Source organism: Anabrus simplex, chromosome 6, assembly GCF_040414725.1.
Source record: "Anabrus simplex isolate iqAnaSimp1 chromosome 6, ASM4041472v1, whole genome shotgun sequence".
Taxonomy (NCBI): domain Eukaryota; kingdom Metazoa; phylum Arthropoda; class Insecta; order Orthoptera; family Tettigoniidae; genus Anabrus; species Anabrus simplex.
This window is the reverse complement of record NC_090270.1, coordinates 11,161,847-12,174,481: the sequence shown is the minus strand read 5'-3', so window position 1 is coordinate 12,174,481 and position 1,012,635 is coordinate 11,161,847. Positions and strand designations below refer to the sequence as shown.

Here is a 1,012,635-nt window from a genome sequence, read left to right as displayed (position 1 = left end):
AATCACAGCCGTTTTCCTGCTTCCTCCATTTCAAGAAACATTTCCTTCATTTCGATCATTCCTGGCCATCAACACTACATCATCTGCATACACACAAATTTGTTTAGATTTATATACAATATTTCCGGTATCCATAATTTTTTCACGGACTTGGTTAATGGCAGATTAAACAAAGTAGCTGATAGTGCATCACCTTGTCTGACTCCTGTATTAAGAGCAAACTCATTTCCAATTCTTCCATCCACCATCACCTTTGCCCTGACTTCTTCTAATCTCATTCTGAACATCCTAATCAGTTTCTACCATCCTTGTGTATACTGTCAAATGCTTGTCTAAAATCTACAAACAACATATGTAGATCTATATTATGCTCATAGCATTTTTCCATCATTTGACGTACCATGAATATTTGATCTAATGTGCTCCACATGTGCTTCATCCAGCATGTGGAGTCAGATATTGTAATAGGATATTTGAAAATACTTTATAGATGATATTCAGCAGTGTAATTAGTGCATTCCACTCATCAGGTATCCGTTCTTCGTCCCAAATCTTAATAATAAGTTCACGTACCTCTTGTAGCACTTCTTTGCTACAATTCTTAATCAGTTCACTTGTTAATCCGTCTTCTGTTGCTTTGTGGTTATTTTAGTTTGCAATTGCATTTTCTACATCTTTCAATGTGAGGGCATTTATCCATTGTTCTGGCCCACTCTGCTCCATATGCCTTTCACTTTCTTCCACCTCTTCTCTTTCCTTGTTAAGGAGCTCTCGGAAGTATTCGGTCCATCTTTCATTCTGTAGTAGCTTACCTTTTTTTGTTCTTGGCTTATACCCCTTCCTTAAATAATTAATTTCATTGTAGAATTCCTTTGTCTTCTTCTGTAACCTTTGTGTCTCTACACTCTCTACTTTCTTCTTAAGCGTCTCTCTTTTCTTCTTCTTACAGATGTTATTAGCTTCACGTGTATATTTCTCATACTTTTACCTATTTGTCCTTGTATCTCTCTGTAACATTTTTGCTCTTGCTGCATTCTTCCTTCCAATCGCTTCATCGCACTCTGTATCAAACCAAATATTTATTTTCTTTTTTAGCTATACCCAGTGTTTGTATGCACCTTTTAACTTTTGCTCACCTTTCCTCTATTCCAGATACTTGTCCAATCGTCTGTAAAGTATTGTTCATTCTTGACTGAAATTCTTGTTTTCCTTCTGGTTGTAGTTTTTCCAAATTCCATCTCCTTCTTTCCATATGTTGTCTCCTCTGTCCTGTTGCCAATTTTTGTCTTTCTATTACTTTTAATAAATAATTATCAGAATCACAGTTTTGCCCTCTGCATGTCCTTATGTCAATAATGGATGCCGCATGCTTCGCAGTCACTAGTACATGATCTATTTGATTTACCACTGTGCTTCCTGGCATCTTCCACATTTCTTTATGTATTTCCTTATGATCAAAGCAGGTGCTTTTAACTCATTGCGGACCGTCGACGGCGTAAGACGTTTTAAGCTTGCTCCTATGCTGCGGGCCGTGGACGGCATAACACGTTTAAGGTTGTTCCTATGCTGTGGGCCATGGACAGCGTAAGACGTTTAAGCTTGCTCCTATGTTGTGGACCGTGGATGGCGTAAGACGTTTAAGCTTGCTCCTATGCTGCGGGCCGTGGACGGCGTAACACGTTTAAACTTGTTCCTATGCTGTGCGCCATGGACAGCGTAAGACGTTTAAGCTTGCTCCTATGTTGTGGGCCATGGACGGCGTAAGACGTTTAAGCTTGCTCCTATGCTGCGGGCCATGGACAGCGTAAGACGTTTAAACTTGCTCCTATGTTGTGGGCCGTGGACGGCGTAAGACGTTTAAGCTTGCTCCTATGTTGTGGGCCGTGGACGGCGTAAGACGTTTTAAGCTTGCTCCTATGCTGCAGGCCATGGACAGCGTAAGACGTTTAAGCTTGCTCCTATGCTACGGGCCGTGGACAGCGTAAGACGTTTAAGCTTGCTCCTATGTTGTGGGTCGTGGACGGCGTAAGACGTTTAAGCTTGTTCCTATGTTGTGGGCCGTGGACGGCGTACGACATTTAAGCTTGCTCCTATGCTGCGGACCATGGACGGTGTAAGACGTTTTAAGCTTGCTCCTATGCTGCGGGCCACGGACAGCGTAAGACGTTTTAAGCTTGCTCCTATGCTGCGGGCCATGGACGGCGTAAGACGTTTAAGCTTGCTCCTAACCTGTGGGCCGTGGACGGCGTAAGACGTTTAATGTTCCGCGCGAAGCAATGCTGTTTATATTCATCATTTATGCATTCTTACACCTTAGTCTGCGTTACTGGTTGTAGCAGGAAGTTGATTGACCTTTTTGAGATAACCTCCGCGTTGAGTGGGCTCATGTTTATCTTAGCAGTTTCAGCGGGAATATCTCAGCACTTCCTCGCGCGTTAAGACGGTACTTGAGATTCCAATGCAGTGCGTGTCGTTCTTACCAAGTGTAGTATAATGGCTCATAAAACAAAGTTTCTTACGGAAGATTAATTATTAGGTATTGTTCACAATGATGATTCTGGTGATTAAACTTATTCCTGAAATAGACTCGGATACTGAAAGTGAGAGTGGCGAGGAAATTCTGATTTCTGAATGAGATAAGCCTATAGAGAAAAGTGAAGTGCCTGATACATTATCATCCTAGTTATTGTCCACCCGTTCCACCATTTAGAGAGAATTCAGGTATAAACGTTCAAATAGAAAATAAGCAGGATATTTTGAGTTACGTGAGTATTTGCATGAATGACGATTGTTATCAGTATGTGTGTGAGCAGACCAATCTATACGTGAGTCAAGTGCGGTGCCCCGGACTTTCACAAAGAATTCAATCATGTAATCATGCAAACCATTTAGTCCAAAATCCTGATATTAAAATGTACTGGACCGAAGACCCTGTTTTTCATACTCCAATATTTTCTAATACATTGTCCCGAACACGCTTCCCTTATATTCTTTCATTTCTGTTACCTCTACTACAGTGGTAACACCAAACAAGGCACAAACACAGTTAAAAGGGGAAGGTAAGAGTACAATACACAATATAAGAAAACACTACCCACTCGGAAAAACAGTAGCTAGCATTACGCGGATCTCCAACAAAACAAGTACGTAACTATCAGTAGGGCCAACTAGTGAACGACAAAACGGGAAGATGGAAGGGCTGGGAACCTACCAAAGGCATGGACATGGCTTAGATAGCGGATTCCGAAATGAATCACCGTGATCCTTAGTTTTTAAAAATATTATTTACAAGATAATTCTACAAATACATTCCAAGTTATGAGCTGTAAGTTCAGTGATATACATAGGTTATTCGTAGCAGTGTAAATTCAAATTACAAATCAACTGTACATCTAGTTACCAATGCAATTTACAGGTTATCCAAAATGTAGCGTACCTAAAGTGATACAGAACTATCAGAGGCAAACCCCAAGGGAAATACTATTAAACTACAATATTCATATTTTAGTGAAACAAGACGGGAATGCCTCGGAAACGAACAGGTAAGTCCAGCTGAAAAACTAAGGCATCGTAAGTAATTAATTTGGTGAATCTAGGCGAGGTTAGGGCAGACTCCTGTATGAAAAGCAAATCGGAACATTACGGAAATTTTAGCAGGAAAGGAATTCAAGAGTGCTTACCCGAGGAGTGTGCCATCCTGGAAGCCGGGGGACGTCAACCAGATAGGCTGCTCGCAGACAGATAAACCGAGACATACAGAATTCATTCGAACACTGCCTCGCTCACTATATATAGGAATTACTGGCCTTGGAGGTAACCAATCAGCGTGCACGTGTTCCCTATCGCCACCTAGACTCACCAATCACAACCTTACTTTCGATCGTGAACTTTGACTAACATTCTAGAATACGCATGATCGCGAGAGTCGTATTTTTCCAGAATAGACAGAACACACTTTCTAGAACACATACCAACAAAGTAACACACCCTGTACAAAAGTTATGTAACTTTCTGGATCTTTCCAGGAACTATAGACAGAATTCTACTATTTACAAATGCCTATGTTACAACATTATACAGTACAGGTTAGGTCATAATACACTGACTGACAGAGCAAATGCAACACCAAGAAGGAGTGGTCAGAACTTTATGCCAATTGCAGGGTAGACTGACGTCACTGAGGTATGCTCATGATGTGAAATGCGCCGCTGTGCTGCGCACGTAGCGAACGATAAATGGAACATGGCGTTGGCGAATGGCCCACTTCGTACCGTGATTTCTCCGCCGACAGTCATTGTAGAACGTGTTGTCGTGTGCCACAGGACACGTGTATAGCTAAGAATGCCAGGCCGCCGTCAACGGAGGCATTTCCAGCAGACAGACGACTTTACGAGGGGTATGGTGATCGGGCTGAGAAGGGCAGGTTGGTCGCTTCGTCAAATCGCAGCCGATACCCATAGGGATGTGTCCACGGTGCAGCGCCTGTGGCGAAGATGGTTGGCGCAGGGACATGTGGCACGTGCGAGGGGTCCATTCGCAGCCCGAGTGACGTCAGCACGCGAGGATCGGCGCATCGGCCGCCAAGCGGTGGCAGCCCCGCACGCCACGTCAACCGCCATTCTTCAGCATGTGCAAGACACCCTGGCTGTTCCAATATCGACCAGAACAATTTCCCGTCGATTGGTTGAAGGAGGCCTGCACTCCCGGCGTCCGCTCAGAAGACTACCATTGACTCCACAGCATAGACGTGCACGCCTGGCATGGTGCTGGGCTAGAGCGACTTGGATGAGGGAATGGCGGAACGTCGTGTTCTCCGATGAGTCACGCTTCTGTTCTGTCAGTGATAGTCACCGCAGACGAGTGTGGCGTCGGCGTGGAGAAAGGTCAAATCCGGCAGTAACTGTGGAGCGCCCTACCGCTAGACAACGCGGCATCATGGTTTGGGGCGCTATTGCGTATGATTCCACGTCACCTCTAGTGCGTATTCAAGGCACGTTAAATGCCCACCGCTACGTGCAGCATGTGCTGCGGCCGGTGGCACTCCCGTACCTTCAGGGGCTGCCCAATGCTCTGTTTCAGCAGGATAATGCCCGCCCACACACTGCTCGCATCTCCCAACAGGCTCTACGAGGTGTACAGATGCTTCCGTGGCCAGCGTACTCTCCGGATCTCTCACCAATCGAACACGTGTGGGATCTCATTGGACGCCATTTGCAAACTCTGCCCCAGCCTCGTACGGACGACCAACTGTGGCAAATGGTTGACAGAGAATGGAGAACCATCCCTCAGGACACCATCCGCACTCTTATTGACTCTGTACCTCGACGTGTTTCTGCGTGCATCGCCGCTCGCGGTGGTCCTACATCCTACTGAGTCGATGCCGTGCGCATTGTGTAAATGCATATCGGTTTGAAATAAACATCAATTATTCGTCCGTGCCGTCTCTGTTTTTTTCCCCAACTTTCATCCCTTTCGAACCACTCCTCCTTGGTGTTGCATTGTCACTGTCAGTCAGTGTAAATAAAATATTATATAGTACTTCGCCAATAAAGTCTTAAAAAATTTACATTCCACTCATGCTACATAGTTCACTTGTAACAATTTCTTCACTTCGGTGACAGTAATCATTATGCCGAAAGTACAGATAGGCTGTATAAAATTAGACGAATTTTGAAACCTGTGACACCAGATATCGCACCCTGAATATTCACTAGAGGTAAGCACAAAGTATCATTTTTGTAACATTTATAGTTTAGGAGTAATTTTAAATTGTGTTAAGTGATGCACGCCAAGAGGGCCGGGCATTCAGGTGTCCCGCTCACAAGCAGGTACTGAACGTGTTAATTATAAGACCACTCGTAGTTGCAAACTCTGCCAAATGAAAACCATTCTCATTTGATTCTTCATGTATTGTGTATTTTCTTGCTATTGGTTTTATACACTCTTCCTTTCCCACTTTGGCATTAAAATCTCCTAAAATAGTAATCATGTCATATCTTGTTTCCTCTTCAACGGTTTGTACTAACTCATCATAAAATTGTTCCTTCCTTTCCTCATCCGCATTTTCAATTGGTGCATGTGCTGCTATAAAAGTTATGTTCCTGAACTTCCCCTTAACTGGAAGCTTACATATTCTATCTGAGATAGGTTCAAATCCTATTAGAGTCTTTGATTTTCGTCCGGTTTACTCGTAGAAGTCTTCAGAACAATGCTTTTTTTGCAAGGTGAGGCCGTTAATCCCACACTCAACCCTACAGAGGTTGTCTTCACCACGACTCAGGAGTCCCGTCTACTCCGTCTTACGTCCTCAACTAATTAACCCCAGTGACGATGGTTTGCCTCATCCTCCCTTTCCACCATTCCGAAGGTCTCCTTCTCTGCTGGATCTGCCGTTAAGGTCTTCACCCGTAACCCTGGACATGGGTTACACGTTATACCCCGTGGGACTGGGTCCCCACCTGAACTTAGCCATCCTTTTCCACCGGCCTACTGGAGTAGAAGATGCCCACCCCGCAACGCTGATGCACTAGGCAGGAGTTACTCAAGTCGACAATAGAGAAGGTGGCCCAATCGTCCTTGAGTCGGGTTAATGGTTGTGTATGGTACACAACCAAAGGCACAAAATAATAATAATTGTATAACAAAAAATGAAAATAATAAAAAATTTGAAAAATATGAAATTAAAACCAAATTAACACTGTGTTCGCATTGCGAAGACGTTGACTTACAGGTCTAATGAGCGACAACTACGGAAGTATGTGGAAACGGGTAAGGAACCCTACTAGGCCATGACATCGTACCTCGTTGTGGCGAAAGGAAAGCACGCAGCAAACGCCCTCGAAATAATATAATTATTAACAAAGAAGAGAATAAACAAACAAACAACATAGCCGATGACAGTTAAGCACATTTAAAATAAAGGATATTTAAATAACTTTATAAAATACAAAGGGTAATCTTCCGACGATATGGATTAAACTTCAACATGACTGCATGACGGGAAAACAAATCTTTACATAACATCGTTAATCAAGAAAAGGAAGTTAAATTTACATTTAGTTACAAATAATGAACAAGAGACTTGCCTCCAACAACAAAATGCTATGACTGCCCATCAAGGCACAGTCATTCAAAAACCCTAAATTGGTGGATGTGGAAGTCTAGAGGAAAATCTGATGTGCAAAATAAAATTTACATTATCACATAAATTTACTTTAAATGAGAAAATGGCCGAAACACAAGAAAGAATGTAAATTAAATCAAACAAAATAACTCAGCACTTACCTAGAGGGATCGGGGACCCCCAGACGGGGGAGACCCCGAGGGCGTGCGCTCGCTACGGTGATCCGATCGAAAAGACCCAGAACACACGCATCGCACACACACGATGCAGAAATGGACCGATCACGAAGTAACCAATACGGGCACAGAATTTCCCCAGATCTCTATATTCAACAATGGAAAAGGTCGTTATTCTGACCAATCTCAATTCAGCAGATTTCCACAGGGGAAGTTCGAGAATTTTTCGCTATGCAATAATATTTCATCATCAAGAAAACGACACGTGGCAGACGCCGCCTCACAAGTTATGTATCAAAATGAACATACCTCGATCCTAAAACACAATTACACAATATTACAAAATCCCTGCAAATCAAATGTCTCTTTCTCTTCACATTTCCAAACTTAGATAGATAAAGAACACACATATATATATATTACAACGATTGAGATTTTAATGTCAAAATCTTTTCTTGAGGCTTCCGAAATTAAATTAAATATACTACAATAATTTTTAGAATACAGAATAAATTTCTCCATCCTCTCTTGATGACTGTCCAAACACAGGTCACATCTCCCCCCCCCCCCCTTCAAATTCAAGCTGGGCTCAAAACAAATACATTTTAACACTTTAATTTTACTGGGTGGGTTGTGTCCACACACCACCAGCGAAGCTTCATTTCAGCTCACCCATGTAGTAGACTTACAGAAAGCAAGTAGTGAGGTGTGGCACAGTACAGAGCAACTGCCACCACCAGGAACTTTTAGTCATTCAACTCCAGGATTGGATGCTAATCGGCTGGAAATTCGTAGTGCTTTTTCAACGGGCACGGCAGGTTCTCTCTTGGATGGACCCGGTTATCGCAGTCGCTAGAACAGAGATCAATGTGCAGCAGAAACGGAGAACAGAAGAAGTAAGGCCATTTGCCAGCACTACGGAAGAACTTATAGGAAAACTGAAGTTTCAAGGGTGGGATTTATATTTTCTTCCTTAACTACATATATTTTGAAGCACCAAACCCCCTAGGGAGGTACGCTCCCATTCTAAAACTTCGGGATTCGGCAGCCCGCAGGGCAAGCACTCTTTCAAAATCTCAAAAGAAGAGAAAAAAAGCAAGGAAAACAGATAAAAAGTTACTGGAGTTTACCCTAGATCAACAAATTTACAGAAGGAAGCCAAAACTTAATAAAAGAAATTTACCAAGAAAAATAAATTTTAAATACATATGCTGCTGAGGTTACAACATGACACATTGCAATTCATCCAATTCCGTTATACACAATTCACAATCAACCTTTCCAAGCACTACAGGTATGACAGGTCAGCCAAGTAATAAATTACCCACACCTGACCTACAGTACATTGACTAAAGTACTACAAACCTTACCATTAGTGCACATAAATGTACCACCCATATCCGCTTTAAAATTTTACTAAAATTAATTTACCATGTGTGTCCAGGTGTAGAATGTGTTGGAAAGTGGAAAGTGTTTATTGAAGACTTTATTTGTAAACCTTCCGTAGTACTTGCTGTATGATATTAGATATGGTGATGTTTTATTGGTAACAAACTAACCTGTATAGTGTAATATTTGATAACATATTGTATTTGTAAATAGTAAATTTCAGTTCTAGAAGTGTCCAGTAAATTTGTGACGCGAATTTTTGAACAGGCTGTGTTGCCTTTTGTTGATTATGTATTCTATAAAGTATTTTCTGACAGTTCTGGAAATGGAAGGTTCGCGAGCGTGTGTATTCGAGAAACTTTGTTAAAGTTCGCGACTGAAGTAGGAGTTGTGATTGGTGAATCTGGGTGACGATAGGCGGGCTCATGCATTCTGATTGGCTACTGCAAGGCCAGGCAGCATTTCGTGGTCTGACCAGTCGGACTTGGTCTGTCTGTGGTCTGTGAGCAGCCTATCTGGCTGTCCGAAGTTTTGACGTCGCCTCGCTACCGGGATGGGCCACCTTCGGGTAAGCACTCTTGATTTCCGTTCCTGCTTAAATTCCCTGTAATGTTCGCTTGCTTTTTCCTATAGGAGTCTGCTCTAACCTCACCTAGATTCGCCAAATTAATTATGTTTGACGCCTTAGCTTTTCAGCTAGGCTTGCGTGGTTGTTTTCGAGGCTTTCCCCTTTCCTTGTTTCACTAAATATGTGAATTGTAGTGGGGTTTGCCTCTTGTCACTTGATGCATGTCAGAGTTTTTGAGAAGTACATTTAACTTCACTGTAGCTTGTAATAGCGTATTACAACTACTAAATTGCATTGTACAATAGTTGGTTTGAATTCTTGAACTGGTAGGAAGCTATAGTTGTGTGTCAGTACCTTCCGCATGGAGGAATTTATTTGTAAAACCCTTTTGTAAACAATATTTTGAAAATTAAGAATCACGGTTGATTATTTCTGAATCTGCGACCTAAGCCATATACATGGCTTTGATAGGTTCGCAGCCTCCTCCCACCTTCCTAGTTTATTGTCGTCTAGTTGGCCCTACTGATATTTACTAAAGTTGTTATCGGCGGAGATTCGCCTAGTTCCAGCTGAAGTTTCACTGAGTGTGTAGTGGGTTTTACTTTCCTCCCTTTATTGTGTTTAGTGTAACCACTGTAGTAGCGGTAACAATGTGCATTCTTAATTACCCAACATAGGAGGTGAAATATGAAATGTTGCAAGGGAATTCAAAACAGGGAGATAGTTACATTTCTTACTTAAGCTTGCAACGTTGTTCATATCCTATGAAATGAGGTTAGTAAGTCACTATGTCTTTATCATGCCATGTACACTGACTGAGCAAATGTCATGGGATAGCGGAGCACTGATGCGCAGGTGTGTTGTCTGCGCACCACATGCCCCCTGTGCCAGCGGCAGTTGTATACATGGGCGCCCGCAAGGGGGGCGCTCCCCCCCTGGAATTCTAAAAAGTTGATGTTCAATTGTTTAATATCATACCAGATTATTTCATAAACTGTCCGACTCGTTGGCTGAACGGTCAGCGTACTGGCCTTCGGTTCAGAGGGTCCCGGGTTCGATTCCCGGCCGGGTCGGGGATTTTAACTTTCATTGGTTAATTCCAGTGGCCCGGGGGCTGAGTGTTTGTGCTGTCCCCAACATCCCTGCAACTCCCACACCACACATAACACTATCCTCCACCACAATAACACGCAGTTCCCTACACATGGCAGATGCCGCCCACCCTCATCGGAGGGTCTGCCTTACAAGGGCTGCACTCGGCTAGTAATAGCCACACGAAATTATTATTATTATTATTTCATAAACTGAACTTACTGACAGTCATCTAGCATCTGTTATATTCGCAAATTTCTGTAAACAATTTAATGTTGCTGACGTTATATTGGTATTTATATTCAAGAAAATTGTTAATGTGCCCCCCTTGGAAAAGACCCGGTGGGCGCCCATTGTTGTATAGGAGACCTTGTGAGCAGTGGCTGTACATGTGACAGGTGTAACATGGAACGTCGTCGTGAGCTGACACCGTTCGACGGATTGGAAGTCACCCGGCGGCCCTGGGCTCGATTCCCAGCAGGGTCAGATATTTTTATTATAATTATTAATATCCCTGGCTTGGGGACTGGGTGTTTGTAACGTCCTTAATCTTCCTTTCCTCACAACAACATTTCACACTACTGCCATTCCAATTACACGCAGGTTCATACAATATGGTGCCAGTAGGGGCAAAAGATCCACATGGGTCGACGCCCCGAACAAATAGCATTTTAAAGAAAATGACCAGTGTTGAAAAACAAAGCGAGAACGGGACTCGAACCAGCGATTACGGAGGTTGAACGCTAACCACTCGACCACCACCGTTTCGTGTTCGTGACCCCAAACTCCTTACCACCTGCACATTATGTTGACCTAATGGACTACTGAATGTGAACAAAGTCTGAAGGTAGGCCGTGGTACCTGTATTCAGTCTATGCGTATTAAATTTGCGTCTACATTTCCTCTGCTTGTTGTGTTTTGCGTATAATGAAAAAGTATATTAGAATATAATTGTGGTATCCGTTTAATATTTAATCCCATTTTTAGATGGTATTCATGTTTAAGAATATTTAACCCGTAGAGAGCCAGACAACGATATTTCGTTGTTTGGATAGCGCTCAATTCTATACGAGTTTGTACAACTTGGGCCGTCAGATTGCAACATTTTATGTATCTAGTCCATAGCCCTTTCAGACCGAGTACGCACAATTGTGCGGGTTCGTATTTTAGTTATCCCTGACCGTATTTGCAGTGATTGTGCAGGACACGTGGCGTGTATTTCAATTGATTTTAGTATGCGCTTGACCGCCAGGGCGAAGGAAGAAGAGTTTAAAAAGCACAGTTGATCGGCGAGATGGCAGGAAGCAGTAGTGCCGAAAGTAAGTATTTATTTACTGCGTTTATATTAATCTAGAAGCTTTACTGAATACCGGGATATATTCAATGAAGTGTGTACATTGGTTAGTGAACGTAAATTTTGAAGCTACACCATCGTACGTGATACAACGAGGTTTTGAATTTTGATACGCACAATTGTGTTGGTCCTGTTTTTCGGATGTTAGTTTTTATTTTGTAAAATAAACTATTAATATGTGTATTGAGGAGCATTTTAGTCAGTTCTTGACGTACAAACAAAAATTCACACCTCCAGTTTTCTTTCAGGTCTGAAAGGGATAGAGAATTGTCATTAGATTTTAACTACGTCGCTAGAGAGTGCGTAAATTCATTCGTTATCATGCATTGAATTTCTAAAGTCCGTGTTCATCTACGACGTGTGATCTCCATGCCGCGTGAGTAAAATGGCGACTAGTGGGAGAAGTTATTTTGTTAACGATGACGAACTGGCTGTATATCTAAATAATTTTTAGTAAAAAAGGGGATGATGAAGACCCAGTTAAGGAATTCACTCCTCCAACAAGTGAGGAACAGGAAAGTGAAAGTGTTATTTGGAGCGATAACGGCGAGTTTTCTGTAAACATTCACCACGTGCTCATTGTCCGAGTGGTAATGACCGTACTGATGATGACGGCTGTAACAATATCCAATATCCGTGTAATTCAATTAGGTCAAGATGCAAAATACCAACCCTCACGTATTTATTATGATACTCCTGGCCCGAGACACGCCCCTTCGTTTGACGCAAACCTATAGCGTATTTTTATTTTATTTTTCACGGCTCAGTCATGGAACCTCATAACTACAGAGACAAACAGATATGAGAAATCATGTCTTGTCACCACAGCAGTGGCGCCCGGTTACATTGATTGAAATGAAGGCTGTTTTGTTGGAAATGGGTATAGCTAGAAGGCCGAGCTTATTTTCTTATTGGGTAAAAAACTCGCGTTATATTCCATGGTTTGGAAATATGTTCTCAAGAAACAGATTCCAATTGATCTTGAGATTCTTTCATCTTGTGAACAATGATAATCTATCACCATGTGCCAGGTTCGATCCCATTGTTGGCCATGCCAATTGTATATTACGATACCACTGTACATAACTCTTAAAATACTCAAGATTAAAATATGAAACCTTACATGTTTATTCATCTGAAATTGGACATTGCAAAGAAGTCATCAATATATATCGTTTAGTTAAATTTTCTGTTTTGTTTCTGATTTTTTAATTTTGGTGTTTGAAAATTGTTTGGAAAATATATTTTTTCCAAATACCCAAGGGCATTTTAGTATTTTAATTTAGTTCCGCAGTAAGAGTGTATTCCTGTTAACATTCAGTACAAATTTCAAGTCATAGTTATAACATTTGTGAACTATTTAGTCCAGAGAGTGAGAACCTGTAAAATTCTCTAAATCTGGCACTCTTGACATACTGTGAGCAGCCGGGCCTGGCACTAAGAGGGTTAAAGGGATTTAATAAATTTTTACAGAAATTTGTACCACAAATGCTACGAAGACCGCCTGATGCATGGCATTTCTTTGAAATTACTGATGATAAACATCAACAAAATCCAAATTTTGCGGCCACATTTACGCGACGAGTATTAGTGCATCAAATTTGTGGGATCATATCAAGAGGTGTCACCGGTTGGTGGGACGGAGAACTGAAACTACAGTGTGTTTGGAAATGTAAATTTTAATTTTTTTATTTGTCTGAAGGATTTAATTTTTTGCAACTCTGGACTCTACTGGAATTTTATGTAACGGCAAGAAATATTGAACTGTATGAACAGTGCAACATGCAAAAGTGTTTTGAAGTGATTTTTTAAAAATGTAGTTTTTATGTAATCTGATGTAAAATTTGTAAGGTGATTTATTTTGGAGCATGCTGTACCTGTACTGCAAGCGCGGTTTCCTATGATGAAATTTTGGTGTTGTAATCGTAATGTTCCAGAACTTGTGCAATTGCTAACCATGTTAAAATGACCATATATGGTCACGAGATTTCCTATTGGCAAAAAGGTCCAGGAATCTAGGGTAAGTTTGATCTTATTGGTTGATTGTAATCGGGCCATATCCGGTCTTCCTACCGGCTTGGGAAAAATGATGCGTGAGCTCGGCGTCAATTTCCATCCGACCGCCCAAGCGAGCGTTCGCGCTCGAGGGCTACTACCCTCGGGAGCTCCATCTTTCCGCGGTAAGTGTTATTTCCGTGTTTTTGCAATGTTATTCTCAATGTTTTCCGGTTTCGTTTCATTTAGTTTAATTTCTTTTGTGTTTCATTATTTCTTCGCTTAATGTCATCTTAAAAGTTTAATTTGATGAGTCCGAGTTTACCCTAGGTTCCAATTGCCGTAGTTTCAATTCTTTCATCCATTAAATACTTTCGGTTTAAACTATACCTTTAATGTAGCATCACCTTCTTTGTTAAATCACATTTTATGTTAAGTTACTTGAGTATGTCTTGTTTCCGTGTCGTGGAACTGTATTTTGTAAAACTTTCTTGTCATTTTTAATATAGTTGAGCTAGAGGGTGTTTCTTGTAAGTCTTTTCTCCCCCATAACGTCATACATTCCATGTACCTCGATAAGGGCTTCCCGCACGTTCCACTATCCTGTCTTAGTTGTCATTTTTAGGCCTGTAAGTGTTCCCTGTATTTGGTTTATATGAATTCTCCGCCACTGCGTCATTTTCCTATCTCATTATTATTATTATTACTCTTAAATTACTTTCTATTATTATTCTTATTTTATTATTATGTTATTACTATATTATTGTTATTATTATTATGGTAACCGTAATTGTCCCACTAGCGGTTACGTTTGGTAGCAGAGCGTGGTTATGGAAAGGAGCGAAGGCTTACAATGATCATCCCCGGCTAACTTTTCTAAAATTAATTTTAAATCTTTTAAGTTTGAATATAGTTTGTAAGTGTTCCGTGTGTATTCGTAATTCCCGGTTCTTGTTTTCATGATTCTTCCGCGAGTTAATCTCACCACGTGTTTTTCCTTCCGCGATGTGCAGTCTTGTGTTACTGTGTTTCTGTTGTACTTAATTAACGGTTGGAGGAAATGGTGCGTCACTATTTGCAACAAGTTTCTTTTGGTTTCGTTAATTTTAATAAATTTTCCTGTGGCATGATTTCGCTTGACCACGTGTTTTGTAGTAAAGTGATATCTTCACATTTCGTGTGCTATGTTCGCCTTGCGAAAGTCTTCACTGATAAATTTCAATATGTTTGATTATGTCAAGTTTTTTTTCGATTCGTGTGTTTTCATCGTAACACCTGTGGGATTACTTGTTGCTTTAGGCTATGTCATTAAATTATGCTAAGTGCTGTACTTCAGTGCATGACCTAATGTTATCTCCCAAACAGCTGAGTTGCGTATTGTGTTGAAAACAGATGATTGCTTGACTAACTTCCGAGATTATGAGCGCTCAATTCAATCTTATAAAAGTTTCTCGTGTCGTAATCATCTTCTTTTTCTTCTTCCAGATACGTAAATTGTAGTGTGTGTTTTGGTCAAGTTTTAGCATGGAGTCTTTTGTTTTTCTGAAATGTTTGTCTCCGTAAATTTTCGGCAACAATTTTGAGGTTATGTTGTAAAGTTTCGTATATTTCTTCGAGTGTTTTCCTGTTCGTAAATCTCGTGTTTCGGCAAATTATTTTCTAAATTTTGTTTCTTGTCGCCTGGTATGTTATATTTGGTACTATTCTACGTGTGTGATCTTCTAAAGTAATTTTTACGTTGTATTTCAGCTCAGTATTTATTTAAATTTCCGCTCATGTGTTGTTTTTGGTCTTTTGCTGGATCTGGGTTCGTTTCCAAGTAGGTATGAGACTCTTTTGGTGATTGTTTCCCAACTAGCTGCTAATTTTGAAAGTTTCCTAGTTTGTTTGCTTTTCCATCGTGTAAGTGTCTGTTTCCTTGTCACGTATATTTATTTACCCGTGTATTCCTATATTTGCTAGGGAGGGTTCTATGAGGACTTGGATAGGCTCATAGGGTGACACGTTTTCACCATATCTTTAGACCAGGTAATGCTGAGGCTCATTTTGGGCAAAATTGACGGGTTACGGATCTGCACTTGTGCTCGTGACATGTTGGAAATCTAGTGTATCTTTTTATGAGATTCCTCGTAATCTTTTTCTTGGTATTAGGTGCCTAGATGGAAAGTGATGTCCCTTGTTATTGTAGAATGAATACTAGGAAGATTTTCTGCAAATGTTCATTTTGGTGTTCTTAGATTTTCTGCAAATGTTCATTTTGGTGTCCTTACGCTGAGCTATAAATTGTTGTTAAATTCTTAGTAGGTCTGCAGATGGTCAAGATTTAATTTTCTGTTAGTTTAAATTTGTCACTAGCGAAATTTTGAGGGTATCGTAATTTAGCTAAACCATTCAGTTAATTTTTCTGCTTGTTTCCTTTTGTTCGATTTTATCGATATTAAAAATTTCTTGCATTACGGGTTCGTGTCTTCTAAATTTATGTACTCAATTTGTAGAAGTATGGGATTCTGTAGACTGAGTACGGTTCTAAATTTGTTGCTGTGCTGTATCTGTCCTACGATTTTTTAATATACGGTAATTGTGCCTTTGGTAGGCATATGTGTGTGTGTGTACTGAGACTTAGGGTTAAGGTGCTGAGAGGCCGTTCCTCTTCTAGGAGTACAATATTGGCCCTGAGAGTCTCATTGTCGTCTGATAAGTTCAAGGGTACTTGAGGTTATGTTCTGATGTTCTGTCCTTTTATTTTGTGGGTACTTCTTAATATGTCATCGCACAGGTGTTTTTGTGTGTGTATGTGTACTGTGTTCTTGTGATGTGAGGTGAACTCAGTATTGAGGTCGTCCGTGCCTTTTACCATTCGTTGGTTATGCTGATTCAGTGATCGTCGCACTTGTTTTGGTGGTTTGATGTTGTTTGTGTGTATGTCGAAGGACAGATAAGCTTGGTAGGCTTGTGTGTCGTGCGGTTATCTGGTAATCTCTGGTATGAACGTTGTACTTGTACCTTTTTTTATATTTCTTATATCAGTGAGTTGGATGTCTGCATGTGCACTCTTGCATCGCTTTTGTTTTTCATTTTTGAGTTCCTGTCAGTAATATGATTTTGATTTGATATTCCTGGCTTAATTGCGCCTTAATTTGACTGGTGTGACACGTAATACGTAATGTGAGTTTATCTATGTAAAAATTTCATGAGTACATGACATGGTAAATAAATAGTGACTTACTATTCAATTCATTGAAAGTGGTTGCAAGCTAACGTAATTAATTATTTCTCGGTTTTGAGTTCCCTTGTAACATTCTAAATTCTTCCGTTTATTTGTTTCGTTCGGTTCCTTAATGTTGGGTGATTAAGAATGCACACGGTAACTTAATTTGGTAGTTATAAGGAATTAGTTGTAAGCAAATTTTAATTAATTGGCGCGCACCATTTTTCGGGTTTTGTAGTTAATAATTTAGTTAAGTCACTGTAGTTGTAATGGGAAGGGTTATTTATAATCATGTTAGATATAATTTAATGTAATGTCTGTTGGGGTAAGTTTAGAAGTTTATTCATGATTAGTTAGGGATTTTATAATGTTTTTGGCACTAGGGTAAACTCTGGCAAATTTTCTTTAATTTTTTTTAATTTTCCTAAATTTTGAAATTCTGAAATAGCACTTGCCAGGAGGGCTGGGGTTTCCCAGAAATATGGGAGGGAATCTCCCTAAGGAGGCTTGTAATTGTTAATGAAAAAACACAAAAAACCCACCCTCGAAACTCAAGGCTCCTTTTAAAGTCATCAATAGTTCAGGCCAGTGGCCTAAGCTCTTCAGTTCAAAATTTCTTCTGCGTATGTTTATGTTCCAGTTACTGCTATGTCACTGACTTTTCGACCTGGGATATCTATTTGGAGTCTGCGACGCACCTATTGGCCACTAATGTCTGATGGTGGAATGGAAAGGTGTTTAATGGTGGCAGTAGTCTGTGCTGTGCCATCTGCCTTCGCCAGTTATGGACCTGTTCACTAAGTTGGGCGGGCTGTGCTGAGGCTGTAAGTGAGCAATGGTTGGACTGCAATTAGGATGGAGACGTTGGCAACGGCCGCGGTCAGCGACTTCGTTTGACAGCGATACCAACGCTCTACTGGTTTTTGCCTGTAAGGACGTTCCTGAAGAGAACGAAGATAAAAAGGCGGTGTGGTGCAATTTGTGGCGTTGAAAGAATCTTCAAATCTCCATTCAGCCTCCCTTTTAAGTTCATTTAAAATTTTGTTATTTTCTGTAATTATTTGTCGAGCGGAGCTCGACGTTGGGAGGGGGAGAATGTCACCGGTTGGTGGGACGGAGAACTGAAACTACAGTGTGTTTGGAAATGTAAATTTTAATTTTTTTATTTGTCTGAAGGATTTAATTTTTTGCAACTCTGGACTCTACTGGAATTTTATGTAACGGCAAGAAATATTGAACTGTATGAACAGTGCAACATGCAAAAGTGTTTTGAAGTGATTTTTTTAAATGTAGTTTTTATGTAATCTGATGTAAAATTTGTAAGGTGATTTATTTTGGAGCATGCTGTACCTGTACTGCAAGCGCGGTTTCCTATGATGAAATTTTGGTGTTGTAATCGTAATGTTCCAGAACTTGTGCAATTGCTAACCATGTTAAAATGACCATATATGGTCACGAGATTTCCTATTGGCAAAAAGGTCCAGGAATCTAGGGTAAGTTTGATCTTATTGGTTGATTGTAATCGGGCCATATCCGGTCTTCCTACCGGCTTGGGAAAAATGATGCGTGAGCTCGGCGTCAATTTCCATCCGACCGCCCAAGCGAGCGTTCGCGCTCGAGGGCTACTACCCTCGGGAGCTCCATCTTTCCGCGGTAAGTGTTATTTCCGTGTTTTTGCAATGTTATTCTCAATGTTTTCCGGTTTCGTTTCATTTAGTTTAATTTCTTTTGTGTTTCATTATTTCTTCGCTTAATGTCATCTTAAAAGTTTAATTTGATGAGTCCGAGTTTACCCTAGGTTCCAATTGCCGTAGTTTCAATTCTTTCATCCATTAAATACTTTCGGTTTAAACTATACCTTTAATGTAGCATCACCTTCTTTGTTAAATCACATTTTATGTTAAGTTACTTGAGTATGTCTTGTTTCCGTGTCGTGGAACTGTATTTTGTAAAACTTTCTTGTCATTTTTAATATAGTTGAGCTAGAGGGTGTTTCTTGTAAGTCTTTTCTCCCCCATAACGTCATACATTCCATGTACCTCGATAAGGGCTTCCCGCACGTTCCACTATCCTGTCTTAGTTGTCATTTTTAGGCCTGTAAGTGTTCCCTGTATTTGGTTTATATGAATTCTCCGCCACTGCGTCATTTTCCTATCTCATTATTATTATTATTACTCTTAAATTACTTTCTATTATTATTCTTATTTTATTATTATGTTATTACTATATTATTGTTATTATTATTATGGTAACCGTAATTGTCCCACTAGCGGTTACAAGAGGCATCACGAGGATGAAATGAGCAGGTCGGCTTTAGCAGCAGAAAACAACATTGCTGGAAACAGTTATGTTGTGAGAAAAGGGCATTGAATAGACGGGTGTACGCTTCTGTGTTGTAGTGGTTAGTGTGATTAGCTGCCACGCCCGGAGGCCCGGGTTCGATTCCCGGCTCTGCCACGAAATTTGAAAAGTGATGTGAGGGCTGGAACGAGGTCCACTCAGCCTCGGGAGGTCAACTGAGTAGAGGTGGGTTCGATTCCCACCTCAGCCATCTGGAAGTGTTTTTCCGTGGTTTCCCACTTCTCCAGGCAAATGCCGGGATGGTACCTAACTTAAGGCCACGGCCGCTCTTCCTTGTCTATCCCTTCCAATCTTCCCATCCCCCGCAAGGCCCCTGTTCAGCATAGCAGGTGCGGCCGCCTGGGCGAGGTACTGGTCATCCTTTCCAGTTGTATCCCCAACCCAATGTCTCACGCTCCAGGACACTGCCGTTGAGGCGGTAGGGGTGGGATCCCTCGCTGAGTCCGAGGGAAAAGCCAACCCTGGATGGTAAGGAGATTAAGAGAGAGAGAATATACGGGTGAAATACCTTTACGTTGTCATGCCGCTACAGGACAACCGGGTGATGACGTCACAACAACTGCTTCGCTCCGTCCCAACCACCAGCCAGCGCTCAGCCCGGTACAGCATATAAACAATTCCACTCAGTTCTTTCTCCTCAGTAATAAATGAGCTACGAGTATAATTTATCGAGCATAGCACCTGTTCACATGTAATGGAACATAATTGTGCATGTTCAAAGGCATAATACACGGTAATATTCAATCTACATTATTCTATCCACCTGCACCTGCAAACTGAATTTCTTCTCCTTCTCCTTCTCCTTCTTACCCTCCAGAGTCGATTTTCCCCTCGGACTCAGCGAGGGGTCCTACCTCTACCGCCTCAAGAGCAGTGTCCTGGAGCTTCAGACTCTGGGTCGGCGATACAACTGGGGAGGATGGCCAGAACCTCGCCAGGTGGCCTCACCTGCTATGCTGAACAGGGACCTTGCGGGAGGATGGGAAGATTAGAAGGGATAGACAAGGAAGAGAGAAGGAAGCGGCCGTGGCCGTAAGTTAGGTACCATCCCTGCATTAGCCTGCAGGAGAAGTGGGAAACCACGGAAAACCACTTCCAGGATGGCTGAGGTGCGAATCGGACCCACCTCTACTCAGTTGACCTCCCAAGGCTGAGTGGACTCCGTTCCAGCCCTCGTACCACTTTTCAAATTTCGAGACGCAAACTGAATTTCAACAGATCAAAATCTGTTTTTCATAGCGTAACAAAGAATGAGGCAATCTTGAAACAGCTGCAGCAGTTGAATAACAAACGTAGAAAAACACATGCATCTGTGGACTTAGTACTGAAACCTAAATTGGAATTCCACCCAAGATCACCGTTACGACATCGCCCACATTAAAGCATTTGAATTTTCCGCCAGTGAATTCAATCGGAGGACGAGCGAAAACAACTGATCCGCTCCGCTCCTACCGTTCCCAGCTCGAACGAAGTTGGTAAGTAGTCAGCTGTAGTTGCTAGTTGCTTTACGTCGCACCGACACAGACAGTTCTTATGGCGACGATGGGACAGGAAAGGGCTAGGAGTGGGAAGGAAGCGGCCGTGGCCTTAATTAAGGTACAGCGCCAGCATTTAACTGGTGTGAAAAAGGGAAACCACGGAAAACCATTTTCAGGGCTGCCGGCAGTGGGGTCCGAACCTACTATCTCCCGAATACTGGATACTGGCCGCACTTAAGCGACTGCAGCTACATCAAGAGTTCTTCTTTATGATGTTGATTGGGCTTTTGCCCATTAAGTTAGCCTTGACTGTAAGACCCCATTCACGAGCCGTGTTGGAACATCTCGCACTTTTAGTGTGTACCTGAAAAGACGAACTAAGCAACGGTGCAGAAAATGGGTTCATCCCTTGAATCAAAGAGCGATTTCGGCAAAGTACCGTACTGTAAGAAATGGCCCTCGTGAGTTCGTTTTGTACCTGTGGATGAAACCTGAACTGTCTGACACTATCTTACGATTTGATTCCCCTTTTCCAATAAAAAGAAGTGTAAGGTCTCCTGTGCCCCTAGCTATCACAGCCCGATGAGATGTTTGGATGATATAGTTTTCGTAAACTAGTAGTCCGTCATAATATTAAGAAATATACCGGTCGCCAGAGCTGCGAGCGTGTCTCCCGCCTTTTTAACTTCAGATTTCATTGCTACAGGATATTTATTTTCATTTTTTTATTTTTCGGTACAGCGTCTTTGTAATTATTTTACCTTTTATCGTACATACACACAAATATTATTTTGAAAGAGAATTACAAGTGTTTCGTCGAAAGAAGTCATTATATCGTGCACAAAATACGATGTTTATATCTGCTCTGAATGGCTGGTTCTTAAAGCTAACGTAAAATTAACCGCAAGAGCTGGGAGTTTGCAGTCCCTTAATTTTACGGACTCGCAGTTAAGTTTACGTCGGCGCATTGTGAATGGTTCCATTAGGTAACATGTCCGCTAACTTCTAAGTTAACGTTAATTTTAAGTTTACGTTACGTTACGTTTGCATTGTGAATGGGGCTTAAGTTAGGTGTTCAGGAGGGTAGTATCACAATATGAGATCACTAGAAATGTTAGCATTTCTTCTTCCTCTAGACCATGGACACAGATTAGTATAGATCACCTTCCCGTATAGTTGTAATATAAGAATGGTAGACTGGGTACTCTGATGCTCTGCTCGATCGACAAGACTATAAGGATAAATACTCAATAAGACACGGACTATTTACAATCAATATACACCGGGGGTAGACCATAATTGTGTTGCCATTGCGACAATTAGGGATGAGGGGGAACACAACGTAACACTGGGTACAAATCTTCACGCCAGAGTGATCAGTCTCGGCGTCTTTCTACTTAACAAACTGGACCAGTTCGACATATAAAGGATATTACAAAAGAGAGGAATGATGGGAGATAGATGCTGAAGGAAACTATTAAAACATGGAGGCGGGCTAATGGGTTACCAATGGCGGAGTAACGACGAAAGATTTAACCAAATACAGTAGAGACAATGCGCGATTAGAGTTCTATCTAGCGGAGTGACCTGAGTGTTACTGATTCTGTCATAAGAGCACGTGTATTTGTTTGTGAAGTTTTTGGTGTCATTTATGCGTTTGCATTCATTCATTCACTTCAATTAATTCCAACGAGCCTGCAGGCTCATACATAGGAATTGTACAGGACATTACATACTGGCGGGCACTTACACATCAAAATATAGTTTGTGTACATAAGAAAATGGTTGAGCATATAAACACATACAATATATAAATATGTACATCATCAATATGAGGATTACAGAGAATTATTTCTGACTGTATTTACATTTACATAACATGAAAGTTGCAAAGGTACAAGCATAGATTACAGAGTATTTTCATTTATATAACATAAGAGTTGCAGAAGTACAAGAATAGATTTCACATTATTTACATTTACATAACATAAAAGTTGCCGAGGTACAAGAATAACTCCGGACAGTTTGCAAGATTGTTTGGGAGAATGACTTAAATGACAACTGACGTTTTGATTTAAACAACACTATACCTTTCCCAAAAATAATGCTTGACTCTTTGTTTGGATTTTGCCAAAGTTGGTGCTGTTTTTACCTCCATAGGGATGTCATTAAATAACTGGATCGCAGAAAACTTCAAGCTGTTTATACTATGTTTATAAGAGCCAACATTGTATAAGGCAAAGTCATTTGCGTGTTTAGTACTATATGGATTGTTGTCAGAATTCAGAGTATATGTAGTGTTGTGGTGTATAAATTAAAGTTTTATTTTATACATGAGTACAGCTGTATTGAATTCTGCACTCATGCTTAGGGGTGGTATTTTAGCACTTAGGTATAGATATTTTATTGGTGTTAAGTAGGGAAGATTAAGTATATTTCTAACAGCTCTATTTTGTACTACCATTAGCTCATTCAAGTCGGACTTCTTACAGCGCATCCAGATTACATTCAAATATTGTAGGTGACTATGAATTAAAGAGTAGTAGATCAGTTTTAGAAGATGTGGGAAACGATAACTAAGATTCTTTAAAATTCCTGCAACAGGTGTGATCTTTTTAGTAATGTATTCAACATGGTCTGTCCAGTTCAAGTTCCTATCAATCACCAACCCAAGATATTTGACAATACTAACTAGTTTTATTTCAGTATTCTGCATATATATTTTACTGTGTGGGATTTCATTCTGACCTTGTTTTGTCATTATCATATAATTAGTCTTTTGCACATTAATTGTTAATTTATTTGCCTGAAACCAAAAGCACAGATTATTGAGGTTTTCCTGCATATCTTTAACAATGGTCTGTATTGCAACCAGTACAGAACAAGTTTGTGTCGTCGGCATATAGTGTGATACGTCCTTTCAAGCGGCAAGTTGCAATGTCGTTGATGTAGACTAGAAAGAGTATCGGGCCTAATACCGACCCCTGTGGAACGCTATGGGTTACCCTAATTGCTGAGCTCCTACAGTTATTCAGCACTGCATACTGTTTTCTATCAGACAGATAATTATCAAACCACTTCAAAGCAACACCACGAACTCCTGCTCTCTCTAATTTAGCTATCAGTCTTTCATGGTCCACTGTATCAAAGGCCTTCTTTAGATCTATAAACAACCCACCAGCAAAACTATTAAAATCTATTGACTCTTGCAGCATATTTATGAGATCTACGGTTGCTATTTCAATGTTTGAGTTCTCACGAAAGCCATATTGTGCATTGTAAAAGAAATTATTTTTGTTTAAAAAGTGAGAAGTCTCTTTTTAACAATAGTTTCTAATATTTTGGAGATTATGGAGAGAATACAGATAGGCCTATAGTTACTAGGATTCCTCCCGTCCCCACCCTTGAAGACAGGAACTACTTTAGCTACTTTTAGCTCACTAGGTAATGTACCAGATGCCAAGGATTCGTTAATGATATCTGTTAGCATCCCACTTAAAGAATCCTGGAAATCTTTTAGAAAGTTGGCAGTTATACCATCCTGCCCACAGCTACTCTTGTTTTTTAGATTTGATATTATAGATCTTACTTCTGTTTCATCAGTTGGATATAGGTAAAATGAGTTCAAGTAACTAGGAACCGCAAGTGTTTCAGTGCTCTGGGGAGGGTTGCTGAAGCCAGGGTTTTAGCAATATTTGAAAAATATAAATTTAATGATTCACATATTTCCTGACTGTCTGTAATTATCTTGTTATCTATTTCTAGAGATGTACAATTATCGCCTTTTGTTGTTTCTCTGTTATGTATGATTTCATTGATTATTTTCCATGTTTCCTTTGGGTTCTTGTTATGAATTCTAAATTTTTCAGAGTAATATTTGTTTTTTAAGCTCCTTTTTAGATTTGTTACATGTTTCTACACCTGCGATATTCCTGATTGAGATTGATGTTATTCTTTGGGGTGGGATTTTTAAGTTTCGCATGTAAAATGTCACGTCGCTTAATAAGGCTGAGAAGTTCAGAAGATATCCATAAAGAGCTGCCGGTTCTTTGTGTTCGATGACTTTGTGCTTTCTGTCTTTGTGTACTACGCGGTAGTTGGTCAATAAAGGAATTATACATTATGTCAATCCTACTAGTAGTGTTGTTTATTACTTTTGTGTCATGTTCAGTGATATTACTACTTTCAGGTCTATCATCTTTTCGGTCTTCATTAGTTGCTTTCAGGCTTTTCAGTTCAAATGACTGTGATGGAGATTTAGAATTTGGCAAACGAAAATCAAATATTAATATATTATGGTCACTTATATAGCTACCAACAGTTAATAAATAATAATATATGGTATTTCAGAATTATTTATAGACACATGATCTATTAAAGTGCTTGTGATATCACATAATCGTGTTGGGTATACATTATTGCATTGCTTGAAATCATAGCAAGAATGCAGGTTCACTGAGCTCGATAGCTGCAGTCGCTTAAGTGCGGCCAGTATCCAGTATTCGGGAGATAGTAGGTTCGAATCCCACTGTCGGCAGCCCTGAAAATGGTTTTCCGTGGTTTCCTATTTTCACACCAATGCTGGGGCTGTACCTTAATAAAGGCCACGGCCGCTTCCTTCCCACTCCTAGCCCTTTCCTGTCCCATCGTCGCCATAAGACCTATCTGCGCCGGTGCGACGTAAAGCAACTAGCAAACCAAAAAAGAATGCAGGTTCAAGTATTTTCTTTTTAGTTGGTCACTAGTTAAGATATCAATATTCGTGTCACCTGAAAATAGGCATAAATTGTTAGTTGTTTTACTTAGAAAATTTTCGAGGGATGCTAGAAATGGTGTGGCATTATTCCTATTTGGGTTATATCTTGCAATTAAATCAATATTTTTATGTTTACTACTACTAAATTTATCCCTATAAATTCCAACCCATATCAGGCTATGATCAAGTTCACAATTCATTTTCACATTTACTTTCTAACAGTGCGAAATGTAAATACCTAAGCCACCTCCAGCTTTGCCGTCTCTGTGTGAAAAGATGCTTCTATAATTTGGTATATTATAGTATTTTGCCTCCTCACATTTTACCCAAGTTTCTGTCACAACCAATATATCTACCTGACCTATAATGTGCAAAAGAATTTCTATTTCCTCAAGTTTGTTTCGGATACTCCTGCTGTTTAGGTACAAGCACGTAACCTCACTGTAAGATTTTGACGGGCCAGTAGAGCTGTTTCCGTCCAGGTGAGAAGCAACTGTATATGAACTGATGTTCTGTAAAACAAAATTATTTATGGAATCGTATTGTATTTCATAACAGCCTAATGGAAAAATGGAATATTTGTTGTAACACTTTGGTACTGCCATTAACGAGTGTTGGTATGATATCTTGGCTGTGCCGTTACACTTGTGTCTTCGCTCTGCAACTTTCTAATATCATCAATGCTCGTAATTCTCACTGATCGATGGTTTTCAGTCCTTCTTAGGTAGGTTTTGCAGTCCCTTGTCCAAATATATTTATATCCATGTTACCGTAGATCCCTGGCCAACTTTTGGAGATAGTTATTCCCCGATGTCAGATGTTCGTTGATATATACAGCTCGGTTAGCTGCTTGGATACCTAAATCTTTAGAGCTTAGTGTTGATTTATTCTTCCTTGCTGCGAGCAGCTGATCCATTTTTAACCGGCTACGAAATTTTACAAAGAGAGGAGGAGGGAGTTCCTGCTTCTTTTGGGGTAGACGATGACACGCATCAATATCACTGTCGGTCACTTCGACACCGAGCGCATTGCCAAGTGCTTTCACAACTGCGACTGGATTCTCGTCACCAAGCTGAGGCAATCCATGAATTTCTAAATTGTTCCTCCGGACGTACTGTTGGAGGTCTTGATTTTCCTCTCTAAGCTTAGAGACTTCTTCATCTGCTCTTGTCTTCTCCCTTTCGAGGACAGCAACCTTAGACTTCAATGCCGCTACTTCTGCTATAGCGTTTTTAAAGTCATCGGTTATTTTGTGCAGCTGACGCTTAATATCGTCGAAATTCTCAGCACAGGAGGTTACCGACTTTCTAATTTCCGCTTGTTCACCTTCGATTCCTTCTAGTTTACATAGCCTTTTGTGGATGTCTCTAACTACGGATTCCATATCCCCAAGCTCATGGTCACTCGGCCCTGTGGCCAGAACGTCATTCACACTATCACACTTGCCGCAGTACCACTTCTTTGATTTGTCCTCAAGTAGTGTCTTGAATTCCCGTTTATTTAATTTAACACACGCTCTGTGTTACCGTCACAGATGATGTAGTCGTCCTCGGCAGTAATTGATTTTATGCACGAACCACACACAGCTAGTTGCTTATTGCCGCCATCTTGTTGCTTTTTACAGAAAAATTGTTGTGGCAAATGGAAAAAAGTGACAACGTACGTTGTTCAATCTGTTTGAATATTTTCGTGAATACCCTGAACAGGTAAATTTTTCAAGATACATTGATGGTCTACTACAGTATAAATTTGATTTAATGTTACCAGTTCCATCAAGAGTGTCTGAATTTATATTGTGTCAAGCTTATGACAGCAGAGTGCCTATCAATTTCAAAAAAATGGAAGATATCCCAGAAGAGCACAAAGGAGTTTATGAAGTAATTTTCAGCTCGCCTACATGCAGTGCGGAGTCTCATTAGCGTGTGCCATTCCTTTACATTTCTTCTCAATTTGAGTGGAAAAATATGTGTTGTGTTTGGCCGCAATAACTATGCAGTACAGAAGGATTCGCGGTCTTTCTTCCGTTTCCCTCGTGACAAGGAAATGTAAGTAAATATTGTGATTGCATATCTATATTCTTCCAGTGACAAGGTGATTTTTATAGTACTTCCTAAACTTCTCACCTGCGTGACTCACATTTTAACTGGCTTAAAATATAACAAGCTTATTTTATTGTATAGTGCAGCAGTTAAACTTCAATACCGATGTGTTGTTGTAGGTGTGATCAGTGGGTTTGATTTAATTCAAGAAAAGACAGTACATATGCATATGTGTGTGGCTGGTTGTGATCCAAGTTACCTCATTTGGAATGCCGTAATGCGTTGTCAAGCACTGAAGAAAATATGGGTGATTTAAGAAATGCACATATTTTGTTGAAACAATATGATGATGCAAATTTGCTTTACCCTAATGTGATGGCATTACGGCAAGTATTGCTTATAGGGAAAGTTTGAATGTTTTTGAGGCTACATTTATAGATTTTCTTTCTGCTAGTAGGCTTCAAGTTAAAAGGAAAAATGTCCTGCTCTTAAATGTAAATTCATTGAATCATGTGTGAAAGGAATGTGCCGATATTTTTGTTGACAAGTGTTTTAATGTGATGATGCAATGCTTTTAAATGAGAAAAAAGACAAAATCTTGCCTTGGACGTTCAGGCAGGAATGCTAAAGCGAAAAAGTAATGCATAAATGAAAGATCAAGCCCTTTCACAGCAGCCCATTTCACATTTTGATTATATGTCTAATTTCAGTCTTTAAATAATAACCTGTTAAACAATTCTTCATTCATTTATCCAAAATTGCTTTAGCAACTCTGAAGTTAATATCTTAGTAACTCTTTCTAGACGTAATTTATTTATCCATTACCGTATACACATTTCCATTGATATTTGAATTTAGCGCGAATTTTCAGGTCACGCCACTAGGAGCGCCACTTGCAACTTGTCTCCCATGTTAACAAGTCTAAATCCGGAAGTGTCGCGTATTGTCTGTACAGTATTTGATTTAACTAACTAGCAATGTATGACCGGTGTCTATCAAAACCAGTGTGAGAAGTTCGAGGACCTAATCTTGAAATATAGAACAAAACGGTGAGAGCCTGCACCTTATGTATTTAGCCATTTGTTGTCGGTATATTGGCAGCAGGCGCGGTCCTGCCTTTAGGTCACGTGCCTCTCCACCGATTAAAACTATTATAAAAATCAGAATAACATTATGCACGATTACTGTCACGACTACCTTCAATTAGTTCAAGAGGCTATGATTCACCATGGTTGTTCTTGTTCTAGCAGCCCTGGACTAAACTAATCCTGGATGGGACCGACTCGTTCTTATACCTGAACATCATCCCCTCATTCTGCGAGCTGTGAGGGGTGAAGCGGGTTATGGCAAATTCCATTGACCCGGTCACAGTATTTCTACGACGTGACACTTCAACGCTAGTTCGTATTTTGAACTTACTTCTCCTACAGCCTACTAGATAGCACCCAGCTACACTTTCTTGTCGGCAGATGTATTATTAACGCGCGCAAAAGTAGTGTTTGTAGCAAACCTGTGCTTACCTTGTACGTCTGTCAGATTAATCGTGTCCATCGGTGTCGATGTTCATTGTAAGTCTGAAAAGTGTGTGAAGATTAGTGTGATGCATCTGAGTGTATTCCTGTGCGAGCATAAGTGTTTTTAAAATGAATCAAGTGAGCTACTTACAATCAAAATCTCTTAATTACGAAGACAGATTATTAGCTAATGAAATGGGCCGACCAAGACCAGAGCTTAGCATAAATCAAGTGTTCAAAGATAAAAATAGAACCTACAATCGCAGTTTTATATACAAGAAATAAAAAAAGGTAAGATTAATTCAATTGATTTAATTGATTCCTAGTGTTGCTAATATGTTGAATGTGCTCCACCCATTTTTATCATCACGAGCTGCCACTGATTGGCAGTACCTAACTAAATGATAAGCTGAGCTTGGTCTAGAAAGTGATTAATTATATTAACGATGGACGTAGAAGGTTGATATACTCGCTGGAAACGGAATGCGTAATTGTAATAACTTATGTAAAAAATTCGACGTACATCAAGACATTTGCAATTAAAAGAGAGATGATTTGCGTCACTCGCTACCTCACCACATAAACACATCGAAGATGTTTGGAGATGGAATCTGTGTTTATATTGTGGTGTAAGTGCATGATTAAATCGTAAACGGATAATATTTCTTATATGGCGAGGGGATAATGCCCAGTGTAATACCAAGGTTGCGTGTCGACGAGGATTGAAGTTCGTAGTAATAGCGGCCCTTATATTTGTAGGAATCGCGCCAAAGTTCATTCCACTGCTTATTGCTGTCGTATTTAATTGAGGTTAGTAAATCACTGAAAGGTTGGGTTATGTCAATTATTAGAGCTGTATTGGAGGCCGCTTCTTTTGCCAACTGACAACGATGGTATTACCAATAATACCTTTATGTTCCGGTATCCAAACCAGCCTTTTCCAGGTCATAAATTCATTTTGTTAACGTTGTAAACATACCAACTGCGAGGTGTTTTGAAAGAGGTTATCGACTGGAGGGTGCTCATTGGGTCTGTATAAATGGTTCTGTTTTTGTGTTGGGAATCCTTAAGAAATAAGAGAGTCTGCCGGATAGCAAAAATTTCTGCTGTGAAAATAGTGTCAATGGCAGGGACACTTTTTGAGAGATTGCAAGTTGGAGTATGTAAATGTCAGCTCCTAGTCCTGTCTTATTTTAGATCCTTCCGTATAAATATCAAGTCCTATATCCACATTGGATAACCTTAGGCGTTTGATAGTTATCAAGGCAGGTTGAAGCGTAGTAAACCCAGTATGGGAGGAAATTGTAGAGGAGAGAGTGATTTGTGGTTTGTAATATAGGATATCAAGCTGAAAAAGCTAAATGGGGCAGGGAGGAACACTGAATAAGTGAACTTTTATAAGACAGAATTCGTATGTATGCCATAACCAAGGCGGGCTGGATGACGTTGTAGAAGTTGGATTTTGGGGAGAATAACATTGCGTGCCATGGACATTTCCTTTAGTAGATATTTCTTGGCTATCAATAATGTTCGTATATGCACTGGTTGCTCTCCAGCTTCTACTAGTAGCACATTAGTTGGGGTGGTTTTAGGGCTCCTAAGCAAAGGCGGAGGGCACTATATTGGATACGATCTAAGGTTCGTAGTTGAGTCGCAGAAGAAGAGTCAATGAGATGAACTCAATAATCCAATCGCGGTCGACTTGTAGCTTTATAGAATGAAAGAGCAACTACTGGGTCTGCTCCCCATTGTCGCCTTACAACTGATTTAAGAATATTGACATATTTATTTGTTTGTTGTTTCAGTTTCTGAAAATGATGTTTCCAAGATAATTTATGTTCAATAAGTATGCCTAAATAGCGATGAAAGGTGCGAATAGGAATTTCTATGTATTCCATCATGTTAGAAGAGGTATCATACTGTAAAGACCAAGGCGGAACATTTAGAAGGGGAAAATCCAGGCATTGACCTCTCGTATTGTGTCTGCATGTGTCAATGAAGTATATCATGATTCTAGCAATCAGTATATCTCTCTGAGGCAGGCCTTGTGGCTGGCTGCTTTCACAATTAATCGGCGATTAATCAGTACATTGCGCACTGTGGTTCATTCCACGTTAAGAAAACAGTATTGCCCTTATGACAACAGGGTTGCCATATCGTACGGCTCTGCGCAAGACAATCACGGGGAAACGGCGTCACGTGAAATTCAATATTTAACTTCAAGATAACAAGCGGAATAAACTAAGCTGCAAATATTTTTTTTCTGAACTAAAGGGGACGGGGAGTTTACAGGGGCTATTTTTGGTTTGTACAGAATCGGAGGTAAACTACGGCACATAAAAAAACCTCAGCATTGAAGTGTATGTTAAATCGGCAGAGAAAATACACAAATAATATTTTTACGAGCTCGAAGGGTGAAGGATGCATATAATAAATTTCCCCAGACGGGCTGAGTGGCTCAGACTGTTGAGGCGCTGACCTTCTGACCCCAACTTGGCAAGTTCGATCCTGGCTCAGTCCGCTGCTATATGAAGGCGCTCAAATACATCAGCCTCGTGTCGGTAGATTTACTGGCACGCAAAAACTCCTGCGGGACAAAATTCCGGTACCTCGGCGTCTCCGAAATCCGTAAAAGTAGTTAATGGGATTAAAAGTATTATTATTATTATTATTATTATTATTATTATTATTATTATTATTATTATTATTATTATTATTATTATTATTGTACCGGGCGGTACACCTCCACGACGCAAGTTCAAATCTTGCGCCAATTGAAACTTCTCTACTGGAGAAACTTGGAACTTTAATTACTGAACTAATTTCACGGTTATTCAGAAGATGTCACTGAGTGTTTTTGAACGATTAAGGAGTGTGGACAATCTCTAACAGATGTCTCTACCAAAAACTATGATAACGCACCCTGGTGTAAAGGAATGTACTCTCCTGAAGAAATATTGTATTCCTAAGTTTTGGTTTTACTAAATTCTGCTCTGTGGTTTGTGGGTTGGCAACAGTTATCCTTTCTTTCCGCCTGTTTTGAATTTAACCAATCTCTAATTTTTGTAATTGATTTCTGACCAAAAGTGTCTTTCTTTTTCGATGTTGAAGTGTAACTTTTAGCTATCCAATAAAATTGAGGGGGTGTGTCTACTCATTCCTGAAAGGTCTCGAATTTTCCACGAGGGTATAAAAACTGCTGATTTTCTTGTCTCCGTGCCACTAGTATAACATCTAACTCAGAGTGTGAATATGTAGCAGGGGGCGGGAAGCGCCTCTTTCTTCAAGCAGCAGTTCGTCAACAAGGTAATGGCCTGTTAACATCTTTATTTCTTGCTAGCTCAGCAGTTTAACTCTCGGAGAAGGTTCGAATCCTTTAATATGTAACCCATCTTTTAAAAATGTAATTTATTTTTCTGTCTATGTAAAATCTACAAATATATTTTACTGTAAAGCGGGGATAGAGAGTGCTTCACCCTCTCGAACTCCCCTTCGGTTTTCATAACCGTTCTTCTCTTCTTTAATGTAGTAAAGTTTTCTCATACGGGTCACCTCCCTAGCTTGGGATTAGCCCCTGTATTATCGGCCTAGCGCCACATAGGTTTTAAGATAAAACTTTGTGTAGGAGTGCAAATTATCACCTCCATTCAACTTTGTATTTTGGGCCATTTACTTAAACCTTTTGTTTTCCTTCCTGCGAAGGCCCAGTAGATTGGGTACGAGGTACCCCTGTACCATTATATGTGTGCCTTGAGGGCAATTAGAAGTGAAATTCGTTGTGGCCTTTGATAGGCTTGAACTCTGAGAGCGGGTCTGCTCTTTCCTAAATTTGATTTCTGTGTGCCTCTAGGAGGCTTAACATGGTAATTGGGAGCAAGTGCTCCTTGGCATGATTGGGGTTTTCTGCCCCTTTGTTTGAACTTGGTACATTGATAAAGTTGGGCTCATAGCTCAAGGATTGTGAGTGTGGGGCTCGAAGCCCAAATCTTGTAACGAACTGTAATTTGTAATTTCTTAATTTGTTGATCTGCTACTTGGTACCTGTTATACGTTGTTATTGATTGATTTTGAAAAGAAAATATAACCTTTGTTAAAGTTTTAAATTAACTTTAATTTTGTAGTTGAGACCTATTCCAGCCCACACCTTCTTTCACCTCTAACTACCACGGATATCTCCGTAACAATTATTATTATTATTATTATTATTATTATTATTATTATTATTATTATTATTATTATTATTATTCACTAAGCAACGCGGGGTACTACTGTGCTGTCGTATCGCTTAACAAAAGACAATAGTAAACATTAAATGCGGTCTTAAAGGAAACAGCAGTAATTAAAATACGCTTAAGAAAGAACAGCTAAATGATAAAACCAAGCACAAACAAAACACATGTATCAGGACTTATCGCTGGGCAGCACAGCATCAAAATCTTCAGTAACAACTTCTGAACAGTACGAAAATAATACAACACGCACACATACTATGCAACCAAAGTAAAATAGACAACTTTATGTTCTCACTCAACAGAAGACAAGTACGCACAAGCTAAAAACATTGTACGTGACTTCACTACAGAAGTGAGCTGTCCGCGGTTCACAGATGCTTGTGACAGAGCAACATAGATGGCAAATGAAGTGATGTCTGTTCCCGCCATTGTACATCCTCCCTACGAATGTATTTATGAAAAATAAAATGTTATATAATTATTTTAATATGTCACGGGCAAAAATGTCTCATCCTTTTCATCTATCTTTCATAATATATTACAAAGTACAGTACACGAGGAATTAGGGTATGTTCACGCGTTGTAGGTCCGTAAGAGCAATAAAGTTTTCTTAACGTAGAATGAGCCATAGAGTGAGGAAGTTATGGGATAGGAGTTGAGAATGGAGTTTTCGTAAGAGAAGGTCAATCATAACATTATCAAATGCTCCTTGTATATCTAAAAATGTTGTTATCAAATTATTTTTTATAAACTTTGCAAGCAGAATGTTCGTAATAAAAATATTATGGGCATCCTGGTATGAAAGCATATTGATATTTAGGTAATAGATTGTAATACTGCAGACACTATAATAGACGATTTAATAGTATCTTCAAAAACACTTTTCTAAGACAAGAACCCAAAACAATTTCCCTGTAGTTACTTGGAGTCATGGGATGTATATTTGTTTTTTGTATGGGAAGTAAAAAGAAGTAATTCCATTCCGGAGGGGTCAGGGTTGTAACCAGAATATGATTGAAATAGTTTACAATATTTTGTTTAGCTTATGCAGGCAAGGCATGTATCATAGAGTAAGACGTGATATAATCGGGACCAGGGGCTGTAGATTTTTTCTAAGCAATACAAAATTCCAAATCCCGTAAGGAAATGGGTTGCAGTAATGCGCTAAGCGAGTGAAATATAGTGATATAGGAAATACCAAGGAAAACAGAAAGTGGAATGAAGGAGGACAGAGAGTGGAGCTTAGTGAAAGCGTGATCGTTAATAGTGAAAAAGGAAGAGTAGCAGACAATGGGGTGAGATTAGGAAGGCCTAGGGGCACAGCAAGTGAAGAGGAAAGTCAGAGAAGAGAATGCAGTGAATCTATGGAGGTGCAGAGTGAAAAGAGTAACGCAGAGTTACCCAGGAAGAGGATTGAAATGTGTTTGAGTAGAGGAAGCAAATGCGGCTTTGGAAGGAACAAGTGAACTGTGGGGATTAAAATGAAATGAAGAGGGTATTGTAACAAGAAGTAAAAACTCTAATAATGTTAGTAAGTAGTTGTATTTGGTGGAGAGAGTATAGTGGATATGACGGTAAGTGATCGATGGTTTACGTATTTCTATAATGAAGCTAAATTTAAGTTTTGAGAGGGAGAAGTGGTGGGAGACGTAAGAGAAGAATTTAAGTGTTGAAAGGGGTGAGAATATAGTGAATTTGATTGTGATTGTGGTACGTGTTGGTAAAATAGGTACCGTATAGTGAATTAATGAAGTAAGTTGTGATTGGTATGTAGTAAGGCAACTGGGAATTGATTTGGAGTGTTAAATGTAAGTGAATTGTGACGGTGGTATGTGGTGGTATAATAGGTACAGTAATTGATATGTAGTAAGGTAATTTGGAATTGATCTGGAGTTTGAATAAGGTGGTATAAGGTTGAGGAAAGTGAATAATTGGTGGAATGATAGATGCATATGTATGGTGCTATTTGTAAGTTTGAAGGTAATGTGGAAAAGTAATTAGTGGGTCATACGATAGTTTTGTTTGTTTATTGGAAGTAGAGTTGGCAGAGTATATAGTTGAAGAGGTCGAAACGTTGGACTGCCTTCTCATTGCTCAATTGAGGACAAGCTGGAACTCTAAATGGTGCAGTGCTTGTGAGGTAACAGAGGTAGTACAGCATTGCAGATTGAGTAAGTGTAAGAATGTCATTAAGGAATTTAAATGATAGAGGTCTGCCCTGTGTAAACAGAAAAGTCAGCGCACTCAGCAGTAAACGCGATCTTGCCTGGGTTAGCTAGGAGTGGAATTGTGCTGCCAGACTAGCTGACTCAGGCAGACAATCTGGGACATGTTACTCAACATTGTCAAGTCAACTGGTATCAGCATCTGTCGGTCGTTGTCATTTAATTTTGCTCCTATCAGTGGCGCATTTCATATCATTTTAGTTTGTCTGATTGCATTTAATTTTGCCTGTTTGTAAATACGTGTGCCGTTACTTCCGTAATGCCATGGCCATTGGATTTCCGGAAAGGCCATTTATCAGCATTTGTTGTTTATATAATTTTAGTTTAAATATGGCTGAAGATTGTACATTGTTATTTTTCTCATTTATCAGATCAAAAGGGTATTTGTTTACTGTAGATCTCGAGAAAAATAGTAAACATGAATAAATATCAGTTAAATTGGAAATGAAGTATTTCCAAGCCTCTTGCCGTTCGCGCATGAAGGCATTATGTTTCTTAGGAGCGAAATAATTGTGCGGTGTTACGATAGGTTTCAAAAGGCTGCTTCATCATCTTAAGTAATTGATGTGTAGTCACCACTACAGGACGATACAGATCTACGTATTGTTGAAATGTGAGCGGGGCATCCCCATGATGTTGCACGCAGGACAGAATATAATTATGAAGAGTACCTGGACTAAAATTTTTGAGTGTTCGATGATAGGATTTATATGATTGACACACTTGACTCCGACTGTGAGTAGGATGGGGAAATCATCACTCAGGTCACGGCCTGCTACACATGACAGTTCCATAGTGATGACGTCAGTTTTTTAGTGCAGCGATATGGAGGCACGAGTCTTGTTTACATGGTGGTTTCGTAGCACATTGTTATTTCAACGTTATTGGAAGTGTTCGTTCGTGTTTAAAGTCATAACTGTATGAAAACGCATCAGTAAAGGATGTATTTTCAGCAATAGTATGTGTTAAATACTGTAGAATTCTAATTTGAGCAGCCTGATGTTAGGAAGTATTGCTAGGTTATGTGATAGGTTAAGTGTACCCACTGAGCTATTATGAATTGTCTAAAGTACTCTAAAGTTCATCATTTAATTATGATAATTACTATAATGTGTTAGTGTAGTGAGGCGAACGTGTAGGCCTACATCCAATTACCGTTCAAATAAGGAGGTGGCTATCTCAACATTTGCGTTTCCTAGCGATAAGGAGAAGCGAGCTAAACGGATTTATGCTATATACCTATCTAATTTTGAACTCAGTAAATATGCTTGTGTCTGTATTAAACATTTTCCCGTAAATCACATAATTCAAGTTGATACTGCAAAACGACCAGATGGTTCCGTTTTAACTGTGCCTAGGGTAAATCAAAAACTAACTGACGATGCTTTGCCAACTATATTTCGTAGGCAGCCGTCATACAGCATATGTCTCAACCAACGCCTGCCAAACGAAAATCGCCAGAAGAAGGAGACATGATATCAAATTATGAGGACTTGTTGCGTGAGTTAACAACCCTAAATGTACTTGAATTTTCTACACAAATTTATGTCAATAAAGTTTTGTTTTACAAGCTACAAACCAAATTCATACTTGCTAAAGCTGTGCAAAGAGGGGTTGAAACAGCCTACAGATCTTGTTTTTCAAATTGCTGTGGAGAGCTACACTTAATTTCAGACCTTGATATCTGATTTTAAAGATGCCTTTTTGAACACCGGAAGTCACAGCGATATTTTTCCAAACATTTTGAAAATGAAAGTTGAAGAAACTGGCAATTACAGTGATAAGTGTGTGTGTGTGTGTGTGTGTGTGTGTGTGTGTGTGCACGCGTGTTATAGAGTTCATTAGTATTGTGTCCAACATCTGCCACATTTTCGGAAACATTTTTAGTAACAACACTGTGCGCACAAACAAGCGTACAATAATAACATTGAGCATAAAATGATTTGTTACGGAGGGCGACATGTTAATTCAGGCCTTGATATCTGATTAAAAGATATATTTTTAGACAGTGTAAATTCTAGAGATGTTTCTTTCAATGTTTTCAATGTTTTGATAATGAAAGTTGAAAAACCCGTGACAAGTGTAGGGTGTGATGCTGAGTTAATGAATGTTGCGACCAAGATCAGTCATATTTTGGAAAATACGTTTTTAACTTATTCATGTGCTCATACAAGCAAAAGAATTGCGTTGTTTTGAGAGAAAACCATTTGCCTATTCACCCTGATCGTACAGTCCAGCTGAATAGTCTTCAGTCAATGTGTATTCGTTCAAGGCCGCCCATACCCGGGGGCAGCCCCCCTCTAGCTCTCACGTGTTTTCCTTTCAAGAAAATGCGGTAGTACCGTCCATCACCAACAGGCAGGGGCCATTTATCTTCCCCAGGTCAGGGCCCCCTCTAGAAACTGTCATATCGGCCCTCATGATTCGTATGTATACTTTTGATAGTGTTTCTTCGGTGTTTTGTGTTTATAGGCTTATTATTGCAGTTTCTTTGTCAAATTATGATAAAAAGTATCGTATCAGCAACATAGGAAATACACGCGACGACGGAGAGTGAGCACTATACTGTTGGTAGCAGACCTCTATATATCAAGATGGCCGTGCTCAGGTGGGTATCCTTGATGGTTTTCCAGGATATGTTATGAGATAATGATATATTACACAAGGATAAATCTACTGCACTTGGAGGAGCTCCAGGAGCAGTTGACCTTGTGAAAGACCCATCATTCAAAATTAATAATTGATGGTCATAGGCAGTAGTAATTAAATTGCTACCTTTAGAGAAGTCAAAGGCACAACCCCAGGAAGTATGGTGTGTATTGAAATCGCCTCCAATGATTAAGGATGGATAATCTGAAAATTGATTAAGAAGTGTAATCCACTGCAGTCTGGTGAGGTAAAGGTCAGGTGGACAGTATATATTTACTAAACACATATTTAAAAGATTGACAGCGAGGACGTACAAATTGGGGATATGATGCTGGACTGAGACGAGTTGATATGACAAATTAGAGGCTATATCCATTGCCATCGAGTCGTTGAATATCCATGAAGATGAAAATGTGATGTATGATGAAACGATGTTTCTTGTAAGATGATGATATGTGGTAAATATTCCTGTATTAATAAGAGTAATTGAAGTTTTCTGGGAGTATTCTTCTACTATTCCACTGAATGATTTTTATCATATAATTGGAGGAAACTAGTTACATTATCCCTTAGCTAACAGACCATATGGGACCACTGATCGTTGGGCCCAAGAAGTTGTAATACAGTGTTAGTGTTTTCTGTTTGAAGATGGGACTTTTGTGTCAATTATGAGGGTTATGGCACACTGGTAGGCGTAGGAAGAGAATGAGTGGAAGAAGAAGCCTCTGTAGAAGATGTGGGATTCACTTTGTTAACAGAGGACATTAGGTTACTAGCAGTGGATGCATGTTGCTTGTTATCATGAAGGATGCTTTCATATCCCTCTCTATCATAACCTGGCATGGGTACCGGCCGTGGTTCCCGAATGATGACCGAAGTAAATTTTCTTTTCCTAGGGGTTTCAAATGATGACTGTGGGTCTAGTGCAGAAAGGGGTGGGAAATGTTGGGGTGGAGTTGGAGGTTATATGGTGAAGGGTTAATTTCTCATTAGCCTCTTTGAAGGAAGTGTTATCTGTACACATGAGTTTCTTTGCATAGAACATTCTAGACAGCCTACTTTTTGGTTACCCTGACAACGAAGGCAGAGTAGAGAGGAACATCTTTCACGTCGAGGTGTTTTTGCTCTATAATGCAGAGCTAAATGCCCATAACGTTGGCAAGTTTGACATATTAGTTGAAGGTTTGGAGGTCCAAGACGACACTGAAATGATGAGCGGAAGGTGACGTTGGCCATTTTCAGTGACAACTCGGCGATTTAATCGTTGCACTCGTTTCACTGGAAAAATCGACTCAGTGTGCTCTTGGATTTGGTGACTCCTCTTACTAATCCAACCCTCAATACATTTGAGATGATTAACACGTAACATGGGGTGATTTAGAAACTCATTTACTTGACACTATTTCGCCCTTTGCTTTTAATGCCAGGAATTTTAGTATCGTAAAAGAGCTTTCCTAATGCCATGGGATGTAGGCCGGCAACGTGCCGTGGATTCAACATGTACCAAGTAAGGACGAAAATGCGTGCTGGGATAGATTTCCAGTTCTACATCTGGAGGATTATTCTCCTGATCCATATTAACAGATTGATCTGTACCACTTAAATTATTAGTAGGAGGCGAGGTAGGGGAATTGTGGTTAGAACTGGAACGGTATCTGCTACTTCTTCGCGTTCCACGACAAGATTCGGCGGTCTGTTGGTCCCACCACCTCCACTTTCGGAATCCATCTCCTGATAACAGCACAGAAGGGCTCTGTTTCACAAATCAAATGGCAGTAAAAAATAGGACACAAGGATGGTTCTAAACTCCACTACACACGCACACACGCCAGAACACTTGAAGAACTGACATCAAGACTTCCACAGCAAAGAAGTACAGCACTTAACATGATTTCATGAGATGCCGGTAGTTCAAAGCAACAGGTGATCACAAAGATGTTACGATCGGAACACGGATCAAATAAACTAAGTTACTGAACACACATTGAAATGTATTACCGAAGTCTTGAAACAAAACTCGACACACGCAATGTTAAGTGGCGGTTGGTGCATAAACGTTATTTCACACTGTAATAAAGAGATGTAGTGCAGTCGAACTTGTACAATGTTGTCTTTATTATTTCGGCTGTAAATATTTTGCTTTTCTATTTTCAAGAAAACGGCAACGGCTTTCAGACCGTGGGCGTCGTCCAGCACGGTCGATGTTTTCTCTTTAGTCGTGAGGCGCTCGGACTGCGGCAGGTGTGCGGGAGGAGCCTGGGCTTGTCAGGGGAGGGAAGAGTGCAGGCGGGTGCAAGTGCTGAACGCCGGAGCCCTCAGCAGGTGCGGGGTGCGGGAGGAGCCTGGGCTTGTCAGGGGAGGGAAGAGTGCAGGCGGGTGCAAGTGCTGAACGCCGGAGCCCTCAGCAGGTGCGGGGTGCGGGAGGAGCCTGGGCTTGTCAGGGGAGGGAAGAGTGCAGGCGGGTGCAAGTGCTGAACGCCGGAGCCCTCAGCAGGTGCGGGGTGCGGGAGGAGCCTGGGCTTGTCAGGGGAGGGAAGAGTGCAGGCGGGTGCAAGTGCTGAACGCCGGAGCCCTCAGCAGGTGCGGGGTGCGGGAGGAGCCTGGGCTTGTCAGGGGAGGGAAGAGTGCAGGCGGGTGCAAGTGCTGAACGCCGGAGCCCTGAGCAGGTGCGGGAGGAGCCTGGGCTTGTCAGGGGAGGGAAGAGTGCAAGCGGGTGCAAGTGCTGAACGCCGGAGCCCTCAGCAGGTGCGGGAGGAGCCTGGGCTTGTCAGGGGAGGGAAGAGTGCAAGCGGGTGCAAGTGCTGAACGCCGGAGCCCTCAGCAGGTGCGGGGTGCGGGAGGAGCCTTGGCTTGTCAGGGGAGGGAAGAGTGCAAGCGGGTGCAAGTGCTGAACGCCGGAGCCCTCAGCAGGTGCGGGGTGCGGGAGGAGCCTTGGCTTGTCAGGGGAGGGAAGAGTGCAGGCGGGTGCAAGTGCTGAACGCCGGAGCCCTCAGCAGGTGCGGGGTGCGGGAGGAGCCTGGGCTTGTCAGGGGAGGGAAGAGTGCAGGCGGGTGCAAGTGCTGAACGCCGGAGCCCTCAGCAGGTGCGGGGTGCGGGAGGAGCCTGGGCTTGTCAGGGGAGGGAAGAGTGCAGGCGGGTGCAAGTGCTGAACACCGGAGCCCTCAGCAGGTGCGGGGTGCGGGAGGAGCCTTGGCTTGTCAGGGGAGGGAAGAGTGCAGGCGGGTGCAAGTGCTGAACGCCGGAGCCCTCAGCAGGTGCGGGAGGAGCCTGGGCTTGTCAGGGGAGGGAAGAGTGCAAGCGGGTGCAAGTGCTGAACGCCGGAGCCCTCAGCAGGTGCGGGAGGAGCCTGGGCTTGTCAGGGGAGGGAAGAGTGCAGGCGGGTGCAAGTGCTGAACGCCGGAGCCCTCAGCAGGTGCGGGGTGCGGGAGGAGCCTTGGCTTGTCAGGGGAGGGAAGAGTGCAGGCGGGTGCAAGTGCTGAACGCCGGAGCCCTCAGCACATCGCCAACCGCTAGGCTTTTCCTCCACGCCTTATATTAATTGTTGTTAGAGATTAATTCCAAAACATTTTACAAAACAACGGATTCCATTATTAGTGACTATTTAAACAATTCAGTTCTATAAAGAATCTAAAATAAGGATTCAAAATGTAACCATGACGTGACGGCATTATTTGTAGTGAAATACGTTGTCATGCTTTAACATTTGAGCAAGGAGAGACAAATTCGGGAGTGCACTGTCTATTTGTTTTCATGAATGTTGTTATTATCACTTGTAATTGTGATCAGTGAAACAGTGCAGTTCCATAACGGCTGGGATTGCGTTAGCTGTTAGCCTGTTAATGTGTGTGCATAAATGCTATTTAGTTTTCTCGGAGTTACAACAACGTAACAAACAGCATGAAATATAGCCGAATTTTGAAATTTAGCAAAGGATAATTCCCGCGGCCAAGTTCTGCCAATAATGGAGCAACTTCGTTAATATATTATATTGTAATGCAAGCAGATTTCTATGCAGCGAGTGCCTATTATTATTATTATTATTATTATTATTATTATTATTATTATTATTATTATTATTATTATTATTATTATTATTATTATTATTATTATTATTATTGTTACGGAGTTTTCCGTGGTAGGTAGAGGTGAAAGAAGGTGCGGGTGTGAATAGGTCTCCAGCTACGAAAACAAAATTAATTTAAAATTTAACAAGGTTATATTTTCTTTTCAAAAACAAAGAAATAACAAGCATGGCAGGTACAAAGTAGCAAATCAAAAAGGGGAGTTACAATATTTACAGGAATTGGGGCTTCGCCCTCTGATTTTACACTGCTTGGACAATCAGCTCAGTTTTACCCCAAACACGAGTTTTAACAGAGGGGCAGAAAACCCCATTCATACCTAGGAGCCCTTGCTCCAAATTACACAGAAAAGCCTCCACGAGGCATACAACACTCAATTTTCAAAAGAGCCACTCGCTCTCAAAATTTAAGCCTCTCCCAGGCCACACCAAACTCCACCTTCAAGTTGTCCTCACTGGACATAGACACAGGGGTAAAATACCCAACCTACTGAGGTCTATTAAATAAGAATGGGCAATTACATGACCTCTAAAATAACAATTTGAGAGGAGGCGATCTTGCACTCCTAATACACTTGTTTTTAAAAACCTAATCTGGCTCTAGGCCACTAATGCAAGGGCTAATCCCATACTACCGAGGTGACTTTAGAAAAGAGCAATTTGTTTTACATTAACGAAGAATAGGTTGAGAAAATAAGTTCACCTCAAGACAATGTGAGTGGGAGCTCGAGAGGGTTAGCACTCTCTATCCCAATATGCAGCTTAAAAGAGAATAGAAGAAAAGATCGTTACATTTTAGGAAAAGGTTACATGGAGGAACGCTTCGCACCCGCCCCGAGAGTTAAACTGCTGAGCTAGCAAAGAAAGAATTTATTAATCGGCCATTACCTTATTGATGACCGCTGCCGAGGAAAGAGGCGCTTCCCGCCTCCTGCTATGTACTTTATACACTGAAAGATGGAACAGAAGTGGCCCGGAGACCCTAAAATCAGCAGTTTATATCCTCTCGCGGAAGTTTCTAGGCGTTAGGGGAATGAAAACACCCGCCCACAATTACTTTATTGGCTAGGGTACAGAAACATATCCAAGTTGGGGGAAGATACATCGGATTGGTCGGAAATTACTAAAAGAAATTCGGGATTGGATAAATCTAAAACAAGGGGGAAAAGAGGGGTATACAGCCAACTTAAACAATAACAGAAAGAAATTTAACAAGAAACAAACATTTGAAATAAAAATTTCTCCAACAAAATAGTTCTTTGACTCCGCACTAGGTTGCACTATTGTTGATCTTCAGTAGTGTCCTCTAGAAGAGAAAGTTCACACTTCTTACTTCAAGCGAAACAAAACCACATCAAAAATGACACAGTTCAAAAACTCAAAATTTTCCACATGGTGACATCTTCTGAGAAAGTAGAGAATTAATAGCGTAGATAAAGTTCAGACTTCCTCCAGCAGAGGAGTTTCAACTGGCGCACATTTCAAATTAGCGGAGTGGAGGTGTACCGCCCGGTACAATTATTATTATTATTATTATTATTATTATTATTATTATTATTATTATTATTATTCATCTAAGAGTATCGTGGTGCTGGTCAGTGAAAGCCTTGCCAGACTAAAATGTCACGAACCGCCTCTGACAACGTGATGACGTAACCCTTCCCATGGCACTACAGTCCTTGAAGGGTCTTGGTCTACCAAGCGACCGCTGCTCAGCCCGAAGGTCTGCAGATTATGAGGTATCCTGCGGTCAGCACGACGAATCCTCTCGGCCGTTATTCTTGGCTTAATTTGATGATATAGCTTAAAAGAAAAACACGTGGTTAGCGGAAGGCTTGCCATGAACAACACTCGATGAAAATTGACCATGAAACTGAAAGAATCTGTTATAGACAGTGACTTGCCATTACCTCCAACAGTTCAAGCAATTACAGCTTACGAACAGCAAAACACAGATACCGCATTACGGACAAAATCTCGAACACATACAAATGCCTTCTCAGAGATAATAGGCAGCTCTCACAGGATGCGAGTCTCGAACTCAAACAAGGGTCTCGGAGTTACAACAACGTAACAAAGAGCATGAATTGGAGCCGAATTTTGGAATTTAGCTAAGGATAATTGCAGTGGTCCTCGCTTTCTTACACAACCCACGCTCTGTTAAAAATGTAGGGCCTTCGGTGAGCGTCTATATACATAATAATATTAATAATAATAATAATAATAATAATAATAATAATAATAATAATAATAATAATAATAATAGAAATAATATGAAATTTGACATATATGAAATTAAAACCAAATTGAAACCATGTTCGCGTTGCGAAGACGTTGACTTGCAGGTCTAACGAGCGACAACTACGGAAGTATGTGGAAACGGGTAAGGAACCCTACTAGGCCATGACATCGTACCTCGTTGTGGCGAAAGGAAAGCACGCAGCAAACGCCCTCGAAATAATATAATTATTAACAAAGAAGAGAATAAACAAACAAACAACATAGCCGATGACAGTTAAGCACATTTAAAATAAAGGATATTTAAATAACTTTATAAAACACAAAGGGTAATCTTCCGACGATATGGATTAAACTTGAACATAGAAGTTGATACTGCATGACGGGAAAACAAATCTTTACATAACATCGTTAATCAAGAAAAGGAAGTTAAGTTTACATTTAGTTACAAATAATGAACAAGAGACTTGCCTCCAACAACAAAATGCTATGACTGCCCTTCAAGGCACAGTCATTCAAAAACCCTAAATTGGTGGATGCGGAAGTCTAGAGGAAAATCTGATGTGCAAAATAAAATTTACCTTATCACATAAATTTACTTTAAATGAGAAAATGGCCGAAACACAAGAAAGAATGTAAATTAAATCAAACAGAATAACTCAGCACTTACCTAGAGGGATCGGGGACCCCCAGACGGGGGAGACCCCGAGGGCGTGCGCTCGCTACGGTGATCCGATCGAAAAGACCCAGAACACACGCATCGCACACACACGATGCAGAAATGGACCGATCACGAAGTAACCAATACGGGCACAGAATTTCCCCAGATCTCTATATTCAACAATGGAAAAGGTCGTTATTCTGACCAATCTCAATTCAGCAGATTTCCACAGGGGAAGTTCGAGAATTTTTCGCTATGCAATAATATTTCATCATCAAGAAAACGACACGTGGCAGACGCCGCCTCACAAGTTATGTATCAAAATGAACATACCTCGATCCTAAAACACAATTACACAATATTACAAAATCCCTGCAAATCAAATGTCTCTTTCTCTTCACATTTCCAAACTTAGATAGATAAAGAACACACATATATATATTACAACGATTGAGATTTTAATGTGAAAATCTTTTCTTGAGGCTTCCGAAATTAAATTAAATATGCACTGACTGACAGTGACAATGCAACACCAAGGAGGAGTGGTTCGAAAGGGATGAAAGTTGGGGAAAAAACAGAGACGGCACGGATGAATAATTGATGTTTATTTCAAACCGATATGCAGGTTACACAATGCGCACGGCATCGACTCAGTAGGATGTAGGACCACCGCGAGCGGCGATGCACGCAGAAACACGTCGAGGTACAGAGTCAATAAGAGTGCGGATGGTGTCCTGAGGGATGGTTCTCCATTCTCTGTCAACCATTTGCCACAGTTGGTCGTCCGTACGAGGCTGGGGCAGAGTTTGCAAACGGCGTCCAATGAGATCCCACACGTGTTCGATTGGTGAGAGATCCGGAGAGTACGCTGGCCACGGAAGCATCTGTACACCTCGTAGAGCCTGTTGGGAGATGCGAGCAGTGTGTGGGCGGGCATTATCCTGCTGAAACAGAGCATTGAGCAGCCCCTGAAGGTACGGGAGTGCCACCGGCCGCAGCACATGCTGCACGTAGCGGTGGGTATTTAACGTGCCTTGAATACGCACTAGAGGTGACGTGGAATCATACGCAATAGCGCCCCAAACCATGATGCCGCGTTGTCTAGCGGTAGGGCGCTCCACAGTTACTGCCGGATTTGACCTTTCTCCACGCCGACGCCACACTCGTCTGCGGTGACTATCACTGACAGAACAGAAGCGTGACTCATCGGAGAACACGACGTTCTGCCATTCCCTCATTCAAGTCGCTCTAGCCCGGCACCATGCCAGGCGTGCACGTCTATGCTGTGGAGTCAATGGTAGTCTTCTGAGCAGACGCCGGGAGTGCAGGCCTCCTTCAACCAATCGACGGGAAATTGTTCTGGTCGATATTGGAACAGCCAGGGTGTCTTGCACATGCTGAAGAATGGCGGTTGACGTGGCGTGCGGGGCTGCCACCGCTTGGCGGCCGATGCGCCGATCCTCGCGTGCTGACGTCACTCGGGCTGCGCCTGGACCCCTCGCACGTGCCACATGTCCCTGCGCCAACCATCTTCGCCACAGGCGCTGCACCGTGGACACATCCCTATGGGTATCGGCTGCGATTTGACGAAGCGACCAACCTGCCCTTCTCAGCCCGATCACCATACCCCTCGTAAAGTCGTCTGTCTGCTGGAAATGCCTCCGTTGACGGCGGCCTGGCATTCTTAGCTATACACGTGTCCTGTGGCACACGACAACACGTTCTACAATGACTGTCGGCTGAGAAATCACGGTACGAAGTGGGCCATTCGCCAACGCCGTGTCCCATTTATCGTTCGCTACGTGCGCAGCACAGCGGCGCATTTCACATCATGAGCATACCTCAGTGACGTCAGTCTACCCTGCAATTAGCATACAGTTCTGACCACTCCTTCTTGGTGTTGCATTTGCTCAGTCAGACAGTGTACTACAATAATTTTTGGAATACAAAATAAATGTCTCCGTCCTCTCTTGATTATTGTTCAAACACAGGTCACAATCTGCATACTGCTCAATTTTGGTCCCCACATTCCATCTTGTAATGTACTGGGGGGCGGAAAATACTAATTTTATTTTGATTTAAATAAATATTCCAAACTAGAACTTACTACGTTGATGGCGCAATGTAATGCATCACTCATCCCCGTCTTCGGCGTTCATTGCTGTCATCTTCCTTGCCATCCAAAATGAGACCCCGTTCCAAACACTACATTCACAGACCAAATCAAGGGAAGGCATCTTGGTGCGAGTGTGTGAGGTATCGCAGGAATCCACTGCCCTTAAATCGCTGGCATCACCAGAATAGACCAGCCGCAGCCCCATACAACATTCAGCCTTGCAGGTGCTCTCCTTCATTTCGTGTGAAACTGAAAAGCTGTGTTTTCTCTTTCTACACCGCGGCCTGTCTCGAATTAGAGACACCGTGGTGACCAGTGTTCATCATCATCTCAGCCTGCCTTTGACTGCAGAGCCGTAGTATCACTGAAGGCACCATATCTTGTAGATATACTTGGTCATAAAATGGTGTGCAAGGTCCCTTGAGACATAATATCGGTAAAGACAAGCGCTGCCGTCAGCCTACTTACCGCTGCATACAATGCCAGAATGCGTATCCTTTAGTAACGGCCTAGTTACTTGTTGACATGTATTTACGGAATGGAGAGGGCTCGTACGCTGCTCATCACAGACAACGCTCTCTTCATCCGAGAAACATGTGCTCGGCTAGTCTCGACAAATCTCGAGATCCCATTTCAGTCACTTGGCAAACGATTTTCCGTGAAATGAGAACTAACATTGGGAGGGTGATCACCTTTGAATGGAAATTAACATTTGGAATGTGGAATTAATTATTGGCACGGGATTACCTTCGGATTGGATTTTACTTTGCAGTGGAATTTGACTTGCAAAAGGAATAGGGATAGGAATTTACTTATACTGCCAAGGAAAGTGAAATTCTGTTAGTTTGTGCAGAAGACTGGACTCGACACTGCATTAAGTAGCTATTTTTGTTGTTCTTGTTGTTAGAATTCGCACGGACACAGGTAGGTCTAAATGGCGACAATGGGATAGGAAAGGGATAGTACAGAGAAGGAAGAGACTGTGACCTTAATTGAGATACAGCCCGAGCATTTGCTGGTGTGAAAATGAGAAACACTGCTACCAACTGCCGATGTTGACCATTGCTGCCACTACAAGAAAGTCATGCAACTGACCTGGTATGCAACCATACAATGAGGAAGGGAAAGTCACAACACAAGATCATAGGATTTGGAAGTGTGTAATCTGGGCAACGACTAGGGTCAGGATTGGGACATTTACCTGGGAGAACATATCACCTTTTAAGTTTAGAATTCAAACAAATTTAATGAACATTAAAATTAGTAAAATTAGTGGGTTGACAAGAATAAAATAAAAAATTAACTTACACATCCTGAAAATTAAGTACATGAGATTTCGAAGGATTTAAAACAACTTCTTGAACAGCACCCTTCTCCAGTTAGGAGTTTCAGGTTTTTAAAACCGTTTTCTTAGTGAATTTTTCCATAATCAAACACCTGGATTACAACGAAGAAGGGACTTCCCAATGGACTATAATGCGATGGCAGTCCAAAGCGTTCTCGGCAGAAGCCAAGAAAGCCGCAGCGAGATAGAAACACTCCCTCATGTTAAGTGTAACGGAGGAGTGCGACAGGCCTCGGCAGCCGGCACAATTCCTATCCTCGCCGCAAGATGGGAGCTTCATTCATTCAATCCCTGACCCAGTCAATGACTGGAAAACAGGTTGTAGGCTTTCATTCATTCATGTAAAGGAAAAAAGTAAAGTTTTCCTGATCAGGGATAGCTGTTCAACAAGGGAATTTCAAAATTTAAATATATGTAAGTTCATTCTATCCTAAGACAAAAGGTGAATTTGATGGTGTTCATCATCATCATTGTGCAGTTACAGTTTCCCAGGTACTCTTCCACTTCTTCCTGTCCATATACAACTCCATCCTCTGGCAACTAGATCAACCTTGATCATGTCCATCCATCGGGTCTTTGGTCTTCCTGCAGGTCTTTTCCCCTCCACCTGTCTTATTCTGGCCGTTCTTGTAGGCTCCATCCTCATCAGATGCCCGTACCACCGTCCTCACCTCCTCATGTCTTAACTTGTCCATCTTGGTCTTCTGGATGGTGAATCTAAGAAATTTCATCTCTGATGTTTGCGGTCTTAATGAATATCTTTTTGTGAGGGTGCACGCTTCAATCGCATAGGTCATCATTGGTATGAAATAGCTGTTAAACATCATGAGTTTGGTCGCTTTTGGAATCATGTGATCCCATAAAAGTGTTCTTACTTGTTGGTAGAATTCTGATCTCTTTTGCACGTTGTTGTAAATAAGGCACACTCTATGTGTTATGCTGGACGCCCTTCTCTGTTGACTGCCATCACCACTGTCTTGTCTCGCTGATATTGAGGTTATATTCCTGGAACGTGGAGTTTGGTCTGTTTTACCCCAAATCATGAATCATGGTATCATCAGCAAAGGCCACTGCATTCACTTCACCTAACTTCGTTAGATGTCCGTAACAGTGATGAACAGTTGTGGGGATAGTGCACTTCATTGTTGAACTCGACTATGTTGTACACAGCAAGTACAGTCTTTGTACAACACCTGAATTTTTCTTTAAAAGTCCTTCAGTCACCTTTATTTTCTTCCGGCACTCTCTTACAACAATATTATAGCCTTTCCTATATCCAGGAATACAATGACCAGGTTCTTGCCTTTGTCCCAATACTTTTCCATCAGCGTGCCGGTGCTAAAATTAGATTCATTGTTGATCTGTTACTTCTGAATCCATATTGATCCTCCTCTAACTGTGGTTGTTCAATTATGGTTCTCAATCTCCTTTCTATGATCTTCACTAGAATGTTCAGCCCATGAGACAGCAGGGTTATTCCTCTTTAGTTGGTGGGTTTCCTTCTGCTGCCTTTGTTAAGCAGGGAAATTATAACGCCCTTGCTCCAAACTGCAGCTATTTTGTTGTCTGTACATACGGCAGCCTTTGTATACCCTGGATGCCTGCTGCTTTTATCACGTCCGCATTAACTTCCTCTGCACCTGAAGATATTTCTTTAGACGTAAATTTTAAGGCTGCCTTGGTTTCTGTCCAGGTGATGGGAGGTTCTTTTCCAGTTCTGTATTTTGTTCTTGAACTGATCTATTCAGTAAGTGGTCGAAATGGTTCTTTAAGACTTCTTACATGTCACCTTCTCTCCTGCACCAGTCGGTACCGCCCTTTGAGCTGGTACAAGTACAAGACAAGGTAAAACGATACATAAAGAAGAAACTAATCGCTGGGCACATACCCCCTCACGAACATAATCACCAAAGCAAAAAAAACTTACCTTAGGTACACAAAGAGTTGCCGTAGATATTTAGAACTAAACTGGCACAGTATTAACCGGTAAGACTAGTTGAAAGAAAGACCAACCAGATACTGAATTTCACAAGATTTAATTTTAAAGTATTATAAAGGATTTAACAGCTCGGAAAGGGTCAAAGAGCTGCAACATAATAAAGTTAATTAATTAAAATTAGATTACTGGGAAAACGAAAAAATAACAGTTAACTCAAATGTTCAAAAGACAGCCGTCATTTAAGTTTAAATAAGAAAGATAATCTGGTATATTAAGTACGGCTAACGCTAAATTGCTGATCCACGATCTCAACATTTTTCCACCAAAATTTAGCAATTACACTTCAAAGTTTCTAGATACACTTGAGCAAGTTCAAGTTTCATGCCATGAGCTTTCACAAGGGTCAAAGAAAAAGAATACAATCATGAGCCAAAAGTAGGCTAAAGAAAACAACATCTGAAGTAGGACGAAAAATAATCAGAGATAAAGGGAAATGATTTTTAAAACATTTGAAAGTACGCCTGAATTATAGCGCAGAAAACAGAATTCATGCCCAAAAAGAAAAATCCTCCCTCATCGTCAAGTCATACAATAATCAACGATCATCAAATTATTCAACATCAACAACCAAAAATTAATAGAGGTACCGAGTACTGGAAAGTTTATCTAGAATGCAAAATAAAGCTTAAAGTGAAGCATCTCATTTACACTGAGAGGATGTTCGTGCGATAAGCATCACAGTAGTTACCGGTGCTGGCAAATTTACTAGCAGGCACCAATCCCAGAAATCCCACAATAATCGGAAATAAGAAAAAGCAAAAGAGAATCAAGAAAAACTGTCCAGAAAATCAGATAAAAATTAAGAGGGAGTATAACACCAAACGGTAACTTACAGTTCCGATGAAGCTTCCATGTTGGGGTCACGCGTTGTTACATACTCACAAAAATGTATCCGCCGCAGTTTGTCCTTAAGTCACCAGAGGGAAACGAAACATATCAAACAGAAGTAGAGTTCTTGAGGATGAAAAACATCATCGCACAATTCTTGTTGTTAACCATGATCCGTGCTAGCCTAGAGCAACAATGAAACATGCTCCTGCTCGCCATGATAGCTTCCAACAGACAACAAGCCAGACAGAGAGGTCCGTTACGTAACAATCCTTGCTAGCACTGATTGGCCAGAGACATAGGCACGACTAAAAGTTGCGCTCGCCTGCGCAGAAGGCAGATACCAGTCCAGCGCTGTTTGGCACAGAATAACGGGAAACACAACAGACAAATCCCGTATTAAAATAAGAATGAGCGTTCTAGGCAAGTTGAATATAATAAGTTAGGGGTACGACCTCCAATAACTTAGAAACAGTAGTAGAAAATCAGTTGAAACGTAGGCACGATGTGACACTGAATTCCATGGCGATAGCCAGTCCAAAACATAAATAGAGGAGGCCAAAAAACACTCCTAAGCAGAAATCCATCTTGATATTCAAGTGCCTTTAAGGTATTCATGTGCTTCCTTTTACCTCTAATAACACTATCCAGTAGTTTCCCATTGCCACTGCTGTCTTCCTCCTGTTTCTGAGTGAATATATTCCAAGTCCTGGTCTTTTCTTCTGTAACTGTTCTTTTAACGTCCAGTTTCCTTGTTCAGTGCAGTTTTCGAGGTTTCTGATCTTTACCTGGACTCGCGATCCCACAAGAGATTTCTTTCTCTGATTGCTGTTGTCGTTGTTACCGTAAGGAAACCCTTGTTCGGGGCAGAAGCATAATAAAACAAACAAAGATTGTTTCTGGCTCATTCTACAAGGGAAACACATAATATTGAATTGGAACATAATCCAGAGTAACGAATTGGAAGGAGAACTCCAATCGTCGTAAGCCTTGTGAACATGAAGAGCAACCTGGACCCTGGCTTTCAAGTCAGTAATTTATAGTATTCTAACTGTGGAATAATGTTCTTCTTGTAGACATTCCTCTATATTTGTAGACGTAGTACATAATCTATGATTAGTGTAGATATCCTGACGTAGTTAAATCGATTATGGAGCAAACACGCAATAAGCAATAGCGAGTGATATTGATAATGATAATCAATGATTATTGGTGAACAGTGTAAGTGAAATCCGTGTATGATATGCATTGGTTTGATTGTAATTTATGTCGATCTTTCTTAAGATATATTATTATATTATTATTATATATATTATTAACACGTATGACAGTGTGAGTAGTAAAAGTCAGGGATTCGGCCGCCACCACCGCCACCGGCCGTCCGCAGAGGCTTCCTTCTCCCGCGGGAAATTTGAATTTTGGCGGGAGATCTGAATTTTGGCGCGAGATTTGAATTTTTAAACAAAGCCACGTGCTTTTTGACAGCTGCCATCCGCCATCTTGCATCGCTAACCTCAGTGCTGCCATCTTAACGGCACAAAACCTCAACAACGCATCGCTAACCTCAGGCGCGACAGATGAATTACCATCAACATCTTGTACCAGCAATTATTCTCGCTACTTCTAATATGTTTGTTACTTCTAACTTATGAATAAGATATAGAGATAGCGGGTTCGAACCCCCACTGTCAGCAGCCCTGGGAATAGCAAATGCTAGGGGGTGGCTGACCGCTCCTAGCCCTTTCCTGCGCGATTGTCAGTCTTCCTGACAATGTGAAATTACAAGAAACATAAGGATGTGTTTTACGGCTGGATGCCCTTCCTGACGCTAGAACCGGGATTTGAATCGCGGTATCCGTCATTTTATTTCTGTATGTATCTGACTTGCGTGTATGCAGGAACAAGGTCGTGTGTATTTTTGCTGAGATAACATGTCACTTCCGTTCACGCTTTTACAAGCGGTAGCAGAAACTCACAGTACTGCTCCCATTTGGTCTTACAACTTGGAGGAGACAACATGCATACAAAAAATGTATGATTTATAATTTTCCCTCCTCCCTTTTTTACATGTAAGTATCTTAGGCGTAGTATCTCGCAACATTCTTCTCCGTGTGTTTCGAAAAAGAGTGACGTGTATGCGAATATCAGTATTCTGGACAATAACCCGTGTTGTGATGTATTTGCAATTACTAAGCGTGTTAGCTGTGCGGTATGTGTGTGACCGAGCGAGTTGGCTACACATTGTGGTTTTTGATTTTTGCATGACGTGTATACGTATATCAGTGTTCTAGTCGATAACCCGCGTATTTGCAATCACTGAGCGTATTAGCAGTGCGGTAAGCGAGTTGGCTACGCGGTAAGGTTTTTAAAGTAGTTTCTGATTTTCGCACAAGACAAGGCAAATCATTAAAGTTGTACTTTTGCTATATCGTTTACTGAGCGAGTTGGCTACGCGATATGTGCACAGTGCGTTTCCGTAGTTTTTTTATTTTCGCACAAGACAAGGCAAATCATTGATGCTGTACTTTTGATGTATCGTTTACTGAGCGAGTTGACTACGCAGTATATTCACAGTATGTTTCTATAGTTCTTGATTTTCGCACTAGGCAAATCATTGAAGTTATACTTTCGCTATATCGTTTACTGAGCGAGTTGGCTACGCAGTATGTGCAGAGTGTGTTTCTATAGTTTTTGATTTTCGCACTAGGCAAATCATTGAAGTTGTACTTTTGCTATAACGTTTACTGAGCGAGTTGGCTACGCAGTATGTGCACAATGTGTTTCTATAGTTTTTTATTTTCGGACTAGGTAAATCATTGAAGTATACTTTTGCTACATCGTTTACTGAGCGAGTTGGCTATGCAGTATGTGCACAATGTGTTTCTATAGTTTTTGATTTTCGGACTAGGTAAATCATTGAAGTTGTACTTTTGCTATATTTATATGATCGTTTACTGAGCGAGTTAGCTACGCGATATGTGCACACTGTGTTTCCTTAGTTTTTCATATTCACAATAGGTAAATCATTGTTGTACTTTTTCTATATCGTTTACTGAGCGAGTTGGCTACGCGATATGTGCACTGCCGTAAGCATAAGATCGCGTTGTATATTCGATAGAGATATGCTTTGACAGAGGAGTAAGAGGAAAAGGAGGTTATAACAGTCGCTATCTCGCGCAAGCTGTTCAGAATTCTAGTCTTATATTTTTTCTTTAGAACAAAGGTATCCCCAGATATGTTGTGTCATGTATCGTGCTCTAAACACATCAGTCACTGTTCTAATCACATGTTGAAGTTAACGACATCGAGTACAGTGTTCGATTCTAGTCTTGTTATGTTTCTTTTGTAATCCACAAGTCTAAATATGCACAATGATGTTATCGTTGCACACTCATGCCTTCGATAAACCTATGCTTTGACAGAGGAAGAGGAGGAGGAGGTAGAGGAGGAGGCTGTAACAGCCGCCGCCATTTTGTGTAGTAACCTCTATGCGCTAATTAGCGTCGGGAAGGGCATCTTGTCGTAAACTAAGTATAGTCTCCTTCAAGATGGTAGTTGAGAGGTTAGGTTCGCGTATGCACTAAAGTTTTACAGTTTAATGATAATAGCTAACGAAATTTTTCAAATTACCCGCCACCACATTTCAAAGGTATGTAGCTAAAGATAGCAGCACGGTGCTCTGTTGATTAATGATGGCAGCTTGTCAAAAAAGCACATAGAATTTCAAATTGCCGCCACCATATTTCAAAGGTATGTAGCTGAAGATAGCAGCATGATGCTCTGTTGATTAAAGATGGCCGCTGTAAAAAATCACGTGGAAAATACCGCCACCACATTTCAAATGTAGTAGCTAAAGATAGCAGCACTAAGGTTTGCGATGCAAGATGGTGGATTACAGCTGTCAGAAAAGCACGTGAAATTTTTCAAAGTACCCGCTCGTGAGGTTTAGTTCCATAAAGATAGCAGCACGGTGCTCTGTTGATTATATATGGCGAATCACAGTCGTCAAGAAAGCACGTTGAATTTTTTAAATTGCCCGCCACCACGTTTCAAAAGTATGTAGCTAAAGATGGCAGCACGATGCTCTGTTGATTAAAGATGGTTGCTTGTCAAAAAGCACGTGGAAATTACCGCCACCACATTTCAAATGTAGTGCCGTAAAGAGGGCAGCACTGAAGTTTGAGATGCAAGATGGCGGATGACAGCTGTCAAAAAGCACGTGGATTTTAAATTACCCACCACCACGATAAGGTTTAGTGCCGTAAAGAGGGCAGCACTAAGGTTAGCGATGCAAGATGGCGGATGACAGCTGTCAAAAAGCACGTGGATTTTAAATCACCCACCACCACGATAAGGTTTAGTGCCGTAAAGAGGGCAGCACTAAGGTTAGCGATGCAAGATGTTGGATGACAGCTGTCAGAAAATCACGTGCAATTTTCCAAATTACCCGCTCGTAAGGTTTAGTTCAATAAAGTTAGCAGCACGGTGCTCTGTTTGTTAAAGATGGCGGATGACAGCTGTCAAGGAAGCACGTGGAATTTTTTACATTGCCCGCCACCACATTTCAAAGGTATGTAGCTAAAAGCGGCAGCACGATGCTCTGTTGATTAAAGATGGTTGCTTGTCAAAAAGTACGTGGAAATTACCGCCACCACATTTCAAAGGTAGTGCCGTAAAGAGGGCAGCACTGAGTTTTGCGATGCAAGACGGCGGATGACAGCTGTCAAAAAGTACGTGGATTTTAAATTACCCACCACCACCGCGCCTGAGGTTAGCGATGCGTTGTTGTTGAGGTTTTGTGCCGTTAAGATGGCAGCACTGAGGTTAGCGATGCAAGATGGCGGATGACAGCTGTCAAAAAAGCACGTGGATTTTAAATTCCCCACCACCACCGCGCCTGAGCTTAGCGATGCGTTGTTGAGGTTTTGTGCCGTTAAGATGGCAGCACTGAGGTTAGCGATGCAAGATGGCGGATGACAGCTGTCAAACAAGCACGTAGCTTTGTTTACACATTCAAATCTCGCGCTAAAATTGCCCGTGAGGTTTAGTGCCGTAAAGATGGCAGCACTGACGTTTAGGCCCGTCGAGATAGTAGCACTGAGGTTAGTGCTGCGTTGTTGTTTAAAGATGGCGGATGACAGCTGTCAAAAAGCGCGTGGCTTTGTTTAAAAATTCAAATCCCCCTTCAAAATTCAATTTTCCCGCGGGAGGAGAAAGCCTCTGCGGACGGCCAGTGGCGGTGGTGGCGGTCGAATCCCTGACCTATACTACTAGTGTGCGTTGTTTTGTGCGAATGCTACGAACCGGATTCTTGTGTCTAATGGTTTAATATTTCCCAAGTTACTGATAGTTATAGTGCATTTATGTCGTGTGCTACATGCTATATTTGGTCTTCGACACATACCACGCGGGAAAGTCGTGAATGTAATGTTGAGTTTATAATTGATATTCTGCGTATGAATTTATGTTGCTTGGTCTTCGCTGATGTGATACGATAATGAAAATAATGTATTGATGATACAAATGGCGGGTAAGTTCGTATTGATACTGGAATGTTCTTCGAGGTGTATAAAAGGCGCATAGTATGTCCTAATGTAACCAGTGTGTGTAAATTAATGAGACATAGAATGCAGATGAAGTTACCCGAAATTATATCAGATTTGTTATCTTGGATCATGAAGATTGTCGCTCGAACCCATATCGTACATATCAGAAGCAATAAGCGTGTGTACTTTCCATTACTGTTCATGTTTTAGAGTATATCCATCAAGCTGATGTTGGGATTTCAACCCGTAAGCTACAGATTTTTAATGTTAAGTTAGATCTTTAAGTGAATGTCATCACGCACACTAATCATGTGCAGAGAAAGTTGTATAAACAAGTTAATGACGTTTCAACACGCATAGAACATGTTGATTCGCTAATACGTGATATCGTGGAAGATCACCTTCCTCCGATTGACAATAAACTCAACATAAAGAACAAAGGAATGTCGGGTGAAGATGCAATTTCATTTTTACTTTTAGAAAAGTACACAAAAGTAGGCTACTTCAATAGAATGATGATATATGCAAAACAAACGAGTAAAAACATCAGCAAACCTATTCATTCGACCGAGGCGGTCAATAAAGCAGAACTCGAAAAACTTAAAAATGAAATTAGCAATCAACAGAAACTCAACGCTGAGTGCGAATTACTAACGTACATAAACCATTAAATGAGAAAGATCTTTGTAGAACAGTATACGGCTGCCCGGAGAGAAGTTGACGAGTTAAAACTTGACTTATCTAAACTTCAGAAAAATTATCTACCAGAGAATCTAACGGAGAATTAAATATGAAGAATATACGAATTATAAATGTTAATTCTCCTATCCACGAGCAAGATGTTGTTAACAAATGGTATTTAGAAACGTTTGCTACTGCAAAAGATGAGTTTGAAATGATGAAAAAGGAACTGCAAAATAAACCAAGAAAAATTCTTTTTAATTTAGTAGTCTACCATCAAATCAGTCACCAATACACATGCTACAAAATTGTCGCCTTATGTATAAGCTTCCATACACAGGTACACTAACACCATTAACAGTTTCATCTAGTTCTCTGGTATATGCGAGGATTAATCATGTGAACAAGCCAATCGAATTGGAACAAGGTGTAAAGGAAGGTGATGAAATTCAATTCTGCCTAAAAATCCAGAGCATTGGAATACTAACGATCTTCCGCTCCATATACTAAATATGAGTAAAACAATGAATGTTTAACTTCAGTTATAAAAATGCAGGCGTGCGTTAAGGCAAAAGGCCGTGTAAAGAAATAAATGAGCTAAATTAAGGAAGGGTGGGAAAATAAACTCTCTTGGAACAGATATGGCATTAAACCAATTAAAGTTAGAAGAAACATTTAAACCAATAACTGAATCATTACATAAACTGAAGATGCTTACAGTTAACTCGAATGGATTAAATGCAAAGAAAAATCGAAAATTAAATAGTTTGTGATGAAGAAAAATCTGAAGAAGAAGCTCTGGTAAAAAGAAATAACTCTCTTGCAAAATTATCTTAACCCACAATTAAGACACAAAGTGGATAGAATATTTGGGATACAAATAGTTAATGGAGAACACAATTTAGGGAGTTACTGTTTCAGGATAACAATCTCATAAATGATAACCGATGGTCTCCTCGAATTAATATTTCAGAAAGATCCAGACGCAAACTTGTATGATAATAATGATCTGGCAGCATACGGACATAAATTAAGTTACACTAACGTACACAGAAAACCGTATGACGCAGGCAAGCAAATGAGAGGGACGAAGTATCAAGCCAATAGTAGAAGATGCAAGAGTAAAAAAGAACGAACATATCAAAATTTGTAAGTATACTCAAATACAAACGTGCAGGAAGGGGAACAAAGGTAGCTAAGTGGAAAAATGAACAAAGTAATAAGAGAGAGTTAGTTCAATGGAATGATCCAAACAATCTAGTCGACAGACTGAAAATGTTAATAGCATCTAGAAGTGCAGGTCATTCGTCACACGAAAACGAAATCTTGTCAATCGAAGAAGAACTTGGAAAATCGGGTTTTATTGAGTAAATGAACACTGCGTGGGGCAAACTTCCATTCGCAAATGGATTTAAAGTTATTAGATTCTATAAGGGTATATCAGTAATCTACGAAATTGAATGTGAGGACAAAAGGAGCAATTGGCAACAACTAGCTATAGCAGAATTCGATTTAAGAAACGAATAGACGACACAGAAGGAATTCTTTTACCCGTACCTTATGAACAAAATCAGAGAAGAAATAGCGAAAGAACTTCACGCTTCACTGCGAAATAATTTTGAAGTGTAATAAGCAAGGGGAAAGATGATCGGTAGGGGGCTGCCTGTAGAGGTGAAGTACAGTGGGGACTTCAAGGGCCCTGGGACCGCTACGGTAGCTGTGAAGGCCCTTCAGAAACTCTGAAAAGTGGTGGCAAAGGGGCTCTGATTAAGACGCAGCAGGTCGTTATGCTACTTAGGTTCAAAATGGGTAAAAAAGAAATAAGTAACTAAATGCAATGTTAATTTTAATCTTATACCAGTTGTACAGTATTAATAGAAGTAATTTCACATACTGCATATGAGTTGATTATGTTTGTAAGTACAGGAGATATTATAACTAGAATGTTGTAAACAATATAAATTTATTAAGGATGAGCTGTGTGTTTAATAGAAAAATTGTTAGCGTAAATTGTATAATATTGTATTCTAGGAAAATTTCCTCCTTCTCTTGTTAATTTAATATTTAGTGCTTGACAATAATGTATTTTAGTGTACCATTTGCCACCAATGTAGACACCTCATTTGCAAATAAAGAGATTTTGATTTGATTTGACATGACAGAAACTGTGTTCTTGTTTTGAAGTATGGAATGGAAGTGCATGGTCCAACTATCAATCAATATGTGTCTTGAGAACGTCGGTTTCTTCGGCTGGAGCGCTCTGCATCGTTATTTTCTGGTTTGTTCTACCATGATGGCCTCTTGTGCCTTTTCATCCAGCAGAATTTATTTGTAACTTTTATTCTATATTATGTAATCTTTCCTTGAGTCTTCAGTACTCACACGTAAATTTCTGTGTAGGGCAGCTAGTGCACATCCTCTTGCTTCGCAGTATGTATTACTAACCACGGTTTTGTTTTTTTTCCGTATTGATCTTGGTTGATTCTACAGCTCTATGAAGAATTGTCTCTATTTGCGCTAGAATTTTCGCTGGACTCAATGGTGGTTGTTCAATAATAGTTTTTATTTCTTCTATCTTTCTTTGTAAATATTCGATGTTCAATCTCTTGAAGAGTCTAGGCTGTTGATGATTAGATCCTCGCGTCTCTTTGCTGGTGTCAAATACTGTTTCCACTGGCAGGTGTTTTCTTATAGGCGTGTTCTTCCATACGTAGTGATTGGCTGCTGACATGTTGGTGAAGACCAGCTCCATTGTGACAGATATTTGTCCATTTGATAAGGGTGAGACCACCTCCTTTTATGTACTTTAATACGGCATTTGACTTGTCGTCTTCTTTATCATCTCTGCAGTTGAAGTCTTCTGCTGGGGCAAGTGGTGCTCTTTTGTATACGTCAATCAAGATCAATCAATCAATCATTACTGATCTGCATTTAGGGCAGTCGCCCAGGTGGCACATTCCTTATCTGTTGCTTTCCTAGCCTTTTCCTAAATGATTACAAAGAAATTCGAAATTTATTGAACGTCTCCCTTGGTAAGTTATTCCAATCCCTAACTCCCCTTCCTATAAATGAATATTTGCCCCAGTTTGTCCTCTTGAATTCCAACTTTATCTTCATATTGTGATCTTTTCTACTTTTATAAACGCCATTTAAACTTATTCGTCTACTAATGTCATTCCACGCCATCTCTCCGCTGACAGCTCGGAACATACCACTTAGTCGAGCAGCTTTTCTTCTTTCTCTCAATTCTTCCCAACCCAAACTTTGCAACATTTTTGTAACGCTACTCTTTTGTCGGAAATCACCCAGAACAAATCGAGCTGCTTTTCTTTGGATTTTTTCCAGTTCTTGAATCAGGTAATCCTGGTGAGGCTCCCATACACTGGAACCATACTCTAGTTGGGGTCTTACCAGAGACTTATATGCCCTCTTCTTTACATCCTTACTACAACCCCTAAACACCCTCATAACCATGTGCAGAGATCTGTACCCTTTATTTACAATCATATTTATGTGATTACCCCAATGAAGATCTTTCCTTATATTAACACCTAGATACTTACAATGATCCCCAAAAGGAACTTTCACCCCATCGACGCAGTAATTAAAACTGAGAGGACTTTTCCTATTTGTGAAACTCACAACCTGACTTTTAACCCCGTTTATCAACATACCATTGCCTACTGTCCATCTCACAACATTATCGAGGTCACGTTGCAGTTGCTCACAATCTTGTAACTTATTTATCACTCTATAGAGAATAACATCATCCGCAAAAAGCCTTACCTCCGATTCCACTCCTTTACTCATATCATTTATATATATAAGAAAACATAAAGGTCCAATAATACTGCCTTGAGGAATTCCCCTCTTAATTATTACAGGGTCAGATAAAGCTTCACCTACTCTAATTCTCTGAGATCCATTTTCTAGAAATATAGCAACCCATTCAGTCACTCTTTTGTCTAGTCCAATTGCACTCATTTTTGCCAGTAGTCTCCTATGATCCACCCTATCAAATGCTTTAGACATGTCAATCGCGATACAGTCCATTTGACCTCCGGAATCCAAGATATCTGCTATATCTTGCTGGAATCCTACAAGTTGAGCTTCAGTGGAATAACCTTTCCTAAAACCGAATTGCCTTCTATCGAACCACTTATTAATTTCACAAACTAGTCTAATATAATCAGAAAGAATGCCTTCCCAAAGCTTACATACAATGCATGTCAAACTTACTGGCCTGTAATTTTCAGCTTTATGCCTATCACCCCTTCCTTTATACACAGGGGCTACTATAGCAACTCTCCATTCATCTGGTATAGCTCCTCCGACCTAATCAAATAAGTACTTCAGATATCGTACTATATCCCAATCCATTGTCTTTAGTATATCCCCAGAAATCTGATCAATTCCAGCCGCTTTTCTAGTTTTCAACTTTTGTATCTTATTGTAAATGTTATTGTTATCATATGTAAATTTTATTACTTCTTTGGCCTTAGTCTCCTCCTCTATCTCGACATTATCCTTGTAACCAACAATCTTTACATACTGCTGACTGAATACTTCTGCCTTTTGAAGATCCTCACATACACACTCCCCTTGTTCATTAATTATTCCTGGAATGTCCTTCTTGGAACCTGTTTCTGCCTTAAAAAACCTATACATACCCTTCCACTTTTCACTACAATTTGTATGACTGCCAATTATGCTTGCCATCATGTTATCCTTAGCTGCCTTCTTTGCTAGATTCAATTTTCTAGTAAGTTCCTTCAATTTCTCCTTACTTCCACAGCCATTTCTAACTCTATTTCTTTCCAGTCTGCACCTCCTTCTTAGTCTCTTTATTTCTCTATTATAATAAGGTGGGTCTTTACCATTCCTTACCACCCTTAATGGTACAAACCTGTTTTTGCATTCCTCAACAATTTCTTTAAACCCATCCCAGAGTCTGTTTACATTTTTATTTACCGTCTTCCACCGATCATAGTTACTTTTTAGAAACTGCCTCATACCTGCTTTATCAGCCATATGGTACTGCCTAATAATCCTACTTTTAAGACCTGCCTTTCTATCACATTTATTTTTAACTACCACAAAAACAGCTTCATGATCACTAATACCATCTATTACTTCAGTTTCCCTATAGAGCTCATCTGGTTTTATCAGCACGACATCCAGGATATTTTTCCCTCTGGTTGGTTCCATCACTTTCTGAATCAGCTGTCCTTCCCATATTAACTTATTTGCCATTTGTTGGTCATGCTTCCTGTCGTTCGCATTTCCTTCCCAATTGACATCTGGCAAATTCAGATCTCCCGCTACAATCACATTTCTTTCCATGTCGTTTCCCACATAGCTGACTATCCTATCAAATAATTCCGAATCCGCGTCAGTGCTACCCTTTCCCGATCTGTACACTCCAAATATATCAAGTTGCCTATTATCTTTAGAAATGAGCCTTACACCTAGAATTTCATGTGTCTCATCTTTACATTTTTCGTAGCTTACAAATTCTGCTTTCACCAGAATGAACACTTCCCCTCCCACCATTCCTATCCTATCTCTACGATACACACTCCAGTGCCGTGAGAAAATTTCTGCATCCATTATATCATTTCTCAGCCATGATTCAACTCCTATTGCAATATCTGGTAAATATATATCTATTAAATTACTTAATTCTATGCCTTTCTTTACAATACTTCAACAGTTCAACACTAACAACTTTATGTCATCCCTACTTGATTTCCAGTTCCCTGTTCCCTTATCACCGCTCCCTAGGCCATCCCGCTTCCCTGAATGTACCTCCCTATTACCTTCCAAACAAATTTCCTAACTTATACGTACCACTGCGGTTTAAATGAAGGCCATCCGAGCGCAGATCCCTATCTCCTACCCACCCTTTAGGATCTAGAAATTTCACTCCCAGTTTCCCACATACCCACTCCATAGTCTCATTTAAATCCCCAATCACCCTCCAGTCAGTATCCCTTCTACACAGTATTCCACTAATAACAATCTCCGCTTTCTTAAACTTCACCCGTGCTGCATTTACCAGATCCCACACATCTCCAACTATGTTGGTACATATATCAGCTTGCCTTACGTTGTTGGTACCAACGTGAAACACTACCACCTTCTCCTTACCCTCCTCCCTCTCTTCTACTTTCCTCAACATCTGCCTCAACCTAATTCCTGGATAACATTCTACCCTGGTTCCCTTTCCTCCACACACTTTCCCCACGTGTCTAACGATGGAATCCCCCATGACCAGAGCCTCAACCCTACCCACCTCATTTGATCCCCTCCCCTCCTGGTCAGCCCTATCTTTCCTGATAACTGCAGAAGCTACTTCCTCCTCCCTTTTCCCATTCCCATGACCCTGTTCCACCAGTCTTTTCCTACCCTCTACTCTACATATCCCTTCCCTACCTTTCCCCTTCCTCCTACTTCCACACATCTCACCAACAGTTCCCTGTCACTCATCTTCCCTCTGTTGTTCTACCTGGAGTGACTCGTACCGATTTCGCGCAGACACCTGTCCTGAATTCTGATCCTGAATAGAGCCCTTAGAACATTAGACCACCTGTCTTCTACAACTCCCCCCTTTCCTTCCCCTCCCACTTGTATACCTACTGTAACCTGTACATTGTTTGAGGGAGTCCTATCTTCCTTCCTGTCTTCTGTGAGAATCCTAATTATCTCCCTCAAACATTCCAACTCCTCCCTCATACCCCTCAATGCCTCGCCACACCTGCTGTTCGTACACTCGCGCTCCTCAGGCATTCTTTACAAGAAAAAATGAAATTAAAAATAATATAACTTATTTGCAAAAAATAAATGAACGGAGGGATATATTGTCTGGGGTAGTACTCAAAGATCACACAACAATAAGGTAATTAATATACGACTATAACACTACAATACTACTTAGTCGTGCTCTATTTTTTATCCTACAACCCCTAACAGGATAAAAACTGCTGTTAATTACTGAATATCGAAAGTAATACACAAGAACTACACAATTCCAAACTGCAATTAAGCCTATCCTAATTACAACAACAGTATTTAGTAAGAGTTTCTACGGATACCTCTACTACACCAGTACTACACAAATATTTTACGATAATAAAATGAGCACACTAAATTATAATAGGATATTACTCGTATACTGCTGTACAGTTCACTACAGTAATTTTTAAACTACTTTCAGACGTATCCTAATTACGATACCGGTACCGTATGTCATTACCAAGCGCAACAGGAATGAAATTTGCAAGAACTACTGTACTCAAAGATTACCAACGAAGCCAAATGCTTAGACAAATTATTATTAGTATTACGGTCTAATAGATACACACGAATATAGCAGGCAAGATGCGGCACTATCTAAATGTACTGTATCTATACTACAATGTGTCTACACTACACTAAACTGCGTTTGGTTGAATGCTTAAGTATCGAAAGGATTGCCGTACACGAAGAAAAACACGAATATAACTGGCAAGATACTATCTAATATATTTTACCTTATCTTCACTACATTTCTACTGAAATGTGGTTATGTGATTATTACAGCTGGTGGATTACTATTATTTTCCCTAATCCACGGGACGGAGAATAAAAGTGTCCTTAATTAGGCCTACTGAAAAATACAAGGTTGTCTTCAATAATTTCTCAAATATTTCTATGAAAACTACTCCTACTACTCCAGGGACTTGAACTACAATTACTGGGATATATGAACTTTATTATTATTATTAGCTAACCGCTCAAAAATACTGAAAGATCGAGGGAAGGAAATATAAATTACGGATACTTTAACTACCTACTCAGAAGTACATATGATTGGAATACAAGATCAGCTGAATTTTATTTACTTGACTACACTACTCCCTTTGTTCACGACTGTAGCCAACAATGCAATATTACGTCTATGAATGCTTCACTCATTTCATCAATTATATCTGCTGCTCTGGTTGGAAGTAGGCAGTAATTATTGTCATCAGCCTCACTTCTATTACAATAAGGTTATGACTTTGTATGGGCTACAGGTGGGTTTTATTAAACTTGTAATGCCACTGAGTCAAGCGCGTAAAACCTGTACAGTTTAATTTAGCGTATTTTCTGTGAGAAGCAAAGGATGGAGAAATTCCTTCCTGGCAAGGTCGTTGTATCAACCAGCTAATTAATTTATTGATCTGATTATGTCGTGTAAATTCAGTGATCATTTTGTATAGTGAGACAAGAATGTGTTTCATATAATGTTGTAGGTTAGGAAAGTTGAAAATATTGACACGTCTTTTGAACATATGTGATCAGTGGTCATTTTGTATAGAGGAAAAAGTGTGCATCTCTTATGTTATCATTTAACTTATGTTGTCTTGTGTTACGAAAGTGCATGTTCCAGCCATACAGATGAGGTTCGTTTGAAAGTATATTCATATATCTTAATTCTTTGTGTGTCATTTGAGGAGAGAGTATAACCTAGCCACTCCTTGATTTGATTTCTTCCTTCATGAGCAGCTCTATAATTCCAATACAATTATACCAATTATTGTGATTTAAAAAACCACTGGTTAACCCTCAAATAATTATGATAAAATAGTCCTTGTTGACTCGCACGCTAGCGTGTTGTATGTTATGACTCGTAATATTCTTGAGAAAACGTAATGTATATAACTTTTTAAAATATAATTCTGAAAATGAGTGTTTGTTTTCAACGTTAGGGCGAGTTCGACCGTGTATTGAATGATTGCTACACGCCATCGTATTTCTCGGTCTCGGTACTCCTGCAGACCGCAGAATACTGATGTCACATTTCGAGTGTAGCGGCCTTGTATCCTAGGTGGCGTTGGCTGAACCACAGTTAACCACAGTTAAATATCACTGCTAGTCACACCACTAGACACTAACGACGTCAACACTTCAATGCAGGAATTTAAGAAGAAAATGATGCAGCGGCGAAGTAGCATTTTTGGTGCAAGTTCTTGGCTTCTGCGATTGATCTACTCCCTGGCCCGAAACATCCGTCACGGGAGTACTACCAGTATAGGAATAATAAGCAAACCACAGGCAACCAAAAGAAATAATAATAATAATAATAATAATAATAATAATAATTGTTACGGGGTTACCCGTGGAGCAGAAAGAGGTTAAAGAAGGTGCCGGGGTGAATGGGTCTAACTACGATGTCAAGAATAGATTTAAACCTTTAACAAAGGTTATATTTTGTTTTAGAACTTCAAACTTAACACTGTTATAGGTACAAATAGCAATTATAAAGCGAGATTGGGAAAATTCCAAAATTCAGAACCTGGACACTTTGGGCTTTAAGCCCCTAGTTTTAAATTTTGCAAAAGGAAGAGGAATTATTTAATGAGGGGCAGAAATCCCCTAATTCAAGAGCACTTGCTCTCTAACTCACAATATTTAGCCTCCCCAGAGGCACACTTTACAGTTACAAACTTGGAAAAGAGCTAACAGACTCTCAGGTTCTTACTGCCTACATAAGGCAACAACTTACAAACACTGGCCTCTCAAGGCACAACCTGCGATATGAAAACTGATTTAAACGGGGGTATTTAATACCCAAACTACGGGGGTCTTCATAGAAAAGGAATAGGTTAAATATCTGACCCAAACACAAAATGAATGGAGGCGTACCGTGCACTCCAAGATAATAAACACTAAAAACCTAAAGGGCTCTAGGCCGATGAAACAGGGGCTATTCCCAAACTATTGAAGTGACTCGTATATAATTTACATTACCACATTACAGAATGAAAAACAGTTATGAAACGTAGTCACCTCAAACCAAGATGAAGGGGAGCTCTAGAGGGTACATCACTCTCCATCCCCGATTTACAGTTAAAGATTTATGAAATTTTTCAATTAGCCGGCAGAAAGTTCATTTTTAGAAAGGAAGGTTAGATAGTTAACGATTCTGACCTTTCTCTCGGGTTAAACTGAGGAGTAAGCATGAAAGAAAGATGTTATGTGGTCATCAGCTTCTAGATGTACTGCTGACCTCCTGCTTTTACACACACACTTAGTAAGATGACGACCAAAAGGCCAAGAAACGTGAAAAGCCGCAATTTATAACCCCTCAAGGAAGGTTCGAGATCATTCAGGAATAAACCAGCCACACCCTCTCAATTTAATTGGTCAAATTCAAAGTTACACTTCAGGATCGAACATGAAGCCTGTGATAGGTAGAAAATAACTTACAGAAATTAGGGATTGGCTAGATTCAAAACCGGCGGAAATGAAAAGAAAATATTGACAACCCAAAAATAAATGAACATCATTCAGTTACAAAAACCTAGAAATACAAAACTTCTTTAAATTCTAATTTCCTGCACCTCGCACCAGGGTGCATAATCATAGTCTTTTAGCAGTGTCATCTGTGGAAGAATGTCCACACTTCTTGATGAATGGAAAACAAAACTAGTAGAAATTCAGTCAGTTCAGGAAACTTCACAAAATTACATCTTATTTCTGTGGTGACATCTTCTGAGTAAATTTCTAAGTTGGTGTAGTTTCAGTTTCACTGTTTTGCCAATAGAGGAGTTCATTTAGGCGCAGAATTTTAATGCGTGGCGTTGGGGTGTACCTCCCGGTACAACAACAACAATAATAATAATAATAATAATAATAATAATAATAATAATAATAATAATAATAATAATAATAATAATAATCGTATGGCCTCAGCTACCGAGTGCAGACATTTCAATTTGACGCCATCGGGCTGTCTGCTCGTCAACTTCGACGTTCCGTTTTACTCTACGCCCGCTAGATAGCAGACCATGGCTGAGAAATATAAACAGACAACCAATCGTGAACGGGCAACAGAACAGGACCGAATAAAACGCTGCTTACCAAGTACCACTTGTACAAGCAGTGCAGAAAGACTATTAGATTTGTTTAAAATTCCAATGCTGAAAACTGTAAAATTCCTTCGGATAAAATATTCCATTATTTTTCTGAAATTCTCACGAAACCTAATGACATGATTCGATCCGAATACCGATCTCATACAAGTGATATTGACAAGGAACAAAATTGACTTTTTGTTTAATGACACTATAAGCCCAGATGAAGTCAGCTTTGCTGTCAATCATACAGCCGTAGACACATCACCCGGTCCAGACCACGTCCTTGTCAGAGTTATCAACGACAGTATTGCAGTCGACAAAATATCTCACATTGCCACACGTATGTTGCAAACTGGGGTTGTACCTTCTATCTTCAAAAATGCCAGACTGTTCTAATCCATAAAGGTGGAGATACACTCAACATTAAGAACTGGAGACCAATCACAATCTGTCCAGTAATAAGAAGAATAATTGTGCGGGTCCTTGACAGGCGTCTTCGTGAACATGTTGTTTTAAACGCCAGTCAACGAGGATTTACCATAAACAAAAAAGCCAATCTGACTACTATATTCTTAGATATACAGAAAGCTTTTGACAATGTTGGGCGTGCCCATTTAAATGAGACACTAAAGTCGTTAACAATTCCAACCAAACTTGCGAATTTAATCACGAATCTGCAAACAGGAAATGTCACTCAAATTCAGACGCACGGAAGTAAAACAAGACCTCTGTTGATAAGCAGGCGAGTTGTGCAAGGTTCTCCTCTGCCATCAATCACATTCTGGATGACCTTAGCGAAATATGGCTTTCAGTTGAGTCCAGATCGTGAAGCTCTAACAGTATTAAGTTTTGCTGATGATGTAGTTGTTGTTGGAGTCAGATTTAGTAGGGACACTTTTCAAAACATATTTTTTTAAAATTAAATTTCCATAGTTAAATGTTTGAATGTGTGAACATAACTTCTCTAGTGTGTACACTGTACCTTAGAACCTAGGGACACTTCAGTGAATCCTAATGACACATGTTATAACTCGAAAATTCAACCAAAAAATGCTGCGGCTAGTTCCTCCAATTGGTGTTGGTGCTGGCAGTTTATATATCACATCCAGTAAACGGATAGAGAAAATTTCTGCGTCCTCATTCATGACAAAGTTCTTAGTTTTCTGCATTTTCTTTAAATATTTAACATCTATCTCTTCTGACTTCTCTTGTTTTTCAAGCACTTTTGATACAAAATGTTGCCAACTTTTTCCACACTTGCACTGAACCAAAATATAGTCTCCTTTTGCAATGGAAATATCCTCAAGTTCTCTTTGCGTCTCTTTGTGTCACTGTTAGGAACCAAATAGTCATCTTCATTACTGTTGCTGTCGCTTCTTCCTTCAAATAACCGTCTGGAAACTGCTGGCTCTCTTCCTTTTGTAGGGATACTATTCCGCTTAGATTTCAATTTCTTGGACATTTAATTTCTTCCTTAACAGGTGTATCAGTTAAAACAACAGACTTCCTTCTTCGTAGACCTATATTAGGCCTACTTTGTTTTCTAGATGCTGCTTTCGGGAATGGTCGAATCATTTCGGGTGTCACTCTGGCTTCAGAGTTTGAAGGTGATGGGATTTCCTGTTGATTGTTTATTTCTGCTCCTGAAGTGTCATTAACAGCTGAAGTTGCTGTTTCTCCATTTGGATGGCCAGTCACAAAAGAATGGAGAAAATCTACAACATCAAAACCAGCCTCATTGACTGGAAGAATTCCCGTTACTTCGAACCCTTTTATTATATTTTTGTGCGTGAATGCAGATTCACAAGCTTTCCCAGCTATTTCACACGCGTCGTATATGGTCACAGGTCTTCCTGCATTACCACGAGTGTTCATCTAGCCGTTCATTGCTCTGTAGGGTCCAAAAACTGTCCTGTCGAGAGGCTGCAGCTTATGACTGGTATGTCGAGGTAATGTTAGAAGGACGAGTCCATTTGCTGTAGCTTTATCAATAACATCCAATGAAATGTGGGTGTTGTGATTATCCATTAACAAAAGGTGCGATTCGGTTGGGGTAGGTTTTGCATGTTTAATGAAGTGTTCAGTAAACTGAAGGAAAATCGGTTCATTTGACCATCCACTAGGATTAGTTGCCCCTATCGAACCAGGTGGAGCCCCTTTTAACATGTGCTGTTTAAAATGAACTCTTGGAAACACAAACTGAGGGGGGATTGTATTTCCTACTCCATTCCCTGCAGCGATGATGGTCACATTTGCCCCACGCTCACCAGAGGTCATATTTCCAATCAGATTTGTACCTTTTGCTGAGAGTATTTTTGGGGGTACATGAACAGTTGAACACTTTCATCTGTATTCCACACTTGATGAGGCTGGAAGTTTCCTTTCTTCAAAACACCTCTGTAGTTATTAAAACATTCCCCAACTGTAGTTCTATTAAATGCTGTTGAGCGAGCCAATCTTGTAGCTTCAGGTTTACGTAATGACAGCTCAGGATGTCGTTGCAGGAACAATCGGAGCCACCTGATTCCAGCAATTCTCTTTGCCTCCCACTGGGGAACATCTTTCTTATTGGCCTTTGCATAGTCATAGGCAAGCTTCCTTGCTTGATAGGTTGTCAATCCATAGTGCAGATAGGCAGCTTCCATCAAATAATTAACTAAATCACTTTCTTCGCTTGATGAAAATACTCTTTTAACATCAAGTTTAGGTTTATAGGAAAATATGGCATTGTTGGAATAGTAAATCCCTGCTTTAAACAGTGAGCGTGCTTCCCGAAGAGACAACTGCCTTCCATTCACCGCCGCTTCCATTGTTGCTGGTCTCTTGATTCCAGTGTTGCTGCGTGGCATTTTTTGACCTGGGAAGAGTAGTAGGTCATATTAATAATGGAGAAAAAGCAGCTTATTTTACGAAATTATCTAAGGCACATACACTTTAAAAAAATTCACTCACGTAACATTCATGTCATTATTAAACATACTGTATGTGTAGGCCAACAGTGGGCGACTCATATGTGGTAAAGATGTTGCTCAGGTCTTATGTTTTGAAAAAGCTATTCGTAACATAAGGCTAAAAATGTAGGGAGATAGAGATTTGTACCAGGGGACGTCCCCAGGTACAGCAGTGCGAACTGTCCCTAGGTACAGCAGTGCCAACTGTCCCCAGGTACAGCAGTGCGAACTGTCCCCAGGTACAGCAGTGCCAACTGTCCCCAGGTACAGCAGTGCGAACTGTCCCCTGGTACAGCAGTGCGAACTGTCCCCAGGTACAGCAGTGCCAACTGTCCCCTGGTACAGCAGTGCGAACTGTCCCCTGGTACAGCAGTGCCAACTGTCCCCAGGTACAGCAGTGCGAACTGTCCCCAGGTACAGCAGTGCCAACTGTCCCCAGGTACAGCAGTGCGAACTGTCCCCTGGTACAGCAGTGCCAACTGTCCCCAGGTACAGCAGTGCGAACTGTCCCCTGGTACAGCAGTGCCAACTGTCCCCAGGTACAGCAGTGCCAACTGTCCCCAGGTACAGCAGTGCGAACTGTCCCCTGGTACAGCAGTGCGAACTGTCCCCAGGTACAGCAGTGCGAACTGTCCCCTGGTACAGCAGTGCGAACTGTCCCCTGGTACAGCAGTGCCAACTGTCCCCAGGTACAGCAGTGCGAACTGTCCCCTGGTACAGCAGTGCCAACTGTCCCCAGGTACAGCAGTGCGAACTGTCCCCTGGTACAGCAGTGCGAACTGTCCCCAGGTACAGCAGTGCGAACTGTCCCCTGGTACAGCAGTGCGAACTGTCCCCTGGTACAGCAGTGCCAACTGTCCCCAGGTACAGCAGTGCGAACTGTCCCCTCGTACAGCAGTGCGAACTGTCCCCTGGTACAGCAGTGTGAACTGTCCCCTGGTACAGCAGTGCGAACTGTCCCCTGGTACAGCAGTGCGAACTGTCCCCTGGTACATTTTATGCCATTAAAAAGGAAATTATTATTTTAGGTTATGTGGAATCATGCATAAGTTCAACACTCTGAGAAATAATGAAATACATTTTAGAGAGAAGATACATACCTCCAAGTATGTTTTTCAAGTAACATCGAAAGAGAAAAATTCACATTTATGAGAGTTAAATAATTACAAAAGTAGGTACGAAACACAACTCATTCTCTGATCTGCCAAGTAACTGCCATTTGTAAATACAAACACAACTGGAGGGAAAGTTACAGTACTGCTAACAGAATATTGAAGCAAAGAACTTCTAGCTCCTCTAATGTTCCCAGAATAAAGATGTCCCTTGGTACAGCACTCTCCCCTACTTGCTCATGTGGCCACATAAATTACAAGAAATTGGACTTAACATCAACACTGGAAAATGTACAGAAATATGCATCAAACGTGGTCACCTATCAAAAGAAAAATTATTCACGGCAGATGAAAAACAGATACCATGTCCGAAGAGAGGAGAATCTATTATACCAGGAAAAGATGTTTGAACAGGAGCATGAGGTGGGTATTAGGGAGTGAGCGGCTCTTACGAGCCGGTACAGAGAAAGGTAGCCTACTTGCAAAGCGAAATAATAGATGGTTCATTTCTAATACTAGCTTTATTCAATTTATCTGAGATGCAGAAAATCCTATTAATTCGCCGGTAAAACCAAATTAATAGTAACTTCTTTCTCGTAAGAATTGTTATTTGCCCTTTAAAAATCTCAAAATATTGTCATAGTAAACGAAAATGAATAACTTTTATGAAAATGAACGTTTCTTTCAAATTTCGAATTTTTAAAAATATGATATCATTCGTACATTCAATACAACACTTAAACTATTCTCTTCTTGAAACCTATAGTTCTTCTAATGAAATTCCTACAGTCTGTTTATCACTGAGCAATTATACAACATTTTTATGGGAAAAGTTTTTAAATATTCACTTGAATATTAAGAAAAAACATCACTGAACAATTATAAAGTTCAGAGTTCTTTGAAAATAAAGTTATCAACTCACGAAGCCGTATTATGAATTAGTGAAATGACTTCCAGATTTATCACTGTCTTTATAGTTCAAATACTGTAGTATTGATTAAATGCACTTATATCAGCTGAGATGTTATTCAAGCTAGAACTGATGAGCTGAAGTACAGCATCGATGAATTCGACTGATGTCGTGATGTACCATCTCGCGCGTCGTCCTGCGTCCTATCTCGTTCAGGTTAATATGGTGAAATTAACATCCGGTAAGATTTCTCAGTCACGTGTTAGATCATACGATTTTATCTGTTTGAAGTCAGAAACGATAGCACTGAGTATCACACTTCGTGCCTCGGTCGGTCACATAAATTGAACTCGAAGCACAGTTTAGAAAAAAGATATTCGACACCTTGAATTAAAAGCACAGTTCTGGGTTCTGAAGTATAGTCCTTGGTTCGAAATACTGTTTTACAGCACAGTTCTTCTCTTTACACTTTATAGTGCAGTTCAAGAAAATAAAATCACAGAATCTTTAGATTTACGTTATTTAGTTGAGAATGCTATTAAATATTGTTGTATTGTGAAGTGCGAGTCTCAGTTATTTAACCGCACACGAGAATGTTTGGTACATCAAATATTAACCGTCAGTTTCCTTCAACTATGTTAGTATTTATGTCCCTCCAGATCTACAGTATCCCTACCTTAGTGGGCTATATACCCTAGATAACAATGGAAATGTGGGCCCTCCTCACAGTGATCACCCGCTATTCAACTATTATCAGAAATACACGGGGCTGCTCATGAATATGGGAGGGAACTCATATAGAAAGGTAAGTACTCCCCCTGCAGTGCAAACTGCTGGCTGGAGCCTGAGGAATTGAAGCTGCTCGATAAGGTGTTAGAAACTAGTATAAAATGCTAATTGCTCCGCCCGCCAGTGCTTACTGCTGTGTGGGGCCTGAAGAATGACAAAAGGATAGCTGCAGAATGGTTAGTAGAACTTCCCCGCCATGATCACTGTGCAGTGGAGACGGGGCTCCCGTGGTAACAGAAATGGCAACTCAGCTCAAGGAGTTTTAGCGACCTCCTCCTCTTCTGGCTGAATCATGTGAACCTGCACATTCCGTAGATACTACCTCACACACTCGCTGACCTACTACCAGTTCGCTGAATCAGCCAATGTATTACATAAACCTGTTGCGATAGTGCGCCCTACATTCTACATGCAATGAATAACAATATTTAATTTACTTTTCCCAGTTGTAACCACCAAACTATCCATCATCAGGCGAGATAACTTCACCTCATCACTATCTCTCTTACCAATCAAACGTTACACATATTAGACCAGGCTAATACAAATACCTCATGTTGAACATATTCCGTTCATAATCACATTCATTACCTCCTTGAACATAACTATCGGTCAAAATTACTCCACCTCATCACCACCTCTCATGTCAATCAAATGTCCTTAAATTCCAAACACGTATCCATCTATTATTGCCGTACCATCTCTATAAAATAGTCACTATTTTCTCTCCCACGCCACAAACCTACCTCTTACTGATAACGTTAATCAGTTCAAATACAATTACCTCCTACCAAACATATACCCTTCAAAATCACGTTCGTCATCTCTCTAAGCATATACGCGTACACTTACCATAATTGCTCTCACATATCACCAAATCTACCCCTTATGCATAAGAATTTAATTACACTACTCCCAAACTCCACATTAAATTACAAGACTTCCTCACTCTTAGCTCACATATCCATCTATTTTTGCCGTACCATCTCTATAAAGCAGCCTTTATTTTCTCCACCATATCACAATTCTACCTCTTTCAAATAGCCTACCTCAGCCAGATTCCATACTTAAATTCCAATCACATATCCATAATCACAATCACTATTAAGTCCACTCACCCTAATAATAAATTTTGTCATCAACAGCCAACTCCTCAACTTACCAAATATACAGACATTCTCTTATTTTATATTCACTACCCCTTCCAATTCTCTTCCCTCTCATGCCATCACTTAACACTCCCAAATACCTTACTTATACTCGCTACACTAATCATTTCAAAAGCAAACCTTATTACTTACTACTGCTACTTGTCTTTTTTCTTCTCATAATTGCTCCTTCATTAGTTTTGCCCTTTTTACCCATTATCTCTTTCAGACTCAAGCTTCTCCCTTTAGTCAAGGCACCTCTTACTTCTGCTTCTTCCCTCAAACCATCATTTTCGTTTCGTTTATGTCCACTCGTCATTTCCCGTGTCTCTTCTTCCATCTCCCCTTACTGTATCCTCCTTTCTTCTCTTGTGCTGACCTCCATTACGAGTTCATTTATTACTTTCCTGACTTCTTCCATCCTCCTTCCATTTACTTTTTCCTCGGCTCTTTTTACGATTGCTGCGAAGGAATCATTTGTGCACTTTTTCCACATGCACTCCCTCATCTGCACTCGTTTCGTCCTTATTTAAATCTTCCTCTGTAGATAAAAGTTTCACCACTCCCCATTTTCCACTGGACACCACCACCACGACTGGCAGTCTTGCCCTAATCATATGTTTCTTCAAGATTTTGAGATTTCTATTCCCATCTCTACCCCAGTCTCTCTTAATCCACATTTTTTGTTCCCGTAGGTTTCCGGCATTTCTGATTACAGTAGAACCTCGTTTACCCGGATCAACTGGGACCAGGGCCAATCTGGGTTATCCACAGAATGACGAAAAAACAACATATAAATCATTGAAATATTTTAATGGAGTTTAGAAATTATTATTGACACACTTTCACCTAAAACACATACACTGTATGCACGGTAATAGCCTATGTATTTGCACTGTACTCAATATAGCTACAAACTAGTCGGTAGTGAGCTTCTGCTGTCTCAGTTTAGTACAGCTCGATCTCGCAGTAGAAGTTCATTTGACTCTGAAAATACACCATCAATTTCTCAATGTTTGCTACTGCTTCTGCGTGGGTCATAACCACAGCTGGTTCATCAACACTGTCTGAATCTGAATCCTCTTCAGTAACACTGCATGATGCAATTATGTCTTCATCTGTAATCCGTCATTGTCCATTTGCAACCAATTGTTAATGTCTTCATCAACATCGGAACAGCCATCGATATTTTTTAAAATGTCTATAAAATGTTCTTCCACACTTATTTTTTCTTCTTCTTCAATGTTGCTTTCTGACAAGTCACACACGCCAGGAAACAACTTTTTCCATGACTTTATTAAAGTTTCTCTACCAACCTGGTCACAAGCTTCCACAATAATATAAATAACAGTCTTTACGTTAAAAGATTTCAGCACCTCTACCACACCATGCTCTCCTTCGTTCTCTACCAGTCGACTTACCATTTGCCTTTTGTACACTTTTTTCATTTTTTGTAGAACTCCTTGGTCCTTCGGTTGAGCAAGAGAAGTTACATTAGGTGGTAAAAACTTCACTGAAATTTTATCTTTGACTAGGTCATTCACAGACGGATGCGAAGGTGCAGCAAAACCGCCTTCTTGGGAAGGCCACACTTCGTCAAATATCTTTTTACTGACGGCACAAAAACCATTGTTTGAAAATGTCACTAACCATCCAAGCACTTTTTTGTGATCTGTAAACGACAGGCAATGAATCCTGTTTCACATTTTTCAATGTGTTTAGACTTCCCTATTATAAGGAGAGGAAGTTTGTGCTTTCCTGACGCATTACTGCAAGCCATTATGTGGAGGCGGTCTTTCCCTTTTTTATACCCTTTGGTTGAATCTTCTACTTTTGAGGCTAGGATTTTACTCTGCAACATCCGGTAGAATAAACCAGATTCATCGGCATTGTAAACTTGATCTGGCGTCAATTCTTCCTTTTTAATAAAGTCCTCAAACTCTTTTTTAAATTTTCCTGCTGCTTCAACATCACCTGACAAGGTTTCCCCAGTGATTGTAAGTTGACGCACTCCATGCCGTTTTTTCCATCTGTCCAAGCATCCCTGCCTAGCTGTAAAATTTGCATCTCCATGGGGCAACTGTTTGTTCAAACTCAATGCTTTCTGTTGGATGATGGGTCCAGAAATCGGCAAACCACATTCTCTTTCAGCACAAAACCAGGCACACAATGCTTCATCTAGAGTTTCTAGTTTAGCAGTTTTTGCTTTACACCGTTTATGCAAAATGTCGTTAGAAATCATCTTGAAACAAAAGTCTTCAATGCGATTTCTGTTCTTTTTCCAATCAGATACGGTCGATGTTCCTACTCCAAACTCAGCAGCAAACGATTCTCCCTTATCAATTCTTGTCAATGCTTCCATCCTTTTTTCCAGTCACAACAATGTTTTTACGTTTCGTCGCCATCGCGGACAACGAGCAAACGATAGTGAACCCCGACCGTGAAGCTAGGAATTCAGCGCAACTGAGGAACGTTGTTTCTTAGGCACGAGGGCTGAGTGCAATGAACTCGCCCGTTGGCAAGAGAATTCGAGTAATGTACCGTCTGTAAAACATTTACTACGCTGAAAAACTGGTCCGGGTTAACGAGCTTTCACTGTACTATGTCGACCTCACTGAAGTTGTATTACATCTACCACCTTGTACAATATGTCCACTTTAGACTCATTCTTCTCTTCTTGTACTCCATAAATATACCGGGTGATTTGGCCGTGCAGTTAGAGTCGCGCACCTGTGAGCTTGCATCCGGGAGATAGTGGGTTCGAATCCCACTGTCGGCAGCCCAGAAGATGGTTTTCCGTGGTTTCCCATTTTCACACCAGGCAAATGCTGGGGCTGTACCTTAATTAAGGCCACAGCCACTTCCATCCCACTCCTAGGCCTTCCCTACCCATTTGTCGCCATAAGACCTATCTGTGTTGGTGCGACGTTAAGCAAAGAGCTACCTACTCCATAAATAAAAATGGCATTCTTCATGCTTTCACGTCTGTGGGCTTCAACTTCTTTCTTCAAAGTCTCCACCTCCTCTTCCATGCTCTTTTCTCTCATTTAGAAGATCTACCTCTCTCTCACTGCTTTCCATTTTGCCTGTGACTTCATTAGTGCTTGTCTTCTCGTCTTTTTATGCTCCTTGCCTTATTCTTGTATCATCCGTTTTTAACTGCTCAAACCGACAGAGTTCTTCTCTAACCTCCTTAGCCACGTCCTCCCAATTCACGTTGCCACTACCCCGTACCCCCAATAACCGGTACTGCTGCCACCAACAGCATCTCCTCCCTAAGCTCCTGCCATCTACTTCAACGCTAATCATCTTCCTTGTCCTGCCCGCACCTCACTCCTGCTCCATTCACATGGCACACTTCGCACTACACGTCTGTACACCTCACTCGCCTTGGTTAAACTATGAACTATGTTAGTACTGTCTAAACTTTATGACTCATATTGTATGACTGTTCATAAATACATCACATTCGATAATTTTATCACCGAAAATATGTCAAGTTCGAGACATCAAGTTATAAATCTCACAGATACGAAATTCCTAAGTCTGAATAACACTTGGTCAAATGCTCAAGTTGCATTATCATCTGTAGTGAATCGTGTAGCACCTTAACACAGGTTGAGAAGTCCGAGTTACTTTCGGCACACGCTAAATATTTCCAAGTATCAACACACGACTGAACAGTATTACGGACGATAGAGTTTCACACACCACCGTGGTTCAATTACCATCCATAACTAATCTTGCTTCGTTGACCCCTATCGTTTATATGCAGAACCAAGGCCACTGCAGTTCATTAGCAGAAAAGTTGTGTGTCTTTCCAAGTCGATTTCTCAGTAACCTGTAAGCCGATTACCATGAAATATTAATATGATGACATCTAACTAATGTGCTTCACGGTGGCGTGCTTTCAATCTTGATATCTCAATTGGTTTTCGAGATATTAAAAATGATCCAGAATATTCCAGGCGAGTCGGTGACAAGTGGCAACTACGTCAGAGTCGATGACGTGTACTCTTCTCTCTCACTCGCTCCGAGCTTCACATTGTCTCGGTAACCTAGATGCTGTGATCAGCTGTTCCACATTCGGTGTTCGGCTGTTGTGCAGTGCACACGTCTCTCTCCGGTCACTGGTGCAGCGGCTTTTTCACGTCTGTAGATAAGTAGAGTGTTTTATGTTTGTGTTTGTATCCTAGTAATTCTTCTCTTGTGTTTGTTTCGGTGCTAGTATAGTGTAATCCCTATGTCTGTAGATAGTGGCGGTGGCCCTTTAGGAAGACCTCCTGATATTGGTAATGATGCCGTGAGTGAGGACTTACACATGGACGCTAGTAATACTGATACCCAACGAGACAGTTCTCAAGATACAATACGTGACATGGATCAGCGTCCGCACGTTCCTGTATCTACATATTCTAACACTCATCTTGGCCCCTACATAGTATTTGTCGAATCGACCGAATCTCAAAATAAAATAGGACATATTCACCCTATGACTCTGGGTCGGATTTTCTACGAGAGGCAAATTGGTGACGTCAAGGCCATCCATAGGAAGGGAAGAAATAGGATCCAAGTTACTTTCATGTCTAGTAAGGCTGCAAACGCCCTTCTTGAAATTGACAGCTTTTATTCCGTCCTCGAATATTCAGCGAGTAGGGGTAGTACGGGGAGTAGACACTACTATTTCCGAATCCGACATTCTCACCTATTTAGACTCACCATATCCTGTAGTGAAAGTACAACGTCTAAATAGACGTTCATCCAAAGAATGAAAAACTGAATATATCCCTACAGGTACTGTGAAGGTTGTATTCGAAAGTCAACAACTTCCGAAAATCGTGTCCATTTTTAAAGTCATTTTAGAGGTTCAGGCCTTTATATTCTCTCCTTTATTATGCAAACGATGTCAGCGGTATGGACATACCGCTACTAACTGTCGTTCCAGGGAGCCGAGATGTGGAAAATGTTCACTTAATCACTCTACCGGAGATTGCACTCACCAATTAGTTAAATGTGCTAATTGTGGCGGAAATCATCCTGCGGGAGCAGAACATTGTAAAATCCACAAACAACAGAAAGAAATTAAACGCAATATGAGTGTTGAAAACAAATCATATTTAGAAGTGAAAAACTATTTTGCCCCAGTACAGTCCCTATCCAACCCCCTTCTGATGCCACAACATTTCCCTCCTTTACCCAATAGACCATCCCAATCGGAAGAAACTCTCCCTCGAAAGCGTAAATTTACTATGGTGGTTAGTAACCCTCCCCGCCCACCGTTAACAAGGTTATGACAGGGCATCATATCTCAATTTGATAAGTAATCCGAAGACGGTTCCAGAACATTCTGGCACTCCAGTCGTGCGTTTGATACCAGTTACTCCTAACGAGCCTGCATCTACATCACGGAAGTCAAGTCCCCACGGGCAACCTTCGGATTCCCACGCACCACTATCAGCATCTCCCTCTGTCACGGCTTTACACGGTAATTCAAATGTTACTTTTACCGACCAATGTCGCAACGTCTCAAAGAAATTTGAAGAGTTAATAGCAAACATGGATAAAATGCCCAATTGAAGCATTTGTTAAAGTCATTACAGGATGAGACTCTTCTTTTATTGGGACACTCCACTCCTTCCAAGTAAAACATACGGCTATTGCAATAGAATTGTAGGAGCACTCTCCACACATCCGACTCCGCCTAAATCGTGTCTGTAAGCTTACACATCTCTCTTGCCTTACTCTTCTTCACAGTACCTTCTGTCCATGTGGCCGAGCAGTCAGTACTGTAACTCCCATCTTTTTTCACTGTCAGACATATGAACATCACCGTCGCGAATTCATAGGTAAGCTTTTTCATGAGGGTTACCAACTGCCGTTAAACGTTGTGTGTTTAGTGTCCTAACCGACTTTTCACGTTGTAGACTTAATCATCAATGTTTTCGTTGTATGTAACATCCAGTTGTAACCTTTTCCTTTCCTCTAGGTACGGACTTGCACATACTAACCCTTATATGTGGTCCGGTCTTGTTTGTTTGTAGTAAGACGTCGTGACAGACCACACAGACGTGAAGAATTAGAACCCTGTGTCCCAGTGTTTTTGTGTTCTTCCCTGATCGTTTAGCCTATATATCATTGGTATTTTCCTAAGTTTCATCATTACCTGTTGCAATTAGCTTCTTTACATAGCTACCCCCCATCTTTCGTAGTGTACTACTTTCTTCTACTGTTGGCACCTTTCCCAGACATTAATTAATCCGCAAACCAGTGACTGGACGTAGCGTCTTACGACGATGTCCAACAACTAACCAAGAAGAAGAAGAAGAATCAGCTGTTCCAAGCCGTGCTATTTCCAATACTTGATAAAATGATGAGCTATGTCCCAGCAATAAATATGACCTTAGGCAATACTGGTACACTATTAAGTATTTGGGTGTAAATTTCTCTAATCAAATTACTTTCCAGTCCGTCGAGGTCCTAAATAAGCTCAAAACCACCCTAGAGCTTCTCATTTCTTCACCGCATTTGCATTCCGATCAAAACTTTGTACCATATAAAGAAGGAAAGGTTCCACCTAATCAATACTTATTGATTATTGAAGTATTGATTAGGTGAAACCTTTCTTTCTTTTTATGATATTTGGTGGCTATCAATACGGAACAAAAATGAAATTTGTAAATCAAAACTTTGTAATCATAAACACTTCAATCTGTCCCAGTTTGGTATATACATTTCAGACAGTACCACCACAAAAGATTCCAGTCAAATTTATAAATGACGCTGATATTATGGTTAGGGGAGCATTAAAGGAAATTTTGCAATTCCCATGGATGTCCTGAATGATATGATATACGCTGAAATGAAATTTAAAAGTCTGGGTTTATTTTGTGTATCATGAGAAAAATATCTGCAACATATTAATGCATGCAAAATTTTGAAATCTTCCAATAACATTTTTTTACACTCAACGAGAAACTTATGTCAATACATCAGCACGAGCCTCGCCGCATTGAACGTAGCAAATGGAGAATCTATTCGAGACAAAAGGCATGGTTTTGTAGATTCAAAAAAAGTTCGACTCAAATTGAGAAGAAGAGCTTTTGACAACTGGAGCAAGAACGAGCATAAAGGCAAAGGTGTAGTCCTATTTAAACGGTATACTCCAGCGAATACATGGATTCGTGATCGTAAAGGATTGTCTTGCAGTGAATGGCGTGATGCAATAAAAATGAATACCAATGTTTCTGCTGTGCGTACTGTACCTGGCATATCCCAGGGCAACAGTCTCTGTCGGCGTTGCCACAGAGAGTTCGAAACTCTTTCACATGTCCTGGGAGCCTGTCCACATGGTGAATTACTGCGCACCTCACACTACAATGTAGTCAGATCAATGATAGCTAACGCTTTGAGGGGAAAAGGTTATAATGTCCATGAAGAAGTACACGGGCTTTCCAACAGAGAAAGCAATTGACGCATTGACATTATTGCTTTTAAGCCATCCTGTTCTGAAGGTTTCATCATTGATCCAAAAATTAGATTTGAAACCAACGAGAACCAGCCAGAAGAGGTCGATGCGGAAAAAAGAATTAATGAAGAAACGGTGGATTTCTATAAGGAAAAGTATAAGCTCTCATCCATCTGTGTAATCGGCTTGATGTTAGGTGCTCGAGAGTAGTATAATAGGAGAGTTCGGCCGCCTCCTCCCGCGGGAAATTTGAATTTTGGCGGGAAATTTGAATTCTGGCGGGAAATTTGAATTTTGGCGGGAGATTTGAATTTTGGCGGGAGATTCGAATTTGTAAACAAAGCCACGTGCTTTTTGACAGCTGTCATCGACAACAACGCATCGCTAACCTCACTGCTGCCATCTTGACGGGCCTAAACCTCAGTAGTACCAACTTAACCTAACTAGCGCGAGGTAAACAAAGCCACGTGTTTTTTTGACAGCCACGTGCTTTTTGACAGACAACAACGCATCGCTAACCTCAGTACTGCCATCTTGACGGGCCTAAACCTCAGTAGTACCAACTTAACCTAACTAGCGCGAGGTAAACAAATCCACGTGTTTTTTGACAGCCACGTGCTTTTTTGACAGCTGTCATCCGCCATCTTTAAACTACAGAGCACTGTGCTGCCCTCTTTATCGTAGTAGATGAAAATTCGTCACCTGTCATCGGCAGTGCTGCCATCTTGGCGGGCCTAAACCTTAGTGCTACCAACTTAACCTCACTAGCGTGAGATAAACAAAGCCACGTGCAGCTGACATCCGCCATCTTTAATCCAGAGAGCGCAGTGCTGCCCTCTTTACCTACTTACCTTTGAAATGTGGTACGTCACAGCTGTCATCCGTCATCTTGCATCCGAAACCTCAGTGCTGCACTCTTTAGCTAGATACCTTTGAAATGTAGTGGCGGCAAATTCTTTATGCTCTTGTTTGGAAACAAAGCCACGTGCTTTTTTGACAGCTGTCATCCGCCATCTTTAATCCAGAGAGCACCGTGCTGCCCTCTTTAGCTACTTACCTTTGAAATGTGGTACGTCACAGCTCTCATCTGCCATCTTGCATCGCAAACCTCAGTGCTGCACTCTTTAGCTAGATACCTTTGAAATGTAGTGGCGGCAAATTCCACGTGCACTTGTTTGGAAACAAAGCCACGTGCAGCTGTCATCCGCCATCTTTAATCCAGAGAGCACCGTGCTGCCCTCTTTAGCTACTTACCTTTGAAATGTGGAACATCACAGCTGTCATCCGCCATCTTGCATCGCAAACCTCAGTGCTGCACTCTTTAGCTAGATACCTTTGAAATGTAGTGGCGGCAATTTGAAAAATTCTTTATGCTCATGTTTGGAAACAAACCTATGAGCTTTTTTTGTCAGCTATCATCCGCCATCTTTAATCCAGAGAGCGCCGTGCTGCCCTCTATGTGGTGGTGGTAAATTCTACACGCTTTACAAACCCATGTGCTTTTCTGACAGCTGTCAACCGCCAGAGAGCACCGTGCTGCCCTCTTTGTGCCGGTGACAAATTCCACGTGCTTTTTGACAGCTGTCATCCGCCATCTTGCATCACAAACCTCAGTGCTGTACTCTTTAGCTAGATACCTTTGAAATGTGGTGGCGGCAAATTCCACGTGCTCTTGTTTAGTAAACAAACTCACGCGCTTTTTGTCAGCTGTCATCCGCCATCTTACATCGCAAACCTCAGTGCTACACTCTTTAGTTGAAAAATGGTGGCGGATAATTTAAAAAGAAAAATTCTACAGCAGCCATCTCTCGACGCTAATTGCACAAGATGGTGGCTATACATGACTCCTTAAAGGTGCTTATGCGAGATGATCGCTATACATAGTTTCTTATGAGACTCCCTTGGGATGCTTGCGCAAGATGGTGGTTGCTCTTATGAGGCGGCTTAAGGATCCTTGCACAAAATGGCTAGAGACACCCCCCTAGGGATGCTTGCGCAAGATGGCGGACGCAAGATGGCGGTTATACATAGCTCCTTATGAGACAGCCAGTACTCGATACAACATGTGATCAGACGAGAATCGAACACTGTACTCGATGTCGTTAACTTCAACATGTGATTAAAACATTGTTTGGTGTGTTCAGAACACTACATAAGTAGAATCGAACACTGTACAACATGTTAGGGGATACCTTTGTTCTAAGAAGATCCGATTGAAACATAACAAGACTAGAATTGAACACTGCACTCGATACAACATGTGATCAGAACATTGATTGATGTGTTCAGATCACTAAACAAGTTGAACCGAACACTGTACAACATGTCAGGGGATAACTTTGTTCTAAGAAAATTAGATTGAAACATAACAAGACTAGAATCGAACACTGCACTCGATGTCGTTAACCTTAACATGTGGTCCGATACAACATGTTAGGGGATACCTTTGTTCTAAGAAAATTAGATTGAAGCATAGCAAGACTAGAATCGAACACTGTAAGAACATTGTTTGATGTGTTCAGAGCAAAAGTACAACTTCAATGATTTACCTAGTGTAAAACACACACTGTGCACATATCGCATAGCTATCTCGCCTATCACTTGCCTAGTATGAAAATCAAAAACACACTGTGCACATATCGCATAGCTAACTCGGCAACACTTCAAATGATTTGCTTAGTACGAAAATAAAAAATCTATACCGCGTAGCTAACTCGTTCATCGCACTGCTACGACGCTTAGTAATTGCAAATACACTGATATATGTCATACAAAAATCAAGAAAGCACACTGCGTAGCCAACTCGCTCGGGTCACTCGCTTAGTAATTGCAACACGACTAGAACACTGATACACACACGGATAAGAATGTTGCGAGATACTACATACTTACATGTTTTTTTTAAAAAAATATTGGGGGTGAAAGATCATAAATTATATGTACACATGTTGTCTCCTCCAAGTTGTAAGACGAAATAGACGCAGTACTGCGAGTTTCCGCTATAACTGGCGAACGGAAGTAGCATGATATCTCAGCAAAAAAAAATACGCGTGAGCTTGCATACACGCAAGTCAGACACAATGATGGATACCGCGATTCAAATTCTGGCAACTTATGCCGGTCGAAAACAATAGTGTATGATGTAAGAGGTTAGATACTGCTAGTTTTGCATCAGGAAGGGCAACTAGTCTTAAAACAAATTCTTGCGATTTAAAATCTTAGTTTTGCGTCAGGAAGGGCATCCGGCTGTAAAACAATAGTTCACTTTACAGCGATTTAAAATCTAAGAAGAGCATCTAGCTGTAAAACCCCGATTCTCGTGTTAGAAAGAGCAATTGTTGTAAAACATTCTTAATCCTAGTTCTTTGACGTCAGGAAGGGCAACCGGTCGAAAACAATAGTGTATGATGTAAGAGGCTAGATACTGCCAGTTTTGCGTCAGGAAGGGCAACTAGTCTTAAAACAAATTCTTGCGATTTAAAATCTTAGTTTTGCACTTGATACTTGAGGTGATTAAGTATATATGCTTTAGAGATAAATATGTGATCTTTTATAAAAATTAAAACGTATATATGCTTGTAATAAAAATCGGGTAACACGTGCTCATGGCATATGAGCAAACTAATGGTAATATATTTCCCACTAACTAAATGAGCTATAATTCTATAGATATTCATTATTTATGACCTAATATGATGGTAGCACATTTAAAGATAAACTAACAATACATAAAATTGAATAAAACATACCTGTACACGGATTTCAGAAGTAAGGATGAAAAATCTTCAATTTTGCGCACCTTCAGCTCTGTTTACATCAATTCATAGCCGTCTTGGTCAGATATCCATGTTTGACAGACACACGAGTCAAAGAACTTCATTGCTATAATTTTTTTCATGTTTCCTGGACTCTTCGCTAGATGACAGCACATACTGTTTGTGGGAATTATACATCCCAGTGGGTTTAATCTCACAAAAGCATTAGTGGGAAGTACATATCCCACAGAGCAAGAAAGAGTTAATAACAGTCGTCGTGCAATACAGGAAATAGGCAGTTAATACCACTGTTTGCTAACTCTTCTGGAGAATACAGTTCGCTGTCCTTCCTGTAACTATACGAACTTTCATCTTCTCTCTCGAGGCTAAAACTGTTCGACTTTCTTCAAAGGACTGTACCGTTCGACTTTCTTCCAGAGACTCGGCTTCGACTTCTTTCTAGAAAGATCCTCCGACCATCCAACACCTTCATTGATTTTCATTGGTTGTCTATAATCCTGCAACGTGATTCGTCCTTCAAACTTGTGAGTTGATTTCTTTGGAATGTCGCTCCCCTCTTGGCTATCGGCGCGCTAGGTGACGTAACCTCGTGATGTGGCGACCTTCATCGGCCTGCTGACCCAGTTCTCACTCGCCCGCAACGGAACGGAACGGTAATCAGCTGATGCTCGCTCGCTCGTAAACCAATATTTCATTACAAAATTTTACCAATTTCCCAAAATTCAATAAAGCACCATTTGAACGGGTACAATATATACAAATATATTGACATTGTAGATCATCCCATCGGTTCCTTCTACCTGAGCTCGACAATAACCACACCAGGACTCAGAGCCAGGTGGACAAAAATAGTGTTGAGGGACCAAGTCTGTTGATGCCTCGTGGTACCAAATGGCTCATATGGCCTTTCTCATGTCCTTGACACTGTCTTTTTTGCTCTTATGGCACTGCCGTAATAAACCTGGAACTTATCAATAATGGCGTCACTGAGTCGACCTGCACCACCAATACCCTTGTCATCTTCCATCTTTTTTTCCTGCCATTTTCTTTTTGAAATTCCATAGTCTGGTGCCATATGGCATGGAGTCATGTACTAACGTGAAACTTTTCGTATCACCATCACCTATATATTCAACGTATTTTACATTGTACTTCCTTTCAGAGCGGAAGAAAATATCTCTCAACCCCATCCACTCCATACTGGCAGCACTACCATGATGTTTAGCTGTGCAGTTGGGATGATGCTTTTCAGCCCATACTTCATATTCTCGCCCTTTCTTAGGTCCTTTTCGTTTGCTACATACCCTGCAATACGAAGACTTCACCTCTATATCTACGACTTTCCCACTTTCTGCCCCTATCACAGACACTATTCCGTATTGCGACATATGTCCACGTGTCTTCCAAGAACCGTCTCCTGAAACTGTGATTTCACGTTTTTCAGGTTCGGGTGACATTTGTATCTTGTTCTATGGCCCTCTTCATCGACTCTTCAGCAACTATCTTTGTAGCATCTGCAATTCTACGAACAATACGTCCGTACGTAGTTTGTTTTATTGGAGGCGGTAAGTCCATTAGCCCACAAAACAGTTGCAGACTTCTTAGACCTTGACCAAGACACCTCATTTGAATAAATCATCCTTCTATTTATTTCAGACACACCATTTTGTCCTGTAACACTGCTGAAAAATGATTTTTTACTACTGCAAAATTCACACTGAAAATTGAGTGTACTGCATAGCAGTTTTTACCAACGTAATGTTATGGCAGAGTTTACAACACAGATTCTCACTTATAACAGTATATAAACTAGGAAGATATACGATCCTATAACCAACATTATGTACACTATGCACAGTTTCTTCACTTGTCAGTGTACGTCGTTCCGGGTTAACCTTCAAATCAAGCTTCCTGGCAGATGCACTACATTTAGAAGTTCCAGTCTCTGAAGATCACTGGCTTCATTATCCCTGTTTGTATGTTGATTTCCAAGGAAAGGCCTCTTTTTGGACCTCGCCACACTATCTTTCCTTCCCATTGTTATTCCGAAATAATATGTAAACACTCACAACGATAACACACCACACCACATGGGGCCTATTCCACCAACAAACTTTGCACTTTACAGTTCAGATTTTTTCCACCATCACTTTTCAAGCCTGTTATGTTCCTCCATTGGTACAGAAATGCAAAGTGCAAAGTAATGAAGTGAAAAGTTTTCAGAAATTTTGCAAAGAGAAGATTCTGTTTTCAGTTGTTAATTAACAAGTATGCACGCTAGTTTCTCGGCCTAGAATTTGGTTTAGGATATAAACATGTTATGACGTGAGCTTTGGACAGTGATGAAGAATCCAAGAGAACATACAAAGACAGGATTTATTTTTATAACCTCACTTCGGCAGAATTTCGCGAGTGTTTTTGTGTTACCCCATTACAGACTGACTATATTTTTGAAATGACTAGTCATTTATTGAAACCTGCAACAAAAAGAAGTCAATCCCTTTCCGAGAAGGAACAAATTCTGATATGCTTACATTGGTTAGGAAATGGTGCCCAGCTGCACGGTGTGGGAGCAATGCATGGGACATCAAAATCAACTGTTTGCAGAACTGTTACTAGATGCTATAGTACATGTAATATTTCCTAACATAGTATGTTGGCCTGTTAATCCACATAATATAGCTACGGAATTTCTAATGAAGGGTGGCTTTCCTTCTGTGTGTGGATGTGTTGACGGTACTCTTGTTAATATTGACGCTCCTACTGAGCACGAGGAGGTTTATGTTGATAGACCTGGGCATCATTCTCTCAATATTATGGTGATTGACCTTCTACAGTGCTAATGCTAGTTGCCCAGGTAGCGTGCACGATTCCAGGGTCTTAAGGAATACTGCTGTGTGTAGACGTTTCGACTCAGGTCGGAGGCCGTTATATTAGCTGACAGTCCCTATGGACTAAAAAAGTGGCTAATACCCCCTCTTAATAGAAATCCTGACGATGCTGTTGAGCAACGATTTAACAAGGCACATAAATCGACACGGCGTATTGTTGAGAACAGTATCGGAATTATAAAGGAACGTTTTCAGTGCTTAAACTACTTACGATTATGTCCAACAAAAGCGGAAAACGTGGTCTTAGAGTGTATTGCATTGCATAATATTGCACATAAGGTTGGAAGAGAAAATGAAGAAGACTTAATGGATGAAAATGAAGACCCCAATCCTGGAAATGATGAGGCACCCGATTTAGATGCCGTTGCTAAACTCAATTCGTTGTTGAGATATTTCACTAACTGAACTGAACAATAATATCTGTTTCTATATTAATAACATTCATTTGCTGATGTACTGGGGAGAGGGGCCACCCAGATCTTATTGTCGAGAGGCACACAGGGCCAACACCAAGCATTATGGTCTGGGAAGCTATTGGCTTTAATGTGAAATCACAATTAGTGCTTGTTGAGGGCACTATGACTGCTCGACAGTACGTTGATAGGGCGAACATTGCTAATGGGATGTTTCAGCAGGACAATGCCCGGGTTCACACTGCATGCATCTCCAGAGCAGCTCTCCACGACATCACAACCTTAGAATTTCCCGCCAGATCCCCGGACCTCAGTCCTATTGAGCATGTGTGGGACATGATGGGTCGACAACTGGCCAACCGTCCTCAGCCACCCACAACTCAGGAACAATTGACCCGTGCAGTGCAGCAAGCTTGGACCACAATTCCTCAGGAAGTGATCCAGGGACTTATTGACTTCTTGCCTCGACAAATTCATCAATGTATTGCAGCTCGTGGTGGGCACATCCTGTATTGATTGTTGTCCAAATTTGCGGTCAGAGGGACCTGAAAGTGTAATCATCGAATCACAACCGAACACTCGACCTGCATGTTCAATTGCAGTAATGTAGCACCACACCTTCTGGGTGTTGCAATTTCCATTTTCTTCAGTGTATTATTTAATGTAAACTAGAGGATCTGAACAAACTCATCTATGATATAGATGTTGATTCCCATAGGGAATCTGAAATATTTGTCCCGAATGAGCGAATTTAATGGTCTGTTATTGGACATTATAAATTTTCCAGTTAACTCATTCCTGGTTGCCAGCGTTTCAACCCTATGCTAGGTTGGGCTCATCAGTTGGTACCTAGCACACCTACCAAGACGCATGGCTAGTGCATATTGTGGAGGCCACTGCGTAGGCTACTTGAAGCCACTGGCAGTGCCAATGCACTATGAGAGACTTTGTCTCACTACCAAAAATTAATGCCTGCTTGGCCATCAGATGATATAGATCTTGATTCCCATAGGGAATCTGAAATATTTGTCCCGAATGAGCAAATGGTATGCACTAGCCATGTGTTTTGGTAGGTGTGTTAGGTACCAACTGACGAGCCCAACCTAGCATACGGGGGTGAAACGGTGGCAACCAGGAATGAGTGAGCTGGAAAATTTATAATGTCCAATAACAGACCATTTATATTGGTAAACTGATCTATCTCGCCTACAGTCAATTTATTGAATTTGGAAAGATTATTTTTTACTATTTTGATGGTTTTATTGATAGGTACATTCACGTACATATTGACTATGTCAAAGGAGTGAAGGGTGTAATGTCTTGTGAAGTAAGATCTTTAATTCAACTGCAGAATTCTAGGGAATTTTTAACTGACGTGTTAGCTTGAAAAAAATAATGTGTTTTAAGAAACTTATGAATATACTGAGATATTTTGTACGTCGGACCACTTCTGAAGTTAGTAACGGATCTTATGGGCACATCTGCCTTGTTAATCTTCGCCATCGGTAGCTTGGGATTCATGCTAACCAATTTTGGTTTCTCTAGCTCATTAAATAAGAATAAAAGCTTTCAGTTCTCTTTGTATTCTTTTAGTGGGATCTTTTTTTGACTACATTAAAATTATTATTGTTAGTAAAAAAGGAGTGTGTTTTACTTACGTAGTCACTTTTTTCCCATAACTACAGTGGCATTGCCTTTATCTGCCTCGGTTAATATTAAATCGTTATCTTTAATTATTTTTTTGAGATTGCGTATATTGGTGACCTGTTCTTTATTGGGTTTATCAGTATGTTATGATTGAAAGAAGAACTTCATATCTAACCTCATCTTGAATGTCTGCAGGCAACCTATTAACCACTAATTCGGACTCAGCCAATGTAATAACTAAATCATTGTGGTTGGAGGACGTGACCCAGTTATGTTTTGGTCCCTTATTCAATATCCTGAGGTCATTAGGTTCAAGGTCAGCTTGACTGAGGTTCACTACCGACGGGTGAAAAACATTCGTTTCAGTATTATTCTGCGAGTTTGGGATATTATGGGAAGAAACTTTTCTTAAGCTATTCCACTTCTTATCAAGAGTTCTTTGTTTTTTTCAGTAAAACCTTAGAGTCTATTGGTGACGTGAGCTTGGAAAGAAGTCCATTCGAGAGGACATAAGAGGGTCGAAACTTCCAAATGATTGTCGTAAAGACTAAGAAGAGCTTTTTTCTTCTGAAGGAATTTAATTTCCTCTCTTATCCAAACTTTATCTGTTTTTCATTGGGTCCCGCGGGGTTTAGCCGTGTCTCTATGAGTTTTCTTTGCAAATTTTAAAAAATTCAGTGTGATGTCATTAGTTAGGCATTTTCTCAAAAAACATAAATCTTCACCTAATTTGGAAACCTTTATCTTCAAATTACAATACAGGTTTGCTTTCTTACTAGCCTGGATGGCGTTACCATTGCAAGTTATAAATCTCATTCCGTATTGACGGTTATCACTTTACAAATAAAAAGTATTTATAAAATCCTCCTTATCAATACAAATCAAATCATCTGTTGGATGGAACAAAGTCTCATGTTTCAGCCTATTCTCAAGGCCATCTTCAGTAGCAGAACAATTATTACATAACACAAAAACAAATTAAAAATCTTGATGAAGTGAAATGATAATGATCATGATTAATGAATTAAAAACATATTGAGGTACAAAGTCCTATCATCTGATGGATCGTTCTTGATTGACAATTACAACTTGCTGACTGTTAAAATGAAACACTGTGCAGTGAGACCGTCAATAATGGGGATTAAAAAGTGTGTAACATCTGCAATGAGAAAAAGAACTGTGTTTGTTTGTCCAACCCTTGTCCCGTTTCCCTGCGGGGTTGGGTATGAGGTGTGATGAATCTGTCGTGGTGGGTTTTTATGACCGGATGCCCTTCCTGACGTCAACCTCATCAGAGGAATTAATGAGATGAAATGAATGACGTGATATATGATAGTACGTAGACGATGAAACCTGGTGCCGGCACATAGCCTACTCCTCTGGAATAGCACCAAGGGGTCTGCTCAAGGCTTAACGTCTCCATCCGACGGACGAATCAGCATCAACAGCGTCATATGCCATCACTCTATATGAGCATTGTGGAGAGGTTTGGAATTTAATACAGGCTTTTGGCACGCAATGTAGTGATTAGAAATTGTATATCACCACCTCCCCCACCCTGGTGGCCAACATTCTGATGGTGAATTTTTTTTCGATCAACGGGACTCGAACCGGCTAACCTCCGTGTGTGTTCAAGAGTCAGGCTTGTTTGTGTAATTCTTGTAAATATTTAGCATGTCTAATTCAAGTGTATGAAGTTTTGACAACGAATCCATAATGGATGTTCTTATGGAAGACACGAGTTCTGAAAGTGAGGATAACAATTACACACTAAGTAAACATGATGATTCTGGCACGTAAATGTAGATAATGAGCTCATTTCAAATTGGTGTGAAGTGTAACATAGTTTTATACCGCTTCCTGAAGTGGCTTCTGTAATACAATTTTATACCTCCTCCTAGGTTCCCGTGTACCTGCAGCAACTCGATGCAACCCCGTCGTCCAGCAAATTACTGGTTGTATACAAGGATACCAGTCCAATTGACCTATTAGGTTAGAATCTGTTTCAGTAGATGTGTCCAGAATATTACACAGATTTCGAGATATCTGATTTTTTTGTAAAACTTATTATTTTCATAAATTTATATTTAAAAATTGCTGCACTATTATGTTAATTAGAACTCATTTTTGTGTAGAAGAAAGTGTGATATTTCTATATATTCCAAAAGTTGTTATAATCATGGCTTACTCTAGCTTTGAAAAACATTTCAAAAACCATTAAAAATCCTGGAGGTCGTCTCCAATGCGTTAAATTGATAAACACATGGAATTTTGACAATATAAGTTATGTTCTAATTTGTGATAATGTGGTGCATTGCAGCTCACTTCAAAATTTCTCCTTTTTCCAATTTGTTGCTTGTGATCTATTGCTACTAGGATTAATGAATTCACTTCTGGTCACTATTCCTGTTAGGGCAGATTGTGCGGAACTTCAAAATGTACAGGATGTGTTTTCAAGTGTAATGGGACAACAAGAAGGTTGGGAAGAAATTGTAGCAATCTGTGTAGGAGAAAGGATGCAATGTAATCAGAATGATGGGTGAGCCAGTGCCAGAGGCAGACTCCCTACCTACTGTTGTCTCAAATGAGTTCAGAGAAGTTGCCCTTGATTAACCCCTCCTCCTATAAATGAATATTTGCCCCAATTTGTCCTCTTACATTCCAACTTTATCTTCAAATTGTGATACTTCCTACTAATGTCAGTCCACTGACAGCTTGCAATATACCACAAGGATGGCCAGTTCAATACTGTATATAATATTTATTAGATCGTATTGCGTCATCTTCAGTGTCAAATTATAAATCGAAAAGAAGGTTAAATGTAACTTGCAAACACCAACACCTAGTATAACACTATTAGCATGTCTTGAACCATGTTGTGGTTACACATGAGTCCATTACAATTCATGTCTCTTGCACATATGTCCAACACTTTTGTGTCCTTTTAAGGAAATCATAGTCTTAATATAAAACAGTACATTATTACAATGTCCTTTTCGTGTAGCTTTTTTATTGTTGGAGTTAAAAAGATGGTCTATGTCTTTGGTTTTCAGATTTAACTATCGCTAAGAGTATGTAAACTGCCATTTTTGTATTCACAGCATCAGTCTGTCTGTCGCCTTCTGATCTGCTGGAGTGATCTTTCAAATCGTTCCATATAAAGTGAATGTTTAGAAAAGAAAAGTACAGAAAACTTAAATGGGAAATGAAACAATACAAAGAAAATGTATGAGATACAGTTTTAGGTGCCTTAAAACTAGTGTATAAGTACACAATACCAACACTAGACAGAGTGGCTAGTGAGGAATAGCTTATGGTGATTGTGGGGGTGGATTGGATATGCGTATATGAATTGGAGGGTTCAATGTTGTAGTTTTATTTGGTTTTCTTTTGATGTAAAGAGGGAGAATTATGTCCAAAACAATGTTAGGTTTCTCATTAATTTCACTGATATTGTAATTTGGATTGATGTACTGTTCAAGATGTACTGTATGTAAAGGTTTTCCAAAATGTTAAGCACTGGACCTTTCTTTTCTGTTTTTAGAATGGATACATCTTGGTTAGTAGCTGTAAAATTATGATTGGAGTCTGTCATATGTTAGCCTACTGCTGAAAACAGATTACATCTGACAGCATTGACATGTTCCATGTATCTTACTGAGAAAACAGGATCTGTTTGTCCTACATATAAAGTTAGGCAGTCTAGACATCGTAGTTTATAGATTCCTCATTGAGGAAATTTATTTTGATTGATTGTGTGTGTGTTTTGTGAGAAATAGGAATGAAATGAAATGGCGTAAGGTGTTTGGTGAGTATCCGAGGACAAGTTTGGCTCGCCAGATGCAGGTCTTTCGATTTGACTCCTGCAGGTGACCTGCGAGTCATGAAGGGGATGAAATATGATGAACACGACACGTACACCCAGCCCCTGTGTCAGCGGAATTAACCAATTATGGTTAAACTTCCTGACCCTGCCGGGAATCAAACCCGGGACTCCTGTGACCAAAGGGTAGCACACTAATTATTTAGCCATGGAGCCAGATGTAAACAATAAACTATTATCAATCCTTTTAAAGGCTTTCTTTATCATACCTCTTGAAAATATTGCCAACTTGATATATGTTTGGATTACTGAATGTGAACGAGGAGTAAGTTTTATATCTATTGATTCATTACTTAGGGTGGAAATTTGGTGTCTTTTAGTTGTATATATAATCAAGGCAGGAACTAAATGCGAGTATAGAACCAATCTCGAGTGTGATAAGAAAGAGAAGGTTAGGATTTGTTGGACATCTCATGACGATGGATGACAGTAGGCTGACGAAGAAGATATGGAACGCAACCTGCTTAACTGGAAATAAGTGGATGAAGGAAGTCAGAGAAGATTGGGAGACTATTGGCATAAAGGAAAAATATCCTCTGATGACAGTAAAGGATAGGTCCAAATACAGAAAGCTCGTGGAAGGTCACAGATGGGCGGACAACAGGATCCAGATTCAGATCACGGAAGCAGAGAGAAAGAGGAGGAGCGAGAGAATGAAGACGTGCCGAACAAGTCACTCGTGATCCTCAGGGGCCGTAACGAACCGAATAGAGTATATAATCAACTAGCACAATTCAAAGGGATTTTCTCCACCCCCAATCACATAATAAGGCAGCATATTATAGTATGGTAAACAGAGCTTTTAAATTAAACATCATCAGATCAGTAGCCACACCAGGACTGGATCCCCTGCTGCACTCGTGTGCTCCCGTCGATGACTAAAGCTACGTCGATTGCTGTAAAGTATGTTTTCTTTAATACGCACAATGAATGTAGGTGACAGTTCTCCAACCTTTCCTGTAGCTTCAGATTTTCTGAGAAAACACAAATGAGTACCTTATGCAGTGCCACAGTGTTTATTTCTATTTTCTATATTGTACATATCTCTCTCCATTTGTAAATTGTGCTTGGCATTAAAAGAACACTCACAATACATTACACAGTATTTAAATAGAGTAACAAATCATCACAGCCTTGAGTATTACGTAAGTTGTGCTTCTTCAGGTTCACTTTCTGCAGGAGCAGCTCTGGACTGATGACGCTGATCTCCTTCAAGGCCGCTGTAACAAGAGACAAGATGGCGTCAGTGAAGATAGCTCCCGGTTCTCTTGCGAAATAATCGGGAATGAGTGTGGTGTAAACAAGAAGCGAGTGAAGAATGGTATCCAGTGTGAAAAGTGTTTAATTTGGTACCACTTTGAGTGTATATGTAGTGCTGGTTTTGCTAAAAATGAAGATACTTGGACTTGTGTGAGCTGTGGCGAGAGCAATTTGGATAGCGGTAACAAACCTAGGCTTACAACGGTCAACGAATCGCTGGCGTCTCATTCCTTGGAGGATGGAGGTAATGATAATGTACTTGTAATTCTCTCTTTATTGCAACAGGATTTACAAGCATTAAAAGCGGAGAATGAGATTTTAAAGGAGAAGGTACGTTTACTGGAATCAAACGTACTGGTACCAGTAAACACTCAGAACACAGGTGACTCCGTGAATTCTAACACGTGGTGTCAAGTTGCTTCAGATTCTAGGAGGAAAAGTGTACAGTTAAATAAGGACAACTTTGTAATTGACACCAAAAATAGATTTTCAGCCCTGAGGGAAGTAAGCGATACGCAAGGTATCCGTATGGGAAGCAGTCAAACGTATAGCGCAAAATCTGTTACGAGAAGCGGCAAAGTTAGGCCTAAAATCCCGCACAGTGCACCGGCGAAAGTGTCCAACATTCTTATATTTGGTGATAGCCAGGCCAGGGGAATTGCGGAGAAAATGGTCAATGAAGATATTGCAGCATCGGCAGTCATCTATCCTGGGGCCCCAATGAAGAAGGTATTGGAAAACACGGAGCAGGCGGCAAGAAATCTCGGAAGTCATGATGCAGTAGTGATCATCGGCGGGACGAACGACGTAGCTCACAAGGACGCTAAGAATGTTATTTCTGAACTTAAATGTACACTGGGTAAGCTGACTCACACTAACATCTTTGTAGTGAACGTGCCCCACAGGCATGATTTGATTAGAGACTCGTGTGTGAACATTGAAGTGGACAAAGTTAATACAGATATGGTTAAAATTTGTAAACATTTTCGTAATACACAGGTAATTGATAGCAGCAGTTTCGAGCGACACTGTGCATGGCCTTCATCTAAACAATTCAGGTAAACGAAAGATAGCAAATATTGTTCTAGATTTTCAATCAATCAATCAATACTGATCTGCATTTAGGGAAGTCGCCCAGGTGGCAGATTCCCTATCTGTTGCTTTCCTAGCCTTTTCCGAAATGATTTCAAAGAAATTGGAAATTTATTGAACATCTCCCTTGGTAAGTTATTCCAATCCCTAACTCCCCTTCCTATAAATGAATATTTGCCCTAGTTTGTCCTCTTGAATTCCAACTTTATCTTCATATTGTGATCTTTCCTACTTTTATAGACGCCATTCAAACCTATTCGTCTACTAATGTCATTCCACGCCATCTCTCCGCTGACAGCTCGGAACATACCACTTATTACATGTAACTAATCTCATTATTAGACCCGTATTGAACTATGCTATGATATACTAACAATTTGTTGGTTATTTTGATCCGCCTTTTCAATACAAATTACAGTTTGTGTTGCTAAGTTGTAATGTTACAACACTAATTTACCGGGACATGTTTCGCTTTTATTCACAAGCATCATCAGCCTATACAATTGCCTCAAGGTTTGTCATTTTTGGTTTGTTGTTACAAATTTCATTACATTGAATGTAAATCTAATTTCAGTGATAACAATATTTAAAACAAGAATAATATACACATTAAAAATTATGACAATATGTTCTGCGATGTTAAAATGGTTTAACTCTTAATTCTAAAACACATTGACGTCCAAAACACAGATTTAATTTGGCTAAAAATTGTTTGGATGTTAAAATAAAATTGATTCAACTATAATTTGGCATTAAAATTTGATATATAAATATAAATATAAATATTGGATGTTAATATATAGGAGCCATAGTTTCTGAAGTGCGTTGGTTTCTAGAATACAGTAACATTTCAGTATTGCAAATTATAGTTAAGAATTGTGCTCTCTAAATAATGTTATTTAAAAAACTGTAGTTTTGCATTATGCGTGATTAGTCATGATGATAATCTAGAATTGAAGTCTTGAGTTCGTTGGAAAATGGCTTCTAGATTTGATGAGGCTTGCTGCTGCAATTTGGCAATTTGATCAGAGGAAGTATTGACATATTTAATTCTTGTTTGTAGCGACCAGACTCTCCGTTGGAAGTTGATTGTTTTGATGTAAGTTATGGTTAAAAGGGGCTTCAATCCAAATTTTGAGTACTGGTATCTGATTATGTTTCTTTCGATTTATGGAATGGAAGAAGCATCTGGAACAAATGGAAATGAACTTAAGTAATATTGTGTGTGTGTGTTGTGCTTATAATGTGAGTGTTGATGTAAGGGGTAAGTGATAATGCAACATCAACACTCACATTATAAGTACAAAAAAACACACACGCGCGCGCGCGCGCGCGCGCACACGCACACACACACGCACGCACGCACACGCACACACACACACACACAATATTACTTAAGTTCATTTCCATTTGTTCCAGATGCTTCTTCCATTCCATAAATCGAAAGAAACATAATCAGATACCAGTACTCAAAATTTGGATTGAAGCCCCTTTTAACCATAACTTACATCAAAACAATCAACTTCCAACGGAGAGTCTGGTCGCTACAAACAAGAATTAAATATGTCAATACTTCCTCTGATCAAATTGCCAAATTGCAGCAGCAAGCCTCATCAAATCTAGAAGCCATTTTCCAACGAACTCAAGACTTCAATTCTAGATTATCATCATGACTAATCACGCATAATGCAAAACTACAGTTTTTTAAATAACATTATTTAGAGAGCACAATTCTTAACTATAATTTGCAATACTGAAATGTTACTGTATTCTAGAAACCAACGCACTTCAGAAACTATGGCTCCTATATATTAACATCCAATATTTATATTTATATTTATATATCAAATTTTAATGCCAAATTATGGTTGAATCAATTTTATTTTAACATCCAAACAATTTTTAGCCAAATTAAAAACTGTGTTTTGGACGTCAATGTGTTTTAGAATTAAGAGTTAAACCATTTTAACATCGCAGAACATATTGTCATAATTTTTAATGTGTATATTATTCTTGTTTTAAATATTGTTATCACTGAAATTAGATTTACATTCAATGTAATGAAATTTGTAACAACAAACCAAAAATGACAAACCTTGAGGCAATTGTATAGGCTGATGATGCTTGTAAATAAAAGTGAAACATGTCCCGGTAAATTAGTGTTGTAACATTACAACTTAGCAACACAAACTGTAATTTGTATTGAAAAGGTGGATCAAAATAACCAACAAATTGTTAGTATATCATATCACATACCACTTAGTCGAGCAGCTCTTCTTCTTTCTCTCAATTCTTCCCAACCTAAACATTGCAACATTTTTGTAACGCTACTCTTTTGTCGGAAATCACCCAGAACAAATCGAGCTGCTTTTCTTTGGATTTTTTCCACTTCTTGAATCAGGTAATCCTGGTGAGGGTCCCATACACTGGAACCATACTCTAGTTGGGGTCTTACCAGAGACTTATATGCACTCTCCTTTACATCCTTACTACAACCCCTAAACACCCTCATAACCATGTGCAGAGATCTGTACCCTTTATTTACAATCCCATTTATGTGATTACCCCAGTGAAGATCTTTCCTTATATTAACACCTAGATACTTACAATGATCCCCAAAAGGAACTTTCACCCCATCAACGCAGTAATTAAAACTGAGAGGACTTTTCCTATTTGTGAAACTCACAACCTGACTTTTAGCCCCGTTTATCAACATACCATTGCCTGCTGTCCATCTCACAACATTTTCGAGGTCACGTTGCAGTTGCTCACAATCTTGTAACTTATTTATCACTCTATAGAGAATAACATCATCCGCAAAAAGCCTTACCTCCGATTCCACTCCTTTACTCATATCATTTATATATATAAGAAAACATAAAGGTCCGATAACACTGCCCTGAGGAACTCCCCTCTCAACTATTACAGGGTCAGACAAAGCTTCACCTACTCTAACTCTCTGAGATCTATTTTCTAGAAATATAGCAACCCATTCAGTCACTCTTTTGTCTAGTCCAATTGCACTCATTTTTGCCAGTAGTCCCCCATGATCCACCCTATCAAATACTTTAGACATGTCAATCGCGATACAGTCCATTTGACCTCCAGAATCCAAGATATCTGCTATATCTTGCTGGAATCCTACAAGTTGAGCTTCAGTGGAATAACCTTTCCTAAAACCGAACTGCCTTCTATCGAACCAGTTATTAATTTCACAAACATGTCTAATATAATCAGAAAGAATGCCTTGCCAAAGCTTACATACAATGCATGTCAAACTTACTGGCCTGTAATTTTCAGCTTTTATTAATCTTAAGATATGTACGGTAAAAGAGGCAACTCCCTTGAGTTATAATACTGACCAGGAAAACTAGCAGAAAGAGCCAGATGTACTTCAAGCTGGCTCAGTCAACTAGAAAATGAAACTCAGGAAAGTAAGGAATTTCAAGTTGCCCAATTGCAACAGCCAAGTTTTAGGGAGGAAGGAGGTCTGAGATTGCTCTTGGTAAACTGTCAAAGTGTAGTAAATAAACAATTAAAATTCGGTACATTCATGGAATCTTATGAGACTGATGTGGTGATAGGAGTAGAATTATGGTTGAGAGAAGGGGTGGGTAATAGAGAAGTATTTCCAGAATGGTACACAGTCTATCGTAGAGACCGAGGAGATAAAACGGGAGGGGGGGGGTTTATTCTGGTGAAGGAAACTTATTGTCCACATGAATGGTTTACCGATGAAAGGGACGAAATCTTAGGGATAAAATTAGTTTGTCATAATATGAAGGAGGTGGGAATTATAGGAACATACAGGCCTGGAAGAGAGGAAAGAGACATGGAAATATTTGAGAAAATAATAGATTATACTCATAAAAACAATAATAATGATATGGTAATAATTGGGGGAGACCTAAACTTGCCTGAAGTTGAATGGAATGGAGCTGCAAGTGAAGCCCATGAACAGAAACTGGCAAATAAGTTAATTTGGGAGGGAGGATTTACACAAGTAGTACAAGAACCGACTCGTCTCAATAACTTACTAGATGTATTCTTGGTTAAACCATGGGAAATTGTTGATCAATCTGAGGTAGTTGAAGGAATAGGTGACCATAAGGCTGTAATAATGGATGTAGGACTGGTACCAAAAAGGCTTAATAAGAGGGTCACACAAGACAAGAAATTATACAGAAAAACTAAAGTTGATGAATTTGGGACTTACCTTAAATCACAATTCAGTTGTTGGATAAGTGAAGGGAGTAATGTGGGTACACTTTGGGCTAAATTTAAAGGAATCATTTGGGAAGGAGAGAAGAGATTTGTACCTGTTAAGAAGGGTAAAATGACCTCAGACCCTGTTTATTATACAAGGGAAATAAGAAAATAAAAAATAAAATGTAGAATAGTAAACAGGAAAATCAAAGAGGGTAGGGAGAATAGAGAAACTAGAAAACAGCTAATGAGGGAACTGAATAGAGTGAAAAAGGAAGCAAAAGAGAATTATATGAATGGCATTCTTCAAGACGGTAATGACCACAAAGGGAAATGGAAAAAGCTGTATTCATATATTAGGAATCAAAAAGGAAAAGGAATCCAAATTCCTACAATGGTGGGAGAAGGGGGTGAACACTATTCAACAGATACTGAGAAAGCAAACCTCTTCAGTAGGGAATTCAGAGATTCAGTAAAAGATTGTCAGGACTTGGAAACCATAACAGAAGATAGAGAGGGAGAGACACAGAGGGAAACAAGAAGCTTCTCATTCACAAATGAAGATATTTTCAGAGAAATCCAACTGCTTCAGCAAGGAAAAGCAGCAGGAAGTGATCAAATTACTGGGGAGGTATTAAAGACAATGGGGTGGTACATAGTGCCTTATTTAAAATTTCTCTTTGACTATGTCATAAATAATAGTGTAATACCAAAGGAATGGAAGGAATCTATAATACCAATTTATAAAGGAAAGGGTGATAAAAGGAAACCAGAGAACTACAGACCAATCAGCCTGACCAGTATAGTTTGTAAAATTCTGGAGAGTTTAATAGCAAAGTACATCAGAGGGATATGTGATGATAAAAATTGGTTCATGAGGAGCCAGTATGGATTTAGAAAGAAATTTTCTTGTGAGGCACAACTGGTGGGATTTCAGCAGGACATATCAGATCAATTGCACTCAGGAGGTCAGTTAGATTGCATAGCCATAGATCTTTCCAAAGCCTTTGATAGAGTGGAACATGGAATATTATTAAAGAAATTGGAGGGAATAGGATTGGACGTAAGGGTTACACGTTGGATAAAAACATTTCTAAATTCAAGGGTTCAGAAAGTCAAAGTAGGAAATAATGTATCTCAGGAAGAGAAAGTTTGGAAGGGAATTGCACAGGGTAGTATAATCGGCCTGTTACTTTTCTTAATATATGCAAATGATTTAGGGAACAATATAACATCAAAAATAAGATTGTATGCAGATGACATAATTGTTTATAGGGAAATAAATACCATTGAGGATTGTTCAGAATTACAAAGGGACCTTGAGAGTATCCAACAATGGGTTGAAGAGAATAATATGAAGGTTAATGGAGGCAAATCAACTGTTACAACTTTTACAAACAGGAGCTTTATCACTGAATTTGAATATACTTTGGATGAGGTAGTTATCCCAAAAGATGGCAAGTGCAAATACTTAGGTGTGAGATTTGAAAGTAATTTGCACTGGATGGGTCATATTGATGACATTGTTGGGAAAGCATACAGATCATTACATGTCATAATGAGGCTACTTAAAGGATGCAACAAAGAATTAAAAGAGAAAAGTTACTTAAGTATGGTTCGTCCATTATTGGAATATGCAAACAGTGTTTGGGATCCTCACCAAGAATACCTAATAAAAGAAATAGATAGTGTGCAGAGGAAAGCAGCAAGATTTGTAACAGGGTTTTCAGAAGAAAGAGTAGTGTATCAGAAATGTTAAAGGAACTAGGGTGGGAAACTTTAAGTAAGAGAAGGGAGAAAACTAGACTTATAGGATTACTAGCAAGATACCCGTGCTTCGCAACGGTATTATACTGAAATTTATAATTGAATGCTTATCGTTTTATATATAACCCACCGATATTCGCGATCTGACTCGTTTTCTGACAGATTCCGCCAAAATTCGCAATCTGTCTTGTTTTCTGAGATATTACGGCAATGTTCCTCCCATTTTTCAATCTTTTCTCCAGCAATCGATTTTGTACTTCCCGGGATAGGTCCAGATATTCCACCCAGTCAGTTGGGTCCCTAAATCTTTGCCATCTTTTCCTATAAGCATTTTTAATGTGGATTAAATCCTTGAGGAGATCCGGCGTGGTGTTGTCTTGGGTGCCTTGGCAGTACTGAACCTCTACTTTGCGGTAAATTACATCTGCTGCCGTTGTCATTGATGACAGTATGACCAGCACCATTGTCGCCCGTAGGCAAGTGCGCAGGACTTCTGGCGATACGAATGACATACTTCCGTGCATTATTGACCTTATTACAGAGGTGAACAATTGCACGGTCAATCATATATCTATCATTTATTTCAAATATGTTTAAATTTTTGTTTATATGCCAGAAGAATCTACTGTAATCTAAGAAGGTTCTCCAAAGGAAAATATGGCTCTTGAAAACGAACCCAGGAGAGATTAAAAATGATCGGTTTATGATCAGAATAAGTACACTGAAAATCCACAGCCTGTTTCCAGTCATTCAACCGGGTCAGGAATGGAATGAATAAGCCCTGCTGAAGCCTGTTGCACTCCACTGGGGCAATGATTAAATTAATGAGAAATGAAATGATATTGGAGAGTGTTGCTGGAATGAATGATGACGGGGAAAACCGGAGTACCCGGAGAAAATCCTGTCCCGCCTCCGCTTTGTCCAGCACAAATCTCACATGGAGTGACCGGGATTTGAACCAAGAAACCCAGCAGTGAGAAGCCAGCGCACTGCCGCCTGAGCCACGGAGGCTCCTTATAAGTACATTAGGAACAGTAAAATCAACTGGTCTCACCTCCGTTTTCACCTCACCGCGGTTAAGTTGATTTACCCCCCCCCCCAAAAGAAAACGTGTTCCTTTATGTTTAAAGGATATTCCAAATACCAATGGTCACGTGTGTTACCTTCAGTTTTGAGATATAAGTATTCCCATAAAAATAATTCACATTTTTCACTTACTTTCACACTCCCCACCCCCCTTAAGTGAATTTTCTGGCAAAAAATACTTGTTTCTTTAATAGTAAAGGATCTTCTAAATACAGATTATCTTCAATTTTTGAGATATGTGTCCTCATGAAACGAATTCAACTCCTTTTCACACTCACCCCCAAAAATGATTCTCCCCCCCCCCAAAAAAAAACACGTCGTTTTATTTTTAAAGAAGATCTAAATACTAATTTTCACGTCTGTAACAACTTTAGTTTTTATTAGATTTAAGTATCCTCATACAATTAATTCAATAAATTTTTCAATTTTTCACCCTCCCCCCCCCCCCAAACCTTCATTGGATTTTCCGAGAATACCTGTTTCTTTACTTTAACAGGAGATTCCAAATACCAATTTTTACGTCTGCAATATTTTACGCTTCTAAGATATAGTCTTTCTAAAAATTCACCCAATTTGTCACTCCTGTTTAACCCCCATTAATTAGATTTTCCAAAAACAAAAAAATAAATGTTTCTGTATTTTTAAAGGAGATTCTATATACTAACTGTCTGGTCTGTAATATCTTCAGTTTCTGAGATATAAGTATCCTCATTAAAGACATTCAACCACTTATTCACACTTTTCACCCCTCCTATTGGGATTTTCCGAAAACAAAAAATACGCGTTCTTTTATTTTTAAAGGAGATTCTAAATATCAATTTTTACATCTGCAAACTTTTGAAGTTTTGAGATATAGATACACTTATTTTAAAAATTCACCCCCCTTTCAACCCTCCACTATTTGGATTTTCCAAAAACAAAAAGTACATGTTTCTTTATTTTTAAAGGAGATCCCAAATACCTTTTTTCAGGTCTGTAATATCTTCAGTTTCTGAGATATAAGTATCCTCATTAAAGGCATTCAACCCCTTTTCACCCCTCCTATTAGGATTTTCCAAAAACAAAAAAATACATGTTTATTTATTTTTAAAGGAGATTCCAAACACCAACTTTTACTTCTGTAAACTTTTAAAGTTTTAACCCTCTACTGCATGAATTATTTTTCGTTTTCCTTTGGTGAAGAAAATTTCAAGCTTTAATGTTCAACATACGTTCAGTGTATTAGATGTACCAGCAATTCTTAACACTCATATGTGATGTGGATTACCATAGTTGAATATATATATACGATTTTTCACGATTTTACGCTAAGCTTTTAACATTCAAAGACCGAACATTACTGCCTACTGGCCATGGGTACGTACTGCAAGGCGCAAGTACAACTTGCAGAACCGTAGGTCGGTAATGTCTTTGAGGTTGAGCCAGAGGTACTCCTGAAGCCTGTGGTAATGTGATGGGGAGGGCCCACGTAAAATAAACGGTGGTTGGTTCGCGTGGATGTTGACGGGGTGGAAGGAGTACCTTTGGTTGTAGGGCTGTTTTGACTTATGTTATGTAAAAAAAAACCAAGGCGTCACTGGGATATGTGTTTAATTGATTGTACAGTTGAAGGTGTGCCGTAAAACTACCTCTGTGTACAATATTTATCCATTTATACAGGTGAAAAGTTATTTGTTGCCTAAAGGCAACAGTATGCAGTAAAGGGTTAAGATGTAGACACACTCGTTTTAAAAATTCACCCCCCTTTTCACCCCCATTATTTGGATTTTCCAAAAACGAAAAAATACCTGTTTCTTTATTTTTAAAGTAGATCCCAAATACCAATTTTTAGGTCTGTAATATCTTCAGGTTCTGAAATATAAGTAGCCTCTTTAAATGCATTCAACCCATTTTCACCCTTTTTCACCCTTCCTATTGGGATTTTCCGAAAACAAAAAATTATGTGTTTCTTTATTTTTAAAGGAGATTCTAAATACTAATTTTTACATCTATAAACTTTAAAAGTTTTGAGATATAGATACACTCATTTTCAAAATTACCCCCTTTTCACACCCACATTAATTGGATTTACCAAAAACAAAAGAATACCTGTTTCTTTATTTTTAAAGGAGATCCCAAACACCAATTTTCAGGTCTGTAATATTTTCAGTTTCTGAGAGATAAGTATCATCATTAAAGGCATTCAACCCATTTTTCACCCCTTTTCACCCCTCCTATTGGGATTTTCCGAAAACAAAATAATACGTATTTCTTTATTTATAATGAAAATTCTAAATACCAATTTTTACATCTGTAAACTTTCAAAGTTTTGAGATATTGATACACTCATTTTAATAATTCACCCCCCTTTTCCCCCTCCCATTAATTGGATTTTCCAAAAACAAAAAAATACGTTTTTCTTTATTTTTAAAAGAGATCAAGTGTACCAATTTTCAGGTCTGTAATATCTTCAGTTTCTGAGATATAAATACCGGTATCCTGATTAAAGGCATTCAACCCCTTTTTCACCCTTTTTCACCCTTTTTCACCCCTCCTATTGGGATTTTCTGAAAACAAAAGAATACGTGTTTCCTTATTTTTAAAGAAGATGGTAAATACTAATTTTTACATCTGTAAAGTTTTAAAGTTTTGAGATATAGATACACTCATTTTAAAATTTCAACCCCATTTTCACCCCCTTAGCGACGGAATATCCAAAAATCCTCTCTTAGCGAGCACCTACATCTTAATATGAATGTATCCACAAAATTTCATTTCTTTCTGTCCAGTAGTTTTGGCTCGTCGGTCGGTCGGTCGGTCGGTCGGTCAGTCAGTCAGGACAAGTTATTTTATATATCAGGATTATATAGAGCCTATACAAGAGAAGAAGTATGGGCAGATATCCGTGAGAGGCTTCAGTTGGAAAATAATTATATCGGCAGGACTGACTGCAAATATAAAATTAGGAGGAATTTTAGCCGAAGCGATTGGGGTAAATTTTCATTCATTGGGAAGGGTGTGAAGGAGTGGAAGAAGGGTGTGGAGTGGAACAGTTCAGAGTTCAGAAAGTTAGCTGGTTCCCTAGTAGGTACATTCACAGCTCTAGGTAGTAACATCATCCGCAAGTTCATTTCCCGCAATCCCAACGTGGCTCGGTGCCAGCATCACTTACCCTTTGCAGTTTCAAGTAGTAGCATTAGTCTAGTCAAAGCAAATTTTGAAGAAATCCTGGTCTATGATGAAGAGTGAAATCTACATGAAATTAAAACAAAATAAAATAAAATAAAGATTATATTAAGCAAGAATTCAGTTTAGCTATATCTGTGTGGTACCGTTTCCACTCACAAGTTTCACACAAAGTCTCTCGTCTTCCCCCTGGAGCACACAATACAATACAACCCCCGTCTTGCATTACTACCTCTTGACCAGCTGCTTCCTAAAATGGACATGTTTCGTGGGCTTCGGCATTCTGGGCATAGAGTATGTAGGCATTTATAATTGAAATCTTCATACCCTAGAAAAATAATTGTCTCCACCATTTGAGTGTCTTACGGAGGAAGCAGTACGTTACACTCATCTACTTGTCCTTTCACTTTCCTTCTGATGTTCTCTCATGAGGATGTACTTCACTGTTGTGGCATGCTACTTTTTTTTTTAGGGTTGGTTTCTTGACAGAAGCAGAAACATCTTTTCTATTAGGAAGCAGAGTTCTAGTAAGGTGACATTTCAATGCTAGAAGTTCAGTGGCAAGTGTTGGGCTTGTATAGAAACGGTCGATGAAAAACATCGGGCCATGTTTTTCAAAGGTTACCGTATTATAAAACTGAAGAACTATTCCTGAAGTGAAAGGAAGGGATGGTTTGATGAGCCTTTCTGTAGTGATTTTCCCATAAAATGGTATAAAAGTACAGATAGAGCTACAAACAGAGTCGGCCAAAACATATATGCATATTCCGCATTTCGTAGCTTGAATACTTCTTTGTCATGGTAGGTCACATTTTTATACACAGAATCTTTGGATGTAGCTGTGATATCACAACAGGCTGTAGCTCCACCTCCAACACTATAACTTACTGCTCTTCTTGTCACTCTCTGATGTGCTGGGCTCAATTCTTTGTTTGTTACATTGCCTAGGTTCCCTATCGAAACTCTCTTCACTCAGTACACTATCATCGCTTTCGCTCAACAGATTCATCGACTGACACATTCTGTCCTGGTACAGTTTTCTGCGTCTGCTGTCAATGTATTTAAGAAAGTTACTGACTTTTTGTGTTCTAGATTTCTAAATTGGGAACTGTCTCTAAATGCAACATCCAGAATATTTTAAGAAACTGTTTCCATGTCATCATCATCATCATCATCATCATCATCATCATCATCATCATCAATGTCCCACTCCAGTCACCAGGGTGTGGTTAACAAGCCTCCTCCACTCCTTTCTGTCCTTTCACTTTTCCCGTTCCATTACTTCCGTCACATCCAATCCAGCTTCTCTAACGTCCTTCCAAATCTGATCCATCCACTTCTTCTCGGTCTTCCAACTCATCTCTTTCCCACAACTTCTCTTTCCAATTCCCTTCTTCCTACCCGTTCCTTTCCCATTCTTTTTACACCTCTGAACTATCTCTGTCTAGCTTTCTGTATGTTCTGTACTAACGGTTCTATATTTAGCTCTTCTCTGATTTTAATATTTTGAATTCTCTCTCTTCTTGTCTTTTTAACCGATGTTCTTAAAAATTTCACTTCTACTGCCTGGATCTTGTCTTCTATTAGTTACCAGTGTTTCTCGTCTGTATGTTACAATTGGTATGAAATACTGTATATATAATGTTAATTTCGTTCATCCCATAAAAGCTCTCTGACTTGATGATGAAATGTTGCACCTTTACTTAGTCTGTTATTAATTTCAGGGTTGATTTCATTTCTTCCATCAATAAAGCTACCCAGATGTGTAAACTGTTCCACATTCTCTCACCGTTCTCCGTCTATGTTCACTTGGCTTCTCTTTTTCTCTTTTCCACAATGCATGACTACAGTTTTCTTTTTACTAAAGGTCTTTTCTGCTGTGATGGTGGGCAGCCCACACGCTGTCAGGGGAAGCGGGGAGCATGGGGCCGACCAATCCAGCACGACGTGAGAAGCCGTTAAGGGAAAGAGACAGAGGCCACTAATACAACTTTGCCAGGAGCGTCCGCGCGTGTGTTAAAGTTGTGTTGAAATCCACAGAGCTTCGTATGTTATAGTTGGAGTATGGCCTGTGGATGGGTTTTATTTATTTATTTTTCACATTTTATTATATCTTCGATGTAGTACGATACAAGTTAATTAATAATGCATATAAAAAGTGCATTGACAACGGACCGAAAAATAATTCGTTCAAAAGTACAGAGTTACACAACACATTTGTTCAGTGTCGGGTATTCACCTTTACCGTAACTAAGGAGAGTTCTTCTTATTGCATCTTTATGGAATCCGTCGATTGCCTTTGTTATACAGTTCCTTTTGATTCGTTTGCACGGTGACTGAAATGAGATGGAACCAGATGACTGGGTAGGTAATGTCTTTACCTTCCTTTACGATACGCTGAACAGTTCGCGTACTAACTTGACAAGCTTCCGAGACTCTCTGCTGCACTTTATACACACTGACTAAAGAGCCATTATTTTCTGCTTCCTTTTGAAAATATTCATGAACATTGCTGATCACTTTTCTATCCTGGCTCTATATCTCCTTCCTCTTCGCCATTGTAAGATATATAGTGCAGTTATTACATACTACAACACTGAGCAATGCAAATAGAAATAAACTAACGTCACATCACGTGTCGTGAGCACACTAATCGAAGAATGCAGTAAAGGACGCAGCAAGAATTACTCATAAAACAAGAATGATCTTAAAACAAACTCATCAAGCAAGCTCCTTGTAATACCCACACGCACACCGCAAGGCTACTCGGCAACACAGCAGTTCGGTGAGCGAAGTGAGCGCGGCAAACTCCCCGGGAGACTGAGTAGTTCTCAGCGCCACTGCCAGGCGATCTATTACCTGATTGGGCAGTGACATACTGTCCGCACCCCACTTCCCCTGACAGCATGTAGGCCGCCCGCCATCAGAGTAGAAAAGACCTATAATTACCATTCCAAACTCCTTCAGATTTTCATTCCAAACATCCAGTCTCCTTATGTATCATAAGCTTTTTCCAAATCCACAAATACGAAGATGATTTCCTTGTTACTTTCCAGATGTTTTTCCATTATCGTTCGCACTGTAAATATCAAGTCTATTTATTGCTGATCTATTTGGTCTAAAGCCATATTGTTCTTCCTCTAACTGTGTTTCTATTATATCCCTCAGTCTTTTGTCTTTGACTTTCTCTATTATTTTTAGCCCATGTGATAATAAGGTTATACCTCTATAATTTTCACATTTCTTCCTATTTCCTTCTTTGAACAGTGGTACAATGCTTTCTTGTTGCCAATCTTCAGGTATCCTTTCATCCTTCCATATGGCATTGAGGGCCTGGTGTAGCCACTGTAGTCCAATGCTTCCTGCTGCCTTAATCATATCAGTATTGAATTCGTCTTTTCCACTTGCTTTACCTTTGGTCATTGCTTTCACTGCTCTTTCAAGTTCCAACCATGTTATCGGGTTCTCTTCTATTTCTCCATCTGCTATTTCCATTTTCTTATCTCCTTCTTCCTCCGAGCAGTCATCGTCATTATAAAGTTTTTCAAAATACTTTGCCATTACCTTCTGAGACCCTTTTCGTCATGTACTATGGATCCATCTTCTCTCTCTGATGCCTTGATGTTTTCGGAGCGGATTTTTATGTAATTACATTTTTTTTTTTGCGTAAGTTTTAACGCAAGTTACGAAGTTCATTATTCCTATTGTGCATCCCCAAGTGTAAAAACTGAATCTTATTTCACATAAAAACACATATTTTGACATTTTTTAAATGTAAATACATATTTTAAGAAAATCTATAATAAGCACATAAATCGGCAATATTTGTTGATCAATAAAATTTAAAATGCTTCTGTGTTATAAAATAATGCTCATATTTTCATTTTAAGATTAAGGTATTGTTTTTAACAGTGTATTTAACATAATGTATCTGAATGTTTTGGCTATTTATGGACTTTCCTCCATAAGTTCTAAAACTTGCTGGTCACTGGCTACGTCGTTACATTTAGACAGCGATTTGATTTGCTGCACAAGATGTTTCCTTGCATGATGTCATTCCAACTCTTTATGGGTCAGCCCTCTTGGGTTTTGTTTATAAAATATCAGCGAAAGGCAATCACGGAGAGATAAGGTGACATAATTCCGTTACGATATGGGAGACTCGGAAGAATATTGCCCCACCATTAGGTAGTGGAATTTCATCACTCCTAAGAGTAAGGTTAGCTGTTCGGGTCCATATATCATTCCCGTGGTCGTGTGATTTTGTATGGATTTATAAGAAATACTTCCTTCAGTGTCCGCTGCTATACTTTTTATTGAAACAGTGATTCACCGTAAATGCGTGTGTCGTAACCTGCAAAATAATGCCAAAAGAGAAGTCGAGTACAAGATCGCGTCTTCAACAATATGTAGTGGAATTTAAAAGCATTTTCACTACCGATGGAAAAGTATTATTTTGCCAACCCTGTGGTAAAACAGTACGTGCAGATCAACGTCCTCAAGTAACTCGGCATTTGTCTGGAAATAAGCATACTGCGGCTGCTTTGCGAGTGCGTTCGCGACAATTACTAATAGCTGAACCAGCTACTTCAAATGCAGGCCTATCTAAATATTCCCAGTATTATTTAGATTTGTGCAGAGCATTTGTTTGCGCCGACATTCCTCGTGGTAAAATAAATCATCCGGGACTGAGAAATTTCATAACAAAGTACATTAATTTTGAGCCTCCAGATGAATCCACATTAAGGAAAAACTATCTCCCAAAATGTTACGAAGAAACTTTACAGAGAATTCGGGCAGTATGTGATAGCGAAAAACTGTGGGTGAGCATTGACGAAACCACTGATTCAAGTGGCAGAAAAGTAGGAAATGTTGTAGTTGGTGTGTTGAAGAATGACAAAACTGCTTGCGAACATTCTTATTTGCTAGCGCGTAAAGAAATGCTTGCTGCAAACCATGTCACTGTAGCTAGGTTATTCAATGAAGCCATGCACTTACTTTGGCCAAAAGGTATAAAATACGACCATGTATTGCTTATCCTTACTGACAGTGGAGCTTACATGAAAAAGGCAGCCGAGGCCCTTTCTGCGAGCTTTCCAAAAATGATATACGTAACTTGCGTTGTTCATGCTCTACACAGGTTATGTGAAACTGTGCGGGCTCAGTATCCTCAAGTGGATATATTAGTGTCTAATGGCAAAAAAATCTTCGTAAAAGCACCCTCAAGAATCGATCTCTTTAAAGAGAAAAACCCGGGTCTTGCACTTCCTCCTCTGCCTATTGTTACGCGGTGGGGTACCTGGCTTAGCGCTGTGATATACTACGCAGACAATTTCGCAAGTTTTGCATCCGTTGTGAACGCGCTAGATAAAAACGACGCGTCGTCAATTGAGATTCTTCAAGAGATACTAAAAGACAGCTCTTTGAAAAATGATTTGGCGTTTATATCTGCCAATCTAAGCTTCTTGTGTAAAACTATAGACATACTTGAAAAATCTACTAACCTGTTGTCCGAAACAGTGAAGGAAGTGCGCGCTGTTGAAAATAAATTAGATTCACTCCCGGCTTCGCAGGTACAGGGACTGTTAAAGGTCAAATATCAAAATTCGTTCAGGAAAAACAGAGGATTTCAAACAATGTGCCAAATTTCTAGTGTATTAGAGGGTGCTCATGTTGGCGAAATTGATGGCGTTATTGTTGGTGACATTCCTCTTTTTAACTACGCTCGTCTGACTTCCTGTGATGTGGAGCGATCGTTTTCGCAGTATAAGGCGTTTTTTAGAGATAATCGGCATGCATTGGTGATGGACAATTTGGAGATGACCTTTGTTGTTCACTGCAATTCTGAGACTACTTCTAGCAACTATATTCCAGCGTGTGATGGGTGAGTACGAACTGGTACTATTTTTTCAAAGATGATAGGTTGCTTTTGCCATATTTAAACAAAACATTACCTTTAAAAAATAACCATTCATAATATCTACTCTGGCATATCAAAAATTAATATACCATACAGCACGTTTCCATACACAGACACCATTTTTCCTTAAGGAGCACGTTTGGTAGCACCATATTCTAATACAAAACATTATACTTATTTACTTCTTGAGCACGAGTAGTTATGTGATATTTAAAGGAAAATAATTTCAATTTTTTATCACATATTTTAAAGTTTTTCAGCACATAAAAAATAAATATTTTTCACATTTTTTGCACATAAAAATCCGCTCCCTAATAATCACCCTCCATACTTTCACTGGGGATTATCTTCATATTTATGATGTATCTTCCCCATTGTCAGTGTGTTATTATAAAATCGATGAGTGTTCCATGCTGTCCATCCCAACTCTATCGGCTCGTCATAAACCAGGTGTTCTTTATTATCAGGTTATTTCTGATACAAAAGTCCAACAGTTTCTCTCCATCTTCATTTCTATCGCCATATCCGTGTGGGCCCAGAACATTCTCATGAGCATTTGGATCTCCCATTATCACGATCCCATCTCCTACAATATGTGTTTCCAGTTCATTGAAGAACTCTTCTTTTTCTTCCACGCTACATCCTGTCTGTGGAGCATACACCTGTATTACCTTCAGTAGTTCCTTGTTTACATGTATGTGCATTATTATAATTCTTTCAGCTATTGGTTCAACATTCTGATTCACTACAAATCCCACTCCTTTTCTTTTCTCTTTACTGCTACACATCCAGTACATCTTAGTTTCTTCATTCCTTTCCCTGTCCATTTTACTTCACTAAATCCCAGGATGTCGAGTTTTCGTCTCTCAGTCAATTGATTTTCCTTCCCATTCATTGTTAGAATATTTTTTGTTCCAAATTGGATTTTGTTCTCTGATCTAACATCAGCATTACCATCATACTGTGCAACTGTAGTCAGAGCCTTGTCAATTCCATTTCCATCTGAGGCTTGTATTATAGTTGAAAGCAAGTACAAATTTACTCATCTGCTGACCTGCTAAGCCTAACACATCTGAGGGTTTATTCCGTTAGCCTTTGAAGATCCCTCTTCTCCACAAGGCAGTGGTTTCCTCTTCTAATTTTCCCCAGAGAGGATGGGTTGCCTCACCCACCATCTTTGCCATTCCGAAGGTCTCCTTCTCTGCCTAAGATGCTGTTAAGGTCTTCACCCATAATCCTGGTCATGGGTTCCACGTTATACCCCGTGAACTTAGCACACCGGCCTACTGATGTGGAGGACGCCCACCCCCGCAACGTGGATGCGCCAGACAAGAATTACTCAAGTGAAGGATACGGGAGGTGACCTTATCTCCCTCGAGCCGGGTTAATGGTTGTGTGTGATGCCACAACCAATGGCGGTAGTCTTGACGTAAAGTCCTTTATGTCAGGTGATGAGGATGCCTAGGAATGCCTGCTGTCCCACATTTGTCCAATCATGCCAGGTGGAGAATTTTGATAAAGTTTTGTTGCCTATTTGTGCCCTAGCATTTGCATTAGTTTCAGCAGCAATGCTGAAGTAAAGAAAAGCATAAAATACTGCAGTGGAATGACACAGTTTGCAGGGATCTGTGGTCCAGGAATTTTTTGACCCGTTGAATACTTCTTTGTCATGGTAGGTCACAGAATCTTTGGATGTAGCTGTGATATCACAACAGGCTGTAGCTCCACCTCCAACACTATAACTTACTGCTCTTCTTGTCACTCTCTGATGTGCTGGGCTCAATTCTTTGTTTGTTACATTTAGGCCTAGGTTCCCTATCGAAACTCTCTTCACTCAGTACACTATCATCGCTTTCGCTCAACAAATCACAAAACTGTCATCTAATTCATCAACATCCCCACTCTGTTCATATATCAGCCTCCTTACATCATTCTCATCCATGACTGCACAATATTATTCTCGAAAATCACAAATATATCTCAAGAAATATGCATATACTGTCTAACTGGGAGCGGTAAACACAGCTGTTGTTATGAACACGCTGCAAATATACATTTGTCATTTTTTATTAATATTTCCATGGAATACGTAAGGCACATTCATACATTAGCTTGTAGAACGAAGCAAACTCGTCACCCGCACTATATTATTGGTAACCAACATTTTCTCTGATCTTAGAACCATATGTCTCGCAGCTGGATACTAGTCAACGGAGCAATCTGTGTTCACCTTCGGACCACCATATATCCAGTCTCAGAACTAACCACGGAGGTACCTCGCTAAGAGTTCGCTCAAGACATCTCTATTTAACTCACAGCACAAGCTATCGATCTGAATCCTGACCGGCTGTGTGGATGTAGCAAGCAGCATATGTGAGGAGTAACTGTTGCCTTCGTATTCATAAAGATGGGACAATCAATTTTTTATACCCCCACCAATGTCTTGTCCTTGCTCTCCGTGGCACTTTGCTGACCTTGGTTTGACCTCTTCCTTCCAGTATAAGAAAGCCATGAATTAAGTTAATATTCAAAGAATACTGATGATATTAACAGTTACTGGCTCTTGGACTTAAAGCCACTGTTCGAAAATGGCATAGAACAAAATATTTTATTTATTTTTTGCTATTTGCTTAATGTTGCACCGACACAGATAGGATGGCGACGATGGGACAGGGAAGGCCTAGGAATGGGAAGGGAGCGGCCGTCGCTTAATAAAGGTACAGCCCCAGCATTTGCCTGGTGTGAAAATGGGAAAAGCAAAGCAAGAAAATATTGAAAGATCATTTGACAACAGATTTTACAGATATCAGTTACAAAAATAAGACCTGGAATAGAATAAAGAACACAGATGTTTCCCAATCTCTCCCATGTAATGGAAAGGTAGTGATTTATAGTTACTTAGGTTTTGAGTCGCTGTCGGTAACCATACAGTTTAGGGATCCTACTTTCCGATATGCCACTATGCCTTCGTGAATTGCAAGATATTACGTATTGACACTGCAGTATTGTCTCATGTTTGTGGATATAATTAAAGCATATTTTCTTTTTCTCTGGGATTGTAAATCTGTTTGCCTAATGCCAAGTAAGTAGAATTGTGGCACGTTCGAATAATGCATTTAATAACGTAGTTTGTGTCAAATGGAAAAATATTTCGTTATGAACCTAAACATGTCTTGTCTCAACGTTGATGCGGTTTACAGACCCAGCCTTCATGTTTTCTTATTGACTTTCAGCACATTTGTATGTAATCTGTAGAATTACAGGGTGGTTTTATTTCAGATTTCTATTCTGTTTACTAGGTAACATGTCCGAAATGCAGATCAGTGATGATTGATTGATTGATTCAAATAGACTGGCATGCTATAGGAACTTACAGCTTCAATTTGCGTTTAGGGCAGTGGCAGATTCCCTATCTGTTGTTTCACTGCGTTCTATCAGTGGTTCTTGAATTTGACTTCCCCACTGTTAAGGGGTCTGTTGGTTATGAAAAAGACCTGTAGTTATTCACTTTAGGCCCACGATTAACTTTAGAGATGCACTTCAATTAAAACTTCTCCAGTGTATGTTCATGTAATATTACTGGATACTGGTATCAGCAAATTACGTGTACTATAGGCCTATTTATTAGGTTCATTCTGTATTGACAATCTCCACCTGAATCGGTGTATAGCTGACTATTGCACACCTTCTAAGCTTCCTATTTCTTAGTGCTTGATACAGGTTCAGTGTTCGTAGCAGTTACATTTCTTCTAAAGTATTAAACATTAGTGTTTATAGTAATATCATTAATACAAGTGATCACGGACTTCTAGTCTAGATATACTAATACATGATAGTGTACGTAGCAATTCATTAACTTCATCATCAGGTGACTGTTGCACTGTAATTGCTTTCACTTAAAATCAGACATCCTTTTCAATCATTCAACAAAAATAACAATTTTTGTCTGTTACTATCCCGGAAGAAGGTGGTTTCATATTTTAGGGAAAAGAAGAAATAACTTCATGCTAAAACTCAAAATTCTTACAGGTGCTGATTTAATATTTGCCACAGATTTGAAGAGAAGTCAAGATTATCATGGTGCTATGAACAATGAGAAATCTCAGATGTGGGTGGAAACACAATTAATGATAGGATTAAGAAATATAGGACCCTGTGTATTGTGATGGATAATGTCACTGTAAACTTGTGGAGCATCAACTAACAACAAAATGGAGGAAGGATCAATTAGTGGTAATTATAATAGATTGAATATTTTCTATTACTGAATTATATTTAATGATGTTACAGAATTTTATTTATATTTTTCCTTTAATTTATAGTCATGGGTGAGACAGAATGTGGTGGCTCCATCAGAAAACTCAACAAAAGATGAGCTGCAAACGTTGTGTACAGTATCATTTAAACATAACTTTAGGTAGGCTAATATTGATTACTTTCATGTATGCATGACAATATTTCTCTGTTTTATTAACCAGGTACTGTATATTGTTGATGAGATTCTGCGGCCATACTGTCCTCCATATCACTCATTTTTCAATGCCATCGAACTGGTATGATCTGTGGCAAACAAGTCTTATAACAAAAGAGTGGCTTCAAGACCTGGCCATGGATTGGAAAGACCTAGAGCTGTGTGGAAAGAATCTCTTGATCAGGTAGGCCAAGTGGAATCTATCATATACTTGTGAGGTTGTGATACGTCAATATATCCTACAGGTGAGAGCAGAGATGTGGAGAAATGAAGTGGAACACACTGTGAAGAAGACTGTGGACTTCTACAACAATGAGGTGTTCCTGAAGTGGAAGAGCTAGTCATTCATCATGGAAGCAGTGAATCAGAGGAGGAAGAAGAGGAGAAGCTGAGGAGTTAGCTGTGCCGCTGTAAGAGCTATTCCATGAGATTAAGTGTTTTCCAACTTTGCTGGGAAATAATACATTTCTGATTGCCCTATCCTTTTGGATATAACAGTGTTACATTTGAAAATTGTAGGGAAATGTTACCTTTTTGCTAAACATAGCTACTTTATGCTGGTATTGCAGTCTAGGTGTACTACATCTGGTTCTTATTAAGTGTTATGGTACTTTTAGGAGATTTCCACAGTTACAGTACAAATTAACTTTATTCCTTTCAGAATAACATTAAATCATGTTTCGTCCTCGTTGGAATCTTCAGTCATCAAAGTTCATAAAAAGGAAAAGAGAACAAGATATTTTTAAACTTTGAAAGACACTGAATATTCTAGGTATCTGGTCCTGTCTATGTGCTCTCACCAAAATTTATCACATTATTACGCACAAGTACAAGTTGCTTTACGTCTCACCGACACAAATAGGTTTTATGGTACGATGGGACAGGAAAGGGCTAGGAGTGGGAAGGAAGTGGTCGTACAGCCCCAACATTTTCCTGGTACGAAAATGGGAAACCACGGAAAGCCACTTATACAGGCTGCCGACAGTGGGGTTTGAACCCACTATCTAGCAAATAGTGGATACTCGCCGCACTTAAGCTATTGAGCTCGGTGCATCTAGAATGGTGTTGCTTGGATCACCCGATAGATACATTTACAACTACACAGTCAATACCGCATATCTAACTCGTTCCTTACCAACCTCAATGCTCTACCGATCTGCATCTAGTGGCAGATTCCCTATCTGTAGTCCGATTGCACTCATTTTTGCCAGTAGTCTCCCATGATCCACCCTATCAAATACTTTAGGCAGGCCAATTGCAATACAGTCCATTTGACCTCCTGAATCGAAGATATCTGATCTTGCTGAAATCCTACAAGTTGAGCTTCAGTGGAATAACCGTTTCTAAACCTGAACTGCCTTCTATCGAACCAGTTATATGTCTAATATAATCTGAAAGAATGCTTTCTCAAAGCTTACATGCAATGCATGTCAAACTAACAGGCCTGTAATTTTCAGCTTTATGTCTATTTCCCTTTCCTTTGTACAAAGGGGCCACTATAGCAACTCTCCATTCATTTGGTATAGCTCCTTCATGCAAACAATGATCAAATAAGTACTTCAGATATGATACTGTATCCCAACCCATTGTTTTCAGTATATCTCCCGAAACCTTATCAATTCCAGCCGCTTTTCTAATTTTCAACTTTTATATCTTACTGTAAATGTCATTGTTATCATAGGTAAATTTTAATACTTCTTTAGTATTAGTCACCTCCTCTAAACCATTAGAGTCTAGTCAAAAAAACACAATTATAAAAATATACAGCATCCAAAACACACATTTTACATGTATGAAAATACACTGTGGTGTTAAACTGAGATCTGTCCTTAATGGACTATAGTTGAAAAATCTTAATGTTGTATGCAGTAACACAAAAAGTATAGGTTAGTGCTTGTTAAAATCATAATGTGCTTCTATAAAATTATCAATCAATTAACTGAAAACAAGTCCTAAAAAATATGTTCAACACTTTTGCTGAAGGCCGTGGTTCCTATTAGATTGGACTAATTTTGAGGGGGAACATTTCTTAAAAGTTTTGCAAGCTGAATGTTGGGCTTGGTTTCATAAAAACATTAAAAATAACGAAGTATCATCATTAGTCTAGCATCAGCCTGGTCAGCTTGTGAACCACCTTGAGTTGAATTGCATGGTGAAAGAAAGATGTACCATGTGCATTTATCATAATTTAATGCTATTCTGAAAGGAATAAATTTAATTTGATTCCCTCCAGATAATCCGCTGAATGTTCCTATCATCTGCATGAACCATGACTTGCCGATACATTTCAGCAATATCTGCAGTGAATGCAAAGGTGTGGATTCTAAAACTTAGAATAACAGAGTAAAGATCCTCTTGTATTGTCGTTCCAACCATTAATATATCATTCAATGAAATATTGTTAGATATTTTAGCAGATGCACCAAATAAAACCATTGTTTTTGTAGGTGAGCTACTAAGCTTAAAAACTGGATAATAGCTTCCACCTTCATTCTCTGACTTTAACCATTTGCCTCATGGACACTTACTCATGAAGAAAGTTACAGTACTCGTGCTTAAGTGAGTTCTGCCTAGTGAAACGCAGTTCTAGTTCAGTTGTCTTACCATGGCATGATTGAAGGAGTTTCCCAGAACCTCAGGCTTCGGCTTGAGGGGTAAGCGGTGTAGCATCCCTAGTGGAATTCTCTGTGGCTCTCTCTTCTGGGGATGTATTTCCCAGAACTGCTGTAGCTGTCCTGTGACTTGTGATTAGAGACATTTCTTTTCCCTCTGGTGCTAGTGTCCAGCAATAACCCAATGTCTTTCTGCGCCTATTAACAACTCAGTGTCACCTGGCTGGAAGAACTTGGGGTCAGCAAGCAAGTTCCAATCCTCATGCTGAATATAGAGCTAACCACTCTACCCACCAAGTGCCAAAGTTATGGATAGCGGAAGTCTTTACCTTTCACCCTTCCAATGGCCTCCATGGCTTGTACGCAGATGACTTTACCTACTCCATGGCTCTACGGTCCTTTCAGGACCTTGGCCTCCTTGACCACAGCTCTCCAGTTGTCCCGATCTTCAGCACGCCTACGCCACCTTCTGACTCCAATGGTCCTCAGATCAGTCTCCCATCCTCCAGCCATCTCATCTGGGGCCAACCTCTCCCAGGGTGTCCTGTCAGTGCCTTCCATGGAAGTATTCCCTTCTCCATCCGTTGCACATGCCCCAGCCATCCAATTCATCTCATTTTGACTGAGGTCACCAAGTCTGGCTCCTTACACAATAGTCTTCTTTCTTCATTTGTTCTGATTCTGCATAAATCTCCCTCCTTCACTGGTCAAAATATCTTCCTCAATACTTTCTTTTCTCACACATTTAATCTCCTCTCTGTGGCCTCAGTCAATACCCATACATAAGTACTGGTTTAATTATTGTTTTGTAGAGAGTCAGTTTTAAAGTTTTTACTTCTCAGAAGAGGGTACAGTGCTCTGTAGGATCTGTTGGCAGCCTTAATACGATTTACAATATCTGTCTCAACTTTATTTTCTGATGTTATTACTGAGCCTAGATATACTGCTTCAAATGTGTAATCATCAACTTGGAGGTTTTTTTCTTTTCGGTGTTCCTTCCACTTCTCTTCATTACCATATAGGCTATTTAGATTTAGCCTCACTTATCTCTAAACCCAAAGATCCAGCCGCATCTTTCAGCTCAGTTGTAAGTGCCTCGATACTCCTAGCAATTATCACCACATCATCTGCATAAGCCAAAACTTGGATCAGTCTATTGTAAAAATTAACAACCAGATTAGTAGTTATTGATCTTACAGCTTTCTCCAGCACTATATTAAATAACACTGGTAATAAGGGATCTCCTTGCCTTAGGCCTTCATCAGTTCCAAAAGATCTTGACCGGGCGAGTTGGCCGTGCGCGTAGAGGCGCACGGCTTTGAGCTTGCATCCGGGAGATAGTAGGTTCAAATCCCACTATCGGCAGCCCTGAAGATGGTTTTCTGTGGTTTCCCATTTTCACACCAGGCAAATGCTGGGGCTGTACCTCAATTAAGGCCACAACCGTTTCCTTCCAACTCCTAGGCCTTTCCTATCCCATCGTTGGCATAAGACCTATCTGTGTCGATGCGACATAAAGCCCCTAGCAACAGAATATCTTGACTGACTTCCCTGTACTTTTACCTGACTTCTGCTGTTCTTCAGGGTCATCTTAGTGAATTTTATTAACTTCTGTGGGAATTTAAAATACTTCATTGTTTCCAATAATGATGATCTCTTTACTTTGTCATAGAAAGATGTCCTAGTCGAACGTTGTATTTGTATGTCTTTTCCAGAGTCATTCTCGTGGTGAAAATATGGTCCGTCGTCGATCTCCCAGGTCTGAAACCAGCTTGGTACTCCCTCATAATTGTTTCTGCTCTACTACTAACTCTCTTTGTTATGGCTGCAGAGAGGATTTCGTACACTGTACTCAGTTGGGATATACCTCGATAATTCTTGCATTGCATGCGTGACCCCTTCTTATGTATAGCGCTAGTGTCCAGTCCTCTGGCATTTTACCTGTTTCCCACACCTTTTTAATTATCTCATGTATTCTCCTCACCAACACTTCTCCTCCAGTTTTACCTTTCTGCAGTTATGAGGTCATTCCCCGGGGCTGTACTGTACTTCAATTGTTTTATAATTTCACTTATTTATTCAACCGATGGTGATCCCGCATCGTCTTTATCCTCATCGTTCCTCTCTTCCCCCTCACATTCATCTCTCTCTGAAGTTTCCATACTACCTGATCCTTCTTTTTGTTCATTTATTGGTGAGCAGAAAGTAATGTTTCAAAATGTTTTGCCCATCTTTCCAGAATTCGTTCTTTCCCAACAATGAGTCCATCAGTCTCATCACTCTAGGTTGATATCCCTTCTTTACTTGTCCAAACCCATGCAAGAATTTTCTACCTTGTTTGTTTTCAAAATTCTTCTGCATTTCATCCACTCTCTTCCTTTCTTCTATTCTTTTCTTGTTCCTTATCAATGTCTTTGCTATTATCCGTTTCTCTTTAAAAACTGCAATATTATTTCGAGTGGGTCTCTGTAACATTCTTTGTTGGTCCAGATTTCTCTCTTCCAGAATCTTACCCACTTCTTCTTCATACCATTTATTTCTACTCTGTTTCCTTCTCTCTCCAAGTACTTCCTGCGCCATTGTATTTATTGCTAGCTTGGTTTCCTCCCACATTGTGTTGATGTCCACATCTCCGTTTCTGCCCATCTGTAGCTTTCTTTGCAGCTGGTCTCTATACTCTTCCTCCTCCTTCTCATCGACATTATAGATCTTGCTCTGCTCAGCTCTGTCCCTGGGTTTAATTGCCAGTCTTTCTCGGAACTTGATGCTCACCAGTATGTGATCTGAATCACTGTCTGCACCACGCACATCCATTATATTGGAGGCAAGTCGCGCATCTATCAGCACATGGTCTATCTGGTTCTTTATCAGACCGTCCGATGATATCCATGTCTCTTTATGGATCTCCTTATGGGGAAAACAAGTGCTCTTAATCACCAGCTCCTTGCTAAAGGCAAAGTCAATCAATTTCCACCCGTTTTCATTGGATTCTTGGTGTTTACTATGATATCCTGCCACTGGGTGGTTTTCTTTCTCTTTGCCTACTTTGGCATTATAATCCCCTAGGACAACTTTAACATCATACTTGGGCAACTTGTCATATACTTGCTCCATTTTTTCATAGAACTGTTCTTTCTCTTCCTCATCGGCATCCTGTCCGACTCGTTGGCTGAATGGTCAGCGAACTGGCCTTCGGTTCAGAGGGTCCCGGGTTCGATTCCCGGCCGGGTCGGGGATTTTAACCTTAATTGGTTAATTCCATTGGTCCGGGGGCTGGGTGTTTGTGCTGTCCCCAACATCCCTGCAACTCACACACCACACATAATACTATCCTCCACCACAATAACACGCAGTTACCTATAAATGGCAGATGCTGCCCACCCTCATCGGAGGGTCTGCCTTACAAGGGCTGCACTCGGCTAGAAATAGCCACACAAAATTATTATATCGGCATCCTCTGTTGGGGCATGGACACTTAATTAGTGATATGTTGGTAAATCTCCCTCTCAATCTTAACCGGCATAGTCTGGGGCTTATTGCTTCATATTCAGTCACATTATGACTGACCGATTTCTTGACCATAAACCCTGTTCCTATTCTATTTTCTTCCTCCCCACTATTGAACAAAATGTAGTGCTGTAGATCTGTCACCTCGATTGTCTTCCATCTCTTCTCCTGTAACGCTGCCACATCTATCTGATATTTAAGTAATTCCTCCTCCAATTTTCTACTAGCCCCGGCCTGAAAGATACTTCTCACATTCCATGTTTCAATATATCCATCTCGTTGCCATTTACTGCGCTTTAATTGTCGTAAGTTTGGGACCGTCTGGTTATCTATATTTGGTTTCTGAACAATATGTAGCTTTGTGGTGGTGAAGTTGTTAGCCCCATGCACCAACCCCCAAGCTGGAGGACCAGGGTATCACTCTTAGCCTGGATTATCACCTTAGACCTGTCCGGCTTGGGTGGCCCTACCAGGAGCATATGCTCCCGCCGGCATAGCTCTAAGGATCATTTGAACATTCAAGCCTCCAAAACACCCGGCAAAATGTATTTTGCCTTTGTCAAGAAGATGATACCATTGGGAGGACGGAGATGACTTTGCTTTTTGCTTTTTAAATACAAGTACTCATGTTTATTATTATGTTTGTTCGTTCATACTTCCTGCTTTGTAATTCAGTGACCAAGGAATGGCTCTTGACATGTAAATTACTGTATATTTATTTTTTATTGCATACTTTTGTTTATTATTATTATTATTATTATTATTATTATTATTATTATTATTATTATTTTATATATAACTCGCTGGGGCCATCAAGGACCACGTTAAGTCTTGTTGCATTTGACACTGAACTTGGTCTTCTTTAGAGCCCAAATTTCCCTCATTCTTTGTGAGTGGGCCTGCTTACGCTCCTCTGTCCAAGGGGCACCGTGTCTTCTGTTCAGTTGCTCGTCTCGGTTTAGCCCGTTCGCCAATAGTTTCTTGCGGAAGAGATCTCTGTTAAGGGCGTCTTCAGCTGAGATATGTAGCATTTGCAGGTCTTCTTTGGTATTTCTAATCCAGGGTATTGTGGTTTTGGGGTTTAAATAAAAAAAGTGAATGATTTATTTAGTTAACTTTCTTCCGTCCATTCTTTTCAGATGACCATAAAATCGTGCCCGTCTTTTTCTGATTGTGTTGGTAATTTTCTCTATTTTGCTGTAGACTTCCTTGTTGGATCTCTTCTGATGGATTCCATTTCTGTACTTTGATCCCAAGATTCCACTCACAATTTTGCGTTCTCTTTTCTCCAGTTCTTCAAGGAGTCCTTTGTTGGCATTTAGAGACGGGGTTTTGGCTGCATATAGAACTACTGGCTTCAGAACTGTTTCATAGTGACGTATCTTGGTGTTTTGGGAAAGGCATTTTTTGTTGTAGATTGTGCGGGATGTTTGGTAGGCTATTTCCAGTTTGCGTACTCACGCCTGAAGTGCTTATTTATCCAGTCCAGTTTTCATGATGATCTCACCCAGGTATTTGAATTTGTTTATTCGGGTGATGTCCCCGTATTTTGTATGGAGTTTTGGTGGAGCCTCTTTGATGTTAGTCATTACTTCTGTTTTCTCGAACGATATCTGCAAACCAGTTTGTTCGACAATTTCCTTTAAAATTTCAACTTGAGCTCTAGCGGTTTCTATGTCGTTTGAGAGAACAGCAATATCATCGGCAAATGCTAAGCAGTCTGTTGCGATCCCCTTGGATTTGGTTCCTATTCTCAATGGACTGTAGTTGGTTTGCTGTAATCTCACCCGCCAGGTTCTGATGATCTTTTCAAGAACACAGTTGAAGAGTATCGGGGATAGCCCATCACCTTGTCGGACTCCTGTTTTGATGTCAAAGGAATGCGAGAGACATCTGTGGAACTTCACCTTGGATTTTGTATCAGTCAGGGTGGCTCTAATTAATGCCAGCAGTTTCAAATCAACTCCAAATTCATTTAAGATGTTTAGCAGGACTTCCCGGTCAATGGAGTCGTACACTTTCTTAAAGTCCACAAAGACAGACACATACTGCTTGGACCTTAGTGTACAATATCTGATGATCGTTTTGAGATTCTGGATCTGTTCAGCTGTTGAGCGACCTTTTCTGAACCCTCCTAGGTATTCACCTATTTGGTGTTCGAGTTGTGCTTCCAAACGCTCCAGGGTGGCAAGTGATAGAATTTTGTAAGTCACGGGTAGCTAAGATATTCCTCTGTAGTTGTTGATGTTCTTCACGCTGCCTTTTTTGTGTAATGGATGGATCAAAGCTATTTTCCAATCTTCGGGTAGGGTCTCCTTGTTCCAAATTTCTTCTATTTGCTTTTGCAAGATATCAAGTGATTCCTCTGGGGCATATTTCCATAGTTCTGCGACTACTGAGTCTTTCCCCGGCGCTTTGTTATTTTTGAGACGGGCAATATGGCACTTGATTTCATCTCTGTCGGGTGGTCTGGAATCTGGGTACCGTAGTAAGGGTTCCTTGGTCTCAATGGCGCTTTGTGGTTTAGAGCAATTAAGTAAATTCTTGAAGTAATCTTCCAGAATGCTGCAATTTTCTTCATTTGACGTCGCCAGTGTGCCGTCCTTTTGCTCAAAGCATAGAGATGGTGGTTTATAGCCAGTGAGTTTGCGTTTGAAGGCTCTGTAGTACTCTCTGCTTAGTTTTGTTCTATCTTTTCAGTGAGAGATTTTTCGTATTTACGTTTCTCAGTTCTGAATACCCTAGCTGCTTGGGCACGTTGGGTTTTGTAGGTTTCCCAATCCTTTTCTGATTTCGTAGAGTAGTACTGTTTCCACGTATTGAGTCTTTCTTAGAGGACTGATTCGCAGGTACCATTCCACCAGGCATGCTTTTTGCTTCTCTTGATTTCTGCAACGTCTTTGGCGGCCTCAACAAGGAGACTTTTGGCGTTGTTAAAGTCACAGTCAATTGGTCTAGCCTTCTCCTGGAACTCCTCGACCCTTTGCCGAAGTTTATCATTGTCGAAGCGTGTGATCTGTTTGATTGTTTCCTTGTGTTTGTGGGAATTGGTTTGAATTTGATAAGAGACATATAATGATCTGAGGCCACATTGATGCCTTTCTTTACCTTGACATTCATAATCTCAGGGCTGTTTCTCGTGGAGATTGCAACATGATCAATTTGGAACTCTCCGAGAGTTTGGACGGGAGAACGCCAAGTCATTTGCTTTCTGGGTAGATGGCGAAAGTGGGTCGACATGACCTGCAGGTTGTGATTTTCGCAAATGGACACCAGTCTTTTGCCGTTGGGATTGGTTCTTTTGTGAGCAGGGTAATTTCCTATAACTTTCTTGTACTTCTGTTCACGACCTAGTTGGGCATTGAAGTCACCCAAAAGAAGCTTGACATGGTGTTTGGGGATTTTGTTTAATTTTTCATCCAGTAGGTCCCTGAAATTATCAACTTCGTCTGGATCAGACTTGTTCTTATCGTTTGTAGGAGCATGTGCGTTAACTAGGGCGTGGGTTTTGTTCGCGGATTTAATTGTGAGTATAGACAATCTGTCATTCACAGGTTCGAAATTTGCAACCGATTTAAGGATCTTGGTTCTAACAGCAAACGTGGTTCCAAGCATCACAGCTCCATTGAGGATTCCTCTTTGCGCTTTGCTCTTGAAAAATTGGTAGCCTTCGGATTCAAAAATCTCTTCATCTGGGTACCTTGTTTCCTGTAGGGCCATTATGGATATCTGATTTTCGTGAAGAGCTTTGGTGAGGGTTTTCAGCTTGCCAGTTTGTGTAAGTGAATTTTATGTTGAAAGTTGCTAGAAAGGTTTTAGATTTTGGCCTGAGTTTTTGACTCTTCGGGGTACACCGAGACGCTCCGACTCGTTTCTTGCATGATGTCGAGTCTCCCCCAGAATCTGAACAAGACTCGTGCACCGTGGCGTTCACGACGAGGGATTTATCCAAAGATTTACCCCCTGGGGTATGTTGTGCCATCATGCTTTTTGACTTGACTTTGCTTTGGGCAGGTACCCATCCTTTTACAACTAGTTTTGTTAGCCCTTGAGGTTGCCTCAAGATGTTTTCTGGCTTCTGGTCATTTACCAGTCTTCGCCGTAACCCTGGCAAGGGACCAGTTTTTTTTTCATGGTGGTATTTTATTTCCCTACTACCCTCTGACTCTGCTGGCGGCAGAGCCAGCGAGCTTCCCCAATTCCAATGGGACGCGCCCGATAGAGGTAACCGGTAAATCCCCACACGGGTATTATTATTATTATTATTATTATTATTATTATTATTATTATTATTATTATTATTATTAATTAGTATTATTACTACATATCCCTTAAAATGTAAATAAACTAATATTTAATATAGTAAATTATGCTTATTTCATTTATTTCATTGCATACTGATATTGCTATACGACATGACTTCTTTATGATGTAGATACAGTATAAAAGTATTTATTCCCAAATAGATTTGTTATACACCCCCTATGGATGAGGGATGCAGGCAAAGAATACACCCTCGGTATCTCCTGCCGGTTGTAAGATGTGACTAAAAGGGGCGACGAAGGGATGATTGTATTAGAACCATGAAACTACTTGTGATTAGTACCATCAAGCGGGGAACACCATGCGTCGCCTTTACTTGCAAGTAGTACCACTATGTTAGGTACACAATAGGTTTGTGATTAGTAGCAACATAAGGGGAGTGTATGGGTTTTCCAATACCCGTGATTAGTACCATTGTGAGAAACACCATGTGTCTGGGCACTGCCTGTGATTAGTACACTTAGGTGAGGAACACCACAGGTCTTTGTTACCTGTACAAAGTAGAATACTTGTGAATAGTATCACAATGTGTTGAACACCATAAGTCTACACTATTTCTGATTTGTACCGCACCGTGACAAATACCATGGTTCTACTTTACTAGCGATAAGTACCATCAAGAGTGACTGTTGACCTGGATTTTGGACTCCTTTAGACAACACGCATCGTCGATTCAGGATTGTGCTTTAGAAGCAGTCCCTTGGTCAGTAATACTATTGTTTCCGAGCTGGATCCACTGATTGTTTTAAATTCATTCATTCTTCATCATCATGTTTTTTTTAAATTCTGGTCAGTGGAGGATTTTGAACTTTTGTCATTACAATTTGCCTCATTTTGTACCATTAGGGGCTGTTGACCTAGATGTTAGGCCCCTTTAAACAACAAGCATCATCATCATCTCATCAGATTTGTTATTCCTACACCAATCAAACTACAGACTAGGGAAGTATCTTTTACTAAGATACACAATGTTCTTACATATATGAATAACTGAATATACAGGTCAGTGGGTCACCCTATGGTAGAAGTTGAAACTGTGTAATTTGGGAGAGAGCAAGCCCGTGTAGTTTACGTGTCGTAAGAAACTGAGTGAACTGGCTGTGCAGTTCGATCACATTGCTGACAGCTTGCTTTCAGGAGATGGTGTGGTTCCTTCATTTTCATTTCACGCAATGACTGCTTATTTTCATTTCAAGCCCTAGCCATCTTTCCTATCCTATTCTTGCTTTACAACCTGTTTTCATGTGATTTAAACCAATATATAAGCCGCTGAGAGCAAAAGCGGTCTAAGTCATGAAATGTCAGTTTTTGAGTCATGCCACTCATAACGCATGAAAATTTGTTGTGAAGAAGCGTTATAACGATAACTCCCACGGGAGACGCTTGAGAGCGCTACACGCACGCCAGAGGGGAGCGCATTACAGGAACAGTGGTATAAGTCAAGCGTCACGGCCACAAGGTTGTGTTCATTATTTACGTTCTGAAATGAGAAAGTCCTTGTAACTGTGCTAGTAAGTATCGGTATTGTTTTCTTTATTTAGATTTTTAATATTCAGGTGTTATTAAAGTAAACAAATTCGCTCATAGTTCATGCTATTAGGACACTCCTTTCTTCCAAACGATCGGGATTTCAAAGTTATCGAGAAAAAATCAAGAAGTGCTCAAATTTTCACTGTGGATGGTTGGTGTAATACCATTCAAAATGCAAGGAGAAAACCCTTTGCCGTTTATAGAATGGCTCTGAATGTCTTTGTCTCAACAAAAGACATAGAGAAAAGTGTAACATTTAGAAAGACGAACACGCAAAATGAAAAGTTCAGTTGGCTTCGATTTGATCTCAATCTCTCGATGAAGGAATCCGTTTCAAAACTTTGGACATCGTGTTCGTGGCCGTCCTCGTTTGTCTAGCGATCTGTCACCAAGGTTACGAAGAGAGACATGATGACATCCCTCTGGTGCACCACACTTTCTTTAATTCGGCTGTGGAATATGGACCTCATTATGTCGACCCATTACAACAAGAAGATGATGTAAATTGTGAAACTGAGTAAACTGGCATCTTCCAGTCTGTTTAAATTTCAGCATGATAATTTAATTTTCAGAAATTTTGACGTTGGGAAAAACAATTTATTTATAATTCATGGGTATCCGTACTGCTGAACTATTAGAGCAGACTGCGTAGCTAGCATTTAACAACAGAGCAATTATTTTAACTCAATCTGAGAGAGAAAAAGCTGTAATGGAAGCCGTACGTGCAGTTTCACATCTACTGTACTACATTATGTTCGTTAACAATTATTTTATAAATACATTGCCATATTAGAGGTTAAAACACAACCTATACATTTTCCTTTTACTTAACTTCGCCAAAACATTTATCAAAAGAGTGGTACAACTCTTGATTTGTACCACATTACCTTTCGCTATGAGTAAACTGCTGACAGGAAAAGTGATACTTATAATTTTAGGAACGATAAGAAGCAATTTAAGGAACAAATAACTAAATTGTCTTTATTAAATATAATTTTAATATATCATCTGCATATTTCATCAAATGAATCATGAATTCTTGTAGAGCCTGAATTTACATGACACAAAACGCAAAACCTTTAATTTCTTGACTTAGACCACTCTGGCTCTCAGCGGCTGGTAATGTTATTTGACTCGTTAGTGCCCTTGTACTTTCCCTCATATTGTAAGCTTGAGATACACCAAGTTACCCCCATCTCCTACTGCTTACTAAAGAAAGAAGACAACATCCAAGCAAAAGGAAGGACACCGGGCTGAGTGGATCAGACGGCTGAGGCGCTGGCCTTCTGACCTCAACTTGGCAGGTTCGATCCTAGCTCGGTCCGGTGGTATTTGAAGGTACTCAAATACATCAGTCTCATGTCCATAGATTTACTGGCACATAAAAGAACTCCTGCAGGAAAAAATTCTGCCACCTCGGCGTCTCTGAAAACCGTAAAAGCACTTAGTGGGATGAAAAGCTATTAGCATTATTATTAAAATGAAGGACAGGTATGTCCTATGTGGTAAGTCCTTGAACTTATAGAAACTGCAATGAATTATACAATCTAGAGATTCTGTCTCTCTCTCCCCCCCCCCCCCCCCGTCCCTTTAATAGCACAGCTGTAGTAATGCATACATCAGAATAAAGGCAGGAAATATTTAAAATTAATTTAAGCGAGTGAAGGAGAGAATGTATGAATAGGTCAGGTTGGTGAGTTCGAGTCCGGCGGTATTTGAAAGTGCTCAAATACGCCCGTCTCATGTCTAGATCTACCGGTACATAAAATAACTCTTGCGGGACGTAATTCTGGCACCTCAGCGTATATGAAAAGGACAGAAATAGTTAGTAGAATTAATAACATTATTATTTTCAATTCCGCAGTGAGCTTGAAAGGCGACCTCATTTCCGTTCACGTAGCTTGGCACATTAGTGTTCCTGGATGCCCAATAATCTCTCTCCTTACTGAAGGAAATGTTCTTGCAAAAGAAAGTAATGTCTGGAACTTTTGAAAATCACACTTCAAAGACTTATTGCATCGTTTAACATGCCCCTCTTTTCAAGAATAGGGTTATAGTATGCCTACTGTATATCAAAATAAAGACAGACATATGTAACATTAATTTGAGTGAGGAAGTGTGTTTATTTCCTTAATTCCTCATTGAGCGTGGAAACAGACTTAATTATGAATATTATGATCTATCAGTTTCATGTCCGTACAGCAGAGATGCATTTAGGCCCAACAGAATGAAGTTACCAGTCCTGAAGTTGGGTATGAGAGATGTACAAAGTAGAAAAATATTTAAAGCACAGACTTACAAAAGGTTTTCGAGCGTACTGACAAAATAATATTCATCTTCACATAAATTCCAAGAGTGTATAAGTTAAAGGAATTAAAGATCCACTACTCTCTTATCGATAATTATCGAGTGCAACTACTTGAAAACCATAGTCATGCGAAGTTTACAATTCCTCATGGTCTAATACGAGCATAGCATAAAGATGTACCCCTCTCTCCAACAGCCAAAGAATGCCTCCAACTAATAGGCAAAGAGTGCTGATGACATCATCCAGGTTTGACGCAGCAGAGGTGAGTTGACAATGCAGCAATAATGTCAAACAATAGTCAGTGTAATGTTGTTAAATTTTTGATGCATCCTTTCATGATGTTTCTTTTTCTCATTTTGTTAGTCATGTTTACTGACACGGGCTGATGACCAGTTAACACTACTGGAGAATATTTCCATGTCAGTAAGACATACATTATTAAAAATTGTATCCTATATAAATTTTGTTTAACACAGATATTTGAGAATTAAATGTCAGGCCTTCCCCTCAACTACCTTTCAACCCAGCGTGAATACAATTACTTATAGCCTAGACTGTAGTGCCTTATTTGTTGACATTATATATAATGATTTTCATTAAATTCTGTTCAACCATTTTCTCATGGCTCAGCGATGATATGAAATAAGCAACAAAAACTTGATTCATGAATATCTTCATTATCATAGCCAGTACAGTAAAACTACACACCGTAACACATAAATGATTGGAAATTATATTATTTATAACTTTTCTTATATAGTGTTTATCGATAGGACCACTAATGAAGTCTTGGACGTCTTTTCGGATCATTTCACTTCTGATCTTATCTTGTCTTGTTTTCTGAAGCACTGATGTTGATGGTGCGAGTCTCCAATTGGTACAAAGTAGGCCTCATATGGGATTTCTTCTTAGATATCAAAGCACTTGACTGTCCCAAAGGAGGTTGTTGACTTGGTGGTAAAAAACGATCATATCACACGGGCTCTCGTATCGTAAAGATACAGTACCGGTGTAAGCAGCGCGCACATGATACCAGCATCCACGGCCCGCGCACATTACCAGAATCTCCAGCCAGCACATGGTACCAGTATTCGCAGACAGCACACAGCAGCTAAGGCCAAACCATGATTATTATTATTATTATTTTCCTGTTAATCCTGCTGTGGATTACAAATCAAGGATGTTCGAGATTTCATAGTTAGTACATATTAAACAACTCTCTGACACCAGATGTGGTGTGTAGAAGTCATTTTGCTAGAGGGTAAGAATGGCTGACGAGTACTTGGTTTTCCCTTCACAACAAACAAACAAGAGTGCGAGTGCACGAGGCCAGTAGCCTTTATGTGCATGGTGTATCTTATTACACACTGAATATACAAATACAGTTCAGGTCCTGGAACACAAGAGTTAGTTGGCTGTGCGGTTCAGGAGATAGTGTGCTCGAACCCCGCTGTTGGCAGTGCAGAAGATGGTTTCCCATGTTCATACCAGGCCATGCTCAGTTAGTTCCCACTCCTAGACCTTTCCTATCCCTTTGGAGTATGACAGTATAATTTAATGGGGATTTGTATAACTACCACCATCTATGTGGAATTTAAAATGTATCATTTAACAATGTACCATGAACTGCTGGACAGCTGCAATTTGTTAATTGTGGTACAACTCTTGTCAGTAAAATTTGAAAATTAAGTTGAAGTAGCAAGATAGGTTTTAATATCAGAGTAGTTGATGGTGACACTTCTCTCGTCTATGCACGTTATATGGTCGTTATTGTTGTTGCTGTGGAGGTTGTGTACCGATATGTTTGGATATTTGTTGTGCACAAATTTGTTGCTACTTCAACTTAATTTTCAAATTTTACTGACAAGAGTTCTTATAACATACCAATACAATAGAACATTCTCGATATTCAACTTAATCAACACAAGAACTACAAGAGGATTGAAGAATGAATGCAACGCAACACGAACCCAAATTTTAATAGACGTTTTTAAAATATACCATGTTTTAGTGTGTTTAATGTGCTATATATTTTTAGTGCCTTATGATGTGGCATATATATTTTAATGTGTTTATGTACTCATGTCCATGCTCAATCAATAGGTTTTAGTTTATTCTAACCATCACTACTTTTAATCAGAGCTGTTTTAACGCAACATACTGCAATATACTTTACTTCCATTTTTTATCAGACATCCGGATGCTCTTAAGTAACTTCTTTGTAATTTATCCCATGACTGTAAATTTGTGTGCTAGCTGATGATTGCCAAGATAGGTCGAAACCGGTAATAGTGTAGTAGTTCATCCACAATAAATGTATTGATCGGTGGAACATTTTTCTTGTCTATTACGGTAAGTTTGAAAACATATTTTGTGTGAAAGATAGCTTGTCTACTATGACTGTGTTTATACCAGGAGTTCCCAGAATGTAAACACGTCGCAAGGGCGTTGCATGGATATTGTGTGAAAATGCCTCAAATCTGTCTTCATTGCCTGAAGTAGTTTAAAAGTGTTCCCCTCTAAATTCCAAGGTGATATCCGGTATGTGGTCTCCGTAATTGTGAGTTCTTTCAGTATCATATTTAAAAATTCTTGTAGGCTCTGCTAAAACCTACTAGCATGTGTTCTACTTGGGTTATTATTGGCTTTCTTGGAACTCATTTATTTTCTATATTATATTGAAGGTGCTCTTAATTTGCTTTAACGTTACGGATTTAATTCTTGCTATTGTTGTTGTTGCTCCATCTCACAACGGGTAAGGATAACATGACCGTTAGCGTTGTGAAGTAGTGCTGGGCTTTCTCATTAAATAACATTGGCAATATGATTTACGAAATGCGATTGCTACAATGTTTCTACAGTTGAATGTGTCATGGAATTTGGTGAAATTAACTATTTTTAATGTGAATATGTCGCAGTCCCCGACTTGTGAATTTTTTCTAGTTCTTACTACACTTGTGGTATTTTGAAAATGTTGATTGCAATGTGTTTCTTCCCTTCTGGTTTAACTTCTTAATTTTATTTCTTATGTGAATTTTAAAAAGTGTTGATATATTCAAAGTTTTTGTTGTATAAAAAGGCTACTAAAAGGGGTACCCCGATCTTTAAAAAGAGCTCTCTACCAAATAGTCAAATGACTATTAATCTAAAGGTTTCCTTTTAACAAAAGGAACTGCAGTTCATGTGTAAGATTTTTTTTCTAAAAGGTATTACACCGGTTTTTTTTGTTTTGTTTTTTTTGCTATTTGCTTTATGTTGCACCGACACAGATAGGTCTTATGGCGACGATGGGACAGGAAAGGCCTAGGAATGGGAAAAGAAGAGGCCGTGACCTTAGTTAAGGTACAGCCCAGCATTTGCCTGGTGTGAAAATGGGAAACCACGGAAAACCATCTTCAGCGCTGCCGACAGTGGGGTTCGAACACACTATCTCCCGGATGCGAGCTCACAGCTGCGTGCCTTGAACCGCATTGCCAACTTGCCTGGTGTATTACACCTTTGGTGATTTAATATCGTTCCAGGTAAGGTAAGAGTTATTCTGCCGGAAGGCAGGTCCGAACCTCCGCAGAGGTGTTCCTCAGCCGGAGTTTACGTGCGGTAGGGTGGCCAGTTCCTTTCCGCTCCAACAGTGCGTGGCAACCCATCCAACTCCTGACCACGCCCAATGCTGCTTAACTTCGGAGATCTCACGGGATCCGGTGTTTCAACACGGCTACACCGTTGGCTATGGTTCCAGTGAATGACTTAATTTTTTTCTTATTCTCATTTAATTTATTTAGTTAAATGTTGCTGTTTCTTTTAAAATTAGATGGATTATTTATTGGTGTTCCTCTCCTTTTAAACAAAATTCTTATTTATTAAATGTTCATGTGGTTTAAACGATTTAGTGTTTTGGGGGATTTCGCATGAATTGCTCTACCCTATTCCCCTGGATCCACCCTCTGTTGAAGTTCCTTTCGACCTTTCGTTCTGCCCAGATTAAATCGCTTCCCAGTCCTGTGTCGGTGTTTTTATCGAGGCCTTCCCTAAGTAATTGGCATGATTTCGCGCTGGGATGGCCTCTTGTCTCGATGGTGGTTGGGCTAACAATCGAAGACTTGGGCTGTGGTATTGTGGCTTCAGTTGTTTGGTACGCCACAGAGAGCAGTGCGAAGCTCTCTGAAGTCTATTTGAGACAGCTGCTGTAGTCAAACACAGGCAGTAAATCTCTCACTACAGATTGAGATTTCATGGGGTTGATAAGCGCGAGGCGACAGCTTCGTCTTCATATAGATGACAAGTCACGAGATATTGTGAGGGCCATTTTCACATCTTAAGCAAGAATTTGATCAGTTCCAGTTGTAGCTAATATAAACAAACACATGAGTGGTACGTACCAAGCACACAAGTCCGGAAGGCATCGTTGTGATCATCCAAGTGCAGGATCAACGTCTCGAACAAAACTTCTATTGGACCCTTCGAGACAACTACATCAAAATCACATGGTAGACTCTTGAAAATAGCAGACAAAGTCTTGACAGCAGCGCAACGTACTTCATCATCGATGTCATCCAGTCGACCAAGAACCACTGGAAACATCAATTAAAGACAATAAACATTAACAAAATCAACGAGTAGCAGCTCTTCTCCTAACAAACTAGTAGCAGGTCCTCTCCTAACAAACTAGTAGCAGGTCCCCTCCTAACAAACTAGTAGCAGCTCCTCTCCTAACAAACTAGTAGCAGGTCCCCTCCTAACAAACTAGTAGCAGCTCCCCTCCTAACAAACTAGTAGCAGCTCCTCTCCTAACAAACTAGTAGCAGCTCCTCTCCTAACAAACTAGTAGCAGCTCCTCTCCTAACAAACTAGTAGCAGCTCCTCTCCTAACAAACTAGTAGCAGGTCCCCTCCTAACAAACTAGTAGCAGCTCCTCTCCTAACAAACTAGTAGCAGCTCCTCTCCTAACAAACTAGTAGCAGCTCCTCTCCTAACAAACTAGTAGCAGCTCCTCTCCTAACAAACTAGTAGCAGGTCCTCTCCTAACAAACTAGTAGTAGGTCCTCTCCTAACAAACTAGTAGCAGGTCCTCCTTCAACAAACTAGTAGCAGGTCCTCTCCTAACAAACTAGTAGCAGCTCCTCTCCTAATAAACTAGTAGCAGCTCCTCTCCTAACAAACTAGTAGCAGGTCCTCTCCTAACAAACTAGTAGCAGCTCCTCTCCTAACAAACTAGTAGCAGGTCCTCCTTCAACAAACTAGTAGCAGGTCCTCCTTCAACAAACTAGTAGCAGGTCCTCTCCTAACAAACTAGTAGCAGCTCCCCTCCTAACAAACTAGTAGCAGCTCCTCTCCTAAAAAACTAGTAGCAGGTCCTCTCCTAACAAACTAGTAGCAGCTCCTCTCCTAACAAACTAGTAGCAGGTCCTCTCCTAACAAACTAGTAGCAGGTCCTCCTTCAACAAACTAGTAGCAGGTCCTCCTTCAACAAACTAGTAGCAGCTCCTCTCCTAACAAACTAGTAGCAGCTCCTCTCCTAATAAACTAGTAGCAGCTCCTCTCCTAACAAACTAGTAGCAGGTCCTCTCCTAACAAACTAGTAGCAGCTCCTCTCCTAACAAACTAGTAGCAGGTCCTCTCCTAACAAACTAGTAGCAGGTCCTCCTTCAACAAACTAGTAGCAGGTCCTCTCCTAACAAACTAGTAGCAGGTCCTCTCCTAACAAACTAGTAGCAGCTCCTCTCCTAACAAACTAGTAGCAGGTCCTCCTTCAACAAACTAGTAGCAGGTCCTCCTTCAACAAACTAGTAGCAGGTCCTCTCCTAACAAACTAGTAGCAGCTCCCCTCCTAACAAACTAGTAGCAGCTCCTCTCCTAAAAAACTAGTAGCAGGTCCTCTCCTAACAAACTAGTAGCAGCTCCCCTCCTAACAAACTAGTAGCAGCTCCTCTCCTAAAAAACTAGTAGCAGGTCCTCCTTCAACAAACTAGTAGCAGCTCCTCTCCTAACAAACTAGTAGCAGGTCCTCTCCTAACAAACTAGTAGCAGGTCCTCCTTCAACAAACTAGTAGCAGGTCCTCTCCTAACAAACTAGTAGCAGCTCCCCTCCTAACAAACTAGTAGCAGCTCCTCTCCTAAAAAACTAGTAGCAGGTCCTCTCCTAACAAACTAGTAGCAGCTCCTCTCCTAACAAACTAGTAGCAGGTCCTCTCCTAACAAACTAGTAGCAGGTCCTCCTTCAACAAACTAGTAGCAGGTCCTCCTTCAACAAACTAGTAGCAGGTCCTCTCCTAACAAACTAGTAGCAGCTCCTCTCCTAATAAACTAGTAGCAGCTCCTCTCCTAACAAACTAGTAGCAGGTCCTCTCCTAACAAACTAGTAGCAGCTCCTCTCCTAACAAACTAGTAGCAGGTCCTCCTTCAACAAACTAGTAGCAGGTCCTCCTTCAACAAACTAGTAGCAGGTCCTCTCCTAACAAACTAGTAGCAGCTCCTCTCCTAACAAACTAGTAGCAGCTCCTCTCCTAACAAACTAGTAGCAGGTCCTCCCCTAACAAACTAGTAGCAGCTCCTCTCCTAACAAACTAGTAGCAGGTCCTCCTTCAACAAACTAGTAGCAGGTCCTCCTTCAACAAACTGGTAGCAGCTCCTCTGTCAACAAACTAGTAGCAGCTCCTCACCTAATAAACTAGTAGCAGCTCCTCTCCTAACAAACTAGTAGCAGGTCCTCTCCTAACAAACTAGTAGCAGCTCTTCTCCTAACAAACTAGTAGCAGGTCCTCCTTCAACAAACTAGTAGCAGGTCCTCCTTCAACAAACTAGTAGCAGGTCCTCTCCTAACAAACTAGTAGCAGCTCCTCTCCTAACAAACTAGTAGCAGCTCCTCTCCTAACAAACTAGTAGCAGGTCCTCTCCTAACAAACTAGTAGCAGGTCCTCTCTCAACAAACTAGTAGCAGCTCCTCCCCTAACAAACTAGTAGCAGGTCCTCTCCTAACAAACTAGTAGCAGGTCCTCTCCTAACAAACTAGTAGCAGGTCCTCTCCTAACAAACTAGTAGCAGGTCCTCTCCTAACAAACTAGTAGCAGGTCCTCTCCTAACAAACTAGTAGCAGCTCCTCTCCTAACAAACTAGTAGCAGGTCCTCCTTCAACAAACTAGTAGCAGGTCCTCCTTCAACAAACTAGTAGCAGGTCCTCTCCTAACAAACTAGTAGCAGCTCCTCTCCTAACAAACTAGTAGCAGGTCCTCTCCTAACAAACTAGTAGCAGCTCCTCTCTCAACAAACTAGTAGCAGGTCCTCTCCTAACAAACTAGTAGCAGGTCCTCTCCTAACAAACTAGTAGCAGGTCCTCTCCTAACAAACTAGTAGCAGGTCCTCTCCTAACAAACTAGTAGCAGCTCCTCTCCTAACAAACTAGTAGCAGCTCTTCTCCTACCAAACTAGTAGCAGCTCCTCTCCTAACAAACTAGTAGCAGCTCCTCTCCTAGTAGCAGCTCCTCTCCTAGTAGCAGCTCCTCTCCTAACAAACTAGTAGCAGGTCCTCCTTCAACAAACTAGTAGCAGGTCCTCCTTCAACAAACTAGTAGCAGGTCCTCTCCTAACAAACTAGTAGCAGGTCCTCTCCTAACAAACTAGTAGCAGGTCCTCTCCTAACAAACTAGTAGCAGGTCCTCTCCTAACAAACTAGTAGCAGCTCCTCACCTAATAAACTAGTAGCAGGTCCTCTCCTAACAAACTAGTAGCAGGTCCTCTCCTAACAAACTAGTAGCAGCTCCTCTCCTAACAAACTAGTAGCAGCTCCTCTCCTAACAAACTAGTAGCAGCTCCTCACCTAATAAACTAGTAGCAGGTCCTCTCCTAACAAACTAGTAGCAGCTCTTCACCTAATAAACTAGTAGCAGCTCCACACCTAATAAACTAGTAGCAGGTCCTCTCCTAACAAACTAGTAGCAGGTCCTCTCCTAACAAACTAGTAGCAGCTCCTCACCTAACAAACTAGTAGCAGCTCCTCACCTAACAAACTAGTAGCAGCTCCTCACCTAACAAACTAGTAGCAGCTCCCCTCCTAACAAACTAGTAGCAGCTCCTCACCTAACAAACTAGTAGCAGCTCCTCACCTAATAAACTAGTAGCAGGTCCTCTCCTAACAAACTAGTAGCAGGTCCTCTCCTAACAAACTAGTAGCAGCTCCTCACCTAATAAACTAGTAGCAGCTCCTCACCTAATAAACTAGTAGCAGGTCCCCTCCTAACAAACTAGTAGCAGCTCCTCTCCTAACAAACTAGTAGCAGCTCCTCACCTAATAAACTAGTAGCAGCTCCTCACCTAATAAACTAGTAGCAGGTCCTCTCCTAACAAACTAGTAGCAGGTCCTCTCCTAACAAACTAGTAGCAGGTCCTCTCCTAACAAACTAGTAGCAGCTCCTCTCCTAACAAACTAGTAGCAGCTCCTCTACTAACAAACTAGTAGCAGGTCCTCTCCTAACAAACTAGTAGCAGGTCCCCTCCTAACAAACTAGTAGCAGGTCCCCTCCTAACAAACTAGTAGCAGGTCCTCTCCTAACAAACTAGTAGCAGGTCCTCTCCTAACAAACTAGTAGCAGCTCCCCTCCTAACAAACTAGTAGCAGGTCCCCTCCTAACAAACTAGTAGCAGGTCCCCTCCTAACAAACTAGTAGCAGGTCCTCTCCTAACAAACTAGTAGCAGCTCCCCTCCTAACAAACTAGTAGCAGGTCCCCTCCTAACAAACTAGTAACAGGTCCTCTCCTAACAAACTAGTAGCAGCTCCCCTCCTAACAAACTAGTAGCAGGTCCTCTCCTAACAAACTAGTAGCAGGTCCCCTCCTAACAAACTAGTAGCAGGTCCTCTCCTAACAAACTAGTAGCAGCTCCCCTCCTAACAAACTAGTAGCAGGTCCTCCTTCAACAAACTAGTAGCAGCTCCTCTACTAAAAAACTAGTAGCAGGTCCTCTCCTAACAAACTAGTAGCAGGTCCCCTCCTAACAAACTAGTAGCAGGTCCCGTCCTAACAAACTAGTAGCAGGTCCTCTCCTAACAAACTAGTAGCAGGTCCTCTCCTAACAAACTAGTAGCAGCTCCCCTCCTAACAAACTAGTAGCAGGTCCTCTCCTACCAAACTAGTAGCAGGTCCTCCTTCAACAAACTAGTAGCAGGTCCTTTCCTACCAAACTAGTAGCAGGTCCTCCTTCAACAAACTAGTAGCAGCTCCTCTCCTAACAAACTAGTAGCAGGTCCTCTCCTACCAAACTAGTAGCAGGTCCTCTCCTAACAAACTAGTAGCAGCTCCTCTCCTAACAAACTAGTAGCAGGTCCTCCTTCAACAAACTAGTAGCAGGTCCTCCTTCAACAAACTAGTAGCAGGTCCTCTCCTAACAAACTAGTAGCAGCTCCCCTCCTAACAAACTAGTAGCAGCTCCTCTCCTAACAAACTAGTAGCAGCTCCCCTCCTAACAAACTAGTAGCAGCTCCTCTCCTAACAAACTAGTAGCAGGTCCTCCTTCAACAAACTAGTAGCAGGTCCTCCTTCAACAAACTAGTAGCAGGTCCTCTCCTAACAAACTAGTAGCAGCTCCCCTCCTAACAAACTAGTAGCAGCTCCTCTCCTAAAAAACTAGTAGCAGGTCCTCTCCTAACAAACTAGTAGCAGCTCCCCTCCTAACAAACTAGTAGCAGCTCCTCTCCTAAAAAACTAGTAGCAGGTCCTCTTCAACAAACTAGTAGCAGCTCCTCTCCTAACAAACTAGTAGCAGGTCCTCTCCTAACAAACTAGTAGCAGGTCCTCCTTCAACAAACTAGTAGCAGGTCCTCTCCTAACAAACTAGTAGCAGCTCCCCTCCTAACAAACTAGTAGCAGCTCCTCTCCTAAAAAACTAGTAGCAGGTCCTCTCCTAACAAACTAGTAGCAGCTCCTCTCCTAACAAACTAGTAGCAGGTCCTCTCCTAACAAACTAGTAGCAGGTCCTCCTTCAACAAACTAGTAGCAGGTCCTCCTTCAACAAACTAGTAGCAGGTCCTCTCCTAACAAACTAGTAGCAGCTCCTCTCCTAATAAACTAGTAGCAGCTCCTCTCCTAACAAACTAGTAGCAGGTCCTCTCCTAACAAACTAGTAGCAGCTCCTCTCCTAACAAACTAGTAGCAGGTCCTCCTTCAACAAACTAGTAGCAGGTCCTCCTTCAACTAACTAGTAGCACGTCCTCTCCTAACAAACTAGTAGCAGCTCCTCTCCTAACAAACTAGTAGCAGCTCCTCTCCTAACAAACTAGCAGCAGGTCCTCTCCTAACAAACTAGTAGCAGCTCCTCTCCTAACAAACTAGTAGCAGGTCCTCCTTCAACAAACTAGTAGCAGGTCCTCCTTCAACAAACTAGTAGCAGCTCCTCTGTCAACAAACTAGTAGCAGCTCCTCACCTAATAAACTAGTAGCAGCTCCTCTCCTAACAAACTAGTAGCAGGTCCTCTCCTAACAAACTAGTAGCAGCTCTTCTCCTAACAAACTAGTAGCAGGTCCTCCTTCAACAAACTAGTAGCAGGTCCTCCTTCAACAAACTAGTAGCAGGTCCTCTCCTAACAAACTAGTAGCAGCTCCTCTCCTAACAAACTAATAGCAGCTCCTCTCCTAACAAACTAGTAGCAGGTCCTCTCCTAACAAACTAGTAGCAGGTCCTCTCTCAACAAACTAGTAGCAGCTCCTCTCCTAACAAACTAGTAGCAGGTCCTCTCCTAACAAACTAGTAGCAGGTCCTCTCCTAACAAACTAGTAGCAGGTCCTCTCCTAACAAACTAGTAGCAGGTCCTCTCCTAACAAACTAGTAGCAGGTCCTCTCCTAACAAACTAGTAGCAGGTCCTCTCCTAACAAACTAGTAGCAGCTCCTCTCCTAACAAACTAGTAGCAGGTCCTCCTTCAACAAACTAGTAGCAGGTCCTCCTTCAACAAACTAGTAGCAGGTCCTCTCCTAACAAACTAGTAGCAGCTCCTCTCCTAACAAACTAGTAGCAGCTCCTCTCCTAACAAACTAGTAGCAGGTCCTCTCCTAACAAACTAGTAGCAGGTCCCCTCCTAACAAACTAGTAGCAGCTCTTCTCCTAACAAACTAGTAGCAGGTCCTCTCCTAACAAACTAGTAGCAGGTCCTCTCCTAACAAACTAGTAGCAGATCCTCTCCTAACAAACTAGTAGCAGCTCCTCTCCTAACAAACTAGTAGCAGGTCCTCCTTCAACAAACTAGTAGCAGGTCCTCCTTCAACAAACTAGTAGCAGGTCCTCCTTCAACAAACTAGTAGCAGGTCCTCCTTCAACAAACTAGTAGCAGGTCCTCTCCTAACAAACTAGTAGCAGGTCCTCTCCTAACAAACTAGTAGCAGGTCCTCTCCTAACAAACTAGTAGCAGGTCCTCTCCTAACAAACTAGTAGCAGCTCCTCACCTAATAAACTAGTAGCAGGTCCTCTCCTAACAAACTAGTAGCAGGTCCTCTCCTAACAAACTAGTAGCAGCTCCTCTCCTAACAAACTAGTAGCAGCTCCTCTCCTAACAAACTAGTAGCAGCTCCTCACCTAATAAACTAGTAGCAGGTCCTCTCCTAACAAACTAGTAGCAGCTCTTCACCTAATAAACTAGTAGCAGCTCCTCACCTAATAAACTAGTAGCAGGTCCTCTCCTAACAAACTAGTAGCAGGTCCTCTCCTAACAAACTAGTAGCAGCTCCTCACCTAACAAACTAGTAGCAGCTCCTCACCTAACAAACTAGTAGCAGCTCCTCACCTAACAAACTAGTAGCAGCTCCCCTCCTAACAAACTAGTAGCAGCTCCTCACCTAACAAACTAGTAGCAGCTCCTCACCTAATAAACTAGTAGCAGGTCCTCTCCTAACAAACTAGTAGCAGGTCCTCTCCTAACAAACTAGTAGCAGCTCCTCACCTAATAAACTAGTAGCAGCTCCTCACCTAATAAACTAGTAGCAGGTCCCCTCCTAACAAACTAGTAGCAGCTCCTCTCCTAACAAACTAGTAGCAGCTCCTCACCTAATAAACTAGTAGCAGCTCCTCACCTAATAAACTAGTAGCAGGTCCTCTCCTAACAAACTAGTAGCAGGTCCTCTCCTAACAAACTAGTAGCAGGTCCTCTCCTAACAAACTAGTAGCAGCTCCTCTCCTAACAAACTAGTAGCAGCTCCTCTACTAACAAACTAGTAGCAGGTCCTCTCCTAACAAACTAGTAGCAGGTCCCCTCCTAACAAACTAGTAGCAGGTCCCCTCCTAACAAACTAGTAGCAGGTCCTCTCCTAACAAACTAGTAGCAGGTCCTCTCCTAACAAACTAGTAGCAGCTCCCCTCCTAACAAACTAGTAGCAGGTCCCCTCCTAACAAACTAGTAGCAGGTCCTCTCCTAACAAACTAGTAGCAGCTCCCCTCCTAACAAACTAGTAGCAGGTCCCCTCCTAACAAACTAGTAACAGGTCCTCTCCTAACAAACTAGTAGCAGCTCCCCTCCTAACAAACTAGTAGCAGGTCCTCTCCTAACAAACTAGTAGCAGGTCCCCTCCTAACAAACTAGTAGCAGGTCCTCTCCTAACAAACTAGTAGCAGCTCCCCTCCTAACAAACTAGTAGCAGGTCCTCCTTCAACAAACTAGTAGCAGCTCCTCTACTAACAAACTAGTAGCAGGTCCTCTCCTAACAAACTAGTAGCAGGTCCCCTCCTAACAAACTAGTAGCAGGTCCCGTCCTAACAAACTAGTAGCAGGTCCTCTCCTAACAAACTAGTAGCAGGTCCTCTCCTAACAAACTAGTAGCAGCTCCCCTCCTAACAAACTAGTAGCAGGTCCTCTCCTACCAAACTAGTAGCAGGTCCTCCTTCAACAAACTAGTAGCAGGTCCTCTCCTACCAAACTAGTAGCAGGTCCTCCTTCAACAAACTAGTAGCAGCTCCTCTCCTAACAAACTAGTAGCAGGTCCTCTCCTACCAAACTAGTAGCAGGTCCTCCTTCAACAAACTAGTAGCAGGTCCTCTCCTACCAAACTAGTAGCAGGTCCTCCTTCAACAAACTAGTAGCAGCTCCCCTCCTAACAAACTAGTAGCAGGTCCTCTCCTAACAAACTAGTAGCAGCTCCCCTCCTAACAAACTAGTAGCAGGTCCTCCTTCAACAAACTAGTAGCAGCTCCCCTCCTAACAAACTAGTAGCAGCTCCTCTCCTAACAAACTAGTAGCAGCTCCCCTCCTAACAAACTAGTAGCAGGTCCTCTCCTAACGAACTAGTAGCAGCTCCCCTCCTAACAAACTAGTAGCAGCTCCTCTCCTAACAAACTAGTAGCAGCTCCCCTCCTAACAAACTAGTAGCAGCTCCCCTCCTAACAAACTAGTAGCAGGTCCTCCTTCAACAAACTAGTAGCAGCTCCCCTCCTAACAAACTAGTAGCAGGTCCTCTCCTACCAAACTAGTAGCAGGTCCTCCCTCAACAAACTAGTAGCAGCTCCTCTCCTAACAAACTAGTAGCAGCTCCTCTCCTAACAAACTAGTAGCAGGTCCTCTGTCAACAAACTAGTAGCAGCTCCTCTCCTACCAAACTAGTAGCAGATCCTCCTTCAACAAACTAGTAGCAGCTCCTCTCCTAACAAACTAGTAGCAGCTCCTCTCCTAACAAACTAGTAGCAGGTCCTCTGTCAACAAACTAGTAGCAGCTCCTCTCCTAACAAACTAGTAGCAGCTCCTCTCCTAACAAACTAGTAGCAGCTCCTCTCCTACCAAACTAGTAGCAGGTCCTCTCCTAACAAACTAGTAGCAGCTCCTCTACTAACAAACTAGTAGCAGGTCCTCTCCTAACAAACTAGTAGCAGCTCCTCTCCTACCAAACTAGTAGCAGGTCCTCCTTCAACAAACTAGTAGCAGGTCCTCTCTCAACAAACTAGTAGCAGCTCCGCTCCTAACAAACTAGTAGCAGCTCCTCTCCTAACAAACTAGTAGCAGGTCCTCTCCTAACAAACTAGTAGCAGGTCCTCTCCTAACAAACTAGTAGCAGGTCCTCCTTCAACAAACTAGTAGCAGGTCCTCTCCTAACAAACTAGTAGCAGGTCCTCTCTCAACAAACTAGTAGCAGCTCCTCTCCTAACAAACTAGTAGCAGCTCCTCTCCTAACAAACTAGTAGCAGGTCCTCTCCTAACAAACTAGTAGCAGGTCCTCCTTCAACAAACTAGTAGCAGGTCCTCTCCTAACAAACTAGTAGCAGGTCCTCTCTCAACAAACTAGTAGCAGCTCCTCTCCTAACAAACTAGTAGCAGCTCCTCTCCTAACAAACTAGTAGCAGGTCCTCCTTCAACAAACTAGTAGCAGGTCCTCTCCTAACAAACTAGTAGCAGGTCCTCCTTCAACAAACTAGTAGCAGGTCCTCTCTCAACAAACTAGTAGCAGCTCCTCTCCTAACAAACTAGTAGCAGATCCTCTCTCAACAAACTAGTAGCAGGTCCTCTCCTAACAAACTAGTAGCAGGTCCTCTCTCAACAAACTAGTAGCAGGTCCTCTCTCAACAAACTAGTAGCAGCTCCTCTCCTAACAAACTAGTAGCAGGTCCTCTCTCAACAAACTAGTGGCAGCTCCTCTCCTAACAAACTAGTAGCAGGTCCTCTCTCAACAAACTAGTAGCAGCTCCTCTCCTACCAAACTAGTAGCAGGTCCTCTCTCAACAAACTAGTAGCAGGTCCTCTCTCAACAAACTAGTAGCAGGTCCTCTCTCAACAAACTAGTAGCAGGTCCTCCTTCAACAAACTAGTAGCAGGTCCTCTCCTAACAAACTAGTAGCAGGTCGTCTCTCAACAAACTAGTAGCAGCTCCTCTCCTAACAAACTAGTAGCAGCTCCTCTCCTAACAAACTAGTAGCAGGTCCTCCTTCAACAAACTAGTAGCAGGTCCTCTCCTAACAAACTAGTAGCAGGTCCTCCTTCAACAAACTAGTAGCAGGTCCTCTCTCAACAAACTAGTAGCAGCTCCTCTCCTAACAAACTAGTAGCAGGTCCTCTCTCAACAAACTAGTAGCAGGTCCTCTCCTAACAAACTAGTAGCAGGTCCTCTCTCAACAAACTAGTAGCAGGTCCTCTCTCAACAAACTAGTAGCAGGTCCTCTCCTAACAAACTAGTAGCAGGTCCTCTCCTAACAAACTAGTAGCAGGTCCTCTCCTAACAAACTAGTAGCAGGTCCTCTCTCAACAAACTAGTAGCAGGTCCTCTCCTAACAAACTAGTAGCAGGTCCTCTCCTAACAAACTAGTAGCAGGTCCTCTCTCAACAAACTAGTAGCAGGTCCTCTCCTAACAAACTAGTAGCAGCTCCTCTACTAAAAAACTAGTAGCAGGTCCTCTCCTAACAAACTAGTAGCAGGTCCTCTCTCAACAAACTAGTAGCAGGTCCTCTCTCAACAAACAAGTAGCAGGTCCTCTCCTAACAAACTAGTAGCAGGTCCTCTCCTAACAAACTAGTAGCAGGTCCTCTCCTAACAAACTAGTAGCAGGTCCTCTCCTAACAAACTAGTAGCAGGTCCTCTGTCAACAAACTAGTAGCAGGTCCTCTCCTAACAAACTAGTAGCAGGTCCTCTGTCAACAAACTAGTAGCAGGTCCTCTCCTAACAAACTAGTAGCAGGTCCTCTCTCAACAAACTAGTAGCAGGTCCTCTCCTAACAAACTAGTAGCAGGTCCTCTCTCAACAAACTAGTAGCAGGTCCTCTCTCAACAAACTAGTAGCAGGTCCTCTCCTAACAAACTAGTAGCAGGTCCTCTCCTAACAAACTAGTAGCAGGTCCTCTCCTAACAAACTAGTAGCAGGTCCTCTCTCAACAAACTAGTAGCAGGTCCTCTCCTAACAAACTAGTAGCAGGTCCTCTCCTAACAAACTAGTAGCAGGTCCTCTCTCAACAAACTAGTAGCAGGTCCTCTCCTAACAAACTAGTAGCAGCTCCTCTACTAAAAAACTAGTAGCAGGTCCTCTCCTAACAAACTAGTAGCAGGTCCTCTCTCAACAAACTAGTAGCAGCTCCTCTCCTAACAAACTAGTAGCAGGTCCTCTCTCAACAAACTAGTAGCAGGTCCTCTCCTAACAAACTAGTAGCAGGTCCTCTCCTAACAAACTAGTAGCAGGTCCTCTCCTAACAAACTAGTAGCAGGTCCTCTCCTAAGAAACTAGTAGCAGGTCCTCTCTCAACAAACTAGTAGCAGGTCCTCTCTCAACAAACTAGTAGCAGGTCCTCTCCTAACAAACTAGTAGCAGGTCCTCTCCTAACAAACTAGTAGCAGGTCCTCTCCTAACAAACTAGTAGCAGCTCCTCTCCTAACAAACTAGTAGCAACTCCTCTCCTAACAAACTAGTAGCAGGTCCTCTGTCAACAAACTAGTAGCAGGTCCTCTCCTAACAAACTAGTAGCAGGTCCTCTCCTAACAAACTAGTAGCAGGTCCTCTCTCAACAAACTAGTAGCAGGTCCTCTCCTAACAAACTAGTAGCAGGTCCTCTCCTAACAAACTAGTAGCAGCTCCTCTCCTAACAAACTAGTAGCAGCTCCTCTCCTAACAAACTAGTAGCAGCTCCTCTCCTAACAAACTAGTAGCAGCTCCTCTCCTAACAAACTAGTAGCAGCTCCTCTCCTACCAAACTAGTAGCAGGTCCTCTCCTAACAAACTAGTAGCAGCTCCTCTACTAACAAACTAGTAGCAGGTCCTCTCCTAACAAACTAGTAGCAGCTCCTCTCCTAACAAACTAGTAGCAGGTCCCCTCCTAACAAACTAGTAGCAGGTCCCCTCCTAACAAACTAGTAGCAGGTCCCCTCCTAACAAACTAGTAGCAGCTCCTCTCCTAACAAACTAGTAGCAGGTCCTCTCCTAACAAACTAGTAGCAGGTCCTCTCCTAACAAACTAGTAGCAGGTCCTCTCCTAACAAACTAGTAGCAGGTCCTCCTTCAACAAACTAGTAGCAGGTCCTCTCCTAACAAACTAGTAGCAGGTCCTCTCTCAACAAACTAGTAGCAGCTCCTCTCCTAACAAACTAGTAGCAGCTCCTCTCCTAACAAACTAGTAGCAGGTGCTCTCCTAACAAACTAGTAGCAGGTCCTCCTTCAACAAACTAGTAGCAGGTCCTCTCCTAACAAACTAGTAGCAGGTCCTCTCTCAACAAACTAGTAGCAGCTCCTCTCCTAACAAACTAGTAGCAGCTCCTCTCCTAACAAACTAGTAGCAGGTCCTCCTTCAACAAACTAGTAGCAGGTCCTCTCCTAACAAACTAGTAGCAGGTCCTCCTTCAACAAACTAGTAGCAGGTCCTCTCTCAACAAACTAGTAGCAGCTCCTCTCCTAACAAACTAGTAGCAGGTCCTCTCCTAACTAACTAGTAGCAGGTCCTCCTTCAACAAACTAGTAGCAGGTCCTCTCCTAACAAACTAGTAGCAGCTCCTCTCCTAACAAACTAGTAGCAGGTCCTCTCCTAACAAACTAGTAGCAGCTCCTCTCCTAACAAACTAGTAGCAGCTCCTCTCCTAACAAACTAGTAGCAGGTCCTCTCCTAACAAACTAGTAGCAGGTCCCCTCCTAACAAACTAGTAGCAGCTCCTCTCCTAACAAACTAGTAGCAGCTCCTCTCCTAACAAACTAGTAGCAGGTCCCCTCCTAACAAACTAGTAGCAGGTCCCCTCCTAACAAACTAGTAGCAGGTCCTCTCCTAACAAACTAGTAGCAGCTCCTCTCCTAACAAACTAGTAGCAGGTCCTCTCCTAACAAACTAGTAGCAGGTCCCCTCCTAACAAACTAGTAGCAGGTCCCCTCCTAACAAACTAGTAGCAGCTCTTCTCCTAACAAACTAGTAGCAGGTCCCCTCCTAACAAACTAGTAGCAGCTCCCCTCCTAACAAACTAGTAGCAGCTCCTCTCCTAACAAACTAGTAGCAGCTCCTCTCCTAACAGACTAGTAGCAGGTCCTCTCCTAACAAACTAGTAGCAGGTCCCCTCCTAACAAACTAGTAGCAGCTCCTCTCCTAACAAACTAGTAGCAGCTCCTCTCCTAACAAACTAGTAGCAGGTCCCCTCCTAACAAACTAGTAGCAGGTCCCCTCCTAACAAACTAGTAGCAGGTCCTCTCCTAACAAACTAGTAGCAGCTCCTCTCCTAACAAACTAGTAGCAGGTCCTCTCCTAACAAACTAGTAGCAGGTCCCCTCCTAACAAACTAGTAGCAGGTCCTCTCCTAACAAACTAGTAGCAGCTCTTCTCCGAACAAACTAGTAGCAGGTCCTCTCCTAACAAACTAGTAGCAGGTCCCCTCCTAACAAACTAGTAGCAGGTCCCCTCCTAACAAACTAGTAGCAGGTCCTCTCCTAACAAACTAGTAGCAGGTCCTCTCCTAACAAACTAGTAGCAGGTCCTCTCCTAACAAACTAGTAGCAGGTCCTCTCCTAACAAACTAGTAGCAGGTCCCCTCCTAACAAACTAGTAGCAGCTCCTCTCCTAACAAACTAGTAGCAGCTCCTCTCCTAACAAACTAGTAGCAGGTCCCCTCCTAACAAACTAGTAGCAGGTCCCCTCCTAACAAACTAGTAGCAGGTCCTCTCCTAACAAACTAGTAGCAGCTCCTCTCCTAACAAACTAGTAGCAGGTCCTCTCCTAACAAACTAGTAGCAGGTCCCCTCCTAACAAACTAGTAGCAGGTCCTCTCCTAACAAACTAGTAGCAGCTCTTCTCCTAACAAACTAGTAGCAGGTCCTCTCCTAACAAACTAGTAGCAGGTCCCCTCCTAACAAACTAGTAGCAGGTCCCCTCCTAACAAACTAGTAGCAGGTCCTCTCCTAACAAACTAGTAGCAGCTCCTCTCCTAACAAACTAGTAGCAGGTCCTCTCCTAACAAACTAGTAGCAGGTCCTCCTTCAACAAACTAGTAGCAGGTCCTCCTTCAACAAACTAGTAGCAGGTCCTCTCCTAACAAACTAGTAGCAGGTCCTCTCCTAACAAACTAGTAGCAGGTCCCCTCCTAACAAACTAGTAGCAGGTCCTCTCCTAACAAACTAGTAGCAGGTCCTCTCCTAACAAACTAGTAGCAGGTCCTCTCCTAACAAACTAGTAGCAGGTCCTCTCCTAACAAACTAGTAGCAGGTCCTCCTTCAACAAACTAGTAGCAGGTCCTCCTTCAACAAACGAGTAGCAGGTCCTCTCCTAACAAACTAGTAGCAGGTCCTCCTTCAACAAACTAGTAGCAGGTCCTCCTTCAACAAACTAGTAGCAGGTCCTCTCCTAACAAACTAGTAGCAGCTCCCCTCCTAACAAACTAGTAGCAGCTCCTCTCCTAACAAACTAGTAGCAGCTCCCCTCCTAACAAACTAGTAGCAGCTCCTCTCCTAACAAACTAGTAGCAGCTCCTCTCCTAACAAACTAGTAGCAGGTCCTCTCCTAACAAACTAGTAGCAGGTCCCCTCCTAACAAACTAGTAGCAGGTCCTCTCCTAACAAACTAGTAGCAGGTCCTCTCCTAACAAACTAGTAGCAGGTCCTCTCCTAACAAACTAGTAGCAGGTCCTCCTTCAACAAACTAGTAGCAGGTCCTCCTTCAACAAACTAGTAGCAGGTCCTCTCCTAACAAACTAGTAGCAGGTCCTCCTTCAACAAACTAGTAGCAGCTCCCCTCCTAACAAACTAGTAGCAGGTCCTCTCCTAACAAACTAGTAGCAGGTCCTCTCCTAACAAACTAGTAGCAGCTCCTCTCCTAACAAACTAGTAGCAGGTCCTCTCCTAACAAACTAGTAGCAGGTCCTCCTTCAACAAACTAGTAGCAGGTCCTCCTTCAACAAACTAGTAGCAGGTCCTCTCCTAACAAACTAGTAGCAGCTCCCCTCCTAACAAACTAGTAGCAGCTCCTCTCCTAACAAACTAGTAGCAGCTCCTCTCCTAACAAACTAGTAGCAGCTCCTCTCCTAACAAACTAGTAGCAGGTCCTCTCCTAACAAACTAGTAGCAGGTCCTCCTTCAACAAACTAGTAGCAGGTCCTCTCCTAACAAACTAGTAGCAGGTCCTCCTTCAACAAACTAGTAGCAGCTCCCCTCCTAACAAACTAGTAGCAGCTCCTCTCCTAACAAACTAGTAGCAGCTCCTCTCCTAACAAACTAGTAGCAGCTCCTCTCCTAACAAACTAGTAGCAGGTCCTCTCCTAACAAACTAGTAGCAGGTCCTCCTTCAACAAACTAGTAGCAGGTCCTCTCCTAACAAACTAGTAGCAGGTCCTCCTTCAACAAACTAGTAGCAGGTCCTCTCCTAACAAACTAGTAGCAGCTCCTCTCCTAATAAACTAGTAGCAGCTCCTCTCCTAACAAACTAGTAGCAGGTCCTCTCCTAACAAACTAGTAGCAGCTCCTCTCCTAACAAACTAGTAGCAGGTCCTCCTTCAACAAACTAGTAGCAGGTCCTCCTTCAACAAACTAGTAGCAGGTCCTCTCCTAACAAACTAGTAGCAGCTCCTCTCCTAACAAACTAGTAGCAGGTCCCCTCCTAACAAACTAGTAGCAGGTCCTCTCCTAACAAACTAGTAGCAGGTCCTCTCCTAACAAACTAGTAGCAGGTCCTCTCCTAACAAACTAGTAGCAGGTCCTCTCCTAACAAACTAGTAGCAGGTCCTCCTTCAACAAACTAGTAGCAGGTCCTCCTTCAACAAACTAGTAGCAGGTCCTCTCCTAACAAACTAGTAGCAGGTCCTCCTTCAACAAACTAGTAGCAGGTCCTCCTTCAACAAACTAGTAGCAGGTCCTCTCCTAACAAACTAGTAGCAGCTCCCCTCCTAACAAACTAGTAGCAGCTCCTCTCCTAACAAACTAGTAGCAGCTCCCCTCCTAACAAACTAGTAGCAGCTCCTCTCCTAACAAACTAGTAGCAGCTCCTCTCCTAACAAACTAGTAGCAGGTCCTCTCCTAACAAACTAGTAGCAGGTCCCCTCCTAACAAACTAGTAGCAGGTCCTCTCCTAACAAACTAGTAGCAGGTCCTCTCCTAACAAACTAGTAGCAGGTCCTCTCCTAACAAACTAGTAGCAGGTCCTCCTTCAACAAACTAGTAGCAGGTCCTCCTTCAACAAACTAGTAGCAGGTCCTCTCCTAACAAACTAGTAGCAGGTCCTCCTTCAACAAACTAGTAGCAGCTCCCCTCCTAACAAACTAGTAGCAGCTCCTCTCCTAACAAACTAGTAGCAGGTCCTCTCCTAACAAACTAGTAGCAGCTCCTCTCCTAACAAACTAGTAGCAGGTCCTCTCCTAACAAACTAGTAGCAGGTCCTCCTTCAACAAACTAGTAGCAGGTCCTCCTTCAACAAACTAGTAGCAGGTCCTCTCCTCACAAACTAGTAGCAGCTCCCCTCCTAACAAACTAGTAGCAGCTCCTCTCCTAACAAACTAGTAGCAGCTCCTCTCCTAACAAACTAGTAGCAGCTCCTCTCCTAACAAACTAGTAGCAGCTCCTCTCCTAACAAACTAGTAGCAGGTCCTCTCCTAACAAACTAGTAGCAGGTCCTCCTTCAACAAACTAGTAGCAGGTCCTCTCCTAACAAACTAGTAGCAGGTCCTCCTTCAACAAACTAGTAGCAGGTCCTCTCCTAACAAACTAGTAGCAGCTCCTCTCCTAATAAACTAGTAGCAGCTCCTCTCCTAACAAACTAGTAGCAGGTCCTCTCCTAACAAACTAGTAGCAGCTCCTCTCCTAACAAACTAGTAGCAGGTCCTCCTTCAACAAACTAGTAGCAGGTCCTCCTTCAACAAACTAGTAGCAGGTCCTCTCCTAACAAACTAGTAGCAGCTCCCCTCCTAACAAACTAGTAGCAGCTCCTCTCCTAAAAAACTAGTAGCAGGTCCTCTCCTAACAAACTAGTAGCAGCTCCTCTCCTAACAAACTAGTAGCAGGTCCTCTCCTAACAAACTAGTAGCAGGTCCTCCTTCAACAAACTAGTAGCAGGTCCTCCTTCAACAAACTAGTAGCAGCTCCTCTCCTAACAAACTAGTAGCAGCTCCTCTCCTAATAAACTAGTAGCAGCTCCTCTCCTAACAAACTAGTAGCAGGTCCTCTCCTAACAAACTAGTAGCAGCTCCTCTCCTAACAAACTAGTAGCAGGTCCTCTCCTAACAAACTAGTAGCAGGTCCTCCTTCAACAAACTAGTAGCAGGTCCTCTCCTAACAAACTAGTAGCAGGTCCTCTCCTAACAAACTAGTAGCAGCTCCTCTCCTAACAAACTAGTAGCAGGTCCTCCTTCAACAAACTAGTAGCAGGTCCTCCTTCAACAAACTAGTAGCAGGTCCTCTCCTAACAAACTAGTAGCAGCTCCCCTCCTAACAAACTAGTAGCAGCTCCTCTCCTAAAAAACTAGTAGCAGGTCCTCTCCTAACAAACTAGTAGCAGCTCCCCTCCTAACAAACTAGTAGCAGCTCCTCTCCTAAAAAACTAGTAGCAGGTCCTCCTTCAACAAACTAGTAGCAGCTCCTCTCCTAACAAACTAGTAGCAGGTCCTCTCCTAACAAACTAGTAGCAGGTCCTCCTTCAATAAACTAGTAGCAGGTCCTCTCCTAACAAACTAGTAGCAGCTCCCCTCCTAACAAACTAGTAGCAGCTCCTCTCCTAAAAAACTAGTAGCAGGTCCTCTCCTAACAAACTAGTAGCAGCTCCTCTCCTAACAAACTAGTAGCAGGTCCTCTCCTAACAAACTAGTAGCAGGTCCTCCTTCAACAAACTAGTAGCAGGTCCTCCTTCAACAAACTAGTAGCAGGTCCTCTCCTAACAAACTAGTAGCAGCTCCTCTCCTAATAAACTAGTAGCAGCTCCTCTCCTAACAAACTAGTAGCAGGTCCTCTCCTAACAAACTAGTAGCAGCTCCTCTCCTAACAAACTAGTAGCAGGTCCTCCTTCAACAAACTAGTAGCAGGTCCTCCTTCAACAAACTAGTAGCAGGTCCTCTCCTAACAAACTAGTAGCAGCTCCTCTCCTAACAAACTAGTAGCAGCTCCTCTCCTAACAAACTAGTAGCAGGTCCTCTCCTAACAAACTAGTAGCAGCTCCTCTCCTAACAAACTAGTAGCAGGTCCTCCTTCAACAAACTAGTAGCAGGTCCTCCTTCAACAAACTAGTAGCAGGTCCTCTCCTAACAAACTAGTAGCAGCTCCTCTCCTAACAAACTAGTAGCAGCTCCTCTCCTAACAAACTAGTAGCAGGTCCTCTCCTAACAAACTAGTAGCAGCTCCTCTCCTAACAAACTAGTAGCAGCTCCTCTCCTAACAAACTAGTAGCAGGTCCTCTCCTAACAAACTAGTAGCAGGTCCTCTCTCAACAAACTAGTAGCAGCTCCTCCCCTAACAAACTAGTAGCAGGTCCTCTCCTAACAAACTAGTAGCAGGTCCTCTCCTAACAAACTAGTAGCAGGTCCTCTCCTAACAAACTAGTAGCAGGTCCTCTCCTAACAAACTAGTAGCAGGTCCTCTCCTAACAAACTAGTAGCAGGTCCTCTCCTAACAAACTAGTAGCAGATCCTCTCCTAACAAACTAGTAGCAGGTCCTCCTTCAACAAACTAGTAGCAGGTCCTCCTTCAACAAACTAGTAGCAGGTCCTCTCCTAACAAACTAGTAGCAGCTCCTCTCCTAACAAACTAGTAGCAGCTCCTCTCCTAACAAACTAGTAGCAGGTCCTCTCCTAACAAACTAGTAGCAGCTCCTCTCTCAACAAACTAGTAGCAGGTCCTCTCCTAACAAACTAGTAGCAGGTCCTCTCCTAACAAACTAGTAGCAGGTCCTCTCCTAACAAACTAGTAGCAGGTCCTCTCCTAACAAACTAGTAGCAGCTCCTCTCCTAACAAACTAGTAGCAGCTCTTCTCCTACCAAACTAGTAGCAGCTCCTCTCCTAACAAACTAGTAGCAGCTCCTCTCCTAGTAGCAGCTCCTCTCCTAGTAGCAGCTCCTCTCCTAACAAACTAGTAGCAGGTCCTCCTTCAACAAACTAGTAGCAGGTCCTCCTTCAACAAACTAGTAGCAGGTCCTCTCCTAACAAACTAGTAGCAGGTCCTCTCCTAACAAACTAGTAGCAGGTCCTCTCCTAACAAACTAGTAGCAGCTCTTCACCTAATAAACTAGTAGCAGCTCCTCACCTAATAAACTAGTAGCAGGTCCTCTCCTAACAAACTAGTAGCAGGTCCTCTCCTAACAAACTAGTAGCAGCTCCTCACCTAACAAACTAGTAGCAGCTCCTCACCTAACAAACTAGTAGCAGCTCCTCACCTAACAAACTAGTAGCAGCTCCCCTCCTAACAAACTAGTAGCAGCTCCTCACCTAACAAACTAGTAGCAGCTCCTCACCTAATAAACTAGTAGCAGGTCCTCTCCTAACAAACTAGTAGCAGGTCCTCTCCTAACAAACTAGTAGCAGCTCCTCACCTAATAAACTAGTAGCAGCTCCTCACCTAATAAACTAGTAGCAGGTCCCCTCCTAACAAACTAGTAGCAGCTCCTCTCCTAACAAACTAGTAGCAGCTCCTCACCTAATAAACTAGTAGCAGCTCCTCACCTAATAAACTAGTAGCAGGTCCTCTCCTAACAAACTAGTAGCAGGTCCTCTCCTAACAAACTAGTAGCAGCTCCTCTCCTAACAAACTAGTAGCAGCTCCTCTACTAACAAACTAGTAGCAGGTCCTCTCCTAACAAACTAGTAGCAGGTCCCCTCCTAACAAACTAGTAGCAGGTCCCCTCCTAACAAACTAGTAGCAGGTCCTCTCCTAACAAACTAGTAGCAGGTCCTCTCCTAACAAACTAGTAGCAGCTCCCCTACTAACAAACTAGTAGCAGGTCCCCTCCTAACAAACTAGTAGCAGGTCCCCTCCTAACAAACTAGTAGCAGGTCCTCTCCTAACAAACTAGTAGCAGCTCCCCTCCTAACCAACTAGTAGCAGGTCCCCTCCTAACAAACTAGTAACAGGTCCTCTCCTAACAAACTAGTAGCAGCTCCCCTCCTAACAAACTAGTAGCAGGTCCTCTCCTAACAAACTAGTAGCAGGTCCCCTCCTAACAAACTAGTAGCAGGTCCTCTCCTAACAAACTAGTAGCAGCTCCCCTCCTAACAAACTAGTAGCAGGTCCTCCTTCAACAAACTAGTAGCAGCTCCTCTACTAACAAACTAGAAGCAGGTCCTCTCCTAACAAACTAGTAGCAGGTCCCCTCCTAACAAACTAGTAGCAGGTCCCGTCCTAACAAACTAGTAGCAGGTCCTCTCCTAACAAACTAGTAGCAGGTCCTCTCCTACCAAACTAGTAGCAGGTCCTCTCCTAACAAACTAGTAGCAGCTCCTCTCCTAACAAACTAGTAGCAGGTCCTCCTTCAACAAACTAGTAGCAGGTCCTCTCCTACCAAACTAGTAGCAGGTCCTCCTTCAACAAACTAGTAGCAGCTCCTCTCCTAACAAACTAGTAGCAGGTCCTCTCCTACCAAACTAGTAGCAGCTCCCCTCCTAACAAACTAGTAGCAGCTCCTCTCCTAACAAACTAGTAGCAGCTCCTCTCCTAACAAACTAGTAGCAGGTCCTCCTTCAACAAACTAGTAGCAGGTCCTCTCCTAACAAACTAGTAGCAGCTCCCCTCCTAACAAACTAGTAGCAGCTCCTCTCCTAACAAACTAGTAGCAGCTCCTCTCCTAACAAACTAGTAGCAGCTCCTCTCCTAACAAACTAGTAGCAGGTCCTCCTTCAACAAACTAGTAGCAGGTCCTCCTTCAACAAACTAGTAGCAGGTCCTCTCCTAACAAACTAGTAGCAGCTCCCCTCCTAACAAACTAGTAGCAGCTCCTCTCCTAAAAAACTAGTAGCAGGTCCTCTCCTAACAAACTAGTAGCAGCTCCTCTCCTAAAAAACTAGTAGCAGGTCCTCTCCTAACAAACTAGTAGCAGCTCCTCTCCTAACAAACTAGTAGCAGGTCCTCTCCTAACAAACTAGTAGCAGGTCCTCCTTCAACAAACTAGTAGCAGGTCCTCCTTCAACAAACTAGTAGCAGGTCCTCTCCTAACAAACTAGTAGCAGCTCCTCTCCTAACAAACTAGTAGCAGCTCCTCTCCTAACAAACTAGTAGCAGGTCCTCTCCTAACAAACTAGTAGCAGCTCCTCTCCTAACAAACTAGTAGCAGGTCCTCCTTCAACAAACTAGTAGCAGGTCCTCCTTCAACAAACTAGTAGCACGTCCTCTCCTAACAAACTAGTAGCAGCTCCTCTCCTAACAAACTAGTAGCAGCTCCTCTCCTAACAAACTAGTAGCAGGTCCTCTCCTAACAAACTAGTAGCAGCTCTTCTCCTAACAAACTAGTAGCAGGTCCTCCTTCAACAAACTAGTAGCAGGTCCTCCTTCAACAAACTAGTAGCAGGTCCTCCTTCAACAAACTAGTAGCAGGTCCTCTCCTAACAAACTAGTAGCAGCTCCTCTCCTAACAAACTAATAGCAGCTCCTCTCCTAACAAACTAGTAGCAGGTCCTCTCCTAACAAACTAGTAGCAGCTCTTCTCCTAACAAACTAGTAGCAGGTCCTCCTTCAACAAACTAGTAGCAGGTCCTCCTTCAACAAACTAGTAGCAGGTTCTCTCCTAACAAACTAGTAGCAGGTCCTCTCCTAACAAACTAGTAGCAGGTCCTCTCCTAACAAACTAGTAGCAGGTCCTCTCCTAACAAACTAGTAGCAGGTCCTCTCCTAACAAACTAGTAGCAGCTCCTCTCCTAACAAACTAGTAGCAGGTCCTCTCCTAACAAACTAGTAGCAGGTCCTCTCCTAACAAACTAGTAGCAGGTCCTCTCCTAACAAACTAGTAGCAGGTCCTCTCCTAACAAACTAGTAGCAGGTCCTCTCCTAACAAACTAGTAGCAGGTCCTCTCCTAACAAACTAGTAGCAGGTCCTCTCCTAACAAACTAGTAGCAGGTCCTCTCCTAACAAACTAGTAGCAGGTCCTCTCCTAACAAACTAGTAGCAGGTCCTCCTTCAACAAACTAGTAGCAGGTCCTCTCCTAACAAACTAGTAGCAGCTCCTCTCCTAACAAACTAGTCGCAGGTCCTCTCCTAACAAACTAGTAGCAGCTCCTCTCTCAACAAACTAGTAGCAGGTCCTCTCCTAACAAACTAGTAGCAGGTCCTCTCCTAACAAACTAGTAGCAGGTCCTCTCCTAACAAACTAGTAGCAGGTCCTCTCCTAACAAACTAGTAGCAGGTCCTCCTTCAACAAACTAGTAGCAGGTCCTCTCCTAACAAACTAGTAGCAGGTCCTCTCCTAACAAACTAGTAGCAGGTCCTCTCCTAACAAACTAGTAGCAGGTCCTCTCCTAACAAACTAGTAGCAGCTCCTCACCTAATAAACTAGTAGCAGGTCCTCTCCTAACAAACTAGTAGCAGGTCCTCTCCTAACAAACTAGTAGCAGCTCCTCTCCTAACAAACTAGTAGCAGCTCCTCTCCTAACAAACTAGTAGCAGCTCCTCACCTAATAAACTAGTAGCAGGTCCTCTCCTAACAAACTAGTAGCAGCTCCTCACCTAATAAACTAGTAGCAGCTCCTCACCTAATAAACTAGTAGCAGGTCCTCTCCTAACAAACTAGTAGCAGGTCCTCTCCTAACAAACTAGTAGCAGCTCCTCACCTAACAAACTAGTAGCAGGTCCTCTCCTAACAAACTAGTAGCAGCTCCTCTCCTAACAAACTAGTAGCAGCTCCCCTCCTAACAAACTAGTAGCAGCTCCTCACCTAATAAACTAGTAGCAGGTCCTCTCCTAACAAACTAGTAGCAGCTCTTCACCTAATAAACTAGTAGCAGCTCCTCACCTAATAAACTAGTAGCAGGTCCTCTCCTAACAAACTAGTAGCAGGTCCTCTCCTAACAAACTAGTAGCAGCTCCTCACCTAACAAACTAGTAGCAGCTCCTCACCTAACAAACTAGTAGCAGCTCCTCACCTAACAAACTAGTAGCAGCTCCCCTCCTAACAAACTAGTAGCAGCTCCTCACCTAACAAACTAGTAGCAGCTCCTCACCTAATAAACTAGTAGCAGGTCCTCTCCTAACAAACTAGTAGCAGGTCCTCTCCTAACAAACTAGTAGCAGCTCCTCACCTAATAAACTAGTAGCAGCTCCTCACCTAATAAACTAGTAGCAGGTCCCCTCCTAACAAACTAGTAGCAGCTCTTCTCCTAACAAACTAGTAGCAGCTCCTCACCTAATAAACTAGTAGCAGCTCCTCACCTAATAAACTAGTAGCAGGTCCTCTCCTAACAAACTAGTAGCAGGTCCTCTCCTAACAAACTAGTAGCAGGTCCTCTCCTAACAAACTAGTAGCAGCTCCTCTCCTAACATACTAGTAGCAGCTCCCCTCCTAACAAACTAGTAGCAGGTCCCCTCCTAACAAACTAGTAACAGGTCCTCTCCTAACAAACTAGTAGCAGCTCCCCTCCTAACAAACTAGTAGCAGGTCCTCTCCTAACAAACTAGTAGCAGGTCCCCTCCTAACAAACTAGTAGCAGGTCCTCTCCTAACAAACTAGTAGCAGCTCCCCTCCTAACAAACTAGTAGCAGGTCCTCCTTCAACAAACTAGTAGCAGCTCCTCTACTAACAAACTAGTAGCAGGTCCTCTCCTAACAAACTAGTAGCAGGTCCCCTCCTAACAAACTAGTAGCAGGTCCCGTCCTAACAAACTAGTAGCAGGTCCTCTCCTAACAAACTAGTAGCAGCTCCCCTCCTAACAAACTAGTAGCAGGTCCTCTCCTACCAAACTAGTAGCAGGTCCTCCTTCAACAAACTAGTAGCAGGTCCTCTCCTACCAAACTAGTAGCAGGTCCTCCTTCAACAAACTAGTAGCAGCTCCTCTCCTAACAAACTAGTAGCAGGTCCTCTCCTACAAAAATAGTAGCAGGTCCTCCTTCAACAAACTAGTAGCAGGTCCTCTCCTACCAAACTAGTAGCAGGTCCTCCTTCAACAAACTAGTAGCAGCTCCCCTCCTAACAAACTAGTAGCAGGTCCTCTCCTAACAAACTAGTAGCAGCTCCCCTCCTAACAAACTAGTAGCAGGTCCTCCTTCAACAAACTAGTAGCAGCTCCCCTCCTAACAAACTAGTAGCAGCTCCTCTCCTAACAAACTAGTAGCAGCTCCCCTCCTAACAAACTAGTAGCAGGTCCTCTCCTAACAAACTAGTAGCAGCTCCCCTCCTAACAAACTAGTAGCAGGTCCTCTCCTAACAAACTAGTAGCAGCTCCCCTCCTAACAAACTAGTAGCAGGTCCTCCTTCAACAAACTAGTAGCAGCTCCCCTCCTAACAAACTAGTAGCAGGTCCTCTCCTACCAAAATAGTAGCAGGTCCTCCTTCAACAAACTAGTAGCAGCTCCTCTCCTAACAAACTAGTAGCAGCTCCTCTCCTAACAAACTAGTAGCAGGTCCTCTGTCAACAAACTAGTAGCAGCTCCTCTCCTACCAAACTAGTAGCAGATCCTCCTTCAACAAACTAGTAGCAGCTCCTCTCCTAACAAACTAGTAGCAGCTCCTCTCCTAACAAACTAGTAGCAGGTCCTCTGTCAACAAACTAGTAGCAAATCCTCTCCTAACAAACTAGTAGCAGCTCCTCTCCTAACAAACTAGTAGCAGCTCCTCTCCTACCAAACTAGTAGCAGGTCCTCTCCTAACAAACTAGTAGCAGGTCCTCTCCTAACAAACTAGTAGCAGCTCCTCTCCTACCAAACTAGTAGCAGGTCCTCCTTCAACAAACTAGTAGCAGGTCCTCTCTCAACAAACTAGTAGCAGCTCCTCTCCTAACAAACTAGTAGCAGCTCCTCTCCTAACAAACTAGTAGCAGGTCCTCTCCTAACAAACTAGTAGCAGGTCCTCTCCTAACAAACTAGTAGCAGGTCCTCTCCTAACAAACTAGTAGCAGGTCCTCCTTCAACAAACTAGTAGCAGGTCCTCTCCTAACAAACTAGTAGCAGGTCCTCTCTCAACAAACTAGTAGCAGCTCCTCTCCTAACAAACTAGTAGCAGCTCCTCTCCTAACAAACTAGTAGCAGGTCCTCTCCTAACAAACTAGTAGCAGGTCCTCCTTCAACAAACTAGTAGCAGGTCCTCTCCTAACAAACTAGTAGCAGGTCCTCTCTCAACAAACTAGTAGCAGCTCCTCTCCTAACAAACTAGTAGCAGGTCCTCCTTCAACAAACTAGTAGCAGGTCCTCTCCTAACAAACTAGTAGCAGGTCCTCCTTCAACAAACTAGTAGCAGGTCCTCTCTCAACAAACTAGTAGCAGCTCCTCTCCTAACAAACTAGTAGCAGGTCCTCTCTCAACAAACTAGTAGCAGGTCCTCTCCTAACAAACTAGTAGCAGGTCCTCTCTCAACAAACTAGTAGCAGGTCCTCTCTCAACAAACTAGTAGCAGGTCCTGTCTCAACAAACTAGTAGCAGGTCCTCTCTCAACAAACTAGTAGCAGGTCCTCTCCTAACAAACTAGTAGCAGGTCCTCTCCTAACAAACTAGTAGCAGGTCCTCTCTCAACAAACTAGTAGCAGGTCCTCTCTCAACAAACTAGTAGCAGGTCCTCTCCTAACAAACTAGTAGCAGGTCCTCTCCTAACAAACTAGTAGCAGGTCCTCTCCTAACAAACTAGTAGCAGGTCCTCTCTCAACAAACAAGTAGCAGGTCCTCTCCTAACAAACTAGTAGCAGGTCCTCTCCTAACAAACTAGTAGCAGGTCCTCTCCTAACAAACTAGTAGCAGCTCCTCTCCTAACAAACTAGTAGCAGGTCCTCTGTCAACAAACTAGTAGCAGGTCCTCTCCTAACAAACTAGTAGCAGGTCCTCTGTCAACAAACTAGTAGCAGGTCCTCTCCTAACAAACTAGTAGCAGGTCCTCTCTCAACAAACTAGTAGCAGGTCCTCTCCTAACAAACTAGTAGCAGGTCCTCTCTCAACAAACTAGTAGCAGGTCCTCTCTCAACAAACTAGTAGCAGCTCTTCTCCTAACAAACTAGTAGCAGGTCCTCTCCTAACAAACTAGTAGCAGGTCCTCTCCTAACAAACTAGTCGCAGGTCCTCTCTCAACAAACTAGTAGCAGGTCCTCTCCTAACAAACTAGTAGCAGGTCCTCTCCTAACAAACTAGTAGCAGGTCCTCTCTCAACAAACTAGTAGCAGGTCCTCTCCTAACAAACTAGTAGCAGCTCCTCTACTAAAAAACTAGTAGCAGGTCCTCTCCTAACAAACTAGTAGCAGCTCCTCTACTAAAAAACTAGTAGCAGCTCCTCTCCTAACAAACTAGTAGCAGGTCCTCTCTCAACAAACTAGTAGCAGGTCCTCTCCTAACAAACTAGTAGCAGGTCCTCTCCTAACAAACTAGTAGCAGGTCCTCTCCTAACAAACTAGTAGCAGGTCCTCTCCTAACAAACTAGTAGCAGGTCCTCTCTCAACAAACTAGTAGCAGGTCCTCTCTCAACAAACTAGTAGCAGGTCCTCTCCTAACAAACTAGTAGCAGGTCCTCTCCTAACAAACTAGTAGCAGGTCCTCTCCTAACAAACTAGTAGCAGCTCCTCTCCTAACAAACTAGTAGCAACTCCTCTCCTAACAAACTAGTAGCAGGTCCTCTGTCAACAAACTAGTAGCAGGTCCTCTCCTAACAAACTAGTAGCAGGTCCTCTCCTAACAAACTAGTAGCAGGTCCTCTCTCAACAAACTAGTAGCAGGTCCTCTCCTAACAAACTAGTAGCAGGTCCTCTCCTAACAAACTAGTAGCAGCTCCTCTCCTAACAAACTAGTAGCAGCTCCTCTCCTAACAAACTAGTAGCAGCTCCTCTCCTAACAAACTAGTAGCAGCTCCTCTCCTAACAAACTAGTAGCAGCTCCTCTCCTACCAAACTAGTAGCAGGTCCTCTCCTAACAAACTAGTAGCAGCTCCTCTACTAACAAACTAGTAGCAGGTCCTCTCCTAACAAACTAGTAGCAGCTCCTCTCCTACCAAACTAGTAGCAGGTCCTCCTTCAACAAACTAGTAGCAGGTCCTCTCTCAACAAACTAGTAGCAGCTCCCCTCCTAACAAACTAGTAGCAGCTCCTCTCCTAACAAACTAGTAGCAGGTCCTCTCCTAACAAACTAGTAGCAGGTCCTCTCCTAACAAACTAGTAGCAGGTCCTCTCCTAACAAACTAGTAGCAGGTCCTCCTTCAACAAACTAGTAGCAGGTCCTCTCCTAACAAACTAGTAGCAGGTCCTCTCTCAACAAACTAGTAGCAGCTCCTCTCCTAACAAACTAGTAGCAGCTCCTCTCCTAACAAACTAGTAGCAGGTCCTCTCCTAACAAACTAGTAGCAGGTCCTCCTTCAACAAACTAGTAGCAGGTCCTCTCCTAACAAACTAGTAGCAGGTCCTCTCTCAACAAACTAGTAGCAGCTCCTCTCCTAACAAACTAGTAGCAGCTCCTCTCCTAACAAACTAGTAGCAGGTCCTCCTTCAACAAACTAGTAGCAGGTCCTCTCCTAACAAACTAGTAGCAGGTCCTCCTTCAACAAACTAGTAGCAGGTCCTCTCTCAACAAACTAGTAGCAGCTCCTCTCCTAACAAACTAGTAGCAAGTCCTCTCTCAACAAACTAGTAGCAGGTCCTCTCCTAACAAACTAGTAGCAGGTCCTCTCTCAACAAACTAGTAGCAGGTCCTCTCTCAACAAACTAGTAGCAGGTCCTCTCTCAACAAACTAGTAGCAGGTCCTCTCTCAACAAACTAGTAGCAGCTCCTCTCCTAACAAACTAGTAGCAGGTCCTCCTTCAACAAACTAGTAGCAGGTCCTCTCTCAACAAACTAGTAGCAGGTCCTCTCCTAACAAACTAGTAGCAGCTCCTCTCTCAACAAACTAGTAGCAGCTCCTCTGTCAACAAACTAGTAGCAGGTCCTCTCTCAACAAACTAGTAGCAGCTCCTCTCCTAACAAACTAGTAGCAGGTCCTCTCTCAACAAACTAGTAGCAGCTCCTCTCCTAACAAACTAGTAGCAGCTCCTCTCCTAACAAACTAGTAGCAGGTCCTCTCTCAAAAAACTAGTAGCAGCTCCTCTCCTAACAAACTAGTAGCAGGTCCTCTCTCAACAAACTAGTAGCAGGTCCTCTCCTAACAAACTAGTAGCAGGTCCTCTCCTAACAAACTAGTAGCAGGTCCTCTCTCAACAAACTAGTAGCAGGTCCTCTCCTAACAAACTAGTAGCAGGTCCTCTCTCAACAAACTAGTAGCAGGTCCTCTCTCAACAAACTAGTAGCAGGTCCTCTCCTAACAAACTAGTAGCAGGTCCTCTCCTAACAAACTAGTAGCAGGTCCTCTCCTAACAAACTAGTAGCAGGTCCTCTCTCAACAAACTAGTAGCAGGTCCTCTCCTAACAAACTAGTAGCAGGTCCTCTCCTAACAAACTAGTAGCAGGTCCTCTCTCAACAAACTAGTAGCAGGTCCTCTCCTAACAAACTAGTAGCAGGTCCTCTCCTAACAAACTAGTAGCAGGTCCTCTCCTAACAAACTAGTAGCAGCTCCTCTCCTAACAAACTAGTAGCAGGTCCTCTGTCAACAAACTAGTAGCAGGTCCTCTCCTAACAAACTAGTAGCAGGTCCTCTGTCAACAAACTAGTAGCAGGTCCTCTCCTAACAAACTAGTAGTAGGTCCTCTCCTAACAAACTAGTAGCAGGTCCTCTCTCAACAAACTAGTAGCAGGTCCTCTCTCAACAAACTAGTAGCAGGTCCTCTCTCAACAAACTAGTAGCAGGTCCTCTCCTAACAAACTAGTAGCAGGTCCTCTGTCAACAAACTAGTATCAGCTCCTCTCCTAACAAACTAGTAGCAGGTCCTCTCCTAACAAACTAGTAGCAGGTCCTCTGTCAACAAACTAGTATCAGCTCCTCTCCTAACAAACTAGTAGCAGGTCCTCTGTCAACAAACTAGTATCAGCTCCTCTCCTAACAAACTAGTAGCAGGTCCTCTGTCAACAAACTAGTAGCAGGTCCTCTCCTAACAAACTAGTAGCAGGTCCTCTCCTAACAAACTAGTAGCAGGTCCTCTCCTAACAAACTAGTAGCAGCTCCTCTGTCAACAAACTAGTAGCAGCTCCTCTCCTAACAAACTAGTAGCAGCTCCTCTCCTAACAAACTAGTAGCAGGTCCTCTCTCAACAAACTAGTAGCAGCTCCTCTCCTAACAAACTAGTAGCAGCTCCTCTCCTAACAAACTAGTAGCAGGTCCTCTCTCAACAAACTAGTAGCAGGTCCTCTCTCAACAAACTAGTAGCAGGTCCTCTCTCAACAAACTAGTAGCAGCTCCTCTCTCAACAAACTAGTAGCAGGTCCTCTCTCAACAAACTAGTAGCAGCTCCTCTCCTAACAAACTAGTAGCAGCTCCTCTCCTAACAAACTAGTAGCAGGTCCTCTCCTAAAAAACTAGTAGCAGCTCCTCTGTCAACAAACTAGTAGCAGCTCCTCTCCTAACAAACTAGTAGCAGCTCCTCTCCTAACAAACTAGTAGCAGGTCCTCTCTCAACAAACTAGTAGCAGGTCCTCTCCTAACAAACTAGTAGCAGGTCCTCTCTCAACAAACTAGTAGCAGGTCCTCTCTCAACAAACTAGTAGCAGCTCCTCTCCTAACAAACTAGTAGCAGGTCCTCTCCTAACAAACTAGTAGCAGGTCCTCTCTCAACAAACTAGTAGCAGGTCCTCTCCTAACAAACCAGTAGCAGGTCCTCTCCTAACAAACTAGTAGCAGCTCCTCTGTCAACAAACTAGTAGCAGCTCCTCTCCTAACAAACTAGTAGCAGCTCCTCTCCTAACAAACTAGTAGCAGGTCCTCTCTCAACAAACTAGTAGCAGGTCCTCTCCTAACAAACTAGTAGCAGGTCCTCTCTCAACAAACTAGTAGCAGGTCCTCTCCTAACAAACTAGTAGCAGGTCCTCTCTCAACAAACTAGTAGCAGGTCCTCTCTCAACAAACTAGTAGCAGGTCCTCTCCTAACAAACTAGTAGCAGGTCCTCTCTCAACAAACTAGTAGCAGGTCCTCTCCTTACAAACTAGTAGCAGCTCCTCTCTCAACAAACTAGTAGCAGCTCCTCTGTCAACAAACTAGTAGCAGGTCCTCTCTCAACAAACTAGTAGCAGCTCCTCTCCTAACAAACTAGTAGCAGGTCCTCTCTCAACAAACTAGTAGCAGCTCCTCTCCTAACAAACTAGTAGCAGCTCCTCTCCTAACAAACTAGTAGCAGGTCCTCTCTCAACAAACTAGTAGCAGCTCCTCTCCTAACAAACTAGTAGCAGGTCCTCTCTCAACAAACTAGTAGCAGGTCCTCTCCTAACAAACTAGTAGCAGGTCCTCTCTCAACAAACTAGTAGCAGGTCCTCTCTCAACAAACTAGTAGCAGGTCCTCTCTCAACAAACTAGTAGCAGGTCCTCTCCTAACAAACTAGTAGCAGGTCCTCTCCTAACAAACTAGTAGCAGGTCCTCTCCTAACAAACTAGTAGCAGGTCCTCTCCTAACAAACTAGTAGCAGCTCCTCTCCTAACAAACTAGTAGCAGGTCCTCCTTCAACAAACTAGTAGCAGGTCCTCTCCTAACAAACTAGTAGCAGGTCCTCCTTCAACAAACTAGTAGCAGGTCCTCTCTCAACAAACTAGTAGCCGCTCCTCTCCTAACAAACTAGTAGCAAGTCCTCTCTCAACAAACTAGTAGCAGGTCCTCTCCTAACAAACTAGTAGCAGGTCCTCTCTCAACAAACTAGTAGCAGGTCCTCTCTCAACAAACTAGTAGCAGGTCCTCTCTCAACAAACTAGTAGCAGGTCCTCTCTCAACAAACTAGTAGCAGCTCCTCTCCTAACAAACTAGTAGCAGGTCCTCCTTCAACAAACTAGTAGCAGGTCCTCTCTCAACAAACTAGTAGCAGGTCCTCTCCTAACAAACTAGTAGCAGCTCCTCTCTCAACAAACTAGTAGCAGCTCCTCTGTCAACAAACTAGTAGCAGGTCCTCTCTCAACAAACTAGTAGCAGCTCCTCTCCTAACAAACTAGTAGCAGGTCCTCTCTCAACAAACTAGTAGCAGCTCCTCTCCTAACAAACTAGTAGCAGCTCCTCTCCTAACAAACTAGTAGCAGGTCCTCTCTCAAAAAACTAGTAGCAGCTCCTCTCCTAACAAACTAGTAGCAGGTCCTCTCTCAACAAACTAGTAGCAGGTCCTCTCCTAACAAACTAGTAGCAGGTCCTCTCTCAACAAACTAGTAGCAGGTCCTCTCTCAACAAACTAGTAGCAGGTCCTCTCTCAACAAACTAGTAGCAGGTCCTCTCTCAACAAACTAGTAGCAGGTCCTCTCCTAACAAACTAGTAGCAGGTCCTCTCCTAACAAACTAGTAGCAGGTCCTCTCCTAACAAACTAGTAGCAGGTCCTCTCTCAACAAACTAGTAGCAGGTCCTCTCCTAACAAACTAGTAGCAGGTCCTCTCCTAACAAACTAGTAGCAGGTCCTCTCCTAACAAACTAGTAGCAGGTCCTCTCTCAACAAACTAGTAGCAGGTCCTCTCCTAACAAACTAGTAGCAGGTACCTCTCTCAACAAACTAGTAGCAGGTCCTCTCTCAACAAACTAGTAGCAGGTCCTCTCCTAACAAACTAGTAGCAGGTCCTCTCCTAACAAACTAGTAGCAGGTCCTCTCCTAACAAACTAGTAGCAGGTCCTCTCTCAACAAACTAGTAGCAGGTCCTCTCCTAACAAACTAGTAGCAGGTCCTCTCCTAACAAACTAGTAGCAGGTCCTCTCTCAACAAACTAGTAGCAGGTCCTCTCCTAACAAACTAGTAGCAGCTCCTCTACTAAAAAACTAGTAGCAGGTCCTCTCCTAACAAACTAGTAGCAGGTCCTCTCTCAACAAACTAGTAGCAGGTCCTCTCTCAACAAACTAGTAGCAGGTCCTCTCCTAACAAACTAGTAGCAGGTCCTCTCCTAACAAACTAGTAGCAGGTCCTCTCCTAACAAACTAGTAGCAGGTCCTCTCCTAACAAACTAGTAGCAGCTCCTCTCCTAACAAACTAGTAGCAGGTCCTCTGTCAACAAACTAGTAGCAGGTCCTCTCCTAACAAACTAGTAGCAGGTCCTCTGTCAACAAACTAGTAGCAGGTCCTCTCCTAACAAACTAGTAGCAGGTCCTCTCCTAACAAACTAGTAGCAGGTCCTCTCTCAACAAACTAGTAGCAGGTCCTCTCTCAACAAACTAGTAGCAGGTCCTCTCTCAACAAACTAGTAGCAGGTCCTCTCCTAACAAACTAGTAGCAGGTCCTCTGTCAACAAACTAGTATCAGCTCCTCTCCTAACAAACTAGTAGCAGGTCCTCTCCTAACAAACTAGTAGCAGGTCCTCTGTCAACAAACTAGTATCAGCTCCTCTCCTAACAAACTAGTAGCAGGTCCTCTGTCAACAAACTAGTATCAGCTCCTCTCCTAACAAACTAGTAGCAGGTCCTCTGTCAACAAACTAGTAGCAGGTCCTCTCCTAACAAACTAGTAGCAGGTCCTCTCCTAACAAACTAGTAGCAGGTCCTCTCCTAACAAACTAGTAGCAGCTCCTCTGTCAACAAACTAGTAGCAGCTCCTCTCCTAACAAACTAGTAGCAGCTCCTCTCCTAACAAACTAGTAGCAGGTCCTCTCTCAACAAACTAGTAGCAGCTCCTCTCCTAACAAACTAGTAGCAGCTCCTCTCCTAACAAACTAGTAGCAGGTCCTCTCTCAACAAACTAGTAGCAGGTCCTCTCTCAACAAACTAGTAGCAGGTCCTCTCTCAACAAACTAGTAGCAGCTCCTCTCTCAACAAACTAGTAGCAGGTCCTCTCTCAACAAACTAGTAGCAGCTCCTCTCCTAACAAACTAGTAGCAGCTCCTCTCCTAACAAACTAGTAGCAGGTCCTCTCCTAAAAAACTAGTAGCAGCTCCTCTGTCAACAAACTAGTAGCAGCTCCTCTCCTAACAAACTAGTAGCAGCTCCTCTCCTAACAAACTAGTAGCAGGTCCTCTCTCAACAAACTAGTAGCAGGTCCTCTCCTAACAAACTAGTAGCAGGTCCTCTCTCAACAAACTAGTAGCAGGTCCTCTCTCAACAAACTAGTAGCAGCTCCTCTCCTAACAAACTAGTAGCAGGTCCTCTCCTAACAAACTAGTAGCAGGTCCTCTCTCAACAAACTAGTAGCAGGTCCTCTCCTAACAAACTAGTAGCAGCTCCTCTGTCAACAAACTAGCAGCAGCTCCTCTCCTAACAAACTAGTAGCAGCTCCTCTCCTAACAAACTAGTAGCAGGTCCTCTCTCAACAAACTAGTAGCAGGTCCTCTCCTAACAAACTAGTAGCAGGTCCTCTCTCAACAAACTAGTAGCAGGTCCTCTCCTAACAAACTAGTAGCAGGTCCTCTCTCAACAAACTAGTAGCAGGTCCTCTCTCAACAAACTAGTAGCAGGTCCTCTCCTAACAAACTAGTAGCAGGTCCTCTCTCAACAAACTAGTAGCAGGTCCTCTCCTAACAAACTAGTAGCAGCTCCTCTCTCAACAAACTAGTAGCAGCTCCTCTGTCAACAAACTAGTAGCAGGTCCTCTCTCAACAAACTAGTAGCAGCTCCTCTCCTAACAAACTAGTAGCAGGTCCTCTCTCAACAAACTAGTAGCAGCTCCTCTCCTAACAAACTAGTAGCAGCTCCTCTCCTAACAAACTAGTAGCAGGTCCTCTCTCAACAAACTAGTAGCAGCTCCTCTCCTAACAAACTAGTAGCAGGTCCTCTCTCAACAAACTAGTAGCAGGTCCTCTCCTAACAAACTAGTAGCAGGTCCTCTCTCAACAAACTAGTAGCAGGTCCTCTCTCAACAAACTAGTAGCAGGTCCTCTCTCAACAAACTAGTAGCAGGTCCTCTCTCAACAAACTAGTAGCAGGTCCTCTCCTAACAAACTAGTAGCAGGTCCTCTCCTAACAAACTAGTAGCAGGTCCTCTCCTAACAAACTAGTAGCAGGTCCTCTCTCAACAAACTAGTAGCAGGTCCTCTCCTAACAAACTAGTAGCAGGTCCTCTCCTAACAAACTAGTAGCAGGTCCTCTCCTAACAAACTAGTAGCAGGTCCTCTCTCAACAAACTAGTAGCAGGTCCTCTCCTAACAAACTAGTAGCAGGTCCTCTCTCAACAAACTAGTAGCAGGTCCTCTCCTAACAAACTAGTAGCAGGTCCTCTCCTAACAAACTAGTAGCAGGTCCTCTCCTAACAAACTAGTAGCAGGTCCTCTCTCAACAAACTAGTAGCAGGTCCTCTCCTAACAAACTAGTAGCAGGTCCTCTCCTAACAAACTAGTAGCAGGTCCTCTCTCAACAAAGTAGTAGCAGGTCCTCTCCTAACAAACTAGTAGCAGCTCCTCTACTAAAAAACTAGTAGCAGGTCCTCTCCTAACAAACTAGTAGCAGGTCCTCTCTCAACAAACTAGTAGCAGGTCCTCTCTCAACAAACTAGTAGCAGGTCCTCTCCTAACAAACTAGTAGCAGGTCCTCTCCTAACAAACTAGTAGCAGGTCCTCTCCTAACAAACTAGTAGCAGCTCCCCTCCTAACAAACTAGTAGCAGGTCCTCTCCTACCAAACTAGTAGCAGGTCCTCCTTCAACAAACTAGTAGCAGGTCCTCTCCTACCAAACTAGTAGCAGGTCCTCCTTCAACAAACTAGTAGCAGCTCCTCTCCTAACAAACTAGTAGCAGGTCCTCTCCTACCAAACTAGTAGCAGGTCCTCCTTCAACAAACTAGTAGCAGGTCCTCTCCTACCAAACTAGTAGCAGGTCCTCCTTCAACAAACTAGTAGCAGCTCCCCTCCTAACAAACTAGTAGCAGGTCCTCTCCTAACAAACTAGTAGCAGCTCCCCTCCTAACAAACTAGTAGCAGGTCCTCTCTCAACAAACTAGTAGCAGGGCCTCTCCTAACAAACTAGTAGCAGGTCCTCTCCTAACAAACTTGTAGCAGGTCCTCTCTCAACAAACTAGTAGCAGGTCCTCTCCTAACAAACTAGTAGCAGCTCCTCTACTAAAAAACTAGTAGCAGGTCCTCTCCTAACAAACTAGTAGCAGGTCCTCTCTCAACAAACTAGTAGCAGGTCCTCTCTCAACAAACTAGTAGCAGGTCCTCTCCTAACAAACTAGTAGCAGGTCCTCTCCTAACAAACTAGTAGCAGGTCCTCTCCTAACAAACTAGTAGCAGCTCCTCTCCTAACAAACTAGTAGCAACTCCTCTCCTAACAAACTAGTAGCAGGTCCTCCTTCAACAAACTAGTAGCAGGTCCTCTCCTAACAAACTAGTAGCAGGTCCTCTGTCAACAAACTAGTAGCAGCTCCTCTCCTAACAAACTAGTAGCAGCTCCTCTCCTAACAAACTAGTAGCAGCTCCTCTCCTACCAAACTAGTGGCAGGTCCTCTCCTAACAAACTAGTAGCAGCTCCTCTACTAACAAACTAGTAGCAGGTCCTCTCCTAACAAACTAGTAGCAGCTCCTCTCCTACCAAACTAGTAGCAGGTCCTCCTTCAACAAACTAGTAGCAGGTCCTCTCTCAACAAACTAGTAGCAGCTCCTCTCCTAACAAACTAGTAGCTGCTCCTCTCCTAACAAACTAGTAGCAGGTCCTCTCCTAACAAACTAGTAGCAGGTCCTCTCCTAACAAACTAGTAGCAGGTCCTCTCCTAACAAACTAGTAGCAGCTCCTCTCCTAACAAACTAGTAGCAGGTCCTCCTTCAACAAACTAGTAGCAGGTCCTCCTTCAACAAACTAGTAGCAGGTCCTCTCCTAACAAACTAGTAGCAGCTCCTCTCCTAACAAACTAGTAGCAGCTCCTCTCCTAACAAACTAGTAGCAGGTCCTCTCCTAACAAACTAGTAGCAGGTCCCCTCCTAACAAACTAGTAGCAGCTCTTCTCCTAACAAACTAGTAGCAGGTCCTCTCCTAACAAACTAGTAGCAGGTCCTCTCCTAACAAACTAGTAGCAGATCCTCTCCTAACAAACTAGTAGCAGCTCCTCTCCTAACAAACTAGTAGCAGGTCCTCCTTCAACAAACTAGTAGCAGGTCCTCCTTCAACAAACTAGTAGCAGGTCCTCCTTCAACAAACTAGTAGCAGGTCCTCTCCTAACAAACTAGTAGCAGGTCCTCTCCTAACAAACTAGTAGCAGGTCCTCTCCTAACAAACTAGTAGCAGGTCCTCTCCTAACAAACTAGTAGCAGCTCCTCACCTAATAAACTAGTAGCAGGTCCTCTCCTAACAAACTAGTAGCAGCTCTTCACCTAATAAACTAGTAGCAGCTCCTCACCTAATAAACTAGTAGCAGGTCCTCTCCTAACAAACTAGTAGCAGGTCCTCTCCTAACAAACTAGTAGCAGCTCCTCACCTAACAAACTAGTAGCAGCTCCTCACCTAACAAACTAGTAGCAGCTCCTCACCTAACAAACTAGTAGCAGCTCCCCTCCTAACAAACTAGTAGCAGCTCCTCACCTAACAAACTAGTAGCAGCTCCTCACCTAATAAACTACTAGCAGGTCCTCTCCTAACAAACTAGTAGCAGGTCCTCTCCTAACAAACTAGTAGCAGCTCCTCACCTAATAAACTAGTAGCAGCTCCTCACCTAATAAACTAGTAGCAGGTCCCCTCCTAACAAACTAGTAGCAGCTCCTCTCCTAACAAACTAGTAGCAGCTCCTCACCTAATAAACTAGTAGCAGCTCCTCACCTAATAAACTAGTAGCAGGTCCTCTCCTAACAAACTAGTAGCAGGTCCTCTCCTAACAAACTAGTAGCAGGTCCTCTCCTAACAAACTAGTAGCAGCTCCTCTCCTAACAAACTAGTAGCAGCTCCTCTACTAACAAACTAGTAGCAGGTCCTCTCCTAACAAACTAGTAGCAGGTCCCCTCCTAACAAACTAGTAGCAGGTCCCCTCCTAACAAACTAGTAGCAGGTCCTCTCCTAACAAACTAGTAGCAGGTCCTCTCCTAACAAACTAGTAGCAGCTCCTCTCCTAACAAACTAGTAGCAGGTCCCCTCCTAACAAACTAGAAGCAGGTCCCCTCCTAACAAACTAGTAGCAGGTCCTCTCCTAACAAACTAGTAGCAGCTCCCCTCCTAACAAACTAGTAGCAGGTCCCCTCCTAACAAACTAGTAACAGGTCCTCTCCTAACAAACTAGTAGCAGCTCCCCTCCTAACAAACTAGTAGCAGGTCCTCTCCTAACAAACTAGTAGCAGGTCCCCTCCTAACAAACTAGTAGCAGGTCCTCTCCTAACAAACTAGTAGCAGCTCCCCTCCTAACAAACTAGTAGCAGGTCCTCCTTCAACAAACTAGTAGCAGCTCCTCTACTAACAAACTAGTAGCAGGTCCTCTCCTAACAAACTAGTAGCAGGTCCCCTCCTAACAAACTAGTAGCAGGTCCCGTCCTAACAAACTAGTAGCAGGTCCTCTCCTAACAAACTAGTAGCAGGTCCTCTCCTAACAAACTAGTAGCAGCTCCCCTCCTAACAAACTAGTAGCAGGTCCTCTCCTACCAAACTAGTAGCAGGTCCTCCTTCAACAAACTAGTAGCAGGTCCTCTCCTACCAAACTAGTAGCAGGTCCTCCTTCAACAAACTAGTAGCAGCTCCTCTCCTAACAAACTAGTAGCAGCTCCTCTCCTACCAAACTAGTAGCAGGTCCTCCTTCAACAAACTAGTAGCAGGTCCTCTCCTACCAAACTAGTAGCAGGTCCTCCTTCAACAAACTAGTAGCAGCTCCCCTCCTAACAAACTAGTAGCAGGTCCTCTCCTAACAAACTAGTAGCAGCTCCCCTCCTAACAAACTAGTAGCAGGTCCTCCTTCAACAAACTAGTAGCAGCTCCCCTCCTAACAAACTAGTAGCAGCTCCTCTCCTAACAAACTAGTAGCAGCTCCCCTCCTAACAAACTAGTAGCAGGTCCTCTCCTAACGAACTAGTAGCAGCTCCCCTCCTAACAAACTAGTAGCAGCTCCTCTCCTAACAAACTAGTAGCAGCTCCCCTCCTAACAAACTAGTAGCAGCTCCCCTCCTAACAAACTAGTAGCAGGTCCTCCTTCAACAAACTAGTAGCAGCTCCCCTCCTAACAAACTAGTAGCAGGTCCTCTCCTACCAAACTAGTAGCAGGTCCTCCCTCAACAAACTAGTAGCAGCTCCTCTCCTAACAAACTAGTAGCAGCTCCTCTCCTAACAAACTAGTAGCAGGTCCTCTGTCAACAAACTAGTAGCAGCTCCTCTCCTACCAAACTAGTAGCAGATCCTCCTTCAACAAACTAGTAGCAGCTCCTCTCCTAACAAACTAGTAGCAGCTCCTCTCCTAACAAACTAGTAGCAGGTCCTCTGTCAACAAACTAGTAGCAGCTCCTCTCCTAACAAACTAGTAGCAGCTCCTCTCCTAACAAACTAGTAGCAGCTCCTCTCCTACCAAACTAGTAGCAGGTCCTCTCCTAACAAACTAGTAGCAGCTCCTCTACTAACAAACTAGTAGCAGGTCCTCTCCTAACAAACTAGTAGCAGCTCCTCTCCTACCAAACTAGTAGCAGGTCCTCCTTCAACAAACTAGTAGCAGGTCCTCTCTCAACAAACTAGTAGCAGCTCCGCTCCTAACAAACTAGTAGCAGCTCCTCTCCTAACAAACTAGTAGCAGGTCCTCTCCTAACAAACTAGTAGCAGGTCCTCTCCTAACAAACTAGTAGCAGGTCCTCTCCTAACAAACTAGTAGCAGGTCCTCCTTCAACAAACTAGTAGCAGGTCCTCTCCTAACAAACTAGTAGCAGGTCCTCTCTCAACAAACTAGTAGCAGCTCCTCTCCTAACAAACTAGTAGCAGCTCCTCTCCTAACAAACTAGTAGCAGGTCCTCTCCTAACAAACTAGTAGCAGGTCCTCCTTCAACAAACTAGTAGCAGGTCCTCTCCTAACAAACTAGTAGCAGGTCCTCTCTCAACAAACTAGTAGCAGCTCCTCTCCTAACAAACTAGTAGCAGCTCCTCTCCTAACAAACTAGTAGCAGGTCCTCCTTCAACAAACTAGTAGCAGGTCCTCTCCTAACAAACTAGTAGCAGGTCCTCCTTCAACAAACTAGTAGCAGGTCCTCTCTCAACAAACTAGTAGCAGCTCCTCTCCTAACAAACTAGTAGCAGGTCCTCTCTCAACAAACTAGTAGCAGGTCCTCTCCTAACAAACTAGTAGCAGGTCCTCTCTCAACAAACTAGTAGCAGGTCCTCTCTCAACAAACTAGTAGCAGGTCCTCTCTCAACAAACTAGTAGCAGGTCCTCTCTCAACAAACTAGTAGCAGGTCCTCTCCTAACAAACTAGTAGCAGGTCCTCTCCTAACAAACTAGTAGCAGGTCCTCTCTCAACAAACTAGTAGCAGGTCCTCTCTCAACAAACTAGTAGCAGGTCCTCTCCTAACAAACTAGTAGCAGGTCCTCTCCTAACAAACTAGTAGCAGGTCCTCTCCTAACAAACTAGTAGCAGGTCCTCTCTCAACAAACTAGTAGCAGGTCCTCTCCTAACAAACTAGTAGCAGGTCCTCTCCTAACAAACTAGTAGCAGGTCCTCTCTCAACAAACTAGTAGCAGGTCCTCTCCTAACAAACTAGTAGCAGCTCCTCTACTAAAAAACTAGTAGCAGGTCCTCTCCTAACAAACTAGTAGCAGGTCCTCTCTCAACAAACTAGTAGCAGGTCCTCTCTCAACAAACAAGTAGCAGGTCCTCTCCTAACAAACTAGTAGCAGGTCCTCTCCTAACAAACTAGTAGCAGGTCCTCTCCTAACAAACTAGTAGCAGGTCCTCTCCTAACAAACTAGTAGCAGGTCCTCTGTCAACAAACTAGTAGCAGGTCCTCTCCTAACAAACTAGTAGCAGGTCCTCTGTCAACAAACTAGTAGCAGGTCCTCTCCTAACAAACTAGTAGCAGGTCCTCTCTCAACAAACTAGTAGCAGGTCCTCTCCTAACAAACTAGTAGCAGGTCCTCTCTCAACAAACTAGTAGCAGGTCCTCTCTCAACAAACTAGTAGCAGGTCCTCTCCTAACAAACTAGTAGCAGGTCCTCTCCTAACAAACTAGTAGCAGGTCCTCTCTCAACAAACTAGTAGCAGGTCCTCTCCTAACAAACTAGTAGCAGGTCCTCTCCTAACAAACTAGTAGCAGGTCCTCTCTCAACAAACTAGTAGCAGGTCCTCTCCTAACAAACTAGTAGCAGCTCCTCTACTAAAAAACTAGTAGCAGGTCCTCTCCTAACAAACTAGTAGCAGGTCCTCTCTCAACAAACTAGTAGCAGCTCCTCTCCTAACAAACTAGTAGCAGGTCCTCTCTCAACAAACTAGTAGCAGGTCCTCTCCTAACAAACTAGTAGCAGGTCCTCTCCTAACAAACTAGTAGCAGGTCCTCTCCTAACAAACTAGTAGCAGGTCCTCTCCTAAGAAACTAGTAGCAGGTCCTCTCTCAACAAACTAGTAGCAGGTCCTCTCTCAACAAACTAGTAGCAGGTCCTCTCCTAACAAACTAGTAGCAGGTCCTCTCCTAACAAACTAGTAGCAGCTCCTCTCCTAACAAACTAGTAGCAACTCCTCTCCTAACAAACTAGTAGCAGGTCCTCTGTCAACAAACTAGTAGCAGGTCCTCTCCTAACAAACTAGTAGCAGGTCCTCTCCTAACAAACTAGTAGCAGGTCCTCTCTCAACAAACTAGTAGCAGGTCCTCTCCTAACAAACTAGTAGCAGGTCCTCTCCTAACAAACTAGTAGCAGCTCCTCTCCTAACAAACTAGTAGCAGCTCCTCTCCTAACAAACTAGTAGCAGCTCCTCTCCTAACAAACTAGTAGCAGCTCCTCTCCTAACAAACTAGTAGCAGCTCCTCTCCTACCAAACTAGTAGCAGGTCCTCTCCTAACAAACTAGTAGCAGCTCCTCTACTAACAAACTAGTAGCAGGTCCTCTCCTAACAAACTAGTAGCAGCTCCTCTCCTAACAAACTAGTAGCAGGTCCCCTCCTAACAAACTAGTAGCAGGTCCCCTCCTAACAAACTAGTAGCAGGTCCCCTCCTAACAAACTAGTAGCAGCTCCTCTCCTAACAAACTAGTAGCAGGTCCTCTCCTAACAAACTAGTAGCAGGTCCTCTCCTAACAAACTAGTAGCAGGTCCTCTCCTAACAAACTAGTAGCAGGTCCTCCTTCAACAAACTAGTAGCAGGTCCTCTCCTAACAAACTAGTAGCAGGTCCTCTCTCAACAAACTAGTAGCAGCTCCTCTCCTAACAAACTAGTAGCAGCTCCTCTCCTAACAAACTAGTAGCAGGTCCTCTCCTAACAAACTAGTAGCAGGTCCTCCTTCAACAAACTAGTAGCAGGTCCTCTCCTAACAAACTAGTAGCAGGTCCTCTCTCAACAAACTAGTAGCAGCTCCTCTCCTAACAAACTAGTAGCAGCTCCTCTCCTAACAAACTAGTAGCAGGTCCTCCTTCAACAAACTAGTAGCAGGTCCTCTCCTAACAAACTAGTAGCAGGTCCTCCTTCAACAAACTAGTAGCAGGTCCTCTCTCAACAAACTAGTAGCAGCTCCTCTCCTAACAAACTAGTAGCAGGTCCTCTCCTAACTAACTAGTAGCAGGTCCTCCTTCAACAAACTAGTAGCAGGTCCTCTCCTAACAAACTAGTAGCAGCTCCTCTCCTAACAAACTAGTAGCAGGTCCTCTCCTAACAAACTAGTAGCAGCTCCTCTCCTAACAAACTAGTAGCAGCTCCTCTCCTAACAAACTAGTAGCAGGTCCTCTCCTAACAAACTAGTAGCAGGTCCCCTCCTAACAAACTAGTAGCAGCTCCTCTCCTAACAAACTAGTAGCAGCTCCTCTCCTAACAAACTAGTAGCAGGTCCCCTCCTAACAAACTAGTAGCAGGTCCCCTCCTAACAAACTAGTAGCAGGTCCTCTCCTAACAAACTAGTAGCAGCTCCTCTCCTAACAAACTAGTAGCAGGTCCTCTCCTAACAAACTAGTAGCAGGTCCCCTCCTAACAAACTAGTAGCAGGTCCCCTCCTAACAAACTAGTAGCAGCTCTTCTCCTAACAAACTAGTAGCAGGTCCCCTCCTAACAAACTAGTAGCAGCTCCCCTCCTAACAAACTAGTAGCAGCTCCTCTCCTAACAAACTAGTAGCAGCTCCTCTCCTAACAAACTAGTAGCAGGTCCTCTCCTAACAAACTAGTAGCAGGTCCCCTCCTAACAAACTAGTAGCAGCTCCTCTCCTAACAAACTAGTAGCAGCTCCTCTCCTAACAAACTAGTAGCAGGTCCCCTCCTAACAAACTAGTAGCAGGTCCCCTCCTAACAAACTAGTAGCAGGTCCTCTCCTAACAAACTAGTAGCAGCTCCTCTCCTAACAAACTAGTAGCAGGTCCTCTCCTAACAAACTAGTAGCAGGTCCCCTCCTAACAAACTAGTAGCAGGTCCTCTCCTAACAAACTAGTAGCAGCTCTTCTCCTAACAAACTAGTAGCAGGTCCTCTCCTAACAAACTAGTAGCAGGTCCCCTCCTAACAAACTAGTAGCAGGTCCCCTCCTAACAAACTAGTAGCAGGTCCTCTCCTAACAAACTAGTAGCAGGTCCTCTCCTAACAAACTAGTAGCAGGTCCTCTCCTAACAAACTAGTAGCAGGTCCTGTCCTAACAAACTAGTAGCAGGTCCCCTCCTAACAAACTAGTAGCAGCTCCTCTCCTAACAAACTAGTAGCAGCTCCTCTCCTAACAAACTAGTAGCAGGTCCCCTCCTAACAAACTAGTAGCAGGTCCCCTCCTAACAAACTAGTAGCAGGTCCTCTCCTAACAAACTAGTAGCAGCTCCTCTCCTAACAAACTAGTAGCAGGTTTTCTCCTAACAAACTAGTAGCAGGTCCCCTCCTAACAAACTAGTAGCAGGTCCTCTCCTAACAAACTAGTAGCAGCTCTTCTCCTAACAAACTAGTAGCAGGTCCTCTCCTAACAAACTAGTAGCAGGTCCCCTCCTAACAAACTAGTAGCAGGTCCCCTCCTAACAAACTAGTAGCAGGTCCTCTCCTAACAAACTAGTAGCAGGTCCTCTCCTAACAAACTAGTAGCAGCTCCTCTCCTAACAAACTAGTAGCAGGTCCTCTCCTAACAAACTAGTAGCAGGTCCTCCTTCAACAAACTAGTAGCAGGTCCTCTCCTAACAAACTAGTAGCAGGTCCTCTCCTAACAAACTAGTAGCAGGTCCCCTCCTAACAAACTAGTAGCAGGTCCTCTCCTAACAAACTAGTAGCAGGTCCTCTCCTAACAAACTAGTAGCAGGTCCTCTCCTAACAAACTAGTAGCAGGTCCTCTCCTAACAAACTAGTAGCAGGTCCTCCTTCAACAATCTAGTAGCAGGTCCTCCTTCAACAAACTAGTAGCAGGTCCTCTCCTAACAAACTAGTAGCAGGTCCTCCTTCAACAAACTAGTAGCAGGTCCTCCTTCAACAAACTAGTAGCAGGTCCTCTCCTAACAAACTAGTAGCAGCTCCCCTCCTAACAAACTAGTAGCAGCTCCTCTCCTAACAAACTAGTAGCAGCTCCCCTCCTAACAAACTAGTAGCAGCTCCTCTCCTAACAAACTAGTAGCAGCTCCTCTCCTAACAAACTAGTAGCAGGTCCTCTCCTAACAAACTAGTAGCAGGTCCCCTCCTAACAAACTAGTAGCAGGTCCTCTCCTAACAAACTAGTAGCAGGTCCTCTCCTAACAAACTAGTAGCAGGTCCTCTCCTAACAAACTAGTAGCAGGTCCTCCTTCAACAAACTAGTAGCAGGTCCTCCTTCAACAAACTAGTAGCAGGTCCTCTCCTAACAAACTAGTAGCAGGTCCTCCTTCAACAAACTAGTAGCAGCTCCCCTCCTAACAAACTAGTAGCAGGTCCTCTCCTAACAAACTAGTAGCAGGTCCTCTCCTAACAAACTAGTAGCAGCTCCTCTCCTAACAAACTAGTAGCAGGTCCTCTCCTAACAAACTAGTAGCAGGTCCTCCTTCAACAAACTAGTAGCAGGTCCTCCTTCAACAAACTAGTAGCAGGTCCTCTCCTAACAAACTAGTAGCAGCTCCCCTCCTAACAAACTAGTAGCAGCTCCTCTCCTAACAAACTAGTAGCAGCTCCTCTCCTAACAAACTAGTAGCAGCTCCTCTCCTAACAAACTAGTAGCAGGTCCTCTCCTAACAAACTAGTAGCAGGTCCTCCTTCAACAAACTAGTAGCAGGTCCTCTCCTAACAAACTAGTAGCAGGTCCTCCTTCAACAAACTAGTAGCAGGTCCTCTCCTAACAAACTAGTAGCAGCTCCTCTCCTAATAAACTAGTAGCAGCTCCTCTCCTAACAAACTAGTAGCAGGTCCTCTCCTAACAAACTAGTAGCAGCTCCTCTCCTAACAAACTAGTAGCAGGTCCTCCTTCAACAAACTAGTAGCAGGTCCTCCTTCAACAAACTAGTAGCAGGTCCTCTCCTAACAAACTAGTAGCAGCTCCTCTCCTAACAAACTAGTAGCAGGTCCCCTCCTAACAAACTAGTAGCAGGTCCTCTCCTAACAAACTAGTAGCAGGTCCTCTCCTAACAAACTAGTAGCAGGTCCTCTCCTAACAAACTAGTAGCAGGTCCTCCTTCAACAAACTAGTAGCAGGTCCTCTCCTAACAAACTAGTAGCAGGTCCTCCTTCAACAAACTAGTAGCAGGTCCTCCTTCAACAAACTAGTAGCAGGTCCTCTCCTAACAAACTAGTAGCAGCTCCTCTCCTAACAAACTAGTAGCAGCTCCCCTCCTAACAAACTAGTAGCAGCTCCTCTCCTAACAAACTAGTAGCAGCTCCTCTCCTAACAAACTAGTAGCAGGTCCTCTCCTAACAAACTAGTAGCAGGTCCCCTCCTAACAAACTAGTAGCAGGTCCTCTCCTAACAAACTAGTAGCAGGTCCTCTCCTAACAAACTAGTAGCAGGTCCTCTCCTAACAAACTAGTAGCAGGTCCTCCTTCAACAAACTAGTAGCAGGTCCTCCTTCAACAAACTAGTAGCAGGTCCTCTCCTAACAAACTAGTAGCAGGTCCTCCTTCAACAAACTAGTAGCAGCTCCCCTCCTAACAAACTAGTAGCAGCTCCTCTCCTAACAAACTAGTAGCAGGTCCTCTCCTAACAAACTAGTAGCAGCTCCTCTCCTAACAAACTAGTAGCAGGTCCTCTCCTAACAAACTAGTAGCAGGTCCTCCTTCAATAAACTAGTAGCATGTCCTCCTTCAACAAACTAGTAGCAGGTCCTCTCCTCACAAACTAGTAGCAGCTCCCCTCCTAACAAACTAGTAGCAGCTCCTCTCCTAACAAACTAGTAGCAGCTCCTCTCCTAACAAACTAGTAGCAGCTCCTCTCCTAACAAACTAGTAGCAGCTCCTCTCCTAACAAACTAGTAGCAGCTCCTCTCCTAACAAACTAGTAGCAGGTCCTCTCCTAACAAACTAGTAGCAGGTCATCCTTCAACAAACTAGTAGCAGGTCCTCTCCTAACAAACTAGTAGCAGGTCCTCCTTCAACAAACTAGTAGCAGGTCCTCTCCTAACAAACTAGTAGCAGCTCCTCTCCTAATAAACTAGTAGCAGCTCCTCTCCTAACAAACTAGTAGCAGGTCCTCTCCTAACAAACTAGTAGCAGCTCCTCTCCTAACAAACTAGTAGCAGGTCCTCCTTCAACAAACTAGTAGCAGGTCCTCCTTCAACAAACTAGTAGCAGGTCCTCTCCTAACAAACTAGTAGCAGCTCCCCTCCTAACAAACTAGTAGCAGCTCCTCTCCTAAAAAACTAGTAGCAGGTCCTCTCCTAACAAACTAGTAGCAGCTCCTCTCCTAACAAACTAGTAGCAGGTCCTCTCCTAACAAACTAGTAGCAGGTCCTCCTTCAACAAACTAGTAGCAGGTCCTCCTTCAACAAACTAGTAGCAGCTCCTCTCCTAACAAACTAGTAGCAGCTCCTCTCCTAATAAACTAGTAGCAGCTCCTCTCCTAACAAACTAGTAGCAGGTCCTCTCCTAACAAACTAGTAGCAGCTCCTCTCCTAACAAACTAGTAGCAGGTCCTCTCCTAACAAACTAGTAGCAGGTCCTCCTTCAACAAACTAGTAGCAGGTCCTCTCCTAACAAACTAGTAGCAGGTCCTCTCCTAACAAACTAGTAGCAGCTCCTCTCCTAACAAACTAGTAGCAGGTCCTCCTTCAACAAACTAGTAGCAGGTCCTCCTTCAACAAACTAGTAGCAGGTCCTCTCCTAACAAACTAGTAGCAGCTCCCCTCCTAACAAACTAGTAGCAGCTCCTCTCCTAAAAAACTAGTAGCAGGTCCTCTCCTAACAAACTAGTAGCAGCTCCCCTCCTAACAAACTAGTAGCAGCTCCTCTCCTAAAAAACTAGTAGCAGGTCCTCCTTCAACAAACTAGTAGCAGCTCCTCTCCTAACAAACTAGTAGCAGGTCCTCTCCTAACAAACTAGTAGCAGGTCCTCCTTCAACAAACTAGTAGCAGGTCCTCTCCTAACAAACTAGTAGCAGCTCCCCTCCTAACAAACTAGTAGCAGCTCCTCTCCTAAAAAACTAGTAGCAGGTCCTCTCCTAACAAACTAGTAGCAGCTCCTCTCCTAACAAACTAGTAGCAGGTCCTCTCCTAACAAACTAGTAGCAGGTCCTCCTTCAACAAACTAGTAGCAGGTCCTCCTTCAACAAACTAGTAGCAGGTCCTCTCCTAACAAACTAGTAGCAGCTCCTCTCCTAATAAACTAGTAGCAGCTCCTCTCCTAACAAACTAGTAGCAGGTCCTCTCCTAACAAACTAGTAGCAGCTCCTCTCCTAACAAACTAGTAGCAGGTCCTCCTTCAACAAACTAGTAGCAGGTCCTCCTTCAACAAACTAGTAGCAGGTCCTCTCCTAACAAACTAGTAGCAGCTCCTCTCCTAACAAACTAGTAGCAGCTCCTCTCCTAACAAACTAGTAGCAGGTCCTCTCCTAACAAACTAGTAGCAGCTCCTCTCCTAACAAACTAGTAGCAGGTCCTCCTTCAACAAACTAGTAGCAGGTCCTCCTTCAACAAACTAGTAGCAGGTCCTCTCCTAACAAACTAGTAGCAGCTCCTCTCCTAACAAACTAGTAGCAGGTCCTCTCCTAACAAACTAGTAGCAGGTCCTCTCCTAACAAACTAGTAGCAGCTCCTCTCCTAACAAACTAGTAGCAGCTCCTCTCCTAACAAACTAGTAGCAGGTCCTCTCCTAACAAACTAGTAGCAGGTCCTCTCTCAACAAACTAGTAGCAGCTCCTCCCCTAACAAACTAGTAGCAGGTCCTCTCCTAACAAACTAGTAGCAGGTCCTCTCCTAACAAACTAGTAGCAGGTCCTCTCCTAACAAACTAGTAGCAGGTCCTCTCCTAACAAACTAGTAGCAGGTCCTCTCCTAACAAACTAGTAGCAGGTCCTCTCCTAACAAACTAGTAGCAGCTCCTCTCCTAACAATCTAGTAGCAGGTCCTCCTTCAACAAACTAGTAGCAGGTCCTCCTTCAACAAACTAGTAGCAGGTCCTCTCCTAACAAACTAGTAGCAGCTCCTCTCCTAACAAACTAGTAGCAGCTCCTCTCCTAACAAACTAGTAGCAGGTCCTCTCCTAACAAACTAGTAGCAGCTCCTCTCTCAACAAACTAGTAGCAGGTCCTCTCCTAACAAACTAGTAGCAGGTCCTCTCCTAACAAACTAGTAGCAGGTCCTCTCCTAACAAACTAGTAGCAGGTCCTCTCCTAACAAACTAGTAGCAGCTCCTCTCCTAACAAACTAGTAGCAGCTCTTCTCCTACCAAACTAGTAGCAGCTCCTCTCCTAACAAACTAGTAGCAGCTCCTCTCCTAGTAGCAGCTCCTCTCCTAGTAGCAGCTCCTCTCCTAACAAACTAGTAGCAGGTCCTCCTTCAACAAACTAGTAGCAGGTCCTCCTTCAACAAACTAGTAGCAGGTCCTCTCCTAACAAACTAGTAGCAGGTCCTCTCCTAACAAACTAGTAGCAGGTCCTCTCCTAACAAACTAGTAGCAGGTCCTCTCCTAACAAACTAGTAGCAGCTCCTCACCTAATAAACTAGTAGCAGGTCCTCTCCTAACAAACTAGTAGCAGGTCCTCTCCTAACAAACTAGTAGCAGCTCCTCTCCTAACAAACTAGTAGCAGCTCCTCTCCTAACAAACTAGTAGCAGCTCCTCACCTAATAAACTAGTAGCAGGTCCTCTCCTAACAAACTAGTAGCAGCTCTTCACCTAATAAACTAGTAGCAGCTCCTCACCTAATAAACTAGTAGCAGGTCCTCTCCTAACAAACTAGTAGCAGGTCCTCTCCTAACAAACTAGTAGCAGCTCCTCACCTAACAAACTAGTAGCAGCTCCTCACCTAACAAACTAGTAGCAGCTCCTCACCTAACAAACTAGTAGCAGCTCCCCTCCTAACAAACTAGTAGCAGCTCCTCACCTAACAAACTAGTAGCAGCTCCTCACCTAATAAACTAGTAGCAGGTCCTCTCCTAACAAACTAGTAGCAGGTCCTCTCCTAACAAACTAGTAGCAGCTCCTCACCTAATAAACTAGTAGCAGCTCCTCACCTAATAAACTAGTAGCAGGTCCCCTCCTAACAAACTAGTAGCAGCTCCTCTCCTAACAAACTAGTAGCAGCTCCTCACCTAATAAACTAGTAGCAGCTCCTCACCTAATAAACTAGTAGCAGGTCCTCTCCTAACAAACTAGTAGCAGGTCCTCTCCTAACAAACTAGTAGCAGCTCCTCTCCTAACAAACTAGTAGCAGCTCCTCTACTAACAAACTAGTAGCAGGTCCTCTCCTAACAAACTAGTAGCAGGTCCCCTCCTAACAAACTAGTAGCAGGTCCCCTCCTAACAAACTAGTAGCAGGTCCTCTCCTAACAAACTAGTAGCAGGTCCTCTCCTAACAAACTAGTAGCAGCTCCCCTACTAACAAACTAGTAGCAGGTCCCCTCCTAACAAACTAGTAGCAGGTCCCCTCCTAACAAACTAGTAGCAGGTCCTCTCCTAACAAACTAGTAGCAGCTCCCCTCCTAACAAACTAGTAGCAGGTCCCCTCCTAACAAACTAGTAACAGGTCCTCTCCTAACAAACTAGTAGCAGCTCCCCTCCTAACAAACTAGTAGCAGGTCCTCTCCTAACAAACTAGTAGCAGGTCCCCTCCTAACAAACTAGTAGCAGGTCCTCTCCTAACAAACTAGTAGCAGCTCCCCTCCTAACAAACTAGTAGCAGGTCCTCCTTCAACAAACTAGTAGCAGCTCCTCTACTAACAAACTAGTAGCAGGTCCTCTCCTAACAAACTAGTAGCAGGTCCCCTCCTAACAAACTAGTAGCAGGTCCCGTCCTAACAAACTAGTAGCAGGTCCTCTCCTAACAAACTAGTAGCAGGTCCTCTCCTACCAAACTAGTAGCAGGTCCTCTCCTAACAAACTAGTAGCAGCTCCTCTCCTAACAAACTAGTAGCAGGTCCTCCTTCAACAAACTAGTAGCAGGTCCTCTCCTACCAAAATAGTAGCAGGTCCTCCTTCAACAAACTAGTAGCAGCTCCTCTCCTAACAAACTAGTAGCAGGTCCTCTCCTACCAAACTAGTAGCAGCTCCCCTCCTAACAAACTAGTAGCAGCTCCTCTCCTAACAAACTAGTAGCAGCTCCTCTCCTAACAAACTAGTAGCAGGTCCTCCTTCAACAAACTAGTAGCAGGTCCTCTCCTAACAAACTAGTAGCAGCTCCCCTCCTAACAAACTAGTAGCAGCTCCTCTCCTAACAAACTAGTAGCAGCTCCCCTCCTAACAAACTAGTAGCAGCTCCTCTCCTAACAAACTAGTAGCAGCTCCTCTCCTAACAAACTAGTAGCAGGTCCTCCTTCAACAAACTAGTAGCAGGTCCTCCTTCAACAAACTAGTAGCAGGACCTCTCCTAACAAACTAGTAGCAGCTCCCCTCCTAACAAACTAGTAGCAGCTCCTCTCCTAAAAAACTAGTAGCAGGTCCTCTCCTAACAAACTAGTAGCAGCTCCCCTCCTAACAAACTAGTAGCAGCTCCTCTCCTAAAAAACTAGTAGCAGGTCCTCTCCTAACAAACTAGTAGCAGCTCCTCTCCTAACAAACTAGTAGCAGGTCCACTCCTAACAAACTAGTAGCAGGTCCTCCTTCAACAAACTAGTAGCAGGTCCTCCTTCAACAAACTAGTAGCAGGTCCTCTCCTAACAAACTAGTAGCAGCTCCTCTCCTAACAAACTAGTAGCAGCTCCTCTCCTAACAAACTAGTAGCAGGTCCTCTCCTAACAAACTAGTAGCAGCTCCTCTCCTAACAAACTAGTAGCAGGTCCTCCTTCAACAAACTAGTAGCAGGTCCTCCTTCAACAAACTAGTAGCACGTCCTCTCCTAACAAACTAGTAGCAGCTCCTCTCCTAACAAACTAGTAGCAGCTCCTCTCCTAACAAACTAGTAGCAGGTCCTCTCCTAACAAACTAGTAGCAGCTCTTCTCCTAACAAACTAGTAGCAGGTCCTCCTTCAACAAACTAGTAGCAGGTCCTCCTTCAACAAACTAGTAGCAGGTCCTCTCCTAACAAACTAGTAGCAGCTCCTCTCCTAACAAACTAATAGCAGCTCCTCTCCTAACAAACTAGTAGCAGGTCCTCTCCTAACAAACTAGTAGCAGCTCTTCTCCTAACAAACTAGTAGCAGGTCCTCCTTCAACAAACTAGTAGCAGGTCCTCCTTCAACAAACTAGTAGCAGGTCCTCTCCTAACAAACTAGTAGCAGGTCCTCTCCTAACAAACTAGTAGCAGGTCCTCTCCTAACAAACTAGTAGCAGGTCCTCTCCTAACAAACTAGTAGCAGCTCCTCTCCTAACAAACTAGTAGCAGGTCCTCTCCTAACAAACTAGTAGCAGGTCCTCTCCTAACAAACTAGTAGCAGGTCCTCTCCTAACAAACTAGTAGCAGGTCCTCTCCTAACAAACTAGTAGCAGGTCCTCTCCTAACAAACTAGTAGCAGGTCCTCTCCTAACAAACTAGTAGCAGGTCCTCTCCTAACAAACTAGTAGCAGGTCCTCTCCTAACAAACTAGTAGCAGGTCCTCTCCTAACAAACTAGTAGCAGGTCCTCCTTCAACAAACTAGTAGCAGGTCCTCTCCTAACAAACTAGTAGCAGCTCCTCTCCTAACAAACTAGTAGCAGGTCCTCTCCTAACAAACTAGTAGCAGCTCCTCTCTCAACAAACTAGTAGCAGGTCCTCTCCTAACAAACTAGTAGCAGGTCCTCTCCTAACAAACTAGTAGCAGGTCCTCTCCTAACAAACTAGTAGCAGGTCCTCTCCTAACAAACTAGTAGCAGGTCCTCCTTCAACAAACTAGTAGCAGGTCCTCTCCTAACAAACTAGTAGCAGGTCCTCTCCTAACAAACTAGTAGCAGGTCCTCTCCTAACAAACTAGTAGCAGGTCCTCTCCTAACAAACTAGTAGCAGCTCCTCACCTAATAAACTAGTAGCAGGTCCTCTCCTAACAAACTAGTAGCAGGTCCTCTCCTAACAAACTAGTAGCAGCTCCTCTCCTAACAAACTAGTAGCAGCTCCTCTCCTAACAAACTAGTAGCAGCTCCTCACCTAATAAACTAGTAGCAGGTCCTCTCCTAACAAACTAGTAGCAGCTCCTCACCTAATAAACTAGTAGCAGCTCCTCACCTAATAAACTAGTAGCAGGTCCTCTCCTAACAAACTAGTAGCAGGTCCTCTCCTAACAAACTAGTAGCAGCTCCTCACCTAACAAACTAGTAGCAGGTCCTCTCCTAACAAACTAGTAGCAGCTCCTCTCCTAACAAACTAGTAGCAGCTCCCCTCCTAACAAACTAGTAGCAGCTCCTCACCTAATAAACTAGTAGCAGGTCCTCTCCTAACAAACTAGTAGCAGCTCTTCACCTAATAAACTAGTAGCAGCTCCTCACCTAATAAACTAGTAGCAGGTCCTCTCCTAACAAACTAGTAGCAGGTCCTCTCCTAACAAACTAGTAGCAGCTCCTCACCTAACAAACTAGTAGCAGCTCCTCACCTAACAAACTAGTAGCAGCTCCTCACCTAACAAACTAGTAGCAGCTCCCCTCCTAACAAACTAGTAGCAGCTCCTCACCTAACAAACTAGTAGCAGCTCCTCACCTAATAAACTAGTAGCAGGTCCTCTCCTAACAAACTAGTAGCAGGTCCTCTCCTAACAAACTAGTAGCAGCTCCTCACCTAATAAACTAGTAGCAGCTCCTCACCTAATAAACTAGTAGCAGGTCCCCTCCTAACAAACTAGTAGCAGCTCTTCTCCTAACAAACTAGTAGCAGCTCCTCACCTAATAAACTAGTAGCAGCTCCTCACCTAATAAACTAGTAGCAGGTCCTCTCCTAACAAACTAGTAGCAGGTCCTCTCCTAACAAACTAGTAGCAGGTCCTCTCCTAACAAACTAGTAGCAGCTCCTCTCCTAACATACTAGTAGCAGCTCCCCTCCTAACAAACTAGTAGCAGGTCCCCTCCTAACAAACTAGTAACAGGTCCTCTCCTAACAAACTAGTAGCAGCTCCCCTCCTAACAAACTAGTAGCAGGTCCTCTCCTAACAAACTAGTAGCAGGTCCCCTCCTAACAAACTAGTAGCAGGTCCTCTCCTAACAAACTAGTAGCAGCTCCCCTCCTAACAAACTAGTAGCAGGTCCTCCTTCAACAAACTAGTAGCAGCTCCTCTACTAACAAACTAGTAGCAGGTCCTCTCCTAACAAACTAGTAGCAGGTCCCCTCCTAACAAACTAGTAGCAGGTCCCGTCCTAACAAACTAGTAGCAGGTCCTCTCCTAACAAACTAGTAGCAGGTCCTCTCCTAACAAACTAGTAGCAGCTCCCCTCCTAACAAACTAGTAGCAGGTCCTCTCCTACCAAACTAGTAGCAGGTCCTCCTTCAACAAACTAGTAGCAGGTCCTCTCCTACCAAACTAGTAGCAGGTCCTCCTTCAACAAACTAGTAGCAGCTCCTCTCCTAACAAACTAGTAGCAGGTCCTCTCCTACAAAGATAGTAGCAGGTCCTCCTTCAACAAACTAGTAGCAGGTCCTCTCCTACCAAACTAGTAGCAGGTCCTCCTTCAACAAACTAGTAGCAGCTCCCCTCCTAACAAACTAGTAGCAGGTCCTCTCCTAACAAACTAGTAGCAGCTCCCCTCCTAACAAACTAGTAGCAGGTCCTCCTTCAACAAACTAGTAGCAGCTCCCCTCCTAACAAACTAGTAGCAGCTCCTCTCCTAACAAACTAGTAGCAGCTCCCCTCCTAACAAACTAGTAGCAGGTCCTCTCCTAACAAACTAGTAGCAGCTCCCCTCCTAACAAACTAGTAGCAGGTCCTCTCCTAACAAACTAGTAGCAGCTCCCCTCCTAACAAACTAGTAGCAGGTCCTCCTTCAACAAACTAGTAGCAGCTCCCCTCCTAACAAACTAGTAGCAGGTCCTCTCCTACCAAACTAGTAGCAGGTCCTCCTTCAACAAACTAGTAGCAGCTCCTCTCCTAACAAACTAGTAGCAGCTCCTCTCCTAACAAACTAGTAGCAGGTCCTCTGTCAACAAACTAGTAGCAGCTCCTCTCCTACCAAACTAGTAGCAGATCCTCCTTCAACAAACTAGTAGCAGCTCCTCTCCTAACAAACTAGTAGCAGCTCCTCTCCTAACAAACTAGTAGCAGGTCCTCTGTCAACAAACTAGTAGCAACTCCTCTCCTAACAAACTAGTAGCAGCTCCTCTCCTAACAAACTAGTAGCAGCTCCTCTCCTACCAAACTAGTAGCAGGTCCTCTCCTAACAAACTAGTAGCAGGTCCTCTCCTAACAAACTAGTAGCAGCTCCTCTCCTACCAAACTAGTAGCAGGTCCTCCTTCAACAAACTAGTAGCAGGTCCTCTCTCAACAAACTAGTAGCAGCTCCTCTCCTAACAAACTAGTAGCAGCTCCTCTCCTAACAAACTAGTAGCAGGTCCTCTCCTAACAAACTAGTAGCAGGTCCTCTCCTAACAAACTAGTAGCAGGTCCTCTCCTAACAAACTAGTAGCAGGTCCTCCTTCAACAAACTAGTAGCAGGTCCTCTCCTAACAAACTAGTAGCAGGTCCTCTCTCAACAAACTAGTAGCAGCTCCTCTCCTAACAAACTAGTAGCAGCTCCTCTCCTAACAAACTAGTAGCAGGTCCTCTCCTAACAAACTAGTAGCAGGTCCTCCTTCAACAAACTAGTAGCAGGTCCTCTCCTAACAAACTAGTAGCAGGTCCTCTCTCAACAAACTAGTAGCAGCTCCTCTCCTAACAAACTAGTAGCAGGTCCTCCTTCAACAAACTAGTAGCAGGTCCTCTCCTAACAAACTAGTAGCAGGTCCTCCTTCAACAAACTAGTAGCAGGTCCTCTCTCAACAAACTAGTAGGAGCTCCTCTCCTAACAAACTAGTAGCAGGTCCTCTCTCAACAAACTAGTAGCAGGTCCTCTCCTAACAAACTAGTAGCAGGTCCTCTCTCAACAAACTAGTAGCAGGTCCTCTCTCAACAAACTAGTAGCAGGTCCTGTCTCAACAAACTAGTAGCAGGTCCTCTCTCAACAAACTAGTAGCAGGTCCTCTCCTAACAAACTAGTAGCAGGTCCTCTCCTAACAAACTAGTAGCAGGTCCTCTCTCAACAAACTAGTAGCAGGTCCTCTCCTAACAAACTAGTAGCAGGTCCTCTCCTAACAAACTAGTAGCAGGTCCTCTCCTAACAAACTAGTAGCAGGTCCTCTCTCAACAAACAAGTAGCAGGTCCTCTCCTAACAAACTAGTAGCAGGTCCTCTCCTAACAAACTAGTAGCAGGTCCTCTCCTAACAAACTAGTAGCAGCTCCTCTACTAAAAAACTAGTAGCAGGTCCTCTCCTAACAAACTAGTAGCAGGTCCTCTCTCAACAAACTAGTAGCAGCTCCTCTCCTAACAAACTAGTAGCAGGTCCTCTCTCAACAAACTAGTAGCAGGTCCTCTCCTAACAAACTAGTAGCAGGTCCTCTCCTAACAAACTAGTAGCAGGTCCTCTCCTAACAAACTAGTAGCAGGTCCTCTCCTAACAAACTAGTAGCAGGTCCTCTCTCAACAAACTAGTAGCAGGTCCTCTCTCAACAAACTAGTAGCAGGTCCTCTCCTAACAAACTAGTAGCAGGTCCTCTCCTAACAAACTAGTAGCAGGTCCTCTCCTAACAAACTAGTAGCAGCTCCTCTCCTAACAAACTAGTAGCAACTCCTCTCCTAACAAACTAGTAGCAGGTCCTCTCCTAACAAACTAGTAGCAGGTATTCTCTCAACAAACTAGTAGCAGGTCCTCTCCTAACAAACTAGTAGCAGGTCCTCTCCTAACAAACTAGTAGCAGCTCCTCTCCTAACAAACTAGTAGCAGCTCCTCTCCTAACAAACTAGTAGCAGCTCCTCTCCTAACAAACTAGTAGCAGCTCCTCTCCTAACAAACTAGTAGCAGCTCCTCTCCTACCAAACTAGTAGCAGGTCCTCTCCTAACAAACTAGTAGCAGCTCCTCTACTAACAAACTAGTAGCAGGTCCTCTCCTAACAAACTAGTAGCAGCTCCTCTCCTACCAAACTAGTAGCAGGTCCTCCTTCAACAAACTAGTAGCAGGTCCTCTCTCAACAAACTAGTAGCAGCTCCCCTCCTAACAAACTAGTAGCAGCTCCTCTCCTAACAAACTAGTAGCAGGTCCTCTCCTAACAAACTAGTAGCAGGTCCTCTCCTAACAAACTAGTAGCAGGTCCTCTCCTAACAAACTAGTAGCAGGTCCTCCTTCAACAAACTAGTAGCAGGTCCTCTCCTAACAAACTAGTAGCAGGTCCTCTCTCAACAAACTAGTAGCAGCTCCTCTCCTAACAAACTAGTAGCAGCTCCTCTCCTAACAAACTAGTAGCAGGTCCTCTCCTAACAAACTAGTAGCAGGTCCTCCTTCAACAAACTAGTAGCAGGTCCTCTCCTAACAAACTAGTAGCAGGTCCTCTCTCAACAAACTAGTAGCAGCTCCTCTCCTAACAAACTAGTAGCAGCTCCTCTCCTAACAAACTAGTAGCAGGTCCTCCTTCAACAAACTAGTAGCAGGTCCTCTCCTAACAAACTAGTAGCAGGTCCTCCTTCAACAAACTAGTAGCAGGTCCTCTCTCAACAAACTAGTAGCAGCTCCTCTCCTAACAAACTAGTAGCAAGTCCTCTCTCAACAAACTAGTAGCAGGTCCTCTCCTAACAAACTAGTAGCAGGTCCTCTCTCAACAAACTAGTAGCAGGTCCTCTCTCAACAAACTAGTAGCAGGTCCTCTCTCAACAAACTAGTAGCAGGTCCTCTCTCAACAAACTAGTAGCAGCTCCTCTCCTAACAAACTAGTAGCAGGTCCTCCTTCAACAAACTAGTAGCAGGTCCTCTCTCAACAAACTAGTAGCAGGTCCTCTCCTAACAAACTAGTAGCAGCTCCTCTCTCAACACACTAGTAGCAGCTCCTCTGTCAACAAACTAGTAGCAGGTCCTCTCTCAACAAACTAGTAGCAGCTCCTCTCCTAACAAACTAGTAGCAGGTCCTCTCTCAACAAACTAGTAGCAGCTCCTCTCCTAACAAACTAGTAGCAGCTCCTCTCCTAACAAACTAGTAGCAGGTCCTCTCTCAAAAAACTAGTAGCAGCTCCTCTCCTAACAAACTAGTAGCAGGTCCTCTCTCAACAAACTAGTAGCAGGTCCTCTCCTAACAAACTAGTAGCAGGTCCTCTCTCAACAAACTAGTAGCAGGTCCTCTCTCAACAAACTAGTAGCAGGTCCTCTCTCAACAAACTAGTAGCAGGTCCTCTCTCAACAAACTAGTAGCAGGTCCTCTCCTAACAAACTAGTAGCAGGTCCTCTCCTAACAAACTAGTAGCAGGTCCTCTCCTAACAAACTAGTAGCAGGTCCTCTCTCAACAAACTAGTAGCAGGTCCTCTCCTAACAAACTAGTAGCAGGTCCTCTCCTAACAAACTAGTAGCAGGTCCTCTCCTAACAAACTAGTAGCAGGTCCTCTCTCAACAAACTAGTAGCAGGTCCTCTCCTAACAAACTAGTAGCAGGTCCTCTCTCAACAAACTAGTAGCAGGTCCTCTCTCAACAAACTAGTAGCAGGTCCTCTCCTAACAAACTAGTAGCAGGTCCTCTCCTAACAAACTAGTAGCAGGTCCTCTCCTAACAAACTAGTAGCAGGTCCTCTCCTAACAAACTAGTAGCAGGTCCTCTCTCAACAAACTAGTAGCAGGTCCTCTCCTAACAAACTAGTAGCAGGTCCTCTCCTAACAAACTAGTAGCAGGTCCTCTCTCAACAAACTAGTAGCAGGTCCTCTCCTAACAAACTAGTAGCAGGTCCTCTCCTAACAAACTAGTAGCAGGTCCTCTCCTAACAAACTAGTAGCAGCTCCTCTCCTAACAAACTAGTAGCAGGTCCTCTGTCAACAAACTAGTAGCAGGTCCTCTCCTAACAAACTAGTAGCAGGTCCTCTGTCAACAAACTAGTAGCAGGTCCTCTCCTAACAAACTAGTAGCAGGTCCTCTCCTAACAAACTAGTAGCAGGTCCTCTCTCAACAAACTAGTAGCAGGTCCTCTCTCAACAAACTAGTAGCAGGTCCTCTCCTAACAAACTAGTAGCAGGTCCTCTGTCAACAAACTAGTATCAGCTCCTCTCCTAACAAACTAGTAGCAGGTCCTCTCCTAACAAACTAGTAGCAGGTCCTCTGTCAACAAACTAGTATCAGCTCCTCTCCTAACAAACTAGTAGCAGGTCCTCTGTCAACAAACTAGTATCAGCTCCTCTCCTAACAAACTAGTAGCAGGTCCTCTGTCAACAAACTAGTAGCAGGTCCTCTCCTAACAAACTAGTAGCAGGTCCTCTCCTAACAAACTAGTAGCAGGTCCTCTCCTAACAAACTAGTAGCAGCTCCTCTGTCAACAAACTAGTAGCAGCTCCTCTCCTAACAAACTAGTAGCAGCTCCTCTCCTAACAAACTAGTAGCAGGTCCTCTCTCAACAAACTAGTAGCAGCTCCTCTCCTAACAAACTAGTAGCAGCTCCTCTCCTAACAAACTAGTAGCAGGTCCTCTCTCAACAAACTAGTAGCAGGTCCTCTCTCAACAAACTAGTAGCAGGTCCTCTCTCAACAAACTAGTAGCAGCTCCTCTCTCAACAAACTAGTAGCAGGTCCTCTCTCAACAAACTAGTAGCAGCTCCTCTCCTAACAAACTAGTAGCAGCTCCTCTCCTAACAAACTAGTAGCAGGTCCTCTCCTAAAAAACTAGTAGCAGCTCCTCTGTCAACAAACTAGTAGCAGCTCCTCTCCTAACAAACTAGTAGCAGCTCCTCTCCTAACAAACTAGTAGCAGGTCCTCTCTCAACAAACTAGTAGCAGGTCCTCTCCTAACAAACTAGTAGCAGGTCCTCTCTCAACAAACTAGTAGCAGGTCCTCTCTCAACAAACTAGTAGCAGCTCCTCTCCTAACAAACTAGTAGCAGGTCCTCTCCTAACAAACTAGTAGCAGGTCCTCTCTCAACAAACTAGTAGCAGGTCCTCTCCTAACAAACTAGTAGCAGGTCCTCTCCTAACAAACTAGTAGCAGCTCCTCTGTCAACAAACTAGTAGCAGCTCCTCTCCTAACAAACTAGTAGCAGCTCCTCTCCTAACAAACTAGTAGCAGGTCCTCTCTCAACAAACTAGTAGCAGGTCCTCTCCTAACAAACTAGTAGCAGGTCCTCTCTCAACAAACTAGTAGCAGGTCCTCTCCTAACAAACTAGTAGCAGGTCCTCTCTCAACAAACTAGTAGCAGGTCCTCTCTCAACAAACTAGTAGCAGGTCCTCTCCTAACAAACTAGTAGCAGGTCCTCTCTCAACAAACTAGTAGCAGGTCCTCTCCTAACAAACTAGTAGCAGCTCCTCTCTCAACAAACTAGTAGCAGCTCCTCTGTCAACAAACTAGTAGCAGGTCCTCTCTCAACAAACTAGTAGCAGCTCCTCTCCTAACAAACTAGTAGCAGGTCCTCTCTCAACAAACTAGTAGCAGCTCCTCTCCTAACAAACTAGTAGCAGCTCCTCTCCTAACAAACTAGTAGCAGGTCCTCTCTCAACAAACTAGTAGCAGCTCCTCTCCTAACAAACTAGTAGCAGGTCCTCTCTCAACAAACTAGTAGCAGGTCCTCTCCTAACAAACTAGTAGCAGGTCCTCTCTCAACAAACTAGTAGCAGGTCCTCTCTCAACAAACTAGTAGCAGGTCCTCTCTCAACAAACTAGTAGCAGGTCCTCTCTCAACAAACTAGTAGCAGGTCCTCTCCTAACAAACTAGTAGCAGGTCCTCTCCTAACAAACTAGTAGCAGGTCCTCTCCTAACAAACTAGTAGCAGGTCCTCTCCTAACAAACTAGTAGCAGCTCCTCTCCTAACAAACTAGTAGCAGGTCCTCCTTCAACAAACTAGTAGCAGGTCCTCTCCTAACAAACTAGTAGCAGGTCCTCCTTCAACAAACTAGTAGCAGGTCCTCTCTCAACAAACTAGTAGCCGCTCCTCTCCTAACAAACTAGTAGCAAGTCCTCTCTCAACAAACTAGTAGCAGGTCCTCTCCTAACAAACTAGTAGCAGGTCCTCTCTCAACAAACTAGTAGCAGGTCCTCTCTCAACAAACTAGTAGCAGGTCCTCTCTCAACAAACTAGTAGCAGGTCCTCTCTCAACAAACTAGTAGCAGCTCCTCTCCTAACAAACTAGTAGCAGGTCCTCCTTCAACAAACTAGTAGCAGGTCCTCTCTCAACAAACTAGTAGCAGGTCCTCTCCTAACAAACTAGTAGCAGCTCCTCTCTCAAAAAACTAGTAGCAGCTCCTCTGTCAACAAACTAGTAGCAGGTCCTCTCTCAACAAACTAGTAGCAGCTCCTCTCCTAACAAACTAGTAGCAGGTCCTCTCTCAACAAACTAGTAGCAGCTCCTCTCCTAACAAACTAGTAGCAGCTCCTCTCCTAACAAACTAGTAGCAGGTCCTCTCTCAAAAAACTAGTAGCAGCTCCTCTCCTAACAAACTAGTAGCAGGTCCTCTCTCAACAAACTAGTAGCAGGTCCTCTCCTAACAAACTAGTAGCAGGTCCTCTCTCAACAAACTAGTAGCAGGTCCTCTCTCAACAAACTAGTAGCAGGTCCTCTCTCAACAAACTAGTAGCAGGTCCTCTCTCAACAAACTAGTAGCAGGTCCTCTCCTAACAAACTAGTAGCAGGTCCTCTCCTAACAAACTAGTAGCAGGTCCTCTCCTAACAAACTAGTAGCAGGTCCTCTCTCAACAAACTAGTAGCAGGTCCTCTCCTAACAAACTAGTAGCAGGTCCTCTCCTAACAAACTAGTAGCAGGTCCTCTCCTAACAAACTAGTAGCAGGTCCTCTCTCAACAAACTAGTAGCAGGTCCTCTCCTAACAAACTAGTAGCAGGTCCTCTCTCAACAAACTAGTAGCAGGTCCTCTCTCAACAAACTAGTAGCAGGTCCTCTCCTAACAAACTAGTAGCAGGTCCTCTCCTAACAAACTAGTAGCAGGTCCTCTCCTAACAAACTAGTAGCAGGTCCTCTCTCAACAAACTAGTAGCAGGTCCTCTCCTAACAAACTAGTAGCAGGTCCTCTCCTAACAAACTAGTAGCAGGTCCTCTCTCAACAAACTAGTAGCAGGTCCTCTCCTAACAAACTAGTAGCAGCTCCTCTACTAAAAAACTAGTAGCAGGTCCTCTCCTAACAAACTAGTAGCAGGTCCTCTCTCAACAAACTAGTAGCAGGTCCTCTCTCAACAAACTAGTAGCAGGTCCTCTCCTAACAAACTAGTAGCAGGTCCTCTCCTAACAAACTAGTAGCAGGTCCTCTCCTAACAAACTAGTAGCAGGTCCTCTCCTAACAAACTAGTAGCAGCTCCTCTCCTAACAAACTAGTAGCAGGTCCTCTGTCAACAAACTAGTAGCAGGTCCTCTCCTAACAAACTAGTAGCAGGTCCTCTGTCAATAAACTAGTAGCAGGTCCTCTCCTAACAAACTAGTAGCAGGTCCTCTCCTAACAAACTAGTAGCAGGTCCTCTCTCAACAAACTAGTAGCAGGTCCTCTCTCAACAAACTAGTAGCAGGTCCTCTCTCAACAAACTAGTAGCAGGTCCTCTCCTAACAAACTAGTAGCAGGTCCTCTGTCAACAAACTAGTATCAGCTCCTCTCCTAACAAACTAGTAGCAGGTCCTCTCCTAACAAACTAGTAGCAGGTCCTCTGTCAACAAACTAGTATCAGCTCCTCTCCTAACAAACTAGTAGCAGGTCCTCTGTCAACAAACTAGTATCAGCTCCTCTCCTAACAAACTAGTAGCAGGTCCTCTGTCAACAAACTAGTAGCAGGTCCTCTCCTAACAAACTAGTAGCAGGTCCTCTCCTAACAAACTAGTAGCAGGTCCTCTCCTAACAAACTAGTAGCAGCTCCTCTGTCAACAAACTAGTAGCAGCTCCTCTCCTAACAAACTAGTAGCAGCTCCTCTCCTAACAAACTAGTAGCAGGTCCTCTCTCAACAAACTAGTAGCAGCTCCTCTCCTAACAAACTAGTAGCAGCTCCTCTCCTAACAAACTAGTAGCAGGTCCTCTCTCAACAAACTAGTAGCAGGTCCTCTCTCAACAAACTAGTAGCAGCTCCTCTCTCAACAAACTAGTAGCAGGTCCTCTCTCAACAAACTAGTAGCAGCTCCTCTCCTAACAAACTAGTAGCAGCTCCTCTCCTAACAAACTAGTAGCAGGTCCTCTCCTAAAAAACTAGTAGCAGCTCCTCTGTCAACAAACTAGTAGCAGCTCCTCTCCTAACAAACTAGTAGCAGCTCCTCTCCTAACAAACTAGTAGCAGGTCCTCTCTCAACAAACTAGTAGCAGGTCCTCTCCTAACAAACTAGTAGCAGGTCCTCTCTCAACAAACTAGTAGCAGGTCCTCTCTCAACAAACTAGTAGCAGCTCCTCTCCTAACAAACTAGTAGCAGGTCCTCTCCTAACAAACTAGTAGCAGGTCCTCTCTCAACAAACTAGTAGCAGGTCCTCTCCTAACAAACTAGTAGCAGGTCCTCTCCTAACAAACTAGTAGCAGCTCCTCTGTCAACAAACTAGCAGCAGCTCCTCTCCTAACAAACTAGTAGCAGCTCCTCTCCTAACAAACTAGTAGCAGGTCCTCTCTCAACAAACTAGTAGCAGGTCCTCTCTCAACAAACTAGTAGCAGGTCCTCTCCTAACAAACTAGTAGCAGGTCCTCTCTCAACAAACTAGTAGCAGGTCCTCTCTCAACAAACTAGTAGCAGGTCCTCTCCTAACAAACTAGTAGCAGGTCCTCTCTCAACAAACTAGTAGCAGGTCCTCTCCTAACAAACTAGTAGCAGCTCCTCTCTCAACAAACTAGTAGCAGCTCCTCTGTCAACAAACTAGTAGCAGGTCCTCTCTCAACAAACTAGTAGCAGCTCCTCTCCTAACAAACTAGTAGCAGGTCCTCTCTCAACAAACTAGTAGCAGCTCCTCTCCTAACAAACTAGTAGCAGCTCCTCTCCTAACAAACTAGTAGCAGGTCCTCTCTCAACAAACTAGTAGCAGCTCCTCTCCTAACAAACTAGTAGCAGGTCCTCTCTCAACAAACTAGTAGCAGGTCCTCTCTCAACAAACTAGTAGCAGGTCCTCTCTCAACAAACTAGTAGCAGGTCCTCTCTCAACAAACTAGTAGCAGGTCCTCTCTCAACAAACTAGTAGCAGGTCCTCTCCTAACAAACTAGTAGCAGGTCCTCTCCTAACAAACTAGTAGCAGGTCCTCTCCTAACAAACTAGTAGCAGGTCCTCTCTCAACAAACTAGTAGCAGGTCCTCTCCTAACAAACTAGTAGCAGGTCCTCTCCTAACAAACTAGTAGCAGGTCCTCTCCTAACAAACTAGTAGCAGGTCCTCTCTCAACAAACTAGTAGCAGGTCCTCTCCTAACAAACTAGTAGCAGGTCCTCTCTCAACAAACTAGTAGCAGGTCCTCTCCTAACAAACTAGTAGCAGGTCCTCTCCTAACAAACTAGTAGCAGGTCCTCTCCTAACAAACTAGTAGCAGGTCCTCTCTCAACAAACTAGTAGCAGGTCCTCTCCTAACAAACTAGTAGCAGGTCCTCTCCTAACAAACTAGTAGCAGGTCCTCTCTCAACAAAGTAGTAGCAGGTCCTCTCCTAACAAACTAGTAGCAGCTCCTCTACTAAAAAACTAGTAGCAGGTCCTCTCCTAACAAACTAGTAGCAGGTCCTCTCTCAACAAACTAGTAGCAGGTCCTCTCTCAACAAACTAGTAGCAGGTCCTCTCCTAACAAACTAGTAGCAGGTCCTCTCCTAACAAACTAGTAGCAGGTCCTCTCCTAACAAACTAGTAGCAGCTCCCCTCCTAACAAACTAGTAGCAGGTCCTCTCCTACCAAACTAGTAGCAGGTCCTCCTTCAACAAACTAGTAGCAGGTCCTCTCCTACCAAACTAGTAGCAGGTCCTCCTTCAACAAACTAGTAGCAGCTCCTCTCCTAACAAACTAGTAGCAGGTCCTCTCCTACCAAACTAGTAGCAGGTCCTCCTTCAACAAACTAGTAGCAGGTCCTCTCCTACCAAACTAGTAGCAGGTCCTCCTTCAACAAACTAGTAGCAGCTCCCCTCCTAACAAACTAGTAGCAGGTCCTCTCCTAACAAACTAGTAGCAGCTCCCCTCCTAACAAACTAGTAGCAGGTCCTCTCTCAACAAACTAGTAGCAGGGCCTCTCCTAACAAACTAGTAGCAGGTCCTCTCCTAACAAACTAGTAGCAGGTCCTCTCTCAACAAACTAGTAGCAGGTCCTCTCCTAACAAACTAGTAGCAGCTCCTCTACTAAAAAACTAGTAGCAGGTCCTCTCCTAACAAACTAGTAGCAGGTCCTCTCTCAACAAACTAGTAGCAGGTCCTCTCTCAACAAACTAGTAGCAGGTCCTCTCCTAACAAACTAGTAGCAGGTCCTCTCCTAACAAACTAGTAGCAGGTCCTCTCCTAACAAACTAGTAGCAGCTCCTCTCCTAACAAACTAGTAGCAACTCCTCTCCTAACAAACTAGTAGCAGGTCCTCTGTCAACAAACTAGTAGCAGCTCCTCTCCTACCAAACTAGTAGCAGATCCTCCTTCAACAAACTAGTAGCAGCTCCTCTCCTAACAAACTAGTAGCAGCTCCTCTCCTAACAAACTAGTAGCAGCTCCTCTCCTAACAAACTAGTAGCAGGTCCTCTCCTAACAAACTAGTAGCAGGTCCTCCTTCAACAAACTAGTAGCAGGTCCTCTCCTAACAAACTAGTAGCAGGTCCTCTGTCAACAAACTAGTAGCAGCTCCTCTCCTAACAAACTAGTAGCAGCTCCTCTCCTAACAAACTAGTAGCAGCTCCTCTCCTACCAAACTAGTGGCAGGTCCTCTCCTAACAAACTAGTAGCAGCTCCTCTACTAACAAACTAGTAGCAGGTCCTCTCCTAACAAACTAGTAGCAGCTCCTCTCCTACCAAACTAGTAGCAGGTCCTCCTTCAACAAACTAGTAGCAGGTCCTCTCTCAACAAACTAGTAGCAGCTCCTCTCCTAACAAACTAGTAGCTGCTCCTCTCCTAACAAACTAGTAGCAGGTCCTCTCCTAACAAACTAGTAGCAGGTCCTCTCCTAACAAACTAGTAGCAGGTCCTCTCCTAACAAACTAGTAGCAGGTCCTCCTTCAACAAACTAGTAGCAGGTCCTCTCCTAACAAACTAGTAGCAGGTCCTCTCTCAACAAACTAGTAGCAGCTCCTCTCCTAACAAACTAGTAGCAGCTCCTCTCCTAACAAACTAGTAGCAGGTCCTCTCCTAACAAACTAGTAGCAGGTCCTCCTTCAACAAACTAGTAGCAGGTCCTCTCCTAACAAACTAGTAGCAGGTCCTCTCTCAACAAACTAGTAGCAGCTCCTCTCCTAACAAACTAGTAGCAGCTCCTCTCCTAACAAACTAGTAGCAGGTCCTCCTTCAACAAACTAGTAGCAGGTCCTCTCCTAACAAACTAGTAGCAGGTCCTCCTTCAACAAACTAGTAGCAGGTCCTCTCTCAACAAACTAGTAGCAGCTCCTCTCCTAACAAACTAGTAGCAGGTCCTCTCTCAACAAACTAGTAGCAGGTCCTCTCCTAACAAACTAGTAGCAGGTCCTCTCTCAACAAACTAGTAGCAGGTCCTCTCTCAACAAACTAGTAGCAGGTCCTCTCTCAACAAACTAGTAGCAGGTCCTCTCTCAACAAACTAGTAGCAGCTCCTCTCCTAACAAACTAGTAGCAGGTCCTCCTTCAACAAACTAGTAGCAGGTCCTCTCTCAACAAACTAGTAGCAGGTCCTCTCCTAACAAACTAGTAGCAGCTCCTCTCTCAACAAACTAGTAGCAGCTCCTCTGTCAACAAACTAGTAGCAGGTCCTCTCTCAACAAACTAGTAGCAGCTCCTCTCCTAACAAACTAGTAGCAGGTCCTCTCTCAACAAACTAGTAGCAGCTCCTCTCCTAACAAATTAGTAGCAGCTCCTCTCCTAACAAACTAGTAGCAGGTCCTCTCTCAACAAACTAGTAGCAGCTCCTCTCCTAACAAACTAGTAGCAGGTCCTCTCTCAACAAACTAGTAGCAGGTCCTCTCCTAACAAACTAGTAGCAGGTCCTCTCTCAACAAACTAGTAGCAGGTCCTCTCTCAACAAACTAGTAGCAGGTCCTCTCTCAACAAACTAGTAGCAGGTCCTCTCCTAACAAACTAGTAGCAGGTCCTCTCCTAACAAACTAGTAGCAGGTCCTCTCTCAACAAACTAGTAGCAGGTCCTCTCCTAACAAACTAGTAGCAGGTCCTCTCCTAACAAACTAGTAGCAGGTCCTCTCCTAACAAACTAGTAGCAGGTCCTCTCTCAACAAACTAGTAGCAGGTCCTCTCCTAACAAACTAGTAGCAGGTCCTCTCTCAACAAACTAGTAGCAGGTCCTCTCTCAACAAACTAGTAGCAGGTCCTCTCCTAACAAACTAGTAGCAGGTCCTCTCCTAACAAACTAGTAGCAGGTCCTCTCCTAACAAACTAGTAGCAGGTCCTCTCTCAACAAACTAGTAGCAGGTCCTCTCCTAACAAACTAGTAGCAGGTCCTCTCCTAACAAACTAGTAGCAGGTCCTCTCTCAACAAACTAGTAGCAGGTCCTCTCCTAACAAACTAGTAGCAGCTCCTCTACTAAAAAACTAGTAGCAGGTCCTCTCCTAACAAACTAGTAGCAGGTCCTCTCTCAACAAACTAGTAGCAGGTCCTCTCTCAACAAACTAGTAGCAGGTCCTCTCCTAACAAACTAGTAGCAGGTCCTCTCCTAACAAACTAGTAGCAGGTCCTCTCCTAACAAACTAGTACCAGGTCCTCTCCTAACAAACTAGTAGCAGCTCCTCTCCTAACAAACTAGTAGCAGGTCCTCTGTCAACAAACTAGTAGCAGGTCCTCTCCTAACAAACTAGTAGCAGGTTCTCTGTCAACAAACTAGTAGCAGGTCCTCTCCTAACAAACTAGTAGCAGGTCCTCTCCTAACAAACTAGTAGCAGGTCCTCTCTCAACAAACTAGTAGCAGGTCCTCTCTCAACAAACTAGTAGCAGGTCCTCTCTCAACAAACTAGTAGCAGGTCCTCTCCTAACAAACTAGTAGCAGGTCGTCTGTCAACAAACTAGTATCAGCTCCTCTCCTAACAAACTAGTAGCAGGTCCTCTCCTAACAAACTAGTAGCAGGTCCTCTGTCAACAAACTAGTATCAGCTCCTCTCCTAACAAACTAGTAGCAGGTCCTCCTTCAACAAACTAGTAGCAGGTCCTCCTTCAACAAACGAGTAGCAGGTCCTCTCCTAACAAACTAGTAGCAGCTCCCCTCCTAACAAACTAGTAGCAGCTCCTCTCCTAAAAAACTAGTAGCAGGTCCTCTCCTAACAAACTAGTAGCAGCTCCTCTCCTAACAAACTAGTAGCAGGTCCTCTCCTAACAAACTAGTAGCAGGTCCTCCTTCAACAAACTAGTAGCAGGTCCTCCTTCAACAAACTAGTAGCAGCTCCTCTCCTAACAAACTAGTAGCAGCTCCTCTCCTAATAAACTAGTAGCAGCTCCTCTCCTAACAAACTAGTAGCAGGTCCTCTCCTAACAAACTAGTAGCAGCTCCTCTCCTAACAAACTAGTAGCAGGTCCTCTCCTAACAAACTAGTAGCAGGTCCTCCTTCAACAAACTAGTAGCAGGTCCTCTCCTAACAAACTAGTAGCAGGTCCTCTCCTAACAAACTAGTAGCAGCTCCTCTCCTAACAAACTAGTAGCAGGTCCTCCTTCAACAAACTAGTAGCAGGTCCTCCTTCAACAAACTAGTAGCAGGTCCTCTCCTAACAAACTAGTAGCAGCTCCCCTCCTAACAAACTAGTAGCAGCTCCTCTCCTAAAAAACTAGTAGCAGGTCCTCTCCTAACAAACTAGTAGCAGCTCCCCTCCTAACAAACTAGTAGCAGCTCCTCTCCTAAAAAACTAGTAGCAGGTCCTCCTTCAACAAACTAGTAGCAGCTCCTCTCCTAACAAACTAGTAGCAGGTCCTCTCCTAACAAACTAGTAGCAGGTCCTCCTTCAACAAACTAGTAGCAGGTCCTCTCCTAACAAACTAGTAGCAGCTCCCCTCCTAACAAACTAGTAGCAGCTCCTCTCCTAAAAAACTAGTAGCAGGTCCTCTCCTAACAAACTAGTAGCAGCTCCTCTCCTAACAAACTAGTAGCAGGTCCTCTCCTAACAAACTAGTAGCAGGTCCTCCTTCAACAAACTAGTAGCAGGTCCTCCTTCAACAAACTAGTAGCAGGTCCTCTCCTAACAAACTAGTAGCAGCTCCTCTCCTAATAAATTAGTAGCAGCTCCTCTCCTAACAAACTAGTAGCAGGTCCTCTCCTAACAAACTAGTAGCAGCTCCTCTCCTAACAAACTAGTAGCAGGTCCTCCTTCAACAAACTAGTAGCAGGTCCTCCTTCAACAAACTAGTAGCAGGTCCTCTCCTAACAAACTAGTAGCAGCTCCTCTCCTAACAAACTAGTAGCAGCTCCTCTCCTAACAAACTAGTAGCAGGTCCTCTCCTAACAAACTAGTAGCAGCTCCTCTCCTAACAAACTAGTAGCAGGTCCTCCTTCAACAAACTAGTAGCAGGTCCTCCTTCAACAAACTAGTAGCAGGTCCTCTCCTAACAAACTAGTAGCAGCTCCTCTCCTAACAAACTAGTAGCAGCTCCTCTCCTAACAAACTAGTAGCAGGTCCTCTCCTAACAAACTAGTAGCAGCTCCTCTCCTAACAAACTAGTAGCAGCTCCTCTCCTAACAAACTAGTAGCAGGTCCTCTCCTAACAAACTAGTAGCAGGTCCTCTCTCAACAAACTAGTAGCAGCTCCTCCCCTAACAAACTAGTAGCAGGTCCTCTCCTAACAAACTAGTAGCAGGTCCTCTCCTAACAAACTAGTAGCAGGTCCTCTCCTAACAAACTAGTAGCAGGTCCTCTCCTAACAAACTAGTAGCAGGTCCTCTCCTAACAAACTAGTAGCAGCTCCTCTCCTAACAAACTAGTAGCAGGTCCTCCTTCAACAAACTAGTAGCAGGTCCTCCTTCAACAAACTAGTAGCAGGTCCTCTCCTAACAAACTAGTAGCAGCTCCCCTCCTAACAAACTAGTAGCAGCTCCTCTCCTAACAAACTAGTAGCAGGTCCTCTCCTAACAAACTAGTAGCAGCTCCTCTCTCAACAAACTAGTAGCAGGTCCTCTCCTAACAAACTAGTAGCAGGTCCTCTCCTAACAAACTAGTAGCAGGTCCTCTCCTAACAAACTAGTAGCAGGTCCTCTCCTAACAAACTAGTAGCAGCTCCTCTCCTAACAAACTAGTAGCAGCTCTTCTCCTACCAAACTAGTAGCAGCTCCTCTCCTAACAAACTAGTAGCAGCTCCTCTCCTAGTAGCAGCTCCTCTCCTAGTAGCAGCTCCTCTCCTAACAAACTAGTAGCAGGTCCTCCTTCAACAAACTAGTAGCAGGTCCTCCTTCAACAAACTAGTAGCAGGTCCTCTCCTAACAAACTAGTAGCAGGTCCTCTCCTAACAAACTAGTAGCAGGTCCTCTCCTAACAAACTAGTAGCAGGTCCTCTCCTAACAAACTAGTAGCAGCTCCTCACCTAATAAACTAGTAGCAGGTCCTCTCCTAACAAACTAGTAGCAGGTCCTCTCCTAACAAACTAGTAGCAGCTCCTCTCCTAACAAACTAGTAGCAGCTCCTCACCTAATAAACTAGTAGCAGGTCCTCTCCTAACAAACTAGTAGCAGCTCTTCACCTAATAAACTAGGAGCAGCTCCTCACCTAATAAACTAGTAGCAGGTCCTCTCCTAACAAACTAGTAGCAGGTCCTCTCCTAACAAACTAGTAGCAGCTCCTCACCTAACAAACTAGTAGCAGCTCCTCACCTAACAAACTAGTAGCAGCTCCTCACCTAACAAACTAGTAGCAGCTCCCCTCCTAACAAACTAGTAGCAGCTCCTCACCTAACAAACTAGTAGCAGCTCCTCACCTAACAAACTAGTAGCAGGTCCTCTCCTAACAAACTAGTAGCAGCTCCTCACCTAATAAACTAGTAGCAGCTCCTCACCTAATAAACTAGTAGCAGGTCCCCTCCTAACAAACTAGTAGCAGCTCCTCTCCTAACAAACTAGTAGCAGCTCCTCACCTAATAAACTAGTAGCAGCTCCTCACCTAATAAACTAGTAGCAGGTCCTCTCCTAACAAACTAGTAGCAGGTCCTCTCCTAACAAACTAGTAGCAGCTCCTCTCCTAACAAACTAGTAGCAGCTCCTCTACTAACAAACTAGTAGCAGGTCCTCTCCTAACAAACTAGTAGCAGGTCCCCTCCTAACAAACTAGTAGCAGGTCCCCTCCTAACAAACTAGTAGCAGGTCCTCTCCTAACAAACTAGTAGCAGGTCCTCTCCTAACAAACTAGTAGCAGCTCCCCTACTAACAAACTAGTAGCAGGTCCCCTCCTAACAAACTAGTAGCAGGTCCCCTCCTAACAAACTAGTAGCAGGTCCTCTCCTAACAAACTAGTAGCAGCTCCCCTCCTAACAAACTAGTAGCAGGTCCCCTCCTAACAAACTAGTAACAGGTCCTCTCCTAACAAACTAGTAGCAGCTCCCCTCCTAACAAACTAGTAGCAGGTCCTCTCCTAACAAACTAGTAGCAGGTCCCCTCCTAACAAACTAGTAGCAGGTCCTCTCCTAACAAACTAGTAGCAGCTCCCCTCCTAACAAACTAGTAGCAGGTCCTCCTTCAACAAACTAGTAGCAGCTCCTCTACTAACAAACTAGTAGCAGGTCCTCTCCTAACAAACTAGTAGCAGGTCCCCTCCTAACAAACTAGTAGCAGGTCCCCTCCTAACAAACTAGTAGCAGGTCCCGTCCTAACAAACTAGTAGCAGGTCCTCTCCTAACAAACTAGTAGCAGGTCCTCTCCTACCAAACTAGTAGCAGGTCCTCTCCTAACAAACTAGTAGCAGCTCCTCTCCTAACAAACTAGTAGCAGGTCCTCCTTCAACAAACTAGTAGCAGGTCCTCTCCTACCAAACTAGTAGCAGGTCCTCCTTCAACAAACTAGTAGCAGCTCCTCTCCTAACAAACTAGTAGCAGGTCCTCTCCTACCAAACTAGTAGCAGCTCCCCTCCTAACAAACTAGTAGCAGCTCCTCTCCTAACAAACTAGTAGCAGCTCCTCTCCTAACAAACTAGTAGCAGGTCCTCCTTCAACAAACTAGTAGCAGGTCCTCTCCTAACAAACTAGTAGCAGCTCCCCTCCTAACAAACTAGTAGCAGCTCCTCTCCTAACAAACTAGTAGCAGCTCCCCTCCTAACAAACTAGTAGCAGGTCCTCTCCTAACAAACTAGTAGCAGGTCCTCCTTCAACAAACTAGTAGCAGGTCCTCTCCTAACAAACTAGTAGCAGGTCCTCTCTCAACAAACTAGTAGTAGCTCCTCTCCTAACAAACTAGTAGCAGCTCCTCTCCAAACAAACTAGTAGCAGGTCCTCCTTCAACAAACTAGTAGCAGGTCCTCTCCTAACAAACTAGTAGCAGGTCCTCCTTCAACAAACTAGTAGCAGGTCCTCTCTCAACAAACTAGTAGCAGCTCCTCTCCTAACAAACTAGTAGCAGGTCCTCTCTCAACAAACTAGTAGCAGGTCCTCTCCTAACAAACTAGTAGCAGGTCCTCTCTCAACAAACTAGTAGCAGGTCCTCTCTCAACAAACTAGTAGCAGGTCCTCTCTCAACAAACTAGTAGCAGGTCCTCTCTCAACAAACTAGTAGCAGCTCCTCTCCTAACAAACTAGTAGCAGGTCCTCCTTCAACAAACTAGTAGCAGGTCCTCTCTCAACAAACTAGTAGCAGGTCCTCTCCTAACAAACTAGTAGCAGCTCCTCTCTCAACAAACTAGTAGCAGCTCCTTTGTCAACAAACTAGTAGCAGGTCCTCTCTCAACAAACTAGTAGCAGCTCCTCTCCTAACAAACTAGTAGCAGGTCCTCTCTCAACAAACTAGTAGCAGCTCCTCTCCTAACAAATTAGTAGCAGCTCCTCTCCTAACAAACTAGTAGCAGGTCCTCTCTCAACAAACTAGTAGCAGCTCCTCTCCTAACAAACTAGTAGCAGGTCCTCTCTCAACAAACTAGTAGCAGGTCCTCTCCTAACAAACTAGTAGCAGGTCCTCTCTCAACAAACTAGTAGCAGGTCCTCTCTCAACAAACTAGTAGCAGGTCCTCTCTCAACAAACTAGTAGCAGGTCCTCTCTCAACAAACTAGTAGCAGGTCCTCTCCTAACAAACTAGTAGCAGGTCCTCTCCTAACAAACTAGTAGCAGGTCCTCTCCTAACAAACTAGTAGTAGGTCCTCTCTCAACAAACTAGTAGCAGGTCCTCTCCTAACAAACTAGTAGCAGGTCCTCTCCTAACAAACTAGTAGCAGGTCCTCTCCTAACAAACTAGTAGCAGGTCCTCTCTCAACAAACTAGTAGCAGGTCCTCTCCTAACAAACTAGTAGCAGGTCCTCTCTCAACAAACTAGTAGCAGGTCCTCTCTCAACAAACTAGTAGCAGGTCCTCTCCTAACAAACTAGTAGCAGGTCCTCTCCTAACAAACTAGTAGCAGGTCCTCTCTCAACAAACTAGTAGCAGGTCCTCTCCTAACAAACTAGTAGCAGGTCCTCTCCTAACAAACTAGTAGCAGGTCCTCTCTCAACAAACTAGTAGCAGGTCCTCTCCTAACAAACTAGTAGCAGCTCCTCTACTAAAAAACTAGTAGCAGGTCCTCTCCTAACAAACTAGTAGCAGGTCCTCTCTCAACAAACTAGTAGCAGGTCCTCTCTCAACAAACTAGTAGCAGGTCCTCTCCTAACAAACTAGTAGCAGGTCCTCTCCTAACAAACTAGTAGCAGGTCCTCTCCTAACAAACTAGTAGCAGGTCCTCTCCTAACAAACTAGTAGCAGGTCCTCTCCTAACAAACTAGTAGCAGCTCCTCACCTAATAAACTAGTAGCAGGTCCTCTCCTAACAAACTAGTAGCAGGTCCTCTCCTAACAAACTAGTAGCAGCTCCTCTCCTAACAAACTAGTAGCGGCTCCTCTCCTAACAAACTAGTAGCAGCTCCTCACCTAATAAACTAGTAGCAGGTCCTCTCCTAACAAACTAGTAGCAGGTCCTCTCCTAACAAACTAGTAGCAGCTCCTCACCTAACAAACTAGTAGCAGCTCCTCACCTAACAAACTAGTAGCAGCTCCTCACCTAACAAACTAGTAGCAGCTCCCCTCCTAACAAACTAGTAGCAGCTCCTCACCTAACAAACTAGTAGCAGCTCCTCACCTAATAAACTAGTAGCAGGTCCTCTCCTAACAAACTAGTAGCAGGTCCTCTCCTAACAAACTAGTAGCAGCTCCTCACCTAATAAACTAGTAGCAGCTCCTCACCTAATAAACTAGTAGCAGGTCCCCTCCTAACAAACTAGTAGCAGCTCCTCTCCTAACAAACTAGTAGCAGCTCCTCACCTAATAAACTAGTAGCAGCTCCTCACCTAATAAACTAGTAGCAGGTCCTCTCCTAACAAACTAGTAGCAGGTCCTCTCCTAACAAACTAGTAGCAGCTCCTCTCCTAACAAACTAGTAGCAGCTCCTCTACTAACAAACTAGTAGCAGGTCCTCTCCTAACAAACTAGTAGCAGGTCCCCTCCTAACAAACTAGTAGCAGGTCCTCTCCTAACAAACTAGTAGCAGGTCCTCTCCTAACAAACTAGTAGCAGCTCCCCTACTAACAAACTAGTAGCAGGTCCCCTCCTAACAAACTAGTAGCAGGTCCCCTCCTAACAAACTAGTAGCAGGTCCTCTCCTAACAAACTAGTAGCAGCTCCCCTCCTAACAAACTAGTAGCAGGTCCCCTCCTAACAAACTAGTAACAGGTCCTCTCCTAACAAACTAGTAGCAGCTCCCCTCCTAACAAACTAGTAGCAGGTCCTCTCCTAACAAACTAGTAGCAGGTCCCCTCCTAACAAACTAGTAGCAGGTCCTCTCCTAACAAACTAGTAGCAGTTCCCCTCCTAACAAACTAGTAGCAGGTCCTCCTTCAACAAACTAGTAGCAGCTCCTCTACTAACAAACTAGTAGCAGGTCCTCTCCTAACAAACTAGTAGCAGGTCCCCTCCTAACAAACTAGTAGCAGGTCCCGTCCTAACAAACTAGTAGCAGGTCCTCTCCTAACAAACTAGTAGCAGGTCCTCTCCTACCAAACTAGTAGCAGGTCCTCTCCTAACAAACTAGTAGCAGCTCCTCTCCTAACAAACTAGTAGCAGGTCCTCCTTCAACAAACTAGTAGCAGGTCCTCTCCTACCAAACTAGTAGCAGGTCCTCCTTCAACAAACTAGTAGCAGCTCCTCTCCTAACAAACTAGTAGCAGGTCCTCTCCTACCAAACTAGTAGCAGCTCCCCTCCTAACAAACTAGTAGCAGCTCCTCTCCTAACAAACTAGTAGCAGCTCCTCTCCTAACAAACTAGTAGCAGGTCCTCCTTCAACAAACTAGTAGCAGGTCCTCTCCTAACAAACTAGTAGCAGCTCCCCTCCTAACAAACTAGTAGCAGCTCCTCTCCTAACAAACTAGTAGCAGCTCCCCTCCTAACAAACTAGTAGCAGCTCCTCTCCTAACAAACTAGTAGCAGCTCCTCTCCTAACAAACTAGTAGCAGCTCCTCCTTCAACAAACTAGTAGCAGGTCCTCCTTCAACAAACTAGTAGCAGGTCCTCTCCTAACAAACTAGTAGCAGCTCCCCTCCTAACAAACTAGTAGCAGCTCCTCTCCTAAAAAACTAGTAGCAGGTCCTCTCCTAACAAACTAGTAGCAGCTCCCCTCCTAACAAACTAGTAGCAGCTCCTCTCCTAAAAAACTAGTAGCAGGTCCTCCTTCAGAAACTAGTAGCAGCTCCTCTCCTAACAAACTAGTAGCAGGTCCTCTCCTAACAAACTAGTAGCAGGTCCTCCTTCAACAAACTAGTAGCAGGTCCTCTCCTAACAAACTAGTAGCAGCTCCCCTCCTAACAAACTAGTAGCAGCTCCTCTCCTAAAAACTAGTAGCAGGTCCTCTCCTAACAAACTAGTAGCAGCTCCTCTCCTAACAAACTAGTAGCAGGTCCTCTCCTAACAAACTAGTAGCAGGTCCTCCTTCAACAAACTAGTAGCAGGTCCTCCTTCAACAAACTAGTAGCAGGTCCTCTCCTAACAAACTAGTAGCAGCTCCTCTCCTAACAAACTAGTAGCAGCTCCTCTCCTAACAAACTAGTAGCAGGTCCTCTCCTAACAAACTAGTAGCAGCTCCTCTCCTAACAAACTAGTAGCAGGTCCTCCTTCAACAAACTAGTAGCAGGTCCTCCTTCAACAAACTAGTAGCACGTCCTCTCCTAACAAACTAGTAGCAGCTCCTCTCCTAACAAACTAGTAGCAGCTCCTCTCCTAACAAACTAGTAGCAGGTCCTCTCCTAACAAACTAGTAGCAGCTCTTCTCCTAACAAACTAGTAGCAGGTCCTCCTTCAACAAACTAGTAGCAGGTCCTCCTTCAACAAACTAGTAGCAGGTCCTCTCCTAACAAACTAGTAGCAGCTCCTCTCCTAACAAACTAATAGCAGCTCCTCTCCTAACAAACTAGTAGCAGGTCCTCTCCTAACAAACTAGTAGCAGCTCTTCTCCTAACAAACTAGTAGCAGGTCCTCCTTCAACAAACTAGTAGCAGGTCCTCCTTCAACAAACTAGTAGCAGGTCCTCTCCTAACAAACTAGTAGCAGGTCCTCTCCTAACAAACTAGTAGCAGGTCCTCTCCTAACAAACTAGTAGCAGCTCCTCTCCTAACAAACTAGTAGCAGGTCCTCTCCTAACAAACTAGTAGCAGCTCCTCTCCTAACAAACTAGTAGCAGGTCCTCTCCTAACAAACTAGTAGCAGGTCCTCTCCTAACAAACTAGTAGCAGGTCCTCTCCTAACAAACTAGTAGCAGGTCCTCTCCTAACAAACTAGTAGCAGGTCCTCTCCTAACAAACTAGTAGCAGGTCCTCTCCTAACAAACTAGTAGCAGGTCCTCTCCTAACAAACTAGTAGCAGGTCCTCTCCTAACAAACTAGTAGCAGGTCCTCTCCTAACAAACTAGTAGCAGGTCCTCTCCTAACAAACTAGTAGCAGGTCCTCCTTCAACAAACTAGTAGCAGGTCCTCTCCTAACAAACTAGTAGCAGCTCCTCTCCTAACAAACTAGTAGCAGCTCCTCTCCTAACAAACTAGTAGCAGGTCCTCTCCTAACAAACTAGTAGCAGCTCCTCTCTCAACAAACTAGTAGCAGGTCCTCTCCTAACAAACTAGTAGCAGGTCCTCTCCTAACAAACTAGTAGCAGGTCCTCTCCTAACAAACTAGTAGCAGGTCCTCTCCTAACAAACTAGTAGCAGGTCCTCTCCTAACAAACTAGTAGCAGGTCCTCTCTCAACAAACTAGTAGCAGGTCCTCTCCTAACAAACTAGTAGCAGGTCCTCTCTCAACAAACTAGTAGCAGGTCCTCTCTCAACAAACTAGTAGCAGGTCCTCTCCTAACAAACTAGTAGCAGGTCCTCTCCTAACAAACTAGTAGCAGGTCCTCTCCTAACAAACTAGTAGCAGGTCCTCTCAACAAACTAGTAGCAGGTCCTCTCCTAACAAACTAGTAGCAGGTCCTCTCCTAACAAACTAGTAGCAGGTCCTCTCTCAACAAACTAGTAGCAGGTCCTCTCCTAACAAACTAGTAGCAGCTCCTCTACTAAAAAACTAGTAGCAGGTCCTCTCCTAACAAACTAGTAGCAGGTCCTCTCTCAACAAACTAGTAGCAGGTCCTCTCTCAACAAACTAGTAGCAGGTCCTCTCCTAACAAACTAGTAGCAGGTCCTCTCCTAACAAACTAGTAGCAGGTCCTCTCCTAACAAACTAGTACCAGGTCCTCTCCTAACAAACTAGTAGCAGCTCCTCTCCTAACAAACTAGTAGCAGGTCCTCTGTCAACAAACTAGTAGCAGGTCCTCTCCTAACAAACTAGTAGCAGGTCCTCTGTCAACAAACTAGTAGCAGGTCCTCTCCTAACAAACTAGTAGCAGGTCCTCTCCTAACAAACTAGTAGCAGGTCCTCTCTCAACAAACTAGTAGCAGGTCCTCTCTCAACAAACTAGTAGCAGGTCCTCTCTCAACAAACTAGTAGCAGGTCCTCTCCTAACAAACTAGTAGCAGGTCGTCTGTCAACAAACTAGTATCAGCTCCTCTCCTAACAAACTAGTAGCAGGTCCTCTCCTAACAAACTAGTAGCAGGTCCTCTGTCAACAAACTAGTATCAGCTCCTCTCCTAACAAACTAGTAGCAGGTCCTCCTTCAACAAACTAGTAGCAGGTCCTCCTTCAACAAACTAGTAGCAGGTCCTCTCCTAACAAACTAGTAGCAGCTCCCCTCCTAACAAACTAGTAGCAGCTCCTCTCCTAAAAAACTAGTAGCAGGTCCTCTCCTAACAAACTAGTAGCAGCTCCTCTCCTAACAAACTAGTAGCAGGTCCTCTCCTAACAAACTAGTAGCAGGTCCTCCTTCAACAAACTAGTAGCAGGTCCTCCTTCAACAAACTAGTAGCAGCTCCTCTCCTAACAAACTAGTAGCAGCTCCTCTCCTAATAAACTAGTAGCAGCTCCTCTCCTAACAAACTAGTAGCAGGTCCTCTCCTAACAAACTAGTAGCAGCTCCTCTCCTAAAAAACTAGTAGCAGGTCCTCTCCTAACAAACTAGTAGCAGGTCCTCCTTCAACAAACTAGTAGCAGGTCCTCTCCTAACAAACTAGTAGCAGGTCCTCTCCTAACAAACTAGTAGCAGCTCCTCTCCTAACAAACTAGTAGCAGGTCCTCCTTCAACAAACTAGTAGCAGGTCCTCCTTCAACAAACTAGTAGCAGGTCCTCTCCTAACAAACTAGTAGCAGCTCCCCTCCTAACAAACTAGTAGCAGCTCCTCTCCTAAAAAACTAGTAGCAGGTCCTCTCCTAACAAACTAGTAGCAGCTCCCCTCCTAACAAACTAGTAGCAGCTCCTCTCCTAAAAAACTAGTAGCAGGTCCTCCTTCAACAAACTAGTAGCAGCTCCTCTCCTAACAAACTAGTAGCAGGTCCTCTCCTAACAAACTAGTAGCAGGTCCTCCTTCAACAAACTAGTAGCAGGTCCTCTCCTAACAAACTAGTAGCAGCTCCCCTCCTAACAAACTAGTAGCAGCTCCTCTCCTAAAACACTAGTAGCAGGTCCTCTCCTAACAAACTAGTAGCAGCTCCTCTCCTAACAAACTAGTAGCAGGTCCTCTCCTAACAAACTAGTAGCAGGTCCTCCTTCAACAAACTAGTAGCAGGTCCTCCTTCAACAAACTAGTAGCAGGTCCTCTCCTAACAAACTAGTAGCAGCTCCTCTCCTAATAAACTAGTAGCAGCTCCTCTCCTAACAAACTAGTAGCAGGTCCTCTCCTAACAAACTAGTAGCAGCTCCTCTCCTAACAAACTAGTAGCAGGTCCTCCTTCAACAAACTAGTAGCAGGTCCTCCTTCAACAAACTAGTAGCAGGTCCTCTCCTAACAAACTAGTAGCAGCTCCTCTCCTAACAAACTAGTAGCAGCTCCTCTCCTAACAAACTAGTAGCAGGTCCTCTCCTAACAAACTAGTAGCAGCTCCTCTCCTAACAAACTAGTAGCAGGTCCTCCTTCAACAAACTAGTAGCAGGTCCTCCTTCAACAAACTAGTAGCAGGTCCTCTCCTAACAAACTAGTAGCAGGTCCTCTCCTAACAAACTAGTAGCAGGTCCTCTCTCAACAAACTAGTAGCAGCTCCTCCCCTAACAAACTAGTAGCAGGTCCTCTCCTAACAAACTAGTAGCAGGTCCTCTCCTAACAAACTAGTAGCAGGTCCTCTCCTAACAAACTAGTAGCAGGTCCTCTCCTAACAAACTAGTAGCAGGTCCTCTCCTAACAAACTAGTAGCAGGTCCTCTCCTAACAAACTAGTAGCAGCTCCTCTCCTAACAAACTAGTAGCAGGTCCTCCTTCAACAAACTAGTAGCAGGTCCTCCTTCAACAAACTAGTAGCAGGTCCTCTCCTAACAAACTAGTAGCAGCTCCTCTCCTAACAAACTAGTAGCAGCTCCTCTCCTAACAAACTAGTAGCAGGTCCTCTCCTAACAAACTAGTAGCAGCTCCTCTCTCAACAAACTAGTAGCAGGTCCTCTCCTAACAAACTAGTAGCAGGTCCTCTCCTAACAAACTAGTAGCAGGTCCTCTCCTAACAAACTAGTAGCAGGTCCTCTCCTAACAAACTAGTAGCAGCTCCTCTCCTAACAAACTAGTAGCAGCTCTTCTCCTACCAAACTAGTAGCAGCTCCTCTCCTAACAAACTAGTAGCAGCTCCCCTCCTAGTAGCAGCTCCTCTCCTAACAAACTAGTAGCAGGTCCTCCTTCAACAAACTAGTAGCAGGTCCTCCTTCAACAAACTAGTAGCAGGTCCTCTCCTAACAAACTAGTAGCAGGTCCTCTCCTAACAAACTAGTAGCAGGTCCTCTCCTAACAAACTAGTAGCAGGTCCTCTCCTAACAAACTAGTAGCAGCTCCTCACCTAATAAACTAGTAGCAGGTCCTCTCCTAACAAACTAGTAGCAGGTCCTCTCCTAACAAACTAGTAGCAGCTCCTCTCCTAACAAACTAGTAGCGGCTCCTCTCCTAACAAACTAGTAGCAGCTCCTCACCTAATAAACTAGTAGCAGGTCCTCTCCTAACAAACTAGTAGCAGCTCTTCACCCAATAAACTAGTAGCAGCTCCTCACCTAATAAACTAGTAGCAGGTCCTCTCCTAACAAACTAGTAGCAGGTCCTCTCCTAACAAACTAGTAGCAGCTCCTCACCTAACAAACTAGTAGCAGCTCCTCACCTAACAAACTAGTAGCAGCTCCTCACCTAACAAACTAGTAGCAGCTCCCCTCCTAACAAACTAGTAGCAGCTCCTCACCTAACAAACTAGTAGCAGCTCCTCTCCTAACAAACTAGTAGCAGGTCCTCTCCTAACAAACTAGTAGCAGCTCCTCACCTAATAAACTAGTAGCAGCTCCTCACCTAATAAACTAGTAGCAGGTCCCCTCCTAACAAACTAGTAGCAGCTCCTCTCCTAACAAACTAGTAGCAGCTCCTCACCTAATAAACTAGTAGCAGCTCCTCACCTAATAAACTAGTAGCAGGTCCTCTCCTAACAAACTAGTAGCAGGTCCTCTCCTAACAAACTAGTAGCAGCTCCTCTCCTAACAAACTAGTAGCAGCTCCTCTACTAACAAACTAGTAGCAGGTCCTCTCCTAACAAACTAGTAGCAGGTCCCCTCCTAACAAACTAGTAGCAGGTCCTCTCCTAACAAACTAGTAGCAGGTCCTCTCCTAACAAACTAGTAGCAGGTCCCCTCCTAACAAACTAGTAGCAGGTCCCCTCCTAACAAACTAGTAGCAGGTCCCCTCCTAACAAACTAGTAGCAGGTCCTCTCCTAACAAACTAGTAGCAGCTCCCCTCCTAACAAACTAGTAGCAGGTCCCCTCCTAACAAACTAGTAACAGGTCCTCTCCTAACAAACTAGTAGCAGCTCCCCTCCTAACAAACTAGTAGCAGGTCCTCTCCTAACAAACTAGTAGCAGGTCCCCTCCTAACAAACTAGTAGCAGGTCCTCTCCTAACAAACTAGTAGCAGTTCCCCTCCTAACAAACTAGTAGCAGGTCCTCCTTCAACAAACTAGTAGCAGCTCCTCTACTAACAAACTAGTAGCAGGTCCTCTCCTAACAAACTAGTAGCAGGTCCCCTCCTAACAAACTAGTAGCAGGTCCCGTCCTAACAAACTAGTAGCAGGTCCTCTCCTAACAAACTAGTAGCAGGTCCTCTCCTACCAAACTAGTAGCAGGTCCTCTCCTAACAAACTAGTAGCAGCTCCTCTCCTAACAAACTAGTAGCAGGTCCTCCTTCAACAAACTAGTAGCAGGTCCTCTCCTACCAAACTAGTAGCAGGTCCTCCTTCAACAAACTAGTAGCAGCTCCTCTCCTAACAAACTAGTAGCAGGTCCTCTCCTACCAAACTAGTAGCAGCTCCCCTCCTAACAAACTAGTAGCAGCTCCTCTCCTAACAAACTAGTAGCAGGTCCTCCTTCAACAAACTAGTAGCAGGTCCTCTCCTAACAAACTAGTAGCAGCTCCCCTCCTAACAAACTAGTAGCAGCTCCTCTCCTAACAAACTAGTAGCAGCTCCCCTCCTAACAAACTAGTAGCAGCTCCTCTCCTAACAAACTAGTAGCAGCTCCTCTCCTAACAAACTAGTAGCAGCTCCTCCTTCAACAAACTAGTAGCAGGTCCTCCTTCAACAAACTAGTAGCAGGTCCTCTCCTAACAAACTAGTAGCAGCTCCCCTCCTAACAAACTAGTAGCAGCTCCTCTCCTAAAAAACTAGTAGCAGGTCCTCTCCTAACAAACTAGTAGCAGCTCCCCTCCTAACAAACTAGTAGCAGCTCCTCTCCTAAAAAACTAGTAGCAGGTCCTCCTTCAACAAACTAGTAGCAGCTCCTCTCCTAACAAACTAGTAGCAGGTCCTCTCCTAACAAACTAGTAGCAGGTCCTCCTTCAACAAACTAGTAGCAGGTCCTCTCCTAACAAACTAGTAGCAGCTCCCCTCCTAACAAACTAGTAGCAGCTCCTCTCCTAAAAAACTAGTAGCAGGTCCTCTCCTAACAAACTAGTAGCAGCTCCTCTCCTACCAAACTAGTAGCAGGTCCTCCTTCAACAAACTAGTAGCAGGTCCTCTCTCAACAAACTAGTAGCAGCTCCTCTCCTAACAAACTAGTAGCAGCTCCTCTCCTAACAAACTAGTAGCAGGTCCTCTCCTAACAAACTAGTAGCAGGTCCTCTCCTAACAAACTAGTAGCAGGTCCTCTCCTAACAAACTAGTAGCAGGTCCTCCTTCAACAAACTAGTAGCAGGTCCTCTCCTAACAAACTAGTAGCAGGTCCTCTCTCAACAAACTAGTAGCAGCTCCTCTCCTAACAAACTAGTAGCAGCTCCTCTCCTAACAAACTAGTAGCAGGTCCTCTCCTAACAAACTAGTAGCAGGTCCTCCTTCAACAAACTAGTAGCAGGTCCTCTCCTAACAAACTAGTAGCAGGTCCTCTCTCAACAAACTAGTAGCAGCTCCTCTCCTAACAAACTAGTAGCAGCTCCTCTCCTAACAAACTAGTAGCAGGTCCTCCTTCAACAAACTAGTAGCAGGTCCTCTCCTAACAAACTAGTAGCAGGTCCTCTGTCAACAAACTAGTATCAGCTCCTCTCCTAACAAACTAGTAGCAGGTCCTCTCCTAACAAACTAGTAGCAGGTCCTCTGTCAACAAACTAGTATCAGCTCCTCTCCTAACAAACTAGTAGCAGGTCCTCTGTCAACAAACTGGTATCAGCTCCTCTCCTAACAAACTAGTAGCAGGTCCTCTGTCAACAAACTAGTAGCAGGTCCTCTCCTAACAAACTAGTAGCAGGTCCTCTCCTAACAAACTAGTAGCAGGTCCTCTCCTAACAAACTAGTAGCAGCTCCTCTGTCAACAAACTAGTAGCAGCTCCTCTCCTAACAAACTAGTAGCAGCTCCTCTCCTAACAAACTAGTAGCAGGTCCTCTCTCAACAAACTAGTAGCAGCTCCTCTCCTAACAAACTAGTAGCAGCTCCTCTCCTAACAAACTAGTAGCAGGTCCTCTCTCAACAAACTAGTAGCAGGTCCTCTCTCAACAAACTAGTAGCAGGTCCTCTCTCAACAAACTAGTAGCAGCTCCTCTCTCAACAAACTAGTAGCAGGTCCTCTCTCAGCAAACTAGTAGCAGCTCCTCTCCTAACAAAATAGTAGCAGCTCCTCTCCTAACAAACTAGTAGCAGGTCCTCTCCTAACAAACTAGTAGCAGCTCCTCTGTCAACAAACTAGTAGCAGCTCCTCTCCTAACAAACTAGTAGCAGCTCCTCTCCTAACAAACTAGTAGCAGGTCCTCTCTCAACAAACTAGTAGCAGGTCCTCTCCTAACAAACTAGTAGCAGGTCCTCTCTCAACAAACTAGTAGCAGGTCCTCTCTCAACAAACTAGTAGCAGCTCGTCTCCTAACAAACTAGTAGCAGGTCCTCTCCTAACAAACTAGTAGCAGGTCCTCTCTCAACAAACTAGTAGCAGGTCCTCTCCTAACAAACTAGTAGCAGGTCCTCTCCTAACAAACTAGTAGCAGCTCCTCTGTCAACAAACTAGTAGCAGCTCCTCTCCTAACAAACTAGTAGCAGCTCCTCTCCTAACAAACTAGTAGCAGGTCCTCTCTCAACAAACTAGTAGCAGGTCCTCTCCTAACAAACTAGTAGCAGCTCCTCTCCTAACAAACTAGTAGCAGCTCCTCTGTCAACAAACTAGTAGCAGCTCCTCTGTCAACAAACTAGTAGCAGCTCCTCTCCTAACAAACTAGTAGCAGGTCCTCTCCTAACAAACTAGTAGCAGCTCCTCTCCTAACAAACTAGTAGCAGCTCCTCTGTCAACAAACTAGTAGCAGCTCCTCTGTCAACAAACTAGTAGCAGGTCCTCTCCTAACAAACTAGTAGCAGCTCCTCTCCTAACAAACTAGTAGCAGGTCTTCTCCTAACAAACTAGTAGCAGCTCCTCTCCTAACAAACTAGTAGCAGCTCCTCTGTCAACAAACTAGTAGCAGCTCCTCTGTCAACAAACTAGTAGCAGGTCCTCTCCTAACAAACTAGTAGCAGCTCCTCTCCTAACAAACTAGTAGCAGCTCCTCTGTCAACAAACTAGTAGCAGCTCCTCTCCTAACAAACTAGTAGCAGCTCCTCTGTCAACAAACTAGTAGCAGGTCCTCTCCTAACAAACTAGTAGCAGCTCCTCTGTCAACAAACTAGTAGCAGCTCCTCTGTCAACAAACTAGTAGCAGGTCCTCTCCTAACAAACTAGTAGCAGCTCCTCTCCTAACAAACTAGTAGCAGCTCCTCTGTCAACAAACTAGTAGCAGCTCCTCTCCTAACAAACTAGTAGCAGCTCCTCTCCTAACAAACTAGTAGCAGGTCCTCTCCTAACAAACTAGTAGCAGGTCCTCTGTCAACAAACTAGTAGCAGGTCCTCTCCTAACAAACTAGTAGCAGGTCCTCTCCTAACAAACTAGTAGCAGCTCCTCTGTCAACAAACTAGTAGCAGCTCCTCTGTCAACAAACTAGTAGCAGGTCCTCTCCTAACAAACTAGTAGCAGCTCCTCTCCTAACAAACTAGTAGCAGCTCCTCTCCTAACAAACTAGTAGCAGCTCCTCTGTCAACAAACTAGTAGCAGCTCCTCTCCTAACAAACTAGTAGCAGCTCCTCTCCTAACAAACTAGTAGCAGGTCCTCTCCTAACAAACTAGTAGCAGGTCCTCTCTCAACAAACTAGTAGCAGGTCCTCTGTCAACAAACTAGTAGCAGCTCCTCTCCTAACAAACTAGTAGCAGCTCCTCTCCTAACAAACTAGTAGCAGGTCCTCTCTCAACAAACTAGTAGCAGCTCCTCTCCTAACAATCTAGTAGCAGGTCCTCTGTCAACAAACTAGTAGCACCTCCTCTCCTAAAAAACTAGTAGCAGGTCCTCTGTCAACAAACTAGTAGCAGCTCCTCTCCTAACAAACTAGTAGCAGCTCCTCTGTCAACAAACTAGTAGCAGCTCCTCTCCTAACAAACTAGTAGCAGGTCTTCTCCTAACAAACTAGTAGCAGCTCCTCTCCTAACAAACTAGTAGCAGCTCCTCTCCTAACAAACTAGTAGCAGCTCTTCTCCTAACAAACTAGTAGCAGCTCCTCTCCTAAAAAACTAGTAGCAGCTCTTCTCCTAACAAACTAGTAGCAGCTCCTCTCCTAACAAACTAGTAGCAGCTCCTCTCCTAACAAACTAGTAGCAGCTCCTCTCCTAACAAACTAGTAGCAACTCTTCTCCTAACAGTCTAGTTTAAGCCAGTAAAGAGGACGGACGTATTGTGTGGCGTGCGCCTGCTGAGTGGAGTGGAGTAGGAGTGGGGAAGCGGTAAGGTCAAGCGGTCGGCAAGGAGATAGATACGATGAATTGGGTAGACGTAGAGGCTATGAGGAAAGTAGTAATAGCAGTAATACAGGAGGTATGTCCGTTTGAGCAATTAAAGAAGATGCTTCAAGAACAAGTACAGGAGCAAGAAAAGACGAGACAGTGGATCCAGGATTATATGAAAAATACGAAGACGATGATAGAAGGCAGCGAGAAAGAACTGGTGTCACTAAGAGAGAAAATAAAAAATATGGAAGAAGAGATGGTAAACCTGAAGAAAGAAATTGAAGTCTGCAGACAGGAGCGTATGAAGAAATCCATATTTATTTATGGGGTAGAGGAAGATAAGGCAGAATCTAAAGTGGACATTATTTACAAAGTGGTAGATGTCATACAAAAAAAATGAAAATAAATTTCAGTGAGGTAGATATAGACAATGTGGAGAGTTGGCAAGATGGGAGGGCACAGGCCCATAAAAGTGTCGCTGCTATCTTCATTGATGGCAGATATAGTGATAAGGAACGCTGGTAATCTACAGTGTGAGAACATTAGAGTTAAGAGAGATTTCGGAAGAGAAGAGAGTAGGAATTTTAAAATTCTCAAGAAACATTTTGTGAAAGCAAAAATTTAGGGATTGAAAGCGTATATTAGTGGCCAGATACTTGTGGTGAGCGACAGGAATTGGACCCGAAAGTGGACAATATCGAAACTGAAATTAATGGATGAGAGTTTGAAATGGTAATTCTAAATTCCCATGGAGGGAATTAGATATTTTTCCACCAATAGAGCTTATCAAAAATCAGATAAAAAATTAGTGTATGGCTTTTCAGGCGTTTGCTCTATTAACCAGCATTTCGTCCTAGGTCTGACACTAGACTCGTCAGAGTGGGATGTGTCAGACCATACCCACTTATGCTGGGGTGTATGCAGGTGAACTTATTAGAAGCCTCTTATGTGGCACAGTCTGATAACTGCATACGGGAGATAAAACTCCACAATGGAATTAATTAATTCACCTGCATACACCCCAGCATAAGTGGGTATGGTCTGACACATCCCACTCTGACGAGTCTAGTGTCAGACCTAGGACGAAATGCTGGTTAATAGAGCAAACGCCTGAAAAGCCATACACTAATTTTTGATCTGATTTTTTATAAGCTCTATTGGTGGAAAAATATCTAATTCCCTCCATGGGAATTTAGAATTACCATTTGGAATTGCTAGGCGGGCATTAATTCCATTGTGGAGTTTTATCTCCCGTATGCAGTTATCAGACTGTGCCACATAAGAGGCTTCTGATAAGTTCACCTGCATACACCCCAGCATAAGTGGGTATGGTCTGACACATCCCACTCTGACGAGTCTAGTGTCAGACCTAGGACGAAATGCTGGTTAATAGAGCAAACGCCTGAAAAGCCATACACTAATTTTTGATCTGATTTTTGATAAGCTCTATTGGTGGAAAAATATCTAATTCCCTCCATGGGAATTTAGAATTACCATTTGGAATTGCTAGGCGGGCATTAATTCCATTGTGGAGTTTTATCTCCGGTATGCAGTTATCAGACTGTGCCACATAAGAGGCTTCTGATAAGTTCACCTGCATACACCCCAGCATAAGTGGGTATGGTCTGACACATCCCACTCTGACGAGTATAGTGTCAGACCTAGGACGAAATGCTGGTTAATAGAGCAAACGCCCGAAAAGCCATACACTAATTTTTGATCTGATGAGAGTTTGAGGCAAGAAGAAACTAGCAGGGCTGAGAGCTCGAGGCAAAAGAGTTTGCGGCAAGAAGAAAAAAACAGGGCGAGAGCTCGAGGCAAGAAGAAACTACCAGGAATGATGTGAGGCAAGAAGAAAAAAGCAGGGCTGAGAGTTCGAGGCAAGAAGAAACTACCAGGGCTGATGTACATACTGTAAAGGGAGGAACACTGAGTAGATGGGGTTCCTGGGAAGAGATCATGAAAAGAGCTGAAGAAAAAGGAAATGCAAGGAGGATGGAAGTAGCCAGGAAATTAATGGACGAACTAGTGTCGGAGGTCTGCGCGAGGGAAGAAAGCAGGATGCAGGAAGAGATGATGGAAAAAGAATCACAGGGGAAGACAAGTGGACAGAATCGGAGCGAGAATAATGGTTTGAGAGAGGAAGCAGAAGTAAGAAGTGCCGTGATTAAAGGGAGAAGCTTGAGTTTGAAGGAGCTATGGGACAAAAAGGGAAAAATGGAAGGAATAATTACGAGAAGTAAAAAGTCAAGTAACAGTAGTAAGTAACATAGTTTGCCTATGGATGGATGATAAGAGAGGAAGCGTAGTTTATGGTGGTGTTTGTATGTGTGTATTTACTCAAGTAGTGGTGCCTGTATGTGTAGTATAATTGTAATTGAAGTGATGGTGTCTTTAGGTAAAAGATGGATAGATTAATTGTATGGTATTTATTCAAGTGATGATATGACGACTGGATTTGAAGTTTTAAGAATGGAAGGTGATGATGAGGGATGGATGATAAGAGAGGTAACGAAGTTTAAACGGTATCGATGATAAGAGAGGTAGCGAAGTTTAGATGGTATTTATTCTAATGATGGTGTCTGTATATATGGATGAAAGATAAGAGAGGTAACGAGGTGACAAGGTGTTTTTAAGTATATTGTAATTGTATGGTATTTATTCAAGTGTCTTTAGGTACAAGATGGATGAATTGTGGAGTTCGATAGATGGATGATAAGAGAGGTAGCGAAGTTCAGATGATGGATGGAAATGAGGAGAGGTAACGAAGTTTAGATGGTATTATTCAAGTGATGGTGTCTGTATGTGTATTCTAATTGTTGAAGTAAATGTGGCCTGTAATAAGATGGATGGTTTGTGGAATTCGATAGATGGAGGATGTGTAGTACAATAGTTATTGAAGTGATGGTATCTTTAGGTAAAAGATGGATAGATTAATTGTATGGTATTTATTCAAGTGATGATATGACGATTGGATTGGCAGTGTTAAGAGGGATGGATGATAAGAGAGGTAGCGAAGTTTAAATGGTATCGATGATAAGAGAGGTAGTGAAGTTTAGATGGTATTTATTAAAGTGATGATGTCTGTATACATGGACGAAGGATAAGAGAGGTAACGAGGTGATAAGGTGATTTTAAGTATATTGTAATTGTATGGTATTTATTCAAGTGTCTTTAGGTACAAGATGGATGAATTGTGGAGTTCGATAGATGGATGATATGAGAGGTAGCGAAGTTTAGATGATGGATGGAAATGAGGAGAGGTAACGAAGTTTAGATGGTATTTATTCAAGTGATGGTGTCTGTATGTGTATGGTTTGTGGAGTTCGATAGATGGATGATAAGAAAGGTAGTGAAGTTTAGATGGAGGACTGGAATTGAAGTGTTAAGTATGAAAGGTGATGATGGATGGATGATAAGAGAGATAGCACAATTTAAATGGTATTGGTAAGTGATTCATTAATTAATGGTAGATCCGAAAGCAAAGTTGGTTGTATATGATTATTCAAATTAGATTAAGAATCGTTGAATAAGACGAGCAGGAACAGATAAGTAGTGCAGTGATAAATTTGCATCGTGTGATGGAATCTTATGAGATGGATGTGGTGATAGGAGTGGAATCATGGTTGAGAGAAGGGGTGGGTAATACAGAAGTATTTCCAGAAGGGTATACAGTCTATCGTAGAGACCGAGGAGATAAAAAGGGAGGAGGGGTATTTATTCTGGTGAAGGAAACTTATTGTTCGCATGAATGGTTTACTGATGAAACGGATGAAATATTAGGGATAAAATTAGTTTGTGAAAATATGAAGGAGGTGGGAATTATAGGAACATACAGGCCTGGAAGAGAGGAAAGACACATGGAAATATTTGAGAAAATAATAGATTATACTCACAAAAACAATAATGATACGGTATTGCCTGAAGTTGAATGGAATGGATCTGCAAGTGAAGCCCATGAACAGAAACTGGCAAATAAGTTAATTTGGGAGGGAGGTTTTACACAAGTAGTACAAGAACCAACTCGTCTCAATAACTTGCTAGATGTATTCTTGGTTAAACCATGGGAAATTGTTGATAAAACTGAGGTAATTGAAGGAATAGGAGACCATAAGGCTGTAATAATGGATGTAGGACTCGTACCAAAAAGGCTTAATAAGAGGGTCACACAAGACAAGAAATTATACAGAAAAACTAAAGTTGATGAATTTGGGACTTACCTTAAATCACAATTCAGTTGTTGGATAAGTGAAGGGAGTAACGTGGATACACTTTGGGCTAAATTCAAAGGAATCATTTGGGAAGGTGAGAAGAGATTTGTACCTGTTAAGAAGGGTAAAATGACCTCAGACCCCGTTTATTATACAAGGGAAATAAGAAAATTAAAAAGAAAATGTAGAATAGTAAACAGGAAAATCAAAGAAGGTAGGGAGAGTAGAGAAACTAGAAAACAGCTGATGAGGGAACTGAATAGAGTGAAAAAGGAAGCAAAAGAGAATTATATGAATGGCATTCTTCAAGACGGTAATGACCACAAAGGGAAATGGAAAAAGCTGTATCCATATATTAGGAATCAAAAAGGAAAAGGAATCCAAATTCCTACAATGGTGAGAGAAGGGGTGAACACTATTCAACAGATACTGAGAAAGCAAACCTATTTAGCAGGGAATTCAGAGATTCAGTAGATGATTGTCAGGAGTTGGAAACAGTAACAGAAGATAGAGAGGGAGAGAGACAGAGGGAAACAAGAAGCTTCTCATTCACAAATGAAGATATTTTCAGAGAAATCCAACTGCTTCAGCAAGGAAAAGCAGCAGGAAGTGATCAAATTACTGGGGAGGTATTAAAGACAATGGGGTGGTACATAGTGCCTTATTTAAAATTTCTCTTTGACTATGTCATAAATAATAGTGTGATACCAAAGGAATGGAAGGAATCTATAATAATACCAATTTATAAAGGAAAGGGTGATAAAAGGAAACCAGAGAATTACAGACCAATCAGCCTGACCAGTATAGTTTGTAAAATACTGGAGAGTTTAATAGCAAAGTACATCAGAGGGATATGTGATGATAAAAATTGGTTCATGAGGAGCCAGTATGGATTTAGAAAGAAATTTTCTTGTGAGGCACAACTGGTGGGATTTCAGCAGGACATATCAGATCAATTGGATTCAGGAGGTCAGTTAGATTGCATAGCCATAGATCTTTCCAAAGCCTTTGATAGAGTGGAACATGGAATATTATTAAAGAAATTGGAGGGAATAGGATTGGACGTAAGGGTTACACGTTGGATAAAAACATTTCTAAATTCAAGGGTTCAGAAAGTCAAAGTAGGAAATAATGTATCTCAGGAAGAGAAAGTTTGGAAGGGAATTGCACAGGGTAGTATAATCGGCCTGTTACTTTTCTTAATATATGCAAATGATTTAGGGAACAATATAACATCAAAAATAAGATTGTATGCAGATGACATAATTGTTTATAGGGAAATAAATACCATTGAGGATTGTTCAGAATTACAAAGGGACCTTGAGAGTATCCAACAATGGGTTGAAGAGAATAATATGAAGGTTAATGGAGGCAAATCAACTGTAACAACTTTTACAAACAGGAGCTTTAAAACTGAATTTGAATATACTTTGGATGAGGTAGTTATCCCAAAAGATGGCAAGTGCAAATACTTAGGTGTGAGATTTGAAAGTAATTTGCACTGGAAGGGTCATGTTGATGACATTGTTGGGAAAGCATACAGATCATTACATGTCATAATGAGGCTACTTAAAGGATGCAACAAAGAATTAAAAGAAAAAAGTTACTTAAGTATGGTTCGTCCATTATTGGAATATGCAAACAGTGTTTGGGATCCTCACCAAGAATACCTAATAAAGGAACTAGATGGTGTGCAGAGGAAAGCAGCAAGGTTTGTAACAGGGGATTTCAGGAGAAAGAGTAGTGTATCAGAAATGTTAAAGGAACTTGGGTGGGAAACTTTAAGAAAGAGAAGGGAGAAAAGTAGACTTATAGGATTATATAGAGCCTATACAGGAGAAGAAGCATGGGGAGATATCCGTGAGAGGCTTCGGTTGGAAAATAATTATATTGGTAGAACTGACCACAAGTACAAAATTAGAAGCAATTTTAGCAGAAGCGATTGGGGTAAACTTTCTTTCATTGGGAAGGGTGTGAAGGAGTGGAACAGTTTACCAGGGGTAGTGTTTGATCCTTTTCCAAAATCTGTACAGATATTCAAGAAGAGAATAAACAACAACAGAGATAATAAATTAAATGTTAGAGGGCATTCGACCAGTGCAGGATATTGTAAATAATAAATGTGTGTGATTAATTTAATTCCATCCCCTGGTCCATGGAGTTTGGACAGCCAAAGTAGGGGACTGCCTGTAGGGGTGAAGTACAGTGGGGACTTCGAGGGCCCTGGGACTGCTACGGTAGCTGTGAAGGCCCTTCAGGAACTCTGAAAAGTGGTGGCAAAAGGAGCTCTGGTTAAGACGCAGCAGGTCGTTATGCTACTTAGGTTCCAAAATGGGTAAAATATAAATATGTAAAGAAATTCAGTGTTAATTTTAATCTTATACCAGTTGTATAGAATTATTAGAAGTAATTTCACATACCGTTCTGTATATGAGTTGACTATGTTTGTAAGATATTATAAGTAGAATTTTGTAAACAATATAAATTTATTAAGGATGATGTGTGTGTTTAATAGAAAAAATTATTAGCGTAAATTGTATAATATTGCATTCTAGGAAAATTTCCTTCGTCTCCTGTTAATTTAAAATTTAGTGCTTGACAATAATGTATTTTAGTGTACCATTTGCCACCGAGGTAGACACCTCATTTGCAAATAAAGAGATTTTGATTTTGATTTTTTTCATTTGATTTTGAGTACGATGTAACAGAATGTGTGTGCAACGGAAGTATGGAATCAGCAACTCAGAGGGAGACAAGTAGAGGAAATGTAGGAGGAATGGAATGTGCAAAGGTTCGCGTGTTTACTCAGCAGGGACTCGAAGGTCTCTGACATTCATAATACAGCTTAAATTGCATATTCTGGAAAACAATAGAAATATTGTTCTATTCATTTTCTGTTCATTCCGTACATTATTTTCTTTTATTTTTCTGTACAGCACATAGAGTGTGAAATGGTTGGTTTTTTTTCTTTACATAGAATGTGAATATTGGCTTAGGGGGAAATTGTTATTTTCTCTGTAAAGAATCAAATAGGTACTCTTACTGTAGATCTAGAGAAAATAATAAATCAATATCTCAATCTTCTCCTAACAAACTAGTAGCAGCTCCTATCCTAACAAACTAGTAGCAGCTCCTCTCCTAAAAAACTAGTAGCAGCTCCTCTCCTAACAAACTAGTAGCAGCTCCTCTCCTAACAAACTAGTAGCAGATCCTCTCCTAAAAAACTAGTAGCAGCTCTTCTCCTAACAAACTAGTATCAGCTCCTCTCCTAACAAACTAGTAGCAGGTCCTCTCCTAACAAACTAGTAGCAGCTCCTCTCCTAACAAACTAGTAGCAGCTCCTCTCTCAACAAACTAGTAGCAGCTCCTCTCCTAACAAACTAGTAGCAGCTCCTCTCTCAACAAACTAGTAGCAGCTCCTCTCCTAACAAACTAGTAGCAGCTCCTCTCCTACCAAACTAGTAGCAGCTCCTCTCTCAACAAACTAGTAGCAGCTCCTCTCCTAACAAACTAGTAGCAGCTCCTCTCCTAACAAACTAGTAGCAGGTCCTCTGTCAACAAACTAGTAGCAGCTCCTCTCCTAACAAACTAGTAGCAGCTCCTCTCTCAATAAACTAGTAGCAGCTCCTCTCCTAACAAACTAGTAGCAGCTCCTCTCTCAACAAACAAGTAGCAGCTCCTCTCCTAACAAACTAGTAGCAGCTCCTCTCTCAACAAACTAGTAGCAGCTCCTCTCCTAACAAACTAGTAGCAGCTCCTCTCTCAACAAACTAGTAGCAGCTCCTCTCCTAACAAACTAGTAGCAGCTCCTCTCTCAACAAACTAGTAGCAGCTCCTCTCCTAACAAACTAGTAGCAGCTCCTCTCTCAACAAACTAGTAGCAGCTCCTCTCTCAACAAACTAGTAGCAGCTCCTCTCTCAACAAACTAGTAGCAGCTCCTCTCTCAACAAACTAGTAGCAGCTCCTCTCTCAACAAACTAGTAGCAGCTCCTCTCCTAACAAACTAGTAGCAGCTCCTCTCTCAACAAACTAGTAGCAGCTCCTCTCCTAACAAACTAGTAGCAGCTCCTCTCTCAACAAACTAGTAGCAGCTCCTCTCTCAACAAACTAGTAGCAGGTCCTCTGTCAACAAACTAGTAGCAGCTCCTCTCCTAACAAACTAGTAGCAGCTCCTCTCTCAACAAACTAGTAGCAGCTCCTCTCCTAACAAACTAGTAGCAGGTCCTCTGTCAACAAACTAGTAGCAGCTCCTCTCTCAACAAACTAGTAGCAGTTCTTCTCCTAACAAACTAGTAGCAGGTCCTCTCTCAACAAACTAGTAGCAGGTCCTCCTTCAACAAACTAGTAGCAGCTCCTCTCCTAACAAACTAGTAGCAGCTCCTCTCCTAATAAACTAGTAGCAGCTCCTCTCCTAACAAACTAGTAGCAGCTCCCCTCTCAACAAACTAGTAGCAGCTCCTCTCCTAACAAACTAGTAGCAGGTCCTCTCTCAACAAACTAGTAGCAGGTCCTCTGTCAAAAAACTAGTAGCAGCTCCTCTCTCAACAAACTAGTAGCAGCTCTTCTCCTAACAAACTAGTAGCAGCTCCTCTCCTAACAAACTAGTAGCAGCTCCTCTCTCAACAAACTAGTAGCAGCTCTTCTCCTAACAAACTAGTAGCAGCTCCTCCCCTAACAAACTAGTAGCAGCTCCTCTCTCAACAAACTAGTAGCAGCTCCTCTCCTAACAAACTAGTAGCAGCTCCTCTCCTAACAAACTAGTAGCAGGTCCTCTGTCAACAAACTAGCAGCAGCTCCTCTCCTAAAAAACTAGTAGCAGCTCCTCTCCTAACAAACTAGTAGCAGCTCCTCCCTCAACAAACTAGTAGCAGCTCCTCTCCTAACAAACTAGTAGCAGCTCTTCTCCTAACAAACTAGTAGCAGCTCCTCTCTCAACAAACTAGTAGCAGCTCCTCTCCTAACAAACTAGTAGCAGCTCCTCTCTCAACAAACTAGTAGCAGCTCCTCTCCTAACAAACTAGTAGCAGCTCCTCTCTCAACAAACTAGTAGCAGCTCCTCTCTCAACAAACTAGTAGCAGGTCCTCTGTCAACAAACTAGTAGCAGCTCCTCTCTCAACAAACTAGTAGCAGCTCCTCTCCTAACAAACTAGTAGCAGCTCCTCTGTCAACAAACTAGTAGCAGGTCCTCTCTCAACAAACTAGTAGCAGCTCCTCTCTCAACAAACTAGTAGCAGCTCTTCTCCTAACAAACTAGTAGCAGGTCCTCTCTCAACAAACTAGTAGCAGCTCCTCTCTCAACAAACTAGTAGCAGCTCCTCTCCTAACAAACTAGTAGCAGCTCCTCTGTCAAGAAACTAGTAGCAGCTCCTCTCCTAACAAACTAGTAGCAGCTCCCCTCTCAACAAACTAGTAGCAGCTCCTCTCCTAACAAACTAGTAGCAGGTCCTCTCTCAACAAACTAGTAGCAGGTCCTCTGTCAACAAACTAGTAGCAGCTCCTCTCTCAACAAACTAGTAGCAGCTCTTCTCCTAACAAACTAGTAGCAGCTCCTCTCCTAACAAACTAGTAGCAGCTCCTCTCTCAACAAACTAGTAGCAGCTCTTCTCCTAACAAACTAGTAGCAGCTCCTCCCCTAACAAACTAGTAGCAGCTCCTCTCTCAACAAACTAGTAGCAGCTCCTCTCCTAACAAACTAGTAGCAGCTCCTCTCCTAACAAACTAGTAGCAGGTCCTCTGTCAACAAACTAGCAGCAGCTCCTCTCCTAACAAACTAGTAGCAGCTCCTCTGTCAACAAACTAGTAGCAGGTCCTCTCTCAACAAACTAGTAGCAGCTCCTCTCTCAACAAACTAGTAGCAGCTCTTCTCCTAACAAACTAGTAGCAGGTCCTCTCTCAACAAACTAGTAGCAGCTCCTCTCTCAACAAACTAGTAGCAGCTCCTCTCCTAACAAACTAGTAGCAGCTCCTCTGTCAAGAAACTAGTAGCAGCTCCTCTCCTAACAAACTAGTAGCAGCTCCCCTCTCAACAAACTAGTAGCAGCTCCTCTCCTAACAAACTAGTAGCAGGTCCTCTCTCAACAAACTAGTAGCAGGTCCTCTGTCAACAAACTAGTAGCAGCTCCTCTCTCAACAAACTAGTAGCAGCTCTTCTCCTAACAAACTAGTAGCAGCTCCTCTCCTAACAAACTAGTAGCAGCTCCTCTCTCAACAAACTAGTAGCAGCTCTTCTCCTAACAAACTAGTAGCAGCTCCTCCCCTAACAAACTAGTAGCAGCTCCTCTCTCAACAAACTAGTAGCAGCTCCTCTCCTAACAAACTAGTAGCAGCTCCTCTCCTAACAAACTAGTAGCAGGTCCTCTGTCAACAAACTAGCAGCAGCTCCTCTCCTAACAAACTAGTAGCAGCTCCTCTCCTAACAAACTAGTAGCAGCTCCTCTCTCAACAAACTAGTAGCAGCTCCTCTCCTAACAAACTAGTAGCAGCTCTTCTCCTAACAAACTAGTAGCAGCTCCTCTCCTAACAAACTAGTAGCAGCGCCTCTCTCAACAAACTAGTAGCAGCTCCTCTCTCAACAAACTAGTAGCAGGTCCTCTCTCAACAAACTAGTAGCAGCTCCACTCTCAACAAACTAGTAGCAGCTCCTCTCCTAACAAACTAGTAGCAGCTCCTCTGTCAACAAACTAGTAGCAGGTCCTCTGTCAACAAACTAGTAGCAGCTCCTCTCTCAACAAACTAGTAGCAGCTCCTCTCCTAACAAACTAGTAGCAGCTCCTCTGTCAACAAACTAGTAGCAGGTCCTCTCTCAACAAACTAGTAGCAGCTCCACTCTCAACAAACTAGTAGCAGCTCCTCTCCTAACAAACTAGTATCAGCTCCTCTGTCAACAAACTAGTAGCAGGTCCTCTGTCAACAAACTAGTATCAGCTCCTCGCTCAACAAACTAGTAGCAGCCCCACTCTCAACAAACTAGTAGCAGCTCCTCTCCTAACAAACTAGTAGCAGGTCCTCTGTCAACAAACTAGTAGCAGCTCCTCTCTCAACAAACTAGTAGCAGCTCTTCTCCTAACAAACTAGTAGCAGGTCCTCTCTCAACAAACTAGTAGCAGCTCCTCTCTCAACAAACTAGTAGCAGCTCCTCTCCTAACAAACTAGTAGCAGCTCCTCTGTCAAGAAACTAGTAGCAGCTCCTCCCCTAACAAACTAGTAGCAGGTCCTCTCCTAGTATCAGCTCCTCTCTCAACAAACTAGTAGCAGGTCCTCTCTCAACAAACTAGTAGCAGCTCCTCTCCTAGTATCAGCTCCTCTCTCAACAAACTAGTAGCAGGTCCTCTGTCAACAAACTAGTAGCAGCTCCTCTCCTAACAAACTAGTAGCAGATCCTCTGTCAACAAACTAGTAGCAGCTCTACTCCTAACAAACTAGTAGCAGGTCCTCTGTCAACAAACTAGTAGCAGCTCCTCTCCTAACAAACTAGTAGCAGGTCCCCTGTCAACAAACTAGTAGCAGCTCCTCTGTCAACAAACTAGTAGCAGGTCCTCTGTCAACAAACTAGTGGCAGCTCTCTGTCAACAAACTAGTAGCAGCTCCTCTCCTAACAAACTAGTAGCAGGTCCTCTGTCAACAAACTAGTATCAGCTCCTCTCTCAACAAACTAGTAGCAGCTCCTCTCCTAACAAACTAGTATCAGCTCCTCTGTCAACAAACTAGTAGCAGCTCCTCTCCTAACAAACTAGTACCAGCTCCTCTCCTAACAAACTAGTAGCAGGTCCTCTGTCAACAAACTAGTAGCAGGTCCTCTGTCAACAAACTAGTAGCAGCTCCTCTCCTAACAAACTAGTAGCAGGTCCTCTCCTAACAAACTAGTATCAGCTCCTCTCTCAACAAACTAGTAGCAGCTCCTCTCCTAACAAACTAGTAGCAGCTCCTCTCCTAACAAACTAGTATCAGCTCCTCTGTCAACAAACTAGTAGCAGCTCCTCTCCTAACAAACTAGTAGCAGGTCCTCTCTCAACAAACTAGTAGCAGCTCCTCTCCTAACAAACTAGTATCAGCTCCTCTGTCAACAAACTAGTAGCAGGTCCTCTGTCAACAAACTAGTAGCAGCTCCTCTCCTAAAAAACTAGTAGCAGCTCCTCTCTCAACAAACTAGTAGCAGGTCCTCTGTCAACAAACTAGTAGCAGGTCCTCTCTCAACAAACTAGTAGCAGCTCCTCTCTCAACAAACTAGTAGCAGGTCCTCTGTCAACAAACTAGTAGCAGGTCCTCTGTCAACAAACTAGTAGCAGCTCCTCTCTCAACAAACTAGTAGCAGCTCCTCTCTCAACAAAATAGTAGCAGGTCCTCTGTCAACAAAGTAGTAGCAGTTCCTCTCTCAACAAACTAGTAGCAGCTCCTCTCCTAACAAACTAGTAGCAGGTCCTCTGTCAAAAAACTAGTAGCAGCTCCTCTCCTAACAAACTAGTAGCAGGCCCTCTGTCAACAAACTAGTAGCAGGTCCTCTCCTAACAAACTAGTAGCAGCTCCTCTCCTAACAAACTAGTAGCAGCTCCTCTGTCAACAAACTAGTAGCAGCTCCTCTCCTAACAAACTAGTAGCAGCTCCTCTCCTAACAAACTAGTAGCAGGTCCTCTCCTAACAAACTAGTAGCAGGTCCTCTGTCAACAAACTAGTAGCAGCTCCTCTCCTAACAAACTAGTAGCAGGTCCTCTCTCAACAAACTAGTAGCAGGTCCTCTGTCAACAAACTAGTAGCAGCTCTTCTCTTAACAAACTAGTAGCAGCTCCTCTCCTAACAAACTAGTAGCAGCTCCTCTCCTAACAAACTAGTAGCAGGTCCTCTGTCAACAAACTAGTAGCAGGTCCTCTGTCAACAAATTAGTAGCAGCTCCTCTCCTAACAAACTAGTAGCAGGTCCTCTGTCAACAAACTAGTAGCAGGTCCTCTGTCAACAAACTAGTAGCAGCTCCTCTCCTAACAAACTAGTGGCAGGTCCTCTGTCAACAAACTAGTAGCAGCTCCTCTCCTAACAAACTAGTAGCAGGTCCTCTGTCAACAAACTAGTAGCAGGTCCTCTGTCAACAAACTAGTATCAGCTCCTCTCCTAACAAACTAGTAGCAGGTCCTCTGTCAACAAACTAGTATCAGCTCCTCTGTCAACAAACTAGTAGCAGGTCCTCTGTCAACAAACTAGTATCAGCTCCTCTGTCAACAAACTAGTATCAGCTCCTCTGTCAACAAACTAGTATCAGATCCTCTGTCAACAAACTAGTAGCAGCTCCTCTCCTAACAATCTAGTATCAGCTCCTCTGTCAACAAACTAGTAGCAGGTCCTCTCCTAACAAACTAGTAGCAGGTCCTCTCTCAACAAACTAGTAGCAGCTCCTCTCCTAGAAAACTAGTAGCAGCTCCTCTCTCAACAAACTAGTAGCAGCTCCTCCCCTAACAAACTAGTAGCAGGTCCTCTGTCAACAAACTAGTATCAGCTCCTCTGTCAACAAACTAGTATCAGCTCCTCTGTCAACAAACTAGTAGCAGGTCCTCTGACAACAAACTAGTAGCAGCTCCTCTCCTAACAAACTAGTAACAGGTCCTCTGTCAAAAAACTAGTAGCAGCTCCTCTCCTAACAAACTAGTAGCAGGTCCTCTGTCAACAAACTAGTAGCAGCTCCTCTCCTAACAAACTAGTAGCAGGTCCTCTCTCAACAAACTAGTAGCAGGTCCTCTGTCAACAAACTAGTAGCAGCTCTTCTCCTAACAAACTAGTAGCAGCTCCTCTCCTAACAAACTAGTAGCAGCTCCTCTCCTAACAAACTAGTAGCAGGTCCTCTGTCAACAAACTAGTAGCAGGTCCTCTGTCAACATACTAGTAGCAGCTCCTCTCCTAACAAACTAGTAGCAGGTCCTCTCTCAACAAACTAGTAGCAGCTCCTCTCCTAACAAACTAGTAGCAGGTCCTCTGTCAACAAACTAGTAGCAGCTCTTCTCCTAACAAACTAGTAGCAGCTCCTCTCCTAACAAACTAGTAGCAGGTCCTCTCTCAACAAACTAGTAGCAGGTCCTCTGTCAACAAACTAGTAGCAGCTCCTCTCCTAACAAACTAGTAGCAGGTCCTCTCTCAACAAACTAGTAGCAGGTCCTCTGTCAACAAACTAGTAGCAGCTCCTCTCCTAACAAACTAGTAGCAGGTCCTCTGTCAACAAACTAGTAGCAGCTCCTTTCCTAACAAACTAGTAGCAGGTCCTCTGTCAACAAACTAGTAGCAGCTCCTCTCCTAACAAACTAGTAGCAGGTCCTCTCTCAACAAACTAGTAGCAGGTCCTCTGTCAACAAACTAGTAGCAGCTCTTCTCCTAACAAACTAGTAGCAGCTCCTCTCCTAACAAACTAGTAGCAGCTCCTCTCCTAACAAACTAGTAGCAGGTCCTCTGTCAACAAACTAGTAGCAGCTCCTCTCCTAACAAACTAGTATCAGCTCCTCTCCTAACAAACTAGTAGCAGGTCCTCTGTCAACAAACTAGTAGCAGCTCCTCTGTCAACAAACTAGTATTAGCTCCTCTGTCAACAAACTAGTAGCAGCTCCTCTCCTAACAAACTAGTAGCAGCTCCTCTCCTAACAAACTAGTAGCAGGTCCTCTGTCAACAAACTAGTAGCAGGTCCTCTGTCAACAAACTAGTAGCAGGTCCTCTGTCAACAAACTAGTAGCAGGTCCTCTGTCAACAAACTAGTATCAGCTCCTCTGTCAACAAACTAGCATCAGCTCCTCTGTCAACAAACTAGTATCAGCTCCTCTGTCAACAAACTAGTAGCAGGTCCTCTGTCAACAAACTAGTAGCAGCTCCTCTCCTAACAAACTAGTATCAGCTCCTCTGTCAACAAACTAGTAGCAGCTCCTCTCCTAAAAAACTAGTAGCAGCTCCTCTCTCAACAAACTAGTAGCAGCTCCTCTCCTAACAAACTAGTAGCAGGTCCTCTGTCAACAAACTAGTATCAGCTCCTCTGTCAACAAACTAGTAGCAGGTCCTCTCTCAACAAACTAGTAGCAGGTCCTCTGTCAACAAACTAGTAGCAGCTCCTCTCCTAACAAACTAGTAGCAGGTCCTCTCCTAACAAACTAGTAGCAGGTCCTCTCTCAACAAACTAGTAGCAGGTCCTCTGTCAACAAACTAGTAGCAGCTCCTCTCCTAACAAACTAGTAGCAGGTCCTCTCCTAACAAACTAGTAGCAGGTCCTCTCTCAACAAACTAGTAGCAGCTCCTCTACTAAAAAACTAGTAGCAGCTCCTCTCTCAACAAACTAGTAGCAGCTCCTTTCCTAACAAACTAGTAGCAGGTCCTCTGTCAACAAACTAGTAGCAGGTCCTCTGTCAACAAACTAGTATCAGCTCCCCTGTCAACAAACTAGTATCAGCTCCTCTGTCAACAAACTAGTAGCAGGTCCTCTGTCAACAAACTAGTAGCAGCTCCTCTCCTAACAAACAAGTATCAGCTCCTCTGTCAACAAACTAGTAGCAGCTCCTCTCCTAACAAACTACTAGCAGCTCCTCTCCTAAGAAACTAGTAGCAGCTCCTCTCCTAACAAACTAGTAGCAGGTCCTCTCTCAACAAACTAGTAGCAGGTCCTCTGTCAACAAACTAGTAGCAGCTCTTCTCCTAACAAACTAGTAGCAGCTCCTCTCCTAACAAACTAGTAGCAGCTCCTCTCCTAACAAACTAGTAGCAGGTCCTCTCTCAACAAACTAGTAGCAGGTCCTCTCTCGACAAACTAGTAGCAGGTCCTCTGTCAACAAACTAGTAGCAGCTCCTCTCCTAACAAACTAGTAGCAGGTCCTCTGTCAACAAACTAGTAGCAGCTCCTCTCCTAACAAACTAGTAGCAGGTCCCCTGTCAACAAACTAGTAGCAGCTCCTCTGTCAACAAACTAGTAGCAGGTCCTCTGTCAACAAACTAGTGGCAGCTCTCTGTCAACAAACTAGTAGCAGCTCCTCTCCTAACAAACTAGTAGCAGGTCCTCTGTCAACAAACTAGTATCAGCTCTTCTGTCAACAAACTAGTATCAGCTCCTCTGTCAACAAACTAGTTTCAGCTCCTCTGTCAACAAACTAGTAGCAGGTCCTCTGTCAACAAACTAGTAGCAGCTCCTCTCCTAACAAACTAGTATCAGCTCCTCTGTCAACAAACTAGTAGCAGCTCCTCTCCTAACAAACTACTAGCAGGTCCTCTGTCAACAAACTAGTAGCAGCTCCTCTCCTAACAAACTAGTAGCAGGTCCTCTCTCAACAAACTAGTAGCAGGTCCTCTGTCAACAAACTAGTAGCAGCTCTTCTCCTAACAAACTAGTAGCAGCCCCTCTCCTAACAAACTAGTAGCAGCTCCTCTCCTAACAAACTAGTAGCAGGTCCTCTGTCAACAAACTAGTAGCAGCTCCACTCTCAACAAACTAGTAGCAGCTCCTCTCCTAACAAACTACTAGCAGGTCCTCTGTCAACAAACTAGTAGCAGCTCCTCTCCTAACAAACTAGTAGCAGGTCCTCTCTCAACAAACTAGTAGCAGGTCCTCTGTCAACAAACTAGTAGCAGCTCCTCTCCTAAAAAACTAGTAGCAGGTCCTCTCTCAACAAACTAGTAGCAGGTCCTCTGTCAACAAACTAGTAGCAGCTCCTCTCCTAACAAACTAGTAGCAGGTCCTCTGTCAACAAACAAGTAGCAGCTCCTCTCCTAACAAACTAGTAGCAGGTCCTCTGTCAACAAACTAGTAGCAGCTCCTCTCCTAACAAACTAGTAGCAGGTCCTCTCTCAACAAACTAGTAGCAGGTCCTCTGTCAACAAACTAGTAGCAGCTCTTCTCCTAACAAACTAGTAGCAGCTCCTCTCCTAACAAACTAGTAGCAGCTCCTCTCCTAACAAACTAGTAGCAGGTCCTCTCTCAACAAACTAGTAGCAGGTCCTCTCTCAACAAACTAGTAGCAGGTCCTCTGTCAACAAACTAGTAGCAGCTCCTCTCCTAACAAACTAGTAGCAGGTCCTCTGTCAACAAACTAGTAGCAGCTCCTCTCCTAACAAACTAGTAGCAGGTCCTCTGTCAACAAACTAGTAGCAGCTCCTCTCCTAACAAACTAGTAGCAGCTCCTCTCCTAACAAACTAGTAGCAGGTCCTCTGTCAACAAACTAGTAGCAGCTCCTCTCCTAACAAACTAGTAGCAGCTCCTCTCCTAACAAACTAGTAGCAGGTCCTCTGTCAACAAACTAGTAGCAGCTCCTCTCCTAACAAACTAGTAGCAGCTCCTCTCCTAACAAACTAGTAGCAGGTCCTCTGTCAACAAACTAGTAGCAGGTCCTCTCTCAACAAACTAGTAGCAGGTCCTCTCTCAACAAACTAGTAGCAGCTCCTCTCCTAACAAACTAGTAGCAGCTCCTCTCCTAACAAACTAGTAGCAGGTCCTCTCTCAACAAACTAGTAGCAGGTCCTCTCTCAACAAACTAGTAGCCGCTCCTCTCCTAACAAACTAGTAGCAGCTCCTCTCCTAACAAACTAGTAGCAGGTCCTCTGTCAACAAACTAGTAGCAGGTCCTCTCTCAACAAACTAGTAGCAGCTCCTCTCCTAACAAACTAGTAGCAGGTCCTCTGTCAACAAACTAGTAGCAGCTCCTCTGTCAACAAACTAGTAGCAGCTCCTCTGTCAACAAACTAGTAGCAGGTCCTCTGTCAACAAACTTGTGGCAGCTCTCTGTCAACAAACTAGTAGCAGCTCCTCTCCTAACAAACTAGTAGCAGGTCCTCTGTCAACAAACTAGTATCAGCTCCTCTGTCAACAAACTAGTAGCAGCTCCTCTCCTAACAAACTAGTATCAGCTCCTCTGTCAACAAACTAGTAGCAGCTCCTCTCCTAACAAACTAGTACCAGCTCCTCTCCTAACAAACTAGTAGCAGGTCCTCTGTCAACAAACTAGTAGCAGGTCCTCTGTCAACAAACTAGTAGCAGCTCCTCTCCTAACAAACTAGTAGCAGGTCCTCTCCTAACAAACTAGTATCAGCTCCTCTCTCAACAAACTAGTAGCAGCTCCTCTCCTAACAAACTAGTAGCAGCTCCTCTCCTAACAAACTAGTATCAGCTCCTCTGTCAACAAACTAGTAGCAGCTCCTCTCCTAACAAACTAGTAGCAGGTCCTCTCTCAACAAACTAGTAGCAGCTCCTCTCCTAACAAACTAGTATCAGCTCCTCTGTCAACAAACTAGTAGCAGGTCCTCTGTCAACAAACTAGTAGCAGCTCCTCTCCTAAAAAACTAGTAGCAGCTCCTCTCTCAACAAACTAGTAGCAGGTCCTCTGTCAACAAACTAGTAGCAGGTCCTCTCTCAACAAACTAGTAGCAGCTCCTCTCTCAACAAACTAGTAGCAGGACCTCTGTCAACAAACTAGTAGCAGGTCCTCTGTCAACAAAGTAGTAGCAGTTCCTCTCTCAACAAACTAGTAGCAGCTCCTCTCCTAACAAACTAGTAGCAGGTCCTCTGTCAAAAAACTAGTAGCAGCTCCTCTCCTAACAAACTAGTAGCAGGCCCTCTGTCAACAAACTAGTAGCAGGTCCTCTCCTAACAAACTAGTAGCAGCTCCTCTCCTAACAAACTAGTAGCAGCTCCTCTGTCAACAAACTAGTAGCAGCTCCTCTCCTAACAAACTAGTAGCAGCTCCTCTCCTAACAAACTAGTAGCAGGTCCTCTCCTAACAAACTAGTAGCAGGTCCTCTGTCAACAAACTAGTAGCAGCTCCTCTCCTAACAAACTAGTAGCAGGTCCTCTCTCAACAAACTAGTAGCAGGTCCTCTGTCAACAAACTAGTAGCAGCTCTTCTCTTAACCTGAATCCGCCCAGCGTGCCATATATGGCACGGCAAACTACACAGTCTTCTTGGACTCTTATTATTGTAACCGCGCGCACTGTATCCAACGCTAAAAGTTACAATTTTATTCTCAAAAAATTCAATCTTGGGCGGATCCAGGTTAAGAAACTAGTAGCAGCTCCTCTCCTAACAAACTATTAGCAGCTCCTCTCCTAACAAACTAGTAGCAGGTCCTCTCCTAACAAACTAGTAGCAGCTCTTCTCCTAACAAACTAGTAGCAGCTCCTCTCTCAACAAACTAGTAGCAGCTCCTCTCCTAACAAACTAGTAGCAGCTCCTCTCTCAACAAACTAGTAGCAGCTCCTCTCCTAACAAACTAGTAGCAGCTCCTCTCTCAACAAACTAGTAGCAGCTCCTCTCTCAACAAACTAGTAGCAGGTCCTCTGTCAACAAACTAGTAGCAGCTCCTCTCTCAACAAACTAGTAGCAGCTCCTCTCCTAACAAACTAGTAGCAGCTCCTCTGTCAACAAACTAGTAGCAGGTCCTCTCTCAACAAACTAGTAGCAGCTCTTCTCCTAACAAACTAGTAGCAGGTCCTCTCTCAACAAACTAGTAGCAGCTCCTCTCTCAACAAACTAGTAGCAGCTCCTCTCCTAACAAACTAGTAGCAGCTCCTCTGTCAAGAAACTAGTAGCAGCTCCTCTCCTAACAAACTAGTAGCAGCTCCCCTCTCAATAAACTAGTAGCAGCTCCTCTCCTAACAAACTAGTAGCAGGTCCTCTCTCAACAAACTAGTAGCAGGTCCTCTGTCAACAAACTAGTAGCAGCTCCTCTCTCAACAAACTAGTAGCAGCTCTTCTCCTAACAAACTAGTAGCAGCTCCTCTCCTAACAAACTAGTAGCAGCTCCTCTCTCAACAAACTAGTAGCAGCTCTTCTCCTAACAAACTAGTAGCAGCTCCTCCCCTAACAAACTAGTAGCAGCTCCTCTCTCAACAAACTAGTAGCAGCTCCTCTCCTAACAAACTAGTAGCAGCTCCTCTCCTAACAAACTAGTAGCAGGTCCTCTGTCAACAAACTAGCAGCAGCTCCTCTCCTAACAAACTAGTAGCAGCTCCTCTCCTAACAAACTAGTAGCAGCTCCTCTCCTAACAAACTAGTAGCAGCTCTTCTCCTAACAAACTAGTAGCAGCTCCTCTCTCAACAAACTAGTAGCAGCTCCTCTCCTAACAAACTAGTAGCAGCTCCTCTCCTAACAAACTAGTAGCAGCGCCTCTCTCAACAAACTAGTAGCAGCTCCTCTCTCAACAAACTAGTAGCAGGTCCTCTCTCAACAAACTAGTAGCAGCTCCACTCTCAACAAACTAGTAGCAGCTCCTCTCCTAACAAACTAGTAGCAGCTCCTCTGTCAACAAACTAGTAGCAGGTCCTCTGTCAACAAACTAGTAGCAGCTCCTCTCTCAACAAACTAGTAGCAGCTCCTCTCCTAACAAACTAGTAGCAGCTCCTCTGTCAACAAACTAGTAGCAGGTCCTCTCTCAACAAACTAGTAGCAGCTCCACTCTCAACAAACTAGTAGCAGCTCCTCTCCTAACAAACTAGTATCAGCTCCTCTGTCAACAAACTAGTAGCAGGTCCTCTGTCAACAAACTAGTATCAGCTCCTCGCTCAACAAACTAGTAGCAGCCCCACTCTCAACAAACTAGTAGCAGCTCCTCTCCTAACAAACTAGTAGCAGGTCCTCTGTCAACAAACTAGTAGCAGCTCCTCTCTCAACAAACTAGTAGCAGCTCTTCTCCTAACAAACTAGTAGCAGGTCCTCTCTCAACAAACTAGTAGCAGCTCCTCTCTCAACAAACTAGTAGCAGCTCCTCTCCTAACAAACTAGTAGCAGCTCCTCTGTCAAGAAACTAGTAGCAGCTCCTCCCCTAACAAACTAGTAGCAGGTCCTCTCCTAGTATCAGCTCCTCTCTCAACAAACTAGTAGCAGGTCCTCTCTCAACAAACTAGTAGCAGCTCCTCTCCTAGTATCAGCTCCTCTCTCAACAAACTAGTAGCAGGTCCTCTGTCAACAAACTAGTAGCAGCTCCTCTCCTAACAAACTAGTAGCAGATCCTCTGTCAACAAACTAGTAGCAGCTCTTCTCCTAACAAACTAGTAGCAGGTCCTCTGTCAACAAACTAGTAGCAGCTCCTCTCCTAACAAACTAGTAGCAGGTCCCCTGTCAACAAACTAGTAGCAGCTCCTCTGTCAACAAACTAGTAGCAGGTCCTCTGTCAACAAACTAGTGGCAGCTCTCTGTCAACAAACTAGTAGCAGCTCCTCTCCTAACAAACTAGTAGCAGGTCCTCTGTCAACAAACTAGTATCAGCTCCTCTGTCAACAAACTAGTAGCAGCTCCTCTCCTAACAAACTAGTATCAGCTCCTCTGTCAACAAACTAGTAGCAGCTCCTCTCCTAACAAACTAGTACCAGCTCCTCTCCTAACAAACTAGTAGCAGGTCCTCTGTCAACAAACTAGTAGCAGGTCCTCTGTCAACAAACTAGTAGCAGCTCCTCTCCTAACAAACTAGTAGCAGGTCCTCTCCTAACAAACTAGTATCAGCTCCTCTCTCAACAAACTAGTAGCAGCTCCTCTCCTAACAAACTAGTAGCAGCTCCTCTCCTAACAAACTAGTATCAGCTCCTCTGTCAACAAACTAGTAGCAGCTCCTCTCCTAACAAACTAGTAGCAGGTCCTCTCTCAACAAACTAGTAGCAGCTCCTCTCCTAACAAACTAGTATCAGCTCCTCTGTCAACAAACTAGTAGCAGGTCCTCTGTCAACAAACTAGTAGCAGCTCCTCTCCTAAAAAACTAGTAGCAGCTCCTCTCTCAACAAACTAGTAGCAGGTCCTCTGTCAACAAACTAGTAGCAGGTCCTCTCTCAACAAACTAGTAGCAGCTCCTCTCTCAACAAACTAGTAGCAGGTCCTCTGTCAACAAACTAGTAGCAGGTCCTCTGTCAACAAACTAGTAGCAGCTCCTCTCTCAACAAACTAGTAGCAGCTCCTCTCTCAACAAAATAGTAGCAGGTCCTCTGTCAACAAAGTAGTAGCAGTTCCTCTCTCAACAAACTAGTAGCAGCTCCTCTCCTAACAAACTAGTAGCAGGTCCTCTGTCAAAAAACTAGTAGCAGCTCCTCTCCTAACAAACTAGTAGCAGGCCCTCTGTCAACAAACTAGTAGCAGGTCCTCTCCTAACAAACTAGTAGCAGCTCCTCTCCTAACAAACTAGTAGCAGCTCCTCTGTCAACAAACTAGTAGCAGCTCCTCTCCTAACAAACTAGTAGCAGCTCCTCTCCTAACAAACTAGTAGCAGGTCCTCTCCTAACAAACTAGTAGCAGGTCCTCTGTCAACAAACTAGTAGCAGCTCCTCTCCTAACAAACTAGTAGCAGGTCCTCTCTCAACAAACTAGTAGCAGGTCCTCTGTCAACAAACTAGTAGCAGCTCTTCTCTTAACAAACTAGTAGCAGCTCCTCTCCTAACAAACTAGTAGCAGCTCCTCTCCTAACAAACTAGTAGCAGGTCCTCTGTCAACAAACTAGTAGCAGGTCCTCTGTCAACAAATTAGTAGCAGCTCCTCTCCTAACAAACTAGTAGCAGGTCCTCTGTCAACAAACTAGTAGCAGGTCCTCTGTCAACAAACTAGTAGCAGCTCCTCTCCTAACAAACTAGTGGCAGGTCCTCTGTCAACAAACTAGTAGCAGCTCCTCTCCTAACAAACTAGTAGCAGGTCCTCTGTCAACAAACTAGTAGCAGGTCCTCTGTCAACAAACTAGTATCAGCTCCTCTCCTAACAAACTAGTAGCAGGTCCTCTGTCAACAAACTAGTATCAGCTCCTCTGTCAACAAACTAGTAGCAGGTCCTCTGTCAACAAACTAGTATCAGCTCCTCTGTCAACAAACTAGTATCAGCTCCTCTGTCAACAAACTAGTATCAGATCCTCTGTCAACAAACTAGTAGCAGCTCCTCTCCTAACAATCTAGTATCAGCTCCTCTGTCAACAAACTAGTAGCAGGTCCTCTCCTAACAAACTAGTAGCAGGTCCTCTCTCAACAAACTAGTAGCAGCTCCTCTCCTAGAAAACTAGTAGCAGCTCCTCTCTCAACAAACTAGTAGCAGCTCCTCCCCTAACAAACTAGTAGCAGGTCCTCTGTCAACAAACTAGTATCAGCTCCTCTGTCAACAAACTAGTATCAGCTCCTCTGTCAACAAACTAGTAGCAGGTCCTCTGACAACAAACTAGTAGCAGCTCCTCTCCTAACAAACTAGTAACAGGTCCTCTGTCAAAAAACTAGTAGCAGCTCCTCTCCTAACAAACTAGTAGCAGGTCCTCTGTCAACAAACTAGTAGCAGCTCCTCTCCTAACAAACTAGTAGCAGGTCCTCTCTCAACAAACTAGTAGCAGGTCCTCTGTCAACAAACTAGTAGCAGCTCTTCTCCTAACAAACTAGTAGCAGCTCCTCTCCTAACAAACTAGTAGCAGCTCCTCTCCTAACAAACTAGTAGCAGGTCCTCTGTCAACAAACTAGTAGCAGGTCCTCTGTCAACATACTAGTAGCAGCTCCTCTCCTAACAAACTAGTAGCAGGTCCTCTCTCAACAAACTAGTAGCAGCTCCTCTCCTAACAAACTAGTAGCAGGTCCTCTGTCAACAAACTAGTAGCAGCTCTTCTCCTAACAAACTAGTAGCAGCTCCTCTCCTAACAAACTAGTAGCAGCTCTTCTCCTAACAAACTAGTAGCAGCTCCTCTCCTAACAAACTAGTAGCAGGTCCTCTGTCAACAAACTAGTAGCAGCTCCTCTCCTAACAAACTAGTAGCAGGTCCTCTCTCAACAAACTAGTAGCAGGTCCTCTGTCAACAAACTAGTAGCAGCTCTTCTCCTAACAAACTAGTAGCAGCTCCTCTCCTAACAAACTAGTAGCAGGTCCTCTCTCAACAAACTAGTAGCAGGTCCTCTGTCAACAAACTAGTAGCAGCTCCTCTCCTAACAAACTAGTAGCAGGTCCTCTGTCAACAAACTAGTAGCAGCTCCTTTCCTAACAAACTAGTAGCAGGTCCTCTGTCAACAAACTAGTAGCAGCTCCTCTCCTAACAAACTAGTAGCAGGTCCTCTCTCAACAAACTAGTAGCAGGTCCTCTGTCAACAAACTAGTAGCAGCTCTTCTCCTAACAAACTAGTAGCAGCTCCTCTCCTAACAAACTAGTAGCAGCTCCTCTCCTAACAAACTAGTAGCAGGTCCTCTCTCAACAAACTAGTAGCAGGTCCTCTCTCAACAAACTAGTAGCAGGTCCTCTGTCAACAAACTAGTAGCAGCTCCTCTCCTAACAAACTAGTAGCAGGTCCTCTGTCAACAAACTAGTAGCAGCTCCTCTCCTAACAAACGAGTAGCAGGTCCTCTGTCAACAAACTAGTAGCAGGTCCTCTCCTAACAAACTAGTAGCAGGTCCTCTGTCAACAAACTAGTAGCAGGTCCTCTGTCAACAAACTAGTAGCAGCTCCTCTCCTAACAAACTAGTAGCAGGTCCTCTGTCTACAAACTAGTAGCAGCTCCTCTCCTAACAAACTAGTAGCAGCTCCTCTCCTAACAAACTAGTAGCAGCTCCTCTCCTAACAAACTAGTAGCAGGTCCTCTGTCAACAAACTAGTAGCAGGTCCTCTCTCAACAAACTAGTAGCAGGTCCTCTCCTAACAAACTAGTAGCAGGTCCTCTCTCAACGAACTAGTAGCAGCTCCTCTCCTAACAAACTAGTAGCAGCTCCTCTCCTAACAAACTAGTAGCAGGTCCTCTCTCAACAAACTAGTAGCAGCTCCTCTCCTAACAAACTAGTAGCAGCTCCTCTCCTAACAAACTAGTAGCAGGTCCTCTCTCAACAAACTAGTAGCAGCTCCTCTCCTAACAAACTAGTAGCAGCTCCTCTCCTAACAAACTAGTAGCAGCTCCTCTCCTAACAAGCTAGTAGCAGCTCCTCTCCTTACAAACTAGTAGCAGGTCCTCTGTCAACAAACTAGTAGCAGCACTTCTCCTAACAAACTAGTAGCAGCTCATCTCCTAACAAACTAGTAGCAGATCTTCTCCTAACAAACTAGTAGCAGGTCCTCTGTCAACAAACTAGTAGCAGCTCTTCTCCTAACAAACTAGTAGCAGGTCCTCCTTCAACAAACTAGTAGCAGCTCCTCTCCTAACAAACTAGTAGCAGGTCCTCTGTCAACAAACTAGTAGCAGCTCTTCTCCTAACAAACTAGTAGCAGCTCCTCTCCTAACAAACTAGTAGCAGCTCCTCTCCTAACAAGCTAGTAGCAGCTCCTCTCCTAAGAAACTAGTAGCAGGTCCTCTGTCAACAAACTAGTAGCAGCACTTCTCCTAACAAACTAGTAGCAGCTCATCTCCTAACAAACTAGTAGCAGCTCTTCTCCTAACAAACTAGTAGCAGGTCCTCTGTCAACAAACTAGTAGCAGCTCTTCTCCTAACAAACTAGTAGCAGCTCCTCTCCTAACAAACTAGTAGCAGGTCCTCTCTCAACAAACTAGTAGCAGCTCTTCTCCTAACAAACTAGTAGCAGCTCCTCTCCTAACAAACTGGTAGCAGCTCCTCTCCTAACAAACTAGTAGCAGCTCTTCTCCTAACAAACTAGTAGCAGCTCCTCTCCTAACAAACTAGTAGCAGGTCCTCTGTCAACAAACTAGTATCAGGTCCTCTGTCAACAAACTAGTAGCAGGTCCTCTCCTAACAAACTAGTTGCAGGTCCTCTGTCAACAAACTAGTATCAGCTCCTCTCCTAACAAACTAGTATCAGCTCCTCTCCTAACAAACTAGTAGCAGGTCCTCTGTCAACAAACTAGTAGCAGCTCCTCTCCTAACAAACTAGTATCAGCTCCTCTCCTAACAAACTAGTAGCAGGTCCTCTGTCAACAAACTAGTAGCAGCTCCTCTGTCAACAAACTAGTATTAGCTCCTCTGTCAACAAACTAGTAGCAGCTCCTCTCCTAACAAACTAGTAGCAGCTCCTCTCCTAACAAACTAGTAGCAGGTCCTCTGTCAACAAACTAGTAGCAGGTCCTCTGTCAACAAACTAGTAGCAGGTCCTCTGTCAACAAACTAGTAGCAGGTCCTCTGTCAACAAACTAGTATCAGCTCCTCTGTCAACAAACTAGTATCAGCTCCTCTGTCAACAAACTAGTATCAGCTCCTCTGTCAACAAACTAGTAGCAGGTCCTCTGTCAACAAACTAGTAGCAGCTCCTCTCCTAACAAACTAGTATCAGCTCCTCTGTCAACAAACTAGTAGCAGCTCCTCTCCTAAAAAACTAGTAGCAGCTCCTCTCTCAACAAACTAGTAGCAGCTCCTCTCCTAACAAACTAGTAGCAGGTCCTCTGTCAACAAACTAGTATCAGCTCCTCTGTCAACAAACTAGTAGCAGGTCCTCTCTCAACAAACTAGTAGCAGGTCCTCTGTCAACAAACTAGTAGCAGCTCCTCTCCTAACAAACTAGTAGCAGGTCCTCTCCTAACAAACTAGTAGCAGGTCCTCTCTCAACAAACTAGTAGCAGGTCCTCTGTCAACAAACTAGTAGCAGCTCCTCTCCTAACAAACTAGTAGCAGGTCCTCTCCTAACAAACTAGTAGCAGGTCCTCTCTCAACAAACTAGTAGCAGCTCCTCTACTAAAAAACTAGTAGCAGCTCCTCTCTCAACAAACTAGTAGCAGCTCCTTTCCTAACAAACTAGTAGCAGGTCCTCTGTCAACAAACTAGTAGCAGGTCCTCTGTCAACAAACTAGTATCAGCTCCTCTGTCAACAAACTAGTATCAGCTCCTCTGTCAACAAACTAGTAGCAGGTCCTCTGTCAACAAACTAGTAGCAGCTCCTCTCCTAACAAACTAGTATCAGCTCCTCTGTCAACAAACTAGTAGCAGCTCCTCTCCTAACAAACTACTAGCAGGTCCTCTGTCAACAAACTAGTAGCAGCTCCTCTCCTAACAAACTAGTAGCAGGTCCTCTCTCAACAAACTAGTAGCAGGTCCTCTGTCAACAAACTAGTAGCAGCTCTTCTCCTAACAAACTAGTAGCAGCTCCTCTCCTAACAAACTAGTAGCAGCTCCTCTCCTAACAAACTAGTAGCAGGTCCTCTCTCAACAAACTAGTAGCAGGTCCTCTCTCAACAAACTAGTAGCAGGTCCTCTGTCAACAAACTAGTAGCAGCTCCTCTCCTAACAAACTAGTAGCAGGTCCTCTGTCAACAAACTAGTAGCAGCTCCTCTCCTAACAAACTAGTAGCAGGTCCCCTGTCAACAAACTAGTAGCAGCTCCTCTGTCAACAAACTAGTAGCAGGTCCTCTGTCAACAAACTAGTGGCAGCTCTCTGTCAACAAACTAGTAGCAGCTCCTCTCCTAACAAACTAGTAGCAGGTCCTCTGTCAACAAACTAGTATCAGCTCTTCTGTCAACAAACTAGTATCAGCTCCTCTGTCAACAAACTAGTTTCAGCTCCTCTGTCAACAAACTAGTAGCAGGTCCTCTGTCAACAAACTAGTAGCAGCTCCTCTCCTAACAAACTAGTATCAGCTCCTCTGTCAACAAACTAGTAGCAGCTCCTCTCCTAACAAACTACTAGCAGGTCCTCTGTAACAAACTAGTAGCAGCTCCTCTCCTAACAAACTAGTAGCAGGTCCTCTCTCAACAAACTAGTAGCAGGTCCTCTGTCAACAAACTAGTAGCAGCTCTTCTCCTAACAAACTAGTAGCAGCCCCTCTCCTAACAAACTAGTAGCAGCTCCTCTCCTAACAAACTAGTAGCAGGTCCTCTGTCAACAAACTAGTAGCAGCTCCACTCTCAACAAACTAGTAGCAGCTCCTCTCCTAACAAACTACTAGCAGGTCCTCTGTCAACAAACTAGTAGCAGCTCCTCTCCTAACAAACTAGTAGCAGGTCCTCTCTCAACAAACTAGTAGCAGGTCCTCTGTCAACAAACTAGTAGCAGCTCCTCTCCTAAAAAACTAGTAGCAGGTCCTCTCTCAACAAACTAGTAGCAGGTCCTCTGTCAACAAACTAGTAGCAGCTCCTCTCCTAACAAACTAGTAGCAGGTCCTCTGTCAACAAACAAGTAGCAGCTCCTCTCCTAACAAACTAGTAGCAGGTCCTCTGTCAACAAACTAGTAGCAGCTCCTCTCCTAACAAACTAGTAGCAGGTCCTCTCTCAACAAACTAGTAGCAGGTCCTCTGTCAACAAACTAGTAGCAGCTCTTCTCCTAACAAACTAGTAGCAGCTCCTCTCCTAACAAACTAGTAGCAGCTCCTCTCCTAACATACTAGTAGCAGGTCCTCTCTCAACAAACTAGTAGCAGGTCCTCTCTCAACAAACTAGTAGCAGGTCCTCTGTCAACAAACTAGTAGCAGCTCCTCTCCTAACAAACTAGTAGCAGGTCCTCTGTCAACAAACTAGTAGCAGCTCCTCTCCTAACAAACTAGTAGCAGGTCCTCTGTCAACAAACTAGTAGCAGCTCCTCTCCTAACAAACTAGTAGCAGCTCCTCTCCTAACAAACTAGTAGCAGGTCCTCTGTCAACAAACTAGTAGCAGCTCCTCTCCTAACAAACTAGTAGCAGCTCCTCTCCTAACAAACTAGTAGCAGGTCCTCTGTCAACAAACTAGTAGCAGCTCCTCTCCTAACAAACTAGTAGCAGCTCCTCTCCTAACAAACTAGTAGCAGGTCCTCTGTCAACAAACTAGTAGCAGGTCCTCTCTCAACAAACTAGTAGCAGGTCCTCTCTCAACAAACTAGTAGCAGCTCCTCTCCTAACAAACTAGTAGCAGCTCCTCTCCTAACAAACTAGTAGCAGGTCCTCTCTCAACAAACTAGTAGCAGGTCCTCTCTCAACAAACTAGTAGCCGCTCCTCTCCTAACAAACTAGTAGCAGCTCCTCTCCTAACAAACTAGTAGCAGGTCCTCTGTCAACAAACTAGTAGCAGGTCCTCTCTCAACAAACTAGTAGCAGCTCCTCTCCTAACAAACTAGTAGCAGGTCCTCTGTCAACAAACTAGTAGCAGCTCCTCTGTCAACAAACTAGTAGCAGCTCCTCTGTCAACAAACTAGTAGCAGGTCCTCTGTCAACAAACTAGTGGCAGCTCTCTGTCAACAAACTAGTAGCAGCTCCTCTCCTAACAAACTAGTAGCAGGTCCTCTGTCAACAAACTAGTATCAGCTCCTCTGTCAACAAACTAGTAGCAGCTCCTCTCCTAACAAACTAGTATCAGCTCCTCTGTCAACAAACTAGTAGCAGCTCCTCTCCTAACAAACTAGTACCAGCTCCTCTCCTAACAAACTAGTAGCAGGTCCTCTGTCAACAAACTAGTAGCAGGTCCTCTGTCAACAAACTAGTAGCAGCTCCTCTCCTAACAAACTAGTAGCAGGTCCTCTCCTAACAAACTAGTATCAGCTCCTCTCTCAACAAACTAGTAGCAGCTCCTCTCCTAACAAACTAGTAGCAGCTCCTCTCCTAACAAACTAGTATCAGCTCCTCTGTCAACAAACTAGTAGCAGCTCCTCTCCTAACAAACTAGTAGCAGGTCCTCTCTCAACAATCTAGTAGCAGCTCCTCTCCTAACAAACTAGTATCAGCTCCTCTGTCAACAAACTAGTAGCAGGTCCTCTGTCAACAAACTAGTAGCAGCTCCTCTCCTAAAAAACTAGTAGCAGCTCCTCTCTCAACAAACTAGTAGCAGGTCCTCTGTCAACAAACTAGTAGCAGGTCCTCTCTCAACAAACTAGTAGCAGCTCCTCTCTCAACAAACTAGTAGCAGGACCTCTGTCAACAAACTAGTAGCAGGTCCTCTGTCAACAAAGTAGTAGCAGTTCCTCTCTCAACAAACTAGTAGCAGCTCCTCTCCTAACAAACTAGTAGCAGGTCCTCTGTCAAAAAACTAGTAGCAGCTCCTCTCCTAACAAACTAGTAGCAGGCCCTCTGTCAACAAACTAGTAGCAGGTCCTCTCCTAACAAACTAGTAGCAGCTCCTCTCCTAACAAACTAGTAGCAGCTCCTCTGTCAACAAACTAGTAGCAGCTCCTCTCCTAACAAACTAGTAGCAGCTCCTCTCCTAACAAACTAGTAGCAGGTCCTCTCCTAACAAACTAGTAGCAGGTCCTCTGTCAACAAACTAGTAGCAGCTCCTCTCCTAACAAACTAGTAGCAGGTCCTCTCTCAACAAACTAGTAGCAGGTCCTCTGTCAACAAACTAGTAGCAGCTCTTCTCTTAAGAAACTAGTAGCAGCTCCTCTCCTAACAAACTATTAGCAGCTCCTCTCCTAACAAACTAGTAGCAGGTCCTCTGTCAACAAACTAGTAGCAGGTCCTCTGTCAACAAATTAGTAGCAGCTCCTCTCCTAACAAACTAGTAGCAGGTCCTCTGTCAACAAACTAGTAGCAGGTCCTCTGTCAACAAACTAGTAGCAGCTCCTCTCCTAACAAACTAGTGGCAGGTCCTCTGTCAACAAACTAGTAGCAGCTCCTCTCCTAACAAACTAGTAGCAGGTCCTCTGTCAACAAACTAGTAGCAGGTCCTCTGTCAACAAACTAGTATCAGCTCCTCTCCTAACAAACTAGTAGCAGGTCCTCTGTCAACAAACTAGTATCAGCTCCTCTGTCAACAAACTAGTAGCAGGTCCTCTGTCAACAAACTAGTATCAGCTCCTCTGTCAACAAACTAGTATCAGCTCCTCTGTCAACAAACTAGTATCAGCTCCTCTGTCAACAAACTAGTAGCAGCTCCTCTCCTAACAATCTAGTATCAGCTCCTCTGTCAACAAACTAGTAGCAGGTCCTCTCCTAACAAACTAGTAGCAGGTCCTCTCTCAACAAACTAGTAGCAGCTCCTCTCCTAGAAAACTAGTAGCAGCTCCTCTCTCAACAAACTAGTAGCAGCTCCTCTCCTAACAAACTAGTAGCAGGTCCTCTGTCAACAAACTAGTATCAGCTCCTCTGTCAACAAACTAGTATCAGCTCCTCTGTCAACAAACTAGTAGCAGGTCCTCTGACAACAAACTAGTAGCAGCTCCTCTCCTAACAAACTAGTAGCAGGTCCTCTGTCAACAAACTAGTAGCAGCTCTTCTCCTAACAAACTAGTAGCAGCTCCTCTCCTAACAAACTAGTAGCAGCTCCTCTCCTAACAAACTAGTAGCAGGTCCTCTGTCAACAAACGAGTAGCAGGTCCTCTGTCAACATACTAGTAGCAGCTCCTCTCCTAACAAACTAGTAGCAGGTCCTCTCTCAACAAACTAGTAGCAGCTCCTCTCCTAACAAACTAGTAGCAGGTCCTCTGTCAACAAACTAGTAGCAGCTCTTCTCCTAACAAACTAGTAGCAGCTCCTCTCCTAACAAACTAGTAGCAGGTCCTCTCTCAACAAACTAGTAGCAGGTCCTCTGTCAACAAACTAGTAGCAGCTCCTCTCCTAACAAACTAGTAGCAGGTCCTCTCTCAACAAACTAGTAGCAGGTCCTCTGTCAACAAACTAGTAGCAGCTCCTCTCCTAACAAACTAGTAGCAGGTCCTCTGTCAACAAACTAGTAGCAGCTCCTCTCCTAACAAACTAGTATCAGGTCCTCTGTCAACAAACTAGTAGCAGCTCCTCTCCTAACAAACTAGTAGCAGCTCCTCTCCTAACAAACTAGTAGCAGGTCCTCTGTCAACAAACTAGTAGCAGCTCCTCTCCTAACAAACTAGTAGCAGCTCCTCTCCTAACAAACTAGTAGCAGGTCCTCTGTCAACAAACTAGTAGCAGCTCCTCTCCTAACAAACTAGTAGCAGCTCCTCTCCTAACAAACTAGTAGCAGGTCCTCTCCTAACAAACTAGTAGCAGGTCCTCTGTCAACAAACTAGTAGCAGGTCCTCTCTCAACAAACTAGTAGCAGGTCCTCTCTCAACAAACTAGTAGCAGCTCCTCTCCTAACAAACTAGTACCAGCTCCTCTCCTAACAAACTAGTAGCAGGTCCTCTCTCAACAAACTAGTAGCAGGTCCTCTCTCAACAAACTAGTAGCAGCTCCTCTCCTAACAAACTAGTAGCAGGTCCTCTCTCAACAAACTAGTAGCCGCTCCTCTCCTAACAAACTAGTAGCAGCTCCTCTCCTAACAAACTAGTAGCAGCTCCTCTGTCAACAAACTAGTAGCAGGTCCTCTCTCAACAAACTAGTAGCAGCTCCTCTCCTAACAAACTAGTAGCAGGTCCTCTGTCAACAAACTAGTAGCAGCTCCTCTGTCAACAAACTAGTAGCAGGTCCTCTGTCAACAAACTAGTGGCAGCTCTCTGTCAACAAACTAGTAGCAGCTCCTCTCCTAACAAACTAGTAGCAGGTCCTCTGTCAACAAACTAGTATCAGCTCCTCTGTCAACAAACTAGTAGCAGCTCCTCTCCTAACAAACTAGTATCAGCTCCTCTGTCAACAAACTAGTAGCAGCTCCTCTCCTAACAAACTAGTACCAGCTCCTCTCCTAACAAACTAGTAGCAGGTCCTCTGTCAACAAACTAGTAGCAGGTCCTCTGTCAACAAACTAGTAGCAGCTCCTCTCCTAACAAACTAGTAGCAGGTCCTCTCCTAACAAACTAGTATCAGCTCCTCTCTCAACAAACTAGTAGCAGCTCCTCTCCTAACAAACTAGTAGCAGCTCCTCTCCTAACAAACTAGTATCAGCTCCTCTGTCAACAAACTAGTAGCAGCTCCTCTCCTAACAAACTAGTAGCACGTCCTCTCTCAACAAACTAGTAGCAGCTCCTCTCCTAACAAACTAGTATCAGCTCCTCTGTCAACAAACTAGTAGCAGGTCCTCTGTCAACAAACTAGTAGCAGCTCCTCTCCTAAAAAACTAGTAGCAGCTCCTCTCTCAACAAACTAGTAGCAGGTCCTCTGTCAACAAACTAGTAGCAGGTCCTCTCTCAACAAACTAGTAGCAGCTCCTCTCTCAACAAACTAGTAGCAGGTCCTCTGTCAACAAACTAGTAGCAGGTCCTCTGTCAACAAACTAGTAGCAGCTCCTCTCTCAACAAACTAGTAGCAGCTCCTCTCTCAACAAAATAGTAGCAGGTCCTCTGTCAACAAAGTAGTAGCAGTTCCTCTCTCAACAAACTAGTAGCAGCTCCTCTCCTAACAAACTAGTAGCAGGTCCTCTGTCAAAAAACTAGTAGCAGCTCCTCTCCTAACAAACTAGTAGCAGGCCCTCTGTCAACAAACTAGTAGCAGGTCCTCTCCTAACAAACTAGTAGCAGCTCCTCTCCTAACAAACTAGTAGCAGCTCCTCTGTCAACAAACTAGTAGCAGCTCCTCTCCTAAAAAACTAGTAGCAGCTCCTCTCCTAACAAACTAGTAGCAGGTCCTCTCCTAACAAACTAGTAGCAGGTCCTCTGTCAACAAACTAGTAGCAGCTCCTCTCCTAACAAACTAGTAGCAGGTCCTCTCTCAACAAACTAGTAGCAGGTCCTCTGTCAACAAACTAGTAGCAGCTCTTCTCTTAAGAAACTAGTAGCAGCTCCTCTCCTAACAAACTATTAGCAGCTCCTCTCCTAACAAACTAGTAGCAGGTCCTCTGTCAACAAACTAGTAGCAGGTCCTCTGTCAACAAATTAGTAGCAGCTCCTCTCCTAACAAACTAGTAGCAGGTCCTCTGTCAACAAACTAGTAGCAGGTCCTCTGTCAACAAACTAGTAGCAGCCCCTCTCCTAACAAACTAGTGGCAGGTCCTCTGTCAACAAACTAGTAGCAGCTCCTCTCCTAACAAACTAGTAGCAGGTCCTCTGTCAACAAACTAGTAGCAGGTCCTCTGTCAACAAACTAGTAGCAGGTCCTCTCCTAACAAACTAGTAGCAGCTCCTCTCCTAACAAACTAGTAGCAGCTCCTCTCCTAACAAACTAGTAGCAGCTCCTCTCCTAACAAACTAGTAGCAGCTCCTCTCCTAACAAACTAGTAGCAGCTCCTCTCCTACCAAACTAGTAGCAGGTCCTCTCCTAACAAACTAGTAGCAGCTCCTCTACTAACAAACTAGTAGCAGGTCCTCTCCTAACAAACTAGTAGCAGCTCCTCTCCTACAAAACTAGTAGCAGGTCCTCCTTCAACAAACTAGTAGCAGGTCCTCTCTCAACAAACTAGTAGCAGCTCCCCTCCTAACAAACTAGTAGCAGCTCCTCTCCTAACAAACTATTAGCAGGTCCTCTCCTAACAAACTAGTAGCAGGTCCTCTCCTATCAAACTAGTAGCAGGTCCTCTCTCAACAAACTAGTAGCAGGTCCTCTCTCAACAAACTAGTAGCAGGTCCTCTCTCAACAAACTAGTAGCAGCTCCTCTCTCAACAAACTAGTAGCAGGTCCTCTCTCAACAAACTAGTAGCAGCTCCTCTCCTAACAAACTAGTAGCAGCTCCTCTCCTAACAAACTAGTAGCAGGTCCTCTCCTAAAAAACTAGTAGCAGCTCCTCTGTCAACAAACTAGTAGCAGCTCCTCTCCTAACAAACTAGTAGCAGCTCCTCTCCTAACAAACTAGTAGCAGGTCCTCTCTCAACAAACTAGTAGCAGGTCCTCTCCTAACAAACTAGTAGCAGGTCCTCTCTCAACAAACTAGTAGCAGGTCCTCTCTCAACAAACTAGTAGCAGCTCCTCTCCTAACAAACTAGTAGCAGGTCCTCTCCTAACAAACTAGTAGCAGGTCCTCTCTCAACAAACTAGTAGCAGGTCCTCTCCTAACAAACTAGTAGCAGGTCCTCTCCTAACAAACTAGTAGCAGCTCCTCTGTCAACAAACTAGTAGCAGCTCCTCTCCTAACAAACTAGTAGCAGCTCCTCTCCTAACAAACTAGTAGCAGGTCCTCTCTCAACAAACTAGTAGCAGGTCCTCTCCTAACAAACTAGTAGCAGGTCCTCTCTCAACAAACTAGTAGCAGGTCCTCTCCTAACAAACTAGTAGCAGGTCCTCTCTCAACAAACTAGTAGCAGGTCCTCTCTCAACAAACTAGTAGCAGGTCCTCTCCTAACAAACTAGTAGCAGGTCCTCTCTCAACAAACTAGTAGCAGGTCCTCTCCTAACAAACTAGTAGCAGCTCCTCTCTCAACAAACTAGTAGCAGCTCCTCTGTCAACAAACAAGTAGCAGGTCCTCTCTCAACAAACTAGTAGCAGCTCCTCTCCTAACAAACTAGTAGCAGGTCCTCTCTCAACAAACTATTAGCAGCTCCTCTCCTAACAAACTAGTAGCAGCTCCTCTCCTAACAAACTAGTAGCAGGTCCTCTCTCAACAAACTAGTAGCAGCTCCTCTCCTAACAAACTAGTAGCAGGTCCTCTCTCAACAAACTAGTAGCAGGTCCTCTCCTAACAAACTAGTAGCAGGTCCTCTCTCAACAAACTAGTAGCAGGTCCTCTCTCAACAAACTAGTAGCAGGTCCTCTCTCAACAAACTAGTAGCAGGTCCTCTCTCAACAAACTAGTAGCAGGTCCTCTCCTAACAAACTAGTAGCAGGTCCTCTCCTAACAAACTAGTAGCAGGTCCTCTCCTAACAAACTAGTAGCAGGTCCTCTCTCAACAAACTAGTAGCAGGTCCTCTCCTAACAAACTAGTAGCAGGTCCTCTCCTAACAAACTAGTAGCAGGTCCTCTCCTAACAAACTAGTAGCAGGTCCTCTCTCAACAAACTAGTAGCAGGTCCTCTTCTAACAAACTAGTAGCAGGTCCTCTCGCAACAAACTAGTAGCAGGTCCTCTCCTAACAAACTAGTAGCAGGTCCTCTCCTAACAAACTAGTAGCAGGTCCTCTCCTAACAAACTAGTAGCAGGTCCTCTCTCAACAAACTAGTAGCAGGTCCTCTCCTAACAAACTAGTAGCAGGTCCTCTCCTAACAAACTAGTAGCAGGTCCTCTCTCAACAAACTAGTAGCAGGTCCTCTCCTAACAAACTAGTAGCAGCTCCTCTACTAAAAAACTAGTAGCAGGTCCTCTCCTAACAAACTAGTAGCAGGTCCTCTCTCAACAAACTAGTAGCAGGTCCTCTCTCAAAAAAACTAGTAGCAGGTCCTCTCCTAACAAACTAGTAGCAGCTCCTCTCCTAATAAACTAGTAGCAGCTCCTCTCCTAACAAACTAGTAGCAGCTCCCCTCTCAACAAACTAGTAGCAGCTCCTCTCCTAACAAACTAGTAGCAGGTCCTCTCTCAACAAACTAGTAGCAGGTCCTCTGTCAAAAAACTAGTAGCAGCTCCTCTCTCAACAAACTAGTAGCAGCTCTTCTCCTAACAAACTAGTAGCAGCTCCTCTCCTAACAAACTAGTAGCAGCTCCTCTCTCAACAAACTAGTAGCAGCTCTTCTCCTAACAAACTAGTAGCAGCTCCTCCCCTAACAAACTAGTAGCAGCTCCTCTCTCAACAAACTAGTAGCAGCTCCTCTCCTAACAAACTAGTAGCAGCTCCTCTCCTAACAAACTAGTAGCAGGTCCTCTGTCAACAAACTAGCAGCAGCTCCTCTCCTAAAAAACTAGTAGCAGCTCCTCTCCTAACAAACTAGTAGCAGCTCCTCTCTCAACAAACTAGTAGCAGCTCCTCTCCTAACAAACTAGTAGCAGCTCTTCTCCTAACAAACTAGTAGCAGCTCCTCTCTCAACAAACTAGTAGCAGCTCCTCTCCTAACAAACTAGTAGCAGCTCCTCTCTCAACAAACTAGTAGCAGCTCCTCTCCTAACAAACTAGTAGCAGCTCCTCTCTCAACAAACTAGTAGCAGCTCCTCTCTCAACAAACTAGTAGCAGCTCCTCTCCTAACAAACTAGTAGCAGCTCTTCTCCTAACAAACTAGTAGCAGCTCCTCTCTCAACAAACTAGTAGCAGCTCCTCTCCTAACAAACTAGTAGCAGCTCCTCTCTCAACAAACTAGTAGCAGCTCCTCTCCTAACAAACTAGTAGCAGCTCCTCTCTCAACAAACTAGTAGCAGCTCCTCTCTCAACAAACTAGTAGCAGGTCCTCTGTCAACAAACTAGTAGCAGCTCCTCTCTCAAAAAACTAGTAGCAGCTCCTCTCCTAACAAACTAGTAGCAGCTCCTCTGTCAACAAACTAGTAGCAGGTCCTCTCTCAACAAACTAGTAGCAGCTCCTCTCTCAACAAACTAGTAGCAGCTCTTCTCCTAACAAACTAGTAGCAGGTCCTCTCTCAACAAACTAGTAGCAGCTCCTCTCTCAACAAACTAGTAGCAGCTCCTCTCCTAACAAACTAGTAGCAGCTCCTCTGTCAAGAAACTAGTAGCAGCTCCTCTCCTAACAAACTAGTAGCAGCTCCCCTCTCAACAAACTAGTAGCAGCTCCTCTCCTAACAAACTAGTAGCAGGTCCTCTCTCAACAAACTAGTAGCAGGTCCTCTGTCAACAAACTAGTAGCAGCTCCTCTCTCAACAAACTAGTAGCAGCTCTTCTCCTAACAAACTAGTAGCAGCTCCTCTCCTAACAAACTAGTAGCAGCTCCTCTCTCAACAAACTAGTAGCAGCTCTTCTCCTAACAAACTAGTAGCAGCTCCTCCCCTAACAAACTAGTAGCAGCTCCTCTCTCAACAAACTAGTAGCAGCTCCTCTCCTAACAAACTAGTAGCAGCTCCTCTCCTAACAAACTAGTAGCAGCTCCTCTCCTAACAAACTAGTAGCAGCTCTTCTCCTAACAAACTAGTAGCAGGTCCTCTCCTAACAAACTAGTAGCAGGTCCTCTCTCAACAAACTAGTAGCAGGTCCTCTCCTAACAAACTAGTAGCAGGTCCTCTCTCAACAAACTAGTAGCAGGTCCTCTCTCAACAAACTAGTAGCAGGTCCTCTCCTAACAAACTAGTAGCAGGTCCTCTCCTAACAAACTAGTAGCAGGTCCTCTCCTAACAAACTAGTAGCAGGTCCTCTCTCAACAAACTAGTAGCAGGTCCTCTCCTAACAAACTAGTAGCAGGTCCTCTCCTAACAAACTAGTAGCAGGTCCTCTCTCAACAAACTAGTAGCAGGTCCTCTCCTAACAAACTAGTAGCAGCTCCTCTACTAAAAAACTAGTAGCAGGTCCTCTCCTAACAAACTAGTAGCAGGTCCTCTCTCAACAAACTAGTAGCAGGTCCTCTCTCAACAAACTAGTAGCAGGTCCTCTCCTAACAAACTAGTAGCAGGTCCTCTCCTAACAAACTAGTAGCAGGTCCTCTCCTAACAAACTAGTAGCAGGTCCTCTCCTAACAAACTACTAGCAGCTCCTCTCCTAACAAACTAGTAGCAGGTCCTCTGTCAACAAACTAGTAGCAGGTCCTCTCCTAACAAACTAGTAGCAGGTCCTCTGTCAACAAACTAGTAGCAGGTCCTCTCCTAACAAACTAGTAGCAGGTCCTCTCCTAACAAACTAGTAGCAGGTCCTCTCTCAACAAACTAGTAGCAGGTCCTCTCTCAACAAACTAGTAGCAGGTCCTCTGTCAACAAACTAGTATCAGCTCCTCTCCTAACAAACTAGTAGCAGGTCCTCTGTCAACAAACTAGTATCAGCTCCTCTCCTAACAAACTAGTAGCAGGTCCTCTGTCAACAAACTAGTAGCAGGTCCTCTCCTAACAAACTAGTAGCAGGTCCTCTCCTAACAAACTAGTAGCAGGTCCTCTCCTAACAAACTAGTAGCAGCTCCTCTGTCAACAAACTAGTAGCAGCTCCTCTCCTAACAAACTAGTAGCAGCTCCTCTCCTAACAAACTAGTAGCAGGTCCTCTCTCAACAAACTAGTAGCAGCTCCTCTCCTAACAAACTAGTAGCAGCTCCTCTCCTAACAAACTAGTAGCAGGTCCTCTCTCAACAAACTAGTAGCAGGTCCTCTCTCAACAAACTAGTAGCAGGTCCTCTCTCAACAAACTAGTAGCAGCTCCTCTCTCAACAAACTAGTAGCAGGTCCTCTCTCAACAAACTAGTAGCAGCTCCTCTCCTAACAAACTAGTAGCAGCTCCTCTCCTAACAAACTAGTAGCAGGTCCTCTCCTAAAAAACTAGTAGCAGCTCCTCTGTCAACAAACTAGTAGCAGCTCCTCTCCTAACAAACTAGTAGCAGCTCCTCTCCTAACAAACTAGTAGCAGGTCCTCTCTCAACAAACTAGTAGCAGGTCCTCTCCTAACAAACTAGTAGCAGGTCCTCTCTCAACAAACTAGTAGCAGGTCCTCTCTCAACAAACTAGTAGCAGCTCCTCTCCTAACAAACTAGTAGCAGGTCCTCTCCTAACAAACTAGTAGCAGGTCCTCTCTCAACAAACTAGTAGCAGGTCCTCTCCTAACAAACTAGTAGCAGGTCCTCTCCTAACAAACTAGTAGCAGCTCCTCTGTCAACAAACTAGTAGCAGCTCCTCTCCTAACAAACTAGTAGCAGCTCCTCTCCTAACAAACTAGTAGCAGGTCCTCTCTCAACAAACTAGTAGCAGGTCCTCTCCTAACAAACTAGTAGCAGGTCCTCTCTCAACAAACTAGTAGCAGGTCCTCTCCTAACAAACTAGTAGCAGGTCCTCTCTCAACAAACTAGTAGCAGGTCCTCTCTCAACAAACTAGTAGCAGGTCCTCTCCTAACAAACTAGTAGCAGGTCCTCTCTCAACAAACTAGTAGCAGGTCCTCTCCTAACAAACTAGTAGCAGCTCCTCTCTCAACAAACTAGTAGCAGCTCCTCTGTCAACAAACAAGTAGCAGGTCCTCTCTCAACAAACTAGTAGCAGCTCCTCTCCTAACAAACTAGTAGCAGGTCCTCTCTCAACAAACTATTAGCAGCTCCTCTCCTAACAAACTAGTAGCAGCTCCTCTCCTAACAAACTAGTAGCAGGTCCTCTCTCAACAAACTAGTAGCAGCTCCTCTCCTAACAAACTAGTAGCAGGTCCTCTCTCAACAAACTAGTAGCAGGTCCTCTCCTAACAAACTAGTAGCAGGTCCTCTCTCAACAAACTAGTAGCAGGTCCTCTCTCAACAAACTAGTAGCAGGTCCTCTCTCAACAAACTAGTAGCAGGTCCTCTCTCAACAAACTAGTAGCAGGTCCTCTCCTAACAAACTAGTAGCAGGTCCTCTCCTAACAAACTAGTAGCAGGTCCTCTCCTAACAAACTAGTAGCAGGTCCTCTCTCAACAAACTAGTAGCAGGTCCTCTCCTAACAAACTAGTAGCAGGTCCTCTCCTAACAAACTAGTAGCAGGTCCTCTCCTAACAAACTAGTAGCAGGTCCTCTCTCAACAAACTAGTAGCAGGTCCTCTTCTAACAAACTAGTAGCAGGTCCTCTCGCAACAAACTAGTAGCAGGTCCTCTCCTAACAAACTAGTAGCAGGTCCTCTCCTAACAAACTAGTAGCAGGTCCTCTCCTAACAAACTAGTAGCAGGTCCTCTCTCAACAAACTAGTAGCAGGTCCTCTCCTAACAAACTAGTAGCAGGTCCTCTCCTAACAAACTAGTAGCAGGTCCTCTCTCAACAAACTAGTAGCAGGTCCTCTCCTAACAAACTAGTAGCAGCTCCTCTACTAAAAAACTAGTAGCAGGTCCTCTCCTAACAAACTAGTAGCAGGTCCTCTCTCAACAAACTAGTAGCAGGTCCTCTCTCAAAAAAACTAGTAGCAGGTCCTCTCCTAACAAACTAGTAGCAGCTCCTCTCCTAATAAACTAGTAGCAGCTCCTCTCCTAACAAACTAGTAGCAGCTCCCCTCTCAACAAACTAGTAGCAGCTCCTCTCCTAACAAACTAGTAGCAGGTCCTCTCTCAACAAACTAGTAGCAGGTCCTCTGTCAAAAAACTAGTAGCAGCTCCTCTCTCAACAAACTAGTAGCAGCTCTTCTCCTAACAAACTAGTAGCAGCTCCTCTCCTAACAAACTAGTAGCAGCTCCTCTCTCAACAAACTAGTAGCAGCTCTTCTCCTAACAAACTAGTAGCAGCTCCTCCCCTAACAAACTAGTAGCAGCTCCTCTCTCAACAAACTAGTAGCAGCTCCTCTCCTAACAAACTAGTAGCAGCTCCTCTCCTAACAAACTAGTAGCAGGTCCTCTGTCAACAAACTAGCAGCAGCTCCTCTCCTAAAAAACTAGTAGCAGCTCCTCTCCTAACAAACTAGTAGCAGCTCCTCTCTCAACAAACTAGTAGCAGCTCCTCTCCTAACAAACTAGTAGCAGCTCTTCTCCTAACAAACTAGTAGCAGCTCCTCTCTCAACAAACTAGTAGCAGCTCCTCTCCTAACAAACTAGTAGCAGCTCCTCTCTCAACAAACTAGTAGCAGCTCCTCTCCTAACAAACTAGTAGCAGCTCCTCTCTCAACAAACTAGTAGCAGCTCCTCTCTCAACAAACTAGTAGCAGCTCCTCTCCTAACAAACTAGTAGCAGCTCTTCTCCTAACAAACTAGTAGCAGCTCCTCTCTCAACAAACTAGTAGCAGCTCCTCTCCTAACAAACTAGTAGCAGCTCCTCTCTCAACAAACTAGTAGCAGCTCCTCTCCTAACAAACTAGTAGCAGCTCCTCTCTCAACAAACTAGTAGCAGCTCCTCTCTCAACAAACTAGTAGCAGGTCCTCTGTCAACAAACTAGTAGCAGCTCCTCTCTCAAAAAACTAGTAGCAGCTCCTCTCCTAACAAACTAGTAGCAGCTCCTCTGTCAACAAACTAGTAGCAGGTCCTCTCTCAACAAACTAGTAGCAGCTCCTCTCTCAACAAACTAGTAGCAGCTCTTCTCCTAACAAACTAGTAGCAGGTCCTCTCTCAACAAACTAGTAGCAGCTCCTCTCTCAACAAACTAGTAGCAGCTCCTCTCCTAACAAACTAGTAGCAGCTCCTCTGTCAAGAAACTAGTAGCAGCTCCTCTCCTAACAAACTAGTAGCAGCTCCCCTCTCAACAAACTAGTAGCAGCTCCTCTCCTAACAAACTAGTAGCAGGTCCTCTCTCAACAAACTAGTAGCAGGTCCTCTGTCAACAAACTAGTAGCAGCTCCTCTCTCAACAAACTAGTAGCAGCTCTTCTCCTAACAAACTAGTAGCAGCTCCTCTCCTAACAAACTAGTAGCAGCTCCTCTCTCAACAAACTAGTAGCAGCTCTTCTCCTAACAAACTAGTAGCAGCTCCTCCCCTAACAAACTAGTAGCAGCTCCTCTCTCAACAAACTAGTAGCAGCTCCTCTCCTAACAAACTAGTAGCAGCTCCTCTCCTAACAAACTAGTAGCAGGTCCTCTGTCAACAAACTAGCAGCAGCTCCTCTCCTAACAAACTAGTAGCAGCTCCTCTGTCAACAAACTAGTAGCAGGTCCTCTCTCAACAAACTAGTAGCAGCTCCTCTCTCAACAAACTAGTAGCAGCTCTTCTCCTAACAAACTAGTAGCAGGTCCTCTCTCAACAAACTAGTAGCAGCTCCTCTCTCAACAAACTAGTAGCAGCTCCTCTCCTAACAAACTAGTAGCAGCTCCTCTGTCAAGAAACTAGTAGCAGCTCCTCTCCTAACAAACTAGTAGCAGCTCCCCTCTCAACAAACTAGTAGCAGCTCCTCTCCTAACAAACTAGTAGCAGGTCCTCTCTCAACAAACTAGTAGCAGGTCCTCTGTCAACAAACTAGTAGCAGCTCCTCTCTCAACAAACTAGTAGCAGCTCTTCTCCTAACAAACTAGTAGCAGCTCCTCTCCTAACAAACTAGTAGCAGCTCCTCTCTCAACAAACTAGTAGCAGCTCTTCTCCTAACAAACTAGTAGCAGCTCCTCCCCTAACAAACTAGTAGCAGCTCCTCTCTCAACAAACTAGTAGCAGCTCCTCTCCTAACAAACTAGTAGCAGCTCCTCTCCTAACAAACTAGTAGCAGGTCCTCTGTCAACAAACTAGCAGCAGCTCCTCTCCTAACAAACTAGTAGCAGCTCCTCTCCTAACAAACTAGTAGCAGCTCCTCTCTCAACAAACTAGTAGCAGCTCCTCTCCTAACAAACTAGTAGCAGCTCTTCTCCTAACAAACTAGTAGCAGCTCCTCTCCTAACAAACTAGTAGCAGCGCCTCTCTCAACAAACTAGTAGCAGCTCCTCTCTCAACAAACTAGTAGCAGGTCCTCTCTCAACAAACTAGTAGCAGCTCCACTCTCAACAAACTAGTAGCAGCTCCTCTCCTAACAAACTAGTAGCAGCTCCTCTGTCAACAAACTAGTAGCAGGTCCTCTGTCAACAAACTAGTAGCAGCTCCTCTCTCAACAAACTAGTAGCAGCTCCTCTCCTAACAAACTAGTAGCAGCTCCTCTGTCAACAAACTAGTAGCAGGTCCTCTCCTAACAAACTAGTAGCAGGTCCTCTCCTAACAAACTAGTAGCAGCTCCTCTCCTAACAAACTAGTAGCAGCTCCTCTCTCAACAAACTAGTAGCAGCTCCTCTCCTAACAAACTAGTAGCAGCTCCTCTCTCAACAAACTAGTAGCAGCTCCTCTCCTAACAAACTAGTAGCAGCTCCTCTCCTACCAAACTAGTAGCAGCTCCTCTCTCAACAAACTAGTAGCAGCTCCTCTCCTAACAAACTAGTAGCAGCTCCTCTCCTAACAAACTAGTAGCAGGTCCTCTGTCAACAAACTAGTAGCAGCTCCTCTCCTAACAAACTAGTAGCAGGTCCTCTCTCAATAAACTAGTAGCAGCTCCTCTCCTAACAAACTAGTAGCAGCTCCTCTCTCAACAAACAAGTAGCAGCTCCTCTCCTAACAAACTAGTAGCAGCTCCTCTCCTAACAAACTAGTAGCAGCTCTTCTCCTAACAAACTAGTAGCAGCTCCTCTCCTAACAAACTAGTAGCAGCGCCTCTCTCAACAAACTAGTAGCAGCTCCTCTCTCAACAAACTAGTAGCAGGTCCTCTCTCAACAAACTAGTAGCAGCTCCACTCTCAACAAACTAGTAGCAGCTCCTCTCCTAACAAACTAGTAGCAGCTCCTCTGTCAACAAACTAGTAGCAGGTCCTCTGTCAACAAACTAGTAGCAGCTCCTCTCTCAACAAACTAGTAGCAGCTCCTCTCCTAACAAACTAGTAGCAGCTCCTCTGTCAACAAACTAGTAGCAGGTCCTCTCCTAACAAACTAGTAGCAGGTCCTCTCCTAACAAACTAGTAGCAGCTCCTCTCCTAACAAACTAGTAGCAGCTCCTCTCTCAACAAACTAGTAGCAGCTCCTCTCCTAACAAACTAGTAGCAGCTCCTCTCTCAACAAACTAGTAGCAGCTCCTCTCCTAACAAACTAGTAGCAGCTCCTCTCCTACCAAACTAGTAGCAGCTCCTCTCTCAACAAACTAGTAGCAGCTCCTCTCCTAACAAACTAGTAGCAGCTCCTCTCCTAACAAACTAGTAGCAGGTCCTCTGTCAACAAACTAGTAGCAGCTCCTCTCCTAAAAACTAGTAGCAGCTCCTCTCTCAATAAACTAGTAGCAGCTCCTCTCCTAACAAACTAGTAGCAGCTCCTCTCTCAACAAACAAGTAGCAGCTCCTCTCCTAACAAACTAGTAGCAGCTCCTCTCTCAACAAACTAGTAGCAGCTCCTCTCCTAACAAACTAGTAGCAGCTCCTCTCTCAACAAACTAGTAGCAGCTCCTCTCCTAACAAACTAGTAGCAGCTCCTCTCTCAACAAACTAGTAGCAGCTCCTCTCCTAACAAACTAGTAGCAGCTCCTCTCTCAACAAACTAGTAGCAGCTCCTCTCTCAACAAACTAGTAGCAGCTCCTCTCTCAACAAACTAGTAGCAGCTCCTCTCTCAACAAACTAGTAGCAGCTCCTCTCTCAACAAACTAGTAGCAGCTCCTCTCCTAACAAACTAGTAGCAGCTCCTCTCTCAACAAACTAGTAGCAGCTCCTCTCCTAACAAACTAGTAGCAGCTCCTCTCTCAACAAACTAGTAGCAGCTCCTCTCTCAACAAACTAGTAGCAGGTCCTCTGTCAACAAACTAGTAGCAGCTCCTCTCCTAACAAACTAGTAGCAGCTCCTCTCTCAACAAACTAGTAGCAGCTCCTCTCCTAACAAACTAGTAGCAGGTCCTCTGTCAACAAACTAGTAGCAGCTCCTCTCTCAACAAACTAGTAGCAGTTCTTCTCCTAACAAACTAGTAGCAGGTCCTCTCTCAACAAACTAGTAGCAGGTCCTCCTTCAACAAACTAGTAGCAGCTCCTCTCCTAACAAACTAGTAGCAGCTCCTCTCCTAATAAACTAGTAGCAGCTCCTCTCCTAACAAACTAGTAGCAGCTCCCCTCTCAACAAACTAGTAGCAGCTCCTCTCCTAACAAACTAGTAGCAGGTCCTCTCTCAACAAACTAGTAGCAGGTCCTCTGTCAAAAAACTAGTAGCAGCTCCTCTCTCAACAAACTAGTAGCAGCTCTTCTCCTAACAAACTAGTAGCAGCTCCTCCCCTAACAAACTAGTAGCAGCTCCTCTCTCAACAAACTAGTAGCAGCTCCTCTCCTAACAAACTAGTAGCAGCTCCTCTCCTAACAAACTAGTAGCAGGTCCTCTGTCAACAAACTAGCAGCAGCTCCTCTCCTAACAAACTAGTAGCAGCTCCTCTCCTAACAAACTAGTAGCAGCTCCTCTCTCAACAAACTAGTAGCAGCTCCTCTCCTAACAAACTAGTAGCAGCTCCTCTCTCAACAAACTAGTAGCAGCTCCTCTCCTAACAAACTAGTAGCAGCTCCTCTCCTAACAAATTAGTAGCAGCGCCTCTCTCAACAAACTAGTAGCAGCTCCTCTCCTAACAAACTAGTAGCAGCTCCTCTACTAACAAACTAGTAGCAGGTCCTCTCCTAACAAACTAGTAGCAGCTCCTCCTTCAACAAACTAGTAGCAGGTCCTCTCCTAACAAACTAGTAGCAGGTCCTCTCTCAACAAACTAGTAGCAGCTCCTCTCCTAACAAACTAGTAGCAGCTCCTCTCCTAACAAACTAGTAGCAGGTCCTCCTTCAACAAACTAGTAGCAGGTCCTCTCCTAACAAACTAGTAGCAGGTCCTCCTTCAACAAACTAGTAGCAGGTCCTCTCTCAACAAACTAGTAGCAGCTCCTCTCCTAACAAACTAGTAGCAAGTCCTCTCTCAACAAACTAGTAGCAGGTCCTCTCTCAACAAACTAGTAGCAGGTCCTCAGTCAACAAACTAGTAGCAGGTCCTCTCTCAACAAACTAGTAGCAGCTCCTCTCCTAACAAACTAGTAGCAGGTCCTCATTCAACAAACTAGTAGCAGGTCCTCTCTCAACAAACTAGTAGCAGGTCCTCTCCTAACAAACTAGTAGCAGCTCCTCTCTCAACAAACTAGTAGCAGCTCCTCTGTCAACAAACTAGTAGCAGGTCCTCTCTCAACAAACTAGTAGCAGCTCCTCTCCTAACAAACTAGTAGCAGGTCCTCTCTCAACAAACTAGTAGCAGCTCCTCTCCTAACAAACTAGTAGCAGCTCCTCTCCTAACAAACTAGTAGCAGGTCCTCTCTCAACAAACTAGTAGCAGCTCCTCTCCTAACAAACTAGTAGCAGGTCCTCTCTCAACAAACTAGTAGCAGGTCCTCTCCTAACAAACTAGTAGCAGGTCCTCTCTCAACAAACTAGTAGCAGGTCCTCTCTCAACAAACTAGTAGCAGGTCCTCTCTCAACAAACTAGTAGCAGGTCCTCTCTCAACAAACTAGTAGCAGGTCCTCTCCTAACAAACTAGTAGCAGGTCCTCTCCTAACAAACTAGTAGCAGGTCCTCTCCTAACAAACTAGTAGCAGGTCCTCTCTCAACAAACTAGTAGCAGGTCCTCTCCTAACAAACTAGTAGCAGGTCCTCTCCTAACAAACTAGTAGCAGGTCCTCTCCTAACAAACTAGTAGCAGGTCCTCTCTCAACAAACTAGTAGCAGGTCCTCTCCTAACAAACTAGTAGCAGGTCCTCTCTCAACAAACTAGTAGCAGGTCCTCTCTCAACAAACTAGTAGCAGGTCCTCTCCTAACAAACTAGTAGCAGGTCCTCTCCTAACAAACTAGTAGCAGGTCCTCTCCTAACAAACTAGTAGCAGGTCCTCTCGCAACAAACTAGTAGCAGGTCCTCTCCTAACAAACTAGTAGCAGGTCCTCTCCTAACAAACTAGTAGCAGGTCCTCTCTCAACAAACTAGTAGGAGGTCCTCTCCTAACAAACTAGTAGCAGCTCCTCTACTAAAAAACTAGTAGCAGGTCCTCTCCTAACAAACTAGTAGCAGGTCCTCTCTCAACAAACTAGTAGCAGGTCCTCTCTCAACAAACTAGTAGCAGGTCCTCTCCTAACAAACTAGTAGCAGGTCCTCTCCTAACAAACTAGTAGCAGGTCCTCTCCTAACAAACTAGTAGCAGGTCCTCTCCTAACAAACTACTAGCAGCTCCTCTCCTAACAAACTAGTAGCAGGTCCTCTGTCAACAAACTAGTAGCAGGTCCTCTCCTAACAAACTAGTAGCAGGTCCTCTGTCAACAAACTAGTAGCAGGTCCTCTCCTAACAAACTAGTAGCAGGTCCTCTCCTAACAAACTAGTAGCAGGTCCTCTCTCAACAAACTAGTAGCAGGTCCTCTCTCAACAAACTAGTAGCAGGTCCTCTGTCAACAAACTAGTATCAGCTCCTCTCCTAACAAACTAGTAGCAGGTCCTCTGTCAACAAACTAGTATCAGCTCCTCTCCTAACAAACTAGTAGCAGGTCCTCTGTCAACAAACTAGTAGCAGGTCCTCTCCTAACAAACTAGTAGCAGGTCCTCTCCTAACAAACTAGTAGCAGGTCCTCTCCTAACAAACTAGTAGCAGCTCCTCTGTCAACAAACTAGTAGCAGCTCCTCTCCTAACAAACTAGTAGCAGCTCCTCTCCTAACAAACTAGTAGCAGGTCCTCTCTCAACAAACTAGTAGCAGCTCCTCTCCTAACAAACTAGTAGCAGCTCCTCTCCTAACAAACTAGTAGCAGGTCCTCTCTCAACAAACTAGTAGCAGGTCCTCTCTCAACAAACTAGTAGCAGGTCCTCTCTCAACAAACTAGTAGCAGCTCCTCTCTCAACAAACTAGTAGCAGGTCCTCTCTCAACAAACTAGTAGCAGCTCCTCTCCTAACAAACTAGTAGCAGCTCCTCTCCTAACAAACTAGTAGCAGGTCCTCTCCTAAAAAACTAGTAGCAGCTCCTCTGTCAACAAACTAGTAGCAGCTCCTCTCCTAACAAACTAGTAGCAGCTCCTCTCCTAACAAACTAGTAGCAGGTCCTCTCTCAACAAACTAGTAGCAGGTCCTCTCCTAACAAACTAGTAGCAGGTCCTCTCTCAACAAACTAGTAGCAGGTCCTCTCTCAACAAACTAGTAGCAGCTCCTCTCCTAACAAACTAGTAGCAGGTCCTCTCCTAACAAACTAGTAGCAGGTCCTCTCTCAACAAACTAGTAGCAGGTCCTCTCCTAACAAACTAGTAGCAGGTCCTCTCCTAACAAACTAGTAGCAGCTCCTCTGTCAACAAACTAGTAGCAGCTCCTCTCCTAACAAACTAGTAGCAGCTCCTCTCCTAACAAACTAGTAGCAGGTCCTCTCTCAACAAACTAGTAGCAGGTCCTCTCCTAACAAACTAGTAGCAGGTCCTCTCTCAACAAACTAGTAGCAGGTCCTCTCCTAACAAACTAGTAGCAGGTCCTCTCTCAACAAACTAGTAGCAGGTCCTCTCTCAACAAACTAGTAGCAGGTCCTCTCTCAACAAACTAGTAGCAGGTCCTCTCCTAACAAACTAGTAGCAGGTCCTCTCTCAACAAACTAGTAGCAGGTCCTCTCCTAACAAACTAGTAGCAGCTCCTCTCTCAACAAACTAGTAGCAGCTCCTCTGTCAACAAACAAGTAGCAGGTCCTCTCTCAACAAACTAGTAGCAGCTCCTCTCCTAACAAACTAGTAGCAGGTCCTCTCTCAACAAACTATTAGCAGCTCCTCTCCTAACAAACTAGTAGCAGCTCCTCTCCTAACAAACTAGTAGCAGGTCCTCTCTCAACAAACTAGTAGCAGCTCCTCTCCTAACAAACTAGTAGCAGGTCCTCTCTCAACAAACTAGTAGCAGGTCCTCTCCTAACAAACTAGTAGCAGGTCCTCTCTCAACAAACTAGTAGCAGGTCCTCTCTCAACAAACTAGTAGCAGGTCCTCTCTCAACAAACTAGTAGCAGGTCCTCTCTCAACAAACTAGTAGCAGGTCCTCTCCTAACAAACTAGTAGCAGGTCCTCTCCTAACAAACTAGTAGCAGGTCCTCTCCTAACAAACTAGTAGCAGGTCCTCTCTCAACAAACTAGTAGCAGGTCCTCTCCTAACAAACTAGTAGCAGGTCCTCTCCTAACAAACTAGTAGCAGGTCCTCTCCTAACAAACTAGTAGCAGGTCCTCTTCTAACAAACTAGTAGCAGGTCCTCTCGCAACAAACTAGTAGCAGGTCCTCTCCTAACAAACTAGTAGCAGGTCCTCTCCTAACAAACTAGTAGCAGGTCCTCTCCTAACAAACTAGTAGCAGGTCCTCTCTCAACAAACTAGTAGCAGGTCCTCTCCTAACAAACTAGTAGCAGGTCCTCTCCTAACAAACTAGTAGCAGGTCCTCTCTCAACAAACTAGTAGCAGGTCCTCTCCTAACAAACTAGTAGCAGCTCCTCTACTAAAAAACTAGTAGCAGGTCCTCTCCTAACAAACTAGTAGCAGGTCCTCTCTCAACAAACTAGTAGCAGGTCCTCTCTCAAAAAAACTAGTAGCAGGTCCTCTCCTAACAAACTAGTAGCAGCTCCTCTCCTAATAAACTAGTAGCAGCTCCTCTCCTAACAAACTAGTAGCAGCTCCCCTCTCAACAAACTAGTAGCAGCTCCTCTCCTAACAAACTAGTAGCAGGTCCTCTCTCAACAAACTAGTAGCAGGTCCTCTGTCAAAAAACTAGTAGCAGCTCCTCTCTCAACAAACTAGTAGCAGCTCTTCTCCTAACAAACTAGTAGCAGCTCCTCTCCTAACAAACTAGTAGCAGCTCCTCTCTCAACAAACTAGTAGCAGCTCTTCTCCTAACAAACTAGTAGCAGCTCCTCCCCTAACAAACTAGTAGCAGCTCCTCTCTCAACAAACTAGTAGCAGCTCCTCTCCTAACAAACTAGTAGCAGCTCCTCTCCTAACAAACTAGTAGCAGGTCCTCTGTCAACAAACTAGCAGCAGCTCCTCTCCTAAAAAACTAGTAGCAGCTCCTCTCCTAACAAACTAGTAGCAGCTCCTCTCTCAACAAACTAGTAGCAGCTCCTCTCCTAACAAACTAGTAGCAGCTCTTCTCCTAACAAACTAGTAGCAGCTCCTCTCTCAACAAACTAGTAGCAGCTCCTCTCCTAACAAACTAGTAGCAGCTCCTCTCTCAACAAACTAGTAGCAGCTCCTCTCCTAACAAACTAGTAGCAGCTCCTCTCTCAACAAACTAGTAGCAGGTCCTCTGTCAACAAACTAGTAGCAGCTCCTCTCTCAAAAAACTAGTAGCAGCTCCTCTCCTAACAAACTAGTAGCAGCTCCTCTGTCAACAAACTAGTAGCAGGTCCTCTCTCAACAAACTAGTAGCAGCTCCTCTCTCAACAAACTAGTAGCAGCTCCTCTCCTAACAAACTAGTAGCAGCTCCTCTGTCAAGAAACTAGTAGCAGCTCCTCTCCTAACAAACTAGTAGCAGCTCCCCTCTCAACAAACTAGTAGCAGCTCCTCTCCTAACAAACTAGTAGCAGGTCCTCTCTCAACAAACTAGTAGCAGGTCCTCTGTCAACAAACTAGTAGCAGCTCCTCTCTCAACAAACTAGTAGCAGCTCTTCTCCTAACAAACTAGTAGCAGCTCCTCTCCTAACAAACTAGTAGCAGCTCCTCTCTCAACAAACTAGTAGCAGCTCTTCTCCTAACAAACTAGTAGCAGCTCCTCCCCTAACAAACTAGTAGCAGCTCCTCTCTCAACAAACTAGTAGCAGCTCCTCTCCTAACAAACTAGTAGCAGCTCCTCTCCTAACAAACTAGTAGCAGGTCCTCTGTCAACAAACTAGCAGCAGCTCCTCTCCTAACAAACTAGTAGCAGCTCCTCTGTCAACAAACTAGTAGCAGGTCCTCTCTCAACAAACTAGTAGCAGCTCCTCTCTCAACAAACTAGTAGCAGCTCTTCTCCTAACAAACTAGTAGCAGGTCCTCTCTCAACAAACTAGTAGCAGCTCCTCTCTCAACAAACTAGTAGCAGCTCCTCTCCTAACAAACTAGTAGCAGCTCCTCTGTCAAGAAACTAGTAGCAGCTCCTCTCCTAACAAACTAGTAGCAGCTCCCCTCTCAACAAACTAGTAGCAGCTCCTCTCCTAACAAACTAGTAGCAGGTCCTCTCTCAACAAACTAGTAGCAGGTCCTCTGTCAACAAACTAGTAGCAGCTCCTCTCTCAACAAACTAGTAGCAGCTCTTCTCCTAACAAACTAGTAGCAGCTCCTCTCCTAACAAACTAGTAGCAGCTCCTCTCTCAACAAACTAGTAGCAGCTCTTCTCCTAACAAACTAGTAGCAGCTCCTCCCCTAACAAACTAGTAGCAGCTCCTCTCTCAACAAACTAGTAGCAGCTCCTCTCCTAACAAACTAGTAGCAGCTCCTCTCCTAACAAACTAGTAGCAGGTCCTCTGTCAACAAACTAGCAGCAGCTCCTCTCCTAACAAACTAGTAGCAGCTCCTCTCCTAACAAACTAGTAGCAGCTCCTCTCTCAACAAACTAGTAGCAGCTCCTCTCCTAACAAACTAGTAGCAGCTCTTCTCCTAACAAACTAGTAGCAGCTCCTCTCCTAACAAACTAGTAGCAGCGCCTCTCTCAACAAACTAGTAGCAGCTCCTCTCTCAACAAACTAGTAGCAGGTCCTCTCTCAACAAACTAGTAGCAGCTCCACTCTCAACAAACTAGTAGCAGCTCCTCTCCTAACAAACTAGTAGCAGCTCCTCTGTCAACAAACTAGTAGCAGGTCCTCTGTCAACAAACTAGTAGCAGCTCCTCTCTCAACAAACTAGTAGCAGCTCCTCTCCTAACAAACTAGTAGCAGCTCCTCTGTCAACAAACTAGTAGCAGGTCCTCTCCTAACAAACTAGTAGCAGGTCCTCTCCTAACAAACTAGTAGCAGCTCCTCTCCTAACAAACTAGTAGCAGCTCCTCTCTCAACAAACTAGTAGCAGCTCCTCTCCTAACAAACTAGTAGCAGCTCCTCTCTCAACAAACTAGTAGCAGCTCCTCTCCTAACAAACTAGTAGCAGCTCCTCTCCTACCAAACTAGTAGCAGCTCCTCTCTCAACAAACTAGTAGCAGCTCCTCTCCTAACAAACTAGTAGCAGCTCCTCTCCTAACAAACTAGTAGCAGGTCCTCTGTCAACAAACTAGTAGCAGCTCCTCTCCTAACAAACTAGTAGCAGCTCCTCTCTCAATAAACTAGTAGCAGCTCCTCTCCTAACAAACTAGTAGCAGCTCCTCTCTCAACAAACAAGTAGCAGCTCCTCTCCTAACAAACTAGTAGCAGCTCCTCTCCTAACAAACTAGTAGCAGCTCTTCTCCTAACAAACTAGTAGCAGCTCCTCTCCTAACAAACTAGTAGCAGCGCCTCTCTCAACAAACTAGTAGCAGCTCCTCTCTCAACAAACTAGTAGCAGGTCCTCTCTCAACAAACTAGTAGCAGCTCCACTCTCAACAAACTAGTAGCAGCTCCTCTCCTAACAAACTAGTAGCAGCTCCTCTGTCAACAAACTAGTAGCAGGTCCTCTGTCAACAAACTAGTAGCAGCTCCTCTCTCAACAAACTAGTAGCAGCTCCTCTCCTAACAAACTAGTAGCAGCTCCTCTGTCAACAAACTAGTAGCAGGTCCTCTCCTAACAAACTAGTAGCAGGTCCTCTCCTAACAAACTAGTAGCAGCTCCTCTCCTAACAAACTAGTAGCAGCTCCTCTCTCAACAAACTAGTAGCAGCTCCTCTCCTAACAAACTAGTAGCAGCTCCTCTCTCAACAAACTAGTAGCAGCTCCTCTCCTAACAAACTAGTAGCAGCTCCTCTCCTACCAAACTAGTAGCAGCTCCTCTCTCAACAAACTAGTAGCAGCTCCTCTCCTAACAAACTAGTAGCAGCTCCTCTCCTAACAAACTAGTAGCAGGTCCTCTGTCAACAAACTAGTAGCAGCTCCTCTCCTAACAAACTAGTAGCAGCTCCTCTCTCAATAAACTAGTAGCAGCTCCTCTCCTAACAAACTAGTAGCAGCTCCTCTCTCAACAAACAAGTAGCAGCTCCTCTCCTAACAAACTAGTAGCAGCTCCTCTCTCAACAAACTAGTAGCAGCTCCTCTCCTAACAAACTAGTAGCAGCTCCTCTCTCAACAAACTAGTAGCAGCTCCTCTCCTAACAAACTAGTAGCAGCTCCTCTCTCAACAAACTAGTAGCAGCTCCTCTCCTAACAAACTAGTAGCAGCTCCTCTCTCAACAAACTAGTAGCAGCTCCTCTCTCAACAAACTAGTAGCAGCTCCTCTCTCAACAAACTAGTAGCAGCTCCTCTCTCAACAAACTAGTAGCAGCTCCTCTCTCAACAAACTAGTAGCAGCTCCTCTCCTAACAAACTAGTAGCAGCTCCTCTCTCAACAAACTAGTAGCAGCTCCTCTCCTAACAAACTAGTAGCAGCTCCTCTCTCAACAAACTAGTAGCAGCTCCTCTCTCAACAAACTAGTAGCAGGTCCTCTGTCAACAAACTAGTAGCAGCTCCTCTCCTAACAAACTAGTAGCAGCTCCTCTCTCAACAAACTAGTAGCAGCTCCTCTCCTAACAAACTAGTAGCAGGTCCTCTGTCAACAAACTAGTAGCAGCTCCTCTCTCAACAAACTAGTAGCAGTTCTTCTCCTAACAAACTAGTAGCAGGTCCTCTCTCAACAAACTAGTAGCAGGTCCTCCTTCAACAAACTAGTAGCAGCTCCTCTCCTAACAAACTAGTAGCAGCTCCTCTCCTAATAAACTAGTAGCAGCTCCTCTCCTAACAAACTAGTAGCAGCTCCCCTCTCAACAAACTAGTAGCAGCTCCTCTCCTAACAAACTAGTAGCAGGTCCTCTCTCAACAAACTAGTAGCAGGTCCTCTGTCAAAAAACTAGTAGCAGCTCCTCTCTCAACAAACTAGTAGCAGCTCTTCTCCTAACAAACTAGTAGCAGCTCCTCCCCTAACAAACTAGTAGCAGCTCCTCTCTCAACAAACTAGTAGCAGCTCCTCTCCTAACAAACTAGTAGCAGCTCCTCTCCTAACAAACTAGTAGCAGGTCCTCTGTCAACAAACTAGCAGCAGCTCCTCTCCTAACAAACTAGTAGCAGCTCCTCTCCTAACAAACTAGTAGCAGCTCCTCTCTCAACAAACTAGTAGCAGCTCCTCTCCTAACAAACTAGTAGCAGCTCCTCTCTCAACAAACTAGTAGCAGCTCCTCTCCTAACAAACTAGTAGCAGCTCCTCTCCTAACAAACTAGTAGCAGCGCCTCTCTCAACAAACTAGTAGCAGCTCCTCTCTCAACAAACTAGTAGCAGGTCCTCTCTCAACAAACTAGTAGCAGCTCCACTCTCAACAAACTAGTAGCAGCTCCTCTCCTAACAAACTAGTAGCAGCTCCTCTGTCAACAAACTAGTAGCAGGTCCTCTGTCAACAAACTAGTAGCAGCTCCTCTCTCAACAAACTAGTAGCAGCTCCTCTCCTAACAAACTAGTAGCAGCTCCTCTGTCAACAAACTAGTAGCAGGTCCTCTCTCAACAAACTAGTAGCAGCTCCACTCTCAACAAACTAGTAGCAGCTCCTCTCCTAACAAACTAGTATCAGCTCCTCTGTCAACAAACTAGTAGCAGGTCCTCTGTCAACAAACTAGTATCAGCTCCTCGCTCAACAAACTAGTAGCAGCCCCACTCTCAACAAACTAGTAGCAGCTCCTCTCCTAACAAACTAGTAGCAGGTCCTCTGTCAACAAACTAGTAGCAGCTCCTCTCTCAACAAACTAGTGGCAGCTCTTCTCCTAACAAACTAGTAGCAGGTCCTCTCTCAACAAACTAGTAGCAGCTCCTCTCTCAACAAACTAGTAGCAGCTCCTCTCCTAACAAACTAGTAGCAGCTCCTCTGTCAAGAAACTAGTAGCAGCTCCTCCCCTAACAAACTAGTAGCAGGTCCTCTCCTAGTATCAGCTCCTCTCTCAACAAACTAGTAGCAGGTCCTCTCTCAACAAACTAGTAGCAGCTCCTCTCCTAGTATCAGCTCCTCTCTCAACAAACTAGTAGCAGGTCCTCTGTCAACAAACTAGTAGCAGCTCCTCTCCTAACAAACTAGTAGCAGATCCTCTGTCAACAAACTAGTAGCAGCTCTTCTCCTAACAAACTAGTAGCAGGTCCTCTGTCAACAAACTAGTAGCAGCTCCACTCCTAACAAACTAGTAGCAGGTCCCCTGTCAACAAACTAGTAGCAGCTCCTCTGTCAACAAACTAGTAGCAGGTCCTCTGTCAACAAACTAGTGGCAGCTCTCTGTCAACAAACTAGTAGCAGCTCCTCTCCTAACAAACTAGTAGCAGGTCCTCTGTCAACAAACTAGTATCAGCTCCTCTGTCAACAAACTAGTAGCAGCTCCTCTCCTAACAAACTAGTATCAGCTCCTCTGTCAACAAACTAGTAGCAGCTCCTCTCCTAACAAACTAGTACCAGCTCCTCTCCTAACAAACTAGTAGCAGGTCCTCTGTCAACAAACTAGTAGCAGGTCCTCTGTCAACAAACTAGTAGCAGCTCCTCTCCTAACAAACTAGTAGCAGGTCCTCTCCTAACAAACTAGTATCAGCTCCTCTCTCAACAAACTAGTAGCAGCTCCTCTCCTAACAAACTAGTAGCAGCTCCTCTCCTAACAAACTAGTATCAGCTCCTCTGTCAACAAACTAGTAGCAGCTCCTCTCCTAACAAACTAGTAGCAGGTCCTCTCTCAACAAACTAGTAGCAGCTCCTCTCCTAACAAACTAGTATCAGCTCCTCTGTCAACAAACTAGTAGCAGGTCCTCTGTCAACAAACTAGTAGCAGCTCCTCTCCTAAAAAACTAGTAGCAGCTCCTCTCTCAACAAACTAGTAGCAGGTCCTCTGTCAACAAACTAGTAGCAGGTCCTCTCTCAACAAACTAGTAGCAGCTCCTCTCTCAACAAACTAGTAGCAGGTCCTCTGTCAACAAACTAGTAGCAGGTCCTCTGTCAACAAACTAGTAGCAGCTCCTCTCTCAACAAACTAGTAGCAGCTCCTCTCTCAACAAAATAGTAGCAGGTCCTCTGTCAACAAAGTAGTAGCAGTTCCTCTCTCAACAAACTAGTAGCAGCTCCTCTCCTAACAAACTAGTAGCAGGTCCTCTGTCAAAAAACTAGTAGCAGCTCCTCTCCTAACAAAATAGTAGCAGGCCCTCTGTCAACAAACTAGTAGCAGGTCCTCTCCTAACAAACTAGTAGCAGCTCCTCTCCTAACAAACTAGTAGCAGCTCCTCTGTCAACAAACTAGTAGCAGCTCCTCTCCTAACAAACTAGTAGCAGCTCCTCTCCTAACAAACTAGTAGCAGGTCCTCTCCTAACAAACTAGTAGCAGGTCCTCTGTCAACAAACTAGTAGCAGCTCCTCTCCTAACAAACTAGTAGCAGGTCCTCTCTCAACAAACTAGTAGCAGGTCCTCTGTCAACAAACTAGTAGCAGCTCTTCTCTTAACAAACTAGTAGCAGCTCCTCTCCTAACAAACTAGTAGCAGCTCCTCTCCTAACAAACTAGTAGCAGGTCCTCTGTCAACAAACTAGTAGCAGGTCCTCTGTCAACAAATTAGTAGCAGCTCCTCTCCTAACAAACTAGTAGCAGGTCCTCTGTCAACAAACTAGTAGCAGGTCCTCTGTCAACAAACTAGTAGCAGCTCCTCTCCTAACAAACTAGTGGCAGGTCCTCTGTCAACAAACTAGTAGCAGCTCCTCTCCTAACAAACTAGTAGCAGGTCCTCTGTCAACAAACTAGTAGCAGGTCCTCTGTCAACAAACTAGTATCAGCTCCTCTCCTAACAAACTAGTAGCAGGTCCTCTGTCAACAAACTAGTATCAGCTCCTCTGTCAACAAACTAGTAGCAGGTCCTCTGTCAACAAACTAGTATCAGCTCCTCTGTCAACAAACTAGTATCAGCTCCTCTGTCAACAAACTAGTATCAGATCCTCTGTCAACAAACTAGTAGCAGCTCCTCTCCTAACAATCTAGTATCAGCTCCTCTGTCAACAAACTAGTAGCAGGTCCTCTCCTAACAAACTAGTAGCAGGTCCTCTCTCAACAAACTAGTAGCAGCTCCTCTCCTAGAAAACTAGTAGCAGCTCCTCTCTCAACAAACTAGTAGCAGCTCCTCCCCTAACAAACTAGTAGCAGGTCCTCTGTCAACAAACTAGTATCAGCTCCTCTGTCAACAAACTAGTATCAGCTCCTCTGTCAACAAACTAGTAGCAGGTCCTCTGACAACAAACTAGTAGCAGCTCCTCTCCTAACAAACTAGTAACAGGTCCTCTGTCAAAAAACTAGTAGCAGCTCCTCTCCTAACAAACTAGTAGCAGGTCCTCTGTCAACAAACTAGTAGCAGCTCCTCTCCTAACAAACTAGTAGCAGGTCCTCTCTCAACAAACTAGTAGCAGGTCCTCTGTCAACAAACTAGTAGCAGCTCTTCTCCTAACAAACTAGTAGCAGCTCCTCTCCTAACAAACTAGTAGCAGCTCCTCTCCTAACAAACTAGTAGCAGGTCCTCTGTCAACAAACTAGTAGCAGGTCCTCTGTCAACATACTAGTAGCAGCTCCTCTCCTAACAAACTAGTAGCAGGTCCTCTCTCAACAAACTAGTAGCAGCTCCTCTCCTAACAAACTAGTAGCAGGTCCTCTGTCAACAAACTAGTAGCAGCTCTTCTCGTAACAAACTAGTAGCAGCTCCTCTCCTAACAAACTAGTAGCAGGTCCTCTCTCAACAAACTAGTAGCAGGTCCTCTGTCAACAAACTAGTAGCAGCTCCTCTCCTAACAAACTAGTAGCAGGTCCTCTCTCAACAAACTAGTAGCAGGTCCTCTGTCAACAAACTAGTAGCAGCTCCTCTCCTAACAAACTAGTAGCAGGTCCTCTGTCAACAAACTAGTAGCAGCTCCTTTCCTAACAAACTAGTAGCAGGTCCTCTGTCAACAAACTAGTAGCAGCTCCTCTCCTAACAAACTAGTAGCAGGTCCTCTCTCAACAAACTAGTAGCAGGTCCTCTGTCAACAAACTAGTAGCAGCTCTTCTCCTAACAAACTAGTAGCAGCTCCTCTCCTAACAAACTAGTAGCAGCTCCTCTCCTAACAAACTAGTAGCAGGTCCTCTCTCAACAAACTAGTAGCAGGTCCTCTCTCAACAAACTAGTAGCAGGTCCTCTGTCAACAAACTAGTAGCAGCTCCTCTCCTAACAAACTAGTAGCAGGTCCTCTGTCAACAAACTAGTAGCAGCTCCTCTCCTAACAAACGAGTAGCAGGTCCTCTGTCAACAAACTAGTAGCAGGTCCTCTCCTAACAAACTAGTAGCAGGTCCTCTGTCAACAAACTAGTAGCAGGTCCTCTGTCAACAAACTAGTAGCAGCTCCTCTCCTAACAAACTAGTAGCAGGTCCTCTGTCTACAAACTAGTAGCAGCTCCTCTCCTAACAAACTAGTAGCAGCTCCTCTCCTAACAAACTAGTAGCAGCTCCTCTCCTAACAAACTAGTAGCAGGTCCTCTGTCAACAAACTAGTAGCAGGTCCTCTCTCAACAAACTAGTAGCAGGTCCTCTCTCAACAAACTAGTAGCAGGTCCTCTCCTAACAAACTAGTAGCAGGTCCTCTCTCAACGAACTAGTAGCAGCTCCTCTCCTAACAAACTAGTAGCAGCTCCTCTCCTAACAAACTAGTAGCAGGTCCTCTCTCAACAAACTAGTAGCAGCTCCTCTCCTAACAAACTAGTAGCAGCTCCTCTCCTAACAAACTAGTAGCAGGTCCTCTCTCAACAAACTAGTAGCAGCTCCTCTCCTAACAAACTAGTAGCAGCTCCTCTCCTAACAAACTAGTAGCAGCTCCTCTCCTAACAAGCTAGTAGCAGCTCCTCTCCTTACAAACTAGTAGCAGGTCCTCTGTCAACAAACTAGTAGCAGCACTTCTCCTAACAAACTAGTAGCAGCTCATCTCCTAACAAACTAGTAGCAGATCTTCTCCTAACAAACTAGTAGCAGGTCCTCTGTCAACAAACTAGTAGCAGCTCTTCTCCTAACAAACTAGTAGCAGGTCCTCCTTCAACAAACTAGTAGCAGCTCCTCTCCTAACAAACTAGTAGCAGGTCCTCTGTCAACAAACTAGTAGCAGCTCTTCTCCTAACAAACTAGTAGCAGCTCCTCTCCTAACAAACTAGTAGCAGCTCCTCTCCTAACAAGCTAGTAGCAGCTCCTCTCCTAAGAAACTAGTAGCAGGTCCTCTGTCAACAAACTAGTAGCAGCACTTCTCCTAACAAACTAGTAGCAGCTCATCTCCTAACAAACTAGTAGCAGCTCTTCTCCTAACAAACTAGTAGCAGGTCCTCTGTCAACAAACTAGTAGCAGCTCTTCTCCTAACAAACTAGTAGCAGCTCCTCTCCTAACAAACTAGTAGCAGGTCCTCTCTCAACAAACTAGTAGCAGCTCTTCTCCTAACAAACTAGTAGCAGCTCCTCTCCTAACAAACTGGTAGCAGCTCCTCTCCTAACAAACTAGTAGCAGCTCTTCTCCTAACAAACTAGTAGCAGCTCCTCTCCTAACAAACTAGTAGCAGGTCCTCTGTCAACAAACTAGTATCAGGTCCTCTGTCAACAAACTAGTAGCAGGTCCTCTCCTAACAAACTAGTTGCAGGTCCTCTGTCAACAAACTAGTATCAGCTCCTCTCCTAACAAACTAGTATCAGCTCCTCTCCTAACAAACTAGTAGCAGGTCCTCTGTCAACAAACTAGTAGCAGCTCCTCTCCTAACAAACTAGTATCAGCTCCTCTCCTAACAAACTAGTAGCAGGTCCTCTGTCAACAAACTAGTAGCAGCTCCTCTGTCAACAAACTAGTATTAGCTCCTCTGTCAACAAACTAGTAGCAGCTCCTCTCCTAACAAACTAGTAGCAGCTCCTCTCCTAACAAACTAGTAGCAGGTCCTCTGTCAACAAACTAGTAGCAGGTCCTCTGTCAACAAACTAGTAGCAGGTCCTCTGTCAACAAACTAGTAGCAGGTCCTCTGTCAACAAACTAGTATCAGCTCCTCTGTCAACAAACTAGTATCAGCTCCTCTGTCAACAAACTAGTATCAGCTCCTCTGTCAACAAACTAGTAGCAGGTCCTCTGTCAACAAACTACTAGCAGCTCCTCTCCTAACAAACTAGTATCAGCTCCTCTGTCAACAAACTAGTAGCAGCTCCTCTCCTAAAAAACTAGTAGCAGCTCCTCTCTCAACAAACTAGTAGCAGCTCCTCTCCTAACAAACTAGTAGCAGGTCCTCTGTCAACAAACTAGTATCAGCTCCTCTGTCAACAAACTAGTAGCAGGTCCTCTCTCAACAAACTAGTAGCAGGTCCTCTGTCAACAAACTAGTAGCAGCTCCTCTCCTAACAAACTAGTAGCAGGTCCTCTCCTAACAAACTAGTAGCAGGTCCTCTCTCAACAAACTAGTAGCAGGTCCTCTGTCAACAAACTAGTAGCAGCTCCTCTCCTAACAAACTAGTAGCAGGTCCTCTCCTAACAAACTAGTAGCAGGTCCTCTCTCAACAAACTAGTAGCAGCTCCTCTACTAAAAAACTAGTAGCAGCTCCTCTCTCAACAAACTAGTAGCAGCTCCTTTCCTAACAAACTAGTAGCAGGTCCTCTGTCAACAAACTAGTATCAGCTCCTCTGTCAACAAACTAGTATCAGCTCCTCTGTCAACAAACTAGTATCAGCTCCTCTGTCAACAAACTAGTAGCAGGTCCTCTGTCAACAAACTAGTAGCAGCTCCTCTCCTAACAAACTAGTATCAGCTCCTCTGTCAACAAACTAGTAGCAGCTCCTCTCCTAACAAACTACTAGCAGGTCCTCTGTCAACAAACTAGTAGCAGCTCCTCTCCTAACAAACTAGTAGCAGGTCCTCTCTCAACAAACTAGTAGCAGGTCCTCTGTCAACAAACTAGTAGCAGCTCTTCTCCTAACAAACTAGTAGCAGCTCCTCTCCTAACAAACTAGTAGCAGCTCCTCTCCTAACAAACTAGTAGCAGGTCCTCTCTCAACAAACTAGTAGCAGGTCCTCTCTCAACAAACTAGTAGCAGGTCCTCTGTCAACAAACTAGTAGCAGCTCCTCTCCTAACAAACTAGTAGCAGGTCCTCTGTCAACAAACTAGTAGCAGCTCCTCTCCTAACAAACTAGTAGCAGGTCCCCTGTCAACAAACTAGTAGCAGCTCCTCTGTCAACAAACTAGTAGCAGGTCCTCTGTCAACAAACTAGTGGCAGCTCTCTGTCAACAAACTAGTAGCAGCTCCTCTCCTAACAAACTAGTAGCAGGTCCTCTGTCAACAAACTAGTATCAGCTCTTCTGTCAACAAACTAGTATCAGCTCCTCTGTCAACAAACTAGTTTCAGCTCCTCTGTCAACAAACTAGTAGCAGGTCCTCTGTCAACAAACTAGTAGCAGCTCCTCTCCTAACAAACTAGTATCAGCTCCTCTGTCAACAAGCTAGTAGCAGCTCCTCTCCTAACAAACTACTAGCAGGTCCTCTGTCAACAAACTAGTAGCAGCTCCTCTCCTAACAAACTAGTAGCAGGTCCTCTCTCAACAAACTAGTAGCAGGTCCTCTGTCAACAAACTAGTAGCAGCTCTTCTCCTAACAAACTAGTAGCAGCCCCTCTCCTAACAAACTAGTAGCAGCTCCTCTCCTAACCAACTAGTAGCAGGTCCTCTGTCAACAAACTAGTAGCAGCTCCACTCTCAACAAACTAGTAGCAGCTCCTCTCCTAACAAACTACTAGCAGGTCCTCTGTCAACAAACTAGTAGCAGCTCCTCTCCTAACAAACTAGTAGCAGGTCCTCTCTCAACAAACTAGTAGCAGGTCCTCTGTCAACAAACTAGTAGCAGCTCCTCTCCTAAAAAACTAGTAGCAGGTCCTCTCTCAACAAACTAGTAGCAGGTCCTCTGTCAACAAACTAGTAGCAGCTCCTCTCCTAACAAACTAGTAGCAGGTCCTCTGTCAACAAACAAGTAGCAGCTCCTCTCCTAACAAACTAGTAGCAGGTCCTCTGTCAACAAACTAGTAGCAGCTCCTCTCCTAACAAACTAGTAGCAGGTCCTCTCTCAACAAACTAGTAGCAGGTCCTCTGTCAACAAACTAGTAGCAGCTCTTCTCCTAACAAACTAGTAGCAGCTCCTCTCCTAACAAACTAGTAGCAGGTCCTCTCTCAACAAACTAGTAGCAGGTCCTCTCTCAACAAACTAGTAGCAGGTCCTCTGTCAACAAACTAGTAGCAGCTCCTCTCCTAACAAACTAGTAGCAGGTCCTCTGTCAACAAACTAGTAGCAGCTCCTCTCCTAACAAACTAGTAGCAGGTCCTCTGTCAACAAACTAGTAGCAGCTCCTCTCCTAACAAACTAGTAGCAGCTCCTCTCCTAACAAACTAGTAGCAGGTCCTCTGTCAACAAACTAGTAGCAGCTCCTCTCCTAACAAACTAGTAGCAGCTCCTCTCCTAACAAACTAGTAGCAGGTCCTCTGTCAACAAACTAGTAGCAGCTCCTCTCCTAACAAACTAGTAGCAGCTCCTCTCCTAACAAACTAGTAGCAGGTCCTCTGTCAACAAACTAGTAGCAGGTCCTCTCTCAACAAACTAGTAGCAGGTCCTCTCTCAACAAACTAGTAGCAGCTCCTCTCCTAACAAACTAGTAGCAGCTCCTCTCCTAACAAACTAGTAGCAGGTCCTCTCTCAACAAACTAGTAGCAGGTCCTCTCTCAACAAACTAGTAGCCGCTCCTCTCCTAACAAACTAGTAGCAGCTCCTCTCCTAACAAACTAGTAGCAGGTCCTCTGTCAACAAACTAGTAGCAGGTCCTCTCTCAACAAACTAGTAGCAGCTCCTCTCCTAACAAACTAGTAGCAGGTCCTCTGTCAACAAACTAGTAGCAGCTCCTCTGTCAACAAACTAGTAGCAGCTCCTCTGTCAACAAACTAGTAGCAGGTCCTCTGTCAACAAACTAGTGGCAGCTCTCTGTCAACAAACTAGTAGCAGCTCCTCTCCTAACAAACTAGTAGCAGGTCCTCTGTCAACAAACTAGTATCAGCTCCTCTGTCAACAAACTAGTAGCAGCTCCTCTCCTAACAAACTAGTATCAGCTCCTCTGTCAACAAACTAGTAGCAGCTCCTCTCCTAACAAACTAGTACCAGCTCCTCTCCTAACAAACTAGTAGCAGGTCCTCTGTCAACAAACTAGTAGCAGGTCCTCTGTCAACAAACTAGTAGCAGCTCCTCTCCTAACAAACTAGTAGCAGGTCCTCTCCTAACAAACTAGTATCAGCTCCTCTCTCAACAAACTAGTAGCAGATCCTCTCCTAACAAACTAGTAGCAGCTCCTCTCCTAACAAACTAGTATCAGCTCCTCTGTCAACAAACTAGTAGCAGCTCCTCTCCTAACAAACTAGTAGCAGGTCCTCTCTCAACAAACTAGTAGCAGCTCCTCTCCTAACAAACTAGTATCAGCTCCTCTGTCAACAAACTAGTAGCAGGTCCTCTGTCAACAAACTAGTAGCAGCTCCTCTCCTAAAAAACTAGTAGCAGCTCCTCTCTCAACAAACTAGTAGCAGGTCCTGTGTCAACAAACTAGTAGCAGGTCCTCTCTCAACAAACTAGTAGCAGCTCCTCTCTCAACAAACTAGTAGCAGGACCTCTGTCAACAAACTAGTAGCAGGTCCTCTGTCAACAAAGTAGTAGCAGTTCCTCTCTCAACAAACTAGTAGCAGCTCCTCTCCTAACAATCTAGTAGCAGGTCCTCTGTCAAAAAACTAGTAGCAGCTCCTCTCCTAACAAACTAGTAGCAGGCCCTCTGTCAACAAACTAGTAGCAGGTCCTCTCCTAACAAACTAGTAGCAGCTCCTCTCCTAACAAACTAGTAGCAGCTCCTCTGTCAACAAACTAGTAGCAGCTCCTCTCCTAACAAACTAGTAGCAGCTCCTCTCCTAACAAACTAGTAGCAGGTCCTCTCCTAACAAACTAGTAGCAGGTCCTCTGTCAACAAACTAGTAGCAGCTCCTCTCCTAACAAACTAGTAGCAGGTCCTCTCTCAACAAACTAGTAGCAGGTCCTCTGTCAACAAACTAGTAGCAGCTCTTCTCTTAAGAAACTAGTAGCAGCTCCTCTCCTAACAAACTATTAGCAGCTCCTCTCCTAACAAACTAGTAGCAGGTCCTCTGTCAACAAACTAGTAGCAGGTCCTCTGTCAACAAATTAGTAGCAGCTCCTCTCCTAACAAACTAGTAGCAGGTCCTCTGTCAACAAACTAGTAGCAGGTCCTCTGTCAACAAACTAGTAGCAGCTCCTCTCCTAACAAACTAGTGGCAGGTCCTCTGTCAACAAACTAGTAGCAGCTCCTCTCCTAACAAACTAGTAGCAGGTCCTCTGTCAACAAACTAGTAGCAGGTCCTCTGTCAACAAACTAGTATCAGCTCCTCTCCTAACAAACTAGTAGCAGGTCCTCTGTCAACAAACTAGTATCAGCTCCTCTGTCAACAAACTAGTAGCAGGTCCTCTGTCAACAAACTAGTATCAGCTCCTCTGTCAACAAACTAGTATCAGCTCCTCTGTCAACAAACTAGTATCAGCTCCTCTGTCAACAAACTAGTAGCAGCTCCTCTCCTAACAATCTAGTATCAGCTCCTCTGTCAACAAACTAGTAGCAGGTCCTCTCCTAACAAACTAGTAGCAGGTCCTCTCTCAACAAACTAGTAGCAGCTCCTCTCCTAGAAAACTAGTAGCAGCTCCTCTCTCAACAAACTAGTAGCAGCTCCTCTCCTAACAAACTGGTAGCAGGTCCTCTGTCAACAAACTAGTATCAGCTCCTCTGTCAACAAACTAGTATCAGCTCCTCTGTCAACAAACTAGTAGCAGGTCCTCTGACAACAAACTAGTAGCAGCTCCTCTCCTAACAAACTAGTAGCAGGTCCTCTGTCAAAAAACTAGTAGCAGCTCCTCTCCTAACAAACTAGTAGCAGGTCCTCTGTCAACAAACTAGTAGCAGCTCCTCTCCTAACAAACTAGTAGCAGGTCCTCTCTCAACAAACTAGTAGCAGGTCCTCTGTCAACAAACTAGTAGCAGCTCTTCTCCTAACAAACTAGTAGCAGCTCCTCTCCTAACAAACTAGTAGCAGCTCCTCTCCTAACAAACTAGTAGCAGGTCCTCTGTCAACAAACGAGTAGCAGGTCCTCTGTCAACATACTAGTAGCAGCTCCTCTCCTAACAAACTAGTAGCAGGTCCTCTCTCAACAAACTAGTAGCAGCTCCTCTCCTAACAAACTAGTAGCAGGTCCTCTGTCAACAAACTAGTAGCAGCTCTTCTCCTAACAAACTAGTAGCAGCTCCTCTCCTAACAAACTAGTAGCAGGTCCTCTCTCAACAAACTACTAGCAGGTCCTCTGTCAACAAACTAGTAGCAGCTCCTCTCCTAACAAACTAGTAGCAGGTCCTCTCTCAACAAACTAGTAGCAGGTCCTCTGTCAACAAACTAGTAGCAGCTCCTCTCCTAACAAACTAGTAGCAGGTCCTCTGTCAACAAACTAGTAGCAGCTCCTCTCCTAACAAACTAGTAGCAGGTCCTCTGTCAACAAACTAGTAGCAGCTCCTCTCCTAACAAACTAGTAGCAGCTCCTCTCCTAACAAACTAGTAGCAGGTCCTCTCTCAACAAACTAGTAGCAGCTCCTCTCCTAACAAACTAGTAGCAGCTCCTCTCCTAACAAACTAGTAGCAGGTCCTCTGTCAACAAACTAGTAGCAGCTCCTCTCCTAACAAACTAGTAGCAGCTCCTCTCCTAACAAACTAGTAGCAGGTCCTCTCCTAACAAACTAGTAGCAGGTCCTCTGTCAACAAACTAGTAGCAGGTCCTCTCTCAACAAACTAGTAGCAGGTCCTCTCTCAACAAACTAGTAGCAGCTCCTCTCCTAACAAACTAGTACCAGCTCCTCTCCTAACAAACTAGTAGCAGGTCCTCTCTCAACAAACTAGTAGCAGGTCCTCTCTCAACAAACTAGTAGCAGCTCCTCTCCTAACAAACTAGTAGCAGGTCCTCTCTCAACAAACTAGTAGCCGCTCCTCTCCTAACAAACTAGTAGCAGCTCCTCTCCTAACAAACTAGTAGCAGCTCCTCTGTCAACAAACTAGTAGCAGGTCCTCTCTCAACAAACTAGTAGCAGCTGCTCTCCTAACAAACTAGTAGCAGGTCCTCTGTCAACAAACTAGTAGCAGCTCCTCTGTCAACAAACTAGTAGCAGGTCCTCTGTCAACAAACTAGTGGCAGCTCTCTGTGAACAAACTAGTAGCAGCTCCTCTCCTAACAAACTAGTAGCAGGTCCTCTGTCAACAAACTAGTATCAGCTCCTCTGTCAACAAACTAGTAGCAGCTCCTCTCCTAACAAACTAGTATCAGCTCCTCTGTCAACAAACTAGTAGCAGCTCCTCTCCTAACAAACTAGTACCAGCTCCTCTCCTAACAAACTAGTAGCAGGTCCTCTGTCAACAAACTAGTAGCAGGTCCTCTGTCAACAAACTAGTAGCAGCTCCTCTCCTAACAAACTAGTAGCAGGTCCTCTCCTAACAAACTAGTATCAGCTCCTCTCTCAACAAACTAGTAGCAGCTCCTCTCCTAACAAACTAGTAGCAGCTCCTCTCCTAACAAACTAGTATCAGCTCCTCTGTCAACAAACTAGTAGCAGCTCCTCTCCTAACAAACTAGTAGCAGGTCCTCTCTCAACAAACTAGTAGCAGCTCCTCTCCTAACAAACTAGTATCAGCTCCTCTGTCAACAAACTAGTAGCAGGTCCTCTGTCAACAAACTAGTAGCAGCTCCTCTCCTAAAAAACTAGTAGCAGCTCCTCTCTCAACAAACTAGTAGCAGGTCCTCTGTCAACAAACTAGTAGCAGGTCCTCTCTCAACAAACTAGTAGCAGCTCCTCTCTCAACAAACTAGTAGCAGGTCCTCTGTCAACAAACTAGTAGCAGGTCCTCTGTCAACAAACTAGTAGCAGCTCCTCTCTCAACAAACTAGTAGCAGCTCCTCTCTCAACAAAATAGTAGCAGGTCCTCTGTCAACAAAGTAGTAGCAGTTCCTCTCTCAACAAACTAGTAGCAGCTCCTCTCCTAACAAACTAGTAGCAGGTCCTCTGTCAAAAAACTAGTAGCAGCTCCTCTCCTAACAAACTAGTAGCAGGCCCTCTGTCAACAAACTAGTAGCAGGTCCTCTCCTAACAAACTAGTAGCAGCTCCTCTCCTAACAAACTAGTAGCAGCTCCTCTGTCAACAAACTAGTAGCAGCTCCTCTCCTAACAAACTAGTAGCAGCTCCTCTCCTAACAAACTAGTAGCAGGTCCTCTCCTAACAAACTAGTAGCAGGTCCTCTGTCAACAAACTAGTAGCAGCTCCTCTCCTAACAAACTAGTAGCAGGTCCTCTCTCAACAAACTAGTAGCAGGTCCTCTGTCAACAAACTAGTAGCAGCTCTTCTCTTAAGAAACTAGTAGCAGCTCCTCTCCTAACAAACTATTAGCAGCTCCTCTCCTAACAAACTAGTAGCAGGTCCTCTGTCAACAAACTAGTAGCAGGTCCTCTGTCAACAAATTAGTAGCAGCTCCTCTCCTAACAAACTAGTAGCAGGTCCTCTGTCAACAAACTAGTAGCAGGTCCTCTGTCAACAAACTAGTAGCAGCTCCTCTCCTAACAAACTAGTGGCAGGTCCTCTGTCAACAAACTAGTAGCAGCTCCTCTCCTAACAAACTAGTAGCAGGTCCTCTGTCAACAAACTAGTAGCAGGTCCTCTGTCAACAAACTAGTATCAGCTCCTCTCCTAACAAACTAGTAGCAGGTCCTCTGTCAACAAACTAGTATCAGCTCCTCTGTCAACAAACTAGTAGCAGGTCCTCTGTCAACAAACTAGTATCAGCTCCTCTGTCAACAAACTAGTATCAGCTCCTCTGTCAACAAACTAGTATCAGCTCCTCTGTCAACAAACTAGTAGCAGCTCCTCTCCTAACAATCTAGTATCAGCTCCTCTGTCAACAAACTAGTAGCAGGTCCTCTCCTAACAAACTAGTAGCAGGTCCTCTCTCAACAAACTAGTAGCAGCTCCTCTCCTAGAAAACTAGTAGCAGCTCCTCTCTCAACAAACTAGTAGCAGCTCCTCTCCTAACAAACTAGTAGCAGGTCCTCTGTCAACAAACTAGTATCAGCTCCTCTGTCAACAAACTAGTATCAGCTCCTCTGTCAACAAACTAGTAGCAGGTCCTCTGACAACAAACTAGTAGCAGCTCCTCTCCTAACAAACTAGTAGCAGGTCCTCTGTCAAAAAACTAGTAGCAGCTCCTCTCCTAACAAACTAGTAGCAGGTCCTCTGTCAACAAACTAGTAGCAGCTCCTCTCCTAACAAACTAGTAGCAGGTCCTCTCTCAACAAACTAGTAGCAGGTCCTCTGTCAACAAACTAGTAGCAGCTCTTCTCCTAACAAACTAGTAGCAGCTCCTCTCCTAACAAACTAGTAGCAGCTCCTCTCCTAACAAACTAGTAGCAGGTCCTCTGTCAACAAACTAGTAGCAGGTCCTCTGTCAACATACTAGTAGCAGCTCCTCTCCTAACAAACTAGTAGCAGGTCCTCTCTCAACAAACTAGTAGCAGCTCCTCTCCTAACAAACTAGTAGCAGGTCCTCTGTCAACAAACTAGTAGCAGCTCTTCTCCTAACAAACTAGTAGCAGCTCCTCTCCTAACAAACTAGTAGCAGGTCCTCTCTCAACAAACTAGTAGCAGGTCCTCTGTCAACAAACTAGTAGCAGCTCCTCTCCTAACAAACTAGTAGCAGGTCCTCTCTCAACAAACTAGTAGCAGGTCCTCTGTCAACAAACTAGTAGCAGCTCCTCTCCTAACAAACTAGTAGCAGGTCCTCTGTCAACAAACTAGTAGCAGCTCCTTTCCTAACAAACTAGTAGCAGGTCCTCTGTCAACAAACTAGTAGCAGCTCCTCTCCTAACAAACTAGTAGCAGGTCCTCTCTCAACAAACTAGTAGCAGGTCCTCTGTCAACAAACTAGTAGCAGCTCTTCTCCTAACAAACTAGTAGCAGCTCCTCTCCTAACAAACTAGTAGCAGCTCCTCTCCTAACAAACTAGTAGCAGGTCCTCTCTCAACAAACTAGTAGCAGGTCCTCTCTCAACAAACTAGTAGCAGGTCCTCTGTCAACAAACTAGTAGCAGCTCCTCTCCTAACAAACTAGTAGCAGGTCCTCTGTCAACAAACTAGTAGCAGCTCCTCTCCTAACAAACGAGTAGCAGGTCCTCTGTCAACAAACTAGTAGCAGGTCCTCTCCTAACAAACTAGTAGCAGGTCCTCTGTCAAAAAACTAGTAGCAGGTCCTCTGTCAACAAACTAGTAGCAGCTCCTCTCCTAACAAACTAGTAGCAGATCCTCTGTCTACAAACTAGTAGCAGCTCCTCTCCTAACAAACTAGTAGCAGCTCCTCTCCTAACAAACTAGTAGCAGCTCCTCTCCTAACAAACTAGTAGCAGGTCCTCTGTCAACAAACTAGTAGCAGGTCCTCTCTCAACAAACTAGTAGCAGGTCCTCTCTCAACAAACTAGTAGCAGGTCCTCTCCTAACAAACTAGTAGCAGGTCCTCTCTCAACGAACTAGTAGCAGCTCCTCTCCTAACAAACTAGTAGCAGCTCCTCTCCTAACAAACTAGTAGCAGGTCCTCTCTCAACAAACTAGTAGCAGCTCCTCTCCTAACAAACTAGTAGCAGCTCCTCTCCTAACAAACTAGTAGCAGGTCCTCTCTCAACAAACTAGTAGCAGCTCCTCTCCTAACAAACTAGTAGCAGCTCCTCTCCTAACAAACTAGTAGCAGCTCCTCTCCTAACAAGCTAGTAGCAGCTCCTCTCCTTACAAACTAGTAGCAGGTCCTCTGTCAACAAACTAGTAGCAGCACTTCTCCTAACAAACTAGTAGCAGCTCATCTCCTAACAAACTAGTAGCAGATCTTCTCCTAACAAACTAGTAGCAGGTCCTCTGTCAACAAACTAGTAGCAGCTCTTCTCCTAACAAACTAGTAGCAGGTCCTCCTTCAACAAACTAGTAGCAGCTCCTCTCCTAACAAACTAGTAGCAGGTCCTCTGTCAACAAACTAGTAGCAGCTCTTCTCCTAACAAACTAGTAGCAGCTCCTCTCCTAACAAACTAGTAGCAGCTCCTCTCCTAACAAGCTAGTAGCAGCTCCTCTCCTAAGAAACTAGTAGCAGGTCCTCTGTCAACAAACTAGTAGCAGCACTTCTCCTAACAAACTAGTAGCAGCTCATCTCCTAACAAACTAGTAGCAGCTCTTCTCCTAACAAACTAGTTGCAGGTCCTCTGTCAACAAACTAGTAGCAGCTCTTCTCCTAACAAACTAGTAGCAGCTCCTCTCCTAACAAACTAGTAGCAGGTCCTCTCTCAACAAACTAGTAGCAGCTCTTCTCCTAACAAACTAGTAGCAGCTCCTCTCCTAACAAACTGGTAGCAGCTCCTCTCCTAACAAACTAGTAGCAGCTCTTCTCCTAACAAACTAGTAGCAGCTCCTCTCCTAACAAACTAGTAGCAGGTCCTCTGTCAACAAACTAGTATCAGGTCCTCTGTCAACAAACTAGTAGCAGGTCCTCTCCTAACAAACTAGTTGCAGGTCCTCTGTCAACAAACTAGTATCAGCTCCTCTCCTAACAAACTAGTATCAGCTCCTCTCCTAACAAACTAGTAGCAGGTCCTCTGTCAACAAACTAGTAGCAGCTCCTCTCCTAACAAACTAGTATCAGCTCCTCTCCTAACAAACTAGTAGCAGGTCCTCTGTCAACAAACTAGTAGCAGCTCCTCTGTCAACAAACTAGTATTAGCTCCTCTGTCAACAAACTAGTAGCAGCTCCTCTCCTAACAAACTAGTAGCAGCTCCTCTCCTAACAAACTAGTAGCAGGTCCTCTGTCAACAAACTAGTAGCAGGTCCTCTGTCAACAAATTAGTAGCAGGTCCTCTGTCAACAAACTAGTAGCAGGTCCTCTGTCAACAAACTAGTATCAGCTCCTCTGTCAACAAACTAGTATCAGCTCCTCTGTCAACAAACTAGTATCAGCTCCTCTGTCAACAAACTAGTAGCAGGTCCTCTGTCAACAAACTAGTAGCAGCTCCTCTCCTAACAAACTAGTATCAGCTCCTCTGTCAACAAACTAGTAGCAGCTCCTCTCCTAAAAAACTAGTAGCAGCTCCTCTCTCAACAAACTAGTAGCAGCTCCTCTCCTAACAAACTAGTAGCAGGTCCTCTGTCAACAAACTAGTATCAGCTCCTCTGTCAACAAACTAGTAGCAGGTCCTCTCTCAACAAACTAGTAGCAGGTCCTCTGTCAACAAACTAGTAGCAGCTCCTCTCCTAACAAACTAGTAGCAGGTCCTCTCCTAACAAACTAGTAGCAGGTCCTCTCTCAACAAACTAGTAGCAGGTCCTCTGTCAACAAACTAGTAGCAGCTCCTCTCCTAACAAACTAGTAGCAGGTCCTCTCCTAACAAACTAGTAGCAGGTCCTCTCTCAACAAACTAGTAGCAGCTCCTCTACTAAAAAACTAGTAGCAGCTCCTCTCTCAACAAACTAGTAGCAGCTCCTTTCCTAACAAACTAGTAGCAGGTCCTCTGTCAACAAACTAGTATCAGCTCCTCTGTCAACAAACTAGTATCAGCTCCTCTGTCAACAAACTAGTATCAGCTCCTCTGTCAACAAACTAGTAGCAGGTCCTCTGTCAACAAACTAGTAGCAGCTCCTCTCCTAACAAACTAGTATCAGCTCCTCTGTCAACAAACTAGTAGCAGCTCCTCTCCTAACAAACTACTATCAGGTCCTCTGTCAACAAACTAGTAGCAGCTCCTCTCCTAACAAACTAGTAGCAGGTCCTCTCTCAACAAACTAGTAGCAGGTCCTCTGTCAACAAACTAGTAGCAGCTCTTCTCCTAACAAACTAGTAGCAGCTCCTCTCCTAACAAACTAGTAGCAGCTCCTCTCCTAACAAACTAGTAGCAGGTCCTCTCTCAACAAACTAGTAGCAGGTCCTCTCTCAACAAACTAGTAGCAGGTCCTCTGTCAACAAACTAGTAGCAGCTCCTCTCCTAACAAACTAGTAGCAGGTCCTCTGTCAACAAACTAGTAGCAGCTCCTCTCCTAACAAACTAGTAGCAGGTCCCCTGTCAACAAACTAGTAGCAGCTCCTCTGTCAACAAACTAGTAGCAGGTCCTCTGTCAACAAACTAGTGGCAGCTCTCTGTCAACAAACTAGTAGCAGCTCCTCTCCTAACAAACTAGTAGCAGGTCCTCTCTCAACAAACTAGTATCAGCTCTTCTGTCAACAAACTAGTATCAGCTCCTCTGTCAACAAACTAGTTTCAGCTCCTCTGTCAACAAACTAGTAGCAGGTCCTCTGTCAACAAACTAGTAGCAGCTCCTCTCCTAACAAACTAGTATCAGCTCCTCTGTCAACAAACTAGTAGCAGCTCCTCTCCTAACAAACTACTAGCAGGTCCTCTGTCAACAAACTAGTAGCAGCTCCTCTCCTAACAAACTAGTAGCAGGTCCTCTCTCAACAAACTAGTAGCAGGTCCTCTGTCAACAAACTAGTAGCAGCTCTTCTCCTAACAAACTAGTAGCAGCCCCTCTCCTAACAAACTAGTAGCAGCTCCTCTCCTAACAAACTAGTAGCAGGTCCTCTGTCAACAAACTAGTAGCAGCTCCACTCTCAACAAACTAGTAGCAGCTCCTCTCCTAACAAACTACTAGCAGGTCCTCTGTCAACAAACTAGTAGCAGCTCCTCTCCTAACAAACTAGTAGCAGGTCCTCTCTCAACAAACTAGTAGCAGGTCCTCTGTCAACAAACTAGTAGCAGCTCCTCTCCTAAAAAACTAGTAGCAGGTCCTCTCTCAACAAACTAGTAGCAGGTCCTCTGTCAACAAACTAGTAGCAGCTCCTCTCCTAACAAACTAGTAGCAGGTCCTCTGTCAACAAACAAGTAGCAGCTCCTCTCCCAACAAACTAGTAGCAGGTCCTCTGTCAACAAACTAGTAGCAGCTCCTCTCCTAACAAACTAGTAGCAGGTCCTCTCTCAACAAACTAGTAGCAGGTCCTCTGTCAACAAACTAGTAGCAGCTCTTCTCCTAACAAACTAGTAGCAGCTCCTCTCCTAACAAACTAGTAGCAGCTCCTCTCCTAACAAACTAGTAGCAGGTCCTCTCTCAACAAACTAGTAGCAGGTCCTCTCTCAACAAACTAGTAGCAGGTCCTCTGTCAACAAACTAGTAGCAGCTCCTCTCCTAACAAACTAGTAGCAGGTCCTCTGTCAACAAACTAGTAGCAGCTCCTCTCCTAACAAACTAGTAGCAGGTCCTCTGTCAACAAACTAGTAGCAGCTCCTCTCCTAACAAACTAGTAGCAGCTCCTCTCCTAACAAACTAGTAGCAGGTCCTCTGTCAACAAACTAGTAGCAGCTCCTCTCCTAACAAACTAGTAGCAGCTCCTCTCCTAACAAACTAGTAGCAGGTCCTCTGTCAACAAACTAGTAGCAGCTCCTCTCCTAACAAACTAGTAGCAGCTCCTCTCCTAACAAACTAGTAGCAGGTCCTCTGTCAACAAACTAGTAGCAGGTCCTCTCTCAACAAACTAGTAGCAGGTCCTCTCTCAACAAACTAGTAGCAGCTCCTCTCCTAACAAACTAGTAGCAGCTCCTCTCCTAACAAACTAGTAGCAGGTCCTCTCTCAACAAACTAGTAGCAGGTCCTCTCTCAACAAACTAGTAGCCGCTCCTCTCCTAACAAACTAGTAGCAGCTCCTCTCCTAACAAACTAGTAGCAGGTCCTCTGTCAACAAACTAGTAGCAGGTCCTCTCTCAACAAACTAGTAGCAGCTCCTCTCCTAACAAACTAGTAGCAGGTCCTCTGTCAACAAACTAGTAGCAGCTCCTCTGTCAACAAACTAGTAGCAGCTCCTCTGTCAACAAACTAGTAGCAGGTCCTCTGTCAACAAACTAGTGGCAGCTCTCTGTCAACAAACTAGTAGCAGCTCCTCTCCTAACAAACTAGTAGCAGGTCCTCTGTCAACAAACTAGTATCAGCTCCTCTGTCAACAAACTAGTAGCAGCTCCTCTCCTAACAAACTAGTATCAGCTCCTCTGTCAACAAACTAGTAGCAGCTCCTCTCCTAACAAACTAGTACCAGCTCCTCTCCTAACAAACTAGTAGCAGGTCCTCTGTCAACAAACTAGTAGCAGGTCCTCTGTCAACAAACTAGTAGCAGCTCCTCTCCTAACAAACTAGTAGCAGGTCCTCTCCTAACAAACTAGTATCAGCTCCTCTCTCAACAAACTAGTAGCAGCTCCTCTCCTAACAAACTAGTAGCAGCTCCTCTCCTAACAAACTAGTATCAGCTCCTCTGTCAACAAACTAGTAGCAGCTCCTCTCCTAACAAACTAGTAGCAGGTCCTCTCTCAACAAACTAGTAGCAGCTCCTCTCCTAACAAACTAGTATCAGCTCCTCTGTCAACAAACTAGTAGCAGGTCCTCTGTCAACAAACTAGTAGCAGCTCCTCTCCTAAAAAACTAGTAGCAGCTCCTCTCTCAACAAACTAGTAGCAGGTCCTCTGTCAACAAACTAGTAGCAGGTCCTCTCTCAACAAACTAGTAGCAGCTCCTCTCTCAACAAACTAGTAGCAGGTCCTCTGTCAACAAACTAGTAGCAGGTCCTCTGTCAACAAAGTAGTAGCAGTTCCTCTCTCAACAAACTAGTAGCAGCTCCTCTCCTAACAAACTAGTAGCAGGTCCTCTGTCAAAAAACTAGTAGCAGCTCCTCTCCTAACAAACTAGTAGCAGGCCCTCTGTCAACAAACTAGTAGCAGGTCCTCTCCTAACAAACTAGTAGCAGCTCCTCTCCTAACAAACTAGTAGCAGCTCCTCTGTCAACAAACTAGTAGCAGCTCCTCTCCTAACAAACTAGTAGCAGCTCCTCTCCTAACAAACTAGTAGCAGGTCCTCTCCTAACAAACTAGTAGCAGGTCCTCTGTCAACAAACTAGTAGCAGCTCCTCTCCTAACAAACTAGTAGCAGGTCCTCTCTCAACAAACTAGTAGCAGGTCCTCTGTCAACAAACTAGTAGCAGCTCTTCTCTTAAGAAACTAGTAGCAGCTCCTCTCCTAACAAACTATTAGCAGCTCCTCTCCTAACAAACTAGTAGCAGGTCCTCTGTCAACAAACTAGTAGCAGGTCCTCTGTCAACAAATTAGTAGCAGCTCCTCTCCTAACAAACTAGTAGCAGGTCCTCTGTCAACAAACTAGTAGCAGGTCCTCTGTCAACAAACTAGTAGCAGCTCCTCTCCTAACAAACTAGTGGCAGGTCCTCTGTCAACAAACTAGTAGCAGCTCCTCTCCTAACAAACTAGTAGCAGGTCCTCTGTCAACAAACTAGTAGCAGGTCCTCTGTCAACAAACTAGTATCAGCTCCTCTCCTAACAAACTAGTAGCAGGTCCTCTGTCAACAAACTAGCATCAGCTCCTCTGTCAACAAACTAGTAGCAGGTCCTCTGTCAACAAACTAGTATCAGCTCCTCTGTCAACAAACTAGTATCAGCTCCTCTGTCAACAAACTAGTATCAGCTCCTCTGTCAACAAACTAGTAGCAGCTCCTCTCCTAACAATCTAGTATCAGCTCCTCTGTCAACAAACTAGTAGCAGGTCCTCTCCTAACAAACTAGTAGCAGGTCCTCTCTCAACAAACTAGTAGCAGCTCCTCTCCTAGAAAACTAGTAGCAGCTCCTCTCTCAACAAACTAGTAGCAGCTCCTCTCCTAACAAACTAGTAGCAGGTCCTCTGTCAACAAACTAGTATCAGCTCCTCTAGTAGCAGGTCCTCTGTCAACAAACTAGTAGCAGGTCCTCTGTCAACAAACTAGTAGCAGGTCCTCTGTCAACAAACTAGTAGCAGCTCCTCTCCTAAAAAACTAGTAGCAGCTCCTCTCTCAACAAACTAGTAGCAGGTCCTCTGTCAACAAACTAGTAGCAGGTCCTCTCTCAACAAACTAGTAGCAGCTCCTCTCTCAACAAACTAGTAGCAGCTCCTCTCTCAACAAAATAGTAGCAGGTCCTCTGTCAACAAAGTAGTAGCAGTTCCTCTCTCAACAAACTAGTAGCAGCTCCTCTCCTAACAAACTAGTAGCAGGTCCTCTGTCAAAAAACTAGTAGCAGCTCCTCTCCTAACAAACTAGTAGCAGGCCCTCTGTCAACAAACTAGTAGCAGGTCCTCTCCTAACAAACTAGTAGCAGCTCCTCTCCTAACAAACTAGTAGCAGCTCCTCTGTCAACAAACTAGTAGCAGCTCCTCTCCTAACAAACTAGTAGCAGCTCCTCTCCTAACAAACTAGTAGCAGGTCCTCTCCTAACAAACTAGTAGCAGGTCCTCTGTCAACAAACTAGTAGCAGCTCCTCTCCTAACAAACTAGTAGCAGGTCCTCTCTCAACAAACTAGTAGCAGGTCCTCTGTCAACAAACTAGTAGCAGCTCTTCTCTTAAGAAACTAGTAGCAGCTCCTCTCCTAACAAACTATTAGCAGCTCCTCTCCTAACAAACTAGTAGCAGGTCCTCTGTCAACAAACTAGTAGCAGGTCCTCTGTCAACAAATTAGTAGCAGCTCCTCTCCTAACAAACTAGTAGCAGGTCCTCTGTCAACAAACTAGTAGCAGGTCCTCTGTCAACAAACTTGTAGCAGCTCCTCTCCTAACAAACTAGTGGCAGGTCCTCTGTCAACAAACTAGTAGCAGCTCCTCTCCTAACAAACTAGTAGCAGGTCCTCTGTCAACAAACTAGTAGCAGGTCCTCTGTCAACAAACTAGTATCAGCTCCTCTCCTAACAAACTAGTAGCAGGTCCTCTGTCAACAAACTAGTATCAGCTCCTCTGTCAACAAACTAGTAGCAGGTCCTCTGTCAACAAACTAGTATCAGCTCCTCTGTCAACAAACTAGTATCAGCTCCTCTGTCAACAAACTAGTATCAGCTCCTCTGTCAACAAACTAGTAGCAGCTCCTCTCCTAACAATCTAGTATCAGCTCCTCTGTCAACAAACTAGTAGCAGGTCCTCTCCTAACAAACTAGTAGCAGGTCCTCTCTCAACAAACTAGTAGCAGCTCCTCTCCTAGAAAACTAGTAGCAGCTCCTCTCTCAACAAACTAGTAGCAGCTCCTCTCCTAACAAACTAGTAGCAGGGCCTCTGTCAACAAACTAGTATCAGCTCCTCTGTCAACAAACTAGTATCAGCTCCTCTGTCAACAAACTAGTAGCAGGTCCTCTGACAACAAACTAGTAGCAGCTCCTCTCCTAACAAACTAGTAGCAGGTCCTCTGTCAAAAAACTAGTAGCAGCTCCTCTCCTAACAAACTAGTAGCAGGTCCTCTGTCAACAAACTAGTAGCAGCTCCTCTCCTAACAAACTAGTAGCAGGTCCTCTCTCAACAAACTAGTAGCAGGTCCTCTGTCAACAAACTAGTAGCAGCTCTTCTCCTAACAAACTAGTAGCAGCTCCTCTCCTAACAAACTAGTAGCAGCTCCTCTCCTAACAAACTAGTAGCAGGTCCTCTGTCAACAAACTAGTAGCAGGTCCTCTGTCAACATACTAGTAGCAGCTCCTCTCCTAACAAACTAGTAGCAGGTCCTCTCTCAACAAACTAGTAGCAGCTCCTCTCCTAACAAACTAGTAGCAGGTCCTCTGTCAACAAACTAGTAGCAGCTCTTCTCCTAACAAACTAGTAGCAGCTCCTCTCCTAACAAACTAGTAGCAGGTCCTCTCTCAACAAACTAGTAGCAGGTCCTCTGTCAACAAACTAGTAGCAGCTCCTCTCCTAACAAACTAGTAGCAGGTCCTCTCTCAACAAACTAGTAGCAGGTCCTCTGTCAACAAACTAGTAGCAGCTCCTCTCCTAACAAACTAGTAGCAGGTCCTCTGTCAACAAACTAGTAGCAGCTCCTTTCCTAACAAACTAGTAGCAGGTCCTCTGTCACCAAACTAGTAGCAGCTCCTCTCCTAACAAACTAGTAGCAGGTCCTCTCACAACAAACTAGTAGCAGGTCCTCTGTCAACAAACTAGTAGCAGCTCTTCTCCTAACAAACTAGTAGCAGCTCCTCTCCTAACAAACTAGTAGCAGCTCCTCTCCTAACAAACTAGTAGCAGGTCCTCTCTCAACAAACTAGTAGCAGGTCCTCTCTCAACAAACTAGTAGCAGGTCCTCTGTCAACAAACTAGTAGCAGCTCCTCTCCTAACAAACTAGTAGCAGGTCCTCTGTCAACAAACTAGTAGCAGCTCCTCTCCTAACAAACGAGTAGCAGGTCCTCTGTCAACAAACTAGTAGCAGGTCCTCTCCTAACAAACTAGTAGCAGGTCCTCCGTCAACAAACTAGTAGCAGGTCCTCTGTCAACAAACTAGTAGCAGCTCCTCTCCTAACAAACTAGTAGCAGGTCCTCTGTCTACAAACTAGTAGCAGCTCCTCTCCTAACAAACTAGTAGCAGCTCCTCTCCTAACAAACTAGTAGCAGCTCCTCTCCTAACAAACTAGTAGCAGGTCCTCTGTCAACAAACTAGTAGCAGGTCCTCTCTCAACAAACTAGTAGCAGGTCCTCTCTCAACAAACTAGTAGCAGCTCCTCTCCTAACAAACTAGTAGCAGGTCCTCTCTCAACGAACTAGTAGCAGCTCCTCTCCTAACAAACTAGTAGCAGCTCCTCTCCTAACAAACTAGTAGCAGGTCCTCTCTCAACAAACTAGTAGCAGCTCCTCTCCTAACAAACTAGTAGCAGCTCCTCTCCTAACAAACTAGTAGCAGGTCCTCTCTCAACAAACTAGTAGCAGCTCCTCTCCTAACAAACTAGTAGCAGCTCCTCTCCTAACAAACTAGTAGCAGCTCCTCTCCTAACAAGCTAGTAGCAGCTCCTCTCCTTACAAACTAGTAGCAGGTCCTCTGTCAACAAACTAGTAGCAGCACTTCTCCTAACAAACTAGTAGCAGCTCATCTCCTAACAAACTAGTAGCAGATCTTCTCCTAACAAACTAGTAGCAGGTCCTCTGTCAACAAACTAGTAGCAGCTCTTCTCCTAACAAACTAGTAGCAGGTCCTCCTTCAACAAACTAGTAGCAGCTCCTCTCCTAACAAACTAGTAGCAGGTCCTCTGTCAACAAACTAGTAGCAGCTCTTCTCCTAACAAACTAGTAGCAGCTCCTCTCCTAACAAACTAGTAGCAGCTCCTCTCCTAACAACCTAGTAGCAGCTCCTCTCCTAAGAAACTAGTAGCAGGTCCTCTGTCAACAAACTAGTAGCAGCACTTCTCCTAACAAACTAGTAGCAGCTCATCTCCTAACAAACTAGTAGCAGCTCTTCTCCTAACAAACTAGTAGCAGGTCCTCTGTCAACAAACTAGTAGCAGCTCTTCTCCTAACAAACTAGTAGCAGCATCTCTCCTAACAAACTAGTAGCAGGTCCTCTCTCAACAAACTAGTAGCAGCTCTTCTCCTAACAAACTAGTAGCAGCTCCTCTCCTAACAAACTGGTAGCAGCTCCTCTCCTAACAAACTAGTAGCAGCTCTTCTCCTAACAAACTAGTAGCAGCTCCTCTCCTAACAAACTAGTAGCAGGTCCTCTGTCAACAAACTAGTATCAGGTCCTCTGTCAACAAACTAGTAGCAGGTCCTCTCCTAACAAACTAGTAGCAGGTCCTCTGTCAACAAACTAGTATCAGCTCCTCTCCTAACAAACTAGTATCAGCTCCTCTCCTAACAAACTAGTAGCAGGTCCTCTGTCAACAAACTAGTAGCAGCTCCTCTCCTAACAAACTAGTATCAGCTCCTCTCCTAACAAACTAGTAGCAGGTCCTCTGTCAACAAACTAGTAGCAGCTCCTCTGTCAACAAACTAGTATTAGCTCCTCTGTCAACAAACTAGTAGCAGCTCCTCTCCTAACAAACTAGTAGCAGCTCCTCTCCTAACAAACTAGTAGCAGGTCCTCTGTCAACAAACTAGTAGCAGGTCCTCTGTCAACAAACTAGTAGCAGGTCCTCTGTCAACAAACTAGTAGCAGGTCCTCTGTCAACAAACTAGTATCAGCTCCTCTGTCAACAAACTAGTATCAGCTCCTCTGTCAACAAACTAGTATCAGCTCCTCTGTCAACAAACTAGTAGCAGGTCCTCTGTCAACAAACTAGTAGCAGCTCCTCTCCTAACAAACTAGTATCAGCTCCTCTGTCAACAAACTAGTAGCAGCTCCTCTCCTAAAAACTAGTAGCAGCTCCTCTCTCAACAAACTAGTAGCAGCTCCTCTCCTAACAAACTAGTAGCAGGTCCTCTGTCAACAAACTAGTATCAGCTCCTCTGTCAACAAACTAGTAGCAGGTCCTCTCTCAACAAACTAGTAGCAGGTCCTCTGTCAACAAACTAGTAGCAGCTCCTCTCCTAACAAACTAGTAGCAGGTCCTCTCCTAACAAACTAGTAGCAGGTCCTCTCTCAACAAACTAGTAGCAGGTCCTCTGTCAACAAACTAGTAGCAGCTCCTCTCCTAACAAACTAGTAGCAGGTCCTCTCCTAACAAACTAGTAGCAGGTCCTCTCTCAACAAACTAGTAGCAGCTCCTCTACTAAAAAACTAGTAGCAGCTCCTCTCTCAACAAACTAGTAGCAGGTCCTCTCCTAACAAACTAGTATCAGCTCCTCTGTCAACAAACTAGTATCAGCTCCTCTGTCAACAAACTAGTATCAGCTCCTCTGTCAACAAACTAGTAGCAGGCCCTCTGTCAACAAACTAGTAGCAGCTCCTCTCCTAACAAACTAGTATCAGCTCCTCTGTCAACAAACTAGTAGCAACTCCTCTCCTAACAAACTACTAGCAGGTCCTCTGTCAACAAACTAGTAGCAGCTCCTCTCCTAACAAACTAGTAGCAGGTCCTCTCTCAACAAACTAGTAGCAGGTCCTCTGTCAACAAACTAGTAGCAGCTCTTCTCCTAACAAACTAGTAGCAGCCCCTCTCCTAACAAACTAGTAGCAGCTCCTCTCCTAACAAACTAGTAGCAGGTCCTCTGTCAACAAACTAGTAGCAGCTCCACTCTCAACAAACTAGTAGCAGCTCCTCTCCTAACAAACTACTAGCAGGTCCTCTGTCAACAAACTAGTAGCAGCTCCTCTCCTAACAAACTAGTAGCAGGTCCTCTCTCAACAAACTAGTAGCAGGTCCTCTGTCAACAAACTAGTAGCAGCTCCTCTCCTAAGAAACTAGTAGCAGGTCCTCTCTCAACAAACTAGTAGCAGGTCCTCTGTCAACAAACTAGTAGCAGCTCCTCTCCTAACAAACTAGTAGCAGGTCCTCTGTCAACAAACAAGTAGCAGCTCCTCTCCTAACAAACTAGTAGCAGGTCCTCTGTCAACAAACTAGTAGCAGCTCCTCTCCTAACAAACTAGTAGCAGGTCCTCTCTCAACAAACTAGTAGCAGGTCCTCTGTCAACAAACTAGTAGCAGCTCTTCTCCTAACAAACTAGTAGCAGCTCCTCTCCTAACAAACTAGTAGCAGCTCCTCTCCTAACAAACTAGTAGCAGGTCCTCTCTCAACAAACTAGTAGCAGGTCCTCTCTCAACAAACTAGTAGCAGGTCCTCTGTCAACAAACTAGTAGCAGCTCCTCTCCTAACAAACTAGTAGCAGGTCCTCTGTCAACAAACTAGTAGCAGCTCCTCTCCTAACAAACTAGTAGCAGGTCCTCTGTCAACAAACTAGTAGCAGCTCCTCTCCTAACAAACTAGTAGCAGCTCCTCTCCTAACAAACTAGTAGCAGGTCCTCTGTCAACAAACTAGTAGCAGCTCCTCTCCTAACAAACTAGTAGCAGCTCCTCTCCTAACAAACTAGTAGCAGGTCCTCTGTCAACAAACTAGTAGCAGCTCCTCTCCTAACAAACTAGTAGCAGCTCCTCTCCTAACAAACTAGTAGCAGGTCCTCTGTCAACAAACTAGTAGCAGGTCCTCTCTCAACAAACTAGTAGCAGGTCCTCTCTCAACAAACTAGTAGCAGCTCCTCTCCTAACAAACTAGTAGCAGCTCCTCTCCTAACAAACTAGTAGCAGGTCCTCTCTCAACAAACTAGTAGCAGGTCCTCTCTCAACAAACTAGTAGCAGCTCCTCTCCTAACAAACTAGTAGCAGGTCCTCTCTCAACAAACTAGTAGCCGCTCCTCTCCTAACAAACTAGTAGCAGCTCCTCTCCTAACAAACTAGTAGCAGGTCCTCTCTCAACAAACTAGTAGCAGCTCCTCTCCTAACAAACTAGTAGCAGGTCCTCTCTCAACAAACTAGTAGCAGCTCCTCTCCTAACAAACTAGTAGCAGCTCCTCTCCTAACAAACTAGTAGCAGGTCCTCTGTCAACAAACTAGTAGCAGCTCTTCTCCTAACAAACTAGTAGCAGTTCCTCTCCTAACAAACTAGTAGCAGCTCCTCTCCTAACAAGCTAGTAGCAGCTCCTCTCCTAACAAACTAGTAGCAGGTCCTCTGTCAACAAACTAGTAGCAGCACTTCTCCTAACAAACTAGTAGCAGCTCCTCTCCTAACAAACTAGTAGCAGCTCTTCTCCTAACAAACTAGTAGCAGGTCCTCTGTCAACAAACTAGTAGCAGCTCTTCTCCTAACAAACTAGTAGCAGGTCCTCTCCTAACAAACTAGTAGCAGCTCCTCTCCTAACAAACTAGTAGCAGGTCCTCTGTCAACAAACTAGTAGCAGCTCCTCTCCTAACAAACTAGTAGCAGGTCCTCTGTCAACAAACTAGTAGCAGCTCCTCTCCTAACAAACGAGTAGCAGGTCCTCTGTCAACAAACTAGTAGCAGGTCCTCTCCTAACAAACTAGTAGCAGGTCCTCCGTCAACAAACTAGTAGCAGGTCCTCTGTCAACAAACTAGTAGCAGCTCCTCTCCTAACAAACTAGTAGCAGGTCCTCTGTCTACAAACTAGTAGCAGCTCCTCTCCTAACAAACTAGTAGCAGCTCCTCTCCTAACAAACTAGTAGCAGCTCCTCTCCTAACAAACTAGTAGCAGGTCCTCTGTCAACAAACTAGTAGCAGGTCCTCTCTCAACAAACTAGTAGCAGGTCCTCTCTCAACAAACTAGTAGCAGCTCCTCTCCTAACAAACTAGTAGCAGGTCCTCTCTCAACGAACTAGTAGCAGCTCCTCTCCTAACAAACTAGTAGCAGCTCCTCTCCTAACAAACTAGTAGCAGGTCCTCTCTCAACAAACTAGTAGCAGCTCCTCTCCTAACAAACTAGTAGCAGCTCCTCTCCTAACAAACTAGTAGCAGGTCCTCTCTCAACAAACTAGTAGCAGCTCCTCTCCTAACAAACTAGTAGCAGCTCCTCTCCTAACAAACTAGTAGCAGCTCCTCTCCTAACAAGCTAGTAGCAGCTCCTCTCCTTACAAACTAGTAGCAGGTCCTCTGTCAACAAACTAGTAGCAGCACTTCTCCTAACAAACTAGTAGCAGCACATCTCCTAACAAACTAGTAGCAGATCTTCTCCTAACAAACTAGTAGCAGGTCCTCTGTCAACAAACTAGTAGCAGCTCTTCTCCTAACAAACTAGTAGCAGGTCCTCCTTCAACAAACTAGTAGCAGCTCCTCTCCTAACAAACTAGTAGCAGGTCCTCTGTCAACAAACTAGTAGCAGCTCTTCTCCTAACAAACTAGTAGCAGCTCCTCTCCTAACAAACTAGTAGCAGCTCCTCTCCTAACAAGCTAGTAGCAGCTCCTCTCCTAAGAAACTAGTAGCAGGTCCTCTGTCAACAAACTAGTAGCAGCACTTCTCCTAACAAACTAGTAGCAGCTCATCTCCTAACAAACTAGTAGCAGCTCTTCTCCTAACAAACTAGTAGCAGCTCCTCTCCTAACAAACTAGTAGCAGGTCCTCTGTCAACAAACTAGTATCAGGTCCTCTGTCAACAAACTAGTAGCAGGTCCTCTCCTAACAAACTAGTAGCAGGTCCTCTGTCAACAAACTAGTATCAGCTCCTCTCCTAACAAACTAGTATCAGCTCCTCTCCTAACAAACTAGTAGCAGGTCCTCTGTCAACAAACTAGTAGCAGCTCCTCTCCTAACAAACTAGTATCAGCTCCTCTCCTAACAAACTAGTAGCAGGTCCTCTGTCAACAAACTAGTAGCAGCTCCTCTGTCAACAAACTAGTATTAGCTCCTCTGTCAACAAACTAGTAGCAGCTCCTCTCCTAACAAACTAGTAGCAGCTCCTCTCCTAACAAACTAGTAGCAGGTCCTCTGTCAACAAACTAGTAGCAGGTCCTCTGTCAACAAACTAGTAGCAGGTCCTCTGTCAACAAACTAGTAGCAGGTCCTCTGTCAACAAACTAGTATCAGCTCCTCTGTCAACAAACTAGTATCAGCTCCTCTGTCAACAAACTAGTATCAGCTCCTCTGTCAACAAACTAGTAGCAGCTCCTCTCCTAACAATCTAGTATCAGCTCCTCTGTCAACAAACTAGTAGCAGGTCCTCTCCTAACAAACTAGTAGCAGGTCCTCTCTCAACAAACTAGTAGCAGCTCCTCTCCTAGAAAACTAGTAGCAGCTCCTCTCTCAACAAACTAGTAGCAGCTCCTCTCCTAACAAACTAGTAGCAGGTCCTCTGTCAACAAACTAGTATCAGCTCCTCTGTCAACAAACTAGTATCAGCTCCTCTGTCAACAAACTAGTAGCAGGTCCTCTGACAACAAACTAGTAGCAGCTCCTCTCCTAACAAACTAGTAGCAGGTCCTCTGTCAAAAAACTAGTAGCAGCTCCTCTCCTAACAAACTAGTAGCAGGTCCTCTGTCAACAAACTAGTAGCAGCTCCTCTCCTAACAAACTAGTAGCAGGTCCTCTCTCAACAAACTAGTAGCAGGTCCTCTGTCAACAAACTAGTAGCAGCTCTTCTCCTAACAAACTAGTAGCAGCTCCTCTCCTAACAAACTAGTAGCAGCTCCTCTCCTAACAAACTAGTAGCAGGTCCTCTGTCAACAAACTAGTAGCAGCTCCTCTCCTAACAAACTAGTATCAGCTCCTCTCCTAACAAACTAGTAGCAGGTCCTCTGTCAACAAACTAGTAGCAGCTCCTCTGTCAACAAACTAGTATCAGCTCCTCTGTCAACAAACTAGTAGCAGGTCCTCTGTCAACAAACTAGTAGCAGCTCCTCTCCTAACAAACTAGTATCAGCTCCTCTGTCAACAAACTAGTAGCAGCTCCTCTCCTAAAAACTAGTAGCAGCTCCTCTCTCAACAAACTAGTAGCAGCTCCTCTCCTAACAAACTAGTAGCAGGTCCTCTGTCAACAAACTAGTATCAGCTCCTCTGTCAACAAACTAGTAGCAGGTCCTCTCTCAACAAACTAGTAGCAGGTCCTCTGTCAACAAACTAGTAGCAGCTCCTCTCCTAACAAACTAGTAGCAGGTCCTCTCCTAACAAACTAGTAGCAGGTCCTCTCTCAACAAACTAGTAGCAGGTCCTCTGTCAACAAACTAGTAGCAGCTCCTCTCCTAACAAACTAGTAGCAGGTCCTCTCCTAACAAACTAGTAGCAGGTCCTCTCTCAACAAACTAGTAGCAGCTCCTCTACTAAAAAACTAGTAGCAGCTCCTCTCTCAACAAACTAGTAGCAGGTCCTCTCCTAACAAACTAGTATCAGCTCCTCTGTCAACAAACTAGTATCAGCTCCTCTGTCAACAAACTAGTATCAGCTCCTCTGTCAACAAACTAGTAGCAGGTCCTCTGTCAACAAACTAGTAGCAGCTCCTCTCCTAACAAACTAGTATCAGCTCCTCTGTCAACAAACTAGTAGCAACTCCTCTCCTAACAAACTACTAGCAGGTCCTCTGTCAACAAACTAGTAGCAGCTCCTCTCCTAACAAACTAGTAGCAGGTCCTCTCTCAACAAACTAGTAGCAGGTCCTCTGTCAACAAACTAGTAGCAGCTCTTCTCCTAACAAACTAGTAGCAGCCCCTCTCCTAACAAACTAGTAGCAGCTCCTCTCCTAACAAACTAGTAGCAGGTCCTCTGTCAACAAACTAGTAGCAGCTCCACTCTCAACAAACTAGTAGCAGCTCCTCTCCTAACAAACTACTAGCAGGTCCTCTGTCAACAAACTAGTAGCAGCTCCTCTCCTAACAAACTAGTAGCAGGTCCTCTCTCAACAAACTAGTAGCAGGTCCTCTGTCAACAAACTAGTAGCAGCTCCTCTCCTAAGAAACTAGTAGCAGGTCCTCTCTCAACAAACTAGTAGCAGGTCCTCTGTCAACAAACTAGTAGCAGCTCCTCTCCTAACAAACTAGTAGCAGGTCCTCTGTCAACAAACAAGTAGCAGCTCCTCTCCTAACAAACTAGTAGCAGGTCCTCTGTCAACAAACTAGTAGCAGCTCCTCTCCTAACAAACTAGTAGCAGGTCCTCTCTCAACAAACTAGTAGCAGGTCCTCTGTCAACAAACTAGTAGCAGCTCTTCTCCTAACAAACTAGTAGCAGCTCCTCTCCTAACAAACTAGTAGCAGCTCCTCTCCTAACAAACTAGTAGCAGGTCCTCTCTCAACAAACTAGTAGCAGGTCCTCTCTCAACAAACTAGTAGCAGGTCCTCTGTCAACAAACTAGTAGCAGCTCCTCTCCTAACAAACTAGTAGCAGGTCCTCTGTCAACAAACTAGTAGCAGCTCCTCTCCTAACAAACTAGTAGCAGGTCCTCTGTCAACAAACTAGTAGCAGCTCCTCTCCTAACAAACTAGTAGCAGCTCCTCTCCTAACAAACTAGTAGCAGGTCCTCTGTCAACAAACTAGTAGCAGCTCCTCTCCTAACAAACTAGTAGCAGCTCCTCTCCTAACAAACTAGTAGCAGGTCCTCTGTCAACAAACTAGTAGCAGCTCCTCTCCTAACAAACTACTAGCAGCTCCTCTCCTAACAAACTAGTAGCAGGTCCTCTGTCAACAAACTAGTAGCAGGTCCTCTCTCAACAAACTAGTAGCAGGTCCTCTCTCAACAAACTAGTAGCAGCTCCTCTCCTAACAAACTAGTAGCAGCTCCTCTCCTAACAAACTAGTAGCAGGTCCTCTCTCAACAAACTAGTAGCAGGTCCTCTCTCAACAAACTAGTAGCAGCTCCTCTCCTAACAAACTAGTAGCAGGTCCTCTCTCAACAAACTAGTAGCCGCTCCTCTCCTAACAAACTAGTAGCAGCTCCTCTCCTAACAAACTAGTAGCAGGTCCTCTCTCAACAAACTAGTAGCAGCTCCTCTCCTAACAAACTAGTAGCAGGTCCTCTCTCAACAAACTAGTAGCAGCTCCTCTCCTAACAAACTAGTAGCAGCTCCTCTCCTAACAAACTAGTAGCAGGTCCTCTGTCAACAAACTAGTAGCAGCTCTTCTCCTAACAAACTAGTAGCAGTTCCTCTCCTAACAAACTAGTAGCAGCTCCTCTCCTAACAAGCTAGTAGCAGCTCCTCTCCTAACAAACTAGTAGCAGGTCCTCTGTCAACAAACTAGTAGCAGCACTTCTCCTAACAAACTAGTAGCAGCTCCTCTCCTAACAAACTAGTAGCAGCTCTTCTCCTAACAAACTAGTAGCAGGTCCTCTGTCAACAAACTAGTAGCAGCTCTTCTCCTAACAAACTAGTAGCAGGTCCTCTCCTAACAAACTAGTAGCAGCTCCTCTCCTAACAAACTAGTAGCAGGTCCTCTGTCAACAAACTAGTAGCAGCACTTCTCCTAACAAACTAGTAGCAGCTCCTCTCCTAACAAACTAGTAGCAGCTCTTCTCCTAACAAACTAGTAGCAGGTCCTCTGTCAACAAACTAGTAGCAGCTCTTCTCCTAACAAACTAGTAGCAGGTCCTCTCCTAACAAACTAGTAGCAGCTCTTCTCCTAACAAACTAGTAGCAGGTCCTCTGTCAACAAACCAGTAGCAGCTCCTCTGTCAACAAACTAGTAGCAGCTCCTCTCCTAACAAACTAGTAGCAGCTCCTCTCCTAGTAGCAGCTCCTCTCCTAACAAACTAGTAGCAGCTCCTCTCCTAACAAACTAGTAGCAGCTCCTCTCCTAACAAACTAGTAGCAGGTCCTCTGTCAACAAACTAGTAGCAGCCCCTCTGTCAACAAACTAGTAGCAGCTCCTCTCCTAACAAACTAGTATCAGCTCCTCTGTCAACAAACTAGTAGCAGCTCCTCTCCTAACAAACTAGTAGCAGCTCCTCTCCTAACAAACTAGTAGCAGCTCCTCTCCTAGTAGCAGCTCCTCTCCTAACAAACTAGTAGCAGCTCCTCTCCTAACAAACTAGTAGCAGCTCCTCTCCTAACAAGTTAGTAGCAGCTCCTCTCCTAACAAACTAGTAGCAGCTCCTCTCCTAACAAACTAGTATCAGGTCCTCTGTCAACAAACTAGTAGCAGCTCCTCTCCTAACAAACTAGTAGCAGGTCCTCTGTCAACAAACTAGTAGCAGCTCCTCTCCTAACAAACTAGTAGCAGCTCCTCTCCTAACAAACTAGTAGCAGGTCCTCTCTCAACAAACTAGTAGCAGCTCTTCTCCTAACAAACTAGTAGCAGCTCCTCTCCTAACAAACTAGTAGCAGGTCCTCTCTCAACAAACTAGTAGCAGCTCTTCTCCTAACAAACTGGTAGCAGCTCCTCTCTCAACAAACTAGTAGCAGCTCCTCTCCTAACAAACTAGTAGCAGCTCCTCTCCTAACAAACTAGTAGCAGGTCCTCTGTCAACAAACTAGTAGCAGCTCCTCTCCTAACAAACTAGTAGCAGGTCCTCTCTCAACAAACTAGTAGCAGCTCCTCTCCTAACAAACTAGTAGCAGCTCCTCTCTCAACAAACTAGTAGCAGCTCCTCTCCTAACAAACTAGTAGCAGCTCCTCTCCTAACAAACTAGTAGCAGCTCCTCTCCTAACAAGTTAGTAGCAGCTCCTCTCCTAACAAACTAGTAGCAGCTCCTCTCCTAACAAACTAGTAGCAGCTCCTCTCTCAACAAACTAGTAGCAGCTCCTCTCTCAACAAACTAGTAGCAGCTCCTCTCCTTACAAACTAGTAGCAGGTCCTCTGTCAACAAACTAGTAGCAGCTCCTCTCCTAACAAACTAGTAGCAGCTCCTCTCCTAGTAGCAGCTCCTCTCCTAACAAACTAGTATCAGCTCCTCTGTCAACAAACTAGTAGCAGGTCCTCTGTCAACAAACTAGTAGCAGCTCCTCTCCTAAAAAACTAGTAGCAGCTCCTCTCTCAACAAACTAGTAGCAGGTCCTCTGTCAACAAACTAGTAGCAGGTCCTCTCTCAACAAACTAGTAGCAGCTCCTCTCTCAACAAACTAGTAGCAGGTCCTCTGTCAACAAACTAGTAGCAGGTCCTCTGTCAACAAAGTAGTAGCAGTTCCTCTCTCAACAAACTAGTAGCAGCTCCTCTCCTAACAAACTAGTAGCAGGTCCTCTGTCAAAAAACTAGTAGCAGCTCCTCTCCTAACAAACTAGTAGCAGGCCCTCTGTCAACAAACTAGTAGCAGGTCCTCTCCTAACAAACTAGTAGCAGCTCCTCTCCTAACAAACTAGTAGCAGCTCCTCTGTCAACAAACTAGTAGCAGCTCCTCTCCTAACAAACTAGTAGCAGCTCCTCTCCTAACAAACTAGTAGCAGGTCCTCTCCTAACAAACTAGTAGCAGGTCCTCTGTCAACAAACTAGTAGCAGCTCCTCTCCTAACAAACTAGTAGCAGGTCCTCTCTCAACAAACTAGTAGCAGGTCCTCTGTCAACAAACTAGTAGCAGCTCTTCTCTTAAGAAACTAGTAGCAGCTCCTCTCCTAACAAACTATTAGCAGCTCCTCTCCTAACAAACTAGTAGCAGGTCCTCTGTCAACAAACTAGTAGCAGGTCCTCTGTCAACAAATTAGTAGCAGCTCCTCTCCTAACAAACTAGTAGCAGGTCCTCTGTCAACAAACTAGTAGCAGGTCCTCTGTCAACAAACTAGTAGCAGCTCCTCTCCTAACAAACTAGTGGCAGGTCCTCTGTCAACAAACTAGTAGCAGCTCCTCTCCTAACAAACTAGTAGCAGGTCCTCTGTCAACAAACTAGTAGCAGGTCCTCTGTCAACAAACTAGTATCAGCTCCTCTCCTAACAAACTAGTAGCAGGTCCTCTGTCAACAAACTAGCATCAGCTCCTCTGTCAACAAACTAGTAGCAGGTCCTCTGTCAACAAACTAGTATCAGCTCCTCTGTCAACAAACTAGTATCAGCTCCTCTGTCAACAAACTAGTATCAGCTCCTCTGTCAACAAACTAGTAGCAGCTCCTCTCCTAACAATCTAGTATCAGCTCCTCTGTCAACAAACTAGTAGCAGGTCCTCTCCTAACAAACTAGTAGCAGGTCCTCTCTCAACAAACTAGTAGCAGCTCCTCTCCTAGAAAACTAGTAGCAGCTCCTCTCTCAACAAACTAGTAGCAGCTCCTCTCCTAACAAACTAGTAGCAGGTCCTCTGTCAACAAACTAGTATCAGCTCCTCTAGTAGCAGGTCCTCTGTCAACAAACTAGTAGCAGGTCCTCTGTCAACAAACTAGTAGCAGGTCCTCTGTCAACAAACTAGTAGCAGCTCCTCTCCTAAAAAACTAGTAGCAGCTCCTCTCTCAACAAACTAGTAGCAGGTCCTCTGTCAACAAACTAGTAGCAGGTCCTCTCTCAACAAACTAGTAGCAGCTCCTCTCTCAACAAACTAGTAGCAGCTCCTCTCTCAACAAAATAGTAGCAGGTCCTCTGTCAACAAAGTAGTAGCAGTTCCTCTCTCAACAAACTAGTAGCAGCTCCTCTCCTAACAAACTAGTAGCAGGTCCTCTGTCAAAAAACTAGTAGCAGCTCCTCTCCTAACAAACTAGTAGCAGGCCCTCTGTCAACAAACTAGTAGCAGGTCCTCTCCTAACAAACTAGTAGCAGCTCCTCTCCTAACAAACTAGTAGCAGCTCCTCTGTCAACAAACTAGTAGCAGCTCCTCTCCTAACAAACTAGTAGCAGCTCCTCTCCTAACAAACTAGTAGCAGGTCCTCTCCTAACAAACTAGTAGCAGGTCCTCTGTCAACAAACTAGTAGCAGCTCCTCTCCTAACAAACTAGTAGCAGGTCCTCTCTCAACAAACTAGTAGCAGGTCCTCTGTCAACAAACTAGTAGCAGCTCTTCTCTTAAGAAACTAGTAGCAGCTCCTCTCCTAACAAACTATTAGCAGCTCCTCTCCTAACAAACTAGTAGCAGGTCCTCTGTCAACAAACTAGTAGCAGGTCCTCTGTCAACAAATTAGTAGCAGCTCCTCTCCTAACAAACTAGTAGCAGGTCCTCTGTCAACAAACTAGTAGCAGGTCCTCTGTCAACAAACTTGTAGCAGCTCCTCTCCTAACAAACTAGTGGCAGGTCCTCTGTCAACAAACTAGTAGCAGCTCCTCTCCTAACAAACTAGTAGCAGGTCCTCTGTCAACAAACTAGTAGCAGGTCCTCTGTCAACAAACTAGTATCAGCTCCTCTCCTAACAAACTAGTAGCAGGTCCTCTGTCAACAAACTAGTATCAGCTCCTCTGTCAACAAACTAGTAGCAGGTCCTCTGTCAACAAACTAGTATCAGCTCCTCTGTCAACAAACTAGTATCAGCTCCTCTGTCAACAAACTAGTATCAGCTCCTCTGTCAACAAACTAGTAGCAGCTCCTCTCCTAACAATCTAGTATCAGCTCCTCTGTCAACAAACTAGTAGCAGGTCCTCTCCTAACAAACTAGTAGCAGGTCCTCTCTCAACAAACTAGTAGCAGCTCCTCTCCTAGAAAACTAGTAGCAGCTCCTCTCTCAACAAACTAGTAGCAGCTCCTCTCCTAACAAACTAGTAGCAGGGCCTCTGTCAACAAACTAGTATCAGCTCCTCTGTCAACAAACTAGTATCAGCTCCTCTGTCAACAAACTAGTAGCAGGTCCTCTGACAACAAACTAGTAGCAGCTCCTCTCCTAACAAACTAGTAGCAGGTCCTCTGTCAAAAAACTAGTAGCAGCTCCTCTCCTAACAAACTAGTAGCAGGTCCTCTGTCAACAAACTAGTAGCAGCTCCTCTCCTAACAAACTAGTAGCAGGTCCTCTCTCAACAAACTAGTAGCAGGTCCTCTGTCAACAAACTAGTAGCAGCTCTTCTCCTAACAAACTAGTAGCAGCTCCTCTCCTAACAAACTAGTAGCAGCTCCTCTCCTAACAAACTAGTAGCAGGTCCTCTGTCAACAAACTAGTAGCAGGTCCTCTGTCAACATACTAGTAGCAGCTCCTCTCCTAACAAACTAGTAGCAGGTCCTCTCTCAACAAACTAGTAGCAGCTCCTCTCCTAACAAACTAGTAGCAGGTCCTCTGTCAACAAACTAGTAGCAGCTCTTCTCCTAACAAACTAGTAGCAGCTCCTCTCCTAACAAACTAGTAGCAGGTCCTCTCTCAACAAACTAGTAGCAGGTCCTCTGTCAACAAACTAGTAGCAGCTCCTCTCCTAACAAACTAGTAGCAGGTCCTCTCTCAACAAACTAGTAGCAGGTCCTCTGTCAACAAACTAGTAGCAGCTCCTCTCCTAACAAACTAGTAGCAGGTCCTCTGTCAACAAACTAGTAGCAGCTCCTTTCCTAACAAACTAGTAGCAGGTCCTCTGTCACCAAACTAGTAGCAGCTCCTCTCCTAACAAACTAGTAGCAGGTCCTCTCACAACAAACTAGTAGCAGGTCCTCTGTCAACAAACTAGTAGCAGCTCTTCTCCTAACAAACTAGTAGCAGCTCCTCTCCTAACAAACTAGTAGCAGCTCCTCTCCTAACAAACTAGTAGCAGGTCCTCTCTCAACAAACTAGTAGCAGGTCCTCTCTCAACAAACTAGTAGCAGGTCCTCTGTCAACAAACTAGTAGCAGCTCCTCTCCTAACAAACTAGTAGCAGGTCCTCTGTCAACAAACTAGTAGCAGCTCCTCTCCTAACAAACGAGTAGCAGGTCCTCTGTCAACAAACTAGTAGCAGGTCCTCTCCTAACAAACTAGTAGCAGGTCCTCCGTCAACAAACTAGTAGCAGGTCCTCTGTCAACAAACTAGTAGCAGCTCCTCTCCTAACAAACTAGTAGCAGGTCCTCTGTCTACAAACTAGTAGCAGCTCCTCTCCTAACAAACTAGTAGCAGCTCCTCTCCTAACAAACTAGTAGCAGCTCCTCTCCTAACAAACTAGTAGCAGGTCCTCTGTCAACAAACTAGTAGCAGGTCCTCTCTCAACAAACTAGTAGCAGGTCCTCTCTCAACAAACTAGTAGCAGCTCCTCTCCTAACAAACTAGTAGCAGGTCCTCTCTCAACGAACTAGTAGCAGCTCCTCTCCTAACAAACTAGTAGCAGCTCCTCTCCTAACAAACTAGTAGCAGGTCCTCTCTCAACAAACTAGTAGCAGCTCCTCTCCTAACAAACTAGTAGCAGCTCCTCTCCTAACAAACTAGTAGCAGGTCCTCTCTCAACAAACTAGTAGCAGCTCCTCTCCTAACAAACTAGTAGCAGCTCCTCTCCTAACAAACTAGTAGCAGCTCCTCTCCTAACAAGCTAGTAGCAGCTCCTCTCCTTACAAACTAGTAGCAGGTCCTCTGTCAACAAACTAGTAGCAGCACTTCTCCTAACAAACTAGTAGCAGCTCATCTCCTAACAAACTAGTAGCAGATCTTCTCCTAACAAACTAGTAGCAGGTCCTCTGTCAACAAACTAGTAGCAGCTCTTCTCCTAACAAACTAGTAGCAGGTCCTCCTTCAACAAACTAGTAGCAGCTCCTCTCCTAACAAACTAGTAGCAGGTCCTCTGTCAACAAACTAGTAGCAGCTCTTCTCCTAACAAACTAGTAGCAGCTCCTCTCCTAACAAACTAGTAGCAGCTCCTCTCCTAACAACCTAGTAGCAGCTCCTCTCCTAAGAAACTAGTAGCAGGTCCTCTGTCAACAAACTAGTAGCAGCACTTCTCCTAACAAACTAGTAGCAGCTCATCTCCTAACAAACTAGTAGCAGCTCTTCTCCTAACAAACTAGTAGCAGGTCCTCTGTCAACAAACTAGTAGCAGCTCTTCTCCTAACAAACTAGTAGCAGCATCTCTCCTAACAAACTAGTAGCAGGTCCTCTCTCAACAAACTAGTAGCAGCTCTTCTCCTAACAAACTAGTAGCAGCTCCTCTCCTAACAAACTGGTAGCAGCTCCTCTCCTAACAAACTAGTAGCAGCTCTTCTCCTAACAAACTAGTAGCAGCTCCTCTCCTAACAAACTAGTAGCAGGTCCTCTGTCAACAAACTAGTATCAGGTCCTCTGTCAACAAACTAGTAGCAGGTCCTCTCCTAACAAACTAGTAGCAGGTCCTCTGTCAACAAACTAGTATCAGCTCCTCTCCTAACAAACTAGTATCAGCTCCTCTCCTAACAAACTAGTAGCAGGTCCTCTGTCAACAAACTAGTAGCAGCTCCTCTCCTAACAAACTAGTATCAGCTCCTCTCCTAACAAACTAGTAGCAGGTCCTCTGTCAACAAACTAGTAGCAGCTCCTCTGTCAACAAACTAGTATTAGCTCCTCTGTCAACAAACTAGTAGCAGCTCCTCTCCTAACAAACTAGTAGCAGCTCCTCTCCTAACAAACTAGTAGCAGGTCCTCTGTCAACAAACTAGTAGCAGGTCCTCTGTCAACAAACTAGTAGCAGGTCCTCTGTCAACAAACTAGTAGCAGGTCCTCTGTCAACAAACTAGTATCAGCTCCTCTGTCAACAAACTAGTATCAGCTCCTCTGTCAACAAACTAGTATCAGCTCCTCTGTCAACAAACTAGTAGCAGGTCCTCTGTCAACAAACTAGTAGCAGCTCCTCTCCTAACAAACTAGTATCAGCTCCTCTGTCAACAAACTAGTAGCAGCTCCTCTCCTAAAAACTAGTAGCAGCTCCTCTCTCAACAAACTAGTAGCAGCTCCTCTCCTAACAAACTAGTAGCAGGTCCTCTGTCAACAAACTAGTATCAGCTCCTCTGTCAACAAACTAGTAGCAGGTCCTCTCTCAACAAACTAGTAGCAGGTCCTCTGTCAACAAACTAGTAGCAGCTCCTCTCCTAACAAACTAGTAGCAGGTCCTCTCCTAACAAACTAGTAGCAGGTCCTCTCTCAACAAACTAGTAGCAGGTCCTCTGTCAACAAACTAGTAGCAGCTCCTCTCCTAACAAACTAGTAGCAGGTCCTCTCCTAACAAACTAGTAGCAGGTCCTCTCTCAACAAACTAGTAGCAGCTCCTCTACTAAAAAACTAGTAGCAGCTCCTCTCTCAACAAACTAGTAGCAGGTCCTCTCCTAACAAACTAGTATCAGCTCCTCTGTCAACAAACTAGTATCAGCTCCTCTGTCAACAAACTAGTATCAGCTCCTCTGTCAACAAACTAGTAGCAGGCCCTCTGTCAACAAACTAGTAGCAGCTCCTCTCCTAACAAACTAGTATCAGCTCCTCTGTCAACAAACTAGTAGCAACTCCTCTCCTAACAAACTACTAGCAGGTCCTCTGTCAACAAACTAGTAGCAGCTCCTCTCCTAACAAACTAGTAGCAGGTCCTCTCTCAACAAACTAGTAGCAGGTCCTCTGTCAACAAACTAGTAGCAGCTCTTCTCCTAACAAACTAGTAGCAGCCCCTCTCCTAACAAACTAGTAGCAGCTCCTCTCCTAACAAACTAGTAGCAGGTCCTCTGTCAACAAACTAGTAGCAGCTCCACTCTCAACAAACTAGTAGCAGCTCCTCTCCTAACAAACTACTAGCAGGTCCTCTGTCAACAAACTAGTAGCAGCTCCTCTCCTAACAAACTAGTAGCAGGTCCTCTCTCAACAAACTAGTAGCAGGTCCTCTGTCAACAAACTAGTAGCAGCTCCTCTCCTAAGAAACTAGTAGCAGGTCCTCTCTCAACAAACTAGTAGCAGGTCCTCTGTCAACAAACTAGTAGCAGCTCCTCTCCTAACAAACTAGTAGCAGGTCCTCTGTCAACAAACAAGTAGCAGCTCCTCTCCTAACAAACTAGTAGCAGGTCCTCTGTCAACAAACTAGTAGCAGCTCCTCTCCTAACAAACTAGTAGCAGGTCCTCTCTCAACAAACTAGTAGCAGGTCCTCTGTCAACAAACTAGTAGCAGCTCTTCTCCTAACAAACTAGTAGCAGCTCCTCTCCTAACAAACTAGTAGCAGCTCCTCTCCTAACAAACTAGTAGCAGGTCCTCTCTCAACAAACTAGTAGCAGGTCCTCTCTCAACAAACTAGTAGCAGGTCCTCTGTCAACAAACTAGTAGCAGCTCCTCTCCTAACAAACTAGTAGCAGGTCCTCTGTCAACAAACTAGTAGCAGCTCCTCTCCTAACAAACTAGTAGCAGGTCCTCTGTCAACAAACTAGTAGCAGCTCCTCTCCTAACAAACTAGTAGCAGCTCCTCTCCTAACAAACTAGTAGCAGGTCCTCTGTCAACAAACTAGTAGCAGCTCCTCTCCTAACAAACTAGTAGCAGCTCCTCTCCTAACAAACTAGTAGCAGGTCCTCTGTCAACAAACTAGTAGCAGCTCCTCTCCTAACAAACTAGTAGCAGCTCCTCTCCTAACAAACTAGTAGCAGGTCCTCTGTCAACAAACTAGTAGCAGGTCCTCTCTCAACAAACTAGTAGCAGGTCCTCTCTCAACAAACTAGTAGCAGCTCCTCTCCTAACAAACTAGTAGCAGCTCCTCTCCTAACAAACTAGTAGCAGGTCCTCTCTCAACAAACTAGTAGCAGGTCCTCTCTCAACAAACTAGTAGCAGCTCCTCTCCTAACAAACTAGTAGCAGGTCCTCTCTCAACAAACTAGTAGCCGCTCCTCTCCTAACAAACTAGTAGCAGCTCCTCTCCTAACAAACTAGTAGCAGGTCCTCTCTCAACAAACTAGTAGCAGCTCCTCTCCTAACAAACTAGTAGCAGGTCCTCTCTCAACAAACTAGTAGCAGCTCCTCTCCTAACAAACTAGTAGCAGCTCCTCTCCTAACAAACTAGTAGCAGGTCCTCTGTCAACAAACTAGTAGCAGCTCTTCTCCTAACAAACTAGTAGCAGTTCCTCTCCTAACAAACTAGTAGCAGCTCCTCTCCTAACAAGCTAGTAGCAGCTCCTCTCCTAACAAACTAGTAGCAGGTCCTCTGTCAACAAACTAGTAGCAGCACTTCTCCTAACAAACTAGTAGCAGCTCCTCTCCTAACAAACTAGTAGCAGCTCTTCTCCTAACAAACTAGTAGCAGGTCCTCTGTCAACAAACTAGTAGCAGCTCTTCTCCTAACAAACTAGTAGCAGGTCCTCTCCTAACAAACTAGTAGCAGCTCCTCTCCTAACAAACTAGTAGCAGGTCCTCTGTCAACAAACTAGTAGCAGCTCCTCTCCTAACAAACTAGTAGCAGGTCCTCTGTCAACAAACTAGTAGCAGCTCCTCTCCTAACAAACGAGTAGCAGGTCCTCTGTCAACAAACTAGTAGCAGGTCCTCTCCTAACAAACTAGTAGCAGGTCCTCCGTCAACAAACTAGTAGCAGGTCCTCTGTCAACAAACTAGTAGCAGCTCCTCTCCTAACAAACTAGTAGCAGGTCCTCTGTCTACAAACTAGTAGCAGCTCCTCTCCTAACAAACTAGTAGCAGCTCCTCTCCTAACAAACTAGTAGCAGCTCCTCTCCTAACAAACTAGTAGCAGGTCCTCTGTCAACAAACTAGTAGCAGGTCCTCTCTCAACAAACTAGTAGCAGGTCCTCTCTCAACAAACTAGTAGCAGCTCCTCTCCTAACAAACTAGTAGCAGGTCCTCTCTCAACGAACTAGTAGCAGCTCCTCTCCTAACAAACTAGTAGCAGCTCCTCTCCTAACAAACTAGTAGCAGGTCCTCTCTCAACAAACTAGTAGCAGCTCCTCTCCTAACAAACTAGTAGCAGCTCCTCTCCTAACAAACTAGTAGCAGGTCCTCTCTCAACAAACTAGTAGCAGCTCCTCTCCTAACAAACTAGTAGCAGCTCCTCTCCTAACAAACTAGTAGCAGCTCCTCTCCTAACAAGCTAGTAGCAGCTCCTCTCCTTACAAACTAGTAGCAGGTCCTCTGTCAACAAACTAGTAGCAGCACTTCTCCTAACAAACTAGTAGCAGCACATCTCCTAACAAACTAGTAGCAGATCTTCTCCTAACAAACTAGTAGCAGGTCCTCTGTCAACAAACTAGTAGCAGCTCTTCTCCTAACAAACTAGTAGCAGGTCCTCCTTCAACAAACTAGTAGCAGCTCCTCTCCTAACAAACTAGTAGCAGGTCCTCTGTCAACAAACTAGTAGCAGCTCTTCTCCTAACAAACTAGTAGCAGCTCCTCTCCTAACAAACTAGTAGCAGCTCCTCTCCTAACAAGCTAGTAGCAGCTCCTCTCCTAAGAAACTAGTAGCAGGTCCTCTGTCAACAAACTAGTAGCAGCACTTCTCCTAACAAACTAGTAGCAGCTCATCTCCTAACAAACTAGTAGCAGCTCTTCTCCTAACAAACTAGTAGCAGCTCCTCTCCTAACAAACTAGTAGCAGGTCCTCTGTCAACAAACTAGTATCAGGTCCTCTGTCAACAAACTAGTAGCAGGTCCTCTCCTAACAAACTAGTAGCAGGTCCTCTGTCAACAAACTAGTATCAGCTCCTCTCCTAACAAACTAGTATCAGCTCCTCTCCTAACAAACTAGTAGCAGGTCCTCTGTCAACAAACTAGTAGCAGCTCCTCTCCTAACAAACTAGTATCAGCTCCTCTCCTAACAAACTAGTAGCAGGTCCTCTGTCAACAAACTAGTAGCAGCTCCTCTGTCAACAAACTAGTATTAGCTCCTCTGTCAACAAACTAGTAGCAGCTCCTCTCCTAACAAACTAGTAGCAGCTCCTCTCCTAACAAACTAGTAGCAGGTCCTCTGTCAACAAACTAGTAGCAGGTCCTCTGTCAACAAACTAGTAGCAGGTCCTCTGTCAACAAACTAGTAGCAGGTCCTCTGTCAACAAACTAGTATCAGCTCCTCTGTCAACAAACTAGTATCAGCTCCTCTGTCAACAAACTAGTATCAGCTCCTCTGTCAACAAACTAGTAGCAGCTCCTCTCCTAACAATCTAGTATCAGCTCCTCTGTCAACAAACTAGTAGCAGGTCCTCTCCTAACAAACTAGTAGCAGGTCCTCTCTCAACAAACTAGTAGCAGCTCCTCTCCTAGAAAACTAGTAGCAGCTCCTCTCTCAACAAACTAGTAGCAGCTCCTCTCCTAACAAACTAGTAGCAGGTCCTCTGTCAACAAACTAGTATCAGCTCCTCTGTCAACAAACTAGTATCAGCTCCTCTGTCAACAAACTAGTAGCAGGTCCTCTGACAACAAACTAGTAGCAGCTCCTCTCCTAACAAACTAGTAGCAGGTCCTCTGTCAAAAAACTAGTAGCAGCTCCTCTCCTAACAAACTAGTAGCAGGTCCTCTGTCAACAAACTAGTAGCAGCTCCTCTCCTAACAAACTAGTAGCAGGTCCTCTCTCAACAAACTAGTAGCAGGTCCTCTGTCAACAAACTAGTAGCAGCTCTTCTCCTAACAAACTAGTAGCAGCTCCTCTCCTAACAAACTAGTAGCAGCTCCTCTCCTAACAAACTAGTAGCAGGTCCTCTGTCAACAAACTAGTAGCAGCTCCTCTCCTAACAAACTAGTATCAGCTCCTCTCCTAACAAACTAGTAGCAGGTCCTCTGTCAACAAACTAGTAGCAGCTCCTCTGTCAACAAACTAGTATCAGCTCCTCTGTCAACAAACTAGTAGCAGGTCCTCTGTCAACAAACTAGTAGCAGCTCCTCTCCTAACAAACTAGTATCAGCTCCTCTGTCAACAAACTAGTAGCAGCTCCTCTCCTAAAAACTAGTAGCAGCTCCTCTCTCAACAAACTAGTAGCAGCTCCTCTCCTAACAAACTAGTAGCAGGTCCTCTGTCAACAAACTAGTATCAGCTCCTCTGTCAACAAACTAGTAGCAGGTCCTCTCTCAACAAACTAGTAGCAGGTCCTCTGTCAACAAACTAGTAGCAGCTCCTCTCCTAACAAACTAGTAGCAGGTCCTCTCCTAACAAACTAGTAGCAGGTCCTCTCTCAACAAACTAGTAGCAGGTCCTCTGTCAACAAACTAGTAGCAGCTCCTCTCCTAACAAACTAGTAGCAGGTCCTCTCCTAACAAACTAGTAGCAGGTCCTCTCTCAACAAACTAGTAGCAGCTCCTCTACTAAAAAACTAGTAGCAGCTCCTCTCTCAACAAACTAGTAGCAGGTCCTCTCCTAACAAACTAGTATCAGCTCCTCTGTCAACAAACTAGTATCAGCTCCTCTGTCAACAAACTAGTATCAGCTCCTCTGTCAACAAACTAGTAGCAGGTCCTCTGTCAACAAACTAGTAGCAGCTCCTCTCCTAACAAACTAGTATCAGCTCCTCTGTCAACAAACTAGTAGCAACTCCTCTCCTAACAAACTACTAGCAGGTCCTCTGTCAACAAACTAGTAGCAGCTCCTCTCCTAACAAACTAGTAGCAGGTCCTCTCTCAACAAACTAGTAGCAGGTCCTCTGTCAACAAACTAGTAGCAGCTCTTCTCCTAACAAACTAGTAGCAGCCCCTCTCCTAACAAACTAGTAGCAGCTCCTCTCCTAACAAACTAGTAGCAGGTCCTCTGTCAACAAACTAGTAGCAGCTCCACTCTCAACAAACTAGTAGCAGCTCCTCTCCTAACAAACTACTAGCAGGTCCTCTGTCAACAAACTAGTAGCAGCTCCTCTCCTAACAAACTAGTAGCAGGTCCTCTCTCAACAAACTAGTAGCAGGTCCTCTGTCAACAAACTAGTAGCAGCTCCTCTCCTAAGAAACTAGTAGCAGGTCCTCTCTCAACAAACTAGTAGCAGGTCCTCTGTCAACAAACTAGTAGCAGCTCCTCTCCTAACAAACTAGTAGCAGGTCCTCTGTCAACAAACAAGTAGCAGCTCCTCTCCTAACAAACTAGTAGCAGGTCCTCTGTCAACAAACTAGTAGCAGCTCCTCTCCTAACAAACTAGTAGCAGGTCCTCTCTCAACAAACTAGTAGCAGGTCCTCTGTCAACAAACTAGTAGCAGCTCTTCTCCTAACAAACTAGTAGCAGCTCCTCTCCTAACAAACTAGTAGCAGCTCCTCTCCTAACAAACTAGTAGCAGGTCCTCTCTCAACAAACTAGTAGCAGGTCCTCTCTCAACAAACTAGTAGCAGGTCCTCTGTCAACAAACTAGTAGCAGCTCCTCTCCTAACAAACTAGTAGCAGGTCCTCTGTCAACAAACTAGTAGCAGCTCCTCTCCTAACAAACTAGTAGCAGGTCCTCTGTCAACAAACTAGTAGCAGCTCCTCTCCTAACAAACTAGTAGCAGCTCCTCTCCTAACAAACTAGTAGCAGGTCCTCTGTCAACAAACTAGTAGCAGCTCCTCTCCTAACAAACTAGTAGCAGCTCCTCTCCTAACAAACTAGTAGCAGGTCCTCTGTCAACAAACTAGTAGCAGCTCCTCTCCTAACAAACTACTAGCAGCTCCTCTCCTAACAAACTAGTAGCAGGTCCTCTGTCAACAAACTAGTAGCAGGTCCTCTCTCAACAAACTAGTAGCAGGTCCTCTCTCAACAAACTAGTAGCAGCTCCTCTCCTAACAAACTAGTAGCAGCTCCTCTCCTAACAAACTAGTAGCAGGTCCTCTCTCAACAAACTAGTAGCAGGTCCTCTCTCAACAAACTAGTAGCAGCTCCTCTCCTAACAAACTAGTAGCAGGTCCTCTCTCAACAAACTAGTAGCCGCTCCTCTCCTAACAAACTAGTAGCAGCTCCTCTCCTAACAAACTAGTAGCAGGTCCTCTCTCAACAAACTAGTAGCAGCTCCTCTCCTAACAAACTAGTAGCAGGTCCTCTCTCAACAAACTAGTAGCAGCTCCTCTCCTAACAAACTAGTAGCAGCTCCTCTCCTAACAAACTAGTAGCAGGTCCTCTGTCAACAAACTAGTAGCAGCTCTTCTCCTAACAAACTAGTAGCAGTTCCTCTCCTAACAAACTAGTAGCAGCTCCTCTCCTAACAAGCTAGTAGCAGCTCCTCTCCTAACAAACTAGTAGCAGGTCCTCTGTCAACAAACTAGTAGCAGCACTTCTCCTAACAAACTAGTAGCAGCTCCTCTCCTAACAAACTAGTAGCAGCTCTTCTCCTAACAAACTAGTAGCAGGTCCTCTGTCAACAAACTAGTAGCAGCTCTTCTCCTAACAAACTAGTAGCAGGTCCTCTCCTAACAAACTAGTAGCAGCTCCTCTCCTAACAAACTAGTAGCAGGTCCTCTGTCAACAAACTAGTAGCAGCACTTCTCCTAACAAACTAGTAGCAGCTCCTCTCCTAACAAACTAGTAGCAGCTCTTCTCCTAACAAACTAGTAGCAGGTCCTCTGTCAACAAACTAGTAGCAGCTCTTCTCCTAACAAACTAGTAGCAGGTCCTCTCCTAACAAACTAGTAGCAGCTCTTCTCCTAACAAACTAGTAGCAGGTCCTCTGTCAACAAACCAGTAGCAGCTCCTCTGTCAACAAACTAGTAGCAGCTCCTCTCCTAACAAACTAGTAGCAGCTCCTCTCCTAGTAGCAGCTCCTCTCCTAACAAACTAGTAGCAGCTCCTCTCCTAACAAACTAGTAGCAGCTCCTCTCCTAACAAACTAGTAGCAGGTCCTCTGTCAACAAACTAGTAGCAGCCCCTCTGTCAACAAACTAGTAGCAGCTCCTCTCCTAACAAACTAGTATCAGCTCCTCTGTCAACAAACTAGTAGCAGCTCCTCTCCTAACAAACTAGTAGCAGCTCCTCTCCTAACAAACTAGTAGCAGCTCCTCTCCTAGTAGCAGCTCCTCTCCTAACAAACTAGTAGCAGCTCCTCTCCTAACAAACTAGTAGCAGCTCCTCTCCTAACAAGTTAGTAGCAGCTCCTCTCCTAACAAACTAGTAGCAGCTCCTCTCCTAACAAACTAGTATCAGGTCCTCTGTCAACAAACTAGTAGCAGCTCCTCTCCTAACAAACTAGTAGCAGGTCCTCTGTCAACAAACTAGTAGCAGCTCCTCTCCTAACAAACTAGTAGCAGCTCCTCTCCTAACAAACTAGTAGCAGGTCCTCTCTCAACAAACTAGTAGCAGCTCTTCTCCTAACAAACTAGTAGCAGCTCCTCTCCTAACAAACTAGTAGCAGGTCCTCTCTCAACAAACTAGTAGCAGCTCTTCTCCTAACAAACTAGTAGCAGCTCCTCTCTCAACAAACTAGTAGCAGCTCCTCTCCTAACAAACTAGTAGCAGCTCCTCTCCTAACAAACTAGTAGCAGGTCCTCTGTCAACAAACTAGTAGCAGCTCCTCTCCTAACAAACTAGTAGCAGGTCCTCTCTCAACAAACTAGTAGCAGCTCCTCTCCTAACAAACTAGTAGCAGCTCCTCTCCTAACAAACTAGTAGCAGGTCCTCTGTCAACAAACTAGTAGCAGCTCCTCTCTCAACAAACTAGTAGCAGCTCTTCTTCTAACAAACTAGTAGCAGCTCCTCTCCTAACAAACTAGTAGCAGCTCCTCTCCTAACAAACTAGTAGCAGCTCCTCTCTCAACAAACTAGTAGCAGCTCCTCTCTCAACAAACTAGTAGCAGCTCCTCTCCTTACAAACTAGTAGCAGGTCCTCTGTCAACAAACTAGTAGCAGCTCCTCTCCTAACAAACTAGTAGCAGCTCCTCTCCTAGTAGCAGCTCCTCTCCTAACAAACTAGTAGCAGCTCGTCTGTCAACAAAACAAACTATTAGCAGCTATAACAATCGAAAAGATAAATGAAATTACATACGTTTTATCTTAAACTCCCCTTTACGTTAACCAATTAACATCGTAACTAATAAAGGGGCAAGTGAATTTACACACATCGTTTTTTCTTTGAACTCACCTTTCCTTCAATTTCATTCCTTAATATGTAAATCTCCTCTTGTTACAGACTTTAAACCACATTTCCCTTTCGACCCTGTATGTAAGAAGCCACAGTCACACCTTCCAGCTAATATAAACACAACTACTTACCATCGAGCACTCTTCCTCACTCGTACATGCTTTAAGAAGACAGCAGGCTTATCTCGTCACACAAGATTAACAACAAACTAACAACTTTAAATTTTATTTTAAACACCACTTGGAGTGATCAGAAATACTTCTCTTCGTCATTATTCTAAAGATTGAACTGTTTAAGCTCTAAATTGATTTCTTATGCCCTCAACCTTTACACGGCGCCTTTTAGTAGAATTAACTGTGTTCTCATAAAACTTTATAGTTGTGGCTACTTACTAACAAGCATTTCCCTTGCTCGTACAGAGTAATTTGGGAGGGCGGCAGAATTGTTTCATCACAAAAGACAAACTAGCTTTAAAATTTATTTAAACTCCACTTGGAGTAATCAGTAACATTTTTCTTCGTCATTATTCTAAAGATTGAACTGTTTAAGCTCCAAACTTATTTCTTACACCCTCAACCATTACAGGGCACCGTTTAACAAGATTCGACGCAGCAATTATTGTGTTCTTGTAGAACTGCCAATATGCAACTTGTTACCACATTTTTAGACAAGGACATTCATAAAAGTATATAAATTAGGACTGTTTGTAAAGGCTTTATAATATCTTAACTACTTTCATCCCTCTTGCTCATTTTTTTACGCATGTACCTACATCATCCTCACTTTTATTATTTGTAATTTATCTTAAAAATCTACAATTAAGAGCAATCAGGATCCTGATTTATTATCTTTCAGGTTTCAGATTAAGACTGAAGATGCCCTTAACAAAAGGGCACAACATGTCCCTATATTTACTATATAAGATTTAATTAATTAAAATCTCTCTTTATGTACTGAATAGGTGGAATTAAATAAACATTAATATTTCTTTGACTTTAAGTGGATATGTGTTTCCCACGTTGCTGGTTATTTACCAGGGACCAGTTTGGAGTGCGTGTAGCGCAGCACATGCTGAAACCACAAAATCTGGTTCAAGTTGCTTCAAAGTCCGGCCTAGTCTCAAAACAAATCATGACACAATTCTTACAAAATGTCTACTTCCCATGTACAGCACAGGAGGCTCTTCTTCTGGTTGATTCCGTCGGGACATACGTGACAGAACGCATATCAATGCTATCCAACCTCAAAATATGGTGTATACAGTCAAGACCATCCCTCCTGGGTGGACACGTAGCATTCAGCCACTTGATGTGCTATTCTTCTGACAGTTGAAGCGGATTGAAGATCACATTATCCTTAATGACTGTCAGTTCACACCATCGTCGTTCGTTGCTGATGTGCATTCTACACAATCGGTTCTGTTCTCCAGTCTTCCCTGACACCTGGACTGTAGCTGGATATGATGACTTCAGACCAGACAGGTTACAATCACCACCCGAACGTATTTTTGATGTTCAAAAGCCGTGTGACTCGGAAGACTGCTTATTGCAAGCATTCATGAAGTGTTCCTACTGTGATACATTATGCTTCCTGAAGAGATTAGTAATTTTGTAGATGTTGTTATTAAAAGTAAAAGTAGAAAAAATGGCAGCTTTGGATTTTTCTTTAGTAAGAGTAGTCTTAGGACGGTGTCTGAATTTATTGATTATCCGTTCTATGAAGGATTTATTATAACCGTTAAATTTAGCATTGCATGTATAGTATTGAGTTTGTTATTCACATAGGTATTGTGAAGGCGCGATGGACTAAGCTATTGTATGTTTTAGAGGATGTACGGAGTCCTGATGGATTGTGCTTGCTGTTTGTGTAGATTGACTGAAAATTTTGTAAAATAGCGTGGAAGGATGTCTGTGAATAGTCAAATCTAAAGAACTGATTACTCTGTCGGTTTCAGATTCCAGAGTAAATTTAATATTGGGATCGATGCTCATTTCTTCGTTCATAATTACGAACGTGTTGTCAACGTATCTAGCCCACAGGAGAATGTTAGGGAAGTTGTTATTGTTGATTTTTGAGTGTTCCAAAAAGTCTAAATAAATCTCCGCTAGGATTCCAGAAGATAAAGATGTTGATTCCCATAGGGAACCTGAAATATTTGTTCTGAATGAGTAAATTTTAGGCCATCTTCTTGATAAATAGTTTTATCAAATGTAAAATAGTTGTTATTAACGACCAATTTTAAAATGAAGATGAAGTCTTGTACAGTGAAACCTCGGAATGCGAGTAACTTGGTCTATGAGTGTTTTGCAAGATGAGCAAACATTTTAAATAAATTGTAACTTGATAAGCGAGCGAGGCTCCGCAATACGAGTGTCACGCTTGCCTACGTTTTCCCCTCCCCTGTTCGTTTGTTGAAGGGATGAACGAGTACAGTCATGTGAAGGTCTTATTTTGAAACTGTGCTTGATTCTCAGTTTGATATGGGAGCATGGAAACCTGATGAAAAAATGAAAGCCAAGTTAGGTATATTGGAATTACAGATGCAGAAAGAAGAGTAGAGAAAGATTGGAACTCACCTAGAGCAGTGTGTTGGAGCAGTTAGTGAATGGAGCGGAGCTGAGCTTCTGAAAGAGTGCCGGAGCGACGGCCAGAGAAGGAGGGTGTGTGTTACGCATGGCGTGAAAAATCAAACTCATATTTGGAGATCTGATATTTTTAACCCTACACTGCATAGTGTAACGTTTTTGCTAAATAATCTTCTTCTTCTTCTTGTAGTTCAGTAATATGCTAAAAGATGGCAAACCTAGCTATGTACCTAATATCTTTGAAATCTGTACTTCCAGAAATGATGGTACAGTGGGCGAAGGGCAATGATTTTCTCCATCTATGTGCTATGTGATCTTAGCCTGAGACAGTTGGACATGTGTCATGGCTGCTGTACATGCATGAGTAGCACTGAAATATAATTCTAGGTGATTCGCTGACGACTGAAGTTTAACAAAAATACTACACTATCCACAATATACTTAACTTTCAGCATACATGTCTAATAATGTTTAATTTACAATATTTGTTACTAAAAGTCATGAAATATGAGTGTAGCATTTTTGCTACATCATGCAGCTAAGGCATTTATTTTCAGATGGATATTTGAAGGTTATGGGCAGCAATGACTTGAAGTACTTATTGATGGTATTCTGTTTAATGATTATTTCATTAATGCTGCAAGAAGTAGTAATAATAATAATAATAATAATAATAATAATAATAATAATAATAATAATAATAATAATAATAATAATAATAATAATAATAATGCGTCTTCTCAATACGGATTTGTTTATCTTTAAAAAAATTCCTTTTGACATAAATGTCTTATATCTGGGGATCATCTGAAAATATGCGTTACGGAAGTTAGCTTGACAAAAGTGTAACCCTAGCAACTCTGCAGGCTGTGATGTAAGGTGTGGATGGCTGGCCAGACATTGTTACCTAGCAAGTCTGCAGGCTGTGATGTAAAGTGTGGATGGCTGGCCAGACATTGTTACCTAGCAAGTCTGCAGGCTGTGACGTAAGGTGTGGATGGCTGGCCAGACATTGTTACCTAGCAACTCTGCAGGCTGTGATGTAAGGTGTGGATGGCTGGCCAGACATTGTTACCTAGCAACTCTGCAGGCTGTGACGTAAGGTGTGGATGGATGGCCAGACGTTACCCAGGAACAGTGCAGGCTGTGATGTAAGGTGTGGATGGCTGGCCAGACATTGTTACCTAGCAACTCTGCAGGCTGTGATGTAAGGTGTGGATGGCTGGCCAGACATTGTTACCTAGCAACTCTGCAGGCTGTGATGTAAGGTGTGGATGGCTGGCCAGACATTGTTACCTAGGAACAGTGCAGGCTGTGATGTAAGTTGTTGATGGCTGGCCAGACATTGTTACCTAGGAACTCTGCAGGCTGTGACGTAAGGTGTGGATGGCTGGCCAGACATTGTTACCTAGCAACTCTGCAGGCTGTGATGTAAGGTGTGGATGGCTGGCCAGACATTGTTACCTAGCAACTCTGCAGGCTGTGACGTAAGGTGTGGATGGCTGGCCAGACATTGTTACCTAGCAAGTCTGCAGGCTGTGATGTAAGGTGTGGATGGCTGGCCAGACATTGTTACCTAGCAACAGTGCAGGCTGTGATATAAATTGCGGATGGCTGGCCAGACATTGTTACCTAGCAACTCTGCAGGCTGTGATGTAAGGTGTGGATGGCTGGCCAGACATTGTTACCTAGCAACTCTGCAGGCTGTGATGTAAGGTGTGGATGGCTGGCCAGACATTGTTACCTAGGAACTCTGCAGGCTGTGACGTAAGGTGTGGATGGCTGGCCAGACATTGTTACCTAGCAAGTCTGCAGGCTGTGATGTAAGGTGTGGATGGCTGGCCAGACATTGTTACCTAGGAACCGTGCAGGCTGTGATGTAAGGTGTGGATGGCTGGCCAGACATTGTTACCTAGCAAGTCTGCAGGCTGTGATGTAAGGTGTGGATGGCTGGCCAGACATTGTTACCTAGGAACCGTGCAGGCTGTGATGTAAGGTGTGGATGGCTGGCCAGACATTGTTACCTAGCAACTCTGCAGGCTGTGACGTAAGGTGTGGATGGCTGGCCAGACATTGTTACCTAGCAACAGTGCAGGCTGTGATATAAATTACGGATGGCTGGCCAGACATTGTTACCTAGCAACTCTGCAGGCTGTGATGTAAGGTGTGGATGGCTGGCCAGACATTGTTACCTAGGAACCGTGCGGGCTGTGATGTAAGGTGTGGATGGCTGGCCAGACATTGTTACCTAGGAACCGTGCAGGCTGTGATGTAAGGTGTGGATGGCTGGCCAGACATTGTTACCTAGCAAGTCTGCAGGCTGTGATGTAAGGTGTGGATGGCTGGCCAGACATTGTTACCTAGGAACCGTGCAGGCTGTGATGTAAGGTGTGGATGGCTGGCCAGACATTGTTACCTAGCAAGTCTGCAGGCTGTGATGTAAGGTGTGGATGGCTGGCCAGACATTGTTACCTAGGAACCGTGCAGGCTGTGATGTAAGGCGTGGATGGCTGGCCAGACATTGTTACCTAGGAACCGTGCAGGCTGTGATATAAATTATGGATAGCTGGCCAGACATTGTTACCTAGCAACCATGCAATCTATGTTTTATGGCTCGTGGTCATCTGAAATTAGCAGTTGTTGATGGATGGCCATGACCGAGCAGCACTGTGTTTGTAAAAGAATGCAGATTGTTTCAAAGGCTATCACACCAGTTGAACTGCAAACATGACCTACCCATTTGAGCAAGCTATTTTCCAATTCCTTTGATGTAATAAATCTCCTTTAATTGTTTAAAAATAATTTTATAGTTTTCTATGTTACTGTAAGTAATAAACAATAATTCTGCTCATATACTGTACCAGGTAACATTTGTACATAAGTAGCTATCAACACATGATGTAGCGTTTATGCACATTCCTGAATTTTTCCCTTTTTGCTCACCAGTATGACCAAATACATCAAAAATATGTTGTCAGTGTGATGTTACATATCTCATCTCCTTCTAATAATATTTTCACGTCAGAGTTGTGGGTTGCAGGTTATAAATTTCATCTTTTTTGTCTGTATTGAAGATCTACTTGTGATACAAATTCTTATAATTTTGTTAATTACCACCTATTCAATACAATAAAAACGTAGTACAAACTTACATATTCATTAAGATGTTTATATGGTACATGTTTCGCTCCTTTTTTCGTGAGCATCATCAGCCAACTATTATTCACTTAAGGTTGTATAAGATCATGAAACAATTCTTTTGGATTAAGATTATGCCTATAAAACTAACTGACAAATCTTATAACATTTTAAAAGTCACACAACAATAAAATTATGTCTTTAAGTTAAAACTTTTTGTCTAAAATCTATCTAAGTCTAACATTTTATTGACGAAACTCATCTGGTGAACATCTTTTAAATTGTTTAAAAATAAAAAATAAAAAACTTTTGAGATCTGGCTAATTGTATTGATTCATGTTGCTCAACTTGTATGATTGTCGTTAAAACTTCGTTAACTATTTTGACAATTTTCTGCAGTTGATAATTGTCTGTTATGGACATTTGACTTGTTCTCGTTGCTGGAGTAACATTTATACAAATGTACTGGTATTAATTTTATATTGTTAATAGGATAATATCGTTCCTGAACAAATTTGTTGATGAAACACTTTCTAATGTGATATTGGATTTAAAATGTTCCCATATGTTCCAAAATGGCTTGTTGGTATATCTGTAATGAAAGATAAAAAAATTATATGTTTATGGTTTTGATTATAATTCTGTATAACTTCTTATTGGAAGAATTATCACTTACTTTTCTTTCGGCTGCGTAATTGTTTAGTGTTACTCCTAGCCTACTGAGAACTACTTGTTGTTCTGTTTGCACTTCTTGTATTATATGAGTGAGTGTGGATGAGTTTACGTTTTGGCGGGGAGTGGGAAGGGGAAGTTAAGGTAGGCGGTGCATTGATAGCTGCAGTAGATTGTGGAGGGGATTGTCTAGGAGAAGTAAGGGGAGGAGTTGAGTTTGTTTGCGTCAATAAGCCATTAACTTTTGTCGGATTAAAATGTTTATAGAATTTATTTATATCTGATTTAAGCATTTGTATTAGTTCCGGTAATTGTACTAAGATGGGGTTCTTTATTTCAATTTCATCATTTAGGTTTTTATTTTTGTTTTATTGCTGATCTAAATGAATGTATATGTTTTCCAATTCTGTCATTTCTTTTCCTTTTTTGACTCCTCTTAAAATTTTTAAATCCTTTTCAATAGTTGTAAAACTGTGTCCAGATTCTAGCATTTGTGCACCCATTGCAGAATGTTTCTTGTGTTTGGCTGCATTTACATGTTCGAGATATCATAAAGCTTCGGCCAGTTTGGCCAATTTACAAGTAACAACTCTCACTATTGTTCCGTATTGAAGATGACGTTAGGCATAGATATCAAGGATAATTTAATAGAAAAAAACACCTATTCAATACTTCCCACGTTTAATGTGGTTATTATCTACATGATTTTATGTAGACTTATTTAGGTCAGGTACATGTTTCACCCATTATTTTGGGCATCTTCAGCCCGTAAACAACCTTTAGGTCAAGGTTTGGGACCTTTTTAACCAATATAAACATACCAATATATACACTATGTACAATATATACATAATATGCACGCGAGCCTATATATTCCAGATCCATGATATTGATTACTATTTATATTAACTTTATTGCGGTTGAAGAAAATATTTCGATTTGTGTTTTGGTTTTAAAGGCAATGTTAATATCTCGGTTTTTGATGGTATTTGTGATTTGGTATAGAGCTGGGTTAGTAAATGTAAAAGTTGCAAATTTAGATTTCTCATTTTTATCTGGTGTAAGACTAGTGGCCAATTTTATTTTCGCCTTATTAATGATCTTGTTAACCATTTCTATTTTATAACCGTTACCGAGTGCCAGGTCCTTTATGAAATTAAGTTCTTTCTTTAAACTCTTACTTGTTAGTGGAATTTTTTGGGCTCTATAAACCAAATTCAAAAATGCTGCCTGTTTGTGAGAATTAGGGTGGAGTGACTCGTTTTTAATCGTTATTGGAGTAAACGTTGGTTTTCTATAAATCTGGAAATCAAATTTATTTCCTGCTCTCTTTACATTTATATCTAGAAAACTTAGCGAATTGTTCCTTTCATCTTCTTTAGTGAATTTTATGTTACTGTCTAATTTATTTTAAAAATCCAAAATATTATCACTATTGTTCAGTTTACTGTCTATTATAACAAACGTGTCATCCACGTATCTCAGCCAAAGGTTTAGTCCATCTATATTATTCAAAATTTTAACATGTTCCAAATGATCCATATAAATGTTAGCTAGTATACCTGATGCAGGGTCACCCATTCCCAAGCACATTTGATGATATATCTTTTGATTAAATGTGAAGTAATTATTATTTAAAACAAATCTCAATACATTTATGAATTCTTCTATTTCACACCTACTTAATTTGCTATGATTGAATATATTTATTTTGATTATATTAATGGTTTCATTGATCGGTATGCAAGGGTACATGTTAGTTATGTCATATGAACACATTTTATGATGTGGTTGCAGTTTGAATTTATTAAGCTTGTCACAGAATTCTATTGAATTATTGATTGTAGAATTATTGTAAAATTTATAGTGCTTTTTTTTAAATGATGTATAAATTTAGAAGTGTTATACGTTGGACTATTCATGCAGTTGATTATAGGTCGCATAGGTATATTAGCTTTATGGACTTTGGGCATGGCTCTGGCTGTCGGTATCTTGGGATTCATATTTATCAGCTTCTGACACTCTAGTTCATTAAAGAGGAAAGACGAATTTTTAAGCAATTTCTTTAGATTCCGTTGAATTTTGACTGTAGGATCTTTCTGTATTATCGAATAAGCTCCATTTGAAAAAAAATTCTTCTGTTTTCTTAAGGTAATCATACTTATTTAAAATAACTGTAGTTTCCCCTTTATCAGCTTTGGTTACTATTATATCGCTCTCATTGATTTTAGTCTTTAATTCTTTGATTTGTTTAGTGAGGTCGGGATTTAAGTTGTTATTTATTTCTTTTACTAAAGTTGGAAGTTTCTTTTTAACCTCGAATCTTGTATCATTTTGCGGTTCTAAAGGCAATTTCCCTATATTAGATTCTACTTCAGCTACAGTGGTTATTACGTCTTCTATTTGATGACGGTTAGGCCAATTAAATTTTGATCCTTTATTCAGTAAGCTCATTTCACTATCCGTAAAGGTGATATCTGACAAATTTACAGTGGTTACACTGAAATGAGCTTACTGAATAAAGGTTCAAAATTTAATTGGCCTAACCATCATCAAATAGAAGACGTAATAACCACTGTAGGTGAAGGGAAATTGCCTTTAGAACCGCAAAATGATACAAGATTCGAGGTTAAAAAGAAACTTCCAACTTTAGTAAAAGAAATAAATAACTTAAATCCCGACCTCACTAAACAAATCAAAGAATTAAAGACTAAAATCAATGAGAGCAATATAATAGTAACCAAAGCTGATAAAGGGAAAACTACAGTTATTTTAAATAAGTATGATTACATTAAGAAAACAGAAGAATTTTTTCAAATGGAGCCTATTCGATAATACAGAAAGATCCTACAGTCAAAATTCAACGGAATCTAAAGAAATTGCTTAGAAATTCGTCTTTCCTCTTTAATGAACTAGAGTGTCAGAAGCTGATAAATATGAATCCCAAGATACCGACAGCCAGAGCCATGCCCAAAGTCCATAAAGCTAATATACCTATGCGACCTATAATCAACTGCATGAATAGTCCAACGTATAACACTTCTAAATTTATACATCATTTAAAAAAAAACACTATAAATTTTACAATAATTCTACAATCAATAATTCAATAGAATTCTGTGACAAGCTTAATAAATTCAAACTGCAACCACATCATAAAATGTGTTCATATGACATAACTAACATGTACCCTTGCATACCGATTAATGAAACCATTAATATAATCAAAATAAATATATTCAATCATAGCAAAATAAGTAGGTGTGAAATAGAAGAATTCATAAATGTATTGAGATTTGTTTTAAATAATAATTACTTCACATTTAATCAAAAGATATATCATCAAATGTGCTTGGGAATGGGTGACCCTGCATCAGGTATACTAGCTAACATTTATATGGATCAATTGGAACATGTTAAAATTTTGAATAATATAGATGGACTAAACCTTTGGCTGAGATACGTGGATGACACGTTTGTTATAATAGACAGTAAACTGAACAATAGTAATGATATTTTGGATTTTTTAAATAAATCAGACAGTAACATAAAATTCACTAAAGAAGATGAAAGGAACAATTCGCTAAGTTTTCTAGATATAAATGTAAAGAGAGCAGGAAATAAATTTGATTTCCAGATTTATAGAAAACCAACGTTTACTCCAATAATGATTAAAAACGAGTCACTCCACCCCAATTCTCACAAACAGGCAGCATTTTTGAATTTGGTTTATAGAGCCCAAAAAATTCCACTAACAAGTAAGAGTTTAAAGAAAGAACTTAATTTCATAAAGGACCTGGCACTCGGTAACGGTTATAAAATAGAAATGGTTAACAAGATCATTAATAAGGTGAAAATAAAGTTGGCCACAAGTCTCACACCAGATAAAAATAAGAAATCCAAATTTGCAACTTTTACATTTACTAACCCAGCTATAAACCAAATCACAAATACCATCAAAAACCGAGATAAACATTGCCTTCAAAACCCAAAACACAAATCGAAATATTTTCTTCAACCACAATAAAGTTAATATAAATAGTAATCAATATCAAGGATCTGGAATATATAGGCTCGTGTGCACAGAATGCAATTTTTCGTACGTTGGCCAAACTGGCCGAAGCTTTATGATAAGATATCTCGAACATGTAAATGCAGCCGAACACAAGAAACATTCTGCAATGGGTGCACACATGCTAGAAACTGGACACAGTTTTACAACTACTGAAAGGGATTTAAAAATTTAAAAAAGAGTAGAAAAAGGAAAAGAAATGACGGAATTGGAAAACATATACATTTATTTTGATCAGCAATAAAACAAAAATAAAAACCTAAATGATGAAATTGAAATAAAGAACCCCATCTTAGTACAATTACCGGAACTAATACAAATGCTTAAATCAGATATAAATAAATTCTATAAACATTTTAATCCGACAAAAGTTAATGGCTTATTGACGCAAACAAACTCAACTCCTCCCCTTACTTCTCCTAGACAATCCCCTCCACAATCTACTGCAGCTATCAATGCACCGCCTACCTTAACTTCCCCTTCCCATTCTCCGCCAAAACGTAAACTCATCCACACTCACTCATATAATACAAGAAGTGCAAACAGAACAACAAGTAGTTCTCAATAGGCTAGGAGTAACACTAAACAATTACGCAGCCGAAAGAAAAGTAAGTGATAATTCTTCCAATAAGAAGTTATACAGAATTATAATCAAAACCATAAACATATAATTTTTTTATCTTTCATTACAGATATACCAACAAGCCATTTTGGAACATACGAGAACATTTTAAATCCAATATCACATTAGAAAGTGTTTCATCAACAAGTTTGTTCACGAACGATATTATCCTATTAACAATATAAAATTAATACCAGTACATTTGTATAAATGTTACTCCAGCAACGAGAACAAGTCAAATGTCCATAACATAGACAATTATCTACTGCAGAAAATTGTCAATATAGTTAATGAAGTTTTAACGACAATCATACAAGTTGAGCAACATGAATCAATACAATTAGCCAGATCTCAAAAGTTTTTTATTTTTTATTTTTAAACAATTTAAAAGATGTTCACCAGATGAGTTTCGTCAATAAAATGTTAGACTTAGATAGATTTTAGACAAAAAGTTTTAACTTAAAGACATAATTTTATTGTTGTGTGACTTTTAAAATGTTATAAGATTTGTCAGTTAGTTTTATAGGCATAATCTTAATCCAAAAGAATTGTTTCATGATCTTATACAACCTTAAGTGAATAATAGTTGGCTGATGATGCTCACGAAAAAAGGAGCGAAACATGTACCATATAAACATCTTAATAAATATGTAAGTTTGTACTACGTTTTTATTGTATTGAATAGGTGGTAATTAACAAAATTATAAGAATTTGTATCACAGAGTTGTGGGTGTAAATAAATTCATGCAGTGTAGGGTTAAAATAGTTTATTAGAAAATCAAAAAGAATGTTAGGCTTCTCCGAAATTCATTTAGATTAAAGTTGGGGTTGAAATATTGATCAAGATGGATAAAGTAATTTTCAGTTATGTTCAGGAGAGGCCTTTTATTTGCTGTTTTGAGAATTTCTAAGTCGTGTCAGTAAACCTATGATAAGAGTAAGAAATGTTTTGACCTATCGCCGAGAACCTATTATATTTTATGGTGTTGACATGTTCCAAATATCAGATCATAAAACTACATGGGCCTTTTCCCACGTATAAACAACTACGTTCATTACACTTGTTTCTGTAGACTTCAGACTTTGAAAAAATATTGGAATAATTTACTGAGGGGGAATTGTGCAGAATTTTGGAATTCTTATTGTTGGTTCTGAAGAAAATTTTCACATTATGCTTCCTGTCGAAACTAGTACCACTCTTTAATAAACGGCATGTGATATAACTCACAAAATAGGTACTGAAAAGGTGGATCTGAAATACCTACACTTCACTGTAATCCCAATTCAATATGGGCCATAGCCTACCAGGCAAAGCGAAAAGCCTACCACTACATGGGCTTAAAAACTAAGATCGCCAAATGGGGCAAAGATATTAATTTCTTGAAACAGTGTGTTATGCATGATCTATCTCAAAATTTTTTGAACGGCAGCATTAAAAAACATTGTTCTGCACTGCACTCTGTCAAAACTCATCAAAAAACTAATAAAATTTGGTTAAGAAATGAAATGAGGTTTTTACACAAGAAAATGTCTTTTTTAAACATTAGGCTTTACGAAACTCACCTTGAAGCAGCTAATTTGCTTCCTATTCCAAAATCAAACTGATAATAGACTTTTTGACTCGCTTTCACAAAAAAACTTTCATTAGAGAAGAAATTCAACACTTTACAAAATAACACAGCTTCACGGAAAAATCAGTCTTAAGGGACCGAAGTGTCGAGCAATTCCACCCTCCTGTGGTTAAAGTGTCGAAAGTAATTTTGAATGAGGAAGAAATCTCTATTCTATTGAAAGGCCCAAAATACAACCGACCAAACATGAACAAAATAAATATGGTCACAAATTTAGTTATAGTATCCAAAGCCACCATCAATAACATGCCTCTAGAACAACACAACAAACTCATATTTGGACAAGATCCTCACTTCCAAAAACATCAATAAAAGCTTCTCCTCCACTAATCCTATTTACAATAAGCCAATTTCCCACATAAACAAATTGCCAAACTTAAAAAGAAAATCAGTGATAATGACCTATTCATCACAAAGGCTGATAATAGAGTGATAATAGAGAAAAACTATTATGTCTCAAAAACAACAGTTCTCAACAGTTAAAAAAGATCCAACTCAAAAAATACAGCAACTACTAAAACAAACTTTAAAGAACACCTCATTTCTTTTCACAGACCAAGAAAAATCTAGACTTTTAAGTATGAACCCAGGTCTATCCAGAGCTAAAGCCCTCCCAAAGATCCATAAAGCTGGCACTCCCATCTGCCCAATTATTAATTATAGGCCTAGTCCTTTGTATAAAGCTTCTCAATTTATTCAAAGTTCCTTGTCTAAAAACTATCATTTTCTTCCCAGTAAGTCCATTAAAAATACCACAGAACTTATTGATAAACTAAAGAATTTTGACTTAAAACAAAATCATTCCCTTCATTCCTTTGAGATGGTTATAACCGCTACTACAGTGGTTACACAAAACAAAGCACTCAACACAATAAAGGGGGGGGGGGGGGTAAGTGAGAGCAACTACACAATATCAGAAAACACTACACACTCAGCGAAACATCAGCTGGACTACGCGGATCTCCGCCAACAACAACATAATACGTAAATATCAGTAGGGCCAACTAGTGGACAATAAACCAGAAAGGTGGAAGGAACTACGACCTACCGAGGGCATGGACATGGCTTAGGTTGCGGTTTCCGAAATAATTAGCCGTGATTCTTAAATTTGAAAAATATTATTTACAAGTGAAATTTTACAAATACATTCCGAACAAAAACCGCCAATTTGCAACTTACGAACTATATTCTCTGTGATACCATAACTTAGAGGATCTTTGATAATACCTTGGTACAAGTTCAATATTTCAAACCAACTATACATCTAGTTACAAATCCAGTTGTACAACGCAATTTACAGTGAAGTAAACGTACTCTCCAAAACTCTAGCGTACATCAAGTGACACTGAACTACCAGAGGCAAACCCCAAGGTAAATATATCAAACTACAATCTACATATTTAGTGAAACAAAAAATGGAATGCCTCGAAAACAAACAGGCAAGCCCAGCTGAAAAGCTAAGGCGTCATAAATAATTAATTTGACGAATCTGGGTTAGGCTAGGGCAGACTCCTATACGAAATAGCAACCGAATATTACGGAAATTTTTGCCAGAACGGAATTCAAGAGTGCTTACCTGAAGGGGGCCCATCCCGTTAGTGAGGCGTCGCACACGATGTAAAACTTCAGACAGACCAAGACAGATCAGGCCAAGACAAGACTGAATTGTCACGAACGCTGCCTCGCTCTCTATATATAGGTAAACCCTGTAGCCAATCAGAATGCATAAGTCCGCCCATCCCCACCTAGTTTCACCAATGACAATTCCTACTTTCAGTCGCAAATTTTAAATAATATTCTCGAATACACACGTTCGCGAACCTTCAATTTCCAGACTAGTCAGAAAATATATTCTAGAAGACATAACCAACAAAATACAACTCACCCTGCTCTAAAATTCATGTAACATTTCTGGATGCTTCCAGTAAGTACAGAACTGAAATCTACTATTCACAAATACCATATGTTACAAATATTACACAGTACAGGTTAGGTCATTACAAATCAAACATACTACCACACTTTACAAATAAAGTCTTCAATAAACATTTTCCACTTCCACTACATGTTCACCTATGACAATAGTCAACAGGTACCCAAGCATCCCAACTGCAAAGATCTTCCTAATTATTGAAAGTAACCTAAATAAGCATAGCTTCCTCAGCAAACTTGAAATACAGTGGAACCTTGGATTGCGAGTATAATTTGTTCCGACAACATGCTTGTAATCCAAAGCGCTCGTATTATCAAAGCAAGTTTTCCCATAAGAAACAATTGAAACGCGGATGATTTGTACGCAACACAAAAATATTTATTCGCATACCATTTCCAAAACAAAATATAACATACATACATACATACATACATACATACATACATACATACATACATACATACATACATACGTACATACATACATACATTATCATTATAGACTGTTATGCCTTTCAGCGTTCAGTCTGCAAGCCTCTGTGAATTTACTAAACATAGCCACAAACTTCGATTTGCAACTAGTGTTGTGGCCTCATTTAGTTCATACCTCTTATCTTTAAATCGTTAGAAACCGAGTCTAACCATCGTCGTCTTGGTCTATCTCTACTTCTCTAACCCTCCATAGCAGAGTCCATTATTCTCCTAGGTAACCTATCCTCCTCCATTTGCCTCACATGACCCCACCACCGAAGCCGGTTTATGCGTACAGCTTCATCCATCGAGTTCATTCGTAAATTAGCCTTTATCTCATCATTCCGAGTACCCTCCTGCCATTGTTCCCACCTGTTTGTACCAGCAATCATTCTTGCTACTTTCATATCGGTTACTTCTAACTTATGAATAAGGTATCCTGAGCCCACCCAGCTTTCGCTCCCATAAAGCAAAGTTGGTCTGAAAACAGACCGATGTAAAGATAGTCTCGTCTAGGAGCTGACTTCCTTCTTACAGAATACTGCTGATCGCAGCTGCGAGCTCACAGCATTAGCTTTACGACACCTTGATTCAATCTCACTTACTATATTACCATCCTGGGAGAACACACAACCTAAATACTTGAACTTATCGACCTGTTCTAGCTTTGTATCACCAATCTGACATTCAATTCTGTTGAATTTCTTACCTACTGACATCAATTTAGTCTTCGAGAGGCTAATTTTCATACCATACTCATTGCACCTATTTTCAAGTTCCAAGATATTAGACTGCAGGCTTTCGGCACAGTCTGCCATTAAGACCAAGTCGTCAGCATAGACCAGACTGCATACTACATTTCCACCTAACTGAATCCCTCCCTGCCATTTTATACCTTTCAGCAGATGATCCATGTAAACTACAAACAGCAAAGGTGAAAGATTACAGCCATGTCTAACCCCTGTAAGTACCCTGAACCAAGAACTCATTCTACCATCAATTCTCACTGAAGCCCAATTCTCAACATAAATGCCTTTGATTGATTTTAATAATCTACCCTTAATCCATCCTTTCCCTTGGTACCCTGTCATATGCTTCTCTAGATCTACAAAACATGAACACAACTGCCTATTCCTCTCGTAGCATTTTTCAATTACCTGGCGCATACTGGAAATCTGATCCTGACAGCCTCTCTGTGGTCTGAAACCACACTGGTTTTCACCCAGCTTCCTCTCAACGACTGATCGCACCCTCCCTTCCAAGATGCCAGTAAATACTTTGCCTGGTATACTAATCAATGAGATACCTCGATAGTTGTTGCAATCCTTCCTGTGACCGGGCAAGCTGGCCGTGCGCGTAGAGGCACGCGGCTGTAAGCTTGCATCCGGGAGACAGGTGGGTTCAAATCCCACTGTCGGCAACCCTGAAGATGGTTTTCCGTGTTTTCCCATTTTCACACCAGGCAAATGCTGGGGCTGTACCTTAATTAAGGCCACGGTCGCTTCCTTCCAACTCCTAGACCTATCCTATCCCATTGTCGCCATAAGACCCATCTGTGTCGGTGCGACGTAAAGCCCCTAGCAATAATAAAAATAATCCTTCCTGTTCCCTTGCTTGTAGATAGGTGCAATTACTGCTTTTGTCCAATCTGAAGGTACCTTACCAACACTCCACGCTAATTTTACTACTCTATGAAGCCATTTCATCCCTGCCTTCCCACTATACTTCACCATTTCAGGTCTAATTTCATCCATTCCTGCTGCCTTATGACAATGGAGTTTATTTACCATCCTTGGCTGTTTGCAACACCACCAGGATGATTTCCTTTTACATTGAGAAGATGTTCAAAATATTCCCTCCACCTCTCCAGTGATTCCCTGGGATCTGTTATGAGTTCACCTGAATTACTCAAAACACTGTCCATTTCCTTCTTCCCTCCTAAGATTCCTTATTACTCTCCAGAAAGGTTTCCTTGCTGCTTGACCTAGCCTTTCCAGGTTATTACCAAAATCTTCCCATGACTTCTTTTTGGATTCAACAACTATTTGTTTCGCTCTGTTTCTTTCATCTTCTTTCATCTGCCTCGGCCTTTGTTTGGAGCCATTTCTGATAAGCCTTCTTTTTACATTTGCAGGCTGCTCTCGCTTCACCATTCTACCAAGATGTTCGCCTTTTCCCATCTTTACACACAGTTGTTCCTAGGCATTCCCTTGCTGTTTCTACTACAGCATCCCTGTATGCCACCCATTCACTTTCCATATCCTGAACTTGCTTACTGTCTACTGTTCGAAACTTCTCACTAATCATATCCATGTACACTGACTGACAGAGCAAATGCAACACCAAGAAGGAGTGGTCAGAACTTTATGCCAATTGCAGGGTAGACCGACGTCACTGAGGTATGCTCATGATGTGAAATGCGCCGCTGTGCTGCGTACGTAGCGAACGATAAATGGGACACGGCGTTGGCCAATGGCCCACTTCGTACCGTGATTTCTCAGCCGACAGTCATTGTAGAACGTGTTGTCGTGTGCCACAGGACACGTGTATAGCTAAGAATGCCAGGCCGCCGTCAACGGAGGCATTTCCAGCAGACAGACGACTTTACGAGGGGTATGGTGATCGGGCTGAGAAGGGCAGGTTGGTCGCTTCGTCAAATCACAGCCGATACCCATAGGGATGTGTCCACGGTGCAGCGCCTGTGGCGAAGATGGTTGGCGCAGGGACATGTGGCACGTGCGAGGGGTCCAGGCGCAGCCCGAGTGACGTCAGCACGCGAGGATCGGCGCATCCGCCGCCAAGCGGTGGCAGCCCCGCACGCCACGTCAACCGCCATTCTTCAGCATGTGCAAGACACCCTGGCTGTTCCAATATCGACCAGAACAATTTCCCGTCGATTGGTTGAAGGAGGCCTGCACTCCCGGCGTCCGCTCAGAAGACTACCATTGACTCCACAGCATAGACGTGCACGCCTGGCATGGTGCCGGGCTAGAGTGACTTGGATGAGGGAATGGCGGAACTTCGTGTTCTCCGATGAGTCACGCTTCTGTTCTGTCAGTGATAGTCACCGCAGACGAGTGTGGCGTCGACGTGGAGAAAGGTCAAATCCGGCAGTAACTGTGGAGCGCCCTACCGCTAGACAACGCGACATCATGGTTTGGGGCGCTATTGCGTATGATTCCACGTCACCTCTAGTGCGTATTCAAGGCACGTTAAATGCCCACCGCTACGTGCAGCATGTGCTGCGGCCGGTGGCACTCCCGTACCTTCAGGGGCTGCCCAATGCTCTGTTTCAGCAGGATAACGCCCGCCCACACACTGCTCGCATCTCCCAACAGGCTCTACGAGGTGTACAGATGCTTCTGTGGCCAGCGTACTCTCCGGATCTCTCACCAATCGAACACGTGTGGGATCTCATTGGACGCCGTTTGCAAACTCTGCCCCAGCCTCGTACGGACGACCAACTGTGGCAAATGGTTGACAGAGAATGGAGAACCATCCCTCAGGACACCATCCGCAGTCCTATTGACTCTGTACCTCGACGTGTTTCTGCGTGCATCGCCGCTCGCGGTGGTCCTACATCCTACTGAGTCGATGCCGTGCGCATTGTGTAACCTGCATATCGGTTTGAAATAAACATCAATTATTCGTCCGTGCCGTCTCTGTTTTTTCCCCAACTTTCATCCCTTTTGAACCACTCCTCCTTGGTGTTGCATTGTCACTGTCAGTCAGTGTACTTCTGTCTAATTTCCTCGTCCTGGAGATTTTATACCCTTATTCGTTTGCAGACAGATTTCACTTTCTCTACTCTAGGCCTAGAGATACTTAGTTCACTACAGATCAGATAGTGGTCTGTATCATCGAAAAATCTGCGGAAGACTCGTACATTCCTAACAGATTTCCTGTATTCGAAGTCTGTTAAGATATAGTCTATTATGGATCTGGTATCCCTAGCCTCCCATGTGTAGCGGTGAATAGCCTTATGCTTGAAGAATGTATTCGTAACAGCTAAACCCATACTAGCACAGAAGTCCAGCAAACGCTTCCCATTCCCATTATCTTCCATATCTTCCCCGCATTTACCAATCACCCTTTCATATCCTTCAGTTCTATTCCCAACTCTCGCTTTGAAATCGCCCATTAGCACTATTCTATCCTTGCTGTTGACCCTGACCACGATGTCACTCAATGCTTCATAAAACTTGTCAACTTCATCCTCATCTGCACCCTCACATGGTGAATACACGGACACAATTCTTGTCCTAATTCCTCCAAATGACAAATCTACCCACATCATTCGCTCATTTACGTGCCTAAGAGAAACTATGTTGCGTGAAATGGTATTCCTGATAAAGAGCCCTACCCCAGACTCTGCCCTTCCCCTTCTAACACCCGTCAAGTACACTTTATAATCTCCTATCTCTTCCTCGTTATCTCCCCTTACCCGAATATCACTTACTCCTAGCACATCCAGATGCATCCTCTTTGCTGACTCAACCAGTTCTACTTTCTTTCTTCCATAAGCCCCATTAATATTGACAGCTCCCCATCGAAGTCCATTTTGTTCGCCAAGTTGTTTCCAAGGAGTCCCTCGCCTGTCAAATGGGAGTGGGACTCCGTTACTCCCATAGGTCCGAGGCTTGCTTAAAATGTTCTGAGCTCGGTCGATTCATGAAGCAGGATGCTACCTTACTTGCACATAGTCCAAGTGAGGATCTGTCCTCTAACGGGTTATGGACCACCGGGGGATTGTATAGTCCTAGCCGCCCGAGCACAAGGAGGCCCACGACTCAGAATATGTCCGAGATGCCACTCCCATTCCATAGCAACTGGTATCCCGACTCTCAGGACCACTTACTAGGCCACTCAGCCGTTGCCCATGGTTCACGAACTAGGACGTGACTACAGTAACCCACAAACATGAACCATAACAAAATATAACGTAAAACAAATTAAAGTGCACTTTTCCTTACAATAGAATCATTGTTGGTGGGAGGGAGACGAGTTACTGTTTAGCACGAATTTCATTAACGGAATCACTGCCATCTGTTGTCTCGTGCAACTTTAACGAGGAACCTGTCCAATGACTGTTGCTTTTGCCTCTTTTTGAGGATTTCACGAAAATGTGACATTGCAATGTCAATGACCTGATTCATCGCTTGCACTGCTATAGCCTAATTCGGGTGATGATTTTCTACAAAATTCTGCACCGTTTCCCACATTTTGCACTCCTCCCGAATCTCAGTTGAAGTGGGAGATTCCATTGACTTTTCCTTCTCTTGCCCAGACGAAATCTCCATAACCTCTTCCTGTTGGTTGCGATGCAGATCCATCAGTTGGTGGTCAGTTCCTAGCTATGTTTTTCCACTAGCTCTTGAATGTCCACGTCATTCACCTCCAGTCCCATAGTCATCCCTGAGGACACAATTTCATCGACAATCAGCGGCTCACTGTCACCAACAGTCCCCTCAAACTCACGCCCAACAACACATTCAGGCCACAGCTTTCCCTCCATCCCAGGCTTCAAGCAGTTCACGGTGGAGAATGATTTCTCCTAAACTCTTGGAGGGTAAGGTTTGTTCTTTTGGTCACTTCGAAGCATCGCTGAAATAGTGCTCTGGTGTATAGCTTCTTGAAATTCGAAACGACTTACTGATCCATAGGCTGGAGTAGTGGAGTAGTGTTGGGAGGAAGGAACTTAACCTTAACGAACTTGAATTCCTCCAGTAACTCGCCCTCAAGGCCTGGAGGATGAGCAGGAGCACTGTCCATAACCAGCAAGACTTTGAGTGGCAGATTATTTTCTGAAAGGTATTTCTTCACTACAGAACCAAAGATCTCGTTCATCCATTCAACAAACGAACAGGGGAGGGGAAAACGTAGGCAAGCGTGACACTCGTATTGCGGAGCCTCACTCGCTTATCAAGTTACAATTTATTTAAAATGTTTGCTTGTCTTGCAAAACACTCGTAGACCAAGTTAAAAACCTCTTAGTATGTATATTCCTTGTATTATTAACTATTACCATAATAACATCTCATTTCATCTACCACATTCACTTGTTATTTTTTTTAAATAACATTTTCTTAGGATTTCGCCAAAAGTGATCTTTGCTCCAATACGGCTGATGATGACCCCTAGATGGGTCGAAACTAGTACCGTGTAATTTATAATTTTGTGAATATATTTTAGTATTGAAAAGGTGGAAGCGTTTACGTTGTTATTATTATTACTTATATATTAGACCAAGTTACTCGCATTCCGAGGTTTCACTGTACAAGACTTCATCTTCATTTTAAAATTGGTCGTTAATAACAACTATTTTACATTTGATAAAACTATTTATCAAGAAGATGGCCTAAAATTTACTCATTCAGAACAAATATTTCAGGTTCCCTATGGGAATCAACATCTTTATCTTCTGGAATCCTAGCGGAGATTTATTTAGACTTTTTGGAACACTCAAAAATCAACAATAACAACTTCCCTAACATTCTCCTGTGGGCTAGATACGTTGACAACACGTTCGTAATTATGAACGAAGAAATGAGCATCGATCCCAATATTAAATTTACTCTGGAATCTGAAACCGACAGAGTAATCAGTTCTTTAGATTTGACTATTCACAGACATCCTTCCACGCTATTTTACAAAATTTTCAGTCAATCTACACAAACAGCAAGCACAATCCATCAGGACTCCGTACATCCTCTAAAACATACAATAGCTTAGTCCATCGCGCCTTCACAATACCTATGTGAATAACAAACTCAATACTATACATGCAATGCTAAATTTAACGGTTATAATAAATCCTTCATAGAACGGATAATCAATAAATTCAGACACCGTCCTAAGACTACTCTTACTAAAGAAAAATCCAAAGCTGCCATTTTTTCTACTTTTACTTTTAATAACAACATCTTTTTTTTTTTTTTTTTGCTAGGGGCCTTAATAAAGGTACAGTCTGGTGTGAAAATGGGAAACCACGGAAAACCATTTTCAGGGCTGCCGATAGTGGGATTCGAACCTACTATGTCCCGGATGCAAGCTCACAGCTGCGCGCCTCTACACGCACGGCCAACTCGCCCGGTAATATCAACATCTACAAAATTACTAATCTCTTCAGAAAGCATAATGTGAAAATTTCCTTCAGAACCAACAATAAGAATTCCAAAATTCTGCACAATTCCCCCTCAGTAAATAATTCCAATATTTTTTCAAAGTCTGAAGTCTACAGAAACAAGTGTAATGAACGTAGTTCTTTATACGTGGGGCAAACCGCATGTAGTTTTATGATCAGATATTTGGAACACGTCAACACCATAAAATATAATAGGTTCTCGGCAATAGGTCAAAACATTTCTTACTCTTATCATAGGTTTACTGACACGACTTAGAAATCCTCAAAATAGCAATAAAGGGCCTCTCCTGAACATAACTGAAAACGGCTTTATCCACTTTGATCAATATTTTAACCCCAACTTTAATCTAAATGAAATTTCGGAGAAGCCTAACATTCTTTTCGATTTTCTAATACACTGTATAGACAAGAAATGTGTTTTTCCACCAATCAATACATGATTTAGACATCCGGATGTCTAACACAATAACAACTTGTGAATTTGTCTAATGGCTGGAAACTAATCATTTACTAGCTGATGATGGCCGTTGAGGGCCGAAACCGGTACTACTGTAATCTATTTACAATAAATCATGAACTGATTGGTGGAAAAACACATTTCTTGGCTATACATTGAATCTATCAATATGGAAAATGAAATTTATAAACAATAATTTCTAATAAACTATTTTAAAAATATCAGATCTCCAAATAAGAGTTTGATTTTTCACGCCATGCATAACACACATCCTCCTTCTCTGGCCGTCGCTCCGGCACTCTTTCAGAAGCTCAGCTCCGCTCCATTCACTAACTGCTCCAACACACTGCTCTAGGTGAGTTCCAATCTATCTGTACTCTTCTTTCCGCATCTGTAAATCCAATATACCTAACATGGCTTTCATTTTTTCATCAGGTTTCCATGCTCCCATATCAAACTGAGAATCAACCACGGTCACATGACCGTACTATTTTCTCTGGAACCACCTGAGTTAAGACCGTTGAATGCCACAGCTTACACAAACAAGAGTTATTGTTCACTAGAATGACGTAAGTTTTGCAATTTTCTTTTTATAAGACAAAGATATAAACATTTTATGACTTTTATGCTTCAAGCTGGATCATGTTTCATGTGTGTATGGACTTAACAGCTGTGTTTCTAACCTTAAATTTTAAAGAATTTTATTTCATGGTCTGACGCACCATATTCTCATTCCATTTATTTTAACTTATTTTAAATTGCTACTGTATGTGTGTCATGTGTTTTTACTGTTTTTTGGATATTTGTATTTTGCTTAATTATATCGCGGCTGATGATGACATGTAATTAGTGTCGAAACTAGTGCCACTCTTTTATGAATGGCATGTGATATAACTCACATCAATAAATTATTATTGTGTTGAAAGGGTGGATCAAAGATACCTTCAATTCACTCTAATCCCAGTTCAATAAAAGCGATAATGAAATTTCTAACTTTCAATGAGTGGTCTGTAGTCAGATAGGGATTTAGGGAATTTAATTTTTTGGTGTCAATCCCTGTGCTAATTCCAAACACTGAATATCTCTCTTTTTTTTTTTTTTTTTTTTTTTTTGCTAGGGGCTTTACGTCGCACCGACACAGATAGGTCTTATGGCAACGATGGGATAGGAAAGGCCTAGGAGTTGGAAGGAAGCGGCCGTGGCCTTAATTAAGGTACAGCCCCAGCATTTGCCTGGTGTGAAAATGGGAAACCACGGAAAACCATCTTCAGGGCTGCCGATAGTGGGATTCGAACCTACTATCTCCCGGATGCAAGCTCACAGCCGCGCGCCTCTACGCCCACGGCCAACTCGCCCGGTAATATCTCTCTTAAACAGTTCCTGAAACACTGATAGCAAATCAGTTTTCAGTAGATCATAGTACTGTTTATAAAATTCAAATAATAGCCCATCTGGACCAGGGGACTTATTTTTACTGGCTGTGAATACTGCACACCACAATTCTTCTTCCGTGATATCAGGTTCTAAACGCTTGGCGTCTTGGAGGCTAAGGTGTAGCTGAATAGCGTTGAGAAGAGGGGAAGGGTCGGTTGTGGGCGACTCGTTGTTCTGGGCAAAGACAGATTATAGTGGGTGGTGACTTCGCGAAGGATTTGTGTTGCTGCACTGACAATCCCACTTGCTGTTTGTAACTGAACAATGAATTTCTTGTTATGACGGTTTTCATCTTTGGCGATGTGGTAGAGAGATGTGCGTTCTTCCTCAGTGATTGAAGGGTGTGTTGCTGTTTTGTGCAGATGATATGTTTGATTTCTGTTAATCGCTGATGGACAACGTGGCCTTGTTGTTGTAGTCAACTATAATTGTGTAAGGCTTCTTGGAAAATCTGCAATGTGTATCGTTGTTCTTCTGACTTGGTGTATGATAAGTTGCGGAAAAAATTACGCATACCGGGTTTTGCTGATTGGGTCCACCACTGCAAGAGTGTTGGATAGTAGGTTTTCCACCTGGTTATTTGGGCCCATTTTTGGGGAAATTCTTCCATTGCTTCTGGCAAGTTAAGAAGTCTGTTATTCAGTTTCCAGTAACCTCTTCCCATTAACGGGACAGACATGCAAGATTTTAGTGTGAGGACGACCGTGTGATAGTCAGTAAAAGGAACAGGAAGAACATTGATATTATGAGTACTGGAGTATAAAGTTTGGGAAACGTATACCCTATCCAGTCTGGATGCAGATATGGGTATACGGAATGTAAATTCAACGTAGTCTTTGCGTTTGTATTCCCATGCGTCTACCATATATAGGCATTCGACTATTTTGGATAGTGTTGGAGACGAGTTGGGTGTTTGCCCTCGTTGATCTTTCAGGTGTAACACACAATTGAAATCACAACTTACAACTACATTGGTTCCACAAGTAAAATGGATAGTTAGTTCCTCTCTCCGTTCGATTTTCTGAGTCTGAACAACTGTAGACATTGATGTACACTGTATTATCACATACAGTTGAAATAGCTATGAACTCAGTCATGGGTAATCCTGGTCGGTAAGTGATCGATGTTCCTCTTGGGACATGCCATATGTTGACCAAATTCTCATATGGATGGAGGATATCCAAATTTTTTAAACAAACCTCTTGTAAGAAAAGTATGCCTATGTCATTATTGTTCATAAACTTCTAAGGACTGGTTATTCCATTTATATTAGCTGTAGCAATAGTGCATAAAGGCTTAAGTATGTAGAGTAGTAGATATGCTCCCCACTGTAACAAGAGATGATGATTCCAGACTATCAAGATTGGGATATAACGTATGGGGGTAAGGCGTCCCTACTGAAGCAGCTATGAATTCCTGTAAGCGTTTTTTCATAAATTGTAGTTTAGTTCCTTCAGTACAAAACTTAGAAGCGGCAAGCTTACATTTTTTGTAAAGTAATGAGGTTTTTTGCGGTGAAATGGGCAGACAAGAAGGCAGTTCATATGCTTTCTACACTTTATGTTGAGGTGAAAAGGCATGATGGTAGAAAGAAGCTACAGCCAATCTCGTCACTGACTACAATTGTGGAATGGGTGGGGTAGATTCTCATGATCAGCAGCTGACATAATTCCCGTTGATGAAGAAATACATAAAAGGGTACAAGAAACTGTATTTTTATATGCTGGATATGGCCCTATTGAATGCTAGTGTTATTCATCATCTTCTCAACGCTGGTAGGAAGCGAGAAGGGCTTAGAACCTTCAGAATCAACGTAGCTGAGCAGCTGTTGGCAAGTGTTGTGTTGCCCTCTTACACAACTAGAGGACGTCCAAGCCCAGCAAAAACACCACTAAGATTTCAGGGGAAGCAATGGGGATATTTTCCATCCAAAATACCACAAACATCAATGAAAAAAATTCCATCAAGGAAATGCAAAGTCTGCACTGCCCGTGGGTTGCAGAAGGAATCGTCTTTTGAATGCCATAAATCCAAGGTGGACATACATGTGGAGAACTGTTTTATGAACACAGGGTACCCATTTTCTGTTCTTATTTTGTTGTAAATATAAGTGTTTCAATTCACTGTATATAGCTGTTGGAATTGCATTTTTAAAATGGTATTCTAAGTCATATATTTATTCCAACAAATGGTACGTGAATGGGTTAAGAACCTCACATGACTGAGAGGGCTGTTGTGGCACATCTCGGAGAAGGTCCTCAGCTGTAGTGTTGTGATTTAAAAGAATGGAGAAGTGTCTTTTCCAGTGTTCCAAGATATCCTTGCTATAATTAAAGGTGGTAGCATCCTACCGAAGAATGGATTGGTCCATACAGTTCTTTAACCCTTACCCCTCGCCTGTCGGGTGAGGCCCGACATTACGATATTTCCGTTCCGGTCGCACGTCGGGCGAGACCCGACACGACATTGTATCGCCCACCGCTCGCCTGCCGTCCCAACCACACCATATCATTTTATGGTACCTTTACCTCTTCTGAAGTCTTCACGTTGCTAGCGAACTGTTACTCTTTCCCATCATGTGTTGTTACCACTATGTAATCTTTTCTTATTCCGGTAGATGGCATCTCATACGTTAGCATAGGTCAAAGCATTTCTTTTCTGCCCCGTCTTGTTGGGTTATCTTTCTGGTCGGTTGTGTGGGGAGTTTTTTGACTTGAGAAGATGGAAGCATTGGATTCCCAAGTCGCCTTTCTGGCATATAAAAGATATTTTAACAGATTCAAGATGTCTTTGTACATATCTCGGCCTTTCGAGAATGTGAATTGTTTATATAACTGAGGTATTTAGTTTTCTTTAATCTTCTCTTGGTTTTATTATTGCTTCGTTTTGTGGTTGGGTTAGAAAGGTTTCCCTCATTACATGTGTTTCTAATTTATTTGTGTGTTAACTTTGTTTTTCCTTTACCGATTCACTATGTTTGTTTTGAGAACAGAAGGTGACATGGTTTCATGTATGTGTGTATGAGATTGTTTACTGTGTGCGGCTGAGACCTTTTACTCATGTCGCTTGAGCTCATGTTGTATTATTTTATCGCGTGTTCTGTATAATTCATGTCCACTTCATAGACTTGGTATGAATACAAGCTAACTACGCGATTGGCCTGCTTCTGTGTGTTTTGGTGTTGGAGACACTCAGTCTCTGTAAAATGGACCACTTTCTGGTTCATATTGTCTGAGCTCAAGAGCGGTTGTTTATTTTGTTATGTGCTGTGCGTTGACGTTCTTATACGTCCCTCTATTTGGCGACCTAACCCCTTTGTCTATGTGCGAGCGTGGGTGGTTCTGACGCTTGGGTCCGTGATACCTTTTGTGGCTAATTTATTTATTGTTCGTTTCACATTGCCGTCATTGGCTTTCTTTACCTATTTTCTACTTTAATTTGTTTTATTCTTTGCTGGGCACTTTCTGTTTTATCTATGTTGTTTGGCGTGAAACTTCCCCTTTTTCTCTCTGCTTGAATTTTATGAGCTCGGTGCACCCTTCCCTCTTCTCCCATTTTATGCTCTTTTACTTAATGATATTGTATTCTCGGGGGACGTGATTTTTTATTGTTGGGAGTTTTATGTCTTATCTGAGGAATTGAAAGGGAGAATGTTATGATTAGGTGCTGTTACTCCCTAAACTTATGACTGTTTAGACCTGATGTGCTACAAAGAAATGTTTTGTACCCACCTGAATTCATATTCTTCAATTAATTAATATAGATGCACAGTCCTTATACCAAACTTTTCATCACGTCTTTTATGAAGGTAAGTGTGTGTGAAGGTGCTGTAATCAAGGCGTCTGGTGTATTTTGATTATGGGCCACATATTATTAATATTACCTACTTGATTTTTGGCCCCCTTGTTTTACCTATACAACCTTTTGTTTTGATTTCCTCTCCATAATAAATTTAAGTTCTTGCCCTTATTACTGTTATATTTTTATTTCTTTGCATCTCTTATGTGTTTGTTATCTGTAAGAGGCCCGGGTTCAGTTCCTGGCAGCTTTTTGGCTAGTATTGACCAAATCCACCGCACTGGGTCTTGGTCGTGTTCTTAGTGTCAGTTCACGTCTCTTGACCGACTATACTGCCATCTTTTGGTTCAGCGGGGAACTTTGTAGAATCCAGATACTATTTGACAGTCAGTCAGATGGCAGTGTAGCACACGAATGCTCAGTGCACCTCTTGTCGTAAATATGTCGTATTTTCGCACCCCTACTCCTTCCTTGTACCCAAATAAATATTTCTAACAGCATTCGACGATGCCTAAAAGTGGTCGGCTTGTGGCTGATGCTGACAGCTGGCACAATTATAAATCAACAGATCCCGTTTACAGCCGTTACAGCCTACAAACTACCGTGAGGTATGAAACCAGAGATTGAATAGAGCTTTTCAATTGCAGGAAACCAATCGATTTGCGATAACGATAGTAATAATAAAATGCAAAACAATTTGTCTTAAATTGTATATATTGCTTTTATTTTCTCCAGTATAGCTTGCTGTAAAGGTGTGTAGCCTAAATACATTATTCAAAGCAAGTGCTATCTCCAAAATCGTGAAAGATGAAGACAGGTCATATAAGATAAAAATTCACATTTAAAATACGAGTAGTAGAGACAACACGCAGAACTTTAATTCGAGGGTTAAGGGTTAATCCCTGCAGGTCTCTGGCATCGGATAACCTTTGAAATTCTTGAGCTTGCAGTTGCCACCAGTTGTTAAATTCCCTGATTCAAGCCTGGCATTTCCGCTTAAGATCCTGAAAATGGACTTTCTTCAAGCTGAAGGTTGATCTTGCTAAAGAGACACAAAGAGCTTGCTGTTTGGCATTGATGAGATTCTTGATTTCTCCATTCTTGTTCTAAAACCAGTCCTGACTCTTCTTTTCTTCTAAAAGGAGCTGACTCAAGGAGAAGAGTTCCAATTGTTGACCACTCTTGCTCCACATCATCTGCGATAGTTGGTGTAACCTTTCTACAGTGGTTACACAAAACAAAGCACTAAACACAATAAAGGGGGAAGGTAAGAGCAACTACACAACATTAGAAACCACTACACAGTCAGCGAAAGATCAGCTGGACTACGCGGATCTCCGCCAACAACATAATACGTAAATATCAGTAGGGCCAACTAGTGGACAATAAACCAGGAAGGTGGAAGGAACTACAACCTACTGAGACAAAGGACATGGCTTAGGTTGCAGATTCCGAAATAATTCGCCGTGATTCTTAAATATGAAAAAATATTATTTACCAGTGAAATTTTACACCAAATCCACAAACTTGCAACTTACGGACTATAAGCTCCGTGATACACATAACTTAGAGGTTCTTTGATAATATCTACGTACATGTTACAAAATTCCAAACCAGCTATACATCTAGTTACAAATCCAGTTGTACAACGCAATTTACAGTGAAGTAAACGTACTCTCCAAAACTCTAGCGTACAAGTGACACTGAACTACCAGAGGCAAACCCCAAGGTAAATATATCAAACTACAATCTACATATTTAGTGAAATAAGAAATGGGAATGCCTCGAAAACAAACAGGCAAGCCCAGCTGAAAAGCTAAGGCGTCATAAATAATTAGTTTGGCGAATCTAGGTTAAGCTAGGGCAGACTCCTATACGAAATAGCAACCGAACATTACGGAAATTTTAGCCGGAACGGAATTCAAGAGTGCTTACCCGAAGGTGGCCCATCCCGTTAGCGAGGCGTCGCACACGACGTAAAAGTTCAGACAGACCAACAACACAGACTAAGGCAGATCAGGCCAAGACAGACCGAATTGTCACGAACGCTGCCTCGCTCTCTATATATAGGTAAACCCTGGCCTTGGAGTAGCCAATCAGAATGCATAAGTCCGCCCATCCCCACCTAGTTTCACCAATCACAATTCCTACTTTCAGTCGCGAACTTTAACCCACATTCTCGAATACGCGATCGCGAACCTTCCATTTCCAGAACAGTCAGAAAATACATTGTAGAATACCTAACCAACAAAAGGCAACACACCCTGTTCAAAAATTTATGTAACAAAAGTTTCTGGATACTTCCAGTAAATATAGAACTGAATACTACTATTTACAAATACATATGTTACAAATATTACACAGTACAGGTTAGGTCATTACAAATAAAACATATCATACTTTACAAATAAAGTCTTCAAAAAACACTTTCCACTTCCACTACATGTTCACCTGTGACAGTTGGATTGAATGCCAGATGCTCAGAGATAGCGTTCAGGAACCGCGCAGTAATGGATTGGTCTGAAAGTTTATGGATGTCAACCTTTCTTGTGGACATAATTGAGCAATGCAGAGCAATTTACAATGGAAAGAGATTCTGGGTCAGCAGATCTGAAGTTTGTGATCTGTCCAGCAGCCGTCAATATTTCCTGTGTTCTTGTTCAGAAAGTCTTTCTTATCACAGAGCCTGGTGATGACGTAATCAAGAACATGCCACTGCTTAGAGTGTGGGTGCATCCACGTGGTCTTCAAACAGGTACATAGACGGAACTGAGTACTGGTGACAGACAGCTCATACCATTCTCCAACACCTGGTTTGCCAATCATGTTTTCCCACAATTCTGTTGTTGAAATCACCAAGCAATAACAGTTTGTCCTTAGGTGGCACTTCGCAGATGAGTGTGCGCAACTGGTGACAAAACTCACTTTTAACATCTTCGTCAGCATTTGAGGAGTGGGAGTGTACCAGTTGTATGTGTACAGCAAACCCAACACCAGGCACCTTCCTCCCTTCCTTTCCAAGAACTCCGCACTCAACATCCAGTCTAGCACGCTCGTCATTGACGAGTGTTGTACGTCGTTACTTATATCCAGGAGTGTTCCAATTGTAATAGACTGATTAGTTTTCTGATCACAATTGGGATGGTAGCCCAGCCAAGCAAAAAGTGTGACCACCAATATTCAGGCCACATTTTTATGGGTGTTCTCCATGTGGGGTCTGCCCGAACACAGATGCAGGACCAAGTCCTGCGTAATCTCAGGTCTCAGAAAGACGGCCTCCAACGTGCAGGTGCAGACAAGAAGTTCCAAGTTTAACCTTAATTCTGTTCCTACCATTCTTATCTCATCGCCATTGGACTTCAAAGAGTGAGGAAAGGTATCAGGAAAAATTGACACTGGTGTGAATTCATTTAAGGTGAATCCCAACTTGCCAGAGAGAGGCCCACACACCATGATCTCGGAGCCAAATCTTGTTGAACACTGGGACTGCAATGAACTGAAATGCGCTTTCATCACAGCCGGTCCATCTCCATGACTATCGGGAACGTTCCTCCTTTGCCCATTTTGCCGCTGGGCAGAAAAAGAATCTACGGTTCTGAGTGGGCGTGAGTTGCTGGCATACTCCATTATTATCACAGCAGGAAGAACCCTCCAGATAATTATTGTGTTCAGTAGATATCAAACAAGAATGAATACGATAACAATGCAGTTGTATTACCAATCTCACACAACATCATATTCACTTTAAATAATGCTCGAGAATGCATGCTTTTACAATGTCAATATCAGAATTTAAAGACACTGCCAGAAAAAAAAATCTTAGAGTTTTCCAATTCATTCAAGATTTATTGACGAAACAGTGCATGTGGAGTATATGAAATGATTACATTTACACATCAATAGAGGAACCAGGGGTCGATCCATGCTGAAACACCCATGTCCTCCAAGGGCAGCAATGCAGGCACTGATTCTGGCATCCACTCCATCATACAGATGACCAATACTGTCTTGGGATACATTTTTCCACGCCTGTTCGACCTGTTCGCGTAGTTCTGCAAGAGTTGTGGGTTGAAGAGTCACACGTGCTCGATGGGAGACAAGTCTGGAGATCGTGCTGGCAAGGGAAGTTGCTGCACGTCTTACAGAGCACGTCGAGTTCCAGACCCAGTGTGTGGACATCACCTTCCTGTTGCAAGAATGGCAAAAGAACGGGACTTACAACATTCTGCACGTACCAAGTGCTGGTGAGCGTTTTCTCCACAAACACCAAAGGTGAACGAGTGTTGTAGCTTATCACACCCCAGACCATAAGGTCTGGGGTGGGGCCAGTGTGTCTTGGACAAATGCACTCTATGACACAGCGCTCGCCGGGTCTACGTCGTACGTGCAAACGACCATCACTCGCGTGCAGGCAGAATCTGCTTTCATCGCCGAAGACTACGGCCCGCCATTCCATCCTCCAAGCGATTCTCCGACGGCAGCAGTCGAGCCGTGCACGACGATGCTGTGGCGCGAGTGGAAGACGGACTAGAGGTGTGCGTGCCCATATTCCCACTGCTAGTAATCGGTTGACAACAGTTCGTGTTCACACTTCTGGGCTCACAAACCCTCTTATCTGTGCTGTGGTAGCTGTACGATCTGTCACTGCTGCCCTTACAATACGACGATCTTGGCGGACCTCTGTGCTGCGTGGACGTCCAGAACCTCGTCTACGGGTGCAAGAATGTTCACGTGACCATCGCAACCAGCACAGTTGCACAAGTGACGCAGCACGTCCAACTTGCGCGGCGATTCTCCGCCACTCGGAAGGCCACAATTTGACCCCTAGGCTCAGTTGGCTGTACGAAGCGTCTCCGTGGCATGGCGCCTGTTTGCTTCACACCGAGCATTATGGCTGTAGGATACAAGCAGATGGCGCTCTGGCAGCTATGTCACTAAGCTATCTGTTGGCAGACGATGTGAAACCATTATCAGTACATCTACTATTACCCAGGTGGCATTTGCCATCATCGTCTTTCCACGTGTATTAATTTTTTTTCTGGCATGTAGAAGTGAACATCCAGTGTCAAAGTCTATGTGCTATCTGTCTATTCGTCAAGCTATTGGCTGCCTATTTTAAATTTTGCAAGGGAGAGAGGAAAGTGGAGAAGAGTGCTAAAGGTTGGGCCATGCAGTAACCGACACTGCCTTTACAGGTTTCGGGTGCTGTAGGCTTTTCAAACCAACATCTATCAAAATCCTTTCAAATTTTTACTTCATTAAGGCACCATGCTACAAGTACCTCATAATTCTCCAAGAAAATTTCTATCAAAATTGTCGAGTTCCATCTTATTTGTATGAGGCTGATGTTTACTTGGAGTCTTGCTGCTAATGGGATTTCCAGTTTCATCACTCCAAATAAACAGCTCAGCTTCATTTTGGTGAAACTAGACCAAGTCTACTGTCTTTTTTTACACATACCTGGGAATATTTTCAGAACATCATCGGCTTTGTACAGTTCATGATTTCTAAGGAGCGATACCCAACGGATGATGGCGCGCAAGGTAAAGAGGCGTGTTCTCTTGGAAGAATCTTCCACCAGTGTAACGAGTTGAGGAACAAGCTTGCTGGAGGTGGTGTTTAGGAAGTAGGCACTGTTCACGGAACTTGGTGGGTTCTCCAAGACGGTGGCCAAGCAAACGACAGCAGCTGTACGGATGGCTTCTGCAGTTCTTCCGGCATGCCAGACAAGATTTGGAATAAATGCATCTGCAACAAATAACATCGATCACTGGCAGAACTTCCTGTTTGTTTCATCAGCATCAGCTCACAATAGTGGACTGATAATGGAAATCATGAACTCAATTTGGAAGTTGAAGAAAGCAGTGGAAATTCATTGGGACTCTCTCATTTTATTGTATAAGAAACTATATTTTGATCTTGTAAAAATAATTTTCTGTTGGATGAACTTTCGGACACCTAGAACATTTAAAATTGACTGTTTTAGAAAGTCTTATTTATTTGAATGTAGGAAAAGTATCATTTAATCTGTGGATTTCAAAATTTTCATCTTTGGTCTCCATATTGTGTAACATCCCATACTGAATCACGCAGTTCTGAAAGCCTGTCTCCTGTTTCATAAGCCTGGACATTTCTAGAATATTTTATTCCCACATAAGCAAGAAAGAAGAATGCTGTGATTCGTTAGAATAACCAAAATTATAATTAGTGAATGTTAGATCCAAGAGTGAATTCTGCATTTAATTCGTCTACCTTTTAACTGCACCATTTCCTGCTGAAATGCACGAGCACACAACATCGCTCCCATCGCGAAGAAGGCTGCGGTCCCCACCTGGGAACCAGGCTCTCACGGTAAACACTGTTCTAGGCACAGATATCAAGGATAATTTAATAAAAAACCACCTATTCAATAGTCTCCACGTTTAATGTGGTTATTATCTACATGAGTTTATGTAGACTTATTTAGGTCAGGTACATGTTTCACCCATTATTTTGGGCATTTTCAGCCTGTATACAACCTTTAGGTCAAGGTTTGGGACCTTTTTAACCAATATAAACATACCAATATATACAATATCTACAAACATTAATGAACTCTTAAGACGGGTAACATAAGTTAATACAGTTAAGTTTTTTGGTCCTAATCTATCTAATTTGAAAAATGTCCAAAACTAAAATGGATCTTCTTTTTGGTAAAGAAGATTACATATCGGGGTTTATGTGACCCCTATATCATATCACGTTCTTGACGTACTGTGTCTGTTGACAGGATGTGTCGTCAGCAATAAGTGGAGATTTGAACTGATTGTTGATTGTAGGTTGGTCAAGATTGAAAATATAAATTTAAATTAAATGTGTTTTAACTTGGCAGTTCTATTCTGGTTAACTTAAAATGTTCAAAAAGAAAAAGAAAATGAAACGGATCTTCTTTTTTAAATCATAAGTCTTGAGAAAGGGTGATATTAAAACTGGGGCTTATTTGACCCACGGTTTTCATTTTCATGTTCTTGACGTGACTAATATTTAAATGCGTTGTCATGCACAAGTGGAGATTTAAAAAACCGATTGTTGTAGGTAGACTGGTCAAGAACGTTGTGAATGAAACTGTTAGCGTCTTGACTTTGGGTCTCATGTAACGTCAAGGAATTGACAAGAGTACAATATTAAGCTGTTCCATAGTTTTAGGCTGCTGCTTAATTGAGAAGGAACATCCTAGACACTTGATACAGTCTTGTGTGAAAAATTCTTCCCGTTGATGTGTTTCTTGGTCTTTGGGAGGGATCTTAAGAATATCTGTAATGAAGTAGAAAAATAATATTGAATTAAAAATTTAGAGCACGCGTTGTGATAAAATGTATTAAATTAACACCTCTTAACTGTAAAATGACTTACTTGTTCAGTTAATACTAGATGGATCTGTCTGTTCCGGCAGCACCTGTCTTATCAACATTTCTACTCCTGGTGTTGTGCTGGTGCAGTAATGGAGGGGCGGGGCATGGAGGGAGAGTGGGGGTAGGCTGGTCTATGGGTGTGTGTGCTGTTGCTGGAGGGGAGTTTCTAGAAGCGATATGGGCGGGTTTAACTTTTGGCATGGTGGATGAAGCATTTGAGTGTGGAGATTTTAAATAATTGAGGGATTTTGTTTTGATCTGAATTCACGATATTAATTAATCTAGGTGTTAATTCGTACAAAGGATTTTTAATTTCATTGACGTCGTTGAGATTTTTATTTTTATTGTAGGTTGGGTCTAAAAAGATGTGTAGGTTTTCCAGTTCATTCATTAATTTCCGTTTACCTATGCTTCTAATGATGGTAAGATCTTTCTCTATGGATGTAAAGTGATGGCTCGTTTCTCTCATATGTTGGCTCATCGCTGAGTACTTATTGTGTTTTTGAGCGTTATAATGTTCCAGATATCTCGTGCGAAAGCTCCGGCCAGTTTGTCCGATATAAGAAAAATCACATTGTGTACATGTTAGTTTATATATGCCGGACCTTGAATAATGGTTGCTATTGTGATTGACCTTGTTGTGGTTAAAGTATGTTTCGATTGGTGTTAACTGTCCTGAAGGCTATATTAATATTGTGCTTCTTTAAAGCATTTACGATCTGATGAACGGCTGAGTTGTTATATGTGAATGTGGCGAAACTAGCTCTTTTTGGTTTTTCTGGGACGAGATTAGTGGACAATTTAATTTTGATTTTATTAATCAAACGGTTGACCATATCTATTTTAAACCCATTGAGCTGAGCAAGATTCCTTACGTACTTCAGTTCAATTTTTAAATTGTTGGGAGAGGAATTTTTAAAGCTCTATAAATTAAATTATAGAAAGAGGCTAGTTTTTGGGACTTGGGGTGTAGGGATGAATTCATAATAGTTAAGGGAGAGTGTGTAGGTTTCCTGTATATTCGAAGATCGAAGGTATTATGTCCACGTGTAATAGTTAAGTCCAAAAAGTTTAATGAGTTCCTAACCTCATCCTCTTTAGTAAACTTAACACTGGGATCAATTTTGTTTAGGGACTCCAAGATCTCGTCACTATTAGTGACATTTTTGTCGAAAATTACGAAAGTATCGTCTACAAATCTGAGCCATAAACATACGCCTTTTATTTGTGTTATAATTTTTGTGTGTTCTATTGTGTCCATATAAATGTCTGCTAAGATGCCAGAAAGAGGGTCGCTCATCGCTAAGCCTTTTTGTTGGTAAAACTTTCCATTGAAAGAGAAAAAGTTCTTGCTTAAGACAAACTTTAATATCTTCATGAATTCCTCAATTTCCATCTTATTAAGGCCGCTGTGTTTATTGATATTATCACTGATGATTCTTACAGTTTCTTTGGTAGGGATGTTTCGGTACATATTTACGACATCATAGGAACACATTGAGTGATTGGGTCGCAGCTTAAACTTGTTTAGAATTTTGCAAAAAGTGACTGAATTTTTTAAAGGGTGTTTATTATTGAATACGTAATGTTTTTTTAGGAAGCCGTGAATGAATTTTGATACTTTATAGGTGGGGCTGTTTCTACAGTTTATGATAGGGCGTATTGGAATGTCCTTCTTATGAATCTTTGGTAAGGCTCTGGCTGTCGGTATACTAGGGTTCATGTTAAAAAGTTTTTGTTGTTCTTGTTCATTGAAAAGTCAGTTGTTTGGAGGCAAAACCTTTTTCTTAACTTCTTCTATACTAAAGTTAACTTTATCCATCGGGTTTGCCATCCAGTATTTCCGCTTCACATGTTACGGAAATCACGTTCACTAACCCGAGTGTTTTGGATTTACTTCACTTTTTTGGTGTAAAATGGAATAATGATTTGTTTTTTTGGAGAACGGGACTAGTCCTCGGGTTTCTTTTAACACACTGTGCATGCCTCAAGGTGCGACATTCATTTGTTTCATTTCGATTATGTCATTAGGGTTCTGTTTAAAAATTTTCTTGAGTCTTCAATATATCGTTCCTTAAAATAAATGGTTGGCTACTAGGGAAATTACCATTAATTATACATACAGTAGCAATGTAATACTTTATTAACGGCAATACCATTTTACATAACAGTAGAGAAGAATAAACAAAACAAAACACACTAAGAAGAAAGTTCAATGGAGTATAAGTAGAAAAATATGTACAGATATATACACAGGTTATATTACAAGTAATCACAGGAAAGTAATAGTCAAATTTGGAGATTATGTAAGTGATTTCTCAATTTTGACAATGAGCAGTTAAATATATCAATATCCAGTTTGTTTAGAGATCTTGACATTCGTTCAATTGGCCCACTGAATGCGTAGTTAGTTCTATGCCGGTTTGTAGACAATGTATTCTTGAACCTTGTGCGTCTGTCTGGTACATGTACGTTAATTTTTGCAAGGAGTTGTGGACAATTCACCAAGGAATGAAGCAATTTAAAAATGAAGAGTGTATCCAATAATTCACAGCGTTGTGACAGGCTATGCAGATTTAAGGACTGTTGTAAGGATGTATAATCAACATTATCCTGCTCTAAATGAATATAAAGGAAGACATTTATGTTGTACTGAATCTGATCTATGGATAGAGGTCTGATGAGAAGGGTGTACAGTATTCTAGTATAGGGCGTACCATAGACACATACAGTAATCGATAGGTAGCTAAGTTTGAAAATTCCCTAGAATATCTAGTAATGCAACCCAATCTTTGAAATGCTTTCTTACAAATATTTTCAATATGTTCATTAAACGACAGGTTATAACTGAATAAAACACCAAGGTCATTAACTTGTGAAACAGGAGTTAGAATGTTGTTATTACTAAATTTGTACTGAAATGATATTTTCTTCTTGTTTTTAAAAAACCGATATTATTTTACATTTCTCATGATTAAGTTTCAATCCATTTTGAATGCAATACTTTTCCAGATGATGTAAATCTTCTTGAAGTTTTAAACAATCAAGTGGACAATTAATTTGCATAAACATTTTTGCATCGTCAGCAAACAAAAGCAATTCAGAATTCTTAAGTATATTTTTAATGTCATTTATGTAGAGAGTAAAAAGTAAGGGCACAAGGTGAGACCCTTGAGGAACTGCACTGGTAACAATAATAGGTGCAGAAAAATGATTCCTTATTTTAACAATCTGTAGGCGATTTTTAAGATACGATTCAAACCATGAGAGGAGAGACCCATTAATTTCGTAGCCTGTTAGTTTTTGCAGCAAGATATTGTGGTCGACAGTGTCAAAAGCTTTTGAGAAGTCTGTATAAATGCAGTCCACTTGGGAGTGGTTCTCTATTGCATCCAAGAGGAACTGATAGAATAAAAGAAGATTGCTACAGGTTGACTGTCCTGAAAAGAATCCATGTTGCTCATCAATGATGAGGTTTCTAAAGAGAGGTGTGACTTTGTCAAGAATTATTGAGTCAAAAATTTTGGAAATATGAGAAGAAATTATAACTGGTCTATATTGTTTTATGTCAGTTTTATCACCATTTTCAAAAACTGGACGAAAAAATCCTTTCTTCCATTCCACTGGAAAAACGCCTTGGTTTAATGATAAGTTGAACAGATAAAAGAGTGCTTCACATAAAATAAATGAGCAGTACTTGAGCAGGTACGCTGAAACACCATCAGGTCCGACAGTTTTCTTTAATTCCAGAGATATCAATTTGTTGTAAATTTCTGCCTTACTAATGTTTATAACTGATAGATTGACAGAGAAAGGATAATCATATGACATGCTACAACTATTCTGATAAGAATAAACAGATGAAAAGTGGTTAGCAAAAAGACTGACAATATTTTCTCCAGTATCGGCTGTAACTTCATTAAGATGCATTGTTGAAGGAATATTATTACATGACCTTTTAGAACTTAGATATTGCCAGAATTTCTGCGGACTGGAAGTAATACTTTGTTCACAGTTGGAGACATACATTGTATAGCAAGATTTAGATTCAGACTTGCATTCATTTCTTAATTTCGACAAATGCTGATAATCACTATTGAGACCTGATATTTTGTATCACTTGTGTGCTTTCTTCTTTTCAATAATCAGGGACTTCAATTTATGATTAAACCACTTTGGGAATTTGGGAGTCATAAAATTCCGTATAGGGATGTAAAGTTCCATGCCATAATGTAGTACTGAATAGAAGGTTTCTACTGCTTTATCAACTGATACGTTTTGGAACATCTCCTCCCAGCTGAACTGTGACAGATAATAATTTAGTCCATTATAGTCACCATTTAAAAAGTCAAAATAAAAACTATCAGCAGGCAAGGAATTGCATAGCTCATTTATAGGTAAAGAAATCTCTAATGCTGGGTGGTGTCTATCGAGGGGGACGATGCTTTCATTACTAGATTTTACTTCAATGGAACTGGAATTACTGAAAACCAAATCAAGAAAGTGATTTAGAAAATTTGGGATAGCATTAAACTGATTTAAACAGAGATAAGAAAAAGTGTCTATAACTAAACTGGACTGCATAGTGTGGTTACCTACTGACATAAGGCCAGAAGATGTTTCTTCATTTACTATCCAATTAAGGTGTGGTAGATTGTAGTCACCAACAATGAGCAAAAAATGGTTGTCAAGATTTGACATAATTTTTTCAACAGGACTGCAATGTTCGAAATATTTTTGGACAGGAGACTTGGGTGGAATGTATACAGCACCAATGATTAATTTTGTGGTGTTAACACATTGCGGACCGGGTGCACTTCACCCCATGCACAACTCTGTTCCCGGCCACTTTCTAACTACCTCTAAGCTGGAGTGCATGCATTCAAATAAACTGTCAGAACTTCACTGGCTTTTGAAGGACTACTGCGTATTTTTCTAGGGGCCTTCCTGAATAGATGTTGAAATGCAGGGTATTTCTTGAAATCTATTTCGGCTCATAGTTTTCGGAAATATGGGTTTTTTTATTAGGGGATCAGTTGGCCAGTAATCTTCCAGACATGATTTCTTCACCTGTCCTATCAATATACACAGAGCAATATTTTTTTAATTTCCCTGCTAGTGACATTAGTCCACTTTAGTGTTTTAGGGGATACGTTATAAGAATGTGAATTCTGCTCATAGTATAAGTTTGTCTTTTCAGCTACATACTGAAAATATTCCTCACCAATCATAAGTCCTGCTACTTGTCCTATGTTTCAAGATTCATTAGACCATACCTTTATACCAGCAGCACCTTCAAAATCCTATAGCCTAGGTTCGCTGTTGCCCATAACCCAGTTGTCATAAAACACTACATTATTTACAATATTTAGAATATTTACACCCGGATCACAATTATCAGACTCGTTCTGCGCTACGAGTGTTTCACACCTTGAAGATAAGACTATATCATCGTCATCACTTGAAACATTTCCGTTAGAAGATACTTCATCATCGAACTCTAAATATTCAGCATCACTTAGATATTCAGAGCCTGTATCAGCACATAATTCGCGAATAATTTCATCTTTGTCTAAACACATGCGATCCCTGAGCGCTGCCATCTTGCATGGCTCTTAGAACTTTGTAAACATGTTGTCAGGAAATGCAAAGAAAATCTATGATATGAAGAATACTCGAAAAGAAATGCTACTATCGATTGTGTAGAACCACACATAACAGAGTTCTATCACCCCTGACCTCCAAATAGTTCCCGTATATCTCAAAAGATAGCACTAAAGTTCAGTCTGCTGCTAACACGAGATAACTCGGGACCGGTCCGCAACGTTCGGCTAGGCAAACACGAGTTTTCTCGGGACCGGTCCGCAATGTGTTAAGTCAGGGACACAAACAACAGTTCAACTGTGTTAATGCACGGTATCAGAGTAGGTTTAAACCTCTTGTTAATACAGATCATTACCCCCCATGGGATGCCTTCGTTCCATGTTCAACTCTTTAGCCATTAATTCTACGTTTCACTATCTCTCAGGGTTCCAACCACTTTCCTATTCCCGACCTTTAGATGTCGATGTCTGTTAAGTTTACAAATTATATTTTAAAAATTAAGACATGAAAATGAAGATTAGCAGCTAAAATAGCCACAAAGTAGTTTTGTTGAAGATATAACAGGATACAAACCATTGATCAGTGTCACCATATGCGGTCCAGCATCGACTGCAAGCTTGAGTGTTTCGGGATCCTGTAGGATTGTTGATAGAACAGTGAACATTTTGAGCCTCATTTCGCCGTCAGAGTTAGGGTTCAATACTGTTGTGACTAACGGTATTACGATGTCAAAATGGAGGCCGACCACTTCACCTGCCACATAAAGAACAGAGTACTCTGTACCACAGATAATACTAATTACTTTCATGTCCTGCAATATTCAAACTCCTCTGCTGGAACATACCTGCCTGCAAGAGCAATGCTTCAAATATAAACCGCTGAGGGCTACACAAGGACCAGGAGTCCACACTGGTTGTGAAGTCTTCTAACACAGCACGAATATGTTTCTTGAACAGATCGCTCGAGGAGGAGAAGCCGCAGAGTTGTCTTAGATCTTCCAGCAAATCTGTCAAAAGAATACAAATGGTTACTATGCACTTACAACATTATTTCTCACTAATGATCTCTGATTTTGATTACATTTGGTATGCTGAATGCTTTGACATGAAACAAGAATGTGTCCATTCTTTCCATAAAATGTATTTAAAAAGTCCATTTAGACCTGACAATGTCAGAGTTTTGCTACAGAAAGAACACATCCAAAGTGCTGATGGTGTGATCCCTCCTCTCACAACAAATTAAGTGGAAACAAAAATAGAATAGATTTATTTATTCAACAAGTAAATAAACTGATTTACAAATAAAACAAAAATTATTTTAATAAGCCAAAAAGAACACAAACACTTCGAAGAGGAACTTGGGCTCCCTGAGTAACAGAACTCTTGAAGTTTACATAACCTTGATTGAGCCACTCTCCACATAAAGCAGTAGTCACATCATCGGCTAATGGGAGTTGGAGCATCATCCTGCTTAGGCCAGAGTAATCAGGGCACTCTGTGAAGTTGGCACCACAAGAACACACTGGGGGTAGAGTGCTTAACCCCGTGAAGACAGTTCGGAGAGCCATCCACTTTGCTGTTCAACGGAGCAGGTACATTCATAGCTATAGGTTCTTTTGCAGTTTGATCTGCAAGTTTTTCCCGCCAAAATCACACAACCTGGCTAGAAGGTCATGAATCCGCTTCACAAGTGTATGTTGCAGGAAACTGGTATCAATAGACTGCAGACAACGTAACGAGTCAATACGCATGAGAAAGCGGCCTCTTACCCCACACAGTGCAAACTGAAGAGCTTCTAAGACGGCAAAGAGATCCGCAGCATACACGCTACAGGCACTAATAAATAAGTGAGATCATCATGCTAACACTATTGAAGACAAAAGAGCATCCCACTTTCTCCTATCTTAAACTTTTCTGCGGAGATATGTTATGTTGAGCCTTTATTGAAGTGCTCAATTAATGAATCAGCCAATTATTCGAATGTACAGAGAATATTTCATTTGTATTAAGTCTCAGTTATGGCAGGGAACATGTACATTTATCAGTATATGTCACAATTTCTGTAGGGAGCTTGGAGCTCGGGTTTGTTTGCTCACCAACTAAGTTTAGAAGTAGGAATTTCGACATGACGTACACAAAGCAGAACAAGGAAACAATAGAACTCCAACGGCCAGACCAACGGACAACATTTCAGAGACCCGGTAAGAGGCTACAGGAGCTGGAAATATACGTTTGAAGTAACCATCACGAGTGCGATGTGCTGGACCAATGATAGCGTCACCGTCAGTTTGGCTAGGCATTGGTCTATGTAAGTGATGGCCCCGATCGAGGAAACATCGGCATCTCAGAGGACGAATTCATAAAAGCGATGAGCGCGTGGGTTAGCTACCCTATTATTCAGCGGGATTCTATGCAGGTAACATCGAGAGAAGTATTAATTACGCAAGTGCAGGTCAGAACTTATGTTTCTTGATCGTCTCGGGACTTGAACTTTGGTTTAAGACGCTCAGTCTGCATTTCAATTATTCAGGATGTTAAACTGTTGACAGAGAAGAACAGTTTCCAGACAGTCATTCAGTGTTTAGTAGATTTTACGAGGACATCAAATTCAGTAATATCCAGTCCAGCATTTAAATGGGAAACATTTGACCTTGTTACGGGATTTGATAAGAGAAGTTGTTCCGCGACTGAATGGGAACTGGTCTCATGGTCAGTGGAAATTACCCTGGCTGTTGTATTCTAGTAACGGGTGGGTTAATCTTGACCCAGTTTCCTATACTGTGAACGATGGGATGTTTTAGACAACATCCAGAAACAGAAGCAGCGACAGAGACTATAAGATCACAGTTCTACGGCAGAATGGAGACCCAAGGACTGACCCAAGTCTTTTCTGAAGGCATCATCTTCGCTATGACCCAGTTTCCTATACTGTGAACGAAAGGATGTTTTAGACAACATCCAGAAACAGAAGCAGCGACAGAGACTATAAGATCACAGTTCTACGGCAGAATGGAGACCCAAGGACTGACCCAAGTCTTTTCTGAAGGCATCATCTTTGCTATGACCCAGTTTCCTATACTGTGAACGAAAGGATGTTTTAGACAACATCCAGAAACAGAAGCAGCGACAGAGACTATAAGATCACAGTTCTACGGCAGAATGGAGACCCAAGGACTGACCCAAGTCTTTTCTGAAGGCATCATCTTTGCTATGGCGGGATAAAACGATGGGGAGCCGGCTGTCCGAAAGGCTGGCGGCGATAAGTCAACTGAATACATGAGTACCGAATTTTCAATGTAATTTTATGCGAGTGTGAACGCGTTTTGATGTTGCAAAAGGGGATAGGTTAGTTTTTATATTTAATTTCAGTAAACTTAGCTTTTGTTTGGAAGGACTACGTCCTATTTAAAGTAAATGTTAGTAAGCTTGTTAATGTATTAATGTAAATATAATTGTAACGTAAATGTGGGCCATTTGCTTAAGGTCACAGCTTGCTTTCCATCCATTTTATGCAGATTTTTAGCTGAGTGGTTAGTGTCATATCTTTTACGAGTCAGTTTCTTACTTTAGCCTCAATTATTTTCATTTATTTTGCTTTGATGTTTGAGACGCAGGGTTTAAATGCAAATAAGAATTTAAATTAAAGTCAGGAAGCACTAGGTTAAAGTATTATTAATGGGAGCTCAGAATGTACGGAAACATGCCGTCACGTTTTCTGGGATTTCTTGCATGATGTGTGAATGAGTATGTGTGAGATGGTGTAGTTGGGATCCACAAATTTTGATAGCATCTATTTGACTATTTGAATATCAAGATGAGTGTAAATTAACGTTCGATTCACGAGTTCTTCGAACCCAGTTTCGTATTCTAAGTTCCGAATAATTACAATCAATTTTTTGTAAATTTATTTTGATTATTATCATTAATGCGAGACGCGAGTGGAATGAGTCACCAGTTCCCCTTACCTCGGAAGTCTAATCACAAATGATAACCGTTGCAGCAAAGAGATAAAAAGAACAACAGCGCTTGCCAATATACATTATCCAGATATTGAGATTAAGAAAAGTTTTGTGATGTCCTTTGTGTGGAGCGTACTCTTATATGGATGTGAATCTTGGACAATCCAAGAAGAGGATAGGAAATGGCTTGAAGCATTTGCTATGTGGGTCTGGAGGCGAATGCTAAAAGTCAGTTGGACTGAAAAAAGAACCAACGAAAGTATCCTGCGAGAAATTCAGGAGAAGCTGATGATAACAATACATAGAAGAGCAGCTAAATTCATTAGACACACAGTGCGTCAAAATACTTTTCAGGCCAATCTATATTAGAAGGAAAGACCTTAGGAAAGAAGGGAAGAGGTCGACCTAGGAAGCAATTACTTCAAGTATTGATGCAAAACTTTGGATGCAGTCCCTACTCTGAGATGAAATGACAAGCTGAAGACAGAAGACAATGGTTGAATGGGCACGGCCTTCAGACATTGACTGATTGATGCGAGTTTCTCGAGTCGTAAGATGGAGATATTTCAGTATGGACATGATGGATTGTCTATGTGGCAATTTCCTAGTTTCAAATTATGATATTATTACCGAGTTGGCCACTGTATTATTCATGTTTAACTTTACGAGCACGAGTGCTTTGATTCGTGACCAGCGCGATCTTGTTTCTTTTCTTGCAAGCGAATGTTAGACGACGTCATTTCATATACTTATTCAGTTTTGGCAACTTTAGACAAGTGGCTTAGTGTAATTTTGAGTAAGAGGACGCATTCCTCATTTGAAAGGCCTGCATCTTCGTGTTTCTGTAACTTGCCTCGTGTAGCGTGTGTTAAGAGTTGGACCCTGTGTTTTTAAAATATCTGCTGCATTATTTTGGGAGACAGAATCTCCACTTTGAGTCATTCTGCCGTGTGTTGGCGAGCGTGATATGTGCGTCTACCGAGGAGAGTTTATTTTAGTGGCCTATACTTCGTGATGATTTTATTGGTTTCTGTCCGTGTCACTACGTGTTGCAGTAGACGAGGTGTTTTATATCACGACGTTTCATTTGGTTTTTCTTTCATGTTATAGCCGCGCTGAGGAACATTTGTGTCATGTGATTTATTTCAGGAACTAACGTTGCGATATGTGTTGAAAGTTAAAGCTTACTCCTTTATTTTTTATGAATTTGTGTCATGTAATTTATGTCAGGAATCCACGTTGATTTGTGTGTGTCGTTATAAAGTCCACCAGCTAACTGATTTTGTGTCACGTAATTTATTTCAGGAACCTACGTTGAATAGGATGTGTTGCTTAAAGTGTAAAATTATGTTTCCTTTTATTTTCCATTGAGGTTTTGAGTGAATGAGAGTTGCGTGAATGCCGCATGCTTTATTGGTGAGCCCTGGAAAATATGATATCATGTTTTTGTGTCTTTGATGTGTATATTTGCCATTTATGTGATTTTGTAGTGTGTGGTTCCGATCCACTGTATTTTGTTGTGATCTTGAGACTGCTCATGATTCAGGGTGTATATATTATTTGTGCGTAGGATGTTTTACCACACAGCGTGTTTATATTGTACAGTTAGATTAGTTTTTGTCTCCGCTTTGCGTATTAAATCACGTCTTTTCTTAATGTTAGGGAACCCCAATGCAATGTAAAGTGTGAACGTACTCCTCTACAGTTCAGGTGCGTGGTGCAAGCACCCTAGCCAATGTGTTAAAAATTAATCAATTTCAAGGATTTGATTTGATATTTTAAGTATGTGTCGGCATACAATTTTACATTTGTATGATTTCTATTTTGATTCTCAAAATGGACTTCATCAAGCTGAAAGAAAAATTCCGAGTTATGTAAAATTTGGATCATTTGATACTTTTTGCTTTTAAAAATGTTCTTGTTTATTTTAATAAACAGATTTTCCTCCGAAACTGACGTCATGCTTTGCCTTGCTTTATTTGTAGCTTTTAGCTGACCACACTGTGTCCATATCCAGGGTGTATGTAATTTTAGGGCAATTTTTTATTATATCATAGTTCGAACTGAGCACCCCTGGGACTAGTCTGGGGCAGATTACCTTGATGGTAAAAACGGGGACAATGTGTCCTGGAAAAGCCTTCGATCAACAGAGGCATCCATGTTCACCTTGGATCCATGGAGTAGTCTACCCGTATACCTGGCCGAGGAAGAGGTTACTCCTTAGGAGCCAGCTCATGACAGCCACCTCACAACACAAGCTATCAAATTCACAACTATCAACGAGCTATCAAGTCGAATCCCAACCAGTCATGTGGCATTCGGTTGATTTTGTCACCTCTGGTGGTATGTGTGTTAAATACACATTGGCAGCTTTGATATCGTGGCATTTCACAAATTTTGATACCGTACATGAGGATTATCTGCCGCTACCTTCTCTGTAAAGATGGAACTCCCAATTCAGCAAGTAGACTGGGAATTGGGCTAGTTGCCAGCCTACTGTAACTCCACTATGAACACTATCTAAAAGTTCAGCACGGTCCTTGATGCTGAACCAAAAGCCACACTACCACAGTTCATTCAGGATGAACCGTAATGATGTACAAACATAGCAGCCCCATGAAGTGCTGCTGAGAAACTTAAGCATGTTCAGTTGGCGGATGTGCGGCTGCCCCTTTTGTCACTTATCATGAACCTACAGGTGTCTACCACTGGTAAGACACTGTTTCACAAGCGGAGCTCTGGTTTAGGATGTACAAGCTAAAGTCAACAGAAGTGTACAACTGAGGTTTTCGTCTCAGTTAATAGCTTGCTGTAGCTGTCTCTTAGCAACTGCCATCCTTCTGGAGCTGTAACATAGAGCTAAACTGTCCACATACAGCGATGGAAAGACTGCAGGCCCAGCAGCGGTGATTGCAAACAGTGTGACACTCAGTACATATCCCTGTCGGACTCCATTTTCTTAATCATAATACTGAGAAATTGCATTCCCTGCTCAGACTCGAAAGAGCCATGAAATTTTCAATAAAAGTTGGTAGAAATCCCCACTGGTGTAGGGTGGAGATTATCCCACAACGCCTGATACCGTCGTAAGCCTTTTGCAGGTCAAAAAACACAGTGATTAAATGGCGCTCTGCTGTCTAACCAGATGATCAGCGGCAGACCGATAATAGTGAAAACCAGACTGAAACCTCTCTCTTCCAAGGTTCACCATCCTCTGCTCGATTCCTCCCAAGAAGAAAGCCCACCATTCCAAATCAGAGACTTCAAGATTTACAGAATGTTCAGTCATCACATCTCCCTTTACTGAAGAGACAATGGAGATTGCAGATGGTGACGGTGACGATGACAATGACGGTGGAAAATGTTACATAGCTGGGCTAATTTTGTTGTGCTATGGCACTCAAATGCAATAGTTTGCCCAGCCACTTTCAGCCAACAGACTTTCTACAGGAATCTCGTTGGAAACCTGGTTACGAGATGACTATGACAGGAGAAGAGGATAGCTCTGGAGAGCGGAGAGTAGCTAAGGAAATATTCAGTCAATCGTCAACAGAGGATGGCCGCTGGAGACTACTCGTCCAGTAGCCACGCATCACCCCGTTGGGGAGGAGAAAACAAGAACAGAGATTATGGAGGGAAGGGGGCCAAGTGATCAGACAGCAAGAATTTGTTATAATATTAATTTTCAAAATGAAATCAAAACTTAGATTCAATTCTTTTCGTGGCAGCATTAAGACTGCAGTGGGGATTGAAATTTCTTAAGTTGTTTTAAAAATATTGTTGTTGCCATGGATGCTTTCACGGCCATACTTATAGACATGATATAGGCTTTTGGGCTTACGTCGTGTCAAGAAAATAAGAGAAATGATTTACGTTTTGCAGAGCGTAATATGTAACCAGTACTTCAGTAACCAGTTACATAAAAACAGTTAAAGGGAGGAAAACAAATCAAATTACTGTCCCCTCCAAATTTGGCCTACAATAAGATTTGTAAGATGGGGGATCCAATTCAGTCGTGTGTGTGTGGCTTGTGCAACTCTAGCATAAAATCAGAAGATGACTACATAATATGTGACGGAAAGTGTAGTAGAAAGCATCATAGATTGTGTTTAAAAATCAATAAGAAAGATTTCAGGAAACTTATTGATGATAAGTCGAAAAAGTGGTATTGTGGTAGGTGTGACGATATGGCATGAGACTGAGTGTGTGTCTAACGTTAGTGAAATAGATGACGTGATTACAAATATTCATTAAAAACTTTCAAAACTTGAGGCAATAGAAACGGAGCAGGGTGAGATTCAAAAGGCTGTGTCATTTTGTGTGGACTCGTTCGACGAGGTAAAAGATTCTTTTCGAAAAATTACGGCGATGTCTGAAATAGCAATGTTGAAATGCATGGTAAATTATATTGAGAAAGAATGCGATACAACACAAGCAGAGGTGGTAAAACTAAAGACAGAAAACCAAGAATTACAACAATATGTTCGAAGAAATAATTTGGAAATCCACGGCCTGCCACAAGTTCAGAATGAAATTCCACTTTCAATAGTGAAATGCCTCGGTAGAGCACTCGATGTCGAAGTGGCCGATCGTGATTTCGATGCGTGTCATAGACTACCCTAAAGAAAGCCTGAATTCCCACCACCTCTCCTTGTGAAATTTTGTAGGCGCCTCAAGCAAGAAGAATTTCTTTCGGCCAAGAAGATGAAAAACATCAAGTCAAGTGAGGTAGGCATTCAGGCTGCCCCTAGAACTGTTTACAAAAACGAACACCTGACACCGTCCAATAAATACCTACATAAACTGACGAGGGACCTGAAGGGGCATGGTTATAAATTTGTGTGGACTAAAGATTGGAAAATTTACGTAAGGAAATCGGAGAATCACCGATCAATCCGTATTCAGAACACCGAGGGCATTCAACGGCTTCAAGAGGAAGACATTACCAAGTCTATGCCACATTATTCAACCTCAGTCCGGCTCCATAGCTAAATGATTAGCGTGCTGGCCTTTGGTCACAGGGGTCCCGGGTTCGATTCCCGGCAGGGTCGGGAATTTTAACCATCATTGGTTAATTTCACTGGCACTGGGGCTGGGTGTATGTGTCGTCTTCATCATCATTTCATCCTCATCACGACGCGCATGTCACCTACGGGTGTCAAATCGAAAGACCTGCACCTGGCGAGCCGAACATGTCCTCGGACACTCCCGGCACTAAAAGCCATACGCCATTTCATTTCATTCAACCTCAAAATAATCAGTGACAGGAGTACTTTAAATAATCTTATAACAAGATACCCAAAACTTCCTCTAGGTGGCTATGAAGTCAAATTCAACTGTTTGGACGATTTCATTCAGCAGAAACTTTTGGATATTATCGTGAACTCGTGTCATAGTTCAATTTCAGTTAATTTACTTAGTGAGGTTAGGATTTTGTACCTTAACACCAGAAGTATTAGAAATAACCTTGACGATATTGAGTTGTTGTTATTCCTCATTGGTGAAGTGGATATTGTGGTTGTGTCTGAAGTTTGGATAACTAGCAATGAGGCTACATTCTATAATCTAAGGAATTATGATTGTGTATTTGCTCACAGAGATAGTAGAGAGGGAGGTGGAGTGGGTATTTACGTATCGCATAGTTAGAAAGTAAACTTGATATCAAAATGTGAGTTGAATCATAGCTTGTTGTGGATTGAGATTTACAGATATCAGTTCAAAACGAAAGGTTGCAATCACATTAACATTATTGCTGGATACAATCCTAACCGGAATAATGCCACTCCATTCCTGAGTTCCCTTGAAAAATTTCTCAGTCCTAACAAGCTGTGTTTGTTCCTAGGTGATGTCAATATTGATGTTTTATCCAGTGACCAATTAAAAAGGAAGTATCTCAATTTTCTAACTTACTATGGTTTTGCTCTGTCCAACAGAACATATCCAACTCGAATAAGTGACTCTGCTAGCACCTTACGTGACCACATATCAGTGAATAATTCTGAATTATGCTTTACAGTATCAAATATTAATAATGATTTAAGTGACCATAATATTTTAGTTTTTGACATGCTATGGCCAAACCAAAACACTCACCTAACATCTCCCACTCTAATATTTCTGCAATACCTGGTAGGTGTAAGGAGAATGAATCGAGCAATACCTACATGAACACTGGTGTAGGCCTACACATGTCAGATACATATCATGCGAACAGTTGCCAAATAGATATATTGTATGATTTTTCATTAACCAAATACGGCAAAAGGACAATTACCGGTATACGAGCTGTCCTAATAAATACAATACAACATTAAAGGGCATATACAAGCCTAGGAAAATTCCGTGGGTTATTAATGATCTTCTTACCCTTATAAAGAGACGAGACTGCTTGCATGCAAAACTCAAACATCCTACTCACAAGAATAACATGCTTCTGAGACAAGAATACTGCAGGTGTAGAAAAACAGTAATCAACTTAAAAAGAAGACTCAAACATGACTACTACTCAAACCCTTTCAAATCTCATAATAACAATCCAAAACAGACATGGAAATTAATGAACGAAATCATTCATGATAAAAAAGTAACGAATGTCTCGTGTACCACGCTTGAAATTGAAGGTAAAGTAATACCTGATAAACAGGTTCTGTGTGACTCATTCAACTCCATTTTTATAGAAATTGCCAAAAACCTAGCTCTAAGTATTCCTGAACACAATAATGTGGATTTCAGTTAATTTACTAGTCTTGAATCCCTTTACCTGTACCCAACGGATGTAGCAGAAGTAAAGTCAATCATATCTAACCTTAAAAGTATAAATAGCTGCGGAATACATGACATTACTACCTCACTATTAAAAAAAGGCAAAGGGTCCTATAATAGGATTACTCGTAGAGATCATTTACGAGTCCCTGACTACCGGTATAATACCCAATAAACTAAAGATAACTAAAGTATTCCCTGTGCTTAAGGGAGGGAATAGACTAAATCCAAGTGATTATAGGCCAATCTAGATTTTATCAATTGTTTCCAAAATTATGGAAACTGTCGTGATGAAAAGACTTTTGGCTTTTCTAAACAAAAAGAATTTCTTCTATAAGTGGCAATATGGGTTCAGGGAGAGGTCTAATACCGACGCAGCCACTGTTGATCTCATTACAATGTTACAATCCACCGTAGATAACAACAACATTGCAACAGCCTTATTTATTGATCATACCAAAGCTTTTGATACTGTTCATCATAATATTCTTTTAAGAAAATTAGAAAAGGCTGGAATTCGTGGCCTTGCGCTGAATTGGTTTCTAAATTACTTAATAGGACGAACGCAACTTGTTACCGTGAATAATTACTCGAGCTCTGCCAAGTATGTAAACCATGGTGTCCCACAAGGTTCCATACTAGGTCCTATTTTATTTCTCATTTATATAAATGATATTTCTTCATGCAATCTAATTTGCTATATCACATTATACGCTGATGACACCAATATCTTATATAGGGCAAAAGTAAGGACACTGTTTCAGAAAACATGCAGGAGGACATACTCACTCTCTTACACTGGTACCAGTGTAACAAATTGACAGTGAATCTTCAGAAAACTGAATACATACTTATTTCAAAACAAAAAATCCTTCACTCAAATAGTGATAAATTACTCATAAATGATACGGAAATAGAAAAAGTACATAAAGTGAAATATCTTGGATTAATTATTGATGAGAACCTGACCTGGAATGACCATGTTGAATACGTAACTAAGAAAATCGCCCCAGTTGCTGGGTTACTAAAAGACTTAGATATTTAATCCCTAAACACCTCCTCCTACAAATTTATTATGCACTAATACATAGCCACTTGCAGTACTTATGTGTAATTTGGTCACATTGTATAAAGCCTTCCCTGAATGAACTAATGGTGATACAGAACAGGGCAATAAGGAACATATTTAACTTACCATTTTACACCCCAGACAATGACCTATACACTCAGATCAAAATCCCACCTCTCAGCATAATTACAGAGCTTAATTTTGTCTTACTAATGTATAAAATAAAAAGAAACATAATATTTCCCAACACTACTTTAATAACCAATTCAGACAACCACAGGTATCAAACTAGACATGCAGATGACTTGGCCTTGTATCACACCCACTCTTCAAAATATGGGAAGAACAGTTGTAAATTCTCAGCAATTCAAGCATACAACAAACTTCCTGCTGACGTAGAAATTGCCCCTACTTTAATATCTTTCAAACGAAAGGCAAAGGAAAATCTATGGAATAGATACATCATAGATGAAATATAAATATGTAATGTATAAAACAAACACTCGCCCCGCTTTGTCAATCCTGTTGCATTGTTACTCACTTGTAGTACTAAGTAGTTTAAGTATCTTAGTATAATTAAGGAACTATAGAATGGTATTTTACTTTTACTTTTTACACTTTCTGTAATGATGTCTCTACTTTTACTGTTTAAGTCACCTGATTATATCATTGTAAGTATTCAGTGTTTGTAGATCCGCCATTGAATATATTATTCATTGTACAATTCCTCTGTATGAGCCTGTGGCTCGTTGGAATTAATTATTAAAATAAATATCTATCTAAGTATTTTATTGTACATGCAAGCACAAGGCTATTATTTCTTTAGCACGGGCTATATTCTTCCAGTCTTGAGCTGTAGAGACGTGCTCGCCTGTACATAACCGGTTCCTACCAGCGGGGAGCAGAGTATTGATTGTTTTATTGACCAGTCAGCTGTATCATGCGACCTACTGGCAGCAGCCAAGGTCGCCCCGATCTAAATCGCGCATGTCAGTCTTCAAATGAGAGTACTTTCGAGAATTGCAATGGCCTATCAGGTGTAAGACGACGGCCAATTACGAGTCAATATGGTGACACACCCTCCTTGAGAAATGCTTAAATACCCCAGTTTTCAGAAGAAACGCTCTCTTACTGACTAACTTCTCTTACGCTATTACTTAGTTGCTGAATTATTCGCAATGGGACGCAGACACTCCGTCATTGGACTTGGAAATATTCTACATGGCAGTACAAATCAACTATCTTCCTTAGCATAGTAGTCAACGAGTCTGGCAGATTTTCGCAGGCAAAGATAAGTTTTATTCATCTTCAAAACTCAACGCGAGTGTGTGCAGAATATCTTCTAAAATTTCTTGCCACTTTCAGCCTCTACTGTGTTAGAAGAAACAAGAGGATCGCCACGTGGTTATTACAGTTTGTCAAGATGTTTCTAACATTTGAAGAAGAGACCTACCATAATTCTGCATTGAACTTCACGGCTACAATGGTGTATTAAAATGTAGGTGACACCTAACATGGGGAGATAGCGAAGGAAGCAGTTGACCAACAACATGTGATCCAGAAATTCCAGATCATCGGCAGAGATCCAGTTTCATCATATATTTAAGTACCTTTTTCTAATGTGTATCTGTTCACTTTTGTAGAAATAATGCTTACTTATTCATTAGTGGTAGTATTTCTTCTAGCCTTGCAGTAGTCTTTAACATTTTCATCCTTCTTTCACGTGGGAAATGGTAGTGTTGTCATTTTGTGTGAGTGATTATTGGTCTCTATTAGAATAGCCAGAAAGTGCGCGTGTCTTCTACGACTTCTCTAAATGTCCCATTTAGTAGTCAAGTATTATTTAAAAATCATTGTCCTCATCGATAATTAATGATTTCATTTTGAAAGTATTTTAGTGTGGAAACCATTTAGCTTATAAAATGAATACACGGTTTAATCCACCTACTCAATACTTTACATAAATTGCGATGTTTACAAAATATTACAACAAGTTGCGAGGTACTAGTTTCGACACTGTATGGGCCACAATCAGCCTAGCCAAGATACATATGCCAATGCCAAAGTCTTAAAACAGAATAACACGGTGGAATGAAATATAAAAGAATGGACTCAGTATGAGATGGAATGATGCACATAAAATGGTGAATCTATGAACTGTTATAGATGTAACAATGTTATGTTTGTCAGTGACAAATAAAATCTTTGGAATTAAGTCACTTATAATTAAACTATATGAATATTTATCATACAATTATTGTAAAAATGAAAAAAGGAGCTCTGTTGACGAATATTCTAAAACTGCACATTTAAAATCGCAATATGCCGGGTTTAAAGTGAAATCCAAATGCTTCTACTGAGTTCTAGAAGAAGTAAAGTTCAACATTGCCGCAGAGGGAATCTTCTAGAATGATGTCCAATAATTCCACAACAGAGGTTAAATGTTAAAATTGTTCGACAATCTTGTAATATAATAAAATCTTGCTATGCTGTAAGGAATACTCCCAATTCAAGTAGGAACTAATAGAACCTGATGAAGAAAAAGTTAGAATTAACGCAAGAAATATTGTGAAAAGACGAGAATGGCGAAGAAAGAAATTAACGAGTACTCACCTGGCACGCAATGTAAAACCACCTTACCGGCGGAGTGCAACTGATGGACTGAGAGTGTCGTAGAGTAGGAAGGGAGGAGGTTAGTGAAGGGAGGAGCAACCAGTGAGTGACGTCGAAAGGTAGGGGAGGGGAAATGGAAAGTGACTTAAGGCGGGATCGGCGGGAGAGAAAATAGTGGTGTTTGTATTGGCGGAGGACCTTTCATAGACGTAAAGAAAGAATTTTGGTCTGCCAAATTGCTTCTTCCGAAATAAGTAATGAATAAATCAAATAAAATATTCGAGTTTTCCGTTACTTCATTAAAGTTGTAGTTACCAGTAAAGTACTGGTCCAAATGTATATAAAAATTCGCGACTATATTAAGTAGAGGGCCTTTATTAGCTATTTCAAGGATATCCATGTCAAGTTCGATGTTCGTAAATTTATGATTATAATCGACCATATGTTGGCTGATAGCCGAAAATGTATTATATTTAACTGCATTGATGTGTTCCAAGTATATATTAAAGCTTCTACCACTTTGCCCTGCATAAGAAATATTAGTGCAGGAGTTGCATTTAAGCCGGTAAACACTTGATTTTGCGTACTTGTTGTCTTTATTAATGTGTGATGTGTTGGTGTAGAATGTGTGTACTGTTGTTATTGGTTTTGAATGCTATTTTAAGCCTCTCTTCTTGAAAATATTAGTGATCCTTTGAATTCCGTTATTGAAAGTGTAGAAAAGGATTCGTATTCTAAATGTTGTTCTGGGACGGAATTTATGCTTATTGATAATACTTCCTATGCAGTGGCTACTGAAGCCATTGAATGGTGCTATGCTACGAATAGTATTCAATGGAGAGATTTTTCTTAGTCATGGGTATATTGAATGCTCGGTGAAGTAAGCTGTTATATGTTGCTCTTTTGTGAGGTTGAGGGTGAGCTGAATCTTGACGAACAGTAACTGCGGATTGGGTGGGTTTTCTACAAATTTTGTACGTTAAAGCATCCGGATGTCTAATAATGGTAAGGTCTAGAAAGTTGATATTTTGATCTGTTTCTGATTCCAGGGTAAATTTTATATGAGAGTCGATGTTATTTAGTGGTTGAAGGATGGTATGGGCGTCATCTAATTCCTCATTTATAATTACTAACACATCATTAACATACCTAGCCCAGAAAAAGATATTTTCGAAATTGTTGTTGATTTTAATATTTTCAAGGAAGTGAAGGTAATAATTTGTGCAAGAATACCTGAGGCCGGTGAACCCGTTGCCAGACCGTTCTGATGGTAGATAATGCCAATGAACGTGAAACGTTATTATTTACGACCAATTTAAGTAGCGTAATAAAGTCTTGAATTTCCAGTTTACTCAAATGACTATTTTTGTTCAGGTTATTTTCAATGATGGGAATTAACTTGGAAATTTGGATGCTGAATTACATGTTTATAATATCAAAAGAATTAAGTGTATAATCGGGTTGCATTCTGAAAAACTTGTTTGGTTTGTCTATTCATTCATATGTGTTTTAATGGACTTATTGGAACCTTTGGATAAATTGCGATGTTTTGTACAATGGACTCGGTCTAACATTGATGATTGGTCGAAGGGGAACACCGGCCTTACGTATCTTTGGGAGAGCTCTGTCTGTAGGAAGACCCGGATTCATACTCATAAGTTGACCGTTTTCTTGTTCGGTAGGCAGAAAGGAAGTATTTTTTAAAGTTTGTTTGAGGAGTCTCTGAACTTATTGCGTAGGATCTTTTTAATTACGGAAAAAGCACCATCTGTAAAGAAATCCTAAGATTTACTAATGCTCTCCTTTTTTCGATAATTACTGTTGTGTTGCCTTTATCGGCTTTAATTACAATTAAATCGTTGTCTTTTATTTTCTTATTTAGGACATGTAGAAGTTTCTGATCGGCTAATATTTTCTTTTTACTAGTGTTGTCAGGAACGTTGAGTGAATTATTATGAGAAAGGATGCTGTTGAGCTTCTTTTTACTTCAAATCTTAATTCATCTTGTGTATCTAATGGCATTTTTTGGTTCCGATTCTGTAATCATTGTGGCGGTTGAACTAACTGTATTCAAATTGGGCCAGTTATGCTTGGGTCCCTTGGCTAAAATCACCTGTTCATTTTCACTTAGGGGTGTCTTGGGTAAATTGATGATAGGTGGATGGAATTGCTTGCAATTGTCCACCGGTCTGCTAATGTATCTGATTTGACTGTCATACAGTTTACAGCTGTTTAATTTATTCAGTTTTATCTTAATTATAATGTTTTGGCTAAATCTTTAAGTAGTTTGTCATAAACTAGTTGATAGAAAAGTTTCCAGTGCGCATTGGATAGTAGTTTTGTTGCTGCAAGGTGAGTCTCGTATAATTGCAATAATAATTTGAATAATTGATACGTTAAGTTGATTGATGATATTAATTCAGATTGTGATAGGATTTTATATTAAGATAGAGATGGTTAATAGGATAATAATTTAAGAAATACCAAGAATGCTTCTTTTTGAGTGTCACATGTGACTGGGATAGTAGGATGGTTCGTTTATTGGGGGAAATCAGATTGTCAATCCCAAATTGGATTGAAGTATTAATATAAGTATTGTGATTGCAATCTATACATATATACAGAAATAGGAACCTTAGGTGAAACTTAATAATGCAAATATTAAAATATCTAATATAAGTCAATTGCGCTCGCAATTCGAGGAGTATCAGAAGGAGCAGGAAGAGAGATTACAGGAAAAGGATAATAATAATAATAATCGTATGGCCTCAGCTACCATGTGCAGACATTTCGATTTGACGCCATCTGGCTGTCTGCTCGTCAATTTCGACGTTCCGTTTTACTCTAGGTCCGCTAGATGGCAGACAGAGTAAATCGGATCGCTCTTGGACGTCTATGGCTGAGATTTAATTCATTTTGTCGGGTAAATACCAAATGTATCACCAGAGATCTTTTACATGCCGACATCGTACGACATGGAGTGTCGAATGGACCTTTTTCCGCACAGGAAAAGGATGAGGAGATAGAGAAGATAACCTAGGAGTTAGAGAAGGCGAAAGAAGAGCAGAAAGGAATAGTAGAAATATTGAAGAAGATGAGCAAAAAACAAGAAAACCAACAAGAGATGATGAGAAAACAAGAAGATACAAAAGAGGCAACTAGAAGAATTATTTGGAAAATTTCGAGAAGAATACAACAGAAACAAGAAGAATATATATAGAAACAGGAGGAATACCAACAGAAACAAGAAAAACTCCAGCGAAACCAGATGGAAGCGATAAGAAAAATGGAAGAGAGGCAGAAGGAAATGATGAAAACAGAAATTGGTAAAATCGGAAGATAAGTTTTCGAAATAAAAACTGGATTTACTAATCCTCGAACCGAAATGATTGAGACAATGGAAAATGAAAATAAAGAGATCTACGAAGAAGTAAACAGAATCAGAGGGGAATTAACAGAAAGTAAGAAGTATATTCAAAGCTTGAAAGAGGATGAGATCAAGAGACTAACGGACAATATGAGGACAATAAGAATCGATTCACAAGAAAAATGGAATCAGTACGAAGGAAAGATAGAAAGAATAAACGAAATTGTACAAACGACGAACAAAACAATGGAAGTGAACTTTATTACAGCGCGTGACCAGATTGGAGATAAAATAGGGATCATAAAAGAAGAAATAAAAAGGAATAAGAATGAAACCGAAGAAAGAATGATTAGGACAGAGCAAGGATTGGATCAGATGAGGAAGGAGATCCAACATATTAAAAATGAAATCCAGATAACAAAATCGGTAATATCGAAGCAACTGAATGAACAGAGGATGGTGGAAGTACAGATTAATGAGAGAGAGGGAACACCAACTATATCTGGAGAAACAGACCAGAGCAATAAACATATGACAATAGGAACTAACGGCAATAGATATCCTAAACATTTCAACAATACCGCAGCCATGTCACCGAAAAGATTTCTACGTGAAATGGAGGAGTATTTCCGAGAAAACAGGATCCCAGAAGAGAAAAAGCTTAGGGTAGTCGACAAACACCTAGACGCCAACCCAAACCCTTGGTATCAGGCTTTCAAATATAATTTTCACGATTATGAAGAGTTCAAATTAGCCTTTCTAAAACGATTCTGGAATCCGGAGATTCAACAGAATCTCAGATTAGAATTGTATTCAAAGAGATACTCATTAACGGTACAAACTCGATACAGCGATTACTTTTCATACCAGTTCCATAAATTCCAAGATTTGGATTCCGCGCCTAGTAAACTGGAGGCGATAAAAACGGTAAAAAACAATTCCCTCCAGAGATCCAAAGGCTACTTGCGGCTGCGAATGTAGAGTCAGCAATAGAGATGGAGAGTATACTCAGACTATTCGTCATAACATATAGTCATACAACGAAAAGAAAAAAAATAGAAGCACGAACAATGAAGAAGTAGTAAATGTATTAACTCGCGAAAACGACAAGAGGAAATCGTTTACCGAAAGGAGAGAAAATGATAGGGATCCTAGAAGAGAATGGAAAGGAGATGAAGAAAGGATGAGAGAAGAGAGCTGATGAAAGTTCAAGCAGAATTGTCACGAGGTCGGAAGGCAAGACGGAAACGGAAGATTTGTGCCATATCATTGACCATATAACCAATAAGGAATAGTAAAGATAGAGGCAATTAGAGAAGGAGACCTATGTATCGAGGAAGACAGATTAACAATTATGACGGAAGAGAAAACAGAAATAGGCAATACATTCAAGATTTGAGGAGAGAAACCCAAGAGAAGAAGAAATGGGAAGACACAATCAAGGATCGGAACATAAACGGAGATATAAGAGCAAGAGCTTGGAATTACAAGAATATAAAAGAAAAAAAGACATGAGCAAAAGCTAAAACCGGAAGACCAAGCATATGAGTTGGATACCAGGAACAAAAAAGCCAATTTTAGGTTAGGGAAAGAAATAAAATGTACAAGGGATAAGTTGAATTACCAAATTGAAAACTGGTGTATTTTACAAATTGAATCTTGGGATGTAGATCCAGATGAATTATTGGAAGATATGCAAAAAGATAATAGAGAAAACAGAGCACGCTTACCCATTATTATTGTGCGGATAAACGGGCTGAAGACGCACTGCTTAGTTGACTCTGGAGCGAGCATAAGCGTCATGTCGAAAATACTATTTGATGAAATCAATCAAAAGGATAAATTAACTTTAATACCAGTTGCACAAACTAAAATACGAGGAATAATACCGGATAAGACAGTTGAGTGCAAATTACAAACATACATGAAGATAAAAGTTGGCAGAATGATATTCGAACATCCGTTCATAATAATTAATAGGATAAAATACATCATTCTTGGGATTGATTTTATGGTAGCCACAGATATGACCATTGATTTGAGAAAACAGGAAATAAGATTCCCCATTATCGAGGTTAATGGAGAGATAAAAAAAGAAAGAATCAAGCTAAATGAAGAAACAAAAGATTCAAAACATGAAAATTGAGGGATTAGAAATACAAAGACAGGTAGAAGAATACAAAGCACAAGGGAGGCTGAGTGAACCTGAAGAAGGGGAGGAGATAATACAAAGTTTAGAAAAGATATTGAGTGTTGAAGATGAAAGGGAAGAACCAAGTATATGGAAAAAGATTGCTGAAAACAAGTTAAATGCCAAGGAAAAACAGAAGTTGAATGCAATATTAGAAAAGTATTCTGACATATTTAAGGACAAACCTGGCCAGATACCAAATTTTAAATACAAACTTGTAGTGAACGATTGGACACCATATAAGAGAAAATTATAAGACATCCCTGAAAAGTATTTCCAATGTGTAAAGAAGTTTATCCAAGAAATGACAGATGATGGAATAATCATTAAGAAAACACCATATTTAAATCCAATTGTAATTGTGAAGATAAGTAACGGGAGTTTCAGAATATGTCTCGACGCTAGAAAATTGAATGAAAACTATCAATCAGTCAATACCGATCTGCATTTAGGGCAGTCGCCCAGGTGGCAGATTCCCTATCTGTTGCTCTTCTAGTCTTTTCCTAAATGATTTCAAAGAAATTGGAAATTTATTGAACATCTCCCTTGGTAAGTTATTCCAATCCCTAACTCCCCTTCCTATAAATGAATATTTGCCCCAGTTTGTCCTCTTGAATTCCAACTTTATCTTAATATTGTGATCTTTCCTACTTTTATAAATGCCATTCAAACTTATTCGTCTATTAATGTCATTCCACGCCATCTCTCCGCTGACAGCTCGGAACATACCACTTAGTCGAGCAGCTCTTCCTCTTTCTCTCAATTCTTCCCAACCCAAGCATTGCAACATTTTTGTAACGCTACTCTTTTGTCGGAAATCACCCAGAACAAATCGAGCTGCTTTTCTTTGGATTTTTTCCAGTTCTTGAATCAGATGATCCTGGTGAGGGTCCCATACACTGGAACCATACTCTAGTTGGCGTCTTACCAGAGACTTATATGCCCTCTCCTTTACATTCTTACTACAACCCCTAAACACCCTCATAACCATGTGCAGAGATCTGTACCCTTTATTTACAATCCCATTTATGTGATTACCCCAATGAAGATCTTTCCTTATATTAACACCTAGATACTTATAATGATCCCCAAAAGGAACGTTCACCCCATCAACGCAGTAATTAAAACTGAGAAGACTTTTCCTATTTGTGAAACTCACAACCTGACTTTTAAAACCTCGTTTATCAACATACCATTGCCTGCTGTCCATCTCACAACATTTTCGAGGTCACATTGCAGTTGCTCACAATCTTGTAAGTTATTTATCACACTATAGAGAATAACATCATCCGCAAAAAGCCTTACCTCCGATTCCACTCCTTTACTCATATCATTTATATATATAAGGAAACATAAAGGTCCGATAATACTGCCTTGAGGAATTCCCCTCTTAATTATTACAGGGTCAGATAAAGCTTCACCTACTCTAATTATCTGAGATCTATTTTCTAGAAATATAGCAACCCATTCAGTCACTCTTTTGTCTAGTCCAATTGCTCTCATTTTTGCCAGTAGTCTCCCATGATCCACCCTATCAAATGCTTTAGACAGGTCAATCGCGATACAGTCCATTTGACCTGCAGAATACAAGATATCTGCTATATCTTGCTGGAATCCTACAAGTTGAGCACCAGTGGAATAACCTTTCCTAAAACCGAAACATGTCTAATATAATCAGAAAGAATGCCTTCCCAAAACTTACATACAATGCATGCCAAACTTACTGGCCTGTAATTTTCAGCTTTATGTCTACCACCCTTTCCTTTATACACAGGGGCTACTATAGCAACTCTCCATTCATCTGGTATAGCTCCTCCGACCAAACAATAATCGAATAAGTACTTCAGATATGGTACTATATCCCAACCCATTGTCTTTAGTATATCCCCAGAAATCTCAACAATTCCAGCCGCTTTTCAAGTTTTCAACTTTTGTATCTTATTGTAAATGTCATTGTTATCATATATACATTTTATTACTTCTTTGGCCTTAGTCTCCTCCTCTATCTCGACATTATCCTTGTAACCAACAATCTTTACATACTGCTGACTGAATACTTCTGCCTTTTGAAGATCCTCACATACACACTCCCCTTGTTCATTAATTATTCCTGGAATGTCCTATTTGGAACCTGTTTCTGCCTTAAAATACCTAAACATCCCTGCCATTTTTCACTAAAATTCGTATGACTGCCAATTATGCTTGCCATCATGTTATCCTTAGCTGCCTTCTTTGCTAGATTCAATTTTCTAGTAAGTTCCTTCAATTTCTCCTTACTTCCATAGCCATTTCTAACTGTATTTCTTTCCAGTCTGCACCTCCTTCTTAGTCTCTTTATTTCTCTATTATAATAAGGTGGGTCTTTACCATTCCTTACCACCCTTAATGGTACAAACCTGTTTTGGCATTCCTGAACAATTTCTCTAAACCTATCCCACAGTCTGTTTACATTTTTATTTACCATTTTCCGCCAATCATAGTTACTTTTTAGAAACTGCCTCATGCCTGCTTTATCAGCCATATGGTACTGCCTAACAGTCCTACTTTTAAGACCTTCCTTTCTATCACATTTATTTTTAACTACCACAAAAAAGCTTCATGATCACTAATACCATCTATTACTTCAGTTTCCCTATGGAGCTCATCTGGTTTTATCAGCACGACATCCAGGATATTTTTCCCTCTGGTTGGTTCCATCACTTTCTGAATCAGCTGTCCTTCCCATATTAACTTATTTGCCATTTGTTGGTCATGCTTCCTGTCGTTCGCATTTCCTTCCCAATTGACATCTGGCAAATTCAGATCTCCCGCTACAATCACATTTCTTTCCATGTCGTTTCCCACATAGCTGACTATCCTATCAAATAATTCCGAATCCGCGTCAGTGCTACCCTTTCCCGATCTGTACACTCCAAATATATCAAGTTGCCTATTATCTTTAGAAATGAGCCTTAGACCTAGAATTTCATGTGTCTCATCTTTAACTTTTTCGTAGCTTACAAATTCTTCTTTCACCAGAATGAACACTCCCCCTCCCACCCTTCCTATCCTATCTCTACGATACCCACGCCAGTGCCTGAGAAAATTTCTGCATCCATTATATCATTTCTTAGCCATGATTCAACTCCTATTACAATATCTGGTAAATATATATCTATTAAATTACTTAATTCTATTCCTTTCCTTACAATACTTCTACAGTTCAACACTAACAATTTTATGTCATCCCTACTTGATTTCCAGTTCCCTGTTCCCGTGTCACCGCTCCCTAGGCCATGCCGTTTCCCTGAATGTACCTCCCTATAACCCTTCCAAACAAATTTCCTAACTTATTCGTACCACTGCGGTTTAAATGAAGGCCATCTGAGCGCAGATCCCTATCTCCTACCCACCCATTAGGATCTAGAAATTTCACTCCCAGTTTCCCACATACCCACTCCATAGTCTCATTTAAATCCCCAATCACCCTTCAGTCAGTATCCGTTCTACACAGCATTCCACTAATAACAATCTCCGCTTTCTTAAACTTCACCCGTGCTGCATTTACCAGATCCCATACATCTCCAACTATCTTGGTACTTATATCAGCTGCCTTACGTTGTTGGTACCAATGTGAAACACTACCACCTTCTCCTTCCCCTCCTCCCTCTCTTCTACTTTCCTCAACATCTGCCTCAACCTAATTCCTGGATAACACTCTACCCTGGTACCCTTTCCTCCACACACATTCCCCACGTGTCTAACGATGGAATCCCCCATGACCAGAGCCTCAACCCTATCCACCTCATTTGATCCCCTCCCCGCCTGGTCAGCCCTATCTTTCCTGATAGCTTCAGAAGCTACTTCCTCCTCCCTTTTCTCCTTCCCATGAGCCTGTTCCACCTGTCTTTTCCTATCCTCTACTCTACATTTTCCTTTCCTACCTTTTACCTTCCTCCTACTTCCACACATCTCAGCAACAGTTCCCCGTCCCTCATCTTCCCTCGGTTGTTCTACCTGGAGTGTCTCCTACCGATTTCGCACAGACACCTGTCCTGAATTCTGATCCAGAATAGAGGCCTTAGCCTGCAATCTCCTTCCCCTTAGAACATTAGACCACCTGTCTTCTACAACTCCTCCCTTTCCTTCCCCTCCCTCTTGTACACCTACTGTAACCTGTACATTGTTTGAGGGAGTCCTATCTTCCTTCCTGTCTTCTGTGAGAATCCTAATTATCTCCCTCAAACTTTCCAACTCCTCCTTCATACCCCTCAATGCCTCGCCACACCGACAGTAAGTACACTCGCGCTCCTTAGCCATTCTTTACGGGGGGAAATAAAATTAAAAATAAAATAACTTATTTGCAAAAAATTAATGAACGGAGGGATATATTGTCTCGGATAGTACACAACAATAAGATAATTAATATATAACTACACCACAATACTACTTAGTCGTGCTCTATTTTTTTATATCCTACAACCCCTGACAGGATAAAAACTGATGTTAATTACTGAATATCGAAAGTAATAGCCTGGACAAGAGCTACACAGTTCCAAACTGCAATTAAGCCTATTCTAATTACAACAACAGTATTTTAGTAAGAGTTTCTGCGGATACCTCTAATACACCAGTACTACACAAATATTTTACAATAATAAAATAAGCACACTAAATTCTAATAGGATATTACTCGTATACTACTGTACAGTACACTACAGTAATTTTAAACTACTTTCAGACGTATCCTAATTACGATACCGGTACCGTACCGGTCACTAAACTAAGCACAACAGAAATGAAATTTGCAAGAACTACTGTACTCAAAGATTACCAACGAAGCTAAATGCTTAGACAAATTATTATTAGTATTACGGTGTAATAGATACACACGAAAAATAACACACGAATATAGCAGGCAAGATACGGCACTATCTAAATGTACTGTATCTATACTACAATGTATCTACACTACACTACACTGCGCTTGGTTAAATGCTTAAGTATCGAAAGGCTTGCCGTACACGAAGAAAACACGAATATAACTGGCAAAATACTATCTAATATATTATACCTATTCGTCACTACAATTCTACTGAAATGCGGTTATGTGATTCTTACAGCTGGAGGATTACTATTATTTTCCCTACTCCACGGGGTGGAGAATAAAAGTGTCCTTAATTAGGCCTACTGTAAAATACGAGGTTGTCTACAATAATTTTTTCAAATATTTCTATCAAAATTACTACTACTACTCCAGGGACTTGAACTGCAATTACTGGGATATATGAACTTTATTATTATTAGCTAACCGCTCAAGAATACTGAAAGATCGAGGGAACGAAATATAAATTGCGGATGCTTTAACTACCTACTCAGAAATACAAATGAATGGAATACAAGGTCAGCTGATTTTTATTTTTATTTACTTGACTACACTACACCCTTTGTTCACGACTGTAGCCAACAATGCAATATTTGAATATGAGGAGCGACAATAATCAATAACAATACGACTGTTAACTATTACCGTGTAATCTCTTTCACTTCTTTTTAAATGGAATTTTACAGGCGTATCGTGTTTTTAATGTAGTAAATTATTACCTTCGCGATAGTTTGAACGGATATCTATACGAAATACCGGAGAAGTTGCTGCAGAAATTACGGTACTATTCCTTATAATAATCTGCCTTTGTAAGTATAACCAACGAACCTACAGTTATTTTCAAATATTTTTAAAGTTAATATTATTACCTAAAGTATTTCCTAAACCTAAATTCGAAACAAGGTACAACTAGCTAGCCTACTTAACCTAGAAAACATAATTTATTGAAGACCAACTGAATTAATTGTTACAAAATTTAAATAAATATCACTACTCCCAATGTCTACCAACAAGCACTAAACACCACTAAATGAATCAGATATACACAAAATTTAGCTATTTCAATAGGTTTTCACTACTTTATCACTACAATAATGCAAGAGCTCTCTCAACAGCCAACCGTTCTCAAGCGCATCCAACAATCCACACCCGGAATACCGGAATATGATCAAGTCCCGCAAATCAAAGATATAGTGAAGAAATTTAAGAACATGAAATATTTCACTAGCTTAGATTTCACATCATCATTCCACCAAACTTACGCGTACTGCAGATTGCCATTCAGATTAAAAAATAGTTGCGCGGTATTAATAAGAGGTCTGGACAGGAATTTGTTACCTGAGATCAAAGACTACGTAACATGTTGCGCGGATGTTTTGGTTTTTGCAAGCGAAACCCTTGATGACCACTGTATCAAACTCGACAAGCTGTTAGAAAATCTGGAAAGTACTGGTTTTAAAGTTAATTTAGCCAAATCAAGATTTTGCCAAGAACAAACTCTGTTCGTAGGACACGTTATAGACGGTGATGGAATAAAGCCAAATCCAGTAAGGATCCAAGCGATATGTGAATTTCGTCGTCCGACACGAATTAAGCAAGTCAGTCAATTTTTAGGAATGGCCCAGTTTTTCGCGAATCACTACAAGGGATACACAGATACAGCAGCACCGTTACAAGAGATGTTAAAAACGAACAACAAATGGAAATGGAATGACAAGACAGAGCAAGCATTTCTTGCAATGAAGGGATTATTAGCTAATAGTGTTAAACTGGGATATCCAGATTATACCAGGGAAATCGTGATTCAAACTGAAGCTTCCAGTTTCGGAATAGGTGCTTGTCTATATCAAGAGGTAACGGACGAAAGTAGGAAACGAACTTACTTAGCATGTACCAGTCGTAAACTGCGAAAACACGAGCTAAGTTATACTACCACAGAGCAAGAACTACTAGCCATTGTGTACGCGCTACAACAGTGGAAGAAAATTATATACGGATTCCCGATAACAATTCGAATAGATCATAAAGGCTTGGAATTTGGACTCAAAGCGGCAATGGCAAGTGAGAGGATCACACGATGGATGTTATTTAGTCAGCAATTTCAAATCAAAGTAGAATACTGTAGTGAGAAAAGTAACATCCTTCCAGATGCACTGAGTAGAAACCCTGCAGAAAAGGAAGAAATAATACAACAGATTGAGTTAATACAGCAGGACGAAGAATTCCTAGAAAGACTAAGGAATATTGCTTACTTGCAAAGATCAGATGAGAAACTAGCGCAAGAAATTATAAAAATAGAGCGTGATGAGCCAGAAGATAACAGGGGAGCGAATGAGAACAATCAGTATGTACTGGAGGACGGAATGCTAACGAGCTGTATTAACATGGATACGAATAAATTAAGGGTAATGGTACGGCAGGCATTGCAGAAAGAAATGATTTGGCATACTCATAGGATCATAGGACACGGAGGAATGGAGAAAGTAGCAAGAACAATATTAGAAAGATTCACATGGAAAGGAATCAGAAAAACAATCAGGAATGTCATTAAGACTTGCGATACTTGGAGGAGAACGAAGCACAATTCATTTTTAACTACGCACGAAACAACTGCCATATTACCGACAGTCCCAAGATAAATTTTTGCAATAGACATCTTTGGTAAATTACCATCGGCCACTAAAGGAAGTAAATATATTGAACTCTTTACTTACCATTCCATCGTTGGTCGGCCACAGCTGCTACAGTAGAGCAATATTGAACTTTTAAATCTTGGGGTCGTTGGGGAATGTTTCGGTCACGATCTTAACCAAACGATGGGGTTCAGAAGAGAACCTAACTACTTGAAATGAGGAGCAAATATGTGCTTACTAACTTTTATTAAATTCTTAATGGTACAAAAATGATTTATTTACATAAATCCATGATCAACAATTAATTATTAATTATGAAATGTTTCAACGCAGTCACACTGCATAGCGTCTATATTTTCTTTTACAATACCGAAGAATTTGCTTCGGTGAAAGTAGGAATATCATAAATTAGTGGACGGCGAAACAAAAAAATGAAAGGAAAACCTAAAAAATCGGGCACCTATTAATCCAAACGATAACTGAGAATTAATCCACACGATCCGTGGAAATCCGACCTTCAGCAAATAGAACGCCTGATTTACTCTAAATTAAGGTTATCCACCAGTCGAATACCCTTTCAGATACTGAACATCCGCCGAATGCACCCTTAATCGAACCAAATTGACTATCAGATGCTTTGGATAGGTTGCGAAATATTATTGGAAAGCATGGTGTTCACTACAAGTTAACAGCAGCATTCAGAATTGAAACAAAATTCCACCATGTATTTGTCATTTCATGACACCCTTAAGTAATAAAATAGACCCGATGCTAAACGTTCATCACCCAAACAGCTGTTCAAAAGGAACCAACAACAACACGATCCGCGAGGATCTTACGTTAAGTCGTTCTGAAGGAACAAAACGGCGAAATGCAGGAAACACTTATTCATCACGCAGTTACAAGAAATGCCAAACACTGAAGTTAATTAAAAGAGGGAAATCACTTGAAAAATATTATTATAAAACCGACTTTCAGGTTATGAATAGTTACGTTACGCTTAATAAAGTTACAAGTCCACAAAGAAAAAATACACAAATTACGGAATTCTTTCCTACTTAACAATGACTACCATCACATATCCATCTACCTACTGTTTATCCCAACACACTACCTACAAAGCTATCAATTTATTGAACTCAACTACGTATAAAATGAAAGAACGACAAAGATTGAAAATAAAATATATTACTGGCTGGCGAATCGAATCCACGTTCGTAACTCAAGTCTCACACTAATACGTTGAATGTCAATATGCACACTATCAAAGCGAAACGGACGTCAGAACGACAAAACAATTAAGCCCGTAAAATAAAATAAAATAAAATACCGAAGTTATTTGAACTCAAACACGCATGGAGAACTACAGCAAAATATTCAATCACCGTTAGCTCAGTACCCAATGTTGGACAACCCTCATTAAGCACGCCGTCAGTGATTCTATAATCTTGAATAAACACCTTCCAGCTGTTGAGGGCTGCGCGCAAGTTTAACCTCGTTATTGAAGAGCTAACACTTTTACATTTCGTATTTTACTGTAGACACTACCTTCGATCAGGTCACTTCGCAAAAACGTCTAATCTAAGACTTGAGTATGAACAGCGGACCTCCCAGACCTACCGTAGGGCCTACTTAACATCTGTACACCCTAACACTAACCTCTATGTACACATACCTTCCTAATTCTATCGTTGAGCGTGAGCTAGGACGTCTCATCATCAGTATACTCATAGGATGAAATGTGACGTCCTAAGTCTATTGTCGGGCGGAAACTGGGTCGTATACGCTTCCCCTAGCATATCAGGCGAAATCGTAACTTCAAACAAACTATGATATCTTTAACTTTAAATCTGTTCGAAACGAATAACACACAACGAAACAACTCTTGCCACAGAAGGAACGCAAGTCGAAAAATGCAATAGGTTTCTATCTTGTTATAAGAAAACGTGAACTTGAAAATAAATATCGCGTGGCGAACAATCCCTCAACTCTAACACGATCTCAGCATGCGCAATGAAGTTTAGGAAATAATAATATCTTCCAACACACGTCTAACATATAGTGGATGTCGTCCAAAATAATGATCACCACCACCGCAGAGATACATACTATAATTTTAGGGTGAGGCCCTCAGATCGCCTACCGTCATTTTTCAAACATACATATCCATGACTATCCAGTGAAACAAAACCCAATGAATCTACACAGCCAAACATATCGCTTTAAAACGTCCAATATCTCATTTCACAAATGCTCCGATTTACTGATAAATTACCGCCTTGCAATTTATGACCTTTACTAATTGGAAACTCGTCATTACAGTCAAACAACACCAACCATGTATTCAAAATGCTCTTTTATCCTTGAGGTCATATTATTCTAATATTCATTACTGACTTTACGTAACTAGTGACTTGAAATTTTACTACCAAGAGTTACCATCTTCACCAAAAAAATCGTTTTCACTTGGGATCTTATTTGACATTTACTGTGCTTTACACAATAATTATCTCGGACCGACCTTCTCCAGGTCCCAGCTTTCTTATTGTTAGTGGAATATACTACAGCCAGCCACATAAATCTCACATTTAATATATAGCCTGTCTCAAAAATCCGTCCTCGGCAAATATAGCCTGTCTCAAAAACTCTTCCTCGGCAAATATAACCTATCTCAAAAATTCATTCTCCTCGCCTTCTCATGGCGGTATTACGTAAAATCCAGGCTCCCTTTTGCCTTCAACATTTCTAACACTCTCATCTCCAGATATATAAATTCTTCGCTCTCAATCCATTTTTCTTATATTTCAAGACCTTTTTCAAATCTCAATCCTCTTGTGAAAAACAACAATTTTTATAAAAATATACCTTTTTATTTTTACTGTTACTACAACTTTCGGACCTCGAGAATACAACAACACACCGTGATTTTCCATATCATCGACATACACGATGTCACAAAATTTTTACTTCCCATGAATAAAAAAAACTTTATCGGATTTCACTAGAAACTTTCTAGACGCCCGCAATCCTTGTAGAACATACTTGTTAAATCCACCTTTAACATAGGAAAATTTTATCCCGCGGTAGACATTATTATTATTATTATTATCATTTCGACAAACATTTTCTGAATTCAAACTATATTCGAAATTAAGACATTTGCCACGACTACGTTATCATTATCACCTTCCTAATTTTCCTCACTTCGGACAATATCTCAAAGAACATTAACACAAGATTTAAACGTCGCATTTTATAGTTTATTGATGTGAATTTTACAAAACTAAAGATTTTCACACGCTGACCAAAATTATAATACGTTTTTTCTGATCATTACAAAATATCAACCCGACACATGCAATGAAAAATTTGGTTGAGACAAACAACATTCTAACTACAACATTGACTAAAAGGTTACAGACCTGTGATCTTAACCGTCATCCTTGGAGTTCTGGCTGCATTTAGCCAGCAAACCTCTCGTCTAGCCTACCACAGCTAGGTTATACATCTTCCTTATAAATATAACTTAAATTACACACTTTCCAACGCACTTTCAAACGTTTAGCAAGCGACGAACACTCAGATCAAATGACCACATCTACTGCGTCCACAAGACTGTCCCCTGTTCGCCCGACTACGGCCAGGTGTTCCAACAGATAAGACACCAGACACAGTAGCTAACTTCAAACTCCTCGTTAACAAACACACATTGAATACCGAGAGAAATTCAATTACTTCTAAACCTTCAAAGTTTCATTAGCGGCAGCTGAGAAAATTTCTATCATCTTCCATTACTAACAGTGGATCTGAACCATAGCCACGAACATGTAGTAAGTTGTTTGGAGACTAAATTTTTACACTTTTCGGCCGACGAGGGACGTGGGCTCCGCAGCTTCAGAAACCAGACACTGAGAAATATACGAAGGGAGGTTTCTTTTATACTCTATGGGGTGACGCTACTCACACCATGGAGCTTGGTTATGCAATATGCTAATTTCGCATCCAATAGACCGATTTTCCTGAAATTTGTTCCATAACTTCGGAAAGACGTACAATTTATTTTGGTGTTAATCTCATAATTTTACCATACTCGCAACAGGCGAAATGAAATATTTCTGCCCGGGCGTTTCGCGGGTTTTCTTCCTTCATTTACCTTGGCACGTGCAGGCAGTCCGCGGATCTGACGCGGATTTGTCTCTAGGCGTAACATCATTTGTATTTACCCTGGGGGTTCTGTCTTCCCATAGGGTTTAAGAATAATTTAGATTCTTTATTTCAGGATTTACTGTGTTGCCAAAATCTCTCGTTACGAAGAATTCCTTGAATTTGAAAAATTGTTGAATATACGAAGTCCACCGAAGTGTCACGGTATTTCACGAGCTTGCGGCTCGGCTCGACACGGTGAGGTCGCTCCCACGAGACAGCCAGACTCATGAAATGGCCGCTCTCAAACAAGTAACTTTTATTTGAAATAAATATTGGGAAAATTAAAAACAATTCTCATCGTAGAATTATGGGTTCAATATAGTTGTCACCATGGACATCTTTTCAAAATTTGTAACATTGCAGCCAATTCAAAGAGTCACAACCAAGCAGGTACTCAGAACAATAAATAAAGACGTAATACCTAAAATGGGAAAGCCGAAGGAAATACTAACCGATAGAGGCGCCCAATTTACATCGGCTGAATTTCAAGAAGCGATACATGAAATGCAAATTAAGCATATATTATGCTCAGTTAGGCATCCTTCAGCCAATCCTGTAGAACGATGTATGCGGGAAATAACAAAATATTGCAGGATATATTGTTATGAGAGTCATTGGAAATGGATCGACGTTATAGGTACAATAGAAGAAAGCATTAACAATAGTCCACGAATCGACTAACCAAATACCTAGTGTCGTACATTTAAATGAATACCCAAAGAGACCATGGGATGATATATTAGGGCGAACCGATGTCCTACGACCTAACAGCCTGGAAATCAGCAAGATGGTAACAATAGACTGAAAAAACAGGCTGACAGGCGACTGAGAAGAGTTCGAAATAAAATATTTCATACCGGGCGAGTTGGCCGTGGGCGTAGAGGCGTGCGGCTGTGAGCTTGCATCCTGGAGATAGTAGGTTCGAATCTCACTATCGCCAGCCCTGAAGATGGTTTTCGGTGGTACCTTAATTAAGGCCACGGCCGCTTCCTTCAACTCCTAGGCCTTTCCTATCCCATCGTCGCCATAAGACCTACCTGTGTCGGTGCGACGTAAAGCCCGTAGCAAAAAAAATTTCATCCACCTTTCAAGAACAATGACATGGTACTGATCAAGAAAACACCTAGTTCTAATGTTACAGAGCGGATATTTTCAAAATTTGTTCACTTATTCGATGGTCCTTACGTCATAAAGAGAGTATTAGGTAACAACGCCTATATTATAGAAAATCTGACAGGTACATATAGAAATATACACAATGCCAACATGAAGTTGTACTATAAACAAGATCATGAATAAGGCTTAAAGTATGATGTTAAAATCATAAATGACAGAATTATTCAAACAGGTCAATAAAAAGATCCATTTGTATCAAGAAATTAAATGGAAATAAATATACTGCGAGCAGTACATTAATTTGTCCGTAGCAGGAAAGAAAAATGTACCATTTCATTACCCTGATAATTTCGAATCGTGGTGTTAAAATCGTCGTTCTGCCGTCAATAGCGATCAAGTGTCGGAAATCATGCGGCAGAAAATACGAATTATAATATACAGACATATAGAATCAAACAGGCCGTAAACGTGAAGTAAGAAAGTACAGACCAACGGAATCCAAATGGCTGTGATTTACGTGAATTGGAAGAACCAACAAGAGGAACAGGGGAACATCGCATGAAGTTACCAGTAAAATTTTACGAGTGGATTGATAAGCAACAAGAACAGAAGATTTAAAAGGGATACTTCCTAAATTATTGTGAAACCAGATTGCATTATAAAGTTATAACGACACATTTTTCGTAGACGTAACAGAAATCCCAAGCGGAGTATCAAAAAAATAGACGAAGTAAATAGTGGAGCGCAGATCCGGAGTAAACTAGAGGCTATCAAAGATTTATCACTGGAGACTTTGAAAATTGATTAATTTATGTATCTAATCAAAACAGGGCAACATTTAAGATACCTCTTAGATCATTCAAATTAAAATACTGACGTTTGTCACGCCATAACCTACTTTGCTCAACATAAGTATAGCTCAAGGAAGATCTACAAGTAGTATGATTGTCAAACTAATGATGTTTTTAAATATGTGTTTTATGCATGTCTTGGAGAGCTACATGATGACCGACTAACTGAAAATGGGACTGACCTCTGATGGTAACCTACCAACCATTCCTACGGACCCGAGGATCGAGACCGCAGCCCGGTCATGATGCAGCGATAATCCGGAGATGAACGTCCTAGGAGAACCAGGAAGCAGCCATCCCAGTCCAGAAACGCAGACGGGTTAAGTTAAGTTTCACAAAGTTCTCTTCTTAAATTTTAGTTATATGTATTTTATTTGATATCAAGTTGTCAATGGTGTTTGTACAAGAGCTAGGTCGATATGTCTTCGAGAGGTGATCTTAATATCGAGTTTCAGCGCGAATGAACCAATAGTGACGTTTAACTGATGGATTTTCCAAAACTTATCAACACTCCCATGTGTAGAAAAGATAACACATAAATGATGTGCTTTGCTAGCAATGTTCAGCTTTCTTTCAAAGAATATTGCCGTACATAATGTGATCTTAGATATTTGAAATGAGAATATGTAGCACATTGAATTGTAGGTTATCGAGCGGATACGACGTCAACTTTTCGCCAAATGTAATATGTTCGTACTTTGATAAGAGAAGTGTGTGGCGATATAAATGATAGTTGTTGATCCATATAATATAAATTGTGATGAGATATTGAATCTATTGAATTGAGCGGTACTTTGAACAGAGTTAATGATGTTTATATTTGCGGTGAAGTCATATACGTCGGAAATATTGAGGTAAGATTTGTGAATGTTATAAATGATATATGCATTGAGATATTAGGCGTGGAATTATGACTGATACGACGACGAATTAGGAAGGAATTCAGAGTAAGGCTAATTGATGTCAGTTTATTTCAAGCAGTTATGGATCAGGATAGCGTCATGTAATATGGCTTGTCTTATTATATGAGTTTTTGACATTTGGTTAGTGAACTTGCAGATTAATAATAAAGTACGATCTTCAAAAATAACCCTAGATAACCTATAGTAGAGTATAATGACGGTATTTTTTAAGAAAATTTTACATGTTACTCAACATTTAAAACGACTTAAGTAGGAACAGCAAATCATTGACGGTAGTGTCTTCATACTGTTATGTTATTGCTATTTGCGAGTGTGGAGTTTCATCTACGGTAGTCCTTGACCATTAACATTCAGTTGATGGGATTTATAAAGTATTACGATCTTAATTTAACCTGGACATAAACTTGTTGAGATTTTATTGAAGAATTCTTACATATTTCTTTGGGAATATTTTGAATATGACCAAGTATGATCAGACATATATATTTTTTATGTTCATTGGTATATCAGCTTGGATAGCAATTGAAAGCTACACATGTGAAACATTGCTTACTCCGTCTACGTTATTAATGATAGAGTCATAAACATGGAATAATGTTAGGATGAGACACCAAAAAGAAGCATTCTTTAAATCCATGATTGAACAAACTTTCAATAATTATGTACATATGTAAAGCATAATATTATGTAATCATTTAATATCGTGATAGAACTTAACAACAAGTTAGGATTTGATATTTACGGAGAATTTGAGATTTCTATTCCCAGATAATTTCATTTTGGTTTATTCTTAATTTAATTTTGAGTTAGACAGGTGGAATGATGGAATTATTTATGTTAGTTTAGTGGACTGAATATTTTAATTTTCTTTTATATGAGACTGAGGAGATGTAGAAGATAATCCACGTCACGTCAGGAGATCTTCCTGAAATAATACAATTCCGCAGATAAATTGAGGAAGATAGTTGTTTATGGGAGTAGATGAGACCGTGGATGTTGAGAAAAATATTGATAATGTGAAATGGAAAATAATAATTAGCGTGATAACTTCAAGGCAATCAATTTTTTATTTTTAATGAGATACATACATGTACACAAGAATTATTTGAATGTCAACTTATACTTCATACAAAAATAATTTTGAATAAAATTAGTATTTAAGAATTTAACTTATTAATATTATTATTTATAGGTTATAAGATTAATTTAAGGTAATTTCCTAATGGAATTTAGGATTGGTCGCATTTTGATTTATTGACCTGTTAGTCAAGCAGATATGATGAATATATTAGAGGCGCGTATCTCGGTCGATTTCACGTAAAAACAATATTTTAGTTTGATATAGGATAATCTCTAAGTTGTATAGCATAGCTAGCTGGAGATTTTCTCGAACGCCGGCGTGTAGTTAAGTGGAAGAAAGAATGACTCCCATACGTAGGACAAGAAACGAAGAAAGACACCGCGGGACTCAAAACGTGGCGCAACGTTGGATGTCAGTTTTACACGCACGTTTTACCAAACTAAATTTTGCATTAAGGAGTGGCTGTTGTTGTTTTCTCCTATGGATTTCCTCAAAACACTGTGGACAAAGGGCTATTGGCAGCGAAGGCAGACATACCTGGTTTTCCTTGAACGACCGTGAAGGTGGCTCTTCTATCCTATCTCAGCTTATAGGTAGCCTTCACTTTCAACCACTTGTTGGTTGCTGGTTGCGTCAGAGAAGCAGGTATTCCTTTCTTGGGTTGATGATTGCTTCACATGTAAATGAGAGAAGTAGTTACTGAGGACTTGAATTGTAACGGATCCAGCTTCTCACAATGTGGGTTTACTCTCCAGATGATCCAACAGTTTACAATGGTCGCATTCAGTAGATAAAGGAGTACTCTGAAGTACTCCCTTTTGTGGTTTATGGTGTGCCGATAAAGGCCTACAAGCGAGTCCATTAGATGTACGCCGCCCATGTGGGAATTGTAAATGCTGATGGAAAATGGTCGTGGAATTTCAATGATTGCGCGTAGTTTTCGACACCATCTCTTAGCAACACCTACAGGTTCTGCTCTAGCAAATGTAGATGCTTCATGTAAAAATGAATTATCATGCCAGCAGGTTATTGTGATGTTGGACTGCGACATAACAGAGTACAACCCTCTCGGTTCCTTCTTCATGGTTTTCACAGACCGCAGCTTGAGATCAGCACCACAAAGCCTGTTAGCTCTGATAGTCCTGGAAGCATAAATGCCATCTTCAAGAAGTTTCTAGAGAAGATTCATCGACGTAAACAGATTATCAAAAGCTTATGGCTTTTGAACTTCACGTTTTCACGCAACCTAAGAACATCATCACCAACTGCTCCAAATACAGAATGACCTTCACCATTTTTCAACTTCTTCTTGATAGATCTCAAAGCTATGGATGTATCCTGAGGAACTGGTTAAGACCCAAATTTTGAAGCCCCATTTTTAGGGTTTACTCTTCATACAATGTTTCAGTTTTGATCGGCCTTTGAAAGTGACCATCTCATCAACTGATGAAAATTCTTCTGGCTGGGAAGAACATCTAAAGATGTGCTTGAAACGTTCAATCATATGACTAAACGTATAAGCCCATTATTGATGTCTGCTGGAATGTTTTGATTGTCAATGAAGTGCAAATACTTCTGTATATCCCCTGAACCTCACTAAAGAGCAACATATAACAGCTTACTTCACCGAGCATTCAATATACCCATGACTAAGAAAAATCTCTCCACTGAATACTATTCGTAGCATAGCAAGATTCAATGGCTTCAGTAGCCACTTCATAGAAAGTATTATCAATAAACATAAATTCCGTCCCAGAACAACATTTAGAAAAGAATTACTTAAATACGAATCCTTTTCTACTTTCACTTTCAATAACGAAATTTATAAGATCACTAATATTTTCAAGAAGGGAGGCTTAAAATAGCATTCAAAACCAATAACAACAGTACACACATTCTACACAACACATCACACATTAATAAAGTCAACAAGTACGCAAAATACTTGCATATCATACGCCATTGTATGTCATATTGTAAGGTGTTACTGACAGGGCGGCCTTGGGTCTTCATCCATTTTGTTCTAAATGCATTGAAATGAGAATTATATGACAAATGTGCCAGGAAACATCAGTAGTCTATCTTGGTTTGCATCAAAAATTCCACAAAAACACTACAATATAGTGTAGTTCTAATTGAGGTAATGACTGTGAACCATAACCTCTCGTACATTTAGACCTCATATTACACAAAATAATGGTAATACAGTAAATTGCACGTACAATAAAAATACTAATACCATTGGAAAGAGCATGCTTTTCTGCTATATAAAACATTTTACTTATCAGTTGTGTAAAGGACGTATAATTTAATCTCTATATGAAACACACAAACAACTTCGCAGCGGCAAGGATGTGCTGTCATCTAATATCACACCTCACATGAGGTCTAAAGTGAAGAACAGAGTCATAATTTGCCACGAATTCATAACAATATTAAATAAAGGGCGCACTTAACGAAACATAATTTTGGGATCTCATACGAGGCTTGTGAGCACGAGAGGGTTAGGGCGGGATCGGCGGGAGAGAAAATGGTGGTGTTTGTATTGGCGGAGGACCTTTAATTGACTTAAAGAAAGAATTTTGGTCTGCTAACCTGCTTTTTCTGAAATAAGTAATGAATAAATCAAATAAAACATTAGACTCTTCCGTTATTTCATTAAGGTTGTATTCAGCGTTAAAGTACTGGTCCAAATGTATACAAAAATTCTCGATTACATTAAGTAGAGGGCCTTTATTAGCTATTTCAAGGATATCCATGTCTAGCTCGAGGTTCGTAAATTTATGATTATAATCGACCCTATGTTTGCCGATAGCCGAAAATTTATTATATTTAACTGCATTGATGTGTTCCAAGTATCTTATATTAAAGCTTCTACCACTTTGCCCTACATAAGAAATATTAGTGCAGGAGTTGCATTTAAGCCTGAAAACACCTGATTTTAGACCACGTCCATTGTACAAAACATCGCAATTTATCCAACGGTTCTTAAGGAAACTATCAATTCCTCTCTAATAAGTCCATTAAAACACATATGAATTAATAGACAAACTAAAAGAGTTCAGCATGCAACCCGATTATTCACTTCACTTCTTTTGATATTACAAACATTTACCCCAGAATCCAAAATTCCAAGTTAATTCCCATCATTGAAAATAACCTGAACAAAGATAGTCATTGGAGTAAACTAGAAATTCAAAACTTTATTACGCTACTTAAATTGGTCGTAAATAATAACTTTTTCACGTTCAATGGCATTATCTACCAACAGAACGGTCTGGTAATGGGTTCACCGGCCTCAGGTATTCTTGCAGAAATTTATCTTGACTTCCTTGAAAACACTAAAATCAACAATTTCGATAATATCCTTTTCTGGGCTAGGTATGTTGATGATGTTTTAGTAATTATATTGAGAAATTAGATGACGCCCATACCACCCTTCAACCACTAAATAACTACGACTCTCATATTAAATTTACCCTGGAATCAGAAAGAGATCCAAAGATCAACTTTCTAGATCTTACCATTATTAGATATCGGGAATTCTTTAACCAACAAAATGTATAGAAAACCCACCCAATCCGCAGTTACTACTCGTCAAATTCAGCTCACCCTGAACCTCACAAAAGAGCAACATATAACAGCTTACTTCACCGAGCATTCAATATACCCATGACTAAGAAAAATCTCTCCATTGAATACTATTCGTAGCATAGCAAGATTCAAGTGCTTCAGTAGCCACTTCATAGAAAGTATTATCAATAAACATAAATTCCGTCCCAGAACAACATTTAGAAAAGAACTACCTAAATACGAATCCTTTTCTACTTTCACTAATATTTTCATAAGATCACTAATATTTTCAAGAAGGGAGGCTTAAAATAGCATTCAAAACCAATAACAACAGTACACACATTCTACACAACACATCACACATTAATAAAGTCAACAAGTACGCAAAATAAGGTGTTTACAGGCTTAAATGCAACTCCTGCACTAATATTTCTTATGCAGGGCAAAATGGCATATGCTTTAATATAAGATACTGGGAACACATCAATTCAGTTAAATATAATACATTTTCGGCTATCGGCCAACATATGGTCGATTATAATCATAAATTTACGAACATCGAACTAGACATGGATATCCTTGAAATCGACAATTTTTATATACATTTCGAACAGTACTTTAACGCTAACTACAACCTTAATGAAATAACGGAAAAGTTTAATATTCTATTTGATTTATTCATTACTTATTTCGGAAGAAGCAATTTGGCAGACCAAAATTCTTTCTTTACGTCTATGAAAGGTCCTCCGCCAATACAAACACCACTATTTTCTCTCCCGCCGATCCCGCCTTAAGTCACTTCCCATTTCCCCTCCCCTACCTTTCGACGTCACTCACTGGTTGCTCCTCCCTTCACTAACCTCCTCCCTTCCTACTCTACGACACTCTCAGTCCATCAGTTGCACTCCACCGGTAAGGTGGTTTTACATTGCGTGCCAGGTGAGTACTCGTTAATTTCTTTCTTCGCCATTCTCGTCTTTTCACAATATTTCTGGCGTTAATTCTAACTTTTTCTTCATCAGGTTCTATTGGTTCCTACTTGAGTTGGGAGTATTCCTTACAGCATAGCAAGATTTTATTATATTACAAGAATGTCGAACAGTTCTATCAACATTTAACCTCTGTTGTGGAATTATTGGACATCGTGCAAGAAAGGTTCCCTCTGCGCCAATGTTGAACTTTATATCTTGTAGAACTCAATAGAAGCATTTGGATTTCACTTTAAAACCGGCATATTACGATTTTAAATGAGCAATTTTAGAATATTCGTCAACAGAGCTCATTTTTATTCAATTTTACAATAATTGTATGATAAATATTCATATAGTTTAATTATACGTGACTTCATTCCAAAGCTTTTATTTGTCACTGACAAACATAACATCGTTACATCTATAACAGTTCATAGATTCACCATTTTATCTGCATCATTCCATCACATACTCAATCCATTCTTTTATATTTCATTCCACCGTGTTATTCTGTTTTAAGACTTGGCACATACATATGTATCTTGGCTAGGCTGATGAAGGCCCATACAGGGTCGAAATTAGTATGGTACCTCGTAACTTGTAATGTTTTTGTAAACAGCGCAATTTATGTAAAGTGGTGGATTAAATCTTGTATTTATTTTATATGTAATCTTAATTCAATACGGAACCAATGATGAATTTATAACCTTGAAGCCATGTGGGACAGATTTACGGCATGTTTGTTACGCCGGTTTTCTATATAAAATTTTCTTCTAGTTGGATTTAAGGCGTGTTAGTGTCATCTGGCTTATTGTCGAACTCTTGTTCACGAAAATTTAATATATAGCACATCTAATAACAATAATGATAATAATAATTTTTCACCTCGGATTAAATGAATGAATAAGGGTCATGAGTTTAAATATTGCTTGATCTTGTTGTAAGATGTTAATGTGTGCTCAATTAGGGTGAATATGAGCCTGGAATATGGCAGAATCCTGACGGATCGTTTACTGTATATTTATTGACTTGTGAATTCCTTTATTGAATTTCATTTGAAGATTGCGTGTGCGGAGCACGTGTTAATTGATAAACGTGGAGTTGAGATATAATAATGTCGTGACTCACGAACCTGTACTATGAGTGTTTCTGTAGACGACATCAACCGCCGATGTTTTCATGACCAACGTTGTAAATTTCATCATCTTTGACCAAGTGATCATTCAGACTTCATCACATTTCTGAGAGTTGTAAATGGATTTTTCTTTACCCGATACTGTCGTGATATTTCAAGTGCCTAGAGTAAAAGTTAAATATAATATTCAAAGTCTAGAATTCGTTGTAAATAATGTAAATAATTCTCGTGTGTCTTTGTGTGAATGCTGTGTGTGTGTTGTAACAATTTCAGTGAATTGTGATATATTTTTTTACTGTGTTTTGACCCGGCCACGTGTTCATCACGTTGGGCCCAGGTCATCAGCATCGTTGTTCGAGTTGATCTAACTTATTTAGTAAGTTTTATTTTAAAATTAAACTGAGATGAGTTCTGAGTATCAGACAGTAATCAATAAGAAAGAATTATTTCAGGTTCACTGTTATTGTAAAGCCTATAATGTGAAATGTTCTCAAGGCGTCAGATGGTAAAGATTAACGTCACGTTTTGTTCAATCCAATATTAAAGGAAGTTTCATTAGTGTACAAGTACAGTTTGATGGAAATAAGTCCGATAGAGACATTCTTAAGTAATATTCCAGATAAAAATTGTGTTTCTTTATTTTTCCAATTTAATGGATACCACGTTTAATTCAGTACTCTAGAAGTAAAGTGATTATTTAAAGTAATGAGTGTTGACATGAATGGATCTGATATGTTAGACGCTTAAGACTAGTATGATTCAGACAGCTTTTTGAGATTGAATTATTTTCAACTTGTAAATAATTACAACATTATTAAGGGGAGGTTCTCCCATAGGAAAGTTATTTTTGTGTGTGTTTCGTTGAGCCACAAGTAGGCTAATATCCATATGTATATTTACAGAAGATGTTGACCTCCAAAGCTATCGGAGGAATTAAACGCTGTATTTGAAGGAAATGGCTGAGAGGAATCAAATTTAAATTACCATCAAGATTTGTTTAATATTAATTTGTTAATTAATTGAGTGCTAGTTGTTAATAAATGTCAAAAACCTGTTGTTTTGATATGTTTGTATTATTGTCGCTAGTCCTTGCCTCTTCCCCTGCCTTCAAAAATAAACAAAGCCGGCAGCGAACGGTCCACCCTTGAGACTCTCGCTCTCAGGCTGAGCATGCCCGGTAAAAAGGGGGCATTACAAGGTAACTAAAACACTATACACACCATGACCATGTAATGAACTGCAGCGAAAAACAGGAGAAGTAAATATCAGTGAGGCCAACTTGGCGATAACAAACAAATAACGCGGGACGGTGCTGGGAACTTACCAAAGGCATGGAGGTGTCTAGGTTGCAGTTTTTGGAAAAAATCAATGGCGATCTTGGATTTTCAAAAATATTATTTAGGCAACCAAAAGTACCTTACAAATAAATAACAAACAGTTTCAGAAATGCGGAAAATACCGATACACAGTTTGTAAAGTACAGATTATATGTTCTTAGAGACACACAAGTTAGTTATTGCTTGACAAGAGCTTCCTATAAGTTCAAGGGGTCAAGCAAATACGATACAGCAAATTACAAACTAAGTTGGCAATACAATCTTGAAGGTAAGAGGAACACAATACGCGATTACGATTTAGAGTGAAGTTAAACTAACCTTTCAAAAATCATTTGAAACAACATAACAGTGGCGATTAGAGCAATCACCTGTGATACACCAACGAAAACTAAATGGAACTTAAAACCGGACAAAAATCAACAGCGCTTATCCTAAGGCAGCCCATTCTGGTAGCGAGGAGACGTTGACGGCAGGCCAAAACCAAGATGGCTCAAGGACTTCAGACCCGCACAAAAAGCTGCCTAGCCCCCTTTTAAAGGGAAATCTGGCCTTGGATTAGCCAATTAGAACACAGGAGCTTGCCCAGATTGACCAATCACAACTCTTTCTACGGTTGCGATGTTTAAATTACTTTCTCGAACACATAGGATCGCGAATCTTCCATTTTGAGAATAGTAAGAACATATGCATAACTTACAAAGGCCAACACACCCAGTTCTAAAATTTCGCATCACAAACGTTCTGAACTGTTCCAGTTAATATAGAAATGTAATCTCCTAGTTACAACCAACCTATGTAGAACAGGTTAGGTTGCTTAATTGAATACGAATAAAATATTCTAGCACAACACTCCAGATCATACAGTAAGTACTACTTAAAAGATTTACAAATAAAATCCTCTACAAACACTTTCCACTTCCAATATATTCTACACCTGTGTCAGCGTGCCAGCAGCAGTCTAGGTCAATCCAAAGTGTGCTAGGAGGGGTCTAGGTCAACCTACTGTGTGCTAGCAGTAGTCTAGATCAACGTACTGTGTGCTAGCAGCAGTCTAGGTCAACCTACTGTGTGCTAGCAGCAGTCTAGATCAACGTACTGTGTGCTAGCAGCAGTCTAGGTCAACCTACTGTGTGCTAGCAGCAGTCTAGATCAACGTACTGTGTGCTAGCAGCAGTCTAGGTCAATCCAATGTGTGCTAGGAGGGGTCTAGGTCAACCTACTGTGTGCTAGCAGCAGTCTAGGTCAACCTACTGTGTGCTAGCAGCAGTCTAGGTCAACCTACTGTGTGCTAGCAGCAGTCTAGGTCAATCCAATGTGTGCTAGGAGGGGTCTAGGTCAACCTACTGTGTGCTAGCAGCAGTCTAGGTCAACGTACTGTGTGCTAGCAGCAGTCTAGGTCAACCTACTGTGTGCTAGCAGCAGTCTAGGTCAACCTACTGTGTGCTAGCAGCAGTCTAGGTCAACGTACTGTGTGCCAGCAGCAGTCTAGGTCAATCCAATGTGTGCTAGGAGGGGTCTAGGTCAACCTACTGTGTGCTAGCAGCAGTCTAGGTCAACCTACTGTGTGCTAGCAGCAGTCTAGGTCAACCTACTGTGTGCTAGCAGCAGTCTAGGTCAATGTACTGTGTGCTAGCAGCAGTCTAGGTCAATGTACTGTGTGCTAGCAGCAGTCTAGGTCAATCCAATGTGTGCTAACAGTAGTCTAGGTCAACCTACTGTGTGCTAGCAGCAGTCTAGGTCAACGTACTGTGTGCTAGCAGCAGTCTAGGTCAACCTACTGTGTGCTAGCAGCAGTCTAGGTCAACCTACTGTGTGCTAGCAGCAGTCTAGGTCAACCTACTGTGTGCTAGCAGCAGTCTAGGTCAACCTACTGTGTGCTAGCAGCAGTCTAGGTCAATGTACTGTGTGCTAGCAGCAGTCTAGGTCAATCCAATGTGTGCTAACAGTAGTCTAGGTCAACCTACTGTGTGCTAGCAGCAGTCTAGGTCAACGTACTGTGTGCTAGCAGCAGTCTAGGTCAACCTACTGTGTGCTAGCAGTAGTCTAGGTCAACCTACTGTGTGCTAGCAGCAGTCTAGGTCAACGTACTGTGTGCTAGCAGCAGTCTAGGTCAACCTACTGTGTGCTAGCAGCAGTCTAGGTCAACCTACTGTGTGCTAGCAGCAGTCTAGGTCAACCTACTGTGTGCTAGCAGCAGTCTAGGTCAACCTACTGTGTGCTAGCAGGGTTCTAGATCAAACTACTGTGTGCTAGCAGCAGTCTAGGTCAACCTACTGTGTGCTAGCAGCAGTCTAGGTCAACCTACTGTGTGCTAGCAGGGTTCTAGATCAAACTACTGTGTGCTAGCAGCAGTCTAGGTCAACCTACTGTGTGCTAGGAGTAGTCTAGGTCAACCTACTGTGTGCTAGAAGTAGTCTAGGTCAACCTACTGTGTGCTAGCAGCAGTCTAGGTCAACCTACTGTGTGCTAGGAGTAGTCTAGATCAACCTACTGTGTGCTAGCAGTGGTCTAGGTCAACCTACTGTGTGCTAGCAGCAGTCTAGGTCAACCTACTGTGTGCTAGCAGGGTCTAGGTCAACCTACTGTGTGCTAGCAGCAGTCTAGGTCAACCTACTGTGTGCTAGGAGTAGTCTAGGTCAACCTACTGTGTGCTAGCAGTAGTCTAGGTCAACCTACTGTGTGCTAGCAGCAGTCTAGGTCAACCTACTGTGTGCTAGGAGTAGTCTAGGTCAACCTACTGTGTGCTAGGAGTAGTCTAGGTCAACCTACTGTGTGCTAGCAGCAGTCTAGGTCAACCTACTGTGTGCTAGCAGCAGTCTAGGTCAACCTACTGTGTGCTAGCAGCAGTCTAGGTCAACCTACTGTGTGCTAGCAGCAGTCTAGGTCAACCTACTGTGTGCTAGCAGCAGTCTAGGTCAACCTACTGTGTGCTAGGAGTAGTCTAGGTCAACCTACTGTGTGCTAGGAGTAGTCTAGGTCAACCTACTGTGTGCTAGCAGCAGTCTAGGTCAACCTACTGTGTGCTAGCAGCAGTCTAGGTCAACCTACTGTGTGCTAGCAGTAGTCTAGGTCAACCTACTGTGTGCTAGGAGTAGTCTAGGTCAACCTACTGTGTGCTAGCAGCAGTCTAGGTCAACCTACTGTGTGCTAGCAGCAGTCTAGGTCAACCTACTGTGTGCTAGGAGTAGTCTAGGTCAACCTACTGTGTGCTAGGAGTAGTCTAGGTCAACCTACTGTGTGCTAGCAGCAGTCTAGGTCAACCTACTGTGTGCTAGCAGCAGTCTAGGTCAACCTACTGTGTGCTAGGAGTAGTCTAGGTCAACCTACTGTGTGCTAGGAGTAGTCTAGATCAACCTACTGTGTGCTAGGAGTAGTCTAGGTCAACCTACTGTGTGCTAGCAGCAGTCTAGGTCAACCTACTGTGTGCTAGCAGCAGTCTAGATCAACCTACTGTGTGCTAGCAGCAGTCTAGGTCAACCTACTGTGTGCTAGCAGTAGTCTAGGTCAACCTACTGTGTGCTAGCAGCAGTCTAGGTCAACCTACTGTGTGCTAGGAGTAGTCTAGGTCAACCTACTGTGTGCTAGCAGCAGTCTAGGTCAACCTACTGTGTGCTAGGAGTAGTCTAGATCAACCTACTGTGTGCTAGCAGCAGTCTAGATCAACCTACTGTGTGCTAGGAGTAGTCTAGGTCAACCTACTGTGTGCTAGCAGCAGTCTAGGTCAACCTACTGTGTGCTAGGAGTAGTCTAGATCAACCTACTGTGTGCTAGCAGCAGTCTAGATCAACCTACTGTGTGCTAGCAGCAGTCTAGATCAACCTACTGTGTGCTAGGAGTAGTCTAGGTCAACCTACCGTGTGCTAGCAGCAGTCTAGATCAACCTACTGTGTGCTAGCAGCAGTCTAGATCAACCTACTGTGTGCTAGGAGTAGTCTAGGTCAACCTACTGTGTGCTAGGAGTAGTCTAGGTCAACCTACTGTGTGCTAGGAGTAGTCTAGGTCAACCTACTGTGTGCTAGCAGCAGTCTAGATCAACCTACTGTGTGCTAGGAGTAGTCTAGATCAACCTACTGTGTGCTAGCAGCAGTCTAGGTCAACCTACTGTGTGCTAGCAGCAGTCTAGGTCAACCTACTGTGTGCTAGGAGTAGTCTAGGTCAACCTACTGTGTGCTAGCAGCAGTCTAGGTCAACCTACTGTGTGCTAGGAGTAGTCTAGGTCAACCTACTGTGTGCTAGGAGTAGTCTAGGTCAACCTACTGTGTGCTAGCAGCAGTCTAGGTCAACCTACTGTGTGCTAGCAGCAGTCTAGGTCAACCTACTGTGTGCTAGGAGTAGTCTAGGTCAACCTACTGTGTGCTAGCAGCAGTCTAGGTCAACCTACTGTGTGCTAGGAGTAGTCTAGGTCAACCTACTGTGTGCTAGGAGTAGTCTAGGTCAACCTACTGTGTGCTAGGAGTAGTCTAGGTCAACCTACTGTGTGCTAGGAGTAGTCTAGGTCAACCTACTGTGTGCTAGCAGCAGTCTAGGTCAACCTACTGTGTGCTAGCAGCAGTCTAGGTCAACCTACTGTGTGCTAGGAGTAGTCTAGGTCAACCTACTGTGTGCTAGCAGCAGTCTAGATCAACCTACTGTGTGCTAGGAGTAGTCTAGGTCAACCTACTGTGTGCTAGGAGTAGTCTAGGTCAACCTACTGTGTGCTAGGAGTAGTCTAGGTCAACCTACTGTGTGCTAGCAGCAGTCTAGGTCAACCTACTGTGTGCTAGGAGTAGTCTAGGTCAACCTACTGTGTGCTAGGAGTAGTCTAGGTCAACCTACTGTGTGCTAGGAGTAGTCTAGGTCAACCTACTGTGTGCTAGGAGTAGTCTAGGTCAACCTACTGTGTGCTAGCAGCAGTCTAGATCAACCTACTGTGTGCTAGGAGTAGTCTAGGTCAACCTACTGTGTGCTAGCAGCAGTCTAGATCAACCTACTGTGTGCTAGCAGCAGTCTAGGTCAACCTACTGTGTGCTAGGAGTAGTCTAGGTCAACCTACTGTGTGCTAGCAGCAGTCTAGATCAACCTACTGTGTGCTAGGAGTAGTCTAGGTCAACCTACTGTGTGCTAGGAGTAGTCTAGGTCAACCTACTGTGTGCTAGGAGTAGTCTAGGTCAACCTACTGTGTGCTAGCAGCAGTCTAGGTCAACCTACTGTGTGCTAGCAGCAGTCTAGATCAACCTACTGTGTGCTAGGAGCAGTCTAGGTCAACCTACTGTGTGCTAGGAGTAGTCTAGGTCAACCTACTGTGTGCTAGCAGCAGTCTAGGTCAACCTACTGTGTGCTAGGAGTAGTCTAGGTCAACCTACTGTGTGCTAGCAGTAGTCTAGATCAACCTACTGTGTGCTAGCAGCAGTCTAGATCAACCTACTGTGTGCTAGGAGTAGTCTAGGTCAACCTACTGTGTGCTAGCAGCAGTCTAGGTCAACCTACTGTGTGCTAGCAGCAGTCTAGGTCAACCTACTGTGTGCTAGGAGTAGTCTAGGTCAACCTACTGTGTGCTAGCAGCAGTCTAGGTCAACCTACTGTGTGCTAGCAGCAGTCTAGGTCAACCTACTGTGTGCTAGCAGCAGTCTAGGTCAACCTACTGTGTGCTAGCAGCAGTCTAGGTCAACCTACTGTGTGCTAGGAGTAGTCTAGGTCAACCTACTGTGTGCTAGGAGTAGTCTAGGTCAACCTACTGTGTGCTAGCAGCAGTCTAGGTCAACCTACTGTGTGCTAGCAGCAGTCTAGGTCAACCTACTGTGTGCTAGCAGCAGTCTAGGTCAACCTACTGTGTGCTAGGAGTAGTCTAGGTCAACCTACTGTGTGCTAGGAGTAGTCTAGATCAACCTACTGTGTGCTAGCAGCAGTCTAGATCAACCTACTGTGTGCTAGGAGTAGTCTAGGTCAACCTACTGTGTGCTAGCAGCAGTCTAGGTCAACCTACTGTGTGCTAGCAGCAGTCTAGGTCAACCTACTGTGTGCTAGGAGTAGTCTAGGTCAACCTACTGTGTGCTAGCAGCAGTCTAGGTCAACCTACTGTGTGCTAGGAGTAGTCTAGGTCAACCTACTGTGTGCTAGCAGTAGTCTAGATCAACCTACTGTGTGCTAGCAGCAGTCTAGATCAACCTACTGTGTGCTAGCAGCAGTCTAGATCAACCTACTGTGTGCTAGCAGTAGTCTAGGTCAACCTACTGTGTGCTAGCAGTAGTCTAGATCAACCTACTGTGTGCTAGCAGCAGTCTAGGTCAACCTACTGTGTGCTAGCAGCAGTCTAGGTCAACCTACTGTGTGCTAGCAGCAGTCTAGGTCAACCTACTGTGTGCTAGCAGCAGTCTAGGTCAACCTACTGTGTGCTAGCAGTGGTCTAGCTATGAAGCTTGCTCCTCAACCGGGGAAGAGGTCTAGGTCAACCTACTGTGTGCTAGCAGCAGTCTAGGTCAACCTACTGTGTGCTAGCAGCAGTCTAGGTCAACCTACTGTGTGCTAGCAGCAGTCTAGGTCAACCTACTGTGTGCTAGCAGCAGTCTAGGTCAACCTACTGTGTGCTAGCAGCAGTCTAGGTCAACCTACTGTGTGCTAGCAGTGGTCTAGCTATGAAGCTTGCTCCTCAACCGGGGAAGAGGTCTAGGTCAACCTACTGTGTGCTAGCAGTGGTCTAGCTATGAAGCTTGCTGCTCAACCGGGAAGAGGTCTAGGTCAACCTACTGTGTCCTAGCAGGGGTCTAGGTCAACCTACTGTGTGCTAGCAGTGGTCTAGCTCTGAAGCTTGCTGCTCAACCGGGAAGAGGTCTAGGTCAACCTACTGCGTGTTAGCAGTGGTCTAGCTATGAAGCTTGCTGCTCAACCGGGAAGAGGTCTAGGTCAACCTACTGTGTCCTAGAAGGGATCTAGCTATGAATCTTGCTCTACGACCGGGCGAGGGGAGGAGGTGTGTCGCGTACCATCACACTTTCAAGGGCTTCAGGGGGAATACTGTACATGTTCCATCGGTTTCTTTCTTGTAAGGCTGTGTTGCTTAATACTTCAAGATGTACTAATATTCCTCTGCATAAAGGGTTCACATTATTAATTACCGTATGATCTCAAGTACCACCCGCCCTGTTTTTTCAAAAATATCACTTCCAAAATTGGGTGCGGGTCTTATTTAAAATTTTGGGAAATTTATCTTTCCAAATGAGCGTAAATCGGGCATCACCACCGACACGGCTTGGCAACATCCATGTATTTTGACGTCTATCAATACCTTATAAAACACGACGTAAATTTCTTCGATTATACAACAGCTAAGAAGAAGCCAGCATTCAACCTACTATTCTTCTTTATTGCATCATTTAGTGCACAGTGGTCTTTTATAATATACGGCGCACCGAACTTTACATAAATTCCGCTCAGTGCTTCATCAATTTGGATGAGTTATTATTTTTCATATATCTCTACTCAACTTCCCACTTGGTATGTACCTTTAAAGAGACTGTACTTGTGTTTACATTGTTTATGTTTTCTTCGATCTTTGACTTACTTCAGGCTGATGATGACCTATTACTAGGTCGAAACTAGTCCCTATGTAATTTTCATTTTGTATTGAAAAGGTGGACCAATAATAATATATTATTTTACTCTATTGTAATAACAATGCTCTCTCCGCTCTCAGTATACGCTACTTCTGCGCTTGGCGTCAGTCTCACGCACGTTCTCCGAGTATCAACAAGAATTCCACAAAGCGTTTGCGATCTTTTGCTGCAGTGAGAAACTGAAATTATCTTGTTAATTAGACAGTTATTATCCATGGAACACAATTATAAAGTTATGTTGTACCGAGCTCGATAGCTGCAGTCGCTTAAGTGCGGCCAGTATCCAGTATTCGGGAGATAGTAGGTTCGAACCCCACTGTCGGCAGCCCTGAAAATGGTTTTCCGTGGTTTCCCATTTTCACACCAGGCAAATGCTGGGGCTGTACCTTAATTAAGGCCACGGCCGCTTCCTTCCCACTCCTAGCCCTTTCCTGTCCCATCGTCGCCATAAGACCTATCTGTGTCGGTGCGACGTAAAACAACTAGAAAAAAAAAAAAAAGTTATGTTGTTGAGAATATTTTTAATTTGTTTCTGCGTAGAACATGTGAGGTCTTTTTTACCTGTTCAAAATTATTGCTTATTAGAAAATTCTTCATCTTTTCAATATATTCTTATTTTTCTATCAGCACAATAGTATTACCTTTATCACCTTTTGTCACTACAAGATTGATGGATTATTAGAATGTTTAAATACTTTGGATAAACAGGTGCATTTCACAATGGAGTGTAAGAAGAATGGGACTTGTAAGTAATTTGAATGTAACAATTACCAGAAATAAGGGTCGTTTTTATTTTCTCATTTTCAGAAAACCTATTCATCATAAGGAGACAACATTTTCAGAAAGTGTATTGACAAGGCACATTTAACACAGTAGGAATAGATAATGAAGCTTCCGTGAGACTCGTGCTCTTGACCTGCTCTGAGCAGATCTTCAAGTGAAGGCATTCATCGGACAAGACAATAATACGCACATTCTTATTTCCAGTTGAACAAGAGGATTACTGAGGACTTAGACACTGATTTAGAGATCCATGTACTAGCTCGTGCTAGTTTGTCATAGAAGCCACAGCTTTGGTATATATTCAGTCGTTCTGAAACATGGACTCTAAAATGTAACACCATCAGGAGACGTGCGTGTTCCGAATCTCGTGGACCGACCACGGCTCCAATGCTGCCGTACTCAGATGGACGAGGGCAGAACGAGTCTTGATGTGTACAATCAAGAAAAGAAAGTCAGCCTACCTTAGGGTGAATTGATCATGCAGGGTAAAACTGATGAACGTAGTGGTCGCAATCTACAGGACATTAAATCAATAAACTGATACTATATAATTGCTTTAAGCAAATTAATTATTTGTAGAAAATGTTTCACTTCTGAGGAACATAACACTGCGTAGCTGAATTTACATACACTTATCTTCTTCTCAAAATACCATCTTACCTTGTTAACTAGGTGAGGAGGGTTCAGTGTTCTGACCTAATTTAAAACAATTTCCTATTCACTTAAATAGATGTTAGTATATAGCAATTTTGTTCATATATGATGTGCATGTTTTTCTATACGAATAACTACAGTAGTGTTAATTCCCTAGGGAAGGACAATCATTTGGATTCAGGGGTGTACAAATTGAACTGCCACCAGTGTGTAGGGCAGACTGGACATAACTTTACAGTAAGATATCTTCAGCACATTAATGCTGAGAGGCACAAAATGTTTTCCTCTATGGGCCAACATATGAGTGCAACCAGTCACTATCTTACGTAAAACAATTAAAGGCAGTCTACTAAACACACTCAAGGTAATCAGGACAATAAACTTAATGACATACCGTATAATGTCGAATACCACCCGCCGCCAAATGACTCGCACCCTTATTTTGAAAGAAAAAAAATTAAAATCACATCAAATGATTAGAAAATATAAATAAAAGTAAACAAACATTTCCAGAACGATATAATTTATCATCATCATCAGTACCAACTTCGGAACTTTCATCACCATCACCTTCCCACAAAATGTTGTCATCGCTGCCATCCATAGCATTAGAAATGCTTCATTTCCTGAAGCTCTTCCATAGGAGGTCTCCAGGGATACGATTCCGTGCCGTCAAAACCCACGAGCACAGCAGCTGAACTTCCGGGTGCTGAATGCGACCAGTTGGCATCAGCCGCCATCCGTTCTGTATAGAGCTGTTTTCGAGGCTGCTTTAAATGGACGGTTCATGCAGTCATCCCACCCAGAATGACTGCTAGGTCAATATTCCCATCCTTGATATGTTTCTACACATAGTCTGTTGTGTGGCCATGGTAACTCTCGAGAACAGGGCGACGCTGCCAGTCTTCCACATGTGAACTGTCCATCCAGCCGGAGTTCTGAGATCTGACGATAACACCAGCGGGTAGATTTTTAGGAAGCGTCTTTTGCTTGAGAGCAATGTATGGCGGCAATTTGGATCCGTCAGCAAGATTACACAACATTACCGTAAACCGTTGTTTTTCATTACCACCTGTTCTAATGGTAACACTTTTCGCACTCTTAACATTCACAGTCCTGTCCACTGGCGTCTGATCTGCATTTTCAATTTGGGAAAGCAAATATGCATTCTTTTATAAAAATTACAAACCCATCCTTGGCTTGCCTTATACGCTTCCGTTGAAAGTTCCTTCGCGATCTCTAATGCCTTCAGCTGACACATTTCGGTTGACACACCACATCCCAATTCCCGCCTTTCTGTCACATATTTATGAACTTTTTTTCAATTTCTGGAAACTGTACACTCAGACCACGAAAAGCTCTATGATCACCACTACATGTTAATAGCACATTTTTCTTCTTTCTCCAATCGCGAATACACGACTCGTCAATATTATATTTCTTACTGTAGTGACAAAAGCTAATAAAGGTAATACTATTGTGCTGATAGAAAAGTAAGAATATATTGAAAACACTAAGAATATTCTAACAAGCAATAATTTTGAACAGGTAAAAAAGACCTTACATGTTCTGTGCAGAAACAAATTTAAAAGATTCTCAACAACATAACTTTATTATTGTATTCCATGGATAATAACTGTCTAATTAACACGAGCTCAGAGATACGTACTTGACAATAGGAAAGTGACTGACATATGAGCAATGCTAGTAATGCCATTCCTTATGGAGCCAGTCCCTGTTATGAATGGTGAGAATTCGTAGGGTTGACAGATTGATATGTAATAGCAACTTCTGGTTTGGTGAGGAAAGCAACAGGAAACTACCTCACTCCTCATTTCCCTAGTACGCCTCTTCAGTGATGCCTGCGCCATCCATGCCAGCTGTTGGCGGAGCAACCTTAGGGCTGAGGACTGAACATACATAAGCAAGACATTCCCAGACCAATAGTCCGCTAAGTTGGAAGTTTCAGGCACAATACTGCAGACCATCAGCAAGTTGAGTAAACATTAAGCTCTTTAGGCTTTTTCAATCAATGAAATTCAATTATGCTTTCCTTCTAGGAACCTTATTTTGTTTTTGACAGCTAAATTTACAAGCAATCAAAGGGCTAGGTCAAGCAGCAGGGAAACCTTTCTGGACTGTAATGAAGAATCTTAGGAAGGGAGGGAAAAAGGAAATGAACAGTGTTTTGAGTAATTCAGGTAAACTCATAATAGATCACTGGAGAGGTGGAGGGAATATTTTGAACATCTTCTCAATGTAAAAGGAAATCATCATGGTGGTGTTGCAAACAGCCGAGCTCATGGGGAGGAGGAAAATGATGTTGGTGAAATTACGCTTGAGGAAGTGGAAAGGATGGTAAATAAACTCCACTGTCATAAAGCAGCAGGAATAGATGAAATTAGACCTGAAATGGTGAAGTATAGTGGGAAGGCAGGGATGAAATGGCTTCATAGAGTAGTAAAATTTGCGTGGAGTGTTGGTAAGGTACCTTCAGATTGGACAAAAGCAGTAATTGCACCTATCTATAAGCAAGGGAACAGGAAGGATTGCAACAACTATCGAGGTATCTCATTGATTAGTATACCAGGCAAAGTATTCACTGGCATCTTGGAAGGGAGGGTGCGATCAGTCGTTGAGAGGAAGTTGAATGAAAACCAGTGTGGTTTCAGACCACAGAGAGGCTGTCAGGATCAGATTTTCAGTATGTGCCAGATAATTGAAAAATGCTGCGAGAGGAATAGGAAGTTGTGTTTATGTTTTGTAGATCTAGAGAAATTTAAATCTAAGAATTTCATTTTTGTTCGTATTGAACTGAGAATGGAAGATAGGAAACTTAAAAGGGTCCACCTTTTCAATACAAATAAATGTTATAGTTTATTTACAACACATATTTATACTTGGAACTAGTTTCGACGCTGTTTGGCGTCATCTTCAGCCAAAATGTGGGAAATAGGCTAGCATGGAGACATTTATATTACAAGGTGTTACATTAGTGTGATTAAATGAGAGAACATGAAGACGTGAAGTACAATGTCAGTTTCAAAGTGGTCATGAAGGGTGAGTCAAAATTGTATAAACATGAGATAACATAATCACTTAAACAATAAAACATATACACGCCATAAGACCTATCTGTGTCGGTGCTACGTAAAGCCCCTAGAGAAAAACATATACACATATAAACTGTAACAAAACCATGCGGAAGTACGAGATGATTGGCATTGGAGATTCAAATTATTTCAGACACTCTTCCATTGAATGTTGCCTGCCGCGAGTGTAGTACAAAACATAGGTTATATTTCAATAAACACAATCTTCTCAAAAATGCACATAACATTATAAAATATTTGGGTTGAGGTGAAATTTGGCAGTTAGGGATTGAAATCACTCATTCAATAAGCGTCAATTCAAAAAGACAGCTGTAAAGGGTGAGACAAGAATTGCACAAGCGTGAGTTTGGACTCGATAAATGCAAAAAACACATGAAACACACTCGAAAATGTAGGTTCGTGATGGATTCGACACAAAAGGTCTGCGTTCAATCATTCATTGAATGGCACCGGTGCGAGTTCAAATGTGAGTTAGGATTTTAACAGCCTCATAGAATTGCACGTGACATCTGAACTTATGTTGCGAGATGAACTTGGCAGTGAAGGTTCGAATTGTAGATATTCAGTAATGTCAATTCAAAACAGTCCATGAAGGGTTAATGCAAAAGCTATAATTCATACGAGTTAGGACTCATTAAATAATATTTTCAAATACAAATAACATATTCAACTTTTCGTGGTACACGGTGAAATTGGCAGTTAAATAATTAAAATTTGTAGGATTTCTTCGTCAGGTGCCATATAAGTCAAGCGCAGCGTAAGTATGAGACAGGGCTCAACATATCCAAACTGGTACAAATGCATATTTGAATCCAGTGTGAGATGAACATGGTAGATAATGAATCACTTTGTTGAGGGTGTAGTAAACATATTCAGCTCGACAAGAATATAAAATTGGAATTAGGAAGACGTTCCTCTGAGAGCTTAGAGGTTGACTGTGCCAGTATTTGTGGTGTATTGTTGCAGCGTTACGTGTAGGGTGGGGGCAGGTTTCTATGATGTTTATTGCGGGACCTAAGGCAGTAAAGCTATGGCGTGAGATGAAGAGGAACAGAGCGTATTGGATAGTTTAGGTCTGGGGAGCGGCCATTGTTGGATTAGGAGGGGAGAGGGAAGGAGCGGTAGGGGAGGAGGAGTGGAAGGAGGGGAAATATGGAGGGTGATGTGGTGAAAGTGTGTAGCATGACAAAGTATTATGCATAATGTGAAAGACAGATCTGTTTTTTGGGATATTAATGTTTTTGAAAAATTCAATGAGAAAGTCGAATAGGATCTTTGGTTTCTCTGAGATATCATTTACGTTTAGGTTTGGATTGAAATATTGGTCTAAATGAATATAGAGATTTTCAGTGACGTCTAGGAAAGAACCTTTGTTTAGAATTTCTAATACCTGGGTGACTCAGGATATTTTATTCATAAGTTGAAGTAACAGACATGAAAGTAGCAAGAATGATTGTTGGTACAAACAGGTGGGAACAATGGCAGGAGGGTACTCGGAATGAGGAGATAAAGGCTAATTTAGGAATGAACTCGATGGATGAAGCTGTATGCATAAACCGGCTTCAGTATGTATGCTTCAGTGGTGGGGTCATGTGAGGCGAATGGAGGAGGATAGGTTGCCTAGGAGAATAATGGACTCTGCTATTGAGGGTAAGAGAAGTAGAGGTAGACCAAGGCGACGATGGTTAGACTCAGTTTCTAACAATTGAAAGATAAGAGGTATAGAACTAAATGAGGCCACAACACTAGTTGCAAATCGAGGATTGTGGCGATGTTTAGTAAATTCACAGAGGCTTGCAGACTGAACGCCGAAAGGCATAACAGTCTATAATAATAATGTATGTATGTATTTATGTATGTACTTATGCATGCATGTATGTATGTATGTATGTACTTATGTATGTATGTATGTATGTATGTATGTATGTATGTATGTATGTATGTATGTATGTATGTATGTATGTACTTGTGTATGTATGTATGTATGTATGTATGTACTTGTGTATGTATGTATGTATGTATGTATGTATGTATGTATGTATGTATGTATGTATGTATGTATGTATGTATGTATGTATGTATGTATGTATGTATGTATGTATGTATGTATGAATGTATGTATGTATCAATGGGTTGTCCTACTGCACTGGCCTTACAATGTGATCACAACTCATAACATTCACTTTTAAACCACAAATCTCAGAATAACTTTTATAAAATTATTATTATTCTGTACACAAGTACATCAACACGTACGAAGAAGTAGCGGAAGGACAGTTCCTACCGAGAAATCGACAAACCAAAGCGATTCAATGTGGATTCAAACTGCCATCTACATGCACCTTCTTCAGCTACATTTTTAGTGCCCATTCTCAATTCCAATCATCGACCAACTCTTAAACATCTTCTCTCTAGCAAATACATAAATTTGAAGTATATCTGAAAAGAGAAAATGAGAGGATATAAAATTGAAAAAATGAAAATAGTGCTTAAAAACTGAGGGGGTACCAAATGATTTCAAGATAACTGAAATATTGAAAGGAGAAAATGTTGATGTGAGTGTTTTAGAAGAGGAAGATCTCACTTGATGTAGAGATAAGTTTGTGTTGATGACTGAGGTAACCCTTGCATGGATGTGTGTTCGCTGAATTCAGGAAACATTGTAAATTTTGCAAGTAGTTATTTTAAGAAACATAGAAATTCTTTTTCAAATTATGTTAATCTAAAAATATCTAGTGTCTGCATTATATTCCTTCAGTAAATATATAATGAAAACATTTGTGCTCATTTAACTACTACGAAGGGATCGTGGATGTATGTTATGTTTAGTATCTGATAACTCATTCTGAGAATGTGTTAAACAACAAAGGTTACGTGAAGTTTATAGCTGATCATTTAACGTATGATTTGCAAACTTTCTGCAATTTCAACGTTTTTGGATGCAATTTTTAAATGGTAGCGATCATGTTACATGCATTATTCTCTCTTATTTAGACTAGTATTTCACATATGCAAATGTATGGCTCCCTGGATCTGTTGAAATCTGTGTAAATTTTGGGCTCCACGTGGAACTATTTTGCTATATGAGTTAACGCTAATGGTTACGACCTGTTCAGATAGCGTTGCTAGTATGCCCTTCATTTTAATTGCTATATATTGTCCACTGCTGCTGCATCTTATTCGCCTGTTCTTTTCAATTTCTTATTTCCTTGTGTTACTGCGTAAATTTCCCTCTAATGAAGTCAATTATCCTACTTGTTACATACAGAGTGCACCCACCACATTTTGTACTCTTTGGTGTTTGAGAACTTTTTTTTTTTTTTTTTTTTTTTTTTTTTTTTTTTTTTTTGTACAGAAAAGACCGATGTAAATAAAGTTTTAAGTTTGTGGAAAATAATAAAAGTCATCACCTGTGTACCTATCAGACGAATTCCGTTTTATCGCGTAGGTTTTCGGGTTCCGACATAACATTAGTGGCGACCGCGACTGGACGTGAACAACGCAGTACTTTGAAATGGATGAGTTGACTAAATCGCGAAAACCAATATGTGCGATGTTCACAAAAACATACGAAGCGGTGATGGCGGAAACAGACCCCAACAAGGTAAGATGCATTTTACGAAACTAGAACGACTAGAAAATGAACTGAAGGATGCCAATGAAAAAATATTAGAAGTGCTTCTCGACGACACTGACGAACAATGATACACAAATGAATATCGTGGTAAAGTAGATGAAGCTCGTCAGTGTGTTGTATTGACACAACGTACAAATAAAGGAAATCAAATATCGAGTGATGGTTTTGTAGGTTTCTCACAGAAAAAATTCAAACTGCCGAAAATTGAACTTCAAAAATTTTTCGGAGAGGTTAGGGTTTTGGAGTCAGTTCCGTCGAATTTATGATGACTCAGACATAGAAAAAGAAGATAAATTTCAATATTTGATCCAATGTACTGTTGAAGGAAGTAGAGCTAAGGAGGTGGTAACTAGTTTCCCTCCAACAGCTAAAAATTTTGATAGAGCAGTTCAGTGTCTTAAAAGTAGATTCGGAAAAGAAAAGTTACTCATAGAATTTTATGTTACAGACTATCCACTTCATGTCCGTATTGATAATGTAATTCAATTAATTAATGAAGAAAAGGTTCCACCTAATCGATACTTTCTCTTTTATTTAGCCTTAGGCTATTTAAAAAGACATTAAAAATAATCACAGAACATGTTTCGAATGCATTGCATTCATCAGCTGTTTACAATTAGCTTAGGTAAAAATAGCTTAAAAATGATATCGTGATTTACATTAAACATTAAAAAACATTAAAAAGCAGATGTTAGTAGAACGCATGTAGGTGGGAGGGAGGTTGGGAAGGGGAGGGGAGGGTGCAATTAAAGCGGTTGTTAGTTGGACACTAAACTTATAAAGTGAAAACACTTGTTGGGCTAAAAAGTCTTAGGTTCACTAGGCCTATATATCTTGTGAGATTTTCAATAAAATCACTTGCTACTGAAAACTTGTAGATTCTTTGGTAAAATGCTCCTGTTGAATTGTTCATAAAATGTCTGTCTTCTTAGAACAGCATCTGGTTTACTTCCCATCACTTGTCTCTTATTAGGTGGAAAGGTGCGACTTGTTGATGAATGAAGTCTACTGTATGGTGTTTAAAAGACTTGTTAAAAATTGGATCGTCTGTATTACGACCTGTAACCGGCAGAACAAGATTACGTCAATTAGTTTTGGTCGTCTGGAACGTAATGGCTAGGGAGGCTATTAGTGTTAGAAGGTATGGAAATGTAAACTTACCTAAGCTAATTGTAAACAGCTGATGATGGATGCAATGCATTCGAAACATGTTCTGTGATTATTTTTAATGTCTTTTTAAATAGCCTAAGGCTAAATAAAAGAGAAAGTATCGATTAGGTGGAACTTTTTCTTCATTAATTAATTGAGTTTTATGTCTGCGAATTACTCAGACTTGTGATTCAAAATGTTTCTTCAACACGAAGACTGTCTCTCCTACAGCTCTACGATCCCTTGAATCTCTGCGCATGACTGCTGCAATGGAAGGTGAACAAAGGGTAGCACTTGCCCAAAGAGGATTTGAAGCCTACAAAGCAGAAACGAAGTGGAAAACGTGGCCACTGCCAGTAGTCTGTTCACAGGAGACATTAAAGATTCTGGAAATATATATGTATTCTGCAGAAAATCTCATGAGAGCAAAGAGTGCTCCAAGGCAGAGAAGATGACTCTGGTGGAAAGAAAGAATATTTTGATGAAAGCGGGATATTGTTTTCAGTGCTTGAGACCTGGTCATGTTGCCAAGATCTGTAAAGGTAATGTACTGTCACTTCTGTGGAAAGAAACATGTTATTCTAATGTGCCCAACATTACCTTCAAATATTTCCAAGGAAAATGTAGAAGAAACACAAGATGAAAAGGAAGGTGCCAGTGCTACCTTGGGTAACCAAAACTGTAGTCAGGATGTTCTTCTGCAGACCTTGTTGGTGAAGATCACAGGAAAGAAAGGGGATCGGGTAGTAAGAGCACTCATAGATAGTGGATCACAATGATCATATATATTAAAGAAACTGGTAGATACCATCGGACTGGAACCGTCAGGTTCTGAAAACATGGTTCATGCTCTGTTTGAAGGAACTGAATCAAAAGAGCATCTACACTTTAATTATCAAATACAGTTGAGCAGTTTAGATGGCAGGTACACATATAAGATCCCTGTACTGGATCAACTGATTATTTGTGGTACTGTCCCTAGATTCCAAAGTGGTCCTTGGATGAAAGAACTTGAAAAAAAAATAGAATCGTTCTCTCTGATTCTGGAGAAGGGACACCTGAAATTGAACTTCTTTTAGGAGCGGGCACCTACGGAACACTTCTCACTGGAAGAATAAAAAACATGGGATGTGGTCCAGTGGCTGTTGAGACTCGACTTGGGTGGGTTGTTATGAGGAGGCTCTCACAGACTTGTCCAGTATGGTGGTATCGTCGATGTTGACTTTAAACACTGCAATCACTGATTTATGGAAGTTGGACACCCTGGGAATTAGGGATCCTCCTGAGAAGACATCAAAGAAGGAAATACAAATGGCTACCTTGGATCATTTTAAAAAGACTGTCTCAATCGACGAGGATGGCCATGTGTAATATAACTATTTATAATAGTTTATTTAAATCCGCCTTGATCAATACACTCATTAAATGAAAGAAACATTATTAATTAAACCATACATGTTTCGGGAAATCTCAACCATTCCCTTCATCAGTGGTTAGATCAAAGAATAACACAATATGACACAATCTTTTGTTTTACAATTTGAAGAAGTATTGTGTCCCAATACATCATATCAAAGAGTAAAGAGAACTTATGAAATATTATAAAAATGATCAATACATACAATCAACCAAATCAACCAAAATACCAAAATTGATATGATGTATTGGGACACAATACTCCTTCAAATTGTAAAACAAAAGATTGTGTCATATTGTGTTATTCTTTGATCTAACCACTGATGAAGGGAATGGTTGAGATTTCCCGAAACATGTATGGTTTAATTAATAATGTTTCTTTCATTTAATGAGTGTATTGATCAAGGCGGATTTAAATACACTATTATAAATAGTTATATTACACATTCAGACCAGTCAATACGGACCAAACACAATATTAACCTATCATGGTTAAGTTTATTAACAGAGGATGGCCATTACAAAGTCCATCTACCATGGAATGAGGTATCTGAGAAGAGGTGCAGGACGACGACTAACAAACTGTTGAGTGGCAACAAGTATCAGGAATACAATGTTGTGTTTCAGGATTGGCTTCAAGAAGGGGTGATTGAAGAGGTACCCTTTCAAGACCTTGAAAATAAATGTCACTATTTACCTCACAGAGGTCTATTCAACCACCCCGTTAAGATCCGTATTTGATGCTTCTTGCAGGGGGAAGGTAAGTCCATCTCTGAATGAGTGCCTGGAGAAAAGACCAGATCTGCTGGAACAAATTCCACCTATTCTGATCAGGTTTCGCCGTCGTGAAATTGGAGTCATTTCAGACATAAAAAGGGCCTTTGTGCAAATTTCTGTAGCTCCTTCAGACAGAGATTTCTTGAGATTCCTATGGTGGGAGGATTCCTCCATGAACAAATTCAAGATATTCCGACATCGACGAGTTGTATTTGGGCTCAAGTGTAGACCATTTTGTTGGGTGCTGTTCTTGAATTCCATTTAGAAAACAGCCCTCCTGAACTGTAAGAAACAGCACAACTATAAAAGAGCTCATTCTATGTCGACGACTGCGTAACATCCCTTCATTCAGAGGAGGAAACGACCCAATTTGTTGAGAAATCTATGAAACTATTTTCAGGAGTCAGCTTTGTACTATGTGGCTGGGAATGCACCTCAAGGGGAAAAGAGAATACATTTGAGAAGATTTCTCCTGTTCTTGGATTATTATGGAACAAAGAAGAAGATGTGATGTGATGTGATGTGAGGCCTCAAAATGAGACTGGATGTGTTACAAGAAGAAAAATCTTGTCATCTGCTCAGAGGATTTTTGATCCCATTGGTTTTTCATGTCCTCTGACCTTATTCCCTAAACTTCTCATTCAGGATAGCTGGAATTTGAAGATGGGATGGGATGATCCATTGCTAGAGGATGTACAGAAGTTTAGAAAATGGGAAGCTGAAGTTTGGCGACTTTCTGAAGTGAAAATACCGAGACATCTCGCAGTAAGCAGGTCTGAACGAACCTGGAGTTTATATACATTTTGTGATGCCAGCCCGAGTGCCTATGCTGCAGCTGTCTTCATACAAAGCTGTACCAGTACTGAAGACATTGTTTCTGTTCAGCAGATCATGGCAAAGACAACAGTTTCACCACTGAAGGAAATTTCAATGCCGCGATTGGAACTCCTGGAATGTTGTATTGGTAGTCGACTAGCAAACTCGGTCAGAGAAAGTCTGAACTCGAACATCTCCGAGTTTTATTGGACAGACTCTTCAGCGGCATTGTATTGTATCAAAAGAGATGAGTCATGGGGAGTATTTGTGAACAATCGAGTGAAGGAGATTAGATCTCTGACGAGACAAGAAGACTGGAGGCATGTTCCTGGGGAGCAGAATCCAGCTGACCTTCCATCTCGAGGCTGTTCCGTAGAAGTCCTTATAATTAGAAATAGGAAAGGATTTCCACCTATCAATACTTGTTTATTGCACTTATTATGCTACAGGACCGGTTTCGACCCTTTACATAAGGTCATCCTCAGCTGAACCATGCATACATATCTATGTGATGAAGCTATGATTAAGATAGTATTGTCAAAGGAATGCCATACGATAATAAACATTAGGTCACATCCAAGTGGGGTATGTCGTAACGTGAACTGGCGTATATGTCTCTATGTACAACAATGCATTGTATGTCTAAAATAGTATGTTTAAGATCTTAAAATTAGTTGATAAAACATATCTCACTTAAAACTAACATATATATATATGTACAAGATGAATACAATATATGGGAGCACTTCATGCACATGAACGTTCGTGTCTTGCTTGTTGGCTGACTCCCGTGTTCAAGTCTTGTTTACACAGTTGTACACTCAGCTGCTGCTCCTGGAGTTTAAATGATATGGTTTGCTTGTAAAATTGTATGAGTAAAACATTTCGTCTTCTTGTATGTACATAGAGTAAAACATTTTCCAATTTTAAAAAGGTGCCAGATGTATGGTTAAAATTAGGCTAAAATATGTTCAGCTCTGCTGTGTGTGGTGTGTGTTGCCTTATGTTAAAATCAGATCATGCTGTCCTGTGACGTCCATAAAATTTGAGTGACATTGGGTTCAAAGTAGTGGCTCCTTTCCCATTTGTAGCTGTGCAGTGATGATATATTTATCTGTGGAAGATAAGATTGAGCTATGAGTGATATTTATGTTGGAAGAATGTCTAAGCGCTGTGTGTGCTAATTTGAATATGTACTTACTGTTGTTGGTGTGGCTGAGTTGTGTTTGACGTGCGAGCTTGTTGTGTACTGCTTCATGTTCTTCTTGGGCTCATACTAGCTGCTGTGAGGGGAAGGGAGAGTTGTTGTTGTGGGGGTAGGGGTGGAGCTGGGTGTGTTGTTAGATGTTTTTCTGTCGCATGTGGCGTTCTGTTTATCGATTATCTTAAGAGTTTTTTAGGGCGGGGATAACTGTATTGAAGATGATGTTAGTTTTTTTTGTGATTTCATTTATGTTGTAATTTGGATTGGTGTACTGATCTAGAGTTATGTAAAATTCTTCTGTTATGTTGAGCAAGGGGCCTTTGGGGTTTATGTTTAGGATTTGCATGTCGTTCTCGATGTTTGTAAAACTGTGTTTATAGTCTGCGACATGTTGTCCTATTGAGGAAAAATTATTGTGTTTTACCGCATTTATGTGTTCGTTATATCGGGTTAGGAACTTTCTACCGGTGCGCCCGACATAGCTTGTCTCGCAATTATTACATCTGATACGGTATACCCCTGAGTGGTTGTATTTGTTGTTGCTGTTGATTGTCCTGACGTTGTGTTCTGTTGTGTGTAGTTCTAAATGCTATTCTTAGGTTATGTTTTTTTTAAATGTTAGTTATGGGGTATATGTGTACATTATTGAAGGTGAATAGTGCATACTCTTTCCTGGATTCGTCTGCTTTTGTTAGTTTGGTTTTGGGTTGGGATTTTATTTTGTGAATGATTTTGTTGATCATTTCTTCCTTGTATCCATTGTTTTTAGCTATGTCATGAATTAGTGGTAATTCTTTGTTTAGATCTTCTTTTGTTAACGGTAAATTGAATGCTCTGTGTATCATGCTGTAGTAAGCTGCTCTTTTGTGTGTGTTGGGGAGAACGGAATCTATTTTAATTGTATTTGAGGTATGCATGGGTTTTCTGTATAGTCTGTAAGAAAGGTGGTGTTCATGTCTAGTTATCGTTATTGTTACGGTGTAACGCAATTTATCCTACCCTGTGAACCTATTTTGAACTGGCAATATCGCCGTAGAAAATCTTAATCTTTCTATATGTCTAAGCGGACGGATTCCCTCGTACTACTACGTGCTTTGGTGATACTCATCGAACTTATTTATAATTCTTATTGTGGACTGATGGCAACGTCCTTGGATTATCGCATTTCTGAATTGTACGGACTGTTTCATTTCTCTTACAATAAGTGCTGCAATCTTCTGCCAGACACCCACAATGAGTTTCCCCTCCCCTAGCGCTCTTCTCCTATCAGAGCGCGGCTACTTCCTCATGGAGCAAACCTCGCCATTTTGTCCCCGACAGTACGCATTGAGAAGTCATGGCGTGCGGTTGTGTTTATTGGATCCTTAAGATGTTGGCGTCGTGTTGGTGTGAAGACCCCGGCTGAGAGTCTTGAGATGTGGGTTTTAAACCAAAATTACTTTGTTTCCTGCATCGTCCTATTATGATACTTTTCAACTAATTCTGACCAGGGAAAAGCAAACTCATCAGGAAGCATCTGTAAGTATGTGAGGAACTAGCTCATCATGGCTGAGTGTCAGCTTCACCCAAGTAAGTGGGTTCATCATTTGGCAAGTTATATCCTGTGAATATGAAACGGCAAGGAAATTCGTGTGATTCGTGTATTGAAAATTAACTCCTTCAAGGTGGAATTTCGTGAAAATAATTTTTTTGGAAATTACTAAAAGGACGCACGTGTGCTTTATTCTAATAATATTTCAAAATTATTGGTATGTAGTGACTACGTAAATAAGGAAATCCTTTTTAAATTAACTATCATTTTCTCCCGTTAATGATTTTCATTGATCATGTAAATTCAATATGTGTCAGGCACTTAATGCCCTTTATACTGCGTGAGGTTCCGCAGAAGCATATAATTCTGGTTTCCTGGGTTAAAAAAAAAAAAAAAGAATAACCTTGCTTCTATTTTCTGGTATTTTAAACTTTGGTGTTTCCTGATTTTATTTTGGTTCTGGCCTTTGTTGTGCTTGTACTATGTTTGGTTTGGCGGGCGGATGTTTTTTGTTGCTATGGTAACGATTTGTTTTTCGGGAGATGATGGTGATTGTTGCTTGTTGGTTTTGCGTGTTTTATTGTGGAGCCTGAGTTTGCTTAAGAATTTCCGCTTTCGGTGGAAGATTTATTTGCTCCTCACTTGATCTCTTACGGTTTTCTTCCTTTTCCCCTTGTTTACTGTGTGTGTTTTCCGTGCGCTAATCTTATTTGACCCCTCGTAGTTTATTAATTGGGCTAGAGTTCTATGCTCCTGCGAAGCCTCCTCTTATTAAGAAGGTGCAATGAAACTCGTTAATTGAGTGGCTTTCCCTAGGTTTAATACGTTAGTTTTAATTTCATTTTAGTAAGTCTAACAAACGGGCCCCGTTTTAACCTTCTGTGAACAATTTAAGTTTTAATTCGAATCATTTTCTGTTATTATGGTAATATTACCAAGGTGTACTATTTCTAGTGATGGATTTAGTGCCTTTAATTAGTACAACCTTCTGTTTTAAGCTAATGATTTCCATCAGTATCATTTTCTGAAGAGGACTACGTTTTTCAGTTTCATCTGTGTATTTTCTATTATTCACTAATTGTTTTTTGAACTACTTAAAATATTTTTATTCCCTCAGATAGGACGATGTTTTTTTTTGGTTTCCTGTTAAGTTTTCATTCTTTAATTAAAAGTTTATTTGATTGAAACCAGTGTCTCCTTTTATTATCTGTGTGGTTCAGCGCCGAAACAAGGAATTTTTATCCATTTCCTCTGGGTGTTTTATTTGGGCCTTGCTGGGTAAGTATCTGTCGGATGTTATTTTCCTATTCTTGTGACTGATTTCCTTAATTTGTTTAATAAACTTTGTTTATTTAACACCGGTTTATAGGTAGTACCAGCCGGTGCATGTTTGCTAATCACTAGTGTAGTGACTTTCTGCGCTGGTGGCATAGTAAAGTGGTAGCAGAAAGCTCTGGTTGTCTTTTTTCTTGAGGGCGCTGCTAACCATTGTCATTCTTTCCCCTTTTTCCCCTGGGTTATTGTACTTGTGATGGCGTTGAAGCACTGGATTATGAAGGTTGACTATGTATGATAATTATATGCATAATTGTGAAAAGAAGTGCAAGTATCTTTCCTAATTCTTTTGAATTCTGTTTCATGTTAATTCATCATGTCCCGAGCGGTGTTGTTTCCATATCATTTGCGGAAAGCTGAACTCCTGTATGAGCTCCAGGTTCGTGGCTTGGAGACTGACGGCACTGCTACTGAATGTGCAGCTCGTTTGTCATCCCATCTCCAGGTTCCGATTGATCTATCTAAGGTAGAAGTTAACAACTCCGGTGAGTCCATTCTTGAGATTAAAAGTAACGTAGAGGAGATTCAATCCTTCAGAAATGAATTTATTGAGGTGACGCCTACCAAGGCCCAAGTAGATCGGCTCAAGGCTAGATCATTCCACTATTGTGGGCGGATTCAAGACCTTTTAACCATTAAACCTGCTGCAGAAAATGTTAGTGAGTTAACACGTTTGTTATGTCTCGCCTCTAGTATCTCAACTGAGTTAGACTTGATGTTAGCGTGTAGAGAGGTAGAAAAGTTATCTGTGGTTGACAGGCAAGGTCCTTTGTGTACTAACCCTAATAACCATCCTAACCGAGTTGCTTCCAATACTAATGAACAAGAGTCTACCTGTGTTCCTACTTCTGTGTTAGAGAGCCTTATCTCTAGGTTAAACGTTAACCCTTCTCATAATTCCCTTAAGGAACTGTTTAACGGAGTTAAGAATTTTACTGTGAATTCGATCGAAGAAACCTTAAGATTCCTAAGATTCCTTGTAGAAATCAAGGAATCCGCTTGTGTATACTCTGTTGACGATCTGGGTATGTATAGAGCCTTATTTTCCCATTGCGAAGGTATTTTAAAGAGAGAAATTTCTGAGGCTATTTCTCAGAGGTGTAAAATTGATAATTTTCATGAATTAATTCTTGATAAATTTATTCCCTCCTTAGCCCTTCAGAGTCTCATTCCACAGCATTGCTTCAGGACTCAGTACCTTCATGAAAACTTACTAACATACATTGTTGATGTGAAATTCTTTTGTAAGGTGTTCCGAATTACGGTCCCTGAAGAAGAAATGGTGACTCGAATAATAAAAGGGATATCTCCTGATTATCGGTCTTACCTTTCCCTCACGAGGTGTCCTACTAATTTTAGTGAACTTGAGGCCGCGTGTTCCTTTGCAGAAGATGTAAAGCATGGAGACGCGTCCAGATCGGTACACCTACCCCCCCCTATTTATCCCAGTCATCCAGTGGGTCCTAAAACTGGTAATGGTTCTAATCTTAAAGCATGTTTTGTATGTGGTTCTGTCGAGCATCTCAGGAATTCTTGCCCTTCCAAGAACAGGAAACTGGATATTTGTTGCTATTTGTGTGGTTCTCGGCAACATTCCAAGAATTCCTGCCCTAACTCCTTCCATAGACGTAGCAAATGACAAAAGGGTAATGGTAAACTATTTGCATTTCAAAATTCTGTGAATTCAAACAATGTGAATGAAGTTCTCTGTCCCCCCGAATGTAATAAAATATATGGGCTCGTTTCTTCCCATGGTGCTTTCACTAAGGTGGAAATAAATAATGAAGCTGTTCTTGCATTGGTGGATTCGGGTAGTATGGTGAATTTGATTGATTTTGATTGGTATAATCGCCTGAAGAGTGCCTGTAAATTTTCTGAATTGCAACCCGTTGGCATTAAATGTGTTGCAGCTAATGGTAACAAATTGGATATTTTAGGAACTGTGAGAGTAAAACTAAGAATAGGAAATTTCACTTGGAAAGTTACCTTCCTAGTGGCATTCCAACTACCCTGCAATGTAATTTTAGGATCTGGATTCTTGTCAAAAACGGGATTAGTCCTTGATCTTCAGGACAAAATGTTCTTTTTTAAATTTTCCCCCTCCTGTAAATTTAAATTGATTGAGAGTTCTAGGGGTACCCTTAATGTCTCTTGTGTATCTGGGTCTGAACCAGATGAAAGTTGCGGTATTGAAAACTTAAAACTTGATCATTTAAGTAAAGAAAAGGCTGAGGTAATCCGTGTTCTCTGCAGTGAATTTCCTGAAGTTTTCACCAGTAAATTAGGGCTAACTAATGTTCTTGAATATGATATCGAACTAACTGATACCAAACCTGTGAGGTCTCCCCCGTATAGACTCTCTCCTCCACGTATGTTGGAATTAAAAAAGATTATTGAGAAAATGCTCGCGGAAGGGGTTATCCGTCCTTCTACCTCTCCATATGCCTCTCCTGTTTTCCTTGTACCCAAGCCCTCTGGTGGCTTCCGTGCTGTTTTGGACTATAGGAAATTAAACCAGAAAGTGGTTCTTCAGTCTATTCCGTTACCTGACCTGCACACCTGCTTTGGGTGGTTTTCTGGGGCAAAGTTTTTCACAGTACTGGACCTTAACCAGGCCTACTATCAGATTCCCTTATCTAAGCGGTCGATACCTCTACTGCCTTCATTACTGACTGGAATTTGTATGAATTTCTCCGGCTCCCGTTCGGTTTAAATTCTGGGGCTGGTGTTCTCACTCGCTTGCTTGATTCTATCTTTTCTGATATCAAATTTAAATGCGTTTTTAACTATCTTGATGATGTCCTTATATATTCTAAAACCTTTGAGGAACATGTGACCCATGTTCGGGAAGTTCTTGAGCGCTTGAGGAAAGCTGGCCTCACCGTTAAGCTATCTAAGGTAGCCTTTGCCCAACCGAGTATGTCCTTTCTTGGGCACGTTGTGTCTTCAGACGGAGTTTCCGTTGATCAATCCAGGACACAGGCCATTCGTGAGTTCCAGCCTCTTAAAGATGTCAAAGGCATTGCTCGTTTTGTGGGAATGGTTAACTTTTTCAGAAAATTTATTCCCAATTTCGCTGAGGTAGCTGCTCCTCTCAATCATTTAAGGCGGAAGGATGTGAAGTTCTTCTGGGGTCCTCTTCAACAAGAAGCATTTGAAAAATTGAAACTTGCTCTGTCGAACGCCCCTGTTTTGGCCATACCTGATTTTTCTAAACGCTTTATTGTTCAGACCGACGCATCTGGAAAGGCTATTGCTGGTGTTCTCCTACAAGAGTACGAGGATGGACGCAGACCTGTTGCATATGCCTCCCGTGTCCTAACCGATCTTGAGAGTAAATACTCTGTTTACGAGCTGGAGTGTCTTGCAGTCCTGTTTGCCCTCGAAAAGTTTCGGCCATTTGTTGAACATGTAAATTTTGACCTGGAGACAGATAATCAGGCTTTGTCGTGGGTTTTGAACCGGCCCAAAAGAACTGGGAGGATCACTCGATGGGCACTTAGAATTTCTGCCTTTAATTTTAAAGTTAAGCATATCAGAGGTACTGATAATGTCATCGCCGATGGTCTAAGCAGAATGTTTGATGGGGAACCTTGTCCTAAGGAAAAATCTGATGTTGTAAATTTTGATGAAAGTAATGTCGTTGGAGTTAGTGCCATCCTTACTAATCTACCTTTACTTTACCATGAATTTGAAGATCATCAGAAATCTGACCCGGAATTAAGTGAGATCATCGACAAAATTAATAATGGAACTCTTGTGAAGCCTTACTCTCTTGTCAAGGGGGTCCTGTGTTGTAAGGGTCGAGGAGACCATAGTTTCAAAATTGTTGTGCCCAAGGTGCTAATACCGACTATCTTCAAGTATTATCACTACTGTCCAATCGGAGGTCATTTAGGTGTGTTCAAGACAAGGCAGAAGATTAGGCAGTTTTTCATTTGGAAAAGGATGGACTGTGACATCAGAAACATGATTAAGTCATGTAAAATTTGTGCCATCAGTAAACCTAGTTTGAACAACCGTGTAGGTTTGTTATCATCCTCACAAGCCTCTCGCCCGATGGAGCGACTATTCATAGACTACGTGGGACCAATGGTTCGATCTTCTCAGGGAAACACTCATATCTTTGTGTGTGTCGATGCGTTCTCACGGTTCACTTGGATCTTGCCTACTAGGTCTACCACTTCTCGGACTACTATTAACTGTCTAAATTATATCTTTGCTTCTTTCGGCCCTCCCAAGTTCCTTGTTTCTGATAATGCCAGTGCTTTCACTAGTCATCTGTTTAAAAGATACCTTTTCGAGTTGTGTATCTCACATGTCACAACCACTCCTTATTATCCAAACCCATCTTATGCTGAAAGAGTAAATAGGAATTTGAAGTCTGCATTGATAGCCTATCATCACCTTAATCAATCTAAGTGGGACTCCTGTTTGCATTGGTTAGCTCATGCTTTCAACTCTGCAATCCATGAGTCTCATGGAAAAACGCCCATGTCCCTTATGTTTTCTTACACTCCATATTCCCCAATGTCAAATGTGCTTGCCATTGATGATCTTTTGCCTGTTCTCTCAAAACCACATGATGTTCGCAAGGTTTGGGACGAAGCAAAGAAAAACCTGTCCGTGTCATATGAGAAAGCCAAGAGAAGGTACAATTTGGGTAGGAAATCAAATAGAGTCAAGGTTGGCGACTCAGTCTTCATTAAATGTTATCCCATCAGTAAAGCTGTTAATAAATTTTCAGCCAAACTGGCACCTAGGTATCAAGGTCCTTGCACCGTATTACAATTTCTGTCCCCGGTATCTACGTTAGTGAGTGACCCGGTTGCTAAAAGAATTAGGCGTGTCCATCTGTCTCAAATTAAACCTGGTTGATGTACAGTACTGTTCTACCATTTCCCTTACTTTGGGGTTTCTGTTTGGTCAAGCACCTGGGGTGCTAGAAACAACATACAACTGAGAACTGCATTTCAGTGAGCTAATTAAACTATTAACACGTTACGGTTTATTGTAAGTGAACTTGTCAGTTTCATTTAGGTACATGTTTCTGTGATTTTGGAACCTAAGGTTGTTATGCTCCTATTTGTTTTGGTACTGCTAATGTTTCAGGTGTGAACATGGTGGTTTGGTGGTGTGTGGAATTTATCACATGTCTGTTTCTTGGGGTTTGTTACCAATAAGTTTCCTGAGCTGTACACCTAATATCTTACCTTTTCTGGGTTTAAATTTTTATTTATCATGTCAATTCTGCCTTGGCTGTGAGTAGGATTTGATAATGAATTCTTCGAGTCTACCTTTTGTCATCCTTGATACTCATACTGTGGTATTGCAAAAATGTTATGACGGTGTCCTGTTGATATGTATTTAACCTCCTGTGCAGGGTATGTAGTTGGTAGCCTTCTGAACTAATGGTTGCTTGTTTTAATTTTGTCACCTGGGTGATCGTTCTAAAATATATTTAAAAAAAAAATAAAATAAAAAAAAATTTGGTCGAGTTTTAACTATCTGGTGGTTGATTTAATCATGGCATATTTTGTTCATATCCTTGACTTGTTTCTGGTATTGGTGATCTTATCATAATTTATCCCTTTGAAATTAGGTTTAATATCTTGTTCTGTATCTTATTTGTGGGCTACTATCGACTTTCAATAATAAGTGTGCCTGAATGCCATTTGTTTAAGCTTCGAAGATTAACACAGTTACTTACCGCTGATCAGTTTCTGCAATCCTTTTGTTTGGGTGAAATCCTTTGGGGTGGTCTGTTAACCTGTGTCGGAGTTGGTAGACCGTTTGCTTCGTGCATGGATCTTGGATCTTTATGGTTTTTCCATCTCTAGCTATTGGTTTCAGTCCCTCGTCATATCAAATGATGCGTTGCCCTTTGATAATTATTCTAAGGACTGACAGTAGTACCTCTATTCTTAGTAATCTCAATTTATTCCTTATTTAGCTTATGGTTTTCCTTTGGTTGAATGTATTATCCCATCGTTTTGAAATTTGGTCCTGTTTTAAAACTACTCTTCCTCTATGGGTGGTATTAGGTTGTCCTTTATGATGTTTATGGGTGTTGTTGTATTTTATTCCACGCATTACTATTACCGCCACACTACTGAAATATTTTCTTAAATTTACTATCTTCTTGTTGATCTTATCGTTCTGTGCGAGTTGTGGAGTGTATGTTGGGGTGTTATCTGTACCATCTTCCATCTGTTGATATTATGTTGAGTAGAGAAGTCAATTCATGAACTTGAAGCCTGAGAAGTTATCTTCTTTTACCTTTGTGCTTGGTTTCCTGGTCCTGAATTTGGTGGTGGTGTGGTTTTGCACCATGAATTGGTTAAGATGTTGTGTGGCATGTCGTGGTAGAGGGACCCTGTTGTATTGTCTCTTAGTGCTGGTTAGCAATGCTCCTGTGAGGATTCTGTGAGTCAGTATTAGTTGTGTTATTGCACTCTGGGGGGTGTGTAAGCACCTTTGATTGAACCATTGTGTCTTTGTGAAGATGGAAATTAATTAAACAGTTTGTGCCTGCAACTCGTATGGTATGTTATGGACTTGGTGAGTGAAAATTGTAGTTACCCGCATAACCTATTGCCCTGATGTCATCCTTTTTTTTTTTCACTTATAATATTGTAAAGTTCAATTTGGTTAATCCTACCTTCTGTGGTTGTTTTTCCTTTGGTTAATTTGCTAACATTAGTAGTTATCGTTGATTTGTCTGCTTACCGTTCTGCATTCTGGATTGTTGAGCGTGTTATTGCTTACCTAGGTGCTATCTCCTTTTTGGAGTCATCCTGCCCATTAATTTCGATGATCCCTTAGTGGAATTCATTCTTTATTCGGTATGTTGGGTTATTGCCCATCACGTCCCCAGTAGTCATCTAATTGAGGTATCTCATTACCTTTTCTGTTTTAATTGGGTGCACTATTGTGGAAGGTGCTCTAGTTTTTCCTTTCCCAATGTGGGTTGGTTATGAGACTCCGTGTTATATCCTCCTGAAGCCTTGTCCATCAATTCTTGAATGGTACTTTCCTCTGTGCTAGTTTGTTCCTTGCTTAGTGTACCCCCGCGGAATGATTGTCGATGACAAACTGTTGCGCTCCCTACACCTGATAGTACTAGAGGTCTCCAATTCATTCTACCTAGGGTTTCCTTTGCTCGGAAAGACAATTACCATTAACTCAGTTATGGCTTCACAATGTTTGTGCTATGGTCGGTAGTTGCTCTACTTGATGTGTCCTTTTTGAATAATCTCTTCTTCTGGGTTATGCGTGGTCAATTACTTATGATTTAAAATCTGCCATACCTTATGATCTAATTAGTTACTTGGGTTGAGTCATGGTGGGTTCTTAACAAATAATGAACCAGTGGCTCACTGATCTGTAGATCTCAGTCTGTGTAAAAAAAAAAAAAAAAAAGAAATAAAGGAAAAAGTAGGGGTTCTTTCTCATCTTATCCGTCTGTGGGTGTTTAACTAAAGCTGTGTTCTGGAGGATTGTATCTTAGAATATTACTGGTTTTGGGGATTTTTCTTATTGTGGTAAGGGTTCTCCGGTGGAGCACGTGAATTGATTGTTCTCCTTGTGGCTCCCTGTATAGGTAGAAAACCTTAGTGGATGTCATGTCCATTGTTCTCATTTTCCTCCTACGTTTAAGTTTAGTGTACTGAACCATTTGGTACTTTGTGGTAAGTACTGTAAGCTTGGCATTTATGTTTCACCCTTGGAGTAGGGTGGGTTAAAATTACCCTTGCTTGTGTCTATCTATTATGTGTTGTAATCTTGTGATGTTTGGGGTGCTGGTAGATTATTAGGTTCGTACCTACTTAGTTTAACCTAATTTGTTTTCTTGTGTAATTTTGTTTGGTGGGTCAATTGGTACGATTTAGTCTTGAGTCCGCCTTCTACTAAGTTAAGCTATGTGTGATTTATTATTGATTTTATAAATTTTCTTTACTGTATGAATCACCGGACTTGTTTCTCTCCTTGTGATTTGTCCTTTTCTTTTGCTTGTATGATTGACTATTATGTCAAAAGGAAATGGGCGAGATATTGCATTTCTTGGAAACCTAGAGAATATTTATTTCCTAACCTGTAATAAGTACTTAATCTTAATATTCTTTAAACGGGTGAATTGTAATATGTAACAGGCTTTACTGGAAGCGCACGGCCTAAAGAGTGTAAATTCAGCTAAAGCTAGCTGTTTTAGACGTTAGATAAATGGAACCCTGTTTGAGGGAAGCGTGATCTCTTTACTAAACTCTTGCCACCACCAACTTGAACTGAAGTGAGGATTGTGATATTAAAATGACTCAAGGTCGGTGTGTTATTGTTATACATACATGAAGTCAGTTGTGGTCTCTATCTAATGTGGACACGATTGGAAATTTAGCTTACTTCTTGACCACTAAACTGAGCTGGAAGCTATATCAGTGAATACACTAAGCTTCGGGGGGAGAGGGCTGTTACGGTGTAACGCAATTTATCCTACCCTGTGAACCTATTTTGAACTGGCAATATCGCCGTAGAAAATCTTAATCTTTCTATATGTCTAAGCGGACGGATTCCCTCGTACTACTACGTGCTTTGGTGATACTCATCGAACTTATTTATAATTCTTATTGTGGACTGATGGCAACGTCCTTGGATTATCGCATTTCTGAATTGTACGGACTGTTTCATTTCTCTTACAATAAGTGCTGCAATCTTCTGCCAGACACCCACAATGAGTTTCCCCTCCCCTAGCGCTCTTCTCCTATCAGAGCGCGGCTACTTCCTCATGGAGCAAACCTCGCCATTTTGTCCCCGACAGTACGCATTGAGAAGTCATGGCGTGCGGTTGTGTTTATTGGATCCTTAAGATGTTGGCGTCGTGTTGGTGTGAAGACCCCGGCTGAGAGTCTTGAGATGTGGGTTTTAAACCCAAATTACTTTGTTTCCTGCATCGTCCTATTATGATACTTTTCAACTAATTCTGACCAGGGAAAAGCAAACTCATCAGGAAGCATCTGTAAGTATGTGAGGAACTAGCTCATCATGGCTGAGTGTCAGCTTCACCCAAGTAAGTGGGTTCATCATTTGGCAAGTTATATCCTGTGAATATGAAACGGCAAGGAAATTCGTGTGATTCGTGTATTGAAAATTAACTCCTTCAAGGTGGAATTTCGTGAAAATAATTTTTTTGGAAATTACTAAAAGGACGCACGTGTGCTTTATTCTAATAATATTTCAAAATTATTGGTATGTAGTGACTACGTAAATAAGGAAATCCTTTTTAAATTAACTATCATTTTCTCCCGTTAATGATTTTCATTGATCATGTAAATTCAATATGTGTCAGGCACTTAATGCCCTTTATACTGCGTGAGGTTCCGCAGAAGCATATAATTCTGGTTTCCTGGGTTAAAAAAAAAAAAAAAGAATAACCTTGCTTCTATTTTCTGGTATTTTAAACTTTGGTGTTTCCTGATTTTATTTTGGTTCTGGCCTTTGTTGTGCTTGTACTATGTTTGGTTTGGCGGGCGGATGTTTTTTGTTGCTATGGTAACGATTTGTTTTTCGGGAGATGATGGTGATTGTTGCTTGTTGGTTTTGCGTGTTTTATTGTGGAGCCTGAGTTTGCTTAAGAATTTCCGCTTTCGGTGGAAGATTTATTTGCTCCTCACTTGATCTCTTACGGTTTTCTTCCTTTTCCCCTTGTTTACTGTGTGTGTTTTCCGTGCGCTAATCTTATTTGACCCCTCGTAGTTTATTAATTGGGCTAGAGTTCTATGCTCCTGCGAAGCCTCCTCTTATTAAGAAGGTGCAATGAAACTCGTTAATTGAGTGGCTTTCCCTAGGTTTAATACGTTAGTTTTAATTTCATTTTAGTAAGTCTAACAAACGGGCCCCGTTTTAACCTTCTGTGAACAATTTAAGTTTTAATTCGAATCATTTTCTGTTATTATGGTAATATTACCAAGGTGTACTATTTCTAGTGATGGATTTAGTGCCTTTAATTAGTACAACCTTCTGTTTTAAGCTAATGATTTCCATCAGTATCATTTTCTGAAGAGGACTACGTTTTTCAGTTTCATCTGTGTATTTTCTATTATTCACTAATTGTTTTTTGAACTACTTAAAATATTTTTATTCCCTCAGATAGGACGATGTTTTTTTTTGGTTTCCTGTTAAGTTTTCATTCTTTAATTAAAAGTTTATTTGATTGAAACCAGTGTCTCCTTTTATTATCTGTGTGGTTCAGCGCCGAAACAAGGAATTTTTATCCATTTCCTCTGGGTGTTTTATTTGGGCCTTGCTGGGTAAGTATCTGTCGGATGTTATTTTCCTATTCTTGTGACTGATTTCCTTAATTTGTTTAATAAACTTTGTTTATTTAACACCGGTTTATAGGTAGTACCAGCCGGTGCATGTTTGCTAATCACTAGTGTAGTGACTTTCTGCGCTGGTGGCATAGTAAAGTTATGTCCAAGTAGTTCAAATGGCGATTGTTTTCGGTTTCCATGGAAAATTTTATATGGGAGTCTATTGTGTTGAGTTTATCTAATATGTCAGTTTCATTTGTGGATCTATTTTCGATGATGACAAAAATGTCATCAACAAATCTACACCAAAAAAAGATATTGTCTATTTTGTTGATGTATGTGTGCTCTAAATAGTCTATGTAAATTTCGGCGATTATACCAGAAGCGGGAGATCCCATCGGTAAATCCTGTTGCTGATAGATAGTATCATGAAATTTAAAGTAGTTGTTACTATTGGCAAAATTAAGTAATTTAATGAACTCTTCTATTTCTAAAGTGCTTAGAGTGCTGTGACTTTTTAGATTAGATTCAATGATTTCTATTGTTCATTTTGTGGGAATGTTCGGGTACATGTTTATTATATAAAATGATGCGAGATTATGATATGGTTCAATCTTTAATCCTTTCGTTCTATTACAAAAATCTATTGAATTCCGTACTGTTTTATTAGCTGAGAATATGTAGTGCTTTTTGAGGAATCTTTGAATAAATTGCGTGAGTTTATAGGTTGGGCTTGCTCTGTAGTTAATAATAGGTCTCATTGGTATATGTTCTTTGTGTATTTTGGGATAAGCTTTAGCAGTTGGTATTTGAGGGTTCATTACTATAAGTTTAGAGGATTCTATTTCAGTTAAAAGAAAGTGTGTATTTTTTAATAAGGCTTTGAAGTTTCTTTGTATATTATTAGTCGGATCTTTACGTTTGATAGGGAAAGTGTTATCTTGAAAACATTCTTTAGTTTTCGATGTGTATTGTCTTTGTCGATAATGACTGTGGTATTGCCTTTGTCCGCTTTCGTTATAAGTAAATTATTCTGTTTTATTTTATCTTTGAGTTTGTTTATGTGTGTTTTATTAGCTGAGTTATTGTTTTGGACGTTACTGTGAATTTTGACGATATATTGTGGGAGCCTTTTTTAAATATCATATCTGACTTCATCTCGTAGCTCGTGTGGGATTTTCTGTATGGTGTTTTCTATTTCAGTGATAGTGATTGTAATGTTCTGGAAGGTTGATGTGTTACCCCAATTGTGCTTGGGTCCCTTGCTCAAGATAACAATTTCCATTTCATTGAAAGTCGTATTTGTGAGATTTTTTATGGGTGGGTGGAATTTGTGTTCATTGATTTCGTTGGGAAGGGTTGGAGAATTCGTGTTCGGAATTTTGGTTTTTGGGTTTGGTTTGGATGGTTGTTTAAGTGCTTCTAATTTCTTATTTAGTGTATTCTGTTTGTTAGTGGCTAAGTTTTTTATTTTTTCTGTCGTGATCTGCTGAAAATCATCCCAGTAGCTGTGTGGTAACTCGTTAGATGCCTTTAAATGTATTCGGTATAGTTCGTTGTTAAGATGTTGTTTTTTATGGTATAAAAACTTTATTTCTTCTTTCAGCCAGATTTCTTCTTTCAGCCAGATTTTGTTTGTTCTTTTTTGCGTATTATGAGTTTGTATGGTGTGCCTTTGTTTATTATTATATTTTCTCAAGAATTTTACATCACTCTAGATCAGTACACCAATCCAAATTACAACATAAATGAAACCACAGAAAAAACTAACATCATCTTCAATACAGTTATCCCCGCTCTAAAAAACTCTTACCTTAAGTTAATTGACAAACAGAACGCGACACGTAACAGAAAAATATCAAACAACACACCCAGCTCCACCCCTACCCCCAAAACAGCAACTCTTCCTACCCCTCCTTCCCTTCCCCTCACAGCAGCTAGTATGAGCCCAAGAAGAACACGAAGTAGTACACTACAAGCTCGCACGTCAAACGCAACTCGGCTACACCAACAACAGTAAGTACATATTCAAATTTACACACATAACCTTTAGACATTCCTCCAACATAATATCTCTCATAGTTCAATCTTATCTTCCACAGATAAATATAACATCACTGCACAGCTACAAATGGGAAAGGAGCCACTACTTTGAACCCAATGTCACTCAAATTTTATGGACGTCACAGGACAACATGATCTGATTTTAACATAAGGCAACACACACAGCAGAGCTGAACATATTTTAGCCTAATTTTTGTCACCGGTCGGTGGGACGGAGAATTGGAACTACAGTGTGTTTAGAAATATAAATTTTAAAGTTTTTGTGTAACTGAAATATGTTTGTAAATTTTTTTTAAAATATGGAAACATCACGATAATATGGAACTGTAAATGAACATTGCGAGATACGAGAATTGTTTTCACGATAATATGGAACTGTAAATGAACATTGCGAGATACGAGAATTGTTTTCACGATAATATGGAACTGTAAATGAACATTGCGAGATACGAGAATTGTTTTCGAAGTGATTTTTTTTTGTATGTAAATTTTATGTAATTTATAATTTAAATTAATGTCAGCAAGGGTGTAACTTGTCCAAAGGTTGATTTGATGTTTGTAATGTGATTTTAAAATGTAAAAGGTTATTTAAACTGAGTCACCCTGTACCACACGTGTGGTTTCCTACGATGAAATTTTTGGTGTTGTAATTGTAATGTTCCAGAACTTGTGCAATTGCTAACGATGTTAAAATGACCATATATGGTCACGCGATTTCCTATTGGCAAAAAGGTCCAGGAATCTAGGGTAAGTTTGATCTTATTGGTTGATTGTAATCGGGCCATTTCCGGCCTTGTGGCCGGGTTCGAAAAATGATGCGTGAGCTCGGCGTCAATTTCCGTCCGACCGCCCAAGCGAGCGTTCGCGCTCGAGGGCTACTACTAGAGCTCTGCATTTGGAAGGAAACAACCGCTCGGCCCAGTTCGTGCCGCTGCTCGACGGCTGGGAAAAGCCCACGCTGCGATAAGGCTGTGGTCGTCTAATGGACCATGTGGCCGATCGTCCTTCACCTCTCGGTGATCAGTGGAACTGTCGAGCACTGCCGGGTGCTCGAGCGTAATGATAATCCCGGCCGGTGACAGTAAACCCGCCGCGCCCTCAACAGTGCGGATTTGCGTTAGAAATCGTGTGTAAAATCAGTTGGTGACTGGGCTTTGAGCAGTGCGGACAGCGTTATGGATCAACCAAGTATAAGTCGTAAAGGCTGCATTCAAGAAACGAAGAGAAGTAGTCTGGAGAGAATTAGGAGCTTCTCGTTAGTCCTGAAGAAGAAGGACATGTCGGAAGAGGAGCCTAAAAGTGAAGTTTGGAAATCGTTTGCACTTGTAGTAGATTCTGTCATGCAGGCTTCTTCTTGTTTCGTGGAGTGTGCCACATGTGATACTGTACTTTCTTACCATTCAAGCATAACAGGTATGATTAGGCGTTGCAAAAGTAACTGCGGATCAGAATTCCACCGAACACGTGCAGTACCAAGCAGCATAAAGAAAGTTGTTGTTGATAAGTTGGTCGATATGAGTGGAATAGATTTGCCACCATTAAATACTTGTAGTAAGATTGGCTTCAAGAACTATTTGCAGGAGCTCATCAATGTTGGCGCCACTTACGGCAAAGTCAATATAGAAGATGTTCTTCCGCACCCTACCACTGTATCACGGCATGTTAAATAAAAGGCTGACAAAATACGGGTGGCAATGGTGCCCAAGCTAATATGTGCCCTAAAGAACAAAATGTGCGCTTTAGACGCTGATCTGTGGTCTGATAACTACAAGAAGAGAAATTTCGTGACTGTTACATCGCATTATGTTAACGATGAGTGGCAGCTAGAAATGCTTGTTTTGCTAACAACTAAGTTTTCGAACATATCTAAGACAGGAGAGAACATTCGGCACGATATCGAAGAATGGTTTTGCTCGAATTAGCAATTAACAGGAATGATGTTACAAAAGTTACTTTGTCACCGACCTAAGAGGTAATATGAAGAAGGCACTTGAATCTTACGATCACTGCCTGATGATTGCGCTTCGTCATTCATTTCAAGATACATGTTTAGAAGACGAAGCTCCTGAAATCTTGTCGTGTCTGCTATCAACAAGAGCTATAGCAGGCTATTTGAAGAGATCGGGTCACTCGGGGCGTCTGCAGCACTCCGTGAAGCAAGGATCTGTAAAGCGGTTGAACAGTATACTGTTAATGCTCAATTCCAACATATGTCAAATCGACGATATTCGAGATCTACTAGATTCTCGGAGGCAATCGAAACTCTTAGAAACTTTCCTTGAAGAGTACGGACAAGAAGTTGTCGTTTTTCTAACCCTCTTTAAAGAAGCGAGTTTGGATTTGGAAAGTGCAAAAATAACAGCACTGGTACGTATGCTGCCTTGGTACACGCGTCTGTTACATCATTGTGAACCAGAAGACTGTGACAACGAAGTAAGACATTTTTATAAGGTATGATCATTTATAAAACTGTTGAATTATCGGAATGCAATTATGTATATATTGTTTATCCTTTTCAGTGCATGACGAAAATAAGAAAGAGAAGCATACTTCATCATAGAGAAGTGCAAACTGGAGGCTATCCATTATGTTGCGACGGTTCTATGGCCATCACGGCGTCATTTGAAGAAAATCACAGCAGAAGAAAAGCAAGTCGCGTATGCTGGAGTTCGACGAGTGTGCTCCGAAATGTCTGTAAATGGTAAGGTTGATTCACTGAAACAAATTAGTAAACGAATGTTTGTTTGTCTAATCTTCCACCTTTCGTTAGATCAACAATTATGTCGTCTACAATGTACAATATTTGGGAAGGGTTTCGCAGCCTAAACATTCCACAATGCGTTTTGATGTAATTTTTGCGATATATGTGGGAATTCACTGGAAAAATAGTTTTTAGTAACCCGTAATCCTAACTAAGGTTTATACATATTTAAAGGTGACAGGAATACATTACGGATGTTTTCATTCATTTTTAGAGCCCATTCAAGTGAACAGTGACCAAGTTCTTCCCATGGAAAAGTCTAAGGTGGACTGGAGTTCGGATGAGGACGACGAAGATGGACGCACAATTACTACTAATGAATTCGAGGGGTACCTTTCATTCTCCAAATCCGGCTGTAGCTGTCCCGAAGGACAACTTTTGAAGTGGTGAAAAACGCACGCGGAGTTATTTCCAAGGCTGTCGGTAGCAGCCAGTAAAGTTCTCTGCATTCCTGCCACTAGTGCTGCAAGCAAGAGAAATTTTAGCCAGGCCGGTCACCTGCAGTCTAGCAAAATATCGTGCTTGGAATTAGACAAGGTGGATGATCTCTTATTGACCCATCACAATCTCGTAAGTATTCCGAACATGCCACGTAAGCACAAGAAAGGAAATATTCTTCAAACTCTATAAATGTATGATCCCACTTTCATTTACTTGACAGGAAGAAGTATAAACCGCCAGCTGTAGTAGTAGCTCCAGGAACACAAATGAATCCTGTGCATCAGGGAGCACCAGTGACGAATTGTCACATGTAACTTTATTTTCAGGTCATAATTTGTTTATAAATTAATGCTTGTAAAAAGAAAATTGGTGAGTATTACGTTTAAAAATAATCCTGCATTCGATATTAGTACAATGTATATGTGGCCGAGTCTGGAGATAGGCTACACATAGCCCACTATTGCTGTGTCGCCATTTTTCTAGCGAACGGAACAAAATACTATATGAAGACATTACAGTTCATAATGTTAACATTACTAGAATACATACGAAAATCCAATACTCTGCAACATATTAACACACTTTCAAATGCAACATTTACAATTGTAATATTTAGGTGATAGAACTGATAGTAAAAAACGAAAGAAATGTGTTAAAGGAGAAGGTGACGGTTAATGTAAAGTAGTGGCCTATGATCTCAAGGAGTCTGGCGTAGCGCAGCTCGCTGGCACTGCGTCCGCCGGTTACTGGAGACCGGCCGAGCGTTTGGCGCACTCGGCCAGTTGCTGGCGATCGGTAGCATGCAACCGGCTGCACAGGACGCTCAACCGCATACTCCCGAGAGCCAGAGAGGCGAGCGAGACTTGCCGGTAAAAATCAGAGATAATGCAGACCTCTAGCTACTACCCTCGGGAGCTCCATCTTTCCGCGGTAAGTGTTATTTCAGTGTTTTTGCTATGTTATTCTCAATGTTTTCTGGTTTCGTTTCACTTAGTTTAATTCCTTTTGTGTTTCATTATTTCTTTGCTTAATGTCATTTTAAAAGTTTAATTTAATGTGTCCGAGTTTACCCTAGGTTCCAATTGCCGTAGTTTCAATTCTTTCATCCATTAAATACTTTCGCTTTAAACTATACCTTTAATGTAGCATCACCTACTTTGTTAAATCAAATTTTATGTTAAGTTACTTAAGTATGTCTTGTTTCCGTGTCGTGGAACTGTATTTTGTAAAACTTTCTTGTCATTTTTAATATAGTTGAGCTAGAGGGTGTTTCTTGTAAGTCTTTTCTCCCCCATAACGTCATACGTTCCCATGGACCTCATAGATAGGGCTTCCCAGCACGTTCCACTATCCTGTCTTAGTTGTCATTTTTAGGCCTGTAAGTGTTCCCTGTATTTGGTTTATATGAATTCTCCGCCACTGCGTCATTTTCCTATCTCATTATCATTATTATTTCATTATTATTATTATTATTTATGTGTAACTGTAGTTGTCCCGAAACTGAGCGGTTACAATTTTAACCATACATCTGGCACCTTTTTAAAATTGGAAAATGTTTTACTCTATGTACATACAAGAAGACGAAATGTTTTACTCATACAATTTTACAAGCAAACCATATCATTTAAACTCCAGGAGCAGCAGCTGAGTGTACAACTGTGTAAACAAGACTTGAACACGGGAGTCAGCCAACAAGCAAGACACGAACGTTCATGTGCATGAAGTGCTCCCATATATTGTATTCATCTTGTACATATATATATATGTTAGTTTTAAGTTTTATCAACTAATTTTAAGATCTTAAACATACTATTTTAGACATACAATGCATTGTTGTACATAGAGACATATACGCCAGTTCACGTTACGACATACCCCACTTGGATGTGACCTAATGTTTATGATCGTATGGCATTCCTTTGACAATACTATCTTAATCATAGCTTCATCACATAGATATGTATGCATGGTTCAGCTGAGGATGACCTTATGTAAAGGGTCGAAACCGGTCCTGTAGCATAATAAGTGCAATAAACAAGTATTGATAGGTGGAAATCCTTTCCTATTTCTAATTGTGTAGTTCATCAATACGGAAATGAAGATTATAGATTATGAAGTCCTTACAGACTCCAAATGATGGGAGGGTCCTCACTGACTGAAGTTGGCAGAAGGGGAATGGCCGACATCAGAGGTCAACGTGGATGATGACATCATCAAACAAGAGAGAAGAAAAATATGTCCATCATTGATCATTTCCTCAGCGAAGGATGGAGATGCCTGGTACCTAAGAAGATTTTCCAAGTTTTCTCAAATTGTCAGGCTCATAGGATGGATACTGTGATTTGTTGGAAAAACAGTGAAACGAAGCAATTGTGAAAGTGGGGGTGATCTCTCTGCTCCAGAACTAGCACAGGTGGAGAGAAGGCTCCTGCGTCTTGTCCAGACAGGGGTTCTGGAAGAAACTGAAAGACGACGACTGAACTCCCTTTGCACCTTTGTGGACCAAGATGGTCTTCTGAGGCTGAAGACTAAAATTGTTCAAAGAGGAGATGAGGAAAATTTTAGATATCCCATTCTTCTGCCTTCCAGTCACAAACTTGTGGAGATTCTAATCCGAGACTACCACATACAATATTCTTATTCTCATGCGGGTGTTGAGGTGTTATTTAGAATATTAAGGGAAGAATACTGGATTTTAAGAGGTCGGAAGACAGTACGGAGGGTGATCACAAAATGTGTCAAATGTCGATGATTTGAGTCAAAGAAAATTGATGTAGATCCTGCACCATTGCCAGAAGATCGAGATCAGTGGGGTTGATCTCGCTGGGCTCTTGATTTTAAGGGGTGAAGAGAAAGCTTGGTTTTTGTTGTTTACTTGTGCTGTGTATCGAGCTGTACATATTGATCTGGTGTTAAACCTTTCCACAAAAGCATTTCTTTAAGGTCTTAAGAGATTTATTGCAAGGCGGGGATGACCCAGAGTTATATCCAGTGACAATGTGACCAACTTCGCAGGAGCTGTGAATTACTTCGACTCTTTTGGACTGGCATAAGACAGAAGAGGAAACATCTTCAAGGAGGATCCAGTGGAAATTCATTCCACCCATGGCTGCTTGGTGGGGTGGATGGTGAGAGAGGACCATTCAAATGGTCAAGAAGTTGTTGAAGAGGACATTGGGAAGAGCCTCTCTCACCTACGAAGAGGCTTTGACTGTCCTATGGGATGTGGAGTCTGTGGTAAATTCTAGGCCTTTGACGTACCTGTCTGAGGATCCAAGCGACTTCGTGCCATTGACTCCTGCAATGTTCCTGCAGGACAACCGGTCGATTGGAGTCCCTGATCTCGATTGCCTTGACAAGACCGACCTCAGAAGAAGGGCCAAGTACCTGCAACGTTTATTGGAGGAATTGAGGAAAAGATTCTGTGATGATTACCTGAGCCTTTTAGTACAGCCGTACATTAAATAAAAGTGTCGAAGGATGCTAAAGATTGGTGACATTGTGTTAGTAGGCTCTGATCAGAGGAAAAGACTCGATTGGCCTTTGAGTAAAGTGACTGAGATGTTTCCTGGTAACATAAGAGTGGTTCGAGTGCAGACTGCTGGACAGGACATGATCAGGGCCGTTCAACATTTGACTTCATCGCAGGAAGATGATGGAGATAATGAGCATGAAAGTGTTGTTTCTGTTATAAAAGACGAAGTGAAAACGAAAAGTGGATGTTTGATGAAACTCCCTGCATGATATAGGACTTGTGTAGGCGAAATGATTTACTGGTTCATTTTGGTTTTCTGTTAACAGGGGAGGTGGGAGGTATGTTACATCCAGAGACTAAATGGAATGCACCCACCAGATTTTGTACTCCTTGGTTTTTGAGAACAGTTTTTTATTTTTATTTTTTTATTTTTTTGGTACAGAAAAGAATGATGTAAATAAAGTTTTAAGTTTGTGGAAAATAATACAAGTCATCACCTGTGTACCGTCCGCCTTCGTAGCGTAACGGTTAGTGTTATTAGCTGCCGTCCTCGGGGGTCCGGGTTCGATTCCCGGTACTGCCAGGAATTTAAAACTGACAGAAGGGCTGGTATGTGGTTGGAATGGTACATGCAGCTCACCTCCATTGGGGGGTGTGCCTGAAAAGAGCTGCACCACCTCAGGATGAGGACACAAGTTTGTCCGCCTCCGTAGGGTAATGGTTAGTGTTATTAGCTGCCGTCCTCGGCGGCCCGGGTTCGATTCCCGGTACTGCCAGAAATTTAAGAACGGCAGGAGGGCTGGTATTTGGATTCAAATGGTACATGCAGCTCAACTCCAGTGGGGGTGTGCCTGAAAAGAGCTGCACCACCTCAGGATGTGGACACGAGTTTACTTTACCTGTGTACCTATCAGACGAATTCTGTTTTGTCGGGTTCGACATAACAATACTCTTTATTATTTTATCAATCAGCATTATAATATTCACCTTGTATTATTTCCCTTTTTGAAATATAAAAATCTCAATAACCTTGAAGTCTTCCTTTATTCTGATCCAACCGAGCGGTTAGGAGAGCGCAGCTGTGAGCTCGCATCCAGGAGAAAGTGGGTTCGAACCCCACTGCTGGCAACACTGAAGATGGTTTTCAGTGGTTTCCCATTTTCACACCAGGCAAATGCTGGCTGGGGCTGTACTGTACCTTAACTAAGGCCATGGCCGCTTCCTTCCCATTCCTAGGCCTTTCCTGTCCCATCGTCACCATAAGACCTATCTGTATTGGTGCGACGTAAAGCAACTTGCCAAAAAAAAAATCTGATCCAGTCTAGTCCTTGACCTGTCAGCTGTCTTGTTTTGCCCTTTCTTACCATCTGGTATTGTTTATTGAATGACCTAAATGGACATCAGTATTGTCATGCAGATTTTTCTCCTATCTTAAGTTTATTTTGGTTACAAATTTATTAATAAGTTAATTCTTTTTAATTTCATTCCCCAATGGTTTCCAACTTCTGATCTCTTAGAAATTTAATTTTAATTTACGCTATGGTATTTTCAATATTATAAGAATTTATGTATAATAAGATTCAATGATCTTCCATTAATCCTGAAACCTGTCTTGCCCGGTCTACTTAGCAGCAAATACTGAAGTTGTGAATTTCTCTGTCAGGTGGCAGTATTCATCAGCAATGTTTTGGTACTTGAACTACCTGCTGTTTTGTTATTCACGTCCAATATCTGCTGTTAAATTCAAGTAACGAGTCTGATCTATTGGAGTGATGGCGTGTTAGCCGTGCTATCATTCTACATTTTAGTGGATAATTACTAAAGAATTAGCACTAACCACTTGAAATATGCACACATGTCATCAAAATTAAATTCTCCACAAAATGTATATCTTCAAAAGTTTCAGGAAAACTGATTTTTCTTTGATGTTTAATTACAATATATATTTTTAAAGTACTGTGCATTTAAAGGGGTGGAATTTTTAAAAGTGGTAAATTTGAGGGTGAATGTAAACCACTTCTCAAATATTTAGTTTTTGGGAACATTTTGATGTATTACATGTGCATATGTCAGAGTGACATACAAAACATACTGCAAATGTGTGACTTGCACCCAACTACTGGCTCGAGGGTTGGTCCTCACCACTACAATAGCAGTAAAGGTTTGAATATCTATGTTTTAATGAATCTATTAATAATTTTATTTTAAATGCAACCCACTCCTCTGCAGTATGTTAATTGGTGATCGTGTGTCCCATCTAGATTTTAACATTCTGGTTGCGGGTATAGGAATTAGATGTTTTTGATCACTCTCATCTGGATTGTTGCATTCTATGGATGACTAGCTCAGAAAGCTTTTTAAATGTGCTGTTAAGACGAAGGTGAGATGGGCAGATCGAATCATGAATGAATTGAATTGGTGAGAGGAGAACACAAGGCAAGAAGAAGGGATTGAATTATAGAAGCCAGGGAAGTGTAGATACGGTGGCTGCATCATGTACTATGACAATCAGGAGGTGGACCTCACCCAATCAGTCTAGTCTGCTATCTGACCTCCTGAATCTAAAATATCTGCAAGACGAGACTTTCCTAAACCCAAACTGTCTTCTATCAAATGCAATATATGTCAAGCTGACTGGCCTGTAATTTTCGGCTTTGTGTTTATCACTTTTGCCTTGCACACTGGGGATCCTTTCATTTAGTACACTCAGCTCCTTCATTCAAACAATAATCAAATAAGTACTTAAGATGTGCTACCACAGTTTATCCACACCCATTGCCTTTAGTACATCCACGGAAATCTTATCAATTCCAGTCGTTTTTCTAGTTTTCAACTTTTGTCGTCAGCTTAACTCGTTTCCAAGCAACTACCTCCTTCCGATTGAATTCTCTGAAACTGAACAAGCATCCATGCAAATTGCATAGAGTTGTTGGAGGAGGGAGTGGTTGCACTGCACGAAGTTTCCCTTACAACCAGGGATGGTCTAGGGCCAAAGTGAGCAACCATGTTCCAGGCTTGTGGATCTTTGTAGTGTGCTTAGGTTGGTTCTTGTAGCACCTCATAGGGGCTCCCTGAGGTCTGGTCCTGGAACAAGGATTTAGAGAGGAAATCTCGCATCGCTCATCCGAAGGGCATGGCCAATCCATCTAAGGTGATCACCAATAATGCTCTTGGGATGCACCTTTTGATCCTAAGGATGGATCAAAGTTTCTGTTGGTGGACGTGCTGAAGCTTTTTCAAGTCAGGATAGTAAAGGGTCCAAGTTTCACAACCCTACAGCAATGTTGTGATGACAATAGCATGAACACCCGCTGCAGTGGAGATGTTGTGCCGAGACACCATGGCACTCTTGGTCTTTTGGCGTTGCTCTGCATACAACATTTCAGTTACAACCTGGATGAAGCTCCACATCTGGGTGTGCACACATCCGAGATCTTATCACGGAGAGCCTTTTTCCGCTCATAAAAGGCTAAAAAGGGATGATTCTGTTGCTCTCTGCATTATTCTTGAAGTTGCCTTGCCAAATCAGTTGTGCTTCTGGAGGTTCGAAACCCACACTGGGACTCTGGGGGTACCCTCTCAGAAATAACCTGCAGGTGGTTACCTACAATAGACAGCAGTGATATACTGCGATAGTTGCCACAAACACTGCACTCACGATTGTGATGATATTGGCATTGTTTAGTTCACCAGGTACTTCTCTGACTTCCCAAATTTTGATGATGAGAGTGAAAATGTGTGTTTTGAGTGATTAACCACCAGCCTGAATTAATTCCCAGGAATGTTATCTGGGCCAGTTGAGTCGATTGAGAACTACACTGAATTCTTGGTAAGTTGGTGAAACTGCCCTCCATGGTTGTTAGGGTGAGGAACATCATGAAGAAAGTCTTCAGCAGCAGTGGAAGGATGATTTAGAAGGGTGAAGAATTGTTCCAGGATTTCATGCGGTAGAGTTGTCAGTACTTTTCAGTGTACCTGATGGACCATACAGCTCTTTTATTCCTGCATAAAAGTTCCTCAGGTCCTGAGCTTTGTGTTGCCACCAGGTATTCTTAATTTCTCTCATCTGTGTCTGACATGTTCTTTTGAGCTTGAGAAAATGTGCTTTTGTCGTGCTGGAGGATGGATCTTGACGATGGGATACAAAGGTTTCCCGTTTTGCATTCATGAGATAGAAAATTTCCTCAATGTTGTCATCAAATCAGTCCTGCCTCTTCTGCTTTAGAAAACCAATGGTTTTATCAGCTGACTTTGTGATTATCTTCCGAAAAGTGGCCCTCTCTTGCTGAACGTCATTTGTGCTAACTGGATTAACTGTAAGTTGGACATTGATCTTATTCTGAAGTTTAAATGTGTTAAACTTTCCTCTGTCCAACAATCATCAATATTTCTTGCTGTTCTGGTAATAAGTATGTCATTATCACACTGCCAGGTAAGGATGTGACAATGCATCCACGAGGTCTTGAAGTGGTGAGGCAGTCGAAACTGCCAAGTCCTTGTTTACACATCTCTCCCAACTCTGCCCAAGGAGTAAGAGCTTAGCTGCAGATCATCAGCACTTCCTAAGAGTGGAATGCAAAGTATTTCACTGATTGCAGTAGGTAAGTTCACAGCGAATCCCTTTACCCTGCCTTCAGTGGACAGTCTGGTTTCACATCAATGTTGAGTCTAGATATTTCCTCTGAGCAAAGGCCTAGATGTCGAGTTCTGACCTTCCACGTACCAATTTTTTGATTTTCATCCACAGGAGGAGCGACCCCTTGAGTGCGGCTGCCCAGATGGACATAAGACAGGACTTCCAATGTTTAGCCCAATATTTCTAGAGTCTTCTGCACGTGGGGTGGGCAGCGGTAATTCAAAATTGGCCTGCCAAAACACAGATGCAGGACTGAATTCCTGAATAGTCACAGGGTCTCACATCTGCTGCCAATATGTAGGTCCAAATAAGGGGCTGCCCCCACCATCCATATACCTTTACCATTCGATGTTAGAAGTAATAAGTGACATCTGGAATAAGTCCCACTGGCGTGGTGCAACATAACCCTACATAGAGCTATACGAGTTACAAAGAGTGGGATATAACACTAACCTTTAGCACCGGTGACTACACCAGGTTCTGTGGTCAGAGCAATCACAGTAATAAGAACTCCAAAGAGATGATGGTCAACATCTCTGCAATCTTCCTGGCAGATGGTCATCATAGATTTGCAGCATTTGATAAGCTGGACCTGATACACAGCCTGCAAAACAATCAGCAATTAGACATAAATCCACATTTCTAAAGTAGCACTGATAACATGATTAGCATTGCTCAACATTTATGTCCACTATATTTCTAATGAAGATTCTTCAGAAAGCTCTTCTGGTTGTACGTTATAACTTCTGAATGTAACAAAACAACGCTAGAAGCTATTCAAACAGCAGTGTTTGCCATTTTCTTCACATACATCCTCACTTTGTTTGGAAAATGATTTCCTGTCCTTTTCTCCCTGAAGATGTGTACATGTCTGGCGAGTTTGGTTTACCTTCAGGTATTCCCAGAGAAAGAAATCACAAAGTTGAGGCCGTGCAGTGACAGCACACCAAATTACAACTGATAAACTTCATCTTTGAGTTCTGTATCAACACTAAACAACTTTATTCCTTAATAGAATAGGAACTTCCAGCTCCACCTCATTAGACCATTCATATTCAAACAGTTATTATATGAACTAGGGTATGTTTTTGTTGATTCTTTAACAATGACTTCACAAGCTTCCTTACTGACAATAAGGCATAAATGTACATTCTACAATGTCATATCTTCTCGGTACTAAGAAGAAATCTACAACTGAATTTCCGGAAATAAACATTAGAAATAGGTTTTCTGCCCTAAATAATTTAATCCTGGAAGAAAGTGATCGCGCGCGTGAAACCAAATCATCGCGATCCGTTGCCGTGCCGAGTTTGAAATTTAGGCCTAGAATTCAGATTCAAGACCCAGTTAGGCCTAAATCAGCGAAGGTAGCTGTGTTTGGTGATAGCCAAGGAAGGGGAATTGCGGGAGTGATTAACGACGAGAATATAGCAGCAACCGGAGAAATATATCCAGGAGCTTCTATCAGCAGGGTTGTGGAAAACGTAGAAGCAGCAACTAGGAACTTCGGGAGCGGCGATGCAGTGCTTATCATCGGTGGGACGAACGACGTAGCTCGCGACGACGCCATGAATGTAAGATCACAACTTAAACATACACTAGGGAAGCTGACCCACACTAACGTTTTTGTAGTGAACGTGCCCCACAGGCATGATTTGAGTAGAGATTCGTGTGTGAACATTGAAGTGGACAAGGTCAATACAGATATTGTTAAAATTTGTAAACATTTTCGGAATACTCAGGTTATTGAATGCAGCAGCTTTGAGAGATACTGTTATACAAAACATGGCCTCCATCTAAACAATTCAGGTAAACGAAAGATAGCAAATATTGTTCTAGATTTTATTAATCTTAAGATATGTACTGTAAAACAGGCAACTCCCTTGAGTTATAATACTGACCAGGAAAACTAGTAGAAAGAACCAGCTATACTTTAAGCTGGCTCAGTCAACTAGAAAAAGAAACTCAGGATAGTAAGGAATTTCAAGTTACCCAATTGCAACAGTCAAGTTTTAGGGAGGAAGGGGGTCTGAGATTGCTCTTGGTAAACTGTCAAAGTGTAAATTTCCGGAAATAAACATTAGAAATAGGTTTTCTGCCCTAAATAATTTAATCCTGGAAGAAAGTGATCGCGCGCGTGAAACCAAATCATCGCGATCCGTTGCCGTGCCGAGTTTGAAATTTAGGCCTAGAATTCAGATTCAAGACCCAGTTAGGCCTAAATCAGCGAAGGTAGCTGTGTTTGGTGATAGCCAAGGAAGGGGAATTGCGGGAGTGATTAACGACGAGAATATAGCAGCAACCGGAGAAATATATCCAGGAGCTTCTATCAGCAGGGTTGTGGAAAACGTAGAAGCAGCAACTAGGAACTTCGGGAGCGGCGATGCAGTGCTTATCATCGGTGGGACGAACGACGTAGCTCGCGACGACGCCATGAATGTAAGATCACAACTTAAACATACACTAGGGAAGCTGACCCACACTAACGTTTTTGTAGTGAACGTGCCCCACAGGCATGATTTGAGTAGAGATTCGTGTGTGAACAATGAAGTGGACAAGGTCAATACAGATATTGTTAAAATTTGTAAACATTTTCGGAATACTCAGGTTATTGAATGCAGCAGCTTTGAGAGATACTGTTATACAAAACATGGCCTCCATCTAAACAATTCAGGTAAACGAAAGATAGCAAATATTGTTCTAGATTTTATTAATCTTAAGATATGTACTGTAAAACAGGCAACTCCCTTGAGTTATAATACTGACCAGGAAAACTAGTAGAAAGAACCAGCTATACTTTAAGCTGGCTCAGTCAACTAGAAAAAGAAACTCAGGATAGTAAGGAATTTCAAGTTACCCAATTGCAACAGTCAAGTTTTAGGGAGGAAGGGGGTCTGAGATTGCTCTTGGTAAACTGTCAAAGTGTAGTAAATAAACAATTAAAATTCAGTACATTGATGGAATCTTATGAGACTGATGTGGTGATAGAGTGGAATCGTGGTTGAGAGAAGGGGTGGGTAATAAAGAAGTATTTCCAGAAGGGTACACAGTCTATCGTAGAGACCGAGGAGATAAAAAGGGAGGGGGGGTGTTTATTCTGGTGAAGGAAACTTACTGTTCACATGAATGGTTTACCGATGAAAGGGATGAAATATTAGGGATAAAATTAGTTTGTGATAATATGAAGGAGGTGGGAATTATAGGAACATACAGGCCTGGAAGAGAGGAAAGAGACATGGAAATATTTGAGAAAATAATAGATTATACTCATAAAAACAATAATAATGATATGGTAATAATTGGGGGAGATCTAAATTTGCCTGAAGTTGAATGGAAAGGAGCTGCAAGTGAAGCCCATGAACAGAAACTGGCAAATAAGTTAATTTGGGAGGGAGGATTTACACAAGTAGTACAAGAACCGACTCGTCTCAATAACTTACTAGATGTATTCTTGGTTAAACCATGGGAAATTGTTGATAAAACTGAGGTAATTGAAGGAATAGGAGACCATAAGGCTGTAATAATGGATGTAGGACTCGTACCAAAAAGGCTTAATAAGAGGGTTACACAAGACAAGAAACTGTACAGAAAAACTACAGTTGATGAATTTGGGACTTACCTTAACTCACAATTCAGTTGTTGGATAAGTGAAGGGAGTAACGTGGATACACTTTGGGCTAAATTTAAAGGAATTATTTGGGAAGGAGAGAAGAGATTTGTACCTGTTAAGAAGGGTAAAATGACCTCAGACCCTGTTTATTATACAAGGGAAATAAGAAAATTAAAAAGAAAATGTAGAATAGTAAACAGGAAAATCAAAGAGGGTAGGGAGAATAGAGAAACTAGAAAACAGCTAATGAGGGAACTGAATAGAGTGAAAAAGGAAGCAAAAGAGAATTATATAAATGGCATACTTCAAGAGGGTAATGACCACAAAGGGAAATGGAAAAAGCTGTATTCATATATCAGGAATCAAAAAGGAAAAGGAATCCAAATTCCTACAATGGTGAGAGAAGGGGGTGAACACTATTTAACAGATACTGAGAAAGCAAACCTATTTAGTAGGGAATTTAGAGATTCAGTAGATGATTGTCAAGAGTTGGAAACCGAAACAGAAGATAGAGAGGGAGAGAGACAGAGGGAAACAAGAAGCTTCTCATTCACAAATGAAGATATTTTCAGAGAAATCCAACTGCTTCAGCAAGGAAAAGCAGCAGGGAGTGATCAAATTACTGGGGAGGTATTAAAGACAATGGGGTGGTACATAGTGCCTTATTTAAAATTTCTCTTTGACTATGTCATAAATAATAGTGTAATACCAAAGGAATGGAAGGAATCTATAATAATACCAATTTATAAAGGAAAGGGTGATAAAAGGAAACCAGAGAACTACAGACCAATCAGCCTGACCAGTATAGTTTGTAAAATTCTGGAGAGTTTAATATCGAAGTACATCAGAGGGATATGTGATGATAAAAATTGGTTCATGAGGAGCCAGTATGGATTTAGAAAGAAATTTTCTTGTGAGGCACAACTGGTGGGATTTCAGCAGGACATATCAGATCAGTTGGATTCAGGAGGTCAGTTAGATTGCATAGCCATAGATCTTTCCAAAGCCTTTGATAGAGTGGAACATGGAATATTATTAAAGAAATTGGAGGGAATAGGATTGGACGTAAGGGTTACACGTTGGATAAAAGCATTTCTAAATTCAAGGGTTCAGAAAGTCAAAGTAGGAAATAATGTATCTCAGGAAGAGAAAGTTTGGAAGGGAATTGCACAGGGTAGTATAATCGGTCCGTTACTTTTCTTAATATACGCAAATGATTTAGGGAACAATATAACATCAAAAATAAGATTGTATACAGATGACATAATTGTTTATAGAGAAATAAACAACATTGAGGATTGTTCAGAATTACAAAGGGACCTTGAAAGTATCCAACAATGGGTTGAAGAAAATAATATGAAGGTTAATGGAGGCAAATCAACTGTTACAACTTTTACAAACAGGAGCTTTAAAACTGAATTTGAATATACTTTGGATGAGGTAGTTATCCCAAAAGATGGTAAGTGCAAATACTTAGGTGTGAGATTTGAAAGTAATTTGCACTGGAAGGGTCATGTTGATGACATTGTTGGGAAAGCATACAGATCATGTCATAATGAGGCTACTTAACACGTTCCCTGCGGCAGTGAATTTCGATGACTTAATGTTACGTCGTATCGGCCCACCGGTGACCCGATGCTGCCTTTAGTTATTATCGGTTCGGGTCACCGGTGACCTGACGAATTTGATTTTCTTTACTCCCTAGTATGAAATCCTAAACAATGCAAGTGCACTTGTTGTGTGCGTTATTGTTGAGGAGACATTCCAGCGTATTTACCTGTGCGATTCAACAACTGCGTGAAACAGAAATGACCCCGGAAATATTTGGGTCACGGGTGGGCCGATCAAAACTAGCAGTAAGTTATGCCTCGTTCCTTTACTTCAATTGGAACACTATGTTGCCATTAGTTAACAGCAATTCGTAACTAGGACGTAGTTACTAACTTCGCAATTCTGGGAAGTTCACACCGACGGATAAGAGTAACATGTTTCGGGGCACATGGTGACCCGAACCGCACGGAACGTGGTATAGGCCCACCCCAGTGCTGTCCTAACCCTCTTTCTTTTCCTTGCCACCGGTGTGTCGGAATGTGAAAGCTCCATACCTAAAGACGGACGTGAAATTGCTTCTAAATATTATATACGGAAGATAGTAAATATGTCAATAACTACTCCAATAACCTCTATTGGATTTCCTAAGAGCAATTTAGAAAGCAGATATCAGAAGGGTAGTACTCCTTAAACAACAGTCTACCATCTGCGGGAAGCAACACTCTAGGCTTCATTCGCCGTAACCGCGCTAAACGATTCCCGCGTAAAAATATAGGTCAGACAACAATCGGGACTCAGGGTGACCCGAAGCGATATGAATGGAAGATGAAAAAAACTTTCTTCGGGTCACCGGTGGGCCGATCAAAACTAGCAGTATGCCTCGATCCTTTGCTTCAATTGGAACACTATGTTGCCATTAGTTAACGGAAATTCGTAACTAGCACGTAGTTACTTACTTCGCAATTCTGGGAAGTTCGCACCGACGGATAAGAGTAACATGTTTCGGGGCACATGGTGACCCGAACCGCACGGAACGTGTTAAAGGATGCAACAAAGAATTAAAAGAAAAAAGTTACTTGAGTAGGGTTCGTCCATTATTGGAATATGCAAACAGTGTTTGGGATCCTCACCAAGAATACCTAATAAAAGAAATAGACATTGTGCAGAGGAAAGCAGCAAGATTTGTAACAGGGGATTTCAGGAGAAAGAGTAGTGTATCAGAAATGTTAAAGGAACTTGGGTGGGAAACTTTAAGTAAGAGAAGGGAGAAAACTAGACTTACAGGATTATATAGAGCCTATACAGGAGAAGAAGCATGGGGAGATATCCGTGAGAGGCTTCAGTTGGAAAATAATTATATCGGCAGGACTGACCACAAATATAAAATTAGAAGGAATTTTAGCAGAAGCGATTGGGGTAAATTTTCATTCATTGGGAAGGGTGTGAAGGAGTGGAACAGTTTACCAGGGGTAGTGTTTGATCCTTTTCCAAAATCTGTACAGATATTCAAGAAGAGAATAAACAGCAACAGAGAAAATAAATGAAATGTTAGAGGGCATTCGACCAGTGCAGGTTATTGTATATAAAAAAATGTGTGTGAATAAATTAATTCCATCCCCTGGTCTAAGGAGTTTGGACAGCCAAAGTAGGGGACTGCCTGTAGGGGTGAAGTACAGTGGGGACTTCGAGGGCCCTGGGACCGCTACGGTAGCTGTGAAGGCCCTTCAGGAACTCTGAAAAGTGGTGGCAAAAGGGGCTCTGGTTAAGACGCAGCAGGTCGTTATGCTACTTAGGATCCAGAACGGGTAAAAAAAAAAAAAAAAAATTGCAATGTAAATATTAATGTTATACCAGTTGTATAGTATCATTTGAAGTAATTCCACATACTGTATATCAGTTGACTATATTTGTAAGTAGGACAGGATATATTATAAGTAGAATTTTGTAAACAATATAAATTTATTAAGGATGAGCTGTGTGTTTAATAGAAAACATTGTTAGCGTAAATTGTATAATATTGTATTATAGGAAAAATTTTCTTCTCTTGTTAATTTAATATTTAGTGCTTGACAATAATGTATTTTAGTGTACCATTTGCCACCGAGGTAGACACCTCATTTGCAAATAAAGAGATTTTGATTTTGATTTGATTACTATTCAATTTTAAAATTATGTTTATCCACATCGATCCACCCACAGCAATACGAGAAAATGACAACGTTTCAACAACTCAAATCTGTTATGTCTTCTTTACAAGAAAAATTCAATGAACCTCTCATGACCTGAACGTTTTTTACAGAAAAATGTGTTTCTATCAGCAAAATCGTTGTCGCACGATGTATTTGGTACCAGTTACAAGAACAATGCAATGATGACCATCATACCTGAACCCTTCTGGAGAAGCACGAGACAGAGCAGCCGGTTCGAGTCCCGTTCGTTCAAAACATTTTTACTATCAGAATATTGACGTTGGCTGGCAGGGTGGGTGCCAAAAACTTGGATCAAATTCCAAACCTCTCCACAGTGAGGGCATATGACGCTGTTGATGGTGACAGTTGCATGTAGGTTTCTCAAAAGGATGCAGATCCATACACAATTCCTCTGAAGATGGAAAGACAACAATACCTGTTTTGGTCCATCCATCTTCTTCTTGGTCTTCCAGCTGCTCTTCTACCTGTTACTCTTTTCCAAATAAGCACATGGTAACCTTGTGCTATGCCCAAACCATTTAAGTCTAGATGACCTAAGTCTTTCCTCATCGATTCATTTAGACCTAGATTTTTCACGTCATCAAGTCGGGTCTTTTGGAGGGGAGTTCTAAGAAATTTCATTTCACAGGCTTGAATCCTACTACAATCCTTTGATGTTAGTGTGCCAGGATGAGTGGAACCTTCTTATCCCACAGTAGATGTCTAACATAGGCAGGCTTATGTACCAGTGAGAGAAGACTTTTAACTACTTACATTTCTTCATACATTTTAATACTGTACGTACTCAATAAGGGGCCGCCTGGCGGAGGCGGTAAAGGCGTGCTCCGTTCGCCCACAAGGACACGGGTTCGAATCGCCGTCAGGAAGCCGTAAAATTTAAGAAACGAGATTTCCACTTCCGGAGGTGCACATGGCCCTGAGGTTCACTCAGCCTACACCAAAAGTGAGTACCAGGTTAATTCCTGGGGGCAAAGGCGGCCGGGCGCGTGCCGAGGTTAACAAGGGCGGAAGCCTTTACCTTCCACTCCTCCAAGGGCCTGTACGGAGATGACTTTGCTTTGCTATGTACTCAATAAATTTGTTTTTGGTAAACATTTCAAGAACTCTAGCTGAAGATGGCTGACTGTTTGAATATGAACACGTGGAACCACAAGGTCACCTCATACATGAATTTAAAACTTTGAATCACAAAAATATGTAAGGATATTTTGGTTTTGAAACAATGTTTACAAGATAATATAACATCAAAATTTGCCACCCTCAAACTCAAAAATTTCAAAAATACTTTAAGAGAATGGAAAATGATCAATAAATTAAATACAATGTGCATCAAAACCAAAATCAAATTCCTTTTGCCAACTGAAATCAGGAAAAAATTACAAAATTCCATTAAGAAATAACAAATTGTACATTCCACCATTTCACAAAAACAAGTATCCAAATTAAAACAAAATATAACAAACAACAATATAATAGTAAGCACTGCAGACAAAGGTAATATGTGAGCTTTGATTACATAAACAAAACTTCTTTAAAAAACCAATAAAGATCCTATTAATAGAATCTTTAAAACTTACCATTTTCAACTACACTTTTTAACAAACATGAATACATCAATATGAATTGACAATACAAAAAAAATAATGATGTTCCTATCAGACCGATCATAAACTACAAAAAGACAGAAACTTCCTCAAAAGTCAAAAGGCCGATTGCAGAAACGGCATTTAGATGATGTCTACGGTTAAACAATGCCTAAGTATGGCTGCCACATTGCAGAGACGTTATTTATCACTTAGAGACTGTCTAAAACCGATGTTCAACCGGTCATGTTTAAACACTGCCGAGAGCACTGTTTAACCTCAAATGACAGGAGTGAATCACAATCAGAGGTTATGTACCGTGAAATATGTAATTTGCATTATCATGTTGAGACGATTCCGGGAAGAAAGGTTAGTCCGACGACCTCTCCGTGGGTCACCTGTCGCTACATCGCAGCAATTCGTTTGACATGCACGGGGAGATAATAAAAAAATAAGGTTCCGCTTTACGAGAGACTTGTTTCTTGAGACTGACAAAGTGACAGTCCGGTAACTGTCAACTTGAATACAATTCTTGGCAATCGATATATTTTATTATATACATGGGGTAATTTCCATGGATTTATAGGTCACTTCGACTACATACATATCACAATAGGGAACATGCATGATCCGGGGTTTTAATTAAAAATATGCTAATCTGATTCAAAATTTCATGCAGAATTCAAAAATGTGATCAGAATGTACAAATAATAACTCTAAACATGATAAAAATCTACGAAAATGTCACGTCACGCAAGTATGCGATCTCATTGGTCTGACGTCATCGTACAGGTTGACTGAATTAGCAGACGAAATAACACATAGCGTGCTGTGAGAAGCAGGATACACTTCGCGTATTGCTACTTTATGTTAGTGTCTGGTATGGTTAAATTCGAGGTCTATACATTGGATAATAATCTGAGTGGTATATTTTAGACTTAAAATGAATCCTGCGCAGACAGTGAGGCAGAAAACTTATAAATGGTGTAGAGTTCCGATGTGCAATAGCACATCGCATACCATACCAAACAAATTGTTTATAAATGTTCCAAAGACGCTAAAACTAGGCAGAAATGGATTTTGGCGAGCCGGAGAAATGCTGGTGATATATCGGAAAAGTCTACAGTTTATTTTTTTGAAGATTTTAACGTAAGATGAATTTGTTTGAATTTTCAAATCACTTTTCCATGTCAGCTGTTCTAGTGGTAAAACTTTAAATTTTAATGTATTATGCTTTATTTAAATGCTTCAATTACATCTTGGAATATGAAAGTAATAAACAGTGCATTAAATAATGCTGATTATTAAAGTATTCTCCAAACCTAACCTATGTTTTGGGTGATCCATGTCAAGATAATAAATCAAAGGGGTTATGAACCATTTTGACAGCTCTAATTCTACCAATATCTCTTGGCATGGGACAGTTATGTATGTCTTTATTGAAGAGCTTAATTGGTAAAGAAATTTAGGCTATATCTAAATACTCTATAATGTAACAAAGAATAGGCGTGTACATCATGAAAGGAAACAACGTGAATTTAACAAACGTATAACTCTACACAAAACCAATGCTTGTCTGTCGGGGGTCTTATAAGTTAACAATGCTCAATTATAATAATTATCATAATATTAATGAAATAAATAACATAATTGCACACAGGTGAAAATAGTGATGTAGGTGTTCAAAATATTATCCTACTTAGCCAAAGTTTTAGGTTATACAAGCCAAGTCAATAAACCGAAGGGTAAAAATACCGCGCGAGTTGGCCGTGCGGTTAGGAGCGCGCAGCTGTGAGCTCGCATCCGGGAGATAGTGGGTTTTGAACCCCACTGCCGGCAGCCCTGAAGATGGTTTTGCGTGGTTTCCCATTTTCACACCAGGCAAATGCTGAGGCTGTACTTAAGGCCACGGCCGCTTTGTTCCCATTCCTAGGCCTTTCCTGTCCCATCGTCGCCATAAGACCTATATGTGACCGTGTGACGTAAAGCAAACAGCAAAAAAAAAAAGTAAAAGTCACAGCACCCAAAGACATTCCTGTATTGAGCGACTAAAATGTCACCAGGACACTTTTCTTTCCAGATATGCTCAGCTTGTTAAAAGCCAAATGTAATTAATGTTATTGTCTTCACGTCTCGCTAACTACTACTACGATTTTTGGGAGACGCCGATGTGCAGGAATTTAGTCCTGCAGGAGTTCTTTTACGTGCCAGTAAATCTACCGACACGAGGCTGATGTATTTGAGCACCTTCAACTACCACCGGACTGAACCAGGATCGAACCTGCCAAGTTGGGGTCAGAAGGCCAGCACCTCAACCGTCTGAACCACTCAGCCCGACTTGTGAAAACTAGATGAAGTCATATTTATCTTTATCATGTTTAATTTTTTCCCTCCATAAAGATATTTAATTCTCTTTCATGGGCCCCGGAAGTGGGTAGGCCAGTTGTCCCAACCATAAATTTTTTTTTTGGGGGGGGGAATGATAGATTATAGCCCTATAGTACTATGATCTTTCTTTTTCCTTCTTTCTTTCTTTCTTAATCAGTTTATCCTTCAGGGTTGGTTTTCTCTCGGACTCAGCGAGGGATTTCACCTCTACCACTTCAAGGACAGTGTCCTGGAACGTGAGACTTTGAGTATGGTGATGCAACTGATGAGGAGGGCCATTACCTCGCCCAGGCGGCCTCACCTGTTATGCTCAACAGGGGCCTTGTTGGAGGATGGGAGGATCGGAAGGGATAGACAAGAAAGAGGGAAGGAAACGGCCGTAGCCTTAGGTGCCTGGAGGAGAAGTAGGAAAATACGAAAAACCACTTCGAGGATGGCTGAGGTGGGATTCGAAACCGTTCTACTCAGTTGACCTCCCGAGGCTGAGTAGAGCCTGTTCCAGCCCTCGTACTATTTGTTTTCAACTTTCGTGGCAGAGCCGGGAATCGAAACCGGGCCTCCGGGAGTGACACACATTAACCACTACACCACAGAAGCGGACTAGTACTATAATGCTACCTATATGTTTATGTTAGTGCTGAAATCCGATTTCTTACTTTACTAATGCTGAAAGCCCGAAAATGTAATGTTATTCTTTAATAGGGGAATCAGTCTAGAAGGAAATGTTGAAAGTGATGTGATATCTATCCAGGTTCGTTGTTATCCTAATCCTATGGGTTACAGTACATTGCACGTATATAAAAGACGCCACTTACAAACTTGCTTGTTATCCGCGAATTTCTGCGGCCACAAAAGTCACATTTTTCAAGAATGATGACATCTACACATAGTAGATTGTCTGACTGTGCTGTTTTGAACGTTTCTTCTGTCATTTCGAAGTTATTCGCGATCATGAATAATAAACAATCGGCTTTTAGCAACGGCTGATGCACAACGGCTGGTAGAGCTCCATGCGGTACTGGAACGTGACGTCACAGCGCGCCGCTTACGTCAGAGGCCGTTTCACTCGCCTTGCGGAAAGGCACTATTAAATATTTTTTTAATGGTAGAAAACAAGGCAACATACCACAATGTAATACGTTTACGTACTATTTCATTGGTGTACTTTTCAAAAAAAATATTTTTGAAAATGATGCATGTTCCCAATTACGTGTCCCGATCGTCTGAGGGCTGTCACATCAACCGGGAGAGATTCACTTACATTTACTGTCAAGTAAACACACATAATAGTGAAAACTAAAAAGTAGGTTGTATGGGATTTTTATATATATAATCGCATAGGTTTTCGGCAACTATCAGATAGGAAAAGGCAAGTGGTGGTGATTATCGTTTAAAGAGGACTGGGGAAGAAGAGCCATGGCCATAATAATAGCCCTAGTATTTGCCTGGTGTAAAAATAGGGAAACTACGGAAAACAATCTTCACGGCTGTCGATGATGCGTTTCGAACCTACGATTTCCAGACTGCAAGCTACATCTATATGGCCCGTACAACACACTCGGTTACACATTACTATTGCTTCATCTTCTCTTCGTCGAAGCTACGGTCTTTATGAGTAGATTACACTCACTGTAACAACGCTATAATGAAAGCTACACTTCCCCGTACGGTGGCGTGTCGCTTTAGTGTCGATAATATTATGAGATTTAATTTGCATCGAAAGCGATACTCTTATCTGTGGGCAAGTCATGCTCAGCCATATTTGCGTAATGTGTAGGAAGACAAACAGCTGACTGGCGTTCGGCGCGCGCACCAACGAATTTCATTGGTTGCGACAAGCAAAAAGTTGCATGAAAGATACTTCTGTCTCCATTTTCAAACTAAAATTGAAACTTTAAGGGATGTCTAGTTAAACATCGACTGAACATTGTTTATGCAATGGAAGATCGTGAATGATTTAGACATCGTTTAGGTAGACGATGTCTAAGGCTTAAAACTAGTCATCATTTCTGCAATCGGCCCTAATTTTTCGGTGAAATTTCTGAACCATTTGAAATAAAAACGGGAGTCAGACTGCCTGTCACATATTCTCTTTAACACTGTTCTAGAAAAAAATCATTAGAACCTGGGAAAAAGCCTTGAAAGTGAAAGGAATAAAGGAAATACATTTAGGGAGGAAAGGACAGAAGGGTTTGGCTTTCGCGGATGATCTTGCCCTCTTGCCTCACAAGCGAGAAAATGCCCAAATTATGCTGAATACTCTACACGAGATCGCTGAGAAAACGGGTCTCAAAGTATCACGTGAGAAGATGGAATACATGGAATATGGACATCAAGGTGAGAGACACTTAGAAGTGAAGCACTGGACTGTAAAAAGAACTGACAAATTTAAATATCTAGGGGAATGTATACAAGCTAACGGATTGGATAAAGAGGTGAATACGACAAGAATTAGAAAACTAAAATTGGCTTACATGTTAACCCAGAACAGATACAACAAAAGAGCAATATCTTACAAGGCGAAACTTAGACACTACAGCACAGTGGTAAAGCCACAGGGTCTCTACGCTTCAGAGAGCCTGACAATGAATTAAAAGGGTGAGCTTCAAGATATCAAAAAAAAGAAGAGGAGAATCTTAAGGAAAAATTTAGGAGCACAGAAAAATGCTGATGGGGAGTGGAGGAATGGAAAAAATGATGAACTCTACTAAAATACACCGAAGAAAATCACTGTCACCATGTGAAAGTGAAGGCTAAAATTCTATGGGTATCTAGAAAGAATGGATGAGAAACGGCTAACTAAGAAAATATTCAAGTACATCACTGGACCGAAAGCTTCCATGAAGTGGGTATAAGAGGTAAAAAGGGATGCAACAGAAAGTGGATTTACAATGGATATGATTCACATAGAAAAGAATTTAGAAGATGAGTGGACAGCATCAAAACATTCCAGGAGAAACCACCAAAATGTAGACCCAAATTATTTGGTCATATCTGAGAAAGAAAGGAAGATCAGAAGTGAAAGTAAAGTTCCCAGATGTTGACAGTCAAGACCTGCTGGGGTGTCCTTCGAGTACTTCGAGGCCACATGTCTGCGTGGTCACATGCCACCATAATGCAGCAGACTGAAGTTCTGTAGTGAGCAGTTCACATGATAGGAGGTCTGCTGGGTTTTATGTCACCATTGAACTGGAGTCAAGTTCTTCTGAATTTCCATTACACATTTACAAATTAAAGTTTTTGAGCAATTAGGAGCTCCATAGCGTTGCTCTTGAGATATCATGTTCCGTAGAGCAGCAGAAGTATTTGTCACAACAGCCAACAATTCAACTGAAACTCTGCATTTATCCGTGGTTCTGATGTACAGGATAGCTCCACAGAACATGTGGATTTGCTTAATTCAAAACAACCAACAACAATCATTCTCATTTCCACAAACCACGGACCGTGAATGAATCAGGCATCTACAGATTACAGAGTCAGACTTGTTTAGCAAGCTACATTGGACAGACAGAACACCAGGTACATTGAACATATTAATGCAGTTAAACATAACAGACATTCAGCCATGGGTCTACACACGCACGAATCCAATCTTAAATTTTTCGACATAGACAGAGGCCTGCAAATTATTGAAACCATGCAAAAGGGACCCCTACTCATTATCAAAAAAATGTTTTACATATCGTTAGACCAACAAGTTACTTTTCATCATAATCTGAACGAATCCACCGAATAAACAAACATTCTTTACGAGGCCATTCATCTCCTCATCACCAAGACATATCTAGAGAGAACGGCTCGACAACGAAGCACTTCCCCTCTCTCGCACACCCCCTCCACACCTCAACCAACCCAAAGCAACCCACACCCCTTCCCCCCTCCTCTCCTTGCCCCCTCTCCTGGCCAACAATAAGCACCACACACACACAAGCACAGTTGAACAGATCACAACGCACTCTTCTAACGGCAGGTCAGCATGAGCGGGAACAGAGTGAGTAAGTAATACAACATCATAAACAATTTAACTCAAACACACACAACAGTTTCTCATTTCTTTCTTTTCTTTTTCTTTTTCCTCAGAGACCCACCTTCAATGCACGTTTCCATAAGCCAGGGCCATACCATCACCATTCTACATCAACAACAATAGCTGACGACAGTCACAACTGCATTAGCAAGTGAAGGATGTTCCCCAGCTCTTCAACCAATTTAAATCTACCAATAAGTTTATTTCATACTCACTGCAAGATTATGTAAACTAAACCCAGCAATTTCTACATTTATTAAATGTTTCATTGTCAAACGTATTTTCATTTCAACTATGTCATATATTGAAACAGGACCGACAATTATGTTCAGTGTTCCACAAACACACAGCAATAATTTTAAATCAGATCCAAGAACTTTCATAAAATACCAAACATTCAAGCCAATGTATAATTTCAGCTGATTCATGTATCCATGTAGACGAAAGGTCCAACAAGTCCATTCCGCGTTCTTCAAACACACATGCAGTGTTTTAGCCCAGATCCGAGAACTCTTCTAAATGACCAAACGTTTCATGTGATTGTGTGGTATAATCAGTCATTAAGTTTTGTTTCAAAAGGTTCACGTTTTCAGATGATTGTGGCAATACCGATTGATAAGTCTATGCCGACTTATACAAACATGCGACAGTATTTTTTACCCAAATCCAGGAACATAAAGTGCCAAGTGTTCCATTCAATGTATAAATTTTCAAGTCAATGTGTATATTTTCAACTACGGTAGTGCATTTGTTTCCAGTAGATAGAAACAAGACCATCAAGTCTATTCCGTGTTCCACGAACCAGAACCAAGAACTTGTTAAGTGCCAAGTAGTTTATGTCTTTGTACTTTTCATTTCAATGCGTATATATTTCATCCAGTTTAATTAGATAGAAACTAGAGCATCAAGTCCAAGAACATTCTTAAAGTGCCATGTGTTTCATATCATTTTATGTATTTCATATCATTTTAAGTGTTTCATCTTGATTTGTATTTATTTTCAACCAGTGCATATGTTTCCATTGTTCTGTGTTCCCAGCCGTTGCCTACGAGATACACAAGGCCGGGAAATACAGCACACTAGACTCGCCCTCGAGACACTTCCGGCAAGTGCTGCTAGAGTTCTCTTTACTGTTCTGTCTCGCCCGCTCATTGCAACACATTCGAATATGAAAAACTATAAAAATTCATTAAAACTAGTAATTTCAGAAGGCAGCAAACAGATATGAGATCAAAGATAGACCAAGAGCAATTGTTTGACTTATTTTCTACAACGTATTTCTTACAATATGCTTAGCTCTCTTGGTGCCAGGCGGTAGTGCGAGCATCCGCCCTTTAAATTGCCAGAGCCGATCTGGTCGGCCATTAACAATCCAGCCGGAAGTTACCAGAGCCAATTACATCGGCTGGCTTAAAATTCTGTGATATATGTAATTTTGAGGCAACCTATAGTGAAGTGCATACTTTTGTTACAACCTGTAGTAAAGGGGCTACATGTTATCGTGTGCCTGGCCTTGCTTTGGCAGTTCTAAGACGGTGTTATACCTTTCACAAGAGTCGTTTCCTGTGTTTACAAATACCGCTAACCAGTCAGTAAGAGATTGCTCCCTGCAGTGAGTGGATTTGTGACAGGAAAATGGCATGTTATTCACGTGATAATTTTTCCGCAGGTATTGATGACAATAAATTAATGCAGTATTTAGAACAGTGCAAAGTTAACGCTGATGATTTATCGGATAGCGATAGGGAATTTAGTTCAGAGAGTAGCGATGAAATTATACCGGACACGTCCACGGAATCACCGCAGCTAAAGAAGAGATGTTTAATTGTGTCTAACAGCACTAAAGCTACTCTGAATATGGTGGTAGATGAAACTAGTGATAACGAATATGATGATGATGATGATGTCTTTGGAGAACATTGTGTGGAAATTTGTCCCAATGAACCCGACAACATTCCTCAACCTCCTGTCTCCTTCAAGGAAGTTCTTGGACCTAAACATGCCCTACCGTCTGATTCTCCGCCCATATCACACTTCAATTTACTTTTCACTTACTCTCTGCTAAACCTTATAGTCACATATAGTCCTCTATCATTTCCTAAACGCCGGTCTCCGCGGGCCAAGTGTAGCGTGCCTGCCTCTCACCCGGAGGTCATGGGTTCGATTCCCGCCCAGGTCAAGAATTTTCGCCTGGTCCTGAGGGTTGGTTCGAGGTTCACTCAATCTAAGTGACCCTAAGTGATTGCAATTGAGGAGATATCTGAGGGTGAGAGGATCCCGGTCTGGAAAACCAAGAATAATTACTGAGAGGATCGGTCTCATTGACCATGATTCACCTCGTAAAGTGCAGGTACCGAACTGAGCAGCGGTCGCTTAGTAGGTCAAAGCAAATTATGGCTTTAGTGCCATACATTTCTAAATTTCGTAAATTCTGTTGTACAGTAGAGTCTCGCTCAACCGACGTTCGCTTATCCGACACTCCGTGTTATCCGACACTGGTTGGCTTAATTTGAACTTAGGTGGATGCAATTCTGGGACACGGGGTGTGGAGGGTGCGACTGTGGGACAAGCACTGGCAGTCATGCAGTACGATTGTTCAATGTAGTATTGGTTGGGTGCGGATGTTATAGTTTTCATATCCTCTGTGAGTATGGCGAGTAAACGTAAGAAAGTGATTGTTTCTGTGGAAGACAAGTAGAGTGGGTTAAAAAGACTAGACAAAGGGGAAACTCTCCAAAAAAAAAAAAAAAAAAAAAAAAAACTTCAGTGTATGGTGTTGGACGTGTTACAGTGGGAGACTGGAAACAAACGAGGGAATAAATTGAAAAGTGGTGCTCTACCAGAGCAACAAGCGATGCACTGAAAATTAGAAAAGAAAAAAAAAAACAATGAAAAATGTGAGTACGAAAAAGTAAGTGAAGCACTATTTCTTTGGTTCACTAAAACCCAGGAAAAGGGCTTGTCAATATCTGGCCCCATTCTGCAAGAAATGGCAGTGTATATCCAGAAGGAGTTTAATAAAGGGACCCTAATTTTACTGCCAGTGGTGGGTGGCTTGATCGGTGGAAAAAAAAAAAGGGTACGACACTGGGCAGGTTCATTTCTATGGAGAAAAACTGTCAGCTAAATCCGATGAGGTGAAATTTTAAAGACAATTTCAAGAAATAATTCTTGCTGAAGGATTAACCGGTGATCAGATTTTTAATTGTGATGAGACTGGGCTGAATTTCAAGATGCTGACATCAAAACTCTTGCAGCCCAAGCCTGGCTACAGGCGTAGTAAGAAAAGAGTACAGCATCTACTGTACAGTCCAGCCTTCCTGTTTGTTTTAGTTCATATTCCGTATTATCCGACGTACTCCAGGTCCCGTTTAGGTCGGATAATTGAGACTCTACTGTATTGTAAAATTATTTTTCTAATATATACTACAACCGAAAACGAGAAACTATTTTTTCTGAAAACAAAAACTATAATATCAACTACTACTTTTTACTTATTTAATAATTCAGAATTATTTTAATACTGTGTTGTCCGCACGTAGAAAATTTGTTGTCAGTATTTGCCAAACATCGATACATACACGCGAATTTTATTGGTGAGTAAAATTGTCTTGTTTTTATTAGTGACATATGTTTGCATTTTTATTTTTTACGTTTTTATTCTTCTTGTTCAAATTAGTTATTCTATAGAATTGTATTTAGAAATACATTGTACATAATTACGTATATTCTTTTGTATCGTAAATTATTTTTTCAAAGTAGATATTGAGAGACGAAGTGCGAAAATATTTTTCTCTTCCTAAAAATAAACGTTTTTGACTCTTTATATCACTCCAAACCAGTTTATTATTCTACGTAGTCGATATGTAGAAAATTTCATGCCGGTATTTGCTATACAGCGGTAGATATACGCGAATTTTAAAATACATGTATTTCCACTGAAAACGGCCTGGCACTTTACAGTAGTAGAGTGGAGGCGGAGCTCTGGCCTCTTCCAGCTGATGGGGAGCGGCCGACTAGATCGGCTCTTGGCTCCAAGAGGGTTAAACAAAATAAGTAATTCACGAAAGAAGCAAAGAAATCTGATAGTGAGTTTGTCACTTCTCACCGATTCATTTAATTGTGCCTCAGAGCATCTGATAAGCGGATCGAGATTGCGGTCCTAAATAACTTTGGGTTTAATCGCCCTTTATCTAATTATAAGTTCAGACAAGGAAAAACGAGATCCTCGAAAAAGGACCAAAACACAATTGGCCTAATCCAAATAAAGTTAATATCGCTACCACACTAGTCATAGAATCCGAAACAGCCATAAATAAAATGCCTTTAGACGCACAAGATGAGGTTAGATTGGATGTCAAACGAACTTTAAACAAAATCAATAACCTAAAAAGCAAAACAACTCCCACTAATATTAGTTCACATAAAAAAACCTTTGCAGAACGAGAACACATTACAAAACTGGTGAAGAAAATTTAAGTTCACAACCTTATCATCACAAAAGCCGATAACGGCAATACAACGGTCATCATGGATAAAAACGATTATATCGAAAAAACAAAAAGGTTTTTCAATAATGGTTCTTTCTCCATAGTCAAGAAAGATCCGACACAGCAAATCCAACGTCTCCTAAAACAAACTTTAAAAAACACATCATTCCTTTTTACAGAACAAGAAAAAACGAGATTAATTAATATGAACCCCGGCCTGCCTACCGCTAAAGCTCTCCCCAAAATCCATAAGACCGGCGTCCCCATACGCCCCATCATCAACTATAGACCTAGCCCATTATTCAAATTGGCCCAATTCATACAAAAATTTCTTAGTAAAAACTATAAATTTCAGTCGAAAAAATCCGTAAAAACACCATCGAACTAATCGAAAAACTGAATAAATTTGAAATACAACTGTTTCACACCCTTCATTCGTTCGATATTAATAACATGTATCCCAGTATCAACACCAAAAACTCATTCCCATAATACAAAAAAACCTAAAAACATATAGTGGGCTAAGTAAACTAGAGATCCAAGACTTCATGCAGGTCCTAAAACTCGTAATACATAACAATTATTTCGCATTTGACAAATGTATTTACCAACAAGATGGACTAGCTATGGGGTTGCCGGCCTCAGGAATTTTGGCTGAAATTTACATAGATTTCCTAGAAGACACTGCAATTAATACCAATAACATTTTTTCAAATATACACTTCTGGTCTAGATATGTCGATGATACTCTGGTTATTCTAGATGACAGAATGGTTAATGCAGCTACCACCCTTAATAACTTAAATAAGATAGATTCTAATATAAAATTCACATTAGAATCCGAGTCCAATAACTCAATCAACTTTTTAGATCTTACAATTAAGAGACTTCCTTCTTCTTTAGAATACAATATCTACAGAAAACCAACCCAAACAGCGACTACTATCAGAAGAGACTCCACACATCCACACGCACATAAATGCGCCACTTACTATAGCATGGTAGACCGTGCACTAAAAATACCGTTATCCAAGGAAAACCTAAAGAAGGAATTGAACACCATTCGTGCCATTGCTAAATTCAACGGTTATAACACCTCATTCATGGAACGCATCATTAACAAATGTAAACATAGACTAAAGACAACATTAACCAAAGAAAGACCTAACCCTGCCCTATTCGCAACCTTCACCTTTAACGAAAACATACACAGTGTAACGAACGTTTTCAAGAAACATAATATTAAAATTTCGTACAGAACCAACAATAGAAACATAGGTATAGTTCACAATTCCAAATCAATAAACAGATCCGACATTTACGCAAAGTCAGGTGTTTACCGTTTTCAATGCAATAACTGTTTTTCCTCATACATCGGACAGACCGGGCGTAGCTTCAAAGTTAGATACTTAGAACACATCAATGCCATCAAATATAATAGATTTTCTGCAATAGGCCAACACATACATAACTTAAAGCATAATTTTACTACCATAGAACAAGACCTAGAAATTCTCAAAAACATAAATAAAGGCCCTTTACTCGACGTTACGGAGAACTGTTTCATTCACCTAGACCAATTTTTTAACCCTAACTTAAATCTTAATGAAATTTCAGAAAAATCCAATATCCTTTTTGACTTCCTAATCAAAGTCTTTAGAGGTATAAAAACCACGGGAGGAAAATCGATCTTTCACGCCCTCCACAGCACTCTTTTACGTCCCACACAACTACCACTCCGCCCTCCTGACCCGCCTTAAACTCTGCCTCCCTACCCCTCTCCTCTCCCCTTTCCACCCCTCTCACTCTACCTTCGTTACTCAGTCACACCCATCTCACTCGTCCACAACTCTTCTTACACCACACACACAGCACGCTGAACAAGGCGAGTCTCATATCCTATCATCCTTGGCCGCGACTCCATTTAGATTTCCATTTCACTAACTTAGTTTTTCTTTCCTTTCTTTTAAGATTCACCACCCTCGTTGAGCTGAGACTAATTTGAAGATCAACCTCATTCAATCGCTTAACATCAGGTGTCCCGGCCTTGACAAAATCTTTTTGTTGGTCTTGCCAACCTCATATAACATCGGACCTGAACTTATGTGTCTTAATTGAACAACAACAGAAGAGTGGACATTTTTACTACATTGTTTTTAATACATCGCTTTATTATCACCTTCAAACTTTTATGTTCAAAGCATCAGACCAATTTTATGCACAATACTCACCCATCAAACTACTACGCTTTTATGTGTCACATCACATCATCATATTTTACTCATTTTCTTCTAGCCTTTAAGGAGATAAGCAGTCCATCATTTGTATTCAGCCATGCAAGAGTCATTTATGCAATTTTTATGATATGTACTTTGCCCATTTGTGATTTTTGTAGCTGATGATGACGCAATAAGCGTCGAAACCGGTTCTAATAATATAATGAATAATATGTTGTGAACATCTTATATAACACGTTTTGTATTGAAAAGGTTGAACCTTCCTTAATTCTAATTGTGATTCTTTATCTAATTATCAGCGATCCAATCTTTTCCTCCGCACATCTGATATTTTGACATTCGTATTGAGGCCGCTGTTTGGTGAGCGATGTTATGCCCATTATGCAAATATTTAGCGCCGTTTCACCGTATTTCTCCTTTTTCTTCCCGTAAAATTAAATTTGTGTTCGCCTCTGTGGTGTAGAGGTTAGTGTGATTAGCTGTCACCTCCGGAGGTCCAGGTTCGATTCCCGGCCCTGCCACGAAATTTGAAAAGTGGTACGAAGGCTGGAACGAGGTCCACTCAGCCTCGGGAGGTCAACTGAGTAGAGGTGGGTTTGATTCCCACCTCAGCCATCCTCGAAGTGGTTTTCCGTGGTTTCCCACTTCTCCTCCAGGCAAATGCCAGGATAGTACCTAACTTAAGACCACAGCCGCTTCCTTCCCTCTTCCCTGCCTGTCCTTTCCAATCTTCCCATCCCTCCACAAGGCTCCTGTTCAGCATAGCAGGTGAGGCCGCCTGGGCGAGGTACTGGTCATCCTCCCCAGCTGTACCCCCTGACCCAAAGTCTGGTGCTCCAGGACACTACCCTTGAGTGGTAGGGGTGGGATCCCTAGTTGAGTCCAAGGGAAAAAACCGACCCTGGAGTGTAAACGGATGAAGAAAGAAGAAGAAAATTAAATTCGTTCTAACAGGAATAAAGCTCCTAAATGACCAATTTTAGCATGCTTTTCAATTTGGTTTGCTTTTTGGTCAAGTTCAGATGCCGTAATACATTTTTTCGGATTTCATTACCCGTATCCTACTTCCCAATTTACAGATTATTTTCTGTAATCTGGTATTTAATTTTCTCATCCGTATATATTTTAGACTAGCTGACCCGACAGACGACGTTCTGTCAAAAATAAATGACAATGGAATGAAATGAAATTCAGTCTGTACTGTACGCAAGAATCAGAATAATGCAAATGAGTTATTTTCTACTGCTACTGTAACAAACTACTGGAAAAACATGTTTTCATTACCTGCAATATAAATGTCTTGATTGTGAATAAGGAAATGCTCAAATAGGTCACAGCTAATCACTGCCCAGAAATAACCCTGATTGACTGTAACGTAGATATGAACTGTTCAGCCTCACAGAGCCATAATTATCCCCCGTTGCAAATCAAGTAATTTGATAAGTTGATGGCGTGAAGGTAATGTGGCAAAACTTACTCCTTTTTTTTCGTAGGAAATAACTATCATGGAAAACACTGATTCCAATGAACACTATGAAGATACACGATACTTTTTGTTTGATTACCTGCCGCGTAAACAAAGTTGATGGTTTTCCAACACGGGAACAGGCAACATACAATTGGGCATGCGAGAAACATGGGTTTACAAGATTAATGCTGCAAACACTCAATGAATGGCCCTGGGATTTATTTATGGTCATAGCAAAAGCGACCTGCACTGGAAACTGCAGTCGCTTAAATTCAAATGGTATGTCAGTCGGAATCATAGAGATGCGTGGTATCAACGTCTTCTCCTTTATCCTTCCCCGTTAGAATGGTTGCTTCGATTACGTTGTTTGTTATATGTTAAAAGAAATTTTTTTTTTTGCTAGCTGCTTAACGTCGCACCGACACAGATAGGTCTTACGGTGACTATGGGACAGGAAAGGGCTAGGAGTGGGAAGGAAGCGGCCGTGGCCTTAATTGAGGTATAGCCCCAGCATTCGCCTGGTATAAAAATGGGAAACGACGGAAAACCATCTTCAGGGCTGCCGATAGTGGGGCTCGAACCTTCTATCTCCCGAATACTGGATACTGGCCACACGTAAGCGACTGCAGCTATCGAGCTCGGTATATGTTAAAAGAAAGCAGTGTTATATGTTACCTTGAAAGTTGGCATGAAATTGTCCCGAAGTACATTTGTTGCCCCAAATGAAGACATTTGAAAGCAGTTGTTATATTTTTGGATATTTGTAAGGAAATGTATGGAATCTGTTCCTGAAACCAATGAGTACAATGGATCTGGTGGTGGAATCAATGGCACTAACTTCACTTTGCCATTTGCGCAACATAATCCAGCGGCTTCATTTTTGTATTTCAATGCCTTACAATTTTGGCAAACTGAGTGCATAGATCCAATAGCAACGCATTGGTAGGCACTGTAGTCAATTGAAACATCGTATCTGAAAGCAGCTCAATTCAAACTTGGATGATTATTAGTAAACGACCCGCTGACTGGTTTGTGATATTCAAATCCTATCAGTTTCATTTCGCTCTTCACGTTGTTGTGCAGTCCGATTAGAATGAAAATTAGCTTGGCTTCTAGCATTTCGAATTCTTCGACCGAAGTTGTTCTGTTCGCGTCTTATAGGCGGCATGAGTCTTTCTTGAAATGAGTATACTGTGTATGGAAGCACAAACAAAATAAACCAGTCAACCACAGAAATCGATGAACTTGTTTGTTGGGAAGCGTTTGTTGAAAAGCGAAGATTTAAAAACAATCAGGGTAGACAAAGGTCTCCAACTATAACAAAACACAACACAGCATGCGACTGTCTGGAGAGCGTAACTTGGCGAGATCCGTACCGGCAGTCGAGGCAGCCAGACAGCCTGCACGAAACCAAAACCCAAGGAGACATTCTTCCTTCACAAACTGAGAACTAAGCGAGATAAGAACGTGGGGTCTGTTTTAAAAATAACTTCCATATCCGAAGACCATTTGCCTCGCTTTGACCCCCCATGTAAATTCAATAGCAAAGAAGTTGGCCAGCGACTGACTTTTTCGTGCCTGCACATAAAAATCTCTGAACATGACTGAAAAGAAACACAAATAGTGCATCTTCTTATCATTTAAATTTAAAAACAAACGTATCTACGTCGAGGTGAAATGTTCCTTTACCAGCAGTGAAAAAATTACAAATATAGTGAATATAAAATAGGACTTATGACATGATAAGTTCTATGCAATGAAGAATTATTTTGTAAACTTTTTTTTTTTTAACGGCATCAAATGCGGCTTAAAATTTTGTACATAATCCTATATTCACCCATTTTAACCAATAACAGTGAGATTTACGGACATTTGGCAAACGCGCTGGATTAGGGGCGCAAACGTAGGAGAAGGAAAGAGAGACGAACAGTTTGAATGGAAAAAGAGAAATGAGTCTTTTACGTTTTTCCTGGCATTTTTCCCAGTTTTTCTCTTCGTAAAAACCTTACTCGGACTTCGACGAATATATGAAAAAAAGAATTGGTCGAGCCGTTTAGCAACACATTTAGTGATTCATTTTTATTTATATAGATTTAACGGAGATACTCGCAGACTTTCCTCGATATAGCAACGAGACTTGTGGCTGACGTATGAAGATATGGTATGTTCATCGTTATCTGAATCGGAACTTTTACTAAATTTTGATGGCAATACATCATTTTTGGGAGCTGGGCGCTTCCTATGTTTGACATTTTCCTGCTTGTGAACAGGATACATAATGAAAACAGAAGGAAATTTGATTGATGTGCTTACACTGAAATCTGTTTTATGAGAAGAATTGCTAGGTACCTAAAGAGATCCTACTATATCACCTTGCCTAGAAATAGTTTGCTTCCATTTCTCTCTTAAACTGCACTCGGAAGGAAAACTATGGAAAGTCAATTTTCATGCTTTTTTAGTGTCATCCGAAATACAGAGAGGTACACAACAGTGCACCTTCTTCTCAACCTCACAGACACTCACCGACAGAAACAATATTCACAATAAATTGCACAAAATCAACACAGCATCACAATTACTCCGCATATTACAATGTTAAAGTCCGCCAAGAACAGAACGGAAACCTGACATCTTTTTTTTTTTTTTTTTTTTGCTACTTGCTTTACGTCGCATCGACACAGATAGGTCTTATGGCGACGATGGGACAGGGAAGGGCTGGGAGTGGGAAGGAAGCGGCCGTGGCCTTAATTAAGGTACAGCCCCAGCATTTGCCTGGTGTGAAAATTGGAAACCACGGAAAACCATCTTCAGGGCTGCCGACAGTGGGATTCGAACCTACTATCTCCCGAATACTGGATACTGGCCGCACTTAAGCGACTGCAGCTATCGAGCTCGGTAACCTGACATCTAGCGGGCAAACCGTGAACACGGTCGGGCCACTTTTTCAGCGACTAATTAGTGGCTATGTCCCGGCCTTGTATATCTCGTAGGCAACGGTTCCACGAACACACGACAGTTTAAGCCAGAAATAAGAACTTTATTGCTCACCGTGTGTACGTTACAATTGAAGGCATATGTTTTGCAACCCATTGATGTGTTTTCAGGCAATCGCCATTATGTATATAATTTTTTATTATGATGTCTTATGTCAACCAGTCGAAGTGTATGTAGGCAACCCTAATGATGATTGTTATCAGACTCCCCTTGATATGATATTCAACAAGAACTGATGATGACTCCAAGGGAGTCGAAACCGGTCTTCGCCCAATAAATTTAATATATTTTACAATGTGCTGAATGGTGGAACATCCCTCAAACTCTATCATATTACTGACTTTAACCCAGGAGAACTCGCACTGATATTTTTTCGCCAGAACTCGCGCGCGGTGTTTTCGACCGCACAGAATCCATGGGCCATTATTTAATGCACAAATTATTTTTTCGAACACAATACACCGAAACGTCATATCATAGCTTTATTACACGAATGTATGTCTAATCAGCTGAGAAAATATTCTACAAGACACAAAATAAAGATATATTCATTTTAATTGACTACTTTGAACATGTGTCCGTCAGAACTTATGGCTACCGATGTTTAAATATTGAACTCTGGAAATGTAAAATGCAAACAATAATAAACATTAAAGAATGAAAACCCACTCAAGTCCCAATGCACCAGTCATTAGTAATTTTCATCACCTATGGCTGCTTCAAAACAAATCTCGGAACTTAAACACAGAGTGCAAAACAGGAAAACCGTTCAGAACTTGCCAATCTCACAAATGCTGAAGAATTTAGTCATCATCCCCCTCCTCCTGTACGATTTCAACACTTTTCTCCGCGCACTGGACACATGCTGGCCATGTGTGCTCTTTACATATGAAACGTGAACATGAAACGCACAGCACAGCGACCATTGTCTGTCTGATTTACAGTTTGGTGACGTTGGTCCTCTTTTTCAATACCCAAAATGCTACGCAAACGTATCTTTACGGAACACAAACAAAAGAACAACGCCAAACGCAAGGCCTCGCGCGCGGTGGAAAAGACCGCAACTTCCGTCGAGGTCAGAGTTTCGTCCTCCCGGTAACAATGGACAACGAATTTAGATTAATTGTTACTGCACTAGCGTTGTCAACTCTCCAGCGAAGGATAAGAGAAGCAAGAGCAAGACGAGATGTAAGTTCATTGCAGATTACAAGTGAATAAATGAATGTGCGGTCGAAAAGACCGTGTGGCAAGTCCTCGCGGGTTAACTATTGAAATATAAGAATTTCATTTTAGTCCGTACTGAACTGAGATTACAATTAAATTAATAATATATTATAGTTCCACGTATTCAATACAATAACACTTAGTAATGCGAGGTTACATCACAAGACGATCACAAATGGTACCGGTTTCAACCCCAGATCATCATTACATGTTATATTTCTCATGTTAGGTCCGTATTGAAATGTACGTAAATACAAAGTATGTTACAAGTGTTTATTTATATATCCACCTATTCAATACAAAGAGATCTTTTTAGAAATTAAATATTATTATAAAATGTTAAGGGACATGTTTCGCCCATATTAAGGGCATCATCAGCCTCAAATTCAAACCTGTATGGTGAAATATCAGGATCCTGATTGCTCTTACAAGCCATAAAAAGAGGATATCATTAGAGATCTGTTGTCTTATCACAACATACGATATTGACATTGTAACAGTGTATCAGCTTTGCTTTTTCTTATCATCTTCAAGGAGGCACATTTCTGTTTCATTATAAAGACTGAGCTGTTTACTGCCCTACCCCAACAAGTTTTTCAACGCTACGGAAAGTATATTCATGTGAACTTATGACATGCAACTTGATACTGCAATTTTAGCCAAGGACATTCTAATATTTTGTATGTTTAGACTGACACCTATAATGATATCCTCTTTTTATGGCTTGTAAGAGCAATCAGGATCCTGATTTTTCACCATACAGGTTTGAATTTGAGGCTGATGATGCCCTTAATATGGGCGAAACATGTCCCTTAACATTTTATGATAATATTTAATTTCTAAAAAGATCTCTTTGTATTGAATAGGTGGATATATAAATAAACACTTGTAACATACTTTGTATTTACCCAGATCATCAGCCGATCATTCAAAAGGTACAACATAAAAGCAACGCACAGATGAATAACAAGTAACGTAGAAGATATAAAGATTTTCTTCAAGACGAAGGTTCATGTGGAGCTATATAACACTTGAGTATAAAGCACTAGGTTTTAAATGTTCTTAAAATCTTGATGTGAAGATGAATAAATAGCTCGATGTTAAGTCGTATAATCGTGTTCTAATACTGCACTCCGTTTTACTTATTTCTCTTCACAATGGTGTTTAATTTCAACTTTTCTACATAACAAGACAACTAGCTATTTGCATCTTAATATACCAAACATACGATTATACGTTCTGTTGTTAATGATGTCCTCCAGTGTCCTTCTTTGATCTGCAATGTCCATCCAGTGGGTTGGTTCTTGGTCTTCCCTGCCACATGTCGTTCCAAGTTAACATATGCTGTCCATCCTCATTACATGCCCAAACCACCTCAGTCTGGACATGCTGATCCTAACCACATCATTCCTCAACTTGTCCAGTTTGGTTTTTTGAATTGTGGACACAAGGAACTTCATCTCGGATGCCTGCAACCTTGATGAATCTTTCTTAGTGAGGGTGCAGGTTTCAATACCATAGGTTAAGATTGGTGTGAAGTACTATTGAACATCACCAGCTTTGATTTTGTTGGTACTTTGGGATCCCAGAGGAGTGTTCGCACTTGCTGCACTCTATTTGCCACCTCCTTTGTGGCTAGTGTATCTCGAGATATTACACTGCCGAGGTATGTAAAGCTTTCCACACTTTCTAGTGGATGGTTTCCTAGCATGATGTTTGCTGGTTCTCCCTCTCTGTTTATTGCCATCACTACTGTTTTGAGTTCACTTATCTTGAGATTGAACTCCTGGAACTTAACCTTGCATTCATTGAGTCTTGACTGTACTTGTTCCTCGGTTCCTCCCCAGATCATAACATCATCAGCAAAGGCCATTGCATTTAGTTCACCAGAGGTTTTCTTGATGTTCTTCATGATGCCATCCATGGTGGTGATAAACAATAATGGGGATAGTGCACTGCCTTGCTGGACTCCGCTTTCGGTCGTGAACCAGGATGAATGTCCGTCACCCGATCGTGCACAGCTGGTACAGTTCTCATACAGCATCTGAATTTTCCTCACCAGTCCCTCTGGCACATTCCTTTTTCTCAGGCATTCCCATATCTTCCCTCTTGCAATGCTGTCATATGCCTTCTGAATGTCAAGGAAAACCATAAACAGATCTTTGCCTTTTTCCCAATATTTTTCCATTTACATATGGACACTGAAGATTAGGTCTGTTGTGGACCTGTTAGGCCTGAACCATACTGTTCCTCTTCAAACTGTGGCTCTAAGATGACTCACAATCTGCTCTCTAAGATTTTCTCAAGAATCTTAAGCCTATGAGAAAGTGAGTGTTATTCCTCGGTAGCTGGAGCATTTTCGGCAATTTCCTTTCTTAAACAGGGGGATAATGACACCTTTGCTCCAATCAGTAGGTATCTTGCCATCATGTCGTATCATTGTGCAGTCAGAGTTCCCTACACCGCTTGCCATATAATTAATGAACTTAAAATATTCCTTGAATAAAGGAAGAAAATATATAATAAAACTGATGAAACTTGCCTTTCATGTGGTCTTGTTGGGGAGCGGAGGAGTAAACTTGCAGGGATCATGTTCTGTTAAGTGATATGATGACTGAAAATTCTTTTTTTTTTTTTGTATTTTAAATATGTTAAATAATTCTTTAAAAAGAAATTATATTTAAAACACAAAACCTTAGTCAATACAAGTTGGTACATGTTTCAGTCCCACTGGTCCTTCTTCAGCCTTAAACATAGAATGAAAAGTGAATAAAACACTAAAAAAAATACAATTCAAAAGGTCCTAATTTGCAATTTTTAGGGTTAATATCAAAACTAATATTGTTTTATAATCTGTCCTATGCTTGTGAAAGTCCATTATGACTTGATCAGGATCATCTTGTGAAAATAGATGAAGAGAATTCTGTAATATGGCAACATAGGAAATCAGCGGGCTCCTCTCTGTGATGGTGATCCCATTCTACACAATTGAAAACGTTCTAAAATCAATTTTGAATGTTAGTTCACATTCAGGAAAGGTGGACAGAAAAAATGATATAGAGTCAGAGCATGATATTTGTGAAAGCGAGACAGAGGCATCAGATTTTGTCAGGGGAATTATTTACTGCCACCAGAGTGGAGAGAAATACGACAGACACAAGCCTGGGATCATCTATCATAATCCCGCCTGAAAGCCAATTCCCACATGTGAAACGATGGTGAATCATAACTACATTTATCGAGTGTGATGGGCCCATCAAACCCTGTTCTGCTAACTTCCAATATATCTGAATGTTCATTAGGGGAACGCTAGCTGTACTCAGGAAGGTGCAGTTGTATCTTGGGGAAGAACCTAGTGCCATGCGGGGAGCAAGTCTCTACTCCGTGTGACTCAACGTGATTCGACTGTGTTAGTGTGCGTATTTTGAAATTGGTTCATGCGGTGTTCAGTTATGATCAGTAAAGCTCAGTAGTCGATAGTGTCCCAACAGACAAGAATTCGCGCTTACAATCATCAAAACTGGGGAAGTGTTTCGGAGACCGCTAAGGAGGACTTGTACACGACTGGGTATTACCCTTACATAGGTGCTATTTTAGGCAGGACTAAACGCCTAAGTATCGGGTATAGTCAAATTACATCCTCAGTGTAGGTCACGTCACATAATACAGGAGCGTGGTGTAATAGCGGTGAAGAGAATCGACGTAACTGACCGTCACAAGTTACAAGAGGCGACCTGGAGACCCTAAATCAGAAGCAGAAGGCAGCAGTCAATGGACAACGGCGAACTGAACCAGGAGACTAAAGGCAGTAGTGGCGCTAAGACAGACAGTTTTTCAGATAAGTTGAACTGATTTTAAGCATGAAGCGAGAATAATAGCTTCAAACCAGGGCCTTTCTGTATCATAGTAGAAGTAAGTTAAGCCCGAAAGAATGTAAATAAGTTTGCAGCTGTATTTTAGCTTTGTTTTGTGTAATGGATAAGAGGGTAACCTGATATTTTAGTGTTCATTTCTTCGTGTAATGTAGGTTTATTCTGTGTCATGCCGACTTGCAGGAGTTTCTTTTATGTTAAATGGAGGATGGAGCACCTCACGAGTCTTGCCTATGGAGTGTGGGATATATGAATTAGTGTTACGATATTCATGAATGTAGTGTCAGTGCGAGACAAGCACAGAGAGGTTCCCTTCATTGTTGAATGTACAAGTTGTACAACTTTGCTTCCGCCTTTAGCCGATAGATGGCGACAACGGTACGTAGAGGTCAGACGTCAGGCAGTTAGCTTGAACCTCGGTCAACGCAACCCCATTCAAACTTAGTCGATGTGTGTCAGCATCATAAAGTTGTTCTCGATTGAGCATGGCAGTGTAAGAGCCAAATTCTCGGCATTTGCGGGAGGTGTTACTGTTTTGTTTCAATATGAAGAAAACAGTGGCTGAGTCTCATCAAACGCTCTCACGTACGTGAAAGAACATGTCGTGAATGGTTTCAGCACTTCAAGAACGGTGATTTTAACGTCGAAGACCGGCATAGTGGTGGAAGAGGGAAAGTTTTTGAAGATGGAGAATTGGAGACATTGATGAGTGAAGACTCGCGTCAAACTCAAGAAGAATTGGCACGATCAGTGGGAGTGACACAGCAAGTCATTTCAAAATGTCTCAAGACCATGGGCATAATTCAGAAAGAAGGAACTTGGGCCCGTATGAGTTGAAACCAAGAGACATTGAACGGGGACGAGAAATGGGTTCATTACGATAACCCTAAACGCAAAAAATCATGGGAATATCCCGGCCATGCTTCAATGTCGACGGCAAAACAGAATATTCACGACTCCAAAATCATGCTCTGCATTTGGTGGGACCAGCTCGGCGTCGTGTACTATGAGGTGTTAAAACCAGGTGAAACAATCACAGGTGCTCGTTATCGAACGCAATTAATGCATTTGAACAGAGCATTGAAAGACAAGCGGCCGCAATACAGCGCGAGGCACGATAAAGTGATTTTGCAACACAACAACGCTCGACCGCACGTTGCAAAAGAGGTCAAAACATACCTGGGAATGTTAAAATGGGACATCCTACCCCATCCGCTGTATTCTCCAGACATTGCTCCCTCTGATTATCACCTGTTTCGATCAATGGCGCATGGCCTGGCTGACAGACACTTCCGATCTCATGAAAAAGTCACAAATTGGATCGATTCGTGGATCGCTTCAAAAGGGTAAAAAAAAAAAAGTAAATAAATGCACTGTAAAGTTTAATCTTATACCAGTTGTATAGTATCATTTGAAGTAATTCCACATACTGTATATCAGTTGACTATATTTGTAAGTAGTACAGGAGATATTATAAGTAGAATTTTGTAAACAATATAAATTTATTAAGGATGAGTTGTGTGTTTAATAGAAAAAATTGTTAGCGTAAATTGTATAAAATTTGTATTATAGGAAAATTTTCTTCTCTTGTTAATTTAATATTTAGTGCTTGGCAATAATGTATTTTAGTGTACCATTTGCCACTGAGGTAGACACCTCATTTGCAAATAAAGAGATTTTGATTTTGATTTGAAGATGAACAACTTTTTCGACACGGGATTCGAACACTGCCCGAAAGATGGGAGAAAGTCGTGGCCAGCGATGGACACTACTTTGAATGATACATGTGTAAGTAATCTGTTTCAGTAAAGCCTCAAATGTTGGGGACAAAATGACGGAAGCAAAGTTGTACACCTTGTAGTAAGGGTCATCCAAAGCGAGTGGCAGGCTAACCCTAACCGTGTACAGGATTTGAACTGGCAACTATAGAATATGAGGCCAAGATGAGCTAGGATTATTGTGTGGAGGCTGAGAGTTAAATGCAGCATTGTGGCTGACCTAAATGTGATTTACCTGTTCTGATTTAAGTGTGGACCCCACGCCACATGGTGAAATAAATGATTTATTTGAAGGAAAGGGTGCGGTGAACGTTTCTGCTGCACAGACGAGCCTGCCAGGTAACAGAGGATAAGTTTGTGTCCCCAAGTGATGGCAAGGCCATTATTTCAGAAGTTGTACGCATGGTCTCGTTACAAGAGGGTGGAGCAGAGAACACAGGGGCCTAGGCACGGCTCCCTCTGGAGCCACCTGATTTCATGTTTGGAATCAATCAATCAATTACATTTTTTTTTTTTTGCTATTTGCTTTACGTCGCACCGAAAGATATCTCTTATGGCGACGATGGGATGGGAAGGAAGCGGCTGTGGCCTTAATTAGGGTACAACCCCAGCATTTGCCTGGTGTGAAAATGGGAAACCACGGACAAACCTCTTCAGGGCTGCCGATAGTGGGGTTCGAACCCACTATCTCCTGATTACTGGGCGCACTTAAGCGACTGCAGCTATCGAGCTCTACTACTGATCTGCATTGCCCAGGTGACAGACTCCCTATCGGTTGTTTTCCTAGCCTTTTCTTACATGATTTCAAAACAAATTGGAAATTTATTGAACATCTCCCTTGGTAAGATGAATCACTGCAGCATGTAACAAAACAACAAAAATAAATTTTGATGAAAGGAACAATAATTTGCAACAAATTATCAATCAATCGCTCCTGAAACATAAAGCCGGCTGAATGCTTGCGTGTTGGAGCAATTTCCATTCTCTCCATCAACAAGTCTTCTCAGGTACTGTATTGGACTTGGTTGATGTGCTTTCCTGTTGCCTGTTAAGGGGATATTAGCCCGTCGACTATTTTAGGGATGTGAGGTTCTGATCCTCAATTGGCATCAGATCCCACAAGTAGATTCAGTGTTGTTTAGGGGGAAATCCAGGGCCAGTCCCAAACGAGTGATATTTGTGTTATTGTCTTGTGTCCCAATTTGTTCAGAATAATTTAATTTGGCTATCTGTGAGAGAATCTATCCATTTTCAATTTCGTGTAAATGAACGATTAGAACCAAGGCCTAGGCAAAACATCAGTTTGACTTGTCCGGCACTGCTCTGTCGTAAAACAGCAACCATGTACAGAACTTTCTGAGAACCGGGTTTGTTATGTAAATTGTAAATTTGTGAGTTTATTCATTTATATCTGAACCTTATGATTTTAGTTAAACAAAATTATTTTTTTACCTTCTATTTGTTGAATTCTCGTTGAATTCTCATTTTAAATGTGTGTTTAGATCCTGTCAAATTGATAACTTATTGTACCTTAGTTAAGATATTTTCACGACCCACATTTCGAACGGTCCATGTTCTTTATCGGCTTAGCTAGGCAAAATTTACGACAGATTATAAGTACGATATCTTACATGGCCTACATCAATAAGAGGTAATTTGTTCATTATCTTCAATTTGATGTTTGATGGTTCACGTTTGTGGGTTACTGTAGTCACGTCCTAGTTTGTGAACTACGGGCAATGGATGAGTGGCCTAGTAAGTGGTCCTGAGAGTCGGGATACCAGTTGCTACAGAGTGGGAGTGGGCATCTCGACATATTTTGAGTCATGGCCCTCCTTGTGCTCAGGCGGCTAGGACTATACAATTCACCAGTGGTCCATGACCCGTTAGAGGAGAGATCCTCACTTGGACTATGTGCAAGTAGGGTAGCATCCTGCTTCATGAATTTACCGAACTAAGATCATTTTTGGCAAGCCTCGGACCTATGGGAGTAACGGAGTCCCACTCCCATTTGACAGGCGAGGGACTCCTTGAAAACAACTTCGCGAACGAAATGGAATTCGAGGGGAGCTATCAATATTAATGGGGCTTATGGAAGAAAGAAAGTAGAACTGGCTGAGTCAGCAAAGAGGATGCATCTGGATGTGCTAGGAGTAAGTGATATTCGGATAAGAGGAGATAATGAGGAAGAGATAGGAGATTATAAAGTGTACTTGACAGGTGTTAGAAAGGGAAAGGCAGAGTCTGGGGTAGGGATCTTTATCAGGAATACCATTGCACGCAACATAGTTTCTGTTAGGCACGTAAATGAGCGAATGATGTGGGTCGATTTGTCAGCTGGAGGAATTAAGACAAGAATTGTGTCCGTGTATTCACCATGTGAGGGTGCAGATGAGGATGAAGTTGACAACTTTTATGAAGCATTGAGTGACATCGTGTTCAGGGTCAACATCAAGGATAGAAAAGTGCTAATGGGCGATTTCAAAGCGAGAGTTGGGAATAGAACTGAAGGATACGAAAGGGTGATTGGTAAATGTGGGGAAGATATGGAAGCTAATGGGAATGGGAAGCGTTTACTGGACTTCTGTGCTAGTATGGGTTTAGCTGTTACGAATACATTCTTCAAGCATTCTTCCATTCACCGCTACACATGGGAGGCTAGGGGTACCAGATCCATAATAGACTATATCTTAACAGACTTTGAATTCAGGAAATCTGTTAGGAATGTACGAGTTTTTCGCAGATTTCTCGATGATACAGACCACTATCTGATCTGTAGTGAACTAAGTATCTCTAAGCCTAGGGTAGAGAAAGTGAAATCTGTCTGCAAACAGATAAGGGTAGAAAATCTCCAGGACAAGGAAATTAGACAGAAGTACATGGATATGATTAGTGAGAAGTTTCGAACAGTAGACAGTAAGCAGGTTCAGGATATGGAAAGTGAATGGCTGGCATACAGGGATACTGTAGTAGAAACTGCAAGGGAATGCCTAGGAAAACTGTGTAAAGATGGGAAAAGGCGAACATCTTGGTGGAATGATGAAGTGAGAGAAGCTTGTAAACGTAAAAAGAAGGCTTATCAGAAATGGCTCCAAACAAGGGCCGAGGCAGACAGGGATTTATATGTAGATGAAAGAAACAGAGCGAAACAAATAGTTGTTGAATCCAAAAAGAAGTCATGGGAAGATTTTGGTAACAACCTGGAAAGACTAGGTCAAGCAGCAAGGAATCCTTTCTGGACAGTAATAAAGAATCTTAGGAAGGGAGGGAAAAAGGAAATGAACAGTGTTTTGAGTAATTCAGGTGAACTCATAATAGATCCCAGGAAATCACTGGAGAGGTGGAGGGAATATTTTGAACATCTTCTCAATGTAAAAGGAAATCATCATGGTGGTGTTGCAAACAGCCAAGCTCATGGGGAGGAGGAAAATGATGTTGGTGAAATTACGCTTGAGGAAGTGGAAAGGATGGTAAATAAACTCCACTGTCATAAAGCAGCAGGAATAGATGAAATTAGACCTGAAATGGTGAAGTATAGTGGGAAGGCAGGGATGAAATGGCTTCATGGAGTAGTAAAATTAGCGTGGAGTGTTGGTAAGGTACCTTCAGATTGGACAAAAGCAGTAATTGCACCTATCTATAAGCAAGGGAACAGGAAGGATTGCAACAACTATCAAGCTATCTCATTGATTAGTATACCAGGCAAAGTATTCAATGGCATCTTGGAAGGGAGGGTGCAATCAGTCGTTGTGAGGAAGTTGGATGAAAACCAGTGTGGTTTCAGACCACAGAGAGGCTGCCAGATCAGATTTTCAGTATGCGCCAGGTAATTGAAAAATGCTACGAGAGGAATAGGCAGTTGTGTTTATGTTTTGTAGATCTAGAGAAAGCATATGACAGGGTACCGAGGGAAAAGATGTTCACTATACTGGGGGACTATGGAATTAAAGGCAGATTATTAAAATCAATCAAAGACATTTATGTTGACAATTGGGCTTCGGTGAGAATTGATGGTAGAATGAGTTCTTGGTTCAGAGTACTTACAGGGTTTAGACAAGGCTGTAATCTTTCACCTTTGCTGTTCGTAGTTTACATGGATCATCTGCTGAAAGATATAAAACGGCAGGGAGTTAGGTGGAAATGTAGTAAGCAGTTTGGCCTATGCTGACGACCTGGTCTTAATGGCAGATTGTGCCGAAAGCCTGCAGTCTAATATCTTGGAACTTGACAATAGGTGCAATGAGTATGGTATGAAAATTAGCCTCTCGAAGACTAAATTGATGTCAGTAGGTAAGAAATTCAACAGAATTGAATGTCAGATTGGTGATACAAAGCTAGAACAGGTCGATAATTTCAAGTAATTAGGTTGTGTGTTCTCCCAGGATGGTAATATAGTAAGTGAGATTGAATCAAGGTGTAGTAAAGCTAATGCAGTGAGCTCGCAGTTGCGATCAACAGTATTGTGTAAGAAGGAAGTCAGCTCCCAGACGAAACTATCTTTACATCGGTCTGTTTTCAGACCAACTTTGCTTTACAGGAGCGAAAGCTGGGTGGACTCAGGATATCTTATTCATAAGTTAGAAGTAACAGGCATGAAAGTAGCAAGAATGATTGCTGGTACAAACAGGTGGGAACAATGGCAGGAGGGTACTCGGAATGCGGAAATAAATGCTCATTTAGGAATGAACTAGATGGATGAAGCTGTACGCATAAACCGGCTTCGATGGTGGGGTCATGTGAGGCGAATGGAGGAGGATAGGTTACCTAGGAGAATAATGAACTCTGTTATGGAGGGTAAGAGAAGTAGAGGGAGACCAAGATGACGATGGTTAGACTCGGCTTCTAACGATTTAAAGATAAGAGGTATAGATCTAAATGAGGCCACAACACTAGTTGCAAATCGAGGATTGTGGCGACATTTAGTAAATTCTCAGAGGCTTGCAGACTGAACGCTGAAAGGCATAACAGTCTATAATGATAATGTATGTATGTATGTATGTATGTATGTATGTATGTATGTATGTATATATGTATGTATGTATGTCTTCAATTTGAAAAAAGAATAACTAAGAGAAGAGACTAAATGTTGGATACAAGGAGATTCATGACTGATATTTAGTAGTTGGTGGATAAATTTCAGTGTTGCCAGGGAGAAATTCGGTAAAAAGCACCATCAAACTGAAATAGTTCTAACATTGGTAATTACTAAGCTAGAGAACTATATTTTACATCATTACAAATTGCATATTTTGATTATAAATCATCATTATTGTAATAATGGGTCATTTAAAAGGACAACTCTACGTAAGCAAATTTAACTGAGATAGAGTGCTATGACAATGACTACTGACAGACAAGACTATGAGACCACCGTCTTTGTCCATAATCCAAGTGAAAGAAGATGGCAGGTCCTACTCCCGAACTAGCTCTCAGAACAATGCAATGGCAGTAAAAGCTGGCAAAAGGAAAATGCTTTTTGTCTGTTTGCAAAAATCAGGTCAAAATTAAAACTGGGTGTAATTAACTTAATTAACTATAAGATGAGTAATTATTAAGCCAGAGGAGTATGCTTTACATCACCATTACTGTTACGTTAGATAATTTTAATAACTACCGGTATAGATATATAAAAGTTTTAAAAATAACTGTAGATTTTGCAATTAAGTGTAAATTAGTAAACAAAAGTTTGGTACAAAATAACCGAGATTGTCGGCTTCTCCTTCCTCCTCTCTTTTTTTTTGCAGTGACCACTGTTTAACCCCAGTTCTGCTCACTGTTACTTGCTCTGGGTTCACTATCATCAGCTGCCATCTTTTGTTTGCTCAATATTTCGTCTTCTTGGACAGAATAATTGCACTTTTGTCTTAAGTAAATTTTTTTATGTTGGTAGTACAGAATGGAAGGTACATCAATGTACCCCGCAGTGGTAAGATTACCACAGATCCGCACGGCCATCAATACTGATGCCACCCCACACCATCACAGAACCTTGTCCGAATCGGTCACCTTCCTGGACAAAATTTGGCATGTATTGCTCACCGCAGCATCTCCCTACACGTTGACATCCATCATGCTGTGTCAGGGGAAATGTGGACTCCTCTGTGAACAACACAGGTCTTCATTGGCGAAGGTGCCAGTTGACGTGGGTACGGGCAAATAGAAGGCGAGCTGCATTAAATGGGGCACTCGAACAGGATGTCTAGGTCATAACGACATTCTCTTAACCTGTTCCTTACTGTCTGGTCAGACACCGTACCTCCAGTGACCCTCCTGAGGCCTTGTTGCAGTTCTCTGGTAGTTGCTGAACGACACCGCAACGCACAAATGGTCAGATATCGGTCATCCTGTGGGGTTGCCATGTGTCTACGAGCTTGTCCAACCCTCTTTCTGAACTGGCCTGTCTCACTGTAGCGATTCCACAAGTGTTGAACAACTGACGGAGAGACATTGAGATCCACAGCAACACGACGAAAAGTCCATCCTTCCTGAATCAAAGTGACAGCCCTTGAGAATTGAACCTCGTTAAGATGTCTCATGGGATGTTCTGGTTGACATACAGTGTGCTCAAATGACCGCAGTAGTCTGTGTACCTCACAACGACACACAGATGCACTGCTATTCACTTTGTTTTGAAAGGTCACCTGACAGTTTAATGCATGGCTACAGATGGAGTATAACTTTGAATTGACATACCTTGTAATATCTTGTAATGGAAATGCCATCCAGGCAAGCAAGAAAGCTAACCTTTATTGCAATCTCAGAATAAAGGTCGCCAAATTAGGGCAAGACTTACGTTTTTTGAAAAAATGCTTGATTAATAACGTAACTCCCAATTTTCTAAAATTTACCAAGAAAACTCATAGAAATACAGCAAAAACTCGCGCGACTCAGCTTAAAACTGATAAAATCTGGATTAAAGAGGAAATAAAATTTCTCCATAAAAAGAAATCTCTCCTGAACCACAAACTATATGAAACTCATTTAGAAGTTTCCACTCTTCTTTGCCCCCTCGAATGGACGTCCTTTCAACTACACGTCTCTAACAAACTTAACCTCACTTTGTTAAAGAAACAAAACAAAGTGCTCTTTCAAAAACAAAAACAACACTTAGCAAACATAACACCCCAAATAACACTAGGCCTAATGATTTTCACCAACCTGTAGTAAACTTAAGAAAATCAGTCTTGATGCCGATGATCTCGATGTGCTGAGCAAGGGACCTAAACATAATTGGGGTAATCCTTCTAACCGTGATAATTTAATATCCACCATAGCTGAATCTGAATTGGCCATTAGTAAATTACCAATAAACATACAAGAAGAAGTCCGATATGAAGTCAAACACAAGCTATCTTCCATCCTTAATCATCAACAAACCATTAAACCCAACACAGTGCACATAGCTAAAGTAAACAAACTAAAGAAAAAAGTCAAACAAAACGACTTAATTATAACAAAAGCCGACAAAGGAAATGCTACCGTAATCATGGACAAAAGTGACTATGTTAATAAAGCACACACGTTTTTTTGCAGACAACAACTTCATAACCTCTAAAAAAGATCCAACTAATACAAAGAGACCTAAAAACCATTATCAAGAATGTTTCATTTCTGTTTAATGACCTTGAAAAATCCAAAATGATTATCATGAATCCGAAGCTTCCCACAGCCAAAGCGCTACCCAAGATCCATAAAGCAGACGTCCCCATAAGACCCATTATCAATTTCAGAAACAGTCCGAACTATGAAGTATCTCGGTTCATTCACAAATTCCTCAAGTTACACTATCGTTTTCAAGCCAACGCATCAGTAAAGAACTCCTTAGAATTCTGCAATAAGATTAAACACTTTAATTTATCCAAACACCACACTCTTCATTCTTTTGATATTACTAACATGTATGCTCCCGTTAACAGCACCGTACAATTGATCAAGAATAATCTCTCCAAATTCAGCAATATAAGTATAGGCGAAATAGATGAATTTATTCGGATTCTGGAATTTACTTTGAACAACAATTTCTTCACTTTCAATAATGTCATTTACCAACAGATAGGTCTTCCCATGGGGTCACCAGCTTCAGGAAACCTTGCAGATATCTACATTGATCATTTAGAACATTCTCACATCATTGGCAAGATCAATGGCATTCAACACTGGACACGCTTTGTAGATGACACGTTTGTTATTTTAGACTCCCACGTTACTAACAGCAACACAGTACTTGGATTTCTCAACTCCATTGACCCACATATAAAATTCACCATAGAGTCAGAAAACAATAAAGCCCTTAATTACCTGGACTTAACCATTAGGCGCAACAGCAACAACACTTTATCCTTCAATATATACAGGAAACCCACCCACACCATCAATACCATCCATCACACCTCTGTGCACCCAGACATACATAAAAAAAGCAGCTTACAATAGCATGGTTCTCAGAGCATTAACTGCCCCTTTATCTCGCAAGAATTACAAAAAAGAAATTAATACCATCTACAACATTGCAGAACACAATGGTTTCAGTAGAACCTTCATCAGCAGAATCATCAACAGATATAAAAGCAGACCTAAGACTACCCTAGAAAAAGACTGCGCTCCTAAAGAAAAGTTTTCCACATTCACTTTCAATAATAGGAACATTTACCAAATTTCTAATATTAAGAAACACAACATCAAAATAGCTTATAAAACCTCCCACACCAACTCCAAACTCATTAATAATCCACACACTGTCAACAATAACTATAACAACATTAACAACAAATATTTGAACTCCGGAGTTTACAAATTAAAATGCCAATCCTGTAATTCCAGCTATATTGGACAAACAGGCCGCAATTTTGTCATAAGATACGCCGAACATCGCAACGCTCTCAAATATAATCGTTTCTCAGCTATGAGTGAACATCATAAAGCATCCAGCCACGAATACACTTCAATAGATAAAGACCTCAAGATCTTGCATTACGAGCAAAAAGGCACCTTGCTCAACGTTCTCGAGAGCATCCACATCGATTTAGATCAGTTTATGAACCCCACTCACAATTTAAATGAAGTCAGCGAGAAAAAGAACATTCTACTTGAAACATTCATTCATTCCATATATTTGTAAGAATTTCCATAACAGAAACAAACCCCACCTCCATCTCTCCAACTCACCACCACTCCCCCCTCCTCACACCAGCCCTCCCCCTCCGCTCCTTCCATCCTAGCAAACACAGTCGAACCAACAAGAGACTCGATCACGCGAACGAGACCGTTACTTTGAGAAGGCCAGGCCATTTGAGAGGACAACCACCTGCTAAACACCGTAGTTTAAGCTTTCTTCACACCCATTCTACACTTTTTACTTATCACCCCACGTTTCTCACACAACCTCATTTTTCCATTACAGATTAGAGCTTCATTGACGGTTTCCACTAGATCACTTACAGTTTACTATGCATCTGTCTTCTACCTAACACAGCTTCTCAACTTTATATCGCGGCCCTTCCGACCCTTTATAATAAGGCAAGACACCAGCCAACATTATGAAACAATAATGAAGAAAGGGACCGCTAGATTGAGAAGATTTTGAGAATGCTGTTGTTTCTAAAGCTTTACATTTCATTGGTGTTCTTTCCTTGTCACAGGCTTTTCGCCTGCACGTCATATCAGGCTTGGTTTCTCAAAAATGTCTGCTCCCGCTCCCCTCATGACCAATTTAATGTGATGGGTTTCTACAAGGATGATTTTCGACAGTGATGTCAACCTGTTTGTTATTGTTACTAAACAATATTTTGTAAACTATGAGGTCCACAACCTCACTATGTGCTACTATTGTTCATTTCCGTTTGCATCATTTGTTTTTTCATTCCTTTGTTTTCTTAGGTTAACACAGTTTTTAGTTTCAATTATTATGTTAAATTAACACCCTTTCACTGAATTTTGTCGCAATGAGTTGTTTTTTGCTCCGCATATTGATGTAAATATTGTATATTTGTGCTAATTTTGTTTCCGTCTAGGCTCTCTTTTGTTTGTTTTTTCATTTGCTCCTTCATTATGTTTTTTAACATTTTTTCAACTTACATTATGTAAATTATTTCAAATCTCCCCTCATTTTTCACTGAAGATGGCTCAAACAAGCCGAAACATGTTTGAATTTGTTTACTCCGTCTAATGACGTAATATTTATTGTATTGAATTAGGAGGATACTCTCATTTTTTACCTTTGTAAAGTGAAAACCGTCAATACGGAATGATTCTAATATCTTGTAATACCCTGAGTAGCCAAGGTCTCAAGGTATGCTGTACAACCATTGGAACCAAATCTACCAAATTAATGTTCACATACCAGACATTACAAAACATGTTCTGCTAATTTTTTGAACTGTGTATGAAATGAACTTGTTGAGTCTCCCTCTTATTCAGTGGTCCTGGATTCAATTCCCAGCCAGGGCTCAGCCAGCTTGGGGTTTGATTTTGAGCTTGTACAACAGGCCTCTCTGGAGGCTGCATATTGTATTTCTGCTTCACAAACTCTAAAACAGGCTGTCTACAGATTTGAACAAACCATTTTTCACGATTTAATCAGGACTTCCATTTCCTAAATTACTTTATGACTCAATCAAAACAAGCAAGAATGCCTACGACTTGACTTTTTGGCACTTTCAACAAGTGTTCCCACTCGCATCCTTTCTCTTATTTATTTATTTATTTATTTATTTATTTATTTATTTATTTTGTAAAGCATTTAGCACAGTAATTACACTTTCATGATACACAATCTTCTTCTTCATCCCTTTCCTTTTCCAGATTCTCTCTGGGTAGGGTAGTGCACCAAAGCCCTGCACCTTACTCAATCTTTCCACCATTCCTCTTCTAGTACTTCATTGCTATCGACTCCTCTATTTGCAATACAGTCCTTAACAGAGCTCCTCCATCTCAGTCCAGGCCGTCCCGTAGGCCTCTTTCCACTCTCTGTATCCATAAATGTTCTCTTTGGTATTCTCTCCCGTGGCATTCTCATCATGCGTCCAAACCAATTTAGCTTTGCTATATCAAGCTCTTTTTGAAGTTTACACACTCCCACGCTTCTCCTTATTTCCTCACTTTGTATTCTATCTCGTCTTGTCTTTCCCTGTATGCTCCTCAAGAACCTCATTTCAGCTGCTTGTATCTTACTTTGGTTCCGCTTAGTCAGCGTCCAGGCTGCTGAAGCATAGGTCAGTATAGGTTTATAATAGGACGAGTATAAAACCTTCTTGTACTTCATTGGCACATCTTTGTTCCATACAATGTCTCTTACACACTGGTAGAAACTTGCAGTCTGCTGTATTCTTAAATCAATTTCCCCATTCAAATTTCCATCTTCTGATATCACGCTGCTCAAATATTTAAAAAAATTCACTACTTCAAGAGGTTCATTTCCTATTTTTATCACTGTCCTGGATTTTCTGTTACCTCTTGTCATGATCAAAGTCTTACTTTTCGCAGTACTAATCTTCATTCCAAAATTTCTTATCTCCTCATTCCATAAATCAACTTGTGTCTGTTCTTCCTCTTCATTATCTCCCCAAACTACAATGTCATCAGCAAAGAGCTGCTTGCCCATCAACTTCTCCTTGATATTATGTAGCATTCTATCCATGATTATAAGGGAGACAATACACTTCCCTCTCTTAGGCCTGTCTCAACTCTGAACCATTCAGTTGGACCCACTTTGGTTCTAACACAGCTTTCACAATTTTGATCCAATGCTATTACCATCTGCATTGTTTCATTCCCAGTCTGTGCCCCTGTCAATGTTTTCCATACCAAATTCCTTGGGACACTGTCCTATGCCTTTTCAATATCTAGAAACGTTACTACCATGTCCTTTCCATATTCCCAATACCTTTCCATCATTTGATGCAATGTAAATATTGGGTCAAATGTGGACCTGCCTCTTCTGAATCATACTGGTGTTCTGCCAATTTTCCCTCTACTCTGTCTCTTATTCGTCTATCCAAGATTCTTTCAAGGATCTTAGCTGTATGAGGTATCAGTTTCACTCCACTGTAATTTTCATATTGCTTCCTGTCTCCTTCCTTGAAAATTGGTATAGTGACCCGTTTCATCCACTCTTTTCTCTCCATATCACTCTGAAGAGGCTATACAACCACTGTAGACCAACTGCTCCTGCTGCTATTATCATTTGTATGGTGACCTCCTCACCTCATTTCATTCTTTTAGTGGCCCACTCGATCTCTGCCATGGACACCTCGTTTTCCTTATCTTCCATCTGCACTAAATCTGGTCTTTGATTTCTCCTTGTACCGAATTATTTTGCACGCTGTAAAGCTGTTCAAAGTATTTTCCCCATCTCTGCAATGTATCCTGCTTCTATGTCATCACTTCCTCCTGTTCATTTTTAACGAAGTTAGCACCTTCACCTGGGTTTTTCTTCTTTTTAACCCCCTGGAATAAGATCTTCTTGCTTCTGGTTGTATCTTCTTGCAAAGAATTAGTGAATTTTTGCCAGCATTTCTTTTTCTCTTCTTGAACCACCTTGGAACACTCCTTCTTGCAGTGCCTGTATTCTGTTGTTCTGTTTCTCAGCCATCTTTTCCAAGCTTGTTTCTTCCTTTTAACTATATCGTTTACCCTGTTACTCCACCAGGGCGTTTCTTGATATTTCTTCCTTCCTGATACTCTTCCACAGGTCTTTTCTGCAGACTCCACCATGACTGTTTTAATGCATGTCCATTCTTCTTCCACCCTTCCAATGTCTTCCTTAGGTATAAACTCTACATTTATTTCCTTCTGCAGTTTCCACACCCTGCCTAATCTCGGTCATCTTTTGTATCTTTCCCATCTTTAACTTGGCTATCACAACTCTGTGATCTCCTTCGAAAGATTCACTTGGGAGGGTTGTTACATCTACCAACATTTTCCTGTTACCTTTCTCGACCAAAATGTAATCTATCAGAGTTTTATATTTATATTATTTATATTTATTTAGTTTAAATTACAGATGTCACTGTGTTGCACTCGAAAACAGGTTCATTATTATACAAGAGTCAATCATATGACCAAATATGACTAGCAAATCCAGTGCACATTATAGTTATGGATGAGGACAGAAATTTATTACTTTGTGGTGGAAAGTGCAACTGGCTCTACCGGAAGAAGCATTTGGCAGAGACTGACCAGTAGTGGTAGAAATAACAAGAATGACAAAAATTGGAAGAAGAAAATAGCAGTATGAAAATTACAAGATAAAAATGTACAGAAGATACTGAAACAACAAATTCCAGCATTGGAAATTTTAACTGTGGAAGGGTCCAAATTTAAAGAAACATTTGTAAACTGTACAGTACCGGGCAAGTTGGCCGTGCAGTTAGAGGTGCGCAGCTGTGAGCTTGCATCCGGGAGACAGTGGGTTCAAACCCCAATGTCGGCAGCCTTGAAGATGGTTTTCCGTGGTTTCCCCATTTTCACACCAGGCAAATGCTGGGGTTGTACCTTAATTAAGGCCATGACCGCTTCCTTCCCATTGCTAGGCCTTTCCTGTCCCATCATTGCCATATGACCTATCTGTGTCGGTGCAACGTAAAGCAACTAGCAAAAAAAAAAAAAAAAATTTGTGCAGAGAACACCTGTAAGAGTAAGAGACAAGGAGACACCATGCAGGAAGTTGTAAAAGCAAGGCAGGAATGGAACAGAGAATCAAGAAATGTAAACAATGTAGAGGAGAGCTGAGAGTTACAAACATGCAAAGACTACTTTCACAATAATGGTGCAGTATAGAAACTGATATAACTATGTTAAAGGTGGAATTAACCGTTAAAATGATAAAAATGAGGAAAACAGTAGACATTGATAAAATCCACATAAAGCTGATACTTAATGGAACAAAATGAAATGTTATTTGCTTTACGTCCCACTAACTACTTTTACAGTTTTCGGAGATGCCCAGGTGCTGGAATTTAGTCCAGCAGGATTTCTTTTACGTGCCAGTGAATCTACCGACACGAGGCTGACATATTTGAGCACCTTCAAATACCACCGGACTGAGGCAGAATCGAACCTGCCAAGTTGGGGTCAGAAGGCCGGTGCCTCAACCGTCTGAGCCACTCAGCCCGGCTCAAAATTAAACGAAAAGAATAGCGGAAGGAGAGAGGAAGTTAGAGAAGGTGATGATGGTGATAAAAGGAAATGTGTTATGAAAATGAGCACGGCACTGATGGTTTCTTCACTGTAGAAGGCCAGTAAACTTCACATATCTTAACTTTGCTATTTTCATGACTTTGATAACCTGTAGACACTTACCTTTTTGTTTTGACATATTTCAGGCCTGTGCAGAAAGGCAGCTAGTTGAGGCAGTTTCTCTCGTAACAAACACCTCTGGCTGCCACGTAAGATGCCCGCCAAGATCCGGAGATGACCAGAGGTACACGAGTCTTCTATGGTGGGAAGGATGAGCTTGCAATAGGTCTCAGGGGGAACAAAGTACCCCAGAAATTCAGCTGCTCGCTCCACCTAAAGCAGAGAGGATTGTGTTCATGCTCTAACACAGATGCACCCCTTTTGAACCGACCGACCAACCAACGAATCCTGATCTGCATTTAGGGCAGTTGCCCAGGTGGCAGATTCCCTATCTGTTGTTTTCCTAGCCTTTTCTTAAATGATCGCAAAGAAATTGGGAATTTATTGAACATCTCCCTTAGTAAGTTATTCCAATCACTAACTCCTCTTCCTATATCTATTTCTTAAATTTATGTATTGAACAGGTGGAATTTATAATCTAGTATTATTATTTGACTTTAAGTACATTTCAATATGGACCATAACATGAGATTTGTAACATGTAATATACCACTTAGCTGAGCAGCTCATTTCCTTTCTCCAAAGTCTTCCCAGCCCAAACTTTGCAACATTTTTGTAACGCTACTCTTTTGTTGGAAATCACCCAGAACAAATCGAGCTGCTTTTCTTTGGATTTTTTTGAAACGAGTAAGCCTGGTGAGGGTCCCATACACTGGAACCATACTCTAGTTGGGGTCTTACCAGAGACTTACATCCTTTACATCCTTACTACAACCCCTAAACACCCTCATAACCATGTGCAGAGATCTGTACCCTTTATTTACAATCCCATTTATGTGATTACCTCAATGAAGATCTTTCCTTATATTAAAACCTAGATAATTACAATGTTCCCCAAAGGGAACTTTCACCACATCAATACAGTAATTAAAACTGAGAGAACTTTTCCTATTTGTGAAACTCACAACCTGACTTTTAACCCCATTTATCAACATACCATTGCTTGCTGTCCATCTCACAACATTATCGAGGTCATTTTGCAGTTGCTCACAATCTTGTAACTTATTTATTACTCTATACAGAATAACATCATCTGCAAAAAGCCGTACCTCTGATTCCACTCCTTTACTCATATCATTTATATATATAAGATAACATAAAGGTCTGATAATACTGCCTTGAGGAATTCCCCTCTTAATTATTACAGGGTCAGATAAAGCTTCACCTACTATAATTCTCAGAGTTCTATTTTCCAGAAACAGAGCCACCCATTCAGTCACTCTTTTGTAAAGTCCAATTGCACTCATTTTTGCCAGTAGTCTCCCATGATCCTCCCTATCAAATGCTTTGGACCAGTCAATCGCGATACAGTCCATTTGGCCTCCTGAATCCAAGATATCTACTATATCTTGCTGGAATCCTACAAGTTGAGCTTCAGTGGAATAACCTTTCCTAAACCCAAACTGCCTTCTATCAAACCAGTTATTAATTTTGCAAACATGTCTTATATAATCAGAAAGAATGCTTTTCCAAGGCTTACATGCAATGCATGTCAAATTGACGGGCCTGTAATTTTCAGCTTTATCTCTATCACCCTTTCCTTTATATACAGAGGCTACTATAGCAACTCTCAATTCATTTGGTATAGCTCCCTCAACCAAACAATAATCAAATAAGTACTTCAGATATGGTACTATATCCCAACCCATTGTCTTTAGTATATCCCCAGAAATCTGATCAATTCCAGCTGCTTTTCTAGTTTTCAACTTTTGTATCTTACTGTAAATGTCATTGTTGTCATAGGTAAATTTTAATACTTCTTTAGTATTAGACACCTCCTCTGTCTGGACATTATCCTTGTAACCAACAATCTTTACATACTGCTGACTGAATACTTCTGCCTTTTGAAGATCCTCACGTACACACTCCCCTTGTTCATTAATGATTCCTGGAATATCCTTCTTGGAACCTGTTTCTGCCAATTATGCCTGCCATCATGTTATCCTTAGCTGTCTTATTTGCTAGATTCAATTTCCTAGTAAGTTCCTTGAATTTCTCCTTACTTCCACAGCCATTTCTGACTATTTCTTTCCGATCTGCATCTCCTTCTTAGTCTCTTTACTTCTCTGTTATAGTGGGATGTTTACCTTTCCTTACCACCTTTAAAGGTACAAACCTATTTTAACATTCCTCAACAACTGCTTTAAACCCATCCCAGAGTCTGTTTACATTTTTATTTGCTGTCTTCCACTGATCATGGTTACTGTTTAAAAACTCCTTCGTGCCTGTTTTTTCAGCCATATGGTACTGCCTAATAGTCCTAATTTTAATATCTTCCTTTCTTTCACATTTATTTTTAACTACCACAAAAACAGCTTTGTGATCACTAATACCATCTATTAATTCAGTTTCTCTATAGAGCTCATCTGGTTTTACCAGCACCACATCCAGAATATTCTTCCCTCTAGTTGGTTCCATCACTTTCTGAATCAGATGCCCTTCCCATATTAACTTCTTTCCTGTCGTTAGCATCACATTCCCAATTGACATTTGGTAAACTGAGATCTCCCGCTACAATCACATTTCTTTCCACGTCATTTCCCACATTGCTGACTATCCTATCAAATAATTCCGAATCCGCGTCAGTGCTACCCTTTCCCGATCTGTACACTCCAAATATATCAAGTTGCCTATTATCTTTAGAAATGAGCCTTACACCTAGAATTTCATGTGTCTCATCTTTAACTTTTTCGTAGCTTACAAATCCTTCTTTCACCAGAATGAACACTCCCCCTCCCACCATTCCTATTCTATCTCTACGATGCACCCTCCAGTTCCGTGAGAAAATTTCTGCATCCATTATATCATTTCTCAGCCATGATTCAACTCCTATTACAATATCTGGTAAGTATATATCTATTAAGTTACTTAATTCTATTCCTTTCTTTACAATACTTCTACAGTTCAACACTAACATTTGTATGTCATTCCTACTTAATTTCCAGTTCCATGTTCCCTTATCACCGCTCCCTAGGCCACCCCGTTTTCCTGAATGTACCTCCCTATAACCCTTCTAAACAAATTTTCTAACTTATAGGTACCACTGCAGTTTAAGTGAAGGCCATCTGAACGCAGACCCTTATCTCCTACCCACCCATTAGGATCTAGAAATTTCACTCCCAGTTTCCCACAAACCCACTCCATAAAACATCTTATGTTAATTTTAAGGATACTTCCTCTTAAGCTTTACTTTGTCAATTTTATATATTTTTCATTTAAACAGTTTTATGTGGCTGAAGATGTTGATAAAATACGAAACATGTACCACTTTTAACCATTAAATTGGCTTAATCAATCATTGTATCGACTAGGTGGAAAATAATAAATACTTAATTGTGAATCTACTTGCCAAGAGGGCGAGACGACATTTGTGAGCCATCAAATATCCAGGTAGAGATGGACATGCTCAAAGTCATGTTCAAGGGTAATGGTTACAGCGATTTGCTGATTCATAGAGCCCTACATCCCAGAGAAACAACCAAGCAAATCTCACAGAAGGAAGAAGTGACGGGAACTGCCTACTTGCCTTACATTCACATCACCACAGATTGAATGAATAGGTGGAAACCTTTACTGTGTTATTATTCATTTGTTACAGATTGATTTGCCAAGGTCCTCCACAAACACAATATAAAAACCGTGTTCGGCACCGCCACTAAAATTGCTCACAGTCTGAATAAAACCAAGGACAAATTGTCCCCACTTTTACATCCTGGGGTAAACAAAATTCCCTGTACTTGCGGTAAGGTATACATCGGCCAAACATGCCGGTCCATTGGTACCTGTATCAAGGAACATGAACATAAATATTCGTCTCAACCAGCCAGACAAATCGGCAATAGCTGAGCACGCTCTATCGTCGGGTCATGATGTCATGTTTCAAGATGCTCGAGCTCTTGCCCACACTAGACACTACGGGTCCAGAATTATACAGGAAGCTGTGGAAATATGTAGAAATCGTAACAATTTCAACAGGGACACCAGCTAGCAATTAAGTAATAGCTGGTTGCCAGCCATTAAGGATTTACGTAGGTAGTTTCCTTCCCTGCCCCTTCACTATTTTTATTTCGTCTCTGTGTTTTCCAAATTTGTACGTTCCTCATCGCCAGATGTTTCATTCTAGGTTTGTGTCAATGTCATACACCTTTGACGTACACACATTTTGTGACCCTCTTAGACTGATTCTGATGGTTCCGTCAGCTTCCGCTCCGAACGCTAGTGCTGTGCCACGTCCGGGGAGCCATCTAATGACGAATGAACTTACCATTTCCACTTCTATTATAACGTCTAATTTCAAAAAGTCATTGTTTAAGAAGCCTTTCTCGTGGACAGTTGAGATTTTCTTCTGATGATGCAGAGCACAGTTCTCTGCAAAATGTAAAGAATTTCTCCTTATTTTCTTGACACAGCATAAGCTCATCTGCTTTACGTCCCACTAACAACTTTTATGCTACTTTTAACGGCATATAGTCCCGCAGGAGTTGTTTTACGTGTCAATACGAGGCTGAGCCAGGATCGAACTTGCCAGCGCCTCAACAGTCTGAGCCACTCAACCCGGCATGTATGTATGTATTGTGTCTGTAAAGCCATACTAAATACATGATCACCTTCTTGAATACTGGAATTATCAGACCCTTCCTCCAAACTTCTGGTACGTCTTCCATATCACTCAAAATAATCTGTATATCCAATGTAACTGTACCAGTCCTGCTGCCTTTATCAACTCATCGACACCCCTTTTCGTCTTCTTTATACACTGCCTGACATAAGCACATGCATGTGTGAGTAAATGATTGTATTTACAAGAATCTGTAACTACCAAGCTCGATAACTGCAGTCTCCACTGTCGGCAGTCCTGAAGATGGTTTTCTGTGGTTTCCCATTTTCACTGTCCCACCACCGCCATAAGGCCTATCTGTGTTGGGGTGACGTAAAGCCAATTGTAAAAAAAAAAAGAAAGAAAAAAAAGAAAGATCCATAAAGTGGAGAATGTCCACCAGAGTGCATTCATGATGGTACCATTGTTGTTGATAAGTTGTTAGCAATGTAAAGCAAAAGCTAAAGGTTTCCACCTATTCAATACTATTTATTGTAACCTTAAAAAGTTACGTGTATCATCGAAGGCCTTGAAATCCACCAATAAGAAGTGCAATAGAATTGAAGAATACCAACTTCTAATGGAAACAAGAGAGGTCCACCTATTCAATACCATATAATGTTATTCGGTACCGGTTTCGATGCTGGTGAGCATCATCATCAGCCAAAAATAAGAAAAATATACATAGACAAAGTTACAATAAACAATGCATAAAGTACATACAAATTTTACAGAACTGGCAAGACCTAATTAAAAACGGGATCCATAAACATTAACCTATGACTTAAACTTAAACAATAGCACCAACTGTCATAAAACTATGAATATACGTCCTCTTGATAAAAGTCCTCTGAATCTAAAAACATTAAACCATGTGCGAACAATACTTATACTTAAAGAAAGCGGCTATGTTAGAGAAGACATATGTTTTATCACGTAAAATAGGAAGTTACGTCTTTTGATGGTTGTGTTATTTTAATAACAGCCATTTTTAACCAATAGAAATATTGTCTCTTAATTCTTGCACTGGTTACTCTAATACTCAGTGAATGTTTAGCAAGTAAACCTTTTACAGATATGTTCTTACAAAATTAAAAATTATGCTCTTGGACTTTTATGATAGTGAAACATTGGTTTTTGTTCGCACATGTTTTTATTTTTTTAGATTCATTATATCGCAGTGGATACTGCACCGGGCCCAGATTGCATTTTGATGAGAGTCCTTAAAGACAACAACGTACAGAATAAATTAATGTATTATTTGGGTCCACCTTTTCAATACAAAATGTAAATAGTTTAAATTACATAAATGATTAGGGACTAGTTTCGACCTAGTACTAGGTCATTGTCAGCCTAAAGCAAAATTAAAACACAAATACCGAAGAAATTAAACAATGTAAAGACACGTACGGTCTCGTAAAAGTACATACCATGCGAGATACTGTGCAGCACTATGTTAAAAAATAACTCTCTGAAAGAGATTCATAATAAGTCCAGTGCATATTAAAAAGATGTTATAGATGGGAATCCTTGAGTTGCTGGAATATGCTGGCTCCTTTAAGATGCAGGTATCCAATTGAAGAACAACTGAGCCGAAGTCACGTCGTTTACTTAAGATTATTGAGAATTTGGTTAATAATTGTGATCTCCAATGCAAATTTAAAAACAACTATGATTTGACTCCATGTGTAATTTGAGTCGAAATGATATTCTAAAAATTAAAATCTTGGAACTGTTGGAGACCAGCTTCTAGAATTTTTGAGGTTTTCTGCAGTTTGGTGATTTGATCAGTGAAAGTATTAGAATAATTAGTTCTTGTTTATTGCGACTTGAATATCCATTGGTAGCAGATTGTATTAATAAAGTTGTAGTTAAAAGGGGGGCTTCTATCTAAATCTTGAGTAGCTGCTTATGTTTCTTTCGAGGTAATAGAATGAGTGAAGCTTCCCTTTGCCTGCTGCTACAAAGTCTTGTGGTCTTTCTTACGTTACTGTTACTGTTACTGTTACGTCACAAGTTACTGTGTTCCAGAAATCAATGGATTTTAGAAAAAATGGCTCCTATGTTTTAACCTTCAGGTTAAATTTATGACTCAAATTTAAAGCCATATTACAGTTGATTGAATCAACCACAGCATTGTGAAAACAATTTTAGCCAAATTTTTGCTAGTTGCTTTACGTCGCACCGACACAGATAGGTCTTATTGCAACGATGGGACAGGAAAGGGCTAGGAGTGCGAAGGAAGCAGCCCTGGCCTTATTTAAGGTACAGCCCCAGCATTTGCCTGGTGAGAAAATGGGAAACCACGGAAAACCATCTTCAGGGCTGCCGACAGTGAGGTTCGAACCTACTATCTCCCGAATACTGGATGCTGGCCGCACTTAAGCAACTGCAGCTATCGAGCTCGGTAGCCAAATTTTTAAATTGTAGTTACTATGTTTTGGACGTCAATGTATTTTAGAATTAAGGGTTACTCCAATTCAACATTGCAATTCATATTGTCATACTTTTAATGTGTACATAATTGGTATGTTTTTTACATATTATCACTAAACATGGATTTATACTCAAGCAAAAAAATTTGTAAAAACAATCCAAATATGACAGGTCTTAACCTCGAGACAATTATGTAGGCTGAAGATGCTTGTAAATAAAGCGAAACATGTCCCTGTAAATTCGTGTGGTAGTATTATGAACTAGCAACATGAAACCAATTTGTATTGAATAGGTGGATTAAAATAATCACTATATTGTAAGCATTTATAGTAATAAAATATTCAAAATGCTTACTCTTTGCTGACGACCTAAAGATTTATAAGCAAATTACTGGGTATGATGATGCTATGGAATTGCAAGCCGATCTGAACAACTGTTACAAATGGTGTGTTGCAAACAGGATTTTTTTTTCAATATTAAAAAGTGTTTTGTGGTCACATTTTCTCGTAGTGACTGTGCATAACTACAGTATAAATGGTGAGATCTTGCAGAGGTGTAATTTAGTAAATGATGTGGGTGTTATGTTCAATTCAAAACTTTCATTCAACAGTCATATTCACAAAATTACAAATGATGAATTTAAACAATTAGGGTTTATTATTAGAAACACTCAGGAACTTAGGGATGAATGTACTTTAAAAATCTTATTCAGTCATCTTGTTAGAAGTAAACTTGAATATGCATGTATAGTGTGGGCTCCTCAGTACATGTGTACAATTAACGAAATAGGAAAAATACCAAAAAAGATATAAATTTGCGATATTTATATTTTTAAAATATAACCGATCATCATATCACCAAAGAGTTTCTTATAGAACTCTATTAAATGAATTTGGTTTAATGCAGCTCAGTACACGTAGAATATTAGCTCAACAGGTATTACATAACCAAGAGTTTCTTAAAAGAATCACCTTCAATACCAACTCTTCGTTTGAGACAAACATTTTACTGCCCCTCATTCACCTGTTGTCAAAATGTGTGAAGTACATAACAGAATATCTTCAGAAAGCAGACAAGTAGATTTTGCTTTATCACTTCCTTTATTTTCAAATACGTTAAAACATTATTTACATTATAAGGAATAATTTATTGGAGGAGACTAATTCAGCACTGAAATATGATGTATGTAATGCCACTATTATTTTTCCAATGTATATGTATTTGTGTATTTGCTATTCTTATGAATATTTTTCTTTTTTCTCAGCTAATTTGTTTTATCTTCTTTAACTTTGATATTGTATATGTTTGTATATTTTATTGAAAATATGTTTAAATTATTCTTAATTTAGTAATGGCAATCTTGGTTTTTTAATTGTTATATATTATTTTGTACATATAGGTACCATGTATTTTGTACCATCCACTGTAATTGGGGATATACCCTGTTACGGATATATTAATAAATAAATAAACAAGAAATCGCCGTATTATTTCTAACCTTCCGCATTAGCACATATGTATCCTAGAAGAGCAATATATGTGAATTTGGCAACCAAAATCGCAATAAATACTTCTTGAACAGTCACGCACACAGTATTAATAATGAAATAGAGTTTGTTACCACTTTGCCGCCAAAGACAAAAGAACTCGCATACTTACACGGAAGTCTAATCTCGTGTCGAACAAAGACGACAACTCCGCAAGATATACCGCTTCACAGGCGCCTATTTTTTCGGAACTGGAAGCGCACACTGCGTTCGGCGCGTGAAAACTCGAAATGATTACCGAGAAATCTGAAAATCATATTCTGAGATTTCAAACTGTAATGGCATTCCTTGTGTACCCTTTTCATCACTTCATACACTTAAAAATCAACAAAAAATAGTAATTTGTGGTGTGTGATTTGTAAAGGCGTAATTATGGTAATCGTAATAGTTGGCTTTTTTTTTTGTTTTCTATTTTGTTTTACGTCGCACCGACACAGATATGTCTTATGGTGACGATGGGATAGGAAAGGCCTAGGAAGTGGAAGGAAGCGGCCGTGGCCTTAATTAAGGTACAGCCCCGGCATTTGCCTGGTGTGAAAATGGGAAACCACGGAAAACCATCTTCAGGGCTGCCGACAGTGGGGCTCGAACCCACTATCTCCCGATTACTGGACACTGGCCGCACTTAAGCGACTGCAGCTATCGAGCTCGGTGTAATAGTTGGCATCCAGATTTTTCCTCTGAATAAGCCAACCACTTCATCTGAAAAGATCTAGTAATGTTTGTATCCAGGCTGAGCTTTCCAAACATTTTTTTTTTCGTTTGTGAAAGACTGAACAGAATTGTTTTGACGATAGTTTCCAATATCATAAATATTTCTCCGTACTTGGTTAGGCCTACTATCCACTACATTAATTGAGCTCACAAGAAGCACTTTGTTCATTCGTAACACTACTGACTTCAGCATTATCGCCAACAGGCATACTGACACGTTTTTTTAGCAAAAAAGTTTTGAATGGAAGCTTGGCTCTTCATTATGATTGTGGTTCACTTACGGCCAACTTAAGCATACTGATAAAGTACGTAAACATTAAACGCTTAAAACAGCACCATACTTCAGTGCAACAGATGTCGAAAAACGTGGCCACTGAACTGTTCATTGCACCCCTAGCGCCCGGTTGTAGTGCTGGCCTCTGGCGGCAACCGATGTAGTTCAGTTGTCTGAGCATGCACAGACAGTCGGGCGGGAGCGGGAGCTTCCGGTGTTCAGAAAAATCAAATTGTCAGTGATCAATGACATGAACTTCACATCATTTCCACCCCACTCCCCTCACCTACACGGGAAAGTAGGCGATTCCTTCATGCATGATACATTAAAATAATTGAGATTACGGTACTTATTTTTCTTCTTTATATTCATTATTCCAGGGGGTGGGGGGAGCCCCCCGTGTATACGCCCCTGCCTACCGCATACTGAAAATCTGATGGTCTGAAACCATACTGGTTTTTATCCAACTTCCTCTGAACCACTGATCACACCCTCCAGTGAATACTGATCAATGAGATACCCCTGTAGTTGTTGTAATCCTTCCTGTTCTCGTAAGTTTACTGCTTTCATCCAATCAGAAGGTATCTTACTAACATTCCATGCTAATCTTTATTAGTCTTTAAAGCTGTTTCATTGCTGACTTCCCATTATACTTCACCATTTCAGGTCTAATTTCATCTATTCCTGTTGCTTTATGACAATGGAGTTTATTTACCATCCTTTCCACTTCATCAAGATGGTTTTCAATCCTGAAAAATCACAGGAGTAGCATTTGTAGACCTTTCTTGTGCTTACGACACCATACAACATCAAATCATGTTACAAAAACTGTACAGCCTTACAAAGGATTTCAAGCTTACCAGAATTGTTGCTGCCCTTTTACAGAACCAATGATTCTTTGTTGAATTTCAGGGTCAGCAAAGTCGGTGGAGAACGCAAAAGAATGGTCTTCCTCAAGGAAGTGTGCTAGCTCCCTTACTTTTCAACGACCAGCCACATCCACCTCACACTAAAAGCTTCCTATACGCTGATGATCTGGCCTTGGCTACTCAGAGTGAATGCTTTCAAAGAGTACAAAACAATCTCACTTCAGCATTGGATATTTTGTCTCACTACTGTGAGACCAATAATCTCAAACCAAATCCATCAAAAACTAAGTAAGTGCTTTCCATCAGAAGAACAAACAAGCCTCAAGGAAGCTCCAAGTGAATTGGAAGGACAAAGTTCTAGAACATAATTACACACCGAAATACTTGGGCGTTACTTTGGATCGTTCTCTAACTTACAGGGAGCACCGTTCAAACATCGAGGCAAAGGTCTCCTCGCGGAACTCCGTAAAGTGACAGGCTCACCCTCGTACGGTAAGGGCAACAGCCTTAGCACTTTGTTACTCGGCAGGGGAGTACGCCAGAAAGGTCGATGTCGCCCCGAATGAAACAAGGATGCCTGAAACCAACACCAACAGACAGACTGTACTCCCAGCTCAGCCCAACAGTCCTCATCCCCAGACTTCTACTCTGGAATCACAAGATCCCCCCTGGTCATGAAGAAACCTGGACTACATGGAAGGCATTGAACAGACTAAGAGCAGGCGTTGGAAGATCAAAGGACAATATGAAGAAATGGGACCTCCTGAAGGGGGATCAGACCCTATGTGAATGAAGCGTGGTACAAACGACAAGGCATCTTATTAATTGCCCTCTATGCCCTCTTAAATGCACAGAACTTGATCTGGCACCATGCTGGTAATGTGGCCGATATTTTGTAAATAACTTTTTAATTTTATATTATTATTATTATTTAGCGTATGGCATACAAATACGTTATTACAAATGAACAAAAATAACCAATGAACCATTCTACAAACAAATATCTAGATCTTGTATGTACTCAATACATTTTGGGGTTGCCATCAAGAAGTCTTCATATGCTCTGATGCTGCATTCCTCTCTGATGTGTCGCGGTGCACCACAGTCGCATAGCGGCGAGGAGAGCATTCGCCATTTAAAAAGTGAATCCCCACATCTTCCGTGTCCCGTCCTGAGTCGGTTGAGCATCGACCATACCTTGCGAGGTTGATCAAACCCTGGAACTGTCTTATCGATGCATGGCATTTTCAGGCTGTAGCTGGAGCATTTTGCATCCATACTTCCCTCCAGGAATCGGTGATGTTGAACCCGATGTGATTGATGTCGGCTGCAAGAGGTGGATGTCTCGAACAAAGTCGTTTGATTTTGAGGTCTGAGATGTCAGAGTGTACCGGTAGTCCAGGGTTTGCTAGGATCTTGTTGTATTCTCTGATCAAGGCTACTTTCCTTCGCAGATTAGGGGGTGGTATGTTACTTAGGACAGGCAGCCAGATGGTGGGAGTAGACGTGATTGTTCCTGCAATAATGCGCATAGTACTATTAAGTTGGACATCAACTTTGTTAGTATGGGCGCTGTTCAACCATACTGGTGCGCAGTACTCCGCCGCGAATATACCACGCTCAACGCAGACATCCGCAGAGTTGTGGCGGATGATCCCCACGTGGTTCCACAAAGCTTTTGTATGTTGTTTCTTGTTATCAGTTTCGCAGCAGTTTTTGTGAGATGTGATTTAAACGACAGGGTCCTGTCTAGCGTGACTCCCAGATATGTTGGTTCCGTATTGTGGGTAAGTTGTGTACCATCAAAGTAGACTTCCAGAGTCCTATTGGATTGTCTGTTGTTGAGATGGAAGCAAGTCACCTCTGTTTTTGATGCATTAGGTCGAAGCCTCCATTTACGAAAATACTCTGCAAGCACAGACAAATCAGATATTAGAGTTTCTTCCATGGGTTCGAAGTGAGTGTGCCTAGTTGCAATGGCCCAATCATCAGCATATCCAAACTTTTTGCTGACAGTTTCTGGCATATCAGCAATGTAAAGGCTAAAGAGCAGGAATTTCTGGCCACTGGTTTTGTTTCCCATAATAACCTGAAATCCTCTGTTTCCAATCATGTTATAAATAAGCTTCGTAATTTGTTGGCATGGAATGATCTTCATCAGCTTGTAGAGTAGGCCTTGCCGCCAGAGGGTATCATAGGCTGCTGATAAATCAATGAAAGCAACAGATGTTTTCATCATCTTCTGAAAGCCTGCTTCAATATGTGACGTGAGTGCCAAAACTTGATCTGGACGAAAGCCAGCTTGTTCTACAGGGATCGCCGAAAGTATTGTTTGGCCAATCCTATTAATCAGTACTCGTTCCAAGAGTTTATATATAACACTAAGTAATGCAATTGGACGGTAGCTTTGCACAAGATCTGCATGTTTTCCTGGTTTAAGGAGAGCAATTATCTTGGCACGTTTAAGTTCTTGAGGTATATTTCCTGTTTTTAGCATTGAGGTGAAGAATTTTGCTAACCATGTCCTCATATATTTTCCAGAGTTGATGAGAAACTCAGGGAGTATGCCATCAAAGCCAGGAGCTTTACCTACTTTTATATCCTTTATTGCAGCTGCAACCTCTTCGGGGGTGATGTTGTGTGAATATTCTGTCGTAGAGCCAGCTCTAGCTTTTAGTTTTTTTAGTTCCTGTTTAATACTGGTTGTAGTCGCACGATGATTTATTCCTTTAGAAGTTTTAACAATGTGTGAAGCAATGTTGTTGGGTGTTACGAGACGTATGGTATCTTCTCGTACGGTACGACTAGCTCCTCCTAATTTTCGAAGCAGAGACCATGCTTTTCGGCTAGATACTTTGAAATCGATTTTCTGAGTAGTGTCTAACCACTTCTGTCGGCGTGCAGCATCCAGGTTATGTATCAGTTCATCTGCAATTTCTCTGTCACCACTAATTTGAAAATCGTTAGAGAGTTCTTCGCATTTCTCGTCCCAGCCTGGAATATATTCTTTATGATATCCTCTGGGTATGTGCTTTTTTGCTGTACAGATAACGGCTCCAACAAACCTGTTATAGTTATCAGCAGATGGTGGGATCCAGCCTAGACATTTATCAAGGTTTTCGGAGAAGGCGTTCCAATCAGCTTTTTGTAGATTGCATCTGGGTCGTGGAATTGAGGTTATCAATGGGATATTTGTACCAATTTCTACTATGGCTGGATGGTGTTGGCTATGAGGGAAATCTGGTAGAATGTTGCGGGTAGTGCAGACAAGGTGATGTTTATCATCAGCTGTGACAAAGCATAAGTTTGGGTCGTATTCCTGTTTCCAACGTCCTGACCGGAAGGAACTTAACATCAAAAATAAGATGGATATTATTTTCATCTGCCCAGTTTACTAAAGTCTCACCATTCGTATCAGATACTCTATATCGCCATTGTGTGTGGTGACTGTTAAAGACCCCTACAAAGACTGCAGGATGTTGGTATGTCTGAAGAATGTGGCTTGGCCAAGGTGAGCTTGGTGGTTTGTAGATATTACATATGATTAGTTCCCCAATTTTGATTGTCACTGAGTGAATATTGTCATTCGTGGAAGTTGTTAGCAGATGGGCATTTTCTATATCATTCCGGACGTATGTGGCTACTCCATAGGCATGATGATATGTTGCACCAATGATGTCATATCCTGGTATATTCCCCCTAGGACAAAGTTGATCTTCATTATCTGCATGAGTTTCCTGTAAGGCAACCACATCGATATTATGCTTCACCAACATCTTTGTAAGATTTGACATTTGGTTCTACTAATGCCCTCAATATTTAGTTGACATATTTTAATAGTTGGTCCAAGTTTTCTAGATTTTTGGCCCTGCAAAGGGCTTTTGATATAGTGTTGGGTCATCTTCTTATTCAGTTTGGTACGTATTTGTCGTGTAGCCAGGATATCTGGAATGATTGTCTGGGAGCCAGTTGTGTTGCTTTCTTCACACCACCCGGGGGACACGTGTACGGCATTTTAAGTTAAAACCTATGGACGTGAAGGTGATGTAGCCGTGCTTCGCTACGGAATTCTACATTGTATACAGAATTCTAGGTTAAGTGTACACGTTGTGAGCAAGATTGTATTAAATTCCATAACACTTAATGTTATCCTAGAAACGCGATAGGGAAAGTCACCAAATGTCTTTTCTCATATGAAGACTGGGTTAGGGAATTTTTATTGTAATGGTAGTCCCCCTTGCCTACCATCAGTCACAATCAGGTTGGGGAGTTTTCATTATAATGGCAGACACCTCCACCTGTCTTTTTACATCCTCAGAAAGACTGTCTTAGTAGTTTTCCCAACTGAAATGAACATAGGTCATTTACGTCGGTAGGAATGACGTGATTCAAAGCATGCTTTCATATGAAATACGCGATCAAATGAAAAACCACACATTTTCTCACTGTTAACGAACAGTTCTACGCTGCCAATCTAACAGACCAATGTTCCAGAGCTGGAATGACCAAGCCGCAGACAGCCGTGATCCGTGAACACACTTCGTCTTATTTCGGCTGGGTGGGGGTGTCGAATAGTGGAGACTCCCAGGGCAAAAAGCTATGCTCTTTTACTAATCTGTTTCCTAGGAGTACCCGATGAGTCACAAAATCTCAGTTCACTACACAAGCGGCGGAAGAATCTATCTAACTTGGAGATAAATTTTTCCTCCAAGCCAGAGGAGAAACCCCCTCTTCACTGCTAATTTGGAATTAAATGAATGTAGAATTTAATAAAAGTGAATACGAAGAAGCTTTTCTTAAGAAACAGGTCTTTTCAGGGTTGAATTTTGAGTTATTTAGTGAATTGTGGTGCTATAATTTGGAATAGGCCTAAATAGTGATTCTAGACCAGGCCATACTACTACTACTACTACTACTACTAAGTGAGCCTCCCTTAAGTGTGTACACTGCTCATTCAAAACAGCGCGTCAGAGTAGGGATCGAATAGCTGGAATACTATGATGAACCAGTTTGTTAAGTACCGGAAGTATCAGAAAATGTATGAACCAGAGGAATGGCATGCTAAAGAACAAAGTTTTCTAACTCCCCGGCTATTTTCCGCCAATGTTCAGTCAGGCTATTACACTCGGTACACAGCAATATCGGAGTTGAGAGGCAGCATAAGAGACAGAGAACATCACAACAAACAATGGTCAATGTGATGTTATTGTTGATCAATGTTATGTGCTTTCAATATTGTAGGCCTTCTCATTTAGTTTTCTTACAACTCACCACTCTTATCACAGTCGGTACGGTAAAATGGAATAAAACATAAATGGTCGGAAATTGTATTCTCTATAACTTTTGTTATGTAGTACTTTTCGATAGGACCAATAACATAGGTATTTAAAAATTAAATTTTAGGCGCCTTCCCCTAAACTACAATTTCATCCAGGGTGAATAAAATTGTTTATAACTCAGAGTGTAGTTTCTTATTCTTGGATTCTCTGTTAACCCATTTTCTCGTGCCTCGGCATTGATATGGACTTGGCAATAAAATACAAATTCACGAATATCTGTGTTATCAAAGCCGGCATGGTAATAATCTATGACATAAAGATCAGAAACTTAATTTGTATAATTTTCGTTATGTATTATTTATCGATAGGACCACTAATAATATAAATATTTGGGAATTAAATTTTGGGCCTTCCCCTAAACTACCATTTCACTCAGCGTGAGTCAAATTATTTATAGCCTAGATTGTAGTGGCTCATCCCCCGACTTCACATACCGATTTTCATTGAATTATTTTCAGCCATTTTCTCGTGATGCATATACAGACAGACAGACAGACAGACAGACAGACAGACAGACAGACAGACAGACAGACAGACAGACAGACAGACAGACAGACAGACAGACAGAAATTACGGAAAAGTAAAAAATTGCATTTCCTTGTTATTATGGACATGACCGATACAGAAATACCATTCTTTTCAAATTCTGAGCAATGTACAGACAAAACTCTTATTTTATATATATAGATTGTAATTTCATATATTTTATCTAATTTGCATCTGTAATCTATATTGTGCTACTGACACGAATAAATAAAATCAAGTGTAATTTCACCAACATCACTGTGCTCCTCCACATTAGCTCGGTTGTTCAAGACGTCATCAGGAAGATTTCCTTTAACGTCGAGAAGATTTCCAAAATATTCCTTTCACCTGTCCAGTGATTCCCTGGGATCTACGAGTTCGCCTGATTTACCCGGAACACTGTTCATTTCCTTTTTTCCCCTCCCTTTGTAAGATTTTTTATTATTGTTCATAAAGGTTTCTCTGCTGCTTGACATAGCCTTTCCAGATTCTTACCGAAATCTTTCGACGACTTCTTCTTGGATTCAACAACTACTCATTTCACTCTGTTTCCCTGTCAGCATCAGTGCTTGTTATGCATTCCTCATCAAACCATTCTGCTCTCATTACATGTTCCTTCTTTCCCAACTTCACTGATAGTTGTTCTCAGTATCTCCCACTTACTTTCCACTTCTCCTTTCTCCCGTAAACCCTTTCTTATTTCCAGAGATTCTGCTACTTTTTCTTGTATTTCTCTTTAATTCCTCATTTTTAAGGCCCTCAACATTGTGCTTTGCCTTTCTTCTTACTTTTCAGTCATCACTAAGTCTGTATTTTATTCTAAAAAGATAGTGATCTGAATCAGCATCAGCACCTCTACAGCTCCATCTCATGATATCGATGCCTCCTTCCTTATGTTTCTCCGAGGATGCCAAGTTCTAACGTCAATCAGGCTTTCTTTCCCTACTATATGTTTATAGACCTATTCTCTTCCAATCTTTGCATTTAGATTTGAAATCATGTCTTTGAACTCTACTGATTTCTCCCTTCAATTTGGTGTAAAATGCGTCTTTCTCCCCATCTTCTGTAGGGGTACACACTATAATGTTGAAGAATTTTGCCTGATGTTCAAAGAGCACATCCTATCATCGATTGCAGTAAAGACATCATTGCCTTCTCCTCCTTGCCTGCCCCTTCCATCTTAGTTGCTGCAATCTTCACTCTGTACTTATACAGGTCTCTTCAATGTCCTCACACTCCAAGTTACTAGGACGATATCAGTTCTCCTTTTCTTTAGCTGTTTTCTGCTGGGTCATTACCAACTTACCCAATTTTACTTTAGGCAATCTTAAGGTATCCGTAACAAATTTTTTTTTTTTTTTACGAGGTAAGGGAGTTAACCCTACGCCCAAACCCTAGGGTATCACCCTTAGTCTGGATCATCACCTTAGACCTGTCCGACTTGGGTGATCCTACCGAGAGCACATGCTTCCGTCCGCACAGCTCTAAGGATCATTTGAACACGCAAGCCTCCAAAACATCCAGCAAAATGTATTTTGCCTTCGTCAAGGTGGTGGTACCTTATATAATATACTTTATAACCTGCTACATCTTCCTTGTTATCTTCCCTTACCCGAACATCATTAATTCCTAACACTTCCACACACATCGTTTTTGCTGATGCAGTCAGTTCTACTTTCTTTCCTCCATAAGCACCACTGATACTGACAGCTCCCCATTGAATTCGATTTCATTCGCCAAGTTGTTTACAACCAGTCCCTCGCCTGTGAATCCGAAGTGGGACTCCGTTACTCCCACGGGTCCGACAGGGTGCGTACAATGTTACCTAGAATATTACAGTAACATAAATAAATACTCATAGGCATCATACATCTACATTAAGCAAACTATTTTGTACCTTCTGTTCAAAAATTATATCTAGAATTATTAAAATTTATTCTAATGGTAACAGAATTTTTATAAAGCTATGCTATATTTTATAGAAGTAGTACAACGTAATTTAAAACACCAAGAAAACACAACAATTGCCTACTTCAACAACGCGTGACGTAACCAATTACATAATTAAAATGGCAGCTTACCGCAAATTTCTCAAATTTGTCAAATGTAAAAGCTCGCAGCAAGAACTTGAAACACTTGAGAGCTATACAATTTCAGAAGAATTCCACAGCAGTGCCAACTGATTCCCAAAGATCTTCTAAATTCAGGTGGGAAACTTTCAGAATTCCTGACATATACAAAAGACCAAAGATCGCTAGAATTTCTGCAGTCGTCATGTTCACAGCGTTCCTTTTACTTTGATTTTCACCATCCATATGTTTGTAAATTTGGTTATGTCACTCACCAGATTGTCTCCGCACTTGAGGTATGAACACTCCAGTACCACACGGGTTGGTTTATTGCACTTACTTCCTCACCCAGTAATGCAGGATGCTAATTAGTTTATAATATCAGCTATTCAATACATTAAAAATTTTAAACAATTAGGAATTGATCTTTATTTCCATATGAGACATGTTTCGCCATTCCTTCCAACACATCGGTATCATCGCACCTCTCCTGTCAGAACAGTCTCCGAATTCTTTTGTTTTCTTCTTCCGTGTCAACACAGGAAGTATGAAAGCACCACACTACTGAAATATTTACATACCGAGCATAAATGTTACCGTAATTTCCATAACATAGGAGGTCACACAGATGAAAACTCCAGCTTGCTGAGAAATGCGTGGGGTAACACACAGAAGAATGCACCAACGTCATTGTTGCTGGGTTGAACTTCCCGCACCACTAGCCAACAGTTTGAGGAAAAGGTATTGAAAGGGACAGCCCGTAAGCCCAATCCTGTAATATCACACTATCATAATTATTTATAGCCCGGACGAAAACGCCATTTGCGACCTCTCACGAGTTAAAACATTCTGAGTATGCTCGACAAAAATTCTGTGAAAGAGGATACTGCCCTTACTTATGCATAGTCCAAGTGAAGATCTTTCCTCTAATGGGTTAGGGACCACCAGTGGATTGTGTACTCAGTAGTCGCCTGAGCACAAGGAGGGCCATGACTCAGAATATTACCCCAATTATGTTTTGGTCCCTTGCTCAGCACTTCAAGATCTCAAGGCTGATTTTACTGATGTTCACAACAGATCCTCCACTGCGAGCAAAAGGGCACCTTGCTCAACGTTCCTGAAAACATCCACATTGATATTGATCAATTTAGAAACCTCTCTTATAATTTAAATGAGATCAACAAAAAAAGAATATGTTACTCGAAACATTCATTCCAATTATTTGTCAACAGTTCCATAATAAAAATGAACCCCACTTTTAGCTCTCCAACTCAACACCACCCCTCCATCCGTCTCTGCCCACAGGCTTAGTGCCTCCGTCACTCCTTTCACTTCTTCCCCTATCCTTGCAAACACAGCTGAGCCAGCTACAAGCGGGACCTCTGATCTGAGGTCAGACCGTTCGAGATGACAATTATTTAATAAGTATGTCTAAAGGTTTATCTTTCATCTATTAGCCCAAGCTTCTCACATATACTTATTAATTTTTTCCATTACAGATTTGGATTTTATTGACGGTTTTAACACACGCAACACTTGGCAATGTGACTCCTGTTTCTCTTTTGTGATCTCATCCTGTACTTTCAGACTATGAGGTTCTACCTCACATTGTATTCACTTCATCATGTTGCACATTCTCCCTCATTGTGTCTTTTAATAATATTCTTTTAACATTAATCATGTAGTTTATAACATTTTCACTGAAGATGGCTCAAAAATGAGCTGAAACATGTTTAATCAGAATTACTCCATCTAAAGACAGATATATATGTATTGAATAAATCTTTTCCTTGTAAAGTGAAAAACTGTCAATATAGAACTATTTTAATGTCTCCGTATTCAGGAGACAGAAAGGGTCTGTCCCCCATTGCTGGCTGTCCCCTGGTTTTCCATTCTCCTGTACTGAAGCGAATGCTGGGACAGTTCCTCCCTGGCCTGAGAGAGGACATTATCACCAACTTCTTGGAAAGGTGAGGCCCACTGCCACACACTTTCATGATACTCTGTCCCATTTGATAACTCAAACATTTAATTGGCTTCACCTCAAACTAAGAGTCACTACATCATGAGAACCCACTTGTCCAAAATTCATATGACAAGTGTTGTCAATGTTTGAGGTTTCTTCTACATTTGCACCTTACTATGTTCCTTTACCTTTTGCACTGGGTAAATCTCCTCCTATGGACAACAAACCATTAGCAGTGCCCCCATTCCATCAGGGACACCTTTTGTCAAAGTTTTACATCTGTCAGCCTGTCATTCAAAAGGTGCAAGGTAAAAATTCAATGGCAAATAACAAGAAAACAAACTTTTTTCACATGACGAAAGTTCAATATCACATAAGAAAGATGCACTGGGTAAACGTCTTTTAAATCTTGAGGTGGAGATAAATAATTATCTCGATGTTGGATCTTGTAGTCATATGTTTTATAGATTAAGAAGCAAATACTGTAGTTGGTTGTTACAGTTTTTACGCAGAAAAGTTGAAGTTAAGCACCAGTGTGAAGAGAAATAAGTGCAGTACTGGAACAATTGAGTACCACAGATGACAAAATGGATGCTCAAAGAGTTCTTAAGGGGGCGAAGTGGTCAATCTGAAGGTCAAGCCATTCTGAACCATGTTTATGAATAATTCCCAGTTCAATGCAGAGATAGAGATACTTATAGAAAGTAAAAATCAATTTATGAGATGGATAGGAGTAAAAAGGCATGAGAAAACATAATATAAAATTTCACTTTTGTAAAGAGTGAAGAGTTTATGACATGCAGTGAGGGATAAGATTTGGAAATGAGTAAGGAAAAAGAGGGGAAAGAAAGAAGATAGTAGATGTGAAGGAAAGATGAAAGAGACGAGGAAAGGGGAGTGGGTCTAAGTTGGTTCAGGTGGTTGAGATAATTGGGGCAAAAGACATGGATAGGAACTATGTAAAGCATGGAAAATTGTGTTTGGATTTAACGAAGAAACGTTTTTAAAAATGAAAAAGAGAAAGTCGAAAAGAATATATGTTTTATCTGAAATTTTGTTTAAACTGAAATTGGGATTGAAGTATTGGTCGAGATGAATGAAACAATGTTTGGTTGTAGAAAGAAGAGAGCCTTTATTTATTATTTCAATTATTTGTATGTCTTCTTTTATGTTAGTGAATGTGTGTTTAGAATCATGTATATGCTGTCCTACAGCAGAGAATCTATTATATATTAAAGAGTTAACATGTTCTAAATAGGAAAGGAAACCTACAACCTGTTTTCCAGTCAATGACCGGGTCAGGGATGGAATAAATGAAGCTCGCAACTTGTGGCGACGATAGGAATTGTGCCGGCTGCCGAGGCCTGCTGCACTCCTCTGGGGCAATGATTAATGACTGACAGATGAAATCAAATGATACTGGAGAGTGATGCTGGAATGAAAGATGACAGGGAAAACTGGAGTACCCAGAGAAAAACCTGTCCCGCCTCCGCTTTGTCCAGCACAAATCTCACATCGAGCGACCGCGATTTGAACCACGGAACCCAGCAGTGAAAGGCCCATGCGCTGCCGTCTGAGCCATGGAGGCTAGTTAACATGTTCTAAATATCTAATATTAAAGTTACGTCCGGTTTGGCCTATATACGAGGAATTGCAGTCGTTGCATATAAATCTGTAAACTCCTGATTTTGAAAAAACACTAGATTTGTTGACCGAGGTAGAGTTATGTAAGAGGTCAATGTTTCTGTTGTTGGTTTTGAAAGATATTTTAACATTATGTTTTTTGAAGATGTTGGTAGCTTTATAAACATCTTTGTTAAAAGTAAAGGTGGAAAATGCCGAGGCATTAAGTTTTTCTTTTGTTGAGGTGGTCTTGGGATGGTGTTTGAATTTATTAATTATTCGATCTATGAAGAAATTGTTATAGCTGTTAGATTTAGCAATAGCATGGATAGTATTCAATTAATTTTTAAAATCATTCTTTGACATTGGTATATTAAAGGCACAAAAATTTAAGCTATTGTAAGATGCACGTTTATGTGCTTGTGGATGCGTAGAATCTTGTCGAATAGTAATTTCTGTTTCTGTTGGTTTTCTAAAAATTTTGCAGGATAAAGAAGAAGGATGTTTGTTGACAGTTAAATATAAAAAATGTATAGCTTTGTTAGTTTTGGACTCGAGAGTAAATTTAATATGAGAGTCAATGTTGTTGTGAATTATTATTATTATTATTATTATTATTATTATTATTATTATCAATTGTGTATTCTAAGAAGTCTAGATGCCTGAGGCTAGTGAGCCCATTGCTAAGCTATCTTGTTGTGTTAACAAAGGTGAAAAAGTTATTATTAATGAAAAATTTTAAAATAGAAATGAAGTCACTTAGGTGACTGTATTTATTTAAGTTATTTTCAATGATGGGGAATAATTTTGAGGTTTGAATGCTGGGGTACATATTGATGATGTCAAAAGGGTTTCCTTTGCATTCTATGGCTGGTTATGTGTAGTCTCCTCCGATTTAGCTTATTTACATATCTATTCCTTAGTTTGTGCCTTTGGCAGTTCCTCATCTGGTTTACTAATCTCATAAACTTATTGCTTCTGGCTCTACCCTGCATGTATTTGCATTTTATATTGTTGCCTGGTTGTCATCTAACCGTTCTAGGTTGTATTCCAATGAGTATGGGATCATTTGGCATAGTTCCTGGCCGGTTGCTAAGATTCGTTTTCTGTCATTGGGGTATGGTACCCAAGAGCTTTGTCATCGTGTATGTTTTATTATATCCCATGAATTCTGACTGGCTGGAAGGGTGTCTGTGTTGATTGGACTGACCTTACGCCACCATGTTATTAGACCTGGATTTTCCGAAGGTTCTTTTGAACACTTGATGAACTTGATAGAGCACCTGTGCTCATTATGTTCAAAGATTATTTATATGGAGATGGAATTTTCCTAGAATTTTGGACTTTTTAAAATGCTGCGTCGAGCTGGTTCTGGTTGATTTTGTAATACTATTTTTATTTCTTGTCAGCTGTTACGTGGTTGTTGACCTCGGTAATGGTGGCATGGTATTTCTTGCCAACACACTTATGCATGCAAAGTCTCCAGTTATTGCCATTGCTTCTTCTTTATTCTTGGTTGATTTTCCATGTGATCTCGACGTTATGATTGCAGATGGTTTGGTTTACTATATTTTTCTGTCTCTTTACTACCTGTTAGCCTAACCTTCATGTTCTGAGTTATCTGGTTTTTGTAATCTGTTTATCGTTGTGAGTACTGCTAGATCCATCCAGTAATAAGCTTATCCATTGTTACCTCTGTACCCTCCATTGATTTATCCTGTCTGTTCTTCGGGCATCTATACCGACCTTTGGAATTATGTAATGTGTGGAAGAATGCTAGTAATTCATGTAAATGAATGCAGAAACTATAATGGTCTTCGACCTAATAATTTGTTGTTTGATGTTCTGGTTGAGTCTATTAAATTTTAGTAAATTTAGCTGGGGTAAAAATAAAACTTTTCAAAATTATTACTCTGTTCTCTTGCATCTATTCTCGATGTTAGTATACTGAATTCTTGGAACATTTCAGTTATTTTCCCCTTTTCTTAATATGTAATTCTTCCTCAAAAAAGGTTGTATTATTAATACTATGGCACATAAATTGGTACTTCAAGTAAATTAGTGTATATTGGCTTACATGCCAACAAGCAAATTTATTTATTTATTTATTTATTTATCGTATGATGAATCTATGTACACACATGTATATAGTTCAGGGTAAATATGCGTAGTCACAAGTCCGTACAATACTATAACTCTAGGTCTAGCATTTTGACCCAATCAACTGCTTCATCCGATGTGCGGTGAATGTCCATCAGCGTTCCTTTGAAAGCTCGAATTGGGCAGTCAGCAACAATGTGGTGGATTGACTGAGAAGATGCATCACAATCACAATCTACAGACCTAGTCCAACCTCATTTGCACAACATATAACCACATCTGCCTTGTCCAGTTCTTATCCGATTGATGATTCTCCACTGTCGTCTTGGAAGATCAAATCCTTGTACTTGTTTAGAAGGATTCTCAACCAGATGTTTGTTCACTACTGAAGACTGATCCCACTGGGCTTTCCATGAACTGTTAACATGAAAAGAGGTTCTTTCAAGATCCATTGCTGTACGCCAGGGTGGTTTCCTTGATTTCAGTCGTTGATGTTCAGTGTGTGTAATATCTTGATGGATGGGTAGTTGGGGGTTCTGCTGAATGTTCTTCCAAACCTTTACGAGAGCTTCTGATCGTCTTAGGGCTGGAGGTGCAATATTGCTGAGAACAGGAAGCCACAGTGTGTTCGTGCTCTGAATGCACAGTATTCAGCAACAGAATATGATAAGGCTAATGCTGTTGATCTTAGAACATGAGTATTGGCTCCCCATGATGTACCAGCAAGTTTCTGAAGAATATTATTTCTAGTTTTTACTTTAGCAGCTACATTTGGAAGATGTTACTTGAAAGTCAAAGTTCTATCAAGTGTTATTCCCAAGTATTTTGGTGTACTGCAGAACGGCAACACTTCACCTCGGAATCTGACTGTTGGTTTGTAATTAGACTGTCTGTTGCGTAAGTGGAATGTAGATATAACTGTTTTTTGAGGATTTAGGAGAAGGCACCATTTCTTGAAGTATACATCCAAGGCTTCCAGATCAGTGGCTAAAGTAGTTTCAGCATCATAAAAGTTGGAGCACTGAGTCACCAAGCAAATGTCATCAGCATAAATGAATTTTCTTGATGATGTGTCTGGGAGGTCGTATATGTACAGACTGAAAAGAAGTGGGGAAAGGACTGATCCTTGAGGTAAACCATCGTTTAATTTAAACACTCTACTTCTGTCATTATCAGCGTAGATCTGGAAGTACCTATTACTGAGCATATTGCTAAGTAAGGCTGTAAGTTTACGACATGGGATCACACTCAAAAATTTTAGAAGGAGTCCTTCTCGCCAGACAGTATCATAGGCAGCTGATAGATCCAAAAAGGCAGCCACGCTTACTGATTTCCTCTCATATCCATTTTCGATATACGTGGTGAGAGACAATACTTTATCATTACAACTTCTTCCAGGTCTAAATCCTGCTTGCTCTATAGGAATGTAGCTGTTGTTTCATAAATTCTATTGTAGATCAGTCGCTCAAGGAGTTTATATGTAACATTTTGGTGGTCCTTCGAATGCCAATACCAGCAATGTGAACTGACTTAGTTATGTTAACGATGTTACCTGCGTCTTTAACTTAAGCTTAAAATTGGAACTGTTCTCTAAAGTCATTTTAGTCACGTGGAACTTACTATTACCCCTCGAAATTTACAAAAACATTACAAAAGTGCCTTGGAAACCTGGTTGGAAAAATTATGTGGTCCCTAATGTGTGGTTGAGCCATTTTGGTTCATTGTGGTCTGTTAATTTGCACTTGGTCCATCGCTTTCTGCTCATGTGTGTGGTGTTCTAGTTTTATTCTTGCGACGTTATACCCATGCATCTGCCAATCGGAGAACTAGTGTGTGAGATACCTATGGTTGGTTACTACGCTCTGTGCTAGTATGCTTGAACTACATTTGTGTGGCGTGTGATGTGACACTGGCTCCGTTGATCTCTTCTGGTCACTCTTAACGTGTTTATCAGCTGGTATATGGTGAAGATCTGCCTTCCTTCAACCAAGTAAGACCATTCCATGCTTAATTGTACTTGAAAAGTTTGGACTGTCACCTTCTGTAATCAACATATGAAGATTTGGTTTGAACACTAAAATTGTACCATACAGTCTAGTATCCACCATTTAAACGTTTTGCCTCCCCGTGTTCTGGCTTCTGGAGGGGAGAATCTGTGACATGAATTTAAGCAACCCCAATTATTTGGACATATTTATTTGTGTATCGGGACTTTATCTCCACTTATCATCCATTGTTTTAATTGCTGTTAATTTGTGACCATGTCTGTATATTTAAAATTGTCATCTGCAATTATTACGCCAATTGCTGCGATCTTCCCCATTCGCTCAATAAGCGAATCCATTACTGCACACATGCGCAGGACTCACTTCTGCTTTGTGCACTGCAGCTGCTTCTGAGTAACAAGGACCTGTTTTGCAGCCAGCCTCCATGATGGTTGTACAGTCGCGTGTGCTTTAGAAGATATGTTGGTGTAATTGGGGAGTCTGGAGAATGGAATTAGACACTCCAGGCTAAGATGTTGGAGAACTAAGGCTACACTTTTAGATTTTTATTTATTGTGTGTTCCAATTTATCTTTAGATTAGTATATTATCAGAAAAATCTTATGTGAGTGTTGACAGTTACCTGCATGCCTAGCTTATAACTGTAGCATAAGTTGTGAATTTGGATATTCTACCACAAAAATGTAAGTACTTTTAAAAATTTCGAAGCTCTCCCAAGGCCGTGGGTTATTTGAAGTAAAAGACTTTATCGTGAATTTGGCCTACATATTAATGGACCTTTTTGGCAAAAAAATGTTTATTAATTGAACTGTGTTCTCTTCTCCAGGTGGACTTTTCTTAAAAGGAACAAAATCGTCATCAAGATTTTAAAATGTAACTAGCTCTAAACGTTAGACCATGGTCTTTAGGTTTCAAGATCTAATGGTAATTAAATTGTGAGGTAATCTGGAATCTCTAGATAAGCGCCTATGAGGCTGTGTGTTGTTCTATTTGTTCAAATTTATTAGCGTATCGTTCGTACTGGATTTACTTCTCAATTTTTTGGGAGATTTAATATTATTTATTTATTTTGGGTCAGCATATTCCTTTCTAATTTTCTTCATTCTTGATATTTGATTTCTAATTGTGCTGTAATTGTGTGTGTTGTCCAAAATTTTGTAATGGGATAGTTATTTTTGTTTTTCTGGGGTATGGGTTATATGATACCTCATACATGCATCTGGCCCTGTCCAAAGCCTCCTCTATTTAAATTTGTTAACAAGAATTTTGGCCAAATGTTTAATGAAATGTAAACATCATTTCATACAGTCATCTATGATGATGATGATGATTATTATTATTATTATTATTATTATTATTATTATTATTTATCGTCTATAATATTGAGTCTGTGAAGAATTGAAATTTGTTTGGCGCATTTTATTTTTATATATCTCACTCAGTTAACATCCTCCTGTCCTATTCTTCTCATTGTTTGCTGACTTATCATTTTTTATTTGTTGCATCACCTCTTATATCATGGATATGCATTGATTTTGTGGGCCTTGACTACTTTTAATGAATTATAGCTTGGCTTGGATTGCGACTGGTTTCAGTTGTGTGTCGTGGTTGTTATTAATTGTGCAACATTTATTTTATTTTTCCCTTGTGAAATTCTATTTTATTGGGAAAATTTTGTCATTTATTTAATGTAATTTCAAATTTTTAATTTTTTTATTTATCAATGTAATTTAATTTGCTGTTGGAGCCACATTTGGTTTCTGTGCGTGTGTTCATGTTCTTGTCTTTGCTTAGTTATTTACGTGGGAATCTAACATGGTAACAAGTTTCAATTGTAAACAGGTTTACAGTTAGTTGTGGGCCCGTATTTTATTTATCAAGTAGGAATTAATTTAAGATAGATGAACTTCTATTTAATGATATCAACCTATACATTTTCTTGATGGTCCAAGGAATTATAATTTATTTAATAGGTTGCTACCTTTTCAGTGTTCTGATTTTTCAAGGTTTGAAGTAAATATTAATTATAAAATTTAAATTCATTGTAATAGTCTGTTCTCAGTTAAAAAAAAAAAAAAAAGGTTCCATTTAACATTATTTGGTAATTTATCTGTTCCTCAAATTTTATTTCTCATTGATTGTATAATTTTAAAGGGATAATTCTATTGTAAATATTCACTACAAAGCTTTATTCTTTAAGTAAATATTCATGAAATTTTAATCTCATTTATTTATTAAGTAAATCTTTTGATTTAACCTTTAATTTCGTCTATTATTTGGTAGTTAGTGATATTGACCTGACAACCCCTCAAGTATTAATTTAAGATCCTGTTCTCTTTATTCCATAATTTTCTGGGCTCTCCACATCTAATATTTAATGCTACTGTCCCCAACGTAAGTAATTTTGTGCCTTATGTTGATATTGCCATTTTTGTTTGTTCATTGTTGTCTGTGTCCTTGGGCATTGCAAATTCCACTGGTTGCAAAGTATTGGGAAGTTTTGTTTTGTTGAAGAATAGTAGTAACTTCTTGGAGTTCCTTATTGGCTGCATTGTCTGAATATACTGCATGGAATACCTCTACGACTGGTGAAGCGTTGAAAGGTGAGTAAGAATTTGTCTACAGTCATGTTGGAAGTAAGTTCCGGGTGAACAGCTCGAGTAGTAGCACAAGTGATAATAAGACATACACCTTTTGTACAGTGTTACCTTGTTTTGCATACAGTGAGCCAGCAAAATCCAAATCCGTGACTTCAAATGGAGTTGCGTGCTGAATGCAGTCTGCTGGTAATGGAGCTTCAGGAGCTTGCCTGTGAGGGTTATTCGCGAGCTTGCAGTGTAAACATATTACAAGACCTATCTTGATGGCCTGTGGAGCTTGAATGATCCAGAATTGTGACCGAAGTTCCAAAAGTACTACTCGCAGAACCAGGTGATGCAGTTTAACTTGAATTTGTCAGATCAGTAAGCAAGAGAAGTGATGACTCCTGTCAAGACGGAGTGGGTGTCTCATTAAATAATGTTTCAGTGTAATGAAGTCGACCTTCTAGACGCATCATATTGTCTTGCAGAAATGGTTCGAAACATTTGATTTTAGAGTTCTTCAGCAGTGGTAAATGCTCCCATAATGCTTTATACTTCTCAGGAATGCTTTATCGCTGGGCCGTAAGAATGACATAATGTCGGCAGGTTTCCTACTCAGAAGCTGTTAGTTCGCTGTAACGTATTTCTCTGTTACATATGTTATTCACGAAACAAAATATCCATCCTATTATACAGAGTAGTTTGAAGTAGGAACTGTACTTGAGAATATCAAAAAGGGGATTCTGAGTGGCAATGGCAAGTGTTTGATGAGTAGCTGTCCTAAATTCTGGAAGTGTATTGAGGCCAGTGCTGTAGTGAAGACCATACCACCATGTTTCAGTCAAATGTAGATTTTGGGCTTGAATTCCTCTTGGCAAATAGTCTGCCGGATTATTAAGTCCTCGGCAGTGTATCCACTGTGATGGTGAAGTGTACAAGATGATCCTGGTAACACGAATGTTTTCCAACAATGAGGTTCACTGCGGATCCAACCAAGTATAATAGTAGAGTCGGTCCGCACTGTTGCCTTTGTAATAGCATAATTTGTGGCATTACAGAAATACTGCAAAACTAATCCTTCAAGCAGTTTAAGTCATCTTCTTTACCGGTGCTAATCTAGCTTTGCTGCATACTAGTTGCACTGTCATGTCTCTGTTTAATTCCGTACGCACCATACGCTTTTTCCAATGCATCACAGAAAACATGTAATGTAGATTTACAGCTCCCATTCATCATGAAAGACAAATATCTGAAAGATGATGGAGACTGGAATCTGGGTGGGTCGTAGAATTTCAAAACAACCTGACGTACCAGGCGTTTGGTACTAGGTGTCTCTAGAAAAAGAAAAAAAATCAAAATATCACCAGCCATGTGAGAGAAGGCATCAGACTCTGTATTCCAATCAATGCCAAGAACCACTGTTCTTATATGTGGCCCTATAATGACAGCCTTGTAGAGATTCTGAGTTATTAGCCCATTTCAACATAGGAAGCTTGTATATGTTCATGAGGGCGGTGAGGTCTCTATGTATTGTGCAGAGAGCAGTTTCTTCTGTGTTAGAAGTAATAAAGTCATCCATGTAAGTCCCAATCAATGCCAAGAACCATTGTTCTTATATGTGGCACTATAATGACAGCCTTGTAGAGATTCAGAGTTATTAGCCCATTTCAACATAGGAAGCTTGTATATGTTCATGAGGGCGGTGAGGTCTCTATGTATTGTGCAGAGAGCAGTTTCTTCTGTGTTAGAAGTAATAAAGTCATCCATGTAAGTCCCAATCAATGCCAAGAACCATTGTTCTTATATGTGGTACTATAATGACAGCCTTGTAGAGATTCTGAGTTATTAGCCCATTTCAACATAGGAAGCTTGTATATGTTCATGAGGACGGTGAGGTCTTTATGTATTGTGCAGAGAGCAGTTTCTTCTGTGTTAGAAGTAATCAAGTCATCCATGTAAGTGCACCTGTCCACCAGCTCAGCAGGTGAAGGAAATAAATCAGTGTGTAACATTGCTAATTCTCGGAGTGAGGCAGACAGAAAAATGGGGCTACAAGAAAGTACAAAAGGCAGTCTGGTGAAATGATAAGCGATAACATTGTTTGTAGTCTGAGGCCCCATTCACAATGCAAACGTAACCGTAAACTTAACGATGTAACGTAACCATAAAATTAACGTAAAATTTGTGGTATTCACAATGGAGGAACGTAACATTAACGTGAAGAGTACACAGCAGCCAATCAAAACACTGCCACGTTATTTAGCACGGAAGTCGCGTTTTGGGCTATCTCGCAGTTACATATTTCAGTACCTCGATGGAATCAAACAACGTGGTAGCGGAATTCATATTACTTCAAACATCTATTGCTTTGCTCCTGAGAGCTGTGTAGGCCTACCTGAAAAAGCGATCTGAAAAACGGTGCAGAAAATGGGTCCATCCCTTGAATCAAAGAAGGTTATCTTAGTGCGATTTCAGTAATCTACTGTAAGAAATGACTCTCATCAGTTCGTGTTGGACGTGCGGATGAAACCAGAACTGTTTGCCTTTCTTACGATTTGATTCCCCTTTTCTAATAAAAAGAAATGTATGGTCCCCTTTACAGACATCTATGCCCCTATCTACCACACCCCAATGAGTTGTTTGGATGATATAGTTTTTCTGCCATAATGTTAAGAAATATACAGGGACACTGTTTTATTTATGACAGGGATAGTCTCTCGTCCGTTCGCCAGCGCTGCGAGCTTGTCTCCCGCCATTTACCGTCAGATTTCATTGCTACAGGATATTTATTTCCACCTATTATTTTTCGGTACAGCGTCTTTGTAATTCTTTTTCCTTTTATCATACATACACACAAAGATTATTTTGAAAGAGAATTAGAAGTGTTTCGTCGAAAGAAGTCGATTATATCGTGCACAAAATACAATGTTTACCTCTGCTCTGATTGGCTGGTTCTTAAAGTTAACGTAAAGTTAACCGCAAGAGCTTGGAGTTTGCAATCCCTTAATTTTACGGACTCGCAGTTAAGTTTACGACGGCGCATTGTGAATGGTTCTGTTAGATAAGATGGCCGCTAACTTCTAAGTTAACGTTAATTTTAAGTTTACGTTACGTTACGTTTGCATTGTGAATGGCCCTTGAGGCTGGCCATTAGTATCTGATAATCTAGTCAAATCTCAGTCGGTGGGGTCCAAAGATAGTTGTAGAAATGCTTGCTGTACATATGGGAACAATCTGAACAGGATTGTTTCAGAAAGGAGGTTCGGTCCTGTTTCCTATGCATTGCTTAAAGATAGGCACGCATTTGTATGAGAAGATGCATCAAACAAGACTCTCCATTCTCCTTCTTAACAGCGTGGTGAGGTAGATAGTGCGATATCCGTGTCGACTACCTCAATTTGACCCTGTAGAATGTAAGTAAGCATTTCATTGTAGTACATATTTTTGTAGCTGACGTCGTTCTTTAATGTTCTTGTCAGTGCTTAGAAGCATTTTTCTGCATTTGTACGATTGTCATTGAGGAGTGAATTATGTTTCTTTGGAAGCGAAACTACTCACCTACTATCATCTACACAGAAAGAATTGTGGAATTCACCAAGTATCTCTGTGTTTCCAGTTCTTAGATATTGATCTTAATTCAGTATCCTTGATACCCATACTTTCAAGATTCCAAAACTGACATATTTGATTATCAAGTGTTGTAAAATCATTGGGTAGCTCTACATTATTAATGCTTACTTCATTGATGATGATTCCTGATCGGTTGCCACTAGGTATCGATCCAAAAATCGGTGGAAGTAAGACAAATGAGGAAGAGATTCTGATCGGAGGAGCATCTTTTATTAGTTTGCAATAGTGGTTGGCTCCAATTAGTACCTCAATGGGCAAGTCTCTGGGGTCTGCCGACAATAGTTTATGACTGAGTGCGAGTGAAGTGATGTCGGATGAGCAGAATACACATTGTTATTTTCGAGGGCAATGATAATTTTTTTTTGTCACAAGTCCTTGAATATTTTTTTTATTTTTTATTTATTTTATGCCCACATTAGAGCACTGAAATTGATCTATATACAGTCAAGTCTTATGAATATTGGTTACAAATTTGGTTGATGTTTCTTCTTTTGTTCCCATAAATGTTTCATTCTCTCTGACCTGGCTGCACATTCTTCGTCAGTTATGTTGTACTGTTTGCATGTATAGGTCTTCAGTTTAAGTCTCACATCGTTATTTCTCAGGAACCTCTTCTCTGTTTTTAATTTGTTGAATTCTCAAGCCTAATTCATTTAAATCTTCTTGGACTTCTTTGAAGCAGTGATTTTTAGTTTTACTATTCCAAAAGTAGTTGAATATTAATTATAAACATAAACATTTTCCACCTATTCAATACATAGTTTTATTTACACTGTGTGTATTTACATTACATGGGCTGCTTGGGACTAGTTTCAACATTACTTGGGGTCATCAGTCCTGGAATGTAAAGATGTACTTGACAAAGTTTCTCTGAAGTTGATTGAGTTGTTTGAAATCCAGTAATGGTGATGACTCATACAACGACAATTTCAAGTTTGAGGGAGTTGATAAGTGATGTACAAATGAAGCCTAGATTGACTGCCTGAGTCCAAGACAAATGTCACTTTATTCAATCCTGTTGGTCCAATTGTGTGTAGTTAGGTAACTGGTAATTTGGTTAACTGTGGTTAGTTGGGAACCTTCAATAGGGCAAATTGAATAATGATGTGCTTGCTTGGATTTAGAGCAGGCAGCTATTCCACGTTTGCTGCAGCTCTGAGCCATGCCTAATGGCATGATCATTAATGTGACATTTTTTCAATGTGTAAATGGCTTCCTATGCCCTCAATTCGAATAGCTTATGTGTTTCTGACAATGTACTGGAGAGGGCAGCACTGTGTGTTATAAACATGGAAGATCGTTCCTTTTGCGAGGCGAGAAGTATTATCTCTCTAAAGGGTATCCTTGCTTTGTTTATGAGAGATGAATTAACAATGGAGCCCACACAGAGCAGACCTGTATTCCTATCTTATAAATGGGCGTTTAATATATTCAAACCTTGCTCATATTAACATGCATCTTATTGTTTTGATTACTCATATCGCAGGTACGTTAATTCTTGTTTAACTTTGGTTGTGCAGTTCTTTAGTGTTACTATTGGCCCTATTGATTATGGCTGATCGATATGCGTCTTCCGTCCCAAACGGCATGAATAAGACGTGTATCTATTAGTATGTTTGTGACTATGCCATGATGATAACTGAGTCTCTAATTGATTCCATTTATGTCCACCGCATCGTATGGCATTTTGCCATCAAATATATCTGTGCTCCCCATGTCGACTGGAAGCTCCATTCTCACCGTACGGGGCGCGTGACATGGTGGTTTTCAGTACGGAAATCTTCTGATCTCGTCGTTATGTTGTTTGCATTGTGCACACTGCTGTGTGATGTACGAGAGACCTGCAGTTCATGACCAGGTGAGTCACCCTTTATGGATTGGTGTTGGACTTTATTAATTGGAGCGACCGCTCGTATTGCCTGCCGTGCTGGCATACGTGTGAGAGTTCGGGTGTGTGTGCGCTTGAGTGAGGGGAGCGGAAAGATGATGAACCGGTCAGTTCTATTTTCGTTTTTAATTTATTTTGTGTACCTTATTTTTGTTCTCGGTACAGTATTACTTATTTTGTCATGGTCTCAGTCTTGGGCGCTTGCTTGCCCGTGAGGCAGCCATGTTTGTTTACTTTCATTCTTGTGGGCGATGCACGTGCCTGTGTTTTCTCCTTTGATTTTAATACACTTCTTTGGTCCAGAGACATTCCTCTCTCTGGCGTGATATTGTCTTTCATATTTGTTTTACCTGCCTTTTCTTCTCCATGATGCGGAGAGGTTTCTTCTTAGAGATATGGCTATTGTTGTTGTGTGGATAATGAGCAAAAAGAATATATATGCTCGAAAGAAGTCAATCTCGTAAAAAGAATGACCTAATTGGGCCGTGTGAGCTGCATTCATACCTGCACATGATGTAACGAGGTTATATTTGAGGCGGCAAGCTTCTGACAATAGTTATCTGTATCTTGGAATGTAATAACGCCGTGCTCACGCTGTAATGTTTTGACATTCATTGAACGATGTATGCTTATGTTACAATTCTTTTCCCTTTTTAAGTTGTTGACATCACTATTTTGCTTATCTGTTTCAATTTTACTTTATCAATAAACCCCCATTTAAGTTTTATTCAGATTTTATTGCTGTAGTATTAGATTGATATCCTTATTCATCAATAATGAGGGACGTTTTCAGCTCAAGGCTGTATTCTCCTGGCCTTTCCTAGTCGTGGTCCTCGCCTCATTTTCCTCTACGTGCGTATCATTTTACGTCTCACATCATCGGTAGGGAAGGGGGTGGTTCAACTCTTAAATGAATGACCACAGTTAAGGCACAGAAAGCATGGTGATGTAGTTTTAAGTTTCCTAATATGGTCCTTGATGTTTGTTATTTGCTTATAGTCTAGGGTCCGGTGTCCTTGTTTATCACAGAATAAACAGAATGGCTTTGGTGTCCCTTTATTCCCTGTTAAATGTTTTGTGGAATTTATGTTGACGTTGAATGCAGCGGTAGTAGGAAGAAAGGTTTCTTCAGTGGGTAAATCACCTTGAATTTTCTTTGCTGTGAGAGCGCCTTCAACCTCGTCATCTAAAAATTCAATAAACTTGGAAATATTGTCTTCACAGAGTTTCTCTTTCTTCCTGAAAATTATCCAACGGCAGCAGCCGTCTTCCAAGAATGCCCGGAATATTTTGGGTGCGAGAATTCATACGTAATTTTTTACATTCAGAGCTTGTAAGCGACGATTACATTCCATGCACATGTCATTTAAGGAATCAGGAGTGATAGATCGAGTGGGTTTGAGATTATCAAGAAAATCTGTGTGTGTCTGTAAAATTCTATTTTTATCACCATATTTATATTGCAAAATTCTTTTGGTTTCTTCATAATTTTCTGCTGTGATGGCGATACCATCAACTAGACGTTTAGCTTCTCCCTCCACATAACCTCCCAAGACAACATGTTTATCAGTTGTAGATAATGTCTGATTCTTGTCTACAGATGATTGGAAGTGTCCCAAAAGCGAGACTATGTTTCAGTGTTACCGTTCAAAGCCTCAAATGTGATAGTGGGCAGTTTTACTGAATGTGTGATTGCAGAGAATACTGTCTTAGGGACATTAATACTGAGAGAAGATATTGAAATGGCTATACATTTGTTAATGTTGCGTGTAGCACGCTGTATGGCTCATTTGGCAGTGTCAATATACTCCTCACATTTTTTTTATATAAGATTAAATTTCTTGATCTGAAAGAAGGTTGTGGATTACATCATCTATGCTAATAAGTTTGTCTAGTGTCTCTTGTTGTCTCTCTCAGTAATATTGACATTCGTTCAATGGTGTAGTGTCACTGAAGCTGTTAATAGCATTAATAAACCATGTAACATTTGCCCTTTCTGTAGTGTGTTTCCGTTTCAAGTTGTGTAGTCTGTCTAATGAAGCTCCAGTCATTTTGGTAGTGAATGAAAGCAGAACAATGATCAGGTCATCGTTTGAACAACGAGAAGATGGTTGCTGTTGAATTAGTTTACCTACTGAGTTCCCGAATAATTTATTGTGGGTTATATTTTGCGAGGTGCGGTAATGGTGGCAATAATATTTCGTGAACGATATGTGCTTAACCAAAGAATGTAATAAATGAAATAGATTACTCTTCCTAAAAACAAAATATAATGGAAATTCTAAGTGAGTAAGTAGCAGTGCTAAAACCAGCAAGATACTTTGCCTTATCTGGACGTAGTCTGCAGCTTGGAAGTACAGTATAACCTTAAAGTGATTCTTTATGTTGAATGACAGATTAATAGTATGTTAGTTGGTTTATTCAATCGAGTGTTTCGGCACCAAAAATGTAGTGAATAGATGCAAGGTAAAGGAAATCACTTCAGGTCAACTACGTACTAACATTTTATATTTCAGCAAATCTAAAAATTACAGATAATACAACAAAGTATCCAAATAATAGTCCCAGACGTTCAGAGAGAATGCACAAGTTGCAAAACTCTTATATATTATATGAAAGTGAGCCCACGCATAGCGAGTCTTGCTTATCGCTGTCTACTGCTGGTTCGCCATGATGGAATACTTCTCGCCTACCACGGCCTGTTACAGTTTGTGTGCTGTGGATTAGAACTTTGCAAATGGATAAAATGTTTTCTGAAGAGAGTGTAACGTATCCACAAAGACGCACACGAGATGCTGTCAGTTGGTACAATTATTTATTTACATGTCTATTTACAAGTTAACATACACATAACATTCATCACTGCTGTCGCAACAACACACTCACATCACCAAACTGCCATTTTGACAACTGAACAGCACATAGAGATTACAACCTTGAAACACAAATAAAACAGTTGACTGCTTAACAGCATGCCCACACGTAGTCACAAGCAAAATCTTGCTACATAATAACTCTCTTCCAACAACTCACTTAACAGTAACTCTCAATAACTATCTTCACCGTCAAGATCATCTCTTTATATATATCCTGGCCAGGCAAGCAATACCTTCATGAAAATTCTAGAGTACATAGGTTATAATGTATGGAATATTCTCAATCGTTCTTGTGCCTATTACCATTCTGGAAGTTACAGCGTGTTTCACAATTATGGATTACAAGTTATATACAGGTAAGAATAAATTATAATACTAATTTACAGGTATTTACATAAACGGAACTGATATAAATGTCTATGTACAACACGTTTCATGACATAACCTCTCACACAACGCGATCCTATCGTAATAATAATACAAATACTAACTGGATATAACACTTCACAGCTATACATACAAGTAGTAGTAGTAATAATAATAATAATAATAATAATAATAATAATAATAATAATAATAATAATAATAATAATAATAATAATCAGAGCACGATACTTGTATTAGTTACCCATGAGTGAGAGAATATTGTTTTCAATGTTATTGCACTTGTGTCAAGTGAAGTAGAGAATCTACAAATTTTAAATGTAGTGTTCATTTACTTCAACGACCTTTATGGTCAAGTTTTAATTCAAGTTTACATATGCAGTTAGTGTTTTTAAGTCACCAGGAGTATCTTTGTTAATTTTGTGTAAGACCTTACAAGGTATCAATCTCTCATCGTGCAATTACCAAGCAATTAATATGGTTCAAATGTTTTCGTGGTTAGGATATAATATTTTCTACAAATACGTAAATTACGTCAAAACAAATGTGAACATGATGAAAACTGTCATTGTTGTAAGCGATCATGTGTTCATGAGGACTACTGTTTAAAACAAAATTATTGCTACTGAATATTGGGAATCTAATACGGACTTAATATTCTAAATTATTTCCTTGTATTGAAATGTGTTTATGTCTTGGTGTGCGATAGGTGAAAACATATTGTTACACCTATTTTTCCAAAAATTAACCTAACTTAATTGCATTGTTGAGCAACCATTATGTAATATTACATTAACCTTTTCCCACAGAATATCTTTCACACACTGTCGGCGAAACCTAGAGTAATAATTTGCTTGTCAGGTATAGTTGCGGAGAACCTTCACTAATAATTTATTCTGTAAAAACCACTTAAGATATCACTTTCAAATTTTGTAACAATGGAAAATACACCATAGTTATTCTAAAATGATACAATGAGATTACCTAATTACACGCAATAACCCCCCCCCCCCCCCCCCCCCCGTTCAGAATGATACATCAGGAAGCATCCAACATGGTGCATAATGTTAAATTGCTTGTTCTTGAAGTCAGTCTAAATTGCTGGACATGATGGGGCTCTTATTTTCTTGGTAATGCAGAGAACGCAGGAATTCACCCAGAATCTCCCAATTTATTTCATTTTCGGGATCAGTCGGATATTTAGATAGCAAATCGTGCTTCCTCTTGGACATACAAACAATAAACAATTTTTGACTGAATGGGATTGGAAGATAAATTGACATTAGTTGGAATAGGCTATTATGTAATTAAGTAGAGGCTCATAGTCCAAAACAGAATTAACTGAAGAATTAAAACTGATAATTAGGTTTTTTACAAGTAAGCCTAATATTTTAAAAGGAGACGGTACCTGAATGAACATTTCCTGTCCTGTGCCGTATTTCGATTTCTCTCAGATTCATATCCTGTCCCAAATGCTTCCCATACCATTTTCATTACCATACCTACAACATCAAACTCACTACCATTGCATTTGTCAGCATACTGATCTAATTTGTAACAAATATCCTTCGCATTCAACTGGTTATGAGCAGCCATGTTGCTGCAATGTATTTACATTCAGTCAGCTGTCTGTTCTATCTAAGAAAACGTATAAAAGAACACGTCATTTTAGGATTCCGAGCATGCCGGTAGTATCTAGGAAGCGTAGGGAATTCACTGGTTCCAAAATGTTATATTATGTTTAGCAGACAGATGGCAGAGGAAGTCGGTTTGAAAGTCGAGTACGCTTTACTACGCAACCCGCGGGAGACAATGTGCGACTCCAGTACGCTTTACTACGCAATCTACGGGAAAGAGTTAAGCCCTTGTGACTGGTCGACAAGAGAGAGAGGACCAATTTACATCTTATCTAATCTTGTATCACAACCAACTAAATCCCAGGAGCACCTGTTCACCGTCTTGGGAACTGTTACAAGGTAGCATCATATATTATTATTATTGTCTTGGTGCCATACAAATATAATTTGAAAGAAATTTTATTTCATTAGTGACTTTATTCTTAACATCTTCCTTCAGGCTAGCAACCCGTCGGAAGGACATTTGATTGCTTTCAAGTCTCGCAAAAAGTAAAATGCAAGACCGTAACGGGTCACATGGCCCAATACTTGGAAGGAAGATGATGATGATTCTTAACATCCGTTATAATTATCATCCTGATTATTTTAGTTTTCGGGCCGATGACCTTAGATGTTAGGCCCCTTTAAACAACAAGCGTCATCATCATCATCATATTTCTGGTGTCGTATAGGTATTTTAGCATAATGTGAGAGTAGTGTGGTTGGTTGGTTTTAAAGGTTCCTACTACTAGATGAGATTCATGTGTCGAACTGAGTCACTTAGCGTTATAGCTCGTGTGTCGACACAATGTTTCGCCGTTCGCTTATGTACTTCATTTAGTGCTGGTGCCTTCTGGAAACCGAAAGAAACGAAATAGGAGTGTTTTAGTTTCTCTTTACTCGGCAAAATTGCTTCGTTTCCTTGACAATGGAATGCAGTCTCGGTAAAGCAACATGGCGGCGCACAGTCTGACCGAAGCTGAGATTCTTGCGATATTTTTCAGCTGATTTTGATGATAGTGACCGTGAAAGTGATGAAAATTTTGAATCTGGTGATGAAAGTGATCCATTAGTGATTCAAGTGACGATATTGATATCAGCGTCGCAAGAAATCATGGAGGAGGCGATGATAGTATGACTCGTCCCGGTCCCAGTTATACAGTGGCGACTTCAACATACCTTGGAGATCGTGAAGAATGGGTGATGCAGGATTACCCAAATTTCCTTACAGGTTTACTCATAAGTTGCTAACCTCTGCTGTCCATAAGAGAAACAAATTTGCCAAAATGGAAATACAGCAAAATACTCCACTTCAGAAGAGATCTATCTGGATTTCTTGGAAAGCTTGACTTTAGAAGAGCTGAAGGCATTTATGCTGTAATTATCAACATGGGGATGAACAGTAAAGCAGAAATGCAGGATTATTTTAGTGAAGACTGGTTGGATAACCAGGTGTTCTACGAAGATGTGTTCTCTACAGACGGATTTCTACAGACATTCTGGAATCTCCATCTTTCTTCCCCTGATGCTGATAAGGCAGGCCCACAATCTAGAGGTTCGAAGGTCAGAAATATAGTGTCGTACCTGGATACGAAATTCAGGGAACACTTCGTTCCAGGAAAGAATCTGAGTGTTGATGAAAGCACTGTAGGCTTCAAGGATCGTGTTGTGTTCAAGAGTTACAATGAGCAGAAAACAATAAAGTGGGGACTCTGTATATATGTACTGTCAGACTCGAGTACTGGATATGTATGTGCGATTGAACCATATTATGATTCAAACCACACAATCACTTGTTAGGCCCGATTTACCCTTCACTTGCAGGATAGTTATTCATTTGTTTACAAAAGTTTTGCAAGCCACCAACAAAACTGGGTTTCATGTCTTTACGGACAGGTTGCAGCCGAGCTACTGAAACTAAAGGTCCGTATCACAAGCACTGTTATGGTAAATAGGAGAAGTCTGCCATTACAAAGAGACAAAAGCCACAACAAAGAAAATGAAACAACATGACATTATTGCTCTCCAAATAGATAACACTTGATGCTTGGTTTGGAAAGACAAGCAGATTATTGCTATGCTGTCCACTTTGTATGACAATTCCACTCAGCCTGTGCAAAGAATAAGAGAACAAGGTGCCAAGGAAATTGTAGAGAAACCTACTGCCATATGTGCTTATGATCTTTCTGACCGCTATGCTAGCTCATACCCATTCACACGTAAGTCAGTGAAGTGGTGGAGAAAAATGTTCTTCTGGCTTCTGGAAATCACAATAGTGAATGCCTTCCTATTCTTCAAAGAAGGTCACAATGGAATGATCCATCTGAAGTTCAGGAAAAACTTGGTAAGACAACTTGTAGGAAATGTGAAGAAGAAGAAGTGAGGCTGAATGTCAAGCTGCACCCGCTGTACCCCTGTCCCACAGGAAAAACTGAGAATTGCAAGGTTTGCAGTGACAGGAAAGTTGTTAAATCTGTGAAAAGCAAAGGGCTTTGCTTTGAATGCTTCCACACAAGTAGTGAATATTCAAGATGAATATTACAACAAAGTGGTCCGCCTATTCAATACAATATATAATTTATTATACTTAGTACATGTTTCGTCCTCTAAGAGACATCATCAGCTATAATAAATTAACATTAATATATCAGAATACAAAATAGATATTATTAAAATTGGAAAGACAAATTAAAATACTGATGTATGGTTACGACATTTAAAATAAGATCTTAGAAATTCTGCTGAATGAACAGGAAACTAAAAAGCTGCTTAATATGAACCCAAGACTTCCTACTGCTAGAGCGATGCCAGAAATACATAAACCTGGCGTACCCATCATACCTATTATTAATTACAGGACTAGTCCAACATATAAAGAATATAAGAACCCATTATATCAGGGCCTCTCAAATGCCCAAACTCTCACGTGCACAGAGCTAGGTGCATAGGCTCTGTACACTGTGCATCGGTCCACCTCGGCTCCAGTCTGCTTGGCTCGGATGGTGTACTGTGCTGAGAGCGACGAAGCGTTTGGTGGTAGCTGACGTGTTTATCAGCGAAATAGATAAGCGCATGACAACAACATAATAATGGAGCAACCTGTTTCGAAGAAAGCAAAGACTTCCGAAAGTCTATTTCAATCGAACTGGGAACTTTCGGTTTTTTTTTTGTCTGTGGTGGCGATAACGCCAAATGCTTAATCTGTGGGATGATAATTACGCGCGTAAGAAAATCCTTTACTGAAAGACACTGCCAGAGACAAAGAATTAAGGAAGTTGAAACATCTTGAAGAAGAGCATTCTATATCCATAAATGAGGTTTGTTCCAGTACTGTAGCATTTTCATTTTGGTTACGGGTTCCGCATTTTAAAAAAAAATGTTTGTATTCCTCTCAAATATGTACGTGTATTTCTAATTCACTTTTTTTTTATATATCTAATTTAGGGCAAAGAAGACTAAAGCTGCTCTTAGAGCTAGTTATAAAGTTGCTTTACGGCTAGCAAGAGCTGGGAAGCCGTTTATGGAAGGGCCACTAATAAAGAGTATTTTGTTGGACGTAGTAGAGACAATGAATCCTACATTAGCTCCAGCATACAGCAGAATACCACTGTCCAGTATGACAATAACTCGACGAATCAGTGACATTGCAGGGAATTTGCGTGAACAATTGGCAGCCAAAACTCAAGACTTCTTAGCATATTCCATTGCACTTGATGAGTCAATGGATATTAGTGACACACCCCAGTTAGCCATTTTTTTACGCGGCGTAGACGACGACCTGCATGTAACGGAAAAGCTCCTAGATATTATTTCAATGAAGGACACTACTACAGGTGCGGATATTCCAGACGCGGTCAAAATGGCAGCTGAAGGAATAGGACTCACTTGGGAAAAGCTATGCGCGGTAAAGTAAAAGGGTTCACTGGTTTACAACGGAAAAAGCTTAATATGCCGAATTTGCCATCCATTCATTGTTTTGCTCACCAAAAGGCTCTTTGTGCAAAAGTGATAGGTCTTCAAGATGTGATGTGCGTATCGTGAACTATATTCGTTGCTCACTCATCGCCAATTCAAAGAATTTTTGGTTTCACTTGAGGACGAGTACCCCGATATCCCCTATCATACAGAGGTACGGTGGTTAAGCAAGGGAAAGGTGATTTTACGATTTTTTCTAATACGCCACGCCATTGCTGAGTTTTTGGTGGAAAAAGGACATCCAGAGCCACTTTTACATGATCCTGAATGGGCAGCTGACTTACGATTTTTAGCAGATATTATGGCTCTTCTAAATGATCTAAGTTTGAAATTCCACAAAGAAAATCATCTAATCAACGACATGGCCAGCAAGATTAAGGCTTTCCAACAGAAACTTCAACTCCTCAAACACAACCTTTCGGAAAAAAATTACGGAACATTTCCCTGGGCTAGGTAAGCGATATATATATATATATATATATACATATTATAATCTTTAATAAACACTCTAGGTTTTACAAAGTGGTTTACTCAAAACGTTACTATGGTTCTGTTTGACAGCATCTGTGCGGGAAGGAGCATGCTTTGAAAAGTACGTCGAGGTGCTACAATCCCTTGAAAACGAGTTTAGCGGCCGATTCCAAGTAAAGTACCGGTATATCGTCAACTGTAAAAAAGGTAGATGATTTTAAGTGTACAAGCGTAACATGCAATTAGAAAACATTCGTCCACAATACCTCTTTATGTAAATATGTCTCTTTTGGTACTCCAAAGTAATTTTATATATTAAAAACATAACTTTTATTTTTTTAAAGTGTGTTTCTCGTTACCTGCAGCCAATGCTTGATGTCTTTGTAAAGCCCTTTTCAATAGCAGTTGAAAGTGTATCTCCTGATTTGCAATTTGAAATAATAGATTTGGAAAATGATGATCATCAAAAAGATCTATTTTTCCATACAAAGACTTTGCCCGAAATCTACCAGAATTTGTCAAAGGAAGATTTTCCTAAGCTACATCGAGAAGCAGCTAAGATTATTTCTACGTTTGGTTCCACATATATATGTGAAAGGTTTATTTCTGTTTTGACTTGTATAAAAACTAGACTGCATGCTAGTATTTCTGATGTAATTTAAAGAACGCTCTCAGAATTGCTGTCAGCCGATCCCTTATTCCAGACATTACTGGTATAATTGCAAGGAAAAAGGAAAGTAAGAGCTAGAGAAGGCCACTACTCAAACCAAACAGTATATGCCGACAAATATCCAGCATTTAAAGTTAAAAACTTCATTATTGTTCCGTATTGAATAGAGAAATAAGATGTACAATATTATAGGTTAGGATCCACCTTTCAATACTCCGTAATAAGATGGTAAAAAGTAGTTATAACCTGTTTAATGGGACCGGTTTCAACACATTTTAAGTGTCATCATCAGCCAATTTGCGAAGATCTTAAAACAACTAGCACATTGAATACAGGCAAAAAATTAACATTGTATCATAACGTAGCAATTCAGTAAATGGTTAATTTTTTGCCTGTATTCAATGTGCTAGTTGTTTTAAGATCTTCGCAAATTGGCTGATGATGACACTTAAAATGTGTTGAAACCGGTCCCATTAAACAGGTTATAACTACTTTTTACCATCTTATTACGGAGTATTGAAAGGTGGATCCTAACCTATAATATTGTACATCTTAAATATCCAGCATTTGCAGCATTTTGTATGATTGTTTAATGATTCAGACTTTTGACCTTAAGGTTACCTACAGGCTGATGATGCCCTTAACAAGGGGTGAAATATGTTCCTAAGAAGTGTACATAGTATTATGTAAATTTCTCCCACGTAGCACGTGGCATGTATTGAATAGGTGGTACGATAGAATAAATTATTTTGTGATAATGCTTATAAATATCCAGCATGCCGTGCAGCACCTGTAAAGTTGTTTAGTACCCTGTTCCAGTGTCCGACTTGTTGGCTGAATGGTCAGTGTACTGGCCTTTAGTTCAGAGGATCCCGAGATCGATTCCCGGCCGGGTCGGGGATTTTAACCTTCATTGGTTAATTCGAATGGCCGGGGGGCTGGGTGTTTGTGCTGTCCCCAACATCCTTGCAACTCACACACCACACACAACACTGTCCTCCACCACAATAACACGCAGTTACCTACGCACGGCAGATGCCGCCCACCCTCATCAGAGGGTCTGCCTTACATGGGCTGCACTCGGCTAGAAATAGCCACATGAAATTTATTTACCCTGTTCCAGTGCCTTTCGGAAATGGGACCCTCAAACTAAACTGAAAGAGAGGGTTTTTTAATAACACTGGTAACCTTGTCCCGTACATCTGAGCGTCTCTGCAGCGGGGGAGAAACAGCGGTGAGACAGGTGTAGGGAAAGAGGAGTAGGGGGTCTGCACTCTGGTCAACCCTGCATTATATGATAACTTTCTGATGTATCTGAAAATGCTTGAAAAAGATCACAAGAAAAAATTGGAATCTCTCCACCTCCAGATAGCTCTATGATGTATTCCTCCTCCTTCGAAGCTGAAGATAACAACACGCCAATATCCCCTGCTCCTCCACCTCCTTAGTACAAGAACGCATCATCACTACTACACCAGACACAAGACCACAAGATACTGTTCCAGAGGAAAGCAGGTTAAAAAAGAATTGACAACTAGGAATTAGTAATATTTCATCTGCAATAGTAATAGGAGCCACATTATGAAATCTGGATTTCTTCATTTCGACAATTACTTATAAATGTATAATTGCCCTTTTTTTTAAATGAATTTTTTAAGATAAGAATAACCATTAGGACATATTCTCTATGGATTATTATACAAGTGTTACCTTGACAACTGCTTTCAATTGTAGAAAGTATTTTTTTTAATATCGTCAATCTTCTTCCTCTAAAGCACTGACAATTTGTCATTACATGAATTTTTCATCTAAACAGTGTTATGTGGCTGAAGATGTTGATAATATACGAAACATGTGCCATTTTTAACCAATAAGTTGCCTTAAGCAATTTAGTGTATCGACAAGGTGGAAAATAAAAAATACTTAGCTGTAAATCAGAAACAATCGTAGACAGACAGAACTGTCGTAAGGCAGCAGGGACGTCGGGCTGTAACCTACCTAAAACTTAGGATCGTCATATCTTGAAAGCTAATGGAAACTTTTAAGTTCCGATTTAGGCATTCCTCTCTTCTGCTCAAAATCTAACTGAATTCGTTAAAAACAAAAAAATTACTTTCATGAGTTTACTAGGCTGTTAAGTGCTTTCCCTCAACATTTCTCTTTTAAAACATTTTTGAATATTAAAAAGTAAAAGAAATTGCACATTTTGAAAGTATTATGCCCCAGAAAGTGGAAAAGTTAATTGAGAATGACCCATTTCCTCTCACACCACTCACATTTTCAGTTACCCTATTGTCTTCATCGTTGCTGGCACGGTACATGCCCACCAGAAGTCTTTCCACGTGGTGAACAATGTTTTCTTCCGAGTGAAGAACGAGGCAACACATGAGCTCCGAAGATTTAATTCGGATGTCGACCAACCAATCGTCGAGTTCACGAACCAGCGCGGGCACAATGTGGCAGAGATTGCGCTCCACCAGGGTGCGACATCCCAGATTGGGCCGAGGAACTGCAGAAACACAAACATAAGTACAGAGATCATACTTCCATTATATTAAAAAGAATTACTTTCATACTTGTGGACCTTCGCTTGGAACATCATTTCAGATAATAATAATAATAATAACATTTTTTACAATTTGCTTTACATTGAACTGACAAAGATAAGTCTTATGCGATGATGGGATAGGAAAGGGCTAGGAGTGGAGAGGAAGTTTTTTCTAGTGGCTTTACGTTGCACCAACACAGATAGGTCTTATGGTGACGATGGGATAAGAAAGCCCTAGGAGTTGGAAGGAAGCGGCCGTGGCCTTAATTAAGCTACAGCTCCAGCATTTACCTGATGTGAAAATGGGAAACCACAGAAAACCATCTTCAGGGCTGCCAACAGTGGAATTCGAACCCACAATCTCCCAGATGCAAGCTCACAGCCACGCACCCCTGATCGCACGGCCAACTCGCCTGGTGGGGAGAAAGTAACATTGGCCGTAATTAGGGCATAGCCCCAGCATTTGGCTGGTGTGAAAATGGGAAACCACGGAAAAACAATCTTGAGGGCTGCAAGCTTTGGACTTCAAACCCACTATCTCCCGAATGCAAGCAATACCTACATGATTCCGCACTGCAAGGCCATTTGCTCGGCAGAATAATAATAATAATAATAATAATACTAATAATAATAATAATAATAATAATAATACCCGTGTGGGGATTTACTGGTTACCTCCATCGGGCGCCTCCCATTGGAATTGGGGAAGCTCGCTGGCTCTGCCGCCAGCAGAGTCAGAAGGTAGTAGGGAAATTAAATACCACCATGGAAAAAAAAAAAAAAAAACTGGTCCCTTGCCAGGGTTACGGCGAAGACTGGTAAATGACCAGAAGCCAGAAAACATCTTGAGGCAACCTCTAGGGCTAACAACCCAAGTGGTAAAAGGATGGGTACCTGTCCAAAGCAAAGTCAAGTCAAAAAGCATGATGGCATAACATTTCAAGAAACATACCCCAGGGGGTAAATCTTCGGATAAATCCCTCGTCGTGAACTCCACGGCGCACGAGTCTCGTTCGGATTCTGGGGGAGACTCGACATCATGCAAGAGACGAGTCGGAGCGTCTTGGTGTACCCCGAAGAGTCAAAAACTCAGGCCGAAATCTAAAACCTTTCTAGCAACTTTCAACATAAATTCACTTACACAAACTGGCAAGCTGAAAACCCTCACCAAAGCTCTTCACGAAAATCAGATATCCATAATGGCCCTACAGGAAACAAGGTACCCAGATGAAGAGATTTTTGAATCCGAAGGCTACCGATTTTTCAAGAGCAAAGCTCAAAGAGGAATCCTCAATGGAGCTGTGATGCTTGGAACCGCGTTTGCTGTTAGAACCAAGATCCTTAAATCGGTTGCAAATTTCGAACATGTGAATGACAGATTGTCTATACACACAATTAAATGCGTGAACAAAACCTACGCCCTAGTTAACACACATGCTCCTACAAACGATAAGAACAAGTCTGATCCAGACGAAGTTGATAATTTCAGGGACCTACTGGATGAAAAATTAAACAAAATCCCCAAACACCATGTCAAGCTTCTTTTGGGTGACTTCAATGCCCAACTAGGTCGTGAACAGAAGTACAAGAAAGTTATAGGAAATTACCCTGCTCACAAAAGAACCAATCCCAACGGCAAAAGACTGGTGTCCATTTGAGAAAATCACAACCTGCAGGTCATTCGACCCACTTTCGCCATCTACCCAGAAAGCAAATGACTTGGCGTTCTCCCGTCCAAGCTCTCGGAGAGTTCCAAATTGATCATGTTGCAATCTCCAGGAGAAACAGCCCTGAGATTATGAATGTCAAGGTAAAGAAAGGCATCAATGTGGCCTCAGATCATTATATGTCTCTTATCAAATTCAAACCAATTCCCGCAAACACAAGGAAGACAACCAAACAGATCACACGCTTCGACAATGATAAACTTTGGCAAAGGGTCGAGGAGTTCCAGGAGAAGGCTAGACCAAATGACTGTGACTTTAACAACGCCAAAAGTCTCCTTGTTGAGGCCGCCAAAGACATTGCAGAAATCAAGAGAAGCAAAAAGCATGCCTGGTGGAATGGTACCTGCAAATCAGTCCTCCAAGAAAGACTCAATGCGTGGAAACAGTACTACTCTACGAAATCAGAAAATGATTGGGAAACCTACAAAACCCAACGTGCCCAAGCACCTAGGGTGTTCAGAACGAATACGAAAAATCTCTCATTGAAAAGATAGAACAAAACTTTAGGAAGAATGAAAGCAGAGAGTACTACAGAGCCTTCAAATACAAACTCAATGGCTATAAACCACCATCTCTACGCTTTGAGCGAAAGGACGGCACACTGGCAACGTCAAATGAAGAAAATTGCAGCATTCTGGCAGATTACTTCAAGAATTTACTTAATTGCTCTAAACCGCAAAGCGCCATTGAGACCAAGGAACCCTTACTCAGGTACCCAGATTCCAGACCACCCGACAGAGATGAAATCAAGTGCCATATTGCCCGTCTCAAAAATAACAAAGCGCCGGGGGAAGACTCAGTAGTAGCAGAACTATGGAAATATGCCCCAGAGGAATCACTTGATATCTTGCAAAAGCAAATAAAAGAAATTTGGAACAAGGAGACCCTACCCGAAGATTGGAAAATAGCTTTAATCCATCCATTACACAAAAAAGGCAGCATGAAGAACATCAACAACTACAGAGGAATATCTTTGCTGCCCGTGACTTACAAAATTCTATCACTTGCCATCCTGGAGCGTTTGGAAGCACAAGTCGAACATCAAATAGGTGAATACCAAGGAGGGTTCAAGAAAGGTCGCTCAACAGCTGAACAGATCCAAAATCTCAAAACGATCATCAGATATTGTACACTAAGGTCCAAGCAGTATGTGTCTGTCTTTGTGGACTTTAAGAAAGCGTACGACTCCATTGACCGGGAAGTCCTGCTAAACATCTTAAATGAATTTGGAGTTGATTTGAAACTGCTGGCATTAATTAGAGCCACCCTGACCGATACAAAATCCAAGGTGAAGTTCCACAGATGTCTCTCGCATTCCTTTGACATCAAAACAGGAGTCCGACAAGGTGATGGGCTATCCCAGATACTCTTCAACTGTGTTCTTGAAAAGATCATCAGAACCTGGCGGGTGAGATTACAGGAAACCAACTACAGTCCATTGGGAATAGGAACCAAATCCATGGGGATCGCAACAGACTGCTTAGCATTTGCCGATGAATTGCTGTTCTCTCAAATGACACAGAAACTGCTAGAGCTCAAGTTGAAATTTTAAAGGAAATTGCTGAACAAACTGGTTTGCAGATATCGTTTGAGAAAACAGAAGTAATGACTAACATCAAAGAGGCTCCACCAAAACTCCATACAAAATACGGGGACATCACCCCAGTAGACAAATTCAAATACCTGGGTGAGATCATCATGAAAAATGGACTGGACAAAAAAGCACTTCAGGAGCGAGTACACAAACTGGAAATAGCCTACCAAACATCCCGCACAATCTACAACAAAAAATGCCTTTCCCAAAACACCAAGATACGTCACTATGAAACAGTTCTGAAGCCAGTAGTTCTATATGCAGCCGAAACCCTGTCTCTAAATGCCAACAAAGGACTCCTTGAAGAACTGGAGAAAAGAGAACGCAAAATTGTGAGAGGAATCTTGGGATCAAAGTACAGAAATGGAATCCATCAAAAGAGATCCAACAAGGAAGTCTACAGCAAAATAGAGAAAATTACCGACACAATCAGAAAAAGACGGGCACGATTTTACGGTTATCTGAAAAGAATGGACGGAAGAAAGTTAACTAAAGAAATCTTTCACTTTTTTGATTCAAACCCCAAAACCACAATTCCCTGGTTTAGAAATACCAAAGAAGACCTTCAAAAGCTACATATCTCAGCTGCAGACGCCCTTAACAGAGATCTCTTCCGCAAGAAAATATTGACGAACGGGCTAAACCGAGACGAGCAACCGAAGAGAAGACACGGTAACCCTTGGACAGAGGAGCGTAAGTAGGCCCACTCACAAAGAATGAGGGAAATTTGGGCTCTAAAGAAGGCCAAGTTCAGTGTCAAATGCAACAAGACTGAACGTGGTCCTTGATGGCCCGAGCGAATTATATATAATAATAATAATAATAATAATAATAATAATAATAATAATAATAATAATAATAGTAATAATAATAATAATAATAAGCCAGCTAGTGGCGAGACTAAATGGCCTGACGCTGTGATTAGCCAGCTCCCATTTGTTGAAAATATTCCAAACATCTCTGCAGTGCTCGTACAGAGTGAGGCCCCGTATGATCCTGTTGATGGCGATTCCAATGAATGCAGATGTTAAGCTCGGTGCTATTCGAGAAGGAGTAGGCCAAGTATAGGCACCGGTCTTCACCCTCTCCCTTGCTGCTTCATTTCATGTCATTAACTCCTCTCATGAGGTTGCTGTCAGGAAGGGCATCTGGCCGTAAAAATTCGGACCCGAGAGAAATGAAAAAAGGGTTGGACATACAACAACAACAACAACAACAACAACAACAACAACAACAATAATAATAATAATAATCATCATGTCATTTGTTTTACTTCACACTAACTACTTTTATGGTTTTTGGAGACACTGAGGTGTCGGAATTTAATCCTGCAGGAATTCATTTATGTGCCAGTAAATGTACCGCCACGAGACTGACGTATTTGAGCACCTTCAAATACCACTGACCTGAGCCATGATCGAACCTGCCAAGTTGGGGTCAGAGGGCCACTGAGGCACTCAGCCTGGCTAAAATAATAATAATAACTCTATAAAACCATTGAAAAATTTACAACGATGATGAGGAAAAGGAGACTGGACACATCAAAAGGATGGACGAAGAGAGGTTTTACAAGTGGCAGAAGTGGACACAGGTTGTGGGAGTGAGGAATGCATCCGAAATGCTACAGAACATCTCGGCGCAAGAGAAAGAGAGGAGAAGTGCTAACAGAAGGACGTTAGTCGGCACGTGAGAAGGGCAGGTAGATGGCGATATCGCTCAAATAATGAATGAATAATAATCTGTAGAAATCGAGATCTGGCAAGGAGTATGGAGAGTTATGAGGTGCTGACATGAAGCAGTGGTGCTGGTCGGGAGCTACACTGATAGCCTGTGCAAACAAAGGGAAGTTTTCATGAAAATAAGAAATTCCAAGGTGATGGATAAACTACAGAAAGAGTACTCCAGTACTATTTTGCATCAAAGAACAGAAAGAACACGTGATGCAGAGAACAAAGTACAAACAGTATTGCAGGGTAAGATAGATAACGAACCACAAGAACAGTTTCAATTTTCCACACAGCATGATGAAGATGGCACAAGAATACCTTTCATGGGTTTTCTATGTAATCGTATTTTAAAGTTCGTATTGAGTCATGTTCATCTTAAGATGTGAACAGAGATATTTAGAAATGGAACCTGATTGGTCCATTATTTTTGGTCACTGCTGTTACTAACAAGTTCAGGTTGACATTGACGATTGTATGCAGGTGCCATCTCGTCAGTCTTAACCGTGTTGTCATGTTGTACACACGCTTGTATGTACACTGAGCAAATATCATGGAATAGCGGAGCACTGATGCGCAGGTGTGTTGTCTGTGCACCACACGCCCCCTGTGCCAGCGGCAGTTGTATAGGAGACCTTGTGAGCAGTGGCTGTGCATGTGACAGGTATAACATGGAACGTCGTCGTGAGCTGACACCGTTCGAACGGGGTATGGTGGTCAGTGCCCGCCGGATGGGAAGTGCGATTTCAAAAGTGGTGCGGGAATTCGGCTTCACGCGATCCACCGTGTCCAGGGTGTATCGTGAATGGCTGAATGCGGGTGTCACCGTCCACAACAGATGGACGACCGGCCATCCAGCCACCCTCAATGACCGTGACCGGCGACATCTGAGACGGATTGTCAATAGTGACAGACGGGATGGACACTGGAACGTGATATGGTCGGACAAATTACGATTTCAACTGCACCATGCCCATGGGAGGCACCGTGCGTGGCGCAGACCACATGAAGCGATGGATCCCGCCTGACTCGAAGGTGTGCTCCAGGGCGCTGGTGTCTCTGTTATCGTCTGGGGTGCATTTTCCTGATATGGAATGAACCCCCTAGTTGTTCTGGAAGAGACTTTGAGTGGTACACAGTATGTTGAGCTGCTTGGAGACCATCTCCACCAATTTTGGCCTTCCAGCGCCCAGACGGTTCTGCGGTGTTTCAAGATGATAACGCGCCGCCACATCGCTCCCACGTTGCCCGGGAATGGTTCCAGGAACATGCAGCGGAGGTCCAACGAGTGCCATGGCCACTCAGGAGCCCTGATATGAATCCTATTGCGCATATCTGGTATGTCCTGGAATGCAGGTTCCATGCCATGGATCCTGCACCCACGAACAGACAGCATTTGCGGCCGCTCTGCAAACGATTTGGTGTCAGCTGCGTCCAGAGGACTACCAGGGACTTGTCGACTCACTTCCACGGCATCTCACTGCAGTTCGCAGGGCCAGAGGAGGCCCCACACGCTATTAGGTGACTATCACATGACATTTGCTAAGTCAGTGCATATTAGGGATTTCTCCCATTTTCCATCCCTTTTGAGGTGGAAATAATCATATGACTTACTTTTATCCTTTTATTATAGTGGTTTTAATTATCTATATCTTGATTTATCATATGTGACTATCTGCCCTCAATAAAGTTGGATCATTGGTTCCATGAATATATGCCACCGAAGAAAATCCAGGAACTGCTAAGGTCACAGTGCAGCCAGGTGTACATGCAATATCGCCGGCTGGGACAAGCATGTACTGTTAACTACTGTGTCTTATCACGCCCGCCTACACAGGGAAGCTGCTGAAATCCTGAAGCACACCAACAGCCTCAACCATAAGGAGGAATCTGAACGGGTCAACAAAGCCTCGTTTCCCGTCCTGAAAGCTTTAAATCCTGGAGGGCACAATGGTCGTGGCAGAACATGATCAGTTGCCTGTTCCACCATGGCAGTTCGACCTATGATGGGCACCTTAATGCTTCAATCATTGGGCAAAGAATAGCCAATCAGTGATTGCCCCTCCAGCCTGCGCTATATAATGAGGTGGAATTGCAACACCGCTTATTTAACCACGGACTTTGCAGCCATCGAGGTCAGTCGGAACGCTTTAAAATGCCGAGCGCCGTCTTCGGCGAAACATCGGGACCATCATGTGCTCCTGGACCACCGCATGCAAGCCTGGAATTACAGACATGATTTATAACATTGGCCGGGAAGGACTCAACTCCTATGTCAAAATCTCCAATCCAACAAACAACTTTCATCACACAAATTCTTAACACTGGAACCACTGTGATCCAGCTGTTAGTTCTTTCTTCTGTACCTTCGCGGTGCTATAGGACTCATTGTGGGCAGCCAAGTGTCTAATATTCTACATCAAATAAAATATCCAGCGCACGTAGTCGTATATTCCTTGGCTGTACACTTGCTAAAATAATTACTTTTGCAGAAGATAGGAAAGATGGGTCAGTGGTTCTAGTGTTGAGTGCTGTTCTGTATTCACAAAATTATGCGTGCACAATATTACAAGCTTTTAGTTGTGCTTAAAGCTTCCGCACCCTTCACTCAAAAGATAGGTTAGAAACTCAACATGGTGCAACCGTAGCCAAGGAAACAACAAACAATAAATACATTTAACCATTTAAAAAGGTCTAAGCACAGAATAGCCTTCAAAAAGAATAATAATAATAATAATAATAATAATTTAGTTATTCCAATTTCCATAATACACGGACTATCAATCAAGTTAACAAACTTTCCCAGCCAGGTGTCTACAAATTAAAATGCTACAAGTGCGGTATTACTTATGTAGGTCAAACAGGCCATAGCTTACTAATAATGTACATAAAACATGTAAATGCTGTAAAATATAGTAGATAATCAGCAATAGCACAGCACATGCAGGATATAAAACATAGCTTTACATCTATCAACGAGGACCTACGTATCATAAAAGTTGAGAAAAAAGTCCATATTTATCTTGACCATTACTTGAATCCCAATCTTAACATTAATGAGATTAATGATAAATGCTATTCTCTTTGATTTAATTATCCCTATTTACAAAAAAATTCAACTTAAAAGTAGTACAGCTAACCTTTCAACTTCCACTCCTCCATCACTCCGAACCATGCATGCCCGTCCCCTACTGCTCTCCTTGTACAACCAGTTTCAGTGTCTACATCACACGTACTAGCACCAGGGGGCGAGTCTGATACAATCTTATATTTTATTTTATTTTCTTAGTTTATCGGATCTTTTTTCTTTCGCGCTCCAGACATTCCCTCTATACCAAATTGTTTGATCATTACAACTTTACAAAAGTGATAACCGTCAATACGGAATGAGATTCATAACTTGCAATGATCATTACAACTCGACCTACTCAACATTCAAATTGTGAATTCCGCTAGTTGATCATCGTAACTACATTGATAGTATTGATATACGTTATACAGCATATATGAACAGGCATTACAGTACATTACTGGAAGAAGATTTTAATGTGTTGTTGTTTGAGTCATCAGTCCATACACTGGTTTGATGCAGCGCTCCATGCCACCCTATCCTGTATAAAACTTTTCATTTCTACATAAGTGTCGCATCCTACATCTGCTCTAATCCGCACGTCATATTCATACCTTGGTCTACCCCTACCGTTCTTACCACCTACATTTCCTTCAAAAACAAACTGCACAAGTCCTGGGTATCGTAAGGTATGTCCTATCATTCTATATCTTCTTCTAGTATTTAGAAGGTATCAATTCTTTCACATGACCTACAAGTGGCAACAACGAACATCCACCCAACAATGCTCACCTGGTTGAAGATCCTACAAAGAAGGTAGAGGAATTCCAACTACTACGCCAAACCTGGTCGAAGCTGAACCGCATTAGAACGGGTCAAGGGAGGTGTTTCTGTACATCTGCTGCCTGTGACTGTGGAGAGGAGGATCAAACCACACAACACATTGCTCAAGAGTGCATTTGACTCTACACCAAGTGTGCTCTGGAATGACTGTCAAATTTGGATATTTCCATTTGATTATTTGTAAAATTTTGTGTACTTGTACAACCATACGATATATATATATATATCTTCTTCTCATCAAATTTAACCAAATCAATCTCTCACCAATTCGATTCAGTATCTCTTCATTCATGATTCGATCTATCTATCTCACCTTCAGCATTCTTCTGTAACACCACATTTCAAAAGCTTCTATTCTCTTTCTTTCTGAGCTAGTTATCGTCCATACAATGCCCTGCTCTAGATGAAAGTCCTCAGAAACCTCTTCCTTATAGACATGATGTAGGCTTATTACATGTAACAAGTAACTAATCTCATTTTGTTCCGTACTGAAGATAATTGTATTGAATAGGTGGACACAGTAAATTTTATTCTTGAAAGAATTTTACTTATTATTTTTGGCTTATACCGTGTCAAACAAATAAGGTGAAATTCTTTACATTTCGCAGAGAACTGAGCTCTGCGTCTTGACTGTCCACGAGAAAGGCATAAGCCCAAAAACCTATATCATATCATGTCCATAAGTACGGGCTGCAAAAGCTCTTCCTTGCTTGTGCTAGTCTGCATTTTATGTCCTCCTTACTTCTGTGTTATGTTGACTTATTTATCTCTTTTAATTGTGAATGTGTATTCATCCAGTTTTATCCTAAGACAACCAATGACATAAGTATAAAAAACCACATTTTAACCATGACACATAAGTGCTAATGAACACAATTTGTCAGATATATTTCAGTGTAATTTTGGAGATTGTGTTGTATAAGATTGTACACGTTTTTCTAACAGGCTGAAGATGACCTGGTTTACGGGAACGAAACTAGTCCCTTATATCTAATAACGATATTTGGTATTTAATTAAATGGTATTCCTCTATTTGTCACAAAATTTGCCACTCGACAACAACACAGAATATTAAATAGTACACAGAAGGTCGACACATTAATCAATTGTAGTCTCTACTGCTTGCAATAGGCTATCGGTTACTTCACATTTGAGATTGTACTTGGTTTTACATTTATTAACTTTTCCTTAAACATTTCTCCTGGCATAAAAGACACGTCCAAGATTAATTTGATAAAAACTGAAGAAAAAAGTGCTTCTATTATGTGCATAAATATGGTATGTCAATTTTATCTAGCAGAAGAATGACTTTCCGGATATTTTCTGAATTCCATCCAGTTTTTCCTACGGGTGGACACCCTGTTTACCTGGAAGTAGTACGAGTGTTTAACATTAAACCTACAGTTTTCAGGAGCAAACAGTGTTGACGGTCACCTTCAGACTATTAGTAAACAACACTTATGTACATCTTCATTACTTACTGTAATGCCTTTCAGTGTACAGTCTGCAAACCTCTGTGAATTTACTAATCGCCGCCACAATCCTCTATTTGTAACTACTTCTGCAGCCTCATTTAGTTCTACATTTCTTACCTTTAAATCATCAGAAACTGAGTCTAACCACCGTTGTCTTGGTCTCCCTCAACTTCTCCATTATTCTCCAACATCATTTACCTCGCACGACCCCTGAGTCCACCCAGCTTTCATTCCTGTAAGGCTAAGTTGGTCTGACTTCATCCTTACAGAACACAACTCCAGTGCTCCAATACCCTCGGGGCCAGAAAAAAACAAGAGTTGATCAAGGAAGGTCGGATAGGATAGATGAAAGTGAGGAGCCTGGCACAAGTAAGTGGAAGCAATGCCACGACTCAGCCAAGGACTGCGTGGACGCCAACCCGTGTTCTCAAGTTGCGAGCCCCTAGGGCCCCTTTTAGTCGCCTCTTACAACAGGCCAGGGATACCGTGGATGTTATTCTACTGCCCCCACTCACATGGGGGTTTCAGCAGATGGTCCTAGTAAACTATGAAAAAGGAAGATAAAATATTACAGCCTTATCTAATCCCTTTAAGTACCTTAAACCAAGAACTCATTCTACTGTCAATTCTCACTGCAGCCCAATTGTCAACATAAATGCTTTCAATTGATTTTAATAATTTACTCTTAATCCGATAGCTCCCAGTACAATGAACATCTTTTCCCTCTATAATCTGTCATATGTTTCCTCTAGCTCCACAAACATAACTGCCTATTCCTCTCGTAGCATTCTTAAATTAACAGGTGCATACTGAAAATCTGATCCTGACTGTCAGCGTTTTCCGGGCTTGTAGGCCGTGGTCCAGGAGCGAGTGAATGTCCCGACGTTTCACCGAAGACTGCGTTCGGCATTGTCAAGGGTTCCGACTGACTTCGATAGCAGCGAAGCTCTCAGTGGAATGAAGTGCTGTTGTAATTCCACCTACTTATATAGTGCAGGATACGGTACGCTGCTCGCCTATTGGCCGCTATGGTGAGGGGCGGTCGCTGATTGGCTGTTCTTCGGCCAATGGTTGAAGCGTTAGGGAGCCCGATGTACACTGACCTGCCTTGGCGGAGACAGGCAGCCGATCACCCGTTGCTTTCTTCTGGTCTGCCGCGGCTATCGTGTCCTTCAGGGTTAGAGCTTTCAAGACTGGAAACCAGGCTTTGTTTACCCGTTCAGATTCCTCCTTACGGTTGAAGCTGTTGGTATGCTTTAGGATTTCAATGGCTTCCCTCTGTAGCCGGGCGTGATAAGACACAGTAGTTGACAGTACTTCGGTGTTGCTGTACTGTATGTCATGGCCTGCTAGCAGCGAGTGTTCAGCGACTGATGATCTATCTGTCTGTCCCAGCCGGCTATGTCTGTTATGCTCCTTCAGTCATGTGGCGATGCTGCGTTTGGTAGTCCCTATGTATACCTGGCCGCAGCTGCACGGGATCTTGTAGACACCTGCTGTGGAGAGAGGATGGCGCTTGTCTTTGGCAGACCTAAGCAGTTCCTGGATTTTCCCTATTCTGTCAGTTACTTTCTCGATATACGGCAGAAAGGCTCTAGCTGCCGTCCGCTCCTCTTCTTTTTTCCTGGTTGTTGGACGTCTGGGATGGAGTGCTCGCTGAATATCTTTAGGGCTGTACCCATTAGTGAGTAGGGCCCTGTTGAGGTGGCTGAGTTCTTCGATTAAGTGCTGAGGTTGACAAATTCTCTTAGCACGGTCGGCTAGCGTCTTAATCACTCCGTATTTTTGTCGTGGGTGGTGGTTGGACGTTCTGAAGATAGCGGTCTGTGTGGGTCGGCTTGCGGTATACTGTGTGTCCCAAGTTTAAATCGGAAGTCTTCATTACCAGAACATCGAGGAAAGGGAGCTTTTCCTCGTTTTCTGTCTCCATAGTGAACTGAATACTGTTGTTAATACTATTCAGATGCTGTAGAAACAGCTGTAGTTTTTCCTTTCCTTGGCTCCAGATCACAAAGGTGTCATCTACGAAGCACAGCCACACCTTAGGTTTCAGCGGTGCGGTCTCGAGTGCTTTTTCTTTGAACCTTTCCATATAGAAATTTGCTATCACCGGACTCAGAGGACTGCCCATGGCGACGCCGTCCACTTGTTCATAGAAATTGCCATTCCACAGAAAATAGCTTGTCGTGAGGCAGTGGTTGAACAAGTTGGTAATGTCCTCGGGAAAATCCGAGCGATGTGGTCCATGGCCTCATTCACAGGTACCTTAGTGAAGAGTGAGACCACGTCAAAGCTGACAAGCAGGTCTTCGGCTTCTAGCTGGATGTTATTCAGTTTTTCTATGAAGTGGCCTGAGTCTCTGACGTACGACTGTGTGCCACCGATGTACGGTTGTAGTAAGGTGGCCAGATGTTTAGCAATATCGTAGTTCGGTGATCCAATAGCACTCACGATGGGCAGTAGAGGTACGTCGTCCTTGTGTATCTTGGGTAAGCCATATAGTCTCGGAGGTAGAGCTTCACTTCTGGAGGTTTCCCTCTTCCCTCTTCCCCGGAATACCCACACACTCCTAACAGATTTTCTGAATTCAAAGTCAGTTATGATATAGTATAAGTGTAGCATTGAATAGCCTTATGCTTGAAGAATGTATTGGTAACTGCTAAACTCATACTAGTACACAAGTCCAGCAAACGCTTCCCAGTCATATTACAGTATCTTCCATATCTTCCCAACATATACCAATCATCCTTTCATATCCTTCAGTTCTATTTCCAACCCTCGCATTCAAATCGCCCATTAGCACTATCCGATACTTGCTGTTGACCCTGACTATGATGTCACTCAATGCTTCATAAAACTTGTCAACTTGATTCCCCTCATCTGCACCCTCACATGGTGAATACACTGAGACAATTCTCGTCCTAATTCCTCCAACTGCCAAATCTACCCGTATCATTCGCTCATTTTCATGCCTAACAGAAACTACATTGTGTGCAATGGAATTCCTGATGAACAGCCCTACCCCACACTCTACCCTTGCCTTTTTAACACCTGTCAGGTTCACTTTATATTCTCGTATTTCTTCCTCCTTATCTTCCCTTACCCAAATATCACTTACTCCTAACACTCCTGGCTGACTCAGCCAGTTCTATTTCTTTCTTCCATAAGCCCCATTAATATTGATAGCTCCCCATCGAATTCCATTTCGGTCACTCAGTATTTCCAGTTATCAAATGGGAGTGGGATTCCGTTACGTTCTGACTGTGCTTGGTGAAAATTCTGTGAAGCACATACTTACACATATTCCAAGTGAGGATCTCTCCTCTAACGGGTTAGGGACCACAGTGGATTGTATATTCCAGGCTACCTGAGCACAAGGAGCGCCACGACTCGACATATGTCGAAGATATCCATTCCCATTCCATAGTAACTGGTGTCTCGACTCTCAGGACCATTTACTAGGCCACTCAGCTGTTTCCCACGAACTAGGACGTGACTACAGTAACCCACAGCATGAACCACCACATTTTAAAGGCCGATGACAGAATGTTTTTTCACTTTAACGGGATTACACTTTGCAATATGAACAATGTTATAGACACACTCTCTAGTGGTGTCTTGTTCACCGAGAGTGCAGCTGTGATGTCACCAGCTCGCTTGTCGTTTAAAGGGGACTAACATCTAAGTCCAGGGGTCCATGGTTTGTTTGTTTCTTGAACTCTTCCAAGAATTATGCAAAGCAAACAAGTTGTTTTTATTATAATCATATTTGAAATATACATGAAATTGATCATTGTTTCTAAACTGAGGCCACCATCAGTAGTTATCTTTCTGTTTTTCACATTTGAGTGGTTCGTTTCTCTTACAGGGTACTTCTTGGCTTCAGAAGCCAGCCTCACTGTTGTGTGTTGTGTTCTTTCAAATCTCAATATGGACATGACAGAATCACATTCCATTTGGAAATATCCCAGCTCAAAGAACAGATAATCAATTTGATGAACATCCATGACTTTTACAGCATACAGACACACCGAGTTCTGATTCAGTCCACTACTCGCATCTGACATTATCGCCCAAGGTTTATCAGCACAGCAATTCCTTAGAGCCACAAATCATTTTAATTATTTACTAGCAGTTTCCCACTGGCTCCACCTGCAATGTACAAAGTATGGTGTTGTTCGTTACTATCCTCACAGATGTATTTGCAAAGTTTTGAGTTAATGAAATAAAGCACATGATCTGCTGTGGTAATAGAATGTAATATTATGTCAACAAAACACTTGAAAATACATCACACAAAGAAATTGAATTAAACATTCCTTGGAACAACACTACGCGCCGAACTGTTAAAAAGTCCTTCACAAATGTACTCGTGTCTTTTCTCAGAATCTACCAATTTAAGTAGTTATTACCTCAAAAGAAAGTGCTTGATCCACTGAGTGTTTTTAGACCAAAAAGAACTGCGAACCTCAATTAGAACGAAAATATGATTGCTCCAATGAGACAAAATGTTGAAGAAAGAAGACGTCAAATTGAATGTGCACTCATAACTTTCCTCAGAATCAACCAATTTGAATAGTTAAGAGCTGACATTAAAGAGCTTGATCCACTGAGTATTCTTAGGCCAAAACAAACTCGTACCTCAATCTTCAAAGAGACAAAAAATTGAAAAAAACATATAATTTTAGGAAGGTGGAAGTTAAGTGATTTATAGTACCTGATGACAAATCTGTGCATGAATACCTTTCAGTTTTTAAAAAATGAAGGAAATCAACCAGATAGAATGGCTGGAGTGACTGACTTTAGTTTTCATAATATTTTTAAATATATAGATTCATTTATTATACACCTTTGTATGTGGCAAACTTAGGGCTCATGTCCCTCAAATACGCTTAACACAACTTACAGTACATTGTCACATAATTTGAAAGTAAATAAGACTGTCTCTAGAAACTACCTAAATTAATGGAGTAAATTTTATTATAATTGTTATTTTGTTAATGATTAATGTTATCTATCTACATCACGCAACAACAGCTCTAAATCACACTTGCTGTCATTCACTCAAACAAGCTGTTCATGTATTTAACCTTTTCACTGCCTCAGAGGAGGGAATACAATTTCAATTAGCTCAATAGTGCTTTTAATAGACTTTTTGATAAAAACTTATAATTATTCTTTAGAAATTTCCGAATGAATTGGGCTAATTTGTATAGCGAGTTGGGTTTGTAATTAATGTTCGGGCGAATGGGGACATCAGCCTTGTGGATCTTAGCGAAAGCTTTTGCAGTTGGTAGACCCGGATTCATGTTCAATAACTTTGTTTTCTCATAATCTGTGAATAGGAAAGAGGTGTTCTTTAATGTTTGCTTAAGAAGACGCTGAATCTGTGGAGTTGAGTCTTTTTTAATTACTGAAAACAAATTATTGCTGAAAAGTTTTTGGTTTTTTCAACGTATTCAATTTTATCCATAACAACCGTTGTGTTACCCTTATCAGCTTTTGTAATGATGAGATTATTATTTTCAATTTTCATTTTAAGCTTGAAAATGAGTTCTCTTTCAGGGAAAGTGTCTCTTTTAGTAGGTTTTGTATTTGTAATGGTGGTGTGAATCTTACTTAATTTTTTCTTTACATCTAGTCTTACTTTGTCTTGTAAATCTATGGGCATTTTACTGATAGCTATTTCAGATTCTGTAACTAAATTAAAAAATGTATTAACTTTATTTGTGTTGGGTCAATTATGTTTAGGACCATAAGAGAGGATCGAGTTGTCATCAGCATCTAGAGTTGTTTTTGGTAAGTTGACTACAGGTGAATGGAACTTCTTTATTATGTTGTCAGGATTGTTCTATTTTTTGGTTACTTTAGTAACATTTCTGCTTAGCCCTGAGTTGTTTTTGAGCATGTTGAGCTTTCTATCTAAGGTACTCTGTTTTTTAGATAGTATATTGAACAATCTGTTGTCTGAAATATGTCTCATTGAGCGCTTGAGAGTCGTTGAGCTGCTTCCAGGTGAGACTCATAGTGTAGACTGTTTAGAAAAGATTTTTTCTTATAAAGGAACTTAATTTCGTTATTTAACCAAATCTTGTTAACTTGGGCTTGAGTTCTAGAATGGTCAGCAGAAATGTGTTTTCTGTCATATATTTTCTAAGAAAACTGGGAGTTAATTTGTGTGTGATACATTGTTTAAGAAAGTTAATATCTTTGCCTATTTTTGCAATCTTAATTTTTAGGCTCATGTAATGATAGGCCTTAGATTTCGCCTGGTAAGCATCATAATTTAAAGTTAAAAACTTCATCACTGATCCGTATTGAACTAATAATTAAAATACTAAAAAGAAAAAGATATTCCACCTATTCAATACAATAATATTGTTGCACAAATTAATGTAGCAACATGTTTAATATTTTATGGGACCGGTTTTGATATATGTCCATGTCATCATCAGCTGATACAAAAATGGCAAGAAGTCAACACAATTGTAACACTTATGACACTTTTCTTGAAGAATTAAAAATAGAAGTTCAAGTAGCACCTTTTAGTGAAAATAATTTTTTGTAGATATCGTCCCTGCTCTGGCAAACTTGTGAAAGTGAAAAAATAGCGAATCTGCATTTAAGGTCTAAATTTTACTATTGGTATATGATCTACCCTCTGGCAAAGTATTGTATCTGTATCTTATTCCATATGGCCGCAATCAACTGTATTGAATTCACTAATCTGCATTGTTAGTATTTTCCACTATGCAGAAGTAGTGAATCTGCATTGTTGTTAGTTTGCCGTAGTCGCCATGGTTGAGGTTTGGAACATTCACTGCGGCAAACTAACGAAAGTGCTAGGTGTGCTGTGGAAATATACGCTGCTTCCCGCGTTTTATTTCTGGACGCGTGAGGATTGCTACCAAGTTTAGGTTATATACAGTTTATTTAGAATTAAAAGCGTTTGTGTACTACATAGCAGAATGTTTGATTACTAGTACCAGACTTAACATTGCTGCTTTGTTCACTTGAATTTAGTAAGCCCTCACCAGAGTACAGATTAGGACAGTGATCCTTTGTAGTAGCACTGTGCACTTGGTAGGAGACGAAAACCACCGGCTACTTCTTGCCGCCACCCTCAACGAGACAGTCTGTAACACGGAGCAGTAACAGCCAGTCGCGTGGCGAAAAACAGACATTGCACAAATGGGTAGGTTCCCAAACACGAGGGGACGAACACTTCTACAACTTGCTTTATGTGAAAATCTGTCAAATACCTTCAGCAGTAGTAACGCATCAAATGATTACATTCAGCCACCAGGAAGTAGCCGATGTCTAAGTTCATCAAACTTAATTCTGGTAAGTTTCTATAATTATACTTATTTATTTAATTTCTTAGTTCTGTTACAAAGATCCAACTTCTATCCTACATCAGATGGTGTCAGAAGCTGTCAAATTAAAAATGCATGTATATAAATATTTCAGGAAAATGTAAGTTACAATATCGAGGATCTAGTGACGGATATGCCTCCTAGAACAAATAATGAGAACTATGAAGGTGACAAACTTTTACCTGTATTCGGAGATGACTCGGATAAAGCCATGCGTCAGACTTTCACGGAACCGCAATGTCCTCACTAGTCAGTCCTATACCAGTTTTTATTGTACGTAAGTAAACATATTGTTTCACTTAATGAAATGAATGGGTAACCTTCCCGTTTTAAGAAACCATTTTATAAATGGTGTTTTTCCTCTTTTAAACCCCAAAATTTACAATTTATGCTTTATTAATGTTCATGTATATAAAATATTAAAGCCAATTTCTATTCATTTCTGGCCACTTGAGACACGCTAGTGAAAATTACTGTTACAGGCACAACCAAATTCAACTGCCTTTTTGTGTGTCTCAGTGTTATATTTTTAGGTGATGACAAAGAACCTGTCGGTATTCATTGCTCAAAGTCATGGGATTTCACCTCATCCAGTACCCACCCAGAGAAACCATGAATGTGGAGAGGAGACAAATCCTACCTCCACCACAGCTCTATCCAGAGAAAGTTCTCAACAGTCACCACCCAAGAAACGTAAGACATCCGATCCAGCCAAGTGGAAGAGAAGTATTCAAAAGAAAAGTCGTCTTAAGGGAGAAGGTTATGAATAAAAGGAAAACAAGTAGCGCCAAGGCCTACCAAAATTCCGAGGTGTATACACAAAGACAATCATACCTGTTCGAGTAATTTTTCAGAAGAAAAAATCTACAGACATTTCCGGAACCTGCCAACACTTTTTGAACAACGACAATTTATCATTCGTCGTGTCACTGAACAGTCAAAAAAAGGAAAACAACTGATGGACCTTCAAGACGTCATTTCTCCTAAACTTACACTCTCACCAAGAAAAGAGCGAAAGTTACTGCGTGCCGCGAGTTTTTCCTGGATGTTTTAAACATTTCTGAAGGTTTAGTCAGGGGATCACTCCGTAAAGTCAATGAACAAGGAATTTGACTTCCTGAGATGCAAGGTAAACACCAACCCAAGAACAAACTTAAGATGGAAGACGAATCATTCATCAGGGAACACATACTTTCTTTTCCGAGTGTAGAATCACACTACTGTTGGAAGAAAAGTGAGTATAGATTTTTAGAACCTAACCTGAACATTAGAAAAATGTATGACCTACACAAAGAGAGATGCATTGAATCAGAAAGAAGATGTGCGTCATTTGAAAAGTACAGAAGAAATTTCCGTGAATACAAAATTGCCTTCCATGTTCCTAAGAAGGATCGCTGCAAAACTTGTTCAAAATATGAAGAAAAAAGGAAAACAGCCAAATTAACTGAAGATGAGAAAGAATTATACAAGGAACATGTGGATAGGAAAGAAGCCACCCGAAATTTGAAATATATTATTAAAGAGAAAGGAAAGAGTGACAAGACAATGTTGGCATTTCAATTTGATTTGCAAGCTGTGTTGAGTACCCCCAAAGGGGCTCAAGGCCCTTTTTTTCTACGTACGGAAGCTGGATGTTTATAATTTAACAGTTTAAAATTTAGGTGACGCCTCAGTAGATGTTTTATTCGGGACGAGACTGAAGGAAAGAGAGGAAGCGTGGAAATTTCAAGTAGCATTTCCGCTTACCTCATGAAATATCCTAATGCGGAGACAGTAATTATGATGTCAGACAGCTGTAGAGGATAGCAAAAGAACAGTAATTTTGTGTGTATGTGTATAGAAGTAGTACAAAAACACCCAAAACTTCAGCAAAATTGATCATATTTATTTTGAAGAGGGGCATAGTTTGATGGAATGTGACTCCATCCACCAAAAAATATTCATGTCTGCAAAAGACTTCCAATATACACTCCAGAAGGGTGGGCTCAACAGATAAGAAATGCACGCAAAAATCCAGCACCCTATAATGTTTCTGCATTTGTGCACGACGACTTCATTGATTTCAACCCAAATAAGGCTAATTTTATGGCTGAGGAAGATAATACTTCTTTGCCTTTCCGAGAAACGGTGTGGTTTTGTTACACGAAGGATGAACCATGTACGATTCAGATAAAGACTGGGTATGAAGAAAGCAACTACCAAAAGTTCACTTTCAAGCGTCGAAAGTCTGAACCAGTGATGCCTTACTCTTCAAGATTCCCCATTTCTGATGCCAAACGGAAGGATCATCTAAAACTTTGCGATGACTGGCAAATCCCAAAGGCATACCATGGGATTTATGAAAATCTCCCCTCATCAGTAACAGCGAGAGATTCTCTACCTGAGCCAAACATTTCAGAGGAGTCCGACTTTGAATAGAGTTGAAAAGTACGTTTTTAATAGAACAATAATTGTCAAATATTTACTTTATTATTTTGTTACTACTTGAAAGTGCCTTCAATTCCTAATGTAAAAATGTTCTAATAAAAACATTAGTCACACGTCTTATTTTCTTCAAATTTGTCTTATTCTTAAAGAACATTTGCATCTACCTAACAGATCATTATTAGTAAAACAGGAACAGTTTTAATGCAGAATTAACGCCTTACTACATAATAATCAATGAGAAGTTTAATAAACTCACTCAGGCAAAGTAACGAAACTGCTTTTTCTGCCCTAAAAATTAAGAAAAGCACAAAATGCAAAACTACCCATAAGCATGATGGTAAATAAGATTATTTTCACAAATAAACAAAATTGTAAATACAAAAATGGATTTTACGTGAGCAGTCAAAGTTTCTTTTAGCTCTCCCGAAAAATGAACAAACTGCACATTCGCCAGTCTGCCAGAGTGGGGACGATATCTTAGGTTCTTGAGCACCCTTGCACTAGATATCATATGTTCCATCGCTAAATTTAATGGTTACAGCAGGATTTTTATTGAACGATAAATCAATAAATTTAAACACCGAACAAATACAACACTATCAAATGACAATCCTAAACCAGCAGCTTTACTCTACCTTCACTTTCAATGAAAACGTCTACTGCATTGCCAATATTTTCAAAAAACATAATTCCATAATTTCCTTTTGAACTAACAATAGAAACATGGATGTGATTTATAACTCCAAATCTATAAACAGAACTAATATATTTTCAAAATCTGGCGTATACCGTTTTAAATGCAACACCTGTGATTCTTCTTACATTGGACAAACTGGACGAAGCTTCAAAATTAGATATTCGGAACATGTTAACGCGATAAAATACAATAAATTCTCAGCAATAGGGCAACACATGCAAGACGTAAAACATCATTTCACTACATTAGACAAAGACATTGAAATGATCAGAACCCTAAACAAAGGCCCTCTTCTTGATATCACTGAAAATTGTTTAATACACCTTGATCAATATTTCAAACCTAACCAAAACCTTAACAATTTGTATGAAAAACTGAACATTCTTTTTGACTTCCTTATCTTAGTTTTCAAAAGCTTCAAGTTGACAAGTACACGTTCAATCTTCCATGTGATACAGAACACCTTCTCGTGCTACTTGCCCTTACCACAACACCCCCCTGACCCACCTTAAACTACTCCCCTTACTCCCTTACCCCCTCCTATCCCCTACCTATATTCAATTTTTGGTTCTTACTTCCTCTTGTATTTCATGACAAGGTTAAATTAAATGTGAACCTCATAATAATACTTACCTTACCATTTTCACTTTTCTATTTCTTATTTTAATTTCTTTTCTTTTCCTTAGATCTCATAAAATCCATATCAATACTAATAGTCTCATAGTCTAAGAGTTTTTATATATACCACTATCCACCTTTTGAAGTACTAAAACAAAATCATATCATTTGTTACCTAGCAACAAATTTTATTCCTTGAATTATACTGCATCATTTTTTTAACCTCAAGATCTACCCCAAGGGTGCTCAAGAACCTAAGATATCTACAAAAAAAATTTTTCACTAAAAAGTGCTACATGAACTTCTATTTTTAATTCTTCAAGAAAGGTGTCATAAATGTTACAATTGTGTTGACTTCTTGATATTTTTGTATCGGCTGATGATGACATGGACATATGTCAAAACTGGTCCCATAACATATTGAACATTTTGCTACATTAATTTGTGCAACAATATTATTATATTGAATATGTGGAACAACTTTCTCTTTTTAGCAGTGTAATTATTAGTTCAATACGGATCAGTGATGAAGTTTTTAACTTTAAAATTACATAGATATTCTCCATCTTCATTATCAAAATATAGCTCTCCAGAATCACTATTTATGAGAAAACATTCAATTTCTTCGTCAACAAGAGATGAATGTATACTTCAAGACGTCATGATGGCTACACGTTAGCGGGAAAGATGTTCCACCCCAACGAAGCTGAAATAACACCAGATTGTTTTCAAAACATATGAAATGGAGTAGTATATCTGCCGTACAGAACTTCCTTGAGCATTTCCACAGAATCTCAAGGCATGGCATTATATCGCGTTCATTTATGAGATTGGTGAAGTACACACTGCACCAAAACGTGTAAATATGGGTTTGGCGGACGAGGCACGGCGTTCAATAACGTATATATACGGGTTTGACAGTGAACGGGTTAAAAAGGAAATCTTGACAAGACCGTTTAAATAAGACTATTGAAGTGCTATTACGTATAGTGACAGGGAGAATGTTCCATAGCCTTGCCCCGGTGTAGCGTCGCAGTATGCAAGTTTCATAGCTTATTGATTTTCAGCGAGGACAGGGGAGATATGTGTCCTAACGTTCAAAGAACAGTTGAAGTTTCATTGTTTGTTCTACAGCTGCACCTGTTAGTACAACATATAGTAATAAATTAAACATACGTACATTATCATTATAGACTGTTATGCGTTTCAGCGTTCAGTCTGCAAGCCTCTGAGAATTTACAAATGTCGCCACAATCCTCGATTTGCAACTAGTGTTATGACCTCTAAATTATTAGCAAAATGAGTGTTTGACTAAGTTTTATTTTATCAACTTAAGAAAATTTAAATTTATAATCCCACCTTTACAATACTGTAATCATCTTCATTAATAAGACTACATTAAACTATACTGGTGATACATGTTTCGTCCTCGTATGGGATATCTTCAGTCACACATAAAATCATTCAAAATTTGACATTTATCACATGCAATATGTTTTTATTTTCATACTACATGGAAGATTAGATTGTTTAATTTTTAGGGGGTAAAGAGATGCATACATATCTGCAGACACTTGTTATGAGATAATTCCCATTTAATGTGTCAATCATAATGACACCTAGGTTTCTTACAGAATTCTGAAAAGGTATAGCTTCACTGAAGAGCATCAGAGTAGGCAGATGTGAAATGTTTACTGTATTTAAAAGCCTAGACTGTCCTATTATGATTGCTTGCATTTTCTTTGGATTAATTAATAGGCAGAACACTTTTGCATAGGAGCTAAATGAATTTAAAATTGAGTTCATTTGGTGCATTGGATTGTCAGTGTTGGAGACTTTGAAGTGTGAGTATATTTGAACATCGTTGGCATAAAGGTGATAGTTGCAGTCACTCAATTAAGACGAAATGTCATTAATATACACTGACTGACAGAGCAAATGCAACACCAAGAAGGAGTGGTTCAAAAGGGATGAAAGTTGGGGAAAAAACAGAGACGGCACGGACGAATAATTGATGTTTATTTCAAACCGATATGCAGGTTACACAATGCGCACGGCATCGACTCAGTAGGATGTAGGACCACTGCGAGCGGCGATGCACGCAGAAACACGTCGAGGTACAGAGTCAATAAGAGTGCGGATGGTGTCCTGAGGGATGGTTCTCCATTCTCTGTCAACCATTTGCCACATTTGGTCATCCGTACGAGGCTGGGGCAGAGTTTGCAAACGGCGTCCAATGAGATCCCACACGTGTTCGATTGGTGAGAGATCCGGAGAGTACGCTGGCCACGGAAGCATCTGTACACTTCGTAGAGCCTGTCGGGAGATGCGAGCAGGGTGTGGGCGGGCATTATCCTGCTGAAACAGAGCATTGGGCAGCCCCTGAAGGTACGGGAGTGCCACCGGCCGCAGCACATGCTGCACGTAGCGGTGGGCATTTAACGTGCCTTGAATACGCACTAGAGGTGACGTGGAATCATACGCAATAGCGCCCCAAACCATGATGCCGCGTTGTCTAGCGGTAGGGCGCTCCACAGTTACTGCCGGATTTGACCTTTCTCCACGCCGACGCCACACTCGTCTGCGGTGACTATCACTAACAGAACAGAACAGAAGCGAGACTCATCGGAGAACACGACGTTCCGCCATTCCCTCATCCAAGTCGCTCTAGCCCGGCACCATGCCAGGCGTGCACGTCTATGCTGTGGAGTCAATGGTAGTCTTCTGAGCGGACGCCGGGAGTGCAGGCCTCCTTCAACCAATCGACGGGAAATTGTTCTGGTCGATATTGGAACAGCCAGGGTGTCTTGCACATGCTGAAGAATGGCGGTTGACGTGGCGTGCGGGGCTGCCACCGCTTGGCGGCGAATGTGCCGATCCTCGCTGACGTCACTCGGGCTGCGCCTGGACCCCTCGCACGTGCCACATGTCCCTGCGCCAACCATCTTCGCTACAGGCGCTGCACCGTGGACACATCCCTATGGGTATCGGCTGCGATTTGACGAAGCGACCAACCTGCCCTTCTCAGCCCGATCACCATACCCCTCGTAAAGTCGTCTGTCTGCTGGAAATGCCTCCGTTGACGGCGGCCTGGCATTCTTAGCTATACACGTGTCCTGTGGCACACGACAACACGTTCTACAATGACTGTCGGCTGAGAAATCACGGTACGAAGTGGGCCATTTGCCAACGCCGTGTCCCATTTATCGTTCGCTACGTGCGCAGCACAGCGGCGCATTTCACATCATGAGCATACCTCAGTGACGTCAGTCTACCCTGCAATTGGCATAAAGTTCTGACCACTCCTTCTTGGTGTTGCATTTGCTCTGTCAGTCAGTGTAAATTAAGAATAAAAGAGGTCCAAGAACAGAGCCTTAAGGAACACCAGATAGCTTAGTCCTCCATTCTGTAGTCATCATGTTTGATACAACTTGCTGTCATCTATTTTTGAGATTTGAGCCCACGAGCTGAATAGCAGAATGAGCCATGGGAATTTTTTGTAACTTAGATATCGGTATGTCTATATTTACATTTATTTATTTATTCAGGATCAGCAACAGCATAACGCCGAATTACAACGATCTGAGCTATGTACAATAGATATGAATCTAAAATGAAAGATACATAAATACTTACAAAGGACACGAATTATACACAATAAAAACTGTACAATCATATATAATACATATTTACGTAAACAACGTTATTAACAAAGAAAAATACATTTACAATAAATACAGGAGCAGAACGGGAAAGAACAAGAAGGAAAATGCACTGCCAAAGTCTAGAAGGGTAACTATAGTCAATTTTTGTTCCTCCATTGCCTGTCTAATGTTGCCCCTAATTTTGATTAGTGTTGTTGCAGTACTATGTATTTTCTTAAAACCAGACTTCAAGGGATCAAGTAAAGAACATTTTTCCAAGTATTTAACAATTTGTTTATGCATTATCTTCTCCCAAACCTTAGAAAGTGCCGTGAGAATGCAGACAGTAGTCAAATGTATTGCTAGGTGGAGAGTTTTTTGGACTGGCGCAATGAGTGCAAGACTTGAAAGCAATGACAGATTGGTAGCCTGAGGGAATATTTTTAGAATATAATCTTGTTTATTTATTAGAACTATGGTATTTCCTTTGTCGGCTTTTGTTACTATGATATTGTTATTATTTATTTTGGTTCTCAAATCTTGAATCTGGTTTAAAATGGTAGAATTATTATTTTTAGCTATTTCTTTAAGGGAGGGTAATCTCTTTTCTATTCTGTATCTAACGTCATTTTGTTTTTCAAAGGAAACTTGTTTGTCTATGAAAATGAAAACCTACAACCTGTTTTCCAGTCATTGACCAGGTCAGGGATGTAACGAATGAATCATATTAGGCTATTAGTACGATGGGGTCGCACTCCCAAAGTGATTTATTTATGACTGATAGATGCAATGAAATGAGAATGGAGAGTGTTGCTGGAATGAAAGATGACAGGGAAAACTGGAGTACCCGCAGAAAAACCTGTCCCGCCTCAGCTTTGTCCAGCACAAACCTCACGTGGAGTGACCGGGATTTGAACCACGGTATCCAGCGGTGAGAGGCCGACGCGCTGCCGCCTGAGCCACAGAGGCTCCTTGTTTATCTATATTGGACACAATTTCTGCTACTGTAGTGATAATATTGTCTGCCTTATGTGGGTTAGGCCGTTATTAATCCCTTAAGTGGGTATGACGTCTTTAGACATTTTCTCGCTGGGCTTCTAAAGTGGGTATGACGGCATTAGTCGATCGTAAAATTTATCGCGTATGTATCTTGACGGTGAATCAGTGGATATGTTTTCCACGAGATCACGCTGTGTATTGTTTTTTAGAGCTGTCACAGCTTCGTGAAATGCATTTGTTTTGGCGCCTTGCACGAAGTTCCCGCGCAGCCATTTATGTCGCGAAGCATGGCTTCCAAACGTAAAGTAGATCGGCTTGATTGTGCAGGTATTTCAACAGTTTCGAAGGTGTATTGTGTGATATAGATGTTGATTCCCATAGGGAATCTGAAATATTTGTCCAATAACGGACCATTTATATTGGTATGGTGTATTGTGTGTTGGTCCCAAGGGAAGAGGAAGGAAACATCATACTGGTGTCCTGATTGTGAAAAGGCTTTGTGTGTAACACCTTGTTTCCGCATATATCACACAGATAACAATCTACAAAACCTATAATCATCCTGATTCAGAACAAGGTAAATAATGTTAGTAACACATTTGGATTCATAACAATGTAAATAATGTAGGCTACATAATGTTAGTATCACATTATTGAAGAATAATAATTACTATCGTATTAGATTAACCTAACTGTGTACACATTTATGAAGGAAATATTTAAATATCACAAAGTGGGGAAAAAGTACCCACGGCAGGTTACGCATGTGGAGAATTTAGTACCCAGTTAAGGGGTTAAACAGACTCATTTCGCTATTTGAAAATTTAGTGTTGGAAAGATTAACTGTTGTTGGGGTGTTGATTGCAGAAAAGGTGGGTATGTTTTTACTTCTGTTCTGATTGAATGATTTAAGTTTGGTTTCCTTGAGACATGTTTACTTATGGTCCAATGTTTTCTGTTTTTTATCAAGTATAGTCTGTAACCTAAAATCAGTGGATCTATGATAGGAATTCCATTCGAGAGGTGACAGATTTTGTTAGATGGTCAAATGCACTCTATAAAGTTTAAGTTTAAAAATGTTTTTGCTTATATAATGACAACATTTCATTTCTGAGCCAGATATTATTGATCTTACTTTGAATGTCATTAGACTTCTGGTTTGGAACATTTTCCCTTTGTACATGTTTTAGGTATTTTGGAATTAAACCAAGTTTCACACATTCTTTTAAGAACTTGATGTCCTTCGAGATTCTGCTAATTATGGTTTTGAGGTTCAGATATTCATTTTTATTAACAATAGCCTGATTGGCCTTGACGTTGCAAGTTGTAAAATTCATTGTTTTTTAATCCGTATTGAAAGTAACTTCTTTTAAATGTGTAAATTTTTTCTATCGTGTCTTATTTTCCACCTATTCAATACAATCAGTCATAAGATTAATGTTCTTTCCTCATTCAACTATGAACATGGGACATGTTTCACCCCTTTTAAAGGGCATTATCAGCCTTATCATCGCCTCAAAACCAAAAACAGGTACCTGTTTAGCTATAATACAATCTCAAAATTGTTATAAATTGAAAACATTAACATGATGTATAGTCGTTATTTAAGGAACTTGATTATACATGAGAATAATTAACATGCTAAAGGTCTAATGCCTTGGTCAAAAGTGTATGGTACAATAGACATTGGTAAAACTGAAATGAGTTAAAACATTTTTTAAACAAGATTTAAAAAGGAAATACTTTCCAATACGTAAAGTTTTGACATATAATTTGACTATATACTCAGATCTAGTGTTTAGTTATCATTTAAGGGTTGATAGAATTCGGTATTGCAACTTTCAAAAGTAGAAGTTATTTTACTATAGTATTCTTGATTGAAGGCTTATTATTGAGTACTATATTTGGTTACTATATTTGGTGATGCTTTAAAATATTGTAATAGTGTCATTAGCTGTTTTAAACACTAAAATTGTGGTGTTGGCGTGCTGCGTCGATGTTGTGGCATTCTATTGTTAGCATGTTTGATCAAAAAGAGAACAGACTGTGGGACAGTTGTGATGTCACGATGTTGGGTGTATATAAGCTCAATAAAGGGAGAAGTTGGAATTAACCAGATTAAAAAACATAAAACGTAAGAAGCAAAATGAGAGAGGGTAACCTGGCCTAACACGCATCAGGCAGAAGATATTATCACTACAGGAGCAGAAATTGGGTCGAAAATAGACAAACAAGTTTCCTTAAAACACAAAACTAAAAACTACGTTAGATACGAAATAAAAAAGAGATTACCCTCCCTTAAAGAAATAGCTAAAAATAATAATTCTACCATTTCAAAACAGACTCAAGGTTTGAGAACCAAAATAAACAATAACAATATCATAGTAACAAAAGCTGACAAAGGAAATACCATAGTTCTAATAAATAAACAAGATTTTATTCTAAAAATATTCCTTCAGGCTACCAATCTGTCATTGCTTTCAAGTCTTGCAAAAAGAAAAATGCAAGACCTTAATGGGACACATGGCCCATTACTTGGAAGGAAGATGATGATGATGATGATATTCTAAAAACAGAATTCTTTGCAGACAAAACCTATACCACGATCGCCAAAGACCCCATATTAAAAACCCAAGGCAGTTTAAAAAAACTTCTAAAAAATTCAACCTTTTAATTTAATGAACTAGAATATCTGGGACTCATCAATATGAATCCCAAATTGCCTACTGCCAGATCTCTGCCAAAGATACATAATGAAGATGTCCCTACTCAACAGCAGAAATAGTCCGACTTATAAAACATCACAATTCCTGCATAAATTTATTTAAAAAATACTATAAATTGCACAATGATTACCCAATAAAACACTAAATTGATCTCTGTGAAACCTTCAATAAATTCAATCTGCAACCTCATCACAAAATTGTTTCCTTCGACATTACCAATATGTATTCAAACATACCGGTCAAAAAGCTGTTGAAATTATAAAAAATAATCTGTCAAGCCATAGCACCCAAAATTCAGTAGAAATTGAGGAATTCATAAATTTACTAAATTTTGTTTTGTGCAACAACTATTTTACATTCAATAAGAAAATTTACAAACAAGAAGGTCTAGCTATGGGCGACCCTATATCAGGGATACTCGCCAACGTATAGATGGATAACCTTGAGCATAACAGAATAATCAATAATATTAACAGTCTGTGTCTTTGGCTTTGCTATGTCAGTGACACGTTAGCAATAACTGATAGCAATTGCAATAATAGTGTTAACATCCTAACATATTTAAACAGTTTAGATAGTAGCATCAAATTTACTAAGGAAGACGAAAACAACAATTCAATTAACTTCCTATATATCACAATCACAAGAGTAACAGACAAATTTGATTTTCAAATCTTTAGAAAACCTTCCTTAACCCCTACAACCATGAAACATAGTTTGTTGGATCCGCAATCACATAAGCAAGCTTGGTTTATAGAACATTGAAAATTACCCTTTCAACGGCCAATCTAAAGAAGGAATTAAACATCATAAAGGAAATTGCAAGCTTCAACAGATATAAACCATTAATCATTAACAAAATAATCAATAAGGTGAAATTAAAGTTAGCCACTAATCTTTTTCCAATAAAAACTATGCGACCTTCACTTATACCGACCCAATCATACATCAAGTAACCAATCCCATAAAAAAGCAAGAAATCAGAATTGCTTTCAAGACTCAGAACTCAAACCAAAATTTGTTTTTCAATCATAACACAATCAATTCTATAAACAAGAAATATTCTGGTTCGGGCATATATAGGCTTAAATTTTTGAGTGCAATTTTCCTTATGTGGGACGAACTGGGAGAAGCTTTTTAACTAGATACACTGAACATTTCAACCCTCAAAAACATAATAAATTCTCGGCTATGAGTAATCATATGAAAAACTCAGGCCATAGCTTTACTACAAATGGACGTGATCTCCAGATTTTAAAAAGAATAGATAATGGCAGACTCATGACCGAATTAAAAAACTTTATATATTTTTTAGATCAGAAATATAACGTAAATCAAAATTTACAACGATCCAATAGACATTATAAGTCCTCTTTATGAACAATAACCAATCCTATTCCATCATTTAAATCTTCAAGATAATATTTTACGTAAGGTTTTAAAAACAAAAACAATAAACTCTCCCATCAGGCTGATAAACACATCACGTCCCTCTTCCCCACCAGACGCAAGCAACTCCCCTTCACGTGCAACCTACAAGGCCACTCCCTTCCACCAAAACAACGCACATACAACATCGGCGACCCCCAGTACTCGCACATCACAGTAACATTGAAGTGGGCAAAAGGGTGTCAACACAGCAATACTTGTAATTTTTCTGGTTACCCTCTCTCATTTTGCTTCTTAAGTTTTTTAATCTGGTTAATTCCAACTTCTCCCTTTACAGAGCTTATATACACCCGACAACGTGACATCACAACTGTCCCACAGCCTGTTCTCTTTTTGATCAAACAAGCTAACAATAGAATGCCACAACATCGACACAGCACGCCAACACCACAATATTAGTGTATAAAACAGCTAATGACACTATTACAATATTTTAATGCATCACCAAATATAGTAACCAAATATAGCACTCAATAATAAGCGTTCAATCAAGAATACAATATGTAGCATTGGTTCGAGACATGTACACAATAATAATAATAATAATAATAATAATAATAATAATAATAATAATAATAATAATAATAATAATAATAATAATAATAATTAAAAGAATAAATGTTGACATAAAATGTGAATAAAGAAATAGTAAAATAACGCAGTGGTGGTAAATACACATCAGAGCATGGAAACGTGACGGATAACTTTCAATATGCAAATTTAAATCAAATACAAGGGAACACTTACAGGCCTAAAAATGAAAACTAAAAAAGGATGTGGAAGCTGTTGGAGTCCTATGAAGTCCATGGAAAGGTATGGCGTTACGAGGGAGAAAAGGTTTACGATCATCACCTCGAAACTCATAATATTAACATAATCAAAACCAATATTGCAAGAAACAAGATCATGACATAGCAACTGATACCTATGCACAAATGAAGGGTGATTAAAAGACTTTAACAAAATAAAGTTCCACGACACGGAATCAAGACATACTTAAGTGACTTAGAGAAAAACTTGATTTAAGATAGAAGGGTGATGCTACATTACAATGTATAGTTTAAAACGAAAGTAAGTGAAAGAACTGAAATTACGGCAACGGGAACAGTGGGCAAACTCCGACACGTTAAATTTAAAACTTTCAAAATTACATTAAGCAAGGAAATACCGAAATACCAAAGGGCGGTCGGATGTAAATGACGCCGAGCACACGCATCATTTTTCCGAAGCCGGCAGAAGACCAATCACAATTAACCAATAAGATCAAACTTACACTAGATTCCTGTTTGCAAATACCATTGCATGACCATATATGGTCATTTCCTGACCTACTGATACAAAAGGAAATACATCACCTGTTTCAACATCGGTAACCGCGCGTGTGGTATAGGATGCTTCAAAATCACACCTTACAAAATTTTACATCAGATTACAATTTTGGCATACAGAATTACATAAAACTTACATTAAAAGAAATCGCTGTTTGCATCCTGCAATGTTCATACTATTCAATATTTCTTGATGCATCCTTATTTAAAAAAATACAAACATGTTCCAATTACATTTAAAAAAATATTACAGCAGAGTCCAGAGTTAAAACCAAAAATGAAATCCTTCAGGCACGTTAAATTAAAAAAAATTTAAAATTATATTTCCCATAGTTCCAGTTCTCCGTCCCACCACATATTACACAATAATAAATTAACTTCTACTTTTGAAAGTTGCAACACTGAATTTTATCAACCTTTGAATGATAACTAAACACTAGATCTGAGTATATAGTTAAATAATATGTCCAAACTTTACGGGTTGGAAAGTGTTTTCTTTTTAAATCTTGTTTAAAAGACGTTTTTAACTCATTTCAATTTTACCAATGTCTATTGAACCATACAAATTAATCATTTTTTAATTTTGACCAAGGCATTAGACTTTTAGCATGTTAATTATTATCATGTCTAATCAAGTTCCTTAAATAACGACTATACATCATGTTAATGTTTTCAATTTATAACAATTTTGAGATTGTATTATAGCTAAACAGGTACCTGTTTTTGGTTTTGAGGCGATGATAAGGCTGATAATGCCCTTTAAAAGGGGCGAAACCTGTCACATGTTCATAGTTGAATGAGGAAAGAACATTAATCTTATGACTGATTGTATTGAATAGGTGGAAAATAACACACGAAAAATTTTTTACACATTTAAAAGAAGTTACCTTCAATACGGATTAAAAAACAATGAATTTTCTACTTGCAGTAATGTCGCTTTTCCATAATAATTTCCCCTTTGACTGCAATGCTGTATGATATAGATGTTGATTCGCATATGGAACCTGAAATATTTGTCCTGATTGAGTAAATTTATAGAACCAATATATATATGGTCAGTTATTGGACATCATAAATTTTCCAGCTAACTCTTTCCTGGTTGCCAGCGTTTTGCTCCAGTGTGCTAAGTTGGGCTCATCAGTTGGTAAATAGCACACCCACCAAGACGCATGGCTAGTGCATACAGTGGAGGCCAGTGCATAAGCTACTTAGTGCCAACAGCAGTGCCAATGAGTTAGCTAGAAAATTTATAATGTCCAATAATGGACCATTTATATTGGTATTATAAATTTACTCACTCAGAACGAATATTTCAGATTCCCTATGAGAATCAACATCTATCTCATCTGATGGTCAAGCAGGCATCAATTTTTGGTACAGTCAACTACCATCAGCAGAGTAGAGTGTTAACTGCTTTTCACTGGTAACTGCTGTCCACTACCATCAGCAGAGTACAGTGTTAACTGCTTTATCCTGGTAACTGCTGTTTACTACCATCAGCAGAGTACAGTGTTAACTGCTTTATGCTGGTAACTGCTGTCTACTACCATCAGCAGAGTAGAGTGTTAACTGCTATACACTGGTAACTGCTGTCTACTACCATCAGCAGAGTAGAGTGTTAACTGCTTTATGCTGGTAACTGCTGTCTACTACCATCAGCAGAGTAGAGTGTCAACTGCTTTATGCTGGTAACTGCTGTCTACTACCATCAGCAGAGTAGAGTGTCAACTGCTTTATGCTGGTAACTGCTGTCTACTACCATCAGCAGAGTAGAGTGTCAACTGCTTTATGCTGGTAACTGCTGTCTACTACCATCAGCAGAGTAGAGTGTTAACTGCTTTATGCTGGTAACTGCTGTCTACTACCATCAGCAGAGTAGAGTGTCAACTGCTATACACTGGTAACTGCTGTCTACTACCATCAGCAGAGTAGAGTGTTAACTGCTTTATGCTGGTAACTGCTGTCTACTACCATCAGCAGAGTAGAGTGTCAACTGCTATACACTGGTAACTGCTGTCTACTACCATCAGCAGAGTAGAGTGTCAACTGCTATACACTGGTAACTGCTGTCCACTACCATCAGCAGAGTACAGTGTTAACTGCTTTATCCTGGTAACTGCTGTCTACTACCATCAGCAGAGTAGAGTGTTAACTGCTATACACTGGTAACTGCTGTCTACTACCATCAGCAGAGTAGAGTGTCAACTGCTATACACTGGTAACTGCTGTCTACTACCATCAGCAGAGTAGAGTGTCAACTGCTTTATCCTGGTAACTGCTGTCTACTACCATCAGCAGAGTAGAGTGTTAACTGCTTTATGCTGGTAACTGCTGTCTACTACCATCAGCAGAGTAGAGTGTCAACTGCTTTATGCTGGTAACTGCTGTCTACTACCATCAGCAGAGTAGAGTGTCAACTGCTTTATGCTGGTAACTGCTGTCTACTACCATCAGCAGAGTAGAGTGTTAACTGCTTTATGCTGGTAACTGCTGTCTACTACCATCAGCAGAGTAGAGTGTCAACTGCTATACACTGGTAACTGCTGTCTACTACCATCAGCAGAGTAGAGTGTTAACTGCTTTATGCTGGTAACTGCTGTCTACTACCATCAGCAGAGTACAGTGTTAACTGCTTTATGCTGGTAACTGCTGTCTACTACCATCAGCAGAGTACAGTGTTAACTGCTTTATACCGGTAACTGCTGTCTACTACCATCAGCAGAGTAGAGTGTTAACTGCTTTATGCTGGTAACTGCTGTCTACTACCATCAGCAGAGTACAGTGTTAACTGCTTTATACCGGTAACTGCTGTCTACTACCATCAGCAGAGTAGAGTGTTAACTGCTATACACTGGTAACTGCTGTCTACTACCATCAGCAGAGTAGAGTGTCAACTGCTTTATGCTGGTAACTGCCGTCTACTACCATCAGCAGAGTACAGTGTTAACTGCTTTATCCTGGTAACTGCTGTCTACTACCATCAGCAGAGTAGAGTGTTAACTGCTTTATCCTGGTAACTGCTGTCTACTACCATCAGCAGAGTAGAGTGTCAACTGCTTTATGCTGGTAACTGCTGTCTACTACCATCAGCAGAGTAGAGTGTTAACTGCTTTATACTGGTAACTGCTGTCTACTACCATCAGCAGAGTAGAGTGTTAACTGCTTTATCCTGGTAACTGCTGTCTACTACCATCAGCAGAGTAGAGTGTTAACTGCTTTATGCTGGTAACTGCTGTCTACTACCATCAGCAGAGTACAGTGTTAACTGCTTTATGCTGGTAACTGCCGTCTACTACCATCAGCAGAGTAGAGTGTTAACTGCTTTATACTGGTAACTGCTGTCTACTACCATCAGCAGAGTACAGTGTTAACTGCTATACACTGGTAACTGCTGTCTACTACCATCAGCAGAGTACAGTGTTAACTGCTTTATCCTGGTAACTGCTGTCTACTACCATCAGCAGAGTAGAGTGTTAACTGCTTTATGCTGGTAACTGCTGTCTACTACCATCAGCAGAGTACAGTGTTAACTGCTTTATGCTGGTAACTGCTGTCTACTACCATCAGCAGAGTACAGTGTTAACTGCTTTATCCTGGTAACTGCTGTCTACTACCATCAGCAGAGTAGAGTGTTAACTGCTATACACTGGTAACTGCTGTCTACTACCATCAGCAGAGTACAGTGTTAACTGCTTTATGCTGGTAACTGCTGTCTACTACCATCAGCAGAGTAGAGTGTTAACTGCTTTATCCTGGTAACTACTGTCTACTACCATCAGCAGAGTAGAGTGTTAACTGCTTTATGCTGGTAACTGCTGTCTACTACCATCAGCAGAGTAGAGTGTTAACTGCTATACACTGGTAACTGCTGTCTACTACCATCAGCAGAGTAGAGTGTCAACTGCTTTATCCTGGCAACTGCTGTCTACTACCATCAGCAGAGTACAGTGTTAACTGCTTTATCCTGGTAACTGCTGTCTACTACCATCAGCAGAGTAGAGTGTCAACTGCTATACACTGGTAACTGCTGTCTACTACCATCAGCAGAGTAGAGTGTCAACTGCTTTATGCTGGTAACTGCTGTCTACTACCATCAGCAGAGTAGAGTGTTAACTGCTATACACTGGTAACTGCTGTCTACTACCATCAGCAGAGTACAGTGTTAACTGCTTTATGCTGGTAACTGCTGTCTACTACCATCAGCAGAGTAGAGTGTTAACTGCTTTATCCTGGTAACTGCTGTCTACTACCATCAGCAGAGTACAGTGTTAACTGCTTTATGCTGGTAACTGCTGTCTACTACCATCAGCAGAGTAGAGTGTCAACTGCTTTATGCTGGTAACTGCTGTCTACTACCATCAGCAGAGTACAGTGTCAACTGCTTTATGCTGGTAACTGCTGTCTACTACCATCAGCAGAGTACAGTGTCAACTGCTATACACTGGTAACTGCTGTCTACTACCATCAGCAGAGTACAGTGTTAACTGCTTTATACCGGTAACTGCTGTCTGCTACCATCAGCAGAGTAGAGTGTTAACTGCTTTATGCTGGTAACTGCTGTCTACTACCATCAGCAGAGTACAGTGTTAACTGCTTTATGCTGGTAACTGCTGTCTACTACCATCAGCAGAGTAGAGTGTTAACTGCTTTATGCTGGTAACTGCTGTCTACTACCATCAGCAGAGTACAGTGTTAACTGCTTATGCTGGTAACTGCTGTCTACTACCATCAGCAGAGTAGAGTGTCAACTGCTTTATGCTGGTAACTGCTGTCTACTACCATCAGCAGAGTACAGTGTTAACTGCTTTATGCTGGTAACTGCTGTCTACTACCATCAGCAGAGTAGAGTGTTAACTGCTATACACTGGTAACTGCTGTCTACTACCATCAGCAGAGTAGAGTGTTAACTGCTTTATGCTGGTAACTGCTGTCTACTACCATCAGCAGAGTAGAGTGTTAACTGCTATACACTGGTAACTGCTGTCTACTACCATCAGCAGAGTAGAGTGTTAACTGCTTTATCCTGGTAACTGCTGTCTACTACCATCAGCAGAGTAGAGTGTTAACTGCTTTATCCTGGTAACTGCTGTCTACTACCATCAGCAGAGTAGAGTGTTAACTGCTATACACTGGTAACTGCTGTCTACTACCATCAGCAGAGTAGAGTGTCAACTGCTATACACTGGTAACTGCTGTCTACTACCATCAGCAGAGTACAGTGTTAACTGCTTTATCCTGGTAACTGCTGTCTACTACCATCAGCAGAGTAGAGTGTCAACTGCTATACACTGGTAACTGCTGTCTACTACCATCAGCAGAGTACAGTGTTAACTGCTTTATGCTGGTAACTGCTGTCTACTACCATCAGCAGAGTAGAGTGTCAACTGCTTTATGCTGGTAACTGCTGTCTACTACCATCAGCAGAGTAGAGTGTTAACTGCTTTATCCTGGTAACTGCTGTCTACTACCATCAGCAGAGTAGAGTGTTAACTGCTTTATCCTGGTAACTGCTGTCTACTACCATCAGCAGGGTAGAGTGTTAACTGCTTTATCCTGGTAACTGCTGTCTACTACCATCAGCAGGGTAGAGTGTTAACTGCTTTATGCTGGTAACTGCTGTCTACTACCATCATCAGAGTAGAGTGTTAACTGCTTTATGCTGGTAACTGCTGTCTACTACCATCAGCAGAGTAGAGTGTTAACTGCTTTATGCTGGTAACTGCTGTCTACTACCATCAGCAGAGTAGAGTGTTAACTGCTATACACTGGTAACTGCTGTCTACTACCATCATCAGAGTAGAGTGTTAACTGCTTTATGCTGGTAACTGCTGTCTACTACCATCAGCAGAGTACAGTGTCAACTGCTATACACTGGTAACTGCTGTCTACTACCATCAGCAGAGTACAGTGTTAACTGCTTTATCCTGGTAACTGCTGTCTACTACCATCAGCAGAGTAGAGTGTTAACTGCTTTATGCTGGTAACTGCTGTCTACTACCATCAGCAGAGTACAGTGTTAACTGCTTTATGCTGGTAACTGCTGTCTACTACCATCAGCAGAGTAGAGTGTTAACTGCTTTATGCTGGTAACTGCTGTCTACTACCATCAGCAGAGTAGAGTGTTAACTGCTTTATGCTGGTAACTGCTGTCTACTACCATCAGCAGAGTAGAGTGTCAACTGCTTTATGCTGGTAACTGCTGTCTACTACCATCAGCAGAGTAGAGTGTCAACTGCTTTATGCTGGTAACTGCTGTCTACTACCATCAGCAGAGTACAGTGTTAACTGCTTTATACTGGTAACTGCTGTCTACTACCATCAGCAGAGTAGTGTCAACTGCTTTATGCTGGTAACTGCTGTCTACTACCATCAGCAGAGTAGAGTGTCAACTGCTTTATGCTGGTAACTGCTGTCTACTACCATCAGCAGAGTACAGTGTTAACTGCTTTATACCGGTAACTGCTGTCTACTACCATCAGCAGAGTAGAGTGTTAACTGCTTTATCCTGGTAACTGCTGTCTACTACCATCAGCAGAGTAGAGTGTCAACTGCTTTATACTGGTAACTGCTGTCTACTACCATCAGCAGAGTAGAGTGTCAACTGCTATACACTGGTAACTGCTGTCTACTACCATCAGCAGAGTAGAGTGTTAACTGCTTTATGCTGGTAACTGCTGTCTACTACCATCAGCAGAGTAGAGTGTCAACTGCTATACACTGGTAACTGCTGTCTACTACCATCAGCAGAGTAGAGTGTTAACTGCTTTATCCTGGTAACTGCTGTCTACTACCATCAGCAGAGTACAGTGTTAACTGCTTTATACCGGTAACTGCTGTCTACTACCATCAGCAGAGTAGAGTGTTACCTGCTTTATGCTGGTAACTGCTGTCTACTACCATCAGCAGAGTACAGTGTTAACTGCTATACACTGGTAACTGCTGTCTACTACCATCAGCAGAGTACAGTGTTAACTGCTTTATCCTGGTAACTGCTGTCTACTACCATCAGCAGAGTAGAGTGTTAACTGCTTTATGCTGGTAACTGCTGTCTACTACCATCAGCAGAGTAGAGTGTTAACTGCTATACACTGGTAACTGCTGTCTACTACCATCAGCAGAGTACAGTGTTAACTGCTTTATCCTGGTAACTGCTGTCTACTACCATCAGCAGAGTACAGTGTTAACTGCTTTATGCTGGTAACTGCTGTCTACTACCATCAGCAGAGTACAGTGTTAACTGCTATACACTGGTAACTGCTGTCTACTACCATCAGCAGAGTACAGTGTTAGCTGCTTTATGCTGGTAACTGCTGTCTACTACCATCAGCAGAGTAGAGTGTCAACTGCTATACACTGGTAACTGCTGTCTACTACCATCAGCAGAGTACAGTGTTAACTGCTTTATCCTGGTAACTGCTGTCTACTACCATCAGCAGAGTACAGTGTTAACTGCTTTATGCTGGTAACTGCTGTCTACTACCATCAGCAGAGTACAGTGTTAACTGCTTTATGCTGGTAACTGCTGTCTACTACCATCAGCAGAGTAGAGTGTCAACTGCTTTATGCTGGTAACTGCTGTCTACTACCATCAGCAGAGTAGAGTGTTAACTGCTTTATGCTGGTAACTGCTGTCTACTACCATCAGCAGAGTACAGTGTTAACTGCTTTATGCTGGTAACTGCTGTCTACTACCATCAGCAGAGTACAGTGTTAACTGCTTTATGCTGGTAACTGCTGTCTACTACCATCAGCAGAGTAGAGTGTTAACTGCTATACACTGGTAACTGCTGTCTACTACCATCATCAGAGTAGAGTGTTAACTGCTTTATGCTGGTAACTGCTGTCTACTACCATCAGCAGAGTAGAGTGTTAACTGCTTTATGCTGGTAACTGCTGTCTACTACCATCAGCAGAGTACAGTGTTAACTGCTTTATGCTGGTAACTGCTGTCTACTACCATCATCAGAGTAGAGTGTTAACTGCTTTATGCTGGTAACTGCTATCTACTACCATCAGCAGGGTAGAGTGTTAACTGCTTTATGCTGGTAACTGCTGTCTACTACCATCAGCAGAGTAGAGTGTTACCTGCTATACACTGGTAACTGCTGTCTACTACCATCAGCAGGGTAGAGTGTTAACTGCTTTATGCTGGTAACTGCTGTCTACTACCATCAGCAGAGTAGAGTGTTACCTGCTATACACTGGTAACTGCTGTCTACTACCATCAGCAGGGTAGAGTGTTAACTGCTTTATGCTGGTAACTGCTGTCTACTACCATCAGCAGAGTAGAGTGTTACCTGCTATACACTGGTAACTGCTATCTACTACCATCAGCAGGGTAGAGTGTTAACTGCTTTATGCTGGTAACTGCTGTCTACTACCATCAGCAGAGTACAGTGTTAACTGCTTTATGCTGGTAACTGCTGTCTACTACCATCAGCAGAGTAGAGTGTTAACTGCTATACACTGGTAACTGCTGTCTACTACCATCAGCAGAGTAGAGTGTTAACTGCTTTATCCTGGTAACTGCTGTCTACTACCATCAGCAGAGTACAGTGTTAACTGCTTTATCCTGGTAACTGCTGTCTGCTACCATCAGCAGAGTAGAGTGTTAACTGCTATACACTGGTAACTGCTGTCTACTACCATCAGCAGAGTAGAGTGTCAACTGCTATACACTGGTAACTGCTGTCTACTACCATCAGCAGAGTACAGTGTTAACTGCTTTATCCTGGTAACTGCTGTCTACTACCATCAGCAGAGTAGAGTGTCAACTGCTATACACTGGTAACTGCTGTCTACTACCATCAGCAGAGTAGAGTGTCAACTGCTATACACTGGTAACTGCTGTCTACTACCATCAGCAGAGTAGAGTGTTAACTGCTATACACTGGTAACTGCTGTCTACTACCATCAGCAGAGTAGAGTGTCAACTGCTATACACTGGTAACTGCTGTCTACTACCATCAGCAGAGTACAGTGTTAACTGCTTTATGCTGGTAACTGCTGTCTACTACCATCAGCAGAGTAGAGTGTCAACTGCTTTATGCTGGTAACTGCTGTCTACTACCATCAGCAGAGTAGAGTGTCAACTGCTATACACTGGTAACTGCTGTCTACTACCATCAGCAGAGTACAGTGTTAACTGCTTTATCCTGGTAACTGCTGTCTACTACCATCAGCAGAGTAGAGTGTCAACTGCTATACACTGGTAACTGCTGTCTACTACCATCAGCAGAGTACAGTGTTAACTGCTTTATCCTGGTAACTGCTGTCTACTACCATCAGCAGAGTACAGTGTTAACTGCTTTATGCTGGTAACTGCTGTCTACTACCATCAGCAGAGTAGAGTGTCAACTGCTTTATGCTGGTAACTGCTGTCTACTACCATCAGCAGAGTACAGTGTTAACTGCTTTATCCTGGTAACTGCTGTCTACTACCATCAGCAGAGTAGAGTGTCAACTGCTATACACTGGTAACTGCTGTCTACTACCATCAGCAGAGTACAGTGTTAACTGCTTTATGCTGGTAACTGCTGTCTACTACCATCAGCAGAGTAGAGTGTCAACTGCTTTATGCTGGTAACTGCTGTCTACTACCATCAGCAGAGTAGAGTGTTAACTGCTTTATCCTGGTAACTGCTGTCTACTACCATCAGCAGAGTAGAGTGTCAACTGCTTTATCCTGGTAACTGCTGTCTACTACCATCAGCAGAGTAGAGTGTTAACTGCTTTATGCTGGTAACTGCTGTCTACTACCATCAGCAGAGTACAGTGTTAACTGCTTTATGCTGGTAACTGCTGTCTACTACCATCAGCAGGGTAGAGTGTTAACTGCTTTATGCTGGTAACTGCTGTCTACTACCATCAGCAGAGTACAGTGTCAACTGCTTTATCCTGGTAACTGCTGTCTACTACCATCAGCAGAGTACAGTGTCAACTGCTTTATCCTGGTATATGCTGTCTACTACCATCAGCAGAGTAGAGTGTCAACTGCTCTACACTGGTAACTGCTGTCTACTACCATCAGCAGAGTAGAGTGTTAACTGCTTTATGCTGGTAACTGCTGTCTACTACCATCAGCAGAGTAGAGTGTCAACTGCTTTATGCTGGTAACTGCTGTCTACTACCATCAGCAGAGTACAGTGTTAACTGCTTTATCCTGGTAACTGCTGTCTACTACCATCAGCAGAGTAGAGTGTCAACTGCTTTATCCTGGTAACTGCTGTCTACTACCATCAGCAGAGTACAGTGTTAATTGCTTTATGCTGGTAACTGCTGTCTACTACCATCAGCAGAGTACAGTGTTAGCTGCTTTATGCTGGTAACTGCTGTCTACTACCATCAGCAGAGTAGAGTGTTAACTGCTTTATGCTGGTAACTGCTGTCTACTACCATCAGCAGAGTAGAGTGTTAGCTGCTTTATGCTGGTAACTGCTGTCTACTACCATCAGCAGAGTACAGTGTTAACTGCTTTATCCTGGTAACTGCTGTCTACTACCATCAGCAGAGTAGAGTGTCAACTGCTTTATGCTGGTAACTGCTGTCTACTACCATCAGCAGAGTAGAGTGTTAGCTGCTTTATACTGGTAACTGCTGTCTACTACCATCAGCAGAGTAGAGTGTCAACTGCTTTATGCTGGTAACTGCTGTCTACTACCATCAGCAGAGTAGAGTGTCAACTGCTTTATGCTGGTAACTGCTGTCTACTACCATCAGCAGAGTAGAGTGTTAGCTGCTTTATACTGGTAACTGCTGTCTACTACCATCAGCAGAGTAGAGTGTCAACTGCTTTATGCTGGTAACTGCTGTCTACTACCATCAGCAGAGTAGAGTGTCAACTGCTTTATGCTGGTAACTGCTGTCTACTACCATCAGCAGAGTAGAGTGTTAGCTGCTTTATGCTGGTAACTGCTGTCTACTACCATCAGCAGAGTAGAGTGTTAACTGCTATACACTGGTAACTGCTGTCTACTACCATCATCAGAGTAGAGTGTTAGCTGCTTTATGCTGGTAACTGCTGTCTACTACCATCAGCAGAGTACAGTGTTAACTGCTTTATCCTGGTAACTGCTGTCTACTACCATCAGCAGAGTAGAGTGTCAACTGCTTTATGCTGGTAACTGCTGTCTACTACCATCAGCAGAGTAGAGTGTCAACTGCTATACACTGGTAACTGCTGTCTACTACCATCATCAGAGTAGAGTGTTAGCTGCTTTATGCTGGTAACTGCTGTCTACTACCATCAGCAGAGTAGTGTCAACTGCTTTATGCTGGTAACTGCTGTCTACTACCATCAGCAGAGTAGAGTGTTAACTGTTATACACTGGTAACTGCTGTCTACTACCATCAGCAGAGTAGTGTCAACTGCTTTATGCTGGTAACTGCTGTCTACTACCATCAGCAGAGTACAGTGTTAACTGCTTTATACTGGTAACTGCTGTCTACTACCATCAGCAGAGTAGTGTCAACTGCTTTATGCTGGTAACTGCTGTCTACTACCATCAGCAGAGTAGAGTGTTAACTGCTTTATCCTGGTAACTGCTGTCTACTACCATCAGCAGAGTAGAGTGTCAACTGCTTTATGCTGGTAACTGCTGTCTACTACCATCAGCAGAGTAGAGTGTCAACTGCTTTATGCTGGTAACTGCTGTCTACTACCATCAGCAGAGTAGAGTGTTAACTGCTTTATCCTGGTAACTGCTGTCTACTACCATCAGCAGAGTAGAGTGTTAACTGCTTTATGCTGGTAACTGCTGTCTACTACCATCAGCAGAGTACAGTGTTAACTGCTTTATGCTGGTAACTGCTGTCTACTACCATCAGCAGAGTAGAGTGTTAACTGCTTTATGCTGGTAACTGCTGTCTACTACCATCAGCAGAGTACAGTGTTAACTGCTTTATGCTGGTAACTGCTGTCTACTACCATCAGCAGAGTACAGTGTTAACTGCTTTATGCTGGTAACTGCTGTCTACTACCATCAGCAGAGTAGAGTGTTAACTGCTTTATGCTGGTAACTGCTGTCTACTACCATCAGCAGAGTACAGTGTTAACTGCTTTATGCTGGTAACTGCTGTCTACTACCATCAGCAGAGTACAGTGTTAACTGCTTTATGCTGGTAACTGCTGTCTACTACCATCAGCAGAGTACAGTGTTAACTGCTTTATACTGGTAACTACTGTCTACATACCATCAGTTGGGTAATGTGTTGACTCCTCCTGCAGGTAATCCACTTTATCTTTTAATTCTTTTTCGTTTTCTCTCATGTACTGGAGCCCAACTTGATGCCATGTATCCCAGGCTTCTTTACGAAGTTCAGGCACTGGATCACTTAGGCTGAAACAAAAAAAAAAAAATTTTGATCTTTGCAGCACCTTGTAACCTATTTAGTTTGTGTCCTTTTGCATTCTTCATTGTAAGTTTTCTTGCTGATTTCATTAATATTATCATATTTGTGTTCTACCTTTCGGTGTTGACTAACTGATCGTTTAATCATACACAATTCAAGAGCTAATCACGGTAATTCTCTTCCTCAGCGAATATTATACTTTCCATCTGCAAATGAAGTGATTACTTTTGCATGAATAACTTTGTAAAACACTTCCCTGAAAGGAAATACATCACTTAAAAACATTAATAACAGACATCATCACACCTTATTCTTATGCTCGTTTTCTGTATGTTATCAACAATATAAATGTGAAGAGCCTTTAAACTGTTTGAAAAATTTAAAGAACAATGCATAAACCAGTTAACGCATTCAATGCTGACCATTTAAATCTCCCGCTGGTACTAGCATATTGCCCAATAGGCCTTGTGTGTTCACTCTGAACAATTAATTGGAAAACAATTCTAACTTCCTTGGTAAGGTAACTTTTAATTTTTCGTGTCGGAGTTTCTCCCTGGACTTCCACATTTAGCAATTTTCCAGTATTTGTAACTAAATGTAAATTTACTAATGATATTAGCAATCATGTGTCAGTTTCAATGTAAGGTTTTAATCTCCTACCATTTGAGGAGCTCGATTATGTCCTTGTTTTTTAAAAACTCTATGTGTTGTTTAACTTCAGTGTACTTCATTTTATCTCCTTGAGTTCATTTTTATTTTATTTTGATTGATTGATTTTGTATTCTCTTTCTTTTGTTAATGGCTTATGGTGTGGGTTACTGTAGTTACGTCCTTGTTTGTGAACTACGGGCAACAGCTGAGTGGCCTAGTAAGTGGTCCTGAGAGTCGGGATACCAGTTGCTATGGAATCTGAGTGGGCATCTCAACATATTCTGAGTCATGGCCCTCCTTGTGCTCAGGTGGCTAGGACTATACAATTCACCGGTGGTCCCTAACCCGTTAGAGGAGAGATCCTCACTTGGACTACGTGCAAGTAGGGTAGCATCCCGCTTCATGAAATTACCGAGTTCAGAACATTTTAAGCAGGCCTCAGACCTATGGGAGTAACGGAGCCCCATTCCCGTTTGACAGGTGAGGGACTCATTGGAAACAACTTGGCGAACGAAATGGAATTCGATGAGGAGTTTATCAATATTAATGGTGCTTATGGAAGAAGGAAAGTAGAACTGGCTGAGTCAGCAAAGGGGATGCATCTGGATGTGCTAGGAGTAAGTGATATTTGGGTAAGGGGAGATAACGAGGAAGAGATAGAAGATTATAAAGTGTACTTGATGGGTGTTAGAAAGGGAAGGGCAGAGTCTGGGGTAGGGCTGTTTATCAGGAATACCATTGCACGAAACATAGCTTCTATTTGGCGTGTAAATGAGTGAATAATGTGGATAGATTTGGCAGTTGGAGGAATTACGACGAGAACTGTCTCAATGTATTCACCATGTGAGGGTGCAAATGAGGATGAAGTGGACAAGTTTTATGAAGCATTGAGTGACATCATAGTCAGGGTCAACAGCAAAGATAGGATAGTGCTAATGGGCGATTTCAATGCGAGAGTTGGAAATAGAACTGAAGGATATGAAAGGGTGATTGGTAAATGTGTGGAAGATATGGAAGCTAATGGGAATGGGAAGCGTTTGCTGGACTTCTGTGCTAGTAGGTGTTTAGTAGTTACTAATACATTCTTCAAGTATAAGGCTATTCAATGCTACACTTATACTATATCATAACTGACTTTGAATTCAGAAAATCTGTTAGGAGTGTGTGGGTATTCCGGGGAAGAGGGAAGAGGGAAACCTCCAGAAGTGAAGCTCTACCTCCGAGACTATATGGCTAGGGGTAGCACATGCATAGTAAACTATATCTTGATGATGATGATGCTTGTTGTTTGAAGGGGCCTAACATCTAGGTCATTGGCCCAAAGACTATATCTTAACTGACTTCGAATTCAGGAAGTCTGTTAGGAACGTACGAGTTTTCTGGGGATTTTTCGATGATACAGACCACTATCTAATCTGTAGTGAACTAAGTATCTCCAGGCCTAGGATAGAGAAAGTGAAATCTGTCTGCAAATAAATAAGAGTTGAAAATCTCCAGGACGAGGAAATTAGTCAGAAGTACATGGATATGATTAGCGAGAAGTCTCGAACGGTAGACAGTAAGCAGGTACAGGATATAGAAAGAGAATGGGTGGCATACAGGGATGCTGTAGTAGGAACCGCAAGGGAATGCCTAGGAACAACTGTGTGTAAAGATGGGAAAAAGCGAACATCTTGGTGGAATGATGAAGTGAGAGCAGCTTGTAAACGTAAAAAGAAGGCTTATCAGAAATGGCTACAAACAAGGGCCGATGCAGACAGGGATTTGTACGTAGATGAAAGAAACACAGCAAAACGAATAGTTGTTGAATCAAAAAAAAGAAGTAGTGGGAAAATTTTGGTAATAACCTGGAAAGGCTAGATCAAGCAGCAAAGAAACGTTTCTGGACAGTAATAAACAATCTAACTTTAGGGACTAAAATCAGACTTCTGCACTGTTATGTATTTTCTGTTCTTTTATATGGTGTAGAGACATGGACCTTAAATAAAAACACAGAGAAGAAGCTGAAGGCCTTTGAAACATGGCTTTATAGGCGGATTCTGAGAATATCTTGGACCCAGAGAATTACAAACGTGGAAGTAGTGAGAAGGATGAACACAACACCTCAGTTGATCAAGATAGTGAAATGCCGAAAGCTGCAGTATCTGGGACATATAATGCGCAACACAGATAGATACAACCTACTTCAAAAAATACTCCAGGGGAAAATCAACAGCAAAAGAGGTCCTGGAAGAAGAAGAATATCTTGGCTTGACAATCTTAGAGGCTGGTGCAATATGTCATCAGTTGAACTGTTCCGCGCTGCCACAAACAAGACGAAAATAGCCATCATGATCGCCAACATCCGAAACTGATAGGCACCGGAAGAAGAAGAAGAAGAATAAAGAATCGTAGGAAGGCATCATATGCAAGCATTAACCCAGCTCAAGGGAGACAGGATCACCTTCCCTGCGGGGCTCGGCATCCTCCACGTCAGTAGGCCGGGCTATCTTCAGACAGGGACCCAGCCCCACGGGGTATAATGCCCAGGGTTATGGGTGAACACCTTAACGGCATCTTTGGCAGAAAAGGAGACCTACGGAAGGGCAGGCAACCCATCTCCCCTGGGGATAATTAGCCTTGTGGAGAAGAGGCTAAGGGAGTAAACCTCACCTGTGTTAGGCCTAGCACGTCAATAGTTGAGTATGAATATACTGCTTCCAAACCTGAAACAAGCCTCAGATGGAAGAATAAATTAAATACCGGACATGACAGTTTTTCTAGTACCGTCCGAATTTATGATGACCAAAAGCCTGATGCTCATCGGAGATACAAGAAGACACAAAACCCTCCCAAGAAAGAGCGACTGAAAATTGGTTCACTCAGTATCCTCACTCTCACCAGTAAATATGAAGAACTTGTGGATCTTATGGAGAGGTGTAAGCTCAAGATATTGGGGTTGAGTGAGACAAAATGGAAAGGATATGGGAAGAAGTCCTTGAGAAATAGATATGTGCTGTACTGGAGTGGGAACAATATTGAAGACTTCCTCCTTCATAAAGCAATAGACACACAGAAAGATGTCAAATATGCGAGTGATAGGATCATCCAGATGAGACTGAGTGTTGGTAATGCAAATCAAACCTTCTGCAAGTATATGCACCGCAGACAGGATCTATCACAGAAGAGAAAGAGCAATTCCTTATCAAACTGGAGGAACAAATAACAGAGGAGAGCACAATCATTATGGGTGAACTGAATGCCCAAGTTGGTAAAGAAAGACTAGGCTGTGAAAACATCGTTGATCCCCATGGCTATGGTAACAGGAACTCTGAAGTAGAGAACCTGATTGATTTCTTTGTGTGAAACAACTTAACCATACAGAACAAATTGTATCAGAATAACGAGATGCAGCTGAGATGGAAAGCTCAAGACTATGATTGACTTCATCATCACTGATAGAAAAGCAGGTCAGTATGTTACAGATGTTAAAGTCATACCCAGCGAGTGTAGGGTGACCAGATATCCAGAGACAAAAGGCAGGACCTGATCGTAAATATGATCTAGCAGCGAACTTGATCGCTAATTTTTCTCGTTCCTGTTAAACGACACCAAGCGTAAAAAGCATACAACGAATCGTACATTATTACTCACTACAGCATGATAAAACTTTTTAAAATGTGATTTTTAGATGCTATAAAAAAGGAAGTGATGTGTTCCAATAACAAAAATGACCAAATTTTATTAACCTACTAACCTATTATGCTATTACATTTGTTTACATTGCAACACACAGTGTTACATTAATGTGTAGCAGTGACAGGCTGTTGTACTTTTCACCTGAATGAATTGTCTTTAACAACTCTAAGTTTCCACGCAGTATATCATAAAACTCTACGCAGTTATAATCCAAGTTACACCTAGCGATTAACATGTGTTTTACATTTTAGGCTTTAGCCTGGATTTTTCATTTGTCCAAAGATTGATGAAAATATCCGTTCTGTAGGAGCATTTGTAGCAGGTAAGCTTAACACAAATTCTACAATATCACCTATATTCCTGAAGCCAATATTCCTATCTTCAAAATTAGTGAATATTCCCACCCACCTCAAATGAGTTGGTGTACGAGCCGAATTCCATTCCTTTACTTTAGTAACTGGGACATATTCCCTGACATTAACAATCTCATCAAAAAACATTGTATCACATATGTCTTTCCCAGTGTACTTAAGTACATTATCTAATGACCTATGTACATCACTCCATTCAAACACAGACTTAAGATATGTCCAAATTGACACACTGAGTTCAGAAAAATGAAAAGTCCACTGGTTTAAGTATTCTAAGAAAGTAGAGTAATGTTTCAACATTTTTCTTGAAATGTGAAACAGTAACTAAGCCATAATTGTCAAGGTTCTTTAGTTTAGATTGAACAACTGAGGGTACAAACACACAGTCTAGCCTATTTGAGAGCTTTTTCCTGAGGTCCTCAAGTACGTACCTTACAAGCATCCAACATAACATGTTGCCCCCTAATAACTGAATAACACTGTGAAAAATTGCTGCTTGAGTATGCACGAAATTCAACCACACCTCAGACAAGGGATCTTCACAGAACTGTTTGATTACAGTTGGACACCTGCTTTATGTTCGACTCGTTGGCTGAACGGTCGGCGTACTGGCCTTCGGTACAGAGGGTCCCGGGTTCGATTCCCGGCCGGGTCGGGGATTTTAACCTTCATTGGTTAATTCCAATGGTTCAGGGGCTGGGTGTTTGTGCTATCCCCAACATCCCTGCAACTCACCAACCACATACAACACTATCCTCCACCACAATAACACGCAGTTACTTACATATAGCAGATGCCGTCCACCCTCATCGGAGGGTCTGCCTCACAAGGGCTGCATTCGGCTAGAAATAGTCACACGAAATTATTATATACCTGCTTTATAATTCAAAGTATGATTTCAGGGCTGGATACAACTTCAGTACTCGTTCAATGGAAGGTAACAAGGAAAGCCACCTTGTTCTACTGAAACCAAGAACTTTGGAATACCGGTACCCATTTTCGACAAAATCACAAAACTCAATCAAGGATGCCTCACGTACGGTGTAAATGTGAAAATATGAGTAGATTTTTTGCACTACACTTAGACACAAACTGGAAGACAATCCACAGCAGTTTGTATTGCATTGTTGACTATGTGAGCGCTGCAACCAACACCAACAAGCAATTTCTCAAGACACTTCTGCACGATGGAATAAACATTTTTAGAACCTTTCCGAGATGAACCACCGAAGTTAGTATTAGTGCTGTCTGCACAAAGTCCAATCACTTTACTTGCACGATGAAAATCATTTAGCTTTTTCAGGACAAATAACGAAATAATGTCAGCAGTTTCCCCTACCTGTTCTTCAAAATCTAACAATTTTACCTGTACCCGCTTGTTTTAAGTAAAATAGCAAACAAGAAGGGGTAAAGTCTGGTGGATTTATGATTTGAAGAGTCTGTGTAGACCAAGACATAGTTCACATTTTCCAAGTCCTTTTTCACTTCAGATATTGCAAATGGACTAATCACATTAGTGACAATATATTTACACTTTGTCTTAGCACACGAATATTTTGGTTCGAAACACTTCTGAAGCAGTTTAGACGTGCAGTCTGCCCAGTGAAATGTTTGGTTATGTTTAACAGTATGGAATGCAAAACTGCCTTCAGAAGCTGCCAATTTATGATCAGTGACCCCAGTTCAGCTCCTCGAAAGAAAGTAGTGAGAAATGAGCTGGATGCAACAGCAATGTCATCGAGTTTGTGCTTCTTAGTATCCAAATGTCGTACAATCTCGCTTTTCCCACCGTTTGCTATTGAAAACAAAGCTGAACATTTGGTGCAGCGAACGTCGCTTTTCGATTTATCTGGTACTATAATCGGGTAGGGAAACTGCAATTCTTTTTTTTTTTATGTTGTGGGTGAAGAAATAGAGAATCCCAGGGCGAACTATGACCTTTCGCTCATCTGTTTCCAAGGAATAGCCGATGAGCCGGAAAATCTCAATTCACTGCACTGGCGGGGGTAAGAGCGATCTGTCTTGTAGGTGGGGGCCTACAAGTCAGAGGAGAAAACCCCATCTTTGCTACAATAATTTGGAGAATATATGCTTAATTAGTGGCGGAGAAAGGGAAGGAGCCTTCTTAACAAACGGCGCTTTTCAGGGTGTAATTTAGAGGTATTTAATGGATGGGTGGTGCTAAAATTAGGAAAAGGCCAAAATTATTTTTTAAGGCGGGTCGTATAAGAGCCAAGGGCCCCGGTACTTGTAACAAGTATTAGGCTTCTTGGTTCTAATGACCCGCTTTAGTAGCGAGATGCCCTGATCGGTGGACTGGGCTTGGAGTATTCTAGCCTTGGTCATCTTGGTTAGCTTGTTTATCTGAGTTCTAATAGTCGGAATACAGACTACAGTGCGTACCTTCCTATTAGATCTCAGAATGGGGGCTCTCTCAGTATCTTATTTTGGAAAATTTCTAATTTTGAAAGTGGAGTATTGGGAATATAGCCCCAGGCCTCGCACCCGTACAGCAGTATGGGCCTGATACATGATACATGCTAAATAGAGCTTTATCTTGATGGAATTTGAGATGTATCTATTATATAGCAGAGGTTTCAGATTGGCCACACATGCCCACGCTCGTTGCACGGCCTGTTCTATGTTCCCTCGGCATTTAGTACACATTTACCTTTAACTTCCGGCGTGATTACCACGGCTACCTGATCATCTGGATAATCACCAGTGCCGTTCATTCGTTTAAAACATTAATAATTATATATACCATATTCTGCAAAAGAAATGAAACCATTTATAATGCAAAAATATTTTGCAGTATTTTTGCAGGATATTTTATGAAAAGCAGGATATTTATACAATTTTTGAGCCTCTTTGCGGACTGCAGGATAGGGTGTTAAAAAAAGGAGTATCCTGCGAAAAGCAGGACATCTGGTCACCCTAAGGGAGTGCCTAGATAGTGACCATCAGCTATTAATTGCTGACCTAAAAGATGTCCATGTGCCCAAAGTTAAACAAAAGAAAATGTCAAGCATTAAGACAGGGCTGTTGAAGGACATGGAGAAGAAAGGAAACTATGAAGCGAGGATAACAGCTAAATTACCCAGAACTGAAAAAGGGGGAGTAGAAGAAGAATGATCCTTATTCAAAGAAACCCTTGTGAAAGAAGCCATGGAAATTTGCGGAAAAACAAGTGCCACACCAAAAGAGAAGGAAACACGTTGGTGGAATGACTGAGTGAAGACAGTAGTAAAAGGTAGAAATATACTGAAAAGAAAATTAGACCTCGAAAAACAGAAAACAGATGACAGACGAAATGAATTAGAAATTGAAGATCCAGCACAGGAATACCAGAAAAAGAAACTGGCTGTAAAAATACTGATCCAGGAATAAAAGGCAAAGTGCTGGGATGACTTTATTACGAGGATAGAGGAAGACTGTCAAGGAAGTAGGAAACTACTATACAAAATAGTAAACAGTAAATGAAATGAATATATAAACATCCTTGCACTGGAAAGAGATGACGGTAGCTTAATACTATAAACTTCCAATGAATGTTGGATAAGAGTCGTTGGAGGCATCGTAAGTTTATGTTAAGGTAAAAGTTAATAAAATCGTACGTCCAATTATTACAGGCCTAAGTGTTAGAAATTCAAATAACTTACTCAACCAAATAAATAACAGGCAACGGATTGAAGGTACATGAAAAAAAAAAGCTCAGAACCCTGTGGTATCTCATTAAATTACGGTTGATGATAGGATGTCGTAGCACGAAATACAGAATTAAATTAACATCGCAGTTTCTTCAGGCAGAAGATAAATAAATCTAAAGAAATGGCGAGAAACATCAATGCAATGACAGAAATATGTATCGGAGGCCATGGAATGAGTTGGATCAAATGGGCCAAGTTCAATCTACATATGGTGGTCATACCTTATCTATCTAATCCAATATAATTCAAGAATCAAGACTCGTGATGAAATAGTCGACTGGCACACCAAACTACTATGCGACGGATTATTAAATGAATTCCTTTGCCGATGACAATGACTTTTTAGGAGCACTCTGTATCAAAGACGTTACGTATTTAACGTCAAAAACATATGGGAGGCTACGGAACTTGGAAGAGTCTTCAAATGCAAACCGACTTTTATTATTGCAGTCTAGCATCAGATTTTTTTTAAAAGAGAATAATACAGTTTGTTGAAAGGATTCTGTAAACATTACAAGGGTTGCACACAATTTAGAAGGAAATCATATGAAAATCTGAATTTAATTGCAAGTTTGTCATTGGTAATAAAAATAATTCTTTGTAAAGAGGAAAGATATATATCTAATTCTCTCTAAAATACTAAGGCAAGTGTAGCACGTTACAAGTTTCAGGTATCATGATGTCAAGAACCACTGAAGAAATGTTCATAAATCCCAGCATTGCTAACTAACTTAAGACGTGGTCTTGAAGGATTTGAGGAGTGTTGGGATGGATACCAACGGATAAAACTAAGGTGTCTTCTAACAGCCAATAAGTACTCAAAATAAATGTCTTAATTATCCTGCTATGTAGTTGCTTAAGTATAATTTCATGATGTCAAAAATATGACATGCCTAGGCATACAACTTGAATGCAACCATTTAGTCGTCAATCATTAATAAACGATGGGTAGGAATATTGTGAGGTTTAATGTGAATAATCCTGAAAATTATGATCTGCTGTATTATGAGAATCTAAGCGGCCACTAGTAAGTGTTATGCAGGTGAAATTTAGGCATGGATGACGCATGTGTTAAGGTAGTGTCATTACAAATGAACCTCACTTTAATTTATGGTTCAGATATGTGTTTTGAAAGGCATCGAGAAGTAATTAAATGTGCGTGATTTAGAGTCATCTACGATCATATTTTATATTAGGCGTAGTATTCGCCAATGTGATAGTGATCTCATCGTGGTGATATTGTGTTGATACTTCTATCAAGATGAATAGTATTCGCAAGCTAATGTGCCTAAGTATGTTTAAAAATGAAATGAGAATTCGTTGAGCATGACATGTGTATAAAATGATAAGAGTTTTATTGTGATAGGGTCGTCGAATAATGTGAATGATTAATGTTGTGTGGATCGTTGAAGAATGTTTCAATGGGATTAAGCATTTAATGGAATATTTTTTGCTAGGGGCTTTACGTCGCACCGACACAGATAGGTCTTATGGCGACGATGGGATAGGAAAGGCCTAGGAGTTGGAAGGAAGCAACCGTGGCCTTAATTAAGGTACAGCCCCAGCATTTGCCTGGTGTAAAAATGGGAAACCACGGAAAACCATCTTCAGGGCTGCCGATAGTGGGATTCGAACCTACTATCTCCCGGATGCAAGCTCACAGCCGCACGCCTCTATGCGCACGGCCAACTCACCCAGTCATTTAATGGAATAATGCAATGTTAGAAGTCCCGGTGATATTTGTTGTAGTGAAGATTGATTTAGTCATGCATATGAATTTGATTGCAATAATGAGCAATGACTACTTAGACATAAATGCGACACTTGCGATAAGTTCTTGAGGTGTGTTGAAGACACTTGTATGATGATCGTCAAAGATACCTTAATTTAAGACACAATAGGTAATTGCACACAATATCGAAGGATGATATATGATCTTCATTAGTTGATGACACCATGCAGATGTGAGCCATGTCAGAGATGGAACGTGTAACTTTTACTTGTGAGTAGTGTGTAGATTGATTTTCGTGCTAGCTAATTTCTTCTTACAGATTATAGAATTGGTGCTTAGAGCTGAAGTAGATTTTCCAGGTTTCTTTCACGGAGGATACCAAGGCTGCAGAGTTATCGTAGATCTTGAGTCATTGTAGTGGTGATGATTGTATTTACAGATATTTGTTATTTAGGTGCAGCTGCCAATGGAATTCAGGGGAGATTGATTTCGTTTTTATTGCCCAACTTTAATGTTATGAAGGATCATAACATTGCCCTATGTTTCTTTGATCATTTTTTTACCTGAACGATAGCGATATGAAGATGTTACTGGTGCGTTCAAGTTGTTTAGCCAAATTTTTGATGAATTAAATTGTGGTGTACCAACAATCAAAGAAGTGGGCAATCGAACAACTAAAACCACAATACAGCAGCCCAAGTCCTCGACTGTCAGCGTGGCCACCAAACAGATATGAGGCGCTTCCCAGCGTGAATCATGCCAACTACTGAGAGAAGGGCCTCAATAAAACACAAACACAGGAAGGGGAAGCGATGGGAATTTGGGCGAGGCCAATAGGTCAACAACCATAACAGAGGGTGGAAGGAGAATGAGGTAGAGCAATTCACAATAATGACACTCCCCCTCACACTTAAAAAGATGATACAGATGTTGATTCCCATAGGGAATCTGAAATATTTGTTCCGAATGAGTAAATTTATAATACCAATATAAATGGACCGTTATTGGACATTATAAATATTCCAGCTAACCCATTCCTGGTAGCCAGCGTTTCACCCCCGTGTGCTAGGCTGGGCTCATCAGTTGGTCCATTTATATTAGTATTATAAATTTACTCATACGGAACAAATATTTCAGATTCCCTATGGGAATCAACATCTATATCATCTGATGGCTAAGCAGGCATCAATTTTTAATAGTGAGACAAAGTCTCTTATAGTGCATTGGCACTGCCGGTGGCTATAATTAGCCTACGCAGTGGCCTCCACGGTATGCACTAGCCAGCATCTTGGTAGGTGTGCTAGGTACCAACTGATGAGCCCAGCCTAGCATACGTGAGTGAAACGCTGGCAACCAGGAATGAGTTACCTGGAAAATTTATAATGTCCAATAACGGTCCATTTATATTGGTATTACACTTAAAAAGACCAAAATTTAATATAATGAAAAAGAATAAGTACGGTGGGTGGTGCAATTAAATATATAAGAAAAATGAAAAACAAGTGACCTTTACGAAAAGGGAAAAACTGATGACAAGGCTCATTTACAGAAATACTACCAATCGTAGTCACCATACCAACAGTTACAACCAATTTAAAAAAAAGGAAATTCAACAATATTTTCCAGACGGAATTGACTTCAGTTTGACTTAGAGGTTCATTACAATTTGCTTGCTCGAGCTCGAAACCATCTTTCTTTAAAGAAGTTATAATAATAATCATTTTTCAAAGTCATTAATAACTTAGGTGCACCGGTTTGTGGGTACGCGCGTCCCAATAAAATTAATAAATTATTACATGTTTGAAATTCCTCAGTGAACACGGAAGCATTTCAAATTAAAACATTTACAGACCGACAATGTCCTCAAGAAATATTAAGGCAGAAAAATTAAATTACAAAAGAGCCCACATCAAAAGAAAAACAATAAGTGATAGAAGGAAATCAATAATAATAATAATAATAATAATAATAATAATAATAATAATAATAATAATAATAATAATAAGGTAACACAATAATATAGAAGCAATTTAAACACATCTCGTGACCAGTTCATCACATCAACAATATAGGTACGCCATACAACGACGAACGTCTGCACATCACGAGTATTGTTACAACTCTCACTCCACGACAATGCAAAACTAATCACACCGTTATCAAGCAAACAAAAGATGACAGCATATCAACAACAATGCAATTGAAATGGAGTGTAGCTTCAAATCAGTAACAATTAATCAAAATTTAAAGAAAGGAAAATTTAATAAAATAACATTCATAATAATAATTAAGGAAGAAAATTAATTGTTTAAAAAGAAAATGAAATTAAATTCAATTCGACCCAAAACAGGCTTCAGTATTCACTAGGGTATAAAATTTATTTTAAATATTCAATCGCCTTTATGAGGCTAATGATATGAGAGACTACACACACTTTCACTTGTCACAGCTCCTGTTTAACCTTTAGAATACCAGAGAGCGCAAAAGCGTTCCTCGGCGAGCGAGCGAAAATTGCGGGGAACGCAATAGCACTCCTTACGAGGGCAGTTTTGTATTTGCTTGTGGTTCTTAGTTTCCAGACATATAGCAGCACAATGCAGGTGATCTAGACTCTTCGGAACCTGTAGTTTCTAAATCTACCACAACTATCGTGCCAATCGCTTTATTTCCGGAGATATGATTTTATCAAAGCAACCTATATTCTGTACACCGTAAAAGTTTGTGAGTAGGAAAATGGCAGCCTCTGCCGCGCGCGATGTGTTCGAGAATGATGACGATTTAGCTGAATATATTAACAGAGTCTGTACCGATGACGACTATATTGAGTCTGATGAAGATATAGCTATATGAGGGTCATGTAATAATGATGTTGGTGATGTTATTTTAGAGACAGGAAGTGAGTGTAGCAATGACATTCCACAGTACAATAAACCTCATGATATTGTCATTATATTGAAAGTGACAGAGATGCTGATTCGGAAAGTGACGGAAATGATGACAGTGTAGGCCGTGATGCAGGCAGTAATGACAACAATGTTCAGTGAAGTTTCAGTTGGAAATGACACCCGGTTCGAGCCCTCCCCGCTGTATCTCGAAACACCCGGTCATAAAATATTTTTTAAATTAGAAACTTTAGTGCCTAGGTTATTGAAATTTTGCAGATAGTGAACCAAGAGCACGCATCTGCAGACAATAATATTTTTCAGTGCGTAATTTTAATTTTGATTTATGTTTCTCTATCTCAATTTCGACTTTTCAATTTTCATTTCGATAATTGTTAAACTAATATTTTTTTATATGTTATAGCGTTAATATAACATAGCTTGTGAATTTAAAAACATGTAAAGAACCTCCTTTCCTATGATAAGTTAAAATGTCGGAGGCATATCTTCAATAATGAGAAAGTTATGATTTTACTGAAACAATGCAATTTCTTAAAAATAAGCCTGGTATTCTTCGCATACACTACCTATAAGCGATTGGTACTAAAAGGGTTAAAGAGCAGGTCACTTGAAAACCACACTGTTCTCGTGGCGCAGAAGTATGTCCATCAATAGAAATTATTCACTTGTTTAAGTATAACATAATTGGTAGGGCATATTTATATTGGCGGAATTCAACAATGAAAGATGCGACCGAAAATCATAGATAAGATCAAGATAATTCAACCTAACGGTCACAATATCGATATAACAATGCATACAAGGCAAATAATAGTAAGAAAATTACCAACTCCACTACACTTCAGAAGGAAGAAAATGTAATGAATCTACCTAAAATTCACCTTAACAAATATAAATATGAGAGAGTGTCCAACAGCTAATATATTTATCTAGTAGCTTCAAAAATATTCCATTTATTAATGCCTGGAAAACCATCTTATCACATCACCAACATGCAGCACGATATTAATAATAACCCTAGCAGATTTAGAAGTAGAAACCCATAAGAATATTTACCGAACCAGCACATTACTCACAACTAGATTTTATGAGTTTTCGACAGAAAACAGTTTTTATTATTATTATTATTATTATTATTATTATTATTATTATTGACAAATTTAAATACCAGAGTATCAAAGGGGTTCACACGAGAATCTTCACAGAACATAATTTGGCGAATAAACATTGCTCTCCTGCAAGTAGTATACAGAGGTTGTGGTTCACAAGACGTCTCCCAAAAATGTTAATTCAAAACATCGATGAAGGTAGCCATGTTGATGTCTTACTCGCTGCAGAATAATCCCCAGTAGATTACATGGAAAGTCTGTTGGAGTTAATATCATGCCAGACGATCACTTACCAGACTGTTGATAACAATTTTGAAGTACTCACTTATACCATTTCGTTCAAAATAAACCCAAGGATAATATTATAGTCAGCTGCAGGCACTCGGAATCATGCATAAGGTTGCATTCCAAATTTACACACAAGTTTAAATTACACCACCAGAAACACAAAACATAAATATAACGGCATTTACACAGGCGTACGCCTTCCTTTCACAATCACCTTACAGTGGTTTCAAATCATTCTTGCCTGCCATAGCGAATGGCAGCAAGACAAGCGACATGACGCATGCACACTCGTTAAGCGCTGGAACAGAAGTCACTGTTTTAAATAACGGCTGCTAGGGAGCGGCGTGTAGAACAGTTGACTATCAAGCTGCGGAGCTACCCAATAACAAGCTCATAGACAACAACGTACAATAAAAGTCCAATGGCGAATCAATTGCCCACAGTTATATTACAATTTGTACCAAATAGAATCCCAACTGTACAACAATTAGTTATTGCAGAGCTCCGTTCTATTGGGCAAGATTAAACAATAGTTTCCATTCACCTTTTCTTATAAATTCCACACGAACAATTTCCGGTGTAGCTGTGATTTCACATAGTCGTCAAATTATACCGCTAAAAAATGGCAATTCCAAAATAATAACGGGATATTAAGAGATGTATTTTGAAATCAGTGAATAGGTGTGCCAAACAGACAAGATTCCATAATTTTAACCATCAGCTAGAAGATAGATGTGATAAATGATGGACTTATCTGTTAAATTAAGCCTTCAGCAATGCGAATGTTGACTTTTCTTTTGATTTTCTTGGGAAGATTATTATTATCATTATTATCATTGCATCCAACCTGTGATGATAAGAACATGATGATGTAAGATAGAATACTAACAAGAGTCAGAGATTATAATTGTTTTCTTTGATTAATTTAATGTTTAATCACTACTAACGTCCATTTGTGTTGCTTTTCTTTCATTAATATTGTAACTGTTATTCCGAATATGTTGATTATTAAACGGAACATCCTTCCATGAAAAGAAATATTTTCGGATTTCTCATTTGATAGAATAAGGTAATATCATGATGGTTTAGGTTAAGATATTAATTCAGAAAGCTCCTTATACGTCAGCCAGATCTAAAATAAAGTAAACGGTTCGATACTGTGACCCAGCTCGATGAATCTTCACGTCCCTTGAGTGGAATCTTTTGCATCTCTGCATGACACCAGCTGAGGCATAACGTTTTAACCAGAACCCAGAATTCAGAGATGCGTGAAAGGTCACAATACGAACAGAGGAAGGGATCAGGGATGAAATGAAGAAATACTTCAACATGCTGTTAAATGGAGATGGGGGCAACACCACCACCAATGATTGTAGTGTAGATGAAGCCAAAAGCAACAAATAGCTATTAACATGGCTTGAGGTAGAAACAGCACTAAAGAGCATGTAAAATGGGAAGTCCCCAGGCTTTGTTGACCTCAGCTCAGACATGATAAAGGCTGCTGGAATAATGGACTTGAATTGGCTGTATAGAGTGTAATCCGAGTTTTGGGAAAGTAACAAAATCCCAGAAGATTGGAGTAAAGGAATCATCATCTCGCTGTTCAAAAAGGGCAACCGATGGAAATGTGGAAATTACTGAGGCATCACGCTGCTGTCACGTACACTAAAGCTGCTGGAAAAGATCACAGAAACAAGACTTAGGAAGATAGTGTAACCTTTGCTTGAGGAAGAAAAACATGGGTTCAGGAAAGGTCAAAGTACTGTGGATTCCATCTTTGTAGTAAAAATGCTGACACAAAAGTCGAAGAAATCTTGTGTTGTTGTGCTAGGGGCTTTATGTCGCACCGACACAGATAGGTCTTATGGCGACGATGGGATAGGAAAGGCCTAGGGGTTGGAAGCGGCCGTGGCCTTAATTAAGGTTCAGCCCCAGCATTTGCCTGGTGTGAAAATGGGAAACCACGGAAAACCATCTTCAGGGCTGCCGATAGTGGGATTCGAACCTACTATCTCCTGGATGCAAGCTCACAGCCGCGCGCCTCTACGCACACGGCCAACTTGCCCGGTCGAAGAAATCTTGTGACTGCATTTGTGGACATTGAAAAAAAAAGCATATGATAGTGTTCCTCGAAACAAGATATGGGAATGTCTGGAAGACCTACAGGTGCCAAAGTACTTAACTAACAAACTCAAGCTACTACACCAGAAGTGCTACAGCTGTGTCCAGATAGGCAACGGATGATCAAAGTGGTTTGAAATAAAGAGGGGTGTCCAACAAGGAAGTGCTCTGTCACCACTCCTGTTCATAATAGTAATGGACAAGGTCATCAAATCTATCAAGAAAATGGACAGTGAACCAAACGCCCTGGTATTTGCCAATGATGTGCTTTTATGGGGAGAGACAGAAGCTGAAGTTCAGAAGAAACCTAACGAATGGAACAATACATTAAAAAATTTTGGACTGAGGATGAGCAAAACAAAGACAGTGGAAATGACCATCAACAGGGAAGGAACAAGCTCAAATATATTTCTGGAAGGAGTAAAAATCAAATCAGCTTCCCACTTCAAGTACCTTGGAAGCACAATCTCAAAAGACAACACTGTTAGGCAGGAAATACTCAGCAGGGCACAGAAAGCATCAAACTTCTACAGTCAAGTCAGAAATCTTCTCTGGGACGGCAAAATACAAAAAAAAAAGTGAAAACAATTATGTACCTCACTTACTTCGTACCAATCTTCATGTACGGTTTAGAGACATGTAACCTACTAAATAAAGACCTCAGTAGAATCCAAGCAACTGAAATGAGATTCATTAGAAACATGAACCAAACAACCAGAAAGGATAAGATCAGAAATGAAGTGAATAGGAATGTAGCTGGTATCGAGGTTCCTATTACCAGTGTCATAAAGAAACGCAGACTTCAGTGGTATAGGCACATAATGAGAATGAACAGGGAAAGACCTGCCAGAAAATATCTTAGAGGTGAAGCTTCCACGGTGTGCAGAGTTATTCAGTTAATTTTTCGGGTTAAACGGTGGTGTTGTTATCTGTACATCACGTACAGTTTCCTGACTACCTCGGATCGGGTAGGGGTATTTCAGTCGCCTTGACAAAGAATACTGCAATGTATTCGAAACGTCGGCAAACTGTACGTGATGTACGGATAACAACAACGTGGTTCAACCTGGAAAATAAACTAAATAACTGCCAGAAAATAGTTTGACCTTAATCTCGTAGGAAGACCACAGGGAAGACCAAGAAAATGCTGAATAGAGACTGTAAGATCAGATGTGGAGGAAAGAGGACCCATACGGGAGGATGTACTGGAACAGAAGATGTATGAAGACAGAAAGAGATGGAAAGTGCTTGTACACCACACCCGTGAAACTGGAGTTGGGAAATGATGATGATGAGGAAGGGAGGGAAAAAGGAAATGAACAGTGTTTTGAGTAATTCAGGTGAACTCATAACAGATCCCAGGGAATCACTTGAGAGGTGGAGGGAATATTTTGAACATCTTCTCAACGTAAAAGGAAATCTTCCTGGTGGTGTAGCGAACAGCCAAGGTCATGGGGAGGAGGAAAATAATGTTGGTGAAATTACACTTGAAGTGGAAAGGATAGTAAACAAACTCCATTGTCATAAAGCAGCAGGAATAGATGAAATTAGACCTGAAATGGTGAAGTATGGTGGAACGGCAGGGATGAAATGACTTCATAGAGTAGTAAGGTACCTTCAGATTGGACAAAAGCAGTAATTGTACCTATCTATAAGCAAGGGAACAGGAAGGATTGCAACAACTATCGAGGTATCTCATTGATTAGTATACGAGGCAAAGTATTCACTGGCATCTTGGAAGGGAGGGTGCGATCAATCGTTGAGAGGAAGTTGGATGAAAACCAGTGTAGTTTCAGACCACAGAGAGGCTGTCAGGATCAGAATTTCAGTATGCGCCAGGTAATTGAAAAATGGTACGAGACGAATAGACAGAGCTGTGTTTATGTTTCGTAGATCTAGAAAAAGCACATGACAGGATACCGAGGGAAAAGATGTTCACTATACTGGGGGACTATGGAATTAAGGGTAAATTGTTAAAATCAATCAAAGGTATTCATGTTGACAATTAGGCTGCAGTGAGAATTGATGGTAGAATGAGTTCTTGGTTCAGGGTACTTACAGGTATTAGACAAGGCTGTGATCTTTCACCTTTGCTGTTCGTAGTTTACATAAATATCTGCTGAAAGGTATAAAGTGGCAGGGAAGGATTCAGTTAGGTGGAAATATAGTAAGCAATCTGGCCTACCCTGAAGACTTGGTCTTAATGGCAGATTGTGCTGAAAGCCTGCAGTCTAATATCTTAGAACTTGAAAATAGGTGCAGTAAGTATGATATGGAAATTAGCCTTTCGAAGACTAAATTGATTCACAACTAAGTATTTTTTATTTTTCACCTTGTTGATACATTAGTTGCTTAAGGCAACTAACTGGTTAAAAGTGGTACATGTTTTGTATATTATTAACACTTCAGCCATATAAAAATATTGACAAAGTATTAATGCTTTGAGAGAAAAGGTCCTTAAAAACAGCATAAGAAGAATAAAAGACAACATTAAAAAACAAAATACTCATGAGAAAAAATATAATTTTTATTTTTTATTTTGCTATTTGTTTTACGTCGCACCGACACAGATAGGTCTTATGGCGACAATGGGACAGGAAAGGCCTTGGAATAGGAAGGAAGCGGCTGTGGCCTTAATTAAGGTTCAGCCCCAGCATTTGCCTGGTGTGAAAATGGGAAACCACAGAAAACCATCCTCAGGGCTGCCGACAGTGGGGTTCGAACCCACTATCTCCCGGATGCAAGCTCACAGCTGAACGCTCCTAATCACACGGCCAACTCGGCCGGTTAAATTCTTTTTATAATTGAAAGCAGTGTAAATTTACAAGAGTATAATTTTAGGTTAGGAAATCTTCATAAAATAATTTTTATATAAAGTAGTAAATATTTTGTGAGTTTTAAATTGACATGTAAGAACATTATAAGAAGAATTGGTATTAGGGAATTGTGTATCTTTATATTGGTGTAACTTTAGTTTGGGTAAGAGTCTGTAGACAGTAAAGATTATGCAGAAAGACGGTTGACATTGGTTTAATGTGTTACAACATGTGCATGCACGAGTGTTACAGCTGAGGTTACTGTGGGTGAAGTTGACATTCCCAGTGATGAAAGGTGCTACATGGTGATGTTTTGTAAGACTATGGGCAGCCTTTTATATGTGTAGTTTGGAGGTGCAGAGAACTAATTACGACTTGATGAAATATAGCTGCTTATTCTTGGAAGAATACAACATGCTTCTTGCGGTCAGAGCCTTTATCAACTTGCGCGAGAATGTAACTGTGTAACCTGTATGGACTCAGTGTGTTTGGCTGCAGTTCTCTTCGTTTCACTTAATTTGATATTTTCTTCACAAACACCTGATGTAGCTAAGATTTGATTTGATTTCACCTAGCATGCAGATGTGACTTTATGTTAATTCCTCATACAGTGCTAATTCAATGTATATACGAGGTCAAAATGGGATGAACATCTCGTAATTCTAAACTGTCAATAAGAGGCTAAGCAGTCTGTAATCTGGATAAAGATCAGTGGAATTGGTGCCGTGTTTTCTGGGTGGTGATGTCTTGGAGCAACCAACCAACTTATAGATGGTATGGCAATAGGAAAAGCCCAGAACTCAAGATTTAAGAAGCGAGTGCTGTGTTAGGTTAGGGATGCACTTGGCAAATAACGGGTTTCCAATCATAACGCTAGTTGTGCCACCTTGTCCTTATTAATTAAAATGTTGAGTGAAAATAATGTGTGTTTGAATCTGCTATAAGGGATACCACATGAGGTATGTATGTACATTGTACATTTTAAAGTGATGTGTACAGAATTGTTTGTGAAATGGGCAAGAAGGGAGTGTAATTCTATACTGTGAGTAGTGTTAGAATTTTTGATAAACTTTAATTCTCAGTAAATTTTATACTTAAACTTATGATAACTCTTACTGATGGAGTGAAAACCTGGCATGTTACCTAAATTTAATATCAGGGGTAAATAGTAACAGGTAAGGTTATGCAGCAAGTTTGGAGCATCGTCAGCCTGATGACCGTCGCCTTGGGAGAGGGAGTTCTGTCATGCTCTGCGAGTCAATTGTTCCTGAAAATTTTTTTTGCAGGTGGCGCCCAATTTCGTCATTGATACTTTATTCTAGTGACTATTCATTCATTTAGTATTTTCAGTTTCGCCAAGTGTTTCAGCACTTGTCAAGGAAACACTTGTACAATAGTCCATAGAGAATATGTCCTGATGAATATTCTTTCCTTAAAAAGTTCATGTTAAAAAAATTAAGCCAATTTATAAATTATAAATTATACATTTTTGAAAGTTATTGTTGAAATGAAGAATGGTTCATGTTTGTGGGTTTACTGTAGTCACGTCCTAATTCGTGAAGCATGGGCAAAGGCTGAGTGACCGATTAAGTGGTCCTGAGAGTTGGGGTACCAGTTACTATGGAATGGGAGTGGCATCTCGGACATATTCTGAGTCGTGCCCCTCCTTGTGCTCGGGCGGCTAGGACTATACAATTCACCGGTGGTCCATAAACCGTTAGAGGAGAGATCCTCAATTGGACTATGTGCAAGTAGGGTAGCATCCTGCTTCATAAATTTACCCAGCTCAGAACACTTTAAGCAAGCCTCGGACCTATGGGAGTAGCGGAGTCCCACTCCCGTTTGACAGGCGAGGGACTCCTTGGAAACAACTTGGCGAACGAAATGGAATTCGATGGGAGCTATCAATATTAATGGGGCTTATGGAAGAAAGAAAGTAGAACTGGCTGAGTCAGCAGCAAAGAGGATGCATCTGGATGTGCGAGGAGTACGTGATATTGGGGTAAGGGGAGATAACGAGGAAGAGATAGGAGATTATAAAGTGTACTTGACGGGTGTTAGAAAGGGAAGGGCAGAGTCTGGGGTAGGGCTGTTTATCAGAAATACCATTGCACGCAACACAGTTTCTGTTAGGCACATAAACGAGCGAATGATGTGGGTAGATTTGTCAGTTGGAGGAATTAGGACAAGAATTGTGTCCGTGTATTCACCATGTGAGGGTGCAGATGAGGATGAAGTGGACAAGTTTTATGAAGCATTGAGTGACATCGTGTTCAGGGTCAACAGCAAGGATAGAATAGTGCTAATGGGCGATTTCAATGCGAGAGTTGGGAATAGAACTGAAGGATATAGAAGAGTGATTGGTAAATGTGAGGAAGATATGGAAGCTAATGGGAATGTGAAGTGTTTGCTGGACTTCTGTGCTAGTATGGGTTTAGCTGTTATGAATATATTCTTCAAGCATAAGGCTATTCACCGCTACACATGGGAGGCTAGGGGTACCAGATCCATAACAGACTATATCTTAACAGACTTCGAATTCAGGAAATCTGTTAGGAATGTACGAGTTTTTTGCGGATTTTTCGATGATACAGACCACTATCTGATCAGTAATGAACTAAGTATCTCTAGGCCTAGGGTAGAGAAAGTGAAATCTGTCTGCAAACGAATAAGGGTAAAAAATCTCCAGGACGAGGAAATAAGACAGAAGTACTTGAATATGATTAGTGAGAAGTCTCGAACAGTAGACAGTAAGCAGGTTCAGGCAGTAGCGTAGCCAGGATTTCAGTTTGGGGGGGGGGGGGGGTCATTCATCCAGAATTTTATTTTGATAGGTGTCCAAACTTCCATAGTTTAGGTGGTGTAGTACACTGAAAAAGGAAATGGGTGTCCTTGGATCCAAGTAAGAATGGTGGATTCGTGCAGATTCCGGAAGCTAATAGTTATTTTCTTCTTCTTCTTCTTCTTCCTCTTATTCTTTTCCCACATCTGTGGGGTCACGGGTGCGAACTGTGTCACACATGTGGATTTGGCCCTGTTTTACGGCCGGATGTCTTTCTCGACGCCAACCCTATATAGAGGGATGTAATCAGTGTTGTGTGTTTCTTTGGTGGTTGGTAGTGTAGTATGTTGTCTGAATATGAATATGTTGGGACAAACACCTAGTCCCCAGCCAGAAGAATTAATCAGACACTATTAAAATCACCGACCCAGCCGGGAATCGAACCCGGAACCGTCTTAACCGAAGGCCTCAACACCGATCATTCAGCCAGTGAGTCGGACTCCGTAAGCTAATATTAATGCACATCATATATAAAATGCTCAATAAAAGTACATTCGTTAAAACTCCTGGGGTGTCTGGACTTGCTCCTCCCCCCGTCGCCCAGCTACATCTGTTCCTCCCATCCCAACATAACTGCAGCATTTCATATATTCCGAGTACAAGTGAAATGAATGCAAGAATAAACAGTTTGAGTAAGGATGCAATATTCTGGTTTAGAATAAATACGGTAATGTTATTATAATAATGGTCAGGTGATAAGCAATAAAGAAGTGACATTTTATACAAATAATGCGACACACATACGCATCGAATACAGGTTTCTCGCCCTTCTTGTCCATGGCTAGATGATGAAGGCAAGAGAATGATGGCCCACCGTGACTCGTTATTTCGACATTATAAACAAACCCTAGATGACACAGACTTCGAATCTAACCGCATCTTAAGTCTTCTACGGCCCCTAATTTTCTGTATTTTTATCAATGACATACCATCTGTGACAGGAAATAACACACATGACCTCTGTGCTGACGATCTTCAAATATATTGACACTGCACGACAAGATATTAACAGGGACCTCCGACGACTCAGTGTATTGTATATGCACAACGAAGCTCTCTTATACTAAACTGCAAAAAAACTCAGACAATTATAATTGGATCACGAAAATTACTGAGCTGCTCAAACAATGTCACAATCCCGCCTATCCTACTGAATTATTTCCTACAGTAAAACGGTTTAAAATCCCGGCGTAATGATGAATGAAGCAGTTGATTGGTGTGATCACACGAAACAAATACGTAAAAAGATTTTTGGAGTTCTTCACCCTCTTAAACGGCAGAGGGATGTATTTCCATTTGAGCTACAGGCCAAACGAATACAGACACTCATTCTTCCTATTCTTGATTATTGTGACGTCGTTTTAGTTGACATGATGAGAGAAGAAACACTTAAACTTCAACGAGCACTGAATTCCTGCCTGCGATTTATTTACAATGTCGGGTACGATGTTCATATCGCCCCATACTAACAGGCTATCTCATGGCTGATGTCTGATAAATGTCGGCAGCTACACACTTTAACGATGGTGATCAGAGTGGTAGCTGAAAGTCAGCCAATGTATATTTCTTCTAAATTCATCTTTTTATCATCATTTCACAACTTAAATACACGTTCTAGATTCATTCTTTCTATTTCACTGCACCGCACAAATAAAATGAATACATAATTTGTGGTGACTGTCGCCAGATTATGTAATTCCCTGCCAGTTCAGGTCAGAGAAACTAGCTTTTTTAAATCACGATTTAAGGTCACCTGCCGAGACTACCTGCTGAGGACAGCTGACTGAATGGTTGAAGTATGAATGTGTGCGTTCCTGAGGATTAGCCATTTTTGAAGAGTTTTTAATATTAATTTAGTAAATAATTTATTTAAATTTATTTTCAATTCTATTAATTTATGCAGTTTTAACTATTTTAAGTATCTCAGTATTTTATTGAAGATTCTGATTAGTATGTGGTTAAGTGTACGAGAGGGCCTGGAGCCCTAACTTCGCCACTGTACTGAAGGCACTAATAAATACATAAACAAATAAATAAATATATAATGTAAAGCGTATGGGTATAGTTCTTTTGTTAGTTGGTAAAGAAAAATACGCATTACAACACATGCTATGTCCTATTAGTTTCCAACGCGGTTAGGGCCACGCAGCTGTGAGCTTGCAACCGGGAGGTGGATTCGAACCCCACTGTCGGCAGCCCCGAAAATGTTTTCCCGTGGTTTCCAATTCTCACACGAAGCAAATGCTGGAGCTGTACCTTAATTAAGGCCATGGCCGCTTCCTTTCCACTTCTAAGCCTTTCCTATCCCACCGTCGCCATAAGACCTATCTGTGTCGGTGCGACGTAAAGTAAATTATTAATTACTTTCCTCACAAGCCTGGGATACAGAATATAGTAATATAAAGTTAGAGTTTTGTGACGTTAATATTTGTATGTATAGTTTTTATTAACATGTCAGAAACCAACGACACTGAGCTGTTGCCATTTCAACACCGTTTTAAGGGTTACCGATCCAAGCCGGGATTTGAACCTGCGAACTCGGACTCAGAAGGACAGAGACACAACCTACTGAGCCACATAAAAAGAAGGCATTTGTGATTACTGCTAGTTAGTATTTTTACAAAGGTTTTATGAGGAGCATTTATTAAGGCGTACGTTTCCTTACTGTCCTAAATGCACGAGGCCGGACAGAAGAACTAGCTGGAAGCTAAGGAGCCTTGCAGGGGTGTCGCTTCCTTCTCTGTTCACTTTTCTAAACCAAGCTCCATGACGTAACAGCCCCGAAGCGCCATTGCCTACCAAGCGACGGCTGTTCAGCCCCGAGGCCTGCAGATTACGAGGTGTCTTGTGGTCAACTCGACGAATCCTCTCCACCGTTATTCTTGGCTTTCTAGACAGGGGCCGCCATTTCACCGTCAGATAGCTCCCCAATTATAAACACGTGGGCTGAGTGTACTTCGTACCAGCCCTCAGATCCAGGTAAAAGTCCTTGACCTGGCCGGGAATCGAACCCGGGGCCTCCGGTAAGAGGCAGGCACGCTACCCCTACACTGTGGCGCCGGCTGGTTATTTTTAGGTCTCCTTATATTCAAATTTGACTTAAGGCATCCTGCATTCGATTCCCGACACTGACAGAGTTAAGAAAGGCATGGGATGGGGAGGATACAACCTTGCTTTTGGGTGCAGTAGAGTTTTCCTTGAGTCTCTCGTAATCGAAATATCTACGGCCTGGAAGGTAGTCACCTTCACGGAGTGTAGCACCAAAGTGGTTCCTTTTTTAAGAAGACAAATTAAATAAAGATTCTACTTCCTCACAAATGAAGAACGATATTATCAATTTTAGGAACAGTTTCAATAATGCAGCCGGTGTATGTTAAGAGTACAGAAGCTATAATTGTACATGGTAACAATCAAAACCAACAATATCTACTGAAGATCCGTCACCGCACTCGGTAGGACCGGCTTTCTTTTCATATCCACCGGGCGAGTTGGCCGTACGGTTAGGGGCGCACAGCTGTGTGCTTGCATCCGGGAGATAGTGGGTTCAAACACCACTATCGGCAGCCCTAAAGATGGTGTTCTGTGGTTTCCCATTTTCACACAGGAAAATGCTGAGGGCTGTACCGTAATTAAGGCCACGGCCGCTTCTTCCCACTCTCAGCCCTTTCCTTTCCCATCGTCGCCATAAGACCTACGGTGTGGCGTAAAGCAAATTCTAAATAAAAATTAAAAAATCTTTTCACAACCCCTTCCAAGGAAAAGTTGTATCCACACTACTTGTGGGTACGCCACTGCATCCACCCACCATTTAAGGTACAAGGTAAGTCCGAAGAATGGTTGGATACTCAAAATACTCCACCATAAATGATGCGGTTCTGGCTCAAAAATATAAGGAAAGGTAAGGGACGGGATCTAGTGATTTAAGTAGAATCCGTATCAATAGAACGTGACTTCCCATTTTAAAATTGTTTCATGTATCGACTGCGATTCAAGCCTGGGCCGTCCTGATGAGAAGATAGAACTATTGGACCCGAGTTTATCACGCCCGCCAATTACAATATAGTTACCCGCACTTTTGATGGTGCCATTTGAGGTTCCAATCAATCCCCGGGCATTTGACAAAATATATAGGCCTACCTATCGAACTTAGGCTCGATTCCGCGATTGTCTTGCTACTGTAAAAATAAATAAAAACTTTTTCATAACTTACCGAGGATGCACATAGTGTTGGCTTCTCAGTGACAAAATGGTCCCTCTTCAAAAAAAGTTACTTATATGCCACAAAATGAGGAACTAACGTGCAGCTCACAATCCTGTCACAGTCTGCCTAACGCTGCAACTTAAACACAGCACATTTCTCAACCACGGTACAACCCAAGGATCCCTAGGACATTGTTCTTTCCTGGAACCGATAGGCAAAAGCTGACACGATGTTGTAAGCTTGCAACTGTTTCTGGACGTGGCCCCCCCCGTTATCTCGGTGGTCACGTTCCGGCCCCCTACTGAGTAATCCCTTGCTAATTGCCCCTTTCTTCATGTTTTGACATTTGTCAACACAAGGTTACATTCTCAATACTGAGGCCTTTACAGGGAAATATCCCCGTACATCACAATCCTATGTGTCTTCCTTTCATTCAAGCTAGATTCTTGTCGCTCCGTTAACTTAACATTTCGGCGTACGTTTTTAAGTTGTTCGTACCATACGTAAAACAACGGCTGATCCTCGCTCTAGTTTCAGGAAATATTTTGGGCCCCCCCCCCCCCCCGACTACGCTAGTGGGTTCAGGATATGGAAAGTGAATGGGTGGCATACAGGGATGCTGTAGTAGAAACAGCAAGGGAATGCCTAGGAACAACTGTGTGTAAAGATGGAAAAAGGCGAACATCTTGGTGGAATGATGAAGTGAGAGCAGCCTGTAAACGTAAAAAGAAGGCTTATCAGAAATGGCTCCAAACAAGGGCCGAGGCTGACAGGGATTGGTACGTAGAAGAAAGAAACAGAGCGAAACAAATAGTTGTTGAATCCAAAAAGAAGTCATGAGGAGATTTTGGTAATAACCTGGAGAGGCTAGGTCAAGCAGCAGGGAAACCTTTCTGGACAGTAATAAAGAATCTTAGGAAGGGAGGGAAAAAGGAAATGAACAGTGTTTTGAGTAATTCTGGTGAACTCATAATAGATCCCAGGGAATCACTGGAGAGGTGGAGGGAATATTTTGAACATCTTCTCAATGTACAAGGAAATCATCCTGGTGGTGTTGCGAACAGCCAAGCTCATGGGGAGGAGGAAAATGATGTTGGTGAAATTATGCTTGAGGAAGTGAAAAGGATGGTAAATAAACTCCATTGTCATAAGGCAGCAGGAATAGATGAAATTAGACCGGAAATGGTGAAGTATAGTGGGAAGGCAGGGATGAAATGGCTTCATAGAGTAGTCAAATTAGCATGGAGTTTTGGTAAGGTACCTGCAGATTGGACGAAAGCAGTAATTGCACCTATCTATAAGCAAGGGAACAGGAAGGATTGCAACAACTATCGATGTATCTCATTGATTATTATACCAGGCAAAGTATTCACTGGCATCTTGGAAGGGAGGGTGCGATCAGTCGTTGAGAGGAAGTTGGATGAAAACCAGTGTGGTTTCAGACCACAGAGAGGCTGTCAGGATCAGATTTTCAGTATGCGCCAGGTAATTGCAAAATGCTACGAGAGGAATAGACAGAGCTGTGTTTATGTTTCGTAGATCTAGAGAAAGCATATGACAGGATACCGAGGGAAAAGATGTTCGCCATACTGGGGGACTATGGAATTAAAGGTAGATTATTAAATTCAATCAAAGGCATTTATGTTGACAATTGGGCTTCAGTGAGAATTGATGGTAGAATGAGTTCTTGGTTCAAGGTACTTACAGGTATTAGACAAGGCTGTAATCTTTTACCTTTGCTGTTCGTACTTTACATGGATCATCTGCTGAAAGGTATAAAATGGCAGGGAGGGATTCAGTTAGGTTGAAATGTAGTAAGCAGTTTGGCCCATGTTGACGACTTGGTCTTAATGGCAGACTGTGCCGAAAGCCTGCAGTCTAATATCTTGGAACATGAAAATAGGTGCAGTGAGTATGGTATGAAAATTAGCCCGTCAAAGACTAAATTGATGTCAATAGGTAAGAAATTCAACAGAATTGAATGTCAGATTGGTGATACAAAGCTAGAACAGGTCAATAATTTCAAGTATTTAGGTTGTGTATTTTCTCAGGATGGTAATATAGTAAGTGAGATTGAATCAAGGTGTAGTATAGCTAATGCAGAGAGCTCGCAGTTGCGATCAACAGTATTCTGTAAGAAGGAAGTCAGCTCCCAGACGACACTATCTTTACATCGGTCTGCTTTCAGACCAACTTTGCTCTACAGGAGCAAAAGCTGGGTGGACTCAGGTTATTTTATTCATAAGTTAGAAGAAACAGACATGAAAGTAGCAAGAATTATTGCTGGTACAAACATGTGGGAACAATGGCAGGAGGGTACTCGGAATGAGGAGATAAAGGCTAATTTAGGAGTGAACTCGATGGATGAAGCTGTACGCATAAACCGGCTTCGGTGGTGGGGTCATGTAAGGCGAATGGAGGAGGATAGGTTACCTAGGAGAATAATGGACTCTGCTATGGATGGTAAGAGAAGTAGAGGGAGACCAAGACGACGATGGTTAGATTCGGTTTCTAACAATTTAAGGATAAGCGGTATAGAACTAAATGAGGCCACAACACTAGTTGCAAATCGAGGATTGTGGCGACGTTTAGTAAATTCCCAGGGGCTTGCAGACTGAATGCTGAAAGGCATAATAGTCTATAATGTATGTATGTATGTATGTATGTATGTATGTATGTATGTATGTATGTATGTATGCATGTATGTATGTATGTATGTATGTATGTATGTATGCTGAAATGAAGAAATGTGGCTCTTATTACTATTGGCGATGATAATATCACTAATTCCTAGTTGTCAATTCTTTTTAAACCTGTTTTCCTATGGAACAGTATCTTGTGGTCTTGTGTCTGGTGTAGTAGTGATGTGTTCTTTCTTGTTCACGTACTTGAGGAGGTGAAGGAGGTTGTTGCCTTCAGCTTCAGGAACACATCATAGGGCTATCTTGAGGTGGAGAGATTCCAATTCTTTTTTTGTAATCTTTCATGTAATCCAAATGGAAGCAAAGAAGCTAACATCTAGAAAAAAGCTAAAGTGACAAAAGATGCAGTGTTTTTGAAGAAATGTCTTAAAAATAATTTAACACCCAGTTTTCTTAAAAGTGCCCAAAGAAATACTATATATTCTAATCATCATAATTTAACTCAAATTAAAGTCAATAAAATGTGGTTAAAAAGAGAAATTAAATTTAAGTATAAGAGAAAGAAATATCTTAATGAGAAAATGTACTTTGCACATCTCTCGGCACCACTGAACTTGCTTCCTCTGGAATGGGATTCTTTCCAGAAACATATTAATGAGAAAATGGAGAACACACTTAAAATGAAACTTTGGATAGTAAATTATTAAAGTTGAAAAATTTAGATAGAGAAGAAATAAGGTTAGTTCCTAATCTTGCACTTGATGATAGTGTTTATTCAGAAACTTGTCTAAGATTGAATTTAATGAACAAGAAACGTCTATTTTAAGTCAAGGCCCCAATTTCAATTGCCCAAGTTCAAACAAAAGTAATGATTTAATCACCACAATAGCATAAACAGAAACTACCCGCAGATTTTCAGAATGACATAAGGTATTAAGCTAACAAGAAAATTTCTATTTTAGTAAAAGGTTTACAATCACTTCGAGGTGCAAATAAGGCGGTATATAACTTAAAGCAAAAAATCAAGGAAAATAACTTAATAATGACAAAAGCACAAAGAAATGTTTATATCGAAAAAACTGAAACATGTTTTAATAACAATTCATTTGGCACAATTGATAAAGACCCAATATCATGTATTCAGTGACACCTTAAAAAGCTATTAAACAGCACGTCTTTCTTGCTTAATGAATATGATGTGCAAACATCAACAAATATAAACCCTAGACTCCCGACTGCAAACAGGGAAAACCGATTAGACCTATCATAAATTTCAAAAATAGCTTCATTTAGAAAACTTCTAGGTTTATACATAAGTTCTTATCAAGTAAATACGTGTTTCATTGTAAAACACCTATCAAAAACTCAGTGGATTTTTGCAATCTAGCTAAAGATTTTTAACTCAGATCATCTCGCATGACATGTTTGTTTGACATAACCAACAGGTATACAAACATTCCAATAGAAGACACTATCAGAATCATTAAGAAGAATTTAAAGAAAACAAATTAATAAGCATACCAGAAATTGAAGATTTTATTAATGTTTTAGAATTTGTGTTAAATCAAAATTATTTTACCTTTAATAATAAAATTTTCCGGCAAAAAGGACTCTCAATGGGTGCCCCAGCATCAGGAATATTGGCTGATATATACTTAGACTATTTGGAAGACCCAAAGATTATTAATCAAATAGAGGGATTGGATTTTTGGACACAATATGTGGACGATGTTTACGCTATAATAGATAACAGACTCACTGATAGTAAATTTTTAAAAAACATATTGAATTATTTGGATTTCAATATAAAATTCACTTTAGAAGAAGAAGAAGAAAGATCACTGAATTTTCTAGACATAGTCACAATGAGAGAAAAAAGGATTATCTTTCAAAATACACAGAAAATCCACTTTCACACCGACCACTATCAGGAACAACTCGTTACACCCTGAAGCACAGAAAAGTTCAGCATATTATAGTTACGTTAATGCAGCATTTAGTACACCGTTAACCAAATCTGAAAGGAATAAAGAACTATTGTTTATCCGACAACAAGCCCGATTGCATGGTTTCAGCAATAACATGATGGATAAAATAATTAATACATTTTCGGAGAAGTGACAATCTAGATTAGCAATAGAACCTAGTAAATCTGAGAAATACATCAAATTTACATATAATAATCCAAACATACATGTAAACAAATATATTTAAGAGAAAAAAATTCAAAAGCGCATTTTCCACCAATAACAACACGAAAAAGATGAAAAAGATAAATTTTTGATTCGGGAATATATAAACTTACATGCTTTGAGTGCAAGAATACATACATAGGACAATCTGGCCGCAATTTTAAAGTAAGATATTTAGAACATGTGAGTGCTGAAAAACATAGAAGATTCTCAGCTATGGGAACACACATGACTACCACAGGTCATAACTTTACCAACATAGAACAAGACCTGACCATCATAAAGAAAATTAAAAAAGGGCAGCTTAATGAACAAATAGACCAACTTGTATAGAAAAATGATAACCTTAATGAGGCTACAGAGTATAAGAACCCGTTATATGATCAAATTCTGGTGTATTTGAAAATACTTGAAAAAGATCACGATAAAAGAACTGGAATCTCTCCACCTCCAGATAGCCCTACGACGTATTCCTCCTCCTTTGAAGCTCAATGTAACAACAAGGAAGTTAATGACACACCAATATCCCCTGCTCCTTCACCTCATCAAGTACGTGAACAAGAAAGAACACATCACTACTACACCAGACACACGACCATAAAAAGACAAGAGATACTGTTCCAGAGGAAAGCAGGTTTAAAAAGAATTGACAACTAGGAATTAGTGATATTATCATCTCCAATAGTAATAAGAGCCACATTATGAAACCTAGATTTCTTCATTTCAACAATTACTGAGGAGAGCCTTGAATTAAGATCAGATAAAGATGTGCTGAGAAGTTTATGGATTTATTAAGAACTAATGCCTCAGTTGTGGTTCTAAGAGCTGTCCATGGTGTGTTTATATGTGATGTCCATGTGGTGTTGTTATCTTGTGAATACATTCTGTTACAAGCGATATTAAGTTCATATTTTTACTATATTTGTGTGCCCTAAGTGTCCAACATCTTGTTTTCCTACAATCCATCCATAGTAAACACTAGTTAGAGGGGCAATTTATTATTCTTTTCTAAATTCTTTTTTTTCTATCACTCTTACTGCACTAAATGTCGGCTATTTTATGCAACCATGGAAACCATGATGCAGATGGGAACTCTACCCTACATTTTATGCGTTGCCTAGGCCACAGAGCTTAAATTGTTTATTTACACCTTCTGCCCTTACTTTAGAGCGGGGTTTCCGTTGCTACACGTGACCCCTGGGTGGTGCTAAGAGAGCAACAACATTGGCTGCTGGACTGTGGATATCCCAGCAATTCAGAGGATTCATCAACTCAATATGAGAAAAATGATTAAAATCGTAAATGGCCCTTTTCAGAGCCCCACTGAAAATCATGATCCTACTCTAAACATTCTGCAGCTCGACATCGAAGGAGCAAGTCGACCAAAAAGTGACTATCTAACAATACTGACTAACCACAAGGTGGATATTGTTCTATTGCAAGAGACCCATTGTGAAAACCAGGACCAGCTTTATGCCACATGTAGGATTCCCGGATACAATCTGCTCAATGCAATGTTTCATAAACAGTACGGAACAGCAACATGTCTAGAGGAAGCTGAAATAATAAGCACAAATACTGATAACAACATGTTTTGCTCTAAAACAAAGATTGCAAATACAGAAATTGTAAACATCTACAAACCACCTTGTCAACCTTGGAGTCTAAATGAGACCATCCTGAATATACAGCACCCAGGCGAAATCCTTGGCAATTTTAACAGTCAGAACACTAAATGGGGTTATAACTATACCAACAAAGAGGGACAAGATGTGTCTGAATGGGCCGATGCCGAAGATCTTTTTCTATTGTTTGATGCGAAAGAAAAGGGTTCCTTTCACTCTACCAGATGGAATAAGGACTATAACCCTGATCTGTGTTTTGTATCAAGAGACACTGTTGGAAGACCTCTACACTGCACTAGGAAAATTCTGAAGAACTTTCGCCGAAGCCAACACAGACCAGTGCTTGTCAAAGTCGGCCTGGAAATACCTGCCATCAGATCAGTCCCACTTCCTCGCTGGAATTTTTCCAAAGCCAACTGGTCTAAATTCACCAGCGAACTGGAACATCATGTACAATGGATTCCTCCTACAACAGGAAATTACGAGCGCTTTGTCAAACTAACATCCGCCATCGCGAACAAGCATATCCCAAGAGGATACAGGAAGGATTATATTCCTGGATGGAACACAAAAATGCAAAGAGCTATACGAGGAATATATGCTCAGTAGTGACCCTGAAATTGCAGATGAACTGATTCAGTCTCTAGATTCATCTAGAAAAGAAAAATGGTTCAATCTCATGGAAAATATGAGTTTTCAACATTCCAGTCGAAAAGCATGGTCACTTCTAAGGAAACTTGGCAACAGCACTCCCAAATTCGGTCCCAAGAGCTCTAAGATAAAACCAAACGAGGTGGCAAAACAGATTAGTTAGCCTGACAAGAAAACCTGTCAGCACAAAGAAGAAAGAGTCAAAAAGAATTCAACAAGAGCTAAAATCGAGGATAACCCAGGCCAAAGCAGTCTCTCAGTTTTCCTCTGATTTCAAAGCTGCTGAGATCTCAACTGCGCTAAAAGAAATAAAGTCAGGAAAAGCAGCCGGATTGGATGAAATATACCCAGAATTCCTTATACATTGTGGCCCCCGAACAACCGAATGGCTTGACAAATTTCACAGCAATGTCTTACATGTTGGACAACTACCATCAATACTCAAAAGAACAAAAATAGTAGCAATCCTTTAACCACGGAAAACTGGAGACAGTGCAGAAGATTATAGGCCCATAACCCTTTTAAGAGTCTGCTACAACCTACTGGAGAGAGTAATATACAATAGAATCTCAGCCAAAATCCTAGAGCACATACCACTTGAACAAGCTGGCTTCAGACCAAGCCGCAGCTGTACCGAACAGGTGTTAGCCCTAACCACCCATACTGAGAGAGGATTTCAAGATCAAAGGAAGACCGTTGCAGTATTCATGGATCTGTCATCAGCTTATGACACAGTCTGGCGAAAAGGAATGATCCTCAAATTCCTGAAGTTAATCCCTTGTAAGACGCTTGCCACCCTGCTGAATAATATGTTGGCTAACAGAATGACTGAAGTACACCTACACGGCAACATAAGTAAAACTTACAAACTGAGTGAGGGATTACCACAGGGATCGATACTGGCCCCCATTGCTCTTCAACGTATATACAGCAGATGTATCTTCAACTAATGCTAGGAAGTTTATATACGCTGACGACATCTGTTTGGCAGCCCAGTCTGGTGATTTTGCTGGAGCAGAAACCACATTCACTAAAGATCTCTGCAGAATTGATAATTATTTTTGAACCTGGCGACTGAAACCAAACATAACAAAAACAGAGGTCAGCTGCTTTCATTTGAGCAACAGACAAGCTAATTATGTCCCTCAGGTTCAATTCAGAGGTCATATACTGAAGTTCAATCCTCATCCAAAATATCTAGGCGTTACCTTTGATCGATCCTTGACTTACAGCGAACATGTACGCAAAACATCTGCCAAGATCAAAACCCGCAATAACATCCTGCACAAACTCACAGGAACACGCTGGGGCCCATCTGCATCCATCCTCCGAACTACAGCACTTGCGTTAGTATACCCAGTGGCCGAATACTGCTGCCCAGTATGGGTCAACAGTGCCCATACAAAGAAGATAGACACTCAGTTAAACGATACAATGAGGACTATATCAGGAACCATCCAATCCACACCTTTGGATTGGTTACCAGTTCTTTCAAATATTCCACCTCCTCATCTCTGAAGACAAATGGCACTGAGGAAAGAATGGCTTAAATGCTGTGACAATCCTCTGCTACCAATGCATCAAGACTGCCTACGTGAAGATCTCAGGCTGAAATCCAGGAACCCTTCTTGGTTATCAGGAAAGAGGCTAGCCCAAGATGAATTTCATACTAACACTGCCTGGCGCGATGGGTGGGCAGCTTCAAACCCTGACAGATTAGGTCTAATTTCGGATCCAGTTAATGCAACCTCCTGGTTTCCTCTTACCCAGAAAAATCTGGTCATCACTTAATCGGATCAGACTTAACATGGCAGATGCAACTTCTGGAAACACAAGTGGAAGATTACCAGCGAGCCTTATTGCAACTGCTCTGACGTGTCTCAGACCGTTCAACATGTCATCACAGAGTGCTCACTCGGAAGATTCAGTGGGACAATAAAGGACATCCACGAGGCCAGTGATGAAGCTGTGAGTTGGATAACAAAAGTGGACATTCAGCTTTAGCAGCAAAGCAGATATTTGTAAATAATCAAATTATAACAATGTATCCTCATGCTATATGAAATATAAATATATATATATACTTAAAACATGTATAATATTTAAATTATAAATTGGCTTAATTTTTTAACATGAATTTTTTAAGAAAAAAATATTCATTAGGACATGTTTCCTTGACAACCGTTTTCAATTGTAAAAAGAATTTATATATTTTCTCATGAGTATTTTGTTTTTAATGTTGTCATTTAAACTTCTTACGATATTTTTAAGGACCTTTTCTCTCAAACCATTGATAGTTTGTCAATATGTAAATTTTTAATCTAAACAGTTCAACCACACCATATCATTTTATGGTACCTTTACCTCTTCTGAAGTCTTCACGTTCCCAGCGAACTCTTGTATTTATGAACTGTTACTCTTTCCCGTCACGTGTTGTTACCACTGTGTAATCTTTCCTTATTCCGGTAGATGGCATCTCATACGTTAGCATAGGTCAAAGCATTTCTTTTCTGCCCCGTCTTGTTGGGTTATCTTTCTGGGAGGTGGTGTGGGGAGTTTTTTGACTTGAGAAGATGGAAGCATTGGATTTCCAAGTCGCCTTCGTGGCATATAAAAGATATTTTAACAGATTCAAGATGTCTTTGTACATATCTCGGCCTTTCGAGAATGTGAATTGTTTATATAATTGAGGTATTTAGTTTTCTTTAATCTTCTCTTGGTTTTATTATTGCTTCGTTTTGTGGTTGGGTTAGAAAGCTTTCCCTCATTACATGTGTTTCTAATTTATTTGTGTGTTAACTTTGTTTTTCCTTTACCGATTCACTATGTTTGTTTTGAGAACAGAAGGTGACACGGATTCATGTGTGTCTGTATGGGATTGTTTGCTGTGTGTGGCCGAGACCTTCACTCATGTCGCTTCATTAACATTCTGCTTGAGCTCATGTTGTATTATTTTATCGCGTGTTCTGTATAATTCATGTCCACTTCATAGACCTGGTATGAATAGAAGCTAACTACGCGATTTGCCTGCTTCCGTGTGTTTTGGTGTTGGAGACACTCAGTCTCTGTAAAATGGACCACTTTCTGGTTCATACTGTCTGAGCTCAAGAGCGGTTGTTTATTTTGTTATGTGCAGTGCGTTGACGTTCTTATACGTCCCTCTATTCGGCAACCTAACCTCCCGGTCTATGTGTGAGCGTGGGTGGTTCTGACGTTTGAGTCCGTGATACCTTTTGTGTCTAATTTATTTATTGTTCGTTTCACATTGCCGTCATTGGCTTTCTTTACCTGTTTTCTACTTTTAATTTGTTTTATTCTTTGCTGGGCGCCTTCTGTGTTATTTTAGTTGTTTTGCGTGAAACCATGGTAACTTCCCCTTTTCTTTTTGCATTTATTTTATGAGTATAAATGAGCTCGGTGCACTCTTCCCTCTTCTCCCATTTTAAGCTCTTTTACTTAATGATATTGTATTCTCGGGGGACGTGATTTTTATTGTTGAGAGTTTTATGTCTTATCTGAGGAATTGAAAGGGAGAATGTTATGATTAGGTGCTGTTACTCCCTAAACTTATGACTGTTTAGACCTGATGTGCTACAAAGAAATGCTTTGTACCCACCTGAATTCATATTCTTCAATTAATTAATATAGATGCCAAGTCCTTATTGCAAACTTTTCGTCGCGTCTTTTATGAAGGTAAGCGTGTGTGAAGGTGCTGTAATCTATGAGTATGGTGTATTTTGATTATGGCCCACATATTATTAATATTAGCTATTTGATTTTTGGCCCCCTTGTTTTACCTATACAACCTTTTGTTTTGATTTCCTCTCCATAATAAATTTAAGTTCTTGCCCTTATTACCGAAATATATTTTTATTTCTTTGCGTCTCTTATATGTTTGTTGTCTGTAAGAGGCCCGGGTCCATTTCCTGGAAGTTTTTTGCTAGTTTTGACCAAATCCACCGCACTGGGTCTTCGTCGTGTTCCTAGTGTCAGTTCACAGTGTTATGTGGCTGAAGATGTTAATATATGAAACATGTACCACTTTTAACCAGTAACTTGCCTTAAGCAACTAATGTATCGACAAGGTGGAAAATACTTGGTTGTGAATCTGTTAAAGTGCAATAAGGACCATGAAGTTGATTTTATGTAAAGACTAAATCGATGCCAGTAGGTAAGAAATTTAACAGAATTGAATGTCAGATTGGTGATACAAAGCTAGAACAGGTCGATAATTTCAAGTATTTAGCTTGTGTGTTCTCCAGGATGGTAATATAGTAAGTGAGATTGAATAAAGGCAAAGTAAAGCTAAGGCAGTGAGCTCGGACTTGCAATCAGCAGTACTCTGTAAGAAAGAAGTCGGCTCCCTGACAAAACTACCTTTACATCGATCTGTTTTCAGATCAACTTTGCTTTACGGGAGCGAAAGCTGGGTGGACTTAGGATATCTTATTCATAATTTAGAAGTAACAGACATGAAAGTAGTGAGAATGATTGCTGGTACAAACAGGTGGGAAAAATGGCAGAAGGGTACTCGATGAGGAGATAAAGGCTAAATTAGGAATGATTATTATTTAGCGTATGGCATATAAACACATTATTACAAATGAACAAAAATAACCAATGAACCATTCTACAAACAAATATCTAGATCTTGTATGTACTCAATACATTTTGGGGTTGCCATCAAGAAGTCTTCATATGGCCCTCCATATGCTCTGATGCTGCATTCCTCCCTGATGTGTCGCGGTGCACCACAGTCGCATAGCAGTGAGGAGAGCATTCGCCATTTAAAAAGTGAATCCCCACATCTTCCGTGTCCCGTCCTGAGTCGGTTGAGCATCGACCATACCTTGCGGGGTTGATCAAACCCTGGAACTGTCTTATCGATGCATGGCATTTTCAGGCTGTAGCTGGAGCATTTTGCATCCATACTTCCCTCCAGGAATCGGTGATGTTGAACCCGATGTGATTGATGTCGGCTGCAAGAGGTGGATGTCTCGAACAAAGTCGTTTGATTTTGAGGTCTGAGATGTCAGAGTGTACCGGTAGTCCAGGGTTTGCTAGGATCTTGTTGTATTCTCTGATCAAGGCTACTTTCCTTCGCAGATTAGGGGGTGGTATGTTACTTAGGACAGGCAGCCAGATGGTGGGAGTAGACGTGATTGTTCCTGCAATAATGCGCATAGTACTATTAAGTTGGACATCAACTTTGTTAGTATGGGCGCTGTTCAACCATACTGGTGCGCAGTACTCCGCCGCGAATATACCACGCTCAACGCAGACATCCGCAGAGTTGTGGCGGATGATCCCCACGTGGTTCCACAAAGCTTTTGTATGTTGTTTCTTGTTATCAGTTTCGCAGCAGTTTTTGTGAGATGTGATTTAAACGACAGGGTCCTGTCTAGCGTGACTCCCAGATATGTTGGTTCCGTATTGTGGGTAAGTTGTGTACCATCAAAGTAGACTTCCAGAGTCCTATTGGATTGTCTGTTGTTGAGATGGAAGCAAGTCACCTCTGTTTTTGATGCATTAGGTCGAAGCCTCCATTTACGAAAATACTCTGCAAGCACAGACAAATCAGATATTAGAGTTTCTTCCATGGGTTCGAAGTGAGTGTGCCTAGTTGCAATGGCCCAATCATCAGCATATCCAAACTCTTTGCTGACAGTTTCTGGCATATCAGCAATGTAAAGGCTAAAGAGCAGTGGGGCTAGAACAGAACCTTGAAGGAGACCATTTTGGAGGAATTTCTGGCCACTGGTTTTGTTTCCCATAATAACCTGAAATCCTCTGTTTCCAATCATGTTATCAATAAGCTTCGTAATTTGTTGGCATGGAATGATCTTCATCAGCTTGTAGAGTAGGCCTTGCCACCAGAGGGTATCATAGGCTGCTGATAAATCAATGAAAGCAACAGATGTTTTCATCATCTTCTGAAAGCCTGCTTCAATATGTGACGTGAGTGCCAAAACTTGATCTGGACGAAAGCCAGCTTGTTCTACAGGGATCGCCGAAAGTATTGTTTGGCCAATCCTATTAATCAGTACTCGTTCCAAGGGTTTATATATAACACTAAGTAATGCAATTGAACGGTAGCTTTGCACAAGATCTGCAAGTTTTCCTGGTTTAAGGAGAGCAATTATCTTGGCACGTTTAAGCTCTTGAGGTACATTTCTTGTTTTTAGCATTGAGGTGAAGAATTTTGCTAGCCATGTGCTCATACATTTTCCAGATTTGATGAGAAACTCGGGGAGTACGCCATCAAAGCCAGGAGCTTTACCGGGTTTTACATCCTTTATTGCAGCTGCAACCTCTTCGGGGGTGATGTCATGTGAGTATTCTGTCGTAGAGCCAGCTTTTAGTTTTTTTAGTTCCTGTTTAATATTGGTTGTAGTCGTGCAATGATTTGTTCCTTTAGAAGTTTTAACAATGTGTGAAGCAATTTTGTTGGGTGTTACGAGACGTATGGTATCTTCTCGTACGGTACGACTAGCTCCTCCTAATTTTCGTAGCAGAGACCATGCTTTTCGGCTAGATACTTTGAAATCGATTTTCTGAGTAGTGTCTATCCACTTCTGTCGGCGTGCAGCATCCAGATTATGTATCAGTTCATCTGCTTTCTCTGTCACCATTACTTTGAAAAACGTCATAGAGTTCTTCGCATTTCTCATCCCAGCCTGGAATATATTCTTTAAGATATCCTCTGGGTATGAGCTTTTTTGCTGTACAGATAACGGCTCCAACAAACCTGTTATAGTTATCAGCAGATGGTGGGATCCAGCCCAGACATTTATCAAGGTTTAAGGAGAAGGCGTTCCAATCAGCTTTTTGTAGATTCCATCTGGGTCGTGGGATTGAGGAATGAACTTGATGGATGAAGCTGTACGAATAAACCGGCTTTGGTGGTGGGGTCATGTGAGACGAATGGAGGAGGATAGGTTACCTAAGAGAATAATGGATTCTGTTATGGAGGGTAAGAGAAGTAGAGGGAAACCAAGACGACGATGGTTAGACCCAGACATAGCCATTTACAACAACCTGGTGATTCAGAGGGTCCTAATGTGGGGTAAAGATTGACACTTCTCCATTTGCCACACCCCATCCACAAAGACGGTAAAAAGAATCAAAGAAAGCCAATGTGCTGGGATCTATTATGAATTCACCGGAATTACCCAAAACACTATTCATTTCCTTTTTCTCTCCCTTCCTAAGATTCTGTATTACTGTCCAGAAAGGTTTCCTGCTGCTTGACATAGCCTTTCCAGGTTATTACCAAAAACTTCCCATGACTCCGTTTTGGATTCAATAACTATTTGTTCCGCTCTGTTTCTTTCATCTACGTACAAATCCCTGTCTGCCTCGGCCCTTGTTTAGAGCCATTTCTGATAAGCCTTCTTTTTACGTTTACAGGCTGCTCTCGCTTCATCATTCTACCAAGATGTTTGCTTTTTTCCATCTTTACACACAGTTGTTCCTAGGCATTCCCTTGCTGTTTCTACTACAGCATCCCTTTATGCCACCCATTCTCTTCCTATATCCTGAACCTGCTTACTCTCTACTGTTCGAAACTTCTCACTAATCATATCCATGTACTTCTGTCTAATTTCCTCATCCTGGACATTTTCTACCCTTATTTGTTTTTGTTTTCTTTGCGTTTAGGCCATCTGTGGACCATCGTGCTTGTGTTCTAGCTGTGTTTTTGTCGTCGCCTGCCTCTTTCGGCGTTCTGGATTGTGTTCTTAGCAGCCTCTTGAGCCTTGCTGTTGGCCCAGTATTCCTGCATTTTCTCGCTGAATTCTTTCCTGCGCTCCTCTGACCAATTTCCGGCTCCATTGTGACGAGCTGATGTAGGGGATGTTAGGAAAGGTTTAGTTTTGATCATTAAACGGTATGCATTCCTGTCAGTTATAGTGGCTTGATTAATATTAAGCTCTGCAAGGTCTTTGTCCAGTTGCTTGGTCCAGGGGAATCCAGTAGCTTTGCCTTTGTTAGCAATCTTGACGATCTTACGGGACAGTCTAATAGGATCCATTCTGTGTAGGTGTCCATAGAAAGTCAGACTTTTCTCCTGATGGCATCTATGAGGTTTTCTTGATGATGGTAGAGCTCACTGTTGGGTTTGTACCATCGCCTTCCATCTGGTAGGATCCTCGGCCCTATTATTCTTCTCAGGAATTTCCGTTCTTGCACTTCCCGGGCTCTCAGTGGGGTCTTTTTAGTTAGGGATAGGCATTCTGCTGCGTAGAGGACTGATGGTCTGACTACTGCATTATAATGTCTCAGTTTTACATTATTTGATAAATTCTTTGAGGCCTTATTCGTTTGGAGATACTTAGTTCACTACAGATCAGATAGTGGTCTGTATCATCGAAAAATCACCGGAAAACTCGTACATTCCTAACAGATTTCCTGAATTCGAAGTCGCTTAAGATATAATCTATTCTGGATCTGGTATCCCTAGCCTCCCATGTGTAGCGGTGAATAGCCTTATGCTTGAAGAATGTATGCGGAACTGCTAGACCCATACTAGCACAGAAGTCCAGCAGATGCTTCCCATTCCCATTAGCATCCATATCTTCCCCACATTTACCAATCAACCTTTCGCATCCTTCAGTTCTATTTTCAACTCTCGCATTGAAATCGCCCATTAGCACTATTCTATCCTTGCTGTTGACCCTGACCACGATGTCACTCAATGCTTCATAAAACTTGTCAACTTCATCCTCATCTGCACCCTCACATGGTGAATTTTCGGACACAATTCTTGTCCTAATTCCTCCAACTGCCAAATGTACCCACATCATTCGCTCATTTACGTGCCAAACAAAAACTATGTTGCGTGCAATGGTATTCCTGATAAAGGGCCCTACTCCAGACTCTGCCCTTCCCTTTCTAACACCCGTCAAGTACACTTTATAATTTCCTATCTCTTCCTCGTTATCTCCCCTTACCCGAATATCACTTACTCCTAGCACATCCAGATGCATCCTCTTTGCTGACTCAGCCAGTTCTACTTTCTTTCTTCCATAAGCCTCATTAATATTGATAGCTCCCCTTCAAATTCCATTTTGTTTCCCCAAGTAGTTTCCAAGGAGTCCCTCGCCTGTTAAATGAGAGTGGGACTCCATTACTTCCATAGGTCCGAGGCTTGCTTAAAATGTTCTGAGCTTGGTAAATTCATGAAGCAGGATGCTACCCTACTTGCACATAGTCCAAGTGAGGATCTCTCCTCTAACGGGTTAGGTACCACTGGTGGATTGTAGCTCTAGTCATCTAAGCACAAAGAGGGCCATGACTCAGAATATGTCCGAGATGCCCACTCCCATTCCATAGCAACTGGTATCCCGACTCTCAGGACCACTTAATCGGCCACTCAACCGTTGCCCATGGTTCACGAACTAGGACATGACTACAGTAACCCACACCATGAACCATGAAAGCAAAAAATTACAAAAAACTGAAAGATAACAGAAAATTGTTGTGCGAATGAAAAATCCTTTTTAACTCATTTTAAGCAAATGAGAAACCCAAAAGCTCATTTATATGAACTCTAGAATTTCCTTAGCAAGAGCAATGCCTAAAATTCACAAAAATGGAATCCCCATAAGACCAATATTGATAACAACCTCTTATAAAGCTTCAAGATTCACTCAAACTTTTTTTGGAAACATTACACTTTTTCCAACGAATGTCCCATTAAAAATTCTATGGATATTTTAAAGTTTCTATGAATCTAGAACTACAACCTTACATTCCTTTGATATTACTAATATGTATTCTAATATCTTTATAACAGAAACTATTAACTCTTTGCCGTCCCTAACACTCCAGAGCGCTCGAGTTTATCACCCTCCTGCCATAATGAACACTCCAAAGCGCTCGTCACAATTGCATTCATCAGAAGTGTGTTGAAAGAAATATTGACGTGTCTTGTGAAACCGCACTGTATTCCCTTGACTCAGCAAGCTGTCATGACCTTGTTGACAGCAATTCCTGAGTGTATTTCCCTAGCAGACCTACTTTATAAACATAACCTTTCAGTTAGAGATTATTCTTGTTCAAGTTCACACCATCTCGTCTAATCGCGGAGTTGTGTTGATAGGTATGAAGGAATGTGAAATTGAAGACAAGTTAGAAGTTAGTGGAAAAGTGAGCTTTCTAATTGTGGTTCACCAGGCGAGTTGGTCGTGCAGTTATTGGCACACAGCTGTGAGCTTGCATCCGCGAGATAATGAGTTCGAACCCCACTGCCGGCAGCCCCGAAGATGGTTTTCTTTGGTTTACCATTTTCACACCAGACAAATGCTGGGGCTGTACCTTAATTAAAGCCACGGCCGCTTCCTTCCCAGTCCTAGCCCTTTTCTGTCCCATCGTCGCCATAAGACATACCTGTGTCAGTGCGACGTTAAGTCAATAACAAAACAAACAAAAAAACCCTATCTGTGTCAGTGAGACATCAAGTATATAACAAAAAAAATAAAAAGTTGTGAGGCAGAATTGTATTCTGATTAGTGTAGTAGTGATTATGATTCCAAGAATCATGAGCATGAACAAATATTGTTTGAAGATCAAGAGACAGGGCTACAAAGAAATGTTACTAGTGATATTTGGAGTCACAATATTCTAGTTGATGAACTGAAAATATGGGAAAACAATGCCAATCCAAATCATGATTTACCTTCCGGGAGTTCAGAAAAAAAAAAAAAAATTGAATTATTTGTGGGATCAGAATTTTATGAACTAGTAAAATTATATGAGCTAGTAACAAAGCCAAATATTTAGAAAGAAAAAATGGCACTGTTGATACTACATGGAAAGACACTAATGCTGACGAAATAAGGGCATACGTATGAGTTCTAATTTATATGCGACTGGTTGTTTTACCTTCATTCTTTATAATATGAGTAACCGACCAGCTCATGCAAACAGACAGCTGAACTTCCGATGCAACTTGGTGCAACAGTTGATCGGGAACTTCACATCCTGCAAACGTATGGGCAGGAAAAGAAGTTTACCCATCAGCTGTCCATCCCCTAAATTATTTCATTCTCTTTTGAAGATAACTGGTCGTGCCAAAGTGTATGCTTTGTGTTTACAAATTAAAAACAGGGCAGCTTCTGGGAGACGCAAACAAACAACATTCAAATGTACGCAGTGCGATCTACCACTGTGCAGGGCGGGGTGCTTTTTGGATTACAATCAGGAACGTAATGTGGATATTCAAAATTAGAGTGAGTACACATTTATATGCACTAATCACATTATGCACAATTCGACTTCACTTTTTCCCAAACGTCTGCAATTAAGTAGGTACCTGTCACTTCTTCCAACGTGGAAAGGTCATTTCAGTGCTTATGAATGTGCTGACAGATAAACGGATGAACCAGATTTAGTGCAGATGGAAGATAAGGGAAACGAGGCGTCCATGGCAGAGATTGAGTGGGCCACTAAAAGAATGAAATGAGGCAAGGCAGCTAGAATTGACGAGATCACCATAGAAATGATAATAGCAGCAGAAGCAGTTGGTCTACAGTGGTTGTATAGTCTCTTCAGAGTGATATGGAGAGAAAAGAGTGGATGAAACGGGTCACTATACCAATTTTCAAGGAAGGAGACAGGAAGCAATATGAAAATTACAGTGGAGTGAAACTGATACCTCATACAGCTAAGATCCTTGAAAGAATCTTGGATAGACGAATAAGAGACAGAGTAGAGGGAAAATTGGCAGAACACCAGTATGGATTCAGAAGAGGCAGGTCCACATTTGACCCAATATTTACATTGCATCAAATGATGGAAAGGTATTGGGAATATGGAAAGGACATGGTAGTAACGTTTCTAGATATTGAAAAGGCATAGGACAGTGTCCCAAGGAATTTGGTATGGAAAACATTGACAGGGGCACAGACTGGGAATGAAACAATGCAGATGGTAATAGCATTGTGTCAAAATTGTGAAAGCTGTGTCAGAACCAAAGTGGGTCCAACTGAATGGTTCAGAGTTGAGACAGGCCTAAGAGAGGGAAGTGTATTGTCTCCCTTATAATCATGGATAGAATGCTACATAATATCAAGGAGAAGTTGATGGGCAAGCAGCTCTTTGCTGATGACATTGTAGTTTGGGGAGATAATGAAGAGGAAGAACAGACACAAGTTGATTTATGGAATGAGGAGATAAGAAATTTTGGAATGAAGATTAGTACTGCGAAAAGTAAGACTTTGATCATGACAAGAGGTAACAGAAAATCCAGGACAGTGATAAAAATAGGAAATGAACCTCTTGAAGTAGTGAATTTTTTTAAATATTTGAGCAGCGTGATATCAGAAGATGGAAATTTGAATGGGGAAATTGATTTAAGAATACAGCAGACTGCAAGTTTCTACCAGTGTGTGAGAGACATTGTATGGAACAAAGATGTGCCAATGAAGTGCAAGAAGGTTTTATACTCGTCCTATTATAAACCTATACTGACCTATGCTTCAGCAGCCTGGACGCTGACTAAGCGGAACCAAAGTAAGATACAAGCAGCTGAAATGAGGTTCTTGAGGAGCATACAGGGAAAGACAAGACGAGATAGAATACAAAGTGAGGAAATAAGGAGAAGCGTGGGAGTGTGTAAACTTCAAAAAGAGCTTGATATAGCAAAGCTAAATTGGTTTGGACGCATGATGAGAATGCCACGGGAGAGAATACCAAAGAGAACATTTATGGATACAGAGAGTGGAAAGAGGCCTACGGGACGGCCTGGACTGAGATGGAGGAGCTCTGTTAAGGACTGTATTGCAAATAGAGGAGTCGATAGCAATAAATAGGGACCTGAAAAAAAATTGCATTTGCGATAAATGCGAATTTTTGAATCTTGTACTGAATCCAAACCTACGGTAATTCTAATGTGGATTAAAATAATTTTTACGCATAAATAGAAGTGCGACAAAATGCGAATTGTGGCCCAAAATGCGAAATCAGTATGAATATTCGATTTTGGTGCGAATTCTGCGAAAATGTGCTATTTTACTGGCGAAAACAACATATTTCGGCAAAATCGTCAGAAATACTCAAAATATGATGCATAAATCTTTCGACCATTCCAATCGATGAAGAAAAGTAGCCGATCGATTGCTGCTTGCTGACTTTAATCGATATTTACAATGGGAATAGCAAGGGGAATAAAATCTGTATCGATTATTATCGAAATGTAAATCGAGTGTCATGGAAATAATGAGATAGATGCAACGTTTTTTTCCTGTCGTTCAAAATTGAAACTAGTGAAGACGAAGAGTAGAGTAGAAAGTAGAGGTGGGCTCAACGGTTATTTTCCAATAACATGTTTGAATATTCCAATTCCACTGAGATAACATGTTCCAAAACTAGCAAAGCATAATGTTACTTAACAAAGTTGTTACTAGTAGGCGCCAGATATCTTGACGGGTGAGTAATACAGTGCTATCAGTGGAAGCACAGCCACATGTAGCATAGTATACTAAACCAACAGCTGTATGAAATGGGCGTGAAAATTGATTGCTGCCAATAAAAATATATGATCCAGGAATAGGACAAAACTGAATCTAGGAAGCAATTTTATACTGGGCTCGTCCTTTTCACTAGACCACTGGGCGAGTCGGCCGTGCGGCTTTGAGCTTGCACCCGGAAGATAGTGGGTAGTGGATAGTCGGTCAGCATCCCTGTATATGGCTTTCCGTCGTTTCCCATTTTCACGCCAGGCAAATGCTTGGGCTGTACCTTATCTAAGGCCACGGCCAATTCCTTCCCACTCCTAGCCCTTTCCTATCTGATCTTCGCCAAAATACTTATCTGCGTTGGTGCAACATAAAGCCTGTTTAAAAAAAGCAATAATCAGTGAACATTAAGTGAATATGGCATAGATTACAAATGGTTATAAATGCCTTTTATTGTGAAAATGAGGTCTCCAAATGGTACACAAAACAAATATTTTGAAACAATTACCGCACAATATGCGTCTTCACTTGACAATCGTACTTGAAGATCACATTCGGTGATCAGAGATGAAGGCAATACACTGGAACAAGACCACCCATTTTAGGAACAAATTTATCAGGATGAATGTTTTAAAAACAATGGATGTCTGTGACAGGTTGTTGAGATGACTGCCAATGGCCAGCCCCTTGGTGTAGGGGTAGCACGCCTGCCTCTTACCCGGAGGCCCCGGGTTCCATCCCCACTCAGGTCAGGGATTTTTACCTGGACCTGAGGGCCGGTTCCAGGTCCACTCAGCCTACGTGATTAGAACTGAGGAGCTATCTGACGGTGAGATAGCGGCCCCGACCGAGAGGATTCGTCGTGCTGACCAGGCAGGCCTTTGGGCTGAGCAGCGGTTGCCATGGGGTTTGACTGTTCCAACATTTTCATTAAAAACTGACGGAATAGCAGGCCCTAATTGATGCAGAGTCATTGTGAGTACTGGGCTCCCAGATTTAGATTGGAAACTTTGAAATGACTGACTGTAGCTTTACGCCCCACTAACTACTTTCACGCTTTTTGTCCTGCAGGAGTTCTGTTACCTGTTGACACAAGGCTGACCACCGGACTGCCAGGATCGAACCTGCCAGCGCCTCAACTGTCTAAGCCACTCAGCCCAGCAGACTTAAAACAGCCTTGATCACGAATATCATACAAAGTGATTTATTGATATTGTCATTCATTGAGAAATATGCCTTTATGTAGGCTAACCTGTGTTCGGCCTTTTATTCATAATAAACCTCAGCGGAGTTCTTTTGAAACGTTATGACTTTACAGAATAATGATACGCTTCAGAAATTGTAAAACTGTGGCTGTTATCTGGACGTAATACTCGGTTGTGGTGGAACAGTGTTCCACAGAACTTAGGCTGTTGCCTCGACAGAACATTCATTGCGATGGAACAGTGTTCCACACAACTTAGGCTGTTGCCTCGACAGAACATTCATTGCGATGGAACAGTGTTCCACAGAACTTAGGCTGTTGCCTCGACAGAACATTCATTGCGATGGAACAGTGTTCCACAGAACAGAACATTCATTGCGATGGAACAGTGTTCCACAGAACTTAGGCTGTTGCCTCGACAGAACATTCATTGCGATGGAACAGTGTTCCACACAACTTAGGCTGTTGCCTCGACAGAACATTCATTGCGATGGAACAGTGTTCCACACAACTTAGGCTGTTGCCTCGACAGAACATTCATTGCGATGGAACAGTGTTCCACAGAACTTAGGCTGTTGCCTCGACAGAACATTCATTGCGATGGAACAGTGTTCCACAGAACTTAGGCTGTTACCTCGACAGAACATTCATTGCGATGGAACAGTGTTCCACAGAACAGAACATTCATTGCGATGGAACAGTGTTCCACAGAACAGAACATTCATTGCGATGGAACAGTGTTCCACAGAACTTAGGCTGTTACCTCGACAGAACATTCATTGCGATGGAACAGTGTTCCACAGAACTTAGGCTGTTGCCTCGACAGAACATTCATTGCGATGGAACAGTGTTCCACAGAACTTAGGCTGTTGCCTCGACAGAACATTCATTGCGATGGAACAGTGTTCCACAGAACTTAGGCTGTTGCCTCGACAGAACATTCATTGCGATGGAACAGTGTTCCACAGAACTTAGGCTGTTACCTCGACAGAACATTCATTGCGATGGAACAGTGTTCCACAGAACAGAACATTCATTGCGATGGAACAGTGTTCCACAGAACAGAACATTCATTGCGATGGAACAGTGTTCCACAGAACTTAGGCTGTTACCTCGACAGAACATTCATTGCGATGGAACAGTGTTCCACAGAACTTAGGCTGTTGCCTCGACAGAACATTCATTGCGATGGAACAGTGTTCCACAGAACTTAGGCTGTTGCCTCGACAGAACATTCATTGCGATGGAACAGTGTTCCACAGAACTTAGGCTGTTGCCTCGACAGAACATTCATTGCGATGGAACAGTGTTCCACAGAACTTAGGCTGTTGCCTCGACAGAACATTCATTGCGATGGAACAGTGTTCCACAGAACTTAGGCTGTTGCCTCGACAGAACATTCATTGCGATGGAACAGTGTTCCACAGAACTTAGGCTGTTACCTCGACAGAACATTCATTGCGATGGAACAGTGTTCCACAGAACAGAACATTCATTGCGATGGAACAGTGTTCCACAGAACAGAACATTCATTGCGATGGAACAGTGTTCCACAGAACTTAGGCTGTTACCTCGACAGAACATTCATTGCGATGGAACAGTGTTCCACAGAACTTAGGCTGTTGCCTCGACAGAACATTCATTGCGATGGAACAGTGTTCCACAGAACTTAGGCTGTTACCTCGACAGAACATTCATTGCGATGGAACAGTGTTCCACAGAACTTAGGCTGTTGCCTCGACAGAACATTCATTGCGATGGAACAGTGTTCCACAGAGCTCAGACTGTTGCCTCGACAGAACATTCATTGCGATGGAACAGTGTTCCACAGAACTTAGGCTGTTGCCTCGACAGAACATTCATTGCGATGGAACAGTGTTCCACAGAACTTAGGCTGTTGCCTCGACAGAACATTCATTGCGATGGAACAGTGTTCCACAGAACTTAGGCTGTTACCTCGACAGAACATTCATTGCGATGGAACAGTGTTCCACAGAACTTAGGCTGTTGCCTCGACAGAACATTCATTGCGATGGAACAGTGTTCCACAGAACTTAGGCTGTTACCTCGACAGAACATTCATTGCGATGGAACAGTGTTCCACAGAACTTAGGCTGTTGCCTCGACAGAACATTCATTGCGATGGAACAGTGTTCCACAGAGCTCAGACTGTTGCCTCGACAGAACATTCATTGCGATGGAACAGTGTTCCACAGAACTTAGGCTGTTGCCTCGACAGAACATTCATTGCGATGGAACAGTGTTCCACAGAACTTAGGCTGTTGCCTCGACAGAACATTCATTGCGATGGAACAGTGTTCCACAGAACTTAGGCTGTTACCTCGACAGAACATTCATTGCGATGGAACAGTGTTCCACAGAACAGAACATTCATTGCGATGGAACAGTGTTCCACAGAACAGAACATTCATTGCGATGGAACAGTGTTCCACAGAACTTAGGCTGTTACCTCGACAGAACATTCATTGCGATGGAACAGTGTTCCACAGAACTTAGGCTGTTACCTCGACAGAACATTCATTGCGATGGAACAGTGTTCCACAGAACTTAGGCTGTTGCCTCGACAGAACATTCATTGCGATGGAACAGTGTTCCACAGAACTTAGGCTGTTACCTCGACAGAACATTCATTGCGATGGAACAGTGTTCCACAGAACTTAGGCTGTTACCTCGACAGAACATTCATTGCGATGGAACAGTGTTCCACAGAACAGAACATTCATTGCGATGGAACAGTGTTCCACAGAACAGAACATTCATTGCGATGGAACAGTGTTCCACAGAACTTAGGCTGTTACCTCGACAGAACATTCATTGCGATGGAACAGTGTTCCACAGAACTTAGGCTGTTGCCTCGACAGAACATTCATTGCGATGGAACAGTGTTCCACAGAACTTAGGCTGTTACCTCGACAGAACATTCATTGCGATGGAACAGTGTTCCACAGAACTTAGGCTGTTACCTCGACAGAACATTCATTGCGATGGAACAGTGTTCCACAGAACAGAACATTCATTGCGATGGAACAGTGTTCCACAGAACTTAGGCTGTTGCCTCGACAGAACATTCATTGCGATGGAACAGTGTTCCACAGAACTTAGGCTGTTGCCTCGACAGAACATTCATTGCGATGGAACAGTGTTCCACAGAACTTAGGCTGTTACCTCGACAGAACATTCATTGCGATGGAACAGTGTTCCACAGAACTTAGGCTGTTGCCTCGACAGAACATTCATTGCGATGGAACAGTGTTCCACAGAACAGAACATTCATTGCGATGGAACAGTGTTCCACAGACCCTGGGCTGTTGCCTCGACAGAACAATCATTGCGATGGAACAGTGTTCCACAGAGCTCAGACTGTTGCCTCGACAGAACATTCATTGCGATTGAAAAGTGTTCCACAGACCCTGGGCTGTTGCCTCGACAGAACATTCATTGCGATGGAACAGTGTTCCACAGACCCTGAGCTGTTATCTCGACAGAACATTCATTGCGATGGAACAGTGTTCCACAGACCCTGAGCTGTTATCTCGACAGAACATTCATTGCGATGGAACAGTGTTCCACAGACCCTGAGCTGTTATCTCGACAGAACATTCATTGCGATGGAACAGTGTTCCACAGACCCTGAGCTGTTATCTCGACAGAACATTCATTGCGATGGAACAGTGTTCCACAGACCCTGAGCTGTTATCTCGACAGAACATTCATTGCGATGGAACAGTGTTCCACAGACCCTGAGCTGTTATCTCGACAGAACATTCATTGCGATGGAACAGTGTTCCACAGACCCTGAGCTGTTATCTCGACAGAACATTCATTGCGATGGAACAGTGTTCCACAGACCCTGAGCTGTTATCTCGACAGAACATTCATTGCGATGGAACAGTGTTCCACAGAGCTCAGACTGTTACCTCAACAGAACTCTTGTTGTGATGGAACAATGTTCCATAGAATAAAAATGAAACGTATTAGGACGCGCGCTTCGGTTGTTACCTCAGCAGAAAACTTGCTACGGTGGAACAGTGTTCCAAGTTCACGGGATTCGATCAAGAACCATGTTAAGTTGTAATGAACTAAAATAACTTCAGTAATTATCAAGTAATGCAGAATGACAGAATGACTAATGAAATAATGAAGGGTTGAGGAAGAACAGTTACCTGTTACAAATATAACAGGGTTAATTCTGGTAACATGTTACCAGCCTGGAACACTGTTATGTTAAATACCGCCCATCTCTAGTAGAAAGTCGAGCTATTGTTTAGGTTATGGGGCGCACAACAAAAACCATGCACGAAAGGGCTCAGCAATATGCAAAGGATGGTTTATATGCCACAGATTCAGAGACAGTGTTTTTCAAGTATTGTAATTGCCGAGTTGGGTGGGAGAAAAAGGATAGCATTGTGAAACATGTTAAATCTGAATAACACGTGGGTAAGCGACGCGATAACGAAAGTTCAATCCCTGCTGCTAGTTCGTCTCAAATAAAGCTATCTTCTGTGCTTACACAGTTAGATAGTTGTAAAAGACGAAAATTTTCCACAGATAACTCCTCAAAACGCACAGTTGAAGTATTTGCCAAAGCAAATATACCTCTGGAAAAGCTGGAAAGCAAAGAGCTAAGAGCCTGGATCACCGAGTTTTCAAATGAAGAGCTGCCATGTGTGAGAACTAAAGGTGTGTCGGTACTGGTGTACCGGTACGCGTCGCAGTGACAACTGACAACCTGCTCCAGGATCCTCTTCTCTACCGGTCCACTGCTGTCTGCTACTGTGACCTAACTGTGACGGTCTTGCTCTGTGACTCGCAGTTTGCTGTACCAGGAAGTGTTGTTACCGCTATTCACAAACGGTCCAGTGACACAGCCGTCGTCGTCCCGTACCGTTAGCAAGGTTGTGAAAAGAATAGGACGTTGACATACCGGTATGGTGTTCAATATTTCATGTGAACGAAAGAAATCCACAGTAATCTACTTCAGCATTAAAACGTTTCTACGAATAATAATAATAATAATAATCATAATAATAATAATAATAATAATTTATTATTGTGATTATTATTAATGACTGTTTTCCTTAACATAATAATGTATAGTTAAACGTCACTTTTAACACTATAACTAATTATTTAATCTGGCGAATACGATCAATGAACATTTTAAATTCACAACACTGAATACTTTTTAAAATGTCAGATATTTCAAAATAATCATCGGCGATTTCTAACAACATTAAAGGTCATTCACATGTCAGAATCTTAGGGAAGAATTGCACACAAAACATATCATTTTCCTAGTTGTAAAGTAACTGGGTAAAAGTAATCAGATTACTTGTAACGATAACATTTAAAAAAATACCTGTATCGTTACTTTTTCCAGAAAGTCTACTTGTAATTTACTTCTTGAAATAAAATTGTGCCGGGCGGAGTAGCTTGGTCGGTACAGCGCTGGCCTTCTGACCCCAACTTGGCAGGTTCGATCCTGGTTCAGTCGAGCGGTACCGTATTTGAAGGTGCTCAAATACGTCAGCCTCGTATCAGTAGATTTAGAGGCACGTGAAGGAACTCATGCGGGACTAAATTTCGGCATCTCGGTGTCTCCGAAAATCGTAATAGTAGTTAGTGGGACATAAAGCAAATAACATTATGATTCGTAGATTTACTGGCAAGTTAAAGAACTCCTGCAGAACAAAATTCCAGCACCTCGCCGTCTCCGAAAACCATAAATGTACTTATTGGGATATAAAACAAATAACATTATTATGTACATATGTATTTATTAATTTAAGATAAAAAATATTTTCAATACTTTCAACCTAGCACCAGTGTGCCATTATCGAATCAGATAAGACAGGCGTAATCGAAGAACAGAGCAAATCGTGCATCTGCAGACTACGTAAGCCTACTATGCTATGTTCCTCAGCTTCATTTGTGCTTGTATGGGTAGCGTGTCACCGGCAATGTGTCACTGGAGCAGTTGGAGCAGTGACACATTATTTCTGGACCGTCACACCTCTAGTGAGAACTCGACGTGAAGTATATTTACCGGGTAAGTTTCGATTTCATTGATCGGGTACGGTTTAGGTATTACGACATCGAAACCACGTGCAAAAATGAAGGATACCGAATTTGAGTGCGATTTCCATATCGAACTATCTTACCCGTACCCAATTGATCCAGTAATTTAAAATTATTTTGTTACAATTTGAAGTCTTTCTTCCTTTCTAGAAGCTGCATCTGACCACCAGAAAAGAACAGCAGAGGCTCTGGTGGGGAAGAACATCAACATACTTGTGATGAAACTACAGATAGAATGGGGCGTTGTGTTTTTATCATCATATTCCAAGTCCCAGCCGGATCGAAAAGAGAGCTGCACGTTGTTTCTGTGAACTACCTTGATGCAGAAAATGCTGCAAACTGCTCTAGTGCTGTGCGCAGTTATAGTGTACCATATGATGCAGTTAAAGAGTTTGTTAGTGACAGTGCCCCATACATGACTCAGTGTTATGAAACATTAAGTGTGGTCATAGGGGATCATTTAATGCATGTACAGTGCTGGGCACATAAGATCAGCTTGGTTGGCAACAGTTGGGTCGCAGTGATGACAGATTTAAATAATGGGGTTGCATTTTTGAACACAAGAAAGCGAAAATATAATTATTTTCAATTCTTAACATCAAAGTATGGTGCTTCAAAGGTAGCAAAGCTTTTTCCTGCACCTGTCATAACCCAACAGGTTTCAGGCCGAGTGCTTTACTTTACCGAAGTTACATATTTCAAGATGTCTGGCATGAAAGACATCAACAACTGTGGTATTAAGTACCTGACTGATCTGAGTGACCGAGAAGTGAATAGGCTTCACTCCCACATGGTTTTTGTCACAGATCATGCAGCTGGATTGGTTGACGACCTTACTGAATTTGAAGGGTCTCTGTATCCTACCTTTCATCTCTTTTACCTCAAACTGCGTAACCTTGATGCCAGTTTTACCTTAATTAGTGAGGGGAATTTTTCTGCGGCAACTAATGATGCTTTGATTAAGCTCACTCCTCTAAGCAGGCTGCATGTAAACACACATTTGTCAGAGCTGCTCATTCTTCAGTGTGCAAGCTAGCCACATTGAAAGATAAAGACCCCTACCATAAGCATTTTGTGTCAATTTCTCAAGCTTTGTATCCAAAAAATAGAATTTTGAATAACACTTATAAAATAGATGAGCTTGATAAATTGTTTGGAGTAACAGATCTCTCACAAAATGATATCTGGCCTGGTTACTGTTCTCTGAAACATCTAATTCAAACCCAGATGAAAGAAAGTGAAAAATGCGATGGCATGCTTGCATTAACTGCAGTTCAGAGTTCTGCATATTTGCTAAATACTGTCTTGAGTTGTTGTGGACCCCAACGAACAATGTAGATAGCGAGCACGCATTCTCATTACAACACAGTGCTTACAGATGGTGCAACTTGAAAAAAAGCAATGCTGAAGTACTGACAATGCTTTCGTTTAAACAATGAATTTGCAATGTGTGTGAACCAAGGACAATAAATGCACTTCAGAAACTTGGAAACGTTAAAATTAATAATACCATGCTTTTATTTTAACTTTGTGAATAGATGCTAATTTTGGAAAAAAATAGATGCTAAGTTTAACAAATAGATGCTAATTTTTCAGATCCCTAGCAATAAAGTACGAGAAGAGGAATGGTGGAAAGATCGAGTAAGGTGGATGACTTTGGTACACTACCCCACCAAGAGAGAATCTGGAAAAGCGAATGGGCGAAGAATAATAATAAGAAGAACAAGAAGAAGAAGAAGAAATAATCATTAGGAACAAAATGCATAAAAATGCATAAGTCTTTATTCGTTTGACTTCTAGTTATTTCATTTTAAAGGGTGTTATTTATGCTGTTGAGCCTACTGGGATTTAAAGGACTCTGTCAGAAAACACGGTAATTACGGCAGGGCATCCGCCCTTAAAAAGGGAACGGCAAAGGGTTAAACACAGTAAACTGAGCAGACAGGAAATTGATGAATTCTTGGTCACTCCAAAATCTGACTTTCTAATAACTATTTTTTTTATTCAATAACTCAACATACCAACAAAAAGGTACTCCAGCTTTGGGCATTTATATTGACAACTTACAAAGGATGAAAATTTTCAATAACATTAAAGTATTTTTTACCTGAGCCAGGTATGTCCATGTTTTGCAACAGCTGACCACCAAACTAAAATCAGTGACTCAACTGAACAAAACACAACCCTTTATTCAACTTACATTAGAATCAGAAGTCAATAATTCATTGAATTTTTTAAATTTAACCATAACCAGAAATAACAATAAACTTTTTACAACATCTTCAGAAAGCCAACACAAACGATCAATACCATAAAACACGAATATCTTCACCCTAGAGCCAAGAAAAGTGCAGCTTTTTCAGTTTAATTTATAGAGCCTTTAATATTCATGGTCATTCTTCAAGCATAAGGCTATTCACCGCTACACATGGGAGGCTAGGGGTACCAGATCCATAATAGACTATATCTTAACAGACTTTGAATTCAGGAAATCTGTTAGGAATGTACGAGTTTTTCGCAGATTTCTCGATGATACAGACCACTATCTGATCTGTAGTGAACTAAGTATCTCTAAACCTGGGGTAGAGAAAGTGAAATCTGTCTGCAAACGAATAAGGGTAGAAAATCTCCAGGACAAGGAAATTAGACAGAAGTACATGGATATGATTAGTAAGAAGTTTCGAACAGTAGACAGTAAGCAGGTTCAGGATATAGAAAGTGAATGGGTGGCATACAGTGATACTGTAGTAGAAACAGCAAGGGAATGCCTAGGAACAACTGTGTGTAAAGATGGGAAAAGGCGAACATCTTGGTGGAATGATGAAGTGAGAGCAGCCTGTAAACGTAAAAAGAAGGCTTATCAGAAATGGCTCCAAACAAGGGCCAAGGCAGACAGGGATTTGTACGTAGATGAAAGAAACAGAGCGAAACAAATGGTTGTTGAATCCAAAAAGAAGTCATGGGAAGATTTTGGTAATAACCTGGAAAGGCTAGGTCAAGCAGCAGGGAAACCTTTCTGGACAGTAATAAAGAATCTTTGGAAGGGAGGGAAAAAGGAAATGAACAGTGTTTTGAGTAATTCTGGTGAACTCATAATAGATCCCAGGGAATCACTGGAGAGGTGGAGGGAATATTTTGAACATCTTCTCAATGTACAAGGAAATCATCCTGGTGGTGTTGCAAACAGCCAAGCTCATGGGGAGGAGGAAAATGATGTTGGTGAAATTATGCTTGAGGAAGTGAAAAGGATGGTAAATAAACTCCATTGTCATAAGGCAGCAGGAATAGATGAAATTATACCTGAAATGGTGAAGTATAATGGGAAGGCAGGGATGAAATGGCTTCATAGAGTAGCAAAATTAGCATGGAGGTTTGGTAAGGTACCTTCAGATTGGACAAAAGCAGTAATTGCACCTATCTATAAGCAAGGGAACAGGAAGGATTGCAACAACTATCGAGGTATCTCAATTATTAGTATACCAGGCAAAGTATTCAATGGCATCTTGGAAGGGAGGGTGCGATCAGTCGTTGAGAGGAAGTTGGATGAAAACCAGTGTGGTTTCAGACCCCAGAGAGGCTGTCAGGATCAGTTTTTCAGTATGCGCCAGGTAATTGAAAAATGCTGCGAGAGGAATAGGCAGAGCTGTGTTTATGTTTCGCACATCTAGAGAAAGCCTATGACAGGGTACTGAGGGAAAAGATGTTCGCCATACTGGGGGACTATGGAATTAAAGGTAGATTATCAAAATCAATCAAAGGCATTTATGTTGACCATTGGGCTTCAGTGAGAATTGATGGTAGAATGAGTTCTTGGTTCAGAGTACTTACAGGGGTCAGACAAGGCTGTAATCTTTTACCTTTGCTGTTCGTACTTTACATGGATCATCTGCTGAAAGGTATAAAATGGCAGGGAGGGATTCAGTTAGGTGGAAATGTAGTAAGCAGTTTGGCCCATGCTGACGACTTGGTCTTAATGGCAGATTGTGCCAAAAGCCTGCAGTCTAATATCTTGGAACTTGAAAATAGGTGTAATGAGTATGGTACGAAAATTAGCCTCTCGAAGACTAAATTGATGTCAGTAGGTAAGAAATTCAACAGAATTGAATGTCAGATGGGTGATACAAAGCTAGAACAGGTCGATAATTTCAAGTATTTAGGTTGTGTTCTCCCAGGATGGTAATATAGTAAGTGAGATTGAATCAAGATTGTCGTAAATCGAATGCAGAGAGCTCGCAGTTGCGATCAGCAGTATTCTGTAAGAAGGAAGTCAGCTCCCAGACGAAACTATCTTTACATCGGTCTGTTTTCAGACCAACTTTGCTTTACGGGAGCGAAAGCTGGGTGGACTCAGGATATCTTATTCATGAGTTAGAAGTAACAGACATGAAAGTAGCAAGAATGATTGCTGGTACAATCATGTGGGAACAATGGCAGGAGGGTACTCGGAATTAGGAGATAAAGGCTAATTTAGGACTGAACTGAACTCGATGGATGAAGCTGTACGCATAAGCCGGGTTTGGTGGTGGGGTCATGTGAGGCGAATGGAGGAGGATAGGTTATCTAGGAGAAAAATGGACTCTGCTATGGAGGGTAAGAGAAGCAGAGGGAGACCAAGATGACGATGGTTAGACTCGGTTTCTAACGATTTAAAGATAAGAGGTATAGAACTAAATGAGGTCACAGCACTAGTTGCAAATCAAGGATTGTGGCGACGTGTAGTAAATTCACAGAGACTTGCAGAAAGGCGTAACAGTCTATAATGATGTATGTATGTATGTATGTATGTATGTAATTTTCCTTTGTCCGACAAGAACTGTAAAAAGGGATTAATATGATTTACACAATAGCCAATAAGATTGAATTATTTTAATGTTATTTGCTTTACGTCCCACTAACTACTTTTTAAGGTCTTCGGAGACGCCGAGGTGCCGGAATTTAGTCCCGCAAGAGTTCTTTTACGTGCCCGTAAATATACCGACACGAAGCTGTCGTACTTGAGCACCTTCAAATACCACCGGACTGAGCCAGGATCGAACCTGCCAAGTTCGGGTTAGAAGGCCAGCGCCTTAACCGTCTGAGCCACTCAGCCCGGCCAATAAGATTGGACTTAAAAGAATTTTGCTTACAAAATCGTCAGTAAATTTAAAAATAATTGACCTTTACCTTTGTCAGAGAATCTAAGAAGAAAGAAAACTATGTCACATTTACTTTCAATAACGAAAATATCTATCAAGTTATGAATATATTCAAGAAACACAACAGTTACCATATTTTATAGTGTAATTTTTCCTCCCTGACATTTAAAACAAAAATTTGGAAAAAAATATAATCACTAATTTTTCCTTCCTTGTTTTATCTACCGTTTCCATGGACTTATCTCGTCTTCATGATTAACGCTGATGTACGGAAGTCAGGAACTAATTTGGAAATTCCAGTTCATGTTTCCCATGCTAGGAGAGGAGGAAGCAACATACCAGTGCCAGGGGCCAGAACACACCTGCGACTCGCCTTTCAACAGTCTTCTTACATGTGAATTGTTGTGCGAAGTGTTAGTTAGCAACGCGATGGCAATGAAAAACAGCAGTTACGATGCACATTTTTAAAAAAAATTCTTCTAATTTAAAATGTTATTTGTTCGGGGCGTGCCCCTACTTGCACCACGTGATATGAACCTGCGTGTAATTGGAACGGAGGAAGTGTAGAGTGTTGAATGTGAGTAAAGGAACGTTAACGACGACACAAACACCCAGTCCCCAGGGCCACGCGTTGCCCCCTACGCCACGGAGCCAGACGTGCACAATTTACCGTAAATTGTCTGTAACAGAATTTGCTGAAAATAATGGCAATCGTGCTACATTTCGTGGCGGAAGCAGAAACAAGAATTACAGTGTACTAAGAAAACAACTTTACCATTTCGGGGACCAAAAACCGGGAAGCATCCAGAAACTGAAAAAGAAGTTGTTTCTTAAGTAAATGGCTTTTAAGTTTCCCACGAGATGCTCCAGTTAAAGACTTTAGAAGTATAAAAACCTTACAAATTTCTGATTTTAACACGTTGAGTGTCGAGCCAATTGTAGCACACTATTCCACTGGTGCCAAAGCAATTGTACATGTTGTAGGCTATATTTATATGATGCACTTAGTATACCTCACCATACCAAGGTCATTATCAATACAGACCATGAAACTAATACATTATAGTAATACCAAGGTCATGTGTGACTCCATATGGTGTCACATCAATTTTTATGAAAGATAAAATATAGCGTGATGTCATATGGTGTCACAGAATTTTTTTGACATGTGATGTGCAACACAAATTTCAAATATGGGAGATTTATTTGCTAATTCAGATTAACACAATATTTATGAAAACCTAGTAAAATGCAAAACAACTACTTATATTATAGAAGCAATATCATCAGTATCAAATGGACTTTAAATAAAAGTTAGAGCCAGCCTATAGTCAATCCTTTGTGAGGAGATAAATTAGCCTAACTCTCGAACTACGATGCAGGAGCGAGGGAAAGAGTGACAGTAAACATCTATAATTATAAAGTTCTATAAGAACTCAGTTAATTTCGCTAAAAAGGTGTCCTGTAAAGGGTTGAGGGTATAAGAAATCAAATTGTAGCATTAATAGTATGGCGAAGTAAAGAAATTTCTTTTTTTTTTTTTTGTGAAAAGGTAAGTTTAGTCCTTGCAATGAATGTAAGAGTGTTCGATGGTAAGTAGCTGTGTGTGTTTTTTTTATATATAAATATGGAGATTTTAGTTTGAAGTCTGCAATAAGGAGGAGAATTATGTATTCAATATATGAGATTATAGAGTTAATCAGTAGTTTGATACTTGTTACTTGTGCTTCTGGTGTTATAATGGTGAGAGAATATGGGAGGTGGATTTGGTGGAGGTGGGGTGTTAAGTTTATGTGTTGTTGGTAGTAGTGGGATTGTGGGTACGGACAAGGTAGGAGTTGTGTTTTTTGAAATTAATGGGGACTTGGAAGATAATAATTTAATATTATTTAGAACGTTATGTTGATTTAAATTTAGTGATTGCAGTAATTGTGGTAAAATTTCGTATAATGGGTTTTTTACTTCAACTATATCATTGAGGTTTAGATTTTTGTTATAGTATTGGTCTAAAAATATATAGATGTTTTCTAATTCATTCATTAATTTTCCTTTACCTACTTTTTTAATAATTGTGAGGTTCTGATTTATAGTGGTGAAATGATGTCCTGTTTCTTTCATATGGGAACTCATAGCTGAGTATTTGTTGTGTCTGATGGCATTCAAATGTTCCAAGTACCTAGTTTGAAAGCTTCGACCTGTTTGACCAATGTAAGAGGCACCACATTGTGTGCATGCGAGTCTGTACATACCTGAACCTGTGTAAAAGTTGTTGTTTGAATTGATTGTGTTGTGATTGAAGAATAATTTTTGGTTAGTGTGGGAAGTCCTAAAAGTTATGCAAGTGTTTTGTTTTTTTATGGGGTTTGAAATTTGGTAAATGTCTGGATTGTTGTATGTGAAAGAAATAAACTTGTTCTTTTTGGGTTTGTCAGGGATGAGTTTTGTTGTTAATGTGAGTTTGGTTTTGTTGATTAAATTGTTAATTGTTTCTAGTTTATACCCATTATTTTTTGCTAAGTTTTTATATAATTGAGTTCAGTTTTTAGGTGATACAGGGATTTTAAAGGCTCTGTAAATTAAGCTGTGAAAGGTAGCTAGTTTATGGGATTTTGGATGTAATTAAGTATTTTTTATTGTTGTTGAGGTGTGAGTAGGTTTTCTATAAATTTGGAAGTCAAAGTTTTCATTATTACGTGTTACCATGATGTCAAGGAAATTTAAGGAACAGTTGACTTCGTCTTCTTTAGTAAATTTTATACTTTGGTCCAAGTTGTTTAAAAATTTAAAATATCAGTACTGTTATTGAGTTCCTTATCAATAATTATGAATGTGTCATCTATATATAGAAGCCACAAGTGAAGGCCTTTCATATTAGGAGAAATTTTATCATGTTCTAAAGTATCTAAATAGATTTCGGCTAAAATGCCGGGTAAGGGATCTCCCATGGCTACGCCATCTTGATGGTAAATTTTACCATTAAAAGTAAAAAAGTTGTTTTTTAGAACAAAGTTTAGGAGTCTTAAGAATTCTTCTAATTCGAGCTTGCTAAGTTTACTGTGTTTAGTGAGGTTGTTTTTGATAATATTTACAGTTTCATTGACTGGTACGTTAGAATATATGTTAGTAATATCGAAAGAGCACATAGTGTGGTTGGGTAATAAGGTGAATTCTTTTAAAATATTACAAAAATCAACTGAATTTTTTATTGGGGACTTATTGTTAAAAATGTAATGTTTTTTGAGAAAGTTGTGGATATATTTTGATGTTTTATATGTTGGACTATTTCTGCAATTGATGATTGGACTTATAGGTACTCGAGAGTTTAAGGCTATGGCGCAGACCGACTCTGTAAGGATGTGTACCATGTTAAGATGATCACCGCAAGTACACACCGGAGGGGGTTCCCTTCTCAGTAAATAGGAGTTCGTTACTATACCGTGGCCGATCCGAAGATGACGTAATACCACTACTTCCCTCCGAGAAGCCCAAAGGGAAGTCCTCCATACCTTCATTGTACCTTTTATTGCTCTCAGCTTATTTGGAAGCGGAGTGGCCTGCCACACCATCTCCCAATGGGACATAACCAGATATCTCAGCTGAGAGCGAATATCATTTGCTGGAACCTTGTAAGGAAACGGGGGCAGTGTTACCACCTCGTTGGCAGCCTAATCTGCTAACTCGTTTCCCTCTATACCCATGTGGCTTGGGAGCCACATAGACGTGATTCTGGTGCCAGCATCTGAACACCCGGCCAGCAGGTCCTGGATCCGCTGCACCAGAGGGTGCCGAGGGAAACAGGTATCAATAGACTGTAGCAAGCTCAAGGAGTCAGTACACAGAAGAGTGTCTTGCTCATCGGACATTGCGTACCGCAGAGCTTCACAGATGGCATACAGCTCCGCTGTGAACACACTACAAGTTTCCGGGAGAAAAAAAATAAAACTATCAGTGTCGACAACGAATGCACAGCCCACTTTCGTGTTTGTTCTCGAGCCATCCGTGTAAACAACGACTGAACCTGGATACCGGCCAACAACAGACAGGAAGAGCCTCCGATAAATCGAAGGGTCCGTATTTTCCTTCGTGCCAGTTCTACCGTGTCACAGGTGATCAATATAGTGGAAGTGGAAAGTGTTTTGGAAGACTTTATTTGTAAAGTATGATATAATGTTTTATTTGTAACGACCTAACCTGTACTGTGTAATATTTGTAACATATGTATTTGTAAATAGTAGATTTCTATTCTGTACTTACTGGAAGTATCTAGAAAATTGTTGAACAGGGTGTGTGCCTTTTGTAGTTTATGTTTTCTAGAAGGAATTTTCTAACTATTCTGGAAATGGAAGATTTGCGAACGTGTGTATTCGAGAATGTTAGTTAAAGTTCGTAGCGGGAGTAGAAATTGTGATTGGTGAACCTACGAGGGGATGGGCGGACTCATACATTCTGATTGGCTACTCCAAGGCCAGAGTTTTCCTATATATAGTGAGCGAGGCAGCGTTCGCAGGAATTCGGTCTTGTTTTGGCTTGATCTGCCTTTAGTCTGTGTTGATCTGCGTCGTGTGCGACGCTTCACTTCTGGGATGGCGCACCTTCGGGTAAGCACTCTTACTTCCTGTTCCGGTTAAAATTTCCGTAATGTTCAGTTGCTATTCCGTATAGGAGTCTGCCCTAGCCTAACCTAAATTCGCCAAATTAATTATTTACGACGCCTTAGCTTTTCTGCTGGGGTTCCCAGTTTATTTTCGAGGCATTCCCATTTCTTATTTCACTAAATTAGTAGGTTGTAATTTAATACGTTTACCTTGGGGTTTGCCTCTGGTAGTTCAGTGTCACTTCAAGTACGCTAGAGTTTAGGAGAGTACATTCACTTCACTGTAAATTGTAATTGTTTTTACGTTGCTTTTAACCTACTAACTTGCATTGTACTACTGGATTTGTAGCTAGTTGTATAGTTGGTTTGAAGTTTGAAACTCGTAGTGAAGCCCATTATCAAAGAACCTTTAAGATGTGTATCACGGAGCGTATAGTTCGTAAGTCGTAAAATGGTGGATTTTGTTCGGAAAGTATTTGTAAAATTTCTCTTGTAAATAATATTTTTCAAATTTAAGGATCACGGCGATTCATTTCGGAATCTGCAATCTAAGCCATGTCCATGCCCTCGGTAGGTCCTGCCTGTTTCCACCTTCCTGTTTTATTATCCACTAGTTGGCCCTACTGATATTTCGTAATATGTTGTTGATGGCTGAGATCCGCGTAGGCCAGCTGATGTTTCTCTCAGTGTATAGTGTTTGCTGATAGTGTGTAGTTACTCTTACTTCCCTCCTTTATTGTGTTTTAGTATTTGTTTTGTGTAACTACCGTAGCAAAGATTACATACCGCACCATATCATTTTATGGTACGTTTACTTTTTCTGATGTCTTCACGTTCCTAGCGAACTCTAGTATCTATGAACTATTACTCTTTCCCATCATGTGTCGTTAGCATTATGTAATCCTTCTCTATTCCGACAGATGGCGTCTTATACGATAGGATAGGTCAAAGCATTTCTTTTTGCCCCGTTTTGTTGGATTACCTTTCTGATGGATTTTTTTGATATCTTTTGACTTGAGAAGATGGAAGGATTCGATTCTCAAGTCGCCTTTGTGGCTTATAAGATATTTTTAGAAATTCAAGATGTCTTTGTACACATCTCAACCTTTTGAGTATGCTGTTTGCTTATATAATCGAGGTATTTATTTTTCTTTAATCTTCTTTTAGTTGGGTTAGAAAGGCTTCCCTCATTACGTGTTTTTCTGATTTATTCGTGTGTTAACCTTGATTTTCTTTTATTGATCCGCTATGTTTATTTTGAGAACAGAAGGTAACACGGATTCATGTGTGTATGAGATTGTTTGCTATGTGCGACCGAGATCTTTTACCCATGTCACTTCATTAACATTCCGCTTGAGCTCATGTCGTATTATTTTATCGCGTGTTCTGTATAATTCATGTCCACTTCATAGACCTGGTATGAATTCAAGCGAACTACGCGATTTGCCTGCTTCCGTGTGTTTTGGTGTTGGAGACACTCAGTCTCTGTAAAATGGACCACTTTCTGGTTCATACTGTCTGAGCTCGAGAGCGGTTGTTTATTTTGTTATGTGCTGTGCGTTGACGTTCTTATACGTCCCTCTATTCGGTGACCTAACCTCCCGGTCTATGTGTGAGCGTGGGTGGTGCTGACGCTTGGGTCGTGATACCTTTTGTGCTTAATTTACCTGTTTATTGATCGTTTCATATCACCGTCATTGGCTTTCCTTACTTATTTTCTAGTTTAATATGTTTTATTCCTTGAGGGTTGTCTTTCCATATTTTCTTGTTGTGTTGCGTGAAACCATGGTAACCGCCCCTTTTCCTTTTTCTGTCTGGTTGAATTTTAAGAGCTTGGTGCACCCTTCCCTCTTCTGCATTTTATGCTCCTTTTATTTTATGTTACTGTATTCTCGGGGGATGTGATTTTTATTGTTGAGAGTCTTGATGCCTTGATGGTGGAATCGAATGAGAGTACGTTATGATGTGAGGCTATTACTCTCTAATCTTATGATTGTCTTGACCTGACGTGCTATAAAGAAATGTTTTGTACCGTCTAAATTCATATGCTTCAGTTAATTTATATAGATGCCATATCTTTATGCTAAACTTTGCTTCACGTCCTTTACAAAGGTAAGCGTTTGTGGAAGTATTTTTACCATTGAGTCTGGTGTATTTTAATCATGGGCCACATATTAGTTACATTACCCATTTGATTTTTGGCCCCCTTGTTTTACTTATACTATTTTCTTTTGATTTTCTCTCCATAATAAATTTATGTTCTTACCCTTATCACCATTATGTTTTTTTATTTCTTTGCGTCTCTTATATATTTCTTTTATCTGTAAGAGGTCCGAGTCCAGTTCCTAGCAGTTTTCTTTTCGCTAGTTTTAACCTAATCCACTGCACTGGGTCTTCATCGTATCCTTAGTGTCAGTTCAATTGGTAGCAGACAGTGTGCAGATCCAGGATTATTTCAGGTCGTTGTACTACCCGCGGAGGTACCCCACTTGGTTCTCTGACAAGGCAAGGAAGCGAAGATACGTGAAACAATCTGTGACTGCTATCCAAGTGTATTTCAACCAGCCGCATTGCTCGAGGACAAGCAGTGTACAGCCAACGGTTTCCATCGTTGAATACGTAAGGATAGCTTGGATGAAGTGGCATCTGTCACAAATTTGCAACATACATTAGAAGCATTTGCTGGCGCCTCAGGTGTAAAGGCGGCACACCAGACTCAGCGATCAGGCAAGCAATGGGGCTTGTACGAAAAGCTCCCGCCGCCAACCTAACCCTGCTGTGGTGGATGCTGTTCAGCTTCGCAAGGATGTTTGGTTTTACTGAGCCATACGCTGCACTGCCATATCTAGCCGGGATAAAATATGTGCCCTATAGAATCGTAGGAGCACCATGCGGTCAGCACCCCAATTAGTGCTGCTAAGAAACTTAATGATATTCAGCTTCTTAGTGGATTACACTTTTAACTGCCGCACGTGTGGCTCCCACGATAATTTGCTATCGAAAAGGATCCCAAGAAATCGGTAAGTGTCAACAACGGGAAAAGTGACATTTCCTAAATAAAGCTCAGGTTGTGGGTGAAGAGTACGGAGCCGACAAAAGTGGACAACAGAGGACTTTGTGGTGGATAACCGAAAGCCATGTTCTAAGGCCCACTGTTCCACTCTCCTAATAGGTTGTTGTAAACGGCGCTCTGCGACAGCCATATTATGCGAGCTATAGTGGAGAGCAAAATCATCCACATATAGCGACGGTGTTACTACTGAACCAGCAGCAGCGACAATACCGTTTATGACAATCGCAATCACAGTGACAATAAGGATCGATCCCTGTGGGACTCCACTTTCTTGAACGTGGTATTGCGAATATGCAATCCCAACGTGGACACAGAATAGACGGAGGGACAAAAAATTCGCAATAAATACCGGAAAGTTACCTCGGAATCTCCACTGATGCAGGACGGAAAGGATAGCATATCGCCATGTGGTGTCATAGGCCTTTTCTAAATCAAAGAAAACAGCCACCAAATGCTATCTGCGGAGAAACAGATCCTGGATAGAGCTCTCCAGGCATACCAGGTGGTCGGTGGTCAAAAACCACATTGGTACTCTGACAAAAGTCCGCGTTTCTCCAGACACCACACAGGTCGGCGATTTACCATCCTCTCAATTAGCTTACACAAGCGTTTTGTGAGAAAAATAGGTCTTTAGCTTCCTACATACTTGGAATTTTTGTCAGGCTTGATGACAGGAATGACTATGCCCTCTCGCCACTGAGACGGAAACTCACCCTCTATTCAGATTCGGTTGAACACTCGAAGGAGACATAATAGACTATCCTCACTATGGTGTTTCAACATCTGGTTATGGACATTGTCTGGCCCCGGCGACGTGTCCTTGCAAAGCGCCAAGGTGCTGCGGAGTTCCCACTCCGTAAAGGGCACATTACAGTCCTCTGAAGCTTGAGTGGAAAAACTGAGGCGATGTTGTTCTGCCTCCCACTTCAGAGCGAGGAAATTACGACGGTAATTCCCAGAGCCAGACACATCCACGAAATGGTTAGCTAGATGGTTAGCAATCGAGAGTGGTTCAGTGACAATACGGCCTACAAAAGAAATTCCCGCTACAGAAGAAGAACCTTGGATACCTGAAATATGTCAAAGTTTAGTCCACACTTGAGATGATGGAGTATGTGACGTCACAGACAACACATATCTCTCCCACGAAGCTTTCTTACTTTACAAGTATGAAGGATGAGTTCTCCACCTAGTCAATACTCTATTTTACATAGTGTCAATATTATTTACATAAAAAAACAGTACCGGTTGCGACCTGTAAATATGTCATCTTCAGCTGCTAGAGAACCTATTTAATAGCGACTGTACAGAATAAATAGTACTAAAATTAAAATTAAACACGGATGCCATTAAATATACATGATTGCCACTATCCTAAATTACTTCATGTTAAGATATATACATATGGTACAGTTTTGGGGTTGAAGGGTACATCCAATTTCAATCTCAGCAAATAGAACTTTTGTAATATGTAGTAATCATGGGGCCAGTGTAAAACCCTTCAATCCCAAAACTGTACCATATGTATTTATCTTGATGTTAAGTATTTTTTAGAATAGTGGCACTCACTAATATACTTTTCAGCAGTGATATGGACCGAGTATAAGCTATGTGTCCGCGAACTAGTTGCTGAACCTCTTATTCTAAGGAACACGACACCCCCACATATTTTTGGCACAACAATGCACTTTAAACATCTCATAAACCGTTGGACATAATAGTGGCATTTAACACAGATAACTTGACACCTGAATGTCAGTGATTCTTGATACATTCTAAGAACTGTATCCAATTCCAACCTCAGTAAATGTAATTTTTTGAAAATAGCCCCTTAACCCCAAAACTGTACCATATGTATATATCTTAACATGAAGTAATTTTAGAATAGTGGCAATCATGTATATTTAATGGCATCCTTGTTTAATTTTAATTTTAGTACTATTTATTCTGTACAGTCGCTATTAAATAGGTTCTCTAGCAGCTGAAGATGACATATTTACAGGTCGAAACTGGTACTGTCTTGTTATGTAAATAATATTGACACTATGTAAAATAAAGTATTGATTAGGTGGAGAACTCATCCTTCATACTTGTACTTGAACTATCAGTACGGACCATGAAACGAATAGACTATAGTTATAGCTTTCTTACTTTGGCGAATAAGAACTCGCACCTTAGCGCGGAGTTGTTTAAATGTTACCAAGTTGCCCACAGTAGGCTGCATACAATAACATTTATGAGCACGATGGCATTCTTTGATAGCTGCTGCAATTTCTTCGTTCCACCAAGGAATGAGTTTTCGGCGAGGAGCCCCTGAGAAGGGAGGAATGGACTCCTCAGCAGTAGCAAGGATAACTTGTGTTATATAAGTTATATCGCCATCTACAGTCCGCCTGGTGTCCTCGTTAAAGATAGCGAGTGATCTGAACTTTGGCTAATCAGCATTTTTAAGAATCCATTGAGGAGGAGCCTCGATGGATTTCTCACGGTCATAGAGATCATCATGTGTATTGCACCGAAACAGCAGAACCAACGCTCGGCTCCATAGACCTAAGTCTATGCGAGAGTATGTGCCGTAACATACACTGAAATGAGTTGGTTCCCCTGTGTTCAAAATACATAAATCCAGCTCTGTTACTAAGGTTTCCAACTCCCTTCCCCTGAGGCAAGGCATTTCAGAGTCCCGTATGGGATGATGAGCGTTAAAATCACCCAGTAAAAGGAAGGGAGGAGGAAGCTGATCTATAAGATTAGTGACATCATTTATGTTAAGAGGCTGCCCTGGTGGAAAATAAACGTTACACACTGTCGTTATGACAGGCAGCGGTATCCGCACCGCAACTGCTTCCAGTGGGGTTCTTAGAGGAACCTCTTTGCTATAGGTATTTGAACGAGCAAAAATACTCACGCCACTGGACGCCCGATGAGCGTAATATCGTTTTGTCGAGTATAGTCTGAAATTTCTCAAGACCATATGACGACCTGGTCTGAAATTTGTCTCCTGAATACAGAATATACTCACCGCGAACTGACTAATGAGCTGACACAGATCGCAAGATGCCTGTCATAACTGTTACAATTCCACTGTAACAGTGCCATAGTGAGGACTATAAAAAGAGTGTTAAGTTGTGAGCGACAAGATGCTCATGAACTTAAACACTATTCATATCAACATCTACATCCGTAGATGCAGATGATAGCTCGACGTCCATCCCGTCATCGACAGACTATGGGGTTGACGCAAAGAATCTTGATGCTCTCTGGGGGTGGGAAGTTCCCCTACGAGGGGAGCGCGCAGGTTTTGAAGCAGGAGTACCTGCTGGTGCAGACTCATACCCTCCAGATGGAGGGCATGAATTCCCTTTTGCATGGGGAAGTGCGGGAACGTCCGGTAGGGGCGTTCTTCTTCGCCGCCTTCTTTTCGAGTTTAGATGGGCTGGGAGATGATTTCCCAGCCCTGGTCGATGATGCCGCCTCCGCCGGCTAGGCCACAGCTTTTGCAGACCTCTTAGGGGGAGACTTAGCCTTCCCCCCTTGTTGTGCTGGCTTACAACTGCCAGCCGGCACAGACTTCTGGTTGGTCGAAGGTGGGGTGGTCCCCCCCTTTGAGCTTTTACTCTTTGCGACTTTGCTCTGAGGAACAACAGTCACCACGGGTGCAGCAATCATCACGGGTAACGATGTCGCGAAAGAAAAACCTCGGAGACTGAGCTATCATGCTGTAGTAGAGTGTACGGGCAGGTGTATTTGTGGAATTAAACTTACGGCGCGCTTCCTGGTAGGAAAGACCATCCAGGGTCTTGATTTCCTAGATCTTCTTCTCACTTAGAGATGTCCGACAGTTCCGATCCCGAGGAGAATCAAGACCAGAGCAGTTAGTGCACATGTACGGAGTTGTGAACTCCTCATTAAGTTTACAAAAGGAGTATATTTATTACCTCACCTGTTCAATACAAATACAATTAATTGTATTGAATAGATTAATTTACTGAATAGGTGGGGTAATTAAAAATACCCCTTTTGTAAACTTAGTGAGATAGCTTTTTTCAATATGGAACAAAGATGAGAGTTATGGTTTGTAATAAAGTTGTGCACTCCTCCCCACCGTGAGCTATTCTTTCACATGTACCACACATAGACGAGATACCATATGTCCGAATTTCTGGCAACGATAGCACCGGATAGGAGGCGGGAAGTACGGCCTAACATCGCAACAATAAGTTGTTATCCTTGACTTTCTCTGGTAACAGTGACAACTTCAAAGAGGCAATGAAGGCACCAGTGGCAACATCCTCACCGTTAACCTTGCGCATAATGCGCTGAACGTGTGTCATGCCACAGTTCTTCATGTCTTCCATCAACTCTTCGTCAGTGTTCAAAATAAGGTTGCGGTGAAAGATGACTCTGCGAACCAGATTCAAGGATTTGTGCTCCTCCACTTTGACGGGGATTTCGCCAAAGGGTCCCACTTAAGCAACTGATCGGCCTGCAGTGCTGTACGAGTCTTCAAATGCAAACTACCATTGTGCATTTTCTTGAGATCCTCAAGTTCGCCGTAGACGCCTTGAATGTGTCTACTAAAAAGGATCAATTTTACCAGCTTAAAATCATGCCCATCGGTTCTGGTAGCAACCTAATATAATAATAATGTTATTTGTTTTACGTCCCACTAACTACTTTTACGGTTTTCAGAGACGCCAAAGTGCCGGAATTTAGTCGCGCAGGAGTTCTTTTACATGCCAATAAATCTACCGACATGGGGCTGACGTATTTGAGCATCTTAAAATAACACCGGACTGAGCCAGGATCGAACCTGCCAAGTTGGGGTCAGAAGGCCAGCGCCTCAACCGTCTGAGCCACTCAGCCCGGCTGTTGGTAGCAATCAGAAACCTACGGGAGCTGGATCGCATTCCTTCACGTGTGCATGTTCCCAGAGAGTTGAACCTCTCGGGGAAGCAAAAGTTAAAGATTTTGGTGGGGGACCACCTTGGGATGGGTGACTTAGTTTTGAAGCCATGTCTGAAATCATCCTCCCCGAATGCCACCCATTCCCATCAGGGGTCTCTGTAGCCAAACCAAGCTGCCAAGGCAATACACAACTGGTCATAGCCGGTACTGCCCGGGGTCCGATGTTGGACAATGCCTAATACGTGATGACTGAGGCAATGAGCAGTAGGGTTCCCTTCCTCCAGTCACCCGCAATAGCATATACCCGAAGCGTATACAGAACACCAAGTATAGCAACTATATATATATATATATATATATATATATATATTAATGTCCTTCTGGCATTCGGCTGTGTTGTCAGGCGGATATTACTGCAAGGGTACATAGCGCTTCCACCCGCAAGATGGTTGGGTGTTCACAAGCGGGCTTTCAGGCGTAATAAGAGGCCCATCTCCGAGCAGCACGCACATCAAAAACGAACCCTCAAAAAACAAAAAACCATAAAAAATAAAGAGGGGAGCATGCCCACATGACTCTTTTAGTCGCCTTCTACGACAGGCAGGGATTACCTGTGAATGTATTCAACCCCTCCCAATCCACAAACACATTATAGCCAACCGCAATCCATGTGCGCGCCTAGGTCGCCCGTTTTAGTCACCTCTTATGACAGGCAGGGGATACCGTGGGTGTATTCTACATGTGCGTCCCCCACCCACAGGGGGTCCACTAGATGGCAGAATAAGCCAAATCTCTCTTGGGCGTCTAAGACAGGGTTTTAATCATTTTTGTCGGGTAAACACCAAATGTGTTACCAGAGATCTTTCAGATGCCAACATCGTACGACATGAAATGTCCAATGGAATTTCTTCTGCCCTTCAAAATTCTGACCACCATCCCTCCCACTCATCCAAAGAGAGCATTAACAATGACATCAGACAGTGTTATTATCACGAACAAGACATAACAAAGTATTTTGAACTTCTAGTGTTCCACTGCTTGTTAATAATGTTATTTGCTTTACGTCCCACTAACCACTTTTACGGTCTTCGGAGACGCCAAGGTGCCGGAATTTAGATCCGCAGGAGTTCTTTTACGTGCCAGTAAATATACCGACACGAGGCTGTCGTATTTGAGCACCTTCAAATACCACCGCACTGAGCCAGGATCGAACCTGCCAAGTTGGGGTTAGAAGGCCAGCGCCTTAACCGTCTGAGCCACTCAGCCCGGCCCACTGTTTGTTCATAATCTTGAATGAATCAAAATGGACTTTGTATACATGTATTTGATTTGATGGAGCTGTAGAGCGCCATACTGGGTGGTGACGTCATGCGATTCCAGACACCGCATTAGAGTCTAGCTAAACATTCTCTGATGTAACTGACACAATTATACTGGCAATAATGAAGATTTGTCGTTTAAGTGAACAGTTTTACAGTATTTACATTTTAATTTGGATGACTCAAATATGAATTCATATTATGTAACTAAAACATATATCTAGCTTATGTTTTGTTTTTTACAACTGGCTTTACGTTGCACCGACACAGATACGTCTTATGGCGATGATGGGATGGGAAAGAGCTACGAGTTCGAAGGAAGCGACCATGGCCTTAATTAAGGTACAGCCCCAGCATTTGCTTAGTGTGAAAATGGGAAACTATTGAAAACCATCTTCAAGACTGCCGACAGTGGGTTTCGAACTCACTATCTCCTGGATGCAAGCTCACAGCCGTGCACCCCCAACCGCAAGGCTGTAACCGTACATATGTACGATCTCCGAATTTTTAGGTTAGGAAATTTTCGCATATAGTTTGTAATGTTAAAATCATGTAATTTTGTTTATTGCGAATGTAAAAACGTAATATTATAAGAAGAATGTGTAGTTAGGGAATATTGGATATGTGCATCATTATATTTGTATAAATTTCCGTTTGGGTAAGAGTCTGTAAATATGGCCTAGCCGTAAGGATTGTGCAACCGGGAAAACAGCGACTATATCGGGGAGGACGGTTGATGTCTGTTGAATGTGTTGCAACAAGTGGCTTGGAAACACGGGGTACAGCAGGCTGAAGAATTGGAGTGGATCAATGTGGATGTACGTGAGTGGACGTTCCATGTCACATCAGACGCACGATGGCCAATACGAGGGCTTTGTTTTTAAGCGAGGTCGGGTTGACTGAGTGACGCGTCAAGAAGTGCCTGTGAGAGCGTTGCTATCTATAAACTTTCCAGGACGCTATAACCACGTGTAGCAAGCCTATATAAGCAGGTACGCGTGTGCGGCAAGTCATTCTAATGCTGTTTCTGACTCTGATACTGATTGTGTTTCTGTGTCTGATTCTGTGTGTTTCTCACTCGGACTGGCCCGCGGGAGCTACTTTGCGCATAGTCCTAGGCAATGTTGTATTGTTCTTGAGTATCATTTTCGGAGTGAGCACGCTATATGCGCTGATGCTAATGAGTTTCTGGTGGCTGTTAGGTCAAAGACGCTACTTAAGTGTTTATTTGTAACTCCAACTCTGTATAATAGTTGGACTACAATTCTTCTACGAGATTATGTACAGTGGATGTGGTGATGCGTACAGAATCAAGATTCGGTAGTGGACGTGTGAAATCGTCGGCCAAGTATCCAGTTTCAGTTGCAGAAACCTGAGGAGTTACACCAACCTGTGCGGCAGTCAGGAAGGACTCAAGGCGTCGATGAAGTGTGTAAATAAGGTTAGGGATGCTCTTCGCAAAGAAGGTTGCATCCATACGTAGAGAAAGTCGTCGTACTTTTCTTTACCAGAATACGATTTGGATCTGCAACAGCAGAGTGCAGTGAGACTCTTACCTGAAGGTATGATAAATGTAAATAGTGAAAATAATTTTATGGTGCTTTTTAGTGGTTTGTAATTTGCCTTGTAAACGGCAAACACGAGTTGGTCTCGTAAAGTGATGTTTCTTTCTTCATGTTGGTGGTTTGTAGATGTTTGTAATTAGACCTTGTAAGCGGCAAACACGAGTTGGTCTCGTCAAATTATTTATATTTGTATGTGGTTTTTAGTGGTCTGTAAAGTTGCCCTTTGTAAACGGCGAACAGGTGTTGGTCTCATCAAGTGATGATTATTGAGGTAATTTATTTATTTTTATTTATTTTGGGAGTAAAGTCATGGAAGGAAAGTTGCAGACAATCTTTTATCAGTAGAGTATGGATGAACCTGGCTTGCTACCCAAATCTAATTTCAGGGGTAAACAGGTAAGGTAAGTCTGGAGCTTCGTCAGCCTGATGACCGTCGCCTTGGGAGAGGGAGTTACTCATTGCTCTACATAGATACATATTCCTGTAAATGTTTTACAGCTGGCGCCCATTGTCTTGGTATTTATACTTATTTTAGTTACTGTTTATTCATTTTATATTTTCTATAGATTGCAAATGGTTACAAGGCCAACAAGCCCGGTCTAGCTTATGTGATAAATGTGATAAATATCATTTTTGATCCGTACTGATATTTGATTGAAATAATAACAATAAGTTAATTTATTAATTTGACCACCTAATCAATACAATAAATCTTGTCTTTGTTGAATTACACTGACATGTTAATTAAAATGGTACATATTTCCCCTGACATACATACAGGCATCATCAGCCATGGATTTAGCCTTGAAATAAAATCAGACACCTGATTTACATATAAATAAAATAAAACTAATTTATAAAAAACCTTGAAGAGACTTGAAAAAAATTAAAATATGGTAAAGACTACTACAATGTTGGTTTTAAAGATATTGTTATGAGTGAGAAGCTGACAATTGGTGAAAGTATTTGCAATATTGACATTGGAAGACTACTATTGTAAGAAAAATGAATAAAGCAACAGTTTGTTATAGACAAAGTGGCAAAATGACTATAAAATGATGTTGACCGACTAGCGGTTAGAATTAGATTATGACGATCAAAATCGTATTTTTTATAACATAATGTTGACAGATGGTCAAGTGACCTGTAATTATTTGTTTACGTAAGATAAGAGTCAAAAGTCAATAGCATATGGTGACGGTGTGGTTCACTTTGATGAAGAAGTACGAGGTTGCCGTTGAAGGTTGATATTGGACCTCTATGGACCATCTCATTTGATACGATGTTATAACATTGTTAAGAATATGGGTTTATTGAATGCTGGTCGAAAAGGCAATGTGACAGTTGAATGTAGCTAACGTGTTCAATGTTGGATCAGAAATAGAATCTGTAAAAGGAAACCAGAAGCTTGGTGTTAATTGTATGAAAAAATGGTAATAAACTTTTTTAGGTGGAAATCGTGTACACTTACAATTTGACGATGGTGACAGTAACTTGTTTTGTTATACGCTAAAAGTTATTAACGACTGTCGAGCTCTTACTACGTGTGTTATAGCTGTAGGTTTGTACTGGAAGGGAATCTGTTTGCGAAGGCGTGACTATGGGCTTGTTTGTAGTACTTGGAGGGAGCTACTATCGGTGGGGAAGAAAGAGGAAAGTGTATTGCTGCGCGTATTGTAATGGTGGGATGCCGTTGGAGGGAGCGATATTAGAGTGGGTGTGGCTATGGGTCTACTGGTTGTATTTGACTGGGAAGTACTAGCAGTGAGGGGAAAGGAGGGAAGTGTGTTAGTTATAGAGGACGTGGGAATACTTATTAATTTAAGGTTGAACATTTTTAAGAATACATTGGTGAGGAGAATTGATTCTTGTAATAGTAATAAAATCTGTTTGTACAAGGGGCCTTTATTATCAGTGATATCATTTAAATTCTTATCTTTGTTAAACTGCTGGTCGAGGAATATGAATACATTTTCGTATTCTGTCATGAGTTTACTTTTTTGATTCTTTTGAGGATATGAATGTCCTGTTCTATTGTAGTGAATTTATAGCCTGTGTCCCTCATATGGTTGGTCATTGCAGAAAATTTATTGTGTCTTTGTGCACTGAAATGTTCAGCGTATCTGGTTGAAAAGGTGCAGCCAGTTTCACCGACATAAGAAAAATGAAATTTTAATCTGTATATACCTGATCCAGAGAAGCGATTTTATTACTATTACAAGAATCAATTCCCCTCGCCAATATATTCTTAAAAAATGTTCAACCTTTAAAATAAGCACTCCCACATCCTCTATAACTAACATACTCCCCTCCCTTCCGCCGACTGCTAGTACCGCCCATTCAAATACAACCAGTAGACCCATAGCCACACCCACTCTAATATCGCTCCCTCCAACGGCATCCCACCGCTACCAACAATACGTGCAGTAATACACTTTCCTCTTTTTACTCCGGTGTAGCTCCCCTCCAAGTACTACAAACAACACCATAGTCACGCCTTTGCAAACAGATCCCCCATCGTCAAATCGTAAGTGTACACGATTTCCACCTAAAAAAGTTTATTACCATTTTTTCATACAATTAACACCAAGCTTCTGGTTTCCTTTTACAGATTCTATTTCTGATCCAACATTGAGTCACGCTGCCTTTTCGACCAGCATTCAATAAACCCATATTCTTAACAACGTTATAGCATCGTCTCAAATGAGATGGTCCATAGAGGTCCAATATCAACCTTCAACTACAACCTCGTACTTCTTCATCAAAGTGAACCACACCTTCACCATATGCTATTGACTTTTAACTTTTATCTTACGTAAACAAATAATTACACGTCACTTGACCATCTGTGAACATTATTTTATTCCACATTATGTTTTCAAAAATACGATTTTGATCGTCATTCTTGTCATTATCTAATTCTAACCGCTAGTCGGTCAACATCATTTTATAGTCATTTTACCACTTTGTCTATAACAAACTGTTGTTTTATTCATTTTACTTACAATAGTAGGACACACCCTCTTCCCCCACATTCTCCCCTCGCTGCACTAGAGAACATGTTCCAACTTACACACCAGACGAAGAGCCGAGAATAATCCTGAGAAATGTGAGGCAAGAGTGATACTTCCAATATTACGGTAAGTCTACAAAGATCTAAACAGCTTTTTAAAACAATATTACGGCCTAAATTATACACTTACGTTCCTATTCTCCTTTTTCCAGTTACAGATCAAGTTGAAAACTTCCAACCCCCTAATAAGCACAGTCAAATGAAAATATCCATACTCTTTTCTCCATCACCAGTTTTCTTCATACGTACATTACTCAGAATTTTTTTTTCGCTAGTGGCTTTACGTCACACCGACACAGATAGGTCTTATGGCGACAATGGGATAGGAAAGGCATGCCGCTAACCACACAGACAACTCGCCCGGTTCAGAATCTTTTTTAAACAAGACACGACACTAAGAGAAGACGGGAATAATTTGTTCTTTTTATCAGTAGATCCGAGATCACATGTTAAAATGAGAAATTTTAAAAAATATTTTCATACGTTATCACAATACCGGGCGAGATGGCCGTGCCGTAAGGAGCGTGCAGCTGTGAGCTCGCAACCGGGAGATAGTGGGTTCGAACCTCACTGTCGGCAGCCCTGAAGATGGTTTTCTGTGATTTCCCATTTTGACACCAGGCAAATGCTGGGGCTGTACCTTAATTAAGGCCATAGCCGCTTCCTTCCCATTCCTAGGCCTTTCCTGTCACATCATCGCCATAAGACCTATCTGTGTCGGTGCAACGTAAAGCAACTAGCAAAAAAAAATTTTATCACAAGTGTTTTTAAGCAATAAGTTTTTAATCTAAGACTAGACTAGACTAGATATTCCCCCACTTGAATTTTTTATGGTGTTATCAAAGTTTTAAGAATATGTTTTTGTACCCTTTAATCACGTCACCTAAACACGTTGTACAGTAACTACTGAAATGTAAATGTGCCTAAGATTAGGTGGATTCATTGCTTTACTTCACTTAGACCATGAGCTTGATAGTTTGCAGTGTAAATGGAGGTCAATTGAGTTCCCTTGGAAGAAGACCAACACTTTATTACCATGCTCAAGTTTGTCTGTTAGAGAGCATTTTTGCATATTTTATGCTGCCCTATTTTCTTCTATTAAAGTATTGTCAGAACTACGTACCTGGTAAGCATCAAAGGCAAAATCCTCTGGAAATAAGAGTAGCGATCGGGCAACTCCAACAACCAGAAGCCAACCACCCGGCATACTTCTCGCCTGACAATCGGAGCTTGATCGAAGAGACGTTCCGCCAATGGAACGACCACATCTTGAACGCATTTGTTGTTGCCGTGACGAACAACATTTCCTGGAATAACAATAAGGCACACAAACACTGTCAGAGTGGGAACAATGGTCAGGTGGGGCCAAGAATTATTACACTGACGTGCAAAACTTAAGGACGAGATAGATAAACTCGGTGGAAATGAATGAATGAATAAATAAATAAATAAATAAATAAATTTAAAAAATAAATAAATAAATGTATTAAAATCCTGCCACTCTTCTACAGTCTGCTGCCGGTATATACTGAAGTATGTATGTATGTTGTAATATTTTCCTTCCAGTGAGTGTAACCATCAAATAGGAATCAACTGTAGTGGAAATGAAAAAATGAATAATTTTGCATGTCAGAAATGAAAGTTAAGATTATAACGACTGCTGACAGCATAAGGGAGACTCCATCATTTTAACCAGGAATTACAATCAACTAAGGTTCCGATCTTAATGAGTTTCCCGCTGGTCATTATAGTCTAAAATTCGAAACTGAGTAGTCCTGCATATCATAAGTTAATGGCATGTACAACACCAACAACATTTTTATACACTGACTGACAGAGCAAATGCAACACCAAGAAGGAGTGGTTCGAAAGGGATGAAAGTTAGGGAAAAAACAGAGACGGCACGGACGAATAATTGATGTTTATTTCAAACCGATATGCAGGTTACACAATGCGCACGGCATCGACTCAGTAGGATGTAGGACCACCGCGAGCGGCAATGCACGCAGAAACACGTCGAGGTACAGAGTCAATAAGAGTGCGGATGGTGTCCTGAGGGATGGTTCTCCATTCTCTGTCAACCATTTGCCACAGTTGGTCGTCCGTACGAGGCTGGGGCAGAGTTTGCAAACGGCGTCCAATGAGATCCCACACGTGTTCGATTGGTGAGAGATCCGGAGAGTACGCTGGCCACGGAAGCATCTGTACACCTCGTAGAGCCTGTTGGGAGATGCGAGCAGTGTGTGGGCGGGCATTATCCCGCTGAAACAGAGCATTGGGCAGCCCCTGAAAGTATGGGAGTGCCACCGGCCGCAGCACATGCTGCACGTAGTGGTGGGCATTTAACGTGCCTTGAATACGCACTAGAGGTGACGTGGAATCATACGCAATAGCGCCCCAAACCATGATGCCGTGTTGTATAGCGGTAGGGCGCTCCACATTTACTGCCGGATTTGACCTTTCTCCACGCCGATGCCACTAGGGTTGGGCACTATGTCCCTGTTTCGGCACACTGTGCCGGTGCACAGTTATGTTCCGCTGTTCCAGAACACCGAGTGTCAATTGTTCCGAAACATTCTCAAGCGAGCCGGAGACTGTGACTCGCTGTCCCGTCAGAAGCGCCACTATGCACTGCCCTTTGCCTACTAGCTGAACTGTGCAGTGGGCGCACCGGACGCGGGACTGTAACTGCGCAGTGTAGAGAGAACTTCGAAAGGCAACATGCAGTTACAGTCCTGTGTCCCGTGTTCCGGCACTCTGTACCGAAACACTCCGCCTCAAGGTCCTAATGTTGCGGAACAAGTGAATGTTCCGGTCTGCCCAACCCTAGATGCCACACTCGTCTGCGGTGACTATCACTGACAGAACAGAAGTGTGACTCATCGGAGAACACGACGTTCCACCATTCCCTCATCCAAGTCGCTCTAGCCCGGCACCATGCCAGGCGTGCACGTCTATGCTGTGGAGTCAATGGTAGTCTTCTGAGCGGACGCCGGGAGTGCAGGCCTCCTTCAACCAATCGACGGGAAATTGTTCTGGTCGATATTGGAACAGCCAGGGTGTCTTGCACATGCTGAAGAATGGCGGTTGACGTGGCATGCGGGGCTGCCACCGCTTGGCGGCAGATGCGCCGATCCTCACGTGCTGACGTCACTCGGGCTGCGCCTGGACCCCTCGCACGTGCCACATGTCCCTGCGCCAACCATCTTCGCCACAGGCGCTGCACCGTGGACACATCCCTATGGGTATCGGCTGCGATTTGACGAAGCGACCAACCTGCCCTTCTCAGCCCGATCACCATACCCCTCGTAAAGTCGTCTGTCTGCTGGAAATGCCTCCGTTGACGGCGGCCTGGCATTCTTAGCTATACACGTGTCCTGTGGCACACGACAACACGTTCTACAATGACTGTCGGCTGAGAAATCACGGTACGAAGTGGGCCATTGGCCAACGCCGTGTCCCATTTATCGTTCGCTACGTGCGCAGCACAGCGGCGCATTTCACATCATGAGCATACCTCAGTGACGTCAGTCTACCCTGCAATTGGCATAAAGTTCTGACCACTCCTTCTTGGTGTTGCATTTGCTCTGTCAGTCAGTGTATTTAGAAGAAAGAACAACCTCTTCCTAATGCCACAACGAACTGAACAATGATGTGTTCTATGGAAGAGCATTCATAATGTGCAAATATTTGTGCTTATTTTATGTTGTTCAACCTGAAGATGAAACGTGTCCTTGTAATGTTTAGCTGACATACCTTTGTGCTAGAAGATATTGGAGAGTGGGGAGGCAGAACACTCCCATGTAAGCCAGCAGACGGGTTGGATGACGTACCGAAAGGGGCTACCTATTAGCGGCAAGTGTCCGGTGTACATTTCCTACATACTCATGTTATGGAAAGCCTTCTGGCTGAATTTCGCTCTCCGTATTTAATAAAGAAAAATTCAAGCAAAAGGAGGGAAGAATAGATACATGCCAACCACGTATTTGAACTTTTCAAATTCATGAAATTAAGATTATCTCTCATTATTAGAATAATGTATGGCTGTACAGTAACTCAGCCAACATTCAACAGCTAACCACGGTGCCACATATAGTATTAATAATATAAATATGAACATAAAGACAGAAAATAGTGTGTGAGCGCATGTCCTTAGTCCAGTATTCATGAAGGAGACTTTGACATTTACTTGGTTGAGTTTCATCGAAGTCTGTTTTGTAGACACAACAATGTAGACTTTGGTAAGTTTTCCTTCATTTCAGCTGTTTCCTGCGTTATAGATCACATTGGATGCTACATTAACTCAATTCCATACAGTTAATTTCTTGACAACGTATGGAAACAAAAAACTGCCAGTCTTCAACGACTATGAAGTTGAGGTGTTATTAGAAGTTTGTAAAATACTGTAGCAGAAAAATATAGTTGAAAACAAAAAGACAGACTGTGTTACTATAAGAGGAAAATTAAAAGCAGAAAGGAGCAAAAATTTGTAGTGTAGCTAGCACAAGCAAGAGAAGTGGAGACCAACAATATCAAATTTAGATCCAGACAATGGAGCAAAGAACTAGTGGAGGGCCTAGGACGGAAGATGATAAGGATGACAGATTTCTGGCCATGGTGGATAGTGTAGTACCTCACCTTCTGAGTGAGTATGACACCAATCGATTCATGGGTGAGGAGGATACAGAAACAGAGGTGTTGTACAAGGAATTCACTGAAGCACAAGAACCACCGAGACTGACAGAATTACTGGCATAATATCTACAATATTGAAATGAAGATTACCAATATGTCCAAATAGTTGACCAGACCACAAGCTGCAGCAATACCATATTTAGAAGCCAGATGAAAGAGCCTCACCAACTCAAGGTTCAGCAGGAGAAAGAGATTCCAAGTTGACATTCGTACAGATAAATTAACCTCAAATATAACAAGTAATGTACAATGTCTTAACCTGTGAACCATGTCACCTTGCTGCAGTGGCGAGGCTTCAGCGCCATATCAGATGGCTACCAGACTAACAAATCGTTCACTGAAAGCGGGGAAGGCATTGACGATTATGCTACGGGCATTCTCACCTTGTTTAATCGGATGTGCATCAAGGTACCTGAATCCGAGGTGTTCGATCAGTTTCACCGGAATCTAGCCCCTGATTATAAGCGGTCTGAGGTAGAGTGTGTCGAGGACATCATAAACCTAGGTCGTAAGTTTGAGTCTGCCGTAAATCAAAATAAACTGTATCGCCCACCCCCTACTCCATCTGATCGTTCTTTCCCCGATGTTGCCTACCGTGCGCCCGCCAAATCTGTCTCCTTCGTTACAACACCTTCTGCATTCCCCCCTTTTAGTACTCCCAATCGTAGGCCTAACCTTGCATCTGCGCCTCAACGTTGTGTAAATCTTCTGACCCGCCTACTGTAGGATACCCCGCGGTGAGAAAATGTTGGAACTGTGGGAAATTGGGGCACATTTCTAAGACAGCTGATTTTATTTGTTGTTTTGTTTCCTGAATATCACTGGCCAGAAGAGTTAGATCATCAGCAAATCCTAGACAGTTTAAATGTATGTTATCCTTCTGGGTTCCAATTTTTATATTTTTTGAGTTGTCCCTCATAACGTACTTTAGTGCACAGTTAAAAAAGAATAGGTGACAATCTGTCACCCTATCTTACACCAGCTGTTACCAAGAATGGTTCAGAAAGTTCTCCTCTGAACTTAAGTTTAGAAATTGTATTAGTTAGAGTAAGTTCAATAAATTTGATTAGCTTTGGGCGAAGTCTGAAATGACTAAAAATTATTAATAATGATGGTCTTTGGATGGAATCGTAAGCTTTCTTGAAATCTATAAATGTTATGGAAAGCGGCTTGTTTCGTTTTCTGAAAATGAAATGGCGTACAGCTTTTAGTGCCGGGAGTGTCCGACGACATGTTCAGCTCGCCAGGTGCAGGTCTTTCGATTTGACTCCCGTAGGCGACCTGCGCGTCGTGATGAGGATAATCTCTAGAATTGGTTTTGTAATTTTCCTCAATAGAGTTTATTAAATCTTTTTGATATTTTCTTTAAATTCTTCTAATAGTTTGGGTGAATTCTTTTCTGACATTCTTGAGGTTCATGGCATTTTCTTCTGTTTTGTGGGCTTGAAATTTCAACCAAGCTTGAGGTCTTTCTTCATGTATTGTATCACAATCATAGGCCCACCAGGCATGTTTTTTCCTTGCATTTAATGGACCTAGATGTTCTGCATTCTGTTTAACAATTGGTATCAGATCATCTAAATTGTCTGACCTTTTCTCTCCAACTCTATTTTATCTCTTGCTTCTTAATGGAGTACATTTAATCTTGATTTTAATTAAGTAATGATCTGAACCAGTGTCCGTTCCTCTTAGAACGACATTGTGGATTTCCTAGTGAAGGAATTTGTCCATACATACATGGTCTAGCTGCCAGTCTCCTTTTGTTCAATCAAGATGTTTCCAAGTTTTAAGTTTGTGTGGTTTTGATGATGATGATGATGATGCTTGTTGTTTAAAGGGGCCTAACATCAAGGTCATCGGCCCCAAGTTTGTGTGGTTTTCTTTTAAAATATGTAGATTTGGAGATGAGCCCTGTCTGATCAAGGAGATCCCAGAAATTATCGACTTCTTGCACAGTTTCTGTTAGGAATTTTTTTTCATTCGAGGGGCATCAACATTTATGATGGTGTAAAGTTTGTTTGTGGTTTGTAAAGTTAGAACTGCAATTCTTGGTGAGATGGTTTTTAAAATCAATTATGGAATCTATTATTTTCAAATTGACTATAAATCCTGTACCAAATTGAGGGCAATGTTTCATGACCCTTTGGCCTGGCTTCACACTCTACACTGTATAGCCTTGACATTCAAATTTCTCATTTCTTGGAGTCCTACCACAATTCATCTGTGAGGTTCTTGAGCTTTCCGGTTTTCAGTAAGAAGTTTATATTGTGCGTCGCAATATAGTTAATATGCTTATGTTTGTATGTATTTTTGAGTGTTATATTCATTCTTGCCTTTTAGGTGACTACCCACCAAATCCGATGCAGTCTTCTCCATCCTTAAAAGGGGTTGGACAGTGGAATTCTTGTACTAAAAAACTTTTCTATATCTGACTATCAACCTCAAGTGGAGCAAGCTCCGATTTACAACTACGGTTGTTAGCCGCAGAGGATATTTATTCAGCAGCCACTAACATGTGAAACAGACGCTGTTGGGGTACCGCCACTAACATGTGGAACCATCGTGCCCTTTATTGCCTCAAGATGTTTATTTTCTGACTGTAATTTTACGGCTTTAAGCCAATTTAGGATATCAATAAAATATTTTTAACAAAACACCTGGTTCAAAAAGCATGATTCACATTTAATTACATACTACAGCAGCACAAAGGCAAGGCAGATCAATTACATCCTCGTCAGGCATTGAGACCTTAAATGCAAAGAGGAGAAGAATTCCACCTAATCATTTATGTGAATCATCAATTCGGATATGAAGCCCATAAATTATGAGACCTTAAAGACATGTGAGACGCAAAGGTTGTGCCATATGAAACTATCACGATGGAACATCTACCAATTATCTGCAAACGGTGTATCAAACCGCCGAATTCCGAACACGTCCTTTGTACAGGACCAGCAAGTATAAAATGGTGGCACTTCAGGTTAAAAGAGGTCGATGATGTTGCATGAATAACATTGCCACCAATTACTACATTCGAAGAGAGCTGAATCAAACTGAAAGAGTTTGCTCGTGATACTGCATGCACTGTTCTTGGAGCAAAAAAAGCCAGACGGCAAAAAGTTGACAACGATACATGGTTCTGGAGTGATGAGGTCAGAAATCCGGTATGAAAGAACAAACAGCTTTACCGTGAGTTTCTTGCTTATAAGACACCATTTTGTTGGAATGCCTACAAGACAGCCCATTGCGATGTAAAAAAGATCATAGCTACAACAAAAACTGTGCACTTTGCAAATCTATATGCAAGTGAGGGCAAGCATCACAAAACACAAGACATCCAGTACTGCTATGGCATTAACGATGAAACAGGAAACTTATTGGTTGATTGGAAGAAAGCGCGAGAGCCCAGCTGATCGACTTTTGTGTCACGTGATGAGGATCTTCAGACAGGTTCTTGATAAAAGGATTCATCAGATCGTTGATCTTTCCAGAATCTAAGCTGGATTTGTGAACTGAGACACAACCGCTGCACGGCTCTTTATTTAAAAACATCATGAGAAGAATAAGCCGACCTATTTAGCTTTCCTGGACCTTGACAAGACCTTTGATCGTGTACCGCATAACCTCATATGACTAGCACTATGAGAGCACGGCATACCAGAATACCTTCTCAATTGGGTGCAGCCGCTTTATGTAGACCTACAGAGCTATATTCAGCCCACTGCAGCAGCAGCATCCAGTGACTTTCTCATCACCATCGACGTTCATCAAGGTTCAGCGCTGTCACCCCTCTTGTTCATTCTAGTGATGGACACTGTAACAGCAGACCTGCACCATTCTTTGCCATGGATGCTTCTCTATGCAGACGATGTCGTGTTGGCCTCCGGGACCCAGGTTGATATGAAAGGCTAAACCCAAGAACGGAGCGATTGGCTCCCACAATGCAGCCTCCACCTAAATAAACAGAAAACTGAATATAAGATGTCAGATCCAAAAGCAATCTGAACCATTCAGGTAGACAGCGAGAACCCTCCGCACGTGATGAGATTCACGTATTCTCTGATGATGGCCAACTTCTCGAAGAGGTCAATGCAAGGATATCCACAGTCTGGATGAAATGGCGAACAACGACCTGCGTCGCTTCCTACCGCAGGATAACAGATAATCTCAAATCAAAAATCTATCGTACTCTCATCTGACACATACGGCTGACTACAACCGAGACAGCGTCGAGGAGACTAAGATGCTAAGGTGGACAGTCGGCATCACTAAACTGGACCACATCTCGAATGAATCCATCAGGGAGAGATTTGGTGTTGCACTGATTCAAGACAAAATGCGCGAGAGTCATCTACGATGGTTTAGACACGTAATAAGGACAGCGCATGACACTATCGCGAAGACGAGTTACACGTTAGAAGTCACCGGTAGACGACCAAAACAGCGATGGGCCGGTACCCTTCACAAAGATCTGAAGAGTGTCAATCTTCACCCTGACACCGCCCAGAACAGAAATATATGGAGACAACGAATCTTTGTAGTGGACCCCGCCACTACGAGAGACAAACGCTGAGGAAGAAGAAAATTTTATGAGGCAAATAATAATTATCGTAATGTATTTCTAAAAGGACGGTGTTCATTTTAGATAGCCGCAGAAAATATCTGGTTACAGTGGTGGCGGCAAGTTTTTGTGTTTACAATTTGCTTTACATCGCACGTAGGTCCAATCAATAAATGAAGAAAGGTTCCACCTTATCGATACTTTCTCTTTTTTATTTAGCCTTGGGCTATTTATAAAAACATTAATAATCACAGAACATGTTTCGATTGCTTAGCAATCATCATCAGCTGTTTTACATGTACCTTAGGTAAAAATAGTATAAAATCGATATCATGATTTACAATAAAACATTAAAAACAGGTGTTAGTAGATGTTGTATAGGTGGAAGAGGAGGGGGGGGGGGGGGGAGAGTGCATTGAGGGTGGTTGTTAGTTGGACAATAAACTTATTAAAAACACTTATTGGGTTAAAATATCTTAGGTTCACTATAAGTCTTGAGAGCTTTTCAATAAAATCACTTGCTGCTGAAGACTTGTAGATTTTTTGGTAAAATGTTCCTGTTGAATTGATTATAAAACGGCTTCTGGTTTTCTTCCTGGTCACTTGTCTCTTATTAGGTGGAAAAGTGTGGCCCGTTGTTGAATGAAGTGTACTATTTGGTGTTCAAGAACTTGTTGCGTTAGATCGTCTGTATTACGACCTGTAACCGGCAGAAAAAGATTGCGTGAATTAGTTTCGGTCGCCTAGAAACGAATTGGCTATTTAGTATAGGAAGGTGTGGAAATGTAAACTTACCCTTGTCCTGTTTGTTTACTTTACTTCCTGTACTACGGGTGTGGGTTTGGTTCGGCTGTCTTCGACCTTGTGTTGTAGTGGTGTGCTGTGGTCTGCGAGCTAACTTGGTTAGGAGGGAGGGGGGGGGGCGAGGACGTGTCGTCATTTGCTGTTACGGGCGGGGAGGTGGCTTCTGTCTGTGAAGTATCTGCCTTGTGATTGCTTAATGCGTTCACTGAGCGTGTTTGATTCTTTCTTAGTAACTCCATGTATCTCAATATGTGTTCGAATAAGGGGTTTCTCTGCTCATTTACTTCATTTAAGTTCTTGTCCCTATTAGTTGATTGTCTAGAAATATGTGAATACTTTCTAGACTGTTCATTAGTCTTCCCTTGTTCAGTCTATTGAGAATTACCAGGTCTTGTTTAATATCTGTAAATCTATGGCCTGTCTTGCTCATATGTACTCCCATTGCGGAGAATTTTCTATGTTTTTTTGCATTGACGTGTTCTAGGTACCTTATTGTGAAATTGCGTCCTGATTGCCCTATGTATGTGGCCCTGCACTGGTTGCATATCAATTTATAAACACCTGAATCCTGGAAGCACTCTTCACTGTTCTTATTAACCATATTATGGTTGAAAAACTTGTGTCTCGTGTTGTTGTTTGTTGAGAACGCTACTTTGATGTCATGTTTCTTAAATAAATTAGTAATTGCATAAATATTAGGGTTGTTGAAGGTGAACCCCACGTACTTTTTTGTTTGCTCTGACTGTTTTGATAAATTTGTTTTTCTGCCGGTTACAGGTCGTAATACAGACGATCTAACTCAACAAGCTCTTGAACACCAAATAGTAGACTTCATTCAACAACGGGCCACACTTTTCCACCTAATAAGAGACAAGTGACGGGGAAGAAAACCAGAAGCCGTTTTATAATCAATTCAACAGGAGCATTTTACCAAAAAATCTACAAGTCTTCAGCAGCAAGTGATTTTATTGAAAAGCTCTCAAGACTTATAGTGAACCTAAGATATTTTAACCCAATAAGTGTTTTTAATACGTTTATTGTCCAACTAACAACCACCCTCAATGCACTCTCCCCCCCCCCCCCTCCTCCTCTTCCACCTATACAACATCTACTAACACCTGTTTTTAATGTTTTATTGTAAATCATGATATCGATTTTATACTATTTTTACCTAAGGTACATGTAAAACAGCTGATGATGATTGCTAAGCAATCGAAACATGTACTGTGATTATTAATGTTTTTATAAATAACCCAAGGCTAAATAAAAAAGAGAAAGTATCGATAAGGTGGAACCTTTCTTCATTTATTGATTGGATTACTTTACGGACATGAAGTGGATAGTCTGTAACAGGTTCTCCTCTGCGAACCGTGTGACCTTGCCGCAGTGGGGAGGCTTGCGTGTCCCAATGATGCAGATAGCCGAGCCGCAGGTGCAACCATATCGGATGGGTATCTGTTGAGAGACCAGACTAACGAATGGTTCATCGAAAAGGGGGTAGCAGCCTTTCGGTAGTTGCAAGGGCGGCAGTCTAGATGATTGACTGATACGGCCTTGTAATAATACTCAACATGGCTTAGCTGTGTTGATACTGCTACACGGCTGAAAGCAACGGGAAACTACAGCCGTAACTAATTCCCGAGGACATGCAGCTCTCTCTGTATGAATGATGTACTGATGATGGCTTCCTCCCGGGTAAAATATTCCGGAGGTAAACTAGTCCCCCATTCGGATCTCCGGGTGGGGACTACACGAGAGGGGGCGATCATCAGGAAGATGGATACTGACATTCTGCAAGTCGGAGCGTGGAATGTTAGAAGTTTGAATTGTTGTGGTAGGTTAGAGAATCTGAAAAGGGAGATGGATAGGCTAAAGTTAGATGTAGTTGGTATAAGTGAAGTACGTTGGCAGGAAGAACAGGATTTTTGGTCAGGCGACTACCGAATTATCAACACGAAATCAAACAGGGGAAATGCAGGAGTTGGTTTAATAATGAATAAGAAAATAGGGCAGCGGATAAGCTACTATGACCAGCATAGTGAAAGAATTATTGTCGTCAAGATAGACACCAAACCAATGCCCACCACAATAGTGCAGGTCTATATGCCTACTAGTTCAGCGGATGATGAAGAAATTGAAAGAATATATGAGGAGATAGAAGATTTAATACAATATGTAAAAGGTGACGAGAATCTAATTGTGATGGGAGACTGGAATGCGTGGTAGGCCAAGGAAGAGAAGATAGTACAGTAGGAGAATTTGGATTGGGACAAAGGAACGAAAGAGGAAGTCGGCTGGTTGAATTCTGCACTGATCATAATTTAGTCTTTGCCAATACTTGGTTCAAACACCACAAACGACGGCTGTATACGTGGACGAGACCTGGAGACACTGGAAGGTATCAAATAGACTTCATTATGATTAGGCAGAGATTCAGAAACCAGGTGTTGGATTGCAAAACTTTCCCAGGAGCAGACGTGGACTCTGACCACAACTTGTTGGTCATGAAATGCCATCTGAAGTTGGAGAAATTGAAGAAAGGAAAGAATGCAAAGAGATGGGATCTAGACAAGTTGAAAGAAAAGAGTGTGAGGGATTGTTTCAAGGAACATGTTGCACAAGGACTAAATGAAAAGGCTGAAGGAAACACTATAGAGAAGAGTGGAGAGTCATGAAAAATGAAGTCAGTAGGGCTGCTGAAGAAATGTTAGGAAGGAAGAAAAGATCAACTAAGAATCAGTGGATAACTCAGGAGATACTAGACCTGATTGATGAACGACGAAAATACAAGAATGCTAGAAATGAAGAGGGCAGAAAAAAATACAGGCGATTAAGGAATCAAGTGGATGGAAAGTGCAAGGTAGCTAAGGAAGAATGGCTGAAGGAGAAGTGCAAGGATGTCGAAGGCTGTATGGTCCTGGGAAATATAGATGCTGCATATAGGAAAATCAAGGAAACCTTTGGAGAAAGGAAATCTAGGTGCATGAATATTAAGAGCTCAGATGGAAAGCCACTTCTAGGGAAAGAAGACAAAGCAGAAAGATGGCAGGAGCATATCCAACAGTTGTATCAAGGTAACAATGTAGATAATTTGGTTCTGGAACATGAAGAGGCTGATGAAATGGGAGACCCAATTTTGAGGTCAGAGTTTGACAGAGCTGTGAGTGACCTAAATAGGAACAAGGCACTTGGAATTGATGATATTCCCTCTGAATTACTGACTGCCTTAGGAGAAACCAGCATGGCAAGGTTATTTCATTTAGTGCACAAGATGTATGAGACAGGAGAAGTCCCATCTGATTTTCGGCAGAATGTTGTTATACCTATTCCCAAGAAAGCCGGTGCTGACAGGTGTGAAAACTACCGCACCATTAGTTTAGTATCTCATGCCTGCAAAATTTTAACACGTATTATTTACAGAAGAATGGAAAAACAAGTTGAAGCTGAGTTGGGAGAAGATCAATTTGGCTTCAGAAGAAATGTAGGAACACGTGAAGCAATCCTGACTTTACGTCTGATCTTAGAGGATCGAATCAAGGACAAGCCCACATACATGGCATTCGTAGATCTAGAAAAGGCATTCAATAATGTTGATTGGAACAAGCTATTTATGATTCTGAAGATGATAGGGATCAGATACCAAGAACGAAGAATTATCTACAACGTGTATAAAAATCAGTCTGCAGTGATAAAAATCGAGGGCTTTGAAAAAGCAGCAGCAATCCAGAAAGGAGTGAGGCAAGGCTGCAGTTTGTCCCCTCTCCTTTTCAATGTTTCATAGAACAGGAAGTAAAGGAAATCAAAGAGAAATTTGGAAAGGCAATCACAGTCCAAGGACAGGAAATCAAAACCTTGAGATTTGCTGATGATATTGTTATTTTATCTGAGACTGCAGAAGATCTCGAGAAGTTACTGAATGGTATGGATGAAGTTTTTTTTTTTGCTATGGGCTTTACGTCGCACCGACACAGATAGGCCTTATGGCGACGATGGGATAGGAATGGCCTAGGAGTTGGAAGGAAGCGTCCGTGGCCTTAATTAAGGTACAGCCCCAGCATTTGCTTGGTGTGAAAATGGGAAACCACGGAAAACCATTTTCAGGCCTGCCGATAGTGGGATTCGAACCTACTATCTCCCGGATGCAAGCTCACAGCCGTGCGCCTCTACGCGCACGGCCAACTCGCCCGGTATATGGATGAAGTCTTGGGTAAGGAGTACAAGATGAAAATATATAAGTCCAAAACAAAAGTAATGGAGTGCAGTCGAACGAAGGCAGGTGATGTAGGAAATATTAGATTAGGAAACGAAGTCTTAAAGGAAGTAGATGAATATTGTTACTTGGGTAGTAAAATAACTAACGATGGCAGAAGTAAGGAGGACATAAAATGCAGACTAGCACAAGCAAGGAAGAGCTTTCTTAAGAAAAGAAATTTGCTCACTTCAAACATTGATATCGGAATTAGAAAGATGTTTTTGAAGACTTTCATGTGGAGCGTGGCATTGTATGGAAGTGAAACATGGACGATAACTAGCTCAGAAAGAAAGAGAATAGAAGCTTTTGAAATGTGGTGTTACAGAAGAATGCTGAAGGTCAGATGGATAGATCGAATCACGAATGAAGAGATACTGAATCGAATTGGTGAGAGGAGATCGATTTGGCAAAATTTGTCGAGAAGAAGAGATAGAATGATAGGACACATCTTAAGACACCCAGGACTTGTTCAGTTGGTTTTTGAAGGAAGTGTAGGTGGTAAGAACGGTAGGGGTAGACCAAGGTATGAATATGACAAACAGATGAAAGCAGATGTAGGATGCAATAGTTACGTAGAAATGAAAAGGTTAGCACAGGATAGGGTGGCATGGAGGGCTGCAACAAACCAGTCTATGGACTGATGACTCAACACACAGTCTGTAACAGGTAGGTCTTACAGCGACGATGGGAAAGGAAAGGCCTAGGAGTGGGAAAGAAGCGGTCATGACCTTAATTAAGGTACAGCCCCAGCATTTTCCTGGTGTGAAAATGGGAAACCACGGAAAACCGCATCCAGGCTGCCGACAGTGGGGTTCGAACCCTCTATCTCCCAGATGCAAGCTCACAGCTTCGTACCCCTAACCGCTCGGCCAGATTATTGTTTTAAGAGGAACTACTACTAGACAACCGCCCTCTATTAACAGTAATCACAGGGAAAAAATGGAAAGGGCTGGACACTTCAAAAATGAAGGTATTGGCCAAAAGAAAGACAAGGGCTACAAAGGGTACAAATATGAAAGACTCCCTAGGCCTCGATACCTAATACCGTCGGGGTCTGAAATGAACAACAGGTGACAAAGAGAAGTCGGATAGGATAGATGAAGTTCAGGAGCCAGGACTCAGCTAAGGGCCCCGTGGTCGCCAACCCACGCTCCAATTAATGAGACCCCAAGGGCCCTTATGACATGCAGCGGATACGGTGGGTGTTATTCCAAATGTTGTTCACCGCCGTCATTTCTTTCAGCAATGTTATGAATAGACATCAGATTTGTATGCACTGAAAGATTATGCCTATACAGATGTCTTTCTGGAGGCTGTAATTTGATTTACAAGAGAATCGGTCTGTATTCAGCGAAGTACCTCTCAATGCCCAAAGTATTTGTAAGCAGTCACCTTGAAGAAGGTGTAATACACTACACAATATTCTTCATATTTTGAGTGTACTTAAGTTAACTTTCTCAAGGACAAACTACACATCTCTATTGCATGGTGTAGATTTTTTAATCTTCAACATCATTTTACAGTTCCAGTTTCCCAGGTACTACTGGTGAGCCTCTTCCATTCTGTCTTATTGAGATACAGTACGTTCTGTTGTTAATGACGTCCTCCAGTGTCTTTCCCCGATGTGCAATGTCCATCCAGTGGGTTCTTGGTCTTCCCGCCATCCGTTTCCCTGCCACATAATACCAATATAACTGGTCCGTTATTGGACATTATAAATTTTCCAGCTAACTCATTCTTGGTTGCCAGCATTTTGCCCCAGTGTGCTAAGTTGGACTCATCAGTTGGTAAATAGCACACCCACCAAGACGCATGGCTAGTGCATACCGTGGAGGCCACTGCGTAGGCTACTTGGAGCCACCAGCAGTGCCAATGCACTATGAGAGCTATGTCTCATTTCCAAAAAATAGATGCCTGCCTGGCCATCAAATGTTGTAGATGTTGATTCCCATAGGGAACCTAAAATATTTGTCCTGAATGAGTAAATTTATAATACCAATATAATGGTGCGTTATTGGACATTATAAATTTTCCAGCTAACTCATTCTTGGTTGCCAGCGTTTTGCCCCAGTGTGCTAAGTTGGGCTCATCAGTTGGTAAATAGCACACCCACCAAGACGCATGGCTAGTGCATACAGTGGAGGCCAGTGCGTAGGCTACTTGGAGCCACCAGCAGTGCCAATGCACTATGAGAGGTTGTCTCATTACCAAAAATTGATGCCTGCTTGGCCATCAGATGATATAGACGTTGATTCCCATAGGGAACCTCCACGGTATGCATTAGCCATGCGTCTTGGTGGGTGTGCTATTTACCAAGTGATGAGCCCAACTTAGCATATCTGGGTGGGTTTTCTAAAAATTTTATAAGTTAAAGAGTCTGAATGTCTTGTGATAGTTAGATCTAGGAAGTTGATCTTTTGATCTATTTCTGATTCTAACATGAATTTAATATGAGAATCGATACTATTGAGCCCCAGAAGGGTGGTGGGAGCATCAACTGATTTTTCATCTATGATTGCGAAGACATCATCAACATACCTGGCCGCTACTACTATTCGTCAAGTATCAACCCACCCCCAGTCTCATAAAAGAGCGACATATAATAGCTTAGTTCATCGAGCGTTCAGCATACCTGTGGCCAAGAAGGATCTCTCTATTGAACTGAATACTATCCGAGTATTGCAAAAATTCTACGGCTTCGATAGTCACTTCATAGGAAGTATAATCAATAAATATAAATGTCGTCCTAAAACAACACTCAAGAAAGAATGACCTAAATATACGAATCTTTCTCCATCTTCACTTTCAACAATGAAATTCACATGATCACTAATATTTTTAAGAAGAAAGGTGTAAAAATAGCATTCAAAACCAATAATAACAGTATGCACATTCTACATAACATGCCACACATCAATAAGATCAATAGTTACGTAAAATCAGGTGTTTACAGGCTCAAATGTAACTCGTGAACTAATATTTCTTATGAAGGACAAAGCGGGAGAAGCTATAATATAAGATATTCTGAACACATCAATGTAGTTAAATGCAATAAATTTTCAGCTATCGGCCAACACATTGTTGACTACAATCATAATTTCATGAATACCGAACAAGACATGGACATCCTGGTAATAGCTAACAAGGGTCCTCTTCTTAATATAATCGAGAAATTCTACATACATCTGGACCAGTATTTCAATGCTAACTACAACCTTAATGAAATCTCGGAAAAATCCAATATTTGATTTGATTTATTTATTACTTTTCTCAGGAAAAACAATTTAGCCGATCAGAACTCATTCTTAAAGTTAAAGGTCTTTCGTCCAGATAATTACCATCACTCCCACATCCTTCGGCCCCTACTCCCCATTCCTCAATTCACACCTTACCCCATACTACCCGCTCCGTCTGGTAGCTCCTCCCCTTCCCAACCTCTTCCCCTCCTGCTTTCCTTGCCATTCACCCAGTTGCACGCTACCGGTCAGGTCGATCACACTGCCGCGAAGGGTGAGTACTCTTTTTCTTCGCTCTCCTCCCTTTCTTGAAGAACCTCGTGTTAATTTAATTTTGTATTCTCATCATCAGGTTCCATTGGTTCCATCTTGGATTGGGAATTTCACCTCTCATCATATGCAGAACTCTTTGTATGATAAGAAGTCGCTATATTCGGCCTGCATACATTTTCTGAATCATAAATACTGGACTTTAAGCAAGATAGATACCCTCTGCGCCAATGTTGTACATAACATAAATTCAGTATTTGACAGAAGACGTAATAGAATGATATAATTCACTAGAAGCATCTAGACTTTATACTCAGACCAGCATTTTATACCTTATCACTAGGGAATTTTAAGGTATATATAAAGTGCAATATTTCAACCATTATTGTAAATAATCGATGTGGTACTATTTTTATAGTCTCACTGCAATATGTAAACTTCAACATTTCACTATCTATTGATCAGTACCACAATATAATTTTATCTCACATAACATTTCATGCCTTTCACCATTTTATATACATGTTATCACATTACACATTTTGCTCATTTGATTAATTTTATCAATTTACGGCAAAATATTGTTCCTGGATATCAACAAATAAAAAGTGTACTTTATTTAGGCTGATGACGACCCATACAGGGTCGAAACTAGTCCCCTAATACATTGTGATGTATACATAGGCATTACAATTATTGTATTGTACTGAGTAGGTGGAATAAAACTGTCAATTAAATTATATGTCCAAGGTTATGAATTTCATTATTGGTTCCGTATTGAATAAAGAGTACATATAATTTAATTGACAAAGTTTTAATCCACCTACTTTGTCAATTAAATTATATGTACCCAAAATACGCCGAAGTTTAGTCCACACTTGAGATGATGAACTATGTGACGTCAGAGACGACACATATCTCTATCACAAAGCTTTCTTACTTTGGTGAATAAGAACGTGTGCCTTAGTGCAGAGTTTTTTAAATGTTACCAAGTTGGCCACAATAGGCTGCCTATGACAAAATTTATGTGCAATACGGCATTCTTTGATAGCTACTGCAATTTCTTTGTTCCACTAAGGAACGAGTTTTCGGCGAGGAGTCCATGAAAAAGAGGGAAAAGACTCCTCAGCAGTAGCAAGAATAAGTTGTGTTGCATAAGTTATTTTGCCATCCATGGTCCGCTTGGTCTCGTCGTTAAAGACAGCTAGTGATGCGAACTTTGGCCATTCAGCATGTTTAAGAATCCATCGAGGAGGAGCTTCAATGGATTTTTGTTTCAACAAAGTAAGAATAATGGGAAAATTGTCACTGTCACAGAGATCATCGTGTGTATTCCACCACAACATGGGAACCAACGTTTGGCTGCAAGAGTATGTGCCGTAATGTACACTGAAATGAGTTGGTTCACCTGTGTTCAAAATTCATAAATCCAGCTCTGTTAATAATGTTTCCAACTCCCTTCTTCTGGGGCAAGGCATTTCAGAGCGTTAAATAAGAGAAAGGAAGCATTTATTCAAACAGGGGCTCTACGAACACGTTCCCTTTGAAGCCCATGCATGAACTAAATGGTAAAGTAGATGTGAAGCATCTAAAATGTATCTTAATTACCACCTCGTGGCCATAACACTCTGAGAGCATCATTCACAAAACGAGCTACGGTGGAATAAGTACTCTAGTTTTCCCTAAGACAATACAAGGTCCCAGCACTTCTTCACCGAGTCTGCCAACAAGAAAATTTGCCATGTGGCGCCCACAGGAGTTTATAGTTTCATCTACCACACCCCATATGAGACAGTCTACCGTATTACTTTAATGGTTGTACGGTGAAATTACTCCAAATAGTTTTCTCTAAGGGTTTTTGATCTGGAATGGTTTGACTATAAGATTTATCTTGCAAACTCCAGAATATGTTATTGTTAAATGAATTCCACGGTATGTTTGCTGCGATCAGTGCGTAGCATAGATCACAGAAATATCTATTTTCAAATCAGATGAAGAAGGGGTTTGTTGCATCAATGACATTTGCTTTGAGGAGTTTTGTTTCTTATTAGCTGCAAGATATTGATTCATAGTCGAACGTTGACTTAACTGATACTTTTCCTCACATGCACTTTTTTCATTACATACTTGTCTATAGTGTTACACAACAGTCCTCAGTCCTGGACTCACTGTCTTATAAGCGCACTTTTAGTACTTTAATTGTATTTCAGCATTAGACCTACTACAGGTACATGGTAACTGTGTGCTGTTCCTCAATGCACAAGACTCATGGTCAGAAGAAAAGCCCTATTACAGGTTACCTTGCTAGTCATTATTAACCCGCGAGGCCTCGCTGCGCAGCCTTTTCGACCGCACATTAATTTATTCACTTGTAATCTGCAATGAACTTACATCTCGTCTTGCTCTTGCTTCTCTTATCCTCCGCTGGAGAGTTGACAACGCTAGTGCAGTAACAGTTAATCTAAATTTGTTGTCCATTGTTACCGGGAGGAAGAAACTCTGACCTCGACAGAAGTTGCGGTCTTTTCCACCAGGCACGAGGCCTGGCGTTGTTCTTTTGTGTGTGTTCCGTACTGCGAGTCTTAATAGTTCTTTCTGCGTGTAGTGTTATGTTTCGTATTAGAAAACATGGATTCGAAGGAAAAAAAGAGGATTGATCAACTTCTGCGAAGCGTAGAAAAAGAAGAATCAGTGAACCGAGCTCTTCAACGACAACAGCGTACTGCAAGGCGCTATTTGTTTGAAGATGATGATAGTGATTGCGAACCGTTTGATGACACTACAGCATCTGAAGACAAGAATCATTCAGTGAATGAAAGTGAACATGATACGGAAAGTGAGGAGTCTGGCGAATCTGAAGATGATATAAACAATCCTTGCGAGGAGCCCGATCAAGTACCACATCTGCTTGGCAAGGATAATAAAACAAAGTGGGATGCTCATGTAATGTGTAAAACAGGCCGTAAAAGGAAGCGGGATATAGTGAAACCTTCTCATTTACCAGGTGCAATAAGGGAGGCAAGACGTCCAATCTTCATTAGAAGCCTGGCAGTTGTATTTCCCTGATGGTGTACTGGAGGAAATTGTAGTATATACTAATGTATGGATTGACAAAAATCGGATTAACTATAGCCGGCCTCGTGATGCTGCCAATACAAATATTGTAGAACTCAAAGCTGTGCTTGGCAGGTGTAGTCAAATCAAGACATTTGAACTTGAAGGACTTATGGGCTACAGATGGGACGGGTGTTGAAGCTTTTCGCCTAACAATGTCCAGAACACGATTCCAATTTATCTTACGTGCACTCAGGTTTGACGATATAAATGATCGAGGTAATAGGGTGATAGTTGATAAATTAACTCGCATCAGGAAGATATTTGAGAACTTTGTGACCAGATGCATGAAATATTATTCACTTAGTGAATATCTCACAATTGATGAGATGTTACAGGGGTTTCGTGGTCGTTGCCCATTCACGCAATATAATCCAAATAAGCCGGATAAATACGGCATCAAAGTATTTTCCATGGTAGATGCCAGAACATTTTATACGTATAAAATGGAAGTTTATGTAGGAAAACAACCGAAAGGGCCTTATCACGTTGACAACAGTGGCAAAAGTGTAGTCGAGCGGCTAGTTCAACCAATTTCCGGGTCTGGACGCAATATTACCATGGACAATTGGTACACCTCAGTACCATTAGCCAAATCATTGCTCAACGATCACAATCTTACAATCGTGGGAACAATGAAGAAAAATAAACCACAAATTCCTCCAGTTTTTGTTCAAACCAAGCCTCATAAAGCGAATACTAGCCTGTTTGCATATAGAGGACAGCAAACACTTCTCTCATATGTACCAAGAAAAAACAAAAATGTACTTCTTCTTTCTACGATGCATGAAGGAGATAACATAGACCCAGATTCAGGAGAAGCGAACAAAGCCGAGATGCTTACTTTTTATAACCTCACGAAAGGGGGCGTTCATGTCGTAGACAGGATGAAGTCTGAATACTCTGTCTCTAGAATCAGCAATCGCTGGCCCCTAACATTATTCTATATGCTTTTGAACATTGCTGCCATCAACAGTTTTATTATTTTTAGAGACAGGCCTAACGGAAGTGGCATAAATCACTGGAAATATTTGAAGGAGCGCTCAATAATGCTACGAAATGGTTACATGATTCATCATGCATCGAATGACTGCATTGCTCCTGATGTAAAGATGCGTTTGCGTAGCATTTTGGGTATTGAAAAAGAGGACCAACGTCACCAAACTGTAAATCAGTCAGACAATGGTCGCTGTGCTTATTGTGACAGAAAGAAGAATCGGAAAACCAAAACTAAATGCGTTTCATGTTCACGTTTCATATGTAAAGAGCACACATGGCCAGCATGTGTCCAGTGCACGGAGAAAAGTGTTGAAATCGTACAGGAGGAGGGGGATGATGACTAAATTCTTCAGCATTTGTGAGATTGGCAAGTTCTGAATGGTTTTCCTGTATTGCACTCAGTGTTAAGTTCCGAGATTTGTTTTGAAGCAGCCATAGGTGATGAAAATTACTAATGACTGGTGCATTGGGACTTGAGTGGGTTTTCATTCTTTAATGTTTATTATTGTTTGCATTTTACATTTCCAGAGTTCAATATTTAAACATCGGTAGCCATAAGTTCTGACGGACACATGTTCAAAGTAGTCAATTAAAATGAATATATCTTTATTTTGTGTCTTATAGAATATTTTCTCAGCTGATTAGACATACATTCGTGTAATAAAGCTATGATATGACATTTTGGTGCATTGTGCTAGAAAAAATAATTTGTGCATTAAATAATGGCCCATGGATTCTGTGCGGTCGAAAAGACAAGCGCGCGAGTTCTGGCGAAAAAATATCAGTGCGAGTTCTCCTGGGTTAAGGAAAATTATATGTTAAATAGAAATTTAAAATAATAATATTACAGCATTATCTTTTAATTCTTTTAGAACATGGACGATAAATATCCAAATTCATAAAATATGAATCAATACCATAAATAAAGGAAAGGGTGATAGACATAAAGCTGAAAATTACAAGACAGTCAGTTTGACATACATTGTATGTAAGCTTTGGAAAGCATTCTTTCTCATTATATTAGACATGTTTGCAAAATTAATAAGTGGTTCGATAGAAGGCAGTTCGGTTTTAGGAAAGGTTATTCCACTGAAGCTCAACTTGTAGGATTCCAGCAAGATATAGCAGATATCATGGATTCAGGATGTAAATTGGACTGTATTGCGATTGACTTATCTAAGGCATTTGATAGGGAGGTTCATGGGAGACTACTGGCAAAAATGAGTGCAGTTGGACTTGACAAAAGAGTGACTGAATGGGTGGCTATATTTCTAGGATAAAACTCAGAGAATTGGAGTAGGCGAAGCTTTATCTGTCCCTGTAATAATTACAAGGGGAATTCCTCAAGGCAGTATTATTGGACCTTTATGTTTTTTTATATATATCAATGATATGTGTAAAGAAGTGGAATCATAGATAAGGCATTTGCAGATGATGTTATTCTGTTTAGAGTAATAAATAAGTAACAAGATTGTGAGCAACTGCAAAATGACCTCGATAATGTTGTGAGATGGACAGTAGGCAATGGTATGATGATAAACGGGGTTATTAAAGTCAGGTTGTGAGTTTCACAAATAGGAAAAGTCCTCTCAGTTTTAATTACTGCATTGATGGGGTGAAAGTTCCCTTTGGGGATCATTGTAACTACCTAGGTCTTAATATAAGGAAAGATCTTCATTGGGGTAATCACATAAATATGATTGTAAATAAAGGGTACAAGTCTCTGCCCATGGTTATGAGGGTACTTAGGGGTTGTAGTAAGGATGTAAAGGAGAGGACATATAAGCCTCTGGTAAGACCCCAACTAGAGTATGGTTCGAGTGTATGGGACCCTCACCAGGATTACTTGATTCAAAAACTGGAAAAAATCCAAAGAAAAGCAACTCGATTTGTTCTGGGTGATTTCCGACAAAAGAGTAGCGTTACAAAAATGTTGCAAAGTTTGGGCTAGGAAGACTTGGGCTCATCAGTTGGTAAATACCACACCCACCAAGACGCATGGCTAGTGCATACCGTGCAGGCTACTGCGTAGACTACTTGGAGCGACCAGCAGTGCCAATGCACTATGAGAGACTTTGTCTCATTACCAAAAATTAGCACACTGGGGCGAAATGCTGGCAACCAGGAATGAGTTAGCTGGAAAATTTATGATGTCCAATAACGGACCACTTATTGGTAGTTTACTCATTCAGGACAAATATTTTAGGACAGCTATATCATAAGTGTTATGTTCCGAGCTGTCAGCGGAGAGATGGCATGGAATGACATCACACGACGAGTAAGTTTGAGTGGTGTCTTTAAAAGTAGGAAGGATCACAATATGAAGATAAAGTTGGAATTCGACAGGACAAATTGGGGCAAATATTTGTTTATAGGAAGAAGAGTTAGGGATTGGAATAACTTACAAAGGGAGATGTTCAATAAATTTCCAATTTCTTTGCAATCATTTAAGAAAAGGCTAGGAAAACAACAGATAATCTGCCACCTGGGTGACTGCCCTAAATGCAGATCAGTAGTGATTGATTGAATATTCATTTACTATACATTTTATGTATTAAATATGCACCTACACTGTAAATATGCACCATAAAACTTAACATAGGTGCACTTAAAACATATTCCAAACTTAAGTTTCCATAAAAGCAGATAGAACATGCATTTGCATACAAATCCAGTACGAAGTATACCAGTGGCCACAATGACCATAGGCATGTTGTTTACTTTCAACATGAACTTGATAAACAGCTTCCAGCTTCCAAACGTTCTCTCTAGTATATTTATAGCAAGGATGTCGGAGGCACTGTATGCAAGTGTTTGAGGATTAATAAAGGGTGTCATCAAGCATAACCACCATCTCCAAAGATGTCACCCCGTTTCAAACAAATCCTGTTATTGTTGAAAGTTGGATTATCATGTGTAGAACATGGCCAGCTTGTCACAAAATTAATAAACTTCATCCTATGGTTGACAATAAAATCTAAAATTTCCTTTCCCATTACAGGAAACCTCAACCATATTGGTACAGGGGTACAGGATCTTCCATACACACGATGCACATTATTTCGACATTCAGTTTCATGTGGGAATGAAACAAAATTAAGTCTCTTTCAGGCAATCAAGATAGATATTCTGCATACTGAGGGCTAACTCACTCTTCGCAAATCAATGGAATCAAGTTGGATGTTACCTGAAAAACCATAGAAGTGTGCAAGGCTATTTTACCATAACAATGCATTAATCTTAACAATGAGTAGAAAGTGCAAAACCTATACACCAGAGGATGAAAAATAATCTCGAATCAAGCATTTATCTGACCTACCGCACTGCATGGATGGAGATGTTGAGGCGGATTGCTGGTGTCACTAAACTGGATCGCATCTCCAACGAATCCAACAGGGAGAGATTTGGTGTTGCACTGATTCAAGACAAAATGAGCGAGTCGTCTACGATGGTTTGGACGGGTACTGAGAAGAACAGCGGACACTATTGCGAAGCCAGCTTGTTGCTGCGTAATATCATAAAGAAATAAAAACTGTGTAATTAGAGGAAAGGGTAATTCTCTTTTATTATCTTGTATTAATTCGTCTTCAAACATTGTTAGTATACTGTACGTTTGTTGAATTTATATTGTTTTTTGAACTCATTTTCTGTACAAATTTCAACTGGTTTCTGTGCATCTCTTATGCAATAAACTGAATAATTTGCTGGATCTCTTCAACATGTTCTACAAAATTAACTAAGTTACACCAGTTTATTAGTTTTCTCATCTCGAAGCCTACTTAGTATGGAACATTGGCGACTTAAAAGTAAAGTCACCTCAAAGCAGCGATTATGAAATGGAAATGATGAATTACCAACTTCTAAGTCTAAGTTAGTGACTTAACAATGAATATGGCAGTATGAAGGACACTACTTTTGCTGCCAGCATTGAGATATTTGGTTTTGGTAATGTTGAGTGATTTTAATAATGTGCAATAGCAACTTCTGGCCCAGTGAGGAAAGCAACAGGAAACTGAGACCAAAGAACCTGAGACATAGCAGGAGTGAAGTGCAAACAACAGGAGAACAACACACAATGGCAACCCACAGAACTCCATACAGTACTTAGAAATCATAGACTGTATCAACAAGGCATTTACAACAACTGACAATGGAATGGAGTGGTATCTGAATGCAAAACAAATACAAACAGAACACACAAAAGTATTAGAATACTTGGAACGTTAAGGTTTTTAGCTGACCAACGACGCACATGTCACAACGGTACAGCTTCATTAAGTGTAAATTGAAAGAACGCAATAAGGAAGCACGAAGTACTTGAACTACAGAGGGGCACACTGAAACGGGAACCAGAACATAGAAAAATAGACACCCACATAACCGAGCAAAACAAATAGGAAATTAAAGCTGATGAAGATAACATTTACAGAGAACACATTGATCAAGCAGCAATCACAAACACAGCAACACCCATGTTACAAGGTGAGACCTACTGGAACATAGAGTATAAATCACTTTTTAGAAAAATAAGGAAAACCTTCCTTCAATGTGCAGAAACCACAAACCAATGAAATGACTCCACCACGATGATTCAAGACCTGAATAAGATACACAGACAGCAACAAAAATCTTTACAATCTCCACACAAGAGGTAGCGGAAGCAATCGATGCTGCCAAGGGCAATAAACTTCCTGGCACCGACACAATCTTTTATGAGTATTTGAAGAAAACGCAGACCTGGACTCGGCTATTCAATAAATGCATTGAGACCCACATAATTCCCGAATCCTGGAGAGAATCCGTCATAAGAGTTCTATACAAAGGCAGAGAGCTATTGTTTTGGAATGTGTCTGTTAGGTCATCAGCCCAGAGGCTGGTTGGATCCTCAGATAGCACCACCAAAGGTTATGCGGTTATAAGGAAACCCCAAAAACCAATGGCAGCACCAAAATGAGGCGTACTAGGCAAGATGAGGAGTGAGGTAGTTTGCCATTGCTTTCCTCACTGGGTCAGAAAGTACTATTGCAGCACGACTGACCCTATGAGCAGCACCTTTCATAACACTCAAATGCACTAGTCATGCTCTGAATGCCATTACTCAGCACTACCCATACTCCAGCAACTTCCATATTGTCACAGCCATGGATGTTGACTGGGACTTTGGCGGAAGTTACACTTTACTCTGGTCTGTGCCAAGAGATGGATGCGAAAGTACTGTACCCATCAAGAAATTACAGCAGGAAGAACAATCTGAAAAACAGCGCTTGTGGACCACTTGGCTTCAGGAAAAGGCAAAGTGGATACTGAAGCTTGATCCAAATTCCTGTAGAGTTTTGACTTATGACCATTTGGTTTCATTACATGCAAGCGAAGCTTTATTGACCCGTTCAGATTCCTCCTGATGGTTGAAGCTGCTACTGTACTGCGTGTCATGGCCTGCTGACAGCGAGTGATCTTGGCCAGCTGTGTCAGGTGGCGATACGCAGCTGCATGGGAATTTATACACACCTGCTGAGTCTTTAGCAGACCTCAGTAATTCAGAAGCCTTTATGCTTCACGGTCTTTTTAACCAAAGTACCGTCTGACTTGTTGGCTGAATGGTCAGCATACTGGCCTTCGGTTCAGAGGGTCCCAGGTTTGATTCCCGGCCGGGTCGGGGATTTCAACCTTCACTGGTTAATTTCAATGGTCTGGGGGCTGCGTGTTTGTGCTGTCCCCAACATCCCTGCAACTCACACACCACACATAACACTGTCCTCCACCACAGTAACACGCAGTTAACTACACATGGCAGATGCCGCCCACCCTCATCGGAGGGTCTGCCTTACAAGGGCTACACTCGGCTAGAAATAGCAACACAAAATTATTATACCAAAGTACCTTGAGAGTCACCATGGAGTGGGCCCTAACATACGGGGCACACTGCATAAATACTGGGCAAAAAGTCTCAGCCCGGAACAATATCCTTCGTAAACTTTGCTCGACCAAGTGGTTCACACATCCAACAGTACCAAGGACATCTGCTTTGGCTGTCAGTTTCTCTGCAGCAGAATAAGCAAGCCCTGTTTGGTTCAATTCGGCTCATACAAAGCGGGTGGATGTACTAGTTCCAGGATGTCTGAGAAACTTTACTGCCCAGCTGGGATCAAACCTACTTTTCTGTTGCAGTTCCTCCTGCCGCCGCCGTCCCATAGGCCGACACTCCAGTGGGCCGTTACGCCTCCCGCATCCTGCAGCGCGGGGTCCTTCTCCCAAAGCCACCAGAAGCGCCCACCATCTTCCGAGACACCCGGACATCTGATCTCATGGACCAGGCCATCGACGACTTGGTGACATCTGGCATCATCGAGAGGGAAGAGTGTTCGTCGGCCTTCCGCCTGTTCCTCCTTCCCAAGGAATCGTAATAATAATAATGTTATTTGTTTTACGTCCCACTAACTACTCTTTTACGGTTTTTGGAGACGCCGAGGTGCCGGAATTTAGTCCCGCAGGAGTTCTTTTACGTGCCAGTAAATCTACCGACACGAGGCTGACGTATTTGAGCACCTTCAAATACCACCGGACTGAGCCAGGATCGAACCTACCAAGTTGGGGTCAGAAGGCCAGCGCCTTAACCGTCTGAGCCACTCAGCCCGGCATCCCAAGGAATCAGGGGTGGCGCGAGTCATATACGACCTAAGCGTCTGGACCCTGTTTATACTTCACCCTTCTTTCCCTCTCCAAGGTCCAGGGCAGGCTCTCACTTCTATCCCCCCTCACCACCTGGCTTGCAAGCTCGACTTGAAGTCGGGATTCTTTCAGATCCCTATCTCCCGTGATACTCGGCTCCCTTACGGTATCCTATACCGGGGGCGCCGGTATCTCTGGACATGCCTGCTGATGGGGCATAGCCTGGCCCCGTCCGTCACGCAACACTGGGCCACCGCTGTGCAGTAGCTTCTGTCCCAGGAGTTTAGCGTCTAGATGATTCCGAGTCAAGAGGTTAGCATGTACCATGCGACACAGCAGCGCACCCTCTTTTGTGCGCACGCTGTCAGACCTGTCCCCATATCAGCTGCAACAGGCGGCCGGGTACCTTTCGTGGCTCAGCTGGGTTATGGGGTGACCGGTCTTCCTGGCCCGTCACATTCTCTCAGGCGAATTCTTCCAGGTTTGATGACTCCTCACCCCTCAATTCGTATCTACACCTCGCTAAATGTCCAATGGACGATGCCACATCGACATCGCATCGGCCGATGCACCCTCCCGGGAAGTGCTGGCCACAGAACACGCGAGCCTCAAAACTCTATAAAAGCCAGGGTCGCCCCGGGAGGATCATCAGTGGGCTGTTGGTCAGCGATGGGGCATCAAATGGATTTCATTGGTGAGAAGTTCCGAACAGTGGACAGTAAGCAGATTCAGGATATAGAAAGAAAATGGGTAGCATACAGGGATGCTGTAGTAGAAACAGCAAGGGAATACCTAAGAACAAATGTGTGTAAGGATGGGGAAAAAGCAAACATTTTGGAGGAATGATAAAGTGAGAGCAGCTAGTAAATGTAAAAGGGTAAAACAAATATTTGATGAATCCAAAAAGAAGTTGTGGAAAGATTTTTGTAATAACCTGGAAAGGCAAGATCAAGCAGCAAGGAAATTTTTCTGGACAGTAATAAAGAATTTTAGGAAAGGGGGGGGGGGGGGGGGGGGGGGGGGGAAGGAAATGAACAGTGTTAGGGGTAAATCAGGTGAACTCAGATCCCAGGGAATCACTGGACAGGTGGAGGAAATATTTTTAAAATCTACATAACGTAAAAGGAAATCTTCCTGGTGACTTCGCAAACAACCAAGCTCATGGAGAGGAGGACTATGATGATGAAATTATGGTTGAGGAAGTGGAAAGGATGGTAAATAAACTCCATTGTCACAAAGCAGCATGAATAGATGAAATACGACCTGTGAATGGTGAAGTATAGTGGGAAGCCAGGGATGAAATGGCTTCATAGTATAATAAGATTAGCATGGAGTGTTAGTAACATACCTTCTGACTGGATAAAAGTAGTAATTGCACCTGTCCATAAGCAAGAGAACAGGAAGGATTGCAACAACTATCCAGATATCTCATTGATTAGAATACCAGGCAAAGTGTTCACTGGCATCTTGGAAGGGAGGGCGCGATCAGTGGTTGAGAGGAAGTTAGATGACAACCAGTGTGGTTTCAGACCACAGAGGGGCTGTCAGGATCAGATCTTCAGTATGTGCCAGGTAACTGAAAAATGCTATGAGAATTATAGACAGTTATGTTTATGTTTCATAGATCTAGAGAAAGCATATGACAGGGTACCGAGGGAAAAGACGTCATTGTACTGGGGGACTATGAATTAATGGTAGATTATTAAAATCAATCAAAGGCATTTATGTTGACAATTGGGCTTCAGTGAGAATTGATGGTAGAATGAGTTCTTGGTTCAGGGTACTTACAGGGGTTAATCTTTCACTTTTGCTGTTGCTGTTCACAGTTTACAAGGATCATCTGCTGAAAGGTATAACATGGCAGGGAGGGATTCAATTAGATGGAAATGTAGTAAGCAGTCTGGCCTATGCTGACAACTTGGTCTTAATGGCAGACTGTGCCGAAAGACTGCAATCCAATATTGTGGAATGTGAAAATATGTGTAATGAGTATGATATGAAAATTAGCCTTTCCAAGACTAAACTGGTGTCAGTAGATAAGAAATCGAAGATAACGGAATGTCAGACTGGGGATTCAAAACTGGAACAGGCAGATTATTTCTGGAATTTAGGATGTGTGTTCTCACAGGATGGTAATATAGTAAGTGATTGAATCAAGGTGTCGTAAAGCTAAAGCAGTGAGCTCGCAGTTGCGATCAACAGTATTCTGTAAGAAGGAAGTCAGCCCCTGGACAAAACTATCTTTACATCGGTCTGTTTTCAGACCAACTATGATTTACGGGAGTGAAAGCTGGGTGGACTCAGGATATCTTATTCATAAGTTAGAAGTAACAGACATGAAAGTAGCAAGAATGACTGCTGGTATAAACAGGTGGGAACAATGGCAGGAGGGTACACAGAATGAAGAGATAAAGGCTAAGTTAGGAATGAACTCAACGGGATGCAGCTGCGTGCATAAACCAGCTTCGATGGTGGGGTCATGTGAGGCGAATGGACGAGGATAATTTATCTAGGACAATAATGGACTCTGTTATGGAAAGTACGAGAAGTAGAGGGAGACAAATACGACGATGGTTCGACTTGGTATCTCGTTGGCTGCACGGTCATCATACTAGCGTTCGGTTCAGGGGGTCCCGGGTTCGATTCTTGGCCGGGTCGGGGATTTTAACCTTAATTGGTTAATTCCAATGGCACGGGGGCTGGGTGTATGTGTTGTCTTCATCATCATTTCATCCTCACCACGACGCGCAGGTCGTCTACGGTAGTCAAATAGACAGACCTGCATCTGGCGAGCCGAGCTCGTCCTGGGATATCCCGGCACTAAAAGCCATACGACATTTCATTTCATATAAGGTACGTAACTAAATGAGGCCACAGAACTAATTACAAATCGAGGACTGTGGCAGCATTTAATAAATTCACAGAGGTTGCACAATGAATGCTAAAAGGCATAATGATCTATAATGAAGATGTATGTATGTACGTATATATATGGCTTTTACTCCATAGGACTCAGTAGCCTCCCTATCCTGTCAGTTATTTTCCCAACGTTCAGCAGACAGGCCACACAACTTCTTTCTCCCTACTTGTTGGATGCCGGGGATGGAGTGCTCGCTGTAAATCTTTATGGCTGTACCCGTTAGCGCAGGGCCATATTGAGGTGGTTTGAGCTCCTTGTTTAAGTGCTTCACAAATTCTTCTCGCACAGTGACTAGCTTTTATATCAGCCTGTATTTTTGTTGCAGGTGATGATTGGTAGTCTTCTGCAGATAGCAGTCTCTGTTGATCAGCTTGCAATGTACTGTGTCCCAAGTTTAAATCGTCTGACCTTATCACCAGAACATCAAGAAAAAGGAACTTACATTTGCTTTCTATGTCCATTGTGAATTGAATATTTCTGTTTATGCTCTTCAGACGTCTGCTTGTCACCAGATTACACAGATGCCGTCTAAAGAGGACTGCCCATGGAGTCGTGATGTTTTCAGAAAATCTATGCAATGTGGTCTACAAACCCCTTTCTTTGGTACTTTTATGAAGAGTGAGAACATCGAAGCTGACAAAACAGGTCTCCGGCTTCCAACTGGATGTCTGTGGCCTGAATCTCTGACATAAGACTTTGTGCCACCACCTATTTCATGATACTGTAAGTCGGTGGGCCGTAGAGGTTACATTGTTCATTGTTCTTGGATAAGCTTCACTTTTGTAGGTTGTCAGTCAATAACGAAGAATGACATACGTTGGATCTTGCTAATACAGGGAATGACTCAGTCATCATGGCTACTAAAGAATACACTACCAAGATCCTGGAAGAGCAAAGTTTCACTTTGTACTACAGAACTTTAGTAGCATGAGCCAATATTTGCAGTGCAGACATCTCGACATGATATGACTGCCGTTTGTTTCTTTCTTGGGACGACTGTGATCGTACAGTGCAAAAGGCTGCCAATTTGCCAACTTAGGAACTGGAGAGAAGATGATTGCTGTACATTGTTAGGTGCAGCAATTGACATAACCACGAGACTGGGGTCAAGCAAAGGAGAATGGCACTTGCTACATTTCATTACCGGTAGGTTATAAAAGTAAATATAGGAGCCTACTTCTGGGGGCGGCTTCATGGGTCACTGGCTATCGGAATGAACACATTTCTTCTCTAAAAGGAATTCCATGTAAGATTTGTATCATTTCTACTCCATTACAATGCTGCACAACTTGTGTAGTGCATAGTTAAAAATCTGCCTTTCGGAACTATCAGACCGTGAGATCTGACTGTAAACCATATCAAAACCATTACCAGAGATGCTTTTGGGGGAGGGGGGCAAGGTACGTGTTAAGAATACACAATTTTTTAACTACATCCTTTAAATTATACGCAGTAAAACTTTACATCCCGCAGCCCAACGTTTATAACATTATAAGGAAGTGAAAATAAAGCAAGTCTTACTTGGAAGTCCTTTTAGAGGAGAGATGTGTTCATTGCGATGTCTAAGAACCCACCATCCTACCCGCACAAGTACATTTACTTTTATAACCTAACGAAGAGCAGCACCTGCTATCGTCCATGGCTAAAATAGCTACTTGCATTCTTGTTGGTCTACGTGTACAGAATGTGATGTCACTGCCATCAATGCTGATAAATACACTGTGTTACCAACCCTGGCTGAATAAAAGCACAGACCCCCTTGCTTGCCAAACCAATGGTCTTGTCCACATCCCATCCTAACCGTTCGCACTGCAAGAACCAGTCCAGACCAATCGTGTCTCCACACAAAGCTAGATGCCTAGGGCCGCTTCACAGCTTCTAACCGTCCAAATCTTATCCTAACAGTCCGCACGGCAAGAACCAGTCCAGATCCTATCCTAACGTCCTCGAAGCATCACTCACTAATTAGTTCCTAAGTACAGAGTTTGGCAGCACTGAGCAGAGCTTGACAACATCCTTCCCAAGAAGTCCACGAGCGTGCAAACAAACCAAAGTCTTTCTGCGCGCAGCTGAATGTAGTGAGTACAGGACGGCGAGGAGTAAAGTAATGATTTATATGCAAATGGACACTATGGACAGTCTAGAACACAAGTTTATCATTTCCAATTTCCATACTACACATGATTTACATCCATGCATATATTCAGGTAGATTTTTTCCCTACTCTTATCTTTTACCTAAATATTATAAGCATTTGATTTATGGCCATCTTGGCGAAAATTAAAGGTTAAGTCTCTGCAAATGAAACACTGTCGGACACAAACTAACCTGAACAGAACAAAACACTCACCTATGGCTGCAATTGCTGCGAAGCGAACTTTCGAGTGTTGATGAGAAAAATTCTGCAGGAGAGGTTTGACAACACTTTCACAACGTGAGTAAAATTGTGCAGGAACTGTTTTAGCTAAATCTGAGACGCATTCACAACTTGCCGTTTTCACTTTTGGAAAAGGATCTACAATAGTTCTAGTAAAAATCTGCAATAAATCATTTACATAACAAGCAAGATCACTAGGCTTGAACTTACGAAGCATAAAATGAATAAATTCCATTAATGACAAGCGGATTTCCTCTGATTTTTCCTGAATTTCATCACAACCTAATCTTTGGAGTAAAACTGGTATAATATATGTCAAATACTGCACATCATCCTCAGGGACATATTTCACTATATCTAACAGAATGGTCAGAGCGAGTTCTCGACAAGCTTCAACCTGGTCCGATAAACAACGTAAGACAGACTTAAATACATGCTGTATCCTTTCTTCAATTGTCATATCAGAATTTTCGCTGAAAACGGAATGACGGAGTTCCAGAAGAGTATTCTTCCTTTTCTTCTTATCATTACTCTGTAGACTGCTACAAAGTTTAGATAAAGACGAACTTGATATTAGAATGTCAGTGTCGGGCATGGTGCAAACTCACATAACCCGACCAACTTCAGCCATTTGTAAACAACATTACCCTGACTACGCCAGGTTCTTCTTCTTGCTATTTTCTTGGGCGCTGCTAAAAAGCCATTACCCAGTCGCAACACTTGTTTATCACAAAGCTTCAAGAGAAACAGACTGAGTTTTACTTATGACGGATAGAGTTGATCAACACTTGTAGAAACACTCAAGAAACACTAGGGTTACAGGTCGAGAACGTGACGTCTTCATAGGTTACAGCAAAGAGATTGACTTACAGTTATGTAGCAGTTGCCTGTGGGGCACGTTGGAGAGTGGACGTGTGACTATCGGGTGTTCAGCGTTTCGTCTTACTTAGCTTCCTTGGGAGCGGTACGAGGTTTTGTATTATATGTCTTAAATTCTAACTCACTCCCCACATCATGGCGGAGTCGAGTGGGGGTCAGAGTATGGAGGAGGAGTCTGTAGAAGTTGATACTCGTGAGTACTCTATGGACAATACACTTGTGTTAAATGACCCAACCCCATCGGATCGTAACCGTGCTTCCTCTACTAAGGTTGATGTGTATGCTCTTAAACCTGAAACGCAGACATACGATGATACCCATAAAGGCCCCTATCTAGTATTCGTGGAGGCCATTGATGTAAGTAAGAAATTGGGCGGTATACATCCCATGGCTTTGGGAAAAATTTTTATGACCGTAAATTTTCAAGTGTTACTCAAATTGCTCGGCGAGGTCGCCATAGGATTCAAATTGAGTTTCAGACAAGCACAAAAGCTAATAACTTTCTCACCAATCCTATCTTAAAGGAAAAAAAATCTTAAAGCGTTTATTCCTTCCGCCTCACTATATAAGATCGGAGTTATTCGAGGGGTTGATAAAGATTTGTCCGTAGAGGAAATTTGTCAGGTTGCTGAATCGACCGCCCCTATCGTTGGAGCTCAGAGAATGAACCGCCTCTCCGTTCAGGATGGCCGGGTCAGTTATCTTCCAACTGGCACCATTAAACTCACATTTCGTAGCCAGACTTTACCTGCCTTCGTCTCCATTTATCGGGTTCGAACCCAGGTCGACCCGTTTGTTTTTCAACCGACTATCTGTCGACGATGCCAACGATATGGCCATACCAGAAAAAACTGTAGGGCTCAACTTCCTCGATGTGCCAATTGCGCACAAGATCATGAAACTACAGTATGTAAGAATCCTACCAGACTTTGTCTAAATTGTTCCGGGGAGCATTCCGTAGGATCTCTACACTGCCCAGAACATAAACGACAACAGGCTATGAAAAAACAGCAGGCTTTGGAAGTTTCTCCTTTATCCTCCGAGTCCTTTTTTACCCCAGTGTCCAATAGATTCAGTCCCCTTTTGACCCTACAACAATTTCCTCCACTCCAGAAATCTGCGCCGGTTCTACAGAATCAGCAGCCCAGAAAACGTAAATTTACGGCGGTTGTCTCATCCCCCACTCCGAGTCCGGATAGGTCACCAGGGTATGATGTCCAGGGATATCGTGAACTCCTCAAAATACCTCCCTCGGCTACGACTGCCATATCTTCCACTGCCTCTGTATCCGGGACGAGCACTCCCTTTCCTTCCCAGCAGGCTGTGTCGCCTGCGACCGTAAGGCCAGAAACATCCCGGGCTTCGAACCCGGTTTCGAAATTAATTCCAGCTATTTCCGATAAACTTGGGGCGTATGCTACGGCAGCTGAGCACGATGCCACATGGTCAAAAAGGCTTCTTACTATACAGGAGGAAGTTGTGGCTCTTTTACGCAACCTCGAATCTTCTGTTGCTTCACAGAATAGGTCTACCAGGAATGCCGGTAGTAATGTAACCAAATAACACGTATTCCCTCTGATAATGGTTGTATATGTACCTCATATAATATTCATTCCCAACTTCGCGGTACCACAATATAGACGTGTTCGATTCTCGATATCTAACCGTAGTTACCTTATCCATTTCTTTTCTCTCTCCCACCCGGTCTAGTAGTTTCGATACCTTTCTTTCTCCCCTCGGTGTTGATCCGGTCTGTTTGTGATTAGTAGAAAGTCGCCAAGTATCGGTCGCTTTGGTGTGAAGATTAGTCCCCTTGTGTCCTTGTGTTTTTCCTGTGTAGTCGTGTTGTTTCATTCCTTAATTTCCCACCTTTTTTACACTTTTGACTTTATTTGTCCACTTCCTCCATACTTTGGTTTCTTTGTTCGGTTACGTGGCTGGGTATACCGCTCTCAAGCGAAGCCCATTAAATAATGTAGACAAGACAAGACAAGACAGTTATGTAGAGGAGGATGTTTTTATCATCAATTACAACCTGTTATTCCTCTTAAACCGTGGTTTTATTATGGTACGTACTCTCGGCGCCATATCACATCTATTATACGTCTACGTTTTAATCATGCCCTTACTCCCCAATATAAAAATCGTTTTCATCTTCCTCCCCCAACTTCCTGTGCTTGTGGCTTGTCTGATACTGACAGTAATCATCTTCTGTTACAATGTCCTGCTTTTGATGTTCCCCGCCAGCGCTTCCTATCCTCTTTGCTTAACATGGGCATCCCCTTCCCCACAAGTATTTCGTGTTTATTATCCTCTCTAACTCCTACTCTTGTGAACAGCATAAATCAGTTTCTTGATGATGCACATATTATATTATAATCCTCTGACAGTCTCTTTATGCTCTCTCTTCCATTGCAAAATGTTTATCATAATTTTGGTAGGATATAAATCTCTTTACCCTCTGTCTATATGTTATCATCGTTTCTTGTGTGACTCCTACGGAATGGGTTTTTTTTCTATCAATTACTTTTTAAAGTACAATACGAGTGATACATGTGTCAGTGTTAAGTAATTAATGTTTTCGTGACTGGACGATAACACATGAGTCCAACCACACCTTTCAAGAAGAAGAAGAAGAAGAAGAAGAAGAAGAAGATGCGAGTTAAGAAGCTCATAAGACTCACTAGTCAAAAGAAGTTAGAGTTTAATGTTACAATTATCCAAACATTCTTGAATAGCAAAAACAAGTGAAGGTGTAGGCTGTTGAACGAGGCGAGTGACTGTTGTGGGTACTTGTATGTTTTGCGAGCGTAAAGTGTGGAAGAAACGTTTTCTATGTAGGGCGAAATGGGAACATTGAAAGAATATGTGATTAATGTCGGCCATACTATTATTACATGAACACATGGGTGAATCCACTAACTTTAATTTGAATTTATAAGCCGGAGTCAGAGCGTGATTAAAGCGTAATCGGATAAGTGTTGTAATATGTCTGCGTGAATATTTTGTTGTTGAAAACCATGGGTGACTATATAGCAATACTTGGTTGCAGCTGATAGTAATATTTTCCTTTGAGTTTCGCCGATTGTGTCCAATTGTGCTGCCATTTTTGTTGAACAGCAAGATTAATAATAGGCGTGAAACCTGTGTAGGCAAGGGCTATGGAAGCATTGATTCCGGTTCCGTATGCACCTTGTTTTGCCATTTTATCAGCCTGATCATTATCTGCGTTGTTCGAATGACCTTGTATCCATGTTAGAGTTATATCAGCACCATTTTCATCGAGTTCAAATAAAAGGCGTCGAATATTGCAAATATACCAATTTGTATAGGACTTGTGTGGCATTAAACCTTGAAGTACACTTAAGGAGTCAGTAAAAATGATCGCTTTGGAGGTATGATTATTTTTTATGTATATCAAAGCTTGTCGTATAGCGAAAGCCTCAGCAGTAAAAATTGAGGCATAGTTTGGAAGTGTGTATTGCTCACGGACGTGTAACTGCGGAATGTAATATGCGGCTCCCGTGCCTACGTTTTGTTTGGATCCGTCTGTATATATTGTGAGAGTAGGATTTAGATCGTTTATTGCCATTTTAAGTGTTAGTGGAGGTATATCAGAAAGTTGCATTGTGCTGTTATTAAAGGAAATGTGCTGAGACACTACAATATTTGGTTTGTAGTACATAATATTATATGGCATTGTATTGTATGGAAGCGAAATATTTTGTTGAATACCAGTATGATACTGTCGCGTCAAGTTGAATGCGTCTAACAAAGCTGGAGTTCGTGATTGCTGTTGAGAACGTTGACGATATTTCTCCATAAATTGTAGTTTGGGTAGAATAGGATGTCTAGCTAGCGCCATTCGGAGCAATAAAAATTTAGAAGCTAAATGCACACGGCGATAGTGGAGAGGCATGTCACATGTTTCAACAAGTAACGCATTAGTTGGGGTAGAGGGTAAAGCGCCTATACATAATCGGAATACTAGATGTTGAATTACGTTGAGCTTGTGAATAAGAGTGGAGGATGCGATATCAAAATAAAAGGATCCATAATATAAAAGCCAGCGTATTGTATGCCGATAAAGTAATAAAGCCGTTACGGGATCAGCACCCCAGTTTCGTCGAATTGTTAATTTCAATATATTGGTAAATTTTTGATTCTTTTTCGAAAGGTATTCAAAATGGGGTTTCCAGGACAGTTTATTATCTAAAAATATACCAAGATACTCGTGCACCCGGACGATTGGAATTGTAATATTTGCAATTCTGAAAGAGTCTGTATTATACTTGCGTTTATGCGTGAAAATCATGGCCACATTTTTAGTAGAGGAAAGTTCCAAACCATGCTCGTTTAGCCATGCTTTAGCAGCAGTTAATGCTCGAGTGATATGAGTTCTGCAGACTTCCAGACTTTCATGAGAAGAATAAATGGCTACATCATCCGCATAAAGTAGCCTAATATTCCTGCATCGCGAAGTACGACACCTTCTAAATCCTTTAAGTATAGAGCCATTTAAAATGTCGCCCTGAGGCGACCCATTAGACGCGTATCGTACATTAGACGTAGAGGTTTGGCATGTGATTTCCATTCGCCGAAAATATAAAAGATGTTGGAGTATTTTAATAAAATTAGCAGGGAGGTGTAAGTTATGAAGTTTCGACAGTAACATGTGTATGGGCACGTTGTCATAGGCAGCTTTGATATCAAGGAAAGCAGCAATTGTTCCATGTTTGCGTTGTTTTGCTAGTAGCAAATCCGTTAATAATATATTAATGCGATCCGCTGTGCTTCTCCCTTTTATAAAGGCATATTCATAGACCGGTAACAAATTGTGATAAGCTAGACACAATAAAAGCCTTTCCAAAAGAATGCTGAGGAAGACCTTCCTTAAACATGATCCTAAAACGATTCCTCTATATTCGATGAGATTGGTAGTCGAGAGTTTTGGTTTCGGTATGGGCACAAGCGTAAATGTATTCCATGCAGAAGGAGGAGCATCTGAGTTTAGTATTTTATTGCAATACGCTACGATTATTGCATGTGCATGATAAGGAAGATGGGAGAGCATTTTATAGGTAATATAGTCCAGTCCAGAAGGTTCTTAAACAGTACGCCAACCTAGTAACCTTGTTCTTGTTCTTGAAGTTGTTTGGGCTCGTTATTTCACCTAGACAGAATACTTTATTATATTTGTACTAGTTCGACACTCGCACACAATTCCGATAAAGTAGGACACCAATGCAGTTCGCAATGTTCTCTGACTGAGAAGTACTTGAAGATTGAGTAAAGTACTGTAGATCGTGCAGTGGACGCAAAAAATGGTTTCAAAGTACTTGAAATAGTTCATTAGAAGACGTAGCACCTAGACAACTGAGAGTGATTAAATTATGTACACAATACTAGGAGATATAGGAAAATCACAGGGACACAAGGTATACTAATCTTCACGCTAGAGTGGTCGATCTCAGCGACTTCTACAAAACATACAACACCGGGCCAACATATAAGGGATAAATAGGAGAGGGCCGTGGAACTACGGAGGGGTGAATATATGTAAGAGTGTGGGACTTTGGACAGAGGCAAATTAATATCTGATCAACGTATATGGGGGATTTAGAGAGCGGAAAGTGTTATTGAGATCGTAAACAAAAAATTAAGAGGGGTGACAGTGTGATGATATGACGTCAATGAAAATGTACACGCGATCGGTGGAGGGGAACAAATGACAATACAAACTAGTAACCAATCTTTTTCTCCCACTTCTGAGGGTCAAATCAAAGCCTCCTAGATACTAGAATGCCTGGACAGAAAGCCAATTTCTTGCATTAAAAGAGGGGTAATCGTTTTTCTCTTTTCCACCGCTAGGGGTTTCGCGTTTATATTCTGTTGTTTGGCGTGAATTCTATTATTACGTGTGTTACTGCAACATGTTTCATGAGAAGAAATAACATATTAAACTTCATTTTATAAGGTAAGGCCTTATCTAACATAAAATATGAAGAGTTTTGTCATTTTTTAAAATTTATTTGGTCTCACGATTTGCAATATATGGATGGTTGCTGAAATGCATTTAACCAAGGCCAATTACAACCTATCAGACCTTAATGCACAATCCAACATGGCGGAAAAATTGGGCACACTGTCTGCTGAGGGAAGCAGCTGGGCATTAACTCCTAACTAAAATAATTAACGCCGAAAACGTTCATAATAATCGTAAAGAAGAATTAGTACATGAAATATAAATTATGTTTCCATACTTAGAAAACACGAAACGGTTTAAAATAATACACCAAAATCGGAACAAGTATTCAACCAACTTACATAACTCTACAATGACAAAATGTAAGTACCGTAATTAATATTTGTTGGTAAAACAACCACGCACAACACACTACAAAAAAGACACACAACATCCATAAGAGTGAAATGACACACTGTGCTTAGTAAATAAGATATTTAGCAACCAGGCTAAATATCACATGACTCAGTAATATAACCCTGCAACACTTAAAATTGACAACATTTAATAAATATTTGTTGGTAAAACACAACAGTGCACACGCAACACATTACAACAAAAAAACTCATAGCACTGAAATAGCGTACCGTACTCAGAAAATAAGAAATTCAGCAACCAAGTCTACTTTATATTCTATCAAATCACATTCAATATTTTTAAATATTTGTTTACTTAATCCAAACACCTATGAATTTGAAATTTGGAACTTAAGTTAATAAAGTCGTGCATTCTCAAACTCCACCATACATTCGGGAGGCGTTTTCAAAACTGTTACTCCTTCAATGGCTCGAATCCCAACAGCTACAAGTCCTCCGCCCTTTATTACATCACTGCCCAAACCTGGTCAGGTCAATGACATGCTGCACTCCTCCTTCAAGTGCTTTACCTCTAGTGTGTTCATAGTAATACTATTCATTGTAGTTGCTATCATTATTATTTCTCATACATACATACATACATACATACATACATACATACATACATACATACATACATACATACATACATACATACATACATACATACATACATACATACATACATACATACATACATACATACATACATACATATATTATCATTATAGACTGTTATGCCTTTCAGCGTTCAGTCTGAAAGCCTCTCAGAATTTACTAAACGTCGCCACAATCCCCGATTTGCAACTAGCGTTGTGGCCTCATTTAGTTCTATACCTCTAATCTTTAAATCGTTAGAAACTGAGTCTAACCATCGTCATCTTGGTCTCCCTCTACTTCTCTTACCATCCATAACAGAATCCATTATTCTCCTAGGTAACCTATCCTCCTCCATTCGCCTAACATGACCCCACCACCGAAGCCGGTTTATGCGTACAGCTTCATCCATCGAGTTCATTTTTAAATTAGCCTTTGTCTCCTCATTCTGAGTTCCCTCCTGCCATTGTTCCCACCTGTGTTTACCAGCAATCATTCTCGCTACTTTCATATCTATTACTTCTAACTTATCAATAAGGTACCCTGAGTCCACCCAGCTTTCGCTCCCGTAAAGCAAAGTTGGTCTGAAAACAGACCGATGTAAAGATAGTTTCGTCTGGGAGCTGACTTCCTTCTTACAGAATACTGCTGATCGCAACTGCGAGCTCACTGCATTAGCTTTACGACACCTTGATTCAATCTCACTTAATATATTGCCATATTGGGAGAACACACAACGTAATTACTTGAAATTATCGACCTATTCTAGCTTTGTATCACCAATCCGACATTCTATTCTGTTGAATTTCTTACCTACTGACATCAAATTAATCTTCGGGAGGCTAATTTTCATACCATACTCATTGCACCTATTTTCAAGTTCCAAGAGTTTAGACTGGAAGCTTTCGGCACAGTCTGCCATTAAGACTAAGTCGTCAGCATAGGCCAAACTGCTTACTACATTTCCACCTAACTGAATCCCTCCCTGCCATTTTATTCCTTTCAGCAGATGATCCATGTAAACTACGAACAGCAATGGTGAAATATTACAGCCTTGTCTAAACCCTGTATGTACCCTGAACCAAGAACTCATTCTACCATCAATTCTCACCGAAGCCCAATTGTCAACATAAATGTCTTTGATTGATTTTAATAATCTACTTTTAATTCCATAGTCCCCCAGTATAGTGAACATCTTTTCCGTCGGAACCCTGTTATATGCTTTCTCTAGATGTACGAAACATAAACACAACTGCCTATTCCAAACGTAGCATTTTTCAATTACCTGGCGCATATTGAACATCACACTGGTTTTCATCCAACTTCCTCTCAACGACTGATCGCACATTCCCTTCCAAGATGCCAGTGAGTACTTTGCCTGGTATACTAATCATTGAGACACCTCGATAGTTTTTGCAATCCTTCCTGTTCCCTTGCTTGTAGATAGGTGCAATTACTGCTTTTGTCCAATCTGCAGGTACCTTACCAACACTCCACGCTAATTTTACTACTCAATGAAGCCATATAATGCCTGCCTTTCCACTATACATCACAATTTCAGGTCTAATTTCATCTATTCCTGCTGCCTTATGAAAATTGAGTTTATTTACCATCCTTTCCACTTCCTCAGGCGTAATTTCACCAACATCATTTTCCTCCTCGCCATGAGCTTGGCTGTTTGGAACACCACCAGGATGATTTCTTTTTACATTGAGAAGATGTTCAAAATATTTCCTCCACTTCCCCGGTGATCCCTGGGATGTATTATGAGTTCACCTGAATTACTCAAAACACTGTTCATTTCCTTTTTCTCTCCGTTCATAAGATTCTTTACTACTGTCCAGAAAGGTTTCCCTGCTGCTTGACCTGGCCATTCCAGCTTATTACCAAAATCTTCCCACAACATCTTTTTGGATTCAACAACTATTTCTTTCGCTCTCTTTCTTTCATCTACGTACAAATCCCTGTCTGCCTCGGCCCTTGTTTGGAGCCATTTTTGTTAAGCCTTCTTTTTACGTTTACAGGCTGCTCTCACTTCATCATTCCACCAAGATGTTCGCCTTTTCCCATCTTTACACACAGTTGTTCCTGGGCATTCCCTTGCTGTTTCTACTACAGCATCCCTGTATGCCACCCATTCACTTTCTATATCCTGAACCTGCTTACTGTCTACTGTTCGAAACTTCTCACTAAACATATCCATGTACTTCTGTCTAATTTCCTTGTCCTGGAGGTTTTCTACCCTTATTCGTTAGCAGATAGATTTCACTTTCTCTACCCTAGGCCTACAGATACTTAGTTCGCTACAGATCAGATGGTGGTCTGTATCATCGAAAAATCCTCGCAAATCTCGTACAATCCTAACAGATTTCCTGAATTCAAAGTCGGTTAAGATATAGTCTCTTATGGATCTGGAACCCCTAGCCTCCCCATGTGTAGGGGTGAATAGCCTTATGCTTGAAGAATGTATTCGTAACAGCTAAACCCATACTAGCACAGAATTCCAGCAAATGCTTCCCATTCCCATTAGCTTCCATATCTTCCCCACATTTACCAATCACCTTTTCGTATCCTTCAGTTCTATTCCCAACTCTCGCATTGAAATCGCCCATTAGCACTATTCTATCCTTGCTATTGACCCTCACCACGATGTCACTCAATGCTTCATATAACTTGTCAACTTCATCCTCATCTGCACCCTCACATGGTGAATACACCGACAAAATTCTTGTCCTAATTCCTCCAATTGACAAATCTACCCACATCATTCGCTCATTTACGTGCCTAACAGAAATTATGTTGCGTGCAATGGTATTCCTGATAAAGAGCTCTACCCCAGACTCTGCCCTTTCCCTTCTAACACCCGTCAAGTACTCTTTATAATCTCCTATCTCTTCCTCCTTATCTCCCCTTACCCGAATATCACTTACTCCTAGCACATCGAGATGCATCCTCTTTGCTGACTCAGCCCGTTCTACCTTCTTTCTTCCATAATGTTACAACCGCAGACGTGTTCTTCCTGATGACGTCACAAGCTGCTGACCAATGGCTGGTCATATGCCCGGAATGACCTACTTATTGTGTATTCTAAGTTCCTTGCCTGCCAAAGTGGCCAGGAATCTAGACTAAAGTAATATAAACTCCAGGATGATCTAGGGTATAATTTAACGTTATATGAGAAGATAAAGGAGGCGTGAGGTACCAGGCAGTGTGCGGTTACTTATTGGAGCAGGTAAAGTGAAGGATAGTTTGCAGGGCTTATAATAGATGGTAACTAAATATTTTAACAATATTTATTGATATTTTTACGTAACTCTCCCTGTAGTTGATTTATCAAGATTAAATTATCAATCAATCTCTCCAGAATGCAAAAAATGAAATATAGGCGCTGTTATATTCTGAGACATCCACTTGGTGATAAAAATGTATACCAAAATGAATACCAATTTTCTGAGATCTTAAACACCCTACAGTTCATCTAGGGTCTCTTATATGGATTTAAATTCCAAAGTAACACTTTGCACATAGAACTTTATTTAACCAAATTTCTAGATTGCGTAGAAATTAAGTCCATCACTTGTGATGCAAACCTACATTTTTTAAAGATTTTTAAATATTATATTAACACACACTTTCACTAATAATCTGAGAGTTCAAATAAATGTTTTCAACCACTTGCTGTAAATTCCTACAGTTCATTTAAACCAATTTCATAAGAAAGGAAAATAGCGCAAGTAGGTAGGATTTAAGGAGACTGGACCATGGGGAGTCTGCACGTGCGCGGGCGCTTCCCTCCCTGAGAGTGACTCTCACTTGCCAAGGCGCGTGTGGAATGAGAACAACACACTCAGAGGTCTTTATGTAAGAGGTAATTAATTTCTTGAAAGGTTACTGTTGTGGGCGAGGAACAGTGACTATGTGGCAACTGGATTTGCTTTAAATGCTCACTTGCTGGTGAAAGCTGAAAAGGATGTTAGTTTATGTAAAAATGTACTCTCCTTCCTCCCGTACTGGGGGTGAGGGGAAAACACTAAGGAGTGGCATAGTGAAGCTGTTACTAGGCAAGATCTGCTTTGTAGCTTGTTGAAGGTTATCTCCATCACGAAAGGTGAACAGGATGTTTATGGTAGGTAGTAATTTCGAGTGAAGTTGAACCAGCGACAAGTCCAGCCTACTGGTGAGGAGTGAAGGTGGTGGCAGGGAGTATTTAAGAAGCAGAGCACAACATGAAAATTATCATATAGTTGGAAGAGAACTTCTCTGCTACAACTACTACTACTTTGCTTTCCTCTTCAGTAAGTGTAAGTTTATTTAGTTAGTTAACTTTAAAAGATATAGCAGCTTCAACAGAATGGATATGCTAATGAAATTAAATAAAATTGCAAAGGCACCACAATTTCATAATAAAAAACAAAGCGAGTTGCAAATTAACCATCCATTTAAGGTTAAAGCGCTGAGAGCGGTGGAAACACGTTTCGGAAGGAAAATAATCATTGATATAGAAGGAGAAGATGGGGAGACCGTGAGTGTTTTCCTGCCGGCGCAATTCGCAAAACTTTCAGCAGAAGAAACAGAAGAAATAAATTCATTAAAAAACAACTTGAAAATGATGTACAAACCATGGAGAGGAGCTACCATCAAGTGTGCTTCCTACAGTAGGATGGCCAACAGTTAAGACACTTATTTTAACTAAGTATGCAGATAGTATTTTTGTTCTTATATGTACCTTTTTTCACCGTATTTGTATAATTGATTTGTTAATTGAAAACAGTATGTGCTGCTTCTTTTTAGGTCCGTAGTGTTGCTATGATGAAGTGGAAGAAAGTTGAGATTAAGCCAGGAACTGAACATCAAGCATATCCATGCATAAAGAGTCGACGTCTGCAAGCACATCGAGAGGAGGAACTGGTCGCTACTTCACAGCCTGTTGAAGATGAAGCGGGACAACTGAGCGCACAACACCAACAAGAAGTGAGTGCTAATTTTATTGAACTATGGAACAGAGGGTGTGCACTTTTTAATTTTACAGTATGTGTGACGAACCTGAGTAAAGCATATGAAAGCCAGCAGGAAGTGACAGCTGCTGTAGTGCGATTTCTTTTGAGTGAATTTTCAGGTAATGAACATTTTTTACTATTTATAGGCTATAATACATTCGAAGAAATTTACAAGATTGAATTTTCCTTTTCTTCACAAGAATCGAATAAAATTTCCTATTACCGAAATACATTGTTCGGGAAGCTTCAGGACGAGTTTCCAAGCGAAGCTGTTCACTGTTCACTCGGTGTAGCAGGGAGTGAGCTAGCTCGATGGTTATACTATGTAATGACGGATTGTACATTCTTGATAAGTCATTGCTACAGCAACCGCTGGACTTGTCTTGAGAACGCAGAAAAATTTAGCACCAGAACGTATTTTTTTAGTCATCGAGTTTCCTTCAGCAAACGTAGAAAATTAGACATTAATTTACAGACAGATGAAGATGAGGGAAGAATGCAAGCTCATTTTGATAGAGCGTTTGAACGCATTCGCGTGTTTATGAGGGAGGTAAATGGATCAATACTAATTTCATATCGGTTCGAACCTAGCGAGGAGCGAGAAGAAGCTCAGTTCGAGCTGATTTAAAATCTTAACGAGCTAGAGGAAATGCGTAATTGGATGTTAGAAATTTATTTTCACGCTAGCACTGTTAATGGGCTACCTTTTCAGATAGAAGATTTGTCTGCTTTCCAGTGTAAACAAATCGAGGAAGCTTTTCGGCTCAGAGTGTACACACTAGCGGTGGTAAATGTTAACAATGATTTCTTACTCCCTGAAGAGTTCCTAGATAAATCTTACGTGTGGTTTAATAAATATGTGAAGAAAGCACTTAACACACAAGCATTAAAAGTAAATACCGTTCTCTGCACACAAAATGTTCTTCACGATAAAATCGATAACAAATATTTTCATTCGAAGAATGCTAAAATTACCGAAGGTACTAATTTAAGAGAATGGTACAACGAGCTAGTAACAAAACCGATTCTGAAAAACTTATCAGAGTTCGAGACTCGTGATTCGGGATGGTCTCTGCTACGAATTCGCGAATTGCGGATAAACATTAATAAAAATGTAGGTTTTAATGTTAGCAAGTCGCCAACTAGTCTAAAATTGCCTACAGCAATTAGAAACAAGAAAGCAGTTATTAATCTGCAGAACACACGGGATGCTTGCTTTGCGTGGAGTGTAGTTGCTGGCTTAGTTCCAGCTAAACATCATGTAGATCGCATTTCTTATCCACATTATAATTTAATTCTAAATTTAAAAGACATACCAATCCCGATGGAAATGAGATACATGAGAAAATTTGAAGAACAAAACGAAATGTCCGTGAATGTATTCGGAGCGCAGTATGATGAGAACAACTGGGTGTGCATAGGACAGAATGATGACAAAAAAGAGTTTACTCTTGTACCTTTGTACATTTCACATAAAACGTGCGAAAAGAAAGTTTATCTTCTAATGCTTCAGATTGGCGGCAGTGAGAAGTATCACTTCTGTTTAATTAAAAATCTTCCACGCCTTGTGCGCTCATCTCTTACGAAGAACCAGAATAGAATTTATATTTGCAGGCGATGTTTGTCTTAATTCCACAATAAGGAAAAATTAGCTTTGCATACTAATAACTGTATACAATTTCCGGTGGGCAAAAGTATAATGCCTTCGGATAGGGAACGGCTAGTGTACTTTGCAGAGTATAAGGTTAAAGAGACAGTGCCTTTTATTGTGTATGCTGACACGGAATGCATACTGAAACCTGTGTCTACTTGTTTTCCAAATGATAACACGTCGCATTGAACTCCAATTCACGAACATGTGCCATACAGCGTAGCATATTATTTACACTGTAGATTTAACAGAGATTTGTGCTCTTTCAAACTCTATCGAGGTAGTGATTGTGTTAAATGTTTCGTAGATGAGATGTAAACTTAGTGAACACGCTTGCGCCCTAGTATTTTGAAACGAAACCGATGTTACCATTAACTGTTGAGCAAGAAAATAAATTCTCTCGTCTACATTATGTCACATATGTGAGAAGGAAATCGCAGATAATGAAATTAAAGTTCGCTATCATTGTCATTTAACGGGTGTCTACAGGGGATCAGCACATCAACCGTGTAACTTACATTATCGTAAAATTTCTATCTTGTCGGTAGCATTCCATAATTTGACAGCCTATGATGGTCATTTTATATTTAGAGAACAGCATAGTAGTGTTGGCTACTGAATGCATGATTCGAAGCAGTGTATCGATTCATTCAAGTGTCCGAGTGAATCGATTCACAGGAACGGCGAGCTCACGGCACACGATTAAGCTTACTCCCAGCGGACAGTGTTGAGTGGTGCACTCACTGGACGTTGACGGTTAGCCGAGCTTCCGCTGCAGCGCGACAGTGAATCGTGAACGAGCGCGGCTCAGTGAGACACATGATACACACGGCTCCTTATCGGCTCACTGGACACGCGGAGAGCCGAGCTTCCGCTGCAGCGACACATACAGTGAGCCATGCTACACTGAAAGAATCGTATGCTATAATGGACTCTCGAGCCCAGCTCATTTGAAAATAATACCCATTTGCATTCACTGTCCTCTTCTTACAGGGAGGTTTAAATAATAGATGGATTTATTTGCAGTGTTAAAAAGGTAGTCATAACATAATTCTGAAGTAGCTAGTAAGTAGGTAGGCTATTAGGTTATAATATTTATTAGTTTAATGAATCTTAGTATTATAACTTAGTTGACATTTGACAATTTAACCCGACCCTAGCCTGCCCTATGACTATGAGTCATGCTCATGACCACTAAAAAGTACCTGTTTTATATTCGGAAGAACGGCTCAGTATTCTCTCAGTTCATATGTCACATCGTAGCACAAGACTTCAATCATATGTGTACAGACGCAATAACAGTATGTTGAATCAGAAAACCAGCTGGCTACTGTACATCTCGGGTAGCCTATACAAAATATGACGATTAAAAAAATCCTCAGCTGATAGAAAAATACTTTTTTTAAAAAAAGACTGAGCGAGTTGTCGTGCGGTTAATATCGCGTGGCTATGCGCTTACATTCGGGGGATGGTGGGTTCGAATCCCACCGTCGGCAGCCGTTGAGATGTTTTTTCGTAGTTTCCCCATTTTCACACCAGGAAGTGATAGATAGATAACTCTTTATTGCCACCCTAGTTTGCACCATCGGTTACAGACAATAAAGAGCATAAAATACACATGAACCCAAAAAACCAAACAAAACAATATAAACCAAACAAAACAAAACAATATAGACTAACATACCATTATATATAATATAAAGCTCTAACTATCTACACTAAAACTATTAACTAAGAACCCAAAAAAAACCGCACAAAATAATATAAACCAAACAATACAATTACTATCTACTCTACTTATTAGTGGTGTCAATATCGGCGGAATCCAGCCTAACACTGCACCAACTTGTCTAAAACTATTGAGATGCCTCTGGTATGCGAGGAACTCCTCCGCATGTAAGGGCATCCCCTATCTACTCTCTACAGCTAACTAAACATAAAAAATAAAATAAAATAAAAAAACCTCGGCTGCTGCGGCATTCCCTGTGAGGAGAGATCCATCCCACCCTGGCCGCTTCAGCCACACACCAGGAAGTGTGGGACTGTACCTTAATTCAGGCCATGGCTGCTACCTTTCTAATCCTAACCTCTCCCACCCTGCGTCGCCGTAAACCTTCGATGTATTAGAGTAACTAGCATTTTTTCTAAGAAAGGAGTTCATAGTATGAAGACCAGATGGCAGCTGCGAGCACTGAATGCTGTTGCTGCTGTCTTACCAGCACATACTACACAGATGCAGTAGGAGCGGTGACCAATGAGCCGTGAATCGGATCACTGTATCGATTCAGTAACGTGAACGGAATCAAATGAATCGATTCAGTCCCATCACTACTGCATAGGAAGGGCGGGGATGTTGTGACAAATCTCAGAGCGAACATTAAACTATTGCCAGTGAACTTGGAACGATACAAAGGATTTTCAAACTTCAAACGTTATAACCAAAGACAATGCGTTGAACTAAGGTTTATAGACACTTACAACTTCATTCCTTTTTCGCTAGACAAAATGGCAGTATTACTTAGTGACGAGTCAAAGCTTGTAACGAGACCCTATTTCACCGATGATTTACAGTTTAAACTCGCTTCTCGGAAAGGGATATTTCCATACGAATATATCACTAGTATGGAGGTGTTAGACGACACTAGTTTACAGCCAAGGAGTTCATTCTTTATTTCTTTAAAGGGTGAAAATGTTTCGGAAGAAAACTACGCGTTTGCTCACCTTATTTGGAATAAGATTAACTGTAAATCGTTGGGTGAATATTCTGAACTTTACTTGAAAATGGATACTTTACTCTTGGCCGATGTATTTGAAAACTTTAGAATGAGTGGAAAAGAGACATATGGTATTGATGCCGCTTATTTCTTCACGGTACCGTTTATGGCATGGAGTGGTATGAAAATAATAACAGCTGTCCAGCTAGAATTACTTCAAGATGTCGACATGCTGCAGTTCTTCGAACGCTCCATACGCGGTGGTAATGTGCAATGCGTTACGCGGCATGCAGTAGCAAATAACAAGTAGATGTTAACATACGATGAGTCCAAACCGGAATCATACATAATGTACTTTCACATGAACAATTTGTATGGATTCGCTATGCAACAGTTTCTTCCAACGGATGGCTTTCAATGGGTAGAGAACGTCGAGAATTTAGACATTATGAATGTAGGAGATGAATCAGATGTTGGGTTTATGGTGGAGGTTGATTTAATCTATCCCCCAGAACTTTATGATAAACATGCCGATTATCCATTATGCCCTGGAAAATCTACAAAACTAATGTGCACTCTTTACAACAAGGAACGGTATGTTCTTCATTATAGGCTGTTAAAACAGTGTGTAGAATTAGGTATGAAAGTATCCCGCATTTACAGAGCGATTCAGTTTAATCAGAGCGCATGGTTAAAATGCTACATTGATTTGAACACAGAGAAACGAAAGTTAGCAAAAAATGAGTTCGAGAAAAGTTTCTATAAATTAATGAATAACGCAATTTTTGGTCGTTCATTAATGAACGAAGGAAGCTGCGCGACGTCAGATTCTGTCACACAGTGGGAGGGTCGTTCTGGTGCACGTACGTTGATCTCAAGAGCAAACTTCAAACGTATTATAGTAGACGATCAGTGTATGATTATCGAAATGAAGAAACTTCAAAATCTCCACACAAACCGGTTTATCTTGGTGCTACAATTTTAGATTTGTCAAAAATGAAAATGAACGTTATTTTGAGAAACACTGATTCAAACTCACAACTACTATACACTGACACCGACAGTTTGATATACAATTTTTCATTTGATATGTACGAGTTTGTGAAGGAAAATTCAGTTTTTTGACACAGGAAATTATGATGAAAATAATCCTTTCCAAATTGAAAGAAAAAATCAGGTGAAGTAGGTTTAATGAAGGATGAAAACGGCGGAAGTATTGTTGAAGAATTTGTAGGTTTGCGACCAAAGATGTATGCTATTAAGTTATGTGAAAAAGAGAAACCAACATGTAAAGCTAAGGGTGTCAAAAATGTTGTTGATCACCTTACAATTGATCAGTATAGACGTTGTCTGTATGAAGGTGAGCGAGTGACTAAACTACAAGTGTGCATCACTTCCACTTCTCATTCTGTGTTCACGGTTCTCCAATACAAACTAGCACTCACAGCTAATGATGACAAAATGTACATCACAGATAACAAAATTAATACATTACCATTTGGACATTACAGTCTTGCAGAGAAAAGAAGTACAACCAATATATAGCTATCTTGCATAGTAGATTTGCTTTTTATGTGAGCACCTCCTCTACTTCCTCATCAGTTTACCCTTCCGTATGTAAAAAATAATGTAATTTACTCTGTAGGTGATTATTAAGTAATAGGAGGAGAAGCTTTTGTTTCTTCTGTGATTACTTTAATCATTTTATTTTAGAGACTCTTCTGTATTTGATTAAGAAAACAATGTGATCTTATAGAATTTCAAACTAGATAAACATTTCACTCACTGTTTCTTTTATTCAATGTATTGTACTACTTTCTCTTTTAAAGTGCACTGTATACTAATTTTATTTTAGAAACTTTTGTTTCTTCTGTATTTGATTAAGAAAAAACGTAATCTTATAGAATTTCACTCGCTGTTTCTTTTATTCAATGTATTGTACTGTATTTATACTTTCTCTTTTAAAGTGCACTGTATACTATTATACTGTAAGTTAACTTTCTGTATATATATTAAAGTGTATCGTAAACCTTTATTTAATCTTTTTATTTTTCGAAAAAATAAAATCCAAACTAGATGATCAAAAAGTTGTTAAAAAGTTTTTCTTTCAACTACTCTGCGCTGCCTCTCCTTTTATTCCTTGTACTCTAACTAAAGTAGGATTAAGAGAATGAACAAAGAGAACATTTTTCTTTGTACAATCAAATTTATTGAATGAGGAACTACAGACTTTTTTTGTTTTTGATATAAAATTTCGATTGAATCTTTGACTGCCACCACAAGGAGAGATCTGCAGAGACTGAATCCTTGACTGCTACCGCGAGGAGAGACCTGCAGAGGGAAAAAGAATGAAAAATCAGTTGATAGCTGAATGAAACAGAAAAAGCAAGAAAAAAGAAACTAATATATATTTTTTGCTAGTTGCTTTACGTCGCACCGACACAGATAGGTCTTGTGGCGACGCTGGGATAGGAAAGGGCTAGGAGTGGGAAGGAAGCGGCCGTGGCCTTAATTAAGGTACAGCCCCAGCATTTGCCTGGTGTGAAAATGGGAAATAACGGAAAAACATTTTCAGGGCTGCCGACAGTGGGGTTCGAACCTACTATTTCCCGAATACTGGACACTGGCCGCACTTAAGCGACTGCAGCTATCGAGCTCAGTTTTATTTTTTTCTTTACCTTAATTATTGTTGAAATAGTACCGTAACTAATATCAAGCTCGGAGAAAAATAAATTATTTAGTAGCAGAATAAAAACCGTAATAATTGTTGAATTAGTAGCTGATATCAAGCTTGGACGTTATTGTCGTTGTTAGCTCCAGAATCCTGACAAGCATGGTGTAAGTTCGCCTTCAGATGATCTGGTAGATACTGCCAGAGCGAACTTAACTGATGTCGTTCGTAAATAGATAATATGTTTTCAGGGAAGAAAGCCCACTCAAATTTATTGAATCTGCTCACACCTTCTTTCTTAAATTTGTTTATCACTGAACACACTATTCTCATCACACCATCTGACGATTTTAACCAACTATGAACTGCGTGAACGTTGAACATAGCACAGCTGCCTGAATGTCTTGCAACATGTGGTAAATGGCGCGGACAGTCAACAGGGAAACACTCGTTACGCATTGTTCTTAAATCAGGTACACCTTCTATAATGTTCAAGTCAATTATGCATGTACGAGGATATTCTTGCAGTGCTAATAGACGTAACTCATTAACACAGTTGCACACAACCAGATATTGGTATTGTTGTTCACTGAGAAGATTGAAAAACGACGTAAGCGTGAAATCTAAATTAGGTACACTCATACCTAATAGAGCTGTAGATAACACATTTGTAGACGAATCTATATTACAACAGGCTATCTCGTAACCTCCAGTAGATAATTTCTGAATGTCAACTATCACTCCTCTAGGTTTTGCACTCATGGTGTGTCCGATATCCAAGAACTGAAGCAGAGAATCCTCTCTCTCTCTCGTTTATATACACTATTATATAAAAAGGAAGAAAAATTCGCGCAAGATTATTGGAAGAAGAATACATCACTCGTCAGTGGTTTATAATTTGTTATGCGGTCATGAATAATAATGCAATGCAGAGTAGTTTGGCTGGAATAGGTTCGCTTGTTTCAATTTCAACGCGAACATCTACAGAGGAAGATTTTATCGATTCTACCTGTTCCAAGCAATTAATAACAACAATAGGACAATGCGATTGAAATTCACTTCGTGATATATTCGGTTCGGAACGATTATCATCAAGCTGATAGTACGCATTACGAAACTTGATGAACATATCATACAATTCACTGCAGTCGCCATTGTTAAAATTAGCTACAGCCTTTTCATAGGTATAAAAGTTTGAATTTAAGAATACGGCAACAGAACGAATATTACAGTGATCGAACAGAGAAGACGAAGCATTAATTTTCTTACGATCGGTTTGGAAAGCAAGCATAAAAACTTTCGGTTTTTCTATTTGTGACGTAGTCATAACAGTCCAATTAATTTTCATTGAATTTGGAATAGTAGGTAACTCGTGATTTCAATGCAAGGTTCAATCAAGGTTCAATCAATACTGATCTGCATTTAGGGCAGCCGCCCAGGTGGCAGATTCCCTATCTGTTGCTTTCCTAGCCTTTTCCTAAATGATTCCAAAGAAATTGGAAATTTATTGAACATCTCCCTTGGTAAGTTATTCCAATCCCTAACTCCCCTTCCTATAAATGAATATTTGCCCCAGTTTGTCCTCTTGAATTCCAACTTTATCTTCATATTGTGATCTTTCCTACTTTTATAAACGCCATTCAAACTTATTCGTCTACTAATGTCATTCCACGCCATCTCTCCGCTGACAGCTCGGAACATACCACTTAGTCGAGCAGCTCTTCTTCTTTCTCTCAATTCTTACCAACACAAACATTTCAACATTTTTATAACGCTACTCTTTTGTCGGAAATCACCCAGAACAAATCGAGCTGCTTTTCTTTGGATTTTTTCCAGTTCTTGAACCAGGTAATCCTGGTGAGGGTCCCATACACTGGAACCATACTCTAGTTGGGGTCTTACCAGAGACTTATATGCACTCTCCTTTACATCCTTACTACAACCCCTAAACACCCTCCACGATCGAAATGCTACAGGAATAGAAGGATTTTTTGGATTAACTTTATGCGTTTAACTTCTTCCTCGTCGGACAGTATTAGAGTTGGTAGCTTTATATACATTTTTCGTACTTTGACCTTAGCTGTATCGTCCGCGTTGTCTGAAAACAGTGCACATTTGTCATCTGTAGAACGATTAAAGATAAATTCAAGTTTACAGTTTATGAATGGTTTCCTGTAGTCTTCAAATAAACCGCAAAGAACACGCAGTGGGATGATTGTATGGAACAGCTTTGTAGTTGTGTGGGCAATATTAGGTTCGTTTGGTGGTGTGGAAATTGAAGGAAACTAACCAGCATTTGCAGCGCTAGCATTTCATTTTTAGAATAAGAGGCGAAAGTTATTATAGCAGTAGTCGCACCTACACGCCGAGTTCTTTCCATCTCCTTTCCATTCAATCAATACGAATTTCATCGAAGAGATTTGCTGCAAAATTGTGATCGGGAGCGGCTGTAGCTGAAGGTGTATCATCTGCGCTTGATCTAACTATTTCACCTTCGATGTGAACATCAGCTTCAGAAGGTGAAAAGATTATGTTCTTGGTTGTGTACAAGAACTCGAATTTCATCGTTGTTTTCATATTTCGTGCCCGCATATGGATGATAGCTCCTTATTTCCCGCCTGGCAACTCTGTTGTCAAATATAACTTTGTCCGTTACGTTGAACATATTTCTCCTTGATGTTACCGTGATTGTACACGAAAAGAGACTAAAGTAGTTTTTGGTAGAGAAATAGATTTTATATGCTTTATCTTATAGTAGTCGGTAGCATTGTAAAAAAATCTTTCCGTATTCTTTCATCGGAAAGATTTGCTGCGAAAGTGATCGGAAACGGTTGAAGTTGAAGGTGCATCATCTGTGTTTGATTTAACAATACAACCTTCTATGTGAACATCGGCTTCAGAAGGTCCAGGAACTCGAATTTCATCGTTTTTATATTTCGTGCTTGCATTTGAACGATGGCTTCTTACCTCCTGCCTGGCTACTCCGTTATCAAATACAAGTTTGTCTGTTACGTTGAACATATTTCTTGTTGATGTTACCTTGATTACACACGAAAAGGGACTAAAGTACATTCCGTAGGAGAAATAGAACTTAAAGTAGTCGGTAGCCTAGCTATTGTAAAAAGTCTTTATTGTTTGCGGTTAATTTTTTCTTGTAGCGTACACTATGAGATAGATTTTTTTAGCTTTCCTCTATTTTTTTCCACTTTGGTTGCTTCCTGTTTTAATCCTCGTTTTTTTGACTGGTTGTTGTAAATTACGACCATGATGTTGTTGTTCAACTGTTCCTTACTCGAATGATAGTACATAAGTGTACGCTTTATGTTATATACGATTACTTTATTTTCACTGGACGAATAATTAACTCTACTGTAACATCCTCATTTTGTAGGTCGATTGGGTTTTCCAACTGATCTTTGAGTACGACGGATATATGTTGAATAACACTAGTGTTTACCGGTAAGAAGCTTATAGTTGACGGTTGAACTACAATAGGATAGCCTGCTGGAACAAACGGTTTAAAATTGTATAACGAATGTGTTTGTTTACCGTTGAGGTAGGAACCGGAACCTAACACGAGATTACAACATTCGCGAATCGAGTTTACGTTATTAATTTTAATAATCTCCCCTGAAATATGTAATTTATTAGCTTCATATTTTTGACGTGAAAATCCTAACAAATCAGCAATTGAGTCGGAAACATCAAAGTCTACGTCTAGGTTTGAAGACATTTTACAGCGAAGATAGGTCTTTTCATAAGTAATAGCTATAAGTTTACTATCTCTCTCTAGAAGGTCATTCTCCTCTTCGAGAATAGGAAAGTTGTTAATTATTGCTTCTTGAACTAGAGCTCCTATTACCTTCAGGTAATGCGATTACAGTTGTTTTGTCTCCATTTTAATACCAGTCTGGTTATTTGTGCTATTAACGCTCACGTTACATTTTTCATTCAGCTGTGATTCATGGTTAGCACATTTCTCATATACATTTAACAGATAACCTAAGCTACTACCAACACTGTTCGGTACATTGAAATCAATGTCAACCGGAGAATGCATAGTAGGTTTGTTGTTAAACTAAGTTTTGGAGTGTACTCTTGCAGAAATAGTTTCACATTTTTAAATAGTTAGCAAACTTTCTATTTTTGCAACAAGATCTTCGAATTCATAAATACCTTCTGCTACACTCAAAATAACTTTTTTACCATTCAAATATATAGGAAACTTACTATTTTTAATAGTGACATTTCGAATACTGTTAGATGTAAGAAGTGTGGCAAGTCCTGTTTCATAGAAGGAAGCTCTATTCAAATAAATCGGGGTTTCTAATACTACATCAATCTTCGAGCCTCTACCCTCGAGTATAATCCGTCTTTCATATGGCATCGTGCACACTGAACACAAATACTAAGGTCGTGCTGTATTTATACAGTATTAAAATAGTAAACACAGATGACCACAAATTGATGAATTAAAAGTTTGATAAGAATGAAAATTATACCGAATGTAAAAGTTTTTTAAATATCCTAATATCTCTTTAGGGGGACGTAAATTACCAAAACTATCGAAGTAGTACACATATGCACCTCGTTTACTGAACGCAACCCAGTGCGAACCAGATTTACTTATCGGAACTAAATTCAAAATACCACTCTCATTTTTACGAGAAATTTTCGGTAACGTATCTCGCATAAACACACCTCTGAAGAAGGGAATTTTTAAACGAAATGCGTAACGATATAGATCTATGTTAGATAATGCTCTATTCGGCAGGCCTTCCATTATATTTGTATGCTGGAGGATTTAAGTAAATGCCCTTTCCTTTGTTTCGAGTAGAAAGCCCTTTCCTACGCATCGCTTCTAGCATTCGATTGTGGCGTTTCATTTCTTTTAATTCTTCCTGTGCGGCTTTCGCCTTGTTTACAGCCGATGCTATGCCCGCAGCCCCACTTGATAGACCGCCCAAGCCCGACAAGGCTGCAAATATCGGAAGGAGTGGAAGAAAACCACCTTTCTTTTTTACAGCATGCTGTCTTTTTTGGTTTTACACGTTCTCTTCGTTGATTTGATTTTCTTCTTCGTCTACCCCCACCTACTTTAGATTTCGCTTTCATAATACCCGTAACTGCTAGTGCAGCTGCTCTTTCTCCTAATGATGCGTCCTGAGAGTTCACACGAGACCAAGCCTTAGAGGCTAAGATTTCATCTGCTTCTCTCCTTCTGTTCTGGTCTTTATATGTAGCAAAAGCGATATCGTGTTCTTTACATGCCTTATCTAATAGATTTATTCCTTGATCACCACGCTTAAGTCGTTTTTCTAACTTTCTCCCAGGTTCGCAAAATTCATAACCTGGTATGTGCAATTCTACTGGTAAATTATCTATAGCTTTATTAAGAACTTTGCCTATTATTCCTCCTTTCCCTATCGTTTACATGGAGCTGCTACAACGTTGCGTATTCGACGCAGCATACTCTTCTTCTTTCTTCTTTCTTTCTTTGTGTTGCTGGGCGCTGCACACACGCAATTTACCCAGTCACCAATTGTACACTCGCTTGAACACTTTAGTCACTATGTTTTATTATTATATGAAAAGGACATTTATACGATTAGACAATTTATTATTAGTAACAAGAAAAGGAATGTTGAAATTACGTAGAGCTAGATACATCAAATTGAGGAATTTCAAGTGTGTGGGAGGATTCAAAGACAAATATTACATTGGTTTAAGTAGTCCGTGATGGCTAGTACAATTTCCGGTGTGGGATTGGATACCAGGCAAGAGATACATGTGGGAAAGGCAACCTTTTGTTCTAATAATCGACGAAAGAGAATATTTTGTTGTGAGTTAAATATTTTACATTGAAGAATAATGTGATTAGCATCCCCAATAGCGTTACCACAGTTACATAGCGGTGAGTCAGTTAATTGTATTTGAAATATATAGGCCGGTGTTAGTACATGGTTAAAACGAAGGCGAATGATAGTAGTAACATGCCGACGTGTATAGTTCCCTTTAGCAAACCATGGCCTTAAACAGATGGAAGGTTGCACACGAAAATAAAAACCACCCTTAAAAGTCGCAGATCCTTTCCAATCGTCCTGCCATTCCTGACAACGTGCCTGTTTGATGAGAGGTTGAATATCAGTAGCGGGAAGAGCGATGTTACATTTGAACCCATTTCCCAAAGAAGCGTCTTTGGCAAGAAAATCAGCTGTAAGATTACCATGAATATTAGAATGTCCTGGAATCCAGACCAACGTTACATCCTGATGGTTTTGATCTAGGTTAAATAATAGTTTTTTAATATTGAGAACATACCACGAACTGTGATTTTGAGTTGAATGTATGCATTTCAGAACACTCAGGGAATCAGAAAATATGATGGTTTTGGGTATAGCATGAAGTTTGACATATAATAGGGCCTGCCGAATAGCGAATGCTTCAGCAGTGAAGATAGAAGCATGTTTGGGGAGTGAGAATTTACCGGATGTATTGGAGGAAGGTATATAGTAAGCTGCACCAACACCTTGGTCATTTCGAGAACCATCCGTATAAATGCTTAAGGTATCCTGTTGAGGAGATAGGCATACTGGGAAGGGAAAAGAAATATTATGAGACGATTGTGTACGTTGATGGGTATTGAATCCGAAATGGGAGATAATAAGTTGTGGTTTGTATAATGATATGGAGTATGGGAAAGAATAATGAGGTAAAGAGGGACATTTAATGACTTGAGTGTTATAATCACGGATGTTTTCAAAGGCTGTTAAGAGAGCAGGTGGTTTTAATTTAGTATTAGGGTATTTTTGAAAATATTCCGAAATAAGTTGTAATTTAGGAAATAACAAATAGGATGTAAGCGAGATTTTTCGTAGTAAGAACTTGTTTGCTAGAAACTTTCTACGTAAGAACAACGGCATTTCTCCAGTTTCAACCAGGAACGCGTTAGTGGGGGTTGATCGCAATGCACCAATACATAGTCGTATCGCTTTGTATTGAATTACGTCTAATTTATGAACAAGGGTGGCAGCTGCCATGTTAAAAAAGAAGCAACCGTAATCTAACCTGGATCGTATGGTATTCTTATATATTGTCAACGCCATGACTGGGTCCGCCCCCCAGTTCCGCCTAACGATAGCTTTGAGAATATTTAAAAAAAGGTTTGTTTTATAAGATAGGGATTCAAAATGATATTTCCATGTTAACTTATTATCAAAATATATACCTAAATATGTATAGGTTGTACGAATTGGAATGCTTAAATTACTACTTTGTATTGGTGATTGATCATAACGTCGTTTATTTGTGAATACCATGGCAGCACACTTATTCTGTGAAACTTCAAATCCATGTTCATTGAACCACTGATGTGCGTTTTCGAGTACATGTGAGATGGTTTCTCTGGCTTCCAAAACGGTACTTTTAGTAACATATATGAGGACATCATCAGCATACGTAATTATACGAGCATCACGAGTAATAAGTGTTTCTAGATCCTTTAGGTATAATGCGAATAAAAGACCACTTAGGACATCACCTTGGGGCTAGGAGGCTGCCATGATGATTTAACGTGTAGGCATCGATAGTATAAAAGTTGCCCTATGATAGTTATAAAGTTGGGAGGGAATGACATAGCCGTTAGTTTTTGTAGTAAGACATGAATATTAACATTATCATATGCCTGTTTGATATCTATGAAAAGGGCAATAGTATCATGTTTGCGAAATCTAGCTAAAGTAAGATCAGTTAAGAAAATGTTGATAGCATCAAAAGTACTTCGTCCTTTGATCAAAGCAAATTGGTATTTGGGCAATAAATTATGATATTCTAAACACCATAATAAGCGACTGAGCATTATACGTAGAAACACTTTCCTAATACAGGATCCCAATGTTATGCCTCGGTACCGTGGATATACTTGTCCTTCAGTAGGGGATTTCTCTAATGGCACTAGGAGAAATTGATTCCAGTCCTGTGGAATTGTGGCGGACGATAAAATCGAATTGAAGTACATGATTAGAATTTTTTGAGCTTTGTGAGGGAGATTTTATTTATTTATTTGGCGTATGATGAATAATGACAACCCATAAACTATTTACACAACCAGTGAAAGATGAGTACAAAGTAAATACAAATTATCATATCTATACAGTCAAAGAAAGCAATTTACAAAGTTTGAAAGTACAAGAAGAAAACACAATATATTTACATCGCTATCCACCTATCAACTCTGACAGTTCATACACACACACTGAGTGCGAGTGATGTACATGTCACTAAATGTGAATGTCCAAACCCGCCACCCACTTCACTGCTTCGGGTGTTGCTGTGTTGAGGTCTTCCATGGTGCCAGTGAAAGCACGGAGTGGACATTCCTGCACTACATGTTTCATTGTTTGTCGAACCTCCCCACAATCACAGTATGGAGAAACTGACCAGCCCCAGGTGTGTAAAGTAGATGCTGTTCTACCTACTCCACATCTCATGCGGTTTAGTCTACTCCAGGTGCAACGTGGCAGATCAAAGCCTGCCAGCTTTGTGGATGGGTTATTAATATCCACTATTGCCCGAGCTGGGGATAAGGACCACTCTGTTAACCATTTAGAGGTGGGGTTGAATTCACTAGATGTTATCTTCACGGCTGTCTTCCAAGCAGGCTGGCGAGACTTCAGGCGTGTGCATTTCTGTCTGATATCCTCATGAACAGGTAGACGTTCATTCTTTAGCATTCTGGTCCATAGCTGAAAAAGGGCTTTCTGTCTCCTGATATGTGGAGGTAGTATATTGCTGAGAACCGGTAACCATTGGGTCGGTGTAGCACGAAGTGTACCAGTTATGATTCGCATGGTTTGACGAAGTTGTGAATCTACTAGCTGTGTGTGAGCACTGTTAAGCCAAACACCAGAGCAGTATTCTGCTGCAGAATAGACTAAGGCCAGAGATGTTGTCCTCAATGTGTTTCCATCCGCTCCCCAGGAAGTTCCAGCCAATCGTTGGAGAATGTTATTACGACTTTTTAGTTTGTTGGCGGTTTTCTGCAGATGATTTTTGTACGTAAGAGACCTGTCCAATGTTACTCCTAAGTAACCGGGATTGGCACAATATTGTAGTTCATGGCCCTTGAAGAATACCCTTGGATGGTGGTTTGCTTCTGCGTTGTTCAGATGGAATGTAGATGTCACTGTTTTCTGTGGATTGGGATGAAGGTACCATCTTTGAAAGTAGTCATCCAACAGTTCAAGGTCTCGGTTATGAACTATTTCAGCTTCTGCGAAGTTGGGTCGTTGAATTGTAAGGCAAATATCGTCCGCATATATGAACTTTCGGGACACTGTTTCAGGCAGGTCGTGGATGTATAAGTTGAAGAGAGTAGGAGATAGAACCGACCCTTGAGGCAGACCATTGTTGACTTTGTGGAATTTGCTTCTGCTGTGTTCTGAATGAACTTGAAATAGTCGGTTGCTTAACATTCTGTCAATTAGTGTAGTAATTTTTAAGCAAGGAACAGCTTTAATCAGTTTAAGCATAAGACCTTCCCTCCAGACTGTGTCATATGCAGCTGTAAGATCTAAGAAGACAGAGACGCTTTTCAATTTCTTCTCAAAACCAACCTCCAGATATGTGGTCAAGGACAGTACTTGGTCACTGCAGTCACGGCTGGGTCGAAATCCTGCTGTTCGACTGGAAGGAATGCGTCGATGGCAGGTGCTATTCGGTTTAGTATCAGTCTTTCTAATAACTTGTAGGTGACGCAGAGTAGAGCTATAGGTCGATAGCTTTGTGGGAGAGTTGGATCCTTTCCTGGTTTCAGAAGGGCAATAATGTTTGACTTCTTGAAGATTGGGGGAAGTCTTCCTGACTGAAGTATGGAGCTGAAGAATGCAGCAAGCCATCTTCTTGTAGCTGGACCACAGTTTTTTAGTAGTTCTGGGTAGATTCCATCTAGTCCTGCAGCTTTGCCATTTCGGAGTGATTTTAATCTGTGAGGGAGATGATGTATCATTTTATAGGTAATGCAATCCGGACCTGGGGAAGTGGAAGTATTACCTTCAACAGCGGTGAGGAATTCTATTAGTTCAATAGGTTGCAGAAGTGTGTCAAATTGGACATTATGTACGGACGTAGACAACGGAAATTGGGGCATTACAAAATCTGGAGTTAGTTCATTATAAAATGTTTGGAGATTATCATGATGAATGGTAACAGTATTGTGTCGTCGGGGTATACGACCTATGGATCGAATAGCAGACCAAATAAGTTGAGGATTAGTATTTCTATGAATAGTAGAAATGAATTTTTTCCAGGATTCCTTTCGTTTATGATTAAAGGTGCGTTTCATAAGTGCAGTATACTTCTGATAAAGGATATAATTATAATGGGTGAAGTTAGTTCGAAGGTTTCGAATGAAAATTTTGCGGCGTTTGACCATTGCCTCACATTGTTTATCCCACCATCTAATTACAATTTGTTCAGGCTTGGACTTGAATGTTGTGGGGTGTATAGGGTGATACATATTTAGATATTCGGTAATTGTGGTAAGAAGGGATGAATATTGCATGATAGGGGAAGAACGGACTTTGAGCTGGGCATTCAAATAGCTATTAAACATATCGAAATCAAAATCATGGAGGGACCTGTCAAGCCGGTGTTGGTTAGTTGTAGGGGAATCAAAATGTAGAGATCCAATATTCCCACTAAGTGAAAGAAATATGGGGAAATGGTCACTGAGATGGGTATCTTTAATGGTTTGCCAAAAACTTCGGTGACCCAATGAGAGACTACAAATAGAAAGATCGACAGCGCTTTTAGCTTGCCCCGGTGCTGTGAGTCGTGTTGGGGAGCCATCATTTAAGATAAGGAGGTCTAGGGTTTGTGTTACATTAAGAATTTTCCTACCTTTTGTAGAAATGTGTGAAGATCCCCATGCAGTGTGATGGGCATTCATATCTCCGGCAATTATAAATTGAGAATAAGAAGTAAACTGATAGAAAAAATTATACCATTGTGTGGCTGTACCCTGTATACGCGGGGGACAATAAAGATTCACAATGACTAATTCATTAATTTTCACTACTACAAAAAAAGTGCCTGTTATATATTGAGCAACCTCCAAGCGTTGATATGGTATTCCAGTGGCAATAAGGGTGAGCACGCCACCATATTCACCACCATCCATACGTTCCGCATTATAACCAGCAAATCGAAAGGTATACATGGGTTTCAACCAAGATTCTTGAATTAATATGATATGGGGATGATATTCAGTAATAAGGTTAACTAACTCATGTCTCTTACCTAGTATACTTTTACAATTCCACTGGAGAATCGAAATTGCCATGTTCGAAAAGACTATTGACTTTATCATTGATATTCTTAACTAAGTGACTCCATTGGGGGTTACCCCCTAATAATTCCATGAGTAGTACAAACTCAGCACGTAGGGCCGATTGTAGTTTACTCGGGTTAAAGGATAATGAATTATCCTTCTGGAAACTACTTCCAGGTTCATTATTAGAGGATGAAACTGTGGACCGAGTCCCGGAACCACTCGGGGCGTGTGTAGTAGGAGTGTTGTGATATGTACGATGTTCAGTTCTGGGAGTTCCAATTAATTGAAGATAACCGTCCTTATCATAACCAGGTGGAGGAGGGACCCGAGGTTCACGAGAGATAACTTCCGTAAATTTCCTTTTCCTAGGAAGATCAACAGTTGGGTTGGATTCAGAGGAGTGTAATGGGGGAAACTGCTGTTTAACTGAAAGTGGGTTATATACCTTTGGCTGCACTTGAGTTTGTGCCTCTTCGAAAGATATATTTTGAATGCACATAATTTTTTTAATAGTAACTTGTTTGTGATGTACTTCGCATAAATGTGATCCCACAGAATGATTAAGATTACAGTGGAGACATTTTAACAGCGTTTGCTGACATTCCCGTGCGGAATGGGATAGTGAACATCTCCCACAACGGGAACTGCTGGCTCTACAATTTTTTGCACTGTGACCATACCGCTGACATTTTTGACAGATAATAGGATTATAAATAAAGACTTCAACTTCTAAGAGCACATTAAAAATAGAAACATGTTCCGGTAGGTGTTGAGATTTGAAAATTACTTTGACAGAACCGGTAGGAACGTAATCTGTTTTATCACCAACACAATCTTCCTGTTCATACGCTGCACTTGTTTAATGGGTTCGGGAGAATCAATAAATTGCATGATATCTTCGTTGGATAAATCTTTATCCACACCTCGAATTATTCCGACACGATAAAGGCTGGAAGAGGGAATGTAGGCTTTAAGTTTCTTTTCTGGTAAGAGGGGATGTTGCAAAAAACTGTTAGCGTGTTGGCCAGACTTGAAGGCAAGTTGAATCCGGCGAGCACCTTTACGACTGACAGTTTTTATGCCACTGATCTTATTGTCATAAAAAGGCGACCCAATGCCATCGGATGTAAATTGCCGGTATTATTAGTACCAACAGGTTCAACATTAATCAAAAAGGTCCCCTATGAGTACGCGGATACAATTCGAGAGGTGTTGAGCTATCGTTATTTGTAGAGAGATTTTTGTCGGCAGGAGGCCGTTCATCAGTAGAGTTCACTGCAACCTGTTCATTCTTTGCGGGAATTTCTTCTTCGTGATCGACCTCCAAATCCATGTCCATATTCGGGGGACGGTTAGTGCCACCGCCTCCAACTGCTGTCGCCATGTATCTCACTTCACTCACCACTAACAAAACTACACTAAAGCACACGTCAGCTAAGAAACGATGTTTACCGCACCGCAGGTACTGACGAACTGCAGCATACTCAAATAAGAGCTCCTGCTAGCAAGTGTGTTATTATATACGAATTACATTTTTACACGATTGGCAACTGTTGAATACTAAAATGTATTTAAGTATATTTTTATTCTTTTTTTGAAGGTAGGAAGATATATATAAATAAGAGAGATATTTTTCTGCTCTTCTCATTTTACAGCGACATGGCGTACATTTCTTGTCCGTTAAATTTAAAATCTGAGGTAGATCGGATAAGGACTTTCACTAGATGGCGTGTACCGTGGATAGACCTCGTAAGTTTAGCTAAAGCTGGATTTTACTACACGGTACACCTAGACGCAGTTAAATGTATTTTTCTTGGAATCGAATTATTTTCGTGGGAAATGATGACGGTCCGTTAACAGAACACAGAAAATTGTCACCTTCGTGTCGGTATATGAGGGGTTGTGAACTTGGCAATATATCGTTAGATCTCTATAACACAACTGCTGTTCCAGCACTTCTTAATACTGGGTGTAGTGTGATGCACGAACTATATTGGAACTAGATAAGTGAAACAGAAGGTAAAAAAGTTTGTGTTTGTTTAGTAATCAACAATAACTTTGATATAAAAAACCACTGTACGTGTTGCTCTTGTGCACTCGATCGTTGAAAATTATTATCATCAAAAGAAAGTGATGGTAAAGGCAATAAAACAATCGTTACCTTTACCTGTGACAAATCTGAACGACACAAAACGTTCAGTAAGAAAGAAAAATAAACATAGTAAACTGTTGCCGGACACAATACGCGGTATCATATGCGGTCCTTCGAATGCAGGGAAGACTAACGTTATTATTAATTTGTTATTGCAACCGGATTTGAGAATGTGTATGTTTACTCAAAATCATTGTCGCAGAAGAAATATATTGAGCTAGAGAAGCTTTTAAAATATATTAAAGAAATAAAATGTGAGTTTTATTCTGATCGTGAGCAAGTAATACCGCCAGAAAAAGCTCAAAGAAATTCTGTTTTTAATTTTTACGATGTAGCAAGCGGCAAACAACAGCACATGAAAGACTACTTTAGTAGAGGTCGACACCATATCGTGGATGTTTTCTACTTATGTCAGACCTATTCCTGCATTCCCAAACAACTTATTAGAGACAACGCCAATTTCATTATTCTATTTAAACAAGATGCATGAAATCTTCGTCATGTTTACGACGATCACGTGAACACCGATATGAGTTACAACCAGTTCACTGATTTATGTTATCGTTGTTGGTCGCAGTCGAAATTCAGCTTTCTCGTTATCGATAAGGATAGCGAAATAAGGAAAGGTCGATATCGAAATGGATTCAATATATTTTATGTGATATAAATACTACAGTGTATGCATTAACGAACTCATTTTCGAATTGTTGAGTAGAGAAAGAACGTCACTATGTCATCAAACAACAGAACTAGTAACGTGTATGTAACACGACCATCATCACGACATGATATTGCCACAAATCATATGTGGATGAAAAAATGTTAGTTAATACAAATTACGTAACATCAACATCTGACGGAAACTTAAGTATTCATGGTAAACGTTTAAAGAACGTCGGCAATCCTATAAATATGGAGGATGCTTGTAATAAATATTGTGTATTAAAACCTTTAAGGACAGTGTTAATAAAGAAGGAATTCAACGTAACATTTTAGATCTGAAAAATGAAATAAATGACATATGTGAACTAGAAGATGATGCAGTTGATTTTAAGAACAAAAGGCTGAAAGGAATAGCTCCAGCGATGAATGGAAACGAAGCAGTTTCGTCTGACACAATGCGTACGCACACCAACCACGTGCAGAGAAATTTGGAGAAACGAGTCAACGACGTTTCTGCACGCATACAATATGTTGACTTTGTTTTACGTGATATTGTGGAAGATCACCTTCCCTTAACTGACAATAACCTCAACATGAACAACAAGAGAATATCGTGTGTGGCAGATCCTAAAGAGGAACAAGATGCAATTTCGCTTATATTTTAGAAAAGCATACAAAAGCTAGACTAGTACAACTGAATGACGATGGATCGATAGATATGCAAAATAAACGAGTAACAAACATCGGCAAACCTATTCATTCGACGGATGCGATTAATAAAACATACCTAGAAAAACATTCAGCAGCGCTTGAAGAACTCGAAAAACTGAAGAATGAAATAAGCAATCAACAGAAACTAAACGTTGATGTGGGTGGTACGTTGAGTATGGAAAATAAGCGAATTACTAACGTACATAATCCGTTAAATGAGAAAGATGTTGCAAACGAAATCTTTGTAGAACAGTATAAAGCTGCGCGGAGAGAAGTTGACGAGTTAAAACTTGTCATATCTAAACTTCAGAAAAATTATCTACCAGTAGAATCTAACGGAGAATTAAATATGAAGAACAAACGAATTACAAATGTTGATTCTCCTATCCACGAGCAAGATGTTGTTAACAAACAGTATTTAGAAACGTTTGCTACTGCTAAAGAAGAGTTTGAAGTGATGAAAAAGGAACTGCAAAAAAAACCAAGAAAAGCTCTTTTTCAAATTAACAGTCTACCGTCAAATCAGTCACCAATATATATGCTACAAAATTGCCGTCTTATGTATAAGCTTCCCTACACGGGTACACTTACACCGTTAACAGTTTCACGTGGTTCTCTGGTATATGCGATGATTAATCACGAGAACAATCCAATCGAATTAGAAGTAGGTGCACCAATTGCTGTAAAGGAAGGTGATGAAATTCAATTCCGCCTAAAAGACCCAGAACAATGGAATACTAACGATCTTCCGCTCCATATACTCTTTGAATATACTATATATGAGTAAAACAATAGACGTTACGCTTCAGTTTAAAAAATGCAGGCGAACATAGTGGAAAAAAGTCGTGTAAAGGATAAACTAGCAAAATTAAGAAAAGATGTAAAAGAACTATAACTCTTTTAAAGCAGATATGGCTTTAAACCAACTACAGTTAGAAGAAACATTTAAACCAATAACTGAACCATTAAATAAACTGCAACAGCTTACAGTTAACTCGAATGGATTAAATGCAAAGAAAAATTGAAAATTAAATAGTTATATAAGTGATGAAGAAGAAGAATCAGAAGAAAAAGCTCTGGACAGAAAGGTTACTACCCTCTTGCAAAATTATCTTAACCCACAATTGAGACACAAAGTTGATAGAATATTCGGGGTTCGAGTAGTTCATGGAGTACACTATTTAGGGAGTAAAAAAGTACTGTTTCGCGATAACAATCTTATAATTGACAATTTTAACTATCCTTTAACTGAAGGTCTCCTTGAATTACTATTTCAGAAAGATCCGGACGCACAGTTGTATCATGATAAGGATCTGTCAGCTTACAGTCATATATTAAATTACACTAACGTGCACAGGAAACAGTATGCCGCTGGCAAGCAAGTGAGAGGCACGAAATCGCTCGAATTTCAAAAAAATATCAAGCCATTAGTAGAAGATGCAAAAGTGAAAAAAGGAAGGAGCACACCAAAATTCGTGAGTGTACACAAATACAAACGTACAGGAAGAGGATCAAAAGTAGCTAAGTGGAAAAATGAACAAAGAAAGGAGATCGAATTAGTTCATTGGAAAGATCAGAACAATCTAGTCGAGAGACTGGAAAAGTTAATAGCATCTAGAAGTGCTGGTCATTCGTCACACGAAAACGAAGTCTTGACAATCGAAGAACTTCGAAAGTCGAGGTTTGCCGAATAAATGATCACTGCGCGGTGGGACGAACTTCTGTTCGCAAGTATATTTAAAGCGGTTAGATTCTCTAAGGGTATTTCAGTAATCTATGAATTTGGATGTGAAGACAGAAGAAGCAACTGGCAACAACTGGCTATAGATCGAATCCGATTCAAGAAACGAATAGACGACACAGAACGAATTCTTTTACCCATACTTTATGAACAAATTCAGGGAAGAAATAGCGAAAGAACTCCACGCTCATGTGCGAAAGAATTTTGAAAGACGGAGCTTTATTAGACGGGCAAGAGATGTTTGCATCAGGCTGATCTTGTTGATATGTCTCTGTTTTCGAAAGTTAATAGTGGAAATAAATACATGTTAGTAGTATAATGGGACAGTTCTGCGGCCTCCTCCTCCGCCCGCGGCGCGGGAAATTTGAATTCTGGCGGGAAATTTGAATTTTTGGCGGGAAATTTGAATTTTGGCGGGAGATTTGAATTTGTAAACAAAGCCACGTGCTTTTTGACAGCTGTCATCGACAACAACGCATCGCTAACCTCACTGCTGCCATCTTGACGGGCCTAAACCTCAGTGGTACCAACTTAAACTAACTAGCGTGAGGTAAACAAAGCCACGTGTTTTTTGACAGCCACGTGCTTTTTGACAAACAACAACGCATCGCTAACCTCAGTACTGCCATCTTGACGGGCCTAAACCTCAGTAGTGCCAACTTAACCTAACTAGCGCGAGATAAACAAATCCACGTGCTTTTTGACAGCCACGTGCTTTTTGACAGATTTGTAAACAAAGCCACGTGCTTTTTGACAGCTGTCATCGACAACAACGCATCGCTAACCTCAGTACTGCCATCTTGACGGGCCTAAACCTTAGTGGTACCAACTTAACCTAACTAGCGCGTGGTAAACAAAGCCACGTGCTTTTGGACAGCCACGTGCAACTGTCATCCGCCATCTTTAAACTACAGAGCACTGTGCTGCCCTCTTGCGTCACCTGTCATCGGCAGTGCTGCTATCTTGGTGGGCCTAAACCTTGGTGCTACCAACTTAACCTCACTGGCGTGAGATAAACAAAGCCACGTGCAGCTGTCATCCGCCATCTTTAATCTATTGAGCACAGTGCTGCCCTCTTTAGCTACTTACCTTTGAAATGTGGTGGCGGATAATTTGAAAAATGCTTTTTGACAGAAGCCATCTTTGAGCACCGTGCTGCCCTCTTTAGCTAGATACCTGTGGGGGTAGACAATTCCACATGACAGCAGCCATCTTTCATCAAGAGAGCACCGTGCTGCCCTCTATGTGGTGGCGGCAAATTCCACGTGCTCTTGTTTGGAAACAAACTCACGTGCTTTTTTGACAGCTGTCATCTGCCATCTTTAATCTATAGAGCACAGTGCTGCCCTCTTTAGTTTGAAATGTGGCGGCGGCAAATTCCACGTGCTCTTGTTTGGAAACAAAGCCATGTGCTTTTTTGACAGCTGTCATCCGCCATCTTTAATCACCAGAGCACCGTGCTGCGGGCAATTTCATCACTTGTCATCCGCCATCTTTAATCCACAGAACACCGTGCTGCCCTCTTTATGGCTACTACCTTAAGGACGTAGTAGCGGGCAATTTGAAAAGTTCTGCTAGCTATCATCCACCATCTTTAATCAAGAGAGCACCGTGCTGCCATCTTTAGCTAGATACCTTTGAAATGTGGTGGACCGAGCTCGATAGCTGCAGTCGCTTAAGTGCGGCCAGTATCCAGTATTCGGGAGATAGTAGGTTCGAACCCCACTGTCGGCAGCCCTGAAGATGGTTTTCCGTGGTTTCCCATTTTCATACCAGGCAAATGCTGGGGCTGTACCTTAATTAAGGCCACGGCCGCTTCCTTCCCACTCCCAGCCTTTCCCTGTCCCATCGTCGCCATAAGATCTATCTGTGTCGGCGCGACGTAAAGCAACTAACTAAAAAAATGTGGTGGCGGCAAATTGAAAAATTCCACGTGCTCTTGTTTGGAAACAAACTCACGTGCTTTTTTGTCAGCTACCATCCGCCATCTTTAATCAACAGAGCATAGTGCTGCCCTCTTTATTTTGAAATGTGGTGGCGGCAAATTACACGTGCTCTTGTTTGGTAAACATAGCCACATGCTTTTTTGACAGCTGTCATCCGCCATCTTTAATCCAGAGAGCACCGTGCTGCCCTCTTTATCGTAGTAGATGTAAATTCGTCACCTGTCATACGCAGTGCTGCCATCTTTAGCTAGATACCTTTGAAATGTGGTGGTGGATAATTTAAAAAGAAAAATTCTACAGCAGTCCTCTCTCGACGCTAATTGCATAAGATGGCGGCTATACATGACTCCTTAAGGGTGCTTACGCAAGATGACTGCTATACATAGACGCCCTTGGGATGCTTGCGCAAGATGGCGGTTATACAAGGCTCCTTATGAGACGCCCTAGTGATGCTTGCGCAAGATGGCGGTTGCTCTTATGAGGCGGCTTAAGGGTCCTTGCACAAGATGGCTAGAGACGCCCTAAGGATGCTTGCGCAAGATGGCGGACACAAGATGGCGGCTATACACGTCTCCTTATGAGACGCCTTAAGGGTGCTTGCGCAAGATGGCTGCTGCTCTTAGCTTAGAGGCTAACGCGTCGTGCTAGTTCGATTCATTAAATTTGGGGCTTAAATGCAAAATGTTAAATATCTCGAAAGCGATGCATCGTAGAGCAAAACGGACAAAAAATTTTCTACCCAGTACCTCGGTTCGCAGTACGAGGAACAAGAAAAACATAGTCTAATGATGAGATCAACGGTTCGGTTCCTACTTAGGCCCTTTAGCATTCGCTCTGTTTTAGCTTGTATTGAAGCAAGTCTTCGTAACATGATCAGGTTTAGCTATGGTAGAGAGTATAACGTGCCGTTCAGGTTCGATTCATTAAATTTGGGGCTTAAATGCAAAATGTTAAATATCTCGAAAACTGACAAAATTTTTCTACCTGATACCTAGGTTTGCAGTATCAGGAACATGATAGCATAAGAAAAACATAGTCTAATGATGAGATCGACGGTTCGATCCTTACTTAGGCCCTTTGGCATTGGCAGCTATCTAATTCTACAAGATTGGGCTATACATAGCTTCTTATGAGGCAGCTTAAGAGCGCTTGCACAAGATGGCTGCTGCTCTTATGAGACGCCCTAGGGGTGCTTGCGGGAGGTAGCAGCGACAAGACGATGACTATACACAGCTGCTTATGATACGGTCTAGAGGTGCTTACACAAGATGGTGGCTGCTCTGATGAAGAAAGCTAGCTTTGCATCGTGCAGGTATCTTTACAGCACTAAACCTCATACCTTTGAAATGTGGTAGCGGGCAATTTGAAAAATTCGACGTGCTTTTTCTTCACAGCAGCTATCTTTAAACAATAGCGGCTATACATAAGCTGTTAAGGCCTCCTCTTATGTCAAGGCATAGCTCTATCGAACAAGTTTAAACCTGCATCGGGATAGCTAGAGTAAGCACGTGCTGCAGTGATGACGTCATTATACATGTTTAGACTTGCAAATCACTAAAGAAACATAACAAGACTAGAATCGAACACCGCACTCTATGCCGTTAACTTTATCATGTGATCGGAACATTGATTGAAGTGTTTAGAACGCTAAATAAGTAGAACCGAACACTGTACTCGATACAACATGTGTTTAGAACATGTCAGGGGATACCTTTGTTCTAAGAAGATTAGGTTACTGCACATTCCCTGTAGGGCTAATAGGCTAAAGGGCTAATGGGCTAAAGGGCTAATGGGCTAAAGGGCTAAAGGCCTAATGGGCTAAAGGGCTAGGGCGCCTCTCCTCTCTTTATCCGGGCTTGAGACCGGCTCTACAACTAGAGGCGGAGTTAACACCCTAAGGAAGGGAGAATGTTGGGAAATAATCTATACGAATATAGCTACTCGATCGACTATATACTACAGATGGATGACTTAGGTGAGGGTAAGCGCTTACTTAATAATACCTCCACGACGTAATTCATGCTCTATTTCAAAAATATCTTCTTTGTACTGTGTGTAACCAGCATCATGATAGGCTCTTAGCAGTTGTAAACGTTTTACGAGTACGTTGGGGTCTTTACAGTAGCTTATATCTACATAGGGTAACAGGGGCTTGTTGTGAACTTTGAGTCTATATGCAGACAGTTGATGTGCAGGGACTTGTTTTGATGTAATACGTGCTTCAGCAGTAGCGTTTCTAGGTACAAACTTAACTTGTTTCGATAGCGATGAAGCGTTGAAATTTCCTTCTTCTTTACCTTGCATCTCTTCTTGAGATGTTTGCACTTCGACAGAACGTGTAGTAGGCTTAGGAAATGAAGTAAAATCATCAAGCTGTAATGGCAATGAATTTTCTTCTTCTTCTTCTACTTTCCCTTTACTACTGTTTTGATCAACATCATTATCCTTATTATCATAATCATGATCTTGCCTCTCTTTATCTTGAAGTTTGTGCTCAGTAACAGAACTTGCAGCAGGCCTAGACAACAAGGGAGAATTAAAAATCTCTCGCAGAGGTGTACTTTTTAAACATAAATCAGTGTTCGCTGGAATATGGTTGAGCTCTTTGTATTTTGTTCCCGATGAAGCTACATTACACGCGGCTTCATGACGTTGAGCGTTGTATGCGTTCTTGAACTCTCTTCTACAATGTTTGCATTGAAAAATCGTCCTACATGATATCTCATGACGTCTCCTGTGATAGCTTCGGGAAAATGCTTTTCCACACTCTTCGCAAATATACCTAGAAATATGTTTTTCCATGACGGACTTTTATCTTCTGCTAACAGATTCTTCTTTAAATCTACTCGACATTTGTTACTCTCTACTTCGATGATGCGAACAGCTTAGCGATTAACAGTAAACTAACACAAAAGCGTATAACCAAGGTAGCAACAGTAAGGTTTAAGCCCATCAGATGGCAAGAGTGAGGTTAGCGACGTTCTGCTGTTGGATTTTAAATTCCGCGCTATAACATGCATAAGGTGGCAGCCTTGAGGTTTACTGCGTAAAGGTGGCAGCAGTGAGGTTAGCGACGCTCTATTGTCCTTCAAAGTGAGGTTAGGGTTCGTCAAGAAGACAGCTGTCAAAAAAGCACGTGGCTATGTTTACCAAACAAGAGCACGTGGTCGTGACGTCACGGTCACGTAATCAATCCTTAGCTCTACGTCGTGAAGAGCAGCATTAGGATTAGCTATGTTTAAAAATCTTAGGAACAGAGCAGCAGTATGAATAGCCATGTTTTAAAGCGTGTAGACATCACCTATCGATTTTACATGCATCGACTCTCGTACTAAACTTCTTCCGCTAGATCGTGCTGCTATCTTAGCATAACCTATACGCATGACCTTAAAGTACAATGAATAGTCATGTTTCAAAGCGTGTACGCATCAACTATCGATTTTGCATGTATCGAATCTCGTACTGAACTTCTTCAGGTAGATTGTGCTGGTATCTTAGCATAACTTATACACATGAACTTAAAGTACAAAGAATAGCCATGTTTCAAAGCGTGTACACATCACCTATCGATTTTGCATTCATCGAGTCTCGTACTAAACTTCTTGCGCTAGATTGCGCTGCTATCTTAGCATAACCTATACCCATGAACTTAAAGTACAAAGAATAGCCATGTTTCAAAGCGTGTACATATTACTTATCGATTTTGCAAGCATCGACTCTCGTACTAAACTTCTTCCTCTAGATTGTGCTGGTATCTTAGCATAACCTATGTGCATGAACTTAAAGTACAAAGAATAACCATGTTTCAAAGCGTGTACAGATCACCCTGAACTTCTTCCGCTAGATTGTACTCCTATCTTAGCATAGCCTATACGCACGAACTTAAAGCACAAAAAATAACGATGTTTAACAGCGTGTACACATCACCTATTGATTTTGCATGCATCGACTAATTTTTACCGCCAGAGTGTACAACGATCGCATATGTGTATTGCTAACGTATGTGTATAAAGTTTAAGCACAAAGAATAGCTATGCTCCAAAGTGTGTACACATCACCTATCGATTTTGCATGCATCGACTATCGTACTAAACTTCTACCGCTAGAGTGTACAACGTTCGCAATTGTGTGCTGCTACCTATGTGCGTGAACTTAAAGCACAAAGAATAGCGTGTACACAACACCAGTCAATTTTGCACGCATTAACTCTTGTACTAAACTTCTGCCACAACAGCGTGCGATCATCGCTTGTGTGTGCTGCAATCTTAACATAACCTATGTGCACGAAGTTAAAGCACAAAGAATACCCAAGTTCAAAGCGTGTACACATCACCTATCGATTTTGCATGCATCGTCTTTCTTACTAAACTTTTTCCACTAGAGCGTGCAACAACCTTATAAGTATGCTGCTAACTTAGTATAACTTATACGCATTAACTTAAATCATAAAGAATACTGATGTATAATAATCTTGAGAACATAGCAGCAGCAGCAGTAAGAATAGCAATGTTTTAAAAGCGTGTACGCATTGCCTATCGATTATACATGCATCAACTAGAGTACAAAACCTCTCGCGCAAGAGTGTGCTGCTATCTTAGCATAACCTATGTCCACAGATTTAAAGCACGAAGAATAGTTAAGTTTCAAAGTGTGTACAAAACACCTATCGATTTTGCATGCATCAACTATCGTACTAAACACATCCCGCTAGAATGTACAACGTTCGCATGTGTTTGCTCTGCTACTTTAGCATGACCTATGCGAACGAACTTAAAGCACAAAGAATAGGGATCTTTGAAAATCATGCGAACATGGCAGCGGTAATGATAGCAAGGTTTAAAAGCGTGTACATATCACCTTTCGATAATGCATGCATCTTCTAGTAGAGCACGTGACCATCGCTTGTACGTGTGCTGCTATCTTAACATAACCTATGTGCACGAACTTAAAGCATAAAAAATAGTTGTGAGTAAAAATTTTGTGAACATAGCAGATTGTTTACTACGTAGGTGTAGACATTGAACATTGCATGCTGAAGCAGCATACTACGTGACCGTGACGTCACAACCACGTGCTCTTGTTTGGTAAACATAGCCATGTGCTTTTTTGACAGCTGTCTTCTTGACGAACCCTAACCTCACTTTGAAGGACAATAGAGCGTCGCTAACCTCACTGCTGCCACCTTTACGGCAGTAAACCTCAAGGCTGCCACCTTATGCATGTTATAGCGCGGAATTTAAAATCCAACAGCAGAACGTCGCTAACCTCACTCTTGCCATCTGATGGGCTTAAACCTTACTGTTGCTACCTTGGTTATACGCTTTTGTGTTAGTTTACTGTTAATCGCTAAGCTGTTCGCATCATCGAAGTAGAGAGTAACAAATGTCGAGTAGATTTAAAGAAGAATCTGTTAGCAGAAGATAAAAGTCCGTCATGGAAAAACATATTTCTAGGTATATTTGCGAAGAGTGTGGAAAAGCATTTTCCCGAAGCTATCACAGGAGACGTCATGAGATATCATGTAGGACGATTTTTCAATGCAAACATTGTAGAAGAGAGTTCAAGAACGCATACAACGCTCAACGTCATGAAGCCGCGTGTAATGTAGCTTCATCGGGAACAAAATACAAAGAGCTCAACCATATTCCAGCGAACACTGATTTATGTTTAAAAAGTACACCTCTGCGAGAGATTTTTAATTCTCCCTTGTTGTCTAGGCCTGCTGCAAGTTCTGTTACTGAGCACAAACTTCAAGATAAAGAGAGGCAAGATCATGATTATGATAATAAGGATAATGATGTTGATCAAAACAGTAGTAAAGGGAAAGTAGAAGAAGAAGAAGAAAATTCATTGCCATTACAGCTTGATGATTTTACTTCATTTCCTAAGCCTACTACACGTTCTGTCGAAGTGCAAACATCTCAAGAAGAGATGCAAGGTAAAGAAGAAGGAAATTTCAACGCTTCATCGCTATCGAAACAAGTTAAGTTTGTACCTAGAAACGCTACTGCTGAAGCACGTATTACATCAAAACAAGTCCCTGCACATCAACTGTCTGCATATAGACTCAAAGTTCACAACAAGCCCCTGTTACCCTATGTAGATATAAGCTACTGTAAAGACCCCAACGTACTCGTAAAACGTTTACAACTGCTAAGAGCCTATCATGATGCTGGTTACACACAGTACAAAGAAGATATTTTTGAAATAGAGCATGAATTACGTCGTGGAGGTATTATTAAGTAAGCGCTTACCCTCACCTAAGTCATCCATCTGTAGTATATAGTCGATCGAGTAGCTATATTCGTATAGATTATTTCCCAACATTCTCCCTTCCTTAGGGTGTTAACTCCGCCTCTAGTTGTAGAGCCGGTCTCAAGCCCGGATAAAGAGAGGAGAGGCGCCCTAGCCCTTTAGCCCATTAGCCCATTAGCCCTTTAGCCCATTAGCCCTTTAGCCCATTAGCCCTTTAGCCTATTAGCCCTACAGGGAATGTGCAGTAACCTAATCTTCTTAGAACAAAGGTATCCCCTGACATGTTCTAAACACATGTTGTATCGAGTACAGTGTTCGGTTCTACTTATTTAGCGTTCTAAACACTTCAATCAATGTTCCGATCACATGATAAAGTTAACGGCATAGAGTGCGGTGTTCGATTCTAGTCTTGTTATGTTTCTTTAGTGATTTGCAAGTCTAAACATGTATAATGACGTCATCACTGCAGCACGTGCTTACTCTAGCTATCCCGATGCAGGTTTAAACTTGTTCGATAGAGCTATGCCTTGACATAAGAGGAGGCCTTAACAGCTTATGTATAGCCGCTATTGTTTAAAGATAGCTGCTGTGAAGAAAAAGCACGTCGAATTTTTCAAATTGCCCGCTACCACATTTCAAAGGTATGAGGTTTAGTGCTGTAAAGATACCTGCACGATGCAAAGCTAGCTTTCTTCATCAGAGCAGCCACCATCTTGTGTAAGCACCTCTAGACAGTATCATAAGCAGCTGTGTATAGTCATCGTCTTGTCGCTGCTACCTCCCGCAAGCACCCCTAGGGCGTCTCATAAGAGCAGCAGCCATCTTGTGCAAGCGCTCTTAAGCTGCCTCATAAGAAGCTATGTATAGCCCAATCTTGTAGAATTAGATAGCTGCCAATGCCAAAGGGCCTAAGTAAGGATCGAACCGTCGATCTCATCATTAGACTATGTTTTTCTTATGCTATCATGTTCCTGATACTGCAAACCTAGGTATCAGGTAGAAAAATTTTGTCAGTTTTCGAGATATTTAACATTTTGCATTTAAGCCCCAAATTTAATGAATCGAACCTGAACGGCACGTTATACTCTCTACCATAGCTAAACCTGATCATGTTACGAAGACTTGCTTCAATACAAGCTAAAACAGAGCGAATGCTAAAGGGCCTAAGTAGGAACCGAACCGTTGATCTCATCATTAGACTATGTTTTTCTTGTTCCTCGTACTGCGAACCGAGGTACTGGGTAGAAAATTTTTTGTCCGTTTTGCTCTACGATGCATCGCTTTCGAGATATTTAACATTTTGCATTTAAGCCCCAAATTTAATGAATCGAACTAGCACGACGCGTTAGCCTCTAAGCTAAGAGCAGCAGCCATCTTGCGCAAGCACCCTTAAGGCGTCTCATAAGGAGACGTGTATAGCCGCCATCTTGTGTCCGCCATCTTGCGCAAGCATCCTTAGGGCGTCTCTAGCCATCTTGTGCAAGGACCCTTAAGCCGCCTCATAAGAGCAACCGCCATCTTGCGCAAGCATCACTAGGGCGTCTCATAAGGAGCCTTGTATAACCGCCATCTTGCGCAAGCATCCCAAGGGCGTCTATGTATAGCAGTCATCTTGCGTAAGCACCCTTAAGGAGTCATGTATAGCCGCCATCTTATGCAATTAGCGTCGAGAGAGGACTGCTGTAGAATTTTTCTTTTTAAATTATCCACCACCACATTTCAAAGGTATCTAGCTAAAGATGGCAGCACTGCGTATGACAGGTGACGAATTTACATCTACTACGATAAAGAGGGCAGCACGGTGCTCTCTGGATTAAAGATGGCGGATGACAGCTGTCAAAAAAGCATGTGGCTATGTTTACCAAACAAGAGCACGTGTAATTTGCCGCCACCACATTTCAAAATAAAGAGGGCAGCACTATGCTCTGTTGATTAAAGATGGCGGATGGTAGCTGACAAAAAAGCACGTGAGTTTGTTTCCAAACAAGAGCACGTGGAATTTTTCAATTTGCCGCCACCACATTTTTTTAGTTAGTTGCTTTACGTCGCGCCGACACAGATAGATCTTATGGCGACGATGGGACAGGGAAAGGCTGGGAGTGGGAAGGAAGCGGCCGTGGCCTTAATTAAGGTACAGCCCCAGCATTTGCCTGGTATGAAAATGGGAAACCACGGAAAACCATCTTCAGGGCTGCCGACAGTGGGGTTCGAACCTACTATCTCCCGAATACTGGATACTGGCCGCACTTAAGCGACTGCAGCTATCGAGCTCGGTCCACCACATTTCAAAGGTATCTAGCTAAAGATGGCAGCACGGTGCTCTCTTGATTAAAGATGGTGGATGATAGCTAGCAGAACTTTTCAAATTGCCCGCTACTACGTCCTTAAGGTAGTAGCCATAAAGAGGGCAGCACGGTGTTCTGTGGATTAAAGATGGCGGATGACAAGTGATGAAATTGCCCGCAGCACGGTGCTCTGGTGATTAAAGATGGCGGATGACAGCTGTCAAAAAAGCACATGGCTTTGTTTCCAAACAAGAGCACGTGGAATTTGCCGCCGCCACATTTCAAACTAAAGAGGGCAGCACTGTGCTCTATAGATTAAAGATGGCAGATGACAGCTGTCAAAAAAGCACGTGAGTTTGTTTCCAAACAAGAGCACGTGGAATTTGCCGCCACCACATAGAGGGCAGCACGGTGCTCTCTTGATGAAAGATGGCTGCTGTCATGTGGAATTGTCTACCCCCACAGGTATCTAGCTAAAGAGGGCAGCACGGTGCTCAAAGATGGCTTCTGTCAAAAAGCATTTTTCAAATTATCCGCCACCACATTTCAAAGGTAAGTAGCTAAAGAGGGCAGCACTGTGCTCAATAGATTAAAGATGGCGGATGACAGCTGCACGTGGCTTTGTTTATCTCACGCCAGTGAGGTTAAGTTGGTAGCACCAAGGTTTAGGCCCACCAAGATAGCAGCACTGCCGATGACAGGTGACGCAAGAGGGCAGCACAGTGCTCTGTAGTTTAAAGATGGCGGATGACAGTTGCACGTGGCTGTCCAAAAGCACGTGGCTTTGTTTACCACGCGCTAGTTAGGTTAAGTTGGTACCACTAAGGTTTAGGCCCGTCAAGATGGCAGTACTGAGGTTAGCGATGCGTTGTTGTCGATGACAGCTGTCAAAAAGCACGTGGCTTTGTTTACAAATCTGTCAAAAAGCACGTGGCTGTCAAAAAGCACGTGGATTTGTTTATCTCGCGCTAGTTAGGTTAAGTTGGCACTACTGAGGTTTAGGCCCGTCAAGATGGCAGTACTGAGGTTAGCGATGCGTTGTTGTTTGTCAAAAAGCACGTGGCTGTCAAAAAACACGTGGCTTTGTTTACCTCACGCTAGTTAGTTTAAGTTGGTACCACTGAGGTTTAGGCCCGTCAAGATGGCAGCAGTGAGGTTAGCGATGCGTTGTTGTCGATGACAGCTGTCAAAAAGCACGTGGCTTTGTTTACAAATTCAAATCTCCCGCCAAAATTCAAATTTCCCGCCAAAATTCAAATTTCCCGCCAGAATTCAAATTTCCCGCGCCGCGGGCGGAGGAGGAGGCCGCAGAACTGTCCCATTATACTACTCATGTTAACTGTTATTGATGTTTATTCAAAGTATGCATGGACAGTTCCACTTAAAACAAAAACAGCAAACGAAGTAGTAGAAAATATGGAACGCATCTATTCAAAATGTAAACGTTATCCAAAACATCTTCAAACACACAGGGGAAAATAATTTTTTAATAAGACTTTTCAACAGTGGATTACAAAAAGGAAAATTAATCACTATTCGAAAGGGAGCAGCTTGAAGGCAAGCGTAGTTGAACGCTTCAATCGAACACTGAAGCAGTGGATGTGGAGGAAATTCTCAGCGCGTGGATCATACCACTGGCTTCGCATGCTACCAACACTATTAAATGAATATAATAATCGAAAACGTCGTACGATTGGTATGAAACCTATAGAAGTCACAAATAATCCACAACAATTTGCAATTGTGTACAAATTACGAGAAATGATGAAAAAGAAGTCTCCTTATTCACCAAAATTTAAAGTAGGTGACACAGTACGAATAAGTAAATTAAGCGATATTTTACAAAGGGCTATACTCCTAATTAAAGTAACGAATTATTTACTGTAAAAAAGTAAAAGGAACATTACCGAGAAATTACCTGTTTCACGACTCTCAAAATAAACCAATATATGGAGCGTTCTATGAACAAGAACTGCAGAAGACAAAACATCCTCAAATATACCTCATTGATAAAATTTTACGCAGAAAGAACGACAATATATTGGTCTCTTGGCTTGGTTTCGACGCCACGCATAATGCATGGATTCCGAAGGAATATGTAATCTAAAAAATCAATAGTAAGTGTTACGGTGTAACGCAATTTACCCTACCCTGTGAACATATTTTGAACTGGCAATATCGCCGTAGAAAATCTTAATCTTTCTATATGTCTAAGCGGATGATTTCCCTCGTACTACCACGAGCTTTGATGATACTCATCGAACTTACTTATGATTCTTATTGTGGACTAATGACAACGTCAATACATTCTCGCAAATATGTATGGTGTGGACTGTTTCATTCCTCGTCTAATATGTGCTGCTACCTTCTGTCAATCACCTACAATAGTGTTCCCCTCCCCGCGCGCTCTTCTACCTATCGGAGCGCGGCTACTGCCTGAGGAAGCGAGCCTCGCCATTTTGACCCGAGTCAGTACGCTTTGGGAAGTCATGGCATGCGGATGTGTTAATTGGATTGTTAAGATGTTGGCGTCATGTTGGAGTATAGACCCTGGCTAAAGGTCTTGAGATGTGGGTTTTAAACCCAAATTACTTTGTTTCCTGCATCGTCCTATTATGATACTTTTCAACGAATTCTGACCGGGGAAACCTAACTGTAAGCATCTGTAAGTATGTGAGCAACTAGCTCATCATGCCTGAGCGTCAGCTTCACCCAAGTAAGTGGCTTCATCATTTGGCAAGTTATATCCTGTGATTATGAAACTGCAAGGAAATTCGTGTGATTTGTGTCTTGAAAATTAACTCTTTCAAGGTGGAATTTCGTGAAAATAATTATTTTGGAAATTACTAAGCGGACGAACGAGTGGATAAGTCTAAAAATATATCAAAATTATTGGCATGTATAGACTACGAAAATAAGGAAATCCTTTTAAATTAACTATCATTTTCACCCGTTAATGAACTTCATTGATCATGTAAATTCAAAATGTGTCGGGCACTTAGTGCCCTTTATACTGCGTGAGGTTCCGCAGAAGCATATAATTCTGGTTTCCTCGGTTTAAAAAAAAACCCTTGCTTCTATTTTCCTGGTATTTTAAACTTTTGTATTTCCTGATTTTTTTGTTTCTTGCCTTTGTTGTGGCTTGTACCATGATTGGTTTGCGGGCGTATGTTTTCGTTGCTATGGTAACGATTTGCCTTTGTGGGCATGATGGTGATTGTTGCCTGTGGGTTTTGCGTGTTTTGTGGAGCCTGAGTTTACTTAAGTATTTTCGGTTTTGTGGAAGATTTCTTGCTCCTCACTTGATCTCTTACGGTTTTCTTCCTTTTCCCCCTGTTTAACTGTGTGTGTTTTCCGTTCGCTAATCTTTTAAACCCCTCGTAGTTTATTAATTGGGCTAGAGTTCCATGCTCCTGCGAAGCCTCCTCTTATTAAGAAAGTTCAATGAAACTCGTTAATTGAGTGGCTTTCCCTAGGTTTAATGCGTTAGTTTTAATTTAATTTTAGTTGTCTAACAAACGGGGCCCGTTTAAACCTTCTGTGAACAATTTAAGTTTTAATTCGAATCATTTTCTGTTATTATAGTAATGTTATCAAGGTGTACTGTTTCTGGTAATGATTTAGTGTCTTTAATTAGTACAACCTTCTGTTTTTAAGTTAATGATTTCCATCAGTATCATTTTCTGAAAAGGACTACGTTTTTCAGTTTCATCCGTGTATTTTCTATTATTCACTAATTGTTTTGAACTACTTAAAATACTTTTATTCCCTCAGATAGGACGATGTTCTTTTGGTTTCATGTTAAGTTTTCATTCTTTAATTAAAAGTTTATTTCATTGAAACCAGTGTCTCCTTTATTATCTGTGTGGTTCAGCGCCGAAACAGGGAATTTTTATCCATTTCCTCTGGGAGTTTTATTTGGGCCTTCCCTGGGTAAGTAACTGTTGGATGTAATTTTCCTATCCTTGTGACTGATTTCCTTGATTTGTTTAATAAACATTGTTTATTTAACACCGGTTTATAGGTAGTACCGACCGGTGCATGTTTGCTAACCGTTAGTGTAGTGTCTTACTGCGCTGGTGGCTTAGTAAAGTGGTAGCAGAAAGCTCTGGTTGTCTTTTTTTTTTCTTGTGGGCGCTGCTAACCATTGTCCTCCTTTCCCTTTTTTTCCCTGGGTAATTGTACTTGTGACGGCGTTGAATGACTGGATTATGAGGGAGGACTATGTATGATAACTATATGTATAATTGTGAAAAGAAGTGCAAGTATCTTTCCTAATTCTTTTGAACTCTGTTTCATGTTAATTCATCATGTCCCGAGCGGTGTTGTTTCCATATCATTTGCGGAAAGCCGAACTCCTGTATGAGCTCCAGTTTCGTGGCTTGGAGACTGACGGCACTGCTACTGAATGTGCAGCTCGTTTGTCATCCCATCTCCAGGTTCCGATTGATCTATCTAAGGTAGAAGTTAACAACTCCGGTGAGTCCATTCTTGAGATTAAAAGTAACGTAGAGGAGATTCAATCCTTCAGAAATGAATTTATTGAGGTGACGCCTACCAAGGCCCAAGTAGATCGGCTCAAGGCTAGATCATTCCACTATTGTGGGCGGATTCAAGACCTTTTAACCATTAAACCTGCTGCAGAAAATGTTAGTGAGTTAACACGTTTGTTATGTCTCGCCTCTAGTATCTCAACTGAGTTAGACCTGATGTTAGCGTGTAGAGAGGTAGAAAAGTTATCTGAGGTTGACAGGCAAGGTCCTTTGTGTCCTAACCCTAATAACCATCCTAACCGAGTTGCTTCCAATACTAATGAACAAGAGTCTACCTGTGTTCCTACTTCTGTGTTAGAAAGCCTTATCTCTAGGTTAAACGTTAACCCTTCTCATAATTCCCTTAAGGAACTGTTTAACGGAGTTAAGAATTTTACTGTGAATTCGATCGAAGAAACTTTAAGATTTCTAAGATTCCTTGTAGAAATCAAGGAATCCGCTTGTGTATACTCTGTTGACGATCTGGGTATGTATAGAGCCTTATTTTCCCATTGCGAGGGTATTTTAAAGAGAGAAATTTCTGAGGCTATTTCTCAGAGGTGTAAAATTGATAATTTTCATGAATTAATTCTTGATAAATTTATTCCCTCCTTAGCCCTTCAGAGTCTCATTCCACAGCATTGCTTCAGGACTCAGTACCTTCATGAAAACTTGTTAACATACATTGTTGATGTGAAATTCTTTTGTAAGGTGTTCCGAATTACAGTCCCTGAAGAAGAAATGGTGACTCGCATACTAAAAGGGATATCTCCTGCCTATCGGTCTTATCTTTCCCTCACGAGGTGTCCTACTAATTTCAGTGAACTTGAGGCCGCGTGTTCCTTTGCAGAAGATGTAAAGCACGGAGACGCGTCCAGATCGGTACACCTACCTCCCCCTATTTATCCCAGTTATCCTGTGGGTCCTAAAACTGGTAATGGATCTAACCTTAAAGCATGCTTTGTATGTGGTTCTGTCGAGCATCTCAGGAATTCTTGCCCTTCCAAGAACAGAAAACTAGATATTTGTTGCTATTTGTGTGGTTCTCGGCAACATTCCAAAAATTCCTGCCCTAACTCCTTCCATAGACGTAGCAAATGACAAAAGGGTAATGGTAAACTATCTACATTTCAAAATTCTGTGAATTCAAACAATGTGAATGAAGTTCTCTGTCCCCCCGAATGTGATAAAATATATGGGCTCGTTTCTTCCCATGGTGCTTTCACTAAGGTGGAAGTAAATAATGAAGCTGTCCTTGCATTGGTGGATTCGGGTAGTATGGTGAATTTGATTGATTTTGATTGGTATAATTGCCTGAAGAGTGCCTGTAAATTTTCTGAATTACAACCTGTTGGCATTAAATGTGTTGCAGCTAATGGTAACAAATTGGATATTTTAGGAACTGTGAGAGTAAAACTAAGAATAGGAAATTTCACTTGGAAAATTACCTTCCTAGTGGCATCCCAACTACCCTGCAATGTAATTTTAGGATCTGGATTCTTGTCAAAAACGGGATTGGTTCTTGATCTTCAAGACAAAATATTTTTTTTTAAATTTTCCCCCACCTGTAAATTTAAATTGATTGAGAGTTCTAGGGGTACCCTTAATGTCTCTTGTGTATCTGGGTCTGTACCAGATGAAAGTAGTGGTATTGAAAACTTAAAACTTGATCATTTAAGTAAAGAAAAAGCTGAGGTAATCCGTGTTCTCTGTAGTGAATTTCCTGAAGTATTCACCAGTAAATTAGGGCTAACTAATGTTCTTGAATATGATATCGAACTAACTGATACCAAACCTGTGAGGTCTCCCCCGTATAGACTCTCTCCTCCACGTATGTTGGAATTAAAAAGGATTATTGAGAAAATGCTCGCGGAAGGGGTTATCCGTCCTTCTACCTCTCCATATGCCTCTCCTGTTTTCCTTGTACCCAAGCCCTCTGGTGGCTTCCGTGCTGTTTTGGACTATAGGAAATTAAACCAGAAAGTGGTTCTTCAGTCTATTCCGTTACCTGACCTGCACACCTGCTTTGGGTGGTTTTCTGGGGCAAAGTTTTTCACAGTACTGGACCTTAACCAGGCCTACTATCAGATTCCTTTATCTAAGCGGTCGATACCTCTTACTGCCTTCATTACTGACTGGAATTTGTATGAATTTCTCCGGCTCCCGTTCGGTTTAAATTCTGGTGCTGGTGTTCTCACTCGTTTGCTTGATTCTATCTTTTCTGATATCAAATTTAAATGCGTTTTTAACTATCTTGATGATGTCCTTATATATTCTAAAACCTTTGAGGAACATGTGACCCATGTTCGGGAAGTTCTTGAGCGCTTGAGGAAAGCTGGCCTCACCGTTAAGCTATCTAAGGTAGCCTTTGCCCAACCGAGTATGTCCTTTCTTGGACACGTTGTCTCTTCAAACGGAGTTTCCATTGATCTATCCAGGACACAGGCCATTCGTGAGTTCCAGCCTCCTAAAGATGTCAAAGGCATTGCCCGTTTTGTGGGGATGGTTAACTTTTTCAGAAAATTTATTCCCAATTTCGCTGAGGTAGCTGCTCCTCTCAATCATTTAAGGCGGAAAGATGTGAAGTTCTTCTGGGGTCCTCTTCAACAAGAAGCTTTTGAGAAATTGAAACTTGCTCTGTCGAACGCCCCTGTTTTGGCCATACCTGATTTTTCTAAACGCTTTATTGTTCAGACCGACGCATCTGGAAAGGCTATTGCTGGTGTTCTCCTACAAGAGTACGAGGATGGACGCAGACCTGTTGCATATGCCTCCCGTGTCCTAACTGATCTTGAGAGTAAATACTCTGTTTACGAGTTGGAGTGTCTTGCTGTCCTGTTCGCCCTCGAAAAGTTTCGGCCATTTGTTGAACATGTAAATTTTGACCTGGAGACAGATAATCAGGCTTTGTCGTGGGTTTTGAACCGGCCCAAAAGAACTGGGAGGATCACTCGATGGGCACTTAGAATTTCTGCCTTTAATTTTAAAGTTAAGCATATCAGAGGTACAGATAATGTCATCGCCGATAGTCTAAGCAGAATGTTTGATGGGGAACCTTGTCCTAAGGAAAAATCTGATGTTGTAAATTTTGATGAAAGTAACGTCGTTGGAGTTAGGGCCATCCTTACTAATCTACCTTTACTTTACCATGAATTTGAAGATCATCAGAAATCTGACCCTGAATTAAGTGAGATCATCGACAAAATTAATAATGGAACTCTTGTGAAGCCTTACTCTCTTGTCAAGGGGGTCCTGTGTTGTAAAGGTCGAGGAGACCATAGTTTTAAAATTGTTGTGCCCAAGGTGCTAATACCGATTATCTTTAAGTATTATCACTACTGTCCAATCGGAGGTCATTTAGGTGTGTTCAAGACAAGGCAGAAAATTAGGCAGTTTTTCATATGGAAAAGGATGGACTGTGACATCAGAAACATGATTAAGTCATGTAAAATTTGTGCCATCAGTAAACCTAGTTTGAACAACCGTGTAGGTTTGTTATCATCCTCACAAGCCTCTCGCCCGATGGAACGACTATTCATCGACTACGTGGGACCAATGGTTCGATCTTCTCAGGGGAACACTCATATCTTTGTGTGTGTCGATGCGTTCTCACGGTTCACTTGGATCTTGCCTACTAGGTCTACCACTTCTCGGACTACTATTAACTGTCTAAATTATATCTTTGCTTCTTTCGGCCCTCCCAAGTTCCTTGTTTCTGATAATGCCAGTGCTTTCACTAGTCATCTGTTTAAAAGATACCTTTTCGAGTTGTGTATCTCACATGTCACAACCACTCCTTATTATCCAAACCCATCTTATGCTGAAAGAGTAAATAGAAATTTGAAGTCTGCGTTGATAGCCTATCATCACCATAATCAATCTAAGTGGGACTCCTGTTTGCATTGGTTAGCTCATGCTTTCAACTCTGCAATCCATGAGTCTCATGGAAAAACGCCCATGTCCCTTATGTTTTCTTACATTCCATATTCCCCAATGTCAAATGTGCTTGCCATTGATGATCTTTTGCCTGATCTCTCTAACCCACATGATGTTCGGAAGGTTTGGGAGGAAGCAAAGAAAAACCTGTCCGTGTCATATGAGAAAGCCAAGAAAAGGTACAATTTGGGTAGGAAATCAACTAGAGTGAAGGTTGGCGATTCAGTCTTCATTAAATGTTATCCCATCAGTAAAGCTGTTAATAAATTTTCTGCCAAACTGGCGCCTAGGTATCAAGGTCCTTGCACCGTATTACAATTTCTGTCCCCGGTATCTATGTTAGTGAGTGACCCGGTTGCTAAAAGAATTAGGCGTGTCCATCTGTCTCAAATTAAACCTGGTTGATGTACAGTACTGTTCTACTATTTCCCTTCCTTTGGGGTTTCTGTTTTGTCAAGCACCTGGGGTGCTAGAATCAACATACAACTGAGAACTGCATTTCAGTGAGCTAATTAAACAATTAACACGTTACGGTTTGTTGTAAGTGTACTTGTCAGTTTCATTTAGGTACATGTTTCTGTGACTTTGGAACCTAAGATTGTTATGCTTCTATTTGTTTTGGTACTGCTGATGTTTCAGGTGTGAACATGGTGGTTTGGTGGTGTGTGGAATTTATCACATGTCTGTTTCTTGGGGTTTGTTACCAATAAGTTTCCTGAGGTGTACACCTAATATCTTGCCTTTTCTGGGTTTAAATTTTTATTTATCATGTCAATTCTGCCTTGACTGTGAGTAAGATTTGATCATGAATTCTTCGAGTCTGCCTTTTGTCATCCTTGATACTCATACTGTGGTATTGCAAAAATGTTATGACCGTGTCCTGTTGATATGTATTTAACCTCCTGTGCAGGGTATGTAGTTGGTAGCCTTCTGAACTATTGGTTACTTGTTTTAATTTTGTCACCTGGGTGATCGTTCTAAAATATATTTTAAAAAAATTGGTGGAGTTTTAACTATCTGGTGGTTGATTTAATCATGGAATGTTTTGTTCATATCCTTGTCTTGTTTCTGGTGTTGGTGATCTTATCATAATCTATCTCCTTGAAATTAGGTTTAATATCTTATTCTGTATCTTATTTGTGGGCTACTATTGACTTTCAATAATAACTGTGCCTGAGTGCCATTTGTTTAAGCTTCGAAGATTAACTCAGTTACTTACCGCTGATCAGTTTCTGCAATCCTTTGGTTTTGGTGAAATCCTTTGGGGTGGTCTGTTAACCTGTGTCGGAGTTGGTAGACCGTTTGCTTCGTGCATGGATCTTGGATCTTTATGGTTTTTCCATCTCTAGCTATTGGTTTCAGTCCCTCTTCATATCAAATGGTGCGTTGCCCCTTTGATAATTATTCTAAGAACTGACAGTAGTACCTCTATTCTTAGTAATCTCAATTTATTCCTTATTTGGCTTATGGTTTCCTTTGGTTGAATGTATTATCCCATCGTTTTGAAATTTGGTCCTGTTTTAAAACTACTCTTCCTCTATGGGTGGTATTAGGTTGTCCTTTATGACGTTTATGGATCTTGTTGTATTTTAATCCACGCACTACCGTTATCGCCACACTACTGAAATATTTTCTTGAATTTACTATCTTCTTGTTGATCTTATCGTTCTGTGCGAGTTGTGGAGTGTATGTTGGGGTGTTATTTGTACCATCTTCCATCTATTGATATTATGTTGAGTAGAGAAGTCAATACATGGACTTGAAACCTGAGAAGTTATCTTCTTTTACCTTTGTGCTTGGTTTCCTGGTCCTGAATTTGGTGGTGGTGTGGTTTTGCACCATGAATTGGTTAAGATGTTGTGTGGCATGTCGTGGTAGAGGGACCCTGTTATATTGTCTCTTAGTGCTGGTTACCATTGCTCCTGTGAGGATTCTGTGAGTCAATATTAGTTGTGTTATTGCACTCTGGGGGGTGTGTAAGCACCTTTGATTGAACCATTGTGTCTTTGTGAAGATGGAAATTAATTAAGCAGTTTGTGCCTGCAACTCGTATGGTATGTTATGGACTTGGTGAGTGAAAATTGTAATTACCCGCATGACCTATTGCCCTGATGTCATCCTTTTTTTTTACTTATTATATTGTAAAGTTCAATTTTGTTAATCCTACCTTCTATGGTTGTTTTTCCTTTGGTTAATTTGCTAACATTAGTAGTTATCGTTGATTTGTCTGCTTACCGTTCTGCATTCTGGATTGTTGAGCGTGTTATTGCTTACCTAGGTGCTATCTCCTTTTTGGAGTCATCCTGCCTATTGATTTGACGATCCCTTAGTGGAATTCATCCTTTCTTCTGTATGTTGTCTAGTAAATTATTATCACCAACATCGTTACCTACTACATATATGTAATATTTCCACTCTCCTGTTGGTGGGGAAGAGGTCCTGCTTACTCATGGGCAGCAGTGTGTATCTTCGGATATTACCTATTTTTAAATAACCGCGTAGTGGCGAGGTTCTTTGGGCTATCAGTTATGTGCGAAGTTGGGTTATTGCCCATCACGTCCCCAGTAGTCATCTAATTGAGGTATCTCATTACCTTTTCTGTTTTAATTGGGTGTGCTATTGTGGAAGGTGCTCTAGTTTTTCCTTTTCCAATGTGGGTTGGTTATGTGACTCCGTGTTATATCCTCCTGAAGCCTTATCCATCAATTCTTGAATGGTACTTTCATCTGTGCTAGTTTGTTCCTTGCTTAGTGTACCCCCGCGGAATGATTGTCGATGACAAACTGTTGCGCTCTCTACACCTGATAGTACTAGAGGTCTCCAACTCATTCTTCCTGGGGTTTCCTTTGCTTGGAAAGGCAGTTACCATTAACTCAGTTATGGCTTCACAATGTTTGTGCCCTGGTCTGTAATTGCTCAGCTTGATGTGTCCTTTGAAATAATCTCTTCTTCTGGGTTATGCGAGGTCAATTACTTATGATTTAAAATCTGCCATCCTTTATGATCTAATTAGTTATTTGGGTTGAGTCATGGTGGGTTCTTAAAAATTAATGAACCAGAGGCTCACTGATCTGTAGATCTCAGTCTGTTTTTTTTAAAATAAAAAGGAAATGAAGGGGTTCTTACTCATCCTATCCGTCTGTGGGTGTTTAAGTAAAGCTGTGTTTTGGGGGATTGTATCTTGGTATATTTCTGGTTTTGGGGATTTTTTCTTATAGTGGTAAGGTTTCTCCGGTGGAGCACGTGAATTGATTGTTCTCCTTGTGGCTCCCTGTATAGGTAGAAAACCTTTGTGGATGTCACGTCCATTGTTCTCATTCACCTCCTACGTTTAAGTTTAGTGTACTGAACCATTTGGTACTTTGAGGTAAGTACTGTAAGCTTGACTTTTATGTTCCACCCTCGGAGTAGGGTGGGTTAAAATTACCCTTGCCTGTGTCTATCTATTATGTGTAGTAATCTTGTGATTTTTTTGGGGTGCTGGTAGATTATTAGGTTCGTACCTACTTAGTTAAACCTAATTTGTGTTCTTGTGTAATTTTGTTTGGTGGGTCAATTGGTACGATTTAGTCTTGAGTCCGCCTTCTACTAAGTTAAGCTATGTGTGATTTATTATTGATTTTATAAATTTTCTTTACTGTTTGTATCACCGGACTTGTTTCTTCCTTGTGATTTTTCCTTTTCTTTTGCTTGTATGATTGACTATTATGTCAAAAGGAAATGGGCGAGATATTGCATTTCTTGGAAACCTAGCGAATATTTATTTCCTAACCTGTAATAATGTACTTAATCTTAATATTCTTTAAACGGGTGAATTGTAATATGTAACAGGCTTTACTAGAAGCGCACTGCCTAAGGAGTGTAAATTCAGCTAAACCTAGCTGTTTTAAACGTTAGGTAAATAGAACCCTGTTTGAGGGAAGCGTGATGTCTTTACTAAACTCTTGCCACCACAAACTTGAACTGAAGTGAGGATTGTGATATTAATATGACTCAAGGTTGGTGTGTTATTGTTATGCATACAAGAAGTCGTCTTTTGTGGTCTCTATCTAATGTGGACTTGATTTGAAATTTAGCTTACTTCTTGACCACTAAACTGAACTGGAAGCTATATCAGTGAATACACTAGGCTTCGGGGGGAGAGGGCTGTTACGGTGTAACGCAATTTACCCTACCCTGTGAACCTATTTTGAACTGGCAATATCGCCGTAGAAAATCTTAATCTTTCTATATGTCTAAGCGGATGATTTCCCTCGTACTACCACGAGCTTTGATGATACTCATCGAACTTACTTATGATTCTTATTGTGGACTAATGACAACGTCAATACATTCTCGCAAATATGTATGGTGTGGACTGTTTCATTCCTCGTCTAATATGTGCTGCTACCTTCTGTCAATCACCTACAATAGTGTTCCCCTCCCCGCGCGCTCTTCTACCTATCGGAGCGCGGCTACTGCCTGAGGAAGCGAGCCTCGCCATTTTGACCCGAGTCAGTACGCTTTGGGAAGTCATGGCATGCGAATGTGTTAATTGGATTGTTAAGATGTTGGCGTCATGTTGGAGTATAGACCCTGGCTAAAGGTCTTGAGATGTGGATTTTAAACCCAAATTACTTTGTTTCCTGCATCGTCCTATTATGATACTTTTCAACGAATTCTGACCGGGGAAACCTAACTGTAAGCATCTGTAAGTATGTGAGGAACTAGCTCATCATGCCTGAGCGTCAGCTTCACCCAAGTAAGTGGCTTCATCATTTGGCAAGTTATATCCTGTGATTATGAAACTGCAAGGAAATTCGTGTGATTTGTGTCTTGAAAATTAATTCTTTCAAGGTGGAATTTCGTGAAAATAATTATTTTGGAAATTACTAAGCGGACGAACGAGTGGATAAGTCTAAAAATATATCAAAATTATTGGCATGTATAGACTACGAAAATAAGGAAATCCTTTTAAATTAACTATCATTTTCACCCGTTAATGAACTTCATTGATCATGTAAATTCAAAATGTGTCGGGCACTTAGTGCCCTTTATACTGCGTGAGGTTCCGCAGAAGCATATAATTCTGGTTTCCTCGGTTTAAAAAAAACCCTTGCTTCTATTTTCCTGGTATTTTAAACTTTTGTATTTCCTGATTTTTTTGTTTCTTGCCTTTGTTGTGGCTTGTACCATGATTGGTTTGCGGGCGTATGTTTTCGTTGCTATGGTAACGATTTGCCTTTGTGGGCATGATGGTGATTGTTGCCTGTGGGTTTTGCGTGTTTTGTGGAGCCTGAGTTTACTTAAGTATTTTCGGTTTTGTGGAAGATTTCTTGCTCCTCACTTGATCTCTTACGGTTTTCTTCCTTTTCCCCCTGTTTAACTGTGTGTGTTTTCCGTTCGCTAATCTTTTAAACCCCTCGTAGTTTATTAATTGGGCTAGAGTTCCATGCTCCTGCGAAGCCTCCTCTTATAAAGAAAGTTCAATGAAACTCGTTAACTGAGTGGCTTTCCCTAGGTTTAATGCGTTAGTTTTAATTTAATTTTAGTTGTCTAACAAACGGGGCCCGTTTAAACCTTCTGTGAACAATTTAAGTTTTAATTCGAATCATTTTCTGTTATTATAGTAATGTTATCAAGGTGTACTGTTTCTGGTAATGATTTAGTGTCTTTAATTAGTACAACCTTCTGTTTTTAAGTTAATGATTTCCATCAGTATCATTTTCTGAAAAGGACTACGTTTTTCAGTTTCATCCGTGTATTTTCTATTATTCACTAATTGTTTTGAACTACTTAAAATACTTTTATTCCCTCAGATAGGACGATGTTCTTTTGGTTTCATGTTAAGTTTTCATTCTTTAATTAAAAGTTTATTTCATTGAAACCAGTGTCTCCTTTATTATCTGTGTGGTTCAGCGCCGAAACAGGGAATTTTTATCCATTTCCTCTGGGAGTTTTATTTGGGCCTTCCCTGGGTAAGTAACTGTTGGATGTAATTTTCCTATCCTTGTGACTGATTTCCTTGATTTGTTTAATAAACATTGTTTATTTAACACCGGTTTATAGGTAGTACCGACCGGTGCATGTTTGCTAACCGTTAGTGTAGTGTCTTACTGCGCTGGTGGCTTATAAGTACGCTAGTATAATATATATAAATAATTCTTTTTTAATTTTTTACTCTGTCTAATAGATTTACTATCTTATAGTGACCTCTCTCTATTGTTGCAGACTTCCCTTGCTCAAGAAACGGTGCTGTTTGTTTTGATGATGACAACGTTGGACATTACCTCAAGCAAGAAGAAATTTTCAATTCAACTATGCAAAATTAATTCGAAACATTTATGTAATATGTATCTTAATAAATTATATTAAACAAAATTTAACTAAAGATAACCTCTTATATTTATTTTTTTGCTAAAAATATTAGACTCCCTTCTTTCTTTCCTAAATATATACATATAGCTACGGTTCTTTTCTTCCTACTCTTTTACGTATCTATGTTAGTGCGACGTAAAAAATCTCTTTAATTAGTTTATCTTCCTAAGAGCAGAAAGAAAAGAAAGCATGGAAATAAAAGGTATTTACACTCATCTATAACGCATTAAATAAATTAAGTTCTCCTCCTCCTCCTCCAGGCTCTCCCACTTCTTATTCTTCCAGTATATCAAAAGGAAAAATTAATGTAAAATTAAATCTTTCCCGATCCTACAATAGACGATTTCTTGAAATTAAAAGAGTTGAAACTCATCAATTATATCATCACTTTCATGCGCGTCTATTATTTCCCGCGGCTCTATTAATATAGCGCTGCAGGAAAAGTAACAAAATTTGTGAATAAAAAAATAGTGGGAAGTGTGGACTATCACGCCGTGAAATGATGCGAGTGTACAGACTAACGAAGAGCCGAAACTCTTAGTTACTCAAATCTCTCATCCTATTTACAACAGCGCGTTCAAACGGCCCCTCCACTTCCCCAATATTATTTAACTCACAGATTTCTTGTAATCTGACTCCTTCCCGCAGCGCTACCAGTTTTTCAAAAAGGCTTCTTTGCACTGTCGACATGTTGCACAGGTTTTCGAAACTTTGACGTACTTACAGCAAGCGATTCGCACTATATATACCCGTTCTAAAGGCGACATGTAATTTGAAAAAACTAGTTTCAAAAAACGTGCTTGGATACAACATATGCTAGTAACCTGCGTGGCGTGCCGCACTTCTGTTTACGCATTCTTTTTCGTAGCCTGAGGGGAATGAAACCATGGTCCAAGCACGGCCATGACCAGAAATGACCGCGAAAGAGGTTAGGCGTTAACCGGTTTAGCGAAAGCTGCTTGCAGGGAACATCCGGGTTTGATATTCACTACGAAGCGACGTTCTGCTTCAAACATATGTGTACGAAATAACATTTTTACACACAATAAAATCGCGTCTGGTAATATAATGTGAGATTATTTTACACCAAGCATTAAAAATTTTTATACGACAAGCGAATTTGCTTCCATCTTTAGTTAGCTATCTAGAAGAGTGCAAGTTCGATCCTCCTCGTTGGCAATCATAAAATAATTATCTTTAGTTCGCTATTTTTACACTAGGCAACTGTTAAGGGACATACATATACATACATTATCATTATAGACTGTTATGCCTTTCAGCGTTCAGTCTGCAAGCCTCTGTGAATTTACTAAACGTCGCCACAATTCTCGATTTGCAACTAGTGTTGTGGCCTCATTTACTTCTATACCTCTTATCTTTAAATCGTTAGAAACCGAGTCTAACCATCGTCGTCTTGGTCTACCTCTACTTCTCTTACCCTCCATAGCAGAGTCCATTATCCTCCTAGGTAACCTATCCTCCTCCATTCGCCTCACATGACCCCACCACCGAAGCCGGTTTATGCGTACAGCTTCATCCATCGAGTTCATTCCTAAATTAGCCTTTATCTCCTCATTCCGAGTTCCCACCTGCCATTGTTTCCACCTGTTTGTACCAGCAATCATTCTTGTTACTTTCATGTCTGTTACTTCTAGCTTATGAATAAGATATCCTGAGTCCACCCAGCTTTCGCTCCCGTAAAGCAAAGTTGGTCTGAAAACAGACCTATGTAAAGATAGTTTCGTCTGGGAGCTGACTTCCTTCTTACAGAATACAGTCGATCGCAGCTGCGAGCTCACTGCATTAGCTTTACGGCATCTTGATTCAATCTCACTTACTATATTACCATCCTGGGAGAACACACAACCTAAATACTTGAAATTATCGACCTGTTCTAGCTTTGTATAATAATAATAATTTCGTGTGGCTATTTCTAGCCGAGTGCAGCCCTTGTAAGGCAGACCCTCCGATGAGGGTGGGCGGCATCTGCCATTTGTAGGTAACTGCGTGTTATTGTGGTGGAGGATAGTGTTATGTGTGGTGTGTGAGTTGCAGGGATGTTGGGGACATCACAAACACCCAGCCCCCGGGCCACTGGAATTAACCAATGAAGGTTAAAATCCCCGACCCGGCCGGGAATCGAACCCGGGACCCTCTGAACCGAAGGCCAGTACGCTGACCATTCAGCCAACGAGTCGGACAGCTTTGTATAGGGAAGTGTACATTAAAGCTAAGTGGACTATACGACATGTCAGAGTGACGTAATGTTAATTGTAGCCAGTGGCGAAGCGTGAGCCAAATAACTGGGTAGACAGATATTTTTAAAGCTATTTAATCATATTATCAATATTATATTAATGACTCTGAAACTAAGACAAGTCCTATAACAACCTACTGTATAACCCTACCTGTACTACTTTTATTTTTGTGACAGTTTTTCATAGCGTTCTACGGAGCAATATACCGGTTTACTTGAGAGATGACCTTCAGTACCTCTCATCCAGAAATAATCACCAAACAAGGTCATTAGCTAACTCCTTGCTAAGTTTTCCCACTCACCACACTACAGTGATTCATTCTTCCCCGCTACTATCCACCTGTGGAATTCCCTGCCGGCTGAAATTAGAAACATTCCTAGTACTCAGCTGTTCAAAAGAATGTTGTTGCAAACATTACTTATATATCAGAACATAATTTATAGAACATATCTAAGATAATGGACTTTCTTCCTGTAAATATTAACCGTAGGATCTATGGGCTATGCCATGAGCTTTACCAGTTAGTCTACGAGTATAAGTTGCACAGTTCTAGTATGTTGTAGAATTTAACATAAATTAAATAGTGTATTATGGTTGGGCATAATAGCAGGATCTGTAACCTGAGCTACGCCATAGAAAACAAGACGATGATAAATAAATAAATAAATAAATAAATAAATAAATAAATAAATAAATAAATAAATAAATAAATAAAAAATAAATAAATAAATAAATAAATAAATAAATAAATAAATTGGCTGTGGCGACCTGTCAAATAACAACGTACTTTTAGAATTAAAAATAGCAATATAAGTCATTGTTGTGTAAATTTAATGAGAGGTTAATAAGAGATTTTCGTACAACTCACCTTAAACAATGTTCTTGTAAATGAGTTCAATCCGCCTGTCCTTCATTTCAGCAAATATGTCTATTACTCTCGTCTTGAAGTCAGGCGTCTTGCTAAGATGCCACAGCAGTTCCTTCTCTATAACTAGAGTTCCCAAGTTGGACAGTCTCTGATTGGTCATCGAATTCCTTAAATAGGTTTTAATTCGTTTCAAGGCACTCATAGCGCGTTCGCTAGAAACAGACGTTAACGGAATACAAAGCATCAAGTTAAGGAATTTTGTTGTTTCCGTATACACACTCTGGAGTTCATTAGTAAGAATGTAGGCCAATAGTTGCTGGGGTCGAATATATTTATCAGGATCAGAGTAAATGTTGATAAGTTCGTTCTTAAGTTGATCCACATGGAAAACCTTAGGGTACATGTCCACGAGTTCGTTTAAATGCTGTTGGGGAAATTGTGAATGATAAATATTAAATTTAGTTTTATCAAGTAGTTCTACGAAACGAAGGCTTTCGTAATTACCGAAGCGTGTTTCTAACCAAAGCAACACTGAATCAAGAACCTCGTAGGCAACTCTTCTTTGACCCTGGTTAGCATTCACGACAGTTGAACACAAAGCAGAACATTCTTCTTCAATTACTTTAATTACTTTATCACTTCTGAGCGATCTGACGTTAGTTGTAGCAACCTTGACCTCTTTAATTCAAAAATTTACATCAGAAGACGTTTTCGACTGCAGAATGCTAAACAAGAAGTCGGTGTAGACAAAAATCCGAGAAAAGAGACACAGGAGGAACAAAAATTTGTGATTGTTCAATATATTGTCTATTCCTATTGCTGTCTGGATTGATTCTGGATCCCAGTTGTCAGAATTTGTGATATGTTCCACTGCTCTTTTCAACTCGGGATAATATTTTTTCACGGTCATAACAGCCCGAGAATGGTAATTCCATCGGGTAGGGGAAGGATGAGGAAGCTGAAAACCTTGCTCTCTCAGCAATTCAGCACGACGTGAAGAACGGGAGAAGAATGTGTGGATGATAGATAAATTGCATATGAACAATTTCACCTCTTTTATAGTTTTCGCAGAATGATGAAGAACCAAATTGAGCTGATGGGCGTAAAATTTACGAAGATGGCATGAGGATAAGACTGTCCGACAATTGCCTGGACACCTCCTTTATGACCAGACATTACTGTAGCTCCGTCATACGTCTGACATACGAGTCTGGTATCATCAATGTTCCATTCTTTCTGAACTGAGATTATGACATCAGCTAAACCCCTGGCAGTCTTCAATCAATCAGTCAATACTGATCTGCATTTAGGGCAGTCGCCCAGGTGGCAGATTCCCTATCTGTTGCTTTCCTAGCCTTTTCCTAAATGATTTCAAAGAAATTCGAAATTTATTGAACATCTCCCTTGGTAAGTTATTCCAATCCCTAACTCCCCTTCCTATAAATGAATATTTGCCCCAGTTTGTCCTCTTGAATTCCAACTTTATCTTCATATTGTGATCTTTTCTACTTTTATAAACGCCATTTAAACTTATTCGTCTACTAATGTCATTCCACGCCATCTCTCCGCTGACAGCTCGGAACATACCACTTAGTCGAGCAGCTCTTCTTCTTTCTCACAGTTCTTCCCAACCCAAACATTGGAACATTTTTTAACGCTACTCTTTTGTCGGAAATCACTCAGAACAAATCGAGCTGCTTTTCTTTGGATTTTTTCCAGTTCTTGAATCAGGTAATCCTGGTGAGGGTCCCATACACTGGAACCATACTCTAGTTGGGGTCTTACCAGAGACTTATATGCACTCTCCTTTACATCCTTACTACAACCCTTAAACACACTCATAACCATGTGCAGAAATCGGTACCCTTTATTTACAATCCCATTTATGTGATTACCCCATTGGCCTTAGTCTCCTCCTCTATCTCGACATTATCCTTGTAACCAACAATCTTTACATACTGCTGACTGAATACTTCTGCCTTTTGAAGATCCTCACATACACACTCCCCTTGTTCATTAATTATTCCTGGAATGTCCTTCTTGGAACCTGTTTCTGCCTTAAAATACCTATACATACCCTTCCATTTTTCACTAAAATTTGTATGACTGCCAATTATGCTTGCCATAATGTTATCCTTAGCTGCCTTCTTTGCTAGATTCAATTTTCTAGTAAGTTCCTTCAATTTCTCCTTACTTCCACAGCCATTTCTAACTCTATTTCTTTCCAGTCTGCACCTCCTTCTTAGTCTCTTTATTTCTCTATTATAATAAGGTGGGTCTTTACCATTCCTTACCACCCTTAAAGGTACAAACCTGTTTTCGCATTCCTCGACAATTTCTTTAAACCCATCCCAGAGTCTGTTTACATTTTTATTTACCGTCTTCCACCGATCATAGTTACTTTTTAGAAACTGCCTCATGCCTGCTTTATCAGCTATATGGTACTGCCTAACAGTCCTACTTTTAAGACCTTCCTTTCTATCACATTTATTTTTAACTACCACAAAACAGCTTCATGATCACTAATACCATCTATTACTTCAGTTTCCCTATAGAGCTCATCTGGTTTTATCAGCACGACATCCAGGATATTTTTCCCTCTGGTTGGTTCCATCACTTTCTGAATCAGCTGTCCTTCCCATATTAACTTATTTGCCATTTGTTGGTCATGCTTCCTGTCGTTCGCATTTCCTTCCCAATTGACATCTGGCAAATTCAGATCTCCCGCTACAGTCACATTTCTTTCCACGTCGTTTCCCACATAGCTGACTATCCTATCACATAATTCCGAATCCGCGTCAGTGCTACCCTTTCCCGATCTGTACACTCCAAATATATCAAGTTGCCTATTATCTTTAGAAATGAGCCTTACACCTAGAATTTCATGTGTCACATCTTTAACTTTTTCGTAGCTTACTAATTCTTCTTTCACCAGAATGAACTCTCCCCCTCCCACCATTCCTATTCTATCTCTACGATACACACTCCAGTGCTGTGAGAAAATTTCTGCATCCATTAAATCATTTCTCAGCCATGATTCAACTCCTATTACAATATCTGGTAAATATATATCTATTAAATTACTTAATTATTCCTTTCTTTTCAATACTTCTACAGTTCAACACTAACGATTTTATGTCATCCCTACTTGATTTCCAGTTCCCTGTTCCCGTATCACCGCTCCCTAGGCCATCCCGTTTCCCTGAATGTACCTCCCTATTACCCTTCCAAACAAATTTCCTAACTTATACGTACCACTGCGGTTTAAATGAAGGCCATCCGAGCGCAGATCCCTATCTCCTACCCATTAGGATCTAGAAAATGCACTCCCAGTTTCCCACATACCCACTCTATAGTCTTATTTAAATCCCCAATCACCTTCCAGTCAGTATCCCTCCTACACAGTATTCCACTAATAACAATCTCCGCTTTCTTAAACTTCAGCCGTGCTGCATTTACCAGATCCCACACATCTCCAACTATGTTGGTACTTATATCAGCTTGCCTTACGTTGTTGGTACCAACGTGAAACACTACCACCTTCTCCTTCCCCTCCTCCCTCTCTTCTACTTTCCTCAACATCTGCCTCAACCTAATTCCTGGATAACATTCTACCCTGGTTCACTTTCCTCCACACACTTTCGCCACGTGTCTAACGATGGAATCCCCCATGACCAGAGCCTCAACCCTACCCACCTCATTTGATCCCCTCCCCTCCTGGTCATCCCTATCTTTCCTGATAGCTGCTGAAGCTACTTCCTCCTCCCTTTTCTCCTTCCCATGACCCTGTTCCACCTGTCTTTTCCTATCCTCTACTCTACATTTCCCTTTCCAACCTTTTCTCTTCCTCCTACTTCCACGCATTTCAGCAACAGTTCCGTGTCCCTCATCTTCCCTCTGTTCTACCTGGAGTGACTCGTACCGATTTCGCACAGACACCTGTCCTGAATTATGATCCTGAATAGAGCCCTTAGACTGCAATCTCCTTCCCCTTAGAACATTAGACCACCTGTCTTCTACAACTCCTCCCTTTCCTTCCCCTCCCTCTTGTACACCTACTGTAACCTGTACATTGTTTGAGGGAGTCCTATCTTCCTTCCTGTCTTCTGTGAGAATCCTAATTATCTCCCTCAAACTTTCCAACTCCTCCCTCATACCCCCTCAATGCCTCGCTACACCCACAGTAAGTACACTCGCGCTCCTTAGCCATTCTTTACGGGGAAAAATGAAATTAGAAATAAAATAACTTATTTGCAAAAAATAAATGAACGGAGGGATATATTGTCTGGGATAGTACACAACAATAAGGTAATTAATATACGACTACACTACAATATTACTTAGTCGTGCTCTATTTTTTTTATCCTACAACCCCTGACAGGATAAAAACTTCTGTTAATTACTGAATATCGAAAGTAATAGCCTACACAAGAACTACACAATTCCAAACTGCAATTAAGCCTATTCTAATTACAACAACAGTATTTTAGTAAGAGTTTCTACGGATACCTCTACTACACCAGTACTACACAAATATTTTACAATAATAAAATAATCACACTAAATTCTAATAGGATATTATTCGCATACTACTGTACAGTACACTGCAGTAATTTTAAACTACTTTCAGACGTATCCTAATTACGATACCTGTACCGAACCGTATGTCACTAAACTAAGCACAACAGAAATGAAATTTGCAAGAACTACTGTACGCAAAGATTACCAACGAAGCTAAATGCTTAGACAAATTATTATTAGTATTACGGTCTAGTAGATACACACGAAAAATAACACACGAATATAGCAGGCAGGATACGGCACTATCTAGATGTACTGTATCTATACTACAATGTATCTACACTACACTACACTGCGTTTGGTTAAATGCTTAAGTATCGAAAGGATTGCCGTGCACGAAGAAAAACACGAACATAACTGGCAAGATACTATCTAATATATTATACCTTATCTTCACTACAATTCTACTGAAATGTGGTTATGTGATTATTACAGCTGGTGGATTACTATTATTTTCCCTACTCCACGGGACGGAGAATAAAAGTGTCCTTAATTAGGCCTACTGAAAAATACGAGGTTGTCTACAGTAATTTCTCAAATATTTTTATCAAAACTACTACTACTCCAGGGACTTGAACTGCAATTACTGGAATATATGAATATTATTATTAGCTAACCGCTCATAAAAACTGAAAGATCGAGGGAGCGAAATATAAATTACGGATACCTTAACTACCTACTCCGAAGTACAAATGAATGGAATACAAGGTCAGCTGATTTTTATTTATATTGGTTCATGTTTGTGGGTTACTGTAGTCACGTCCTAGTTCGTGAACCATGGGCAACGGCTGAGTGGCCTAGTAAGTGGTCCTGAGAGTCGGGATACCAGTTGCTATGGAATGGGAGTGGGCATCTCGGACATATTCTGAGTCGTGGCCCTCCTTGTGCTCAGACGGCTAGGACTACACAATTCACCGGTGGTCCATAACCCGTTAGAGGAGAGATCCTCACTTGGACTATGTGCAAGTAGGGCAGCATCCTGCTTCATGAATTTACCGAGCTCAGAACACTTTAAACACTTTATATAATGATTTACTTGACTACACTACACCCTTTGTTCACGACTGTAGCCAACAATGCAATATTTCAATATGATTAGCGACAATAATCAATAACAATACAACGACTGTTAACTATACCGTGTAATCTCTTTAACTTCAAATGGAAGTTTACAGGCGTATCGTGTTTTTTAATGTAGTAAATTATTACCTTCGCGATAGTCTGAACGGATATCTATACGAAATACCGGAGAAGTTGCTGCTGAAGTTACGGTACTATTCCTTATGATAATCTGCCTTTGTAAGTATAACCAACGAACCTACAGATATTTACAAATACTTTTAAAGTTAATATTATAACGTAAAGTATTTCCTAAACCTAAATTCGAAACAAGATACACCTAGCTAGCCTACTTAACCTAGAAAACGTAATATACTGAAGACCAACTGAATTACTTGTTACACAATTTAAATAAATATCACTACTCCCAATTTCTACCAACAAGCACTAAACACCACTATATAAACAGCACTAAATGAATCAGATATACACAAAATTTAGCTATTTCAATAGGTTTTCACTACTTTATCACTACAATAATGCAAGAGCTCTCTCAACAGCCAACCGTTCTCAAGCGCATCCAACAATAAAAATCTATCTTATCAGCAGACACGTCATAAAAGCCTAGAAACCGCTCTTCGACTTTACCATTAACACAATACCTCACAATAATACTTAATTGTGATTTAATGGAAACATCTGTAGTTTCGTCAGCTTGGACAGAAACAAATTCAGCTAATTCTATCCCTTTTCGAATACGCTCCTGAACGGCAACAGTAACAGCTTTAATCAAGTCATTTTCTATGTCACCTTTGAAGACATTTTCTGATTCTAAATGGTCTTTCATGAAAGATTCCTCCGAAGCCAGTAAGTCAAGAGTAGCCAAGTAATTCCCTTTATTAAATGAACATAAAGGAGAATATTGACTCTCTCGATGACCCCTGAACGGCAATTCCTGAATTCTTAAGTGGCAAACAACGTCTACTAATCTGCTGACAGTTTTCCTATTTTTGAAACCACTTCATTGTGTTTAATGGCCTGTAGTCTCTGTCCCTCTGAAACGGCGTGATCGATACGGCACCGTCCCGCATGTGAAATTTCTCGGCGCACTTTATATGATTCTCAGATGCCGCGTGCTTTTTAGCTTTTTTCTCGAATTTTTTTTATGGTATTTACACCCGTTCTGCGCCAAGAATCTTCCCCGTCAACGCCAAACATCCAGCAATAAAAACACAATAATTTTTTGTTTACGACCTTTACCCGTTACACACAAACACTGATATTTATCATACCAGCTTTTCTCAAATTTTCGAACAAATTTTACGTCCTGTTGTGATAATGTTAGGTCGGGCCGTTTTTGTAAAGTTTTTATCGTTAACTTTTGTTCTAACGACAAGGAGGAAATACCATTGTTAAGTAAGTACACAACTGAATCGAAGTCAGGACTGGTAAATTCAGAAGCCATGATAGGCCTATCATCAATAAACACAAACTGCCACACGAGAAAACAAGAATTGCACTTTATATGTTATCACCAGTAACTATTCACTATTCCTTTATAAATGAAAAATTAACACTTAGGCCCATCACTTTATTGTAAGACACCAGCACACGCATACACTATTAGCCACCTTGCTCTCACGTCTCACACCACATTCGTATCTTTGAAACTGTCTACTGTTCCTTCCCGTTATAATGCCGAACCGTAACTAATATTGGCGGGCAAGAAAATGCATGTACTTGAAGGGTTTTAGTGCTATCATTCATGTATTAGGTGTAAGTTTGCTATATTTCGTATATGAATATTATTATATAATTATTTTATTTTTAGACGTGTCTTATAATAAAGTAAATTCAAATTAATTACATTTAAAGCATGCTTGAGATGGTAGCCAATAAGAGCACCTTTATAACTGAGTTCCAAAATACTAGCCAATGAGAGCAAGAAGAGACGCTGGTAAATCTGTCTACTGGGCGGAGCTATCTCGCTTTAGGAAAGTAATAGTTCCACAGTCAGCACCTACAGACTGCGTTAGTGTTGCTCTATCTGAAAGCCTTGAAAATCAAAGGGAAAATACACAGAATGGACAGCGTCTACTTTTGTCTACGTGCGTCACGTAACTGACGCGAGCTCGAGCATTGGCGAAGTGAGTCCAAAATAAGTAAAGCGGGGAATACAATAATGTCTTGTATTTGTAAATAATTAATGTTCTATATAGATCATTTGATTTACTAGACAATTTCTCGTTCACAAAACGTTAAGGATAGACGCCCTCTACCCTGTCTCCCCTGACGCTTCGCCCCTGATTGTAGCACACTATTTAAAAAAGTGTGTGAATAAATAGTAAGGTATTGTCATCGTTGGCAACAGAGTGTGTGTGTCAAGAATCATGGAGCGAGAAGTAAAGAATGAGTTTGGTGAGAAGAAAAGCCGTAACAGTAACATCCAGTGTAAATGTGAACTTTGTGCACCAAATATTAAACCTGATCCTTTACGTACTTTCTCACTAGTAAGTGAGGCTATTACATCATACTATACATATGGCAGTTTACTTCGAATGCCACAACATCTAATTAACTATTTACCATCTGGGTTTCTCTCAACATATGCTGCTAAATATTTAGATGAGGCATGGGAGAAACTTCCCTTCTATACGAAAACCAAACTGGAAATATTAGTTTGGAGGCGATGTGTCAGACATTATTTCTACAGAGGAGAAGATGAAGTCGACGATTTTGACAGCCCAAATCCATGAGGCATGTAAGAAAGAATTTAATCATGTATTTTGAACTAACAGGTAAATAAAACAGTGTGATGTTCCACTAATTATTCGAGTTGCTTGAATAATTCTTCCTAAACTGTATATGCAGACACATATTTTTTTTTGTTTTTTCACCAACCAAATGCTATAACCTCGATTCCTTTACCAGAATTTTTTTCTATCATCAAAGGACCAACCTGTGTGGGTGTGACAAATTATGGCTTTTACTCACACACTGTCTCAAGTCAGAGGTTGATTAAGGAAAAATTCGTTATATTTTATTTTAAAGAAGCCATGCTTTACAGTTTTTCAACCAATTTATCTGCTACGTGGCAGCGCGTTCTTTTGTTTTGTTGAAACACTGTCGTGTTTGATGTCTTTGTTCACCGAAGTTCTTTGGTGTTGTTTTTTATTCTACGTCATTTTAACTCGCGGTCAATTCACGTGCCCCTAACTGATTCATTAGACGATTTATTATTTCATCTTCCGTGCTAAACATATATATTCTATATAATTTTTGATGAGATAGCACATTATGTTAGCCTAAATAATTTATTAGTTCAGAGATCATAATGCATTTTTTAAACAAAAATATTTGTATTAGCCATCTTGGACAAAGATAATAAGAAATCACAGACATGACAATCTCATGTATGGGCTGTTTGACCTCGAAGAGTACAAACAGTTGACGACGTATCCAGCGAACTCTATAGCAAAAATGGCGGTCTGTTTTTTATTCCGTATGTAAAAATTCGTACTATCGCGCTCGTAACGACGGAATTTCTTAATCAGCCTCTGATTTCAGACTTTATCTGAGTTTTATTTTTTTAACTAGTACACTGATATTTCAGAGATGTCATTTATTCATGTAAGGTTAGTATGGAAGAGAGAAAAAATATACATTTAGTAAACAATGCGTGTATCTAATGTCAAGATTTACGGCTAGATGCGCTTCCTATCACCAACATGAACGACATGAGAGAGCTAATCAAGAACGAAAATAATTAAAGGTAAGTAGTTGAGAAAAAATATTATTTTATTAAACTAATCACTTTTGTCTCCACCTTCACTCCTCACCAGTGGGCTGGAGTCGTTAGTGGTTTACCTTCACTTCAAATTACAACCTGCCATGAACATCCTGTTCACCTTTCATGATAGAGGTAACCTTCAACAAACAGCAAAGCATATCTTGCGTAGTAACAACCGCACTGAACCACTCCTTAGTGTTTTCACCTCACTTACAGTAGGGGAGGAGGAGAGCGGGGATTCTTTTTTACAAAAACTAACATCCTGTTCACCTTTCGCCAGCAAGTAACCTTTTAAAGCAAATCCATTTGCTGCAATAATTTCACATGTAGCTGGCCTCCTTGAGCAGTGAGAGGCACTCCAGCACGTAACTTTTAGAAGCAAATCCACTCACAGCACCTTGCCCACACCTTTCAAGAAATATCTACCTCTTACATAAAGATCTCCGTGTAAGTGTAGTTAACATTTCCCACATGCGCCCTAGCAAGTGAGAGGCCTCCCCAAAAATATAAATTTAGTGAAAATCTGATTATCTAACATGATGATTTATGTCTAAGTGTCCTTCCTGTCACCTACATAAATAATTTAAGAGCTAATCAAATAGGTAAGTAGGGTAGAAATTGTCTTTGGTAATTGAACTTAGCAGTTAATTACACTCAATAGAGTTTTTTAAATCTCTAGTAGGAGAGTAAGGTTAATAGTTATCTTGTTTTGCTCTTACAATACCTTTCAGTAAAAGATACTCAATTACGCACTATAACAAGCGATGTTACCTATCACGCCCACCCACCTAGGCATAGCAGTAGAAAGCTACCGCAAGGAGCGACATTCCACACTTGTGTGTAGCCTTGACAGCGAGAGGCCCCTCCGTACAAAAGAGTACATTCCACACGCGCCTTGGCAAGTGAGAAGCGCCCTCAGGGAGGGAAGCGCCCCGCGCACGCGCAGAGGCAGCGGCTAGTCTAGACTCCCCATGGTCCAGTCTCCTTAAATCCTACCTACTAGCCAGTGGCGGCTCGTGAAGAAATCGTCCTACGTGCTACAAAAAACAAGCTAAATACGCTGTTTTAAATCTGCATATTGCCATGATGAACAACGCATACTTCAAACTTGGTAATAATACTACTACTACTAATAATCATAATAGAAATAGTAATAATAATAATAATAATAATAATAATAATAATAATAATAATAATAATAATAATAATAATAATAATACAACTTTTCTCGCAATTTATTACTCAGAACAAACAAAAACAACATTAATTTGGAAGCAGATGAATTCTTCGACAACTGTCTACGAGATAAATAATTCATTGAAGAAATATTTTTTTACTAACCTAATGGCGCAACTTACATCAGTGCAAATAGAATCGTGGGAATATAGATCCCCACTAAGAACACTAATTTAATTTCCCTTTATATACACTGCAGTGGATAAATAATTTGATAAATCTTCGTATAAACTTTAGCACTAACACAATGACAGGAAAAACACGCACCAGTAATATAACCGCGAGATTAAAAACTGCACAAAGCAACTGAAAGAGCTGCCAACTGATTCATTGAGACCTCCCCTATTAGGTTACCAGAGTAAATGTCCGGCTCCATGGCTAAATGGTTAGCGCGCTGGCCTTTTTGGTCACAGGGATCCCGGGTTCGATTCCCGGCAGGGTCTGGAATTTTAACCATCATTGGGTGTACGTGTTGTCGTCATCTTCATTTCATCCTCATCACGACTCGCAGGTCGCCTACGGGAGTCAAATCAAAAGATCTGCATCTGGCGAGTCGAACATGTCCTCGGATACTTCCGGCACTAAAAGCCATACGCTATTTCATTTCACCAGAGTAAATTACATTGTAATGCGGGATAACATTTAGGGTCAGTCAAAGATTCTTTGACTCACCTACGAATTCCTTATTTTTGACACAAAAGGAAGATGGATATTTTAATAAGCATGTGTGAGATAGATTGCCTCCACTTACGCTTTACTTTCGAACCCAGACGATGCTACTCTCTAGTGGCAGATTCGCTTACCACGTTCAACATAAGCACGGCCGACTGGATCCCTCGCTGCGCTCCGGGTAGCGGGAGACATCGAGTACTTCTACCCCCTTGCGGGAGAGGAAGTAACTATAGACGGGATCAGTGAAAGTTGATCCCGGTTTACGGTATACTCCGCCGGCTAGGGGGAGTGTTGCAAGCTTGGCTGCGCCTGCGTATTGCTTCCTTCAGGCTACAGGCAAGGGCTCACTTCACATGAGCACGAGCCTTGTTCCCCGGGAGAACGGCGCTAGGTGTTCGACAGATCTCGTCCTGATTTGCACAAAACACAAATTCATATCGTACTCAAAACAACGAAAAGGCACCAGGATAATTTTACTGTACATAAATAATATTCCTTACAGTTCCAAGCTACGTGCTGGAGCCCGGTAGCACGTACTGACCGGCCGCCACTGCTACTAGCTCACTTGTTTTATGGCAAGCCCTATTGTTCATCTAAGTGAAATGACTTCAATTTACACAAATTTTACAGACAAATCTATAGTTCAAAATAAGACGTGAAGTCTTCTTGAATAACCTCCTACAATTATGAGGAACAGTAGGATTAGAATCCACACGAAGCACTTTTTTTTTAAGAATGTAGCACTATGAATGATTGAGTGCTTTGTTAAAAGTCATTTAGTGTCTAAGTGGAATTACTCACTCAAAACATATATGAAAAGCACTTATATCACCTATAATTTGCTTATAAGGATTGATGAAGTACTGTCCTGCGGCTTGGTGACAAGAACTTTCTGCAGCATGCTGCCAAGACTCGAACTGGACACCAGCAGCGTTACACGTTTGATTCAATGAAGATACCACCTTATCATCCCTCGTCGAAACCACGTTCAATTCCTCGTCGGATACCGCGCTCGAAGAAACCACGATTAACCCCACGCTGGAGATGACGTTCTACGCAGTGTAATATCACGTCACTTCGCCAAGATTTCCGATGTTCTTTTAAAGAGAAATGTTGAAATACGTAAAGTTCAATTGGCACAATATAATGGGCTGTAGAGCTCTTAATAATCGTTAAAGAATGCATTATACACTGACATCAGTCTTAACGCACAGTTTGTATTCTCACTTTTGTTTTACGATGTTAAATGCGTGACTCAGCATATCACAGTCTATGCTACAGTGTAATCCACAGGTCAAGTTAATGCAGTAACGACCCGCAGTCGTTTTCAAAATGGAAAGCACAGTCTTTCACTCACAGTTTATAAAACATGAATTGAACACTGTCACATTTCATAACAGTCACTGATTATGTCTTAAATTCACTCGTAGAGCAACCATCACCGTCCATGAAACACTCGAGAAAATGAAATTAATATCGCTCCTAAAACAGTCCCTTGAATACTAATGTTCATAGATTAAGAGGGTGTTATGACTGAATTTGCATCACACGAGTTCATATGACCTAATATTGCCATAAAATGTCCTTTACATTCAATTAGTTTCTCATGGTAATAATCGAAAATTCGGGAAAATACGTGAAAAATAGTCACATTTAGTCCTGTCAATTATGGAATATTCTAGTGGAATGGTATTTCAAATAGTTCACGATCGTACTAGTATACGAGAAATGCGTCTCAGAAACAATTAAATTGTCATAAATTGAATGTTCAATTTATCACGCATCCTAGTATGCTGTAACTGTCAATGACAAAGTTAAAATTATGAGTTATTGACAAAGTTCACAATACCGTCACCTGGTAAAGTAACACTTAAATTCTCAATTATACTTCATTGCACAATCTCTTTCGTAAATTCACTTGGTTAAGACACTCGTAAATCTTAAACATTACAGATTCAGTCTGATGAAACTTTACAATATTTCACATATCACGACGCGGTTGAAACTTCACTTGCGACGACCTCGCACAATTTCAAAGTTCCAGAGTGTAACTTTCATGTCTCTAACGAAGCGCGACAGAGCATAGTGACGTCTAGTCATGAGTCGTAGAGTTTAGAATACACTGACTATACCCTCGGATCGTCGACCTATTTATATCCGGCTGGAAGCAGCTCTATGAGTCGGGCGACAGAGGGGTTATAATACTTCCCAAACTTCAACTCGTTATATCCTCGAAACTACTAGGCGTATTAATCTCAAATTTGCAACGTTGTACTTTTAAAATATAAGCTACAATTTGGTGTTAGTCTCATATTTATTGGTCAAGTCGGTGTGAAGTAAAAAAATTGTTTCGGGTCGTTTCTGCGGGGAGGTGAGATGCATGCGGTGCTGACGTCACTCGACCTTGCCCCACTCATTCTTTCTTCCTCACGCAGAGCAGACGAGAACGTTCTCTCGTACAGCTGTTCGCACATCGTAACTTAGCCGTTCTCTCATGAATAAAGATTTTACAACATATATGTGCCATGGCCTATGCCTTCCTAATACAGTACATTTTGCGCATCCGTGTGAATAGTAGCCCTGACATGCGAATTATACTTAATTAGCAGGAGTGCCTGTCGAATAGCAAATAATTCGACAGTGAAGACGGACCAGGCAAGGGGAAGAGGAAACTGGTGAAGAATATAAGAGTGGGGGATAAAGAAGGCAGCTGCAATGGCTTGGACGGATTCCGAACCACCAATACAGGTGCTGACTTCCCTGTTCGAGGGGGAGAGCCGTATCGTTTAATTTTAGTAGAGGAAGGAAAAGAGTTGCTAGCTGGACATGCAAAGGATGGAGGCGATGTAATAATGACAGAAGGTCGAAAATAATTACTGTCATACGAGACAGAGTACAAGGGTAGTGTAGGTAAAGGGAGATTGTCAACATCCCGCAGAGTACAAGGGTAGTGTAGGTAAAGGGAGATTGTCAACATCCCGCAGGAAAAAGGACTTAAAAGCAGTGTACAAAGCAGGGGTGCGATTTTCACAAGGAGGACTGGTACAATAATAGGTATATAAAAGGTGTAACTTGGGAATAAGCGGCGACTGTGTGATAGAAAAGTGTTTAAGGACAAGGGACTGACGGCGAATCTCCCGCTTCTATTAATAAGGCATCATTGGGGGTAGTTTAAAGAACTCATAGACAGGCGCATAATGCACGATATTGCGCCAGGGTAGAAGCAGACAGGGTGCACAATAATCAATGAGGAATCGAATAGTAGCTCTATAAAGAAGTAGAGTTGTAACGGGATCAGCTCCCGAACTCCTGCAGGTGATCGTCCGTAATTTTTTATAAAACTATCAGTTTTACGCTGAAGCAATGAAACATGAGTAGGCCATGTGAGTTTATGGTCTAAGATCACACTAATATAGGGGTAATGAGTAACAAAGGCCACCGTAAAGTTGTCAGTGAGAGAGGAGCTGGATTATTTGTACGGGTATGTGTAAATAGCATCGCAGCACATTTAGAGGTACAAAAGGAGAAACCATGTTCGCGACCACTTAACTACGTCACGAATCACGCACTCCAGTATTCTCGTAGATTAAGCAACACTGTCATGTGAAACATATAAAATTTAATCATCGGCGAAAGCTGATACCAATGCGTTCTTAGTAATAATACGCTCTAAATCACGCATATACAGAGCAAATAAAACGCCACTTAATATATCGCCCTGAGGGAACCCATGTGAACGTTGTCGACCAGAAAGCTGCGAATAGGGGGATTTGATAATAAGAGTACGTAAGGTATAAAATTTTTCTAGTAAAAATAAGTCAATCAAAACTGATTTGAATTTAGGACGGTCGCCCAGGTAGCAGATTCCCTATCCGTTGTTTTCCTAGACTTTTCTTAATTGATTTCAAAGAAATTGGAAATTTACTGAATATCTCCCTTGCTAACTTATTCCAATCCCTAACCCCCTTCCTATAAATGAATATTTGCCCCAATTTGTCCACTTGAATTCCAACCTTTTCTTCTTATTGTGATCTTTCTTACTTTTAAAGACGTCACTCAAACTTATTCGTCTACTAATGTCATTCCACGCCATCTCTCCACTGACAGCTCGGAACATACCACTTAGTCGAGCAGCTCGTCTTCTTTCTCCCAATTCTTCCCGGCCCAAACGTTGCAACAATTTTGTAACCTACTCTTTTGTCGGAAATCACCCAGAACAAATCGAGCTGCTTTTCTTTGGGCTTTTTCCAGTCCTTGAATTTAGTAATCCTGCTGAGGGCCCCACATACTGGAACCATACTCTAGTTGGGGTAATCGGGACAGGTGCATAATAAGTTTAAAGGAACAGAATTGTAAGCATCTGTAATATCGCGAAATATGTAATAGAGCTATTCGTCGATGTCGCGCTAGGAGGAGATCAACAGAATGTTGAGAGGATCTTGCGTACTGCGTATATATATTGGCTTTGGGGAATAATCTTATTTTTCTCCAGGTCCCACAGAAAGCGTTGTAGGAGAATTTTCAGAAAAATTTTCCGTGTATACGAAGTTAAAATAATGCCACGATAGCCCAGTTTAACACTGCAGTGGTCGTGCGGATCACAGTCCTGTTTTTAGTATAACTGTTGACCTTGAGCATCCCCTCTCTGATGACGCAATGGTTTGCAAACCTTTACTGATGGTTGCTGCGTTATAAAGCAATTTATTCTTGTGGATCACAAGTGTGTTCCGTGCGACCACTAGCGTGACTTCTTTGGCTTTTTGTATTCTTTTTACGGTGTCTAATCTAAGTTCATATGCATATATCTACTCTGGTTTATGAGTTTATATTAATTATCGGAATATAAGTACAAAATGGATGACTATGAGAATATAAATCGATGGCTGAATGAACCAGACAATGAGGTACCTCAAAAATATTATGGAGGGAGTAAGTGTGAAAACTCACAATGACCGATAATTTTTCAGGATTTTTTTATAAATGCATGCATAATTATATTGTATAGAAAATAAAGTTCTTTTTACAATGCATAATCATTTTATTGAATAAATAGCATAGAATAGCCTTATTGTGATCCGCGCGACCACTGACGAGTCTTTTCTTCGGGCGACCATCGGAGTGTTACTGAATGACAGACGTTTCACTTCGCCCGCACTTTCATAGCGAGTAAAGTAGTATTGACAAAGGAAAGTGAGACAAGATGAACAGAAAGGGGTAAGAGACGGAGCATAGTATAAGTGATACTATCGGGTCCAGGCGAAGAACTATTAACGGTGTCGAAAACGGACTGTAGGTCCCAAAGTTGGATGAGCTGTAGTAAAGGGAGGATATAGGAATATAGGAGGAAAAGGGGCGAGGAACTGCAAAATCAGGTTTTAAAGAGTCAAGAAATAAAGTAGAACACCAGGCATAATAACCAAGCCGGCAGGATGAGCAGCATTAACACGCGTGAGGACACGAATAGCATTCCAGAAGGAGACTCAAGGTATGCGATGATTGAGGGAGCAGATAAAAGCTTTCGAAGAATCACGTCTTTTGGTGTGAAATACTCTTTTAATACTGGCATTGTAACGCTTCAATGCAAAATAATTGTCTAGTGTCATATCCTTCCGATACTGTTTAAATAAAACTTTACGCCGCATTATGGATCTATGATATTCAGCATCCCACCAATGTATCCGCTGGAAAGGACGTGGGCAGAGAGGGGAGATTAATTTGCAGCGTTGGAAAGTATTGACATACGTGGTGAGTGTGATAGTCTAGTGTGGGTGGCAGAGAGTTAAGGAGCTGCGCATGGAGGAACGTAGAGTACGCTTGTTTACCAAAGTTTCGGAGCTGGGAGGATGTGGGTGATGTTAAGGAGGGTATACTAATGCCGTATGTAACAAGAATGGGAAAATGGTCACTAGAATGAATATCACGGAGTGTATGACAGACAATATTAGGAATCATGTGATAGCGGCAGAGGGATAGGTCTACGACACTAGGGGGAGCTCCAGGAGGGGAGAGGCGTGTTGGGGACCCGTCGTTTAAAATAATAAAATGATGGTATTGGGATGCCGAGAGGAAGCGGTAACTTTATCACTACCCCAGGCAGTATGATGGCAATTAACGTCATCACGGAGAAAGACATAGTCAAATGAATCAAATTGTGCAAGAAAGTGAGACCCTTGGTAGGCTGGGATGTACACATCAGGCGGACTATAAATATTGATGAGATGAGATACCTAGAGCTAGGGTGTTAGGAATGCGATGCTGCAAAGGAAGAGAGTGATATGGAATATGCTTATGAATAAAAATAGCAATGCCCTCACTACCATTAGTGTCAAGGCGTTCTGCATGATACCCGGGTAAATGAAAAGACGTACCAGTAGAGAAACATGTTTCATAGATTACGATGCCATTAGCACATGTTTCTTGTATAAGTAATTGTAATTCACTTTTTATATAAAAGGCTTCTACCGTTCCATTTAAAAACGCGAAGTATAAACGTTAAGTATATGAGTGGTTCTGCTCTGCAATTGTGGATTACCGGGGAAATGGGGGATATTCCTCCCACATTCTGTAGTAGCAAAAAGAGAGTTTGCTGTATTTCATGGTGTAAGTGGTTCCGTTGCATCAGAAGTTGCTGATCATGTGGAAGGGGCGGGTGACTAAGACCCGAAGTATTGAAAGTAGGAGCTGTAAATGTAGATGGGGTTGATGTATCAGGAGGGGTACACGTCAGGAGAACACGTTTGAAGAAACACTGTCAGGACGTACCAGGGCCAAATATCCAGCGCGGTCAAATCCTGGTGCCGGGGCGGTTGGGGCTGGCTATCACAGGTTTCTGCACACCTGTGTAAATTTAGGTTTTCGGGGATAATCATGAGTAGCAGAAGGAGAGGTATGCCCCGGTATAAGGGGAGGGAAATCCTGAGGATTTGGGGGAGTGTGATATTGAGGTAAGGAAGTTTTGGCCTTAGCCCTGCTTAAGTCCAATATTCGAGTGTATCCTGCCTACCAGTAGATCTTCCTTAACTTAATCGAGCATATCACTTCTGCATATAATTCTTCTATGGATTTAATCATTTTATTTGACATCCCTATTCCAACCAGCTTCGCAACGACAGCCCGTCTGCTAACCGAATCAAAAGCTTTTTGCGGGTCTATTGCTGCAATATATAATCTACCTCCTTTCCTCCTTGTGTATTTATCTATCATTGTTTTAATTATACATATATTGTCTGTAGTTTTCATTCTTTTCCTGAATCCTGATTGATAAACTGAGAGTATAGAGTAATCTTCTGCCCATTTCATCATTATTTTTTCTAAAATACCGGTGTAAATCTTAATGAGTGTATCCAACAAGGTAATACCCTTACAGTTGTTCGTGTTCGATTTTTTCCCTTTCTTTTATATATGGGGCAAATTACTCCTTCATGCCAACATCTGGGAATGTTTCTATCATCAAAGATGTTAAATATTTTAGTTATTATTTCTAGCATCTGGATGTAATTTCCTATCACTTTCCAAAATTCATACGTAATTCCATTGGCAGCACCTGATTTTCCTCTTTTTACAAAAATCTGCTCGTAAATCCTGAGATCCCTCATTTCGGTACATTTTCAATGCCTTCATCAGTTGATTTTTCTTTTCTTTACACTCCTCAGTATACCATACATTTTGTTTATATTGCCTTCTCTTACTCAAAACTATATTTTCAGCTACATCTATTGATCTTTCAAGCATTCTTATTGCTTCATCTACGTTATAATCCTCTATCATATATTCAATACATATCTTCAAAATTTCAAAAGTTTTACCCCTATAGTATTCCCTACATTCGTCTCTCTGTTCCTCACTCAACCTGTATCTTACTAATTTTCTCTGTTCATAGTTGTAATATTGTTTACCTTCCTGTTTACCTTCGTTTCTCAGTAATCGAATAGCAACTGGGAAATGATGAGACGCTGTCCAATTTTTTACCTGAACCTCCTTAACGTTAGTCTAAACCTCCCTAGATGCAAACACCAAGTATATAACACTCCCTCCTGACTCGACAATGTATGTTAGGTTACCTGATTCGTCCCCCAACCAGCGCCGATTCAAGGTGTACAATTCATCTATCGCACAAATTTCTAGTAATTTCTCCCCATTTTTGTTACACTCTTTGTCTTTGCTTCTCATTCTTTCTATTAATATTTAATCAATTCCTTTATCGTATAATGGATTATTTAGGCCAGCCCTTGCGTTGAAATCACCCATTATAATTATTCCCGCTTCTTCATTACGTAATTTAATCTGGTTTACAACACCAATAAGCACTTCAAAGAAGTTTTTCTTCTCAAACAGAGACCCAGATGGCTGGGTGTGTAACGTGCTACCGCCATAACCTCGCGATCGACATTCTATGAGTTTCTGCAAACTTCGTCGCAAGTACATCTCCACATACTCTACAATTTTATGTTTCTACAGGATTATACGCTATTAATATTATCTGCTCTGGTTATCAATACTTCCTTCTATAATCGGAATTACCTTACTTTTTGCTCACCTGTCGTTACCCTCCGACATTTCTCGACACACTGACTGCTGTCTTTCTGTCTGCCTCGCACCTACTACGTCATCTGCCACGTCACATGATCTTTCTAGAATGAACTGGTCTTCGCTTCCGGGCGTGTATATATTGGACTGCTTGGCCCGTCTTGGGCAGACTGGCATCACCTTCTGTAAAATAGTGTGTGTTTGTGGAGGGGGCTACGGACTTCGCACGGCTTGCCGTATTCTGCCATTTTCTTCACTACCAGCTGATGGAGTTGACTTGAAAAGGGCTTTGGTGAGCTAAACATTTCTTTAAGTAAACTTGTTTAAAAATTCTAACTTGGCCTGTTTTTTGCATTCCCGTGATGGCATGCTATGAAAATGTTCAAGGCCTTGTTTCGAGCCTGGCTCCTTGCCACCTTCAGACTTATTGAGATTATTTGTTTTTTGAGTGCTGTAATATTGGTGATGTGGACTGAGCCTGAACATCGTCAAACAGAACTTTCTCAAACTTAGATGATTCCGGAAAAACATAAGTTGGCAGACTGAACTTTCTCAACCATTACCCAGTCGGAGTTTCCATTCTTTTCATCCTCACTTATCCTTATTGTGCTGATCCTTCTTTTTACCCTGCCCCTTTTTTTCCTTTATTCGGTGTATACGGATTTTATATTAGAGCGCCCTGGAGGCGTCTTCGTTTGTTTTTTCTAATGTGGCCAAATAATTTTTTGATCTTCATAGTAAAAATATACTTGTACCTTCCAAAGTCGATCGGATAATAATAATAATTATAAATATTTGAGGTGATTGTGTGTGTGTGTGACACCTCCCCTTTCAAATAAATGTGAGAAAACTTGTTTTGTGATGTAGTCCCCTTACATGGTTATAACTCACGCTAAGTGGAGTTATTTGAGATAGTGCTCAACGTAACGATTTTGTAAATATTTTGTCAAACCTTTGTTGGGTTACTCCTTTTTCCAATACTTTTCCTCCTAACAGCGATCCGAGCTATTTGCCTTTGTGATCAGTGTCCGGGGTTTTGCTCGGGCTCATTCTCCTTGTTTAACAAGGTGTATACTGTGATAAAAGTTTTTACCCCAATTCTATTCACAAAAAAGAGTCTTTCTTTTAAAGAGTTTAGAAAATTCTAGTCAAGAAATGTATTATCTGATATATTTATCTGTATAACTATTGGAAAACAAAAAAGATAGTTCCTGCATGGCAGTTCCTTTTTAATCTCTTTGTATATTGGTCAATTCAATTATGCAAAAAAGGGTTAGCTTAATTATCTCTCTTGTACTTTCTGAGGATCTGTATTCTCCAAGTATGTCAGTGCGTACTGTATTCTCGTAATAGTTGCTGTTCCAATACACTTGGTCACTCTAAGAATTTCTTTGAAAAGGTGTTGTTCTTTTCTTTTTTGGATGTTGGTACCTACCACGATAAATCTCTCCTATTATTGCCCCCTCGCCCCAGTACTGCTTCCAGCCACTCTGCTTTTTTCTTGTTTCGGCGTGTCCGACTTCGCACTGTTGCCTATGCATAGATATCGTTTTGGCATATTTTCTATTTTTATTTCTTACAACCGTGATGGAAAGATTTGTTGTGGAGGAAGCTCTCAAGATATCTTAACTATATTGCACAATCTAAGTTACATATGGTAGCAGGCATTCCTTTCTTCCTCATTCTCATGATATTCTCTTGTTTAAATTGATACAGTTTTTTTGTTTTCTCCTTAGATCTTTTCGCAGTTTGTTTTGGTTGTTCCCGTAACACTGTGGCTTGCTTTTCGGATAATTTTCGCTTGGGCGATGATAGCGATTCATCTCCACCCCCAGTATATCATGCTCGGTCCTTACCAGAGGTTTCCACTAGTAACTTAATCTCCTTTTCTGATACCCCAACATTATCTTCCCGTGTTCATTCTCCCGACTTGCTCACTGATTCAGAGGGAAAGCCCTCTTCATTACCTCAACTTCATTCTATGCCTCCCGTTCCACATCTTTACCCCCTCCCCCTTCATTATCTCAATACACGTCTGTTGATACCTTTCTCAATGTACAGATCATAAAACAATCTCTTGATCAAGTCCCGAAATTACAATCTACTGATCCTCGTAGTTTGACCTTGTGGCTCTTTTCTGCACGAAAATGTCTAAATATTGGTTTAGCTTCTTTTCCTTAGTTAATGGGATTACTGTCCCCTAAAACTACCGGGTTTTTTAACTAAATTTTGGGTTGATAATATGTTAAGTTTTTCCAATTGGTATCAACTTCGGAATGTCATACACAACTATTTCTTACCTTACGAAATACGTTGCAAGCCGAGCCTTGAATTTATTCGTCGTCATCAACTTCCCACCGAACCTGCTCATGGCTATCTTGATTCGATTACGACCTATAGTGATATTTTAAACATTGCTCACTCTGTCAATGACTTAATTTCTATCGTCCAATTCTACGCTACTTCTTCCTTTCGGCAGCTTTTCGATGCCTTAAATCCTCGTACGTCCATGCTTCAGCTTTTAAATTTAGCTCAATCTCACGCGATTCATTCTCTAGGAGATATTTCTTATTACTCATTTATCCCACCTCCTCTCGATTCTCGTCCTTTACCTTCTACATCCGTTTCTTCTGGTAATACTCCTTCTCCTATTATTTGCTTCCGTTGTAAAGGAAAGGGTCATATATCTCGGAATTGTGCCAATCCCTATTCGGGAAACGTGGCTTACCCGCGTCATTAGACAGTAGGCGTAATAGTGGGCAAAATCTGTCTTCTGTTGTTCAGTCCCCCTCTACTCTTGTTTCAAATGTTCGCTCTTTACCGTCTGAATTTTCATCTCAACTTTTTTTGACGGAAAGTTAGTCATTTGTACCTCCTACTTCTCATATTGTCTTGACTATTAATAATCTCCCCTCAGTCGCTCTTCTCGATTCAGGGGCTGGTGTTTCTTTAATCGGTTTATCTTTCTTTGAATCTCTGAAAAAGGTATTTTCTCACCTTCATTTTCTTCCTTCTACTGTCGGTTGTGTTTCGGCTTCTAATCAACCTATTGATGTTCTTAGTCATATTTCTCTCACGGTTAAAATTCAACATTTTTCTTGGCCGATTATCTTTCTTGTCGTTTCGGAATTATCTTCTCCTCTTATTTTAGGCTATGATTTTTTCCCACACTGGTCTTATTTTTGATTCCATGAACTGTACGGTTTCTTTTCATTTTTCTTCAACGATTATTCCATTAATTAATATTGCTGATTATCCTTCTTCAACTTCATCCATGTCTCACAGTATCAATTCTATTAATTCTGATCAAACTGATTCTTTGTTAACTGAATTTTCTGATGTCATTACTCCTGTTCTTGGTACGGTCAAAAATTTCAAGGCTCATATTAACTTAATTGATTCTACTCCTGTTCGTTCATCCCCCTATTTTCACAGCCCTCCTCGCATGAAAATTTTAAATCAATCAATTGATAAAATGCTTCAGGACAAAACTATAATTCCTTCTTCTTCTCATTATACTTCCCCTGCCTTTATTGTCGATAAACCCGATGGATCTTCGAGATTCATCGTAGATTATCGTAAATTAAATGGCCTTATACTTTCTTTCCCCTCTCTGGTTACTGCTCAATTGCAGTCTCTCTCCAACCCTCAGGATATTCGGCAGGCCCATTTTTCCGAACTTAAGAAAGTTTCCTCCTGAACCTTTTGCGTACTTCATGTTTATTGTCTGGTATTTGGATTTACTCTCTGTTTGCTTTGTTTGTTCTGGTCCACATCTCTGAAAATTTATTTTACTGTTTTGGGCTAACCCAGTCCTTTTTCCCTCCACCCACACACACTTTTGATGTCAGACACTCCCATGCCCCTTTCTTGTATTGTACTTGCTTTTTATTTTCATGGGAAACTTTCCTGTAATTTTTATATTTGGCCTCTTTAAGTCTATTATGCAGTGGTCCGGACAGCTTTCCATTGTTCTTACTTCCCTTTTCTTTATTTTTCCCTTTCCCTTTCTTTTCTCTTTCTGTGATTACCTTGTTTTGCTTGCTTTTTTTGTTTTCCATACTTCTGCTGTTCCTTTTTTCTTTTTTCCGATACTGCGTTTCTTCTGGTCGCCGATCATCGATTCCAGTGGAGGAGCTGCTCTTGGACATCGCTGCTGCTGCTACGCTTACCTGCTTTCGCCCATCCTTCGGATTCCGCCCAGTGGCAGGAATATGTAACGTGCTACTGCCATAACCTCGCGATCGACATTCTACGAGTTTCTGCAAACTTCGTTGCATGTACATCTCCACATACTCTACAATGTTATGTTTCTACAGGATTATACGCTATTATTATTATCTGCTCTGGTTATCAATACTTCCTCCTATAATCGGAATTACCTTACTTTTTGCTCACCTGTCGTTACCCTCCGACATTTCTCGACACACTGACTGCTGTCTTTCTGTCTGCCTCGCACCTACTACTTCATCTGCCACGTCACATGATCTTTCTCGAATGAACTGGTCTTCGCTTCCGGGCGTGTATATATTGGACTGCTTGGCCCGTCTTGGGCAGACTGGCATCATCTTCTGTAAATAGTGTGTGTGTGTGTGTGGAGGGGGTTACGGACTTCGCACGGCTTGCCGTGTGCTGCCATTTTCTTCCCTACCAGCTGATGGTGTTGACTTGAAAAGGGCTTTGGTGAGCTAAACATTTCTTTACGTAAACTTGTTTAAAAATTCTAACTTGGCCTGTTTTTGCATTCCCGTGATGGCATGCTATGAAAATGTTCAAGGCCTTGTTTCGAGCCTGGCTCCTTGCCACCTTCAGACTTATTGAGATTATTTGTTTTTTAAGTGCTGTAATATTGGTGATGTGGACTGAGCCTGAACATCGTCAAACAGAACTTTCTCAAGCTTAGATGATTCCGAAAAAATATAAATTGGCAGACTGAACTTTCTCAACCATTACGCAGTCGGAGTTCCCTTTCTTTTCATCCTCACTTATCCTTATTGTGCTGATCCTTCTTTTTACCCTGCCCCTTTTTTCCTTTATTCGGTGTATACGGTTTTTATATTAGAGCGCCCTGGAGGCGTCTTCGTTTGTTTTTTAATGTGGCCAAATAATTTTTTGATCTTCGTAGTAAAAGTATACTTGTACCTTCCAAAGTTGATCGGATAATAATAATAATTATAAATATTTGAGGTGATTGCGTGTGTGTGACACCTCCCCTTCCAAAAAATTGAGAAAACTTGTTTTGTGATGTAGTCCCCTTATGTGGGTTGGGATATAGTACCATATCTGAAGTACTTATTTGATTATTGTTTGGACGGAGGAGCTATACCAGATGAATGGAGAGTTGCTATAGTAGCCCCTGTGTATGAAGGAAAGGGTGATAGACATGTTTGTTTGTCCAACCCTTGTCCCGTTTCCCTACGGGGTCGGGTATGAGGTGAGATGAATTTGTCGTGGCGGTTTTTATGACCGGATACCCTTCCTGACGTCAACCTCATCAGAGGAGTTAATGAGAGATGAAATGAATGACGTGATATATGATAGTAGGGAGAGGGTGAAACCCGGTGCCGGCACATAGCCTACTCCTGTCGAATAGCACCAAGGGGTCTGCTCAAGGCTTAACGTCCCCATCCGACGGACGAATCACCATCAACAGCGTCATATGCCCTCACTCCATATGAGCACTGCGGAGAGGTTTGGAATTTAATCCAGGGTTTTGGCACGCAATCTAGAAAGGGTGATAGACATAAAGCTGAAAATTACAGGCCAGTAAGTTTGACATGCATTGCATGTAAGCTTTGGGAAGGCATTCTTTCTGATTATATTAGACATGTTTGTGAAATTTATAACTGGTTTGATAGAAGGCAATCCGGTTTTAGGAAAGGTTTTTCCACTGAAGCTCAACTTGTAGGATTCCAGCAAGATGTAGCAGATATCTTGGATTCTGGAGGTCAAATGGACTGTATCGCAATTGACCTGTCTAAAGCATTTGATAGGGTGGATCATGGGAGACTACTGGCAAAAATGAGTGCAACTGGACTAGACAAAAGAGTGACTGAATGGGTTGCTATATTTCTAAAAAATAGATGTCAGCTTTATCTGACCCTGTAATAATTAAGAGGGGAATTCCTCAAGGCAGTATTATCGGACCTTTATGTTTTCTTATATATATAAATGATATGAGTAAAGGAGTGGAATCGGAGGTAAGACTTTTTGCAGATGATGTTATTCTATATAGAGTGATAAATAAGTTACAAGATTGTGAGCAACTGCAACGTGACCTCGAAAATGTTGTGAGATGGACAGCAGGCAATGGTATGTTGATAAACGGGGTTAAAAGTCATGTTGTGAGTTTCACAAATAGGAAAAGTCCTCTCAGTTTTAATTACTGCGTTGATGGGGTGAAAGTTCCTTTTGGGGATCATTGTAAGTATCTAGGTGTTAATATAAGGAAAGATCTTCATTGGGGTAATCACATAAATGGGATTGTAAATACAGGGTACAGATCTCTGCACATGGTTATGAGGGTGTTTAGGGGTTGTAGTAAGGATGTAAAGGAGAGGGCATATAAGTCTCTGGTAAGACCCCAACTAGAGTATTGTTCCAGTGTATGGGACCCTCACGAGGATTACCTGATTCAAGAACTGGAAAAAATCCAAAGAAAAACAGCTCGATTTGTTCTGGGTGATTTCCGACAAAAGACTAGCGTTACAAAAATGTTGCAATGTTTGGGTTGGGAAGAATTGAGAGAAAGAAGAAGAGCTGCTCGACTCAGTGGTATGTTCCGAGCAGTCAGCGGGGAGATGGCGTTGAATGACATTAGTAGACGAATAAGTTTGAATGGCGTTTATAAAAGTAGGAAAGATCACAATATGAAGATAAAGTTGTAATTCAAGAGGACAAACTGGGGCAAATATTCATTTATAGGAAGGGGAGTTAGGGACTGGAATAACTTACCAAGGGAGATGTTCAATAAATTTCCAATTTCCTTGAAATCATTTAGGAAAAGGCTAGGAAAGCAACAGATAGGGAATCTGCCACCTGGGCGACTGCCCTAAATGCAGATCAGTATTGATTGTATTGTATTCTATTATATTGTACACTGACTGACAGAGCAAATGCAACACCAAGAAGGAGTGGTCAGAACTTTATGCCAATTGCAGGGTAGACTGACGTCACTGAGGTATGCTCATGATGTGAAATGCGCCGCTGTGCTGCGCACGTAGCGAACGATAAATGGGACACGGCGTTGGCGAATGGCCCACTTCGTACCGTGATTTCTCAGCCGACAGTCATTGTAGAACGTGTTGTCGTGTGCCACAGGACACGTGTATAGCTAAGAAAGCCAGGCCGCCGTCAACGGAGGCATTTCCAGCAGACAGACGATTTTACGAGGGGTATGGTGATCGGGCTGAGAAGGGCAGGTTGGTCGCTTCGTCAAATCGCAGCCGATACCCATAGGGATGTGTCCACGGTGCAGCGCCTGTGGCGAAGATGGTTGGCGCAGGGACATGTGGCACGTGCGAGGGGTCCAGGCGCAGCCCGAGTGACGACAGCACGCGAGGATCGGCGCATCCGCCGCCAAGCGGTGGCAGCCCCGCACGCCACGTCAACCGCCATTCTTCAGCATGTGCAAGACACCCTGGCTGTTCCAATATCGACCAGAACAATTTCCCGTCGATTGGTTGAAGGAGGCCTGCACTCCCGGCGTCCGCTCAGAAGACTACCATTGACTCCACAGCATAGACGTGCACGCCTGGCATGGTGCTGGGCTAGAGCGACTTGGATGAGGGAATGGCGGAACGTCGTGTTCTCCGATGAGTCACGCTTCTGTTCTGTCAGTGATAGTCACCGCAGACGAGTGTGGCGTTGGCGTGGAGAAAGGTCAAATCCGGCAGTAACTGTGGAGCGCCCTACCGCTAGACAACGCGGCATCATGGTTTGGGGCGCTATTGCGTATGATTCCACGTCACCTCTAGTGCGTATTCAAGGCACGTTAAATGCCCACCGCTACGTGCAGCATGTGCTGCGGCCGGTGGCACTCCCGTACCTTCAGGGGCTGCCCAATGCTCTGTTTCAGCAGGATAATGCCCGCCCACACACTGCTCGCATCTCCCAACAGGCTCTACGAGGTGTACAGATGCTTCCGTGGCCAGCGTACTCTCCGGATCTCTCACCAATCGAACACGTGTGGGATCTCATTGGACGCCGTTTGCAAACTCTGCCCCAGCCTCGTACGGACGGCCAACTGTGGCAAATGGTTGACAGAGAATGGAGAACCATCCCTCAGGACACCATCCGCACTCTTATTGACGCTGTACCTCGACGTGTTTCTGCGTGCATCGCCGCTCGCGGTGGTCCTACATCCTACTGAGTCGATGCCGTGCGCATTGTGTAACCTGCATATCGGTTTAAAATAAACATCAATTATTCTTCCGTGCCGACTCTGTTTTTTCCCCAACTTTCATCCCTTTCGAACCACTCCTCCTTGGTGTTGCATTGTCACTGTCAGTCAGTGTATATGGTTATAACTCACGCTAGGTGGAGTTATTTGAGATAATGCTCAACGTAACGATTTTGTAAATATTTTGTCAAACCTTTGTTGGGTTACTCCTTTTTCCAATACTTTTCGTCCTAACGGCGATCCGAGCTATTTGCCTTTGTGATCAGTGTCCAGGGTTTTGCTCGGGCTCATTCTCCTTGTTTAACAAGGTGTGTACTGTGATAAAACTTTTTATCCCAATTCTATTCACAAAAAAGTGTCTTTCTTATAAAGAGTTTAGAAAATTCTAGTCAAGAAATGTATTATCTGATATATTTATCTGTATAACTATTGGAAAACAAAAGAAGATAGGTCCTGTATGGCAGTTCCTTTTTAATCTCTTTGTATATTGGTCAATTCAATTCTGCAAAAAAGGGGTTAGCTTAATTATCTCTCTTGTACTTTTTGAGGATATGTGTTCTCCAAGTATGTCAGTGCGTACTGTATTCTCGTAATAGTTGCTGTTCCAATACACTTGGTCACTCTAAGAATTTCTTTGAGAAGGTGTTGTTCTTTTTTTTTGGATGTTGGTACCTACCACGGTAAACCTCTCCTATTATTCTCCCCTCGCCCCAGTACTGCTTCCAGCCACTCTGCTTTTTTCTTGTTTCGGCGTGTCCGACTTCGCACTGTTGCTTATGCATAGATATCGTTTTGGCATTTTTTTCTATTTTTATTTTTTACAACCGTGATGGAAAGAAAGCTCTCAAGATATCTTAACTATATTGCACAATCTACGTTACAGTTGTAACCAAAACCGATGAAAATCTCTCTCCCACTCTGATTTCCTTCCTTTACTTTTACCCAAATCATTTACTCACATCCCAATTCCCATAGCTCTACCTGCTTGCATATTTAGTCTTTTACGATCAGTAATATCCCTCCCGGGTAACGCCCTTTCAAACCCCTTTTATGTTTCGTTCCACTCCAGACCTTAAAACCCGGTATTGGTACATTGTTGCCAGGCGACAACCAAGTCTCTACTATCCCAATAACCTCACTATCTCTCATTAGATCTATAAATTCATAATTTCCAAGTTTGCTTAATATACCCTCGATATTTATATATCCCACGACCCAGTCTAGTTATTTGTTCGTGGGTATTTCTGATGTCGCTAAGGCCTTACTTCTCGTCATTCATGCTTTTTCTAATTGTATAATAGGTCCACTTGGGGACCTTACTATTTCCTCTTACAACCCACTGGCTTCCTCAGACCTTGTCAACCCTTTTTTTAAAGCCCAAATGTCTTTCAAATTTAACGCTGGCTTACGTTTCTTTTCTTCTTTTCTCCTTGGGTTGTCTTGCCTCCTACGGACCACCTCTTCTTCTTGGGTTAATTTCCTGGATTGGTGATGCCTGGTTTCGAGCGCCGAGTCACCCAGTTCACTGTCCCTGCTTTGTTGATTGACACACACACCTTCTAACTCGGATCTACTTTCGTCACTCACTAGACCGCTGGCCTTCCTCATAGCTGACACATCAGGGCAATTTCCCAGCTCGCGGAGCTGACTAACAGTCCATATCCTGCTCCAAGAATCGCCCGCTGTTATAAGCCTGTTTCCACAGATAAATGCTTTTAGCCCCGAATGCCGCGCCTTCCCTTGATGAAGACGTAATGTTCGCATATTTTCCAATTCTCCTTAGTCCAATTCTTTTTTAATCCATATTTTTGTGTCCTTCAAGTTCTTCGTGTTTTCCAAATTTTTTCGAGCCTTCAAACTAGAGACCATACATACTTTTACTGGTCTTCTTCCTATATTCCTTCCTAATCTAAAGGCACTATCGATATCACTCTCGTTGCACTTGACCTTCAAACTCTCCCTGATTAGGGAAAGCATTCTGTCTAACATATCATTAAAGTTATCTCTTTCTGTTTCTACTAGCCCGTAGATTATTATATTTTCTCTTCCTATCTTTCTTCGCTCGTGCATTTTCCCTTTCTTCGAAGTTCCTTAACCTTTCTTCTAGCTCCACTACTTTCGTCCTCATTTCATTGATCTCGTTTTTGTTCTGCAGTACGCTCTCTTTGATATCCTTGAGATTTGATTGTATGAACGTCTGCAACTTCCTGAATTCATTTTTTTGTTCCGTTAACATTTCCTTGGTCTTCTCCGCTTGGCATTCTTGCATGGCCTCCTTGAGCTTCTCAATATATTCCCATGACAGCCCAGGGCCAGGATTTAGCTCCACTCCACCGATATCTAGTAGCACCATCACCACCACTAATGAAAATACTATTTGCGCGATGTTGAAACTGTTTTTCACCATTTGAGATTATTTCACATTCCATCTACCCTGCCATCTGCCTATAGTACACCTGTGTTGCTCAATTGAAACTCCTATGTTAGACACTCCTATACTTTTCACACGTTCAGCACTACGTCCATTCACCTCGCAAGCTGAATTGCAACTGATGTCCTTTTTATAACTGCTCTCGACGCTGCCTGTACTCAAGCTTACTAACTTTAAATTACCATCTACCAACGTGCATTCAATGTATGGTCTCCAATTCCTCTCCCACGATACTCAGTATATTAAATCAGTTCCCTAGATGACTCTAATATACACCTCTAATCATTCATTAGAAACGATACTCGACATCATTTCAATTGTTTCTTAATATTTTCCCTGACAATTCGTATACTTCATATTAGGAATCTATCTTTTGACTTACCTCCCCTCTCACTTCCGCCTTTAACCCACTCCAGATAGCTACTGTCTATTGTCATATCCCCCCCCCAAATCACGTATCCTCGTTCATTGACGTCATACCATCCCAGCGTTACGAGAATTGGATAGTTGTTTCCGACATCAACAAACCCTTTCTCATTCTATGTCCCCAACATCATTTGTCCAGTTATTACTTTCCCTCAGTCCAGCGTCCCACATTTTTTGTAATGTTTCACCGCTCAGTAGTTACACCTCCCTTTCCTTTCTATACCTTAAATGTTGACTCGGTCTTGTTCGTCTTGTAAAAGATCGCTGAGGTGGGCCAGTGTAGCGTGATGACTGGTACCTTGTCTCCTTGCGTGTTTCCTATAAATCCTGACTACTACTACTACTACTACTACTACTACTACTACTACTACTGAACGTTTTAATTCCTCCATTGAAGGGGGAGGCGGGCGTCCTAGACGGTGACGCCGTCTCTCAGGCCGGGAGATTTGTTACGGTGAAGAAGATGTGCGGAGAATGTGAGGGGATGGGCGGCCGTTCCCTGTACTACGAATTGTCCAGGCATTCGCCTTAGTGCAGGAGAATGGAAAACCATTCTCAGGACAGCCGACGGGTGGGGCCAGGCGTGAAATCCGGCACTCCCAAACCCGTCTCCCGAATGCAGATGCGTAGAGCCGTGGCCAACTATCCTCTGCTCGGTTGGTCGGTCAGAGTAGCGAGCAGTTGGACCACGGACAAGCCGTGACCACTTAAGGGACGAAACCCACTCTGCATCTACCGACGTAAATCCTGAGGATTATATATGTAATTCTATCACCAACAGTTGTATATGTGCTACGTTTTCTAGTGAACTATTTCATGTACTTTGGAAACATTTTTTGTGCCAATTCACTCTCTGCTTAACTTAGTCTGCAAGTCCTTGCCCATCAGATAATCTTGAGAACAACATTTTGTGTAGGCTACTCATTTATAGGAATTTGGTGCGAGTGTAGAAATTGTATAATTCTTTATAAGTAGGTATTGCATCTGGGTGACATAACAAGCCTATATTCATTTCAAGGGGAAGAAGAAGAAGAAGAAGAAGAAGAAGAAGAAGAAGAAGAAGAAGAAGAATTTCCGTTCGTCTTGCCAAATACTGATGAGACAATACGCGACACTTACGGATTTAGCCTTGTTAAAAGGGGAGACAATTCGATGGTGGCGCTCCTAGTGACTTGACCTTAAAAGTCTCGCTAAATTCAAATATCAATGGAAAAGCATATACGAAAATGGATAAATAAATTACGTCTAGAAAGAAAGTATTATTGTGATATTAACTTCGAAGTTGCTAAAGCAATTCTGGATAAATTAATGAGGAATTATTTAAAAGGTTATTATTTAAAGACTGAAATTAGACATATAAACAAGATATGCAAACACAATATTACTTACATTTTCTTGTCACGAGCGTAGCGAAAGAAAGACAGCGTATTCTTCTCTATTTCATAGTTACTGCAGCCAAACACAGCACATACCTTTCCCCTCTTGTTGAAAGGAGATATCAAGGAATGACACACGCTACTATTTAATTATGTCAACTCACTGAAAACGCATAAATAACACCAAAAACTTCACACACAAATACACGTGCTCTTATGACAGAATCAGTAGTTCTCAGTTCTCGCAGAGAGAGCTCTAATAGCTGTCCCTCGATCAACGAGCTGGAATAACATAGAGAGGCGGAAGCGCTGCCTGGGTGAACCTAATAGAACGAACGTCCGCCATGTTTCCTGTTGTCACACAAGCAAGGGGGCATGGCCTTTAAATGACGAAAAGTGTAGAAAATGCGCATTTTAGAATCGCTGGGGGAGAATTAACGTCCGTTGCCGAAAGCTTGAAGCATGAAAGCGAATACCGCCACTTCATCATATTGCGGCACGAGGCCAACATCACAATCAGTTGATTGTAGGGTAGTTCGAAATCATCGAATAGGCCTCGAAATCGGAACAAGAGCGTTACCCTGCTTGGCTGTTGTGGTTAAGCGTAAATTAGAATAAAAACGATGTACATAAATATTTGTGACAGGAAACCTTAAAATCATAGGGACCTATAATAGGTTACAACCTCATTCTGTTAATATTTTAAAAATTATTGCATCCTCATGAGTACTGTGTTCCTTTCTTAATCTGTTTACCCTCCCGGGTTGGTTTTCCCACGGACTCAGCGACGGATCCCACCTCTACCACTTCAAGGACAGTGTTCTGGAGCGTGAGACATTGGGTCGGGGGATACAACTGAGGGAGGGCTGCACCTGCTATGCTGAACAGGGGCCTTGTGGGGGGGGGAGAAGGAAGCGGCCGTGGCCTTAAGTTAGGTACCATCCCGGCATCTGCCTGGAGGAGAAGTGGGAAACCACGGAAAATCACTTCGAGGATGGCTGAGATGGGAGTCGAACCCACTTCTACTCAGTTGACCTCCCCAGGCTGATAGAATCCCGTTACAGCCCTCGTGCCCCTTTTCAAATTTCGTGGCGGAGCTGGGAATCGAACCCGGGCTTCCAGGGGTGGCAGCTGCTCACGCTAACCAGTGCACCACAGAGGCGGCCCATGAATACTTTACCACAATAATCGTTTAGTGTAATTATTTATTATAATGTAGGGGGGATATCATGTTTCTCCCATTACCATATCATACTGGAATTACTAGCTTGAAAGTTGTCCATTATGAAGTGTGGCATAGTTTTTAAAACCAAGGCAACAGACATCTACAATAAAGGCTGTATACATTTCAAAAATAGCAGTAAAATGCTGTATTTATCATACTTGGTGTACGTTTGAACGAAATAAGTGATTTTTTGTGGTTACGTTTTCTTGGTGGTGGGCGTTCCATTTCCTTTACTTGTAAATGTGAATGAAAATTAAATAGGGCCGGAAATGTACAGAGCATAAGCACCTGAATTGAGTGGGATACCATTTATCTCTTTTCGCCCTCACGACGCATTGTTCAGTTAATTCCTTGTTCTTTAAACGAAATCTGAAACAAAATTCGACAAATAATTACCGTGGCTATCCGTACTTTCGCTAAGTAAACAATAAAATGGATTTAATTACAAACAGAAATTACAAAAAGGAATCTCGGCTATAATTCAGTAATACTTACTTAAAGTACGATATCTCCTTGGTTTTATTACTCCGATTAGTACAACCATACGCTGAGCTTACGGCTGGCATTCTTGAAAGCGAGAATCTATCTTTTCACTTCTTAAAACTTAGGGAATTAAATTGGCATGCACGATCTCCCTGTCACCTCAACATATGCTCTCGCGCCAATTCGCTTTGTTTTGACAACCGTTAACATGGCTGCCTCTTATCAACTTGCTTCAAGCCACTCAGCGTTCGGCTGTTGTGCGGTGTACACGTCTAGCTCCGGTCACTGGTGCAGCGACTTTTTTCCTGTTTGTAGATAAGTAGAGTGTTTTATGTTTGTGTTTGTATCCTAGTAATTTTCTTTTGTGGTTGTTCTGGTGCTAGTATAGGGTAATTCCTTTTGGATTATTATGTCTGTAGATAGTGGTGGTGGCCCTTTAGGCCGACCTCCTGATATTGCTAAAGGTGCCGTGCGTAAGGATTTACCCATGGACGTTAGTAATACAGTTACTCAACGAGACAGTTCTCACGATACAATATGTGATTCGGATCAGCGCCCGCAAGTTCCTGTATTTACCTATTCTACCACTCATCTTGGCCCTTACATAGTATTTGTTGAATCGATTGACTCTACAAATAAAATAGGACATATTCACCCTATGGCACTGGGACGGATTTTCTACGAGAGGCAAATTGGTGACGTCAAGGCCATACATAGGAAGGGACGCAATAGAATTCAAGTTACTTTTATGTCTAGTAAGGCTGCAAACGCCTTTCTTTCTCATCCCATTCTTGCAGAAAAGAAATTGAAAGCTTTTATTCCGTCTTCGAATATCCAGCGTGTAGGGGTCATAAGGGGAGTAGACACTACTATTTCCGAATCCGACATTCTCACCTATTTAGATTCACCTTATCCTGTAGTGAAAGTACAACGTCTAAATAGACGTTCATCTAAAGACGGAAAAACTGAATATATCCCTACAGGTACTGTGAAGGTTGTATTCGAGAGTCAACACCTTCCGAAAAGTGTGTCTATTTTTAAAGTCATGATAGAGGTTCAGGCCTACATTTTTTCTCCTTTAATATGCAAACGATGTCAGCGGTATGGACACACCGCTTCTAATTGTCGTTCTAGGGAGCCGAGATGTGGAAAGTGTTCCCTTACTCATTCTACTGAAGATTGCACTCACCAAGTCGTTAAATGTGCTAACTGTGGCGGAAATCATCCTGCTGGAGCAGAACATTGTGAAATCCACAAACAACAAAAAGAAATTAAACGCATTATGAGTGTTGAAAACAAATCCTATTTTGAAGTGAAAAACTATTTTGCCCCATTACAGTCCCTATCTAACCCCCTTCTGATACCCCAACATTTTCCTCCTTTACCCACTAGATCAACTCCATCGGAAGAAACTCATCCTCGAAAGCGTAAATTTACTATGGTGGTTAATAACCCCCCCCGCCCACCTGTCACCCCAGGGTATGATAGGGCATCATATTTGCGGTTACTAAGTAATCCGCAAACGGTTCCAGAACATTCTGGCACTCCCCTAGTGCGTTTGATACCTGCTCCTCCTACCGAGACTGCCTCTACATCACTGAAGCCAAGTCCTCAAGGGCAAACTTCGGCTCCCCACGCGCCAATATCGTCATCTTCCTCTGTCATGGCTTTACAGGGTAAAGCAAACGATAACCCTAAAGAACTATGTCGACCTCTCTTTAACAGATTTGCAGATGTAATCGCAACAATTGATACAACCGGCATATGGAAGAAAGAGTTAAAATCATTATATGATGATCTTGTTCAAGTTGTGGAATCTGCCCCTACCGTCAAGTAAAACTTGCGGCTCCTGCAATGGAATTGTCGGAGCATATTAACTAAGTAACATGAATTAGTGAGTTTAATACATTCTTTTGATCCTGTGGTACTTTTCTTGAGCGAAATTTGGTTACAATCCCATTTTCATTTTCGTATGACAGGTTTTACATAAAATATTCTGGAATATCACAAGCTCTCCTTTGTACTTTAAGCACCTTGAAGGCTTTAGACAATCCCGAACATACCAATTATTGGTACATTACAAATTTACGCAATTTAAGCTATGACTTGTTAAAGTATTATTCGCATGGTTTCCGGGCCATTCTGGCATACACGGTAACGTCACAGCGGATATCCTAGCTAAAGAGGCTGCCCAGGGTTCTGGATTGGATTACTATATCGCAGTTTCACACACAGACTTATGGGACCACTGTCGTCACTTCATCCACGATCAGTGGTGTGCAGTATGGCGCCGAACCTCCCCGTTGAAAGGTAAGCACTTATTCACACTTCTGCCTAATATTCCTAATACACTGTGTTTCGCTTTTGGTAACTACACTCGGCGTCATATTACTACAATTATACAGCTTCGCTTAAATCATGTGTGTACGCCTGCTCATCTCTATCGCCTTAATCTTATCGAAAGTAACTTATGTCCATGCGGTCGGGCAGTAGGTACTGTCAACCATATTTTTTTTCAGTGTCAGACATATGAACATCACCGTCGAGAATTCATAGCTAAGCTTCTTCATGTGGGTTACTAACTGCCGTTAAATGTTTCGTGTTTAGTGTTTCAACCGTCTTTTCGCGTGGTAGACTTAATCCTTAAATTTTTAGTTACCTGTAACATCCAATAGTAACCTTTTCCTTCCCTATAGGTATGAACTTTTGCATCCTAACCCTTATATGTGGTCCGGTCTGGTTTGTTCGTATTAAGACGTCGTGGCAGACCACACAGACGTGAAGCGTTAGAACCCTGTGTCCCCGTGTTTTTGTGTTGACCTCGATAGATTAGCCTCCATATTCTTGGTATTTTCCTCAGTTTCATTATTCCCGGCTGTCATTAGCTTCATTACATAGCTAACCCTACTATCTTGTAGTGTACTATTTTCTTCTAATGTTGGTACCTCTCCTAGACATTAATTATCCCGCACACCAGTGACTGGACGTAGCGTCTTACGACGATGTCCAAAAACTCACCAAGAAGAAGAAGAACTTGCTTCAAGCAGGGAGCGCTGATGTCAGGTATACAGCCCCTCTATGTTATTCTAGCTCGTTGCCCTCGATATTGTCTCTACTATATTTGGTCTTGTTTTTCTTCTTTTCAAGGAGTAATTGTATGCGAATTTCTGAGGCATATGTTTATTCTTTGTTCACTTTTACAGGTAAACACTTGGTAAACAAGTTGGAGCATAATCGTCACCGCATCATTCGTTTTTTCAGTAAACTTAGTTTTGATTTTGTAGGGCTGTTATGCTGTTGGTTGAGTAGATGTTTACGAGACTGGGGTTGGTAATTTTATGAAAGTGAAATCATAAATAAGATATGTTTGTTTAACTTAGACAGGATCCTGTACAGTGTTTACTATATTATTTTTAATTTCCAGGTTTTAGGACAGATTATTTAAAGGGTTTTCATATCAGCCATGGATTTTCCAACGTCGAGTGAAATCATGATTATTGGTGGAAACTCCCATCCAGAGCTAGCAAATTTAATAGCAAAGTAAGTAAGCTACATACATTAACTGACAAGATGATTATTCTGAGTATCTAGTATCGTGCTTCGTGAACTATTACTGCGCATGTAGATGAAAATAGTGGTAAAGGTTGACCACCGAGTACTTTTTCAAACTTGTTTTGTTTGAAACTACAATTTATCTTCCCAGAAGCAAGAAAAAACAATTTCTTACTCGCATCTAAGCAAAGCCCACTCCAACAGCATACACTGACCTGTATTGGATATAATAAATTGTGCCAAAGTTGTTGAATGGTTGCAGTATTCTTTGCGGCTAATCTCGTTTAGTATTTAGCATTTCACACTGTTACTTGTCCTATTTTAAACGGATTTTTCCATCATGTTTTATTTTTTGAAAGAACTATGTTAGCCTTCTTAAAAACTACTAGGTCACTTTAAACATTTACCAAAGTGCCATCCTGGCATGTTCAATCAATCAATCAATGATCTGCATTTAGGGCTGTTGACCAGGTGGCAGATCCCCTAACAATTGTTTACCTAGCTTTTTCTTAAACATTTTCTAAGAACTTTGAAATGTATTAAATATTACCGTTGATAATGTATTCCAATCCCTTACTCCTCATCCTAATAAATTAAAATTTGTCCCACTTTGTCCTCTTGCATTCCAACTCTATCTCCATACTATGATCTTTCCAGGTTTCAAAAGCTCAACTCAAGTTTATTTGTCTACTTATATCATTCCACACCAACTCTCCACTGGCAGCTCACAACATACCATATAGTCAAGCATTTCATCTCCATACTCCCAAGTCTTCCCAGCCCAAAGTTTGCAACATTTTACTCCTTTGTTGGAAATCACCCAGAACAATCATGCTGCTTTCCTGTGAATTTTTTCCAGTTCTCGTATCACATAGTCCCGGCGAGGGTCACATGTACTGGAACCATACTCCAAATGCAGTCTTACCAGGGACTTACATGCCCTCTCCTTTACATTCTTACTACAGCCCCTAAATACTGTCATAACTGTGTGAAGAGACATGTAACCTTTCTTAACAAACTTGTTAATATTATTATCCCAGTGAAGATCATTCTTTATGTTAACACGTAGGTCAGTGCTATCCCCAGAAATTTTTGTGATAAAATTTCAGTTTATTCCCCTCGGGGCATTAACAGTAATATCAGACAGGTTAACATTAACTGCAGAATTGGACTAGTTTAGTTTTACTATTGCAAACAAGATATAACAGATTATTTAAATCTTCTAGTGTTCTACTGCTCGTTCATAATCATGTAACACTGGATGTTACCACTCTGTTACAGTGGAGTGCCATAAAGGTTTGTGACGTCCCGTGGAATTGACACCATTCGCGTGCGGTATTTCGTCATAGTTAAGCTAAACATTTAAATTCCTATGTAAATATGCTGTCAACAATGAAGGTTTATCATTTAAATACACAGTTTTACAGTATTTACATTTTAATTTGGAGCACCCAATGACTGAAATATTTATTAGTAGGTCTATTATGTAACTAGCACATATATCCAGGTTATGTTAGCCCATTAAAACGATCCTAGGGAGAACACTGTAGGTACTTATAGTGTTTCCCATTAGGTACTATCACCCCCAGCAATGCAATAATTAAAATTGAGAGGCCTTTTCTTCTTGGTGAAACTTACAACTTGACTTTACATCCCATTTACATTCATACCATTGTCTGCTGTCCAACTCAGAATGTTGTTTAAGTCCCCCTTGCAGTCACTCACAATCCTGCAACTCATTTACTACTCTATACAGAATAACATCATCCACAAATAGCCTTATCTGTGATTCCAGTTCTTTACTCCTATAATTTAGGTCTATATAAGAAAACATGAAGGTCCCTGTGGGACCCCCCTCTTAATCATCAGATAACGCTTCACCTAGTGTAATTCTCTGAGTTCTATTTGTAGAAATTCAGCCACCCATTCAACCAATCCATTGTCTAGTTCAGTAGCCGTCATTTTCATCAGTAATCTCGTATGATCTACTCTATCAAAAGCCTAGGATACGTCAATAGCAATAGACCTTTTTACCTTCTGAATCTGAAATATCTCTGTATCTTGCTAGAATCCTTCAAGTTGAGCTTTACTGGAATAACCTTTCCTAAACTCGAACTACCTTCTATCAAATCAGTTAGTAATTTTGCAAACATGGCTAACTAATATAATCAGAAAGAATGCTTTCCCAGAGCTTACAAAAAACACATGTGAAACTGACTGGCCTGTAATTATCCGCTTTATGTTTGTCACCCTTTCCTTTGCACACTGAGGCTACTATTGCAACTCTCCATTCATTTGGTTTTGTTCCTTTATGCAAACTAATCAAATAAGTATTTCAGATATGGCACTATATCCCAACCCATAGCCTATAGCAGGGATGGCAAACCTTTACCAACAAGTGTGCCATTTTAAGTCTGGTTTATTATACTTAACTGTTGACTGTGCCACTTGTTATTTTCTTTAAGGAATGGCTACAACATACATCAACCCGCCCCCCTCCCGTACGACTTCTTCCCCAAATTCCCAATTATGTTTCATACCAAGAAACAAGGAACAAGAAACTTGCTGTAAAGAACATTGTAAGGGAAGAAAAAGAGAAGAAATGGAATGAGTTTGCAGACAAACTGGAAGAGGACAGTAGAGGAAATATGAAATTGCTATACAGAGTAGTGAAAAACAAGCAAAGGGTTCAAGAGACCATAAAAGCAATTAAACGTGATGATGGAACTCTGGCACAAGAAGAGGGAGAAATTAAACAAGAACTCAAGATCTATTTTGAAAAGCTGCTGAATGGAGATACAGAAAACATAACAACGGATAGAGGAGAGCCAAGTCGAGGAACCACAACTGAACTACCAATTACATGGCTTCAGGTTGAAAATGCGCTCAAGAGCATGAAGAAAGGAAAGGCAGTGGGCATAGATGAACTAAGTGCAGATATGCTGAAAGCAGCGGGAATTCCAGGAATCCAATGGCTCTACAGACTGCTCAACAAGATATGGGAGGAAAATACTATTCCTGAGGACTGGAAGATGGGCATCATTGTACCTCTGTTCAAGAAAGGAAGCCGACGAAAATGTACTAATTACTGTAGTATCACACTACTGTCTCATGTCCTGAAAATATTGGAAAAAATAACAGAGACCAGAATCAGAGATATTGTTGAACCAATTTTGGAAGAACAGCAGTATGGTTTCAGACCAGGAAGGTCAACTACAGACCTTCTATTTGCAATTAGGATGTTAATGGAAAAATACTAGGAGAAGAACAAGCCTTTATTTCTAATAATTTTGGACATTGAGGAAGCATACGACAGTATACCAAGGGAAAGAATTTGGCAATGCATGAAAGAACTTCAAGTGCGAGACAGCTTCATAGACAAAGTGAAAATGTTGTATAGTGGGAACAGAAGCTGTATTCAAGTAGAATGTGGTTTGTCGGACTGGTTTGAAACAAAGAGAGGAGTGCAGCAGGGCAGCTCATTGTCACCACTTCTATTTATTATTGTAATGGATGTAGTAATGAAATCTATTAAAAAGAAAGAACATGGAGATATCAAAGCCTTCACATTTGCAGATGATGTTGCGATCTGGAGTGACTCGGAAGAGGAATTGGGAGAGAGAATACAAAGCTGGAATGAGGAGTTTAAGAAATATGGTTTAAACATCAACAAGACCAAGGCGGTGGTGATGAAAGTGTATGGGGAAGGAGCAGAACCAATAGTCATGTTAAATGAAGCTCAACTGGACAGCGTTCCAGTTTTCAAATACTTGGGTAGCGTTATATCAAATGACAACCTAGCAAAACATGAGGTGAACAATCGAATCAATAAGGCAACACAATTTTACCATCGGGTAAGACACCTGCTGTGGGATGAGCAAATACCCATGAAAACAAAAATGACATTGTACAAGTCCTATTATACACCAATTCTTACACACAGTCTCGAAACCACAACACTGACCAACAGAGATAATTCCAAACTTCAGGCAGCTGAAATGAAATTCCTACGCACTGTGATCCAGAAAACCAGGAAAGACAAGATTAGGAATGAGAAAATTAGAGAAGAAGTAGAAATAGATGATTCTCTCCTCAATAAGATTCAGATATCAAGACTGAAGTGGTTTGGTCACATGAAGAGGATGCCAGTAAACAGAACTGCAAGGAAGGAATTTGACAGAAAGGTAGAAGGAAGACGACCCATGGGAAGGCCACGAAGGAAATGGATAGATTTAGTTAAGAGCGATGTACTGCTGAGAGGTCATGATTGGGACAAGTTGGTGGAGGAAGAATGGTACAAGGACAGGATGAGATGGAGGAGGCTCATATACCACACCCGGGAAACTGGAGATGGTTTAGGATGATGATGATGATGAATATGTTATTATTTAGTTTATTTACTGATAGATTTATTTATTAGATATATATATCTTGTAAATACATTTGATTGCATGTTCCATGGTCGTATTTTGCAAATACTGCAAAAAATACATTATAAAATATGTAAGTTTTTTAGAATACATATTATTATTTAAAAATAAATAAGCTCCCATTGTAACACACTTCGTCATTCAGTATTATCACCGGGCGAATTGGTTCGAGCCCCACTGTCGGCAGCCTTGAAGATGGTTTTCCGTTGTTTCCCCTTTTCACACCAGGCAAATGCTGGGACTGTATCTCAATTAAGGCCACGGCGGTTTCCTTCCCACTCGTAAGCCTTTCCTATCCCATCGTCGCCATGAGACCTGTATCTATGTCAGTGCAACATAAAACAATTTTAAAGTTAAAAACAAATTGTAAAAAGATAAATATTATTAGACACAAAAATCAAAAGTACTAATATTGCTAATGGACTTCACTTCCTCCATTAGCTTCACTATCTTCCCATATTGTCGTAGTTCGTATGCTCAACAATTTAATTTCTACCTCATCACATTTCAGCAAGGAGAAAAAAAAAAAAACAGGTCACGCTCATGCTTTCATCAGAACATACTGCATACATCTGGGAGTTACCCGAATTAGCTTCCAATTGCTCCGAAACTTCTTCACTCATTCTTATTATTCTATCCTTGACAGCAGTTCAGCTGGCTGGCATTCCTTTTATTCTGTTAATTATTTGTTGTTTGTTAGGGAAGTTTTCAAACAATGTGTCAGACATCAATAAAGAAGTTTATTTTAAGAACTCACCGCCAAAAAGCGGTTTCCATGTATGCTGTACTATTCAGTGAGACAGATGGAAACAGCCACATTGATATTATTCCTTGGCCGCATGGGCGCCTGCAGGATATTTTCCAGGGGGGGGGGGGGGGTGCGCACATTAACCCGGGAACGCCGGAGTTTTCAATTTTCGTTTTTTTAAATTTTTGTTTAATATTTCCAGCATTCACATATCAGAGAACATTTAAAAGTCATTTTTCTAAAAATTGAATCGTTGGTTTTTAAATGAGGGCCTGGTACCATACGGTACCGCACGGCGCTTGACATAGCTTTTGGTTGGAACATAAAAATTGTTACCTCTTTAGAATACCATGAAACTGAATGCTTAATATTGTTACAGAATATCACTTACAAATTACTGAGCAATAAACAAAAGAAGAAACGGTGTTTATAGGTTTATTTGTGATATCCCTTTGGGAATTCCGAAATATAACATTAGCTCAGACGTGGCATATCTTTAGGAAATACGAGTAATATTACTTCAGCTTTTCTTATTTAGTCACCTATTTCCACTCTCCACTAGTTTAGAATGGCAAAATGCTGTTTACACAAACGCCCACACTACACGTGACGCATTCTGTGCGGCCGCGGAATTCGCATTCGTTCGCCGCACAGCTCCTGCTTTGGTTTGTCGGAGCGATATAGTGATGTACGCCATTGAATCTCAAGGTGTCAGATACACTAAGAAGTGTAAACAACTGCATTTATTTACCTTAAAATACCACCCAAATATATATGTCGTAATAAATATTTTGCACCTACCCTTTTCTGATTGTGGTACTTACACATAGCCACTTAGAAGGAAAATGCCGATTAAATTTTCATTTCTTCGGGGTTATTTTTCGTTTGTAAAAAGCATATACCGGTAGTTGTTGACTTCAGAGCACAAGAAATTCATGATTTCGTCGTAATGAAAACCCTCATATTTCGGTCGGCATCATATATCGAAAAGTGGAAAATTTTGCACTAGGGAATTGGAGTGAAATTGGGCCATACGCCATCCAGGTACCTGGTGGATGAGGTGATGATTTCTCTCTCTTCCCGGGCCATGAATCATTATCGGACATGGATTATCTACTCCTGTGCGGAATTTGTTGCTTTAGCACTATTTCTGCTGGTACCCGTGATTGACCTCCCGTAAGGTTATCTGCGAGACCCCCTTCATCTTCCTTGGATAATGCCTTAGATTCCAGTGGTTCAGTATGTCATGCCGTTTAATTTTTAAAAGTAAAATATACAATTATAGAGTTTTATGACACACATAAATCATTATTTGCAACTACAGTATGAATTGTTACCCTTAGAAGTAAGGAGGAGAAAGTAAACAGAGAGGCATGGTAAGCGCCGTGCGGTACCATACGGTACCAACGGAATAATTTGTGTCATAACAGCTGACACAGGAATGCTGACCAATTGCTTGTTATTTCAATTCATGGACTTATATTTCAAGACAATAAATCACATGATACAAAATCGTATTGTCAATATTTATAAACAAAATAAAGCAACTTACTTTAGACAGGTAGTCATTTTTATTCCTCTCGACACGATCTCAAATTACAAGCAGTTGTTGCCGCAAACAAATACTCAAATAAAACCTTTTGTTGATTTTAGGCATTGTAGAGAGTATCTCCTCGACAATGTAAAGCGAAGTTGCGAAGTTTATGGCGCAAGTAAGGATCAGTATGAGAAAATCAGAAGTAAGGCGCACTGGTACTATACGGTACCGCACGGCGTTGCCGGGTTAACAATTTTCTTGAATATAAAATACAATATAACGTGAGCAACATTAAATTGCTTATATAAATTTCTGGTTATAACAGATGCTAGATGACTGTCAGTAAGTTCAGTTTATGAAATAATCTGGTATGATTTTAAACAATTGAACATCAACCTTTTTAGAATTCCGGCGGGGGGGGCAAGTACCCTCCCTGCCCCCCTCCCCTTGCGGACGCCAATGTTTGGCTGGAAATATAATACAAAAGAACTACTGTAGGTTGTTTTGCGTAATGTTCAATATTTTGTGATAGGAACTCTCTTCTTTCATTTGGCATGGAACAGACATTTGAATGATTATTCTCAGAAAGGCTCTTTACATTAAATGTGAGGGATACAGTTGTTTTCGAACACAGGCATTACATCTTTCTGTCAGTCCGAATTCCCTTGTCCACTGTTCTTGAACCCGGTTATTACCTTTGTTAAGTTTCTGTTCTTTTCGGCACCGAAAACATGTTTGCGAGGTCTGTGTACAAAACCACCAGAAAATGACACTTATCTCACTTGACTTTCGGACCTATCAGTGTAGCAGTGTTGCCATATTGCACGTTCGGATGAAACTAGTATTTAGATTTTTTATATTTATTTCTCACATGTGAAACACTAAAATACAGTATATGTATTGTCTGTGGTACAAGACATATATTAAAACATTATTATATTCATGTGGCGTGCCACCGAAATCGTGTGACAGGCGTGGCATAGATTCGCCATCCCTGGCCTATAGTATATACCAATAAGTCTTATCAGTCCCAGCTGCCTTTCTAGCTTTCAACTTTTATATCTTTTTAGATAAATTTCAATGTTTTACCGGTATTAGTCCCCCCCCTCCTCCTCTAGCAGCCTCTGTGACTCAGGCGGCAGTGCGTCGGCCTCTCACCGCTGGGTTCGGTGGTTCAAACCCCAGTCACTCCATGTGAGATTTGTGCTGGATAAAGCGGAGGCGGAACAGGTTTTTCTCCGGGTACTTCGGTCATAATTTCATTTCATCTATCAGTCATTAATCATTGCCCCAGAGGAGTGCAACAGGCCTCGGCAGCCAGCACTATTCCTATCCTCGTCGCAAGATGGGGGCTTCACTCATTTCATCCGTGACCCAGTCAATGAATGGGAAACAGGTTGTAGGTTTTTTAGTCCCCTCCTCTATCTAGACATGATCTTTATATCCAACTACCTTTATTATCTGCAAACATTTTAGTGGCACTTCATTTTAGGGGGGTGAGGAGGGAGCTACAACGGTTCCGGTAATACTGCCAACTGAATGGAAATGAAAACTGAATTCAATTGATAGTATGATGAATCGATATGAATTTTTCTATACCATCGTTTTTGTGTAGGAGTTCTAGGTTGTTCCTGTGATGTACCTTGATTTTTCTCTCTCATGTTCAAGCTTAACGTATATTTTGACTTTGTTGTGTAAATAACAGTATTTAAAATGTTGCAGTTATACCGCCAGATGTCTCACAGCGATGGATAATCAATTAATATTTTTTGTGCCAGAGATTGCCAATACGAATCTCAAAGATAATCGAGATCTACCAATTCAGCACTAGGGAGCCGAAGCAATACTAAAAGTTTTGCGGATAATACATATTGCAGACTGAATCTTTCTGCCTTCTCTAAGTCCTTGCATAACTTCTGCACATTATATGTGATAAAACTTATGCACTCCGATTGTTCATTAACGATCACTGGAATGTCCTTCTTGGAACCTGTTTCTGCCTTAAAGTATCCATACATATTCTTCCATTGCTCCCTAGAATTCATAAGGCTGCCAATTATGTTTGCCATCATGTTATCTTTAGCTGATTTTTTTCCTATGAATTCAATTACCTAGCGAGCTCCTTCACTCTCTTTTGTACTCCTGTAACCATTCCTAATTATGTTTCTTTCTAATCTGCACTTCCTTTTTAGTCTCTTTATATCCCTGATATAATTTAATGGGTCCTTACTACATTTAAAGGTCCATGCCTGTTTTCAGACTCCTCAACAATTTCTTTAAACCCATCCCATAGGCTGTTTTACATTTTTGTTTAATTTACTATTTTCCGTTGATCATAACTGCTTTTTAAAAATTTCCCCATTCCCCTCTTATTAGCTGTAGTTCTAGTTTTATAAATTCCTTTCCAACACATTTATTTTTAATTCTTATTCTTCTTATGACGCCATCTCCCTCCAAAGGTTGGCGATCCAATTGATTATGATTACACACGAAACGGCAGCACGGAAGATTTCTATCGACATATGTCCATACCACCGCCGCAGGTCTTTCAGCCAGAAATTTCTCCATCTTCCCACAGATCTTTTCCCATCAATCTTCCCTTGAATGATCATTCGGAGAAGTTCGTATCGTTCACCTCTCATGATGTGACCGAGGTAGCTCAGCTTACGCTCCTTGATGGTTATGAGAAGCTCTTTCTTCTTGTTCAAGATGTTGAGGACTTCTTCATTTGTCTTCTTTTCTACCCAAGATATTCGGAGTATTCTTCTGTATAAGTGCATTTCAAAAGATTCGATACGCTTCTCCAATAAAGGGCTAAGCGTCCACCCTTCGAAACCATACAGAAGGACAGGAAAGACATAACAACGTAGCATTCGAACTCTGAGCTGGAGGTTGAGTTCTCGGCTGGTGAATAAGGTCCTCATGGTATTGAACATATTTTTTGCTTGTCCAATCCTGGATAAGATTTCGCATTTTGAATCATAATGCTGGTTCACTAGAGTTCCAAGGTATTTGATAGAAGATACTTGTTGGACAATGTTGTTGTTGATGTAAAGGGAGGCCTGTTTTGGAGTTTTTGAGAATACAATCAGCTTGGTCTTGTTAATATTCAAGGATAAACCGTAGGTTTCACTGGTCCTCACGATGTTGTTTATAATGATTTGAAGATCACTAGGGTTGATGGCTAACATAATAGTGTCATCAGCAAATCGGATGTTATTAATAACAAAGCCATTGATCTTGATACCTAGATTAACATCTTCCATAGCCTCTCTGAACACAGCTTCTCAGAGTAGATGTTGAAAAGGAGTGGGGAGAGGACACACCCCTGGTGAACACCTCTTTGTATAGCTATGTCCTCAATAGTAGTTTTTAATTACAAGAAAGATATCTTCATGATCACTTATAGCATCTTCCACTTCAGTTTCCCTATAGAGGTCATCTGGTTTTGTCAGCACCACGTCTAGAATATTTTCCCCTCTTGTTGATTTTATCACATTCTTATTCTGCTGTCCTTCCCGTAATAACTTGTTCACCAATTGTTGGTCATACTTTCTGTCGTTCGTATTCCCTTCCCAGTTAACATTTGGCAAGTTCAGATCACCCGCTACAATAACGTTCCCCACTTAGCTGATTATCTGATTAAATAATTCTGCGTCAGTGCCAGCCTTGCTAGGCCTGTACACCCTCAAAACATCAAGTTGCCTATTGTGTTTAGGGATGAATCTTACACCTAGAATTTCATGTTTTTCATCCTAACTTTTTCATAGCTTACAAATTCCTCTTTCACCAGTATAACTTAAATATACTCCCCCTCCTATCGTTCCCAACCTGTCACTTTGATAAACACTCCAGTTCTGTGAGAAAATTTCCACATACATAATACCACTTCTCAACCATAATTCAATTCCTATTCTAATATCTGGGGAATATATCTATCAAGATACTTAATTCCTTTCTTTACAATACTTCTACAGTTTAATACTAACAATTTTATGTCATCCTTACTCGACTTCATGCTTCCTGTACTGACATCACCACTCCCTAGTCCATACTACTTCCCTGTATGTACCTCCTTACAAATCTTTTAAACAAAACCTGTAACTTATGTGTACCATTATGGTTCAAGTGAAGGCTATCTGAGCGTAGATTCCTATCTCCTACCCACCCATTAGGATCTATAAATCTCTCTCCCAATTTCCCACAAATCCATTCCATACTCTTATTTAATTCCCCAATCACCCTCCATTCAGTATCCCTCCTACGCAGTATCCCACTGATAACAATTTCTGGTTCCTTAAACTTCCTTCATGCTGCTGTAACCAGATCCCAAACATCCCCAACTATGTTGGTACCTAATTCCTGGTTGCCTTATATTATTGGTACCAGCATGGAAAATTACTGCCTTCTCTTTACCCTCATCCAACCCTTCTCTTTTCCTCAACATGTGCCTTAACCGGATTCTTGGATAACACTCTACCCTGGTTCTGACAATTGAGTCACCAATGACCAGATCCTCAACTCCACTTACCAGTTGATTGGAAAACAGGCATCGTAATTCCAGTTTTCAAGAAAGGAGATAGAAAGAAATGTTTCAACTATGGAGGCATCACTTTAACTTCTCAAGTTGGTAAACTTATGAAAGAATTATAGTGTAAAATCGGACCCCTTATTGAAGAGAACCTCTTCGAGATATTATGAAAGAGCCTGTAGATCCAGTGTTTTCCAGAAATGCCCACAGCCTTGATCATTTTTCTATTAATTTCATCAGCATCAGCTGATTTTCCGGTTTTGGTGTATTTCCAGGGATATTCTGCATCAACAAAATTAACAAAATTCCTTAAAATATATAGGACTACGTCAGTCCTGAAGTTTTTCCTCTGGCGCCTTGTTTCTCAAGTTGGGTATAATCTCCCACTTTATAATTATATTCCCAGTTTGTTGTCGCTGAACTGTTGCAAAGAGCACATAACCCCCGACACTCCATTCGATTTATCATTCTCTGTTGAACAAGAGAATGAGGTTATGTAACGGCAGGGATCTAAGAATGGGTTTTTTATGCCATCTAGAGACTCAAATATAAGATTTAGTCACTGATTACTCAAATATAATTATAATGGATGACTTCAACATAAACCTTCTTGAACCTAACTCTCCTCAGACAACCCAACTTTTAACTTCTTTTACAGCTTGCAATTTAACGTTTCTCCCTCTCAACGCTACACATCACACACTTTAATTGATCTCATTGCCACTAACCAACCTGAATTAGTTCTTCCTCCTGGTCAAATTAGTGTCCCAGGCATATCGCGACATGATGCTATATTTGTGGCCTATTCTATTAACAGTCCCAAGTTCAAACCGAAAATAATTTCATATAGAGATCTACGAAGAATTGATAAGAATGAACTTTTACAAGGCGCAGTTGCAGTGCCATGGCATGATATATTTAAACTTAAAGACATAAATGACAAAGTGACTCTCTTCAATCAACATATGACTGAACTGTACGATAGACATGCCCCTGAAAAGAAGGCTCGAGTTACGCGAAAGCCAGCTCCCTGGCTCTCAGATGAAATTAGAGCACTAATGGCTGAACGTGATGCTGCTTATAGACGATTTAAGAAACATTGCACTCCTGACAATCTACTGAACTATAAGAGACTGAGAAACGCTACGACCCAACAGATTAGAAACGCGAAACTATGACACGCTCACAGTTTAATTCAACCAAATGTTTCAACAGCTGTGTTGTGGAAATCCATAAAGAGCTTTGGAATTACCAAAGGACGAGACGACGACGACAAAATAAATATACCCTTGGAAAAACTGAACGATTATTTTTCATCTAACTGCACATTAAATGCAGCCCTGAAACAGGAAGTTCTAGATGGGAATTATGCAAAGACGCGAACAGATAGAGAAAACTTCTACTTCCGTCCAACAACCCACTCACAAGTCAGGTTTGCTATAAATCGGATAACATCAGCGGCAAAAGAAAATGACAGTATAGGAATAGAGATGATAAAAATTATTCTGGATGTGATATTACCTGCACTAATTAACATATTTAACTCTTCCCTTGTAGACAGCACATTTCCCGAAATATGGAAAAATGTAGCTTCACCTTCTGAACCATCTGACTACAGAGCCATCGACATACTTTCTGCTTTATCAAAAGCTCTAGAGTTCATCGCTCATAGACAGATAACAGACTACATGACGACTTACAACTTATTTGACCCACTACAATCTGGTTTTCGTCAAGCACACAGTACTACAACGGCACTACTGAAGATCACAGAAGACATCCGAGAAGCTATGGACAACAAGGAAGTGACAGTTTTAATACTCCTAGACTTGAGCAAAGCTTTTGACTCTGTTGACATTGACATTTTGCTCTCGAAATTGTATTCCCTCCATTTCTCGGACAGCGCTCTCCTTTGGTTTCATTCCTACCTGTATGGCCGTCGGCAGTGTGTTACAGATAGAATAAACAAATCAACTTGGCCATCTGTGCAGTGTGGTGTGCCCCAAAGGTCGGTGTTAGGACCCCTTCTTTTTTCTATTTACATTAATGATGTCTCCCAAAACCTAATGCACTGCAAATACCATATTTATGCTGATGATGTACGAATGTACCTCCATACATCTCCAGATCTTCCGGCCATAGACAAAATCAATCAGGATCTAACATCGTTTTCTTCTTGGTCTTTGAGATGCGGTCGTAGGTTAAACCCAGCAAAAACGCAAGCCATCATCCTTGGATACCCAAAACTACTCGCAAAGGTCAGTCGACCAGAAATTCCATCTATAAGGTTGTGTAATACTAACATACCATTCGTGTCATCAGTAAAAGTCCTAGGCGTTACTTTCGATGATGACATGTCATGGAAAACGCATATTACGAATATCACTCAGAAAACATTCTCTGCATTGCGCGTATAAATACTTATTTCCTGAAAAACTAAAAAAATACTGGTAGAAGCTCTGGTTTTCCCTCATTTCAACTATTGTGACGCAATTTATAGAGACGCTCGGAGCAAGTTTTGGAGCAGATTACAACGTGGTCAAAATGCATGTGTGAGATAAGTCTGTAACCTACGGTACTATGACCACGTAACTCCTTCATATAACCACCTATCTTGGCCCCGACTAGAAATCCGTTGCACTGTGCATACCCCATGCCATCTCCATAAAATCCTTCATTCTTCATGGCCATTTTACCTTACTTCATATTTCAAATACCTATCCTCTTATCACAGTCTTAACACTAGATCTGCTAATAATTCCATCCTTGCTTTACCCACCCATAGAACTGCCTTCTACGATAAATCATTCACAGTAATTGCCTGCCGTGAGTGGAACCTCCTTCCCGAAAGTATCAGGGGGTTAAGCTCTATTCGCACTTTCAAGGAAGCACTTCGGAGACATTTTATGCACCAGTAAGGGTCGTTTGTAAACTTGATGCTGCTACTTACAACCCTTCTATTGTTATGGATGTCCTGGTAGAGAGTCTAAAATTCTTATCCGATTTGTTTTTAAAATAAAATTTTATGTACTGCCTCTTTTTTTTTTCTTTTTTTTTTTTACATGTAGGATATTAGTTTAAAGAATTTATCCTTTTATTATATCTGAGTTATTTCGTCTTAATGTAATCTCACCATCCTTGTATTATTATTAATTTACTTTGTATTAGATCTAGTTATTGTAAGTAATACAATGTAATATATGTATATTTCAGTGCCTGGTTAGATGGAAGAGAAGGCCTGAAGGCCTTAATCTTGCCAGGTAAAATAAAACATTACTAAACTAAACTAATGGGTGATCTCTGCTGTTATGTGAATGTTACTAGCATTTCAAAAAATGATCAAGGTTGCATTATGTAAACAATAGAAGAAAAAATAATGTAAAATATGAATGTTTTGATGTCAAGAAAGCCTTTTGTGATGATGGTGATGCTTGTTGTTTAAAGGGGCCTAACATCGAAGGTCATTGGCCCCAAAAGCCTTTTGTAAAGAGAATGTTGCCGACATAGAAATAACACAAACACTGTATACTTCTCGTGTAAATGATGCAAATAATATTCTGCAATGCTGCTTTACTATCAATGTCCAGATAGAGGAGGAGACTAAGGCTGAAGAAGTATTTTTTTTTTTTTGCTAGGGGCTTTACGTCGCACCGACACAGATAGGTCTTATGGCGACGATGGGATAGGAAAGGCCTAGGAGTTGGAAGGAAGCGGCCGTGGCCTTAATTAAGGTACAGCCCCAGCATTTGCCTGGTGTGAAAATGGGAAACCACGGAAAACCATCTTCAGGGCTGCCGATAGTGGGATTCGAACCTACTATCTCCCGGATGCAAGCTCACAGCCGCGCGCCTCTACACGCACGGCCAACTCGCCCGGTGAGGAAGTATTAAAATTTACATATGGTAACAATGACATTTACAATAAGATACAAAAGTTGAAAACTGGAAAAGCGGCTGGAATTGATAAGATTTCTGGGGATATACTAAAGACAATGGGTTGGGATATAGTACCATATCTGAAGTACATATTTGATTACTGTTTGGTTGAGAGAGCTATACCAAATTAATAGCGAGTTGCTATAGTAGCCCCTGTGTATAAAGGAAAGGGTGATAGACATAAAGCTGAAAATTACAAGCCAGTAAGTTTGACAAGCTTTGTATGTAAGCTTTGGGAAGACATTCTTTCTGATTATTTTTATATTAGACATGTTTGTGATATTAATAACTGGTTCGATAGAACACAGTTCAGTTTTAGGAAAGGTTATTCCATGGAAGCTCAACTTTTAGGATTCCAGCAAGATATAGCAGATATCTTGGATTCAGGTGGTCAAATGGACTGTATTGCGATTGACCTGTCTAAAGCATTTGATAGGATGGATCATAGGAGACTACTGGCAAAAATGAGTGCAATTGGACTAGACAAAAGAGTGACTGAATGGGTTGCTATATTTCTAGAAAATAGATCTCAGAGAATTAGAGTAGGTGAAGCTCTATCTGACCCTGTAATAATTAAGAGGGGAATTCCTCAGGGCAGTATTATTGGACCTTTATGTTTTCTTATATATATAAATGATATGAGTAAAGAAGTGGAATCAGAGGTAAGACTTTTTGCAGATGATGTTATTCTGTATAGAGTAATAAATAAGTTACAAAATTGTGAGCAACTGCAACGTGACCTCGATAATTGTGAGATGGACAGCAGGCAATGTTATGATGATAAACAGGGTTAAAAGTCAGATTGTGAGTTTCACAAATAGGAAAAGTCCTCTCAGTTTTAATTACTGCGTTGATGGGGTGAAAGTTCCTTTTGAGGATCATTGTAAGTACCTAGGTGTTAATATAAGAAAAGACCTTCATTGGGGTACTCACATAAATGGTATTGTAAATAAAGGGTGCAGATCTCTGCACATGGTTATGAGAGTGTTTAGGGGTTGTAGTAAGAATGTAAAGGAGAGGGCATGTAAGTCTCTTGTAAGATCCCAACTAGAGTATGGTTCCTGTGTATGAGACCCTCACCAGCATTACCTGATTCAAGAACTGGAAAAAATCCAAAGAAAAGCAGCTTGATTTGTTCTGGGTGATTTCTGGCAAAAGAGTAGCATTACAAAAGTGTTGCAAAGTTTGGGCTGGGAAGAATTTATTTATTTATTTATTTATTTATTTATTTATTTATTTATTTATTCAGGATCAGGAACAGCATAACACCAAATTACAAAGATCCGACCTATGCACAATAGATATGAATCTAAAATGAAAGATATATAAATATTTACAAAGAACACAAATATACACAATAAAACTGTACAATCATATACGATACATATTTACATATACAAAGAAAAATACATTTACAGTAAATACAGGAGCAGAACGGGAAAGAACAAGAAGGAAAATTAAGTTATATCAGAAATATCACGACAGAAGGAAGGAAACGTTACGAAGATGTCTAGGTTCATGTTGATGGATAATGTATTAAACATTGCTGGAATACGTATAGAAAGGGACCTTTGGGTGAGAGAAAGCCGGGAGTAAGGAATATGGAATAGGGTCTTCATTCTGGTACTACGGGATGGGACGTGGAGGGGGAATAAGGAAGCTAAATCTGGAGACCGAAATAGACCATTAGCTGCTTTGTATAGCAGCTTTAGGTCGGCTACTTTCCTCCGAGCAGAAAGAGTCTTGAGGTTCAGTTTCCCAAGCACTTGGATAGTGCTTAGGTTCCGACATGCAGGGACCCTGGCTCTGACGATAGCACAGAAAAAAGATTGTACACGGTCAGGGTGGCAGAGGTTTGAAGAAGCAGAAATGGACCAGACTGGAGAGGCCTATTCAACAATAGGTAAGATACAGGAAACGTAGAATGCTCGGAGGGCATTTACATCTGTGATGTCAGAAAACCTGTAGAGTAAACTGAGGAGTGACATAGCACATGAGGTAACCCTGTTTATGTGCGAGACAAACAACAATTTACTGTCAAAATGCACTCCTAAGACTTTTTGATTGTCAACAAGAGCAATCGGTCGGTTCAGTAGGTGATATTCTTGTAGAATGGGGGATTTACGAAGTGTGAACGAAATGGTGGAACACTTGGAGGGATGAGGTTTAAGACGCCATGTAGTACACCAACCTGACAGTGAATCAAGAGCATTTTGTAATTGGATTGTATCTGTAGGAGAATCATCTGCAAAGAGAAGGATTTCACATGAATGGTGGGAAACAGTATTGATAAGGTCATCAATAAACAGGGCAAAAAGAAGTGGACCTAGGACACTACCCTGCGGGACACCAGAGAGGGTGGTGGTGGGAGAAGACCTGCATCCATCAAGGACCACGCGCTGTAGTCTTTCGCTCAGAAAGCTATTAATTAGAGCTAGGAGTCTCCCATGAACGTTAAACTGTTCAGAAAGTTTGTGTGCAAGAAGCGTGTGATCCACGGTATCGAAGGCCTTCGCGATGTCGATATAGTATACAGTGAAACCTCGATTCTCCGTTTTCCGAGGGACCATGAAAATAAAACGTACAATACGGGAAAACGGAAAATCCGGGAATGAATGAAAACCATCAACAATTTGGCTAAACATCACAAAAATGAAATATGTATAATTATAATCTTTCAAAAACTCCTAAACCAAACCAAACTACAGCCCCAGTGGGACTTTCTGCCAAGCGACCGCTGCTCAGCCCGAAGGCCTGCAGATTACGAGGTGCGCATGGTCAGTGCGACGAATCCTCTCGGCCGATATTCCTGCCTTTGTAGATCGGGGTCGCCATCTCACCATTAGATAGCTCCACAATTAAAGGTAATCACATAGGCTGAGTGGACCTGGAACCAGACTTACATCCAGGTAAAATTGCCTGACCTGGTCGCAATCGAACCCGGGCCCTCTGGATGAGAGGCGGGCATGTTAGACCGCGAAAGTGCATTAATTACCGGTACGCGAGTTCAAAATCTCGATATTTTATATTCAATTTTACAGGAGAATCTTCGTCATTTTCCCGTGAAAACGTCTTTCAGTTCAGCAACTTCGATTACGCTAGCCAAACTCTTCGATAAATCTAACAACGCCAAGCCAAACGACAATCGACCAAAAGTAGTTTTTAATTCTCTCATCTAATAAAATAAAGCACATTAGATACAAAAGCACCCAAAATGATGGCGAAATCCGTTCATTTCTTAATCTTTCATTGTAATTTGGTCTCCGGTATACTGTTCGTAGTCAGTTTCTGGAAATCTCGTACCGTGCAAATTAGGCCTACATCGACTTTTAAAGGTTATGTTGAACTCGAAAACATGGTTTCGAATGTATGTATCGATTCTTAAAAGTTCTCGAATGCATTAAATTCAATTATGCGCGCCACAAATCCAATCAAATTGGAAAGATAAAAGAAATATCAAAACTTTAGAAGTTACGGTTATTCGTGACCTTGAGGTCATCTGGAAAGCGCGCTCACTGCTCATGTCAGTACGAGTTTGAAATGATACCAACCATTTAAAATGTAACGTGCGCAAATAAAACGACTGCGGTTTTTGGTATTTTAACACGAAAACGTAAAATTCCTAGTCTTACATTAGAACCTAAACAGTAATAGGCAATCCCAAGACCTCCCATGGCTTTCTTTTTTTAAATGTAAGGTGCAACGTCCGTTTTGGTCTCGCTAACATAATTATGGACGATAATATCAAAAATACTGAATTTGTGTTAAGAAGGAGCAGTTTCGATTCCTGCCTGAAAGCCCAGTTACTCTGGCAGTGCCCTGAGCAAAGTGCCGAAAACCTCTTCGGCAGTACGATCGAAAAAATGTCAAAATATAAACATCTAACCCTGGACATAATATGGACGTTTTATAAGTGCGAACATTTGACGAAACTCGTTCTGTCTTCAAGCAGAGCTGTCGAAATGCGCCGTGTCTCCTTGCAATTGTTGTGGCCACTCTCTGCTTTATGATTTTTCGAGATTCTCTAAACAATACCACCCGAATGCGATGCTAAGATGGTCCCTTATGCAAGTTCACCGCCGACTGCTTTTCCAGTACCGGTACAGTAGGCCCTACTTGCTTTAATTATCGCAGTGATCCATAAATATTCCATAGCTGTCCTTTCGTGAGATACAGTTTATTAAAAAACGATTGATAGAGGATTTAGCATTGATGGGACTGGAATTTCTGGGCGGTTGATCCGGGAAATCGTTTCTTCGAGGAACGGATAATGCGGGACTTTTACAACGTGATTTAATTACGATGCTCGCGGGACCGCGTAATTTGAACGCATATTCCGGGAAAACGTATTTTCCGGGAACGGATAATCGAGGTTCCACTGTACATCAAGTTGAGAGCCTGCATGGATGGCAGACGTGGCACGATGGAGGAGGATAGACAAGTTAGTTACGCAGGAGCTTCCAGGAAGGAAACCATGCTGCTGAGGGGATATATATGGAATTGTAAACGCAAGCAAATGCTGATGGATGATCCTTTCACAAATGATTGATAAAGCAGGCAGAAAGAAGAAGAGCTGCTCGACTAAGTGGTATGTTACACGTTACAATTCTCATGTTAGGTCCGTTTTGAAATGTACGTAAATACAAAGTATGTTACAAGTGTTATTTTTAATATCCAGCTATTCAATACCAAGAGATCTAGTTAATTAGGAATTAAATCTTATTATAAAATGTTACAAGGAACATGTTTCACCCATATTAAGGGTGATGATCCCCTTTTATAAAATTAACACATTGCAGACCGGGTGCCCTTCACCCCTTGCATAGTCCTGTTATAAAATTAACACATTGCAGACCGGGTGCCCTTCACCCCTTGCATAGTCCTGTTCCTGGCCACTTTCTAACCAACTCCAAGCTGGAGTGCATGCATTCAGATAAACTGTCAGAACTTCACTAGCTTTTGAAGGACTACTGTGTTTTTTTCTGGTGGCCTTCCTGAATAGTTGTTGAAATGCAGGGTATTTGTTGAAATCTATTTCGGCTGATAGTTTTCGGAAATATGGGGTTTTCTATTAGGGGATCAGCTGGTCAGTAATCTTTCAGACATGATTTCTTCACCTGCCCTATCAATATACACAGAGCAATATTTTTTAATTTCCCTGCTAGTGACATTAGTCCACTTTAGTATTTTAGAGGATACGTTATGAGAATGTAAATTCTGCTCATAGTATAAGTTTGTCTGCTCGGCTACATACTGAAAAAATTCCTCACCAAACATAAGTCCTGCTACTTGTCTTATGTTTCCAGATTCATTAGAGCATACCTTTATACCAGCAGCACTTTCAAAATCCTCTAGCCTAGGTTCACTGTTGCCCATAACCCAGTTGTCAGAAAACACTACATTATTTAGAATATTTACACCCGTAACACAATTATCAGACTCGTTCTGCGCTACGTGAGTTCCGTGAAGATAAGACTACATCCTCGTCATCACTTGAAACATTTCCGTTAGAAGATATTTCATCGTCGAACTCTAAATATTCAGCATCACTTGGATATTCGGAGCCTTTATCAGCACATAATTCGCGAATAATTTCATCCTTGTCTATACGCGTGCGATCCCTGGGCGCTGCCATCTTGCATGGCTCTTTGAACTTTGTAAACATGTTGTCAGGAAATGCAAAGAAAATCTATGACATGAAGAATAATCTAAAAGAAATGCAACTATCGATTGTGTAAAACCATACATAACAGAGTTCTATCATCCTTAACCTCCAAATAGTTCCGGTATATCTCAGAAGATAGCTCTAAACTTCCGTCTGCTAACGCGAGATAACTCGGGACCGGTCCGAAACAACATTCACCTTGGAAGGAGCAAATGATGAGAACATCCTTGTAAATATAGAACAGCGACAAAGGAAAATTATTTTTCAAAAACTTTTTATTAGTGGACAAGCAGATTATCATATATCATAATGAAAAAAGTGCTGGAAAAATACATATTTTATAACATCTGTTCAAATGAATAGATTAAACTAGGCTAAAATAAGTAAATCTATTTTCCCTCCCATTTCACCATCCCATTCAATGATCCACATTGATTCACGTAGATTTTAAGTAAAGCAAGGTACTTCTTAAGATGTTCTTAAGAAGATAAATACTTTGTAATTTCACCTAAGCATTGTAATACAGCTGAAGATGTTCCAAATAGAATGAATGAAGCATGTACTGTATATGATTGATTGATTGATTGATTGATTGATTGATTGAATTGCTTAATGCAAATATAAGTATCAAAAAGGTGGAAATTTACTGTTATTGATTCATTGTACATACCGCATAGTCGAACATCTTGCCTCCTTACTTCCCACCCCAAAGTTTGCAACATGCTATTTGTCAGAAATCTCCCAGAACAAATAGTGTTGCTTTGCTTTGAATTTGAACTGCAGTCTTACCCTGTCCTTTACATCCTTACTATAACCCCATATAAAGAGATCTGTAACCTTTCTTAACTACTTTGTTAATATGATTACCCCAATGAAGATCATTCCTTATATTAACACCTTACATTATAAAAGTAGGCTGATAAGAGTGGAATGGGGACATTTAAATGGAACAGTAAGGACCCATTATATTATAACAGGGAAATAAAGAGATTAAGAAGGAAGTGCAGATTAGAAAGAAATAGAATCAGTAGTGGTTAAGGAGAGATTGAAGGAGCTCACTAGGAAATTGAATTCAGCGAAAAAAACAGCTAAGGATAACATGATGCCAAACATAATTGGGAGCCGAAGGACATTTGTGAGATTCATAAAATGTGTGGTAACCCTGATTGAGTGCATGTTCAATGTTGCCGACAAATTCTTTCTTTGGTTGTTATATTTGTTTGGTGTTAATGCCAGTATGAAACAGAACAAGCAGTGGCTAGTGTCTTGTCACAGGCTTCAACATCAAGTACTGGTAGTGCATTGTGTACTCAGGGAGGCTTCAGTGGGAGCACTAAACAACTGTGAAAAGAAATGCAAGCAACTGACATGGAGCAGCATTTTCCTCACGAGAAAAGGACTTTTAAAAAACACAAGAAATAGTCTCAGCATAGAAAAATGTTCCTCTGTTGGTACCAGGAAAAAAAAAATGTATAAAAAGGCATTTGATAATTTGTAATGTAATAAGCCACATTAAACAGTATTTTCAAAGAAGAAGAATCCATTTTCAGACTTTAAAGGCTGTTGAATGTAATATTTGGAGTTGAAATACAAGGGGAGTGTACCATTGAAAAAGAAGCATCTGTTACATACCAAAAGTGTTGCAGGATGAGTTGATTTGTGAAATGAAGGATTCTCAGTATGTCAGTTTAGAGCTGGAAGGTGGGTGATGAAGAAGTGATTTGGTATGGAAGATATATATGGGGCACTGAAGTACTCCAGATGGTCATTTAAATGCCATTAACAAAGAACTTGAAAATGTGGACTTTCAGAATGTCTGTCATCTACTTCCAGCAAGTATGATGGCTATCCCTTTCAGACTCAAGACTAAGCGGAGATATTTTTTTTTGCAATATTCGTTCTTTAATACCTCAATTGATTACAAAAACATAAAAAAGCTGTTGCAGCAAAAAAATCTTATTCCATTCTCATTTTTTATGACCCACACATTTGTGTGGGTTGGGTCTATACTCAGTCGTTTTAGTGGAGAACTAGTGAAGTTTGTAAAGTTCACTTTATATTTATTAATATTAATATAGCAATGAAATATTTTTTTCTAGAAGGAGATTGAAGGTAGATATAATATACATGTTCTATCACATCAAATTTGTTTATTTATTTATCTAATATACACAATACAAGCAGTGAGAAATTGTTCCAAATTTTGAAGAAAATAATAAATAATTGTGAAAAATGCTTACGCTTACTACATAATTTCTTGTGGAATTTCCTAAAACACTTATTCTTACTTGTTAGGCAAAGGTAAATGTTACAGTTAGTACATCGCACTCTGGTTCGGCTGGTTCAGCTGGTCATGTGACTCATGTGCGCCGTCAGCAGTTCATCAGCAGCTGGCCGGTGTTCAAAATCTTCGAGCCTTTTGTCCACACATGGGAGTGGTGCACACATCTTCTTGTTGGTGGATCTCTTTCTTGTTCTTTCTCCTCTTGAAAGGGCACTAAGTCTGTTGATGCAATAAGTATTTCAGCTAAGGCTAATCGAAATTTCATTAGATCAAGAATGTCTTTCTTCATAACTCCATTGCATACAGCATCTCTTCTGTACTCCATCCACGCATTAATGGTCGCCAGATCAATAAGGTGAATAGCGGTTTTCAGTGTCCACTTCTTTGTTTTAAAGAAGGTCCAGGTACTCTTCCAACAGCTGATCGCAGGTATCGACACCGCCCATCTTTTCATTGTATTTTTTGGGTGCGTTTATAATTGGTACTTGAATGTACTTCTCTTCCTTTTTGTCTCATCTCTCTACTTCATGAACAGGGGTTTCTCCATGCATATTTGAGGCCATGGTCAACCACTTTCGAGTCCTTCCATCAAATTAAACACATTCCATCATCTGATCGGCATACCTCCTCAACTTCACCTTTTACCATCCTTTGGTGGGGTTTAAATGTTTTATTTTTCATTCTTTTCATCATAATAGTGCCACTTCCATAAATTTCTTTATCACATAGAGCATCAGGAAGGTGTATAGTTGCGAAATGTCTGTCAAAATAAATTTTTGACCTGTACATTGGGTTCTTGATAGATGAAGAACAATATATTTCTGAAATTTAAAGGTTATGTTAAAGCAAAACTATGGAGTAGGTTAAATAATTGCTGTAAACATAGCAGTTATTTAATTACACTGTAATCTGTATTCATACATTAAGGAAATAATACCGTATATTCCTTTTCGTGGGCCATTTGTTGGTTGAGAAATAAGAATAAGGTTAGCACACTTCAGTCCCAGCCCACACAAACGTGTGGTTAACATTTTGTGAAGCTCTACAGTAAAATAAACAAATTATAATTGCCGTATCTATGCATCAAAACTACTAATAAGGTATTAGTTTTCATATTATGTAGTTTGATATCAATATCTAACCAAATAAGGTAGTTATGAACAGACTTACCTGATAATGCACCGGTTGCCATGATGACCGCTAAAACCAGCAGAATCAACGTACTTCATAGGTCTTCCACAGGAGCACAGCACCAATTAATGCGTATCAAAAAGTTTGCACAAAGCTATGCTTTAAAACTAAACGGCTCAGAATGCTCTCGGTCACTGCAATGACTTGTACCAACTGTTGAAACGTACCCACACAAACGTGTGGGGCACTGAAGTACTCCATATGGTCATTTAAATGCCATTAACAAAGAACTTGAAAAATGTGGACTTTCAAAATGTCTGTCATCTACTTCCGGCAAGTATGATGGCTATACAGAAAATAAGACAGAATGTATAGCACCCATAAGTGTTCTAAATTCTCTGAAGAACAAGAAGTACATTGACGATGTTGATTTAATTTTATCACCGTTCTCCTAAAAGGCTGTAGCAGTGTGTCTTCATTGCAGTGCTGTTTCTGGTTCTGTGAGAGACTGAAAATGTGCTAAAGTGCATCTAGAAAGCATTGGTACAGAAAAAGACTGAGAAAGCTTAGCATCTTCAAGTTTGTGCACATCATCCGTTTTCTGCTCTGTTAAAACTGTTTTCAGATGAGGAGGCATTGAAAGGTTCGCTTCAGTATTCGACCCCGGACCCCTGTGACCAAGATAGATAGATAAGGAATGGGTGAGCCCTGCCTTCACAGAGCTCCACACGTAGGTCTATGAAGACCCTTTGTGTCCCTTAAACGGGTTTGCCTAGTCCAGCCCTAGTGCTCCTATAAAGGATACCAGTGTCCGGATGTTGGCATTCCTGATGTCTTCCAGGCTCACGAAATGTGAGCCAAGGTATCGGTGTCTAGTGCTTGCACGAGCCTTGCACTGACATAACACATGCACGGAGGTCTCCTCCTCCCTACCGCATCTTCTGCCCATCGGATCCTGACTGATTTTCATGATGTGTAGGTGTCTCTGTAAGGTATTGTGGCCTGTCAACAGTCCAACTACCATTTGTATTCTGGTCCTATTCAAATTTATTAGGACCTTTTTATAACTTTGGCTAGGCCCTTTGATAAGTTCGTGTGCCTGCCTTGCTATGGTTAACCTCTTCCAAATGTCTAAGTGAGACTGGTTTGTCCACTGGGATATTACCAGTTTCACGCTTCGGAGTGACACACCCAGGAAGGGCTCTCCCCTGTGACCAAAGGCCAGCACGCTAACCATTTAGCTATGGAGCCGGACTTGGCTCTAGAAGTGAAGTAGCATCCTTAGTTCAACATTTCAAGAAACAAATTTGTCCCTTGGACGATAATGATGAATATAGACAGAATGTTCTCAATGAGTGGTATGAATTTAAGCTATTTGGAAAGCGAAAGGAACTTGGTGACCTTCTTGGCTTAGCACTAGCAAAGTAAGAACGATTCCTCATATTAGGAAAATTACTGTCCATAATTTCTGTCCTTGCAGTGTCAACTGTGTGTTGTGAAAGAGGCTTCAGTGAAATGAACCTAGTGAAAATTAATTTAATTTCATAATTGAAAGTTGAAAATGTAAATATTTTATTTATGATCAAAGTGACTGGCCCATTGATGAAGAAATTTGACCCTATAAAGGCTGTGGACAGCAGGTATTTTGATGCAAAAGCTCCTGGGCATGTGCGTGGACATATAGGCACAACAAGAATGTTCTGTAAAGTTTGGGTTGTTTCTTGTACCATATTGTTTTTAGATATATAATGTTGTAAGCTCTAAGTTGTTAATCCTTTAACTAGTCAGACTCATATATACAAGGGAATTGTACAATTTGATGTTGACGACGATATTCACTTTACTACAAGGGTTGGAACTTAAATAGTGGCAACACTGCTGTGGAGACGCTGTGCATTGGAATCTAATATTGTCGCTGATAGCACACGTTGGTTACCTCAGAGCAAATGGACTCACCCTTCCCACATCACCTGGATGCGCACAAGCAAGAGAAACACAGTCACTTGTGAGCTAGTGGTCTAACGTAACGTCACTATGTTTTCCAAACAGGAACAACGGAGTTGGATCAAGATTGAATGTGCCAGAGGTCGTACAGCACGACGGTGTCATCAAGGTCTTCAAGAGGCTTGCAGGGAATCTGCGTTGCCTTGCAGAACAGTGGCACGTTTGGTAAAAGCCTTCAATGATTATCGGCAAACTGTGGCGGACATTTATCGGGCAGGTCATCCTACGAGTGCATGCTCTTGCCGTGTTACTGGACAGTGATCGAAACCAAACGATTCGTGAGCTCAGAACTGTTGCAGAGATTCGACAGGCAGTAGACCGCTCCATTTGCACCATCAACAGAACAGGCTCTGCTAAAGGTATACTACGACTTCCACATCGCGGGCAATGGGTTATGCACAACGCTGGTAACTACATTGAAGGACAGTAAAGGTTGCTAACATGTAACTCTCTTGTATCTGTTGTAAATAAATAGTTGTCACTTCATATTTACAAGCTTTTAGAACAGTATCAAAATATAATTATGTAACAATTGGCTAGTTTAATAAATTTGTATACACAGTGCATGTTTTATTTAGTTCATTGTTCTCAGAATATAGTTTTGGAATCTCCTCTGTCATGTCTTCTTACAGGTGTTCCTAATCTGGCTCCTAGATTTAAAAATATTGTCATGCCCTGTGAACCTAAATAGTTGTGCTGTGATGATCAGTGAAAACAGTCATTCATGCACTGCAGGTGAACAGTCAGTCATATCGTGTGAAAGAATCTAGAACTTCAAGTTGAAGAGGGTTATCCAGACGAGTTACTGCAATATATTAAAGTGACAAAAGGTCAGAAAATATTGTAAGCTACTTTCTAGAGGAACTTCCATTGGAATTAGACCATGAACCTCTTGGCTACATACTACTGGTGATCTGCAGTAGCCTACATTTCTTTGTACATCAATTTCTCTATTTATCATATATTTTTCTTTGCACAAAAGTCACTTAAGATGATTCTAGTAGCCTTCTGCTCAGTCAGTGTGCATTTGTGGATGTAGGATCACTCTGGGTTAAAGTAAGGTATATTCTGGTTTATTATGGTTTTTGGCACATATTAGTTCAAGAAATTCTTTGCATCGATAGACTTAAATACAAGTTTTTATGAAGGAAGACTGCAGTTGCTTAACCATATTTAGACTGTGTTAAAGTCTACAGTACGTATTCAGTGGTGTGAATGGTCATTTAGGAAAAGGAGAACATTGTATTTATAGCTAATACAGTATGTTCCTTTTAATCACCATACGGCAATTCTCTGAGTGATCCGTAGGTCATTCATACAGGTTCAAGTTGCTGTAATTTAATCACAACATAAGGGTAATTGGTTCTAGCGATCTAGAATTTGCTTGCTTATGTACCAAGGTGAAAGGTTCTGTGTGCAGTAGTATGTACTGTAGAAAAATATCCAAAAAGTCTGTGTGATGCACTGGACTCAGAATATTACCTTTAGTTGCATTGGTTCCTTTGATCCAGTTTTCCTGTACTGGTAAATTCAAAAATGTTATGGAAATTCTCTTTAGGGCATGATTTTGTACATTATATTTTCCTCTGATTACAGTAAGTGTGTCTGTTCATGTCATCTCTTGATGCACGGGACATTTTTTCTCTCAAGTGTAGTCATATTGACTCCACTAATATTAATAATACCATATGGCGCATGTCAGTTCCAGAGTCAGAGGAATGAGACCCAGGAATCCTTGGACCATAGGCCAGCCTCGGGTGTCCCTATTTTCTGACTTCAACATTTTTGAATGCCTACTCTCCAGTGCTGTTCAAATGACTCTAAAACACATCTATACAAAATTTTGTTGAGATCCCAACATTCTAACACTTGACCGCGAAGTCACAAGAACAAGAAGTCCGGACTTGCCATCCAGCGCTGACTCAGGTCTGAGCCTCGGACATATTCTGAGTCATGGCCCTCAAACGGCTAGGGCTATACAATTCACCGGTGGTCCCTAACCCGTTAAAGTAGAGATCCTCACTTGGACTATGTGCAAGTAGGGTAGCATCCCGCTTCATGAATTTACTGAGCTCAGAACATTTTAAGCAAGCTTCAGACCTATGGGAGTAAAGGAGTCCCACTCCCATTTGATAGGCGAGGGACTCCATGGAAACAACTTGGTGAACGAAGTGGAATTTGAAGGGGAGCTATCAATATTAATGAGGCTTATGGAAGAAAGAAAGTAGTACTGACTGAGTCAGTAAAGGGGATGCATCTGGATGTGCTAGGAGTAAGTGATACTGGGGTAAGGGGAGATAATGAGGAAGAGATAGGAGAATATAAAGTGAACCTGACGGGTGTTAAAAAGGGAAGGGCAGAGTGTGGGGTAGGGCTGTTCATCAAGAATACCATTGCACGCAACATAGTTTCTGTTAGGCGAATGATGTGGGTAGATTTGGCAGTTGGAGGAATTAGGACGAGAACTGACTCTGTGTGAGGGTGCAGATGAGGATGAAGTTGACAAGTTTTATGAAGCATTGACTGACGTCAGTGTCAACAGCAAGGATAGCTTACAAGTTCGAACCCACATATATGAGCAACCAAGTCTTGGTCAGACCCGAATGGAATATGTCTTGGAAGCTAACAGAATATGTGGCTCTGTGTTGTGAATCAAAGGAAGCTTCAAAGAATATATCTCAATATCTGATGATAGTATGGTGTATAGTGAACTTCGGCAGTGGAGAGTGGCTAAATCAGTGTTGGCAGAAAACATTGCACAATTGTACTGTGGAGAAGACGTTAAAGAAGAGGACAGAAAAACTGCTGAGAAATGAAGAATAAGTGATAAAATAAGAAAGTAGGAAGACCAAAAAAAGTTAAAAGAATGCACTCACAAGAATGTGAAGCCAGAATTGAAGATAGAATATCCCTACTTGAAACCAGAAAAAATTGTGTTTAAGTTTGTTGTTGTGTTGCATTTTTTTACATTGTTACCAACATTGTATGTTCATTAGTAATTTTAATAGTAATACTTTCATTATTCATGTATAAATAAAAAGTATTTACATTTATTATTATCTGGCAGATCATTATTAAATTGTATGTTCTTTACTGTTCAAAATGTTGTATTTCCTATTTGAGTAATAAATATTGTGTACAGGTGTGTTGGACAGCTAATGGGTATGGAGGAGGCTGTTAAAAAGTACACAAATGTCAAATTTTTGTCCGGGAAATACAATATTTTGGTCAGGGGAAATTAGTTTGAGTTTCTATCTGGGAACCCTGTAAAAGAAATAAGTGTTCAATAATAATAGTAATAACAGTAGCGAAAATGGGGACTCTTATCAAATTTTATTTATAAATATTTATGTGGCGATAGTGGCTCGGAAGGTGACGTTAGTGAAGATACTCGGAGTGAAGATGATATTGAAGGTATGTAATTATAATTTTATACACAAATGGAAATGTTGACATCCGAATATCAGTTTGAAACATCTTACATTTAATTATGATCTGAATTCGTCTATCGCATGTTCCCGTATTTCTCATAAGAATATCTACATATTAGTAAAGTTTTCTGTTTCTTTTAGTTATGTGGGATTATGATTCCATAAAATATTGAAAATATCACTTTCATCAAGCACTTGTTTGCTGCGAGAAGCAATGTTTTAGAGCTCATTGATTGACATCTACTAATGCACACTCGTCCATAATATCGTAAATTCTCCAACTTAAGTGATATTGCCATCTGTTGAAATACTCTCATAACCAATAGCCTACATGAAGAAACACTATGTAGCTGCTAGAATGCGTGTATAGCTCATTCTCGATTTTTATTGAATTGTCAGACCTTACTACGGGCTATGCTCACAGTTAGACCGGAAAGAGTTAATTATGTTGGTAGTCAGTCTTTGTTTTGGTGTTGTACGTGAAACGTTTCATATGCCTTTACTTTAAATATCAAGTTTATTTGTCGTAGTCGTCAACCAGTGCAAAACTGATGTTTACTGCACTCGTCACTTTGGGAGTCTAATTACATAACCTGAGTTTTCATTCACACTTTGCTCAATCTTATCATAAAAATAATTTCTGTGCAAGTTAATGATAAAATGTAAACAATTACACCTGCAACTATTGTCATCTCATCACTTTATATCCTGAGGTGCAATCACCGCTTATACTGTAGAACTCCAATTTCCATTCACTATTTGTCCAATCTTATTACGATGCATAATATTTTTTCCAGAGTTGAATGAAGACATGCTATAATTAGGCCTTTTAGACTCTTGTACTTAACCTCAATTTACATCCATGTTGCAATGTGAATAAAGTATCAATACTGCAAAATAACTCGGTTGAGCACGAAAGAACTCCTCGCAAGGCGACAGTCATCAGGCTGACGAGGTTGCAAACATGCTTTATTACAATACCTGTTACTGTTTAATCCTGAAATTAAATCTGGGTAGCATGCCAAATCCTTCTCTTCTCCACCAATAAGCAACATTTACCTTAAGTTTCACTGTTTGAATTTACTCCAGTAACCACAAAACAATTCCTCTTACCGCTTACAAAAAATATGCACAAACAAAACCCACAATCTACAAATCACAAAAGTACAATATACTACAACTTAGCTACACTCAGTCTTCATATACTGATTTTTCGAGATATAACATACCTCAAGGTAGTAGTCCAATAGGCACTGTCTGATGCTACAAGTAGTAAGGATAGGTGCGACGACCTTCTGTGTTTGCTAAGGTCACCCCTGAGATCTCCCAGCTTCCAACAACTATCTCTAAAGGTTGCTCCAGGACATTGTACATTGTCTTTGAGCCAAGGAGGTGATTCACAGGCCAGGCATCTAAGTGATGATTTCATATGAACAATATTCTTAACCTCACCGTGGAATGAAGTTACCACACGAGGTAAAAGAAAATCAGTCACCTATCTATCCACAACTTTACAATGAAGGACAAATGCCATGTTGAATCAAGGAGAGCATAACCAAGCAGTGAACACTCCTCTAGCAGTTCTAGCTTCAGATTATACCCTTAAACCACCACACACTGCACATTCTCCCAGAGAATGTACGAGCAAATGCACACCATGTAGCGTCTTCCACAGGAAAAAAACAAACGCAACTTGTAATACAGTACAGTAATGACTCATAGCCCGCTGTCACGATCAAGAGCAACCAACTGGCATCGAGTACTAACGAATAAATTCATTTACCTTGTCACACTGGTCATCGATCGAGAGGGATCGACTGCCCAGTACCGTACAGACTACAGACGTATTCATATTCACGAGCGGAAAAGAATGTGTTGTGAAAGCGATAATTTGGGTGAAGATATGATTCTAACGTATGAATATATTAGGAGAAAGGAAAGAACCAGACGATTGCAGTGGACAAGATAAAGAGAGCCATGGAGAATTCCACCAACGTGTGCCTTTGTTGTGGAATGATGAAGAATAATTCAGGAACTAGTACCGAATGCCCATCAATAATTACGGTATAAGGAATTAGAGGAAAAAATGAAATCACTAAAAGACATCAGGCAAAAAAATTACAGGAAAAGTATAAGTTCTGAGGAAAGGCTGACACTATCGTTAAATTCAATATTCACAACGATTTTTTAAGGTTTAAAGTCAGAAGCGATATTCACCTCCGAAACAACTATGTCCGTGGCAAAATATATCAAATAAAAGATTAGTGGCAGGTACATTTCTTTGCATTCTACAGGATTCTAATAAAGTATTGATAAAAAAGGACTGAAAAGAATCGGTGCAATTTATGTACATCAATTTGAATTCATAATTTGAAGGTACTACAATTAACAGTGAAAATATATTTATTTAGGCCTACAGGTTTCTGGACATTGATGGCTCATACATGTCTGCACCTTAGATTTAGGATTGCTCACAATACATCAGTGGATTTGTTCCTATTATATGTGATGCCATTCATTGAGCACTACAGCCAGAATTCTTGACAGGTGAAAATTCCAACAAAAGCCTCACAACAATGACTCATTGTACTTCAAATATAAGACTAATATCATTATTTTATGCTTATTTGTTTTAATGATGATGGATCTTGGGGCATAATTACTGTATTTTCAAATGATGTTTTCAGGTGTTTATTAGATGAAGGTAAACAGCTTTTTATTTTACTTTTTCATACCACTTGGTGAGACCCCACCTACCAAAATAATAGACATATCAAGAAATGCTTCCAGTCAAAATTTACATTACCTAGTATAGAAATAGTGTAACAAGTTTCATTACAATCCTGTAAATAATTTTGAAAGGAAGAATAATGCACATATGTTCTGAATATTGTGAAAATGAGAAAGGCAAGCAAAAGCAATGGAGTTCCTTCACTGTTTCTCTCCCTCATGATCCTCTGCAAATCTCTTGTTGCCTCTCCTCTTCTTTGTTATTGTGCCATGTTCAGAATAGTAGCATATTGCTTTCAGGACAAGCATGTTGCTAAATTTCTGTACTGTCTTTTGTGCAAAGAATCCAGGTCCAAATCCAAACTTTGCAATAATGACTATCCTGTCCTAATTTATATCATTGAAGACTACAGCAGCTAATTTTACCAAGTGGCTGTGGAGAAAGGTTGTCTATGGACGTCTCTTCCAAAGGAAATTCTCATTAGGGTTCTGTGTATTCACGTATGTTTACATTTCTTGAGGAGTTCAGGTGAGGCTTGTGCTCTGTACACTAGCTTAATAACTATAGGAAAAGCTTCTGGAATATTGTTCTAATGAGTAAGTTGGCTGATACTTGTCACAACTACATGTAAATTACACACAAGATCTTGTTTATTACCGTCATCACTAAGCATAAAGTACTGTCTCTCCAAACTTTGCACTGGTAAGCTGAATCCTGCACTTCCATCCAAGTTACTGGTAAACTCCTGGGTACAGAGTGCCAAATTTTTCCAGAAAGGTCTGGTAGGACTCTCTTTCTTACCTCAATGTTGATTTTGCCTTTCTGTATATTGTTCCCATATGTAACTTTTTACTGATGTGAACACTACCAAGCCTATCTATCCATCCTCAAATACTTTCCTTATGAATCCGTTGAAGGAAAATGAAAACTTTGCCCTCAATTTCACCAAAAATGAGAACCAAACACTGCAAACAGTAATAGGTGCTAATTACAAGCACCTTGCCTTTCTAACAACTAAACACTGTTGCCATCTACAGTAGAATGTTATTTAGGGCTGTAGCTCAGGTGGTAAATGATTTCATTTTGCTATATCCTACATTGCCTGTCAGCACTGTTTGTAAATACTGATTATATATAAATTAATGTTTGACAGAGTAGGGTGCATGGCTCGTGTTAGATCTTGGATTAACTTACAGGGTAATTAATCTACTCAACCTTTTATTACAAGCATGTAACTATCATATGGATATATTCTTTATAAATATGTACATTTTCTGCCATCATATCCCCTTAATATGACATGACACAAAATGTAGTTTTTTATTTTGTAGATTAAAATCTACAAAACTTTGGTAGAAACACCTGTCAAAATAGTTATAAAGGAATTTCTTACCTTTGTTTTTCATTGTTTACATGGATCTACAGCACAAGAAATAAAATAATGGGTCTACCTTGATGCCCTCTGTAGGCCTATATGTTTGTTATTAATAAATTATAAGTAACAGACATGAAAGTAGTGACAATGATTGCTGGTGCAAACAGGTACCAATGGCAGGAGAGTACCTGGAATGAGGAGATAAAGGCTACCCAAGTTACAAAGGTATAAGGTGGCAGGGAGGGATTCTGTCAGGTATAACTGTAGTAAGAAGTTAGTCCTATGCAAACGACTTGGTCTACTGAAACTGTGCAATCTAATATCTTGCAACTTTAAAAAGGATGCAATGAATATGACATGAAAATTAGTCGTTTCAAGACTTAAGTGTGGCAGTAGGGAAGACACCTAAAAGAGAACTGAATGTCAGGTTGGGAATACAAAACTGGAACAGGTAGATAATTTCAAATAGGTATTTAGGATGTGTATTCTCCCAGAATGGCAGTATAGTAAGCAAAATTGAATATAGGTGCAGTAAACCTAATGCAATGAGCTTGCAGTTGCGATCAACAGTATTCTGTAAGAAGGCAGTCAGCTCCTGTACAAAACTACACTGGTCTGGTTTCAGACCACCTGTGCTGTACAACTGCTTACTACATACACACAGAAGGGACCTACTACATGTATTTCAAAATACTCCTTTCCTTGTAAACCATACAGAACATGTTCTACCACATCAAATATACAAATTAAGATGTTGTAATAATGCTAATAATTAATAAAAGTTGGAGTTAAGGTTACTTTCCCACCAGGTGCTAATACACATAACTCACTGAGGATTCCAATAAATATTGATAGATAAATATAACAAAAACTGATTTAATTTAAAAAGTAGAGTATTTCTCAAGGACATAAATTTTATTAGATTCTTTCTTGGTCTAACATTGTACACAACAGTTCCTGAATTTTAACTCTGAAAATCCTTTGACCTAGTTCACTCATTCTTTCCATATCATCATGAAGACACTAAAAATAACATTGATTATGTTTTCTTTTCACTTTTCAGTATCTTTTCTAAATATTTACTTAACACATCACTGTCACTTTCACATTTCTGTTTATTTTATTTTTAACTGCTGACAGAGCTGTTTGTAGAAGCAGAAGTCGTTGGACTGGAAGCTGAAGTCCCTTCAATAATTTCTGAACTGCAGGAGTTATATCCCTCCAACACAAATTATTTCTGCCTCCTCCTCCTCCTCCTCCTCCTCTGTTTCAGCTTGGTGAAAAGGCTCTCATACACCAGGTGCCACTTCTATAGATGTTTGTTATAGAACTGAAAAAAATTAACAACTTATTAATGCAATTCTTCTAAATTGGAGCTACATTTTAGTCTTACACAAGCCTTCTGTTTAGGAAATTGTTAGTTTCAATAATTATTTTAGGAAGATGATTGTTAGGTTAGATTATATTATATTATATTACTTTCAGTTATATCTGATACATTAATGAACAGATGGGCAGAACTTATGGCCTACAAACTAAATCTTACCCTCACTCTTTCACAACTAGAACACTGGTCAGTAGTGTAAGGCCTAGGCCTACTTTTAAAAATAAATATTAGAGAATTGTACCTTCTTCCAGCAGTAAAGGGTTACAGAAAGCTGAGGGCACCGAAGTAGACCCATTTTTTGTTTTCTCTACAGCAGAACTTGGGAGGAGAGGAAGGAGGTTATCTCTCCAAGTTCAATACCTAGCCCTCAGAATTTGCCATATTTTGGCACAACTTTTTCCTGAAACAATTAATTTGAATATTGTGAAAAAGAAAATATATCTATAGTACCGGGTAGACCTACTTATGGCATAGGCCTACACATTGTCATTAAAGCGAACAATGGTATTCATTTCATTAGGTACGAGATGGAGGTTAGGAAAGCACTGCTTATGTTTTCCAAACATTTCTTCAATTAAGTTACAAGAATGATAATTACTACTTTCCCTAGTGTAACTGTACCAGTCTATTCCGTATAATATATTTTATCAATAATTAATCTAAGATAACACTACTCATAAGATAATCATAATAAATCTAATAATTACTTACCAGTTTTCGTCCCAATTCTCGACGCTATAAAATGCCATACACAATTCACGGTCTCCCTATTACTATATCCAGAGAGTCTTAGGATTATACACTACTTTGTTTTCATACACTAGGCAATTTAACGTTTCGATTTCATCAACGGACCACTATGTTATGTCCGCCATTATCGAACAACTGCGACTGAAAAACGGACACGTTTGTTTTCACAAACCAGTCGATCTTCATTGCTTGTAGTTGATCGCTGATGATCGATGCTGTGTAACTGATGCCACTGCCCTCTGTAGGTTTGTTTTCTTAGTCGGTTGATCGCAATTGTTCGATCGATCCTGTGTGACAGCCCCCATAATGCCTTCGTAATGAAGTCTTATTAACTCCGCAAGGCATTTGTAATGAAGTCGTGATGTTCTTGTGGTACGCGCATACATGTAATGTCTTCTAAAGACCACTGGCAGCAACCTTTACCTAACACATCTCCAGGCATCTCTGTCAACGCAACCTCGTTCACATTGCAAAAAATCAGCTTCATTTCCCGCATCAAATCTTACTTTCATTATATCAATAAAAGTAAACTTCCACCTAAATATTTGCTTGAAGAAATTATCTGTAGAACATGTTTCATCTTAAAACAGTACCTATGCTTAAAACAAAACTAATTTAAAAAGATAAAAGTAATTCAAATATGTGAGGATGGTTGAATCGGGCTGTGAAATGGGAAGGTAAGATAGATCTACTTATGTTCTAACCCAATTTATAACAATTTCCTATTCACTTAAATAGGTGTTAAAAATTGTTAGTATATAGCACTTTTGTTCATATGCAGTGTGTGTTTTTCTTAGTTGTTCATTTTAAAAAATGTTTTTGAAAAAAAATTCTATGTAGATGTTCCATCTTAATTTAAAAAACCGTTCTCTTTAGCTGCTTTTCTTTTCTGAGGTGAGTATTGTCGTTTAATTTAACTTGGTGAAAACGGGTCTCTTGAATTTTTGTTTATTAAGGGACCCTCTGACATTGATTCCTGTCTTACTGTTATGAGAACACTTCCCCCAAAATCTGCAATGAAACAAAAATAGGGGATTGCTTTGTACTAATGTGTATTAAAATTTGCACAAGGGAACCAAGTATTTAAATGAATGATGTATCACCTTGTTATGTCGGCAACCTTGGAGGGCTCTAGCAGCAACTGATGCGGCTTTCCATCTGGTAAAACAACGATGTGTACATTCTGAGGGCTTGTGCCAAATTTAGTTTTTTTTTTTTTAGGGGTTTTCCACCTAGATACGAGCAGATCCTTCTATGTACCGAGTTTTTTTCATATGATATTTGGAGCCCAGTATTAGCTGCAATTTAATGAAGTTTTTCAAGCGTCTGAACTGCTTCTTCTTACCGGGCGAGTTGGCCGTGCGCGTAGAGGCGCGCGGCTATGAGTTTGCATCCGGGAGATAGTAGGTTCGAATCCCACTATCGGCAGCCCTGAAAATGGTTTTCCGTGGTTTCCCATCTTCACACCAGGCAAATGCTGGAGCTGTACCTTAATTAAGGCCACGGCCGCTTCCTTCCAACTCCTAGGCCTTTCCTATCCCATCGTCGCCATAAGACCTATCTGTGTCGGTGCGACGTAAAGCCCATAGCAAAAAAAAAAAAAAAACTGCTTGTCTGTTGTTATTACTGTATTATTATTATTATTATTATTATTATTATTATTATTATTATTATTATTATTATATAAATAATTCGCCAGGGCCATCAAGGACTACGTTAAGTCTTGTTGCATTTGACACAGAACTTGGCCTTCTTTAGAGCCCAAATTTCCCTCATTCTTTGTGAGTTGGCCTGCTTACGCTCCTCTGTCCAAGGGGCACCGTGTCTTCTCCGGTTGCTCGTCTCGGTTCAGCCCGTTCGTCAATATTTTCTTGCGGAAGAGATTTCTGTTAAGGGCGTCTTCAGCTGAGATATGTAGCATTTGCAGGTCTTCTTTGGTATTTCTAAACCAGGGAATTGTGGTTTTGGGGTTTGAATCAAAAAAGTGAAAGATTTCTTTAGTTAACTTTCTTCCGTCCATTCTTTTCAGATGATCGTAAAATCGTGCCCGTCTTTTTCTGATTGTGTCGGTAATTTTCTCTATTTTGCTGTAGACTTCCTTGTTGGATCTCTTTTGATGGATTCCATTTCTGTACTTTCATCCCAAGATTCCTCTCACAATTTTCCATTCTCTTTTCTCCAGTTCTTCAAGGAGTCCTTTGTTGGCATTTAGAGACAGGGTTTCGGCTGCATATAGAACTACTGGCTTCAGAACTGTTTCATAGTGATGTATCTTGGTGTTTTGGGAAAGGCATTTTTTGTTGTAGATTGTGCGGGATGTTTGGTAGGCTATTTCCAGTTTGTGTACTTGCTCCTGAAGTGCTTCTTTGTCCAGTCCATTTTTCATGATGTTCTCACCCAGGTATTTGAATTTGTCTACTCGGGTGATGTTCCCGTATTTTGTATGGAGTTTTGGTGGAGCCTCTTTGATATTAGTCATTAATTCTGTTTTCTCAAACGATATCTGCAAACCAGTTTGTTCGGCAATTTCCTTTAAAATTTCAACTTTGAGCTCTAGCGGTTTCTATGTCGTTTGAGAGAACAGCAATATCATCGGCAAATGCTAAGCAGTCTGTTGCGATCCCCTTGGATTTGGTTCCTATTCTCAATGGACTGTAGTTGGTTTCCTGTAATCTCACCCGCCAGGTTCTGATGATCTTTTCAAGAACACAGTTGAAGAGTATCGGGGATAGCCCATCACCTTGTCGGACTCCTGTTTTGATGTCAAAGGAATGCGAGAGACATCCGTGGAACTTCACCTTGGATTTTGTATCGGTCAGGGTGGCTCTAATTAATGCCAGCAGTTTCAAATCAACTCCAAATTCATTTAAGATGTTTAGCAGGACTTCCCGGTCAATGGAGTCGTACACTTTCTTAAAGTCCACAAAGACAGACACATACTGCTTGGACCTTAGTGTACAATATCTGATGATCGTTTTGAGATTTTGGATCAGTTCAGCTGTTGAGCAACCTTTTCTGAACCCTCCTTGGTATTCACCTATTTGATGTTCGAGTTGTGCCTCCAAACGCTCCAGGATGGCAAGTGATAGAATTTTGTAAGTCACGGGTACCAAAGATATTCCTCTGTAGTTGTTGATGTTCTTCATGCTGCCTATTTTGTGTAATGGATGGATCAAAGCTATTTTCCAACCTTCGGATAGGGTCTCCTTGTACCAAATTTCTTCTATTTGCTTTTGCAAGATATCAAGTGATTCCTCTGGGGCATATTTCCATAGTTGTTCTACTACTGAGTCTTCCCCCGGCGCTTTGTTATTTTTGAGACGGGCAATATGGCGCTTGATTTCATCTCTTGTCGGGTGGTCTGGAATCTGAGTACCTGAGTAAGGGTTCCTTGGTCTCAATGGCGCTTTTGCAGTTTAGAGCAATTAGATTAGTTACATGTAATTAGAGCAATTAAGTAAATTCTTGAAGTAATCTGCCAGAATGCTGCAATTTTCTTCATTTGACTTCGCCAGTGTGCCGTCCTTTCGCTCAAAGCATAGAGATGGTGGTTTATAGCCAGTGAGTTTGCGTTTGAAGGCTCTGTAGTACTCTCTGCTTTCATTCTTCCTAAAGTTTTTACTCTCTGCTTTCATTCTTCCTAAAGTTTTGTTCTATCTTTTCAATGAGAGATTTTTCGTATTTACGTTTCTCAGTTCTGAATACCCTAGCTGCTTGGGCTTGTTGGGTTTTGTAGGTTTCCCAATCATTTTCTGATTTCGTAGAGTAGTACTGTTTCCACGCATTGAGTCTTTCTTGGAGGACTGCTTCGCAGGTACTATTCCACCAGACTTGCTTTTTGCTTCTCTTGATTTCTGCAATGTCTTTGGCGGCCTCAACAAGGAGACTTTTGGCGTTGTTAAAGTCAGTCATTTGGTCTACCCTTCTCCTGGAACTACTCGACCCTTTGCCGAAGTTTATTTTGATTTTTGATATGCTCTATTGGTGGAAAAGAATCTAATTCCCTCCATGGGAACTTAGAATTTCCATTTGGAATTGCTAGGCGGGCATTAATTCCATTGTGGAGTTTTATCTCCCGTATGCAGTTATCAGACTGTGCTTCATAAATAAGCTTCTGATAAGTTCACCTGCATACACCCCAGCGTCAGTGGGTAGGGTCTGACACATCCCACTCTGAAGAGTCTAGTGTCAGACCTAAGACAAAACGCTGGTTAATAGAGCAAATGCCGGAATAGCCATCCATCTAATTTTTGATCTGAAGTTTATCATTGTCGAAGCGTGTGATCTGTGTGGTTGTCTTCCTTGTGTTTGTGGGAATTGGTTTGAATTTGAAGAGACATATAATGATCTGAGGCCACATTGATGCCTTTCTTTACCTTGACATTCATAATCTCAGGGCTGTTTCTCCTGGAGATTGCAACATGATCAATTTGGAACTCTCCGAGAGCTTGGACGGGAGAACGCCAAGTCATTTGCTTTCTGGGTAGATGGCGAAAGTGGGTCGACATGACCTGCAGGTTGTGATTTTCGCAAATGGACTCCAGTCTTTTGCCGTTGGGATTGGTTCTTTTGTGAGCAGGGTAATTTCTTATAACTTTCTTGTACTTCTGTTCACGACTTAGTTGGGCATTGAAGTCACCCAAAAGAAGCTTGACATGGTGTTTGGGGATTTTGTTTAATTTTTCATCCAGTAGGTCCCAGAAATTATCAACTTTGTCTGGATCAGACTTGTTCTTATCGTTTGTAGGAGCATGTGCGTTAACTAGGGCGTAGGTTTTGTTTGCGCATTTAATTGTGAGTATGGACAATCTGTCATTCACAGTTTCAAAATTTGCAACCGATTTAAGGATCTTGGTTCTAACAGCAAACGTGGTTCCAAGCATCACAGTTCCATTGAGGATTCCTCTTTGCACTTTGCTCTTGAAAAATCGGTAGCCTTCGGATTCAAAAATCTCTTCATCTGGGTACCTTGTTTCCTGTAGGGCCATTATGGATATCTGATTTTCGTGAAGAGCTTTGATGAGGGTTTTCAGCTTGCCAGTTTGTGTAAGTGAATTTATGTTGAAAGTTGCTAGAAAGGTTTTAGATTTTGGCCTGAGTTTTTGACTCTTCGGGGTACACCGAGACACTCAGACTCGTCTCTTGCATGATGTCGAGTCTCCCCCAGAATCCGAACGAGACTCGTGCGCCGTGGCGTTCACGACGAGGGATTTATCCGAAGATTTACCCCCTGGGGTATGTTTCTTGAAATGTTGTGCCATCATGCTTTTTGACTTGACTTTGCTTTGGACGGGTACCCATCCTTTTAGCACTAGGGTTGTTAGCCCTAGAGGTTGCCTCAAGATGTTTTCTGGCTTCTGGTCATTTACCAATCTTCGCCGTAACCCTGGCAAGGGACCAGTTTTTTTTTCATGGTGGTATTTTATTTCCCTACTACCCTCTGACTCTGCTGGCAGCAGAGCCAGTGAGCTTCCCCAATTCCAATGGGACGCGCCCGATGGAGGTAACCGGTAAATCCCCACGTGGGTATTATTATTATTATTATTAAAGTACAGCATGTTATTGTTCATTACTCTAGTTAAAATGCAAATTTTATCTCACTTTAAATATTAGATTGATGCTTGTCAGGTGTGTGTGCCAGTGCTGCGGCTTATGAAGCTGTTCACATCTTGATACGCCTCGAGGAATAACAGTGATAATGTAATTTCGAATCATATTTATTGCTCCAAGAGCTTCAATTTGTGTGGGGACATTTTCGTCTGGAGATTCAATTTCCTTATCAATACCTTCATATTGAACAGTAGCAGCAGCATTATCAGCAACCATGCTGTCGACATCATGGATTTCTGTTATCACTAGACCATTGTCACCCGACACAAAATCTCTTAAGTTCTCACATACAGCAGCCCAATCGTCGTCATCTGTTGTCATAGGGGCATTTCTTTCACTAGATGTTGCACCATGTCCTTCCAGATTACTAAAGGCAAATTAATCCCCTGATGAATCGAAAACATTTTATACAGAAACTGATAATCCACAGCCTGTTTCAAGTCAACTGACTGGATCTGGAATGGGATGAATCAAGCTCATGAGGCCTGTTGCACTCCAGGGAAATGACTAACAAATTACAAATTAAATACTGTAATTGTGGAGAGTGTTGCTGGAATGAAATATGACAGGCGAAACTGGAGTGCACGGAGTAAACACGTCCCACCTCCAATTTGTCCAGCACAAACCTCTCATGGAGTGACGGGATTGAACCACTGGAGTAGCGGTGAGGGGCCAACGTTCTAGAATCTGCGCCATGGCACAACGTTTAGGATCTTAAGGCTGCTTAACTAAAGCTTTGATCCCTTCTTGTGCAGCGGAGATGAAATAAATGCGTCCAGTGTTCGGCTCCACTGTCACTGCACTGCAGATATCGTAGAATATGCTTTCGATAGAAAAGCTTGAGCCCCCGGTCGATTGTTTGGAGTTTTCTGGTTGTGTTGGAGTTTCGAGTTTTTCACTTATTGAAAGAGATTCACGCTTTACCATTTTGCTCTATTCACAACTGCACTGACGAGAATTCAGAAAATGACCAATAAGACAAGACAAAAATGAGCTGTATTGACAAGTAGACTTGAGTGTTCAATCCGTTTGCAGGATAGGCAAGTACCGTTAGGTAAAATTTTTACACTGTTGGTTTCTCTACTTAGGGTGTGGAATTCCTTTCAGCTACAGGGAGACCAACAAGTGTTTCACCACGCCATTTAAGATCATCTGAACAGAGCTTTTTTACAATTTATAGGGAATTTACATGGAATAGAAGCGTTATAGTAGTGTATATGAGCTATCAAGGACCTTACAAAAAGTGTAATAAACGAGATAGCATTATAAGCGAGGGCGTAATAATGACATTTTATTGTATTTAGGATGTGTGTTCTCTTAGGATGGTAGTATAGTGAGATTGAATCAAGGTTCAGCAAAGCTAATGCAGTGAGCTTGCAGTTGCGATCAAGTGTACTCTGTAAGAAGGAAACTATCTTTACATCGGTCTGTTTGTTTTATGGGAGTGAAAGCTGGGTGGACTCTGGAAAAGTTAGTAGTAACAGACATGAAAGCAGTGAGAATGATTGCTGGTACAAATAGGTGCGAAGAATGGCAGGTGGGTACTTGAAATGAGGAGATAAAAGCTAAGTCAGGAATGAACTTGGTGGATGAAGCTGTAGGCATAAACCAGCTTTGGTGGTGGGGTCGTGTGAGGCGAATAATGGACACTCTAACACATGTATAGGGAGTGTTAGACACTGTTACTAACAACTTAAAAGAAAAGAGGTATAGAACTAAATGAGGCCACAGAACTGGTTACAAATCGAGGATTGTAGTGGCAGTTGGTAAATTGACAGAGGCTTGCAGGCTGAACGCCAAAAAGCATAACGGTTTATGATGAATATATATGTATGTCATCATCCTTTTCCTGTCTGTTCCATGACATCTTCCCTTGTGAGACCTCTCCAGTGTTTCTCTGGCCTTCCCTCTCGCTCTTCATAGCACTCAAGTCTACGCTAGTAATAGGGAGCTATTTACTTCATTTTGATTTTGTCCTTTCCAGTAGTTTGATTCATACTTCTAATGAATCTCATTTCTTTTATAGTCATTGTTTAGTTAAGTAGGGAGTAGGTGTGCTACAGGGTTGTTTGACCTTTTTGTGGTACAAAGGTCGATAAAATATAAACAGGATTTTTGTTCCTGAACATCAGCAGTTGGTATGACTGACCCCGCGCTTCTGCTATGCTTAGGAGTGGGGAGAGCGTGCTGTTAGATACTTCGTGCCATTTCGTCAGTAACACTCCCGATGTCGGAGCAACAGGTGCACCCCTACACTGTGCAACACTTAATTATAAAATTTCTTGCTCGTGAAGGAGTTACAGAGGCGGAAATTTGCCAGAGATTGACTGTACAGTTCAGTGATCAAACATCGTCAAGGACGCGTGTGTTTGCCTGGCATAAAAAGTTCAAGGGAAGATGAGAACGCATGGAAAATCAGCAACACAATCGCCGTCCTTGGAGCAGACGAAAACATTTGAGTGGTTAAAGACATTATTAGCGACGATCGACGTGCATGGGCTATGCACGATGAGTGCTGCTTACTACTGTGAGCTGTTGAACAACGCAAGGGTTGCATATCGCTGCAAAAGAAGATGCCAAGCGATTCGACAGGTCATCCTCTTCCATGACAATGCTCGGCCCCATACTGCAGCTCTGTCTCCAAGCTGCACCACACTCGATCATCCTCCTTACAGCCTGGACTTATCGCCCTGCGATCTCCATTTGTTCGGACCGCTTAAAGAAGCTCTAGGACGGAAACGATTTGAAGATGACGAGAGTGTGGAAGACTTCGTGCGCAACTGGCCGGTGACACGACCCTGTTCTTTTTATGATGAGGGCATCAAAAAGCTGCCCATATGCTGGGACAAATGCATTTCTAAAGCAGGAAATTTTGTGCAAAAATAAATTGTAATTGCCTTGTGTTTTTCAATAAATGAATTTAAATAAAAAATAAAATCCCGTTTATATTTGACCCCTCCTCGTAATTTGAAGTCTCAGAAAAGGAATGGAGACAATCCACCAGAAAGTTGACGGAAAGCAATAGTTATCCCTCTTCATAAAAAGAAGTGACATAAAAAACCACGAAAATTACAAAGGAATTAGCATTGTTAACTCAGGTTATAAAATATATGCAAATATCATTAAAGATAAGTTGCAACAACATTGTGAAGATAAATTGGGGAATGAACAACAAGGTTGTTAGTTACATGTAAACAACAAGGTTTCCGTAAAGGGCACTCCTGCACTGATAAATATTTTACTATGAAGATATTAATAGAAAAACTAAGAGAATTCAATTTGGAAACGCATTATATTTGTGGACTTTTGACCGAGCAAACGGAAACAAATTGCTTGAAATTCTAAAACAAGGCAATGTGTCTCAACAGATTATTAACAATATCTACAACATCTACAAATGCAATCTTATTTCTGTAAAATAGAACAAGAACCAGACCAAGTGGAAATCAATAAATGGTGGTTTAAGAGAAGGCTGTGGACTCTCCCCTCTACTTTTTATAATATGTATGAATGCAATAATGGAAACTTGGAAACAACGACGCCATGGATCAATATCAATAAATAGACGCCGCGAACACCTAGATGCCATATTATATGCCGATGTTGCAGTGCTGGCTACAATGGAAGATGAGCTACAAAGATCAGTTTTCAATCTAAAAAAATGTTTCCTCAGATTTTAATATGATTATTTCAACAGAAAAGACAAAAATAATGGCCTTCAAGGGAAGAGAACGGATTCCTAGTAAAATATGTTTAGATAATACAACATTGGAAAGAGTAAATGTGTTCAATTATCTCAGGTACAGCTTACCATACCAATCAGATTTAGATATACCAGCAAAAATATTAATAAATTCACAAAAACTACAGGAATAATAAACGACGTCATGAAACCATCACTAATTCAGAAACATACTCGATTGCGCCTTTATAATACCCCCAGCTAAACCAACACTTTGCTATGGACGTTAAGATCTCAAGACTTACAGCACGAGAAATGATATTTATGTGCCGTACAGCAGGGTATACAGAATGGGACCATAAAAGGAATGAAGGGGTGCTAAAAGAACTGAAAGTACAACCGGTAACTGACTACATCTACAGTTGTCAGGAAAGCTGGAAACATCATATACAAAGGATGGTACCTGGTAGATTGCCAAAAGAGATTCTTCGATACCAACCCAGAGGAAAAAGATCTGTAGGACGTCCAATGAAGAGATGGAGGGAAAATGCAAGACCGTAGCGGGATACATGGCCCAATGCTTGGAAGGAAGATGATGATGAATAGGCTCTTGACTTGATTGTAAACATTTGGTTTTTTTCTGTGTCCTGCTCGGTATTTTCTGCTTGACAGTGTTTTCTTCCGAAATTATGCTTCTGAGGTACTTGAAGTGACAAACTGATTCTAATTTGGTTCCTTCCAAAAAGAGGTTTGAGTTTATTCTTTTCCTGTCGATAGTGATTCCTACAGTCTTTGTTTTACTTATCTTCAGCTCAAAGTTATTGAACATATTGTTCTCCCTATAACAGGTCATTGTCAGCATTTGGTCTGCTTTCCATTTTCTTGATAGACTTAATGATCTTATTGTGAACAAGCTTGGTGATAGGGCACTTCCTTGTTGGATACTTTCTTCGTCTCAAATCATTTTGACCATCCACTGCCTGTCTGAACATAGCTGTAGCAATATTCTGATATAGCATCTTGGTGAGTCACATACTTGGGCACCTTGAGGTCTTCCAGAGATTCCCAGATCTTGTGGGCCTTCTCAATGTCCAAAAATTTAATCACAAGATTTTTTCCATTTTCCCAGAACTTTTCTTTAAACATTCATAAGGCAAAAAGGAGATCCACAGTAATTTGATCTGTCTTGAATCTGTGTTGTTCTTCCTCAAGCAAAAGTTCCACTATCCTAGCTTACCATTTTGCTAAATTCAGTTTCCTAGTAAGGTTCCTCAGTCTCTCTTTCTTTCTGACTTGCACCCCCTCCTTAATTTCATGGATAAGCTAGCATATCGCCTGTAAGAATGATTGAAATCAGGTGGGTGGTTCCTTCCTTATACTAAGTTACATTGGAGCGAATATTATTATTGCCATTAATGCTTTCACGGCCCGTACTTACAGACATGATACTGTATAGGCTTTTGGGCTTATGCCGTGTCAAGAAAATAAGGTGAAATTGTTAACGTTTCGCAGAGAACTGTGCTCTGCGTCCTCAGAAGAAATCTCGACCGACCACGAGAAAGGCTTCTTAAACAATGACACATTGAATTTGGACGTTATGATTGAAGTGGAAATGGTACGTTCATTCGCCACCAATTTCAACAGACACCGGCTATCAATTAAGTAATATCTGGTTGCCAGCCATTAAGAATTTACATAGGTAGTTCCCTTCCCTGTCCCTTCAATATTGTTATTTCGTCTTGGTGTTTTCCAAATTCGTACATTCCTCGTTGCCAGATGTTTCATTCCAGGCTTGTGTCTATATCAATGTGAACCGCTTAGCCTGATTGATGGTTTAGTCAGCTTCCACTTCAAGCACTAGCGTTGTGCCACGTCCTGGGGGCCATCTGGTGGCGAATGAACGTACCACTTCCACTTCTATCATAACGTCCAAATTCAAAGTGTCTTTGTTTAAGAAGCCTTTCTCGTGGTCAGTCAAGATTTCTTCTGAGGACGCAGAGCACAGTTCTCTGCGAAACGTTAACAATTACACCTTATTTTCTTGACTCGGCATAAGCCCAAAAGTCTATACAGTATCATGAATATTATTATTTATAACACCAAGAAATATTTCTACTGTTCTGCTTGAAGTCTCATTGTTAAATTGGTGTGTTCTAGCCGCCTGGGAGTGAAGACAGGAGGATGTGCCGTGTACCATAAGCCGAATCGCGAGACTATGGTGGAGATAGGAGACTCGGTGCGTGGCAAGGACATTTACATCATTCAGACTGGGACTAAGTAAGTAACATGTTGTGAGTAGTAATGTTGATGTACAAAACTAATGATGCTAATGGGTATGAACAGTTCTGCTCAGAAATTGAACCCTTTTAGCATATCCTGCCACTTTCACACCATTCATCACAGAGACTGGCTGCTTTCTCAGACGTGCCAAGTCTCCCGATTTTCAGAGCAGTATCAGTCATTTTCGTATTTTAAGCTCTCGCGGCGTTTCCTCATTCTATTGGCTGAGGATGGCTGGTGGTTAGTAGTTCTAATAATGAAACCAGACAGCAGTGCTCCTCTCTGGTCTATAATACAGTCAAATACTCAGGTAGCTTAATAGGAAGTGGAATTTGCAAGCGAGTAACCTAACCTAGAAGTAGCACGCCATAGACCTCTAACCGGGCCAGGACCTGCATAAGTGTTTGTGTTGTATGTCTTAATATTTGCTTTGACCAAAATGTCCAAAAAGAAATATGATGCAGCGTTGAAAAGTGCTTATAGGAAAGTTTCCGTGAATCAGATCAAATCAAATCAAAATCTCTTTATTTGCAAATGAGGTGTCTACCTCGGTGGCAAATGGTACACTAAAATACATTATTGTCAAGCACTAAATATTAAATTAACAAGAGAATAAAATTTTCCTATAATACAATATTATACAATTTACGCTAACAATGTTTTCTATTAAACACACAGCTCATCCTTAATAAATTTATATTGTTTACAAAATTCTACTTATAATATCTCCTGTACTACTTACGAATATAGTCAACTGATATACAGTATGTGGAATTACTTCAAATGATACTATACAACTGGTATAAGATTAATATTTACATTGCATTTATTTACTTATTTACTTTTTTTTTTTTACCCGTTCTGGAACCTAAGTAGCATAACGACCTGCTGCGTCTTAACCAGAGCCCCTTTTGCCACCACTTTTCAGAGTTCTTGAAGGGCCTTCACAGCTACCGTAGCGGTCCCAGGGCCCTCGAAGTCCCCACTGTACTTCACCCCTACAGGCAGTCCCCTACTTTGGCTGCTCAAACTCCTTAGACCAGGGGATGGAATTAATTTATTCACACACATTTTTAAAAATTTACAATAACCTGCACTGGTCGAATGCCCTCTAACACTTCATTTATTTTCTCTGTTGCTGTTTATTGTCTTCTTGAATATCTGTACAGATTTTGGAAAAGGATCAAACACTACCCCTGATGAACTGTTCCTCTCCTTCACACCCTTCCCAATGAATGAAAATTTACCCCAATCGCTTCTGCTAAAATTCCTTCTAATCTTATATTTGTGGTCAGTCCTGCCGATATAATTATTTTCCAACTGAAGCCTCTCACGGATATCTCCCCATGCTTCTTCTCTTGTATAGGCTCTATATAAACCTATAAGTCTAGTTTTTTCCCTTCTCTTACTTAAAGTTTCCCACCCAAGTTCCTTTAACATTTCTGATACACTACTCTTTCTCCTGAAATCCCCTGTTACAAATCTTGCTGCTTTCCTCTGTACACTATCTATTTCTTTTATTAGGTATTCTTGGTGAGGATCCCAAACACTGTTTGCATATTCCAATAATGGACGAACCATACTCAAGTAACTTTTTTCTTTTAATTCTTTGTTGCATCCTTTAAGTAGCCTCATTATGACATGTAACGATCTGTATGCTTTCCCAACAATGTCATCAACATGACCCTTCCAGTGCAAATTACTTTCAAATCTCACACCTAAGTATTTGCACTTGCCATCTTTTGGGATAACTACCTCATCCAAAGTATATTAAAATTCAGTTTTAAAGCTCTTGTTTGTAAAAGTTGTAACAGTTGATTTGCCTCCATTAACCTTCATATTATTTTCTTCAACCCATTGTTGTATACTTTCAAGGTCCCTTTGTAATTCTGAACAATCCTCAATGGTATTTATTTCCCTATAAACAATTATGTCATATGCATACAATCTTATTTTTGATGTTATATTGTTCCCTAAATCATTTACGTATGTTAAGAAAAGTAACGGACCGATTATACTACCCTGTGCAATTCCCTTCCAAACTTTCTCTTCCTGAGATACATTATTTCCTACTTTGACTTTCTGAACCCTTGAATTTAGAAATGTTTTTATCCAACGTGTAACCCTTACATCCAATCCTATTCCCTCCAATTTCTTTAATAATATTCCATGTTCCACTCTATCAAAGGATTGGGAAAGATGTATGGCTATGCAGTCTAACTGACCTCCTGAATCCAATTGATCTGATATGTCCTGCTGAAATCCCACCAGTTGTGCCTCTCAAGAAAATTTCTTTCTAAATCCATACTGGCTCCTCATGAACCAATTTTTATCATCACATATCCCTCTGATGTACTTTGATATAAAACTCTCCAGTATTTTACAAACTATACTGGTCAGGATGATTGGTCTGTAATTCTCTGGTTTCCTTTTATCACCCTTTCCTTTATAAATTGGTATTATAGATTCCTTCCATTCCTTTGGTATTACACTATTATTTATGACATAGTCAAAGATAAATTTTAAATAAGGCACTATGTACCACCCCATTGTCTTTAATACCTCCCCAGTAATTTGATCACTTCCTGCTGCTTTTCCTTGCTGAAGCAGTTGGATTTCTCTGAAAATATCTTCATTTGTGAATGAGAAGCTTCTTGTTTCCCTCTGTGTCTCTCCCTCTCTATCTTCTGTTACTGTATCCAAGGAAGTCAGCTCCCAGACGAAACTATCTTTACATCAGTCTGTTTTCAGACCAACTTTGCTTTATGGGAGTGAAAGCTGGGTGGACTCAGGATATCTTATTCATAAGTTAGAAGTAACAGACATGAAAGTAGCCTGAATGATTGCTGGTACAAACAGATGGGAACAATGGCAGGAAGGTACTTGGAATGAGGAGATAAAGGCTAATTTAGGAATGAACTCGATGGATGAAGCTGTACGCATAAACCAGCTTCAGTGGTGGGGTCATGTGAGGCGAATGGAGGGGGATAGGTTACCTAGGAGAATAATGGACTCTGTTATGGAGGTAAGAGAAGTAGAGGTAGACCAAGACGACGATGGTTAGACTCGGTTTCTAGCGATTTAAAGATAAGAGGTATAGAACAAATGAGGCCACAACACTAGTTGCAAATCGAGGATTGTGGCGACGTTTAGTAAATTCTCAGAGGCTTGCAGACTGAACGCTGAATGGTATAACAGTCTAGAATGAATGAATGAATTTGGCACAATGATTTACCCCTACCAACAGATTGGACTAAAGGCATTATCATCGCAGTTCTAAAATCTGGGAAAATGAAAACGAAATGAGCTCATATCAACACATAACGCTAACTTCAATACTTGCGCCAAATTTGTGAAAAATAGACCAGCACACCTAAATTGGTATTTGGAGAATCAAAAGTACCTTGTTGATGAACAAGCAGGATTCTGAACAGACATATCAACCTCCAATGCAGTAACAAAATTTGTCCAAGACTTGAAACAAGGCTTCAGCGACTGGAAGAGTACATTAGCACTCTTCATGTAGATCAAAACTCATCAGCAGGTTAAACTATGGAATAAGAAGGAACATACTGAATTGGTTTGAAAGATTCCTAAACCAGAGATGGATAAAAACAAGATGGGAAGACACGCAATATTACAAACAATCTAAAATAGGTTTACCACATCTAACACCACACTTTTCAACATTTATATCAATTACCTACAAAACAGGTTAAAAAAAGTCAGTGGTGTTAAGGTCAGCATGTTCGCTGATGACGTCGTTATCCGGACGTCAGCTAGTAACAAAAGCAACGAACAGAAAGAAAGAGTAGAACAAACCATGAATGCAGCCTTGGAGGAACTTATCTCGGGGATGACTGACAACAATATAATTGTCAGCAAAACAAGTTCTTCACACTTAAACATGAAAATACTTAGTTCAAACTCAGATTGGAAGACGACCATCTAGAAAAGAGCAACAACACAAAATATCTAGCTGTGACACTTCAATTGGAAAAACCAATTAAGGAGAATATCTGAAAAGGCAAATAAACGGATTAACCTGATGAAGAGACTAGTAGGCACTAAATGGGGATGTACGCAAGTGAAGTAATAGTCACAGGACAACTGGAAAGAATACAATCAAATTCCTTAAGATTAATATCAGGAGCAGTTAAAACAACACCAATCACAGCACTACACCTATGTACAAATAATACAGCAATTCAAAGAGAAATACAAAAATAAGCTGCATTAAATTTAGTTGAAATAGAAGCATCACAAAAAGCAAACTGGATGCGCAGAATAAGACACAATTAACACGAACAACCCAATAAACACCTATAACCCGCTAGTAGAAATATTTTAAAGGCATTAAGTATACCATCTGAAATTGAAACCACCCCTGAACCAATAAGCCCATTGGACTACAGCTCAATACAAACCAACCTATCTCTCCCAGATAATCTCAAAAACAGAGATGGTTTCCCAGTAATGCTGAGAAGCTCAGCACTTAGTATGCTAAGATCAGTGGGTAGGAGTCTTCACAGATGGCTCACAAATAGATGACAGAGGAACAGGCGCTGGAGTTTTCTGCTGATTATTCTCACAATCATATCATAATAACTTTGATGGAGAAATAGAAGCGATCTATCTTGCCCTACAAAATCTGATTTATAGAGTCTGTTCATTTGTAAAAGCAGTTCTACTCACAGATTCACAAGCAGTATCCTCAAATACCAAAGCCCATTCATCAAGAATTCATGACATTAAACGTATTCTAAAAAAAAAATTTAAAACTTTAAAGAGAAACATTACTTTACAACGGATTCTCTCACGGGACACTATTACCTACATGAGAACCAAACCTCTCATGGCTAACTCAATCAAGAAGATAACCACAAATAAAAGCCTTGAAAAATGGAAGAAAGAAACTACCTTACTACAATGAAGAAATGGAAAAAAATAAATGACCTATGGGACAAAAATAAAAGCAATCTGAGGAAAGAAGCAGTGGCAATCTTCAGATTGGAAACAGGACATGACCGCTCAGCTGGACGTCTAGCTAGAATCAAAATATACCCGACGGAAAAGTGTACCGTCTGCAAAATTACTGGATCAGTGCGCTACCCAACAAAAACAAGGTAATTTACCAGTCCTATACTGGACAAGATGAAGCAAAAGACTTCCTTAGTATATCTGTACTGTTGTCTAGAGATATCAATTTTGTATTGGAGTTACTTCCCAATAAAGCCACAGGTTACAATAACATTCTTTACTTTTTATTCCCATATATGAAACTAATGGTGCTTAATTGTTCTCATAAAGGAAGATTACAAGAAGACATATCCATCCAATAGCAATATGGCTGCAATAATCGGATTGAGAAAGATTGTTTGTCAAAACAAAGCAAGGTCATTTAGCACATCCACTCAGCTGTTTTTGATACTTATGATCTCAGTGACATCTATCAGCTGATATAGTTGAGATTTAGGGAAAATCGCAAAGAGTTAGGAAGTATTTCTCACCACAACCAGCATATCTTCACCCGACGGGTTCCTGTTGAGATTTGTAGAGACATGATGAACCTGGGTGACAATTCATTCCAGGCTTGTAGGCTCTTGCCCAGGTCTCATCAATGACAACAATGCGTCTCCTTCATTACGATATCTGTGCAGGTGGATGTACTGGTGCCATTTCTGTTTGTCGGTGAGTTGATGTGGAACCCAACGGGACGCAATTTTCCACGTCTCGTATATGCCACACCCTTTGATGACAGAGACCAACTTCTATGGATAAAACCTTGACAGTTCCATCGAAGGTCTAAGGAAACGAGACCACTCATGATGTTAATCTGATCTTGAGGAATGGACGGCCGACTTGTGTGTGCAAATCCACACTCGCAGTCCGACTCGCACTAAAAGCCTTGACCGCCGTGCAACCGTCCTATACGGTAATGCATTCTTGCCACAGGCTTCACGTAATCCTCTATAACATTCTGATGCATTTTTGCCACAGGCAACCACGAATGCTGATCACCTCTTGGAAACATGCTTTAGAGTGTTGAATCGACACTCTTCATTTCATTACAGACCATTATTCTCGTCCTTTCAGTGCCACACATCAACAATACTCCCAACTGGGTGGCCATCAAATGCACACTACACACCTGCCCAATCTCCTGCGAGTGTCTAGATTATTTTTTTTGCTATTTATTCGGGGCGTCGACTTACTTTGCACCATACGTTGTGAACCTGCGTGTATTTGGAAATAGCGGAAGTGTAAAGTGTTGATGTGAGGAAAGGAACATTAAGGACGACATAAATACCCAGTCCCCAGCCCAGGGATATTAAACATTTACAATTGAAAACCCCTGACCCCGCTGGGTTGCCCCCTACACTGCGGGGCTGGAATACTTTGTCACTACTTCATGTTACAGTCACATCTCCTATCAGAGTTGAAGCTTGATAAATTTCCTGAAGATCATTGCAACATAAGGAAAGGAGTTTCAAATACCTGAAACACTTTTCTCTTCAGTCTTTATCTTTAGGCATTGTCTGTGAGTATAGCATGCTGTTTATACGGAAGACTTAATTCCTTAAGTCAAATTCCTATTACATAGCATCAAGGGTTATTTTCGAAACTGACAGTGCTGTTGACGTAATTCAGGATCAGGCTAACAGATGGCAGTAAAAATTACTCAAGGTATGATTTCCTGCAGAGTATTTGATATGCACATTTTAAAAATACCCTGGGAAAGATTATTTCACAGCAGCTTATGTTGGTAATTATAAAATTCACTTGTAATTGAGAAGCCCAAATTATGGTATATTGCAATCTTGTCGTAAGTATGTTGCATATTGTTAAAATACTGAGATATGCATGTATATTCGCAGTGAAAGTAAATTTATTTTCATTGGAGTGCTAAAAAACTCTAAAAGAATAAGTAATGGTGAGATGCAAATGTGAAAAATCCTGGAAATAGTGGAAATAGTGATGAAAGACCTGTAAAACTATTTTTTTTTTTTTTTTTTTTTTTTTGCTTCCATCTTCCAGAGATGTGAATAACAACATCATGGAGTTGCTGATTATGGCTTATGCCTGCAAGACATCCTCTGCCAAGAGCATCGTGGGAGTGATCCCGTACTTGCCGTACAGTAAACAGTGTAAGTTTATACTTTCACATTAATGATAGTACATGAAGAGTACACATAGCCCCTTGTTGTTGTAGATTCTTGCCATTATCATTGTTGTGAACTTTGAAATGTCCTTGTATTGTTTTAATTGTGCACTGTGGTCCTTCAATTGAGATACATCGGTTGCTTTGGGAAGCAGTGTGCTTCAGTGCTCATTTTAATTGTAGTGAAATGTGCCTGACAGCTTGTGTCCAGGAATTGTAATATTCCCTGGATGAATTGGAGGTTCTCGATTGAGCATGGAAGCTAACAAACCAGCCAGAGGTCACTGCTAAAGTAACAACGTGCTGTGGTGCAGGTTGAAAGCCAATGCTTTCATAGTACGGTATAACCCCGATTTTGCGTAAACTCACATTTAATGGAAGAAATTTCCAATCGCGAAAATTATTCCATTAGAACAATGCAATTTTATATTCGAATTACTGTAATTCATAATAGGGGCAAAACACTAATTTAGCGTTAAGGAAATGTTAAGAATTTCAAATATTGATTTCTATTTGTTTTGCTTATGGGACATTAAGAACCCATGAAAAGGATGATTCAAGACAGAAGAGGAATTTAGAGCGCAGGCACTCGGCGATGCATTACAGTAGAAGAGAACCCCCATTTAAAATTGCATTGATATTATAACCTGTGCAGTATCCTTCGGTTACAGTGAGAACCCTTTTACTGATTCATTCGTTACTATGGGCAAATTTGGGCATGTTAGTTATTATAGACTCCTGTGAATATATATAGAATGCGGTCGACCATCTTCCTGAGCTCTCCTCACAACAAACAGGATAATAAGTGTAATGACAGCAGACTGAAGTAAATGATTGCTTAATTTTAAATACTATGGATTTTTCTCAAGATACAGTGGTGTGCAGAGAAATTTCAGAAAGGCTGTTCCACATGTAAATGTTGTTATTCTACAAGGAGCACATGCGCGGTTAGAAGATGAAAATGTTTGTCACAAGCCTCTGGAGTGATGCAGCTGCTACTTGAACATACGCAAAAATGTTTAAACAAACCGATTGCTGTTTCATAATGATTTATTTTGTTTTTGTGAAAGTTGGTATCTTTCCCGACTTTTATGGAAAATCATGTATAACGTGGTAAGAACAACCTTAAACCGAAGCGCTTTTGCATTCACCATCAAAAATCTGTCTAAAGGAAGGGTTAACCATGGGCTCACCATTATCAGGAATAATAGCGAACAAAATTCTGGATAACATCAAAAAGAATTTCTTAATTCTTCTCTTCTCTTCTCTTCTCTTCTCTTCTCTTCTCTTCTCTTCTCTTCTCTTCTCTTCTCTTCTCTTCTCTTCTCTTCTCTTCTCTTCTCTTCTCTTCTCTTCTCTTCTCTTCCAATAGCCTGCTTCCTTTTGTTTTTCACAGATTTTATTCTCTATCTTATGGTGACAGAATCTAATTGATATGCCTAGCAAATCATCACAAGTAAGAAATAATGTTCCTGCATCTCTAAAGAATTGGGTCAGGATCACACTGTCTGAAATGAAAGGATTTATTGCATGTCTTCTTAACATGGGTATCAACAGAAAACCTCTTACTGGTCTACATTGCCGTCTCAGTTCAACCCATGGTTCCCTAAAATGTTTACTAAACATAGGTTCTTCCACTTGCTGCAGTTCTTTCATCTTGTAAGCAATGAGGGCCAGGAGAAACAGGACAAAGTATCAACCATTAGTGGATCATGCCAACAGGCACCACTATACACCACATCAGGAGATTAGCATTGATGAGTCTCTTGTAAGAATTAAAAATAAAACCAGTCGTCTCCAATACCTTCCCAACAAACACCACCACCGCTGGGGATCAAATCTTGGATGTTATGTGATTCTGCTTCGAATTACTGCCTGGGTTTTCTTACCTACAGGGGTGCCAGATGTCAAGGAGACAGAAACAATATTATAAAATATGGTTTGGGATACATTGTTGTGAAAAGGTTCCTAGTGATGGGTGGTTACCTCAACAAGGGTTACCACCGGGCTGTGCGGTTAGGAGCGTGGAGCTGTAAGCTTGCATCCGGAAGATATTGGGTTCGAACCCCACTGACAGCAGCCCAGAAGATGGTTTTCTGTGGTTTTCTATTTTCACACCAGGCAAATACTTGGGCTGTACCTTAATTAAGGCCATGGCCAGTTCCTTCCCATTCCTAGGGCTCTCCTGTCCCATCGTCGCCATAAGATCTAACTGTGCCGGTATGCACTAGCCATGCATCTTGGTGGGTGTGCTATTTACCAAGTGATTAGCGCAACAGCACACTGGGAAGAAATGCTGGCAACCAGGAATGAGTTAGCTGGAAAATTTATAATGTCCAATAACGGACCATTTATATTGGTATTATAAATTTACTCATTCGGGACAAATATTTCAGATTCACTATGGGAATCAACATCTATATCATACTGTTAGGTACACTTAAAAATGTAGGTATTACTTCCAAATATAGGCCTATATAATTACTGTGTACAATGTACAGACACAACTATATATATTAATTCAAAATTTATATAATTACTGTGTGGAATGTAATGACTCAACGGTATAGGTGTCTGGCACAGTTGCAAAATTATTTTGTACTTTTCCATTTTCCATAAGACAATTTTATAAGCTGCATGAAAATTTGTGTTTAGCGACATGATTTGTTCACCATTTGATTTCCACAGAATTCGTGGTTTTATCCACGATAACAACCTATTTATGATCCATCTAAAAAATGTACAACGCAGAGGATTTTGTCCTAACCTAACAGTTACTACTTGCAGTCTTCTTGTAAGAATTTTAGGTTATGAAATATCACAAATTAAACGTAATAATACAGCTAAAATGGGCTACTTTTACATTATTACAGAAAATGTCCTGTGTTTGTTTAAACCTAATTCTTAAGTGTCAAGTGTGAATATATTACTATTTTGCGGTATATTATAGGTATATATTTGAAACTTCATTGAAATATAATTTCAATGAGCTTATTTCATTGTTTACTTGATCACGTCAGTCATTTTCCTCTGGACTCACGAATAAGTAAAGTGAATGAAAATAACAGAAAAAGTAACTAGAAACTATTGAATATATTGCTTCTTAAAGCCGAAAACAACTTAAAGAAACCGAAGGAAAACAATCGAATGAATATTCGATAGTTTTCTTGTAGAATCTAATAGTATTTGATTGTTTAAGTATTCAATATTAAAAGCCACCTTCTTTCAGTACCGTACAGTCCGCCTCTCATCAAGGTGACTATAATATCATGTGCGAGGCTAGATAGGAGAATGACTGGGTTCTTCTGGGACTTCTTTTCTCAGAATGCACATGCTAACATTGTTTCTGTCCAACAGAAAATTTATTTTTAAAATTCTGATGCAAATATTTCCTTCTGATTTCTCCTAAGAATTCCTGTTATATATGTACCAAGAAGGTAGAGATGGTGCACAAGTGGTACAGACATGAAATAGTTGTCAACAAAGACATGGTAACACTTGTTTGTTGTTGTTGTGTGTTTTTTTTTTTAACGTCGCACCGGCACAACAACAGATCATTTATATTGGTATTAATTAACAGTAGCTACTTTGATATGTCATTGCACTATTTTCTGTAGGCCTACTTTATCACAACTCACATGACCAACTGAAAATAAAGTATAAAATCAAGTACCTTCACATTATACACAGTAATTACATATATTTGGAAGTAATATTTACTTAACTTCGATGGAGAAATAGAAGCCATTTGTCTTGACTGACACAATCTAATTTATAGAGTCAATCAATTTGGAAAAACAGTCCTACTCACAGATTCTCTACCTGCCATACAAGCAGTATCCTCAAATATCAAAACCCATTCTTCAAGGATTCATGACATTAAACACCTACTAACAAAATTAAGAACTTTAAAGAGTGACATCACTTTACAATGGATCCTCACACATGTAGGAGTAGAAGGCAACAAACTGGCACTAGTACCTACATGAGAACAGCTAACTCAATCAAGAAGATAATCACAAATAAAAACCTTGAAAATTGGAAGAAAGAAACTACCCACCTTACTGCAATGAAGAAATGGAAAAAAAATAAATGACCTGTCGGACAAAAGCCGAGGGAAAAAGCAGTGGCGAACTTCAGATTGGAAGCAGGACGTGATTGCTTATCTGCACATCTAGCTAGAATCAAAATTTACACGACAGAAAAGTGTACTATCTGCAAAATTACTGGGTCAATGATGGACTCGAAACACCTACTGCAGAACACAGGACTCAACCCAACCCAGCCCTATACTGGACAGCCAGGACAAGAGGAAACAAGAGTCTGTTCCCTAATATATCTGTACATTATTAACCCTTTGAGGGTCAAGTTTTCGAAGCACTGACATGCCCCACAATTTAAGTTTTTGCACGCTCATTAATAAACCCCATTATAAATTAATTTCATTTTATTTATTTATTATGCCTTCGTACGTGGAGAAGTTAGGGCTCTTGGCCCTCTCTTGCACTTAACCACTGTAGTGATACATCATTGGGTGCAGAGTTTGAGCACATAATAATAATAATAATAATAATAATAATAATAATAATAATAATAATAATAATAATAATAATAATAATAATAATAATAATCGTATGGCCTCAGCTACCATGTGCAGACATTTCAATTTGACGCCTTCTGGCTGTCTGCTCGTCAATTTCGACATTCCGTTTTACTCTAGGCCCACTAGATGGCAGACAGAGTAAACCGGATCTCTCTTGGGCGTCTATGGCTGAGATTTAATGAATTTTGTCGGGTAAATACCAAATCTCTTTTACATGCCGACATCATACGACATGGAGTGTCGAATGGACCTTTTTCCGCCCTTCAAAAATCCGACTACCTCTGCCGTGTTTGAACCCGTTATCTTGGGATCCGGAGGCCGACACTCTACCACGGATCCACAGAGGCAGCTAGCACATAATATTATAAAGTAAATAATAACCTACACAAATATACATTACACTTTTCTAACTCATATTCATTCGATCTTCCAGTCATACAAGTTAGTCAGCTGCATTTAGCAGGTAGTCTCGGCAAGCAGTCTTAAATTTAAGTAATGGGGTGGAACTTCTGACACTGACAGGCAGGGAATTCCAAAGTCTAGAACCCGTCACAACAAAGGAATTGTTGTACATAGACGATCGGTGAACAGGAATAGAAAGGGAGGAACCAGAGCGGGTATTACTGCTGTGAAAGGAGGACAAATACTTAAGCTGGGATGAAATGTATAGTGGTCTATCTTCAGAGAGTAGTCTGTATATCTGTATCTGTATAGGATACGTTCGTTGTTTGTCAGGTTTCAGCCATGAAATAGTGTGATAGTATGGGGTGACATGTGTATCATAACTCAGACTGTGCAGGGTGGCCCACTTAAACCTTTCACCGCAGATATATCTGGAACAACAAGAGATATTGAAAAATGACTTTCACGGGCATGAAGGCAAGGAAGGGGCTAATTAAAGTAAATACTATGAGCCAGTCTAAAACGTAGGGAAATAGTATTTTCAACATCAACCTACGTTTTTTAAATGGACAACCTGTATTATTTCGTAAGCAATCGTTAATATGAAAAATCACATAAGTAATGGCGTTTGTTTCATCGCAATAGGTCAATTTTATCCCGAGATATTGCAACGTGAAATTGACGCTTGAGATAAACGAAACGCGCAGCAGTTGCACTTCCCGAGACTCCAGCGGGAACCTCACGGTCCTCGTACTCGCGATATGATTGCCGTACTACAATGCGACAGGTGCTGTACTTAATGCTATTTGCACTGCTATCAAGAGGGATGAAAATAAGAGAATTTCGTTACAGTAGCTTTGTTGTACGAATTATGTACATTCTGAAGTAGTACAGTACAGAGTACTGTGTAGGTAAATAAAACACGCAAGACAGAAACCGTTATTTACATACCCTTTTGCTGTGGCAGGAAACCCTTCTCTTAGCTGGAAAATTTATAATGTCCAATAACGGACCATTTATATTGGTATTATAAATTTACTCATTCAGAACATCTATATCAAGTAAATTTGTAACTCGTCCGCATAAGTATGGTAGCTACAATTCTTTAAATTAGATGAAATGTCGTTTATATACAAAATAAAGAGCAATGGGCCTAAAACATTACCCTGCCTTCCTTCCTGGTTAGCCAGTGAGACGTTTGATCAAGGGTTATAATTTGTTGCGTGTGATTTTTGAGGTATGATGAAAAGAAATTAATAGTTCGTTGATAGAAGTAGTAAGATTGCACGTTGTTTAATAGAGTCTGGATGTTTATAGTGTCAAATGCGATACTGAAATCGAGGAGAGTAAGTATTGTCACCAGTCTTTGGTCCATTGCGTGTCGTATGTCATCAGTCAGTTTGAGCAGGGCAGTTGCTGTGCTGTGTCCCTTCTTGAAGCCAGATTGCAATTGGTCTAGGAGTGAATGGTTGTTTAAGTATTCCAACACCTGCTCATGAACCAGACACTCGAGTGCTTTGGAAATTGCAGGTAAGATAGAAATTAGTCTGTAGTTGGATGGTTGGGAGGGGTCGGGTTTCTTAGGAACAGGAGTAACATTGGCTAGTTTCCATAGTGAAGGAAAGGTTCCGTTTTTAAGGGAGTAGTTAAAAATGTGGTAATAATTGGTAAAACAGCACCAGTAATGTTGTGTAAGTAAGTTATAGGGATATCATCCACTCCTCTGGCTTTTGATTTGATAGAATATAATACTATTTTTTTTACTTTATTAGCAGTAACTCGGTGTAATGTAAAATGTTGTTGGTCAGGTAAAGGGTTCATAACGGAGTTGGGTACTGATTTAGGGGAATTTAGTACATTAGGTGGTGTTCTTTCTTCAGTAAAAAAAAAAAACCTCATTTAACTTATTGAGTGGTATGTCTGGCTCATGAGGTTGTTGCTGAGGTTTCCCTATGCCTAAGGAACAAAGCGTGTTCCAAGCACTGCTAGAATTCATGTTTGGAGTCAAGTTTTGGAAGTAAGTGAATTAACAGTTTCTAACGAGCTGTTTAACTCTATTTCTAAGGACCCGATAATTTTCAAAGTCACTTTGGTCACGAGTTTGTTTAAAGCGTCGGTAAAATGCATCGCGGTGGGCCATCGTGTTTTTAATTTCATTATTTAGTCTGGGACAAGGTCGGCGAGTAACTGTTATCTGTCGCTTAGGGGCGTGTTTATCGTACAGAGTGATTACAAGGGAGTTAAACTTGTCTACTTTCGCGTCTATATCGTTCAATAGCAGTATGTCATTCCAGGGTAGATTGTAAGCGTCATTTTAAGAATGGTTGTCATACATGAAACAGTCAAAAGTCACAAAATCACACAATCTTCATGATTAATCATGTTTTTTGCATGGCATTTCATAAAATGTGGTGGTGGACATAGATGGTTCTCCTTTTGGACTGATTTTGTCTTTTTTGAGGGAGGGAACTGTTATCATTGAAAAGAAACAACTGTAGAATTGTTATGAGCTGAGAAGATATAGAATTGTCGATGAATGGATCAGTACACCGGTATTCCTATACTTCTGTGGTATGTTTGTGTACATGACCCTCAGCATAATTCCTAAAAATCAACACAATCCTTTCACAATTACATCAGACTGAGAGAGGAGTTCCCAGATATTACAATACAATACAGATGCTGGTTGTAAGTCTTCTTATGATATTTTCAGGAAGGAAGTAGTCATAAAATACTCCATAATTTTATAAAAATTCAGTATCATATCATTCGTCAACATTTCAGACACTTACTCGCTATCTAGTACGACTGTGAGTGGTCAAAGCAGTTGATCCCCGAACTTCCGGTGACGATGGCAGATGGCGTATGGTTTTAAATCATTGCTCAAAAAAATAAAGAAACAAAGATATGACACTCGGAAGTTTGACATGCAATGCTGTGGCACTTCCCGTGAGACACAGTCAATATATTGTGCTGTGAACCGCATTGGGTTAATGTTATTTGTATATTACTGTTGTTTAGAGATATCAATTTTGTATTGGAATTACTTCCCAATAAAGCCATAGGTTACAACAACAACATTTACATGTTTAAAGGTAACAGCGGACACACTGAAGTACAACAATATTGCTGCACTTTTTGTACGTCTACTTTATGAGAATTTACTAGACAATCTCTAAATAAAGTATAAAATTAGGTACCTGTGCATTGTAAACAGTTATTATATATGTTTGGAAAAACATACCAAAGGAAGAACTTCCTCCTGGACATTCTGAAAAGTGGACAACATGGAAGGCTCTCAATCGATTACGCTCCAGTACCACGAGATGCAAGACCAACCTACAGAAATGGGGCCTTCCTGTGGAGACAGTTTACTGCAAGTGTGGTACTAAGCAGACTAACAAACATCTTCTACTGTGTCCATCTTCTCCAGCCACTTGTACCATTAAAGATCTAATGAGAGCAACTCCAAATGCGCTTGTCGTGGCCAATTTTTGGTCAACCAATGTTTAAAATTTTTTGTTTAATTTTTGTCTCTCTTACTTTGTACTTCTGACACGATAAATAAATAAATAAATAGTACAATGTTAACTTATTGCTCTATTTTCTGTAGGCCTACTTTATCACAATTCACACAACCAAACTAGAAAATAAAGTATATCTATGGATATTATGAAAGCACAAATATACCTAAACAGTCGTGTTTAGATACATTGAGAAATATCAAAAATCAATCAATCACTAGAGCCCTGCACGAAATTAGTATTTTGACGGATACAAACTGTATGGCATTGCGGATAATTTTGTGGATAATTTCTAAATATTGACGTTTATTGATTTTCACTTAGGTATACTCTTATTTTTGCTTGTGATTAGGCGACCCTTCATGGTGGTTTTGGAGAATGGTGATATATAAAGAGCCTTGAGACGATAATAATAATGTTATTTGCTTTACGTCCCACTAACTACTTTTACGGTCTTCGGAGACGCCGAGGTGCCGGAATTTAGTCTCGCAGGAGTTCTTTTACGTGCCAGTAAATCTACAGACACGGGGCTGTCGTATTTGAGCACCTTCAAATACCACCGGACTGAACCAGGATCGAACCTGCCAAGTTGGGGTTAGAAGGCCAGCTCCTTAACCGTCTGAGCCACTCAGCCCGGCCTTGAGCCGATAAAGCCGTAAATCTGACCTGACCCTACCTCAGTTAATGGAAGGAACAAAGGTCAATATGTCGCAAGAGAAACCTGTGACTGTAGGGGTTCTGGTGCATTATCAGTTTCAGTACCTTGGGTGTAATATATTGTAGTTAATATTCGCGGATGAAGGAAGTGCGGATGCGGATTATCAGTCACCAGTGACTTGAATTTAGGGTTTTATTTCACGGGCCAGATTTCCAGTTAGTTGTTGGCCTCATCTTTCTTAAATGATTTTAAATTATTTGGAAATTTATTGAACATCTCCCCTGGTAAATGATTCCAATCCCTAATTAAATTAGAAAATGCCTTTGACTGATTAAGCAACATGTATGAAAGTACAAACATTGCAACAGTATCAGTAAAGCAAAATTTATGTACTGGTAAATGTGAAAGAACAAATACTGCAGCAATACCAATAAACCAAAAGATTTGTAAGTATTGCAAAAGCACCAGAAGGCATGCGTAGTAATTTACTGTGTACATTTTTAAACAGTTTGCCCAATTATGGTCATTCATATTCTAAAACAATTGCACCAAAATGTACACAATCATGTACACATCAATGAATTAATAAAAATGAAAAGGGATCATCACTGGATAGCAGCCCTTGAAAAGAAAAAAGAATAATAATTACTGCTATACATTATGACAAACATATTAATATTAAAAATATAACATAAATTTTACTAATGTTTAGTCTTCAGATTAATTGACAGGCTGAATCTTTTTGGTTTCCGGTATAAAGGACAGTTGCCTACCTCTTGAGAATGTCTCTCTTTGTCACATTTACAAATTCATATTTAGAAATATTAACATATCCAGATTCTTCCCTTTTAGCCTGTTCCTCCTCTCGCTCATGATCTGGCCTGCTTTTGAAAGTACCCTTTCATATGGGACAGAAGTTGCAGGAATACACAAATACTTCTCAGGAACATCGGGACTTCGTCCTGGGAGAACTAGGTTCTCCAGAATGTTCTCTTCGATTTCCTGATAACATTTTTCAAAAATGTTCAAATCCCAAACAAGAATTTAATTTTTACGTATAATACACAATAAGTTTTCCCAATATTCGTTTCACAGTCCACGCCCACCAGACTCCCTCCACACGCTCGGCCCACGTACACCGTCTCGATCCACCCCTACTTCCCCTTCCTAGCAACGTCGGATCAAGCACACCTGCTCAGAGCTTTCTCATTGTTCATAGTGCGTGGCTAGCAATAACATTGTCTCACGGCAGTTTGAGGTGAGTCCTACAGACAATTACTTTATCATTATGCCGAATAGAGCCACAACACACTCAACATTGGATCGTTAACCGCGTTTTCATATATTTACAGGTTCCGCATTGAACTAAGAGACATTGGTTTCATAAACACCATAAGAAGCCACTTTAATGTTTCCACCTCATAGGCCTAGGACATAGAAGATTTTATCCAGAAAATTCCATAAGGCAAACCTTCACGTTTTTCAGGATGGTTCTGCAGTATACACACTGCAGTGGAAAGGAACATAACATTTTATCAATCGCACAACAAATTTAAGAACTCTACAACTGCTTGTCCATAAGGATATCATTTAACTAATGAATTTTTATTATACGACTGACTTGCAAGTCCTTTACTTGTCATAATAGTTTTTATGAGTCAAGGCTTTAATTATAGATTTACAGTAATGGGTTTTTGTACCAAACATTTTAAGATAGGTTATGAATGTTATATATATGGATGCCTATTTTCCGATAACAGCTGAAGATGACGCAAGTACGCGTTGAAACTAGTCATGTGATATTTAATATGTTGTAATTGAATAACAGCATTAAAATTATATTGAATGGGTGGAAATATCAAGTTCATTTATTGTAATTCTTGCTTCAGTATGGAAAAAATGAAATTTCTTACGTTAATCTCCAGAATGTGATCGGGCAAAGGGACGTCAAGACCTCTCACTCTTGTTTATGTTTCTTCTTCTCAAAAAAAAAAAAAAACATCATAAAAAGTCCCTTGTTATGCTTAAAAACTGAACTGACTGAACCACTCATCGTGGATAATGATGACTGTACTGATGAGGACGGCAGAAACTGGCAGGTAGTGCGCTTCGTCTCTATGGCCTCCATAGTCTGTCTACAGAAATCTGTTTCAGACCTTGACATGACACAACTATGAGAGGATATCGTCTTTATTGGAAAGACAAGGTAGCTGTCAATGGCGGGCGACATCTCCAGCAACGAAGTACCGCTCCTTACTTGGCTGGATGCAGTTGCAGTTCACACTCTGTTGCCAGTAATGTGTACATTCCACCAGACTGCGATCTCCAAAATTTGATCGCTCAACTACCTCCTCCTCCTCCTCCTCCTCCTCCTCCTCCTCCCTCGCGGGCAGACCCATAACACCCTCTGGAATTCTCAGTCTTTCTGTGTTAGGATTCTTGAGCGATTGATCAAGCAGTTCAGTCTTTGCAACATCGGGGAACTGACACATTTCAGCAACGTTCATGGCATAATCTCACACCTGGATGTCACCTTGTGCTACAGTGGCAAGTACATGATAACCTCTGTGACACTTCTCATGCTCTTGAATCAAAGACAATTCGAAGTACTTCAGCGGGCAAAATGGCCAGAATTTTCCAAATGCGCAATGATGATATGCTGGAGTCTGTTGACAATTGCATTTGTTCCATTACAACTGGAATTCTGGACACTGCAGAGAAAACTGTTCCTTCCTCCCCTGGTATCCCTCGCCGGAAACAGTTCCCATGGTGCACTGACAAAATTACAGCAGCTGTGTTTAATCGTCGATGGACTTTAAAGCATTATCGTTGGAATCCTACAATGACTAGTCATATTACATTTAAGCGTCTGCATGCTAAGGCCCCTTTTTTTAAATTATTTTTTAAATTTGAGAAATTAAGAATGTTGTACCTGAGAAAAGTCTCCCATGACTGCATGTACTCAGTCATCACAAGTGTGGAGTGCATGACGTGCACTCCCTCCCCAGAAGTGCAGTTACCATTCCTTCATTCATAGCAGACCACACGCACGAAGTACGAAGCAGAGGCACACTATAGAGCTTCATATTTCTGTAATGTTCTTGTTATTTTTTGCTTTGTAAAGTTCCTGTAATGGGCCTTTCAAGGATGGGAATTGTAGATTGCACTCGCGCTGTACAGTGACACAGCTCCTGGACTGGACAAAATCTACAATCAGATGCTTAAACATTTGAGTGACCGATGTCTCAATGAGTGTTTCCATCTCAATGGCATGAGGGAATTGTGATACCAATTCCCAAGCCAAATAAAGGTCCAAAACTTCTGGATAGTTACAGGCCAATATGTCTTACAAATGGCCTTTGTAAGCTATTTGAAAAGATGTGACCGGGCGAGTTGGCCGTGCGGTTAGAGGCGCGCGACTGTGAGCTTGCATCCGGGAGATAGTGGGTTCGAATCCCACTGTCGGCAGCCCTGAAGATGGTTTTCCGTGGTTTCCCATTTTCACACCAGGCAAATGCTGGGGCTGTACCTTAATTAAGGCCACAGCCGCATCCTTCCAACTCCTAGGCCTTTCCTATCCCATCGTCGCCATAAGACGTATCTGCGTCGGTGCGACGTAAAGCCAATAGCAAAAAAAAAAAAAAATTTTAAAATGGCGAACTGGCAACTTTAGTGGGCCATTGGAAATGAAGGTCTCTTGACTAACTACCAGCGTGGTTTATGCTCTCATCGGTCTGCCACCGATCATCTGGTCAGACTGGAGAGCCATTTTCCGGAAGGAACACGTATTTGCTGTGGTTTTTTTTACCTTGAAAAAGCTTGACACTACTTGGTGATATGGGATTGGCTCCACGCTACACCAGTGGGGATTTCAGAAAAATGTGCCTATGTTTATTGAGAACTTCATGTCTTTCGAGTGTGAATAAGGAATGCTTTTCCTCAATAGTACATTCAAGAAAATGGAGTACCACAGAGAACTGTACTCAGTGTCTCGCTGTTTGGAATCGCCTTCAACGACATAGTTGCCGTTGCTGGGTCTACATTACATGTTAATGCATCGAAATATGGTAGATTCTTGGCAGTGGGTTCTCATATGGTTCTTAATTACGTCTTAACAATCTTGAGTCATAAAATAACATAAATATGAATACGATGTGAATCATAAAGTCCAGCTCACCTGTAATTGTCAGATTTATAAACAGCTTCAGGGATTATGGCGGAAATTTACATGGGTTTTCTCTAAAATACTAAAATCAACAACATTATAACATTTTGGTCGAGATATGTGGAAGACACATTTACATTAATTGATCTCAGCATTACTTATGGGGAGGAGGTATGGGAACAATTAAATAATATGGATTCACAGATTAAATTTTCTTTTGAAAGTGAAAATAATAAAGTGTTAAATTTTCTTGATATTACAGTAATGAATGACTCGAATATACTTAGATATAAAATATTTATAAAACCCACTCTGACAGTGAACGTAATCAGACAAGATTCCATGCACCCGGAAGCACATAAGAGGGCCTCCTTTTATAGTATGATTCATAGGGCTTATGGTATACTTATGTCAGGCTTAGATCGAAAGAATGGATTGAATACTACTGATTTAGCTAAAAGAAACGGGTTCAACAAGGAGTTTGTGGACAAAATTATTAGCAAAGTCGAGAAAAAATCGTTTTCGATATTAACTAAGGATACTAAAAAGAAAGAAGACATTTACACCCTTTTCACCTACAGTCATAGCAAAATCTGTTAAATTGTGAATGTTTTAAAAAAACTTAATATGAGAGTTTCTTTCAAGACAACTAACAATAACGCTCATCTTTTTTTATAATCAGCATACTATTAACAAGGTCAATAATAAATTTCAGAAATCAGGATTTTATAAATTAAAGTGTGCGCAATGTCCTGCAAGTTACATTGGACAGACAGACCGCAAATTTTCCATCAGATATAAGGAACATGTTAATGCGTTGAATTACAGCAGATTCTCGGCAATGGGTTCTTATGGTGGTTACCAATCATACATTCACAGACATAAAGTAAGACCTTCAAATTCTTCAGTTAAGAAAGAAAGGGAATCCATTGAATATTTTAGAAAATATTTTTATAAATATTGATGAAAAATGCAGCCCAGCTCATAATGCGAATGAAATAATTTATCTGAGGAGATCAATGTACTTATTGAGGAGATGGTTAAAATAATCAATTCCATGTGACCTTGTCATGGTGGGGAGGCTTGCGCGTCCCAATGAAGCAGACAGCCGAGCTGCAGGTGCAACCATATCGGATGGGTATCTGTCAAGAGACCAGACTAACGAATGGTTCATCGAAAGGGGGTAGCAGCCTTCCAGATGTTACAAAGGTGGCAGTCTAGATAATTGACTGATATGGCCTTGTAGTAATACTCAACATGGATTAGCTGTGTTGATACTGCTACACGGCTGAAAGTAACGGGAAACTACAGCCGTAACTAATTATCGAGGACATGCAGCTCTCTCTCTCTATGAATGATGTACTACTGATGATGGCTTCCTCCCGGGTAAAATATTCCGAAGGTGAACTAGTCCCCCATTCGGATCCCTGGGTGGGGAGTACACGAGAGGCGGCGATCATCAGGAAGATGGATACTGACATTCTGCGAGTCGGAGCGTGGAATGTTAGAAGTTTGAATTGTTGTGGTAGGTTAGAGAATCTGAAAAGGGAGATGGATAGGCTAAAGTTAGATGTAGTTGGTATAGGTACGTTGGCAGGAAGAGGAGGATTTTTGGCCAGGCGACTACAGAATTATCAACACAAAATCAAACAGGGGAAATACAAGAGTAGGTTTGATAATGAATAAGAAAATAGGGCAGCGGGTAAGCTACTATGACCAGCATAGTAAAAGGATTATTGCGATCAAGATAGACACCAAGCCAATGCTCACCACAATAGTGCAGGTCTATATGCTGTAACGTTGTTGACTCACCTTTGCCGCATTCGCATTTTCCGATGTTTGGCATCTGCACACTGCCACAGCTACGAGATAACTATCAGGTGATTACCCGCCTGAAACCTGGATGAGGTCATCGAGCCATCGACTCTACACTCTTCATGGATGTTCTCGGCGTTTCTAGTGCCGTGTGTCATGCTTTCCCCTGTACCTCCCCTCTCCAACTGGCCCTATATAAGCTGCATTTTTTGCCTGCTACCTTGAGGCATTCTTCGGCTGTTGGAGTGAGGGCAACATCTTTGTGTTACGTCGATGTAAATTTTCCACACCTGTATGGGACTTATTCTTCGACCATGAGGTATTCTGAACTTTGCATCACTATGTTCTTGAATGGTTGTACTCGATTATGTATCCATAAGTGAGCTGCTGGATACGTAATTCCTTTGTTTGGAATGCTGTTTTAAGTTATGTGGCTATGAACTTGCTGCGTGTCAGTAGTCTAAAAATTTTCTGGTACTTCAAATTAGTTTTCATTCTTCTACTGTGTGATACTCAAGCTTTGAACTTTTGTACATTTATCCTGTTGAGCTATGTGCATCCGTGTTTACATCCAATGTTTTCTGGAACTTAATATTAATATGGTGCACTCCTTTCTAGTCAGGTCAATTCTTATCGTAGCTCAGATATTGTAATTTTCTTTTTTATTTGCTAGTGGCTTTACGTCGCACGGACACAGATAGGTCTTGTGGTGACAATGGGATAGGAAGGGCCTAAGAGTTGGAAGGAAGTGGCCGTGGCCTTAATTAAAGTACAGCCCTAGCATTTGCCTGGTGTGAAAATGGGAAATTACGGAAAACCATCTTCAGGGTTGCCGACAGTGGGATTCAAACCCATTATCTCCCGGATGCAAGCTCACAGCCCTAACCGCACGGCCAACTTGCCCGGTATATTGTAATTTAAAAATGCTGATCTTTAATTCATTCTCCAGTTTATGGTCTTTCCTATCTTCCCTAATCTCTTTTATTGGTTGGGAAACATCTGTTGTGTTTAAATTGTAAATGTTATTGTCCCCATCACCGAGCTTTGTTGTGTTCTACTCTTTCTCTACCTGTTCTGTCTTGTGTTTCAATACATCTATTTTTGTTCATCTGAAGTTGGCAATTCTTCTTCATCCCCTAGTGTCTTTTTCTGACTGCTTGTGCAAATACAATATGTAAAAGTTGATGAGAATCTAATTGTGATGGGAGACTGGAATGCAGTGATAGGCCAAGGAAGACAAGGTTCTACAGTAGGAGAATTCAGATAGGGACAACGAAGAGGAAGTCGGCTGGTTGAATTCTGTCACAATTTAGTCCTTGTTAATACTTGATACAAACACCACAAACGACGGCTGTACACATGGACGAGACCTGGAGACACTGGAAGGTATCAAATAGATTTCATTATGATTAGGCAGAGATTCAGAAACCAAGTTTCGATTCCAAAACTTTCCCTGGAGCAGACGTGGACTCTGATTACAACTTGGTCATGAAATGCCATCTGAAGTTTAAGAAACTGAAGAAGGGAAGGAATCCAGTGAGATGGGATGTAGACAGGTTGAAAGACAGGAGTGTGAAGGATTGTTTCAAGGAACATGTTGCACAAGGACTAAATGGAAAGGCTGAAGGAAACACAGTAGAAGAAGAATGGACATTCATGAGGAATGAGGTCAGTAGGGCTGCTGAAGAAGTGTTAGGAAGAAGGGAAAGATCAACAAAGAATCAATGGATAACTCAAGATATACTAGACCTGATCGATGAACGACGAGAATACAATAATGCAAAAAATGAAGAGGGCAGAAAAGAATACAGGCAATTAAAGAATGAAGTAGATGGGAAGTGCAAGGTAGTAAGGAAGAATGGCTGAAGGAGAACTGCAAGGATGTTGAAACTTGTATGATCCTGGGAAAGGTAGATGCTGCATACAGGAAAATCAAGCAAACCTTTGGAGAAAGGAAAACTAGGTGTATGAATATTAAGAGCTCAGATGGAAAGCCACTTCTAGGGAAAGAAGGCAAAGCAGAAAGATGGCAGGAACATATCCAACAATTGTATCAAGGTAAGGACGTAGATAATTTGGTTCTGGAACAAGAAGAGGCTGTTGATGCTGTTGAAATGGGTAACCCAGTTTTGTAGGTCAGAATTTGACAGAGCTTTGAGAGACCTAAATAGGAACAAAGCACCTGGAATTGATGACATTCCCTCTGAATTACTGATTGCCTTAGGAGAAACTACCATTTAGTGTGCAAGATGTATGAGACAGGAGAAGTGCCATCTGATTTTCGGCAGAATGTTGTTATACCTATTGCCAAGAAAGCCGGTGCTGACAGGTGTGAAAACGACTGCACCGTTAGTTTAGTATCTCATGCCTGCAAAATTGTAACACATATTATTTACAGAAGAATGGAAAGACAAGTTGAAGCTGAGTTGGGAGAAGATCAATTTGGCTTCAGAAGAAATGTAGGAACACGTGAAGCAATCCTGACTTTACATCTGATATTAAAGGATCGAATTAAGAAGTGCAAACCCACATACATGGCGTTCTTAGATCTAGAAAAGTCATTTGATAATGTTGATTGGACCAAGCTATTTGAGATTCTGAAGGTGATCGGGATCAGATACTGAGAAAAAAATTATCTACAATCTGTATAAAAATCAGTCTGCAGTGATAAGAATCGAGGGCTTTGAAAACGAAGCAGCAATCCAGAAAGGAGTGAGGCAAGGCTGCAGTTTGTCCCCTCTCCTTTTCAATGTTTATATAGAACAGGCAGTAAAGGAAATCAAAGAAGAATTTGGAAAGGGATTCACAATCCAAGGAAAGGAAATCAAAACCTTGAGATTTGCCGATGTTATTTTATCTGAGACTGCGAAGATCTGGAGAAGTTGCTGAATGGTATGGATGAAGTCTTGGGTAAGGAGTACAAGATGAAAATAAATAAGTCCAAAACAAAAGTAATGGAGTGCAGTCGAACGAAGGCAGGTGATGTAGGAAATATTAGATTAGGAAATGAAGTCTTAAAGGAAGTAGATGAATATTGTTACTTGGATAGTAAAATAACTAACGATGGCAGAAGTAAGGAGGACATAAAATGCAGACTAGCACAAGCAAGGAAGAGCTTTCTTAAGAAAAGAAATTTGCTCACTTCAAACATTGATATCGGAATTAGAAAGATGTTTTTGAAGACTTTCGTGTGGAGCGTGGCATTGTATGGAAGTGAAACATGGTCGATAACTAGCTCAGAAAGAAAGAGAATAGAAGCTTTTGAAATGTGGTGTTACAGAAGAATGCTGAAGGTGAGATGGATAGATCGAATCACGAATGAAGAGATACTGAATCGAATTGGTGAGAGGAGATCGATTTGACAAAATTTGACGAGATGAAGAGATAGAATGATAGGAGAGATCTTAAGACACCCATGACTTGTGCAGTTGGTTTTTGAGGGAAGTGTAAGGGGTAATAACGGGAGGGGTAGACAAAAGTATGAATATGACGAGGCAATTAGAGCAGACGTAGGATGCAATAGTTACGTAGAAATGAAAAGGTTAATACAGGATAGGGTGGCATGGAGGGTTGCATCAAACCAGTCTATGGACTGATGACTCAAAGAATAACAGTGCAACGTATGGTTCAGCAGCATCAAGATCTATGGATGAACCTTCTAGATAGTGTTCGTTATAGTGGAGTCAGGCTGGCAACGGGAGCTTTCTGTACTAGCCTGATCCCCAGCCTAGTCGCCGACGCGGGAGTTCCAACTTCATTAATTAGGAGACAGCCGTTACTCCGCACGTATGCTGCCAAAATTCGTGAAATGCCGCTTCATCCAAGCTATCAATGCATCTTTATTTTCCAATACCACCAGAGGTACGAAAACCGGTTTATTGTCATGCGGCCGGTTTGGATTCGAATTGCTAGGTTGTGTTGTGAGTTAGATGTGGCTATCGGTGGTTGTCTTGTGTGAACTGCTAGCGCGGTACCTCTGGTTTGTTCGGCAACTGGATATACGGCTAGATCTACTCCGTGGATCCAAAGTGAACACGGATGCCTCTGTTCATCGGACTTTGTTCACCGAAATGTCTTCGCGGATGGATATATCGGAGAAAAGAAAGGTTGCTCTTTTTTCACCGATAATGTTAGCGTGTATACTGCAGAGCTTTTCGCCATCTTAGAAGCTGCACAGTTGCAATAGATGAGGGAGGCCACTTTTTCATGCGTAATGATTCATTAAGTTGCTGCATATTGTCTTCTCTCCCTTTATGTATATGAAGCTCAAGTTCCTTTGCATCTCCTCGTCCCATACAGATTTGATCAGGGTGTGCATGCTGTCTACAAACTCTACTCTACTAGTAAGTCATCCACGGCTCATGCTTGTCAGTAACTGTTGCCCGTTCCTCCTAAGTGTTCAGGAGCTTTTCTCCTCTTCAACCAAAAGGCTCCTCTTGTCCTTGCAGTATGATGTCCTGAGCTGCTCCTTCCCTCTCTGTCCTTTCTTTCTTCGGAGCACCCTCTTGCTTCTACCCTCACCTGTTGACCTTGTCGGTCTTTGTAAAGTCTTGTCAATTGCATTTGCCCTCCTTTGGGTGGCTTCTTCGCATTCCGCATCTTGGAACCCTACACACCCATAGTGCCTTCTTGACCTGCAAGCTTGGCCCGGACCATCTCCCTTTACTCTTCACGCAATAATTATTGGGAGGAAGAAATCTCGTCCTATAACTGATCTTATTTAACACGAAATGTTCCTCTCTTCCTTTACATGTTTGGCGGGCAGTTTTAAAGAAAATGCACATTATTCTTATGCAATTTATTCAAATGAAAAAGTAACAGTCTACTAATAAGGGACAAGAACAAATCATTAGAATGTTATAACAATGGGGTTTATCTCATACCAAAGAAATGCACCATAAGAGTCAAAATAAGAATGTTGAAAGCGAACGTAAGTTTGTAATATTCAACTAAGAGGTCATCTTTACCAAAAATGGCAACAATAGTTTAAGTATAAAATATCTGTATAATTGAAACTAGTGAGAAAACATTCTAAATTAACTGAAAATTATGAACACTTGCTGAACTTTGTGTACTAAAGAAAAACACAAGAATGTCGTGTTTATAGTTACGTCCTTTCCTCTATATGGGTGAAAGTGAAAATCCTCAGCCTGTTTCCAGTCATTCGACCGAGTCTGGAATGGAATGAACGAAGCCCCTATCTAGCGGCATGGATAGGAGACCTGCCAGCTGGGGCAATGATTAATGAATGACAGATGAAATGTTAATGGAGATTGTTGCTCGAATGAAAGATGACAGGGAAAACCTGAGTATAGATGTTGATTCCCATAGGGAACCTGAAATATTTGTCCCGAATGAGTATATGATCTGATGGCCAGGCAAGCATCAATTTTTGGTAATGAGACACTCTCATAGTGCATTGGCACTGCCAGTGGCTCCAAGTAGCTTATGCACTGGCCTCCACGGTATGCACTAGCCATGCGTCTTGGTGGGTGTGCTATTTACCAACTGATGAGCCCAACTTAGCACACTGGGGCGAAACGCTGGCAACCAGGAATGAGTTAGCTGGAAAATTATAATGTCCAATAAAGGACCAACTTATATTGGTATTAAAACCTGAGTACATGGAGAAAAACCTGCGCCACCTCCGTTTTGTCCAGCACAAATCTCCAATGGAGTGGCCAGAATTTGAACCACAGTATCCAGCGGTGAGGGGCCGGCGCACTGCCGCATGAGCCACGGAGGCTTCAACTCGTGTGAAAGTATTTCATTTTATTAATTGAAATTCTAGTCTTCTTGAGAATGCCCACAGTACGTCACTCTGTTCTGTGCACAGGAACCTTTGGTATGACATTCATAACATTTTTGAAGATCTGTTCTGTTTGCAAGTAAAAAAGCACAGCGCCTACGTATTTAGTCTGCTGCTTCAATTTTTCATCTGTCGTGGAATGTAGAGTAACAAGTGCCACATCTTCACTAATCTATGCTGAGTTCATGAGACAAATTTTTCACAAGTGCCCTCCTGGTTCGTGTTTACCTTTTCTGTCATGATTGTAAGAAATATTTATCAAACTTTGGAAAAAACTCAAAACAATAATAATTGGACTGTGGGAAGAAAAGAAGTACTGTATGTTCATATGTTTATTTGTTGGACTTCAAATTGCAATATTTTAAAAAGAGGTGGTTTGTTTTTCTTTTCATGTGTGTTTAAATGAAAAATGTCTTTTATTTTGTATGTATGTTTTAAAGAAAAAATTTTTTAATTGCACGTGTAAGGTCTGTAGGATGCTTCGAGGAATTTCCGGTTGCACCAGTATGGAAATTTCTCTAAGCTATGCGCTGTATTTGGTCAGCAATTTTTTCTGGGCCCTCATTGGCCATAATAAAACAATTTGCTATTGGCAAATACTAGAAATGCGGGCGCGCTCATTGGTTGTTTAAATTTAAGAATTTCATTTTATATCCGTATTGAACTGAGAACGTAAGATAGGTAACTTGACGGATCCACCTTTTCAATACAAATAAATGTTATAATTGTTAAGTTACAACATGTTTACTTGTAACTAGTTTCAACGCTATTTAGCGTCATCTTCAGCCAAAATATGAGAAATAAGCATAGTTTCATACATACAAACATATTATAGCATTATGATTAAATAAGAATAAACGGAGAAATAAGATAGTGAATGGATATTCAATCACAAGTTCAGAACTTGGCAGTCATTATCAAAACAACTCACGAAGAATGGATTAAAATTGTACAAACACGAGTTAGGACTCAACAATCATCATCTTTTAAAAATACATATAACACTTCAAAACTTTGCTTAAGTCCGACATGAACTTGATACCAGTAACTGATCTCATATCTGTTCCGTATTGAAGATAACAATAAGTAAAATTCTTTCAAGAATACATTTACTGTGTCCACCTATTCAATACAATTATATTCTGTAGTGATGAAATCCTACATGAATTACATATACCAATTAGTTACATGTTCGCCCTAGTTTTGGGCATCTTCAGCCTAATAATAATCTTAAGGTCAAGTCCTTAAACCAATTAAACATTAGAACTTAAAACTAAATACAATGGTCATATAATAAAATTTTTTTTTTACAAAAAGTTGAGCTTTAGGTGATATTTACATAGATGTAAAATGTGTACATTAATTAAAACCCAGAATTTGTGACAAGGAAGCAATTAAAATATCATACAATGACTAGAAATTGCCCAAAGCGTTAATTGGAACTTCTCCAACTGTATGGATGAATCATTAGGTTGATAGTTTATACAAACGTGTTCATTCAAAAGGATCACCTATGTCGTAAGTACACAGCTACAATACCAGAACCGTGGTATAATGACCATCTTGTTGAGCTTGGATATCCCATTAGAAAGAAGCGTGATTGGATGGTATTATTTTAGAGGTTAAAAACGTGTATGCTGGAACATGTTGATAGCGTTCAGTCTGCAAGCCTCTGTGAATTTACTAATTGCTGCCACAGTCCTCTATTTGTAACTAGTTCTGTGGCTTCATTTAGTTCTATTTCTCTTACCTTTAAATCATTGGAAACTGAGTCTAACTATCGTTGTCTGGGTCTCCCCCTACCCATCTTATGCTCCATAACAGAATACATACCGAGCTTGATAGCTGCAGTCACTTAAGTGCGGCCAGTATCCAGTATTCGGGAGATAGTAGGTTCGAACCCCACTGTCGGCAGCCCTGAAAATGGTTTTCCGTGGTTTCCCATTTTCACACCAGGCAAATGCTGGGGCTGTACCTTAATTAAGGCCACGGCCGCTTCCTTCCCACTCCTAGCCCTTCCCTATCCCATCGTCGCCATAAGACCCATCTGTGTTGGTACGACGTAAAGCAAAAAAAAAAATCAACAGAATCCATTATTCTCCTAGGTAACCTATCCTCCTCCATTCGTATCACATGACCCCACCGCCAAAGCTGGTTTATGCGTACAGCTTCATCCATCGAGTTCATTTGATTTGATTTGATTTGATTTGATTTGATTTCTTTATTTATCATCAATAGAGTTATTGATTCTCCAATTACAGATGATATAATACATTCAAATAATAACAATATTAACAGAACTTACTACTACTACTAATTATAAATAAGCAATATATAATATATACATATTTACAAAACACATTAGGAAGGAAAAAAGACATGTTTTGAAATGACCGAAGGAAGGAAGTAAGTATAACTTTCAGTTACTAAATGGGCAGAACAAGATACAAGGAACACTCTGTCTATGAAGTGTCCATAAGATGTCTGCGAATTTCACTAGCTGACGAGTGAAATATATCCACTATCCCGCTAATTTCGTTCAGGGATCTCAGGGCCTGCATAAACCAAGAGTTCCTGTGTAATTCCGTTCTGCACCTGGGTAAGTGAAAGGTGACAGCTTGTCGGGTATTGCGGGAAGGAACATGAATTGGTAGCAACTGGAGTAAATTGGGACAGTCAAGGAAATTATCGATACATTTGTGTATGAGACGTGCGTTGACATACCTGTGCCTAGTCCTAAGCGACTCAATACACATATTTGTACAAAACAAATCATAATCTGTCGATGACAGCTTGATACCCAATACTTTTTACTAATCCATTTTGAGAATCTGATCTGTACTCGCTCTAAGGCATTAACTAAGTATTGCTGTGAGGGGATCCACACTTCAGAACAGTACTCTAGACTATATCGTATAAGCGAAAAATACAGGGTTTTCAATGGGACAACAGATTTAAAACTCTTGCAATTTCTTTTGAGGAAGCCTAACGTTTTAAATGCCTTGTTAACGATATTTAACACATGAGTACCCTTCTGCCATTGTTCCTGCCTGTTGGTACAAGCAACCATTCTTGCTACTTTCATGTCTGTTTCCTCTAACTTATGAATAAGATATCCTGAGCCCACCCAGCTTTCACTCCCTCAGTTCCATTAAGCAAAGTTAGTCTGAAAACAGGTCGGTGTAAGGATAGTTTCGTCCAGGAGCTGACTTCCTTCTTACAGCAACTGCGACTGACTGCTTTAGCTGTACTGCACTTGATTCTATCTCACTTACTATACTACCATCCTGGGAGAACACACATCCTTCTTCTTGTCGTTTGGGCCTACTGAGGACCACGGGGTTCGTTTCGACTCCTTGTATGGAAATTCTGTTTTTTCTTCGCCCAGAAAGCTTTCATCTTCTGGCTGTGTGCTTGCTTCCTTTCCTCTGTCCACTTGGGTTGGGTGGTGCCTGTACTCTGTCTGCTGGTGAGAGATTCTGGAAAGACACCTTGAAAGGTCAACTGCCGGAATAATGCACGATCCTGTATGGTTTGTTCTGAAATCCCCAGCTGTTCTAAGTCGGACTTCACTGTGGTGATCCATTTATTTTTGGACCCTTTCCCTCTGCCTGTAGTGGTAAAGATCTTGCTGGTAAGTCTGTAAGTACTCATACGAGTCAAATGCCCATAGAAAGTCAATCGCCTCTTCCTCATGGATATAACTTTGTCTTCTTGATGGTCATAGATCTCATTGTTGTGCTTTATCCTGTAAGTACCATCCCCTTCTCTTATTGGTCCTAAAATCCTCCTTAGTATTTTTCGTTCCTTGAGCTGTAGCTTCCTCAGTGGACCTTCTCTGTTCATCAGAAGACACTCAGAGGCGTACAGTACGGACGGTCTTACTACTGAATTGTAATGTTGGAGTTTAAGGTTCTTAGAGGGGCACTTGGATGTATAGATGGTCTTACAGGAATGGTAGATCCTTTCCAACTTGGTGTCTATTGCTAATGTCTCATTCTCGGTTGCTGAAATCCACTCCCCTAGGTACTTCACTGCAGGAACCTTACGAATGGGGGTGTTTTCCAGTGGCATAGTAGGTGGGACTCCCTTTATGTTAGTCATGAACTCAGTTTTCTTTATATTGACCCTCAAGCCGGTTTTAGCTGCTATGGTATAGAGGCTATGTAGCTGGTGAGTAGCTTCTTCTATGTTGTTGGCTAATAAGGTAAGGTCGTCGGCAAAGGCCAGGCAAGGTATCTTTCTTGTAGCCAATTTTCAGTCCACTTCCTGGAGGTAATGTGACAGTCCATTCCCTGATAATCTTCTCCAGACCGCAATTAAAGAGAATGCAATAAATTCCATCACCTTGTCTAACTCCCATTTGGATAGAGAATCTCTCTGAGAGCTCACCTCTAAACTTTACTTTGGAGGTGGTGTTCTTCAGCGTAGGCTGGATTAGTCTGGTGGTCTTCTCATCCAGGCCTAATTCCCATAAGGTGGAGAAGAGGGTCTGCCTATCTATTGAATCATATGTCTTCTGGAAGTCCACTAGTATGACTACCCATTGGTGTCCGCCACGATTCTTGTACCTCAGGATTGTCTTGAGGTTCTGTATCTGCTTTGTGCAAGATCTATTTGCACAAAACCCGGCCTGATATTCACCTAATTGGGAATCCAGTTGACTGACCACTCTGGTTTGCAGGGATTTCGAAAAGATCTTGTACGTAACCGATATTAGAGAGATACTTCTGTAGTTGTCGAGGTCTATCTTACTACCTTTCTTGTGTAGAGGATGGATCACCGCTGAGGTCCATTCCTCAGGTAAGGTCTCTGTTGCTCAAATATCCTCTATGATCTGATGGATGCTTTGCATGGATTGTTCGTCAGCATGTTTCCACATCTCTGCCACTATACTGTCTTCACCTGAGGCCTTGTTGTTCTTTAGGCTCTTGATAATCTCCCTTATTTCTTCAATGGTTGGCGGTGGGGAGTCTCGGTTTCTGGAGATAGGCTCAGAGAATGCGGGTCTCTCTTTAGGTTTCTCTGCATTGAGGAGCTGTTTGAAATACTCTGCAAGAGTATTGGTACAAACCTTGTTGTTGAACTGAAGCTTCGCATCAGGTCCACGAAGATGAAGGGTGGGAGCTGTGTACTTCATTGTCTGTTTTCTGAGTTCCCTATAGAGTTGTGCCTCTTAAAGTCCTCTTCCGCCTGTTGTATTAAGAGCCTTGTTATGGTTCCTCTTAGCCTGTCATACTATACTGGCAGTTATTTTCCATTGAGTAAGGAAGGCCTGGTAGTTAAATTCATTTTTGCATTGGTTCTGACCCAGGCTCTGCGTCTATCTTCTATAGCATGGTCACATGTAGTAGTCCACCATGGATGTTTTCCTTTGTTGGATTAGGCAGACATGGTCTCCTGAGCAGCATCCAGTAGAGCTTTTTGTAGGTTGGGCCACCCTTGCTTCTGTGTTTTGTCTTTCAGAGTAACTTTGAAATCACAGTCTTCATCACTCATTCGGAGGATGTTGAACTTCGGTATTTTAGCCTTTCTGCCGACATTCGGTGGCCTCCTCAGTGGTTGTAGGATGGTTTTTACCAGAGATATGTAATGGTCCGAGTCTGAGTTAGCACCCCTTAGCACCTTGACGTTCTGAATCTCGATGTGATGCTTTTTGTCTATGGCCACATGGTTTATCTGGAATTCACCTAGTAGTGGATTTGGGCTCTTCCATGTCTTCGCCTTCCTAGGCAGGTGTTTGAAGGCAGTTGATTTTAGGACAAGACCGTATTTGTCACAAAGGTCTATAAGACATTCTCCGTTCTTATTTGTCCTCTTATGGGCTGGGTAGAGGCCCACTATCCTGTGATATTGTTTCTCTTTCCTACCTGTGCATTGAAATCTGAAATCACCCATCAGTATGGTGGTATGATGTTGTGGGATCTTGTCCAGGGTTTCTTCTAGAATGCTCCAATATTGTTCAACTGCCTCCAGGTCATTTCTATTTGTGTCGTTTGTGGGTGCATGGTAAATCATTATGGTATATGCCCTGTTGCGGAACCTCAAAGATATTGAGGAGGTCCTACCATTAGGTGAAGTGAACCCTATTATGTGATCAAACATGCTCAGTCGGTGCCAGTGCCAAGATGTGGGACTATCTTCATCACCCTGGTGCCTTGTTTCCCCTTGTATATTCTGTATCCTTGGGATTCAAATGCATCTTCGTCCGTGAATCGTGTTTCTTGTAGTGCTGCAATCTTGAAGTTATATTTGTTCAGCACGTTTAGAGTCTGTTTAAGTTTACCAGTTTTTAGCAACAAGTTGATGTTCACCGTAGCCAAGTAGGTGATATTTCTCTTTCTTGTTTGCATGGTGGAGTACATGAAGGTGCAGGCTCCCCAGAATCTGATGATCTGCTTGCCCCATCACAAGTCGGGGTGGATTTGTTACCACCTGGGGTATACTTTGTATAAATATTTCCTTTCATGTTGAGTCCAATGAGTATGTAGATGAGGCACCCTAGCAGGTGACAGTTTGTCTACTCAAGGTTGTTAGCCCTGAGAAGAAAAAAAAATTAAGGGACCCTACACTTTGAAAAATGAAGGTATCTGCCAAAGAAAGAGAAGGGCCACGAAGGGCATGAACATGAAAGACTCCCTAACCCTCGGAAACCTAATAGTGTCGGGGTCGGAAAAAAATAAGAGTTGACCAAGGAAGGTCGGATATGAAAGATGAAAGTGAGGAGCCTGGCACAAGTAAGTGGAAGCAATGCCAGGACTCGGCTAAGGACCCCATGTATAGATAAGAAAAGTGTTTTTCCACCAATCAATACACAATTTATTTTAAATAGATTAAACTAGTACCGGTTTCGGCTCTTTAACGGCCATCATCAGCTAGTACGTGATTTGTTTCCAGCCATTAGACAATTCACAAGTTGTTATTGTATTAGACATCCGGATGTCTAATGGGGGATGGAAATGTATACAGTAGCATGTAATTAAAATATCAGTAGTCAAGGTAAAAAGTTACAATAAGTTAGAACATGAGTATGTAGGACATATTAAAACATATGGGTCATGATATAAAACACTTAAAAAGTTTTAACACATTAAAATTTGGTAAGTATAGGTAGACACTTGTTAAAAAATTTTCGTTCATGTTACATAGGTTCCATTCTTCTATCTTCTGTGTAGTTCCTTTGCTTTTATGTTATGTTGATTTTAGCTGTGTATGGTAATCTTCGAGAAAGTTCTGAAGCTGGTATGCGTCATATTGATATGGACCTTATTCCAATTTGTGATGTACTCTGGTAAGTTTTAATATAGTAAACAGGAGGTCTTGAGTTTGAATTAGAAGTAGTTGGTGGCAACACCTCTCTCGTCTACGTTTGTGGTTGTAGTCTGTAAAGATAAGGTAATATAAGTATACTGGTGGTGTGTGTATGAAGGAATGCCTGGTGTGTGTGTATGGAAAGAGTACTTACTTTAGTTGTTGTGGAAGTCTTGTGCCGATGTGTTTGAAGGTTTGTGTTGTGTTCTACTGCGAGTGCGTCTGGGGCTCATATTAGCTGTGGAGGGGGATGTAGGTGGAGGGGAAGAAGGAGTGGCCGTTGGGGAAGTAGGGGCAGGGTCGCAGTTCGCCCTTTCTATGAAGCGTTAGAGTTTCCCCTGCATATAAAGCCTCCGGTTTGATTACAGTATTATAATGTTTAATCTTAACGTGGAGAGACATACATTTTTTGTTGTAGATTTCTCTTGTTCTCCCATAAGCTCTTCTGAGTTTTTGGACACGGTTGTTTTGGGCTATTTTCTCTTGTCCGGTTGGTTCGAGGATTTCACCCAGGTATTTGAAGTGAGGGACTCTGTTGATTTGTCCTTATTTTGTATTGAGACTATGGATGTCTAGTTTTGCACAGAAAAATTCAGTTTTCTGGAAGGAGATATGAAGTCCGACCTTTCTGGCACATTCTTGGAGAATTTCAACTTGCTTTATTGCTGACTTCATCGCTGGACAAAAGGGCCAGGTCATCCGCGAAGGCTAAGCATGGAATTTCAAGCTTGTTTTTTCGTGTCCCGATGTTTACTGGGTTCCAACTATTTTGTGCTTTCAGTTTGTTTTCCCATTCCCTCATCACCTTATCTAGTACGAGGTTGAAGAGGAGGGGTGATAGTCCATCTCCTTGCCGGACACCAGTTTTTATCAGGAATTCGTCTGAGATTTCTCCCATGAATTTCACTCTTGACTTCATGTCAGTGAGGGTCTGTTTGGTCAAGTTTAGCGTTTTGGAGTCTAGTCCCTGTTCTTTCAAGATGCTGAACAGAGATTGACGATCAACTGAATCATAAGCCTTCTTGAAATCTACGAAGGTACAGATGATTGGAAGGTTTCTGAGGGCCCTGAATTTTAGAGCGGTTTTGAGGTTGAAGATCTGTTCAGTGCATGATCTGTGAGGGCGGAACCCAGCTTGATATTCACCAATTTTATGCTCTAGTTCTTGTATTCTTTTCAACAGGCATGCAGAGAAAATTTTGTAGCCGACTTCAAGGAGGGAGATTCCCCTATAGTTGTTCACATCAGTTTTGTCTCCTTTTTTGTAAAGTGGGTGAATCAAGGCACATTTCCAGTCTTCTGGGAGTTTTTCATTTTTCCAGATTTTCTGTATGATTTCTGTAAGTTCCTTGAGTGAATTTGGACCAAGATTCTTAAGAAATTCTGCAACAATCCCATCTCTTCCTGAGGTTCTGTTGTTCTTTAGTCGTTTAATGTGGCTCTGAATTTCTTCCTGGTTTGGTGGAGGTGATTCTGGGTGAGTGAAACTGGATGCTGCTTCAAAAAATCTTCAGTGGGTTCGGGGCAGTTAAGAAGTTCTGAGAAGTACCGTGCAAGTTCTTGGCAGTTTTCTTTATTAGTAAGCGCCAATTTTCCGTCTTGTTTCCTAAAACATAAGTTCTGTGGAATGTATCCTCGGATTTTTTCTGTGAATGTTCTGTAGAAATCCCTTGTGTTGTAGTTTCTAAAGTTTTCTTCAGTTGACTCCAGTTGTTCTTTCAGGTGCTTTCTTTTCTCTTGCCTGATGGTTTTGGATACTTGTTTTCTGGTCTCATAAAATTCTCGTTGAGTTTTCTGGCATTTTCTACTGTTGTATTTCTGAAACGCGGATTTTCTTATCTCTAGGGCTTGGTTGCATGTTGAGTTCCACCAGGGGTGTTTTGCATTCCTTTTTAAGGGTACCATTTCTCGTGCCTTCTGTATAATTTTGGTGTGGAATTCTTCCCATGTTTTCGCTGGTTGATTTTCCCATGCTTCTTTTAGATCCGTAACAGGAATCTGTTTTATGTCAAATTTCTGTTGTTGGATTTTTTTGGAGTAAATTTTACTTTAACTCTTGTGAGATAGTGATCAGAGTCGACGTTTGCTCCTCTTCTCACTTGTACATCATGTACCTCTTTCTGTAAGCTGATACGAGATACCTACATGATCAATCTGAAATTCTCCAATGGATTCAATGGGGGACCTCCAGGTTTTTTGTTTCTTGGGATGCTTCCTGAGGGATGTGGACATGATTTTAAGGTTGCACTGTTGACATAGTTCAATGAGCCTTGAGCCGTTTTTGTTCGTAAATTTGTGCGCCGGGTAGAGTCCGACAGTTTTCCTGTGTTCATTTTCTCGGCCGATTTGTGCATTGAAATCGCCTAAGAGGATTTTGACGTCATCCTTTGGAATTTTTGACATCACTTTTTCAAGTCTGTTCCAAAATTTGTCCACGTTTTGGGGATTCTTCTTGTTGTCTATATTTGTAGGGGCGTGTGCATTTATTAATGTATATTTTTTATTGGCACACTGAATCCTCATGGTCATTAGGCAATTGCTGATGGAATTAACTTCTTGGATCGAGTTCAGTATACTTCTATGTACTATGAAGCTCATGCCAAATAAAGGGGTCCTATTTAGAATCTTTTGGTCTGTTTTGCTTTTGAATATACGATAATTTCCATAATCCAAGGTGGCATCATCAGTAAATCGAGTTTCCTGCAGGGCAAGGATAAGAATTTTTTGCCGATCAAGTTCTGTGACTAAATTTAGTAATTTTCCTGGTTGTATCAAAGTGTTGATATTGAATGTACCAATGTACGTGGGGGTTTTGTGGGATAGTTTACCAGAGAGCTCCGACTCTCTCCCATGTTTTCGTGGTTGTCCAGGCTCCCCAGAATCCGAAAGCCTGGTTGCCGTCTCAATGCGACGGGTGGATTGGATACCACCTGGGGTAATGTTGTTAGTACGCTCACGAATCATGTTTGGCTTGTAATAGGAAATCCAGCAGTGCTGGGTGCTTAGAACCAGGGATTGTTAGTTCCTGGAGGTTAGTATTGCCGCCGCACCTACAAGGTGACAGACGCGGACCAGGAAGCCGGTGGATACCACTCAGACACACCTGGATTTTAAACAGGCTTTTTATTACTATCCCAAAAAGCGAGGGTGCCTCATCCGCCAGTTCCGCCGTACCAATGATCTTCATCTCCGCCTTCACTGCCGTTGAGGTCTTCACTCGTAACCCTGAGCTGGGACCCTTACCAGATGATACACACCGGGTCAGTGTGCTCTGGGACTCACATAGGCAGGGGCGCCACTCCCTGGGCAGGGCTGCCTCCGAAGAGGGTCCCTACCTGCTACATTATTATTATTATTATTATTATTATTATTATTATTATTATTATTATTGTTATTATTATTATTATTATTATTATTATTATTATTATTATTATTATTATTATTATTATTATTATTATTATTTCTGGACATTGTAATAACAAAGAAGTTCAATAAACTATTAGTTTAGGACTAATGTAAACTTGACAGAAGTATGTGTTAAATTAAGCTGTTCTAAGACTGTTGAATTACTGATAATTTGCTGGTCAGTAATTGTGAAAATACCCCCTGAGGGTGGAGGACGCAGATGAAGAATAGCCCACGGTATCCCCTGCCTGTCATAAAAGGCAACTAAAAGGGGCGACCCAGGGATGATTGAATTAGAACCGCGTAGTACCATCACGCGGGGAAAACCACAGGTTGCCTTTTCTTTCACCACTATGTTAAGTATACAATAGGTTTGTGAATAGTAGCAATAGTGAGTGGAACACTATGGGTTTACAGTACCCATGATTAGTACCCACTATGTGAGGAACACCATGGGTGTTGCGTACGGGTGACTCCATTATGTGAGAGACACCATAGGTCTGCGTTATCTGTGCGACGTACAATAACTGTGAGTAGTATCATAAAGTTTGGAACACCGTGAGTCTTCGCTACTCTTGATTAGTACCGCAACTTGAAAAATACCATGGTTCTACTTTACTAGCGATAAGTATCATTAGGAGGGCCCGTTGACCTGAATTTTGGACCCCCTTGGACAACAAGAATCATAGATTCAGAATTGGGCTTTGTAAAAGCTGTCCCTTGGTCAGTAAACTAATTTTTCAATATAGTTTCTGAGAAGGTGAGGCATTGCAGGTTTTAAGTTCATAATCATTGTTCATCTTCATCTTTTTGAATTCTAGCCAGGGGATCAATATTGGAATTATTTTTAACTTTCAATATTGTGAGTTGGCTGCGCTGATTATTTTAAATTCGTATTTATCCTTTCATTAATTATCATGTTTTAAATTCTAGTCAGTAGATGAATTTTAGACTTTTAAATTATCATTGCATTTCGTCTCATTTCACACCATTAGGGGCTGATGACCTAGATGTTAGGTCCCTTTAAACAACAACCATCATCATCAGTTGTGAAAATATCATCAACATACCTGACCCAGAAGACAGTACCTTTGATGTTGTTTAATATTTTATGTCCTTCCTACAGAACAATGTGTCCATATCATCCGAGGCCCATAGTTTATCTGAAATTGGTGTGGCTCCCAGTTCCTTGTGTGGTTGAATCGCATAAGTCGAAGGTTCCATCGAAGCATTGTCATTCCCATAGCATGTAGAACCTGCTAATGTGGCTAGCACTCCAATCCATAGAGGCCACTATCGTTCTGTACACCTTGGATTTAAGGTATAGGGGCATCTGGTAGGCTGTCACTGGTGCTGTGTGTCTGTCTTCCTGAGATTGAGTAGAAGACCAAATTCGCCAAGCATTGTTGCATTTTCTCATGGAGGCCTTCACGTCATAAATTTGCCAAAATGTCATCGGCGTAGAGGAGTATCCACGGGCTGGGTGTTTGCAAGTGTCCATGCTAAGGATTCCTGATGGTGAAGGGAGGCGATGTTCCTGCTGCACATCGGACCATGCTGGATCCACTGAACATAAGCTTCCGGGACACGATTGGAGGCCTTCTCACAGTCGAGGAATGCCATATGGACGCGTCTTGTCTTTCCACGATGCTTCTCCCAAAGCAACCATGTGGCGTGAATGGCATCTGCGTTCTACTGCCTTTGAAATCGCATTGGTTCGGAGTGATAGAAATAATTTTACAGAGCTTGGAATCAATTTGTGTTCAAATATTTTCATCGCCGATAATCCATGCATTCAGTCATGTCAACTTTGTCTTTCCAAATCGCCTCTGATGCTATTTGTCCTAATTGCTGGGGTCACTCCATCATCCATGATTTGGTTGAAGAGGGTGGCGAGGACCTTGGTTCATTGGTGGCCAAGTATCTTAAGCTGGGATGCTGTCAGGCCTAGTTGCCTTTCCATTCTTCATTTTCTCTATTGCTTCTTTGATTACTTGGTGGTAATTGGCAATACAGTCCCAGAAATTGGATTCACACGTTGGATTGGACGATGGTTGAATTACTTGTTTTAGAGACGTAGTCACTCCACCGAAGAAGAGTGGTGAATGGGTCCCGGAGGAGACAGTGCTTTTCAAATCCTTAATGTGCTTGACATGTCCATCGTCTCGAGTTGCTCGATGACGTACGCAGGCTAAATGATATTTTGATTTTCTCCTTCAGGAGAGTCCAATTCAACATATACATGGTTGTAGTAAGCAGCCCTGGCTGCTGCTGCCGCTACTCGTTCATTTCTGTGCCTGGTAAAGCTGTAGATCTTCATTGGTGCAGGACTGGAAGCACGTTTTCTCTTCTTTGTTCCACCAACACGCTTGCTTATTGATGGCTCATTTCCTTGGCTCTGTTTTCCCAAGGATGGCAGTAGCTGCAATAAGCCATCCCAAATGGCAGATGCTGGTTGGTTTGTGTTGTATACAAGGAACTTGGTATACAAGGCACAACATAAAAGTTTATTGCTTCAACACATTTATACAATATGTACATAAAATGGAACTAAACTTTTCTTGAAGCTTGTTGAGTTGCACACGTTTAATGTTAATATAAGGTAGTAGGCTGAGGACCTGAGTATTATTTACATAGGTACAAATGGCGATTCCTATATACATTCAATCTTGTCTTGACGAGACAGTCTGTTCAAATGAGAGAATGTTCTTGATAGTCGAAAACTATCGGTCATGTATAATAACAAGTGGAACTTGTAGAGAGAGTTTGTATTAGCAGAATGCTAACCGGAGGCGTATAACTTGCAAGGAACTTGCGTCTAGTGTTCATCTATAGCAGAATGCTATGATTGGAGTCAGAGCACTGTAGGGGACTTGACTAAGTAGCAGAATGCTGGATGGGTGCTCGACGTGGCTACGGGATGCAGAATGAATGAGGCAATTTCCAGAGGTGAAACCTCACGGCCGGGAATCAGTCCACCTATTCAGAACACATTTTTAAGAGGGTACCTCCGTGTCTGACTTGCGGTGTAGTCTGGTCGTTGGACACTGTAGGAGTTCTGGAGAGAAGAGAAACGGTGCTCCTTTTATAGCGCTGGCTGACGTCACAGACGATCACGTCAGCACACTGCAGTCTGCCTCGTGGTCCCTGGAAACATCCATGTGTCAGGCGGGCTGCGGAGATTGTAGGCGCGGAGGACACACACAACACCCTCCCCTCCTAATTACGCCGGTACGGCGTGAAGCGTCGGCAGCGATGCTGGGCTGGAGAGTCGGCCGTGTCTGTTGTGTTGTCCGGAGCCTGGTCTGGGCGAAGGAGCATAGAATCGTCCTGAAAAGAACCCATGTTGATTAAATGGTCCAGAGCTCGGTCAGCAATGGATTTTTGAGGTGTTACAAGGGCATCAACAGAAGGAGATGGACGATAGCGGAGGCGTATCTGGTCCTGGTGGCGGCAGATGCGTTTCTCGGCGGTCTGGATGTCGTAGATACGATGGCCCAAGGTACTGCAGATGATACCAGGTATCCAGGGAGGATTGGACTTGAAAGTCGGCGGTGTTGAACTTTGGTTGCGAGCGCTGCTGCTGGGCAGGAAGAGGCTGCAGCAAAGAAAGCAAAGTTCGATGGGGGCGTCCATGGAACTTATGAGCTGGAGTGAGGTTGTCGGTACCAGGAGTTGTAATAATGCTTGATCTTTACTTAAACCTGAAGATACAGCTTTCTTGAATGTTTGTACAAAACGTTCCGCTTCACCATTAGACTGTGGGTGAAAAGGCGGTGCTAGAATATGCCGAATGCCATTATGAGTACAGAAGTTCTGGAAGTTAGTGGCAGTAAATTGGGGTCCATTGTCGGAAATGAGCACTTGAGGTAAACCTTCAGTAGTGAAAATCTTCTGAAGTGCGCAAATGGTAACTTCTGTAGTAGTAGAATGCATTTCTACGACGTAAGGAAAGTTGGATAGAGAATCTATCACTATGAGCCACATAGAGTTGAGAAAAGGTCCAGCGAAGTCTATGTGTACTCGTTCCCATGGAGAAGTAGCAGGAGGCCATGGAGCGAGGTCAGATGATGGTGCGTTCTGATGTACCTGACATGGGTCACAGTGGCGGATGAGTCACTCAATGTCAGCTTCAATACCGGACCAATAGCAGTGTTGACGGGCAAGTTGCTTGGTGCGTGATATTCCCCAATGACCTTCATGTAATAAGTCGAGAACTTGCTTGCGTACACTAAGTGGGATAATCACCCTGAATAGGGTGTCTGTTTCTAATAGAATAACTCCGGCACGAGTCGCGAGACGATGCTGAAGCCGATGATAAGGTGCAAGGCTGGTAGGGAGCTTGGTTTGAAGAGGCCAACCATTGCGGATATAAGTATGAACTGTAGCTAGTGTACTATCGTTATCAGTCGCTTTGGCGATGCAAGTAGCGTCAATGGGAAAACGGGAGACTGTGTCTTCAATTTCTATGGCTAACTGAAGACATTCAGATTCTTGAGAATCGAAAGTAGTATCAGGACCTACAGGTAAGCGAGAGAGAGCATCAGCATTACAATGCTGGGATGTGCTACAATAGGCAATCTGATAGGAGTAGTCAGAAAGAAATATGGACCATCTTTGAAGTTTCCGTAGATAATGTTCAGGGATCTTATTACCAGGATGGAATAAGTGAACAAGAGGCTTGTGATCAGTAATTAGGAGGAAATGGTTGCCATAGAGATACTCGTTGAAACGGCGAATACCAAATATAATAGCTAAAGCTTCTTTCTCGATTTGAGAGTAGTGACGTTGATGCTCGTTGACTGTCTTTGAAGCGAAAGCTATAGGACGTTCTTGTCCGTGATGATCCTTCTGGGAGAGAACGGCGCCGAGTCCATAATCAGACGCGTCCGTGGCGAGAGCGAGGAGTTTACCAGGCTGAAAATGAATCAGCTTGACAGCGTGGATAAGGGGCTTGTCAGGCATGTTGACATTGCTGAGACCAATGAAATTTAGCACCTTTCTTGCGTAAGGCGTTCAGAGGAGCTGCTACTGAAGCGAAGCGTGAAATGAACTTGCTATAATAGTTCGCTTTTCCTATGAAGGATTGGAGCTGTTTGATGTTCTATGGTGCGGGCATGTTGACAATTGCAGAGACGTTCCGTTCGCTAGGTCGAATGCCAGTCTTATCAAGGATATGACCTAGGTAGTGAACTTGAGGTTGAAAGAATGTGCACTTAGCGAGATTAGCACGTAGGCCATGGTGAGGAGGAGGCGCAGATTATGCAGGTGTTCTTGATGATCTTTGCCGGTCACAAGAATGTCATCAAGGTAATTAGCACAACCAGGAATGGAGGCGGTAAGCTGTGCTAAATAGCGCTGGAAAATCGCAGCGGAGGAAGAGACACCGAAAGGTAGGCGCTGGAGCTGTAGAAGTCCAAGAGGGGTATTCAGTTTGAGGCACTGCTTGGATTCTTCGTCTAAAAGTAGCTGGAGATAAGCTTCTTTGAGATCCACTTTAGAGAAGAACTGTCCACCGCCTAAACAGCGAAATAAGTCTTCAGGACGGGGAATCGGAAAAACATCGGTTTCAATCTGTGAGTTGATTGTAGAACGAAAATCACCACAAATGCAGATATTGCCATTAGCTTTTCTAACTACGACGAGTGGAGTAGCCCATTTACTGGAAGTGACGGGAACTACTGTACCGGCTGCTATCCATCGCTGTAATTCTTGAGTAACTTGATCTTGAAGTGCAAGTGGGACTGGACGTGCTTTGAAAAAGCGAGGCTTGGCTCCTGATTTCAGCTGTATATGAGCTGTGTAGTCCTGGGCTGTGCCTAAGGTAGAATCGAACACTTCAGGAAATTGCTCGAGGAGATCGGTGACATCAGAGGTAGGTTGTAAGGCTGAGACTACATTGACGTTGTCATGTATTTGAAAACCGAATAAATTGAAGAGATCCATGCCCAGGATATTAGATGCAGTGTAGTTATTGACCACTAGTAAGGTAACGACCTTATGAATATCTTTATATCTTGCTGGAATAGTGATTTGTCCCTTAATATCAATTTTCTTCTTGTTAAAAGTAACAAGTTGTACATCAGCAGGAGAGAAACACGGTGAACCTAAGTTGTGATATGTAGCCAGATTGATGATGGAGACAGGCGAACCAGTATCTAACTGAAAATCAGTAGAGTGATCTGGGAAAACGATCGGAATGATGATCTTACGAGAATTTCTTGTAGGAAGAATGAGGTTGATTTGATCAACTTTCATGTCCTGTCGTGTCGTCTGAAGAGTGTTCTTCGCAGGAGGAGTACTGGCAGGGCGGGACGTACTTTGACAGACAGTCTTGATGCGTCCTACTTTATGACAGCGATCACAGGTCGACTTGAAGAAGCGGCAGTCACGGCGGTCGTGATGCTTAAAACATCCTATGCAGGAAGGCAGGAGCAGAGGAGTTTTCTTAGAAATGCGTGTCTTCGTAGAAGAGAGCAGATGAACTTGTCGGGAGCGCTTGGCAGGGAGCGAGCCGACCTGGCGGTTCGTATGAGATACGTGAGCGACTTTATGTTTGGTAGCTATTTCAGCTGCAGTCTTGGTAGTCATCTCATAAACTGTGGCAAGACGCTGGACTTCTTCCAAAGAAGGGTTACTACTCTTGACAGCGTTGAAACGAACTTTCTCCTGGGGAGTATGGAGAATGACCATGTCCCGAATGAGTGAATCAGAGTAGGGCGTGCTACAACCATCCTTAGAACAGGTAAATGTGCAATGCTTGGCGAGACCACGTAGTTCCGCAATCCATTCTGTGTGAGTCTGGTGCGGCTTCATTCTACATTGAAAGAACTTGTAGCGAGCTGCTACGATGTGAGGATCCTTAGCATAATGTGCATTTATGCGAGCTAGGAGCGTTGTGAAAGGAACTTCCAAGATCTGTTCTTCGGGGCTTAATTTCTGCAGTAATTCGCAGGTAGTATTTCCTACAGAACTGAGAAAAAGAGCTTGTTGGCACTTCTCGTCCGTAATGGAGTGGCAGATAAAATGCTGGTGAAGTCAAGCTAAATATACTGACCGTTCTTCTTTCTCTGGGTCGAAGGCAGAAAATGGAGGAATGGTGGTGTTTTGTGCGGAGAGCCTGTATGGCTGTAAACAATGTGGACTGTTGCTGATGCATGAATTGCTGTTGTTGCTGCTGTAAAGCCTGTAAGATAGCCGCCAGTTGCTCGGTACTAGCCATGTTGACAGATGAGACAGTGAGCACAACTTGCGAGACAGCATATAGGGGGACCAGCTGGAAGCGTGACCTTCAACGATTGCCTGTGATTGAGAGAGAAAGAGAGCGCGCAGCGAGAATACAGTGGAGAACAGGTGCTGCGTGCGCTGTGAAATGTTGGTCTGATGTCCTCAGTTCGAACAGGGCGTACACTGGGAGGAATGGCACTGCAAATACGAAATGTGAGCACAGTGTTGGCGTGGCTAACTTGTGCCCCGTAGCTATTTTGGTGATATGGCGTAACCACTTGGAACGTTCGCTTGTCGTCAGTATTGTTGGCGTGTCTGCGCGTAACGTTTCCTTATACCGATATTGTTGTATTGGCAGTAACTGCGTGTGACTGTACCTTGTCGCCGATTTTGTTGGCAAGACCTACTACGAAGTTTTCCTCGTCGCCAATTTTGTTGTGTTGTATACAAGGAACTTGGTATACAAGGCACAACATAAAAGTTTATTGCTTCAACACATTTATACAATATGTACATGAAATGGAATGAAACTTTTCTTGAAGCTTGTTGAGTTGCACACGTTTAATGTTAATATAAGGTAGTAGGCTGAGGACCTGAGTATTATTTACATAGGTACAAATGGCGATTCCTATATACATTCGATCTTGTCTTGACGAGACAGTCTGTTCAAATGAGAGAATGTTCTTGATAGTCGAAAACTATCGGTCATGTATAATAACAAGTGGAACTTGTAGAGAGAGTTTGTATTAGCAGAATGCTAACCGGAGGCGTATAACTTGCAAGGAACTTGCGTCTGTCATATATAGCAGAATGCTGGATGGGTGCTCGACATGGCTACGGAATGCAGGATGAATGAGGCAATTTCCACAGTTGAAACTTCACGGCCAGGAATCAGTCCACCTGTTCAGAACACATTTTTAAGAGGGTACCTCCGTGTCTGACTTGCGGTTAGTCTGGTCGTTGGACACTGTAGGAGTTCTGGAGAGAAGAGAAACGGTGCTCCTTTTATAGCGCTGGCTGACGTCACAGAGCACTGCAGTCTGCCTCGTGGTCCCTGGAAACATCCATGTGTCAGGCGGGCTGCGGAGATTGTAGGCGCGGAGGACACACACGACAGTTTGTGTTGTCATTAATGGAACCAAGGGTAGACGAGAGGTATCCAGTCATGTAGTGTTGCAAGCAGAGGTGTTGGTCATTACGAGCTTGTGTACTTCATCACATCGTCACCTCCTAATACCAGATGTTCTTCAGAGCTATAGTTTATAAATTGTTCCTTCTCATCGTCATAGGGGGAGCGTAGCATGTGACAAACAGAGAACTACTCAATGATAATATGTACATTTCAAAAAATAAATTATAATTCATTTAGGAATGTGCATACAAAAACATAGTTTTGAGGTAAATAAAGAAGTAAATCGGTAATTAAAAAAGAAATGTGTTTAACAAAAACTTAAATTGGGGTAAATAAAGATTTAGTACCAAAAATGTTTCTCCTTAACAGACTTAATGAAAGGATCTAGAATTAATTGTTTTAAGAACATTATAGTGAATTATATTTTAACTATATATAATTTTAATATTATTTTGCGTGAATGCAGCATAACAATTTGCCACAGTTCCCTGTGGAGGAATAAACACATGAATGAAATATAATTAAGTGTAGATCAAAATGAAACAGATCAATTAAATATGAGTGTAAGGAGCTACCCTGAAAATAAAATATAAACTCAAGAAAACTGCCCACGAAAGGTAAATCACAGATCAATAAACAAAACCAGAAAGAAATGAAATCAGAATGATCAGTAAACAGGCAAAACAATATCACATGGATGGAGAAATAAATACAGTAATATTTATCCAGGCACCAACTCAGCACGTAACAGCAACAATCCTAATGTCCAAGAAAACAAAAACAAATTAGCGACCCCATGTGGTCAAGGCAATTTGGCTTTAATCCAGTATTCATTTATTTCTGACACCGGTGGTGGGATGTTAATGACGAAGTTTCAATCTAGGACGATGTGACCAAGAAAAGATGGAGAAATTTATTTACATCAAGAAAGGACAGAGAAATTTATGCATCTAAAATTTATTCTAATACTTTTTTATTTAATTAAAATAATTCTTATTGTGATCAATAAGAACTCTACATTTTTTATGATAAAGTTTTTACAAGTTGTCAAGCATTTCAGTTGCGACACAAAAGTTTCATCAGCAGAAACTGCATGTGCAGTACCGGCTGCCTCAAAAATAAAGACCATTTAAAATTTTTCAAATTACATACTTCCACATTTTAGAAATGATAATAAAATTTAGTTCAGTAATTCTTCTTTAGAGTTCATGTTCTTCATAGGACTAAATTTTAAATCTTAATAATAGTAGTAATAATTTTGTCCAATCATTATTAACCTTCTTTTCCAGTCCAAATTTAAATTTTACATTCTTCCTAGATCGAAACTTCTTGATCTCTCTGAATTAAATAAAAAAACATATTACAATAAATTTTAGAACACAAATTTCTCCATTCTTTCTTGATGTAAATAAATTTCTCCGTCCTTTCTTGGTCACATCGTCCTAGATTGAAACCTCATCATCATCAGGTGTCAATTTCTTTACAAGAATATCTTTTTCCTTTGCATAATAAAGATTCAGAAGGAATGAAATCAATGTACAGGTACATCTTGCAATACAATAAATGTTGGTATGCAGTTGAAAAAACCTGTACAAAATTTAAGTTCCAATAAGCATGTCCATAACGTTAGTTACGTCACAACATTATGTCTTTACTGTTCAGAACCTCTACACTTAGGCCTACATTTCCTAAAAACTCAAGTAATGGGGAAGAAGAGCTCAAGAGAGGTGTAAGGTAGAGAGGCGCTGTCTGGTATTTCACCATTATTGTGCACTGTTGTTTTATCTTCATCACTTTCACTGTCTAAATCAGGGACGAGTTCATCTTCGAATCATCATTACAAATCGTTTCAGCAGTTTAAAACATTTAAGCTCTTAACACTTTTTCTAATGTGTAATTACCAGCATTTTGCCCCAGTGTAGTAGTGGGCTCATCAGTTGGATTTCTACACCTTTCCAAGACGCTGGCGGCTAGTGCACCATTGAGACACCTTTGCAGTATAATGCAGTGACGGTGCACTAGGGGAAGCATGTGCCTCCACTTGTTCAACAGTTATATATAATCTTACTGCTCACCATAGTGCATCTTGTTTGTGGCAACACTGGAGTCAAGACAGCGGGCTTGGAATGTGCCGGGAATGTTCATCTAACTGCCATCTGTGAAGGAATAAAGGTACTATGATCTGCAACACGGTTTTAAATTTGAAATTTTTGCCAAAGTTCTTATTGGCTGTAAGGCATCTGTGGAAGCCAAAGTGCTAATAGTATAAGGGACTCTCAGGTGGGAAACTCGTCTTGATATGGATGATTGCTTTCTTGCTTTTTGGGGAATGTATGTTAATTCTGTATTTAGGAGTCTAGAAGAGAAAAGAAAAAGAAGAAACCATTCTGTTACTGTGTGAATATTAAAATATAAAATACTGATCTCCCTGCTTGTCCTTTTGTCAATCGTGTGGCTTGCGCCAAGCAGCTGACCAGTTGAAAGCCTGGAGGGTAGAACAGAGGAAGTGGTAGGCATATTACTGTAGTAGGGGGAGCTTATGATTGGTAGGAAGTTTGTAATTCTGTAACTTCATTTATGTTGAAATTAGTGTTTTGCTTTTGGTCCATTTCTATGTAGATTGTTTCTAAAATGTTAATTAGGACACCTTCTTTTGCTGTACCTAAAATTATTAAATCATCTTCTGTTGTAGTAAAGTTGTTGGAATTCTAGTTTCTCTTGTAGACTACAAAATCAACATCACATTGGCGAACAATCAATCACACCTCAGTTGTGGTCGAGAGGACTTCCTTTTACTATTAACATCAAACACCAGTAAACAATTCAAAGCAGATTTTTAACTAAATTAAGATGGAAATGCCATCATAATATAACAGTACAAAGATATCTTTTAATCTTAAGAAGAAGACAATCCTAGATCTAGGAAATGTATTGTAAGGTGGAAAATAATCTCAATTACAATTGATGTCAGACAATGTGAAAGATCTTTGGTGACTTTACTCAAGTTCAGCCATTCCTCTAGTAGGCAAGCAGCCAGGTGCGTGCTCAGGCAATATGATTATTATTGATGATGCTTGTTGTTTTAAGGGACCTAACATTGCATGATTATTATTTGGAACTCTGTCATCACATCATGTGTCCTTGCCATTTTAGGTCACTTGTTTCTTCCCTCTCCTGTAATCTTTCTAATGTCTTCATTTCTGATTCTATCTTTTCTCGTCTTCGCTACCATCACACACTTGCTGCGGTACACAGTAGGTTAAAAAACAGAACTTCTTGGTTTCGCAGTATACCCCCCGCATCTTCCTATCACTTCCCAAGTACTTGAAACTTTTCTCAACTTCTATTGGTTTACCATTTACTTCCTACTACCTACCTCATGTCGTCACTACTGGTTTACGCTTATTCTGATTATCTAGTGGTTCCTTGCGTTAACTTGTACTTCCACATCACAACGTCGTCTGCTAATGGTAGGGCCTCTTTGGTGTTTCTTCCTATCTTCTGTTTTATATACGGTACTTGTGCAGTTGCAGCTTGATGTTGTTCAGTGCAGCATCTCAGAGATGATACATGTATTATCAGTGTAATCAATCTTTAAATTTTTATGAAAAAGACAAGCAATGACTCGCTCAGTGTTCCTGCTCTAACTTCAGACTGAAATTCTATAAATATTATACAGTATAACTCTGGCAAACACTTGCAAATTTCTCGCTCACATTCTAATGATGCATGGTGAATTAATATTCTACTTTCACTTTTGGTTTCTCATACAAAATTCGCACTACCCATAAATGTTTTCACTCAATTTCCATTAGCATCCAGGTCACAAAATTTGGAATTTTATCATTTGGCAGACTAGCGAAAAGAAGGAAAAAGAACCACAATATGAATGTAAATTTTCTCCCAAGTTTGTTTCAGATTAAAATAAATTAGTGTGATAGCCAAAGTATAAAAGTGCTGCCGTACATCCACCTCACATTGACCTGTCGTACTGTGAAAAACAACCATAGCTTTACAAATAGTCGATCTTAGCTTACCTTGGTTTATTTGCTTGTAAATCAAGTCAGCTCTCTTCTTTCTGTTCCGCAAAATTATAAATGCCCTCCGCTAGAACTGCATTGTTTTTTTTCTTGGATGATAATCAGATCAAGATGGTCTGAACCAATAATCTCCACACATATTTTATCTCGTAAAGCTGATTGCCTGATATATGCACAAGGAATTCAGTTTCATAAAGAAATTTCTTCCTTACAGCAGCATTGTAAAACTGACAATAGTACACAGTGGAATGTACACAAATTCAACACGTGCGCTACTCAAGATCCAGCTAGATGGTTTTTAAGACCCTGACACGGTAGAGAACTCCACCATATGGAAAATATTGCAAGGTGCTTGCCTTTCGACAATTAATAAGCAATATCTCTCTTCTTAACTTCTTGAAGCATTCCAGGTAACAGATCATTTAGTGAATAACTGAAGAAGGCAGAGCTTTTATTACTATGATTTCACCAACCCCATGTTATTACTCTAAAATTTACGATTTATGGTGTTTGAGGGATTTTAGTCTGATGCGTGGTATGGGAAATATGGCAGAAATAGGCCGCACCCATGTGAAGTACTTGACTCCGTTATTTCTCTACTGTCCATATCAAGCAGCTGTATATGTTATCGTACTCAATGGACAAAGGAATAGGAATGTTTCTGGTATACTTAAATTCAAATTCCATTATTTAAAAAATGTTGAGATATTTCTCTTAGAGCTTTAAATGATGAGATGCGACTGCACTAGTGGATGGGTCCTGTTTTCACGTTCATCCGTTACGCTGCTTGGCCTTCTCGATGTTTATAAATGCTATCAACAAATCTTTTCTCCATTATGTGCCTCACGTCAAATGTTGATCTGCCATTTCTCGCTCTGGTATCATTGTAACTTGTTGTTACAGGTAAGATGAGGAAGCGTGGCTGCATCGTTAGCAAGTTGCTGGCTAAAATGATGTGCAAGTCCGGTCTGAGTCATGTCATCACCATGGACCTGCATCAAAAAGAGATTCAGGGATTTTTTGACTGCCCTGTGGATAACTTACGTGCATCTCCATTTCTGCTTCAGTACATCCAGGAATGTGTGAGTTGATTTTGAAGATCAGATTTATAATGTTATTGCATGATTTGCTGACTTTTTGTTTTGTAGCTGTGAGAATTTGAATTCCCTTCAGCAGAACTCTGCCAACTGAATGGCCAGGTTATCACTGTAGCATGCCCAAGAAGGTAGCTGCACGATTAAGCGAGTTGGCTGCGAGCTGGGAGCGAAGGCTGCTTCCTTCCCACTCCTGGCCCCTTTGCTATCCCATTGTCATCGTCGGTGCAACGTAGAGAAAATTGAAAATTACAAAAACAAATAGACTTGTATATAACAGTTAAGGGAAGGTCATCGTCGAACACAAACTTTTCCATGATGATAGGGGACCATTTCCTTCTGCTTTTGATACAGATAAGAGACCATTAATAATTCACCATCCAATAATTAGGATAACTCAAGAACTGCAAAAACAGAAATTGACCTCGACCTGATAATATACCTGTGGAAATATTACACATTCTTAAAGAAGACTAATCACTGAATCTCCTGATGGAGCTGTTCACTCTAGTATACACCAATGGATCAATCCCTTCTGACTTGTTGACCTCAACTTTTATCCCTATTCCAAAGAAAATGCTGGCTAGATATCATGGAGATTACAGAATCATAAGCCTAATGAGAAATGTTTTCAAAATCTATATATATAAAATAAGAGTTTTGTCTGTACATTGCTCAGAATTTGAAAAGAATGGTATTTCTGTATCGGTCATGTCCACAGTAACAAGAAAATGCATTTTTTACTTTTCTGTAATTTCTGTCTGTCTGTATGTCTGTATGTCTGTATGTATGTATGTATGTATGTATGTATGTATGTATGTATGTATGTATGTACACGCATCACAAGAAAACGGCTGAAGAGAATTTAATGAAAATCGGTATGTGAAGTCGGGGGATGAGCCCCTACAATCCAGGTTATAAATCATTTTACTCACGCTGAGTGAAATGGTAGTTTAGGGGAAGGCCTAAAATTTAATCATCAAATAGTTATATTATTAGTGGTCCTATTGGTAAATACTACATAACTAAAGTTATATAGAATTAAATTTCTGATCATTTACGTCATACATTGTTACTGCACCGGCTTTGATAACACAGATATTCATGAATTTGTAGTTTTGTTGCCAAGTCCATATCAACGCCGAGCCACGAGAAAATGGGTTAACAGAATTTAATGAAAGTCAGTATATAGAGTCGAGGAATAAGAAACTACAATCTAAACTATAAACATTTTTTATGCGCCCTGTATGAAATTGTAGGTTAGGGGAAGACGCCTAACATTTAATTTTGAAATGCCTATGTTATTGGTCCTATCGAAAAGTACTACATAACAAAAGTTATAGAGAATACAATTTCCGACCATTTATGTTTTATTCAATTATATCGTACCGACTATGATAAGAGTGGTATTTCAGAGTCGGAAGAAAACTAAATGTGAAGGCCTACAATATTGAAAGCGCGTAACATTGATCAACAATAACATTACATTGGCCATTGTTTGTTGTGGTGGGCTTTGTGTCTTCTGTTGCCACACATCTACGATAGTCAGGATGAAAATTGCCTTATGTCGCACCAACACAGATAGGTCTTATGGCGACGATGGGATAGGAAAGGGCTAGATACAGCCCCAGCATTTGCCTGGTGTGAAAATGGGAATCCACGGAATACTTTCTTCACGGTTGCCGACAGTGGGGTTCGAATGCACCGGATGCAAGCTCACAACTGCGCAGCCCTAACCACACGGCCAACTCGCCCAGTCGTACAGAGTGTAACAGCCTGCCTGAATATAGCGGGAAGTAGCTGGGGAGTTGGATAACTATCTTCTTTAGCATGTTATTCCTCTGGTTCATAAATTTTCTGATACTACTGGTACATAACACACTGGTTCATTATAGCAGTCCGTACTCTGAGACACTGATTGCTATGAGCAGTTTGCATATTTAAGAGAATTATGGCTGTGGCCTGGTCATTCCAGATCGGCACCGTAATACTGTTCGTTAAAAGTGAGAAAACGTGCAGTGTTTCATTTGATCGAGTATTTTAAATGATAACATTGTCCGGCTCCATGGCTAAATGGATAGCATGCTAGTCTTTGGTCCAGAAGTCCCGGGTTCGATTCCCGGCCGGATCGGTGATTTTAACCTTAAATGGTTAATTCCCTTGGCTCGGGGATTGGGTGTTTGTGCTGTCCCCAACATCCCTGCAACTCACACACCACACACAACACTATCCTCCACCACAATAACACGCAGTTACCTACACCTGGCAGATGCCGTCCACCCTCTTCGGAGGGTCTGCCTTACAAGGGCTGCACCCGGCTAGAAATAGCCACACGAAATTATTATTGTTGTTATTATTATTATTATTATTATTATTATTATTATTATTATTATTATTATTATTATTATTATTATAACATCGCTACTTTCCTACTTACGTTTTTGTAATGGCCTTTGTTTACTTCAGTTAGGAAAACCACAAGGTCAGTCTTTCTGAGAATCCTGTACCGAAGCGCGGGTACAACAGCTAGTATTCCTAAAAGTAATACATTCAACAACATACAGCAAATATGGATCATACTTAGATAGCACTCGGTTTGGATTCCGTAATTGATTTGGCTCCAAGGAGGCATTGCTGTGGATGTATATGCTTGTTTTATGGATTATGATAAAGCTTTTGACCATGTGAAACACGAATTATTGCTGCATACCCTGTATAGTAGAGATATCCTAATTATCGCCGACCTGTACCAAAATCGGACCACATCAGCTAAGGTTGATAATGCAAACACTTGTGCTATTGAATGATTGGATATAAACTTCATGGTTTTGATCTGTATTGAATTGTGTTCACAATAATAATTATTAAATTAATGTCGTATGGTCCGCCTTTTTCAATATTATATTATGCAATATTATTGAATTACATTACTAAACTAGGGACTAGTTTCGGCCTTGGCTGGCCATCTTCAGCCTTAATCTAATACAGTAGAAGTTCGTTATAGCGAGAATTCACAACAGCGGAAAATTTACTCGCTATAATGGATTGTCCTTATATCAGATTTTTTATAAAATTCGGAAAACCTCCATACACATTAAAATCGGTATGAAACGGCAATCAGTTTGTTCAAAACTTGCATTTCCGCGGATGATATCCACACTACGACTTACTTGTTTGTTATTTTTCGAAATCCGATACTACTTGAAAGTGTAATGTGAAAATGGGAACTAATATTTACTGGACATAACTGAATTATTACATCAAAGCATCTAAGTGTATTTATTTATTCATCTGTCATGTCGACTTGTGTATCCAGCCGTTATCTGTATTATCGGTCATTGTTGGAACTGTTTCCTAACTGTGGAAGTTACCAGACCAATTTAATTCAAGTTATCTATCCATTATTGTCAGGCATTTGACTGGACTCTGTAGTGCGCCGAATTATCATTTGTAACTTCTGCGCATTTTCGCGGTGCACGCATTGAATTATGGGACTGCCTCTCGGCTAGCTCGGTGTGAGCTCAGTAGTCGGCAGTAGTCAGCTTGCCGTTACTCTCCAAGATGGCTGTGTTGTATGGAGCTCCCAAGCAGACGGTTTGGCGAGATGGGAAAGCTATTATAATGGAGCTTGACTCCGGCGGTTAAACATAATGTGAGGGCTAGGCCCTATTATTCCTTCAAAGTTATCCAGTGTGCTCCAACCCTTTTTGTTCTCAATGTAACATGTAAACTTGGTGCAGTGAGTAACCATTATCGGCATGAAATGTTTTAAGTGTCTTGTAAGTTTGGATACCTTAACTCAAGTAAGTACTGAAAATTATAATTTATTGAAGGGATCCCAGTCGTTCAGGCACTAGTGTGAGTAATTTCATCTTGGACATGAGCAACATTATAAACGACTATTTTGGTATTGGTTAACCTTGTAAGCAAAATCTGATATATATTTGAAGTGAATGCATTTGAAAAAGAAAATTTAATGTAATGTAGGGAGCTCGAGGATCACTAGTTATGCATCTATGAGGTGATATTTTGTGTAAGTGATTTTATCTTACGTTTTTGTCGGGGTGCATTTTTGCCAACTGTGTTTCTTGATATTCATTATGATGGCGATTATTATTATTATTATTATTATTATTATTATTATTATTACTTTTATTTTTTGGTAATTCATTTCGGTGCGTGTTTTCTCCCTTAGTGTTGTCCTGTTTGGTTGATATTGCTGTCTGATTTTGTCCTATTGCCTTCGTGGCTGGTTATCTGTACGTAATGATTATCGCATTGTTACGGGCCTCAATTAATGACACCTCATATTCGCATCGTAGCGCATTCCACGGCCCCCTCTGTTCTAAAGTATGTAAATCGCTGGTGATTTAATTAAGTAAGGCTAATGTAAACTGGCACTATCACCTCTTGGATAAATGATAATAATTATTATTATTATTTTAATAACTTAAAATCTTAAAATTGAAATTTGCTGGTCGAAATTAAGTTTAATAATGGGAGTTTTCTTTCGTTGTCTTATTATCTTTTCTCCCATTGTTTGGGTTCCTTGCTTTTGTCTTTATTACGTCATGTCACCCCTTCTTATCTAATCTGATGATACGTTAATATTTTGCGATAATCATTACGTACAGATAACCAGCCACGAAGGCAATAGGACAAAATCAGACAGCAATATCAACCAAACAGGACAACACTAAGGGAGAAAACACGCACCGAAATGAATTACGAAAAAATAAAAGTAATAATAATAATAATAATAATAATAATCGCCATCATAATGAATATCAAGAAACACAGTTGGCAAAAATGCACCCCGACAAAAACGTAAGATAAAATCACTTACACAAAATATCACCTCATAGATGCATAACTAGCGATCCTCGAGCTCCCTACATTACATTAAATTTTCTTTTTCAAATGCATTCACTTCAAATATATATCAGATTTTGCTTACAAGGTTAACCAATACCAAAATAGTCGTTTATAATGTTGCTCATGTCCAAGATGAAATTACTCACACTAGTGCCTGAACGACTGGGATCCCTTCAATAAATTATAATTTTCAGTACTTACTTGAGTTAAGGTATCCAAACTTACAAGACACTTAAAACATTTCATGCCGATAATGGTTACTCACTGCACCAAGTTTACATGTTACATTGAGAACAAAAAGGGTTGGAGCACACTGGATAACTTTGAAGGAATAATAGGGCCTAGCCCTCACATTATGTTTAACCGCCGGAGTCAAGCTCCATTATAATAGCTTTCCCATCTCGCCAAACCGTCTGCTTGGGAGCTCCATACAACACAGCCATCTTGGAGAGTAACGGCAAGCTGACTACTGCCGACTACTGAGCTCACACCGAGCTAGCCGAGAGGCAGTCCCATAATTCAATGCGTGCACCGCGAAAATGCGCAGAAGTTACAAATGATAATTCGGCGCACTACAGAGTCCAGTCAAATGCCTGACAATAATGGATAGATAACTTGAATTAAATTGGTCTGGTAACTTCCACAGTTAGGAAACAGTTCCAACAATGACCGATAATACAGATAACGGCTGGATACACAAGTCGACATGACAGATGAATAAATAAATACACTTAGATGCTTTGATGTAATAATTCAGTTATGTCCAGTAAATATTAGTTCCCATTTTCACATTACAGTTCTCCCCTCCCGAAGCCAAAACACAGGGGAGGCGCAAGTCCAAAACAATGGATAGCATGCCAATGGTATAATTTCAATGTCCAAACAAATCTTCATACGTTGGATACAGGAAGAGAGACACCAAAAATTTTTTTTTCAGGTTCAAATAACAAGGAATGGTCTTACTTGGTTGCAGGAATGTTGACCTTCACACAATACTAGCAGACAAACATGCTGAGTGTGAACAGAATGGGATGCAACGGGGCCAGCGTCTCATCACGCACCACACAAGTTGACAGTACATTATTCAGCACATTGATCACACCAGTACCGAGCGCAGTAGGGAACCGTAGATATCACACACATTAGATCTTCGATCAGCAGATGCATGGGTGCTCGCGCGCGCAAATAACTGGAACACCACACACAGGAGCAGAAAGAGAGGGTCCAAGTGTACATAGCAGACCATAATAAACGGAAATGATTCAACCACTAATGTTAGGGACCACAAAATTTTTCCAACTAGGTTTCCAGGACACCTTAGTAATATTTCATTATGCTTCGAGGAGTTACACAAGTTCCACATGTCCAAATTTACCAGCGATAATAGCTCCAATTTTGCACCCGAGTTAAACATATAAGTAACACCGTTAACGTCATTATACCAGACCACATAGTTTGCATCGGCATTTGAAGTATTACCAAAATAACGAGGTTATTTTACATTCTTTTGTTGACTAGTAAGCAAACATACACAAATTTTTTGAATTACCAATTCATGAGTCATAGTATTACCCATCCAACCTTTGAATAAGACTTACATATTTAGAAAAGGGAAAATAACTCAACTGAAATATTCCAAGACTTCAATATACTAGTATCGAGACCAATCACGGGAGATCAGAAATGTAATTTTGAATATTTAAGGTGGCTCATGGAGTCCAGTGGCAAGTTACAGTGGTTTTAGTCCCAGCAAGTTAAGTAAAATTCAATAGACTCAACAAATTGATAGGTCGAAGACCATTATAGTTTACACATTCTTTTACATGAAATACTAGCATTCTTCCACACATTACATAATCCCACAGGACAGTACAGATACCAGAAAGATAGTTAAGACCAAGAGCAGGAAAGATAAATGATCAGGGGGTACATGGAGGTAACAACTGAAAAGCATATGCTAGAGGTATGTAGCAGTACACATACCGACAAACCATCTATAGAAATCAGGTAACCCAGAACACAAAATTAGGAAAACAGGTAACGAAGAGGCAGAAAAATTACAGTATACACAACCATCCGCAACCATAACGTAGCAATCACATGGATAATCGACCCAGAATAAGGAGCAAGCAATGGCAATAACTGGAGACTTCGTCGACAATATAATAGGTGGAGGGGTGTACACAATGTGTGTCCGCAAGAGATCACCACACAACCATTACTGAGGCCAACAACCACCTGACAGACAACAATTACAGTCAGGACGATAGAGAACAACTGAACAAACATGAAAATGACATTACATCAAGCAGAACCAACTCAACGCAGCATAACAAGGGCCAAAATTCAGGGAAAGTTACCTCTCCATATAAATAATCTTTGAGTATACTGAGCACAGGTGTATTATCACAACCATCAAGTGTTCAGAAGAACCTCTGGATAACCCAGGACTAATAATATGGTGGCAAAACAACAGTCCACCCTGTGTGATTAGGCCAATCACCACAGACACCCTACCAGCCAGTCGGAATACACGGGATATAATAAAATATAAACAATGAAGAAGTGATAGGTTACACGATGACAAGGCGCATAAGTTGATGGAGAAGAACCCTCAGTCAATCAGTTGGGTCCCATACCCCAACGACGGACAAGGAATTTTAGCGACAGTTCCGGATTTACCCCAAATGATCCCATACTCATTGGAATAGAACCCAGAACAGTCAGATGACAACCAGGCAACAATATAGCGTTGCAAAAACATGCAGGGTAGAGCCAGAAGCGACAGAATTACAAGGGGTTATCTTACTAAACCAGATGAGGAACCACGGAAGGCACGAACAAAGGAATACCTTATGTAAATGAGATAAATCGAAAGACATTACACAGTGACAACCACCAGATGCAAGGAAAATTTCTCGTACACAAATTTTTCACAATAACAGCAGATCACATACAGCATCTGATCCACGGATACAAATCAAAAGAGACATAAGCGCTCATACCACTAGACATCAAATGAAGACATGATCAGGACAGTGTACATTCACAAAATGACAAGATTTACCAATTACACTCCCATAACCCACAGAAAATGAACAGGAAGGAAGATTTAACACAGAAGGTTAATTTTAGGACAGATTCCACAATAATTAGATAAGGAACAGCACCAGTAACAACACAACAATTGCGCAACTCACAACCAAAATCCCAACATGAAGACACAGTAAAAACGAAGGGTCGTTTAAGCGATAAGCCAGCTGTACTCCACACCAGAACTCAGAAATGAACCCACACAACTGCCATGAAGTACCAGTAACAACACACAGGTAAAACGACAACAGACAAGGGCAACTAAGAATCAACACATGCAGCAACCCACCAGGACTAGCAATGGAAAATCAGGAAGAATGAAAATTCACTCAAGCACATGGCCAAAACTGAAATCATTAACCAGCACCAGAAGATCACACACATGCGTGACACTAGTCACACATAATGAGCAGCAGAGAATGAAACCCAAAGCAAGAATTTAGTACACAGACACCTGACAGAAAATATGCAAGGGGAAGAAGCTAATACACAATGACTACAATTAACCAGGTGAAATAACCCACAGATTTACAAGGAAATTAAGACCACACCTCATTACAACAAGACCACATGAGTGAGGTACATGCACACAGCAGAAGAAGGTGACTAAAAGGTGATGAGTAGTACCAAAAGGACTAAGACATGAATAACATCAGGTACTGAAATTAATCACTCCACAACAGAACTGACAGAGCTACCTGACATGGACACATCAAATTAAAAGATAATACCATCTCAGATGAACCATACAGACGTAGCCTATCACCGTTCAATCAGGAAAAGCTTTTCAGAGTATATGACAACAAGAAGACTGCCCAAGGTTACACAAATAGCATTAAACACAACAAATCCAAGTGAGATTCCCATCAATACACCATAATCACATGACATAATCATCCACGAGTTCAATACAGACCCACAACAACACCATATCAAGAACGGGAACATGCACAAGACCACATAAGGCAAAATAGGAAGAAATCCCACAGCACATGACCCAGATATGAACCAATATAGGCCTACATAAGCAAGAATCACCAACGCATGAGAACTCACCACATTAAATAAACTCAGAATAATAACACATGACACATAGTAACCTGGACAAGGCAGAACAGTAAAAATAAAAGTGGAAGGAGAGAGTCACCATGGGTCAAGATTGTAAATCAATTTCACATGTTCAGGCCAAACAGCGAGGTGGGTACACAGTCACTGCAAGAGAAAACTTTATTACAGTACAATTTCATATCACACACTCTGGACCATGGATGAAGCTGGAATAAAAACATCACTTAGAATATAAATCAGGGTCACAACAGCAGATTCAAAACCCAACACAAATTAATCCAAGTAAATCCCACCAAGGACAGGTACTGCAATTCCAGCAAGACCTATAGTATACCAAGAAGCTACAGATAACAAGGTCAAAGAACATCACATCATTAAGGTAAAATGTGGAAGAAACTTTCAATTATTTAAATCAGAAAGCATATTAAGTAAATATTTCAAATTAATTATTAATAAAAGTGAGAATGGTCTTCAACTTACCCCTACATGTCAGGTATAGAATAAGCAGACCCCAAAACCAACAGGATTCCATGACCACGGAACATGGTAAATAAAACAAGCAGCAAGTGCACAAATACAGAGCCACGCCATACTCCAAGGCCAAGAAAGCAGCGACAAGCAAGTCTCGATCAAACATGAAACACATATTACGCACAATTACTTGGATCCGTTTCAGTCTTACAATTTTTAAGTTTAAAAGGTTGGTTTCCTTTGGCAGCCAGCAACACTGACCCGGGCAACTTATCAAGTTGTTAGAATAACAATAACAATAGCAACCACAGCGAATTGCTACCACTCACTACTGCAACCTTACCAATTAGTAAACCAAACATTCAAAAGAAAAGCACAAACATCAAGAAGAAAACAAGCACAATACTTACCGAAAGGCAGTAGCATAAAATATGAAGCGTGGAAGGCAAAGCGAGAATTAAAAAGGCCAGGATCTTACATAACTTTGACAGGTTGCCAGGTAAATATTGCTAGCTACTAAATGACACACCAGATAAATTTGAAATGAAGAAAATTTACTAAGCAAATGTAATTTGAAAATGGTATAAAATAAGAACAATAAAAAATATATAATTCTTTTTCTGAAATTTAAAAATGCAATCAAGCTAGACGAGGAAAACAGTATTTTAAAATAAAGTAGAAATTAAGGAAAAATGAAGCTCACATAAACATAGGCTTCCGCCGAAATTAAGGTTTGAAAATTCATTAATAACTCATTACCTTACATATAGAAACATTAAAATTGGTTGCAACCGATATGCGGGCCCGCGATATAAAAACACTTTAAAACTGAAATTTGCTACACTACAAAATTCTAAGTTACAAGACGCACACAAGGACACACGAAAAAGAAGAAAATTCAGTGGCTCCAACCGCGAATAAACATTACACAAAAGAAACGACCTAGATGAAAACACAATAAAATAATAGTGCACAGCAACCCCAACAAAATGAAGTATTTTAAAGGAAATTTACAATTAACGGTGCACTCATAAAAAATAAGGAACACTGAAGCACCCAACAAGAGCTCCCCGTTACCGACGCGAAGCCAAGATCCCATAATAATCATCAAAGCCACCCAAAATATTAACGTATCATCAGATTAGATAAGAAGGGGTGACATGACGTAATAAAGACAAAAGCAAGGAACCCAAAAAATGGGAGAAAAGATAATAAGACAACGAAAGAAAACTCCCATTATTAAACTTAATTTCGACCAGCAAATTTCAATTTTAAGATTTTAAGTTATTAAAATAATAATAATAATTATTATCATTTATCCAAGAGGTGATAGTGCCAGTTTACATTAGCCTTACTTAATTAAATCACCAGCGATTTACATACTTTAGAACAGAGGGGGCCGTGGAATGCGCTACGATGCGAATATGAGGTGTCATTAATTGAGGCCCGTAACAATGCGATAATCATTACGTACAGATAACCAGCCACGAAGGCAATAGGACAAAATCAGACAGCAATATCAACCAAACAGGACAACACTAAGGGAGAAAACACGCACCGAAATGAATTACCAAAAAATAAAAGTAATAATAATAATAATAATAATAATAATCGCCATCATAATGAATATCAAGAAACACAGTTGGCAAAAATGCACCCCGACAAAAACGTAAGATAAAATCACTTACACAAAATATCACCTCATAGATGCATAACTAGTGATCCTCGAGCTCCCTACATTACATTAAATTTTCTTTTTCAAATGCATTCACTTCAAATATATATCAGATTTTGCTTACAAGGTTAACCAATACCAAAATAGTCGTTTATAATGTTGCTCATGTCCAAGATGAAATTACTCACACTAGTGCCTGAACGACTGGGATCCCTTCAATAAATTATAATTTTCAGTACTTACTTGAGTTAAGGTATCCAAACTTACAAGACACTTAAAACATTTCATGCCGATAATGGTTACTCACTGCACCAAGTTTACATGTTACATTGAGAACAAAAAGGGTTGGAGCACACTGGATAACTTTGAAGGAATAATAGGGCCTAGCCCTCACATTATGTTTAACCGCCGGAGTCAAGCTCCATTATAATAGCTTTCCCATCTCGCCAAACCGTCTGCTTGGGAGCTCCATACAACACAGCCATCTTGGAGAGTAACGGCAAGCTGACTACTGCCGACTACTGAGCTCACACCGAGCTAGCCGAGAGGCAGTCCCATAATTCAATGCGTGCACCGCGAAAATGCGCAGAAGTTACAAATGATAATTCGGCGCACTACAGAGTCCTGTCAAATGCCTGACAATAATGGATAGATAACTTGAATTAAATTGGTCTGGTAACTTCCACAGTTAGGAAACAGTTCCAACAATGACCGATAATACAGATAACGGCTGGATACACAAGTCGACATGACAGATGAATAAATAAATACACTTAGATGCTTTGATGTAATAATTCAGTTATGTCCAGTAAATATTAGTTCCCATTTTCACATTACAGAAAGTGTGTGTTTATTTTCATTCTAAAAAAAATACAGTTTCGTATTTCTCCGAATCCAGGACGAACCCCACTCTTTCCTTCAAAATTATTAATCATGCTAAAAAAAAAGTGCGTTGTAAAATCATATGAATGCCTTTGTTGTACAGTACGCATTTTTACACAATTTTTAGACGCCGAACATTGGCTTTCCTTACGCCGCATTTTTTGCAGCTGCACAATTATTCTTTATTTCCGCTGGTTTAATGATCATTAACTTAAAATTGGCATCATAATACCGAAGAGAACCTGTTGAAAATTTGCCGGCAATACCTATTCCATGCTTCTCTACAATACGGCGATCCGTCAGGAAAATATTATTGCCGTCTATAAAAACTTTTACGGTATTTTTATTCAGTGTCAGATATAACCGGCTACCGCTACATGCACGTCTCGCTTGCCAGGTTTGGCCAACTTCAGTGGATAGCTAGGCCTAATCGCGGACGTTGAAGGTCAACGAACGAGTTTATTGCGCCACGGTATGGCCTTTCCGCCCTTGCGTTTTTTGTGCACATACCTCACAATTTCATTTTCCACTTCTTTAAAGCGTCTTTGTTGCGGACCACTGAATGCTTTTTTTTGTATCTTTGTCTTCGCACTGACCCCAAATATTGACTTAGTTAGGCCTACGCTATATTTTCTTGCGGCTGCACAATTATTTTATATTTCCGAGTGTTTAATAACCATTACCGCTAACTTAAAATTGTCATAATATCGACGAGAACCCGTTCACAATTTGCCGGCAATACCTGTTCCACGTATCTTTACGATTATCCATCACGAAAATATTCTTGCTGTCTTGTCAACGAATTTTGTATGTGCATGCGGGGATGAAAAGAAGCAATGTGGATACCGCGAGGGTTGCCAGTGGTATTCAGTACTGTTAGGCCGCGAATGTAAGACGACCCTTGATTTTTCATATGGTATTCTGAGGAAAACGTCATCTTGGATTCGGAGAAATACGGTATCTCTCCAGAGTTTTCTTCTTCAAATGGCGTCACCTGACCTGACTGTGTCATGAAAACATATTTGATACGCATGTAGAGCAATGAGTTATCCTCGCTAAAAATTTACATGTGAATAGCCTTCCGAAATTCGACTAGACGCGAGAAAATGTGAACTATCCTCTGAAATCAGTTATGTACTCTGCCATATCTTGAAGTGTATCACATTCTTACTTAATTTCAGTATATAACATTAAACTTAAGAGATCGTTTACTTCAGCCGTTATTTTTAACAAGTTAACAACTTCTATTGGCCACGCTATTTACGCATTTATTACGAAAACTAGTTATTCTATTTCATTCGAATTTTCTTTAGAGAATAGCAGTCGTTGTGTATTACTGATCGACTACAACATTGCATTCGAATGTCGACGAGAGAGCTCGCAAATGCACATAATGAGAAAACTATACCGTACCATAGATGATCGATCGCATTTTGTGGCAAAAGTTTCGGTTTCCGTATTCAAACAGCGTCACTTATCCTAACTTAACCGTACTATACATAATATAATGAAAACATACTTCAAGCGCCACTAGAGAAATTATAAACCTTCTCGCTAAAAATTTACACGATAATAAACTTTCCGTAATTTAACCAGACGCGAGAAACCTGTGAAATCAATTGTGCACTCTGCCATATTTTGAGGTGTATCTCATTTTTACTTAATTGCAGTATTTAGCATTAAAATTAAGCAATTGTTTAGTCAGCCTTTAGTTTTAATGAGTTAAGAACTGTTATCGGACATATTATTTACGCATTTATTAAGAAAATATGTCCTCTTCCATTTCGAATTTTCTTTACGGAAGAGAAGTCGACGGGTATTACTAATAGCAAATACAGTAGAGACAATACACGACACTTACGGATTTCGCCTTGCTAAAATGGGAGACAATTCGACGGTGGCGCTCCTAGTGACTTGACCTGAACAAATCGCGCTAAATTCAAATATCAATGGAAATGTATATACGGTAATGGATAAATAAATTACGTCTAGAAAGAAAGTGGTATTGAGATATTAACTTCGAAGTTGCTAAAGCAATTCTGGATAAATGAATGAAGAATTATTTAAAAGGTTAATATTCAAAGACTGAAATTAGACATATAAACAAGGTGTGAAATGGACTGCTGTGAAATGGCTTGATCTTTCATTTATGCATTACTTTTTTAGCTTTAGCATTCCTGCCTGAAATCTTACGGTTGGATTTGTCTTTTTTCCTCATTTAAAAACATTGTATCATCACATTAAGACATTTGTCAATAAAAATATCGGCACATTCCTTACACATATGATGCAATGAATTAACATTTAATAGCTGGACAATTTCCTCTTAACATGAAGCCTACTAACAGAAAGAAAATCTATAAAATCCCGGCTTTAATCTGAGAAGATGGATTAAAGAAAGAAAAGTTTGAAAATGTTGTCGATAGTGATGCTTTGAGTAATATTTACGTACAATTAGAGTAAAACTGTAACATGCCCTTGGCTGTATTGTCGAGGATTTCTAAAGTCGCTGGCCTGGAAATGATCTGAACAGATCTTATAATTCTTATATAAGCGTAACGTCCCTTCTTTCTTGTACACCTTATCCAAATCGCTTGTGTGACATTTCAAAACCCACAGATCACACCTACAACAACACATCAGTATTGAAGGTTAACTGCTGCACTATACAATAAAATATGCGTATTACATTTTATGCCAGTTAAAATATGGGTCGAGCAGGTCAGAAGATTATGAAGTACTATAAAGATCTATGTCACTGGAAGAATATATATGCAAACACAATATTACTTACATGTTCTTGTCACGAGGGAACCTGAAGAACGAGCGCGCATTTTTCTCTACTTCGTAATTACTGCAGCCAAACACAGCACATACCTTTCCCCTCGTGTTGAGAGGAGATATCAAGGAATGACACGCGCTACTATTTAATTATGTCAACTCACTGAAAACGCATAAATAACACCAAAAACTTCACACAAAAATACACGTGCTCTTATGACAGAATCAGTACCGTTCAGGTCTATCCGCTAGAGTGAGCTCCAATAGCTGTCCCTCGATATCTCGCTCAGTGTCGCGTATTGTCTCTACTGTATTTGCTAATAGACTCCGACATCGCCTTCGAATTACAAGTGATGAAAATCATTTTTCGTCCGTATTGAAAGTTTCGTAAACTGTATATAGGATAATATCTTTTGTTTATTTCCACCTATTCAATACATTACAAGAAGTTGGCATTTACATTAAAACATTATTCAGATGAGACATGTTTCGCCTCTCACTGTGAGGCATCTTCAGTCATTATTAAAAACCTTATTATTTTACCAGGCATCTGGTTAAAGATATTCAAAAATGTGTTTGATGATTATAAGAGAGGTAAAATTTACGTTAGTTATAAACATGTTCATGAAGTAACTAAAAATCTAATACATTGATAAAAACATATGTAGTTCTTTGTTGAATAGGACTTGTTTGATTGTACTATAGTAAAAGAAGGTGGCTTGAAGCCGTAGTCATTAATAGATGTCTAATACATAGTGGAAGGCATAAAATATCAGTTCTATGAGAATATACATTACATTCAAATGATACTAGAAACTAGTGGATTCAAAGGTAGTAAATATAAAATGTTCAATGAAATAACTATAGATCTAATAAAATGATAAACACATATGTAGTTCTTTGTTAATTAGGACGTCGTAAGATTGTACGGCTTAAAGCCGTAGTCATTAATAGATGTCTAATACATATACAGCTTAGTATAAAAAATATGAAGGAAAAACATTCCAATTGCTTGACAAAAGTTACTTGACGTTGGCATGCGTTTGTCCGTGATATTTATTGGTCAACATTTCGTAGGTTATTTTAGATTTATTCGGCAAGATTGCATTGACAAGAAGTTCACCAGATGTTTATAGTTGGCCTAATTTGTAAAAAGAAAGTTGCAGAGATGATGATGGGTGGAAATTCTCAACGTTGGTATGGTTTTCTGACGTGAAGGTTGGAGAGCTGTTGTGTTCTTCTTCGATGACAATATATTTTTTATAAAACGTTGATCTCTGCAACTTTCTTTTTACAAATTAGGCCAACTATAAACATCTGGTGAACTTCTTGTCAATGCAATCTTGCCGAATAAATCTAAAATAACCTACGAAATGTTGACCAATAAATATCACGGACAAACGCATGCCAACGTCAAGTAACTTTTGTCAAGCAATTGGAATGTTTTTCCTTCATATTTTTTATACTAAGCTGTATATTTTGACATATCTTTTTACCATATATTTAGCAGTTATTTGACCTACATTTCAAACTTTGACTACGGCTTTAAGCCATCAACTGTCTTTTATAGTCACATGACGCCTTCATTTTTAAATGTACCTCTTATGAATCTACCAGTTTTTATGTATCAATTGTTTGTATTATATATTCTCATTGAACTGATTTCATATGCCTTCCACTATGTATTAGACATCTATTAATGACTACGGCTTTAAGCCGTACAATCTTACGACGTCCTAATTAACAAAGAACTACATATGTGTTTATCATTTTATTAGATCTATAGTTATTTCATTGAACATTTTATATTTACTACCTTTGAATCCACTAGTTTCTAGTATCATTTGAATGTAATGTATATTCTCATAGAACTGATATTTTATGCCTTCCACTATGTATTAGACATCTATTAATGACTACGGCTTCAAGCCACCTTCTTTTACTATAGTACAATCAAACAAGTCCTATTCAACAAAGAACTACATATGTTTTTATCAATATATTAGATTTTTAGTTACTTCATGAACATGTTTATAACTAACGTAAATTTTACCTCTCTTATAATCATCAAACACATTTTTGAATATCTTTAACCAGATGCCTGGTAAAATAATAAGGTTTTTAATAATGACTGAAGATGCCTCACAGTGAGAGGCGAAACATGTCTCATCTGAATAATGTTTTAAAGTAAATGCCAACTTCTTGTAATGTATTGAATAGGTGGAAATAAACAAAAGATATTATCCTATATACAGTTTATCGCCTTCGAATGTCGACGAGAGAACTCGCTAGTGGACATAGCGAGGAAACGATGCGAAGATAATCGATTGCATGCATCATAATGGCTGGTGTGCATAAATATCGATAACGGAAAAAATCGTGTGCGCTTAATCGCTCGTAATAACGGATGCGTCAGTGGTAGGGCTCTCGCTGTAACCGAAGGATAATACACAGTTTAACATAGGAATTTTGAAGGGACATCAAAATATTGTTGGTAAAATGGGGTTCTCGTTATTAGCAGTACTCGCTATAGCGGACTTCTACTTTACATCTAATAACTAACAAATGTAAAAACACACAATTGACATGAAAACTAATGTACAAACACATAATTAACTTTAAAATGTGGGATGAACTAAGTGTAAAATCTGAAAAATAAATTAGGCTCTAAATTCTTAGCATCTGGAGTATGCTCATCATCCAGACTCTTTCTTGTATTGATATTTATAGAATTGCTAATCATTACAATAACAAATGCAAAACAGGAACTGGTAAATGTTGATTCTGTACATCAACCACCAAATGTATGCAAGCCACTGGACACCACTGTAAATAACCACCAGCTGACGCAGAACAGCTAGATGGCGTTTCCACATCGACCAACGTAAATAAAATGAAATGTTCTCCTAGTGCTTGTTAAAATCATGCTTAAATGCTGTTGAACATTGTCAGGACAGCACATGAAGATATGGTTAAAACTGACACATTCTTAATTTGTGGCTGCTATAAATTTGCAATTCATTGTGTTGTCCATGAAATTAACCTGAATAAATGATACATAAAATTGGATAAAATTAATGAATAGAAGGGGAGGGAGAGAGAGCGTGTTAGTCAAATGGCATTGGTTATATGAGACTTACCTCTCGCTGCGGCATGTGGTGCATGGTGTGCTGGTGTGTGCCTCATACTAACGGTTGTGAGAATCAAAGGAGAACCGGGCGAGTTGGCCGTGCGCGTAGAGGCGCGCGGCTGTGAGCTTGAATCCGGGAGATAGTAGGTTTGAATCCCACTATCGGCAGCCCTGAAAATGGTTTTCCGTGGTTTCCCATTTTCACACCAGGCAAACGCTGGGGCTGTACCTTAATTAAGGCCACGGCCGCTTCCTTCCAACACCTAAGCCTTTCCTATCCCATCGTCGCCATAAGACCTATCTGTGTCGGTGCGACGTAAAGCCCCTAGCAAAAAAAAAATCAAAGGAGAAGGAAGGGGCGGGGCAAGGGGCGAGGGGGTGGGACAGGAGAGAGGTGGGGGGTGGAGGGGAAGGGGGGAAATTAAGGCAGGGCTGAAGGATGTGAAAAAGAGATGACTGCTGAGGAAAGGTGCTGTGAATATTATGTAAAACTGAATTATGACTTGTTGGTTTAATGTTTCTAAAAATGGGAGTTAGAAGGTCAAATAGGATATTTGGCTTTTCTGAAATGTCATTAAGATTATGATTTGGGTTAAAATATATATATATATATATATGAAGCAGCTTTCGGTAATGTTAAGGAGGGGTCCTTTTTAAATGATTTTGAGAAATTCCATGTCTTGTTTTATGTTTGTGAATTTGTGATTATAGTCATGCATATGCTGTCCTACAGCTGAAAATTTATTGTACTGTTTGTTTATTGAACGTAGATAGAAAGATAGAAAGGGGGGAGTTGTTTTATTTATCTTTTTTCAAAGTGGTAGAAGGGCGATATTTATATTTGTTGATTATTTTTTCAATAAAGAAACTGTTGTATCCATTAGGTTTAGCTATATTACGAATGGTGTTGCAACTCATTTTTGAGGTCTCTTTTAGACATTGGAACATTGAAGGCTCGGTACACTATGGTGTTGTACGCTGCTTGTTTGTGAATTTGGGGTTTTGAAGAATCTTGACGGTTTGTAGTGAATGTTTAGGTGGGTTTTCTGAAAATCTTATAGCTTGGGTGCCAGATGATAGTTAAGTCTAACAAATTAATTTTCCGTTGAATTCCGGATTCAGGTGTGAATTTTATATGCGGGTCAATGTTACTTAGATTTTTGAGGGTGGTAGCAGCGTCTGTGATGCTCTCATCCATAATTACTAGTGTGTCATCTACATATCTTGCCCAGAAAAGGATGTTATCAAAGTTGTTATTATTATTATTATTATTATTATTATTATTATTATGGTGATCCCATATCCAATCCTTCTTGTTGATAAGTAACATTATCGAAAGTGAAAAAATTGTTGCTTATAAAAGCATAGTTGATGGTTATGAATTTCATGTTTTTGGTCCGTATTGAACAATATATAAGTAATAATAATAATAACTTAAATGTTTCCACCTTTTCAATACAATATATTCACAAAATTACAAAATTATACGGTACTAGTTTCGACCCATCTAGGGGTCATCATCAGCCGTATTGGAGCAAAGATCATTTGTGGCGAAATCCTAAGACAATATTATTTTAAAGAATTTGTTATCCTAAGACAATATTATTTTAAAGAATTTGTTATTCTTTAAAATAATATTGTCTTAGGATTTCGCCACAAATGATCTTTGCTCCAATACGGCTGATGATGACCCCTAGATGGGTCGAAACTAGTACCGTATAATTTTGTAATTTTGTGAATATATTGTATTGAAAAGGTGGAAACATTTAAGTTATTATTATTATTACTTATAAAAGCATAGACATGAAATTCTGTATTTCTAATATACAGTCAAATCTCCCTTCTGCGGACAGCGTCAGTTCTGAGGAAAAATGTCCATTACAAGAGGTGTCTGCTAAAACAAGTTTGTAAAAATAATCAAACATTTTAATGGCAAAGAACATCCACCTTAAATATAAGCATACAGTACATATCTTTATTTTTATTATTCTAAGTCATTTCTGTGTTAGTATTTCATATAGAGTTATTATAGGCCTAAGTGATTTTACATCATTTACGAACATTACAGCTTTGTGAAGTAATCGTGAAGCTTTGTCTGTGTAAATTTAGCACATGTTTTCTTAGCTGCGATATTCTCGAAAACGGAATAAAAATCTGTTAAATGGTTCCATAGTGTTCTCACCGTACTCGCGGTCCAGCGTGGCACACAAATTCTTTATCTGTTTAAGCATATTTAGTCCCTGCTTCATTGACAGAACTTCTGGTTCTTCTTCCGCTTCACAGTCATCGTCACTTTTCATTCCTGATTCGGCGTCTGTAAAACGATAACAAGTTTTATTCAAAATGGTCCTTTTGTATGACTAATGAAGGCTGGTATGGATAGCTAGAAATATTTACGAAGTACAGTGGATTAAATTAAAGCTGAAAATCTAACTTAAAAGAATTAAAAGCTATCACAAGAAGAAAATGAATAAGGAGTTGAGGTGCAACGAAACATGGACCTTACGATACGTGCATCACACAATTACTGTATAACTTGATAACACAGAAAGCGTACCGTAAAGTGCGTCCTGGAGTTGGGATTGCCTGTCGCCCTCGAGATCGTCACAGCAAGAAATATTCTCTTCTTCGGCTTCAGTATCATATGCCAATCCAGATGTCGTTGCTAAAGTCTGAAGTTCATCATATTAATTTCGAACCTCTACCTCTACTTGTTCTTCAACTGTAGAATTAGCGATGCTGCATTATGCAAAGCATTTCCTGATTGTGGTTTCGCTGACTGCATTCCAGGTTGCCTTTGTCCATGAAACTGCATCGCCAACATTGATCTTCTTCATCAAATCAAAAGCAGAGTCTGCTTCATCCATGTGTGCCACTCATCATCATCATCATCCTAGACAATCTCCAGCTTCCCGGGTGTGGTATATGAGCCTCCTCCACCAACTTTTCCCAATCATGACCTCTCTGCAGTACATCGTTCTTAACTAAATCTGTCCATTTCCTTTGTGGCCTTCCCACGGGTCATCTTCCTTCTACTTTTCTGTCAAATTCCTTCCTTGCAGTTAACTGGCATCCTCTCCATGTGACCAAACCACTTCAATCTTGATATCTATATCTTGTTGAGGAGTGAATCATCTATTCCTAATTCTTCTCTAATTTTCTCATTCCTAAACTTTTCTTTCCTGGTTTTCTGGATCATAGTGCTTAGGAATTTCATTTCAGCTGCCTGGGGTTTGGAATTGTCTCAATTGGTCAGTGTTGTGGTTTCGAGACTGTATGTAGGAATTGGTGTTAGGACTTGTACAATGTCATTTTCATTTTCAGGTATTTGTTCATCCCACAGCAGGTGTCTTATTACCTGGTGGTAAAATTGTGTTGCCTTATTGATTCGATTGTTCACCTCATGTTTTGCTAGGTTGTCATTTGATATAACGCTACCCAAGTATTTGAAAACTGGCACGCTGTCCAGTTGAGCTTCATTTAACATGACTATTGATTCTGCTCTTTCCCCATACACTTTCATCACCACCGTCTTGGTCTTGCTGATGTTTAAACCATATTTCTTAAACTCCTCATTCCAGCTTTGTATTCTCTCTCTCAATTCCTCTTCTGAGTCACTCCAGATCGCAACATCATCTGCAAATGTGAAGGCTTTGATATCTCCATGTTCTTTCCTTTTAATAGATTTCATTACTACATCCATTACAATAATAAATAGAAGTGGTGACAATGAGCTGCCCTGCTGCACTCCTCTCTTTGTTTCAAACCAGTCCGACAAACCACATTCTACTTGAATACAGCTTCTGTTCCCACTATACAACATTTTCACTTTGTCTATGAAGCTGTCTCGCACTTGAAGTTCTTTCATGCATTGCCAAATTCTTTCCCTAGGTACACTGTCGTAGGCTTTCTCAATGTCCAAAAATATTAGAAATAAAGGCTTGTTCTTCTCCCAGTATTTTTCCATTAACATCCTAATTGCAAATATAAGGTCTGTAGTTGATCTTCCTGGTCTGAAACCATACTGCTCTTCTTCCAATATTGGTTCAACAGTATCTCTGATTCTGGTCTCTATTATATTTTCCAATATTTTCATAGTAGTGTGATACCACAGTAATTAGTACATTTTCGTGGGCTTCCTTTCTTGAACAGAGGTACAATGATGCCCATCTTCCAGTCCTCAGGAATAGAATTTTCCTCCCATATCTTGTTGAGCAGTCTGTAGAGCCATTGGATTCCTGGAATTCCTGCTGCTTTCAGCATATCTGCACTTAGTTCATCTGTGCCCACTGCCTTTCCTTTCTTCATGCTCTTGAGCGCATTTTCAACCTCAAGCCATGCAATTGGTGGTTCAGTTGTGGTTCCTCGACTTGGCTCTCCTCTATCCGTTGTTATGTTTTCTGTATCTTCATTCAGCAGCTTTTCAAAATAGATCTTGAGTTCTTGTTTAATTTCTCCTCTTCTTGTGCCAGAGTTCCATCATCACGTTCTATTGCTTTTATGGTCTCTTGATCCCTTCGCTTGTTTTTCACTACTCTGTATAGCAATTTCATATTTCCTCTACTGTCCTCTTCCAGTTTGTCTGCAAACTCATTCCATTTCTTCTCTTTTTCTTCCCTTACATTGTTCTTTACAGCAAGTTTCTTGTTCCTGTATACTTCTTGAAGTCTTTGTATTTCTTGTTCATTGGATTCTTGTCCCTGTTTTTGTTTTTCCTTGTCCAGTGCCTTCTTTATTTGGTTTCTTTCTTTCACCGCTGTTTTCACTCTTATCATTCCACCATGGTGTCTCCTTTTTTCTTTTGATAGAACTTGTAACTCCACATAGGTTTTTGGCTTCTCCCACAAAGGTGTCTTTGAAGGCCTTCCATTCTTCATTAACGCTGGTTACTTCACACTTCGGCAAACTCTGTTGAATCCTTAGTTTGTATTCTTCCTTTATTTGGACTTCTTGCAACTTCCAAGTTTTAACCCTTGGTTTTTCATAATAATTTTCTGCGTTTCATTAGTCTTATGTTTGAAGTCTACTACCAACAATCTGTAGTCACTGTCCATGCTTTCACTAGGGATGACCTTTACATCTGTGATGTATCTACCACCATCTTTATTCTTGTTTATGTAGTCAATCAGTGTTCCATACTGGCAATCCCAACTGTACCTTGTTATTCTGTGAATGTCTCTTTTTTTGAAGAATGTATTTTTGTTTATAAGATCATTTCTTCTGCACAGATCTAATAGTTGTTCTCCAGGTGGACCAATGATGTTCTCGTACCCAAGTCTGTCTACCACAACTTGCGCATTTAGATCTCCAATAATAATAACATTTTCCTCATTAACTGTATCTTCCAGGTCTTGCCGAAATTTCCCTTTGTCTTCCTCACTGCAGCCTGTCTGTGGGGCATACACTTGTATGATGGTGTACTTAGTGTTCTCCAGTTTCATGAACATTTTAATGATTCTATCACTTTTGCGGATAACTTCAGCTGTAGCATCAGTCCCTCCATTAATTAACCCTAGGCCAGGCCCGCCAAATTCTGTCACACTACCGGACGCACGGTTGACTTTGTCAACCAGTTACGTTTTCAGTCATTTACAGGTTTCCAATCGCATAAACATTTCATTTAACGTCGTTTTATCTTTTGTTTCAATGTTATTCTCCAAATAAAATCAAAAACTTGTATTAGTGATTAATATCAATGTACTTAAAATGGATAATCATGAACACGTGAACTAATTCTGAGTTAAGTAGTAGATGCGTGATTAAATTAAAATAATGGTCATTGTTCCGAGGTCTCTGTGGAACAGCAGAGGTGAAAGAAGGTGCGGGCTGGAATAGGTCTCAACTACAGAATTAAAGTTAATTTATAACTTTAAGGTTATATTTTCTTTTCAAAATCAACAAATAACAGATAACAGCATTCAACAATTTCCACTAGGTGAAATAACAACGAAAGGCAGGTACAAAATAATTTTTCCCGTTCACGGGTTTTTTACCAGGTTTTGGGCTTCGAGCCCCACAATCACAATCCTTGAGCGATTAGCCCAACTTTACCGAGGTACAAAAATGAACAAAGGGGCAGAAAACCCCATCATGCCAAGGAGCACTTGCTCCTAATTACAATGTTAAGGAAAAGAGCAGACCCGCTCTCAATTTTACAAGCCTATCAAAGGCTACAACAAACTTCACTTCTATCTGCCCTTAAGGCACACAAGGAAACAGGGGTAATTAATACCCAACCTACGGGGCCTTCGCATGAAGAAAACAAAACATGAAGTTAAGTTACTGGCCCAAAGCAAAGGGGATGGAGGCGTAAATTTGCACTCCTAACTCTACATATTAAAACCTAGGTGGCTCTAGGCCGCTATACAGGGGCTAGTCCCAAGCTAAGGAGGTGACTCGTCTGAAAGATTTTAAACACTTTAAGGAAGAGTAGAAACGGTTAGAAAAGCATAGTCACCTCAATTTCAAAATGAAGGGGAGTTCGAGAGGGTGAAACACTCTCTATCCCCAAATTTCAGTTCAAGAAATAGTAGTTTTTACATAGACAGAAAAAAGGATTTACATTTTAAGGAGATGGATTACATATTATAAGTTTCGAACCTTCTCCGAGAGTTAAACTGCTGAGCTAGCGAAAAAAAGTTAAAAGGCCATTACCTTGTAGAAGAGTCGCTGCCCGAAGAACGAGGCGCTTCCCGCCCCCTGCTACATATTCACACACACAGAGTAGACGTTATTCTAGTGGCCCCGAGACAAGAGAATCGGCAGTTTTTATACCCTCGTGGAAAATTCGAGACCTTTCAAGAATAAGTAGACACACCCATCCGACTTTATTGGTAGACTAAGCATTACACATGGAAATTTGAAGAAGAAAGCTGTGATTGGTGGAAAATTAATTACAGAAATGTGGGATTGACTGAGTTCAAAACTGGCAGAAAGAAAGGATTAATATAGCCAACCCACAAACCACAGAAGAAAATTTAGTAGAGGCAAATCTTAAGCATACAAAATTTCTGCAAGGGAGTTCATTCCATTGCACCAGAGTGCGTTATCATAGTTTTTGGTAGAGACATCTGTTAGAGAATGTCCAAACTTCTTGATACGGAACAAACAAACACAAATCGAAATAGACACAGTTCAGAACCCTTCAAAATTACAAAATTTACAGTAGTGACATCTTCTGAATAACTGTTGAGTTAATACAGATTTTCAAGTTCAGAGTTTCTCCTGTAGGGAAATTTCAATTGGCGCAAGATTTCCAAGGGGTGACACCAAAAAGAAAATTTCTCCAAAACAAAGTCCAAGTTTTTTGCAGATTGGTTGAAGAAGAATTTAGCAGAGAAAATACAATTTTTCAGTAGACGGAGGTATCTTAATTTGTTTGATAATCCAGTTTTTAGAATTTCTTTGTTGTTGTAGAATTGCGAAACTAAACCTTAATTCATGGAAGTAAAATTTTTCTAAGTCCACCAAGGTTGATTGAAGCAGAAAATTATTAATAGTGGAAATAGTGTCCATGTAGCTTAAGTAGTACATAAGCTGTCGATTAATGTTGACTGTGAGTCCTGTCGCCGCTGCTTGTATCCAGTGGAGGCCACTCGGACCCCTCAAGTACTCTGAGATACACCTCTCCCGCTACTATGAGAGGGGTAGTCATGGTGAAGCACGGCTCAGACGTGACGATTGTTTCCAGTCCTTGAGCAGTTTGCAGGTGGTGCGCCGCACATCAGCCTTGGCCGGAAGGAGGACTCCGGCTCGCCGTACACTGGTTGACCTCACTGTAGTGGAGTGGGCCCGTACCCCACCTCAGTGGCGGTTTGTCGCCGCACGGCTGCGGGAGCACTGAAACATCTCGGCGGCAGAATTTTGTTGGAATATAAATTTTTAGGGTACTGTCTTCGAGTTGAGGCTGAGGGGCCAGTGACGTGGAAGGTTTATATTATTTTGCCACATGTGTGTTTTAGCAAGAGACGGGAGCGTGGTAATGGCCGTATTGACGGGACAGCAGAGCAACTCTGGAGAGGGTTTTACAAAATAGTACAAGGTAGACGGACAAACATAGTGCAGAAGGCCATAAAATTAAAACCCAAAAATATAACCTTTTGGGGTTCATACTAGATGTTAAAGATCCAATGAGCAATTAATTTACACCGGTTTCACCTGAGACAGATGAACCCTAAATATTCTCTCGGTGGCTGGGTTGCTCACTAACAATGTCACCGGCATTAAAAAAATCCAAGACGGTACACGGCCCATGAAATCTGGGGGCAAGCTTGCCCGCGGGAACAAAATTCTTGACCATAACTTGGTCTCCTACCTTTAAGTTGGTGGGCCTCCGTCCACGATCATATCTTTCCCCAACCTTTGCATGAGAAATTTTAAGATTGGCCTTGGCCTTTTTCCAAAGATCTCTAATATTATCTGGATCTATTGCCTCTGATAGAATATCACTAAGAGACCAAAGGTTAGCAAGCGGTGTGTTGGGTACGAACTTGAACATCAAGGAAGCTGGAGTAAACTTATGAGATTCATGAACCGCCGAATTCAAAGCAAAAACTAACCAATGCAGGGGCGTTTCCCACCTAGAATGATCTTCATGATGATAGGCAAGAAGAGTCGACCTCAGATTACGATTGACCCGTTCAGCTAGAGATGGTTGAGGATAGTAAGCCGAAGTAGTCACATGAGAGATGGACAAATCAAAACAGAATTTATGAAAGAGATTGGATGTGAGAGCTTTAGCATTATCTGAAACAATATATTGACACGGACCAAAAGAAGCGACGATGGAATTTAAACAAGAAATGGTGGACTGAGCGGTAGCCAGCTTAGTCGGAAATAACCAAGAAAATCTAGTGAAGCCATCAACACACACCAGGATGAACTTGTTGGCATTCCCCTTTGACTGGGGGAAGCGTCCTACGTAGTCGATGTAAAGACGTTCCATGGGGCGCGACGCTTGATGAGAAGACAAGAGCCCTTGCTTAGTTGACATGGTGGGTTTACTAAGCCAACAAGATTTACAAGCCTTTACCAATTCACGGATTTCTCCGTCCATAGTCTTCCAAATGAACATTTCTCGAATCTTTTCTCTAGTTTTGAAGATACCTAAATGCCCCCCCGCCCTCCCAATGGGGTCTTGTGATACTACTTGAAGATCATGGGCACGAGAACAGCTGGAACCACAACTTTGATCGTCTTATCATTCCTCGACGGGCAACATAAAACACCATTCCTCAGTACATAAGGGACGACGTGTTCCCCAGAAGAACGGGTTTCCATTATCGGAGCCAGCGTAGGATCTTCACGTTGATATTTTTCAATATCCCTAAAGAGCATGGGAGCATCTGTTAGAATGGCATTAACCTCAGGTAGTATGGACTCGGGAGGTGAAGAGCTATCAACCTGTTCATGGGTCTCTACCTCATTAGAAAACATACGGCTTAGTCCGTCTGCCACAACATTTTCAGTACCTCTTATATGCCTAACATCAAATTGGAAGGCAGAAATTCGGATGGCCCACCGGGCTATACGACCAGTATGACGCGGCCTACCTAAGACCCAACTTAAGGCTTGGTTGTCTGTCTCCAAGTCGAACTTGACATGTTCCAGATAGAGGCGGAACGTTTCTAGAGCAAACAAAACTGCTAAACCTTCAAGTTCGTAGATGGAATAGTTGGATTCTTGGGCCGATAATGTCCTAGAGGCATAGGCGATGGGTCGCCTCCCTAGTTCAGTCTCTTGAAGAAGAACTGCAGCTGCCGCCGACACGTTGGTTTGGACAATGAATTTCTTAGAGAAATCGGGCATAGCGTTACAAAGGGCTAATTTGAGGTCTTCGAAAGCGGCTTGTTGAGAAGGCCCCCACTCGAATTTGGAGCCTTTCCTGTGGAGTAAGTTCAAGAGTGCCGCTCTATTAGCAAAGTTGGGAATGAATTTCCTGAAGAAGTTCACCATGCCTATGAATCTGGCAATCACTTTGAAGTTCTTGGGATGTTTGAAATCACGGATGGCCTGTGTTCTAGAATGATCGACTGCGACACCATCGGGCGACACAATGTGCCCTAGAAATGACATAGAGGGCTTAGCGAATGCAACCTTGGACAACTTCACAGTTAACCCTGCCTTACGAAGGCGACTTAGGACCTCTTTCAGATGATCAAGATGTTCTTCAAAGGTCTCAGAAAACACGACGACATCATCAAGATAATGATACAAGTATTCAAATTTGATGTCCGAGAAGACCCTATCTAACAGTCTCGTAAGCACAGCTGCTCCCGTGGGGAGCCCGAAAGGCACACGGTTGTATTCATACAAGTTCCAATCCGTGGCAAACGCTGTCAGGTGTTTAGATTCCTCCGCAAGCGGTATCTGATTATACGCCTGATTAAGATCTAAGATGGTGAAGAACTTAGCTTTACGAAACCATGAAAAACAAGAGTGAAGGTCTGGAAGGGGTACCGATTGTAACACCACCTTCCGATTGAGAGCTCGATAGATTCACAATTAAGTATTGAAGTGCGATACGGACCATGAAACTGATTTTATGTAATGAGAGCTCTATAGTCAATCACAGGCCTCCCTGTGGTTTCGGGACTAGAAAAATAGGCGATGAATACGCCGACTTAGAGGGGCGAATAATACCATCTTTCAACATCTGATCTATGATTTCTTTCAGCGCCTTCATTTTAGGTGGAGATAGCCTATAAGGTGGAAACCGTACGGGAATTGAATCCGTAACCTCAATCTTATATTCGATAAGGTCAGTAACACCAAGAGTATCAGAGAAAACCTCTGGAAACGACTGACACAACTTACGAATACTCTCTGCCTGCTCCTCAGGTAGATGTCTAAGGTCTAACAGCATCTCATCCTGGGTAGGCGAAATAGATGAACATGACACAGAACTACATTTTAACAAAGGGATTTTGGAATTACTATCAAATTTGAAAGTGCACGACTTGCTCTGAAGGTCGAGCACTAGACCGGTGTGAGACATGAAATCAGCTCCCAATATAATGGGGCAAGACAAGTGCTTGGCCACAAACAGTTTAAATTTCCAAGTAAATTTAGATATACGAATTTTGGCATACAGAAAACCTAAAATTTCTAATGGAGAGGAATTTGCCGAAACATATTGAACCGAAGTCGAACAAAAATCAGAAAGTTTACACACAGCTTTTAATTTGGAATACCACTCAACCGAAATAATGGAACAAACACTGCCCGAGTCTAAAAGAGCAGTTACAGGCTCATTATTCAATTCAATTTTGAGAAATGGGACAGGTGCGGGAGTATCTGCCGCAATCCTAAGACATTCTTTGGGACATTCAGATTGTAATGTCGAATAGTTCTGACTTTTTCCTGAATTTCCGTCAGGTTTAACCGGGGCTGATCCTTGTGAAGAGGAATTCACGGACTCAGCCGATGCCACTAGTCACTTTTTATTATTGGCGTTGGTGGAAGTTGCACCAGAAGTTGAGCAAGAGGAGGTGCTATTTGAGTTCGGGCAATTCTTGGCAATATGAGAAAATGCGCCGCATTTAAAGCAGCCTTGAGATGGACCTGCTCCATTATTTGTCCTACTAGATTTAATTAATGGACACTTGTTCCGCAGATGGTCTGGCGAGCCGCAAGCATAACATTTACGGGGTGTGACGGATCGGCGAGGTGGAGGCCGAAAATTACTAGAGGATGGAGGGGGTTATTTCGCGACACGCAAGGTATCGAACTCCTTCCGCTGAGACAGCTATAGCCTCTAACTTGGTTTTCATCCAACCGGTGTACTCGGTAGTAGTACTTTTGAATGAGCGATGACCTAGCTAGAGCGGGGATAAAATTTGCTAATAGATGGGCGTGAAACTCTTCTATAGATGATTGATCAGCAATAGCTCTTACAATTTTGTCAGATAGAACCCCGATTGAATAGGGATAAATAATCTGCAGAATTTGACATGGAGAAAGAGAAAATACAAGAGCATGATCCTGAAACTCAACGAAAAATCTTAGAAAGGCAATAACATCACTGGTAGAATTAACAGAAAACTTAGAAATACCCTTGAGCAACATTGCTAACGGATGAGGCAAACTACTGAACCCGGGTGACATAGTAGGTAAGGTTCTAAGGGGCGGAGAAGCAGTTTCAGAGGGTGCATTATTCAAAACAAAGGGTGGAATGGATGTGCGACGAGCGGACTCAGTTTCTAATGGAACAGAAGTTTGTCGGACTTCTACAGTCTTCCTACCTTCTTCCCCCGCGGGAGAATGCTCCTTGCTGACAACGTTTACCAGAGTGGGTTGGTCGGTTTTGGGGGGGACTGCCCCAGTTAACAATAGGCTAACCTTACTGGACAGATCAGAAAGGTTTTCAAGAACGACACTAGCTTCCTTCCTTTGAATGTCATTCAATTTAAGAGACAATAGATCAGTGACACTATTGTAAAAATGAAACAATCTAGCTTGCACATGTTTAAGTTGATTTGCAGAGGGATCGTTTTCTTCAAAAAAACTAACGACAGATGCTAGCTCAATAGTATTATCAGTAATCGTGGATAGAGCATCGTCAATCTCTTTTTCTTTGTAATCATGAATGAGAAATCAATTAACGCACCCACCACCCTCTTAAGACTCAACAATATTGATCCTCATATCAAATTCACACTAGAATCCGAATCAAATCAAAAAATCAACTTTCTAGATTTAACCATCACTAGAAACTCAGATTCTTTCAGTTATAAAATTTTCAGAAAACCCACTCAAACAGCCTCCACCATTCGCCAAGATTCAGTGCACCCCCAGTCCCACAAACGAGCCACATACAACAGCCTAGTTCACCGAGCCTTCAGCATACCTATGTCCAATAAAGATCTAAAAAACGAACTCAACACAATCCGCGGAATTGCAAAATTCAACGGCTTCAGCAATCATTTTATAGAAAGGATAATCAATAAACACAAACATCGCCCAAAAACTACCCTCAAAAAAGAAATGACCAAACCTCTAACATTTTCCACCTTCACGTTCAACAATGATATCTACAAGTTAACCAACATCTTTAAGAAACAAGGCGTTAAAATAGCCTTCAAAACCAACAATAAGAACATGAATGTTTTATACAATACTTCACACATCAACAAGACCAGCAGTATTTTAAAATCAGGAGTTTATAGGATCAAATGTACCACCTGTAAAAAAACCTACATCGGGCAAACCGGGAGAAACTTCATTATCAGATACCACGAGCACACTAACGCAATAAAATACAACAGGTTTTCAGCCATCGGCCAACACGTGCAAGATTATAACCATAATTTCACCAATATTGAACAAGACATGGACATCCTCGTATTAGCAAACAAGGGCCCTTTACTGAACATAATGGAAAATTACTACATACACCTAGACCAATACTTTAATGCCAGTCACAATCTCAATGAAATCTCAGAGAAACCCAACATACTCTTCGATCTATTTATCACTTTCCTCAGAAACAATAATGCAGCTAACCTAAACTCAATCCTAAATTTAATCAAAGGTACTTTTCCAAGACAATTACACTTTCTCCCGCACCCTTCAGCCCCACCTTAAGCCATCTTCCTAAGCCATATTTCATTTCAATACAAGAACTTACTGATTTCCATGATTATAATTTTTACAACACCGCATTTATACTTTATTCTTTGTTAAAAACCTCTTAGTATGTATATTCCTTGTATTATTAACTATTACCATAATAACATCTCATTTCACTTGTTATTCTTTAAAATAACATTTTCTTAGGATTTCGCCAAAAATGATCTTTGCTCCAATACGGCTGATGATGACCCCTACATGGGTCGAAACTAGTACCGTGTAATTTATAATTTTGTGAATATATTTTAGTATTGAAAAGGTGGAAACGTTTACGTTGTTATTATTATTACTTATATATTATTCTCAGTTCAATACGGACCAAAAACATGAAATTCTTAACCATCAGTTATTGGTGTCTATCGCAACCGTGCCTCCAGATTGAACATTCCTAATTGTTAATTCATAGATCAATTCCTCCTTGCGCAAATAGCCGGGATGGAGGACGTCGCGAGGGCCGGACATGATGACAGAAACATTTTAGAAAAAATAAAAAAAAATCCAGCAACTGAGAAAATTGTTAAAGTTCGAATCAAAAACAATGTTTAGCCATCAAAAGGGGCTAAATTGAGACCAATTCAACCACGCTCTGCTACCACTTGTTCCGAGGTCTCTGTGGAACAGCAGAGGTGAAAGAAGGTGCGGGCTGGAATAGGTCTCAACTACAGAATTAAAGTTAATTTAAAACTTTAACAAAGGTTATATTTTCTTTTCAAAATCAACAAATAACAGATAACAACATTCAACAATTTCCACTAGGTGAAATAACAATGAAAGGCAGGTACAAAATAATTTTTCCCCATTCAGGGGTTTTTTACCAGGTTTTGGGCTTCGAGCCCCACAATCACAATCCTTGAGCAATTAGCCCAACTTTACCAAGGTACAAAAATGAACAAAGGGGCAGGAAACCCCATCATGCCAAGGAGCACTTGCTCCTAATTACAATGTTAAGGAAAAGAGCAGACCCGCTCTCAATTTTACAAGCCTATCAAAGGCTACAACAAACTTCACATCTATCTGCCCTTAAGGCACACAAGGAAACAGGGGTAATTAATACCCAACCTACAGGGCCTTCACATGAAGAAAACAAAACATGAAGTTAAGTTACTGGCCCAAAGCAAAGGGGATGGAGGCGTAAATTTGCACTCCTAACTCTACATATTAAAACCTAGGTGGCTCTAGGCCGCTATACAGGGGCTAGTCCCAAGCTAAGGAGGTGACTCGTCTGAAAGATTTTAAACACTTTAAGGAAGAGTAGAAACGGTTAGAAAAGCATAGTCACCTCAATTTCAAAATGAAGGGGAGTTCGAGAGGGTGAAACACTCTCTATCCCCAAATTTCAGTTCAAGAAATAGTAGTTTTTACATAGACAGAAAAAAGGATTTACATTTTAAGGAGATGGATTACATATTAAAAGTTTCGAACCTTCTCCGAGAGTTAAACTGCTGAGCTAGCGAAAAAAAGTTAAAAGGCCATTACCTTGTAGAAGAGTCGCTGCCCGAAGAACGAGGCGCTTCCCGCCCCCTGCTACATATTCACACACACAGAGTAGACGTTATTCTAGTGGCCCCGAGACAAGAGAATCGGCAGTTTTTATACCCTCGTGGAAAATTCGAGACCTTTCAAGAATAAGTAGACACACCCATTCGACTTTATTGGTAGACTAAGCATTACACATGGAAATTTGAAGAAGAAAGCTGTGATTGGTGGAAAATTAATTACAGAAATTCGGGATTGACTGAGTTCAAAACTGGCAGAAAGAAAGGATTAATATAGCCAACCCACAAACCACAGAAGAAAATTTAGTAGAGTCATAACTTTGTTAAAGAATGTCCAAATTTCTTGATACGGAGCAAACAAACACAAATCAAAATAGACACAGTTCAGAACCCTTCAAAATTACAAAATTTACAGTAGTGACATCTTCTGAATAACCGTTGAGTTAATACAGATTTTCAAGTTCAGAGTTTCTCCTGTAGGGGAGTTTCAATTGGCGCAAGATTTGAACTCGCGTCGCGGAGGTGTACCGCCCGGTACAGTCATATTTTAATATTTGCACAATTAAATGACCAAATATTATAGCAAAAAATGACTGGATGGAAAATAAAATTTGTTGCCATGTCCAAGAAATCTTTCACACCTTATCCCCCGAGCAATGCCATAATTAATGGTTATGAATTTCATGTTTTTGGTCCGTATTGAACTGAGAATAATATATAAGTAATAATAATAACAACGTAAACGTTTCCACCTTTTCAATACTAAAATATATTCACAAAATTATAAATTATACGGTACTAGTTTCCTAACATCCTTTCTCAGTTCAATACGGACAAAATGAAATTCCTATGTTTAAACATCTAGGGGTCATCGATGACCCCTAGATGGGTCGAAACTAGTACCGTGTAATTTATAATTTTTTGAATATATTTTAGTATTGAAAAGGTGGAAACGTTTACGTTGTTATTATTATTACTTATATATCAATGCCATAATTTCACTGCGGTTTGCAAATTTAGAATCGAGCTCACTTCTGTAATTCACTTCCTCCCGCTTCTTAAAAATGTACAAATTAGTCCAGTATAATAGTTCATCGACCATCTCAGCGTTCATCAACTGCATGAAACAGTCAATTTCTGTTGATAATTTCCTCGCCTCCCCTTCTGGTCCTGGCAGTATTTTTACAATATTCCTAGCTTTTACCCTCGAAGTAAGTTTTGAAAAGCCTGTTGTGGACCACATTGTTCCTCCATTTCTCCCGAAGATAAATTCCTTTTCGTTATCGTCTTGATAGATCTCGCGTTCCGAATCGGCCTCCTGCTCCATGTCACTGGTATGATCCTGATTCGATGCGTTTATAATTTCCTCCTCCCCATCCAAAAAATCCGAGGCAGTGTCCTCTATTTTATCGGACAACTGGCTCAAAATATTGGATATATCTTCATCATTGACAAAACAAGACCTAAAATAGAAATATATATATTACGTTTAATTAGACCTTACTTTGCCTAATTACCCAAAAAGTACTGAGAAAAGGAAATTTTAAAGAAATAAATTTAACTTACATGACCAAGCGCGCGGTTGACTTTGTCAACCAGTTTCGGGTTCCAAGAGTTCGCTGGAAATATTTACACACGTATCGCTTCCACTGTTGTCGAAACTCGACTGAACTGAAGGGCAAGAGTGAGAGCAAAGGTATTAGTAGCGAGGTGGTGAAAGACTGAAAGTTCTAGGAATTACGGCATAAAATAGCGTGCTGCTTGACAAAAACAACCAGCGCGCCCGGTCTAGGGTTAAGAATCCAACACCATTTTTTGCTACCTTCTCCTGTGTGCCACTAACGACCGTAAAACCCTCTTACGATAGTCTAATTTGAATGCTTGAATGATTCCTTGATCCAGTGGCTGAAGATGAGATGTGGTATTGGGTGGAAGGAGCAAGAGTTTTACATTTGAAGGCTGTATTTCTGGATGACACGTAGCATTATCTAGCAATAAGATCACGTTACGGTTTCTGCCCTTCATCTTGGAATCCAAAGGTAGGAGCCAATGCTCGAATATTCCTGACGTCATCCGTGCCTTTTTATTTGCGTGCCATTTGACACCAAGACAATTTAAGTCCATGTTTTTAAAGCACCTGGGTCTCAAGGATTTACTGATTATTAGAGGATTTTCCTTTCACAGAGAGTTTTACAACAAAATATGATGATGATTCTTTCTTTCGACATTTTCCTACCCTTACAACTTTCATTCGGCAAAGTAAGTAACTACTTCGGGATCGCCCTAAAGAACAGACCAGTTTCATCACCTTCTCCACAGACTGTTTTGAAACTAACATAATGATGTTTTCTGAAACAATCTAACCAACCATTGCTAGTGAGATTATTTGCGATTTTTCAAGCTTTTTCTTGTAACATTGGTTCACTCACACACAGTTTCTTCACTTGAACACACTTGAACCACTCATATACCGCAACGTTCATTTCTGAAAAAAAAACCTGACTCCCGCATTCTTTTCTCTCCTCGATTCCTATTTTCCTACCACTCCTTTAACATTTCAGTTCTATTCTTCACAATAGTGCTTATTTGAGTTTTCCCGCAGTTGAATTTTTTGGCAAACTATCTCTCTCAAAGTCCCTTGTCACGTTCTATAATCACGTTTGTTCTTGTCTGGAGATCTAAACACGATCGTCCCTTGTTACTCATGTTTAACAGACAACTGAAATGCTACGGTATATTTCTGTCTCACTAATTAGCGCCTGTACTGTCTTTTCCTTCTCAAGTTGACTACCTGAGCGCTACCTTATCAGCGAAAGTCCGAGTTATGAATAGAATGATGCAAGAAGGGAAGAAAATCCCCAGGTAACTTGTGAGTCAACAGTCTCTGGCAGCATTTCTGGGCAATTGGAATTCTCGAAATAGGCCTATACACCACTATATATTTTATATTTTATATTCTCATTATTTAGTTCATTCTCGTCCTATTTCAAATTTGTTTAAATGTAAACATTCCTGTTCCTAAATAATTGTCTACTTCTTAGTCCTGTTTCCTGACGCAGGGTTGGCGATGAGGCATGTTTTATGGCTGGATGCCCTTCCTGATGCCAAACTCCCAACGAATGTTGGTGAACAAAGGAGGTGGAAAGAATCAGTTGTGGCCTGTGAATAGGAACTGTCCCCGGCGTTTCCCTGGAAGTGTAAATAAGAAACCATAGAGCGTGGCTACGTGGTCGCTCCACTTGCTCATAGTGTTCTGTCCTGAAGTGAGTTGAAAGATGATATATGTGCCGGTCGGCACTATGCTTCCAAAAGTTTGTGTAAATCCGATGAAAAAATTTAAAAAGCTCAAGTATCAAGTCTTTAAATGCTTATACGAGTGAAATAGTTCAATATAGTTGTATATAATTTGTCAAAAGAAATATATCCAAGTTAAAGAAAATCGTATGTTAGATTCTTGAAGTTATTGAAACATATGACATAGAAAAAACCATTGTGAAGAGAAAAAATACTAAAGAGCGCAAACTTGGAACAGTTGAGGAGCGTAATGACATAGAGTGTTATATCTTGAAGGTCGATTTTAGAACAGCATAATGTATACGAGGGCTATTTTTTTTTCAAGGTCCGATTGGTCATGAAATGAAACAGCAGTACAAATTTGACACTTTTCTATTAGTAACACTTACTGATACATCACAACTATTTTTCAACATAGTCGCCTCGCAGATTGAGACATTTGTCGTTGCGTGGTACCAACTTGTCAATGCCCTCTTGATAGAACGTCGCCGCCTGTAACCATCTTTGTACGCCGGTCTGCAGCGCCTCGTCGGTGTCAAAACGCTGTCCTCCTAGCCAGCGTTTCATGTGAGCAAAGAGGTGAAAATCTGATGGAGCCAGGTCCGGACTGTATGCTGGGTGATCGAAAACGTCCCACTGGAAACGCTGCAGGAGGTTCGTGGTGGCAGCTGCAGTGTGCGGCCGAGCATTGTCATGGAGGAGGACAATGCTTGATGACAACATCCCTCTCCGCTTATTCTGAATTGCCCGTCTTAGACGTTGAATAGTCGCACAGTATGCGGCTGCAGTGATGGTGGAACCACGTTCCATGAATTCCACCAACAGAACTCCTTTCCGGTCCCAGAACACAGTAGCCATACACTTTCTGTTGGAGAATGTTCGCTTGAATTTCTTTGGCTTACTCGGGGAGTGCGAATGCATCCACTGTTTGGATGACTGGATGCGGTACTGAAGTGTCTCACTCACAATTGTGTAGAGAGCTGACCTGGAAATTTCAGGAAACGAAGCACTCAACACAGAAATTGTGAACCGACGATTTTCTCGAATTTCCTGATCCACACACTGAACAAGATCATCGGTTGACACACGCTTCCTTCCCTGGCCGCCTGCATCATGGACGTCTGTACGCCCTGCTGTAAAGTTCCTGCACCATTGTCGCACTTTGCTGTCGCTCATGCACGTTTCACCATACACACGACTTATTCGGCTGCATTGCACTCCTCAGCCTGCAGAAATCGAATTACACCGCGCACTTCACACTTGGTGGGCGAAGCGATCGTTGTAGCCATGTTTACGAGCACGCTGCACGTTCACTACTGACGGGACTGAGGTGAGGCGCATAACGGTCATTTCAGAGACGTTGCGCAACACATCTGCACAGCGGTTCATCATATATTCGCGGGCGTTTGATTGTCGCGACCGATCGGACCTGAAAAAAAATAGCCCTCGTACATTTGTAAGTTAGAATGGTCTAAATCATTAGAGATGTTAGAAAATATAATTCAATTAGGAGAGGGGAAAAAACAAGGAACATAAAAAGGAAATAAAAATTTTAAGTAGAAAAGTAATTATTAAAATAAAGGAAAATAACGTACATACATACATACATACATTATCATTATAGACTGTTGTGCCTTTCAGCGTTCAGTCTGCAAGCCTCTGTGAATTTACTAAACGCCGCCACAATCCTCGATTTGCAACTAGTGTTGTGGCCTCGTTTAGTTCCATAGCTCTTATCTTTAAATCGTTAGAAACTGAGTCTAACCATCGTCGTCTTGGTCTACCTCTACTTCTCTTACCCTCCATAGCAGAGTCTATTATTCTCCTAGGTAACCTATCCTCCTCCATTCGCCTCACATGACCCCACCACCGAAGCCAGTTTATGCGTACAGCTTCATCCATTGAGTTCATTCCTAAATTAGACTTTATCTCCTCATTCCAAGTACGATCCTGCTATTGTTCCCACCTGTTTGTATCGGCAATCATTCTTGCTACTTTCATGTCTGTTACTTCTAACTTATGAATAAGATATCCTGAGTCCACCCAGCTTTCGCTCCCGTAAAGCAAAGTTGGCCTGAAAACAGACCGATGTAAAGATAGTTTCGTCTGGGAGCTGACTTCCTTCTTACAGAATACTGTTGATCGCAACTGCGAGCTCACTGCATTAGCTATACTACACCTTGATTCAATCTCACTATATTACCATCCTGGGAGAACACACAACCGAAATACTTGAAATTATCGACTTGTTCTAGCTTTGTATCACCAATCTGACACTCAATTCTGTTGAATTTCTTACCTACTGACATCAATTTAGTCTTCGAGAGGCTAATTTTCATACCATACTCATTGCACCTATTTTCAAGTTCCAAGATATTAGACTGCAGTCTTTCGGCACAGTCTGCCATGAAGACCAAGTTGTCAGCATAGACCAGACTGCTTATTACATTTCCACCTAACTGAATCCCTCCCTGCCATTTTATACCTTTCAGCAGATGATCCATGTAAACTACGAACAGCAAAGGTGAAAGATTACAGCCTTCCCTAACCTCTGTAAGTACCCTGAACCAAGAACTCATTCTACCATCAATTCTCACTGAAGCCCAATTGTCAACATAAATACCTTTAATTGATTTTAATAATCTACCTTTAATTCCATAGTCCTCCAGTATGGCGAACATCCTTTCCCTCGGTACCCTGTCATATGCTTTCTCTAGATCTACGAAACATAAACACAACTGCCTATTCCTCTCGTAGCATTTTTCAATTACCTGGCGCATACTGAAAAACTGATCCTGACAGCCTCTCTGTGGTCTAAAACCACACTGGTTTTCATCCAACTTCCTCTCAACGACTGATCGCACCCTCCCTTCCAAGATGCCAGTGAATACTTTCCCTGGTATACTAATCAATGAGATACCTCGATAGTTGTTGCAATCCTTCCTCTTCCCTTGCTTACAGATAGGTGCAATTACTGCTTTTGTCCAATCTGAAGGTACCTTACCAACACTCCATGCTAATTTTGCTACTCTGTGAAGCCATTTCATCCCTGCCTTCCCACTATACTTCACCATTTCAGGTCTAATTTCATCTATTCCTGCTGCTTTATGACAATGGAGTTTATTTACCATCCTTTCCACTTCCTGACGCATAATTTCACCAACATCATTTTCCTCCTCCCCATGAGCTTGGCTGTTCGCAACACCACCAGGGTGATTTTCTTTTACATTGAGAAGATGTTCAAAATATTCCCTCCACCTCTCCAGTGATTCCCTGTGATCTATTATGAGTCACCTGAATTACTCAAAACACTGTTCATTTCCTTTTTCTTTCCCTTCCTAAGATTCTTTATTACTGTCCAGAAAGGCTTCCCTGCTGCTTGACCTAGCCTTTCCAGGTTGTTACCAAAATCTTCCCATGGCTTGTTTTTGGATTCAACAACTATTTGTTTCGCTCTGTTTCTTTCATCTACGTACAAATCCCTGTCTGCCTCGGCCCTTGTTTGGAGCCATTTCTGATAAGCCTTCTTTTTACGTTTACAAGCTGCTCTCACTTCATCATTCCACCAAGATGTTCGCCTTTTCCCAGCTTTACACACAGTTGTTCCTAGCCATTCCTCTGCTGTTTCTACTACAACATCCCTATATGCCACCCACACACTTTCTATATCCTGAACCTGCTTACTGTCTCCTGTTTGAAACTTCTCACTAATCATATCCATGTACTTCTGTCTAATTTCCTCGTCCTGGAGATTTTCTACACTTATTCGTTTGCAGACAGATTTCACTTTCTCTTCCCTAGGCCTAGAGATTCTTAGTTCACTACAGATCAGATAGTGGTCTGTATCATCAAAAAATCCCCTGAAAACTCTTACATTCCTAACAGATTTCCTGAAATCGAAATCTGTTAAGATATTGTCTATTATGGATCTGGTACCCCTACCCTCCCATGTGTAGCGGTGAATAGCCTTATGCTTGAAGAATGTATTCGTAACAGCTAAACCCATACTAGCACAGAAGTCCAGCAAACGCTTCCCATTCCCATTAGCTTCCATATCTTCCCCACATTTACCAATCACCCTTTCGTATCCTTCAGTTCTATTCCCAACTCTTGCATTGAAATCGCCCATTAGCACTGTTCTATCCTTGCTGTTGACCCTGACCACGATGTCACTCAATGCTTCATAAAACTTGTCAACTTCATCCTCATCTGCACCCTCACATGGTGAATACACAGACACAATTCTAATCCTAATTCCTCCAACTGACAAATCTACCCACATCATTCGCTCATTTACGTGCCTAACAGAAACTATGTTGCGTGCAATGGTATTCCTGATAAAGAACCCTACCCCAGACTCTGCCCTTCCCTTTCTAACACCCGTCAAGTACACTTTATAATCTCCTATCTCTTCCTCGTTATCTCCCCTTACCCCAATATCACTTACTCCTAGCACATCCAAATGCATCCTCTTTGCTGACTCAGCCAGTTCTACTTTCTTCCATAAGCCCCATTAATATTGATAGCTCCCCATCGAATTCCTTTTTGTTCGCCAAGTTGTTTCCAAGGAGTCCCTCGCCTGTAAAATGGGAGTGGGACTCCGTTACTCCCATAGGTCCGAGGCTTGCTTAAAATGTTCTGAGCTAGGTAAATTCATGAAGCAGGATGCTACCCTACTTACACATAGTCCAAGTGAGGATCTCTCCTCTAACGGGTTATGGACCACCGGTGAATTGTATAGTCCTAGCCGCCGAAGCACAAGGAGGGCCATGACTCAGAATATGTCTGAGATGCCCACTCCTATTCCATAGCAACTGGCATCCCGACTCTCTGGACCACTTACTAGGCCACTCAGCCGTTGCCCACGGTTCACGAACTAGGACGTGACTACAATAACCCACAGACATGAACCATAAAAAATAAAATAATAGGGAAATAAATGAGGAGGATCAGGTGGATGGGTTATAGAAAGTAGAAAGTGTCGGTAGGAACTGTATATGGCCTGGAATATTGAATTTGGATTTGTAAATTTAGCATTTTTGAAAAAAGGATAAGGAAGTCGAAGCCCTTCCCAAAATTCATAAAACCAACATTCCGATCCGCCCTATCATCAATTACAGAATAAGCCCCTTATACAACATTTCTAAATTCATCCAAATATTTGTATTAAAAAATTATCGATTTTTATCTAATAATTCTATCAAAAATTCTTCCAAATTAATAAAAAAAATTAAAGAATTTTGACATCCAACCAAATCTATCTCTCCATTCTTTCATTATTGTAAACATGTACCCTAGTATTCCAGTTTCCAAATTATTACTCATAACTGCTAACAACTTACATAAATTCAGTCATCTGAGTAAATTAGAAATTAAGGATTTCATGTCCATATTAAAATTAGTAATCAATAGGGCTCGGATGTTTAGGACCTAAAAAAAGCGCAAATAAGCAAGCAAATATGATCTCAAAAGTCATGAAATATGACGTAAAAATTACAAAATATGACACGAAAATTATTAATCTAAATATGGTTATTAAAAATAAGTTATAAATGGAAACGGCAATTCCTTTGATACATATTTGTTAACTAAATTCTTTATTCCTGAATATACATCTTTAGCAATTTTGCAGAGTCTGTTGTCCTCGATTCAGTTATAAAACATTTGTGAACAACCTATAAAGATTGTCAGATCACACAACATGTACTGTAAGTTCAACACTTCTCAGCTAGCAGCTTCTAAACGAGTACGTGCACTCGATATACTGTAATTCCAAAGTTCTGACAAACTGTTGGAAAACAATTCCTGTGCAATCTTGATGCAAAATGCAAACTCGCGTCGTCATCGCGAGTTGGTGCAGCTCTTTTCAGGCACACCCCAATGGAGGTGAACAGCCCTCCTGCCATTCTTAAATTTCTGGCAGTACTGGAAATCGAACCCGGGCCCCTGCAATCTTCATAGAAGAGGCAGAGTATTCCACTTGTATTAACTGCAGATGTGATACTGAGAAGCAGTTTTGTGAATGCTACTTCACATTTGATAAGTTGAAGATGATTTTGCACAGCTACAGGTATCGTCAAACCGACGAAATATGACGTTTCTATGAAAATAGCTCAAAATATGACCTCATGACAAAGAATAGCCAAAATATGCATTTATATGACATAAAAATCACTTAATTGTGACGATAATCACCTTATTGCACCAAAATCCAATCAGGGAAGAAAATGGAGACAAAGAAGAGATATGACTTTTCCTAAACATCTGCACCCTAGTAATCAACAGTAATTTTCTTACCTTTGATAACACGATTTACCAACAAGATGGTCTAGCTATGGGCTCACCAGCCTCAGGCATCCTAGCTGAAATATATCTTCAATTCTTGGAAAATATAAAAATTAATAATAATAATTTCTCAAACATCTTATTTTGGGATAGATATGTCAATGACACTTTAGTTATCTTAAATGAAGAATCATCCAGTTCTGACTCCACACTTCTTCTTAACAACATTGACCCTAACATCAAATTTACCCTTGAATCTGAACATAACAAAACCCTTAATTTTCTTGACTTAACTATTACCAGACATCCTGCTTCTTTAACCTACAAAATTTTTAGAAAACCAACCCAAACCGCAACCTCTATCCGGCAATATTCTACACACCCACAAGCACATAAACGAGCTTCCTGTAACAACCTATTTTTTCGCGCACTTAACACTCGAATGTCTAATAAAGATTTAAATAATGAATTAAACATCGTCTGTACTATTGCGAAATTATATGGCTTTAACAACTCTTTCATAAACCATATTATTAATAAATTCAAACACCGCCCCAGAACACATTAACAAAAGATAGAACCAAACCCACTACTTTTTCCATCTTTACTTTCTCTCAGAACGCTTATAAAATCACCAACATTCTAAAAAAAGCACAACTTGAAAATATATTTTAGAACCAATAACAGAAATCTTGATTTATTACACAACTCTTAACTCAATTAATAAATCTAATGTTTTTTCTAAATCTGGAGTATACAGATTCCAATGCAATAACTGTAGCTCTTCGTACATCGGACAGAATTTATCATTTTATTCGACTTGTTATTAAATAACCAAACTAGATTAACGCAAGATATAGAATTACTAAAGACTTATAATGTAACTTATTCCCATACCTAGTACAAATAGGTCACTGTTTTCCAATCTGACAGTAGGCGATTTCATTTTAATGCATGTCAATTTAGTATTATTGACCAAACAAATGCACTATTATCTTTAACGCCTAGTAGTTATAAAAAATTTTTCAAGATTGAAAATTGTTATCTGGATGCTCAATTAACATTTTGTAATATTTATAAAAAAAGACAAAAAGCTTTAACTTTAGTCAAATAATTGTATAAAGTCATAATATGTCGCATAAAATATGCTACCAATTTTAATCTAAGGTTTTATGGTGTACGCCAAATTTTAATAGTCATGTAAGAATATGTTCAATTTTTATTTATATATATATATGTATGTATGTATTGTGCCCTACTGCACTATAAAGTTCCGTCCAGGCGAAGGCCGGTCTCGAACCCAGAGTACAGTAGTGAACGAACTCTCACAGACGTGAGCTGGTGCACATAGTCTTACCTGAACACTGTCCTCTTCAATCAGCCGGGAGAGCGCTCTTCTCAGGGATAACATGGGTATAACGGGGCAACATAAAGATAAAACACTAGGACATGTGCCTACTCAGGTAAGAATTCGACTAAATTAAAAAATTAAAATAAAATATCTAACAGAAAACACCGCTGCATTCAAAGTTTAACAAATAGGGATTTATTACATAAAATTGAATTATTTACAAATAAAAGATCATTTCAATATGAGATGGAAAAATGACGCTGAGCCGATGACTATCAGTTCACTGCCTTCATGAAAAACCGTGAGCTGCAACAAGCATGTAACAAGGGTGTAAGTAACGAAGTTTTGGAAGATGGATATCTGCTTAATTACACAAAAACAATGATTCCCATAAAAATTTACAATGCCTCGCGCCGTCGAACCCCGGTGCCAACAAAATCACCACAAAATTTACAATGACCTGACTTGGTCACGAACCCTAGTCCGATGACAGGTAAGGTGTCCAAGATACCTATGCAAACAATATGAAAGAATCCAATCAACACATACAAGGGTGTCAGTATAAAACGGGCCAGTGTTAAAATATTACGTAAAACAAATAGGACATAAAACAAATCTCTCTCTCTGCTTTCAAAACAAGAAGGTCGTTTCTTCCCCTCCTAGCATACTTGAAATACTGCAGACGACCAACACACCAGCCTGTGACGTCAAGCTCAATGACCTCCATTCTCACCCCTCCATTTGCGGCAGTCCCCTAATTTATGAGCTCCAACGGGGAGACAGGCTAAAGTCTTGCCTTTCAAAAGAACACTTCACGTAGTCAGCTGCTAAAGCCATCATTTAAATATACCTGGGCTATCTGCCCTCGTCTCCATACCTTCAGCAATCTCGCTCATCTTACTAATGCCTCTCATGGGCTAAATCCTGGTGCTACAAAACACTAATCATTAAGCGATCGTCACATTGCCATACTAGGCATTTCCAAAATATATTCAATAAACTCTCAATGGTTGGGCTCTCTCATACCAACTGCAAATTTTACTTCTGCCTCTTATGGGCTCAAATCTCTTAAATATTTGGACTCGCTCACTCTATCAGTGAATCTGGGTGAATTCCTGGTCACGACTTGGTCACGATTTGGTCATACCTCTACACTTCTACGTCTGCAGAAACAAATGCCTGAATGTGATCTAATAAAAGTACCTATCTGTAGACTAACCTCCTATGCCCAAATGAGTTCAATCAGACCCTTACAAAAACACGTACTTTAAAATAACGCAATCAAAATGAACTATAAATTCGCTAACAAGGACTCTACCAATAACATCTACCTTAAAGTACGGGGTTCGAGTATGAGGCCTAGCTCTATATTACAAGGGAAATTATCCTATTACCACAAATCTGCTGACTGACGGCCCCCATATTCCTATCTAAATTTAAATGACATGCTTGAAACAGAATTGGAAAGCTCTGACCTTAATTTAGAGAACATAGCGGAGCGGCCATCCCTGTGGACCACTGGATCTACCACATTCTGATAGACTGCAGAGCTGTCATCAGAGACTGTTGACCACTTGGAGACATTCTTGCTTGTGTGGCGTCTTCGTACAGCTCCCTCTGTAGTCGGAAGGTGTCCTCTTCGATGTTGTGCTGGTCAGGTGCTCCCAACGTTCCTGGATCGATGCCCGTTGTTGTGTTGGCTTCAGCTCCTGGTTGTGGCTTCTTTGCAATGATGCTGTCAAACACTCGTTCTGACTTGATGCTGGGGTAAATCTTTGCAGAAATAGCAGTACAGGTAGTCGGTGTAGCTTGAAGACAAAGCGTTGTTCTCAGCACCAACACGCAGTATGACGATTCGTTCCCGCAGCCTCTCGGTCCAAGAATGACTCTGATATGCCCTGGCGGCCTTAATTTATAATTCCGGGTAGCGTCATCAAGCCGCTTGGCTGCGTGTAATCTTAGCGTGCCCGGGAAACTTTCCCGCATTAATTATATCATGGGCTCAAATTAGCGAATGCATTAATTAATGCAGCCCTAATGCCTGTCAAAATAAAGCGGAAATAATACAGGTTGCAATTCTTGTCTCAAATCCAATGCAACTCTTCTGTAACCAAAGATATTAATTTATTTCATTCTTCCTAGAATAAGTTTAGCCGGGAACTGGAAAGCGTCCCCAAACTTCATCAAGAGGCTTGGCTTGGGACATAACTTCTTTCAATGAGTTCTGGAGATTTCTCATAATGACGCTCGCGCTCACTTCACATAAGAACGCTTCTTCTGGACCCCTTTATGACATATACTGTAAGACATCGGCTTCGTGGGTGGCCTAGTATGATTCCAATATCCAATACTCAAATTAATACAATTGCTCCAATGAACAGAATGGTTCAGTATGTATGTATGTTGTAAGTTATGTTAATATTGTAGTTAGGCCTTGTCACAAAGTTTCCTATGGCTGATGATGGCATACAAATAATGCCGAAACCGGTCCCAATGTTTGAAAGGTAATAAATATGTGATGTGTTAATGACGTCACATTGTTTTTTGTATTGAAAAGGTGGACATAATTATCTTCAATTGATAGTGTCAGACAGACAGGACATAACTTTAATATCAGTACTCGGAGCACATTGATGCCATAAAATACAACAGATTCTCTGCAATAGGACAACATATACAAGACTCTAATCCTAATTTCACTGGTATTGATAAAGACATAAAAATACTTAAAGTTATTAACAAAGGCCCTCCTTCTAAACACTACTTAAAATTGTTTTATTCATCTTGACCAATACTTCAACATTTCTCAAAACCTAATATTTTTAGACATGTCTATAAGTACGGGCTGTGAAAGCTTCAATAGCAACCTAATATTTTATTCGACTTCCTTGTCCGCTTTTTTAAGAATGCTAAATTTACAAATCCAAATTCAATATTCCAGGCCATATATAGTTCCTACCGACACTTACTACTTCCTATAACCCATCCACCTGATCCTCCTCATTTATTTCCCTATTATTTTCCTTTATTTTAATAATTACTTTTCTACTTAAAATTTTTCTTTCCTTGTTTTTTCCCCTCTCCTAATTGAATTATATTTTCTAACATCTCTAATGATTTAGACCATTCTAACTTACAAATGTATACATTATGCTATCGACCTTCAAGATATAACACTCTGTCATAACGCTCCTCAACTGTTCCAAGTTTGCGCTCTTTAGTATTTTTTCTCTTCACAATGGTTTTTTCTATGTCATATGTTTCAATAACTTCAAGAATCTAACATACGATTTTCCTTAACTTGGATATATTTCTTTCGACAAATTATATACAACTATATTGAACTATTTCACTCGTATAAGCATTTAAAGACTTGATACTTGAGCTTTTTAAATTTTTTCATCAGATTTACACAAACTTTTGGAAGCATAGTGCCGACCGGCACATATATCTTGCTACTCTTAAAGAGTAGCACATTTACTACATTTACGTATTTGATCTACGACTTCTTCAATATTTTTGGAACTATCGACACGCAGTGCTGACCCCTAAAATTATACAGTGCCTCATAAACTGCAACTGTAAAATACGTATTTGATTCTTGACTACTTCATAACATTGAAATTTCAACACACAGTGCTCCCTAAAGTGTTATAATGCTTCACAAACAGCAACTGATGGAATTATTTAAACTTCACATTTTATTTACCTGTGCATTTATTTGTGATCGGCTGATGATGACCAAGAATACTGGTCGAAAGCGGTACCAATTGTAATTAAGTAGGAATGTAAAACTTACATTACTCGGTGAGTAATGCCGGGTTAATATTCAAACACCCAAGTTTTCCTGTATACATCCATACAATCCTTGCATTTTTCTTTCAGCCATTTTTCCTTAGCTGACCTGCACTTTCTATCTACTTCATTCTTTATTCCCCTGTATTCTTTTCTGCCTTCCTCTTTTTTTTTCTTTTTCTTCACATTCTTGTTTTTTTTTCAATCAGGTCTAATATCTCCCAAGTTATCCACTGGTTCTTGCTTGATCTTACCTTTCTTCCTAACTTTTCTTCAGCAGCTTTACTGATCTTATCTTTCACGACTGTCCACTCTTCATCTATGTTTCTTCCAGCCTTTGCATTTAGTCCTTGTGCAACATGTTCCTTGGAACAATCCTTCACATCTTGTTGTATTCCTACCTTTTTCAAATTTCTTCAACTACAGATGATATTTGATGACAACCAAGTTGTGGCCACAGTCCACATCTGCTCTGGGAACGTTTACCAATCCAACACCTGGTTTTCTGAATCTCTACCTAATTTAAAAGTCTGTTTGATACCTCGCCTTCTTTTCTGGTGTTTGAACCAAGTATTAGTAAGGGCTAAAATTATGATCAGTGCAGAATTCATCCAGCCTACTTCCTCTTTCATTTTATCCCAGTCTGAATTCTTCTATGGCATTACATTCTTTTCTTTGGCCTGCCACTGCATTCCAGTCTCGCATCACAATTAGATTTACATCCCCTTTTACATATTCTGTTAAATATTCTATCTTTTCATATATTTTTTTAAATTTCATCATCATCCTCTGTACTAGTAGGCATTGTGGTGGGCATTGCTTTGGTGTCTATCTTCACAACAATAATTTGTTCACAATGCTGGTCATAGTAGCTTACTGGCTGCTCAATTTTCTTATTCATTATTAACACTTTGGCGACTATGAGACCCGCCGGCGGGTCACGCCAACTCTTTACTTCTGGACGGTGAGACTCACCGGCGGTCTCATGACACATTATATATACTGGAGCTGTATCGTGCGCCGTTCACAGTTTATGCTTTCGTCCTTTCTAGTTCGTCTCTACATAACGCAAACTAACTTCGTATAGAGTGGGACACGCAGGGAGTACATAGAAGCTAGGATAATTAAGAAATTATTCAACATGCTTGTTCCATTACTCAAATCATTTTATATGAAGAAAATATGTACAAATATAAGAATAGACACACACTTAACATGTTGCTTCACAACACTACGTTCGATCAAAAGAAACAATGCTGCATAAAGACCGCCAATTTCAGTGAGGTCGCCGGCGGGTCACAGAGTGCGCGCGAACCCCGTGCGTTACTTGTGGACGATGAGACCCGCCGGGCGGTCTCAGCGGACAGTGCACACAGTGCACCCTAACGCCTATAGGCTGTACTTAAGATGTGTAATAGTATGTAATATATCCATTAGAGTTCAAGTAAAGACCGCCAATTTCAGTGAGGTCGCCGGCGGGTCACAGAGTGCGCGCGAACCCCGTGCATTACTTGTGGACGATGAGACCCGCCGGGCGGTCTCAGCACACAGTGCACCCTAACGCCTATAGGCTGTACTTAAGATGTGTAATAGTATGTAATATATCCATTAGAGTTCAAGTACCTCTGATTTTTCACTTCGTTCCTCATGAATAAACTCGGAAAACAATACGCCGTCGTCAACGTGTTAAACCAAATCTTGTATTTCCAATTTTTGACTTTTTGTTGATAATTCTGTAGTTTTCGGACCAAAAATCCTGCCCTTCCTACCAACGTACTTCACTTCTATCAACCACATGTAATCTTAGTCTGTCCATTTCCCTCTTCAGATTCTCTAATCTACCAGAACGATTCAAACTTTTAACATTCCACGCTTCAACTCGCAGAATGTCAGTATTTATTTCCTGATGATTGTCCTCACCCGGAGATCCGAATATTCCAGAATGTTTTACGGCTCTAGTTTCCCATTGCTTTCAGCCGTATACCAGTATCAACATGCCTAAGCCATTATTATAAGGCCATATCAGTCAATCATCCAGACTGCCACCCTTGTAAGCTACCCCCTTTCGATGTCTGGTCTCGCAACAGATACCCCTATCTGCTTCATTGCGGAGCATAGAAGAATTACTGCACTTTGTGTTACTCTTTTCCACGCTGCTCTTCGTTGCTCGGATTCCAAATTTTCTTAATGTAATTATGGGAAATCGGACAAAAATTAAATGGCATAAAATAGAAAGACAGTGCTTACCTTTACAAAGAACTGCAAATGAAGAATATTCTTCGAAATCCAAAAACATAAAGGATAATGATATGTGAATTGTAATAAAGAAAATTAAGATATTCTCCTAATGAACCGTCTTAAAGAAACAAAGCAGGGTATTTTGTATGAAAAAGTAAATAAATAAAATGAACATTTACTACGTACCAAAATATAAATGTAAAAAGTAGAAATGAAGGGTATACCTATTGCGTATTTCTGTTCTGTATTCTTTGAAATGGCCTCTCATATTTATTCCTTGACTGGCTGTAACTATGGGAACAGTGAGATTGTAAGTAGCCAGGCTGAGTGGCTTAAAGCTCTGGTATTCTGACCCCTGGCTCAGTCCAGTGCTATTTGAAGGTGCTCAAATACATCAGCCCCATGCCGGTAGATGTGCCGGCGCATATAAAAGAACTCCCATGGGACGAAATTCCGGCACCTTGGTGTCTCCGAAAACCGTAAAATAGTCAGTCGGACGTAAATCCAATATTATTATCACTATTGTTTAATTTGTAAATAAATGTACGATAAGTAAGATTGAACATAACAGACTACATCATGCGCATTTCTTCGCAATGAAATTACAGTTAATTGTTGTCTTTAATTAGGAAAAGGCAGTAGAATCAGAATGTTTAATCATAGAAACGTATTACGCACTTCCTAAGAAAAAGCCAGTTGAGAAAGTGTATTTTGTGAAGATGAATATAGGTGACGTTATCCCCGCTTGTGTCTTCTCCATCCTCAAGGTTGGCCAAAATCTATGTCCAAACGTTACCAGTCTCCCTTTCTTCTGATTGTGAGTCTACATCACCTCTTTACACTTCCTTCCTCCACACCAAGTTTCTCACACTCTGGTAGAATGCATTTCCCTGTTGAATCTTTTACTGACCTCCATGTCCAGCCCAGTTTCCTTTCCCTCTCCATTTCTCTTCAAGTTGACACCTTTGTGTTACTCTTTTCCACGCTGCTCTTCAGTAATCTCACTCAACATGTTGAGTTACACTTTCAGCTCCTTGTCCTTGCACACCAACAATATAGGAACCTAGCTCAAAGTATTCAAATAATGCAGATCAGTGTCAGCTCTGGAAGACAATATTGATGTACTTGCTTTGCAGCAAATGAAGACCAATACCAGGTTATGAACTTCTAGGTGCAACATTCCATCATGCATATGGAAGTGCAACATATGTATGTATGATCTCCACAAGCACAAGAGATGATGTCCATTCCATTGTAATCAAGATAGGAGATGTTACAGTCATCCTGCTACCACTTGGCCAGTACATGTCATTCAACCATACCCTCACCCAACTGTCTATCTAGGTGATTTAACAGTCACCATGAGCAATGGGGACGCTTTGACTTCGTGGTCTGAAGAGCACAATTTCCATCTTTATGACTCTAAAGGTAGGCGTACTTTCAGATCAGCTGCTTGGAGAAGAGAGTATAATCTTGATTTATGCTATGTGTCTACCGACTATAACACTATACCTCTACCAACCATGCGAAGAGTTCTCACTGACTTATCCCATAACCACCATCGACCAGTTGTAGTGGAAATTGGAATTAAAGTGCCAATAGTATCCTCAATTCCTCATCCACGCTGGAACTTTCAGAGAGCAAATTGGATTGGTTATGCTGAACACCTTGATAAGTGCCTAGGATGGATTCCACCTGTAAAAGACAACTACGAGAGATTTATTGCTGCTATAAAAAGCACAGCAAAGAAGTTTATACCTAGAGGCTACCGAAAGGAATATATCCCTGGTTGGAATGAAAACAGTGATGTTCTCTACCAAGAGTTCCTTACAACTGGTGACCCATGCATAGCAGATGAATTACTCCACAGTCTGGTTGCTGCTTGCAGGCATAAATGGACAGAAATAGTTGAAAGCCGTGACTTCAAATGCTCAAGTCGAAAAGCATGGTCCATTCTAAGAAAGCTAGTAGGAGGCTGTTGGATAGATCGAATTAGTTCTCCAGTAACTCCTGATATGGTTACAGCACAGATTGTGAACAATTCACAAGCTCCAGAAGATCGGGATCATTCTACACGAATAAACAGTGAACTGAAAACATTGAGCGCAACTAGTACAGAAGAGAGTACTTATTCCAAGCCATTCATTCCACAAGATATATCAAATGCTTTACAAGGTATGAAGTCAGGCAAAGCCCCTGAGTTTGATGGCATTTACCCTGAATTTTTGTTACACTGTGGAAAATATGCTAGAATATGGCTTGCTAAATTCTGTTCTGACATCCTGCAGAGAGGATCTATCCCTCGGCTTATGAAACGGACAGAGATCATTGCTATCCTAAAACCAGGAAAATCTAACGATCAACCCAAAAATTATCGTCCAATTGCTCTTCTCAGCATAGTATACAAACTTCTGGAAAGGCTAATCTATAACAGAATTAGTTCCATCATTTTTCAGAATTTGCCTGTTGAACAAGCAGGTTTCCAACCAAACCGCAGCTGTACAGATCAGGTTTTGTCACTAACAACATGTATTGAGGCAAGCTTTCAGAAACAACTGAAAACCTCTGTGGCATTTATTGATTTGACTGCAGCTTATGACACTGTGTGGAAACAAGGAATCTGCAAACTACTACGCGTTTTGCCATGTAAGAAGATTACACGACTTATTGATAGCATGCTCACCAAGAGGATGTTTCGTGTAATACTGGGAAATGGCACTAGCATTGAGAAAACTCTAAACAATGGTCTTGCCCAAGTTCTGTATTAGCTCCTGTGCTTTTCAACCTATACATAGCTGATATACCTGAAACTAGCTCTAGGAAATTCGGATATGCTGATGATTGGGCTCTGGCAGTACAAGATAAATGCATGGAAAACACTGAAGAAACACTGACAGCTGATCTTACCACCTTGGGACAGTACTTTCGCAAATGGAGATTACAACCGAATCCAAATAAAAGTAAAGTTACATGTTTTCACCTTAGCAACAAAATGGCCAATCTTGAAATGAAGGTTTAGTTTGAGAACACTTGTCTTGTCCACAACACATATCTACAATATCTAGGGATACTCTTGACAGAACTCTGTCCTTCAAGAAACATCCTCAGAATACGGGTGCTAAGTTACGATCAAGGAACAACATATTACAGAAGCTGTGTGGAACCACCAGGGGATTATTAGCATCTACCCTACGGTCTTCAGCTCTTGGTCTAATGTACTCTGCTCATCGATATGGGTGTGCAGCAGTCACACCAAATTAATTGACACTCGGCTGAATCACACTATGCGTATGATATCAGGGACACTTGCTGGCTACCTGGTCTATCCCATATCCCACTACCTCACCTCCTACGAGATTATAAGAAAATAACTAACAACAGTCAGTTGCCAGTCCATGGTGACATGAATGATGCTCTTAGTAACAGACTAAAATCTAGACACCCAGAACAGGCAGAAACCTAGCAGATGCTAACTTTAATCTACTTCAGGCCTGAAAGCAAGTATGGATATCCAGTGCTCCATCAGAATATCACAGTCTACCATGGCTGAAAAACAAACCAGAGTTTTTTGATCTTCCACGGAAGACGTGGACAACTATCAACAGGATTCGCACTCGCCATGGTAGGTGTGCCGACTCCCTCCATAAATGAGGTGTGCAGTGGAGCAGTGTCCTCTGACAGCCTACCAGGCTCTCACCCTTGTGTGTTGACTATGAACCTGTAATACTGTATTTATATGTAATGTGATGTGTTAGCATTACGCTAAATAAATAAAAAGACCAAATTTCAGAAAAAATCTTAATTGGTTGATTTTATCTGTTTACCTCTCTTCTTGGTTCACAAGGTGTTGAATTAATGAGAGTGTGTTTTAGATTCCAGATTACCGAAATTCTGTAATCGTCGCTAGAAATCCTGGCTCTGCAAAGAAGGCGACTTCTTATGCCGAACGGTTGAGGCTGGGCATCGCCGTGATACACGGCGAGCAGAAGGAAGCAGAATCCGACATGGTGGACGGTCGATACTCTCCTCCCACCCTTCCCCGCTCCAGAACAATGGATGTCGGTGTTGGAGTGCCCGTTCATCCAGCTAAGGAGAAACCTCCCATCAATGTGGTCGGAGATGTGGGTGGTCGCATAGCTATCATGGTGGTAAGTGTATACAAAGGAATGAATTGTTCTGCATTCAAACAACATCCATTTATTTAATTCTTATCTTGTAGGATGATATGGTGGACGATGTACAGTCATTTGTGGCAGCTGCAGAAGTTTTAAAGGAGCGTGGAGCATACAAAATCTACGTGCTGGCTACTCACGGTCTCTTATCGTCTGATGCTCCAAGGCTCATTGAAGATTCTCCAATTGATGAGGTGAGTTTTATTGCTGGCTACTCACGGCCTCTTATCGTCTGATGCTCCAAGGCTCATTGAAGATTCTCCAATTGATGAGGTGAGTTTTATTGCTGGCTACTCACGGTCTCTTATCGTCTGATGCTCCAAGGCTCATTGAAGATTCTCCAATTGATGAGGTGAGTTTTATTGCTGGCTACTCACGGTCTCTTATCGTCTGATGCTCCAAGGCTCATTGAAGATTCTCCAATTGATGAGGTGAGTTTTATTCATTCCTTGTGCTGTAGGCTACTACTTAGGCACCTTTTCTCTGCATTCATGCTCTATTATGTCATATTAGAAGCTTGAATGGAATGGAAAATAATGTTAACGAGTCATGCTTGCTTACAATATTAAACCTGATCAGGTAGCACTCTCCTTCAAAACCTCCAACATGTGTATTTTGCCCTCGACATATTAGACAGAGACAAGAAGCTGACATCAACAAATCAAAACAGATTCTTCAGTTTTTAATAATAGCATTACCGTATTTCCTCACATATTGGAGCCTGTTTTTTCTTTTCACTTTTATAGTCACACAGTAGGTTAGTAGGTCTGTAATACGCAAGAATGAAAAAGAACTGCCACTTGTCACATAGTAAATCTAATCACTGCTTTCATTTGAATCCCACATCAGATACTGGTCTTTTTGAAACTTTTTACAACAGTTTTGTTCCTGATTAGAGTCCAAGGAAGTGGTCCCAGTTGGTTTGGAACAAAACCATGCTGTAGAGAGTGTTGGATGATCTGACGGAGTTGTACTTCTGACTGGAAGCATTCTTTGGATAATTGCAGTGCTTGAAAGCCGGACCTTTATTTTTAAGTATATATCATGCTTGTTCTCTACATTTATCACATAAAGATTAGCCGTGCTTGAGATAGAGAGATGTGCTACCTCTGAGAGAGAGAGTGTGTGTGTGTGTGTGTGCGTCAGAAGTTCCATGACGCAAAATAAAAAGACAGGAAAGGTTGCCATGAAGGTGTGGAGGTATGTGTACGTTCATTGTGTCCATGATTTTAGCACCTGGTAAAACAGTCATTATGACTGGATTGCTTTCATCGTGACCTGGCCTGAGTAATGCAACAAAAGTAAACTTGTATTGTCATCCTGAGATGTAAACGTAAATTGCATGACTTGCACGGGCCAAGTGGACCTATTGTTCTTCTCTGATGAAATTACAGACGTGCCAAGTCTCCCAATTTGAGCGGGAGACTCCCGATTTTTCATCGTTCCTCCCGATCTCCCGATCGCCCGGCCCGATCTCCCGATTTTCAGAGCAATATCCGTAATTTTCGTATTATTTTGACCTCCCGCGGATTTCCTCCTCCTATCGATATATGGCTGAGTATGGCTGGTCGACAGTAGTTCTAATAATGATACCAGATGGCAGTACGGGGCACGGTGGCCAGTCATGTGCTGCTCTTTGGTCTATAATACAGTCATTCTCTTTGCAAGCGAGTAACGTTCTCTTTGGAGTAACCTAACCTCAGAAGTAGCTCACCATAGTCGTTCTCCCCGGGGCAACACCTGCAGAAGTGCTCGTGTTGTGCCTTAATATTTGTTTTGGCCAAAATGTCAAAAAAAAAATATGATGCAGTGTTTAAAAGTGCTTATAGGGAAGAGTTTCCGTGTTTGAGTGAATCCAGAAAGGGACCAACGTTCACATTCTGTACTATATGTAGGTGTGATTTTGCAGTTGCACATGGCGGGAAATGCGATATACTCAAGCACATGCAAATGAAGAAACATAAGGAGAGTGTCCAGTGTGTAGAAAGAAACCAGAAACTGAACTTTTCATGTAAAAACCAAAATGTAAATCCTGTGACGAATGCCGAGGCGTTATTTACGTCATTTATAGTAGAACATAACCTGCCTGTAAATTGTGCCGATCACGCGCGTCCTTTGTCTCGCAAAATGTTTCATGATTCGGAAATCGCTAAACGATATGGGTGTGCTAGAACGAAAACAGCGGCTGTCATTACAGAAATGTGCATGGAAGAAAGGGCGAAAATTGTGTATCACATTTGCAGGTGAATGCATTTTCTGTTGCTACTAATGGTAGCAATAAAAGCGACTTAAAGATATATCCCATTGTTGTAACATTTTTTAGGCCTGAACTCAATGAAATTCACAGTTGTCTACTCTCTGTGCCTAATTTAGAATGGAATGCTACTGGAGCTAATATTGCCAAAATTTTGCTCTCAACTTTTCAGGAATTCTGCATTCCATTAAAAAACTGCCTAGCTCTTGGTGCTGATAATGCTCCAGTAATGGTAGGATTAAACAGTGGTGTGGCAGGATGTTTGAAGCGGGAAAATAGTAACATAATCATCGTCGGCTGCTCTTGTCACCTAATTAATCTTGCTGCCGTGAAGGGTGCGGCGTGCTTGCCCGTAAATGTAGATGAAAGTATAATTGATATATTTTATTATCTAGAAAGGAGTGTAAGGAGGAAAGAAAAGTTCAGAGAATTTCAGACTTTACACAACACAGGGATCAGGAAAATTCTGAAGCATGGGCCTACTCGATGGTTATCACTAAGGTGTTTAGGGCTAGTTTACACGGGTAGAGTAGCGAGGCGAGTAGAGTAGATAGTAAGAGTAGCCACGTTACTCTACTCTACCACTGTATGGTAGAGTTGACACTTGTATCGTTCATACGGGAGTAGAGTCATACAGTAGAGTAGAGTAGTAGCTTGATGTCAAGACGCAAGCACATCGTAACAAAGAGTTTAAAGACATTTGCATTTACGGCCCAGGTGTAGAGATTAAGTTTCAAGACCTGACATTGTACTGTAAATAATAATGCAAGAGGTTAGTGAAGCATTAGAAGAAGCAAATGAGGAAAGAAGGGAATGGGTAAGAGGCTGGCTTAGGAGAGATACACCTGGGGCATCAACATTAATTCTGAGAGAACTTGCGACAGAGTATAAAGAAGAATACAGAAAGTGTATGAGATCGAAGCCTGATAACTTTTAGACACTGTTAGATGCTATAACACCGCAAATTCAAAGACACAACACAGTGATGAGAAATGCAATAACACCGAGATTTAAGCTTGAGGTGACTGAAGTTCTTGGCCAATAATAATAGCCATCAGTACACTGTAAATCACGTTGGCGTAGGCCTAATTTGTAGTAGCTTCTTCGCCATAAATACCCCAATTACTGATCTATTTATATAATTCGTTTGTTCGTTGCTTGTACGGCCCAGGTGTAGAGATTAAGTTTCAAGACCTGACATTGTACTGTAAACAATAATTATTTTGGATATTCCAAACAAAATATGAAAATTATTCTATTTGTTGTGGACATTACTGTTATTGCTTAAAATTAATGGCATTGTCAAGTGATATGGCAGACAGGAACTGGCCACCCTACCACACGTAAACTCCGGCTCAGGAACACCTCTGCGGAGGTTCGGACCTGCCTTCGGGCAGTATAACCCTTACCTATCAAGTGATACGAGGTAGAAGATCCCTATGTATGTTATTAATATGATTAAAGTACACAGTCCTGCATCATTGTCTAACTTAAACACGTCGAGACACATGGTGAACACGCTGTGTAACACAAACTTGAGATACCTTCATCTAAAGGGACAATCCAGCTGACACTTGTTTATATTTGTTGTTGCATCTTCGAAACTATTATAGGTTTAGGTATTTTTTAAATCCTTCTTCCATCGAAAAGAGGGAGGTCTGTACTCCATTATAGGACAATACACCTGCATTTGTTTGACCTCCAAAGGCGCACCTCCCCTTAATATCACTGAGCTATAATGTTACGTTGTGGCTTTTAATATTCTTCTTTCTTTATTAATCTGCTTACCCTCCAGGGTTGATTTTTCCCTCGGACTCAGCGAGGGACCCACCTCTACCGCCTCAAGGGCAGTGTCCAGGAGCATGAGACATTGGATCGGGGGATACAACTGGTGAGGATGACCAGTACCTCGCCCAGGCGGTGTCACCTGCTATGCGGAACAGGGGCCCTGGTGGGGGATGGGAAGATTGGAAGGGATAGACAAGGAAGAAGCCGTGGCCTTAAGTTAGGTACCGTACCATCCCGGCATTTGCCTGGAGGAGAAGCGGGAAACCACGGAAAACCACTTCCAGGATGGCTGAGGTGGGAATCGAACCCACCTCTATTGAGTTGACCTCCCGAGGCTGAGTGGACCCCGTTCCAGCCCTCGTACTACTTTTCAAATTTCGTGGCAGAGTCGGGAATCGAACCCGGGCCTCCGGGGGTGGCAGCTAATCACACTAACCACACCACAGAGGCGGACGGCTTTCAGTATTACCTTGCAAATTATACTTTACTAAACCACTTAAGAGAGGGAGTGTAGATGTCGGCGGCACCACCTCCAGACTTCTTGGATTTACGAATTTTTGTCAGTTCTTGGTTGTTGGTACATCGTATTTTTAAAAAAATTCTGTTTAAGTTCCATAAAACCAAAACCCTCTTTACCCATTTTCGTAATCAAGTCCTCTTCCGCCGCCCGTCGCATATTTTAGTTTCTGTAAATAATGTTGTTTATGTTCCATAAACACTCTTTTTTCACTGTCAGTTCTACAAATTTGCATGTTTCTTCTTCCGTACACTTGATTTTGGTACCAAATTAACGCACAAAAATGCTCAATTTACTCAGCGGAATACCGTCAGTACACACATGGAAATAGGCGAATGACGCGCCAACTGAAAAATCGAGCGTCCTCGGCCTTATCCGCCAGCTCTCGGAGCTCGGTTCCGGCGGAGGGGGTAGGATAGTGGTAGAGTTACTTTACCACAGCAGAAACCCACTGTACTCTACTGCGTACTAGCTACTCTACTCTACTTGCTACTATCCCAGTTGTTTACACGATGCTAGTAGCTCTACTATCCACTCTACTCGCCTCGCTACTCTACCCGTGTAAACCAGCCCTTAGATAGGATTTTGCTTCAGTGGGTAGTTACATTATTCAGGAGCGAAATTGTGAGTAAGGATTCTCAGATGGGAACTTCGAAGACTTACGAAATTCCTAAGCACAGTTTAAGTGCAGATGTGTCTTGTTTGTCTGAAAACGTTAAGGATTGTCATAACATTTCACCTCACTCCTCAGTTAAAAGGAAAACCCAGTCATCAGTTACATTTAAAAAATTAAACTACTTATGACACTAAGAGCTATGCATTGTCACGTGAAGAACGACTTTTCATGTTCCTTTAATCAAATTTACATAACTCTTTTTGCTTTTTTTCTCTTGAGTTTAATGGATATTTTTGAGAATCCAAACGTAGCTCTTCAGTCAAGTATGACGCACATCCACTTATTGAGGTCATTTTTGGAGGAACTATTGAAGAATGTGATGACAAGGTTTGTGAAACCAGACGTTATTAAAAGCTCCTCTCTCCTTGATGTAGATTACCATACTCCAGCAAATCAAAAGGATGATTGTGATCTGATGATAGGGAACTCTCCGTTTGTTTTAGTGAAGTCTGAGGAAAAGTTCATATTCTGTAAGTCTGTTAGAAAGTGTTTCTCTTCACCATGTGACTACATGGTACACAAATTTTTATTCAAAGATGAAGTTTTAATTAATGCAGAATTTGCAAATATTTCTTCTATAAGTAAGGCATCATTTTCTAGCCTTAGATTTTTCATAAAAAAGTGTCCGAACATTTTGACTAGTGAAACGGAACATTTGGATAAAGAAACTGATATTCTGCACTCCCAGTTCTGTAACTTTCAGCTCGAAGAAAGAGACCTGGCAAAAGGAAGAATTGATGTTCAACGGGCATTGGTAGGTCAGATGAAATCAGCTGATGGTGTACTTAAATATGACAGACTTTCTAAGGTGATGCTTGCTATTTTATCAATTCCACATAGCAATGCAGAATGTGAAAGGATTTTTAGAAGAGTCACAAAGACAAGAACACAGTTTAGATCCTTGCTGTCTGAACAAACTTTGGAGAAACTTTTGACCTTGAAATCAGTTCAGCAAGGCAAGTGCTTTGAACAAAAATTTAGTTCCGAGTTTCTGAAGAAGGCTAAGTCAGCTACTGGTGTGCTGAACAACAATTAGTCATAATGTGATGACGTGTTGAAGGATGAGAAGTCACATGTTCCTACAGTTCAGGTATGTCCAGTATTTAGTATTCACATGTAAATGATGGAAAAAATATATATGGGCAAATAGAATTGTTAATGTATTGAATTATAATGAATTTGTACATGTTCTGCCATTAGTGATGTGTCGTAATACGTCGCGATTCGCTATGAAATTTCTCCTGATTTTTCACTTTTGAAAGTTGGCATGTCTGAAATTACATTGGGCAGGATCTTTGTGTTGAAAAACTGAACTCCAATACACGAGGAAATAGAGTAATCTGTTATATTTGAATGTTTCTCTCTATTTAGTCACATGCTAACAATATATTATGTTTTGCAATTGGGTCGCAATAAGACCAAGCAGTTAAAGTCATCTGAAATACAGTATTTTTAAAAATGCAGAACTTTTCTGCGAACACAAAAATAAATTCACCATTATCACCACTTTGAATAAAAATACAAGTTGAGAGGCCTTTTCAGTTCCCCGTCTGTTTCGAAGCTTTAAATGACTAAATCAGAAGAATAAGAAGAAGAAATTCCTTCTTGAAAAGACACTAGTTGTTTGTTAATCCATTCACTGCCAAACCTGTATAGATATATATATATATATATATATATATATATATATAAGTTTTCGTGCAGTGTGTACTTCACTGATCTCACAAATGAATGCGATATAGTGTCATGCTTTGAGATTCCATGGAAATGCTCAAAGAAGCCAATTGTAAAATTAAAAAAATGTTGTTCCGTTTTATCTCTCAATGAGACTGAAGTCCTCTTCCGTTGAACACCACCTCCCTTTTGGTGAATTTATGTGTCATTTCCTAAACAAAGGCTTCGCGTGGCCTCCACCCCTCTTTGGGTGTCAAGTTTGGTAATGGCCAGACAGTCTCAGGTCAGATCCTGACCGAACAAACAAGAAATAGATAACCGTATTGGACACGAACAGGCTTCTCACTAAACTCAATCAAATGAAAGGTAGCAAATTTGCGTGATGTTAACCGTCTGACGAGTGTCATGACCGTGCATGATGCAGTAACCCCGGAGGACCAATGGCCTGCAGGTTACGAGTTGTCATGATCGGTAAGTCTCACTGTGAAATAATCATGGTGGCAGGATGGACCTCAAACCTAGCCAGAAATGGAACCCAGAACAGAATCGTGTAAGGCAATGGCACATTCAGAGCCCAAGTTACCAGGTTTGATCTTGGCTTAGTCCGGTGTCATTTGAAGGTGCTCCAATATTTTGGACTGTGCGGATTGTTACCGGCACGTAAAAGAACTCCTGAGGACAAAACGATGGGTTCTCGGCATTTCTGAAAATTGTAAAACCACGAACCTACTACGCTGGCGTAGCAGGGGGAGAGGTGATACTCCCACATGGCGCGTCCCAGGTGGAGGATAGGGGGGTCCTAACCGGCTTGCCAGCGAACTTGAGGGAAATGAAATACCTCTTGCGGACCAAACACACTACCGCATGCGGGTGGGGGACGCACATGTAGAATACACCCGCGGTATCCCCTGTCTGTCGTATGAGGCGACAAAAAGGGGCGACCTAGGCGCGGACATGGATTGCGGTTTGGTAAAATGTGTTGGACTCCTGTGGATAGGAGGGGTTGACTACATTCATAGGTAATCCCTGCCTGTCGTAGAAGGCGACTTTGCCGGGCTGAGTGGCTCAGACGGTTAAGGCGCTGGCCTTCTAACCCCAACTTGGCAGGTTCGATCCTGGCTCAGTCCGGTGGTATTTGAAGGTGCTCAAATACGACAGCCCTGTGTCGGTAGATTTTCTGGCACGCAAAAGAACTCCTGCGGGACTAAATTCCGGCACCTCGGCGTCTCCGAAGACCTTAAAAAGTAGTTAGTGGGACGTAAAACAAATAACATTAATTAGAAGGCGACTTAAAGGGTCATGTGGCCATGGTCCTCTTTTTATTTTTTATTGTTTTTTGAGGGTTAGATGTAGACCATTCTAAATTTTTGATGTGGGTGCTGCTCGGCGATGGAGCTCCTACGTGTGTGATTACGCTCGAAAGCCCGTGCCAGCAACCACCCAGGAAGCGTTGGGTGGGAGTATCATGTACCCGGGCAGGTCCATGCACAGCCGAATGCCAGAAAGACATATTAATTATTTTTATTTATTTTTTCCTATATGTAATGCTCTGTACACGCTGTGGGGTACATGCTATTGCAGGTGACTGGAGGAAGGGAGTCCTAGTGCTCATTGCCTCAGTCATTCCGTATTAGACATAGTCTAACATCGAACCCCGGGCAGTACCTGCTACGGCCAGGTGGGTATTGCCTTGGCATTTGATTCCCTAAGGGGGGCTCCTGCGAACAATGCCGCAAAGAGGACAAGCTCGAAGGTGGGTCCATCCCGGTCTTCGACCACCAATACCAATATAAATGGTCCGTTATTGGACATTATAAATTTTCCAGCTAACTCATTCCTGGTTGCCAGCGTTTCGCCCTCGTGTGCTAGGCTGGGCTCATCAGAGGTCGGCGAAAGCCGCGCCTAAGCCGGCGGAGGCGGCATCATAAACCAGGGTTGGGAAATCCCCTCCCAGCCCGTCTAAACAAGAATCGTCGGCGGGGAAGAAGAGCGCCCTTACCAGGCGTTCTTCCACATCTCCTACAAATGGGGCCTTACGCCCCCCACCTGGAGCAGGTCTTGTATTAAGGAAACAAATTTCCGACTGGGTCATCATATGGTATTGAGAAATTTTCTACTATACTCAACAGAACGACATTATGCTCACCGGGCTTCTGGTGGTGTTGGCATTTTTATCTGTTCTGATACCTACAGTGAGGAGGTTCCAATAAGAATCCCGCTGGAGGCCGTAGCTGTTTGCGTTCCGCTGCCTGTCATAACAACAGTGTGTAATGTTTATTTTCCTCCAGGCCAGGCTCTTAACATCAATGATGTCACTGATCTTGTAGATCAGCTTCCACCTCGCTTCCTCTTCTTGGGAGACTTTAACACCCATCACCCCATATGGGGCTCTGAGACGCCTTGCCCCCGGGGAAGAGAGCTGGAAACATTAATAACAGAGTTGGGTTTATGTATTTTGAACACAGGGGAACCAACACACTTCAGTGTACGTTACGGCACATATTCTCGCATAGACTTAAGTCTATGCAGCCGAATGTTGGTTCCGCTGTTTCAGTGGAACACACATGGTGATCTTTGTGACAGTGACCATTTTCCCATCATTCTTACTTTGATGAACCAATAATCCATCGAGGCCCCTCCTCGATGGATTTTTAAACATGCTGATTGGCCAAAGTACACATCACTAGCTGTCCTTAACGACAATATCAGGGAGACCGTCGGCGAGGAAATAACTTACATCACCAAAGTTATTCTTGCTGCTGCTGAGGACTCTATTCCGTTCTTCTCGGGGACTCCTCGCCAAAAACTCGTTCCTTAGTGGAACGAATAAATAACAGCAGCTATCAAAGAATGCCGTCGCGCTCACAAACATTACCATAGACAGCCTACTGCGGCCAATTCGGTATCATTTAAGAAACTCCGCGCTAAGGCATGAGTTCTTATTTGCCAAAGTAAGAAGGCTTCATGGGAGAGAGATGTGTCGTCTATGACGTCACATATTCCATCATCTCAAGTGTGGACTAAGCTTCGACGGATTTCGGGTATCCAAGGATCATCTCTTGTACCGGGAATTTCCATTGCAGGCAGTTTCGCCACTGACCCTCTCACGATTGCTAACCATCTAGGTAGTTATTTCGCAGATGAATCTGGCTCCGAAAATTACCATCCTGATTTCCTCGCTCTGAAGCGGGAGGCAGAACGTCATCACCTTAGTTTTGCCAATCAAGCTTCAGAGGACTACAACGTGCCCTTTACGGAGTGGGAACTCCGCAGCGCCTTAGCGCTTAGCAAGGACACATCTCCTGGACCGGACAACATTCATAACCAGATGTTGAAACACCTTAGTGATGATAGTCTACTATATCTCCTTCGTGTGTTCAACCGAATGTGGAGAGAGGGTGATTTTCCATCTCAGTGGCGAGAGGGCATAGTCATTCCTGTCCTCAAGACCGACCAAGATCCTAAGTATGCAGGAAGTTACAGGCCGATTTGTCTTACAAACTGCCTGTGTAAGCTATTCGAGAGGATGGTAAATCGCCGACTCGTGTGGTGTCTGGAGAAACAAAGACTCTTGTCCGAGTACCAATGTGGTTTTTGAGCCGCTCAATCCACCACTGACCACTTGGAGAGCTCTATCCAGGATGCGTTTCTCCGCAAACGGCACTTGGTACCTGTTTTCTTTGACTTCGAGAAAGCCTACGACACCATATGGCGATATGGTATCCTTTCAGTCCTGCACCAGTGGAGATTCCGAGGTAATTATCCGGTATTTATTGCAAATTTTTTGTCCCTCCGTCTATTCCTTGTCCGAGTAGGGAGGACATATTCGCAATACCACGTTCAGGAAAATGGAGTCCCACAGGGATCGGTCCTTACTGCCGCTCTGTTCGCGATTGCCATAAACGGTATTGTCACTGCTGCTGGTCCAGCAGTAATATCGTCGCTATATGTGGACAGTTTTGCTCTGCACTATAGCTCGTGGAGTATGGCAGTCGCAGAGCAACAATTACAGCAAGCTATTAGGAGGGTGGAGCAGTGGACCTTAGAACATGGCTTTCGGTTTTCTACCGCAAAGACCTCTGTTGTCCACTTTTGTCGTCAGCGTACTCTTCACCAACATCCTGAGCTTTATTTAGGAAATACCGGGCGAGTTGGCCGTGCGCGTAGAGGTGCGCGGCTGTGAGCTTGCATCCGGGAGATAGTAGGTTCGAATCCCACTATCGGCAGCCCTGAAAATGGTTTTCCGTGGTTTCCCATTTTCACACCAGGCAAATGCTGGGGCTGTACCTTAATTAAGGCCACGGCCGCTTCCTTCCAACTCCTAGGCCTCTCCTATCCCATCGTCGCCATAAGACCTATCTGTGTCGGCGCAACGTAAAGCCCCTAGCAAAAAAAATATTTAGGAAATGTCGTTCTTCCAGTTGTTGATAGTTACCGTTTTCTTGGGCTCCTTTTTGACAGTAAATTATTGTTGGAGCCACACGTGCGGAAGCTAAAAGTGCAATGCACCAAGATGCTTAAACTCTTGAAGTTTCTTAGCAGCACTAATTGCGTAGCTGACCGTGCGATGCTCCTACGATTTTACAGGGCACACATTTTATCCAGGTTAGACTACGGCAGTGCAGCGTATGGTTCAGCAAGATCAAGTGTTCTTGCGAAGCTAAACAGCATCCACCACAGCGGGGTTAGGTTGGCGATGGGAGCTTTTCGTACAAGACCAAAAGCCAGCCTGCTTGCTGAGTCTGGTGTGCTGCATTTACACCTGAGGCGACAGCAGCTCCAACTTTTGTATGCTGCAAATTTGTGACAGATGCCACTTCAAGCTATCCTTGCGTTTTCAACAATGGCAGCCGTTTGCTGTACACTGCTTGTCCTCGAGCAGCGCGGCCGGTTGTAATACGCTTGGATAGCAGTTACAGATTGTTTGACGTACCTTCGGTTCCTTGCCTTGTCAGACAACCAAGTGGGGTACCTCCGTGGGTCGTACAACGACCTGAAATAAACCTGGATCTGCACACTGGAGGAAAACATGGACCCTTTGATTTATCGGAGGCTCTTCCTCTCCGTTGTTGGCCGTTATCCAGGTGCAGTCGTTGTCTACACGGATGGTTCTAGGACAGATGCGAAGGTGGGCTGTGCATTCGTTGTCGACAATGATAGGTTTCTTTTTGCTCTCTCGGAAACCTGTAGTGTGTACACAGCCGAGCTCTGCGGTACACACTGTACAATGAGCGCCGACACTTTCTTCTGTATACTGACTCCTTGAGTTCGCTCCAGTCTATTGATACCTGTTTCCCTTGGCACTCTCTGGTGCAGCGAATCCAGGACCTGCTGGCCGGGTGTTCGCATGCCAGCACCAGGATCACGTTTCTGTGGCTCCCAAGCCACATGGGCATAGAGGGAAACGAGTTAGCAGATCAGGTTGCCAAGGAGGCAGTTACACTACCCCCTTTGCCTTTCAAGGTTCCAGCAAGTGATATTCGCTCTCTGCTGAGACATCTGGTTATGTCCCATTGGGAAATGGAGTGGCAGGCCATTCCACTTTCTGTTACAAGTGAACTATGTAGCATTAGTGGAATGTAATTTTTTTTCGACTTTATTGACGAAGTACTATATGATGTTTTATTTTTATTGACCTAACCTGTACTGTATAATGTTGTAACATAGGCATTTGTAAATAGTAGAATTCTGTCTATAGTTCCTGGAAAGATCCAAAAAGTTACATAACTTTTGTACAGGGTGTGTTACTTTGTTGGTATATGTTCTAGATAGTGTGTTCTGTCTATTCTGGAAAAATACGACTTTCGCGATCATGCGTATTCTAGAATGTTAGTCAAAGTTCGCGATCGAAAGTAAGGTTGTGATTGGTGAGTCTAGGTGGCGATAGGGAACACGTGCACGCTGATTGGCTGGCTCCAAGGCCAGTAATTCCTATATATAGTGAGCGAGGCAGTGTTCGAATTAATTCGGTATCCCGAAATCTGTCGGTCTTTGTCTATCCGTCTGCCAGCAGCCTATCTGGTTGACGTCTCCCGGTTTTCGGGATGGCACTCTCCTCGGGTAAGCACTCTTGAATTCCGTTCCTGCTAAAAATTCCGTAATGTTCCGATTTGCTTTTCATACAGGAGTCTGCCCTAACCTCGCCTAGATTCACCAAATTAGCTACTTATGACGCCTTAGTTTTTCAGCTGGACTTACCTGTTCGTTTCCGAGGCATTCCCGTTTTGTTTCATTAAAATATGTATATTGTAGTTTAATAGGATTTCCCTTGGGGTTTGCCTCTGATAGTTCTGTATCACTTTAGGTACGCTACATTTTGGATAACCTGTAAATTGCATTGGTAACTAGATGTACAGTTGATTTGAAATTTGAGTTTACACTGCTACGAAATAAGCTATGTATATCACTGAACTTATAGCTCGTAACTTGGAATGTATTTGTAAAATTATCTTTTAAATAATATTTTTAAAATCTAAGGATCACGGCCATTTATTTCGGAATCCACTATCTAAGCCATGTCCATGCCTTTGGTAGGTTCCCAGCCCTTCCATCTTCCCGTTTTGTCGTTCACTAGTTGGCCCCACTGATAGTTACGTACTTGTTTTGTTGGAGACCCGCGTAATGCTAGCTACTGTTTTTCCGGGTGTGTAGTGTTTTCTTATATTGTGCATTGTACTCTTACCTTCCCTTTTTAACTGTGTTTGTGCCTTGTTTAGTGTTACCCCTGTAGTCTGAGATAGCACTTTCCAATAAGCAGAGAGCGATAAAAGGAACTATGAAGGTATGGAAGACTTCCCTTCGGGCTTCGCGGAGGGAAGCCGTGGTATTATGTCGACTTCAGATCGGCCATGGTATCATGACTCACTCGCATCTTTTGAAAGGAGAACCCCCTCCGGTGTGTACCTGTGGCGACCATCTTACCATGGTACCATGGAGTGTATGGACCTGGTCTATCTTCGCCGTAGTTTTAACCTCCCGGGTACCATATCCCTTATCTTGCGAGATGGCGAGCAGTCAGCAGACCTCGTCATCCGTTTTATGAGGGATAGTGGTCTCTTTTATCATATGTAATGATGTCCTTTGTGCTTGTGTCTTTGTGTCAATTGCGCTTTTATCTTATTGACTTAATTTTAGTTTGTGTTGCGTATTTTAATGTGTTATTTTAACGTCTAATGTAAAGTATGTATATACAGTAGAACCTCGATAATTCGAAATCGGTTAATTCAAAATCCCACGTAATTCGAAGAAGCTCTCGTTCCCGGAAACATGAGATACAGTTTTGCATGTTATTTAAATTGTTTAATTCGAAATACGGATAATTCGTAATTCAAAGTACAATGTCGGCCCCATTACCGAAATTCAGACTTTTAATTCGAAACTGCCTTTACATTTTAAAACAATAGTATGTTACAGAGTAACTTCAACTCGAAATTTATCCGCGTCATAATAGAACGCGTGTTCCGGAACGTGGAGGGGTAGCTTTCCGCACTTACACTCACTTCGGTGGGTCTACAGTGCGCTTGATGATTGCCAAGTTGAATGAAATCGGAATTCTTTTGTATTCAACCTTTTCAGGAACGCCGTAATATCATGCAACAGGCAGTGTGCGGGAAAACAGAATGCGCGAACGCTGGCGATGCCGACAGTTGACGAAAAAGCGTGGCTCATATAATAAATTCGTAGGCACCGAACAATACTGTCATTGCCGATGAAACTGCATTGCTTTATTATAATGCGAGCCCAAACGGTCTTATGGTTTTGAAGGAGAAAGTGCCAGCTGGAGAATCGTACAAGGGTCGGGGATGGGGGTCATTGTAGTGCGTTGCAATTGCATTGCACATGGAAGCGAGAAACTTTATCCCCTCGTCATAGAAAAGTTCGATAAGCTACGTTTTAAGGGCGTCGGGCACTTTCCATTCCATTCCAGTACAAAGCATCTAAAAAGGCAAACAGTACAGATATCCAAAAAATAATGCATTTGCACATGGGAACCAGCATAATTTATCCTCGTCTTTGAATTGTGTGATTTTTTTCTTTCGTTGCGTGAGGTTATGTTCGTCAGTGATTTATCCAAGTGCATTATTTGAACACTGTAAATGCACCTTGTTGGATACATTTCGGAAATAGTTTTTCTATGGCATTGGAAAGGTTTAAACTGTGAATCGAGGTGATTGCATGTATTAATGGTCTTAGAATACTTTGTGACGCGACAAGTGTTTACATTTATGAAGTACGAGAAAAGTGCCATGGCGGGAAATCGCACAAGGATAGAGTCATAGGAAAGTTTGATTTTAAGGGCATCGGGTACTTTCTGTGTAAATACAATACATTTTGGAAATAGTTCTTTTTTCATGGCATTTGAAGGGTATAAACTGTGAATCAAGGTTAACTGCATGCAGTAACGGGCCTTAGAATATTTCGTAACGCGGCAAGGGTTGGTACTTCTGAATTGCGAATTGGCGGTTAATTCGAAATCACGTAATTCGAAGTCCGATTTTTGAGTCCCAACGACTTCGAATTAACGAGGTTTTACTGTATATCTGTACTAGCAGGCAATGCCTTATTCCTTTGTCACCTGTATTTTCGCTTATTTTATTAGAAAATAAGGCATTGCGAATTAGATGCAAGGATTGTTTTAATCTCATACTCATTTTTCATCACTCTAGTCAGTGGATACGTTTTAAAATTTTAACTGTCATATACCATGTCGTCCATCTCGTTCCATTAGGGGCGAATGACCTTCGATGCTAAGCCCATTAAAACAACAAGCACCGGGTGAGTTGGCCATGCGCGTGGAGGCGCGCGGCTGTGAGCTTGCATCTGGGAGATAGTAGGTTCGAATCCCACTATCGGCAGCCCTGAAGATGGTTTTCCGTGGTTTCCCATTTTCACACCAGGCAAATGCTGGGGCTGTACCTTAATTAAGGCCACGGCCGCTTCCTTCCAACTCCTAGGCTTTTCCTATCCCATCGTCGCCATAAGACCTATCTGTGTCGGTGCGACGTAAAGCCCATAGCAAAAAAAAAAAAAAACAACAACAATCATCATCATCATCATCCAAACTGTAAAAGTCGTTAGAGGGACGTAAAACCTGTAACATTATTATCATTATTACTGTTATTATTATTATTCACCATCGACTTTAACTCGCTTCTGAGTAATTAACTTCTTATTACATGTTATAAACCTCATTTTAGGTCCGTATTGAAAATTTACAGTTCAACAACACTAAAGGTGCTTTAATTTGTTCCACCTATTCAATACTTTTATTTTCACTTATAGTGGTTTCATAATAGACTCTTAGTTCAATGGGACATGTTTCGCCCTCAATTAAGGGCATCTTCAGCCTAAAAACAATCATCAAGAATACAACAATTATTAAAAGTAGAAGCTAAAAGTTTAGGCAGTGGTTAAAATTCGGAACATAAAAATGTGAAAAATGATACAATATATAAAGATGCTAATGGAAAACTGTCTATGATTGTCATTGTTCCGAGGTATCTGTGGAACAGCAGAGGTGAAAGAAGGTGCGGGGGTGAACAGGTCTCGGGCTACGAAATTAAAGTTAATTTAAAATTTAACAAGGTTATATTTTCTTTGCAAAATCAGGAAATAACAAGCATGGCAGGTACAGAGTAGCAAGGCAACAAAAGTACAATTACAGTATTTACCGGATTTGGGCTTCGAGCCCCGAACTCACAATTCTTGGGCAATTAGCCCCACTTTACTCCAAAATAAGTTTTAACAGAGAGGCAGAAAACCCCATTCATGCCCAGGAGCACTTGCTCCAAATTACACAGAAAAGCCTCCTTGAGGCATACAACACTCAATTTTCAAGAAAGAGCCACTCGCTCTCAAACTTTAAGCCTATCAAAGGCCACACCAAACTCCACCTTCAAGTTGTCCTCTAAGGACATAAACACAGGGGTAAAATACCCAACCTACTGAGGCCTATTAAGTGAGAAAAGGTTAATTACATGGCCTCTAAAATACCAATTTGAGAGGAGGCGATCTGCACTCCTAATACATTTTGTTTAAAACCTAATCTGGCTCTAGGCCGCTAATGCAAGGGCTAATCCCATACTAAAGAGGTGACTTTAGAAAGAAACAATTTACATTACGTTAAGGAAGAATCGGTTGTGAAAAATAAGTTCACCTCAAAACAATATGAGTGGGAGCTCGAGAGGGTTAAGCACTCTTTATCCCAATATGTAGCTTTAAAAGAGAATAGATGCTAAGAGTCTTTACATTTTAGGGAAAGTTACATGGTGGAAACGCTTCGGACCCGCCCCGAGAGTTAAACTGCTGAGCTAGCAAGAAAAGAAGTTATTAAACGGCCATTACCTTGTTGTTGTACTGCTGCCCGAAGAAAGAGGCGCTTCCCGCCCCCTGCTGCGTACTTTACACTTTGAAAGTTGGTACTGAAGTGGCGCAGAGACCCGAAAATCAGCAGTTTATATACTCTCGTGGAAAGTTCGAGGCGTTTCAGAAATGAGAACACCCGCCCACAAAAACTTAATTGGCTAGGGTTAAGCAAGATATTCAAGTTGGAGAAGATACACCTGATTGGTCAGAAATTAATTAAAGAAATTCGGGATTGGCTAAATTCAAAACCAGTGGAAGGAAAGGGTTATACAGCCAACTTAAACAATAACAGAAAGAAATTTAACAAGGAACAAACTTTTGAAATAAAAATTTCTCCAAAAAAAACAGTTCTTTCACTTCGCACTAGGGTGCACCATTGTAGTTCTTCAGTAGTGTCATCTAGAAGAGAAAGTTCACACTTGTTACTACAGGTAAAACAAAAATACATCGAAAACGACCCAGTTCAGAAACTCCAAAATTTCCAAGTAGTGATATCTTCTGAGAAACTTGAAAATTAACACCTTAGATAAAGTTCAGACTTCCTCCAGTAGGGGAGTTTCAACTGGCGCAAGTTTGAATTAGCGGCGTGGAGGTGTACCGCCCGGTACAGACATAAATACAATCTTTCCAGGCCACTGATGAAATTCGTCAGCATAAAATGAGACAGAAGCATCTGTTGAAAAATTGTAAGTGGCCCTTAGCACCGGTAGGTAATAAAATTGGCTGAAACCTTGCCAGAAAATGTCAGTAGATAACAAATAACAACTTCACCAACATAAAACATTTCTGTGCTTAGGCTGGTCCTTGTAGCGCCTCATGGGGGCTCCATGAGGTCTGATCAAGCATGTCCCATGTTTGTGTATTGAGACCCATTATCTTCATCCTCGACTTAGGCTGGTCCTTGTAGTACCTCATCGGGCTCCACGAGGTCTGATCAAGCACGTCGCATGTTTGTATATTGAGACCCGTCATCTTCATAGTGTGTTTAGGCTAGTCCTTGTAGCGCCTCATGCGGGCTCCACTAAGTCTGAGCAAGTGTGTCCCAGGTTTGTATATTGAGACCTGTCCTCTTCATAGTGTGCTCACGCTAGTCGTTGTAGCGCCTCATGGGGGCTCCACTAAGACTGAGCAAGCGTGTCCCAGGTTTGCATATTGAGACCTGTCCTCTTCATAGTGTGTTTAGGCTGGTCCTTGTAGCGCCTCATGCGGGCTCCACTAAGACTGAGCAAGTGTGTCCCAGGTTTGTATGTTGAGACCTGTCATCTTCATAGTGTGTTTAGGCTAGTCCTTGTAGCGCCTCATGCGGGCTCCACTAAGTCTGAGCAAGTGTGTCCCAGGTTTGTATATTGAGACCTGTCATCTTCATAGTGTGCTCACGCTAGTCGTTGTAGCGCCTCATGCGGGCTCCACTAAGACTGAGCAAGTGTGTCCCAGGTTTGTATATTGAGACCTGTCATCTTCATAGTGTGCTCACGCTAGTCCTTGTAGCGCCTCATGCGGGCTCCACTAAGACTGAGCAAGTGTGTCCCAGGTTTGTATATTGAGACCCGTCATCTTCATAGTGTGTTTAGGCTAGTCCTTGTAGCGCCTCATGCGGGCTCCACTAAGTCTGAGCAAGTGTGTCCCAGGTTTGTGGATTGAGACCTGTCATCTTCATAGTGTGTTGAGGCTGGTCCTTGTAGCGCCTCATGCGGGCTCCACTAAGTCTGAGCAAGTGTGTCCCAGGTTTGTATATTGAGACCCGTCCTCTTCATAGTGTGTTTAGGCTGGTCCTTGTAGCGCCTCATGCGGGCTCCACTAAGTCTGAGCAAGTGTGTCCCAGGTTTGTGGATTGAGACCTGTCCTCTTCATAGTGTGTTTAGGCTGGTCCTTGTAGCCCCTCATGCGGGCTCCACTAAGTCTGAGCAAGTGTGTCCCAGGTTTGTATATTGAGACCCGTCATTTTCATAGTGTGTTTAGGCTGGTCCTTGTAGCGCCTCATGCGGGCTCCACTAAGACTGAGCAAGTGTGTCCCAGGTTTGTATGTTGAGACCTGTCATCTTCATAGTGTGTTTAGGCTAGTCGTTGTAGCGCCTCATGCGGGCTCCACTAAGTCTGAGCAAGTGTGTCCCAGGTTTGTATATTGAGACCTGTCCTCTTCATAGTGTGTTTAGGCTGGTCCTTGTAGCGCCTCATGCGGGCTCCACTAAGTCTGAGCAAGCGTGTCCCAGGTTTGTATATTGAGACCTGTCATCTTCATAGTGTGTTTAGGCTGGTCCTTGTAGCGCCTCATGCGGGCTCCACTAAGTCTGAGCAAGTGTGTCCCAGGTTTGTATATTGAGACCTGTCATCTTCATAGTGTGCTCACGCTAGTCCTTGTAGCGCCTCATGCGGGCTCCACTAAGACTGAGCAAGTGTGTCCCAGGTTTGTATATTGAGACCTGTCCTCTTCATAGTGTGTTTAGGCTGGTCCTTGTAGCGCCTCATGCGGGCTCCACTAAGACTGAGCAAGTGTGTCCCAGGTTTGTGGATTGAGACCCGTCATCTTCATAGTGTGCTCACGCTAGTCCTTGTAGCGCCTCATGCGGGCTCCACTAAGTCTGAGCAAGTGTGTCCCAGGTTTGTATATTGAGACCTGTCGTCTTCATAGTGTGTTTAGGCTAGTCCTTGTAGCTTCTCATGCGGGCTCCACTAAGTCTGAGCAAGTGTGTCCCAGGTTTGTATATTGAGACCTGTCCTCTTCATAGTGTGCTCACGCTAGTCCTTGTAGCGCCTCATGCGGGCTCCACTAAGTCTGAGCAAGTGTGTCCCAGGTTTGTATATTGAGACCTGTCGTCTTCATAGTGTGTTTAGGCTAGTCCTTGTAGCTTCTCATGCGGGCTCCACTAAGTCTGAGCAAGCGTGTCCCAGGTTTGTATATTGAGACCTGTCATCTTCATAGTGTGTTTAGGCTGGTCCTTGTAGCGCCTCATGCGGGCTCCACTAAGACTGAGCAAGCGTGTCCCAGGTTTGTATATTGAGACCTGTCCTCTTCATAGTGTGTTTAGGCTGGTCCTTGTAGCGCCTCATGCGGGCTCCACTAAGTCTGAGCAAGCGTGTCCCAGGTTTGTATATTGAGACCTGTCGTCTTCATAGTGTGTTTAGGCTAGTCCTTGTAGCGCCTCATGCGGGCTCCACTAAGTCTGAGCAAGTGTGTCCCAGGTTTGTATATTGAGACCTGTCCTCTTCATAGTGTGCTCACGCTAGTCCTTGTAGCGCCTCATAGGGGCTCCACTAAGTCTGAGCAAGCGTGTCCCAGGTTTGTATATTGAGACCTGTCCTCTTCATAGTTTGCTCACGCTAGTCCTTGTAGGGCCTCATGCGGGCTCCACTAAGTCTGAGCAAGTGTGTCCCAGGTTTGTGGATTGAGACCTGTCATCTTCATAGTGTGTTTAGGCTGGTCCTTGTAGCGCCTCATGCGGGCTCCACTAAGTCTGAGCAAGCGTGTCCCAGGTTTGTGGATTGAGACCTGTCATCTTCATAGTGTGTTTAGGCTAGTCCTTGTAGCGCCTCATGCGGGCTCCACTAAGTCTGAGCAAGCGTGTCCCAGGTTTGTGGATTGAGACCTGTCATCTTCATAGTGTGTTTAGGCTAGTCCTTGTAGCGCCTCATGCGGGCTCCACTAAGTCTGAGCAAGTGTGTCCCAGGTTTGTGGATTGAGACCCGTCATCTTCATAGTGTGTTTAGGCTGGTCCTTGTAGCGCCTCATGCGGGCTCCACTAAGTCTGAGCAAGTGTGTCCCAGGTTTGTGGATTGAGACCCGTCATCTTCATAGTGTGTTTAGGCTAGTCCTTGTAGCGCCTCATGCGGGCTCCACTAAGTCTGAGCAAGCGTGTCCCAGGTTTGTGGATTGAGACCTGTCCTCTTCATAGTGTGCTCACGCTAGTCCTTGTAGCGCCTCATGCGGGCTCCACTAAGTCTGAGCAAGTGTGTCCCAGGTTTGTATATTGAGACCTGTCCTCTTCATAGTGTGTTTAGGCTAGTCCTTGTAGCGCCTCATGCGGGCTCCACTAAGTCTGAGCAAGCGTGTCCCAGGTTTGTGGATTGAGACCTGTCCTCTTCATAGTGTGTTTAGGCTAGTCGTTGTAGCGCCTCATGCGGGCTCCACTAAGACTGAGCAAGTGTGTCCCAGGTTTGTATATTGAGACCTGTCCTCTTCATAGTGTGCTTAGGCTGGTCCTTGTAGCGCCTCATGGGGGCTCCACTAAGTCTGAGCAAGTGTGTCCCAGGTTTGTATATTGAGACCTGTCCTCTTCATAGTGTGCTCACGCTGGTCCTTGTAGCGCCTCATGCGGGCTCCACTAAGTCTGAGCAAGTGGGTCCCAGGTTTGTATATTGAGACCTGTCCTCTTCATAGTGTGTTTAGGCTAGTCCTTGTAGCGCCTCATGCGGGCTCCACTAAGTCTGAGCAAGTGTGTCCCAGGTTTGTATATTGAGACCTGTCCTCTTCATAGTGTGTTTAGGCTAGTCCTTGTAGCGCCTCATGCGGGCTCCACTAAGTCTGAGCAAGTGTGTCCCAGGTTTGTATATTGAGACCTGTCCTCTTCATAGTGTGTTTAGGCTGGTCCTTGTAGTGCCTCATGCGGGCTCCACTAAGTCTGAGCAAGTGTGTCCCAGGTTTGTATATTGAGACCTGTCGTCTTCATAGAGTGCTCACGCTAGTCCTTGTAGCGCCTCATGCGGGCTCCACTAAGTCTGCGCAAGTGTGTCCCAGGTTTGTATATTGAGACCTGTCGTCTTCATAGTGTGTTTAGGCTGATCCTTGTAGCGCCTCATGCGGGCTCCACTAAGTCTGAGCAAGTGTGTCCCAGGTTTGTGGATTGAGACCTGTCATCTTCATAGTGTGTTTAGGCTAGTCGTTGTAGCGCCTCATGCGGGCTCCACTAAGTCTGAGCAAGTGTGTCCCAGGTTTGTGGATTGAGACCTGTCCTCTTCATAGTGTGTTTAGGCTGGTCCTTGTAGCGCCTCATGCGGGCTCCACTAAGTCTGAGCAAGTGTGTCCCAGGTTTGTGGATTGAGACCTGTCATCTTCATAGTGTGTTTAGGCTAGTCGTTGTAGCGCCTCATGCGGGCTCCACTAAGACTGAGCAAGTGTCCCAGGTTTGTGGATTGAGACCCGTCTTCTTCATAGTGTGTTTAGGCTGGTCCTTGTAGCGCCTCATGCGGGCTCCACTAAGTCTGAGCAAGCGTGTCCCAGGTTTGTATATTGAGACCCGTCATCTTCATAGTGTGTTTAGGCTAGTCCTTGTAGCGCCTCATGCGGGCTCCACTAAGTCTGAGCAAGTGTGTCCCAGGTTTGTATATTGAGACCTGTCCTCTTCATAGTGTGCTCACGCTGGTCCTTGTAGCGCCTCATGCGGGCTTCACTAAGACTGAGCAAGTGTGTCCCAGGTTTGTATATTGAGACCTGTCCTCTTCATAGTGTGTTTAGGCTAGTCCTTGTAGCGCCTCATGCGGGCTCCACTAAGTCTGAGCAAGCGTGTCCCAGGTTTGTATTTTGAGACCTGTCCTCTTCATAGTGTGTTTAGGCTGGTCCTTGTAGCGCCTCATGCGGGCTCCACTAAGTCTGAGCAAGTGTGTCCCAGGTTTGTATATTGAGACCTGTCCTCTTCATAGTGTGCTCACGCTAGTCGTTGTAGCGCCTCATGGGGGCTCCACTAAGTCTGAGCAAGTGTGTCCCAAGTTTGTATATTGAGACCCGTCATCTTCATAGTGTGCTCACGCTGGTCCTTGTAGCGCCTCATGCGGGCTCCACTAAGTCTGAGCAAGTGTGTCCCAGGTTTGTATATTGAGACCTGTCCTCTTCATAGTGTGCTCACGCTGGTCCTTGTAGCGCCTCATGCGGGCTCCACAAAGACTGAGCAAGTGTGTCCCAGGTTTGTATATTGAGACCTGTCCTCTTCATAGTGTGTTTAGGCTAGTCCTTGTAGCGCCTCATGCGGGCTCCACTAAGTCTGAGCAAGCGTGTCCCAGGTTTGTATATTGAGACCTGTCCTCTTCATAGTCTGTTTAGGCTGGTCCTTGTAGCGCCTCATGCGGGCTCCACTAAGTCTGAGCAAGTGTGTCCCAGGTTTGTATATTGAGACCCGTCATCTTCATAGTGTGTTTAGGCTGGTCCTTGTAGCGCCTCATGTGGGCTCCACTAAGTCTGAGCAAGTGTGTCCCAGGTTTGTGGATTGAGACCTGTCATCTTCATAGTGTGCTCACGCTAGTCCTTGTAGCGCCTCATGGGGGCTCCACTAAGTCTGAGCAATTGTGTCCCAGGTTTGTATATTGAGACCTGTCCTCTTCATAGTGTGTTTAGGCTAGTCCTTGTAGCGCCTCATGCGGGCTCCACTAAGTCTGAGCAAGCGTGTCCCAGGTTTGTATATTGAGACCTGTCCTCTTCATAGTCTGTTTAGGCTGGTCCTTGTAGCGCCTCATGCGGGCTCCACTAAGTCTGAGCAAGTGTGTCCCAGGTTTGTGGATTGAGACCTGTCATCTTCATAGTGTGCTCACGCTAGTCCTTGTAGCGCCTCATGGGGGCTCCACTAAGTCTGAGCAAGTGTGTCCCTGGTTTGTGGATTGAGACCCGTCATCTTCATAGTGTGTTTAGGCTGGTCCTTGTAGCGCCTCATGCGGGCTCCACTAAGTCTGAGCAAGTGTGTCCCAGGTTTGTGGATTGAGACCTGTCATCTTCATAGTGTGCTCACGCTAGTCCTTGTAGCGCCTCATGGGGGCTCCACTAAGTCTGAGCAAGTGTGTCCCAGGTTTGTATATTGAGACCTGTCGTCTTCATAGTGTGCTCACGCTAGTCCTTGTAGCGCCTCATGCGGGCTCCACTAAGTCTGAGCAAGTGTGTCCCAGGTTTGTATATTGAGACCTGTCCTCTTCATAGTGTGTTTAGGCTAGTCCTTGTAGAGCCTCATGCGGGCTCCACTAAGTCTGAGCAAGTGTGTCCCAGGTTTGTGGATTGAGACCCGTCATCTTCATAGCGTGTTTAGGCTAGTCCTTGTAGCGCCTCATGCGGGCTCCACTAAGTCTGAGCAAGTGTGTCCCAGGTTTGTATATTGAGACCCGTCATCTTCATAGTGTGTTTAGGCTGGTCCTTGTAGCGCCTCATGCGGGCTCCACTAAGTCTGAGGAAGTGTGTCCCAGGTTTGTATATTGAGACCTGTCCTCTTCATAGTGTGTTTAGGCTAGTCCTTGTAGCGCCTCATGCGGGCTCCACTAAGTCTGAGCAAGTGTGTCCCAGGTTTGTATATTGAGACCTGTCCTCTTCATAGTGTGTTTCGGCTAGTCCTTGTAGCGCCTCATGCGGGCTCCACTAAATCTGAGCAAGTGTGTCCCAGGTTTGTGGATTGAGACCCGTTATCTTCATAGTGTGTTTAGGCTAGTCCTTGTAGCGCCTCATGCGGTCTCCACTAAGTCTGAGCAAGTGTGTCCCAGGTTTGTATATTGAGACCTGTCCTCTTCATAGTGTGCTCACGCTAGTCGTTGTAGCGCCTCATGGGGGCTCCACTAAGTCTGAGCAAGTGTGTCCCAGGTTTGTATATTGAGACCTGTCCTATTCATAGTGTGTTTAGGCTAGTCCTTGTAGCGCCCCATGGGGGCTCCACTAAGACTGAGCAAGCATGTCCCAGGTTTGTATGTTGAGACCTGTCATCTTCCTGGTGTGTTTAGGCTGGTCCTTGTAGCGCCTCATGCGGGCTCCACTAAGTCTGAGCAAGTGTGTCCCAGGTCTGTATATTGAGACCCGTCATCTTCATAGTGTGTTTAGGCTGGTCCTTTTAGCGCCTCATGCGGGCTCCACTAAGTCTGAGCAAGTGTGTCCCAGGTTTGTATATTGAGACCTGTCATCTTCATAGTGTGTTTAGGCTGGTCCTTGTAGCGCCTCATGCGGGCTCCACTAAGTCTGAGCAAGCATGTCCCAGGTTTGTGGATTGAGACCCGTCATCTTCATAGTGTGTTTAGGCTGGTCCTTGTAGCGCCTCATGCGGGCTCCACTAAGTCTGAGCAAGTGTGTCCCAGGTTTGTATATTGAGACCTGTCCTCTTCATAGTGTGTTTAGGCTAGTCCTTGTAGCGCCTCATGCGGGCTCCACTAAGACTGAGCAAGTGTGTCCCAGGTTTGTATATTGAGACCTGTCCTCTTCATAGTGTGTTTAGGCTAGTCCTTGTAGCGCCTCATGCGGGCTCCACTAAGTCTGAGCAAGTGTGTCCCAGGTTTGTATATTGAGACCTGTCCTCTTCATAGTGTGTTTAGGCTAGTCGTTGTAGCGCCTCATGCGGGCTCCACTAAGTCTGAGCAAGTGTGTCCCAGGTTTGTGGATTGAGACCCGTCATCTTCATAGTGTGTTTAGGCTAGTCCTTGTAGCGCCTCATGCGGGCTCCACTAAGTCTGAGCAAGTGTGTCCCAGGTTTGTATATTGAGACCTATCCTCTTCATAGTGTGCTCACGCTAGTCGTTGTAGCGCCTCATGGGGGCTCCACTAAGTCTGAGCAAGTGTGTCCCAGGTTTGTATAATGAGACCTGTCCTCTTCATAGTGTGTTTAGGCTAGTCCTTGTAGCGCCTCTTGGGGGCTCCACTAAGACTGAGCAAGCATGTCCCAGGTTTGTATGTTGAGACCTGTCATCTTCCTGGTGTGTTTAGGCTGGTCCTTGTAGCGCCTCATGCGGGCTCCACTAAGTCTGAGCAAGTGTGTCCCAGGTTTGTATATTGAGACCCGTCATCTTCATAGTGTGTTTAGGCTGGTCCTTGTAGCGCCTCATGCGGGCTCCACTAAGTCTGAGCAAGTGTGTCCCAGGTTTGTATATTGAGACCCGTCATCTTCATAGTGTGTTTAGGCTGGTCCTTGTAGCGCCTCATGCGGGCTCCACTAAGTCTGAGCAAGCATGTCCCAGGTTTGTGGATTGAGACCCGTCATCTTCATAGTGTGTTTAGGCTAGTCCTTGTAGCGCCTCATGCGGGCTCCACTAAGACTGAGCAAGTGTGTCCCAGGTTTGTATATTGAGACCTGTCCTCTTCATAGTGTGCTCACACTGGTCCTTGTAGCGCCTCATGCGGGCTCCACTAAGTCTGAGCAAGTGTGTCCCAGGTTTGTATATTGAGACCTGTCCTCTTCATAGTGTGTTTAGGCTGGTCCTTGTAGCGCCTCATGGGGGCTCCACTAAGACTGAGCAAGTGTGTCCCAGGTTTGTATATTGAGACCCGTCATCTTCATAGTGTGTTGAGGCTGGTCCTTGTAGCGCCTCATGCGGGCTCCACTAAGTCTGAGCAAGTGTGTGCCAGGTTTGTGGATTGAGACCTGTCCTCTTCATAGTGTGTTTAGGCTGGTCCTTGTAGCGCCTCATGCGGGCTCCACTAAGTCTGATCAAGTGTGTCCCAGGTTTGTATATTGAGACCCGTCATCTTCATAGTGTGCTCACGCTGGTCCTTGTAGCGCCTCATGCGGGCTCCACTAAGACTGAGCAAGCGTGTCCCAGGTTTGTGGATTGAGACCTGTCATCTTCATAGTGTGTTTAGGCTGGTCCTTGTAGCGCCTCATGCGGGCTCCACTAAGACTGAGCAAGTGTGTCCCAGGTTTGTATATTGAGACCTGTCATCTTCATAGTGTGCTCACGCTAGTCCTTGTAGCGCCTCATGCGGGCTCCACTAAGTCTGAGCAAGTGTGTCCCAGGTTTGTATATTGAGACCCGTCATCTTCCTGGTGTGTTTAGGCTAGTCCTTGTAGCGCCTCATGCGGGCTCCACTAAGACTGAGCAAGTGTGTCCCAGGTTTGTATATTGAGACCTGTCCTCTTCATAGTGTGTTTAGGCTAGTCCTTGTAGCGCCTCATGCGGGCTCCACTAAGTCTGAGCAAGTGTGTCCCAGGTTTGTGGATTGAGACCTGTCATCTTCATAGTGTGTTTAGGCTAGTCGTTGTAGCGCCTCATGCGGGCTCCACTAAGACTGAGCAAGTGTCCCAGGTTTGTGGATTGAGACCCGTCTTCTTCATAGTTTGTTTAGGCTGGTCCTTGTAGCGCCTCATGCGGGCTCCACTAAGTCTGAGCAAGCGTGTCCCAGGTTTGTATATTGAGACCCGTCATCTTCATAGTGTGTTTAGGCTAGTCCTTGTAGCGCCTCATGCGGGCTCCACTAAGACTGAGCAAGTGTGTCCCAGGTTTGTATATTGAGACCTGTCATCTTCATAGTGTGTTTAGGCTAGTCCTTGTAGCGCCTCATGCGGGCTCCACTAAGACTGAGCAAGCGTGTCCCAGGTTTGTATATTGAGACCCGTCATCTTCATAGTGTGCTCACGCTGGTCCTTGTAGCGCCTCATGCGGGCTCTACTAAGTCTGAGCAAGCGTGTCCCAGGTTTGTATATTGAGACCTGTCCTCTTCATAGTGTGCTCACGCTAGTCGTTGTAGCGCCTCATGCGGGCTCCACTAAGACTGAGCAAGTGTGTCCCAGGTTTGTGGATTGAGGCCCGTCCTCTTCATAGTGTGTTTAGGCTAGTCGTTGTAGCGCCTCATGCGGGCTCCACTTAGTCTGAGCAAGTGTGTCCCAGGTTTGTATATTGAGACCTGTCCTCTTCATAGTGTGTTTAGGCTGGTCCTTGTAGCGCTTCATGCGGGCTCCACTAAGTCTGAGCAAGCGTGTCCCAGGTTTGTATATTGAGACCTGTCCTCTTCATAGTCTGCTTAGGCTGGTCCTTGTAGCGCCTCATGCGGGCTCCACTAAGTCTGAGCAAGTGTGTCCCAGGTTTGTATATTGAGACCCGTCATCTTCATAGTGTGTTTAGGCTGGTCCTTGTAGCGCCTCATGCGGGCTCCACTAAGTCTGAGCAAGTGTGTCCCAGGTTTGTATATTGAGACCTGTCCTCTTCATAGTGTGTTTAGGCTAGTCCTTGTAGCGCCTCATGCGGGCTCCACTAAGTCTGAGCAAGTGTGTCCCAGGTTTGTATATTGAGACCTGTCCTCTTCATAGTGTGTTTAGGCTGGTCCTTGTAGCGCCTCATGCGGGCTCCACTAAGTCTGAGCAAGTGTGTCCCAGGTTTGTGGATTGAGACCCGTCATCTTCGTAGTGTGTTTAGGCTGGTCCTTGTAGCGCCTCATGCGGGCTCCACTAAGTCTGAGCAAGTGTGTCCCAGGTTTGTGGATTGAGACCTGTCATCTTCATAGTGTGCTCACGCTAGTCCTTGTAGCGCCTCATGGGGGCTCCACTAAGTCTGAGCAAGTGTGTCCCAGATTTGTATATTGAGACCTGTCCTCTTCATAGTGTGTTTAGGCTAGTCCTTGTAGAGCCTCATGCGGGCTCCACTAAGTCTGAGCAAGTGTGTCCCAGGTTTGTATATTGAGACCTGTCCTCTTCATAGTGTGTTTAGGCTAGTCCTTGTAGCGCCTCATGCGGGCTCCACTAAGTCTGAGCAAGTGTGTCCCAGGTTTGTGGATTGAGACCCGTCATCTTCATAGTGTGTTTAGGCTAGTCCTTGTAGCGCCTCATGCGGGCTCCACTAAGTCTGAGCAAGTGTGTCCCAGGTTTGTATATTGAGACCCGTCATCTTCATAGTGTGTTTAGGCTGGTCCTTGTAGCGCCTCATGCGGGCTCCACTAAGTCTGAGCAAGTGTGTCCCAGGTTTGTATATTGAGACCTGTCCTCTTCATAGTGTGTTTAGGCTAGTCCTTGTAGCGCCTCATGCGGGCTCCACTAAGTCTGAGCAAGTGTGTCCCAGGTTTGTATATTGAGACCTGTCCTCTTCATAGTGTGTTTAGGCTAGTCCTTGTAGCGCCTCATGCGGGCTCCACTAAGTCTGAGCAAGTGTGTCCCAGGTTTGTGGATTGAGACCCGTCATCTTCATAGTGTGTTTAGGCTAGTCCTTGTAGCGCCTCATGCGGGCTCCACTAAGTCTGAGCAAGTGTGTCCCAGGTTTGTATATTGAGATCTGTCCTCTTCATAGTGTGCTCACGCTAGTCGTTGTGGCGCCTCATGGGGGCTCCACTAAGTCTGAGCAAGTGTGTCCCAGGTTTGTATATTGAGATCTGTCCTCTTCATAGTGTGTTTAGGCTAGTCCTTGTAGCGCCTCGTGGGGGCTCCACTAAGACTGAGCAAGCATGTCCCAGGTTTGTATGTTGAGACCTGTCATCTTCCTGGTGTGTTTAGGCTGGTCCTTGTAGCGCCTCATGCGGGCTCCACTAAGTCTGAGCAAGTGTGTCCTAGGTTTGTATATTGAGACCCGTCATCTTCATAGTGTGTTTAGGCTGGTCCTTGTAGCGCCTCATGCGGGCTCCACTAAGTCTGAGCAAGTGTGTCCCAGGTTTGTATATTGAGACCTGTCATCTTCATAGTGTGTTTAGGCTGGTCCTTGTAGCGCCTCATGCGGGCTCCACTAAGTCTGAGCAAGCATGTCCCAGGTTTGTGGATTGAGTCCCGTCATCTTCATAGTGTGTTTAGGCTGGTCCTTGTAGCGCCTCATGCGGGCTCCACTAAGTCTGAGCAAGTGTGTCCCAGGTTTGTATATTGAGACCTGTCCTCTTCATAGTGTGTTTAGGCTAGTCCTTGTAGCGCCTCATGCGGGCTCCACTAAGACTGAGCAAGTGTGTCCCAGGTTTGTATATTGAGACCTGTCCTCTTCATAGTGTGCTCACGCTAGTCGTTGTAGCGCCTCATGGGGGCTCCACTAAGTCTGAGCAAGTGTGTCCCAGGTTTGTATATTGAGACCTGTCCTCTTCATAGTGTGTTTAGGCTAGTCCTTGTAGCGCCTCATGGGGGCTCCACTAAGACTGAGCAAGCATGTCCCAGGTTTGTATGTTGAGACCTGTCATCTTCCTGGTGTGTTTAGGCTGGTCCTTGTAGCGCCTCATGCGGGCTCCACTAAGTCTGAGCAAGTGTGTCCCAGGTTTGTATATTGAGACCAGTCATCTTCATAGTGTGTTTAGGCTGGTCCTTGTAGCGCCTCATGCGGGCTCCACTAAGTCTGAGCAAGTGTGTCCCAGGTTTGTATATTGAGACCCGTCATCTTCATAGTGTGTTTAGGCTGGTCCTTGTAGCGCCTCATGCGGGCTCCACTAAGTCTGAGCAAGCATGTCCCAGGTTTGTGGATTGAGACCCGTCATCTTCATAGTGTGTTTAGGCTGGTCCTTGTAGCGCCTCATGCGGGCTCCACTAAGTCTGAGCAAGTGTGTCCCAGGTTTGTATATTGAGACCTGTCCTCTTCATAGTGTGTTTAGGCTAGTCCTTGTAGCGCCTCATGCGGGCTCCACTAAGACTGAGCAAGTGTGTCCCAGGTTTGTATATTGAGACCTGTCCTCTTCATAGTGTGTTTAGGCTAGTCTTTGTAGCGCCTCATGCGGGCTCCACTACGACTGAGCAAGTGTGTCCCAGGTTTGTATATTGAGACCTGTCCTCTTCATAGTGTGCTCACGCTGGTCCTTGTAGCGCCTCATGCGGGCTCCACTAAGTCTGAGCAAGTGTGTCCCAGGTTTGTATATTGAGACCTGTCCTCTTCATAGTGTCTTTAGGCTGGTCCTTGTAGCGCCTCATGGGGGCTCCACTAAGACTGAGCAAGTGTGTCCCAGGTTTGTATATTGAGACCCGTCATCTTCATAGTGTGTTGAGGCTGGTCCTTGTAGCGCCTCATGCGGGCTCCACTAAGTCTGAGCAAGTGTGTCCCAGGTTTGTGGATTGAGACCTGTCCTCTTCATAGTGTGTTTAGGCTGGTCCTTGTAGCCCCTCATGGGGGCTTCACGAGATCTGATCAAGCGTGTCCCATGTTTGTATATTGAGACCCGTCAGCTTCATCGTGTTCTTAGGCTGGTCCTTGTAGCGCCTCATGGGGGCTCCACTAAGTCTGAGCAAGTGTGTCCCAGGTTTGTATATTGAGACCTGTCATCTTCATAGTGTGTTTAGGCTGGTCCTTGTAGCGCCTCATGCGGGCTCCACTAAGTCTGAGCAAGTGTGTCCCAGGTTTGTATATTGAGACCCGTCATCTTCATAGTGTGCTCACGCTGGTCCTTGTAGCGCCTCATGCGGGCTCCACTAAGACTGAGCAAGCGTGTCCCAGGTTTGTATATTGAGACCCGTCATCTTCATAGTGTGCTCACGCTGGTCCTTGTAGCGCCTCATGCGGGCTCCACTAAGTCTGAGCAAGCGTGTCCCAGGTTTGTATATTGAGACCTGTCCTCTTCATAGTGTGCTCACGCTAGTCGTTGTAGCGCCTCATGCGGGCTCCACTAAGACTGAGCAAGTGTGTCCCAGGTTTGTGGATTGAGGCCCGTCCTCTTCATAGTGTGTTTAGGCTAGTCGTTGTAGCGCCTCATGCGGGCTCCACTAAGTCTGAGCAAGTGTGTCCCAGGTTTGTATATTGAGACCTGTCCTCTTCCTGGTGTGTTTAGGCTAGTCCTTGTAGCGCCTCATGCGGGCTCCACTAAGACTGAGCAAGCGTGTCCCAGGTTTGTATATTGAGACCTGTCCTCTTCATAGTGTGTTTAGGCTAGTCCTTGTAGCGCCTCATGCGGGCTCCACTAAGTCCGAGCAAGTGTGTCCCAGGTTTGTATATTGAGACCTGTCCTCTTCATAGTGTGCTCACGCTAGTCGTTGTAGCGCCTCATGCGGGCTCCACTAAGTCTGAGCAAGTGTGTCCCAGGTTTGTGGATTGAGACCTGTCCTCTTCATAGTGTGTTTAGGCTGGTCCTTGTAGCGCCTCATGCCGGCTCCACTAAGTCTGAGCAAGTGTGTCCCAGGTTTGTGGATTGAGACCTGTCATCTTCATAGTGTGCTCACGCTAGTCCTTGTAGCGCCTCATGCGGGCTCCACTAAGTCTGAGCAAGTGTGTCCCAGGTTTGTATATTGAGACCCGTCATCTTCCTGGTGTGTTTAGGCTAGTCCTTGTAGCGCCTCATGCGGGCTCCACTAAGACTGAGCAAGTGTGTCCCAGGTTTGTATATTGAGACCTGTCCTCTTCATAGTGTGTTTAGGCTAGTCCTTGTAGCGCCTCATGCGGGCTCCACTAAGTCTGAGCAAGTGTGTCCCAGGTTTGTGGATTGAGACCCGTCATCTTCATAGTGTGTTTAGGCTGGTCCTTGTAGCGCCTCATGCGGGCTCCACTAAGTCTGAGCAAGTGTGTCCCAGGTTTGTATATTGAGACCCGTCCTCTTCATAGTGTGTTTAGGCTAGTCCTTGTAGCGCCTCATGCGGGCTCCACTAAGTCTGAGCAAGTGTGTCCCAGGTTTGTATATTGAGACCTGTCCTCTTCATAGTGTGTTTAGGCTGGTCCTTGTAGCGCCTCATGCGGGCTCCACTAAGTCTGAGCAAGTGTGTCCCAGGTTTGTATATTGAGACCTGTCCTCTTCATAGTGTGTTTAGGCTAGTCCTTGTAGCGCCTCATGCGGGCTCCACTAAGTCTGAGCAAGTGTGTCCCAGGTTTGTGGGTTGAGACCTGTCCTCTTCATAGTGTGTTTAGGCTAGTCCTTGTAGCGCCTCATGCGGGCTCCACTAAGTCTGAGCAAGTGTGTCTCAGGTTTGTATATTGAGACCTGTCCTCTTCATAGTGTGTTTAGGCTAGTCCTTGTAGCGCCTCATGGGGGCTCCACTAAGTCTGAGCAAGTGTGTCCCAGGTTTGTATATTGAGACCTGTCATCTTCATAGTGTGTTTAGGCTGGTCCTTGTAGCGCCTCATGCGGGCTCCACTAAGTCTGAGCAAGTGTGTCCCAGGTTTGTATATTGAGACCCGTCATCTTCATAGTGTGTTTAGGCTGGTCCTTGTAGCGCCTCATGCGGGCTCCACTAAGACTGAGCAAGTGTGTCCCAGGTTTGTATATTGAGACCTGTCATCTTCATAGTGTGTTTAGGCTGGTCCTTGTAGCGCCTCATGCGGGCTCCACTAAGTCTGAGCAAGTGTGTCCCAGGTTTGTATATTGAGACCCGTCATCTTCATAGTGTGTTTAGGCTAGTCCTTGTAGCGCCTCATGCGGGCTCCACTAAGTCTGAGCAAGTGTGTCCCAGGTTTGTATATTGAGACCTGTCCTCTTCATAGTGTGCTCACGCTAGTCGTTGTAGCGCCTCATGGGGGCTCCACTAAGACTGAGCAAGTGTGTCCCAGGTTTGTATATTGAGACCCGTCCTCTTCATAGTGTGTTTAGGCTAGTCCTTGTAGCGCCTCATGGGGGCTCCACTAAGTCTGAGCAAGTGTGTCCCAGGTTTGTGGATTGAGACCTGTCCTCTTCATAGTGTGTTTAGGCTGGTCCTTGTAGCCCCTCATGGGGGCTCCACTAAGCCTGAGCAAGTGTGTCCCAGGTTTGTGGATTGAGACCCGTCCTCTTCATAGTGTGTTTAGGCTAGTCCTTGTAGCGCCTCATGCGGGCTCCACTAAGCCTGAGCAAGTGTGTCCCAGGTTTGTATATTGAGACCTGTCCTCTTCATAGTGTGTTTAGGCTGGTCCTTGTAGCCCCTCATGGGGGCTTCACGAGATCTGATCAAGCGTGTCCCATGTTTGTATATTGAGACCCGTCAGCTTCATCGTGTTCTTAGGCTGGTCCTTGTAGTGATTCATGGGCTTCTTCACTAGGTCTGAGCAAGCATGTCCCAGTTTTGTGGATTGAGACCTGTCATCTTCCCAGTGTGCTTAGGCTGGTCCTCATAGTATCTCATGTGGGCTCTATTAGGTCTGGTGCCGGAACAAAGTTCACCACGCAAGATTTCTCAAGAACAGCAATGGTGGTGACATGATCTTCCCTTTTAATCCTAAGGACTGATCAAAGTTTTCGTTGATGGAAGGGCTCCCACTTTCTCAAGTCACGTCGGTAAAGGGCCAAAGTTTCCCAACCATAGTGCAAAGCAATGTTGTGTTGACAACAGCGTGGACCTCACGGTCAGGTCTTGATTCATGAATACTGGGCGAGTTGGCCGTGTGGTTACGGGCGCGTGGCTGTGAATTTGCATCCAGGAGATAGTGGGTTCAAATCCCACTGTTGGCAGCCCTGAAGAAGGTTTTGCGTGGTTTCGCATGTTCACACCAGACAAATGCTGGGGCTGTACCTTATTTAAGGCCAAGGCCACTTCCTTCCCATTCCTAGGCCTTTCCTGTCCCATCTTAACGCTGCAGCCGCTTCCTTCTAACTCCTAGGCCTTTCCTATCCCGTTGTCGCCATGAGACCTATCTGTGTCGGTGCGACGTTAAGCCACTAGCAAAAAAAATATTTATTCATGGACAGCACCAATTCTCCTCTCTACATCACTACCCAAGTACGTAAAGTGGAGTATCGGAGATGGAGATGTTGAAATGGTGAAGGACATTAATGTTTAGACCAAAATGATGACATGCACTCTTGTAGTAGTTGCAATTCCTCTGGTGTGAGTGTAGGTGATGTAACCTGGGTTGTAGCATGTCAGCTAAATATAATGCACACCCTTGTTTCAGTCCATGAGTAATAAGAAATTAGCTGCCTCTGTGGATCAGTGGTAGAGTGTCAGCCTCCGGATCCCAAGATAGCGGGTTCAAACCCGGAAATAAGTCCATTCGACACTCCATGTCGTACGATGTCGGCATGTAAAAGTTCTCTGGTGACACATTTGGTGTTTACCCGACAAAATTCATTAAATCTCAGCCATAGATGCCCAAGAGAGATCTAACGGACCTAGAGTAAAACGGAACCTCGAAATTGACGAGCAGACAGCCAGATGGCGTCAAATTGAAATGTCTGCACACGGTAGCTGAGGCCATACGATTCATCCGACATCGTCATGGCATCATGGAGGGCGTGAACCTTTTTTTGTTGTTGTTGCTATTTTGCTTTTCTTTGCACCAACACAGATAGGTTTTATGGTGACGATGGGACAGGAAAGGCCTAGGAATGGGAAGGAAGTGGCCGTGGCCTTAATTAAGGTACAGCCCCAGCATTTGCCTGGTGTGAAAATGGAAAACCATCGAAACCATCTTCAGGGCTGCCGACAGTGGGGTTTGAACCCACTATCTCCCAGATGCAAGCTCACAGCTGCGCACCCCTGAGGGAACCAGATCCACAAAACGCTGAGGACAGCAGTACCGCCCACATAGCAGGTTTTGGAACAGAGTCTAATACCTTTTACACATCACAAAAGACTAAGAAGAGAGTATTTCTGTTGCTCTTTGCATTTTCTTGAAGTTGCCTAGTACAGAAGATCTGGAAGTTCGAAACCCACACTGGGACTCTGGGAGGACTCTCTCAGAGATAAACTAGATGCGGAAGGAGAATTCTTGCGAGAATTTTACCCACAATAGATAGCATTGATATACCGCAATGGTTTCCACAAACACTGCAATCACCTTTCTTGAACATTGTGATGATAGTGGCATTTTTTAGTTTGCTTCCCCAATTTTGAGGATCAGAGTGAAAATGCATTTTGAGGGATTGACTGCCAGCTTGAATTAACTCCAGAAGGATGTTATCTGGGCCAGGTGTCTTTCTGGGTTTGACGATTTAGAGCTGCACTGAATTATTGGTAAGTTGTCCTTGGTTGTTCGAGCTGTTGAGGCACATCATGAAGAAAGCCTTCATCAGCAGTGGAAGGACGATTTAGAAAGGTGGGGAAATGCTCCTTCCAACACTCCAGGATTTCATGGCTGTCGGTAATAGTGGTAGAGTTGTCAGCAGTCTTCCGTGTAGGCTACCTCTTGAACAGCGGGTCCCTAGCATCAGATAGTTTCCACAGTTCCTGAGCTTTCCGTTGCTACCAGGTATTCTTAATTTCTCTTTGTCCGACACATTCTTTTGAGTTCTAAAAAATGTGCTTTCTTTGTGTTGGAGGATGGATCTTGAAGGTTTCCCTTTTTACATTGATGAGGCACAAAATTTACTCATTGTTGTGAAACCATTCTTTTGTCTTCTGGACATGATATAAGTTTTTGGACTTATGCCGTGTCAAGAAAATAAGGTGAAATTCTTTAGGTTTTGCAGAGAACTGTGCTCTGCGCCATCAGAAGAAAATCTCGACTGTCCACGAGAAAGACTTCTTAAACAATGAGGTTTGAATTTAGACGGTATAATAGAAGTGGAAATGGTACTTTGATTCGTCACCAGATGGCTCCCCGGACACGGTACAGCGCTAGCGTTCGAAGTGGAGGCTGGCGGAACCATCAGAATCAGTCTGAGAGGATCACATAACAGGTGTACACAACATATGACATGGACACAAGCCCGGAATGAAACATCTGGCAATGAGAAACGTACTAATCTGGAAAACACCGAAACGTAATAACAGTAGTGAAGAGACAGGGAAGGGCAACCAGGTATTACTTAACCCCTTAAGTGGGTATGACGTCTTTAGACGTTTTTGCACTGGGCTATGATGGCATTAGTCGATCGTAAAATTGATCCTGTATTTATCTTGAGGGTGAAGGCATATGGCGTTTCCATGGAATCTATCGGATTAGTTGATATGTTTTCCACGAGATCACGCTGTATATTGTTTTTTAGAGCTGTCACAGCTTCGTGAAATGTATTTGTTTTGGCGCCTTGCACGAAGTTCCCGTGCAGCCATAAAGCACATAAAGTGATCGGCTTGATTGTGTGGGTATTTCGACAGTTTTAGGAGTGGAGAGTGATGATTAGGTATCTTCTTTATCTGATGATGATGATGATGATGATGAGTGGATTCATACTGATGAAGAGGACAGTGAAGTTGTTTCAGACGAACCAAGTGATGCGGAGGACGTTCAGAATGTAACTCGGCCGGCTCACTTCGTTGCGAATGGTGCCCCAAGACCAAGGTTTGCTTTTACGGGTGTAAATAAGATAAATATAGACTTCAGTGACGTGCGCAATGTCGCAGAATACTTCAGCGTGTTCGTAGGTGATGGTCCAGTTATTAGCTGAAAAGACTAACTTTTATGCTAGCCAATTTTTAGCTGCTAACCCTAACCTAAAACTATGATCCCGAGCGAGAAGCTGGAAAGAATGTATATTGTTACTAGTTAAAATAGTTTATTTGGATCCACCTTGATCAATACACTCATTAAATGAAAGAAAAACTATTTATTAAACCAAACATGTTTCGGGAAATCTCAACCATTCCCTTCCTCAGTGGCCACATCAATATCACACAATCTTTTGTTTCACAATTTAAAGTAGTATTGTCCTAATACACTATATCAAAGAGTAAAAAGAAATATTATAAAAATGATCAATACATATAATTTTGGTTGAACTGAATGAGAATACTATATAAATGTAGGATCTTCAAGTTTTTCTTCTTTTTGCTACAGCTGAAGTTATCTGCAAAAGTGATAGAATCATTAAAATGTCCATGAAACTGGAGAACACTAAGTACACCATCATACAAGTGTATGCCCCACAGACAGGCTGCAGTGAGGAAGACAAAGGGAAATTTCGGCAAGACCTGGAAGATACAGTTAATGAGGAAAATGTTATTATTATTGGAGATCTAAATGCGCAAGTTGTGGTAGACAGACTTGGGTACGAGAACATCATTGGTCCACCTGGAGAACAACTATTAGATCTGTGCAGAAGAAATGATCTTATAAACAAAAATACATTCTTCAAAAAAAGAGACAGTCACAGAATAACAAGGTACAGTTGGGATTGCCAGTATGGAACACTGATTGACTACATAAACAAGAATAAAGATGGTGGTAGATACATCACAGATGTAAAGGTCATCCCTAGTGAAAGCATGGACAGTGACCACAGATTGTTGGTAGTAGACTTCAAACATAAGACTAATGAAACGCAGAAAATTATTATGAAAAACCAAGGGTTAAAACTTGGAAGTTGCAAGAAGTCCAAATAAAGGAAGAATACAAACTAAGGATTCAACAGAGTTTGCCGAAGTGTGACGTAACCAGCGTTAATGAAGAATGGAAGGCCTTCAAAGACACCTTTGTGGGAGAAGCCAAAAACCTATGTGGAGTTACAAGTTCTATCAAAAGAAAAAAGGAGACACCATGGTGGAATGATAAGAGTGAAAACAGCGGTGAAAGAAAGAAACCAAATAAAGAAGGCACTGGACAAGGAAAAACAAAAACAGGGACAAGAATGCAATGAACAAGAAATACAAAGACTTCAAGAAGTATACAGGAACAAGAAACTTGCTGTAAAGAACAATGTAAGGGAAGAAAAAGAGAAGAAATGGAATGAGTTTGCAGACAAACTGGAAGAGGACAGTAGAGGAAATATGAAATTGCTATACAGAGTAGTGAAAAACAAGCGAAGGGATCAAGAGACCATAAAAGCAATAGAACGTGATGATGGAACTCTGGCACAAGAAGAGGGAGAAATTAAACAAGAACTCAAGATCTATTTTGAAAAGCTGCTGAATGGAGATACAGAAAACATAACAACGGATAGAGGAGAGCCAAGTCGAGGAACCACAACTGAAGCACCAATTGCATGGCTTGAGGTTGAAAATGCGCTCAAGAGCATGAAGAAAGGAAAGGCAATGGGCACAGATGAACTAAGTGCAGATATGCTGAAAGCAGCGGGAATTCCAGGAATCCAATGGCTCTACAGACTGCTCAACAAGATATGGGAGGAAAATACTATTCCTGAGGACTGGAAGATGGGCATCATTGTACCTCTGTTCAAGAAAGGAAGCCCACGAAAATGTACTAATTACTGTGGTATCACACTACTGTCTCATGTCCTGAAAATATTGGAAAAAATAACAGAGACCAGAATCAGAGATACTGTTGAACCAATTTTGGAAGAACAGCAGTATGGTTTCAGACCAGGAAGGTCAACTACAGACCTTCTATTTGCAATTAGGATGTTAATGGAAAAATACTAGGAGAAGAACAAGCCTTTATTTCTAATATTTTTGGACATTGAGAAAGCCTACGACAGTGTACCTAGGGAAAGAATTTGGCAATGCATGAAAGAACTTCAAGTGCGAGACAGCTTCATAGACAAAGTGAAAATGTTGTATAGTGGGAACAGAAGCTGTATTCAAGTAGAATGTGGTTTGTCGGACTGGTTTGAAACAAAGAGAGGAGTGCAGCAGGGCAGCTCATTGTCACCACTTCTATTTATTATTGTAATGGATGTAGTAATGAAATCTATTAAAAGGAAAGAACATGGAGATATCAAAGCCTTCACATTTGCAGATGATGTTGCGATCTGGAGTGACTCGGAAGACGAATTGAGAGAGAGAATACAAAGCTGGAATGAGGAGTTTAAGAAATATGGTTTAAACATCAGCAAGACCAAGGCGGTGGTGATGAAGGTGTATGGGGAAGGAGCAGAACCAATAGTCATGTTAAATGAAGCTCAACTGGACAGCGTGCCAGTTTTCAAATACTTGGGTAGCGTTATATCAAATGACAACCTAGCAGAACATGAGGTGAACAATCGAATCAATAAGGCAACACAATTTTACCACCAGGTAATAAGACACCTGCTGTGGGATGAGCAAATACCTGAAAATGAAAATGACATTGTACAAGTCCTAACACCAATTCCTACATACAGTCTCGAAACCACAACACTGACCAACAGAGATAATTCCAAACTTCAGGCAGCTGAAATGAAATTCCTACGCACTGTGATCCAGAAAACCAGGAAAGACAAGATTAGGAATGAGAAAATTAGAGAAGAAGTAGAAATAGATGATTCTCTCCTCAATAAGATTCAGATATCAAGACTGAAGTGGTTTGGTCACATGAAGAGGATGCCAGTAAACAGAACTGCAAGGAAGTAATTTGACAGAAAGGTAGAAGGAAGACTACCCATGGGAAGGCCACGAAGGAAATGGATAGATTTAGTTAAGAGCGATGTACTGCTGAGAGGTCATGATTGGGACAAGTTGGTGGAGGAAGAATGGTACAAGGACAGGATGAGATGGAGGAGGCTCATATACCACACCCGGGAAACTGGAGATGGTTTAGGATGATGATGATGATCATATGCTAGTCTATACAGTGCGTTATCTCCTGCACTTCTCTCATTTAAATTTGATTCAAAGTTTTTTTTTTGTGTAAGGTAAATTTTTAAATTTTCCAAAAACATTCATTAATTTTCCCTTTTTGGCCAAATGTAATAATTTCATGTCATTGGAAATGTCTGTAAATTTATGATTCATTTCAATCATATGTTCTCCCATTGCCGAATATCTTGTATGTTTAACCACATTAACATATTCTTTGTACCTTATAGCCAAACTTCTACCAGACTGTCCTACGTATCCTTGTTTACATGTTTGGCATGTTAATTTGTAAATTCCTGATTTATTAAATATATATTTATTCTCTATCTTTTTAGTATTATTATCCGTTTTATATGTGACATTGATAGCCAGTTCATAAGAATGCTTATTTTGAAAAGTTGATTCTTTTCCCAATTGAATTTAGGCACTTTACTTAAAATGTTCATTTCGTTACTATCAGATTCAACTTGAGTTAGATTTCTGACAGGTTCAAAGAACTTGTGTGCACTACCACTCAGAATATTTGCCTTCTAATTACTATTACAGTGTTTTACTTTATTATCAAGTAAAGTTTGGAACTTCTTATCTAATATCACTTGTTTCTTGCTCAAAATATTATACACTGAATTTTCTATGTTCTTCTGTAACCAGTCCCACTCTATTTTTGATGTTGTTTTGGCTATCATTAGATGTAACTCATATAATTATATGGAAAGACACAAATACTGTTGAAATGAAAACTCTCCTTCTACAGGGTGTCGTTCACAAACGTGAAAGTATAGGTATCCCCTATTTTTCCAAAATTATGTCTGAAAAAAGATTCCACCTGCTTTTGAAATTCCTTCACTTTGTAGATAATTCCAGGTTTGAACTGTACAAAATACAGCCAGTCCTCGACCATCTCTTCTCCTCTCGAGAAGACGACTAAGCTGAAATGAAGCTCTACAAATTGTGTGAGTGTAGTTCTGGATATTGCTGTGTATACTAGTAGAACCACCCAGGAGAGAGTACAACTGCAAGAATAGTTACTAGACAAGGGACATTGTGTTTGTACTAGCCCGACATTGGTAGATAAGCTTTGTTATAGGGACCATGAGGACTAATAGAAAGGAGTTTCCAGACATTGTCAAGAAGGCAAAATTACAGAAGGGCGAAAGAGTTCCAGGTTATCGAAAGAAACAGATGATAATGAAGTGGAAAGAAAAGCATTATGTCACTCTTGTAAGCACTTTCCATGATGATTCCATGGAGAAGATGAACTCGAGAAAGGGAGTTATTGAGAAACCAGTGGTGGGAGGGGTGGATAAGAATGACAGTCAACTTCACAGCTGTAAAAGTGCTCGGGAACGTCTCAAGAAATATTACCAAAAGATGGTCCAATACTTGATTGATATGGTTTGCCTAAATGCCTATGTCCTAGACAAGAAACAAGGCGGAAAACTTCAGAGACTCGATTTCCAATTGACACTTGATGAGATACTGTCATCGTCTGGAGTGGTGGTGCAGCCAGCAAGGGGTCGACCTTCTAAATCACCAAGGCCATCTCATCTCCTCAGCTGCTGCTTCCCAGAAAATATTCCCAGCACAGCGTCAAGGAAAAAACCTCTCCGAAGGTGTGTTGTGTGTTGATCCCAAGGGAAGAGGAAGGAAACATCATACTGGTTTCCTGACTGTGAAAAGGCTTTGTGTGTAACACCTTGTTTCCCCCTATATCACACAGATAACAATCTACAAAATCTATAATCATTTGGATACAGAACAATGTAAATAATGTACATAATGTTAGTATCCCATTATTGAAGAATAATATTACTATCGTATTAGATTAAACTAATTGTTTACACATTTATGAAGGAAATATTTAAATATCACAAGTGGGGGAAAAAGTACTTGGGGCAGGTTACGCATGTGGAGAATTTAGTACCCAGTTAAGGTGTTAATTGATAGCCAGTGTCCCTGTTGAAATTGTTAGGATTTCTACGTATTTCCACAGGTTCCCGTATAATCCTGGATCTGTAGTGTCTAGTATCTGTAAGAGCTCGAGCTTCTTGGAACACGACATCATGACCCGACGACAGAGCATGCTCAGCTGTTGCTGCTTTGTCCGGCTGGTTGAGACGAATGTTACGTTCATGTTCCTTGATACGGGTACAGTACGCAAGTACAGGGAATACCCCAGGATGTAAAAGTGGGGACAATTTGTCCTTGATTTTACCGGGCCGTGAAAGCATCAATGGCAACATTGTCTCTTCTGCTTTACAAAACCAATGGTTTCGTCAGCTGACTTCTTGGATTATCTTCTGCAAAGTGGCCCATCTTGCTGAACATCATTAGTGGTTAATTGTACATTGATCATATTTGGTGGCAAAGGATTCATGCTGAAGTTTAAGAGTGTTAAACTTTCTTCTGGTCAAGATTTGCAGATGCCTAGGTGGTTTAGGGCATGTGGAGATCCTGAGTTGACAAATAAGGAGTTTGTGATCACTCCAACAATCGTCAATATTTCTTGCTGTTCTGGTAATAAGCATGTCACACAATGGATGCGACATTCTTTCCCTTCCAGAAGATGATACATCCTGAACCAAACTCGGTAATTTTGCCTTCCGTGGACAGTCTGGTTTCACTCAAAGCAGCAACATCATGGGTAACAAGAGCTGTTCTTCTAATAAGACAGAGTTTGAGGGATGTTCCACCATTCAACACATTGTAAAATACATTAAAAATATAAGAAGACCGGTTTTGACTCCCTTGGAGTCATCATCAGTTCCTGTTGAAAATTAATTCAGGGGGAATCTGATAACAATCATCATAATAAGAAAATTTAAAGGTGATAGCCTGGAGAAACATCAAAGGGTTGCAAGACATGGCAAGCAGCACTTGGAACTTAATATGTTCCTAGTTCTGGCCTAAACTTCCCTGTGTTCATGGAACACGTAACACTGGAAACACATGCACTGTTGAACACGTGACATGGACACTTATAATGATATGAAATCTTGGCTCTCGAAGAGCGTTCCTGGACTTGACAGTTTTGTTTCTATCTTAAAAAACTGGATAAAATACACACACCTTGAAACAAATGTACAAAGACATGGTTCTTGTCTAGACTGTTGCGCGTTCATAGACACGGAAATACTGGAATTTCTTGCACTGGTTGAAAACACACTTACATCGATATGAAACAATTGCATTTCAAGTATGTTCCTGGGCTTGACAGTCTTGCCTCCAACTGATTAAACTAGTTGAAACATATATACATTAAATGTACAAATGTACTTGGCATCAAAAACTTCTTGGTTTGGTTTCAAAAAATTTGTCATGTGTTCGTGGAATTAGAATAGAACCGTTGGTCCCGCTACAATCTATTGGAAATAAATGCACTATCGTAGTTGAGAATATACACATTGATACACGACTGCATCAGCAAGAGATCGATAATGAAGGATGTTCCCCCAGCTCTTCTACCAACTTAAATCTGCTAATAAGTTTATCCATCTATCCTAATACACTGCAGGAACATATGAACTAAACCAGCAAGTTCTAGATATTTTCAATGTCAAACATATTCTCATTTCAACTATGTCTTATGTCAGGTTGTTTAAATCAGGGCCGACATTCAAGTTCCGTTTTCCACAAACACACGGTACCCAAGACCTTTCTGTAATACTAAGCATCTCAAACCAATGTATAATTTCAGCTGATTACCAAGTATTTCTTGTGATTGTGTGGTCATAATGGTTAACAAGTTTAGTTTTTGTTTGTTCACATATTCCAGTTGAGTGTGGCAAGACCGCTTGACGGGTCTGTGCCGAGTTGCATGGACACACAACAGCAACGTTAAAGTGCCATGTGTTTCATATGTCTACATAAACTTTCAATCAATGTGTATATTCTCAACTACGATAGTGCATTTATTTCCAATAGATTGTAGCAGGACCAACGGTTCTATTCTAATTCCACAAACACATGACAAATTTTTTGAAACCAAACCAAGAAGTTTTTGATGCCAAGTACATTTGTACATTTAATGTATATATGTTTCAACTAGTTTAATCAGTTGTGGGCAAGACTGTCAAGCCCAGGAACATACTTGAAATGCAATTGTTTCATATTGATGTAAGTGTGTTTTCAACCAGTGCAAGAAATTCCAGTATTTCCGTGTCTATGAACGCGCAACAGTCTAGACAAGAACCATGTCTTTGTACATTTGTTTCAAGGTGTGTGTATTTTATCCAGTTTTTTAAGATAGAAACAAAACTGTCAAGTCCAGGAACGCTCTTCGAGAGCCAAGATTTCATATCATTATAAGTGTCCATGTCACGTGTTCAACAGTGCATGTGTTTCCAGTGTTACGTGTTCCATGAACACAGGGCAGTTTAGGCCAAAACTAGGAACATATTAAGTTCCAAGTGCTGCTTGCCATGTATGCGTTGCATTTCAGAGTAATGTCTTGCAACCTATTGATGTTTTTCCAGGCTATCACCTTTAAATTTTCTTATTATGATGATCGTTATCAGATTCCCCCTGAATTAATTTTCAACAGGAACTGATGATGACTCCGAGGGAGTCTTTTTATAATTTTAATGTATTTTACAATGTGTTGAATGGTGGAACGTCCCTCAAACTCTGTCTTATTAGTTAAACATCAACACGGAAATGAAGATATTTGTTCTTCTCTGACACGTGTGATGTGATGAAGCGGTATTGATATGAGTGCCTGGTGGCTTGGTTTGAGTTGCAGTCGTCAGTCCTGAACATATGGTGGATCTCCACGGCTCTGGCTTCCTTGAATGCTAATGTGTTGCTGTAGTGAAGCTGATTCGTGCCCGTGGTGTCCCTGCTAAGGTAGTTGGAATTAACATCAGCACTCAAGTATATAGCTGTATGCTTTCACAACCCACAATGTCGCGTATGTATCTCAGTGGAGCAGAGTACAGCACAGGGCAGTAAATATGGTAGATTTATTTACATGTTCGTGTCCTAAAAGTCCTGGAGTCTAATCTTGCTCTTGTTTCGTCATGAATGTCTTATGGCTGGGGGTCAACAGAAGAAAATGTGCGACTGAAGTGACATTACATTAGTCGTTACCGTAGGCCTTGGTCGCCAAAGATGCTGTTTCAATAGGATCTGTATAAATGTTGAAAACTTGATTAGGAAATGTATAAATATATCACTTGATTTTTCCTCTTTTTCAGGTTGTTGTCACCAATACCATCCCCCATGAGCTCCAAAAGATGCAGTGTCACAAGATAAAGACTGTGGACATTAGCGTTCTCCTGTCTGAAGCCATCCGTCGCATCCATAACAAGGAATCGATGTCGTACCTCTTCAAGAATGTTACTCTCGAGGACTAAGAACATTCCTTAAGTTGATGGTAGTTGCCATTTGCTTTTCTGGCAGAAGATATTTTTTTAAATATGAAGAACATTTGTATTGAATTTTAAGTTTTAATTTTAAACAGCAGTACTTTATCTATCATTCAAATCCATTTCCTTCCTGTTGGAAGTGGCTATTTTTGTATTGATGGCCATTTTAATTGGAATGGTGTGAAGAAGTCACCTCTTTACATTTTGTATGAGAGTATATAGTTATGTAATAAATATATCAGTTTGAGGATATTATTCACTTGAGTAACTTCCGTGTAAACAGTGTGCGAACTGTAGCATCGTTAAGATAACTTCCTCTTGTCGTAGTCTGCTTTAAAACAAGCTAAATTATTAGAGTGACGATAACCTTCATCAGCTGTATTACGACACATGAGATTGTTGCCCACAAGACACTAGATACCGTTTGAAACTTTAAATTTCACCACTAGATTGTAGCAAACATGAGGTGCTCCAGGCCTGTCACGCATGTTGAAGTTGAAACAGGTGTAGGAACATTGAGGTTCCAAAGTAACAAGAACTTGCACTAAACACCACTTGTTCTCTTCAGAACTCAACCCCTCAAGCTGTTCCAGTTTCTCCTGGTTCTCTTCTTTCCAGTGTCAAAAAGTATACTGAAGCAACTCCTTTCACCAGCACCGATACTTCCCTTATTTTTCACTGTATCAGCACAAGAGTTTAAGTGATATTCTTAACCAGTTTTGTGTTTTGGGCCCCTTTGAATGTCTCTCTGGCTGATTTTTTTTTTTCAACAACTTATAATTCTGGACATGGGAGGTAAACTACTGGAAATGCGACTTGTTTTGGTCGTACATTATACTATGTGAAGCCTTTCTGCTCTCCTGTAAAGTTAGTGAATATGATCCCATTTCCTCTTAAATTCTATTACTTCATGAAAGTCTCTATCGTTTTCCCTGTAACAAGTACAGACAGCAAGTTAGTTTCATGCCATATATTATAATATTTTATAAAAGTCTGAAGTTAATCCAATTGCCATTCCAGTGCTGTCCAGTCATGTTGTGGTGGGGCTGATTCAAAACTGTTTAAATGTGTGCTAATAAAACTTGTTGCAGAAATAAAATATAGATTTAAGGAACTATTTTGTGTGTTGATTTAAAGATGTGTGTTATTCCTTTTTTTACTTTTAAACTATGGAAACGTACCTATATTGTGTGAAATGTTCATGTACTGCACTCTCCCGTATTTTTGAAGTTGCAGATTAGGAAAGGAAACAAAGGTGGTGGTATATAGTTAAAGAATTCACTATAGGATACATTTTAAAATTGGAAGAGGTTTGTAGTTTTTCTTGGTTGGTCAATTAAGTGTAAAGTATAAAGAAGCTGTCAAACTGTGTTTACAGTCTTTCTAAACAGTTTTTAAAAAACGCTTTCAAAGTAAATGAATCACTATATAGTATTCCCAAGTAGAAGACTTCTCTTTTCCAAATAAATTTTGAGCAGAGTGGATGATATAGATGTTGATTCCCATAGGGAACCTGAAATATTTGTCCCGAATGAGTGGGTGTGCTAGGTACCAACTTAGCACACGGGGGCGAAACGCTGTGTTAGCTGCAAAATTTATAATGTCCA

At 40.9% G+C, this 1,012,635-nt stretch overlaps 2 protein-coding genes across 2 annotated transcripts; one reads left to right on the top strand and one right to left on the bottom strand.

Moving 5' to 3' along the window:
- Positions 1–96,441: 96,441 nt before the first annotated feature.
- Dnaaf5 (Dynein axonemal assembly factor 5) lies at positions 96,442–709,331 on the bottom strand. Its single transcript, XM_067149642.2, has 11 exons — positions 708,693–709,331; positions 675,946–676,129; positions 596,705–596,850; positions 552,544–552,776; positions 506,055–506,264; positions 458,775–458,925; positions 368,828–368,989; positions 368,557–368,736; positions 360,449–360,736; positions 137,146–137,337; positions 96,442–96,742 (listed from the first exon to the last, which is right to left on the bottom strand). The coding sequence occupies exons 1-11, from the start codon at positions 709,312–709,314 to the stop codon at positions 96,618–96,620; spliced, it is 2,493 nt and encodes an 830-aa protein (XP_067005743.2). The 5' UTR covers positions 709,315–709,331; the 3' UTR covers positions 96,442–96,617.
- Positions 709,332–811,051: 101,720 nt separating this feature from the next.
- Positions 811,052–1,012,142, top strand: LOC136875400 (phosphoribosyl pyrophosphate synthase-associated protein 2). The gene is made up of 8 exons (XM_067148950.2): positions 811,052–811,177; positions 811,276–811,391; positions 858,792–858,911; positions 865,953–866,062; positions 911,071–911,249; positions 965,197–965,472; positions 965,544–965,690; positions 1,010,858–1,012,142. Exons 2-8 carry the CDS (start codon positions 811,315–811,317, stop codon positions 1,011,014–1,011,016), a joined length of 1,068 nt encoding a protein of 355 aa, XP_067005051.1. The 5' UTR covers positions 811,052–811,177; positions 811,276–811,314; the 3' UTR covers positions 1,011,017–1,012,142.
- Positions 1,012,143–1,012,635: the final 493 nt, after the last annotated feature.

Excerpts from the sequence above, each read along its gene's own strand:
- Dnaaf5 (XM_067149642.2), bottom strand. The coding sequence starts at position 709,314 with ATGCCCGACACTGACATTCTAATATCAAGTTCGTCTTTATCTAAACTT. Across the intron at positions 368,737-368,827 it reads AGCATTGCTCTTGCAGGCAG|GTGAAGTGGTCGGCCTCCAT; the intron begins GTATGTTCCAGC and ends TTTATGTGGCAG. Across the intron at positions 360,737-368,556 it reads TATGGTGACACTGATCAATG|ATGCATTTATTCCAAATCTT; the intron begins GTTTGTATCCTG and ends TATTTGTTGCAG.
- LOC136875400 (XM_067148950.2), top strand. The coding sequence starts at position 811,315 with ATGGATTTTCCAACGTCGAGTGAAATCATGATTATTGGTGGAAACTCC. Across the intron at positions 911,250-965,196 it reads TTCAGTACATCCAGGAATGT|ATTCCAGATTACCGAAATTC; the intron begins GTGAGTTGATTT and ends AGTGTGTTTTAG. Across the intron at positions 965,691-1,010,857 it reads AAGATTCTCCAATTGATGAG|GTTGTTGTCACCAATACCAT; the intron begins GTGAGTTTTATT and ends CCTCTTTTTCAG.